The following is a 1153433-nucleotide window of genomic DNA, read 5'->3' on the forward strand; positions in this document are numbered from 1 at the left end:
AAATCTTTCCGCAATGATTTATCCCCCCCCATATAACATTTGGACCCTCTTAGGGGTGAAATTTTCAGAAATCCCATCGTAGCATCGTAGTGACATTCTCTGTATTATAAAGTATAATACTCACCAAATTTCATATTTATAGCTTCTGCTGTTCTTGAATTAACACTAAAACTCTAACACTTGAATTCTCAACGATGATTGCGCTATATAATCTTTGAACCCCGCCGCCCCCCATATAAACCCCTTAGATGTTGAATTTTGAAACATTCCTTTTAGAGAGAGGGAGGACCCTTGAATTCCCCCCCCCCCTTAGAGGGATCGAATTTAAAAAACCCTTTTCTTGGTGGGTCTTTACTTCATGAAATGAAACTACTGACCAAATTTCATATTCGTAACTTCGCGGTTTCGGCTCGGCGATGATGAATCAGTGAACCAGTCAATGAATTAGTCGGGACATACAAATACAACGCCACAACACGCAAATTGCCCAACGAGGTGGCTGACTTAAGAACATCATGGATCCCCGAGCCATTTTTTGGAGGCCCTACCTACTACCACACATGGACACACTACCTACCCCCCCCCCTCCGTGGAACCCCCAACGAATCGGTACATGCGGGAATGTGCGTGTACGTGCAGTGAAACCAGACGTGAAGTTTTTTTTGTTTCTCTGTAATGCTTGTTATGTGTAGTGCTGCCATCTGCCACCAGTTTTTCTAACTATGAGTGAAGTGTTATGATTGAATGATTTATCGTTGTAGGACTGTTGCTCTCTGTGGCGAGACTTTTTAACGGGGAGATCGGCTCGCATTTGCACCTTGAAGTTGGGAACCACAGAAAACCAACTTCAGCCGACCACCACTGTGGGGTTCGAACCCGGATCCTCGCATCGCGAGTCTGTCACTATAACCACTCGACCACCACAGCGGCAACCGCCGCTTTATGATATCATTACATATACATACATGTATATACATATATTTATATACATACAGTCGTCCCTCGGTATTCGCGGAAGGTTACGTTCCGGAGGTTCTCGCGAATACGGAAAATCCGCGAATAACCGAAACCGTAAACTTTTTTTTATTTTTTAGGCATATTTTTTATATCTGCTTTGTGACCGTGACCGTGAACAGTGATGTAGATAGAGCGCTAGACCCAATAAGTTATATTTAAGGGCCTACATCTCTTTCATCATTGGGATCACTATTGGCGTGATCACTAATGAGAACTGTTAAGGGAGATCCTCCTCAGTCTAATACATAGTTTCATATAGAAATATTTTTGTTTTGAAAATTTTTTACTGCCATCTGCAGACTCTCCCAGGAAAAAGGTGTGAATTAAAAATCTTACCAATTTAGAATTTCTTATTATAATTTCTAGTAATTTTGTTTTGCCATTTTGCACACACATTCAGTCATGGCACGTTGTGGATCGGTTTTATCTTTTGCTTCATGAAAAATAGTAATTTTTCCAGAAAATCTTGGGTTCATGATCCCCTAATTTTTATTTTTTTGATCAATTTATCTGTCAAAATCTTATCATATTCTGCACTTGCTTTGCTTTTCTTTCATTTGTTCTCAAAAAATTTTTTGTCAACTTTTATACAAATTCTAAAATATATATTGATTATATGCAAGTATAATAGGTTCCAGGCGAGTAATATTCTTATACAATTCTAAATTATATCAATAGTTGCAAACACTTGAAAGATAAATAGGTTCCATGATCTATACATTATTTACATTGTAAATTATAAATTCCAAAAATTAAAATAATGCCATTTATGCATTTCAAAAAAACTTTTCTGACTACTATTTACAACAAAATGCCTCCATAAAGAGCTTATACATAGCCTTTTTGCTACTCTAGATAATACAATTCAAAAATATGGTGCAATAAAAGAACTATGATGCTAAATTTGCATTTCAAAAAAGTAAAATCTTATATTAATTTTAAGAAAAATACATTATTAATTACAATAAAAAGTCTCTATGCAGTCTCCTAAGAGCAATTTTTGTTAATTTTTGCACTGCACGTAAATAATATATAATAGTAAGTGGATTCCAGAAATGTTTCTTTTAATAACTATCAGGAAAAACTTGAAAAATGTTGTCATCTTGTACTCAATATGAAATATTCATATTTCAGAATCTCTACCTAAACATAGTTTTTCTGTGTTGAGGATACCTGGCTGAATTGAACCACTAGAGCATAGTTTCCCAACCTTTTTTGTCCCACCGCCCCCTTCTTCAGAAATTTTTTTCTCCCGCTAACGCAATCTAACCCATAGGATCCTATGTTATATCTGTTGCTTCTACCGTCCCCCTGGAACTTTCCATCGCCCCCAAGGGGGTGTTAACGCCCACGTTGGGAATCACTGCACTAGAGTCTCAATATATTCTGTTCGGAAATCCTATCCTACGTTCCAAGAAATACTGTCTTTATTTTTTACAATGGTTTCAGCAATTTCTACTGCTTACTCTGTTTAGTCTATACTTACCTTGTTATACTGTAGTATTTAGAATTCGTTCCTGTACTGTATCATCAGTACATTTTTTTGGCCTTAGGTGTTGTAGTCGCTCTTCATGATTATATGCCACGATATTTTGAAAGTGTTCAATACCTGAATTTTCTAATTTGTCATAGAAATTTTTAGATGTTCTTTTCACATATTTGTAGACTGACTCTATGTTAAGTTCTCTGTGTAGCTCTGTAATTTTGAAGTATGTGGGAGCTCCGGTGAATCTTAAAGTTTTATTTTGAAAAACTTGTACGGTATACATGTTACCTTTGCATGCGTATGCACATGCTGGTGCTGCATACAGTATCGATGGACGAATAATTTCAGTATATATAATGATTTTATTTTTTTTTAGACTTAATTTTGTCCTTGGATTGCAAAATTTTGCAATTTGATTGATATTTATTGTTGTGTTCACAATTCTGTTTGATGTATGTTTTCTGAAATTCAACCTATTATCCACATATATTCCTAGATATTTAATACCTTCCTTTGGGTATATTGTGTAGTCATTGATCTTTATAGATGTATTAGTTGGTAATTTTCTTGTTGTAAACCAGACGGATTCACATTTCTCGGGGCTTAATTTGGCTCTGTTGAAGTGATTCCATCTTTCGATCTTGTGTATTTCTTCTTGTAGTTTCTGCTTTGTGTGGTAGAAGTAGAAAGAGGTGTCCAGTGGTTCTCGGCAATGTTTTTGAACGAACATTGTAATGCCTCTCACTGTTTTTTCTTTATTTCAGTAAACTTGTTAGAGTATGTGGCAAGTCTTTGACCAATTTTTCTACGTCGAGAGAAAGAAAGAAAAATTGGTGGACAATTGTTGGCATCATCGCCTGTTGTAGGAACTATGCCATCATGTAAATTCGCTAGGGACACATATGATACACGCACGCAGATAATACTTTCCGACTTGCTCTAATTTGTTAGAATTTTCTCAGAGGAATGTTTACGATGTAGTAGTACTGCAATACCAAAAAACTTTGAATATTAGTCTTTACTGTGAAAGTGCCTTCTGACTTCCGGAAGGAAACATCATTCAAACCAATCTAGGAAAAGTGTTTCCTTAGTCCAAGGCTTTTCTCTTGCTCATAAAAATTATTGGGAAATGTGTGGCTTCTTTTCTATCAATGCTCGCGGATTTTCAGATTTAACAATGACAATTATATTATGCAAGTTTGCAGAATATAAATTGCATAACTCAAAAAGAAAAACAGCATATTCTACGTAAGAGACGTGGATCCAGGGTTATATACACAATAGTAGCAGGTGTCACTACAACAATCGAATTTAAGGCTGATCGAAGCTCAGCTCTTTTTTCTTGATATAATTGAATGATGCCGTAATAACGGAGAATCGCTGTGATGAAGCTAATCATTGCCAATATTTAGAATTTTTCTTTCAAGTTTTTCATTTTCAGAAACATCTAAATAACAGTCTTTTCTGAAATATTCCCTGAAGTGCTAGGAAAGCAGTTTAGGAGGGTTTTTGTTTTTAGGACGTGGAAAGAGACCGCGAATATGAAATCCACGAAGAAACGACTGTATATACATATACAGTCAAATCTCGTTAATGAGTCACTCTTGGGGGGAGCAAAAGTATGACTTGGTAAGCGGAGTGACTCGTTAAACGGAGTAGGCCATAGCTGTGCCAATTCCTGCCGGAGAACAATTGGGACTTCCAAAAAGTGACCCGGTAAGAGGAGTGACGTGTTAACCGGGTGACGCACTAACGAGGTTTGACTGTATTGAGTATATGTTCTCTGCAGCCTTCCCCCCCCCCCTCCCCCTTACACCCTGGATAAAAAGATGAAATGAGGGCTCGCACATTTCATACCGTACACGGCCGTATCGACAAATGTCAATTTTAATTATTGCCTCGGATGAGGGGCTGGGCGGTGTCGGGTGATTTATTATGCATGTATAAGTCACGAAATATGTTACATGCACAACAATAAAATACATAAAAGGGAAAAAAAATTACAAATAACAAAAAATTGCACAGTAGGGAAATTTACATAACAGCTCTTGGATATCGCCGCCACGCGAACAGGTGTCTCATTCAGCGGGTTGTGTGCTTTTCAGCCGTGTCTCGGCCCAGGTGCCGGTCAAAGGAACTTTGTATTTCGGGCTCCCAGTTGAGCCCTCAGCACTCGGTTGAGCTTTCGCCGCCATATTTTGGATTTGTCGACCGGCCCAGGTGGATCAATGAAAAACAAGATGTGAAATATAAAATGTGACATTAATGTTCAAATCTGTCCTAATACATAAACCGTACCCGGACAAGATAGTAGTGGCGTATTTGCAAGAGTGAGGGAGTGGGGGTCTTAGATGGCTATTGCCCAGGGCGGCAAGTTCGGAAAGGCGGCAAATTTGAATCTGAGGAATGAACGGCCAAGAAAATCAATTCGAGGAAAAAATAGTAGTAGGAAGAGCGGCAAAATTTGTATGGCCCACCTTATCACCTTAAATGTGCCTGTGCCCAGAACGCTGGGGACTAGGTCAGTGAGTGATCTGGGGAGTAGTTGCAAGCACGTGAGTAAGCAAAGAAGTGACCTGTAGAGTCGTTTTTAGAATTCGAATATCTCAGTGGATTTTGCACTTAGAAACGGGAATTTTTTTTTGGCATCAGGAGAGACAGGGTAACAACTTTCTAATTTGGTTTCTGGGCATATGGGGACCGTAAAAAAAAAGTTATTTGTTTTATTCTGATAACTATACAACCCCTTGCAACATGAATGGAACTTCTGAGTGCTATTCGTTGTTTGGATACTTTTTCTAACTGGAAATATGCCTCTAGGACCAACCGTTCGCCGGTAAAATGTCATACGCCCTATTACCTATGCACCCGGTGCATCCATATACATTAGATCAGTCGGTTCCGTCATTGACGCTGTTGTGGTACTGCCTCAGTCATATATAAAGGAATTTTTATTTTAGTTCAGCCAGCTGATGCTACAATGTTTGTGCGTTAATTTACTCGAATTGCCACAGTATGGCTCAAATATAGCTCCATATTGACATGACGTTAGCGTCGGTTTCTTATCTCGGTTTTAAATTTTGAGCTAAATTAAGAGCAAAAAAACTCATACCAAGAAAATTTTATTTCACACTTTATACGTAGGTTAAGACGTATGTATAACTGAACCAGACGTGCAACTCATAAACCTTGTTTGATTATGTTTCTCAACTTATAGTCCACGGAAGTGGCAACAGGAGGATATCCTCAAATATACCTTGAGAGTTGAATAAAAATTATTCAATTGCAACTGGTATTAATGATATTCACGTAGGTTCAAGGTAAGAAATTAGACCCATACACACAGCACCATTATTTAGTGGTCCATCGAAGTGTTTCAGACATTTTACTGTGATTCTAGGATTTAGGAAGGTTGAGAAACGCTTAATTAGAAGATGCTTGTCAGCCTGGGCCGTAACAGTGCGGGCAGAGACGGATTTATGGCTTTGCCGTCTGCGGACGAAACTAATTTTGCCGCTCTCCCCCCCCCAATTTTAGTCTAAATTTCTTGACTACTCAATCCTCAAATTTGCCGCCCTAATCCTTAGACCCCCCCCCCCCCCCACCGCTCCGTAAATGCTCACCTCTTTCTCTAAGTCACTCTTCTTGTTATTCACATGCTAGCACATTTTTTTGGTCATTCCTTTGGTCGCTTATTAATCCGGTTCCCCGTTTTCTAGGTCATTCTTTTGGTCACCGCATGACATGGTCCCAATTAACGCATGGGCCGACCCGAGCACGGTCCGGGGCTTCACGATAATGAGATCTCGTTAAAATTTTCGATTTTAAGCGTGTAAATTTGTAAGCAATCATTTATAGTCAAGTAGAGGGCGTCCAAAAAACCAATTTGCCCTTAGACCAACGATACGCTTAAAACGGCCCTGTTGTCCCTTGCTCCCTGGGTCATTCTTTTAGTCATTCACATGCATCCACACACATTTTTGGTCAATCTGATTGAAAACTCGCTAGTTCACTCTTTTAGTTGCTCACTGACCTGGTTACTTGCTCCCTAGATCAATCTTTGGTCACTCACGGGATTGCACACAGTTTTGGTCACTTACATGCTTGCAAACTCTCTAGATCAGTGGTTCTTAACCTTTGGAAGCCCGCGGCCCTGTTTATTTCTTTTTTGTGAGTGAAAGGCCCGGTCAACAAACAAAGAGGGGAAGTAAGTGGTTACAAATGAAAAGGGGGTGAACAAGCATGGCCAGGTTTAACTGATGTCAGGGCCCAGTACCGGGCCGCAGCCCAGCGGTTGAGAAACACTGCTCTAGATCATTCGTAAAGTCACACACTCGCCTATATAGTCCACCCTTCTCTTTCTCTCTAGGTAGATTCGGATTTATGGCTTGACTGCCTGTGGGATGTACAGATTTTACCGCCCTTCTCCCCCCATTCTACTAATTTTCTTCAGCCACAAATTCCTCAAATTCGCCGCCCTTCCGAATTTGTCGCCCTGGGCTATAGAATGCTAACCTACCCCCTTCCCCCGTAAAGACATCTGTGTGTGCGGGGGGGGGGGCATCTTTTTTCTCGTTGTGGAAAATTTTGTCAAAGGAAAGATCGACGCATTTTGTAATGCGTGCATGCCACAAATTTACTGTTAAATTAATAAATTTACTAGGAAATCCATTTATTCAGGGCAAAAGGGGGAGCAAAAAGTTTCAAATGAGGTAAATAGGGACCATTCAAATATTACGTAAGCAGATTTTCAACCCTTTTTGATCCCCCCCCCGTTAGCAAAAGTCAGCAAAACACTGACCTCCCCCCCCCCCCCGTCAGCAAAATTTCGTCAGCAGCTTAGAATATTTCATATGTTCAAAAAAAGGGGTGGTTGATGACGTAAGCAACCTTAAAACCCCCCCCCCTCCCTCCTTGTCATCATAAGTCAGCAAATCCGAAACCCCCCTCCCCTCGATGCTGACATAATACTTGAATGACCCCTTATGCATATTATGGCTTTCTAGGTTAATTTTGTAGGTTAGTCAGTCTTTGTAGGTTAGTTTTTAGAAAAAGTTTCTCCTTTTAGAAATATGTGGAACAAAACAAGTTTCATGTTAATTTTTCTTGTATAGCTTTCTTCTAGTTTTCTTGGGCAACCTAGGTTTTCTTTTGGATCTATTTAGGTATCAAAAGTACGAGAATAAAATTCGAGGAAATTTGCACTTTCCGCCATGTTTGTTATCCTCTTTATAGCTGCTTGCTTATAAGCAAGTCCCGGATGTTGTTGACCTAAAACAAATGACCATAAAAAATATCCCAAACACTCGAAAAAATGCCCTAAAAAATTGAAAATTCCCCAAAAATGACAAAAAAAAAAAAAGTAAATAAAAATGCTATCAAAATAACAAAACAAATTTCTTTAGAAACTGAGCCAGTCATTATAGTAACTGGAAGTCAAAGGAAAAAAATGCTTATAGTACAAATACAAATACAACGCCACAACAGACAAAATACCCAACGAGGTGCTGAGAATCTATTGAAAATCCCGTTCACACACATTCTCAACATTAGATTTCACCAATGAAAAGACAAAGATAAGCTTCTCTCAACATCAGTAGATGCTACTGTAAGACCAGTCGTCGCCGAGGCTCTGTCCCATGAGGGATATAAGCCTTTTACCCCGAGGGGTTGGACCACGCTGAAGCAGATGCTACTGGGGATATTGGAAAAGGGGGGAGGGGAGGGAGATCTGATCTACTCACAGTGTTAATTTCTCTTCAATTTCAGGCGTTCCTGTAAAGCAGCAGTTCTCAACCTTTTTTTACTCGCGGAGCCCTTTTCAGTATATACGTGGCGGAGCCCTCTTTGACACAAGGAGCCCTTTTTTGTATTTAATTTTTATGGCAGAAACTTGTAGGCATCTCTTATTTACTTATCTATCAAATTTACTGATTCATTTTATTTTCCTCGAGTCACCGCGGAGCCGTTGGGAGGTGCACACGGAGCCCTTGGGGTTCCGCGGAGCACCGGTTGAGAACCACTGCTGCAAAGACATCAAGACATCAAAAAAAATTTTTTTACAAGCAATACGTCTGCCCCCCCCCCACATTATTTTTTCAATTTCGGCCTACCCCCTCCCCCCTTTCAGCACGACTTTATCTCGATACCATCCATAAACTACATACTTTCCTGTAAGGAATGAAGAATGCCCCCCCCCCCAGAATGCAGAAGATGGATCTTATGTACGCATCATCAGTTGTCATCAATATTCCCATGTCATTATTATGTCATTTATCGTCTTTAAATAGTCATTATCTTATGCAAAAATTAAAATTACGGCATTTCTCAGTAAATCTCGGCAAATTGGCGACAAACTTGGTGAGTAGGTGGCAACTCCGATAATTTGGCGACGTCATAGCGCAAAGAGCAATTCGTAGAAAGGAAAAGAAAGAATGGTATCTCACGAGAATAGCGGAGAAGTTTCCCGAATTTTTCTTGCTGTTTAAAAGCGCCGCCAAAGCGAAACTGAGTGAGTTCAGTTGAATAGAAAAAACTTTTTGTGCACGCGGAAAGAAGCCGTATATCTCAGGGGCTCTCTGTTTAGCGTGTGTAGTAAAAATCTCCGCTCGTGAATACGTGTAAATAGTTGTTCTGAATAAATCTCTGACGTCCCGCATTTTGTTTCGTGCCTTACTCATTTCGAGGGCTTGCGTGAGAGACATTATGGAACACCGGAACAGTAGCGTAAAATGCTGGGACAACAGTTATAAAAGTCTCGAAATTTTTCTCTCTCTCTCTCTCTCTCTCCCCCCCCCCCCAGCAGGGCCGTCTAAAGAGCATCACGGGCTTCCTGATTGAAGTGATTTTTTTCCCACCGGGTAAATTTCCATGCTCACTCTACACAAAATTTCAACCATATCTTCTTTTTGTGAGGCCTCTTTTTTCTTGGGCCGAGCCCGGGTAGGCCCCAGTGCCATCTTAATGTATGGGCCCACCCGGCCACTGCCCGGGGGGTCTCAAGAGAAGAGTGGCCTAAAAAACCAGAAGTAGTTGAATTTTTCGGGAATTTGCCAAGAGGGCCTCGTAAAAATCACTTGGTCCGGGGGCCCATGATGCTCTTAAGACGGCCATGGTAGGCCAATATGTTAAGACGGCACTGCCCACCATGCCCAGGAAAGTTCACTGATGAAGTATTATTTCCACACATGAAATGCATTTTCATTGAGTGAATTGTTTTGAGATTTTATAACAAAAAGTTGGAAAACAAACAGAAGCCAAGTTCAGCTGACCACCACCACTGCGACGCCTGTGGTGTCGAACCTAGATGCACGTGATCAGAGACGGATTTATGGTTTTGCCGCCAGCGGGATACACAAACTTGCCACCCTTCTCACATTCTAATCTAATTTAGTTGAATTCTTCAAATTCGCCATCTCCGCTTAGCCCCCGCTCCCTGTAAACACATCTCTGTCTCCAAGTCACTCTTTTGACACTCACATACTTGTATCTCACTTCCTTGGTCACTCATTTGGTCACTCACATGCTTTTATGTCACTTTCTTGGTTACTAATTTAGTCGCTCACTGACCTAATTCCTCACTCTTTGGGTCAGCCTTTTTTCACGCCCTAAACCAATATTTTCGTCGCTCACCGACCTGGCTCTCCTGTACTTTAAGTTACTCCTATACTCACACACTCTAGGTTTTTCATTTGATCACTTACACGCTTCTTTCGTCGCTCTCTCTCTCCTGGCTGCTTTTCGACCTGAGCACATGTCCCGTTTGCCTATGCGAGAAACAGGGCTTGGGGAAGGGGGGGGGGCGGCCTATGATGCTCTTAAGCTGGCCCTAGCTCGATCGACTACTGCTAAACCACATATGCACCTTGTCCACATGCTTCTTCGGAGTCTCTAATGAACTGGTACATGTTGGAATGTGTGCGTACGTGTTGCGAACCTAGCGTGAAGTTTGTTACTGTGCAATGCTTGTTACCTGTAGTGCTGCCCATGGGCGGAGATACGGGGGGGGGCACCTTTGAAGGCTCCCAGCTGCAAAGGTGAAGTTGACTGATCTAATGTTTATATGCATATATGAATTGACTTTATCATCGTGCCCCCCCCCCCGAGCCTTCTAAGATAGACTTAGCGTCTATGGCGCTGCCATCAATATAACTGTGAGTGAAGTGCAGTGATTAAATAATTGCGCCATTGTGTAGACCTGTTGCTCTCTGTGGCGAAACTTTTTAACGGGAAGATCGGCTCGCATTCGGGCCTCGAAGTTGGGAACCATAGAAATCCTAAACCCCAGAAGTTTTAGTAGAAATGCATTTCAACTTTTGTCCCTGTGGTCATGATTGACTACACTTGGCGGGAATTGGCGACGAATAACCTAATGTCTCGTTGTTGTCACAACAATATATGGTCAACGTAAAAATTCACCGTTTGGGATTCGAAGAAGAAAACAACTCAACTGGAAAGGTTATGGGTTAACGTGGTTTTTTCCGCAAGTTCACCATATCTACAGACAAAATGTTCGAGGGTCCAGATTCTGCGCCCTGATTGGGCGAAACGAAGGCTGCCGGAGCGCTGTCTGTTTGGCTACTTTCCCTTTGCTTGGCTAGTTTTTCTTTCCATATCGTGTCATTCTTTATCAGTGATGGTAACTCGTGGGAAATTTCCCATATTCGTGGGAAAATTTGGCCAAGTGGGAAATTTCTTAGCATTTGTGGGAAATTTTGAGAGTTCATCAAGCAAAAGAATTTTTTGAAAAAAAATAAAAAATATTAATGCAGTGCAATATTTTTCTATTGTAAAATACTTGACTAATTTTTACCGGTAGATGGCAGCACATTTTTTTTGAATGCGTGGGAAAAATTTAGTCAAAAGGAAAATTTTTGCGAGAAATTTTGCTAGGAGAGGTTACCATCACGTTCTTTATACATTTCTCTCGGAAAATTTTCTCGCTTTATTTTTCCCCTTTTCGATTTTCATCTTTTAAATTTTTAATCTTACGCTTAATTTTATTAATTGAACAAAAACCGCTTCTCAGGACCAAATCACATTGATCGCAATGGAGGATCTTCCTAGTAATTACTGATATAAAGTAATCAGAAATGACGAGGAGAGAAAAACCGTTGTTTTTAGATTAAAAGATGTGACAAACGAAGAAAACGCTATGGAATTGACTTTATAGCCTTTCCGTTATACCAGAGGTCTTCAACGTGTGATCCGCTGATCATTTTCTGAAAATAGTTGAAAACATTGAAAAACGATTTATTCCAGAGAATTTTAATTGAAGAAATAATTTCGAAGTCAATGAAAAACGTAATTTCAGAATTTATAAAAGAAATAGTTCTAGAATAAATGAAGGAAATAGTTCTAAAATAAATGAAAGAAATAATTCTAGGAATGAATGAAAGAAATCTAAAATTTAGTTAAGAAATTATTCCAAAACTAATCGAAAATTCAGAATTAATGATAGAGATAATTCCAAAATTGATGAGAGAATCCTGAATTATTAGAATAAATAATTCCAGAACCGATTCAGAAATTAAAAATTTCCTATGTGAAGCTCAAGACAATCACCCACATGATTGAAACACTTCTGACACCATGGAGAAGTGATCAACCCAGTTTCCCAAACTTTAAATTTTTTCCTCCTTCTCGATCAATAACTTCTGAGTGGGTGATGAAATGGCCCAGAGGAGCGAAGGCTGTAGCGAGATGCCTTTGAATTTCTCTATAGATTAATGATTTAAAACTCATCTCGCCTATTGCTTGCTAGCACCCAAGAGTGCTGTTCAACAGCCCAATTAGAAACCACTTCAAGAATTAACATTATGCTGGTTGTAGTCAAAGAAAGGGGTAGATTTCTCTCTCCCCGCAGAAAAAATTTCTGCCTAGGTAAAAGAACTTCAGATCTTAAACAGCTTCCTGAGACGCGGGTGGATGTCTGGCCAAGATTTTTCTGAGGTCCTACCTGAATAAAAATGGTCTGCCTATGAATTCACGTGTATACTGAAGAAAATTTGAAGACGATCCCGCCAGGCTCGGGTGAGTTTGTGTTAAGATGACACTGTTCCATCCGTGTAAGGCATACATAGACAAGTTCTGCGGAAAGGGCACGATGATATGCAACATATAATGGTCGCCATGGCCCCGCAAGGTTAGGTAGGGCCCGGGACAATCATTTCCCTTCATGCTACAAATTCACTGTTGAAGGGCCCATGAAAAGTTTGGTCTGCGGGCCCAAAAAATATCCCAGCCTAGGGGCCTTGCTTCAGGCTGTGGGAGCCACGATGGTCCATAATCACCGGATTTATTACATTTACGGTAACTTACACAAAAAATGTATGTATAGGTTACCCCACATCAATCAGCTGAGATCTTTGGCGTCCCATCCCCCACAGTAAATTTGTTCTGTGAAAAATATAAAAAAGTTAAAAGAATCATCTCCTGAGCTCTGTCAGACCCGTAATTGTGGGTGGACATGGGTCATAGGCGAAGATAGACTTGAGCATCTGGGGGAACACGTTGACGTCAATACATATATTGTATATATTTGCCTACGGCTGGGATCTCAGGGCCGCAACCACGGCCCCCACATGGGCCTGGGCTGACAGGGCTCTAGCTCCGGGGCCCGAGATAATTCTCATAATTTTTTTACTTTTTCACGCTATAAATTAACTATAGAAGGACCCGTGGAAAGTCTGACCGGGGGGGGGGGGGGGGGGTGAGGCCCATAAAAGATTCCAGCCTAGCGGCCCTGCTCCAGGATGTGGGGGCCAGGGCTGCAACTAGGGGGGGGGGCAGGTGGATCTGGTGTCCCGGGCGCTGAACCAGAAGGGGGCGCAAAATTCACCTTTTAACTGTTTCTCCTACATCAATGGGCGCCAAAATGCCGGCTTGCCCCGGATGACAAAGTATCTAGTTGCGGCCCTGCTCGAGATATACACCTCAGGAATCAAATTTTGCAAAGCCCCTGGGCATGGCCCCCACGAGGGTGGAGCTAACAGATCTCCAGCCCTGGGGCCCAGGAATATGGACGAGATGGCCTGGGACGCTTCTCAGTATTTTTCACGTTATAAATTCATCATATAGGGGCTCGCGAAAGATGCCAGCCTAGGGAACCCTGCTCCAAGATGTGAGGACCATGGACTTGGGCAAAGCAGACATTAAATAACCCCCACCCCTCAACTTGGGGAGGGAATTTTTTTTCATTATATAATCTGCACTAATAAATTAACGGCTCGTAGGCATACGAGGCGCACTGAGCTATAAGTGGGTGGACCATACGTCCCGTATTTTCCGGGGCAGTCCCGGTATTTTCTGTTTTTTTTTGGCCCTCCCGACTTTTTGGCAATAGTGTCCCGGTTTTTCTCGTATTTTACACGAAGCCTACTTGAATTTTTATTCTTTATTGAAGTCAAAGATTGACATTATTTTTCAACTCATAAATTATTTCACGATAATTACAACTATATATGAGAATATTAATCTCCCACATTTGCTTTGAACGTTTCTTTTTCGTGGAATACATTTTAATCCACTGCAGTTTGCAGCGATGCATCATTTCCCGCCATTGTGATTTTTCCGTAATTTCAACAATATTTGACAACTTTGATTGGTTTTGGCGATAATTGACAATGTCCCGTATTTGGAATCCCGATGTCCCTTATTTCTCTCGAAGAAATATGGTCAGTCTAGCTTTAAGCAAACCTATAAATAAACTTTACTTATAGCTCAGTGATACTGGGTGACTCGGAAGGTTACGCCGTCCGCCAATAGCAGTTTTTTTTTTTGCCTTGTAGCAGCATTTGCAGCGAATTCACAATGGCACTAACAATTTTAAGGGACTTAAAATTAATTTGATACTCTAGAATGAATTTAAGACATTCATTTTTAAAAATATTGTTCGTGCTGCTACCTACTTTCAAAATCAGAAGTGCCTTATGTGGTGATGACGAAGCTCAGGTATAAAAAACTAAGTTCTTCATTCAGCTTTGTTCCTTATAAACTGATTTGAAAGATGAAACTTCCGGTTCAGTAATTTTTTCAAGACCCAAGGAGACATACAAAATAAAGGACCTCCACACAAGCAGATGACAGGTAAAATGGTAAAAAGTGAATTTTTCCAAACTCCACTTTATAGTAATGTGCTGCCATCTAATCTCGAATTTAAAAGTGACTCATGTGGTGATGTGGAAGTTTAAGTAAAAAAAACTATATTCTTTATTCCGCTCAGTTCCTTATAAACAAAGCTCATAAACTGAACTGGAAGTTTAAACTGGAAGTTCGGTTATTTTATTTGAGCATAAGGAGACGTCCAAAACAAAGAACCTCTTATAATGAGCAGACGACGGACAAGATGTCGGTCCCCTACAAGCTAAGCTCACAAACAGAACTGGAAGTTCGAACTGCCAGTTCAGAAATTTTTTCAGGACACAAGGCGACGTCGGAAACAAGTAACCTGGAGAGAAGCAGACGACAGAGATTCTGAGTCTTGCAGCGAGCTTATATTACTGGAGGGAGCATCCAGCCGCCGCGACGGCAGCGACATCAAATGCAAGGAAATCAGGTGTAAACAAAGTTCCCGCCTGACAATTTGCCCATAGAAATAAATGTACAGTTCGGTCGAATATTGGGCTCATCTCTCTAAAGGTAAAAAAAAAGATTTAATTATTTTTTTCATTTTATGCTGGAATAATTTCTTTCATTAATGCTATAATAATTTTTTTCGTTAATGCTGAAAAATTTCCTTCATTAATTCTGGAATTTTCCCTCATTATTTCTTGAATTTTGTTTCATCAATTCTGGATTTGTTTCTTTCATTGATTCTGAAATTACATCCCATTGATTCTGGAAATGTCTCTTTCATTAATTTTGGAATTATATCTTTTTCGTTAATTCTGGAATTATCTTTCATTAATTCTGGAATTATCTTTCATTTATTGTTTTAAATTCTTGTGGATGCCGTAAGAAAATAACGGGGGATTGTGTGTGTTTTCGCCGAGTCACGTGATGTTCCGACGAAAGAGGTTGGAGGACACCGTTCTCAGCAGTGCCAAGGCTGAGACTGCTGACGTGTATACTCTCTCCAGTAACATAAGCTTGATGGAGGCTTGATTTATATACTGTTGATGCTGCCATCTAATATCAAAATTTCAGAAACTCATACGACGAGGAAAAAGAGAGAGAGAGAGAGAGAGAGTAGATTGTTTTCTTTAGCATACATTTTTTTATGAGACGAAAATTTCGGTAACAAAATTCGCACATTTGCAATAATCGGACAATATGGATGATCGAACAAATAAGTGAAAATACGGATTATGTGGTCTTCAGATAGGGTTACCAGATTCAAAACTGAAAAAGGAGGACGCCTGGTGCGAACCTTAGGCAGTGCCGTCTTAACGCATGCCTCCCCCACCCCGGGCCGTGCCCGAAGGGCCTCAAGAAAAGAGGTGCCTCAGAAAAACGAGATGTAGTTGAATTTTTCAGGTAGGACCTCCAAAAAATCCTTTGTCTCGGGGACCCATGATGCTCTTAAGACGATCCTTCCTGTCAGCCCCACCCTTGTGGGGGTCATGGAATTCCAGTACTTGATTCCTTTACCTTCTATTAATTTACATTAATTAAACAAAAACAGCAATAAAAAATCCGAAAAATGATCAGTTATCGAATTGCAACGAATTTTTGATAAAGAGATGATGAAACGCTTTAAAAGTGTGACAAAAATTCATGTCTGTTCAATATGATTCGAGCCACGATGAAGTGTCAGCAGGTGGATCACGCGCTAATTGTTGTTAATAATTTATGAATTTTATAAAATTAATTTAAATGCCATTCCCTCTCAATGGATTGTGTTTGATTACGATCCAATGACTATCAACGCGTTCCTGAAATAATGAAAAAATGAGTGTAATAGAATGAGTTCTTTGTGAAAAAAAATTTCCCCTTCAAGATTTACGCTTGACCAAGAATCGAGAATTACGCTATAAAAAAACCAAAGAATGTTTAGAGATGTCGGGAGTTCGATACCCGGTTCGTCCTTGTCAGAAAACTTTCCTGACACAGGGGTACAACCAGTGGCGTAGCCAGGTTTTGGTCGATGGTGTGGGGGGGGGAAATTGTGAATGGCGCCATTTGTTTGTTCGTGCTTAAGGCGCAAACTTAAAATTATGCATAGAACTTTAATTTCCCAATTTAAAAAAAATCAAATTTATTTTGTTTTCAGTTCATGTTATTTTTCAATTCAAATTAATTACCTTTCAATTGATTAACGTGTTTTAATTTTTTAATTAATTTAAAAAAAAATTTAAATTCCATTTTTTTGTTTTCTGTACTTATACAAATGCAAACACCAAAAAACAACTGGGAAGTCACCCTAAAAGGTAGTTTGGAAAAAATTTGGATAAAATATAAAAAATGATAGGAGAATAAAATAAAGAAAAAATATATATTTTCTCTCTCTCTCTAAAATTATTCCAAGATATGAAAGAACGGAGAAATCTTGAGGCCTCTTGAAAACATTTATTATCATGCAAAATAAGTTTATATTTTTTGTAAGGCCCCCCGCCTCCATTTGCTCGAGGCAGGACTCTGGTTGCCCCATTCTGAGGTCCTACCAGGCAAATTTACAGTTACCGAACACGCGAAAACTGCTTTCCACCGTGGAGGTAGTAAATTTCGGGCTTGTCTTCTAAACACCCATCACATTCAATTTGAAAATGAGTTTTTCATCATCTGTTTCTGTTCAATCGATTTGTATTGATGACGAAAAATTGGATCAAAATATTGATTAAAATAATTTTCAACACGAGGTCACTTATCTAACATATTATGTACAGAAACATAATTTAACCTTTTGCATAAAGACGACACTTTAAAATACCACGTTCGATTATTTGTGTGTTTTGAACTAATTAATTGTTTCAAAAACATTGTTTTGATGTCTTTAATTAGAACTGAAGTGACCTATGCCAAATAATTTACATGATAAATATTTATTATCATTACATTTACGGTTTTATTTTGATTTATTCCAATTTGCTTCTCATTCTACTTTTCATAATGTCGGATATAAAGCGTTAACCCACATTTTCGACTGACGTTGAATGTTTGAACTAATCATTTGCGCAACGCTTTGCTTAAAAAAATTTTTTTGATTAATTTTCATGCAAATTTTTGTATGTGAAAATCAAAACTGATTGATGCTTATCCCTAGGACTTGAACGAGAACTTAGCAGCTGAGCTACAATACTTCCATTCTTATGTGCGGCATAAATTCGATGGAACAAATACTGTAAAAACAAAATTCACTCACAATCGGAACTATATAAAATAATTGAAGAATTGAGTGAGCTTTTCCGAATGTTGATACTGGTTTCGGGACATTTTTAACATTGATGATTACGAATTGCTCTGCTGAGCGTTCATTTTCTCAATTAAAGCATATGAAAAATCTTAACAGAACAATTATGCAACAAGGTAGGCTCGATGCTCTATCTTTACTGCGTATAGAAGCGGATGTGTTGCGGAGCATTGGTTTCGAAGACTTAATCAAGGATTTTGCGCCAAGGAAAAAGCAGAAAACATTTCAATGAAGTGCGTATTTAGAAATATTCATATTACAAATTTTGGCTCAGATGTTCATTACTTTGGGGGAAAAAAAATATTTCATGGTTTTATTCATTGGTAGTTCCAATATTGAGTGAAATATATTTTTACTAATATATACCTATGAGGATGGGGCACCAAAATCACCCGTGATTAGGGCCTTCAAACGTCTTAATCCGGCCCTGAGTACTTGCACATAGATTATTTATTAAAGACCATCAACGAAGTCATATAACTAAAACGACTCACTCAAACTGTGATGCAATATCCTTTTATTACACAATTTAAAAGAAAGAACATTATTCTCTACATAATCATAAAAGAAAACAGGCCGCACAAAAGAGTAATTCACATTTGGAAGTTAAATAGCTCCAATTATCGTTGCTTGTAAGACAATGATATTCTGGACAGGAAAAAAAGCGGTCAGTTCTAGGGTTAGTTTTCATCACTAGTGGTTGGCATCAGAAGGAGAATTGGTAAAAAACTAGAACAAAATTTAATTTTTTAGGGTCTCAAGTCATTTATAGCTTTAGCCCGGTGATTCCCACTGTGGGGGCGCCCATACCCCACAAGGGGACAATTTGAGAATGAGTTTTTCTATCAATGCTTGCAACTCTTTTCAAAACTCCCATCAAAATTTTATTTTATATCAGATTCAAATTTCTAATTTTTAAACTATTTCTTGATAACTTCTTTTATTTTTCTCTGTGTTTTCTTTGGAAGGAGTTTGATTTTCCAAGCGTTCATAACGTTTTGTGCTCCAATGACCAGAGTCGTCTTAATGCATAGGGGAACCTGGGCACAGTCTAGAGGCCTCAAGAGAAGGCAGCGGCCTCATAAAAATGAGATCTGGTCGAAACTTTCGAGAGTAAGCATGTAAATTTCCCAGGTAGGGCCTCAGAAAAATCACTTGGCTCAAGGGCTCATGATGCTTTTAAAATGGCCCTGCCATAAATAATTTGTGCCAGTAAGATGAAGCTCACAAACCCCTACACTAATAAATTAAGAAAAATGAAGAGGCCACAGACCCTCTCTGCAAAATAATATTCTGTGTGTAGAAATGTAAGAACAATAAATTAATGGAAAAGAAAAGTTGTGCCTGTGGTTGATGGGTTAGAGCATTTGCCTGGTATGCAATAGGACGTAGGGTTAATTCCCGGAAGAGATAGGCTGACACAACTGGCTTTTCCTTTCCAAAAGTTCGCACCGGCGTAACAATCAGAAAAATCATTCTTAAATAATGAGTTAATTCTTTCTTCATCATCCAAGTTCCCAGACCCATGAAGTCCTTCCAAACTCCTGGTTAAGGACCACTACTTCCAACTAAGCAAGTTACCTTTGCGGCTCCTTCAGCGCGAACAGGAGTTTACTTTTCTATTATATTTTATCATGTATATATAGTCTTTACATTTTGTGGTTGTATTTTTAACTGGGGGTGGTTGTATTTTAGAAATATATGGCATCCATATTCTACGGGCATCTTTTTCTCAGCTTTTTGTTGGCATGTTGCCTCTTGTGGCATTATACTTGTATTTTGAATAACAAGAATTACAAGTAATGGGGAAAGGGACAGAACTAGGGTGTGGGGCAAAATTTAAGGATTCAAAGCAAAAAAATAATGGTTTTTACATTAAATTTTTTTTTTGTTATGGACCTATAATTTCATGGGCGGGGGGGGGGGGGTGAACCCCTCCAGACAAAAGGTTTTAGTTATGGCACTGATGGGATGGGAGGTGACATCAGGATTTCAGAGATGCTTTGGTGGGGCATGGCCTAAAAAAAGGTTGGGAACCACTGCTTTAGCTTTTCACTCACACATTGTGAAAAAATGAAATAATTATCACAAATATTTTGGGGGTTGGTCATTTTTGTTCTAATTGAGGTGAGGTATTAAAAAAATTACTCTGTACACAACGAATGAATTAACTTGGCACTCATCAGTACTATATACTAAAATTAAAAAAAAATGCTAATTTAAATGTGTTGAATAATAATGAGAAAATATTTATTTATTTTAGAACGAAAGCCATAATTTGTCTCATACATTTGTTAGGAAAAATTTTGTAAAACAGATGCATATACTTTCACAAGAGGGCAAAACATCGAACTAAATTTTATTAACTAACATGCGTGGAAAAACTAGTTGTCCCACACTAGTGCTGTTACCTGGTAATCGTAGTTATTCAGCCTTTATGCTTCAAAATACCAACACCCAAGGTTGAAAAATTAGTGGTACTTTGAAGTGGCGAAAAGGATTAAATGGCTTGGCTAGAGCTATTGTTTCCTGATTGGTTGTACAATACTTTGTGCACATAGTTTTATGAATGTGTATTTTTGCACATATTTACAGAGAAGCTGTAGAGATCCACAAACACAGTAACACTATTTCTCCTGATCATGCCACCATTCATTGTGTTGAAGACTAACCCTAGCAAATGATAGCCCTCAAGTTCCAAAATTCACGTTTTATATGACGATGGCTATGGAAACCTAATCAGTTACAATATTCTAGATATTCCGCAAGCATTCTATGATTATTCCATAGTCAAAAATGCTGTTAAAGTCTTGATAGAAACGAGTTAATACATGTGTATGCCAACAATACTTGATAAAAAGCTCATAAATCATTACTGAAAAGCATATTTTTGAGCTGGAGGTTAACAACTTCATCAGCCATGATTGAGCACTTCTTTAAGTTTATCAACTTACATAAAAATACAGAACAGACCGAGCACGACTATAGGCTTTGTCACTTACAAACACAGATGACAATTTAAGTAGTTTTGAATAGTAAAAATAAGATTATGACAAACAAAAATATGATTTCTAAGCTAAGTAAGATAATTTGAAAAATTCTGTGCAGATACTTATTAGAATTCAGTTGCAAAATAAAGATTAAAATTTTACATTCATAAATTTTTTCAAAATAGAGCGATTTCTCCAAGGTTAAATAAGTTCTTTACATCCGCACTAGTTGCATCGGAGAGGGGTGCTGTGGGTATTGAGCACCCACTGCATTCTGTATCACAGGCCACAGCACCCCCCAGGATAAATTCAGAAATTGAAATCTCCTACACACAAAGCTCAAGCCGAATTGTGTTTTGCCAAAGTGTTTTAGACCCACAGGTCTAAAACACTCCCAAAATTTTTAGAATTATTCATGCAGTTTCTAATGATAAATTTCTTACAATTAACATCTACTGAGCGACAAATAGGAGATATTTTAAACTTCATATGTCATGAGAAATCACCCATTGCACACAATAATATCTCTATTCATATCATACACAATATATGCCAGATTATTTAAAAATTGAGCAGCTGAAAAATCCACATTTCACATAATAACGAATGTGCAGCAGCGAAAGAAACAAGCACAAAATGCCTAAAGGTTTAATTAAAATATGAAATTTTTTTTTTGTAGATTTATTTCCTTGATTCCCAATGGGTGCATCTACTACTGCTAAACCACACACATGCACCTCCTAAATATTCATCTAAGGAACGTCTAATAAATTGGAGCATGCCAGATTATGGCGTGTACATGTTCGGTAATAATGAATTACCTAACATGAAGATTGTTTCTGAAGAACACTTGCGTGTATTTATGATACACAGCCACCTGTCTTCCAAATTCAGAAGCAAACACCTTGGAAAGTTATTTCGTTTGTTGTATTGTGCGAAAATTTCAAATGTTGCAAGTCTGATTGCTTTCTGCGGAGGAACTTTTTCAAATACGCGATTGGTTACACACAAGGTAGTAGCGAGAGGTGGGGGGGGGGGGGTCCGTTCCCTCCTGAAATGTTAAAAAATGCCCGATATATATATATGGAATAACATGTATAAGTCAATTATTTTATCACATTTGTCTCTCCATGAAATGCCAGTTGTCCCCCTCTGAAATAAATTTCTGGTTACTGTCATTGGTTTGCATTTGCTCCTGGAAAAAAAAAATTGGAAAACCACATAACGGATGCAACTGAATAGCACTGATGTAATAGCTGAAATGTGGATCAAATAAGCTGTATGCATAAATGAGGATTAAAATTCCTGATCAGAAGGGATCTATTTCAGCAGCATTGCAATTAATACCTCCATATGGAAGGCAACTGAAGTGTTGGCCTTTTACTGGCCGAATTAAGATTTGGACTGGGTTTCTTAATTTGTTACATTTAAACTCATGCGGTAATCATTTCCCCCTTCCGATCCTTCAGTTTAGAGATATCAACCAAACAATTCATTAGAAAAAAATTCTCCAGTACGTATTCTGGACTTGTGCATCTATCTCTATTGAAACATTATCTCTATAAAAACAAAAAAAATTAAATTTTATTCTTCTTTGGAAATGGGCGATTCAGAAACACCTGAATTTATGGCGTAAGTGCTGAAACGAACGAAATTTGTTTTGTAAATTAAATTTGGAACCTCACACCTTCAAGAAAAAAAATAGAGTGCTTTCATGTACTTAATAGTGCTTTCAATACTTTTTCAAATAACTTAAACCGATGTTCCCAATCAGGAACATTGACCGTTAAAAGGTCAAAGGTCCTGGTCACATGAGCAGCAGCCGTTGAACATTATTGAAATTATTTATGTAATTTTTTTTCAGATTTGAAATAATATTCATGTTGTTCCATGCATGTGTTTGACTTTCTTTCAATGCGATAATCCCATTACTCTGGAGAAGAATATGGATTTTTTTTTAAACATCAACTAACTTTTGTGAATTAACCAGTACATAACTTTCCATTAAAAGAAATATGATAGAAGAGAAATATGATAGTCCTCAGGTACTGCCTAATCAAGCTACAGAAATCGAATGATTCCAAAATAAAACAATCAAGAGAAATGATTGATGCTCTACAATTAAATGAACACTATAACTCTACCTCCATTTTTTTTTCAAATATTACCAAACAATAAAGTGATACATTCATCAACAAGTGCTATCTCTTCTTACATTTTTCTATTGTGAATGTAAGTGATATATTCGTAACATAAACAGACTACTCGAATAAACACCATAAACTTTTTCACTCACGTGTCAATATCAACATTTCAGCATCGATTATAAAAATATATAAAAATATAGATTTGAAATGAAACGGGCAATCAAGTGATCTTAAGCACCACGTAAATATATACATTAATCATTCAGCTCATTGTATTACCAGAATATTAACGGGTTTTTGAATCTGTTGACCAGATCTTTCACGACAGATATCACTTTTTCAGTGACACGTCAGGGTTGGGTTCGGTTTTTACAGTCAAATCTGATGTCAAGTTATCGCTTTCAAATTCAACTTCTGTAACACACCAATAAGAGACAATGTTTCTCAGCCCAATAGATGAAGGAAAGACAATTTTTTTCCTTGATAAAATGCAGAGGTGGGAAGTACACTTGCCTAGTTTGAAAGAGGACTGGGTTCGATTCCCAGCAGAGACAAGTTGACTTTTTCTTTCTGAGTTCACCTCCGCATAATATCCAGAAAAAAAAATTCTCTTTCCAACACCGATAAGAACTTCAACAAATACACACACATTTTCGTGTCTTACACAAAATAAAATTCTATAATATTTTTTGAAAATCGCAACTTTGATATAGATAAGTTTTTCCCTCTCACACAAAACATTCGGCACTTTTTTTTACAATCCCGAAGCCCCACAAACAAATAAATGAAAATATGTAAATGGGCTATTGCACAAAAAAAAAAAAAAAACAACATCCCGTGATGTAAAACTGTCTCCGAACGTCACAAAGTTTAAGTAAATATCATGAAGAAAGATATCATCACCTGAATAAAGGAAAAAACTTCAACACAATATTAAATGCTTCAAAATGGTATCGAATCTCAGCTACAAAAAAGAGCACCTCATAATGACACATAATGTAATAAAAAATAGAGAGCTTCGAAGAAACAACTATGCCATATACACAGGAAAAATTTGTAAGAATAATATAAATGCTCTGATAATAATAACCGCAAATGCGTTTGCCTATTCCTCTTCACTGCTGCTGCTACTACTGCTACTGCTCCCGAATCCTTTGAATCCATGTTTGACCTTGTGCTTGTGTTTATAGAGCTTCTTCATTTTCTTCGGTTTCATGACTTTGCCAATAGGCGATTTACTAAGCATGTACGCACCAGCCAGTGCAGCAGCGCCACCTGCTAAGGCACCTCCCATCGGTATTGGACTGCTACCCGAATGCTTAGGCTAGAAATAAAACAAAAATTGATCAGAATAGAATAATTTAAAATTCCAAGCTTTTACAATCTGGAAAATGAGTTATATTCAATTATAAGGGAGACCAAAAGAGATGAATCGTTCTTCCAAACTAATGTGATTTTATGCACACAAATGGATCAACCAAACAAACAATGACAACCCCGTTTAAAAACAAATTAACATCCAACCCAGAACTGCATGAATAAGTCTGTTAATTGTATGATTATCAGAACAAAATTCTGATAATGATTAAATATGATTTAAGAGACGTTCTTCCATGTATGTAGAATCTGAATACCCTTATTCTGTATACTCTGAAACCCCTCAGCTACAAATCTACTTCCCTATTAGCGGTTGCCAATATGATTTTGACAATTTTAATCCTTCGAATTTCATAGAGCAGCGAAAATACTTCTTCAAATATTAAGTAATTCTTTTTTTTCAAAATAAAGTTATTTCTATTTTTAATTTAAAAAAAAAAATACCGCTTAAAATTTTGGAGAAGGGTGATGACAAGCTCTTCAAAATTGATTTTTCGGATAACACTGCTCCCTATAGGGGCCATTCAAGTATTACATCAGCATCAGTGGAAGTGTTGGATTTGTTGAGTTTTTATGACAAGGGGGAAGGGGTTGAAATGATGATTGCGTCATCAACTACCCTTTATGAAACCCTCTAAATGACATCTTTAATCTGTGTATTTATTTACTATTCCCATAAAAAACTTGACCACGCATGGTGTGGGCCCACCTTGTGCTATAGTCAAGATCAAGCACAACTGCAATCATTCCATGAAATTGCATCAATAGCTACAAAGGAAGAAATTACCCCAAACAACTCAAATGGTTGTTCTTAAGCAACTATCTTGACACTACTACTACTAAACCACACATGAACCTCGTTCATATTCCTCTACGGAACTTCTAATGAATTTGTGTATGTTGGAATGTGTGTGTACATGTTGTGAACCTACCATGAAATTTGTTTGTGTAATGCTTGTTATGTGCAGTACTGTCATCTGCCATCAAATTTTCTAACTATGCATGAGTGAAGTGTAATGATTGAATAATTGTACATTAAAGGCCTAATGCTCTCTGCAGCAAGACATTTTAACTGGGCGATCGGCTCACATTTGCACCTAAAAGTTGGAAACCATAGAAAACCAACTTCAGCCAACCATCACTGTGGGGACCATCTTGACATTGACTGATTAACATTTTTGGAATTTAGAGAAACCATGATTAAGAAGACGAGAGCTCAATGCTCTGTAATTCGCATCAACCAGCAACGACAATCTATACCACTCTATCAATTAATGCTCAAAACCTAAAACACAAGCTAAAAATAGGGTGTTCACTCTTCAGGTTGTTACCATGTGAAAAATATCCCTGTGCATTCATAGCACAGTTTGCTACAGAGTGTCAGATAGTGGTGGCTGGACTCACTATGTAGCTACTGTGGTGTCGACCCCCCCCCGTCACCACAGTGGTGGTCGGTTGGTTTCTGTGGTTATCAACTTTGAGGCACAAATGCGAGCCGATCTCTCCCGTTAAAAAGTCTCGCCACAGAGAGCAACAGGCCTACAACAATACAACTATTCAATCATTACACTTCACTCAAAGTCAGAAAAATTGATGGCAGATGGCAAAAATCTACACATATACATACATTCCAACATGTTCCAATTCATTAGAAGTTCCGCAGAGTAATGTGAACGAGGCATGTGTATGGTTTAGTAGTAGTAGTGAACTCACTATGTATATTTTCGAGGGGCAATCCCATTCAGGAGGGAGTATGCGCGATTGACCTTTGGAGGACACGCAAACAGCTTAAGGGAGAGGCACAATGAATTTCTTGAAGGGAAATTTTGAGTTATTAGCCTTCCAATAGCATTAGAATTAACATAAATTAACAAGAACAACAAAAAAGTTTTTTTTCAATATTTTAACTATTTTTGTATTAAAAATAAATTTGTGATCGTCTTGGGTGGGGGAGACATAAATCACTTATGCCCTCTGTGTACATCTCTGATCTCAATATGCGGTAGGAGGGGGGGGGGGGATTTCAGTATCCAAAATTTGGCTGACCCGGGGAAGGGGGAAAGAAGGCCAACTGTGACTAAAAATCTGCTGATGTAATACATGAATGGCTGGCCCATAGGTAGGATGAGCAGATTTTAAAAAGACGAGACCAGGACATCTAATATATATTGCCTATTTTCAACAGGCAATACAACCTAATCAAAATTTCTATGAGATAGTAGCACAATATATTCAGATTATTGCTCCACAGATCAATCTGCAAAACCTGTCACAACAAATTCCAGCACAAATAGATTTGTGGTTTATTTCTTGGTGTTGTTCCAAATTCAGATTACAACAGCAACTTTGGAAATTCATGATAATACCATTCCAAAGCAGATTTGCATTGGATCAACAGATTTAAACAGGCTGCACATCCACAGAAAAAGAACATCTTGGGTGTTCGGTTCAAGACACCACCACCATAGAAAACATTGAAAAAATCCACGGTATTGTCATGAAAGATTGCAAAATCAAGATGGCTGATGGGGGCATTTCAGCAGAATGGGTTTAGTATATAGTACACTTTTCTTAAAACTCTTCCCATGATTGTAATGTGATGTACGTCACAGAATAATAGCCTGTCACAAAATAACAGTGTCAGAAACTAGACCTGTGTGTCCTACCTGAAAATAAACTGTGTTGAGGAAATGAAAACTATTTCCATAGGGCTCCCACTCGACGGGGGGGGGGGGGGTACCCAGTAAGACAACATAATCATAGAATTATGAAAGAAACCCTCAATTTTTTTTTTTTTTTCCAAAAACTATAAAAAAAATTTCCCCCAGTTTCAGTATTCTATAAGATTGGCTTGAACCAAAGCAAAATGACGGTAAGAAAAACAATTTTGGGCCTAAACAGCATACTAGCAACCACAGATAATTCTTGTGTCTCTCCTCACAATATATTACTTTCTTTTTGAGGAGGCTTCGAAAGTCCAGTCTGTTAACTCTCTTCCTCGATGCACAGCAACACATGAAAATATGTAAGTTTTTTAAGAATGACACTCCTTCGAGATGACTTACAAAAGCACAGAGTAAAATGTGTAAATTACAAGGTGCAATGTAAATAAGTTATGGTGAACTGTGACTGTAATAGGCCTACATATTCAACTGCTTTGTTATGCAAATTGTTGTTTCACCTATATACAAAACGTGCACCATAATTTGAATGACGAATGTTAGTTACTGCACAATGAAAAATCCAAGACCATGTAAAGTAGTAAATACAAAATTATTTTTTCCTTCCAGACAGATGTTTTTAATGATTAATCAAAACATTGACATAAAATGAGGTTTTGAACCCTCAAACTAAGTGAAAGAAAAATTAATAAACCACATGGCTCACATACACACCCCCCCCCCCCAACAGCTGGAAAAAATGATACAACTTCTGCTTTGGTGGAATCATTAATTACAATCGACTACATTTGTATTATTTGGCAAATATTTCGCTGATTCTCTTTTCATTCATAAAAAGTTACACAAATTTTATTGAGGAAATTTGGTAAAAAGTATAGGAAAATATAGAAAAAAGGACAAAAAAGGTAGACATTACAAGTTAATAAATAATAAGTATCGCACACAGTGCAGGTGACTATTTCACTATAACAACTGATGAATAATGCACTGCCAATCAGATAATTTTGAAGATACTTATTGCTTATGTCGAGATGTCCATTATGATGACAATTTCCCTCTATTTCTTAAGACTAATTATATACAAAACTACTGTGCTTAATAAAATTGAAAGGCCGACCCAATCTCTCCCCCTTTCATTAGACGTTGAATAATGGCTTCCTGTATGATTGGGGCATCCTGTGAATCGGGTTATTCCTGGAATTTAATTAACTTTCATGATTGCTAGCCATCAAGCTATCTCGATGTGTCTCCCAGTTTTTGATATCTCAACTAGTACTACTTAACTGTACATGCACCTGATACACATTTCTCTATGGCAGAGGTTCTCAACCGGTGCTCTGCAGAGATCTTGGGACTAAGTGTGCACCTGTCAGGGGCTCTGCGGCAGATCGAGGGAAATATAAAAAAAAACCGTAAATTAAAAAATTATGAATATTTTGAAATAATAAAAATAAATCAGTAGCTTTCATGAATAAATAAAAAATAGGCCTATGGGGATCCACCATAGAAATTATATACCAGAAAGGGCTCCCACGAGTCAAAAAGGTTGAGAAACGCTGTTCTACAGAATTTCTAATGAATCTGCACATGTCGGAGAAAGTGTGTTCTGAGTGTATGTGTGGTCCTAATGTATTTATGTTGTCGAGTTGCTCTTGTTTCATGTTCATGCTGCCACCTGTTTTCCATTTGCTGAAGTAAAGATGGAAATGCCTGAATTTTTCATGTTAGTTCAGCATCGTGTTGTAGGTCTGCCAGCTCTGAGCAGAGAGACTTTTTCAAATGGGAGACTGCCTAGTATTCAAGAGGAAGTAGAATATTAACTACTACATAATACAAAAATTCAGGCATTTACTGTTTTAACCTTACAACATTCAAAGGCAGATGGCAGCACCGGTATAACATGAAACAAGCATAACTATAATCACATAAATAATTTAGGGCCACACATACACCCAGAACACACATTCCTGCATGTACCAATTTGTTCCTTAGAGCAATGGAAATTCTTCAGAGGAATGTGTATGAGGTGCATGTACAGCTAAATATTCAATTTTCCTTGAAAACTTTGCAATACATAAAAATTTTAACACAAACAGAAAAGCAAAATAAATGAACAAAAATAAAGCGCAACCTGTAAAAAAAAGAAAAGAAAGTGGCATCTACAGTAAATAAAAAGTGTGTATACGTTACAGCCAATAAACAAAATCTGGGCACTTCGAACATTGGCGAGTTTACAAAATGGACACTGAGAAAACGTTCTGTCATTTCACAAACTTACCAATATTTGAAGTGACTAGACTTTGAAGGGCATTTTCCCCATAACATATACACAAACTCAAACAGAACAAAAAAGTAAACTACTAACGCCATGTTTGCCACCGCCACCCAGCAATGATCCGACGCCACCAGCCAGCATCCCAGCAGGTCCACCGTGGCCACCTCCTCCCAGCAGTGCAGCTGTGGGATTAAACGAATGGCCATGCTTCCCTCCTTTGTGCTTATGTCCCATGAGAGCAGCACCTGCAGCTCCAGCAACAGCGGCAGCGCCTGCTGCTAGTGCTGGGTTAAGAAAAGATGAGCCGCTGCTACCACCGCTCTTCTGGCCTTCTTGGCCCTTTGAATAAAAAAGTGTATTTGAGATTTATTGTAAAAATAAAGATCATACGTACTGTGATGTCCTATATATATATATAGATATATACGGTCAAATACTGATGTAATAAATTAGATGGGATAGAAATTTCTTTTTGCTAAATTCAGGGAAATCACTAATAGTGGGTAGAGAACCAATATTCACTTCGCTTTATATTAGTGCTTTTGGATTTCCAAAAAGAAAAAAAATAGAAAAGAATTTTACGGGAAAATTCAACGTGATTTTTGCTCTGAAAAAAAATATCGCAACATTCCATAAAATTAGAAAAAAATTCCTGTTGAACACTAGGTAAAGACTCAAAAGCAGAATTTGTATTGTTCTGCAAGCCCTCAGCTCACTAGAACTGTTCAGTGGAAAATTTTTCATAATACTGGTTTATAAACTTTCTTAAAACTCTTCCACAGATTGTTTTGCAGCAGCACTGTGTAACATGGCTTTATTGGTGCTCGCCTGACCTTTACCCTTATGCAAATGTGTGTATGTTATGTTTTATTATTGAGTTTGTTTTATGTCTATCTTATATAATAATGGTATATATTATATAATAATGGCTCCGTCTATACATGGGTGGCAGTAGTAATTAACTAATAGCTCATGAATGACATAAGCCACTAGATGATGACATTCAACATATATATATTTTCCAAGGAAGAAATATTCTACCTGTTTCTATAGCTTAGAGGTCTGGCAAACAAGAAACCGGGGGTTCAAGTCCCCATGAAGGCAGACATAAATTTTCTTCATAAAATCATAATCTCCAAGTACAATCAGTCTTTTGAGAAATCTTGTATACAATCAACATCTAGTGAAACAAGACCAGCAGAAAATGTCCAGGACCAAACTATACATTGCTGATATACGTAGATGCTCAGAAAATTAGTGATAGGAAGAGTACTTATCTTTAGGTAATTTAGTTTATTTTAATATGGCTATTTCTATATTGTGATCAATATAATTTTCTAACATAAATTGTTAGAATGTCATTTCAAGATAGGCTAAACCAGTTTCCCAACCATTTTGTCCCATCGCCCGCAACGCAATATAACACATAGGATCTGATGTTATACCCGTAGCTTCTACAGCCCCTCTGGAACATTCCCCCCCCCCAGGGGCATTAACGCCCATGTTGGGAATCACTGGTCTAAACAATAGTCTAATGACGGACAAACTACAGCCTGCAGGCCAGATGCAGTCCACTTAGAGGTTCTATCCATTCAATTTCACTGTTTTAAAAAAAAAAATATTTAAGGGGGTGTTCCTTTGTTTTGCAAATGCAAATTATAGTTGTGAGAATTTAAATAGAAATTGATTCAATAACTTTTTTGTATGTGCAAGAAAATGGAACACTTATGCAATAAATATGCATAAAGTTATGAAAATATATGCATTCATTTTTCCCAGTTGTAAAGGATAGACTATTGTATCTCATTTGCAATGAAACTATAGCAGTCCGCAAAGTGTACACCAATCTGCCACTTCATTTCTAAAAAAAAGCATAAACCGTCTAATTATGAATCAATGCCCAAATATGTCTGGCCCACCAAAATTTTTTCTTTTTGTTTTTAGGCCCGCTCCTAAAGAAAGTTCGCCCATCTCACTGGTCTAAACCAACGATTCCATAAAGTTCCACTAATTAGGAATCAACAAAATTAGACTTATTTTCTTCACAATGGTCTAGAGAAGGAATTCCCAAAAGGAAAATTGTGTGAAACCCTCTAGAATATGCAACGATAACACTAGACAACAACAGGAAGCACTTACCGGATAGACTACACTTGTTCCTGGATATGGGCCAGGCTGGGACGGATAAGGTCCAGAATAACCGCCATGGCTCTGAGCAGGGTAAGAAGTTGGTGAAGGAGGTGGAGGAGCAGGATATCCGCCCCCTGGTGGTCCATAAGGATTACTTGGCGATGTTGGTCCATAAGGATTACTAGGCGATGTTGGTCCATAAGGATTACTTGGCAATGTTGGTCCATAAGGATGATTTGGTGAGGGTGGTCCATATGGATTAGACCCAGGCATTGGAGCATATGGACTAGAAGGCGATGATCGACCTGGCTGAGTAGGTGATGGAGGATATAAATTGCCGCCCTTTTGGATCGGATAAAGATCAGAACTTGGATATGGAATTGATGGTGCACCATAGCCTCCACTTGGTGGATAATCCTGTTCATATAAATATGAAGAAAATGTTTAAATAGCATTTAGATATCAAACACATATACCAGAAAAAATCATTTTAGATTTCAGGTTACCGGAATCATTGAAATTCCCATCAAGTTTTTAGTTTGAAACAAACATACATATTTAAAATAAAAAATATACTCATAGAATATATGAAAATTTGATCGAAATTCAATTGCTTTTTTCTCTCATTGGGGGAATAAAATTCCCATGAAAGTAAGTATGGTGGTGAGTGACAATTCACCCTCCTGTAATGTCATGACACTTGAATTATGGAAACTGTGACTACATTAAATTGTCGGGTAAACTTGTATGGAAAATATTTTCCCACAATTTGACATCAGATAGGCAATGTATCGGTGTCAAATAATGAAGTGGTATGTGATTAATGAACAGAAGTTCTCAGTCCCATTCTATGGAAAATACTCTTGTTAGATGTGGTACAGAGAAACATATTTACGGTTTCTTAAAGTTTGACTATGTTAATTTTAGCTGTTGCAAATATATTTTTGCCATCATCCACTGGGATATTTCATCAAACCATACTGACCAGATATCACACAAACTCAATTTCATTCGAAAATCGCTCCCTTCGAAATAATTTCCTAAGATAATCTTTTGCTGATACTGTAAGAAACCATATATATAGTGAATGTTTTCCACCTTTAGACAAGCCTGCATTTTACAAAGATGAAATTTTGAAAGCACCCATAAACATTGCTCAAAAGTCATAAGCAAACCAGAAGATATTTCAGAGGATAGAGTTAATGCATCAGACTTTTCCCATTGGTCAGTAACTAACTGGGGAAAAATGAAAAAAACCAATACATTTATAGAGCACAAATGCCCTGATAAGCGATTTAAAGTAAGCAAGAATTACTTACAGAACCTCCACCAATTCCTGGTCCTAGAAATCCTATAGGTCTTGTGACGTCTGGCTGACCTCCCTGTAAATAATAAAACGACAACACAAAAATCAAATAAAAGATTACAAAGTAATGGACAATGGCTACAGAATGTCGAAGGAAAACCTACATGGCTTCCTTTGTTTTTTGGCCATGGATATCTTAACTAGTCATCTGGCTATGGCCATATGTAATGGTGGTGCCTAAGACCAGTGGTGTAGCCAGGTTTTGGTCCATGGGGGAGCGGAATTGTGAAAGGCGCCATTTTTTTGTTCGTGCGTAAGGCGCAAACTTAAAATTACGCATTAGTGGAAAGAACTTTAAAATTTCCTAATTTAAAAAAAAAATCAAATTTATTTTGTTTCAGTGTTGATGTTATTTTTAAAATTAAATTAATTACCTTCCAATTGATTAATGTATTTTAATATTTTAATTAATTTAAAAAAATGTATATTCCATTTTATGTTTTGTGTACTTATACAAATGCAAACACAACAGCTGGGAAGTTACCCTAAAAGGTAGTTTGAAAAAAAATTTAGATTATATATATATAAAATATAAAAAATGATAGGAGAATATAAAATAGAGAGAAAGGAAAAAAATATTTTTTTTCTCTTTTCTCTCTCTTAAATTATTCCAAGATGTGAAAGTATCGAGAAATCTTCTTGTTTTTCATTTAATCTCTTTTATCGTGTTACACTCTTATCGTAAGCATGTATTACATGTATCTACACTACTTCTACTCAACGCGCATGTACTTCCAAGACATTTCTCTTATGGAATTTCTAACAAATTAATGCATGCCGGAAACTTCTTTTTTATATTATGCGTGACCATAACGTAGGATATAGATGTCATAGTTATGTATGGTTTCAGTTCGAGAAAAGTTTTGTCATCTGTCTTCCATATTTAAGTAAAACTGGCAGATGCCGTAAGTTTCTTGTTATGTAAATACCATGGTGAAAGCCTGCCTGCGGGAAGGCTTTCCAAACGAAAGATCGGTTAGCATTCGTACCTAGAAATAGAAAAAAAAAAAAGATTCGCTTCAGTCAACCGCCACTATGCCACTAGTGGGGTTCAGACCGGGATGAATCCATCATGATCGCAGTGGTTATCACATACTACTAGATTGCATACACACAAGCAGAGGGTGGCTGAATCCAAAAAGGTTTAGGAACCACTGCTTCAAACGAATTAGTGTGTGCCAGAAATTGTCGTATGTGTCCGTAATCTATTTAAGTATCTCTGAGGGCGTGTTTGTAATGCCACTGGTCATCTTCTGAATTGAAGTGAAAATAGCAGGTGTATGAATTGATTGAAATATTTTTTATGTTTTATTATCTACCGGCTTCCTTTGGAGATACTATTTAAAGGGGGAGTTCTGCTCGAAGTTGAAAAACTTAAAAAGGCATTGTGCATAGTATATGTATATTTATTTCTAGTGAAATAAATTCATGCGATGTGTTTTATAACAAATCAGAGAAGAATGAAAATATATGAGTGATGAATGGTACAGACTAGAGCAGGGGTTTTCAAACTTTTTTCATCTGCGGTGCCCCGTTACTTTAATCCATGCTTGCCCGCGGCTCTCCAGAGCAGTTTAACAAAGAATCTCTTTGAAAAACCTTCGGGATGCTCCGCGATGCCCCGACAAAGGTTGGTAGCACACAGTTTGAAAACCCTCTGGACTAATAAGTTCTTGGATTTTTCCCCTCGTAATTTGACCAGAGGGCATTCGGGTAAGTGCTGGCAAACCTCACGACACCATAGTTCATATTAGAAAGTATTGTAAGCCCTCGGATAAGTGCTAACTGAAAAACACTAGATAATCTTTCAAGAGTAGACTTAACGTTTCGTGGAGACTTTGTTTTTCTGAAATAGTATAGGCTACGTACGTATGTCATCAGTTACTTTTAAACTTTCCTCGTAATGCATGGACAATTCCAGACCCGGTCCAGGTGCCTCAAGTGCAAAAGGGACTTCATGAAGATGAGATCCAGTTAAAATCTTCGAGAGTGAACTGTTAGGCAGACATTTCTGAACAGGTAGGGGGCCTTAGAAAAGTCCCTTCGATGCTCGTAAGACGGCCCTGCGTAGACCACCAATGTGTTGTAGGAAATAAAGAAATAACGCCCGGAATCCTGCTTTAAAAAGCGATGAGTATATATATAGCACATTTTTATTTTAATTTCGGAAATATTCAATGGATTCTCAAAGTGTGTGTGTGTGCTCGTGGCTCATCACCACCCTTTTTTGAGGGACGTCTCAACGCATTGGTGTATTGATGTGTGCTTATTCAGTTCTTTGCAGTGGGTTTTCTTTTTACATTAGACCCAGAGGTTCTCAAACTGTACACCACGACATCCTGGTGCGTCTCCAATCTTCGTCAGGAGCGCCACGGAGCGGTGATCCTGACAAAGGTTTTTCGAAAATATTTTTTGTTAAACAGCTTTAGGGAGCAGGTGGAGCTTGCGGATAAGTATCGAATAGGGGAAAGGGACACCTCGTGTGGAAAAAGTTCGAGAACCCCCTACGTCAGCATATTCTGGAAAGTCACGGATAAATGATGAAGTCGGGGGGGGGGGGGGGAGGCCCGGTTGCCAAAAGTTTAAGAAATACTGGGATTAATTGGAGGGGAGATATACGTGTGTCATGAGATAACAAACACACCGGCCCCCCCCCCATAACTTTTTCCAGGAAATAATTTCTCCGATTCGGCACACTGCTGTATATGCATAATGAAGCAAACTGATTCATACGAAAGAGAAACTGCGCCATGGAAAAAGACAATGCTTCTGAAAGTCACATTTTAACATAAAACTATGCACTATCACCATATAATATAGTACAATATATTGTCGTACAAATATAGAAGACTAATTTTCTCCCCCATTCTCTACATATCAGAAAGCTATTGACCCAAAATTATAGGTTTTTATTTACCCACCTTTAAGGAAAAACTCTCCCAGAACCCCTTTTGTGTTTTATCTTGGGTTTTTTAGGGCTCAAAAGCTCATAGCTGCTTTCCTCCTTTTCTTAGTCTTTGACACTGCTCTATATACAAACTAGTAGCTCTTACCAAGGCACCTGCAGATAACGTGGCATTTCTAGGCGTTATGAGAATCTAGCTAAATCCCCCATACATAAAGTGGTATTTCTAGGAGCTGAAGCTCTACCTAAGGCGCCCAAAGAAAAGGCGTTACTTCTTGCAGCTTGAATCCTAGCCATTACTTCATAGGTTCAGTGGTCTGTCCACAATAGGTTCCCGGGGATAATTTCTTCAAAAGGCGCCTTAGTCAATGCTCTTGGTGGCCCTTCAGAACAGAATGAGCATTTCGTGAACGCCATATCCTCATACCTATGAAAGGTATTTCTAGGAGCTCTACCGAGAACCACCAATGGCAAGAGAAAAAAGTTAGAGCTAGAAGCGGGCAAGATTCTGTCCTTTAATAAAAGTGGGGGACAGAGGCTGATCTGAACATGCTTCCAGATGAAGAGCTTGAGAGCAATTGTCAAAAATGGTAATGAAAACCTCCACTTTCTTTTTTCCCGCTTCTCAGTGATACTGCAACAGACGTAAATGTAGATTTTTTTTCCTTACTCATCCATCATTTTAGTTAATGAAGGTAGAAAATGAAAAAGTCAATATTAAGTTTTTTAAATATCAAAAGTCATTTAGAAAAATAGGCGCCAATGTAGGCAAAATTTCGATTGGGGGAGCAATTGCTCCCCCCTGGCTACGCCACTGCCTAAGAAGGCATATAACATCATGCTGATTTTCGATCTATATCACGTGGATATGACGTAATAATTGTCATACTAGATGGAGTTGAACAGTCATATTTCAAGAAATACATTTCCAGCATTCATTTTGAACTTGAAAACTTCATTTTGAACCCATGCTGACATTGTGTGTTTACAATTAAGAATTCAATACTTCTATTTTGAATACTAATTAGTAGAGCCCGTATTATATAAAAAATGCATTTGCATATTTTTGTCTTTTCAGCATTAATGCATAAAGTGGAAGAATTTTTCGAATAAGTGCATATTTTTTTAATTTTACGAAAGCCTAATCACATTTTTACAATTTTGCAAATGAATATTGCTCATTATATGTGCATAACATTGGTTTCGTCCCCTTCGACATTTAATACATAAGCACGGAAAATTCTGTACTATTTAAAATAATAGATGGATCAATGTGGGTGAGCTTTGAAGTATGGCGGATTCACTCACCCCTCAGAAACTTTTTGCTAAAATAAGCTGAAGCTAAAGGCTGGGTACTTTATCCACTTTTGCCAAACATTAAATCTCAGGTTAAAAAATTAACCTACTTCTAGCCGCTAATTTTATTAATCCACAATTTTAGCCACTTTTGGCTGCTATTTCTGGCGTCACTTCATTTCTCTTGATAGCAAATTTTTTTTTTTCGTTTGTGAAATGAAAAACCTGAAACTTATTTGCATAACAATTGCTTTCGCAAATGAATATACACTAAGAAGTATAGAAAATATGCTTTATAAAAGCAAAGCTGTAGCCGGGGGGGGGGGGGGAGAGTCTGGTCATACCCCCTAAAAATGTGAGAAAATGACTGAAAAAAGGGAAAAAGATGACCAAATTTATTGTTCTATCACTTTGCCCCCCCCCCCCCCGAACAAAATTTCTAGCTATGGGCCTGTATAAAAGTGTGTACTTTTTTATGGGTTATTTAATGCATATTTTTTCAATTTTAATACATGTTTTGGAATTTTTAGTGACTTTTTGATACATTTTTAGAGCATATTTTGCGACATTTTTAGTGCATATAAATCAAGCTCTACTAATTATTTTTAATTTACAGAAACAGCAAAGAACATGATAAACTCAGTTTTAATGTATTCATAAAAAAATTCAAACTTCCAAAAAAAAAAAAAAAAAGCGTGCATGCATCGGCATAAAAAAGGGCAAAGTGGGAAGCACACAGAGAAGATGACTGGCTGAATTCAAACGAGATTATTGACAATTTGAGACCTTCTTGATACTGTAAATAGTTCTTATTTCACTGCAGATAGTTTCAAACTATGTATTAACATAGAAGCATTAATATTCAACTTACCGCAGAAGAATGGGACCCATACGAATTCGGCTCATACACTATCGAGTTCACAGTCACATCCCCATCTATCGAAAGATGAGATACCATATGTAACGGAAGGCGGTGAGCGAATTCTGTAAAATGTTGTCCATTGATTGCTATCTGAGGAATGTGAACATGAAAAACATTGCATAAGAATCACATCAAACTATAAAAATTAAATACAGATTCAACAGTTTTAACATTTTTCTCCTAATTCCAAAAATATTTCTCAGTAACATGAACTTCTAAGGTTTTGACATTTTCTGACCACAGATTCTCAACCATTTGAAACATATATTTCTAATTTTTAAGCGTAAACACTCTACACTGCACTCGTCAGCCTGGGATTGTAATGATGATATGAAATCAATGCTAACAGCTCCATCACCATGCTAACCGAGAAACATCTTCACCAACAGAGTGGCCTATTATGTAATCAAATCCAATATGTGATAATGATCCAAAGATAGCCATGTATGGTACAACACAGAAAATTTCAAAATGGATGTATTGCATTGAAGAAATTTCTGATTAACAGATGTGTTATCCTGATTTCCACTTATGGTAATTGCATCAAAGTTTGCCAAAATGCATCAGTTTCTTTCATTTTGCTGTGGTTATTTTGCTCTAATATTATTTTTCAATGCCTTTTATTTATACCAGGGATGCTAGAGCCAGAAGAGAATGAACAAACCTATCAACTTTTTTTTTCAATTAAAGCTCTGACTTACAGGGTGGTTACAATTGAACTGATACTACGTATAGCCCATTTTGGAGGATACATTTTGTTGAAACTCTGTATATAGAGTACATGGACCATGTGGGAGAAAACCTGCAATTAAAAAAACAAATTCAATTTTTGACCACCAGGTAAAAAGTGGCTTTTAATTGCAATTTTATTTTCCTCATGGTCCATATAACGTATACAGAATTTCCCTGTAATTGTATAGCTCATTCCAAGTGACACCTTCCCACAACTTTTTTAAATTACTTGAAGAATTATTGGTGTCCCAGGGGTCTGGGCCTGAGTTGCATGGTGGTAAGATGCTTGTCTACCACCGTGAAGGTTGCTGTCATGGTCCTGGGTTCAAACACGAGGGAGGATATAGATAAGGTATTTTCCTTAACGAACTTGAGGCAAACACAGATTCTTCATTTCCATCCCATCTCAATAATGGCAGTAAATTGCAATATAGCAATATGGCTAGAGTTGGTGTTTGGTGAAGTAGTGGGGGGGGGGTCTGTCCAGACTTTTTATGGGGTCCTGGTTCTTTGTGAAAAGGGTTATTAATTTTGTGAAAAATAAGTAAATTTGTGGGGAACAAAATAATCTAGTTAATTTATCACCAAACTAAATTAAACACCAACTTTATGGTTTCATTAATTTGTATTTTGTGAAGGGTCAGTTTTTTAGATTTGGAACTTTGTGAAGGGTCCAGAAAACTGACCCAAATTTTGGCTGGACTCCCTGTATCCCTAACCCCTTGGTTTTGGGACTTTCTGTGTTAGCAATGTATTTTTGTTATCATTTTGTCCCTGTTCTGAAAAAAACATATCATTGCTACTAAATTGTGTGTGTGTGCATGCTGCCATATATAGTAAGATATTTATAACATGTAAACAAAGGTCCCGTTTACATGTGCAAGATCAGGGTTGAATGGGGATGGTTTGATGAATATGAACCTGCTCTGCATTTTTTACCTCATAGGAAGGGAAAAAAGGAGGAAGAAAGTTTTACATCTTATCCAGGGCCAGATTAACAATTAATCAAAATAAGCACATGCTTAGGGCACCAGGAGAATAGGGCACCACAAAAAATAATCAAATATAATATAAATTTTTTAAATTTAATTCTTTCTCCCAGCATCAACCATCCGGTAGAAATCTTAATATGTCAAGAGCACTTGATTGAACAGTTGAAGATTTTATCGAAAGGTTGACCAGGGCTGCAACTAAGGGAGATAGAGAGGAGGGTGTCCTGGGCATCGAGTTTAATTTTTTTTCCCTTAAAAATTATGGGGAGAAGCACTAAAATGGATACAGATCTCACAAATAACAGAGTCAATTTTCATTTCTAGGAGTGGTCCTGAGTGTGATACAAAGGCAGAGAAACTAAGTTAATTGCGAACAGACTTTTCTCTGTTTTTGAGTTGAGATTTCGCTGAATTTCCATAAAGTGAGCCCATAGCTGTCTCAACAGCATCGCAGTCCCCCGTGCTCGGGGCAAAACAAAGTTTTCTGAGGCCCCACCTAGCTACGACTACCTGCTTACCAATTTACACACATACTTACTCTCTCCAAAATTCTATCCATATCAAATTGTCATGAGGCCTCCGTGGCACCTGAGGCTCCCAAGCAAAATTATTTTTCTGAACACCCTACCCCCCACTTAAAAATACCTGCTCACTAATTTACATACTTATTCTCGAAAATTGTAAATAGATCTAATTGTCATGAGACCTCATTAAGGTTAAAAGTAGCCAATACCAAACCTAACACCAAAAAGAGTGCTTAAGGTCTTCATATGGGTTAATCAGGCCCTGACCTTTTCTTTGGTGGAATTTTGTGGTTTCATGCCTCTTTACCCATAATCCTTTGTGATTTTTCCATATTGCAGAGTAAAAGATACCAGCTTTTTCATTTCCTATGTATACAGGGCTACAATATACCATTGGCTTACATTGATTAGTATCACACTCAGGGGTAGGGGGAACAGCTCTTGACCTCGCCTAACCCAGGTATCTTGCAGGGCTTGGAAAAAAATTTGGCAAACGCGAAATGTCGTAGCCAAAAAGCCATTTTTTACTAAAAATTGGTCTAAAAGAATGCATTTTTTTTCACTTGTCCAGGACTTTGGGATCCCCTCCTTTCCATGCTAGCAGGCGTGCTGACATGATTTCAAATAATTTTGTGCTGTCCCCAATAGGGATGTGAGGCTGCCACGAACCTGGGCTGGAAGAGATCTCGGCAACAGGATAAGTCCAGTGGCAAAGTCCTGGCGTTCATTCAGTAGGGATGTGAGGTGAGAATATTCTCCTGGTTGTAAAAATTAGAGAATAATCGAGAATATTCATTTTTCTTTCAAATAATGAGAAAAATAAATTTATTTATATTATATATAATTCAGTTTTCATAGCCTGAAATGTCTGTCTTGCTTTTAAAATTTATTATTGTGGGCCACAAAGTTCAATTTTTTCTGCCTTCTTGATGAGGAGGGAGACAAAGAATATTCTTGTCGGAAATATTCTCTGGAAGGACCCACTATTATAAATAACTTGAGAATAAGTATTATTTTTGATATGAATATTCTCTAGCAATTTATAAAAGTAGTACAGTCGAATTCCGTTTTAACGAATACTGTTATAGCGAAATTCTCATTTTAACGAACAATTTTCTAATGCCCCAGATAAGTTTACATAAGAACAATGCAAAAACCTGGAATTTCTTTACAACAAAATCTCATTTTAACGAAGTGATTTCTCTAGTCTCTTGGAGTTTGCTATAACAGGATTCGACAGTACTTCTGAAGAACATTCTCAGGTTATTTATAACTAGCTATAATACCTGGCGCTGCCTGGGTTTTCTTCAATGAGGATTTTTGGATCACTTGATACCCCCCTCTCTTTCTTTGAGGAGCATACAAACCGTGGCTAAGTTAATCAATATAACAACTTCCAGCGCGACTCACGAAATAAACAAATCTAGATTTAAAGAAACGTAGAAATGAATATTTCTTTGTTGCCAAACTGTTTTTCACTCATTTCAGGCATTTTCCGTGCTCTGACGAACTTTTAAAGTAATCTATCATTCAAATCATTTAGTATATACGCTAAATTTGGCAATGATCGATCTAAAATTGTAGATTTGCATGGAGAACATACACAGAGAAAATTAATTATATATATACATAGTACATAGATAGATAGATAGTAGTTCTTCTAGAGAATATTCTCCTAGATTATTCTTGAGAATTTTAAATCTCTAGTTCCCCAGACATCAGTTATCATCCATGCAAATAAAAAATTAGGCGCCAACACCAATTTTTTAGTTGCCATGGCAACCTGGGGTTTGTCAGGCTCTGGTAGCTAGTTAGGAAGTTTTCAGAAAAACATATGAGAGCAAAAGATAATATACTTGCATCTTATCCCCCCTTCTCCTATTGAGCACAAATCACAACTGAAAACTCGTTCGTTATGAATCCAACAGATTGCGTCCAAGACAGAAAGTTAAAGGCAATACATAAAAAAATAAATAAGACACACTAACATGAACGAATGCTTACTCACTTTGAACTGATCAGGATCCGTGAGGATTATTATTTCAAATGTTTGTCCGTAAGAAAATGGGAAATACGATCCATGGCTCTCCTCAGGCCCCCACTGCCCATTCTGCATAGAATTTCTAACTACTCGAGATGGGGAACTAAATACCGGACTCAGATGTAAAGCAACATCATTTCTGGGCGTAGTGCTGGCGCCGTATTGCAAATTGATCGAAAAGCTAGAAGAAAATCACAAAAAAAACAACAATTTTTTTTTTGAGTTGGAATTTAAATATCCAATAAATGAAACAAAAAATTGTTTCATTTATCGGATATTTTTTTCTGGGGGAGGGAAGTGGGTTACATTTTATTGAAAGTCTATAAAGAGTAGAAGATTTTTATAGATTTACTTTAGGTGCTAGCAGGGCCGCAACTAGATACTTTGTCACCTAGGGCAAATTGGCATTTTGACCCCTCCCTTTTCATCTAGTAGCAGTTAAAAGGTGAATTTGGCACCCCTTTTGGTCTAGTGCACCAGACCAGCTTGCTCCCCCTTAGTTGTGGCCCTGCGTAATAGAAACTGAAGGCTTAGAGTATTCGAGAGTCCACACCCTCTCTCATAATTCATAAATATACAATCCACGTCAGCATGTCTCACTGTTCTATGTAGGCTGCATCTTTGAATCACATTTGTATGAGACATCTTGCAGCTTTATAAGCCCTCTTCAAGAGGTTTTTTTTCATTGTGCCAAGCACCTTTGATACCTTGCAGATACTGCAATCAAGTTCACCAACTCGATAAGAGATGGCAGTACTGGTAACATTTGGTGAATAGGGAAAGAAGCTCTTTCTACTCTTTTATCCACTGCAAACTCTGACACCCAGAACTGTCAATGACATGCAATGCTGCCTTTGTGATACACACGAACAGAAATATGATTCCATCTAATTCATAAATATATTATGTGGTACAGGGGTTCTCAAATGGTGCACTGCCAACCTTTGTCATGGGCCCCATGGAAAGGTGCCTTGACGAAGGTTTTTCAGGGTGATACTTTGTTAAACCGCTCTGGGGAGCTGGGGATGAGCATTGATTAGGGAAGGGGGAAGAAAAAGTTTGAGAACACCTGATACAGTAAATTATGTCACACCACATCATATATTGAATAGTTAAATATGTTCAGCATTGTTTATGCTTCACTTCAATCAACATGATAGTATCCACGATGCATGAATCGAAACAGCTATTGACCACTCATCATCATCACCACACGTTACACGACACAGTAGTCAAACCTCTATCTCCAAATACTTAAAGTGTTATAGGCCAAGCAGCTTAGGATTCTCCGAAGATAGTGCCAATTCATACAAAGGTTTCAAAAGCTGGTTCATGCAAAGACGAATTCAGGAAAGACAATTCAACTGCCTCTGGGGGAATTGAACTTGCATCCTCTCACTTGCCGGGCAAGCATGCTAGACCGGCAATGCAAGTTTTGGCCTCAGTTAGATCTGGCTGTCCATGTGAAGTTCTGTTCAGTGCACATGAGCTCTAAGGAAATAAGTTTGCTGCCTTTGTAGCATAATGGGATGGCATGGACTACTACTACTTAACTGTACATGCACCTCATACACATTGACATGGACTTCAGATACCCTTCAGAAAGTCACCAAATAAGGCAACGTGGTTAGGTTTGTTCATTATGTGCTTGCCTGCTCCAACTGAATTTCACTGTCTTGTTTGTTTACTAGGGCTTTTAACCTGCTCAGTGAAATAATATTGATAGAGCATAGTTACAATAATACTGATGGCGATAACAATAATAAGTTTTTCTGATTTAATTCAAATGTGATTCGAGACGTAAAACACATTCGGTAGCTAAGCTCTGATATTATTTATTGATTCCCAAATGTTTCAATACATTTGCGCTGTGGTAGGCCATTGCATTTCTTATTCCTTTTTTAATATTTATATTCAAGGGTGAGGGTTTACGAGCCGCCATGACAAAGTAAAAGCAAAATCACACCCATGTGGTTGTATCAATTTTACTAGATTCATTCTTTTATGCTTCATTTGCATATTCACATGCAGGTATGTTAGTGATTGGACGAAACATTTCTGCACTGCTGTGTTGTTGAACTTTCGTTTTGATCACACGGTGCTGCTACTGAATATTCTGCTCGCAGTCATGTTTAAGCACAATTCCCCCCATTATTTACAAGGTGTTAAATTGCTTTTGTTGGGCGAAGGCTTCACAATGACCCCACCCTTTTTGTGATTTTTATTTTTTTAAAACTGGGTAGTACTGTCCATTCAATTCCATGAATATAAAGTGCATCCACAGATGCCCTTTGGATTATGACATTTTACTTGGATTTTCACTATGCAGTGAGGAAAAAAAAACAGGCGAGTGATTAAAAAACAAGTATTTTTATTTCCATGCATTATGCGCCCGTTTGCACCACAAGGTCTTGGGGTCAACTTGGCGTGACTTCTTGTGCAATAAAGGTAACTAAACTCAGTTTTCACCACGTAGTGGTGGTCTAGCATTCTCACCCAGCAAGTGAGTGAGAGGATGTGGGTGCGATTCTTCAAAAAAATGCAGTTGAACTTTCTTTCCTGAAATTATCTTTGCGTCCATTATTTGCTGAAATTTGAGAATTTAGGGTTCCTCTACATGTTTGAAATTTGATGCTACTTGTTATGCAGTCCTCAAAGTCCCTCGTGCAAGAAGAGGACTCCATAATGAGCTGGTGTCACGATGGGGGGGGGGGGGGGCTCATCTGGGAAGCCTCTTACAGATAACATTGTACATACCCAGTCCGTTTAAAAAAGTTAATATAATTTGCACACATACCATGTTGCACCTTGGTTCACATTACCACGAATTCTAATAGTATAACCGGGTTGCAAAGTCTGAGTAAGAGGTCCAACGAATGGTATATACTGCAAATAATAATAATAAAATAACACATAATTAGATATTCAACAAACAAATTAAATTCGAATTCACACGCTAAAATATATTCCAGTTAACACAATGTCAGTGATAAGGATTTTTCTAATATGAATGCATAGGTTTATTTTAAAAATCTCATTGGATAAATTTAAAAAGATAAATTGGAGATAAAATTCATGAAATTTATCGAAATTCTTCACCGGGTTATTGACAACGTTGTCCATCTTTGAGACACGAATCGATGCCCTCAACGAATTCCTCTCGAACCGTGTCAGCCGCTTCAGAAATAGATTTTTTTTGTTTACGTTTCCTTTCTGCAATGTAAACATCCCCGGATTACGGACGAGGTATTTTTGACATTAAAAGCGCTTTTTTCCCTCAATCTAAAATAATCCCTCTCTTGAACAACACTAATTGTGACCATACTTTCCATATTACACGGGACATTCCTATTTATTTTGACATTTCTTTATCCCCTACCGCTCTATCTCAAAGAAGATATTTTAGCAAGTGGTGGTAGAAGATCTAGGGCCCTATTGGAAAATGTGCGCGTGCGTGTTGTGAACCTCACGTGAAGTTTGTTTCTGTGCAATGCTTGTTGGTGCTGCCATCTGCCATCAATGTTTCTGACTATGAGTGGAGTGCAATGGTTGGATAATTGCGTCGTTGTAGGCCCGTTGCTCTCTGTGACGAGACTTTTTAACGGGGAGATCGGCTGGAACTCACACCTCGAAATCGGAAACCGCAAAAAATCACCTTCAGTAGACTATCACTGTGCCGCTGTGTTGGTCGAGAAGTAATAGTGACGGACTCGCGTCGCGAGGCCCGAGTTCGAACCTCACTATCGCCACAGTGGTGGTCGGCTGAAATTGGTTTTCTGTGGTTCCCAACTTAGAGGCGCGAATGCGAGCCGATCTCCCATTTAAAAAGTCTCGCCATAGAGAGCAACAGACCCACAAACAGTACTAATGTAATTCAATCATAACAAATCACTCACTTCACTTCTGAAACATAGATGGCAGCACTGAAACAAATCAAACAAAAACTACATACGCACTCAGACTGTTTGGTACACACGCAGTTACACTTCCGGCACAATTCATTAGGTAGTAAATCGACGATAGATGGTGATAGACCTGAGTTGTGCTCGGTTTGAAAGAAAGAAAGAAAAACCATCACTGTGGCAATGGTGGGTTCCGGGTGCACCAATTTTTAAGAGTTCCGTGCCCATAGGCGAAAGTTATTGGAAATGTTGGGAGGGGGGGGGGACCTCAAACCTATTATTTCTCTAAGTTATTATGGAGATGTGGCACATGCTGAGGAGCGGGGGCCTCGGGCCCACAAGCCGGATATAAGTTTTACGCGTTGCCCTTACTAAGGCCAGTAATACCATCCTACCAGGTTACATGCTTACTCTCGCAAATGTTAACCTGATCTCATTTTCATGAGTGCCCGGGTGGGCTCATGCACTAAGACGTCACAGCTAACGGGAAGTTATCGTACATGAAGCCCTGTTCCACAGTCTTCAAAAGTGTCCGTTAACTGGAGGCATTGGCGTACGTAAAGGGGTGGAGGGGTTTGGGGTTCTAAGCCCCGCCCAAGCTGAGATTATAGTGTTATTTTGCAGGAAAAACGTAGAAAAAAACCCTCTTGAAAAAAAAAGTTGAACTCCTTCCCTCCGCCTTTGAGAAAATTCTGCGCACGCCTATGACTGGAGGTTTCTACTGACTGGAAGTGTCCGTTATGGAGGTTGTTCTGTACCTTTGATTTATTCTTTTTTAATTATTGTGTATGTATTCAGAGGAATTTCAATTTTTTTGCAATGCATTTCATCCTACCAGCATCATTACACTTTTCTGCAATCATTTTGCTCTTCAACTGATATAATATTCAAAATGTCATTTTGCCCGTAGGGCACTGCTTGTGGGTCTCCAAATCCGTTACCATGAAGGTTCCTCTTGATTTGGTAAAAAAAAAAACTAAAAGTTTGTAGGGAATAGTGGGACCTACTTTTGTCACAATGCAAAAAGAAAAAAGTGCACCTCGTAAGTTTGCCTGTTGTGGGATCAGCGTATGTAGTATGCAATCAGATAATCATTTGCTTATTGCAGTTTTTGTAAGATTTATTTTTATTAGTTGGAGATTGTTGATGCTCCTGGACTTCCCTCTCCGCAGGTAACAGGCAGACCTGCAACACGATACCACACTTACAAAGCCTTAATAACTCATGAATAAGTAACAAAGTACCGAGTTAGTGATAGCACCTGACTTATTTGAGCTAATTTTTTTCTAATATCGTCATATACATTATGCATAACCAAGTATGTTTTCCACTAACTAAATGCCTTTCTACGACTTGGTTGTTGAAATTTTTTTGTCTATCTTGCTTAGATTTCAAGATAACACAAAAGTTTTCGAATTTTCCGCCAGGTGGCGTTCTTACCTTTCTTATCATTTTGAGTGTACTTGAACTGCTATACCAATACGCTACTTTCATGACTCTATCTGCCATATTTCAGGAGTTAGTAAAGGTTATGTGAAATTTCTTGTGTTCTTTATTTCTCTCAAATATATGTGTATTTATCCTTTTTCGCTCTTGGGAATCCAAAAATGATTCTTAGAGGTTGAAAATGATTGCAAGAGCCTGCGCATATGTCATTATATACGCGATGTTTAAGTGGTGATAACTTTTGAATGGATGAAGATAGAGCGATGGAAGAAGTGTTTAGATATACTAAATCGGACATGCGCTATACGATAATAACCTAATGCCACCTGGTGGAAAATTCATGAACTTTCCTACCTTGTCTTGACAAGTAATTTAAGAACCAAAAAAGTTTCTAACAAAGGCTATACTGAGATTTTCGGTCTTTAAAGTGGAGGGGGGGGGGTTGAAATTCTCCCCCATCCTTTCATTAAGACAAAAGTTTCTACAGTAAAATTTCATAGTTTTCTGACGAGTAGGTTACGCTGTGTAGGGCAGTGTTTTTCAATCAAATTTTTTCTTACTTGCGGACTGGCATAAATGGAAAAAAATAATTTCAGAACAGGAGAAAAAAATACTATATAGGAGGAAAATTTTTCCAATTTCCTACCCATTTTATTTAAAAATCTACAATTCATTGAGCTGGAATTCCCGCTGGTTACCTATCTAATAAAAAGAGAACTGTCTATTATAATGCTTCGAATGAAATTGGCTATTGCTTTAAGCTGGTTTGAAGCATAAAAAATACCAGCACCATCAACTATACATTTGACGTAATATTTTGTAAGTATAAAATATTTCATGTGCACTTACATAAGAACTCACACAACACAAAAACAACCACGACACACACGTTTCTTGATTTGACATTTTTTTATTGCATTTTTTGCTGGTTTTATAATTGAAAATAACTAGTCTTAACAAAGAAGAGATGAGATGTCTTATACATGACCACAGTAAATATCTTTTTATCTTTTTCCCCTCTTTCAGGACACATCAACAAGGAAACGAGATACACAATAATGTTATGACACAATGCAAAACAATATATATAATATTCACATCCTTTTAAGGAACTGCCTCCAACACGGGTAATATATATATAATTATCATAATAGTTATCTTAAATATTTACATAATATCTTAATTTCAACGCGAACAATGCAATATAACAATTTTTTTTCTAGGCACTATGTGAAGAAATGGAGAAAGAGATTGAAAAATGCATATTCCCTATAGCGATAAAGGCGTAACGTGAATATAATTAATTATCTCTGGCTGAGAAATACCTACATAGAGTATGATTGTAGTACACCGTACGCTCCATAACACAATTGTATGAAACATCGAGTGTAATGCAAATCGTCGTAGACGTATCTACCAACTGCCGTCTTAACGCATAATGCGTGCTAATTAGAATACGCTGTATCCGTAGTTTCAAAAGGCATATATCAAGCAGATCGGGAGATCTTTTCCCTTTTTACGGAGTATTAATCTGCAATATATATACAGCAGAGACATTAATAATCATCGCTTATAGAGAATGATCGAAAGTACTTGATAGTTCTATTATGATACTCTTATAATATCATTTCTATATTAGTATTCCGGCTCAAAAAGTCTATTATCGAAGTCTCAAAATTCTACTATTACGTAAACCATGTATCGAGACTCGAACGAAAGAGCTTGATTGGTTCGATTTAATCACGTGGTTAGTTGTTATTGCTAGTCATTCTGAACTAACAAAATTTGATTGGTTCATTTTAAACACGTGGCTAAATTGTCTAGCCAATCAAATACTTTCTTTTTCTTTTGAGTTTCGAATGGAGTATATACGGATAATTATTGCTAAAACTGTTGAATTTTTTTTTTTTGAGCATTTATGTAGCGAGGGCACTTTCAAAAGCATCTAATGACTAATAATCATGGAAACAGTTTCGGTGTGTTCCCAAGAATATTGTGTGATAATGCTGAAGTATTTCAATATTTTTTATGGACTTAATTTTAAATTTCTAAAAACAGGCTTTTATGCAATTTCGGATAAGTTTTAAGCTAAATGAGCAGTTTTGAATTTTTAAATATTTTTGGAAACTATTCTTTTTTATAAATTATATATGTTACAAGAAATGTGATGAATCGGTTAGTATACATAATCGCCAATCATCTTGATAAGTTTGATAAATTCATCACTTTTATTGATGATTATACATATAAAAAAAGCGTCATTGGTTATAGTTAACGCTGTTAATTGAGTTCATTATATCGGGTACAAACGTGAAATTGGTTAAATAGGAGTTCGTTATATCGAGGTATGATGATAGAATTCATTCAACAGGTGTTGATTATATCGGGGGTTCGATTGTGAAATTCGTTAAATAGGAGTTTGTTATATTCGGGGTCTACTAATATACACATTACAACTTGTAAAAATTTGTTAAATCAAAGAATTCGTTAAATGATAGTTCGTTATATTGGGGTTATAGTCGTTAAAATTTGTTAAATAGAAGTTCATCATATGGAGGTCCGGTTTCAGACTTCGTGAACTAGGAGGTTATTAATCATAAGAGTTATTTCGGGGGGGGGGGGGGTTTGGAAAAATTCGTTAAATCAGAGTACATTATATCCGGTTCAGAATGTGGCTTACAAGTCTGTTCATCTTAATAATAAATCTCACGAATACGAAATGGTGATTATGCATAATAACAGCAAATGTGATGAATTTAGTATTATTTATCATGTTTACCAGCGACGCTTGGATATTATACATGATCATCGGTGGAAGTGATAAATTTTTTAGTATTTATTAAATTTACCAACGACGCTTGTGGGTGTTACGCATAATCGCCATTAAAAGTTATAAAGCTACGGAAATTTTATGAAAACGACCATAATGACTAGTTATTATGCATAGTAACTAGATTTATCACATTCACCGTAACATATATACCGTACTGAGTAGGACAGTTGGCGCAGGGTAAATGTGCCGCTATTTCTTTTTTCCATCACATTCATCACGAGACATGTCATACCCATCATTTCTCCAGATCAAGCAGTGATTCCCAGGGCCGTAGCTGAATGAGCCATGATGCAGGATGATGCCCCAGGCTTCAAATGGCCCACCAAGGAATCTTGAAAGATTGAAACCCGGTTTTGCTCCCAATTTTAACAGTTAAATAACCGAGAATTATTACGAAATCACTGCCCGATATAAACGTACTTATAGGCATTGCCATACCAGAGTAAAACAACACAATTAAACTGTTTCAATATAGGAAAACAACAGTGCTTCACAATGGGTCCATAATTGTTTTTTTTTTCGAGAGCACTCGAGTTTTGTTACTCATGTCCCAACATGGACACAACGATCGAAATAATCTCTAATAACAATAATATTAATAATAATTCCCGTGCAATTTCTCGTGCAAACGTACTATTTATATCCGAAGCAACACAATATCGATCGAATCACATAAATATTGTATTCGACCACATACGCATATTTCTGCAGTAAATTTAAATGTGCGTTGAAAGTTATTAATTTCGAGACTTTTTTAAAAATGTATAAATTTTCATAAGTAAAAACAATACACACGTTTTATATACAAATCACGCAGATCCTTTTTTGACACCGGCGCAAGATTTTGAGATCATTGTTTCAACATGCAATATTTATGCAATTTTTCTTTTCACACATAAACTTCCATCACATCAGTTTTTAAAATTGCATTTTTTTTGTCTTTTGAATGCACTTCTCGGTAATTTTTAGCTGCCGTCCTCTCTTTTTTTTTAACACTCATTCGATTTATTTTCAACGTAATTTTTGAACGTATACAAAATGGAAGCGAAACTTCTCTAAGGAATCACGAAAGAAAGCTGATTTTATGAGTGTCATCATCGAATACCAACTTTAGTATGATACGAACCCCCTGAGGAAGGTTGAGATCATTTTGGAGCAGTGGTTCTTAACCCTTTTATAGTCCAGAAATTTTCTCGGCACTTCGTTGGTGTAGTTTGAACTTTATAATGCCTTCCCCCAGCAATGCGGTTTTTCTATAGCTTGAGTTTTGCTAAGAAGCCGAATTCACGGTGGGGGGGGGGGGGGGGGCTTCTTATTATCGTTAAATGGGCCGGGGCCGTCATTTTAACTTTTTCAAGGGAGGGGGGGCAAAGTACATGTACTCAATGTATATATATACCATTTCTAGTGTATTTTCAAAAGCCAGGGGGAGGGGGCAACGCCCCCCCCCCAAATGACGGGCCTGAAGGGGGCCGTTGTGAATGAAGTACCGTCGTTTTCTGATGCAGTTTTACGTTGATTTCAGCTCGACACATGACCGCAATCGGTTAACACCTTGACAGTGACGCCCGAGTCCAGTTCGGGCTACAGAAAAATTTTATGTTTGTGATTTGATGATTTGTGTCTTCTCTTTTGAGTGTTTACTTTTCCACGTGAAGCACGAAATGAGTTCGTTTATCGTTTTTATAAATGTGTTACTGCCGAAGACCGAAGTGCGGCTAATTCGTGAAGTGGCCGAAGTCTCATTCTCAGAAATGATTCGGGATTTTGTCGGCCTATTCGTGAAGCCACCGGAGATCCTTGGCCAAAATTCGATGTGCTGATATAAGCCCATCCGGTAGGTGGCACCAAATACCAGGTGTACAAGTATGAAATGCGGATTTCAGAAAACAGATGGTGCACCAATGCAGTTTGTGCTATAAAGATTTGACACTGCGCCATTTTGTTGTGTCATCAACAAGTGTTAGATGCGCACGAGTGATAAATTGGAAAAGTGTGTGCATAGTGTTGTATTGTTGTGTTCAATATGTTGAAAGTTATACTAAACAAAGAGCATTCGCGGACAGCATTAATTTTTTTGTTTTCATTTGAAGAAAACTGCTGCTGAATCATACCGATTACTTCGAGAAGCTTATGGTGAACATGCTCCATCGCAAGATACGTGTGAATGATGGTTTTGGTGTTTCAAAAGTGGCGACTTCGATGTTGTAGACAAGGAACATGGAAAACCGCCAAAAAAAAAGATGTGGAATTAGAAGCATTGTTGGATGAAGGTCCTGGATGATGTTGGATGATGTGATACTACACAGACACAAAAACAACTCGCAGAGCAATTGGGCGTTAGTCAACAAGCTGTTTCCAATCGCAATGCCCCATGACAATGTGAAATGCTCCTTGACAATGTTCAATGGCCAATGTGCAATGGTCCATCATATACGGCAAAAGAGGTTCGCAGCACGTTGGAAGCACTCAGCTGGAAGTTCTACCCTATGCGACTTACTCACCAGACTTGGCTCCTTCCGATTACCACCTGTTTGCATTGATGGGTCACGCACTTTCTGAGCAGGGCTTTGGTTCGTACGAAGATGTGAAAAAATAGCTCGATGAATAGTTCGCAGCAAAAGGGGAAGATTTTTACTAGCGTGGTATTCGCAAATTTCAGGAAAGATGGGGGAAATGTATAACAAGCAATGAAGCATACTTTAAATAAAGCACTTTTTATCATTCTTCCGAATTTAACGTGTTTTTTTTTTAAAAAAAATCCGCATTTCATACTTGTACACCTGGTATATGTATATATATTTTTGTCGCCAGCGTGTGGTACATGGCTGGGCTGTATAAAGTAGCTGTTTCTGAATTTACTCCGTGTGGCAAGAAAAAAAAAAGGAAAAATTTGAGAGGAAAAATATTTGTTTATAAAAATATAGATATATATAGTTTTTTTCTGACGAATTCAGAAAAAAAAAAATGATTACCGCATCGTGGCTGTGGTTTGATGGGTTGCCATAGCTGACGTGGAAATAATTATCACGAAAAAATACGCCAACTTTTCGATGGCCCCGAATCATGTATTTTGTTTGATCAAGGATCTCCGGCCACTTCGCGAGCTGGCTGGCCAAAGCCCAAATTCGGACATTGGCCGGGTCAATTTATAATAAAATTGGCCTATTCGCAAACTGTCCAACCACTTCGCGAACTCGCCAGTTTCGGGTTTCGGCAGTAACAGTTATAATGCTCGACAACAAAGAAAAAAAAGAGTTACATTTTTGGTCCATTTTTCTGAAATAAATTACACTGTCAAGAAGTTAAGCTTTCCCCCTAAGCTAATTATGTGCTTATGTTATTAATATTAAGAAAAGCATATTTACGCCCAAAACGTTTTTGACACAATTTTATAGCTGCAAGTTACGCGACAAAAATTGAGCTGAACAGGCAAATTAACTAGTCCTTTTCACATTATTGGAATCCATATTGGACGCACATGATTGAGCGAATTCTGGCCCCGCTGGCAAATCTGATCCATTCATTTCAGAATTTCATTCGGCCCTAATGCTATTAAAAATATTTCGAATACGTTCTATACGAAATCATATCAAATCAAGTTTGTTTAACAAAAGGGTCATTTTACTCTTCCTAATGATCAAGTAGAAGCTTTGAGTCGTTGAGCGAACTGCCGTATATTCAATTTTTGCTATATTTTTTATATCTCCGTTTCCGTCGTCCCAAATTTTCGGTGGCCCACAGGAAAGAGCTCCGAGAACCCCAGTTGGCCCGTGGGTCAATGCGTTGAAGACCCTCTGTTAAATCTAATTGTCAAATCTACTCTGTTAAATCTACTGCTCAGTACGGATTGAATGCAGCTCGCTCGCCATATGATTGCTTCCTCGCAAGTCTGGTTTAAAAACCACTGTTCAAGAGGCAATTACTACAGAAAGTGCCGACTAACCATACTGACACTCCAATCGATAAAAACATGAAACGAAACAGTTAAAAGGCAACTCGTTGCTCTGTCGGTGGGATTCGAATTCCGCTTCAGTCGGATCTTTTCATTAAAGACAAACACGCATACACACGCACTCTTCGAGAAGTTTCACTTAAAATTCATGTTCTGAACACAATGCAGTCGATTATAATTAGTAAACATACATGTTAAATTCATCATTCAACAGATAAAAACCTTACATAATTCATTGAGCAGGGATTCCCAACCATTTTACATTCGCGGCAAGTGAAGGCCCGTTCACAAGTGTTAAGTAGTTCAGGAGTAAGTCGTCAAGTACTTTTAAAATGTATGGAGACGTTATAAAAGGGCCGTTTACGCAGTGTTTAGTTTTAAAGTTGTCAAGTAGACAGGTGGATAGAATCCGGTTTCTTTTCCCGGTTAAGTAGGCCCTATGCGCATGCGCCAGTGGGCGTGGTCTCGTATTATCCAATGGGCATTCACTACTTGATTACTTACGTTAGAATGGATTTTATTACTTGACGATTTATCACTTGATTACTAAATTACTTGATACGTGTAAACAGGCCTCAAGTAGAAAACAAATGAGAGTTGAGACTCAATGGACTTCTCTTTCTTCCTCCTACCATGACATTCTTGTTCCTTTTGTCACTTGCTAAAGTACCACGGCACACATTTGAATATACTTTCATCTCCTAGCTATCTTACCGTAACATTAGGAACATCTCACGGCATATCGATTGGGAATCACTGTCATATGGAGTCTTATAGTAAACTATAAATTTCTTATTACCCTCAGTTACTGTTAACGATTGTTATAAAGGTATTAAAATCATGAGAACAGTTAGATAGAATGATATGTTACTGTACATCAACCATAGATAACTTTCCGTTAAATTTTATACAACATGATTTGTATGATGCAGTACAATTACTCACTTTTGAACATGATTTTGATTTTTTTCATTATTTCTTTCTCATCAGAACCTTATCCCAATGGATTTTGATCTCCATTATCTATTAGGAATTATTATTTAATACTGTTAATTATATACGCAATTGTTTCGTCTTAAATGTCATTGAAAGTGTTTTTTTCACTTAAATACGTTTAATTAAATGAAAAAAAAAGAATCGATAATATTGTAAGAACCCTATTTTGCATCGATAACAAGAATCAGACATTCTATGTATGGCCGTACCATGAGCAATTCTTCAGACTTTGCTACCATCAAACGGGTATTCTGCTTGATTTAAGTTGAAAAGGAATGAAAAATTTCGTAATATCAGCTGTGGTTTCCATAGCTCTGATATGTCTTTGAAATAAACACTACGGGGGTTTTTATACTTATCTTTGTTTTGGACATTCAGGTTTCACCATTCTGAATTTAACCAATAAATTTTCGTACCCGTTTCACATGTATGAATTCAGTCCATCATTTGCTGTGTTTGTCAGTCATCGAATCGAAATCTAAGAGCATTCATTTCAACTGCGTAAAACTTGGGATGTCCACGGCCGATGCAGAAACATGTACGAAGACGCGATTATTGCGAACAAGGCACTCGTTATTGCCAATACGCCACTCGGAACAGACCTAGTAGAGAAATTGCAATTGTCTCTTTCACAGAAGCACATGTGACCAGTGTTGCCACCTTCGTACATACAGACGTGGTCCACCATGAACAGGTTGATCTGGAGGCTCGTCGTACAGGTACGCCGGACTATTTCTTGAGCTGATGTGGGATAAAAAATCGAGTTTACGTTATTAAAAGTCATATGCTAAAAAAAATTAGATCAGAGTTCAACTTTATTTTGCTTGAATTGATGAGATTAAGCAGGGGCGGCTCAAGCGAGGGTGCAAGGGGTGGCAGCGCTGACTTTAGTTAAGACCCCAAAATTTAACACAGTAAAAATTCACATGGCATCACGCTTTTGAGTCATATCTCGACAACAGAAACGTTGAGAAAGTAGACAAGGCCTCTAATACCAGAAACAAGAATGTAAGCTATCGTAGCGGCTCGAGACAGAATCAGTACCCGTGCGGGACTTATTTTTTGCGCCTCCTGCATATTGCCCCCCCCCCCCCCATGGCTCCTACATCGTGCGTCAGGTTCCTTAGGCTGGAATCTTTCGCTTAACACAAGCCAGATTTTCCATGCCCCCCCCCCTCTACAGTTAATTTATAGTGTGAAAAAAAAACCAAAATTATAAGGATTTAGTCCCGGTCTCCAAACCTGGAGCCCTGTCAGCCCTACCCTTAGGGAGGGGGGGGGGGGTCATGCCCTTCCCTCACGACTTATCAAAACCATTCGTATCAAAAAAATAAATTATTTCGCCCTTTCATCTCCGATTTTGCGCAATTGACAGAAAATTTTCTTTGATTTTTTTCGGCCAATGAAACTTTTTTTTACCCATTCATCTCGAGCCGCAATGGGTCGCATGGCCAAGCGCCGCTCCTATATTCTTACCGCAATGGGCAGGTGTGCATTTTGGTTCCGTCACCCATATCCCCCTGTAACTGACAGAGCTCTAGCCCTGGGGGGCCCGGGAACAATTCCCATAATTTTTTGGCTTATTTACGCTATAAATTAACTATAGGAAGTCCCGTGAGAAGTCTGACTGAGGGGCTCACACCGAGGGATAATATATATATATATAAAATAAGGAAAATTTATCCGAGGATGATGTCACTCTCCGCTATCCATACGAAGGCTTTTAACAGCTCGCTGATGCGAAGTTATATTTTGGAAAGAGAGAAAATTCAACTGCGCCTGCGGGGAATAGAACCCACGACCAAGACCACTAGAATACAGAGGAAACGAATATTTCAATCTTCCCTTGGAGCTCGTGTGCACTGAACGGGATCGTACATGGACGGTCGGGCCAAAGCTCACAATTGCTGACAATGCCACCGATGGCGACTTATTCGAGGAGGACGTCACTCAATTGTCAGCAATTGTGAGCTTTGGCCCGACCGTCCATGTACGTTCCCGTTCAGTGCACACGAGCTCCCAGGGAAGATTGAGATATTCGTTTCCTCTGTAGTCTAATGGTCTTGGAAATGGGTTCGATTCCCCGCAGGGGCAGTTGAATTTTCTCTCGCCAAAATATATCTTCGCATAAGCCAGCTGTTAAAAACCTTCGTAAGGAAAATTTATTTTATCATTCTAACTTTTTATATTTTATCATGCGAGAAACCATGCTGCCACCTATCAAGTATAAACAAAACTCTTTGTAATTCCTTCAGTGAAATTGGGTGCTGGTTTCACACTGGCGTGCAGCGTGAAAATGAACAATATGTGGCGGTATGATGACGTATATATTTCTTTTATTTTCTGGCTACACATTTGAGATTGAATAAAATACAAATAACACAACAAATTTTACGCGTCATAATACCGGTTGCTATGCTTTTATGTTTACCACAAAATAATTTTGTACCAGACTTAAAAATAAAGTAACAGGTATTGTGGTGCCTCCTGCGCACCTGTGCATCGGTGTGCAGCATGAAAATAAACAATATGTGGTATCATAGTATGTAATATTTATTTCCAAGCTGCGCGCTGGTATAAAACAGTGAATTTTACTTGCAGAATTTATAACAAATATTTTTGTTCTTAAGTGGCAGCGGGGATTAAGTGGAGGATCGTCTTGATTCCAATCAATTTTTAAAGCAATATTTATGCGCATTCGTCTTCTATACAAAAATATTGAAGGGAAAAGAAAATATAATTCTGTCTCATTCATCAAGGTTTTAGGCAATACATAATTTATCATTAAAATTTCTTTCATACAGCATCGATATATGCATTTTCATAACCCTGTGTTTTTGATTTAGTTTCCGAGCAGGTGTGTCTGGGTCTGCGGACCAGTGGTAGAAGAACACTGACTTAGGTTATAACACAAGTCTTGCATTTGTTCTCCAAAGGGAAGGATAACAACTTTCAACGGGGATTTGGTCAATAGAAACGGGTCAACATGTTGTAGTCATTCCATTTGATGAACTTTATTATTGCCCCTTTCCTTGCTTTTTTTTCTTTCTTAATATGTCTGCTCTTCTTCTTCTTTTTTCACACAATTGCCATTTTTTGAATTTTTGCCCATTTCCTTCCCCTTTTGCTCTTTTTTTATTTTAAATTTCTAACAATTCACTAGCCCCCTTTTGAATTTTCGTTCCGTCGTCACTTTTTGGAATTTCTGCTTTCTTTGAACGTTTTCGGAACTTCAGCGTTTCCTGCTGTTTTCTAAATAATTTCTGCCTTCTTTGAACCTTTCCGGTATTTCTGTTTTGTTCAAACGTTTCCGGAATTTCTACCGTGAAAAATTTCTCTTCCCTCCCTAATAAACGTTCTTCAGGATTTTACCACTCACTCTTCTCTGGAGTTCTTTTCAACTCCATTTCTCCCTGCTGAAGAATGAACCCTCTGCTTACGTGATGAAGGTCTTACAAGTTCGGAGACCATCTTTCCGTGGTATATACACCATTAAATAAACACACTGTACCTCGTAAACATTCCTCTGTGAATTTCTAACGAATTGACACACGCCTTAACGTGTGTTCTGAGTTATGTGTGACCCTAACGTATTTATGTTGTCAGAATTATGTGTTTCGTGATCTAGCTTTTTTTTTCCCGAAACACTGCCTCCGTTGCACTTTTTGGCTTCCCACATAATGAACCTGGGGGGGGGGAGGCTTCGATGTGGAGCCCATGATATAAGTGGCAATTCATGTTATCATTAATTGATTACTCACGTGTTGCTGCGTGCATGACTATCTTGACGCAACATCCTTCACATTCCTTGAGTGGTGGCTGATCTTGGGGCAATGCAGTGTTGTTGAAAGGATCTCGACATCTCGGATCCGACCACGAGTCACATTCATAGCACATATATTTGCTTTCTATAACACACGGGTATTACGGAAAAAAATCAAAATCAGTTTCAGTTAACACAATATCCTGATAATCACTTCTATTCAGATAGTTACATATTATTTTATAAAAAAATAAACTGATTTTTGAGAAAGGAACGACTATTGAAAAGTTTCTCTCATAGATGCAATGAAACCTCTCTAAGAGGAACGTTTCCAGTGCGTTAAGAAACTGGGGCATTTTAGAGACTGATGGACCCTTAATAGAGGTGAAATGATGATTAAGGAAAAAGTTAGCTCCTTAAAAATAGCGCCTATGTAAGTTGGCTCTTAGCAGAGGTTTTAATGATTTTTAATTGCTTGAAATCAATTATTTAAGTGATCTAAATAGTTTTTCCTCCCTTAATTCAACACCAATGGAAGTCCAGCAAGAATGGGGACTTGGCTCCACCTCTTCTTCAATTGTAGTGCCTAGTAGAGTTTTTACTTACTACAATAAAAAACTCTACATGGTTGCATGAATGCTAGTCCATCCAGAGGCGGATTTATGGCTTTTCCGCCCGTCCTCTTCTCCCATTCCGGTTTAATTTTTTGGACCCGCTCATTCTACAGATTTGCCGCCTTGGGCTATCTCAGCTCGCTTGGCCAAGCGAGCTGTGCGTGTTTTGGTCACGGAAATACTATCGTACTTTTTTGATCACTCATATGATAGCGTATGCACTTTTTTGGTCACTCACATGCTAGCGTACGCACTCTTTTGGTCACTCACATGCTAGCGTATGCACTCTTTTGGTCACTCACAACTCACATGCTAGTGTACGCACTCTTTTGGTCACTCCCATGCTCACAAACTTTCTAGGTCCCACTTTTGGCTATTCACATGATTGCGTAAATGTTTTGGTCACTCACTTGGTTGCACGAGCTCAAAGACATTCATTTTGTTCACTTAGTGATCTGATCCCTTGCTCTCTAGGTCGATCTTTTGGTCACTCCTATGCTAACACACTTTTGGCCACTCTCTTGGCCGTTCCCCTGCTCATATGCTCTCTAGGTCATTCTCTTGGTTGCACACGTTTTAAATAACTCTTTTTACTGGTAGACTTACCTGCTCCTTTGTTGACTAGGTCACTCTTTTGGGCAATCCCGTGCTCCAGGTCAAACTTCCGGTTGTTCACTGACTTGGTAACTCGCTCTCTAGGTCACTCTTTTGTTCCTTGCAGACTTGCACATACTTCAGGTCACTCTTTTGGCCATTCACATGCTTGCACACGTTCCAGGTAATTCTTTTGGCCATTTACGTGCTTGCCATTTACTCTAGGTCATGCTTTTGATCTCTCACTGACCTGGTCCTCGTTCTCTGGGTGACTCTTTTGGCCATTCACATGCATGAACACTCTCTAGGTCACCCTTTTTCCCACTGACGCGCCTGCATACTCTTTCGTTCACTCATATGTTTGCAAACTCTCCAGGCCACTCGTTTCGTTATTTCCTGACCTGGTCCCTCATTCTCCTGGCATTGGTGGAATTATAGTTTCACCACCGTCTCTAATTCTAAAAATTTTCTCGACCAACCGGTGGCATCTCCTAAAATTTGCCACCCCTCTAAACTTGTCGTACAGAGCTATAGCCCACTAAGCTCCCCCCACCCCCTATCCCATGTAAATACGCCACAAAAAACATCGCCAGGTCTTAAATTTAATCACTAAACTTGATACGTCTTTCCCTTAAAAACCACATGACGAAAATAGCATTGGAATTACAGGCACTTTCCACTGGCTCTGACTTAAAGCTTATAGCCCTTTCACCTAAAACAGGGTAATGAAATCATTCGAACATCATGTGCTCAAGTCATTAAGTCACTTATGGTGACCGATATTTATAGACCGCATAGATTTAAATACTGAGGAAAATGCAATCAGAGCATTTTCTTGAACGAGGCAAAACTTTATAGGATTAATAAATCGCCAAATAAATTCACCAAAAAGCTATTTAAGAATGCTAATTAAAGTGATGATTAAAACTAATTACTCACTCAAACATTCTTCCTCCGCTTGATACGACGCAAAACGAGCAACTGCAGATGAAAGAGGGCAAAAAAATAAATTACTTAAAATTCACTCGGAGAAAACTCTCTTGAATAAATTTCATGACAAAGTACTATATTATACAGAGCTCTCAGTGATATACATAAGCACATATTCATATTATCATCCGGGAATTTCGTTAGTATAACTAACCGGCCTCTTTCATTTCCTTGGGTGCACCCAGGCTATCAATTTTCTAGCCTTCCAGTTGTTTTGGTATTCTTTTTGGATCTCTGGCAATGTTCCAGCTTCTTTGTGGGAACAATAGCACCTCCTCTCTGGGAATTCGACGCCGAATGGATAAAGAAAGAATAAATAAGGAAAATGGGGGACCCGGCACATCCATGGGATCCAAACAAACAAACAATGGAAACTGGAGGACAGTGGAAAGGGGGGGGGCTCCAACTCACAATCAAATTATCGCACCCCCTTAAACACCTTCTCTTCACTAGCACGAAGACGAATCCCATTAGTGGATGTCTGGAACGCCTCTCCCGCGTGTATTTATAGTACGTTCCATCCATGTACTCCACTGGATTGTGTTGGTCGAGCAGATCGATTCACTGAGAGTTTGCTCTCTCTCTCTCTCTCTTACTCCGTGTCTCATTAGGGCTGATAAGCAAGACAAGGCACTTTGAATTCCAGTAATTGCTGATAAATGTCCATTGTGGGATCTTGGAAATAATTATTGCGTGAAGTTTTGAAGCACATCGTCTAATATCCGTAGGAAGTAATAAAATCGCTGTACAGATCGATCTGAGTTCCGTAGATTCATTCCATGTGAAACCCTGAATCTTAATTCGTATGCCGTAGATCAGACTCTAACGGCCTATGTTTCTCTACATTATCATTCAGCCAATTAGTTCATTGAAGCCATGGTTGGACGAAGGTATACCTATACCCGCGGGCTAATTGTGGCCCTCGGAGTAATCTGATGCGGTCCGCGCAGAGCCGTCTTAAGAGTATCATGGACCCCACCGGGCCAAGTGGTTTTTCGGAGGCCCTACCTGGTAAATCCTAGAAAATTTCAATCGGATCTCATTTTTGTCCGGCTCCTCTTCTCCTGAGGTCCCCTGGGCCGTGCCCGGGTGGGCCCATGCGTTAAGACGGCGCTGGGCCCGCTACCGCAAACCAAAGTTATTTGGTAGAATTAAAAAGAATAAAGTAGAATATTTTACAAATCAGTTATGTGACACGCAACACATTTCCAATTTACACTGTTAAGGTAGTTGCACAACTTCCAAGTGGTCTGCGGAACATTTGTAGATTATTTAAGGAGCCCACTTGAGTGATCCGCGGCACAGTCTTAGAACAGCTAAGTGGCTCGCAGTACATTTACGGATCTCTTAAGTGACCCACGGTGCATTTACAGATAATTGAATTGACTTGCGGCACAGTTCAAGAGCACTTAAGCGGTCCGCGGTACAGGTCCAGAGTACTCAAGTGATTCACTGAAGATCACTGAAGTGATCTGGTGTTAGTTTGCAAACGTGCCTTCTATGGGTTTTCAAACCAATAAAGTGGCAAAAAAAAGAGAAAAAAAAAACCAGCATTGAATTAAATCCAATAAATACAGTAATGAAATTAAGCAATCATCGCACTTCACTGATGGTTAGAAACATTGACGGAAGATGGCAGCACTACAAAACAAATCACAAGCATCACACAGACACAAACTTCCCATCAGGTTCACACAACACGTACAGGTACATCGCGGCTTGTACTAATTCGTTAGAAATTCCGTAGAGGAATGTGCCCGAGGTGGACATACGGTTAAGTAATAGTACTAGTGAGTTCATTGTGTCTCTCCGGCCGTTTCACTCATAGTATGGAAGCCAGATGGTAGCACCACTAGAACACAAAAAATGCACAATTCTGACAACATAACAACACGTAGAACCACCCACACATCCACGCTCCGGAATGCACTATTTCAGTGGTTTCAAAGCTCTTTATGCCACGGAGCACTTTTTGGGGGGAACGGGCGAGGAAAACAAATCTGTGTTTTTCAGACAACACATTGTCCGTTCCCAACCTACCTGGAGCAGTTTAAAAAGACAAGACACTGGGGTGCATTTTGTACGGTTAGGTAGTAGAAGCATTCAGTCTCAGCTGTGTTTAGCATACGGCCATGACCCCTAGGCTGGGATTCTTTGCGGGCCCCTCGGTCAGACTTTTAACGGGTCCCTTCTGTAATTAATTTATAGCGTGAAAAAGCAAAAAATGATCAGAACTGTCCCGGGCCCCAGGGCTAGAGCCCTGTCAGCCCCTTCCCTCCTAGGGGGCCCATGCATACGGCATCGCAAACACTCCCAGCAAAAAACCACATTTTTACTGCAAAGGTGTACGCCATCGTTGTTAAAATGACGAAATTTTCCAGATAGATATTTCTATGGCTATTCATCAGGGTGCGTTGCAACATTGCCAAAGTTCCGTTAAAAAGAAAAGCAAAATCCATATATTTCCAAAGACCTTCAATTTCCGATTTTCCGCAGGCGTCTGCGGGACATCAGAATCATACCAAAGGTGCCTATAAAATAAATAAATGAAAGAAAAACGTCCATTATATATCTAACACCACACCGTTCATTTCTTCACGTTGGTGTTCAGAGATTCATCCCGGGAACCCATTGCGCACATCGGATATGGCAACGTGCCAGAGAAGAAGAGTTGTAACTCTCGCTCCTCTCTCACATATAGCATGACTTAGCTGTTGACAGCTCTTATAAAAAGAGAGAACGCTTTCTTCTCCCCTTCATTCAAAAAAATATTTATACCTATTTATCCACAAACGCACTATTTTCTTCTAGGGGGCGAAAAAAAAATCGATGGGGCGAGGCTTTACTGGGAAAAGGAAAAAGAGGCTTTTGCGAATCGACCCGGTCCCGTCGGATTCACATCGGGCAAGAGGTCGTTTCTTACGCCTTTCGCAAACGTTCCTTGACGTTTTGACCCCTTCCATTGGATATTGATTACTATTCGTCCAATAGCCGTCGTCGTTTTAACAAATATTTAGGTATTTTTTAACAAATCTTATCCAATGATAGCTGTCGATTTCGAATCCAGTGCCTGTTAAAGTTGAACGATTTCACGGACAGGCATAAAATAAACATTTGTAAGAAATAATTTGAGGACCGGGGCTAGAAATAAATGGACCTGGGAGGAAAAAAAAACAATTTGCCAGACTCTTGGCAAAAAAATATAGTCAATTCGCGGTAAGTCGGAACTCCGATAACTCGAATGTCTGTTTAAGTTGAAGTTTTCACTCAGACCCAGAACTTTTCCTGTATTTTAGTGTTAAAACTTTCCCTTAACTCGAGGTTTTTTTTTGTATAAGTCGAAGTTTTCGTCAATGAGAGAAATTTAGAAAACAGCATTTAGTAATAGAATTTTGCATTTAGCAATAGAATTTAGCATTTTAGCAATAGAATTTGGCATTTTAGCAATAGAATTTGGCATTTTAGCAATAGAATTTGGCATTTTAGCATTTAGCAATAAATTTGGCATTTAGCAATATAATTTAGCATTTAGCAATAGAATTTAGCATTTAGCAATAGAATTTAGCATTTAGCAATATAATTTAGCATTTAGCAATAGAATTTAGCATTTAGCAATAGAACTTCATCATTTAGCAATAGAACTTCATCATTTAGCAATAGAATTTTATCATTTAGCAATATAATTTGGCATTTAGGAATAAAATTTTATCATTTAGCAATATAATTTGGCATTTAGCAATAGAATTTGCATTTAGCAATAGAATTTGCATTTAGCAATATAATTTTATCATTTAGCAATATAATTTGGCATTTAGCAATATAATTTGGCATTTAGCAATATAATTTGGCATTTAGCAATATAATTTGGCATTCAGCAATAGAATTTGGCATTTAGCAATAGAATTTGGCATTTAGCAATACAGTTTAGCATTTAGCAATACAGTTTAGCATTTAGCAATAAAATTTGGCATTTAGCAATATAATTTGGCATTCAGCAATAGAATTTGGTATTTAGCAATAGAATTTGGCAGATTCGTTTAGCGGATTCATTTGTCTGCCTGCAAAAAGTGAAAGACTTTTTCACGAATATGAAGGACAACCAACATATAGGCATTCAAAAATCACTGCATCTTCTTTCAGAAAATAATCTACATGAAAAGTTCAAATTTGTCGATAGAGGGTGCTGCACGAATGGGAGGGAAAGGAGCGATTGGATCTGTGCGAACATTTCTTCAATCTCTCTTCTGTATCCGAAACGTTCGTAAAGCTTCAGCCGGCGATTCGAGGCTGAGGCAGGGTCGAACAAAGATGTTTATGAGGAGGCAAATATGATTTTGCCGTCATAACCATTGCATAATTTGGTGATTTTTTAACGGTAGTTCTGGTGCATTATCCACCAATCATAATGAAAACTTTGTGTAAATCACCACTAACAGTAACATTCAGAAATGAGCTGTTAATGCCATCACCACGCTGCATTGAAAAAAGTCAAGATAAATCACTCCTCCTTAATGTTATACACAAAAAGAATGACTTTAGCTAATGGTTATTTTATTTAGATTATTTTGTCATGTATTTAGTCCAATAGTCGACGTTTTAACAAGTATTTAGATTATGTTGAAGAAACACAGTATATACGGGGGGGGGGGAATTTCGTTTGTGATCTTTATTTTTTTGATATTCTTACCCAATGGCAGCAATTGGTTTTTAATCCATTGTCAGTGAAATCGATTTCTATCGGTTTTGGAATGTGGATAAAGGTCTCCGATCACTCTGACATCTGAATAGAGTGGAAGTATAGTTCTAAAAGTCAACGGCTGCAGAGATATTCGTTCAGCATAATAACAATGACGTCTGAATATTGTATAATATGATGTTGTTGTTGCGACAGGATGTCCCAAATTACCTTACGCTCAGCGAATATCTCTGCAGCCGTCGTTTTTTATATAGAACCATACATACTTCCAATCACATTTTTTTCCCCAAATGACGTGCATGTTGATGTTAGACAAGGATGACGTCACACTCCGCTATCATACGAAGGTTTTAACAACTGGATGTTGCGAAGATATATTTTGGAAAGAGAGAACATTCAAACGCCCCTGCGGGGTATCGAACCCACGTCCTTTCACTTTCCGGGTGAACGCCCTAGAGCACTAGACTACAGAGGCACCGAATCTCTCAATCTTTCCTTGGAGCTCGTGTACACTGAAAGGGACCGTACATGGACGGCCGGACCAGACTCAGGCCAAGCTCACAACTGCTGACGCTGCCACCAGATGGCGACTTAGACAAGGAGCTCCAAGGAAAGATTGAGAGATTCGGTGCCTCTGTAGTCTAGTGGTCTAGGGCGTTCACCTGGAAAGTGAAAGGACGTGGGTTCGATTCCCCGCAGGGGCAGTTGAATTTTCTCTCTTTCCAAAATATATCTTCGCAACATCCAGTTGTTAAAACCTTCGTATGTTGATGTTACTTGAAATTTAATGACCTTTTCTTCAGAGTTTTTTATCTGAAATATAGATGGCAGCACATAAAAATCAAACACAACACTAAATACGCACTCAGACCGTTAGGTACACACACAGTTACACTTCCGGCACAACTCACTAGATAGTAAATCGCCCATAGATGGTGATAGACTTGAGTTGTGCTCGGTTGAAAGAAAGAAACAAAGAGTTGTTGTATACTTGAAAAAATTCAAAAAAAAAAAACCTTTTTATGTATAGACACTGCGTGCTAATACTTCAAACCTCTATGTTTAACCTCCCATAAAAATGTATTGGAAAGAAAACCTCATTTTTCAAACAAACACGGTGTTTATATTAAGTATGAGGGGATTTTTTAAATTAGTTACAATTAAGGATAAAATATGGTTACCTTTATTTTTTACTGTGTGTCATCTATAAAACGATAAAATCTTGCTTAGTATTACGTCAAGTATCTTCAATAATTACGTCAGCATCGATGGGAAGGGAGGGGGGGTTCCGGGTTTGCTGACTTTTGATGACGGGGGGGGGGGGGGTTGAATGATGTTTACGCCATCAGTCACCCTCTATAAAAATATGAAATATTCCTAATGAAATCTTACTACTCTGTGTTTGTGGACACCTGAACTAACATTCCCTCGATTGATTAAGTCCTCTACAGATTCACTTTAAGTGACCTGTAAATGTTTCGCGTACTCTTCAAGTGATCTGGGAATGCGTCCGGGTCGCTCAAGTCAACACCTTCTAGAGCAGAAGGTATTGCTCAAGTGCTCTAGAAATGTGTCGCGGGACGCTTAAGTGCTCTTTAACTGTGCCGCGCGGCACTCAAGCGATTCAGTAATTATGCCGCGGATCACTTGATTAATCTGAAAACATGCCATGGGCCGCTTCAATGCGCTGGAAACGTGCCGCAGAACACTTGAGCGATCTGTAAAAATATGCCGCTTAGTTCATTTAAAAAAATAACTGGGTTTGAGGTGTCGGGCTACATTAGATATTCCGGAGGACAAAATTTGGTCTACGGGTAATGGGTTTAGCATATATGACTTAGAGGGTGGGACGCAATGAATTTTTTTGAAAAGGAGTTTTGAGTTGTTAAACTTCAAATAGCATTGAAATTAACAGAAATTGGTTATAATAACATACAACGGTATTTTCTTTAGGAAAATTTTAATTTTTTAAAAATAATTTTTGCAGCAAAAAAATAAATTTTTCATTGTCAGGGGTAAGGGGGGGGGGGTACATAGGCTTTCCCTAGGCCTTCCCCTTTCCCGCGTACGTCTCTGATCCCAATATGCGTTAGGAGGTAGGCAGCAGAACTGACGAAATTCTGCTGGTAAGGAGGGGGGTCAGAGTTTTGCTGACTTTTGCTGAATTTTATTCCCGATTCCCTCAATTCGGCCTGATAATAAATCCCTGAATAAGTATCAGCAGCTCACAAAAACGACATCGACTAAGAATCAAGTCTTTCTAGATTAAAAAAAAGTATTGCACTTGCATAGACGTATTTTATACTGAAATGACACTGAAAGATATACTTTCTGATGAAATTGGTATAAAATGGAGGTTTTTCTGCACCTTGTCATTTGCCATGTTTCTTGAAATATACACTGAACCATAGAGGGTTTAAATTGATGGAATGTAGAACCTCCACTCCGAACAGTCATTTGCAAAAATATTCCGTGTTTTCAAATGCAAATATTTAATGAGATATCGAAGATGAGAAATTAATATTTTTTAATGACTTGACCGCAAACTCCGTTTTCTTGGGAGTGCACAAAGGGAATGACCTCAGCTATTGACCTTCAAGTTATTTTGTTATGTACTTAAAAGATAAATAATTTTGTCTACAGCATTATTTTGAATGACGTGTTTTCAGGACCAAGAAAAAGTGAAATGAAAAATTAAAAAAAAATTCTCTTTTGATAGTATTGATGAGTGCTTTATCTTGTTTTTTCAATGCAGGGTGTGGCATTAACAGCTCATTTCTGAATTTTTCTGTTGCCGGTGTTTACATAAAGTTTTCATTATAATGTTGACATTGGTGGATAATGCACTATCGGTGAAGTTGTGTTCTACCTCTGCCCAGGACGGGAACAAAGCGGGCAATTGCCCCTGGTGACAAACTATAGGGAGAGGGTGGAAATATCAGGAAATTACAGAAATACCGTTAAAAAAATCACCAAATTATGCAATTGTTATGACGGCAAAATCATATTTGTCTCCTTATAAACATTCTTATTTGACCCAGCCTCAGCCTCGAATCGCCGGCTTACGAACGTTTCGGATACAGAAGAGAGATTGAAAAAATGTGTTCAGATCCAATCACTCCTTTCCCCCCCCCCCCATTCGTGCAGCACCCTCTATCGAGAAATTTGAACTTTCCCCCGTACCAAAAGAACACCTCCGTCGTGAAAATAACGTTTTCGAAAACCGCATTCAAATTCAGTGAAACCTCGCTAACACGATACTCGATACATCGATATTTTCTCAAGTCTTGTTTGGAATTCAAACCACTGGAGATAAACTATTCTAATTTAATCATATTTAATTATTGAATGAAGATATTTAGAAATAAGTTACGCGTACATAATGCATTACTAGAAACGGATGCATGTATAATACTCGTATAAATGAAACGAATTATAAATAAAGTGCATACGAGATTATTTTCTGCCAAAAGGTGCAGTGGTTTTTGAATGCTTATGTACTTGTTGTCCTTCATTCGTGAAAAAATCTTTCGCTTTTTTGCAGGCAGGCAAATGAATCCGCTAAACGAATCTGCTAAATTCTATTGCTAAATGCTAAACTGTATTCCTAAAAGAGAAAATTTTCTTTTTACAAAAAGAATATAGAGGGAAATACAGTAAAACCTCTTTCTTTTACGGACACCGTTGGGACAAAAAAAAAAATCGTCCATAAAAGGGAGGTGACCATTAATCAGGAGTTTCAAATGCATACTTTTATTATACAAGGGGAAATTATTATTTGGCCGTAAAAGAGGGGCGACTGCATCTAAGGGGGATGGGGGGGGGGGGTTCCCGTTAAGAGGGATTTCACTGTAAAGGAAACATTTGTGGTTCGAACTGTATACTACTTGGTCACACGAGAAGCGCAAATGAAAAGGAGAAAGAAGATGAAACAACTGAACTGGAAAGGCTGTATAATTGAAATTATTAAAGTGTGAAGCTAATTTTTTTAGTCCTAATGACAATTGAATTTTTTTACCGAACTTTAACAGTTTGAAGTCAATTTGCGTTTTCATAACGCGTGAACCACACACACTCAAATTATTGGCTATGAATGCTGAAAACTTCTCAAGTCTAAATATCTCTATGAATTTAAAAATATGGAGTTTTTTCTGCAAATGACTTTTCGTAGTAGGTTCTTCACCTCACTAATTGGAAGTCTTAGCAGACGGGCACTGCGTAAAAAGTTAATTTTTTTTAATTTTTACAACCCCTCTCTCTTAAAAAATTGTAACATTTTAAGAATCCGTACGCCATTAAAAAATATTGTATTAGGAAAAATACCTTTAAAGTCAACTGTTACATAGATATCTACTGAGCAAACAATACGGTCCCCGCTGTATAATATTTACACTTATCGGTTGACCGCCTGGTTATAGGAGAAATTTACCATTGCGTTGAGTGACCGAAGTGTTCATAATCGATATTTATATCCAACTTGGACGGTAGTTTCTTGTGTCTACAATATGTGGTTTCGGCGTAAGTTATGGTAATTCGTCCCCAGTTGTTGTGTTATATGTTACTTTTATCGATCAGCATTTTGCTACTGAAACGATATGCTTCAAATGACTAACCAACACAGCCAAATGTACCGGGCGGTTCATATCTCACTGGTGATTTATATAGCTTTAACTCAAGGGGGGAGGTAGTGTACGGGAGGATCAGCTGCGAACTCTCCTCAAGGTCAAAGGTACATATGCATCAGCGGATAGTTGCAACGCCTCATCAGTCCATACCAAATTGTAGCCCCGAGGTCATAATATTGCAATCTTTAGGAAGGAGTGGGTGCACGATATTGACTTCACATGCTTTCCTTTAAGAAAAATTCCGTCTTTAATTGGCAAGCATTGCAATACCCAGTGGAGAACATTTTTGAGGGGTTATATCAAACAAATTATGCACCCTGAATATATATGTAAAATATGGGAGGTTGCACTTCAGGGGAACACGCTGTATTTATATGATTTAAATAGATCTGAATTGTTTAAAAATGTCATTTACTGTTTGCCAACTTAATTTTCTGTAATTGTTGGAACCATATTCAGGCGCCACCTATCAGCGGTCGCCTCTAGTTCGGTTGAGAAAAAAAATTTATCATCCATATGTGTTGTTCCCAGGATCGAACCCGTGGACTTAACTGCAGATTTCATGGGGTGGTAGACGAGCATCTTGCCACTCTCTCGCGCCTCAACTTTATCTACTTCTTTAAATCAATTTTTTTCCCTATCAATTCGGAACCGACCAAATTCAGAAAATACGATTTAGCATTGATGTAATTCTCTTAAATTGACACCCCAAACACAGCAATACCCTGCAGAAATACCGCATTCCTGCCCCCCCCCCTTCCCCGCGGACAGAAAGCACACCCCCTTGGTATAAGTATTTTCGTCAGACTTTTTAAACTGGCATATTGATTTATGGCATAATTCCATCAAAAACCCCACAATGCAGCATCTTTGGTATTATATATGTGCATTGTGTCTTTCTTTACACAGAGAAACACGTGTCCCCGCAGGTTAAAAACAAAACAAAACAAATTACAAGGAACGTTGCATTCGACACTCATCAAGTGTCACTATTCCTGTCAAAATTGAAACGCAATCCACAAAACCCCCCCGGGACACATGTAGGAAGACAGTGAAGGCGTATTATTTTCTAATATACATTTTTAGCAAAAAAAAAATATTCTTCCCCCCTCACCTTGCCCGTAATTCAGGAGAAAAATCACCAAAATGGAGGTGTCGTACATCAGACAACATGCCAAAAACATGGAGATATATTGTGATGTATATCAGATCATATTTTAGAAGTCGGATAATGCAGCTTGTCGAGCTTCACGAAACACGCGTCCCAACTGCTTGCGACGAGCCTTGAGTTTTGCTGTCAAAAGTGCCTCATATTCAAAAATGTACCTTTTCATTTGGCTATTTTAATTTCTCTTTGTCAAAAAAAGTGTGTGAAGCGTCTTTTAAATTTCATTTTCACGCTTCAGGCGTCTCTTCGAAAACAAAAGAAATGCATATATATTTTTTCCTGTTTCGAAATTTCACGTGTCACTCTGTCAGCCATGAAACCGGAAAGAATGCTCTTCTTCTTCTTTTTTCCAGTTGCTGCTGCTGGTGTTGTCTGGAAAATTACATGCATTCTTTTGTTGAATGACGGATCCATTCAGAAGTGCTCGCGGTGGATCATTTTATTTTAAAATAGAAAAGGTACCAATTACGGGGGGGGGGGATATTTATTATACAGGGTGTCCTGTAAATACTAATGTGGCCTTTATCTCCTCAACTGTCCGTCGTAGAGGTAAGGTTCCAATTTTAAAAGTGTCAGAAGCGTTCAAAAATTATCCTGTGCTAGTTTTGGGAGTGAAAATACGGTGTGTCGTTAAATAAATTTTAAAAAAAAATCTAAATTTTTGTACGGTTCCCTTGCCCTCTAACTTCCAATTGGAAAGTTGTTGCCCTGTATGTCCCAACAGAAAAAACATTCTACTTTTCTAGGTGTGGTATTCATTGAGATATTTTAATTCGAAAATCGGAGAAATGTTGGCAAATAACAGCAAAAAACTAACGGGTAACGTTTCTTTTTTTCCTCATTTATGCTGTCCTTTCTGAATTTTTCCCGCGGTTTTTGAATTAGAATATCTCAATGAATATTGCATTCAGAAAGTTGGAATTTGTTTTATGTTGACCTTGGGAGAGACAGGGCAACAACTTTCTAATTGGAATTCAGAGGAAACAGAGACAGTATGAAAATTTAGATTTTTTTTTTATTTTGTTACACACTGTATTTTCATTCTCAAAACTTGATGCACAGGGTAATTTTCGGATGCTTTTGAACGCAACCGAAGTTGTAACTAATACACCTGCAATCTCGATGACAACAACGACGAACCGATCATGACCGATCGTGTGTTGTGTGTAATTTTCAGATTTTGAATTTTTGTCATGCTCAAACACATATTTACTGACGTACATTAAATACACCTTCCTAGGCTATTTACCACACAGCCCGACTGTAATCCCACCATAAGCCCCAAGTGCTGGGCATGGGGGACAAACATTTCAGTCTGGTCTGGTAAGAAATTGCAGTCCACGCTGCAGATATTTCCGCAGTGTTTTGCGCTGATTTTACTGTCTATGAAAGAACATATACAGGGTGTCTCAGCACCAGGCTTACAACTTCTACGAGGGGGGTAGGGTGCACCCAGACGATTCAGGATAACATATAATGGAGGGTCGGAAATGCTTTCCCGGCGCGTTTAGATGACATTGTACGGGAGCGGTGGTTCCGGGTGTTTGGTACATTGGCTTGCTCGATCGCCGGGTCTACCATGGCTTGATTACTTCTTCCGGAGTCCTCAGATGATACCCCTGTTGACAGCACTGAGGAACTTGTTGCCTGCATTTGCAGGGAAGTCGCAGACGCGACCGGAATCTTTCAGAATGTTCGAAATCCAATGCACCTGATATGTGAGACCTGCATTACACCACGTGGGTGATACTCTGAACACCTTTGACCTCTGTTACTTTTTCGATGCAAATTTCTTATTAGAACGCGTGTCCGCTTATGTGGTGTCCTTTCACTTCTGGTGTTTTTTGTATTCCTTACCGCATCAGGGAAGCATTTCCAGCCCTGCATTGCTATGTGATTCCGAGTCGTCTAGGCGTACCCTACCCCTCCTAGAAGTTTGTACACCTGGGGCTGAGACACCCTGTACATAGCTCATGAAAAAAAAAATGAAGAGTTCAGTTAATAATTCATTATTAATTATTTATACTGTAATTATTTAATTAAATGAAGAGTTTAGTTAATTAGTTATTAGATCCCGTTAAAATGTCTGTGCTTTCCCCCCCCCCCCCCCCGATGCCATAGCAAGCAATCATACTGGGTGCGGCTAACATGCCGCAGTTCTCTCCCCTTGTGCATGTGGCTTATATACAGGAGTTTCGCTCTTGGTGCGACCCGGGACACTGCGCCTGACCACTATGTTGGCTCTCGAACAGAGAGAGGAGTTGGCCATCCCGTCTTGTACCCTCCTCGCAATAATGGAAGATACCTTCTCCCTGGAGTCCTGAATTTCACAGTAAAGACGAAGAACCTCCCACCCATCATCACCATATCACACACATACGGAAGGGTAGGGGGGGGGGGTTGGGCTTATATCATTTTGTGGAGAATAATGGATTCAATTTCTCAGGAGCATTTGCTCATGACAGGGTTTGAGCTATTAATCAGAGAAGAGGGAGGCGAATACGAACCCGCGCTAGAATAAGACGTCAAAAAAGGGAATAAGAAAAATTAATACTTTCCCCCCCCCCTGCCGGACCCCGATCTTTTTCTACCCGAATGCATCTACCATTTGGGGCCCGTGGGCATCTCTCCCTTTCTCTCACCCTATCTTTCTTTCCATATAGAATTTCTTTGGCTATTCATTTCTCTGGGAATTCACGGTGGCTACCGCTTTTGGGAATCGATTCCGCCAGACATGAAGGGTGAGAATCGATTTATGGGTTATTATCTTCTCCAGTTTCCATGAATGTGCTATCGCCATCCAGCAGTAATAGAATAAACCCTAGTATCTCGCCATTACTTTTGTTTTTCAGTGTCAAGGACGATGATTCCTCATGTTCTTTTTCTGTTTTAAATCATCTGTCTTGGTTATTCATGTTTCCTCTCCTCTTTTTTTTTTTTTTTTTTTTGGCAACACGGGACCGTGTATGCAAGTAGTATGAAGTTTGGCTCTGGTCCATGATGGTGCCGTTGTTGAAAGGGGCCACTGACCATTATTGGCCCTAATCCCAAATCTCCGTTCTTGTAACGCATAAATAAAGAATACCAAATGTGCAACAGTTTTTTTACGTATCTGTTGCACGTTTTATGCTCAACAGACATGACTAGGACATGACAACATTAGGTAATGCAGCTGACATTATAAATGATAAATACACATCATAATACCCGGTAATATACACAATACATAGCACATCATAACACACAATCATAAATACACGGAAAACATGAAATGCCTATAGTTTTGTTTCACGCATACACGCATAGAAATTTAGTAGAATCTCATTATACCTCATTATAACGGACTAATAGGGGCTGACGGTTCTCCGTTTTAATGAAATTCCGATTTATAATAAATGATTCTCATAGGGTGTAATGCACAACGGGGTGTACACCAATGAAAGTACGGTAGTTATAGCTATAAAAAGTGTTTATTTTATATGAAATAAAAAGCATTCTGCAACAGGTTGAATTGAAAAAGATGTGTGCACGAGTACACACCGCGTTAATCTTAATTTTTCTGGCTGGCCAGTGGTATGAGTCATACAGCGCATTTACGCTTAAGCGAAGCAACGCAACAATCAATGTTCAATCGCTTGCTTGGAAATGCTTCTTATAAACAGGTTAACAGTTTTTTTGAATGCTTAATACGAGTTTTAAACTCGTCAGATAAAAATAAGAATTCTTTATTATTACTATTGCTGTTTTTTAACTTGTCCGTTTTAAGCGAAGTACGTTATAACGAGGTTCTACTGTATTTATGTAAGTGGTTATAAATTTTATGATTCAAATTTTAAAAATAATAATATTTGATGACATTAGTGATTTTTCGATTGTAACTTTTTAATATAATGAAACTCAATGACAATATAATACTTTCCCGATTATAATTTTTTAAGAACTATATTCAAATACAAATACAAGTACAAAGCCACAACAGGCGAAATGCCCAACGAGGTGGCTGAGAAAAAGATGGCCATAACAAATATGGATGTCATATATTTCTAAGATACAGCAACCCCCAATTAAAATGTTATTATAAAAACTAAAGACTGGAGCCCCGAAGTTCAGGCAAAATGCCATAAATGCCTTTTTTTGCCTATTTTCAAACTTTATTGGTAAAAGTGCCTTTTTTGAAATTTCCGTGCCAGAAATGCGCCTATTTTAACATAGGTTTAAGTTTATTAGTGAATTTTTCAGAATCTGTAAAACTTGTATATTTTGGGCATTGAGAATTTCAATAGAATTGCTCTTTGCAAAATTTTCCAAAGCACTTAGTATTAATTATCATCGGAGAGACCCCCCCCCCCCTCATCCTTCGAGCCCCATTTAGACGCAACCAAGTGATCTGAGAGATTGGTGTTGGCATGAATTAACTTTGCTTTGACCGGATGGTGTTAGACGTTAGTGATTTTGTTTCAGATGAACGCATTTTGTGTTAGAAAAGCAGAGGAAAATCAGAAATTTGTTTCCCCACAGGCTGCACATAATATGCCTCGCTCAGCCACTGCCCTGCGTTGTATGTGTGTGTATAGTGGACCGATGATTGTCCCAAGAGGTCTTGAAATGATGTCATAACTCACACAAGGCGAGGTAGGAGCAGACAGGTTCTGAGGCCCATGTTGTTTTGATTTTATTTTTAGCACCATAAATGCTCTGAAAACAATCGTGGCTATTTATTAAACATGCATATTTAGTATTCGATTAAATTGACAAGAGTCACCCTCAGGGGTGTGTGACAGAAGCGGCCACACAAGACCCCGCGCTCGAAGAAGTCCCCCCGCCCCCGCATACGTGGTAATATAAAAGAAAAGTTACTTTTTTTTACGAAAATAGAACAACATAGCCATGTTTCAACTATAGAAATGATAATGATTGTTCCAAATAATACAACAAATAAATGAGAATTATTTGCAACGCGAAGGAGCCCCACAGATCATTTTCTCTACTGACTTCGCGTTTGGTGATGGCGGCCCTGGAATTTATCTAATCCTGAGGGTCTAAGAGTAACTATTTTGGACTTGAAATCAATTTAACTTGCATAATAATGCATTTATTATAAACTATAATTAAAACAATAGACGGATTAAATGCAACCGATTTTTCAGCTACACTTTTTGGTCCCTTAATATGTTTGCTTTTAGTTATTTTTTCTTCCTTCAAAAAATTATAGATGCCTTTTTTTAGTGCCTATTTTAGGCCTTTTTGCCTGCCTATTTCGACCATTTTTAGTGCCTAAACTTCCGGGTTCTACTAAAGACTATATATACGTATATTTGATGACGATAATATTTGTTTGATTATACTTTTTTAAAAGCAATATTCAAGGATATCTAGGTTTTTTAGAGATTATGATTTTTAAAAATAATATTCTATGACTTTCATGCTCGATGTCCGTGATGGTACCATAAATCTGGCCCTAAACTTATTTGCCCTAATCCCAAATCACCGTTTTTGTAACGCATAAATGAAGAATATACCAAACGCGGGCAACAGTTTTTTATACGGATCTGGTTGCGCGTTTCATGCTCAAGAGACATGATAGTGTAGTTCCCATCAATGGTCATTTAGATACATGTCAAACATGAAATGTCTATAGTTTCGCTCATATACGTATAAAAAATTTAGAAATAGCTCCTTTAAATATGAGTATACATTTTATTAAAAACTAACTACTGTAGTGAGGATTTTTCTACGAAGATATGGGTAAAATTTATGAATGTTTGTGGAAATAAGTCACTAGTAAATTTTGAATTTCCATATTTTTTATTATTATATGGTATTACGAATGGGTTATTCATCCAAACTTATGAAATTTATAGACTGATAAAGTAAACAAATTACTTAGAAAATGATAATATATCATTACTACTAATGACATCAAAGTTGCCCTTAGGGATGTGCGACAAGTGCGGTTGCACAGCGTCCCGAGGTTTGAAGACCCCCGCACTTGTAATGCAAGTGAAAAAAATATATATAGATGTACTATATATCTAATATATTTCAATATTATGGGATTTTTCCTCTAATTAATTCTGAGGTTTCATCAGGAATTCTGGAAAATTTTTCTCTCATTAATTCTGAATTTTGTTCAAATCTGGGATTTTTCTGTCATTAATTCTGAATTTTGTTCAAATCTGGGATTTTTCTGTCATTAATTCTGAATTTTCCTCAATAATGGGATTTTTCTCTCTCATTAATTCTGAATTTTCCTCAATAATGGGATTTTTCTCTCTCATTAATTCTGAATTTTCCTCAATAATGGGATTTTTCTCTCTCATTAATTCCGGATTTTCCTCAATAATGGGATTTTTTTTGTCACTTATAATTCTGGATTTTCAATTTTAAATAGATATTTTTCAGCACTCCTGTATATTTTGTGACAATGCATGAATCTTTGGATGGCGATTCCCCTCCACCCGCAAAATATACAAAATTAAGGATAAGGAGCCCCGAAATTATTTTCACACTGGGTCCCGCGTCTGGCAATGGCGGCCCTGTGAATGACATTCATAGTTTTCTAAAGAAAATGCTTGGTTAACAATACATATTCCTAATATATTCTCTATATGGAAATATTCTGAACAACAATAGAAATCTCAGTTCTTTTTTGAGTGACAATACATTTGAAATCATTCCGCGATAATCGAATAACTGCAAAGAATGACAACAGCTCTTTAGATCTAGGAACAATTATCTTCTTTAAGTGAAAAAAAACCCCATATAAATATTTGAAAATAAAAAGATTACATTATGTCAACAACTACCGCGAACAATGGCGTTCTACGTTTGTATAACAATCCATGAATTCAAATGTGATTTTTTTTGTGCGAAATTATTTATATCTGACAACTTTTCAACGAACAATGGCCTTTTCAGATTATGTCCTTGCAAGCCGACATTTTCTCGTTCACTAGTAACAATCGTTGTATGTAACAATTGGAACTGAAATCTTGCAACAGAATACTTTCCAACCTTTACGACATGTAATAATATACAGGGTGCCCTGTAAGTACTAATGCAGCCGTCATCTCATCAATCGTCCGTCGTAGAGGTACAGTTACAATTTAAAAAATGCTCAAAAGGCGTTCAAAAATTATCCTGCACCAGTACTAAGAGTGCAAATACAGTATGCAATAAAATAAAATAAAAAATCTAATTTTTCATTTTATTTTAAGATTAGAAAGTAATCTCTCGGTCTCTCCTGAGGCCGACAAAAAAAATCCAAGTTTCTAAGTGCAATATTCACTGAGATATTCGAATTCAAGTATCGGATAAAAGTTGGGAAAGGAACGCTGTCCGTTAGTTTTTGCTATTCTTTCATAACTTCTCTCAGGTTTTTGAATTCGAATATCCCAGCGAATAGGAGTTTTTTTTTTTTTTTTTTTCCAGAAGAGAGACAGGGAAACAACTTTTCAATTGGAAGTTGGAGGACGGTGGAACATATAAAATTTATTTTTTTTCCCTTTTGTGACACACACTGTATTTTCACTCTCAAAACTGGTGCAGGGTAATTTTTTCACGCCTTTTGAGAATTTTTTAAATTGGAATCATACGTCTACGACGGACGGTTGATGAGATAAAGACCGCATGAGCACTTACAAAAGACACCCTGTATTACTCAACAATGCAATCATAACTATATATTATCATTAACAATGAACAACTGAAATTAATATTTGTATAATTTGGAAAATGTAACAGGTAATTTTATAACAGTCAAAGTAACATTTAAATAATTTCATTAAATTTAACCGAAATTCACACACAGCTATAATAATAATAATAATATGTACAGCTGCGTATACAACAATAAAAAAATTGATCAACGTACCTAAAATAATATGATATTTTGATACAAAAAAATTATTATTCAGCATTTATTGAATTAAATACATAATAAAATTTTAAACAGAGAGATTACATTATAGCTATATAGTATATATTCTCTGTAATTCTATAACTTTTTTATCTACAATCATGTTAATAAATTTCAATATATAGTTAAATAACGAATAAAATTTTTATCTTAAATTAAATACAATGAAACAATTTATTTCTTTTAAAAATGTTTTTTCTATCAATTCAAAGTCATACATTGTATTTTTTTCTGGATTACGTCAGCGGGATTTTCAAACACTGAAGCTAATTACTACGTGATTTTTCTTAATGGATCTCATTAGCAAAAAACATGCTAATTTTATTTAATAATTATTTTACACGAATTTTAATGAAATTTTCTTTTTTTTTATCGTTTTAATGACATAACTATGAATAGAATAACATTCGAATAGAAAGTTTCAGTTCCATCGAAAAATAAGAGTAGAAATGATGTTTGTAAATAGTAAATTTCTCTCTCATGACTAATCATGAAACAACAATGTCTTCTCCCACTCACCTGGTAGAGTAATAGTTTAATTAAACTTTACAATATAAATTTGTTTAATTGCAGTATAATTAAAATATTATTCACATTTTCATCATTAATAGAGTGTAATGAAATAAAATACAGTAAAGTAACTGATTTTCTTAAAAATATTTATGCTATCACTTCAATCATGCATTACATTTGTTTTTGAATTACGTCAGCGCTATTTTCAAAGACAAATTAATGAAGATAATTATCACGTGATTTTTCTTGATGAATCTTATTGGCGAAAAAAGTAACACGGTAATATTATTCACACCACTTTGAATATTTTACGCAATCAAGATCATTTTAATGATCAAAATAATTTTTTTTTATAATTTTAATGACGTAAATATATATATGAATAACATTTAAATGATCAATTTCAGTTAAATAAAAAAAAAGACAGAAAATCTCATAAAAGTAATCACAATTTCTATTTTGTCTCTCATGGATAATCTTGTAAATATAGATGCTAAAAAAGAAGCAAAAGCGAATGTCTCTTCCCATTCACACAATAGTGTGACAGTACAATTATACTTTACAATAATTTACTTTAATTGCAAAATAACTAAATTATTAATGAATTTTGGAAAGAGTATGTTATTTACTTAGAAAATATTTTGCCCGCAATTCAAAGTTACATATTGTATTTTTTCTTAATTACGTCAGTGAGATTTTCAAAGACTAATTAATGAAGCAACGTCATTTTTGTTAATTGATCTCATTGGCGAAAAAAAACCACTGAAATTTCATCTACATCACTTTAATTATTTTACACAATTTTAATGATCGGTTTTGTTTTATTTGACATTTCAATATGACGCAGCAACTACCATTTAAATGATTCATTTCACAGTTGCAAAAAAATAAAGTTAATGCTTGTAAATCAATTCCTCTTTTTGCTTTCTCATAGATAATCATGAAAAGATAGATGCCAAAATATCAGCAACAACAACGTCTTCTCCAACTCACCTAGTTGATATACTAATTATAAACTATATACACATGTAAATACAGTTATACTTTACAATAAATTAATTTAATCGCAATATAAATTATCAATCGATTTTTATCATTAATAGAGTATAACGAAATAAAATAGAATAAAAACAAATTATTTCCTTAAAGTTATTTTTCTTGCAATTCAAAAAAAGTCATATATATATTGTATTTTTCTTAATTACGTCAGCGGGATTTTCAAAAAATAATTAATAAAACTAATTTCTTAATAGATCTCATTAGCGAAAAAATACGATAATTTTTCATTTAAATTACTTTAATTATTTTATACAATTTTAATGATGAAAATCCTTTTTTAATGCCGTAAATATATATGTAAATAACTATTAAATGATAAATTTGAGTAAATAAAGAAAAATGAGAGGAAATAATGGTTATGAATAATCAATTTCTCTTTTCTTTCTCATAGATAATCATGCAAAGAGAGATGCCAAAAAAATGCAGCAACAACAACAACAACAATGTCTTCTCCCACTCACCTAGTAGAGTAATGACACAGGGTAAAAACTTTGATATCCACATCGGGGTCTTTATAAAATGAAGCACGGGGCCAGCAAACCGTCTGGACCATCAACAAAGATTCGATTTCCTCATCTCCTTTTCACCACACTCTTATACACAGAGAGATGACTGTGCACCAGTTCCACCCCGAGAGTCGCAGGTCTTTTTTCTTTTTTTTACTATGCCTTGGCAGCGTGCCTATGCCCCTCAAACATCAAGCGCGTACGTATACACAACTGGAAGAGAGTGTGTGTGTGACATAAGAGTGGAAGCTAGGTACGAATACACACACACACATACAGAGATCGAGATGGATAGATATAGGGTTGGTTTCCCTTGCATCTCCTTTCGTCCATCCCGACACAGCATCAGAAGTTTTTGGAATCAAGCCAAGATGTGCTTTGCCTTGACTGTGTACCTCTGCGCTTTTCACGAAAAAGTGAGAGAATCATTGGTGGCAGCATAGGCTGGATAGTGAGACGTGGTGTGTGTGCGAGAGAGTAGAGAGAGGCAATAAGAGGAGCAGCTCCAGAGCTGAGCTCGTCTCTCTCTCCCGAATATTCACGTTAAAAAAAATCTAAAAAAAAAATCAGTAAACTATCTCCCGGACAATTTCCCACCGCCATCACTGCCAACAACAACTATGTACATCCATAAAAAGCGAGAGAGAGAGATGTCTGATAAGAGCCGAAAGGAAAAACAGTTTTTTCTAATTTGGATCGAAGTGGCCAACAAAAGGTCTTGGATAGCGATCAATCTCTTCGAAATCTCCCAAAGGAGGGATTTAAAGTCTCCTTTTTTATTGATTTTTTTTAAAGAGAGAGAGAGAGAGAGAGAGATGATTTTATTATGCATTTATACAATGTATATAATTATCTTTTTTTATTGATTACACAGCCGTAAAAGAAAATTATTTGGTTTGGTGCTGGAATTTTTCAATTAATTTTGATTATATTTGGTGTTCTGGTAGTTTCCAATATGGAACCGTTTTACAGCTTTAGTTTTTAAGATTTTCAGAGCAGCTAAATTATGAAATATTTTACCATACAACTCAAAGTAGCGGTTGTTTTTTACTTGGATTAATTCTTGATCTTTCTACTTTCTTCTCCTTCGTGCGGCTATCAACTGATTGTATGAAGCCATATTTGTTGACTTGAACTAGTGTTTGCATCTACCACCGCTTATAAAGTTCCTTGTTTTCTTTCAAACGAGCGCCACGGGTCATTTACTACCGAATGAGTTGTCCGGAGAAAAGTCGTGCTTTGTTTTGAAGGTTGGTGAATAGAAAGAAAAGACACCCAGCCGAAGAATTTGTGCTAATCATCCTGATGTACTTTGCTACAATACATATGGTCGTGAATACCGAGTACGACGAGGCTCTGTCGCTTACGCGATTTTAGCTCATTGCCCCGGAGGGCGTGGTCGTGCCCGGAGAAAATTCTGAATTACCAGGAGAAAAAGTAAATAATTAGGATCCCTGTCATGGGATCAAAATGACCCTCTTGGTCATTTACGGGCATTCATATGCAATTACAAAAAAAACATGTGCGAGGTTAAAAAAAAGAACAGGGAAAGACATTCCTGATTTTGTTATACTTTTTCTAATTAGAAATATTCATCTATAAGACCAACGGTTTGCCAGTGAAATGCGGCAAGGGGGAATAATGGAAACACCCCCATGTATAAAATAAATTGACTGAATTCATAATTACCATACCATAATTTTTCTCGATATATCTTCCTAAAATTCCATTAACAAATTTCTTCCCCCGTACTTAATATTAATCGTTCTATGTGAAGGAAAGAGATTAGAATGACATTTTTTTTTTCTTTAATAAAACTAGCTCCGTAATTATCTTCAATGAGAATTTAATATTGATGAGTTTAGTAATTTGGTCTTAGATATTAACCGTTAAATGCTTTAAAAGGATGTCATTGATTTAGTTTAAGTATACAGGGAGATGACCGAGATGAATCTTTGTTTTTTAACGGATGATTTTTAATGCATGGATGGCTAGGGGCTGCGCTATGAGATGCAAGACGCGAGCGCTTGTGGCTCCGCCAGTGTTAAAAAGAGGAAAGTGGTGTTTCTTATGTTGTACAATGTTTTGGATGTTCCTGCTATTCCACAATGCAGTAGACGCTCCTCATAATGACCCCCTCCCCCGGTTCAATGTAAAAGAGACGTTATATTGGGAGGTCGTAATATCGAACCGTTGGGAAAAAAAAAATTTTCTTCTTCAAATAATTCACATTTATATATTATACAGTCGAATCCCGTTGTAACGAACGCCAAGAGACCTGAGAAATCATTTCGTTAAAACGAAATTTCGTTATAAAGGAATTCCTGGTCTTTGCGTTGTTCCTATGTAAACTTATCTGAGGGATTGCGAAAAGTGTTCGTTAAAACAAGATTTTCGCTATAACTGTATTCGTTAAAACGGGATTCGACTGTGTTATTCATTTGGTCCATATATAAGCAGTTGGTACAGTGAAAATGCGTCAGATTAGAAAATAATGAAGTTATGATTAATTTCACTATAAGGCGACACCATTTCATTAAATGGCAACAACAGCATAAATTTGGTGGCACGTGATGATAATGTTGTCTTTCGATACAAAGATATAATCCCTCCGCAATTATATTCTTTTTTTGCTCCACAGTTTCGTTATATCGAGATTATGGAGATTTCACTTTCCGTAATCACAAAACACTCCACCCCTCTCACAGAATGTTTTTTTTCTTACTAGGGGCCGTGCAAGCATTAGCCATTTTTGGCAAATTTTTAGCCATTTTTGATGCCCTCCCTGCCTCTTGTCAGCAAAACTCTGACCCCTCTCCCCTTGGCAGCAGAATTTCATCAGCTCTACACCTACCTCCTAACGCATATTGGGATCAGAGACGTACTCGGGGGAGGGGGGCGATGATTAAAGGCACGAGCACCCCCCGATTATACATTTATATGTTATTGAAATCAATTTCTGTTAATTTCACTGTCATTTCAAGGCTAAACACTCAAAATTCCTCTTTAACCCTAGAATGGTACATAAAAAATCTATGCTTAATAATACCCATACGAAAGTTTGTCTCTTAGGCGTATAGGTACTATTCTAGGGTAAAGAAATTCATTGCGACCCACCCTCTAAGCCCGTGATTCCCAACGTGGGAGTTAGCGCCCCTTGGGGGAGCGATGGAATGTTCAAGGGGGCGGTAGAAGTTACGGGTATAACATAGGATCCTATGGGTTAGATTGCGTTGGGGGGGGGCGATGGGAGAAAAAAATTTCTGAAGAAGGGGGCGATGACACAAAAAAGGTTGTTAAACTATGCTCTAAGCCATTTATGCTAAACCTATGGCCCGCTGGGTAATCTAATGTGGCCCGCCACCTCAAACCTAAAAAATGAATAAAGCGGCACATTTTCAGATCACTGAAGTAGGCCTGTGGCACATTTTCTGATCACTGAAGTAGGCCAGTGGCACATTTTCAGGTCACTGAAGTAAGTCAGTGGCAGATTCAGAGATCACTCAAGTAACCCTGGACACATTTACAGATCACTTGAGTGACCCGCGGCACATTCATAGATTACTTAAGTGATCCGTGGCATATTACTTGATTACTTAGGTGACCCACGGCATAATTACGTATTTGTATTGTTGTGTACTATCAAGTTTTTCCCATCTTTTCCTGAATCACCCCATATGAGATGGAGAAAAGCTTGTAGCCATTGCCCATTGCTTGGTGGTGTGTGAGAATGGAGGGTCTGTAAAACTTCCAACTCTATCCCCACGGGTATAAGTATACAGTGACCTACCTGTATGCGTCGGTGAAAGAGAACGAGAAAAAAACAAAAGCGCATGAGAGTATGAGAGAAGCGTTATTATTATTGGAATGAAAAACAAAAATTATCCAAAAATGTATAACATAAAATTTGATAGAAAAAAAATATATAAATGCATTAAAAAAATTGGTACCGTAATTTCACACAACTATGGTCCAAAATAGCACCATTTTCTAGATTAATCACCATAACTTCTATATTCAAGCTATTCAAAATTTTTTTTGCTGATATTGCCTCTAGAAATATCGAGCATCAAGGTTAAACACTTTTTTGGTTTTTTTTTTTCAATTTTAAATTCCTTATGCATAAGGTGACCATATGCCCCGTATTTGCCGGGACAGTCCCGGTTTTTTCTGTTTTTCTGGCTGTCCCGACTTTTTCTCCAAAAATGTCCCGCTTTTTCACGTATTTTCAACGAAGCCAACTTGATGTTTTTATTGTTCAAGTCACGATTAAAATTAACTCCTCAGCTCAGAAATTACATGAAAATAATTATGATTGAATACAAATAAGAAGATTTATTTTACATATTTGTGACGTTTTTCTTTAATTCACTGCAAATCGACATTTTCCTCGAATGGCGACTTTTCTGTGATTTTAGCATGAGCTGGCGACTTTGCTTACTTTTGGCATCATTTTTGGCGATTATTAGCGATTTCCCTTATTTTCCTGTGTTTCGGACCTAATTTCACGTATTTTTTGGAGCAAATATGGTCAGCATACTTATGCAGTTCAAATATGGATTTTTAAAAAAATTAAATTTTGGACCATAGTTGTGTTATGAAGTGCCAACTGTAATCCATCATATATATTTCGTGTTATAAATCACTTACGAACCATAGTTGAGAGAATCTACTTCAACAATATCCATCTTTATCTTCTTTGTTAGAAGATGAAGAAGGGGCTTTTCTAAATTGACCCCCTAAGGGTGTCAAAAAGAGAGGTTCATAGAGAAATCACACCAAGCCAAAACAGCTGAAGCTCATTATGAAATTGGTTAGAGGTTTTGTTCCATGACTATGAGAGGATTTTTCAAAATTCGACCGCTAAGTGGGGTTCAATGGGAGGGGGGTCGTATTAATTTGGTCAGTATTTTTGTATTGTAATGTAGAGATTTCCTGGGAAAGGATTTTGCAAAATCCAGCTCCCTTTGGGAATGGGGTTCAAAGGTTATACGGAGCAATCAACACTGAGCCGAAATCGCTGAAGCCATAAATATGAAATTTAGTGAATAATATATTCTGTGGTGGCAACATGGCGGCGAACGATGAAGACGCGTTTCCATGCCTCTTGTAAACAGTTGTTTCAGACAATTGAAAGCACTTTGTTATCGAAGTGTAATAGGAATTATCGAACAAAAGGGAAGATGGAAGGAGTACTTTAAGTGAGTTAAAAAGTTTTATTACCAGTAATTTCGAGCGATTAAAGTCTGCTGATTTTCACATGGCTTGTGAGGAGTCCCTTCTCAAGGCCGTTGAAAATCGTACCTACGCTCAGGTATGTATTGTGCCGCCATCTATCACGCCTTTAGTAAAACAAGACCAACGATTGTCGCAAACGTGTGATTTATTTGTCAGTCCAATTGAGGATCAGAAATGCTCTTCGGACGAGGTCAAAAAACTTATCAAGGGGCAAATAAATCCGCGAGAGATTGGGATCGGAACCCAAGGGCTGAGAAAAATGCCAAATGATAAAGTTGTGATTATATAAATGTGTTTCCGAAAATATGACAGAAAGAAGTTTTGCGAGTCCTTGACGAAAAGATACTCTAACCTGGTCTCAGAAATACCGAGGGGCAGACAACCATCGATCTTGGTCAAGTATGTGCTGAATTCTGTCAGTGATGAAATAATTTTCCAAGTCCAAGTAATTTTTGACCAGAATCCGGAGATATGTTCCTCCGACAACGAAAGCACAAAGAATCGAGGTTAAGATTTGTGTTGGGGAAAAAGTTCAATGACTCGAGACATGTTATTGTCAATGTTCCTACTGCAGTCCGAAAGCAATGCTTACTACAAAAATCTCCTAGATTTGACTGGTCGATGTGCATTGTGGAGGACTTAGTTGTGATGAATAGATGCTTGAAGTGTTTGGGCTACAATCATAAATCTAGTGAATGTATAAGAAAAATCAAAATGTTTGTGCCAACTGCATTCGTTTTAACGAAAAAACCAAAAAGCCATCCAAGCGTGTGGATGTAAATCATAAACCATATGACAGCTGCTGTCCGACTGATAAATTTATGAGAAATCTTACCCTTTCTCGAATCCATTATGAATAATAATTTGAATTCAGGATCTTGTCTACGAGTTGTTCAAATTAATTTCCATAAATGTAAGAGAGCTACGCAGCGACTTATTTTAAGCATGAAATCTGATGACATTGATATAGCTCTTATTCAAGAGCCGCATTTTTTCGCAGGCAGTCTTCCGGGATTTCTTCCTTCTTACACAGTTCATTTCCATCGGTCAGCGGGCGTGGTGAAGGCAGCCATCGTCATCCAATCTAAGAAAATATTTTCTTTTCTAGATGTTCATAGCACTGACTTCAACATGGTTACTGTACATATTTCGATTGAAGGCATAGATTTCTCTCTTCTCTCTTATTATTTTCAACCAGCTAAAAACATTGATTTGGATCTCGGTAAACTCTCTTCAGCTCTCTCGAACATGAATGTTACTCGACTTATTTGGGGGATGGACACCAACAGTAAATCAGATCTGTGGCATAGCTCTAATACTAATTCTCGAGGACTCAAACTCACAAACTTCTTTTGCACATGGCATCTTGTAGTTGTAAATGAGGACTTTAGCCCAACTTTTGTTGGTAGTCAAGGGAGCAGTTATATCGATGCTACCGTCGTCGATCAAGAAATTCTTAGACAAATCATAGATTGGAACATTCCAGATATAGATTCAATGTCTGATCACAGAATGATTGCTTTTAAAATACTTCTCTCAAACAGAAGAAATCCACTACTTCCTTTGACGACGAAACTCTGACATCAAGAGAGCAAAGTGGAGCGGTTTCAAAACCTTTTGTTCACATTTTGAAAAGAATTTCGTTCGAAGTCTACATGAATTTTCTGATATTGAACTGTTGTAGGTTCTAGTCGAGAGACTCCAAGATCCTCCATCATCAGTGCAGCAAATGCTTTTATCCCGTTTAAGAGAATAAAAAAAACACATAGTTCCTTGATGGACAGCTGAAATTTCTTGCTTGAGAAAGCAGCTTAATGCCATTAGACGAAGATTCCAAGATTCCAGACGAAGATAAGCAGAAATCTCTGCTTATTAAAGATATCTACAAGAGAAAATATCTTGAAACCAGATATAATTATGACCCCAAATTAAAGGAAGCAAAGCTAACCTCCTGGAAAAAAATTCTATCTGACTGATATTAATACTCATAATGTTTGGAGAAAAATTTACAAATCAATCAAAAACAACTTTCCGAGGACTGTTGAAGTATCTGGTATTGAAATTTCTCAGGGAGTTTTTACGGCAACGTATGGAGAGTCAGTCCATCAGCGCAATCATTGACAAGTCTTTTCCTCCAAACAAGACAAATGACGATCATGATACTTACAGAGCCATCCGGTTTGATGCTGCACTTCCATTCGAAACAGCTGATGATGAGCCTTTTACTCTTGATGAGGTGAATGGTGTTGTTAAGAAATAGAAATTGGGGAAATCTCCGGGTCTTGACGGAATCGACAATGGATTCACTCTTCAGCGCTCAACGGAGGACGCCATTGCGCTTTTGTGTGATCTCGTAAAGAAGGGAAAGATGTATACAATTTTATGTTTCTTAGACTTCAAGGGAGATTTTGATAACGCTTGGTGGCCTGGGATCTTGCTCCAAAGAACATTTACTTGCTGGTCAAAAGTTTTTTGAAAAATCATTCAGCAGAAATTTTTCTCGACAATGCTTCTCGAGGATTTTACCCGAAAAAAGGGTGTCCGCAGAAATCGGTATCTGGACCTCTTCCGTGGAACTTGATAATAAATGACCTCCTGCATGTGCTTTCAAATTACGAATACTGCTCAACGATTGGTTATGCTGATAATCTGCTTTTGATTGTTCAACGGAAGAATTTTACTGATGCTTGCGGAATTTCTCAGGTAACTCTTGATCTGGTTACTTCTTGGGCCAAATCTTACAAGACGGAATTCAATCCTGAAAAAAAGTAAAGTTAAGATGGTGTATAAAAAATGTCCGTATGAAGGTGGAATCAATGTAACTCTGGATGGAATGGCAGTTGAAGAAATGAAATATCTAGGAATCATTGTCGACAAAAAATTCCAGTAGAAAAAACACATCTCATACCTCTCTAGAAAATGTGTAAGTGTTTTGAATGGAATTTTGAGAGTCTCTCAAAATACGTTTGGATTGAAATCTGATGTCTTGTGTTTAATATACAATCAGGCCATCGTTCCTATTTTTACATATGCTTCCAGAGTTTGGGGTGATTCCCTGAAAAAGAAAACCAATCGTAAGAATATTCTGAAAGTTCAGCGGAGATTTCTTTTGAGATTGTTAGAGGTTATCGTTCAATTAGCTACGAGGCATTATTTGCTATTTCTGGGCAAACACCTATTGACATCCTTATTCTTTACAATAACGTGGGCAAAAACTTAATTTCAAGAAATTGTGATGATAATTCCCTTTCGGGTATAGTTCCTTTTCCATCTCTCCCGCACCTAGCGACACGAGCTGCTATCGCACCTATAATTTTACAATGAAGAGTCTTTTCCTAAGTACGATCTTATCTGTTACACTGATGGCAGTAAAGTTGATGGCAAAGTAGGTCTCGCTTACGTTGTTTGTAAGCAAGAGGTTGCGCTCGTGTTTCGACAATTCAGATTAGAAAATAACTGTTTCGTTTCTTTCAAGCCGAGCTTTTTTGCTTGAATCTTGCCACGATGTGGATTTCATCTTGTGTTGGAAACAATAATAATAGTGCGCTGATTTGTTCAGATTCTCCCTCTTCTTTGCAAAGAGTCTACAAAATATAAATTCTACAGAAAAACTTGTGGTGGAGACACAATGTCTCATAAATGATCTTAAAAAGAAAAAATATATAATCGATTTCACACATGTTCGAGGTCACTGTGGCATCACTGGGAATGAGAGGGCAGATGATCTCGCACGGTCTGCTACACTTCTTGATGTTACAGAAACTGTGAAAGTCCCAAAATCTCACTATAAATATGTTTATCTACACTAATCAATTCATTAGTGGAACACGGAATATGTCAGTTCCAAAAATGCCAGGCCGGTAAAGAAATTCATCCCTTCGATTCCAGGGAGAATGAGAAATGTCACTATTTCTCCCCATCAATTTCCACTTGACTCAATTTATTACTGGGCATGGGAACTTTCAAAGTTATCTCGCCAGAATGAAACTTGCCAATAGTTCGCCGTTTACATGTGGAATCGATGAAGAAGATCCTACGCATCTTCTTCTGTCATGCAAAAATCTGACGAAGGAGAGGGTTCATTTCAGAAGAGAACTTAAGAAAGCGTCTATTTCTTGGCCGCCTATATTGTCTGATTTGGTCAGATCAAGAGAAGTCATTCGCATTCTAAAAATATACGTACAAAATATCTTTGCGAAAAAATAATTGGTTTCTATTTATTACTTGTATATGTACAGTGTGTGTACAAGTGTACATTCTTATTTTCTTTGCAAATGCTGTTTTTGATTTTTGAATAATTAATGAAATTTTCATTTTAATTATTGATTACTTTTTATTTTTGAATTTTATCTTTTCTCACTATTTTAATTTACTTTATATGTGTGGTCGTATATTTTTCTTTTCATGTATGTAATTCGCGGCCTTAGGCCACGATTACACTATAAAAATGTGATAAAAGTTCTTTCATAAAACTTGAAAAATGCAACCGATAATCGTACCGGTTACATTCGCGCAAATGCAACCGATAGTCTTACTGGCTGCCTTTTTTAAGTTTTATAAAATAACTTTTATCAAACTTTTATAATGTAATCCCGGGATTAGGCAGGAATCACACTGTAAAATTTTTAGAAAAGTTCTTTTATAAAACTTGAAAAATGCAACCAATAAGTTTATTAGTTACATTTGCTCGAATGAAACCGATACGGTCATTGGTTGCATTTTTCAAGTTTTACAAATTAATATTTACAAAACTTTTATAGTGCAATGCCGGCCTTAGACAGGTTCCGTTTAATACAGGTTTTTTAATGCGTGTTTTGGCATTGAAATCACGGGACCACGATTATTTTCCCGTTAAAGACAGGTTTCCGCTTAATACAGGTTCCGTTGAAGACAGGTTTTATTGTATTTCACTCCCCGTTAGCGGACAGTAAAATCAAACTCTAATTTTTTTTCCAAAATCTGATTCATTTATTTTAGGCCATTAACCGAGAATTTATCATATTCAACTAAGATTGTGTTTAATCTCAAGCTCGAGTTGGTAAATATGATAAATCGCCAAATGAATTATTTCATTAAATGAATGAATGAATTACTTCGTTAACTGGATGAATGAATTACTGCCAATGAATTACTTCATTAACTGAATGAATGAATTACTTCATTAACTGAATGAATGAATTACTTCATTAACTGAATGAATGAATTACTTCATTAACTGAATGAATGAATTACTGCCAATGAATTACTTCATTAACTGAATGAATGAATTACTTCATTAACTGGATGAATGAATTACTGCCAATGAATTACTTCATTAACTGAATGAATGAATTACTTCATTAACTGAATGAATGAATTACTGCCAATGAATTACTTCATTAACTGAATGAATGAATTACTTCATTAACTGGATGAATGAATTACTGCCAATGAATTACTTCATTAACTGAATGAATGAATTACTTCATTAACTGAATGAATGAATTACTTCATTAACTGGATGAATAAATTACTGCCAATGAATTACTTCATTAACTGAATGAATGAATTACTGCCAATGAATTAGTTCATTAACTGAATGAATGAATTACTTCATTAACTGAATGAATGAATTACTTCATTAACTGGATGAATGAATTACTGCCAATGAATTACTTCATTAACTGAATGAATGAATTACTGCCAATGAATTAGTTCATTAACTGAATGAATGAATTACTTCATTAAGTGAATGAATGAATTATTTCATTAACTGAATGAATGAATTACTTCATTAACTGGATGAATGAATTACTGCCAATGAATTACTTCATTAACTGAATGAATGAATTACTTCATTAACTGAATGAATGAATTACTTCATTAACTGAATGAATGAATTACTTCATTAACTGGATGAATAAATTACTGCCAATGAATTACTTCATTAACTGAATGAATGAATTACTGCCAATGAATTAGTTCATTAACTGAATGAATGAATTACTTCATTAACTGAATGAATGAATTACTTCATTAACTGGATGAATGAATTACTGCCAATGAATTACTTCATTAACTGAATGAATGAATTACTGCCAATGAATTAGTTCATTAACTGAATGAATGAATTACTTCATTAAGTGAATGAATGAATTATTTCATTAACTGAATGAATGAATTACTTCATTAACTGGATGAATGAATTACTGCCAATGAATTACTTCATTAACTGAATGAATGAATTACTTCATTAACTGAATGAATGAATTACTGCCAATGAATTCCTTCATTAACTGAATGAATGAATAACTGCCAATGAATTACTTCATAACTGTGTCCAGGATAGTGAATTCGAGGTTCTACGTCGCAAATTGGAATCTCCATCGCGATTAATGCAGTAGCTTTGTTTGTTTTTCCTGCCATTTTGTGAAAAACTAGCCCATATAAGGACGCCTCCGGCCCAGCTATTATTTTTGCATCGCCTCCCCCCCCCCCGCATCTAGTAAAGGCTGCCTTGCCTCTGCAAGCAGGGAAAAATTCAAACATGGCGCACTATGACTGCCTACATATGCGCACCGAACCACGCCTTCAATAGCTTCATTGGTTCACGCACGAAAAATTATGGTCGGATACTTGTTGAACAAACCACGCACGTGTACCAAATCTGAAATACAGTAAATCGAAGGCGAATTACATTTTTGATAATATTTCTATCAGTCCATCAAGTAAGAAGATCGGAGGCTCGTTATATAAGAAATCCTTGAATATTTTTCTCGTACAGCATTATACGAGAGTTCATTTGGAAACGTTCAAATAAGGAAAATTCGATTCTTTTTGAAGTCTCCTCGTAAATACATATGTCGTCTCTGATTGGTCAATCAACTTCCAGGAGAAAACTAAATGGATAAGAAAGAATATATATAGGAAATAGTTTACGAGTCTTCGTGTGTAGCTGATGCCTGCAAATTTCTTTTTCGCAAATTCAACGAAATTTCGATGGAATTTTCCGTTTTTTTTTTTGTTTGGAAGGATTTCATTGCTCTCAATCAAGGCGTATAACAGCTTGACTTTTATGTCCTCTTTCAGCAAGTCGTTAAATCTTAGTGTCTCACTCGTTCTCACGGATTCAGTACAGCCTCGTTATAGCGACAGCGTGTCCTAAATGGTAGAAATAAAAATTGGAAACGCCGTACGTTTCTCTCGTATAGTTTTTTTTCTCCAGATTATTTTTTGAGGTCCCTTTTCATTTTATCGTTTATTTTATCATCGATTTTTATCGTTTCGTTTAATTGCTCGTCTCTCATAACTGAAGTCCTTAAAAATGGCACGCGGCAGTAACTTCTTCAGTGTCATTGTCTGCACGTTCAGCCTACATTGTAAATGCTTACGTCGGGGGGGGGGGGGGGTGTGGCACAACTTCCGGCCCACATAAAAAAGGTTCAGGTAAAAAAAGTCCTAATTTTATCTCATCAACCGTTCGTCGTTGAGGTATAACAAACGCTCAGAATACGTTCAGAAATCACCCTGTAACAGTTTTGAGAGTGAAAATACAGTGTGTCACAAAATACAAAAACCAAAATTTTCTATACCGGCCCTCTGTCCTCTAACTTCAAAAAAGCATATATATACATTTTTCACCCCAGATATATATATATATTGTAAAAGTTCCATATTTTAAATCAAATACTGCAAACAAATTAATTATGTGAACTGGAAAGAGATAGCAAAAATATGAAAATTCAAATGGGAATGAAAAATTCAAATTGGAATTCCAAATTGAAAAAAGTTACAGCCCATATCTAAGGCTCTCATGAGTGGGGGACACCCTGACATTAGCTTAACACAGAACGTTTCTGAGAGCATTTCCTTGCCTTCCACAGCCTAAATGGATGCTCGATCTCCCGACGTTCTGCTGTAGTACCATTGAATTCAAAAACCAAAATAGAAGATAAAACAAATGTTTTTTGCCAGGTTGAAGAAAAAAGCAAAGTAGCAGTCAATATAAAAATATATAAAATAGATGCAGAAGGAGCAAATACATACCATACGCTAGTCCTAGGTATGGCGGGTTGTGTCCAAAGTGAACAGTTATAGTTATTGGTGTGAGGACGAAGTAAGTCCAAGGTGTAAGAAGGAAACCCGTTGCATATCAAGATTTTTTTTGATATGTATAATTCAATGTTTTTTTTAAATGAAATATTCGCTGAGATATTTCAATTCAAAGATCGGATACAAGTTGGGAAAGAACAGCACAAACTAATAGAAAATACTTCTTCTCCCCCTCATTTAACGCTGTTCTTTCCCAACTTTTCTTCGCTTTTTGGAATTCAAATATCTCAGTTAATATTGCACTTAGAAACGTGAAAGTTTTTTTTAATTGGCCCCAGGAGAAACAGGGCAACAACATTCAAATTAGAGGACAAAAGGATCGTATAAAAAATTTAGATTTTTTTTAAATTTTAGATTTTTTCATACAATTGTGTGACACACCGTATTTTCACTCTCAAAACTGGCGCAGGGCGATTTTTGAACATATTTTGAGCATTTATTTTTTCATCGGAATCATACCTACCTCTACGACGAACGGATGATGAGATAATGACCGCATTAGTACTCAAAGGACATCCTGTATGGACTTACATAAACAATATTTAAGTGCAGTAATCTACGTTTCGATCTTAAAATTCCTCAAGCATTCCTTCTCCAAAACAAAGAAAAGTCGCCATCCATCAGACAGAGGAGGGGGGGGGGGTTCTTATTCCAAAGGATTAGAAAAGGGTCTAAACAAACGGCCAATAGGTGAAGATATTCGTGCCGCGAATTTCATTCGACGGAAAAGAGTCAGGGTTAAAGCCACTCTATCGCTTTTAAGATGTAGCGAGTCATCCTCGAAGGACTTTCGATGCTGTTCAGGAATAAGTTGTTTTTATTCGGACATATAAACTGGACTAAAAGAAAGCAACAATTCGTCCGTTGAATAAGTTGATCCAATGGGTCTCACGTAGATTAAACGCTTATTCTCTCTCCAGACCCTTGAAAAAGAAAATAACAACCCTATTTTCTCTTTCACATTCGAGAGATCCTATTCTTTGAACCTAAGTCCTTTTCTTTCGCTTTCAAAGAAAAAGGTTTCTTTTCTTCTTTTGCTTTATTTTGAACTAATTCCCAAGAACCGGAGCCGAATTTTTTCCTGAGAGAAATCTCCTCAAGTAAAAGACACATTGAAGAAATATATATACATGTTATATACGCGAGAATGAAAAGAAATACAGACTTCTTTTATCCTGTTAAGACGTTCTAGGATATTAGCGAGTATTCTGTTTCCAGAATAAGGTTGTTTGTTTTTCCTTTTCCTCTATTTGTGGGAAGGAATTTTGATTTGTTTTACTCTATCGGTAAGAATACTATTGCCATGTCTGGTGCGTTCCACAGGAGATCTCAGAAGATGAAGGATAGAAAATTCTCCTTAACTGTATAAATGTCCGACAAACATTAATGAGATTATATCACATGATTTATAAAAACTTAAGGGCACCATGTGCCGAAAGGGGAATTACACAGGGGACCGCCATTTATAGATTTTAGTATCTTTTTCTCTGGAGCGTGCTTGTGTGTTTTATAAACTAAATATCTCATTTATTTATTGAAATAAGAATTGGTGTCTTATACCTACGTGTAGTGTAGGGGTTCTCAAACTTTTTTGTTCCACCGGTAAATTAATAATATAATAGCGTTATCCCAGTATTGACGAAAATGAATATAGTGCCGTTTACCTCCGACATACGGAAATATAGAAAAGTAGAAGAGTTCGATTCGGCCTTCACTATGACGAGAGCATGTTTCACATAAGGTTTTCACTGATTAGGGTATTTATCAGTAATGGTAGAGGATCCAGTTTGAAACTCCGTCGACGCCACGCAAAAGTGGGTTTTCTGCGGTTTTACAATTTTGAGGGGAGAACGCGAATCCGTCTCACATTTGAAAAACTCTCTCTGCAGGGAGCAGGCAGACTTACAGCACGATACTGACACAACATAAAAAATTCAAGCATTTCCATCTGTATACTTCATCATATGGAAACAAGCACGATTCTGACAACATGAGTACGTTGGGCCACACATCCACTCAGAACACACATTCTGGCATGCACCGATCCGTTATAACTTCCTCAGAGGAATGTTTAGGAGTTTCATGTACGGTTAAGTAGTATTAGTAGTAGTCCGTGAAGGCAAATGAGTCGATATTGCCATTGTGATTTCGAGTTTGTCAATAGGACCCCTCGACCATCACAGCGGCAGCGTCAAAGTCTACTTATTCGTTAATCAATTCCTTGAACGTATATTTGATCCTTACGCTGCAGAAGTGGTGCCGTTATAGGAGGCACCATTTTAAATCAAAGAGAAAAAAAAATTTCAAAAAAAATTTAGACTGTAAAATTCGAACTATGGATGTTATTAGATGGAATTTGCAAAAGAGAAACTGTAATTTCTCTGTTAAAAGTAGTGGAAGAATACAAAGCATAGGGTGAAAATGTTTGATGACAAAGTTGCTCGTGTTCCACCACGTTACTTATGGCGGAGGCCAATCTGCGAGGTTCATGGGTCATGTAACAACAATCCTTACATTCATAGTACCACAAGATGCATTAGCACGCAGTGATTGGTGGTTACTACGAGCAAGAAAGGTAGCAAGACGTCACGAGGGGCGGAGCTTCTGGCGAAAAACAAACGCGACAAATAATTTGCTAGGTGATTTGAAATTAAATTACGAAATTCTTATCCTTTTATTCCATGGTATTATTCATATGAGATGATGGCAGCTCCATTGAAAAATTTAATTCGGCGTTTTTAATGGCCTATTTGAAAAAAAAAATGAAACAATGAAATTTAAAACAAGAATCGGCAACCACATGAGAAAATAAAATGATATATATATATATATAGAGAGAGAGAAAACAAACACTCGCTGAACTTCAAATCTAAATTTCATCAAGTATTTCACTATGAGTGGCGTAATGGTTCATCACTCATTGCGACCAATCACGATACGCTGAATTTCTTATAATTAGGGATACGTAAATTTCGCAAAAAAATGTCATTTTTTCACAAAAAATAAAAAATAATAAAAAATAAATATATTTAAAAGAGGGAATAGCATATCATAGGCCTTCGGCTAAAATGATTTTTCTGAGGACCCCTCCCCCTACCTTGCTAGAAATGCTTACTCTCGATAATTGGAACCAGATCTCATTTTCATGAGGCCCCCCTCTGAACTTGAGGTTTCTGGGCCGTGTTCGGTCGGACCCATGCATTAAGACGATACTGGCTGGATGCCATGTGTAAACTCAATTTATTTCAATTCTTTTCTGCTGCTGTGTCTTCAGCAGAATACTATGCCGTTCATCAATTCCAGCATAATCTCGTTTATCCGACCTTCCTTATTACCGGACGTCCCACCGCAAAAAAAAAATGCTCAAGCACCAACTGCTGAGCTTTCAGAATTTCACATAACGACGGAGTATGAAGGCTCTAGAAACTGCAATTAAATACATTGAGCAACAAGAAGCAGCTACAGGAATCGACATAATGATGCTGCAAAGATGGCGAGATTTGGCAACGAAGAAACGGCACTCGTCAGGAAAACAGACTACGATCAAAATTTTTTTTAAATCATCACAGAACTGAACTTTTTTAAGTACTATGTATTTAACTTCATAATATTCTGTAACTGTAAGTTCATTTTCTCACTTAATTTTTCTTTTGATTTTCTGTAAACATGATTATTAGGTTCGTAATGTGCAAAATTATGACATAGTTTGACGTTCAATAGGCTTTTCCTTAACACATCCGTATTATTAGACGTTCTGCCGGCCCGTTTATTTATTAGTCGGATAAACGAGACTATACTGTACTCATTTGTCAAATTTTTTTTCTCGTAAAAATGCCCTTGAAATTTGAGCATAAAAGATTTCAAATCTACACAATGCGAATGGAAAGTTTGATCCTTTCAAATTGTCAATTGGTGTAATTTTCCTACAGAACTCGGAAACAAAAGTCAACTAAACCGGTATTTTAGGGGCTAGAATTTCATTGTCAAAACTTATTTTTGAGAAACTTATGCTGGAGTAATCGTCTCTTAATATTTACTGAGAAAAGCAGCAATTCATATATAGTCAAAATTGGCAAATTTCGCATTTATCGCGGTTATTTCGTAAATACGAAATTTACGTATCCCTTCTTATAATGTATAAAGGAATGAATTTTTTCTTTTAGGTTTTCGGGTCATTTCACTGACGCGGATTATACATCGGAGTATCTATCATCCGTGGTGCGGCCCGCGAAGCTGTAGCTGACCATTATGTTGCCCCCCCCCCCGAACACGAACAGAGAGAAGTTGGTCCACCCTGAGCTACAGTATTCACACAAAAGTCAAGTAATGTGAAACGGGGACCGGTATTTACTTAAAATAAGGCTAAAAATTTCTAAGTCTGTTCTTAAATTAGATCCTGGTCCATCCTTGAAAAATAAAGAGGAACCCTTTATTTTCGCCTGAAGATTCCGAATTTTTTAAGACTGCGCGCATTCCCTCGTCTCAAAGTTTCGCGATTTACATTATACTCCTTTATGCATAATTTAACAGATACGTAGCATTTTCGATCGCACCTCATAAAGGAAAATTTTCCTGTGGATGTTGCATATTAAAAGAAGAGCTCGTAAATTTGGGAGGAATCTCAAATAGTTTCGGCTTATAAACGAATAAATTATTCAATGCTGATGATTCACTGGCTTTCCCAGTGCCAGCGAGAGAACAAAGATTACTGTCGCTGTATATAGAGTATGATTTCTATATTTCAGGGTAATCCATAAGTATAAAATTTCAATATGAAGACCCAAGAATACTCTTGTAATAATCATACTCGAGAGCATTTTATATTAGATATATTCAAAAGAGAATTCGCAACGTTCAAAAAACACTGAAAGTACAGTCAAACTCGGTCGTAATGACATCGAAGAATATACGAAAATATGTCGTTTCTGCCCAACGAAAGACTGATGTAGTTTTTCTGTTCCAAGGATGAACTCAAAACGGCTGTGTGGAATTTTGCTTGAGCAACTTGCTATATATAAAGAAGTTGTTTGTAGCGAAGATTGCATATTACAACGAGGTAATGCGTTAGTTCATGTGCCAGGTCACACAAAACAGTGGTTCAAGCAAGAAAACATGAATGTCTTTTCATGGCCGGCTCGTTCCCTTGACCTCAACCCCATAGAAAACCTATGAGGCATCCTAGTTTGTGCGATTCCACATAAAATGTATCACCAGTTTTTAGCCAGATCAACAACGGGACTGCATTGCAATGAAACTCGAGGTTTAAACTTAACACACGTGCACACACAGTGCCGTCTTAACGCATGGGCCTATCCGGGCACGGCCCGGGGGGCTCACAGGAATTAGAACCGGTTGAAATTTTCAAAAATCTATCAGGTACGGCTCGGAAAAATCACTTGGCCCGGGGGCCCATGATGCTCTTAAGATGGCTCTGTGCACACACACACACGATCAGATCAAACCAGGCGAGGCAGGTGATGGAAATAACTTAATTCAACATTTAACTCTAAAGATCACGGATCAGCCAGAACGAACTATTGAAAAAAAAACAAACTGAACAGTGTATGAAACATAACAAAAATAAACTATTTTAGAGAACACTTGACGCATGCGCATCGCACGACACAAATCACCACATAAGCTGTGACGTCGAATCATCTCTATATCCACCGCAGGACCCCTTCCTCAGCGAGTTGGCCATGGGAACTTGAGCAAAAAATTAAAAATTGATATCCTGCTTCAACGATGAAAATTCCATCGATGAATCAGTATTCGCCAGGCAAGAAATCAGATCGAATATTGACGAAATCATTTGTACTCGGCATTGGTGCTGTCAGAATTCTCAAAGAACCCCCCCCCCCTTCCTCAGCGGAGAGGCCCTTGGATTCGAAATTGAATGGATATTCCTAAGTGACTGATGTAAAGCATTAGGGGCGCGCGGTATATCCCAGGTCGATAAGATACTCGCCTAAAGTACCAAAGATTGTTTAGAGGTGTCGCGAGTTCGATACCCGGTTCGTCCTTGTTAGAAAACTTTCCTGATACATGGGTGCAACAGAAACGGCGACATTACCACAGAAAGAATTGCTACCGCAGGGAGTCCCCCATCAAGGGGTTAGCGCACCAACCCTTCGACGGGTATAAAAAAAACAAGCCTGCCGTTCGGAATCGGCAATAAATTATAGGTCCCGGTCTAATTAGGCCTTGTGTGCAGAAAATGACCGTGGTGCGACAAAAATGATCAAACGATGTAAGGCACTTGCTGGTTCACAGGAGATTGTTCGGTATGTTGAAAAGCTTTCTCACTTTGAGGATACTTCGGTTCTGTGCGAGAGGTATCTGAGGTAGATCACCCTGCAGGTGGGTGGCAAAATTTTCCTCCATCGAGCATCAATAAGCCACCATAAAACCGGCTTGGAATGATGTCTCTATTTGACACTATTATTGATTTGGTTGAGCCCACACCAAATCGTATTTTTGCTCCGATTAGCAACAGAGGCGTTGGTTATACAAAATATTGATTTTGGTAAATTTACATTAAATTTTGTTTTTTTTGAATTTTAGTTTACTCAAATATTTCAGTTTCAACAGGTATAAAGTTATTTAGTGCCGTCATAAAAAAGCTTGCAGTTTTTGATATTTTTTACTTCGCTCTTTCCCGTGCTTCTCACTAAAATTTAAGTCTTATAATTATGTTTCACACTGTACATGACCGAAATTTCAGAACAATTTATCTAGTTTTGCAACAAATTTGAAAAAGTCTCTGAACTCTGAAAGGTGCCACGACTTGACTACATCGGAATTTAAAAATCGAATCACTCATATTAGAAAAAATGATATATATATAATTACTTTAACTTTTTTAAAACTAATATTTTATGAATATAAATTTTAATATTTTTTTTTTTTTTATTAAATTTTAATCTCATTCGTTCATTAAACATTAGAAAAAGCTTTAATATATATTATTTAAAAGTTTGTTCACTAGATGGCGACACCGAAACAACATCAGCGCAGTCTCCACGGTGCCGATCCACGTGGTATTAGGGGGGGCAGTTTTTTCTAGCTTAATCAGTCAGTTACTCCACAGCTGAATAACCACACGTTAGGGTGACCGCTGACGGAGCTGGTGGTGGTCGTCGTCCAGTCCAGTTTCGCCGTGTGCCGATAGCGGAGTATCCGCTTCGTGAAGACCGAATAGTGTTTGAGTTTTTGTTTGATAAAGAGAGAGAAAAAAAAACAATAAGAATTCTTTCACATTATAGAAACAAAACACATTCTATTGTTGATATTTCTTGGTGTGTTGTTCGCGGAGTGCCTGCAAGAAGGTCTTCGGCATCGAATGCCTGTCTCCCATACAAGGCCTGCTGATGCGCTCCATGACCGACATATCAGCAATTGAATGGCTCGTCGTTGTTATGGGTGAGTAATTAGGATTTGTTTGCATCACAACCGATTGGATTTTATAATTGGCTGAATGTGATCGAAAGTCACGTGGGTGTGTTTCTCTTTTTTTTGTTGTCATTCCGTAACTTTTTTCAAATTTTCCTGCAAACTTTTCTGTGGCAACTTTCTGAACGTAAAATTTTGATCTTCGTGTCGTTATGGAAATGACACGGACGACACAAAATGGATTTTTCTACATATTTCATCGATCCTTCTATGCACAAAAATTGATTACAACTCAATAATAATCTCTATTCTTTCTTCTTATATGAACAAGGAACCTACTCTTCAACCATGAATTCGAATTGAGAATTATTGCAATATAGCAATATAATTTCGAGAATGATAAATTTTGAACTTGAAAAATTAAACTAAATTACATTTTCAAACACTAATACAAAAAAGAAACTTTTAACAGCGATTTGCGCGACTTCAAAAACATTAGTTTCAGTAAATTTTTGATGAAATTTTTTTTTTATATGTAAAAAATATAAGTTTTATAATTTGTTTTGGTGTTTCAATTAATTAGGATTCAAGAAATGACGACGTTTCTCGAGTTTTTATATATTAATATAACATAGGTTAGCATTTGTGTAATGGTTAAAATCCGGTAAAATTTATTGAAAAATTATTGAAAATAATTTTAATATACAGAAAAGTGAACTGTAATTATAAAACTTCTTTCCAAATTTTCCTTCTAACTTTTGTTGTGTAAATCCTTCTTTTCAGAACGTAAAACTTTCAGTTTCGTGTCATTATAGAAATGACGCGAAATGGATTTTTTAAGGATATCTCATCGATTCTCATATGAACTGAAATAAAATACAACTTAATCATAATCTCTGAAGATGAATCATAAGAACCAGGAATAACCATGGCATAGAATTATTCGACTTGAGAATCATTGCAGTCGAATTTCGAGGGAGATAAATTTTAAACGTGAGAAAAGAGACTTTATTGCATTTAAAAAAATTAATAACAAAAAAACAAACAAACTTGTAAATAAAGTTATAATAGTAATTTATAATTTCTAAAAGTTCCGGTAAATTTTTCTATTAGAAGTCTTCCATAAATTAAAAATAAATTGTTAACAAAATTTTTATTCTATAATTGCTTTTGGTGAGTCAATGAATTAGGATTCAGAACATATTGGCCTTTTTTGGAGTTTTTGAATACAGTCGAATCCCGTTATAACGAATTCCAAGAGACTGTAGAAATCACTTCGTTATTACGAAATTTTGTTATAAAGGAATTCCAGGTATTCGCATTGTTCCAATTTAAACTTTTCTGGGGGATTAGAAAAATGTTCGTTAAAACGAGATTTTCGCTATAACGGCATTCGTTAAAACAGGATTCGACTGTATTAATATTAATAATACCGGTAAAAGTTTGTGTGATGACTGAAATCAAATAAAATCAATTAAAACAACATTTTACAGGTAAAAAATGAATTGTAATAGTATAAAACTTTTCTTTCTAACGTTTTCTGTGGAAATCCTTCCTTTCACAACGTCAAACTTTGAACTTCGTGTCATTATAGAAACTTCACGAATGACGCAAAATTGGTTTTTAAATATTCCATTTGTTTTCTATGTATAGGAATCGAAAGCAACTCAAACGTCATCTCTGAATTATATGAACCGGGAGTGAGATTTCATCATTCCTCCGACGTATTCCATATTATTTTTGAAAATGCGCATTATTTAATTTACAGAGTCCTATTAAGTCCTATTAAAATCCTATTAGTCCTATTAAAATCGTGTATTGTATATGCAAACCCGCCATAATTTTTAAAATTTCGCACTTCTCTGAATATCAAATTGGAAACTGTTTAATTTTTGTCTAATGATGTTGTGGTTCTTAAAAATTTTTTTAATTGAAGTGTGTGGGTTTTATTCAGTGTCCCACGAGTTGTATACTAATGATTTGCTATTTATTACTAGTATATGTTATCTTTGTATGCCGTCCTTGCATGGGCCGGGCCCCATAAGCAAATAAATAATTATTATTATATGAACCGGGAACCCGTTTTCCCATCGTGACATAGGTTTATTGGAACTGAGAATCACTGAAGTTGAATTCGGAGAAATACAAATTTTTACTCAAAAATTAAAATTTAACTACATTTCCAAAAACTAATAACAAAAATAGTAAAAAAAAAATTTCTAACAGTAATTCATAATTTCTAAAAAATTTGTTCCAGTAAATTTTTAAATAAATAATTTTAGTTTTGTAATTGATTTTGGTCAGTAAATTAATTGGAATTTGGAAAATATCGAATTTTCTTGAGGTTTTAAACCCGTAGGTTAATGTCTGTGTGTCGATTAAAATCGAGTAAATGCTTTTAAAAAATAAATTTACTCTTTCCCGTTTCTATTAACACTCGGTAAATAATGTATGAAATCATTTTTTACATCTAATAACTGGCTCGAATGTGTAAAAATGAATAGCGACCATCTTTTCTACACACATCGGAATCGTAACTGAATTACTCAGATATGAAAAACTAGAAGTTTTCGTGAAGTTTTTAATGCCAGAAAAATATTGGTTTTTTCGAATTAATTATTAGTGGAAATGAATGAATGTAAATTGAATTTATTTTCTTTTCGAAGACACTCTTGTCTAGCCAGAAAACGTATGAAGTGATGGATGTACAGTAGAACCCCTCGATTATCCGATGTAATTGGGAGAAGCATACGTCGGAAAATCGAAATTTCTGGATATTTGAATATGCATCAGCATTAGAGTCCAATATCAACTATAATAGCAATAATAATCGGATATAACAATAATAATATCGAGGAGTCCCTCCTCGTTCTTTCTTTCATGGATGCATCACGAAATTGTTGCATCCACGAAGGAAAGAGCGAATTCTAATCCTGAAAATTTATGAATAACCAAATTATTTCTTATGGATCAACATATATACTTGCTGTTCTGACCGAAATAATAATAATAAAAAAACCAGTCAAATGCACTGATTGTTGTTTATGTGCATTTACGAAGTCCCTTCGTTTCCAATTGTCTTTATTGTCATCGGTAGCATAGACGTAAACTTGTATTCCGTCCATGGGCACGAGTCCCTCCAATATTTGCGAATCATCTCCATAACGCCTACGTAAATATTGCCTCCCCAATATTTGTGAGCCTCTCCCAATATTTCTATTAACTTTACGCCCATGATAGGCAGTAGAATTTATGAACTTTTTCGATAATTTCGTCGTTACAAAAGTATGATTTACCAATGAGGAAACCGATGGTGGTTAGCAGGGAGATACGGATAAACGAGGTTCTACTCTACTATATATTCCACAAAGGGTTACGATATTGAGATTCAAAGAAGGCTTTATAAGTTATTACTCAAATCACAATCGTTATGATTCATAAGTTAATAGAAGACTAACTGATTATTGTTTTTTTTTAAAATAGTGCTATATGTATGCACGGTATTTCGGGTGCTTTTATTTTCCGCATTCTCGTCAATTATACTATGTATCAATGAAAAAACCCCCCCCCCGTTCACGTTAAGTTGTTTTTTGTGCAGAAAATCTCTATATGCGCAAAAAACAACTTCACAAAATCATCGAACCATATGATTTTGTTTTGACGAATAAATAATGTTTTTATATTCACGAGCATAGGTTATAAACCCAAGTCTATTACTCTATAAGAGTAGCTGTATCATTTGCTTTTCCATGCATGTAATACTTTTTAAATTTGATATTATCCCAAAAATTTCAACTACCACATTTTTAATGTTATTTTTTTACCTGAATTTTCCGAAGAAAAATTTGTATTATCGTTGTGCAATGCGACTTGTTCTGTTTTACTTGACAATTGAAATTTTTTATCGTAAATCAGCGCCCGGGAATTTTATCGCTATTAAAATTTGAATCTATAGCTGTTTTGGCATCTGGCTCGAGTGTGGATTCGAGCTTTAAATAACTTGAAATAACATTGGAGGCATGTATGTAGAAACATCATAATCTCTTTGAAATCCCGATATGTTTTTGCAATGTGTTTTAGAATCAGAAAGCATGTCTACAGGTGATGGATGTAAAGGAAAAAAAATATTAGTCACGAAAATTGATATAAAATCGAGATAATCGTAAAGTACGGAAAACTTCCTCAAACGTTAAGAATAACAACGAAGCAATTATTCTCTCGTAATTTTCTTGTACTGTTATTTTCCACTCTGAAGACCCTATTTGATCAGGACTTGCACTTAAACCCTTTCAGATCTAAGATCAACACAAACATGGCGTTCTTTTTTCACGCTGTAGTATTTATTCTTTTTTAACCTCAGGGAGTTCAGACCAGACTTTAACGATAAAATACACATAATATTTGAAATCAGGGCTTAACTCCCTGAGGTTGAAAAAAAAGAACATCTAAAGTGAAGTGAGATAACTCAACCCCCTACGTTTGTGTGACAGAATTCGGAGGTGTTATAGCTTATTTAGAACTGCGATAACAAAGACCTTTGAGTGTTCCTCAGCGTATGGTCCGCGGGTCAGATGTGGTCCGCGACGAATAGGTACAAGTATCCCCCTCGCAGAGGGAACTTGATAACTTGCTCAAAGTTTGTTTCTTTTGAATAGTTTTACACACATTGTCATTCATTATTTATTTTTATTTTATTTTATAAAGAATAGACTAACCTATTGACGTATGAAGTTTTTTGCATTTGCTTTGCAATTGAATGAAACGTTACGCCCCATAAAAGCTCAGCGTCGCTCCTTGCACGTAATTTTGAAAATGATCTCACAAAAGGAACAGAAGGAATGTTTCCAACGACTTCCAAATCTGTTTCAGCTATGTATTGATTAAGAGGGAAACTTGAATAAACAGAGAGAAATTTCAAATATGCATATAATGACAAAGAACAAGAAGAGTCCCACCAGAAACTGGCCACCCCGTGCAAAAATGTGCATATCCTGCTTACATATTTGCATCCGAAGGTCTATGCAAATCCAATTTCAAATACATCAAATACGAATCTTGAACCTTGAATACCATCAGGAACTCGAAATTTTTTTGCTCAAACCCCTTTTCACTCCAATTGAAAAGTCTTTCACAGTTACAGGCACTCAATTGATTCTTTTGTCAAAAATCACGGAATGTTTGTGAAAGGACTCTACTATTTACAATTAAACCACCCATTACGTGGGAATGTTCTTCCATTTCTCAACCGCAAAAATTTTCAAAACCAACCCTTTTCAGGAAAAACCTGGGGATTGAATTTTACTTCCCCCGCGACGTACAACCCAGAAACTTTTATTAAAGTTTTCGGATCAGAACAAGCACGTTTATTTTTCCCGCTCATTGAAAGATCCGAATTCTACACTTTATTGACGGAATCGGAGTTCTTTTTATTACAGTTTTACTTGGAGAATTTCAAGAATATATATCAAGACACCTCCGAAATAATAATATCAAGAGTCAATGCATCTTAACAGCAATGGAATCGTAACGTTCTCCTAGCAATCGAATCGGGAACTCCGTTTCGAGGAGATACAGTATTTTTGAGAAAATTGGAGTAACAGGAGGGGGAGGAAAAAGATTCGGTCGTTTCCCTTAAACAGCTTTTACAGTGAAAATAATAATAAAAAAGATCAAAGAAACCATCAAACGTTCAGGGAAAGAAGCACGGAAAAAGCCTTTTTTAAAGAGATATATAAAGTTTTTTTGCTTTTTTCGGAATGGGTTCTATTACGTTTGATCGGGTGGCCATTTCACGAATATTTCTCCTCTTTAGTTGGGGAAATATTTTCTTCCTATGTGTCCCGGGTAATCCAAAGTTAATTCAGTATAGAAGTAGTAAATTGTAGATCTAGATTTCGGACGGATAAATCCGTAGAACGGATGATCAAAATAGAATTTTTCTCGGAGGAAATTGGAGCTGTTTCGAACAAGAAATCTATCCCCGATGTATAATGAGAGAAAGAAAAAAAAAAAAATTGGAAGAGTGTTTCATTACTCTTGGAGGGATGAATGTTGCAGCCTGAAAGTGAACGTGTTTGAAGATTTGTGAAGTCGTTGGTGCTGCCATCTAACTTACAAATCGTTTACGATCAAATATAATTTTGGAATTACGGGGGTTTACCGAAAATAGGGGAGAAGAACTGTTTTTTAATAGGAATGTTGAGAACGCTTCATAGTGAGGGTAACATTGAGTAATGGGAACGCTTCCTAAGAGAAACAAACTAGAAACAGAAGGGAAATAAGCTGTTTACCAAAATGAAACAAAATTAGTGACCAAATGTAGGAAGATTAGTGAACAGAAGAAGCAAGAAAGCAACTTGAAGAAAACAAGAAGAAAACTAAAAATGAAAATAGAACAAGAAGGAAAACAAACCAGACACCAAAATAACAAAAGAAAATCAAAGGAAAGAGGAGAAAGGAAACAGAAGTATTCCAAAAGGAGACAAAAAAAAAACAACAACACAACAACAACAGTGACCGAAAAGGACCGAATAGTGACCGAAAAGGACCAAATAGTGACCGAAAAGATCTAAACAATGACTCAAGGAGAACAAAACGAAACTGCATTATAAACAAAAATAATAAACTACTGCCAAAGATATCTTGGTGATTTTAGGATGATTATAGTGCGCTGATTCTGAATCTGGCATTGGTTTTGCCGAACTGGCTCTAGTTTTTGAAATAATGCATATTCTCAACAATGTGATTTATATGTTCTTATGCATTACTCTATTGAAACTTAATTTTATCTTTATCTCAAAAACTAGAGCCAATCTGACTAAACCAATGCCAGATTTGGAATCAGCGCCCCAAAATGACTCTTAAATCACTGAAATATTTTTGCCAATGATTTACTGTATTTATTTAGTATATTGCACAGTTTCAATGCGATTTGTTTGCTACTTAGGGGCCGTTCAAGTATTACGTAAGCAAATTTTTAGACATTTTTGACCTCCTCCCCCCTTTTCAGCAAAAGTAAGCAAATCTCTGATCCCCTCCTCCCTTGTCAGCAAAATTTCGTCAGCACTACCCCGGACCTCCTAACACATATTGGTGGGATCAGAAACGTACGCAAGAGGAATATCTGTATATGTTATCACAATCAATTTTTGTTAATTGCCAATGCTTTTTCAAGTGTAAGAACTCAAAATTTCTCTTTAGGAAATTCATTGCGACCCATCCTTTAAGTCATATATGGTAAACCCTTGACCCGCGGACCAAATGTGGCCCTAAAGGTTATCTGATGTGGCTTGACCCCCTCAAACCCAATTTTGTAAAAATGAACTAAGCGGCACATTTACAGATGGCTTAATGACCCGTGGCATTATTTCAGAGCATCTAAGTGGCCCGTGGCACATTTCCAGATCAGTGAAGTAGGCCCGTGGCACATTCAAAGATGACTTAAGTAACCCACGACACAGTTCAAGAACATTTAAACGATCCGTGGTACATTTCGAGATCCCTTGAGTGACATGCGGCCCAATTTTAGAGCACTTAAGTGGCCGCCCGGTGCGGTTCTACATCAGTCAAGTTACCCGCGGACATTCCCAGATTACTTAAGTGATCCGTGGCATATTACGGATCACTTGAGTGATGCGTTGCACTGTTCCAGAGCACTTAAGCGGGCCTGACACATTTCCAGAGCACTTGAAGAACCCTTGAAACATTTAGAGCTCGCTGAAGTGGCTCTGTAAGGGATTTATCATTAGCGAGAATATTAGTTCAGATGCCCACAAACTAGCGAAAGATTTTTCTCGCATTTGGCGCACCGAGTAAGATGCTATCAAGAATATTTCATATTTTCATAAAGTGTGGTTGATGACGTAAGCATTATCCAAACCCTCCCCCTTCTCATCAAAAGTCAGCAAATCGGAAACCTCCTCCCCCTTCATCGATGCTGACGTAATACTTGAATGACCCCCTTTATGTATTACCATTGAAATTTGATTTTTAATTTATCTCAAAAACTTGAGCCAATATAACAAAACCAATGCCAGATTCAGAATCAGCAGCCCCAATATACCCTAAAAACCATTAACATTTCCTTAAGAACATGAAAACAATATTTTTGTTGAGCAGTGTATTATATCGACATATGTACATTTTTTTCTCAATAATGCGTTACACATTACAAAACAAAAACTGCAGCCGATTCAGCCTTTCCTTTGTCATATTCGCATTCAGCACATTGAATTAATAAGGAAATGGCTATTTTTTCATCACGGAAGCAGAAAAAAGAAATTTAATTGCTCAGTGATTATTACAATTTTTTGCATCCCGCACCCCCCTCCAGTGCAATGCGGTTTACGTTTCTGCACCGACGAAGCCATCGCGTCCGCACAGACCCGCTACGTATGAGCAAGAGAGTCGAGCGTTCACACGTGGTATTGGTGCTCAGATATTTCCAGAGAAATCGTAATTTCCCAAATAGAAATTCAGTTTAAACTACGCTGCACAGAAATTAAGGGCACGTGATGAAATTTACTGCAGCTGCCGTGGTTACGAATCCAGTTCGAGGAATCTCGGAATTTTCAAAGTGCGAAGTGTCATCAATCAACAATTTCCCAAGGATTCATTTAATTGAATTAATTTCGACTCCGCTTTGAAAATTCTTCTTCATCTTTGTCAAAATTAGAAATTTACATTCTATACTAAAAAAGAGAAAAAGCACATGTATATTTTAGATCTGGAACTAGTAGACTGATTAGTGGAGATCTCAATATATCCCATTGGGGATCGCATAGTGGTTAGGTTTCTGTTATACATATAATACTGACAATAAAAACGACAAATTTCCTACTTGAAATTTTAATTATATATATAGACTAGCTATAATACCCGGTGCTGCCCGGGTTTTCTTCAATGAGGCTTTTTGGATCACGTGATATCTCCCTCTATCTTTGAGGGACATGCAAGCCTTGTCTAAAGTAACCAATATTAGGACTTCCTGCGCGACTCATGAAAGAAACAAATCTAGATTTAAAGAAACGTAAAAATGAATATATATTTTTTCTTTTTCTTAAAGGGAAAACTACTTATTCTGATGATTCCTCCTCCCTGAACTTCAAGTTATCCATCTGCCTATTTCAGCTTCCAAAAATGCTTAGTTGAAGCTGGAATTTCTTCGATGCACTTTACGGGTCCATAATTAATTTTAAAATATCCTAAACTATGAATTTATGCAGTTGAATATCAAAAGACAATACGGAGACATTAATTTTCATGCTTGAGAAAATGTAAATAAAAAGTTGAAATCAATGATATTGCATGAATATCCAACTCAAAAGTAGGTCCGGCTATTCACTTTATATTTAATTTTCTGGGCTTCGTATCTCTAATCGAACTCAACATTTCAAAAATCGAGAATTCAATACAATTTTTAAAATTATCTCTAATTGACCCCACTAAATTTCCGCATTTCTACAGTAAAATCGGCAATTTTAACGCTGATTTCTATGGAGATCACCCGTTTCCTGACCCTGGCGTCTATTCAAAAAGCCTCATTACTGAGAGTATATTGAAAATGTGGCAAACCATTATAAAGGCATAAACTATTACACATATACTAACAGGATTAAAGAAGTGACAAACCGTTGTAAAGGCATATACACGTCTGAAACGCATTGCTAGGGAACCACGGTAACCAAAGTAAACGTTCGGAAAGTGATTGTTGAGGCCCAAAAACCATTGTTGCCCGACAGGTTTTTTGCCCATTTGGTGCACTTACCCTGCTCTGACAAAAATTTCCAAGTCGGGTCCCATTTGGCATATATGCAAAATTTGGTGACGATCGATCTAAAATTGCAGATTTGTATAGAGAACACGCACACACAGAAAATCAATTATATATATATAGATATATACAGAGGTAGGGCAAAAAGTTCGCGCGTAGAAACTTTAAAAATTCATGAAAACCGCAAAAATAACCGAAATAAAAAACGGTTTGCAGAGTTAGCATCGCTAGGCCACGGGAATTATTTGACAGAAAATAAATAACTCAAACAACCGATAGGTGGCGCTGACGCACACAAGTCAAAAAAGAAATTCGCAAATAACGAACAGAATGCCTCCAAATCGTTTATGTATTACAGCAGTATGTGTTCCACATGACCAACCATCACACTGGTGTAGCACTCTGCACCGTTGCTGGATTTGTGACTCGTTTGCAATTTGTCACCCCCTGTGGTGGTCATTAGCGTGGAACGAAAAAGGGTGTTCTTTCCCTTTTTTTGGAAATTGATGTTGCCTTAGTATCCAAAAGATGCCTTTCAAGGTTTTAAGAAGTTATACCAAAATCTATGGAAATATTTTAATATCTTGAGGTTCCTCACAGACCCTAAAGGTCGAGAAAAAAAGACTTTTCTAAGTACACATTATAAAAATCGTTTTAACCATAAACGAAGTTGATGATTTTTAAAAAGCATTCTCTAAAAAAAGAAAAACACTTAATTTAAAAGTTATTCAGTACATGAGGCAAAACTGAATATATATGTATATATATATATATATATATATATATATATATACAGGGTGATTATAAAAAAACTATCCCGACATATGGACCCCTAACTATCATACCATTCACAGAAACTGAATGAAATTTTGGCATAAGGTATTTTGAGGTATGTGCTCAAAAATGATATGGAAAACAACAGCGTCACTCTAACAGTTACGGTTACAGTGAGAAAATTTCGAAAATATCAAATGGCAACACCAAGTTTTTTGTATTGGAATGCGGTCTCCATACTGAAGAACACTAAATAGCGTTGGAATGGCACCTGTAGCACGAAAATCCCCGGAGCTAGGCAAGTAGAAAGGACTTTGCCGTGACTTTACCAGAGCATTAATGTTCGTTTCATTCGTCACACCGTTTCTTCGGCTTAGTTCCCAGCCTGATTAGTCCTCCACAAGGTCATGTGGAAAATTTGTGAAACACAATAAAATGCTTTATTTTATGCTGCTACTCTGTCCTTATTGGTTGTCCTCACTTTTAGCCTATCTACCTCCGGTGATCTTCATGCTACAGTTGCCGTTCGAACGCTATTTAGGGTTTTTCACAATGGAGATCACATTCCAATACAAAAAACTTGGTGTTGCCATTTGATATTTTCTCACTGTAACCGTAACTGTTAGAGTCACACTGTTGTTTTCCATATCATTCTTGAGCGCATACCTCAAAATACCTTATGCCAAAATTTCATTCAGTTTCTGTGAATGGTATGATAGTTAGGGGCCCATATGTCGGGATAGTTTTTTTATAATCACCCTGTATATATAAACCCAAAGAAATACTCACTAGTTAAGAGTTTCATATATAAGTTATAACTGACAAGCATATTTGCTTATTTGCATCTATCGTGGAAGTTGGAAGGAGAATTTTTCAAGCACTCCGAATATAATGATTGATAGAGGGAGATGAAAATAAACCCTTTTTTTTGGAGGGGGGGGGGAGGGGAAGACAAAACTATAACCATGTTCCAAATTAAAAAAAAACCATAGTTTGACGATATAGGTGTCAGGAGAATGGCTCTATTGCTTCCTCTGTTATCACACTGTTATTACATTTCACTTTTTTGCAAAATAGTCCGCTTTTTTTTTCAAACGATGGAAGAGCACTCCTCGATTATATTATGGCTTGAATGAAGCCTTCACGACTGCTGATGTCACGGTTGCTGATACAGCAAGAGATGCTTCAGTTACGAGTCGTACGCACCATTAAACTGCTTGTGTGTGACACGGCAAATTCGGTATAGATGGAAAAGCAGGTTCAGATCATTTTTGTGGGTGCATTTCCTGATTTTTTATAATAGGTGGTTCAGTCACTCGCACTTGATCCCATGCACATAGTTCCGAATAGTGCTTAGCAGAAAAGTTAATTTTCGGAACATGGAATGTACGGGTTTCTGCTTCTGATAATCCTTCATTTCTAATTTTCAGAGAATTCTCTTGATTCGCAGTGCTTTGTAAATGAGATTCTCATTTGACTTTAATAGATTCTCTGGGTGAGTGTAGAAGTTTTTTCTCTCATCGTCCCCCAACACAATCTAATGTATAGGGTCCCATGTTATACCCGTAGCTTCTACCTCTCCTCCCCCCCCCTCCCCACGGGGCGTTAACGCCCACGTTGGGAATCTCTGATATAGATGCTTCACAAGATACCTTAGAGGTAACTCATTAAAGTGAAAAAGACAAAAAAGACATTGCAAGGGATCGATTATTTCTTTCTCTATTATTTTGATAACACCATTTTTATAACCAGTATCGGTAACAGTCCCATCGCATACGATCCCCATCAATTCCTTCGTATCAAAATCTTGTTTTAAAAAGTCTAGGATTGATGACTTTATATCCCTTGTCTACTACTCTCTTGGAGTTTTGTGACCGAGATAAATTGTGTGTGTGTGTGACTCGGGTTCCTGCAATATAGTTATATGTTCTTCAGATATGGTTCTTTTATGGAAAGAATCACCTTCTCTGACATTAGCTAGGGTTTTGTCTTTTCGACCATCACAAAATATATTCCTGGCACATTTTGTTCTAGGAATTTTATTTTGCAAAAGAACTCTCTGTGATGCTGCTCTTTCACGCCTTATTTTCATCCGGTCTATTGTCATATTTGGCTTCTCTTTCGTCAATATCCAAACATCTTCCAGCACAGCATTCGCAATAATTGCAACTGATCGATCAGACACACCAGTTCTATCACAAGCAAGAGCAACATTTGGTAATTTAGTTCTCATCTCTGAGGATGATGGTAGAACTTCAAAAGCAAATGAAGTACTTGCTTCGGCACCGATTGATGGACTAGCTACAGGTACTGGTAGATGGAAATGCTAACTTCAACGGTAAACTGTGTTTTGGCTCATATAGATCACTTTCCTCAGAATCGTCGGCTATAGATGAGTTTTCAGTGGTTGTGATGAATTGGGATACAATTTTCATTTTCCTTTGTTAATTGTTTTTCAATTTCTTCGTTGTTAGGACATCTACTCGACCAATGGCCATCTTGCGTGTACTTCTTTGATTTTGCAAGAAATCTCGCTCTAAATTTGGGACCTTTCTCAACTTGTCACACTTAAAGTCTTCAAAACCACATTTTCATGCTGCAATGTCAAACAATTTCAAGTTCAACTTGAAAGTTTGAGAATCTTTCCTTGCTTTCATATTTTTTGTGAAGATTCTTGTATTTACAGTAAAATTTTTTGAAAATTTTGCGTATCCATCGGTGAGAAACCTAGGAATTGAAGCAGTTTTCCAAATATTTTCTATCTTTGGCACGATAATTTCAAGAATGTCTGCAATAGCTGGATCTTTTCTTGATTGTTGTGTCTTCATATTGAGTTGAGTCACCAAATAACTAAGCTTAACATCACCATGTGTGGGCGAGACTTGAGAATCCCACTCTTCAGAGAATTTCCTAAAATGTCACAACAATAAAAGCTTCTGGTCATCATTTTGACTGCTATACACCCTCTCAGTTAAGGGGTAAGATTGCAAACGAATACTGAAAACAAGGGAAAAACATCGAGGTCACTGAATGAATCACGTTTTAAGGGGAATAGGAAAGCCTCCTATCCGGTGTCATGTTACAGAATTCTACACGTGCGTACAACTTCAGGGGCGATGAGGATCCTCAAGAAGTTTGAATTTTGGGGAAAAAAATTAGGAATTTAATTTCTTTACATAAAGGCATATTTTAAATTCTATTACAATCGCAATTTCGGAAATTTGTTTTTTCGTTCCACCTTAGTGATCATGTGGATCACATATTGCTACAGTAAACGATTTAGAGGCATTCTGTTCATTATTATCGTATCTTTTCTTTGACTTGTGTACGCCAACGCCACCTATCGACTGTTTTTTGAGTTATTTTTCCTGTCGTAAAAAAGTTCCCGTGACCTAGCGATGCTAACCGTGCAAACCGTTTTTTATTTAGGTTATTTTTCCGGTTTCTATGAATTTTTAAATTTTCTACGGAATTTTCGCCCACCCTGTATATAAACCGAACACTGACTTTCACATGGTGATGATTAGTATCGTGAAAGTACAAATATACCGCGGCTGATCTTTTAATGATCGGAAAAAAACCTTTCCGCCAACAATCGTTACTCTTCTTCAAAGGATGATTTTTAGGATTTTTATTGGGTTAGCGTTTTTTTTAAAAACGATGTGATTTATAACGTGCATATCCCTTTACAATAACTTGTCGCTTCTTTAACCCTCTGTAGGTGCTACAGGATGATGAGCGTAGTAGCCTGCTGTCATCATCTTGTGATGATTTTAAATACTTTTTCAAGACGAAGTTCTTTTCGTGCTTATAGACGTGTTTTTGTTTCTAAAGAAAAGCCTATGACCAACAAATCCTTCCCTATTTCATTATTTGTGATAAAAGTAACAATTATACATTCACTTTTGTCAGGATTATAGGATATTTCATGACAAAGTAGCGAAATATTTGCACGTTTGTATTATACTCCAGCGTGGGTCATACGAAGCTAATTACGTTAGATGATCGTTAGCATTGAAATTTGTGAAATTTGTCATAGGAAACTGTAATCAAAAAAATATCTCTCAGGAATTTATAAATTGAGTCTAATAATCAAATCTTTGAAATGTATTTAATTACAATGTTGGTGGTTTCAAACTGATCAGAAAGCTACTATATATCATTATACACTGCATAACATTCAAAGTCGTGCAATAAGGGAAATGTATTAGTATTCCAGTTTCATTTCAAGGGTCTTAGGAAATGATTACTTCAATTCTCTCGGGAGATGACAGTAACATTGTAAAAGACGATGTATATATCAATTTCAAGTACAGTCGAAACTCACAGTGAGAATTGCCTGTTTATACGGCTTCTAAGAAAATCTCTCTTTCAAAAATGTTTCTCTGACGCGGAATTTCAAGACGTGAAACGAGAATTAGCGTTGCAATTGGCGTCAACGAAAAAGGTCTATAGCTCTTATTCCAGAAAACTTCTCGACGCTCCGATGATTCGGACAATTTTCCAGAGAAAAATATAAATAACATAAAAAAATAAAAATACTAGAAATCCCATTTACCCGTTTGTAACTCTCTCGAAAAGCTTGTTAGGAATTCTCTTCCCGTCGGCACGTAAAAAGCAATCGTGACCATAAAGCTCATATTAAAATCTTTCAATACGCGGAAGAAAACGAAGTAAAATAACCCCCCATCTTAATATGAGAGAAATTGAAAAAAAAATAATAATAAATCCGGTACATGTCTTACATGATAGGATTATAACGATTTATTAATTGGGTGTGAAATCAGTTTTCTCATTGATTTCACGATTAGACGCTTGATTAATTAATGGAGGGAGATGTTAGCGATTCATGGATGGGAAAGGATTAACTTGAATGGAAGCTTCTTAGGAAGGGGGGGGGGGTTTATAACAACGACGGATGTGTGTTTACGGAGTATAATGATAACCTGATGTGAAGCTGTCGACGTGTGAGAGATTATTGATCGAAGTTCTAAAGTGAAGCGAAAGGTTATCCTTGCATTTATCATTCGGCGAGGCCGCTTTGAAACGCGTTTCTTAGGGATTAAGGTCTGGGTAACGTCACTTTTCAGCAGTTCCGTTTTGTTTTCATCTGTTTTTTTTCCTTTGGTTAAATCTGGTTATTTGTAGAAATTATTGAATATAAAAGCAGTGATTGAATCTCCTGCACTAGACCATAAGGTTTTGGGGACAGTAATTACAGAGGAGCGCCCGAGTGGCGTGGTGGTAAGATGCTCGTCTATCACCGTGATGGTTGCTGTCGCGGTCCCGGTTCCGAATCTGTGGGGGGATATAGATAAGATATTTTCCCTAACGAACTTGAGGCGATCGCCGATAGACAGCGCCTTCATTTCCAACCCGTCTCATTAATGGCAGTAAATTGTAATATAGCGATGTGGCCAGAGTTGGTGAAGTAATAATTACAGAAAGGATGCAGAGAAGAGCTACGAGTTGTCCTTGTTGGCACACAAAGCTTCAGCTATGAAGAAAGACTTAATTTCTGGAATGTGTGTGTGTGTGTGTTTAGATTGGAGGAACGCAGTTGTCGGGGGTATGATCGAAGTGTTTAAAATTTTCAACAGGATGAATAGGGTAGAATTAAGTTATTAATACACCAAACAAAAAAAAAATCAACTACTGCTTCAACATGGGGACACCAGTATCGTTCAGTAAAGAACAATTCCAGGTTGTGATGTAGCACAAGGAGTTTTTCACTAATAGGTTTGTTAATAAATGGAATAGCTTACCTCTCTCCGGGGAACATGAATTGTAACACAGTTCGCACGTTTAAAAAGAAGTAAGATAAACGTAGTGGGATAAATCGAGAGCGATATTTACAGAGAATGCCATTGATGAATATTTGTAGGCCAAAAATGACATAATGCATGATAAATAATGATTATTTCCGTAACAATATATTCGGAATTTAATATTTTTCGGTTTTTTAAATACCAAAATTCCACATTTTATTAAATTTCATAAATTTAAAATTAATTCGAAGCATGCGTGTGTATATCTGTACTCATCAATAACAAAAAAACCTTCCGTTCAGATCAAATAACTTTCCAAAATTAAATTTATTTTTTGGGTTTTCAAATACCCTCTCACACACATGCATATATAATGTGAAATTTAATTTATTCTTAATTTAGATTTCTCTGATACCACCAGAAAAAAGAGGTTATTAAACACTGTCAATATAAAATAAAATTCAGTTTGGAAAGCTTTAAAACAAAAACAACGTTTCAGTCCAGGGGTTAATCAAATTCAGGTTCATGTGACGAAAGTGTTTTTCGGGGGAGATTTCAGTTTGCTTTTCAATCGATATCTTTGTATTTTGTTCAAGATAATCGAATTTCCTGCGTCGTAAACTGTTTCCTGGTATAACAGCTTTAATTCATTTTATATCTAAATGGATGCTCCTATAGGATTATGGTGCTCCAACAACACGGCGATGACTCCTGCTCACACCGCGGAGTAATGTCTTTGATAGTTACTCCGAAGCAAGGGCTAGTCAAACCAAACCCGTTGGACAATATTACCCCGGAGGAATCATTATTCGGGAGGAATAGAATAGTGAAGCGAGCGTGGGGTTTTCTGATGGTAAACACAATTACTACTACTGTGTACATACATGTATGTATCACATGCGAATGCATAGGATGGAACCTCGTTTATACGTCCCTCAGTTATACGACGTTTGGCTGCGGTTGTAATTGGTTCCTATGCGTTTAATGTTAAAATAATATATATTTATTCGCCGCGAAACCTCAACTGTTCACAGTCTTTTCTTAGACTCCAAATCTTTTTAAAAATTGTCCGAGGCTTTCATGGCGGCGTTCAATGACTTGCAAGCGGTTTCCGGGTTATCAAGAATTTTCTTCCTAACGTTTCGCCCACATCTGTGGTAGGCTGGTTGAGGTTCTGAGGTTGAACGGACGTAGGTCTCCGCGACAAGCGAGAAAGGCTTGCGTTTTGCGGAATGCGAGAATTTGATACGCTTGCTTCGTACATCTACATAGGCTTGCTGTCTTGTGTGGATGTGTCGTGATCTGATTAGCAGCGTGTGATGTCTAGTGACGATTGGCGAGAGCCAGAGAGCCAATGACCATTAGACACTACACGCAGGCAATCAGAGCGCAACACATCCACACAAGCCAGCCAATAGCTATGTCTACACTGGTGCGTTTTTTCTGCGTCAATGCGCTTTCCACTGGCACACCTGTCATCAAGCGTGTCGTAAATCACTCAGGCGTGACTCAAACTTGTTGAAAGGCGGCCATTTTTTAAGAGGCATTCCTTTTCCTTCTGCTCCACCAGGTTTGGATTTTCGTTCAATTTCCCTTTCCTTTTCGTGAAGATTCAGTGTTGTTTTCATAAGTTTTTCTCGATTTTTATGATGTAAACAAAAAAAAAAACGTTGATACTTTTGAAGACTTCAGGTCACGTAGTGCATTACGTGATATCATTGAAGGTAAATTTAAATTAACGGTAATTATAATTGTAAAATTATAAATTAAATGATTGTCTTAAAACTTATTTTTTTGGTAGAATTTCATATTAAAATGCTGGTCGATTTCTTTTTCATGTTTTTGCGAAGAGCTCGCGTTACGGAGGTTTGCTGTGTAATTATAAAATAATTCACGAGCTCTTCGCGGGGCCACCTCAATGCATGGGGCAATCCAGACACGGCGTGAGAACTTAAACCAGATGTGTTGGAGGGCTATTTATGATAATAAGATCTAATGGTATGATTTTTCAAAGTATATGAAATTGGTACGCCCTCCGAATATCACTTTCATCGGAGGTCCACCGTGCTGTTGAAACTCTTGACTCCACATTTTTCTAAACATTTCGTGGAGAAGCACACGAATAATACTTAGTCAACTGTTGGAGGATCACCCTTACCGGATGCAAGACCCCTTTACCAATGCCTGTATCTTGCATGGGCAAACGGGGGCAAGTGCCCTTCGCCCTTGCAATTTTAGGAGGCCCACAAATTTTGATTTCCTTTCCTTTATTTTTTTTTAAACTTTCTTTCCGTAGAATATTACCAAACGTGGAATTTAATTTGAGAGTAATTATGTAAACTTTTTACATAATTGTAATCTGTAGCAGACATATTCAACCTGCTGCTCGCGGGCACTGTGGTGCTTTCAAAGTGCTTGATGCTCGTGTCCGATTTCATGTTTGCGAGTACTTGATTAATGTCCCAATTTGAACACTTTGTACAAATTACATTCAACGATTAAAATCATCCTGACTTGATAAGGGTGCACCCTTTTTGATGATGGGAACAAGCATTGCGCTTGCGACTGGAAAAAAGTTGCCTCAAAGAACTTTATATAAAAGGGGGGTGGGGAGGGAAAAGATTAATGTTTGCACAGGGCCCGAATTTATGAGGAACAGGCTGTTCCCTTCAGCGCAATAATAATCTTCGCTATTTTCTCAAAAACTGTACAGTTTTATGCAGATTTTATTTTCATTAATATTATTAGAGCTGCAACCAGAAGCGTACGCAGGATCAACCTTTCGAGTAGCACGCAGAGTTTAGGGATGAGCGCACAAGAAATTCTCTTCTAGAGAAATTTTCTGTTACTGACTGTCAAAAGTACGGTATTTCAAGTTTAAAAATTGATTGAAACAACATATTAAATAATTTTCTTTTGATATTCGGATTTGTGTGTGAAAATATTTTAAATCTGATCATCTTGGGCTATCATATTCTGCTACTTTTTATTATGAAAAATTATCTAATTTGAAAATTTCAAGTTTTTCACTTCTATTACCACGGATTTAGTGCTTTGGTGTATGAACAAACACTTGAGAAAAATAATGCTGCGCTGACTATAATTTTGAACGAAAAAAATTATTTAAATACGTATTAGATTACGATTTAGCAAAATAGAAGTATGCAGTTTTCTTAATTTCTTTGACTCGACTATATTCGGGTAAAGTTGACGAACGACTTGATTTAATTTTTAATTTATTCCGAAGTTGAGCAATTTTGAGAATGATTTCGTCTATATATTCCGTCTTTTATAGAGCAATTTTCCCTCAAATATTTTCACATTAAAATGTGGAAATTGCATCCACTGCGACAGTTGCATCGGCATCTGAATTGAAAGGTTTAGCCGTATAGGTGAAGACAGAAAAAAGGCACGCCACTTGAGGCATGCGATCGAGTTCAGCGGTAAAGAAAAAAAAAACGAGATTGAAAGTTGAAAGCTGTTGAAAGAAGACGCACCAGTGAGGACATACCTAATGCAGTGCTTCTGCTGCCGATCAAGCCTCAGAAGTGTTTTCGCTTGTCACGGAAGCCTTCCGTTAAAAGGTTATGAGGGCAGCTAGTGTCCAAAAAAGGATAGGCACTGCCATAAATTCCCATCGTTCGTTCGTTAAAAGGTCTGTTTAACCTTAGAAGGTGGTTGCCACACATGTGGGCGAGATGTTAGGAAGAAAATGTCTTACTCCTACCTTGGCCTAATAGCCCGGAAATCGCTTGCAAGTCATTTTCAAAAATTGTTATTTATATCCATCAAATGCTCGCAATTTTTGTGGACAGTGGAAAACACGTTGCTGAAACAGTTCTTCTTCCATATCGTCAGCGAAAAAGACATAATTTTTAATGCGGTTGTTGACACATACGAAAATAGCCATTGAGCTGGCTGATGACCAATTAGAGCTGACACTTGATGTGAATTGTTGCTGCTTGAAATTGCTATTGTTAGCATTTAGAGGGTATAGGTCTACCAATGAGAGACATATACGGTACATACAGTACTGTATCAGTTCATTCGATCATTTCCAGTGAAAATTTCTTTAGTCGAGGTGCTTTTCTTGCTGGTTGTGTCAAATCCGTTGTTTGTAATGTCGGGAGAACGAAAGACGCTTTATCTAAAAGATAAACTGGAAATTTTTAAAGAATTTGACAAGAGTTTCAAGTTAATGGTGGAAAATAATTGAATATCTCTGTGTTGTAAACGATTCTAAAGCACATAATGGAAATCAAAGACCAAGCTGCTGCTACAAAGATGAGTGAGAGTGCAAGGTGGGAAAATTTCCCAAGCAAAGGTAATGTTTTGGCAATTTTATTTCTCTAAGACAGCGTTTCGCAACTTAGGGTCCGACGACGATGGCATAGGTGGCGCTGACTTGATAAAATTATTCGCCCGTTGTGCAATTGATACATATTAGTGATATCCATATGAGTTATTATCATACTTGTGTGGTTCCTCTTACATCATCGAGGGGAGTGCATGAAATTGCGATCCTAAATACGGGATATTACTAAATTTTGCAAAGCATTACGATTCATTGCTTTAAATGCAATTTGCTAATTGAATATGCCTGTGGCCATCTGGTGGCTTATGACATTTACGAGATATTAGTTGATTGTTGCCACATTTCAACATATATATACGCTCCAAGGTTGAAATATTCTATCTGCTTCCAAAGCTTAGATGATAGAGCACTCGTCCGGCCAGGAAGAGACCGGGGTTCGAGTCGCCGTGGGGGCAGTGATGAATTTTCTTCCTTGTAATCTTCATCTCCACAAATAACCAGTCTTTCAATGAATCTTGAATTCGCTAATTGCTGAATTCGGGGGAATAAATGGCTGCTACACAAATCGCAGTAAGCAAAGATGTATTTCTCATGAAAAAAATATACGAATGCGCTGATGACCATATTTTATTCAAAAAAATGAAAATTCGGTTCTGACATCACCGCCAATTGTCATCAAAAACAGTGTCAGTAGTATGCACAATCGCCAATCGTAATTAAAATTCCAAAACAATTGAGTACAAAACGTTAAACCTATTACTTTACCAAACACCAACTCCGTTCATACAATACCATCTATAGCAAAAGGCCTCCGTGCGAAGCTCGTTACGTCACTGAAGAAGGCCATCTCGCCTATAACTAATAACCATTGGATATGCAGGCCGATTCATGCGCCATCTTTACCTTTTTTCTTGTAGTATATCCAAAGGCTATAGGTGAGATGACCTTCGTCAGTGACGTCGCGAGCTTCGTGAGGAGGCCTCCCTTCTGCTATAGAAGGTGTTAGTCCATATCGCTATATTGCACTTTACCGCCATTAACGGGCCAGGTTGGATATGAAGGCGCCATCTATCGGTGGTTACTTCTAGCTCGTTAGGGAAACTATCTTATTTATATTATTCTCCCCGGTTCAAACCTGGGAACTGACGGCAACTTTCACGGTGATGAATGAGCATTTCACCACCACTTTCACAATTTTTTCCCATAATTACCATAATATAATTTATATCATGAAAACGGTGCGTCCATTCACGGCTTTGGTAAATACCACAAATTCAAATAATTATCGGTACGAATGTATAACAAAAATCACAACAACGAAAATTACAGGAATGTCCCGTAATACGGGACACAAGTGGTCCATCAAACTGTTTCAGACATTTCACATGTCCTTGTTTTCAGAAAGGTGGAGAAACCTTTCTTTGAAAGCTGCTGCCAGCTATTGGAATGCAATTTTAAAATTCAATTTTTTCCTCTTAGTATGATTGGAATGATTTTAATAACCGAGTTCGGAGATGCAATTGAGTAAAAACACATACAGTAAAAAAACCTCTCTTTTACGGACAGAGGCGGGACAAAAATATTCGTGAGTAAAAGAGGGGCGCCCGTTAATTAGGGCTTTGAAATGAATATTTTTATTATACAAGGAGACATTATTATTTGGCCGGGTGACCCTCCATCTCTGGGGCGGTGCCCGTTACGCGGGGTTTTACTGTATTTTTTATGTCTGTTGGGGAGAGGTGACGACATTTTTTTTTTTTTAGAAATGTCACAGTTGCGCGACTTTAACATTTATACGACGTTTGACGCCAATCTCTTGAACGTCGTATAAACGAGGTTTCACTGTATTATAAACGCGAGCTGGAGATCCGGAAGCACCGTCCAAAAGAGCTCAAATCAAATACGTATCGATCTCCAGACACGGCCGATGAATTCAAAGGATATCGCAGTGAGAAAAGAGGTCCTATTCATATAAATGGAGACGTGACAAACTTGGACTTTCAATTTACTATAGCGTGCGGGTCTTCAACCTTTCAGACATTGTCGGGCCAAACTTTCCATGAAGCCCACGGAAAACCACGACAAACCACTGCGCTATTTAGAATTGCGGGATGGAGTCTACAGATTTACAAAATTGCTTATTTAGGTACAGTGGCGTCGTAACGGATTGGCTAAATTGGCCCGAAGTAAAAAATAACGGGCCCGAATAATTGGAGATTTTTATTTATTCTGAAACAATTTCTTTCACTAATTCTGAATTTATATTTTTTGATTAATTAATTATTTTATTAATTCCGAAATTACTTTGAATGATAATCACGTCATTTTTTTAGTTTTCCTGAAATTATTTCTTCCAATATTTGCAAAAATCATTTTTAAAAATATTTTTGAAACTACCTTCTACTTAAAGTTATTACTTTGATTTTCATCGATTCTGAAATCATTTTTTTTATCTATTTTGAAATTATTATTTTTAATTATTTTGAAATTATTATTTTTAATTATTTTGAAATTATTATTTTTAATTATTTTGAAATTATTATTTTTAATTATTTTGAAATTATTATTTTTAATTATTTTGAAATTATTATTTTTAATTATTTTGAAATTATTAATTTTTAATTATTTTGAAATTATTAATTTTTTGAGTTATTTTGAAATTACTTCTTCCACTAATTCTGAAATTATTATATTTTTTGAGTTATTTTGAAATTACTTCTTCCACTAATTCTGAAATTATTATATTTTTTGAGTTATTTTGAAATTATTTCTTCCACTAATTCTGAAATTATTAATTTTTTGAGTTATTTTGAAATTACTTCTTCCACTAATTCTGAAATTATTAATTTTTTGAATTATTTTGAAATTACTTCTTCCACTAATTCTGAAATTATTAATTTTTTGAATTATTTTGAAATTACTTCTTCGACTAATTCTGAAATTATTTTTTTCCATTAATTACGAATTTTCATCGATTCTGAAATATTTTATCATTAATTACGAATGTTCATAAATTTTTTAACTAATTTTGTCATTAATTACGAATTTTAATTATTTTCGAAATTCATTTTTAATTAATTAGGGTCGTCATACATGCACAACATGCTACTAAGCAGCTCGAAATCATGCCACTTTTGAGCACATGCAACCAATGAGATAATTGGTAACATTTGCACGAATGTTACTTGTTATACAATTATATTACAACTATACGAATATAGCATGTGTATCGGGGCCTTATAAATTTACATAATTTCCGAATTTCTGAAATTACTTTTCCATTAACTATTATGACATTTCCACTATTTGTGAAATTATTTGAATTTAAATTATTTTTTGTTAACTACAAATTTTTATCAATTCTGAATTAATTTTTCTTAATATTTTTATCCTATCATTTTTTTTATTAATTCTAACTTTTTGTCAATACGAATTTGTTTTCAATTCAGGGGTTTTCAAGAATTTCTGTAAATTATGTAAATATGTATGTCTTTTGGTGCCGACTTTGTCCTACAGAGATAATGAAATTAAGGGCCCCCAAAAAGTTTTCGGTCCCCTTTCCCCCCGAACTTATCCAGACGACCCTGGTAATATAGCAGGTAGCACAACATCGTTAGTGGAATGAGTTATTATTTCAAAATTTGATCGTCTCTTTCAATTTATTTTTGTTAAGTTATTTCCTATGAAAATGGTCGGCGGGCGCAGCGAAAAGCTCCGAGGGGGGGCCACATTTGGACCTTGGCCAAGTGTTGAATACCACTACTAACCGGGATAGCGGAACTGTAGGAAGAAAATATAGAGAGATCCTAGTTCGTGTAGGGATTAATGAATTTCCATTGATTACTATCGAATATATTCGATGTATTGATGAAGATTTACTCAGAAATTAATCCGAATCGGATTACAGACGCGTGAACCACATTGCGAATTGAATGCATGGATATATTCAAATCTCCATTAACGTCACCCTTCACGTACGGATATTTTGAGATGCGCATTAGATAGCCGGGGTATATCTGTCTCGCACTATCAACCGTGTGTGTGTGTGTTGTTTGAATTGACTTGTTGAATTCTATTAATTATTGTATTCATCCGGAGGGAATTCGAATGAAGCTTTCTCAGAGAGTAGCTCGGAAGTTTTGTAGGTTCATAGATGGAGTTCGTGTTAACAACCCCTTAAGTACCGAGCTCCAATTACAGCCTGGAGGTCTATGTCTGGTGAGGCAATATTTACACTAGATGAAATGAATCAATGACAATAATAAATTGACTGAAAGGAAATATATACAGTGAAACCTCTCTACAACGATATTGTTCCGGATAATGACTCTCACGCAAGTCTTTCAATTGAGTAAAAGACGAAACAATTTGCTGGACGTCACAGAGTTATTTAGAACAGGTATTCACAAGCAATTTGGCTATACACGCTAAACAGAGAGCCCTTGAAAGACGGCTTCTCAAGCGTAAGCAAAAGCATGTTTCGGTTCAAAAGCGTTCTTTTTTTTTCTTCAACAATAACACAATTTGCTTATCGCGCGCTTTTATAGGGAGGAAAGAAAGCTCTAGGGCCCCGTTTACATGGGGGGGGGGAATATAAAACAGCGGGTTTCAAACTCGCTTCAAAATTTTCACCAATGACTGCTCCCCATTTCTTTCCTTACGAAGGGAGAAAAGTCGTCGAAAAGCGGGCGCTATAACTCCCAATGCAACCGCAATATTGATCATGTAAACGGGGCTTAGAAGTTTCTTTTTAGATGCCGTTCTTTCCTTTTCTTTCTAAAAATTTCTCTGGTGCCGAGAAGTCATCCAATCTACGCTGTCGCCAAGTTGGCAACAACTTGGCAAGCTTTACAGAGAAAAATGGACAGTGTTTACATGCGAAAAATGACATAATAAATTATAAATACGGACTATTGACATAATATATATTCACAACAATATTTTTCAAATCTTTTTTGGAATTGCCTATAGTCTTATGTTATACTCCTCTCGGTACAACGATATCCTTGACTATGATAAATCCATCTATAACGATATTTTTTACATTTCGCTAGAAATCGTCTTGAATTCAATGTTATTGAATTCAACTCGATTAGTCGCTTTTGTTTGGTGTTGCTTTAATGGTGTTTAATTAAAGCGGTATTTTGCACCACCTGATCACCGAGAAGTGTTTATGTTGCTCCCTCCTTTGTAAGACACAAAACAGCAATGCGGTAAGCAACCTTTCAGGGGCAATTCGTGTAACTGAATTTTAATAATTACCTGATCAATTGCAATTTATCGCGGTGTATAAATACTTGAAACTCATTCCCTGGTGGTACTAACAACGCTGATTCAGGAAAAAAAAAATGTCAACGAAAATATAAATTTGGTAGCACACAATGATAATATATTGCCTCTCGATATAACGGTAACCCCGTCTACAACGATATTTTTTCATGGTACGCAGAGTATCGTTACATCGAGGATTCTCTGTATTGATTTCTAGTTCAAAAATAAGCTGCCAGGTGGAAGTAGACGCGGCTTTAAAATAGCAGTTCGCACTCATTTAGCACGAAGAAGAAAAATAAATTGAACATTATTATGTATGCGAAACATGTTTATTATATTCCGCGAAGTTCGAAAAGAAGAAGGAAACTGAATATATTTATTAGAAATTTATTTTATTGAATATATTTAGCTGATTTCTGTAAAAAACTATTCCCCCAATTGAATAAGCTCTCAAGAGAAAGAATGGCGTTGAATTAATAAAGAAAATTTCATTAATATTTGCCAGATTACCTAGGACTGAAGGAGGAGAATATTTTGAAAAGAGAACATTTCAATTCTTTTCCTGAATTTTACTTCTTCCACGGTTTCCGAAATTTCGGGATGAGCTCCGTCGAATCATGAAACAGTATATTCAAATGGGAGTATTTTTGGTAGAAATTACAAAGTATAAAGTGTAATTTCTACCTTCTTTTCTACCAAAAAAAGGGAACACCCCCCCCCCCTTGCTTCATTCAAAAGAGACCATAACGAAGCGTTTGTCTTACTGGCGTTAAGGGATTTCTTTTAAAAAGGTAAATTTTTGTCAGAAGAACTTTCAAAGTCACATTTTACATTGGAACCTCTCTATAATGGACACCCACAGGACGGAAATTTTGTCCACTAACAAGGAGTGTCCGTAAATGGATAGTAAAATTCATTAAGTCCCATCGATGTGATTCTGAAACGTGTCTGTTGGTGGAGTTGTCCGTCAACGGAGGTTCTCCGCTGTAGAATGATCGTGTTTCTTATGTAATTCACGTGAGTGTAGTAAGAGTACTTTCCTTCTTTGGCTATTTGAAACCATCTGAAACTAATAATTGGTGTAGAAATTTCCAACTTTTCAGATTTAACCAGCTCCAGTTTTAATCAAAACGTAACATTTCCTCTAATTTTCTTTCAAATTCCAAAATTTAAATGCCGATAACTCCCTTGAATATTGATAAAAAAACATAACATATATAAATGTTCTTATAGTTTCCGTATGCTACCTGTTGGGCAATTTCCAACTTTTTTTCTGTGAAGCAGTCCATTCCGGAGAGAAAGGGGTTTACCACTTCTACTGTAAATTTAGCAAAAGTGAAAATGTTCCCTTTTGAAAATAAACTCTTCAAGTGCATTTGACATGTGAAAAAAAAAAAAAAAAAAAAAATCCCATTGCATTTGCAAAACCCTCAGAACTTGATTCTTTGCAACACTACTAATATTGCAAAAAAGCCGAACAACAGGAATAGATGCTCCATCGTATGTTACTCACAGTATGAACGAATTCCCTTTCTAATCATGATAACCAAAGATTGTATTCTAACCCTGGAATTTCCAAGACCAAAAATTTCCATAAATCTCTACATGGAGCATTCGTACCCTGCAACAGTTCTAGGATAGAAATCGACTGACTCTAATAACACAATAAAATTCTAATATAAGAGATAATCCGCATAACAAAAATTCTTGAATATCCATAATTAATTATGATTGCAATTAAAAAAATCATTCGAGTTCACCAAAAGCACAAAAGAGCCTAAGAGAGAGATTCATGCCAATTTTTCCCAAGATTTGGAATTGAACTGGCCAAATTCCTGGACAAAATTAAAATTCGGATTGATTTTCATATAATTTCCTCCTTTTAATCTTTTTGATCAACTGGAAAATTTAATTGGAAAAATTTCTCTTGAGGTTCCCTGGACTCACCCACGCCCATGAAACAACATTAAAACATATTTTCAGTCGAAACATTCTTGGTGCTGAAGTGAATGAAATTTTTTCGTTTCCGAAATTGAATTTAGAATCTCACATTTTCAAGGGAAAAAAAATCAAGCGCTTTCATACAAAAAAAATATATATTTACAATAAATCAATCCCGTGTTCCTGATTGGCCGTTAGAAAGTTGTGAATGTTAATGTTTACAGCTTTTCTATTCATTTCTAAAAATATTACGGGCTATACAGGGTGTCCAGTAAGAGTTTATGCGCTTTTTTATCTCATCAACTGTCCGTCATAGAGGTATGAGTACAATTTAAATGATCGAAAAGCATTAATAAATTACCTTGTATCAGTTTTGTGAGTGAAGATACCGTGTGTAACAAAATTAAAAATTCAAATTATTATACGTTTGCTATGTTCTCCAACATCCGATTAGAAAGTTTTTGCCCCGTATCTCTTGAGGCCAACAGAAAAAGTTTCCCGCTTCTGAGCGCGATATTCGCTGAGATATTTGAATGGAAAAACCTGAGAAAAATTGGGAATGGATAGCATAAATAACAGAAAGAAGCATTGTCCGTTAGTTTTTTCCCCCGGTTTTAGGAATTCAAATACCTTAGCGAATATTGCACTTAGAATGTGCTCCATAGTACTCCATACTTAGAATAAGACAACCATAAATACATTTTATGGGCATTGTATAATATTTTATCATGTATATACATAGTTTTTAGTTTTTGTAATTTCATTTTTAATTGGGTTGCTGTATTTTAGAAATATATGGCATCCATATATTTGTTATGAGCATCTTTTTCTCAGCCACCACGTTGGGCATTTTTGCCTGTTGTAGCATAGCATTTGTATCTGAAACATGGAATTTTTTTCTGTTGGCTTCAGGAGATACTTGGCCTCAGGGTGATAACTTTCTAATTAGAAGTTAGAGGACGGGGGGACCGTATAAAAATTTCATGAGATAAAGGCCGCATTAGCATTTACAGGATACCCAAGGGATCTACCAAAGTATTGCTGATAAATTGAATAATTGTATCGTTGTACGCCAGTTACTCTCTGTGGCGAGACCTTTCAAAGGCCCTCGTCCAAAAATGATTGTTGGCGAATGTTTGAAATGATGTTGTAATGAAAAATCAAGGGATAAAAAAAAATCAATAACATGAGATTAGAAAGTGTATTTGGAGTTGCATTTCACTGAAATAAAATTAATTAAATATGGGTGAAAAAATATGCAAAATATGCATTTTTTTATAACGTCATATTGACTGCATCCTAGAATTGCTCAGGTGAATAAACAAGATGAACAATCGGAGAGAATGTCCAAAGTGCATATGTCAATGCCAATATTTGGATGATTTGCTACTTTAACATTCTCATAGAAAGTATTCTTTCAAAGTAACTTAGTTTTCTCCCGGGGGCGGAAAAAATGTATTACCGATGTAAGTATCATGCTTCGACAAGAACAGGGGCCACGATAAGGAAAAATACCTTTCTTTTCTTGGAATGATGGCTATCTGTTTCCATCCTTGAAGGTTTTTTCCTGGGAAAAGCCCTTTTGTACCCGGAGCAAAAAAGACTTAAGACTTCTTAGAAAGAAAGCAATTTTTATCCTGGACTGATAAGATAGTCCTTCCATTTTTGAAACCGCAATTTACTGCGACAGGTGGTTTAGTGCGTATAGTATACTTTCTTACATAAAACTTAGGATAGACTTTGTATGCTCATATGTCAGGTGATCTATCATATATTTCCTCCCCACACAAAAAACTTTGTTCAGTTTGGCATGTCCTCCATCATGTTCTTAGTTTATATATGCAAAGGAATAATGGTGTGAGAGAGAGAGAGTAAAACGCAATTGTGTGTTACTCGTGCATGTATTTCTTTTGTTTGACTATACGTACTTGGAATTGATAACCCCGTCCATTTGGACTTCAGAACTTAAAAAATATGTTTTCCATGTTTTAGATATACGTCATGTGTACGAAGATGTTTATCATGTTCATGTCTGGAAAGAACATGCCATGTATAAAATACACGTTTTTCTTATGAATGTATTTCGGAATAATACATCAATCGGGATCCACACAGGACATTGCAATTACCACCAAAAATTGTCATTGAAAATATAATTGCCAATTTCATCCAAAACAAAAATTGTCTCAGGCAAGTAAAATTTTGCCGATTGCAAAGAAAAATTGACAAAAGCGAGTAAAGTTGCCACCTACAAAACGAAATGTCCAAAATCAAGTAAATTTGCCAATGACAGCCAAAAAAAAAAAGACAAATTCAAGTTAGGTTGCCAACTATCGCTAAAATTGCTGAAATATCGACAATGACGGGAAATAGAGCGTTACTGTAAATCGCAATGGATTAGAATGTAATTCATAAAGAAAACGTAGATCTTTTACATACAGGATCTTTATAGTTAAAGTTCCACTTAGAAATGGCCAAAAAAGGAAAACTGCTGGACAAAATGTTATCAAACTTGGTAATAGTTCACAAGAGGTCATGACATTCAATTTTCCACAAAAAAAAGTTAAAAAATTCCCCACCAGCGGGAGATGGCGCTGCATGCAATATTGTTAAACGAAATAAGACATGAGTCTTATTTCGTTTAACAAGACATTGGTTTAAAATGTTTTTGATCGTTTCTAAAACTAAACTGTTTGTGGGGTTATGTAAAATCGCAATAGCTACATAGCTTACGGCAGGAGGATGCGATACACCGACATGTCCGTAACATTCCTCCTGATATGCTAAGAGCTACTGTGAAGGACGCAGTAATGCGATTTAACTTGCTTTCAGAAAATGGTGGACGCCACATTGAAACATGCTTTGTAATGTTTTAGAAACGATTAAAACATTTTAAACCGATGTCTTCATGTCTTATTTCGTTTAGCAACATTGCATACAGCGCCATTCCCTGCTGGTAGTTAGTTGTTGAACTATTTTTTTTTTGTGGAAAAATGAAACTCATGACCGCCTGTAAACTATTACCAAGTTTGAGAATATTTTGTTCAGTAGTTTTCCTTTTATGGCCATTTCAAAGTGGAACTTTAATTATATAGACCCTTGTATAAATGTTTTTTCTATGATTATAATCAATTATGAGATAGTCATAACTACCATAATATAATTTGTAAATCATGGAAATAATCTTAATTCTTGACTTCAAAAAGGAAGAGGAAAAAACTGGACAATTTGTAAAATAGTTGGGACAGATGAAATTACGGTAATATCCCGTAAAGTGTGGGTCATATGGCCACTCTTTACATACAAGTTTTTGGGCCACGAGTGGCAGTAAAACCGCATGTCTTCTCTGCGGACTGAAGATGTTGCGCACCCCAGGTGTAATAGGTGCGTGAATTGTTCGAAATCGCATCCTACGACATCGTGAAATTCACCACTGTATATTCGAAGAAACGTCGAGAGAAGTGGTGGTTAGAGCAACTTCGAAGTGTGCTTAGAAAAAGCCTGTGACGTTTTTATAGCAGGTGCTGCCATCTATCCCTCATATTGTAACCTTTTTTGTAGCAGATGCTGCTACCCATCTCTCAAATTTTAAGTTTTTGTCACTTTGGTCTCTCGAACTGAGACTACTTCGTATGCTTCCCATTTATTCTTCAAATTGTGACTATTTTTGTGTTTGTGATATTTTTTATGAAGCAGTTGCTGCAATCTATGTCTTAAAGCGTGAATTTTCTTCCAGCAGATACTGCCATCTATCTCTGAAATGGTGTTATTTTTGTAGTAGGTGTTGCCATCTGTTGATGAAATTGTGAAATTTTTTTGTAATAGGTGCTGCCTTCTACCGTTGAAATTGTGACAGATACCGAATGAAAATAATGAATGAAAGCAAGCAGCATACTTGTATTCTGCAAAATGACTAGGGTGACCAAATGAACCATATTTCACGGAATATTTCAGTATTTTTCGGCCGTTCCGACTTCTTCGAATGGAAATTTCTAGTTTTGTTTTCGACGGAGATTAATCGAATTTGTTATTTTTTCCAGATGAATAATTTCATCTCTTATAATCTTAATTATGACTACAGATATAAATTATTTATCACGTGTGAGCGTTCAACTTCTCTTTTCATGAAACAAATTATCCATTATGCTTGGCAGCAGCCCTTAAGTTTCTACCCCTAACGATATTCAAACGATTTCAGCCATAAATGGCAACCCTCGACTATAGGTGATATCCCGTATTTTTAAGGACGTGATTTCCCGTATTTATCTCGATGAGAAATGGTCAACCCTGTGCAGGCGCGGATCGGGAGGGACGGGGGGGATCGAGGTGATAACCCCCCCCCCTCCCCAAGCAAAATATGCAATATTGCCCCCAATGCGATAATTCATGATATTTTCGTAACTTCTACATGATAATACTGCATTCAATCAATCCATTGAAAATTTACCAGTATCAACACATGTTTTCGATCAAATAACAAATTCAAGAAAAATTCAATGACGTAGAAATCAGGACGGATGAAAAATGGGGACTGTCCCGGAAAATACGGGACAAAATTCGGGACGTATGATCACCCTATTCGCAACAATTTGTAAAATCACCCCTCCCAATACCAAGCTCTAGATTGACCCCGTAGTTGGCAGTGCTTGACCTTTCTTAACATGGAAAACAGTTCGTATTTCAATCTCGAAAATTAGAGAAAATAGAAAATTCCATCACTTAAAATTTCCAATTTCACGGCATTTTTCAAAGTACATTTACGTACGTTCGAAAATAAATCACTTAATCACGCGCATGCGTGTACAATTTTTTTTTTTTTTACTACCTTTTCTACAGTAGTTACGTATTTCGATACTTTCCCGTGTAAGTAGGAGGCGACTCAAGTTCTATTCCGGTAAGATTACAACCAATACGGTGCGTGAAAATGGATGGAAAAAAAGGGATCGGTGGGGTAGGAAGGGAGAGACGGAGGGAAAAATAGGAAAAAATGGTACATCATCATCATTTGGCTCTAATCCAATATTTCCCGGACACAAGGCTTTCCCTCCAGCCTTCTCGGTCCTTGTCCATTCCCATCTCTTTTGTACTCGTTCATATTCCCCCCCTCAAATGAGAATGTTGGCCAGGTGTCAAAAGCGCACTGCGCCGTCCGGAGCTGCAGCTGGAACAGGCAGGATCCTGGACAAAGTCGAGGGAATTATGAGCATGAGCTAGAGAGAGAGAGAGAGAGAGAGAGAGCTTGTAAAGTGTGTTCCACACGCACGTATGCCATAGTCACGAGAGAGGAGATAGTACAGTTAGTGTGCATGACAGATGATGAGGGGTAGATGTCATACATATCTCGGCTGAAAAAAACCATCACGTATAAAAAGGGACGATGGATATCACGGAATAGATGCACAAGGGGGGAAAAAACAATAAAACCCCCCGGACGTATAGCTAGGTAATATAGACCTTGCTCCTGTTTGATAGAAAACTACACGTTCCCAGGATCTTTGAATCCATTATTCGAACATAACGGCTATGAATTATTCAATAGTAGGACACTAGCGATGGTACGAGACCTGTATTGTGTGTGCGTGTGTGTGTGTGTGTGTGTGTGTGTGCTATACATACAAATACTTGTATGCCCATGAAAAGAAATTAATAACCTGATACGCTTCTGAAAAATTGAAGGTTTTTTTTTTTTTTATTTGAAAATATACGTGGAGGGAGATTTTGAGATTCCGGGCTGAAAAACTTTAAATTCAGTGACGTTATTGTACATATTTTAAGGGACATTCCCATGTGTTCACGTATTTTTGGCTGTCGCAGCTGTTTCGGAAAAATTCCCAATTTTTCTCTTTTTTTTTCAACTCACTAACCGGCATTGACGAGGTATCTCGTTTTCTTAACCCTCAAATGCATAGCTTTGCATGAGTGCAATGGGCAACAATAAGTTCAAATGACGATTTTTTTCGGAAATTGTCGAATGTAGTTTTATAAATTCATTTGGAAGAATGCTTTACATAGAATCCAAAACTCTATTTTGTTTTTGTATACGCCACAACAAAGTTATGGCAGATTTAAACCATCTGCAATAATAGTTTCGAAGGTAACAAACAATTTTCAAACACGCTTTTTGAAGATTCATTTTTTTTGTTGCTTTATTCCACGCGAAACAAAATTTCTCAACAACCATGCAAGATACCATGCCCGTCATTTAGGGGGGGGGGGGGCACCCCTTAATGACGCCCCTTTTTTTATATCTGGCTTTTGAAAATACACTAAAAATGGTATATATATATATACAAATATATATATATACTTATACATACATTGAGTACATGTGCTTTGCCCCCCCCCCGGAAAAAGTTCAAATGACGGCCCTGCAAGATATTCTCATGAAATTCTTCAACAGTGTTCCACGTAACGTTAGCTATGCAATAATGAACTACGATCTTGGCCACATGTTTAGAATTGAATATTTACAGCTGTTTGAATGAAAAAAAATTTCACGAAAACTGTCATATCTCAGAGAATATTTTGTGTATCTTAAAACGTTTTAGTTCCTTGCTAAGACAACAGTCATGGAAACATACAGTATCGAAATTATTCAAATAAATTGTGTGGTTTTAAGTGTGGAATGTTTGGCGTAAGTACTGAAAATGAGCCAATTTTAGAGACGTAATTTGGAATATCTCAAAAAGTTTTAGAGATATTTTAAAAATTTCACTGGATTTCCTTACTTCATACAAGATTTTGATTCAAACTCCACTAGTTTTGTGAAAATCACCGTGTTTTCAAAAAAAGTGCCCCGCACGTAGTCAGTTGCCTTAAACGCTCATTACTGCAGCCAGTTTGAAGATAAAAATTCGGAATCACCTTTTCACCTAAGGTGAGGCCTCATAATTCTTTCTATTTCATATTTCGAATTCGCTGTTAGATGATCCGTTTAACGATAACAGCTTTTCGCTTATTGCAGGGCATGTGTACCTGTGATTTCACTAATTTGTTGAAACGTTTCTGTTTGCATTTTTTGTTTTTTACCTTGAGTTTTTACTTCAATTTTTTTGTTTAAAGTTTGAATCACAAAGAAGGTCACAGCATAATTCTCCTTGATGCATTTTACCAGCAAACCGTTGATCCTAGAGGCATTCTTGCAACTAGAAAAAGTATTGAAATGATGTGCAAAACTCAGACACGCCATTCAGGGGGTCGTATAGTTATTAAAACAAAGACATCAAACTTTTTATATGGACACCCTGTCCTCAAAAAATCGATATTAAAGTTGTTACCCTGTCTCTCCTGAGGCCAACAGAAAAATTTCACGTTTCTAATTTCAATATTCGGTGAGGTGTTTGAATTCAAAAACCGGAGGAAAATTGGGAAAGAACCATATTGATTAGGGGAAAAAAGCTTTGTTCGTTAATTTACGCTGTTCTCTCCCATCTTTTCAATGACTTTTTGAATTCAAATATTTCAGCAAATACTGCACTTGGAAACGTGGAATCTTTTTTTGTTGATGTCAGGAGAGACTGGGTAACAGCTTTGTAATTAAATATTTGAGGATATGGTGTCCGTATACAAAGTTAGCTGTTGTCTTTCAATAACTATACAACCCGTTGCAATATGAATGACGTATCTACGTTTTGCACGTCATTTGGATAATTTTTCCAATTGAAAGCATTCCTGCAGGGTCAACGGTTCACCAGCAAAATGCGGCAAGGGAGCAGCATTATGTAATCACCATGAAGATTATGCGCAATGTTTAAGAGCATCCAAAAGAAATCTAAAAATTTACAAATTAAATAGTTTTGTGATCTAAGGTGACGTTTCACAAGAGCAACAGTTGCGCAACGAAGGGAAAATCAGCAGAGTAACTGATAGCATTCGATATATCTATATGTATATATAATAAATTGACCTGATTCATCATCGCCTACCCGAAACCACTGAAGCTATAAGTATGAAATTTGGTCAGTAGTTTTATTTTGTAATGTAGAGAAATCACTAAGAAGAGATTTTTCAAAATTCCCCCTCTGAGGAAGGAAGGATGTTCAAAGGATGGAGCAATCACCGAGCTGAAATCACTGAAGTTGTAAATATGAAATTTAGTCAGTAGTCCCATTTCGTGATATAAAGACTCACTAAGGAGGGACTGTTCAAATTTCAACCTCTATGGAGGTCACAAGGTGATTCAGAGGTTATATGGGGCAATCACGCCGAGCCTAAACCGGCTCATGAATATTGGTCAGTATTATACAGGGTGGTGCAAAATGAACGTTATGGTTTAAATGCTTTATAACTTTTTTTATTTTTGAATAAATTGTTAACATTATTTTGTCAAAATACAGCATATGAATAGAGAATATTGTTAACTTAAACTTGCAAAAGTACGTCTCGCAGGTGTCGCCCATTTTCCGCTTCACAAAGTCGTGCTCTTTCCAACACATGTTGCGTGACTTTTCGAAAAAATTTCAGGGGTTAATGGCAAGGATTTCATTGCGAATATTGTTTTTCAGTTCAGGTGTGGTCTGTGGCTTATTGACGTATACTCTATCTTTCAAATAGCCCCAAAGAATAAAGTCTGGAGCGGTCAAATCCAATTTAAATCGCTCCTACGCGAAATAATGTGCACCAGGGAGGTTCCTTACTGAACCTTGTTGTTGAAAATTTGCAACCAGGCGATTTATTGTTGGCACTGAGGGTCCAGTCCGCACATTAAAATATCGACGATATGCACGCTGCGTCAGAATAACTGAGTTTCCGTTTGAAAAATAAAATTCAATGATTTTTGTTCGTCGTTCTATTGTGTACTGTTCCATTTCAAATTCCCCAAGTCTTATTTACACAATCCTGAAGCAAAAGAAAAAAATGCAATATTAAATAAAAAAAACGTTATAAAGCATATAAACCATAACGTTCGTTTTGCACCACCCTGTATATTATAATGTAGATACTTACTAAGACGGGATTTCTGAAAATTAAACCCGCAAGGGGGTTTTGAGGGGGTCAAATGAGGGAATCATCATCCGCTGGTAACAGCTAGTTCTTCATAATTTTTCAGAGTTTTCGATTATTTTGAAAGTAGTAATTTTATATCGATGAATTATTGAAAAATTCGAATTTTTTTTTTTTTATTGTTTCCCCGAGATTCGAATTAACAAAGTTCGACTGTACAATGGAATAAAATTACCCAGAATCCATAAAAGTTCCAGAGAAATGATTCATACGATGAAGTCATTTAAAGCGCGAACTCAAACAACTTGCACTTTGTGGGATTTCGATCTGATGGGGGAGACATTTAACCTACGCCACTGCATTCACCAACATTAAAAGAAAACGGATATACAGACTATATATACATGGCTATTATTCAAGTTTGACATTGAGGGAAGTATCGAAAAAGGAAATCGACGTGCAAAGAGAGAAAGAGACACATTAACCAAGATTTTCATGCGAAAAAAATCGATCAACGTACAGTAAACTTTTCTTACGTAAAAGAAAAAGGGGGAATACTCCGACCACCAGATGACACTTTAGCCATTTTTTTTTTTTTTTACTCCTCTCCCACCTCAATATAAATCCCATGGAACGAGCTATTTAATAAAAACTGCCGTCTTTTGAAAAGCCATAACTGAACTGAAATTTCCCTTGTATAAGCGATTCTTTCCCCCTATCTCTCTCTCTCTCTACCTCTTCTTTTTCTGTTATTTCTTATAAGTCAGTGGCGTAAAGAAAAGCAATAACACTTAGAAGAAGAAAAAAAAAAGGTGGATATTTCAATAACGTAAACCATTAAAAAAAATGGTTATGACGCAAGAATTTTCGGGAAAAGTCGCACGAGAGGAGTTGGAAATGAGTGTCGTTGGAGAATGGTTTTTTCCCGGAATACGTAATTTTAAATTTAAATTTATGTAATTAAATATCGGTTTTTTTTGGGGGGGGTTGGGTTGTTAAGGAATTAATGCACGCAATGTCTTGCGGAACCCCAGTCTAGTCATTACCATTTGGTCGTGCGGCTGTGTCTAGACCAGTGTTTCCCAACCTATTTTTTTTCACCATGCCTTACAGAAGCGTTCTTGTCGAATCCTGTTTCCTCAGGCACACATACACGGGGGGGGGGGGGGGGGTTATGCAACCCAAGATGATCGAAAATAGTAGGAAAAAATTTGAAATAAAAGCTAAAATTTTTTTTAAAAAAAATTCTTTGAATGCTGTTTCAATCTATTTCTGTTCGTATCTCGAAATATTTCTTTGAGGCGATCTCTCTGAGCTCTTCGGAAATCTTAAATTATCATACGTGCTTCCCCGCCCCCCCCCCCCCCCAGAATCCCAGTGGAGGAAGTCCAAATCCTGGTATGAAGCAAGTTTTCAACCTTCAAAGACAGTGTTGGCCAAAAAAAACGATGTCCAGTGGCCAATAAGTCATTATCTACATTCACGCAGTAGCGTCTTAACAGGAACCATGTTTTCGAAGGAAATAGAAAGCCATAGGTGGAGATGGACTTGAAAGTCTGGGGTGGGCATGATGATGTCAGTTCATGAATACATTAGATCAGTCGGCTTTTACACTAGGGGGAGGGCGCATTGCCCCCCCCCTATGCCCCCCCGTATCTCTACCTATGTAGAAAGCCCTACATCAGTGTTGCCCGAAGTGAGCAATATCTCCCCGGGGGGGGGGGAGATGGAGTGGTCCAGGGGACTGTTGGGAGCTTTGGATTTAGTACAGGATCCTATGGTTTGGCTTGAAATGGGGGGCGATGAAGAGAAGATTTTTTTTAAAAATTGGGGCGAGATGGAACGAAAAGTTTGGGAAACTATGCCCTACATTATTGAAGAATTTCACTTATTCTGAGATAATTATTTCATTAAATAGGAATTTTTTTAGATACTTAGACCATTTCCTCATTAAACAAGAAATTTCATTATTTTTATAATTGCTTTTTTCATTGTATCCGATTTTTTTCATTGCGGAAATTATTTTTTCATTAAATGTGTGTTTTCATTAATTCTCAAATTATTTTCATTTAAAATAATAATTTTTATTAATTCTGACATTACTTTTTGATTAAATATGTATTTTTCATTAATTTTTAGAAATCATTTTCTCATCAAATATGGTATTTTCATGATTGCTCCCTTAAAAAAATCCCATTCCCCCCCCCCGAAAATCATATTGTCTTCATGTGGGGCCCACAGGTCTGGACGGAGGAGGTGTTACCTCTTCCGTTCAGAAATAGGATACAAACAACACACTCTGATTCTTATGGCAAATCGCCTCTGACAAAAAAGCAATGCTCACGAAAGGAAAACCTACTGAGGGTAGAGCGTGAACAAGGCTCTGAAAACTTTCGGCAAGGCCAATAAATGTAACAAAACGCAAGGTTTTTGTGAGAAGAAAACCTCACCATGTTCCAGGCAAAGGCTGCAAAGCAATAAAACTGACCAGATGGTGAGAACAATATTATAAGCGAAGGGAGACGGATCTGTATTTGTTTTTCTCTTTTTCTCTGTTTTTGCGTTTTGTTTGTTGTAGAAGTTCTGTTTTAGTTGTTAAAAAATTATTGCTGCGCGAGGTTTTTGGTTGGTATAGTAGCGCCATCTGTTGTGGAAATTGGAAAAATTACATCACCAAGTGTGCGCGACAGCCGCCATCGTTTCTGTTTTTGAATCTGATAACACTAGTTTAGAGAAATGTGGATTCATGTGTATAATGTACTGCCATCTATCTTTTAAATTAGTAAAGAAGGAATTAATTATGGAAATGAATTTTACCGATGTTATGGGTTTGCTTCTGACTGTGGCTGCTGAGATTTTTTTTCTCACTGATTCCGAAATGTCTTCTTTCCATAATTCTGCAATATCTTCTTTCGCTAATTATAAAACGTCCTCTTCCATAAATTATAAAAAAAATTGTCAAATGCAACTTAAAAGTTCAATATAGCTAAGTCCAATTACAGCTAAAAATCCGTTGTTAAATGCGAGTAAAGTTGTCAATTACAGCCAAAGAAAACTGGCAGAGGCAACTGAAGTTGCTAATTTTAGATAAAAAATTGTTGAAAGCAAAAGGTTTACCTAAACAGTGTATATATTTGATGAATATGTGATATTAATATATTTATGAGACTATAATTAATCCTGATGGAGCATAATATTATCTTACTATAATTCATACTTAAATTTTCTTACTATAACTCATGAAAATTATTTTAATTGTTGATTTCAAAAAATTCAACTAATTCTCTTTGAAAACGAGGGAAAAAAAACGGAAAATTTTTCTAAGTACGGCAGAAATCACGGAAATGCCCCGTAAAATACGGGTCATGCGGGTTCACCTTGTGTATTCTGGCCGGCCCGCGAACTAAAGAGGTTGTGTACCCCTGGCTTAGAATATTATGCAAAGCATTGGGCAGGCCAAGGCGAGAGACATTAAGGCAGGGATTTCCAACGTAAAAGCTCTTATGGAACCCTTGATAGTTGTAAGGCTGTTCCGCGGAACCCTTGGTGATAATGATACTGTTCCACGGAACCGAAATAAATTTTGAATATTTGTAGAACATGCAGGGTGTTCCTTCCGCCGTCTTAACAGTATCATAACCGCCGTGCAATATGATATGCTTGGATTCCGACTCTACCGACTCCAATTTATATTCAGATTACTCACATTACTCATAAATCATAGAGCCATCGTCTCATCGTGGAGGTCCCTATGCAGCTGAGGTTCTCAGGCCTTGCACAGGAGAGCTCTATGGACTAAACGGCTCTGGGTGACACGTGAATTCTGACGTTAGAGGATCCTCACTCCCTTAATATGGATAGCAAGTCTCTAAAAAAACCCTCTTTTTTTACGACTTATAATTTCCTAATGAAACGGGGAATTACATTTATGATGTCTTTTCCTACGAATCGAGTTGAAACCCGAGCTACCCCCCTAGTTCAAAAATTCAATGTTAAAAAATAATGAAATTTTAATGTTTCCCGAGTTGTTTCGTCATCCAAGTGGTCTAGATATTTTTAAACGGCACTAATTCATTAAAATTTAAAATAAAGAAAAACTTTATAATTATCAGTAAGGGGTCATTCAAGTATTACATCAGCATCAATTGGGAGGGGGTTCCGATTTGCTGACTTTTGATGACAAGGGGGGGTTTGGATGATGCTTACGTCATCAACCACCCTTTATGAAAATATGAAATATTCTTGATGGCATCTTAATCGGTGCGCCAAATACGAGAAAAATCTTTCGCTGTTCGTGCGCACCTGAACTAACATTCTCCCTAATGATAAATCCCTTACGGAGTCACTTCAGCGATCTCTAAATGTTTTACGGATCTTTCAAGTAGTGCTCTGGAAATGTTTCCGGGCCGCTTAAGTGCTCAGGAACTGTGCAACGCATCACTCAAGTGATCCGCAATTACGTAGGGATCACTTAAGTAATCTGGGAAAGTTCCGCGGGTAACTTGAGTGATGTGGAACCGCACCGAGAAGCCGATTAAGTGCTCTAAAATTGTGCCACATGTCACTCAAGGGATCTCTAAATATGCCTCGGATCGTTTAAGTGTTCTGGAACTGTGTCACGGGTTACTTAAGTGATCTTTGAATGTGCCACGGGCCTACTTTAGTGATCTGAAAATGTGCCACGGACCGCTTAATTGCTCTAAAATTGTGCTACACGTCACTCAAGGCTCTGGAATTGTGCCACGGGTCATTTAAGCGATCTGTAAATGTGCCGCTTAGTTCATTTTTACACAATTGGGTTTGAATGGGGGGCATGCCACATCACATAACCTTCAGGGCCACATTTGGTCTGCGGGTCAAGGGTTTACCATATAAATGGCTTAAAGGGTCGCGCGCAATAAATTTTTTAAAGATAAATTTTGAGTTCTTACCTTTCAAATGGCATTGAAATTAACCGAAATCGACTATAATTACATATAAAGGTATTTTCTTTCGAAATTTTGATTTTTTTAAATGTTTTGTACATTAAAAAAAATATCTTTGTTTCGTCTGGGGGAGGCACACGACCCCCCCCCTTCCCGCGTACGTTTCTGATCCCACCAATATATGTTAGGGGCCGTTCTAGTATTACGTAAGCAAATTTTTAGCCATTTTTGACCCCCCTCCCCCCTTGTCAGCAAAATTCAGCAAATCGGAAACCCCCTCCCCCCATCGATGATGACGTAATACTTGAACGCCCCCTTAGAAGGTAGGGGGCAGTGCCGACGAAATTTTGCTAACAAGGGGGTCAGAGTTTTGCTTACTTTTGCTGACAAGGGGAGTCAAAAATGGCTAAAAATTGGCTTACGTAATACTTGAACGGCCCCTAACACAAAATTTTTTTTTTCTTTCTCGGGAATTTCAAGGGTTCCGTGACGTTTGTGATTCCCCGGAACCTCAACAAAGCTCCATCGGAACACTAGTTGGAAAATCCACGCATTAAGAAACCAAAGAGAAAAGAGCTTACCATAACCTTCAGAATTACGAAAGATAACAGTCCGTAACTTTCTTCAAACAATAAATAAACTACGCGCGGTTAATAAATGGTATTTTTTTGCAGTTTGAAAATGGTCATCGACGTGCTCAAGAGGGACATTAAAATTATATCCCTTCCTCATATCCCTACAGAAATTATCTTCAGGGGAAAAAGAGGCAGATGTTCCCGATGAAAAATTAAGAGAGAGGGTCCTCGCGCCGCATACGAAGTACATCAACATTGATCCAATATAATCCGAACATGATAAAAATTGATTAATGCCCAGTTAATTTTGGCGCTTATCTTTTTCAAGTTGATTTATGGTGTCATTTTACTCTGTTCGTTGTTTTTTAATATTTTTTCCCCCTCCTGATCGATTCCTGGATCGGTTCACGCACGCGGAATTCGTTCGTCGAATGGTTCCCGGATCGACTGTATCGGGAAAGGAGAGAGAAACATTGTATCGGAACTGGAACTGAACGTTCCGTTATTATCTCTCTTGGCATCTAAATTCGAATCTTATCTCCAATAGGAAGGGGGGGGGGATGAACTTTATTGAAAAACAATTAATGGTTTTGTGCCGCTTCGACTCTTGCCCACGTGACCTAATGCCCTGAAATTTTCCCATGACGTGAGAAAGTTAACAAGGAATCGGATGAACGAGATTATTTAAGGGAAAACATTTGTTTTGTCCCCCTGGGGTCTTTATATCTTCAGATCTTTTGATGTTCACTTCGCACCGTTTGAATCAACAATGCCCGCGACTTATAATTGCGGATGTACAGGGTGCCCAGAAAAATGACTTAAACCTCGATTAATGTTAAAGGGATGCCAACTGAAATAAGATACGTTGCATACTCCCCTGTAAGTCTTATCTCTGTCGATCCGTGTGACAGCATTGGAGTATATGCCTTGGCTTTTGTATATGTTAGGTGAATGTGATAAATACGGTTATAATAATGTACGTATATTGGAGCTCATGTGCACTGAACATGAGCTCCAAGGAAAGATTGAGATATTCGTTGACTCTGTAGTCTAGTGGTCGTTGGTTCCATTCTCCGCAGGGGCAGTTGGATTTTTACTCTTTCCAAAATATATCTTTGCATCAGCCAGCTGTTAAAAACCATTGTATGAATAGCGGAGAGTGACATCATCCTCGTATAATAAGATATACATAATAACCGGTTATTATGCATACTTAGGGGCATGACAAGGGGGGAGGGGGGGGGTTTGGATAATGCTTACGTCATCAACCACCCTTTATGAAAATATGAGTTAGGATTCAGAGGGGCAGAGCTGATAACGAAATGTTGCTGACGGAAGGGGGGGGGGGTCAGCGGTTTGCTGACTTTTGCTGACAAGGGGGGGAAGGGGGTCAAAAATGGCTAAAAATTTGCTTACGTAATACTTGAACGGCCCCTTACTTAGCATTTTTGTAAGTTAGATAGATTTACCTAAAATTTATCATTTTTACCGGCGAGTATGCATAATACCCAAGCGTAGTTGGTATATATATATAAATTTGATAAATTCCCCCTTTCTTCCCTCGAGTGTTGTCTTGAATGAGCCACGTACCCCCAATACAGGTGGACAAAACTACGGGGGCACCTATTAACATTTAGTAACATTTTCCACTAACATCCTAGTAACATTTTCATTAGTGATAAGCGGTTTTTGGAATCTTGGCTCGTCCACTCGTCCACACACACACAGTGATCCTGGAATTCCCCTTTTTAATGTTTGGTGCGAACAGGGTTTGTGTGTGAGAGAAGTATATTCAGTTCGGTAGTCACTTTTTTAGCAGCTGTAGAGTCGTGTGGGCATAGTGCCGGAATCTCATCGTTCAATCCGGCACCCGCACGCGGGTGCGCACACACACACCACGTTCCAACGTATATCTTCTCCTAACCAGATCCCGGCTCGTCACTCTGTCTAAATGAAGAGATATAAGCAGGTGGCAAGAGAAGAACTGGGTCACGCTAGAAGCTGTGAGTTTATTTGCAAACCTAACGTGAAGTTTGTTTCACGTTAGTGAAGTGCAATGCGTGTTATTGTGCTGCCATCTGTATTTCGAACTTCTTTATGAGTGAAGCGCAATTACTGAAAATTGCACCGTTGTATGCCAGTTGCTTTCTGTGGCGAGACTTTTTAACGAGGACATCGGCTCGCATCGCCGACGTATACCGATTCCTTAAACATTCTCCAGAGAAATGTTTTTACGAGTGAACTGACAATATTTTGTAGAGGAAAAATAAGAAAAAATGGTGGTATTTCAAATACGGGAAAATACATCGCCAATTGTCGCCAAAAATGATGCCAAAAGTAAAAAAAGTTACCAATTACTGCGTGAATCACGGAAAAAAAATCGTAAATGGTGGTAAATGAAGTATTACAGCAACTTGCGGTGGATTAAAATTAATTCCACGAAATAAAACATCTAATACGACCGATATGTGGGATGAATAGTCTCGTTTATAGTCGCTCATGTGCGTAATTATCATCGTAATATGATTTGTGAGTTGAAAATAATTTCAATCCTTGATTTTAATAAAGAATAAAAATTCAATCAGGACTTTGTTGAAAATACGTGAGAAAAAGGGTTATTTTGAAGAAAAAATAGTCGGGATACGGGCAAAATTACTCGAAAATACTGAAATCATCCCGGGAAATACAGGACGATTGCGTCCTTATTGATTACAAATCAGAGTCCCACGGAGCTCTGATTTGTAGTTTATCAATACACACACATTGAAGAGAGGTGCAGTAAACTCTGGACTATCCGGTCTAATGTGGCGGAAGAACGGGCCGGATAGGCCGAAGTACTATTAATATAATCAATTCCCCTTCCTCCCATACATTTCAAGATAAATTTTATACTGTCTAAATTACAGTAAACATAAAATCACGTACCCTGTACAGCAGTGTTTTTTTTCAACGGACTCCCATGGGTCGTGTGTGTGGGATCATTTTCATTTACTATTATTACAAGAAGGATACATTTAGTGTTGTGAAATTGTAATTCATTGCTTCAATTTTTGTTTATGCTATGCAAATTGTAAAAAAAAACCCCGCACATTTTGAATTTCATGGGGAGGCAACAAGAGGAGTTTTTGTGGTTTTGTTTTGTGGCCCATGGGCTAGACGAATTTCGCCGCCCTTCTCTCATTCCAGTCTTATTTTCTTGACTACTTTTTCCTCGTATTCGCCATCCACTATAAATATTCTATATCCCACTTGGTCTCCTGCAAGTACACCTATCTCTAAGCCCCTCTTTTTGGCCACTTCTATGATCACACTCTCTCTAAGTCACTCTCTAAGACATTCACATGATTGCACACTGTTTTGGTCAATCACATGCTTGCACACACTCTAGGTCACTCTTTTGGTCACTAAGTGGCATGGTTCTTTGCTTTATAGGTCACTCTTTTGATCATTTACACGTTTACACATGCTCTATGCCACTTTTTTTTTTTGGCCATTCACATGCTTGCACGCACTCCAGATCACTCACTGACCTGCTACGTCACTCTATAGATTACTCTTTTGTTCATTCACATGCTTGCAAATTCTCTAAGTCACTTTTTTGGTCACTCACTAACCCAGTCCTCTTACTGTCTCGGCAGAGGTGGATTGAGGGGGGCGGGGTATACACATTTCATGGACCTTCTCCCATTCTACTCATTTTCTTGGCCAGTCATTCCTTCAAATTTGTCACCCCCACCCCCTCTGAACTTGCCACCCTGGGCTATGATGGCCCGTTAAGCCCCCACCCCACCCCGTAAATACGCCACTGGAGGCAGTGTGGAAATCGACCTTCGCTACATGGAGTCCGTGATGCCTTGACCTCCACTAAAGGGAGTCCACTATGTCAAAAATGTTTGGGAAACACTGCCGTACAGTACACTATTACACACATTTTCAAAATGAACAAAACACAAACGTAAAACGTAGGGGGATAAGTTCTTACAAAAATTCTTTAAAAATTTATTTTACTGTTCATTGATAAATGATAGCACAAATGCTAAAAGGTAATACATATTGCAATTCTCATTAAAGTATTATTGTTTTTAAACTGGGCCAGATAACCGAGAGTCTACTGTATTTCCTAAATGGCCCAAATACATCAACATAATGACCGATATGTAATGAGATAGAAATGACGCGACTACACGTCCCTTTTTTTTTTTTACGTTAAAAGCCAATACACACACACACACAAAACGAATAAGCTTTAGTCAAAACAACATACGGACATAATCACACGGAGGTGACAAAACTATTTTCCGGTGAGAAGCCAACACGAGGAGATAACGATGATTCCTCCAGTACGTGAAGGACTAGATGGCTTTTCCATTCCACGTGAAAGACCAGAGAGAGGGGAATATGGCCCATTGTGTGGGTACAGAGAGAACATTCGGTAAACTCGTTATTTAATGACACCGCACACACACACACGAAACGGATAATTTAAGTGACTTTGCCCTTCATCCTCTTGTCGTTATCTCTCAACGTGGATGTTTCTCCTTGGGCTCGAATGTTATTGTGTTCTCTGTGAATCTGTGCGTGTGCATTATCCTATCCTATCCGATGATGGCCCCGAAGAGAGAGAGAGAGAGAGAGATACCGAAATCCACTGAAATCACCACCGATTTCTATCAAACCATTTATTTAACGAATATGGCGGGAGAAGAATTATTTCGAAATAACACGATGTTCTATGTGCGTTTGTTACACGATTATGAAGTTTATGAAACTTCCGAACTTTCCGATTCTGTATGTTTTAAGGCAGTTTCCCAACCGGGGTGCCGCGATATCAGCTAAGGGGGTGCCGCGAGATATTATGGAGATAAATAAAAAAAATATATATAAATTAATCTCATGCATGACAGACTTATCGGATAAGTCGCCATCTATGGTTATCAGCAATGTGAGCTTTTGCCTGAGTCTGGCTGTCCATGTACGGGCCCGTTCAGAGCACACGAACACGAAGATGATTCGTTGCCGCTGTAGTCTAGTGCACTCACCCGGCATGTGAGAGGACGTAGGTTCAATATCCCTCAAAGACAGTTGAATTTTCTTTCTTGGATTTATCTTCGCATCAGCCAGCTGTCGAAATCTTCGTAATAATAGAGGAGGGGGACATCATCTTCGGATAAGCAGAAATTCTTCATTTTTCAAAACTCATGAAGATTGCAAGATGCAATAGATATGATAATACTTTCCATCTCATTCCACTGAGAATCTCGACCGGGTTGTCTCACCATTTGATTTGGCAGACAGTGCGGAGAAAATAGATTTCACTGCTTGCCGAATCAGAGAAATTTATTGATCCTTGCGCTGATTCCACACTCAAAGACATGTTCACCAAGAGTGAGGCGTCGGTGGCTGTTTTTTTGGCTTGGATTGAGAGAGGAGTGGCCTAATCTAATGAAGGAAGCAATCAACGCACTTTTGCCCTTTTCAACATCATATCTATGCGAACAAGCCTTTTCTGATTATGGAGACAATAAAATACTAAGCAATAAATACACTGCGAGGCCTTGAGGACGATATGGGTGTTTCGTTGCCAACTGTAAGGCCTGATATCAAGTGTCAGTGCTCTAAGCCTCAATCAAAAGTTTCACATTAATGAGTAAACTCTATTCAAGGAAGGGTGTCCCAAATTTTGACGTTATTCCCAAGGGTGCCGTGAACTTCAAAAGGTTGGGAAACACTGTTTTAAGGTATCCGATTATGTTGGAAACGCCATTTTGAAGGAAAATAGCAATTTAAAATTTTTTTTTTTTATGAAAGCCCTATTCTTTGTGATTCCAAAACGGGCCTTGTTTTGTTTATATGACGCTCAGAACCGAAGTTACGTCTACTTTAGTGTTGCATTTGTACATGCAAGTAATTTGTGAATAAAAACTTTAAACGCGTTTTATACGAAGAATGATATTTTTGACATTTTACCTGAGTTTGTGACATAATTTGTGAAAATCCATTCATTGTATCATTACGCAATTTTAATATGGTATTTTGTTGTGTATTTTTGAGGTTATGAACACCGAAATCTGAGGTCTATCGCATACAATTTTTGAATTACGGTGTTTTGTAGACGAAATGTTAGCTGAAATTTCAAAAAAATTCACTCTTACATTGACAGGTTTGGGTGTAACTTGTGAGCATATCATACAATACTTTAGATTTTGGTTCATAATCTGCACCATTACTAGTTGAATATACTGTGTGAAAATCTCACAAAATATTTCATTCACAAATCTTTTTGCAATCGTGTTTCGAATATTACGTGAATTTTGCCTGAAATTCGACATCAAAATGACGTTTTCATGGGAAATGACACGAGGTAGACGGGAATTTGTTACTGTTCTCACCATTTCGATACACTTTATCAGAAAATGCTATTAAAGTTCACTCCAGTACCATTTTATAGAAAAGTGCTCTCGAACGTAGTCGGATACCTCAAGATACAGCTACTGATATACTTAAGATATAGATATCAAAGGGGATTGAATGAAAAATCGCATTTATAAGTGTTGAATTCTTTATTGTAAGGTTTTAGGCTTTAGTTTTAAGCACACAAAATATGTACATTTTTAAAAATATATATAGTCATCATGCATCAAATGTGGTAGTTTGGTACATAAATGCACTCCATCTAGGTAGGAGTGTACGATCTGTAACCAGCGGGCCAAATACGGCCTATAAGGGGTTCCACCCGGCCTACGAAAGCTGTTCCAGTAGAAAAGTGCCAGTACACACCGCAACATTAATTCTCCAGAATTTTATAAATTCTGAAAGTATTTTTTCTGTTATTCATTCTGGAACGAAATATTTTATTTTAATTGACAAGAGGTCATTCAAGTATTACGTCAGCATCAGAGGGGGGGAGGTTTGGATTTGCTGACTTTTGATGACATGGGGGGGGAGGTTTGAAGGTTGCTTACGTTATCAACCACCCCTTTTTGAAGATATGAAATATTCTATTTTGCTGACAGGGGGGAGGGGGGTCAGTGTTTTGCTGACTTTTGATGACAAGGGGGTGGGCCTTCAAAAATGCTTACGTAATACTTGTATGGCCCCCAACAAAATTATTGTTTTTTTACTTATTCTTGAAATTATTCCAGTCTTTTTCAAGTAATTCCGAAATTATTTCATTCATTAAGGTTTTCTTTAGACATTCCCGTGACTATCCTTTTCATCAGTGGCCATTGCGTTAAAGTCCACCTCCCGATCTACAAGAATCTGAATAAGGCTTATATATAAAAAAAAAACCTTTTTCATAATTTATAAATCCTAGAAGTATGCGTACACATAACACGATGGTACATGCATCAAAGCAGACTAGAACAAGGGTAAACCTCATCCACCACGTGCGCCTTGATTTTCAACGAAACCTCTCTTTGTAACGAAATTGACGTACCCGGCATATTTATGAATCGTACATTCCAGTACAGTTCCAGGGTATTCGATAGTGTAATAACTTATTCCACTTGAATTTACCCATAGTTTATTTTACTGGAGGAAGCACGTCCTGGGAACACGTTATTATCGTCGGAATAAAGACGTGCTTGATATACAGAACGATATTCGCTGGAGTACCTCACATGCAAGGCATAACTGTGAAATTACGAAGCAAAAAACACAACATTTTTCGTATCGGTATTTTCCTTTCGAAAGAGAAAGAGAATCATATTTTTCTTATTTTCGAGACAAGATGGTAGAATATCTTAGCTGTGTATGAAACATGGTTGAGGATATCTCTGGGAATGAATTGCTTGCAATAAGGTTGGGCAAGATTATGTGCGTGAATATACCCGGGGTGCTTTATCGTGATACGGCACTCAAGGGGGCGTTTTATGTATTCTTCCGTCCCGGGTATATATATATGTGTTACAGTAAATGTGATAAATCCAGTCACACTACGTACAAATCGCCGACCGTTTCGGTAAGTTTGATAAATTTCACGGATTTTATATCTTTTACCGGTGATTAGGTATGATTACAAGGTAGATATACAGTCAAACTCGGTTGTAACGACATCGAAGATTCCACCAAGTTTTGTCGTTATAATCGAAGTTGACGTTTTTAAAGCCTTTCATCGTAAGAAATATAATCGGGTGCAATCGAATACTGCTCATGAAGTTTGTGACTATATTTGATCGGGAAAAAACATGGTAAACATAGCCGATTCCCACCAGACTGCCAATTGTGGGCGAAATCGCCAAATATTGCTTGTATGACCTTTGGCGAGAAATACAAGCCAGTCTGATACAGCAAAGCTGCTAAAATGTATTTCACAGGAAAGAGAAAGATGGCAAATGCACTTGAGATGAATACTTATATTCAGCTTAATTGTGAAACAAATTTTAAATAGTGCAAATTACCTCCATCCCCGATTCTAGTAGTGATCAGAAATTTAAGTAGGCTTGGTTGAATACGGGACATTTTCATAGGGAAACCGTCGAAAAGCGTAAAATACGGGACTGTGTTTTATACTGGTTATATGTCGATGAGCGAGTTTTTGGAACATCAATTATGCAATAAATCTTCTCTTTCAACGTAAGTTATAGATACCACTACTACTTGACCGTAAATGCCTCGTACGCATTCCTGTGCGGTATCTCTAACAAATTGGTACAGATCGAAACGTGTGTTCCGAGTGTATGTGTGGCATTGACGTATTTATGCGGCCAGGGGTGTGCTTGATTCATGTTTTTGCTGGTGATGCCATCTGCCTTTTATATTTCGAAGTAAAGAGGGGTAATATATAAAATATAGAGGTATAAGGTATAGATAGAAAAACAGACGAACATCCCCTGAAAGTGATCAGCTCTAAGCTTAAAAAATGTCTTGGGAAAATGTCGTTGAAACGTAGACAAAAGTGACGAAAAAATTTATCGTTATATACGAGGTGGTTCCTTTCATCGACGTTATAGACGAAGTCCATCAACACGATTCTCCATGGGAATCAGCTCGGACTGACGTAATAGTCGAGGCGTCGTTGCGACCGAGGTCGTTATAACCAAGTTAAACTGTATTTGACGTGCAGAAAGTAACAGCGTGATACGAAGAATAAGTGGACGCGCCTCCAGGGATTTCAGGCTGCAACTATTTGCTCTCATTATAATTATTGATCCATTAAAAAAAAGAGAAAAGGCAACGAATACTTTGTGGAACATTGACTGTTTTTCTTCCCTTCCGTTGTTGATGCACATCACCCGTGGCAACACAGTCTGCTATCACAAAAGACACGTAAACACATTCACAAAAAGCTTGGCTTTTCTGCTCAGAGCCACTGAAAACGTTTATGTACAGCTTTTTCCCCTCAATAAATAAATACTGAAACACGAATGGATTTCGTCGTATTAACACATGGAAATGATGGAAGTGGAACTGTTTGGTTGAGAAAAGCGTTATTTTAAGATTTTTCAGAGTGGCAACTGCTGTGACCGTATGACCAGTTATTTTACGGAACATTATCATCATTCCCGTATTTTCCCACGAATTTGTCCGTCCAGACGTTTCAACAAAGAAGTGCTGTTTCTTTTCTTCTTTTTTTAATGAAAGTAAAGTCACGTAGTCATGAAAATGACTACGTGGTTTCAACAAAAATGATGCGTATCACACTGAATGTTCATAGCGTATATCTATCATGTTCAGCATTTTCCCAAGGAGAAATACATTTTAAATAACTGGAGGTTTGCTGTATAGGCTTTAGGCAATCTTAATACACTGCTGGCCACCCAAATTGCAACACCAAGAAAGACAAGAGATATCGCAACAATATTTATTTTGTAGATAACATGTTGACCAAGCATCAAATGATTAAATTTATAGACTTCTGTGAAGTGTGGTTCCTGCCAAAATCAGTAGCCAGAGTAGCCGCCATTGTTGGAGATCACCGCTGCCACACGCCTCGGCATTGATTCAAAGAGACTTTGGATGTGTTCTTGGGGTACAGCAGACCAAGCAGCTTCCACGCGTTGCCAAAGTTGATCTGGTGTGGCAGCTGGGGATGTAATCTGGGTCAATCGTTGAGCAACCATGGACTACATGTTTTCTATCGGCGAAAGATCCGGAGAGCGAGCTGGCCAGGGAAGCAATTCAATCTGGCGGTTGACGAAGAACCTTTGGACAATGCGTGCCACGTGTGGTCGCGCATTATCCTGTTGAAATATGGCTGTGGACAAGCCCTGAAGGTAAGGAAGGACAACTGTCTCCAACACCTCGGAGATGTAGCGCTGGCTTTTTAAAGTACCGGCAATGCGTACTAGAGGAGTGCGAGAGTGATATCCAATACCGCCCCATACCATAATACCCGGTGCAGGACCAGTGTGGCGGTGCATAATGCAGCTGTTCAGCATCCTCTCTCCACGGTGTCTCCAGACTCGAATCCGACCATCGTGGTGTTGCAGACAGAAGCGTGACTCGTGACAGAAGCGTGACTTTTTTGCTGATTATTAGCCATGTCCCGTATTCGCAGTAAAAATAACCGTACTTTTTCTCGCTGAAATATAATCTGATATACAGGGTGTTCAGCAAGTCCTAATGCGGACTTTATTTGTTTTCCATTCACGATGGGGGACCAGATTTCTCGATGAAGATAGGAACTCCGAAATCGGATCGTTGTAGAGTAAGAAGAAATTGACGCAGATGGCAGCACATACATAATAAGCATTACAGACACGTTAGGTTCGCAACACATACATGCACAGCTTCCAGCATGTCCCAGGTATTCTTAGACCACCTGCTAAAATCTTTTCATTGAGACAGAGTGGCGGGGCCATGATCTGGTCAGGAGGAGGATCCTTATAAACAATGCCAGACAGGATTAAGCGTGTTCATCTTACGAACGGATTAAGGCACTCACGAAGGGACGAATGGCACAGCGGTAACAGTTAATTGTGATAATTAACAGTTAAACATGATTACTACTAAGGGCTTCGAGCAGGCAGAATATAAATTCACATTTGAGAATTAGATGTCGCAGCAGAAGTAGTAAAGCCTGGTTTTCCTAGGAGTAGAATTTCTGCGCCGTGTGCAGCGTGAAAACGCTGAATGCGTTAAAAACCTGAAATTCTGGGGGTTTTTTTCTTACCAATCAGCGTTTTGAAACTGCACGCGCTGTAGAAACCTGCTCCTAGGAAAACCTGGCTTAAAGCCGGGTTTTCCTAGAAATAGCCGTTTTGCGCCGCGTGAACCGAAAAGTATAATTTCGCGTCGGCAGCAACGTGTTACATAATCATGCTACGCGTTTGAGTTTTCCTAGCGGGGCGCATCAGATCAGGATGGCTATATTATAGTATATGGCCTTGGCATCAGCTACCATGTCGTCTGCATGCTCCGGTTTGAAGGGAAGGGAAATAAAACACACAAGAGTGAAGGGAATATCAGCAAAACCGCGGCGCACGACGCATTTGACTCCTCCAGAAGCAGTCGGCCAATCACGACCGGCGTAAAGCGCTGTCGTTATGAGTATTGAGCTCTGTAGGAAAACAGTCATGCTGCTTTTCATATTGGTGAGTGGACGGCGTGTCGCGCTGGGCGAATCACGTTGCGCGCGGCACAGGAATCTTGCTCCTAGGAAAACCCGACTTAAGCAAGCGAGCGAGGCGGCGACCTAACACAGCTCAGTTCTTTCATACACAACGCACGATTCACAACCCGAGGATATGCAAACGGCAGGATCCGTGCAGTAACACGTGGATCGGTTGTGACGTAGGCCAGCAGCGACTCCCCTTGTACGTCACTGCGAGCAGAACGTTCCTTGAAGCGGTGACGTAGGTAACCGAAGAAGTTAGCGTACCATCACAAAATCTCATCAACCGTTCGTCGTAGAAAGGTATGGCTCCAGTTTAAAAGATGCCCAAAAAATGTTCAGAAATCACCCTGTACCAGTTTCGGGTGTGAAAATACAGTGTTCACAGTAAAAAATATAGGATTTTTTGGTTCAGAATGGACTGGGCAACAACTTCCCAAGTGGAAGTAAGAGAATAAGGGGATCGTATAAAAATTTATATTTTTTTATTTTGTGACACATTGTATTTTCACTCTCAAAACTGGTACAGAGTGTACATCTGTACACATTTTGAGCATTTTTTTTCAAAGTTAGAGCTATGCCCTTGTTATGATTGAAGTTATAACACATTTTATTAAATTATTGTCAATCGTTTGTAATTCATTTTAGATTGCTGTATCGTGCATAGAGAGTATATGCGTTTATTAATTTATTTTTCCAGCTGGCGAAGGGGAATTATCTCACGGATCGTGAGAACGGAAGTTTGCGCACATGGTCCGACATTCTTTTAGATGCGCGAGGTCCATCCACTCTTACTCCGAAGGGATTAGGTGGTCCGAGTTCCTGGGAACTTTCCGTGACGTAAGACCCATTCACCAAGCTGATTGGCTTAAAGTCCCGTTCCGGGTGCACCAACTTGGAGGTTTCGCTTCTCTCGAGGGATTCTGGATCACTATTTCGAGGTGCTAAGATGTAAATTAATATTTGAATAGGACTGCGATGTCCTTCATTATTATTGTGTGTACCGATGTTTTATATTGTGAAATATTTGTTATAGAAAAGCACGTCGACGGCACTTGGTACAGAGCAAAAAATGGGGGCATCGTTAAAAACATTTGTGTTATTTTTTTTTTTTTTTGCTCTGCATCCAATGCCATCGACGTGCCTTTCTATAACAAATAGTTTACAATATGGAACATAGCAACACGTATATAACGTAACGGACGTCGAAGTACTGTTCAAATATTAATTTTACATCTTAGCACCTCGAAACACTCATCCAGAATCCCTTGTGAGAAGTGAAACCCCGAAGTTAGCGAACCCGGAGCTGGATTTTCAGCCAATCATCGTGGTGAACGGGCCTTACGTTACGGAAAGTTTCCAGGAACTTGGGCTACTAGTACTTCTACTTTTACTTAACTGTACACGCGAAACTCGTACACATTCCCCAGGGGAACTCCTAACGAATTTTTGGTACATGCGGGAATGTACCAAATTCACGTGTTGTGAACCTAACGTGTAGTTTTATTTCTGTGTAATGCTTGTTATGTGCATTGCTGCCATCTGCCAGGAACTTTGACCACCTGAACCCTTCAGAGTAAAAGTGGGCCTCGTCCAGCTGAGAAATGTCCGAGTTTGTTGTGCATAGACACATGCTCTCTATGCACAATATAACTATCGAAAATGAATTACAAACGATTGACAATAATTTACTAAAATGTGTTATGGCTTTGACCACAACACCTCTACGACGCTCGGTTGATGAGGTAAAGGACGCATTTGGACTTACTAAACACCCTGTGTATTATATTGAAAACACAGACTAGTCTGAACAAGATGAACTTCTTGTTTTGTATTGTCGATTGAATGTCTCACAATGGGGAAATAATGTCTTCTAGAGGCCTCTAGACATCCGAGTGGACACTAAATGCATATATTCATGTAAAACACACGCGGGTGTGTTTTGCGTGAATCACAACAATTGTGAGACAATAATGACCCTTTTAATTAATTTCTCTCAACACTAAGATATTGTTAACACTGCCACCAATAATGGATTTGAACGCAACAATGTTCAATTTTGCTTATAAAAAAGGAGTGAAGTTCCATTCAAACCAGACTGTCCCATATTCGTGGGCCGCTCGAAGCTTTCTTAACTGAAAGCCGTAGGTAAGGCCCAAGCTGAAATCACGCGATAGCAGCCATGTTTGGTATATGGCCCGATAAGAGTTTCTCCAGTCCCCGTGAGAAATACGTAAGGCCCGAGATATGCCACATGATGTTGATACCCATGATGGCGGTGTAGTACCCATACCCGATATCATGGTATCAGGACCAGTAAGAATTTCTCTTTTCCCTGAGAGAAATATTTTACGGCCTGACCTAACGTCGCGTGATGGAATCTATCATTGGCATCAGGCTGAATTGGAATTTCTGATGTAGTTACGAGAAATACGCAAGGCCTGTGCTGCTGTGAATGTGGGGGTTGTCTCAAATATTTTTGAAGGGAACTTTTACCCTCTTAAGGACTTTTCTTAATTATTCTTCTTTAAAGTGTAAAGGAAAATAATTAAAAAAAGTAATTATCGCCACGTTGGATTATACTTGTTTTAACGCAAGAATACCGAAGTCATGTTCCCTCATGTCATTTGTAACTTTGATTACAAATGTACCCAAAATTCTTTCTGATTTGCTCAAGTTGTTAAACGATTATTCTTTTTTGCAGGGAAAAATTGTATATCTGGAATGAATGAATTTACAAACACTAAACTGAAATACGGTTGTGACGCCGTTTATCAAAATCGCTGGTAATGTTATCGTCCGGGTATTGTTATCACTCTAGAGCCCGGATTTTGTATACATTTGCATATTTTAGCAATTTTTAAGTGCATATGAATGCACGCAGAATCACCGAAATTTTTAAATGAGTGCATATTTTTAGTATTTTTTGCATTGATTGTAATGTACTAATGTGTGTAAGATTATTCTTATCTTTTTATTCTTCAAATTTAATCAATTTTTTTTTCAGGAAAATATTTCACCAATGAGTGTTGTTCATTTTAGGGCACATTTTTTTAGGCATTTTTACATGCATATTTTTTAGTCTTTTTACTGCTTATTTTTCTTTTCTTAGGTTAGGTCATACGTCAGTGCTTTTAATATGCATATTTTTCTTCTAGTGTATATTTTTTCATTTTTAGGTCACATTTCTGCATTTTTAATGCAGTTTTCTTTTTTGCGCATATTTTCCTTTTTTTAGGAAAACTTCATTTTTAAATGCATGTTTTTTCATTTTACAAAATACCTATTTATGCTCTTTGAGGCATATTGAAGAATTTTTAAGGGATACTTTTTATTTCACGCATATTTCAGTATTTCTGAAGGCATATATTATCACAATTTTTAAGGGTTTTTTTGGCACTTTTATATAAATGCATTTTTGCGAAAATTTTTCATTTTTAGTGACATCGGCTACTTCACTATTACTAAAATTGATATGCTTTTATTTTTCGCACATATTTTTGATTTCGCGGCATATCTCGCAATATTTTAAAGCAGATTTATCTTCATTTTTTGTGCACGTTTCAACGTTTCTTAGTGTATATTTCAGTGTTTTTCAGTGCATATTTTATCTCCATTTTACTGCATTATTCCGGGTTCTAGTTATCACTTTCGTTAAGCGAGGAACGGATAAATATCATAACATGGGAAAAATTTATTTTTTTGTTATCGGGATTTGGGTTTATGTTATAAATTTTTTTCGTCGAAAGTTTTTCATTATTACAAAAATTATTGCAATTCGTAATACATGCTAGAGATCAGGGGGTGCACAACCTTTTCAGTCCGCGGGCCAGGTATGGGGTATTTCTGCCGTTCGCGGGCCAGAAACTTGTATATAAAGAGTGACCATATGACCTTAGTTTGATATTGCTTTCATAAAAATACGGGAAATCACCAAAAAAGTTGTCAAGGTAAGTGAATTTGCGAATTGCAGCCAAAAAAAAATGTCGAAGATAAGCAAAGTTGCCATTTACAGCAGAAATAATTGTCAAAGGCAAATCAAGTTGCCAGTTACTGCCGAAGAAATTTGAAAAGCAAGTAAAGTTGCCACCTATCATACTTTGAAAACATTTTGGAGATATCCCTTATTTTTATGGATATCGTGTTGTGTGTGTTGGGACTTTTTCTACCGGAACACCTTCGCGGGTCGGATGGAACCTCTTGGAGGGCCGCATTTGCTCTCACGTACCGGGGATTGTACACTCCCACATTAGATAGTTCCATTCTATATAACTCCTCAATTTCTGAATAATAAAAATACATTTTAGGTTAAAGGGGAAAAATCCTGTTTTAGAACAATTTGAGAAAAAATTTCACTATTTAACATTTTCAACCTGTTCTAAGGGAAAGAAAAACGAAGTCACCGTTTTCACACGTCCCGCTTGACCAATCAGGAAACGTGGTCATCATGCTTACAACAAGATTTTTTTCGGATATTATCAGAAACCTCAAATCTATACGCGATCTCATTAACCGATGTACACTATATCTGAATTTATGAAACCTATGCAATTGGTGGCAGACATTTTCAACTTTTTTTTTTCAAACTGCAAAAATTTAATTGACTTGACGATGGGAAATTTGATTGAAAGTTACATTATTAGCACGGAATTCTATGGAGCAAGTGCACTTGAACGGTTTTGATGAAGTACTCCAATATGGTCACTGAACTCTTCCTCCCTTCCACAAACATCAATATTTTTTTACCATAAAATTTTTCAAAAAATTTCATTTATCTTTATTTTCCTCCGTCAAAACCAGAATCGAAATTTCATTTGACAAATTTGCTCTTTTTTTTCCCACAACTATAACCGATCGGAAAAAAGCGAAAGAGAAGAGGATACGAAAAGAAAGAAAGATCTCGAATTTTATTGAATGGATTTCACGGCGAAAAAAATTATTTTTTCCGATTTTGTTTTTTGGAAATGAAAGCTTTCGAACAAAAGAGGGAGTAAATTTTTTTTTTTTTAAATGTGACTCTTTTTCTTCTGGTTGTTTTTTTCATTGTCAGATTTGTTACTCCATAGCTACACGCCGCATTGTGATATTGATTCCACCGGATTGAATTCGTTTTAGTATTGAAAAGCTATTTCAAATTTGTAACAAAAACTGCTAACAGCAGATCGCATTCGAGTTTCACTTGTTAATTTATTTTATAATTGATTCTCTCTCTCTCTCACTCACACACGCGTGAACCTGTACTCTCAATCGTTTTTCTTCCTGAACAGAATATCGATAACCTAATGATTCCGATTTAACACTAAGTGGTAGGTTACATTAACCCAAGAATGGTACTATAGCTACGTGTCTTAGTCGTATATAGGTACTATTTTAAGGTTAAAAATAATTTGTCGATTCAGGAGATGAATTTTCAAACATCCATCATTTCAACTACTACTTCACCGCACACCAACTCCGGTCATATATCGCCATACAGCAATTTCCAACCAGAGGAGTTGGGTGGGAAATGAAGGTTCCATCCATCGGTGGTCGCCCAAGGCTCGGTAGGTAAAGAACTTGCTTCTAACGTTCTATGCCCGGATCTGAACCCATGTACCTTGATGGTAACCTTCATAGTGGAAGACGAGCGCCACTCGAGCTAAAATACTGATGCCAACAGCGCGTGGTGTTCCCTGGTGGTCACTCTACCAAGTACTAACCGCGCCCGATGCTGCTTAACTTCGGTGATCGGATGAGAACCGGTGTTTTCAGTATGGTATGGCCGTTGGCGCCACCGTTTCAACTGTCATATTCAAACAATATTACATCCGTGCACTTAGCCAACTATCCGAATAGTTATGAAACATTCATAACAAAACATTTCAACATAACAAAATAGTTATGATCATTCAATTCCCACCATATTCAAATAATTTGATCCCGACGTTGCATCCAGCCAACCTTATCCAGACAATTTCATTCTGACCATGCAGCCAGTCAGTCATGTCCAAACATCAATTTGATTACTATTTGATTTTGCTTCCAGTGAATCGCATTCAAACAATTTGATTCCGACTGTGCAGTCAGTCAACTTTACCCGAATAATTTTATTTCGGCCATGAATCCAATCATACGTATCCCAATAATTTTGATTCTGACCGTGCATCCAGCCAGCCGTATCTAAATAACTTGATTCAGACTGCGTATTTAATCAACCTTATTCAAACAATTTTATTTTTACTGTGCATCCAATAAATATTACCAAACTATGTTATTCCTATCGTGCAGCCAACCAACGACTGTAAAATAATTTGATTTCTACCGTTCATCCGACCAGTCGTATCAAAGCAATTTGAGATTCCTATGTGCATCCAAAAAAACCACATCGAAATAATTTGATTCCGGCATTTCAATCACTCATATTTAAATAATTTGATTCCGACCGTGCATCAAACCCTCCGTGTTCTAATTATTCGATTCCGACCGTGCATCCAACCAACAGTATCATTATAATTTGATTCCGACCGTGCATCCAACCAAACGTATCGTTATAATTTGATTCTGACCGTGCATCCAACCAACAGTATCATTATAATTTGATTCTGACCGTGCATCCAACCAACCGTATCGTTATAATTTGATTCTGACCGTGCATCCAACCAACAGTATCATTATAATTTGATTCTGACCGTGCATCCAACCAACCGTATCGTTATAATTTGATTCTGACCGTGCATCCAACCAACAGTATCATTATAATTTGATTCCGACCGTGCATCCAACCAACCGTATCGTTATAATTTGATTCTAACCGTGCATCCAACCAACAGTATCATTATAATTTGATTCCGACCGTGCATCCAACCAACCGTATCGTTATAATTTGATTCTGACCGTGCATCCAACCAACAGTATCATTATAATTTGATTCCAACCGTGCATCCAACCAACCGTATAGTTATAATTTGATTCTGACCGTGCATCCAACCAACCGTATCATTATAATTTGATTCCGACCGTGCATCCAACCAACAGTATCATTATAATTTGATTCCGACCGTGCATCCAACCAACCGTATCGTTATAATTTGATTCCGACCGTGCATCCAACCAACAGTATCATTATAATTCGATTCCGACCTTGCATCCAACCAACCGTTTCTAAATATTTTGATTTCAAAGGTGCATTCAACCAATCGTATCCAAACACATTGACTTCGGCCGTGCATATAAATAATACATGCATCCAATAAACAGCAGAAACAAAATCTGAATAATTTGACACCTACCGCGCGACCAGTCAACCATATCCAAACAATTTGGCTCCGGCCGATAAGAACAGATGCTTATCGCCTTTAACATATTTTATAGATTTCAAGGGGCTTCCAATTAATAGACGTATATAACGTTTATTTATGAATAAAATATTTTGTATAGAGCGAATATATTATATTATATGATGTAAATATCCCAGCATGTGAACGTCCTCGCGCACTAACAAGCGCCTCTTAGCACCTCAGAGCGCTGCCACTAGGTCAACCGTTTTTATCTTCGATATAGTTCTTGACGTCCGTTGGTCCATATGCTGGGCTTGGTGAGGTGTGTTTGTGTCGCTTATTTCTTGTTAATGTTTCACGATCTGGTCCTTAATGTTTCACGATAGTAGTAGATAAATTCCACGTTGATCAAAGTGTATATCACGTTGATCAAAAATCAACACAATTCATTATAGACGAGTAAATTGCACTTGATTTGTCATTATCGTCAACGGTCTAATTTGTTTGGTCTACAAGTGAACTTGCTATTGCTTAGATTTCTCATTCACTGGCTACTTTTGTTGAAGCCGACGTGGTCAGAGATCATATTTCTTAGTATGATCAATCATTAGGGGAGCCCTTGCCGGCCTGAATTCGTCAGCGTTCCTACTGCATAAACGCGCACTGCCAGTCGTTCTAAGTATGTATGCGGTGTAGGTTGCTATCTAAGAACAACATAATCGTTTGACTCCTACCGCGTAACAAACAACCGTATTTTAAAAAAAATCATTCGGACCAGTCAACCATATCTACAAGGAATTTTTGATTCCGACCGTGTAGCTAGTCAACCATGTCAAAAAAATGTAATTTTGACCGCGTAACCGGTCGGTCTACCATCGAAAAAAAAATGATTCCGATCGGGCACACAACACCAACTGGATCCAAATAATTTGGTTCCACCCAAAATCACATACAAACAATTCGATTCTGACAGTGCACTCAGCCAACCGAAATGAAACGATTCGTTTCATACTAAATAGTTAGCCAATGGAGAATAGCCACATTCATAAAGTTCAATTAAGCGAACAGTTGTTTTACATATCAGATAAACTATTGATCAAAAGGGGGGAAAAAGGTCATTTTTAAAGTGAAATTGTAGTTTCAGTATGTAAGCACGTTATTAGTCACGACTGCGAAAACCTTGTTGTTATGACACTAGTGAATTCACATTGCCCAAATCCGTTCCTTCATAGGATAATGTTGAACGATTCAAGTAATTGCTTTAAATAGCAATATGTACATTAAAAGACAAAAGTTTGAGACAAAAGAAATGTTTACATTCGGAAATGCATATCACTTTGGGAATTTGCTATTTTGTGTGAGAGTGTCATTAGCAAAATTGCAATATTTTCTGTCTTCCATCTAACCGATTATTTTTCAGGTTCCAATTACGGATTCAAATTGTACGGATGTTTTCCCCCTGCATGTAACGTTGACAGCAAAAATACTAAAGGACAGATGTGGCTTCCTTAAATTCCTCTCTTTGGGAAATTTTTCTTGTAAAAGATTTTGTTTCCTTCTGCGGTTATGGCTTACTAGCTGTAATACCCGGCGCTGCCCGGGTTTTCTTCAATTACTGGAGAGATTGAAAAGTGACAAGCTATCATACATAATACTGGCATCATTAAAGAAGTGACAAATCGTTGTCAAGGCATATACATGTCTTAAACACATTTCTAGGGAACCACGGGTAAGCAAAGTAAATATTCCGAAAATGATTTTTGAGGCCCAAAAACCATTGTTGCCCGACAGTTTTTCCGCCCATTTCGGGCATTTACCCAGCTCTGACTAACTTTTAAAGTAGCCTATCGTTCAAGTCGGGTCACGTTTGGTATAACAGATTATTATTACAGAGATTATACCGATTTTGACAATTTAGGGTTGTTTTGATGTGTGCCATAGTATATACTACTGGTATATATGCAAAATTTGGCGACGATCGATCTAAAATTATAGATTTGTATAAATAACATATATACACAGACACACAGAAAATCAATTTTATATATATAGATAGCATTCAACCAACCATATCCAAGTGATTTGATTCCTCAGCAAAATCATAATTAACAATTTAACTCTTAACTGCGCATTCAACTAACCCCAGCCGAAAAATTCGATTCCGACAGTGCATCTAGCCAACAGAAGAAAAAAAAAATTGATTCGTTACAGACCAAGTAACCAGCCAAAGACATTGGACAATAGCCACATTCACAGAGTTCAATTAATCGAATGTTCAATGTGGAAAGAAAACCATTTTCAAAGCGTGTAATTGTGGGTTCAATATCCAACGTTATTAGTCACGACTTGTTCAAAACTCGGAAGTTTTGACACTAGAGCCTTTGATACCGAGATCCCTCGCCAAAGAAATCGATCCTCCATAGGATAATGTTGGACAATATGCAAGTAATTACTTAAAATAGCAATATATATGATGAAAAAAAAAGACAAAAGTTTCAGACAAGGATCCAAAAGAAATGGTGACATTCGGAAATGCATATCACTTTGGGAAATTGTCCTCTGCGTGAGAGTGTCATTAGCAAAATTGCAAAAATTCCCCGCCCTCCATTCCACAACCGATCATTTTTCAGATTCCAATTACGGATTCAAATTATTCCGATGTCCCCCCCCCTCCCCCGCCTCCCAATCTATGTAACGTAGGCAGCAGAAATTTTAAAGGATAGATGGCTTCTTTAAATTCTTCTCTTTGGACAATTTTTCCTTGTAAAAGATCTTGTTTCCCTCCGCGGTTATGGCTTATAGCATTTCTTGTTTTTGAAGAAAATGCCGCGGTGACGAAACTCTTAAAAGACCAGCCCATGTTTCTTAAAAATGCTTATTTTTCCTCTTTTTACTTCTCCTCGAAAGATTTTTCTCACGGTCGTTAATTTTTCGTATTGATCCTCTTTTTTTTTTTGTTGTCATATGGGGGGTTGGAAGGTTGCGGGACGGACAAAACTGCCGTCTAGATGTCGGCGTTTTAGCGGCTCAATATTTGGCGAGTTTTCAAGAGCTACAGACATACATACATACGTACTTAAGTTCTTTTTAGAAGGACAATCTCTTTTTCCACCATGTCTTGCAGTTTTGCTTTTTTTGTTGTTCTTTTTCTTTCAGTTTCAAAAAACGAGAAAATTTCTCTAGTTTTTTTTTTTTTTTTTTGGAAATATATTCGAGAGAAAATTTAAAATTTCGAGTTGCGTCCGAACAATTTGAATTTTTAATACTTATTTTTTCGTATTCGTTTCCCCACAAAATGATTTAAAGTCATAAATTTAAAGGGTGAAAGATTAGGTCATGCACGTGACCTTTTGGTCTAGGGAAATTTGCATGCGTTAATTTCGTTATGGATTATTTATCGTTAGTAAAATCGGATGAAAGAAGTATTTTATGGTGTTTTCTTATTATATGTACAGGGTGTCCATAAATTCTCAAATAGTTTAAGAAATTTATGAAAATTGGAGGAGAATTGGTATTTGAATGCGGTTTGGAAAGAGTGTCTCACGAAAGGGGATTTTTTTTTTTGTTCACACAGGAAAAAAAATTAGTTGAACTTCTTGTCGATAGAGGGCGCTGCACGAGAGCAAATAACTGGAAATAGAGATAAACGCGATGTCACTCTCCGCTGTTCATACGAAAGCCTAGATATATAACTAGGCGGAGATAAAGCGCTGCACCTGTCCTTATTGTCAGGAGCTACGCGTGTTCTTATTGGCACACGTGAAGAGAAACTTCATTTTTTGAATATGTTTACATTCGATGAACGCAGGTGTCGAGGAGATATGATCGAAGTGTTAAAAATTTTCAACGGGATGGATAGGATGGACCATGAATTATTTGTACACCATCAATCGACTGCTTTTACAAGGGGACGCCAGTATCGATTGGTAAGGGATAATGCGAGGTTATGGTGTCGCAGGGAGTTTTTCTCTAATAGGGTTGTTAATAAATGGAATAGCTTACCCCCCCCCCCCCCGGAGGTAGTAAATTCTAACACAATTGACACGTTTAAAAAGAAATACGATGAGCATGTTGGGGTAAATCGAGAAGTTATCCATAATGAATAAGACAACCATAAGTATTCTTTATGGGCATGGGTGTACGCTAGATAGCTCTTTCTGATTTTTTTAGTCGCTGGTCCTTACACAAGGTTTTCGTTTTGATGGTGACGTCGGTAGATGAAGACTATTGGTGAAAGAAACAGGTGTTTTCTGGATATTATGCCGAAGTGAACTCCGAAAGAAATGTCATCTGGTCTCCACCGGGACACGAACCAGACCCTCTCGCAAACCGGGCAAGCATGCTACCGCCACTGGAGACTTTCTTTCCGAGTTCACCTCGGCATAATATCCAGAAAATGTCTGTTACCTTGATATCTTGGGCAGGGGAAAAAAGTTGTCGGTAACAGCGCCGAAGATCGCTCAAGTTTTTGGTAAATGTGCCACTGAAGCGTCACCTAATTGATCTGTAAATGTGACGAAGGGGCGCCCTGGGGGGTTGGGTTAGCTCAGGGCGGCTTCGCTTGGCTGATACACCAGTAGGTTTTCCCGGTACGTCCGCGGTCTTACGACCACTGTGCCTAAATTGCAATAGCGATAGGGCCTGGATGTGCTCGGTTCATTCTGTATTCTGTAAATGTGACAAAGATCACTTAAGTTATCTGTTTTTAGTCAAATGGATTGTACGTTGCATCGAGTTGATGGCTGTCTTCATGGGGAGAACGACGCGAGTGATTCGATGCTTGCGAGCACGGGGGCAAGGGGAGCCATCACTATAAATTCTTTGCTAACTTTCCCGACACAACTCTGCCTCTTTTAAGGTAACGGAAGTAAGGTGCTTTGCATCAGTCCGGGCTTGTGAGCGGTTCTATCTATCTATCTATCTTAAGTTATCTGAAAACGGGCCGCGGGACACTTAAGTGATCTGGAAATATTCCGTGGGTAACTTAAATAATTTATAAATATTCTGTGGCAAAACTCAAGAGCTCTGAAAATGTGTCGCGGGTCATTTAAGTGATCTGTGAATGTTCCACGGGCCACTCAAATGATCTATAAATGTACCACGGGCCATTTAAGTGATCTGGGAATGTGCCGCGGGTCTCTAAAGTTATCTGGAGCAGTGCCGCATTTCACTTAAGTGATCGGTATATGTGCGATGGGTCTCTTAGGCCGATATTCACCGACATAATTTAAACTATAGTCACAATTTTTTGATAAGAGATCGACACGGATAGGTTTTTAACCAATCTACGTATATTGATCTCTTATCCAAAATTTGTGAGTACAGTTCAAACCATGTCGGTGGATACAGCTCTTAAGTGATCAAAAAATGTGACACGGGCCAGTAAAGTGATCTGGAATTATTCCGTGGTGAATTATTAAGTGGTTTCTAAATGTACCACGGGCCATTTAAGTGACCTGAGAAAAAATGTGCAGCCTAGTTCATTTTTACAAAATTAGTTTTGAGTTCACGGGCCACACATTTGGCTCGCGGGCCATAGGGTAACGCTTGCATGCATGCGTTACCCGGTCTTGCAGAGCCGGATTTATTAGCTCTCTACGTGACTCATTCACAGGGCTTTCACGGGTGTAATCCATATTGCGATATTGCGAAATTGTGGAAATTCGAATTTTGCATAAGGCAATTTCTAACATATAAGGATCGGGTCACCATCGGTTTTATTCATTCTTTTCGTGAATTAAAACCAAAACGGGTATCACTCGCTCAGGACGTGTCGAAAGTCCCAAAAAATACGGGACAAAATGATTAACCACATTTTACGCGACTGCAAACTTTCGTCCAAGAAGACGTGTATATATACGTCGGAAATATTATTTCTCTTTTCGGCGAAAACAAGAACACGAGGGTAATCGAATTTAAAAAGACATGATCCAGGACGAGTCCCGTGTGTTTACGTCCTTTTCCCTCCGTCCCGTCTCTCCAGTTCTTACGGAGAAGCTTAACTCAATTAACGTGAAACGGGAATCGGACCCCCACATGATGAAACCAGGTCTTTTATAACGTCATTTAGTATCATTATTATTATTTTTCCTTTTTGTTTCTATTGGAAACAAATTATCCGGAAACAATTTCTTCGGGGGGGATGAGGAAACACTCTGATGCCTCCATGAAATATTAATTTTTTTTTTTTAGTTTGGAGATGAATTTTGAAATATTCCTTCGTTTTGGAGAATATTTGGCGTTATTTTCAGGCCGGATTTGGTTCTTTGCCGTTGATTAACTTCAACGGTGTACTTGAAACGTCGCGTATAGTTGTTTTCTTCATCCGCTGGTCCGCGGATCAAAGCCGGTCCGTGGCAATTTTCATGCCGGTCCGCAAAAGATTTCTTTTAATCTATGTCAGTGTTTCTCAACCACAGGTCCGGGGCCCTAACACTAGTCGCACCGGGCCGTGAGTGTTTTGAATTTTAATTTTCCCCATTAATTTCTCGTTGGTTGTGTGTATGACCGGGCCCCTTTCAGTTACACAAAAGAGATTCACCGGGCCGCGGGCTTCCGAAGGTTGAGAACCACTGATCTATGTAACCACTATACCGTTTCAGAGATTAAAAGGAAAAATAAGTAATATTTATTGATTGTGAATTTGTTTTAAGTTCTGTTTTCGCCTCCAAATTACTTTTCCTACTTGTTTATCTTTCTACCGGTTCACGAATTAGGGGCCATTCAAGTATTACGTAAGAAGATTTTCAGCCATTTTTTACCCCTCCCCCCCTTGTCAGCAAAAGTCAGCAAAAAACTGACCCCCCTCCCTCCCGCCATGCCATCAAAATTTCGTCAGCTGCTTAGAATATTTCATATATTCAAAAAGGGGTGGTTGATGACGTAAGCAACCTTCAAACCTTCCCCCCCCCCTTGTCATCAAAATTCAGCAAATCCGAACCCCTCCCCTGACGTAATACTTGAATGACCCCTTATCCCTCTAATTTATTCACTTTACTGGTTCCCAAATTATCGATTCAATTTATCTCCTTTGCCGGTTCACGAATTATTCTTGCAATTTATTTAAACTATTCCCTTTCCCGAATTATTCTTTCAAGTTAATTCCTTTTCGCTGTCCAAGAATTATCCCTTCAATTTGATTCTCTTTGCCGGTCCACAAACTGTTCCTTAAATTTACTTAATTTCCAGTTCATAAATTATTTATTTATTTATTTTTTGCTGTGGTCCGCATATTATTTCTCCCATTCAATCATTTTTGCCGCTAAGCAAATTATTATTGTCGTATTATTTTTTCTATTTAATTATTTTCGTGGTCTCGACACAAATTATTTCCCTTACTTCCGTCGGTCCGAGAAATCGTTTACCTATTTTCCGCAGGTATGAAAACGTACATAGAAGAACGCTGGCGTACAAACAGGTTGATGTAATTAAATTTTCTCCCTTTAAAATTCTTGTGAAATGAAAATTTTATGAATTGTAAACGGTTTAAAAGAGGATTTTATGTTCCACATGTCTATGAAGTCTCTTGTGTAGGGTTATTCACATCGTAATTACATGTTACAAAAAAAATGAACTCTGGTAATACGAACAGACTGTTGTCCTAATTAGTCCGAATTAGCAGGTAATAATTGGTCTATTGGTCTTATCCCTAATAAACGGTGAAGGTAATGGATTGAATAAGCTTCGTTAACCCTTTAACCGACATGGCAGAAATCACCATACCCCCCTGTGAAATTACATATCTTTTTTCATCAAGTAGGCTTTCTTCCGATTTCCAGCCGGTGAAAATTGAAGGAAATGGTGTGTCCCATTGAGAAATCGGCTTTACAAAATTACCTGGGCTGAAAGAATAGGATTTTAAGAAGACGAGATATATCGTCAATGTCAGTGAGAGGGTTAAAAACTGGATGTTTTTTTGGATAAAAAATGAGCCAAGAGGATCGGAAAAATACAGGACATCTGGTTGTGACATCCCGGTGATTTCCAGTTATTGAAAGAACGGAGCCGAATAAAATTAATAATGACTACTACTACCAAACCACACATGCAATTCGTCCAAATCCCTCTGCGATACTTCTAACAAGTTAGTACATGTTGGAGTGTGCGTTTAGCGAACCTGGCCCGAATCTGTTTCTGTGTAATGCTTGTTATGTGTAGTGCGCCATCCGCCATCAGTTTTTCTAAAGAAGCGTGAGTGAAGTGTAATGATTGAATAATTGCATCGTTGTATAGACCGGTTGTTCTCTGTGGCGAGACCATTTAGCGGGGAAATCGGCCCACATTTGCTCCTCGAAAGTTGGGAACCACAGAAAACCAACTTCAGCAGACCACCACTGTGGCGACGGTGGGGTTTGCCCCCCGGATCCTCACGATACGAGTTCGTCAAAGTGACCACTCGACCACCGCAGCGGCTGGTGTGTTGACCAGTCCGGTTGTATTGGGAAAAACTTAGGGGAGTTAAATAAACTTGGGATCAGTAAAATTAGTTAGCCCTTCAACTGACATGACAGAAATCACCAAAACCCTGTGAAACGCCATAACTTTCTCCCCCTCAAACTAGGCTTTCTTCCGATTTCCACCAATAGCAAAGTAAGAGGGGAAAGGGGGTGGAAAAATTTGATTCATTGAGAAGTCAGCTTTCTATCATTATTCTAAAATAAAAAGTTTTTGAGCAGGCGAGATATCTCGTGTATGCCGGCGAGATTGTTAAAAATTGAAAAATATTAAACAATAATTTATTTAAAAAAAGTAGAGGCGAAAAAACAATACAGTGTATATATACACACAATATTCTATTTTTCATAAAAATACGGGTCATTTTTATGGAAAAATGTTCGAAAAATACGGTATATATGGGCATGATATTCCAGTAATTTCTTATTAATAAAACAATGGACCGAAATAAAGTTAATAATGACTGGTACCGGCTGAGTAGAAATCACCAAATATCATGTGAAACACTGTATCTTTTTTTTTTCTTTTATGAAGTCGGCTTTCTTCCTATTTCCAACAGGTGCAAAATAAAGGGGATCGCATCGATGTACCCCTTACCCACCCTGACGCCCCTAGAGGCATAGAGGATTAAAGTAAAGGGGGCAGGAAAATGTGTTCCATATTCAGAAATCAGCTTTACGAAGTGCCGGGTATCACTGCTTGAATAAAAGCAGGAGAGATATCTCGTCAATGTCAGTGAAATAGTTGGAAAAAAAAGTAACATTTTTATGAAAAAGTTTGTGATGGCAGGAAAGGAATAAAAACAGGCGAGATATCTCGTCAATGTCAGTGAAATAGTTGGAAAAAAATATAACATTTTTATGAAAAAATTCGAGATGGCAGGAAAGGAATAAAGGCAGGCGAGATATCTCGTCAATGTCTGTGAAATAGTTAAAAGAACGTGAAATTTTTATGAAAAAAATTAGAGATGACAAAAATTACGGGACACATGGTCACGAAGTCCCAGTAATTTTTAATTAATAAAACAACGGACCGAAATGAAATCAATAATGACTGGTACGTTGACCTGGTTCCCTCCGATCGTATCGAGCAAGCATTACGAGAGATCTGGGATCATCAAGATCAGTAATTAGTAAAAGCAGATCTCAGAAGTCGTATCGCTCTTCCAGATGATGGCACATTGATAGAAATACAGATACGGGGGAGGAAGAAGGAATCACATAGATTAGGATCGACACTCCTATAGGAAAGCATATGGCCCTAACGTGGGATCAATCCATTTCCCATTGTGTTATAGATGGAGGAAGAGTATCGATCTCTCTTGCGAACAGTCTCTCGCGTGAGACATTGAAAGAGAGAGATCTTGTCGCCGGCTTGTCTGAAACGGACGGTTAAGTATTTAGGCCAAGTTCTCTCTCTCTCCGGAATAGAATAGAACTATACAATGAAGGACCTTCAAGAACACGCGACTAATAAGCCAAGGAAAGAGGAGAAACGCTCGATTCATCTCCGATGGTGAGGAGGATTCGATATGAATTGGGACTCGTGGCCCATGATGGATTTACATTGGTCGCCTTGGCATGCTGGAAGGTGTTATTGATCTCTGAATGAAGAGGCTTATGAAGAGTACATCACACGCATGTGTCTCACATTGAACGCCGACTAAATAGTTTCTGTAATTAAGATGAATCATACATACAGTGATCACATGTTCCGGTAGGTTTACGGAAACTTTGCCGCCGACATTTTGCCTACAAGCACGTTTCGTTCTTGACATTTCGCCCTCAAGCAAGGTTTGTTCTCGACATTTTGCCTCGAGCACGTTCCATTCTCGACATCTTACCCCAAGCACGGTTCATTCTAGACATTTCGGCCCCCAGATACGTCCTCGACATTTCGTCCCAAGTACGGTTCGTCCTTGCCATTTCGCCCCCCAGCACGTTTCGGTCTTGACATTTCGCCCTCAAGTAAGGTTCGTTCTCGATATTTTGCCCCACAAGCACTGTTCATTCTAGACATTTCGCCCCCCAGGTACGTCCTCGACATTTCGTCCCCCAATCACGTTCTGTCCTCGAACGAACCGTACTTCACCCCAAGTACGGTTCATCCTCGACATTTCGCCCGAAGCACGGTTCGTCTTTAACATTTCACCTGCCCTGACCGTATGAGTGGGCAAGTGAGTAAGTAATAAGTGAGTGACCACAAAAGTCACAAAGTGAGTGATTACAAAAGTCACAAAGTGAATGATTACAAAAGTCACAAAGTGAGTGATTACAAAAGTCACAAAGTGAGTGACCACAAAAGTCACAAAGTGAGTGACTGTATGAGTGCCCAAGTAAGGGACAGTATAAATGAGCAAGTAAGTGCAGAGGGACCATATAAGTGACCAAGTGAGTGACCTGCGACCGTGTGAGTGAGAATGAGATATCGTGAGTGACTGAATGGCCAGGTGGGTGATCGTATGAGTGACCAAGTGAGTTCCCAAGAGGGTACTTTTTCAGTGGCCGTATGAGTGATCAAGAGAGTGATAGTCATTCACTCGGTCACTCATACGGTCAGGGTTACTGAATATCAGGGCGTAATGTCAGGGGCGGAAATTCCGGATCCCGTTCAGGTATTGAAGTTTCCATCAGTTTGTATTTTAATATAATGAATTTTGATATTTATCATGTTCATCATTTTCTTTGGTGGTATACAGAGTGATCCAAAAATCAGTTAACATTTGAAAGCTTAATTATTCACGGAATAATGTACGCGGAGGGGGAAAATGTTGACACATGCTGGTAATGACACGGGGTTTTATTTAAACCTAAAGTAATTACTAAAAAGGCCAACAGATGGTGCTTCATCAGATAATAAAAGCAAGAATTAGCAATACCACGAATATATATCAACCGTGAAATCCGCTAGCAAATGTAAAATAGAAGATAGATCTTTCTAGTATCATCCGTTAGCCAATTGGCCGTCGTATGGTCACAGTGGCGGACTCACATCGCGAGTACCCGGGTTCGAACCCCACCTGCGGCACAGTAGTGGTCGGTTGAAGTTGCTTTTCTGTGATTCCCAACTTCAAGGCGTGAATGCGAGCCTTTCTCCTCGTTAAAAAGTCTCGCCACAGAAAGCAGCAGACCTACAACGGCACATAAATATTTAATCATTAAACTTCACTTACAGTTTGAAGAACAGATGGCAGCATTGAAATTCACACGGGGCACTAGATGCTCATTCAGACTCTAAGGTGTGCATGCACATTTTCGGTTTAAAAAAAAAACCTGTAATTTGTAAACTAACGAATATTTGGCAACTATTGGCAATTTTTTCGTATTTACTATCGTGTTTAACGAGATATCTCAATATTGGTACATATTTTGGTCCTCTTCACATTTGAATAAAATTGGCCCGTTTTTGTACATTACATTGCGATAATTATGAATAAGAATATAAATGTTCATCTCACATATTTGTGATATTCAACGCTTTTTTCCGTGAAATACGATTACTGGGTAATCCAGTATATAATCGGATGATTAATTACCAATAATTACCCACGATTTGCAGCAACATTCCATCTCCCGAATGCACGCAGTTTTTTTTAGCATTTCCAAATGTAATTAACAATTTCTCCCACGTTTGGCAACATTTTTGCGAGAATAGGTGGTGGTAAAAGTCCTTTTTATCTCCGTATTCAGGAGATTATTAAGATTATTTTAATAATCCAAAAATAATACAAGATAATTTTTCTCATGAAATTACGGTCAGTCTGCAAATGTGTCGTATTTTCCTGACTTTCTCGTATTTAGTAAGTTTGCCGTAGTATATATTTTTAATATCCTATTTACTCTCCAAATGTCCCGTTTTTTCTCTCGTATTTACTCTCCAAATGTCCCGTTTTTTCTCTCGTATTTACTCTCCATATGTCCCGTTTTTTCTCTCGTATTTACTCTCCAAATGTCCCGTTTTTTCTCTCGTATTTACTCTCCAAATGTCCAGTATTTTCCCCCGTATTTAGTCTCCAAAATCCCGTATTTTCTCTCGTATTTACTCTCCAAATGTCCAGTATTTTCCTCCGTATTTAATCTCCAAATGCTCTTTATTTTTCTCGTATTTACTCCCGAAATGTCCCGTATTTTTTCCTCGCATTTACTATCCAAATTTGTCCGACGTTTTCTTTCGTATATTCTGCCGTTATTTTCCCATATCGGATGCTCTATACAAATGTCCCGTATTTTTTTTCTCGTATTTACTATCAAATTCTGCCGTTATTTTCTCATTCTGTATTTATCGAAACATCCTATAATTTTTCTCGTCGCAGCACTGGTATTAATTTAGTCCTTGAACGATCCAAAACATAAATTAATACTTAATGTGGTATTCCGTGGTATTTTTCTTGTTATCGAAAATATTTGTATTAGAGCACTTCTCTACTAAACAGTTATTAAAATTTCAATTTTAATATGATTTTCAAGGAAAAAAAGGATAAACTTTTTTAAGATATATCTGAATTTCTAAACTAAGATAAATTGAAAACAAATATCAGTTCTAAATTGCTTTTCATTCAAGGAAAAAAACCAAAAAAAAACAAACCAAATTTTGAATCGGTCTTAATCAAACGAAACCTCTCGGAAAGTCCCAAAATTTAAGCCACGAAAATACGGAAATTGATTGCTTCTAAAAAGTATATATAAAGTTTGAAAATTTACATAAGGAAGAACAAAAGGGAAAAAAAACTGATAATTTTGGAGGGGAAATCGAAATTTCTCGAATAATTTCCGAATATTTCGTCGAAATGAAATTTTCCATGAAATCTGTCAAATTGAGGGTGAACGGATAAAAAAGAAGAAGAATCAAAACAAAAGCAAATATATTGAGGTTTCCTCAAGTGTATTTTGATTAGAAAAATACCCCCGAGACGTTTATTCCCACCATATGCAAAATTGCAATTTTTGTGTGTGTGTGTGTGTGTGCCAATAAATTTACCGAAGGCAATTCTAGTTGTAGGTAGGGTTGAGTTTAAATTTTGGAGATAGTTTTTTTTTTCTCTCCTATAAACCAAGGTAAGCAATTCATTGTGGAGATACGACAATATCTGTACAAATAATGTTTTACGAGTCACTGTAAAAATTCGATGACGAGATTATTATAAATAAAACTGTTGCGGTTCACGTTGCGGAGACTGATGCGCGCGTCCTCATAGACACCGAGACCGTGATGTGGGGACTTATTTGTGTTTTCTTTGTGATATGGACTGACTCGGAGGCTTGTGTTCTGTCCTCCGCGATGCCGAGGCATCAGCGTGAGACTTGTTCTGGCTTCAGCGGTGCCAAGTCGTCAGTGCGGAGACTAGAGGCTGAAACATACTGCTATGACGTGACGTGATTTCACGTAATGTCGGAAACATTGTGAATTCTGATTCGTTTAAATTCTGTGACGTGGGAATCGCACGTAACATAACTTCCACGTCACAAGTTTTCCACGAACCAGAATTCCCAACGTCTCTGACATTACATGATAATCACGTCACGTCAGTGTAGTGTGTTTCAGCCTTAATTCGTGTTTTCTCAGTGATGCTGAAGTTGATGCGGACGCGGAGACGTGTTTTGTCTTCAGCGATGCCAAGACATCAGTGAAGAGACTAGCGCCCGAGTGGCGTGGTGGTAAGATGTTCGTTCATGCCTTGAAGAGTTGCCGTCCGATCCCAGATTAAAACCGCGGGAAGGATATACATAGATACGGATATATATAAAGATATTTGCCCTAACGAGCTTGAGGCGAACACCGATAGATTGCACTTTCATTTCCAACCCAAATTGACGGAAATAAATTTCAGCTCAGCGATATGGTTGGAGTGTGGGGTGAAGCAATAGGGAAAGACTGTTTAGTGTATTTTTTCAGTGATTTAGAAACTGATGCGGATGCGGAGACATATGTTTTGCCTAATCGATGCAGTGACACGTCCGTGCTGAGATTTGTTCTGGCCTTGTCGATGGCGAGACATCAGTACGGAGACGGATTTGTGTTTTCTCATTGATGCAGACGCGCAGACTTGTTATGGCCTCAGCAATGACAAGACATAAAGGCGGAAACGTGTTTGGCCTCGGCGATGCCGAGACAACAGTGTGAGACTTGTTTCGGCCTTAGCGATGCCGAGACATCAGTGCGGACAGTGATTTCCGTTTTCTCAGCGATGTGTGAGAGACTGATGCGGACGCAGAGACGTGTTTGCCCTCGGGCGATGCAGAGACATTGATGTGAGACTTTTTTTGGCCTCAGTGATGCCAAAATCTCATTGCATTGTGTTATGGCCTCAGAACTGCTGAGACATCAGAACGGCATGTGCCCTATGATGCCTGTGATGAGTGATGATCGTGGCCTTGGTGAAGCAGAAATATGATTAGTAGCCCTAGTGTTGGAGAGACATAAACTATGTTGAGACAAAAGTGTTTGGCTATGATGTTTCGGAGCGTCAGAGGCACCAAGAACGTGATGCGTTGACTAATATGTTGAGCCGCAGTGATACCGAGACTGATCCGGAATGTGTTTTGTCTCAGTGATGTCAAGCCTTGAGTTCGAAAACGTTTTCTGATCTTGCAAGTAATGCCAAGACATAAATTCGCATTCGTGTGTTCTCTGTGATGCCGAGACTGTCCTACGCGAAATTATAAGGCATTGGTGATACAGAGACAGGTGAAAGTTGCCTGAGTTTTGTTGGGATTAGAAGTTATGTGTCTACGACACATAGTTTTGCGGCAACGGATTTCAACAAAATAGCGCTGCCGAGACTAGAGTACGTAGCCTCTATAATGCCGAAATTGAAGTGCGTAGTGATACCGAGACTGATATTTGTTCCTGATTGAGAGTTTAAGTACCAGCTTTATCGCAATATACACCATCAGAGAACATCGTATGATAGAATAGTCATCGTTTGTCATGGCTACCAAATAATATTTGTTTCACATTTCTTCATAAAAAAAATAAACGAAAAAACCAAGAAACAATCCCGAAATTTAGTAAATCCATAAATTTTCCCGTTCCGGATTTCCGCACTAAAAAAAAAAAAAGACTCACAAACCTTTACCGTGTTAATTAACGATTTCAAAGGAAATTAATTTTTATATAATGCGAGCAAAAAAATCAATGAAAAAAAATTTTTTTTTTAAATAAAAGTCATTTATGGAGTAATTAATTTCTAAAGTACAAAAACGGGACCGAAGGTGATACCCAGCCTTAAGCATTATCAATGGAAATTCCATTAAGATTATGGATTGCAAACAAAAATAAATCTCTCACATTAAAAACAGATTCAAGAGGTTAAGAACTTAATTAAGATTTACGGGTTAGAGAGAAAGAAAAAAAAATAACCTTTAATGTGCATGAAAACATTAAAGTAATCAACGATCGATTTCGAAGGAGAAAAAATAGACTAAATTTAATTCTAATTGCTGAGTGAAATCTCGTTTGTTTTTTTCAATTACTTAGCGGATTTATTTACCGATGATGTGATGGAAAGAAAGCTTCGGGTCGTGGTTATCAGTTCGCATGTTAATTACTATAAGAAAGGGGAATCGATTGATTTACCGAATTGAGAAACGTCTGTCTATGGTGATATCCATTACATGATTACATGCAGGAAATGAAGATTGTGTGGATTATTTTCTGGGAAAGTGTTTTTTTTTATAACTTTTCAATCATTAATAAATGGACTGATGTATCCATGATTAATTAAATACAATCCATGTTAGCAGAGCCTAATAAAGTAGGTATCAATGTACATAAAGCGATACGCGCATAAGTTTGTTTTCCAAAAGAAAGAGAGATAATCATATCCGTCTCTGGTCCACAGAGTGTGAAGCCGGTCGTCAACTGGAAGCGACATGGAGCGATAAACAAGTCGCGCGAAGATGTCTGTATTCGCAGGACTGGTCACTTGCGCAGAAAGCACGAGAACTTCGTCCATTAGCAGCGATCTTAAGCTGGTGATATCTAGCTACGGCAGCAGACGATCTCCTTTCTCGGTCTCACTCTCTCACTCCTTTCCCGCGTGAACATGTGAGCTGAAACTTGATAATTCCCGTTCATGGGTTGTTAATCGATGAAATTTATTAGAGGTAATCGATGAAATTTATTAGAGGTAATCGATGAAATTTATTAGAGGTAATCGATGAAATTTATTAGAGGTAATCGATGAAATTTATTAGAGGTAATCGATGAAATTTATTAGAGGTAATCGATGAAATTTATTAGAGGTAATCGATGAAATTTATTAGAGGTAATCGATGAAATTTATTAGAGGTAATCGATGAAATTTATTAGAGGTAATCGATGAAATTTATTAGAGGTAATCGATGAAATTTATTAGAGGTAACCGATGAAATTTATTAGAGGTAATCGATGAAATTTATTAGAGGTAATCGATGAAATTTATTAGAGGTAATCGATGAAATTTATTAGAGGTAATCGATAATTATTTATTTACAAGAAATGCTTCTCCAGTTTGTGTCAGACATTAAATATAGACTTTTAATAAATTTTCTCTACAGAAGTTGAGTTTTCAATATATTTCTTCTCTTTTATTTAAATTATTTCTTTCAATATTCGTTCGAGTTCGAGATTATGCAAACAACACACTCGGCTGCATGGAGTGCAGTCGCGAACCGTGTAACTTTTTTGGTCGCTTTTTCAGTGGACGACGTCAGACGCCCTTTGTCGCCGGACCCGATCTCGGCTGTTGCCGCTCGCGTAGCTTGCCGCACGGTGCCGCTTCCACTGGAAGACCGCCCTCAAGAACATCTTTTGCGGGCCGAACGGGATCCTTTGGATGCCCACATTAGCTCCCCACCCAGAAGTTGTGTATCCCTGCTCTGTAGATAATTGGCTACAAATTCTTTATCTCGGTTTGATTTGAAACCGTAGAAAATGATACTGTCGCGTGAAATGGATGACATACCTAATTGGACTAAGAGAAAATTATCATTCAATTTTAAGCGAACTTAAGTGTGAAAGAATGTGTTTTGAAGGAACAAATCACTAAATTGCTCATTAGCCCATTGCTCGAAACGGACACGTCGATTGGAATTTCTTCGTTGGTGATCGGCTCCCCGTGAAATGAGATTTGAGTTCGTATTGCCACTAATGTGTTCAAAAAAAAAAACTTTGTGACCTAAAATGTTTCTCTATTTATGAGGACTGGAAATACCCTCGTTAGTAGAAATGTTCAAGTATTGTAAGAGATATTTATGGTTGAAGTTGATGTCTTTTAGGTGAAGGAAAACGTTACTATTAGTGATCACATTTGAATTTTTTTGCATCTTTTGCACTTTTCTGCTTATTTTTCACCGTTGAGGATTTTTTTTTTTTTGGTTTTTTTTGGCATTTTCACGATATTTTTTTTCACTTTTTTTGAAATTTATGACAATGGAAAAGATTGGAAAAAATCATATGGATACTCAATGAAATTGATTAAATCTTGCTTTTGACCAAATCGAATTAGTTTTCTTGATGTTGAACCCCCATATTCCATAAATAGTGTTCCATATCATCCGAATTTCCTATACAGGGTGTCCTATAAGTGCTCATGCGGTTTTTATCTCATTAACTGTCCGTCGTAGAGATATAGTTTCAAAATATTTTTTATAATTAAAAAAATGCTCAAAAGGCGTTCAAAAATTACCCTGTATCAGTTTTGAGAGTGAAAATACAGTGTTCCACAAAATAGAAAAGTTCTACATTTTTATACCGTTCTCCTGTCTTCTAAATTCCAATTAGAAAGGTGTTGCTCTGTATGTTCTGAGCCCAACAGAAATAATTCCATGTTTCTATTGTAATATTCGCTAAGAGATTTGAATTCAGAATTCGTTAAAATTGAAATGGGATGGACCCACAAGTATTCTGGATTGGTCTCCCCCCCCCCCGGTGTTAAACGTCCAAGAAGGCGTCCCCAAACAAGATGGATTGACGACATCCGAAAAGTGGCTGGAGTCAACTGGACGTCAAAAGTATCAAACAGAGTAAAACTTGGCAACATTTTAACATTTTGCACTTAGAAACATGGATTTTTTTTTCTGTTGGCCTCAGGAGATACAGGGCAACAGCTGTCTTAATTGGAAGTTAGAGGACAGGAGGATCGTATAAAAGTTAAGGTTTCTTATTTTGCGGCACGCTGTATTTTTTCACTCTCAATACTGCTGCAGGGTAATTTTCGAAAGCCTTTTTGAGCATTTCTTAAATTGAAATTATACTTCTACGACGGACGGTTGATGATATAAAGGCCACGTTAGCACTTACAGGATACCCTGTATATGTAAAATGTGCGTATAATTATTGGAGAATATTTCATAGCACATATAAGCCTATAGATACATATATATACTCTACTCGCCTCGTATTCGGTTCCCGCCTCCGACAAGAGAGCCCTATCTGTTTCTTCGTTCTCTTTATTCACGAAAGCTTCCAAAACGTACTGCCCCCACCCCACCCAACCTGGGCCATCTACGACCATTAGGGTCAAACTCCCAACAACATACCAGAAATATTAATCGTGTTAACTGATAATCTTAGTAACATTTTTTTTTTTAAATCATGCGCAAGCGGAGTGAATATTTAGCGCATTCATTTAGAGCAGTGTTCCTCAAAGTGTGCGTCGCGGCTCCCAGGGATCGTCTCGGTGAGCTGGAGATATTGATTTGTGCGCCTATTTCGGCTCTGAAGTGGTTCTTTTATAAATGGGGAAATATCAACACCAAACTATTCTGGGAACCGCAGACGAATAACGAATTATGTAAGGGAGGCGCGCTTGTCAAAAGGTTGTGAACCACTGATTTAGGGCGAAGATTTTTGTGCCCTAAAAATGATACGTCGTTGCTGATTGGTATAAACAATCCTGTAATTCAGTGTTTTTTTGGGAAAAATTGGTCCATGGGAGAAATTTTTTAGCATTTGCGGGAAATGTTGATATCAAAAATGAATAGAAAAATACAGTACTACTATATATTATTTTTTAATTTTGTGCAATGCTTTTCTAAAGCTAAATGCTTGCGAGATATTTTTATCTATAGATGGCAGCACATTGATTCTGATTTGTGGGGGGGAAAAACTCGAAAAATTTTTGAAGGAAATTTTGGCTCTGGAAAAATCTTTTTTTCCTCTGGTTTTACATTAAAAAATTTCTGTGTGTGTGTGTGCGCTTGATACATTAACTGTAAGAAAATGAAATAAATATTGAAAGCTATGTTATTGATTCTCTGATACTCGTAGTGGTTAGTGAAACGAAGAATTTTTGTTCATAAGTAATGGTTCAAAATAGTTTAAAGCAGATGTGGCCAAAAAACAGCTGGCTCATGAAGTGACTTTGTGCGGTCCGCGACAAGGTAAAAGTACCGTGAAAAAATTAAATTTGTGGTCATTATTTGAACTATCGGCTGCAACAGCAGATTTCGTGATTAACAAACTGCTTACAAACTTCTTTATTCCTAGTGACAAAATTAATTTAATAACTAACTAATTAGTTCAATTAATAATGGAGCGGCTTATTCACTGAAGTTGCACCACTGGTGCGGCCCGCGACGTTGACAGAAGTTGGCCATTATGTCGGCCCGCGAACAGAAAGAAGTTGGCCACCCCTGGTTAAGACACTGCGTCAACACTTCTCATTATCATATTACTTTGCTAAAATTAATGTTATCTCAGATAGGAAAGAAAATTTTTAAGGACATATTTTTCGTTTTATACGGGATATTTCCAGTTTTTTAAGAGCATAAATGCGTTTTTTAGAGATATTTAGGGCATAAAAATTCTCGCCCTAGTTATGATGAATGAAATTATCATTTGAAGAAAATGATAATCTCTTGAAACCGAGCACTGATACAGAGAAATGCATCATTTGTGAGAGAATTTCCATGAAAAAGAAGAATGCTGTGGGGGGGGGGGGGCAAATGACCATCCTGTCACGTGATGATTCATCACACTTAGATGATACGTTACGTATTAATAAATGCTAATTATATTATGTGATTAGATTGACGGACGTAGTTATGTGAATGATGACGTTTAATGAATGAGCAGAAATTCGTCAAGTGAGAAAGACAACGGAATAATAAATTGACAATATGATACAACCGTAAGTAATCGGTAATACAACATTTACAACAACTTTTACAGATACAGGGCGTCCCATAAATTCGTGAATACTTTAAAAATTCAGAAAAAAAAAATTGAAGCAATTGGTATATTTGAATGCGGTTTGCGATAAAGTTATTTGGGGGAAACTTTAATTATAATCACCCTGTATAATGATCTCCATTATATGAATATTATTCAAGAGAAAAGTGACACTTAATGACGCTTATTCATTGTGACAAGTAATAAAAGTTTCATAGAAAAACCAATTTGTGATAGCGCATAAAAAATCACTCAGGAATATTAAGCAACCAATGTCTTATATCTTTATTATGTAAATCGGATTTCACCGGGGAAAAAAAAACCCACAGAATATAGTACAATGCACAAAAGATAGAAATAACATTTCCCATAACAATTAGCCGCGTATAGTGATAAAATAATGACAATAATAAGCGAAATCAGTGCCCTTTGAAATAGGATCTCAATTTCCACGACACCAAACATAATTTGAACCGACAGGAAAGCAAGCTAAAAAAAAGGAAAAATCCCTACTCTCCTTCCTTTGAATAGAGAAATGTTGAAACTTTGTACGGACGCAATTAATTTAGGAAGCTAATTAAAGCCGAATTCATTTCATTAGCAAACCGTTACTAATGAAGAATGAAAGCACACCGCAATGGCGTCGTTTTTCCTGTTGCCTATCGGTTCTTTTATTCATTACCATAGAAGAAAAAAAAAAGCAGCTTCTTATACTTCCTACTCTTTGAAAAATGTTTGATTAAATATTCAATTAGACTCTATTATCAGTTTTAAGGAGTTTCCTTGAGTTTTATTATGCATATACCATTCAAGTAAACGTTGTGTAAACCGTTGGGTAAACGCTGGTGGGAGGCAGACGCTATGGAAATAAGCAGCTGTGAATTAAAATCAAATTATAAATGTTTCCCAGATTTTTCCGAATTTCACTTCAAAATAAAATTCCGAACATTTTGTATCTCAATTGGAATAATTTAAAGCCACTTTTTTTTGCCTTTAAATCTCTTTTTGGAATTATTTTGTTGTCTCCAAACGGAATCGAGAATTTCGCTCTCGAACCAGATTACACTTGAATAAGCATTTATTTTCTACTCGAGAGCAATTTCGGATTTAGCTCCGAGCTAGATTTTTATTATGCATATATAAGGGGGGCTCTTGTGTATTCGTTTCTCCCCGGAGGGGGAACATTTATCTCTTTTAAATATGAATTCGTAGATGAACGAGAGATTTTGCTCCCCAATAATCTAAAAATTATAAAATTAAATGACAATCTGAGAGATTTTAGGGCATTGAAATTACAGTGTTCGTGGGGGAAGGGAATGTAGCAATCGGTCTTATGAAATTATGAATTTTTTTTCGCATAATTGGTTATGGGAATAGGATTTTCTCGTATTTGAACAGGGTATTTAACACTGAAATTATGAAGGAGAATTTTTTTTTTTTCAACACGTTGAAACTACGCATTTAAAACTAAATAGAGAAAGCTAAGCTTCCTATGCTGTTATTATCAGGCATTATATACACAAATTAGGGAATAGCCAAGATTTTTACACTGTTCGTTAGGCGTCTTGAACCAAAATTTAAAAAGTTAATATTTTAAAGCTTGAATTTGACATTTTTCGCAGAATTTAAAAAAAAAGCCAAGGTTTCCAAAACTTAATTCAAAAATGCTTTGATTTTTTTGCAGATAAATTAAGAAAGTTTTGAATTTTGTTCATAAATTGTAAAAGCTGTAATTTTCTGGCAAAAATTTGGAAAGAAAGGAATATAATGCTTAAATTTGGATAATAGAGAAATTCGTTCTTAAATTACGATAAAAACAGACGCTTTCCTTAAATTAGGCTGGAAAAGTTATTTTTACCTTATGTTAGACTTAAAAAATATATCCCTCTGAAATTAGGACGAAAAAAAGATTTTTACCTTCAAAGTTAGAACAAAAAAAAAGAGATTTTCCCTTTAAAATTGGGATGAAAAGGTGTTTTCCTACTTAAATTAAAATAAGGAGAGATTTTTCTTAAATTAAGATAAGAAGAGATTTTTTCGTTTGAAATTAGGATAAAAAAATATTTTTTTCATGTAAGTTATGGTAATTCCCCCCCCCCCCCCATTAAGATAAGAAGAAATTTTACTCCTTTAAATTATAATGAAAAGAGATATTTCGCTAAATTATATTAAGATAAAAATAGATTTTGCCATAAAATTAGGATAATGAGGTTTATCCTCTTAAACTGAAATATAGAAACATTTTTTTTTAAATTTAAATGAGGTAGTATCCTATATGTGTTTTTTAACTTAAATGAGGTATATTTTTTAAACTTGAAAATTTGGGGAAAAATTATACAGGACAACTAATACTGGAAACAGGTATTTGAACAGAAATAAGGACTTAGATTTTACAAGGATTTTTTGAAGCGGGGGGGCGATGGAATGAGAAGTTTGGTAAACTATGGTCTAAGGAATTTCATTCCTAACGTTTCGCACACATCTGTGGTAGGCATCTCCTGACGTTATGTAGATTTCAGCGAGAAGCGAGAAAAGCTTTGACCACACCAGACTCAGAATTTTACGATGGTGCTTGGCCCTTAAAGCGGGCCATAAGCCAACAAATAGGCTGGGGCCCCTTGGAGACACCCGGGTGAAAGAAAGGCTTTGCATCGACTCGTTTTTCTACGTACACTTCTGAGGCTTGATCGGTCGCAGGAGAACCGCATTGGCTGGCTCGAAAACGAGTCGATGACCTCGCAGAAGATATCTTCCACAGATGAGTGAGAGACGTTAAGAATGAAATCCCTTAGAACATGGCCTAATAGCCTGGAAATTGCTTGCAAGTAATTGAACGCCGGCCACATGGAAGCCAGCCTCAGACAATACGTAAAGACCACGAAATTACTCTGTAGTAATAACGAGAAGAAAATAGAGTTTTGTGCATTAAAATTCACAGCTTTCTGCATTGAATGATAGATTTTTATGCCAAAAGAAAATTAGATTTAACTCTACGGATAAATTTTTTTAACCGAAATTAGGCACCACATAAAACTCAGTAAGAAAAGAAAACGCGAGAAACTGAACATTCACTGAGTGAAAAAAAGCGGAGCTCTTCCCAAACTTTCTTTCCTTTTCGAAATGGGCATAAACTGCAACAAAATACATAATATATTAAAAAATACTAACCCCCACCCCCACGTCCGGCAAACGTAGTTCGCCGTTTGGTGTTCCCCGAAGGGAGAATTTATTTTCTCCACAGAAAAATCAACTTTACATCTTACTCCCCAGGGAGCAACCATTAACAACTCGCGAGCAGCAATTTAGTGCCCTTGAGGTTTATAATAATTACTTCACTTAAGTATTACATTTTACATTGTAATTATCACGCTATAGATACATTCGCAATATATCATTATGTGAGTCCTATATCTATTATGGATTTTGTGGTTTACGTGGCACAGGGCCGTAACTAGAGGGAGGGCAACTGCCCTTTGGGGAAAATTTTAGTGGGGGCAGTTTTAGGTGGAAACAAAGAACACCGTTAGAAAATTATATAATTTTAAAGGTGTAAGGGCGGCAAAAATCGTAGTTACGGCCCTGACGTGGCAGAAGACTGATTTTTTTTTATGTACATAATACATTAAAAAATTAAATTCATTAAATTCTGTCTGTTTGTCTGTCAAAATAACACACAATTTACTTTCTTTTGCAACGTTGAAATAAGACTTATCTGGGCCAAAATAAGGAAAACAATGACTTCACACTGAACGTCAGATACTAAAAAAAAAAAATTACAAATCAGCTCTCTGCCCTAAAACTATAATTCATCATCAGAAGAGTTTTCGAATTAAATACAGTGAAATTTCGCGCTATATATACTACGATATAATCTATATAATGATAAATCCCTCTACAACGATATTTTTTCAAGTCTCGTTTGAAAATGCCCACAATCTAACGTTAAACTGCCACCTGTCGATATAATGATAATCCCTCTACAAGGACATTTTTTTCCTGGTCCGCAGAATATCGTTATATCGGGGTTCCACTGTAATAGATATTTCCGTCGGAAAAGTAAAGCTTAATACTACGGATAGAATTTCTACATTGGAATGAGACACCTGAAAAAATACGTATACGCGAAAACACAATGAGCGGGAAAAACATCCCAAACTTCCTTAAAAAGGTTACTTTTTCTTTCCGAGATGTAAATAAACTAGAAACCACTCTTCTGTCACGTAAACCACTAAATCCATAATAAATATTCACCACCGTAATCCGACACAAAACACGACCGTATACAACTCAGAGAAAAGTTCAAAAACACATACAACAGCGAACATCTTATGAGAAAGAACATTCCCAACCTCTAAAAAAAAGGAAGATAATGTAATAATATTTTTTCATTTTTACAAAGCGATGACGTCACAATTTTTGCCGCACAAATACATATTCCAGTTAGAAACTTAACTTGCCCAGAAACAACGTCATCTCCGGGAAAAAAGTTTTAAACTTCCATCTAGGAGTAGGGGAGAAGAAAACAAAAATTCGGTTAAAGAAATACGATCAACTGGGGATTTTCTTGGAGAAGCAAAATAGAGAAATAAACCGCCGTCTTGAGACGTTGAAAATCCCTTTCTTATTCTTCCTCTCTCTTCCACGGTAGCCATCCAAACCGAAAAAAAAAGTCCACTGCCACCAACCACCAAGCAAAAGTGACTTCTCAAAAATGCAAGAGAATCTGCTCTAGGAGAGAGTCTTTGTGTTGTTTTCTTCTTATTCTTGGCGAATAGGATGGAGATATTTTATTGCAGTCTCGGAATACTCTGTCTCGAGGACTTCCTTAAATTCCCACTTTTTTTTTTTATCCCTAAAATATACGATCCTCATGGCTATCGAAGGATTTTTTCCTGTCCCGGAACAAAGAACAAAAAATCTATACGTAGAGGCGGATATGTTTCATCTTCTCTTATTTTCACCCATTCCCGAGAAATCCTCTTTCACTGGCGTAGAGTTATTTTTAAATTCTTAGAGAATGTGTCTCCTCACGTTACTGTTAATGGCGATATCTCTTAAAATGATTGGTTTTTATCGGATTTTGAATTGGAGAGAGAGAGATGCGTGTGTTTCGTTATTGATGGATTAGAGAGTTTTAAGAACCTTATCATGATTTTAGTTCGGACAGTTTCCCCCCCCCCCCGATCTTTGAAGTTTCAGGTACCTCGTGAAAATGCGTAGGAGGCTTCGTACCCCCCTCCCATATCTCCTCCCCGCTTTTTAGTATGCGTTGCGAGCCGATGTGGTAGTCGAGTGACGGACTCGCATTGCGGGGACCCGTGTTCAAACCCCCACTGACGCCAAAAAAAAGTAGTCAGCTGAAGTTGGTTGTCTCTTACCGCTAGGAAAATTCGCCGACTAACAATTCACCGACAACAGTTCGATGCGAGTCAGAAAGTGAGGGAGTGAGCGATTGAGTTACTGAGTCAGTGAGAGAGGAGTGAGTGAGTGACCTACTGAGTATATGTGAGTGAGTAAGTGACCTAGTGAGTTAGTGAATTAGTTAGTTTTAACCTAGTAGTGTCACAAATGATTGATTCACTCTCTCACTTACTCGCTCATGGACTCAGTAGCTCGCTCGCTCACTCAACCCCTCACTCACTGACTCGGTAACTCAATCGCTCACTCCCTCGCTTTCTGACTCGCATCGAACTGTTGTCGGTGAATTGTTGTCGGTGAATTTTCCGTAAACCGTTGGTACACATACTCTCACGTCCGGCACAACTCAATCGGTAGTAAATTGCCCATGACTATAGACACGATAGACCGGAGTTTTGCTCGGTTTGAAAGAATGAAAGAATGAAAGAAATTATGCGTTGCATGTCAGCACATGCTACGATCATGGTTAAACTACGTCCACACTCATATACGAAATCAAACGAGATAAAATAGCGAGCAAATAGCAAGATGGTCTACCGACTTTGTCACGCGTAAACACCTACAAAATGTTGCGCAACTTCTCTGAATTACACAGAAACAGTTTCCCAAACAAACTACTTTACTAAGCTTACGACAAACTCGATTATACACGTCTGAAGTTTTCTGTTCGAGGTGACAGACCTGCGATTTCAGTGAATCGCCGGACATCCACTGGAAGTTACTAGGAGCGAAAATAAGTCGCGGAGCAAGTCGCGTGTACATGCAAGACCGCTATAGTAGCCTTGCGCGTACACGCGAGTTGTTTCAGCACCTCCTAGAGATAGAAGGCCTTCGCAGTCTGCTTGTGACGTCAGTAAGTAGTCCATTTTCCCTCAGAATATTGAGGGGAAAAAAATTCCCTGCTCGTGACAGTATCATCGTTGAGTCGGAAAAACGTTGTGAGGAAAATAAATTATCGGGCTCAGAATTGGCGATTTCTATGCCCCACATCCAATCACTATGCGGTAAGGAAGATTCTACGCCAAAATAAGAAGAAACGAAATAGGATGCTGTGGTTCAAAATGTGGCAAACTTGCTAGGCAGTCTGAATGACGTTTATGGCAAACAGTGCAGAGGCCTTCTATCTCTGGTTGTTTCCGCATCTGGTGGCTTCCAGTGGGCGACAGGTTTAAGTCACAGAGCAAATGATTTGTTGCGCGACACAATGTGTAGACAACCACAGAACATTCTCTATAGCAGGGTCGACCAACCCACGGCTCGCGTGCCACAAGTAAAATGCCGTGGTCTCAGGAGTGGCACGCGAACGCTTTTCAAAAACTAAAGAAGTTCGACTCCATCTCAGAGAAATTCTCTCTCCAATCTTTAAACAATTTTCTCCTTATTAATGATGGTCTTATAGGCAGCCAAACCTGTGTATTTAGTGTGGCAGGCAGTCTTAAAATCATAATTATGTGAGACGTTCTATTCGATGCGTTTCTGTTCGGTTTTTCATCTTTAGACATAGTCGTCCCTGGACGTTCCATGTACAGTTAAACCTCGATAGTGCGTCACCCGGTTAACGCGCCACTCCGCTTAACGGGTCACTTTTTTGGAAGTCCCAATTATCATCAGGCAGGAATTGGCACAGCTATGACTTACTCCGTTTAACGAGTCACTAAGTCATAGTTTTGCTCTTCCAAGAGCGACTCATTAACGAGGTTTGACTGTATACGAGATTCAGGATAGTCCACATGGGGCGACGTGCAGGGCAAGTTCTGGAGATTTTTTAAGTGTAAGCGAATAATATTTTGGCAATAAACACAATCGCCCTAAAAAATCACCCCCTCAATTGGCTCACTTCATGTTGCGTGATTTTGTCTATGACTTTAGTTAGACATACGCTAAGAATTGCTTGAAAGGCATGCGTATCTCTTAAAATGCGTGAGAGACTTGCTTACTCTTTAAGGAATTCGTAGTCCTGCGTGTACATTGAAATATCTAGAAGGCTTGTTTTGCCCTAGAAATGCTTAGGAGGTTTACTTGCCCTCTGAATAGGCAATTCGAGGTTTGGCTTGCATATCCCTGCAAGTGGAATTCGTTGGCTGATCAAAGCAATATCCGACAAAAAAATTGGCAAGAATTGAAATTTCCAAAATATTGGGGTAATTATCGAAAATTGGCGAAATTTTTGGTAAAATAATTGGCTGGATTTGGTGATACTCGGCAAAAAAAAAAGCCAATTAACGATATTTGGTGAACGAAATTGACCGCGATTTACGATATTGGTCAAAAATCGGCAAGAATTAGTGATATTTGGTAAATATTGATGATAATAAGACGTTATGTGCGGAAAATTGACAAGCAAGAGCAAAAGTTGGGGGAAAAATTGACGAAAAATGAAGGAAGTTTGCGATAAGGTTAGTGAGAATAAGGATGCGTATATTTCGTGAGCAAAACCAGTTAGCGCAAACCAAAGTAAATGTTTAGGTTTGGTCTTGACACCCCCGAATATATAACACTTTGGAAATTTCCATACATGGAAATTGCGACTATATATAAAAGGGTTTCGAAAATAGACCGGAAAATTATTGCGTCTCGTATATATATAATTTTTCTAGTTCAAAAACTTGGCAGTGATATACGTTTTTGTTCTGTTCGATTTGGCTTGTCTCCAGTGATGATCACGTCGAGGGCTTTTATGACGTCACGGCAGATCGAAATTTTCAACACTGTTTTTCCGACGCCTCTCGTAGTTTCCCAGTGACGCGAAATCGATACTTTGGGGTTCGTGTTCTTGATTCCCAACAACAAAAAGTCCCGGAAATGACGTCATAAAACATTTTTAACAAGACTGTCTCCAAATTGATCGTCGTTCAATTTCGTAACATTACTCTCCAGGTTCTTTTTTTCCCAACTATAAATGGCATGTACATTGATTTTTTGGTCACCCTGTACTTACCTCGTTAGCCATATATGCGAGGTCAGCGGGCCAAATGTGACCCTCGGAGTCATCTGATGTGGCCCGCCATCAACCTAATCTCAAATCTAATTCCCTCAAATCTAATTTTGTGAAATTAGTGATAGTGTAGTTCCGCATCACTTGAGTAGCCTTTGGTGTATTCTCAAGATCACACCTCGCAGGCATTTCCAGATCATTTAACTCACCGGCGGCATATTTATAGATCACTTAAGTGACGCGCGGCACAGCTCAACATCACTTAAGTGACCTGTGACACACACATTTGCAGATCACCGCGGCGCAGTTCTATATCACTTAAGTGTAAAGCGGCTCATTCACTCACTTAAATTCAGGTCACTTAAATGACTCCGCGTCACATTTCGAGCTCACTGCGGCACAATTTTAGCTTGCTTTCGAGATTCGCAAAATATATATATAGATCACCATGTCGCAGTTCTAGAGTGATTGAGGGATCATTTAAAGATCACTTAAGTGGCCCACGAAATAGTTCAAGATCATTCACGTGGCCCGCGTCGTACTTACGGATTACTTATGTAACTTCCGTTACAGTTTCAGACCAACGATATATTTATAGATCACTTAAGTGACCTGCGGCATATTTGCAGATCACCGAGACGCAGTTCCAGATCATCTAAGTGTCTAGCGGGTCCTCCCCGGTTCACTTAATTGACCCGCGTCACATTCCCAGACCACTGTGGGACATTTATTCATTCATTCAAACCAAGCAAAACTCCGGTCTACCACTCTAGGCAGTTTACTACCGATTCAGTTGCACCGGAAGTATGAGTGCCCCCCCCCCTCCAAATCTCGTGGGTCCTCCGGGCCGCGAAAACGATTAGATACAATGTAATTATATCACACGTAATACACGAAGCTGTCTCCTGACATTTGGCCATTCGTGGCCGAGTCTTCAAAGTTCAGCCACCTCGCGAGCAGTTGCCTAATTGGCACTGTTTTCAGTGGGCTGCCTCGCGGCAGTTGCCTATACGGTGCAGCTTTCGCCCTCCTTCGAGTAACGTTCGCAGATCTTGTGAGTAGTTGAATGGTGGGCTCTCGAATGAGCCCCAGTGCTCGGTTGAGCCCTTGCTGCCTTGCTATTGTTGTCGGCAGGCGTTGAGGTCTGCCAATGTGTCTTTGGGTGGTGTGCTCCCTGGTTATTCCACATTCATCGGTTGGGCCCTTACAGGCCCCTTGGCAAATCCTCTTTCCTTTCTGACTCGTTCTGCGCAGCCATATGCATGGGTCTCTGTCCTGCTCCTGAGTCGCTCACTCCTCCTCGGCTGCTGTGAACCACCTAGATGGTGCGGTCTTTCTTATTACGAAGCTGCTCTGTATTATTCTCGAGGAAAATTACCAGGTCACCCCTCCGGGACAATCTCAGATCACTTGAGAGACCCGCGTCATATTTACAGATCACCTGAGTAACCTACGGCAGAATTCTAGATCATTCAAGCGGCTCGCGTCACATTTACAGATGACTCAAGTGACCCACGACACGTTAGCCCATCCAGGAAGTGGCTTGCCCTCTCCTAAAGGTTGAACATCCTTGTCGTAAGGCTATGGTCGCATTGCATTATACCAACCGTTTGCTCGCGAGTACCACGGTGCTCCCTAAAGTATACAGAGTACTCGATGCTCATGTCTGTTTTCGTGCTCAATCGGATCAACAACGTTCCAATCAAAACACCTTGAAAAAAATTTCATTCAATGATTGAAACCATCCTGAGATTTCATGCATTCGTTAAACTTCCCGTATATAAGGGGGTGCTCTTCTTTCGGTGACGGGTACAGGCAGTGCTCACGAACTGGGAAAAAGGTTGAAGGAGAGACCTCTGCAATTTATATACTAACAGGCACGTTCGGAGAGGGAGCATTAATCCAATTATTCATTGTAATCGCAATGTCATTGTCATATTTAATGAGTATTCTGTTGACACTAATTATAAGAAATTAACGCGCTTAATTAACGTTAATGACTTGCAACGGCATTTTTTTATAACTTGCAATTTAATTTTTTTGGAACTAATTGAACTAGATATATTTAAACGTAACATCGATTATTTTCACCAGCGAACCCCGGAATCTTTTCAATTTATTTTTTGCATTATTTAGCAATAAAAGGAAGTCAAATAATGTAATTACAAGGACCTTATACTATTTGGTCCAATAGGAAAAAATAAATAGTACCCAAAGGTATCTATACCATAGTGCGAGAAATTATCACTATTGAAGGAGAAAGTGTTTAAATCAAATAGGTTTTGTCACCTAAAATTATACGTTGATTTAATGATAATAATAATTTTCTTTTTGGCAAAATCCCAAACTGGAATTACAGTATTTTTTTTGCAATGTTGTATGTGCAAATGTTGTAGCCAAAAATTTACATGCTCGGTCGGGCAAGCAACTTGAAATAAGAGAAGCCCGAAATCGATATTTAACGTGCCTAACAATTACTATCGCTGGATTTTATTATCATTATATTATCGAACTAGCTATAATACCCGGCGTTGCCCGGGTTTTCTTCAACGAGGTTTTTTTTGGATCACGTGATATCTCCCTCTTTCTTTGAGGGACATGCAAACCGTGTCTAAGTTAACCAATATGGCGACTTCCTGCGCGACTTCAAACAATTTTTTAAATTATTGATGTGACAGAAAACACTCCACCAAATTTCCGCATTTCTACATTAAAATCGGCAATTTTAACACTGATTTCTATGAGGATCACCCTTTTCCTGACCCTCAAAGCAATACTGATGATGATTATGACGTCATTCAAAAAACCTCATTACTGAGAGTATATTGAAAATGTGGCAAACTATTATAAAGGCATAAATATATACATACATTGGCAGCGTTGAAGAAATGACAAACCATTGTAAAGGCATATACAGTCAAACCTCGTTAATGAGTCACTCTTGGTGGAGCAAAAATATGACTTAGTAAGCGGAGTGACTCGTTAAACGGAGTAAGCCATAGCTGTGCCAATTCCTGCCTGAGGACAATTGGGACTTCGAAAAAAGTGACCCGGAAAGCGGAGTGACGTGTTAACCGGGTGACGAACTAACGAGATTTGACTGTACACGTCTGAAACGCACTGCTAGGGAACCACGGTAACCAAAGTAAACGTTCGGAAAGTGATTGTTGAGGCCCAAAAACCATTGTTGCCCTACGGTTTTTCGCCCATTTGGTGCATTTGCCCTGGTCTGACGAAATTTTAAAGTAGCCTATCGTTCAAGTCGGGTCCCATTTGGTATATATGCAAAATTTGGCGACGATCGATCTAAAATTGTAGATTTGTATAGAGAACATACACACACAGACAGACAGACAGAAAATCAATTTTATATACATAGATTGCAAGGCAGTGAATAAAACTACCTAGGGGTCATTCAAATATTACGTCAGCATCGATGGGGGGTTCCGATTTGCTGACTTTTGATGACAAGGGGGGCGGTTTGGATGATGCTTACATCTTATTCGGTGCGCAAAAAACGGAAAAAAACCTTTCGATATTTATTGGGCACCTGAACTAACAAGTCCTCCCTATACAGAGCCACTTTTGTGATCGCTAAATGTTTCACGGATCCTTCAAGTGCTCTGGAAATGTTTCCAAGCCGCTTAAGTGCTCTGGAACTGTGCCACGCATCACTCAAGTCATCCGTAATTATGCCACGGATCACTTGAGTAATCTGGGAATGTTCCGCGGGTAACTTGAATGATGTAGAACCACGCTGGAGGCCGTTTAAGCGTTCTAAAACTGTGCCACATGTCACTCAAGGGATCTCTAAATGTGCCACATGTCACTCAAGAGATCTCTAAATGTGCCACATGTCACTCAAGAGATCTCTAAATGTGCCATATGTCACTCAAAGGATCTCTAAATGTGCCACATGTCACTCAAGAGATCTCTAAATGTGCCACATGTCACTCAAGGAATTTCTATATGTGCCATGCATCGTTTAAGTGTTCTGTAACTGTGTCGCGGGTTACTTAGGTGATCTTTGAATGTGAAAGTGATCTTTGAGGCGTTTAGTGATCTGAAAATGTGCCACGGGCCACTTAAATGCTCTGGAATTGTGCCACGGGGTCATTTAAGCGATTTGTAAATGTGGCGCTTAGTCCATATTTACAAAATTAGGTTTGGGGGGGGGGAAGAGAGCCACATCATATAACTTTCAGGGCCACATTTGGTCCGCGGGCCAAGGATTAACCATATATGGCTTAAAGGGTGGGTCGCAATGAATTTTTTAAAGAGAAATTGTATGTTCTTAGCCTTCAAATAGCATTGAAATTAACAAAAATTTATTATAATAACAAATACAAGTATTTTCTTTCGAAAACAAATTTAATTTTTTTTTAAATAATTTTTGTATTAAAAAATATTTATTTTTCGTCTGGGGGGGGGGAGTTGCACGAGCCCCCTATCCCCCTCCTCCCACATGCGTTTCTGATCCCAACAATATTCGTTAGGAGGTAGGGGGCAGTGATGACGAAATTTTGCTGACAGGGGGGTTAGAGTTTACTGACTTTTGCTGACGGGGGGGGGGACGAGCGGGGTTAAAAATGGCAAAAAAATTAGCTTACGTAATACTTGAACGGCCACCTACGGGCTCTAAAAACCTGGTCTTTGTACGATGAGATGCAGACCGCTGAAATTAAGTGCACATTTGCGGTAACCGTCGTAAATGGGAAAAGTAATTTGCGAACCGGCGAAAAAAAACATTAGGAGAAAAATTGTGGACTGATTATCACAGAGTGATTATTATTAAGATTCCCGTGTACTCGTAGTTTTCGTCAAAAACTACTTATCCAAATGCAGACAAATTTGAAAATATGTTAACGAGACCATGGGAAGAGAGATTTTTGAAATGAAAAAATAGTTCAATTTTCGACCACCAGGTGAAAGAGTGTCGATTTTTATTGCATTTTACATTTTCCCATGATCCATATAGAGATTATATATACAGAGTTTCTATTGAATATGTCTACCAGAACGTTCGCTACATAAGTCTGAGTAGTTTCAGTTCACTGACACTGCCGAGACCAATATAGCACCCGTCAGTATACTGACATTACTCCGAACGATGTAGCGCCTGTTCTGGAGGATGTATTCCATTGGAACTTGGTATATACGCTATATGGTCCGTTGGGGAAAAAGAAAAAATCAATTAAAAAAACTCCATGTCTTTCACCTGGTGGTCGAAAATCGCACTATTTTATTATTTTATATATGTCTCTTCCATGGTCTGAATAAGACTAATTTTGAAAATTTGTACTCGGAGAAGCAGTTGTGAGAAAAACTACTTAGGGTACGGGAACTTTAATTATAAAATCACCCATTATATTTCCAAAAATATATTATATCACCAAATATTTTCTATTTATTCTTCGTTGTTAAAAGTACGAAAAACCACTTAAAGTTAGGATTGCTGCTGCCACCTATTGAACAAAAACAAAACTACCTGTTGTAATCCTTGAAATAAAATGGTTGTTTATTTTAAACCCGTGCAGCGAAAATGAACTTGTAGTATAAAATTATAAATTTATATTTTATACAGCATATGAGCACAAGTTCTATACGCCACAATATCGGTCACTATATCTTAAAGTTTGTTTCAAAATCAATTCCTCATCAAACTTGAACACACAGTAACCGATATTTTGTCGCGAAAAATTTACATCAGTACGCAGCAATAAAATTAAAATTTTTTTCCATTCTACATGTTGTTCATTTCATAGTACCGGAAGAGTGGATCACGTGGTAAGCCTGTGGCCTGGCCTCCGCGTTGCTTGCGTCGTATTAGATGCGTTTTCAACTGTATAAACACTGAATGGAAAAACTAGGAAAAGACTAAATACTCACCAGTCTTTGCAGAAATGTTTCAAGTGTCAGCTAATGATTAATTCGAGCTTTAATTAGTTCGTAATACACGTAATTTTCGAAATATTCCATCTAAAGTCTTCGTAAAAATGGCATTCCCAGGTGAAACTTACAATATAAAGATCTTTGTGAAAATGTAGGAAAATTCCATTCACAAAAATAGAAACTAAATCAGGGAAAATTCCATTCTTTTACGAAACCGAAACTACGGTTTCCGAAAGCGGGGACTGAAAGTAGAATTTCAAAAATATTGTAATTTCCAAAAGTTTCGGGAATAAATTTTTCCCGGCGATTCTTCCATTTTCCTAAGGAATTTTTTTTTGTTCTTCTCTTCCCCGGCTCAGGGAAATGTAGGAATACCCCAAAAAATTAAAGCTGAATGGAACAGGAGAAAAGTCCAGATGATGAATGATTCCACACCTCATGGTGACACAGATGGTATGCGATACCAACCAAACTAAAAAAAAAAAAAAATGATGAATGTCTGAAGCTCCAGGCACGAAACGTGATTGGCTGACACGACTCACGTCATTCTCCTTCGAAAAGAACAGAAAACAGACCCATCCACCTTTTCCCACAGTCTTGTTATTACCATACCTGTTTTTTTCCCCTTTGTGCTAACACATACGAAAATAATTCACATTTTTTTCAGTCCAGGAACAACAACAATGCGATGATTTATCATCACAGTTATATCGTAGTCATTAGTAAAAAAAATAATTAATTCCGAAGGCATTCTTGGGTAATTAATGATGCTGATAAGTTTGAGGGGCAAATGGACGTAAATAATGACCATTTAATTGAAGGCAAAAGTAATTTTTGTTCTTATGTATGAATTTTTTTTTTAAATTTATTTCGGATCTGAAGAAATAAGAGGGTACAACAAAGAGAGAGAGAAACACGATCAAAAAAAGAATGACATGGAGCGTGTACAAGCGTGTGAGTGACCAAACAGTGTGTCACTATAGACATTAGTGTGAGTCAGAACTGGACTCAGTACCTCTGTCGCCAATGGCAAACTATAAAAAAGGTGACTTGGTAATCTAAGGTGTGTGGCAAACATTTGAATGACCGAAAGAGTGACCTAGAGAGTGAGGGACCATTTCAGTGAGTGACCAAAAGAGTGGCCTGAAGAGTTTGAAAGCACGCGAATGACCAAAAGAGTGGCCTGAAGAGTTTGCAAACACGTCGATGACCAAAAGAGTGGTCTGAAGAGTTTGCAAGCACGTGAATGGCCAAAAGAGTGGCCTGAAGAGTTTGCAAGCACGTGAATGGCCAAAAAAATGTGTAAGCATGTGAGTTGTCAAAAGATTGACCTCTTTGTGTTGAGTGTTGATCATACCCTCTTGTGCAAGCATGAGAGTGACTAAACAGTTTGAACGTATGTAAATGACCTAAAGAGTGACTTAAGAGCGAGGACCAAAATCATTGAGCGACAAAAACTATGTCCTAGAGCGTTTGCTAGTGTATGAGTGACCAGAGAAGTAACCCAGAGAGCGAGGGACTAGCTGGGTGGGCGGCGAAAAGAGTGACCTAGAGCGTACGCAGGTATGAGAATAACCAGAGATGTGATGCACAGTCAACGAGGGACCAGGTCAAGGAGCGACAAAATTTGTGAACTAGGGAGTGTCAAAGCGTACGAGTGACTAGAGAAGTAAGCTAGACTAGGGAGAGAGGGACTAATTAGGTGAGTGACGAAAAGAGTAATCTAGGGAGCGAGTTACCAGGTCGAAGAGTGACCAAAGGAATGTCCTAGAGAGTGTAAAAAGCATTTAAATGACCTAGGAAAAGAGGGATCAGGTCAGACAACAAACAGAGAAGTCACAAAGCATCTGAGCGACCAAAAGAGTGACTTAGAGACAGAGGTGTATTTACAGAAACCATAGGAATATTGCCATGCCGGTATTTTTTTTTTTTTTTTTCAATCTCTTGTGCAGATCCGAATATAATTCACATTTTGTTTCCAGTCCAGAGTGACCTAGAGAGTGAGGGACCAGGTCAGTGAGTGACCAAAAGAGTGCCCTGAAGAGTTTGCAAGCATGTGTATCACCAAAAAAGTGTGTAAGCATGTGAGTTGTCAAAATATTGACCTCTTTGTATTGAGTGCTGGTCATATCCGCATGAGAGTGACTAAACAGTCAGTACGTATGTAAGTGACCTAAAGAGTGACTTAAGAGCAAGGGACCAGAGGTCATTGAGCGACAAAAACTGTGTCCTATAGGGCGTTTGCTAGTGTATCAGTCACCAGAGAAGTAACCTAGAGAGCGAGGGACTAGCTTAGAGTAAGCGTCGAACAATAACATTCTCATGATAAATCGTCACAATGAGATACATCGTGGTCATTAATGAAAAATAATTAATTCCAGAGGTATTCCTGGGTAATGTTAATTAAATGATGCTGATAAGTTTGAGGAAATAGTTGTAATTAATGACCATTTAATCAAAGAAAAAAGATTGTTTTCGTTCTTATGTAAAACTTTTTTTTTCGTCCATTACGATCTAAAGGAATAAAAGTTATGAGAGAAGAAACGATTAAGTAATTAAAAATTGTGTCATTAATTAGAAGGGACATGATCCGTTGATGAATGGGTGGAGAAGGGGGTGGGGTTTGTGGGTCTGTTTCTGGTAGGAATTTTTGATAAGAATAGAAATTCTTAGGAAAAAGAGTGTAGTTTATACCGAAGGAGTTCCCAAAGTGTGATTCGTAGTGTTTTAGGAGTCATAGATGGTAATTATTGAATATTTTCCTAGCACCGTGGTAATTTTACGCACACGATCAGGCTGATATTTAGTGTAGCCCTATGAACATCGGCACTTTATGCTTTTTATATGAAAGCATAAAGGAAAAGTGCCACCAGGGAGTGATTTACCCTGTGTAGATGCAAAAGCCGCACATTACGAACCGCGCTTGTTTTAATTTCGCTGAAAACTGCAGTTTATAGCCGATTCCAGAACCCCGTACGGGCTCTGGCTGCCTACTTTATCGCCCACCAACTACGTGGGGGGGGGGGCATGTATCTCCATACGGCAATTTCCAACTAGTGGTGTTGGGTGGAGAAATGAAGGCGCCATCTATCGGTGGTCACCCACCCCCAGGATCGGTAGGTAAAGAACTTGTCCAATGCCCGGATTTGAACCCGTGGTATTCGACAGTTACCTTCATAGTGGAAGACGAGCATCTTATTGCTGCGTCACTCAGGCGGTACGGGCGCTGGTTGGTCTGTCGGCTGAAGTTGGTTTTCTGCGATTTCCATTTGTCGGAAGCGAATCCGACCCAATCTTCCAGGCGAAAAGTCACGCCAGGGAAAGCAGCAGAACCCAAAACTGGTCGAATGATTAATCATTACACTTCACTGGCAATTGTAAACACAGGTGACAGCGCTATTTTTAAACACAACACTAGATACATGCGCACATAATCCACATTCCAACATCTGATCCTTAGAGAGGTTGAAGAATACCATTTTTCCTGGTGCTGTTTGAAATGTGAGGCAGACTCATCCTGGAATACGTCCGCCACATAGGTTGGAGTACTGCCACTTCAATTATACTGACACTACATCAAGCTGAGTAGTGTCACTTCAATTATACTGAGGTTCACTCACGGTCTATATATATCCTATATACCAAGTTTCATCAAAATACCTCCATCAGAACGGACTCCACATACGTTTGTGTAGTGTCAGTTTATTTTTCTACCAGACCAGAATTGAACTTTAAGCCGATTCCCAGCCCGCGAGGGCCAACTGCCGGCATAAAAACTGGCCAAGAAGGCCTGTGAAGAAGAAAATGTGTACATGTTTGTAGATAGATATGTGTTTGCATGAATGTGTAGTGTATGTAAAAAGAACTGGTCAAATTGGTGAAAAGTCATGATCTGGCTATAAGCAGGCAAATGTCATCACAGTTCACAGAAGCAGGCAAATGTCATCACAGTTCACAGAAGCAGGCAAATGTCATCACAGTTCACAGAAGCAGGCAAATGTCATCACAGTTCACAGAAGCAGGTCACACAATCTGCAGCTAGCAACATATATTCGAAGTGGAATGGGGAAAAAACATCACATGGGAGTCGTGACGCAAAAACCCCAGCTGTAACATCAAAAATGCAATACAGGTAATAAAGTTCTGTTTCAACTCAGTGCATCAGAAATTAATGGGGATTTACTATTGACAAATTTTATGTAAGCAAAACAATCCAAAGTTCAAAAATAGTCTTCTGCTCTTTTTTTTTTTACACCTTTTTCAAATGTACATCATATGCAGGCCAAGTTCAATATGCAAGTTCAATTGGGAAATATATGTACATATACACAAATTCAATAATGAGAAGATACAAATCGAATAGATGCGAATAAATGTCAAAAGTGGATAGATACATAGTATGCAAGTAATGTGAGTATATACAATTGAATGAGAGAATTTATGTATTAAAATAGTATGTATACAATGAGATTTGTAGAAGAAAGCATCTTTACAAATTCTCCCATGTAAGGCGCCCAATTTGTTTGGGCCTCCTATATTTCCTTAAGCAGTCAGCATCATAGTCAACAATTTCCCTCAGATGTTCGAATTGGGAACTAAACATTCGCTCGAATTGATCATTGTTTAATTTCTTAATGTATGTGAATATGTGAGGTATGTCCAAGTCTTGTCTGATGTTTATTCCGCGAACAAACCAAGGGGCTCCAACAAATCTTCTGAGTATTTTGTTCTGCATAGTCTGTAGTTTTTTGATATTCGTTTTACAAGCATGCGCCCAAGCTGGCGAAGCATAGAGTAGAGTAGGTCTTATTATGGATTTAAAAAGAATAATTTTGTTCTTTAATGAAAGTTTTGCCTGTGGAAATGTGATGCGATTGAGCATACCCATAATTCTATTAGATTTGTTTATTACATGATCAATGTGTGAAGAGAAAGATAGATTTTTGTTGAGGATACAGCCCAAGTATTTTATTTGTCTAACAGGGCTTAAAGATTGTGTACCAATTTGAAGTCGTCTGTCCGGTATTTTACGACGTCTAGTGAACCATAAAAATTTGCATTTGTCACTATTCAGTTGGATGGCAGATTGATCACACCAATATTCTATTTCATCCATGGTTTCTTGTAAATTGTTGAAGGCCTGATTTGCATCCCTGCTACTGCACAAAACTGCACAGTCGTCTGCAAATAAAGATATTATGCCATTTTGGGGACAAGGTATGTCATTAATGTATAGCAGGAACAGTTGTGGCCCCAACACACTGCCCTGAGGCACAGAGGCATGAATTTGTTTTATTGAAGAAAGTGTATTTTGAATTTTTACTTGAAAAGTTCGACCTAAAAGATAGTGATAGAAGAATATGACCATATACGGAGGCATATTTAAGTCGATGAGTTTGGAAAGCAATGTTGCATAATCACAACGGTCAAATGCTTTTGCTATGTCTAAGAATGATGCAGCCACAAAATCAAAATTGTTAAAAGCTTCATTTATGAACTCTGAGACTCTAACCAGCTGTGTCACACAAGAGTGATCAGGCCGAAACCCGTGCTGTTCGGGTCTAATTAAATGATTTTCATTGATGAATTGTGTAAGTCTATTTGCGACAATCTTTTCAAAGATTTTACTCCAGTTGCTCAGTAAACTTATTGGTCTGAAGTTTTGTGCCATAAGTGGGTCAGTCCCAGCTTTGTGAATTGTTTTTATAACAGAATGTTTCCAAGGTTTTGGAAAATAATTTAATGTTAAAGCCCTGTTGAAAATTTCTGTTATGTGAGTAATGATATTTTCTGGCAGGCACTTCAAGGCCTTATTGCTAATTTCATCAGCACCTGGTGCTTTTTTGACATCCAATGAGTTGATGATTGAGCTGATTTCATCATTAGTTGTTAGATCCATGTGACATGTAGAATTATTTGTGTGAAAGTGAATAAATTGTGCGACTTTTCTACGAAGCCGCAGTTTAGTATTGTTAGGCTGATTCCTATTGGGTGAAAATTGCCCTTCATAAGTAGTTGCGAATGCTTCAGCAATTTCCTGATCTGTGTAAACAATTGTGTTGTCTGTCTTTTTAATTTTGTTAATTCGTGTAGTTTTGGGCTTACATATCCGCCAAGCTTTCCATAAATTGCCGTTTTCTGCTGTAGCATTACCCACAAAGTCAGAAAAACGGTCATTGATGTGAGATGCAACTTCTTTTTTGATCTCCTTTTGGAGTCTGTTTAAAATTATTCTGTCTAAGGCACCTCTGTACCTCTGCCACTTTTTCCTAACTTTGTTTTTATGTCTAATTTTATCCAAAATTTCTTTAGGCAAGACAAATTGATTCTCAGATTTGATTTTTTGAGTAGAAGAGGCTTTAATTGAGTCATTAATAAGATGGGTCAAATTATCAACAGCTTGGTCAATGTCATCACTGTTTGGGTTATCAACAGTGTTTAGTGCGGTTGAAGAAAGTCTGTCATTATAAGCATTCCAGTCAATGTGATTTACCAAAAGCCTTTTTCTGGGTATTAAAAAGTCAATGTTGAAGAACAGGGGATTGTGAGGAGAATACAAAATTGCCTTAGTATACATTTGTATATCGTACAAAAAATTTTTTGCTAGACCAAAATCAATGACATCAGGCGTTCCTCTGTTTTGGCCAGGGAAATGAGTTGGCTGAGGGGAAGAGATTACTTGAAGAAAATTGTCAATACAGAATTTCCTAAGAATTTTACCATTTCTATTTGTTGACTTCGAGAAAAACAGAGATGACTTGCAGTTCCAGTCACCTGCTACTAGAACAGGTGAGCTGGTGTTGAATATTTCTTTTAACAAATTTAAGTCCAAGCTGTTATTAGGCGGTTTATAAATTGCACAAAAGTCCATTGATACTCTATTTATATGAATAGAGACCGCCACAGCTTCAATATCAGTAGAATCAGAAAGAATAATTTGTTGATAGGGAATACAATTTTTAATAAATATACAGACTCCTCCCCCCGGTTATGTAGTCGATCCCGTCGGACGCATTGATAACCACCTATGTTGAAAACCGTGCTGGGAAGGAACCAAGTTTCATTGATAAGTGCAATATCTACTTGATAATCAAAAAGCATTTGAGTAAATAAGTGTTTAGAGCCTCTAAGGCTATTAGCATTCCAGGCCATTACAATGAGTGGCCTGGGAGGAGCATCAATTGTTTGAGCTATTGTTAGGCGATATTAGAATAGTAATCAAAACTGAGAGTATTTGTTGAATCTTGTTTTTGTCAATGTTAGCCCCTTCCAACAATTTTCCAAAATTGTTGATTAAATTTTCAGTGTCCGTGTAATTTTTAGACAGGTTATCAGAGTTGGAATGATCACCGTGTGTTTTTTTAGCCAGTGAGATAGCATTTTGATTAGAAAAGTCCACTTCCTCATTTGAGGTATGATAGCTATCATCATTGACCATGTCGATGTCACTCATGTCCAGCTCTTCTGTGTATATAATAAGCTGGTTCATCACATTTTTATACAATTTTTGATGCAATTCTCGGTAAATATCATCAATTGATTTAATCACTTTACCTCGTCCTAAGGGATGTTGCCCTTTCCTAACAGTAAAATGCAAAAATTCTTGTTTTTTCCTTAGTTCTGAAATTTCAGATTCCATGTTTCTGTCATGTGTTTTATCAGAATTAGGTGAAATGTTTGTGTTATTAGTAGATCTTATGAATAATGAGCTGTGTCCTATGTTAAAGTTGTCTTCATCTTGACAAGGGAGAGTTGGAAATTCTTCCATCGAAGGGCCCCTAAGTGATACAGGCAGTTTAGATTCAAAAATCCTGCCTTTTTTCCCTGGCACTTCAGGTCTAGCACTACATCCAGAATATGTAGCCGTGTGAGGGCCACCACATAAAAGACACTTCAATTTAGATTTATCACCTTTATGAGTACAATTCCGAGTCTCATGAGACCCTGAACAAAATGCACACGCAGGGAGGTCCTTGCAAAAATAACTGCTGTGCCCGTACTTTTGACAGTTCCTACACTGCAAGGGAGACTGTATTCCTCTGTATCTTTCGATACTAATGTTGATGTCACCTATGCATGTTAGATTAGCAAAATGCTTATGTTCAATAAAAACTTCTACCAAAAAAAGTGGGAAAGGTCTCCCATTTGAATAATTTTTCATATTACAAACCTTGACCACTGGTATACCCTGCCTTTCAATGTCTGCTTTAATGTCAAGGGGGTTAACATTTGCAGGTAACCCTCTAATGACAAACTTTAAGGTTCTGTTGCTATTTGTTTGATAAGTATAATATCTGAATTTTTTGTCATCAAAAATTTTTGTTACCTTCCTATGATCAAGTTCTGAAAAAACTTGGAAGGTTATTTTGTTGTCCGTTGGCTTTTGTTGGGGGGGAAACTCACATACAGCTTTAATTTCGCTGAAATCAACAATCCAGTTGTTTCCCCATGAAGTCAAAATAATCGGTGGAATGTTAGTCTTTTTCTTTTTCCTACTTACAACAGTAAAGCCATTGTTGTCATTAGGCTGATTAGCCAAATCAGAGTTAACACTACTAGGCAATTGTTGCTCTACTGTTTGTTCCTGTTTAGTGTTATTTTCAATTTGCTGTGTCGCATTTATATGTGAAGATTCGTTTCCTTCGACTGAAAAAGTTGATGATGTTTGTGAAGAATGTGTGTCACAATCAGAAGATGAGTCAGTAGAAGATGTGTCGTTACAGTCATTCTTACTTTGATCACCATCACTTTTTCCTACGGGAGGGGTAGCCTCCACTTCATTGGGTACAAGATGAAAACTACTGTTATTATCACAATCTAGCTGATGTTTCCCAGCTGATCCCAAATTTTGGAACTTATCAAGTTGTTTGTTAAGGGCCTTGTTCTTTTTAGTCCTTTTATTGGCCTTTTTACATGGTGTTTCAGCCATATAAAGTTCGCCCTTTACCTGCTTAATACCTTTTGAAGGGGTAATACTATCCAACAAGGAAGCAGAGCTGCTAACACTTGAATCATGTATCTGATTCTTTTTCTTTTTTTTCAGTTTCTTGACCCTTTTGCTTTGAGATTTTTCAGGTGAAGGGTCTGCGGAGGGGGTATCAATTGGCTTTTTCACACTTCGAAATTTTTGATTCATACTATGCTTACAAGAAGAGGTATTTAACCCATCAAAAAGGGTTTGAGCTGTGGACAACAAAAGATCATGTACCGAATTTTCCTCGTTATTATCAGTATCCAAAAGCATAACATACACTGAGAACAGTTCAACAAAATTATCAGCAATATCACATTCATCATTTTTGTTAACATCGTTACCTTCCTTGTACTTTTCCCTAATCCAATCAAATACAACGTTATCAAATATCTCTCTACTCTCACCTGAGTCAGCATAATCTGCAGCTAAGGCACTCAATCGTTTGACTACAGAAATGTCATCAATGTTTGAGAAAGGACAGATTTTCCCCATAGCACTGAGTAATTATGAAACAGAACTTACCTTGGTTTGAAATCACAAAAAACCTAAGAAAAAGGGGCAAAAATGGGGCAGACGTATCACTGGGGAGGGGGGAAAACACTGTTGAGCACACACACACAGCACTGAAATCACCATAAAACTGCATGAAAAACGACCGTTGGAATATCCGTTGGTGACACCTCCACTCTGACGATTACCAATCACAATCCTAAACTGGATGTTTGTACATATGGACTCTACTCCTTGAAATCCAGCAACTTAGCAGGTGAATAGCCGCAGAGATTGCACATGGGACTCCAAAAAAATAAAATAATAATTAAAAAGAGGGCAGGCGTAACACTGGAGCGAAAACACAATTAGCAAGCGAAGACTCAGGATGACCGTTATGCCGCATTGCAGACATCCATTAGGCCAACGGTTGGTCGTTGCCGAAGACTTCCGTTATACTACTGACGGAGAGAAAGCTACATGCGACCGATCGCGACGAAATCCGAGCAGCCAGTTTATTTTTCTGAACAATCGCAATTGCTATGTACTCTGAGCAACTTATTCACCGAGTGATGGCCAACACTCCATCAACTGGTGGATCGTGCATGGGGTGGTTACGATTCGCTTGGGCAAGGTGTGGGTCAATTGCATCGGGAATTAAGCATTTCGGAGGGAGAGAGTGCACGTCTATTCTACAACTACTCCTCTCAACTACAGTGGATCCTTGGTTTTGGTTAATACGTTCGCAGACAGTGCAACCGAATCTCGTCCATTTTGTGTCTTGGATAAAATGATCATATATATCACAGACTGTAATTACCGTTCAATTTTACTGGTCTACGAACTGCCTGTAAATGTATCAATCGCTGGACTTGCATCAAAATACCGGCTCCAGGAAAGATTATCTATAATCACAGAAAATTACATTAATTACCTACAATTAAAGAGTGACTTACACTTCGCAGATTTTGTATTGAGATTCCTTTACGGCAAAATGTTCACGTTTAAGACTTACACCATGGATATTAATGGTTCCAACAGTTCCATACAAACGGAGGCTTAAAAATCGAGATTACATTAAAATTCTAAAAAAACAATACACATGAATAGTTAATGTGACACGAGGTAATTTAATTCAAACAAGCATTGAATTAAACAGCTCTCCGGGAATTCCGTATTAACGTGCATTATTTTCACGCCAAATAAGAACAGGGAGCTTAATTATGCATCCGTATACGTTACCCGAGCGTAAATCAACGAACACAATTTGATGCAGGTTCTTCAAAATTTAAATTATCCCCTTGTGAGACTTAAAATGAATAGCCCTCTCGTTTCTCTTCTCTCTAAATTTTAATTTCATTTTCTCTCTTCACCAATAAAACAGTTCCCCCCCCCCCTTCAAGGAATCGTAGAAAGAGGGGCGCACACATATATTAACTATTACCATTGTTATTACGAATTATAAAGCACCATTTTTCTCGCGACACACGCTCACGTCCCGAAAAGATGGAAATTTCATTTTGGAGAATTCTCATTAAAACGTAACTGCTTGGAATTTTCGTTCAGGAAGAGGAAAGGGAGTATTAATTTTCGTGTTTTCCCCCCTCAACCCTCCAGTCTATTATGATCCCATTCCGGATCCAGGGCTACGGGAGAAATAGCCCGGGAATCGGGTGAGAGCATGGATTCCATTTAAGAGGTAGAGGAAGGCCGAGGGGCACTTAAGACAAAGCTGTATTAAAAATCCAGCTGTTGTAATGTCCGGCTAATAAAGCGGAAAGTACCCGCCGTGCACACGTATGCTTGATAGGTGGCGATTTAAACACGTAATTATGCGCTGAAAACGAGGCTCAACACGAGAATTCTCGTCTTACCCCCGAGGAATAATGGCAGGGAGGTCTGCTTTTTGTTCCAATAAGAAAGCTACGAAGCGTTTTTTGAGGGCATATCTGTTGTATTAGAATATTTAATTAAGTCATAGACATATAAATGCATGGTTTTTTCCTTTATTGTAGTATTTGTAATAGTCAGTGATTAAGGATAACTGCATTTTCTATGGCGGGAATTAATGAGTTTATTTTTGCTGTTTAGAGACTGGTGAGTTTGATTCCATGCAGTTCTGAAATTTCTCAATAAAATAACAAATAAGTATTTCTTTACCCGTTAATAATAATGGCTTTTGTGAAGTAACAATCGTCATTTGAGAAATTGTTTCCAATCTTGTTACTGCCGAATTGTGTGTGACCTTTTGTCGAAATGGTTGCCCGTTTTGCGATTAGGTCGAGAGTTTTGGCTGAAGTCCGATTATAGAAGAAATGATTCGAGATTTGGCCGGCCATTCCGCGAAGTGACTGCAGATCCGGTGCTAATGCCCGATCAATGCGTCTGATGTGTGTTACGACGGTCCAGTAGGCAACCAATCCATTTTTTTTCATCGCTAACGCGTGTACATAGCTATAATATAGTAGCTGTATTGGATTAGCTTTATGTGACGAGAGATAAAAAAGACTTTCTGTATAATAATAATGTATTTTTAGTAAGGCTGGGATTACATTATCAAAGTTTTAGAAAATTTATTTTATAAAACTTGAAAAATGTAACCAATAAGATCATCAGTTGCAATCTGCTCGAATGTAATCAATACACTTATTGGTTGGAATTTTCAAGTTTTATGAAAGAGCTTTTATCAAACTTTTATATTTTAATCCTGGCCTTAGAGAGTTTTTCTGTCAAATTTTCAAAAAAATAATAATAATAATATAATTGCCGTATTTGTGACTGCGATATGGTGGATTGCTATAGCTAACGTAGACATCATGCTTTTTTTCGGATTTCGCCAAGGATCTCCAGCCACTTCAAGAAGTGGTTGGTCAAATCCCGAAATTCGGATATTTGCCGAATCAATTTAAAACGAAATTGGCCAATTAACGGACTGGCTGATTTCGGGCCTTTTACAGTAACAGATATAATGGTTGCGATTAACATCTAGTTAATCCGAGCCATGGCTGATTGCTTATGAGAGCCCCGGTCCTCATTTACAAAAAAGATTTCTCGTCAGAGTGCAGGCAGACATTCAATATGTTACTCACATTAACACTAGAAACCACAAATCTTTCACTTTTATCATGGGAGACAGATGGCAGCACTTCTTTATCCTTAACGTGCGTGGCTCTGACATCATCGGTAATTGAAGCAGCACTTTACCGGCATGAATCAATTCGTTCAAAATTCCTCATAAAAACATTTACGATTGGGATGCATGACTTAGTAGTATTACCACATCCACATTACCGCAGTGTTCTTCAACCGCTGCAGCGGTCCGTGGACTTGTGGCGGTCCGAAGGAATTTCCTACCGGTCCGCAAAACATTTCCCCCAATTCACGTAGCCACTACATAATTTCAGATTTAATTTTTAAACTACATATACCATGTGTATATATATATATATATTGATTTTTATTTCTGTCTTAGCTTCCCCATTTATTTATTAATTTTTTCAGCAGTCCGCAATTTATTAATTTTATATAATATTTATATTACATAAAATTACCTAATTTTCTTGTCCTGTATATTTTTGGCTGGTCCGTAATTGATTTGTCGCATTTAGTTATATTTTGCGTCCGCAAACCATTTTTTTACGATTTGCTTTTTTACCGGTCCCCGCAATATTTCTATTCAGTTTTACCCTATTTCGGCTATTTATTTTTGCGGTCCGCAAATAATCTTTAAGACATGCTTTGTACAGATCAGCGAATTATTTCTACCGTTAATTTTCTCGTATTTGTTTATTTTCGCTGGTCCACAAATTATTTTTCTGATTTCCGCAGGTCCGCAAATTACTTCACTCATTTACATATATTTTTCGGTCCGCAAATCATTTTTCAAGATTTGCTGTTCACTGGTCCGCGAATTATTTCTGCCGTTCATTTTTCTCCTATTTATTCACTTTTGCTGGTCTGCAAATTATTGCTCTGATTTTCCGCAGGTTCTCAAAATCATTCGTCTCATTTAGTTATTTTTTCGGTCCGCAAATCATTTTTTTTTAAAGATTTAATTTCCACCGGTCCGCGAATTATTTTTCTACTACTATTTATTTTTATCTTATTCATTTATTTTTGCTGGTCCGCAAATTATTTATCTCATTTATTTTTTTTCTGCCCGCAAATAATTTTTCAAGATTTACTTTTTACCGGTTCGCGAATTATTTCTCATTTATTTTTGCTGGTCTGCAAATTATTTATGTCATTTATTTTTTTCTGCCCTCAAATAATTTTTCCAAGATTTACTTTTTACCGGTTCGCGAATTATTTCTCATTTATTTTTGCTGGTCCGCAAATTATTTATCTCATTTATTTTTTTCTGCCCGCAAATAATTTTTCAAGATTTACTTTTTACCGGTTCGCGAATTATTTCTCATTTATTTTTCCTGGTCCGCAAATTATTTATCTCATTTATTTTTGTCTGCCCTCAAATAATTTTTCAAGATTTACTTTTTACCGGTTCGCGAATTATTTCTCATTTATTTTTGCTGGTCCGCAAATTATTTATCTCATTTATTTTTTTCTGCCCTCAAATAATTTTTCAAGATTTACTTTTTACCGGTTCGCGAATTATTTCTCATTTATTTTTGCTGGTCCGCAAATTATTTATCTCATTTATTTTTTCTGCCCTCAAATAATTTTTCAAGATTTACTTTTTACCGGTTCGCGAATTATTTCTCATTTATTTTTGCTGGTCCGCAAATTATTTATCTCATTTATTTTTGCTGGTCCGCAAATTATTTATCTCATTTATTTTTTTCGGTCCGCAAGTATTGTTTTTCCAGATTTACTTTTTACCGCTCGGCGAATTATTTCAACCGATTCCTCTTTCCTCCTATTTATTTATGTTTGCTGGTCCGCTAATTATTTCTTAGATTTTTGCACAAATCCAGAAATTTGTTTTTCCCCTGGATTCAGTCGGTCCACTTTTGTGAAAAGCTTGAAGAACACACCGGACAAAACAATTCATAATAGAAGTGGATAAAAATGTTGAAATTCTTTCGACGATAAAATACCGAGATAACAAACTTATATTTAACTTTTCTTCAAAAATATTTTAATGATAAAGAATATTGCCAAAAAAAAGAGGAAAAAAATTGGATAAAATTTATTGAGTGTTTTAAAACGGAGCAACTTGTCAAGAGCTCCGATCAAAAATGAAGGATTATGGCTCGCTCATTTTACCGCAGAAAACACTGGGAAAAAGAGAGTTAATTTATCTATTGAAAACATTTTTTTTCCCTAAGAAAGGTGTGAATAATGGTTAGTAATTTTACTTTAAAAAAAATTTTCTTTACTCTCACTTATAAAATTCATTTTTTTAAATAACTTTTTCCTAATTTTCTTCTCAGCTATCATTTACTTGAAAATTGAAGTTCCTTTTAATAAATCATCCTCAAAAACTTCTTAAAAAAATAGTAATTATGGAGTTTCAAAGAACTATTTTTCGATCAACGGAATTATGTGAAATTATTTTGTAAACGAAGACTATCTACTCAAAAAAAAATTAGTATTTCATAAGCACCGTTTACATGTGTAATAAAATATCCCGGGAAGTTCAAGGTAAAAGGGATTTTCTCTACAACCCGTTTACATGGCGTTTAGTTTATGCCGGTATTCCCCCCATCTTCTTTCCGGTTAGTAATGAATTGACCACATTGGTTACGTGGGTTGAACGGAAGTGGTTGGTTCAAGATGGCTGACGAAGGAGCTTACAGTAGTTTCCGCGGCACAAAGGATCATGGGAGAAGTGGTCGGAGTCACCCACTATTATTCCGCAACAAAGATGGGACTCTTTTGACGGATCTCTTCGTCCCGTTGCCATGCAGGTAATAATCACCAAAGTGACCCCCAATCTTGCACATGCAAACTAATTGAGGTGAGATTAAGTAGGTGTGATGTGAGCAAGGGTCGCTCTTATTGGACGAGGTGCCCGTTGAGGTTAGAAATTCGGGGCTTCCAAGCCTCGATTTTATGTATTTTCGGAGGGGGGGCGGGAAGAATCGACACCCAAACATTCGTGCATGATCACTGAATATACAATAATGCTGAAAAATATCCACTCCAAAAAAATGTAGATACGATTCAAATGTAAAGTAACACAACATTTTTAGTGAAAATTTTGAATCGATGAAAATTTCAGAGCTGAAGAAAATTTTAAATTGGTGGAAGAAATACAGTCGAATCCCGTTTTAGCGAATACCGTTATGGCGAAATTCTCGTTTTAACGAACTGTTTTCTAATCCCCCAAATAAGTTTACTTAGGAACAATGCTAGGTAACCTGGAATTCCTTTGTAACGAAATTTCGTTTTGATGAAGTGATTTTTCCGGTTTCTTGGCGTTCGTTATAACGGGATTCGACTGTAATTTCATATTTAATGAAAAAGATAGGGCGTAACTAATGGAAATGGGTCTGCCATTCACAGCGTGCCTCAGTTGTACTAGCATCATTCCGGTGCTTTGCACCACCTCCTCTATCCATCTGGTGCTCGGTATGTGCTTCTTTCTCTCTTTCCTTCCATTCTTCCAAGCATTACCATTTTTTCTAGTGAACCTTCTGTACCCATTATATGACCAAAGTAAGATAGTTTCTGTTTAGTGACTGTTGCTTCTAGAGAACAGTCATCCTTGACTTCTTCGATAACCGATTTATTAGTCCTATTAGCTGTCCATGGAATTTAAGCAGCCTCCTCTAACACCAAAGTTCAAAGGAATCAATTAATCTTTTGTCTGCTTTCCGTAGTGTCCAGCTCTCTCACATCCATACATTAAGACAGAAAAAACAAACGCATTTATAATCCTAATTTAACGCATTTATATCCATTACAATCCAACAGGCCTACAATGATACAATTATTCAATCATTACACTTCACTCATATTTAGAAGTGACGGCAGGTGGCAGTACTGCACATAACAAGCATTACACAGCAATAGACTTCACGTTAGGTTCACAATACACGCATGCACAGCTTCCAGCATGGCCCAGGTCTTTTTTGAAAACCCGCCAGAATCTCTTCATTGAGACAGACCGAGAGGCGACCCACGGATTTTATCAATCAGATTTTAGCTGTCGAAATAACGGCCGGTTCATAACATGAAAATTCCCTCCATTTATTTACATATTTGATAAAATTTTTTCATTACCGCTAATTTCAACTTCATTAATTTTCAATAATTACAACAAACAGGGTGATTTGATGCACAAAAATTTTAAATTTTGAAACAAGTATTTGAAGTATTTTGAAATCTCTTCTCGAATTTCATTCCAACATCACTTAGAGGAAACACTATCCGAAATTGAATAGAGAACTCAAGCTGTTGTTTTTCTTCCCTCAGGCCAAAAAATAACACTTTATTAACACAAGAAAAATGAATAAAGTGTTTCCACGCTTATGTTCCCATAAACAAATCTCATTGTTAGTAATGCTTTTAAACGCTCTTTGATCTCAGTTTAAGAAAACAAAACGTCATAAATCAAAAAGCAGTCGCGCCGTCTAAAATATAACATAATAACAATGATGTTCTCTTATGGTTATATTACATTAAGGAATATATATTTGATTAATATATCGGTATATGGTTCTCAAAAGGAATGCCGAAAAATCCCGGTGTGGTAAAAAGGAGACGGTAAATCCATTGCGGCGCCGCACGTAAAAGAAAGTACATTTCTTATATTCGTTCCGAAAAGCGGTAAGAAGTGGCGTAGGTATACAACCAGTGGCGTAATAAGTGAAGATGCTTTTGTCGTGATTTATATTCTCGTTGTGGCTTCCATGTACATTTTTTTTTCGGTATTCTCTAGAGAGATTTTTCTTCTCCAAGTCGTTGCATTTTTACGAGATACTCATAAACGAGCGTCGGCCATTTTTACGCTCGTTTTTGTCGAGCTTTCTGTATTGTATTGCGCTCAATAATCACTAACGAGTCCGCCAATTATATTGGCTATTTCAGAGGCATTTTGAAGTCTTTATAACGAGCTCATTAAATAAAAGAAATTATAATTACCTTTTTTTTTTTAAGTACATTTCTGATCAGAATGATTGACGAAATTACTGCGGTAATTATAATTATTTGCTAATCGAAGTTTGTTTTTTTTCAATATATAAGAAGAGGAATACTTTAACTGAACCATTACTTGAATCATTTGGAATAATTTATATGTTTGTAAAATAATTGAGGTATAAAAATTGAGTATTTTTAGGGATTTTCGGAAATAAAAAAAAAATGTCATAAATAAGCAAATTGCGATTGTAGAAAATAGAGATTGTAGAAAATTGTAGATTCATAGAAAATGAGGAAATCGATGAATAATTATGGTACAAAAATAATTGATATATAAATATATTTTATAGAATATGTAGGGAAATGTACGAAAATGTTTCGATTAATATATATATTATTTTAAATACATTTTTGCAATCTGTATCAAATGTAGGGAGAGTTTGTGAATAATATATAGCTGTATCCGAACTGTCAAACTACAGTATTGGGGGAAAAACTTGAGAAAATTTTTATCTTTTCTTTCTTTTTCTATAGAGAATTGTTTGCATATCTCAGTTTAAAAAAAATCGAATTTGGGTAAAAAAAGGTATCGTTGCGAATATGCATAGATGGAGCGATGAATTGTGAGAAGAGTGCTTTTTAATGGAACAGTATGTGTATGTGTATGAAATACATACAGTGTGTTCTGTTAATGAACCGCCGAACTCAGAGGGTTGTTAGTAGACATTAAGAGGAACAAAAATTCCAATGCAACTATGTGTCGCAAACCACGTTGAGAGGGTGAAAATCGCGAAAAACGCATGCAAGTTCGGAGTCCACAGGAGACGAAAGGTGGATGTCAGTTGATCGCTGAATGCGTTCGTGAGTTCGCTCACCATATCTGATGTAGGCAGCCTCGCGAAACGCATGCGCTGGGGGAGGATCACGCGCTGCGGATGAAACTGTTCTGTTAATGGAACGACAAACTCGGAGGAACAAAAATTTGCAATGCTGCAAAACAAGCAAATTTACTCTGTTTACGTCAGATATGGTGAGCGAATCCACTAACGCATTTAGTGATTAACTGACATCCACCTTTCGTCTCCGCTGGACTCAGAGCCTGCGTGTGTTTTTCGCGATTTTCACCCTCTCAACGTGGTTTGCGACACCATGTTCCATTGCAATTTTTGTTGATCTTGATGCCTACCAACAACCCTCTGAGTTTGTCGGTCCATTAACAGAACACCCTGTATATGGAAAAGTTTATCGCAAAAGAAATGCATTGACGGAAAGGGGATTGTTGGAAAAGTTGCGGAGTTGAAAAAGTTGATCAACCAAGAAATGCATTGATAAAAAATGGATTGTTGGAGTAGTGAGAAATCGGTAGCTGGAGACAGAAGTGCATGTGAATGAAAAAGTACATTGTTGGAAAAGTGCACGTGAATGAAAAAGTGGATTGTTGGAGAAGTGCATGTGAATGAAAAAGAGCATTGTTGGAAAAGTGCGTAGATGAAAAGTGTATTGTTGGAGAAGATCCCGTTAATGAAAAAGTGCATTGTTGCAGAGGGGCATCGACTCACAAAAGGATTGTTGAAGTGCCTGGGTGGAAAAGTGGATCGTTGTAAAAGTGCATTTACAAAAATATTTTTGGAGAAGACCGATGTTAAAAAAGTAGATTGTTGGCGAAGTGTGATGGTAAAAAAGTGGATCGCTGTGAATGTGCATTTAAAAAGCAATTGTTCGAGAAATGCGTTGATAAAAAAGTGGATTGTTGGAGAAGTGTATTGAGGAAATAGGGATTATTAGGGAAAAGTGCATTGATGGAAAAAACAGTTGTTGGAGAAGCACATTAAAAAAAAGGAATGCTGGGGAAATGCGATGGTGAAAAAGTGGATTTCGAGGAAACATTTATTTTCTGGATATTATGCTGAGGTGAACTCGGGAAGAAAAGTCATCTTATCTCCGCCGAGGCCCTCTTGCATACCGGGCAAGTGGGCCGGATGCAAAAAGTGGATTGTTGGGGAATTGAATTGACTAAAAAAGGATTGTTAGAGAAGTACATTGCTGAAAAAAAAAAGGATGGCTGGAGAAATGCATTGTTACAAATAATGATTGTTAGAGAAATACGTTGATGAAAAACGACTGTTGGAGAAATGCGTTGCCAAAAAGTGAAATTTTGGAGAAGGAAAAATTGATCTTTTTCAACTAACTATTCACTTTTAAAATAATAATTTGTTTCAAACGCGTTTGCCCTGCTCGTTGCTTTTTTGCAGGCAACAATGTTTCGCAAGTGTGTAAACAATTTTCGTTGAAAATTCAAATAATTGACAGCCATTTCTTCTCATTCTGCAAATGTTAATTTGGAATCATGTCTATGATTTTCAAACTTCTGTTATCGCTTTGCAGTGCAGAAGTATTTTAATTTTCTGGTTCAAAAGCAATGAAAGGAAATAGAAATTCAGGTCCCGAATTTCATTACACACGTGACATAAGCAAGAGTTCAAAACTTATATGAATCAACACGGAGAATTATAAGGACCGACGATAATTATTGAAATGACAACTCGCTTATGTGTCTAGACGGAGAATATCATTTTACTCCATGGTGCGAACAATTCCACTCTGAAATGGCTTTCTCTCTCGCCCTATATATATTCAAACTTTATATTATTTGGCATGCGGTGATGACTTTCCGAAAACCTTGTAAGACTTGTTAAACCATGCTCAATGTGAACTCGTCTGATTGCACATCAACGAGAGCTATGATAATTAAAATTCAAATTTCGTGAAACTACTGATCCGTTCAACAGAGATAAAACAGACTGATATATTGAAATTTAAATTTGGCTCAAATTCAAAAACGTCATAAAAGTTTAAGCAATAAAAATGTATTGATTAAAAAAGAAAACACTGGAAACATCGACCCCGAAATAATACCAAATTCACAATTTAGTTCGAAGTACGTAATATAAGTGCTATTCAGAATTTCGAGATATTGCCCTCTTTGGGTTCGTAACATTCAATTCTTTTTATTTATGGTGTGCAAATTAACATGGATACGTTCTCGAAAATGTTAGTGTACAAAATCTTTCTTTTAAGAAAAGAGGGAGCGCAAATTGGTTCAGAGTATATGAACTAATGTTTTTACTTCATGGTGCGAAGAATTCTACAGAAATTGCTTTCTCTATGTAAATACGAGTCATATACAGGCTTTACATTGTATATGGTAAAGGTGATGATGACTTTCACGAAACATTGTAGGACCTGCGAAAACTTGCTTATTTTGAACTCGTATGGTTATACATAAACGAGCGTATGACAATACCTATGGCTCTCTCATCTTTTGTAAATAATCACGCATTCAACCCGTGATAATTGAAATTAACGTTTCATGGAACTACAGATCAATTTAGCGAAGCTCAACCCGTCATTCAAGTCCAGAAATATTGAAACTTGAACTAGCCACTTGAAAATTCCATCTTCATGGAAATTCAAAAATATCATAAGAAGTTGAGAATATCAAAGAAACGCTGCAAACATCGATTTCGAAGTGATACGAAATTACATTTTCGTTTGAAGTACTGTTATAAGTGTGTACTGTCATTATGTTACTTTATAAGTGCTGTTCAAAATTTCAAGATTCCTCTTTGGGCTCGTAACATTCACTTTTCAAGATTTCGCATCGAAAATGTTCTGGTTTATGTTATGCAAATTAACATGAATTTAGTCTCGAAAATGTTAGGGTACAAATTAACTCTTTCAAGTAAAGAGGGAGAGCAAAAAACTTCAGAGTATATGAGTTTTTACTCCATGGTAAGAAGAGTTCTTCAAAATGGCTTTCTTTCTTTTATACGAGTATATACAGACTTTATTTACATTGTTTGGTGTATGTGATGATAACTTACGAAACCTTGTAAGACCGGCGAAATATCTCTTTACGTGAACTCACATGATTACAAATAAACGAGCATATATATCTCATATATTGTTAGTAATCACAAACTCAAATCGTGATAATTAAAATTCAGATTTCGTGAAACTACGGATTCATTCAGCAAAGATCAACCCGACTGATATTCAATTTTCTAAGTATTCAAATCAAGTGCCTTATTTGGAAACCCTGACTCTTAATTAAAATTATTTCATATAAATAACAAAATCACTGAGTTTTTAAGGAAACACTAGAGACGTCGACAAAGACAAGGGTGCCCAATATTTAGGAGAATGCGGGCCACTTCATTGGTTTGAAAACGTGTCGCGGGTAACTTAAGTGATGTGAACGTACGCCGCTGGAAACGTAAGGAGAGTGGACGCGTGCACCACGGGCCACTTTTGTTCTGGAAATGTTTGTTATTCGCTGGTTACAAAAGTGATCTTTAAGTACGTCGTGTTTTACTTAATTGATCTGGGAATGTGCTGCGGGCTGTTTAAATGATCTGGCGGCACTGCGCCACGGTCCCATCAAGCGACCTGTAAATATGCCGCGGGTCCCTCAGGTGATCAGGGAATGGGCCGTCGACCAATTACGTAATGTGCAACGGCACCGCAAGTCACCCTAGCGATCTGGAACGGTGCCGCAGGGCACTTAAGTCATGTGTAAATAAGCCGTGTGCCACTCAAGTCATGTGGAAATGAGCCGCTTATTTCATTTTTTTACAAAATTATGTTTGAAATCACGGGCCACATCAGATGACTCCGAGGGCCACTCTTGGCTCGCTGGCAATGGGTTGAAAATGTATGAACTAGGAAATAATACGGAATTCACAATTTTTCGTTAGATGTACGTAATATGAGTGTTGTTCAAAATGTCAAAATATTGCCTGTTCGGGTGCGTAGCATCCACTTTCTATTGAGATTTCCCATTGAGAATGTTCTGAATTATGTTATGCAAATTAACATGGATTTCTTCTCGAAAATGTTAGGGTACAAAAATCTCTCTTTTAAGGGGAAACAGAGAGAGCGCAAATTGGTTCAGAGTATGAACTAATGTTTCGTTTCTCGTAACCATAAGCAACCGACAACTCGTCGCGTAAAAACCTTGTATTTTTTCCCCCTCCTTGTCCTGTTCCCATTTTTTTTTTTTTTTTGTACTCCCGGGACAATCCCAGTGTCACGCACGTTCTAATGTTTGTGGTTACAGTTACATTCGCGAGTCTCAGACCGATAAGAACAGGTGGTTCACTCCTGTCTCCGACTGGGTATTCCCACATCATTCCAGAAAATAAAAATCTCCGGTATCTTTTTCTTTTTCCAGATTTTATTTATATTTCCTCATATTCCCGTTCCTTATATTTATTTCTAAGGAAGTGGAAGAGAAACTAGAGCAATGAACTTAAAACTCAGCAGCTCTGAGAGGACGAAAAGAATGAGAGTGCGGAAAAACGAACGTGTTAACGAAACCGAAAATAGAGTAGCTACAATTTGTTGTGCGAAATTTATTTATTTTTTCTTCACAATTCAATGAGGCTTTTCGAATAGACGTCATTATCAGCATCACTTTGAGGGACAAGCACAGGATGATTCCCCCATAGAAATCAATGTTAAAATTGTCGATTTTAGCGTAGAAATGCGGAAATTTAGTGGGGTTTTCCGCCACATCAATAATTTTAAAAATTGAATTGAATTTTTTGAATTATTGAGTTCGCTTAGAGATACGAAGCCCAGAAAATTAAACATGCAGTAATTACAAGATTCATCGAAAGACTGGTTACTTGTGGAGATGAAGATTACAAGGAAGAAAATTCATCACTGCCCCCACGGGGACTCGAACCCCGGTCTCTCGCTTGCCGGACGAGTGCTCTACCATCTAAGCTATGGAAGCAGATAGAATGTTTCAACCTTGGAGCGTATATATTTCTGGAAGGCACCATACATGGACAGCGTCAACAATCAACTAATAGCTCGTGAATGACAAAGACCAATCAGATGGCCATATTCAAATAGAATGCATATATGATGAATTTCCTTCCTTGTAATCTTCATCTCCACAAATAACCAGTCTTTCGATGAATCTTATATTGACAAGTGGAGAGGTCGTTTCTATATGCATGCAGTAATTAGCCGGACCTACTTTTGAGGTGGATATCCACGCAATATCATTGATTTCAGCTTTTTATTTATACCTTCTCAAGCATGAAAATGAGAATTAATGTCTCCGTATTGTCTTATATTATCCAATTGCATCACAATCCATATAGTTTAGGATGTTTTGAAATTAATTATGGGCTCATAAATTACATTGAAGAAATTCCGCAGGTTTATTCAAGCATTTTCTGAAGCAAAAACAGGCAGATCAATAACTCGAATTTAAAGAACATTTTCGAAATATCTACAATCCATCAAAAAGAAAAAAACATTCATTTTTACGTTTCTTTCATTTATATTTGTTTCTTTCATTAGTCGAACAGGAAGTCGCCATATTGGTCGCTTTGTACGTCCCTCAAGAACGAGGGAAATATCACGTGATCCAAAAAGCCTCATGGGATCTACTGTTCTAGAATATTCCATGGTAATGTAAACTCATTCAGACGAAAACATTCAGTTCTTGAAATTTTTATTAAGGGGTCATTCAAGTATTACGTCAGTATCGAGGGGAAGGAGGGGGTTTCCGATTTGCTGACGGGGGGGGGGAGGGGTTGGATGATGCTTATGTCATCGATCAACCTTCATAAAAATATTAAATACTTTTAATGGTATCTTACTCGGTGCGGCAAAAAAAGAGAAAAATAAGTGATATTAAACACAGAACTGTTATATATTTTGTATCGCACGTCTTACAAATAACACAGAGAACTTACTCTAGCCTAGTTCTTAAAGTTCAAAATTGCCATTAAAGTAGGCTTACAGTTTAGGAAAAGAACTCCAACATTTTGTTTTGCTTGAAACCCGGCTCGTTTTTTTTTTTGTTTTTTTTGCCGCAAAATCTTGCGAATGTTTTAAAGACAGTAATTGGACATCGCGCCCAAGTGGCGTAGTGGTAAGATGCTATCACGGTCTTGGGTTCGAATCCGAGCGAGGACGTAGATAAGATGTTTTCCCCCTAACGAACTTGAGGCGAGACCACCAATAGACAGCGCCTTGATTTCCATCTCATTAATGGCAGTAAATTGCGATATGGCCAGAGTTGGTGAAGCAGTAACTGGACACAGCATCATTATTCTTGTTTTTTTTTTTGTTTTCTTTTTAACCTCTTCATAGCTGTCTAAAGGCAGTGAATTTGCCGACTGGAACGCTTTCGGTTAACCGATGTTTTTTGATCGGAATTCGGTGCTCTACCGTACTTCCAATTAGAAAAAGTATCTAAATAACGTGTGGTACTCAGATACTTAGCCTATGTCATTCATGTTATAAGGGGTTGTGCAGCTATCAAAATAAATATCTTATATATAAATGTGAAAGTATGTATGTATGTATGTATGTATGTATGTATGCTCTTTATACAAATCTACAGTTTTAGACCGATCGTCGCCAGATTTTGCATATATACCAAACAGGACCGGGATTGAGCCGTAGGCTACTTTAAAAGTTCGTCAGAGCTGGGCAAATGCCCGAAATGGGCAAAAAACTGTCGGGCAACAATGGTTTTGGGGGCCTCAACAATCACTTTCGGAACGTTTACTTTGGTTACCGTGGTTCCCAACAATGCGTTTCAGACGTGTATATGTCTTTACAATGGTTTGTCACATCTTTAACACTGTCATCATTACAGTTTATTCCTTTATAATGGTTTGGCTCTTTTCCAATACTCCCAGTAATTAAAAAAAAACCCTGGAAGCGCCAGATATATTTGCTTGCATGTATACAGGGTGTCCTGTAAGTGCTAATGTGGTCTTTATCTCATCAACCACCCATCGTTGGGGTATAGTTTCAATTTAAAAAGTGCTTAAAAGGAGTTTGAATAATATTCGCTGCAGAAGCTGGACATCTGACGTCACTAGCAACAGAGAACAACTACGGCGATAAAACTGGGAATAAAAATGTTCAACGCCAGCTGATGAACTCAATGCTTGCCTCAAATCATCAGCACTCTACTTCACCAAACACCAACTCTGGCCATATCGCTACATTGCAATTTACTGCCATTAGTGAGATGGGTTGGAAGTGAAGGTGGTGTGCTGTCTATGGGTGGTCGCCTCGAGTTTGTTAGGACATCAACACTCTGGCACGAAGCTAAAAAATTATCATTATCCACCAACATGCGAGCTCAACTGCAAAATGACTCAGCACTGCTATCATTTTCACATCAGTTGATCAAACTTGGCAATGGAAGAATTCCCGTAGACCCAAGCACTAGACTGATAACGTTCCCAACTGGATTTTGCCAGTTATTATATATATAAACTCAGTTCAAGAACTTGCAGACCACGTCTTCCCAAACATTCAACAAAATCACCGAAACCATGAGTGGCTTTGTGAGAGTGCGATTCTGGCACCGAAAAATGACAGTGTGAACAAGATCAACGGAAAAATCCTAAAAATTATTTCGGGAGACTCCACATCTTACAAATCGGTTGACACTGTCACAGACACAGCGCAGACAGTTCTGTATCCTGCAGAATGTCTGAACTCTTTGGATATTCCGGGTGTGCCACCACACAACTTGACCCTCAAAGTCGGAGCACCTATAATGATTTTGAGAAATTTGGAAACACCAATGCTCTGCAATAGCAACAGACTCTGCGTGAAGAAATTGCACAATTACATCATCGAAGCAACGATTCTAACTGGATGTGCCAAAAGAAGACGTCTTCATTCCACGTACCCCAATTATCACTGGAGAAATGTCATTCACTTTCAAGCGATTACAGTTCCCGATTCGTTTAGCTTTTGCCATGACAATCAACAAAGCGCAAGGCCAGTCGTTAGGCCAGTGGCAGGTATCAACTTACTTGAGCCCTGTTTTTCACACGGACACCTTTTCGTCGCCTGTTCGCGTGTTGGTAATAGCAAAAATTTGTACATCTACACACCAGATGGAAAAAGAAAAAATATTGTGTATCCACAAGCGATTGCCTAAAGTTTTTAATTAAAATATTTAAAAATAAAAGTAATTTTTTCTTACTTGATGCAGAAATTTTTTTGATTAAGAAGTAATTAATAAGCTATACATTTTTTACGGGGCGGGCAACGTCGCCGGATATCAGCTAGTTACATATATAAAACTGATTTTCTGTGTGTCTGTATGTTCTCTATAGAAATCTACAATTTTAGATCGATCGTCACCAAATTTTGCATATATACCAAATGGGACCCGACTTGAACTATAGGCAAATTTAAAATTTCGTCAGAGCAGGGCAAATGCCCCAAACGGGCAAAAAACTGTCGGGCAACAATGGTTTTTCGGCCTTTGGTTACCGTGGTTCCCTAGCAATGCGTTTAAGACGTGTATATGCCTTTACAATGGTTTGTCACTTCTATAATGCTGCCAGTTATGTATAATAGTTTATGCCTTTATAATGGTTTGCCGTATTTTCAATATTCTCAGTAATGAGGCTTTTTGAATAGATGTCATAATCATCATCAGCATCACTTTGAGGGTCAGGAAAAGGATGATCCCCATAGAAATCAATGTTAAAATTGCCGATTTTACTGTAGAAATGCGGAAATTTAGTGGGGGTTTCCTTCCGCATCCGTAATTTTAAAAATTGTATTGAATTCTTGGTTTTTGAGATATTGAGTTCGCTTAGAGACATACGAAGCGCAAAAAAATTGGATATGAAGTAATTAGCCGGACTTACGTTTGAGTTGGATAGTATATCCATGCAATAACATTGATTTTAACTTTTTATTTATATCCTGTCAAGCATGGAAATTAATGTCTTCGTAATTTCTTTTGATATTTAACTGCATAAATTCATGTTTAGAATGATTTAAAATTAATTTTGGGCCCTTAAAGTACATCGAAGAAATTCTTCAGCTTTAATTAAGCATTTTTGGGAGCTGAAACACGCACACACACAGGCAGATAGACAACTTGAAGTTCGGGGAGGGTGGGATCAAAATACCTAGAACTCCTTGAAAAAGGAAAAAAAATCATTTCTACGTTTCTTTAAATCTAGATTTGTTTATTTCATGAAGTCGCCATATTGATTAACTTAGACACGGTTTGTATGTACCTCAAAGAAAGAGGGAGATATCACGTGATCCAAAAAGCCTCATTGAAGAAAACCCGGGCAGCGCCGGGTATTATAGCTAGTTTACTATAATTCCCTTATTCCGATATAATCTGAAAAGGGGTCATTCCAGTATTATGAACTCACAACGCCACAACAGGCAAATTGCCCAACGAGGTGGCTGACTTAAGAACATCATGGATCCCCGAGCCATTTTTTGGAGGCCCTACCTACTACTGCTACACCACACATGCACCCCACCCCCCGCGGAACCCCCAACGAATCGGTACATGCGGGAATGTGCGTGTACGTGTAGTGAAACCTGACGTGAAGTTGTTTTTTTTGTTTCTCTGTAATGCTTGTTATGTGTAGTGCTGACGTGATCGGATTAGACTGCATTTCCCCCTTTCTATCAGTTTAGGTTCTTTGATGGAATAAAGGAAATTATGAAACTATATCACATTTTTCCGAGCCATATTTGAGAAGAAACCTGAAACAGAAAAAATATAGTCGGCCCCGTATTCGCGGGGGTTACGTTCCAGGGATGACCGCGAATACGGAAATCCGCAAATAACCGGAACTGTAGGGGTTTTTTTTGTACATTTGTTTATTGCACATCATGAGAACAGCATGGTGAATAGAGGTAGAAGGGAATGCAAAAAGTGCCACCAGTCTGCCACCAGTTTTTTTCGAATTATGAGTGAAGTGTTATGATTGAATGATTTATCGTTGTAGGACTGTTGCTCTCTGTGGCGAGACTTTTTAATGGGGAGATCGGCTCGCATTTGCGCCTTGAAGTTGGGAACCACAGAAAACCAACTTCAGCCGACTACCACTGTGGGGGTTCGAACCCGGATCCTCGCATCGCGAGTCCGTCACTATAACCACTCGACCACCACAGCGGCATTCACCAGCGACCAACACATCACTCACTTCACTTCTGAAAGATAGATGGCAGCACTGAAAAATCAAAACACAACACTACATACGTACTCAGACAGTACACGCACAGAATAGGTATACCGTAGATTCGCACAGTTACATACTTCCGGCACAACTCACTAGGTAGTAAATTGCCCATATATGGTGATAGACCTGAGTTGTGCTCTGCTTGAAAGAAAGAAAGAAAAGGAAATCAGAATCCCTGGTTGTAAATGGACTTGGACGACCCATCCCGGATGCCCCTGCGAATCAAGTTTGGGTCGTGACCCATAGCTGAAAGAATACTCGGCTGTAAGTGGGTTTACACGGCCCATCTCCAATCCCCCGCGTCCCAAGTGTGGGTCGCGACTCATAGGGGTTAAGAACCTTTGCCTTACACTTTCCCCATTTTTTCCTGGGACAATTCCAGTGTCGTGCTAATAGTTATAGTCGCGCATGCGCGAGTCCTAGACCGCAGGTGGTTCGTCCCGGTCTCCGTCTGAGTGTTACCATATCATTCTAAAAATAAATCTTATGAAGAAAAATACTCCAGATTCCATTTATTACTCCCCTCCCCCCATTCCCGTTCCTTATATTTGTTTCTAAGGAAGTGAGGAAAAAACGGGAGCAATGAACTTAACGAGGCAGCTCCGAGGGTGGAAAAAAGTGCGAAAAACGTTAATGAACCCGAAAATTGAGTAGCTACAAACGTTGTTTGAAAAATTTATTTTTGCCTCCACCATTTAATAAGATCTACAGCCCCAGAGTTTTGGCCCGGTAATAAGCTCTCATTCAGACCCGAAAACATACATTTTCTTAAACCCTTTCGCAATTCCGCTCGTTGTTCTCTCTCTCTCTCTCCGTGGAAAACAGCGGCTCTTGTTGATTAAGTAGAAGTTATTCTTGAATAAATTACCTTTTCCCTCGCAGCGTTCTCTCACGGATAGTTCTCGAACTGAATGTCTGAAGTTCTCGAGAAACTTTCTCCTTGTAGGAGGGGGACTGGAAAAGATGTCGGACGGTACAGGGATTGACTTAATCCGCCGTATGATCCAATTTTATGGATGGGAATTGTTTAGCCACAAAATGCTGTCCTACATTCGGCCCGTTCGGAAGCATTTATCATAGTGTTTAGAGTGTGCTGCGGAGAAAGCGGATAAATGTTGTTTGGGAGTGTCGCGTGATCTGTTAAAAAATACATGGCAGCTATTTGTTAGGTGAAGGTGTCTAGTATGTGCGTATCATAATATCTGGACGCTGTGGCAATTTGGCTCAATCAGACAGGAAGATGTTTAGCCAAATGCGCAGTAGTGCTCAAAATTGAATGAAGAAAATACATCTGATTATACCGAAAGTGTTTGTGCTTTCGGCAAAAATGGGACATCCGGCCAGATATCGCCAATCATCACCTAACAGTATACCTTCTATTTCTTCCAAACCCAGCACCACTTCGGTCTATCGCTACGGGTAATTTACTACCGAGTGAATTGTGTTGGAAGTGTAGGCGTGTGTGTACCTAACAGTCTGAGTGCATATCTAGTGTGAGTTTGATTTTTCAGTGCTGCCATCTAGATTTCAGAAATGAAGTGTAATGATTGAATATTTGTACCGTTTGCAGGTCTTTTGCTGTTTGTGGCGAGACTTTGTAACGGGAAGATCAACTTACATTCGCGCCTCGATGACCCCCCCCCCCCACAATATACTGAAATATCTCCCATTCCCACTATTGAAATACAGTTATGCAGTGGAAAAAAGTCACTACTGTAATCCAAATGATATTTCCGATCCAAACGTGTGGACATCAAACACCTGCATCGACTTGCCGATTCGATCATCGTCAGGCCAAATAAACCCACTCTCCTTTGGGAATTCGATCTTCCATGCATCAGATAAAACATTTCGTCGTGATTTGGCGCAATGGTGATGGCAACAGCTCGAATGCTAGTGCTGTATATTCATCAACATACATGCTAGTGCTGTATATTCATCAACATACATGCTAGTGCTGTATATTCATCAACATACATGCTAGTGCTGTATATTCATCAACATACATGCTAGTGCTGTATATTCATCAACATACATGCTAGTGCTGTATATTCATCAACATACTGTTAGTATCACTAGGTACAAATATTGCCTTGTAATTGAATACGACTAAAAAAAAATTCGGAATTAATCAATCGGAACTGCTTTGAGGCTATTATTTAGCTGTTGAAAACCTCCATGTTGTTGGTTTTGAATTCGGAAGACAGATGGCCCTACTAAAACACATAACAAGCATTCCGGTATATATTCCGACATATGCTCCAGTTCGTTATAATTTACGAAGTGCATGCGCGGTTAAATACAGTCGAATCCCGTTATAACGAACTCCAAGAAACCAGGGAAATCACTTCGTTACAACGAAATTTCGTTTTAAAGGAATTCTAGGTATTTGCATTGTCGCTTTGTAAACATATCTGGGGGATTAGAAAAGGGTTCGTTAAAACGAGATTTTCGCTATAACGGTATCCGTTAAAACGGGATTTGACTGTATTAATCCTTGCTTCATCAAAATATATAAGCCCTTCGGTACTTCGCGCCAACCTAGCAACGGAAACGTGCAAAAACTTTATAAGTTCGGAAATACGGGAAAAAAACCAGACATTTTCATAAAGAAAAATTGGGGGTTGTTAAAACTAAGAAATGTGTCCCGTAAAATGAGGGTCATAGGGCCAGCCTCTAAATACAAGTTTCTGGCCCGCAAGCGGTGGCACAATCGCACATCTGAGCCAAGGACTGAAAAAGTTGTGCTCCCCTATTTTTTCTACAGCAGTGTTTCCCAACCCGTGGACCCCTGAGGGTCCGCGAGTACTGTGTAAGGAGTCTGCAGAATCGTTTTCATTTACCACCATTGCGTGGAGGATACATTTAGGTCTGTGAAATTGTAATTAATTGGTTAAATTTTTTTTGTAATGCGCAAATTTAACAAAAACAATACGGGGGGGGGGGGTCAGCAGGCAGAGCATTGACCTGCACCACATTGGGTCAGCAGCGCATTGGCCTTCAATACAAGGGGTCCACGTCATCGAAAAAGGTAGGGAAACACTTAATTTAGAGCATGACACAGCACATGTCCATCCTTACACGATAAACACCGGCTATAACACAGTTGTTTAAAAATCAATACATGGTTCCGATGCAAACAATGTAACCAGATACAGTTAAGCAAAAATATTCCTTTGCGAGGGAAATAAATGCAAACTCTATCAAATGCTAATGCAACATATACACATGGACCGAAAACTCCTTTAACCGCTTGGGAAAAACAATAATGCATGAAGACCGTACCATCTTGGCAAGACATTCCGTTTTTTGGCAAAAGCCGTCAGTCCTTAAAAAAAAAAATACACTGTGTGTATAAAATAATAAGAGAACCGTGTGTGTGTAGAACAACGCAACGCGCATTTCGGACTGTTATAGCATTGACAAGCATAAAATATCGGCATTGGGAAAATTTTGGCAACATTTTCCTATTTAGTCCCCCCGTTCTTGTCCGTATCCCGTTCGCCAGAATGGGAATGGTGGTGGTGGTGGTGAAATACACTGACGTCATACGCGGGCGTTTTATGTGCGAAAAGCTGCAGTTGCAGTTGGTCCTAGGGATAGTGGCATCTTGCCAAAGCTTGCCTTTGGTGTATAAGAAGCCCTCCTCCTTGTGTTTCCAACCGAAAATTCATTTTCCCAACTAAAAATAAAATAAAATGAAAATATATAGATGAGAGAGAACCGTATTTTTTTTTTCCACCTAGTTTTCTTTAACGATTTTTCCCTTTTTTAGGGAAAAATATCGAATTTTTTTTTTCTCCCCACTACATAAACTAATATTCAATTTTTTTTCGGTTCGAAATCGGGGGGAAAATACCAAAAAAAATATTTTCTTCTTGGAACTCATTTCACTTATCAAAAGAGAAAATTGTGTTTTGATCACTTCGTGAAAATGTTTTTTTTCTCCTATAAATATTTTTCCCGAAAATTCCCTTTAGGGAATTTTTTTAACATAAATTTTTTTTTGTATAACTAACATGGGGAAACGAAAATTCATGCAGGTCTCGAAATTGCGATGAACTTATTAAATAAGAATAAATCTACCTCGAAAATCAACGATTTGCATATTACTCTATCACTAAGTTCATCTATTTCTTAATTAGTAAGTAGAATGCAATTAATTTCGTATTTTACACACATGTTGGTTCCGTTCCGAAGTGAATTTTTTTTTGCTACGATTTATTTACTGATTAATCATATCAGAGAAAACAATCATAAAATAATTAATTTTTTAATTAACTTCTGTTCATTAAAAAACGACTGAAGTTGAGATTCGAAATTACATAATTATTATTATTAATTATATATTAAGAAAAAATTTTTTTAATTGATATGTAAATTTTTTTACTTTAGATAACATTTTTTTCCCAATAGAAAATCTTATTTAGATGTATATGAACAAAATTATGATTGATTTTTTTGACGAAATAATAATAGAATTTGGAAATATAGAAATTAATGAATGAAAATTTGAGAATTTCAGAAAAATTTTTGATAAAAAAAATCCCCAGAGTAAATTTAAAATATGATACAGGAAATTTTTAGGAAAATAACAAACGAAGTCGAATAAGAAAGCCAAATAAAAATTTTAAAAGTAAATGAACAAAAATTAAAGAAAAATATGATAATATAAATATACAAAAAATAAAATTAAAATTCATAAAAATTACATTAAAAAATTTAAGATATGATAAACAGAAATTTATAGACCATATTCCACTAATACGTATCCACATATAGACTAATAGACAGTTTTTAATTACTATATGGAATGCAATTAGTTTCGTATTTAACACACACATGTTGGTCCCGTTCCGTGAACTTTTTTTATTATAATTTATTTACTAATTAATCATATCAGAGAAAAAATTCGTAAAATAATTAATTTTTTAATTATCTTCAGTTTATTAGAAAACGACTGAAAATTTCTGAAGATCTGGAATTATATAATTAATATTATTAATTATATACGAAGAAAATATATTTTTATGTGAAATTTTAATAAAAAATTATATTTTATACGTAAGATATAGTCCTGAAAATTTCAAATTTTTTTCTTTGATTTATTTATTCATTAGTTATGTTAGAGAAAATATTCAAAAAACAGTTTATTTTTAATTAGCTTTAGTTTATTAAAAAACGATGCAAGTAAAGAAATTTCTTAGATTTAGAATTACATAATATTAATATTATTAGTTATATTCGAAGAAAATTTCGATTAAAAAGAAAAGAAAACTTCAAAATTTTCAAAAAGATGTTTGTATGGAATAATTTTTTAATTAATGTGTAAATTTCTCCAAATTAAAATTTGAGAATTTCAAAGAAATCGATGATTAAAAAAAACCTTAAAATAAAATTCAGGAATTCAATTTCTCGTCAAAAAAGTTATTAAATCAAGAAATTTGATTCACAAATTTTTTTCGGAGAAATACAATTGCTGAATAAAAAAAACCTGATAAAGACACTGAAACTAAATAAACAAAAATTTTGAAGTGAAATAAGATGAAAGAAAAATTAAAAAATAATGACAAAATATTAAATTAAAAAATTAAAAACATTGTAAGAAACTTAAAAATAAAATAGTAAGAAATTTAGTAAATAAAAGAATAAAAAATTTAATAAATAAAACAATTAAAAATTTAAAAAAATGCGATAAAGAGAAATTCAACAAAAATAAAATAATGAAAAAGTTAAAAAAAATTAAATAATGAAAAAGTTAAAAAAAATTAAATAATGAAAAAGTTAAAAAAAATTAAATAATGAATAATTTAAAAAAGAATGATAAATTTGAATAATAAGTGAGGAAAAGCTTACAGAGGAATACTAAAAATCCACGGTTAAAAAAAAATTCTAAGACTGAGCTAATGTATTTGAAAGAGAAGCTATATATAGAAAATTTAAAAATGAACGAAATTTGAATTAAGCTGAAATAATTTTTAAAAAAAAACAAAGTTTTAAAAACCAAGAAAATTTCATGGTTTATGAAAGAGTAAGTAATGAAAAGTACAAAAGGAAGGCATAAAAATTGAAATAAACGGAAATTGAAAAACTAATGTAAAGGGAAATTTAAAAAAACTGAAGAGTAATTAAGAGAAATAACCAAGCTGGAACACAAATTTGAAAGAAAAAAAAACATATCATGGTAAAAAATTTCGCAGAAACTAAATCAACCCACACTTTTAAGGAAATGAATCTAAATAAAAATTTGAAAATTAGTCTAAAAAAATTAATAAATGAAAGAAATTACAAAAATTGTTTAAAAAGGTGGATTGTTGTGAGAATGGAAAGATTTCTTATTTATTTAAATAAAAGTAGAAAAAATTGCAAATGAGTATTGTAGAAAACATCATAAAAATACAATCATATTTTTAAAAAAAACCTTCAAAGAAAAGCACTCCATTATTACAAAAGAACCAACGTCGCTTTTCAATTCGAACAGACTTCAAGCAAATCAACATATTTGTAGATCAAATTCCAAACAAATTTACGTAAATTGAACGAATTTACATGAAACGAAGTAGAGAAACTCTTAAGCCTTTACTTTATTTTCAATTACGTTAAGATACATGTAATATTTTCAAATCCTTTCTCAAAGACATTGGAATAACAAGAACCAGTCATCATATGACTAAAGCATAGTATGTATCCGAGATAAAGAAATATTTGAATTATTTATAAGCAAAATGGAAACAACAATAAATAACAAGGGACAAAAATTTAAAAAATAATAATTAGAGCGGGTTTAAGATTCGTGAAAGTTTCCCGGAAAAGGAAAAGAATTCCCAAAAAAAATTGCTGAAATTCCACTTTTTTTTCTTGTTGCGATTCTTCCCCCTTCATGCATAATTTAGCAAATTCATTGTTTTTAAAAAACATAATACAAATTGAAATTCCCGTGTCTTAAAACCGGGGGGAAAAATGATTTTTTTTTCCTAATTTTTTTCAATTTTTTTTAAAGGAATCTCTTATTTCTTCGTATATTTATACTTAGAAGTTGAAAAACGTCTCAAAAAAGCTGACGAAAAAAATAATTGTTGTAGTTAGGTTTGTTGTTGTCGTCGTCGTACCTCTTCTCTGCAACTTCGTATATAAGTATCTAGGAATTCTTTTACGATTCTTTTGTGTGTGTATATATATATACGTATAATTGTGTTCCCGTTTTCTTTCCTGGCTTTTGTCCAATCATCTTGTGCTAAAAAGCGGAAGGGAATTGATTTCCCCTGGTAGCTATAAAAAAAAACCAGTAAAAAAAAAGGAATTATTCTGGTTTTTCTTTTGTTGCCCTTTCAACAAAAGCGATTCAGAAATAATTGTTGGGAATTATTTTGCATTGTTGAAGTTAAAAAAAAAAAAATAAGAGAAATCAACCAGATAAAAAAAAATAGGGGGTTTTTTAGTATGAGTTGTCTTTTTATATCGAGTTAGTATTGGTAATGGAAAGGGTGTTGTTACCTATAATGGTCTCGAGAAGGTCTGAAGTGAATAAAATCTAGTCGATATCGAGAGTTTCGAAGAGACAAAATCGTGACGCTAGTGAAATCTTGACGATACTGAGATGCTGCCGGCTCGAAATGTTAGTAAAGGTAGCGCGATGCCAACAGCTTTAAACCCTAGTAATATAGAGATGGCGACAGCTGAAAATCCCGACGATATCGGGATCCCGTCAAGCTAAAATCCCGACAATATCGAGATGCCGTCAGCTCAAAATCCTGACGGTATCGAAATCCCGACAAGCCTAAATCCCGACGATACGAGACAACGATAGATATTTTGAGATATTTCTCAAAATCCTGATGATACTGCAATGCTAACAGCTCAAAATCCTGATTATAACGCGATACTAACTGCTCAAAATCCTGATTATAACGCGATACTAACTGCTCAAAATCCTGATTATAACGCGATACTAACTGCTCAAAATCCTGATTATAACGCGATACTAACTGCTCAAAATCCTGATTATAACGCGATACTAACTGCTCAAAATCCTGATTATAACGCGATACTAACCGCTCGAAATCCTTACGAAACTCTGAAAAGAAAACGGCTGCAAACCCTGACATATAAAAAGATGCCACCAGCTGAAAATCCTGCCGATACCGGGATCTTGACAAACTAAAATCCCTACAACTTTTCGTGATGGCAACGGCTCTAATTACTGACGATACTGAAATCCCGACAAGCTTAAATCCTGACGATACTGAAATCTCGACGAGCCAAAATCCTCACGGTACTGAAATCACCACAAGTTTACATCCCGACGATATGAGGCAACTCTTTGATACGAGATGCCAACAGCTCGTAACCTCATGAAACTGAAATGCCAACAGCTCGTAATCCTCATGAAACTGAAATGCCAACAGCTTGGATCCCTGACAATATAGAAATACCAAGAGCCAAAAATCCTGACGATACCGAGACTTCACAAGCTCAAAATTTTGATGATGCCGAGATGGAAATCTTGGAACAGCTGGAAATATTGACAATAGTAAGATTCCTATAGCTCAAAATCCTCACGGGAAAGAATTACCACCGGCTCAAAACCCTGAAAGGTTACAGATACCAACTGCTCGAGATCCTGACGATACCGAAATCCCGACAAGTTGAAATCGTGACGAATTCGAGATCCCGATAGCTAGAAATGCCGATATCCCGACAAGCCGAAATATCGACTGCATAGGGGTCTCAAATAGCTCAAGAACGTGACTATACCTATATTCCGAAAGCTCGAAAACCTGGAATCCCGAAAAGACAAAAACCTTGAACTACAGAAATCTCGACCGTTCAGAGATTTCGACATTCATAACGCAAATACTACCGAGATCCCTACTGACCAATATACAGTAGTCAAATATTTTAGAATTTCGGCTGCTGGGATTCGGCCTTTTTGGGAATTCCAACTGTCGAAATTTTGGCTGCATTGGTTAGGGTTCGTAGAGGTTCCGGGGAAATCCTGTCCCGGCGGGATACGGGGCGCTCCGGGAGAGCATATTACTATGCGGCCATTATCGAACCATTGAGACAAAAATTTTACTTGACAATAACACTGTAACAAAATTTAAATATTTTATTGTGTGTGTGTGTGTGTGTGTGTGTGTGTGTGTGTGTGTGTGTGTGTGTGTGTGTGTGTGTGTGTGTGTGTGTGTGTGTGTGTGTGTGTGTGTGCAATGAATTTCGCAAATTAGTTAAGTTTTTAGCAAATTTTGAGTTATTATTGTTAGATAGATAGAACCGCTCACAACCCCGAACTGATGCAAAGCACCTTACTTCCATTACCTCAAAAGAGTCACAGTTGCGTAAAAGTTAGCAAAGATTTATAGTGATGGCTCCTCTTGCGTCGTTCTCTCCATGAAGACAGCCATCAGCTCGATGCAACGCACAAGCTATTTGACTAAAATTTATTGCTGAACCCAGTGACTAGGCAGAAAAATTGCCCGTGCGCCCAGTGGCACATAAGGCCGGAGACCGCAACTTGGCATTTCGAAAGAAGTGTGGAAAAGACTTGCGGGCAAGAAAGAAGAAGAAGAAGCTAGCATGTTGAAGTGGGAGAGATTTGAGAATGGTGTAAATACACAGTGTATACAAAATATATATATACAGCGCCTCCACTGTGACCAGAAACGAAGAAACAAAGCCTCCGTCCGCAGTGCTGGGCAGTTTTGCTTTCCTTTCCTTTTACGAACTATGCATTACACACACACACAGAACCTTCACTGCGACGGGAATAATCAAACAGAGCCTCCGTTGACAGTGCTGGGTATTCACATTTGAATATTAGTCACATTTATTATTTACATTACAGAAATTTCTCTTTTTTATACTATTGGGAATGCACATAACATTACTAGAAGGTAATACATATTAGACACAAATATCACCATGAGCTCATGCAAATATACAAGGTTACAAAATTATTATCACTATGAAAGTGCTACTGGAATAATCAAACACAGCCTCCGTTCATAGTACTGGGTGGCAGCGATGACATTTGAATTACTCACATATATATTTACATAATATATTATACTTTATTTACATAATATATTATACTTTATTTACATAATATAAATTACCCTTTTTATAAATTAGTGATGACGTAAACATTACTGTGTACAATGCATATTGGGAACAAATGCTATTATGAGCTCATACAAATATTCAGGGTTACTATTATTGTTAGATGTTTTCTGAATTAAACTCTAACTTAAACAAAAGTTTTTGCACTTGAATAAAATCCAAATATTGGCTAAGCACTAAAAATATTAGATTTTAGGTAATTTACATTATACAGTCTTCTCCAAATTAAAATCTTCAAAAAAATTCAGATACTGAAAACAGTTTAAGATCAACTCAACAAAAAGAAACACTCATTTTCATTTACTTTGAGACACATGCAAACAAAAAATATCTCAACTGAGTTTCGTTTTTACTTTTCTTAAAAAAAATATGTAATCACCCAGAATTTCAAAGCAAATATTTACATATTTGTCAAGGATTTCAATTTTTTAAAATCTACTTACATTTCGAAAGAAGAAAATTGGATTATATTTGAAAAAATGACTCTCGATTGTTTTTATATGCAGAAAAATCTGAAAGTTTGGTGTGTAATATATTTTTCAAATCAATACCACTCCAAACTAGTCTAGAAATGAACGAAATTTGCAGAATAATGCATAATTATTGCATAAATATCATTCTACATACATAATGATATAAAATATGCATTCATATACATATCCCTGAGAATTTAAACGCGAAACGTCATTCCAAAGCACTCTTTGAGGAAACAAAGGCAAGTTCTATGGAATTGATTTTTCTGTTCAATTATATAAGAAAAAATCCAAAGCTTTTTGTCTTGAAAAACTGAAAAAGGTCTCATTCTGGGCTATTGAAATATATTTCAAAGGACAAATGGTATAGCTGGAATTTGATGAGGGCTCCATTTTATCCACGGAATGGAATCGTGGGAATCAAAGCCTTGACGATAAGAACATTGTGACCTGTGAATTCGTAAATAATTTTGAAAATTCATAAAAATTGAAGAAATTGGTACATTTGAATGCGGTTTGTGTGCGAAAAAGTTCTTTTCACGGAGCAAGATTTTGTTTTGGTACAGAAAAAAACACAGTTCAAATTTTTGTCAATGAAGAACGCTGTAGTAATCGGGCCTGAACCTTTCTCTAATCTGTTCTGCGTCCGAAATTTTCTTAAGCTTCAGTCGGTGTATCGTGGCAGAGGTAAAACAACTTCACCAATAGGGCTTTATCTACCAATGTAAACATCACAATGCAAAGCTCACGGTTGCGCCAGTTACAGGAAAATTCAGAAATGAGCTGTTAATCTTACACCTTGCATTTCACAGAATCTGATTTGCATATTTGCAGTGATTTGCTTTCGTGCGTCGCCCAAAATTAGAACTAGTTTTTTTATGTGCTAAAAAATGTGAGAAAACTTCTTCGCAAACAACTTTCAATAATATAAATTTAAAAGCTACAACAGGGGAAATGGCCCACAACGTGGCTGAAACAATACGCCCATAAAAATACAAGAAATATAAAAAAAAGAGCAAAAATACAGAAATAAAATGTACCAAATTTTCATTCAATTTTAAAATTATTTACGAATTTTCGGGACACCCTGTGATATCATAAAAATGAAACACGTACCGTGTAAAACGGGTTAATTATAGAAATTTTCGCACTTGCCGGAATTGATCCATTTTCATATTGGTTTATTAACAAGAAAACGTATTAGATAACAGGCTCAATCAACTTTGGATAACGCTCAAGTTAGCCTTGTGCACGATTTTCTTCGAACAGCTCAACTCAGGACAGTTCAACAAACAAAATTCTTGAATCGATTGTCACCTTAATAATAAAATTTTAGTTTATTAAATTAAAATTACTGTGAAGAACAATCAATTTACGATAAAACTCGCAAGTTATTTTTAAAAAATTACAATTTTTTGTCACATTTATTGATGTGATTAATTTTTGTAACAAAAAATTTTTAATTTGAGGCCCTTCAGAAACGAGACATCCGCCATTCACCTGGTTTTCCTTTTAATACTTAAAGCCATTTCTATCCGTGGAAAAATTCCTAGATTTTTCTTCAATAATAATAATAAACGCTAATTTGTGGCACCTTATTTACTAGAACGGAATATGTACCGTGAATTATTTTGCAAAAGCTATGTCACAGATTTGTGAGGGACCAAAATCTACTTGAAACGATAAGCATGTCTAAGAGACAAAGCTATTTATATGGAAGAGTGACATTTCTGTGCACTCGTACAATTGTTTACTTTCTTGTAGCGTCCTCATTGACAAAAATTAGAAATAACTTTTTTTTTTTGTACCAAAAAATATCCCTCTTCTTGAGAATAACATTTCAGCAAAAAAAAAAAAACGTTTTCAAAATATACCAATTCCACCAATTTTTATGAACTACAGTTGAATCCCGTTTTAACGAATACCGAGTGTAATGCCTGTAGAACAGGCCGGCACAAAACCACAAACATACGGTCCGGTAAATGCTAACATGGGAATACTACAATACACAAAGATCAGCCATGTATATACTTCATCAAAATGCTACTCTGTGCAATAGAGTTGATCAGCAAAATCGATAGTAAGAAAAGAAATATTATGCGAGTATTATAATGGATGCACAAAAATGAAATCACTTGTGCACAATTCACCAAAATGTTACATAATGCATTAATGAGAGAAAAAATAATAATACTAAAACTAACATGCAAAAGAAGTAATAGAAAAACAAGTGTATTAGCCGAGATTGTATTAATTGGTACAATGTAAAATCAGCCGTGTACATTTAACCACAATGCAATAGAGTTGGTCAATAAATGAGGCCTGAGAAATTTTAGTCTTTGACGTGGGTTGTAATCGACCAGCTCTCTCAGATGCTCGTACTCTGAGTTCCTCATCCTTTCAAAGTGATCCTCTGAGATTTGTTGGATGTAGCTGAGGATGGTTGGAATCTTCAGGTCTTTTCTAATGTCAGCCCCCCCCCCTAATGTACTTTGGGGTACGCACATGGGTTCTCAGTATTTTACTCTGTTGACTTTGCAGACGCTGTATGTTGGGTTTTGAAACATGAGCCCATACTGAGGTGACGTAGGTCATGATGTGTCTGATGATCGATTTAAACGATATAACTTTGTTTTTAAGAATAAGTCTTGCACTTGGAAATGTGATGCGTGACATCATTCCCATGGTTTGGGTAACCTTGGTTCTTACGTGATTTATTTATACAAATACAACGCCACAACAGGCAAATTGCCCAACGAGGTGGCTGACTTAAGAACATCATGGATCCCCGAGCCCTACCTACTACTGCTACACCACACATGCACCCCGCCCACACCCCCCCCCGCGGAACCCCCAATGAATCGGTATATGCGGGAATGTGCGTGTACGTGTAGTGAAACCTGACGTGAAGTCTTTTGTTTCTCTGTAATGATCGTTATGTGTAGTGCTGCCATCTGCCACCAGTTTTTCTAACTATGAGTGAAGTGTTATGATTGAATGATTTATCGTTGTAGGACTGTTGCTCTCTGTGGCGAGACTTTTTAACGGGGAGATCGGCTCGCATTTGCGCCTTGAAGTTGGGAACCACAGAAAACCAACTTCAGCCGACCACCACTGTGGGGTTCGAACCCGTATCCTCGCATCACGAGTCCGTCACTATAACCACTCGACCACCACAGCGGCAAGGCACCACAGCGACCACGAAGGATAATGATTGGTTTAAAATACATCCCAAATATTTCACTTCCTTCACAGGCCTTATAGCTTCTCTGCCCAGGTAGATTGGTGCTCTAGTGAGTTTGGTTCTTCTTGTTAGCCAGATGAGCTGGCACTTGGCATGATTGAGCTCGACAGCATTATCCTCACACTAGTCTTCAACCTCCTCCAGAGTCTCCTAAAGATTTTCTCTGCATTTGTCAGATTTTCTGTTGTTGATGATAATAATTGCATCATCTGCAAAGAGTCCCAGTATGCCCATTTGGGGGGCAGGGAAGTTATTGATGTAGATGGAGAAGAGCTGAAGCCCAAGAACTTATCCTTGGGGAACCGAGGCTCTTATTGGACGAATAGAAGAACAATCATTTCCATTTTTGACCAGAAAATGCCTGTTTTTAAGATAGCTGTTGAAGAACAACACGTAGGGGTCAGGAAAACCGTATTCAACAAGCTTGGCCAACAGAGTTACGTGATTCGTTTTGTCAAACGCCTTGCTAATGTCCAAGCACATTGCGCAGGTGAATTCCTTGTGGTTGAAGGCTTGCATTGCGAATTCTACGACTCGATGTAGCTGTGTGACACAGGAGTGACTTCTTCTGAATCCGTACTGCTCAGGACCAAGGAAATTAAAGAAAGCGAGATAGTTATTGAATCGTGTAAAAAGGATACGTTCAGACGGCTTTGATATATTGCGCAGAAGGCTAATCGGTCGAAAGTTTTTGGCTATGAGAGGGTTAGAGCCAGATTTATGGATAGGTTTGATTACTGAAAGTTTTCATACGTTCGGGAAAGAACAAGTTTTTAACAAGCTGTTAAAAATGTTGGTGAGAGACATAGGGGCAGATTTTTGAGAGCAAGATTGGAGATTTTATCCAGGCCAGAGGCTTTCTTGATCGAGACCTTGTTAATAAGTTCTCTAACTTTCTCCATTGTTATTAACTCTGAATCTTGAAACCCACTAAGGCCCTGATGACGTGGTCTGTGGAGAAATTCTTCAATTATATTCAGGTGTTCCCACTGTGGGAGTGCCAATCGGTTGATTACTGTTAGGTTCGAATTGACCGTCATAAGTTTAATCTTGCCGTCATAAGGCAAGCACTTCCGCTATTTCAGCATCAGTGAAGACCAATTCACTTCGTTCGTTTTGAATTTTGGTAATTTTTTCTTGCTTTTCTTTTTGCAGATCTTCCAAACTTTCCAAAGGGAGCCCTCACTCGCAGTGGCCTCTTCAACGAAGTTCGAGAAGCTCTCGTTGACGAATCCTTTGATTTCTTTCCTGATTTCCTTTTCCAGTCGATTGAATGCAACTTTATCCAAAGGGCGACGAAATCTTTGCCAGGATTTTATTTTATTTTTGAGTCTAATTCTTTCCTTCAGCTCAAGAGAGATTCCAAATTTGTTTCCCGGGTATTTGATTTTTCTTGTTGAATTGTGTAAGGCGGATTCAATTCTGTCTGAAAAGATGCCCGTTGCTGCTTCAACTTCCTCCTTGTTTGCATTCTGAAGCTCGAGAACTTCGTCAGCATCTAGCAGATTTCTGAATTTATTTCAGTCAGTGGCAAGGCAGAAAGAAACATCTTGAGGCCTTGTTAGATCAATTGTGAATATGATTGGTTTATGTGTTGAGGCCGATTCTAAATCAACGTGATTCCGATATATTTTAGATAGACCACAGTCCCAGTACATCCGGTGTATCCTCCCTGCATGGTAGTGCGTTGGTGTGGAGCTGGAGTGTATTTGTAGGCATTTGTTCTAAAAATGCCTTTACCTCGTATGATCAGTTTTTGAGATAAAAATCTTTAATTTGAGACACCTCCAAAATGAGGCACACACCATTCACCTTTTAATTCCTTGAAGACATTTCTCATCTGTGGGATTCCTAGACTTTTCTTCATGATAACCGTTCATTTGTGATACCTTATCTGCTGAAATGAAATATGTATTGAGCGAAGATACAGATTTCGGAGGGCCAGAATCTACCAAAAAATTTAAGCTTGCCCAACGTGAGACAATGGTTTTTTTATGGAAGAAAGTGACATTTCAGTGCACTCGTACAAACAATTTCTTCCGGCGCCCTCTCTCGTTGAAAATTGGAAATGACTTTTTTCCTGTACCGAAAAAAGTCCCCCCCCCCCCCCGCTCGCTTCGCGTGAGAAAATAACAATTTTCTCCAAAAAATTTTTAAATACACCAATTCTTACAATTTTCAAACTATTTACGAATTTTCGGGACACCCTGTACATCATAAAAACGATTCAACTACCGTAAAACGGTTCAATTATAGAAATTCTACAAATAAGTGAAAAAAAAATACCATTTTGATATTAACCGTTTTAAGAACTCGGTAAGATTTACGAGAGAAACTTTCTAAGAAACAGTCCAACTCGTGACTATATGTACTCTATGCAACAACAACACACATACATTTAAAAATAATATAAAATAAAATTTTATTTATAAAAAATTACTGTAAAGAACAATTAATTTACAAGAAAAGTTTTGCTATTTCCAAAACATCAATTTTTTTTTTTTACATTTATTGGTATAATCAATTTTCAAAATAAAATTCTTTAATTCACACCCCTATCTGCTGAATCAAAATAGAGGGCGTCCATAATTAAAAGACCCTATTTTAAAGTGGCCTACGGGTGAAACCAGTCACCAGAAAAGTATGAAATTTTGTGGAAGACTTCATGAAGAGAGTGATGGGAATTCGTTTCAGGGAGGAAAACAATTAGTTGCACATGTCGGAAACCAGAGAGCGTTTTATTAAGAAATGGCACATTTAGGTAAACGTTTGCAATTTTAACAATTTTTAAACACTTTTACAATTGTTACTGCAACAAAACATGTTTTCAGATACCGTATGAAATCGCAAGATGGCATGTTCCACAACTGACCTAAGTGTGTGCGGGGAAATGTTCAGCACGAGGCATGAAATATTGCCTTTAAGGTCAGGTAAAGCTTTTGGATTGTCACGACTTTTCAGACGCTTCAAATGCCCCCAAAGCCAAAAATCGCATGGATTAAGGTCCGGGGAGGCCATAGATTAGGGAAGTGTCAGCTGATGACACGTTCTTCTGTAAAATGTGTTTTAACAACATTCTTAGCGCACACTGAAATGTGTGGAGGAGCTCCGTCTTGCATAAAGATTGTGTCTGCACGGCAGTATCGTGCTAGCAGAGCCGGAACATTTCCGTTCGGTAACAGCAATGCATATCGCTTCCCGGTGATCGAACATGTCACTGGACCTGTAGAGCGTAACTCCTCGTAGAAGTAGGGACCGAGAATAAACGATGCAGTAAATCCACGCGATATCGTCACTTTAGGTGAATGCAATGGAACCTCTAAGATAGCGTGCGTATTTTCTGGTTCCCAAATTCGGCAGTTGGGAGCATTGACTGCACCATCCAAGTGAAAATGCGCTTCGTCTGTCGAGAGGAAATTCCAAGGCCATTCTGAATCGACATAAACGCGAGCTGGAAACTGTAGTGAAAACCGGAGTCGAGCGTCATAATCATGTGGAAGTAAACTCTGCACAAGTGAAAATTTGTACGGATAATATCGGAAGATATTCCGCATGATCTTATGAACAGTTGAACGTGGCATATCCAACGCCTGTGCTACACGCCTGACACTAGTGCTGCTACCACGAGAATTTGAAGCTCTGTCCTCTTCCACCTGAAGCGAAACCTCCTGAAACTGCGTCTATAGAAATGGGTTTTCTTCCTTTTCCAGGACGAACAGCCAACGATCCTGTGGTTTCAAATTTCGTTATCATAACTCCGAAGATTTTTAACATTCATTGGACCTTTTCGAGTCCCCTTCCAAGTCTGATATTTCCGTAGAGCAGTTACTGCGGAATTTCTGTTTCAGTAAAACAATTTGACCAAGAGAACGTGATCTCGTAAACAGATCGTCATTGTGAGCAGCAAACACATTGAGGAAACAAGATCTCCGCGTATGTTTCTAGGTTTTATAACAGCTGCTGCGTGACATCACATAATTTACATGTTTACTACAGGTATTCAAAGTGAAACGCTCTCTGGTGGTGACATGTGCAACTAATTTTCCCCCGAAACAAATTATCATCACTTCATGAAGTCCTCCACAAAATTTCACACTTTTCATTCACATTATACATTCACTCCAGTGAGCTTAGCTCTCTATAGCCTTTATTGTAGGTTCGCAGCTGTAAAAAAGGATAAACAACACTATTTTAGATTTCCTAAGCACAGGGACTTAGGAAATGGGACTGTTTCCTAATGACTGGTTTCGCCTGTGGGCTACTTTAAAATAGGGTCTTTCAATCATGGACGCCCTATATATGAGCATCTTTATCTCAGCCACCTCGTTGGGCATTTTGCCTGTTTTGGCGTTGTATTCCTGTTCCCTTTTAATTCCTTGAAGACATTTCTTCAAGGGATTTATGTATCGAAAAAGTTACGAAAACTAAGACTTGCGGAACTTAAGATACAGATTTGTGAAGGCCAAAATCTACCAAAGACAATTAAGCATATATAACATAAGACAAAGGTTTTTTGTGGAAAAAAGTGACATTTCCGTGCACTTGTACAATTTTTTACTTGCTTGCGGGGCTCTCTTTCGTTATAAAAATTAGAAATGAGTTTTTCTTGTACCAAAAAATATCCCCCTTCGTGAGAATAACATTTTCGCAAAAATGCTTTCAAATACAGATCCTCCAATTTTTTGTGAATTTTTGAACTATTTACGAATTTTTGGAATACCCCGTACATCATAAAAACGAAACAACTACCGTAAAACGAGTTAATTACAGAAATTCTGCAAACAAATGAAAAAAAAAATCATTTTCACACTCTTCCCGAAATTGTTTTTGATATAAACAACAACACAACACGTACAAATATTAGATATACAAGCGCAAACTTTTAATATTAATAGCTCATTGCTTCATCGTTTTTAAAATTGGGCAAAGTGGCCTTATGGCGGTTCACTTCGCACCATTCCCGAAGTCAATGTAATTCCTATAGAACAGTCCAACGCAGGACTGTTCAGTGTACATGTACTTACGATGTATAACTAGACCAGACCAGAATTGAACGTTTTTGCCGGTTCCTAGCCTTTGCAGACTATCCTCTGACCTACAGATCGCCTGGGATTGGCATACGAAGGAAAAGACAAGTTGTGCTTGCGTGTCAGTGTATGTGTAGATTACCAATCACTTCGCTAAGTTTGATAAATTTATCACTTTTACTGGCGATAATGTCCTTACGTCGTTGGTAAATTTGATTTATGCTAAAAAAAATTAATACTTTTACCGATGATAATACAGTCGAATCCCGTTTTAACGAATACCGTTATAGCGAAAATTTCGTTCTAACGAACACTTTTCTAATCCCCCCCAGATATGTTTACATAGCGACAATGCAAATACCTGGAATTTTTTTATAACGAAATTTTTCGTTGTAACGAAGTGATTTCTCCGGTTTCTTGGAGTTCGTTATAGCGGGATTCGACTGTACATAACACCCAAGCGTTACTGGTTAATTTGATAAACACTTGGAATTTATCGCTTTTACCGGTTATTATAAAACTCGATTTGCCCACTTTATCATTTCTAGCCAACAATGAGAACTTTTCGTGGAGCGAATTTCACTGTAAAAATTCCGTTTTCACTGAACGGCTATAATTTAATATCGTACACGCACTGCTCGTAAACATTCCTCTGGATAATATCTAATGAATGAGTGCATTCCGGAACGTGTTGTGTGTGCGGTCTTAAGGTTTTATGATGCGTGTTTCGCTATTTGAAAGTGCTGCCATGTTCCTTCTATAAAAGAAGCAAAAGTGGCTGCTGATGCTTGAATTTCGTGTTCGAGTAAAATATCGTGTATCTGTGAAGGGCAGCTGGTCACATTAACTTCTTCACTTGACCACAATTGTCCTCCGAACCGCAGTTGAGAATGTACGAAATACATCGTCATCTACGAGTGAAATTTTCAACCAATTTTTCGTCTGCAAAAAATTGATAAATTGATTGAATGAATAATTATAAATAAATAAAATAATGATAAATAAATAGAATAATAATAAATAAATAAAATTGTAATAATTAATATGCATTTTCAATTTTCTATATTAATGCAATTTCACTCCATAGATTCCAAATTTCTACAATTTTCTTAGACTTTCAAGTGCAATTGAGCTGACCATATATCTTCCAGAGAAATAAGGATAATCCAATACAGGAAAACACGGGACGTCTCCAAATATCACCAAAAATAAGAAAAGTTGGCAATTATTCTAAAATCACCGAAAAATTGGCGATCATGCATGAAGCACTACTACAAATCAAAGTGGATTACGATCAATTTCACAAAGAAGACGACGGATTGGGGGGAAGCACATAGGACAAATTTGTGAGATGAATATTCCTATTTATATATTATTAAATATTATTCACTTATTTTTAGCATAATTGTCACAACAGTGGGAAAATAATTTTATAAGGACTTTAAAGACCTTTAATTTTTAAAATACTTTAATATTTTAATAATTTTATACGGGACTACCAACATTACGTGAAAATACGGGACGTACGGGGGGGGGGGCCCTTAATTCTCAATGAATTATTAAATTCTAACAAATTGAAATTTTCGAAGAAAAGGGGCAAACGGAAAAAAGGCTCAATTGATAGCCCCTGTCAAAAAAGATTCAATTAATTAAGAAATTTCGAAAGAAATTAAACATTTTTCTCTAGTTCATTTAAAATTCTTTTCCAAAAAAGAAAAAAAAAATTTCAAATATTTTAACTAAATTTTTTCGTTATTTTAACCCTCTTTTAATTAACACAAGTGATGTTTTTCCTTTTCTGACTTTCATAACGGGATTTTCTCGAAGAAAAGAGAAAATTGAATTCCGCGGAAACATTTCCATCAACACAGAAATCTCGGGGAAAACCCAAAACTTGGCGTGAGTATTTTTAATTACATGGATGACATACACTTGAAGTAGAATCTTGCCATGTTTGAGAGTTTCTCTCGGTGGGTGGATGGCGGCAACGAGTTCGGCTCGGAAACAGCTAGAAAGAGTCATTCTATCTCTGTTGAAAAGAAATTTGGAGGGGGGAAAAAAACTTCTTTCAGTTTGATTTTAACTGGAAGTTTTTGGCAATGGGAGAAGGAAAAAAAAGTAATAATTTGTTATAGCGTTTCTGGTGAGAAAAGTACAGTTGCGAGATTTCCGAGAAATTTACTGCCACGGGAAAAATTATTTTCCTATCGCCTGTCAAGGAGAAGTAGACAAACTGTTTTAATTCGGAACCTTCTGGAAGTTTTTTCCTCACACACTCACTTATTTTATTTGGTCCCAAGTGCCAAACAGAGCAACTGCTGAAATGGAGAAACTCTGAAAAAAAAAAGCTTATTTAAGGAAAACGTGTGGAAAAGTATTACATCGAGGCTCTTGGTATTAGCCCGCACGCCCTAAAACTCGAGGAACACCTGATTTTTTTTAACGTTGTGGTCTGGTAGGTTCCCGGCATGCCGAAAAAAGCGAGGCTGAATAAAGTTTGCATTCAGACAATTTAAAGGGTTTTTAGCATTAAGATGCCGGGAAAACTAGATATAACGATAATCTGCGGGCCAAGATAAAAATATCGTTCTAGAGGGATTGTCGTTTTATCAAGAGGCAAGAGTTCAACGTGGACATTTTCAAACGGGACTCGAAAGAAGATCTTTGTTGAGGGATTTATCGTTAATCGAGTATCGTTGTAGCGAGGTTTCACTATATTAAAGAATTTCCCGGAATCTTTCAATCGAATTTCCCGGCATGTCGGAAAATAATGGTTTTTCCGGTATGCTGGTCTCCCTCGTTGTTTCCCGTCATGCCGGATTTCCCGGGCAATACGGTATTTCGTACTAAATGCTTTGGTACCGTAAACCGGGTTATACTTCGCTGCTGGGTTGAAACGAGAGTTAGCTCCATCTAGAGGTGATTTATACAACAAGCGTAACCAAATGCAGGGTTCTCAAACCTTTTTCAGCCGCGATATACAATCTACGAGATCTTCGCGATCCAGGACTGTTTATTCTTCGAAATTTGTGAAACCGGTGACGCAATAAGTGGATTTATAACAGGACTATAAATGGATCGGTAGGACTCATCTCGGAAACCTGTGCGATATGAAGTTTGGGTCGGGACCCATAGCTCAAGAGACCTTGGCTGTAAGTTTTGTATGACTCACCTGGGAAACCTCTGCGAATCAAGTTTGGGCAGTGACACATACCTTAATAGTCCCTGGCCGTAAGTGGATTCATACGACCCTCCCCGGAACCCTTTGTGAATCAAGTTTGTGTTGTGACACACATAACTCGAGTCCCTAGCTTAGTGGTTTGTACGACCTATTTCGGATGCCCCCTATGAATCGAGTTGGCGCGTTGACCCTTGGTTGAAAGTAGACTCGTACGACTCTTCTGAGAAGCCCTTGTGAATAAAGTTTGGGCAGTGACATAACTCAATAGTTCTTGGCTGTAAAAGGAGTTGTGCGGTCCATTTCGAATGCCCCTGCGAATGAAGTTTAGTCGTGACCCATTGAGAAAAATACAGTCGCGAGATTTTTGAGAAATGAACTGCCATGGGCAAAGATTTTTCTATCGCTTGGCAAAATTAAAAAAATAATAAGCTTGTCAAAATAAATTATTTCAAGCAATAACGTGTGAAAAAAAGAGCTGCAGCGAGGATCCCCGCATTAGCCGGCAACTCGAGGGTCATGAGATTTATGAATGTTGGATTGTGGGTCCGTTCCCGGCAACTTATATAAACAAACCCTACATTCATAGCTACATTATAGAAATTCAGTGCATCGTGATTGGCCGAAATGAGTGATGAACTATTTCGTCACTCGCCATGAAATTTTCGCTGGTGACGTGTTTAACAATAGATATACTTAATTGTTATTGAAATCGACATCCGCAGTTGGAGCAATAGTTACGAAGGTTGTGTGTTCGATTACATCTCAAACCCATGTGGGAGATTTTTCTCCCCATTCTCCCATCCTTGCTGTCATTTATTGATTCACTAAAAAATGTTTCCATTTTTTTCTGATTCAATCAAATCCGGTTCAGATCATATTATTGCACCAAGATGACAATAATAACGGCTCGCGAAGGTGGGCCCTACTATCACTTATTGATTCACTGAAAAATGCTTTCATTTTTCGTTAATGAACTTCGCGATTCAGTTTCGCCAAAAGCTCCGCCCCTCCTGAAGTTTTGTTACCTTTCTTGCTCGCAAGTAACCAATCACCGGCGTGCTAATGGCTCTTGTGTTACTAAGATTGTAGGGATTGTAATTGCGCTTTCCGGCTTGCCAAGGAGAAACGATGTTCAATAAAGATCGCCTTCAGCCTAGATTTTTAATACACCTATGTTTGTCGAAAAAAAAAGTTCAATATTTTACAAATGTGGGGACACCGAGTCTTTGTAAGTTTTTCAAGGTATCGTTGTATGAATTCCAACTGAATCAGCCGCTTCAGCTTCACGACAGTTACACATAGAGATGCAAATCAAAATAACATCACAAAAATAAAAGGAGGAGGCAGCGTCATCTATCAGAAACATTTTGAAACTTTTTGTTGAAAAATAAAATTTAAATTTTCGTAAACTGTGGGAAAAATTGCATAAAAATACAAAAATTTCTTGTTTTTTTTTTCGTAATTTTGTAAACTTTTAAAATGTTCAGTGATATTTGATCCATCCTTCATAGTTTGTTGGAGGAAATTTGGGTAATAGTAAAATCACAAATTTTTGAAATGGGTCATAAATTTAATCAGTTCTGGTGTGAAGTGTGCCTCGTTAGAGATCAAAAGGTGTGAGATGTTTTTCAAGTTTATTTAATTGGCGAACAATTTTCTGCCAAGAGGTTCTATCCAACCCGCTTGTGTTACCTCCTCACACGAGGGTACTAAACTCCGTATCTAGAAGATTGAATAACGTATATTTCTATGTGGAGCTCCACACACGAGGATATTGGCAACGAAATATCCTACGCAACGGAGTCACTTGGCGACCTGCATGCTAGTCGAACGCAACAAAAGTAACGCGACTCTTGAAATATTCCTTCATATTTTCGTCGGTCGAGATTGCAACTTCCATTTTCTACAGAAATGTTCTCAGTTGTCCAACCCCCAAATCTCTCTCGAATGGAATGCGTGTAATATAAATATAGGTCACGCACGCAGGTGCGTGTGGTAGTTTATATGGGGAAAACCCCGTGCTTCTCCAATACAAACACAGTTATATTTTTTCTCTCAATATGGTAGCAGCAGCACAGTCAGCTCTTAAAAGGACGTAAAGCTTCTTCACGTTATAGAACAACAACTTCCTTCAAATATTGGATATTTACAACATGAATTTCACTTACCTTAATTAAGGATTATTAGCAGCCAATCATCAGGGCTGTTGACAGGTACTCTGCTGATTTATTAATTATTCCAGATAAGTCTTTTTTTCTCTGATTCCGCATAGTGCAAAGAATCCGATTCCCGTTGGCCGTAATGAATAGTGTACGATTAATGTTATTTTCAATGAATGGATATACTCATAATTTTCGTCTTTCTTTACTCCCTTATTTGCGGAAATAATAGTGTAGGATGATAATTATTTATAATTGAAATATCAACTTCAGAATCGCTAAAAATGGATTTTTTTCTCCAATCCTGGTTTATAATGTACTAGGGAGATAAGGAAGTGAAAACTAGAAACTGCGTTGTTTTCTACTTATTTTCCCAAACTTTTGTGTTTTTAGTAGTGCCGTTTTAGAGTTTTTTTTAGTAGTGCCGCGTGTGAAGGAGAACGACAACTTGACTCATTCAACTGTGAACCCAACTCAACTCTCGAGTACAGGCTACTCGAGTTCGGTTTGAGTATCCTCGTGTGAGGATTCCTTTACGGTGGAAAAGTATCAATACACACAGCACGATAATAGCCTGCGCTGACCATATTCCTTTCATATGGGAATTCCGGGAAATCTCGATCCTTGCGTGATATCACTAATTATCGCAAGAAAACTTATGAAGCACCAGTGAAATTGCCAATTTCTGCAAACAAGGTCACCAATTACAATCAGAAAAGAATTTCTAAGACAAATAAGGTTGTCGATTACACCAAACTGCCTCCCTAAGGCAAGCAAAATTGCCAGTTACAGCAAAAAATAAAAAGATAAGTAAAAAAAAAGGCTTGGTCAAAAAGGCAAGTAAAATTTTCAATCCAAGTCAAAAGAATTGTCAAAGACAGATAAATTCGCCAACTACAACCAAAAATATTGTCGAAGGCGTTATACTATAGTTTATAAGGCATGAGAAAAAAAATCCAACTTCTTATTTTTAATAATTCAAGTCAGCTTTGTTGAAAATAAGGGGAACTCGTTGAAGAAGATTGCTACCGCAGGGAGTACCACGCCGAGGGGTTAGCGTACCAACCACTCGGTCAGTACTCATAAGAAGACAAAAATGTCTTGCCACGATGCCATTTGGAATCGGCAATAAACTGTAGATCCGGGTCTTATTTGTCCTCGTCTGCAAAAAAATGACCGTGGTGCGACAAGAATGATCAAATGAAAATTCGGAAATAAAACGGGCATTTTTTATGAAAATGTTAGGAAGCCCAAAAATACGGGAATGTCCCGTAAAATACGGGTCATTTATGCAAGTTTTTGGCAAAAATACGGCCCCCCATATCTGACCCCGTGGACTGGAAATGTTTTTCACCCCTGCTTTATTTGGATACAAATCCAGAGCCGCAGTTAAATTATGGAAATGCGGGGGGGTGGGAGGGTATAGGCAGTGGCGAATTTACAGGAAGGGCTTAGTTGGCTATAGACGCCTATGGCGGCCTTGAAGGTGACTGCCTAGACAGCGAAGAACCATGTCAGTGAATGGCCAAACTAGTGACATACAGAGTTTGTAAGCATGTGAGTGGACAAAACAGTGAGCAGGCACGTGAATTACTAAAAGATAGACCTACAGGGCAAAGGATAAGGTCTGTGAGTGACCTAGAAATAGTGGAAGCGTGAGAGTGACCCATTGAGTGAGGAACCAGGTATAGTGAGTAACCAAAAAAAGTGACCTAGAGAGAGTGTGCTAGCATGAGAGTGATGAAAAAGTGAACAAGTATGTGAATGACAAAACGAATGACTTAGAGATTCGCGAGAGCATTAGAGTGGAGTGACCAAAAGAGTGTACAAGAATGCGAGTCCTCTAAACAGTGTGCAAATATGTGAATGACTAAATGAGTTATCTCTCTGAAGAGTGTGTGAGCATGGGAGTGACCAAAGTATTATGCCAGCATGTGAAAGAAAGAGTACGCAAGCATTCGAGCTACCAAAAGAGTGCGCAGCATGTGACTGACAAAAGGTGTAACTCAGAGACAGAGGCGGTTAGTGAGCGTAGTTATGAATAGTTTCTCACATGTTATTCCTGACTTATAAACACGATAACACGCATGCCAGTTGGTACTGCCATCTATATTTTAGGCAGGCAGCAAGGGCTCAAAGGAATGTGTGTCCCATATTTTGATTTTTGAAATCAAACGACCTCCACTCGCGGCTGATAAAGATTGCCGCAGAATCTCGAATATCACGTGATTCTTACTCCAGAGGTGTTCATGCAAACTAAACATCTATAGCACCATCTGTGCCTGAAATTTTGAAGCAATCTTCAGTTCTTTTCAAGTTGTATTATTGATTATGGAAAGAATCGCACGATATCGAACGAATCGATACGTGCCAGAATTTGTGTCCTGAATGTATGTGTGGTAACATAACTACACCCTAAGGTACCCCCCAACGTATTCATGTTGTCAGAGTTAAGCTTGTTTTCGTCCTCTTGTTGGTGCTGCCATATTTTGAAGAGGAGATGCTTGAATTTTTATATTACGTAGAAGGATTACCTGCTCTCTGGAGGACTTTACTGCAGGTCAAACTCTCGACGTCGAAAATGAATGGTTTTATATTAATTTTTCAATTTGATACGAACATACAGGACTCCTGAGCTAGTTCTTAGGCCGACAGTCGGGCATAAAAGACCGGGACTCGGCTTGACCTTCAATTCCAATATGGTCTGTCATGGACAAACTTTTGAGCCATATTGGATATACTTGGTCAATAGAAGGCTATGAACATTGTAACATCACGTACCACCTGAGCCAGTGGGTTCTCGCTGCTCCTAGGGGCGTCGCCAACCTCTGTCAGGGGTGTCGTGGTGGGCTGGTAATATTCATTTATTCTTGTTCTCCGTGCTTTGAAGTGGATCTTTTACAGATGGAGAATATCTGCTGGACTATTTGAGGGAGGGGAGGGGGGCGTTGATAAACTATGACTAGTTTAAGGATGCTGTGGAGCACAAAAGTTTGAGAAGCGTTGCACTAAACTATCAATTATCAACGAAAGGGTGGTACGTTATAACATTCCCTATTTCCGGGTATATGTGTACACAGGAAAGTTTAATTTTTGTTATTCGGAAATTTTTAATGGTGGGGGGGGGGGACTAAAGTACTCTGAACGCCCCAGGGGTCTGGGGCGTGTGACTGACAATCTCCAGATATGGTCTGGCGAAACATATCACCGACGGAGACAGGACTTCAGACAGCACTTAAAATACTGCACTCCGCCGTGTCGCAAGTGCTACTTGTAACTGGAATTATTTGGAAAGTGTATGGTATTCACATCATATGAGAAGGAGGACTTCAACATTCTCTCAATGATCCTTATAATCCGACGAAGAGAACGGATAGTCCTCGTAGGGATCTCGTTAAGCGGCACGACACCACTGCAAATACGTTCTCCGCTCGTTTCAAGCGAGCGTAAATAATAACGTTATGAGTCTTGTGTGGTAAATACGTGACTGTGCTTTTGCGTCCGTTCAATGTCCTCCTCCGTGCATTAAAGTGTTGGTTTATTACAACAGGTTCTGTGCTTGTAATATGTGGTTACAGGCTGATATACAGGGTGTCATGCAAGTGCTTATGCGGCCTCAACAACCGTTCATCATAGAAGTATGGTACCAGTTCAAAAAAAATGCTCAAAAGGCTTTCAAAAATTACCCTGCACCAGCTTTGCTTTACCACATTAAAAATACAGTGTATCCCAGAATAACAAAAAATCTAAATTTTTGTACGTTTCCCTTACCCTTTAACTTCCAATCAAAAAATATTGTTGCCCTGTTCTGTACTGAGGCCAACAGAAAATATTGAATGCTCAAAATGAACTGAAGTTTTTTTGAACTGAAACTCTACCTTTACGACCGACAATTGATGAGAGAAAGGCCGCATTAGCACTTACAGGACACCCTGTATAGAGAGCGCCACCACAATCATAGACAGACACTTCACAATCTCTTTCCCGTGATCTTCAGAGAGAAGAGAACATCGTATCTCTATAGATCAAAACCCATCCCACCAAGAGTTACCAACTTTTAGAAGAGGGCGGGCCACTTCATTAGTTTGAAAACGTGTTGAGAGTCACTTGAGTGATCTGAACAGCACCGCCGGCCAGTTATGATGTCTGTAAATGTGCCGCAGATCACTTGTGTCAACTCTGGAAATGCGTCGCGGGCCGATTGAGGAAAATGCGCCGTGGTGAAAATGTGCCGAACCTTAAGTGGTGTGGAACTGCATCGTGGGCCGCTTAATTTGTCTAAAATCAGTGTCGTAGGTCGCTTAGGTGAACTGTAAGTGTGCCATGGACCGCTTTAGTATTCTGTAAGTGTGCCGTGGACCGCTTTAGTATTCTGAAAGTTTGCCGTGAGTATTTTAACTGCGAAACTGCACCGCGGGACGATCAAGTGCGCTGAAACTGTGTCGCGGGTTACTTGCATATTTTTCACCATATCACTGTATATATATTTTTTTTTTGCTTCTGTCCCGCTCATTTAACAGAACTGCGATGTTTGTCATGTTCTTTCCTGACAATTTCCACTTGATGTTAAGCACTTGCTGTCATTTCTGTTCAGTGGTTGCATGTGCCATGTATGTATGTTTTCTTTCAGGTGGCAAAGGAGCGGAAGCGAGTGATTGGCAACCGAGATCCCACGGGTCCATCTGCGAATGGATTGGTGGGGACGGAGTGCGGTGGTGGCATGGATGGGCACGGGCTGCCGGAGGGTGGCGGACGTTTGGTTCCGTTCTGTTGCTCCTTTGGGCGATGACTGGCGATGTTCTTTCGTGGACTAGTGGAGCCGAGGGCCGTCGGAATGTTTTTGCTGGGTCGGAGATCTGACGGGCGGTCCACTTGCGCTCCTTCTTGACCATCGGAGGTTTCCGGGAGCTTCCCGGAGTGTGGCTGCTTGGGATGGAGTGGGGTCCCGGCGGGACGGACCCGGTGGCTTGCGAGTCGGGGGATGTTCGCCGGGCCCGGATGTCAGGAGAATTCTTCCAGCATGGCCCAGCCGCAAGGTAATCCGCTTATATCCCGCAAGGGACAGAGCGGGGGCCATGTTTGGTGTTATGTCGCGGGTTACTCGAGTGATCTGTAAATATGCCGCTGTTCTCTTAAATGATCTGGGAATTTTCTGTGGGCCACTTGCATGATGTGAAAGTTCGCTGCGGTTTACTTAGATGATCTGGAAAATCACCGAAGGTCACTTAAGTGATCTGTAAACATGCTACCGATTATTCATATGATCTGGAACTATAGCGTGAGTAACTTAAGTGATCTGCAAGTGTGATGCAGATTGCACTTGAGTGATTTAGAACTGTGTCGCGAGTAAAAGAAGCGATGTGGACGTGCACCGAGAACCGCTCAAGTCCCCTTGCTGTCTGTACAAATGCAGTGGATCCCTTAAGTGGTCCAGAATTGTTCCGGGGACGACATAAGTGATGTGAAACTGCACGGGAGGCCACTCAAGTGATCTATAAATAAACCACGAGTCCCTGGAAATGATTTGTAAATGCGCTGCTTGGTTCATTTTTACAAAATTGAGTTTGTGGTCCCGGGCCACAACAGATGTCTCCAAAGGTCACATTTGGACTACGGGCCGTTATTTAAAGTACTGTGATTTTCGAGTGTATATGTAAGCTATTTTTTCCCAGCCCAGTGTGGGACACCGACATCAATTTGCTTGAGGACCCGTGATGTTGAGACAGCCGTGCATAGAACCACCACAACGAAAAATCCTCACGGAACTCTAACCCAGGGCAGCCGCTGACACAGGGTGATTCCCCTCCCGAGGTTCATTGGATTGTCCCGTATTTTACACAGAAATCTATCTCCGCACATATTATTCGACTACAATAAGTAGAAAAGGGTTTGCTTCTGGATAAAGGCATAGACCTTAGATTAGACGGGGGAGAGGGGGCTAAGGAAGGTTGGGGGAAACACTGATCTAGTGCGCGATATCCATAGTGTTTTCGAAACAAAAAGGTCATAGTCATAAAAACGAAACGAGAGACTAGGTAGGCCCCCCCATATTAAACGTTTATAGAAACATCGCGATAAATTACTGCTGGAACCAGTCCAAAGACGTCAGATGGGTGCCGTCGGTGCCTCCGTCCCTTCAGCATTGAAATCCATAAAATAGGTGATCGCAATTTTTCAAATAAATAGTCCAGACTCGAAATATATTAAAACTCACGAAAACAAAAATTGAAGTAAACATTGGATATATATGGTATATATTATACGGTGCAGAAGAAAACGCAATATTTGGCAATAAAAACGGCTGAAACAATAAAACTGAAACCGAACATCAAAAGAATCAATCGTATAACACGTATATAACTTTCTCAATATATTCGTAAGATGGGAACGGTTTTTCCTACATATATGTTAGGCAAGGATTTTTTTGTATATATGCATAAAAGATGGCTTCTTTTCTCTTCCGCCAATATAAACTTTTTCGCAGCCAAAAGAATGAAAATGCTGTTGAGTATTCACACGAAAAAAAGGGGGGCGGGGGGTGCACAGAGAGACATTTTGGAAATCTTTTCTTCTTTGTGAAATCAATTTCGACAACAAAAGCGAATCAATTTCTTTTCCCTCTAGGAGAGAAATCCTTGAAAATAATATTTTTCATTCGTCCCTCTCTATTCTTGTATTTCTTATACGTTATCCTTTTTCTGATGTTGTCACTTATTTTACGATGCATTATGTAAAAATGAAATACATAAATACGGGACGGATTCGTGTAAAAAAAAAAATGGGAAAGTGAAATATTTTGTTCATTCTCTCGCTCTCTCTCGTCGCTTTCATATTTAGAAGTTGGGTTTCAATAAAGCAATAAATCAGCTTCTTTGCATGTTGTTGTGATTCGCACTCCGCTGTCGCCAAATGAATAAAAGAAGAGGATGAGAGAGAGAGAGATTTTGTGCTTATGAAATATTTTCGACATGGTTCATGTAAGATATGGACTTTAGTTACATGTTCTTTTCATGGCCAGTGTGTGTGTAGGGAATGAAAGGATTGATGTCTTGAATTGACCGTTGTGGATGTCCTTGGAGAGAGAGCCCAATGATGGTGTCGCCAATTGGCGATTTTTGAAATCGATTGAATCTCGAGATTTCCAGTTCGGATGCATACGTGCAACTCATTCGGTAGTGAATTGCCTGCATGGCGGTAGACAAGAATTGAGCTGAAAAAAATGAAATGGATAAAATGAACTTCTGGAAGGACAAAAGGGCGTTGCAACCCCCTTGGCGACGAACGGGATAATATGGAGTTACGAAACTTCTTTGCATTATGAAAAGGACATCCCACTTGAACAACTCCTCTAGCTTGATGAAACGGGTAAGAGGCATCACTCTTCACCATAATATAAGTTATTAAAAATGAAAAGGATATCCTATTGGCAACATGAAATGTAAATACATACACAGGCTACAACTGGTAAATTGTCCATTTAGAAAACAAAAAAATCCAACGATTTTAGCTAAAAATGTGTCAAATTGAATGCCAGGCAACTGTTTCGGGGCTACTATAGCCCCTTCCTCAGTGGGGAAAAAAAAGGAATAAAATGTGAGACTCCTTTAAATGAAAGCACGTGGTCTGATCGAGGTCGACGCGTCATGTGATGACGGCGGAGGGAAAGATAGCGATATATTAGGGAGAATAGTGACTATCTTTCCCCTCTGCCATCATCACATCAAGCGTCGGCTTCGATCCGACCACGTGCTTTCATTTAAGCCAGTCACAAGCTAGTCGTTTAAATTTTTTCCACTGAGGAAGGGGGCTGTAGTAGCCCCGAAACAGCTGTCTAGCATTCAATTTGGCACATTTTTAGCGAAAATCGTTGGATTTTTTTGCTTTCTACATCGTGCTAAAAAGGTAACTCCACAAATTGTCCATCTGTTGTTGTAACACCACGTGGTGTAATCAAATTGTGAAACACCTTAACGCAATGAAAAAGGGCATCTTTGTTGAACATCGAAAGGCCTTTCAACATTCCCTGGACGTGAAGTTTTTACTTAAGGGTCTCAAAATCAAAGTTCCAACAACAGCCAAAATCCAATTGAATCAGCAGACACTCTATAAGTGTTATGATCCGATTTGGAACTTTTGGCGAGACTTACGTTCTAAAACCTCATCGAACAAAGTGTCCATACCAAAAATAAACGAGCACCTGAGTTTGTTTAAGCCATGCATGCTCAAACTATGGTTCGCGGACCGAATGTGGCCTTTAGATGTGGAACGCGACTTCATTCCTTATTTTTTAAAAATGAACTAAGCGGCACATTCCCATGTCACTTGAATGACATGCGACACATTTATATATGAATAAAAAGTGACCCGCGGAACATTTACAGATCACCTTAGTTACCTGTGACACTATTCTAGATCAGTTAAGTTACCCGCGGCAGAGTTTCCGGATCACTTAAGTGACCCACAACACATTCCCAGATCAAGTAAGTTACCCGGGTTGCTGTTGCATATCACTTGAGTGGCCAGCGGCACTTTCTCGGTTCGACTGAGTGATCCAAGGCACATTTCCAGATCACTTGAGCGACTCGCGAAACGTTTTCAAACAAATGAAGTGGGCCACGCTCTCCAAAAGGTTGAGCACCCATGGTTTGAGCAGTAATCGATACCCGTCGAGGGAAAACCAGCCAAAAGAGTTTGAAGTTGTGACTTCTCAAGGACCCCCGAGCATAATTCAAGAAGTTATTAAATTATAATGTAAATAATTCTTGGAGAAGGAAGATGAAGGAATCTTCCTGATCACCCTTCTGTGTACACACACACATCTCCCCGATATGTTTGTTCAACATCAATGTTTGTAGAAACATAAATTCTCCGAGTTGAAACTAATGAATTACGGCTCCCTAAGCAAGAGAAACAAACACAAAAAACCCCCCCTCGAAAGTATCCTCGGATCGTTCATTTTCATTACTGAAGGGCTTTTGCAGAGCCCGTGCCACCTGCGCCATTTTCATGGAATTACCCGCGTACGTGGAAAAATGGAAACATTTTGCAATTACCGAAGACCCTTGAGGATATTAGCATTGTGTTCACGTCCGAACAGAAGGAACATCGTAGAATCGAGAATCGAGCCGAGTTTCGTTCGCGTTTGAATTTGATGAATATATACGAGTACATCGGTGTAATCGAGCTCAATGAGCTCGACACCCACGATGAGCATTCATTTTATGTGATATCAATATTCTTAATATTTCACAAATATTTAGAGATGCTTCTTTGCCCAAATTAATCTTCCAGCCGAGAGAGTGGTACGAAGTCACTCAAAGGGGTATATTTGTAGGAGCTTAGGAGCCCGGATATCACGGCCTTCGACAGAGCCGCATAATGGACAATGATGGTTTATGCAAATGTTTTAACAGCTGGCTGATGCGAAGATATATTTCTGGAAAGAGAGAAAATTCAACTGCCCCCCCCCCCCCCTGCGGGGAATCAAACTCACGTCCTTTGACTTTCCGGATGAACGCACTAGACCACAGAGGCAACGAATATCTCAATCTTTCCTCGGAGCTCGTGTGCACTGAACGGGACCGTGCATGGTGATTTATAATACTAGTCGCCATCTGGTGGCATTGTCAGCAATTGCGAGCTTTGGCCTGAGTTAGGTCCGACCGTCCATGTACGGTCCCGTTCAGTGCACACGAGCTCCGAGGAAAGATTGAGACAGTCGTTGCTTCTGTAGTCCAGTGGTCTAGGGCATTCACCCGAAAAGTGAAAGGGCGTGGGTTCGGTTCCCCGCAGGGGAGAGTTTTCTCTCTTTCCAAAAATATATCTTCGCATCAGCCAGCTGTTACAAACCTATGACTGGATAGCGGAGAGTGACGTCATCCTCGGATAACGATGATTTAGACTCTCCCGTAGTCAGGATATGAGATCGAATCGAATCAAACCTTCTTTATCGAGATGATTTGTGATTATGCATAACCACCGGTGCATCATTTTCACAGTAGCACACACACACACACATTTTAACATAAAAGTCCATAGGAACCATTTGCGACCGAAGCCAAACGTCGTATAAATGTATAGATGTGAAAGTCGTATAAACTAGATTCCACTGTATATCGTAGCGGACATTCCCCCGTCAGCGGACAAATGGGTCCCATGGGTGTGTGCCGTTACCGAGAGGCTCCACTGTATTATAATCATATGGTAAATAATACTTGGTAAAGACAAAGCTATAAGCTGAAACCCCAGCCTTACAAAAAAAAAATGCGAAAATGGAAATTTCTCCACAAAACAGGCTAAAAACCCATTAACAAAGCATTTCTCTCACGCGGTATCCATCATAAACAAGAAACAATAGTCCTTAGAAGAATCTAAGGAGTTTCTCTCTCTGGCATAACATCTATACTATGTACGCGTCTCGAGTCAATTTCACTTCAAAAGAATATCGAATACGGCCCCATGATTTTGTATGCATGGTATGTGATCATAGAAGAGAGATAGAAAATAAAAAGTAAATTTCTCAGTGGGTTTTTTTTCTTCTCTCAATTGCCGTGTTCCATGGAACAACAAAATTCTAGTACTGATCCAGGTTTATATTTCTTTTCCTTTTTGGTTTTCTTTCTATTTCGCCATTCGGGAGGCGATTTATCCCATCCATTTTCCTTGCATGAATATATGTATGAGGTGTGGAATCTCTTCAACGAAGCAAACATGCCGTGTTTTCTCTTGGAAAAACAAAACAAACCAAAATCAATATATGTATTTGATTTAAATCGATTTTTTTTTCCCGCCGAGGATTTTAGCTTTATTTTGAGCGAGCTCTAGAGCTAATCACTGGATTTTTTTCGGAAATATTATATATTTCAGCGAAATTTGTGGAACCGAAACTTTTCCCGAGTGTTATCTTGTGGCCACACCTGTCGAGCGTCCGGAACACACACTAGAGAAATTTGCAGGATCGGAGATATCCGGGAAATGGATTGTAGATGATAATATTGGGAGGGGAAAAAAGTTATTTCTCTTGAATAATTATTATGGAAAATGAATATTTGGAGTGTGATGGCTATAGAGTGTATGCCTAGTACACTAATGTATATGCTACGGCAAATACATTAGCCGTAATAAATACGGTTATTATACATACGGGGTGATTATAAAAAAACTATCCCGACATATGGGCCCCTAACTATACCATTCACAGAAACTGAATGAAACTTTGGCATAAGGTATTTTGAGGTATGCGCTCAAGAATGATATGGAAAACAACAGTGTCACTCTAACAGTTACGGTTACAGTGAGAAAATTTCGAAAATATCAAATGGCAACACCAAGTTTTTTGCATTGGAATGCGATCTCCATACTGAAAAACACTAAATAGCGTTGGAATGGCACCTGTAGCACGAAAATCCCTGGAGCTAGGCAAGCAAAAAGTAAAAAGGACTTTGCCGTGCACCAGAGCATTAATGTTCGTTTCATTCGTCACACCGTTTCCCAGCCTGATTAGTCCTCCACAAGGTCATGTGGAAAATTTGTGAAACACAATAAAATGCTTTATTTTATGCTGCTTCTCTGTCCTTATTGGTTGTCCTCACTTTTAGCCTATCTACCGCCGGTGATTTTCATGCTACAGTTGCCGTTCGAACGCTATTTAGGGTTTTTCACAATGTAGATTGCATTCCAATACAAAAAACTTGGTGTTGCCATTTGATATTTTCGAAATTTTCTCACTGTAACCGTAACTGTTAGAGTGACACTGTTGTTTTCCATATCATTCTTGAGCGCATACCTCAAAATACCTTATGCCAAAATTTCATTCAGTTTCTGTGAATGGTATGATAGTTAGGGGCCCATATGTCGGGATAGTTTTTTTATAATCACCCTGTACTTACCAATCATTTTGGTAAGTTTGATAAATCTCCCTATATATACATGAATGAACGCCAGGGCTCTCTGCCACCGGACTTATCCCGTTGCCGAGATCTCTTCCAGCCCAGCTTCGCGACAGAGTCTGGAACAAAGTGAGTGCACCTAACAGTCTGAGTGTGTAGCTAGTGTTGTGTATGATATTTCAGTGCTGCCCCATCTATACTTCAAATTCTAAGTGAAGTGTAATGATTGAATATTTGTAACGTTGTAGGCCTGTTGCTCTCTGTGGCGAGACATTTTAACGGGGAGATCGGCTTGCATTCGCGCCTTGAAGTTGGGAACCACAGAAAACCAACTTCAACCGACCACCACTGTGGGGTTCGAACCCGGATCCTCGCATCGCGAGTCCGTCACTATAACCACTCAACCACCACAGCGGCAACCCTATATATACAACTTGTCTTGGTAAATTTAATAAGTACTAAAAAATTATCACTTTTATCGATGATTCTGCGTAATACCGAAGTGTCGCGTCGTTGGTAAACATGATAAAGCGTACTATATGATATACAAAAACGAGATAATTCATACATGTAATGCATCGTTATACCTGGATACGATCGTAAAATCTGCTGTCGTTATATCGGGGTCCGACAATATTAATCACACATACTACACTAATCATGTTTATCGAATTCACCGATTATACTTGGGTATTATGCGTCATCACAGATAAAGGCGATAAATTCCAAGTATTTATCAAATTTACCAACGGCACTTGGTTATTATACATAATCACCGGTAAAAGTTACAATGCTTTCAGCATTTACCAAATTCACCGACGACGCTTGGGTGTTATGCATATTCGCTGGTAAAAGTGATAAATTTATCAAACTTACCAAAGGCAATTGGTGGGTATTATTATGGGTATAATAAGCAATTTATCACATTCACCGTAACATAGATATGTCTGGTCTGCATGCACCCCCCACCAGCCCTCAGCGTCTATGCAGATTGATCTAATGTATATGCGTATATATGAATTGATATCATCATCATCATCATGACCTCCCCCAGACGTTCAAGTCTATCGTTGCCTACGCTACTCTGTATGTATTACCTCTATACTTGAGACATCTGACAAACTCCGAGAAGACGTTCGTGTTGCGAATAAACTAATGATAATATTGTAGTGACCCTGGGTTCTCCGAGTAGTAAGCCCTCATCAAGACAAACTTAAACAGGAATTTATTAGTTTAAAATTAGCATAAGAGCGTACACTGAAGACGACGATCCTACTCTCGATCGTGTTCACACACACACTTCTCCCACTTATTCTATTTTCGAATGTCCCTCTTCAGTTCTCGCGATTTTCGCTCTCCTGAGGGGCATTTTTCCCCCTTCTTCTTTGTCCCTTGGGCCTTATACTGTATCGTTACGTCAAGGTTTTAACTGGGAGACGCGCATACGGAACACTACAAAATATTGAACGCAGATTATACTATTTTACCATCATGACCCATGAACGGCAATTATCAGTTCAGCTTCCACGCGAGAAGGGAAAGGGGAGAGGGGGAAAGACCAAAGGAGGAAAAAAAATCCCGCTAGTGGTAGTCACCGAAAGTCGTCATTCGCTCAAGTTCGTTTCCAGCGGATGACGCTCTCCTACTTTCTGTGCAATGGGATCGGTTTTGCGTATTCATACAACCGTGCGGGACTTGTTTACCAACTTTTCGCTGGTCGTCCACTGGAAGCTATCACGAGCCAAAAAAAAGTTGCAGAACAAGTCCCTACTACGTGCATGCACAAGACTACTATATCGGCTTCACATATACAACGCGACTTGGTTTAGCTCTTTGTAGCTTCCAGTGGACGGCCGGCCTCAATTTGCAAAACCAACGATTTATACGTTCAACTGCAGTGCCGTGTAGTGAGTGGTTCATCGCTTGCGTTGCGACCACTCATTGTGCGACGGAAAGTGTTGATTTAAAAGCATTCTATCACTCCTTACAGTTTCGCCCATAAGTTGTGAATCACTATGTATAGACATATAAAACACCCTATACGGCTCCATAGTTGATTTTACAGAAGCGCCAAAAATCAGAATGCTATATGTGAAGCTCCTGAAAATCTCGGCTGACTTATCCCGTACCTTTGCGTAGAGTGTGACGTCAGTATTATCGCTACAACCAATCGCTGTACTCCATGTCACTTTTTCAAAAATTAGAAGTCATTTTGAACTAAAAATTGGTTTTCGGATGAGGACGACGAGTCCGCCCGGTATTTACGGGCATCTATACCAACTTACGTTTTTTAAAACACAATTTTTGTCAGAGCGTAAGTCCAATTTTGCGTGTGAAAAAAAAAAAATCTTCTTAGAAATCGGCCATGGACCTAACTTAATCTCTTTGCTTCTATGATCATGTGACTAAGGCGTCAGGTAAGGCTGTTGTTTTTTATCTTGATTTACAGAAGCCATTCGGGTACAACATGGTAAACTCTTGAAGAGTTTACGCGCCATTGGGATTGGGGATAACTTACTGAACTGTATAGAATCGTGGTTAAGAGATAGGTTACAGTAGGTTAAGGTGAACGACGAATTCTATGATTGGACAGGTGTCACAAGTGGAGCCCTCTCAAGGAGGTGTCCTTGGCCCCATACTCTTTTTTTTCACTTTTTATCGATAAACTCGATCTGGATATCGATGGGATTGTTAGCTAATTCGCAAGTGACTTGAAGCAAATAGAGGGTACTCGGGAACCAAAGCGATAGGAAGTTGCTCTAGATAAACTTCACTCCTTCGCGTACTTCCAATTGAATGATTTGTATTAGACGTATAGGCGATAAATGTTGTAGCCTTGTTCCACGTTGAAAAAAGGAAGAAAGAAAGAAAAAGAAATAAGGGTGGGGAGGAACAGTACCGGAATAGAGCTGCATCAGAAATTATTAGTACAGTGTTTTGCTTTTTCGCCCTCACCTAAAACTTGTTTTGTAGTTTTATTACTTGTTCGCGTTCTCATTGTTATGTACAGTGTATAACAGACAGATTAGTTCTGAGAATGATACATTATATGTGTGTGGGGGGGAGAGGGAAATTGCAGGAGAACGAGGAAGGGGGAAAACCTGAGGAGGACGGCCACTATCGTAATCTCAGTTGATCGTTATGTCCTTGAGATATCACGATGGTGGTAGGAGATAAAAAGGGGGGGGGGGAAACACACACACACACAGCTTTGTTTCATAGAGTTACAGTAAACCTTCACAATGACGAAAAAAATAGGGTGAAGAAACAGTCAGCTGGATCGAATTTATTCCACTGGCGTTTATACGCGTTATTACGTCCCTGGTCGTAAAGGGGTTAGAAATAGGATTGAAGGGTGAGAAAATGAGTGAAACATGACGCTTAGCATTGCCAAGTGCATAGTAACTCATTTTTGTTCGAACAACCCACGTTTCACTTACGAGTTGAATGGTGTTATTATTCCGGACGCACCTATGATCATTGATCTGGGTATTCTTATTGACGAGCGGCTTAGGTTTTCTCAACACTATTCAACGGTGGACAAATAATCGAACAGAATACTGAGTTTCACTCTATAGAGAGAAGGTGTCTTCAAGTTCTAAAGTGATTCTTCCGCGTTTCCAGGCTAAATTCCCAATAGACCGAGTGTGCCGTACAGTTTAGGAGACCGTTCTTACTGAGGGACATAGGCCATGGTTGATGGGGGGTGGGGGGGGGGGGGGGCAGCAGAGAAGAGTTCCCCGGAGTTGAATTCTCTCTCTTTCCTAAACATATCTTCGCATCAGCCAGCCGTTAAAAACCTTCGTATGGATAGTGGAGAGTGACATCATTCTCGCATTTAAGTATTAACTACTTAAATCAGTATCAGTTCTTGTATATATATATCAGAACTTGTATCAGTTCTATTGAGAAAAGATGCTCAAGTGCATTTAGTTAGTCTGCGGTGATTGCGCCCGTGAGGCGTATGGGCCCAGTAATAGGATAGTGATAGGCCACATCAGAACATCTCACCGGAAAATGAATGTCTCGGTATGACGAAAAAAACCTCGACGTCAATTTCCGAATCTCATACCTGAACCAATTCCCTTATACATGTTGCACACACACAGTTCAAGTGATCGTATCTCACCAAACGATACGAGATTCCATCACCGAGTTATATCGAATGTACGGAATAAATCGATGAATTTTAAAACTTTTCGGGGCAAAAAGCAATCGGAAAATCTTCTTTTTTTTTTTTTTCTTTATTGGAATTTCAGGTTTTTCCATTTTGGACGTCAAGGTTCTTTTACGAGATATCAAAAGACTTCAGCGATGTAACGTCTATAATGTGATACTTTTCATCTCAGAATTTTTGCTGTCTTCGGACCGAATTGATTTCCGTCTTCCATTGGTTACACAGTTCCGTTTAGGAAAGGAATTAATGCTTACGTAAATTTCATTTTGGTAAAAGTACGTTTCAGTGAAAACAAAGAAATACGTTCTTTCATAGGAATTGAGTTTTCGTAAATTTCACTCTGCGCCTCTTCCTTTATACACAGAATAGTCTCTATGTATTGAAGTTGACGTGTTCTGAGGTGTCTCAAGCCTCATCTCTAGGCCTATGTGAACTGTGAAGTGTGTGCCACGGGTCACGCAGGTGAATCACCAAATCGGGGATAAAGGGGAAATATTAATGCTGTGAGTATTTTTACTATATTAATTACCGAAGCAAACTTCTGTCAAGACTGTAAGGTGTAACCACTAAACAGTGTAAACATAGTTTTGCAATGGGTTTCATGAAACCTTAACCCTTTCATACCCAAGCATTCAGTTTTTAGAATTTTCAAAATGTCAGAAAATCTTTATTTTTTTCAATTTCCAATTTTTTTTTGTGAATAAATAATTCATTTCGTTTAAATTTTTCAACTAAGATGATGCGATTTTTATTGTTAAATTTCCTGAAAATAGATCACACTTTTCCCGGAGTTTTTTGCAACTTTTCTCCTGGGAGCCATGTTAAAACACCTTCTGAAAGTGCAACTTAAAGTGTTGCCCTCTGATGAAATCTCTCTCAAAGTTCATATCCATCATACTTCTAACTCAAAACTTGGTTCTCTGTGGTTCCCAACTTCGAGGCGCAAATGCGAGCCGATCTCCCCGTTAAAAAGTCTCGCCACAGAGAGCAACAGACCTACAAACAGCACACATATTCAGTCACTACACATCACTCACTTCACTTCTGATATATAGATGGCAGCACTGAAAAATCATACACAACACTAGATACGCAGTCAAACTGTTAGGTACACACACTTACACTTCCGGCACAACTCACTAGGTAGAAAATTGCCTATGGCGATAGACCTGAGTTGTGCTCGGTGAAAAAAAAAAAAAAAAATCTCAAAACTTACACAATCCTTCAAGTCAGGGCATAACTCCCTGAGCTTAAAAAAAAAATTAATTAAATTAAAGTCTAAATGGGAAAACGCAACTCTCACCTCTCACATTTGTGTCAGTAGGGACTGAAAGGGATGAAACACGGTTAGGGGCCGTTCAAGTATTACGTAATCATCGATGGGGGGGGGAGGGGGTTTCCGATTTGCTGACTTTTGATGACAAGGAGGGAGGGAGGGTTTGCATAATGCTTACGTCATCAACCACCCTTTATGAAAATATGAATTGGATTCAGAGGGGCAGAGCTGATGACGAAATTTTGCTGACAAGGGGGGGGGGGGGTCAAAAATGGCTTAAAATTTGCTTACGTAATACTTGAACGGCCCCTTATGATAAAAGTAGGAGAGGAATTATTGAAGATTCGCTCACGGTTTTTAATCACGGAGGCTCACTCTTGTGGATGGATCTGTATAATCAACTTTCTATTTCATCAAGAGTGGTTATGACGTCATCTAAAATGGGAAATTAGAGTACGCACCCTAGTTACCCCCAGAGTTTAAGGTACTTCAAAAATTTTAGTTGCAATTTTAGGAATTCCTTTCTTTTTTTCCCCCTTTAGAAATTCAGTTCCTTTATTTTTCCTTAATCCCTCATTACAATTAATAATTATCATCCTTCTCCTTCCACTCGCGACTTTGTTCTGCTTTGAAATCGCCAAAAGAAGTATCTCGGCAGATAAATTTCCTGATGATATCCCAAGTCTATATTTTTTTTCCAGCTCCAGTTAAGGGTTATCTATTCCTCTTTTTCCCGCTTATTTTTGTTTTCTCTTCGTCCATTTAATTGTCCACTTTGTTTTTCCTGGGAAATCCCGGTAGTAAAAAGAAAGGACATTTTTCCTAAAGTAAGGAAAAGAAAGGAAACAGGATGGAAGTACTATATACAAGAGGATATAGGAGAGAGAGAAAAAAAATGTATATAAAAAGTAAGAAGTAAGCAAATTTCGATCTTTGTGTTTATAGCATTTTCGTGTTTTCTAGACAAAAAAAGAGGACGTAAGTATTATTCTTTAGAACAACAAGGAGATGGCCATCGATACTTTTTTCTTGTATGGACATCTGGATACAACGAAACGGTCAGAATAGTAAAAAGGGCTTTTCCCTTCTCGTAGGTATCAATACCTTATGTCATGGAGAAGACGGAAAATGTTTCTTCTGGGGCGTGAATATCTCGAGAAATCGGAGATCAGTAGAATTGAGGATGTTCTGTGACAAGTGCTGGACAGCGTCGTGTTTGCTGTGTATCCTTTCATTCTCTAGATAAAAGCTCCGGTGGAAAAGGAAAGACACGTTTGTTTTCAGATGGTTTGACGTTACATGTCATGCATTTTTCCCGTGACTTTTAGGATCGGAATAGATGTGTCATTCAAGTTTTGAACCATTAGTCGCTCAACGGCTTTTTGTTTTTCCCCCCATATACCGATCGGGAATGTGTGAATGGAACTAGCAGAAGTGATTCTGGTTTGTCGAAGACAACCAGGACTGGATCAATTGACGTACATTTTAACGCCCAGATTTAGAAAAGATGTCTGTTTCATGTGAATATGGTATAAAGTAGCCGCCGCTTATAAGAATCACGTTTGGTTCAGACATTTTGATTCTTATAAGCGGTTGATTCTTATCAAAAATCCGGATATTCTTGCTCTTGCTCTGCCAGTTACCACTGGAGTACGGCAAGGGGGAGGAAGCCTTCAGGTTAGATTATAATATTTTTAATGTGAAAATCCCGAAAATAAACCTTAATTTTCTATTGAATATTTTAATTTCCAAAATTTTAAATGTATAACGTTGTCCTTGGAGTTATTGTCACGACCTCCACAAGGCTAGGGCTGACGGGCTCCAGCCTTGAGACCTGGGATGACTCCCATCATTTTTTTTTTTTTCACGCTATAAATTCACTATAGAGGGGGATTTGGTAAGTTTGATAAATCTCCCTATATATACAACTTGTCTTGGTAAATTTAATAAGTACTAAAAAATTATCACTTTTATCGATGATTCTGCGTAATACCGAAGTGTCGCGTCGTTGGTAAACATGATAAAGCGTACTATATGATATACAAAACGTGATAATTCATACATGTAATGCATCGTTATATCTGGATACGATCGTAGAATCTGCTGTCGTTATATCGGGGTCCGACAATATTAATCACACATACTACACTAATCATGTTTATCGATTCCACCAAAGATTCCTGGAGGCTCCGCTCTAGGTTATGGGGGCCATGACTATTGTCCGAGAGCATAACTCTAGATCAGAGGGTCTCAAACTTTTTGCTCTATTGTCCCCTTCTTCAGAATATTTTTTAATCAGCGTCCGTAACTCAAGCCAACCCATAGGATCATATGTTATATCCGTAGCTTTTACCACCCCCCTGGACCTTTGTATCGCCCCCTTGCCTTTTTAAGGCCTCTTCTCACTAAGACTGGGTCCTGACGCAGGGTCAGATAATTAAAGTAAAAGATAATAGAAAGTCTTTGTTGATTCTTATAAGCGGAAATCTGATTCTTATAACCGGTGATTTTACTGTGTTAAAAACAGCGTTTGGTTTTCGTTTTGCCGATTTGATTCTTATAAGCTGTTGATTCTTATAACCAGTGATTCTTATAAGCGGTGACTGCTGTATTGGACGCGGTAGCCCAGGTCGATAAGATGCTCGCCTAAAAGTAGCAAGGGGGCGCAGTAGCCCGGTCGATAAGATACTCGCTTAAATTGCCAAAGGATGTTTAGAGGTGTCGCGATTTCGATACCCGGTTCGTCCTCGTCAGGAAACTTTCCTGACACAAGGGTACAGCAAAAAACGGCGACTTGACCGACCGCAGCAAAAATTGCTGCCTCAGGGAGTCCCCCCCCCCCTCGAGGGGTTAGCGCACCAATCTCTCGATGAGTGTAAAAACAAGCCTGCCGTTCAGAATCGGCAATAAATTGTACGTCCCGGTCTAATTAGTCCTCGTGTGCAGAAAATGATCTTGGTGCGACAAAAATGATCAAATGAGTGGCTACTGTACTCGATGTGCTGAAAATTTTGGCTAAAAAAGATTCATTGTTGAAAGGTAATATTATAACACTTTTTTGTCACAACCACTTAGTACTCAAACGGCTGGTTTTGATGAATCGATCTAAACCAGTTGTTTTTAATATCTTAGTTGCCACACATCGATTTTTCGTACTTCGTCATTTCCTGCGTGTAATCCACAGATGATAATTTTTCTACTTAGAAGAAAAATGTAATCGTAAACGCCCAAATTCTCAAGAGACTGGAGAAACGTATCATTTATAAAGAAGTTATCGTTTTTTATCATGAAATACATCAATACTATGAAAAGTGCGTCGGTACCGGAGAATAATATCGTTATGTAGGTGATAATCGTTATAAAGGGTGTTGTCGTTGTATAGGATTTTCTCTGTATATGAAAATTGTGCAGATTGGTCAGGAAATTGAAAGATCGGTAAATAAATTGGTTAGAAGCAAAACAAGAGGAATTAAACGCTGGGTGTTCGGATGATTTGGAAATCATTGGTACGTACAGATAAAAATTCATATTTAAAAAAAAAATTCTTGTGTGAACCAGAGATTGAATGACCTGTTATGGGGGAACTGCTTATATTCTTACTTCTGAGACATGTTCACATGTTCCGAAGAGGGAATGTTGACTAGTCACATGTATGGTCATATAAGAATAGATAGAATATTCCCCCCATTAAAACGAAAAAGCACAGATCTGATATTGGATACACAGAATCTCAGAAAATGGAAAAAGAATATTGACCGAAAAGCATCAAAAGAGTATGATGTAATGTCGCCAAATTAGCTAAAATTTAGAGCCAATTTTTTTCCCCCTTCTCATTAATGAGAAAAGTGAACCTCTCGCTTTTAATAACGATCAAAACACGCCACTTGAGATTTTCCGGAAAATTTCATCCTAAAAATCGGGAGAATTAATGATGATTGCGTCCTAAGCTTATCAAAAGTTTTTCCTTTTAATTAAAATTTGAAAAAAAAAATCCTAAAATATGATGGGGGGGAAAGCAATCGTTTCTTTAGTCTCTCGTAGATAACTTTTTACGATAGGCTACGAGAATGCTTTTCACGATGAGCTACTTTTTTTCTCTTCAAAATATGAGATTATCCAACATCAGACGAATATGCATTTGAAACGTATGGAGTCAGTAGAATTTTTCAATATTTATACGGGGTGCACTATACAATTGTAAATCTTGTAAGTACGAGAGACTTCCTTGAATCATTGAAAATTGGGATTTGATATTGGACATTTCCGATCAAAAATGAATACAACTTAAAGAATTTAGGGTGGGTATCGGTGCACGATCTTGGTTTCCCCATGTTTTCCTTTGGGAAAAATCTCTTTCCTTTAAAAAACATTTGTGAAAATTTTCTATTCTTTTTAGGCACTCAATTTTTTTTTGGCATCAAATACTGTGGATATTTTTGTGCAATTTAACAAGAGCTTTTAGGATTTTAATTGTTGTTTATTTTTTTTCTTAGAATTTAAACTTCAACAACATGCAGCCTTTTTGAAAAATCACTGAAATTCATTCCTACTTTGTGCGATAAAATTTCATTAAATCGTTTTAATGAGAAATCCTCTTGTTAAATTGTGTAAAACCTTAGTGTTGGAGACGCAAACGTTTCAAGAGATTTGAACAAGGGTGTTTGATAAACGTTCCTTATCGGAATGGGGGGTGGGGGGGGATCAGTTTCAAGAAAAGACATTTTAATGAGTAACATTAGCGTATGAAAACCTGAAAACCATAACTGGTAGTACCGGGGTTCCGAGTGGGTAGCAATAACCCATCAAAACCCTATTCATTTTTAATCTGCCGATTCAGTAGCAGTAGTGCGCTTTGCCATAAGATCTCTGCCCCGTCAATTTTTCTCCCTATGAGTGAAGTGTGTTCTCCCTATGTGTCGGCCTCTGTTGCTCTCTGTGGTGAGACTTTTTAAAGAGGGGGGGGGGCGAAATCGGCTCGCTCGTTCGAGCTCCGAAGTTGGGAACCACGGAAAACCAACTTCAACCGAACACAAGGGGCTTCGCGTCGGATGTTAGTCTTTCTGCACGTAATTTGATTCGTTTTGCATACTCAAAAATCTTTGATTTTCGCGTTTAATTTTTTTAATTTCAAGACATTCCACTAAGCCATGGCGTTCAAAAAAACTTTTAAATTTTTAAACATTTTTCACTTTTATTGAGAAAGTCAGCGTCCTCTATGGGCTCAACAAAGAACGATAAACTAAAATGTACTGAAGTCAATCAGGAGACACTTCAGAACCAATACTCATCTCCAAGTCCAGGTTTTTTTTCTGAAGTTTTAGTTGTAAATGTATTTGTTATAATCTCCTAATATTTCAGTTTTATTTAAGAAAAATATCACGTACATAGTTGTCAATGTATACTTACAACTGCTCTATTATTAATATTATTCGATTTGATCCATGTTCTCGAGGAAGCATAATATGTAGTTAGCAAATTTCACGTAGAACAGGGAGACCTACTTCTCTCTGGTCGATGACTCCCTGATTTATTACAGCGTAAGTAATAAGGCAGTTCATTCGTTAAATTTTTGCCATGGGCATGGTATTCCGCCCACTTTAACCCTATCGACGGCTCAGGGTCGAACACAAAACCTCTTCAAAAAAAGCTACTTATTTTCACGAAATCTTTTCAAAATGACCACAGGGTCACGTGATTCTAGAATGCTTTCCCCCCAATATGTGACAATGGGTAATTGGCATGCATGATAAGCCGTCGAGAGGGGGCTGAACCGAAGTGACAGGCTGGTAACGCCCGGTGATTGACCCTTTCTTCCCAGAAATGTACTTTCTCCTTTCATTCTCCAAAGTTTTTCTCTTTCCGAACTAAATAAAAAACACATAAAGGCGGGATATACGCAAAATTTTGAACGAAATTATTGTAGCGTGTTTATAGATGCTATGGTAAATAACTCTATCAATATAGATTAGCTTTAACAGGCAATAAAATTTACTTGCTTTCGCTTGTGAAATATTGATATGATTAACTTAGTAACGGAATGTCAGAACTTACTAAGAAGAAATTACTAACCCATCCACTAGGTATTTAAAAATGTCCCAATATGTTCAAATTGAACACTCTAAGTATTCTGAATCTCGAGAAGCATTCTATATATGTGCCCCTTAATATTTTAATTGTATTTTTTAAATTTGCAAGTGTTGCAGTATGTTCTCGCGATTTTGAGGTTCACCTAAAATGTAAATTTTTTTTGAAAATCGCAAAGCTTTTTCGTAAATAATGTGCGTTGATTAAATCAGTGTTGTTGGAATTACTACTATTCGAGGCAAGGCATTGTAACAACTGATATTTATCAGTTGATACAAATCTATTCGAGCAAAACTACAGCTACTTCCCAATCTTGGAACATCATTAAATAATTAATTTATCAAAACTTTCGGGTATAACACTGCTTCTCAATGCTTTACTCACATTCTTTTTGAATATTCATTTATTTTTTTCATGATATCTCATGATCGTGGAGTTAATTTCAATAATGAGCGTAGGTTTAGTGAGATTGAATACGCATATTAGATAAACAGTCATTTGCATCGGATTATAATGAAAGAATTCTCTCTTAAATATATAAATTTGGTGCATTAAATCATGTTACAAAAAAAAATAGATGAAAACAAGTAACATACTGAGAAAATGTTTAAATGCACAAATACTAGAAGTAAATGAAGTCTCTGGAATTCAAAACGGGAAAGAAAGTTGTAACTAGAGCCCGGATTAGACGCTAAAACATGCACTAAAAATAAAGTTTAATCTGCATTTTTAAAAATGTCGAAATATACCATGAAATAAAAACACCCGATCTTTTTCAAAAAATTAGAACACCCTAGAAATTTACGAGAGCAGTTCATAAAGAGCTCAAGTTGGAAAGCTCAAATTAAGGGTATGGTTGTAATTTACATTTTCATCTTTCCCCCTATGTGACTTGCTGCAGCAATTAAGTAATAGCTTAGAAAGAGTCAAAATCACGATAGAAAATGCAATTTCTTTCTCCATACCATACGTCTTCAACTTCTGGAATCAAAAGGTAGAGAGCCTAACGTTCACACCTCTATCCAGAGATGTCTTCTAATCCATTGGCCTCTATTTTTTGTTTCCTCTGAAGACTTCGTTTGAAGATGAAAAACGCAGATAGTATGAAGAATTCGCCAATGTGTATCAAACCTCATCGATATTTCGATTGGTTTCGTGATATCTGATGACTAGTACCTGATACTAGTCTTATCAAGAGATTGCGGACTCGAGCTAAAATAAATAAATTAATAAAAACTGATCAATTGCAAGCCGCTATCGGGGAGCCGATAGCGAAGATGGGATTTATAGCTGAGGCCCGATTCGGGTCTGTGCCGGACACTCATAAATTGAATGTCTTGATGCATAAAATCCATGGCCAAGACCAAAGATGGCCACAGCACAATGTATTCGTACGATATCAGCACGCGTCCCCCCCCCCCCACAGTCCTAGCAAATACATTCGTAATTTTCTGCGTTTTTCAGAAATTTCCCGTTTTTCTACCCGTATTGCGAACATTGAATGCTTGTAGGTTTGCATACATAACGAAGAAAGACATGGAACACTTATTCGATCAAGTTGATGTAAATTTGCATGAAAAAAATTCATGTAATACAGTAATAGGTTTTAAGCCAAATGTTCTAATTTTCTCAAACAGCATTCGGAGTGTTCCAATTTTTTGAAACAAAGAGGAAAAAATTAATTTGGTATTTTACGACGCATTTAATCTACTTTATGAAAACTTTTTGCCACCGATATGCTCAAGATATGAATGCTCATATGATATGATCATGATAGAAAAGGAAAATGCAAATTAAACTGTACTTGTGCTACAACCTTGAACTGCGCTTTCCAACTTGAATATTCCATGAACTGCTATCGTAAATTTCTGGGTGTTCTAATTTTTTTGGAAAGGATGTATATATGCGAAAAATTGAAACCATCGTTGAGTAATCCCGAATTATGGCATCAAAAATGAAAAATGCACGCAAAATTGAAAAAAAAATTATATATGCATTTGAAAGAGATAAAAAATGAATTGTAATGTTCCAACAAATCAAAAAAAGAAGCAAAAATACTCATATTATAATGCCGAAATATGCATAAAATATAAAAATATGTGCCTTAAAAATGCGTTAATATGCCTGCCCTAAAGGCTCAGAATATGTAGGGGGGGGGGAGTATAGAAAAATATACGTATAATTAAAATATATATATTTATTTATATATGTATTTAAAGTGGGGAAATTTCCCTGAGAGGAAATACACCCAGGAAAAAAAGAAAAATCGTCCATTTCGGAATTCAGAAATAAGTCAGAAATGAAAAATATGCTAAAAAAAGAAAACGCATTTATAGTGCAGAAATGTGCATTTAAAAATTTCCAGAAATATGCCTCAAAATGAACAATAGTCAATGTTGGAATACTTTATTTAAAAAAAAAATTGAGTTATCTGATTATATCGAGCGAAAAACTGAATGAGGGGAAGTCATTTTACTCGAGAATCGAGTAATAGTTTGGTATTTTTTATTTTTGTGAAAAATGGCATGGAATCCAAGGAAATGACTGAATTCGAATTCAAAAAGTAGCAGATCACGTGGGCGGAGATACGGGGAGGTGGCATGAGGTGCACTGCGCCCCCCCCCCCCACCACCAACGTCAAAGGTTAAGTCGACTAGTCTAATGTATATGTGTATAGATATCATCATCACCTTGCTCCCACAACAATACTGACCGTGCCCCCCAGACTTCCAAGTTTATCACCGCCTAAGGCGGATAATCTTATCACAAGAGAGATTTCTGCACCTTTTCCAGGAAGTTTACATTCCTCAACTTTTTTTGGGGATCGCGAATCTTTACAAAGAAAACTATTAGTAACATCACAATAAAGGAGAAAAAACAGGACATTCCATCTTTGCATCAACCATTTTGACAAAAAAAAAGGGGTTTGCCATCTTGCCTCGGCATTTATTTGATACAATACAGGTTCCATTTCTGAGAAAAAGCGTTCACTAGTTCTCTCTCTCTCTCTCTCTCTCTTTCATTTTCGATTTATCTTTGTTGCACCATGGTCATTTTGTGCACACTTATCTGTTGTACCTACTGTGGGTACTAAATGAATAGCCAGTTTTAAGAAGTCCGATAAAACAGCTGTAGTATTGGCACACAATAGACAATTGAAAGTGCGACAGAGATGAGATTTTTTTAAACTCAAGCACCTGTTATTTTGCTGTATTTACAAGTCTGGATTTACTGGTTCGCAAGTAAAATGACATGCACTCTGTATAAGAATATCTTAATACTAGGGGGGCTCTGCCCCCCCCTGCCGCTTTTGGCGGCCAATCCCCCCTTCCCTTCTCTTCACAACATATTTTGTTTATCTAGTCCCACTTCATCAGAGTGTTATAGAAAGTGACACGTGAAAGCACCAGCTTACTGAACAAGCGAATTTTACAATAATAAAGCAACAAAAAACAAATGTGATTCATCAAGTAACCCCACAAAACTTCTCCACGAGGGTCCCCAGACTCCAATTCGCTGAATTTTAGTGAGGGACCCAGACTGGATTCATCTGGGGCTTCTGCTGTTGCAAAATTCCACGGAAAAAAATGATATTCATCCATGGCCCGCCAAAATTGATCCTGTCAATTTCCACATGGGGCCCCCGACCTGGAAGCTTGTCGGTCATCCCCCGCTGCGAGTGCTATGAAATATTTTCATTTGTATTCATTTTACCAACGAATAAAACCCATAGCCCCCAACAAAATACGTTTACAAAATACATTTATTTCGGACTTCAGCTGCTGCAAGTTCCACAATGTTAAACAAAAGACAACAATGAGATTAATCCAGGGCCCCCAAAATGAAACCTATCAATTTCCACATCGGTCCCCGACAGGCTCGTCATTGGGGGGGGGGGGGGGGGGGGTTATATATATACACATACATTGAGTACATGTTCTTTGCTCCCCCCCCCCCCCCTCTGGAAAAAGCTAAATGAGGGCCCTGGTCCCCGACCTCGAAGCTTTACCGACTTCCACAGCTGCGAGTGCCACGAAAATTTTTCATTTGTATTCATTTTACCAACGAATAAAACCCATCGCCCCCAACAAAATACGCCGGACCCAGAAAAGAATAAGATTCATACAGGGCCCCCAAAATGAAACGGGGTCCCCGACTTGGAAGCTTATCGGGTATACCCCTGTGAGGGCCATGGCAAATTTTCATTTGTATTCATTTTACCAACGAATAAAATCCAGCGCCCCACGCAATCACTCTGGACCGAATTCGCAGATTTTTATGAGGTGGGGGGGGGGGGGCTGGACTGGAAATATCTTGGGCTTTCGCTATCGGAAATTTTTCAGTTTTAAAGCAGCAAGAAAACAATGAGGTCCATCGAGGGCCTCTGGAAATTAAGCTTTTTAACTTCCCCATGAAGATATATGTGCAATGCCACCCCCAGGTACCAAGATCCCGTGTGTTGGGAGCACCGGTGATTTATGTATATTATACAATGTCGGCATGACCCCCACAAGGGCAGGGCTGACAGGGGCTGGAACGATTCTCATCACTTTTTGATTTTTCACACTATAAATTAACCACAGAGGGGCCCGTGAAAAAGCTGGTTTGGGGCCCGCTATCTCTCCCATCCTAGGGGCCCCTACTGTAGGAAGTAGGAGCCTCTCGGTACTTACACATAACTTAGTCCCGATGGGGGATATGCAAGAGTTGGTCCCAATATGCAAGAGTTAAATGAAAACTTGAACCAAAATTGTAACCGACTTCCGTAACCCAAAAACGTAACAGATTTTCGTTACATAAAATCGTCACTAATTTCTGTTGCTTAGAAACAGGCCCTTTTCGAGTTTGGGATTTTATATTATAGAGTAGATAATAATTAACTCAAAGCAAAAAAGATCGAAACCCCTTTAAAACGTTGTTCAACGGACGGCTTTTAAAACGACGCAACGTACCAACGAGAACGACGACGACAACGGGGGGGGGGGGGGGGGCAAAGCATATGTACTCAATGTGTGTGTGTGTATATACCATTTTTAGTGTATTTTTAAAAGCCGGGAGGGGCAACGCCCCCCACCCCCCGACGCCCCAAATGACAGGCCTGCCCAAGAGGTTAACGAAGCCACCCTGGAGACTTTTTTTCCATGAGATGCTTCAATAATTTGGTGACAATTTCAGTAGAACATTAAATTACACAAAAATCATAGTACATAAAACAAATGGTATATAGAACATTCGTTAAAAAATATACACGAAGATACCCTAACCCAGCGGTTCTTAAATTTTTTTTCACTCACGGAGCCCCGTGGGCCTTTCATTTTAATTGATTTATCATATTTTGTTTATTCATTTCCTTTTCCACGACCTGTCGCAGAGCCCTGGAAAATGCATACGGAGCACCGGTTGAGAACCGCTGCCCTAACCAAGCTACTAACGAGTGAATTAGCTCAAATATAATTAGTAATAATTGGAGAAAGAACTAATAACTAGTTCTCTTAGCACAAGCTGTAGCTTTCTGCGTGGATGATGAATGAATTATTGGATTTGGAATAAACCTCAGAACAGTGGTTAAATTTCATAGGTTTGAATATATATTCAAACGAATATTCAGATACGAATAATAAATATTTTTGTCAAATAAATTAACAATTTCTAATTTACTGGTAAAAACTTTCCTTTTCTTTCTTTCTTTTTTTCAACTACAACGTGGGTATTTGTGCCCTTTTCAAACCAAGTAATCCTTCTTTTCTCAATAAGCTATTCTTCTTTTCAAACATTGATGAGTTTGGGGAGGAGAGGACTGTATTGTTGCAGGAAGGGGCAGTTTGACGACACTGTGTACCTGTCACTTACCGTACAATGAGATGGGGGAAGGAACTGGTTCCTGGCGAACGCATTTATGAGTTCGAGCCGAAATGACGGTAGTTGTCTTCGGACTCATATATGAGTTCAGGCCGAAATGACGGTAGTTGTCTTCGAACTCGTATATGAGTCTTCACCGTTTAGAAGGTTAAACGGCATATGCATGCTGATCGTTTCGTAATGCCTTGAGGAAATCTAGGAAAGAAAAATCAACTGCCTTTTTGCGAGGAATCGAACTCTTCTTGCTAGCATCAGCCAGCTACTTCACTAACTCTGGTCATATCGCAATTTACTGCCTTTAATGAGATGGGTTGGAAATGAAGGCGCTGTTTATTGGTGGTCGCCTCAAGTTCGTTAGGGAAAATATTTTATATATATGTATTCATTTTAAGAGGGCGAATTCATAGATTCACCTGACACCCAAGAGGGTTCATTTTTTTCAGGAATAACTTCAATCATGCATAGGCCGACTGGGACTCCTGAATATGAACTTCCAGGTGAACATGTAATGCACGAGTAAATAACACAAATCGATTAAATATGAGAATAAATAAATGGGATTATAAATGTGTGTAGAGAGCATTTCTCCTTAACGAGTATAGATATGCGAATGAAATCGCCTTTAAAAATAGTTGCCTGTGTTGGAACAGGAAGATAACATTTTGGGCTTCACATACACAGATAAACATATTGAATTGGCGTCGAAACACCAAGACGACGATAAAAGCGTCACCTATACGTTAAATTATGAACTACTTTTTCTGTTCATTAAATCAATAAAAATGAAAAATAAGTATTAAAAAATCACTACTTTGTGCAGTTTTGACAAATTTTTTCAAACATTTTTTGAATTTTGGTCACCTTTGCAGATGCATCTCAGCATAAAAAATTGTTAAAAGTATACTTTCATAATTAAAAGATGACGAAATGAAATTTAGTGCAATAAAATGCTTTGATGAATTAATTCGGGAATGCGGTTGAAACCGCACGCGAGTGATCTAGAAGCTAGGTTTACGTTGGATATATTGCAAAGATGGCGTATGCGTAGGCCTGTTATATCCAACTGCTATAGGTGAAATGGCCTTCTTCACGGGAAAGCGTACTGTAGATGATGTTAGTTGTACCAACACCTATCTCTAGGACGTGCTGGTTGTACTCACGTGTCTTTTGAGTGTAGTAACTGCGGATCGAGCTCCACGCATTAACGACTGCGGTTTGGCGTCTTTAGCGCCATTTATTCCTCCTAGCAATTTTACTAAAACGCCAGGATGCAGCTGTCAATGATTACTTAAATATTTGGTGCTTGAGCAATCACAGCATTCTGCGGAAAAGATCGAGCACTCTCTCCAGCACATTTATTTAGCACTAGAACGAGATAGCGGTCATTTTGACCACAATAGTGTATTTTCACTCTATTGTGTATTTTCTATTATTATTTTTCTTTACCGAAACTTCTTAAAACAATTTCTATTCAAATTCTTTGCCATATTTTGACAATAAACCCTTGTGACAGGACAGTTTCCGTGTTTTGTTACTTTAAAAGGAGGAGGATCATCCAGCAAGACCCCTAAGCTGGGATCTTTGTTGGAGCCTCCGCGGAACCGTCTGTATTGAATTTATAGTGCGAAGAAACAAAGATGACGACAATCGTCTCGGCCTCCAGGCTGGAGCCCAGTGCCTGTGAGTAAAATCGTGAAAAATGAGGATTATTTTCGTCGTTCGACATTGTACCAGTGAGTGTAAGACAATAAAATCGCAAATCATTGCACTATACTCATAGTTATAAAATCTGATCACAGATGGCAGCACTGCACATAACACGCATTACGCAGTAGCAAACTTCACGTTAGGTTCACAACGTGTATAAGCATATTCCAGCATGTACCAATTCGTTAGAAATTCCTCAGAGGAATGTTGATGAAGGTGCAGCTTTGGTTTGCTTGTAGTAGTAGTAGTAGTAAAAGCGCAAAGATTCATAGAAATGCTAAATGAACTGAATAACGTACACCTGTGAACGGTAGGAAACGGGTACTTGAGAAAAGTAGACATCATGACAGAACATCTGTTCTCTCAAAATAAGTTCGCATTACAAGACTGTCCGTTTCAACATGCTTTGCAATCATATTAATTAGAATCTCTATAGCGGTCTAAATGACCGTTATCGTCATTGTAGGTAGAACTACATTTTACCACTAAACTAAGAAACCTAGGAAATTTACATTTTTAGGAATTTAGGAGCCTTGACACGATTAGAATAGCTATGGAATTTCATCAACCAGAAATAAGCCTTTTGGGTGTAACTGCATGCCAAAGTAGCTTTGTGGTCAAAATGGCAGCTTTCACCGTTTTAATGTTAAAAATCACATTTTCATGGATCGAGCTGAGAAGCCGAACACTCTCCAGGTATACAACGCTTCCGGCGCTCTTAGCAGGAAAGTAACCTACGCCGTGTGATCCTGCAGGGGCTACGGTCCTCCAAACATATCATGGCCGGCCGCTATGTCCGGTGCCTGATGGAAAATGTGCGTATATGTGTTGTGAACCTAACATGAATGTTTGTATCTGTGTAATTCTTGCAGATTATAGTGCTGGTATCTCTGCCATCAATTTTTCACCTGTGAGTGGAGTTTGATGATTGAAATTTGTACTATTGTCGGCCTCTGTTGTTCTCTGTGTGAAGACTTTTTAACGGGGGGGGGGGGGGGATCGGCTCGCTCGTTCGAGCTTCGAAGTTGGGAACCACGGAAAACCAACTTCAACCGAACACAAGGGATTTCGGGTCAGATGTTAGTCTTTCTGCACGTAATTTAATCCGCTTTGCATACTCAAATCTTTGATTTTCGCATTAAATTTTTTAATTTCAAAACATCCCACTAAGCTTGGCATTCAAATAAATTGTTAAATTTGTAAAAAACATTCACTTTTATTGAGAAAGTCAGCGTCCTCTATAGGCTGAACAAAAAACGATGAACTAAAATGTGCTAAAATCAATCAGGAGACACTTCAAAACCAGTGTGATAATCTCCAAGTCTAAATTTTTTTTTTTCTGAAATTTTAGTTGTAAATGTATTTGCTATAATCTGCTAATGTTTTAGTTTTTAACGTATACTTACAGTTCCTTTTTTTGTTAATAATATTCGATTTAACGGGGGTACTATATTCTGGGACGTCTGTTACGTTAAATCTTAAGTAGAGAAGGTAGTCCTACTTCTTAAAACGGCATATGCATGTTGATTGCTTCGTAATGCCTTGAGAAAATCTAGGAAAGAAAAATCAACTGACTTTGCGAGGAATTGAAATCGCGTCTTCTCACCAACTCTGGCCACATCGCAATTTACTGCCATTGATGAGATAGATGGCTTGGAAATGAAGGCGCTGTCTACTGGTGGTCGCCTCAAGTTCGTTACGGAAAATATCTCATCTATTTCCTCCATCGGGTTCGAACCCAGGACCGTGACAGCAACCTTCACGGTGGTAGATGAGCACCTTAATACCACGGCATTCGGGCGCGTCAGCCAGCTGTCGAACCGTTCGTAGTAATCGCGGAGAAAGACGTCATCTTCGGATGTTGATTGTTATTCCGCGGCTGTTTTTATACAGCTAGATGCAATGCATCAAAAATTAACATTTTTTCTGAACTTTATTCCATCCAATACATTCGTAGTTTGAATTTCACTGCAAAAAAGATCTTTTAAAACTTTTTATAATAATTCAACGCGAAAACGTTATACAGTCAATTCGCGATAATTCGAACTCCGATATCTCGAATATCTGTTCAAGAGTCGAAGTCTTCACTGAGCTCTAGAACTTTTTCCGCATTTTACTGTAAAATCTTCCTTCAACTCCAATTTTTTCCCCTTCAATTTGAAGTTTTAGGGGAATGAGAGAAATTTTGAAAAATAGCATTTAGCAATGCAGTTTAGTGGATTCATTTGTCTGCTTGCAAGTTGAATGACTTTCTCACGAAATGCAGACAGACAAGAGAATAAAAGTAAAAAATCACTGCATTTTTCGACAGAAAATTATATATCTTGCATGCACTTTTTTTATTTATAATTCATTTCGTTCGTACGAGTATCATGTATGTATGCGTCTGTTTTTCCATCGTGTAATATGTACGCGAGTCCAATTTATTTCTAAATACTCTCATGCCAATGCGAGCCGATCTCCCCCCATTGAAAAGTCTTGCCACAGAGAGCAACAAGCATTACACAGAAACAAACTTCACGGCAGGTTCAAAACACATACACGCGCGCATTCAATCATGTACTCATGCGTTAGAAATTCCATCGAGGAGTACGGGCGGCAGACATGTGTGGTTTGATAGTAGTAGTAGTTATTCCTCAGCAATGCCTGGCTCTAGGTGGATTTGTTCGGCTCATTTCGGAAGCCCTGAGAATCAAGTTTGGGTCGTGACCCAAGAGCACCTGGCTGTGAATAGATCCGTACGAGACCATTCTCGGAAGCCTCTTCAAAGAAGTTGGGGTTGTGACCCAAAGAGCTCAAGAGCCCCCTGGCTGTTTGTGGATTCGAATGACCCATCTCGGAAACCACTGAGACCGAAGTTTTGGTCACGACCAATAGGTTACCAACCCGTTGATTACAGTATCATCAACATTAACGATATTCTCTATTCATTCCCGAATAACGATGATCCCTAAGATAATGATGATCCGTACGGCCATTCTCGGAAGCCTCTTCAAAGAAGTTTGACTTGTGACCCAAAGCTCAAGAGTCCCCTGGCTGTATGTGGATGTATATATATTCGAACGACCCATCTCGGAAACCACTGAAAACCAAATTTTGGTCACGACCCATCGGTTACCAACCCGTTGATTACAGTATCAACAACATTAACGACATTCTCTATTCATTCCGGAATAATGATGACCCCTAAGAAGTCATCTCTGGAAAATTTCATCCACTGGTTTTCGTATTCAAGGTTCGTGAGATAAGAATTTACTTACGAACGATATCTACCAGCAAATTACGCGCTTCGCAATTTACAATCGTAATTACGGGAACTCGATCATTTCGATTCATTGTCCATCGCTGATTATTTCAAAACATTCGTTGGCGGAGGCGAAAGCCTTTCACGAAATGAGCTTTCCGAAATGAAAGCGCTAATATTCTCATTAACGTGGTCTTTCAGGCTTTTCGTCCGTCCGGATGAACCAAATATCACCGTATTCATATCGATTCGTCCAACAGTATTATAATATCTTCCCACTCTTATACTCCCTATATTTATTAATAACGTCATTTAATTGGTTTAGAGTTTCGAATTTGTGGTAATTGTGCGTATAGGGAAATTGGTAATTTCTACTTAAGGTAGTTACACCGTTATTTCCGCGTCTTTGGGGGGGGGGGGACTTGCAAGAACAGTGTTCTCTTCAACCGCTGGTCCGCGAAACATTTCACCGAAATTTTAGCTGCTTATAATTTAATTAAATATTCGAATTGGCTTTTATTTTTCCATCTTAGCTGTCAATCAGTGAATTATGTTTGTTTATTTTTTCCGGTCAGAATAGAATTATTTTTTCCCATTTATTTATTAATTTTTTTAATGGTCCGCAAATTATTTATCCTCTTTATTTTTGCTAGTTTTCGCACAAACAACTCTCCTGTTCATTTTGTTGGTGGTCCGTAAATTCTTTTTTTTTCCCTATTTATTTATTTTTTGCCGGTTCGGAAATTATTTCTCCTATTTAGTTATTATGTCCTCTATTTATTTCTTACCGCAGTCCACAAACTATTCTGTTTACTTTTTACTAGTTCATAAACTATTCTTCCCTTTATTTCTTACTGGTCTGTGAATTGTTCTTCCTATTTTTTTGATAGAGAGAGTCCACAAATTATTTCTCTTATTCATTTATTATCTCTTCTATTTCTTTTTCTCTGGAACGCAAATTATTTCTCCTAATTTTTCTTTGCTGTCCGTCAATTATTTCTCCTATTATCTTTTTGCCGGTCCGCAAATCATATTTTCCTATTTATTTCTATCAATTTAATTATTATTTCTCCTATTTATTTATTTCTTGCTGGTCCGTAAAAGTTACTTCTCCTGGTTATTTATAACTTCTCATATTTATCTTTTGCCGAAACGCAAATTATTTTTGCTATTTATTTAATTTTCGCAGTTTTCGGTAAACTATTTCCCTTATATTTATTATATTTCATATTTATCTCTTGCAGGTCCGCAAATAATTGCATCCGCTTATTTTTTTCGTAAGACTGCAAATTATTTCTATTTATTTATTTTTTGCTTCTCCTTGAAAAGTGTTGAACTACTTTCACTTTTCCGCACCTATAAAAAGGTTGCTCCGTTGTTCTATAATTCTCGCATACTGCTGATGAACACTGCTCTATTAGATTCAAGAAGACTCTTTTATCTCTGTAGACCCATAGATGTCGCCACTATCTACTGTGATAGACGGGAAAAACTTTCCTAGTATATAAAATCGTAATGCCACGTGCGACTGCTACCAACCATGACTACTTAACTAAAAAGCCAAGATTACACTATAAAACTTATTTTATACAACTTAAAAAATGCAACCAATAAGGGCATCGGTTGCGTTTGCTCGAATGTAATCGATAGCCTTACTAGTAGAATTTTCCAAGATTTATAAATGAACTTTTATCAATACTATAAGTGTAACCTCAGCCTTAGGCCGGGATTACACTATAGAAGTTTGATAAAAGTTCTTTCATAGAACTTGAAAAATGCAACTAATAATCGTACCGGTTACATTCGCGCAAATGCAACCAATAGTCTTACTGGGTGCATTATTCAAGTTTTAAAAAACAGTACAAAATAGAGGAAATCGCCGAAGATTTTGAAAACTCCAAAAATATGAAAACATACAGTACGATAATTATAATTTCATTTTTAAAATTCATTTCTGTTCATTTCCTCTTTTATCATTGGGCTAATTTGCTGTTTGAGCTCATTTCATCATATATATATATATATTAAACTTGAAATCTGATATTAAGTTCATTCTGCTCTGATAAATATGATACATTTTTTTAATATATATAAAAAAGTGAAAGAATCGTTGATATACGTTTAAGCAGGGCTAACTGCATTTTCGAAATTGAAAATTCAGAATTTTTTAGCAAAAATAATTTAGAATTCCATAGTTGAAGCTCAGACACCTTGTTTACAAAAAGAGTGTTTGATACATACTATTTTTTTACTTCATTTACCGTAAATGCGACTCCCGGCACGACCGCTCCAAGGCGAGAGTCCAACGGAAGGCGATCACCCCTCCCAAGAGTAGCGAATAACATACAAAAAAATTGGTCTGTCCCTTAAAATACGCAACGATCCAACAAGTCGACACAATAAATCGCCCTTACTGACACATTACCCTGCACATCCACGCGCTTGACCACACTTATCGCACACCCGCAAGAGCGGCTCTGCTCAACACCACCTGCAGAACTGTAGGTGGTGTTGCTCGGATGCGAGATCTATAACAGTGGAAAACAAAATTTCGCTTTTTTTTTTCGTGTTTCTTTGATCAAATAGGGTCATTCTTATAGTATTTTCCCCACTGATTCCGAATCTGCTTTCAGAATTTGTGTGTCAGGCATAGTGTTTGTGAGTAACACGCGTTTAAAATTTTGAGAAATGTATATTTTTCGCATTTGCTTACAACTTAAAATAGCTTAAAATCTAATATTAATGGTTAGTTCAAAAGGTATTTTTACATGATTTTCTTCAGTATTTTGCAGCAGGAATATTTCTTTTTAATGTACAACACAGTAATCGGCCAGCGTGTTTGGACTCCACTTGCCTTGATAATGCGATTACATGATGTATATGTTCTGGTGGAAACGCTCACCGTGCTCGTCGCTGATATCACCTAGGTTTTCTGGGGAAAAAATCCAAATGTGAATGAAGAAAATGTATCTTCAGCGACATATTGCAACCAAGAGCTTTATAGTATGTACTGAAATAATTCCTCCAAAAAGGTCCTTATATTTGTCCGTCTTGTTATTTCCAAGAGAGTTCTGGACTACTTTTTCGAATGACTCCATGCTGGTGTTTCTTGCTCATTTACGTAGGGTGGCATCGAACTCAGCATCGTTCATTAATTCTCGAATTTGAGGGCCAACGAATATGCTTTACTTGATTTTAGTGTCACTGACCGGTGGAAATTTGTTTTGTAGAAAGCTAAAACCGTCGCTATTTCAGTTCATTCCTTTAACAAAATTTTTCATCAATCCCAGTTTAATGTGTAGAGGTGGCAGGTAGACTTTCTGAGGATCCACTAAGGGCTGACTGACGACATTTTTGGTTCCCGGAACGAGCTGTCTTCTTGGTGTCCATTGTTTTTTTTACATAATGGTTTTGTCTATCTCTGCTGTCCCACAAGCACAAGAAACAGCAAAATTTAGTATATCCTAGTTGAAGACCGAGTACAAGGGCAATGACTTTCAAATCTCCGCAAAAGTGCCAGACATGTCTTTCATACGGAACCATCCGTAATAATGTTTTTATATGTCTCCTTCATGTGGGCCCCGTAAGCGATGCGAATGGAGGGGTTTTCGTTACCATTGTGCAAAAGTACTGCTTTCAAGATGGTTTTAGAGGAATCTATGAATAACCTCCACTCTAGGGGATTATACTGATGCCCCAATGCAACGTACAGAGCATCGACATCATTGCAATAGACTGGGTCGTCTTCCTTCAAAAAAGGTGCTCAAATTGCTTTGGTCGAGGAGCAAAGCTTGGACAGTTTGGTCAGGAATTCCCTAGAAAGGGTGAAAGGGGCTCGTAATTCCCTTGTCCTCATGGCTAGCACATGATCAGAGGTATCTCAAAAGAATCTTGATGTACTATTCCATAATATTTAGTCAGATGAGGCAAGTTTTAATATTCATAATACCCATTATTAGGCTAAAAATGTTGATCTTCGAGTATTAAGGCTGGTTAGGCTAACCCGCAACAATGGAAAATGCAATTGCGGAAAACTGGTGCCTGATGGAACGTTTCTGACGACGGATTCAGAGAATCAGCATTGAAAAATACGTTAGAAACAGTACTCAGCGTCCCAGAAACAAAAACCTTGTTCACCAGTGTAATCATCGTATCTTTCGCATCACATATCAAGTTTGTAATTGGTGGTGACGTCAATCGTTGAAAAATGCTTTAAAAATTACAAACAGCTCGTGGTCTATTTTAGAATTTAAAAAAGATGGCCGCGAATTTTTGAAATATCGAAAAAGTTAAATTTTACTTGAATAATATAATGTTTAACATTAAGTGAATTAAAGGATCACTTTCTCCGACTGAAGTCTTGATATGTTGATAAGTTTCATAATTATATTAAAAAACAAATTTTTTAATTGTGTTGTTCATTCTTCCATTACTCAGCAGAGGACGCAATCCTAATTGCGTATCCATGTGATACCACACATTACCTATAATGTCCCTAACAAGAGAGAAAACTCCTAAGCTTCAAATAATTTCTCCAAAATACCCATCGAAGATAAACGCAATTAAAATAAACCGGGACATTCGAATGATAAACTGCTCGATCTATTGATTCGGAATCGTTTAATCGCTTATCGGGGAATAAAATAAGTTTGTTTATTGCACGAAATATGTTCCCCCTTTTTTTGTTTATGTATTTTCTTTACGATCAGTTAAATTGAATCCGAGCAATAATTTATGGACAAATGTCCGCTCTTCTCGATTCCGAACCGAAATCTCATTTCACGAATCCGCTTATCGCGGATGCGGCAGAGAGAGAGAGAGAATAATATTAAATAAAAAGGAGCAAAAATATTGGACCTGTTCCAAGAGAATGCATGCACTGTATGTACAGCATGCATGTATACGAGTATGTACGTATCGTTCAAAGCCCTCTTTCCCTTAAAATGCTTGTCAACGATAAGGTATTTTCATATTTCAAAGCTAAACGCTGGCGTATTCGTGTTCGTTTCTTTCTCCCCTTTTTCTGAATTTCATAATAGGTTTCCCGTGCAAAGTATTTAAGAGACGTCCATATTTCATTTTTTATGCGTCTCAGATTCTGACAGTTTATGCCTCGTGGAAACAGGATACGGATCACGCTATTCCGGTTCTCCGTGTGCATACTCTGGAGTCCCTAAAGTGATTATGGTCTTGGATATGTGATGGAAATATTATCTTCCTTGTCCAGAAAAATTTTAGAAATTCGGTATGTAGTGGTAATTAGAATTTCTAGAACGTATATGGAAACCCCCAGAAGGGAAAAAAAGCGATATAGAAGTACACGCGAGTTCCTTTTAGTATTTTTTTTTTTTTTCCGGTATGATATGTACTTAGCAGGGGACTAGAACAGGGATCTCCAACGCAAATGGCCCGCGTGCCACATCACATTTGGCCCTCGTAACTTTTGATCCTGGCCCGCCGATCAGTTTCAGAAAATGATTGAAAAACATCGAAAAAGTATAAATTCTTGACGAAACAAATAATTCTAAAATAAATGAACGAAATAACTCTAGAAAAAATGAATGAAATAATTCTGGAACAAATTGATGAAAACTCAGAATCAATGAAAAAGATAATTTCGGAATGATGATGAAATAATTTCAAAACGCAGCCTAAATGAAATATGTTTCAACCAATTATCAGACAACAATGACCTTTTCCATTAATTTCTTTGAACAGTAACAGAGTTTTAACACTGCCACCAACAATAGGACGCAACAATATTCAATTTTGCTTATAAAAAAGGAGTGAAGTTCCATTCAAACCAGACTGTCCCATATTCGTGGGCCGCTCGAAACTTTCTTAACTGAAAGCTGTAGGTAAGGCCGAAGCTGAAATCACGCGATGGCAGCCGTGTTTGGTATATGGCCCGATAAGAGTTTCTCCAGTCCAGTCCCCGTGAAAAATACGTAAGGCCCGAGATATACCACATGATGTTGATACCATGATGGCGGTGTAGTACCCATACCCGATATCGTGGTATCAGGACCAGTAAGAATTTTTCTTTTCCCTGAGAGAAATACTTTACGGCCTGACCTAACGTCGCGTGATGGAATCTATCATTGGCATCAGGCTGAATTTCTGATGTAGTTAAGAGAAATACGCAAGGCCTGTGCTGGTGTTAATGTGGGGGTTGTCTCAAATATTTTTGAAGGGACTTTTTACCCTCTTGAGGACTTTCTTTAATTATTCTTCTTCAAAATATAAAGGAAAATAATTAAAAAAAGTAATTATTGCCATATAGGATTATATTACATCTCATTGAAACCATTTTAGAAAAATTAGATAAGATCATTAAAACTAACAAATAAATCAACATTCTAGCACGGTCTGAATTAAGAACTTATGTTCCTGTAGCAATTCCTCGATCGATCAGATCTTCAGCATGAATGATCATGTCTCAATTAAAGTTGATTATAATTACCATAAAATAGAGGCCAAATAATAACATTTTATTATTATTTGAATTAATTATTAAATTTAGAATCACGAGGGTGTTGTTGCAATATTTGTTTAAGAAATGATGTGTCTCGAGAGATGATTAATCACAGTTTGTGAAGTTTCGAACATGATCGTGTTGCCAAATGGAGTTTCTGAACGGAATCTTAAATTCGGCTTGACATCGACTAGAGACACAGAGATGTTTTTCACGGAATGACAAGGAGAAGTACACGACACTGTATATATTTTACGTCATTAATCATCTCGGACGCGACATGGTGATGCTCTTCGGCAACATTATTCAAAAAATCTCTCTATTTTCTTTGAAAAATCACGATCGGAGAACAATTTTTTTTCCCCCCTCGCCGATTTCTTAGATTACATCGTAATTCCTTTACATGTTTTACAAAGAAAAGTGATCTCCGATACGATGTTCTCCCGTTTAATTATTTTTGAAATTCGATGAGACATTTTCAAAGATCGATCGTGGTTTAAATTAACATCAAGTATATTTCACATTATTATTATCATCACATTCGAAATTTATCGCTAAGAGTTTAGAAAAAGACGAGGTTTTTTTCCTAGTAATATGAGTATGTAATTCGTTTATTTCATCTTCAATTTCTTGACTTCACAACATCTTTGAAATTGACTGTCTCTGCAGCTGAAAAAGGTTGAACGAACGAAAGCATACTTTACTGATGCCGTCCGTAATTCATGCATATTGTTATATAGAGACAATTTTTACTACTACTTAACCGTACATGCACCCAGGGCTATATAACAAGGGTTGTCTCATGAGGCGCTAGAGTCGGTACCACCTGACATAACGCGTGGCGTCCATTTTGATAAGTTCTTTCTAAAATTATCTTTTCGATTATTTCCCATTCAGTATCTGTTTATTTATTAGCTTGCTCGTTCGACAATTTAAAATAAGAAATTTTGCGTTTGCTTATGAGGTGATATTTTTCTCTGATCTCATTCAGTTGAAACTTCGTGCGTTAGTTAACTTTTATGAGTTGATTGAAAGTTGTTGTCTAGAGCAAAAGGACTTGTAAGATCTACTCCAATGAGCGACAGTTCAGCTCGGTGGACTCCTTGAAACATGCCATAGAAACTGAATAGTATAATTTGGGCCCAAAACCTCCAAAAAAAGTTTTGCTCTTTCAATGGAAATCGCTTGTTTGATGTCTTTCAAATTAATAGAAAAATTATAAGTTATTATATATAACACCTGTTTGGGGCTGTTCAAGTATTACGTCAGCAGTTTTTTAGCTATTGTTGACTCCCCCTTGTTAGAAAAAGTCAGCAAAACTCTGACCCTCTCCCTCCCTTGCAAGCGAAATTTCGTCAGCTCTACGCCCCCTACCTCCTAACGCATACAGGAATCAGAGATACGCGCGAGGGGGGGGGGTTAGTGCCCTTTCCGCACCGACAATCAAAAACTTATTTTTTTTCATGCACAAAAAAAAATGTAATTAAAATTTCGGAAGAAAATACCTTCATATGTTATTATAATTAATTTCCGTTAATTCCAATGCTATTTGAAGGCTAAGAACTCAAAATTTATCCTTAGGAAATTCATTGTGACCCATCTCTAAGCCGAATATGCTAAACCTATGGCAAGTGGACCAAATTTGGTCTCTGGATAATCTGATTTGGACACCTCTCAAACTTAATTTTGTAAAAATGATCTAAGTGGAACATTTGCAGATCGTTCAAGCGGGTCGTGGCACATTTTCAGAACGCTTAAGTGACCCGCGACACAGTGTCAGAATACTTAAGCAGAAGCAAGTTCTTTGCCTACCGAGCCTGGGGCGACCACCGATATATGGAGAGAGAACCTTCATTTTCCACCCAACTCCACTAGTTGGAAATTTCCGTATGGCGATATATGACCAGAGTTGGTGTGCGGTAAAGTAGAATACTTAAACGGTCACATTCAGAGGCACCCCCTCCCCCTTGAGTTCTACGTGGCACAGTTTTAGAGCATTTGAATAGCCTCCAGTGCAGTTCCTAATCATTCAAGTTACCCGCGCCACATTTCCAGATTACTTAAGTGATAAGCGGCATAATTATGTATCGCGTGAGTGACGCGCGGCACACTTCCGCCCGTGACACATTTATGGAACAATTGAAGGATCCGCGGAGCAACATTCAGAGATCACTAAAGTAGCACTGTAGAGAACTTATCCAAAGGGAGAATGTTAGTTCAGGTGCCAACAGACTAGTGGAAGGTTTTTCTCGTTTTTGTCACACCGAGGAAGATGCTGTTAAGAATATTTCATATTTTTATAAAGGCGTAAGTATCATTCAACCACCCCTTTGTCAGCTCATCAAAATTCAGCAAACCCGAGCCCCCCATCGATGCTGAAGGCACTTGAATGGCACCTTTGTTAGAGAAATTATAATGCATTTTTGATTATTCCATAAATTATTAGGACAGCATTCATTTGTATTTGTGTTTTCTATTCGAGTATAATTTTTTTTTTCAAATGCCAATCGCACCAGGTCTGTAATACAATATTTTTCACACATTTTCATGCATTTATTTCCACTCGTACACAACTGAAAAAACAACTTTTTCGAGATTCTACAAACTTTTGGGGCAGAGTGTACATCTGTTGGTTTCTGCAGGAACTTACTTTGGAAACGTGTAATGGAACGTTATTCGGTCAAAAAATGGATTTCGCGAAAATGTAACATAGACCGTTATTCGGACGAACGCTTTAAAGTTTTATTTCGAATCTGTGTTATTATTCAAACATAATCAACGTTTAATTTATTTTAGTTACAGTAACCTTATTTTCTATTTCAGGCGTCGCATTCATTGCTGGTGTTCGGTGCGAAGAAGAATGCTTAGGTGAGTGCCGAAATAAATTAATTAATAAAATAAATTGAAAATGCAGCGAAACTTCCGTAGGCGTCCACCTCTATTAAGCGGCCAGTTTTTCTCGGAATAGACAATAGGCTCCATAGACATAATACACAAAAACCGACCCCTATTCCGCGGCTACCCCGTGTGCAGTCAGCAGCCAACCTGTCCGCGGCCACTTCAAAAGCCAAAATGTCCAACGAGGGATAAAAAAAAAAAGGCCCGTGAAAAATATGCCTGTCGAATACGTAATCGTGTTAGAATTCCCGACCCTCTTGAGGCAAGCTATTCGATTTATTCGCAATCCTATTAGAGAAAAACTGCCTGCGACCACCACACCACCTAGAATTTTCCCTTACCAATCGATACTGGTGCCCCCTTGTTCAAGCAGGTGATTGACGATGTATTAATGACTCATGGTCCATTTTATCCATCCCTTGAAAATTTTAAACACTTCAATCATAAACCCCCCCCCCTCTTCCAAGAAACTACGCCTTTGTTCATGCACAAAACCGCTGTAGTAGTCCTGTGCATGCACGCGACTTGCTTTCGCTCGTGGCAGTTTCCAGTGGACGACCGACCTAAGGGTGTGAACATAGTGCGTCCGTATTTCCGATTCCGGAAACCCGCGTCAGCTCCCAATTGGTTAAATCCCAAATTTCAACTTCATAAACTCGAAATTCGAGTTGTCAGAATCGGAAATACGTACAACTCTATTCATATGCATAAGTTTTTACTTATCATAAAATAAAGAACCGTAAAATACTTTCAACAGATAATTTTTATGTCACAATGAATTTTAAAAATAAAAACAAATTATATTTTTTTATAATTCTCTCTCTTTAAACTTATTCATACATTTTCAATATTTAATCGAACTGAAACTCAAGTTGCAGCTTTGACATGTAGATGGCAGCATCGTAATATTGGTAGAAAGAGATAGAAGGGCTGTTTGAGATTGCTTGCACATCACGATCTAAGCGTGCAGCTTCTATGATAGCAAATAGCAACAATCGGGGCTGAGGAATTGCACTTTTTTAACGCATGGGCCGGTGGACTCAAGTACATCGAGGCTCTAGTGGTAGTGAGATATAGTTACCATTTTCGAGGAAAAAAGAGTGAATTGAAAATAAGTTACTTTTTGCCGAGGAAGAAGACTATTTAGAAAAATCACTTTGCCAGGGTACTTAAGATGCAGTTAAAACGTCCGACCCTGGATCAGTGGCGTAGCGAGATTTTCGTCAGTGGGGGGGGGAGTGAAATTGGGAAAGATGCCTTCTTTTTCTGTTGCTCATTCAGGCGCAAATTTAGAAAGTACTTCAAATTTCAATTAAAAAAAAATAAACTCAGTTTACTTTTCCATTTGTTTTTGTATTTATTTTTCACGTTTTCATTTTTCTTCTAATTATATATATACAGTAGAACTTCGGTTAGCGAGCAATTCGCTTAATGAGCAAAAATTTTGAAAAAAAAAATTGATTCGATACACGAGCGAAGATTGGAATTACGAGAAAAAAATTTTACGCTTTGTTTATTTATTGTCACGGTTTCACAACTAAGCTGATGACTTTTCGCTTTCGTGCACACACGTACTATGGAATTGAAGATAACATTCTCCTCTACAGTGTCCGGCCAGCGTGCCTCACTGGAAAAATTGAGTGTGACTATTATACGAAACTAGATGTCGCATTGTAATCGCGCGTATGGACGCTTGTTTTTTACATAAATTCTGCTTGGCCAGGAGTTGACCATAGACGAACCGATGGACATCCATTGCACGCAACAGCAAGAGCTTATATTGAAGTTAAATGACTGATTGCGATCAAAAAGGGCATATACCACACAGAATCAAAGTCTGTGCGTCATGCCATAGCGCCTATAGATGGGGAATAGGACTCTACTACTACACTGCTCAAAACAATTAGGGGAGCAAGCAAAAAAGTGAAGAAAACCGTGCGAGACAGCCACGTATTGGCATACAATGGATAGTACACGCGTATCAATGCGCAATACAGAAAAAAGACGTAAAAAAATTTGGAATTAAGCTTTAATTCTTTGAAAATATGGAAAAAACATGAAAAGATGATTTAGGGCAACAATTTGGTTACATGTAAACGATAAAAAAAAGTACTGTTTAGACATGATGCATGAGTTTTAATAGGGCGTGTGGTCTCCTCGAACAGCTAAGACTGCTGACAACCTGTTTGCCATGGATGTGATGAGGTTATCGATCAGACTTTGGGGAATACTGTTCCACTCCTCAAGAAGCAAGTCTCGGACAGTAACAGGCGGCCTTGGTCGCGCAGCAATGCGTCGTCCAAACATGCTCGATTGGATTCAGGTCAGGAGAGCACGCTGGCCATTCCATACACTGTATTGTTTCAGCTTCAAGCATGTTCTCCACCAGACGAGCTCTATGCGGTCGGGCATTATCATCCTGGAAAACAAAGGAATCTCCAATGGCTCCAGCGTAAGGGATGACATGAGGTCGCAGTATCTCGTCTGCATACCTTCGGGCCGTCAAAGTGCCATCCCGAATGATATGCAGGTCCGTACGTCCGCCTATGCTAATTCCACCCCATACCATCCAACCAGCTCGTCTGTATTGTGACCTTTCACGAACGAATGCGGGGTTATTTCGAGTGCCCCTGTCCCTCCATACCAGAACACGTCGGGTGTCACACTACAGACTGAATCGGGACTCGTCTGTAAACAGCACTTGGCTCCAATCATGTTGCTCTCAATCTCGATGTTCAGCAGCCCATCTTCTTCGGGCCGCACGGTGGCGTGGGGTCAACGGAATGCAGACCATTGGCCTACGTGCATAGAGCCCTCCCTCATGAAGCCGATTACGTACTGTTTGGCTGGACGCCCTTCGTCCTGTTGCCAAGAGCAACCGTCTTTGCAGCTGCGTAGCATTCTCTGTTCTGTTTCGACGGGCTGTTAACCGTACATACCGGTCATCAGTTGCTGTAGTGGCGTGTGGCCGACTTTGCCCTGGTCTACGTCTAACATTTCCTGTTTCTCGGAATCGATTCCACAGCCTTGCAGCAACACTTGCAACACTTCTGGCGACTCCAACAGCGTCCGCGACACTACGTTGTGTTTGCCCGGATTCCAGTCTGCCTATAGCACGCCATGCCATGGATTCCGGTAAATCACGTTGTTGAGACATCCTCAAGTCACCTTGTCTCAAAAAAAAATACTGCGCAATCGAATTTCACAGTTACGGCAGTAAAACAGACGTTTCTGCAACATCCCGATTTCTGCCCTTATCTCCTTTTTCTGGTTTTTGACGTCATGAACTTTGATTTGCATATGAAGTTTTCTTCTTCCGTTTCCTGCTAGGCTTTAAATTATGGATGATTCATTTTATGTTACTTATCGGTATACATCTTTGCGTAATTTTGTTAAAACCATGTGCTTCCCCTAATTGTTTTGAGCAGTGTAATATACTATTCTAAGAAAGTCTATGAATGTGTGTGCTTTGTCAGTACCATCTACAGCTGGATGGCAATCTTCCAGGTATAGATAACGCTGTCTTCATGGGGGAGAACGACGCAAGTGATCCGACACTTGCGATCAAGGGGAGCCATCACTATAAATTTTTGCTAACTTTTCAGACACTGCTCTGCCTCTTTTGATTTTGTGTCAGTCCGAGGTTGTGAGCGGTTCTATCTATCTATCTATCTATAGATAACGCTGGTTATGTGTTCATTTGACTCTGCCCAGTGTTTTGTTTGTTGGTTTTCAGCAAATTTACATTTCATTTCTGTTTTATATTTGACCAGGCGGTAAACCTTATTGGTGCTACGAATGTGATTCCTACAGTGATTCACGCTGCCGGGACCCTTTCAACTGGACGGCTCCACCTAGCGAGTTGCCAGCATCCAAGCAGTGCGATGGCTGCTGCGTCAAGATCGTCATGTTTGCGCACCAAAGTAAGAGTAAATCAATCTCGTAATTTTTGTTTGGTAACATAAAAAAAGCATCGCTATACCGATTTAACTGTTCAAACTATTTAAAGAAGCGGCTTATGTACACAATTGCCCTCGAAGATTCCGGTCGAGACAGAACTGGGTCAAGAAAATGTTGAAGGGAGGGCGGATGATGAATCTTTTAGTTTGGCCACCCGAAGATAACGAACAAGTAATTTATATAAGTTTTCGACGAGAAATCTTTTAGGCGCTTTATTGGAAATAATAGTTCGTTTGACCTTCACCTCAGCCTGTTAAAGATTCGGATAAATTTTCCGCCGAGAGTGTGTAAAGCCTGTAATTAATCGTCTCCAATTTTTCGGCCGATGATTAATTGCCGACGTATTGGCGAATAATATCTCCGTAGCAAAAGGATTGTGTTTCGCTTCCGAAATGTGCAGAGTTCAAGATACGACCGACGATGGTTAAGCGTTATTAGGAATTATTGAAATGTGTGGGTAGCCTGTTATTCCTGTTACGATAACAAAAGTATTGCCGATGACGGGTGGGAAAATTAATTGAAGAATCTGCCATTTTTTCATTTTTTATGAGGGGGAATTCCTGTTAACGTAGTAGCTTTTGGATTAAATTACTAATTTAACAAAGCAAATATGCAGAAAATGTTGCTACGGCATTTACGTTAGACAACGGATTGGAGAAATAATTATTAAAGTCAATAATGATTTGTTGTTGCAGTAATGTTTCAGAGAAATTTTGTCCCGAGTCTCTGCTAGTGTTGAAATTTTGATAAGGGTAGGGAGATTTCAGGCTTTCGAGATTTTGATGGCATCTACAAGTATCAGTACTATCGCGATTTCGGTAGCATTGGAATAACGGTGGACTTGAGGATTCTGGAAGCGTCGAGATTTCAGTAGAGCGGAAATTTCAGGGTGTTGGGATTTTATTAGTATCGCGATTTTGTGCCGGCGGGATATCGGTAATGATATTACAATTTGTGCTTCAAACAAAACACCCCCTAGATTACTTAACTTTATATATCCTTTCAATTTCGTTTACTTTTGTTTCTCCGTTTGATTTTACAGAGCACGAGAAAATTATCAGGACATGCACCAAGAGCATAGTAATCAACCTCTTCATGGTGGACCACGTCTGCATGTATGAAGGAAGGAGGACTGGGCACATGTGCTTCTGCGAAGGGGACCACTGCAACCGCAGCACAAACCTGAGAAGTCCATCTGCTCTTCTTCTTCTTGTCATATCTCTCATCGCGGGTGCCTTCACTGACAAATATTCTTATTTTCGCGACATTACGCTTTGACGGACGACGTCGCCATCCTCACACCAACTCGACACTGAAACAAAATCAATATTCCTTTCTTTCCTTCATAATTTACCTTATAATTATTAATATCGAACCAAACCGCGAGCGGATAAACAACGGATATAAACAACAACAACAACAACACCACGTTTGCTGCCGGTACGGAACATAAGAAATTTTTGTGATATACATTTCTAAAAAAAATACATATTCCTTACTTCTACTATATGATAAATGCACTTCCATATACACATAATATATATATATATATACATATAATTTATAAAATATAGGACTTTATTGCTTTATAGGGAAATATTCTCTCCACAAAATGAATATCGTTTCCTACGTTCAGACAAAACGCATTGAAGGCTAATAAATGGGCACAATAATATCTTATTTATAAAATAATGAAGAAGAAGAAGAAAACGCCATTAAAATGATTTATTTTTTGTATATGAGCTTTTCGAACTGCCAGAGCTATCGAATATGTTATTTATAGCTGTATATGTACGCATGTTGTTGTTATGTGTGTGGTCGAACTCGATATATTTTTCTGTTATTGTACATGGGAAAAGTGATGCGTATTTCGCGCGCGCGAGTATTACGTGGTCCATTATGTGATTTATGATCGCGCGGATGCATTCGTCTCTTATTATGAATTCACGTTCCAAACTCTGGCACCAGTTTCCTCAATTACAATTGAGTTTCCTTCTTTTCAATGGATTTGTATGTAACGTTTGTGTGAGAAATGAAATAGTTTTTCGGAAATCGATCGAGATAACAATTAATATATTTACTCGGCATACGATAAAGTGTACATATTAAAGAGAGAATAGAAATTGAATTAATTGATAACTCGTTGTAATATAGCTATAATATTGAACTTTTCGATAATATAAAACGTAATTTTTCTTTCTCGTTCGTTAGGATTCGCTGCCCAGATAAAAAGAATTAGTACAAATATGAAGATAATGATTCCTGCCAGATGAGTTTAGTTGCGATGAGCCACTGCGTCTCCATCCATTTAGTTTAGCCCATTTCGTTTTTTGGACATATACAATATATATACTCGCATTCCATGTCCATAAATATCTCCATCCATTTTTTCAGTGTGTAGCGTCATTGAAAATTCATAATAAGTTGAAAAGAAAAAGGTCATTAATACATTTCAGTTAAATAAGGAACCCGAAGGCAAAAACAAATTACTCTTTTCCACACAATAGCCAATTTTCAAAGATTAATATCTCTCTTCAAAATCAAGTATCTTTACGAAATTCACCGACTCTGAAAATCAAACAAATCAAATTTAGGGATTTGCTATTAGAAATAGTAAAAGAAGATTCGACATCATATGGAGAAAATAAATCAGATCTTCAAAATCGTGCACAAATGTAATTGTAGGTCCAGCTCTGGTAGGTAAAACTATCTTAACTAAAAGGCTATACACGTCTTTAGAAACTTATTAACTTGTCTCTCCCAGTAGACATTCTAATTACGCTTAGATCGATTCTTGTTAAAACATTAAAATTAGTTTGGAACCTCCGTAAAATAGTTTACATCAAATTTATATTTGTTGAAGAAATTCCTCAAAAAAGATTTTCATTCATTAATAATAATAATAATAATAATCTGTAATTAAGTTCCTTCGGGTAGAAATTGTAAATTACTTTCACGTGGGAAAAAAGAAAATTAAGAACAAACTGAACCACATGCAGTTATTTTACCGCCATTTCGAAGCATAAAATGCCATTTCTAACTCAGATATCCGTTATTTTAAATAAAGGACCAGATACGTAAACAAGTCGTTAATTTCTATCACAAGTAATTATTATCGATATCATAGACGAGCAATAAATTCGATATCCGAGTAATCGATTCGACTGTAATATTACAGCTTAATGGGAATAAACTGACTGAAAAATTGAACAAAACAAACAAATTTCTTAATTTTTCTATTAGAAATAGTGAAAACGATGTAACGTCACGAAGGCGTTTCAAATTACTATCTTGACTAATAGATACTGCGTTGTTGACGTCTTTAGAAACTTGTACGAGTCCGCAGTAGAAATTTTAATTCATCGTTAGATCGATTCTAGTTACGGCATAAGAAAAAGCAATTGAAAACCTCACAAAAATTAATTTTACATCAAATGTAATTTTTTTTTACAGAAAGTTCACAAAATTACTTTAAGTTATTGCTATGATTTTTAAAACCATTAAGTTACGGGTAAAATATTCAAAGATATTAGATATATCAAGGAAACAGTTATTTTCCGGATATTATGCTGAGGTGAGCTCGGAAAGAAAAGTCATCACGTCTCCGCCGCGACTTTTCTTTCCGAGCTCACCTCAGCATAATATCCGAAAAATAACTGTTTCCTTGATATCCCTGGCTGAGAAAGAAGCCATCTATATTAGATGTATGTTTAAAAGAAATTCAACAAATCAAGAGGGTAGGTGCACGATCCTTTCTCCCCACGCTTTCTTATGGTTAAAGTTCCCTGCCTTTTATTACTGAAAATGTGGTTCCCTTTTGGCATGCACCTATCCCCTAAAATTACAGCTTTCAATTTTAAGCCATCGAGTTACGCATATAATAAATTCAGAGTTTGAATCTATAATTGAATTCTTTCGGGGCTTGAATTGTGTGTAAATTGTATTTTCACGCGTGTAAAAAATACAGAACAAATTAAACCCCATGTAGTTATTTTGCCAACATACATACAATGCCGTTCTAACTTAGTCCATGAAATAAAGGACCGTACATCGTGTACACAAAGAAGTCACTGATTTTCATCTAATCATTGTTATCGATATCGTAGGTGTATACGAGTAATAAAAAACGACTATAATAGTTTTAGCTTAATGAAAATAAAATATCGCAATGTGTAATATATAGCGCCGATATATACTGAAGATGCCTTGTTCGTTGCCTTCGATTGATTCGTGGCGGAATATATAAAACACGAATCAAAAAGCTCTGAAACATTCAGAAACATCTTCTTATTTAGATTAGGATCGAGCCATTATAATTATTTTGAATCTACTATTTACAACTAACGCCTCCTCTAATTACGATCATTTGAACAAAGACAAAAATAAATGCAAAAAAACATACAAGTTTACGTGGAATTGCAATGCGCAAAACTTCTCTTCCTCCATCTTGTTACATGGAAAAACATGCATGAATTAGCTTTAGGATGCTTCAATGAAAAATGTATGGCACATGCGTATATTATATATATACATGCATACATACATATATATTCTGTAGTTGTTATAAAACTACAATCAAATTTTTTCACGTTAATAAAATTTTTTATTTCGTTACGTTTGTTTTGGTGAATTTTTTTGGCTTCTTTTATTTGCAGTATATACAGGCGGCTGCGCCAAATTGTTTCCACAGCAGATAACAGCCGTTGGCTTTAGAAACATACTTTCAGTTACGAAAAGTTTCCATATGACGTGCGGTCAGCGCCGTCTTAACGCATGGGCCCACCCGGGGGCCTCAAGAGAAGAGGGGCCTCACGAAACTGAAATGAGGTTGAATTTTTTTAGAATTTACAAGGTAGGGCCTCAGAAAAACCACTTGGCCCGGGGGCCCATGATGCTCTTAAGACAGCACTGCGTGCGGTTACTCAAAAATGGGATCGTATACATTAAACCAATAGAGAAATATAAACTGTGTGTTTACAGTCCCCGTGTGGCGCAATTACTGAAATGTAGATCCCGCTGTGAAAATGCATTTGCAAACAGCTTCGTAATTTTGAATGCAATGTTTCATCGAGATATAATTAAAGTTCCCACATACTCTGAGTAGTTTTTACTGCTTAACCGAATATAGCCAAATTTCTAGGATATCTTATGAGGCCATGGCAGCGATCGATACCCGACAAAAAAAATGTTCAATTTTCGACCACCAGGTGAAAAAGTGATGCTTTTTATGGAATTTTCTTTTTCCTGAATGACCGACCCATGTCATCCTTTGCGCAGAAAGCCATTTAGTGGTGGTCCCATGGCTCTGCGACCACTGGTTCGCGAGTTATATAAGATTTGTATCTGAGGGTGGACGGAAGAGTGTTCGACCACCCCCTGGACTGGCGGGCCGTGCGGTGATTGGTGGAAAAGTTAAAACGACATAACTTTTTTCGAACGGTTGCACGTAGAAACACGGGATAAAGGCCTGGGTCTTGAAATCGACCATGGCCGAGTGAATGGGAGGGTCGCCGAAGCTCTCTGAGGAAGGCCTGACCTTTCTCCATGTAATTCACCAGTTTTCGATACGATTCGTATGCAACGACAACGGTGGGGAATGTGTCCCCTCCCCCGAGGCCCGTAATGTGCGACACCTGCCAGATTGTCTCGAATCACGAGAATTAAGACTTTCTAAAAGTGCAAACGTGAAATCCCTGCCCACAGATTGGTTTTGATGTTATTTGTAGTTACGTTTCATTTCTTTATCATTGTCCATTTGTCGTGCGTTTATCCGGGGCCTCCCCCTCACAGAAAAAGAAATCGATCAGGCCAAGGTGTTCCTGATGGTGCGAGCCCGGTTCGCTAAGGGATAGATAGGCAAAGCTGGTTATATATTCTATAGAACCTTATATATTCTATAGAACTGGTTATATATTATAGAAACCTTGGGTTAAAGAGTTTCCAGCTTTGGGGACAGGTGACAATCAGGTTTTCTATAGACCGGGGTAAAAAGTCTGATGTTGTGGGTGCTGCCATCTAGTGACTGATGACAGTTGTTGAGATCTTTAAAAACAGATGGCAGCATAAACTCATACCAGTGATGGTAACTCGTACGAAATTCCCCATATTGGTGGGAAAAATTGGCCCACGAGGGAAATTTTGAGAGTTCAGCTAATAAAAGAATTTTTTTTGAAAAATATATAAATGCAAAACAATGCTTTTCTCTAGTGTAAAATACTTGATTACATACTTACACCGATAGATGGCAGCACAATTTTCGGAATGTGTGGAAAAAATTTAGTCCAAAGGGAAATTTTGCTTGACGAGGTTACCACAGTGATTGTAACTCGTGGGAAATTTCCCATATTCGAGGGAAAAATTGGCCAAAATTTGCCCAAGTGGGAAATTTCTTAGCATTTGTGGGAAATTTTCAGAGTTTATCAAACAAAAGAATTTTTTCAAAAAATAAATTAATGCAGTGCAATTCTTTTCAATTGCAAAATACTTGATTACGTATTTTTCCCGCTAGATGGCAGCACATTTTTCTGGATGCTTGGGGGGGGGGAAATTTAGTCGAAAGGGAAATTTCGCTGGAAGAGGTTACCATCACTGATACGCATTTTGAGAGCCAATGTGGAAGCTCGGCCGCGTGTGGGGCAGGCCTAACTCAGAGCCGCAACTAGGGGAGGGGAGCGGACGTGTCTCGTGCTCCGGGCGCTGGACCCTAGGGGGCACAAATTTCATTCTGAAACCTCTCCTTTAACATTACAATGGGGCGTAAAAATGCACGCTTGGCAACCCGGGGCAAGCGTTGCGGGCCTGGGATACCTCGTCCCTGATTGTGTCGACATAAAGAGCATTTCGAATGCCCTGCAACATCATACGGGTTTTTTCCGAGGTCCCCACCTGACAATAATAAATGATCCTGTACCAACTTATATGCTTAATGTCCAAAATCTTGACGAAATCTTATCATGACCCCCCCCCCCCCTTCCCGGATAGTGCAATGTGCTAAGACGGCCATGATCATACGTTCCGTTTTCACGGGACGCAATCATTCCAAAGCCCCCATTGAAATACCGTTTCAACGAATGATGGGCTCGAGGGACGTGGGAAGTGGAGGGTGCCGCACGCAATGAGATCTGATTAAAATTTTCGCGCGTGATCACGTGAAGGTCGACATTTCCGTAAAAAGTTGTGGGGTTCATAATTTTCCTGGTAAATTGCGTGTACCTATATATCACTCATTCCCATCGAGTATAGATGGCAGCACGAAGTGGTATGATCGCATTCCCCTCCTTTTTTATTCAATTTCACTGCTATTATGTAAGTACCTAAGCTGGCGATTTTCCTGGACACAAAATTATTGTTGAGGCCAGTTTTACTGGTCAGAATTGTGGCGCCATCTGCTGTGAAAATGGGAAGGTGACATCACTAAGAGTACGCATGCAGAGGTCCTGTTTTCTCGATTTTCGAATCTGATAACCCTACGCTCTTCACAAGTAGAGAGGGGAATAGAAAAATTAATTAATAAAGTATAAGGCACAAATAAAGGCATAGTATCCACCTATTGATTGGCAAGATCCATGAACACAATGGGTTGTGTAATACGAATATAATCGTTTTTTTTTTATCAGTTTCTTTCACGTCCGAAGAAAAGCAATATTTGCACAAAAGAAAAGGAATTTTCGTTTTCTTTTTACTGTCATTGAGCTTTTCATTCGAGATAGAGAGTTTTCGAGACATAGAGACATGTGGAGATGAAAACACATCGATTTAGTGATAGACCATTTTTTAGGAATTGAAATAACATGGACATTCAAATGAATCAAAATAACGCAAGTAATCGTACGAACATGATCAAATTTTAATTGTGTACATCATTCAGCACGGAAATAAATTCGATCTGAGAAGCTAACAATAAATTTCAATAACAGAGCGAAGCTCGTGGATTCAAAAAGTTCACGAGGAAATTTCAATTAATCATCTCGATAAACAAGTTGCAAGTCATGTAGTAAAACATCTAAGCTCAAACATTATCTTCCCTCAATGAATAACACACAATAGGCTCAAAAAACAAACGTATATATATATATATTGAGTTACACACGAAACCAAAAGACTGCTGATATGGTTGCACAAGATACTTCCCAAGAGAAATCGAGACATCTGATAAATAAGGAGGTGAAATTGAATAATAAATTTCTGACGAAAAGCCCTCGGCTGAACACTGAATAAAAAACCGATTAGGAGAATAATATGCTACCGAAATGAGTGATAGCAAAATGGGAAAATACAAACTGCTCCAAAAAACAATTACCTAATTTATTAACGAACGAAACAAAATCTTTGATGCAAACAAAAACAAAAAAGGGATTATCCGAATCATATAGAATAGAAATTAAAATTTTACCAGTGCTCAAAAATTTTGGCGAAACACACACACGCACAAAAATGTTGGAACACAACAAAATTTACTGCAGAAGACTTCAGAATCGTAAATTGCTGATCGAGGGCATGTCCGGCAACTTCATGTCTCTTATCTGTTGGGGAATGTTCATGTTTTTCACAGCTGAAACGGCTCTCGCTGGTGCTGCAGTTAGGCCGGCCTGGAAATTAAATAAAAAGTGTTCACCACACACTATTATACAGGGCAATATCGTACCACTTTAGATTTCAACCGAACCTGTAAATTGAAACAAAAAAGACTAGAAAAAGCAGTAATCTGCACACAGTGCACACCCCACCCTTTCGAAACTTATTTTATATTTTTTTAAGCTTGATATTTTTCATTTATGTTAGACAATTAAGTAACGAATGTTTACGACCAAAAAAGTACATGGTTAAAGCATAACTTAGTCATTTCGTAGAAGTTTGTTGTTTTCAGCTGCATAAAGTAAAACATTGCCCCATCGAAATTTACGATTTCTTGACAAACAACAAAGACAGGAACAGTACAAGAAAAACGTACATTAAAAAAATACTATTCTTCCTGTATAGGTCTGCATACCCATACATAAACCAAGATTACTTAACCCTTTTAAAACTAACGAATAGAAATAGTAAAATAATAATTTCAGAATGACTTTTCTAATATGCATTTCAATGTGTTTCTTGTTAACCTTCAATTTCTGATAATTTGCATCTCAGTTTTTCCTTGAATTATTTGAACTGCGACTAATTTCATTTAATGTAACACCCACTTCTATAGTACATTAATTTACAAACCTCAGGCACAGTGAGACACATTTTTTAGGTTTACAAATTTTTTGTACAAGTACTATTAGCACATTCATGCTTTGAGAAAATTGATCAATAAATATAAGAGTAATTTGAGGGTATTCGCGACTTTCTTCAGATAGATTGGTTCATAAATTTGAGGAGGAAAAACTGTGGAAGAGAGGTCCATTGGGTCCCACCTTTCCCTACAAGTTTTCCTTTCATAGCACGAAACCATAATATTTTTAAGTTTAGTCACCAAATTGATACACATCGAGCTTCATTTGAACACACTCTGCAAAACATCAACCCCTGGGGATTGAATGAAACTAACTGGAAAAAAAAGTGGAATGACTCGATAACAAGCAAACTTGACTTGCCAATCATGCTGGCAAGGACTTTAAAAACCAGTTTTAAAAAAGCGACAGACATCATAACTAAGGTCTGACCAGTATAAAGCTCAAAAACAATCTCACCTCAGTTTTTTCAACCTTATTCTGTTCTTCTATCCGGGTTATGATTTCATTCATGCTAGTTTCAAGCACCATACCACCCATGACCAATTCGTTAAGAATGTAATGAACCTGAATATTAAAAAAAATCGCACAGAAATTACTAATCGCTTAGAATTGAGTACTTCCTTTGCTACAAATAGAAGAGAATAGATTTTTTTTTTAATCTGAATTACTAACAAGAATGGTGATGATTAAGACGATTTATGCTGCAAACGATTACTGCCTTGGGTGAGATGTAGGAATTAAGCTGGTGATAGCAGTATTATTGTCTGAGAAATGTTATCGTGGCACAGATTAGATTAACTGATTCTTCTTAAAGGCAGTTTCGTCCTAAATGATTATAAATTCACCCATGCTGATCATGTACATACATTATCTTTGTCTTTATCAGCACTGAATTATACCATAAAAATGTGTAATATAAATGGTTACAAAGGTTTGATCATAAGAGTCGCTGCATCTATTTATATATTTTTTTGCCTAACATCAAGTATACAGATCGCATAAAAAGAAACGCAGTACCACATAAAAAGAAAAGTAGTTGCCGCCATGACTTGTGTTGCCCCAACTCTTCCATGCAATGGATACAATAGTGCATTTGTGGTCAAGTTTGCAGTGAAGGGAAAAGTATGAGGGTACTGCATCACTCACTTCTATAGAAACAAAAGTCTCTTAGCAAATGTATCAATGTGCGTCTCAGTAAGGTATGACTGATTCTCGGCAAGCTCATCAAGAAAAATTATTCTTTGCGTGTTAACTTACATAATTCATGCCAAAGAATTACATAGTAATTTAGGAAAACTAAGATGATGGAAACAAAAAAATAAACTTTGTTGATACTTTCAGAAACTAAAGTTTTTTAAATCAATTTTTTTAAATTGAACAGAGTTTTAAAATTTGGAAAAAATAATTATCAGCTCAAATCAAAAGGTTCTGCGTTACATTGTTGTGTCACAAGTAACACTAAAAATTTTGGAAAACATGATCTTGCGATGGGTTTCTCTCACACTCACATTTATGTTTATTGGCAATGCAGATGTTTCTCCTAGGGAGTTGTTTATTGTTTAGGTGAATGGAAACGTTTTCCTCTAATCAATGAGCATATGCTAACTGAATTCATCTCAGCCAAATTCTGGGGGGTGGGGGGGTAGGGGAGGGCAAAAATGAAATGAAAAAATTGTATAATGGCTTCTTAAGTTTTTTATTCAACAAATAACAAAATTGCCAAAAAGTCATTTTAACGACATGCATATCAACAACACGTAACCCTGCAATTTTGGCAAGGAAACTTCAGAGAATATAGAGCGAACATGCAGATGCAGTTGCTGCGGAGCATGGATAATGGCAACCAATATATTTTTTTCTTTAAGTATTTATTTTTAAATTCAATCAGTTTGTTTTAAACACTATGTTTTTCAGCATTTTTCACAAAATCATGAACAACACTAAAAATCTATATACATGTGGTTCTCCACAACCATAGACGTGAGGGAACTATATTCTGTGCGGCGTGAGGATGCACTTTCTACTCCTCACTGTACTGCAAACCGAACCATTAACATCATAATTTATTGACCTTTTCAAAAAATCTGTTTGCTAAAATTCATAGAAAGAAATGTTTCGCAAATATTCCACTCACTTTGTCTACATGGAAAATCAGATCCAATTCACAAACATTCTCAAAACACTTATCTAACGTTTCTACAAAAACCTGGTGCAGAAGAAAAGAAAAAAATAAAATATGCTTCGTTAATTCACACAAAATGAAAAATCACGAACAGAAAACCGACACAGTATGCTGATAAAGTATAATGAGATGTGCATATAATACCTGTATTAAATCTAAAATCCCCAGTTCGCTTTCAGATGAATCGACACAAAACACAAAATACAAGGTAGCATAGTGACGATAGATCAGTTTGTAATCTGAACCTCCGATCAAGCTGGAAGAAGTAAGATGTGAATATAAACAAACAATATTAACAATATTGATTCATTATATGAGTAATATTAACAAGACACTGAAATACAAAAAAATTATTTGTTTTGTTGCAACTCTGAAAAAATTAGTCAAGACTAATACAGAAAATCTTGAACCAAAAGCAATTCCTAAAATGTGTTTCCTCTCAAAAATCTGTACGATAACTAAGCAATGCGAGTTTGGACGAATGCTTTGCAAGTTCAGTGAATGGAACTATTAATACTTTTCTCGTTATTAGTAGGATTGACATATTGGCCCACCTGAGGGGAAGGGGGGGGGGGGTTCTAATGCACAGAAGATCTCTGTGATGAAAATATAGTAGTATGATTTTGGAGAGAAAGGCTGGTTGTCAACTGGAAGCACAACACACTGCAAGCAATGCAGGCGATAACAGCTGAGATTGACTAGGGGCATCTGACGTTGTCCACTGAAAGCAACTCTAATGCACTACTCAGTTTATTCTTCAGAGTGTGTGTGACACTGATGATCTTAAGGAAATATTGGAAAAACTATTAATTTTTGAGAAATGGATGTACAGGACTTGCATTTATTAAGTCTATATGTTTAATCGATAACTAGTTACCATCACTACCCATGAACGGCAAATTATAAATTTCAGTTTCCATGTTCACATGGGAAAAAGGGGGGGGGGGAGATAGATCAAAGGAGGAAAAAAATGGCGGCGGAAAAAAGTAAACAACGGTGCTGTACCTGTACAGAAAAAACAAGATGTATAAAATCCCAATTTTGGGGATGGAAAATTCGTTGTTCGTCTGATGCTGCTAATCTATCAAGATTGTTTGCACACAGCAAGTGCTATTCTATTACTTTCTGTGCAATGGGATCAGGCTTGCAAATACAGACGTGACTTATTTATCGCTTAAAATATTAGTGGTAGCTCGGATTCGTCAATTTCTGAGTTAAATAACCTGTCATGTGTGTGCATGTGAAGACTGAGCAAGCATGGTCCCATGTTTGAAAAAAATTAGCAGGTACAATACAATTTGCATACATAGACCACACCCACCAGGGGTAAATGTCAGAACTGATTTCCCCCCCCCCTCTTTCCTATTCTTCCACAAAGTTCAACCTGCTAAAAAAACAAACTTTTTTTATCCTAAAGTCAGCTAGAAGCAATGAAGAGGCGAAGATAACTAGAACATACGGTAGAAGTCTATTATAATGAGTACAGTTTATAGTGAGCATTCTCACTATAATGAGTGATTGCCAAACAGGTAATGGTAATAAAATAGGTCAAAAATACCAAAAAATGCTCGTTAAAAGTGAGGTGAAAATCAAGAAGCATTCACTATAACGTCGAAATAATTCTCAAAAATGCTAGTTTTTCCTTTCCCCTCTTAAAGAATCAAACATGATGACTCATTACTATCAGGACACATGCTCCTAGTTAAAATTACTCTGAAATATTTCTGACAAAGAAAATGGACACATAAGTAAAATTTTTAAACTCCCTCTCTCCCCCCATTTTCGGCTTCCCCACAATACACTTAAGTTACAGGCTGATCTCGTTCAACTTTTGTCTCTCCCGGTGACTACGGAACCACAGGACCAGAACAAATCATGCTACAAAAACTTTCCAAGCATCAGAAAAATGGTTATGAGTTTATAGACAAGCCATAGAAGTGAGTAGCCCCAAAGCAGAATGCTTTGAATTGGTCTGCAACAAGTCCTCAGCTGACTGGAAATGTTGTGTGGTAAAAATTTCCATAATAGTGCTTTCTACCCATTTCTTAAAATTTTTCCAGATTGTTCTGCAACGTATGTCACAGATTTTGACATATTTTGCTTTGGGGGGAGCAGTGATATGATAATTGAGAAATGTAACTGTTCAGTTGGTTGATTACATTTCTTAAATAATGAAACTCCATGCAAAAATGTCTTACAAGGAAAGGGTCCAAAGGTGTCATCTTCAGAAAGTTTCGAAAAAATTACCCCTAATTCTCTTTTAAATATGCATAAAAATATAAAAATATCTGGCAGAATTATTATGGGGCACTTAAAAAATTGCAAATATTAATATTTTAAATGCCAATGGGGGCCAAAAATGAAATTAAAAATCCAGCAACCCTAAAGTCTTAGAGCGACGTCATTCAAACAACACGATTATACGCAGCACAGACCGAGAAAAAGAGAGAAAAAAAGAGAAACAACTAGTCTCTGGGGAGAAAAAGCTGAAAAAAAAGGGGGAAAGAAATATTTTACAGATATCACCAAGACACGAGAGACATGATGAATATGAGAACTGTTGCGATTATTAATAATTTCTTGTAGCTTTAATAATTGTGTAACGCCGCTAATCTTTGGTTTTTATGTGTTTCTGAGTGAGATGAATATAAATTTTTGTTCTATACATATAAATTCTGTTCACCCATTAATATCAGAAGGAAACAAAGATGTTTTAATGTAGATAAAGGAATAATATTTATTCAAATTATGACAATTGAACAGGCTCCAATGCCCACCATCCATAAACAATGACAGCAGATCAGGATATGAAAAATCATGATTTAAAAGGATCATAGGATTCTTTTATTTAAATCAATTTTTTTTTTATTGAAATTAACTGACTGTTTATTAATTAAAACAAATCTTGTCAATCATGCAGGGTTAATCTTAAGAATGATAATGCATATTTTCATATCACCTAACTGCTTTTTCCCCTCCTATATATATATATATATATATACTTACTAGGGGGGGGGGGCTCTGCCCCCCTGCCGCCTTTGGCGGCCGACCCCCCCCCCCCCACTTCTCTTCACAACATATCTTGTTTATTTCGTCCCACTTCATAAGCGTGCTATGGAAAGAGACGTGTGAAAGCACCAGCTTACTGAAGAAGCGAATTTTAATAAAAATAATGATAAAGCAACAAAAAACAAATGAGATTCATCACGCACCCCCAGAAACTGGGGCCCCAGATTCAATTTGCTGAATTTTAGTGGGGCCCACACTGGATATATCTCGGGCTACCGATGTGTTGCAAATTTTACAATGTTAAACAAAAATCAATGAGATACATCCAGGGGCCCCGAATTAGAACCTATCAACATTCCCATGGAGCACTGACCGACCTGGAAGCTTGTCAAACACACCCCTGTAAGGGGCCACGAAAATTTTTCATTTTTTTCAATTTTGCAACTAATAAAATCCAGGGCCCCACATCCAGTAGCGGGAACACAATACGCAGATTTTTAGTGGGGAATCCAGACTGGATTTATCTCAGTATTCCGCTGTTGCAAATTGTATAATGTTAAAAAACAAAAAGAATCAGATTCATCCAGAGCCCAAAATGAAACCTGTAAACATGGGGGCCCCCGACTTGGAAGCTTGTCGGTCATCCCCCACTGCGAGTGCCATGAAAAATTTTCATTTGTATTCGTTTTACCAATGAATAAAAGCTAGGGCCCCCAATCAGTTGCCCGTTGTATTCGCATACTTTTAGTGGGGCCCCAGACTGTCTTTATCTCGGGCATCCGCTGTTGCAAATTCTACAACAGAAAAGAATGAGCATCCAGGGCCCCCAAAATGAAACCTGTAAACATGGGGGGGCCATGATTTGGAAGCTTGTCTGTCATCCCCTGGTGTGAATGGATTTTATTCGTTTTACCAACGAATAAAATCCAGGACCACCCACGCAACTTCCCGTGACCGAATTCGCAAATTTTTTGGAGCCCCCAGACTGGATATATCTTGTGCTTCCGCTATCGCAAATTTTTCAATGTTAAAACAGCAATAAAACAATGAGATCCATCAAGGGCCCCTAGAGGGTACCCCGACCCTGTGTGTTGGTAGCACTATTGTTATATGTATATTATACATATACATACCTCTCGGCATGATTCCCCCCCCCCCCCACAAGGGCAGGGCTGACAGCACCAGAACGATTCTCATCACTTTTTGATTTTTCACACTATAAATTAACCGCAGAGGGGCCCTGAAAAGCTGGTTTGGGGGCTCGCCATCTAAATTCCAGCCTAAGGGCCTTGCTGTAGGATATGGGAGCCTCTCGTTACATGCACATAACATGGTCCCGATGGGTCAAATGGGTTCCGATATGTGCTACAGTTAAATGAATATTTGACCCAAAATCGTAACCGACTTCTGTAACACAAAAACATAACAGATTTCCATCACTCAAAAACTTCACCCACTTCCGCCACTCGGTTGCTTAGCAACAGGCCCTTTTCGAGTTTGTGATTTTATATTATAGAGTAGATATAATCTCTTAAATTTAATTCAGCATTAATGAATAAAAAATACAAGTGAACTGCAAGCAAAAAATATGAACACCAAAAATCTGTGTTTATGTAGCATAAAAGGTCGTTAAACCCAAACTAACTTCATGGATTGACATTTTTCTTGTAGAGAAAAGTGCTTTTATTTGTGAGGGGAATAAAAATTCTGTGAGTGCGCGGTGGCAGCTCGGTCTCACACATATGTGATGCGGGTGTCTCAATTCACTTGATGTACAATTAAAGAGTCGTTCAGCAACAACAAAATAAACATACTCCATTGACAAGATTGTTTCTTGCGAAATTGAAAAACGTGTTTCCAACTTCCATATAATGTTGTTTACACATTTTTATTCTTTCACAGATATAATGAGTTTCTGTAAAAAAACAAAGAAAAAGAAAACCAAAAACTACTTACGTTCCACCTTCCAAAAAATTGCAAACATTATCGTCCCTTTTGCTCACAAGTTGGAATGTTTCTCGGATTATCTGTTGTTGCATATCCTCAGGCTGCAAAATGCAAGCAAAAATCAAATTTTGCAAATGCAATGTGGTTGAAATTCCATATACGAACTCGTGCAAGAGAGGAATAATCTGTGCAGTATTGTGTGTGTGTGTGTGTGCACATCTAGAGAGCAGAATAATTGGCTCGCACAGCAGAGCTGCCCCTGAGGGGGGAGGTGCCTAAGGTTGCATCAGGCCCTGCACTTACGGTAATAACTTTTTTCATAAAAATTCTGAATTTTCCTCAATTCTGGAAATCTGCATTTTTTATCTAAAAAAAAATTATTCAGGAAAATTCTGCATTTTTATATGGAAAAAATAATTCTGGAATTATTTCTTTCACAAATTCTGAATTTCTACCGATTCCCTGAATTCAGAACTTTCATCATTTCTGGAATTCTGCTCTTTGATGAATTCTGGAATTATTTCTTTTATTCATTCTGGATTTTCACGGAAGCTAGAATTATTTATGTCAATTATTTTTTACTTTTGATTTATCAATTCTGAATTTTCATTAGTTCTAAGACACTTTCTTTCATTACGTCCTAATTTCAATTGGTTTTGGAAGTACAGTTGAATCCCATTATAACGAACTCTAAGAGACCAGAGAAATCACTTCGTTATAAAGGAATTCCAGGTTTATGCATTTTTCCCATGCAAACTTTCCTGGGGATTAGAAAAATGTTCATTAAAATGAGATTTTTCCTATTATGGTATTCGTAAAAACGGGATCTGACTGTATTTCTTTCATCAATTTAAAATTTTCTTCAGTTCGAATATTCCATTTATTTAAAGTTACATTGAATTGTGTCTGCATGCCTAAACATTCAAATAGGCCTATATAAAATCTGGGCTAAAGGGCCCCGAAATAATTTTTGCACCAGGAATTATGTCTTTAAGGGTGGCTCTGTTGTATGTAAGAACCTGTTTCTTTACAGGAATGGTAGCAAACTCAAAGGAAGGATGCAAATTGAATAATTAGCCTATGACAGAATGAGGAAAATAATTATACCGTATTGCGAGGATAGAAAAACAAATGCAAGACAAGTACTGTCTGCCCTTAAAAGCCCCTTTTATTATAAGAATAAGGTGGGTTGCTCAATGGGTGACTGAGGCCATGATTCCACCTCAGTGGACATAATTGTGACATAATTTATTTTTATGGGATTGAACCAGGGCTGGACAAATTGCAAAAAACAAATTCAAGCACCAAAAAGATTTCCTACCTGAATGAAAAGGTCCAAAATAATGCTTTTTTCTTTACTTTTACATGACATAGTAAACCTCTTTCATGTTGCCAGATATGCTACTATAAACTGTACTGCTCTCAGCCCACAATTTAGTAACTACACAAAGAAAATTTTAGACACTAGTACAAATTTTTTAGTTACCACGGAGACCTGCCTTTCCCCCCCCCCCCCACCACACACAAAGCAGGATGTGCCAAAATCTGTGATGTACGTCGCAGAACAACTACTGTAAAATAATTTCGAAGAATTTTAAGAAAAAGTGCAAAAAAAAACACTATTACATATGTACAGGGATTTTTACCACAGAACATTTCCAGTCAGCATTGCAGAACAGTTCTAAACATTCTGCTTTGGGGCTGGAGCCTGGGATTTGCCCACCTCCCCAAAGCAGAATATGCTAAAATCTGGAACAGAGGTCACAGAACAATCAGTGCTACTGCAGAACAATATGGAAGGAAAATGTAGAAAGCACTATTATGCAAATTTTTACTGCAGAACATTTCCAATCAGCTGAGGGCTCGTTGCATAATAATGCAAAACATTCTGCTTTGGGGAGCCTACCCTGGTTTAAACCCAGTACTTTTCTCTGCCGGTATGCACTACAGAATTCTTTCCTTAACTTTTTTCCCATCCCGCACCCCTTCCCCCAGTGCAATTTGATTTACCTTCGTGCCCTCTCCCTTAATGTTTTGTCTATGAAAGTTCTAAGACACTTTCTTTCATTACGTCCTAATTTCAATTGGTTTTGGAAGTACAGTTGAATCCCATTATAACGAACTCTAAGAGACCAGAGAAATCACTTCGTTATAAAGGAATTCCAGGTTTATGCATTTTTCCCATGCAAACTTTCCTGGGGATTAGAAAAATGTTCATTAAAATGAGATTTTTCCTATTATGGTATTCGTAAAAACGGGATCTGACTGTATTTCTTTCATCAATTTAAAATTTTCTTCAGTTCGAATATTCCATTTATTTAAAGTTACATTGAATTGTGTCTGCATGCCTAAACATTCAAATAGGCCTATATAAAATCTGGGCTAAAGGGCCCCGAAATAATTTTTGCACCAGGAATTATGTCTTTAAGGGTGGCTCTGTTGTATGTAAGAACCTGTTTCTTTACAGGAATGGTAGCAAACTCAAAGGAAGGATGCAAATTGAATAATTAGCCTATGACTGAATGAGGAAAATAATTATACCGTATTGCGAGGATAGAAAAACAAATGCAAGACAAGTACTGTCTGCCCTTAAAAGCCCCTTTTATTATAAGAATAAGGTGGGTTGCTCAATGGGTGACTGAGGCCATGATTCCACCTCAGTGGACATAATTGTGACATAATTTATTTTTATGGGATTGAACCAGGGCTGGACAAATTGCAAAAAACAAATTCAAGCACCAAAAAGATTTCCTACCTGAATGAAAAGGTCCAAAATAATGCTTTTTTCTTTACTTTTACATGACATAGTAAACCTCTTTCATGTTGCCAGATATGCTACTATAAACTGTACTGCTCTCAGCCCACAATTTAGTAACTACACAAAGAAAATTTTAGACACTAGTACAAATTTTTTAGTTACCACGGAGACCTGCCTTTCCCCCCCCCCCCACCACACACAAAGCAGGATGTGCCAAAATCTGTGATGTACGTCGCAGAACAACTACTGTAAAATAATTTCGAAGAATTTTAAGAAAAAGTGCAAAAAAAACACTATTACATATGTACAGGGATTTTTACCACAGAACATTTCCAGTCAGCATTGCAGAACAGTTCTAAACATTCTGCTTTGGGGCTGGAGCCTGGGATTTGCCCACCTCCCCAAAGCAGAATATGCTAAAATCTGGAACAGAGGTCACAGAACAATCAGTGCTACTGCAGAACAATATGGAAGGAAAATGTAGAAAGCACTATTATGCAAATTTTTACTGCAGAACATTTCCAATCAGCTGAGGGCTCGTTGCATAATAATGCAAAACATTCTGCTTTGGGGAGCCTACCCTGGTTTAAACCCAGTACTTTTCTCTGCCGGTATGCACTACAGAATTCTTTCCTTAACTTTTTTCCCATCCCGCACCCCTTCCCCCAGTGCAATTTGATTTACCTTCGTGCCCTCTCCCTTAATGTTTTGTCTATTTATTAAAAATTCAGGTTTTTTTGTAGTTACATTAATTATTCACTAATTAGTTGTTATAAAAATTCTAAACTTAAAAATCAACTTGTTGAAAAAATGAACACAGCTGTCAATGCAACAAAGTCAAAATTACTGTAGGCCTCACATGTCAGTTTTTAGTGACTAAATTGTAATTTTTCATAACAATATTTTGTACCTAGGTCACGTTTTTTCTTTGAGGGGGACTACCTGCATATTACCACTTACATCAAAGAAATTTTTGAATGCGTTTTCATCAGTAAACGTTGAATAATATGTTTTAATATGTTTTATATTTTGACTACAATCAACGTCAGGATAAAGTCTTGGCACAAAAAGCAACAGGCCTACAACCATACAATTATTAAATCATTGCACTTCATTTGTAGCTAGAAAAAACTGGTGGCAGAGAGCACTACATGTAACAAGCATTACACAGTAACAAACGAAATTTTATATTAGGTTCACGACACATAGGTCTACATGAACATTCTAGCATGCACGAATTCATTAGAAATTCCGCTGAGGAATCAAACGAGGTGTATGTGCAATTTATTAGAAGTAGCAGAAAAACTGATGGAAACACAATTATGCAAAATTAGGTGGTAGTGAATAGTAGAAGTGTTTGCAAAACCGTCTTCCTAGTTTCGGAAATGGTTTTTAACGGTGCACACAAAAAATGTTTTAATCAAAATTTTGACATCCCATTTGAATACGTGGACTGGCTCACATTTCAATGAAATCATCTTTCACTAAATAACCATATTTCGTAGAATTAAAGTTGAAAATAAATGGATCTAGTACCGCTAACAGAAAGAGAAACTATGAAGGCATTTGAAAAAATAGCATAATAAGGGTGTGAGTGTTTTAAACTTTTTTTCAAGTTTGGAACATTATAGTTTAGCGCGACACATTTCTTCAAGTTAAAAGCTAAACAATTCGTTAAAATATAGATGCGATAATATATATTTCTTTAATTGAAAAACTCAACTTTTTTCATCGCTTTGATTTTACTGAATAATTAGTCTGCGTATTCAAAAATTTTCCCATCTTGCACCCCCAAAAACGCTTTCACATCACCCCTGGTTAAGAAACATGTTACTAAAGGCATTTTTTTCTGTATGTTAGAAACATGGATTTGTTGCCTATAATATATTACTTAAATAGATGAGCATCATGCTACCTCTCTGATGGTTCAGTCTCATGAAGAATGAAAGGTGATACATTGCTACGAATATATAAAAGGAAGAAAATTTCATAATGATGGCGAAAGCAGATTGGTGTCATATTTAAAATCGCCAATGTGAAAAATTCTCTTCCAATATCACACGTTGACTAACTGATAGTAAGTGATATGAACTCTTGTTGCTCTATAAAAGGACTGGATAATTCAACCACAACTTCACCTTGGAAACAGGTGTTTGGGGAAAATATTCAGCGGCCCTATATCCTGCAACAATTTCTGTGCTGCGTCCTTCTAAAATTTTGTCTCCTTTGCCTAACTATTACAAAATCTTCATTGATGCGGCAAGTTTGCGTGTTCATAAATTAACATCCATGGCCCAGATGTTAAAATTTTTACGTTCAATTACAGAATGGAACTAATGGAACATTACTAAAAACCATCATTCACAATAACAGCTGTACAGTGAGAAACCTTGATATAACTATAGGCCTATACAGTAATTTTACCTCATCGTGGGCTATACAAAATCACCTCACGTGCAGCCCAGCTGTTTGCCACCCCCGCTCTAGATGACTGTCTGAACTTGAATGACTCATAATTGATTTAATTCATCATAACCAGGGCTGTACAGTTGGCTTAAAAGAACCCAGGGTAGATTAACATCCAAGGCCCTGATCGAAATACACCATGTAAATATTGATTCCAATAATTATCAACAATGAAATTATGAGACGCACATGCTAATGAAAGAAATGCTCTCTAATGAACCGCTTGTGATATAAATGAATACTAAAAATAATATTGCCTAGTACTCGACAAAATGAAATTTACATGAATTAATATGTAATGTCTTACATAATACTGGTAGAACTTGGAGAGTCTGGGTTTGCCATGATTATTGAACACGAGTATAGCTTTGATCATGATTATTTTCTTTGAATTTCCGTCACAACACGTGCAAACGGATATTTAAATGAAACATCCGAGAAGCAAATCGTCAACGCGCCTATCCTTTGACACAATGAAATAAATAAAATGGAACACAGGTGAGAGGGACCCCAAACGAAACGTAAACAAACAAGGGCAGGGGGGGAAAACACGTTAACCCATAACTTTTCAAGTTGAGTTGTTTCCTTCTTCGAATCCCAAACGATGAATTTTTGCGTTGACCATATGTCGTTGTGATAACAACGGGACATCAGGTTATTCGTCGCCAATTCCCGCCGAGTGTAGTCAATCATGACTACAGGGCCAAAGGTTCAACTGCATTTCTACTAAAACTTACAGTCGATCGACCCCTTCCCCCACCTCCCACCGTCGCCACTGATGTAGGGTTAGGCTGAAGTTGAATTTCTGTGGTTCCCAACTTCGAGGCCCGAATGCGAGCCGATCTTCCCGTTAAAAAGTTTCGCCACAGAGAGCAACAGGTCTACACAATGGCACAATTATTCAATCACTGCACTTCACTCACAGTTAGAAATAGTGATGGCAAATGGCAGCACTACAGGTAACAAGCAATGCATAGTAACAAACTTCACGTTAGGTTCATAACACGTACACGCACATCCCAACATGTACCAGTTCGTTAGAGACTCCGAAGAGGAATGTGGACAAGATGAATATGTGGTTTAGCAGTAGTCGATCGAGCTAGGGCCGGCTTAAGAGCATCATACCCCCCCCCCAAGCCCTGTTTCTCGCATAGGCAAACGGGACATGTGCTCAGGGTCTCGAAATTGTCTGTATTTTGTGTTTTAAGCCAGCCCACGCCCCACCCCCCTCTCCTGCGTATGCATTTGTCTCCAAGAAGACTACACACCGAAGGGCGCCAAAAATTCATTTGCTCAGGGCCCAAACTTATGAAAAACATAGGCCCTGCCCACCTTCCACCAACCCCCCCCCACCCCCCCCCCCACCCCCCACCCCCCGCTAGAAATGCCTGCCTAGTTACTAATTTGTATCATCTTCTTTTGCTCAAACTTTTTAATCAGATCTCATTTTTACGAACTCCCGGGGTTACGCGTAAGAACGGCACTTACCACTACTGTACGTCCATGTGCACATTGCAAGTAGGAGACGGCCCTGCTTGTCAGGACGTATACGTCCTCAAGCAGAGGTGTATACGCCCTGTTAAATATATTTACCTGGGGGGTATGAATGGCAAAAGACTATAAATACGCCTCTGCCTAGGAACTAAGTCAGTGAATGATAAAACGAGTGACCTAGAGAATTTGTGAGCATGAGAGTGACCAATTGAAACACTTAGAGGAGAGTTTGCAAACATGTGAGTGGCCAAAAGAGTGACCTTGAGAAGAGTTTGCAAGCACCTGAGCAGTGCTTTCTTAACGGAAGGGTCCACCCGAGCACTGACCAGAGCCCTCAAGAAAATGTGATCTGGTGAAATTTTGGACGCTGAGTATGCAAACTGGTTAGCAGGTATTTCCAGCCAGGTAGGGGCCCTAGAAAAAAATCACATTTACCTGGGATCTCTGCAGAGACGGATTTAACGGCAGGCGCACCCAGGGCCCGGGCTTCTTAAGGGCCCTGAAAAACCCAAACGCCACACTTTTTTCTAATTTAGGTGGTCAAATATTTTCTTTTGCGCCCGGGCCTCGACCGACTTTAATCCGCCACTGGGTCTCTGATGCTACTAAGGCGGCTGAGTGAAGAGTCACAGGTCGACGAGCAGCCAAGAAAGAGCGACGAAAAAAGCGTGTAAGTGACCAAATGAAAAACCTAGAGTGCGTGAGTATAGGAGTAACTTTAAGCACACAGGAGAGCGAGGGACCAGGTCGGTGAACGACCAAAATAATGGTTTAGGGCGTGAAAGCATTCGAGTGACCCAAAGAGTGAGGAATTAGGTCAGTGAGCGATTAAATTAGTGACCAAGAAAGTGACATAAAAGCATGTGAGTGACCAAGGAAGTGAGATACAAGTATGTGAGTGATCAAAAGAAAGACTTGGAGACAGAGGTGTGTTTACAGGGAGCGGGGGCTAAGCGGAGATGGCGAATTTGAAGAATTCAACTAAATTAGATTGGAATGTGAGAAGGGTGGCAAGTTTGTGTATCCCGCTGGCGCAGGGGCGTAGCCAGAAATTTCGTTCGGGGGGGGGGGGACCAAAGTGACAGAACAATGGATTTGGCCATCTTTTTCCCTTTTTTCGGTAATTTTCTCACATTTCGGGGGGGGACCAGACCCCCAAGTCCCCCCCCCCCCCCCCGCTACGCCCTTGCGCTGGCGGCAAAACCATAAATCCGTCTCTGATCACGTGCATCTAGGTTCGAATACCACAGGCGACGCAGTGGTGGTGGTCAGCTGAACTTGGCTTTCTGTTTGTTTTCCAACTGTTTTTATAGAATCTTCACACAATTTTAATAAATTCATTCAATTAAAATGCATTTCATATGTGAAAATAATACTTCACAAGTGAACTTTCCTGGACATGGTGGGCAGTGCCGTCTTAACGCATTGGCCTACCAGGGCAGTCTTAAGAGCATCGTGGGCCCCCGGGCCAAGTGATTTTTACGAGGCCCTACTTGGCAAATTCCCGAAAAATTCAACTACTTCTGGTTTTTCAGGCCACTCTCCTCTTGAGACCCCGGGGCCGTGCCCGGGTGGGCCCATACATTAAAACGGCATTGGGCTCGGCCCAGGAAAAAAGAGGCCTCACAAAAAGAAGATATGCTTGAAATTTTGTAGAGTAAGCATCCAAATTTACCCGGTGGGACCTGGAAAAAACCACTTGACCCAGGGAGCCCGTGATGCTCTTTAGACGGCCCTGCTGCGGGGTGGGGAGAAAAATTTCGAGACTTTTATAACTGTTGTCCCAGCATTTTACGCTATTGTTCCGGTGTTCCATAATGTCCCTCACGCAAATCCTTGAAATGAGTGAGGGACGAAACAAAATGCGGCCACTGTTCATAACATTTTGAGGTACCACCCACAGCAAATTTTCAAGTCATTCTGACCAGTACTTATTGTATACTTTTGGAATCAAAACTTTAATTACAATTACCCTGTATATAGCTCTGATTATTTTTCATAAATCTGTTATTACTATACAGTAGAACCTGGATTAACTGGGCTTTACCGTGAAAGTACAAAAAAAACAACTATTGAACATTAATTAATATTATTAATTAGAATGGGAGATATACAATAGGAGATGTGCTACTTGTTATGGGAAAGAGAATGAAAATGTCTGTGAGGTAATGTAACTGCTAGTACACTAGTCTTTGTCCTTTAGGGACAGCTGGTGTCTTTATTGGTTTACAGGACCACCTGCCCCTAGCATGATGGTATCACTACTGTTGCTGATTCTTTGTGAAGAGAAAAAGAACCCTGTGAGATAATACATCACTATATTTAGGTGTGTGATGCAATTCTTATTCATGAATTTGCTAAAGAGCATCAGAATGTACCCCAAGAATATGAAATGTGGTAAAAATTAAAAATTTTGGCTAATAATGAACCAATATGATATTTTTCAAGGAAAAAATGATATTTAGGCCACTTTTATTTGATTTTTTGAAAAAATCCAAACTGGTTTTTTTTAAACCACTTGGTTAAAACCAACATTTAAATCAAACAACCCTGGTGATAACCAGTGCGATCGTGTGGGCATCATGATGGATTCATCCCGGTTTAAACCCCACTAGTGGCGGTTGACTGAAGCGAGTCTCTTTTTTTTTTTAATTTCTAGGTACGAATGCTAACCGATCTTTCGTTTGGAAACTGAAACCATGTATAACTATGATATTATACATACGTTATGGTCACGCATAATATAAGAAAGAACTTCCCGGCATGCATTAATTTTTTAGACATACCATAAGAGAAATGTCTTGGAAGTACATGCACGATTGAGTAGAAGTAGTGTACATGTGATACACACGTGCTTACGATAAGAGTGTAACATCATAAAAGCGATTAAATGGAAGCATGAAGATTTCTCCGTATTTTCATATCTTGGAATAATTTTAGAGAGAGATTAGAAAATATATATATTTTTTCCTTTTTTTCATTTTATTCTCCTATCATTTTTTATATTTAATCTAAATTTTTTTCAAACTACCTTTTAGGGGGACTTCTCAGTTGTTTGTGGTGTTTGCATTTGTATAAGTACAGAAAACAAAAAAAATGGAATTTACATTTTTTTAAATTAATAAAAAAATTAAAATACATTAATCAATTGAAAGGTAATTAATTTGAATTGAAAAATAACATCAACTGAAAACAAAATAAATTTGATTTTTTTAAATTGGGAAATTTAAAGTTCTTTCCACTAATGCATAATTTTAAGTTTGCGCCTTAAGCACGAACAAACAAATGGCGCCTATCACAATTCCCTCCTCCCCCCCACCGTCGACCAAAACCTAGCTACGCCACTGGTTGTACCCCTGTGTCAGGAAAGTTTTCTGACAAGGACGAACCGGGTATCGAACTCCCGACATCTCTAAACATTCTTTGGTTTTTTTATAGCGTAATTCTCGATTCTTGGTCAAGCGTAAATCTTGAAAGGGGAATTTTTTTTCACAAAGAACTCATTCTATTACACTCATTTTTTCATTATTTCAGGAACGCGTTGATAGTCACTGGATCGTAATCAAACATGATCCATTGAGAGGGAATGACATTTAAATTAATTTTACAAAATTGATAAATTATTAATAATAATTAGCGCGTGGTCCACCTGCTGACACTTCATCGTGGCTCGAATCATATTGAACAGACATGAACTTTTTCATACTTTTAAAGCGCTTTATCATCCCTTTATCAAAAATACGTTGCAATTCGGTAACTGATCATTTTCGGATTTTTTTTATTGCTGTTTTTGTTTAATTAATGTAAATTAATAGAAGTAAAGGAATCAAGTACTGGAATTCCATGACCCCTACAAGGGTGGGGCTGACAGGAAGAATCGTCTTAAGAGCATAATGGGTCCCCGAGACAAGGGATGTTTTGGAGGCCCTACCTGAAAAATTCAACTACGTCTTCTTTTTCTGCGGCACCTCTTCTCTTGAGGCCCTTCAGGCACGGACCGGGGGGAAGGCATGCGTTAAGACGCCACTGCCTAAGGTTCACACCAGGCGTCCTCCTTTTTCAGTTTTGAACCTGGTAACACTATCTGAAGACCACATAATCCGTATTTTCACTTATTTGTTCGATCATCCATATTGTCCGAATTTTTTTGTGGAAAGAAAAAAATATTTTTTTTACATAAAAAAAATCGATTATTTCAAATGTACGGATTTTGTTACCGAAATTTTCGTCTCATAAAAAAAATTTATGCTAAAAAAAACAATCTACTCTCTCTCTCTCTCTCTTTTTTCATCATCGTATGAGTTTCTGAAATTTCGAGATTAGATGGCAGCATCAACAGTATATAAATCAAACCTCCATCAAGCTAAGACGCCTTCATATTAAGGGGTTCTACATCGAGCTTATATTACTGGAGAGTGTCAGCAGTCTCCGCCTTGGCAGTGCTGAGAACGGTGTCCCCCAACCCAATACCTTCTAAAGCAGAGCAACCTTGCTCTAGAAGGTGTTGCCCAGCCTCTTTCGTCGGAACATCACGTGACTCGGCGAAAACAAACACAATCCCCCGTTATTTTCTTACGGCATCCACAAGAATTTAAAACAATAAATGAAAGAAATAATTTCAGAATTAATGATTAATGAAAAATAATATTCTAGAATAAATGTAAGAGATAATTTTTCAGCATTGATAAAAGTGATAATTCCAAAATTAATGAAAGAGATAATTCCAAAATTAATGAAAGAGATAATTTCAGCATTAATGAAAGAGATAATTTCAGCATTAATGAAAGATATAATAATAAAATTAATGAAAGGTATAATAATAAAATTAATGAAAGATATAATAATAAAATTAATGAAAGATATAATAATAAAATTAATGAAAGATATAATAATAAAATTAATGAAAGATATAATAATAAAATTAATGAAAGATAATTCCAGAATGAAAGAAAGAGATAATTCCAAAATTAATGAAAGAGATAATTCCAAAATTAATGAAAGAGATAATTCCAAAATTAATGAAAGAGATAATTCCAAAATTAATGAAAGAGATAATTTCAGCATTAATGAAAGATATAATAATAAAATTAATGAAAGATATAATAATAAAATTAATGAAAGGTATAATAATAAAATTAATGAAAGATATAATAATAAAATTAATGAAAGATATAATAATAAAATTAATGAAAGATAATTCCAGAATGAAAGAAAGAGATAATTCCAAAATTAATGAAAGAGATAATTCCAAAATTAATGAAAGAGATAATTTCAGCATTAATGAAAGATATAATAATAAAATTAATGAAGGATAATTCCAGAATGAAGGAAAGAGATAATTCCAAAATTAATGAAAGAGACAATTCCAGAATTAAGGAGATGTAATTTCAGAATCAATGAAAGAAATAGTTCCAGCATTAATAAAAGAAATGATTTTAGCATTAATGAAAGAAACAAATCCAGAATTGATGAAAGCAATAATAATTAATAAATGAAACAAATCAAGAAATGATGAAGGAAAATTCCAGAATTAATGAAGGAAAATTCTAGAATTAATGAAGGAAAATCCAGAATTAATGAAGGAAAATCCAGAATTAATGAATGAAATTTTTCAGCATTAACGAAAAAAATTATTCCAGCATTAATGAAAGAAATTATTAAATCTTTTTTCACCTTCAGAGATGAGATCTTTAAAACCCAATATTCGACGGAACTGTACATTTATTTCTATGGGCAAATTGCCAGGCGGGAACTTTGTTTTAACAGAGTCACGTGATTTCCTTGCATTTGATGTCGCTGCCGTCGTGGCGGCTGGATGCTCCCTCCAGTAATATAAGCCTCAGAATCTCTGTCGTCTGCTTCTCTCCAAGTTGTTTTCGACGTCTCCTTGTGTCTTGAAAAAATTACTGAACTGGAAGTTCAAACTTTCAGTTCTGTTTGTGAGCTTAGCTTATAGGGAACAGAACAAACCGACTTCTTGTCTGTCGTCTGCTCATAAAGAGGCTCTTTGTTTTGGATGTCTCCTTACACTCAAATAAAATAACCGAACTTTTAGTTTGAATTTCCAGTTCAGTTTATCAGCTTTGTTTATAAGGAACTAAGAGGAATAAAGAATATAGTTTTTTACTTTAAACTTCATCATCACCACTTTAGTCACTTTTAAATTAGAGATTAGATGGCAGCACATTACTATAAAGTGGGGTGTGGAAAATTCACTTTTTACGATCTTACCTGTCATCTGCTTGTGTGGAGGTCAGCAATGTCAAGCAAGCATTTTGGCACCCACTTGTAATGTTGAAGCAGAGTTGGAAACAATGCAGAAAAGAAACCATAATCGGTGTTTTTAAGTAGGGACGGTTCTTTGGGCGTGCGACTTGCGCGGTTGTATAGGGCACCGCCAGGTGCGGATCCAGGTCGATGTGTCGGGAAAAGCGAATTGCGTAAGTTCGTTGGATCGTCTCGTATTTTACGGGACAGGAAAATTTTCCAATATTATTTGGTTCTTACCTGGTTCTTCGCCCCCCACTCCTGGATCCGTTCCTGAGCAAAGGCACACATCTTCAGCTGCTGCGAATGGAGCAGAGGCAGAAATATTCAGCTGGGAAAGAAGCTGAGACAGACATTTTAAACTGCGAAATGAGTGGAGCTTTAACAACATGAAACAATTCCAGGCCCGGCCCAGGTGCCTCAAGTGCAAAAGGGACTTCATGAAGATGAGATCCAGTTAAAATTTTCGAGAGTGAACTGTTAGGCAGGAATTTCTGAACCTGTAGAGGGCATTCGAAAAATCCCTTTGATGCTCGTACAAAGCCGCTTGAAAAGTTAGCTCTTAATGCAGCTTTGCGCTCGTAAGACGACCCTGCGTAGACCACCTATGTGTTGTTGTGGGAAATAAAGAAACAACGCCCGGAATTCTGCTTTAAAAAGCGACGAGTATATCACTGAGCTAAGTAAACTTTCCTTATAACTCAGTGGAGTATATATAGTGCATTTACATTATTCCGGAAATATTCAACGGATTCTAAAAGTGTGTGTGGTCGTGGCTCATCGCCACCCTTTCCTGAGGGACGTCCCAACGCGTTGGTGTATTGATGCGTGCTCATTCAGTTCTTTGTAGTGGGGTTTTTTACATTAGGCCAGGGGGTTCTCAAACCGTGCACCACGACACCCTGGTGCTTTTTAGGGCTCAAAAGCTCATAGCTGTTTTCCACCTTTTCCTAGTCTTTGACACTGCCCTATACACAAGCTAGTAACTCCTGCCAAGACACCTGCAGATAGCGTGGCATTTCTAGGCACTATGAATCTATCTAAGTCCCCCATGCACAGAAAGTGGTATTTCTAAGGAGCTCAAACTCTACCTAAGGCGTCCAAAGAAAAGGAGATACTTCTTCGAGCCATTACTTCATAGGTTCAGTGGTCTGTCCACAATAGGTTCCCTGCCTAATTTCTTCAAAAAGTGCCTTAGTCAATGCTCTTGGTGGCCCTCCAGAACAGAATGAGCATTTCGTGAACGCCATACCCTCATACATATGAAAGGTATTTCTAGGAGCTCTACCGAGAACAACCAATAGCAAGAGAAAAAAGTTGCAGCTAGAAGTGGGCAAGATTCTGCCCTTTAATAAAGGTGCGGAACAGAGGCTGATCTGAACATACTTCCAGATGAAGAGCTTGGGAGCAATTGCCAAAAATGGTAATGAAAAAACCCCACTTTCTTTTTCTCCTTCTCTTAAGGATTAGTACAAACCCCAGGGCCGTCATTTAAACTTTTTCTGGGGGGGGGGGGGGGGGGGCAAAGAGCATATGTACTAAAGGTACGCATATATATATGTACCATTTGTACTGTATTTTCAAAAGCCGGGGACGTCCTACATGACGGGCCTGGTACAAACCCAATCCTTGTGAAACTGCAAGAGGCGAAAATATAAATGAAGATTTTTTTTTTTCCTTACTCGTCATTTTAGTCAATGAAGGTAGAAAATTAAAAAAACTTGAAAAATATTGACTTTTTCAAGATCAAAAGTCATTTAGAAAAATAGGCGCCAACCAACCTCTCAACGAGTATAAAAAATAAGTCTATCGTGCGGAATCGGCAATAAATTGTAGGTCCCGGTCTAATTAGCCCTCATGTGCAGAAAAATTACCATGGTGCGACAAAAAGGATAAAAAACAATCAACAAATCGCCAGGCCAAACGTCTCATGCCCAATGGATAACTCGTGCCAATTGAATTCTACGTTTGCACGTTTTGATGGAATCTCCTTCTGAAAATTTAATAATTCTATCAACGTATTTCTCGTCAAGTTTTACGCTCCAACTTTGTTTGCTATGAAAACTCACCCTTCCTGTAAAGATGGACCACAGCACCTGTTCAAGCTCATCACAGCAACTAGGTATTTGCCCGCAGAATTGAAAGGCAAAATATATCCTATTAGGACTTTTGGGTTTACTGTGGTGCGCGCGCGCATGTAACATTATTTTTCAATAGTTTCCAAATCAGAACATAAGCCTTTCAACATTTATAGTACGGACTGTGTATATATGCACAGTCCAATTCAGCATAGTCCTTCTGTAGCAAACTTGCCCAGTTTGTCAGGAAACAGTTGTTTGATTCCTTGCGCAGGAGCCTCTAGAAATCCTTCTCCAGATTACTGTGTATGTATATCCAGTTCTTCTATACTTAATGATTATAGTATAGTTGGATCAACATTTTTCAGTTAACACTTCACATTTGCACCTTAAAGTTGGAAAATGTTGAGACCTGCTCGCATTTGCAGCCTCTCCGCAGAGAGAAGACAACATGACACTTTTACGTAGCATGGAAATTTGAGCATTTACAATCTTCTCTTCAAAATATGTAAGACAGATGACAGCACTAACCAGAAATTGAAACAAGCGCAACTGTGATGACATGAATATGTAAGAGGCCTTACATGCATCCCAGCATGTGCGGATGTTAGAAATTCTGCAGAGGAATAGTTTACGAGATGCATGTACGGTTGAGTAGTAGTACTTTATGATGGTATTGCATAGAGACATTGACATCAGTATCTGTGTTTTTCTCTTTTGCGAGATACACTGCACTAATATACATTTTAATGAAATGAAAAATGAACTCAAAAGTTGGAAATATTTATTCATGTACATCTTACAGTGCATTCAAGTTCCATACTTCATCTACATCAACTGTGGAGGAGATCGTATAGTTGATACTACTAATATACATAAATATAATTTTACCGCAATCGTGGACGGAATATTATTACAAAATTATGTACTCTGCATGTAAAAAAAAACAGGTTCTCGATCTGTACATTGCAAATATACAAATCAAATTATCTCTAAAATCACTCGCTGCAAGAGATTATAAGACCTTTTTCTTTTAAGGCACATGTTTTCGATCATTACTTCATGATGCTTCTAGAGTCATATCGTTGCTACAAAAAATCTCCAAAATTAAAAATTCAAATAGGTTTTTTGGAAATTTAACAGTGTTGAATCATTATTCAGCGTATCTCTTTCAAATTTACAAAAAAATAATAATTTTGTTTCTCGCAAATACTGTATGTACATATTTTTGGATGAAAATCAGGAACAAAGTAATTTTTACTGGAAATTTTTCCTTGTAGGTGTGTACAAAACATAACGAAACAACAGAATTTATATATAAATTGCGCAATGATTTCTAAATTGCACGGACGGAAATTCTACTAACCCTACTTCAGCATGCAATTAAGGTAGCGTTCATCGTAAATGAAAAGACCTTAATATGACTGGAACAAACACCATATGTGTCGAGAAATGCAGTGCCTGGATTATGAACACAAATTTTTCAATTTTTTACACGCAATTTTGTTTCAAATTGGAAAGTGCATTTTGTGATAGCGTATAGCATCATCACTTCTACAACGATGGAGAAAATGCAATTTAAATGAGTTCTGTTTCCCATCATTCAGAAGAAAAAAAAAATCAATGCTTCTCCTCTTCATCTGATTTTTCTTTTGGTTTGACATCATCGTAAGCAGGGGGTGGTTCGCTGGAGTTGCTAACTGTATCGCAGTCATTTTCTTTCTGTTTTTTCTGTAGGCTCTCGTATTCAGCCTCCACTGTCTGAACGACTATTTTCGGTTCGTCTTGGTTTTCCTCTGGTTTCTTCACTTTCTTGCCTGCAATACCGTATGTTACATTGTGCACAACCTGGAACAAGAAGGAAAATGCATTGAGAGAAATACTGAAAAAAAAAACTTTGATGTATTATAGTACGTCTATTGCACCAAGGCATGATACATGAGAGCTATTATATGGGTCAGTCAAATACAACCTTTATGAAAATGGAACGTATCAGACGATGTAAGCAGAGTTAGCAAAACAGTCTGTAGGCGTGTCAGAATGCACCTACGTTTGAAAGTTACCATAAATATTCAGGCGCATACATCCAAACAAGACTACTTTACCAAACACCAACTCTGGCCATATCGCTATATTGCAATTTACTGCCATTAGTGAGATGGGTTGGAAGTGAAGGCGCTGTCTATCGGTAGTCGCCTCGAGTTCATTAGGGAAAATATCTTGTCTATATCCTCCCTTGGGTTCGAACCCGGGACCCTGACAACAACCTTCACTATGGTAGACGAGCATCTTACCACCATGCCACTCGGGCATTATCCAAACAAGACTGAAATTAGACGCTCAGTCGGAGCAAGCACAGTCTGGAGCTTTCGTGTAGTGTTGAAGAAGTGACTTAAAGGCAAATTGTGCATCTGTCGATGTGTATGCTATCTTATATTCATATGGAAGTTTTAACAGCTGATGTGAAGATGAATTCAGGGGAAAAAATTCAATTGCCTCTTCAGAAAATCCAACCCATGTCCTCTTACACGCTGGGGAGCACATTAGACCACTATGCTACAGAAACAAAGAACTTCTGTCCTTAGAGCTTACATGCGCTGAACTGCAACTATGCATGGACAGTCACACCTAACTCACAAGGGTCCCCAAAGTGACATCTTCAAAAAGTTTTGGAACAATTGCCATTGATTCTATTCGTTTAAATGTGCACGAAAATATTTCTTAGAAACCCAGCGGAATTACTATGGGCTACTCAAAACAAAAATTAATATTAATATTTTTGACACCAATGGATGCCAAGGAGGAATTTAAAATCCTGCAACCCTATACAGTCTTAGAGTGACGTCATTCAAACAACATGTGATCACGTGCAGTGCTGACAAAGGAAGAGGAAAAAAACTAGTTTCTACAGGAAAATAATTTTTCTTTTACCGATATCGGCAAAAAGCATGAGAGTCTATGAGTAGCTATCTGTTGTCATAATAGAGACGAAAAAAATGTGGAAAATAAAAATGAGTTAGTCATTCGACTTCTTGATGATTTCCATAAAAACCATTTATTTTTGTTTCCTTCATCGCAACATTTCGGTAAATATAAGTTTCCATGTAACTGATGTAGGATAACATTTTACTACTATAACATAATATATATCATACATATAACATAACTACTTTTTGGATATTTCTGTCACAGCAAGAGTTCACCTATGAATTTCTTTCAAAATAATTTTCATCTGTCATGTACAATCTTTTCCGTTTTGTCATTATTATGAAGAGGAAAGTAGACAAACAGCAGTTGGCTGAAATAGTTTGATCAACTCTCAAACTTTAAAATGGCCTGTCAATAACCTAATGTATCGTACCATTTCTCAAACCACCAGTTTATCCAATCATAATGCACAAAGAGCGAATTATGTTGTCAATGCATCTTCAATTCCTAGTCACCCCCGTGAACAACTGAACCCTCCTTAGTGGTATGTGTTCACAAAATACCTGTATGTTAGTGATTGACTCTTATGATACAATACATAGAGAGTCTGAATCGAACTTTACTTTCGATTACAATGAACTCTGAGGCCGCTGGAAGAATAAAATAACCCAAGAAACAAAGTTTGTAAAATAGGAAGTTGATAGAAATGAGAGTTTGTGAAATAGAGCGGATTTTAACATTAGCTCTATGGCATGCTGTTCAGGACAGAGGACCAGTTCGTAAAATCGAGCATCGACTGTATATTATTTAAATTATGTGAGTTATTGCCCAATTAATTGAAAAATGTTTCATCTACCTACCATGCTCAAAAGTGATGGTTTCTCTTTCTCTTCAAAGTCATCTTTCTTTTTGTTTCTTCGTTGAAGCTGTAGAGAAAAAAAAGCATATAGATGTAGTTTATGTATTTTTATCTGCATAGAAATACATGACCTCCATCAATGAAAAAAAAATATTAATGTCTTTAATGAAACAAAGATAAAAAAAAATAGATGCACTCACGAAGCACAGTAAAACGTAGAACAGGATTGACAAAGCTGAAATTCCCAGGGCGAGTAGAGTTACGAACATAGTCCAGTTGTATTCCTGAACTGAAGCTGCCTTTGTTAAACCATCAGGTGTGATCATCGCATTCTCATCGGAATAATCAAGCTCGTGGTAAAAGTACGAACCAGAGTAATCTCCAGGCATTTCCGACTTGGGAAGGACGATGAACACTTTACCCGTTCTCATCTGTAATTCAAAGAAAACACTCAGAAATGACTCCTACAAGGGAAAAAATATACTCTGACAAATACAGTACACACAGAATATTTTTTCTAACATATACGGCTTACCATTTCTTCCAGCATGTATGCGACTTGCACTTTGTTATATCCCATTAATGTAAACATGACAAGAGTGTAATGAGGAAGAACATTGACTGAAACTTCAGTAGAGTTAGAATTGAGATTTTTCAGGAATTGCTCGATCACCCTGTAAATAAGTGTTTCTAGAAAATCATTCGCATTAAGTTATCATATTAATACATAAAAATTAAAACGTGTTAAACTATGAATTACCTCTTGATAGCAGGTTTCATGAGTTGTACATAAGCAGCGTCATCGTGGGTGAATGCTAATGTTACCTCAATTTTCTTTATTTTAACGAATTCTGTAAGAAAGGAAAACAAGAATTTCAAAAAAAGAAATTGGACTAAATTACCCATAAAAACACATACACGATTTTTAAGATGACTGGCTACTATATTTGGAGATGATTTTACAAAGAAAATTTTTTTCTGCCTCCACGGGACTCAAAATCCTGTCACTCACATGCCGGGAAAATGCTCAACCCCTATACTATGGAAAACAATATTTCTTTCTTGGAGCATATGTAGGTATATTTTGAATGGCTCCTTACATGGAAAGCAGCAGCACTCAACTAATAGCTTGTAAATGACATCAGGCCAACAGATGGCAACATATACGTAGAGAAAGATGTATTCTCCCTTGGTTGATACAAGATTTTTAGGCAGATCAGCCACCACCACCTGGTGGTCTGATGTCATTTATGAGCTACTAGTTGAGTGCTCCGCCGTCCATGTCTGTAAAGCCATTAGCATATAAGTATGCTCTAAGGAAGAAAGATTCTGTTCCCACAACTTAAAGGGTAAAATACTCATCCGGCATACGAAAGACCAGGGTTTGGGTCCATAGGCAGACATGAATTTTCTCCCACAAATCCTCACCCGCAAATATAGCCAGTTTTCTTAAAAATCTTGTACTAACCAGTGGAGAGAACATCTTTCTCCCCATATAAACGTGTTTAGCTTGGGCATATTAATTTCCTCTAAAATGTTGGGTTTAGCAGAAGAAATTATCATTTAGGCATCCTAAATATTTTCTCCTAATTGAATAATTTGGCAATTACATGCTTAAAAATATCAGGTGATCTGCTTATGAACGCTATACTCACTGCAAGTTTTCACTCCTTTTGTGAACGATGATGTACCAGGTAATGGCATTCCTGCTTCATCCACACACCAACATTTACGATCTTTAGAGCGAGAGCATTGCACCGGATGAAACTGTCCGTTTTCGTCACACTGAGGTGCATACGTTGTATCACCGATCAGAAGGTGCCACTTTTGCAAGCTCTGGCAACGAGTATTGAACGGAGAAACAGGTGTTCTGCGCAGATATGTTGTTCCCTCTGAGAAATACAAACGAGAATCACCTTTGAAAGATTGTTTTCATTGAATCATTTTCAATACTGTATTAAAATTTATTCTCACAAAATCATGATAAAATGCTGCGCTGTATGAGGTTGACACAAGCATCTTAAACCTGCTACTTGCGAGTACCATGTTGCCCAAGAAATAGAGCTCAATGCCATGGGCGGAGATACGGGGGGGGGGGGGGGGGGGGCAGCATCATCAAAGGTAGATTCGACTGATCTAATGTATATATGTATACATGAATTGACATCATCATCATCATCGTGCCCCCCCCCCAGCAATAATGGCCGTGCCCCTCCAGACTTCCATGTCTATCTCCGCCTATGCTCAATGCTTGTGCTTTATTCTAAGCTTGAAAAGTCTTCATTAACCCTTATGCTGCGGGCATAGTCAGAGAAATGCTTCTCTCACTGTGGCAGTGTAAAAACAATTTCCCTTTTTCTTTCAGTTGTTTTTTGTGTACGATCGATGGTACACAAACTCAAATAATACAGTTGAAAATATAATATAATCGATAAAAAAAAGATATATGAATGGAGAATCTGGGTTCAAACTCACAATCACAGTCAAAATAGTGATTGGGGAGAATGGGGGGGGAGGGGCAGGCAGGAACTCAACCACTACTTAACAATGTACATCCAGCCCATACAGTATTAACAAACTTGTCAGAAAATATAATTCAGGGAAACATGCCACTATACACAGTGAATATTCTGCTATTCAATCTCTGTCTGACGAGATCAGTGACGAGCTGAAATTCATGCACAACTTGCATTGCCAGAATATCATTTCTTTTATTGGCAATTCTTATTGATTAATGATGATTTATCTATGCTATTTTTGCCAATTGATTTTTATTTATAAGTTGACGATTCTCAATGATTAATCATGATTTACATACGGACATTTCTTGATTTATTATGACTATGACTTATACATAGATGATTCTTATTTCATTTTTTTAAATGTTAATGCGACAAATTTTTCAGCTTCTCTCTTGCTCTTTTTTTTTGTACCTCTTCAGAATGTAATAAAAGTTTGTTGGACTTCCGAATGGACCCATCCCCAGGAAACGCTTTGAAATCTCTTCTTGGAGATGTGAAGCAGAGTGTTACCGATCCGTCAACATCAGAGAATGGAGAAATAATATAAAAAAATTTAAAAACAGAATATATGTGTGTACGCTATCTATACATTATTTAAAGAATTCCATCTTCAAAAAAAAATTTGAATCATCACATGATGACAACCGGCTACTACGGCCATCATCTGTGGATGATGGGAACACTCTGGGGGTTAACTATTCATGTCAAGTCCTATTTTACGGATTGAAAACATCAGAGTTGTCATGTTTTCGTTCTTCTAATACTAGGCATTGGTGCTGGAACACGGAAAATGTTGAATTGAAAATTCCTACTGTAAGGTAATCCAGTTTCTGTAACTACACTCATAATAACAGTATCGTGTGGTATATAACAAATATTTACCTTCAGGGATAAGTTCGGGTTCCTCTGGAGCACAGCTTACTGGTTTGCCATCATTATCAACAAATGAGGGTTCACAAGAGCAAGGGTCAACAGTGCAAATTGCATCCTCTTTGCCAAGACACGTAACATTTGCACAAGCTGAAGATCTGCTGCATGGCTTGACTTCCTCACCATTGACATTTATCCACGGACAAATAACAGAATCTGTAGCATACAAAAAAAAAACTTATGTAAAAACAATACAGAGACAGTACTGTTCTGTGTTGCATCATTGAGTGTGCCTCTAAGTCCTACTCAGCGGAGCTGCCCTTAGTGGTGTGCAACAGGTGTGGTGACACCGGACCCTGCACTTACAGTAATAATAATTCCATTCTTAAATTTTGGGGAAATCTGCATTTTCATCTAGAATGAAATAATTCTGAAATTTTCTGCATTTTCATTGATTTCTGGACATATTTATGGTGTTGGAATTATTTCTTGCATTTACTATGGATTTTCATTTTCTGAATTTTCAATTCTTCTCTCCCCCACAGAATATTTTTCCCAATATAAAATTTGAGGCTGAGGGAGCCCCAAAATTATCAAGACGCCTCTGACCCGGTTATTATTTTTGCGTCTGGTAAGGCCACCCTGCTTGTCAGGCATGGATTCAGGGTGATGTGTCAAAGAACAACAGTAGGAGTTAAGGTCATGTAGTGACCATGAGCCTCTGCTGATTTTGGTTTTCCAACTTTCAGAAACTTATGTGGGTCTGAGAGCCACTCCCATTTTAAAAAGATTTTCCACAGAGAGGAGACAGATCTTTAAAACATGATTTTTACATGAACAGGAAAATCCAGGTATCTGTCACTTTCACTTCGGGTGTGTAAGAAGTGAAAGCATGTTTCCCAAGTTCTCTCAACACACACTTCTGACACACAAAACATGCATATATAGCGCTGACATCATAATTACATTAGTAGTGCCATGCCTAAACGCACAACACTTTCTGACATGCGCCAATTCTTTCGAAATTTCCTAAAGGAATGTGCAACTGGATAACGGCAAAGCATGAAGCCCATACAGTTCAGAAGTAATAGTGGTGACCCCAAGTCACATATTTTAGTGGGACAGAATCATTTTTCCCCATATTATTGCATTTTTTGCTCCTTATTAGTGGGTGGGGATGCAATCGCTCTGCGCTCTGGATCCATGGCTTGTAACAGGATGGTTGAAGCCCTAGATATTGAATATTCATGAAAAAAAACAATTTTTTTCAACGACGCCACTACAAGTAAATCAAGATCCAACCATTCTGTAAATATTTGGCGTGTCATGGAATACCATATCAAGCACTTAGCTCAGAGGTCCTCAAACTGTGCACTGCCATGTCCTGATGTGGCTCCAACCTTTGTCAGGAGCACTGCGGACTGGCAGCACTGGCGAAGGTTTTTGAAAAGATTCTTGGTCAAATTGCTGCGGATGAGTTGATTAATTAGGGAAGGAGGGTGTCGTGGGTGGGAAAAGGTTTGAGAATCTCTGATTTAGGTTTTCACTGCCATAGTCAGGTGAAACTTGGTTTTTCAGGCTTGAAGATCATTTTTGTTGTTTTTTCCCCCCCCAATGTCCCTTCAACACTAGTGATTCGCATAATCAGAGCAAATGGTCATACTGTAAAATTGCATAATTTTAATTGGCTGACAAATTTCTGTGGTCTCAGGATGTACTTGTAGCCTTAAGTATGTTGGCCTGTGCAGTTGTGAGTCAGTACTGTTGCTGGCAACAAATTAAACATGTCTCTCAGTTTCCTATGTAAACTTATCTGGGGGGATTAGAAAAGTATCTATTAAAACAAGACTTTTTTTTTTTGCTATAACAGTGTTCGTTAAAACAGGGTTCAACTGTATATACATGATTACTCAAACAGACAATCAAATATCAACGCTATGCTTCCTTGATACCTCACCTGGACATGTTCTTTCACACTTTTCCCTTGTTTCGAAGTTATTGTCATTTCCACTACATCCTCCATAAATGAACTGTTCGCACTGATGAGTATTGTGGTTATAGTACCAGCGGAAGATCTGCGCTCTGCATAGTCCAACTTCCTTTGGCTGTTCACACTGTGGCACTGTCCAACAAAAAATTGCCAAAATTAGAATGATATGCTCAGGAAGGCGTTTGTAATGCAAATAAGGCAGGAATGTTCTTACATTATAGAAATTACTTGACAGAGCAAAAAATAAAATTGTTTTTAATGAGAAGTCTGTTATAACAATTTTTCCCACAATTATGAAAGCTCGTTTTAACACTCTCACTGCTTCAACTCCAAAACCATGCACAAAATATTATTCCAGTTCTTAACACAACAATTACCTTTCCTCTCGCATTCTTCCTTGCACAAGTCTAGAGTCACAAAGTTGTTATCATTTCCTTCACAACCACCAAATAAAAACAATTCACACTGATTCGTGCTATGGTTGAAGAAATATCGAGGCAGAGAGCTACGGCAGTTTCCAACTGAAAGAGGTTGACTACACTTTTCTGTAAATAAAAATAGTAGCGAATTCAATTGCTTTGAGCATCTCTTCTTTTTCTTGTGCATTATAAATATATTTTCATGATAATTCTACATTAACTGGGCAATTTCCCTGTTGTGGAATTTCGTATTTTTAACATCTCCAGAACAATAATGTATTTTTTTTTTTTTTTTACCTTGGCATAACACTGGAGATCCCTCAGGGGAAACAAACTTCACGTTGCAGTTATCACATGGATCGGCAAGGCATATAGCTTCTGGATGCTGTGGACAGTCTGCCTGAAGACAAGCATCCTTACACACAATTGGAATTTTCTTCGGATCAGCACAAACTGAAAAGAAAGTCATGAGATGAAAAAGTTATGGCAAATTTTACATAATATGCAACTTTTTTCTAATAACATCGATGTGTACAAAGCAAGGGCGTAGCCAGGGGGGGGACTTGGGGGTCTGGTCCCCCCCCCCCCGAAATGTGAGAAAATGACCGAAAAAGGGAAAAAGATGGCCAAATCCATTGTTCTGTCACTTTGGTCCCCCCCCCGAAATGAAAGTGGTCCCCCCCCCGAACGAAATTTCTGGCTACGCCCCTGGTACAAAGCATTCATGCAAAAATAGTTCCACAAGTGTAATAAATAAAAGTGTATTGAATTTCTTTTTTGAGCAAAAAAATTGTAGAAAGTATGTCATATTAGAGACTTTTACATTTCGAGAGCTATAAATGCATAATTTTGTAATAAAATACAGCCTGAAAAAATTCAAAAATAAACAATTTCAATGTAATATGCATGACTACTACTAAACCCCACATGCACCTCGTCCATATTCCTCTGCAGAATTTCTAACAAACTGGTACATGTTGGAATGTGTGTGTAGTGAACTTTGACGTGAAGTTCCTTTCTGTGTAATGCTCATTATGTGTAGAGCTTCCATCAGTTTTTCTAATTATGAATGAAGTGTATATTGATTGAATAATTACTTGAGTATATATTGATTGAATAATTACTTGAGTATATATTGATTGAATAATTACTTGAGTATATATTGATTGAATAATTACTTGAGTATATATTGATTGAATAATTACTTGAGTATATATTGATTGAATAATATACCATTCTCACCATCATGTTCGTTGTTGTTCACTGCAATGAACATTTTTTTTAGGTTCCCTTCACTTAGAGAAGTATAATTATATTTAACTGAACAAATAAATATGAACTTTTAATGTTCTCAATGGAAACTTATCATTTATTATTTCAAATTGTAACATGATTGATAAAAACGGGAAAACAATCAAGCATTCCTGTACAGGTAAACTTTGTACTTACCTGGCCCTTTCATGACTCGAGATGTGATAGTCCCTTGAAATAAAGATAAATGCATTAATTAATGAGTGGAAATAAAAATCATAACATAAAAATTTGCAGTAGTAATAATGGAAATTTCACAATCTTATATTCATAGAATATTTTATTACATTATTTAGTAAAAAAGTCATCCAAAAAAAATTTGGAGAGAAGTCTCTTCATTCCATTAAAAAAATTGTAATATACAGAATTCATTATGAAGATACAAAGTGTGATCAGTAAGTAAGGTGAATTCTCCTCTGCTTTTGAAAATATGGCCCAGACGCATTGCCACATGAGCATTACGTTCTTCCCTATGCTACCTAACATCTGCGCTTGTTTTTTCATGCGCTGGCTGTAACGTAAGAGTTGTTGGTGCATTGTGTAATGGAGCAGGGAATCAATATGAACTTGTTTTAAAGTATGTAAAACTGCAACAGATACAAATGAAGTGCTGCAGAATGTCTACGGAGGTGAAGCTACTACACTGCTACTAAACCTCACATGCACCTTGTCCATATTCCTCTGCATAATTTCTAACAAATTGGTTACATGTTTGAATGTATGTATCAGTGTTGTGAACCCAACAAAGTTTGTTTCAGTGTAATACTTATTATAGTGCTCTACCATCTATTCTTTGAACTATGAGTGAAGTGTAATGATTGAAGATTTTACCATTGTTGATCTAGTAACAATGAATACTACTACTACTAAACCACACATGCACCACATCCATATTCCTCTGCGGATAACTTCTAACAAATTGGTGCATGTTGGAATGTAGTAGTAACAATAGCTGCCAAACACTGTCAAAATTTTTTGCTGTTCTGCTCATCACCGGTTTCAATGTTTCCGTCAACGATACTCATCTTCATGAAAGCATGTGAGCTACTCAAATTATTTGCAATGTAGATAATGTCAATTAACAAAAATTTGAGCGTCCCAACAAAAATTTTGTTACAGCAGAAATGTTTGTTGTGTAGGGACTTCTGTTTGCTAAATGTTCACCATTGATTCTGAAATTATTCACGTTCATAGTTGAAATACAATTCCCTTGTATTGAATGCTTAAATAATATGAAGCAAAGTCTCTACGACAGTTTATGCTGGATAAAAGTTATTATTTACCGTTGCTATTGCACTCCACAGAACCCCTTGTGAGTGTCATATGTAAAGGATTACCAAATTGGTCAACACACCAACTTAGTTCCCCTTGTTTTTGTGTAATTGCATATCCACCTTCAGCGGAACATCTTGGAGCAGCAGCCTGAAGATAGGCTGGTGATACTTTTACAGCTAAGTGAGAAAAAAGTTATGATGAAATAATGCATAAAATAACATATAGAAGAGTTGACTTCTGAACTTAAGTGTATATATAAATGTACTTCTATGTGGATCTTCACCTGGTTTCTTCCTCTTTTCTGCTACCACAATGCACTGAGTTCCACAATTTGTTGGGCAACACCTTTGCCTTCCGCCACAGTCCTGATCGCGAGAACAAAATCCCTTAGCAAACAAGCAAGTAAAAGGATTGACCAACTGCATATTGACAGGTGGACATTCGCTGAATTTTATGCTTGTTCTTGGGCTATTCCTTTCAATCATGCCTGGTGAGCAAACGCACACGCATGCACCGCCGTAAAATTTACAACATATCCTGCTTCCCATACAAAACGGGTTAAAATGACACCCTTCCTGACAGCCTTCAATAATGCTGCGCATGATAGATAACAGTGATGGAGAAGACCTGACCATGAAAGGAGTGTCACCATCATCCATTATGGTCAGACGTTGAGAAGAACCCATGACTTCAACTTGGGGGAGCGCATTTATGAGATCCTGCATGGGCTGCATGAGGAATGGCTGGAAAACTGGCATCATTCTTGATTCCATGCGAGGTGGTTGTGGGACCATGTGATGTCCAATTCTAATGTTTATGGTCTGTACTCTTGGAGTCATAACCATTTTTGGAATGATGGTTTGAATGCCTAAAAAGAAAAATTTCAATTAATATGATCATCCCATAGTTGCAATATGAGATTCATATAAGTATATACATGTTCATAGTTTTGATGCTCGCGAAACCCCTTTCCAGAATTGTATGCAGAAAAGTATGAAGAGGTTGTTCGATTCAAAATTTTTACATTACCATGAATGCCAACATCCTGCATACTCTGATAACCATCATCTTCATACTCCGGAGCTTCATAATCATAGAGAGCAACGGGTTGGCTGGGTTCATGGTCATAGTCAAACACAGCTTGACGACGCTTTATGAAATGAGGTGGCGGCGGCGGGGGTGGATAGGCAGGAGGGGGCAGAGAAATTTCTTCCACCACGTCTTGCAACTCTGGCAGGATATCATCATCTATGAATTTCCTCGATTTTAATATACCACTGTTAATTACTTTTTGTACTTCTGCAAAGCAGGCGGTAAGATCTGGAAAATTGAGCAGTTTAAATAAAAGTGATTAATATTTATCGATTTCAGAAAGCTTCAGACATTGTGTAAAAAAAAATCCAATTGTATGTCTCTTACTCAATATGGACATTGTAAGGTATTGTACAATAAAACTTCAATTATCTTATGGCATTGCTCAAATCCCTGACATCGCTCACCATATTTACATAAAGGAAGCTGTGTGATGAGACTCGTACCCAACACTGATAACAAATATGGTTCCTCTTCAGTTGTGCACTTGCTCTTTCTCTTGGATATGATATTTCAAATATTCTTGATATTTACTTATTTTTTTGACACATTTAACGAATGTATGCTTCATGTTTAAGGTGTTTTTTGAGAAGTTTAAATTTGTTATTAATTTATAAAAAAGGACATTAAACCTAATGTTAGCATTTGAAAACAACTTGTGTGGAATCATATCTTTACTGACCGGGGGTGTTTGTCTCAATTATATCATATTATGGGGGTTTGAACTAATCAGTAGCTTCTAATTCCCGGATGATCAAATATGCATCAATTTCGCAAGCTACACTATCATCGAAACTAATTACACTCGACAACAATGACATTGTCTGACATGAAAATACATTTCCTTAGAATTTTGACCTGCTGAACATATTAACATGAAAAAGTTTTATTTGCTCTTGTTTTTGAGATATTACAGTGTGAAGTGTGAAAAAAGTGTTTCTAGAGTGTACAATTGTTGTATTGGACAACAATGAAAGTAGTGTTCAACAGCCTTACAGCCCACAGAAAATTGATTTTTTTTTTTACACTCTTTTAGTTTTTCATGACTTGCAAATATAAAAGTATTTTTTAAGCACAAAGGAAATAGCGTTACCATGGTTGCAATCAACTGGACTATTGTAGTCATCCAAAAACTGTATTTTGCAGCCACCACAAGGGTCAATGTTGCATGTAGCATTAGGATGTGCAAGGCATACTTTTCCATGACACAAGTCATCCGGACAAATGTGGACTTCAGATCCATCTGGACAAACTTTAATGAAACAAACAAAAAAAAAATAAATTCACAGATCTTACTTTATGAAGTTGATTTCTTTTCAATCAATAGCATTGAACCCATAAGAATTCAACCATTCAAAGGTCACATAGCGGGAGGGTGACCCACAGGCTAAATGTTGTCTCTGAGCTCTCTATTGTGACCTGCCAGCAATGAGTCCTCTAACTTTTCTATGTGCAGACCCATTGTTACTATGAGCCCAGAATTTTGACATTTGCACAGGATTATAGAACAAAATGCTATCTTACAGAATGTAGTGAATTACTTCTGTGCAGCAAAATCTCTGTCAACGCAGAAGTGTTTTCAGCCTCCTACGTGCACAGCTCACAGGGAACATTATCAACTAGTAATTTGAGAAAATAATTGATTAATATAGCATAATGGTAATTAGTAAGCTTGGTGATCGATGTGCTTGTTATAAGCTCCGTTTACATGGGGAATAGAAAAATAGAGTTTAAAATCCGCTTCAAGAATTTTCGCCAATGACTGCTCGCAATTTCTTTCCTTATGAAAGGAAAAAAGTCATCAAGAGTGTGTGCTAGGGCTCCCAATGCTACCACAATATTGCACATGTAAACGGGGCTATAAATAACTAGCCATAATACCCAGCAATTACTGAGTTTTCTTCAGTTACTGGGAGGATTGAAAAAGTGACAAACCAGTTACTAAAGAAATAAACTATTATACTAATACTGGCAGCATTAAAGAAGAAGCAAACCATTGTAAAGGCATATACATTAGGGTGGAACGAAAAAGGGTGTTTTTTCTCTTTTTTTGGAAATTGATGTTGCCTTAGTATTCAAAAGATGCCTTTCAAGGTTTTAAGACGTTATACCAAAAATCAGGAAAATATTTCAATATCTTGAGGTTCCTCACGGACTCTAAAGATTGACAAAAAGACTTTTCTAAGTGCACATTATAAAAATTTTTTACACATTATACATATATAAAATAAACCATTTTTTTTGGGGGGGGGAACTATATCATTCATTTATAATTTTCAGAATTCTCTTGATTCCCAGTTCTTTGCTTGTATTATTTCCACAAGATATATCTAATCTGCACTTGAATCACTGTTGTCACTGTCCATTATCGGAAGGTTATTAGAGATTGGTTTGAATTTCACAATTTTCCAATCTTTGTCCGATATCACCTTGAAGCCCGTGTGGACTAATGGAACATTCATTTAGATGCTTCACATTATGCCTTAGAGGTAACTCATTGAAGTGAAAAAGACAAATAAGCCATTGCAAAAAGGACAGCCTATTTCTTTCTCTATTAATTTTATAACACCATTTTTATAACCAGTTGGAAAGAATCACCTTCTTTAACATTTGCTAAGGTTGTGTCTTTTCGACCATCAAAATATATTCCTCGTACATTCTGTTTTAGGAATTTTATCTTGCAAAAGAACTCTGTGATGCTCTTTCAGGCCTTATTTTCATCAGGTCTATTGCCATATTTGGATACTTTTTCATCAATAACTTAATATCTTCCAGCACAGCATTCGCAATAATTGCTGCTGATCGATCAGACACACCAGTTCTATCACAAGCAAGAGCAACATTTGGTAATTTAGTTCTCATCTGTGAGGATGATGGTAGTGTGACGATTGGTTGTTTTTCACGGCACCAATTATGTTGTGGTTCAAAATTGTTGAGTACTATTTAAGTTGACAGTACTCCAAGAAAGAAAACTTTTGGCCTGGTGATCATATTAGTGGGGTACCATTTTTGAGTTGTTACCGTGTCCGCAATAACCCTTTGTGTGTCGGTGAGTAATTCTCCTGAATAAATATGTACTACAGCATTTTAACCGAAACAATTAAGTCACAAAGAAAAAATAATATGTCAACACACAGAGGTCTAAATGCACATTAGGTTCTTTAATTCTTAATTCATATAACCAAAAACAAAATACTAAAAAGAAAAAAAAGATGCTGAAATACCTTACTTTACCTATCAAAAATTATTAATTATTTGGGTGCAAAACACAAAAAACTAAATATTGCTGCAGTTTGGTTTTTCCTGACCACTCAACAAAATTTGTAAGAGAAAATTTACTCACATCTCCCATATTATGGTCACTTCATTCTTGACAACCGGATTTCGATGAACAGTTCCCTTTAACCTGAACACTCAGTACGGACAGTTCGTTTTCTCATAAGTCATCCTTTTGACTGGCGAATCTGCTTGGCGAATTGAACGATTAATGTCCTCTGTATCTGCTGAAGCAACGGTCCGTGCACATACTTTACGACGTCGGAGCATCAAAGTTCTCCATCTGTACTACCACTCGGGGTAGTGTGGTCGAAGTACCATCCTTGGACTGGACTGCAAGAGACAGCTGTTGGGCTTCATCTTTCTGGCATGACAGTAAACCTTCCTTTCTGGATCAGTTTGGAGCAACTGATATGACGAGACGATGCTTCATACTGTTTTTCTTGAACTTACATCTCAAGTAAAATGTTACGACTTTTGGCAGTTCAGACCTACATAGGGGTTTTGAGTGACTTGACTTGGGATTTGAGTTTCAGGGGCTCTTCAAGTTACGTGGGGGGGGGGGGGGATTCTTCAACGGCGGGACCGTTCTCCCTCGTGCAACTGGTCCCGATGAACTGCACGCCTCCAAAGTTTTTCAGTGGTAATATGTAAATTGAGTGATGGGCGGGGCTTGAGAAAGCGCACCCTCTAATTCGTCGCGCAAACTGCGTCATCCAATATTTTATCCAATTGTATCACGAGGCGCGAACACAAACATGAAACCAAAAGAAAAACATCTTCTCTCAATACGGGGTCGATTTCGTGCCCGAAAGTTCGCGGAAAAGATCAGCCATTCTGCGTAAATTGCAATTCAGAAGGACACCCAGCGAATTTTAAAAAATGCAGTGCATTTTTAGCCGAACTCCGGAAATTAAAATCGGGAAGCACAAGCCCGGAAAAATTGAACACCACCCGTTCAATAAACCGTTCGTCACCACAGAACGCAAAGCCGACGGCAAAAAGCACCGACTTCATCCCCAGGAGTGTCCTGAATAAAGACAGCAGTACTGGTGTAAAATCAACCCCGCGGAAAAGAATATCAGCTCCATCGATAAATCAACCGAACTTTGAAAAATCGAGCCAAACAACACCGGCGAAAATCGACAAGTCCAACGTGAAAAGTGGGCCCAGCAGAAGCACAAGTCCAATCTCTACGGACTTCCGCTCACCTACTCGATCTACGGACTTACGAAAAAAGAAAATTTCCCGAAGCCTATAGCCGAAAGCAGCCCAGTCACCGAGCAGCAGTCAAGAGATGCCGCACCCTCGCCGGCACCATCAGCGATCAGCCGCGCTGAACTCTCTGGACCTTCGACGGATGACTCGGCAGAATGCTCAAATTCGACATATTACGTCTTCGAATTCGCGAAAATATGCTTCGAGGACATTTTAAAACTGAAAAAAAAAAAAGAGAGGCAAGCCGTCTTTGAGAGATTTCTCGCGGAAGCAGGAAATATTCTAGAAAAAAAAGATTAGGCCTCACTCTGAATTTCTCGTAAATTCACTATTTAATCGGATTTTTCTTGATCTTTTTTCTTTTTCCTTTCCCCATCTTTTTTGTTCTGTCCAAAAAACCAAAAAATCGTTCTTCAAAAAAAACTTAAAAAAATTTTTTCGTGACTTCAAAAAAAAAAAAAAAAAAAATCGTGTTCGTAAATTTTTCTTCTCTTAATCGTTGTTTCTTTATTTTTTCCCAGCTTTCATGCATAACCGTACTAATACTTTCTCTTTTTTTTTCCATCATTGCCTTCAAACATTTATTTTTGTGCATGAAATATGTATTTTTACAGGTTCCAGCCAATAGGGAACTGAGTGAGCGTCTCAACCAATGAGAAACGCCAAGGACGACATCAAAGCGTCGCCCGACCGGGCTTCTTCACAAGCGAAGCTAATAATAATAATACTAATAACGTAAGGCAGTGGCGGCATTTTTTCAACGTAAAAATTTTTTAATAGTCGACAGACCATTAGTGACCATAAATTTGCGAAAAGAGGAATTTTTTCCCAAACTTTCCCTTCTCATACATGCACTTTCACAACTACACATACATTACTCACTTGTCTGTCCCTTCATCGGGGGTCCCCAAGGGGCCCCAGCCCTTATGTTGGCTAATGGCCCGCTTCAAGGGCCAGTCACCATCGTAAAATTCTAAGTCTGGTCTGGTCTGGTCACGGGGTCGATTTAAGAAAATGAACGGCTTTCAGCAAAGTTTATAATGACAACAATAATTTTCAGTATAAGATTTCCGGATTAAATGCATAAATATTCATCAAAATGAAAAAACATTAACATCATTGTGTGGGGAAAAAAAATTAGCTTTCCAACGATATGCGACATCATATATAAATATTCTTGTTTCGCGACATGCCGAAAAATTTAAATCCTAACAAAGGAAATTCTTAAAAAAATTCAAATTCAACACTTTCTCGATGACAGAGAATAATTTCAATCATATATAACATTATCTCAAAAGTTTCTCTCCCTGAACATATTTTACAACACAAGCCTTTTTTTTTTTTCAAAAGCATCGGAAACAGTGGAGAGAAAAATGGGAAAAAAATATAAATTTTTAAAATTGAAATACTCACACGGTCTCAACTCTTGATTAACAAAAATGTTTGTTTCCCTTATTTAAACATCGACTCAGAATATGCAAAAAGCGAAAAATCGGCTTTTCAAGTATAAAAAAAATATATACAACAGATTACAAACAGTGAGAGGGAAAAAGAAAAAGGAATCTTATCTTCGTTTTACACGTACTGAACGAACGCGTTCGTGTGGGAACAAGAAAACTGACTCATCAAGATGGCGATAATATCTTTGATTATCAGTGGATCATTAGGTGTGTCTCTCTCACAAAAGAAAGAATATATTATTCAAAAGAACACACATTTTCTCGTTCAATTTAACTCGGAATTTCTCAAAATTTCACAGGAAGAATCAGAAAAATTCAAGGAATTTGTTGTTGAGCTCAAATGATTGAGATGTCAAAGCAAAGCATTTAATATTTAGAATTTTCCGACAAACACATACAGTGTGATGCATAAAGAGTGTGTGTCCACTCTATACAAACGATCTGTGGTTCAGATCTCGGGCATTTTATGAATATCAGACGGAATGATATTCATAACACACATGAATGATAACACAAGAGGAAAGGAACTAGACAACCACGAAATTCGGTTCAGCTTTCCACAAAAATATAAAGACAGAAGCTCAAATATTTTCCACGCGACAAACACAATTATATTTACATTTAGCAAATTTCACTTATTTGACATGACAATTCTGGGTTGAAAGAAAGGATATATTATTCAAAAGAACACACATTTTCTTGTTCAATTTAACTCGGAAATTCCCAAAATTTTACAGGAAGAATCAGAAAAATTCAAGGAATTTGGTATTGAGCTCAAATGATTGAGATGTCGAAACAAAGCATTCAATAATTAGGATTTTCCGACAAACACATACAGTGTGATGCATAAAGAGTGTGTGTCCACTCTGTACAAACGATCTGTGGTTCTGATCTCGGGCATTTTATGAATATCAGACGGAATGATATTCATAACACACATGAATGATAACACAAGAGGAAAGGAACTAGACAACCACGAAATTCGGTTCAGCTTTCCACAAAAATATAAAGACAGAAGCTCAAATATTTTCCACGCGACAAACACAATTATATTTACATTTAGCAAATTTCACTTATTTGACATGACAATTCTGGGTTGAAAGAAAGGATATATTATTCAAAAGAACACACATTTTCTTGTTCAATTTAACTCGGAAATTCCCAAAATTTTACAGGAAGAATCAGAAAAATTCAAGGAATTTGGTATTGAGCTCAAATGATTGAGATGTCGAAACAAAGCATTCAATAATTAGGATTTTCCGACAAACACATACAGTGTGATGCATAAAGAGTGTGTGTCCACTCTGTACAAACGATCTGTGGTTCTGATCTCGGGCATTTTATGAATATCAGACGGAATGATATTCATAACACACATGAATGATAACACAAGAGGAAAGGAACTAGACAACCACGAAATTCGGTTCAGCTTTCCACAAAAATATAAAGACAGAAGCTCAAATATTTTCCACGCGACAAACACAATTATATTTACATTTAGCAAATTTCACTTATTTGACATGACAATTCTGGGTTGAAATATGTCAGGCTTCTTTGTCAAAGGGGGGGAAAGTGTCCTACTTTTCCCACCGTGACAGTAGAACTTCAAAAGCAAATGAAGTCCTTGCTTCGGCACTGATTGATGGACCAGCTACAGGTACTGGTAGATGGAAATGCTAACTTCAACGGCAAACTGTGTTTTTGCTCATATATAGATCACTTTCCTCAGAATCGTTGGATATAGATTGTTTTCAGTGTTGATGAACTAGTTTCCGCCGTTTCTTCTTGAGATGACTTGAAACAGGATACCATTTTCATTTTCCGTTGTTCATTGTTTTTCAATTTCTTCGTTGTTAGGACATTACTCGACCAATCGCCATCTTGCGTGTACTTTGATCTTGCAAGAAATCTCGCTCTAAATTTGGGACTTTCCTAAACTCGTCACATATAGTCTTCAAAATCACATTTACATGCTGTAATGTCGAACAATTTCCATGCTTCACACTGAAAAGATTTCAAGTTCAACTTGAAAGTTTGAAAATCTTTCCTTGCTTTCATATTTTTCTGAAGCTTCTTGTATTTACAGTAAAGTCTTTGAAAATTTTACATATCCGTTGGTAAGAAACCGTAGGAATTAAAGCAGTTTTCCAAATATTTTCTATCTTTGGCATGATAATTTCAAGAATGTCTGCAATAGCTGGATCTTTTCTTGATTGTTGTGCCTTCATATTGCGTTGAATCAGCAAATAACAAAGTATAACATCGCCATAGGTGGCCATCGCCATTCGTGGGCAAGACCCAAGAATACCACTCTTTAGGATTTCCTAAAACGTCACAAGGATAAAAGCTTTTGGTCATCATTTTGACTGTATACACCCTCTCAGTTAAGGGGTAAAATTGCAAATGAATACTGAAAACAAGGGAATAACATCGAGGTCACTGAACGAATCACGTGTTCAGGAGAATAGGAAAGCCTCATCCACGGTGTCATGTTACAGAATTCCACACGTGCGTAAAACTTCAGGGGCGATGAGGAACCTCAAGAAGTTTGAATTTTGAAAAAAAAAAATTAGGAATGGCATTTCTTCACATAAAGGCATATTTTAAATTCTATTACAATGGCAATTTCAAAATTTTTTTTTTTCGTTCCACCCTAATATACATGTCTGAAACACATTGTTTGAGAACCACGGTAACCAAAGTAAACATTCTGAAAGTGATGGCCCAGGAACCATTATTGCTCGATAGTTTTTGCCCACTTTGGACATTTGTCTAGCTCTGATGAACTTTTAAAGTAGCGCATCGTTTAAGCTGGGCCTTGTTTGGTATATATATATGCAAAACTTGGTGACAATTGATTTAAAATTGTAGATTTGTATAAAAGACAAACATACATACTTTCACATTTATGTATAAGATATATGTTTTTCTACTCAATTTCATTGAAGTAGGAGGTATATATTCACTCAAGAGCAATCGCTTCATACAAAATATTGTTTCAAGCAAATATTGTTGGTTGCCATTGGTTGTCTGTTATAATAAAAGTCTGATTCATAACAAATGGTTCATATAATGGGTGTAATTTTACACGGTGTACATCAACGTAAGTGCAGTAGTTAGCTGTAAAGAGTGTTTACTATACATCAAATAAAAAACACCCTTCAACATAGGTTGAATTGAAAAAGATGCGTACATATACACTGTATTAATCTTGATTTTTCTAGCTGGCTAGCAGTATGAGTCAAGCAGTGCATCCATATTTATGCAAAACAATAATCGATGTTCATAATCACTTGTAATTTTACAATTTGTTTTAGCTGTCCATTATACGCAAAGTCGGTTATAGAGGGGTTGTCTGTTATGAGGTTCTACTGTACTTATAAAAATTTCCAATTCTCAATGCATGTCTTTAAATATTTAAAGAAGCAAACTGAAATAAATGCAAAACTTACTTGGAACATCTTCAAGACTCTTGCCAGAACCTGAGAGATATGAAACAAAAATCCTCGTTACACCATGCTTTAAAATCAACTGTTATAGTTCACTATTAAAAAAATTAGCTACATCAATTAATCGCTTATCAAAATGTTCCTAACAACCTGCAATAAAATTATACTGTGAAAACCTTAAACAATACTCAAAGAGACCCAGGAAAAGTATCATAACTAGGGATACATAAATTTAGCAAATAAAAAATGAAATTTTACACAATCAAGTATTTAAAATTAAAAACTTTGCATTTATTTGCAAAAGAATTTCAAATTAAAAATTTTGCATTTGCTCACTATAAATACGGCTGTGCCTATTTTTAACTATGGCATGTTTTTAATTTAAACTAATTACTGCCCTTGAAAAGATTTTTTCTTACATTTGAAGTCTACTACTACCATAGGTGCTAGAACCTAGGGGCTCAGGTCATTTGAAGCCTTCCACCCCCCCCAATAACTTCTGATAAAACAATGTAATGTGCTCTCTTCTGTGTACATACTTCTGTCCCATATATGCGGGGCAACCAGTAACTTTCAGCTTTACCCACAATGTTTTCATGTTGGTGCCTCTTACTACTACTGCTTAACTATAGATGCAACTTGTTCCCCTAAGAACATATTTATGTTGCTGAAGTAATGCATGTTTTGGGACAGTTGAAGTCTGTGGCCCTGTCTGCATGTGCAATATTGCGGTAGCATTGGGAGTTCTAGCACCCACTTGACTTTTTTACTCCGTGATGAAAGAAACGTAGAGCAATTATTTGTCAAAATTCTTGAAGCAGGTTTTAAACCCGCTTTTTCTATTCCCCATGTAAACAGGGCTTGTGTGACATAACCAAGAGTCTGTTGGTTCACCACTAGAAGAGTAGCTGTCTGTCAAGTTTTCGCCATCACGTCATATTTTAAAAATATATTTTTTTAGACTATATTTCAAGTAATAAAATTATAAAGTAAATGAGAAGCTGCAAACTTTTTCATGTTTTGTCATGTTAGTGTAAAGTTCATAAGTTGTTTTTAATTACTTTTGTGTTAATGAAATGTCAAGCAGGTTGTTCTCATCATTATTGTTACTTAAAAGCAATTGTATTTTCTTGATAAAAAAATTCAAATGAAGTACTTACGTGCTGTGCAATGTGGAACTCCTCTGATCAGTGTGCCGGGTAACTGGTTACCGTCTGAATCAACACACCAACACAGACCTAATGACTCCATACATTGAGTTGGATCCCAGGCTCCTGTCTTTCTATTGCATCTTGGGAAGAAACACATTTGTATTTTATAAGTTTTTTTTTAGTAGGACAGTAAAAGTTATTTCAGGCTTTTAATGCTATAACTGTGTGAAAAAAAATTATATCATTGTTTATCATTATTCAAGGGGAAAATAGTTCTAAAAATATTCATAAAGAATCATTATCTGAACGCATATCATAATGAAGTAAGAGTTAGTCGGAAGCGGATTTATGGTTTTGCTGCCTGTGGGCTATGCAGATTTTGCCGCCCTTTATAGTCTTTTGATTTCTTCCTAATCACTCATTTCTTATATTTACCACCCTTCTGAATTCACCATCCCGGATCAGCATATATCTCCCCTTCTGTGAATATACCTCTGACTCCGAGATATTTTTTCTGCTACTCACATGTTTTGGTCATTCAACTTACACAATCTCTAGGGCACTCATACACTTTGCAGCAGGACTGGACAAAATGCTGGGGCATATAAAAATTCTGCTCAGGCATGTATTTATGTATTTATTTCGATCACGTGCCCAACGCGAGCATGTAAAACTTCCAAAAAAGTAGAAGAAACATTTTTAGGGTTTATGGGAAATTTTGAGAGTTAAAAAAATTAGAAATGAAAAAAAAATTTTTATATATATATATAGTAAAACCCCTTTTAAGGGATACCCTTTAGATGTGGTATCCCCTCTTTTATGGCCAAATAATAATTTCCTCTTATGTAATAAAAGTATGCATTTCAAACCATGATTAATGATCACCCCTGTTTTAAGACAAATTTGACAGCTTTATACTTGCCATAGACATTTTTTTTTCTATAAGTAGTAAATTCACTTTTCCTTGACAATTTTTTTGTGTATAAATTTACTTACATTTGAAAATTGCTTAGCTGTAATTAACAACTTACTTTAATTTGACATAATTAGCAATATGTATGAATTCCGTATTTTTATGAAAGAAATATGATCAGCCTATATATTTATCATATTATATGTATTGATACTTTTCTACCACAGGACGGATGTAACCCCTTGGCAAACCACATTTGGCCTGGAGGTTGTGCGCCCTCTAATCTATGGTATCTGTGAAAAGAGTATTATACTCCAAATAGTCTATAGACAATCAGAGAGGCTCCTATGCCAATTGTTTTTGGAGAATGAGTTCATTCAAAAAAGTTAGTAAAAAAAAAAAAACTGATTTAGATAATCAACCGAGAAATAAGCACAGACTTACTTTGGTAAGAATGTAACTCTGTTAGTGGCTTTTCTCAATTGTTGGTTCCTCTTCTTCAATGTCTCGCATGTTGAAACAACTGCATAAGAAACAATCAAATATGAAGAGATAAACAAATAATATTTGAGATAAACACATAGAATCAAAATAAATATTAATAAATTAAGGTCTTGAACCTCTTTAGAACCTCTTTCATTTGGTCTAATTGACAAAGAGGGTTAACCGGTTTCGAGAAAATGCATATGAGAAGGAATATTTAAACCCGTGTAAAATTAATTATGTAAGTATTCTATATTAAATTTGTTAGGTACATCACAGAGAAAGATTGCATTACTCAAACACTTTTCCCAAGATTAGGCTAAGAAATTTCGATCAGAAATAAGGATATTGTGATTAAAGAGGGCCGAATAAGAGAGAGGCTTTATTGTATTTACATTATGTAAAAATCATAGGACATTATGTAAAAGCTAAGAGAATAATATTTCACAAATTCTATACAAAAATAAAATATTTTCTTATAAGCTGTACTGAATGTTATCAATCCTCACTCACTTGGTTTGGGGCAGCAGAGAGCATATTCATGTAGTGGGCTCAAGTGACATCTATGCGATGATGGACACTGCTCACCCTGAGGACCACACTGCACAGCTTCCCCGAATGGTTCGTGTTTGAGAGGTTCACCAATTGGGCAAGGGTTTTCAATTCTGGGCAAACCTGTAATGCAAAGAAACCAATTTCAAATACACAATGAAAATTCTACATAAGATAATTTTAATGCATTATAGTTTATGGTATGCTAATTATTACTATCATAATTAGTTATAATCATAAATATATTATATATTGTACAATGCTATAGTATACAGCATATACAGTAGAAGTCTGTTATAACGACAGCTCTCTGAGACCGTCCATCCCTTTCGGAACGAGCGCAAACCATTCCAAGATGGTCTCTCTGGGCTGTGAGCGGTCATGTCTGTCTGTCTGTTATAACATCTTACAATCATGAAAAAAAATTATCACAAAAATTAGAAACTTCGCCTGGTTTTAATTTATATAAAAATTGTCACGTTTTTAAGACAAAAAAAACTGCCTTTGACAATTTTTTGGCTAAAATTATTGAGGGGTCATTCAACTATTACGTCAGCATCGAGGGGGGAGGGGGTTTCGGCTTTGCTGACTTTTGATGAAAAGGGGGAGGGGCTTGAAGGTTGTTTACGTCATCAACCACCCCTTTTTGAAGATATAAAATATTCTAAGCTGCTGACGAAATTTTGATGACGGGGGGGAGGGGGGGGGTCAGTGTTTTGCTGACCTTTGCTGACCAGGGTGGGGGGGTCAAAAATGGCTGAAAATCTGCTTACATAATACTTGAATGGCCCCTGACAATGTTTTAGAAAATAATTTGCAATGCCTCGTATGGATCCAGATTTCCTGTATTTTTATCGAGTATATATGGCCGGCCTAGGTATAGATCATGTAGCTAATTTCCTATCAGAACACTTTGGTGGGCCACATTTAGCCTTGCGGGCTGGAGGTTGTGCACCCTGCTGTATAGCAGTATTACTGTGGTTCAGATGAGGCACTTTTTGCAGTGTAATATATTCTATTTATAAGGATAACACCTTTATATAATAATGGTTTTTTTCCCCAATTCCTTGAGTATCATTATATAGGTGTTTCTATGTATATGATACATTTCAAAAAAAAATTTTAAATTTTCCATTCAAACATAAAAGAGAGGGAACTAAGTTCAGATTCTCAAAGAATATATTTTTTTAAAATTAAAATTCAACTTACATAGAGGAATGGGTGGGCAAGGATCTGTCACACAATTTACACTGACTAATCTGCAGCTTTCCTCTGGATTTTTACACATAATTCCCTGCAATAGATACAAATAAATATATAAATACTGATGCATTTTCATCTAGAATTTTCATTAACCTTCCAATGTATGTAGTAGATCCAGTCTCTTCAACCTTGACTCGTAGGCCAAATGTGGCCCTCCGAGCTTTTTGTTGTGGCCTGCCGAGCATTTTCAGAAAATAGCTACTTCACATAGAAAAATGATTAGAGTAAAAAAAATTATTAAAAAGCTCTGGTCACTGAAATCTCTACTGCCGTATTTAGAGATGTGAGATACTTTCCAGATTCAATAGTAATGCATTTGGTACATTAAAAGGGCAGTCACAATGAGCTCGGGCGACCCTGTGCCAAAACAGTTTTGAGATCTGATTTCATATATGTTGCATAACTTGAGAGATCAAATCCAGCATCCAAATGGTATACAGAATTAGAGAATTTACAATAATGCTAAAAAACACCTTAAAGAAATAATTTTAGAAGTATCGAAAAAAATGATTTCATAAGATGAAAAAAATAGTTACAGAATTACTGAAAGAAATAATTGCAGAATTTTCATGAGTAATTTCCAAATTGTTAAAGTGATAATTCATGAAAAAATGAAGAATTTTTGGAAAATAAGAAATAATTTCATAATTACAGTGGTAGTTTTAGTGGTTAATATTATATAAAATTAATGAAAACAAATTTCATATTTAATGAAAAAATAATCAATTGCAAATAGTTAATTAATCAATGAAAGGAAGTTAATTGAAATGAAATTCAAATTTAATAAAAGAAATATAAATCCAAGAGTAAGTAAAGATGTTCAATAAAACTTGGGGAACCCCGTTTAATCAAGAAAACCATGGTATGACTTGGTGGCCCGCAGGCTTCGTGGAAAATTTAGTTTGACTCACGTTCTAAAAGGTTGACAACCCTTGAAGTAGAGATCTATATTTAATCAACCTATATGTGCTTAGAGATACATATACAATTTTTCCTGAGAGTGACGAGTGCAAAAAAAGATGAAAATTATAATAAAAATTTTATCAAAATGGTATGGCAAATAAGTGAAATGGAGGCGATGGAACATACCTTACATGGGTCTTTGCATTCACAAACAGGACATCCATAATTGTCAGACTCGTAACCATGTGGACATGATAAATCACAATATAGTGGAGTGCAGTTGTCTATAACTGTGGGGGAAAAATAGGCCTTAGTAATCACTGGTAATGTTGACAGTATTAAAAAGGGCAATAAAATTTGTTTAACATGTTCAAACTAAATATAATATCGGCAGACTAAATCACTACTACCACTTAACCATACATGCACCTCATATACATTTACATAGGCAGATTTATGGTTTTGCTGCCCTTCCCTCATTATAGTCAGTATTTCCCTGACCATCCATTCCTCAAATTCACCGCCCTGTGCTATAACCCACTTGACCCCCTCCCCATACCTGTGAATGTCTCTAAGTCTTTCTTTTGGTCACTTACATGATTGCTGACTCTTTCATCACACAGGCACGCCCGTAACTGGGCTGGGCACCCCCAAACTAAATGAGGGCCCCACAAAAAATATACCTATTTTGAATAATTCTTTCAAGGGGGCTCCAAGAAAAAGTCTGCCCTGGGAGCCCCCGAGAAGGCACGCTATAGCCCTGTACTTGCTTGCGTGCTGTTTTGGTCACACAAGTTTGAATGCTCTTTTGGTTACTCCCATATTCACACTCTCTGTAGGTCACTATTGGCCATTCATGCTTGCACATACTCTAGGTCACTCTTTTGGTTGCTCACTGACCTGGTTCCTTGCTCTAGGTCAATCACATGCTTGTATGCTGTTTTGGTCATACACATTCTTACATATGCTTTACGTCACCCCCATGCTCACACACACTCTCTAGGTGACTTTCTCAGCAATTTACATGCTTGCACCTGCTCTACATCACTTTTTTTGGTCATTCACATTCTTGCCCATGCTCTAGGTCAGCAGTTCTCAACCTTCTGACTCGCAGAGCCCTTTTCAGTGTATAATTTTTATGGCGGAGCCCTATTTAACTCAAAGAACTATTTTTAGTATATTATTTATGTGGCAGTACTCTTTAGGCCACTTTTTTGTTTGCTTATCAAATTTATTGATTTATTTTATTATCCTCGAGTGGCCGCGGAGCCCCTGGGAAGTGCACATGGAGCATCGGTTGAGAACCACTGCTCTAGGTCACTCTTTTGGTCACTCACTGAGCTAGTCTCTCACTCTTTTGGTCATCCACATGTTTGCACATACTTTGTCTTTTTTTGTTACGCACATGGTTGTAAACCCTCTAGGTTGCCTGTTTGGCCACTCACTGATTTAGTCTCTATTTTTATACGCATAGACGGATTTACGGTATTGTACCCATCTATAGAGTATACAAATTTTGCCGCACTTATCCTATTCTACTTATTTCCTTTACCACTCATTCCTCAAATTCGCCGCCCCCCCCCTCTGAACTTGCCACCCTGGGCTATTGCGCACCAAGACCTCTTGTAAATACACCACTGCTCATACACATTCTTCTATTGAATTTCTAACGAATCGGTACATGTCGGAATGGGTTGTGTGAGTATGTATAGACATGGGCCTAAAAGATTTACATTGTACTTTTGTTTTTGTACTTTTTTTTCGTGTTCTTGCTGGTGCCGCTGTCTGTCTTCCATTTTGAATTAAAGAAAGTAAATGCTTCAATAATCATGTTGAAGGTCTGCCTGCTCTCTACAGAGAGATAAATAGCTAAATGACTGCAGAGGGGAAATGAAAAAAGAGTTAATTGGACATTTTGAGCTGGCTTACCAGGAGTACAATCTTTCTTCGTTTTCCCGAATTCTCTCGTGCCGGGAATTTCACTGCCAGCTTTATCAACGCACCAGCAGGTCTTTTCAACAGGGTCACATTGAACCTGCGAGAACTCACCATCATAAGTGCAGTTGGGCATGAAGACTTTAGATGCTGGTATCCCAAGCTCGATAGCACGATGTTCTGCAGAGGATTTGAAATGTTGGCAAGCTGCATTGCAAAAAAATTAAAGTAGACAGGCATGAAAATTTAGAAAAATATTGTTTAAAAACATATATTGTCATTAGAAGTCATGTTTTGTTTTTAAAATACAACTAAAGCATTTTTAGCATTAGTGCATATTAATGCATAAAATCAAAGAATTTTCAGAATAAGTCCATATTCTGAGAAAAATTCACCAACAAAAAAGGCAAATAAAGGAAATTACGGAAACTCCTCATGCATTTTGACACACTATGGGTGTAGTCTTCAGAGGATAAACTCTCTCGCTGACCGAGGATCCCACTTGGATTGAATACCAAACCTCAACTCTGAGTTTCTCAGCTAATTCCGACTCATGTTGTCAGTCTTACTGATGTAAATCAAGGTATTATATGTGTGTACGTGGGATACCAGCATGAACTTTTATTCCTCTATTCCCTCTTAAGAGTTAGATAACTTTTTAAAAAATACTTGAATCTCACCAGTTTTCAGAACCGGTTCAATGCACTGAGTTCCACAACCATTTGAGCAACATTTCTTAGAATCCAGGCAGTCCTCATCATTCATACATTTGTATTCACAGCTTTCGGCTTGAATTGGTATCAGGTATGGGCATTGTCCGATCTTTTCTTTCTCGCCTAAATTAAGTAATGGTGGGGAAAAAAACAAATAAATCATCATATACCATAATTCTCTCTTTTTTTGTAGTTTACGTTCACTGAGACTTGTGCCATTAAGCCTTTCGAATTTGTTTCAAAGAAAACTCTATATTTTTTAGACTGGGGAAAAAACTTATTTATGCTCTGAATAACGTTATTAAGTCAAATCATAAAGCTTATCAGCATTTCTTTTATTATATAAGTTTGAGGAAATTAAAAGCATTAAATGTGTATATATAACCATACTCACATGCGTAATCTAAATAAAAATTATTAAAAGGGAAATTAATTGCGAAACTTTTTATATTGATGATTGTTAAAAATTGTTTGCACACAATACTCATAGATCATAGAATAATCATCAATACCTTCTTCAGGCTCACTTGTTTTTGGACAGCAAACACCACTATCTCTTGGGCTGCTAACAGCGCATTCGTGAGTTGGAGGGCACTGGGGATATTCTGAGAATGGTTCACACAAAATTGGGATATCATCATAATCATATAGCATCGGGTTACCAGCTGCACATTCTGGCAATGTCCTAGCTGTGGTTTCATGAGGGACACCTAAAATAAAAAATGAATGAAGGTTAAAAATTTTATAATAAACCAAAAACAATTATTTTTCATATCCAAAGATGTATACTGATACACAGTGGTACCTTGGCTAACGAAGATAATTCATAGCGGAATTGCATTTGTTAACAAATCATGATTTTCCATAGGTATCTATAGAAAAATGTTTAATTCATTGCAGGTACTGCCCAAAATTTAAAGATAAGCTTTCTGAAACACCAAGAAGCACTAAAAAAAGACAAAAACTGACCGAAGGCTGAAATTAACAGCTTAAAAATTGGATAAATGAGAATCTACAAAAAGATGCGATACTGAAAGAGATCTTTTTACTTTATTTTATACACAACCAACACTAGCTTCAGTCCGCTAAAGCTGATGGTGACATAACCCAATCGAGTTTGTAGGCATCCCCCCCCCCATCAATTTGCGATTTGGTCAGCTCATTTCTGTGTCTGATATATGCAGATGGAACAGATAAGCTCCTAAAATGTTCAGACGGTTTAATTTGATGCTAAGAGTCTTAAGATGCACTGAAAGAACGCATGCCCTGAGAACATAGGCTTCTCCCTTTTTCCAATGTATTTCATATTAGCTGAATCTTTCATCTTACATGAAATGGTTCAGAAACAGAAGTGCAGGTACATCTAGGAAAAGAATCCGAGGTTGACATGAGTTGATCAAGCTCGAGCAACAGTAATGCTGATGATGATTGGCGCTAAAATTCAGCTCACGGCGCTGCTGTTTTATGTAACACATTGTACACAATGCATTGATATCAACGGAAATATTTGTTAGCCGAGGCAGAAAAATCACGGTAAAAATCTTCGTCAGCTGAAAATTTATAAGCAGAGGCATTCATTAGCCAAAGTATCACTGTATATGATATAAAAGTTTTAATTGCTCGTTGATGCAAAGATGAATTCAGGTAAGAGAATTCAACTGCCTCTATGCGGAAATCAAATCACAATTCTTCCGCAATCTGGGCGATTGCGCTAGACCACTATGCTACAGAAGCAACAGACATCTTTAGAGCTTACATACACTAACAGGACCGTACAAAGACAATCCAACCTAACTCAACTAATAGCTCGCATATACTGCCATTTTGCCCCCAGATGTGGTGATCCTCTCCGCTATTCATACAAAGGTTCTAACAGCTGGCTGATGTGAAAATGAATTGTCATTCAGTATGTATAAGCTCTAAAGAAAGAGGTTTGTTGCTACAATAGTGTAGTGATCTAGCACACTCATCTAGATTGCAAGAGGGTGGGGATTTAATTCCCCACAGAAGCATGGGGATTGATTTTTCTTTCCTGAATTCATCTTTGCATAACCCAACTGTTAAAAGAGTAGCAAAGAGTGGCGTCATCTTTATTTATGTTACTGCCAAAGCCGGAAGTTGAGCACTTCATGAAGTGGTCAGCCCAGTTGACTCTGCCAGTATCCAAAATTCTGATTTTTGTTGGTCTTCAGCCAGTCCCTATATGCCGACCTCTATACATCCCCTATATATGTATCACTAAGATATCAATATTCAGATTCCTTTGATCGTTAGGGTTGCCATAATTAACCATAATAATTATGGTTGGCTATGCCTAATTATAAATGACCACAATTTATCACAAAAAACTATGCTAATGTGGTGATGACCCCGAATCCTAATGATCAATATAGAGATGTATATGTATCAACATATAGGGGCCAGCCAAAGTCCAGCAAAAACCAATATTTTGGATATTAGCCGGGACAATTTCAGGCTTTGGCAGTAGCATATATACATGATATTCCTTTGTAAAATTTATTTTCATGATATCAAAGGATGTTTGACACATAAACATCTTTTCATGTAATTAAAATATTTTAAAAACATGCTTCTTCCAATAAAATACATTTTACCACATAGCTTTTAATACTCACAATATGGCAAGGGTGGGCACCACTCATCATCACATGCTACTTCTAAAAACTGACAAGTTTTATCCGGTCCACATGAAACATTCTAATGAATCAGAATTTTAAAAAAAGTTCATTATTCATTCAAATGACAAAACATCATCTATTCTATGCTGCATAGATAATAAATACATACATAACACAATTATATTCATTCCAATCAAGGCCATGCTTGTGCTAACATAAAAATAAGTCTATCGAAACTTCATACCTATTCTAACATAATGGGTAAATGAAAAACCCTTAATACAAATACAACGCCACAACAGGCAAAATGCCCAACGAGATGGCTGAGGAAAAAGATGCCCACATAAAAATATGGATGTCATATATTTCAAAAATACAGCAACCCAATTAAAAATGCAATTACAAACAATATATATGCATGATGAAATATTATGCAACGCCCATAAAAAGGATACTTATGGTTATCTTATTCTAAGTATGGATAGCTTCTCGATTTACCCCAACATGTTTATCGTATTTCTTTTTAAACGTGTCAATTGTGTTACAATTTACTACCTCCGGGGGTAAGCTATTCCATTTATTAACAACCCTATTAGAGAAAAATTCCCTGTGACACCATAACCTAGAATTGTCCCCTTACCAACTGATACTGGTGTCCCCTTGTAAAAGCAGTCGATTGATGGTGTAATAATTCGTGGTCCATCCTATCTATCCCATTGAAAATTTTGAACACTTCGATCATATCTCCCCGACACCTGCGTTCATCCAATGTAAACATATTCAAAAAGCGAAGTCTCCATAACTCAAGCCCTGTGTGTCAATATGGACACGCGTAGCTCTTCTCTGCACTCTTTCAACCTAATCTATGTCTCTTTGTAGGTATGGTCTCCAAAACTTTACACTATACACTAGTCCAGGACAAACTAAGCCTTGGAAAAGTGGAAAAATTACTTCAGAAGAACACAACAAGACCTTTTTGAAGATGAAACAGTTAAAATTACTGTGGTATCGCAAACAGTGTCATCTTAATGCATAGGAGCCTCATAAAAATAAAATCGGGTTAAAATTTTTCAAAGTATGCATGTCGATTGGTGGGCAGGAAATTTTTAGCCAGGTAGGGCCTCAGAAAAATTACTTTGCCCTGGGGTTCACGAGTCTCTTACGACAGCCCTGATAACAAATAATACAATCTTTCATTAATCACAATGCATGACTATTATAATAATCAGCCTAGCTTCATATGAGAGATTCTGACTGGTATAGCTCTGGTCTAGGGGTGCAGGGGGATTAATGTCATTATATTTCAATGACTATATGATTGTTTTGAGCCTTTCAGGGGCAATCCCAAGATACCTCGTCAAAGTTTATCTACTTTATTCAACCACCCCAAAATGTTTAGTGTTCTAAAAATGATCTGAAGGCATTTTTACTGTAAAACAAGTTTTCCATCCCCCAACCACCAACCAATCAACTGCCACTGGACGGAGTTAGTTCTTGTTCAAGGTTAGATAAGAAAAAAAGTGAGACAAAGAGGTTGTGAGCGTTCTCCCCCCCCCCTTCTTTCAACACAGTAAAGAAATATACACTCCATATAAATAATACAAAAAGATATTTTTCCCTCAAAAAAAAAGTATTTATCTTCCTATAGAAAGCCACACACGTCATGGCAAGTGTTTTTGCATCACAGTGAGGGAAATAAAAGCAATGGGCAAAATACATTTTCTTGTAGGAGGGGGGGGGGGTCAGTTATCAACTCGGAATCAGAAAAAAAGAATAATTCTTCTTGAAAATAGATAATAATTTGCAAAAGTTTTGTAATTTTAAATGTGGCAGTTATGAAAGATGCAGATAAGGAAAATTTTTAAAAATCACTTAAAGGGTTAAGATGGGGTTTAGAATTTATAACAAAACCAGACCATCATCTACGGCTGTGGAAAACATCTTCAGTTGACAGGAGAATAACCACTTTTTTACCACTTTTTGAAATTACTTTTGTGTTATTTGAAATATAAATATGCAATAGAGAGCCCGACTCCAGCACTTGAGGGAAAGACAGACCTAAATATCAAATTTTAATTGTTTTACGATCATGGTCAAAATGTTTCGCCCAAAAATGCCAGTGGAATAAATTCAATCTAGTTCTCTATGTTTTCTTTCCTCTCACCAACATCGTCAAGCTTTATTGTAACCCTATGAACTGAAGCTTTTTCTTCTCTGTTCTTCCTATACTCCTGTTAGTATATATAATCCCTCCCCCCCACATATAATATATCTCTCTACTATAGACATGTAAAAGCAAAGAGAACACATAGGGCGAGGGTGAAAAAAGAAATATCTATATATTCCTTTATCTACTTATATATAATACCGTTTTTCTCTATTTTTCTTCCTTTTCTTGTATTTTTTTCTCTCTCTCCTTCTTGTTCTTTTTTCTAACATGTGGCTAGGTTAGGACAAGGTTACCAGATTTATCGCTGATATGTCAAATAAAGATTATCCAAATTTGTTGTCAAAAGCCTGTACTCTAAGGGGGGTTAAACTTGATCATCATACTGAGACATATACTAGTGATGTTTAGTTGCCATTGTTAAATCATGTGGGCAGCAAGTCCCTGGTTTGATTAGGTAGTACAGTGATAGTGTAAACTAAAAGCTGATTTTCTGTGGTCTTTCAAGCACAAATGTGAGCCAATCTCCCATTTAAGAACAAATGTCTTTCCATAGAAAGTGATCGGGCCAGAACATTCAAATTGATGCAACAATAAAAAAATATATACACACAAAGTATAACTTGCTGATTTGTCACTTGAAACTCGGAAGATGGCAGCACTTCTTGAACACATAGCATGTACAGATGAAAACAATCTTGTTTACACCCAATGCATATACCCAGAACATATGCACAGCACTTTATCGTATGCACCAATTCGTTTGATGTTCCATAGAGGAATGTTTACGCGGTGCATATGCAGTAGTAAAGTGAGCATAGCGGTAGGGTTCTTTGTTTACAAGGGCAATAAAATAGTCTGTAATCAAATTCATACCTGGCATGGGTTACGGCAGTGACATAATGGACAACCTTCTTCATCCATCATGAAACCAAAATCACATCCAAGACGACATGTCAGACCAAGGCAAGGTATTTCCTCTCTCACTAAAAAAATAATTATAGAATATTCAATTCTCTGTTGATTGAAGGCTCTTCCAACAGTCTTTAGGATTAATATCTCAGCGTCAGAGGTAAATAATTTTATGCTGAAAAGAAATGGCTTAGAGTTTAGTTTTTAAAAACCTTCAGCATAAAATGATTAGTATATAGCAAAACCACTTGATAATTGTGATCATGGAGTTACTCAGGGGCACCAGACACGTGGGTGCTTGGCTCCAGCTTTGTGTAGGTGATTAAGATTTCTGAAGTTGCTTGGCTCTCTGACAGAGAGATCGAAGTACCTTCAGAGAGCCAGAGTACCTGCATACACTAATGTATGCAGGTACATCCAATTAAATGATTTATTTCAATCTCGCAGCTAGGGCAGAATGTTAGAGATGAAAAGAAAATTCTTTTGAATTTTGTTTTTTTCTGTACACATAAAGTTACACAGAATTGCACTTCAAGGATCTACCTACACTCCATGTTGTCTATTTTTATTAGAAATTGTGTAAAGTATCCAAACAATTAATAACTGCAAGCCACTTGAATCGGTAGCACTCGTGCTTTTGATGCATCGATTCGTGCACCTAATAATAAATGAATGAAGCTGTACTAAAATGACGGCCATGTATATACTATGACAACTATAAAATGAGAAATAGGATTATACTTCGGACTATTCCAGGCATGTGAATTCATTTACTTATTTAAGTAAATTTTGAGTTAAACTAAGGCCGGGATTACACTATAAAAGTTTGATAAAAGCTCTTTTATAAAACTTTAAAAATCCAACCAATAAGCATATTAGTTACATTTGAGCAAATGAAAAATTAACCAATAAGATCATCAGTTGCAAGTTTTATAAAAGAACTTTCAAAAACTTTTACAGTCTAATTCCAGCCTTACTAAAAAAAACTGATCAAATTTTCTACACCTACCTTTGATACAATCCAAATTCTGGGATTTACTTCTTGTGTTAACTATTTCTACACCAAACTCATCAACACAATAGCATTCCCCATTTCGATCACATTGCATCGGAGCATAGGGTCCATCTGGCAAGCACTGTGGAATTGATATAGCTAGAGTAGCATTGCCACCAGCAATCTGAATTGTGACGCCAGCATCTCTGATGTATTCGCACACTAACAAGAAAAATTTCCGATTATGCTTTAGGAAAAAAAAAAAGTTAACATTGAACAAAAACTCTAAAAAAAATACATAAAGATATCAATGATACATGTACAGTTGGCTCTGCTTATTCACATACCCTGCTTAAATGGATAAAACCCTTCGGCACAAAAATTTCTCCCATAGAGACAATCCGAAGGTTTTAACAACTGGATGTTGCGAAGATATATTTTGGAAAGAGAGAAAATTCAACTGCCCCTGCGGGGAATCGAACCCACGTCCTTTCACTTTCCGGGTGAACGCCCTAGACTACAGAGGCACCGAATCTCTCAATCTTTTTCTTGGAGCTCGTGTACACTGAAAGGGACCGTACATGGACGGCCGGACCAGACTCAGGCCAAGCTCACAACTGCTGACGGCTGCCACCAGATGGCGACTTACACAAGGATGACGTCACTCTCTGCTATCATACGAAGGTTTTAACAGATGTTGCGAAGATATATTTTGGAAAGAGAGAAAATTCAGATTCAAAAAATTTGATAGCGGAGAGTGACGTCATCCTTGTGTAAGTCGCCATCTGGTGGCAGCCGTCAGCAGTTGTGAGCTTGGCCTGAGTCTGGTCCGGCCGTCCATGTACGGTCCCTTTCAGTGTACACGAGCTCCAAGAAAAAGATTGAGAGATTCGGTGCCTCTGTAGTCTAGTGGTCTAGGGCGTTCACCCGGAAAGTGAAAGGACATGGGTTCGATTCCCCGAAGGGGCAGTTGAATTTTCTCTTTTTCCAAAATATATCTTCGCAACATCCAGTTGTTAAAACCTTCGTATGACAGCGGAGAGTGACGTCATCCTTGCATAGAGACAATGTTGCAGTTTCCCGCTTAATATGATAATTTCAAATACTTTTCCGTGCTTAATGGAATATTATGCTTCACACATTAGCTGTTAATACATATCAACCACTATAAACATAATGTTTTTATTGAATGAAACATTTTGAATCAATGGAAAACATGTTACTAGGTTAATAAGAAAAAATTTGAGAGTAGATACTGGCGTCCAAGTATTCAAGTTGTCTTTAATATATACATTTAGTTATTTTATTTTTGTTCTCTGTTGAGCCAATAGAAGGCGCTAACCTAACAAAAAGTAAAATTCTTAGGCATTGTGCTTGAATATGTTCAAGCATAATGCTTGAACTGTTCCCCGCTTAATCAGATATTGTGTGTTGGAATTGTTTATATTCGATTAAATGTGGCCAACTGCACGTGAAACCGTTCGAATTTTTTTTCTTTTAAGGAAAAGGGACTGCATGTTAAAATAGAAAAATGTTTATATTTGTATTTAAAAAACCTACTTGTTGGCAGTTTTGGTGGTTTTGGAGCAGAACAAACAGCTCCGCAAACTTTGGACTGGCAGCACTTCATATCTTCTTCACACTCAGAGTCTGAGTGGCATACAAAACCGCATGTTTCTGGTTCATAGACATGATCAGGGCATTCTGAATCTTTTGTATGCACTGCAGAATATCAAGAGATTTCCATTTAAAATATTAATGTTATTGAATCTATAAATTATATTAGCGAAATGTTTAAAGGGTTCAGTCAATGCTTACTGAGAACTCATCAATCAATGAGTAATGGAAAAGTTTTGTTAACATGAAAAACTCTCAAACACATGACAATTAATATCTGATCATGAGGATGATACATAAAATTGCATACAAATTTCGATTTTCTTTGGACAGCATATCCCACGGTTATCAGTTTTTATTTCACAGAAATGTGTGGATGGACATTCATCTTCTTTGCAAGATGTGACACTTCCATTCATGTGCAAGGCTCTTCCCCAAGTACAATGAGATGATACATCCCGACCTGTAAAAGAAAAGGGGGGGGGGAGGTAAGATCACTACAACAGGCAAAATGTCTAATGAGATGGCTGAAAAAAGATGATGCCCATAAAAATTATGGATGTCAATTATATCAAAATACAGTAACCCAACATAATAGCAACTATCGCGAAAAAGCTAAAAATTATGATTAAAATATAATGCACTGTCCATAAAACAAATTAATGTATTCTTGAAAGTATGAATATCTTCTCAATTTATCCAAATATGAATATTGTATTTCTTTTTAAACGTGTCTATAGTGGTAGGTCTATAGGGGTAAGCTATTTCATTTATCCTCAACCCTGTCAAAAAAAAAACTCAGTGACACGATAACCTGGAATTGCCCCTTACTAAACAATACTCGTTTACCCTTGTAGAAGCACTTGATTGACAGTGTATTAGTAACTCATGGTCCACGCTACCCATTCCATTGAAAATTTTAAATACTTTGATTATATCCCCTGCCTCCTGTCTTTTTACAATAAAACACAATCAGAAAATAGTCTTTCCAGCTCAAGCCCGCATGAAAACAGAAGCATGTGTAGGTCTTTTCTGCACCCCATTGACTAAATACATTTTCTTTTGTAGGTATCGTCTCCAAAACCTTACGACATACTATAGTCCAGGATGAACTGGAAAGGTGGAAACTATATGGATGCTATATAATTAGGGTTACGTGAAAAATCACGTTAAGGAATATTCCATTAATCAATTACATTAATTTGTAAAACATTGTTGCCATATTTCTTATGTTGCATGAAATATCTTGTTTTTGACATTAAAAAAAAACTGATGTAAATATTTGTATATATTGTGGATTAAACTTGAAAATATGATCTTACAAGTGGCAATGGGAGTGCAACTGTCATCAAAGCAGTTGTCCGTCCTTACTAAGATACATTCCAAACCAGCTGGACAAACTATATCCTGAAAATAAAATGAACATGCTACTTATAGAATTTTTTTTATGTATTTTGTATGGTCAATGTAATTTGTATTTTATGGTCAATTTTAATGATTTTTTGATAACTTTGATCCCATCTGATCAGAACCTGACAATGAGAGATATAGGCCAAATAAATTTGGGCATCTCTCATCAATCTATATCAGTGGTGCACAACCTCCGGCCTGCAAAAGTTGCCCGAGTGGTAAAATACACGACATGATAAATACTTAGGTCAACCAAGTTTCTTTCAGAAAAATACAGGATATTGCCAAAAAGTTGTAAATGCAAGTAAAGTGGCCAAGTCAACTGGAAAAATTGTCAAGGGCAAAGTCGCCATTTACAACCAAAAGATTTGTCAAAGGTAAGTTAAAAACAGCAAAAAAAAATTGTCAAAAATGAAGTAATGTTGCTATTAACAGCCAAGAAAAGTGCCAAAGGTAAGTTAACACGTTCACTGCTAATGATGCCATAGTGGCATCATGAAGGACTTGTATTAGGGAGATCATGACGCCATGTACAAAACTAGTTTTGATCTTAGCTACAAAAGCTAGCAGTAGGGACTCAACAAGCAATTTTGGCCCCGTAGTGAACATGTTAAGTTGCCATTTGCAGGCAAAGAAATTTTCAACTATCACTGGAATTGCTGGAAAATTTCCGATCGTAAAATATGGTGGGTAATGCAAGTCAAAATGTAATTCACAAAAAACAACAAATATTTGAGATTAATATTTTTTTACATGACTACTTTGCCGCACATCAACTCCAGTCATGTATCACAATATGGCAATTTCCAACCAGTGAAGTTGGGTGGAAGATGATGGATGGCGCCATCCATCAGTGGTTGCCCCCGGCTCAGTAGGTAAAAAAAAATTTCCTATGTTCCATCCCCGGATTAAAACCCGTGGACCTTGACGGTAAAATTTCATGATGGAAGACAAGCATCTTACTACTGCACAACTCGGACACTCAAAACATTTTTATATAACTGTAAATTGTGATAATTATAGTCATAATTATCATATACAATTTTTAAGAGATTGAACATTGAATGACTGGCAATTGAATGACAAACAATGACTGGACACACCCCGTCACAGAGATTTCAAAACATTCCCAGAGGATGGGTGTTTCCAGAAATTTATAAGACAATAAAATAATCTTAATTCTTGATTTCAAAAATTCAACCAACCCGTTGGAAATAGAGGAAAAAACTGGACATTTTTTATTAACAACTTGAGGCAGCCAAAATTACTGGAAAATATCCTTTAAAATACAAACAATATAGCCACCCTTTATTACACAAGTTTCTGGCCCATGAGCAGCAGAATTACAGCATATATGACCGGCAGACTGAAAAGGTTGTGCAACCCCGGCTTTACATAATCTCAAGAAAGAATTATGCTTTTCTATGAAAGTCATTATTAAATTATTCTTTTTTATGTACATACACATTAAAAGAGGTATAAGATGATCAAAACATAAAGGATATTTTTCAATTTCCGTTGCCTGAAATCTGTTTATATAGAGAACAACTTCATAATGAAACACTTACTTTACAAGGTTCTGAACATTCACAAATCTTGCAACCCTTTCCATCATATTTGTAACCGGCTTCACAGGTTTTGGTACATTCCCATTCTCCACAGCCGAAAGCATATTCTTCTCCATCCACTGAAAACCCATATAACAAATTAATGGGAATTGATGGGACAGTAAAATCTTTTATTCATTAATAATTATAATTTTACAAGTAAAAATTATGTATGCAGTAGAGTCTCAAAAGTTTGAGGTTTTGGATAATCCAAGGTGATGGAATTTTTTTAAACTCTTCTGTAAACCCCCGTTTTTCAGCAACAAAGAATTGCAATTCATTTTTCCTATGAACGCCAGTAATTTTAAAGAGAACTTTGCCTGGGACAAAAAAACGAGGGGTACTTGATCCCTACGCTGGGGCCTTCTGTGAGTCTTCAGACCCTCTTATAGTAAATTTATAGCATAAAAAAGCCATGTTTTCATATTGGGTCCCCCAGGACTGGTACCCCTGTCAGCCTCCATTATAAAGAGGACAAAGTTCATTAAATTAGAACTGCCAAGCTTTAAGCCAGTGAATTACGAACTAAAAAGGTAAGAGTAAGTACTATGAATACATCCAAAGAAAACAAGATGGAACAATTTCATCAGATGAAAATAAATTCCAAACAGCCAATGACAAATGGACCTTGCATTTTCTAATTTTTTACTACACACTATATATGGTATATTTACATAAAATAAATACAAGATGCCCCCCCCCCCTTAATTTGGAAAAAAAATTTCTATCATTTTTTTTAATAATCCGACTTTTCCGTAATCTGTCAAGTGGTCTCAGTCCTGTTCATTTCAGATTATCGAGACACCACTGTAGTTAAAGTTTATTCTGTAAAATAATAAGAAGGAAACTTTATAAGTTTTAATTATAAAAAACAGTAAGACATGTTTCCAAGAGACAAATATTCTTTTTCGGTTACTGCCCAACACTGTTAGCATCAGTCACAATTTTGATTTCAGAAAAGCATTTGTTAAAAAATGTAGCTCGAAATTTGTCTTGAATTTCCTTGATAGATATTCCATCAGAACTTTCAACAATTTCTTCATAAACAATTGATGAAACCATCATTATGCAGTTGAACCTCAATGACTTGACGTGTGAATATAACTCGACTACCTTGTTAAAGGGTCATTTATTATTCCATGGTTGGCACAATCCTAAATTCAATGGGGGAAAAACCTCTTTAACTCAACACAAGACATCTAAATCCTGCTTAAGTCATCTACAATTTGTACTGTGTTATCACAACTAATTTTCAAAATTGCTCAAGCAACGGCCAATTAAATTTTCACAACATTGTTCAACACGACATGCATGTACAATTTTAAAATTTTTCAATTGGTCGAAGATTCTCCCTCACACCTTAGGATAGGGTCACTTCCCACTGTTTGCAACTAGTAAACTCAACCTGAGACTACAAAAATCAGATAGGTCTGAATCAATGAATTTGTGTGAATGATGTCTACAATTGTTGAGTGAGTGATAGTTGAGAAAGCTAGATCAAACTTTTCAAGTTAAAGAAATGAAAGCTTTCCTTATTTTCAAAAATTGTACACAGCACAAGTAACAAGTATATCGACACACAATGCTTTTTTCACTGTTATTCGAGATAATTTTTAATTTGGAAACATTTCAACGAAATCTGCAGCTAATGTTTTTGCTAATTTATAGATGATGTAATTGAATTGTTCAACTATATGTATATAAGCACATGTTACATACATAAATTCTATTTAAAAATTGTGAAAGTGAGATCAAATCAAACCTCGCTAACATGATATCTGCTTAAGTTGGCAGGTTTATTGGTAGTTTTAGGATGTAGAATTATCAAGGTTCCACTGCATCAGCTTAATCAAAATTCATTGATAATAGTCTATTCACATAATATGCTCTACAAATGCCATTCCAAATTGTGCTCAACAGTCAATTCAACTCAACCAAAACAAAGATGACCTCTCACTCAGGTGACAGACAGTAATCCTTCCCCCTTTAACAGCTTCATGTCATTTTTAACTCTATATACTAAAGACAGCTCTTCATCCCCACAACCGAAATTAGTATACTATCCTTTCAAAAAAATTAAAAATTTTGTATTGTAAAAATTAGTATTTGAGAGACTTGAAAATGAGCCGTTCTGTTTCTTTAAATACAAAATAACAGACACTGAAATATTCTTAGTTTGTTCGAATGCTTATAAACAACCTCTACACTTGAAACAAACAATCACGGTGTGAACGTATCTCAATACAATAGAACCTCATTATAACATGGGTTGCTTTTAACAGACAGTTAAAAAAATTCAATAGTAATAAAGTACTATTAAAATTGTAACTATAAAAATTATATTTATCTGACAAATTCTGCATTTCCAAGCAAGCGATTAAACACTGATAGTTGTAGTGTTTCGCACAAAACATGAATGCCCTGCATGACTTGTACCACTTGCCAGCCACAAAAATCAAGATTAATGCGCAAGATAATTTATTAGTATATCCATACACATCTTCCATAATACAACCTATGTCGAAGACTGTTTTTTATTAAATATATATAATAAGCAATTTCTATCACTCACTAACTACTGTACTTTCATTGGTTTATTGGTTTACACATTGTTGCATTACACCCCCCCCCCTACAAGAATTTATATATATATATATATATATATATATATATATATATACACACACACACATATACAGGGTGATTATAAAAAAACTATCCCGACATATGGACCCCTAACTATCATACCATTCACAGAAACTAAATGAAATTTTGGCATAAGGTATTTTGATGTATGCGCTCAAGAATGATATGGAAAACAACAGTGTCACTCTAACAGTTACGGTTACAGTGAGAAAATTTCGAAAATATCAAATGGCAACACCAAGTTTTTTGTATTGGAATGTGATCTCCATCGTGAAAAACTCTTAATAGCGTTCGAACGGCAACTGTAGCATGAAAATCACCGGCGTTAGATAGGCTAAAAGTGAGGACAACCAATAAGGACAGAGAAGCAGCATAAAATAAAGCATTTTATTGTGTTTCACAAATTTTCCACATGACCTTGTGGAGGACTAATCAGGCTGGGATCTCAGCCGAAGAAATGGTGTGACGAATGAAACGAACATTAATGCTCTGGTGCACGGCAAAGTCCTTTTTACTTTTTCCTTGCCTAGCTCCGGGGATTTTCGTGCTGCAGGTGCTATTCTAACGCTATTTAGTGTTTTTTAGTATGGAGATCGCATTCCAATACAAAAAACTTGGTGTTGCCATTTGATATTTTCGAAATTTTCTCACTGTAACCGTAACTGTTAGAGTGACACTGTTGTTTTCCATATCATTCTTGAGCGCATACATCAAAATACCTTATGCCAAAATTTCATTTAGTTTCTGTGAATGGTATGATAGTTAGGGGTCCATATGTCGGGATAGTTTTTTTATAATCACCCCGTATATATATATATATATATATTTCTTATAAAATAGACTTTTATAAAAACGGGCAACCCTTAGCCCATATTAGTCCATTATAATGAGGTTTTACTGTATTTTGCATCCTTATTCTCAGAGCCCAATCACAATTTAAATAAGTTGAATGATAATTTTACATGATCAATTTCAATAGTAGAGGAATTAATTGTTTAATAGATAGTTGTTTATTTTGGAACTTATAATGATTATAATCAGATTATTGATAATAACCTGCTGTTGTTCTTCCTTCAGGCATAACTACTTCCGGCGCTTGTTCTTTTCCTTCACATTCCACGTTATCACTTGCTCCCATAGATCCAGAAATGATGGTGCCATTTTCGAAGACACACCAACACAGGTGGCCATTCGAGCTGCACTGCTTTGGTGAGAATTCACCGTTCTCCAGACACTGAGGAATGTATCCTTCATACCCACTTTTCCCACTAAGAAGAAGTTCAACCACAGCCTTTTGTTGAAGACACACTAAATTGAAAACATTCAAAAAATTAGCACTCAATAAATATATTTAGCATTCATAATATAGCGCTTCTACATATTAAAAAGTAACAGCAACATTGTAAGTGCAAAAAAAAATAAGAAGAATCACTAAAATATCAAGTAACCAGATGTGAATACAATCATTTTAAATATTGTATAAACAGTATGGAAATTTAATTACTATGGGAATAGCATCAATTACATTAATGAACATTCAATTTTAATTAGTAATTAGAAAATTGAATGATTTTTATAAATATATTTGTTTTCAATATAAATGCTATTCAAACTGAAAATACTCCCGGTTTTTTGTTGTTTTTTACCAACCCTGCATACATGTATTAGCTCCATTTTGTAATCTCTATGATAGCTTAAAAATTTTGACAAAATGATTGCACATGAATTGCCACATATACGCTATGAAGACTTGCAAAATCGCAGAATTGATAGTGTGAAATCAGTGAAAAAATTGAATTAGCTGAAGAAAGTTTGTTATCATTGTGAAGAGTTATAGCCAGTCTCGATACAAGGGTCCACTCAGGCACTGCTTGGGGCCATTAAGTGCACAGTGGGCCTCATGATAATGGGATTCGGTACCCTCAATTTTTTGAGAGCAAGTATGTAAATTCATGAGTAGATAGGATCAGAAAATCACTTTGACTGAAGGCCCATGGTGTTGTTAAGACGGCATTGGTTGCAACATAGATTATTATATGGCTCTTCTTTATTTAATTATTCTTACATGTGGTATTTGCTGGCTTAGTACATGTCAGTCCACATCCCTCAATTATACAACATTTGCTAGAGCCAACGCAATCCATATCACCAGAGCATTTGACGCAGGTTTCTCCAGCATGGAGTTCTTTGGGACACTGTCCTGGTTTATCTATACAGAAAAAAAAATTAAATGTAGATATATGCATAGTACATATTAACACTGCAGGAAAACTGAAGACAGTACAAATGACATTTTTGCATTAAAGTAACATGTTGATAAGTAACGTTTGTCTATAAATTTATTTTTTTTAATTCAAAATTTATAGTGAGGACAGTTTGAATATACACTGCTGGCCACCCAAATTGCAACACCAAGAAAGACAAGAGATATCGCAACAATATTTATTTTGTAGATAACATGTTGACCAAGCATCAAATGATTAAATTTATAGACTTCTGTGAAGTGTGGTTCCTGCCAAAATCAGTAGCCAGAGTAGCCGCCATTGTTGGAGATCACCGCTGCCACACTCCTCGGCATTGATTCAAAGAGACTTTGGATGTGTTCTTGGGGTACAGCAGACCAAGCAGCTTCCACGCGTTGCCAAAGTTGATCTGGTGTGGCAGCTGGGGATGTAATCTGGGTCAATCGTTGAGCAACCATGGACCACATGTTTTCTATCGGCGAAAGATCCGGAGAGCGAGCTGGCCAGGGAAGCAATTCAATCTGGCGATTGACGAAGAACCTTTGGACAATGCGTGCCACGTGTGGTCGCGCATTATCCTGCTGAAATATGGCTGTGGGCAAGCCCTGAAGGTAAGGAAGGGCAACTGGCTCCAACACCTCGGAGATGTAGCGCTGGCTTTTTAAAGTACCGGCAATGCGTACTAGAGGAGTGCGAGAGTGATATCCAATACCGCCCCATACCATAATACCCGGTGCAGGACCAGTGTGGCGGTGCATAACGCAGCTGTTCAGCATCCTCTCTCCACGGTGTCTCCAGACTCGAATCCGACCATCGTGGTGTTGCAGACAGAAGCGTGACTCGTCAGTAAAGACAATTTCATTCCATCGTGTCGTCCACATCCTTCTTTCATCGCACCATTGGCGGCGGAGACGTCTGTGGTTCTGCGTCAAGGGTAGACGAAGCAATGGACGTCTTGCGGACAGACCACTCTGCTGTAAACGGCGTCGAATGGTACGCGCAGACACTGGGTGATGCGGTACAGACTGAATGTGCTGTGCTATGGTTCGTGATGTGGCTGAGCGATCCGTCACTGCCATACGCACAATACGCCTGTCATCACGTGAAGTGGTGCACTGAGGTGGATGCGATCGAACACGTCGGTCCGTCGTACCCTCCTGCATCCAACGATCACATATCCGCATTACAGTTGTTTGGTTTCGTCCAACACGACTACCGATTTCCCTGAAAGATAATCCACAATCTCGGTAGGCCACTATCCTTCCTCTGTCGAACTCGGATACTTGATCAAAAGATGATCGCTGTTTTCTACGAGGCATAATTGATCGTTTTTTTGAAAAAACCACAAGAAAAACACAATTGCCGTACTTCAAATCGTCGAAATCTCCAAGCTTTAAATAGCGCTTTGAAGTGGCGCCACAGGCGCGCGTGATGTGCGTCTGCGCTGAAATTCTAATCATTTGCATATCTCACCTCCGCTAATGCATGTTGTAAATTTCATATTATTTGCATGCTTCCTTCAGGGTGTTGCATTTACGGTGGCCAGCAGTGTATTTTAGACACTCAAAAAAAAAAAATTCTCAAATTTTATGGATATTTTTATACAATTTAACAAGAGCATTTGGGATTTTCATTTTTGGTAATTTTTTTTCTTGAATTTTAACTTCAACAGCGTGCATTTTTTTTTTCTCAAAAATCAGGGAAATTTACCCCTATTTTGTGCCATAAAAGTTCTTTAAATCATTTTAATAACAAATCCTCTTGTAAAAGTATGTAACGCCTTAGTGTTGAGAGGCACACAAAGGTTCAAGACATTTGAACGAGGGGGTGTTCGAGAAATGTTTCTTGTCTGACAGAAAACTCAGTTTTGAGAAAAGAGCATTCTTACTCATTCTAAATTTTTTTTTTGTCTTTCATCATTATTTCATTTTACTTTGTTTTTTACCTTTTTATCGCTAAAAAAGACATTTTCACGGAGCTACCAAAAATAACATTCTTGTCCCCCCCCCCCCAGGACCACTGAACTCTTAAAAATGGCCCTTAAATATACCGTATATGTACAGTGGAATCCCGTTTTAACGAACTCCACGAGACCGGAGAAATCACTTCGCTGTAACGAAATTTCGTTATAAAGGAATTCCAGGTTTATACATTGCTGCTATGTCAACTTATCCGAGGGACTAGAAAAGTGTTCGTTAAAACGGGATTTTCACTATAACGGTATTCAACTGTATATTTTCTTAATACAAACCCTACAATTCTTCTTGCCCGATCTCCATTACATTCCACAATCTATCAAACAGTACCGGGCTCCCCGGCAGTGCCGTCTTAAGGCATGGGCCTACCCGGGGGCCTCAAGCGAAGAAGGGGCCTCACAAAAATGAGATCTGGTTGAAGTTTTCAAGAATCTGCCTCGTAGGGCCTCAGAAAAATCACTTGGCCCGGGGGCCCCATGATGCTCTTAAGACGGCCGGCCCTGCTCCCCGAACCCGGGCAGTATACCCGGATAGCGCCGTTTGTCTCTGCTTATCTTTTCGGATATACTACATTCAATAAGATAGGAAATACTAAAAATACCGCAGGTAATCCGTGGAATTGTGTTGGAAAGAAACGCCAAAAAAAATTCGTTTTTGCAAGCCAAAAAATAACTTGCTCGAAGTTTCGCGTGATTCCAGTCTATTCATTTTTTTGTTTTTAAAGAAGATGGTGACGAGGATTTTCACGTGTGTTTGGATAAAGGAAGAGAAGAAGAAAAAAAAATGAACCGCCATATCACGTAGTGCAATGACCTACTAAACGCTTTTGGAAAATACGCTGTATGTAGTTGCTGCTTTGAGCTAAAACAACACCCCCAACTATTGGTGACGACGATGGGAAGAGTGGTCCTGTGTATGTGTGCTGTGGGTAAACTGAACTGGCTATGGGATGAGTGACACCATTTCACTTTATTTCAATTTGATTGGATTGAGGAAGAAAAAGAAGAGAGACGAGGACACCTCCATTTGTTTCATCCGAATGATCATTTGATACGCGAGAAGAAAAGGAAACACCTTATCAAAGAAGAACCTTAATGAGAAAAGATGACGATATAAAAAAAAAATATTGTATTATTCATCTATAATTCCATTATTTGCTGATTGATCGCAGTTTCGTTTCTCATTATTTGTATATTCCCACGTAAGTTTCTGTAGGTCGGAATTTCATACGTACGTATGATCTCGAGCGCGCTATGAGCGGAGATACGGTAGAGTGTCAAAGATGGAGCTGGTCTAATGTCTATGTGTATACGGGATGTCCTGTAAGTGCTAATGCGGCCTTTATCCCATCAACCGTCCGTCGTAGAAGTATGATTTCCAATTTAACAAAATGCTCAAAGGGTGTTCAAAAATTACTCTGTACCAGTTTTGAGAGTGAAGATACAGTGTGTCACAAAGCCACTGTGGTGGTCGAGTGGTCATAGTGACGGACTCGCGTCGCGAGGTCTCGGGTTCGAACCACCCCCTCGTAACCACATTAAAAAGTCTCGTCACAGAGAGCAACAGACCTACAAACAGTGCAAATTGTAATTCAATCATAACACATCACTCACTTCACTTCTGAAATATAGATGGCAGCACTGAAAAATCAAACATAACACTACGTACGCACTCAGACTGTGAGGTACAGACACACACAATTACACTTCCGGCACAACTCATTAGGTAGTAAATCGCCCATAGATGGTGATAGACCTGAATATATAATGTGTTCGATTCAAGAGAAAGAAAGAAAGCGTGTCGCAAAAAAAAAAAAATTCTATCATTTTTTATACGTTCCCCCCCCCCCCGCTTGTCCTCTAACTTCTAATAATTAGGGCAGCAACTTTCTAATTATTAGAATTATTAGAAAGTTGTCAACATGTATCTCCTGAGGTCAAACAGAAAAAAAATACCATGTTTCTAAGCGCAATATTCGCTGAGATATTCGAATTCAAAAATTGGAAAAAAGTTATGGAAAAAAAAAACAGCAAAAACTAACGGACAACGCTCCTTTCCCTCATTTATGCCGTCCTTTCCCAACTTTTCTCCGATTTTTGAATTCGAATGTCTCAGCGAATTTTGCGCTTAGAAACTTGGAATTTTTTTCTCTGTTGGCCTCAGGAAAGGCAGAGCAACAACTTTCTAGATGGAAGTTAGAGGACAGAGGGACAGTATAAAAATTTAGATTTTTTTTTTATTTCGTTGCACACTGTATTTTCACTCTCAAAACTGGTATAAAGTGATTTTTGAACTCCTTTTGAGCATTTCTTAAACTGAAACTATACCTCTACGACGAATGGTTGGTAAGATAAAGGGCATATTAGCACTTACAGGATACCCTGTATATGAATTTACATCATCATCGTCATCATCATGCCCCCCCCCCCTTTCCCCAGACTTTCAAGTCTATTTCCGCCTATGAACCGGACCCCATTGCCTCAAGATTATTTCTTTGGGAGTTCAGTTTTCACAAGTTCTCTAAAAAAACTACTACGGTAAAATACAAAATCGTATAGCTGTGTTCTAACAGTGAGTAATGACTGGTATTACTCACTCTGTGCCAGTGTTTTTCACCCTATGGTCCGCTGTGGGGGTCCACGGGATCATTTTCATTCACTACCATTGCATGAATGACATTTTGTGCTGTGAGATTCTAATTTATTATTATTTTTATGACATGAAAATCATAAAAAAATAATACGTTTTGTGTTTTTTGGGAGGGGGGTGTCGAAATTGACCTAATGACATAACTGGTAGTTCGCGGAGCATTGACCGCTATTGCAGCTTCTGCATCAGCATAAGGCTCAGCTCAATTTAGTAGGAGGGGCTCTCAGATCCAGGCCGTTGTCAATTATCGATAAAAAATTGCCAAAGGTGAGTACAATTGCCAATTGTAACCAAAATAAATAAAAAAAATTACAAGTTAAAGTATAGTTGCCAATTATAGTCAAAAGGAAGTAAAGTTGCAAATTATAATAAAAGATCGCCAATAGCCGGAAATATACAGTAGATCTACTGCTACTGCTGATTGAAATGAAATTCATCGAAAAAATAGAAAGATATGCTTCACAAATATTTGAGATGATAAAAATCAGCTGACTATAACTAATTATGCGAATTACTCTCTGTGACGAAGCTTTTTAACTCCATATTGGCTCACATTCAAACCTCGAAGTTTGGAACTAATACACATTACTACCCTCCCTATACGTGAAGCAGCACAATGCACAATACACCTCGATACACGCACAAAAGTGTTACCACTCAATGCGCAATACAGTGTATAATAAGCAATTTACAGCGCAAAATACACATAATACGCAGCAAATCTCAATATGCGATACATTTTCGAAGAAACAAAGAAACTTTCCTACACGACTTGACAAATTTTCGGACTACCATGTCATTTAATTCGGATGCTCCTCGGTATACAGGCAAAATCTTGCCCAAATATGTCGAACGGTTTCCGATATATTAGCATACGGTGCCTAAAATCGTGGCCGAATCGTTAACGCGGCTCTGTTATGAGATAGTTCTTGTTCTGTTAATACGTACCTGATTCCAACACTACCTGACCTCCTAAGTCAGGCTTTCGCCCTTATACATATTAATTGCAATATTAGGGTTGCTTTTTGTCACAGCTCTAAGTGCACCCTCTCCCAATTCTTGTTCATTTGCCGCTTTCAGGACATCAACACACTCGTTGCCTAATTCGGGATATCCAAACAGCACATAGAGTTGAATAATTACCCTCACCCCTCAGCAGGGGCGTAGCCAGAAATTTCGTTCGGGGGGGGGGGGGGGACCAAAGTGACAGAACAATAGATTTGGCCATCTTTTTCCCTTTTTTCGGTCATTTTCTCACATTTCGGGGGGGGGGGGGACTTGGGAGTCTGGTCCCCCCCCCCCTTGCCCCTCAGGGTCAGGACCCCACTGCGTTAAATTAATTACTATCGTAATATACGATGCGATATACAATAATACGATAATATACGATTCGTCGTTTACCGACGTTGTTTCCCTAGTACACTAGGAAACCCAAAATACAGTGTATGGAGTTCCTTCTTCTGTAACCTTCTTGGCTAGTGCCGTCGTAATCAGAGAAGGGCTTAAGTATTTTGCGGCTCGGTGCAATGAAAAAAAATTGCGGCCCCTCTGAGCAATGGTTTTCTAATACCCCAGGGTGTCCATGGGGTACTCTGGTGCCCGAGAATGACTGTAAAACTACTTCGTGGTTATAAAAAATGCCATTTGGCAATAAATATGGAAAAAGTTTCCACTTCTCAGTAAAAACTTGCGAGATTGCGAGTGCGCCCCAGGCACTTGAAAGTTTAGGGCTCTCGGGGCTAGAAAACCGATTATCTACCCAGGCCCGCAACCTTAGAGGTCTCTATCTTGGACTTAATTTTAAGGCATTGCTTTGTTAATAAATTGAAGTCAAAATGCAATCAAAACATTTCTATCCCCTTTTGTGGCCCCAAAAATTTAGCGGCCTGGTGCGGCCGCACCCTTCGCACCTGCCTAAGTCCGGCCCTGGTCGTAATGCATGGGCTTACCCGGGCATGGCCCGGGGGCCTCAAGAGAAGAGGGGCCTCACAAAAATTGCAGGTTTAAATTTTCGAGAATTGGTCAGGTAGGACCTCTGACCTCGGAAAAATAACTTCCCCCAGGGGCCAATAATGCTCTCAAGACGGCACTGTTCTTGGCTACTGAAAAAGGAACTTGATACAGTTCCGAAACGCATCTAGCTGTTGTTCTCTTCGTATTTTGGATTTACCGACGTTGTATATCCTTAGTATATTGTCTCACCCAAAAATTTATTTCCAGTCACTATCGTATTAGAATATAGCCCCCACAAGTGTGGCCATATGCCGGGGGACCAAATCCTAGTTGAAAAAAAAAAACTTTGTGGACCAAAAAAACGGGGTCGGAGGACGCCAAAAAACAGGTCCTGCGCTTGTAGAAATTTTTTTCCGAGCCATCCCTGCTCATAAAAGGGGGAATATAGAAGTAACTAACCCTTTATACGGCAGTGGTCTTCAACCTCTTTTTCCAGTCGCGAGCACTGCCTCTATCCACCTTTTGTGTAATGTACACTTGATATACAATCGCTTTCGTGGCCCCGGGGGATTTGAGGGGACACATACTCATACTTCCGGCACAACTCAATCGGTAGTAAATTGCCTATGGTGATAGACCGGAGTTGGATCGGTTTGAATGAATGAATTCCTGTATCCACCATCAAAAGAAGAGCACCCTTACGGCAATTTTAACATACGAATGCATGAAGTTGGGATGATTTCGATTCTTGAATGCCATTTATGCAAGGTGTTTAATGATCAAGTGCTCGCGAGCACAAAATCGGGCAGTAGCCTCGAGCACTCTGAGTGTTTCAGAGCACTGTAGTGCTCGCGAGCAACGGGTTGAAGATGTCTGCTTTATGGGTTCCTACTCGACGTGCACCCACTTTATTGACGAAGAACCTTTGGACAATGCGTGCCACGTGTGGTCGCGCATTATCCTGTTGAAATATGGCTGTGGGCAAGCCCTGAAGGTAAGGAAGGACAACTGGCTCCAACACCTCGGAGATGTAGCGCTGGCTTTTTAAAGTACCGGCAATGCGTACTAGAGGAGTGCGAGAGTGATATCCAATACCGCCCCATACCATAATACCCGGTGCAGGACCAGTGTGGCGGTGCATAACGCAGCTGTTCAGCATCCTCTCTCCACGGTGTCTCCAGACTCGAATACGACCATCGTGGTGTTGCAGACAGAAGCGTGACTCGTCAGTAAAGACAATTTCATTCCATTGGTGTCCACATCCTTCTTTCATCGCACCATTGGCGGCGGAGACGTCTGTGGTTCTGCGTCAAGGGTAGACGAAGCAATGGACGTCTTGCGGACAGACCACTCTGCTGTAAACGGCGTCGAATGGTACGCGCAGACACTGGGTGATGCGGTACAGACTGAATGTGCTGTGCTATGGTTCGTGATGTGGCTGAGCGATCCGTCACTGCCATACGCACAATACGCCTGTCATCACGTAAAGTGGTGCACTGAGGTGGATGCGATCGAACACGTCGGTCCGTCGTACCCTCCTGCATCCAACGATCACATATCCGCATTACAGTTGTTTGGTTTCGTCCAACACGACTACCGATTTCCCTGAAAGATAATCCACAATCTCGGTAGGCCACTATCCTTCCTCTGTCGAACTCGGATACTTGATCAAAAGATGATCGCTGTTTTCTACGAGGCATAATTGATCGTTTTTTTGAAAAAACCACAAGAAAAACACAATTGCCGTACTTCAAATCGTCGAAATCTCCAAGCCTTAAATAGCACTTTGAAGTGGCGCCACAGGCGCGCGTGATGTGCGTCTGCGCTGAAATTCTAATCATTTGCATATCTCACCTCCGCTAATGCATGTTGTAAATTTCATATTATTTGCATGCTTCCTTCAGGGTGTTGCATTTACGGTGGCCAGCAGTGTACATTTGAACTTAAGTTTAACTAATTTTCTACATTAAAAGAAAACTATTTTGAGGTTCTTTGTCTCGATCCAAAAACTTCATTACTTCCCTTAGAGCACAAAAATGTGGCCTCTCTGTTTGGTTCAATCAAAATTTTCTAATTGAATTTCTAATGTAATTATCTTTGTCAAAGTTTTAGTGACTTTAAAAAAAACGCCATACATTCCATTGTGTGTGTGTGTGTTCTTAGACAATCTTGGTACAAACTAAAACTTACCAACAAGAGGACAGCAAACACCATAATCATTTCCAGGTGAAACATCACACAGATAATTTGGTGGGCACTGGGGCTTGTTTGGCTGAATACCACAAAGGAATGGATTTCCGCTATCCGGAGAAGAGAGAGGTGCACCCATCGGGCATAGGTCTTCTAGTCTTCTTGGCTTTTTACCTATATTATAATATTGAGGGGGGAGGAAGCAAAAATTTTTGAATTTGAGAGAAAAGAAAAATTGGAGAATCGAAAAAAAATTGTTCAACCAATCAGATTTATGGAAACATCACATGAAGTTTGTTTTACCCTTTGACAAAATTTGTTTTGAAAATTTATATAGTTGTTAATAACTTAAAATTTTCAGTGAAAAGCTTCAATCAATTTATTGACTAATGTCATGAAGTAAAATACTAACATGTTGGCAGTGGAGGGCAGATCTCTTCAACGCAAGGAATTTCTTCTAGTTGACACTCCTGGCCAGCAGGACATACAACTCCCTGGAAAAGAGAAATAATTTAAGACATTGAAATTCTTTAAGGAAAAAATTTAATCATCTATCATGGAGGTCATGGTTCTTGTTTCATTACTCTTATTATCTATGACCACTAGTGTATGCAAGGGAATTCCCCCACCCCTTACTCCGCAGCAGTGGTTCCATTGGGTTTTTTTTAATTAAAAAAAAACTTTGGAAAGAAAACAAATGAGGAACCCTTCATTGAAAAAATCCTGCTACACTACGATATACTGACTTTAAAGATTAATTAAGAAAGAAAGGAAATCGCTACTTGAACAATGACATGTTTGATGAGATGGAACTTTTATACTGGGTGTCTATTATTGAAGTTATTACTGTGTTCCGAGCTGACCAAAGCCTTAATAAACCATCAGAAAACTCTGAGACTTTAGGAATGTCTTGATGAAAAGGAAAATATTGGGGAGGGGAATTTCTGAAGCCCCTTCAATGACTGATAATCTAAACATATCTTTTGTTGTGAAATCACCACTACCGCTAAACTAAATTTGCTCCTCATGAACATTTCTCTGTGGAATTTCTAATAAACTGTTGCCTGTCAGAAAGCAGGACCGCAACTAGATGCTTGGTCCTCCGGGACAAGCGCACATTTTGGTGCCCCTCCCCCCTTGTAATGTTGAAAGAGAGATTAAAGTGTGAAATTTGTGCCCACTCTGATCTAGTGCTCAGGGCACCTGCCTGCTCTCCCTAGTTGTGGCCCTGCCAGAAAGTGTCATTTGTGTCCTTAAGATGTTTATGATTTCAATGCCAACAGAGTCCTATTACTACCTCTGAACTACAATTGAATATTATTCTGTGCTTATTAAAGATATAACTTTATATCTTAATTTTTTCTGAAAATAAGGTTTTTGTGTCTATGGAAAATAGACCTCATATCTCATCAACCAGACCAAGCACATAATCACTAATGAATGTAGAGCCATGAATCACTAAAATTGAAAACCTCATAGTTCATACCAGCAGTTGCTGTAGTTAGTGGCGTATTTATAGGGTGGCTTGGCGGGCAAAAGCCCGGGGTGGCAAATATGAGGAATGAGTGGTAAAGAAAATTAGTAGAATAGGAGAAAATTTTTTATAACCCTCAATAAAACCAGCCTCTGCCCAAACATCAGCACAGTCAGTGAGCAAAAGAGTAATCTAGTGAATTTGCAAGCATGTGAGTGAGCAAAAGAGTGAGTTAGAGCATGTGCAAGCATGTGAATGACGAAAAGAGTGACTTTAGAGAGACAGGTGTACTTGCATGAGTGGAGGGGGTTGAGGCCAAGCGGGTTATAGCACAAGTTGGTGAATTCAAAGAAAGGAGTCAAGAAAATTAGACTAGAATGAGAGAAGGGCATGGGCGGAGATACGGTGGGGGGGGGGGGCAGCATCAAAGGCAAAGCCGTCTAATCTAATGCATTTGCGTATATATGAATTAACATCATTCCCCCCCCAGACTTCCAAGCCTATCTCCGCCTATGGCAGCAAAATTTGTGTAGCCCACAGGGGGGCAAAACCATACATTCATCTCTGGCAGTAGTGTACATGTTATTTCTTTCTCCTGAAAAATTGAAGCAAGTTTATTAATGACGTTTTCATACTAGTCCAGGACAAATCACAAAAACATCTAGGCCCCCAGAAAAGTTTTTAGGAAAATTGGAAAGGAATTTAGGAGCCAAAAATTTTTTTTTCGAAGTTTTGTTTTTCTAAGAAAAACAGGTTCAAAATAATATTTCTTCAAACTTTCCTAGGACATATCACCCCCTTCCATGTTGTTAGATAAGCTGGCATTAATTCCAAAAATTTTGTGTTGCTGTTGCTCCAATTTAGTAAGCGCATATAGTGAAATTTTAGGTGCAAATCCCAATTTTTCAGTCACAATGGCGACCTGATGCTTGGGATTTGTCCAGCCCAGCAGTAGGCCAAGTATTTTGTAATCCTGTTTTGTATACAAAAACCAAAACAAATGGTTCAATACGATTATAATATGGGGGTGGGGAGGGAGTAACGGGTACCTCCTCTTTCAATAGATTTTTTTTCCTTTTCAAAAACAAATCGTTTTCCTTTCAAAAATCCTACAACTTACTACTTCAAAATAATCAAATTGAGCAAAACTGAGAAAATTATCACTTTCTTACTTCACAAGCATTTCTGCATCTGCATAACGGACATCCATCAGTATCTAATTGAAATCCATAAGGGCATAACATTCTGCACAAAACATCAGCACATGGTTTCGGAGCTAATCAAAATAAAAATATATACATAACTGTGAGTAGATTATAAAGGATTTTAGAATTATACAGCCAGACCTCTGCATAACGTCACTATTAATACAAGAATAAAAATGCCTTCATAAATGCCCATCAAAATGCTGAGTGACTCAATAACGAGTAAGGTCACTTTACTGATTATGCTAGCAAGAACCTTCGAAAACTGACATTATAAAAGCGGGAAAACATTAAAGCGATAGACATTATATCAAGGTCTGACTGTATTTACAGATGATAAATGGAGCTGTGGTTGCCCGAGCAGCCACTTTAATGTGTGGCGTGAATCCGAGCACAACGAGAATTAGTTCACAAATTAAAATTTCCTATAAAAGACGAGTACCCACAGGTTGAACACCCTCCAACGCCCCTGCCCTGATAAGAGTCATACATTTATTCTACCTCATCACATTTCCTAGGTTTTGTGAATTGTGAACCTTGTTAAAAGATTCTGATTAATAGTTAGATTATAGTCTGAGAAAAAACATTCATTTCTGCCGTATGTGATTTATACACACACTAACTATTCAGATTTACAAAATTATTGAGCTCTATAAACAGGGCTGCCCTTATCAGACGCAAAAGACCTGATGCGAGAATAATTTTGTGGCTCTTCTCAGCCCTGATTTTATATATTTTGTGGTGGGAGGAGGGAATCGGGCATCCAAAGATCCATTCATTATCACAGAATATATAGATATACGCTGAAAAATATCTATCACCAATGAAATTCAGATTTAATGAAAGAAAGAAAATCCTAAAGTTGATGAAAATTGAGAATTAATGAGAGGAAAAATCTCAGAATTGATGGAAATTCGGGATTAATGAGAGAAAACAACCAGAAGTGATGAAAATTCAGAATTAGTGAAGGAAAAAAATTAGAAATTGATTGGAATTCAGAATTGATGATAGAAATAATTCCAGAATTGCTGAAAATTTCAGAATCAAATGATAATCCCACAGACACCTTGCTTACTATGAAAAAAAAGTTTGTTTTTTATGTGTACATGTATATTTTTTCATTTCTTTTTACAATAAATGTGGGTGCCCCTCCAAACAGTGGGGCTCTATCGCACACCCCGAAGGGCAGCTATGTCTATACACAAATTTGACAAATCTAAGGAAAAACTCACAGCTGCAATTGACTAGATCATATGAATCCGCTCGTGTTCCCGCCAGCTCGAATCCCAAATCGTCAACACACCAGCAGCTGCTTGAACTTTCATCGCATTGGATGTCTTCAAACTTGCCGTCATCCTGGCATTTCGGTACGTGGATATAGTTTTTCTCATCTGTGTGAGCTGCTTGCCGTAATAATAAGGACCTCAGCTGCTGACAGCCTAATAGAAAAATTTCATACTTATATATGCAAATTTTCACTAGCAATTATATGTTTGTTATTTCTGTGATTAGACATGTAATATTAATTTAGCAACTTTAAATTAAAAAAAAAAGTTGTTTGGTTAGCTTATACAGTGGATATCCCACTTAGAACGTTTTCCTCCTCTTAATATCACTTATTTTCATGGTCCCAATTCTTGCCAATATGCATCTAGATTTCCCGTTGAAAGCATTTTCCTGCTTACAATGTTTTCTCATCACTGTTTTTTGAGAAATGTTACAACTGGAATCCACTGTATATTCTGATTTTTCGAACTCCCAAGCAGAAAAATAGCAACTGAATAATGAATGCAATTGTAGGTTTTCAATGGCCAGTGTTATTCGTAAAAGCTTTCAAACCCAAGTTACAGAGCTTCAGTTCAGACAAAATTGTTATAAACATTTTTGTCTACATCTGCAGGAACTTAGTGATGCCAATGTGATCTCAATTATCCAAAGTCAACTGAGTAGTCTTGGACACCCAAGGAGATCACTTTGATGCCAATGAAAATGTCTAGCGTTGAGGTAGACAAAAACTCTAGCAATTTCATTTGACCACAATTTAATAGACTTGGAGATTTCACTGAGTTGAAAATGATACAGGGTGGTTACGAATAAACTGGCATTACTCAGATGTATGTGGGGCTCATCTGATGGAGTATTTTGATGAAACTTGGTATATAGTGGTGGGGATATGTACCATGGGGAAAAGAAAGATTCAATAAAAAAGAAATGGTCCATTTTTGACCACCAGGTGGAAAAGTGGCACTTTTTAATGACAATAACCTTTTTCCAGTGGTCCAAATAATGTATATACCAAGTTTCAATGAAATGCGTCGACAGCAACGAGCGCTACATAGATGGGAGTTGTGTCAGTTTAATTATACTGACCCTAGTCCGACCTATGTAGTGCCCGTGGTGGTATTTCATTGGAATTTGGTAGATATGTTACTACCAAAGCTCGAAATTGGCTAATTTCGTTAAATATTAACAAGGCTAATGTCCGAAATATGGACATTGGTTTTCGGACATTGGCCGGCCAGTTCGTGAAGTGGCCTGTGATCTCTAGCCAAAGTCCGATAACAAAGGACATATTTCGGGATCATCATCAAGTCGTCGTATTTATTCGTGATAATTATGTCCACGTTAGTTATGGCAACTCATCAAACCACAGTTCCGCTGCAGTAATCATTTTTTCTACAAAATTTCGCGGAAAAACATTATATTATTATATAATTACTTTCAAATTTCACTTTTTTTTCCTCTCGTCAAACGAAGCTAATCCAACATAGCTGCAATATACAGACATGTATCACAAATTAGTGATTTAAAAAATGGATTTGGCTCCTAACGGGCTGTCTTACATCAGCACATCGAGCTTTGGCCAGGAATCTCCGGTCACTTCGTGAAATGGCCGGCTAAAGTCCGAATCATTTCTGCAATTTGGACTTCCGCCAAAACTCTTGGCCAATTCGCGAAGTGGCCGGCACCGTCAGAAATTGGCTGCACTTCAAGCTCTGACAGTTACATATAAAGTATTTGGACCATGGGGGAAAAATATTGTGTTAAAAAAATTCCAATTTTTCACCTAGTGGTAAAAAATTGGACTATTTCTTTTTTCATTGAATATTTCTCTCCCTCTCCCCCCCCCCCCCTGGTCTATATATCCTATACACCAAGTTTCATCAAAATACCTGCATCAGAATGGGCGCTGCATAAGTCTGAGTAGTGTCAGTTTATTTGTAAGTACCCTGTACAGGGTGGGAAGAGAACTTCTGAACACTTTTTAAAAATTAATCAACCGATTGACATAGAAAAATGCGGTTTGCACTAAATCACTTATCATAACTTAATATTTTTTTTTTGATAAATTAGAAAAAAGTTCAAATCTCACTCACAGGTGTCACTGTAAAACGAAAAACTCGACATAACACACAAAATGTGACCCACTTGGGCATACCGCAAGCGTCCAATCAGGACGCTGTATTAGCATCAAACGCAGGCTCTCACCTTCATTTTTGTGACCACGACGTTTGAAGTGAACAGACGTACATTTTTTCCGCTGAGCAACCGAGAGTTAAGATTTGGTCATCAACCCAAGTGGGATCATCGGTCATCGTGATTGGTGGTCTAATATTTTTCCTCTGAAGGCGCCACCCATTGTGTGCATTATGAATTGTGTAGTTTTCATGTATTTTCCTTATTGGTTGATGACTTCTTAAGGGTCACTATGCCCTGAAAAAGGTTAGAGAAGCATTATTTCGGACCCTAGATTATTTTGAGATTTGTCCAGCCCTGTTTTGATGCACACAAACCGCACCTTTTTATATTAACTGGTTGATTTGTTATTAACTTTTAAAACGAGTCTAATGGTTACTCGTCCCCCCTGTGTAATTTAATGGGAAAAAAATTTCTTGTATAAATATAGGCAGGGCAAAGTTTTGTGTACCGTCCTTATATATTGTTTATTGCCTTTCCCTATTGAATTATAATTTAATGAGAAATTCTCTTCTAAGCATTCACGCAATTAGTATAATCAGAAAAGTATTGCTTTAAGAAAGCCATTCAATGGGTGTAGGCCAATTTCCTCAAACAATTTAAGATGAATATAAATGATGTAAATAAGGGGGGGGGGGGGGGGGGTCTTCAATTTTTTTTTTTTATGGAACTTGGCAACAACGTATAACAGGGTGCCGTCCTATGAACAGCATGGGCCCTCGGGCCAAGTGGTTCTCTGAGGCCCTTCTTCTCTTCAGGCCCCCAGGCCGTGCCCGGGTGGGCCCATGCGTAAAGACGGCACTGCTCTATAAAGAGGTGAGCAAAAGAAGTTCACTGATAATACCCCAAGAGAAAATATTCATTCTTTATAATAGCGAAATTGGCGCAAAATATCAAGTGAGGCAAGATTACCAGTGTATGATGGATATGTGCAGACATTTCCACATCCTTGGTTGCAGCATTTCATGTCATCCTCACAATCAGAGTCATTTGCGCAATGTGAAATGCTTTCTACACATTCTGGTTGTTCTCTCAATACTGCAGGAGGACAAATTCCTAGTCTCGTGACTTCTACAGCGGGAGGGAAAAAAAAAAATCATAATGAGAAATTTACAGAAATATAACTTCACTGACATGAGTAGATAAAATAAGATAACAAAATACTACATGGTCGGGGCAGAATACAGTGACTACCACCAGATTTCACATCAGCTGTGTGTGTTGTTAATGAAATAATGCACCAGTTGCGATGGATCGGTGCAAATATGAGAGGATTAATGTTGCCATTAATTCGAAGTACCAAACACATAGTACCAAACCAAAGACGGCCCTGCGTTTGAGTCCTATAAAACGTAGAGAGTACATCCCTGCGTGCAGCGCCTTCTTATCAACAAGAAAAATTTAACTAATTACTTTTCCTGTACCAAAAAAAAAAACCTCCCTTCGTGAGAATAACTTTGTCGCACGCAAACAGCATTCAAATATACAAATTTCTTCAATTTTTTAACTAGGTACGAATTTATGGGACACCTTCAGTATATATACATTCGTTTACTTCTCACAATCAAGTATCGATGAAATCAAAGATGCATCAAACTCTCATGATCTAAAAAAAAAAGTAAAACAACTCCAGTGTGTGAAGTTTCATTTTCAGAACAACTCCTTTCAAGAAAAACCTTGGCTATTGTAAAGTTCTCGTGTGAAATTCTCGGATGTTACTATACACCACTAGTTTTTACTAAATGACCATCATTATCACACCAACAGCGAGCGCTTCCATTAACAAACCAACCAGTATAATAAGGGAGTTGAATCTTTCCTATTCTCCAAGCATCAAACATTCTTTGGATCGTATACACAGACTATAAATACCGACAATATACAACTAATGTAAAGATAATATGGGAAAAATTCGAAGAATATGACCCAAAAGAAGGGAAAAGGTAACATGAATACCGAAGAACTTCACCATCACAAACATATCCATTAGGAAGAGCAAGGAAATATAGTTTCTCCTTTCTTTATGCTCGGCTAGTTCACAAATTACGCGAGCTATTTCAGTAACTTTACCAATGTAATACCAACTTTTACCTAATGTGATTTTAAAGACAGTTTCTTATACAGTTATTTATATTATGCCATTTCAATTATGAAATGAAAAAAAAAAATTATTATCTTGGAAATTACTTCTAAATTCATCGAAACTTGTTTTTTCCATGCCTTAAATCAGTGGTTCTCAAACTTTTGTCACTAGCGGCTCCCTTGCTCCAATTCAGGATTCAGCTGCGGCTCTCCAGAATAGCTTGGTACATATTTCTCCCATGTAGAAGAATCTCACTTCAAAGCATAAATAGGCATACAAATCAATATCTCCACTTCGCCGCGACACCCACATTGAGAAACACTGCCTTATAAATGGTTGGCAGTTATTCATTTTATTAAAACCAAAATTACAGAACGGTGACTCGAAAAATGTTTTATTAACATTGCATTTTTTTTCAACACGCACCCCCGTTAAAGGTTTCTAAATTATCTTTCATCAAAACTTGCCAAACGACGATAAACGCTACAGAGATTTACCAAATCCCTTCACTGATGCCTTGCTTTTATAATACGCATTAATAAAATATCCCAAAGCTTCATTGCTTCTAGGTAGGCCTTCTCATGGTCCAACCCTAGGGAACGCAAATTTTACCAGAAGTCATTATACCGCTTGATCATTGCTTGGCGCAACATAACCTATATGGTCTTCGCACCGATATGAAACACACTTCAATCCAATCCGAAGGTGCATGTCCATCTTCGAATGGTTGATAGCACATATCGCATCAAATCCGTCGGGAAAATACGATATTCGTTTTTGGTGAAGTGCTATTGTGCACTCTCCAAAAACGCCTTCTACCGTCTTTGCTATTGCGATTCGACCACACATTCTATGATTAAAAATGCTTGTTTATGGATAAACTTTAAGAGGTGTCTTACATCAGTGGTTTTCAACCTTTGGAAGCCCGTGGCCCGGTTGACTTTTTTTTTGAGGGGATGGCCCAGTCACGACTAATGGGAAATAAATGGAGGAAGACGAGACAGTGTTTTCACGACCCGATTTGACTCATGTCAGGGCCCAGCGGTTGAGGAAACACTGTCTTATAGCATCTCTTAACGTTTGTCCCATTTAGAATCAATCTGTAGAAAGGCGCCTGTGACAATCTAATTGTAAATAGAAATTTTTGGGGGAAGAAGATAGCAAATAATCTCATTTTTATGATAGGGTGTTTTGCTTTAAAAAATTTTGTTACCTTTTTTTAAGCACATTGTCCCTGGGGACTTGGGTGCCTGCAGGGGACCTAACCATCTATTCAGCTTGAAAAAGATATACGGTATATGCATAGGCGCCGCTGTGGCGGTCATAATGACGGACTCGCATCGTGAGGATCCGGGTTCGAACCCCACCGTCGCCATAGTGGTGGTCGGCTGAAGTTGGTTTCCTGTGGTTCCCAACTTCGAGGCCCAAATGCGAGCCGATCTCCCCATTGAAAAGTCTCGCCACAGAGAGCAACAGGCCTACAACGATTAATTATTCAATCATTACACTTCACTCATAGTTATAAAAAGTGGTGGTAGATGGCAGCACTACACATAACAAGCATTACACAGAAACAAACTTCACGTCAGGTTTCACTACACGTACACACACATTCCCGCATGTACCAATTCGTTAGATGTTCCGCAGAGGAATATGGACGAGGTACATGTGTGGTTTAGTAGTAGTGTATGCATGGGCAGGTGCCATTACAAGTGCACATCGCCAGTAAACAAACAGTGCAAAATTTATGATCGAAATATGGTGATTGATGTTAATAAATCAAAATTATGAATCACAGGTTATATGAATCCCGAAATCGTCATAAACTAAAATAGTTCTTGGCCTAAAATTTGATCTGCTTCTCTTCAGGGATTTTCATTGAATCGGTTACTACCAGTCTATGAAAGCTGTCAATCTGCAGCTGCGTTGATCTAATCGCTGCACCGCGGTCCAAAGACATTCGTCAGCACTTAGAAATTATGAGATAAGGCGTTTCATATTTTGCATACTCAAGCGAAATTCGTTTTGTGGTGACCCTAGTAACAAGAACTATTCTTCATAAGTTCGGAACCCGAGCAAAGATGAATTTTCGGAGCTCATTATAAGTGATCGTCTTTGAGCAAAAGGTGTACGTAGAGGGAGGTGGCCTGTGAACCGTGTCTAAAATACCAAATTCAGCAAATTTTTGGACCTTGAAAATTTGTGGGAACTGGGCACGTGCCCCGTTTGCCCACGCGAGAAACAGGCACTGCCTAGCAGGCATACGGGTAGAGTACGAAAATCGTCTACAAACAGAACTTTTTCTATCGAGCTCTCAACAACTAGACTTTCCGGATCAAGTGATGTTTTCTCTCCCGCTCCGATTTTTGTTTTTTTAACAGATTTATTTCCCCCCACGTAATAGAAAACTTCATTGAAAAGACTGAAAGTCCTTTCTGTGATTATAAATAGACATGGTTATCTTTTCCATCTTTTTTTCCGGACATCATTCATCATTTCAAATAGAGTAGGATACAATATGAAAAATAAACCAAACAAATCGTGATGGGATCGGTAGAGCTCGACCTCGCGCATCTCCTCTTCGTTAAATGCACGATGGGTACCAGGAAAACCTAATTTATGTCCGACTTACAATTAAATATCTTTTTTTCCCCCTACCCATTTGACGTAAAAAAAAAATGAAATTGCATTTTCAGTTCTAGGAAATAATGGGTCGCATGTGTTACAACGGGAAGTGGAGTCTCGTCACGAAAATCAATTCATGTCTGACACAAGCATAGGTATTCCAACAACATGATGAGAGTCTGATCGGGTTAACCTTCGATGGTAAAGAGAAAACAAAAAAAAAACATGATTGTAGAGATGATGTATTGGACATGAATGTCTATATCTAACATTGACACACTTTTTTAGGACATGATGTCTCTATCTTAAGTGAAAATTCCTTTAAGCAGAGACTGCTATTGTTTGAAAACCGAGATGGATCCAGATGGGGCATGACGAGGGCAGAGATCAAAAATTCTGGTGGGACAAAAAAGGCAAGGCAGTAATTTTCTGTCAAAATCACTAGCTTTATCTAATGAAAGGGCGATACTAAGACTGGCCATACGTTCCGTATTTCCCTTGTTTCCCGTGATTTCGGCCATTCCGACTTTTCACCCATTCTTTTAAATCCATTTAAATTTCAATTTTTACTGAGATCATGAATTTAATCCTCTCTCCGGCATTGACGAGATATTCCGAGAATACTTAGAACTCTCTTATTTTAGCATTGACAAGCCTAGATATTTTGTAAAGTTGATTTCTTAATGGAACACTTTTTTTTCTATATCTCTTACTTAGTACCTGGTGAACCGGGAGATAGCTTACTTCATAGGTTCTCAACCAGTGCTCCACGGCCGCTCGAGGAAAAAAAACCCCATTAAATTAAAAAATATATATATATAAATATTTTTGAATAATAGAAATAAATCAGTAACTTTGGGGAATACGTAAAAAATGGGTCTGCAGGGGCTCCGCCATAGACATTATATACCAAAAAGGACTCCGCGAGTCAAAAAAAAGTTGAGAACCGCTTTCCTACTTCATTAAAAAAGATGTGTCATTTCACAGCGGGTTCAGCAATTTCTTTCTATTATGCACGCCTCGCAAAGCGTTAATTTATTTTCCCTAGCTCATAATTTATACCATGGCAGCTATTATGACTAAAAATATAGGTACTCATCTCAAATATTTTCACATTCAAAGTTTTTTGTGAATTGCGTTGAAATCCCCCGCGATGTGCAGTAGCGTTTCATTTCCCACCATTTAGCATTTTCTCAGTGATTTCAGCATAATTGGCAGTTTTGCTCTACTTTGGTATCTCATTATTCCAATGATAGTTAGGGAACACAATATAGAGTTTTATAGGATCACTCAAGAAGGGGAGGGGCGATAAGAAAAACATTTTGTGGGCGGAGGGAACATGAACAAAAAGTTAGGGAATGTGTTTTAGGGAATGTGTTAAAGTTAGGGAATTTTGATCTAATGTAGTGGTTCTCAACCTTTATAGAAGCCCACGGCCCGGTTAATTCATCTCTAAAGTGCAAGGCCGGTCATACTCAGGACTAACTGGAAGTTAATGGGAAAAATGAAACGGCAAATAACTCTCGGCCGGGTTTGGCTCATGTCGTTCGTTGCCCGGCGGTTGAGAAACACTGCTCTAATGTACATGCCACCTATACGAGGCGATATAAGCATTTCGGGTTTCGAAAATTTGAATTTTTTCATGTGCAACCACAAATCTCACACCCACAATAAAACAAATTAAACAAACATTAATTAAAACATTTTTTACTTCCAACAATAACACAAAATAGGTAGTCTCTTCAACTATGAAAATCTAAATAATAATAAGTACAAGGATTTAGCGGAAATTATTTGTCCCGTGAAGGGTGGCCCTACGTCGCGGATTCACAGAACCGGAAGCTATTGCATCGACTATATCAAACTTCATTTTTATATTCACATTGTTAAATCCACAATAATTGTACGACGTAGATGAAAATATAGATTAAAGCCATTCTCCCATACATCGAACATTAACAATGTCGGGACAAGTAATCAGCATCATAAAACAAAATGCACACCAAAGGAAAATGAAGAAACACGAAACAAAAATTAAGTCGAACAACAGTGAACTTCCTGACTCTATTATAACAACTCTTTTCCTGAAACTTCCAAACAAATGAAAAAAAAAAACTTGGGTCGACGAATTCTAAAGTTTCGAATGAAAAAAAAAAAAAAAGATTCGAAAGAAGAAACCGAAACAACAAGAAATAACTTCCCGTCTTCCCTTTTTAATAACATTTTTGGACAGACAAAAGAAATGTATTGTGTCATATTTTTCTTTTGGAGAATGAAAATTTTCTTCTTCCAAAAAAGAAGAAAAAAAAATGAGACACGCAATAATTTTCTGCGCGTTTTTTTTAATTCAATGTTGATGGACGATTTGTATTCTGACTGACTGAGGTAGATGCGTTTTCTTCAGGGCGTACCGAGTCTATAATACTCCCATAAGCTTCCGTGCTGCTCCGTACGAGCTGGATGAATATTAGAAATTGTTTGTATGTGATAGTTGGATGTGCGCCAATAAAAGATATTAAAATATACAGCCCCACGCTGTACTAGGAGAGTCTGTATAAATTAAATCGATTGAAATCAATTAAGAAAATAGGAATTCGATAAGTTGCGGCTTACTTAGGCGCCGTTCAAGTATTACGTAAGCAAATTTTTAGCCATTTTTGACCCCCCTTCCCCTCCCCTGTCAGCAAAACGCTGACCCCCCCCCCCCCCCCATGTCAGCAAAATGTCGTCATCAGCTCTGCCCCTCTGAATCCTAACTCATATTTTCATAAAGGGTGGTTGCTGACGTAAGAATTATCTAAACCCCTCCTCCATCGATGATGACGTAATACTTGAACAGCCCCTTATCATAGAAAAAATTGGAAGTTGGAGAGCTAGGCCAAGTCCGAAGGAGAGGTCGAGAAATCTCTACCAAATATTATAATCTTCATGAAAAACCACTAACGAAGCAGAACTGTAGACAAATAATTATTTATTTCAAAATTCAGTTGCTAGTAATTATTATGGTATCGGTAATTATACTATTTATTCAACAAAAGAAAAAATAGAGATGCATGTATATATATACGGTCAAGTAGTAGTAGTAGTAGTTATTGGGTTATTCAAGTTATACTTTGCAGCTCCAGGATGTGGTGTCGCAGGGAATTTTCTTCTATCGGGGATGTGAATAAATGGAATAGTTTAACCTCGGGTGTCGTGAATTCTACCGCAATTGAAACGTTTAAAACGAAATGCGATATCCATATTCGGATAAATCGAGAAACTGCCCATACTTAGATGAAGACAACTACGATTTCTTAAGGGCAGTATATTTATATATATATTTTTGGAGGGAGGGGTTTTCATTCATGTAATAGCTTTTTTTTACATTGCAGAATTTTTAATATATTTGACATGCATAATTTTTATGAGCAATTTTTTTTCTTTTCATCAACCTCGCTGGGAATATTGCCTGCTGAGGCCTTTATTTCCTTTTTTTTAAATTATACAGAGTTTTTATAAATCTAGAGAATTATGTTTACTCTATTTCTCAAAAACAAAGTAGAGATCAGGAATTTTCTTTACTTTTCGCCGAAAGCGGTTTTGCACATTAAACAAGATTTGACAGTTTTTGGGGGGGAAAAAACCCACTCTGGATGAGAGCAGAAATCGGCCTCTCTACACGCGGGTGGTTTTTCGTTCTAATTCAATTACTGTTCACTACAAAACGAAAATTGTCTCAAAAAATTCACATAAATAAATAATATTAAGCCAAAATAATGAACATGCGTTCATCAATATATAACCAATTACAATGAATTAGGAATTACTACTACTTAATTGTAAGCGCATGCACGTCTTAAAAATTATTTCCAAATTCCAATTCCAAATGCTAATCGAAACTTCGCAAATTCCATACTAATCAATTTTTATGGAAATATTGATGGTATATAATGAATATATTTTTCGTTAAGATGCCCCCCGTGTTTTCTAAAACAAAAAAATAAATTGGCGTAATAGGCTTTATGGCTCTGTATTTACTATGTATATTCTAATATACACCGGACTATAAAGGGTTAAAGGAAAACCATTGGTAATCAAAGCATTTTTAGGAAAGCAAATTTTTTATCGCGAAACGTTGTTAGAAACTAATTGATAAAATTTATATATAATATCTTTCTTCTTTTTTTTTCTCTTCTAAAGTAATTGCTAGATGAAAGCATTTTGAGGTTATTGCAAATCAAAGCATCTCATTTCCCGATCGGGACAACCATCGGGAAAGTACTTAATAATCGTAGCATCGCTGGAAAAGTCAATGTTGACCAAAGTACGGTTAAATCTCTCTTTTGCAGACGTCGACGAGAGTAATTTTCATTTTAAAGGCTCCAATAAGAGCTCCCAGTTTTACGGTTGAAGTTGTTTCTGAAGAATTAAGTTTTATGTCAAAGGCTTCGATAAGTATAAGTGCTGTTGAGAAACCCATTCCTATCTGAAACATTATTGGACGATGACCGTTTTTTAAAATGTTCTTCGAACGCTACCCATGTACGCATAGCTAATTTTTCATAGTTTACAATTTCATATCTCACACATCGCTTATCTTCGTTTGCCAAAGAGTTCCAATAGTACATCAGTCAGTTGCCTTAAGCTCAGCTAGGGATGTTCGAAAAAAATCCCTTCGCGAAATTTTTTCAGGTGACAAAAGAAAAATTGATATTCTACAATGCACAAAGTGACAGAATGTCTGATTCACGATCTTTTAAACAGCCGATAATATGCACCATAATTGCTGATTGTATCGATGTTCGAACTGGTCATCCTAATTGCCCATTTCAATTTATCACAATAATTCAAAAACCGTTCTCTAGACCCATTACCGAGGAGAAATAACGCTCATCTCGCTACCGAAAATTGCTTTCCATACAATGAGAATAATTCCCATAAAAAGCAATTTATCGCTAATAAATTAAATAATTGCCATATCTGATCCCGTGTACGTAGAGACACACGCATACACAACTTCCATTCAATTAACCAACGCTGAAGTAACTCTATACGTGACTTCCTGAGTTTTTCTTTGAAAGGTCATCCCATTCTTTTGTTTCATGCTTCGTTTCATGTTCGAGGGTCATCATGCTTGGCGAAATGTTATGCCTGTAATACTTTATAAAAGGGTCTTCAGGTGTGTGGTCCATTCTTTTTTTTCTGTCTTGACGATACGCTGGGTGATAGTACAACAAAGTTACTGATGACAAAAGGAAAAACAAAATCATTTTGTCAAGATTTTCGGCTGCGCACGGAAAGAACTTGGCGGAAATAAGAGTATATTTCCGAGTGCTTTTTTAACAAGCTTTTTATCAAAATACAGCCATTATGCCCTCAGAATATGCTAATTTCATCTATATGATTTTTTTTTGACTATGCAAAGAGAAAGGAAGTCAGAAAACTGATTCATTCCAAAGAAGTTAAATAGAGATTTATGGCGGAAAAGGGATAAATTGAAAAAGCCTGGAAGCACTAAAATTAAGAAGATGAAAGAAACCAGGAAACATAGTCAAGACTTAATTCTGACAAATTGGTTCTCTTAACACTACTTATCATCTGCGACAACTGCCTCCAGGGCGTCCATTTTTTCCCTCTTCCTAGTATAATTGCATAGAACTTTCCACGGAATACTGAACATCATTCGTGAATAATATTTATTTCTCCTCTTATTTATGTCTTATATAAATTTTACATGTTTTGTTTCCTTTGATGTAATTTGTAAAAATGCGAGTTCGTTTTAAAAAGTCTTTTATTTTGAACTGTCATAATTTTAGGTCATTATAGTCATGAATATGTTGAATTGAAAGGAAAAAGAAGCATTTAAATTTATATACAGTCGGCCCCGCTTAAATGGATATCAACGGTTCCAGCACATAATATCCGATTAGGCGGGGAACAATTCAATTTGCTTAACACCGTTAGCAAGAGTAGATGGAAATATGCCATATTGCAACAAATTCAGGAAACTGTTTCGTTTCGAGGCCACTCATTTTGATACAGAATATGAAACATTCCTAACAACGTGTAGTTCTGTGGCTTTCCGCGGATTTTATATCTTTTCACGCACCGTATTGGTTGAAATGTCTCTTCTTCACAAGCCTTAGAAGTAAAAATCCTTCTCCTCCCACAGTTATCCAAGTTAATTCTATGGAACCCGATTTTGCGGGATCATTTTTGGAACGTTATGTACTCTTTCGTTGATTTTCAGAAACTTGTTTTTGAATTCGTTATAACGGATTTTTCATTTCGTGTTATCGAAATTCGCAATATATTGTTCTTATGTAAACTTATTTAAGGATTAGAAAGGTTTCCATTACAACGAAATTTTGTTGCAGTCCTGGAAAAAAAATAACGGGATTCGACTTTATTTCAGCTAGCATTGCTCTTCAGCAATGCTTCTTCAACTAGCATTGGTTCCCAGCCATACTTTGGTTACCAATTTTTTTTTTTCTTTTCATTAACGCTTTAGTCAACTGTTCAACAAACAGTTGTTTTCAAAATCAATCACTGATTACCTTTCACCAAACTTCGTTGGAAAAAATATATTTTTTTATTAATAGACCGCGCCTTTGAATAAGCCGCCGAAAGAGCTGAAATTAACTTTTGAAGCAGAGGTCTTAACCTATGGGTCACAGGAACTTCCGAGATGGGTCATACAAATCCACTTACATCCAGGGATTCTTAAGCTATGAGTCACGACCTAAACTGGATTCGCAGTGACTTCCGGAATGGTTCGAAAAACCTACTTAGTCCTGTTACAAATGCAATTATTGCATCACTGGTTTCACTGATCTCGAAAAACAAACAGTCCGGGGAGTTGCAAACAACATGGGTTGCAGAGCTGATCATCTTGTTGATTTTGGGTTGTGGCTGAAAAAAGATGAGTCCCCTGTTTTTTTTAAAGGTATGCAGGGTGATTCAGAAACGATGGGAAAAACTTTAAGAGGTGATAGTACACACACACACACACCCATACAAACAATTGTCATCAAAGAATACAAGGTCTAACATAAAACGCAATTCGAAATACATTTGCACGAATGGTGTTCTTTTTCTCCCGATAAAGTTCTTCAGGAATGTCATTTTAACGTTTGCGGGGCGGCCGTTTTGAAACGCGCAAGCGCGTTTGCGTTTCATGGTAGACCCATGAATTCTTTCATGACAATTGTTTGTATTGGTGTGTACTATCACCTCAAAGAGTTCTTCCCATCTTTTCTGAATCACCCCGTATATACACGGTTTTAACGAAAAATTACGCTATTTTAGACTCAAAGTATCGTATACAGCTGATGAAACTCACTAAAAAAAGATCCATTTATGAAGCTCACGATGGCATCGAAGCACGAAAACTTTCCATTCGAATTTGAGCCCTACTTAAGTTGAGTTACCAACAAAGTAATGCAGAGATCATCACCGATACACATAATTGTCCAGTTTAGTATTTGACTGCCTCCGACAGACAATGAATTTTCAATATTCAAATCATGCAACTGGCGCAACGAAGGATCTGTTGGCTGCGAATAGCGATCCCATTGTCCAGTTCTCACTTTTTTTTTTTGTTGTTTTTCCCTTCGATGGACGTCCACCAGCCACAAGAACAATGGGACATTCATACGCTCACTCCAGAAAGCGTATCCAGTAAAAGTTGAACAACACGTACAGGCAAAATATAGATCAAAGATAAGCCGTAACGCATATAAAGGAACAGTTTCATTCTCTTACACTCACACAGAGAGAGAGCCTCTTCCACCAGCACCAAGCAAAACAAGGGATTTTCTATTTAAAGCTCGTGGAAGTAAGTGTAGCACCAAAACCAATAACGATACAACTGGTATGCGTATAGAAATAACTACAACAACAACAAGAAACTAACCAACCAACAACCCACATTTATACGATCCGCTCATTACAGCGTACGTGTATCTCCACATATAAAGCCGTTACGCTCTGTTTTCGGGCTTTAGGGAAGATTAGGCTGAGCATACAAGTGGTTACAGCAGAAGCGTAATGTCCGTAATGAGCCGAAAAATGAAATATGTTCCAGATGTAATATTCTGGCATTTAATGTAATACCTTCCGAGGGGAAATTTAATTGAATTTTAAAAAAAAATGCCTGGGGGAGATAGAAAATACATTCTTATACGCACATACAGGGAACTCAGGTTTCAGAAACGACTTCTTAACTTATGAATGGCCTGCAGTGGTTAATAGAAAGATGGCACAAGTACAGTTCGTTTGTAGTCCTTTAAACTGAGTGATATCGTCCTTCGCAAACATGAGGTCAAATCTCAAAACGATGGACTCGAAATGCTTGCCTTGCTTAACAATGCCAAGATAAAAGTGAAGAGTGAGGTTTGAGGCTTTTTTTTCCTGTAGTTTGTGATCATTTTTGTCGCACCGCTTTCATTTCCTGCACACGAGGGCTAATTAGACCGGGACCTACAATTTATTGCCGATTCCGAACGGCAGCCTCATGGGCGGAGCTACGGGGGGCAATCCCCCCCCCCCAGCGTCAAACCAGAAATAATGACCGTGCCCCCCCCCCAGACTTCCAAGTCTATCTCCGCCTATGGGCAGCCTTTTTTTTTATACTCACCGAGATGTTGGTGCGCTAAACCCCTCGATGTGGGACTGTTCACTGGAACCCCTCGTTCTGTGGTCATGTCGCCGTTTCTGTTGTACCCCTGAGTTAGGAAAGCTTCCTGACAAGGACGAACCGGGTATCGAACTCGCGATACCTGTAAACATCCTATGGTACTTTAGGTGAGTACCGTTTTGACCTGGGCTACCGCGCCCTCCTGTAATATTTCTACTGAAATGGACGCGTATGCCTCACAGAGGAACTACTCAAGCTGATACAGCAGTTAACTCTCACTATAAACCCATATACGCTCAAAGGCATGGCCGCGGGCAAAATGTGACCCTCGGAGTCATCTGATGTTCCCCGCGACCTCACACTTAATCTTGCAAAACTGAACTAAGCGGCTCATTTCCTTCATATCACTTGTATGACCCTCAGCGAAATTCCAGATTACTTAAATGATACATGACACATTTACAGGTCACTTGAGTGATCCACGGCATATTTACAGATCACTTCAGTAACTCGCGACGCAGTTTTAGAGCACTGCAGAGAGAATATTCTTCACACTTTCATGTCTCCTTCATACCTACACCATGTACATATTTCTGTCATCTTTTTTACTTATCTAGTATCATTTCCCACATACAGATATGCTAATTTTCAAACATTAAACAACGAATAAACAAAGAAAACAACTAGAAACGATGGTTATTTTTTGAAGTCAAATCTGTAATCAGCACCCAAAAACTAATGAAGAACAGCTAAATTTTTCCATGTTGCAAAAACCTTGTAGACCATCGGTATACCTTATGGACCAGTATAAAAAAAAACGGGACGGAACTATGTAGAAAAAACTATCCACTCAACCAAAAGTTTTTGCAAAACTGAATAAGTGATGAATCAGATGTGCTTTCGGTCGTAACGGTATCCACTTAGAGAGGTTCGATTGCGATACGTCACTGAGAAGTTGCCGTTGAATGAAGCTGTTGATGGTTCGGTGGTTAATTTCAGTCGAAATTATGCTAAGCGGACATAACGGAGCGGTGTTTTTTTTTTTTCCTGCTTCATGCTCTTGGGTCAATGACACTTTTTTCAGAATCACCTGCAGTTCATGCTAATTACCGGTGATTAATGAAGATAAGTGTTGCTATGAATGGATATATTCATCTTGCAACCTGGCACTCTTCTTCTTGAACTAGACCAAGTTCTGCGCATGTTTATACTCACCGAGATCCGGAAAATTTATGGACCATCATGAGGCCAACCCGAAAATCGTTCAATAATCGCAAGGAAATCATGAACATGATATTCATTGGGTGTTATGGTCACTCATAATAAAATATCATTATTGATTCAATCCGTCCCATCAAAAGACGCACGATTAAGCATTTTTTTTCACGAACATGAATTGATAAGGCATTGTCCAGTTCTCTCACACATCCAACCAAAATATTCTGATGATGTCAAGATTACGAATAGACTCGGACCCAGACTATTAATTAATTTTTTCACGTGTCTCGACGAAATGATAAATGGTGTAGATTATGTCGTTCCGCGAGGAGAGATGTTATTTGTATAGAGAGTAGAACGCCATTTAAAAAAATTGTAATAACTTTCTCTCCGGCATGACTACGCCCTCCTGGGCACTGACCTTATATCGGAATAGTGACAGAGCCTGGTAGTGCTCAGTTCGTCTAGTTCAGATTTTGCCGCCCCGGGCAGTTTCACCCCCCCCCCCACACACACACACACACACACAGCATTTCCATCCTTGATCTCCTGGGTTGTTCAGAGCACTCTGTGTATCTAAAAGAAGTTAGATGTGAGTTATGCAGTAGTTGTACTCTCTGATTCTTACCGGTTCATGTTTTTCTGCATCACGCATGTTACGATTTCGAAAGGTGTGCCATCTATCTTCACATCGTAAGTGAGAAACAGGCACATCAAGTGAATAATTCTCGTAGAGTGATTCAATGTTATGGGTGTTCATATCATTGTAGAATGATAGGATTATTAGTAAATTCACAGATGACAATGGGGGGTAGTTGGGAATCAAAGCGATAGGGAGTTGTTCCAGACCAACTTAAACAGGATTGCAAGCATGGGCAAATGAATGGAGCATGACGCTCAGCGTTGACAACTGCATGGTCGCTCATTTTGGTTCGAACAACCCACGGTTCTCTTAAGAGATAAATGGTGTCACGATCCCGGATGCAACTAGGGTCACCGATTTGGGAATTCTCATTGACGAGCGGCTTAGGTTTTCTGAACATTGTTCAGCGGTGGTCAAAAAATCGAATAGAATGCTCGGTTTTATTTTCAAAAAGGTGTCTTCGCGTTCTCCGCAAGTCATTCTTCCGCTTTTCCGAGGTTTAGTTCGCCCTGGACTGGAGTATGTTGTAAGTTTTTAGAAACCGTACCTGCGAAGGGACGTAGACTTGGCTGAAGGGGGTGCAGAGAAGAGCTATACTATTAATTCGCCGTCAATCAACTTCTTTTACAGGGGGACACCAGCGTCGTTTGGTAAGGGGGACAATTCTAGGTGTCGCAAGGAATTTTTCTCTAATAGGGTTGTTAATGAATGGAATAGCTTACCCCCGGAGGTAGTAAATTGTAACACAATTGACACGTTTAAAAAGGAATACGATAAACATGTTGGGGTAAATCGAGAAGCTATCCATTCTTAGAATAAGACAACCATAAGTATTCATTATGGGCGTTGTATAATATGTTATCATGTGTATATATTAATTGTAATTGCATTTTTAATTGGGTTGCTGTATTTTAGTAATACATTTATATATGACACCCATATTAACAAATATGGATGTCATATTTGTTAGGGCATCTTTTTCTCAGCCACCTCGTTGAGCATTTTGTCTGTTGTGGCCTTGTATTTGTATATTTGTATTAGAACAAATTTCCTTGACCGGGGGGGGGGGGGTGCTCACAATTCATGAGAAAATCTGCAGTTAAAAACCCGTGAGTTTTAAAAAACAAAAATTCCGTTGATTTTTTATAAGAAAAATATCTAATTTGGAACCTTTTCCCGACAAATCAAATAATAATAAACAAATATACTTTGATTTCTTAAAGATGCCGAATCAAAATATCTTTCATTTTTCAAATTTATGGAGTGCATCTGATGAAACTTTGAATATATTACAGCGATGCTCTCTCTGATTATTGATTTATATTCTCGGCTTATCCGATAAATACACACTTAACACATCATCAAGAACTATTTTACGTTTTTAGGTAACGCGTAACCATAGCTTAAAAAAAACCCATAACATTTAACATAATCAATAAGTAACGCATATGAGATGGCGATGGGAAATCGTTCCGTGTCACTATTTAAAGTAGATCTCCAAAACCCGAATTTGGCGTTAAATGAGGCGTTTTTCTATTTTCCCCGTAACCAAAATTCAATGTTTGTTGCTCATCAGGAGAAAAAAAGTATGCGTGATATATATTTCAGCCTGTTTTCTCTAGAAACTGTTTTTAAAACGTGTCACATCGTTGCAGATCACTGGTCTCCACGCAACATGTCCTCTGAAGACTTGAAATTAACTAAATCAAGCACATATACAATGTTTAAAGAATTAAACAATGCGTATTTTTCATATGTTTTTACTCTCATAAAAACTAATTCAAGTTAAATTACCTAGATCAGTGGCTCTCAAACTGCCCCCCCCCCCAATGATTGTTCTAAGGGAGCCACGAATGAAAGCAAGATGAAGGGGAGTTATGACGGGGGTTTTAGGGGAACCACAGAGAGCCGTGAGAAAAATTCAGATGTGGAGAAATAACCCTTTCAGACCTTGGTATGTGTTCATACCTTAGTACCAGCAGTATGTGTTCCCCATGACCACCACACATTGCAGGGGAGGCACAAATCCAGCAACGGCAGAGTGCAGCAGGTCCCCATACACGGTTTACAAAGCGCGAACTGGTGAAGATTAGGAGCGCAAGTTCTTATAACTGTCTCATTTGCATATTTCCACCGAAGTCACTCGTATCAGCGCCACCTATCGACTGTTTGAGCTTTTTTTTTTTTCCTGTTTTAAAAAAATTCCCGTGACCTAGATATGCTAACCCTGCAAACCGTTTTTTATTTCGTTTTTTTCTCCCGGTTTTTATTCATTTTTAAAGTTTTTAAGGACTTTTTGCCCACCCTGTATCTCAAATTTTAATGAAAATTGTTCAGAGAGGAGCTGTCGCTGTCACCCATTTAATTCAAATTAAAATTTTGATTGCAAATAAAACAACATGGGGACTTCTGTGCCCGGGTCGCGGGGGGTGTGTGCCGGGGGCTTCTCCCGAGGTAGGGGTGAAGCTGCAATAGAGAAGGGCAAGAACCTAAGGACCAGCCTACGCGCCTGCAACTAGGATTTACGTAGAGTATCCGGGGTGTCTGGAGGGAGCTCTAGGTTGGTCTGGTGGTGGTGGTCTGACAGGCAGTGCTGTCTTAACGCATCGCCCCGTGGGCCTCATGATTTTCAGCATGACCCAGGTCGTCTTAGCGACCCCTGCTAAAATCCCTTCATTGAGACAGTGGTTAGGAGCGGGGCCTCATGATATTGAAATTTCTGGTTACAATTTTTGATCTCGATGATTTTTGTTTGTTTTTTCTTGATGTTCTTGGTTTTTCGATCCGGTTACAATGTGTTTCATGAAAGTAGTCATTCATCGTGACTAAGTGACCGTATTTCATCGAGAAAAATTGAGAAATTAAAAGGCAAAATACGAGATATCACCATTTGTCTCCATTAACGATTTTGTTATAATGCTCATAAATTTAAATAAACCTCCACTGAAAAAACGGGACAATTGCTTGAAGAAAGTCGGAATGGCCAAATATTCGTGAGAATACAGGAATATCCTATAACATACGGGAGATGTGGTCACACTACTCATGCTATAGATTAGTGGTCCGCCGTCGAATACCCCGCTTAATCGGATAATAGGTAAATTCGATGCTGAATTCAATGAATACGTGCAGGTTTGCAGGCATCTTGTGCGTACAAGAAAAATGAAAATACCGAATCAGAAATGTATATCAAGCTGAGTACAACTGACCAAATTTCGTCGGAAAGCGTCAACCTGCAAGCATCTGCTACAGTCTCTCAACCCCGCTTAAATGAATAAAATCCTCCGACACCAAAATCGCTCTCATAGACACAATTTTAATATTCCCTTAATCGGATACATTCAATTTGAGATCTACAATATTGGCCGGCATGTCACCACATCAACCACTATACACATAATGATTCAATTAAATTAAACATTTATAATTAATAGAAAATATGTTATTAAGATTTAAAGTACATTTGAGAGTAGGTACCGGCCTTCAATACGTATATTTAATTATTTTATTTTTGTTCTCTGTTAAGTCAATAGAGGGCGCTAACTTTTCCAATGAAAAGTAAAAACATCTTGTGTATTGTGTGATCATACTTATAGTAATTAAAATCATTTTCATCTCATTTTTTATGTCTGATTTATTCGAGAAGCTTTATTAACATTGATCATTCATCAGTTTTCAATATACAAACTATACCAACATTGCATAATGGCAATTGAATTGTTCCCCGCTTAATAGGATATTGTGTTCTGGAATTGCTGATATCCGATTAAGCGGGGCAGACTGTATTTCACACATTTTACCAGTCCTTGGGGATAGGAAGGTTGAGGAAACGCTGATCTATAGATTATGTACGTCACCAGGCGAGTTTGACAGCTGTATAAAAAATCTAATTAAAAAATTTCCAGCATAGAAAACCCAGTTTTAGATTAGGCTGCAGGTTCTCGAAATTCCCCTCATCGAGAAGAACCTTCAGTATTTGACTTTAAAATGCGTGGAACCCTACTAGCTAATACTATCAGACTCCTTGGATAGAGACTACGAGGCTTCGACGATGTCCATCATTATTTCAATGTTTGATAGTTATTTTAAGACGAATTCAATGAATATTCAGAACCCGGAGCATGGAATCCTGCGGTTTTTAGTTACGAAGGCACCGCGCAGCAATACAGCTCCATATTTTTTCATTTGTTGCATTAATGGTGACATCACTTTGCAGCTTTATAGAGCAGCTCTGGAAGGAGTCAATGGCGGCAATAAAACCTAGCCATTTCCTTAATCGTGTGATCGGCCATAAGTGTGACGAGATACAGTCAAACTCGGTTATAACGGCATCAAAGACTCATTAAAATGTTGTCTTTATACCCGAGGTTGACGTTTCCTGGAACCTTTTAAATATCAAAAGTAGATTCACGATGGTGTCTTTCAACAGTTAAAGTATATATATATATATATATTTTTTTTTTTTCTCTTTTTTTCAAACCGAGCACAACTCAGGTCTATCGCCATAGGCAATTTACTACCTAGTGAGTTGTGCCGGAATTGTAAGCGTGTGTACTTAACAGTCTGAGTGCGTATCTAGTGTTGTGTATGATTTTTCAGTGCTGCCATCTATATATCAGAAGTGGAGTGAGTGATGTGTAGTGACTGAATATGTGTACTGTTTGTAGGCCTGTTGCTCTCTGTGGCGAGACTTTTTAACGGGGAGATCGGCTCGCACAGAAAACCAACTTCAGCCGACCACCACTGTGGCGACGGTGGGGGTTAAAGTATATTAAGTCCCGGAAAAGTAAAAAAAAATTATTTAGGACCGTTTTTTCTAGAGATTAAAATCAATTTTGGCTCCTAAGAAATTGGGCTGGCGCTTAATTTTTTTTGATTTGTCAAAACATGGTGTACCCTGAACAATAAAATCTGTCAACTTGAACCATTGGCGTACGCAAGCCAAGAGAATAGTGTTATTTTGCAGGAAAAAATTTAACCCCCCCCCCTCCCGAGAAGGAAAAAAATTGAAACTCCCTTGAGAAAATTCTGCGTACGCCTATGACTTGGACACCAACCACTGCAACCTGGACACATCTCCCTACATTGGACAGTTTTCAATGAAACCGACCGCGACACAGAATGTGCATAAAATACATACACATCTCGGCCTAGGACAACTGCTCAAAGATGTAAGAGCCACCTAGTTAACTCGAAACACTCCTCGGAAGACAACAAATGAAACGAGTTCAGCAGCTACGTAAAGCTTTCAAACATTTTTATAACATTAAACATGTGAGCATAAAACACATGAAACAGTCAAATATTTTCAAAGTAGGCCTACGTATAAGGAAATACAGTCGACGCTCGTTATAATGACCCCTCTTCGTTCCATGGGAAAACTGACGTTATATTGGGAGGTTGTTATATCGAACGTTTTCAAAAAAAAATCATAAAATTTAGATTCTCCGCTTTTTCCAAATGTTGCAGTTTTCCCTTCCCGTGATCGACTACGCGGAGAAGAAAACCCCCAAATCTTCTGCTTTGATATAATTGAATCACGGTTTTCAATTATGGTGAACAAAATATAGTCTTCGGAATATTCAGTGATTCGGCTATTTTGGTTTTGTACATCAATTTCCGCCAAAACATTCAATTTGAGATCTACGGTATTGGCCGGCATGCTACCAAACTGAAGACACACCAGATTTTTGAATGCTGGGGCCTCTGGTCCGTTCCGACATGCCGTCAAAAGCGAGGTTTAATGAGGATCACATTACGCATTCAGTGGTTTTAATGGATTTTTTATAATGAAGATATTTACGAATTTTTCCAGAACCTGTGATTCGAATCACCCGGCATGTGCTGGTTTCCCTCGACGCTTTCCGGCGGTTGAGTACGGTGGAGATATAGTGCTCCGTTTATTTAAGACAGCCATGTCGAATGTATAATTTTCAGCATGAAAAAATAAGTTCAGTTACCTGTATATTCTTAATTTGAGAAACCTGGGTTACCTGTATGGGGGCCGTTCAAGTATTACGTCATCATCGATGGGGGGGGGGGGTTCCGATTTGCTGACTTTTGATGACGAGGGGGGTTTGGATAATGCTTACGTCAGCAACCACCCTTTATGAAAATATGGGTTAGGATTCAGAGGGGCAGAGCTAATGACGAAATTTTGCTGACGAGGGGGGGGGGGGTCAGCGTTTTGCTGACAAGGGGGGGGGGTCAAAAATGGCTAAAAATTTGCTTACGTAATACTTGAATGGCCCCTATATTCTTGTGGTGGCTAGGGAGAGAACATCATCGTCCAGTCGACTCGCGGCTTGCTATGACTCCCCCTGTCTCCAGTGAGGGCACTACTTAACCACAGGGTTTTCCGTGGATGTGACAACGCTTCATCTCTATTTTTTTCTTTCCCAAGCATCAAAGACCAAACACACTCAGTACGAGATTTCATCCATTTCTTGTAAAAAAGAAACGGGAGGCTGAGCCGAGCTCTGTCGTTGTCGGTTTGAATGGTATTTACCATTCGTTGTATGGGATAAAAAATAATATGGCAGAAATACCGAAAATCCGAGATCAGTCGTAAGGGTCGTTATAACGAGCGTCGACTGTCTTTTTCTATCCAAAAAAGAGGGACAGTTCATCCAACGCCAGAACTAAACTGTGAGCATCGAAACACCCGTTCGTTCCAAAATGGATACGAATGAAATCGCATCATCGACCTCATTACAACGACATAAAATCGGGTTTTTTTTTTTTTATTTACGACTATTTTCCTTTTTATTTGTTCGTCTTAGATTCCTATAGCGAGTTCCGCTTCAGCGTTATGGCATTTCGTGGGGATTATGAGCCCTGACATTAAGAGCGTGGGAGATATTATACCCGCGGATTGTCTTTCATTTTTAACCCCCTACGTGGGAAGAAGTTCAACTCGATTCCAAATGTAATATTATTGAAATAAAAAAACACTCATAAAATTTATATTTCCCATGTTTTTTAGTACGTGAAAATATTATCCGGATTAGTTACCCATTGGGGTATAAATGGCAAATATAATTTTTTTTTTTTTATAATCTTCGGGAGACGTCAGGTGTGATGAACCGCGAGCCTCTTGTTTATTGTTATTTAACTATCTTATTATAACTCCACCTGGAAAAGTATGGGACATTAACAGGTCATTCATTCAAACGATACTTTGGCATTTATATGTCACGGGTGCTCGACTTTTTGGTGAGTGCGAAGCCAGGGGCGCATCTAGAGCTCGCTGATGGGAGGGGTGGATTTTTTATGGTTGTAAATTGTAAATGGAATGACCATATATCCCGCATTGTCCCGTAATTTTCCGGGATAGTCGCGATTTTTTTTTTTTTAAAATGCCCTAGTTATTTCCGTTTTTTGGTCGAAGTTTTCCTGAATTTGTTATTTAATCAAAAATATTGATACAAGTAATTTTCAACGGATTTATTAAATGCAATATTATCATATTCACATTTCGCTCGGGGGATTCACAACCCCCCCCCCCCCCCATAGATCCGCACCTGGTGCGAGTCACTTGAAAGATTCAGGAGCCGCCTTTACGTTTGCAATTGGACTGATTTTGAATTTTAATCGATTATATAAACTTCCATTAGTTGTGGATTATTTCTTTCAATTATTTTTTTGATTTTCATCAAATCATAATTTTCATTATATCACAGAATTCTCCCATCAATTTCTCTTATCGATTCCGAATTTCCTTCAATTATTCAGAATTCAACACTTCTGGAATTATTTCTTTCATTAGTTTCAAATTTTCATTAGTTCGGAAATTTTGTCATTAGTTTTGAATTTCCATCAGATCTTAAATTCTTTCATTAGTTTCAAACAAGTTTTCATTACTTCTGGAATAATTTCATGTTTCAAATTATAATTAGTTCTGAACCTTTCATTAGTTTCAAATTTTCATTAGGGGTCATTCAAGTATATGTCAGCATCGAGGAGGGTTTCGGATTTGCTGATTTTTGCTGACGGGGGGGGGTGAAAGTTGTTTAAGTCATCAACCACCCCTTTTTGAAGCTGACAAAATTTTGCTGACAAGAGGGGGGGGGGGTCAGTGTTTTGCTGACTTTTGCTCACAAGGGGAAGGGGGTTAAAAATGACTGAAAATCTGCTTACGTAATACTTGAATGGCCCCTTAGTTCTGGCATTTTTTGTTGCACGTTTTCATTGGTTTTGGAATTTTGTCATTATAGTTTCAAATTTTCATCAGACATTATATTCTTTCATTAGTTCCAAAATTCTTTCATTGCTTTCAAATTTTCATTAGTTGTAAGTTTTCATTAATTTTAAACTTTCATTACTTTCCGTGGATAGGTCAAACTGACGACGGCTGTTTTTGTCTTTCCCTCATTAAAATAAAACATTTCTTCGTAATTTCGTGCAATGGCGACAATTTAATGAAAATATTGTTTGGGGAAAAAACACAGATAACAGATTTTTTTTTGGAGTAAATTCTTTGGGAATAATTTCTTATCCCCAAAAAAGAGAAATATCTTCAATCATGATCAAAATTCGGAAGATACAGTATCAGAATTTTTCGAATGTTCGGGGGAATGGAGTAGAAATCTGGGAGACTTGGCCAGGGCTTGACAAATCCTCGCTGCCACGTCACCATGGCAACTAAAAAATTGGTATTGGTGCCAATATACAAAATTTTCCCTGAGTAGTTGCTGAATTGGAATTAGAGAACCACACAGAATTTTTTGACTTTACATAAGCACATGTACCGACATGAAAGAGGCTCGCTATGTCCTGGGAAAAGTCGGAAGGAAGTAACATTATTTTGGACCTAGTTTTCACAGCGAAAAAAGAAAATTTGGCTCCTAAAAAATTGTTCTGGCGCCTAGATTTTTTTTAGCTTTGCCAAGCCCTGGATTTGGCAGCTATGTGAGATCCACCTTAACATATAACAAACCCTAATCGAGGTCCCAGGACGGTTAGATTCTAGTCAGCAGTGGCGTATGATTATAGAGAGAGAGAGATTGAGCCGCAGAAACTGTGAACTTTCCAACTTCTCGTACGTCATTACTCCACTGTAATAAAACCGAAAAAGTTGTCCGCGGTTACTACACAAACTATACCATGGGTTCTCTCATTTCCAACATCAGATCCTATAGTACAATGCACTCGTTCGCACACGAAGATTATGATTGTTATAAACAAGTAGGTCTTTTCCTTTAGCGACCATTCAGTGGAGTCCACAATGAACTGCAATTGTGGAAATGATTGTATTAAACCACATTCAAAATACCCCTTTTTTTTCCTCTCTCTCTTTCTTTTAACGTAGTAAATGGTCTCCGAAAGAGCACCAGCGAGCTGTTATTTATAGCGTATTGTTTTCCGGCTATAGCGGATAATAATAATAATAATAAAATAATAAATAAAATGAATATAACCGGGATGGATGGATGAAACCGAACGTTTTTTCGTGAGTGGAATAATGAACCGAAGAACCGGTTCCAGTCAGAAAAATGGTGGAAAACCGTAAAACAAATAATAATAAAAGTAGGTTATATGTATAGTCAGGAAAATAATACACGAAGCAACAAAATGGTCATTATTATGATGATGATGAAAGTCGATTGATGGGAAAACTATTTTGTTTCTTTCGGTTTCGGGAAATTCAACGTGAATAGCCAGCCCATCCTGCTGTCTGTGTGTTTCGAATACACAAAGTAATTTTCATTGAAATTTTTGAAAACGATTCTCTCATTGGATGGCATTGGCTTTCTCTCTTTGATGACATACATCTATTCCACTATAACGCAATAATTTCAGGTTCATTATGTTCTTCCGGTGCAGCAGTGGTTCACTGGAAGAACGCTCTTAAAATGCGTAGGAAGATTGAATGTTCCCCTTATGTAATATGCGATAACTAATTCAGTCCACGCTGTTTAATGCTGTCACATCGATGACTCGGTGTTTCGGATAACAATAACCGAGTGATAGCAAAATCAGAAAAAAGTCCCGTTTACAAGTACGGTGACTATACAGCCTGCTTGGTTGAACGGGATGTATGGTAAACAGGTGTTGCTAAAACGGGACAACTGTTTTTCTTTCCGATATAAAGGGGTGTAAAAATATTTTCAGTCGTTCAATTTTTTTTACTCTATTCTGAAACGGAACTTATTTTTTTCCTTTGAGTTAAACTCCACTAATTTTGTTATTCAGCCATTGTGAGGCTTTAGAATGGGACTTATATCAAAAATTACGATTTTTTTTCGATTCGTCAAGAACTGGGGGATATACGTGCCACAGGTTGGGAATCTCACAATAAAAGCACGACCTTCTAGCCAAATGTGGCCCACTGTGAAGTCTGATGTGCCCCCACAACATCAAACCTAATTTCGTAAAAATGACCTAAATCAGGGCTTGACAAATAAGAAAAATTAGGAGCCAAGCTTCTTTTTCCTGAAAAAAAAAAAAAAGAAACGCTCCAAAATAATGTGTTTCTTGGAGGACGGGGGGGGGGGCACCTTCTCATGCTAGCAAGCCCTCTGCCAATCCCCGCGAAAATTGCCAGTCGCCATCAAAACAGCCACCAATTATAGCATAATGCGTGAATGGTTAAAACTCCGTTTAAATCTATCTCACCACCAAAAACTTTCAGTGAATTGAAATGCGTTTTTAAAAAGAACATGGCAGACATGTGTGACGTGTTAAGGTATTGTACGTATATACAGACGTGTTAAATATGTATAAAGTTATGCACATACATTTTCTGTATAAAATTTTAATTTAGATAGCGGATTCAATTTCAAAATTGATGACTGCCGCCCGGCAGTCCAGTGGTTAGGGAGCTAGCTTCTGACTGTGCACGTCTGGGTTCGAATCCCTGTTCGGGCATGGATGTCTACCAACGCTAACAAATTCCCTGGACAGATCGTAAAGATCTCTTGGGAATACGTGCTGATCACACATTTAAAAAAAAGTTTCAGGGACAAAACGGAACAATGTTATCAAACACAGCATCCTACTTCGTTTCTTCCTATTTTGGCGTAGAATATACCTGATTGACTCACAAATACCGCATAGTGATTGGATGTGGGGCATAGAAATCGCCAATTCTGAGCCCGATCATTCCTCGCAACGACGATACTGGCAAAGGAAGGGCATTTTTTTTCCCTGAATATTCTGAGGGAAAATGGACTACTGCTTGTGACGTCAAGTAAGTAATCCATTTCCCCTCAGAATATTCAGGGAAAACAAAGTCCCTGCTCGTGCCAGTATTGTCGTTGCGAGGAAAAGAAATCATCGGGCTCAGAATTGGCTATTTCTATGCCCCACATCCAATCACTACGCGGTATTTGTGAGTCAATCAGGTATATTCTACGCCAAAATAGGATGCTGCGTTTCAAAATGTGCCAAACTTGCTAGGTTGTCTGAATGACGTTTATGGCAAACACCTCCTATCTCTAGGTGGTGATGGGCAGCCGAAACATGTAGAAAATGCTGGACGTATGGTCATTTCAAATAATTTTTTTTTCCCAAGAAACTACGTATTTTTCTTGAAAAGCATTTCAATCTTTTTTTTTTTCCTTAAAAATCAATGAAAAGATTCAAGTTGAATGAAAGCAAGTTATTTTTTTCATCAAAATAATGATTCCATACTAGTGTACGGATGCCTGTTCCATTATGGTCATAAGAGGAAAGATAATCGGATTGAGATGAACAATAATGACGATAAATAATGTACGCAAAAGAGAAAAAGCGCAGGTTCTGACAGAGAGAAATGACTTCAGACCTTCAGAATTCCCGTAGATGTGATGCAAGACATTTCAAACCAATGTAAAAGTTGGAAAGGGAACAAACAAAGAGACTAAAACGTGGTTAATAATGAGAAAATTCGACCATGGCATCACGACCCCAATACAGTATCTGGAATTCATAGACCATCTCGACAAGAAAACTCGTCTCATCACTTGACCCGAAAACAACGAACGTGCGGTAAAAGAAAAAAAACTTTTAAAAAAATATACAATATATATTTTAAAGGAAAAACTTTCAAGGAGAAAAACCTGTTTGAAAAACGAAAAAGAGTGTCATTAAAAACAAAAAGTAATAGCAAAGAATATTAAAAAATACAGTTGAATCCGGTTATAACGAACTCCAAGAGACCGGAGAAATCACTTCGTTATAACGTTGGAAATTTACTATATCGGGGTCAGTGAAGTAACTGATGCGGAAGTGGGGGGGAGGGGTCTTCCCTGGGAGCTTTGCTAGGGACCCTGCTGAAGGATGGGGGGAGGAAATTTCGTTATAAAGGAATTCCAGGTTTTTTGTATTGTTTCTATGTAAACTTTACCTGGGGGGATTAGAAAAGTGTTCATTAAAACGAGATTTTCTTCATTAAAACTGGATTCGACTGTATTTGATTCGAAAAAAAAAATTCGCAATAAAACTTCCTTGAATAACTTAGATGAGAAATTTCGAAATTTTCTAAAAATTTCCTGGAAATTTCTGGGAAAAAACCCCATTTTTTTCTTCTTTTAAATGCATACATGCTCAACCCATGGCCCGAGAGCCAAAAGTGACCCTCGGAGTCCTCTGATGCGGTCCGTGACCCCAAACCTAATTCTGTAAAAATGAACCACCGTGACACATTCCCATATCACTTAAGTGAACCACCGTGGCACATTTACACGTAACTTGAAGGACATGGCGCGTTGTTCCAGATAACTTAAGTGGCCCGCGGAACATTTACAGATCACTCAAGTGACGTGTGGCGCTGTTCCAGATCACTCTCAAGTAACCCATAACACATTTTAACTTCAACTAAGTGACCCACAGCACATTTACAGAACAGAACACACCGAGCACGACCACGCTCTGTCGCTTACGCGATAGCACATTTACAGATCACTCAAGTGTCCCGCGGCACATTTACAGAACAGACTAATCACAACCAGGCTCCGTCGCTTACACGACAGCATATTTACAGATCACTCAAGTGACTCGCGGCACATTTGCAGATCACTCAAGTGGACCGTGAGACAGATCCAGATCACTTAAGACGAATTTGCAGCTCATTCAAGTGTCCAACAGCACATTTACAGATCATTCAAGTGGGCCGTGGCACAGCTCCAGATCACTTACGCAGCCCACGACGAATTATGCCGAGGTGAACTCAGAAGGAAAAGCCATCTGGTCTCCACCCGAACCCAAACCGGGCAAGCATGCTACCATCTTCACCACAGAGAGAGATTACCGCTAGAGACACGAATCTGCCTTCCTTATTTCACGCACTATGGCGTGAGGCGCTGAATTAGAGGCATTAGCAGCAGGCCCGTCATTTAGGGGGAGCAGGGGGAGGGGCATTGTCCCCCTGGCTCTTAAAAATACACTAAAAAATGAACAAAATGAACACTAAAAATGAACATGTGCTTTGCCCCCCCTGGAAGAAGTTGAAATGACGGCCCTGATTAGCAACCTATTAACTTCAGCCATTGCTCCCCCCCCCCCCCCCCCCAGGTGACGACGTGTGGACGGCTTTTTTCCTCATCCCAAGATATCAAGGGGAAACAGATATTTTCTGGATATTGATACATATGTTGGTCTAAGAAAAACAAAAAGGCCGTCAGTATCTCAAGGCAAAATCGTTTAATAAAATCAATAATCAAATCACAGTTGGAAATTGTTATAAATTCTTCGCACGTGAAATTCAAACTATCATATGTATGACCGCATTATGCACAGTCAGTGAAATTAAAAAAACAAACAAAAACTACCCAGAATGCATTGTATGCACAGTATGTAACGGGCCTTGTGTGTTAGTCGTTTATTTACACGCGTATATCTCTCCTAAACATTCGAAAACAACAACGTAAATGAATGTGTGGATGGCCTCCATTGTGTATTCGATTCGAATATGTATGCGTGTATTATCATTCCCATGAAGGTTTCATCTTGTTTTTTTTGTTTCATTTTATCTGTATTATGGACAAGAGATCCTCGTTGATGACCCATTTTTTCTTTTACTGGTATATGGGAAAATGCTGGCGCCTCTATCATTTCAACACAACATGTCCTCCTCCTCCTCCTCATCATCATCATGTATTCAGTTTTGGAGGCCCAGGAAGACAGAAAATTGATTATTTCTTCTGACGGATATTGTTTCGCGATTGTTTCGGGCGATGATTGTTGTTTATCTGAGAGTTATTAACAACCGTGCGGGTGTTTTTTCTACTGGTTTTGCATACAAAAGGCGTGTGCATGCATGTATGTATGTATGTATGTACATTTCAAATTTCGTTTGTCTTGCTTCATGCTCTGTGAACACCCGGCCTGGTCTATTCCGTCTGTTTTGGTTCTAGAAAAAGCCTCTTGAATTCCGATTTTATCAACAGTACACACCATACATCATTGTCATATTTTATTCTAATATGTATCTGATAACAAAGAGAGAATTCAATTTCCATTCACATTTTCTCGTAAAATGTACTGGCAGCCATCGGGCTTGTACTCGGTGGTGATTTACCACGCACTTTCTTTCCCATTGAAAAAACTAGTGCTAAACATATTGTTGAAGCGACATTGTTATTTAAACACATTGTTGAAGCGACATTGTTATTTAAACACATTGTTGAAGCGACATTGTTATTTAAACGCATTGCTGAAGCGACATTGTTATTTAAGAACATTCTTGAAGCGACATTATTATTTAAAAACATTCTTTAAGTTCACTGCGTACATTATAAAATTGCTGAGACGTCATTGTTGTCAAGAACTTATTCCAGACACTGCCACGAAGTTGGGCTGGAAGAGATTTCGGGATAAGTCCGGTGACAGAGTTCTGGCGTTCATTCATTCACTCTATCAAGAACATTATTGAAACTTAATTGCTCACATTACGGAATTGTTGAGACGCCACTGTTTACATTAGGAGAACTGTTGAGACGCCACTGGCTTCCCACAAGGATGTGGCTGGCAGGTTCTGATCAATGTTCTTCAACCGGTGCTGGTCCGTGGGAATTTTCTGCCGGTCCACAAAACATTTCGCTCAATTCATACAAACCACTACTAATTTTAGATTTACCAAAAATATTATACCGTCTCATATTTTCTTCCTGTCTTGGACGTCAGAAGACCTGAGAATTATTTGTACAACTCATTTATTTTGTGCTGGTCTCGGCAAATTATTTTTTATTTTATGTATTTATTTATTTTTGCTGGTCCGTGAAAGTGTTCGACTATTTTCACCAGTCGGTAGTTTTGAAAAGAGGAACACTGTTCTATACAACGAGCCCGAGGATCGGCATTTTGTACAGGGTGATTATAATTAAAGCTCCGTACTCTCTGTGAACAGTTTCTCAGAAACTACTAATCCAAACGCAGCTAAATTCTCAGGATATCTTAATGAGACCATGGGAAAGAGGTTTATACAATAAAAATGGTTCAATTTTTGACCACCAAGTAAAAAAGGGCGCTTTTTTATTGCCCCCTCACCCATGGTCCATATAGCGTATATACAAAGTTTCAATTGAATGCGTCCACCAGAACGGGCGCAACAGAGGTCTGAGTAGTTTCAGTATGCTGCATTCCATTGAAACTTTGCTTTATTGAGGGAAATGCAATAAAAAGTCCCAAGTTCTCACCTGGTGGTGAAAAATTTAACTATTTTGTATTGTATTAATCTCTCTCCCATGGTTTCATCAAGACATCCTGAAAATTTGGCTGTGTTTGGATGAGCAGTTTTTGAGAAAAACTATTCAAATAACGGCAACTTCAATTATAATCACCTTGCATTTCAACATTTCTTACACCATAATTTAATTCACCATAAGAAATTCACTATAAAGGAGCCCACCAAAAGTCCTAGCCTATGCAAACGTCAAAAACACTGTCCTAGGAGCACCGCTCGAGAATACAGAAGTCCCGCTGTCACTTAAAAGAGCCCTGTTACCCATGAGAAACATTGAAACTTTTTTCACCTTTTCCAAATTAACATCCAATTCAATTTTTCAGTTTTCTGGACCACGTTAAAACGCAGTAAAACTGTTTTGGGTCACACTCCAAGCACAAACGACAGCTGAGAAGAGCACATTAAATCTACATAAATGAAAAATCTGAAATCCAGTGGCGTATTTACAGGCAGGGCTATAGCCCAAGACGGCAAATCTGAGGAATGATTGGCCAAGAAAATTAGTAGAATGGGAGAAAGACGGTAAAATTTGTATACCCTCAATAAATCCACCTCTGCCCATACAGCTAGGGGCTAGGTCAGTGAGTGACCAAGAAAGTGACCTAGAGAGTTTGCAAGCACGTGAGCGAGCAAAAGAGTGACTTAGAGCGTGTGCAAGCTTGTGAATGACAAAAACAACGACCTAGAGTGCACAAAACCATGTGAGTGACCAAAAGAGTGGCCTAAAGAATGTGAAAGCATGTCAATAACCAAAAGAGTAATCTAGAGCGTGTGCAAGCTTGTGAATGGCCAAAAAAATGGCCTACAGAGCGAGGGACCAGGTCAGTGAATGACCTAGAGTGCGTGAACGCACGCGAAGGACCAAAAGAGTGTCTTAGAGCATGCGTAAGGGTGTAAATGATCAAAAGAGTGACCCGGCAAGAAATTATGTCGGTGAGCAATCAAAAGAGTGACCTAGAGTTTCATCCATATTTTTTTATGGGCATCTTTTTCGCAGCCACCTCGTTGGGCATTTTGCCTGTTGTGGCGTTGTATTTGTATTGAGAGTGTGCAAGCACGTGAGTGACCAAAATAATGTGCAAGCACACACACACACGTGAATGACTAAAACAGTGACAGAGTGTACGAGCATTGAGTGACCAAAAGAGTGACTTTAGAAACATGGGTATACTTGCAGGAGGGGGGGGGGGGCACGTGGATTATAGGCTGGGAATTCGAGTCAAGAAAATGAGACCAGAATGAGAGAAGAGCGGCAAAATTCGTGTAACCCGCATGCGGCAAAACCATAAATGCGCCTCCGCTGAAATCGCATTTGAATATCAAAACAGAAAATATTTTGAAATGCCTCGTAGAGCCACGTTAAAAATTTAATCAACGGGGGCTCTCGTCGGGCACAACCCTATGTACACTATATATATATATTTTTTTTTATAAAAAAACAAGCAAAATTGCATAACAGCCACAGAGAGCCAATTATTTTTAGAGCTGGCGAGCTCTCGAATCAATCGACACACACAGAGCATTGCACGCGCCAGTGTAAAACGTTACACAACAAAGCGGCGCCATCGCTACAGGGTATGATGAAAACGAAAGTGCATTACGTAATATAAAAAAAAACCAGATAATATACACACACAGGAGGGGAATCATGTGAATGGAATATACGATTCTTTTATTGCTATCCAGCGGCACACACACACCTACCGCTATTCATCTATTCGAGGTGGCACGGTGTATTGGACCTGAAAATATAGGCCCCCCTCTTCGCCCAAAGAACCTATTCCCATGCACCTGTTACTCCCGGATCTCCGAGCTTTTTGAACGGTTCCTGCTTTTTTTTTTTATCATTACTGCATTTTTATTTTTATGAATTCAGGCCCGCTGAGAATAAATAGAGGGTTTCTGGTATCGATTTGATCGGGATGGGAAAAGTTTCTGGCCCAGTGACCTACCTACTGATTTATATGTAATAACATCATCTTCTCAGTGGGTTTTTTTCCACGTGGTTGGAGACTTCACAGGGTTGCCAAGTCCTTGTTTGGAAGCCGGAAAATCGCTGTGAGTTTTTTGGTTCCGGGACGGAACGATTCTGGGTAGTTTTTTTTTTTTTACCGGTCGAGAATCTCGGATCTACGTATAAGCAGACTAGCTTGCTAATAAATAGCTTGAGCAAATTTGATATACGGATGTTATAAGAGATGAAGTTTGAAATATTCGTCACAAACTTTGGTGGATAAAAGTTTTCTTGTGATGGAGTTTATTCATACAGAACACAAAAACATTAGAACTCAGAAATCGAAAAAAACCACAAATACAAATTGACAGATAAAAAACACAAAAACATAAAGAACTTGGAATGGAAGTGAAAAGTGTTGAAAGAAGGCAAATGAAATTTGGTATATAAGACATACGGACCATGGGGGAAAAAGAAAGATCCAATAAGGGGTCGTTCAAGTATTACGTAAGCAAATAATTTTTAGCCATTTTTGACCCCCCTCCCCTTGTCAGCCGAAATTTCGTCATCAGCTCTGCCCCTCTGAATCCTAACTCATATTTTCATAAAGGATGGTTGATGACGTAAGCATTATCCAAACCCCCCCCCTCCCATCAAAAGTCAGCAAATCGGAAACCCCCTCCCCCCATCGATGAACTGATACTTGAACGGCCCCTAAGTAAAAAGAGTTTAATTTTTTCCCCACCAGGTGAAAAAGTGACGTTTTTTATCGCAGTTATATTTTTCCGTGGTCCAAATAACATATATATATATATATATACACCAAGTTTCAATGAATACGTCCACCCACAACGGGTGCTACATCGGTCGTTGCCGGGGTCGAAACTGGGGTGGGGGGGGGGGGGGGTGGCAACTTCGAAAAAATTTAGGGGGCGAAAGTTTTCAGGTACATTATACCTATGTATATACCAATACTATTCAGGTACATTATACTGAGGGCGTTTGGCCTATCTGTTAATACGCCACTGCACGAATATAAGAGTTATTCTCTCAACCTTATCACCCTTTAAGCGGCAGAGCAGAAATCACTACCCCCCCCCCCCGGCCGTATGAAATGTTATATCTTTTTTAATTAAGAACTGATTCAATACATTCCGATTTTCAGCAGGTGCAAAGTAAGGGGGAAAGGTGTTTCCATTGTGAAATCAACTTTACAGAAATAACTGGGCTTTCCAATACTGAAATGAGAAGCCTTTAACCCTTTCACACCCTGGTGCCACAAATGTGTGGGGGGGGTGCTTTTTACTCACCGTAAATTTCTTTCTTCTGACCTCGAAGAGTTAAGCGACAATTTAAAGGATTGTGTCAGTTTTGAGTTAGAAATATTGTGAATATGAACCTTCAGGGCTTCCGTCAAAGCGCAGCACTTAAGGCCCCTTTCACACGGAGCGGATGCGGACGCGGGTCCGCATACCCTTTCAAACGAGCACTGAAGATGCGGACGAATCGCCCGCATCTTTAGTTCGAAATTCGTGCATAAAAACTGTTTTTTCGCAATTTTTGTAATTATTTTTCTCCTTCACCCCTGATTCAGTGCCCATAGGCAGCCTAGAGGCATTCTTTGGTGGTTTTTATCATTGAGCCTAAAGATGCCTCCATTCCGATCCTCACAAGTAGTCGATGGGAGAAAATATCTTAAAATATTTTCAAAAAATTTTGAAAAAAAATCTGTCTTTTCGGAAAAATATGAAAGAAAATTCCAAAAGCACATCCAATGTTCGAAAAATCCAATCCAAAAACATCCAAAACATTCGATGTTCCAAAAAAAAAAAAAAAAAAATTCAGCAAATATCAAAGAATTTGCAAGTATAAAAAAAGGGAGGGGTTGGGACTTTCAAAATGTCTGTGCTTAGAAATATTCGCATCACAATTCTGTCTTAGGCCGGGATTACAATATAAAAGTTTTTTAAAAGCTCTTTGATAAAACGTGAAAAATTCAACCATTAAGATCACCGGTTGCATTTGCTTGAATGCAACCGATGCGCCTATTGGTTGAATTTTTCAACTCTTATAAAAGATCTTTTACAAAACCTTATAGTATAATCCCGGCCTCAAGTACGGATTACACTATAAAAATTTTATAATAATTCTTTTAAAAAAGCAACTAATATATTTATCGGTTGCACTTGCAATTTATTAGTTGCTTTTTTCAAGTTTTATAAAATAACTTTCATAAACCTTTTGGAGTGAAATCCCATCCTTAGATTAGTCACTTCTGAAATATAAAATTTCATTTTTTTAAGTTTATAGACTGAATATCGAGTAAAATATTCTTGTAGGTATCGGGGAAACCACCAAAACTATTCAAGCGCTAGGGTCTTCAAACGTCTTAATCCGGCCCTGAGCGAACACCGTACGTGGATAACGTTGTTTATGAAAAGTATTTTTTTTTAAGTTTAAAAAAAATACAACAGATTAAAAATTTAAAAAAATAACAAATATTTAAAATAATATTTCAGATATTTATATTTTTAAATAATTTTAAAAATTTAAAAAGAAAAAAATTGAAATTTTTAAATTAAATTTAAAAGTTATTAAAGTATGTAGTCAATTAAATATTTGTAATGAACAGAACGGCTTATAATTTTGGTCCCGTCAGTGGCCGTTGTTGGCAGGTTTTATTGTATAAAATTGTGAAATATGGACAAAAGGCAGTTAAAGTTACTATATATCTCCATCTCAGAAGGAAACGGAGGGATACACGTATGTAGGTACATTATATTAATGAGCAGGGACCATCATATGGTGTTTTTAAGGGTATTTATGGCAAATAATTAAAAATATTCCGTGAAAAATCACCTTCAAAAAGTAGCCAAAGATGCGGACGAATTCGCTCCGCATCCGCATCGTCTGAATAGCTCCGAATAAACCTATTGTCAAAACTTCTATGTGCGGATGCGGAGCCCGCACTTAGGTTTTGACACATGCGGACGACGTCCGGACCCGCATGAACATTTCCTAGGTGCGGAGATTTTTCGGCTCGTCTGAAAGGCGCAGTATATTCCAATTGTTAAAACTTCTTCCGGACCCGCATCCGCTCCGTGTGAAAGGGCCCTAAAGTTGAACTTTCAGGGGGAGGGGGGGGGGGTGTTTGATTTGAAGATGACTTCCGGGCGAAAGTGTTGTTTACTACATGAGATTTAGCAATAAAATTATATGTGAAGATGAATATACCTGCAATCATCTTGGCTGAAAAAAATTTAACCAAGTGAAGTATATTTACGCCAAAAAAAAAATTTAAATTTTAAAAAAAATAAAGATTTGTTGACATTGAATGCATTTTTTGAGCATCGAAAATGCAAAAACATTTTAAAAGTTACAAAAAAATGAATGCTCGGGATCTGAAAGGGTTATTTATGGAAGCGAGATATCTCGTCAATGCCGCTTAAAGGGTTAATGAAAACCTCGTTTGTTACGTTCGCGAATGCTTAAGATCTAATTTTTTTTTATTTTGTTTCAATCAAAATTTCCACGTTACATTTCAGTTGATCAAAGCAGGAAATGGACATAAAAATATTCCTCGAGGCACGATGTCTATGAGGTGTCTCCCATATGAGGCCAACATTGCAGAAACGAGGATGAAACGAGTGACTCTGGCAAAAAAAAAAAAAACCCAGAGGCGTCGACAAGGCAAGAGAAACTGGGGAAATACCCTTTCACTTTCAGCAAGAGTGTGATGTGAAAAAACGATGTCACAGCCACATCCCGGACGTTGCCCCGAGTTTGGGAAGGGCTTGACCCACTTCCATGGGTTTCATGTGTATATTTTTTCAAGGAGGAGGAAAAAGAGAGAATAATGGATCAAATACGGGGTAAAAAAAACCCCAAATGCAAGGGCTGATTAAAGGAGCAAACCCATGAGGGAGAACTCCCTCATGACAGACAAATAGTGGGGGTTAACCGAGAAGGTCGGGAGGCAATAAATAAAAACTATAAGACTAGATGATATTATCCACGGAGAAGGAGGTCGGGAATCGGATAATGTTCGGGATCTGGAGTTCATCCGGGTTTTCGGGAATAAGGTCGAAGAAACCAAATATCAGTGGGTTAAGTTTCTCTGAAAGCCTCACCCGGAACTGGAGGTTGCTTTTGGGATGAATGCATTGAGCCAAAAAACGTCTTTGACTGCGTTTCTCCTCGCTCCATATGGAAAAATACGAGATTGCGGATATATAGGTATTCCCCCTATATTCTTTCGTGGTAACAAAGGCTGAAGATATAGGTGCACTTCTCTATAAACTATCGGTGTCACTAGTACAAGAAGACCCTCCGATCGCGGGGATCTAACTCATAGATGGAATTTTATATCACACACATTAAAACGTAGTCTCCCCCCCCCCCCCCCGTCCCGTGACGTCAGAATAGTGTGTAGGTACCTTAAGGATAGCATAAAATTTTCAAAAATTACGTTAGAATTTCTGCGGGTATGGAAGCAATTTCTGAAATAGCAATAAAAAGCAGTTTTTGGCCGTTCGTTGTGGGGGGGGGGGGGGAATGCTTGACGACAATGAAATTTGGCAGGCGCCTAAATTATTTTCCATTTGTGAGGCAGTGGATTACATGAATTGGAAGCTAGACAAAGGTGCTCTTTTTGATAAAATCATGAAAAGATCGAAACGTTTCGAACGGAAGCAGACTGGACACATCGCTAGAGCAACACAGATAGATCACTGATATCGGGGCTTGACAAAATGAAAAAATTTTCGAGCTTCAGTCAAATTTCTTAGGAGCCAAATATGGTTTTTCTTGAAAAATGGTCCTAAATAATGTTTCTTTCGACTTCTTCCGGAACCTAATAACTTCTCTGATGTTAAGAGGTGATGTAATGCGATGCAGGACAAAGTCCAGACGCCATAGCGACTAAAGAATTAGTATTGGCGCCTAAAATTTCGGAAGGCATGTAAACATTATTTCGGAAAACTTTCTCCTGCGTTCAGACTCAATCACTCAAGTGATTAAAATTTAGAAACTTTTGGCGCCAATAACAATATTTCGGTCTCCACAGCACCCTGGCACCTAGAATTTGTAGCCCTGCAATTTATCAATCACATATTCACACAGGAAATTTTAGGCGCAATGCCAATTTTCTATTCTCCGTCGTGACCTGGCGCTTAAGATTTTTCAAGTCCTGACATATTATATATTGATTTTCCCCTCTAAAAATGTTAAACAACGAAGAAGATCCCCTAGATCAATGGTTTTCAATCAGGGGCCATATGGCCTGCTCGTGGTACAGGGATATGTTGAGGACCATAGGTGAAAAATCAAATGAAGGGGAGCCATGAGAAACGATGGAAAAGGGGCATTAAGAGCTGTGAAGAGAAATAAAACTTTCAAGTGATTTACGTCGGGAAAAATGTGCCTACTTTCCGATTTCCGCTGATGGAACCACGGCAATCTTAAACCCATGTCCCGGGCCTCAACTAGAAACGAAAGCTTATTCTATCGTTCGGGGCCAGTAACCATTTTGGCGCCGCTTCGCCGTAATTTCAAATGGGAAAATAGTGAACCCAGCGCCCTTACTGATCCAGCGCCTGGTGCACCCTCTCATATTTGCTGCCCTGCTCATGCTTATAGGATGCCTACACATGATGAGATCTGGCTTTGATTTTCGAGTATTAGTATGCAAGCTGTTGCTTCTTGCTAATTATGGGCCCCCCCCCCAGAACATCACTTTTCCCAGGGAACCATAATGGTGAGACGGCCCATGCATGGAACCTAGCAATAAGAAAGCTCATTCTAGCTCAGGGTAACCGTGGACTTATGGTGATGTGTCGGGAGGGGTGATTCATTGTGTAGGTTCGTTGCATCGTCCCGTATTTCACACAAAATTATTTTTCCCACCCAATGAGACTCTTGGGAATAATGATCAACCCCCTTCCCTTTCTGGATCTGTACCTGGCCCAGGGTTACAGAGATCGATCTTATTTAGAAAATTTCTGTTCTTCATAAATTTAATAAGTAAGAAGGATTTTCCACCTTGATAAAGGTGGGGGCCCTAGATAAGACGGAAGGGGGCACAATTAAAAAAAATATAGTCCAAAGGGAGTCATGGGCTAAAAAAATGCTAAAAAGTCCCAGATTGAACGATATCCAAAAGATGGGTGGATAGGAAAAGCACCAGAGCGTCCATCGAACATAGGCGATAAGCCCTAACCACTCTTTACACGTGGTAGTTATTTTCAAATCGTTTACACAGACCAATGGATCTTATGTAATATTCAACAGAACATCTTCGATCGGCACATCAACATAAGAGAAGACAGTTATATACGATATCTAGCCTTGGTGGCCACCAAAGCGTTCGAATGACTTCTTTTTCCCGTAAGTAAGTAAAGAAGAGAGGTCTAACTGCCCTAGAAAAACAATAAGAAAATGATAAACAAACACCCCCCTCCATACCGTGATACAACGCTTGAAGGATTCCCAAAGCAGTTCCGAGTCGTTAAATTCACAACATTCTGTTGTGTACAACGTAAATAAATAAATTAAATAGATATCTATATGTGAATGATTCCCGTGATGCACTGCCGGCCATAGGAGGCGTGTGTGGACATGAACGAGGGCATCGTCATCAGTTTGATGGAGGGAAGGTGGGGGGTTTATTCATTACAAAATATCCATCTGTAGTAGAGACGTCTCTTGATGAGAAACGACCATTCAATTTTTTTTTTAAATGATGTTCTTGATATATAATTTAGGAGAAGGCTTTTTCCTCGCTGACCATCAAAGTGAAATTCACTCATTGAATACAACGTTCATCAGATTTTTTTATGTATTCGATCGCATGACAGACTCCATTAATGAGGTCATCATCGAGTGGGAAGAAATAGATCAAAAATAGAACATCTTGGGCTTAACGGAGGAGAAGAGCTACATTCATGCTTGATTCAATTACGCACATACATTCCTATTCAGCGCATTGAGAAATATATATATATATATAAAGAAAATTACACATAATCGAGTTGTTTTTGATGCAGGTCCAACTTCTTCGAAATAGTCCTCATCCCTTGGGAATATTTTCCAACGACCAGATTCTCATCGTGAGGATGGGGTTCGTGCATTAAACAAAAAATTCTTCACTGAATTAGCAGATCACCGAAGGATTTCGTCATTGTTTTAAAGTCAAATCTGTTAAAGATTCCGTCGAATAACCGAACATTTCAGCTAATGTTTTGTCCGAATATCAATTTTCTTGAAATTCATCCCATTCATAAATAAAATTGGTATTTTTAATTGAAAATAAAATCGTTGTTAATTTTAAATGATTGATATGGATTTTAGTTATGCAATTTTTTTTTTCAATAAATATTAAAAAACTGGTAATTGAAAGATTTTTATTGCTATGATTATTGTCAATCAAACGTATATATAACGATGGTATAATTGTATTTTAATATTACTTACAGAAACAATTTTTTTTTTTTGCAATACCTGTAACATTTTACATCCAACTATATAAATGTCACCCATTATTTACTGTCAACAAGTAATGTTATCATAAAATTTACGACACATTTTTTTTTTATTTTTCCTCTTTAGATGTTCTTCGGAAAGTGGAAAAAAAAATGAGCAAGACAAAAACGGTAAATTAAAAAAAATACCAAAATGAAAAAAATTTGGAAACTGAAAAAAATGAGCAAATTGCAAAAAAAAAATGAGCAAAACGCAAAAAAAAATGAGCAAAATGCAACAAAAAATGAGCACAATGAAAAAAAATCGGAAACTTAAAGAAAAAATGAAAAAGAAAACAGAAATTGAAAAAAAAATTAGTAAAATGAAAACAACCGGTAAATGAAAAATAAAATGAGAAAAACAAAAGAAAAATATATGAACAAAACGGGGGGAAAAAATCAAGAAACGTAAAAATTTACGTAATATCAAAATAAAAGTGGAAAAAATGAAATAAAGAAAAATTTATTAAAGAAAAAAATTGAAAGGAAATGCGACACAAACATTAGATTGAAATATTCAATGAAATTCCCTTTCCAAAAAATTAGCATTCTCTATACAAATCTACAATCTTAGATCGATCGTCGCTAAATTTTGCATATATACCAAATGGGACCCGACTTGAACGATAGGCTACTTTAAAATTTCGTCAGAGCATGGCAAGTGCCCCAAATGGGCAAAAAACTGTCGGGCAACAATGGTTTTTGGGCCTCAACAATCACTTTCGGAACGTTTACTTTGGTTACCGTGGTTCCCTAGCAATGCGTTTCAGACGTGTATATGACTTTACACAATGGTTTGTCACCTCTAATCCTGTTGGTATATATGTATAATAGTTTATGCCTTTGTAATGGTTTGTAAATTTTTCAGTTCTCTCAGTAATGAGGCTTTTTGAATAGACGCCATCATCATCATCACTTTGTGGTGTTAGGCAAAGGATGATCCTCATAGAAATCAGTGTGAAAACTGCCGATTTTACTGTAGAAATGCGGAAATTTAGTGGTTTTTCCACCATATCAATAATTTTAAAAATTGATTTGAATTCCCGATTTTTAAAATGTTGAGTTCGCTTAGAGATATACGAAGCCCAGGAGATTAAATATGAAGTGATTAGCCAGACATACTTTTGAGTTGAGATCCATGCAATAACATTGATTTCAACTTTTTATTTACATCTTCTCAAGTATGAAAATTAATGTCTCCTTATTGTCTAACTGCATAAATTCATATAGTTTAGATTGTTTTAAAATTAATTATGGGCTCATAAAGTACATACACGAAAGAACTTCGAATCTCAAAACTCCACGTACGGAAACTTTGAATATGTATTCCAAATAAAAATTTACCAGATCAGACCAGAATTGAATGTTTCCGTCGCCGCCTAGCTTTTTGCAGGCTGTCTGGCGACTTAAGAGATCACCGGGGTGGTATGTGAAGGAAAAAGACAAGTTTGTGCATGTATGTAAGTTGTGTAGAGAATGAAAAGAACCAGGACTGTATTGTTTACAAATCTTTGCAAAATGAGTGCTCATTAAAAATTTATATAACCTTAAATTTATGGCATATAATTCTTCGCGAAAACACGATGGTAAATACCACATAGGGTGCGCAAAAAGTCCGTAGAAACTTTAAAAATTCATAAAAACCGGAAAAATAACAAAAATAAAAAACGGTTTGCAGGGTTAGCATCGCTAGGTCACGGGAATGTTTTTTACAGGAAAAAAAACTCAAACAGCCGATAGGTGGAGCTGACGTACACAAATCAAAGAAAAGATACGCAAATAACGAACAGAATGCCTCCAAATCGTTTATTACAGCAGTATGTGTTCCACATGACCACCACAGAGGATAACACATTGCAGGAGAGTCACAAATTCAGCAGCGGCAGATCCACATACACGGTTTACAACGGTGAACTGATTGTGGATTAGGAGCGCAAGTTCTTATAACCGTCTCATTTGCATATTTCCACCGTAGTCGCTCGAACCAGCGTCATCTATCGACTGTTTTTTTTTTAGTTATTTTCTCCTGTCGAAAACATTTCCATGACCTAACGATGCTAACCCTGGAAACCGTTTTTTATATCGGTTATTTTTTTCCGGTTTTTATTCATTTTTAAAGTTTCTACGGACTTTTTGCCCGCCCTGTATTTCGGTATTTGAAAAAAATCGTATACACACAATCGTCGATTCCCAAAACCCTCGTTAAAATTACAAAAAAAAAACATCTGTTACGTTAGCGAATGTTTTCTATTATTTTCCGGTGTGGTGATGGATTTCACGATCAACGCCAGTGAATTCGCAACCATTGCTGATCATTTTAACCAGGTGTTTCATTTCAAGCGATCTATGTACGCGCGTCTCTCGTTTTTTTTTTTTTCCTACTTTCCACTGTGAAAATGAATCACAACGTTTACTACACAAACCAAAAAAAAAAGCGTTTTTTGGCGTAATAACTGGAAAAACAAACGTCGAGACGTGCGAGTACATGCGATATCCGTGACGAGACGCACGGATTATTCAGCCGATTGCACGATAGTCATCTACCAACACGGTACATGTATCAATTTACATGCATTCAAATGCTACCACACTATTTCTTGTGTGCGCTGATCATATTTACACTGACTAGTCAGGCTGCCCTTTTGAAAAAAAAAGCATTGCTCAACACTGAGCACCATGGACGAATCCATCTTAAAAAATATATGTGCCATTGAATTAGATTTCAAAAATAAGCCTGTGCCTCGACCTTCGTGTTATGGCACATTATTTAGAAGTTACGTCATCTCCCCTGAATGTAGTAGCTTCTTTCTCATGTCGAAGCACAACATGCATGACTGAACAGTTTTATCATGATGTATGAATCCGAAAGCATTTCCCAAGGCCAAATTACAACATGACAACAAATTGTTTTTTTGTTTTTGTTTTTTTTTAAACATGGAACAACAGCAGTTTTTCGTTTAAATTAGCCGTATAGACTGTATTTGAATTTGTCAGACCCGTGTACACGAAGATCTACAGGGTCTATAAGCTTTTGTGCCCCATGGGGCCTTTGTGGCAAAGGAACTCCTTGTGCAAATAAACCATGGGCCCTTCGTGACAATGAGATGAAAGCAAAGGAACCCCTTGTGCCAATAAAATGAACGCCACTGACATCTTAACACATACATGCTGAACCCATAGTCCCCGGGCCAAATGTAACCCTTGGAATCAACTGATGTGGCCAGGGATCTCAAACCTAATTTTTTTTTTAATGAACTGATCGCGGAACTTCCAGACAGTGCCGTCCTAAGGCATGGGCCCTCCCGAGCACGGCCCGAGGGCCTCAAGAGAAGAGGGGCCTCATAAAAATGAGATCTAGTTGGAATTTTCGAGAATTTGCCTGGTAGGGCCTCAGAAGAATCACTTGGCCCATGGAGGGTGGTCCCCATGATGCTCTTCAGACGGCTTTGCTTCCAGATCACTTGAATGACCTGCGGTGAAGTTTCACATCACTTGAGTGGCCAGTGACTTATTCACGGATCACTTGAATGACCTGCGGTGAAGTTTCACATCACTTGAGTGGCCAGTGACATATTCACGGATCACTTAAACGACCCGCGGCGCATTTACAAATCTCTCACACGACCCGTGGCATATTTACAGATGACTTAATAAATCACGAAATTTACAGATCGCAAATGCTCAGGGATTCGACGCACCTTGTAGCAAGAGAACAGTTTCTGCGCAGTTTGCGCAGCTCTTGCATCCCTGCTATTAAGATCCTAATAAAAGCTCGATTTCTTGTTACAGGGCCGTACAAAGACTGAATAACCTCTTCGTAAGCTATATAGAATCTGTATTCTTCTCGGGTAGCCGCAAAAAAGATTAATTACTTCTTCCAGGGCAGTATAAAAGCAGAAAAAAGGGAGATTATAATTATTATGTATATTATTTTTATGTAGAATTAAAGTATTTCTTCGGGGGCCAAATAAAAGGTGAAACGATGGTAAAAATTGATTTAAATCTATTTCGTTTAAAATCGCTTCGCGGACCGTTTAAAGATCTGGAATCGGCTGAATTCGCCCAAGGGGCCGAATATCGTACATCCCAGAGCCGAATTATCAGAATTATTCAAATCAAAATGATTTTCGTAAGTAGTTTGCATCATATTAATCTACTAAAAAGCGCTCTTACTTCTCATGTAAGCATTCGATAAAAGGAACAAGGACTATAGAAAATAAGGCCAACAGTCGTGTTAAAAAGTCCGATCTACATCATCGTCATTATGAAGAAACGGCGTATCAGTTTGGTTTTTTTTCAAAAATAGCCGAAGTATCGACGAAGTGTAAGCCATGTAACTACTCTTATCTCATTAAAATTCTACAATACTCCATCGGTTATGACACAACGCTAAATAAGGGAGATACCGACTGGTAACAAGAAGCTAAATTTGAAACTGACCTACTAAATTTAGTGACGGCAAAATGGCAACAGCGGCAGTTTTTTTTTTTTTTTTTACGAATATCCTACGCTTATAGCAAGTTAACGAACTCTTCAAGTTCAATTTCCTTGTGGGGAGAAAAAAGGGTAAGTAATAATATATGAAAAGGGAAAGGAACTGTTAAGTGCGAAACCGGTTTCTTTAAGAATGGAGACTTTTCAAGAGGAAAACCAACCTTAATATACAAATTTGAATACACCTAACAAAAAATATAGAATCCACATAACACAGGGCTATATACATATAGCGGGCTGAGAATTGACCTGGCATTTTAGCTCAGGGTGTGTTATTAGTAATAGTTAATATTATATATTTTTTCCTTAGTAGATCTTGAGTCAAGAGCAAAACTCACGAGTTTTTCCAACTATTCATTGATATGGTTTTCTTCTTTTTAACTACTATTTCAACAGAAATAGGACCTGGGGAAGGTTCGTGGAAAACCTGAGGAAATCCGTGATTAGATTTTAGGAGGTCAGCATTAACCACTTCAGCAAAAAGTTCGAAAATCTGGACTAGGAACTCGGTAAAATGTCGGTATTCAGACCACTGTTACTAAACCATACGTGCACCCCGTCCATATTCCTCTGCAGAACTTCTTAACGAATTGGTGCGTGTTGTGAACGTAACCGTTTGTTTCCGTGTAATGCAAGCCTGCGTATCGTTAACATCTCTGCCATTAGTTTTTCTAACTATGGGTGAAGTGTAATGATTGCATATTCGTACCGTTGTGGGCCTGCTGCTGTTCGATGGTGAGGTTGGCTCCCATTCACGCCACGAAGTTGGGATCCCAAGAAAATCCAATTTCAGTCGAAAACCACTGTGGTGACGGTGGGCTTCGAATCCAGGTCCTCACGATGCGAGTCCGTCAATATGACCACTCCACCACCCCAACTTTCCAACTTCGAAGCGCGAATACGATCCAGTCATCTATTTGAAAATATCTCTCCGCAGAGAGCAGGTGGAACTTCCACACCATACATTATATAACCTGAAAATTCAGGCATACGACAATTTCACTTCAAAATATAGGAGACAGACAGTAGCATCAGTGTAACTCGAAGAAAGCATAGCTCTTACAACATAAATACGTTACGGCCACCCATACATACAACCACAACACGTTCCGGCATACACAAATTCGTTAGTAGTACACGTACAGCCATAGGCGGAGATAGACTTGGAAGTCTGGGGCACGATGATGATGCCAATACATATATACATTAGATCAGTCGACTCCACCATTGACGCTTGGGGGGTAATGGACCCCGCATCTCCGCCCATGCGTACAGCTAATCACGACGAGCTCGACCAAAAATTTAGCTTCCCTCCTGTAAGCCAGGACGTACGGCTTCGAGAGCTGCATCTTTGATTACTAGTCTGACATCACGAAGGAGGGGAGCGTCAAAATACCTGTTAAAATTTTGGCTTTCTGGCAAAGTACTTTTTTCATGTCTAGCTGGGGTCTTGACATTTTAAGCTAAAAAAATATCTAAATCTCTTTCTTAAAAAAAGAGATAGTATAATATTCTCACATTTTAAATCATTTGTATAAAACCATTAAAAAAAAATACATACGGGTACTTTCTTCGGCTCGCTTCGTAGTTGTTGTTGTGATCGTAGTTGTAGTAGTTGAATCTTCCGAGAAACAAACGGAAACACACAGAGTACATAACACAAATAATCGCGTGATCAAGAGAGTCATCTTCGAAACTCACAAAAAGTCTTTTGCACAACAACAAAAAAAAATTAGTGTTGGTAATGTCTATATCCACAAATTACGTTATCTACTAATATGCGATCAAATATACAGAGGCTTCGCTTCTTTCTCTCCTCGAAGGCACTGCCTTAAAGGTTACCTGCAAAATAAGCAAAATGAAATCAAATTCTTGAATCCATCACACCCATCATATCAGAATATAAGAAAAAATAAAATGGCGTATGCAACAGGCGGAGAAATTTATCTTCCCTTCTCCTCAACAATGAGTCATATATTTCATTTACGGACGTACATGTACCAGGACCAAACTAAAAAAAAAGACGACTTGAATGTCACGAATCTTCCCTAAAAGGATATATATCTAATCTTTTTTTTTTCTCCCCTTTGTAAGTGTAAATGCATGTGTAATATATATTCGACACATTTTTGTTTTCTTGTATGTAAATGAAATATCATCTATTCCAATTTGCCATATCTTCGTACGCAAGAGTGACTTCCTTGCCAGGCATGTCACATGGTTAACAGCTGACACTGCTTTCTAAAGTAAAGCATTAAACGTCACTTCAGGAGAAAACAGTTTTTGAAGGACAAATTACTTTTTTTTTTGTGTTCAGCTCAGATTTTCAAACGAAGATTCCGACAAGAATTTTTTTGAACAAAGCTTCTGACAGCAATGTTTTTTCCAAACAAAGTTCTTGAGAACAGTCGCTCTAGCAGCAGTTCTCCAAAAACATCTCTAACAAAAGCTCTTCTTCACACAATTTTTTTTTCGATGACAAGAGTGGGGTTTTTTAACAAATAATTGGAGACCAATCCCTCTCCAAACGAAGCTTCTAACAATTTTTTCTAAACACAAAGCTTCTAACAATCTTTTCTAAACAAAGCTTCTAACAATCTTTTCTAAACAAAGCTTCTAACAATCTTTTCTAAACAAAGCTTCTAACAATCTTTTCTAAACAAAGCTTCTAACAATCTTTTCTAAACAAAGCTTCTAACAATCTTTTCTAAACAAAGCTTCTAACAATCTTTTCTAAACAAAGCTTCTAACAATCTTTTCTAAACAAAGCTTCTAACAATCTTTTCTAAACAAAGCTTATAACAATAATGGTTTTCGAAGAAAGCTTCTAATAACCAAGTTTTGCTGAAAAAAATTTTCGACTACAAGCTTTTGCAGTATTTATTTAATAACAATCCAAAGCAAATCTTCTGACAACAATCTCCCCTTTCTCCCCCCCCCCAATTTTTTTCTAAACAAATTTTCTAACAAGAACGCTCCTCCAAACAAGGCTTCTAGAAATAGCTCTTATCTAAACAAAGTTTCTAACATTAATCTTTTAAAAACAAAACTTTTGACACACACCACCTTTCCAAACAAAGCTGACAAACAACGATTTTTAAACGAAGCACACAATAATGATTTTGAAACGAGGCTCAAAACAGCGATTTTCAAACAAAGCTTTTGACAAAAAATATTCTTCCAAAAACACAGCTTTCTAATAAGAATTTTTTCGAGACAAATTTTCTAATAAGAGTGCTCCTCAAAAAAAGTCTTCTAGATAGAGTTTCTGACAGCAATCATTTTCAAACACAACTTTTGACAGCAATACCTTTCAAACAAAGCTGTGTGTGACAACAATCCTTTTCAAACAAAACTTCTTTCCAAACGAAGATGGCAATTTTTTTCAAGCAAATCTGACAACTATGATTTTTAATCAAAGCTTCTAACAACAATCCATTTTCAAACAAAGCTTTTGAAAACAATGCCTTGCCAAACAAAGCTGACAACGATTTTCAAAAAAAGCTTTTGACAACAACCCTTTTCCAAACAAAGCTTTTGATAGCAATGCTTTTTACAAACAAAGCTTCTAACAACAACGATTCTAAAACGAAGCTCCTGATGACAATGCCTTTCCGAACCAAACTTCTGAATACGTCATAGCGGGGGTGGGGGACATTTTCTTGAAGAACTAATTGCTCTTCCTATTATAACATGCATTACAAACACAAATTCGCAGCAAATTAGTCTGAGATGGAGGGTCCCCACGATCCGGTTTCAATCTCAACAATTTTTTTTTACATTGAAAACCGTTCAGTATCACAGTTGGGTGCTCATCACAGAAGTATCACCAATGCAACAAATCAATGATTATATATATCTTGACACTCATACAAATACCTACTTGGTTTCACTTATAGTATAAATCCATAATATGTATGTTATGCATATATATTCAGCTGACCGGATCCGAACAACAAGCATGCACGTACGTATTACCCGCTGGAGTGTGCAGTAAAGCCTCACCTAAAAACTAGAACAAAGACAAGAGAAGTAGGTAGACACAGACTCTCTTTTAGGTTTATCTGTTCCTCTTGTTTTTTCTCAACACTGGGGTGAATATAGGGTGAAGAAAAAAGAAGATGGTAAATGAATATGGTGCGGGCATGTCCCAGTTTTTTTTCGCTTGGGAAAGAAAAAAAAATCCCAATCTTTGCGCAGTCGGATGGCGGTCAGTGACGTAAATGAACATGTCCGTGTGTGGGTTTCAGAAACCAAAATGAAAATCAAAACGGAACGGATAATTTCATAATTTCTTTTCGGCATTTCCGCAACGAATATCAGTACAATGGATATAAAAATGACCTTCAATGAAAGTCCCACTCCTTTGTTCGAATACATGTCCTAATTAATTTTGATTATTCTGAAATGAATTGAACAAAGACGAAGTGATGTCTCTCTCCATGTCTAAAATTTCCGTGAAAAGGAACCGGTCTCGTGTATTTAGTGTATTTTTTTCCCATATATACACCCATCTATTATTATTACTATTTCAAGGAGACGCCATTAAAAAAAAAAGTACAGAATACTAAAATGTGAAATGTGATGATGATGGTGGAAATGATGACTAAAGCCCACACGCCCAGTCTGCAAACATTATATGGTTGCCGGTTCCGCCACTTTCTTTTTTATCAGAGGGAAGCTCGGATTACTTCCCCTCTCTTTTTGTGGATCATGTGTTGTAGTGTGTTCTGAAAATAATAATAATTACTGGGCAAAACTAGACATGAAAATTCTACAATCCAACTCATTTCGAAATTTTGAGCCTCCCAAACATATTGCATGAGAATTACTCGCGAGAACTCAATTAGAAAAGTCTCATGCTGAAGAAAATCAAAGCCTTGAATACATCTATCCGGTGTGGAATCCATAAATGCATCGAAGTAACGATAATTAATCGTTAGAAATATTCCGTTGGATTTAGTATTCCCAAAGTGGGAAGTACCCATTTTATAATGGATATGATCCGAACTATAGTATGGTTAATTGTATCTCTGAAAAAAATTATTGAACATCAGCAATGTAGAAGAAAAAAAAGAGGAAATTAAAAGAAGTGGGGGGGGGGGGTTGGTTGTGGGTAAGTGCCCCCAAATTACATTTATGGGGAAATGACACGAAACCGAAAGACTTCTCATTTAGAAGAGTTCCAACAAATATCACCGTTACTTGGACGATTCCAATCTAGGTATATCATTACATCGACTAATAAAACACAGGCAAACCTGTTAGCCAAATTCAAGGGTGAATTGCCCATTTTGCGTAAGAATTTATAGAACGGCTATGCAATTCGGTCATCAGGACTATTTTCCAGTGTGTCTCTCGACCTGGTGGGCTTTTTTTGCATTAGTACAACAATGTGTCAAAGTATTTAACGTTCCCAAACTGAATGTCAAAATGTGTCATTGTTTGATTGAAAATGCCAAAAAAAAAATTTTCGTCTCATACGAAAAAAGTAAAAATTTGAAGCAGAATTAATGGTTTGCCTTCAGACTGTTAGAATAGAATATTGAACAAAAGAAAATAAATTTGAAGTGTAGAGCATTGTTAAAAATTGATTGTCTCGGTAACGGCCACATTTAAAGAGGATTTCAAAGCGAAATCCGATGCGTGAAAAGGATAGTCCGAAAATCCCATCTTATCTAAATTCTAATACTTTAGTCAAACACGAATGATTCACTTTAACATGCATATTCATACCCGAGAGAGGCTTATCACGAAGGTTATCCGACTGTGATTAGTGATAAGCATTTTACTGAAATCCGCCTTCCTCGTTTCCAGCTCCACTAGTGACGCGTGGTGATGCCATTAAGGATCGGATGCGATTCTTTCTCGAAAGAAAAATAAAGTCTTATTCACATTCTAGAAATTTTTTATGAGATTCTTCCATGAAAAAGTCTCGGAAATCGCGATAGCAGATGTGTTTGCGGGGCCAGCCTCGTTGATTGACGAATGACAAAACCGATCGGCATTCGATGTCGCAAGTAATAATGAAATACGGAAGAAACCCAGGGAGGAGAAAATGGAGCACGTGTTGCCGATAAGAAAAGAAAGAAAACCTTAGTAAAAAAACCGTAATTGAAACCAGTTGTGGCGTTAGGGTTTATTTGGATGACCCCAAAACTCTCTTGACGTGTGGGTGGGAAATTTTCCACCAAGATGCCGTAATCCTGTCGAATTTCACATATTGAGTGGATTAGAAAGAAATAATAATGAATATTCTGATCTTTCCGAAATAGTATTTTTGAATTCTGTTTTCGAGAGAAATATATATTTACAGGAGAGAGAGATATCATATGATGAAACGTATACAAAAGAAAAATGTAATAAATGTTCACTTGGTCGTGACGAGGAACGATTTTTTTTTCAACCTCTCGTAGTAATAATGGTTATCAAAAGAAGCTTCTACCAAGAATTCAAATTCAACTTTGATGACAGCGTTATTCTGCAGAAAACTAGTAACGATTTCTTTTTACTGAGGTTTTTCAAAGTTTCTTGACAGAAATGATCTTCTAAAGGCAAATTTGCTGACAACGTTTTTTCAAACGAATCTTCGGAAAACAATGTTTTCTTGAACTAAACTACGGAAAAAAATGTTTTCTGACGGATCTAAGAAAAACTTTGTTTTTAAAAGGATCTAAAGATAACAATGTCCTTTTGAACACGGCTTCGAGCTAACGATGTCTTTTCTACAACAATACTCCGAGCTAATGTTGCATTTTTTTCAGACGAGGTTTCGTTAAAAATGTAATTTTTTTACAAAGACTCGAGCTAACATTGTCTTTTCTTCAAAAAGCTTTAAGGTAACATTGACTTTTTTAGCCAAAGCTCTAAACTAACAATGTATTTTTTAAAACAAAAAGCTCTTCAACACAAAGTCTTGGATTTTTGACAGAAAACATATAGCATATGCACACAAAGCTACGAATAACAGTATCTTCAAAGATTCTATCAACAGCGCTTAAAAAAAATACATTTCACATGAGATATTCTTTACCGAAGCTTCGACAACGCTTTGCTATTATTGTTTCGGACAATGATGCTGAGGTATTAGTGCTTCGGTCAACAATGTTTTGCTATTGAAATTGAAATATTATTGCTTCCGATATCAATATTGCGTTATTGTTGCTTCAGACAACAATGCTTTGCTATTATTGCTTTTGACAAAACGTTTGAAAAGAAATCTTCTTACAAATTTCCATCCGAAATAATGTTCATGACAACAATTTTCGTCAACAATGCTTTTTGAGCGAAGCTTTCAACAACAATTTCTGATAACATGTTTTCAAACAAAAAATCCCGACAACAATGATTTTAAAAAAAAAAATTATTTCCCCAAACAATGCTTTTGGTCACTTCTTTTACAAAAAAAGTTTACACATTGGTAATTTTGCGATTTTTCCAGAAATAAATAACAAAAAAACCCAATGTATCATGCCGTGAGGACTCACAAAATCAGCTTCTACACAAACAACATCTCTCCATAAATAACGCTAGAAATTCATCTGGTTGAATTTTTGTCCACTCACATGAAGATTAATCGGACCGAGACTTGACCGGGATTCGAACTCAATCGTTCCGGAATCAGGAGCGCTAATTACAGATGTGGTCAGTGGAACTTCTGTTGATTCAGTAAATTTCTTAAACAATAATATAATTTCAAACAACACAATTGTTACAGTTCGGAAACCTACGAAGGCAGTGGAAAGTAAAATAATGCGCAAGGGGCACGTGTTAATTGGCATTTAGCAGAATTTTCATGCAACCGGTTATGTAACAATCATTGAAAAATTCGGTTCTCATATTCACCGAAAATGGTCATTTAAACTTGAAAATGAGGTCGACCAGTCGCAGCAAAATATATTTTAACTGATAATTAAAAAATAAATAAATAATTTAACGAGAACGAATTTTCGACAGATTTAATGATCTGCACGGGAAGTAAATCTGTTTATTTGTCATTAATAACCAGTTCTGTTGATCCAGTTCTGTCATCTTTAATGATGTCGCGATCCATTTACTCATCTTTCACTGGATAAAAAGCATTAATCCAATTTTTATCTGGAGTAATTGACACGCGTAATGATGGGAGAGTAGAAATAGTTGAAGTGGCAGAGAGTGATATAGCAAATGTGTTTGGGAAATGGAACCATTTGATTAGAAATCTTCCGATTCATAATATGTATATATGCGTATGATGAAGTTAACTGCTTGCTCGTAACGTTGCCATCTCGACTAGAGTACCAGGAACATATTCTCTCCCTCACCCCCCGACTCCTCTCAAGCTGCGATTAAATATACAGGGTGTCCCATAAATTCGCAAATAGTTTAAAAATGCATCAGAATTGAAGGAATTTGTGTATTAGAATGTGGTTTGTGAAAAAGTTATTGTCACAAAGGGGAAATTTTTTTTTGGTACAGAATTTTATTTATTTATTTTTTTTTGGTATACAAAAAAAATAGTTTAAATTTTATGTCGATAGAGGGTGCTACACGAAAGCAAACTACTGGAAATATGCAAATCAGTGTCCTATGAAATTCAAGTTGTACGATCAACAGATCACTTCTAAATTTTCCTACATAACTAGCGCTTCATAAATAAGGTTTTCATTGTGATGTTGACATTGGTGGACAAACCACTATTGGCGAAGTTAGTTTAACCTCAGGAATCGCCGGCTGAAGCAAGCTTTACGAACGTTTCGGATGCAGATTGTACAAACGGAGTTCCATAGAATTATGTGATTTTCTTTCGAACAGCGCTCTCTATTGGCAGCAATTTCAACTTTTTTTTTCTGGACTAAAAATTCATCAGAACTGTAATTGGTATATTTAGCTGCGGTTTGCAGAAAAGTTATTCTCACGAAAAGAGATTTTGTTTGGTACTGAAAAAAAAAAAAAAAATTAGCTCTAATTTTTGTCAAAATTTTTGAACAAAAATCCGGCAAGAGTGATTGGACCTGAAACTTTGTTCAATCTCTCCTTCGTCTGAAACATTAGTAAAGATTGCTTCAGCCGGTGATTCTGGCCGAGATAAAATAACTTCACCAATGCCACCATCAGAATGAAAACCTTATTTATCTAAGAGCGGGACCTCGTGTGTGTGGCCCCAAGACCCCTGGTGAAGGCCATGGACAATAGTCATGATTTCTAGTTAGCTGAAAAAATTTTGTACCCCTCCAATATTTGTCACTCATTCAGAGCCCCCTCCCACTCTTCCCCAGATCCTGGAACATAGGCGGAAATGTCCTGGAGTCGGGTTCCTCCTTAGAGGAGATATATAATACCCTTATACCCAGGGCCGTAACTATGTTTTTTGCCACCCCTCAGAACTTTAAAATTCGATAATTTTATAACGGTGTTTTTTTTCCCACCTAAAATTGCCGCCCCTAAATTTTGCCTGGTGGGTGGGGGCTCTAGTTCCGGCCCCGTTTATACCTCATCTAAGGGTCCTTCAGACCAAGATTTTTTTTACAGGCTCCCCAATAGTAAATTTAAAGAGAGAGAGAAAAAAGGGGGTATCAATAAAAAAAGTAATTCAAACTAGGAGTGGGGGGGAGACTAGTCATATCGGACGCGGACATCGTAATTCAACAGGTCCCATCACATAAACTTCGCCCCCACGTCCATACAAAAAAAATATCATAACAATAGCAACAACAAACTAAAATACGGGTATGGATCATTATTAAAACCGACAATCGAATAATAATTACAATATAATAATATTTACCTGCAGCCGTAAAACGGGCAAAAACAATCAGCTCTTATCCATGCTTTCCATGTTGAATCATTGTTGTGGAAAGAAAACACACGGAGAGATACAAAACCGTAAACACACAACCTCACTGACATAAAGCCAAAACCGAACTCGCAGAAATCTTCCTTCACAACAGCGAGAACGTCCCGGAGCTCATCACATGTTTGGCGATTTTTCCTCCATCAACAATTGGCTATTTGTCGCCATTCGAGAAATCAGGCCACTGAGATTGGCGAGATAATAGACGATTTCATATCGCTGTTTTTTTTTTTTCCAGTCGATATTGGTTTGTAGAATTAGTCGCGCTCATAGTTTAGAATTTATAAGTTTATACGGCAGACCATAGCGAAACCTAGGGGAGATGCCCTTTGAGCCTTCCCAATAAATTAAGTAAGGGGGCTGAGACCACCTCCCCCCCCCAGTAATTTCTGATAAAACAATGCAATCCACCTTCTCTCCTGCGTACGCGCTTGAGTCCGCATGTTCGGGATGACCAGCAACCAATATTTTCTTTACGTCGGCTCCTCTGCGGTAGATTCTCGGTAATCCGGCCGATCGCTAATCCGGCCCGTTCAGTAATCGGTGGTTTTTTTTGTTCTTTTTCAAGCATAGAAGAAGAAAACATGTCACTGCATGCAGAGGCGTATTTACGATTTTTCCGCCTGTGGGCACACGAATTTTGCCGCCCTTCTTCCTTTCTAGTCTAATTTTCTTGACTACTCTTTCCTCGAATTCGACACTCTGTGCTATAACCCGCTTGGCTTCAGTCCACTCCTGCAAGTATACCATTGTTAGTCACTCTTTTAGTCATTCACATGCTTGCATACTGTTTTGGTCACTCACATGGATGCACATGCTCTAGGCAGTGCCGCATGGGCCCAACTTGGACACGACCCGGGGGCCTCAAGTGCAAGTCTACCTCAAAAGCATCATGCAAACCCCCCCCCCCCCGGGCAAATCGATTTTTCTGAGACCCCCTATTTGACTACAAATGCCTACTTACCAATTTACATGCTTAATCTCGAAAATCTTAACCAGGTCTCATTATCATAAGGGCCCTCCTTTTCGCTTGAGGGCCACGGAGCTGTGCCCGGGTGGGCCCATGCGTTAAGACAGCGCGGCTCAAGCCCGGAAGGGGGTGTAGTGCTCATTAAAATTAGATCTGGTTAAAATTCTTTCGTTTTATTACATTAAACATGTTTCATTAAACATGTCTAGCCAGTTGGGGGGGCTTCGGAAAAATCACTTTGCCCGGTTGTCCAGAATGGTCTTAAGACGGTCCTGTCTCTAGGCCACTCACTCAACAGGTACTTCGCTCTAGAGGTCGCTCGTTTGGGTCAATCACTTGCTTACTCGTGCTCTAAGTCACTCTTTTACTCACTCACGTGCTTGCATGCTCAGAGAGCAAAGGACCCGGTCAGTGAATGACCAAAAGAGTGACCTAGAGCGTGTACAAGCTCGTGAGGGCCCTAGAGCAGGAGTCCTCAACCTTTCTTGCGTCGCGAGCACTACCTATCCCCCATCACCAAACGAAGAGCACACCCCTCTCACGGCAACTTAGACATACTTATGCCCTAAATCTACATAATTGTAATCCATGAATACAATTCTTTACACGCTGTTTAAATTGAAGCGTTGTTCAAGTGCTTCGGGAACGCGAAATCGGACACGATCACTGAGCACAATCATCCCATGCTCACAGATTCTGCTGTGAGCATGGGACCAAATGAGTCACCTACAGAATCTGTGAGCATCGGAATGACCAAAAGATTGACCTAGAAAGCAAGGAACCAAAACAATGTACAAGCGTGCAAGTGATCAAAACATTGTACAAGCGTGCAAGTGACCAAAACAATGTACAAGCGTGCAAGGGACCAAGACAGTGCGCAAAGCATGCGAGTGACCAAAACAGTACGCAAAGCATGCGAGTGACCAAAACAGTACGCAAGCATGTGAGTGGCCAACACAGTGAGCAAGCATGTGAATAACCAAAAGAGTGTCCTAGAGAATGTGTGAGCAAAGGAGTGACTTATAGAGTTTTTGTGAGCACGGGAGTGAGACCTAGAGAGTGTTTGTGAGCATGGGAATGACCTAAAGAGTACGCAATCTTTACAGGGATTGGGGGGAGCCACGCTGGTTATCGCAAAGGACGGCGAATCCGAGGAATGAGTGGTCAAGAAAGTAAGACTAGAATAGGAGGAGGGCGGCAAAATTTGTGAATCCCGCAGGCGGCAAAACCGGCAATGAATACCTCTTTTGGATGGAAGGGCTTTTTTTTCTTACATTACATTTGCCTCCACAACAGCTAGGCCATTGCAAAAGTAACTTCATGCGTACATGGATTATAACAACAGCTACTGCTTCCAAAAAAGGGGAGTATTGTGGACCGAGTATGGAAACGATTGTCGCGACAAGGAGAGGGTACACCTTCTGACCTCCTGCATAGTATTGCTGGAGGTAAATAACTGTAACTTATATAGTAAAAGTCTGGTTCAACCTCTCCGTCAAAATTTAAACGCAAAAAAAAAAAAAACCTTCGATGGGAAAAAAATTGATAATATAAACCGAAATTCTGATAAATATAAATGAATTTTTTTTCCCCCATGTCACTATATCGGTCCCGTTCCGTACTTTGCAAAAGTCATAACAATACCTGAATGACAACCTCGATTGACCGTGATTCTAATAAGCGTCATCTACTGTATTATTCAACTGGGCTTTTTTCATCTAACTTCGAAAAAGTAATACAGTCGAATCCCGTTATAACGAACTCCAAGAGACCGGAGAAATCACTTCGTTATAACGAAATTTCGTTATAAAGAAATTCCAGGTTACATAGTATTGCTCCTATGTAAACTTATCTGGGGGATTAGAAAAGTGTTCGTCACAAAACGAGATTTTCGCTATAACGGTATTCGTTAAAACGGGATTCGACTGTATGTACTAGACCAGTTTCTCTTAACCACGAGTGCTCCTGGGAAAGCCTTTTGGGGAATGGGGGGGGGAGCGAGATGTAGTATAAAAATTTAGCATCGTGGCTGATTATATTCCTGTATTTAGAACGTATTTTGTATTTTTTTTTACGCAGAAGAAAATACTGTATTGGACCCCTTGAATTAGAGAAAGTGTAAAGTTTAGGTTTTGCGGGGCCCCTTCAGAAGTCGGGGTCCAGTGCGCGCATTCGCCGTTAAATACGCTTCTATTCATAGGCAGTTTTCAGATGTGCTTTTTTCAAAATTTCTTTTGACGTCAGCGAATTCAGATACATTTCGTTTCGAACTGGGACGCGTTCGGTCGCGTAACATTACAAGTAACATTCGTTCGTAACATTACAAGAAATCTCCGAACAACGATTTCTGAATAACGGCCACTTTGGACATGGAATCAGAGAAAAAAACGCATATCGCTATGAGAAAAATAATTTTCAAGCTGATTTTAAAGGGAATTTTCCCGCTCCCCGAACTTTATGGGGGGGGGGGGAGAGGAGATTATGTATACTTTCTTTTCCTGGGTACGCAACTGCTAGATGGGGTGCTAGACTCCGCCACAAAGCTGGGCTGGAAGAGATCTCGGTAACGGGATAAGTCCAGTGGCAAAGTTATGGCGTTCATTCATGCTAGATGGGGTATATTGAAGGCAATGGAAAGGAAGAAGCAAGGTTTCTAAAATATATAAAAGGAAAAATGTCTTGAAGAGATAATATAGGGGATAACAGAAGAGACCTGTCTGTTGTAAGTACTCTTAATGACTAGAGGGGTATGCAAGTTCACGGCACTCCCTAGTCCAAGGGATGGTTCCGTCCAAAAGAAATGGTGCTCACAAATAGGAATAGAAATGTAAAGGGTGTTAATTTTTTGAGAGGGATGTGTCAATCTTTTTTTTCAACAAGAATGTATGTCAGCGCCTGTCTTCAACAACTGCATTGGACTCAGGAACACCCTGGAAAGGTCTAGTTAGTTTATAGTTTCCCAATTTTTTTGTTCCATCGTGCTCCTTCTTCAACATTTTTTTGTTCTTATCCCCCCCCCCTATTCAAACCAACCCATAGGATCCTTATCCTATAATAAACCCATAGTTTCTACTGCCCCCTTGGATCATCCCATCGCTCTCAGGGGGTGATCTTGCCCAGTTTGGGAAACACTGGTCTAGTTGAAGGTTTAGTGTGAACAAAAAACTATTTGGTACACACCGTCTTCGTCCATATCAGTTTTCCTCAATTGTTGTGTTCAACCCAAAGCTGCATTAAGAGTCTCAAGCGGCTTTGGTTCTACCTGAGCATTGCAAGCCTGCATTTTAGAATGTCATAACAGTGTTGTAGATCGATTAATCAATTATTATAATATTATCAAAATATAAGCATATATTTTAGTATAATCAATTATATAACTATTGTAATCAGTTACAGAATGAATTGTCATTTCACGTGCTATGTACGTGCATCGCAAATTTTAGTTGTTTTTTTTTTTCCAGAAATAAAACTACTTCTCCCAAAATAACGGCCACCTCCCAATAGCGGCCACATTTTTACGGTCCCGTTAGGGGATGCTGTTGGGAGATTTTACCGTATTTCCGTGTGCTGAGTTGTTGGAACCATTTCTAAAGCCAGGAAAGACAGCTTTGAAAACTAGTCGCCGCCAATCGCTTACTTATTTGCGAAATGGAGTTTTCATCAGTTTTGCTTGTAAAAACGGCAACCACAAATCGCTTGAATTTAAAGGACGATACGCAAGTAGCATTTTCAAAGAAGGAATTTCAATTTCGAAATTTCATTTATTAAGAAAAATCTCTAAAAGTGTCGACACGTACAGTAATTTTAATTTTGTTGCATTGATACCCAGTGTGCATTTTTTGTCACTACATTAACTTTGCAATTTACAAGGTGTATATTTTAAGTCTGAATTTTTATAGCAATTAAGTATTGGATAATTAATTTAGTTAATTACAAAATCTAAATTTGCACATCAGTGAATATATGCCTGTGATTACACACTGCCTCTCCTAAGCATAGATGAAGTGTGAGGGAAAAATAATGCTGGAAGGGGGGTGGGAAGTTATCTATCAACAATCGGTATCAGCAGGAAAGTGATGGAGGGGGGCTCCAGTGCAATTCGGACAATAGATAACAAGAGTTAAGCAATGCAATTCGATAGCCACGCCTACCTTCCAGTGCAACTCACCCATCTCCTTGATCCGGACCGGATTAATCCATATGAAGGCCCTAAGCACTCAAGTGATTTTTTTTGCACCCCACACTTTACTTTTAACCTTAACGCATGCCCTCTTCCATGACAATTAGATTTGTTTGCAATTTTCTAGTATAAGTATACAAATTGGTAAGCGGGTATTTTTAGGGAGGGGGGGGGGGAAGTTCAGAAGAGTCATTTTTCCCGGCGGGTCGGGAGACTCGAGTGCCGGGAAGGCCTCATAACCATTTTATCCAATTAAAATTTTGTAGAGAGTGAGTTTGCAAATTGTGTGGTATGCAGGTATAATATATAGCTAGGGGGGGCTCAGAAGAATTTGCTTTAGCTGGGGGCGGGAGGGTCCTATGATGCTGTTGAGACGGCTCTGGGCATACTTATGGTAATAGTGCAAAATCTCAATCCAAAGACTGAGCATTAAACGTGAGTTCTTGTTCCAAATTAATTTACTCTGCTTTTGTGACACCCTTTAGAAACTAAAGAGCAATCAGAAAAAAAATTTACTATCGCTTGGGGGATCTGTACCTACATACCTCTTCCCCCTTAATTTTTGACAGAAAGAGAGTAAACTCGACTCTCTTGCTGGTCCAGCACTCAGAGAACAGACCCTACCCCTTCCGTCTTTTATAGTTGCGGCTCTGGTCAGCCTTTCCATAAAAGTCTTAACTATCGAGTGCTCTTAAAAGATAATCAAGTGCTCTTAAAATTTTAGGACTTCCTATAGGATGGCTGATGCCGGGGAAAACTACACTTATATAAAAGCAATGTACTATTTTGATCATTTTTTCGTGGTGCCTCTTTTCTCCTGATGCCCTAAGTACGTGCTTATTTTGCTTAATGGTTAATCCTGCCCCGTCCTTGATCATCAACTGTGGGAAGTAAGTGGGGAGGAGATTAAAAATAAAAAAATCTAGATTTCTCAGTTGCAACATCAAAAGTTGCAGTAATGTTCCATCTGAAGACTTTGCTTTGAGAGTGACTTTCAAGCTTTAGCACAACAAAGACGAATTAGAAATCTGTTGTTCCCATGGAATCGATTTAAAAAAACAGAAGCGAAAAACATAAAAAAGCGGAATAAAAATTCAATTGCCAAAAGAAAAAACCGTTCGGAGTTTCAGTGCTTGTCCATAATGAAAGCGAGTAACAGTGGCGGGACCAGGTTTTGGGGGGGGGGGGGGGGGTGGAGCGAAATTGGGAAAGTCGCTTTTTTTCTGTTCCTGATTTAGGCATAAATTTAGAAAGTACTTGAAATTAAAATAAATTTAATTTATTTTTTCTATTTTCAGTTGATCTGTGCAAATTAAATTAATTACTATTTGACTGATTTGATTAATTTTAGGTGGGGGGGGGGGGGTGTTGTTCACGATCTTGGCTTCCCATGCTTTCCTGTGGGAGAAATCTTCTCCCTTTAAGGAACATTTAAAATTTTCAATTCTACACTGCTGGCCACCCAAATTGCAACACCAAGAAAGACAAGAGATATCGCAACAATATTTATTTTGTAGATAACATGTTGACCAAGCATCAAATGATTAAATTTATAGACTTCTGTGAAGTGTGGTTCCTGCCAAAATCAGTAGCCAGAGTAGCCGCCATTGTTGGAGATCACCGCTGCCACACTCCTCGGCATTGATTCAAAGAGACTTTGGATGTGTTCTTGGGGTACAGCAGACCAAGCAGCTTCCACGCGTTGCCAAAGTTGATCTGGTGTGGCAGCTGGGGATGTAATCTGGGTCAATCGTTGAGCAACCATGGACCACATGTTTTCTATCGGCGAAAGATCCGGAGAGCGAGCTGGCCAGGGAAGCAATTCAATCTGGCGATTGACGAAGAACCTTTGGACAATGCGTGCCACGTGTGGTCGCGCATTATCCTGTTGAAATATGGCTGTGGGCAAGCCCTGAAGGTAAGGAAGGACAACTGGCTCCAACACCTCGGAGATGTAGCGCTGGCTTTTTAAAGTACCGGCAATGCGTACTAGAGGAGTGCGAGAGTGATATCCAATACCGCCCCATACCATAATACCCGGTGCAGGACCAGTGTGGCGGTGCATAACGCAGCTGTTCAGCATCCTCTCTCCACGGTGTCTCCAGACTCGAATACGACCATCGTGGTGTTGCAGACAGAAGCGTGACTCGTCAGTAAAGACAATTTCATTCCATTGGTGTCCACATCCTTCTTTCATCGCACCATTGGCGGCGGAGACGTCTGTGGTTCTGCGTCAAGGGTAGACGAAGCAATGGACGTCTTGCGGACAGACCACTCTGCTGTAAACGGCGTCGAATGGTACGCGCAGACACTGGACGATGCGGTACAGACTGAATGTGCTGTGCTATGGTTCGTGATGTGGCTGAGCGATCCGTCACTGCCATACGCACAATACGCCTGTCATCACGTAAAGTGGTGCACTGAGGTGGATGCGATCGAACACGTCGGTCCGTCGTACCCTCCTGCATCCAACGATCACATATCCGCATTACAGTTGTTTGGTTTCGTCCAACACGACTACCGATTTCCCTGAAAGATAATCCACAATCTCGGTAGGCCACTATCCTTCCTCTGTCGAACTCGGATACTTGATCAAAAGATGATCGCTGTTTTCTACGAGGCATAATTGATCGTTTTTTTGAAAAAACCACAAGAAAAACACAATTGCCGTACTTCAAATCGTCGAAATCTCCAAGCCTTAAATAGCACTTTGAAGTGGCGCCACAGGCGCGCGTGATGTGCGTCTGCGCTGAAATTCTAATCATTTGCATATCTCACCTCCGCTAATGCATGTTGTAAATTTCATATTATTTGCATGCTTCCTTCAGGGTGTTGCATTTACGGTGGCCAGCAGTGTATTTTAGACACTCAAAAAAAAAAAATTCTCAAATTTTATGGATATTTTTATACAATTTAACAAGAGCATTTGGGATTTTCATTTTTGGTAATTTTTTTTCTTGAATTTTAACTTCAACAGCGTGCATTTTTTTTTTCTCAAAAATCAGGGAAATTTACCCCTATTTTGTGCCATAAAAGTTCTTTAAATCATTTTAATAACAAATCCTCTTGTAAAAGTATGTAACGCCTTAGTGTTGAGAGGCACACAAAGTTTCAAGACATTTGAACGAGGGGGTGTTCGAGAAATGTTTCTTGTCTGACAGAAAACTCAGTTTTGAGAAAAGAGCATTCTTACTCATTCTAAATTTTTTTTTTGTCTTTCATCATTATTTCATTTTACTTTGTTTTTTACCTTTTTATCGCTAAAAAAGACATTTTCACGGAGCTACCAAAAATAACATTCTTGTCCCCCCCCAGGACCACTGAACTCTTAAAAATGGCCCTTAAATATACCGTATATGTACAGTGGAATCCCGTTTTAACGAACTCCACGAGACCGGAGAAATCACTTCGCTGTAACGAAATTTCGTTATAAAGGAATTCCAGGTTTATACATTGCTGCTATGTCAACTTATCCGAGGGACTAGAAAAGTGTTCGTTAAAACGGGATTTTCACTATAACGGTATTCAACTGTATATTTTCTTAATACAAACCCTACAATTCTTCTTGCCCGATCTCCATTACATTCCACAATCTATCAAACAGTACCGGGCTCCCCGGCAGTGCCGTCTTAAGGCATGGGCCTACCCGGGGGCCTCAAGCGAAGTAGGTAGGCCTCACAAAAATGAGATCTGGTTGAAGTTTTCAAGAATCTGCCTCGTAGGGCCTCAGAAAAATCACTTGGCCCGGGGGCCCCATGATGCTCTTAAGACGGCCGGCCCTGCTCCCCGAACCCGGGCAGTATACCCGGATAGCGCCGTTTGTCTCTGCTTATCTTTTCGGATATACTACATTCAATAAGATAGGAAATACTAAAAATACCGCAGGTAATCCGTGGAATTGTGTTGGAAAGAAACGCCAAAAAAAATTCGTTTTTGCAAGCCAAAAAATAACTTGCTCGAAGTTTCGCGTGATTCCAGTCTATTCATTTTTTTGTTTTTAAAGAAGATGGTGACGAGGATTTTCACGTGTGTTTGGATAAAGGAAGAGAAGAAGAAAAAAAAATGAACCGCCATATCACGTAGTGCAATGACCTACTAAACGCTTTTGGAAAATACGCTGTATGTAGTTGCTGCTTTGAGCTAAAACAACACCCCCAACTATTGGTGACGACGATGGGAAGAGTGGTCCTGTGTATGTGTGCTGTGGGTAAACTGAACTGGCTATGGGATGAGTGACACCATTTCACTTTATTTCAATTTGATTGGATTGAGGAAGAAAAAGAAGAGAGACGAGGACACCTCCATTTGTTTCATCCGAATGATCATTTGATACGCGAGAAGAAAAGGAAACACCTTATCAAAGAAGAACCTTAATGAGAAAAGATGACGATATAAAAAAAAAATATTGTATTATTCATCTATAATTCCATTATTTGCTGATTGATCGCAGTTTCGTTTCTCATTATTTGTATATTCCCACGTAAGTTTCTGTAGGTCGGAATTTCATACGTACGTATGATCTCGAGCGCGCTATGAGCGGAGATACGGTAGAGTGTCAAAGATGGAGCTGGTCTAATGTCTATGTGTATACGGGATGTCCTGTAAGTGCTAATGCGGCCTTTATCCCATCAACCGTCCGTCGTAGAAGTATGATTTCCAATTTAACAAAATGCTCAAAAGGTGTTCAAAAATTACTCTGTACCAGTTTTGAGAGTGAAGATACAGTGTGTCACAAAGCCACTGTGGTGGTCGAGTGGTCATAGTGACGGACTCGCGTCGCGAGGTCTCGGGTTCGAACCACCCCCTCGTAACCACATTAAAAGGTCTCGTCACAGAGAGCAACAGACCTACAAACAGTGCAAATTGTAATTCAATCATAACACATCACTCACTTCACTTCTGAAATATAGATGGCAGCACTGAAAAATCAAACATAACACTACGTACGCACTCAGACTGTGGGGTACAGACACACACAATTACACTTCCGGCACAACTCATTAGGTAGTAAATCGCCCATAGATGGTGATAGACCTGAATATATAATGTGTTCGATTCAAAAGAAAGAAAGAAAGCGTGTCGCAAAAAAAAAAATTCTATCATTTTTTATACGTTCCCCCCCCCCCTGTCCTCTAACTTCTAATAATTAGGGCAGCAACTTTCTAATTATTAGAAAGTTGTCAACATGTATCTCCTGAGGTCAAACAGAAAAAAAATACCATGTTTCTAAGCGAAATATTCGCTGAGATATTCGAATTCAAAAATTGGAAAAAAGTTATGGGGGAAAAAACAGCAAAAACTAACGGACAACGCTCCTTTCCCTCATTTATGCCGTCCTTTCCCAACTTTTCTCCGATTTTTGAATTCGAATATCACAGCGGATATTGCGTTTAGAAACTTGGAATTTTTTTTCTCTGTTGGCCTCAGGAAAGGCAGGGCAAGAACTTTCTAGTTGGAAGTTAGAGGACAGAGGGACAGTATAAAAATTTAGATTTTTTTTTTATTTTGTTGCACACTGTATTTTCACTCTCAAAACTAGTATAAAGTGATTTTTGAACTCCTTTTGAGCATTTCTTAAACTGAAACTATACCTCTACGACGAATGGTTGGTAAGATAAAGGCCATATTAGCACTTACAGGATACCCTGTATATGAATTTACATCATCATCGTCATCATCATCATGCCCCCCCCCCTTTCCCCAGATTTTCAAGTCTATTTCCGCCTATGAACCGGACCCCATTGCCTCAAGATTATTTCTTTGGGAGTTCAGTTTTCAAGTTCTCTAAAAAAACTACTACGGTAAAATACAAAATCGTATAGCTGTGTTCTAACAGTGAGTAATAACTGGTATTACTCACTCTGTGCCAGTGTTTTTCACCCTATGGTCCGCTGTGGGGGTCCACGGGATCATTTTCATTCACTACCATTGCATGAATGACACATTTTGTGCTGTGAGATTCTAATTTATTCTTATTTTTATGACATGAAAATCATGAAAAAATAATACGTTTTGTGTTTTTTGGGAGGGGGGTGTCGAAATTGACCTAATGACATAACTGGAGGTCCGCGGAGCATTGACCGCTATTGCAGCTTCTGTATCAGCATAAGGCTCAGCTCAATTTAGTAGGAGGGGCTCTCAGATCCAGGCCGTTGTCAATTATCGATGAAAAATTGCCAAAGGTGAGTACAATTGCCAATTGTAGCCAAAATAAAAAAAAAAATTACAAATTAAAGTATAGTTGCCAATTATAGTCAAAAGGAAGTAAAGTTGCAAATTATAATAAAATTTTTTTTAAAGGTGAATAAAGTTGCCAAACGCACAACTATCTTTAAAGTTGCTGAATGATCGCCAATAGCCGGAAATATACAGTAATATACAGATTACGTATATACAGTAATATACAGTAATATTACGTGTAAATATACAGTAGATCTACTGCTACTGCTGATTGAAATGAAATTCATCGAAAAAATAGAAAGATATGCTTCACAAATATTTCAGATGATAAAAATCAGCTGACTATAACTAATTATGCGAATTACTCTCTGTGACGAAGCTTTTTAACTTCATATTGGCTCACATTCAAACCTCGAAGTTTGGAACTAATACACGTTACTACCCTCCCTATACGTGAAGCAGCACAATGCACAATACACCTCGATACACGCACAAAAGTGTTACCACTCAATGCAGTTCAATGTGCAATACAGCGTATAATACGCAATTTACAGCGCAAAATACACATAATACGCAGCAAATCTCAATATGCGATACATTTTCGAAGAAACAAAGAAACTTTCCTATACGACTTGACAAATTTTCGGACTACCATGTCATTTAATTCGGATGCTCCTCGGTATACGGGCAAAATCTTGCCCAAATATGTCGAACGGTTTCCGATATATTAGCATACGGTGCATAAAATCGTGGCCGAATCGTTAACGCGGCTCTGTTATGAGATAGTTCTTGTTCTGTTAATACGTACCTGATTCCAACCCTACCTGACCTCCTAAGTCAGGCTTTCGCCCTAATGCATATTAATTGCAATATTAGGGTTGCTTTTTGTCACAGCTCTAAGTGCACCCTCTCCCAATTCTTGTTCATTTGCCGCTTTCAGGACATCAACACACTCGTTGCCTAATTCGGGATATCCAAACAGCACATAGAGTTGAATAGTTACCCTCACCCCTCAGGGTGAGGACCCCACTGCGTTAAATTAATTACTATCGTAATATACGATGCGATATACAATAATACGATAATATTCAATACGTCGTTTACCGACGTTGTTTCCCTAGTACACTAGGAAACCCAAAATACAGTGTATGGAGTTCCTTCTTCTGTAACCTTCTTGGCTAGTGCCGTCGTAATGCATGGGCTTACCCGGGCATGGCCCGGGGGCCTCAAGAGAAGAGGAGCCTCACAAAAACGAGAGCAGGTTTAAATTTTCGAGAATTGGTCAGGTAGGACCTCGGAAAAATAACTTCCCCCAGGGGCCAATGATGCTCTCAAGACGGCACTGTTCTTGGCTACTGAAAAAGGAACTTGATACAGTTCCGAAACGCATCTAGCTGTTGTTCTCTGCGTATTTTGGATTTACCGACGTTGTATATCCTTAGTATATTGTCTCACCCAAAAATTTATTTCCAATCACTATCGTATTAGAATATAGCCCCCACAAGTGTGGCCATATGCCGGGGAACCAAATCCTAGGTGAAAAAAAAAAACTTTGTAGACCAAAAAAAACGGGGTCGGAGGACGCCAAAAAACAGGTCCTGCGCTTGTAGAAATTTTTTTTCGAGCCATCCCTGCTCATAAAAGGGAGAATATAGAAGTAACTAACCCTTTATACGGCAGTGGTCTTCAACCTCTTTTTCCAGTCGCGAGCACTGCCTCTATCCACCTTTTGTGTAATGTACACTTGATATACAATCGCTTTCGTGGCCCGGGGGATTTGAGGGGACACATACTCATACTTCCGGCGCAACTTAATCGGTAGTAAATTGCCTATGGTGATAGACCGGAGTTGTGCTCGGTTTGAATAAATGAATTCCTGTATCCACCATCAAAAGAAGAGCACCCTTACGGCAATTTTAACATACGAATGCATGAAGTTGGGATGATTTCGATTCTTGAATGCCATTTATGCAAGGTGTTTAATTGGAACATTGATCAAGTGCTCGCGAGCACAAAATCGGGCAGTAGCCTCGAGCACTCTGAGTGTTTCAGGGCACTGTAGTGCTCGCGAGCAACGGGTTGAAGATGTCTGCTTTATGGGTTCCTACTCGACGTGCATCCACTTTATCTCGGGTCCTGGCCCCCGGTCAGTAATCCTGGCCCACAAAAGGGTGGAGCTGACAGGGCTCTCGAGACGACTCTTATCTTTTTTTTTTCACTGCAAATTCGCTATGTAAGGGGAAATCTGTGAAAATCGGGCTAGGGGCTCGCAAAAGATCTCAGCCTACTACAGCCCTGCAGTAGCAGACCATGCTAGTAATTTTTACGGCCCCTCCAAAGTCAATCAGAGTTTTAAAAAAATGCAGGATTTTCCTGGGGCCCCGGGGCTGGACGGAGCCCCCACCAATTTGACGATGGTGGTCAAAATTTAAAAATATTGCAATTTATAATGCCAATAAAAATTTGCAACTGAAATAATTCAATAGATAAACACAATTTTTGACCTTTCTTTCCCTGTCACTTACTGTGATTAAAATATTCGATTTGAAATTCGCGCGTTGAGTTCCATAAGTGGGATAAGTGCTGTAATCTATTTATTTGCATGTGGGATAAGTGCTGTCATCTATTTATTTGCATATGTGGTGTAGCAGTAGTAGGTAGTGCCTCCAAAAAATGGCTCGGGGGATCCCTGATGTTCTTAAGTCAGCAAAATTTCGTCAGAAGCTTAGAATATTTCATAGCTTCAAAAAGGGTGGCTGATGACGTAAGCAACCTACAACCCCCCCTCCCCCCTTGTCATCAAAAGGCAGCAAATCCAACCCCCCCCCCCCCTCGATGCTGACGTAATACTTGAATGACCCCTTAGATCATTTTCGCATACGCCACTTTTCAAGGTGTGGATCTACGGTGGTAAATCCGCGGTAGTCGAGAGCGACCGAAAAAATTCGAGTTTGTTTACATTTCATTGGTGGTTGCCAAGCTTAGTTGAGCTAGGTTTGAAATTTAAATTAGGTGTGTTTTGATGTGAGATTTTTAGTTATTTTAAAATTTTAGAAAGGAAGAAAAGCATCATTATTTAGATAGATGAGCATGTTGAATGTAAGTTTCCTATCATGTTCATGATTTCTCCCTCCACCCTCCTATATGATTATTTTATTTGGCATGTTCCCGAAATTCGAATTTTTTTTTTTCTATTGGGAAATTCTATTTCATTTCAAACATATTTTCATTTAGTTTGAGGAATGATTCGATTGATTTGATGTTGATTAATTCATTAAATTTCAGTCGCTATAGTAACACTGAGTACATTCTCAACATCGTGGGGGGGGGGGGGGGGAGTGTGCATGGCTTCACATTCGTTTTGATTTCATTCCGACCCGTATCTGAGATATTTAACTAACGGGCTCCAAAAAAGTAAATTTATAACGTAAAGTTATGGTGGGCTTCATCCCATTCGTACCCAGGCTGAAGCCCTGTCAACCCTACCTATACGGAGTCCATGAAGTGAGTCCTCCCCTATAAAAGTGCTCATCTGATAACTCGTGATCCATACAAAGCTGGTAATACTAGACCCAGTGATTCTTACATTTTTAGCCCATGGTCCACTTTGGACCGTATTTTCTTCTTGTGTCCCCTCCCCCTTTCGTATTGGGGACTCTCCTCCAGGAGAGCGAGACACTTTCTACTTATTGACTTGAATTTAGTAAAAATTACATTTTTGATGCGCAAAAAAGTTTTCTATCTTTAAAGTCCTGGATCAGGCATGTATTACCTCAGAGGGGGTAGGGAAATCATCCTTACCTCCTTACAATGAACCAAATTATATGGGGGGAAGCGAGTATGTTCTCCCTAAAATATGGGAATGATCCAACGAACATGCACAATAAATTGCCTTCCGAATATGTCACACTAGATGCGTGTCTACCATTGTCCAGAGTTTGGTAAGCCTTTTTTCTTAATAAGGTCCTTAGGCAAAATAATGTTCTGGGGGCCTCGTATTTAGCTGGAAATAACAACTTACATTTTGTACACTTATTTGAGAGGATCGTAGTACCAGATCTCATCATGTAGGACTCCAATTTGAGCACGAGTCCCAGGGGTCTATGGGCAGCTCCGCTATATTCTGAAAATAGTCACATTCTTTCTCACCATGTTTTCTTGAAAAAATTTATATTTCTTTACAACCGAATTTTTTTTCACACCTCTCTGTGGCTACCTGCCATGACTCTCAGTGCATTTTATTTTCATCCATTGCCCCCCCCCCCCCCCCACGGAATATACTATTACCGAAAGGTAGAGAACCACTGTACTAGTCTACCAAATATACATGGTGGTCACATGAGACAACTTTGTCTTTATACAGGCCTCTAATGGCGACAAAATCAACAAATGCAAATTAAATTTGGGGTGTTACACCATTTCAAAGTGTTCACTGGAGAACAAGAAGAGAAACTAAACCCTAGCTCTCTCACAGTTGCAGCAACAAAATTTCAAAAAAATTAAAATTTCAGCATTCACTTTTATGCATTGTTAAGTAATTGGTGCAGTGGAAAACCATAAATGGCATTGAAGCTGTGCATGTAGCACAAGGCTGGACAAAGATCGCCGTGCCGACTAGAAAATCGGTATCGCCGCCCTAAAATTTTCTAAATGTGGTTACTGAATTGGAGTCTATAAGGGTGACAAAATTTTCTGATTTTATTTCACAACATATTTTAACATGAGACAAGTAAAAGAAAACATTATTTAGGACTTTTTCTTGAGCACAATACCATGCTTGGTTCGTAAGATTCCGGCTGGTGAATAAATACTTTTTTTTGATTTGTCAATCCCTGCTGTAGCACCATGAACGCTGTCTCCAAATGCAAAGAAATATGTGGAAACAACCAATTCAGATCACATTACTACCACAGGAAGTCCCCCACCGAGACACTAGCCCTCTATGTGGGATCTTTGCCTGTGTCCCGTGGCAGTGCTACAATTACCATTCCAACACCAGTCATGGTTTTTCACTGTGCTGACCACTTAACCATGCATAAAGTAAATATTGCGATTTGAATTTTTCTACATTTTGTTGCTGTGATCATAATTGTGAGAGCTTGGGTTTGCTTTTCTCTTCATTCTTAATCACATACTTGAAACACCTTTTCTCGAATTTTATTCACATCCAGGACCGTCATTTCAACGTTTTCCAGGGGGGCAAACAACATGTACTCAATGTATGTATGTATGTACCATTTTTAGTGTATTTTCAAAAGCCAGGGGACAACGGCCCCCCTGACCCCCCTCAAATGATGGGCTTGTTCACATCAATTGATTTTTTGCAGCCGCTAGGGACTTGTATATCGGCAATGTTATTTTATGATCGCCTTGTACATACTCTCGAATCTCATGCACGCGTGTGTCCAATCTCATCATGGGAGCCCCAATGTAACTGAAGCACCTTTGTTTGGATGGCGCTGCTCATTAATGAGAAAAGACAATATCTTGAGTATCATGGGGTTTTTTTTTTAAATTTTCCAGGGAGCTGATGCAACAACTAGTCTCAAAAATGAATTCATGGAAGTTCCATTGGAGGAAAAAACACAAAAGAAATTACCAAGGAGGAGAATCTATTTCAGCGATGGCTATCTCGATGAATACAGTACTGATGAAGAGCAAGAGGAAATCGACAGCCGTCCACTCGTTAACCCAGTAATTTTCCTTTTATAAACATACATATGATACTGGTCAGTTATTTGGAGAAACACTTACTGAATAAATGGTACACAATCACAATTTTGTGACAGTTTGGTGATTTTCTCAACCAATCTCATTCTCGCTAATGGAAATTTGATGGTGTTACTTATAACAAACACCATTTTAAATAACCCAAACTACTATTGGCAATCGCAATCATTCTCAAAATTATTGCGCTATTATTCAAATTATTAAAGATACAAATGTAGTACTAAATTGTAAAAATTTGTTACATCATTTCAATGTTATTTTGTTTCAGAGTACGCTCCCGTGGGGACCTTATATCTGGCATTATACGTGGTGGTTTGGAACAAAGGCTCTAGCAGGTATTGGCTTTAGCATAATAACACCACCGCTCCCCTTTCCCCACATGTATTTAAGATGTTTTTGTTCTACAGTAAAATGTCAGTGTAACGATTTCCAAAGGACCAGAGAAAATTTCCATCCTAGGGAATCTCGTTTGATACACGATAAACAGAAATTCTAGTATTTTGAGGCATAAGCAGTGTTAGTATTTAAAAAACGCTTAAGAATTGTGTTAAACGTACAGAACAACCTTATTAAAATATTTCTTTTTTCCTTCTTTCAAACCGAGCACAACTCAGGTCTATTGCCATAGGCTCTGTGTGTCTAACAGTCTGAGTACGTACAGTACAGTTACCAACCGTCCTCCTTTTTTATGTCATTTCAAGCGTCCTCCTACGTTTTGGAAAATTGTCCCTTTCGTCCTCTTTTGCAAGTTTTTGGGGAAACTTTTTTTCCCACTTTGAAACACATATTTCTTCATCGATATGAGTGTTTTTGTGGGTTTTTTTTTTATTCTGTGCATTTACCAATAGCTGTCTAAATTCCTAGAATTTATTGTTCCTGCTTTGGAGTTGGGAAAAATTATTGTTTTGTGACCGGTTTTTTTTATTGGTTGGAATAGTGGTGCTATCTATTGTTAGAATTAGGATAAGTGAGGTCACTAAGAAATTAGTAGTTGTTACTACTAATTACATCTTTCTCAGTTTTTGAATACGGTAATCCTAGTATATAGTGTTGTGTGTGTGTGTGTGTGAATTTTTAGTGGTGCCATCTATATTACAAATTCTAAGTGGAGTGGGATGTTTGAATATTTGTTCTGTTAGGCTTGTTGCCCTCTGTGGCAAGACTTCAATGGGGAGATTGGCTCGCATTCCTGCCTCGAAGTTGGGGACCACAGGAAACCAACTCCAGCTGACCGCCCCTATGGTGGCAGAGTGGTGCAACTACTAATTTCTTATTCTTTCATTCAAACCAAGCAAAACTCAGGTCTATTGCCATGGGCAGTTTACTACCGAGGGAGTTGTGCCAGAAGTGTAAGTGCGTGTGCCTAACAGTCTGAGTGCATATCTAGTGTTGTGTCTCTGTGCTGCCATGTATATTTCAGAAGTGGAGTGAGTGAAGTGTAATGATTGAATGCTTGTACCATTTGTGAGCCTGTTGCTCTCAGTGGTGAGACTTTGTAATGGGGAGATCGGCTCACATTTGCACCTCGAAGTTGGGAACCACAGAAAACCAACTTGAACTGACCACCACCACCACTGTGGCGATGGTGGACTCCAAAGCAGAGTGCACTGGGATAGTTAGTGCTACTGAGGAACAATCTGGAAGAATTTTGAGAAAAAGTGCAGAAAACGCTTTATGGGGATTTTTACCTCAGAACATTTCCAGTCAGCCGAAGGCAGAACAATGCAAAACATTCTGTTTTAAGGATGGTGGGATTCAAACTCGAGACCTCGCGATGTGAGTTTTTCACTATGACCAATCAACCAACATAGTGGCTGCACAATGATACCAGAATCAGGAAATGCTCCTTGAGCATTTTGCTGTCTGAACCAAATAGAAGCCGCACTGAGATCATCAAAATCTGGCTTTCTTTTCTGAGACTTTTTTAGTCAATCTTAGCACAAAACTTTTCAATTTCTGCTTGTTTTTTCAGTCTCGATCCGCCATTTCCCAAATACAAATATAGTCCTCCTACCACGAGATGAGATTTGGCTATGGCACGTCATGTCACGTGAAATGATTCTATTTTATCCTAGAAGGACATGCCAATCGTGGGAGCTCAGTCACTGATGAACTTTTCTCGATGTGCAATCGTTTTACCAAAAAAAAATTGAATAAAATCATCCGACGTGACGTGACATGACGCAGCGAAAATTCATCTTGTGGTCAGCGGACTATATGCAAGGTGTTCATAAACTGTTTAAAAAAATCTGAAGGATGTTACCCATCAAGACAAACAATATTTACTATAGCCCCTATGATCGTGATACAGTCAAAATGTCAGAAAAACAAAACTCAGAATCATGTCCAACAAGCGTGAGTCCTCATTTCTGATGTCATTGCTGCTCTGCCGGAGCATATAACCGTCAATCATCAGCACACTCTAGCACTGCTAACCGACATGTCCTGAATACAAGATATCCCGAAAGGTGAATTCAGAGGTGGAAAATCTGCTACAATTTCTATCCGATGTGTGCTACATTTTGCTATAATTTCCGGCGTTTGCTACATTCTGCTACAAAAATGCCAAAACATAATACAATTTTCCATTACGAAACTTTGAAGTTGCATCACAATAGAAGCTGACTTTTCGATAACATCATTTGCCCTCGATGCAATTTTATTTCTTGGGGCCACAAATGGAATTAGCTTGAGGCCCCCTCCCCAGGATTCAGCGGCCAGGTTTCTGAAAACGTATAAAAATGGGGTCAAACTGTGAAAATTGCTGCTCATCTGCAGAACAAGGAAAAAAAAACCTACAATCGTTGTTTCTAGCTATTTTTAAGGTGAGATTATGGTGTATTTTTTGCAGTAAAAAAATGGAAACCACCCTCTTGGGTTAAAAGGTGAACCTCCTCCCCTTTCTTGAGAAAATCCTGGGTACACTATTGATTGTGACCATAGGTTAGGTTTCATCCTAAATATTCTTCACCTTGACAGGTACCATCACCACTTTAGTTTTTTTTTCTAAATAGTTTACAAATTCCCTGTACATGCAGAAATTGTGGGAGGCACAAAACAATTTTGCTACTGGTGAGCAACTTGAACAAGTTTTTCTGTTACACATTGAGAACCACTAATGTTAAGGACATAGAAAAACTTCCTCCACATCGATTTGAAAGGCATTTGCGGCTCCCGCCCATCCACCCCCCCCCCCTCCCTCCCCAAGAATCAAAATTCATTTTATGATGCAATTTCATGATCGAATTCTAGTTTTATTTGTTGAATTTCCCATCAAACAATGACTGTTTATATTGACTGTATTTTTGTTTTTAGTTTGTGACTATCTCGGTGAGAGTTTGGCTCATATACTCGGTATAACCACACCAAAGTTCCAATATGAGATAGAACAATATAAGAAGATGGTATTAGAGGTAATGCTGCCTTTTTTAATGTCATACAATGTGTTTCATATCTCTATATTGATTTTTTTTTAATTTTATGATTAAGACGAGCTGTACTATTATTTATTAATTAAATTATTATTCTCTATGAATTTAATATTCATACAATATAAATTTTATGCAGGGTGATTATATAATTAAAGTTTCCATACTCCGAGTAGTTTTCCTCAAAAACCATCCGATTGCGGCCAAATTTTCAGGATATCTTAATGAGACTATGGGAGAGATTTACGCAATTAAAAAATAGTTCAAATCTTTGACCACCAAGTGAATAAGTGGCGCTTTCTTTTAATTGAATTTTCCTTTTCTTTTTCCATGGTCTATATACCATATATACCAAGTTTCTATGGAATGCCTCCTTCAGAACGGGCATTACATAGGTCTGAGCAGTATCAGTATACAAAAACTACTCAGACCTATGTAATGCCTGTTCTGGTAGACACATTCCATTGAAACTTGGTATATTCGCTATATGGACCATGGAAAAAGCACTCTCCCATGGTCTCATTAAGCTAGCCTAAAAAATTGCCTGTATTCGGATAAGCAGTTTTTGAGAAAAACTACCCAGAGTACGGGAACTTGAATTATAATTACTGTGTATATCAAAATATCATTCTTATTACAACTATTTTAAATGGTTAACTGTTTAGAACCCAGATATTTCTCCTCAAAGTCTCCAGATATTTCCAACTCGTTCAAGTTTAGACCACTCTTTCTTTTCTCCTCACCCTTCGGGATTAAAACTGTCTTTCTGGTTCCCGCCTCTGTCTAGAGTTTTCATTTTCTTTCCCAAAATTCAGATGCCTCCAAAACATATCGAGGCTGTCTTTGGGTGTTAGAAGGTTAAAATCAATTCCAAGGGTAATAATGTATGAGAATTAAGACTGATTTATCTATGGACAAGAAAATATTTCTGGGCCAAGGAGCCATCGGCCCAGTGGAATTCGGTCTTCTAGGACTCTGTTCCACCTACCGCTTAAGATGCCGCTCGCAAATGTGGACAAATCATCTTGTAGTTGAATATTCCATTAGACCATGGTTCCGTAGCTCAGAACTATCTTCTCGTCGTAGTAGCTGAGGAAGCCCTTGTTCTTTTTGCCATTCATTTGGTCTTTCGTATACTTGCAGACTATCTAGGTCACTCTTTTGGTTTCAGTGACATAGTCCCTCACTCTCTGGGCAGAGACAGATTAATGGTTTTCTATACAGATATTGCAACCTTTCCTCTCATTCCACTAATCTTCTTCGCCACTCATTTCTCAAATTTGCCACCCTGGGATATAGCCCACCAAGTCTTCCCCACCCCACCCCCCCTAAATACAGCATTGCCAAGCATAGGCACCAGAACCCCAATGTTTTCTTCATGTCTGTGCCTATGCTGCCAAGTACCAGCAGCTTTGTTGTATTGTACCATATTCGCCTCGCGGGTAAAACAACTTTCATAGATGGATTTTTTTTTAAAAAACAACATTGTAATAATGATTTTATACCTTTGCATTTATGTTAGGAGGAAGCGCTGAAGAAAAAAATTGAAGCAGAAAATGCTGGATGGAGCGGCAAGGCTCCAGTAGAGGTTCTTCACTGCCCGGTTGCAAATAACCAGCTTCCCACCAACATCATTGTTGATCAGACACTGGACACTGCCGAGGGAAGTAAAGATCAGTCACTCAGAAACGACTCGCAAAAATGGCAGAGATATTGATATAAATATCTTTCTGTCATTATCGTTTATGATATATTTTTCAGCCAGTAAACTTACTTCATTTTGTGAGCTTCATTTCTTACACTTACCGTTAAAGCATAAGACGATCTAATGCTTAAATGTTACTGCAATATTTGTACATGATGGATGTATGTGAACAGTCTTTTTTATGTCATTGATATTGTGAATGAAAGTCATAGTAGAACCATGATTAACTGCAGTTAAAAAATAATAATCTCGGATAATGGAGGAGAGCCAAGCATGGAATTATTATTACACTCCCTACACCTCATATATTATACAATATTTAGAATACACATCCCCAATGTTATTTTGGTCCCTGCTTATTTTACTTTTTTTTAATTCCATGCTTATGTTTTTCAGTTATCCATGGTCCTCTACCTCACCATTATCTTAGATAATCTAGGTTCTGCTGTATTTATTTTCAATTCTGTGAATTTGCATATCAGGCTGATTCTCAAGAATGAAGATCGGTTATTTTTGGCAAATCGTCTTGAAAGTTTCTCAAGAAAAATTACTAACGGGAAAAAATATCTATTTTTTCACTAGAAAAACTAAATTTAATAAGGAATTATATTTATTGGAAAAATATGCTTTTGATACATATATCTGAAATCAAAAAGTAAATCTGTTATCCTTCTGTGTTCTGTTTTCTACCGGGAATAATAATTGAAATTAATTGCACCAATTTCTTGTTCAAGTATCAAGCATTCAATACCTAAGCATAATAGACCAGTGATGGCACACTTTTGTAGGGTCGAGCCAAAAAATGAGGAAAAATTGGGTGGGTCAATATTATTTATTATAAAACATTTCTATACCATCATTTTAATACCTGCTGCAGGCCGGATGAACCCCCTCTAATCAGGGCCGTCATTTCAACTTTTTCCAGTGGGCGGGGGGCAAAGCACATGTACTTAGTGTGTGTATGTATATATATATATACACACACCATTTTTAGTGTATTTTCAAAAGCCAGGCAATGCCCCCCCCCCCCTAAATGACGGGCCTGCTTCTAATCAAGTCGCATGTGGCCTGCAGGCCGTAGTTTGCCCATCACTGGCTTAGACATGGGTGCACAAATGTTTAATCTTATGGGCCGTATTTCTCCAGTTTACTTTTGTTGGTGGTATATAAGAGCTAACTTACTTCTTCGCGAGGTAAATTCAATGAAAAATATTGAGACAATTTTTTTAACATGTTTAATTGGTGTTTAGTTACTTTTGCATGTGTAGTTATCGGTTGCACCTTGAAATCAATACTGCATTATATAGTTCGATTTCATATGCATATCACATTTAATCGAACATACTAAAGCGTATTTTGCAATGATGATATATATATACACACACATATATACATTTCCAAACTGCTTGTAGGGCCAGATTAGCTCACGAGCTGGACTTCATTCACAGATGATGAGTGCAACAAACTCTGTCTGCTCTTGTCAACTATGAGCTATTTGAATCGATATATATATATATGTATGCTTTCAAGTCCTTAAAATGGCATAAGTGTATTTTCTAGTCCTTTTTGCTTTATTTATTGCCTTTTAGCCAACTCGAGGGTTTAGAAAAAATCTGTTTTTTTATTGCGTAATAGTCTCTGCAATCCTCCATTTTTGTGCAGTCACCATTTGATCACGAGTGTCCTCACTCCATGACGTTTCAACTCAATGACTCATGCAACAGAAATTAATTTGGGATTGGGTACACTTTTATACCATGATCAAAGATGCTACTGGTCTCTCAAGAATAATGTTTGGATCAAGATAACATGGTATTCTTGCAAAAGAGCTGGCAGCTTTTTTCATCTGTTATGGTCCGTCCATCCAACACACAGCCCACATCAGTTCATCCCAAAGATGATCCATAAGTCAGGGCTCTGAGCAGGCAGGCAATCTACCCATTTCAAGAAACCAATTGTGTACTGCATGTGGTGATACCCAGTGTTATACAAAAATATAATTTTGAAGAGTACTTTCACTCTTCTCCCTCCAAAATTTATTTTATTGTCAAGTGGTAATTTTTGTAAAATGAGCTATATATATATATATATATTTTATCAGTGGGAAATAACTGAGAAATAAACTACAATTTGAAGGAGTATTTTCACTCCTCAAACAAAATTCAGAGGAGTAAAATTGAATTTTGATGTGTGAATCACACATCTACATGCGTATTGGCAAGCACTGGGTTATACCTAATCAGGTTGAAACAGACTGTTGCCTCAGTAAGGACAGAGTTGTCCATAACAATATGACGCTGAGGTCGAATCGACATGCAAAAAATTTAAAGTGTAGTCTGTACCAGGAAAAACAGCTGCATGGTCACTGCTTAGATTCCCCATTCAGGTAGTGTATATCCCTCAAAACGAGGTACACAGTGATTATAAATAAATGGACAATGCTCAGTAGTATGTAGCTCCCATTCTGCTAGAGGCATTTTGATGAAACTTGGTATGTATGATATATGGACTGGGGGGGGGGGGGGTGAGAGAGGAGAGATTTAAAATAATTAAATTTTCTACCACCAGGTGGAAAAAGTGGCATTTTTTTTAAATCACAGTTACCTTTTTTCTTCCCCCATGGTCCAAATAATGTATATACCAAGTTTCAGTGAAATACGTCCACCACAATGCCATAGGTTGAAGTAGTGTCAGTTGAATTATACTGACACTACTTCAACCTATGTAGCACCCATTGTGTTTGATGTATTTCATTGAAACTTAATATATACATTATTTGGACCATTGGAAAAAGATAGCTACGATAAAAAAACATCACTTTTTCACCTGGTGGTCAAAAAGTAATTTTTTTTTGATTGAATCTTTATTTTCCCCTATGGTCCATCAAAATGGGTGCTACATACTTCTGAGTAGTGTCAGATTCAGGACTGTGGTATGCCTTCTTGGGGTCCTCACGGGCAAACTTTTCCATATGGTCCTTCTTTAAAGAGGTATACTCAGACAAGGAGGGGGTTTCTTCTTCCCCCCCCCCCCTCATTTTGCAGATTATTTCAAACAAGAAACTCAAAATTTCTAAGAAATATACAAAATGAGCATAAATTTCTTTTTTGTGGGGTTCCCATTTGGCTCATGGGGCCCTGAAGCGTTGCCCCAGCCTAGTCAGATTATTTATAATCACCCTGTAGTACAAACGTTAAAGTGGTCCAAAGAAAATATAAAATTTTCCACTTGTATGTATGGAGGGGTAAATTCCCATACCATTTAAGCAGTTTAAATGTCAAAAATTTGAATGCGATTATTTGGCACGACACTCAAGAGTCTGTATAAAGATGAGGGACTCCCGTGGTAACAAAGTGTTGTTGTTTTGTCTTGACAATTCCATGTCTGTGTCAAAAAAAAGTAAATCAAAATGTCTTACCCACACCTCAGCTACTACACAGTATGAACTTTGTGGACCAATGATATAACCTGCACTAGTACTGTTAGAATTATTGACAAGGCCTCTACTTTTTTTCTTCCAGTGTAGGTTTCTGATACTCGTAATCAGAAGCGATCTTCATTTGATTCCTCGGTCAAAATTCATTGTTAGAATATTGCTTTCTTTGGCCCACAGCTTACAAAAAAAACGATATGTTTCAATGTTTATTTTGTTTTCTGTAGTATCGTATCATCATTTGTGATGTAGCTTTCTCCATCATTACAGGTGCCACTTATGGAGCAAAAATGAAATCATTCTACATGTGTGTTCGTGTTATGTATAAAATTTTATATGTGTGAAAATAAAATGTCAGAAGAAAATTTGTGATGGTGGAATCATGTGCAGTAGAAGTAGAACTTCGCCAATGGGGAAATCATGGATCAACTGTGGCTCCTAAGTCACTGCAATGAAGAGAGGTGATCCCTCATGGTGTGGCTCTCAAGTCTCTGCACTAAAGAGAGATGATCCCTCAAAATTTAAAATTCCAGCCTGTGTATCACTGGTAAATTTTCTCTGTCTATACAGAGCTTTCTAATTTCACTATGAATGCTACTCCTGCAAAATGGCATGAAAGATAGAAACACAAGCGCTGTTAATGTCCGAACTAAAAAAACTGAATCAAACTTTGCGACTTTAGCTTTTTCTTCCATTATGCATTTGTTTTTCAAAACATTTCATTTCAGTGAATCTTAGCACTGAACTTTTGAATTTCTTCCTTTCATCATTTCCAATCACTAACCATCTTTTTTCCTACACCAGGGGTCTTCAACGAATGGTCCTGAGCCCACATTTGGCCCTCAGAGCTGTTTGTCATGGCCTGCCTACTATTTTTAGAAAACAATGAAAGATTATTCTAGAATTAATGAAATAATTTCAGAATTGAAGTTTGTGCAGCTTATACGTGGCTGTGGATTGAATTAAGATATTTGCAGTCATTAACTGAAACAGCCAAAAATAAGAAAACATTTTGAAGTTTTATGCAGATAATTTGGACAATTACAAAATGTATACATGTAAAATCTTCACACCAAAATTATATCTTTTGATGGGATTGAGCTTCAATATGAAAAATAGAAACAAGAGAAACATGTTTCTAGAAATAAAAATGCTGACCCAGTAGAACATATCAAGTCTTTTCTCAAATAATAAAATGCAGCAATGTTCCAAAGTATGGATAAACTTCTTTGAATATTACCGACCTGACATGGAGATAGTAGCTACATAAAAATTCTCTCTTTCACTCGTAAAAGTCTTTCCATATAATGAATGAATTTATGAACACAGATATATCACAAGTCATTGAGGCTATACAATATGCAAGGTTCTTTCAACTCTATGTTTTTTTCATAAACGCAAACATGGTCAGCTTAGACATCAAGCTTCCTTCAGATGACACGTCTGCCGTCTTAGATTTCTTGGATTGCTTTTCGGAATTTTCACTTTCGCTCTCTGTGGTGTCTTTCCTTTTGTTTGTCTTGGATTCTGCAGTTTGCTCATCTTTAGATTTTGGTTTTTTGTACTTCTGAAACAATTTATAAAAGCAAAATTTACCAGGTGATAATGCGTGGATAAAATGATATTCAGAGACAGTGAACTCAAACATGCATTCTCAGTTATTTATAAAGAATAAAAAATCAAAACATTATTCCAGTTAAATCCTCTACCTCCTTTTCTTCCGTAGACAGGTCTTTGAACCTTTTCATGGCAATTTTGACAATTTCTTTTTCATCACAATCTGGATTTTCTTGTTGCAGTTCCTCTCTATGTTCTTCAAGGTATAATGCAAAGCCAGTTTTCTTTGGTTTTATTGGAGTAATAGTGTCTGGTATGTCACTATTTGTGACATTTGATGAATCATCATCCTTTTTAGATGTTTTCTTGGATCCTTGAAGTACTAGTTTGGTCTGTTTTGACCCTTGCTGAAATAAAAATGTCAAACATAGTTAGAGTAAGAGATTTTGAGTCATATAATCAAATTGATTTGTTTAAAAAATTTAGAAAATAAAAGTGCAAAATAGAACCCCTGCAAAAAAAAAAAATTGCCTAGATTTCAGAGATTGGTAAAACTTTCAGCAAGTCTGAGCTATACCTATTTGTATAAAGCGTGAGTCTTTGTAGAGCAGACTTGCCACACAATATTTGGAAAGTAAATCAAGTTACTTATAATCGGAAGTTTTAATTTTATAATCTGAATGCCGAGAATTGAAGTCTGCTGACTCTCTGTGGAGAGACGTTTTTAAATGGAAGACCAGCTTGCATTCATACCTCGAAGTTGGAAAAGCTGATTATGACTACTGGTGTATATATATAATCTTGTTTTATACACATTGTTTAATACATAGCTAATACTTATCAGATAATTTCACCTTTTTAGTTTCTTCCTTTGATGTGTTCCCTTTTGTTGACAAACGTTTGGATGTCTTCGACAATATATCATCAATTGCACTATTGCTGGAGTTGTTGCTGCAGTTGAGCTCCGATTTTTGCTTTTTTGTTATCTATATAGAGCGGAAATAGCAATCATAATTTTTTTACAAAACATAATTCAAAGGTTTCACAATATGATTGGCATATGTATCTACAATCATACTAACTCAATCATAACTAATCACAAAAACTTGAAGGGTTAAGTTTGTATGAAGGAAGAGTGATTATGATAAGATAGAGAGAAGCTTTTCACAGGGTTTACGCTCCAGTTGCATTTTTTAAAATGCAACTGTAGCATAAGCTTCTCATGCAAAGCTTCTATCTTAGTTGCATTTTTTGCAAAAGAAAATCTTAGAATGCAAAAGTAGTAGTAGCCACTTTTGCAAAAATGCATATAGGAGGTGCAAAACGAGAAGACGTCCAACCATAAATCGTTAGCATTGTAGCATTTTGCTGAAGCTTTTCCCCCCCATTTTCGCTTTTTTCCTAAAGGAATTTTTTATCTAGTTTAAACCCTGCGGGTTTGTATGTAAATGTTTAAAAGAAACTCAGAAAGTATGGTTGAGATTGAAAAAAAAAATTTAGTAAGCATTTTCATAATAGAATCTAATCTTTTTCCGAATGAAATCTATTATGCAGACAGTGATATATTGTATTTCTTGGTCTATCTGCCCCATCAATCATGTTCTTTAAAAATGTCATGTAGGATGATACAATAATGTTTCCAGAACTTACGTTGAGTGTTAGTTCCATGTCAGATATTATTGCAAAACAACTTTGAGAAACATTCCTCTCGCTTTAGAGCTTCATGAAGTTTGAAATGACCTACTGATCCATGGCCTGGATAAAAATAGTAGTATTTGGTGGCAGGAACTTTATTCTAATGAAATATAATTCAACAAAATTCTTTCGAAAACAAATTTGTAATCAGACTTCTGAAATTATGCTTCCTCCGGAATTTAGACCATTCTGCATGTTCGTAAACTGAGATTAGTTTGTAAACCGAATCATTTTTTCTTGTTGGTGTAATTTCTTGTTTTTTCTGTTGGTTTCCTAATTGTGTACAAGACCAAGATATATGTTTGTAAACCAAGGGTTGACTCTCTCAGTTTCAGTGTAACCTAGTGAATGGAACCAAAAAATAGTCCAATCGATGATTTTCGGTCTGTTGTGCACCCTTCATAAAATGGAATATTATTTTAGTCCCTTGGCATTTCGTTTTATACAGGTTCCACTGTAACTAACCCTTTGAATGCATAGCACAGAAATCCCCTGAATCAGCGGTTCTCAACCTTTTCTTACTCTTCTATGGCATAGCCCCGTAGGCCTATTTATTTATTCATCAAAGTTACTAATTAATTTTTCATAGTTCAAAAATATTTGTAATTATTCTTTTTAAATTTGCTGTTTTTTTTATTTCCCTTGAGTGGCTGCGGAGCCCCTAGGGGTTGAGAACTGCTGCTCTAAACCCTATGTAAAATTCCATATCTTTTTTAATGAAGTAGGGCTTCTTCTGATTTTTAGCGCGTGCAATGTGAGGGGAATAGGAAAATGCATTCCATTGAGAAATAAACTTTACAACATACCTGAGCTTGTCATGGCTAAAATAAAAGGCTTTCAAGAAGGAGAGATAACTCATCAATGCCAATGTGAGAGGTTAAATAGCATTTCAACCATTCAAGACCAGTTTTGTACAATAGCGTCATATAATGAATTTTTCTTTCAAAAATGCGGGAAAACAGTGATTACATCATGAAAGTTAAACTTATTTCATTCCAGAAAGGTGCAGGGGATACACAGATGCACTGGGAAACTATTTTCTAGATGTTTTTTTCCTGACCTAAATGCTTATGCAGGGAATAAGCCATAAGACACTGTAGTTCTATGTAATGGGTTTCTTCACTATTTTGTAAATGCTTTGCAAAATTGTTGCTTAAAGTTTATTTCCATTCAGGTTAGATATAAATTTGGCAGGCTTTCATCATGATTGAAAATTTAACTTAATTAACTAATTAAACTAACTAATTAAATTTAATTATTAACAGACTTGCCTATTGTTAACACAGAAGAAATATTCTTCAGTTCATAGAACTCAAACAGGTATATCATAATTCAATTTGTGTTCATTCGTTCTACAGATTTTTTTTTCAGAAATATCTATCGAAAGACTTTTGAAAGCTTCATATTGAACTTCATTTTGTTTTTACTATCCCACACATATATACAGAGTGATTCAAAACTCAACGTTCAAATTTTTAGGGGAGGTAGAAAACACAAGAACGAAACAGAATCACAATTTTTTTTATGCGTAACAGTAAATGATTTGAGCGCTTGTTGTGAAACTTAACGCGTACGCATACTGTCCTCTTGTGAAATATTGCTAAATAAAAGTTTTCTCCAACCATTATTGGATTGTCATTTCTGCGTCTTCATCTATCCTCCAGCTGATCAGGTTGGGGTTTCCAGTCATACATTCCTATGTGATTCTGTTTTTTTTTTGTTTACTACCTTCCCTAAAAGTTTGTACGTTGAGTTTTGAATCACCCTGTATATAATTCCTGAAAAACATTTAAACACCTGAATACATAGACATACTGACCCGAAATGGATTGATCATTAGATTAGATTCTGGTAATAGTGATTGTCCATTATTATCATCATCTGAGTCACTGGGAGTGCTAAAATCTAAAATGAAATGCTCTATTTAAAATTCTAAAAATTAGGAAACTAAATAAAATCTAACACAAGATTACATACAACGATCTTTGATTTGTCATGATAAGAATAAAGTAGAAAAAGTAATTAAACAATGAACATAGCATCGCTCCATCTAATATTTCCTGAATCAGCCAATCTAATTTGTATTCAACAAACTTGCATGAATAATTTTCAGAAATTGTTTAGATACACTTGCACATGTTAGAAGATTGATATAATGGATAGACTTGATCTAGATCCTAATGCTAAATTTTAAAAAAGACAAATAATATTTTTATAACAAGGGGTAACAAATACAAGTTACAACATATGAGAATGTGATTTGAAAAAAGACTGTTTATAACTAGGGGCTACTAAATAAAAATTTAAGCAATTCATATCATGTGTCTCAGATGAAATAAATTACTTAAAAATTTCAAATCAATAGCTATATTTATGCAAAACAATCCCTTAGAATCTATATGCAATCAAAACAAAGGGATTAATTTAAATTACTGTTGTCCAACGCCATCCTATCATCATCCTGGGTGCTTCCATTTACAGTTGCAGTTGATTGTGCATTGGACTTGCGCCCCTTCAAAGGTTTTGGCTGAATTCTTTGACAGTCTTTGTCGGAGTAAGCATTTCTGAAAACAAAATTCAGAATTATTTGCATTCAATTAACAAATAATAATAACTAGATTCAATTGTTTTGTTTTTACTGAGACATCAGATCTGTATCGGTCACCTGATGGCCATAACCTGACTGGTCAAAAATATTTTCATAGTACCTATATTATCATAAACACTAAAATAACACAGAAGAGAACTACAGAAGATCTGTAGAATAGACTACACAGAAGATATACCTTAACAGTACACTAGAAGGAAGATTCTCCACCATGAATGAATCATCCTCTGCGATCTGATTTACATCTTCGTCTTGGCAGTCTTCAGTCATTTTCTTGTACATAATCTCACCTAAACGTTCCGCCATTGCCATGCGGCGCCTCTGCGTAGCATAGCGAATAGCTCCTTCGACCACTTTTGGAGTTGGCATGAATTCAGCAATATCTAGGGCTCTATACTCACGCTCTGTTCTTGTAGCAAGCTATATATAAACATTTAAATGCTCATAATGCACAATGTAATTATGATGTATCGTAAGTGCAGAATTTATTAGATGAACTGCCTAGTTACTTACAGCAAATAATTTTAAAAGGTTATCAGTCCATTTTTTTTCAACAGCAGCCAATTCGGACTCCAGATCGAAACCACCTTTGAGCAATGACTTGATACGATTGTATGTCATGATGCATCTGCTCTGTTCTTCCTAATAATCAAATATAGTAAAAGAAGGGGAAAAAAATTAACCGAAGAACTTCCAATGAGATCCAAGTTTACGATAAATATGAGATTCTAAATTTTTTTTTACAACCTGAATAAGTTTTGGCTCACCTCAAGCCGACCTTTGTCAGTAGAAGTCTCACAAAATGGTAAAGAAAATGCTAAGACTGAAACAACTGGACGAGGAAGCACTGCTGGATAACGAGATCCTTTACAAGGGATACACCTGCATCAGAAACATTAAATTGTAGATGTGCACATACAAACATATGCATGATAATAGTTATGATTAGAATGTTGAGTTTGCTTCTAAAACTTCCATTTCTTTCTTTTTTTTTGCATAAGCAACCGGTGAATGAAATTCGGTAGGAGGAATTTAAAAAAAAACCATTTTGTGTTTCACCATTTACTGTTAAACAATTATAACAAGTATGAATTTGGCTGGTCTAATTATATTTACATTATGCCTGCAAAACAGAAAAATAGTGCTGAACCGGACAATGTAGACATGTGAATAATTAATGCAATAAATCTAATTGAAATGTTTCAACGTTGAAAAACATATTCTACATTTGTACAACTCTTTCGTTAATATTAGTCAGCATGAATATGACGATGCTAAACTACATGACAAAAAAAAAAAATGCGGCTGCAATTTATTTTTTACATTAAACCATATTTATTGAATATTTTCTTCTATGGCATGTTCATAATTCATGGAATTATTAACTGAACCCTTTAAGCAGTACTGATGAGATATCTCATCTCCTTGAAAGCCTCTAATTTTAGCATTGACAAGCCCAGACATTTTGTAAAGTTGATTTCTCAGTGGAACACTTTTTCCTATACTATCTTTGCAACTGCTGAAAATCGGAGAAGAGCCTACTTAATTAAAAGAAAAAAAGCTATGGCGATTTTTATAGAAGGTTTAATAATATCTGCTGTGCCACTTAAAGGGTTAATCACATAAAATTATTACAAGATCCATTCAGGACATTAAATTATTAAAATTACTGAAATTTTGTTTTTGATCTAAAATTTTTTGGGGGCATGGACACTTTTGCGTTATTATAAGAAATAACCCTATTAACAGCCCTGTGTCATAAGTAACCTAAAAAAATGTGATGTGTCATTGAAAATGTTAAGAATGATTATTACCGTATCTCTTGCTGAATCTCAGATAGACCAACAACAAAATAATTATCAGATTTTCCTTTAGCCTAAAAAAAGAAATTGTCTTATAACATCAACGTGAAACAAAGGCAATGCACGTTCAATCAAAATGAAAAGGCTATTCTCAGGTCTACCAATGAATGTAATAAATCAGATTATATAAACACTAAATGCAATGAAAAAAAACATTTAATATCATGAATAATTTAAATTTTATAAATAATGTTTTTCTATAAAAACATATTCAAAGAAATATAAGTGCTTGATGTTTCAGTAATCCTGCAGAAATTCCACAATAAAATTTTTCGACACATTTGTATTAAAAAAAAAATTAGCGTAATATAGAAAATTGAAATTTGTCTCACCAATTACATAAAATTAAATTTTTACACAGTAGAACCTCGATAACTTGACATGCGAATATACATATTTAAATATTAATTATTAAATATTAATAATTATATATATTTAAACATATGTTAGGCTGGTATTACACTATAAAAGTTTGATAAAATCCCTTGTATAAAACTCAAAAAATTCAACCAATAAAGTTCATAGGTTACATTCGAGCAAATGAAACTGATAATCTTATTGGTGGCATTTTACAAGTTTTATAAAATTACTTTTATCAAACTTTTATAGTGTAATCCCGGCCTTACACAAATACACACTTATTATTACATAATAAACATACACACATAATACCAACAAACAAGATTAACTTGACTATCCGGATAACTCGACATTCATTATTCTCATGGTTCGCATAATACTAAATTCAATGGGGAGAAACCTCTTCAACTTGACACAAGATAGCTAAATCCTGCTTAAGTCGACTACAATTAATAATGTGCTATTACAACTAATTTTTCAAAATTGCCCGTGGATTGATGAATTAATAAATTTTCATGGCATTTCTGTCGTAGTTTGTTGGTCAAAAATACTTATGCTTTTTTTTCCCCATAATTCAGGATTGTTCAGAAAATTTTCGTAAAAAATTATAGCTAATTTTTTTAATGAATTTATAGATGATGGAATGGAATTGTTCAACTATGCATAAGTACATGTAAATGACACAAACGATTTTTAAAAATTTGGAGGAAGAGATCAAATGAAACCTCCCTAACTTGACATCCACTTAAGCCAACACATGCTCATCGAAGCTCTTGGTGTGTGTCAAGTTATCGAGGTTCTATTGTATTAAGTTGCTTCCATCATAAGCATGTTTTATGATGATTCCGATACTAGAAATTCTGGTTAGAAAGAAGTATGTGCACAAAACTTAATCATTGTAACTTACATGTGCTTTCATATCCAATATTGGAACCCATTTCATTAGACTTGAAGTGTTGAGTAAACGAACCATCCCAGAGGTGTCGACAGAACATAAATGACCTTCATCTGAAAAACTTAATTTCAAAAACTCAAGTTGAATTTAAGGTTGAAATGAATAGAAAAATATCAATTATTTTTTTTACAAACATTTATCATTTAAAAAAAATACTCTGATCTTACCCTAGCCATGTCAGATAGGACTTGGAACTTATAGGCAATGAGTATTCTTTACACAAGCTTTTGGATTTGAGGTCAACCTTGACAAGCACAAGACCCAAGTTTTGTTCACCGGGAATACCTGGATAAGAAAATAATAATTTAGCAAAATTAATCTGCAAACTATTTTAAACTTAATGAATAAGGGTGGTAAAAAATGGCAAGATAGTTCCCGATTTCAGCTAATAACTGCATACCAGCTCCTTTGTGATAAGCTATCGCCAGTTGACTTTCTTGGCCAGCCAGACACACAACTGGACCTGGAACACAAAATACCTCACACTGTACACCACTGACTGTAAACAATCTGAGCATCCCTTTGTCTGTTGCTGCTGCGGCCCAACCAGTACCCAAAGTTGTGGCCTGACAAAATAAAACAACGGATCAAATAAATAATATGTTATATTTTACAAACAAAATATTAACGCAGATAAAGGCAAGTGTCAACATACGCTATTGAAATTTTTAAATTTCAAGAAAAGTTTTAAATCACAGTTCTGAAATCCAGATTCAAGATAGGTTTTTAGTGCATCAATAAATTAAAAGCATGAATAGATTAGTCCATTTTTAGACCTCAACATTAACAGTAAAAACTAAATTATTTCAGCTGAAATACATTATAGAGTTAAAATCCTATATAATGATATTACATTCTAGTTCCGATGCATTTCACATAGCGTTAATTATTTTTATCTTTCACCACAATTCTGCCTTTCTATGCTCCCTTGTGTATCATTATGTGGATGTTTCAATGTATAAATATACAGCTTTTTTGAGATGGCATTGCTGTTTTTTACAGACACACACAACCATTCTTCAAATATCCTTTATATACAAATCACATATTCAAATATCTTTTAAGAACTTTGAAGGAATTATTTTGCCATTACCTACAACAGCAACATAGAAATTGTTTCAACTACGGGTGAGGTGGTAATTAATTTAATTAGTCAAACTTGGTTATAACAACACCTCGACTTTAAAGTCAATAATTGGGGGGGGGGGGGTGTATGCTGATTCTTCATAGAGAATAATGTAATGTTGATGAACCTTGTTTATATATAATATTGATAAAAACGTGGTGACCTTGAATATAACAACACATTTTCTCATAGCTCTTTTTTTGTGGGCACTGACTGTATATATAATTATTATTCTAGTAATTCCCCAGAGGAATGTTTATGCAGTGCATATAGGGTGCTGCTGTGGTGGTAGAGTGGTCATAGGACCAGGATTCAAACCACACCGCCGCCACAGGGTGGTCGGCTGAAGTTGGTTCTCCGTGGTTCCCAACTTTGAGGCTTAAATGCAAGCTCATCTCCCCATTAAAAAGTCTCTCGTGCCACAGAGTGTAACAGGCCTACAACAGTACAAATATTCAATTATTACACTTCACTGATAGTTTGAAAAATAGATGGCAGCACTAGAACAAGCATTACACAGAAACAAACTTAATGATAGATGTTAGATTCACAATACATTCCAACATGTACTCATTCATTAGAAATTCCATAGAGGAATATGAGCGAGGTGCATGTGTGTGTGTGATTTAGTAGTAGTAATAGTGCATATACGGTTAAGTTGTAGTAGCAGTATATATGGACGGCTTTTATATTAGAGGAACCAAGTTCCATTAAATCAAAAATGAGGAAAACTTATTTAAAGTTATCTTCGATTCAGTTATCTCTTCAGTTTGGTAGTTGGTTCAAGTGCACACAGACGGCATCACAGCCTATATGTCACTTGGTTCTATTTAGATAAAAATCCCATCTCTTTCACTAGTTCAGATGTTGGTATATCTCAAAAATGTTAAAAATGGAGCTTGGTTCCTTTTATATAAAAGCTGTTCATATAAGAGGATTAACAAACTTTATTCACTAAAGAAAAAAAAGCTATGTTGTGAAAAAATCAAATACCTCAATTTCTTCATCTTCGGCCATATCAATCACCCATTCCTTATTAGTATCCCACGTACCTATATGCACACATTGTAGTTTGCTGAGAATATAAATGCATCATTATTTATAAACTCAAATTTATGAGCAATAAAATAGCATTAAACAATGATACCAACATAGGTTAAAACCTGCATAAAAAACTATTCAACTATGCATGCCCAGATAACAAAAATCACTAAGTATAAGGGGTCAAAATTATTCTCTATGGAAGTAGGCCCAACCCTTTACATACTGTTTTAGCCAAGGTGTTGTAACAACTAAGGTTATATAGTCAAGTTTAACTATATATTAATCAGAGAACAGATCAACTTACAACAGGTGTCTAATGTGCTCAGTGTGACTGAAGTCAGAACCCATTGGTTAAAAGGCACTGATGTAGATGAAAGCACATAAAATTTTACATTTACAAAATTCTGATTTTGAAAACAAAAAGTATGAAAAACCTCAAATAATAAACTGAGCATTAGCTGTTAAAGTTAGAAGGTAAGTCACATATTTTAATTAGAGTTCTTCAAAAGAAAATATGTATTTACTAGATCATATTAAATTTATTTATAAGAGTTATTCATTGAAAAAAATAATTATTTCAAACTTAACACTTTAGGTAAAATATTTACCTAGGAGCATCTTCTCCTTGAGGACCTGCCAGCAACAATGCTTCGGCAGAAAGTGAAGCCATAGTAAAACCATGGATGTTGTTCACGTAAATAGGATGATAAACACTGGCATCATGGAATTCCACATCGATGGAATTTTCTTCTTCTGTGTTATAGCATCTTACAATGCCAGTGGTGTTCCATAGCTATGAAACAGCATAGTAAAACAAAAAAAACGACAAACACTATTTTTGATCAAAGATTAAAAACTTAATAACATTCAACAAATCTTTAGTTTTTAAATGTCATAGAATTAAATCAAGGATAGTTCATTAGAGCATGGCATATTGTCTTCAAACAATCTATTTATATAATTTGTGCCTTGCTTTTTTTATTTGAAATTCATAATTTTAAAATTTATATTGTCAATTTTTTTCCACCAGTAAAATTAAGCTCTCTATTTCAGTCAAAGATAAAAAGTATCGAAGTATGTAAGAATGATCATCATACCATAAATCTTTGCTCTATGTGCAAAGGTGTAGAACTGGGTTGAAAAGACGTTTGAAGGGGTGTAACTGGTACTACGGGTTCTTTAGGTTTGATTTCTGTAGGAACATCAACCGTTGACGTGACACCAACATCATCATCAACTTCATTACTATCTCCGAATATAACAGGTTCAAGCTTAGCTTTGATAGCACCAATATCAAAAGCTAAGAAACAGAATCAAATAGCCATTATCAAATGAATAAGTTATTAAGATCACTAAATACAACTATTAACTAAAATAATAAAAATTTGATGGAGATGATTTGAGTTTATGATTCTGAGTGTATTCAAACTGAAATGAAAAATCTTGCAAATACTTACAATATTCTGAATTTTCAACGCGTGATATCATGACACTTTCAATCAATTTAGTAAGTTTTGATGGCATATACCGTGTTAGCCGGCATGCCATAAAAATGAGGAGACACCAGCTTTTTGAATGTTGGAGCCTGGTCATTCCTGGCATGCCAGGAGCAGGAAAAGCGAGGTTCGATAAGAATCAAAGGATACATTCAGAAGACTGATATCAATATACCAAATATTTAATAAATATTTGAATCGGAATAAAATAATAGTTTTTACTGTAGCAAACATATTTTGTCCAGGAATTAGATAACAATAAAAATTTTGCATTCATTTATTGCTCTAACCTAATTATCTTAAGCCTAATATGAAATACAAATACTTTACAAGATTCATCGAAAGACTGGTTATTTGTGGAGATGAAGATCTCCAGATGAAGATATCTTCATCTCCACAAATAACCAGTCTTTCGATGAATCTTGTATTGACAAGTGGAGAGGACGTTTCTATATGTACAAATACTTTATTCAGTGTCTTTCTGCATGGTCAGAAATAGAAGAAATATGCTGTCGGTTACAGTATCATGTTTTGCAGTGCAATTCTTTAATTTTCTTCTCTGCTTATTTAAATTTTAAACACATGATCAAAGAATACAGAAATACTTCACAGTCTATTAATTTTTCCATTTAGCTGATCTAATCTAGGAGAACAAATATACTTAGCACATGACATTTGAAAGATTTATGGTAGCAAAAGCAAATGTGAAATTTGACTGCCGACATAGTTTGTAAAACACAGAGATCCTAAAGTGCAGAAAACAGACAAGCTTCAAATCAGTCAATTCAATCAATTCCTGGCATGCTGGTCTTTTTCTATGTATGCCAGCTAATGCAAGGGAATACGGTATATTGCTTTTTTCATAGAAATAGTTGAAGTTTCAAAATTAAAAACTAAGAACTATATATTTTGAGGTAGATTTAAAAAAAAAAAAATAGACAAATTACCATTCTCGCTTCCATCCATGCTTTCAGTATTGAAATCATTAATGAAATCATCGTCTTGAAGAACATCAAAATCATTTTCTGTATTCTTCTTTTGCTTGTCATCTTTGCAGATCTTATTAGTGGCAACATTTGGAACTGAATTCTTATTGGGTTTATCCTGAGAAAAAAAATATTGACATCTGATATCATTATACTATTATTATAACGTATTGAAACATTGTAACTTTTAATTTAATGTCGTCCACATTTTGTTAACATTGAAATCTTACCTTAATACTTGATTTTTCTTCAATTACTATGTTATAAACTCCAAATTGACCCTGAAAGTAAATAAATGAAATAAGCTATTATGAAACACCATTTATAACATGTCATAAAATTTTCTCAAACAAATTTCTTCCCAAAGTAATATGCATGTACTTCAGACAGAATGAACACACATTTCAACACTTGTTACTGCACTGAACAATTGAAATGGAAATGACTGATTTATATTCACAAGCTTGTTTGGTGTGACAGAGAACAGAGTGTAGAGTAATGACCGGTACACATCACAAGAGACTGTCTAAAGACTGCTTACTCTAGTAACCCTGAGAAAATAGGATTGCTTTGGAATAACCTCACTTACACTGCATAAATATTCACCCACTGCTATTCTCCCAGAGTACAGAGGAATATATGCTGGCCCGAACAGCTCAGGGCCAATTCTCAAGATGCATTTGTTTACTTGTACCCATTAAAATTGCTCCAAAGCTGGGCTGGAAGAGATCTCGGCAACGGGATAAGTCCGGTGGCAGAGCCCCTGGCGTTCATTCATTGTACCCATTTAGACATTTCTGAGACTGCTTGGGTGCCAATTATCAAAAAATGGCATGAACTTGAGCAGGTGGTACCTTGGACGTGTCATAATGGTTTTAAGAAAAATAAATTCATAAATTGCTTCTACTGGCTCACGAAATTTATTTAGCAGCAAAGCCGCCCCCCCCCCCAATATAACACTAGGAAGATAAGAGATAATAACAAGTATAAAGATATTCGTTACTTTTGATATACTTGAAATTTTTTTCCTCACATAGCGTAATTGTTTCATTTAGGATCTGCATCCTAAAGTAACAGCAATAATTCACTAATTAAATATCAGAAAAGCTAACTCTACCTCAACATCACAAAAAGCCAACTCTTTGTTGTTAGAAGGATTCCAAGCCAAGCTACAGATCTTGAGATTTCTGGTGTGATCTTTCCTGAAAATTGTGTCGTTACAATAAGATATAGCAAGAAAATTCATGTGCAAATCTACTTGTATATCGTGTTCACAAGTAATGAAAAAAAAAAACATACTTAAACACAGGAATTCCTCTTCTAATATCCCATACAATAATTGTTCCATTATTTGCAGCTCCTGCAATATATAACCCACAGGGAGAGAACTTTGCTATCGAAAAAGTCTACAAAGACAGAAATAAATCATTAAATTTATGAAATAAGAAGTGCTGCAGATTTTGAATTAAAATACATATACAAGATTTTTTACTATAACTTTCACATCATACACGGCCAAAGACAAACAATTGCTCTGCTAAATACTGAAAAAGAATGATGAAACGAATCCTGTTATAACAAACTACAAGAGACAGGAGAAATCACTTCACTATAACGAAATTTTGTTTTAAAGAAATTCCAGGTTCATAGATTGTTCCTATGTTAACTTATCTGGGGGATTAAAAAAGTATTTGTTAAAACAAGATTCAACTGTATAAGCTATATGTTATTTCTAAGAACTGAAAAACACTTTACATTTGTGTAGAACTTAGCATTCTATGTTCAACCTACGGTCTAAGCATTATTAGAGAACTTTATAACATTACCGATTTAAACACACTATCCTGCATTATACATATGTAAAAGAATATTTTTTTAACCGTAAAAAGAAATACAAACAAAAATTCATTTCATGCCTTTGAAGTCAGCAGTCTACACTGCTGCATTGAATAGCCACAATAACCAAAAATTAGCTTTAAAAGATGTGCAAGGAATGGATTTATTATGATTAACTCTGATATACACAGTGTGTATATATGATTCTCCTCCTTACCAGATCAGCGCTCGCTGCTTCATCTCAGGGAAGAGATATAAGCAGGTGATCAAAGACGACGATATATATAATCCCAGGACAAGAAAAAATAGTTGTTCAAATCTAATTTAATAAATCCATTCAATGTAAATTTTCAGAAACAAATATTGTGCTGGAAAGAAATTTTGATTTGAAAAAAAATACCTCTTTGAAATTCTCGTCCCTAAGTTTGGTTTTACATGTCCACAAATCTCTTTCGTATACTTGCAACTCATCTCCTACTGGTATAGCTAAAAACTATAAGAAAAAATTTTAATATGAATATATATAGTTCTTCGAAGTCGCTCACACTACAAGCTCGCTGATTTATTAAGTCATTAATCAATCATTTTTGAATCATGGGGGCAAATCCCGTTGCAGACCTGACACTTATTTTGAAATCATTGTAGGATACAGCAGTAGGTTACCCTTTAAAACCCAGTGGTTCCCAAAAAGTGTGCCACAACACTCTAGGGTGCCTTGAAACCACTCAGGCATGTCATGTGCGATTTCAAGAGGTAAAATGAGATTGGAAGTAGTAAGATGGCTGCGGTGTGACCAATCAATGTATATGTGTTATAGTGTCATCCAAAAATATAATTTTAAAGAGTAGTTTCACTCCTCTCTAAAATTTTAAGGAGTATTTTTTTCTTTTGTCCATGAAAAATAACTATTTTTTTTAAAAAAATCACCTAAAATTTGAAGGAGTATTTTCACTCCTCAATTTGGAGAAGTAAAATTGAATTTGATGAGCGAATCATACATCTAGATGTGTATTGACAAACACTGAATGTGTTTGATGGCAGTTTGGAATGCAGCAAATGTAAAAAGTTTGGGAATCATTGCTCTATTTCAGTAATCAGATACGACTTTTTTTTATAGATCATCCATCAAAAGATTCATAATTTAATCTAACTGCAAATCTCACTTTACATTCTCAATTTTTTCCATAAGATGAAGTATGGAATACAAAATTCACGCAATACTATACATTTATATATGATGTATGTATGTATAGTGTGGGTTACATATAAATTCAGATGTGCTTATCATCAATAAACAAGCTTCAGCAGTAAGCCAAATTTTATTCAGAAATCTTAATAATTTCAGTTAATTCTAAACTTAATTGAAAACTTTATACTATAGCAAAGAACAAATTTTACACATGAAAAATATTATAAAAAAAATAATAATAATAGATCTATTATTTAGTACAAACTAAAATGTGTGAAATGAAGTTTCAAGAGCTGCAAATAAAATTTAAATACCTTCCCTCCATCAGGATGCCAGTTAATATGACACAAAGTTTCAGAATTGCTAAATGAAAGAAATATATAATGAAAAAGCTGTTTTTCTTTAGTAACAAATGAATATTATTTTTACATTATTATTACATTCATGGCCGTATGTCTGTAAAGGCAGGATGGCAGAACATATTGGTATATGCACATTAATTATCATTACTTAACCCATTTGCATCCGGAAGTTAGAATTATCTGAACTATGAGCGCCCTTTTTATACAAGAGAGCTTTATAATATCTGTTAGCACAGTGAGTAAAAACTTGTTTTGTTATCGATGTGTAAATTTATTTTTATATATACTTGGTATAAGGAACAGGTAGTAAATTCAGAGAGAAAGGATGCAAATGGATTAATAATTGTTAATACCGCTATTAGGTAGGTGCTATAATGCTCTTGAAATGAAGATTCCCCCCCCCCCTCAATTTTGTAACTTAAACATAACTTTATTTTTATTTATTTTATTTTACGTTTGTAAAATATTTGTAGTCATAAAAAGCACACTTACGAAAATTAATCAAGTATCTTATGCGATATAAAATGTATGTAAAATTTTAAATGCTGATACATTACACTTGAAAAACAGTAAATGAAACTTCGATTTCCTTCATGGTTCATTTCATGTTTTTTTGTGCAGGTATCTATTCCTTTACATGATTTTGCAAAAAAAACACTGTTTCAAAAAGTTGAAGTTGTGAACCGCAAAATTTAGTTTGTAGTTCCTGAAAATGGGCTTGCAAATTAGAGGTGTGGCATAATGAAAATGATAAAATCAGTTAGATTTATTTATGTAGATAAGACACATATGGAAGAAATACTCAAATCCAGATCTCACTAGTGAGCATCTTTTGGTAACATGTGGACAATGTCATCAGAATTTTAATCAAAGAAAATGATCCAAATGAATATAATTGTTATATTTGCGAGGGATATCCAGAATTCACTAATTTTGCTTCTTAAATTTTTACAAAGAGATGACAAATGATACTTGTCAGCTGAATTTCGACTGCTTTCATCAAAAGTGTTATCAGTCAGTCATATCAAGCTCTTCAAAAAGAAAAACATCCACATTCACTAGAATCAATCAAAAGCAGTGAAGACAGAAGTGAAAAAGTATTAATCAAATTTATTCATATAGCCTAAATTGACAAGTTTTATTTATAAGTTTGAATGGTTATTTTATTCAAAAAAAATATTTTGCTGCAGGAAGTTGGATTTATTATTTTTTTCTCATCCTTCTGAAGAAATTTACATGCCTGAATTGAAGTAATAGATGTCAAAAAGTCAATATCTTATATTCTACTAATGTCAAGCGCATGTGTTAAAAAATTACATGATTGGTCAAAATGTTTACATGTCCCATGCATATCGGGAAATGGATTTGTCTAGCCCTGTGTACAAAATTTGCTTGAAATCAATAAAACTTTCCACTGACCATCAACTGAATTTATAAAAAACAAATAAATTAAAAGAAAACAACATGTATCAATACAATATTGAAAGAATGAAATAAAGCTTACCAAAGATCATTTGACTTCTTGAAGAGCCTTAGGGTTTCAATGCAAGTTTGATCTTTCATATTCCATATTCTAACTGTTCCATCACAGCTTGACGAAGCCTAAACAAAAGCTTCATTCAATCTCAAGCAATAAAATATTAACATATGTATAAAACAAATCTCCTCTCCAGCTATAATAAGGAAAGATATGTTCCAGTGAAAATCCTCATTCATTGAAAAATTTACAGAAATGACATTCTAAATAACCTCAACAGAAAATAACACTCTACCATTGAAAAATATTACATATTAATGATTAAAACTGAATAAAAAGTTTAAGTAACAAAATACATACCAGGTATCTATCCTCAGAATCAATTGCAGCGTCAAGTATGGGAGCATCATGGCCTCTGTATGTTTGAAGCTCTTTGGTGGCCACATTGAAAACTTTAGGATAAAAATCCCTAAATAATGAAGCACGGGATTATTTGTATCAGATACAAAATTTAAAATATGAAATGGGGAAAAATGTTTTGAAATATTGAAACTGCCATTGTTTAAGTTGTATGTGTAGGCATGCATGTTTATCAGATTATTTTTGCAACTGTTGCCACAATGGTGGTCAGCTGAAACTAGTTGTCTGTGGTTCCCAAATTTGAGGAGCAAATGCGAGCCAATCCCCTAGTTGGAAAGTCTCACCACAGAGAGCAAAACTCCAGCAATGATACAATTATTCAATCATTACACTGCACTTACAGTTAGAAAAAGTGATGGCAGACAGCAGCACACTACACATAACAAGCATTACAGAAACAAATTTTGCATTCGGTTCCCAACACATACATACACATTCCAACATGTACCAATTCATTAGAAGTTCTGCAGAGGAATATGGATGAGGTGTATGTATGCTTTAGTAGTAGAGTACTTTTACAAAGCAATATATAAAGGGGATCACATGAAAACAGAACAGTCGTTACAATTTTTTCGGTTTTTTTGTATGAGTGTGGAGAAACTTTGTATGCATGTAGAGCAGGATATAAGGAAGGCAACCCCCTATTGCCGAATGAACTTCCCTACGTTGTCGCGTGCAATCATATGATATGTGCTGGCAGTTGGCCAATGTTCAATAAGCAATCAGTTATTTTTAGCCGAATGTTTGTGAGTAAATAACAGCAAACTGTGCTATTCGTGTTTGAGTGGCAGAAAGAGTTTGAGTTCAAGAAATGCATCTGCAAACGAAGGCAGTGCATGGTAAGCATGCATTGCCATTGACTTGTGTACAGGACTAGAGCAAGCGTTTCCTGGAGGTACGGGAATCTGTGAATGATGGTACACGACCTGGCCAAATTCGCCTCGTCATCAAGGATGCTTTGGTGGAAAACGTTGACCAGATAATCAATCAAAACAGATGACACACAATAAGGGGCATTAGCAAGAAAGTGGGAGTGTGTTTCGGTTCCATTCACACCATCATTGCACAAAAACTCCACTACAGGAAAGTATGTGCACAGTGGAAACACTTGTGCCAATCCTACACACTAGCCAATGACAATGCCTGTACGCAGAACACTGCATTCATTTGGCAATGCATTTCTCAAACTCTTTCTGCCCCTAAAAAATGAATAATATGACGTTGCTCTTCTTTTACTCGCAAACATTCTGCAGATGCTAATGAAAAAACTGATTGCCTATTGGAGGATACTGTTGGCCGACCGCCATCACATATCATGTGATTCTGCACTACTACCCAGGACCAGTCCATCCCACAGTGGAGATGCTTTCCTTATATCCCGCTCTGATAATATCCGTGATCCTGCAGCTGAAGATGATTTGCAATGGTCTTTCAGCTTTAAAGTGCAAATGTGAGTCAGTTTCCATAAAAATAAAAATAAATCGGCACTGCAAGCAGTAGAAATGACTATAGTGAATCGTCGTTGTGTCAAATTCCGATGTTTCTGGGGGAAAGAATGTCCATTCCACGATTAAGTCAGCCGAATTACAAATGCTAATTTAGCAACTTTGCTGAATAACGAGTGCCAGATCGCCAATCTAGCCAAATAACGAGTGCTGCAAACATCGTGTTGATTCTTCTGAAATTCTCTCCCATTTTACAACAATTTCTTTCTGAGTATAAAAAAATAGAAAACTTATAGAAAATTTTTAGTCTATTTAAACAGCTGCTGTTCCAGACAGCAGATAGTGCCCTCAAAAAGCAAAAAGTGTGGCATCTTAAATAGACTGGTGTGAAAAATTTTATGACAGCCGCTCTTTGAAACAAGGTATAAAAGGCCTGAAAAACAAAAAAGCAAGCTGATGAAAAGATGTTTGATAACAAAAGACAGTGCAGTCATTTTATTTTGAAAAGGAGTGGGGGGTTAATGAAAATATTCTTGCAAGTTAATTTCGCTGCTCCAATTTATGAATATCTGCACCAAAACTGCTCAGAATCCTATATTTTGCTGCTCCAAAACTGCTCATAAATGGATTTTGTCACACCCCCACTCCTGCATCCTTATAGACTCCAATTTAGCAATCAATTATAGAAATTTCTATGAACCAATACCAATTTTCTAGTCGCCATGACTACCTGGCACCTGAGATTTGTATCAAGCCCTGCCTTATTATACCATATAAATGCCGGAAAAGTATTCAAATTTTCACTCTAGTAGATAAGAATATTATAAGTGATCTAAAAAACACAAAACAGAGGGGAATACACATACCCTCCACCAGTCACTACATATTTTCCATCAGGGCTGCAAGAAATTGCATAAACATCTGTGAAGAACTGAGCTACAACTCCACTGCATTCAACATCAGGGAACGTATAGCTATTAACAGCATTCGAGTCTGTTGCCAAATATATGGTCCCATCCTAAAAAATAAATAATATAACAAATGAAATTTATTCATTTTTGCTTATAGAACATTTCAATACAATTGAATCACTTATTTCAAAAAACCCCCTCTTCAGTGCAGAATTTCAAGTTTTGTGATATTTGAGAAAAACTTTCAGCTGCATTAAGTTGAACACATAGTGGGACGGAGAGCAAAGCAACGATGAGAGAAGAGATCAGAGATCAAAGCAGCAAAATCAAACACTGATTCCAATGCGCCTGCGTATAGTAGCGCCCACCGCAGCAGAGCGGGAATTCAACCACAAGCGATAATAGCAGCACATTCAAGATATTTTGTTTTTGCCGCCCCGCTCGCTTGTGTGTAGCTTCAAGATGTCCGCCGAAGGGCTTGTTTTCGCTTTCAAACTCTATTTCTATTTGATACTCTCTGCTACATCAAACGCCCCCACTATGTGTACTATGTTCCTTGCTCGCAGCTATATTCTCGTGTCGCTTCTCTTCCTTCCCATTCGTTGCTTTGTTCGCCGCTTTCACTATGTTCTTAGCCTTAACTGGTCTCTGTACTAAACAAAATTACACAGAGATCCCAAACGGTGGGGGAAATACAGAACACTGTTTTAATGGGTTTTTGCACCAAACAAAGCATTAATCAACTACAAGAAGCAAATTCCCTTCCTGAAAGTATAAAATCAATTTCAAATTTTTTGTCAGTTATGGGGCTTTTGAAATGTGCGATTCAATTACAATTAACATATAAAAAATGTCAGTGAAAAGAAAATTATGTTTGAAATCTCTGGGTTTTTTGTAGTAAGTGTGCACAGTAGGTTTCAGAGAAGGGGGTGGAGGCGGAAAGTTTGTGAGCCTGGATGAGAAAACAATTAACTTTTTGCAAAACTATATGCTAAATATTATTCTCTGAAGGTGTCTGTGGTCTTCTGTAAGCATGTCAAGTGACACCAGCATAAAAATGTTCTTACCACTGTCTACCACCATGAAGGCTACTTCAAGGTTCGCAGGTTTGATCCCGGGGAAGAACATGAATAAGTTATTTCCCTACCGTAGGGTCACCAATAGATGGGGCCTCCTCAATATGCCCCAGCACTCCAGTGCATAAGTGACTAGAGCCCAGATAAAATACACTAAAAAAGTGGAGAAATATGCTAATATGCATTAAAAATCACCAAAACATGTACTTTTATTAAAACAGAGAAAAAATGTGTTAAATACCTAGTGGAATTTTTTTTAATGCATATTTTCCATTCCTTAGTGCATATTCCTGTACCAAAATAATTTTCATGCAAATAAAGAGTTTATGTTTCTTATTCAAGAATTTCTAGTGAGTAGACCAGCTGCCTGCCAACAAATAAAAAATTTTGATCTGAAGAGAACGAAAGTATGTGCACAACCAGTGAATAACAAAACAAAAATATAGCCCAAAGTGGCTTGAAAGAATAGTGGCTAAAAGAGACAAATTTTCCACCCCTACTTCATGGCTTATCTGGGGCTCCCCAGAATATTTTAGGTGGATATTTTCTTATAAAAGAACTACTTCAAAGCATAAATAGGTATTTAAATGAATAGCTTCAGCTGACCGCGATGTCCCTGACAAAGGTTGGTGATGCCCCTAGGAGCTGCGACACACACTTCAAGAAACACTGCCTAAGACAGTAAATAGTTTGTTTTATATTAACTGAAAAAAACTATCAAAAATTTGATATGTTGCCAGCTTGAGTAACAGATAACGGCAAAGACAAATATCCTTAGTAATTCACTAAAATTAGCCTCTCCCTCAATGTTATCTTCTATGTAAACAAGATGCAAACATGTTCACTTCTGATAATTTTTCATGTACAAAGGAAAAACCTGAAACATTTGTTTGAAAATTTTAAAATGTGATTGATCTTTGGTAAAACTTCAAAAATATGCACTAATTCTAAAAAGTCTTCCATTTTATGCATTTATAATGAAGGCTGATAAAGGCTCTAATCATGACTTTTCTCTAGAGAGAAAGATTTCTTAGTCAACTCGTCTTCATATTAAATTGCTGTATAGCAATATGACCGGAATTGGTATCTCATGAAATAGTAGTATTAGTACACCTATACCTTAAACGCCATAGAAGTAACAGCATCTCCCATGTGATGAGTTTTTGGATCCTCATCCTCAAAACCCTCCCATACTCTAATGTCTCCATCACAGCCAGAAGTCAGCACATATCTGAAACAAAAATAAATATCAGCAACAACAGTATTAGGATATCCAGCTATAATGATAACTCCTTTATAACAATAGGTTTCTCAGACTCCTTGAGCATTCTCATATGCATGTAGGCATTTCACTGAAATATCAATCAAATAACACAGTTTCCAACATTTCTGATGGTGTGAACTCCTCCTCTTTATTGAAATTCAATGCATATCAGAACCCCTGTAGTAAAGGTCAATTGTTCAAGGACCCCCTCCCCCTTCAGCGAAGGTTAATTTAAAGCACCCACACAATCCAAAATGTATTGTGTAATTTGCATAATTTCACAGTACTTAATGTGTCACTGATGCAATGGTAGTGAAAGAAAATGATAATGGTACCTCTTACAAAGCACTAAGCACTCACCGACCCCCCCCCCACCCCCCAGGGTCCACAGACTATAGGTTAGGAAGCAATGAAGTAGCATATGATGTAATTATGTAAATTTTTCTCATGGATGTTACAAAGATAAAAGAATATCACTGGAGGGGGGGGGGGGTGCAGACAAAGCCCCCCCCCCTAATCAAGCTAATACTTCAGAGAATTTTTTTTTTTGCAGTAAACCCCCCCCCTCCCCCGAAAATATTTTGTACACCTATGTAGTCACAGGGCCGTAATTGGGAGGGGGGGAGCAGGTGGGTCTGATGCCCAGGCACTTGACCAGAAGGGATGCAAATTTCACACTTCTCTCTTTCAACATTACATGGGTGCGCCAAAATGTGTGCTTGCCCTGGCTAACAAAGCTCCTATGCTGCATATGTAGTGCACACATAGGCGGAGATAGACTTGAAAGTCTGGAGGGACACAATGACGATTGCTGGGGGGGGGGGGGGACATGACTATGATGTCAATACATATATTTATGAATTGACATCATATCAATTTTTCTAACCATGAGTGAATAATGATTAGATATGGGGGGTCCTGCCGCAGGTGTGTGGGCCCTTGGTAATGCATTAACAAAAAACATTTAGCAAATATTCAAAACAAAAATAAACCCTATTAGTATATTTAGCAATGGTATCCCCTCCCCCATTGTTTGTTGCGTCAAAACTGACTTGCTTTTGCCCCATTGCCAATAATTTTTTGGGTATAACAAAGAAATTCCTCCGGGGTAGCGCGCACTACACGTTGGGAACTCTACTCTGTGATGTACATTATTGATAATAAAAATTGTTGCATACTTTCCGGAATCATCATAGCACACAGTTGTTTGCCCTTCCGAATGCGCATAACGTAGCACAGTTTCTTCCATGATTCTTTAATTTTATCAATTAAAAATTTTGTGACTAAAAGATTTAATCCACGATTTTTATTTTAATTAAAAGATCAAATTTTCCACCATTAACGCTCGCTGAAAGGAAGTGTACAAGCTAGCTGCCAATTGTAAACAATGTTCCCGCGCTTCTCAGTGAGAATGATGCTCATGATGATGGTCAATGATTTCGTATATCATGAGTTCTCGTCGATTTAATTTTATGAACGATTCGCTTTATCAATTAAATCATGACGAATAAAAAAAACTTTGATAATATGTTTAAATTATTTTAAAGTCATGTATGTTTTTTTTCATTACACATTAATTAAATCATAAAGTGACCTGGCAACACAGGAGACACATAGGCGAAATAGTTAACCGCAGAGAAAAATTTAACCGCGTCTTCTTTAGTGTGGCACACGTGTAATCTGTAAGGTAAGACAAAATTAATTTTAATTTGCTAATATGATTATAATATTTTATGGCGTGTGTTATGAAATGTCAAATATTTTAATATCATTGAGAGTTTTGATCGATGTTATAACTCATGGCAGTTATTTTGATTGATTGATTGAAAAGCTTTACCGCATCGTTGTCGGCTAGGGTTAAGATGGCGGAGTGGTTATTGGATCCTAGTTCGATCAGTTAAGAGATTGTAATTTTAATGTTAAATTTCAATATTGCAAGTTTTTGAATGTTTTTTAGTTGAGCTTGTATCATCGTTCCTTGATTTCCTGAGATTTATAGACATTAACCGCTTTATTTAGGACGTTTGTTTTCGTTTGTATTAGGTGGTTATCGATATGCTGATTTTTTATCTTTCGTACTAATTAGTTTCTAACGGACTTTAGAGAAAATCATTGATTATTTAGGAAAAATCGCAAAACGCGGTTAAAGCTTTTCTCGAGATTTGTCTCCGTAATGGTGGTGGTGAATAGACAATTTGAGGTCATGCAATTCATAACCTAGATAATTTCTATGATTTTATAACTGAGGTTGTCGCCGATTTTGCGATTTCTGATTGAATTAAGGCACTTGGTGACGTTAATTTTTCATTATCACAAATGGAAGATGGCCTCCAAAAAAAAATTGCACTAGGTTAAAGTGCCGTTGTTGACCAAGAAGCAGCCAAATTGTGGCCCTTTAGGGAGCATCTATAGCATGGGTGGCCAACTTTCTGTTTGCGGGGCAACACATGGTAAGCAATAGCGTTGCGGGCTGCATCAGTGGTGCAACTTATGTATTTAAGCCATTCCATTATTAATTGAATTAATTAGTTATTAAATTTGAGTTCCGCTGGCTCCCCATAGCTGTTTAATAAAGAATATTTTAGAAAATCCTTTGTCGGGTTCACAGCTCCGTGGCGCACAGTTTGAGAACCCCTGGCTTGGAACGTTAGTGGGGGCAAAGTTCGACAAGAATGCCTTGTAGGAAGAATTAATAAAGGCAACAACATCTCTGTATTAAGTACATAGTCATCTATGTGTTGTAAAAACAATTATGATTGAGATTACACTGTATGAATTTGATAAAAGATCTTTTACACTTAAGGAAGGCAACCAATTGGTTACATTTGCTGGTTGTAACCAATACTCTTATCGGTTGAATTCATCAAAGGACGTTTATAATGTAATGCCAGCCTAAGACATGAAATCTGCAGTAAAATGTGTCCAGTGAATGTTAATTTATAAAACTTGAATATTTATAAGATTGAGAGTTTTTAGATATTCAATGGAGAAAAAAATTTTGTTGCAGATTATTTTATAATAAAAAAACTGATTTTGTGAAGACAGATTTGATACTTGAATTTAAGGAGAGTAATCCATCTTTCAGGATGCCACGGATACCTACAGTCCACAGTAAAACGTACGTCACTCCAAGGCGTCCTTTTGAAAAGGAGCGTTTGGATCAAGAGTTGAAGTTCATCGGTGACTATGGGTTGCGTAACAAACGTGAAGTGTGGCGTGTGAAGTACACTCTTGCTAAAATTCGTAAAGCTGCTAGAGAATTGCTGACGCTTGATGAGAAGGACACCCGTCGTCTCTTTGAAGGTAAACATTCATAACTTTATTTCGTGATATATATTCCATGCAGAGTTTAAGCTAGATAAAAAATTCCTTTTGCAAAAAAGCAAAAGTAGGGAGGAAAGCTTTAGCAAAATGCTACAATGCTAATGTAATGATTGATGGTTAGAGGTTTACTTGTTCCGTATCTCCTGTACGCATTTTTGCGAAAGTGGCTATCACTTCTTTTGTATTCTAAGATTTTTTTCGCATTTTGCGAAAAATGTGACCGTAGCTTAAACCCTGATGCCATGGCTTGACAAATCCCAAGCGCCAGGGTGACTAGGAAATTGCATAAGTGCCAATGCTTCTGATTTTGCAGCCTTATTAAAACCTGCTGGTCGGAAATCGAATTCTTCCGATTTTCCATGTCTTCATAGAAAAATCCTTAAAAGACCCCAAATTGAACTTTGTTTGAATGGGAAAATCCCTAAAGAAAATACCCTTCCAGTCCTTGCAATTTCAGGCTGACCCTCGTTTTCTCAGGAAAAATGTGGGGAATCAGGATTTCAAGTAAGAAAAATCGGTAATTTTCATCAAATATGATGGTTAAGGTAAGCAAAGTGGGTAATTATTGCTAAAAAAAATCAGGACGAGGAAAAATGGTATTTTTATATGGTCACCTGTTGCAATTTCAAAAAATCCTTGGTTTTCCTCTTTTATTTGTTTGACATGTTTTCTTTGATGGGGAATGTGCCATCATGGGATAAACTACATTTATCTAGTCTGAATTGGCACCTATGAAATCTGTATTGATCCCTAATATTTTCTGTATGTGACTGTTAAATTGAAATCTGAGGGTGGCACAAAATTTTCTGATTTCATTATATGGTCCATGCCACTTAATATAACTACCTCCGACTGAAAAAGATTGTTTGCGAATGGGATGTACAGTGAATGGGTATTGATAAAACATAGCAATGGTTTTTCTGTCTTACATAATTCTTTGCAAAATATTCAATCATTGTTTTTGTTAATTTTAAAATGGGACTTTTCCCCCTTTAAACTGAAATTCTGTAGTTTTTATTATTCAGCTATTGTGAAATGTAAAAATGAAACAAACATATATCATGAATTGTTACTTTTAATGTACCGTAAGTTCGTCAGTCTCTATGAACTCTTCATCGACGATTGAACCTAGTAACTCGCAAAACTCAAGAGCTAAAGGAAATGGCATTTGTCATACATTTCTCTTCATTATAAGTGTTTCTCAGGTGCGGCGTTGCACCAGTGCGACCAGAGAACTTCCTGGTATGCAAATTAGCATAGGTGACACTTGGAAAGCTTTATATGGTGGTGTGATTCCTTCTTGCTGTGTTACTTTAGTGATTTGACTTAGCTTGAGCACTGCTGGTGTGCTTGAAGTTCTCGTTCTCTGAAAACAATCTGATGTCATTGCTGAGACCTCTGAAGACATGGATCGAACTTACCTTCTAATAGGACCATTTCCACCAGAAGTTGCCTATGCTGTATTGTCTAAACTCGTCATACTGACCTGTTGTGTTGGACTAATCTGCTGCTCTTGAACACCTCTGCTTCATCAACATCAGTCACAACTAGTCATACTAACAGAAACCTATGAGGTCTCATCAATTACTCATCGCCACTGACCAGACTTGTCATTTCAGACACTGCTTTTTGTCCCCGACCCATGAAAAAGGTGATAAACCTTTCTGTTCATTGTCAATTGTCCTTGGCAAAGATCTTTAATGCAATTAAAACATTGCAAATATACGAAGGGCTGATTGCATTAAGTACTGAAATGTTTGTCAACAAGGGGGAGAACACCTAACCTCCTATGTAATCTTGCAGCTTGATAACGACAATTTACAGGGAGGAAGAAATAAGTTTGGTTAAACCTTAATTTCAGAATATGCGGGAAAAAGTCATTTAACTAACTTTAAAAATGATGACTAATCTAACTACTGATTTCCTTTCATGATATTGTTCCATTCCATTCTTTGGAAAGTGATGCTATCAATATCAAAATGATAACATTACCCAGGATTTTGATGAGCGGTGTCGACTGTATTACATCTTTCAACATGGGAATAAGTTATGAAGTTTTGGAAGAATTGGGGGGGGGCATTATTTAAAACCACATTTCCTGAGCAAAAACTGCTTGGCTCCTAAGAAATTTGACTGGTGCCTAAATGATTTTTTAAGCCCTGAGGTAAGCAGTGTCTTTCTAACGGATTGACAAATCTAAGGTGCTGGGTCGCCATGACAACTAAGAAAATGCAATCAGCACATAAAATTTTGTATGAGATTAAATTTGAACCTGGCGGCAATAAAACGTTTCAGGATTTATATTAGTGTGGTTGCTGAGAAAATTGTCATTAAATCTTTAAGAAAGTCAAGTGATTTTAGACCATTTTTCTGGGAGGATGCTTTGTTCCTAGGAAATTGGGCTGCGTCAAATTTTCCTTTTTGATTCGTCAAACCTTAACCTTTTCTTTGAAAAAAAAGAAAAGGTTAAGGTTTGACGAATTGTATGACTTGCTGATTTCACTAAAGATTCAATATCCAGAATATCAAGAGACTATTCATTTTAAAAATATCAAATTTTTACAATGAAGGTATCAGTTTGATTCGATAGTTTATTACAATAATTTGAAATAGTTATGTCTCTCTCGATCAAGAATGTCATTAATGTATTTGTACCCCAAGGCTGGAAAAATTGAAAAAAAAAAATTTTAGATGCCTTAATAAAAATTTACTCGAAGAAAAAGGTCCAAAAAATACCTCCTTTCATTTTTTTTAGGGCATAAGTTGACCCTCTGTCATGTTGGCAGATATGCTGCTATAAATTTCAAATAGTTTGGGCTGTAAATCATCTTGTAATTTTGTAACTACGCAAAGAAAATTTTAGGTACCAATTTTTTAGTTGCTATGGTGATCTAGCACTTGTCCAGCTCTGGTTGAACTCAATTCTAACTCGAATCAAGTAGAACTGGCATTTTTACTGCATTTGATTTTTAAAAAATCAGTTTTTTCGACTGTATGTTCATGCTGCATTGTGCCGATTCAAAACTATTTTAACCGAGTACTGAAACTTTCGTCCCGATGTTTTTCTTTGAAAATTTTCATGCAGAAACTTCACGTGTACATAAATTGTGAAGATATTCCCTATTTTATACTTGTGTAAAAGAAATGTATTTAACTGATTTGTATTTTTTTCAGGTAATGCTCTGCTTAGACGTCTTGTCAGAATTGGAGTATTAGATGAGGGCAGGATGAAGCTTGATTACGTTTTGGGTTTACGTGTCGAAGATTTTCTTGAGAGAAGGTTACAGACTCAAGTTTTCAAGCAAGGGTTAGCGAAAAGCATTCATCACGCCAGAGTTTTGATTAGGCAAAGACACATTAGGTATATATGTCAGCGTTAAATTTATTTAAAATTATTTTTGAGCTTTTCAAATGTTGGTCTGGTTTTTTCGCTAATAAAAAAATTATTGAAATGTTTAATTATTCTCTACGGAAAAAGGGGCCCTTAAGTGAAGCCATCAGGGTGCTGATGAGTGAAAAAGATGTATTACGTATTATGCATGTTTGACTTTGAATAGCAGAGAGCTTCCGTCTTTTTCAGAAATGGTAGGACCCCACATAGAATAATTGAGGTAGTTGTAAAATAGTTATTGGCGCACTATAACACATTAGAAATACACACACTGGCAGGGAATTGTAACGCCATACCCTTGGTTCGTCTCTCGTGGTTCGACTTCCCGAATACAGTATTTGGATTTCATAGTAGGCAGGGTTGCTAGTACAGTTTACACAAACTGGAAGCTCCTTCCTTTTACGTTTTTTCTCCCCAATCTATTCTTTCCCCCCCCCCCCAATCTCTTTCCCTAGCAATGCTATAGAAAATTAAGTAAACTTTTAACAAATATTCCCATTAATTTTTTTAATCTTTTATATTTCAGTGTTAATATGTCACAACATTAATTTCCTGATTACCCAGGAATTTTTCTTGGGATTTCGGAAATGGGAAATCGCTAAAATTTCCCTAGAACAGGCTAGCAGGAATTCTTGTCTGAAAAACCCCACTGGTGAGTGACCAGGTGCACCTCAAAGCCGAATGTTTTGCATTGTTCTTTCTCTGCAACAACCCTTCAGCTGACTGGAAATGCTCTGCAGAAAAAATTCCCATAATGTTTTCAATACTTTGTTCACAAAATTGTTCTGCAGCTTTAAATTCAAATTTTGGTTTAATAATCAATAATTTTTACAGTTATGTCTTTGCCACAGCTGGGAGACAAACTAGAGGAAAAAATATACTGACAAAAATGGGGTTTTTTTTGCCAAACAAAACACTTGATGCCTTCCACATGTATTCATAGCTAGTGCAGTTGGTGCTCGATATATCCCCTTTGTCCTATTGAAAAATGGACATCATATTGGTACACGTGATATCCAAAGTAAAACATATATCACAGTCATTCTTTTAAAACATTTGGGACTTGTCCCACTAATCGTTGTAATGGAATGATCGCTATAAAATGTGTATCAATTTTATCACTTTAAAAAATTTATGCAAAAGGGATTATATATTGTTATAACAACCCTGATCGTCCCAGACGGTGGGGTGGTCATTATAAAGAGTATCGAAGGTATCTCTTTAGCCCCGTTCACGTGTGCAAATATTGCAGTAGCATTGGTAGTTCAAGCATTCACTTGACTTTTTCCTTTGTAAGGAAAGAAAAGTAGAGCAGTCATTGGTGAAAATTCTTGAAGCTGGATTTAAACCCGCTTTTTCTATTTCCCATGTGAACGGGGCTTTTATGTATTTGTAAATTTAATTTCCACCAGATTACTTCATGCTACAACAGTGAAAAGTTTATTATTGTAATGATATCAAGCTCGGTTATATATCATACACATTGTCAAATATTACATTCCATGAAACTATTTTTGCCATGGTTTTTACCACTGTCCTAGCAAAAATGTTTTTGCAAGCAAAATGCCCAACCCTGTGATAAATTAGCTAGATTGTTTCACTCTCCACAAGATTACTTTTCACAAAAACAACCTTAAAAAAATTCGGGCAGACTCCTGAAAAAATTTGGTATACTACAGAGTTCGTTGGTGTTGTTTTTTTTTTTATTTCAAGATTTCAGTTCAATAAAAAAGTTCACTGCAGATATCACTATGTTCAAAGCAAAAATTGGATTAATTTATTTTCAAGAATCTTCATCTTTTACTTGTTGGAATTTGCGTTTCATGTGTTCCAACTGGGTGTATTTACGGTTTTTTTTTTTTTTTTTTTGGTTTTCCCTCCCTTCTAGGGTGAGAAAGCAGGTGGTAAATGTGCCCTCTTTCATTGTAAGATTAGATTCAGAGAAACACATAGATTTCTCACTCAAATCACCATTTGGTGGTGGAGGTCCTGGCCGTGTGAAGAGGAAGAACCAGCGTAAGGCCAAGAGTGGTGGTGCAGAGGAAGACGAGGATGATGACCAGTAAAGCCTGTAGAACTTTCTTTTCATCAGAAATAAATTGTAATATTTGATTACTTGAATCTTACTATCAATGTGTGTATGTGTAAAGTTTTTCTTCTTGAAATTTTGAAGATTTTTATATGTTTGTGAATGTTAATTGAAGAGAGATGGTATGTTGCAAGCATGTCCATGTTAGAACTATCATTTACTTCCATACCTGGTCAGCCAAACGATTATTTCAATTAGCTTTTTTGTAATTAAATTACCCATTAACTAATTAAAAAAATTTCAAAACATATATTAACCTTCTAAATTGCATAATCTATTCATTGAAGGGCAGAAAAAGAGAAAGGAATCTCTGCCTGTTCGGTATCTATTTTTGGTGCCCCCATGGCGTTTCTCAGCTCAACGAATTTTTTTTTTACCACCTTCAAACTCTGATTTGGCACCCTTTCCTAGAAAGGTGCTCCATGTCGCTGCGCGGGTAGCACGACCTGTGTGGGGGCCGAATGGCTTTAGCCTAGCTTATAATTTTTGTTTTTTTCATAATATAAATTCTTTATCGAGGGACCAGTGAAAAATCAGCCTTCGTTATTTTTCCCTTCTTACCAAGAAGGGAAAAATCACGAAGGCCCCAACAAAGATCACAGTGTATCGACCCCTGCTGCAGGACTGGGGTGCGATAAATGCATTCAGTCTTCCCGACTGCCGCTGTGGTGGTCGAGTGGTCAGCGACGGACTCGCATCGCGTTCAAAATTATGGCAGCACTACACATAACAAGCATTACACAGAAACAAACTTCACGAAAGGTGTTCACTGTACATACACACATTCCAACATGCACCAATTCGTTGGAGGTACCGCAGAGGAATATGGACGAGATGCATGTGTGATTTATTAGTAGTCTTCCCGACTAGGCCAGTACGTCCCGTATACCGGGTGACTCGAAATGTTACTCCGTTCGCCAATAGCTGTTTTTTCTTTTTGCCTTGTAGAATTTGCTGCGGCTTCACAATGGCACTAACAATTTTATATATAAGGGAATTAAAATTAATACTCTAGAATGCTTTAAGACATTCATTTTTAAAATGTTGTTGGTGCTGCTATCTACTTTCCAAATCAGAAGTGGTGATGACGAAGATCAGGTATAAAAAACTAAATTCTTTATTCAGCTTTGCTCCTTATAAACTGACCTGAAAGATCAAACTTTCGGTACGGTTATTTTTTCAAGACCCAAGGAGACATCCGAAACAAAGGACCTCCAAATAAGCAGACGACACGTTGAAGATCGTGAGAAGTGAATTTCCACATTCCACTTTATAGTAGGTGCTGCTATCTAATGTCAAATTTGAAAGTGACTAATGTGGTGGTGATGAAGTTTAAAGTAAAAAAACTATATTCTTTATTCCACTCAGTTCCTTATAAACAAAGCTCATGAACTGAACTGGAAATTCAGACTGAAAGTTCGGTTATTTTAATTGAGTATAAGGAGACGTCCGAAACAAAGAACCTCTTATAATGAGCAGACGACAGACAAGAAGTCGGTTTGTTCGGTTCTCTACAAGCTAAGCTCACAAACAGAACTGGCAGTTCAAACTCCCAGTTCAGTAATTTTTTCAGAACACAAGGAGACGTCCAAAACAAGGAACCTGGCGAGAAGCAGACGACACACATTCTGAGGCTTGATTTATATACTTTTGATGCTGCCATCTAATCTCGAAATTTTAGGCAACTCATACGATGATGAAAAGAGGGAGAGAGAAAGAGTTCTTTGTTATTTGTTAGCATAAAATTTTTTTAAGACGAAAATTTCGGTAACAAAATTTGTACATTTGCAATAATCGATTTTTTTATGTAGAAAAAATAATTATTTCTTTCTACAAAAAAAAAATTCGGACAATATGGATGATCGAACAAATAAGTGAAAATACGGATTATGTGGTCTTCAGATAGGGTCAGTGCCGTCTTAACGCATGGGCCCACCTGGGACCACTGAGCTATAAGTAAAGTTTACTTATAGCTCAGTGCCCGGGACGAGCCGTTAAAACCCAAAACGGCTCAGTGATATGATTGGCTGATGAGGGACTGACGTCAGTATAAACGTACTAACGTGGTTTCATTAGTTTATCATATTTGGCAAGAAATTACACTTTTCAATCTTAGAAACAAGTCGCCAAGATGACCTTATGTTGCTATTTTTCAAAACAGAACTGTATCTGGAAATTCATGACCATGTAATCTGTATTTTACGGGACAAAATTACGTAGAACTCAGAAAATTGCAAAATTTCCCCCGTTATCACGTCATTTCTAGTAAAAATACGCATTTTGTGGATTTTTCGTCTTCGAGAGAAAAAAGTTTTTTTCAAACCGTGAATATTTAATTCTAATGAAAATTTCCCATCCATGAAATTTCTCGTTTTGAGATATTGGTTGCATTCAATACTACTGTGCTGTTGTTTCATACATGCTGGAACCGTGGCCAACTGTGGTCCTCGGACTTACCTGATGTGCCTGCGACCTCAAACTTAATTTTGTAAACATTTTCAGATCACTTGAGTGCCCGCCGCACAGTTCCAGAGCACACTTAAACGGTCCGTGGCACATTTACAGAGAACTTGAATGGCTCTTGGTTTATTGAAAATGAACTGAAATATTCAATCCCGCTAGAAGACAAGTTCGTCCTTCTTTTGCAATTCGCACTCTCTTCGTGAAGAGTAATGTTATAACCTTGTTATTCGGTAGTAAATTCGCCCATTATATTGGCAAACTTATCGCCAGATTTGTAAAGCGTTAGCCAAATGAGATCTATTGGAAAAATTGTTTCCCCAAAATCAACACTTTTTTTTGTTAAAATGTGGTAAATTTTTTCTTCTTTACTATCAAGTCAAATTTTTTGCAGGAACGTCCATGCAGTGCATACTGTTTACTGCGCTATCGTTTTAACCAGATTGCATGTTGATCAATAAAACAGGGGACGATATGTTTTGAGTAATTTTAAACTTTCATCGAAACAGTTACGCGTAAGAAAGCTTCAACGAAGATTGTACAAATGGGGTAGCTTGAAGAAGGTGGCTGGTGGAAACAGTAAAATATTGACAACGATTCAATCAGAGACTTTTTATCAAACTAATTATTTTATAAACTGACATATTTAACATAATTAGTGGTTTCTCGGATTTTTTTTTATTCATCGAGTCATAGTATTTTCATAGCATAGTTTTTTCCAGGGGGATGCTGGACTTTTCATTCCCAGATGGTGTTGAAATCTGCGACAGTAGGCTTCATCGATCAATTACAGTTACAATACATCTGGAATGTACAGCGTATATTCAAAGGGGAAAAAACAACACGAAGGCTTTCTTGGGAAAAGGGTCCGAGTTTTCGAAAATTTATTTTTTCCTCTCGTATTCCCATCAACCCCCCCCCCCCCTTATGCCCATTCATAGTCCCCAATAGGTGTCTGTAGCTGGTATCACCCCCTTGAATCACCCCGATATTGCCCACTTTGGGAAACACTAAACTACAGTAATATACTTCGATTTCATTATACTTTGACTGTATTTACGTCATCTCGCATTCTATAAAGCATTTTTTTTTTTAGTTAGACCCACTTTAGTAAGTCATGAAGGCTTTTGATACCACATTCTTAGAATGGAAGTGCTACCCCACAATAGTAACATAAAAAAGACGAATAAGATAAGAGTGAAAAAAGAAAACCTACACGTTTACCTCCCTTTTTTTTCAAACACAACCACTCAATGATAAAATTTACTTATTGCAATACAAACAAATTGACAGATATATAAAATCCTGGGGGGGGGGGGAGCGTCATTAACATTTTTGGTGCCCTAAAATTGTTGAGATACACCTGGCAAGGGTGGCTCTATCTGAACGGTGTGGATTCACTGAACTGTTCAGACATACCTGTCAGGTGTAATAATAAATATTTTTGAATGTGAAAAAAAGAGTAGTTTTTGTAATAATTACAGGTCACTAACATGCGCCATGTTGAATAAACGAGCGTTGGTAAAGTATCGTATTTTCGTTAGAGTACTACTCAATTACGGACTACGGTATCTCTCAGGTAGTGAACGCTATTGCTCAACAATAAATAGATCTTGACGAATGAGCGCTCACAGACAACGCAAATATTGTTGGGACAGAGAAAGGCTGACACACATCCAAAACAACACTGGGGGGGGGGAAGAAAAAAAACGAAAATTCTGGAATATGTCACTTTCAATATGAACGACAGATGACAGCACTTCTCGAAACACAAAACACACATAACTCTGTCATCGTAAATACGTTACGGCCATGTTTAGTACGATTTCGATCCCGATATTAAAAAGTTTCCCCCAGACAAATTTTTGCGGGGTGCATATACGTTTTAGATATTGTTGGTATTTTTGATATCGGGAGGTTCAAGTGTTATGTGGGGAAATCATCGCTGAGCAAGGCGATTTTCTGATTGCCAAATCCACAAGAGCGGTTAACAGCTATTGTGGATTTGAAATAAAATATATAATCGATGAAATTTCATATTTTTAGTTTCAGCTCGGCATAATTTCTTTATATAATCTTTGAACCCCCTCCCCATGATCCCTTTAAGAGTCAAATTTCCAAAAACCCCTTCTCACGTGAAGAAGTGAAACTACTGACCAAATAGCATATTGTTCCAGACAATTTCCACAAGATTTCGAGATTGCAAGACAAGAAGCGGTTCGACGGACAAACACAGATTTATTTACAGAACAGCAATTTACACGTCTTTACAACCTAACCAGAGAGCTAACAACTCTCTCACAAAGTTCAATCGCAACTGACATTTCATCCAGTCTCTCTAATCTGGAATCTCTCCTCTTGTGATCGCCTCACTATTTATAGCTCTGGTCGAAACTTCGAGAAAAATAATATTCCACAAATTTCTATTTCATAGTACCAGGTTTGTTGCGCCACTGTCTGGAGGGGCGGAACCCTCTGGAATGTTCTTGTCAACCTTCCGCGTTCTCCGCCAATCGCACGTCCTTGCGCTAAACCGAAACCGGCATCATCTGCTGTTGCCAACAGATTTCTATATTTTTGAGAGCCGTAACAAATCGCGCCATCTATCATCTATAGATCGTAACAATATTTATAGCTTTAGCGGTTTCGGTTCGGCGCGGTATCTCTATATAACCTTTGAACCCGTTCACGACCATCTTGGGGGTCAAATTTTGAAAAAACTCTTCTCAGTGAGTTCTTTACATCATAAAATAAAACTACTCTAACCGAATGTCATATCTTTCTTTAGCTTCAGTGGTTTCGGCTCGGTGATGATGAATCAGTCAATGAGTCCATGTTATTTGACATATACAGATTATTTTTCACGCTGTTATCAACATCCAGGTGTCGTAGTTCAGTGGCGTAGCGGGAGAGAGATTTCGTTACAGAACAAAGTTACGCCAGTCAGTGTTAATAAAAGTAGAGACTTTATTTCGTATTTAACCCTATATATCCTGACAGTAGTTTAAAGTACCACTGTATTTCTTTTTGCTGTGGGCATTTTATCTTCGCCATGTAGCATTGGGACGAAGTTTTGCAGTAGAGTTGATTTGCATGTTGTTCATTTGATTTAATATAGTGACTAAATACCAGTTTATAGGTGTTATTATTTTTTATTCTATTCTATACTGTACAGGTAAGCATTCCCCTGCATTTTATTTGAAAATTACTATTTTATTTTCTATCATAGGGCCAAAAATGAGTTGAGGAAAAAAACTCATTCTTTAAAAAATTGATTGCAGATGGCAGCACTACTCATAACAAGCATTACACAGAAACAAACTTAATGAAAGGTTCACTGTACGTGTACCAATTTGTAGAGCAGCGGTTCTCAACCGGTGCTCCGCGGAGCCTTTGGGGCTCCGCAGCAGCTCGAGGAAAGTAAAATAAATCAGTAAATTCGACTAATAAATAAATAAAAAGGTCTGAAGGATTCCACCGCACATAAGCTATATATTAAAAAGGGCTCCTCGAGCCAAATTCGGGGCTCCGCCACAGAAATTATACGTTGGAAAGGGCTCCGCGAGTCAGAATAGGTTGAGAACCGCTGCGTTAGAGGTTCCGCAGAGGAATATGGACGAGGTGCATGTCTGGTTTAGTAGTGTTCCTCAACCTGAAGCCATATGTGACGTAGAACAGTGGCGTATTTGCACTTAGGGGTGATGGCTTAGCGGACTAATTGTCCATATCGGCAAATTTGAGGAATGAGTGGCCAAGAAAATTAGTAGAATGAGAGAAGGGCGGGAAAAAAAATTTGTATAATCCTAAAAAAATCCACCTCTTCCCAGACAGCAAGGGATTAGGTTAGTGAGTGGCCTAGAGAGTTAACAAGCACGTGAGTGAGGGAAAGAGTGACGGAGCAAGAGTAAGAATGCGAATGATCAAAATAGTGACATTCAGTGCTAGAGACCAGGTCAGTGGAGCGTGTGTAAGAATGTGAATGAACAAAAGATTGACCTACAGAGGGTCAAAGCATATGAATGACCAAAAAAGTGATCTAGAGTGTGTGCAAGCTAGTGAATGGCCAAAAGAATGATCTAGTATGTGTAAACGTTTAAATGATAAAAAAGAGTGACCTATAAAGCAACAAACCAATTCAGTGAGAGACCTTGAAGAGTGACCTAGAGCGTATGCAAGATGTGGTGACCAAAAACAAAACAGTGTGCACAAGCATGTGAGTGACCTTAGAGTGACTTGGGGAGTGAGTTAAAGACACGGGTGAAATATATTGCAGGAGTGGGTGAGAGAGCAGCCTTTCTTTCAAACCGAGCACAACTCAGGGCAAGAGAGAGCTGTCAAAAAAATTAGACTAGAAGGGCGGCAAAATTTGTCAAGTCCATACACAGCAAAACCATAAATGCTTCTCGGCATATGGCTCTCTCGTAGTTCTGAAATATTCTAGTGGGAGGGGGGGACGGAAATCCTTCCTTTCCCCACCCCCACCCCAGCGTCAAAGTCGGAGTCGTCTGATATAATGTATATGAGTATATATAAATTGACATCATTATCTTTCTTCGCCTATGGAGCCCACAGGTGAAAATCAGATGAAAGGGAAGCCACAACAAGTACTAAAGGGGCGGGGGGGAGGCACCGAGAACTGTGAAGAAATAAAGCTTGCAAGTTAAATATGGTGGGTAAAAATATGACCAAGAATATCTCAGAGCCGCGGTCCACAGAACTAGGGGCTAATCTTAGACCACAGACCCGGGCCTAATGTCCATAGGGGCCTACATGATATCTGGGGCTATGATTTTGGAGTGCAAGTGTGCAAATACGTAGTCGCAGGCCTGTTGCCAGAAATTTCGTTCGGGGGCGGGGGGGGGGGGAACAAAAGTTATAGAACAATAGATTTGGCCATCTTTTTCCCTTTTTTCGGTCATATTCTCACATTTCGGGGGGGGGGGCAGATCCCCAGTCCCCTTGCGTAAGCGGGTACTATTAGTTGGGCCCCAGACTATCACTCTGCATGGGGACCCATGATGTTGAGACCAGGGACGTGCTTAAGTATTTTGCGGCCCTTTAAAATGTTTTTTTTTAATCCTCTGGTGCCCGCCAGGTTTACAATAGCACACAAGAAAGACTATAAAACTGTGATATTAGTATACATTATGGTCATAAAAAGCCATTTGGCAATAAATTAGAAAAAAAGCAACAAAAATAATGATACCCACTGGTTAGCGAAGATAAAATGTGCGGCCCCGGGCACTTATAAATTTCACTATGGAATGTCCCCTTGAAAAATCTGTCCTGGAGGCCCATTCTCCCCCCTCTTTTTTTTCCTCCAACATGGTTTCGTGGACCGCTTCCATCCCCTCTGGGAACAGAGTGAGTGTCCTGGGATACCCGCCAAACAGCACAGCCCAGGGAGCCATGCCTATAACATCTATATACAGGGCAGAGACATGGAAAATATTTTAGGCTTGTGGGCGCTCGACTTGGTCTCTATTCTTCAGATAAGTGATTTTTGGTCATAGTGACGGACTCGCATTGTGTGAGGACCCTGGTCCGCATTTACCGTCGCCACTGTGGTGGTCAGCTGAAGTTGGTTTTCGGTGGTTCTCAACTTCAAGGCGCGAATGCAAGCAGATCTCCCCATTGAAAAATCTCGGCACAGCGAGCAACAGGCCTACAATAGTACAAATATTCAGACATTACATTTCAATGACAGCACTGAAAAATCAAAATCACACGCAACACTATCTACGCACTCAGACTGTTAGGTAGGACACACTCACACTTCCGGCACAGCTCACTCAGTAGTAAATTGCCCAGGGCAATAGATCAGAGTTGTGTTCGGTCTGAAAAGAAAAAAAAAAAAGATAAGCGATTTATTTTTGGTTTCTGAATAAATTCTAACTCTGCTTAATCCGGTGCTGCAAAATATTGTGATGCTCAAAAACACCCTGGTTCTGACGCCACTGCAGGACACCATAATGGAACTGCTGTCAGTGCTAGACCATCACTACTCATGCATAGAGCCGCATGCTCTTCCGCAGCAGTGGTCTATGATGCGCCCTGTGAAATTGCGCAGGTCGTCAACAAATAGGCGGCGTCGAAACAATTTGAAAAAGTTAGACATACATTCTTTACTTATAACACGCATAGTAGCGTGATGCGATGATTAGAGACACTGCACCTTTAACTTCAGCAAATACGCCCCATATGTCAGCAGTAGTAGCTGAAGATCTTACTTTATCCAAGGAAAGAGAGCTTCTTGTGCATATTCGTGATCGTCGGAAAGAAAAGTGTTTGTAGCCCGAAAAAATAACATACGATGTGATCTATGTTATTCTCTAATCTCTACTCCGATGTGAATTCTTAATTTTTTTTTTTTATCTCCTTTTAAATGCAGTTGAAAAAATTAATTTTTTTTCTTCTTCAGAATGAATTCTGAAACCTTTTTTCTTTGAATTGCAATTACTAATTCCCTTCTTTTAACAGATTTTGTTTTTTTATGCAATCTTTATTTGAGACCATTACAAAATTTGTTGTTTTCGGAAGTTATTTTCCTTCCTTTTTATTGCTCTTTGTCAATTAAGTAAAATAATTTCCCACACAATCCTCTTTCGTCAAGAGGAGGAAGTTCTAAATTCCTTTTTTCTTTCATTGGCTGTCAGAAACGCTTATATATGATCAAAACAGAATTATTTGACTTTTTTTTAAAGGGTTTTCTCTTCTTTTTTTTTTACATTCTGAGTAGTTGGAATCTCTCAAGGTTATCAACATGTTACAATACGTGCATCTGTTCCTTTTGTGCAAAATTATTCAGTAGCGTTTAATTCACTGGAAGTATCTCAAAACGAAAATGTTGCTGTTGCCAAAATGCTAATTATTTGATTGCTATTCGGGAAGAATCGTTGAATGAAATAAAACGAGAAGGGAAAGGTTCCACATCTGATTTGTGAACACGTGGATAGTATTAAAACAGTTGGAATTACTGCTATATCTTTCGGAAACGAAAGATAGAATTGTTAATCGTCACCCGCTTTAACTATCACATCGAATCTAAATGAGAAATTGCATATTCATAAAAACAAATATTTAAACGTTTATGAAGACGAGATTTGTTTTTTCCTAGTTTCAATTCGAAATGTCGATGAGGCAATAATAAAAATTACGTGTGTGAAGCTTTAAGGGCTATAATATCTGATTGAAGTCGTCAACAAAAATATAAATCTCTGTTAAAATAATTTCATTCATTTATTCTGATAATGTGTAAGTGCAGTACACCCCCCTTCCCCACCAGGAAACGTGTAAAGGTGATTGCGTACCCCCTAGAAATGTACACCTATAAGGTGCTTCTTACCGCAGACGCGTGCAAGGCTTGAGCACCAACCAAATGCATCTCCAGAAATGAATAGAAGGTTCGTGTTTTTTTCAAAATGAAAGGCTTGCTTAATCCCAAGAAATGTGTAATCTCATCTAAAATATGCGTACTAGGTTGCTTACCTAAATGTGATGCATAAAAGGCATGCGTAGGAGGGTCTTCCTCGCTCCCCCAATACATACTTAGGAAGCGTGGGTAATCCTGTAATACGTAAGATGTCTACTTACGCTAGGAATAGTAATGTTTTCATCAAGTAATAGAAATGTATAAAAGGTATACAAATGCATAAGGGGCCTGCATGTCCCAAGAAATGCGTAGGAAACTTGCTCACCAGTAGGCATGCATTCCGGAGTTGAATGCCTCACGAAGTACTTAAAAATCACGCATAACCTTGACAAAACATAGGAGGCTTGCTTACGCCAAGGAGCGTGACGCACCCTTCGAAGGTTTCACGTATATACCCTTCTATATTATACTTAGAACCGATGTCTTACACTTATATCACGTCACTCGTTTTTTCCGCAATTGTAAATTATTTATCGCCTACCCTGCATAGCCCGTCACATATCACGGGTTGAGAACCACTGGTTTATTAGGAAGAGCTAGTACTGTACATACATTGTTTACCGAAATGGGATATACCGCTACCGGGGAATGCTGGAACGGACCGAGATGCAAAAGAATTCTATGGATTTACTTTATTCCCAGTGATGCTAGGAAAAACATCCTAGGCGGGGGATCATTAGATGAAATAAGTTTGGAGCATTTTTGAAGTAAATAGACTTTCGTTCCTTAAACTCATTTCACCCATTGTTCCCACTGGTATTATGAGACTCATAATACCACGTAGTAAGACTATTAATACCATCAGATGCGGAAGTATTTTAGACTAGTATGTTCTCGTCTTGAGCTTTCTATAAGAATTTTTGATTTTTGAATTGATTCCGGGGTGCTTCAACGCCACTAGCGGCGTCGGATCCGGGGGTGCTGTGGGTACTCGAGCACCCACAGTAATTAATGACATGAGTCTCGGCACACACAGAAAAGATTCAGAAATAAAAATTTTGTATGCAAATTCCCAATCCACGGATATATTCCATACCCTTGCATATGAATGACCAAAAGAAGTAAACTGGGGACGGTAGCTTCGACGTAATTTATGGCATGAGTCTGAGCACCCTGAATTGATTCAAACGTAAAAATTTCCTATATAAGATCAAGACGAGCATCCGCACTTCCGACGCCCCTGGACGCCACTGCAGATAAGTAAACAGAATGGTGACATACAATATACAAGGTGTCCTGTAAGTGCTAGCACGGCCTGTATCTCATCAACCGTCCGTCGTAGAGGTATGATTTCTGTTTAAAAAATTCTCAACAAGCGTTCAGAAATTACCCTATACCAGTTTTGAGAGTGAAAACACAGTGTCCAAATAAAAAATCAAAATTTTATACGGTCTCTCTGTGCTCTAACTTCCAGTTAGAAAGTCGTTGCCCTGTCTCTCCTGATGCCAACAAAAAAAAAATTCCATACTTCTAAGTGCAATATTCACAGAGATATTCGAATTCGAAAAACGGTGGAAATTTGGGAAAGAACAGCGTTAAACGCGGAAAACCCGTTTTACCCGCTTTTAACGATGTTCTTTCCCAAATTTCCCCCTTTTCTCGAATTCAAATATCTCTGTGAATATTGCACTTAGAAACATGGAAATTTTTCTAAGGGGGGCAACAAGTTTCTAATTGCAAGTTAGAGCACAGGGGGGACCGTGTACAAATTAAAATTTATTATTTTGTTACGCACTGTATTTTCACTCTCAAAACTGGTGCCGGGTAATTTTTGAACTCCTGTTGAGCATTTTTTAAATTGAAACGTTACCTCTACGATGGACGGTTGATGAGATAAAGGCCAAATTAGGACTTGCAGGACAGCCTGTATACAATAGTTTTTGTTTTGTTTTCCCTCCCACAGTCGTGACATATTGTTCTGGTTATTAAAATTGAGTGTTCGAATTGAGGTCGGGTTCGAGTCCATTATCAGCAACTGTGATTCGAACTAATCTAAAAATTAATGAACTCTAGAGAAAATGGTTTCAGGGCTCTCTGATGCGATAACCCCCATCTACAAGAATAATGCTATGCTCAATGTTGTGACGCATCCTTTCTGTGTTTCTGTATTAGGCCACTGTCTCTGTAATCTCATATGTTAGTGTGTGTGTGCGTTCTCTTCTCCCAACTCGGTCAAGAGATATTTTCCTATTATTGACCCGAGTTTGATTCGAAAGATATGATAAGAAAAATTTCCCGATACGATTTGTTCAGTTTATCAAATTTAATGCGGAAATAGAGCGGAATCACGTATCGAAATATTGATCGTATTGTAGGAGGGAAAAATTACGCCCAGGAAGTAGAACGGAAGTAAAGACAGACATATTTATCTTCACGGGTACAGTTACGTTGTTGATAATCTTTCGGAAAACATCATCATGTTCTAAATAACACAAAAATATGCACAAACATCACAACCTAATTTCTTTTTATTTGAAGTCGGTATCGAAATCATAGTGAACCGAATATACGGTAATCGAAATTTACTATTTTCATCTTATTTTAGCTCAACGAAGGTCCCCAAATTTTAAGAGATAGCCATTTGTCACTAACTAGAAATTTGCTAGACTTCTCGAAGAAAAGTTACTCTAGAAGAAGTGCACAAGTGAGGCGTAGGTCCTCACGGCCCATGATCTGCCAAACCCGGGATGAAAGGGAGGGGAAAAAAAAATTTCTTGGCAAAAAAAAGTTAAGGAAAATGTTTTGCATCCGCTCTAAGAGGGCGCCAAATTCGAGGTGAAAGGGCGGATAATTTTTTTGTTGGAACCATTTTATTTTGTTATCAAGGGAATGTTGAGAGGGGAGTAGGGGATATAACAACATTAGGTCCCACAGGGACAGAGGTTTGGTCTCGAGTCGCCCCATGTCGGGGAGGGTGCCAAGAGAATGAGAGAAATATCTGATTCTATGATTTTCAAAAATATGTGAATAGTGTGCGTGGAGGGGGCTAAACAACACTCCTTCCCGGGGACGCATGATGCTGTTGGGACCTCAGTGAATGTAACAGTGTCTTGAACACTTTTTAGGGAATGCTAATTTGCTTCGTATTGTAATTTTTGGAGCAAAATTATTCAAAAACATCCCGAGAATAGTTTCCAAAAGTGGTTTGTTTATATTCTTATATTCCATCCCCCCCCCCACGGATAGGGGAAAGGTGTGGATCCACAGGGGGTGATTGAGGTGATCGCCCCTTCCTAATAGGTGGTAAAAATTGGTCAGTTCCGTAAAATACGGACTATTTAACGAGCCTACGCAATAACTTACCCCTCCCGCTACTTCGCTCTGGATCTGAGCCTCATTCGGGGAAACATCGTTAAACTCGATGAATATTGGATCTTGTAGACGCTCAAGTTGGGGGGGGGGGGGGGTCGACAATAGAAAAACAAAATTCCTTATCAATGAATTAAAGATTTTTCCGTACCAACTAATAGTAGTGTCTGCCGAAAACGGATCAGGGCCGTCTCAACAGTCCCATATTCCCTGGGAAAAATGATGTTCTGGGGTTCCTACCAAGGGTAGGAATCCGGGAGGGGGGATCGTGATCAACCCCCCCCCCCCCGTCCCGAAAGCCGGATAGTATGGGGAAAATTTGTTCTGCCCTGGAAAATACTGGAGGAGCCTACGAACTTACACTATTAGTCACTGCACTTGTTTCATCGCCATAGATCCGCACTTAACAACCGGGTTTGACTGAAAAAGTCATTACCTACCAATGTACATACATGCTCTTAAAAATCACAGAGGTGAATCCCATGTTATCACGAGGCCCCTTAAGCACTTTAGGCCCATAGGTGGAGATGGACTTGGAAGTCTGGGAAGGGGCACGTTCATTATTGTTGGGGGGCTCGATGATGATGATGTCAATTCATACAATTCATATATACATATATAGAATAGATCAGTCGACTCCATCTTTAACGTAGATAAGATGGAGATTAACGAAGATACGAAGGGGGGCAATGCCCCACCCCCTTCGTATCTCCTCCCGTGTTTAGGCCTCCGGGCCGTGTCAGGTTTGGCTAATGCGTTAAGACGACCTCAGTTCAGTGGTCTCAAAGGCACAAATAAAAGAACAAATTACATAGTACCTCTCTTACGCAAAAAAAAAAAAAAAAACAGTCAGCACTGCAGTAAAAGGATTGGAAGTTCTGTTGTCGTATTAGGTAATGCCATGTGTTGCAGACAGAGAGAAGTGACTTTTGCTAAATGTCCCGATTCGTGTCTGGCTATGTATTCGACTAGGTGCTCGAATTTCAATCTTTGAAATCTCGTAACCCTATCCATGCCTAAAATAAAGGAAAGCTCTCACTTTCAATGAGGAATTTATTCTTATCCTGAAGGTGACTGATGATTTCCTGTCAATTTGTATGGATTCTCTGAGGATGCGCATCATATCATCGAGTAAAACGTTGAAAAAAAAAGCAAGATAGTTTCAGAAAGAGAACCTGTTATATATATTTACTGCTAAAGCCCGAAGTAGGCCAATTCGCGGTGGGGCCAGCTCAGTTGACCTGGCCTATGTCCGAAGTTCAAACTTTGGCCGACCCCTATATATATGTATCCCTATACATACCTATATCGGTCTTTATGATTTGGGGTCATCGTCACGTTGGCGTATTTTTTTTTTTTTTGTGATAATTATAGCCGTTTATAATTAGCCATAGTTAATCATAATTATTATGGTTAGCTACGGCACAACCCTAATGATAAAAGAATCTACTGAATCCCACATGCACCTTGTCCATATTCCTCTGCGGAACTTCGAACAATTCGGTACATGTTGGAATGTGTATATATGTGTAGTGAACCTGACGTGAAGTTTGTTTCTGTGTAATTGCTCGTTGCGTCTAGTGCTTCCATCTGCCATCAAATTTTTTAACTACAGGTGAAGTGTAATGATTGAATAATTGTATCGTTGTAGGCCTATTGCTCTCTGAAGCGAGGCTTTTTAACGGGGTGGATCAAAGGAAGCTGAATATCGATGCCATAGGCTGCCAACGCCCGAATTTCTGACATTGGCTGGATCAACTTTGGCAGTAACATATATAAAGCTAATACCAAAGTAATTTAAGGGCTAAATGATGGATAAATATCACAATTAAAATATCCGTCTGAAATTCAGGCAGCGATAACATTTTACTTTGCTTATACATTTCCCTAAGAATCAATGAACTTGACACCCGAAAAAAATTTTATTTTTATATTCTTACTATCTCCAACGCTCTTTTTTCTTGCGACGGCATTAGAGAAACTCAGCACGTGTTCCCTTTGCTTCTACCGCATTCGCAGCTTAATTCTGATAAGGCGAGAGGCTTTTTTTTTCTTCTTTTCCTCTATCAATGACGAATGAAATTGCAAAATTATATCGGGGGGGGGGGGGGGGGGGATTCAGAATCGAACTCACGTAGTAATGATAATGATGATTTAGGCAGGGTGCACACCCGTTAGACAAGACAAAACAGGACAAGCTTAGTCACTGTTGTTTATGTTGATTTGTATGGCGCAAGGCACACCGGTTAATCGAACAAATCGAAACGGCCCATACAAATCAACGTGAACAAAAATGACCAAGCTTGTCTAAAGGTGTTTTGTCTAACCTGTGTGCGCAAAGCCTTAAAAAAAACGTGTCTGGCAATAGCGTAGACATTTGTTGTGAGTAGGGCTAATAGGTTTTTTAACCTATCAGCAACGACGTTTCATCTTCAGACCATAAAAGTCCTAGGATGTGAGATTTATGGGATTGCCTCTCGGGGGGGGGGGGGGGGGGTTGCAGGCGGCTTCCGCATGTCGACCACAGAGGGGGGGGGGATACCAAAAATTCCCATAATACCTAAGGTACTCATTCCAGGGAGCTTGCAATTGCACGCACACACACACACACACATTCGTGCTACGTCTGACTTTATCTATAGTTGCGTCTCCTTATTAACACACCTCTGAGATCCAATCCTACCAAGTTCATCATAGACGTATTTGTGCATCCGTAAAGCCTTATCCACACCCACAGCAGTGTCGTCTTAAAGCATTGGCCCAAGCCTGGCACTGCCCGGGGTTCTCATGAAAATTATATTTGATTAAAATTTTCGAGAGTAAGCATGTAAATTGGTTAGGCAGTCATTTTTAACCAGGTGGAGGACCCCAAAAAAATCGTTCTGCCCTGGACTCCACGATATGCTCTTAAGATGACCTCAATGGCGTCGGAGCGGGGCTCTTGTGGGTGCTCAGCATGTTCTGTATCATGGGTCCAAGCACCCTCAGAATTTTTTTAGAAATCACAATTTTCTGCATAAAATTCAAATCGAGCACCCACAGGTCTAAAATACTTCCGACGCTCCTGGATGACCCTGAACCAGTAGCGACGCCAGGTTTTTATCAGTAGGGGAGAGAAATCGGGAAAGGCGTCTTTTTCTGTTCCTGATTTAGGCGCAAATTTGGAAAGTATTTGAAATTTCAATAAAAAATAAATTAGTTTTCCATTTTCAGTTGATCTGTATGAATTTAATTAATTACTTTTTGACTGATTTGATTATTTTTTGAAAAATTTTAAAAGTTTAATGCGAACCTGTCACCACTAATTACTGCTAAACTACACAGATTCATTGGCGTACGCAAAGAGGGTTTTTGGAGTTCTAACCCCCCCCCCCCCCCCCAAGCCAAGATTATAGTGTTATTTTGCAGGAAAAAACGTAAAAAACCCCTCATTAAGAGAAAAAAAAATTGAAAACTCCCCCTTTTGAGAAGGAAAAAAATTGAAACCCCTTGAGAAAATTCTGCGTACGCCTATGCACACGCTACTAGTCCATATTCCTCTGTGAAATTTCTAACGAATTGGTACATGTTGAAATGTGCGTGTAAACTATATACAGTAATTCCGAAATTTCTTCGAATTTCTAGAAAAATGCTTGATGAATTGTTTGGAAATTTTGGTCATGTAAACCCTATACTTTTACTCATAATTTCCAGTGAAAATTTAATCACTAATGCGTTTAAGGGACAGACAAAAAATTAAATGAGAATTTTTTTTATCAACCCTGTATCAGAAAAAGCCGCAAATGATTTTTTACTGTCACATAATGTTTTACTTGCTTTGTACAATGTTTTCGTATGCAGTTTTGTGAAAATTTCACGTATTTTTACAAAGATATGATTGTTTTTTCTAAATATTCTAATTACTCAAGGGCCCCCAGCAATGAGGGCCTAAGGTCTTGTCCGGGAGAGCCATCTCCAGTATCACACCAATGTAAAACGACGTAGAGATTTCAGTACCGTTCGACGTCGTTACCGATATCGTCCGACGTAGAAATGGCATACATTTGTTGACTTAGTCCGACATAGAGAAAATTATTTCAAGAGAGACTTATTATCATACAAGATAATATAGATTCTCTACTCCCCTTTTAAACGAAATGTTGTGAAAATTAGAGTAAAACTATTTTAGAGAAAAAAAGAAGATATTTTGGCATTTAAATTGAGTGAATACATTTTTAGTACATCGTTCGATGTCGGACACGTAAAAATGTTCGATCTCTTTCTGACGTTCGGTATTCATTTGACGTTCCGACGTCGGACCAGTATCGGTACGATATCCGAACGATATTGTTGTGCTACTGGGCATGCGTAAAGACACCCCCCCCCCCGATAATTCGTGAGAAAAGCCTCATTAAGTTATGAGTGAGGAAAAACAAAAAACAGTAGGCGAATATATGGAGCCTACTTAGTGTCGTCTTAACACATGTGAGTCCACCCGGTACTGCCCGAAGGGACCTCGGGTGCGTTTGGGAGCTCCCTAGAGGAGGTGTTTTTCTGTATTTTTCCTTTATTCCCTTCTCTGGGGGGGGGGGGGGGTCATGTTATTGGTTTCTAGAATGTTTTTTAATAAGTGTACGGAGATACGGGGCTCTCAAAACATGGGCCATGACATTTTGAGACTGCTCTCATCCTACCCTTTTCAGAAAAATTTGACAAGAGAGAGAAAAAAAAAGGACAGAAATTTTTTTTTCTTTTTTCTGGTTTCGATAACGTTGCATTTTGCGTTTCATTTATGACATCACTGGTGATTACATCACCACTTCCAGAATTTCACATCACCTACTAATCATCAACGTGATTGGGCAACGTCATTACTGAGCGTTAGCAGCTCACCACTCATACGCAATGTAATAAACTCAACACGATACAAAGCCTTTTTTCATTGGCTGACGGACCAACTGCATGCGAGAAGATTGATAAGAGCTCAGGTTTGTTGTTTTTTTATTTTGTTATTCACGCTGTTATCAACATCCAGGTGTTGTAGTTCAGTGGCGTAGCGGGAGAGAGAGATTTTCGTTACAGAACTGAGCTACGCCAGTGATCCAATGTGGTTGCATTTAAATTGAGGATTTTTATTGACATTTCTTGTGTTTTGTTTTAAAGGAGAGAGTGACTTTTGTATTTAAACATGATCGAAGGTTTGTCGCCCGTTTCGCAAGCTTTCCTCGGGACTTTGTTTACATGGTGCTTGACTGGGGCCGGGGCGGCATTGGTTTTCATTTTTTCATCGCAACAGGTGAGTATAATTAAACTTGTCTTCAATGGTCTCTTTATTTAAGAGTGTTTCTCAACCTGGGGCGTTATGAACGGGGGGGGGGGGGAAGCTGGTCCACAGCGGCAAATTTGAGCAACGAGTGGTCAAGAAAATTAGTAGAAGGGGAAAAAGTGTGGCGAAATTTGTATAAATCTCTAAATATCCGACTCCGTCCAGACCGCAAGGGAGATCAGTGACTAAAAGAGTGACCTGGAGAGTTCGCGAGCATGTGAGTGAGCAAGGGAGTGACTTCGAGCGTGAGGGAGCATATGAATGACCCGATGTCTGACCTACAGAGCGAAGGACCAGGCCAGTGAGAGACCTGAAAGGGTGTGCAGGTATGTGAGTAACCAAAACAGTGTGTGCAGAGGTATGTGAGTAACCTGAAAGTGTGTGCAGGTATGTGAGTAACCAAAACAGTGTGCAATCCTGTGAGACCAAAACAGTGTGCAAGCAGTGCCGTTTTAAGGCATGGGGCCTGCCTGGGTCTCAATAGAAAAAGAGGCCTCACAAAAATGAGATTTTGTTGAAATATTTTCAAGAATTGCCTTGTAGAATCTCAGAAAAAATCACTTGGCCCAGGGGGCCCATGATGCTCTTAAGACAGCCCTGTGCGCAAGCCTTTGAGTGACTTAAATGTAAATGACCTAATGACTAAAAAAGGGACTTTAGAAAGGCACTTGCAGGAGAGGGTAAGCAGGTTATAGTAAAGGGTGGTAATTTCAAAGAAAGAGTAGTCAAGAAAATTAGACTGAAATAGGACATGGACGGTAAAATTCATGTAGCCCACTGGAAGTAGAAACCATAAATGCGCCTCCCACCGGCAGCGTTAAGTTTTGAAAGGCCTATAATAAAGTCTTGTTATAATTTTTCGGAGTTATAGACTCGGGTATTTCTCGCTATTTAGGGGGGGGGGGTGGCTGAAAATCACTTTGCCCACTGAGGCCACTGATCCTTGGCCCATTGAGCCGAGATTATCAGTGTTATTTTGCAGGAAACTTAACCCAGATGAGCGGGAAGAAAATTTTTTAACCCCACTTTTTCTCGAGAAAATCCTGCGTTGGCCTATGATGCTTTTAAGACATAACACGCCTTCTTCCTGTATATGAGTCCTCCCCGGAATCCAGTATATATGGGACAACTTCCAGCCACATGAATGCTTTCTTGTCTAGTAAGAATGTGAATGACCAAAAGAGCAGGGCTGGACTTAGGCAGGTGGGAAGGGTGTGGTTGCACGGAGCAGGGCCCACAACTAGGGGGAGTCTCGTGCCGCGAGACCAGATGAGGTGCAAATTTCATTCTCAAACCTTACCTTCAACATTACAAGGGGGCACCAAAATGCATGCTTGCTGCGGGTGACCACGCATCTAGTTGCTGCCCTGGCACCAGGCTACTAAATTTCAGGGCCACAAAACAGGATAAAATACTTTGATTACATTTTGACTTTAACGCTCTTAACATAGTAAATGACTTAAAATTCTGTCCAAGAGCTCTAAAATTCAATCATCAAACCCTCTGACCTAAGTATAACCAAAAAAGTGGGCAAGCACGTGAGTGACCAAAACAGTATGCACGCAAGTGTCACAAGTGCACCAACACTTAATCCCTCTTCTCTCCTTCCCATAGAGAAACCACAAAACACGCATCAATACATTGGAAGCAACACGTGTGTTCTCCTTTCCCTCACCAGGGAATTCCATGACACACTGGAGTACCGAAATACGTATTTGCTACACAACTCTCTCCAGATGAACATTGTGCCTCTGGGCCATTGAAAACCCCTTACAGAAATCGGGCGGTTTTGTTTTTCTATGGGGTAGTCGCTTTTTTTTAACTCTCTCTCTCTCGGAATGGGAAAGGGCCAAGCTTCTATGTGCAAAAGAGTGCACATGCAAGCATGTGAGTGACCAGAAGCATGGCCCCCCACATCCTGGAGCAGGGCCCCTAGGCTGAAATTTCTGGCAGGCCCCGATTAGACTTTTCACGGGCCCTTCTACAGTTAATTTATATCAAAAAGCAAAAAAATGATGAGAATTGTCCCGGGCCCCAGAGCTAGAACCCTTCAGCCCCGGTCTTGTGGGGGCCATGACCAGAAGAGTATGCAAGCATGTGAGTGACCAGAAGAGTATGGAAGTGTATGAGTGACCAAAAGAGTACACATGCAAGCAGGTGATTAACCAAGAAAGTGTGCAAGCTGGTGAATGATGAAAAAAAATGATAATTAAATGTCGTACCATGATTCATAAGTATAGTTATATGATTCGGTATAAACAGTCACTTTCAGGTGGAAAGGGTCCCATGGGATTGAGACTGCCCTGGATCATTTTTGTCATCATTCTGTTTATGAAAATAACATTTTTTTAATCAAATTATTTTTCAGCCGAAGGTGCTCGATGGAAGTCTGGGATTTGCTGCTGGGGTAAGTTTGTTCATATTTCAGTCTGCATTGTGTTGTGATCTTTGAATTTCTTATTCGTTAGTGAATTTCCCGTGATCTGGATAGAATTTCTTCCTTCTTTTGTTTATAGAGTAAAACCTCTCTTTTGCAGTCACGGGCTGGACAAAAAAATTTGTCTGTAACAGAGGGTGTGACTGTTAACCAGGGGGTTTGAAATGCATACTTTTGTTATGTAAGGGTGAATTATATTATTTGGCCGTAAAAGAGGCGTGTCCATTAAGAGGAGGTTTTACTGTGTCTCACATTTCTACAATGAAATCCTTATTTAACAATTCCTCGATTTATCAATCTTTATTAACAAGCTTCCTGTGATAATCTTGACTCGGATTTCGTCTGTTTGACTGATAGAAATCTGACTATCTGATATGTTGAATTAGGGTTACACTTGAATATTTTAACACATACAGTGGCTGACCCATTGCAATTTCAGTGGGCAGACTGCCTGGCTTGGATTTCGTAGGTAAAAGTATTTTTATGTCCGGCTGTGCTTGAAATTTTTATAATACTATACTCTGCATACAAGCTTCCACCATCCATATGTTTCTTTCGCCTTTACTTGGAAATGCTTCCAAGACCATGTAGTCAAAAATCCAAGCGAGGATGTCCCAATCTCAGACAAACTTGAATATGATTGCAGCATTGGCTAATGAATGAAACATGACCTTTAGTGTTGATAAGTGCATCGTTGCTCATTCCGGTTTGAACAACCAACATTTCACTTAAGAGTTGGATGGTCTTATTGTCTTGGATGCAATTAATGCCACAGATTTAGGAATTCTCATTGACGGGTAGCCTAGGTTTGCTGCAAATTTTTCAGTGGTGGTCAAAAAATCAAATAGAATGCTTGGGGGTTTCATACTTAAAAAGGTCTCTTTGTGTTCTCCTAAAGTCCACTTTTCCGAGGCTCAGTTCGTCCTGGGCTGGAGTATGCTGTAAGGCTTTGGAGACTACCTACAGAGAAACGGGAAGCTCCTGTTGGCACACAGGGCTTGAGCTACGAAGAGAGAATTGATTTCTTTAATAAGTTTACATTGTAGGATCCAATGGGGGCAGACATGATTTAATTTTCAATGGGATGGATAGGGTGGGCCATGCAGTGAGAAATAGTAGACCATAGGTGAGAAAAGACTCCCTTATTGTCAAAAATGTCTGTACTCGAGTTCACAATGTCCCAATCAGGCCGTAATAGCCAGGGCCGTTTTAAGAGCATCATGTCCCCCGGGCCAAGAGATTTTTCTGAGGCCCTACCTGACAAATTCTTGAAAAATTCAACTTCTTTTCATTTTTCTGAGGCCACCTGGGCACGAGCATTAAGACAGCACCGGTAATAGCTGCTGAGATTCATATACATGTAGTGCTTCTTTTGCAATTACTTTCCTATAGTGAAGGCATGTGTAAGGTACAAAAAAGACCTATTCTTTTAAGTTTACTGTTAACTGACAACATCTACAGATCCTAGACTAGAAGACTTTCATGAGGGATTCTATGGAAATAACATACATTATGAAAAGTATCGTAATTTGTAATAAATGTTAGACGCTTCCATTCTATCTTCTCACAGTTTCTGAATATATAAAAAGAGGATTTTAGCTTAAGGGGGGAGTAATTTTTTAGAACAATTGAAATTGAAAAAAAAAATTCACAATTTAACATTTTTGAAACCTGTTAATACTGTTATGCTGAAAAGACAAATGGAGTTGTCCTGTCATAAAACTTACAACCAGGATTCTTTTTTTTTCGGTTGTAGTTATCGATCAGTTATTGCCACCAGAAACTCTGAAAGAGTCCCGATGTGATCACATTAAGTGGCCTGCACTGTATTCTGATATCACAGGAAGAATCAACCCTAGAACCTTTCCGACATTGTGATATTTTAGAGAATGAATAAGTCTTAAGAAGGCTATATTTTATTCTATTGCCTCTTCAGAGATCATATTAATTGAAATTTCAATTTTTAAATGTTGTTTCAGGTGATGATTGCTGCTTCGTACTGGTCTCTTCTGAAGCCAGCTATAGAAATTGCAACAGAAACTGAAACCTATGGGAGTGAAGGAGAATATGTGTTCTTTCCGGTCGGTTTTGGATTTCTTTTAGGAGCTCTGTTCGTCTTTCTTGCTGATATATATTTTCCTTGTTCAGTAAGTATGGGGTTTTTTCATTTCACATTGTCACTTTTTTATATATATGATTTACGCTTTGATTGCTCGTTCAGAAAGATTTGTCATTGTCATTCAGTAACACTGCGGCCGACTAAATTCCAGCAATGGAAATCAGCCATAAACCAATTAATTCTTTACTTGTATATGACATGATGTTCAGTCGAACCTCGATTTAATGCTACCATTTATTTAGCGGAATTCTGGTGTTATATCAAATCACGATTTTGCATTTCTGGCGCTAAGTAGGTTGGCGCGACTGCAGGGGGGGAGGGGTTATAACAAGGTTTGATTTACGTTGAATTGCATCCTCACTTCACATGCTATATGTTATCATTCAGCGATTTGCTGAGTTCAGGGATGATTCTAAGGTCATGGGGTGGCACTCTTGGAGGTATGGGAGGAAATTACCCAGGCTCAGAACAAATGAATATTTGTCAGAAGAAGTTGGCAGAAAAATTGTTGAAAAGCTGTTTTGTGGTTCAAACTATGAATATACTGGATACACAGGGGGTCTGGTCGTTTTTAAGAAGCTAGGTTTAGGGAAGACGGGGCTAGAGTTGGCATAGTTGTTACTTTTCGGTTTTTCTATTTTCTCCTGTAAAAATACTTACAGCAAATGTCACCTATGCTGCAGATAATGGTTTTCCTTGGTTACAAATTAATGAAAATATATCACTCAAAAGTGTATGTTCATTTCATCAAATCTGTTTAAAAAATTGTTAAAAACTATGCCTCTCTACTGTCACGACCTATGGGTAAGTCGGCATAGCATGTTGGTTAATAGGACCTGAGAAAAATAAATGTAGCTTAGTAACTACAAAACTTTTATTTCAATAGAAAAATGTAGAAAAAAATTATGTGCATACTAAGCACTAAGTATTTTGAATAAAACAAATGTAAAAAAAAAATTACAAAAAAATCAAAAAGAACAAGCAAGTCACCATTCATGGCTTCATGTCCACCAAGAATGTAGGTTGTTCGATCGCTCACTCAGACTGATGGTTGTAATTTTTGCATAATTTTGCTGCAATTATACCAAATTGGTAAATTAGTATATGACACATGTTATTTGCCAACACACCCCTCAGCTGGGATGCTTGCTAACTTGCCCCAACATGACTCTTTAGACAAGAGGTACTTGCCTCACTGTTCCACAAAAGTTTCATGAAACATTTCAGCACTTGAATACAAAAATTTATTGATCACTCTACACATCACAACTGTTGAAAACGTCTCAACATATTCATGGGCTTCACAGATTGAAAACAAACTTGAGGTAAAAAAAAATACTTTCCTGGCAGGAAATCTGGAAATTTGCAGCATTTCCTTTATGGAAGTTCTCACCACACTGTGAAACTACAATGGATGATGCAACACCCTCGGGTGGTTTGACAGTGGCAATACTATCACTCAGTGCTTACTGCGGCAGAAAAGAGAAGCTGTATGTCAACTTGCCTTCTTGCCTTGGTTTTTTCCCTATAATAATAAGTTATATGACACTTTAACTTTAAACTTGTTAAATAGCACAGTGTATTGTAATTACACTGATATAATCAATTCCATTTGTTCAATTTGATTAATTCAAATACATCAGAATAGTTCCAAATAATGTTGGTATGAAAATATTGGACAAATTTTGTTAATTTTTTTCTCAGAAAACCTTCATTGCTGTCTGTATTTAACACATTCCATTCTTCCTAGGAAAAGTCTGTGCCAAAAGTGTCCATTGTTACAGATATTCAACCAAAGCTCAAACAAAATGGAGTGAGGATTCGCCCGGATAAAGATGCCAGTGAAAATTTGAATATCTCTGTTTCTGGAGACAGTAAGATTGCTTTGCTTTATCATATCATTGCTCTGTATGCTGTACTAAGCTTGTCCATAAAGTAAAGATACGCCACATGTAGGCAGGAAGTTAATATTTCATTGCATATATTGGGACTGACTTTGACCATGATCGTTTTTCCTTTCCTCCCTTCCCTTGTGATCTTTTAATCATTGCTACATAGAGACTGGTTCAAGTAGAAAATGTTTGCAAAGGTGCTGTCACTTCTGAATCCCACCAGATGTGAAGTGTATTCTGTCATATTCTTTCGCAATGCAGATGCCATTGAGCGCAATGCTATGGGTACCCAGCATGTATTTACAAAGAACAATGAAATAGTTTGAATGTTATTGCTAAATTGTAGCATAGCAGCGCATCTACTGTCAAGCTTGTTTTTTAAGATGCTTGCCACACTCACTTGAGCAAAATGCCTAAATTATTCACCCATTCACTACGACGAAACAGTCAAATCTTTGTAATGAGCTTAAGAGGCATAGGTGCTGGAACCTAAGGGCTGAGACCATTTGAGACCCCCCCCCCCCAATAATTTCTGAAAAAACAATGCAATATGCCCTCTCCTACGTATGCACTCGAGTCCCATATATACGGACACGACCGGTAACTTTCAGCCCCCACCCAATGTTTTCTTTGTGTCTGCGCCTCTGTTAAGAGCTGAATTGCAAAGTCTGAGAATGCTTAGCCAAAGCCTCCCACACTGCTGCTGATGGTAAAATTAAAACATTTAAAATGAATTCGTTTTATTCTTTATTCTCAGTTGAGCTGAAAAAATACTGCAAGTATTGAAAACCCATAGTCTCACTATGTTGAGAACATATTTACCACATTAAATACCTTTTACAGTCTTTCATTGAATAGAGATCAGTTATCCATCATTCATTTGAGACATTTTTTTTTAATTTCTAAAATTAATAAATGTCTGATTATTCTTTAGGGCATTTTATCAATGCATTACGCCAAAGGAATAGAGTGGTGGGAAATGTTGAAAGTGGCGATGGCCAAGCGGAAGAGTCTCCAAACATGTCATCCCATGATGCATTCCAAATGCGGTGGAAAAGGATATTGCTGCTAATCATAGCTATAACGGTTCACAACATTCCAGGTAAAGTGACATTTCTGTAAATTTATTTCATTAAGCCTGCAAATAAGTTGCCTCCCGATAAATTCACCATAAATTGAAGGTGCAAAATTGAGCAGTTGAGTTTATGAGGCATGATATTTTATAGGAATATAAATTTTTGTATAAGAAACTTATATTTTTATTAGAGCTGGTCCAATTAAACAGGTGGATTAATATATCAATAGTTAGTCACAGTTAAAAAATTTTAGTTGAGGCAACACCAGAATGAAATAAGTGGTCATTTTAACCACAAAGCTACTTTGACATGCAACACACTCAAACGATTTGTCTTAGGTTGTTGAAATTTCATGGCTTTTCTCATTTTGTTGAGGCTCTTAAATTCTCTATATATAGATGTTCTATGTTTCTTAAGTTTCTTAAGTAGTAAAATGAAGTTCTATCTAGTATGACGATAGCAGTCATTTTGGCCGTTAACATATAGTATCTCTAGCCTATACCCTATAGACAGTGGTTGTCCACCTTTGGAAGCATGCTGCCTGGCTGATTTCTTTTTTTGTGAGGGGAAGGCCATACACAAGACTAATGAGCAACAGATGGAGATAAATGAAATAATGAATCAATCACAGCCCAGTTTGACTGATGTCAGAGCCTGGTACCAGGCCACGGCTCAGCGGTTGAGAAACACTACTTATAGAGATATTCAACTATATCTTGCGAACATGCTTGCGATTGCGAAACACGATGAAATACAGTCTTGTTATGCAAATATTAGTATTTGGGGGGGGAACAGATGTTCTCTCGTAGTGTTCGCTTTTCTCCAGTACCTATTTTGTACCATTCAAAGGTATACTTTTGAAGAAGCTCATCTTCATTTCTTCACATCTAGAAAATAAGTGCAGGAAATAAAATACATTATTTTATAGCACCAATTAATATTTACAGGGTGTTCTGTTAATGGACCAACAAACTCAAAGGGTTGTTAGTAGGCATCAAGAGGAACAAAAATTGCATTGAAACATGGTGTTGCAAATTATGTTGAGAGGATGAAAATCATAAAAAAATGCATGCAGGCTCTGAGTCTAGAGGAGATGAAAGGCGGATATCAGTTAATCACTGAATGCATTTGTGGGTTCTGTTACCATATCTGACATAAGCAGCATCGCGAAAGGCATGCGCTGGGGTAGGATCACACGCTGCAGATGACGTAAATTATACTGACGACATCAAAAGCATACCTTGTATCTTCAAGCATGTCCAGGAATCATTTTTACGTCTTTGTAGACTTAAAAATGACATCAGCGGCTGCCACTTCCAACAACTCTTGTAATAATTGTTCAAATAAATCTTTTTGTAGTTATTATATTGTACTTTTTGTCATTCCAGCGTAACATCAAAACCTGCATGAATTTTTTTGCGATTTTACCTTCTCAATGAGGTTTGCAACACCATGTTCCATTGCAATTTTTGTTCCTCTTGATGTCTACTAACCCTCTGAGTTTGTCGGTCCATTAACAGAACACCCTGTATAGTTATGAATACTATGTTAGTTATGAATGGTTAGCGTTCAAAAATATTCTATTAAAATTTGATTAATGAGTTTATTAATTTATTACAAATTTTTGATTAACTATTGAAAATTTTTATAGATTCCCAGCCCTAATTTTTACTCTGCAAATCAAAAAATCAGAGCATTTACAAATATATTTTAAACTTTACGTGCCAACACAAAAAAAAAAAAAAATTAATCCACTATAATCCACACAGCATGTAGGAATTTTTAATGATTAGTAATTTTAAGCTGCAATTATGCAATTATATTGGTTAATCGCAAACCCTTGCATGCTGAAGTTGAAAAATTCCATAAAAGCCCAAAGGGGTAGGGTGCCATTTTTACGCCAGTGAATTTGCAATTTTTTTTATTGCTAAAAACAATTCAACCTTGATCATCTAATCCTCATTGGATATTTATATATTCAGGAACTCTATAACCATGTAAGTTTTCTTAGTAATAGATTTTTCCTTTGTGGTGAGAAAAGTCATAAATTCTACTGCATATGAAAATATACTTATCAAGTCAATAAACTATCAATATACTTATCAAGTCCAAATAAGTGACAACAATGCCTTTTGAGTGCTTGGCTGGTGCCAAGGCTGACTTAATACATGAGAAACAGCCAATTGGCCTCAATCAAGGGTTCCCATGCATATTGGGCACTTATAGCCTTGCACTGAGGCCCCACGATGCTATTGTTAAGATGAGTCTGATTGGAGCATCAACAGCATTGCAATTCATCAGAAATAATGTTACTAAAACACTTTGTAACATAGCTTCAAAGCAAAGTCTTACTAATTGCCAATTTGTTTGGTGAACATATATTTTTAAAAAATTAAGTATAAATGGTAGTACTGTGAATTTTTCTCTTCAAATAAAGGCATGCATTTGATTAACTGGAAATTTTTTTATTTATTAATGCAGTGATAACTCGGCTAACGAATGCTTCGTGTTACAAATTTTTTGGCTAACAAATATTTTTTGTTATTTTTCTGTCTCAGCTAACAAGAATTTTTGTTGATATGGATGTATGCCCTAACATAAAACATCTGCATCGTGAGCTGAATCATCATGATAATTACTGTCACCTGAACCCATAAGCTCATATCAACCCTGGAATTCTTTACCAGATGTATCTCCATTTCTCTTTCTAAAAGTTTTTGAATCATTTCATATGAAATGAAAGATTTAGCTGATAAAAAAATGCATGGAAAAAGGAAGCCCATGTTATTAGAGCACATGTTCTTTCAGTGCAAGACTTGTGTGAGGAAGACTCCATTATATATCCCCTTGTAAAAAGGGCCTAGCATCAAACTGAACAGTCTTGACATTCTAGGAGCTTATCTTTTCCATCTGCATGTATCAGTCCCAGAAATAAATTGACCTAATCAGAAATGGATGGGAACATCTATGACCTTGACTGGGATGTGTTAACAACCAGCTTTAGTCTGTTAAAGCTGGCGCTGGTTGTATGCATAGTGCGAAATAAAAAAAGTCTTCAGTATCTCATCTCTGTAAATTATCATTTATCCAATTTCAAAGCTGTTCATTTTATTCTTTGATCAGTTTTTTTTATAATGACCTTTATTGTTTTGGATCATTTCTGGAATGAATTGAACAATTTTTCATAGACACTTATGAGAAATCATGTTTCAGCTAATGAACATGATTTTGAAACAATTATCTTCATCAGCCAAGGTATCACTGTATAGGCTCATCCAAATTACATCAGATAATCCAAGGTTTGACTGTAATGAAATAAAATAATGTAAGACAGTCTAAATTTATGAGAAGGATAAGCATTATATTTCTAGAGAATTTACTACCAATTAAAATCATAGGTGGAGATAGACTTGGAAGTCTGGGGGGGGGGCACGATGATGATGTCAATTCATATATACATAAGATTAGTTGACTACACCAATGCTGGGGGGAGGCACCCCCCCCCCCATATCTCCGCCCGTGATTAAAATCACAAAAAACTTGTGTATCTAACAAGCAAAGAGTCCAGAGGTATGGTCCTCAAAAAATTATGAAAAAATTCAAGTGCATTCATCTTACCAAAAAACACAAAAACAAAAAAATTAGTGACAGAGTGCAATTATCAAAGCTGCAAAAATTATTAAAAATTATGTCGGCTAATCATCACCTCTCAAATTTCTTCGTGATATCTATAAAAACTTCTTTTCACTTTCTTGTTCTTCCTCACCTCCAGCTTCTATAAACTAGTTATTTCTCTTTTTTTCTCTTTGCCTTTGCTATACCTGGTCATGTGTTGTTTGAATGACGTCACTGTAGTGTGTGTTGCAGGATTTTTAAATTCATTCTTGGCCTCTATTGGCATTTAAAATATTAATGTTTACTTTTTTCTTTGAGTGACTCATAATCATTCCGCCTGATTTTTACAAAATATTTTTGTGTTTTTTAAAATAAGTAGAATCATTGGTGATTTTTTCAAAACCTTGGGACCATTTCCTTGTAAATTTACCAAAGACTCACTAAAAATTTTTCTAAATGATTTTCATTATCATCATGCTCATCTTTGAAAGATTTAGAATCAGTATCTTCCTCTGTGCTAATTTCTAAATGATAAAAGTATCATATACCACAATATTAAAGTACTGTATGTAATAAATATCTAATTTTCTATTTTTTAGCAAAAAAAAGAAACTAAGAAAAGTACAATTTTTCAAATTATGGAGAAGTGTCACAAGTAGAAGGAATACCTTGAATCGTGTTATGCTAAAAAGAAATATTTTATGCCAAAAACACAAAATTTAAAAGGCTGTGTAGTGTAATTGACTCCATCTGGACTTGCAAGGGTTAATCAATTTTTTTTTTCACTTTTCATTTAATAGAGGGCCTAGCAGTTGGTGTTGGTTTCGCAGCTGTCAATAAAACAACGTCAGCTACCTTTCAGAGTGCAAGGTATGAAGTATATAGATTGCTATATTATCCTTTCCCCCCCCCTTTCTATTGCTATCATCCCGGGTTTGTTTTGAATTTTTGTGCCTTATTACATGCTGGAAGACACCAGTTTTTTTTAGGGCGAGATTTGTAACTTTTTAGTGAAATCATTTTTTTGTACTATTACAAAAGCAAGTATAGTAAGAAACCTTCAGAATACAATTGGTGGTGCATGTGTTAATGTTGTAGTTTCAGTGCATAAAATATTTGTCATGTGGTGTTTGTCAAATTTTAAAAATCATATTGCATTTCAGGAATCTTGCCCTGGGCATCGGGATACAGAACTTTCCTGAGGGCTTGGCTGTAAGCTTACCTTTGCATGCTGCTGGTATGTCCAAGTGGAAAAGTTTCTGGTAAGAAGCAAAACTTTTCCATAACACATGTGCACTATATAAATTATCTACACGTATCTTTTATATATTTACAGCAGTGATACCCCTCAGTTTACAGATTTTTTGGATGATGTGGATGCATTTGCTAAAACATAACATAGCCATGTTGTGCATTGAATTTTCATACAAGCATTACCTGAACTACTGTTATTTGAGCCAGATTAATTTATGTTTGCCTGATAATCATTTTTTTCACTTATACCTCTATTTCTCTTTCAGAAAGCTTTTGGGGCAATTTCATGTAAAATAGATGATTTAGTTAAAAGAGAAAAATACATTCAAGAAAAGAAGTTTAGACTTGAATGTTTTCTGTGCAAACAGTACCTCAGTGCATTTCCATCAATTCATTCAATCATCAAACATTCAAGCATTTCCGTCTTTACTTCAGAAAATGAAAGACAGGTGGCAGCATGAACAGGAAACAAGCATAACTCTGTAACATAGATACGGTGGGGGGGGGGGGGGGGAGCACACATTCACTCAGAACACACATTGCAGCATGTGCCGATTTGTTAGAAATTCTGAATATGAATATGCACGAGGTACATATGTACAGTAATAGTAGTAGAATCTCAGTTCAAGATTCTTAACATCAAACTGAATGGTCTGGAAATTATAGGAGATTATTTTCCCTATCTGCCTGTTTATTTCCCTATCTGCCATTGTTTATCTAGAATTGTTCATCTATTCCAACTGATGTTGGTTTTCTTAGTCATCGTTTTTCCTTGGTAATGAAGACATTACCAAAGTCTGAATTTCTCCTAATGATAGAAATGTAATACTAATGAGGACAAAGGGAATTTGCAAAGCATACATGGAACAACTATGCATTTAAGGGGATTGCTTAGTTGGAAAAGCAAAAAATAATGATTCATCATATTTCTAAAGGTACACAAGTTTTAAAAAAAAATTCAGTATAAAAATAACAGACTTAAAATTTATATGAGCTGCTATGACTTTTAAATATACCTCAGTGATATATACACTTTTCAGTTTTTATGCTACAAACCTGACTCGGTGCTTCAATTTTCTCTTTTAAAGCAGCATTGTCTTAATGCATGGGGCCCATCTGGGGGGGGGGGGGGGGGTTCAAGTGCAGAGGGGACCCTTGTAAAAATGATGTGCTTAAAAATTTAAAAAGTAAACATGTGGTTCACCAGGTAAGAGGCCCTCAGAAAAATCACATTGCTTGGGGTCCCCTAGGTTGCTTTTAAGACTGCCCTGTCTTAAAGTATAAGGCTGGTCGTTCATTGGAAGCCACAGCAAGTGATAACAAGCTGTGTGTGTGCAAGACTACTTTAGCACTTTCTTGAACATACATTAAACTTGTTATCACTCATAGTAGCTACTAAAGTGGACACTGTGGACCAGCCTAAGGCAATGATGAATTTGATTGCATGTGTTAATTAAGTTTACTAGTAGTGCAACCCAAGGAAAGATGGCCTCTGACCTTGTATGACCTTTATCACGAAAATAGAGGGTTCATTCTTCAGTTGGGAGAAATTGAGAAAGAAAATAAACATACCTAGGTTTACTGCTGGAGATTAAACCCTCTATTTTCATGATGGTTACACAAGATCAGCGGCCAACTTTGTGTGGTCACCGGAAAGATGTTTTCCATTTTTTCTACATAATTTTTAAGAAATATATTTCTAAGCTTTGATACACATAATATTTTTCGTATTCTAAAGTTTATCGTTCTATGATTAGGTATGGTCAACTAAGCGGTCTTGTGGAACCATTGGCTGGGCTGCTGGGTTGTTTTACAGTCACGTTAGCTGAACCTCTCTTACCGTATGCCTTATCGTTTGCCGCTGGTGCTATGATTTATGTTGTGGTGGATGACATCATTCCAGAAGCTCAAATAAAGTAAGCATTTTTGTGGAGGGTTTATTTTTCATTCCAAATAAGTGTCAATGCTTATTATCATGATCCCCACATTATAGCAATCACTTCATTACAACTACTGATAGGTTAAGTCTCAAATGGTTTCATATAATGATTATGCCACATGTTTTACTTTCAATATAATGCCTGTTTTTGATGGAACGATGAGGGTCCTTAAAATGAGCATCGATTGTATACTATATTATTCTAATCCTTTTCATGTGAATTGTTTAGTTAACATTGTACATTAAGATATGGGTTAAAGTTGATAATACAGTAGACTCTCATCTATGTGCATAATGTGATGGAAGTGCAGACCGAATAACAAAAAGCTGGAGTTCTATAAATGCTTGCTTCCTACCCCACCCATACAATTGAAAAACCCATTTTGTACCAAAAATCACTCTATTTTTTATATTTTCTAACCTCTTAATACAGGCCAGTATTTTATAAATGGTTCTTATGCACCGTACTAAACATTTTAAAAATTCATTACAGAAAAGGAAGTCCACAAATAAAAATATTGCACAAATTTTAAGATAATTTTTTATAATGTTCCACTTATAATTGCAGAAAATTTAAAAGCATGTGCATTGTGCAGTAATGAATACATGCCTTTTTAACCCTCTCAGCATCACACACAAGATATCTTGCCCCCTTAAAAGCCTCTTATTTTAGCAATGTCGAGCCCAGGTATTTTGTAAAGTTAATTTCTCAATGGAACACTTTTCTCTATACATTTTTGGACCTGCTGAAAATCAGAAGAAAGCCTTAACATTACTAAAAAAAATACAACATTTTACAAGGGATTTAGTGATTTTTACTGTGCTGTGAAAAGGGTCTAAATAAAAATGTTAACATACATAAAACGTTGGCTGAGTTCTTAGAAAAATTATTTTAATGTATTTCACAGATAAATTCATTGGTTGCAGCTACTACTTAACCGTACATGTATGGGTGGTGATATGGGGGGGGGGGAAGCATCAAAGGTGAAGTCGTCTGATCTAATGTATATATGGAATTATCATCATCATCGTGCCCCCCTTCCCAGCAATAATAACCGGGCTCCCCCAGACTTTCAAGTCTATCTCCGCTTATGCGTATAGCATCTTGTTTCTCTGCAGAATTTCAGGGTTCTGCCGTACATAACTCTAGTACTTATCACTCAACGCTATCATGTTTTTTGCCATCATTGCTAATGAATTTTTTTCTTGTTATTACAGTGGAAATGGGAAATTGGCCTCTTGGTTGACTATTGTTGGATTCATAGTCATGATGATCCTTGATGTTGGACTTGGCTAAAGGTTGTTTTATAAATAGAAATGCCAGTTGCGACATGGTTGTGTGCAATGAGATGTTGTGCCAGTATTTTTCCCACCTACATTGCAAGCTGATATGCCTTTTCAAAACGATATGCAACTATATAGTTGCTCTCAAACGTTCCTGTTAACTGTGATTTTTTTTTATTCGAAAATCTATAAAAATTTGTATTTGGTATTTAAAAAACAAAAGAAAGGTCTGTAATGCATCATTTAATAATTCTGAAATCATTGAAAAAAGTATGCTAACGAAATTTGAAAACTACTATGCTCTTCCCATTGTGTGAACAATGTGATATATATGTGAACCATATTGTGATACAAATCGGAAAAATTTTCAAAAAAAAAATTAATTGATTTTTCAGATATACACTTAGTCTATAGCATGTGTGTGTTATCAATGCTTTGATTAATGTATTTTGGTGGAGGCATTTGAATATTTCTATTAGATCAAGTTATCGATGGGTGCACATTTAAGTATGACTTTGAAAAATCTTCAGTATTCTTGGTTTTATCATTTCTGGAAGATCAGCTGCGCTCCTTATATGGTTTCAGAGATAAATTTGAGATTCCTGTGACTCACACTATATTGTGGTGTGTACTGCAACATTTTCTTTTTCACTCAATGAATAACATAAATATGACTATTTTAAGAGCTTTCTCACTAGCTGTGTAAAAGAATGGTCATTGTCAATAAAATTGTTTATGAACTGCATTTCAAAGCTTCAAGCAGTTATTGTCCTTACATGTTTTATTAGAGGGAAATGTAACCTATTATTAGTGTAGGCAATTGATGGATGACAGAGACGGAAGTTTTGGACCTGTGGTTGATCATCTTGAGCTTTATGTTTAAGATTTTGGATTTCTGAATTGATTTTAGGGCTGCTCAAGACAGTGTTATAAAATACTGTGGGTGCAGCACCACATCTGATGACTAACCCCAGACGACATGATTTGACTTTTCAGATGAAACTATTACTTTTAAAAATATAAAAATTAATTAATCAGCACTTATTTGAATGGATGGGTCCTCCATCTGCTGCGGATTTGTACCGTTAAGGCTTGAACACCCTCCGCTCTGACCTCATTGATTGACAGCAGATACATTGAACTCAATTGCAGCTATATACTACTACTTTACCACACATCATTTCCAATCATATCCCCATACAGCAATTCACTGCTGATTGAGTTGAATCGAAATGAAGGCCCCCATCTATCGGTGGTCACCTTAGGTTTGGAGGGGAAAGACTTTGTTATCTACGTTCTTCCCCGCAATCGAACCTGCAGACCTGTGACAGTAACCTTTATGGTGATAGACGAACATCCTACCAGTGCATCACTTGGGCTTTAACTCAGTTGTAACTGATATTGAAGAAGAAAAATGTTCATCCATAAATTGCACAAGGAACATGTCTGTGTGGACTCTCTGCTACCCATCGAAACAACTAAATATAATAAATTTTAACTCAACATAATTCATTATAATTGTCAATTGATGTAATATGTTTAATTAATAATGTTGAATTCTTTAAAAATCTTGAAAGTGTTGTGGAATGTTGCTGTTGTTTGCATTAGTTACACTTCAAGTTCTTATTTTTGTGGTGTGTCCAGAGCAGCATATCTTCCAAAATTGCAGTACTTACTATTAGTGGAACTTTGTAAGCCTGGTAGTAAAGGGTAATTTGTGATAAAATAGATACATCTGATTTTCTCATGAAGCATTAAGAATGAAATTATTGTATAACTGTATTATGTTAATCTGTTATTTGTTGTTATGAAATTTCGGTACTTGTTTATATAAAAGTAGTATAAATAATTCTGGATTAGTGTGTGCTGCACACAATGGACGAAGGTCTGCATGTTGATTCCCCTTTCCTGCCTGTTGGGTTCCAGGTTGGAAGAATTACGAGCAGGGTCTGTATGTTAAAAGTTAACCAAAAATCATTTTCAATATTGTTATCTAATTATCCCAGTATAAATTAAGATATGTGTGATGCAAGGAAGCCAATTGTGGGAAAGAGAAGATTGATTGTGGCACTCAACACTAGAAGGACTAGCATTTCGTTCTATCTAGAAGGACAGATACTGGTGAAAATGACCAGAGGTTGATTTTCACTGTATAATCTTTTCATAAGTTTTCATGTTTAAGTGTAGATATGGGTGTAGGTAAGCAATAGCGTATAAGCATTTCATATAAAGGGAGGTTTCTTCATTAATTTCACGTGAAATTTCTCTTCGATCTTTTATCATTATCTACGTAGGTAGTATTATTCTGCTTAAGTGTTTCAGCAAGTATTGATGAAGGAAAAACAATCATCACATGCTCAGATTTCTATTAGCTTTCAGATAAGAATCAGTGATTTGCATCACTATATTTTTGGCCATTATATATTGGTATTTTTATTTTGTAAGTAGTCTATTATTAAGAGGATGCTTTTAAATAGCTGAAATGAGTATGTTTATATTAGTAGAAATTTGATGCCCAGATTCAACAAAATATTTGCTGCTTATGACTATGAAAGTGCCCATAACGTTACCAGTCAAATTGACTGATGATGTCCTTCTAGATGAAACTATAAATATTAAAAATTGAGCAAGAAAATCAAAAACGGTCAAACTGACTGGCATGGTCCTTCTAGTGATAAATGATGCTGATGCCAGTGAGGGGTTTTCGAAATCATTTTAAAATCCCTCGAAAAAGATGTTTCATAACTTTATCTCCTCTAGTCATTAAATAATTCGAGAATAAATGTGACTTGTTATGGTTGACTTGGTTGTCAGTCAATATTGGTATGGCTCAGCATGGTCACAGTTATTTAACGGCAATGACTGCTGATTGTTTTTTTTTGGGAATGCCATTGATTACATTAACAAACATGGAGAAGGTCTTTAGCTTCTCGAACATCTCTTGATCGGTAGCTATAGTCATATTCAGAAGTTTTGAATATCTATTAAGGCGAGAACTCTTCGATTTTGGTTGTGGAAATGGATTGTGTGTGTTTTAATGTCTTTTTAGTTTAAAATGCAATTTTGGCATTAATTTTTCAAAGTTAACAACATTATGTAAATTTTCTGTATTTTACGGTTGTCAAATTATTTCTTTAATTTTTAATTGCTCAATTATTGAACAAATTTGAGAATTTCACCTTTTTTTAAATTATTATTGCGGTTGATGTATCGTCGAAGAGAAATGTAAATAATGCACGTTTGAAATTAAGTATATTTGGAATTTGTACAATATATATATATATATTGAAGACTGTAGGACTTTGCTTTGTGAAGTTGAAAACAGCTTCACACTGTGATATAAGTTGTGTATATTTTTCAATGCAAATATTTAATCTGTTGTAAACAATCTAAAATCCGAGTGAATCGATATTTCGTTTTGTTGCCTTACCTTCCAAAAATTATTGAGTTTCAAAGCATTTCTCTTTCTTGTTGTATACTCTGTTATTATTTGCGGTGTTCGATTATGAAAGGACCTTGATATTTCAAGTTTTATCTGTAGTGCAATATATTCGCACATGCAATTCCAGTTTTATTTTCCCCTTGTCTATGAATATTGTTATACTACTACATTCAAAAAAGTTCTGAGACTTATTCTATTACGGAAGAGTACAGATGGAATCTATTTATTTGGTGTTTTCTTTGAAGTAACTATCATGTGGAATCATGTACTTTTGCCATTGTTCATATAAACATGTAAGTGTGGATTGCAAGTTTCTTTGTCACGCTCTTCAGTGCCCTGCTCACTGCATTTCGGAACCAGAAAACCGTTGCTCATTGAGCAAATTTTATATTCTAGAAGAAAGTCACAAAGAGCGAAATCAGAGAAATGAGCTGGTTGTGAGAGTATCGGAATGAGATGTTTTGACAGGTAATCTCTGACATCAGGATGGACCTGTGAATCCTCAAACATCTGCATGAACTTGTGAGATGCAAGCAACCAGATCTTTGGAAGACAAAATCGTGGGTACTCCATCACAATAATGCTCTGGCTCATAGGTCCCTCCTGGTGTCAGATTACCTGTCAAATACAACATTCCAATACGTCTACAACCAGCTTATTCCCCTAATCTTGCCCTTTGTGACTTTTTCCCTCAGATAAAGAATTTGCTTAAGCAATTCTCAGCACAATTCTCAAGTTCTGAAGAAGTGCAGTGCAGCGAGCAGTGATGAAGGCACTTCAGGGTGTGACAAAAGAAAGGCTTGCAATTTGCATTTACATCTGTGTATGAACTATGGCAAAAATGCATGATTGTACAAGGTAGTTACTTCGAAAGAAATACCATATAAACAGATTCTATCTGTATTCATTCTTTCAGGATAAAATCAGTCTTGCAACTTTTTGAACGTAGTAGCAGATTCTATGTTTACAGAGAGTAAACAGTTGTCCCTGTAGACTTTGCAAGTACTATTATCTGTGATATATGTTAGTTGAAAAAATATATATTAGTCAGTTGTACAGTTGATTATTAGCAGAGCCATTACTTGGATTATCTGAATTGCTGATAGTTTTATGAGTGTTCGTTATGTCTTAAAGGGAATTTTTTTTAACTTTTCTTGAAATTCGCCACTTGGGGCACATTCCCCCTCCTAATTCAGGTTTTGATTATAAACTCAGTAGAGGGACCCCTAAATTATTGAAGACTTTCGGTATTTCTAAAATAATTTTTGTTATAGATTCCGAAATTTTATTTCAATTAATTATGTGTTTGTGTTGTTTTTTGCTAGTATTTGCTTATGTTTGTGTAAGTATTTTTTCAGAATTTTATAATTCATGTTTTTAATGAAATGCTGACTTTTCCGTCCCTCCCTAAGTACAGGATGGTTATAATTAAGTTGATGCTACTCAGACCCAGTATTCGCCAATACATATCTGGATGTGTGATTCATACATCGAATGAGAAAAAAAATGCAGACTTTTCCTCCCTCCCACCCAAAATACAGGCCCCAGTAGCACACCTATATAGATCGACGTAGAGAAATTTGGATTATTTCAAAAGCAACTAATTATCATACAAGATATTCTTCATCAAAATCTAATTTTTGAGTTTCCTCAGCTTCAATACACAATAAAGGTAAAGAGATTTCAGTTTTTCCTTTAAAAGACGAGCAAACTGATGATTTTATCCTTTTTAATAAGTAGAATTATTTTTCTCTAGCACAGTTTGATGTTGGTGAAATCGTCAATTATGATTTTCAATGCTGTCCCAACATTTGGAGAAATGTCACTTCCAAAGCTCTAGCATTATTTAGCATTTGTGGCATTGTCGACAATCTAAACCAAGGATGAAAATTGTTGCAGTTCGTATGAAAAAGTGTTTGCAAGATCAAATGCATAAAGTATGCATTGCAAATATACAGAATCTTTGTGAAGATTTAAGAATTTTATGTTGATCAAACATGCAAAATTTCTTGTCATCACTTCATGAGTAATTTTACGATAAAAAAGATGTGAAATTGAGGAATCATGATTTTCCAAAATTTTACCAAATAAAATTTATAAAACTTTGAGTAAAATATATACCATTATAAATTTTGGGGCCATGTTGCCCATGGGGGAAATCTGGTCCTGCGTGGAGGAAGCATACAGACTCTGTCTGAATTAAAAGCAAACATAGTTTGCTACAATTCCTTTCCAAACACCCTTCGTGCGCCTGTTGAGCATGCTATAACATGTTTTGAGACAAATGGAATGTATCTTGAACTAATGCTGTTATTAAATGAAATTTTGTGTTTTTAATTTCTGTTTTTTGTTCTTTAATTCTTCAAGTGCCATTTTTTTCACCTGGTGTTAAAAATTGAACTATATTTTTAAAACCTTTTCTTTCCCCCATCCCTATGGTTCATATAATGTATATATCAAGTTTCAGCATGATGTGTGTGTGCCCACCAGAATGGGTGGGCGCATAGATCCGAGTAGCGTCAGTTTAATTATAACCACCCTGTATATGAAATTATCCGAAATAAAAATTTCAGACCAAACTGATTAAAGTGCGGAAAAGGAGGAGTATTTTCTGGATGGACTGAAATTGATGCGTACGCTTTGTATTTCTCTTAATTGTTCTGCCGTGAAGATTTTATTATTCTCTTAAGATGGTTTTTTCTTTTATCCAAGATTCTTATAAACAAAAAGGAAATTTACTGATTGTTTCTGATTGCATCAGTAATTTTCATTATATAATAAGTTTATTCGCTGAGTAGTCGAATTAGTGATCGACTAATCTATTTATTTTTAATAATGCTTCCAGTGTGCGTGTGTGTACAGAGTGTATTTGAGATATAAAATAACATTTTTGTATTCACCTATGTGCAATAAAACATGTTTGAATAATGTCATTGGTGTGATTTTTAGCAGTCCTAAAAAGATGTGTTTAGATGTTCTCTGAATATGAGACAAATGCATTTGTAGCGTCTTTAGTGTGTATTGTATAGCAGCGTTTCTTAACCTTTTTTCGCCCATGACCCACTTCGGACCGCCCTCCCCCCATCTAGAAGTGAGACCATTTTTATTAACGGAAATATTTAATTCATTTATAATAAGCGAAAATTTTATAAAGGACATAGTTTCTGAACCCTAAGCTAGTTCAACGAGGGTTCTCTTGTGGGTGTCCTATGTTATGAAGGGTTTCAACATCATAGGCCTTAAGCAAAGTGATGTTCTGAAGTCCCCCAGAATTTTCTGGAAGCCCATTAGCTGGTAGTAACAGCTATTGAGTTGCAACTCAAAAATCAAAGCTCTAGGTGCCGTTATGGGGACTGTCTCAACAGCGACATTGTTGCTCCGGGCAAATTGATAGTCAAGAGCTCTTAGCCTTCCATCCAGACTGGAAATACTAGCCCACCAATTTAAGTTCATCAAAAAATCATGGTATCAGATCTCATTATCATGGACGCCTCTATGTATTCGAGTCTGGATGAGCCCATGTGTTAAGATCGCCCTGATTCTATGAGCATTTCTGCTAAATTCTGGAAGAAGCCACACCTTTTCTCAACGCACATTTCACTTAGAACGTTTAATTGCTCACATCTAAAAAACTTTTACAGCTCTCTGTGGCCCCCCCCCCCTTAGCCACCTGTCATGGCTCCTCTTCTATTTGATTTCCACCCGTGAAGTATCCCAGTACCCCCAGGCTGAGAAACACTGTTGTACAGGGTGAGTTGGAAAGTCCATGACACAAAATTAATAAAAACAGAGCGAAGGGCCTTCACTGCCTTCTAAACCAAACACTACCCTGGTCTATCTCACCATTTTAGGCAATTTACTTCCGTATTACCCCGTTTTGTTAGAAAAATTAGTTATTCGGGAAGCATGGCCGCTACAAGGAACGAAAATTTACTGTCTTCCGGGGACCAGCATCCACTTTGACAACCCACTCCCGTAATTTTTAACGGCACGTAAGTGTCTCAGTAGCGGCCCGGTCTGGAAGTGTGTGCGTCTGTGTCTGCAATTAACAGTCAGTTGCGTATGGAATTAGCACTGCCATCAATATTACGAAATGTGAGTGAAGCGTAATGAGCGAATCTCTCTCTGCATAGGTTGTAGGGTAGGTTACTCTCTAGCGAAACTTTTTAACAAGGAGATCAACTAAAACGCTTCTCGAAGTTGGAAAGAACCCGGGACCTCGCGATGTGAGTGAGAGTTGGTAATGAGCCGAATCGGTATTCAAAATCCAGCTAATCACTGCAAGCTACAGGGAACGAAGCCGAAAAAATCAATTTAAGATCCTCACTTGTTTGTCAGAGGGCCGTCTTAAGAGCATCATGCCGCCCCCCCCCCCCGGGCCAAGTGATTTTTCTGAGGCCCTACCGGACAAATTCTCGAAAATTTCAATCAGATCTCATTTTTGTGAGGCCGCTTTTCTCTTGAGGCCCCCAGGCCAAGCCCGGGTGGTCCCATGCCTTAAGACGGCACTAGTCATCAGTAAATGCCTACGTTAACGGGTGATTTTATGTTACGGTACTTTTTTAAATGTGTTATAGATTTTTAGTCTACCTTGTATTGTATTCGTCAGAATCAAATCAAAGTCATAGGCCTTGACTTGACTATAGGTGCCGGAACCTGGAGGCACAGGCTATTTCATCCCCCTCCAACAATTTACAGGCCCCCCCCCCAAATAATTAATGAATATACAATGCTACACGCAATCTTTCCCTTCTGCGTGCAGGTTCGAGTCCCCTATATACGGTATGATTGGCAACTTTCAGCCCCTTCAATATCTTCTTCATGTTGGCGCTTTTGGTCTTGACACAGCTCATGTGGTTCAGTCCCTTTTAGGGTACTCATTATCGGAATCAACTACGCAAGGGAAACCGGAGTTTGTTAGGATATAAACTGGGCCACATTTAAATATATTTCTGACAAATAAGGATAGGCACCGTCTCAACTATAGTAATAGCAATCTAGACTATCGTCAAACACGGTAGCCTCTTGAGGGGGGTGACACAATTAGAGGTATTTACGGGGTGGGTGGAAAATTTGAGAAATGAGTGTGATAAAGAAAATTTGAGTTTGATTGAAGAAAGGCGGCAAAACCCCATAAATCTGCCTCTGCCAAGAGAGCGAGGGACCAGATCAGTGAGTGACCGAAAGAACCACCTAGAGAGGTTTAAAACCTTATATATTCCAAAAATTTTGGTTTAAAGCGTATGAGTGACCAAAACAGCGTCCAAACATGTGAATGTCGAAAGATTGACCTAGAGAGAGAAGAGACTGGTTGGGGAGAGACAAAAAAAAGTGACCTAGAGAGTGTGCAAGCACGTGTAGGACCAAAGGAGTGTGCATGATCCTGTGAATGACAAAAGAGTGACCTAGTGATTGTGTAAGCATGTGAAAGAAATACTTTTAAAATGATAACATTTGAGAATTATAGAATTTCGAAAATTCAGAATTCTGGAATTAACGAAAGCAATTATTCATTACCGTAAGTGCGGGGCCCGGTGCGATCGACCTGTCACACTCCCCCCCCCCCAAGGGCGGCTCCAGTTCATGTTTATTACAAAGGTTCAGGTCCCAATTAGTTCTACAGTCGAATCCCGTTATAACGAACTTCAAGAGATCGGAGAAATCACTTCGTTATAAAGGAATTCCAGGTTTTTGCATTGTTGCTATGTAACTTATTCGAGGGATTAGAAAAGTGTTCGTTAAAACGAGATTTTCGCTATAACGGTATTCGACTGTATTTGGTCCTAGCGAAGATCTCAACCTAGAGTCCCGTGTCAAAGAGGGGGGGGGGCGGTCCTCTATCCAAATGGCTTGTGTATATAATTTCAGCTTGAATAGGCCATGTATAGGTTGATGTTTGCTATAGTAGTATGAGGTATGAGTCCAATATAGCTGCTTCTGTTCATAAATATATTTGAGACTAGAGTGTTACTAAAACAGACACAAGAGCGTACAGCCCCTTATATTCCATCAAACAAGAGCATCTTTTGTAGATAATGTCGTGTAATGTGTTACCTCTTCTGAATTTTTATATTTAGATGGCTCTTGAGACCGCGAACGAGCCTCCTGCCATTTTGTCTCTAATATTAGTGATTTATGAAACAGCTGGGCGTCTATTTTAGAGTTCCAAGCTATTTTGTGTGTGGGAGGACGGGGGGGGGGCGACATTAATATAGTTTTTGATGTAATGTATAATCAGTGGCGCATTTACGGGGGCCGCTTAACTGATTAAAGTTCAGGGTGGCAAGTTCGGAGGGGAGCAGCAAATTTGAGCAATGAGTGATCGAGAAAATAAGTAGAATGGGAAAAGGGAGTCGTAAGTTTTGTATAGCAGATGAAAACATAAATCCCACCTCTGCCTAGAGAGCGAGGAACTAGGTCAGTGTGAGTGACGTAGAGAGTTTGCAAGTCTTGTAAATGAACAAAAGAGTGACCATGTGAAAGAGGGAGAACATGTGAATGACCAAAAGACTAACCTGGAGAGTGAGGGAAGAGATCAGTGAAATTTTTCATCAGAGTTGATGGAAATTTTTTTTTATTATTTAAACGAAAAAACAACAAATTACAAGATACAAATATACAATATACAAATATATAATATACAAATACAAGCACATAAATTAGACAAAGACAACGACACAAAACACGCACACACACACATATTACATGAACTATGTAGCCCCAAGAGACTGTAATCCAGAATTAACAGAATAACGATGAAAATCCAGAATTAATAGAATAAATAAAAGAAATACTCCTATAATTGATGAACATTCTGAATAAATGAAAGAAATTATTCCAGATCTAATGAAATTTCAGAATAAATGAAAGAAATAATTCCACAATTGATAAAATTTGAGAATTACAGAATCGGGGACCTGAAAATTCAGAATTCACGACAATTCAGAATTCCAGAATTCACGACAATTAAAAACATCAAAATTCACGACAATTCAGAATTCCAGAATTCACGACAATTCAGAATTCCAGAATTCACGACAATTCAGAATTCCAGAATTCACGACAATTCAGAATTCCAGAATTCACGACAATTCAGAATTCCAGAATTCACGACAATTCAGAATTCCAGAATTCACGACAATTCAAAACCTCAGAATCCATGACAATTCAAAACCCCAGAATTCACGACAATTCAAAACCCCAGAATTCACGAAAATTCAAAAAATTCCAGAATTAACGAAAATTCTGAATTTACGGAAGAAATCATCATTACACCGTAAGTGCGGGGCCCGCTGACGCACCCTCCCGAGGGGCAGCTGTGTTAAAAGAGACCCAAGACACCCCCCCCCTCCCCCCCCCACCGCTATTATTTTTTTTTCACCGGGCCCCCGAGGTTAGGGCTTGCGCTACGACGCGGAAGACTAATCGCGGAAAACTATTTCTAGTTGACATTTCGTCTTATTATTCCAGCTAGGAATATTTTCACGGTCTCCTTAACGGCACGCGCGCGCGTAGTACCATCATCATCATCATCATCATTGCCTTCGAAATATTTTATGCATTCTTTCAAGAAGACAGACATACCAAGCCAAGTAAAGATGAGTCTCATCTTTATCTCACTCGAACTTAGCCATGTGTGAAGATGGCAACAACAACAACTTTAGTCTCTATCTCTTATTATTATTATTGGGGGGGCCTTATGTGCTTTCCAAATCCAACAAAAAAAAGAAGAGCACTTCATAAAAACGAAGGAAAAAACAACTATCTCTAATGATTACAGGCCTAGTGTACTTTTTTTGGCCACTCACCTCTCTCTCTCTGTCTTTATAGGCCCGTGTGTATGCTTTTAAAATGAGATATTTTTGGGCCGAACTTATCTCTATTCTTCTTTTTTGCTTTATCGGGTAACTTCAAAGATGCTTTGTTCTCCTTGAAGAGTGTCTGATGATGGCGATGGCTTTTTAAAAAAATAAAATAAAATAAATTTCCGGTTGGGTGAAGAAGATGGCTATGCGATGGCATTCTTTTGTTTTATATGTTATTTGAGTTGCAGGATGTCGTTTTTCTTTTTTTGATGGCGGCTAATAATTAGCCCTATTAGCCTTTAGTTACTTGGACTTAGACTTAGTGACTTAGACTTGAGTTGTTTTTTTTTGGGGGGGGGGGGATTGGGTCCCCTAAATAGAAGAGTAGATGTTTGTGGGGTTGTTTAAGTTCAGGCTATTGATCTACGAGACTAACTGTTTATTTCAGGGGGCTTCCGAGATAGGTCGTTCAAATCCACTAGCAGCCAGGAGTTCTTGAGCTATGGGTCACGACCCAAACTTGATTCTCAGGGGATTTCCGATGCGGGCCCTTCTGTGCTCAAGGGCCACCGGACCGTGTCCGGGTAGGCCCATGCGTTAAGACGGCACTGATCATTGTTGTAGGGAAATGGTTCCTAAAGTGGGCAATATCATCACTTCCCCTCCCAAGGGCCGATGGAATGGTTCAAGGGGACGCTAGAAGCTATGGGTTTAGTATAGGATAATATGGGCTGACTTGGGTTGGGGGCGATGGGAATAAAATTTTTCTAAAGCAGGGGGAGGGGGGCGATGGAACATAAAGTTTGGGAGATTATGTTGTTGAGTGGCATGGAGAAAATATTATTGTAGAGCCTCATGAAGCAAACATTGTTGTAGAGCGTCATGGAGAAAATATTATTGTAGAGCCTCATGAAGCAAACATTGTTGTAGAGCGTCATGAAGAAAGTATTGTTGCAGTGCGCTATATTGTTGTAAAGGGTATTTTGAGAAATCATGGTTGAAGAGGACATCATTGAAAAAGCATTTTTGAAGGAAGTATTGCTGTAGAAGGCATTATTGAGAAAATATTCTAGTAGGAAATATTGTTCACGAAACACTGTTTTAGAAAGCATTAGTGAGAAATCATTGTTGTATAGCATCATCAAGAAAATATTGTTGTAGAGGAAAAGAAACGATTGAGAAATAGTTCTTCTTGCAAGTCTTTTTTTACGAAGTATTGTTGTAGAGGGACTTATTAGGAAATAATTGTTGTAGAGAACATTAGTAAATAATTGTTGTAGAGAACATTAGTAAATAATTGTTGTAGAGAACATTAGTAAATAATTGTTGTAGAGAACATTAGTAAATAATTGTTGTAGAGAACATTAGTAAATAATTGTTGTAGAGAACATTAGTAAATAATTGTTGTAGCATTAGGAAATCATTGATGTAGAGACACTTATTAGGAAATCATTGTTTTAGAGGACATTAACATTAGTTTTAGAGGACCATTTTAAATAATACTTTCTTCGAGTGCGTTTTCAATAATGCTTTCTGCAACAATACTCCGTGAACAATACTAACTTGCAACAAGAATGCTCTCTCAATATGCCCCCTTACAAAAAAATTTTTCTTAATGTCCCTCTACAATAATGTTTCCGTAAAAATGTTCTCAACAATGTATTTTTGATATTGCTCTCTAACAATACTTGCTACAAGAATTTTCTCCTTAATGCTCTCTACAATGATACTTGCTAGAAAAATGCTTTTTCAATAATGCTCCTTACAACGTGTTCGTGATTGCGATTATGTTTACCTAATACTGCTCTCTACAATAGCGTCATCTTTTAATAATATTCTCTGCAACAATACTTCGTAAATGAAACTTGCTACCACAGGTACCGGAACCTGGGGGCTCAGTATATTTTAGCGCCCCCGATAAATCCTCCCCCCCAGCATAAATTGATATTATTTATCTCACAAAGAACAGTGCCGTCTTAACGTATGCCCGACCCCCGGCACGGTCCGGGGCCCTCAAGTGCGGACGAACCTGTAATAAGGTCTCGTTATAATTTGCCAGAGACTATAGGCTCAGGTATTTCTAGCTATTTAGGTGGGGGGGGGGGGGCTTTGCAAAAAAAATCACTTTGCCCGTTGGCCTATGATGCTCTTAAGACGGCCTTGAATATACTATGCAGTGTACCCTCCTCTTCTTACATATGAGTCCTCCAAAGAATCCCGTATATACGGGACGACTGCCAACTTCCATCCATTCGAATGCTTTCTTCTTGTCGGCGCCTCTGCCCAGAGACGCACCCAGTTAGGCCCACACGTTAAAAGTAAGACGAACCATCACCGAATATAATACCCACCACCAACACAGATAAAACCTTCAATCAAATAATCATCAATAATCCTAAAAAATCCCAAAAATAACCCTTATTATTATCAAACATAACTAGAAAAAAAAATTGAATAAATAATTCCTAAATAATAACCAATAAATGTGGAAATTATCTGATAATTCATCCAGAAGGGTATATTGTTTTTAAAATGAATCTTAGAATATTATAATAATTTTTAATATCCGATAGATTTAGCCCGAGTACTCATAATAATAATAACGATAATAGTAATCATAACTATGAAAGTACGTATATACGCGAGATTTATTGTCAAGTAAATATGTGTGTGTTCCCACCCTTGGAGCAAAACCAATAATTCTTTCTGAAACTATACTTGTTACAAGAATGTTTCACAACAATTCCTCTGCAACAATGTTTTTTAAAGATGCCCTGTACAAAAAAGAGTTTTCAACAAGTTCCTCTACAACAATAATACTACGTAGAAATACTTGCTACAATGCTTTTTAATAAATTAACTCTACAACAATGCTTCTGAAATGAACTCTACAACAATGCTTCTGAAATGAACTCTACAACAATGCTTCTGAAATGAACTATACAACAATGCTTCTGAAATGAACTCTACAACAATGCTTCTGAAATGAACTCTACAACAATGCTTCTGAAATGAACTCTACAACAATGCTTCTGAAATGAACTCTACAACAATGCTTCTGAAATGAACTCTACAACAATGCTTCTGAAATGAACTCTACAACAATGCTTCTGAAATGAACTCTACAACAATATTTGCTAGAGGAATGCTTTCTAATAATTCCTTCTACAACAATACTTTGTAAGTAGTACTTACTCAAGAATGTTTTTTTGCAAGAATACTGAGACAAAAATGTTTTACAATGTTTTGTTACAATGTTTTGTTATCACCTTCTACAGCAATGCCCTCTACAATAACACTTGTTACAAGAATGTTCCACAACGATTCTCCTGCAACAATGTTTCACAACACTCCTCTGCAACAATGTTTCACAATGTTCTGAATAACGCTCTTTACAACAATGTTTTCCTGAAGCCATTCTACAATAATGTTTACCTAATAATGCCCCCTACAACAGCGTGATCTTAATAATATCCTTCGAACAGTACATCACAAATGATAGTTGCTACCATAGGCACCGGTGCCCGGAGGCCTCAGGCCATTAGAGCTTCCACTCACAAGGATGAGGCTGACAGGGCTCCAGTCCGGGAGCCCGATGGAATATTCCTCTGTTTTTTCATACTATAAATTCACTATGGAGGGGGCACGTCAGAAATCCCTGCCTATTGTCCCCCTGCCGCAGTATGTAATCCCCGCACTCCAATAATTAAAATTATTTCTCCCTGTTGAATATACAACTCACTCCTCCTCCCACGTACTCACTTTAAGTCCCGTATATACGGAACGACTGCAAACTTCCAGTCCCAATGCTTCGTATCCGCGCCTCAGACCAGTTAAGCCCACACGTTAAAATTAAAACGACCCTTCACCGATAATAATAACAACCACCACCTACAAAAACCTGCAAGTGCATAATCATCAATAATCCTAAAAAAAAAAAATATCTGAAAATAATCCCAATTATTATCAAACATATATAACCAGGAACCGGAAAAAAAATTAAATACATTATAACCAAAAAATCCAGAAATTATCCGATAATTCATCCAGAACGTAGTAGTATTTTAAAAATAAATCTTTTAGGATATTATAATAATTTTTAAATAGAAAATCCGATAGATTCGGCCCGAGTTTCCATAATAATAATAACGATAATAATAATGATAACTATGAAAGTACGTAGACACACGAGATGTATTGTCAAGGAAATATGTGTGTTCCCACCCTTCGAGCAAACCCAGAGTCAAGTTGTGGAAAGAAGAGATTATATTATAAAAAAAAAACTATCAGCCAAATTCCAGTCCGGTCAGATCCGGGCCCCCAGGGTGTGTGGGGTCGGCATTCTCTCTCTCTCTCTCTATGGAGGGCCGCCGCCATTGCTGGAATGGAAAAGAAAGAAAGAAGAAGAAGAAAAAAAATCTTTTTCATTCATAAACGCCGAATTCGAATGGGCCCCCCCCTCTTCCCCGGGGCCCCCCACCTTCTACAAGAAGTTGCGGTGGGGTGGTGGTGGTGGAGGGGGGCCCATACTCGCTTTTCCAACCCGTCTTTTCCATTAGGATTGGGTATACAGGTTCTACGGTATGCGTGGTATGCCGGCTAGAGCTACGTTAATATTTTGGCGGTGGTGGCGGTAGTGGTAAAGGAAGACGCCGCCAGGGGGCACTACTGCTGACAAACTTGCCCACCCCGTGTGTAGTTTTTATTATTATTGTTTTTTTTTTATTATTGGGTTCTCTCGAACACACACGCCGCGAATTCTTGGCTACGAATTTTTTCTCTGTTTTGGCGACTTATCTCTTTCCGATTCTTGGAAATCGCCGCCAAGAAAATGTGACAGTAAATAATTAGGGTGAAAAATGATGTGGTTGTGGTTTTTTTTTCCCCTTTCTTTTTCGCTGAAGGGGATGATGGGAAAAAACGAGTACGAAAGTGTTTAGTCAAGGTCGTCTTGATGAGTTCGAGGGGTCCATGGGGACAATTTTTTTTTTGCCCATGTCATGGGCGGTGGTAGACTTGAAAGTCTGGGGGCATGATGATGATGATGTAAATTCGTATATAGTCATATACATTAGATCAGTCGGCTCCGCCTTTGGCACTGGGGCACCCCCTCCCCCTCGTATCTCCGTCCATGGCCCATGAGTGGGCCGCTTTGTGAATTGTTTTTTGTTTGTCTACGCATTAAAAATTTTTAATGCTTTGAGGGGAGACAGGCATGGCCCCCCCCCCCACAAGGGCAGGGCTGACAGGGCTGCAACCCTGGGGCCCAGGACGATTCTTATCATTTTTTTGATGCTATAAATTCACTGTTGAAGGGCCTGCGAAAAGTCTGGTATGTGGGCCCGCCAAATGTCCCAGACTGAGGACCCTTGCTCCAGGATGTGGGTGGAGTCATAAGGACAGGACAGGGACAGGTATGGCCCCCACAAGGGTGGGATTGACAGGGGTCCATCCCAGGGGCCCGGAACGATTCTTTCATTTTTTTGTCTTTTCACAGAAAAATTCACTTAATTTTAAGGGACCACGAAAAGTCTGGGTAGGGGCTCGGAAAATATCCCAGCCTAGGGGCCCTGCTGAAGGATGTGGGAAGCCATGTGGACAAGGCCATCTTGTTCAGGGACCTAAAGGGAATGAGGCCCTCTATGGTAATGAGAAATCTGGTAGTATTATTTCTGCATGTCAACCACAGCTCCAAACAAGGGCGGGCTGACCAGGTTCCAGCCCTGTTGGCCAAAAATCATTCTATCATTTTTTGTCTTTTCACACTATAAATTCGTGAAAAGGCTGTCTTGGGGCCCGCCAATGATCCTAACCTTGGACAAAGGATGTGGGAGCCGTGGTATCAAATGATAAACTGGTACTTCTAGCAAAGTAGCCTAAATGAGTATGTCCAAGGTGCATTAGAAGTCCTGAATAAAGATCACATCTGAACCTGGACCTGTTACTATGATTTCTGCATATCAATTGGTAAGTAGGCTGCCATTTCCAGCAAAGTTGCCTACCAAGGTATGTTCAGGGACGTAAGGTGTATAAGGGCCTTCCATGGCATTAGCATCTGATACTGCGGAGAACATGATGATGGTGATGTCAGTTCATACATACAGATTAGATTAGATTAGATCAGACGGCTCCACCTCTGACGCTCGTGGGGGTGGGGGAGGCAATACCCCTGCCCCCGTATCCCCGCCTATGGCGGAGGGGGCCTAGTTGGGTACCCAGGCATGTTCTGGGCCTAAGGTGCATGGGGGGGGGGGGCTCCATGATGATGATGACATCTGGTGCTATGATTTTACTATACATCTGGTTTTTTCTTCGAAATCGCATAAGGGATGGGAACCTGGGTGCATTTGGTTCTTCAGGTTCTCAGGCACTATGATTTCCGTATGTAAATTGGTGCGCTGGTATTTCCAGCAAACTGGGGGGGGGGGGGAGGGCCCAGTAGCGTACTTAGGCATGTACAGAAACGTAAGGTGCAGAAGGAGCCTTCCATGGCATTTGGTCAGTGTCTGTCAAAATCATTGTTGTCTTAACGCATGGGCCTCAAGTGCAGAGGTGCCTCATGAAAATTATATCTGGTTCAAACTTTTGAGAGTACGTATGTTCAGGGCAGGCATTTCTGGAAGGTAGGGGAGGGCCTCAGAAAAATCATTTTGCCCGATGATCCATGATGCTTTTAAGACGGCCAGTATATGATATGATTTCTGCACGTAAATTGGTTGACTGGTAGTTCCAACGAATTAGGGGCCACCAGTAGCTTGCTTACCCAGGCATGTTCAGGGACTTAAGATGCATGAAGGCCCTCCATGAAAATGACATCTGGTACTATGATTTCTGTATATGAATATGTATGCTCGGTAGTGTGTGAAAAACCACAAAAAATTATTCATTCCGGTAAGAAGCCTTATAAATCTCCTGTGTGTGAAGGCAGGGGCAGGGCCGTCTTAAGAGTATTGTGGGTCCCCGGGGCCAAGTGGTTTTTCGAATACCCTACCTGGTAAATCCTAGAAAATTTCAACCGGACCTCATTTTTGTGAGGCTCCTCTTCTCTTGAGGCCCCCGAGCCGTGCCCGGGTGGGCCCCATGCGTTAAGACGCCACTGGGCAGGGGCGTATGCAGCAGGACTGGACATATCTACTGACCGACATGCTCAGGACATGTAAAAATTTCGTTCAAACGAAGTAAGGCATTATCGAGAAATCATCGTGTTGTAGGACGTCTTTAAGTATTGTTGTAAAGGGCATTAGTGAAAACGCATTCTCGAAGTATTGTTGTAGAAAGTACTATTGAGAAATCAAACACATTGTCATAGAGCGTCATTAAGAAAATGTTGTAGAGGGCGTTATTGAGCAATCATTGTCGTTGTAGAGGGTGTTATTGGAACAATATTGTTGCAGAGGTATTGTTGTAAGGCATTGTTGTTTCGACATTTTTATTGACAAAAAATTCTTGTAGCAAGTATTGTTGTAGAGGGCGTTATCAAGAAAGCATTATTGTAGAGGGGCATTAAAAAAATTTATTTTGTAAGGTGGCAATATTGAGAAAGCATTCTTGTAGGATGTATTGTTGTAGAAGGCATTATTGAGAAATCACATCGTTGTAGGACGTCATTAAGTATTGTTGTAGAGGGCATTATTCAAAAAGCATTCTTGAAGTAAGTGTTGCTCACGAAGTAGTGTTGTAGAAAGCATTATTGAGAAATCATTGTTGTAGAGGCATGTAAATTTTTGCAGTCCTCTCCAGCCTCCTTATGCAGGACTGACCTTAATGGGGGAAGGGGGGCACATCGGGTTCCCCCGCGAAGTTAGATTGCGAAAGTTAGCGCTCTCTATAGTATCAACAGAGAACAAAATTAGAATGCAATCTAACTTGGTTAATTGGAAGTCTAAAGTCACTGAAAAAAAAAATTCAAATTTTCCAATTAATGTATCCTGGACCCATAAAATGATTACAAATAACAACTTAATCATCAACATTCACATAGAATAATAATTGTCAATTATTAAAATTTTAGCATACCAATTTTCAAATTTCAATAACATAATTATTAATTTTAGCTGCTGCATTATTCCACTGTTCTGAAATCAAGATCACTGCAGAATTTCTTGACCATGCTCTCAAACAGGGCCGTAATTAGGATGGGGCAACCGGAGCACCACCCCAGGGCCCCGAGCCGAATGGGATGCCCACAAAAAATGTACACTGATTTTTCATAATAATAACCCTTTGAAGGGGCCTCCAAGAAAAAGTCTGCCCCAGAAGGCACACTCCGGTTCTGCTCTCAAATCCTTATTTAAGGAAACAGTTCTCATCCGTTATGAAACTGCCTCCCAAATTTTGCTTATCATTCTTCAGCTATCTGCTTTTAAAAACGTATTAGGCCCCGTAGGCCGGGATTACCCTATAAAAGCTTGATAAAAGTACTTTTATAAAACTTTTATAGTGTAATCCCGGCCTTACACGCAGGTCCGGAAAAAGTTTTAACAATTGGTACATACGGGGCCTTTCAGAACGATGCGGAATGCACCTCGCAACTTGGAAATGTTCGTGCGGGTCCGGATGGCGTCCGCATGTGTCAAAACCCGAGTGCGGGTTCCGCATCCACACATATAAGTTTTGTACATTAGGTTACAACTTTCCGATATTTTCCATACTCTTAATGACTACAAAAGATTTAGATTTTGAATGTTACACCTTAATCTACAGCAGAGGTCTTCAACCTTTTTCCTAGTCGCGAGCACTGTCTGTATCCATCATCAGAAAAGGAGCATACTTACGGCAATTTTGACCTACTGAAATGCATAGTGGCGCATGCAAACAGGATGATTTCAATCCTTGAATGCAATTTATACAAGATGTTTGATTGGAACGTTGATCAAGTGTTAGTGAGAACGAAATCGGGCACGAGCATCGTGCACCCCTCTGGGTGCTTCACTGGGAGCACTGTGGTGCTCGCGAGCAACAGGTTGAAGATGCCTGATCTATAGACTGGAAATCATAATTTTATATCAAGTGGTACACCGTCTTGATGCAGTCCAACTGAACAATGTTAAAATGAGCATTAAATTATCAAAATAAAGAGTAGAGCAAAAACACAGAATTTTTTCAAACTTTTTGCCTTTAAAAATTTGTTGTTCAACAAATTCTTCGAGATAAGCAAAGTCTGACTTCTTGTAGAATTTTTCCAAATTGAATTTTCTCATACAAAAATCATGATTTTTTTTCCCTCTAACTTTTCGAATTTCCCAAACATTCGAATCATCAAACGAGAAATTTTAACATTAAATTAAATAAAAAACGCAAGAGGAGTTCGTAAAAGTTCGAATTACCTGAAATTCGAATAAATCAAGTTCTACTGTAATTAAATGTACGTAGCGTGAAGACAACTTAGATACAGTCGAATCCTGTTTTAACGAATACCGTTATAACGAAAATCTCGTTCTAACGAACACTTTTCTAATTCCTCAAATAAGTTTACAACAATGCAAAAAAACCAATAATTCCTTTATAACGAAGTGATTTCTCCGCTCTCTTGGAGTTCGTTATAACGGGATTCGACTGCACTTCGAGGCCAGTACCCACTCTCAAATCTGGGTTTAGAAAAAAATAGTCTTAACTTGGCAGCTTATTTGCGATTAATTCCAAATGCGAAACATTATTTACAGTACACTGTATAATAGTAGTTGATGTGTATTGCAGTTGTGTTGTGTGAATCGTAGTATTCGATTAAGCGGGTTAGTTAACCTTGTCTCTACGGGAAAAAATTTGATTCCAGAGGATTATATATGTTCAAGAGGGGGGGTGTCCGTTTATCCGTAACCCGATGAAGCGGGTCTGACTGAAAATCGAGAACTAGGATTTCCTGGACGCGTTCTTTTCGATTGCACATTCAAAATAATCACAAAAATTTTAAAAGCTTTAAAATATACAATTTAAAAAAAAACAATTAAACAAAAAATTTACAATGTTTGCAATACTATTGTGTGTGTGTGTGTGTAACTAACATTAAAAAAAACCACTCTTTTGTGTGAGTGTGTGAATGGAAATTTTCCCACGAAAAAAAGGAAAAAAATTCCCAACGTAAAAGAAAAAAAAAAATCCAAAAAATTTCTTGAATGAACGTCCTCAACACACACAAAAAATGCGGTGGGTTCATTGTATGAACAGCCATGTTTTTTTTCTTTCATGTTGCATTGGCGATGTTGAATGTTTATTTGGCGACAAAAGTTGCAAAAAAAAAAAAAAAAACGAGAGGGAAACAAACTGTTGTAAACCTCGGGATCCGACAAAAAAACTACCAGCCTGTGGAATGTGACCGCCGCTCTTTTAGTCAGTGACCGGCAATCATTTCAACAACATACAAGAAGCCTTCTCCCCTTATAATATATATATATTTTTTTATTATTATTATTATTTTTTGCACATCATCAGGCCTAGAAGGGCCTATAGGCAGCCCGAATTCTACGAAAAAGTGCGGTCGGTCTCCCTTTCTTTTTCTTTTTTTTCACACAACACCTGCATAGCCCTTTTTTTTTTGTAAAAAAGTACTACTATTATTATTATTATATATATTTCCCCTAGGCACTGCCCACGTACAACTAGGCTTTTTTACCTCTCCCTCCCTTTCGCATAGTATAATGTTTCTTATGGCCAGTGGCACCTTTTTTTCCTTTCTTTATTTTATTTTATTTATGTGTTATTATTATTATTATTTTTTTTAAATACCTCCATCTCATTCCAAAAAAAGAAAAAGTACTAGACGGGGTGAAAAAGAAGAACAAGAAATTACCATTCCATCTCAGGTTTTGATAAAAGGAAGTTGTTTCTTAGAATTTCTCCGATTTTCTCGGTAAGTTTGGAAAATTCCTCACCTATTTTTGACTTTTGCGCAGAAAAAATTTAATTTTCAATGATTTTTAAAAATTTTGTTTTTAAAAAAAATTGTTGTCATTTTGTTTGATTTTTGTTCTGATTTTTAATTCTTGATTTTTTTGTGTGGTCGGATTTGATTTTTGACGTTCGGTATATTAATTATGTGATAAGACGGAAAAGGGGGTTCTTAACCTTTTTTTAGAGTTCCGCGAACCCTTCGTGTCAATAAAGTCCATGTGACAGTAAAATGCAGACCACGAACTGAATTCTTTACTAGGTAGTATTCGATGTATAGCAATGTCAAAACGATGAGGTAATTATTTTCTCGTCCGTGCTCACGGACCCCTGAGATCTTTCTCTCTCTAAGGACCCCCCTAAAGGGTTTGTAGAAGCATGGTTAAGAACTCCCGCCGTTATTATTTAATGCTAGCCGTATAATAACCGGCACTGCCCGGGTTTTTATGGCTAGGGAATTAAATAAGACAAACCATTTTTTACGAGGGTATAAACTATTACACATACTCTCAGGGCCGTCTTAAGAGTATCATCGGCCCCAGGGCCAATTAATTTTTTTGAGGCCCTACCAAACAACTTCTCGAAAATTTCAACCAGATCTCATTTTTGTGAGGCCCCCACTTCGCTTGAGGCTTCCGGGCCGTGCTCGGGTGGGCCCATGCCTTAAGACGGCACTGCATACACTGGTAGCATAAAAGAAGTGACACAAACCATTGTAAAGGCATATGTATATGCCTTTACAATGGTTTGTTTTACAATTTTAATTTTGTTTGGGAACCACGGTAACTAAATTAAACATTCCAAAAGTCATTGTTAAGGCCCAGGAACCATTGTTGCCTATTTCAGGCATTCGCTCAGCTCTGACAAACTTTTAAAGTAGCCTATCGTTCAAGTTGGTATTTATGCAAAATGTGGCGACAGTGAATCTAAAATTGTGGATTTGTGTAGAGAACATACACAGACAGACAGAAAATCAATTATGTATATATTCAATGCTTGCAATGAAGTTAAATTGTGGCAAACACAGCAGATAAATATATATATTTTTTCATTATTACATGCACTGATATGGATTAAAATTCACATCGATAGTTCAAAAAGAGAATATATATACAACTCCCCCCCCCCCCCCCCCGGTTACAAAGATTTATTTGTCTTTCTCACGATACCCCCTTAAATTTCCAGATTGGCGTTAAATATTGCAATTTAAAGTAGCCTATCGTCCAAGTTGGGTCCTGCTTAGTATACAGCAGCGGTTCTCAACCTTTTCTGACTCGCGGAGCCCTTTTCAGTGTATAATTTCCATGGGGGAGTCCTTTTTAACTCGAGGAACCCTTTTTAGTACATTATTTATATGGCGGAGCCCTTTGGGCCTATTCTTTTTTGTTTGTTTATCAAATTTATTGATTTATTTTATTATCGTCGAGTGGCCGCGGAGTCCCTGGGAAATGCGCACGGAGCACCGGTTGAGAACCGCTGGTATACAGTATATGCAAAATTTGGCAACGATAGACCTAAAATTGTAGATTTGTATAGAGAACACACAGAGAGACAGAAAACCAATTTTGTATGCATAGATTTATTCAGGTAAGAAGTTTTATATATATATAAATAAATAAATAAAAAGCTGCCCCCAGGGTTATATGATTAGCACGATTTGACAACATATCCTGGAGCCGGATTCGGAAAACTTGGAATACATCCCGGGCCTCTGGGCCAGGGAAATCATGGTTGTTATAGGTCAGGGGTTTATAACCTTTTGTGTACTGTACCATGGGCCCTTTATTAAAATAAGTCCGCAGCACTGGTAGGGCTGTCTTAAGAGCATCATGGGCCGCCGGGCCAAGTGATTTTTCTGAGGCATTTCCTACCAGGCAAATTCAAGAAAAATTCAACTACAGTGGAATCCCGTTTTAACGAATACCGTTATAGCAAAAATCTCGTTTTGACGAACACTTTTCTAATCCCCCTGATAAGTTTACATAAGAGCAATGCTATGCAACCTGGAATTTCTTTATAACGAAATTTCGTTATAACGAAGTGATTTCTCCGGTCTCTTGGAGTTCGTTATAACGGGATTCGACTGTACTTCTCATTTTTCTGAGGGCCCCCCTCTTCCTCTTGATGCCTCCGAACCGCGCCCAGGTGGGGCCCATGCGTTAAGACGGCACTGAGCACCAGGGTCGTCTTTAGAGCATCATGGGGCCCCGGACCAAGTGTTTTTTCTGAGCCCTACCTGGCAAATTCACGAAAATTTCAGCCGGTTCTCATTTTTGTGAAGCCCCCGGGTAGGCAAATGCGTTAATACGGCTCTGCTGAGCACTGGCGTCGGCAAGGACTGCCACTCCCTTGAGCCAAGATTGTTGTGCCTTTTAATGAGACCCAAAATCTGAAAACGACATGTTTTATTTCAACAGCGTAAACATGAAATTCATGAAATATAGGATGCCACCTGGATGCTATGGACCCCATGGCATGTCTTTGCCCGGAAGTCCCATGATGTTCAGACGGAATTACTGCCACTTCTTAGTAGGACCAATATATTCTAGAAACGTTGGGACCAATGTACCAATGTACATACACTACACGGCCGCAAACCCCAATTCTGATCATCAGTTGGCGAAATAGGCAGTTTTACATGACATTTTGGTGGTGGGTTGTTTTCAAAAATTCCATGTAAAACATTATATTTTCTTCCAGATCTCCAGGGCCGTAATTGTTTAGCCTCACCGGGCAGGATTAAAATACATTCACTAACTATATTTTCATCTTATAATGTTAACTGCTTACCAAAACCCTTGCTTACAATTTTTAAACGTGGATAATTTAAAAAAGTTTTAGAAAATTCTTTTGTAAAACTTAAAAAATTCAACCAATAAGCGCATCGGTTACATTCGAGCGAATGTAATTATAGCTTATTGGACATTTTTTTCACGTTCTGTAAAAAATATATCTTATCAAACTGTCATAGTGTAATCCCAGCCTTTTAGGCCGGGATCACACTGTAAAAGTTCATTTATAAAACTCGAAAAATACAACCAATAAGGTGTGTGTGATCGATTGCATTTTCTAGAATGTTACCGATGCTCTTATTGGTTGCATTTTTCAACTTTTATAAAAGAACTTTTAACAAACTTTTATGGTGTAATCCCGGCCTTACAATTGTTCTTACAACACCGGGCCGCAAAAGTGAAGTGTTATTCGCCCAAGGACACCGTATGTCCAAGTTCGGTTCCATTTTCCGAGTTTTTGAAGCAAGGTTGCCCCAACCTTTCCGATAGTGCGGGCCACTTCATTGGTATAAAAATGTGTTTGCGAAAAGGCCAATTGTGTGATCCTGGACATTGCCGTCGTAGGTCACCTAAGTGATCTGTAAATGTGTCGCGGGCCGCTTAAGTGTTCTGCAATTACGTCACGGTTCACTCAAGTTATCTATAAATATGCCGCTGGTCACTTCAGTGATCGGGAAATGTGCCGCGGGTCTCTTGTGATCTGGGAACTGTGCCGTGGGTCACTTAAATGATCTGGAAATGAGCCGCGGGCTGCTTGAACTGTGGAACTACGCCGCGGATCACTCAAACGATCTGCATAAGTGCCGTGGATCACTTAAGTGTTGTGGAACTGCACCGCGGGTCACTTGAGTGATCTGGCAATGTTCTGCTAAGTTCAGCGTTTCTCAAAGTGTGCATCGCGGCTCCTAGGAGCGTCGCCAACCTTTGTCAAGGGCGTCTCGATGGAGTCCACGGAGAAACAAAAAAAAAATATATAAATAATAATAATAATTAATTATTTTAAAAATACTACAAGACTTGACCTGAAGGTGGAGCCCTAATCAAACATCAGAGGGACAATGCGGTTGTGAATCATAAATGTTAGATTAGCCAGCGATTATTATCTGTTCGAATTTGCGGTACCGAAATGAGATTAGAGGGCCCCACTGTCAGGGCTGTCTTAAGAGCATCATGAGCTCCTGGGCCAAGTGATTTTTTTGAGGCCCTACCTGGCAAAATTTCGAAAAACTCAACCACTTCTCATTTTTCTGAGGCTCTTATTCTCTTGAGGCCCCCGGGCCGTGCCCGTGTGAGGCCCATGCGTTAAGACGGCACTGTCCACTCGCCCAATGAGAAAATCAGGCTCCACGTGGGGAAAAATTTAATTTTTAAGATCCGACATATGCGATTTGAATTTAGGGCTTATACCGAAGGTGCTCAATCTTTTTAGGAGTGTGGGTCAGTGCCGTCTTAATGCATGGGGCCGAGGGGAAGGGGCTCAAATACAGAGATGGGGCATCATGAAAGTGAGATCTGTTCACATGATTTCTGAGATTTGCTCTTGTATATTGTAGTCATTCCTACTCAGGTGAACGAAAGGGCGTCTGAAAAATTTTGCCCGGGGCCCACGATCCTGTTAAGATAGCCCTAGTGCGGGCCACTTCAGCGGTTTAGAAACGTGTTGCGGGCTTTTTTGAGTTACCTGAAAACGTGCCTCGAACTACTCAGGTGATTTGAAAGTGTGACGCGGGTCGCTTGACTGATCTGGAAATGCGTCACGGGCAACTTGAGTGATTTTTTTAATCTTTCGTGGGCCACTTCAGTGCTTCGGTTATCTGTAGCGGGCCACATCAGTGGACTTCCCAGGGCCACATTTGGCCCGCGGGTAAGGGATTGAGCATGTATGACTTACATTAGTGGTTCTCAACCTTTCTGGACTCGCGGAACCCTTTGAAGTTTATAATTTCTATGGTGAAACTGCACAGTCCTCTTTCACTATTTATCAAATTTACCGATTCATTCATTTTATTTTTCTCGAGCGACCGCGGGACGTCTGGGAAGTGCACTCGGAGCCTCAAGGGCTCCACGGAGCACCGTTTGAGAAACCGCTCGCTCGCACCAACGGTATCGGAAGTCCACCATTGGGCGTATATATCTAGACATTCCTTCCCCCACTGTATATTTTAAAGAGAGAAGACACTTGTTTCTCGTACTAGTAAAGAATGGGAACCGCCGCATACCAGCAAGTGTTATAAAGCGCCCCCCTCCCCCCCAAAAAAAAGAGAAAGCGGGGGGGTTGGTGGGGGGCGAAAGCCCTTTTCACCCGCGAAAATTTCTGAGAATTTCCTGTTGTGAGAACCTCAAAAAAAAAAGATCCTCTCCCTTTCTCTTTTCCAAGAAACAGGAGGGCAGGGCCCTCTTTTTTTTTTATTACAGTATTATTGAAGGGGGAAGAGAAAAAGAGAGGGGCCCTCCTCTCTAGAAATTTCTGAACGCGGTAGGAAGGGTGTGGGGTGGAGGCCACCGGCCCCCGTGAATGTATTTATTCTCATAGTTGGAAAATTCTTCTCGTTTTTCCAAGTGTCCTGACCTCAATTTTCGTTGCTTTTCATGTTGAAGAGAGATTTAGTGACAAGTTGTGTTGTGTGCTGTGTGTGTGGGAATCTTTTGATAAAGACGGGAAACTCTCAACGAGGGCCCGAGGAATGTCTTCATTCCCTGGACGGTATTTAATGGTTTTCCCCCCCCCCTTTTTCTAATTTGCATATCGAATATTTTATTTTTTAATTAATTCCAATTATACGACGTCCGTTTTGATTACGGGATGTGCACAATCGCGTAATTCAATCGTCGCTGATTATTTTTTTAACGACTTCAACTAGTGTTTCTCAACCTGTGAGAGCCGTATGCCCCACCCCCTTATTGTCCCAGGACAGGGGTCTTTAACTCCAGCGGGACACGTTCGGCCCTCGTAGCTTTTCGTCGTGGCCCGCTGATCACTTTCAGAAAGGGGTTGAAAGGGGGTGAAAATAAACGATTAATTCTAGAAATGACAGGAATAATTTCGAAATTGATGAAAGAAATAATTATAGAATGAATGAAAAAAATAATTATAGAATAAATGAAAAAAATAATTATAGAATAAATGAAAAAAAATAATTATAGAATAAATGAAAAACAATAATCATAGAATAAATAAAAAAAATAATTCTAGAATAAATTAAATAATTTCGAAATTGATGAAAGGAATAATTATAGAATAAATAAAAAAAATAATTCTAGAATAAATGAAAAAAATAATTTCGAAATTGATGAAAAAAATAATTATAGAATAAATGAAAAACAATAATTATAGAATAAATAAAAAAAATAATTCTAGAATAAATTAAATAATTTCGAAATTGATGAAAAAAATAATTCTAGAGTGAATGAAAGAAATAATTACTGAACAAGTTGATGAAAACTGAGAATTAATGAAAGAAGTAATTTTAGAATTAATGAAAATTCAGAATGCCTGAGAGTAATAATTCTAGAATTGATGGGGGGGAAAAAAATTTATGCATCGAAGGGAGAAATAATTTCGTAATTTCTGGTATAGAAAAAATTATATTACACAATCAATAACAGAACAAGTGCATAATTATTGAAAGAAATTATTTCAAGATATATTGAGAAGTAAAATAATTTCAGAATTATCGAAATAAATAATTAAATAATCATTTAAAGTGATTTCAGATTAAAATTAATTTGAGAAGTAATCAATTTAATCGGTAATTAACCCCAAAAACTTCTCCAGAATTTGTGAAACAAATTATTTCAGAACTAATCGAAACTGATAATTCTTAAAAGAAATAATTTCAGAATAAATAAAAGCCTTCAATTAATTTTTGTCTCTATTTAACCAAATTGCATGAGTTGGTGGCCCGCGGGCTTCATGGGAAGTTTCAGTTTGGCCCGCTGTGCCTGAAAGGTTGCATAGCCTTATCCTGCGATATTCTAATAGGTCTACGAATGAAAATCAAAAGAAAGGCGGGAGCCTTCACAGGTGTCTAAGGCGATCACACAGGCCCGTGGGGGGGGGGGGGGCTCGTGCCCCTCCCCCCGACTATCAAAAATCACTTTTTTAATGCAAAAAAAAAATTATTTTAACTTGAAATTTCGGAAGAAAATACCTTTACATGTTGTTATAATCAATTTCTGTTAATTCCAATGTTATTTGAAGGCTATGAGCTCACAAAATTTATCTTTAATAAATTCATTGCGACCCACCCTCTAAGTCAGTGTTTCTCAACCGCCGGGCCGCGGCCCGGTAGTGGGCCGTGACATCATTCATACCGGGCCGCGACTGATCTGCCGCTTCCTTTTCCCCCATTCACGTTCCGTTAATCACGTGTTTGACCGGGCCTTCCACTTACAAAAATAAATGAAACCGGGCCGCGGGCTTCCAAAGGTTGAGAACCACTGCACATTTACTCGGCCCGGGGCACATTTAGAAGATCATTTATGCGGGCCCGTGGCACATTTTTAGATAATTTAAATGACCCGGGACACAGTTCCAAAAAACTTAAGCGATCTGTGACATATTTAGAGATCCTTTGAGTGACACGTGACGTAGTTTTCGAGCACTTAAGTGGCCCCCAGTGCGGTTCTACATCAATGAAGTTACCCACGGCACATTCTCAGATTATTTAAGTGATCCGCGGCATATAATTACGGATCACTTGAGCGATGCGTGGCGCAGTTCCAGAGCACTTAAGCGGCCCGGACACATTTCCAGATCGCTTGGATCCGCGAAACATTCAGAGATCACTAAAGTGGCTCTGTAGGGCACTTATCAATAGGGGGGGGGGGATGTTACTTTAAAGTGCCCACAAACGAAAGGTTTTCTCGGTTTTGGCGCACCGAGTAAGATGCCATTAAAAATATTTCATATTTTCATAAAGGGTGGTTGACGACGTAAGCATTATCCAAACTCCCCCCCCCCCCTTGTCATCAAAAGTCAGCAAATCGGAAACCCACTCCGCCCCCCATCGATGCTGACGTAATACTTGAATGGCCCGTCTTGGAATGTAAGCAAGATCTCCCACGCATTTCTAGGGAAGGAGGGGGGGGGGGCGGGTGGTAAGGGAGCTTCCGACGTCATTCTAGTCAAACGCCTTCACCGTATTTCTATATTTTGATTCTACTCTTGGCTTATTAAAGGCAGTGAGAATCCTTTCTACACAATATTTCTACGGATACGCAAGTTCAAGGGAGTACAAAAATCTCCAGCGCAATTCAAGGGGGTGCACACAGGTCTCAGGAATCTCCCACTGGTCAGGCGGGGGGGGGGGGGTGAGCAAGCTTCCAACGCCTTTCTAGTGATAAGCACGCCTTTTACGCGTTTGTATGGGCAATTATCTCTTGTTTAAGAGGGGGGGGGGGAAGGTCGCACGTCATCTCATTTCGTCTACACGCAAGTCTCTTTCACATTCCAAGAGATTCGCACTCCTACGTGTTTCTAGGATGTAGGCAAAACCTTCTACGAGTTTTTAGCGAGTGAGCAGGCAGGCTTCCGACTCATTCATAATAAGCTCGCTTTCATGCTATGGGTTAGCAGGTCTCCTGCTCGTTTATATGAGTGAGCAAATTTCGCGTGCCTTCTCAGGAGGACGCACGCCTTCTACGCACGCATTCCTAAGGATAAACACAAATCGGATGCGTATGCCTCTCTGGGTAAGCACTATAAAATAGAGCGCGTACGCCTTCTACGCATTTCCAGGGGGGTACTTGCAGCATGTAAGGGCCCCCCAACCCCCAGAAAGAAATTTTCCGGCAACGGCCCTGAAATAAGCTCGCGAATACGCCGTTTGTGTGATAGAGATTTCAATGTCACGAATTTATTTTTGACACGCCACAATACAGTGTGATATCATCGTCATTCGTGCGCACGGCGATACCTTACCGACACAACACAAGCATTAATAACAATAATCATCGCCGTCATTTTTTGTTGTTGTTTTATTATTATTATTATGTTTTATTATTATTGTATGTGATGAGCTCCATCAACGACACCGACAATGACGACAGCAAGGCGAGGCGGAAATCTGGCCCATCATCATCAGAGATCATTGACTCTCTCTGTGCCTCCTCCTCCTCCTCCTCTTCATGCATCCTGTGTGTTTATCATCTCTCTCTCTCTGTCTCTTGTACGTGTTAACTTGCCCCCATTTCCACAAGAACACAATCCAAAGCTCAACAACTGATGGAAAACAATCGTATTTACACCCCGTGGAATTAACTCTAGACGAGAGCGGAACAAAATAGAGAGTTATTTAGGAGGAATCTCTCTCTCTCTCTCTCAAGTCTAGACTTCTGCCCGGACTCGAACCCTATACATTAATATGTCGAGATTATTCTTAATTTCGGGTCTTTGGAAGTTTCTACCAATGTGTCCTTTAATAGTTTGGAATAGATGCGACGCGGTTACTTGAATTTTTTCTTCGATTAGAAACTTCTGGAGACTAATCCAAACTGATAAGATCCCAGTCTCCAGCTATGAAATCTGATACGCGGGGAATGTGATGATGGTGTTTCTGCAGGAGTTGGTTTTCATAGAAACAATATGTAAACATATCAACTATGGTTTAGGAAAAGAGAGTTGAGTTTACAATGAGATGCTGGAGTGGAGTTAATGCTGAGATTATAACGTTTCCATATAATGAAGAAGGTTAGAGGCTATTCCGGGTGGAACGCTATATCTACAACAGTATATCAAGATGCTCATCTTGATTATATCTACCAGAATCTACAGAAATCTGGACTCTCGATAATCCAGCCGTGCGCTGGTCCGGACCGTTCAGTAATCGGGCGCGTCTATAGGCGGGTTTTTTTTTCGAGCATAAAAACAAAAAAGTATATATTACTATAAAAAAGTTTATATTACTTAACTAGGCGTTTTCAACTAACTTCCAGTAATCCGGCAGTTTCGGTATTACGGCATACCCTTGCCTGGAGCTGGAGCATTCGCGAGAAAACCCGGCTCTGTCGCCAGAAGCAACTTAAACACTTCGGCCTTCCCCCCCTCAAGGGCCCGGGAATCTCCGGGAAAAACCCTTGACTGATATGAGTCGGATTAGCAAGAATCTAACTGTATATCCATTGGAACACTCAGTATATGTAATTGTAACAATTATTGTTGTCAATTATCAAATAATTGAGGAAGCCATCTTTTAAAATTCTATCAATTTATAGATATGCCATATGAAAACAATGCCGACAATGCGTAAGACTCATAAAACTCTGGCTTTCTAGGCCAGAGTCTTTGATAGGTTCCCCTGCCAAAGACTTTTAGTGTGAGAGTCGATAAAATTAGTATGGTTCTAACATGAGATTCGATGGACACTTGTTCAAGTATTCCATGCAAAACCAATTGCCATTTCAGCAGCCCATGGGTCGCCCGGGCAAAGTAATGTTCTGGGGAAGGGGGTAGATAGCAGTAAACACTTATCTAATAATTTATATTCTAAACTTGCTCGAGAGTCTTATGTCAAATCTCATTATCACGAGACCCTGTGCCGTGCCGGTCAATGCACGTAGGGTTTCCAGCGAACTGGAGGCAAAATCAGGAAAATATGCAAGTAATTAAGGGTGGGTCAGGGAAAAGTTGTGTTTGAAGGGGAAAAAACTGTAACTCTCTCTTGAAACACATTTTGGAAGGTTAAGATTTTGAATTATATTTCTTTTTTTTTTTTTATAGGAGTTTTCATTCGGAAAACTCATAGAAATTCCGGAGTTTTCAAAAGATTTAATCTGGGAAAGAAATTGTAATTCGAGTTTTCGTTAGGGAAATTTTTGGGTTTTGGTCAGGGAAGAAGAGAAATTTTTGAGTGTTGTTCAGGGAAAGTAAGGGAAATTTTGGTGTTTTGGTCACAGGGAAAGTTAGGGAAAATTTTGAGACTTTGTTAGGGAAAATTTTGAGACTTTTTTAGGGAAATTTTTGAATTTTGAGACTTTGTTAGGGAAGTTTTTGAATTTCGGACAGGGAAAAGTAAGAGAAAATTTAGTTTTTACTAGAGAAATTTTCGAATTTTGAACATTTTTCAGCTGGGAAATTTGTGAGTTTTGCTCGGGGAGGGTTGAGAAATTTTTGAGTTTTGGTCCGAAAAAAGTAAGGGAAATTCGTGAGTTTTAGTCGAAATCAAATGATCAAGCAGCTTTTGCACAGAATTCTGCGCAAAGCATTCAACTTCATCTACAATCCATTCCAAATGTACATCTTCACCAGTTCTCAATCATCCACTCCTCATCTAAAAAAAAAAAAACCAACGATCTGACTCTCCCTCCTTCGATGACCCCCCCCCCCCAACACACACACACACACACACACACACAATCTCATCTCACAATAAATTTATTACACGTATCAATCTAGGACAACGTATCAAAAGAAAACGAATATTCCTCCGAGTGAAAACTTAACCATCAGATAACCCCTTGAATTAAGAAAAAGAAAAAGTGTTACAACGTACTTGTTAAACCCTATTTTGTAAACATTACAGAGCGAGAGAATTTATTCTTCAAGGAGGCGCAATCAATGGCTACTGCGCCACACGCACAACAAACTAACAAAAAAAAAACACCTACGAAAATAGCCTATACATTATTTGACTAAAAATTGTCCTTGTTGACATTTAGCTTTTTCTCCTTCTTCTTAAATCCAACCGCACACGTGTTATTTTTTGCAAGTTTTCCACCACGCTGTCTGAGTTGTTCCTTGGTTGTCAGCCTTCAGATGCCATTAATTGCTTGTTGTTTTTTTTTTTGCAAGAAGACTTTCTTCTTAATACATATGCTCTGAATACAAAAGAGATTATGCCCTCCCCCCTTCTTTTTTTGATATAATATTATATTATAGCCCTTTGGCATAATCACGATCTTCTAGTTCCGTTCGTTGTTGTTATGTGTGTGTGTGTGTGTTTTTTTTTAAATTTTTATTTTATTTTTAATGATGAGATGATGCCTCGCCTTGAATTGATCTAAAATGTACGATGATGATAATACCGCAGGTGTTAGCTCATATAATATTATCCTTTCCTCTTCTCTTTACTTATTTAGAATTTAATTTATGTGTTTCAGGTTTGTCTTGAAGGTTTATTTTCTGAAAAATGTTTACGCGCTTTTGGTTTTTTCCCCCCCGAATGGTGCTTTAAATGCGTCTTTTGTGTTACGTTTCGAGTGGGCAAATATGTATATCGATGGTAGAGGAAAGGCAACAATGGGTTCAGCATGGGTTTTTGATTGTTTCCCCCCCCCCCCCCCCGTAGGATTAAGATTGAGTAAATTATTAATCGTTATTGAATCGAGTTTTTTTTAGAGTACTCGTGTTTTAAATTTCAGTTTCGCGGTAGTCGTATTTTAACAATGTTTTAGAAGATGACGTTCATCTTTCAGTAATGACATTTAGGGTAATCATATTTCAACGATTACTTTGTAGGTAGCGGCACGGGTTCAAGAATGTGTTTCATATCAATCGTATTTTAACAATGACGTTTGGGATAAAATATCTTGTGTCAACAATGAAGTTTGGTATAATCGTATTTCTACAATCACGTGCAGGATAATCGTATTTCTACAATCACGTGCAGGATAATCGTATTTCTACAATCACGTACAGGATAATCGTATTTCTACAATCACGTACAGGATAATCGTATTTCTACAATCATGTTCAAGATAATTGGATTACAACCGCATGACGTTCAAAATAAGCATAATTTTACAATTAATTTTGAAGTAATAATCTCGCTTTTCAATATCACTTCTTCATAATCGTGTTTCAGCAATGTATTTTGGTGTAATACTACTATGAAAATTACTTTTAGTGATCGTATTTGAGTTATGATTTTCTGTGAATAACCCTATTCGGAAAGGACTTTCGGAATAATCGCATTCGTCAAAAACTTTCTGAATAATCGTATTTGAGTAAGGACTAACCGAATAATCGTATTTGAGCTAAGAATATCTGATTAATCGTTTGGAGTGACGATTTCATGAATAATCGTATTTGAGGAATGTCCGATTAATGTTTTGAGTGTTGATTTCCTGAATAATCGTATTCGAGCAAAGTATCTCCGATTCATCATTTTGAGCGATGATTTCCTGAATAATCGTATTCGAGCAAAGTATCTCCGATTCATCATTTTGAGCGATGATTTCCTGAATAATCGTATTGGAGCAAAGACTGTGAATATTTGAGCACAAGGACTATCCGAATAATTTGGGCAAGGGCTTTCTGAATAATTTGGGCAAGGGCTTTCTGAATAATTATACAGTATTTGTCAAGGACTTTCTGAATAATCGAATTTGATGAAGAACTTTATGAATATAATCGTATTTTTCTAGAATATATTTCATTGTAATCAATTTGTGAGTAAATGAATTTTAGCGTAATCTTATTCTAGTAATGATTCATTCAAATCACATTCCGGATTCATTTCAAATCACATTCCAGTACAGATTTCCATCTTGTTTCGGATAAAATTAAAAACAATTGTTTTTACAAAATTGTTTTCCCGAAACTTTTTCAATAAAAATGCGTTTTTTTGAGAAAAAAAAACGAAAAACCTAGAAAAATTCTTTTCCCAAAAGACCTTCACATCAATTTTCGTAGGTAATTAATTTCTAACAATAAATTTCGTAGACAATTTTCGCAACTCTCATTGTCGATGCTTCAAAAAATACTCTCAAAAACAGCCAAGAAATAAAATTTTAATGGGGTTTTACGTATTCACATTTCAAAACCTTCGGCACGTGACAAGAACACAATTCGAAACTAATTATTCCTTTTAGATACTGTTTGATGAACAATTCTGTAAAAAAATAATAGTCACTAGGAAATGTGTTTAACATGGAGTTTTACGGAACGGTTTTTTTTTTCCGAACCTTCCCGTGATTATCTTGTGGTATCGAAATATTCCAGATGATGGAGGCCTCCGCATACAAATACACACGTATATGCGTACACACACGCCATTTCATCGGAAGCCCAGGGCAACGGCAGCGGTTGCACCTGCCCAGGGTAGCTCGGCAGCTGAAACGCATTTCCAGCAACACTTCGCCGTATACCGCGAGGAGGACTTCCGTAATCATCTCACTCTAATATATAAAAAACGTAATATATATATATATTTTCTTATTTACTTATTTATATAACATATATGTGTGTACAGTATATTGGCATTATTCTTGGAACACCAGCTGCTTCGACGATGATACGCGCGTCCGTCGTATTTCTTTTTATAGACGCCGAACTGCGTCAGTCAGGAAGAATCAATTTACTTTCAGCCACTATTTGTGAAGAAGATTTTTGTCATTTGATACTGTATTTAAGGGCTCTCTAGTCCTAAAGTTCATCAATTTCCAGATGGCATGGGGAGACAACAAGTCAGCATTAGCATTCAAGGCTCGAAGGGCTGGAGTTTCAAGTGCATACCGAGCACGGTGCAGAGCAATCAATACAATTTTCTGATACAGTTGGCCCCGCTTAATCGGATAGCCCGCTCAAACGGATAAAATCCTTCGACACCAAAATTTCTACCATTGGAGATAATGTTAAAGTTCCCCCACTTAATATGTGGGTAATTTTACATTAACAACAACTTTTGGCCCGCTTAATCGAATATAACGCTTCGCGCGTCAATACCACTATACACGTAATGTTTTTATTGGTCGAAACATTTGGAATTAATGGAACTTTTTTTGGTTAAGATAAATGCATTTGAATGTAGGCGCTGGCCTCCAAGTATTCGAGTTGCCATCAATACGTACATTTATTTTATTTTTGTCCACTGTTGAGCGAATGGAGGGCGCTAACTTTCCTAACGAAAAGTAAAAATCTTAGGTATTTTGAACATCAGGGGAGTCGAAAATGTTTTGAAACTGGGTGCTCGACTTTAGTTTTATATAGAAAATTTTAATTTCTGAATCGCAATTCTGGGGGTGCTCGGATCCATGCCACAAATTACCGTAGGTGCTTGAGCACCTACAGCACACCCGACGCCACTATTGATCATTGCAATGAAATATAATTTTCATTTTATTTTTGATGTCTGATTTATTCGGGAAGCCTTATTAATATTGATCCTCCATCAATTTTCAATATACAAACTATACTAACGTTGTAAAACGGCAATTGAGTTGTTCCCCGCTTAATCAGATATTGTGTGCTGGAATCTTTGATATCTGATTAAGCGGGGCCGACTGCACTTCTCTAAATACAAGGTACGTTCCATAAGAACTCGGAGTAAAATCATAAAAAGTCAAGAAATATAGGTACATGTACAGCAAAAAAATTACTCTTTTTGAAAGTACAGTCGAACTTCAGTTAACGAACTTAATTCGTTCCGCGAACGTGCTCGTTATACGAATCAAACATTCGTACACACAATTATTCATTCACATAAAAATGACTAATAAGAACGGCATTTAATCAATAATACAATGCAATATATATATAATACAATAAAATACATATATTGGACGAGCCAATGAATTTTCAGAGATATTGACCTTGGTCCGTGCCTATCCTGGGATAGAAATCAGTGAACGTCTCACTGATTTCAGGGCGTCTCAACATCATGGGTCCTCAGGAAAAGTGCAGGGTCGTCTTAAGAGCACCATCGGCTTACCCCCTGCATACAGTAATTTTTTCCAAGGCTTGGATAGATAGGCCTCTCTAGTATGCTATTCATATATTGAAGCTCTCGAAAATTTTAACCAAATGTCGTTATCATGAGCGGAATTTTCCTGGCCATTAATCACCAAAGCGCAGATATGCGCACTAGTTTTTTATGCATAAGAAGTACTATCATACTGTATAAAATTATTAAATTTAATTTTTCAAATTATTTTCAATGTACCTATATCTTCATTGAACTAAGTAACATTATAAATTCGTTAAGTACGCCATTTTGTTTTCCGCTTTTTTTCGTTTTGAAATATTTCTAACTTTATACAATAAAAAATTTATTGGTCGTATGGGCCAATTTTCCACTTTTTCGAATGATGCAAATGGATTAATAACACAAAATCATTGATCTGAAATATCTGCTGCCACCTACCGAATAAAACTAATATGATTTTTCAATTGACATTGGTAAAAGGTTTTCTTATTGGTGAAATATATTAAAAAAATAATATAATACGATATAATAAAATATTTTTATAAGCAATAATATATATTAAATTATCGAATTTGCTCTAAAGTTTTAACGGTTGATATTTTTATAAAGTAAAATAACATTAGTACACTAGACTAGTATGGGTCTTCAACTGTTCAATAGAGTAAAGGACGACTGCTTTTGATGATATTTACTAATATTATATTACTGCTTACAAACATCAACTAGTGAATTTTTTTAAATAAATTTAGTATTTTCATGTATATTATTGCTTTTTAAAATATTGTCAATATGATACAGTATTTTTATTACGCTATTCAGAAGTTGGTCAGCAACTTTGAATCGGAAAATTTTAACAGTTTTATTCGATAGATGTCAGTGAAATGATTTTTCTTTGCATGTTATATATAATACTGCAGTAGTTCGCAACCTGATACCATGTGACCGTTTGTAGCTTGGGATACTCTAAAAGGGAAGCCACGACAAGTGCTGAAGGTGCCATCAGTTCATCTATGGTCAACTTCTGGCCAAACAGAATTTATATAAAAAACAAGTTCACATTCGCGTGATTACAATGCGACATGTAGTTTCGACATCACTCTCAATTTTTCCAATGAGGCACGCTGACCGGACACTGTATAGAGGAGAATATTTTCCACAGTACGTGTGTACAACAAAGCGAAAAATCATCAGCTTAGTTGTGAAAACGTGACAATTAATAAAGCGCAAAATGTTTTCTTGTAATGCGAATCATCGTTCGTTAATCGAATCAATTTTTTTTCTAAATTTATGCTCGTTATTAGCGAATTGCTCACCAACTGAACCGCTCGTTAACCGAAGTTCCACTGTATTTCCCCTCATATGATATGCAATGGTTCGTTAGTTTAATTCATTTGTAAAAGCAAGTAAAGAATTTTTTGGAAGCTGCCTCTCTCTCAATGAACACTGCACAACTGAAATTGCTACCAGTTAACGACGCTTCGTCGATATATATGTGTTGTCAAAAACTTTCAAAACTTAAATATGATATGAGGAGCTTATTCTCGAAAGGGAACATTTCCATTTTTTTTTTTCGAAATCCCCTTTTCAATGGTATCTGAATCTTTGGGATGAGCTCTGTCGGATTATGCAACAGGGTTTATTCAAATGGGAATATTTTTGGTAGAAATTACAATGTATAAAGTGGGTCGTTTTTTCCAAAAAAGGGGAACGTATCCACCTTGTTCATTTACTTCGGTATTTTTCATTCGAAAGGAAACATAGCAAAGCGGTTTTCCTACAAGGGATTTTTAAAAAATGGCGCATTGCTCAGAAGTGGTTTCAAAGTCACATTTTACAGTAGAACTTTTCGATAACGGGCACCCATGAGACCGGAAAATTTATCCGCTTACGGAAGTGCTCGTTAATGGATAATAAAATACATTGAGTTCCGTCGACGTAATTAAAAAAAGTGTTCAATAACAGGAGTGTCCGTTGGTGTCTTTGACAATGTAAGATATGCCTCTATTATAAATAAGCTTCGCCAACCTCCGATATCTGAGCAACTTCTGAAAACAGTCGAAGATATACTCCATAATAGAGAAGTAGTAATGATTACAGTTGGAGAAGAGGTAAGGAAACATCAATACAAAGGCTGTCCACAAGGCTCATCTTCTGGACCACTCTTATGGAACCTTGTGGTTGAAAAAATCCTGAATGAGTCATGGCTATCAAATGTGAAAGTACAGGCATATGCAGACGACATTCTACTGATAGTCTCGTACCACACAGTGGAAGGCGCTGCAAAAATGGAAGTCTAAGAAAAATTAATGACACATGGTTGCGAAAACATTACTGACATTGACAGTCGCAGCAGATAAAACAAAGTTTCTATGGATGTCTTCGAAAAACCTCCCACCATCAGAATGCTAGGAAAATCTATAAAAAGAATAGATTTATTAAAATACCTCGGCGTGTACGTAGATTCTAGACTAACTTGCATTCCACACATAGAAAAACAAACCGATAAAATCAATAGGCTTCTTCTCCAGCGCCAAAACATCGGCGGAGCGAAATATAGAATCATATATCGACACGGACGAGTTCTCTATAGGACAATAGCAACTCGAACAATGGCTTACGCAACACCTATTGGTACGCAGGCGCAACCAACTCCATGCAACAGAAATTAGAATCAGCCCAATGTAATTTGTTATTATATATCACAGGAGCGTACCATACAACACCAAAGAGTGCACTATATGTCATTACAAGTTGTCCGTCTTGGAGCCTATGGATGAATTATGAAACACAAATGGGTCTATTGTTACGTCTACACCTACCATCAAAAATTGGTGCATTAAACTTTGCTCCAGAAGAGTATCAGCGACGGGAAAAACAAATAACTATCCACCCATCGGAAGACCTGCGTCGACACCAAGTATCTATCGGGAATAACCAAAACGAAGAAATAGGGGACCAAAGAACTCCTATACATATACAAAGATGGCTCGAAAACCATCTCAGGAACAGATCAGCACATATGTAGTAGCGAAAGATCATAAGATCATCGAGTGCTGGAGTAGTATAAGCTAGAAAACGACAATAATATCTTCCAAGCTGAGTTACTAGTTTTATATATGACAACCATAAAAGCTCAAGAACTCCAACAAGCAATTATAATCTATAGCGATAGTATTTCAAGTATATATGTAATACACAACCCGATGACCATGGCTAGGGATATTCGGCAGGTCCTCCACAAGAGCTTACAGATTCGCATATCTTGGATCAAAGCGCACGTGGGTGAGTGGGGGAAACGAAGAAGCAGACGCAACAGCCAAAGCAGCGACAATCAATGGCCCACAATTAATTAAAATATTATTACCATCATCCACAGCGAAACAAAAGGCAAGAAAAGAAATGCTCAATCTATGGCAAACCCGATGGAATGATGCCGAAACTGGAAGAAGTGTCCACAAAATAGTACCAAAAGTTTCACACAGCGCAAAAAATTGGAGCAGAGAACTTGTATTTTTTACAACCAATCACGGACCTTTTCTTAATTACCTTCACCTCTACAAAAAAAACGAAGAACAGATCATTGCCTTTGTGGTGAAATCGGCACTCCCATCCATTACCTTACAGCATGTAAATTAACTGCGCATCCAAAGCACATGGCCTGTGCCCGCTGCTAAAAATGCCACACTCTAGATCAGAGAGATTTTTAAAAACAAAAGTAGAGTGAATATAGTCAAGAAAATAATTAGATGAATAGAAGATAAAGTGATCCCACACAGACGCCATATCAACCAATAGCACAAGCACAAATTGCACCACCTCGCAGTTCACAAAGAAAAAAGAAACTGATCAACTATAAAGAAGACTGACTGATAGCCCAAGAACAGTATAATGCCGTGGAAATCGAACGATTTAAATTGAGGAGGAAATCGATTATGAATTTAATCTGATTTATTATTGATTTCAATACGCCATTTAGGATTTTATATTCGAATTAAGATTTAATATGGAATATAGGATTATATGCTTGATTTCCGATTGTATACGTATAGATTTGTGATCTCGCAACTGATTTTATACTTAGATTATGGTTTTATAGTTGTTATGATTGTAATGTATTTTGTAATGTAAGTTTTTTATAAATAAAATTGCTAGAGGTATCTAGTCCGTGAGGACAATGAGCCGATATTGCCATATGGTGATGTGGCCTGGGTACCTTTCGGTTTGACGGAGTGTCCGTTATGGGAGGTTCCATGATCGTGTTTCTTACGAGAGAGTAGTAAGAGTACCTTTCTTCTTTGGCTATTTAAAACCTTTTGGAAGCATCGGGTGAGGTAGAAATTTCAAATTCTTCAGACTTAACCAACTCTAATTTTAATCAAACGGTAACATTTCCACTAATTTTTTTTCGAAACGGCACATTTCCAAAATTTGAATGTATAGATAACTCCCTTGAATGTTGATTATCGAGAAACATAACATTTAAATATTCTAAAACCACTCCCTTATGCTACCCGTTTGGCTATTTCCTACTTTTATAAAGCAGTTCATTCCGGAGGAATTTTACTGTAAATTTAATAATTTTGGAAATGTTCCCTTTTGGGTGAAAATAAGCTCCCCGTATGTAAATGCAATATTAAAATCATGCCGCAAAACTCCTCTAATACAGTCCGGATCTCGCACCTTACAATTTTTTGTTCTTTTTGACGTTAAAGGAGAAGCTAACGTGATAGAATTACTGTTTTAGTTAATTCAGCCGAAGTAGGATTCATTGAGACAAGCTCCCAGGAAAAAGCTTTCGCTAATTGCTTTAAAAAGGGGATTGAGCTATGGGACCATTGCATATCATCTGAGGGAAGATAACTTGAAAAAGAATAAATTATTTCTTGCTGTACTTGCCTATGTTTCCTCCATTTTTTAGGATTTTACTCTAAGTTCTTATGTAATGCACCTTGTATTTTCTGTATTTATCATCCAACATTTTCGATCTCCCTCTGAATGGATATTCTTGTGCAATTCTTAGAAATCGGGAAGACTGCAATCAACCCTACACCTGGGCTGACATGGCCCCAGCTCTGATTTTTCTTTTTGTCCATTACGTGTTGGTAGAAAAATCAATTTAATATGATAGTGGAAATCTTGGAATACGCTTTTATTGCACCTACTGCCGTTGAACCCCGATTTAACGAATTCGATGAATATTGACGTTTTGTTCGTTCGCTAAATTGGGGGTGGGGATGAACACACTAGTGGGGGATCATCCCCCTTCCCAATCAACGCAAATACACATACAAAAGGGGGGGGGCGTGGTAGCCCAGGTCGATAAGATACTCGCTTAAAGTACCAAAGGATGATTAGAGGTGTCGCGAGTTCGATGCCCGGTTCGTCCTTGTCAGGAAACTTTCCTGACACAGGGGTACAACAGAAACGCCGACGTGACCGCAGAAAAAATTGCTACCACCGGGAGCCCCCCCATCGAGGGGTTAGCACACCAATCTCTCGATGAGTATGAAAGGTCCCGGTGTAAAAAATTTGCCCTCGTGTGCAGAAAATGATCGTGGTGCGACAAAAATGATCAAAATGAACATACTAAAAAGGTACCTACAGAAACTATTTAAATCCAGTAAATTCGACTGTGATTTTTTCCCCCTCTTGTAAATAGGATTACTATACCTATTCAGAAAAGACAGGCCTGAATTTGTGCCCCCGCCAAATTTTTTTATTACGGAGACTATTCGGTTTTGTGTGAGCCACGGCTATCCCAGTGCTGTCCTAACATTTTCACTAGGCCACCTCTCAACTTAAGTTTACATTCTCTCAACCTCTTCGATTACTTTGATGCAGGGGATGACTAATCCCAGGAGTACCATGGTGACGAAAAAAAAATTAATATCGGCACTAAAATTTTTTCACGTCTGATCACTTTAAGACCAGTCGAGGCCCAGGCTCTGGTGTCGGATCGCTAGCTCGGGCAAAACGAATACGCTTGGATCCTAAAATATTTGGTTCACGCCTATTTCTGTGTCATTTTCTAGTTGTTAAGCCCTGGTCTGATGTACAATCAATAATTCAATGGAATGTATTCCAGTTCACTACCCGACCTGGACACCCCTCCCTCCCCAGATGTTGTACATAAAGTTGTTAAGTTCCACGGGCATTCCGAGATGTCCAACCAAAGACTAGAAGAACATTGTAGAAGACGAACGAATTTCCCACGCTTCTGACCAAAGGGGAAGAAGAAAAATTTCTAGATAAAAGATAACCATCTATCACATTTCGATAAAATTCTGCTTAATACGTCCGAATCCGATATATTATATTTAAAAAAAAAGACGTGGCAACAAGGACAAGATAAAATGTTCTTTTTTCATAATTTTCTTTTTCATTAACCACGAGGACTGATCGTGATCATGTCCGTCTCCCGAGATGACGACACCATAATAAAGGTCCTTTTTTAAAGATAAGATATCGGATATATAAAAGAAATATTTACGTCGAATTATTACAAACTCCACCATTGATCAATTTTTTTTTATCCAGTTCAAACTTCAGCCAATTAAATAAGAAAGAAAATGATATAGTTTTTATGAGTTTCGGTTTCAAGAGAGAGTGAGTGCGTGCGTGTGTTGATTGACTTGACCCGGGTTCAAATCCCACACACGCAAGAAAAATAAGTTATTTTTATATAATTAAAAAATATATATTTGATTCAAATGATGGAAATATTACATATTGTTATAAACACATTTTTTTTTTTTAAATGAAGACGAAACTAGTTTTGAAAAAAATGGTTGCTTTTTTGTGTCGAGTGCTTTGAAGGTCGTTGTGGGAATACGATCATTCTGGAAGCATTTTTTGAAATATGATTATTCTAAAAAAATGATTGTTAAAATACACTTAATCGGGTGTTCAAATCCAGCTTCTCCGAAATCGACTGTTGAGAGCAACTGTTGGAACACGATTCTCCTGGAAACTAATTGTCAAAATACGGTTATGCTGTAAAGCTAACTTTTGAAATACGGTTAGTATAATATCAATTATTTTGGAACATGATTTTTTTCCCCTGAAGGTAATTATTAGAATACGATTATTTTGAGTCAAGATTGTTGAAATACGATTATTCTGAATTAACTGCCAAAATACGAATATTGTGAAAATAGTTGTCTAAATACGATTTCTCTGAAATCAGCTGTTAGAGTACGATTGTTATCAGAATGCGTGTTACTATAAAACTAACTGTGGGAACACGATTTCTCTTAAACCATTTGTTGAAGTACGATTATTCTCGAAATAGCTCTGTTAAAGTATTTATTATTGCATTAGAATGTATTAAGTATTTGTTTAGTAAAGCTATTATTTATTTATTTATATAAAGTGTAAAACTGACGAAAATCTTATTACTATAACATTATTTGTTTAAACACGGTTTCCTCTGAAACTAATTGCCAAAATACATTATTTTGAATCTAATTATCAAAATACGTTATTTTGAAACCAATTGTTAAAATACATTATTCTGAAATCATTTGTTGAATTACGATTATTCGCGAAATGACTTAAAATGCGGCTAGCATAAAACTAATTTTTCAAATTTGATTACTCTGAAACTTGATGTTAAAATGCAATTATTCTGAATTCCAATTGTTAAAATGCTATTAATCTGAATCTAATTGTTAAAATACGATTTCCCTAACACCAACTGTGGAAGTGAGATTGTTCTCGGAATGACTGTTAAAATACGGTTACTATAAAACTAAGTGTTGCAATTCGATTTTTCAAAAACCAATTGCTAAAATTTGATTACTCTATAACTGTTGGAATACGATTATTCTAAATCTTGTTGTTAAAATTACGATTTATTTGAAACTGAACTGTTGAAATACGATTGCTCTCAAAATCAGTTATATACATAGTGATCGTATTTTAACAAACTGTTGAAATCCGATTTTTCTATGTGAAACTAATTGCTGAAATTCGATTACTTCTGACTGTTACGAGACCGACTGTTAAAACTCCATTGCTCTGAAACCGATTGCTAAAGTTCAATTACTTCTCAACCAACAAACTGAAACAAAATTTCCCTTTAACGTATTGTCAAAATGTGATTATATTAGTAAAACAAAAAAAAAAATTACAAAATATTTTTCAATCACACACACACATGAACGGGTTCCCCCTCCCCAAAATAAGTGGGGATTTTTTTTCCGCGCCTGAAGTGCGTATTTCGTTTGTATGTGTATTAAAAAAAAAGAAGAAAAATAATAAATAAAAACTTCTTGAATGACTCCTCGTGATGATGATGACGACGTCGATGAGAGGAGCGGTGCGATTGGACGGGAAGTCGTGTTTCGCTCTCTCTAATTGGCCGCCGACGGGTGGGAGGCGCTAGGGGTGTCACGTGACCTTCCGAACACTCTCAAAGCGCGCAATATATACACACTATATTCACACAACAAATGCTCTCTCTCTCTCTCTTTCACACAACTGCGCAGTGCGCACTTTTTTCTTTCTTTCATTTATTATTTATTCTTGCCTTTGGCGCGAACTTTTCTTGCACATTTTTTTTTGTTTTTAATGTGCGTGTTTTGTTTTTTTTTTCACAATTTTTATTGTTTGTTTTCATAACAAACACAAGAGTCCTGATGATGATGATGTTGATGACGGTGGTGTTTTTGTTTACAGTGGCGTATGTCGTCTTTGGTTCTCCGAGGATATACACATTTTTCTTTTGTCGTGGTTTAATCGATGGCGTAGAGAGTGGAGAAATGTGAAGAAATGTCTGTTGTGCAATGTTTACATTCTTCGGAAACGAGAGCTTTATAATGGCGGAATAAGTGAGTTTTCATCCTTTTTTTTTTTGGAAATATTTATGGTCTTGAAAACCGTGATTTGCATGATTTTTGTCGTAGGTAATGTTCATGTGTTTGTGGGGTAATGAAATTGACTATAAAAAAGAACACTATGAAATCACTCGAATTGTTTCTATAAATGGATTATTTAAATTCTGTAGAAAAATGAATTTTTTTTTATTTTAAAATTTTACATGAATAATGAAAGTTTTTTTCCACTATCTGTGTTTTGTCGTGGATTTTATGTAAAATTCTATCTCGTCGCTGTCCTGTAACATATTTCGTAGCGCCCATTAGTAATAATGGGCGTGATCGATTTCCAATTTCCCTGTTTTTGAAACCCCTCTTTCGAGAAAATATATCAAATTGAATGGCAAATTGTCACATATTGCAATTTTTTTTAAAATAAAGACCAAACCAATTTTGTAAAAACCATTGTTGCAGTGGAGCATGGATTATTTTGAAAGCCATTGTTGGAATACGATTATTCTGAAAGTCGTTGCCTGAATACGATTATTCTGAAAGTCGTTGCCTGAATACGATTATTCTGAAAGTCGTTGCCTGAATACGATTAGTCTGAAAGTCATTGTTAGAATACGATTAGTCTGAAAGTCATTATTACGATTATTCTAAAAGTCATTGTTGGAATTTGATTATTCTGAAAGTTACTGTTGGAACCCGATTATTCGGAAAGTTATAATTAAATTACGATTATTCTGAAAACGGCTGTTAAAATGCATTTACTTTGAAACGAGAGTTGAAATTCGATTTCTCTGAAATCAGGTTTTGGAGACCGATTGTTGAAGCACGACTACTCTGAAACTGACTGTTAAAATACGGTACCGTAAATCCAACTCTTGAAACACGATTTCTCTGATACCAATTGTTGAAATAGGATTATTCTGAAACTAATTGTTGAAATAAGTATTTTAGATTGTCTACGAAATGACTGTTAAAATATGGTTACTATAAAACGAACTGTTGGAATTAGATAGTTAAACTAAATGTTAAAATTATTGCTCTGAAAATCCGATTAAACGTGGTTTCAGAGAAATCGTGTTTCGACATTTATTATAAAAATGAGATTATCCATGAACTAATAGCAAAAATGCTATTATTTTGATACCAATCGTTAAAATTCGATTTCTCTGAAACAAATTGTTGAAATACGAATATTCCTGAATTGGCTGTGGAAATACGATTTTTCTGAAACTGATCATTAAAATTTTATCGCAATAAAACGTAGTTTATGAGAAATCTTGTTTTAAGAGTCATTAGAAAAAAATACGATCGAACGTAATTTTGTAAAAATTCGAATATTCTGGAACTAATCGCAAAAGTACGGTTATTGTCAAACTAATTCTAAAGATACGATTATTGTCAAACTAATTCTAAAGATACGATTATTGGCAAACTAATTCTAAAGATACGATTATTGTCAAACCAATTCTAAAGATACGATTATTGTCAAACTAGTTCTAAAGATACGATTATTGTCAAACTGATTCTAAAGATACGTTTATTGTCAAACTAATTCTAAAGATACGATTATTGTCAAACTAATTGTAAAAGTACAATTGTTCTAAAACCATTGAAATCCGATTGCCCATAAATTGTCATGGAGTGATTGCTAAGGATTTCGTGGCATCCTAAAACTGCGCGTGGCACCAGTAGGTCGGGGCACGTGGGTTCATGTCTTGCCACAAAGACAACCAAAAATGCATGGGAGGGGGAACGGACGGAGACCCATTTATGTGCGGTTGAGTCGATTTCCCCCACTTTCAACCACCTCACGTACAAGCTTTTGGCAACAAATTTGGATTATCTCTAATGGACGAATCATCGATAAAACCTCGTAATAACCTAACCTCACGTTAGAAAAAGGAAGATGAAAAGAATGTATTAAAGAGGAAAAGTATAACAGATAAGGTTGAAAAGAGTGTTTTTTACTCTTCTTTTCCCCTCACCCTACGTGTTTTCTTTCACTCTTACCTATATATAGTAGAAAGATTCATTATATGTGTGGGGGAAAAAATCATTATCAGGAGTATAGAAAGAAAATGAGGTAAAGAAAAAGCTACTTCCGTTAGGGTTACTGTAAAGCTTCGCGATGGTGACGAGAGGAAAGAAAAACAGAACTTGTTTGAATTTATTCCACTGGTGTTTGGACGTAATATTACGCCCATGATCGTAAAGGGGGGGGGGGGAGTTATGCTATCATCACCTTATAATGAAAACCTCGTGCATCAAATATTGCCAACTATACAGGAATAACAAAAAAAAAAGGGGTGGGACGTTCCCCATTGAATAACACACAAAAAGGGTTCATTTTTTTAAAATTTTCTCTATAGAACGGGGGGTTCTTAACGTTTTTCAGTCTCGAACCAAAATCAGCAATAAGATCAGCTTCGCGACCCATGAGACTGTTTGTTCTTTGAAATTGGCGAAACCAGTGATGCAATAAGCGCATTTTTATAGCATCACTTGCATGTGGATGAATCATCTAGGTAGGAACTGCGAAAATCAAGTTTGTGCCGTGACCCTTAGCTCAAGAATTCCTGGCTGTATATAAGCGGGCTTGTACGACCAATTTTTAAAATCTATGTGAGAATGAAGCTCGAGAATCCCTGCAGTAAGTGGATTTGTGCGACCCATTTCTAAAACCTATGTGAATGAAGTTTAGGTCGCGACGCATAAAAAGCAGTCATTTCTAAAAACTATGTGAATCACAAGTTTAGGTCACGACCCATAAAAAGCCGTAAGAATTCCTCGTTGTAAATGGATTTGTACGACCCAAGTTCTGGTCAAGACCCTTGTGTTAAGGAACTCGCGCTATAGACAGCAGATCGTTGCAGATTTTTTTTTTTCAAAAGCTGTAATTGAGAACGTCATATCTCACCTCTCTATCTAAAACTGTGAAAAAGTAATTTTCGAAAAAAAAAAAATTATGTAATGTTTTCATATCAGGAAGAGGTCAACTTTTTCCAGTCACGAGCACTGCACCTATCATCAAAAGAAGAGCACCCTTACTGCAAGTTTGGCATAGGAATGCGTTGAATCGGGGTGAGATTTCAATCTTTGGATTCAATTTGTGCGAGGTGTTTTAATTGGAACGTTGATCAAATGCTCGAGAGCACAGAATACGACACGAGCATCGAGCACTCTGGGCTGTCACGGACCCAGCTTGGGAATCACTCTTCTAATCTCGCTTTTTTTTTTAACTCGTTGAGAATCCGTTTAATTTAAGGATCGATCCCATTGAGTAGACATTACAAACCGACCACAAATCGTGAAGCTATTAGGTTAATTGGTTTGGATTAAAAAGAAAATTTCTCGTTGCGTGTATGTTGTTGCTCCGGTTTATTCTGGCAATATTTCAACTCGGCGATTAGATTAATCAATCGCCCGTGATTGATTTAGGTCCCGAATCATTGGCCTGAAATAGCCTAGTCTGGCTTGAATACGGGCCAGATTTTTCTCTTCATTTTTTTGTTCGAGTTTGCCTTTTCTTTTGTGGTCGAGATTTACTGAAGTCATCGAAAATGATGAAAGTCTAGGAAAAATTCTTTCCTTGTTTCGGGGCTCGTGGAGCAATATTTTTTATCGTAATTCAACTGCCCACCGGACTGAAATGGTCGGCCAATTCCCCAGTACTTTCTCCTGGCATAATTTTTCAAGCATACATCTGTGGATTATCAACGACAAGCCAGTGAGTCACATTCAAACGTTGACGCCTAAAAGTGCAGATGAACTTCATTGCCATCAGCTGATCACCGAAAAGTGACGATAAAACTTCGGCTATACGATGAGCAAGGAGAAATCGAGTGCAATCTTGCGCAAAAAGTTCAAGTGAACCTAGAGTTCGATCAGTCTATCACATACAAAAATGCAGATGAAGTGCATTGCGATCAGCCGATCACGTGCAGATGGCCCTAGATTGCGATCAGCCGATCACATAAAGTTCATTGTAATTAGCCAATCACATTCAAAACTGCGGATGAAGCTCATTACAATCAACTAATCACCGAAAAGTGCAGATGAACCTAGAAGATAGCGATCAACTGATCACATACAAAAACTACAGATGAACTTCGACTGGTATCAGCTAATAACACTAGTATTTTTTTTTATACAGAAAGGCGGTCCAAGGAATCCCACAGTTGCCCGTAGATAATCGTTTGGGGAAGTGGTCTCATTCGGGATGAATTCAAAACTCTCTAACAGTCATCTGTATTAAGGCGTCAATGTAGGTTTTGGGATATAATTTATTGAGTCTTAAATAACTGGCGGATCGACAGCTTTCCTGGAAAGAGAACCCTTTCTATCTTCACATGAGAACTACGGTGTGTCGAAATAGCTCCACTAGATCCAGCCATCAGGGCCGGGTTTTGGCTAGTGTGATGGGTGCGGCCGCACCGGGCCGCAAAACAGTATAAAATACTCAGATTTCTTTTTGACTTTAATCTTAACGTTTACAACGTTAACACAAAGCAAATAACTTCTTTCTGTCCAAACCTTTAAAATTCGAATAATCGAACCCTCTGACCTAGGGTTATTAACGAAACCCTCATCCCCTTCCCCAAGCCAAGAGAAGAACGCTGGTGTCCCGAAGGCGCTAAATTCTTTTTAAAAAGTATTCAAAATTACACGAGGGTAGCATAAAGCATGCTTGCCCGGCTTAAAGAGTATCTAGTTCCGACAGTCCCACAACCTTTAAGTGTCTGGGACATGCCCCCCCCCAAGGGTGGGGCTGATAGGGCACCAGCCCTTTGGCCCGTGGCAATTCTCATTATTTTTCTCCCACACTATACTAATAATTCTCCCACATTATTTTTCTCCCATAAATTCACTAAAGAAAGGCCCGTCAGAACTCTGGCCCTGCTATGCTGGGGGGGCATAGTTTGGGGAGCACACAGCATTTTTTTCGCTGGGCAGCGGGCCCTATCGTCCAAATCTATTGTCGAATGATTTTTTTTTTTCATATATGACCCTTAAATATATTCATTCTCGGCTGCCAATGCAAGCCTTCTTCTTTTTTCTTCAAACCGAGCACAACTCAGGTCTATTGCCATAGGCAATTTACTACCTAGTGAGTTGTGCCGGAAGTGTAAGTGCGTGTGCCTAACAGTCTGGGTGCGTATCTAGTGTTTGTGTATGATTTTTCAGTGCTGCCATCTATATCTCAGAAGTGAAGTGAGTGATGTGTAGTGACTGAATATTTGTACTGTTTGTAGGACTGCTGCTCTCTGTGGCGAGACTTTTTAACGCAGAGATCGGCTCGCATTTGCGCCTCGAGCCAATGCAAGCCAGGTGTGCATCAGGGTGTTCATGCACAGTGAGTGATTGGGGAAACCCCGTTTCAGAGGGTCGCAAAGCTGTTTTTGCAACGGGTGGCTAAATACTTTAGCCCGTCCCTGCCAGCCATTATTAAACGGTGCAGTGTGGCGCCGTCGATTTATTCAGTGTGTAAGAATAAATGGGGTTTATTCATTGACGTCTACGGTCAGCATTGAAGAAAAATACAACTGTACTAAGAGACATTAAATGTTCTATGACATTCTGGAGACATCGGAATACCGAAAATTTTTCAACTACGAGTAGCCTGCATCTTTTTCAGATGACATTCGACTATGACTGGGTGCTACACTGGCCATCACGTCATCGCGCAGCTGCGGTATTTCGCTGTACTGTCCGTGTGCTGCTGCTTCGTCAACGCGATATGTTACTATACTGGTAGAGATCACGTCTTCGTCCGAGCGGTATGTTACTATACTGGCCTCGATCACGTGGGTGGTATTTTGCTGACCCTTAAATAAATATACCTTGCTGGTCCGTTGCTTCTTCGTATAAGGGGGGGGGGGGTGTGCTGCAATTCACCGTGAGATCACGTCTTCGACCGAGTGCGGTATGCAACTACTACTAATTAATACTACTATACCCTTGTGCATAAGCAGTATGCTGCTATACTCGTCGAGGTCACATCTTTGCTATGCTGGCCCGTCACTTCTTCGCCTAAGGCTGCGCTCATAGTGGAGCGAAGAAGTACGAGTTACAAGAATTGCGACTACGAAGGAGAAAAAATGCATAGAGGTGGAGGAAGAGATGTCCACATATAGTAAAAGAGGAGGAGAATAGAGGAAAAAGGCAGGCCGGAGGGTATCTGAAATGTAAGGGAGTGGTGATGATGATGATGATGCCCCCCCCCCCCCCCGCAGAAACGGGAAAGGAAGAAACGCAACTATCAGCGTATAGCAAAAATCAGCAGATCGAGTTGAAAACAAACCGATTTGTTCAAATCGCGCACCTTGTTGAGTGGCCTCTTTCGCCTCCCTTCTCGAATATGTGCGATGTAGAACAAAAGCAATACAATTGTTTTCGTCACTAGTCCCTATTACGCGCTTTCGTACCTCTTGGTCGCCGCACTTTGTGCATGGCGTAAGAGGTATACTGCAATAATAGCTGAGATCACGTCTTCATCCCATCGGTATGTTATGGTACTATACTGATCGACATCGTGTCTTCGTCCTAGTAGTATTCTGTGCGACTGGCAGATCATAAGTGAAAACAGTTTTTGCCTGTGACTGTCCCTTTGATATGGCTATGCTAAACTAGTCGATTGCGCAATATTAATCGTCAGGGAGGCAACCAGGGCGTAGCAGGCGGGTGGACCGGGCGTTGGACCAGAAGGGGAACCGAATTCACCCTTTAACTGCTTCTTCTAAACGGCAGGGGGCTCCAAAATGCAGGTTTGCACCGGGTAGCAAAGTATCTAGTAGTTGCGGCCCTGTTAATCATGTACCATGGTTGCTGTCGACTTCATGTCCACACGTGACAGCATTGATTCAATCATACCGTTAGCAACCTATGGTCTGCGGTGGTTAATATAACAATATGAAATGTATTTCCTTTCGATATATTTCAATTTTTCACCGAAATATTAATTTTTTCTTGTAATTTTTGATCAACTTATGGTGGGGGGGGGGGACAGGTGGACACATCCTTGCGCACGTCACTGCACGTGCCCGGGGCCCATAAGATTTTAAAAATTGACCTTTTTTTGTATAAAGCACATCTTACATACCCCCTCCCCCTCTACGTACGCCGCTGCCTCAAAGAAGACTACATGTAAGGGAGCCCTCAAAAATTTTTACTCATTGGGGAGTCCGAATTTATGGAGAAAACATTTATGGCCCTGGTCGTGAGTCCCCTCCAAAATTGTTCTCCGATTTGTCAAGCCTTGAGTAATTCTTATTAATTCGGTTCGCATTATGCCCGTGCAAGTGAAATTCACGACCAGATATTCACTTGCACGGGCAAAATTTTATCCTAATTTTTTTTCTTGATCATGTCGGTCGGGTTCTTTTTAAATAAGAACCCAACATGATCAAGAAAAAAAAAGTTCTCCGAATCCCACTGAATAATCCCGAGGTGGCCACGTCGCTCCTGACGTGACTTCCCGGAACCCGTCTAGACTTGAAAGAGTCAAGCAACTCCACTCCTCTCAAGATTCAAATTCTTGCCCTCATTCGGACCGAAAATGTGTATATCCACTGATTACGCTATGCATGTATGTATGTATGTATGTATGTAAGTATATTCGACGGTGCCGATAATGATGATCATGTCGATGAGAGACGGACCGTCTCTTGTATTTCTCGTTATTATATCCTTTCCGTGAGTGGCTTATGAACTATACGATGACATAACATGCGTGTGCACGTACGTATGTATATAAAATGCGAGGAGAAGGATGTCTGTGTCCGCTCATGCACATCCCAGGGAAACAGCTTGGCGATCTTGTGATCACCGGACCGTAGACTATAGTTACTATACATGTATAGTTTAGTGTATATAGTGAGTAAGTAAGAGGGTAAAAGAGAGAGAAGGGGGGGGCCTCAAATTAACGAAGACATCCTAGTCCTATGTGTGTCCCATTCATAACCAGTAGCAGTTGCAGACAGACACATACAGAAAAGGCTAGTTTTTATTTTTAGTTCCCACACCCGGGTAGACGGCCGTAAATTGGACTCGGGAAGCGCCACCGCGTCCGATATTCGGACAATGATTGTCCCGCTAATCGTAATGGCGATTATATGATATTAACCGATCGTTAAAAGATTAGTATGGAATTTATGGCCCCGATGTCCGGTGGAGTATATAATCTCTCGTGTTGGAAGTGGATTTCACGCTGATGGAGAGTAATTTGCATGGAACATGAAATTCCTGTGTGTCGCCGGAACGACTCGTATTCACGGAACGGTTTAAGCTAGATTTAAAAAAAATTCCTTTAGCTAAAAAAAGAGCTTTAGCAAAATGCTAATGATTGGTGGATGGATGTCCACTCGTTTCGCACCTCCTGTACGCATTTTTGCGAGAGTGGCTACTACTACTTTCGCATTTTGCAAAAAATGCTACCGTAAAAAAACTTCAACCCTGATTCACAGTCTGTTTCCTCGCAATGGCAAACGGAGCACGTGCTCAGGGTCCACATATTTTCAAGGGCAAATTGGCTGCCTTTTGTATTTTAAGCACAGCCTATGTGCCTCTTCCCCCCAGCCTCAAAGAAGACTGCATTTGGGGGGCTCCAAAAGTTCTTATTTACCCAGAGCCCTATCTTATTAGGAATACGCAAGGCCGTCTTAAGAGCATCATTGCCCCCCCCCCGGAGCCAAGTGATTTTCCTGGGACCCTATCAGGCCAATTCTAGAAAATTTCAACAGGCTTTAGTTTTTGTGAGGCCCCCCCTTGTGGACCCATGCGTTGGCACTGGGAATAGGTCCTGCTCGTATTGGCTATATGTGAAGATTCTTTCGAAAATTTTTTTACGTCGGCATTGGAATTATCAGTGCCCGGTTTTATTATGTATTCATTGACTAACTCTAATTGTAACTCTAAAGTTTGGTAATCGATAAGCCATCCGTTGGATTTATAATAATACTCATTTCTTGATACTGTCTTGATGTACACAGAATTCGCGAATTGTTAAAAATTTATAAAATTGAAAGAATTACTGTATTTGATGCGGTTTGTGAAAAAATTATTCTCATTGGGAGAGGGGGAGACTGTTTTGATAGAGAAAAAACAGTTCAAATTTTTGTCGGTAGAGAGCGCTATACCTAAGCAAATCACTGGGATATGCAAAACAGAGTCCTATAAAATGCAGGTTGTTTATTAACACCGTAATATACCGGTGTCAATTAACAGCTTATTCATGAATTTTACTGTTACTACCACCACTTTACCCACACACCAGCTCCGGTCTCATCGCCATACAGCAATTTACTACCGATAAAGTTAGGCCGGAAATGAAGGCGTAATATTTCGGTGATCGCATCAGGATCGACGGGAAGGAACTTGTTATGTACGTTTTTTCCCCAGGATTAACCTGCAGGACCTTTCATGACGGAAGACGAACATCTTACCGCTGCGCCACCTTGGCATTAAGTTTCCTGTCACTGGCGCTTTCGAAATGTTTTCGTTATGATGGTTCGCAGGTGTATAATGCACTATTAGTGAAATTTTATCTCGTCGGCCCAGGGGCGTACCCGGGATCAGAACTAGAGGGGGGGGGGGCTACTCACCGATACTAAATCGATATACGTCTGTGCTGTGTGCCAATTACTACACTTTAATTTATCTTCTAGGTGGGGGCAGCTGCCTCTCGCTGGGTTCGCTCATGTCATCGGTGAATGCTTCCGAATGTTTCAGATACAGCAGGTCTGAAGTTTCAGGTTCAATCACTGGTGCCGGACTGGTTCCTCGCTCCTTCTATCCACAAAATTTGAACTAATTTTTTTTTCTTTATCAGAAAAACAAAAATCTCCCTTCGTGAGAATAACTTTTTTTTTGCAAACCGCATTCAAATATACCAATTCCTTCAATTTTTACGCATTTTTAAACCATTTATGAATTTATAGGACACCCTGTATAATGGCTTAGAAATACAGTCGAATCCTGTTTCAACGAATACCATTATAGCGAAAATCTCGTTTTAGCGAACGCTTTTCTAATCCCCCCCCCCCCCCAGATAAGTTTACGTAGGAAAAACGCAAACACCTGGAATTCCTTTATAACGAAATTTCGATACAACGAAGTGATTTCTCCGGTCTCTTGGAGTTCGTTATAACGGGATTCGACTGTATGAAATTTATAGCCGTAATATCCGATGAAGGATGTAATTTTTATGGGTTATATAGGACTTAAATTTCCGAAATTAAAAGAATTTCATAAAACTTAATTCTCATCGCCCAAACTGCTCCTATTGGCTTCATGTGAAGGTTCTTTCAAAAATTTCATGTCGGGACTGGGATTATATCAGAACCGGATTTTTTCTCATCCGTAAGTGGGGCATTCACAGGTCCCACAAAATAAAAAATTTAGGGTCTCCTAATTTTTTTCAACGTAAGTACTATATTCGTTGACTAACTATTTTTGAATTTTCCCTGATTAGGGTGCCTTACGCTTGCTTTGGCCAGCCTCTCCCCCTTCTTCCCCCCGCATAATAATAGTTTGGCCCCCCCTCAGACTCATTAACACTCATTCGTTGATACTTTCTTGAGGTATATATATAATAGCTGAAGATATATGCAATTTTTGACCGCATTTATAGCCGGAATATATCCGATGGAGGATATCATCTAACGTGTTGGAATAATTTATATATACAGGAGATTTTTTTTTATCGTCAAAAACGACTCTTATATTGGCTTCATGTGGAGGTCCCTATCGGCAAGTTTGACATACAAATGCATGAAATCTGGATGATTTTAATCCTTGAATATAATTTGTAAAAGGTGATTTTAATGCTTTGCTGTGTACAGGGCCGTCTTAAGAGCATCGAGGGCCCCCGGGCCAAGTGGTTTTTCTGAGGCCCTAACTGGTAAATTCTGGAAATGTTTTACCGGATCTTATATTTGTGAGACCCCTTTTCTCTTGAGGCGCCCGGGTGGGCCCATGCCATTCCTGTGCAAGAATTTGCATTTAGGTCCCTTCTGGCCCATTTCGGCCAGTCCTCTTCCAAGTGTACCCTGTGCTGGTGCACCTGCCTAGTTATAGTACATGCACACCATACCATTTCTAGGGTATTTTTAAGCCCCTCAAATGACGTCGATACAGGGATCTACTTCGCCCAATTCCCCCCCCCCCTGAGTCATTTACACAGGGCCGTCATTTCAACTTTTTCCGGGGGGGGGGCAAAGCACATGACATTATGCATACAGTGTTCTTGGAGGCAGAGGCATGAGGAGAGATCCGTGTCTATAATGCAAAAGCCCCTGAAAATTTGCAGCAAGAATGCCCATGTGCGAGAAACGGGCCCTTCCCAAAACAAGAGTACACGCGCAAGGGTTTGATGCCCCGGGCGCCGAACAAGAAAGAGCGCCGAATTCTCACTCTAACGACGTACTGTACTCTAACTACACGGGGGGGGGGGGATGTCAAAACGCATGCTTGCCAAATTTGAGAGTATTTAATTGAAACTCTAGGTAGATAAATCCGTCGTCCAGTCCTGACAGCCCTTCCATTGTGTTGCTTCAGATATTGTAGACACATGGTATCCGCATTTTTCAGCAGGGTTCCTAGCATAGGCACCGGAACCTCGGAGCTGAGACTATTTCAGCCCCCTCAAGGATCGGGAAGAATCATTTCGCAGGGCCGCAAAATACTCGAGCCTGTCCCTGGCTGTAGTATGGGGGGTAGGTAGTTTCACAACTTATAAATCCCTCAACTTTTTAACGTGTTTATATCCGTTGATTAACCTTTTACGACTTTTCTTAATTAGGGCGCCTTTGAAGCCAATAGCCGGGTGTCTTGTAACATCCATAGTGAATGTACTGATGCTGACAGCGTCTTGAAATGTATTGAATTTTTTTATCACAATTATAGCCGAGATATCCTATGGACGATATAATCTCATGCTGGAAGTGAATTTTACGTTGAACTAACCATTACAGCGGCGATCCCGAGATATCTCGTCAAACTTGATCTGCTTTATTTCGGTCACCCCCGAAATATCTGGGGTTCTTAACACGCTTTTATTTCCAATGTGGCAGTTATAATGCGGATCAGGAAAATTTTAAAAACCTCTTCAAGGGTTAATATAGAATATAGGGACTACATCAGGGCCTCATTTCCACGTGTATACGTCGGGCATTATCCTAGGGGTAACCAAATTTAAACAATATTTTATTCCCCGAAAAACAAGTTTTTTTTTTTTAACCAGAATTTTTCGTGGGAAATTTTGATGCTTGCCTGGGGCTGCTGTGAAGTCTCAATCCAGGGGTTCTTAACCTTCTTCAGCCGTGACCCAAAATCAACAAAGGGATTAGCTTCGCGACCCATGGGTCTGTTTATTCTTCAAAGTTAGTGAAACCAGGGACGAAAAAAAAAAAATACAACTATAACAGGACTGTACGTAAGTGAATTCGTACGACTCGTATGAGAAGCCACTGCGAATCAGAGGTTCGGGTCGTGACCCATAGCTCAAGAATTCGTGGGGAATAAGTGGGTTCGCACGACCTATCTCCGTAGCACCCCCCCCCCCCCTCCGGAATGGAGTTTCGATCGTGACCCATTGATCAATAGCCCCGGATTGCTAGTGCGTTCTGAAGCGCCTGAAAATCGGCGCTTCAGAACGGGTTGGCACGAATTGGGTTTGCACGACGACCCATCTCGGAAGCTCCCACGAATCGAGTTTGGCTCATAATATGTAGCTCAAGAATCACTTGCTGTTATTGGACGACCCACCTCGGAAGTACCGCGACCCATATGTTAAGAAACCCTGTCTTAATCGAACATTTACACTGAATGTACTGATGTCGTAGTGTTTTTATCATTGCAATAGAGTATAACTAATTTTTTTATTCTTTTCGCAGGATTTCTTGGATTGTGAAAGGTCCCGTCCCCCCACAATTGGTCATCACAAAAGTATGTGTATACCTTCTTTTTATTGCACTTAAGATTAGATGTTGGTAGTGTTAATAGACGTACACAAAAGACGCATGAAAGCAGATTTTTCAAACCGTTCTACGGCACGGCTGGACAGGCCCATCATTTGAGGGTCAGTGTAGGGCAATTGCCCCTTCCCCGGCTTTTACAAAAATTGAAGAAAAAATTAATAGAAATCGGCAAACACAAGGTGAAATATTGAAAAATATATATATTTATATGTTCTTTGTCCCACCCCAATGCCCCCCCCCCGCAAGGGTGGAGCTGACGAGGCTCCAGCCCTGGGGACCCCGGGACGATTCTCATCATTTTTTGTTTTTTCACGCTATAAATTCACCGCAGAGGGGCGCGTGAAAAGTCTGGTCTGGGGAACCCACCAAAGGTTCCAGCCTAGTGGCCCTGCTCCAGGATTTGGGGGCCCATGCCCCCGGAAAAAGTTGAAATGACGGGCTGGGACTGGAATTAAAGGCACTAGGTCCCCCTGGCGACTAAAAAATCGACGCTTAACCTTAAAGTTTTCTACGTGCGATGACTTAAGTACAGTCTGAAGGTAACCCGAAATTTTTGGATGCAAGCGTTTTTAAAACTGAGGGGGATTTATTTTTGGACAAACAAGAAAAAAATTGTTGATAGAGGACGCTGCAGAAAAGCAAATTACAGGACATTGACGTGAACTTTTATTCAATCTCTCCTGTGTCTGAAACGTTCGTAAGGCTTCAGTCGATGATTCGTGCCCGAGGTGAAACCATTTCATCAATATGCTTCATCCATCAATGTCAACATCATAATGAAAAACTTATGTAAGCGCTAGTAACAGGGAAAATTCAGGAATGAACTGCTAGTCGTACACCCTGCATTTTACAAAACCTTGATTTGCATATTTCGAGTGGCTTTCCTTCGTGCAGCACCCTCCATCGACAAAAATTTGAACCACATTTTTTTCTGTACTAAAAAAAATCTACCTTCGTGAGAGCAACTTTTCGCAAGCCCGTTCCGATTCCTTAATTTTTTTTATGAATTTTTTTCAAATTCATGGGACACCCTGTATATATATATATATTTTATTTCTTTTGATTAGGCCGGGAGCACATTATAAAAGTTTGATCAAAGATCTTTTACAAAACTTGAGAAAACAACCAATATGTTGGATGGATAATATAATTGGATGCATTCGCTGGAATGTAACGATACGTTTATTGGTTGCATTTTTCAAATTTTGTTAAAGATCTTTTATCAAACTTTAATGGAGTAATTCTGGCTTTAGGCCGGGATTACACTACACTATAAGGTTTGATAAAAGCACTTAAAAAAAACTTCTATTAAAATCGCACATATCGGTTAACATTCGAGCAAATACAACTGATGAACCTTATTGGTTGCGTTTTACAAGTTTTATTTATAAGAACTTTTCTAAAACTTTTATAGCGTAATCCCGGCCTTAGGCATGGGGAGCGTAAAACATTCCATTTTGCTTGAGAGGAGGGGACCCTATTACTGTCATCTTGTATTGAGCAAATTTTGATTACGACGTACAGTCAGAGGAAGCACCTCTTTCTGTATGGTGGGGGGGGGGGGGAACCAATTGCCCATCCAACAGCACACCACCAATGAATTTCATTCAGATATATTTAATGTTGAGCTTCATTCACGATTTCCGCTCGTGTGTTATTCGAGCGGTGTGAGAAGAGATGGACCTTATATGGGGTAGCGAGTGCGTGTGTGTTGTGACGATGATGCCCCCCATGAGCAGACATCACCAATTGTTTTCTCGTGGGATTAAAAGCGGGGGGCACCTAATCTCGGTGACGCAACCTAGGAAGGAAACATTTAGTCGAGCCTTGATAATATTAACGGCGTCACATCCGCACACACAGTCTGGCTGGCTCAAAATATTTGGCCACGAGAACCGAATCTTCTTCCCCACCTCACGACCATCATCGGATTGTATGTCTGTGGTTGATGCTCGTCAGTCTCTAATATTAACATGGAGAGGAAGAGAGAGAATGATGTATCAAATTGGTTCTGGGGATGAATGACATATCAAGTACACACTCATTACGGGACAGCCGCAACTTTGATGGCGGATCTTCGAGTGTTGTGTGAAGGGGAGAGAAGCCTATTCTAAATTTAGACTGAGGTCTTGTAATCTTGGGAGCTATAATCATCGTTTCTTTTATGGATAAATCGTATTAGGTTTATCAGGCGTCCTCCCAGTCTGTGATGATACGAGTCGACACGTGTACGTGAGTTGCGTACTCTCCCTTGCAATCACAGGCGGAGATAGACTTGAAAGCCTGCGGGGGGGGGGGGGGGGGGGCACGGTGATGATGATATCAATTCATATATACTCATATATTTGATCAGTCGACTCCACCGTTGATGCATGAAGCCCCCGTATCTCCGTCCATGCTTGCAATGTTAAACTGTGACCAACACTTTGAATTTTTCACTACTTAGTCAAGGTGGATTTATGGCTTTGCCGCCTGCATGCTGTTCAAATTTTGCCTCCGTTCTCCTGGGATTTGATGTCCTAAACCAGCGGTTCTCAACCTTTTTTGACTCGCGGAGCCCTTTTCAGTATACAATTTCTATGGTGGAGCCCCTGCTTGACTCGAGGAGCCCTCTATTGTACATAATTTTTATGGCAGAACCTTGTAGGCCTCTCTAATTTACTTATCTATCAGATTTACTGATTCATTTTATTTTCTTCGAGTCGTCGCGGAGCCCCTGGGAGGTGCGCACGAAGCCCTTGGGGATCCGCGGAGCACCGGTTGAGAACCGCTGTCCTAGACCATTATTTCTTAACCTGAATTGCGGTACTGAGATAATATAGGGATAATATATTATACGAAGGGGCAAGGGGCGTTAAAGGTCACTGTGGGGGGGGGGACATATAGCTGTGGGGGGAAACTGAGATGTGACGAAATAAATCTCTCTTAAGTGAAGTATAGTGTAAGTAAATATAAGAATGAGACTATTTTCAGAATCCAGCTAAATTGCCTCTAGAGAACAGCGGGTCTTCAACCTTTTTTCTAGTCGCGAGCACTGCCTGTACCCCATCATCAAAAGAAGAGCACCCTTACGGCAAGTTTGGCATACAAATTCATGAAATCTGGATGATTTTAATCCTTGAATATAATTTGTAAAAGGTGATTTAATCCTTTGCTGTGTACAGGGCCGTCTTAAGAGCATCAAGGGCCCCCGGGCCAAGTGGTTTTTCTGAGGCCCTAACTGGTAAATTCTGGAAATGTTTTACCGAATCTTATTTTTGTGAGGCCCCTTTTCTCTTGAGGCGCCCGGGTGGGCCCATGCGTTAAGACGGCACTGGGTGTGTACACAGTGCCGTAACTAGCCATTCCTGTGCAAGAATTTGCATTTAGGTCCCTTCTGGCCCATTTCGGCCAGTCCTCTACCAAGTGGACCCTGTGCGGGTGCACCTACCTAGTTATAGTACATGCACACCATACCATTTCGAGGGTATTTTTAAGCCCCCCAAATGCCGGACCTGGCCGAGCACTTACTCACAAGTTTGCCACAGGTTTCTCCAAACATGGGTATTTTAAGCCGGTGTTCCGTGGAGCACTGGTTTTCTGGCGATCCGCAGAATTCAGAATTGGTGCAAGAAATATTCGTGTTTGATTTTGGGCTCTCTGAAACACTTTTGCAACCATCACGTATGATTTAAAAAGTTGGAAGCCTCTGGTATAGACAGGCAGGGGCACAACTGGGGGGGAAGGGAAGAGTAGGCGGGTTTCGTGCCCCTTGCGCTGGACCAGAGGGGGCGCAAATGTTATTCTCAAACCTCTCCTCATTACAAGGGGCGGCAAAATGCGCACTTGCCTCGGGTGACTAGACATCTAGTTGCGGCCCTGTAGACAGGATCGCAAATAAATACTTTTAACTATCAGCCGTGGGCGAACACGAATTTTGGCGCCCCGTGTAATGCAAAAAGAGCAGTTAAAGGGTGAATTTGGCTGTCTCTCCGGTCCAGTGCCCTTGCCACCAGACCCGCCTGCCAGTGCCGTCTTAACGCATGGGCCCTTAAAAGTCAGATGCTGTAAAAAGTCTAGATTGCGGACACTCCAAAGATCAAAGTTCAGGCCCTGCTGCATTGTGTGTAACCGAAAATAGAGATAGGTCTTTCGTTTTTCGTAAGCACCGGTGGCATTTTTATTTAATTAGTTTCATCGCCGAAAGTAGAAACTTTTCCGTTCCACGTGTTCAAGATGAAGCACGATTAGTTGCTGCTAATATAGTGCTGCCATCTGCTGTTAGAATCCAAACTCAGAAAAGAGTGAGTGGAAAGTATATTTTTGGTGCTGCCATCTATGAGAGAAACTCAAAGAATCATCGAATGCTTGAATCAAGAGATGGCGCTGAGCATTTTAAGCTGTTTCAAAGAGTTTATTATTTTTTAAATATATTTCTTGTCCAATTAAGTTTTTCTGGATCGACTTTCCAACAATTTGCTGTTCCAAATCACGGTAGAAACAAATCTAGGCATTTTAAAATGTTATTAACAATCTCATTAATTTATTGCATTCATCAATATCGCACTTTATCTAGTAGATGGCAGCACCTCTCATACACATGTCTTAAAATATTACTTTTATCTAGGCCCTCGGTAAAAGTTTTATCAATAATTGAGAGGTTAATTTATTAACTTTTACACCAGGGGGGTGCACGATCTCCGGGTTTTCCGGGTAAAAATTAAGAATACGATGTTAATTATATTCTCTCTAGCGGTTCCCAAATACTTTCAGTCGTGGACACCCTCGGAAATTTTGTCGTCTACCGTGGACCGCCCCCCCCCCCCCCCATTTATTGCAGCAAAAACTACAGCCATGACACATCGCGAATGTTGAATGTTCTCTGGCAATAGAGGACATTCTACCCAGTGCTAGTAAACCTTCTCCCTAGCGTGGCCCGATCCCTTTGGATGATGTGCTTTTATTCCTCATGGAACAAGTGCTTGGGCCATGCCTGCTCTACAGTGCTAGTAAACGTGATGTGATAACAATACCATCTACTGGATTGCAAAAGAATTAAAATCATGTCTCATACTCCCGTCGAGAGAGAGTACAATTTTTGTCAAATCATAACATTATTACGGCAGTCTACCCTAGCGGTATTTTTGCGCGTTAATTTTTTTTAAATAATTTTTTTTTCATTTTTTCAACTTAACATTAAATTTTTTTTTACAGTTTTGTAACTGGGCCGTGTACCCCAGGCGGTCCAGTCACGCTCCAAATGGGAACCGCTAATCTATACCGAGGCTCTGCATAAAAATAAGGGAAATCCGGATCCCTTATTTTTATGGAAACATCTTAAATTATCGCCAAAAACACTGTCAGAGGCAAGTAAAAGTGCCAATTATAGCCAAAATGTCAAAAGAAAGTAGAGTTGCCAATTTTGTCAAAAAGAATTATCAAAGGATAGCAGAGTTGCTATTTATTGCGAAAAATTGTCGGAGGCAAGTAAAGTTTGTAATTATAACCAATAAAAATGCCAAAAGTCTGTAAAGTTGCAGCTGCCACTGAAATTGTTGAAAAATCGCCACTGATGAGAAACAGGAGGGCTACTGTGAGTCGCAATGGATTAAAATTTAATTCACAAAAAAACGCGTGAGTTATCTATATACAGTATATAAAATTGATTTTTTCTCTCTCCCTCTCTCTGTGTGTGTCTCTATAATTTTAGACCGATCGTCGCCAAATTTTGCATATATACGAAACAGGGCCCGGATTGAACGATAGGTTATAAAAAAAAGTTCGTCAGAGCAGGGAAAATATGCCCGAAATGGGCGAAGAACCGTCGGGCAACAGTGGTTTTTTGGGTGTCAACAATGATTTTCGGAATGTTAACTTTGGTTACCATGGTTCCCTAACAATGCGTTTCAGATGAAAAATGGTTTTCCATTTCTTTTAATGCTGCTAGTATATGCATAACAGTTTATTCCTTTGCAATGGTTTGTCACTCTTTCAATCCTCCCAGTGATTGAAGAAAACCCTGGGCAGCGCCGGGTATTATAGCTATTACATTATATAATATATATTTACAGAAACATAATATTTATGCGAAACCGAAAATCAAAACAATTTTGTTTTTTTTTTCCCCTTCAAAAAAGTATATGCAGAATTAGAAATTTACGCGTATATCATCAGCGCAATGAGAGTTCAAAAATTCTTTGCACATATACTGCGCTATGCATTTAAGTGGCTGGAAGCGATCAAAAATGGACGTGTTTGAATGGGGGCAACTATAGGCGGAGATAGACTTGAATGTCTGGGCTAAGAGACACACCATAATGATGTCAATTATGAGATCAGTCTTTGTGACGCTGGGGAGGGGGAAGGTTATCCCCCTATCTCTGCCCATGGGGACAATGAGAATCTTTACGAAATTCCACCATATAGACCTAACCAGAATTAACATAATATTATTTTTGCACCAGGAGCCAAAATAACATTGGGACTCCTTCGTGGGTAGAGGTATCTTAACGAGTGAATAAAAGGGCCCGTAATAAAACGGGTGTCCGGAAATATTAAAGGCTTTCACACTAATTGTGAAATCTTTAATTGTTTCAACTCCGAATTTTCATTTATTTTGAACAATTACTGTATTTATTTCTTTACCGAATTTTCACCTATTGTAGAATTATTTGTCTTATCAATCAATTTTCAATTTTTTCTTTCAAGTCCTAGTTTTCGTTAGTTTTGGAATCATTCCTTTCACCGAGCCCTAATTTACGCACTCGGACTGTTAGGCACACACACACTCTGTTCTAGACTCTGCCAAAAATCTGGGCTGGAAGAGATCTCGGCAACGGGATAAGTCCGGTGGCAGTGCTCTGGCGTTCATTCACATCCAGGGTTTCAGGCCCTAATTTTCGTTGGTTGTGGAATTATTCCTTTGATCAAATCCTGATTCCCGTTAGTTTTGGAATTATTTCTCTAATCAAGTCGGGATTTTCGTTTGTCATTGAATTGTTTCTTTCATCAACTCCTAGTTTTCATTAATGAAAAGAATAATTCCACAACTAATTGCAAATATTCAAAATTTCATCAATTTTTTATATGCTAACCCTTAAATGCTGAATGCTTTTTTTTTTTGAGCTGATTTTTTTCCCAGTAGTAAATGGCACGTATAGAAAGCCTGAAAAATCATTTCAACAAATCTGTCTCGAATTGTACTGCTTATACACCGCCGTATAGAGCCTCAAAAATCACGCATAAAATAGACGTATTGAAGTAATATTACATTCAAATACATACCTACTTTCTTTGTGATTCAATCTATAGTAAGAAAACAATTCTGATTACAAACTTCCAGATAATAAAGAAATGCAAACAGAAACATTTTAACAAATTAGCGAAATTGCAGGCACACGTGCTTCTCAACAAACAAAGACGTTAAGGCGTTAACAAAGGCGTTAATTGGGGCATCTACCAGCAAATTCAAAGTATAAAATGGAAGAATATATAACCTCAGCTTTTATGTACACAAAGTTGATCCTTCAAACCGGCTGCAGTAATGAACGTCTAAATCTAAAGGATCCTTTGCATATATATTCAAAGCTGCGCATTTAAGAGTTAATTCTATCTAATTGTGTGTTTAATATTTTTGTATAAATATTTTTTCGGCGTTCCTGTACAAAAATGATTTCCACGGATATCATACTTCAAATACGTATACTCTTTTAATATTGCGGTCTCGATCTTTCTATATTTCAAGTGGGCAATTTCATATTGAGTCATAAGAAGAGATGGGCAACGATGCTCTTTGAAAGAAAAAAAAAAAACCGTAATGTGAGTGACAGTTTCCACTGGACCACTTGAAAAAGACGTGGACCGCAAGGTCCGTATTGAATCCAACCACATCCATGCATTCCTGGATTCGGTCAGAGAGCATTGACGTACATTTCATACATCCCCACCCATCATTTCTGTTGCTTTTACTTCCCAAGAACGTCATATGCCGTGTCTTCTAGAATTCTTATGTAATATGGGAAAACAATTTTTTCTCTCTCTCTCTTTTCAGTGATTGTTATCTCGAAAAAAAAGGTTCCGTTATAATAATCCCCCCTTTTAAACTCGGTCTAGAATTCCCTTGATGTTTTGGGCCTGCTGGTGTATGTCTGGATATCGTTTTCTCTCGAAGGGACTCTGTATGTTCCATCTACTCCTTGAATGTCTTAATACTTGACTTTTTTTATATTTTTTCCTTAACATACGGGGAAAAAGATCTTGTCGATAAGAGAAAACAGCTTCTTCGCAATGTCAAAGGGTAAAAAGAAAAAACCCTTTTTTTTTTCTGGTAGAGAGCAGTGTGTGTGCAGGATTATTATTATTTTTTAAATTTTTTGGGAATGTTTTCGCTAAGGAACAATTAAAAAAAAATGTATGTGTAGGATTAGTAGGGAAGGGGCATTGAAGGGCGGGTGAAAAAGAAAATAACTTGAAATAATATTGTGAGAGAAAAGACGAAAAAGTTATTAAATTTCGTCTTACGGGCCCTTGAAAACATATAAAAGTTTTTTTTTTCTTCTCTCTCGGAGAGTATTTAACCACTTGAAAATACTGAAGTGAGTTTTTTAGATTGGACCGGGGATGGTATTCTTTATATTTCTGATATTGATATGAATGATAAGATAAATTTTAACTTTTGAATTTGCGGGGGGGGGGCAGAATTTAGAAATGCCACGATGTTTGTGTCTGTGCACGTTTTGTGTCGAATGCGGGAATGAAAGAAAAATTGCGGTCATACAGATGTGCGTTTAAATTCCCGCTGAAACGAAAACATTGAATAGTCAGGCATGTCAAAATGTGGTCATATAGGCCGTATTTGAATTCCCGCTGAAATGAAAGCGACAAATCGACAGCTGTAAATGGTCATGCGTATTAAACCATAGCTATGTAGGCGAGAGTTTGAAATCCCACAAAATAAAAGTGATAACTCAATAAGGGCCATTCGAGTACAGTCGGCCCCCGCTTAATCAGATATCAACGATTCCATAGCACAAAATATCCGATTATGCGGGAACAATTTAACTGCCATTTTGCAACTTTAGTACAGTTTGTATATTGAAAACTCTGGTGAAGGATCAATATTAATAAGGCTTCTCGAATAAATCAGACATCAAAAATGGAATGAAAATTATATTTAATTGTAGTGATCAAAATATACACAAGATTTCTACTTTTCTTTAGGAAAATTAGCGTCCTCCATTGGCTCAACAGGGAACAAAAATGAAATAGTTAAATGTACGTATTGTGAGACTACTTGTAGGCCAGTCATTACCCACTCTTAAATGCATTTATCTTAACTAAAAAAATTCTATTAATTTCAAATTTTTCATTCAATAAAAGAAACATCGTGTATAGTGGTTGATGTGTATTAACAGTTGGCGTGTGAAACGTAATGTTCGATTGAAGGAGGAAAAGTTGAAATTATCCTATTAAGCCGGGGAGACTTTAATATTGTGTCCGTGGGAGAAATTTTGTTGCCGGAGGATTTTATCCTTTCAAGTGGGATATCCCGTTTATCCGCTATCCGATTAAGCAGGCTGACGGTATTACAAATACAAATACAATGCCACAACAGGCAAATTGCCCAACGAGGTGAGCACCAATAGGGGGGGGGGGGGAGTGGTGGTGGTTGCATTTGCTTACTTTCGCTGACAAGGCGGAGAAAAGAGTTCAATAATGATTGCGTAAGTAATTTTGTGTGAAAATTGGAAATGTAAATTGTAGTCGAATCAGAATTGCCTCTAGCGCTGTTCAATTTAAAGAAAAAAAACCTTTGTGTGCATGTTTTTTGAATTTTCATGGGTGAAAAAGTAAGAAGTGTAAGAAAATCAATTCAAAGGTTTAAAATCAACTCAGCGACGCCTACAAAAACGTCGCTGACTACTTCATCCTATATAATTTCATTCTCTTGTGCATTTTGGGTAATAATTTAGACGACCCGGTTGGAGGAAAAGTAATATTCGACCTAAATATTTGGCTTCTCGCCACCATTTTTGTGTCTGTTCTGGAACAAAACATGGAAGACTGAAGATAATAAATTAAAATTTTACTAATTCCCCCGCCCCCCCCCCATAGAAATTAGACTAGTAATGCTAAAATTTTAGATCATGAAAATTAGACAAATGTACCATGTAAAAGTGAATGTTTTTTCAGAAATAATAAAAAATTCAAAAACAAAATTCTGCTTAATATCACTCTATATTCATGAAAAAAAATTCTAACTCATTTCATTTAATAATTACTAGCGAGTGCAGAAGTTTGAAATTTTCCACGAAATCATAAATTTAACTGTTATATTAATTAGTTTGTAATTGATATATTAATCAAGGTAAAATTGATAATTTGATTCGTTTCATTTTGTGGAATTCATTCTTACAAGACAAAATTCTCTCAATGAGAGGGAAGTAATAATTTTATCAAGTCGTTCTAGGAAGTCGTTACTTCTCGTATTTCTTGCCCACGACTCCATATTCCCTGAACATCAATTTCGTTAGTCCTTATAGAGCACCATCCACTTATGAGAGGGTCACTGGAGGCAACAGTCAAAAAATTGATCTCAAATTTCAGAAAAAGAAGAAAAAAAAAAATCTCGTAAGTCTCAAAGAGATGACATCAACAGGTGGCGGCACACTAACCATCAAAACCCAACCCAACCCACAAGAGGCGTAGCCACATCATCATCTCCCAAGATCCCAACACAAATGCTGTACATGCTATGTTGTTATTATTATAAACTAGAAGCTACCGCGGTCACCACTCTGTGAAATATCAAATCCTACTCCTAAAAAAAATATTCTGGGGATAGATAAATATTAGAAAAAAAATATTTAAGACGAATATATATATTACACACTAAAAAAATTAATAAGAAAAAAAATATATATATATCGGTTAATGGTAGAGATATTTTCGCCAAAATGAAAAAAAAAGAAACAACCGCACATGGTATCCGTCAGGGCAAAAATGGCGGCAGAACTCTGGGCGTCGTCGTCGGCTAGAGATGTTATAAAGTTTAATTTTTTTTGGCTTTATTATTACACTTTCTATAAAGTGAAATGCATCTTTTTCCTTTTTCAAGAGCATTTTTTTTTTTTCTTCAATAGAGAAAGATAGCAACAACAATTATGGGTGAATCACCCCTCGTGAGAGTGAGTGGACGTGGGATGCTATTTTCCATGATAATTTCAAACTCTCAAGTGTTTTCTCTCTCTCTCGTGTGCTAGTAATGTGCGACCATTTCCGTCATGCGATGAGTGAGTGACCCATGACACCTTGGGAAGACACTAAATGAAACCCAACCATGGATCCGAGAAGACAATTTTTCTGTTGGTTTTTCGATTTTTTTTCTCTTCAAAAATTTAGATTTAATAAGAAATTTGAAAAATATTCAATATACAGTAGAGGTTAATTCTTACGGTGATGTCCCGATTCATCCTTTTGCCGAGATAGTGCCGTTTTATCCTCGGGTGATAAATGCTAGTTTAGTTTCATCCACACCATCTCCCCCTCCCGTTCTGTTGACATCTTAAAAATTGGGTACGGAGTAGACTTCCGTGGTCTTTTTTTTGCGTCAAGAGCACCGGTGCATGTCCATCATTAGAAGAGAAGCACCTATGCGAAAGGTGCTCTCAATCTTTAGGAGAGAGTGAGTGTGGGTCACTTAGGTGCTCTGGAACTGTATCGCAGGTCATTCGAGTGATCTGATAATATACCGCGGGTCATTTGAGTTATCTGTGAATGTGCTGCGGGTCACTCAAGTCATGTGGGAATGCTGCGTGAGCCACTTAAGTGCTCTGGAATTGCACCGCAGGTCACTTAAATGATCTGTAAATACGCCGCGAGTCGCTTGAGTGATCTGTTACTGTGCTACCTAGTTAATTTGTACAAAATTAGGTTTGAGGTCGCGGGCTGCATCAGATGACTCGGAGGGCCATGTGTTGAGCATGTATGACCTATGTATAAATATGCTTAAATTATAATCAACATAAATGTAGTCATTAATGTGAATGTTTAAAAATGAAATGCTTAAAACGGGTATCGATCTCACGCGCATACAATCTGGCACATTGAGAGCACTCTTAGCATTTTGAAGAGTGCTGAAAGTCATTGGCGCGCAACTGCGGTCAGGCTCTGCCGCTGGAAGATCTAAATATGAAGTTATGAAGTTCTCTATTCTTTGGCTTGTCGAGGTAGAACACAATGAAAATTCGGGGGGGGGGGGGGGGGTGGTAAAGGATTCGAACCAGACACTGTTAATCACACCGATGATGAAACTTCGGTATTTTTACCTGAGGATGAAACGTCACTACTTTGACAGATTTTTAGTAATCACGTGTTTCAAACTCAAGTGAAATGTCAAAAATAGCATTCTTAAAACGCGTTCAAAGCATTTATTCACGGATTGCTTGTATGTAAAACGCAAAAACTGTGAAATAGATCTAACTTCGGTTCTAAGCGTCACAAACAAAATATTGCCTGTATTGCTATCTATATGCTATGCTATATGCCTATATTGCTATATATTAAAGATCGCAAAAATGGGGCTTTCATAAAAAATGAAAATAAATAAAAATCTATATATATATTTTCTATATACGTATATAGATTTATAAAATCTATATATTTTTTCTTCCAAAATGACGTTTCTGAAGAATAAATTTATTAAATTTTTTTGAGGCAAATCATATTGCCCTAAAATTAGAGAAAAAGAAATGTTATTTTGATGTCATTCGAATGTTTTTCTTAATCATGAGATCAGACTACATAATTGCCGTGTGAGTGAGATGGAAGACCTCATTTGATACATATTTCATTCACGTGTATGTAAAACGAATCTTCATTTGCAGAATTCAAATGTCAACTTTTTTACTTTTTTTTGAGTACGATGATAACAACTGCATACGGAAGAATTAAAAAAAACAAAAAGGCGTGTCCTCTTGGAATAGGATTCGCAGAACTCGTTACTGTCAGTATCATCCATCTTGAGAAAAACCTCGGACATCTTATGAGAGAGAAAAGAAAAAAAGATTAATTTTTTTGCTCTTACACCTCTAAAATGATGGTAGGGACGAAATGATGAACTGGATAGAGCTGAGTCTAGTTATCATCACGCTCAATTCCGACCGTCATAATTCACGTCTTAATCTCTTCAGTTACGTCTTCTTGAAATAAGTCGACATCAAAGAAGAACAACAAGACACTAATAAAGAAAAGAAGAAGAAAAATAGAAGCCCATAATGTTCAAGTGTGAAGTGAATAAATGGAATTTGGTAAGAAAATATATAATTCGTGTCTACCGTTGGGAGTTGAGTGAAAAATTATACCGTTTTTTTTTTTAGAAAGTAAGATGATCCTGATGCTCCAAAAAAAAAAAAAAAAAAAAAAAATATATAATGAATAGTCCAGATTTCAAAATAAGAAAGGATTTTACAACCTAAAATGTATATATTGAGTACTGTATATTTTTTAGAGGGGTTCCTATCGATCTCGAAAATCGGGGAAATGTAAAATATGTTTGGCAAAAATCAGAGAAATATGGAAATATTTGATTTTCGAGATGACGGTGGTTTTTTGAAGAATACTTTCGAGATGACGGTGGTTTTTTGAAGAATACTTTCGAGATGACGAGGGCTTCTCAAAGACTTGAGAATCTCTTGAGGTAATTAGGGATTTTAGAAGAGTACTTTTGAGGTAGTAACTTATTTTCAAAGAATACTCTCGAGATGACGAATTTCGAAGAGGACTTTCGAGATTTTGACGATGACTTTCGATATGTATTTTCAACGAAGACTTTCGCGTTGACGATGGCTTTTTTTAAAGAATACTTCCTAGTTAACGATGGCTTTTCAAAGAATACGTTCAAGGCAATGATGGATTTTCAAAGAATACTTCGGAGATGACGATGACATTTTAGAAAATTCTTTCAAGATGACGATGACATTTTAGAAAATTCTTTCGAGATGCCGATGGCTGCTCAAAGAATATTTTTGATATAATGACGATTTCTACAAAGAATGTTCGACAGCTGTACAAAGTATATAATTATAGTTTCGATTTCATGAAAATTTTTCTTTGAAAATCATGAAAAAAATAATTCAAACAAAAAGAATAATAAAGGAAAAGTTTGTTTGGATTTTTCAAATTTTACAAATTTTTCTTTCGCTCAAGTTATTGCCATTTTTATTAGAATGATCTAATTTCAGTGTAAGATATATTAGAAACCTTATTTTAAATGTTTTTACCTTAAAAACACTTTTATAAATATAACTCATGGATTTTTATATATTTTGTTTACATTTCATTGTTATATACAGGGTGTTTCAAAAAGAATCACAGGTTTGAAATGCGTATATTACGAAAAATATTAACATTAATTTTATATTATACGGCTATTCATAAAGTTTTGGGCTTCCAAACTTTTGAGAGCATGTTTGCATCCACCGCGAGTGGATTTCTGTGGACTAGGTGCGAAACTCTGTCGGATGTGCTCCACATTTTCGTCTGACATACGGGGGACCGCCATAGGATTTCTCTTGCCTCTTGACAAACACCGAAGTGGCGGCCGAAGGAAGAGCAACCTGTCGGCAACTGCGTGAAACTCGTAATTTCCCTCTTTCTACCTATACATTATTCGAGCAAAAAGGATTAAAAGCTGAATAGTTATGATTTTTTTAAATCGGATGACTATTTTTGGAGGACCCCTGTATAATGAACTTTACTCCTATTTTGAACCAAGTAAAAACTAATATCGAAACCTTTTGGTGTTTTTAACAGGCAGTTAGTGTTAATGGGTATTCTTTGCACACTAACCAGATAGCGTTTCTCTGAATAACGTTCTACTTGAATTTCACTGAGGACATATTTTTTTTAACGCGAATTTTAGAAAGACGGAATCAAGTTCTGCGGCAATTAACAGATAAGCACGTGTGTTGCAGGGGTGATCGCTCGGTTCACCATAGGACGGCACGGCACCAAAATATTAATAATAATAATTTTAAAAAAAATTAAACAAAACACCGGCATAATTTTTTTTTTTTTACCGATATCAGAGGGTTTGATCGCGATCATCAAAAAGCAATTAAAACGAAGAGAGAAAGAAAAAATCTCCTAATCACTTTGATCTTTTTTTGAGATAAGAGATCGGTTTGAAACAAAAAAAATATATGCATTGAATTTTGACAAGAGAAAAAAAAATAAAACCCCGTTCGTAAAACGGGTTGTATGTGAAAGACATGGGGGTAATTTGCAGTTACTTTACTCCTTCGTAGTTTTGAAGAGAAACGGGGCCTCGCCTTGGGCTGGGAATACATTTTTCGTCTCCGAAATATGATTTTACAGCGTAGTGCGAGTTTTTTTCTCCTTTTGAAAATAAACGCCAGACTTTGCGGCAAGACTTCTTGGAATTCAGCTGAGGTCTCATGAAAACCATGCCGACGCGGCCTAGGAAAAAAATTTCCCTGCATAATCTAATGTGAACCCCGTAATTTCTATTTCTAATTCATTGTTGCCTGTCAGTTTGACAGTCTCATAGTCGGGTACCCGAGTGGCCTGGTGGTAAGATGCTCGTCTACCATCGTGAAGGTTGTTGTCAGGGTCCCGGGTTCGAACCCAAGGGAGGATATAGACAAGATATTTTCCCTAACGAACTCGAGGCGACCACCGATAGACAGCGCCTTCACTTCCAACCCATCTCATTAATGGCTGTAAATTGCACTATAGCGATATGGCTAGAGTTGGTGTTTGGTGAAGTAGTAGTCTCATAGTCGACCCTCGAATTTTTCGGGACGGCGTATGTATGAAATTGCCGAATGGAGTCATATTGATATGTTTTGGCATGCATGTTGATTATTTTATTACATTGTCCCGCTATTAATTAAAAAAATATTTTTCTTACATGAAAACACTTTTTTTCCCCCTGAACATGTGAGATTACGAACTTAATTTAAGAAACAAAAATTTCATTTCATCACTAGTGCCATACATTTAATTTTTTTAAATCACCTATTTTTAAGGAAGAATAAACTTAAACAACTTTTGTTTTTTTAAATTTTAATGTGTCTGGACATGGGCAAGTTCAAAAAACATACAGTAATTTTTTTTTTCATCAATTTTATGGTTCAACTGAAGCAGTGTTACCCAAAGTGGGCAATACTTAGAACCTACTGATTTAACATAGGATCCTATGGGTTCACTTGAGTTGGGGGGCGATGAGAGGAAAAAATTTCTGATGAAGGGGGCGATGGAACAAAAGTTTGGGAGACTATGAACTAAAGGATCAAAAGCGAAAATATAAAGCAGAAAATTTTTTTTTTTAATTGATTCAAATCTTAATTCGGCCAGTAAAAGGTTTAAGGAAGGGGTTCTTGACCCTTTTTTAACCGTGACCCAAAATAACAACACTATCAATTCCGCGGCCCAATCTTTTATTTTGATTTTCAAAATGCTTATTGATTGGAGAGTTCGAAAGTCAATCTCAATGTAATTCAATGAACATTAAAATTGAGATAAAAGGATCTTTTAAAGAGAACCTTTTTATCCCGTGGTCAGTATAAGCGGCACTTGCAATGCGAAAGTTATTTTTAGAAAATTGACTTTTTAGTAAAATGAAAGCCTATTTAAATTATCACCGGATCAGTTAAAAATAAAAACAAATAAAAGCACACGAGAGACGATTTAAAATTAAAAAAAACAAAATAATTTAACATCACACATATCATTTACAGAAAAAAAATCGCTCATCAATTTGAGAGCAGCTCTTCAAATTTACCAATAGGTGTTGTATGTATATATATATATATATCAAATTCCTCAGGAAAACTATTATGTAAAATACAAAATCTGTTTATCGCACAAGAGAGGCCAAACGAGGTCCTAAAGTGAGCTATATATTTATTTGACCTGGTGTTGGTCGCGTAGCCAAGAATTCTATTTTAGGCAACAGAAAAGAACAATCGATATTACCCATAGTTGCCGGAACTTATGGGCTGAGGCCATTTGAGACCCCTCCCCCAATAATTTCTGGAAAAAACAATGTGATGCGCTCTCCCTCACCTGCGTATGCGTTCAAGTCCCGTATATACGGGACGACCAGCAACTTTCAGCCCTTCCCCAATGCTTTCCTTCACGCCTGTCGGTGCCTCCTGATATTACCTTCAATTAACCACCAAAAAAATTTCTTTTCAAATAGTTTCTTCCCAATTATTCCTAAATAACAATTTTTTGGTTTTCAAAAATTTCGAAACCAGCCAATGACATCTTAATGGGTCAGCCAACGGGGCCTGAGCCAGTCGCCATACATTATTGAACGCTTCCACAAATTCTGAAATTACTTCTTTCATAAATTCTTACCTTTTATTAACGCTGGAAAATTATATATATCGTTAACTTTCGATCATGGCTTCCTATAATTTTGAATAATTCCTCGCATTTATTATCTCTTTCGCCAATTCCGATATTGTTTTTCATTATTTTCCACTAATTTAAGAAATAATTTCCGTCAATATTCTTGGTTTATTTTCATTTCTTCTGAAATTATTATATCTCTCAATAATTTTGAATTATCAACAATTGTTACTCATTTTCCTTAATCTTAATTAATTAATTTCTTTCTCCATTTAATGCCATTTCAACCGTTCTCCTACGTATCGGAAAATTTGCCCTTTTTGTCCTTTTTTCAGGTTTCCGGAAAAAGTTTCATTTTTTTCTGGGGAATTTTTTTTTCGTCCAGGTTTTTGTGGTCCCCCCCCCCACCCCCCACGCAATCAGCAATAGCCGTCTTAATTCCCCGAATTTTTTCTGTTTCTACTTTTTTAGTGGTTCTGTTTTAGAGTTATGAAAAAATTGTTGTTGTAACCGATTTTATTGGTAGGAATAGGAGCGGTATCTATTGGATAATATCTGGTAACCCTACATATATCGCCATGCGACTATTTCCAATCAGTGGAGTTGGGTTAAAAATGAAGGCGCCATCTATCGATGGTCGCCCAGGCTCGATAGGTAAAGGACTTGGTTTCTGATGCTGTTTGCCCGGATTCGAACCCGCGGATTTTGATGGAAACCTTCAGAGCTGAAGACGAACATCTTGCCACTCAATCGGTAGGGTATTAGCAGCTATTGGCCGATTATTTGACGAGATTTCAGATTCTAAGGATCGATAATTTAATCGAATTTCTGCAAATTTTGAAATTTTTTTTAAAATATCCATATTTATTCGGTGTTTGAGATTTACTGTACACAATTGCTACATTCATTCAATAAACTAAAAAACAAAAAGTGCCGTACATGGCATTTTGAGATGGGTCATTATGTTTTCTTAAACATTCTTATTGATGCATATTTTACATATTGATACGCAGATGACGATAATAATAGAACAACCGCATCATTGAGTAAAATATTGTTATCATTCACTCAGTATAATCAGCAGCTACTCTTTCTTTTTATAAGATACTAAAGCGATCGCATCATCAGCCAATGGTCAGTATTGAAAATTTCCATCGAAGTGGGCAAAAAAAAGACACTTCAATCAAACGGGAGTAAATATACAAATGTAGTAATACAGCTAATAATAAATACGCATCGGGGGGGGGGGGATAGGCAATAACGGAAAGGAATTTTTTCAGGCGTAGTCCTCCGTCTTTCATTCAACAATTACCAGGGGTCAAGTGTTGTTAAAACCGATGACCGGTGAGTGCACACACACACACACATGTGATCATCGATCTTTGGCGCCGATATTATCTCTGAAAGGGCGTCAGAGATATGTATAAAATGCCAGCAGCCTGATCGTGGTAATATAAATATCAAAATATTTTTTTGTTTGCTTTCAATAAACATTCCTACGCAATTTCTTAGTAATAATTCCCATACACAAAATAAATAATAACATGATAGAAGTCACATTAATTATGCTTCGAAAGACTTTACTCAGTTCACAGCATTTGGTTCCAAAATCAAAACTTATATTTTCTGGCCGTATTTTATATCTCTAGCCGGGCTATTATTCTGTAATGTAAGTATTTCCCAAACTTTTTGATATCGCGTACCCCCTTGTAGTGAAGGTCAGAAGCGTACGCAGGGAAGTGCTCAGAGGGGCCCATGCTCCCAACAAGCCGACCGAAAATTAAAGAAAGTATTTCGATGACAAATTGAAATGTCGATAATGAAATTTCCTTTATATGCTATATTAACTAATTTTTTTGTTGATTTAAATGCTTTCTAAAGGGTGATGTGTCAAAATTTCTCGGGAAGAAAATTTTTGTGCCTTCTCCAAAGGTCGATCCCGCGTAAGCCCCTGGTGAAGGTCCCCCCCCTGTTGTGCCGATTTATCTCCAAAGACCCCCCAGTATCGTTTGAATGTCAGTTTCGATGCCCCCTCACATAAAATTAAAAATGTATTTTTTTTCTGATTCTCATGATAAAAAATTACAATTTAACAGCGTAAAATATGTCATTCATGTAATGGTAGTGTAATGGAAGTGATCCCGCGGACCCCCAGAGATCCACGGGCCACAGGTTGGCAAACACTTCCGCAATGAATGAACAACTACGGACTCGTATGAACAATGGACTTTTGTTTCTTCTCATTAATCGGCGACAATTTCTCGTTCCTTTACTTTCACACAGTCCTCTCGGGAGTGGGGGGGGGGGGTTCAATGCTAATTAGGATTTTCACGGTTATTTTGGAAAGAGAAATTTTGATTAATTGAATCGATGGAAATTTCGCCTGATGTAAAACCACAGAGGCCGTAACAACTATGTACAAGATCTCTTTCACGATTTTATCCCCCATCATCATTCAGTATTATGATTAAAATTTTCAATATAATAAAAATATGAACTTCAAAATATTGTAGCCTCTTAAAAGTCCAGAAAACGAAAAAAAAAAAAATTATTTTGAATTTGATATTTTTCGGTTTTTCAATGAAAAGAAAAATATACCCCCTTGTTTTGCAAAACTCCCCCTTAACATTTTGGAGAGTAGTGAAATTACTCTTCAAAATTATTTTTTCGGAGAACACTGCCCCGAGATGTAAAAATGTTTAGGTACAGATTAGAAAATTTGACATTTTTTTATCCTCGCGGCTCCCGTGATTGATTAGTAAGATGTGAGGTTAATGACCAAACATGTAACATCCCAAAAACCCTGTCAAATTAAGCCCTTAATAGACTTCCAAGCGAATTTGATATTCATTCGTCACCAGCGGCATTCCAGCAATGACGTTTCCAACATTCCTCTCATAATTCGCCTTCCATTGCGTGTACGTGTATCTTCACTATCTGAATTCAACCTAAAAAAGTGGAAAAGGTTTTTTTTTTTTTATCATTTCTCATCAGGCCATTGCGGTTTAGGCATTTTCTTTGGCTTGGTATATGCAGAGAAATAGCACCAGAAAAAAAGGTCTCTTTCTTTCATCGGCCTCCTTAGGAATCTCTTTTAATTGGAGACCTTTCGCTAAATGAAGCTTGTAGGGTAAAGGTCACCTTGTAAAAGACCTACTAGGCCGGGGGAAAAAAAATCCCTATCAGCTTGTATTTTTTTTTACTTTTTTTCCGCTGAGTTAAAAATCAGGGAGCTATGTTCAGCCGCCTACGCTGCAAAAACATTTTTTTTTCCCTTTCCTCAGTGCTAGTGGTTCCCAAAGTGTGACACCGGAGGAGGTTAAAGGTGAGCTTTTGATCTGAGGGAGGGGCGTTAAGAAACAAAACGATTCTAACACGAGGGCCGTTACGGGAGGAAATAACGCCCGAAAAGCGGCCGTTTTTGGGTAGCATTGGTTTGACACATATCATTATGTAGCTACACCATCGAGTGTGAATGAACACTCATGATAACAAAATACTTAAGGGAGTAAAGAGGGGAATAAATTATAATTTTTTGTAACAAATATATATATTTTCCTACTGTGTATTTAACGAATAACTAATTTACCTGATAATATACAGCTATTTATATTTTCATTCATATTCTTTTTAGCAAGCCTACGTTTATCTAACTGAAATCGGACAGGTGACTTCATGCGGTGATGAGAACTGCACATACGTGATATCTAAGTTTGAACGGTAGATGGCGCACAACCGTTATTAGTGAGTTTTGGATGAAGCGATTCAAATTACAGTATATCAATGTTTGTATCAGCCAATGTCCCGCTAACTAGAGGTAGTCCACATGCAGACTCGATATTCAATTCTGATTGATGAAAAATTATTTGATTATGAAACTGACATTAAATGCATTAGACAATCAACTACCCGAACTAATGCGGCATAAGGGCAGGACGGATACCAAAGCCGGATTGGCCGGAGTCCTTTTAATGTCCACTTCTTACACCAGCCATATTATCAAAAAAAAAAACCTTTTTACGTATCAAAACCCTGCTCTTATTCATATTTATATTAGTACAGGCAAAGGCAGTCTTAAGAACATCATGGGCCCCCGGGCCAAGCGATTTTTCTGGGGCCCTACCTGGTAAATTCTAGAAAATTTCAACCAGATCTCATTTTTGTTGGGGCCCCTCTTCTCTTGAGGGCCCCCGGGCAGTGCGTTAAAACGGCACTGGTAGAGGCCAGTGCTTTATAAATGTTTGTTATGTGGCCTACTGTACATCCTATTGCTTAACCGTACATGCACCTCGTGCACATGAATTTCTAACGAACCGGTACTTGCCGGAATGCGTGTGCACGTGTTGTGGACCTAACACGAAGTTTGTTTCTGTGTAGTGCTGCCATCTGCCGTCACTTTTCCTAACCATGAGTGAAGTGTAATGATTGATCAAGTGCTGTGTTGCAGGCCTGTTGCTCTCTGTGGCGAGACTTTTTAACGGGGGAGATCGGCTCGCATATAGAGTACTGTACGTTTTAAAAATTTATTACAGAAAGAAAAGGGTCTAAGAATAAAAATATTGTGCATATTTTTTAGGTAAGTTTTATAATACCTAACTTATATAATTACGGGAAATATAAATCATGTACATTGCCGGCTACAGTATGAATGCACACACTTTTAAAATAAACAAAGCATTAACTTGTAAAACGTAGGATTAATTTTTATAAAAATTATTTCAAATTATTTTACTGCTCATTGATGACTGATTACACAAATGTGAAAAGGTTAAATTGTCATTGATTAATGAGTTATTATGTTTTTACTTTGGCCGGATAGACGCGAGCTCGATAGGTAGCTGAGAGTCTACTGTACGTGTTGGTGGGGCTCAATTAAAAAATTAGATCTTCATACTTTAGGTGACCATAATTTCATCGACAAAAAAAAAACCCGGGAAATTATCGTCTTAAATAAGGGATATCACTAATTGAGGCGCCAAAACATGCAATTCTAAATAAAATCGTCTATTATTTCTGAAATTATTGAAATTAAAAACTATTGAAAATCTGAGTAAACAAAAATGTAAACGTAACCGCATGATTTCATTTCATTGAGGGAAAATTGGTATCTTAAATACGGCAAAAATACGGGATATCACCAATTGTTGCTAAATTTGCTGCAATATCATCCATGTTGGGGGGGGGGGGGGTTTAAATGGTGAGGCGCATTTATGGTTTGTTTGGCTGGCTGTGGGCTGCACGAATTTTGCCGGCCTTCTCCCATTCCTGCCTAATTTTCTTGATTAATCTTCCCTGGAATTCGCCTCCCTAATTCATAACCAGCTTGGCCTCCCCTCATTTCCGCAAGTACACCCGTGTATGGAAGTCACTTTTTGGGTCACTGCCATGCTCACATTCTCTCTAAATCACTCATTTACGTACACTGTTTCGGTCACTCACATGCTTGCTCGCGCTCTAAGTCACTCTTTTGCTTACTCACGTACTTACAAACTCACTCTGGATCACTCGCTGACTTAGTTCCTTGCTGTCTTGTAAGAGGCGAATTTATTTGAGTGTTATACAAATTTTGCTGCCCCTTTACCCTCTCGTCTTTCAAATTTGCCGCCCTGGGCTATTAGCTCGCAAAAAGCCCTCCCCCCCCCCCCCCCATAAATACGCTATTGGGTAAATGAAGGGTTGCTGGGAATCGCAGCGAATTGAAAAGTAGTTCCCGGAAAATTACTTTAGGTGAGATGTTGAGATGAAAATTATTTGTTTCATTAGTTCTGAAATCATTTCTTTTATACCTAAAATTATTTAATTCTGCATTTTCATTGATTCTCTGAAATTATTTCTTTCCTTTGTGCTGAATTTTTGCTAGGTCTGAAATAATTTCATTCGCTCTAATTCTAAATTAATACAAACCTGTGCTTAACGTGCCCATATTTTTGTGTTTTTTCATGCATTTCTGTAATTGGGTAAGTCTTTCATGGGACACACACGTCACGTCGGCCCCTCCCTCCAAAATATATAAAATCGGCAGCGGGCCATTTAAATAAGTGATCTGGGACAGCACCGCAGGTCATGGCCCCCACAAGGGGGTGGGCTGACAAGGCTCCAGCCCTGGGGCCCGGGACGATTTTCACCATTTTTTTGCTTTTTCACGCTATAAATTCATCATAAAGGGGCCCGTGAAAGTGTGGTCGGGGGCCCGCAGAAGATCCCAGCCTAGGGGCCCTGCTCTAGGGTGTGGGGGGCCATGCCGCAGGTCACTCAAATGATCTGTGAATGTGCCGCGCGTCACTTAACCGATCTGGGAATATGTCACGGATCCCTCCAGTGTTGTGGGACTGCTCCATGAGTCACTTTAGTGGTCTGCAAATGGATCACAGCCATGCTCACACATGTACACTGTCGAGCACGGAAAAATTCAGTAATCTGGATCGTTACCGTGGATCACTTGAGCGATCTGAATATGCACCGCGGGTCACGCAGGGGCTCTGGAACTGTGCCGCACGTTACTCAAATGATATGTAAATAAATATGTCGTGGGTCATTTAAGTCATCTGTTTATGTGACAGTGTGCAGTCTAGTTCATTTTTTACAAAGTCGGGTTTGAGAGGTCGCGTGACACATTAGCTGACTCTAGCTGACTCCAAGGGCCACGTTTGACCCACTGCTTCTGGGTTGAGCATGTATGGTGTATATTGTCGGTGCTCGTGGCGCGGAAGAGATTGAAAACGTCTCTATTATATTCGAAATTTTGAAAACGCATACAGTGTCTACCTCAAATCAGTGCGATTACGGCGTTTTTAAAAACAATAATAATTACAGAACCAGAGTGTTTGTGGGAAATAAGAGAAGGTTTGAACCAGGAACCAGCTCCTGTAGAATCTGATCCATAATTTGTTGTTGACCTCATCAGCGGACACGCTCCACGTCATCGCGTAGTTGCCAAATCTGATAATGAAACATAATTATTTTTTTCAATGTGTTCATAAACGTGTGTGTGTGTGTGTGTGTTTTTTGGGGCGCCTTTCGGCTCGTTTCTTTCTCTTCTTTTTCCACGAGCCCTCCGAACTCCTCGTCTTTCTTGGGACCTTTGACCCAGTCGAGCCTTATCCGATTTCATCATTCCCCTCCCCCCCCCCCCCCCGGGCCCTTCCACTACTACTGCGACCCCGGGCCAGGCTTCCACCTTCCACATGCATTCTTCGTTGCCGTTTCTTTTTTACTTCCCTTTGGGAAGTCTTAACGCCTGACAATAAACGTCAGCCGTGTTTTCTAATAATGTTGTTCACTCTTCTTATAATGAAGTCGGGGTTCGCTTAATGACGTCATAGCGTAACAAAAAAAGCAAAATAGCGGTGTTTTTTTTTTTGCATTTTTTGGCTCCGGTAGCGATTTCTGTCATCATGGAGGAACATTAAATTTCAAAACAAAGATTGAATTAATTTTTTTTCTTTCAAAATTTATATATGTTACGTTAAATGTGATAAATCGGTTATTATACATAATCGCCAAATTGTCAGGTAAGTTTGATAAAATTACCACTTTTACCGGTGATTATGTATAGTACCCAAGAGCGTCGTTGGTAAATTTGATAGATTTCCATAAATTGATCACTTATACCGGCGATACCTATTGGTGAATTTTTTAAATACTAAAAAAATTCTCACTTTTACCGGTGATTATGCATAATACCCAAATGTCGTCACTTTTTTTGCAGGGGATTATGCATAACACCAGAGTGTCATCGGTAAATTTGATAAATGCTAAAAAAATTGATAAAATGATACGTAATCTCGGGGTACGATCGTGAAATTTGTTCAGTAGGACTTCATTATATCGTGGTATGATCGTAAAATATGTATGTTCAATTGGAGTTCGTTGTATCGAGGTCCGATTGTGAAATTCGTCAAATAGGGGTAAATTATATCGGGGTCTGATTATATACGCACAAATGTTTTTAAAAATTCGTTAGATCAAAGAATTTTTTATATCGGGGTACGATAGTAAAATTTGTTATATAGGAGTTCGTTATATCGAGGTCAGTCAGAATTCATCGTATAGAAGTTATTTCGGGGAACGTTCGGAAAAATTCGTTAAATCAGAGTCCACATTAAGTTATATCCGGTTGAGAAACCGGCACACAAATACCGTCATCTAAATAATAAATCCGATCACGGCAATGGAATCGATTTATCATATTTACCAATATAAAATGGTGATTATGCACAACAACCGGTAAATATGAATTTAGTACGATTTATCATGTCTGCATAATCGCATGATAAATTTAGGGAAATTTATTAAACTTACCTAAAATGGCCGGCGATTATGCATACTAACCGGTCATTATGCATAACAACAGGATTTATCACATTTTGCCGTAACATATTTGGTTTGTTTTGTACTAGTGATTTTTCTTTTTTTTGGAGAGGGTGCCAGGGGCGCCTTTAGGGCGTAACTACGTCCGATTCACTCGCGGGTGGTCGTTTCCTCGCTTTTAATCTCGTCGGGTGACATTTATATTTCACTTCCTTTTGAGGATTATGTGTAATGACACTTGTGGTCTCTCTGTATGGCATTTTTTTTCGCTGGTGTTTCGGGTGTGGCTTTTTATTTCCAGTTGCGTACATATTCGATGGGGTGACAGTGGCGGCGACCTTCAAAATGAAATTGTGTGTGTGTTACTTGAGATGCGTATGACAAATTGATGACTTTTAGATTTTGTTCTTATTCGGTCAGTGTTTGACATTCATTAGTATTTTTTGGTCATTGAGGATGAATCTTTGACGTGATGCTTTTCTTTTAGATCTGGTTGCATTTCAAGATGTCGCGGAATTTGAGTGACTTCTAGTTGTGGGTTTTGTAACTACAATTGTATGGACTCATTATTTATACAAGAAATATCGTAATATTCAACAATTTCAGATCTGATAATTCAAATTTTTAGTGCATAAATTTTTGAAATATTCATATATTATTACGTAACATTTATTAACATAACGTACGGTGAATATTAAAATTATTATAATAAAGTATCGGTGAATTTTTAAATGATAAATAATTGGTGAATTTTCCGTTGAGGAATTTAGTCGATGAATTTTCTGTTGAGGAATTTTCGGAAATAAACTTCAGAGGATGCAGTATTGGTGAATTTTCAGCAAACGTAGTATCAGTGAATTTTTTATGTAGATGAAGTATCAGTGAATTTTTTATGTAGATGAAGTATCAGTGAATTTTTTATGTAGATGAAGTATCGGTGAATTTTTTATGTAGATGAAGTATCGGTGAATTTTGTGAGGAGGGATGGAGTATCGTGGAAATTTTTGAGTTTCTATTTTGGAATTCTGAAATAATAAATCGTTGTAGGCGAATTTTCTGTTATTTCAAGTTTAATTTTAGTCGATGAATTTTCAACTGTTAATTTTTCCGAAATGAATTTTCAGTAGATGAAATAACTCTGCCACGAAGCTGGGCTGGAAGAGATCTCGGCAACGGGATAAGTCCAGTGGCAAAGTTCTGGCGTTCATTCATTCAATAGACGAAGTATCGGTGAATTTTTAAATGATAAATCGTTGTTGGTGAATTTTCTGTTGATGAAATTTAGTCGATCAATCTCAGTTGGTGAATCTTCGGCAAATTTTCTGTACATAAAGAATCGGTGAATTTCCAATTCATAAATCGTTATCGGTGAGTTTTTAGTAGATAAATAACAATCGGTAAATTTTCCGTTTATATAAATACGTATCAGTCTCTGTATTTTTAAATGCGAATTTTTAGTGAATAAATTGTTTTCGACGAAATTTCAGTCGATAAATCGTTGTCAGTGAATTTTCAGCAGATTTATTTTCAAGCAACGAACAAATTTCCAGTAGAAGCTGTCAGTGAATTTATCACGCACGCATAATTAATATATGTACACATAAAATTTCAATAATCAACGCATTCAACCTAATAACGAATTAGTACCGGCACTTCAAATCATAACTTGGAACAATTTTTTTGTCCAACAACAAAATCTTTTGTATAATTGCCGTCTTAATAAGCCTAGATGCATATCGAATATACGGCATATAATGACACAAAGACCGCATTTATTAATTACACAACCACGCGCTAGGTATGACCTTTTATGAACTCTTCTGATCCCGAAAAAAATATATCAGTGCATATATCTGTTATAACGATTAGGGGGGCAGAAAACGTTATATTGAAAGGATATTATTCGAGATGGCAAAAAAAAAAAACGGGGCAGCCATCTGTGTATTAGACACGAGTCCTTACAAGGCAAAATTACGAATTTAATACTCGCGAACAGGACATGAAAGTCGTGTCGGACAACATTGCCATTTTTTTTTAAAAGGGTCCACTCCGTTTTCAAGCTCATTATATGGCTCTTTTTTTTTTATGTTTTAATTGATAAGTGCATATTCCGTTCCCCTTGTTTTGAGTGACGAGGGTCATATGCATTGTATATTACATACTAGGTTTTCGGTTGTTTTTTTTTTTACTCTGGTCCGAAGACCTTGATGATGTTTTTCTCCTGAAATTATTATTTATTTCTTTTTCTAGTGATTTCTTCCCACATGCAATTATAATCTTTCTCTTTATTTTAGTTGGTTTCGAACTCGCATTCGAACCTATTTGATTTCATATTGGATATCTCGTTGCCGAAACGGACTTCAAAACAGAACGGGCGATTGTTTTTAATGCCTTTTGTACTTGCTCCTTTTTTGATAATGGTATTGGGTTTGGAGTAAAGCCCTGGTATTGTTCCGCATTTCGGAACAGTTGTATTTATGTATATATATGTGTTGTTTTTTTTTTAGTTTTCATTTTTTTTTGTCTTATTCGGGGGAATATGATATTGGGCTGGCTTTGGGTTGGGTGGGTTTTGACCGAATCGTACTTGAATCATTCGATTGACGTCCATTAGGAAAACGTGCGAAAGCGCTTTTTTTTTTTTTGTTTTTTACCATTGCCTTTTCTCTGAGATTGTTTTTGCAAACTTTAGGCACTTTTTTAGATTTGAAATTATTCATTGTAATTGATTTTTAGGCTGGAAACTTTTTCTTACGCTTTCATGGAGCAAACTCATTAATAAAAAAAAAAGCAATTGAAAAATTCTAAATTTTGTATCAAAAGGGAAAAAAAAATGTCGCATGATAGATATGGTTGTACACATGAAGATGTAGTTTTATTAATAATTTTTGCATTTTTACAGAATTTCATACTTCTATTTCCCCCATATGTAGGTTTTTTTTTTTTTTGCGACAAGCGAGAAAGGCTTCGCACGCGTTTGTCGCAGAAACCTACGTCCGTTTAAACTCGGAAGGTGCCTGCCACAGATGTGGGCAAAACGCGAGGAAGAAAATGCTAACTCTGACCAGGGGTCTGCAACCTTTTTCTAGTAGCGAGCGCTGCCTGTAACCATCGTAAAAAAAAAACAGCGCTCTTACACCAAGTTTGACATACGAAAGCATGAAAATTCCTCAATCCAATTAGTACCAGGCGTTCTATTTGAACGGTGATCAAGTGCTCGCGCGAGCATGAAACCGGACATGAGCATCGAGCAGTTGGTGCTTCAGGAAGAGCAGTCCATGGCGCTCGCGAGCAACGGGTTGAAGATGCCTCCTTAGAACATGGCCTAATATCCCGGAAAACGCTTGTAAGTCATTGAACGCCGGCCATGAAAGCCTCAGACATATTTTGAACATTTGCATATTTCACATGTGGGAAAAATTCTGTTCATTCCGCATTTAAGGAAAGATGAACTATTTCATGCTATGCACTTGCTTAAAAAAATTGCATATTTACATCTTTTTTCTTTTTTTTTTTGAATTTTACATTTGTAAAAAAAAAAAATTTACACACTTCACAGCTATTTAAAATTTTTTAATTTTACATCTGCGAAAATTGAGGATTTCGCATCTGACAAAATGTGTTTTTCATCAGTGAAAATCGGGTACTTTACAACTGCCAAAATTGTATATTTTGCATTTACAAAATTGTTTCTATTTTCATTTAGGAAAATATATATATATATATTTCACTGCTGTTTGAAATGTTTAAGCTTTACATCAGCGAAAATTGAGTATTTTACCTTTGTTAAAAATGTGCATTTTTGAAACAATTTCACATTTCCGTCTACAGAAAAAATTGCAATGGTGCAATTATGAATATCCATTAATGGTGCTTTCAATTTGTATTTTCGCAATAAGCTGTCACACTTTCATTGTCTTTCATAGTTTCTATTTAGTATTTTTCATACAAATAGAAAACGATATTTATAAATTTTATTTATACAAATATCATTATTCAAATAATGAAAAAAGCTTTTAATAATCTGTTTGCTTATTAAAAGCAAAGCGCGTGCCTCGAACAGCTGACGTCGTCCGTCACATAATTAGTTATAATTAAGTCAAGATGGTTTCCTAATTAGTTCATACAATTAAGATGGGAAAAAAGAAAGCTTTGGTCTTTTTTTTTTTAGTCTGTATAATCCCCTCATAATAGCGAAGAAGATGCATTTGATCCTTGGAGACCGAATCCGGGACCAGAAACAAGGACTTGGACTAAGAGAAGAAGAAGATATCTAGACAAAACTGGCTTTCACGGTGGTCGCACAGATGTTATTTGCTATCTGAGATCATTGTGAAAGCTGATTTTGTTGTCTGGTCGACGTCGAACAACAAGAGACAAGGACGCCACCTGCTGGATGGATTCATCTTGTCTACAAAGCCCTGTTGAATTTTTTTTTTTTAAGATAACCCATTTTTTGCAATGGTATTCAGATTACATAAAACTCAAGTCAATAGGAAAAAAATGCATCGTGAACAATTTCTTATCTTTCATTTCACATGTAATTGCATACTACTTGTATGCACGGGATTTCTCACTGTGACTATGTGGAAGTAAAAAGAAAAACGATTTGCGAAATTGGTATAAATCAGTGATGGTTGACTTTTTTTTTTTCAGCTACATGATGTTCCATCTATGCCACCAGTATAAAAATGTACATGTACGGTAAAACCTGTCTATAGATAAACTGTAGGGATCTAGAAAACATTGGTATAGACAGGTTAGCGTTGCAGAGAGACAGTTTGAGCAATAGCACTATTTCCTATTGAATAGGAATTCTGCCGGGACCAAAGAAAATATCGTTATAGGCAGATTTATCGTTACAGACAGCATCGTTATACACAGATTTCACTATGTATTGGGTGTTTCATCGAAAGGCTTTGAAAGGAATATACACGTTTGTTTCAAAAAATTAGAACACCCAAAAACTCTCGAACGCAATTCATGAAACGCTGAATCAATGCTGCAGCAATTCACATGAGCAAAATCCTGATGGCAAATCAAATATTACCATCCCTCCCACAGAAGTTTCCAACTTCTGGAATCAAAGGGTAGATAACATATATTGTGCACTTGCATCCAGAGAAGTTATTTCGATTCATTGGTCTCTACTTTTTGATTCCAGCAGCTAAAGACTTGAAGTATTGACGCATAAAATCCATGATCAAAGCTAAAGATTGCCACAGTACGAAGTACTGTGATACCTCGGATAACGAAGATAATTCGATCTGTAATCTTGTTCGTTAGCCGAAACGTGATTGATAGGTTTCTGTGGAAAAGCGTTTAATTCGTTCCAGATATGACCCAAAACTTGAGGGTAAGTTTGAATAAAACGCCAATGCGTGCTAAAAAAAAGACAAATTGACAAAGCTAAAATTAACAGTTTTAAATTGGATAAAAATGAGAATTTCTAGGAAACGTGAATAATCGTGCTCAAGTGACAAAATTTTTGATCATGGTTAGCGCTAAAACTCAGCTGACGACACGGTTGTTTTGAGTTAGCATGTTGCATCGATATCAACGAAAATTTTCGTACACCGAAGTATCACTGTATTCTTACGTTATCAGCACGCGTATTCTCATGCTGTTCAAGCAAATGCACACGTAATTTTGAGTTTGCAGAAATGTCCTCTTTTTTTGTACCCGTAATTTTCGGATTAAACTGTTCTAGATTTACATGCATAACCAGGAAAGATGTGCAATATTTATTCGAATAAGTTTATGTTCATTTACATGAAAATATTTCTTTAATAATCCGTATCAAGTCAGATGTTCTAATTTTTTGAAACAAAAAAAAAGAAAAGTACTATAATTTGGCATTATAGAAAGCAATCTCAGTTTACTTTATTGCAATTTTTTATCACTAATATGCACGGGTGCACAACCTCCTGCTCGCGGAAGGTGTTCTGGAAGAAAAGTATCAACACACAACCACATGATAAATGCCTAGGCTGACTATCATATTTCTTGAAATGAAAAACATGAAAAATTCGGAAAAAAAATGTGGGGGATCCATACGAGATATCGCCAATTCGCCATACGTGACCAATATCGCTATATGGAATATCTCAAAAAGATTTCAAAGCCGAATGAAGTTACCAATTACAGCCACAAAAAATTCTCCGAGGCAAGTAATGTTGTCAATTACAGCCAAAAGAAAATTGTCAAAGGCAAGTAATGTTGCCATCTATCGCTAAAATTACTTAAAAATAGGAAATAGAAAGGCTACTGCAAGTCGCAATGTTTAAAAATGTGATTCACGTATATGTGACAAATATGTGATATATTTATACGACCATAATTAATCACGTAGTCATAATTATCGTAACATAATTTATAAGTCATGAAAACAATTTTAATTAAAAGGTTGCGCACCCCTGCTCCAGAAGAACCTATCAGAACATGCAAATTGAAATTTCAGCTCCACGTGAAATTTAGGGTTTCCAACTTGAGCATTTCATGAATTGCGTTCGCGAGTTTTGGGGTGTTCTAATTTTTTGAAGGAAACGTTTAAATTCAAGTAAGATATGAAAAAATGATCAGCAAAGAGGGAGTAAAATTCTTCTGTGATGATTGTGAACCTTCTGAAGACAATTATTGAGGGAAAGTACGAAATTTTCAATCTTTTTTGTTCTGCCCCTGAATCAGAAAAGATGTCAATTATTAAAATTTGTGCCTTTTTCCCAATTGTGTCGAATGAAATTTAACCGATAACAATTGAATGGAAATCCACCGAGATATCGGTGTTTTATATTCTTGATTTTTCCCTTTTTTTACGTGATAAAACAGCTAAGTCTGAAAATTTGAGCATTTTCAAAATACTCGTTCAAGAATTTTAAACACTGACAGCTCAGTGAGTTCTTATTGAATTTTTATGGGGTAAATATCTTCAGATGTGATAGAAGGAGTAATAAATATTATTTAGATTAAAAGCTTTTTATTTTCCCAGATAATTTTTTTGGTGAGTAAAGTTAAATTACAAATTTAATTTCCTTTTTTATACAAACTTTTTCCTTCCGTAGGTTTGTCGCTAGGATGGTTTAGCACCAATCAATGGTTTTAACCTATTATCTACCACTTTACAGGTAGCTATATATATAAAATTGATTTCTGTGTGTGTGTGTTCTCTATACAAATATACAATTTCAGATCTATCGTCGCCAAATTTTGCATTTATACCAAACGGGGCCCGACCTGAACTATAGGCTACTTTAAAAGTTTGTAAGAGCTGGTCAGATGCCCGAAATGAGCGAAAAACTGCTGGGCAACAATGTTTCCTGGGCCTTAACAATCACTTTCGGAATGTTTACTTTGGTTACCGTGGTACCCTAGAAATGTGTTTGAGACATGCCTTTACAATCGTTTGTCACTTCTTTAATGATGCCAGTATTATGTATAATAGTTTATTGCTTTATAATGGTTTGTCACTTTTCAATCCTACCAGCAATTGAAGAAAACCCGGGCAGCACCGGGTATTATATCTAGTGAAAAATAAAATATTTGATAATACATAAATACAAATACAAATACAACGCCACAACAGGCAAATTGCCCAACGAGGTGGCTGACTTAAGGACATCATGGGTCCCCGAGCCCTACCTACTACTGCTACACCCCCCCCCCCCCCCGCGGAACCCCCCCCCCAACGAATCGGTACATGCGGGAATGTGCGTGTACGTGTAGTGCAACCTGACGTAAAGTTTGTTTCTGTGTAATGCTTGTTATGTGTAGTGCTGTCATCTGCCCCCAGTTTTACTAACTATGAGTGAAGTGTTATGGTTGAATGATTTACCGTTGTAGGACTGTTGCTCTCTGTGGCGAGACTTTTTAACGGGGAGATCGGCTCGCATTTGCGCCTTGAAGTTGGGAACCACAGAAAACCAACTTCAGCCGACCACCACTGTGGGGTTCGAACCCGGATCCTCGCATCACGAGTCCGGCACTATAACCACTCGACCACCACAGCGGCGAATATATATATGTGAAATGAAATGATTGCGGCTGTACTAATCTAAATAGTGTTTTCTTGGAAATATCTTGAAATCCATGTAGACGCAGACTTGAAATGGAAATATCACGTTGCTATACTAACCAAAAAACTTCTCTGCAGGCTCTATCATCATCATAAAATTGTCCATCCTTCCTTTCTACGAACATTATAAATACTAATAAGCATGGATGCAGTCTCCATTACAATATGGAATAACAACTTAGAGATGCGATCATAAAACCCCAGCCTACTTCCTATCATAACCTCTCAAAATGGATTTCTCAAACTTTTAGATCATTCGGTTTTGACTCGTGGTGCTACCGTCTATGACATCTTGGGTTTACGACACTTGGTTGTCTATAAATCTGTTAACACTTCATAAAAACAAAAATTTATACTCTCTTAAAAAATTCATTTCTCTGAGAAGACCTGGTGAAGTATTTTAAATCCCTTTATATAGAAAAGAGTTATTTAAAAAACACTTCGTTTATTTAGTTCCCAAAATTTACAATGCCTTGCCACTCGATATAGCACGCAGATGTAACTTCATATTCTAAATTTAAAAAGGAATTATTCCGTTACATTACTACTATCACAAACACTGAATACTATTTTTAAATGTAGGTCATGGGACTGCGCGAATGCTGTACGTGATTTAAAATTGCCGTTCCATGTTTATAACTATTATTGATATTGTGTATACGACTATGAAAACTGTCCTAACTATAATCATTGATCTCGTTGATTGGTTGTCAGTGCGGGTATTACTACTCCTTAACAACTCATGTGTATATAGATACATTTGTATTTTCTCTCTATCTTTCTCTATTTATTCTCGAAATTGCTTTTCAAACCAAGGACCTGTATGTGTAATTTTTTTTTATTTTTTTTTTAATTTGAATAAATTGTGTGTTATTAAATAAATACACTTGAATGGTGACTTCTATTGTGACCACCTGACAGTTTTAAGAAAATGTCGCTGTGGCGTCGCACTGTTCTGTAATTTCGGGTATGTGAACATAATACTCGGACGTAAACTTTCCAGTGCAGATTCGGTCTCGAATTATTTTAATGGACCGACAAAGAATTAAAAAGAAGAAAAAAAAATTTCAACAACCCTGTGTCATGAAAAACTGCAAATGATTTGTCCCTTTGTGCAATACTTGTATGCATAGGCGGAGATAGACTTGGAAGTCTGGGGGGGGGGGCACGGCCATTATTGCTGGGGGGCACGATGATGATGATGTCAATTCTTATATACATATATGCATTAGATCAGTCGACTCCACCTTTGACGCTGGGGGGCAATGCCCCCCCCCCCCCGTATCTCCGCCCATGCTTGTATGCATTTTCGTTTTTCACACTTCGATTTTTACCCTGAATGAATTAATCTGAAATTACTTTTTCATGAAGGTATTTTTCAGTATTTCTCTGAATTCTGTAGGTAGATATGATTTTTTACATGCCGACTTTTTCCCTCAAAAACGTTTGGGCCTCTTTACTCCGTCTCTCACAGTCCTGCGGGTGTAATTTAATTATTATTTTTTCTCTTAGGTCCGAAACACACTACAGTCACGTCAGTGTAGTGTGTTTCGGCCTTTAACTGTCTGTCTACAATGTTTCTAACCATTTCCTAAAAATGTCCTGGCGGTCCACAACAAAGAGCTCCGAGGGTCATACGTCGAAGGCCCCTGTATTAGAGCATTAGTGCTTCGTAACCAAATATATTTGGGAATCACTGCACTTAAAAGGAATAATAGTACTCTGTACATTACGTATTTATGAGTAACTCTACTTTTTGGGCCCAATGAGACTAGAAAACTGATAACACAGCTCAAAAAAAAAAAATGTTCCGAAGTTAATTATAACAGTTTTAGGGTATATATTGGGGCTACTGATTTTAAAACTGGTGTTGGTTTTGCCGAATCGGGTCTAGGTTTTAGGATAATGCATACTCTCAACTTTTCAACTACTCAAAAATTAGTCAGCAGCCACTAATTTTTGCGTTGAGTTTTTAGTTTTAATTTTATTTAATTATTTTTCTATTTTATTCAATATATTATTACATTGATATCATTATCAGGCATCAGTGGTCTTTAATTATTGATATTAAATTTATTAATTGATTTAAATTTCGAATGTGATTTGCATCCAGCTTATGTTTTACTTCGGAAATTTAATTTCCACATTACCTCAAAAACTCGAGACAAGCGGACAAAACCAATGCCGATCCGGAATCAGCGCCCTAAAATTCCCCTGAAATCACTGACATATCTTTGCCAATGATTTACTGTATTTATTTATAACGCATAGTTTCATTGTGATTTTTATGATATTTATGTATTGCCATTGCAATTTAATTTTCACTTTATCTCAAAAACTTGAGCCAAGCTGACAAAACCAGTGCCAGATTCGGAATCACTGAAACATCTCTGAGAACAAAATCAGTTGAGCAGTGCAATAACTAAATGAAAAAAAGGAAAATGGAAATTTTTCCAATACAATTCTTTTTATTTTACCACATGTTTACATACACTAAACATGAACTCCAGTAAAAAAAAGTAATTTCATTTTTTCGATAAATGCGAAAATATCTCGCACATGAGTGTTGGTTATGTAGAAATAGCTATAATTTTGTAAAAAGAAAACATGTGAGCATGGCCACATGTTGTATTCGTTTTTGATATAATATAGTACTAGCTCATAAATCCACAGCCTATGATGTCATCACAGGACTAAACAGGACCAAAAACAGTTTCAACATTCAACACTAAATAAATGTATATATGTATAAAAAAGATATATTTCACCGGTCCAGCCGGTGTTATATATAAAAAAAAACATGTATAATAAATGTTGAAATCATATAAAACACTACTCATAAAATTGCGTGCAAAATAAAGATCGACTAATAAAAACATGACATCTCTCGAGAGGACTAAATTCTATTACACGTTCATTATGAACATTATTATTACCGTAATTATAACGATGAATTTACTCAATGACCAATTTATGTAAATAAGTTATTGAAATAATTGATTACACTGATCATATAAAAATGTATTAGAAATATATCCATTTAGATTCTCCATGTTGAGTGGAGAAAACATGATTGTCGCAACTTGTAAAATTCTAGAAATTTTTAGCATGATTGTAATTGAATAAGCCTATATCGAATATAGTCACAAGAAAATCGGTCCAGTACGATTTAAAAAGTGTCCGAGGACCTTCGAGAGCGCACCAGAGGTTGCTGGATGTGTTTTAGAACGAAGATTTAAAAATAAAATATATCTAGCAACTATATGACCGGGGAGGGGGAGGGGTTCTTAACGTGTGTCGCGACCAAAAATTAGGTCGGAGAGGCCTCTGACAAAGGTCGTGCAAATCCACATAAATCCTTAAAAAGGATAAGAATGCTCGGTCAATGGCGTAACCTAAAGCTTTCTTTAACCGCTTGTCCGCGGAGCAGCGAAACATTTTGCCAAATCCTTGAAGCAACTACGTGATTAGGAATCCCGTTCCGATATGTTTGTATAAAAGAGAAATGCGTACACAGGTTGCTCGGAATACAGAAGCTTTGCGCTGAACCCCTGCTGCCACCTATCAAATAAGAACAAACCTATTTGCTGTAAATTCTTCAGGTAGAATTGACTGTTGGTTTTATACCGGTGTGCAACGTGAAAATAAACAACGTGTGGTATGATACCATGTATTTTTTTTACTTTCATGCTGCATATCGATGTAAATCTTATGAGCCATAATACCCAGTTGTTATATTTTCATGTTTATCGCAAAATTATTTTGTGGCACATTTAAAAAAAACATAGCAACTGGTATTACGGCGCATAAAATGTACACAATACTGCAGCATGAAAATATAGAATATCGAATACGATTCATTTTCATGCTGCTTACCGGCTTGAGACACAACAATCAGTTAGCTTTTACCTGGTAGGTGACAGCAGGAATCTCGATGCAATTGTTTTTTTTACTATGTGTCAAAATGTCTATTAAACATACTAACCGGTATTATGACTCGTGAAATTTACAACGGTGTGCACCATGAACATAAAAAGTATTTGATGTTATATAACCGTATACTATTAATTTTCATGCTGTACACCGGTTTAAAAAACAAACAATTTTACTTTAAAGAATTATAACAAATAGTTTTTTTTATTGGTGGCAATAGGAGTCCCGTATCAACAATGTTTCTCGCATGATAAAAATATAAGTTAGAAAGTTGGTAAATTTTCCCTATGATTTTTTTTCTGGTTCGCAAATTATTTCTCCCGTTTATGCCGGTCCGAGAAATTGTTCAGCTTATCGCCCTTCCTAACCAGAACATGGCCTTGTCCCAATGCAGAAATATGATACCAGTTCAAAGACCTACCATGGTGAAAGACCTGGACCATGCTGGAAAAACTTAGTAAGTTTATCTCACCGGTCCGCAAGTAGAAAAATATTAAACACTGTCCTAAAGGGCCCTCGGCTCCTTTTTGTGTTTTTGACCAGGGTGGTCTCCGGCCAAGTGCGAATTAAATAACAATGTAATAAGGGAGAGGGGGGGGGGCTTCATCGACAAGTGTGTCGTGAAACGTACAATTTCAACTACAACGAAACGAGTTAAAACCGCTTCCATGTAAGCTGACCATATTTTATTGAGAGAAATACGGGATATTGGCGTAAGTATGAATATTTCTGATAACTATTGGTGTCAAAAAATCGGTCATCGTTGAAGATTCTAATAAGTACTGTTAGAGAAAACTATTTTTGATGTCATTCAATGAAATGAATTTCACAGAATTTGGCCCCTCTTTTTTTGGTGTCTATTAGAATGTAGGCCATTCCTCTCCCATGGACGAGCTCAATCCAAAGGAAGAGTTCATGAAGTACGACATGTACGACAGAGGTTCCTCGACACCGAAACCAGTGGTCGCCGAGATGCTGCTGTTATTTGGTGCAATCGCGGTGGGAGACAACGGCTGCACGGGGACCAGCCCCGTGTATTGTTGCGTGTGGTGTCTCATGCTCGAAGGCGGTAGGTATTGGTCCAGCTCCGATTCATCCAAGTTGTCCATGGCCTCTCGAGTCAGCTGACCCACGTCGACGTAACTGAAGTCTATAGGCTGTTCGGTCGCTATTGGAAAAGAAAAGAAAGATAAAAATGCCATCTTCAATTAATTTTATCATTAAACATGATTAAGACATACATGCTCAACGCATGGCCCACGGACCAAATTTGACCCTCTGAGTCATCTGATGTCGCCCGCGACCTCAAACATAATTTTTTTAGAAAAAATGACCTAAGTGGCACATTCACAGATAACTTTAATGACCTGCGGTCCATTTCCAGATCACCCAAGCGGCCCGCAGCACATCACTTAAGTAGATAGATCACTTAAGTAACCTTCGGCGCTATTCCTGATCACTTAATTAAGTGGCATGCTACACGTTTTCACTCAATGAAGTGGCCCGCACTGCCCTAAAGGTTAAACACCCTTGGACTAATACAAACAATTTCGCAACAACGACTCGATGAAACACTAAATGGTATGAAGATGAGGAAACGAAAACGTACCCATTTTGCCACTCCTTTCGTAATCCGTACCAGCGGATATCAAAGTCAGGTTTTCCTCCTTGGGACTCGATGGAGGAGTCGGAGGACTTGGCGGTGATGCGGCGGAACCATGGTTGTTGGCCAAGTCTGATGGCATTTTCATTACCTGGTTTGCTTCGCAGAACTTTAGAGATCTGTAAAAAAAAAAAGATTCGTGTTAGATGTGAATCTGGAATTGGATGAGTGTTTGTAATTTAAAGAAATAAAGTAAATGCTGCAAAAAAAAATCAGATGAATTTTAACCACAATGCAACTTTTCCAATGGGGTCGCCCTTCGTTCCTCAGAAAAACGCTTCCGTGGAGAGATGGCTCATTGCAATAGAGAAAAATTCCAGACCTGTATTCTCTGGTCTTTATTGGGAGGTGACCTCTTTATTGGACTGTCTTTCTGAGAGGTTTCACTTACGACCCCCTCCCCCATAAGGGTGGGGCTGGCAGGGCTCAACCCTGTGGTCTTATCACTTTTTGTTTTTTCACGCTATAAATTTATTAAAAATGGCCCCATGAAATGCCTGGCCAGGAGGGGGGAGGGGAGGCCAAAGGTCCCAACACACTGGTACCCTGCTCCATTAAGTGGGCCATGGTTTCACCGCATGAATCATCTAAGCGGCAAGACGGTGTTTGAAATATACCTTTTTTTCGATTGCCTTTGGGGTAGCATTGTAATATGCGTGTAGTAAAAGTAATGGACAAATACATAGCATTTTTCTCTTCAGTGGTTAATTGTTCTCGGAGTTGAAGGAGAACAACTATCACCTGCACAAAATCGGAAAAAGATCGTCTTTTTGAAAAAAAAAAAGACGCGCAATTTCACAGAAGATTTGATTATTTCAACTGTGCCAGTTATGAAACAGCGGAAAAGGTTAATAATGCTGCTAACTTTCATCACAAATTCTTTAATTAAATTTTAAATAAATTCTTTAATCTTAATTTCTCTTCAATCACAGATCCAGCGTATAATACACAAACTTGCACTTGCAACCACGTTGCTCTTAGGAATATATACAGTCGTGCTGTCTTATCTCATCAGCATTTTCTATATCAGCACAGAGTTCGTGATATAGAAAATCACAGTTAGCCCCCCCCCCCTTCCCTTACATAGAGGGGGAATAGTAGTCAAAACTGCTGTAACCCATTAAAAAAACTGCTGCGAGCCTGCATTAAGGCAAGTGTGTAGGTTCTGTTATTGGAACTATTAAGGCAGAGGTCTTCTACACGTTGCTCTCGGAGATTTTGCCGTGGTACGCGGATAATTTTTAGAGAATAGCTACAAAATATCGTAAGAGGTGACTAAATCAATAAAAATAATTTGATAAATCCCGCTAGGCAGTGATATTTAAAATTGCGAGATACCTTTCCGATTCACCAGTCACGCTGTGCATTTGTTACATTAGTATAACAATAAGTATGAACCACGGGACACGACAATTTTTTGGGGTTCCCCGATTCCATATATTTCAGGAGATTTCAGAATATTTGGAAAAACTAATTTCAGAATGAATGGAAGAAAATAATTTCAGAATGAATGGAAGAAAATAATTTCAGAATGAATGAAAGAAAATAATTTCAGAATGAATGGAAGAAAATAATTTCAGAATGAATGAAGGAAAATAATTTCAGAATGAATAAAAGAAAATAATTTCAGAATGAATGAAAGTAATAAATGAAAGAAAATAATTTCAGAATAAATGAAGGAATTAAAGGAATAATTTCAGAATAAATGAAAGAATTAAAGGAATAATTTCAAAAATTAAGGAAATAATTTCAAAAATTAAAGAAATAATTTCAAGAATTAAAGGAATAATTTCAAGAATTAAAGGAATAATTTCAAAAATTAAGGAAATATTTTCAAAAATTAAAGGAATAATTCCAGGAACTAAAAAAAATAATTCTAAGAATTAAAGAAAGAAATGGCTTTAGAACGGAGAAATAATTCCAGAATCACCAAAGGAAATAATTTTAAAATCATTTAAAATAACTTCAAAATTGATGAATCAAAAACTTTTCAGAATAGGTGAAAGAAATGATTTTGAAATTTATCGGAGTCAATATAATTAATGAAGGAAATAATTTCAAAATAAAATAAGTCTTCAATCAGTTCGGGGGGCCCCGTTGACTTATCTGTTATAAGACGCCACTGTACACATTACATTAATCTTTTGCGAATGCAAATTCCATCTTAAAACTTCAAATACCGCAGCAGGAGTTGGTGACCCGCGGACTTCGAGCAAAGTTTTAATTTTCTCGCAATGTCTTAAAGGTGACACCTATATGTTAAGATAAGGATCTGTATAGAAGTCAAGATGTCGGTAGAGAGGGTCAGACTCGTTGAGGAAAATTTAATTAGTTACAAAGACATTTATCTGAGAATCTGAAAGTAGTCCAGCATGCCATTCTGTTCTAAATTATGCAACTCATTAGGTAAAAATTTTGCCAACAGCTAAAATTACTATTACAGTCAAACTCGTTTACAGAAACATTCAAAATTCAGCGAAATTTTGTCGTTATAACCGAGTTATCGTTACAACCAAGTTGACATTCTCAAGACCTTTTGATTATAAAAAAATATAATCGGATGCAATGAAACTAGTGTGTGTGAAGTTGCTGTTTCATTAAAATTAGGGTGACCATATTTGATCAGGAAAAATATGGGGAATTGCGATCATAAATACGGGACATCACCAATTTTCGCTAAAAATGTTCCCAGTTTGCCAGCCAAATCACCGATTACAGTATTTCTTATAAATACCTGTTGGCGGGAAATGCAGTGCGAAAGTAAGTCTGATTTAAAATGCATTTCACATTTCACGGGGGGGGGGGGGGGGTTTAAAACGGCCAGAGCAGTCTTAATAGCATGACAGGCATCCGGCAAAGTGATTTTCCTGGAGCCCCTACCTGAATAGAAAAATATCTGCTACCCAATTTACATGCCCATCGTCGAAAATTTGACTGGATCTCATTTTAATGAGACCCTTTCTGCACTTGAGCCCATGCGTCAAGATGGCATTGAATACGACAAATATGGGAGATTAATATTGATATTTACTGTCATAACATACTCTATAAATATGCAAATTAACTTCATCCTCGATTTTAATAGGGGTTATGAATCGAAGCAAATTTCGTGGAAAAGAAGGGCTGTTTTCAAATAAAAAAAGTCAAGAAGAGAAAAATTTCGAAATACTCCACGTACGGGGTCATTTTATTACTCTGATTAATACGAAATAACGAGAAAAAATGTGTCGTTATATCCGAGGTGGATGTGTTTTCATTGCCGTTATAAGCAAGGTTCGTTAACATTATTCTCTGCGGGGATTAGTCAGAGCCGCCAGTTATCGGCGTTATAAAAGAGGTGTCACTACAACCGAGGTCGTTATAACAGAGTTCATTATTGTATTTGATTTCTTTTTTCTCGTGCAGTGTTTTCTTTTCTAAAATAAAGAAATTTCCATAAAATCGGAACAAATTCTTCTCCGAATGTTAGTTCAAACAGCAAAAAGGGAGTGCCATGTCGTTTTGCGGTAATTTGGTTCGTAATAATTGCATCAATTAGTGCAATTATTCATCGAAAAGACGGAGCAAAAAACCTCAGCTGCTAATGTCTGAGAATTTCAAGAAACTACTTAATGTCACACCACATGCATCCGCATGTTTTTGTTCTCCCCCCCCCCCCCCCCCCCCCCCGTGATTCTTTCTATAGGTTTTTATTTTGTGAAAAAAAAGTCAGTGGAATGGAAACCGCATAGTCAGTGACATTGACACGGTTTACGTCACATAAAACTGAAACACTCGCAAGTGGGCAGTGGCGTATTAACGGGTGGGTGCGCCACTGACTCAAAATTATCAAGTGCTTTTATTAATTCCTCAAATTATTCCTATCTTCAATTCTGAATTTCCAATAATTGTGAAATTATTTATTTCATTAATTCTGAAATTATTTATTTCATTAATTCTGAAATTATTTATTTCATTAATTCTGAAATTATTTATTTCATTAATTCTGAAATTATTTATTTCATTAATTCTGAAATTATTTATTTCATTAATTCTGAAATTATTTATTTCATTAATTCTGAAATTATTTATTTCATTAATTCTGAAATTATTTATTTCATTAATTCTGAAATTATTTATTTCATTAACTCACATTGGTTCTGAAATTATTAATTTCATTGATTCATATTTCTTCTGAATTTTCATTAATTCTGAAACTATTTCTTTGATGAATTCTGAAACTATTTCTTTGATGAATTCTGAAACTATTTCTTTGATGAATTCTGAAACTATTTCTTTGATGAATTCTGAAACTATTTCTTTGATGAATTCTGAAACTATTTCTTTGATGAATTCTGAAACTATTTCTTTGATGAATTCTGAAACTATTTCTTTGATGAATTCTGAAACTATTTCTTTGATGAATTCTGAAACTATTTCTTTGATGAATACTGAAACTATTTTCTGTATAAATTCTGAAATTATTTTCTGTATAAATTCTGAAATTATTTTCTGTATAAATTCTGAAATTATTTTCTGTATAAATTCTGAAATTATTTCTTGCATAAATTCTGAAATTATTTCTTGCATAAATTCTGAAATTATTTCAGGATGCAGGTTTGGAACCAATGGCATAATATAGAGAAGTCATATCATTAAGGGCATTGGAATTTTCTTACGCACAATAAAATAAAACTGAACACGTGCTACCAAAGAGATTTACTGGACATTAGTTCCCCGAGATGAACTTCGGAAAGAAAAATTATTTTTCTGCACCAAGCGTGTGTACTAAACCCATGTCCTCTTGCATACAAATGCAAGAGGACCCGAATTCGATTCCCAGTGGGGACAAATAACTTTTCTTGCCGAAGTTCATCTCGGCACTATGTCCAATAAATCTCTTTCTTTAATATGTTTTACAACGGGGAGAAAGTGACGTCTTTCTCTTCTGAACTGGCATAGTACATCCTGGTAGAGTCGAATCCCGTTATAACGAAGTCCTAGAGACTCCTAGTGTCGTTATAAAAGGTTTTCGCATTGTTCGTATGCAAACTTATCTGAGGGATTAGAAAAGTGTTCGTTAAAACGAGATTTTCGCTATAACGGTATTCGTTGAAACGGGGTTTGACTGTGTTATGGAATAGTCGGGTAATATGGGATACCGGGTTTTCTGCGCCTTCGGGTATGCCCCCCAACCCAACCACTAAGTAGAACAGTTATAAACTACTTCAAAATACCCCCGTGATGCTAAAGTATAAAGTCAGTGTCGTTCGGTTGTCGCCATCATCACGGCTGCTATAGGAAAATATTTGTTTTTCCGCTTCCACTCAGGTAAGTTTTCACGAAGGTGTTTAATAATTATGAGAAATTAATTAAATTGAATTGGAAATGTGCCCAATAATTTGAAACTAAGCACAATATACATCACATTGTATTTTATTGGGCTACGCTAATTTTCAGCTCGCACTTCCCTCCGGTTATAGATGGAACGATATTTCTTCACCGATTTCACAGATGGTGTGTCTGGTAATATGGAATACTGAGTTAAACTAGAATATCTCTTGAAGATGTTTGGCTGTTGGAGCAGAATAGGAAAGTTACATTGGTGACTCTTGTAGATAGACAATGACACCACTGCATCATCAACTACAAGAACAAAACGATGAAATTTTTATTGTCTTTTAGACCGGCGTTTCTCAACCTTTCTATGCCCAAGGAATAGTAATATGTCCGAAACGATTCTACTGACCACATATCACTATTTTACGATACATTTTCGTATTTTCACTTATTGTATTTTGACCGTTTTGAGTTTCTTCATATAATTGTCTAGTTTTTTCAACGGAGCTTATTTGAATTTATATCAGTGAAATCGTGAATGGAGATAATATTTTCATAACTTAATCAAATTATACTGCGGTAATTATGGTTATATATATAATTCATAAACCCATCAATAATTTTTTTTCTCCTAATTTTAGCAACAATCGGTGATTTTGCCGAGTTGTGGCAACGATTTTGGTGACAATCGGCGATGATGGTTTTTTTTTTGTCTTTTTAACTATTTTCAGTATTTCTTTCAATGAAACATGGTCACCTTGTCATGATGAAAGTTTTTTTTTCCATGAAATGATTTTTTAATGAAATTCGTAGTGTTCTTTTATTTCCCTATAGAGAGTAGAGAGAGAGAGAGAGAGCAAAACCCTATTTACAATATTTTAGCAATTTTTTTTCTAAAGTTCGTATCTAGGGTTGTAATTTACCGAATTTTTCTCGATGAGATATGGTTATGAAGATTTTCTACAGCTGGCTGATGAATTTAGGAAAGAAAAAAAATTCATCCGCCTTTGCAGGGAATTGAACCCACTTTCTCTCACTTTTTTTTTTTTTTTTTTCAAACCGAGCACAACTCAGGTCTATTACCATAGGCAATTTACTACCTAGTGACTTGTGCCGGAAGTGTAAGTGCGTGTACCTAATAGTCTGAGTGCGTATCTAGTGTTGTGTATGATTTTTCAGTGCTGCCATCTATATCTCAGAAGTGAAGTGAGTGATGTATAGTGACTGAATATTTGTACTGTTTGTAGGATGCTGCTCTCTGTGGCGAGACTTTTTAACGGGGAGATCGGCTCGCATTTGCGCCTCGAAGTTGGGAACCACAGAAAACCAACTTCATCCGACCACCACTGTGGCGACGGTGGGGCTCGAACCCGGATCCCCGCGATGCGAGTCCGTCACTATGACCACTCGACCACCACAGCGGCACTTTCTCTCACTTGCCGGTTGAGTGCCCTAGACCGTTAGACTACAAAGGCGACGAATATTAATCTTTCCTTAGTTGGATAAGTCACCATCTGATGGCGGTGTCAGCAATTGTGAGCTTTAGATCAACATCACCTGTAGAAGAAGGCCTCCGCACGAAGCTTGTGACATCACTGAAGAAGACCATCTCACCTACAGCCATTGTGTGTGGATATGCTACAAAAAGGGTAAAGATGGCGCATGCGCCGGCCTGCTATATCCAATGGCTGTAAAGGAGATGGTCTTCTTCAGTGACGGCACGAGCTTCTTGCGGAGGCCTTCTGCTATAGGTAGTGTTGGTTAGGTCCGATCGCCCATGTATGGTCCCGTTCAGTGCACACGAGCTCTAAGAAGAGATTGAGATTCGTTGCCTTTGTAATCTAATGCGCTCACCCGGCAAATGAGAGGAAGTGGGTTCGAGTCCCCGAAAGGAGTCTTAGTTGGTTTTGTTAATTGAATTTTCTTTCTTTCCTAAAATCATCTTCGCATCAGCCAGCAGTTGAAAACCTTCGTATGATAAGCGGAGAGCGACATCATCCTTGAGATATGGTAACCCTAATTATATATAAAAGTCTAATTTTTCATTAGGAACGCATAAGCTATCACTTATATCGGTGGCAACAATTGAGATCAATCCGAATGAATTTTCTTCATTTTGAACCCCCTATTGCCTATTTACCCCATGAAAATGACTTTTAATGTCTTTTTTCTGAGTTTAAATATATATTTTTTTAAAACACGGTATATACTTGTGAATGAAAGCTAAGAAACTAAATTTTATAGAAATACGGGTTTTTAAGGTTTCTATCATGTTTTGAACTGGAATAATCAAAAAAATGACAGTGGTATTTCATATTACCCGAATGTACTGATACTGTCATGAAACGATTGATAGAAACGGATGGACTGTATATAAGTACCTGAAGATGATTGCTGTGCTGTTGCTGCTGCTGTTGATCGACGTCACGTGGTTCGAGGACAATTCCTGATTGGCTCGATGATCTTTAGATGACGACGAAGAGTTGTTTGAAGAAGATGATGAAGATGAAGAGTTCTTTTTCCTTCTCGGTTGGTACTTGTAATCGGGATGTTCACGCTTGTGTATGGACCTTAACCTTTCGGCTTCTTCTACGAATGGCCGTTTATCGTCTTCGTTGAGAAGCCTTTTGAAGAGAGAGAGAGAGGCAATTAGAAAAATATTAATCTTCCATCCGGATGTTGATAAAATTCCTCGTTCTCTGGCACTTCCAAAATAAGTCAACGATCAGTAATCACGATTAAAATGTGACATACAATCGAGAAACAATCATTATTTATAAGAGAGAATGACTTACAAAAACACAAAAACATTTTTCCTTTATAGTAAATGTTTCCTTTATTAGTATGTGAGGGTAAAATTTTCTACTTAAATCGTCTCTAACAAACACACTTACCGCTCTCTTGGTACAGATTATTTTGAAATATTTGAACACCCTTGAAGAATGCGATAAAAAATTTAAAATATCTCGCGGCGCCATTACCGAATCTTTTCGTTACACTACCGAAATATTTTCTTGATCTCACAGTACACTGAACTGTCGTGACTCGCCGTTAGGGAGTCAGTGGTCAGAATTACTATACCAGGGAGTGTCAGTGAAAGCTTCAACATTAAGCTAAGTTGTCACTCATAGACAAAATTAGGTGACTATCTATGGACAAATCACTGATTTTTGTCCATAGACAACCGCAAAAAAATCGCTTAACCGTCTATAGATTTCATCATGCACCCACACCAACATTCAATCTCAGAACACCATGTGACATCCATCCGAGATTGGATACCACAGACCTACGAGTTTAGTATATGAGAAATCCCAGAACGCTCCCGATTTGTTGGACGAGTGTCAAAAAGGAATCGCGGAACGTTGTCTATGGACGCGTGTTGCATGATTTTCTCTATGTGAGTGTCGGCATACCCTTAAACTACGTCCCCAATCAAGACAAGATCAAGTGAATGTCTACAGACGAATCGCGGAACATTGTTTTCTAGCATGGCCCGGTCTTTGGCCACCTGCTTATATCTCTTCGTTGAAACAAAGTGGGGGGGGGGGGGGCATGTTCTGGTTAGGAGGAGGAACATTGTCTACAGACAAATCGCGGAACATTGTGTGCATAGACAAATCACGAACCATTCTTTAAAGACAAATTTTCGCGAGTCATTATTTATAAACAAAAATCGCAAAACATTGTCTTTAGACACGTGATTCGAAATTTCGTCTGTGAGTGTTGACATATCCTGAAATTACGTCTCTGCTCATAGACAAGATCACGCGACTGTCTATAGACAAATTTCTGTCTGTAGACAGTCGTGCAACGAATCGAAAATTGTTATGCGTCCACACCTACAAAATTTTATTCTTCATCCGAGAAGACAGACTTGCGATTTTGGTCTATGAGAAGTTGCAGAACACCCGATTTGTTGCGCAACTGGCTATTGACAATCACGGGACATTGTCTATAGACACGTATTGTGATTTTGTCTACGATTGTGGACATACCCCTTATGAATATAACATTATTTTAAAAATGATTTTCATCGCTGTCAATTTTTAAAATTGCAATGTTTGAAAAAGTTTTCTGTCAACAAAGTCCAAACTTTGTCCAAAAACAAAAAAATTATTACCGATATCATCAGTTTTTTTTTAAATCGCCTTTTATGAATAACATTGTTAGAAAAACAATTAGTTATCATCAGCAACAGTCTTTGAAAGCAGATTGTTTTGAAGTATAACCATTGCGTTGTTTTAAAAAACAATTTTTTTTTTTCATCAGCATTAATGTTAAAAAAAGGGAATTGTTATAAGTGTCATTGTTCGAGAAACTATTTTTATCGAAATCACAATGTTTGAAAGAAGATCGGAAAATAATTATCATTAGCATTCAATGTTTCAAAATTGATTGTTTTTATTATTTAAATTATTTCTGTAATGAATAGCAAAGGAAAAAAACGTTACTATTAGCATCGATGTCTAAAAGCGATTTGCATTAATTCAAAAAAAAAAAGATTATTAGCAGAAATATTGTTAGGAAAAAGTCATTATATATTATATATTGGAAAAAAAAACTAGTCACCAGTACATATAAAATATATATATATATATTGCTGAGAGAGAAAATAACGGAAATAATTCTAACAGCCTATTAATTAAAAACAAATATATATATGTATATTAGTTTGAAGAATTATTGTTGTTCGGGTATCATTTGATAAATATTAAATTGATGATTAATTAATTAAACAAATTCAGAACATTATTTTGGTTTCTTAAATATAAATTGCTTTATACGTACACTGAACATATTACAATAAGTATTACTTTAATTACAAGACGCACGTATTTGTTTATTGATTAGTACCCGTGCGAACACTGAATGGCATGTAACATTTTTTTGTGCACACACATGCGAATAAACTTACTATCCATTAATTGTTCTTTTTTTACTCTTTATTAACATACAGTCAGCCCCGCTTAATCGGATAAATGGATAATCCCTCTTAAACGGATAAAATCCACCGGCACTAAAATTTCTTCCATGGAGACAAAAATCACACAAATATGGGATAATCTCAACGACTTTTCCCCAATTAATCGAATATTACGGTTCACACATTAACTGTTAGCTATTAAACCACTGTACACATAACGTTTTTATTGAATGAAACATTTGGAATTGATGAAAAATATGTTACTAAGTTAAGATTTAAAAAAAAATGAATTTGAGAGTAGGTACTGGCCTTAAAGTATTCAAGTTATCTCTTCAACACATATATTTAATTATTTTATTTTTATTCTCTGTTGAGCCAAAAGAGGGCGCTAACTTTCTAACTAAAAAGTTAGAGTCCTCAGAGGTATTGTGATGATTGTAATTAAATATAAATTTTCATTTCATTTTTTATGTCTGATTTATTCGAGAAGCTTCATTAACATTGTCCTTCGTCAGTTTTCAGTTTTCAAACTATACTAACATCGTAAAATGGTAATTGAATTGTGTGCAAGAATTGTTGAATGTTGATATCCGATTATAATCGGGGGGCCGACTGTATTGTACATTTCTGTTTTATTCAGTGTATCCTATTCCTTCTGTAAACATATACTTCGTACGAGTTTTTAAATAAAAAAATATGGAGATATTTATTCTCTTTTCTTTCATATCAAGCGACTCAATGGTGTTGCTTAAGCCAGCCTGAGTAAACAAATTACACTGAAAAAAAGTAATTTTGTTTCCAAAACCCAATTAAATTTCGCATTTTTAGAGTGAACAGAACAAGGACGTAGGAAAAATGTCAATTATAGTCCACTCTCCGTAAATCTTTTTAGTTAGTTATTTATTATTAAAATTATTTCTTAGTAAGGATAATACATCGCATGAGAGATAGATTCTTATTTATTAAATGTAAGTCAACCGCCGCTTTTATTAATTAGGTTAATATTGGGGTATAACATTGAATTTTTGTTGCCACGGAGGCACTAAAAAGACATAATGATCAGATATGCAAATGAATATGGGGTGTTTATCTTGATTTTTTTGAAGGAAGGCACGATCAATATTTGATTTGAACTGAAAGTGAAAGAAAGTACATAATTGGATCATAGAAAATACTATAGTAACCCCGAGTTACGTGCGCACTGAATTGCAATTAATCCAAGTCACGTGAAAATAATATTCGATGAAAATTCGAAGAAAAAAAATCGACTTATACAAGTTTGGAACGCTAAACAAAAAAACTCCGTTTTGAACAAGTCGAAGTGCCTAATTTTCGGGCTGTACTGTGTACTGTATTTTGTCTTGGAAGAAAAATTACTTTTTCTCTGTACAGAATAATCGTAATAATAAAATACACTTCCAAGCTAATTAATTAATTTTTTGTACAGAGTGCCGAGGTTTGTAGAATTAGGGAATCCAAATTAATGGAGGACCAGGACCTGTTCGGACCAGCGAAAAATTCGAATTACTGGGGTTCATCTTTTAAAAACATGTCCTTTTTTTGAATATTTAATTACAGGGTATTCCTACGTGTTGAGTAAGAATTACAGATATAATACATAATTCTGTCCAACCAGGGCCATTCAAATCAGTTCAGAAACTCAGGACCCAAGGTTTACGGGCCCCCTATTTTTGACTTCCGTAGAAAAAAATACATATTTATAGGTGTTTATAAGCACTAACTCATACTGCGAATGGAAAAATAAAATAATTTGAATAAGGACGAAAAAAAAGGACCCACACATTGAATAAAAATCTCCAATGGTTTCGGTGCCTGTGTTAGTCTCGTTGGGGGCAGGTCACCTTTGAAGGTGCCGCTGTATTTAACAGCGATCGAGAATTGATAGAGCCCGGTGCGTATCTTTTCCTCACAACAATATTATTAAATATATTGAATGGGCGGGGGGGGGGGCAAGTACATGGCAGGTAGTTTTAATTCGAAAACACAGCCACACGTGGAATTCGATTCATAAGTGAACATTCAATATAATTTACAATTTTACATCAACTGTGGCAAATATCTAAGGGCTATAACACAGAAACGAATTTAGGGGTGTACGATAGGCGCGGTCGCACCGGTCCCCATGCCTTAGGTGTCCCTCCCCCCTTATTGCACTCACGTTAACAGAAGTGAAAAAATAAAAATTAGTAAAAATTAATCGCCAAAAATTTTTCCATCCAAAATTATAGAGATCACCACAGAAATATATATTCGATCCAGGTGACTAAAGGGATTTTTATTTCAAGTTTTGAGCCAAAGGGACCCAGAGCCCCCATCAAACAGTGATCCCCAAATTATTAAAGGTTTTCATCAGTTCAGTGAAATTATTATTCTCATTAATTCCGAATTTTCATCAATTCTGGAGTTATTTACTTTGATAAATTTGAAAATAAAAATTCATAACGTCACTGAAAGAACGGTAGCCAGACGCGTATTTACGGGACTGGGGGGGGGGGGGGGCTAAGCGGGCTATAGCTCAGGTCAGAAGTTCGGAGGGGTGGAAAATTCAAGCAATCAGTGGTCAAGAAAATTAGAGTGGAATGGGAGAAGTGTGGCAAAACCATAGATACACCCCCCTGCATAGAAATTGAGAGACTAAGTCAGTGAGAGATCAAAAAAGTAACCTAGAGCATGTGAGTTACCAAAAGAGTATAAACATGCGAGTGAGCACAAGTATAGGAGTGACTAAAAAAGTAAGTAAGCGTAAGAGTGAGCATAGGTATACGAATGACCAAAAAAAGTGACGTAGAGGACTAGGAACCAGGTGAGTTGGCGACGAAAAGAATGACCTAGAGAATTTTCAAGTATGTGTGACCAAAACAAAGTGTAAGCATTGTGACCTAGCAAGCGAAGGACGAAAAGAGTGACTTGGGGGGTGAATGACAAAAAGAGTGACAGAGACAGAGCCATATTGTCTGGGGGGATCTAAGCGGATTGTAAATTATAACCAAAGGCCGCAAATTTGAGGAATGAATAGGTCAAGAAAATTGGACTAAAGCAGTGTCGTCTCGAAGCATAGGTCCTATCGTTGGCCTCAAGTGCGGGGGGGGGGGGCCCATGGTAATTTGATCTTATGATTTTTTAGAGTAAGAATAAACTCGATGGGAGATACTTCCAGTCTGGTTACGAGCAGTGCCTTCTTAACGCATGGGTCTATTCGGGCACGGTTAGAGCCTTAAGCTCAAAGGGGCCTCATAATAATGAAATCTGGGCACAATTTTTCAGAATACGTATATGAACAATGGGTCACAGGTATTTCTAGCCAGGTAGCCTCACAAAAATTATTTTGCCCGGGGAGGGGGAGGCTATGATGCTCTTAAGATGGCCCGGGGCCCACCACGATGCTATTAACACGGCCCTGGACTAGAGTGGGAGAAAAGGGCGGAAAATCTGAAAAGCCCACTTTCGGCAAAAAACCATAAATCCGCCTCTCCGACAACAATATCGACGCACACACACAACTTACCTCCATAATTTTCCAAGGGTCTTGCTCAGCTCGGCGTTATGCAGATGCGGATATTGGTCGGCCAACTTGCGCCTGGCAGCCTGCGCCCACACCATGAAGGCATTCATCGGACGTTTCACGTAGGGTTTACGCCTTTCGGACCCTGGCCCAGTGGTCCTGGTCGGTGCCGGTATCACGGTCCAGTCGTAACCCTTCAGCACCTTGGTGACGGCAGCTCTTATCGAGTTCGGGAACCGTCCGTCCTCGAAACTATCCGCGTACTCGCTGTCCGTACTCGTTTCGCTGTCCCGGTTGATGTCCATGTCAGACTGGAGATCCAGACGGGATTTGCCGTTCGCATACGAGGTAGTTACCAATCTCTCTCTCTCTATGTCTCTCACGACTAACTAACTTACTTCTGAATGTATGTAGAGTGTTGGCAAAAAACAAAATAAGAGACGGCAACCGCTATTTCTCCGCCCACTCTGGAAAGATCTCAGGAGTCATAACTGAGAAGTAAAAAGGAAAAAAAATTAGAATCTCTTTTTTTTTTTTTTTGCTTTCGTAATATTTTGTTCTTCTTTTCCATAATGTTCTCTAGACTAGAGTGCAACGAGCTCCCCCTATCTACGTATGACATATGTCATCGCGTGCTGTTTGTTTTGGATTATGTTACACGGGTCCGTTTTAAGTGGATTTATGAGAAGTTCTTCTGAGAAAAATGCTGTAGAAATGGGCGGGGACTAACCTCTGGTAGATTCCATGTTTCGATTATTTCTTCTTCTTCTTCTTCGTTTTAATAATTATTATTTTTTTTTTCTTCTTTTCCCATTGGGAAAATATTTTATCAGGTTTTTTTTTCTCTTGTCTTTTTTGGTTACCCTGTGGTATGTCCAATTTTATGCAAACAAAGTATGAAATATGAAGTAGAGTGTGGAAGCAACAAATGCAAAAAATATTATTGTAAAGTATTCTTTTTTTTTGTATAGTCAAACTCAGGGCTGCAACTGGGGGAGGGAGGGAGGCGCAGGCAGGTCTGGTGCCCCGGGTGCTGGAGCAGAGAGAGAGAGAGAGAGTCACCTAATTCCTCCCTTTAACTGACCCTCTTGTACATTGAACGGAGGCACCAAAATGAGTGCTTTCCCCCCCCCCCTCAAGGCTGTAGTGTGCCTTCTTGAGACCCTGGGGGCCCCTCTTGAAAGACTTATTACTAGGCAAAACAAATGTCAACTTTTGTGAGACGCCCCCATTCGACTCGGAGCCCTGGGGCATTGCCCCGGTTGCCCCCATCCTAGCAACAGCCCTGCTTGCCCCGGTTGACAAACTATCTAGTTGGGGCATTGGTCAAACTCGGGTATAACGGCATCGAAGATTCTGCGAAATTTTGTCGTTATAACTGAGGATCACATTTTCACGACTTTTTATGACGAAAAATATTATCAGATCGCATACTTTTGCGTGAAATTATTTGTTTCTTTATGTGTGTGGTTAGGATTACCTCCTCCTCCTCCTCCTCCTCCTAGCCAGATCATGGCCCGTCGCTCTGTCTCAATGAAGAGATTTTAGCAGGTGGTCGAAGAAGACTTGGGCCATACTGGAAGCTGTGCATGAATGTGTTGTGAACCTAACGTGAAGTATACTTCTTTTAAATGTTTTTATGTGCGGTGCTGCCATCTGCCGTCCATTTTTGTATTACACACCATGTGGTTAGGAGTGAAGTGTAATGATTGAATAATTGTGTCGTTGTAAGCTTATTGCTCTCTGTGGCGACGGCGACACTTTTCAAAGGGGAGATCGGCTCGCATTCGCGCCTCGATGTTGGGAGCCACCGACAAACCGACTTCAGCCGCCCACAACTGTGGGGTTCGAACCCGGGTCCTCGCGGTACGAGTCTGTCCACGACCTCCTATATAACCTTAGGTTATCTAGGTGGTCGTGGTCTGTCATCCGTCACTATGACCACACTCGTCAACAGCAGCGGCTGATTATGATGACCAATTTGATCGAGAAAAATATGGAAAATTGTGATAATTAATACTGGACATCGCCGATTCTCGCCAAACACGTTGCCAAATCACGACGAAATTATAAAAAATTTTGTTTATAAATAACCTTTGCAGAGAAGAAAAGGGTACAAAAAGCAGTATCGTCTTAAAGCATGTGTCCACCCGGGCACGGCCCGAGGGCCTCGAGAATAGGGGGCCTAAAAAACGAGTAGTTGAATTTTTTGAGAATTTGCCTGGCAGGGCCTCCGAAAAATCACTCCAGGGACCCATTATGCTCTTAAGACGGCCCTGGTTCGAGAAAATTCTGCATGCGTAGCCAACTGATTTAATGTATGAAATATACATAAGAATATACGCACAGTTTTCACATAGGAATGCGATGAATTGACATCATCATCATCATCGTGCCCTCCTCTCCCTCCAGAGTTTCTAGTCTATCTCTGCCAATGTTCATAACGGGTTCAACTGAGTTGTCGGTGAATGTCTCCTGAATACGAAATCAAGTATCCACTCTCAATAGTTTAAGTGAGCTCCATGACACCGGTCCCCTATCACACACACACAAAGATAGCAAGGGCCCGGGACAAATATTGTTTTTTTAAATTATAAATTCGCCCACCAAAGTACTCAGTATAGGGTGACCTGGCACTTCAGGAGCGGGAGGGGGCACCATTGGTGAGCATCGAGACGCTCTCGCAGAGAAAGGAAAATTTGTATTCTTGCATGAAATGTGGCTTCTGACTTTTTCCTCCAGATGGGAAGAGGGGGGAGGGGCCACTTTCTAATCTGCACGCTTGCGCAGACCTGTTGTTTCTCTGCGCACAGAATTTCGCTATCTGTGCTGAACGACAAAATAAAACTCTATAAAACTCAATAAAAAATTTTTAGAGGGGGGACCAGAGCAATGACTGACCAAAAGATTGACTAGAAAAGTGTGGAAGCGAGTGAGTAGCCCACCAGGAGCCCCTAGTAGTCCTTCAAGCGAATCATCGAATTATCGTAAACATAAATTATGCTTATAAAAGATATTTAATGCAACGAAGGAGAAGGGGAAAGGAGTCCCAAATTTTTTTTCCTCGTTCCCAAAGTAAACGACCCTGGGGACGAAACTTGAAATTTTTCTGGTAATTAATTAAAAAAATATAAATATAAATATATATATATATGAGAACAGAGTACTTTGCAAAACACTAAGTGGTGAACCGGAGCAGGTGCCCCCAAAATTTCCTGCGGGCCCCAGTAAAATAAGTTGAAAAAATCTTGTATTTATTAATTCAGTAATTTTGGTGGCGGTCGGGGCCCCATCATTGGAGACCTTGGCACGATGTTACTGACTCCTAGTTTCAGGATCAGATTATAAAAATATACAAAATAGTTACAGTTGGGGAGGGGACGCATGATTTTTTTTCTTGTTTCGACAATGTTTAGTTGTATCACACGAAATCAAATAGTGGAAATTCTCATTTCACCTGTCGTCTGCTTCATTTCTAGGTTTTTATTTTTGACGGCTCTCCTTACACTCCAAAGAAAGAACTGAACTTACCATTCAGTACAATTTGTTTTTTTATTCCTAGGAAGTTGTTGTGAACGAAAACTTCTGCTGTCGTCTGCTTCATTCTAGATGCTTTGGTTTTGATGGCTCCTTATGCCCTTAAGAAATAACTGAACTTGCCATCCAGTTCAGTTTGTGAGCTTGGATTGTAGGGAACTGTTGTGAACGGACACTTCTGCTGTCATCTGCTTCACTCTAGGTACTTTGTTTTTGATGGCTCCTTATGCTCTTAAGAAATAACTGAACTTACCATCCAGTTGTGGAAGTTGGGGAAAATGACGTCACCAAGAGTGCGCGCACAGGCGTTTTCTTTTCTCAGTTTTCGTACATAGTAACCCTAGTTTTGGTCCGGAAAACATATTGGAGATATTTTTTGTAAGTATAGTGAGACGCTATCTAATAGGGAAATTAGAAAAGTGACATTACTAGACCAGACCAGTCTCAGAATTTTGCGAGGTCGCCAGGCCCTTAGAGCGGGCCATAAGCCACCAAACAGGCTGGGAGCCCCTTGGGGAGCCCCGATAAAGAGAAAGACAAGTGAGTAATGTATGTAAAATTGTGTAAGTGCAAGTGAGATTACTGAGTGCACAAGTTCGAATATTTTGCGCTTTCAAGGATCTCGCGGTCTTATTTTTCTCAAAGAAATATGGTCAGACAAATTTCATCAAAGCTCTCCAGCCTCTTTGAATTTTACTCAAGTCAAGACAAGTTGGTTTTGACGATTATGAATATGAAATTGGCAACAGTTGAGAAAAACAAACATCTTGTGTGTCCTCCAAAATGGCGCCCCCAGCCGCTGAGGACGAAATCGCCGCTATCAAAGCCGAAGAATCCCCTGAAAGTGAGCAAAATGACTCTTCGAAGGAAACGGTCCCATCTAAGCCGACCATTGGTATCATCTATCCTCCCCCGGAGCTGAGAAACATCGTCGACAAGACCGCGAGTTTCGTCGCTAGAAATGGACCGGAGTTCGAGGCTAGGATCCGACAGAATGAGATCAACAACAAGAAATTCAATTTCCTCAATCTGGGCGATCCTTACAATGCCTACTACCAACACAAAGTCAAGGAATTCAAGGAAGGTAAGGGCCTTCCGGATCCCGGATCAATTGCCAGCTTGGCGACGAAACCCACGCCCATCAAGCCGAATGAAATCGCAAAAGCCATTGAGGTCCAGATCGTGCCCAAGGAACCTCCCCCGGAGTACGAGTTCATCGTGGATCCTCCTTCGATCTCAGCTTATGACCTGGACGTTGTAAAACTTACCGCCCAGTTTGCAGCGAGGAACGGTCACCAATTTGTCACTAATTTGATGAATAGGGAGCAGCGTAATTACCAGTTCGACTTCCTGAGACCGCAGCACAGTCTCTTCAATTACTTCACCAAACTGCTGGAGCAGTACACAAAGATCCTGATACCGTTGAAAGATCTGATGAATAAACTGAATGACGAGTCGGAGACGCCAAAGAAGGTGCTAGAGCGAGTCAAATATAGAGTCGAGTGGACACGGCAGCAAGAAGCCATCAAGCGCAAGGAAGAGGAAGATGCTGAGAGAGAACGAGTTCAGTATGCGCAAATTGACTGGCATGATTTTGTCGTTGTCGAGACTGTCGACTATCAACCGAATGAACAGGGACTTTTTCCCCCTCCGACGACTCCTGACGAGGTTGGCAGCAGAGTTCTCCAACAGCAGCGTTTCGAAGAGCAAGGCGGAAATGACGTCGAGATGGATGTCGATTCAGATGAAGAAAGAGGTGACAAGAGGGAAGAGAAAGGTGCCGGGGATGGGAAGAATGATGACATGTCTTCGACAGCTTCGTCCGACGATGAAGATGAAGAGCGAGCCAAGAGTCCTCCCCCGATGCCGCCGAAAGAAGCTCCTCCTCAGCCTCCACCGCTGCCGCCTCAACCTGATCAAGTCCTTATCCGTAAGGATTACAACCCGAAGGTTTCTAAAACTAACCAGCCGACTTCTGAGCAGTATCTGATATCGCCTATCACAGGCGAGAAGATACCAGCCGATAAGATGCAGGAACACATGCGGATCGGCTTGTTGGATCCACGCTGGGTTGAGCAGAGGGATAGAGCTGTCCAAGAGAAGATGACCCAGGAAGAAGTCTATGCTCACGGTTCGGCTATTGAGAGCAGCTTGAAGCAGTTTGCTGAGAGACGTACCGATATATTTGGTGTGGGTGTTGAGGAAACTGCTATAGGTAAGAAGATTGGCGAAGAGGAAAAGAAACGACCAGAGAAAGTGACATGGGATGGTCATACGGCCAGTATGGAAGCTGCGACTAGAGCTGCAAGGGCCAACATCACCATTGAAGAACAGATACAGCAGATTCACAAGATTAAAGGATTGCTTCCGGATGAAGAGAAAGAAAGAATTGGACCATCAAAGCCTAGCTCGGATTCTAATGAAACTCTTATTGAAGCACCAGGAACTTCTTCCATAACGCTTATGCCTCCTGCAAGTTCCCCAATGACGCAATCGTTGGCTCCCCCTGGAAGTATGTCTGTAGCACACGTTCCCACTTCGACATCAGCACCGTCGTTGCCACCCATGCCTCCTGCATCCCAAACGCAAACAATTGCTTCGACTGCATCAACTACTGTCCAACCCCCGTCTACCATCCCAACTCCGGTCTCTGCACCTGGGACCATTCCTGTACCGCGGCCACCATCATCAATGCCGCCTGTGTCTATCCCTGTTCCTCCAGGTGTCCCGTCTATGATGCCAAGGCCCATGATGCCACCTCCTCAAGGTTTGATCATCACTCAGCTCCCTCCTCCAGGTCCTCCGCCACCGCATCTACTGGGCATACCCCGTCCACCGATGCCGACTGTGCTCGGACCTCCCGGCCATTATGGTGCTCACATGTCTTTTGTTGGTGGGCCGCCCCCACAGCCTCCTCCCCCTCCACCACAAGAGAAGCCTCCTTCCCTGGCTGTCCTTGCACCAAAGCTGGACATGTCCGAGGACGAACCGCCAACCAAGAAACAAAGAACGGAAGACACTCTGGTGCCAGAATCAGAGTTCTTGAAAAACAACGCCAGCCCAGTGACGTTCAAGGTCCAAGTGCCGTCGATGGCAGAGAAATCTGAATGGAAATTAAATGGGCAGCAGTTGTCTCTGACACTGCCGCTCACCGATGTGGTATCTGTCATAAAGGCCAAGATATTCGAAGCTATAAGCATGCCGCCTGGGAAACAGAAGCTCCAGCTGGAAGGGATGTTCATAAAGGACTCAAATTCCTTGGCTTACTACAACATCTCCTCCAATTCTGTCGTTTCACTGCAGCTGAAAGAAAGAGGCGGCAGAAGGAAGTAGAGCTTGATAGGCTATTTGAGCAATCGACTATGTTAATGTCTGGACTATTGTGTGTGTCTCAATAATTATATAAGGTGTTTTTTCCTTATTATTCTGTCACATTAATTGGTGTATTTGGTATATCTATATATTGTCTGTGATGCATGGAACCCCAAATGCAAAAATCAATTGCGATCAGCATATTCAATTCACAATGTAGTGTTTGATTAGCGTAATGCTTAATAAAGTTTTCTCTTCTTCATTCGTGTAATTTTGTAGAAGCCTTAAAAATGTACAGTCAAAACTCCTTTGGATGACAGAACAGCTATGAAATCTTTTTTTTCTGGTCGGTCATTTTCTTCCGTTGACTTTTTATTTTCTTATTGCTAAAGGTGATGTCACCTTTTTAAGCCCTGTTTACATGGAAAGTAAAATTCTGGTATTCTTCACTCTGCAGCAGGCAAAATACAAAGAATTGTGGGTAAGGGATGTGAAACCCAAAATCCCACCAAAGAACATGGTGTAAATCTCTCTCTCTCCCCCCCCCCCCTTCTTTTTTCCACAGAAAGGAAAAAAGTTACCAAGCAGGTTAATATTCATTGCCCCCTCCCCCCCGGCTTTTTCTCCTACAATCTGACTCATGTAAACAGAAGATTAAATGATAGGCCTTTTTGTATAGCTATATAGCACCGCATTTCAATAGTCTGTTAAGAAGGCTTTTAACAGCTGGCTGATACGATTATGAATATAGGAATGAGCGAAAATTCAACTGTTCTTGTTGGGGAATTGAACCTATGGCCTCACAACGATTGTGAGCTTTGGCCTGAGTTAGGTCCGACCGCCCCATGTACTATTCGGTTCAGTGCACATGAGCTCCAAGGAAAGATTCAGATATTCATTGTCTTTATGGTCTAGGGTGTTCCCCCATAAAGTGAAAGGATATGGGTTCGATTCCTTCAAGGGCAGGTGAATTTTCCCTAAATTTATCTTCGCATCAGCTAGCTGTTGAAGACCTTTGTATGGATAGCGGAGAGTGACATTATCTTCGGATAGAGTTTGGTTTTCCAGGGGTCTGTCCGGCCAAAATTTGTGTCCATTTTCAAAGTTCCGGATCTGAAAACCATCTTTGTGATTTTAGCCGTTTTCACAAAACAGGACTTTACAAAAATGTTTGGACAGACCCCTGTTTTTATTTGTTCGTAGATACATTGTATCGTATATATGGTTTTTCCCAGCATGGTTTTTTTTTTTATCTCGATCCCCTATCTATCTATCTTCTTTTTGTTTCAACAACCATAGTATTATCGCTTTTTGTTGATATTTTTTCCTGCGGCAAGAAAAACATCTGAAAGCATGACTATTTCACTCTTGGCGACTTCTTGCCATACTTTCAGACGTTTTTCTCGCCAAAGAAAAAAATCTTCAATACATCGCCAAAACAGATCAAACTATAGCTGTTCCAAAAAAGACAAAGGAATTATTTGACATTTACTGAATTTCATGTTATCTAATAATTTCATTAGCAGCTGCAGAGGTCTGCACCCGCTCATTCGCAGCTGAATATTTCTGTCTCTGCTTCATTAGCAGCTGAAGAGATTTGCCTGTTTCATTCGCAGCTGAACAGTTTCATCAGGTCAACAGATGGCATTGGTTGCTCTCTGTGAACTTTGCATCTTGGAAGGCTGCAAGCTATCTCATTAATACACAAACCTCAATGTGAAAAATTTCCAACATCCTTGTCGAAGACTTGAGTTGGATACAAAAAGTGTTCGACAACATAGCAATGTTTAAAGTAAACAGAGGCACCAGAAGTGTTTTAGACCTGCAGGCATTCGACTTGATCTTCATATAGGAGAGTTTGATTTCTAAATTCCTTCTGCGGTGCTTAGGCTGGTGCTACAAAATACTTTGGATGCTCGAGCCCCCTGGGCAAAATGATATTCTGGGAACCCAGTTAGCTTAAAGTACCTGCTTATAAATTTCTATGCTTTCTCTCGATAGCACCAAATCTCATTATCACTAGGCCCTTAAGGCCTCCCGAGTGGGCCCATTCGTTAAGACGACCGTGTAGAGCACTTCGCCTCCGACGGCACTGTTTGAAATTTGGGCTCCTCAATAGAAAATGTAGAGCACCCCAAGGACAAAATGCGCTTTCCCTTCCTCTGTGGCCATGACCATTTTACTCCGAGACTAATAAGGGAGATCGCCAAAGTTGAGTTACACTACTTCAGCGCCTCGCTCCACAAGACGTGAAATAAGGAAGTCAAGGTCGTGTCTCTAGTGGTGGTATGCAAGAGGGCCTAAGTTAGAGTCCCGGCGGAGGGAAGATGATTTTTCTTTCAGAGTTCACCTCAGCATAATATTTAGAAAATATCTGTTTCATTGAAAGCTGAGCTAAGTTGCCAATTTTTGCAAACTGCCTCATGGCGGAAAATCAACAGGGCTGCAAATGGATGCATAGTCAACTTGGGCAAGCATTTTGGCTCCCCCTTGCAATGTTGAAGGAGAGGTTCAAATGTGAAATTTGCGCTCCTATCCTCCCTCGCTTGTGACCCCGGAGACTAAGTACCACTGCAAATCGTAGTGGATTGAAATGAATGTTACAAAAAAAAAGAAAGAAAGATGGGATGGCCGAAATTATCGAGAAAAGAGGAATGACCAGTGAAATACGGGTTATATGGTCACAATACCCTTTCTTTGTGGAAATCTGTACTTGCCAGAAGTGAAAAACGGGAAAAACACTGTTTGCAAAAACACAAAAACTCGATTCACGATTCCCCCCCCCCCCCACAGAAAAATGCTGTTCGCTTTAATATGACAAAGAATAAAAAAGCAACGAATAGTTGGAAATTCTCATTAAAGAAAACTGTTTTCCTTGTGAACTCTATTTTATCCATTAATTTTCTTTCAATTATCGTGCTAATTTGGTAATTTTTTTTTTTTAAATCGTGATTAAGTAAGCAGTTATAAAGCCTCGCTACTGTGTAGATGAATTCCTGTTATCCCCATTGTAAACAAAAATGCAAATGGAATTTATCACATGAGTTTCGCAGTTGGTTATTAGTCCTTTAATTACACGATAATGATTAGACATTAATCATGTGGATCAAACCGAAGATTGTCAGAGTGTCTCGGACCCTTTGGTGAGTAAATAATGTCAAATCCCCGAGCAATTTAGACATTTTTTATGGCATAATCACAGCATATGTGCTTCAATTGGACACTTGAGACGTTTATCATTACTGTTTTATATATATTTGACATCACTGCATTATTAATTACATCATTTTCTTTCAAATGCATAAATTGTTGACGTGGTAATCCTAATTTCAAATCAGCTTTTTATAAAATGTCATAGGTCATCAAGGTCTTTTTATGTGATGTAAGTCATTGCCTTCCACCAGGGTGGGGCTGGCAGGGCCCTTCTACGATTCTCATAAGTTTTTGGTGTTTTCATGCTATAAATTCACTATAGAGGGAGCCCCATGAAAAGTTTGGTCAGGGGAGGGGCTGCTCCAGGATGTTGGTGGCACAGGATATACAATTGAATACCGCTATTACGACTCCAAGATACCAGAGAAATCACTTCATTATAATGGAATTTCGTTATAAAGGAATTCCAAGTTTTAGCATTATTCCTATGTAAACCCAACTGGAGGATTAGAAAAGTGTTCATTAGTACGAGATTTTTGCTATAATGGGATTCGACTGTACAAATACAACCCCATGACAGGCAAAATGCTCAACGAGGTTGCTGAGAAAAAGTTGCCCACAACAAATATAGATGTCATATACTTCAAAATTATAGCAACCCTAATAAAAAGGCAATTACAAAAACTAGAAACAGTATATATATACATGATAAAATAAACAGTTGAGCCCGCTTCTAACCAGAGTTGGCAGGTTTTTTATGCATGAGAATTTCTGACACTTTAAGCTGTTGTGTCAAAAACGAATATTGCTTTTCAATATAAAAAAATACCTGTTGAAAATACCGAAGTTGTCACCTGACTTCAATAAAAATGTTTTTTTTTGGAAGCCACACACACACACACACATAAAATGTCTCAAACATGACGTGATAAAAATGGTCATTTTTCTACATTTTAAAGATGTCAGAGATATGTCGGGAAAATGGATATTTGCAAATAGTTTGACTTCCGGAAGATAGATGGTGCCATTTATGAGGAGAAATTTTAAAAAAAAATGTAAGTTTGCTGCATAGAGTTACCAGATTCGAAAACTGCCTGAGTGGCACAGTGGTAAGATACTCGTCTTCCACTATGAAGGTTGCTGTCAAGGTCCATGGGTTCGAATCTAGCCAAAAGAACATCGGAAAAAAAAAATTACCTATCGAGCCTGGGGCGACCACCAATAGATGGTGCCATCATTTCCCACCTAACTCCACTAGTTGCAAATTGCTATATGGTGATATATGACTGGAGTTGGTGTGCGGTAAAGTAAATTTTCATAATAGATGGCGCCACTATTCCTGCCAATAAATCCGGCCACAACAATTTTTCTCAACTCCAAAACAACTGTTAAAAAAAACATTGACAGAAAAACTCCTGGAAATTTCAAAGGCTGTTGGTGAATGTGTGTGTGTGTGTGGGGGGGGGGGGGGGAGAAACACAAAAACCCACATAAGCAAAATAAAAGGGCCAATTTTCTGAAACGTTGGAGGATGCTTGAAATGACATCAAAAAAGAGGACAGTTGGTAACCCTATTGCTGCGGAGCTCGGATTCGAACTCAGGCCGGTCGTGGCTTGTACCTCATGCCATGCTTCTACTGATCGCGCCATCGTAGCAGTGCTCACTGGGTGTTATTTTGTAAAACTCCACAAGTATTGATTTGTTATGTTAAATATTTCCGTTAAGTAATCTCCTGTTGAGTTTAGCCAATTGGTTATTTTCTCGTTTTCTTTTACTTCTCATATCCTTGAAAAATTATAATTCTAATAATTATTTATGTTATTTATAATTTGAAAAAAATTGTAAAAGATTTTGAAATTCATTTTTTCAGTTGAACGCACATGTCAAAGAATATCCACTGCATCTTTTCAATCGTTGACTGATTTCACGGATCCTCTGATCTTCGGTTACAAAACACGATATGGATTCAATTATAATTTACATACCGCACTGATAAATTTCATAAACAATTACTCATTGAAACTTTTTATATTTTCATTTTCAAACAAAATTTCAACAAAAGTATGTTCATTTGTTTTGTGACAATCCGTAATGAATAACCCTAGAGATTTCGAAACGCTCTCTGTAGGTTCATTAACAAACATTTTGGATATTTTTTGATATTTTAATCGGGAACAGAATTTTCCGAACTCCAAAAGAAATGAATGATGTGTATGATGCAAAATCATTTACACCATTTAGTATCACATCATTTACTGACCTTCGTGATGGATGAAGGTCATGAAATGACCTGATATTTCATTAGGGTCATCAGGTGTCACATTATTTCCTGACCGTTATTGTTCGTGGTCATTAAAAGACTTTGAAATGACATTTTTTTTTTTTTGACTGACGTCATTCAGAAAAAATGACCAGATTTTTACGTCATATTTGACTTCAGGAGACTACTTGGGTACACACACACACGTGAATTGCATGTAATGTTTTAAGTGACTCTTATACATAGAATAAATACATAACACATTCGTCTCTGGCTATTTTGCTCTAAAATTTTCATATTAATCGAGGTATTTAGCTATATGAAGATAATTCAACATGCGTACTAAAACTGTGATAATTGTTTTTGTAATTAAAAATATTTTATTGAAATCTTCACTCGTGTCTAATTTATATATAGTGCTAACAAAGGCAAGAATGTACTACTGCAAATACATAATTCATTATCTAAAAGAATTTATCAGGAAAGTGCATACGTATTGCAAAATGAGGATTTTTGTTTCCCAATACAAATGTTCTAATATGATTATATAATAATTTTCTATTCTTTATAGAATTATTTTGGACAGTATACAATCCGACTCACTTATAACGAACAAAGATATTACAAATTCTGACATATAACTTAATTCAAGGCTGCACAAATCCCAGGCGCCATGTCGTCATGGCACTAAAATAATGGTGTTGGTGCCTAATGTTTTCTTCGTTTAGTTACTTAATTGCAGGCTGAGAGCAGCACAAACTGTTTTCATTTTGTAGCAGCATATCTACCAACATGAAAGAGGGTCACTATGCCCTCTGAAAAAGTCAAAAGAATCATTATTTTGGACCTTTTTTCTTCGGGTAAAAATTTTCTGGTGCCTAAAAATTTTCTTCTGGAGCCTAGAATTTGAGAATTTGTTGCGATTTGTCCAGCCCTACTGTGAATGTAACAGGCTAACATGGTTAAATCTATTGTTCTGTTACTTTCGTCTCTCCTCTCAAAACACCAGTTATCCCTCTCCAAAATAAATTTCTGATTGCATCCCTGGTACCTTCCGTCATAGTTTCTACCATAGATGCTAAGGATTTCTGGTGAATGAATACTGCACTAAAGTCCAATAGACAGGGTTGTGACTGGAACAAAAAAAAAGAATATTCAAATACAGCAGTTCTCAACCGGGGGCTGCATGTGCACTTCCCAGAGGCTGTGCGACCGCTCAAGGAAAAAGGAAAAAAACCAGTAAGATTGATAAATAAAAGAGGCCCAATGGACTCCATCATTGAAATTATGTACTGAAAAGGGCTCCACGAGTAAAAAAAATTAAATAAAAAGTTGAGAACAGCTGCTCTCTAATGCATACCTTTGCAAGCATTCGTTTTGGCAATTAAAAACTAGTAAGTAAGAACAGTTTTCTTGATCTACCCATAGGAACACCTATGATGAAAATGAATACTTCATATTACAACAGAGGAAAGGCTATGAGAAAAAAGGGCTGTCATCATTTTTTGTGAGTGCTATGGACAACGCTTTCGATGCTAAGGTGAGAACGCAGTTCAAAAATTTTCCCGATTTTTGTATTTCATTATTTTTCCACTGATTTGTCATTTGATAAGAGATGGTTTTATAATTTATATCACGTGGAATTTCAAAGTTTTGTAGATCCTTGGCATGTTATACATGATTGCAAAAAATGTTTATAAATATTACTGTGTGTGTGTATGTTTTAATTTCGTGAAGAAATTTAAACACATTAGTCTCTCTCCCTAATAAAGTTTCAATATGAGAAATAATTCATGGGCATATTCACGTTTTTGCTCATTGTAAAATATTTCCTCTCTCTGTTATGAACTTTTTTTAATGTAACAAAGTAGAGTAGAGACTCTGCTGTATTTATTTGAATCATCGCTGTTTTTCTATTTTCCTTTTTCTCCATATTTCTGATTTTTTTTTAAACTCACTTTGACACTGAAACATATCAGTGTTATAATATACAGGGGGGGGGGGGGATACACAACCAGTGCAACAAACTTGCAGGAGGGGGTAGGGGCTTGCAGGAGGGAGTAGGGGGCACACAAAGATAATTTGGGACCACATAGAATTGCAGGGTTGGAAATGCCTTCTTCGTGTCTGTAGAGGGCCTTGTACGAGAGTTCGCCTGCACAAACGATCCCGCTGGAAACCAGCATTTGAGAACCGGTCGCTGAGGTAGTAGGATGGACAACTACTCAAATTTACACAAAAATTGCCACGTTTTTAAGACAAATAAATCACACTGGTCGAATGGTCGACGCGTTTCGGCTCTTCAATGTGATTTATTTGTCTTAAAAACGTGGCAATTTTTGTGTAAATTAAAACCAGGCAAAGTTACTCATTTTTTTTTTTTTGTGATAAATACTCAAATGTTGAATTAAGCCGATGTGTGCCTCACGTATAGAGCTGCGGACTGTAACGGTTATGCCGCTCTGCACTTGTACCAGGAACATTTCCCGAACAGGCATGCTCCTCATCATATGATCTTTGCATATATGCACAGAAGGTTATGTGAGAATAGTTGTTTCGAGAGAACTACCATGAATTGGGAGTGATTGGCGAGGATGCCATACAATAAGAAGAATGTCCTATGTATTGCAGAAAGGAATCCAACTATGAGTACTCAAGTGATAGCTCAACGATTGGGTATTTCCCAACCCACCTCAGTCGTTGCACTGCTCAGTGTGGTTCCAGCATGATGGAACTTCCGATAATTACACAAATGATGTCTGGCAACACCTAAACATTTCATTTCAACATCGTTGGATCAGTCGTAGTGGTCTGGTTCATTGGCCTGTTAGATTTCTGGACCTATCATGGACTTCTGCTGGGATCATATGAAGTCATTAATACATGAGACCCCCGTTGAATCAGTTGAAGACCTAGTTGCTCACATCTCTGCAGCTGCCGGGGAGATCCAAGACAAGCCAGGAATCTATCAGGATGTTAGGGATTCCATGCACCACTGATGTGTGAGTGCTCGTGGTCAAAATTTCAAACACCCTGTGTAGCATGTGTGCTTTTTCCGATGTAAAACTGATCATTAAAATGTATTATGTTACACTAACGCAGTGGTTCCCAACCTTTTTCAGTCCGCGTACCCCCCAACTGGCTCTGTTCCTTTCCGCATACCCCCCCCCCCCCAATCTTTTCCACCCATTACAGTTTTCGAAAAACTTAAAAAAAAAAAGGTACATGTTGAATTAAATAAAATAAATTCATTATTTAGCTTTTTTTATTTTTCAAGTAAGCAAACAAATTAACACAAGACAATTACAAAGTTTTGAGAAATTAGGCTCAATAGAGGATAACTGCAAACTCAAATCCGGAGCTGCGTTCAATATGCTTTAGTGTACGAAGAAAACGCCTGTTCAACAAGCTCTGTGCTAACAGACGGCAACAAAAACATTATGGCTTTTCTAGAAAATTCAATGTATTCTCACCGCGGCAAGCCCAAAAACTGACTAGGTTCACCATTCCGTCATTGAAGAGGATCTTCAGAGGGGTATCTGATGCGAGCTCAACAATCAAAACGGTTCAAAATACTCTTCTTTGGAAGGATTAGATATCCACTGATCACCCATTTCCGGCTCTGAAAAATATTTTTCAAACGAGGATTATAGTCCTTCCAAGTGGCTGACTGTTAAATTTAGCTCAGCTTGTGACAAGAAATCGTAAAGTATTTCAAACACTTCCCAAAAAAAGGGCTACCTCGTGCCGAAGTTCGAACAGCAACATCAGGACTTAACCCCGGGACAACCACCTAAGTTCGGTGTGCAAAAGCAAAGCGTTGTGAAGGATGTTCATGTCTTCACATAAACATTTAAACAACCTATAGTTGGTAGGATTCACCTTGGAAAAGTTGACAACCTTGACCGCTTCATCAAGAACGTTTCTCAAATTTGGAGGCAACGGTTTTGATGCAGGGATCAGTCTGTGAATATAGCAGTGAGTCCATTTCATTTTGGGATTGACTTCTGCCACGACGGCCTGAGTAGCAACCTGCCGGGGACTTTCCTTCATCTGTTGTGAGCCCAATGCATTTTAACCATTAAATTCTTTTTTCAAGGAAATAATGGTTAATTGCTTCAAATAAGTCTTTAGCAGTCGTACGGCCCCTTCAATGGGTGACAAATAAGAAGATTTACTTCGAATTCTCTTTCAAGTACTTAGCAATTACAAGTAGCACAGAATATTGCGCAACGTCGGTACTTTCGTCAATTTGGATGGGAAAAAAAATTCACAACCTTTGACATGACTTATGACTGTGCTCTCAACATCATCTGGCACGTCCTGTATTTTCCGAGACACTGTATTATTTGACAGAGAAATTAAACTCATTATAAGAGCACTTTCCTCTGCAAACATGCATCTGACAGCATCTTTTCACCAATAGTGTGATTTTTTCCTTGTCTCGCAATACGATAGCTAATTTAGTAGGAGGTTTCGGTAGCTTTGGCAGAATCACTTTTGGAAGATTCAAAATATGTTTTTACGTTTACAGGTGCACGGTATTTCATTTTGGTGTTCAGTCCGCTTCCGTACAGATCTAGTTTTTAGCCACAGATCCATAGCGCAAATCACTTGAGTAATAGATGCTCAGTAGAAAAGTTGACGTAAAAAATTGTGGGAACAACACGCACACTCCTCAATACAAATGCCTACAACAAAAGTTAAATACAACACGAATTAATTCTTCGCTTTTATGTGCAGCTCGACATGCTTCAACAATCAAATCTAAAATGCTGAGTGAGTCGAGAGGAAAGAATTCACAAATACCGATCATAGGTTGGGTACGGGTGGGAGGAGGGAAGACCGAACCTTCCAGCGGATGCAACTCCTTTGTTATAGAAGATTTTATTGATAGGGAGGCCAATATGTTACAACTGACAATATTAAAAATTCTTTTTAATGTTTTTAAATTATTTTTTTCTTTTTTTTTTGATGGATGGCCGCCATTACCATTTTTTTGTCGCGTACCCCCTAACGGCCTCTCGCATACCCCCGGTTGGGAACCGCTGCACTAACGTGTTGCTGTTTCTGTTTTCTCTTTGCTTTTTTTAACCCTAGCTCATGTAGAAGGCATTTCCGACCTTGTAATGCTATGTGATTTTGAATCATCTTCATGCCCCTCCCCTACTTCTGGAAGTTTACTGCACTGGTAGTGAATCACCCTATATTGAACCTTGATTGTCTGGAACTCTGTTAACTGATGTAGGTTTTCTTAGCGATATTTTTCCCATACTGATGGGAAATGTCCAAAAATGTTCCTATAGTTGAAAATGAAGGCAAAGGGTTTATTATCTATATATATAAAATTGATTTTCTGTGTATCTGCGTGTATATGTTCTCTATACAAATCTACAATTTTAGATCGATCTTCACCAAATTTTGCATATATACCAAATACATCAAATGAATTCCATAGCTTTAATTAAGTATTTTTGGAAGCTGAAACAGGCAGATGGATAACTTGAAGTTTGGGGGGGGGGGGAATTGAAATACCTAGCTCCCTTAAAAAAGGGGAATTTTTTTTTTCATTTGTACGTTTCTTTAAATCTAAATTTGTTTATTTCATGAGCCGTGCAAGATGTCGCCATATTGGTTAACTTGGACACAGTTTGTATGTCCCTGAAAGAAAGAGGGATATATGTGATCCAAAAAGCCTCATTAAAGAAAACCTGGGCAGCACCTGGTATTATAGCTAGTAAATAATATAATTAATGTTTAAATTGAACATTTAACTATACAGAGATTTTGATTCTCCTGAAATGCTTGTTCCAGTTACGTTGGATTATCAAGGTTCTACATACTGTTTTACTGTATTTGAATTGGATTTTTGCAAAGATGGATTGAAAGAAACTCATTTATAATAGAAAGTTATTTTTTATTTTCAGCCATTTCCATTTCGTGTTTTACTGCATGCTTCACAATCGGGGAAATATCGTGAGTACAGTCTCCTCTATCTATAACAATGTTGATTATTAAAAGGTCAATTCTTAGAAAGGTTGGGAGGTGTGATGCTGTCACTACACACACATACATATCATTAGTTGGCCCACATCATTGATGCATGACCCTTGGATCTTCGCCCATGATATGCATATACAATGTGTAGGACCAGCTTAAGAGAGAGCATCATAGTTATCTAGGCAAAGTGATTTTTGTGGGGCTTCCTTAAACAGAAATATCTGCCATACAATTTTTTTTTTTTTTTTTTTTTAATAATAACATACAAACATATATACAAGCATATACAAAAACACATTAAACATACACTTTTGACCTCAAGGGACATGCCTGTCCTTCCAGTAGGTCTACAGGGTTTCTCCGTAGATTATAATATAGTAGATTTTATATAGTTATACTCTGGAATATTTTAGGAGATATCATTAAATTATCAAGAGGCCCCCTCTACACTCAAGGCCTGGTTGGACCCATGTGTTAAGACGGCACTGAGACAATATGTAAATTAACTCTATCTCTCTTGACAGCTTTTTAAATGTGCGTATATGTAGAACATATAAATAATTGAAATATTCAGTTTGTTATAGATATTGCAAAGAGACAGCAATGAACGAAAATTCATAAAAGATTTTTAATGAATCTTGCCGCATGTCAGTTGAGTGGTTAAGGAGCTGGCCGCTGCCTGTCCAGGTCTGGGTTTGAATCTCGGTTCGGGCATGAATGTCTACTAAAACTAAGTCCCTGGACAGATCACACGCAGATGTCATGGAAAAATCCACATTTACATGTGGATCACATTATTATCACTCTCTTCAGAGATTTCACGATTCATAATGAAAGATGAGTGTAGGTATTTTGCGACCCTTGACAATAGCCTGGTCATTCTGGGACTGTCACTGAAATATCTATGGAACATGGATAACATTAATACTAATCATCCCTCCCTTTTTTTTACTTTTATAAGTATTTAAGATTTCAGCGGTAACTTCTGCTATTACATAATATTTCTTCTCAGCATCCAAAGATCAGGGCCACCTGATATGGCTCGAGGTCTCAGGCATATCAATTCATGATCAAGTTCTGTATTTCCAAAAGTTAGTACATCTCCACAGAAGAGACAACCAATTTTTACTCTACTTGAAAGGCATTGAAAGTGGGATGGGGAGACCCTCAAACATTGATTATGACCACACCAGACGATCCAGTGCCTTGACAATGGATTCATCAAAGTAGTTTGCATTGCATCTCTTTGATTTTGTATAGCCAAGGCTGCAGTTGGAACCGGGTTATGCCGGGGGCAGGGGAAGAGAGGGGAAAAAAGAAGGAAAGCAAAAGCATGGTGAGTTTGCAAAGTAAAATCACAGTGAACAAAAATGAGTAAGCCTATGTAGACACTAGTTTCAATAATGCAATTTCGTATATGATGTTTCTCTGCCTTATATATGTTCTACATTTTATTTTTTTCATGATTATATTACTTTTTGTTACTGTAAATGGTTTTTGCAGTTTTGATTGCTTCTGGAATATCTGAGAAGGACATAAAGATTGATTGGGAGTGGCTGAAGGAAAATATTCTACCAACACTCTGTGAGTATCTTGTTGATTACAAAATTTATTTTATGTGCTTATACATGAATATATTGCCACAAGATCACAAGAAGGTGGCATTTGTTATTGGTTTATGTGAAGGATAAAAAACAGCATGCTCTTAACTAGATGAACACTAGGCTATAGTGCTATGGCGTCAATAGCCATCGCTATCTGATGAAGCGGGAGAGGTCCAATTTCCAGCCCAATATAATATAATAATAAGGGAAAAGGGGACTTGAGCCATTTAAATTGTAAAAAAACATGCTCTTTCGCCTCCATCAACACTCCTTAATTTTATGGCCACTTACTTAAAGGGCCCCTTCAAAGTTTGCGTAATAGCCGCTCCGTATTCTTCTTTTCTCTCTCTCTTCCCTATATACTGAAGCCTCTTGACCTTTGTAATTGCCACCTGCAGGCGATTGACTTTATTTTCATCTATTGTACGCATCCCTTCTTGGGAATATGTGCTTTCTGACTTTCTTGCTTCCTCTCTACTTTTCTTTTCCTTCTTTTTTGTACAACTCCCCCCCCCCCCCCCCACAGAAAACATCTTCCTCCCATATGCTTCGAAAGATCGTAGGGGGTGAACCTTGACCAATGATGTCAATTTTAATACTATTTGTACCTACGTAATCCTCATCACCCAATGGAAGGATCTTTCTTTGAAGCCGGACTACCAATTAGAAATAGGGGGTTGGTACCCCTCAAAACTTTACTTTTGGAATCTTTAAAAATTAAAGCAGATTGATTAGTGCAAACTAGAAATCAAGTTGGAAAAAAAATGTAGAAAGAGGAGAATTTTTTTGAAAACACATTTTTCTTTTCGCATATGTATATCTAGGTACGAGTATTCTTTTCAATGCATTCCTACATTGCTTACCTTTGTGTCAAGTGATGTACATTTGTACATATCAGATTTTCATTCATGTTTTGAAGAGCAAACATAATTTTATTGCCAGTATTGTAATCTCCCGACTTATATTTTCTTTTTCTTTTTTTTTCGTTTTTTTTTTTTCTTTTTCCGCAAGATGGATGTGCATTGCTATGGCGTCAATAGCCATCGCTATCTGATGAAGCGGGAGAGGTCCAATTTCCAGCCCAATATAATATAATAATAAGGGAAAAGGGGACTTGAGCCATTTAAATTGTAAAAAAACATGCTCTTTCGCCTCCATCAACACTCCTTAATTTTATGGCCACTTACTTAAAGGGCCCCTTCAAAGTTTGCGTAATAGCCGCTCCGTATTCTTCTTTTCTCTCTCTCTTCCCTATATACTGAAGCCTCTTGACCTTTGTAATTGCCACCTGCAGGCGATTGACTTTATTTTCATCTATTGTACGCATCCCTTCTTGGGAATATGTGCTTTCTGACTTTCTTGCTTCCTCTCTACTTTTCTTTTCCTTCTTTTTTGTACAACTCCCCCCCCCCCCCCCCCCCACAGAAAACATCTTCCTCCCATATGCTTCGAAAGATCGTAGGGGGTGAACCTTGACCAATGATGTCAATTTTAATACTATTTGTACCTACGTAATCCTCATCACCCAATGGAAGGATCTTTCTTTGAAGCCGGACTACCAATTAGAAATAGGGGGTTGGTACCCCTCAAAACTTTACTTTTGGAATCTTTAAAAATTAAAGCAGATTGATTAGTGCAAACTAGAAATCAAGTTGGAAAAAAAATGTAGAAAGAGGAGAATTTTTTTGAAAACACATTTTTCTTTTCGCATATGTATATCTAGGTACGAGTATTCTTTTCAATGCATTCCTACATTGCTTACCTTTGTGTCAAGTGATGTACATTTGTACATATCAGATTTTCATTCATGTTTTGAAGAGCAAACATAATTTTATTGCCAGTATTGTAATCTCCCGACTTATATTTTCTTTTTCTTTTTTTTTCGTTTTTTTTTTTTCTTTTTCCGCAAGATGGATGTGCATTGCTATGGCGTCAATAGCCATCGCTATCTGATGAAGCGGGAGAGGTCCAATTTCCAGCCCAATATAATATAATAATAAGGGAAAAGGGGACTTGAGCCATTTAAATTGTAAAAAAACATGCTCTTTCGCCTCCATCAACACTCCTTAATTTTATGGCCACTTACTTAAAGGGCCCCTTCAAAGTTTGCGTAATAGCCGCTCCGTATTCTTCTTTTCTCTCTCTCTTCCCTATATACTGAAGCCTCTTGACCTTTGTAATTGCCACCTGCAGGCGATTGACTTTATTTTCATCTATTGTACGCATCCCTTCTTGGGAATATGTGCTTTCTGACTTTCTTGCTTCCTCTCTACTTTTCTTTTCCTTCTTTTTTGTACAACTCCCCCCCCCCCCCCCCACAGAAAACATCTTCCTCCCATATGCTTCGAAAGATCGTAGGGGGTGAACCTTGACCAATGATGTCAATTTTAATACTATTTGTACCTACGTAATCCTCATCACCCAATGGAAGGATCTTTCTTTGAAGCCGGACTACCAATTAGAAATAGGGGGTTGGTACCCCTCAAAACTTTACTTTTGGAATCTTTAAAAATTAAAGCAGATTGATTAGTGCAAACTAGAAATCAAGTTGGAAAAAAAATGTAGAAAGAGGAGAATTTTTTTGAAAACACATTTTTCTTTTCGCATATGTATATCTAGGTACGAGTATTCTTTTCAATGCATTCCTACATTGCTTACCTTTGTGTCAAGTGATGTACATTTGTACATATCAGATTTTCATTCATGTTTTGAAGAGCAAACATAATTTTATTGCCAGTATTGTAATCTCCCGACTTATATTTTCTTTTTCTTTTTTTTTCGTTTTTTTTTTTCTTTTTCCGCAAGATGGATGTGCATTGCTATGGCGTCAATAGCCATCGCTATCTGATGAAGCGGGAGAGGTCCAATTTCCAGCCCAATATAATATAATAATAAGGGAAAAGGGGACTTGAGCCATTTAAATTGTAAAAAAACATGCTCTTTCGCCTCCATCAACACTCCTTAATTTTATGGCCACTTACTTAAAGGGCCCCTTCAAAGTTTGCGTAATAGCCGCTCCGTATTCTTCTTTTCTCTCTCTCTTCCCTATATACTGAAGCCTCTTGACCTTTGTAATTGCCACCTGCAGGCGATTGACTTTATTTTCATCTATTGTACGCATCCCTTCTTGGGAATATGTGCTTTCTGACTTTCTTGCTTCCTCTCTACTTTTCTTTTCCTTCTTTTTTGTACAACTCCCCCCCCCCCCCCCCACAGAAAACATCTTCCTCCCATATGCTTCGAAAGATCGTAGGGGGTGAACCTTGACCAATGATGTCAATTTTAATACTATTTGTACCTACGTAATCCTCATCACCCAATGGAAGGATCTTTCTTTGAAGCCGGACTACCAATTAGAAATAGGGGGTTGGTACCCCTCAAAACTTTACTTTTGGAATCTTTAAAAATTAAAGCAGATTGATTAGTGCAAACTAGAAATCAAGTTGGAAAAAAAATGTAGAAAGAGGAGAATTTTTTTGAAAACACATTTTTCAACTGTAGCATCAGGAGCGGCGATCATCCGTGATGAAAGGGATGGAAGAAAAGGTAGGGAAGAAATTCTTACCACAATTCTAGTAAATTATAGACGTTTAGTTAAAACCTAAATTAGGAGGAATTAACCGGGGGCAGAGATGGTGAAATTAGGTATAAAGAGTGATTAAAAGAGAGTTATTCCAACATCAAGTTAAAATTATTATAATTGAACATACAGTATTTTGTTTATGTATTATGCAGAATTTGATATCGTGGAAATGGATTTTTCTAATTGACTTTAATTTTGTGTAAATATAACTCGTTCTTTTCATATGATCATTTGATTAAATATTAAAAGCTAATGAAATTTAACTGATTCCTTCTTTTCATGAGTCATCGTTTTTTTCTAAATGTATATTGGACCACTAGGAGCCTGGGTTAATCTGATAATTACATATATATATATTCTTCCAGTGGTTCGATATAACAATAGTATACAAGGTGCGTCAAGATTTTGGTAAATAATCTGGTATCTTAATTGCAACATTAGCTAGATGATCCCACACACACATGTGCATCCACAAGCACATCAAAAGCAGTCATCATACTTTAACTTGAGTATGCATGACCATCAGGGTAAATCCCCCTTCGATAGCATTTTCTTTAACTGAGGTGGACACTCAGGACCAAGAAGCCCTGCTCACTGCAGGACTTTCACCGCCCCCTCATGTTACAAATCCACAAATGAAAAAAACATCTCTGGGAAAAGATCACAGGCAACAATTCATCACCAATGCCGCTGTGGTGGTCGAGTGGTTATAGTGACGGACCCAGCTTTGAACCCCACCATCGCCACAGTTGTGGTCTCTAAGTTGGTTTTCTATGGTTCCCAACGTCGAGGCACAAATGTGGGCCAATCTCCCTGTTAAAAAGGGAAGAAAATTAAAAAAAGAGATGTCGAAAAACACATAACAAACGTTACACACAGGCCTGTCATCCGGGGGGGGGGGGGGACTTTAGAAAATACACTAGAAATGGTATATATATATATATACATACATATATATATGTATATAAATACAATTGAGTACATGTTCTTTGCCCCGAGCTAAAACTTTTTAAGTTAAGTAATCAGTTATAACATTAGTATAAGTTTCAAGCTACAATGAAACTCTTGAGCTTCTATGTATTTTATGTCTCATTTAATACACATTCATTATAATATATATAGATTCTCAGTGATAAGAATGTAATTTTAGATTCTGATCAAAACATTTTTCCATCCTTTGGCTCATCAATACTTGTAGGTGCTTTCGACAGTGAAGATGAAATGCTCCGCTTCGTAGCATGCAAAGTCGAAAGTTTAGTTGCCCAACGTTCTTCTGATATAGTTCATGACCTTGACAGTTTCCAGCACAAAATTGAATCTGCAAAGTTTCAGAAGTTGTTCAACATGCCTGACAAGGAAAAGCTTGTCAACTGTGAGTTACACATTTTATGTTTCCTCCACTCTTGTTTTTTAGTTGAAAGTTGAATCAGGGGCTCTCAAACTGTGCATGCTGTGCCCTGGTGTGCTTCCAAGGGTTTTCAAAGAGTTTCTTTGTTAAACTGCTCTGGGGAGCCACTGATAAGCATTGATTAGGAAAAGTGGTGTCACGGGTGGGAAAAGTTTGAGATCCTCTGAGTTTGACAACTATTCGTCTCTTTATTTTTTTCCCGTGGTCTAATTTCCAAAATTTTGTTATAGATTATTCGTGCATATACTGGCAAAATAAGTTACCTTCTCAAGGATGGCTTTACCTCAGCGTTAATCACCTTTGCTTCTTGTCACATGTTTTCAGAAAGGAAATAAAGGTCATCATTAGATGGGCAGAAATAATTGTAAGTTCCTATTGATGTCACACTTAATGATTACTCCATTAAGTATGCACACCATGCAGATTTATTTGTATGCTAACATGTACTTATTGCTCTAATTCAATTGTCGTCAACCTTATATGAAATATAGATATATATTTTTTGCAAGTTTTTCTGCATGTTAGAAGATGGTAGAAATATTTATACATTTTTGCAGAGCAACTCTTTACTTTTACGCTCTTCTTATTCCTATCTCACAAATACGATTTCTGAAATTCAAATTATATCTTCATTTCATTCGTCTAATTTACACAAACAAATATGCTTAGCATATGACATTTTTGATGAAAATCAAGATTTGCATCAGCAAAAGCCAAGTATAAAGCTCAAACTAAGCTTTATAAAATGAACAGAATGGATCCTAAAATGCAGAGAAAAGACAGTGTTTGAATCAGCTTATTCAATCAATTCTTAGAGTGCAGTAATTTCAAATTATTCAGAATCCGTGACTCAAATTTCCTGGCGTGCTGGTCTCTCTCACTTTTTTCCGGCATGCTGGTAATATGCAGTAATTTTGAAACCGGATGATACTTTCTGAATCACTTTGTATGCATGCATAATTAAACCTGAGACAAAACCAAAAACAAATGTGTGGTTTTTTTTTTTTTAGTGTTTCATTTGCACACTTTTATTAGACACATAGATGTGTATGTCCTAAATTTAACTCAATCCATTTATATAGGAAATTGATAAGAATGTATCTGTGCTATTCCCTGAGAGCATTTCTGTATCTACAAGGAAAAAGACAGTAAGTAAAGCTTCAAACTGAAATTTATTGCATCGCAATCTATTTGTGTAATTAAGATTTGATGATGAGAGTATTTTTCATAATCATTGTGATCTTTAAAGAAGCAGACATGTTTTTTCTTACTTATTTTACTTTTCACAATCATTTTTTTTTTCTCTACAGTACCACTTCTCGATGTTTTTGAAACCTGATGATGCATACAACTTGATGCAACAGCTTGCTAATTTGGCTATGAAAAAGTAAATATATTTCTTAAAATTTATATACAATCGTGTAATATTTATTGGAATTACAGAGATTTGTATAAAAAATGAATAAATAATGATGTATGTAATCAGGGTTCGCACTGCTGATCACCATCGTGCTAAGTCATGATCAAGTGTTTCATTTGGCAGGTAAATAAAAGATCAAACTCACCAAATAATGGGTGTCCATTTGTCACGTATGCTAAATAGTATGTCAAAACGTTGCTAAATAGGGTTTGGCTAGCCTTTTATCCCATTTCGCTGCAAATTCTTTTTGCTTAATTGAACCTGTTACTATAGTTAATAGAAAACCAGTGAGAACTCTGGTGACAATACACTTTCATCTATTTACCGATGAAATTTTTTTTATTTCAATAAAAATAATTAATATTAATGTAAACTCAAAGTTAATAACTATTGCATGAGAGTGGTAGTCATGATATCATTGGATTTAGAATTTATGGGTATCAAATACAGTGAAATCTCGATATAATGCTATTCTGTGGACCAAGAAAAAAATTTTGTTATAGCCCTTTCAGTCCCTGTATGTACTAATGTGCTTGTTATTTTTTCTCTCACTGTAGATTTTTTTTTTTTTAACCTCAGGGAGTTAAGTCTTGACTTAGAGGATTGAGTAGTTTTGAGTCAGAAATATAGTGAATATGAACTTTGGGTACTTTCATCAGAGGGCCACACTTGAAGTTGAACTTTCTGGGTTTTTTAAGATAGCTTCCAGCAGAAAGTGCTTCCGGGAAAATTTATTGTATACAATTTTGCAATAAAATTCTAGAAAAAATTGTGTGTAAAGATGAATATCCCCTGCGTGATCTTGGCTGAAAAAATTTGAATAAAGTGAGTTATATTTGGTTACTTATAAAATTTGATAAACAAAATTTGCTGCCATTTTTAATTTATTTTTTGAGTATCCAAAATGCAAAAACATCTTAAAAATTCAAAAAAAAAAAAAATGAATGCTTGGGTCTGAAAGTATAGAGGGATTATTGTTATATAGAGGCAGCAGTTTAACATTAACCTACACATGTTTCCAAACAAGACTTGAAAAATATTGTTGTAGAAGGATTTATCATTATTGTATGACATGAATGTCGCTCTCCGCTTGTTAATGCAAGATAATAAGCTTGTTCGGCACATATACGCTCTAGCGAAGGAAAATCTCTATCTCCTCTGTAGCTTAGTGGTCAGAGCACTCGTCCGGCAATCGAGGGACCCGGGTTCGACTCCTGGTAGAGGCAGAGATGAGTTTTTTCCTTCCTTAAAAAATTAACATCTCAAATAATAAATATCTTCACAACATCCAGTCTTCCGTATATCTTGCATTGTCATTATTGATCTGACTGTAATAAGCACCTCCGATAATTTACATTAAGTCCCATTTACATGTGCAAGATTGGGGGTAGCTTTGGTGATTACCTGCATGGCAACTTTTTTTCCTCATTTGGGAAAAAAGGTGGGATGGAGATCCATCAATAGAGTCCCATCTTTGTTGTGGAATAATGGTGGGTGACTTTGACCTCCTCTCCCATAATTCTTTGTGCTGCGAAAATTTCTGTTAGCTCCTTCATCAGCCATCTTGAGCCAACCACCTGTTCAACCCACGTGACCAGTGACAACTTCCAAAAAATAAGGGGGAATACCGGCATGAACTAAACGGCATGTAAATGGGTTGTAGTGAAAATCTGTTACCTGGAACTTCCCGGGATGTTTTATTGCACATGTAAACAGGGATTTAATGTCAGGTAGAAATGCTGGGTTAATTATTAATTAAAAAACAAGGATCTACAATTAAATTAATAGCACCTGTGAAGTCAGATCAAATTGTAGTTTGATCCATTTGGAGCGAATAGAAATTTTTTTTTTCCATTTAAGTAAATTTTATTAAAATAAAATAATCGTAATCAAATAGCTGTTTTGTCAGTTAATACAAAATATCTTTAGTGTGTTTTTTTCTTTTTCATTTTCAAACTGTAGACAGCGGTTCAATTAGCTCCCATGTATATTAAATGGGAGAAAAGAAAATGATTATTCAGAAAAACATTTTGAAAACATGATTTCCAGTGTGAAGTTATAGTACAAAAAATTTGTGCCGAAAAAAGGTCCATCATTCTAACTTTTATATATGTTTGACAATGGTCTTCTGTGAAACTTTTTCTCATGGTTATTGCAATGTCAATGAGAATTTTCTTTTTTTTCAGTTTAATTTCGGAAGAAAGTTACAAAGCAGATGAAAGCCTTGCACACAAGCTTAGCAAAAACGTCCGAAGTAAGCCTTCTTTCTTGATGAGAGATTTGGATGCTAAAGCGCTAGGTGAAACTTATAGGTAAAATTTGATAGATATCAATGCTTTTATTTTATACCCTAATTTCTTAGAAAGCTTTGCGTTTTTTGAGTGTCAGAGTTTTTTTTTCTCCATAGAAAATTTCTAGGTATGTACCTGCGATCAGAACTCTTTTAGCCTGTCGTGTGAAGATGATGAATTTTGTGTTGAGGGGAAAAATCTGAATGGATATTATGAGGGGTGGTCCAAAACTAAGTTTCACTTAGAGATAGCTGAAAAGGAAATGACTACCAAAATGGTGGAAAACAGAGTTTATATTTTCAGACTTCCCTGAATGTATGATAAAAGGGAGGGTGAATGGGCATACATGGAAAATGTCAGAGAAAAAAAATAAACTGAGGACAAATGTGCTTTTATGGAGTTTTGGAAGTAATACTGCAGCAAGAGATTCTCTTAGCGTGCCAAATATTTTGATTTGTAACTGAAAAAGCCTACACTAAATGTTCAGAAGTCTGGAAGGGGCTGTGTGTGTGTGTGTGGGTGTAGATAATTAATAAAAGAAATTGAATATATATATATATATATATAATATCACACACACACACACACACACACACTTATTTACACACTTTATGAGGTGTATACATAAATTTTATGAGGTGTGAATCAATTATGTTCCACTATAAATGCTGTGTTGATTTGTGGAATGTTTATTATTACCATTTGAAAGCTTGTTTCTAAACTGATCTTTTCAGGCGTACATTCCGATTGCCATTAGAAGAGAAATTAGATGGGCACGCAGAGTGTTCACTTTGGACTCCTTATGATAAGAATTATGTTTGGGGGATATTGTATCTCTCCAATAACTATATTTGCTTTGAAAGTCAGGTAGGTAAGGCCAAGTGGTAATGTTTTTCATAAAAATTCAAAGATTGAATTATTGTTTTTTATTTTTAAGAGAATATAATGATATAAATGGAAAAATAAAATGAGTGAGAATCAAGCAAATGTTTAATCATTTACTTTATATTTAATAGTTTATTTTCAGGAAATTATCATACCCCTTTAAGACGGGGAAATTCTTGAAAATATAAATGTTTGTTAAGTATTTCACCAGCACGATTGTTTGAGCTCGGGTTTAAAGGGAGAGGGTAGTCATATCAAAATACCATGTCTATTAAATTGCTATGAAATTTTCATAAGACACGAATAATCATTCTATTTGATACAATATAACAGGACTCAAGGTTCTTTAATAATACCGATTGATTAATTATAATATTTAAAACTCTGTTGACAACTTAAAGTAGTGTGATAATTTTTCTCATCACCACTAATTCTAAAGATGACTGAAGCAATGTAATTAAAGGATTTTCAAAATACTGGTTCTAGCAGATCTTCCGAGAATGACAAACACTGAACCAGAGGGAAAGAAAAAGACAATAGGGACTATTTTAAAATTGGTAGTTCAAAGCTAAAGTTTAACGTAATACAAAAGTTATAAAATCTTCTCTCTGTTTTTTGACTGATTCTTGTTCCATCAAGAAAGGGGGAAAATATATAAAACTGGTTGAGTGACAGCTAAAGTGAATAAAATTTGATTTACACAAAAATTACCACGTTTTTAAGACAAATAAATCACACTGGTCGAATGGTCGACGCGTTTCGGCTCTTCCATGGAGAGCCGTCATCAGGACCTCGTGGTCAGAACTCACACGAATGAAGAGTGATGTTTACGTCTGGTCGTCCGAAGAGTTCGCCTAACGTAAACATCACTCTTCATTCGTGTGAGTTCTGACCACGAGGTCCTGATGACGGCTCTCCATGGAAGAGCCGAAACGCGTCGACCATTCGACCAGTGTGATTTATTTGTCTTAAAAACGTGGTAATTTTTGTGTAAATTAAAACCAGGCAAAGTTACTCATTTTTTTGTGATAATAAAATTTGATTGTTTTAATCATTTTTATGTCTGGGCTTTTTCTCACATATGTGTTTTGTGTAATTTTATTTTTCTTGATTAGGAGAAGGTTATAGTATCTGTAGTCATTCCATTACGAGAAACGTCCATTGTCGAGAAAAAAAGTGATGGTGGTGGCGGTTTCAAGAAAGCAATCCACATAACGACAAAAGACAAGGTAACATTTTTGATAATCATTTCTGTATTTATCCCGTATAAGAGAAGAAAGCTTCGAAATGGGATATATGTTTTCCAAATAATGCGCTTATAGTTTGACTGTGAATTTTAAAAGATTATTTTTTAAAGGTCATTCATCCTGTAATTAATTATAATTTTCCACAGGTGACTGGCTCAAAGGTGAGTATAGCTTTTTGATAATTATGCACTTGCAAAAACAAAATGCCATTCCATATTCATTAGTTTTGACTGGAATGCCTCAATTTTTCACTTTTTTCCCCCTTGAACAGCACACAATCCCATACTATCACTTAATTACTGCCAGTTTATTTAGCTATTTTGATGAGAGGTCAAGAACCTACTTTAACAAGCTACATAAGTGAGCTACTTGATAGTGACTTTCTCACATACCAGATTGACTGGTATCAATATATGATGGAGCCACCGTCTCGGTTGTCTTTCTATATATTAACACTAAATCTCTACCCAAAACCTACTTTATATTTTGTCTTTTATGAGATTATAACCAACCTTCCCCAAGGGAATTACTTTTGCGATTTCCGCTCACTTAATTTTTTATCGTAATGATTTTCAGAAAAAAATGGTATGGACAAATGATGTGGGAACCAATTGTATGAGAAAGAGAAACAGAGTTGTTCCTTTTTATCAATATTAATTTGTCATACGTCCCTGGTTGAATGGGATGTATGGCCACTGTATTCACAAAAAAAACTTTTTTGAATATAGTTATCATTTGGTTATTGCTATCAGAAACCTCAAGTCCCAATGTGACCACATTAAGCGGCATGGACTTTATATGTATTTTATTGCATTATATGAATTTCCTACAGGAAAAACATTGGGCAATCTGTGATATGGATGCTATGACATTTCAAGTTGATCTCATAGCCAATGTTTACCTCTAATTTTGTTTTACCTGTACAGAGCTGGTTTCTCTTCATTGTGATAGTGAAATGTGCCCCTAAATATTCCAACTACAGGCCTACAGCGGTAAAAATATTCAATCATTACACTTCACTCACGATTTAAAATATAAATGACAACACCAAAAAAAAATTCTCACACTATACTAAATACACAATCAGACTGTTAGGTATGTTCACACACTTTGTTCCAGACTCTGTCACAAATCTGGGCTGGAAGAGATCTTGGTAACGGGATAGGTCCAGTGGCAGAGTCCTGCCTTTCATTCACTATATCCCTAAATATATCAATTTTAAGTGCATTATGAGTGGCTGCACACAGTAACTCAGAATGAACATTGCTCCTTAGCTTTCATTGATATGAAATATTTGTTCAGTAACTTTTTTTAAGAGTTTATAAATTTGCTTAATTTGTACCAAAAGATTATGAAAATACTTTTACATTCTCAAGCACAGACATTTAAATTTGTAGCTCATAATTACTAGGTGTTGATGCATAGAAAAGGAGGTGACTTTTAAAATGAAACTACTATTGGTTTATTTGCAGAAAAACATCATGTTTGCCGACCTAAACGATTTAGATTTTGTTGTTATGAAACTTTCTGAATTATTGGCAAAAGTACCTGATGTACGAATGCAGATGTAAGTATTTGTTGTTAAAGTGTGATGTTTTTTCAGTTATTTTATTAAATACTAGCAATAACAGGATATTTAGCGACTTGGAAAGTCGGGGGGAATGAAAAGTTTGTCAGAAAATGTAAAATATTTGGCAAAGGTTAGAGAAATATGTAGAAATACATCAGGGAAATCAATGTGAAGGTGTGGGAAAAGTTCTGTGAAATGAAAAAAAAAAACAAATTCAAAATTCGGAAAATATTTTGAATTATATTTCTTCTTTTCCAACTTTTGGCCAGGGAAATGATCAAGCAGATTTCACTGGGAACCCGGAATTATGAAGGTCCAGTGCTGCCTGGGCTTCCTCTATACTCATAGCCTTGAAACTATTTTATAGGGGATAAATATGTGTGAAACACATTGTTTGAAAACCATGGTAACCACAGTGAATATTCCAAAATTCATTGTTGATAGAGTTTTTTAGCATTTTCTGATATATTCTGTTTTGGTAAAACCTTTACAATTACCCTATGCTTCATGTTAGGCCTGCTTTGGTATTTGTACAAAACTTATCCGAGATCTGTCCTACCCTGTACATTTGTTTCGGTGTCCTCACATACAGACAGACAGAAAAGTTGTTGTATATACAGTAAAAGTCCAATGTAATGAGTATGGGTGCAATAAGTGATTTGTGAGGGATTGTCAAATACCTAATTTGAAAGAATAATGAATTCATCAACCAGCTGTTGGAAACATTCATATGGATAGTGGAGAGTGACATCATCCTTGGATAAGCCATCTGGTCGCAGTGTCAACATTTGTGAGCTTTGGCCTGAGTTGGTCCGACCATCCATGTACGGTCCCTTTCAGCACACATGAGCTCTAAGTAGTAACACCCTAGATCACTAAACTAGTGATCTAGGGTGCTCACCCAGCCAGTGAGAGGATGTGGATTTGATTCCTCACAAGGGCAGTTGAATTTTTCTTCCTTTCCTGAATTCATCTTCACATCAACTAGCTGTTGGAAACCTTTGTAATGTTAAAGATACAAAAATATGTGGTTATAGCGAGTTGAACATTATGGAGCTTTTATTATAAGGTCCACAAAATTCACCAACAATGTCAAGAAGCATTTTCAGCGAAAATACTCGTTAAATCCATCTGCAAGTTAAAAAGATGAAATTTTGGAAATTAAGCGCTAATAGCAAATATATATATAAGATTATATCGATATTTGACAAAAAAAATATTTTTCATCTTTTTTTAGTAATGAGGATTTCTATTTAATTTTGATAGTGAAAACTTTGTTTTCTGACCTTTCCCTGCCCGAAAAAAATATGAACACAATATAGTGGGAAAGGAAAAGTTATGCTGTTGATCCTCACTCTCCAACACATAAGGTCTGTATTGAAAGATGGTTCATTCATTTTTTTAAACTTTTTATTGGTCAGTTTCTCTTTATTTTCCATGTTCATTCCTCTGTTCGAGACAAACTGTTGTTATTCATGCACATTGATAACAAACCTAAAAGGGTGATAGCCTCTTGTAAGAACCATCTAATTCAAGTCATCTTTTGTCAAAGTGCATTATGTCCAAAAAATTAGAGCGGTGAAAGGAACTCAAACTGTTTTGTGGTTCTTGCATTTACTTTTCATTTTTGTATTCATTTTTCAAGGTTCCCCTTTTGAATTTCTTGTTAAGTCGGAGCTACAGTAAAAAAACCTGCTCTTTGAAAGCAACAGCATTTGCTATACAATTATCATTGCACCAAACAAAGTGCATTAATTTGCTCTTTAAATCCAGACCCTCGCTAAAAGTAGGGTTCCCACTGTATTTTTTATTTGATAAAAGACAGGTGTTAGTTTCGGGTGGGTTTATCATTTGTGTAAATTCAACAACCAGATTGAATTGAAATTGGTAGCTCTATTATGTTTTAATTTTTACTTCTTGTTCATTTATATCTAGCAATGATTGCTGCAGTGATAATAGTCCAAAAGATTCAGAAAGCTTAAGCAAAGGCAAGTTCTTTTACCCATGAAAATATATTTTATATAGTGCAATTATTGGATCAAGGTTTATTGCAATCTCATCTATACATGTTATGTGGACATATATGTTCAATTTCATGCCTACTCCATATCTATATATTTTTTATTCTTGTTCCATTAGTTGATAACTATGAAATTGAATTGATTTTTTTTCCTCTTTACTCCACTTCAGAAAATTTCCACTCTGAGCAATTGCAGCCACCGTTGTACATAGCTTTCCCTAGAAATGATGACAATTTCATTCATATACTTGAAGAAAATAAGATGCAGAAATGGAAAGATCATTTTGATGAGTATGGAAGGTAAGTTTTAAACATTTGTTGTGTTTTTATGACAAATCACTTTTTCTTCTAAGTTGCCTAGCCTTTTTCAAGAATTTAGGGGGAGGTAGAGTTAAAGTGTAATGCTGATGTAGCCACTTGAATTGGATTTTTTTTCCCTATAAGCTCAGTTTTTTATTCTCTCCATTCTCTCATCATTAACCTCTTGACAGTGATGTCCGAGCGGAACTTGGGCAAAACAGAAAAATTTTATATTTGTGTTTTGATTATTATACTTTAAGCACTATTTTTACAAAAAAAAAAAATAGTGTTTTCTTTTCCATGAAGCCTGAATTGAGCTTATCTTTTTTATTGATATAATGCACAACAACAAAGAAAAAATATTCCCATTTTTGGTGCATTTTTCTGAAATAAGTTACACCGTCAAGGGCAATGGTTCCCAACCGGGGGTGCGGTAGAGCATTTTCGGGGATGCGAGATGGAAAAAACATTACAACCTGTTGTTGATTAATTATTCAGGAAAATTAAAATGATGATAAAAATTGAATTTTTCAATTCATAAAAATAATATGAGTCATAACAATATTTTGATGCCTCGCCTCATCTACTGACTTCTGCTTGCAGAAATGTGTCATACAAATTTTTGCGTTGTAAAAGTTTCTTTCTCGATTAGCAATCATATTTTTTCCATTATGGTTGAGAACTATTTCGGGGTTTGTTTACATTCGTACCTCATGTTGCTAGCATGTTGTGCTTAGCTTTAATACTGTCGTGAACACACATAGCAGGTAAAACGTCAAAAAATTCAGTCAAGTGTCAAAGAAACATTAAATTATAGTTGTTGTGGTTGGAATTGATAAGTGAAGAACTATTAAATTAATCTTTTCTTCCAAATCTCAAAAAATATTAAAAAATAGTTACTGTTTTTAGCTTTGTTTTTGAATTAATTTAAACAAATGAAGCCAAAATTAAATATTAGCCATAGCCGAAAGACACTAAACAATAAGTGAAAGAATTCGCAGAAATTAATTATTGGATAATAAATGTAATCAATTACAAAAAAAAACCACCCCTGAATTTTCTAACAGATAAAAAATGTATTTTCCAATGGGGTACGGGAAGGTAAGTTGTGAAACTGCTCTGCGGGTGCAGGAAGGAAAAAGGTTGGAAACCACTGGTCAAGGTATTAATTTTTTGTTGTTCTTATACGTACACTTTTTAAGGTTAATCTTTGTTTTATTTGCTTAAAACAGAGGTATATCATGCTACAGGACAAATAAAACTCGCCGTCTCATTATAAATGGCATACCGACCAAACTACGCTCTGAAATTTGGATGCTATATTCTGGTGCAATCAACGAGGTATTATTCATTGTTTTTAGTTGTCGTTTTTTTGCCCCAGTTTCATTACACACGTTGATTATACTGTTTCTCTATAGTACATATGTATTTATGATTATAATATTATTTACCTCACAAAGGGGTCTTTATGATTATTATATTATTTACCTCACGAAGGAGTCATTTTGGGGCCGCCTACGGTCTTATCAGTTTACTCTCTCCACAAAAACAATTTTGTGGTACTAAAGGGATCATTAATTTCAAAATGAAGCATAGTCTCCTGTTATTATATGTTGAAAAGTTTTGATTGGTTATTCGTTTTTTTTTTCTTTTTGGGAAATTCTTGTGAATTCACTTCGGCATTTCATTACCTTTTAATAATTTTGCCTTTTGGTAACAAATTATGGCATTGCATAGTATTGTGAAAATTAGGCTCTTATATGGCACTCTAATATGGTTGTTATATTTTGCTGCTTAATTATCTCACAGCTTGCTGTCCATCCTGGTTATTACACGTATCTTGTTCAGCAAAGTCGAGGTAAACAGTCTTTTTCTACGGATGAAATAGAAAGAGATTTACATCGTTCTTTGCCTGAACACCCAGCCTTTCAGTCTCAAATAGGTATTGACACTCTCCGTCGAGTCCTCACTGCATATGCTTGGAGGAATCCTAGTGTAGGTGAGCATTTCAGTTTATTTTACTCAAAAGGTGTCTGAATAGTTATGCATATTCAAACAACTTTCGGTATCATTCTTCTATGTATGTACTGTAGTGGGCTGTGTCATGCTGTAATCTTTGTTCTGTTTACAAGAAATATTTGGGAGAAATGATATCTGTTGTTTCTAAAGCCATTTCTAAGGGCAGACTGCCCAGCAAAGATTATATAATATTGGCTAAATTTTTTATATCATTCTCAGGGCACCCACTCCCACTCGAATGTGAAAAAATTCTGTGAAGCACAATATGCATATTATACAAATTTGAATGGCAAACATAAATTTTTTTTTTACTTCCCGTATCTACTTCTGAGAAACATGATCAAGTCATATATCTGTTCTAGGTTATTGCCAAGCCATGAACATAGTTAGTTCAGTCTTCTTGTTGTACACATCTGAAGAGGAAGCTTTCTGGCTATTAGTTGCTGTATGCGAGCGTTTATTACCAGATTATTTTAACACTAAAGTTGTGGGTGCTCTGATTGACCAAGGTAACTAACTTGATTTATCACTATTCAAAATTTCAAGAGATATCAAATAATAATACAGTCAATGCTTGTTACTATGACCCCATGTTATAGTGACCGTTCCATTATGAAGAACGATAGGATAAGTTCCTTTTTTTCACATAATGACTATCTTATATGCTTTTCCTTTTGATACAAAAATCATCCAATACCATTCAGTTTTCAATGGAACAATGAGAGTCATTATAATAAACGTAGTCAGTAATAATAATAATTAAAGTCAATATAGATCATTATTTGTACTGATAATAATTGGACATTTTGGATAAACACAGTTCTTATGGCACTGTTTCTCGGCCAGGGTTCCCCATCTATACACTGCTAAGGCTTCTGCTGAAAATAGCAATGACTAATAGTGACAAATAGTTCTGGATAACGTTTTCAGTGTGTAGAGGGATTCCCTTAGCAGGGATATTATTTCAAGAATTTTGCAAGGATAGAAAGATTGAGAAATACTTCCTTATGGAATAAAAGCTTACTACACCGGATTAGCAATCATTCACCGTTTCAATGAATGGCAATATTCTAAAAATAGCATAATGTCTCCAAAAAAATAACATGCCACAAATATATATATAAATATGTTGGGGAAATATGTTGAGACTTATCCAAAGATGATGCCACTCTCTGCTATTACTATGACGGTTTCAACAGCCGGCTGATATGAAGACAAATCCAGGAAAGAAAATTCAGCTGGCCTTGCAGAGAATCAAACCGGTTTGATTCTTGAATTTTCTTTCCTGGATTTATCTTTGCATCAGTTAGCCTCTGGCCAAAACTACAGGAGCAAAATAGATTTGTGGATTCAGAGACATTGAGATTAATCTCAATGTCTCTGAATCCAGTTATTTCTTTTTCATCAAAAATGGAAAGGGAAAAAACTCTTTTTAGAAATTATCGGGATAGCACCTGTGCATGACATAATGCAACAGCCTAGACTTGTTTCTCAATTCACTTTAAACAGAAACCATTCATCTGAGAAAATTCATCTGAACCAACTAAATCAATAGTAAATTGTAAATAGTAATAATTAGTCCAAGATAAAAAAAAGTGAAAGAAGGTGTGAGGTTATTGTGGAAGTCTACTTTGGACAGGTTTTCTGAAAAAAATGGAGAGTATTGAGAAGTGTTATTTTATAACCATATTCAGTAAAGCCACTCTATTCTAACACTTCTGGGACTTACATATCCCTTATCTGGGAGAAAGTGTACCATGGATAGGAGAATTATATTTTCAAAAATCCTTTTTCAAAATTTAAGGTATTTGAGAGACAGTACATAGTGAAGTACATCCCTAACTTCACTATCCATTAGACTTATGACGGGAGGGGAAGCTCACTCAAAATTAGTGTCTTCTCAGAAACGAATAAATGTTTGTTAGTTAAAGTATGATTTTTTGAAATTAAAACTTTTTAGGTTGTTGAAAGGGAAAAATAATAAAAATGATAATGAAAAATTTTTCTGCAGCTAAAATAACTGTTAAAAATGTGGACGTATGAGAAAACCTTTGTGTATTTTCACATTTTTGTAAATTGCCTATAATAGGCTAATCAATCCTACATTAGTCTCATTCATGGTACTTGATATTTATATGTATGTTTCTTGATCTCCAGGTGTTTTAGAAAATTTAACAAAGGAATATCTTCCTGAAATTCATGCCAAACTAGTCCCTTTTGGTGTTTTATCAATGATTTCACTTTCATGGTTTCTCACTATATTTTTAAGGTAAGGGAATTTCAATTATTAGCAATTGAAACATAAAAAAAAACCTATTTTTATGTGCATAATTTTCTAAAATGATGAAGAAAAACAAAAGTGTGACATCAATTTTTTTAATTATTTTTCAGTGTAATGAATTATGAAGCTGCTGTAAATATATTAGATTGTTTTTTCTATGATGGCGCCAAGGTATGTCCTGTTAAGTTGCATATTGGAAAACATTTGAAATTTTTCAACATATAACTAGTTTTGAAAAGATAGTAGCTTCTCAGGTCATTTTGCTGCTGTGAGTTTTCTGTCATCTTTTTGCTAGTTTGACCCTCTCAGATGCATTTAAGAAATATCTCATTGAAAGACTTTTATTTCAACATTTAAGAGCCCAGAGATTTTTGGTTCAATTTATTATTTTTTTGCCATTTGTTCTTTTTTCCATTTGGGGCCGTTCAAGTATTACGTCATCATCGATGGGGGAGTTTCAGATTTGCTGACTTTTGACAAGGGGGAGTGGGGGTTTGGATAATACTTACGTCATCAGCCACCCTTTGTGAAAATATGAGTTAGGATTCAGAGGGGCAGAGCTGATGACGAAATTTTGCTGACAAGGGGTGGGGGGGGGGGAGGTCAAAAATGGCTAAAAATTTGCTTTGTAATACTTGAATGGACCCTTACAGTACAGTTCTTTTTTGTATCTTAATTTCTCTGAACTGGAATTTATTATTTTTCTTCCGTAAAAAAAAAAAAAAAGAAGAAAAAAAGCTATATACAGTTGGTCCAGTTTATACATTTATTTTCTCAAACTTTTTGTTCCATTGACCCATTCTTTAGGATTTTTTTTCTCATCGCCCCCCCCCCAACTCAAGCAAACCCATTGGATCCTATGTTATACCTGTAGTTCCTATGGCCCCCAGAGAATGATAATGCTCACTTTGGGAAATATCTGGTCCAGTTCAGTTGAATATTAATGGTTACAGCTTATATATTTATAAAATTTTAAATTGAATGGGGTATTCACAATTATGTGGAAAGCACCTTGATCACGAAATCACGACATAATTGTATTAAAACTAAAAGCTAATAGGGGCTGCTGGAATGATTTTGTATTTATTAATATAATATTTCAGTATTACAACATAATTTTTCCTAACCATGCCAGGTGGTGTTTCAAGTCGCTCTGACCATTCTTGAAGCAAACAAAGAAGAACTACTAGACTGCCATGATGATGGAGAGGCAATGACGATACTGAGCAACTACTTGAGCAGCGTTGTACAGACCTATGAACCATCTTCATTTATCTCTTACATGGATCCAGATAAAAGAGTGAGAAATGTTTATTTCATCAATTTTTGCTCAAAGTATCGGTGAGTAGTAATGTTAGTCAAAGCTCTGTGTTAAGGTTTTATTATTTAATTTAATATTTAATCTATCATTAAATATAGAAAGTGGATATCCACCAACTTATCAATGAAGCATATTCAAAGTACAGAGTTATCACCAGTGCTACTATTGACAGTTTGAGGATGAAAGAACGACTTCATGTAGTTCAGGTGTGTTTTTCAGCATGCATATTCATCATGCCATTTTCTTTTAATTATAAATTTATGTATTATCATTTTTTTTCCACAGGGGAACTCATCAAAAAATATATTTCCCTACCGTTAGTACATTATATTTTAATAAATCAATTATCGCAGGTGTGTTCAACCTTTCTACACCTACAGGCTGATGAAAATAGTAATATTTTACTGACCAGCTGATGCTAAGACAGAAATTAAAGACCAATATAGATGACATTTTATCTTATGATATAAAATTACACTTTTGGTTAGTGCGACATCTACTGCTGCTTTACTGTTGGAAAAAAAATGATGTACTAGACTGCAGCACTGTTTCTGGGAGATGAAGTAATGCATTCATACTCATTTGATTTCTCTGTTTGGTTTTTATACTTACATGGGTAGAAAAAAATGTAGCCCAGGTCAGTAAGATTTACTCCTCTACAATACTAAAGCAGAACTGTCTGAAGTTTGATACTGCTTAGTCCTTGTCAAACGTCTTTCCTGACATAGAGGTTTAACAGGAATGGTATCAAAAATAACTGCAAAAATCACATTGTTGTTTCTGGAATTACCCAACAGAGTTGTTAGTGCACCACCCTCTTCGTAAGAGATATAAAGGGAAAAAAACTGTATGATATAGTTGTTCGGAATTGGCACTGCAGGTCCCAGTTTAATTAGTTTTCATGTACAGAAAATGACCATGGTGCAACAAAAACATAAAGCAGGCAGACCTACAACTGCTAATAGTCAGTACTGACATAACATGAAAATTCAAACATTTACCATCTTCACTTCAAAATATGGAAGACAGATTGCAGTACCAGAAAGAAAGAGAAACAAACAACTCACAACATACACTTCGAACACACTTTCCCATATCTTCCGATTCATTAGAAACTCTACAGAAGAATATAGACGAAGTGCATGTATGGTTAAGTAGTAGTAGTGGTGTAACAAAAAATGATCCAATGACATGGGTTGGAAAAAAAGAAAACTAAGAAGAAAAATCTTCATGCTTACCCATGACAGTGTACCCAAATAAACTACGCCAATTTGGTGAAGGTTTGTGTTTTATGAAAATTCAGTAACCACTGTTTGAAAAATTCTGGATTAACCTTTAAAAAGAGCACTGTATTTGTGACATTTCAGTTGCTCTGAGGGTCTAAAGTTGCAATATTTAGCGCTAATCTAGGAATTAAAGGGTACCGTGTGAAAAACAAATCATCGTAACGAGTCTGCAGTTTTACATTTTTTTGAACTATCGATGTGAATTTTAATCCATATCAGTGCATGTAATAATGAAAAATATATATTTATCTGCTGTTTGTCGCACTTTAACTTCATTATGAACATTAAAATGGAAAATTAAATTGTTCCCTTACTTTTTGTGTGCTACAGAACTTAGAAGATGCCTCGAAAAAGAATGTGATACGTAGTGTTTTCTATGATGATGTAGTGAAATCTGCTTTTACAAAAGAAGAGGTGGCTGTAGTTTACTCATTATTTAAAGTAAGTTATCTATGGTGCACTCATGCTATTTTTCTCTGCTCTAAATACATCTTGTACTAGATTTCAGAAACTCCAGATCATGTGCATATGTCCCAAGAAAAGCATGTGTTTTTTGCATTACATTCTTTGGAAGGGCAGATGGCAAATTTTAAAGATTAAAAAAAAAGAATTTTATCAAGTTGTTGTATTAAAATCCTAGTTCCTGCCAGTGTTTCTTCGAAGCTGCATGTGTGTGTGCAACCATGCAGGGTGCAAAAAGAAACATTCATCTCAGTGCACAGAAAAATAACTAAATGCACCATTGGTGTGTTTGGCATATTTTCCTGTTGTGCATGTAAAAATATGTCCATACAGGCAAAATAAAAATTAAAGGAGATGTTGGTTATGACCAAGGTCTGGATGTTGACTTAAATAATCCTGAAAAATGACCATAAAAAATAGTCCAAAAACTCAAAAAAAAAAAAACATGTTGTAGAAACTTGAAAAATATGCCTTAAAAATGACAAAAAATGCTATTAAAATAACAAAACGCATTTCTTTAGAAATTGATTATGTTTGAAAATCAAGGAAAAGAATTTTTTTTTTTTATAAATTTTGGAAATCACATTTTATTGCAACATCAGATTCCATTAAAAATTTGTCAATAGAATTTTTCAAATAAAGAATTTATAATTTTTATGAATGGGTTAGGAAATTCAAAAGAGACAAAAATATAGAAATTTCTGCTTGTAAAATTTTGAGATAAACTTGTCTCAACATCAATGGATTCGATTAGGTATGTTTTTTGAAAGAAAAAAAAATCTGATTTATACCTCACAATTAATTATTCCTCTTCAGTTCAAGATTTACAGACGTTCCCATGAAGACATCAAAAAATTTTCTGAGGCAATGCTTTCCCCCCCTCCCCCAATTATTTTTTCAAATTTCATAATTTCGCCGCTGTGGTGGTCGAGTGGTTATAGTGCCGGACTCGTGATGCGAGGATCCGGGTTCGAACCCCACAGTGGTGGTCGGCTGAAGTTGGTTTTCTGTGGTTCCCAACTTCAAGGCGCAAATGCGAGCCGATCTCCCCGTTAAAAAGTCTCGCCACAGAGAGCAACAGTCCTACAACGGTAAATCATTCAATCATAACACTTCACTCATAGTTAGAAAAACTGGGGGCAGATGGCAGCACTACACATAACAAGCATTACACAAAAACAAACTTTACGTCAGGTTGCACTACACGTACACGCACATTCCCGCATGTACCGATTCGTTGGGGGGTTCCGCGGGGGAGGGGGGGTGCATGTGTGGTGTAGCAGTAGTAGGTAGGGCCTCCAAAAAATGGCTCGGGGATCCATGATGTTCTTGAGTCGGCCACCTCGTTGGGCAATTTGCCTGTTGTGGCGTTGTATTTGTATTTGTATAATAGAAAAATTGGCCTACTCTGCCTTTAGTACACCTGAAAAATTTCACTGACTTTATCGATAGCATCAATGCGCTCCATACCTTTTTGCAAGGACTGAATGGTTGAAAACAGAATGTTTTGAAATGGGATCTTTTGTATATGCTATCTGTTCTTCAATATTTTCCAGGGAAAAAAAACTTACAAAATCTTACTTCATGCAGCATTCTTATGGATCAAAATCATTCAACATGGACATGCAGATTTGAAATTTTTTCCTATGGAACATGCAAGTACTACTGTGCTTGTAATCAGTCATTTTATAGAATGAGAAAAAAAAAATGTCTCTCTCAACATCCTATATAGAATCTGGATTCCTTGAATGCACTTTCGTTTATTGTTTGGTGAAGTGGCTAGCTCTTCGAATTTGTACTGAATACTAAATTTGCCTGGAACTGATAATGCTATATTTTGCCTGTCGTCTGTAAAGGAACATACAAGTGAAGGGATGAAATTAATGTTTTTTGTTAGTTTAAGAAAAATTTTAGCATACTTTTTATTTTGAAAAATAATTCTAAAAGTAAAAAATATCCTTAAAATGCCAAAAAATGTCCTAAAACATGAAAAAATGTCTTAAAATGAAAAAAGTACTGAAAAATGCAAATGTCATTAACATACTATTGGTGATGACTGGTTATGATTCTGGGTGAGATGACCACTATTCTTAGCTGTTTAGCCAAGGCTGGAACTAGAGAGGGGCAAAGGAGGCAGCTGCTCTGGGCACCAAATTTTAAGAAGGAACAAAACATTGTTATAAAATCGTCAAATTTTGCAGTAGAGGAGGGAGCAAAGTAATATTTGCCTCCTCCCCTTACAAAAATCCTAGTTGGTTTTTATTTTATTTATTTAAATACACCAAGCTACAGGAAACAATCCACTTACAGCAAGGTAAGACATAGAAATGTGAATAAAATCAAAACAAACCAGGTAAAGTGAAATACAGATATAAAATACAAAGAATAAAAACAAACACAAATCAATGCAATATAAGTAAAATGAGGGCCTACATAAAATCACTATCAATTAAAAATAAAAACAAATAAATAAAAGCACATGACTGTTGAAATAAAATAAAGACAAAATAATTTAGCGATCACATACAAATCATTTACGGAAGATAAAATTACTCATCAATCGAAGAGAAGCTCTTTTCAAATTCACCCTTGTAAATATATTGAATTCCTCTGGTAAACTATTATGTAAAATACAAAATCTGTTTATCGCACAAGAAAGACCAATCAAGGTTCTAAATTATATGGCCTTAGTTTAGAAATTGAGAGAAATCACCTAACACAAATCATGAAATATGGGCATGATTCTGATGGGTGGTCATAGTATGAGCAAATATTGATTGAAAAAAAAAGTGTCAAAAGATTTTTCTGATGAGGCTCTGATCATGTTAGAGAACAAGTTTCAAAAATAAATTATTTCACCTAATTCCTCAGGATTTAAAGGAAGTTCATACTTTTTTTTATCAATTATATATTTTACATTATAGTTATTTTTAAAAAGCCCAAATTACAATACTTATTTCTTTCAAGGAAGAGCAGTTAACCCAGCAGTACTGGAGCGGCAACTTGGTGTGCAATACTCTCGACAAGTACGATCCTACGTTGCCTTATTATGAGCAGTGCCTCATAGATTATGATCTTTTCACTGTCTTCTTCTCCATGTTACCTCTTTGGGGTAGAGGAGAGAATAGCAACGTTTTATGTTCTAGAATATTCAAGGTAAGCATAAATTTGTCTCTTTCCTATTTTTCTGTTTTAAAATTACTGTAGAATTCTTAAATTGATGATGAAAGTTTTTTCTTAGTATCCATCAATCTCTCTTTTTTTTTTTTTTTTTCTATGTCTGGGGCAGTTGTTGGACTCCAACGATGACAACATGTTGAGCTTTTTGGATCTGATCAAGTTTTTAGCCATCATGTGCCAAAAAGATGTTGAGAGAAAGCTGAGACTATTGTACCTTTCACATTTCGTTGCCTCTGTGCCTGAAATCCAGCCAAGTGAAGCACAATCTCCCGCAGGTAATCTATTCCTTATATGCATTCATAAACATGTCTCAGAAAGAGCTCTTTGATTGCCAATGATGATAATTCACCAAGCGTAATTTAAATTTACTGCCTTGATTATTTTTTCTCTTTGTTTAGGTTAAATGCTAATTAAAATGAATGACTTTCTTAAGTCAAGCGAAAAAGACCAAAAAATGTATTTATACAATATATAAATCAATTTGAAGAACACAACATATGTTTTAACACTTGTGGGTGCTGTTTTCATGGTGGAAAACAAAGGGGTTCTACAAAAAATGCCATTCTGACCAAATTTTTAAGTTTTTTTCTACGCTTTCCATAATTATTAGAAAGCTAAAAAAAATTTTGCTATATTGCTTTGTATCAATGCAATATTCTAACATGAACATGAATTTTAACAGAGGATCTTGAGATTGCTGCAGAAGCTGAGGAATTTTTCAGTAGTTTAGAGTCTGAATCATGTCAGAATTGTGTAGGAAGTGATGAAACAACATCAGAATCCAGCAGTGGTGGAGCTGGCTCCATCTCTGGTGAGTTTAAAGTTTTGTATTTTGTATTGATTATTTTCATTCTTTGTCTTATTCCCACTCCTTCACAGAGCAATGGCTTCAATTGTTAATCTGTGAAAGAGCCAGTATGTGTGATTTGAAAGAAAGTTATTACATTATTTATCATTATTCCTAGATCGCATCTACAATTTTATTAGAATCATCATAGTGCTTTTATGTACACGGTATGGCCTGGATTGACAGAGTTTTTAATTATTCACAATACGTTTCACCTGAGGCTTATGCAGGATTAACCTTTGGAGGGGCACAAAAGGTTTGGCTTAGGAGTGAACCACAAAAATTTTCTTTTCCCAGAAATTTTGAGTTACACCCTTCAAAAAACATTTAAATTAATAGAAATTGTTTATATAGCATCTAAAAGATGTTTTGATAATTCAATTTTTCACTGAAATATTTATTAAATACTTCTAATTTTTGATCATCATGGAGGGGGAGCACAGGCTTTCCCTGAGCACCCAGCGTACATCTCTGCTTTTCACGAGTTCCTTTTTTAAAAAAGTAGGTATAACAAAACAGTTTACAGAACACTTTTGCATTACGCAAACTGATTCACAGAATGCCTTAGCCTGCAGTAAAAGTGTTATGGGGAGGTTGATGGGAGGGGGGATACAGAATATTGTAAGACTATTTTTGGAGTGTAAATTTTGTGTGCAGTAATAAAACACACTCTGGGATTTGGCTCCCATTGTTTAAGGAATGTGGTACATTGCTTTTGGTATAAAATACTGTCACCTTGTACAAATGCAAAGGTGACAACATGTAAAATGCCCACCGAGGTGGCTGAAAAAAAATCTTAAAATGTTGTTATATGTTGAAAGCTTTTTATTTTAGATGTTTCATTTCCCATAAGAACAGTAATTATAGGAATTTGCTGTGGTTGAGAAAATATGAAATGATAATTATTTTTCTCTCTAAAATTATATTTTAAAAACTTGGAATCACCTAACGAAAAATTTTAGTGTTTCAGGATGGGACTAGTGTTTCCCAAAGTGGGTGGTGTTGCCCTTGGGAGGGAGTAATGGAATGGAACTAGGAAGGGGGGCTGTAGAACTGTAGAATCAACAGATACAACACAGAATTTTATGGGTGGGTTTAGGTGAGAGAAATGTTTCTGTAAAGGAGGTGGGGGGGGGGACAATGAGACAAATAAGTTTGGTTAGGGAAAAAGCAAAAAAGCTAGGATTCAACCTCAACAATGGCATATTTTGTATTTGATATTTGAGCATCACCCATTATAATCTGCATTTTGTGCTTGTCTCTTCCCATCACCAGGTTTTAACTCTGTTTGCATCAAAGAGCTGCGTGACTGTCTGTGGAGAGCAAAGCCCACGAAAGATGACCCATTCCCATCTATGACTCAGGTATGTAATTAAAGTGTGTACCCTGGTGTTTTCTGCTAGTTTTCATCAAATATCTCAATCCTAAACCATTGATCTTAGAGGTAACTTTCAATCACAAAGAGGCTTCAAATGTTATCAAAATTTTTTAGAAGCCATTTCAGTAAAAAGTGAAGCACGCAACAGTAAAAATGTTTATTAAACCTGTGTAAGTACTAAATTATCTGTAATACACAATATCAATAGCGCAGAACTACTTGTTGTAGTAACTTGTAGTTGAGGAAGTTTGCAGCTGACAAGATAACGTCAAAAACATAACTCCCAACTAACAGCTGATTCGCGGGAAAGTATTGGAGAGAGCATCCCAACCAAATCTCCATATTACACTATCCATCTTTGCTTTAGTAATTAAATAGCCCATTAGAGATGCTGTTAGCATTTTGATTATCAATGTTTTAGTGAGCATGGGCGTTTGGACCATAGTTGTGGCAAATTATGGTATATTAAGTCTGAATAAATAAGCAAATCAAATAAAACAATGGTTTTTCATTTTAGCAAACATGTTTTGTCAATGAATTTGATAATGAAGATTGAGCATATTAATTTTTCCCCCATTTCTATCACTATGAGTGCGAGGCCCGGTGAAATAGCACCTGTCACACACCTCTAAGGACGGCTCTGCACAGACACTCATCTCATGAGAAAACTGTATTTTCGCCTTTGTTTTTTTCAAGGGATCTGATTGCAGTTTTTTGTACTTTCAGGATCAGTTTATTGAACTGTGGACATCTCTGTACAACATACTCGTGTTCGTCAGCCATCCAGAGGAACAGCAGATATACCATTCCATAGCCAAAGTTGGTCAGTTCATTTTCTAAATAAATTTATCCAAAGCGTTTGAAAAGATTTTTACATAACATTTGATTAAATTGGTTTGCTTTGCTCATCAGACGAAAATTTCAACAGAAAGTAATCAATTCTTGATGAGAGCAGGGGGGCACAGGACCAGTGCAAGCAGGATTTTCTCTAAGTGAGGAGGGAATTTTTCTTTTCTTCCCAAGGGTTTTTTTTACTGTAAAAAAAACCCACCATAATGTTGACTCAATAATAAGCAGATACACAGGCTTTCAAACTGGGGAATGAGGTATTCTACCTCCACCTTCCCGCCTATGCCAATAATGCAATTGTTATTTATGAGCAGGAGATGTGATCTTGCCATCGTCACCCCCCCCCCTCCCTTCTGTATCTGCCAATGGGCTCAAGGGAAGGGTTTTAATATCCCCCTTTCTTTGTGTAAGCCAGTGCATAGAACAGGTCCACCATGCCTGTTAACAGCACTACCTATCATTTTCCTATGATAACTTCCTGTCATGGGTGAATGCGGTTCTTTTAAACTACACTGAAGTGCCAGATAAACTGTTACACCTACCAACTATCACGTAAGTCCCCTTCGAGCATGCAGAACTTCCAGAACACAACATGGCGTGGCCTTCGCTAATGTGTGAAGGTATCCTGGAGGCAATTCACACCATAATTCTTGCAGGACCGGTCAACTTTCAGAGCCATCTGTAGCCTCATCAGGGATCCTATATCATGCCAACTACTCACATACCATACCAAGCCTCTACCAGCTTGAACAGTCTCCCGTTGACATGCAGTGTTCTAGGTGTTTTCTCCATACCCGTTCACATCCATCTGCCAGATTCAATTAAAAATGTGACTCATCAGACCAAGCAAAGTGTTTCCAGGTATCAACAGTTCGATGGAATGCTGGCAAGGCACATAGTTTTTGTCTTGCAGTCACGTGGGCCTTTGGTGTGGAAAGCCCATATCAAGAAGGGACCATTGTACAGTTCGCACTCTGCTATTTGTTGATGCCCCAACATTGAAATTTGCAGAAATTTGAGATAGTGTTGCACGTCTATCTCATGAAACAATTCTTGTCAGCTGTTGATAGCCCCTTTCCATCAGGGTCTTTTTCCGCCTGCACTTATGTCAGAGATTTTATGTTTTTTCTAGGTTCCTTATATTTACAGCACACTCTTGTAGTGGTCATGCACAAAAATCCAAACTTCATCTCTACCTTGGAAATACTGTGACCCATCTTATGAGCGCTGACTACTAAGCCATGCTCAAAGTCATTTAAATTGTAATAACCTATACCATTGTATCAGAAGAAACAAATCTAACAGCTTCCCTAGCTATCTAATGTCTAATATAGGTACTGCTGACTGTGCATTGAGTTATTTTGATCGGTTGCATTCCTCCTTTATTTGCATGTGCTTGTCTGTATCAGTTTTTCTGGCTTCTCAGTGTATTTGCTTTCTCTACCACCTCTCAAAATTTGTAATTTGTGAGGCACACTGTGTATATATATTTATTTAATACACCATTTTCCTTGGACTTGATATAACTTCGAATTTGTGCAGGCACACTACTGCTGCAGATGGGCGAACTTGGATGTACCGCGCAGAGTCTAGAGGATTTGAATCTCTCTTCCAATAGCTGTGGTGGGCTCGAGTTGAACGAAGACAAAAACTCTGTCAAAGATGTCCCCCAAAAGTCTGGAAGTCTCTCCGAAGACAGCAGCGGATCTCCATCCTGCAGTTCACAGTGTAGCGCCAGCAACAACAAAAAGCGAGACTCTCTGACAACCTCTCAGAACGAGAACCCAATGAAGAGATGGGAGATAACCTTCGATCAGTTCCATGGCACCCTCCACACCCAGCAGACTCTGATATCTTTGTTCGAGAAGCACGTTGATATCAGCAGCCAGATTGCTGAGTATAGACTGAGACGCCAGAGACAGAATGAAAACTCTTGAGAGTATTCGAATATGAGTATTCCTTACCCTTGTCTCCATATTGCTGATTGATTGAATGATTATCGATAAATTGTCTTTAGAATGATGAAACATATACTAATCAGTTCAAATGGGACGTCATTGCATCTTATTTTCATGTTGAAATCAATATCGATTTTGTTTTCTCAAGAAATGCAATATAATTTGTGTATATGTTCAGAAAGTAACCTTTATTCATTGTATTTGTATGAGCCAGAAAATATTTGTGTATGCACTTACGTCTTTTGCAAATTTGGGCTTTTTTTGTATATAATGCTATCGGTTTTATGTGTTTGTAGATTCTCCCTGAAAGAATGTTTTTATTGAGCATGATATTTGATTTTAAACATAGTCTCGAGCATGTGTTATATATAGATGCAAGTTTTTATGAGTATATCGTATCTGTTCTTTCGAATCAAAAAAAAAAAGTCACGTTTTTATTTTTGAAAATTTATTACATTGTTCAATAATAATTTGTTTTTAATGATGTAACAAACTGTTCGTGCTGAACCAGTGCCTGTGATACCGCATTTGCTGTCTATTATTTGTAAATCTCTCATGTCAAGTGGTTTTAGAAGTTGTTAATATGTTTACATAGTCCATACGTGAAGGACAGTTGAAAAATTCAAATTTAGAAATGTCTTTTCTTTCCTTTCTCCCGATTCCTGTTTGTCCAACTTATTTTTTTATCTGGGCTCCTTAACCCATTTGCATCACTGCTCTAAATTCACTATTCATAAATCTGATGTGCTCAACTCGTTTTTCACCATATCAAATAGCTGCCCAGTATCCCATATTTTTCAGGAAGTCTACCGAATTTCTACTCAAATACCAATACAAAGGTGACATTGATATGCCAATACAAAGGTGGCTATGATACAAAGGCTACAAAAGGCAAAATGCCAAATGAGGTGGCTGAAAAAATTATGCTCGTAAAATATATGGATGTCAAATATAACCAAAATACAACCCAATATAAAAGCATACATCACAAAAAAAAAAAAAGAACAAAAAGTTAATACTATAAGTCGTCCAGAAAGTAATGACAGATTGCATATTCCCGCCGAGCAGGTCACAAAATCTTCGTCATGTAAGGTCAAGTATCCCCAACTATTTTCTTTAGTTCTCTGTGAGTATTTGGCGCAAAATTTATTTTTTGCGGATTTTGTACTAATTTGAAATGAACTTTCTGATTAAAAATCCTGCCGACTGTGAAGTGCAGAGTTTTATTAAATTCTTAAATGCTCAAGAAATGAATCCTGCGGAAATTCATTGTAGAATAAAGGAAGTGTAGGGCGATACATTAATGAATGAAAGAAATGTGAGAAGATGGTGTGTAAGGACGAATTAATGTCGCATCAGATCTATATGAAAGTCTTCCCTAGTCTTTATTCTCTGAAGTTCCCAACTATGATATCAAAATTTATTCAAAACGAAACCTTTACGTACAAGTTTAATACCAAATTTCATAGGGTTTGGTAAAGAAAAGGTGAAACTACAGTATATGAACTTATATGAATTAGTTGATCCCAGTCAAATTAATTATATGTTACTGACAAAAGTGTGGCCAATTCGCCAAGTGACCATGAGTTTTGGCAAATGTGATTTTAAGAAATGATTCAGGATTTGGCCAGCCAATTCACAAAGTGACTGGAGATCCCTGGACAAAGTTCAATGTGCTGATGTGACACGGTTGGCAGGTGCCAAATCTACTGTTTTCACTCCCAACAAGTGCTACAGGGCTATACATTGGATTAGCTCCACATAAGATGAGAGGAAAACTATAAGAATAGTTATATATAGGCACATGTAGTTTTTTCTCTGCCAAATTTTGGGGGGAAAAATTACTACTGCATCGTGACTGCAGTTTGATGTGTTGCCATAAAACTAATGTACAAAAATAACTAATTGTCACAAAAAATATCAACTTGACGATGATATCGAATCATGTCTTTTGTCATCAGGCTTTGGCCAGGGATCTCCAGCCACTTCACGATCTTTCTGGCCAATGATGAAATGATTTAAAATGAAATTCCCCCCCCCCTCACCCCCAATTCGCGATCTAACCAATTTTGGGCTTTGGCAGTAACATCAGGCACCTCCAGAAACCATCGCAGGCTGTTTGCATTTGATGCAAAGTAACCATTATAGCACGATCTGATTATTCTAATTTAAGTGATAAAGAGAAACAATCAACATTTTTCAGACTATTCTTTGCTTTGTGATGAGGGACAATAAAAATTCACGAAATATATCACTTGTAGATGCAAATGGGTTAAGCTTAGTTAATCGATATGATCTAATCAATTGACTGTTAAATTGGCGATTGAGTTTTCCCATGACTAGATGATGCTTTCCATCTTCAACCTTTGTCGTGAAATTCATCAGCGAAAATTGATTGAAGATAGTTGTTGCTGGGGCTTGTATGAGTGTGAGGAGCATCATCGTCATTCACAAACACAACATTCCAGAAACTTTTTACCCCATATAATTTAATGCAGGCGTAGAAGAATAATGCAATATTGTAGAAGAACTTCAGTCTTTACCGTTAAATCGAAACAAGACAAAATCCACCCAGCATTTTCTTGTAAATCTCATAATCAAAGCGATAATTTAAAATTATATTTTTTGGATGCTAGAGTGAGAGAGATTTACACTTGATTATTTTAAGAAATTATGGAACTGTATGTGTACATATGTGTTTCTTGTTACTCGATGCTTTATTCGATAACTTTGACTGAGACTAGAAATGAAGGGGAAAAGCACTAGCGAATAATGAATTTTTATATTAATATAAAATAATTGGCTCTTAAGTGAATAACTATGATTCCACAAATACTTGTGTGCGGCACAAAAGCTATTATGTTTCTCCTTGGAAACGGCTCCCACGAGTGTCAAAAGATATCGATGGAGATAAAAATTTATTACTTGTAAATGCTATGTTCTCCCCTCCGCTTCATTTCTTAACACTCCGTTTGTCTTTATATAAATTTGTATTAAATGAATCTTGATGATACTTGCCACATTGTTTCAACTTATGAATTGAGGACATTTGATGATGTACATGGTCAATGCCATAACTAGTAACTAGGCAGGTGCAAGACCTGCATCTGCACAGGACCCACTTGGGAAGGGGCCTAAATGGCTAGTTACGGCACTGTACATGTTGATCCAAAGGTCAGTTAATATTTGAAAGTTCAGTAATGCACAGAATTATAATGTATGTAGAGCGGTGGTTCTCACACAAAGTGTTCATCGCCAACCACAAGGGCGTCATGAAGAGTTGATGTACAAATTTGTGCCTATTCACTGCTTTGAATGATTCTTTACCAGACTATTCTGGGGAGGATTAAAAAAAACGACTGCGAACATCTGACGTGGAGGGATAAAAATTGACACACATGCGGAAAACAACATGGGGGTTTTATTTAAATCTTCAAAAATAATTACAAAAATGCCCAACAGATGGCGCTGAACAGATTGTTTTAAAGCTATGATTAATCTCTTAATTTAGGGTTAGCAGATTCGGAAACTAAGAAAGGATAATGACAGTGTGCATACTCTTGGTAATGTCACTTTTTGTCATTTATACAATAGATGGCCCCAGTATAGTAACAAAAAAAAAGAAAGAGTCCTTTTTTTTCCAAGAACTGAGACGACTGTTTTTTATATGGAGGGCGTCTTAACAGCATCAGTTGTTTCCCCGGGCAAAATTATTTTCATAGGACTCCCTTGGCTGGCCAGAATGCCTAGGCTTGTGTGAATACTTAGGCAGCTGCTAACCAATTCGCATACTCGCTGTCAAAAATTTGACCAGATCTCCTTTTCATGAGCCACTTTTTACGCTTGAAGCTCCGGGTGGACCCGCTGTGCATTAAGATGGCACTGCCTTCCCTCCTCACTTCAGTATACAGCTTTAGCTGTTGGTGAGCGTATTCTCAAAATGGGTGTTGCAGTTTTTCCAAGCTGTCTTTTTCACATTATGCTGGAGCAAGCTCGGCTGAGGCTTTTGTGATGCTGGTTTTTTCCCTCTTACCCAGGAAGGAAGAGAAAATCATGCTTCCGTGGTTAGAATTGTATCTGCCCTGCTTGGAAGCAACTTGCGCTCTTATTATTTATACAAGAATGCAAGTTTTTTTTTGTCGTTCTTTCGTCTAATTTCGCACTCACACACACTCGTGTCGATGAAGCAATATAGGGAAAATAAATAAAAATAATTCCAGAAACCTGAAAAGGGGGACAAAAAGGGTGAATTTTCTAAAATTCAAGGAGGATGTTTAAAATGACATGAAAAAGAAGGATGTCTGGTAACCCTAGCTTGATTTACCTCTGCTAATAGGTGCATTTGTAATGCTTGTTCTAGGTTTTGTTGTCTGAAGCACCATCTGTTGGCATTTTTGTAATTAATTTTATTTTGAGTTTCAAATAAGACCCATGTCGTTTCGAGCATGTCTGCTAGTTTTTATCACCCTGTATACAGGGTGTTCTATTAAGTGCTAGGGCAGCCTTTATCTCATCAACCATCCAATAATTACCCTTTACCAGTTTTGAGAGTGAAAATACAGTGTGTCACGAAATATGAAGTCTAAATTTTTATACGGTACTTCCCATCCTCAAACTTCCAATTAGAAAGTAGTTGCTCTGCCTCTCCTGAGGCAAAAACAAAAAAAATTCCAAGTTCCTAAGTGTAATATTCGCGGAGATACAGTCTAATCCCATTATAACAAACTCCAAGAGACCGGATAAATCACTTTGTTATAATGAAATTTCGTTATAAAGGAAGCCCAGGCTTTAGCATTATTCCTATGTAAACTTATCTGGGGGATTAGAAAAGTGTTCTTTAAAAGAAGATTTTCACTATAACGATATTCGTTAAAACAGGATTCAACTGTATTAGCATTCGAAAAAATGGGGAAATTTGAGAAAACAGCATTAGATGAGGGTAAAATGGTTTTTCCCGCATTTAACACTTTCCCAAATTTCCTCAATTTTTTAAAATTTGAATATCCCCGTGAATATATTGCACTTGGAAACATGGATTTTTTTCTGCTGGCATCAGGAGAGATATGGCAACTACTTTCTAATTGGAAGTTAGAGCACAGGAGGACGGCATAAAAATTTGGACTTTATATTTTGTGACACACTGTATCTTCACTCTCAAAACTGACACTGTCATTTTTGGACGTCTTTTGACCATTTTTCAAATTGAAATTACACCTTTACGTCAGATGGTTGATGAGATAAAGGCCACATTAGAACTTACAAGACACCCACCCTGTATCAGGGCTGAAACTAAGATTTCCCCCCCCCCCCACCACACAACTTTCAAATTTGATAATTTTACAACGGTGTTCTTTGTTCCCAAATGAAACTGACGCCACCCCTCCTGTAAATTTTGTCGCCAGGGGCAGTTGCCCCCTGCTCTGTTTATATAGATTTTCATTATACAAGTGATAACTTGCATTTGTATTGAACAGGGAAAAACCAAATTTGTAGTTTGATCTTTGCAGAGTGGATCATTCCATCAAAGGAACGATGAAAAGTGGTGGTGCTACAAGTTTATCGGAATCTGTTCTTGGTTATGACTTATGTGCTACCACAGACTCCTCAAGTCTTATTTCCGAGCACTCAAAGTGTTAACACGAGTTAGATTTAATTTCCGTTTTAATGGAAAGCAATTTTTTATATAAAATGAAATTATATGTGATTATTACGTTATATCTTGCACTAGTTTTTGTCAATGTGAAATGTTTTATATTAGCTATACTAGTCATATATATGCAATTATGTATCGAAACATTTTTTTTCTTTGGCCGAGCCGAATGATTGTATTATGATGATGACGCATCGTTGTTCTCTTTGAAATAAATTTTATTCGATAACACGTAATGAGCTATCTTAAATCTAAAAGTTAGGAAGTTCTTGCAGCAGAGCGTGTCCTCATTATTTGACGAGAACAACTGTATGTGTAGATACAAGGTGTCCCATAAAATGACCCGTTTCAATATGAAATTTAAAAAAAAGAATGGGAAGCGATAGAATTGTATTCTTTGCTGCAATCATGCTGAGGAAAACTGCATTTTTTGAGTGAGACAGAATTTTGAAATGGTTATGAGGTTCGACAACTGCCAGCACTGCCCTCTGGAGAACTACAATGTCCGCTGTTACGGCAATGCAACAACTTTACGTTGTCTTGGAACAAAAATTTACAGAAACAAATGGAATGTGAATGTCTCACCTGGGATGGCCTGGTGGCGGAATTCAGACATAATTTCGAAATTAGTCAAACCCTGTTATAAAGAAAATTCAACTGCCCTCATGGGGGGAATCGAACCCACCTCTTACTTGCGATGTGAGTGACCTAAGTGGGTTCGATTCCCCGCAAGGAAAGTTGAATTTTCTTTATCCTAAATTCATCACCCAGCTGTTAAAAACCTTCAAATGGATAGCGAAGAGTGACATCATCCTCGTATAAGTTGCCATTTGGTGGCAGTGTCAGCAATTGTGAGCATGACCTGAGTTTGGTCCGGCTGTTCACATGCGGTCCCGTCCAGTGCACACGAGCTCTATGGAAAAATTGAAACTCAGTTGTTATGGCATCCATAGGCTTACGCAGAATTTTCTGAGGGGGTAAGTTTTTTTTCCTGCACAAAAAAAACTACTATAATTTTTTGGCTCGGGTGGGGCCATTGTGTATGGCAATGATGACATCAAAGATCCCACAAAATATTGTCGTTATAACCAAGTTCAATGTTTTTCAAAGACCTTTTTTTCACGAAAAATTTAATCAGAATCAATCAAAAATACTATGTGTAAACTTTTATTTTCTAATGATCGGGGTAATCATATCTGATTGAGAAAAAAATGTGGAAAAATTGGGATAATTAATGCACAAGACGTTGGCCATTCTTGCCAAACATTGGTTAATTATTGCCAAATGCTGGCAAAATTGCCATATATATATATATATATGGCGAGGAATAGCAATACTCGTCTGCTGAAATGTATTTTGCCTAAAAAATTAACTTAGCAAATGTGTGAGACAAGTAATTATACTCGTATCCAACACTATTTATATATAAATCATGCAAATTACCTCTATTCCTAATTCTAGTAATGATTAAGAATTGAAGTGAGTTTCGTTGAAAAAACAGAACATTTCTGTGAGGAAAAAGTCGGAAAGGGCAAAATACAGAAATGCTTCGTATAGTAGTCTTATCAATGAGTGAGTAAGTCAGAGCGTCAATAATTTTTTTTTTTCAATGTTTAGATATAAATAGAATAACAAATGAACAGTCCCGGAATGTCATTGGCTCTAATCTTAGAAATTTCTTGGGAAAACGTGGCTGAAATGGAAACGAAAGTGTCGCAAAAATTTGTTGTATCCAAAGTGTGGTTGACTTTATAGCCGAGTCCGACTGTAGTTACAAAGTTTGCCAGCAGATAGTGCGGGACTGTTTGGATTTCAAAATTAGTGACACCGGTGATACTATTGTAAGTGGATTTGTATGACTCATCTAGGAAGCCCCCTGCAAATCAAATCTGAGTTAGGACCCATAGCTCATGAAGCCTTGGCTGTTAGTGTATTTGAATCACCCACCTCAAAAGCCCTTGTGACCCCAGTTTGTTCACGATCTATAGATTAAGAACTCCTGGAGTGACGTAGAGCACTGGTGTTCTGCAGAACCCTTGGATTCTGTGACAGCTTTTTTGGGGTTCTGCATGATCAAAGGCCATGGAACCGTTAAAAATCCGAGAACCCAGAGAGCCTTCAAAGAAGGAAAGTTCTTTGTTTTGAATTGCTTGCCAGTCCTCGGGTAGTTTTTAAAGAATCGAGCAATATCTTCCTTATTCAATGTAAATGGGTGAAGCAATGCTATGCCTGGTAATAAATGAACATTCCCCCATTGAAAAGCACCATTTTAAAAAGTGGCTTTGCTTTAGTCGGAAAATAGTTGTTCATTGGTGTAGTGGCACCATCTGTTGTAAACATATGTAAGGAACATAGTCAAAAATGTGTGTGCATGTCCAAGTTTAGGAACTTCTGGTAATTACTTCAACCCTTTCAATCGCATATTTAGTACGTAAATAATATCGTTGCATTGGAAAAATCCCACTGATCATAACATGCTTACATAATTTAGGGGAATTTTTTTTTGTGCAGCAAAAACTGTGTACACTGAAGCATTCCCAGACTTATTCATGATGAAGAAATGGCACCGTTCTTAGTTACTGTTATCCATAACCAATAAACAGGTAAAAATAAAATTTTATCAGTAAAAATGTGCCTTCTAGAAAATATTGAAAGCAATTATACAGTGTAGTATTATATTTACATGTGAGAAAGACCATCAATAAACTAGAACCCCTTCCGCCACCTATCAAATAAAACTGTTACAATTCCTCAATTGAAATTCTCAACCAGTTTTTGACTAATGTGCCGCATGAAAGAAAAACAATATGATATATGTGTTGATGTTTTAACCAATATTATTGCTTTTGAAATACTAAGTTTGCCTCAAAATTTTAACAGTTGTTATTTGTGCGCACTGCACTTAAATAACAACTGTTCAAATTTCGAGACAAACTTGGTAATTTAACTAATATTATTGCTTTTAAAATACTAGCAAATATAGTATTGTTTTTCTTTCATGCGGCACATCAGTCAAAAACCGGTTGTTAAATTTCAATCGAAGAATTGTAACAGTTTCGTTTGATAGGTGGAGTTCTATCTAGTTCATTGATGTTTCTCACATATAATACTGTACTGTATAATTGTTTTCAATATTTTCTAGAAGACATATTTTTGCGGATAAAATTTTATTTTTACCTGCTTATTGGTTATGACAAAAATGACTAAGAGGAGGTTAAGAGCCCGAGAATGCTTCCCTATAGTTTTTTTTGCGGAGCAGAGAAAAAAATCCCTACATTGTATCATGTTATTTTGTCATTCTGCACAGATATCAAAATTCTGTGAGCAGAGAAACAGGTCTGTGCAAGTGAAATAAAAGATAATGTACTCTTTATCTGGAAGAAAAAAAAATTTAGGGGGCATATTTTATGCAAGAATAGAATTTTCCCCTGAGCATCTCTGGGGATCATCATGACCCCGTCTTCGATAGTGAATTTTTCCAGACTTTTAACAGGTGCAAACTAAGAGGTACAGGGAAATGTTTCCCATTCAGAAATCATTTTTAGAAAGTATCTGGGCTTGTCAAGCCTAAAATAAGTCTTTTATGGAGACAAGATATCTCAGCATTGCTGCTAAGAGAACTATTGAGAATAGATGGTTTGTACTCAGGAGATATTCTCTGACAACTGAAATGATCACCCTATGATTCAAAGATTAGCATCATGATAATTTCAGTTAAAGCCACGTGTCAGAGTTCTTGTACGGGTGCTTTTCTTCTGATGATGGTTAAAATTAAAGCTCTTGAGTCATGAATATGCCTCCCAATAAGCAACAGGGCACAGCACAGAGACCCATGGCCCCTGCTACCCATCCTGCAGAAGTGCTCCTAGGCTGAGATCTTTGGTGGACTCTATTATGAATTTGTAGTGTAAAAAATGAATCACATCTGATGAGAAACATCTCGGGCCCCTGGACAGGAACCCTGCCGGACCAACCCCTTTGTCGGGGTCATACAGGGACCTCAGTTCAATAGGAGCTTCCACAATAAAATCTGACCTAGGATCAGCACAAGCATGCTAGCGATTAAAAACGGTGTGAATGGCATAGAGCACCTGCCAGCTTGGGATTGACCAAAAGAATAACCAAGTGTGTAGCATGGGAGTGACCTGATCCAAGTTTAGATGAAACATGCATTAAATATGCAGAACTAACAATCACACACAGGAAACTGAAACAAGACCGCAACATGTACTACAACATTCATTTCACTTTTATTACAACATTCCATTTACAATTTTTTAAACTCTAACAGAATAATTTACATAAAACAAAAATTTGTATATATATATATATACAACAAATATATCCTTTGTACACCAGCTAAAAAAAAGAAAAACAAATTTCAACACAAAAACTACTTGATTATTTGAAAAAAAAATTCAATTTTGGCAACACAAAAAAAAAAAAATCTATCATTATTTACATAGTGGCACTTCATGAGCGAACCATGCACAGTAGGCATGTTGCGTGGTAACAATGCATTTCACTCGAAATGATCGTTTCAATAACAGGTAAAAATTAAACACATTTGTTTGATACTACAAAAATTGTACAGGGTGATCCAAAAGTAAAAATTTGGTACCTCAAAAAGTATAAACAGTAGCACGATAAGATTTTCACAGGAAGATGAGATTTTTTTTAACAAAAAAAAAATATTGCCAAAATAGTTTAATTCTCAACCTACAGACTGCACAGAGGGACTTCAAACCTGTTGCTGCCCTTCAGTATTTAAATAGATCTGCCACTTTGGCAATTCACTACCAAATGAGTTGTGTCATGTGCGCCTCTGGCCTAAAAGCTGACTGTGTGAATGTGCTTTAGTGCTGCCATCTATTTTGTAAACTTTTGAGTGAAGTGTGATGATTGAATATTTATACTGTAGTAAGCCTGATGTTCAGTGCCACAAGTTTTTAACCACGAGGTTGATGCTCAAAACTTTGAAGTAACTTGAAACTTTGAATGTGAGCCAGAAAACCAACTTTGCCCAACCACCACTGTTTCGACGGTGGGGTTGAGAGAGGACCTGGGTCATCAAAATGCGAGTTCATCACTATAACCACACGATGGCAAATTCACCACTGACATAAATAAATGAAAGTGGCATCTATCAATGACAAAGCTATTCTGGCAATAACATTTTTTGTTATTTAAAAAACAAAATCTCACCTTTCTGTACGTATAGAATAGTGGAAAAAACCCATAAGTTAAAGTTCATATTTCTTGAAATCATTCTTTTGGACCACCTAGTACAATGGAACCTGCGTATGACCATACGATACTGTCTGTAACAATAAACCTGCCTATAACGATATGATTTACTTTATTTGGTCCCAGCAGAATTTCTATTCAATAAACACATTCATATAGCACAAATATTCAAGCTGCACAATGATAACCTGTCTATAATAATATTTTTTCTAGGTTCCTACAATATCGTTATAAACAGGTTGTACTGCACACAAACAAAAAAAAGGAGGTTATGGATACCTGAAAAAATTCCAGCCTTCTTCTCCCAATATAAGGCTGGGAAGATATTCTCTTCCCTTTAACCCAGTGTTTCTCAAAGTGTGCGCTGCTGTCCCTAGGGCGTCGCTGTGAGCTGGATACATTGATGTATGCCTGTTGAGTGCTTTGCAATGGTTCTTTTTAAGCTATTCTGGGGAGCCATGGATAAAGGCTATCATAGCAAAGGAGCCCTGGGTGGCAAAATTTCAAGAACCACTGTTTCAACCATAAATATCAAACTGAGTCATCACTGGTCTTTTCAGCAAGTAATGCACACATAAGTATATGAACTGCTCTTGCATCTTGTAAACCAAAACTTTGATTTATGGAACGACGACAAATGCTTTACGATTAAACAGGTGCTGCTCTTTCAAGAGCCAGTCTCAATCTTTTTTAAAAATCGTTTAAAAAATTGCAGCCAAATATCACATTGGTGGATGTTATTTGAATGACGGATCTGCAATTTTAACATTTGTATATACATGGATGCTATATAGAAACAATGTATGTCCATAAATATCTCAAATGTGATTTTATAACACTTGCGAAATATGCATATCTGGTGTAAAATCAAACATGTACGCAGGACTAATTTTTGGTGGGTTTGTTGGGGGAGGCGGAGTTAGCATAGTCAAAATAATCCTACTCTTACTGCCAATGGTTATAAAAAATTCCATACTTATTTGAATGGAAGCCCAATCATTTTGAATACTTGAGAAAGGCTAATTAGAGTGTGTACAACACTTAATGTGATCACATAAGTTTTCGATAGCAAAATAACCGATTGATAACTATAGCTGAAAAAGTCTAGGTTTCAAGTACAATGACCATACACCCTGATGTTCGAACAGGACATATGGAAATGGGTCAAATCTATTTTTCTTTCCCACTTAACTGGTAAAACGTACAATCGTGTTGTTGTTTTAAAACAGGATATTTTCCCCCTTTGAGCTGAAATCCTCTTTTTTATTCAACCATTGTGAGGATTTTGAATGGAATTGTGTATTATGAATTATGATATTTTTATACGTTCCCCATAGATTCCCTTGTGTAAATCTTCCAGCCAAGGAGCTCTGAATGTGGTCAGTTGAAATAAACTGACCTTAGCTGAAGAAAGGCACTTTTTTTTTTACTTTAGTCATGCCTTTAATAGAAAGAAGAAATTGCAAAAGCGCTCGCTGCGCACTTATATGGATCATAGTGACTATGGATAGCCACCAGGACATTGTGAATTGAGTATGGAAATTTTTGTCAATAAGGGAGCTTTTTGTTATCCTACATAGTGATGCAGGTTGATAATAACTATCAGGGGGAAAAAGTGCCAGATTCCTTTTGTCGCACCACTGTCATTTTCTGCACACAAGACAATTAGACCGGGACCTGCAATTTATTGCAGGTTCCAAATGGCAGCTTCTTATTCAGTGGTGGATGAGCTAACCCCTTAGTGTGGGACTCCCTGCGGTAGCAATCTTTTTCTGCGGTCATTTCACTGTTTCTGTCATACATCCGTGTGAGGAAAGTTTCTGACAAGGACAAACCAGGTATCGAACTCGCGCACCTCTAAAAATCCTTTGGTACTTCAGGTGAGTATCTTATGACCTGGGCTACCACGCCTAAGAGTCTGATTCAACCTAAGCTTTAAAATATGAAAAATAAAAAACTTTGGTTAATGTGTGTTATCAATGTGTTTTTGTCTGAAGTCCTGATAATTGTAAGCAATTTTTTTTCCAGGTTATGATATTAGTCTATTTCCTACTTTGTGAGAGTGATAACAATATCAGAACGATAATATTATACATGACTTTAATATCCCCTTAAGACTGGGAAATTCTTGAAAACATGGATGTTTGTTAAGTATTTCACTCACACTATCGATCGCACTTGGTCTTAAAAGGATAAGCAACATCGACTGTTTTTTCTGAACTTTTGTTTCAGTCACTTTGAGATGAGGAATGTGCTCCTCCCTGCATATGTCCTCAGGTATAATAAGATTATGGTGAAAGACATCTTTATATAACTTTGAAAGTACATTTTTCATTTTTTTTTTTTACATGCATATACCCATTTTTCATGTGTGCTGTATAAATTATCATGAGCACTGATGCCGTTTTTGGTGATTTTACATGAATGCAACATTAGGGGAACATTAAAAGGCACTAAGAGCAGAAAAACGTAACTTAACAAGTAAAAAATAAATTTCTTTTTGCTTTTCTAAATAAGTGCTATTCCAACTAACGAAAACATTACAGAAAAATTTTGAGCAAGGGGGAAAAAATTCACAACTCTCAATGCATACACATTTGGAAATGCTTCATACAAGTAGGCGTAAGTTAGAGCACTTATATAAGCAACTGACTTTTCCTTTTTAACAGGCACTTAAATTGCTGAATCCAACTGTTTAGTTTGGTATCCGTAACAATTTCTTTTTAATGCAAAATTATTTTGAGCAATCTTCAGCTTGGACAGAAACTGAAATTCGGAAATAAAAAGCAGTGCAAAGACAGGAACCTGAAAGAGGAGGGGAGGGGGACATATTAGTAAATTTATATGATGTCAGAAAATAAACATGAATACAAGTGCCACATGTGTACAGAAATACAACTAGAAATCATAAACCGCGCAGCACGAGTTGAAAAAAAATCCAAACTTTATGCCTAATGGAACAGCGGGACATACCTTGTTGGGTCGACTCTGGTGTCGAAACCGTCAATCTGCAATGCATTCATCTCTCTACTGAATCTAGAATAGCTGAATGATATCTGAAATGTAATGATAATATATATATATATATAACAGAAAAGAGAGAGAGAGAGAGATATAATAGAAATTTAAAAAATTAATTTAAAAAAATCAACTAGTTATTTTCAATAAATTTTAAAAGGTATAAAATCTCACTCCCAGATGGTGCTGTATCACAGGAAAACTTGACATAATGCATAACACACAAAAAGTAAAGGATTGAAAGAGGTAAACCACTGTGTGTTACGGCCAACTTTGTCTAAAAATTTCAACTCTTCCCCCTCCCCAATTTCTTCTTATGGGAATATGTCAAAGACAAAGTTTACACCTCAAGTGTAACTAACATCAATAAATTGAAGACAAGAATTCTAGAAATGATCTAGACCAGGGATGGGCAACATCTGGCCCTAGAGGTGATTTTTTGTGGCCCTGACAAGGTAAAAATACTATATATTTGAATTATAAATGTATAATCATTATTTGAGCGATTGATTCTAATAAAAGACATCCTGAACAAACTATTTACATTCATTATTTTGGGTGGCAAAAGAAAAAATAATTACCATGTTTTCACCATACTACCTTTGAGTATACAAATTGCTCATAAAGTTTGTTATAGACATTTTTGCCACCTTGTTAGGAAATTTATTTGTTGCGGCCTTTGTAATTTGTAACAGAATACATATTTGGGGTTCTGTTAACTCAGACGACATTTTTCCGAAGTGTACGCAAACTCATTATGACATCTCAAAAACTTCCACCAACTAGATTATAAAGACCTAAAGGGCAAAAATATGACATATTTGATAGTTGAGTTCACATCGCCTTTGACCAAAAGAGTTCCACACTCAGCCACAATGATTGTTCGCACCGAAAAGAGAGAAGCATCATTTCTTCTCTAAGATAAGACAAACTAACATATAAGCATCATAAGTCAAATCTAAATTTTGAGATGGCAGGTTGGTGACTTTCAGCGTTGAACCAGATGGCACTTCATAGTATTACCACAGCTCCATCTGTACAAAATTTGTATAGTTGTGAAACGGGTCTCTTATATATACCAACATCAGATAGATTCTTACGAACTGCTTGTCTTTCAACTTCTAATCCTCTTCCAATAACACAGGAGCTCAGCAAATCATAAGATACATCTATACACACCTGGGTTTAAGCTACGGTCGAATTTTTCGCAAAATGCGAAAGAAAATCTTAGAATTCGAAAGAAGTAGTAGCCACTTTCGCAAAAATACATACCGGAGGTACAAAACGAGTAGACATCCAACCATAGGCATACGCAGAATTTTCGGGGGCTTTCAATTTTTTGTTCTTCTCGGGGGGGGGGGGGGGGGGGGGGCGGTTTACATTTTTTTCTTGCAAAATAACACCATAATCTCGGCTTCAAGAGGGGTTAGAACCCCAAAACCCCCCTTTGCGTATGCCAATGCATCCAACCATCAATCATTAGCATTGTAGCATTTTGCTAAAGCTTTTCCCTTCATTTTCGCTTTTTTGCTAAAGGAATTTTTTATCTAGCTTAAACCCTGATACACACTATACGTTGTCCTTGAGCAATTTACTGAGCTCACGCATAATGTGAATGGGATGACAAGGTTCAATGATTTCTGAGACAAACAACAAAACTTTCCCCTTGTGATGATCAATTTTTTCTCAGTATATGAAAAAGACTAGTGCCAAGCTTTCAGTATCTTGTGTGACTGAAGGTTTCAGCAATGCATTCTTATCAGTTTGAGCATGGGACAGAAAAAAAAAACTACAGGCATATATTCATTTGTTAATCCACCCTCCCCTCCCGAAGAACCAGAGTAATATTATGTAGACAGACCTTTGGGGCAATGTATAACACATAGCCCATGTACACATTTGAACCCAGCTTGATATGCATTATATTTTTCTCTTTCATTCTAGTTTCCCATCAGGACTCCCCAAAAGCTTGAAATTGAATTCCTGCTAATGATTGTTTGATATCATGGTTTTGCTATGCTTGCACAATTAATAATATGGTGAGGTTGTCAAGAACATAATTTCAACATGCAAAAAAAAACAAAACCAAACAGAATTAATCTGGATGAATTCTCTTACCTGTTCAGAAAACTTTTCTTGCTTGAGAAATTTCATCGGCTCGAAATGCGAGTGGAATTCTTCAACCAATGTCAATTTCTTCTTTAGAAGATGCTCTGCAATTGAAAAAAAAATTAATGCAGAACATTTTTTTGTTTTGCTCACAACTTAGAAAACTCAAACATGCTCCAGTCAAAAATAAGTAATAAGTAAATAATGTAAAAAACTAAAATAGAGGAATTAATTATGTTATCTTAAAATTAGAGGTGGTTGCCTGTGTTGAACAGATTCGGAAAATCATGAATATTTTGAGGAACACACAACTCTTCTCTGGCATGCAAAAAATTCATTAGAAATTGATCAGAAGAATGTTTACGAGGTGTGCATGTGCAGTTCAGCTTGTTTGTAAGCAGACCTTCAACGTGATACTTACATAACACCACAAAATTCAAGAGTAACATATCCATAGACCCGGCACAAAGGTACAGTCAATGATCATAGCCAATTCATTTCAATTGTTGCCAAACTAAATTATAATATTAATGTTCAAATTCAAGCATATATGTAAATGGGGGTAAAATGATGTAGTTCTGTGAACCTGTAATTGCGTTGCACCAGTAGCTGGGATGGCCTGAAAATATAATTCTTCTTTGTGTGTATAACGTTGCCCAGATGCACCCAAGCTGCCACCTACCACAATCGTTTTCTTAGAGAGTTCACACTTAGATTATGTTATAGTGAAATAGTTTGTGCTTGGGCACTTGTCATATTTGCTGGTTGGGACATTCATTTTAAATATTGCATCGAACAGTCTCATTTAAGCCTTTTGCAAAAATGATTCAAGGCATTCAAGGTTATTGCATCTTCAATGTTGTATTGTATTTTTCATGAATTTGCTTGATTTGAAAATGTCCACCAGTACTTCAAGAGCATTCGCTTCTGTGTGAACAAGGTATCATCAACTATGTACATCATGCTGTGGCCCGCTATTGGTTGATGAATCCCCATCCAGATGTTTGGTTATCCTTAAACTCTTTGTCCACAGACTCTGAATGCTTACTGATGAACTTGTGTTGTCCTTTGACGTTGAGGTGAATTTGTCAGTTCAGACTGACTGATGCTGCAAACTTCCTATGTATGGTGACATTCATCTAATACCTGGTTGTATGTTATGTGCAATCTAAAATTGATTTTAAGCTGTTCTGGAAATTAACTGTTGTCAAACTTAATCTTTAAAAATCAAATTGAAATTCTAGTGTAAAATGAACATTTTTGGTGAAAGAATGTCTATTTTCATAGTGTTGTCCGCTAACTAAAGAAGTAAAAAACAGAGTTCAGGGATGTACCGATTCGGTACCCAAGCAAACATTTACCACATTTACTTCGAAATATGGAAGACAGATTGCAGCACCAGCAAAACACTAAACAAGCAACAAACTCTAACAATAGGCCACACATACACTCGCAACACACATTTCAATACGTAGTGACTTGTTAGAAATTCCGCAAAGGAACGTGTATGAGGTGCATGTACAGTTAAGTAGTAGTAGTTGTGCCATGCTTGTGTGAAAAACCATTTCTCATCTAATCACCAAAGACACTGGAATAATAGTTTCCAATGCTTTCCAAAAGCTATTATTGGCTTGCTAATTTTATATGCAGTGAAACTTGGCCAAGACAAGACACTTTATAACAAGGGTGCTCAACCTCTAGGACAGTGCAGACCACTTCATTGATTTGAAAAAGTGTTACAATCCACTTATATGATCTGTAAATATGCCACAGGGATCTGGAAATGTGTTGTGAGTCAATCAAGTCATGTATTGGGGCATGCACTATGGGCTGCTTGAGTGATAGAAATGTGCTTTGGGTAACTTGAGTGATCTGTAAATGTGCCCTTTAGTTCATATTTTTAAAAATTTAAGTGTGAGGTCACATGTCACATCAGATGACTCCATGGGCCACATCTGACCTGCAGTCCATGGGTTGAGCATACATCCTTTATAAGATCGAAACCTGTCTTAAATGAAATCAAAAGAGTCCTATAGATTATAAGTGTTTTATGTGTATATGTGATCTGCATCTTTATAGAACAGAATACCATTTCAGCCTCTTGATGTGCAGTTTTGTACAGGTTCCTCTGTATTTGCATCAGTCTCTGTCCAGTATCAAAATGGATTGAATTTCAATGGCCCAAGAAGCTGTAATGTCATTCTATGTTCCATTATCAGAATGACTAATTTTACTCTATTTAAAAATAGAAATATGATACAGATGAAAAACTCACCAATGATATAACCCATTGTGACATCATCAGGTAAACGTATCTTTTCGCCAATACTTATGAATTTGCCACCACTGTAAAAAAAACCATTTATCATTCAGAAAAATGTGAAAATATTTATTGTTAATAATACAAAAATATAAATTGATCAGTTGAAGCCATAAAATGCAAAATATTTGCAAAAGCAATTCAAGCAAATATTCTTTTTTTCTATATTTAAATATAGTCGAATCCCATTATAATGAACTCCAAGAGACCAGAGAAATCACTTCGTTATAACATTTCATTATAAAGGAATTCCAGGTTTTTTGCATTGTTCCTATATAAACTTATTTGGAAGATTAAGAAAGTGTTTGTTAAAACGAGATTTTCGCTATGATAGTATTAGTTAAAACAGTGTTCGACTGTACTAAAAAAATTAGTGTAATTCATGTCTTCATAAAAGTGATTTTATGAATTCTTATAGACTATTACCTTGCTAGAGGCGACATCTTCAGAGCCAATGCCCGGCTTATACAGAAACCAGCACCTCCAGTCGCAAACCAAAATGATATGTTCTTCTGTAAAAATCAATGGTATTTCAAGAATAAAATATATATATATATATACAAGATATACGGAAGACTGGATGTTGTGAAGATATTTATTATTTGAGATGTAAATTTTTTTTTTTTTTTAAATTAACATCTCAAATAATAAATATCTTCACAACATCCAGTCTTCCGTATATCTTGTATTAACAAGTGAAGAGCGACATTCATGTCATATATATATATATATTCTTAATCTCAGATAAATGAAATTTTTTGTAAATTGCATGGAAATAAATTTTTCCCACTGAAAAAAAAAAAGTGCAGTAATAAACAGAGTATGCCGATTTAAATCACAAAATTTAAATTCCATTTTTCATATTTAAAGAACTTCATTTATATTGAAGTAAAAAATAATTTGGTATAAATAATATATTTGATAAAAATTTTATTGCAATGTGGTAAAGTCAGGTTCTTAATTAAAATAAATATAGATCTGATAAATTTATATAGACTTGAACCTCCTCCCATGACAGAGCAGAAGGATAGCTGATCTATTTCCAGATTTGCTTGTGTACAGAAAAATATAGGGAGCTTAACTTAGATAATAACCACACCAAGAATTTTCAATGCATTACAACAGGGTTTCCCCTAATGAAAAAAAAGGGGAAATTATTTTTTGTATAAAGCCTTGAATTCTATGCTGTAACTGTTTATTGACATATCAATAGCTGTTGTACCAACATAAATACAGTTGAACTCTGTTAGTGTGAAAAGTGAAAAGAGAGAGTTTCTGGTTTCCCACCAACACTCATTTGATCAGTGAAAGAATAAAATTGTGTAAATCATTCAGCAAGATCATGCACGTTGAACATGCATCAACTGATTGCGTATGAAACAATATGGTCAATATGATGATTTCAAATCATTTCAGGCTTGATGTGAACCTTCTCAGCTGTACGAATGTCCTGCACAACATGTGACACTGAGTTGCCCCAAAGCTGAATATGCCAAAAACTGACGTACATTGCAGAACAATCTGGAAAATTTCTAAAAGAAAAGTGTTGAAAACACTATTATGGAAATTTTTACCACAGAACATTTCCAGTCAGTTGAGGGCTCATTGCAGAGCAATGCAAAAACTCTGCTTTAGGGCCAAGCCATCACCAGGCATTAACTTTACCACCGAGGATAGTCCTCATAAATAACAGTACTTTTCATTACAAGAAAATAGTTAATCATTGAAGTTAATTCAGTTGACTCAACAAACTTTCATGTTACATAAACACAGATTTTTTATGTTCATATTTCTTGCCTGTTAGTTTGTGTTTGTCAATTTATACATTAATTCTATTAAATTTAAGAAATTAGATGAAAAAGTATACGTTCTTAACCCCATAGCTGCCAACTTTGGAGGATGAGAATTCAGGAGGTTTTCGATACGGATCCAAATTCCATACAAGAATAAATGTAAAAGGGATCTCCTAAAACATTTCAGGGGTGTTTCATTAGTAAAAGGGAAATTTCAGGGATATTTTACCGTTGCAAAAACAGTGACACCGTGCAAGCCATCGCCAATCATGGCCAACCAGTAGGTTAAAGTCCTTGGGTTAAATTACCTCTCAAAAATCAAATCTCGCAAACCAAAAACATCTTCGTTGGAACCGAAACGGGACATGTGGCTGCAGCAGATACAAGCAATCGTGCCAATTTTGGATTTTGAAAGGCTGGATTGGCACGTGCTGATTAGAAATGTGACGTGATTTATTGTGATTTGACGAAATAATAACAATTTACGCAATGCAGTTAAATACACAATGTGTAAATTGCAGCAGTTTTTTTTTTGGGGGGGGGGGAATAATCTTTTCCCTAAATGTAGGGATTTTTTTACAATTTGGGAGATAAAAGAATTTTTTGGGAGTCTGGGAGCTAGAGTAGAAATTCGGAAGACTTGGCAGCTATGTAATGGTTAACAAGATTAGTTTTAGAGAGAAATGATGTCACTCTCCGCTTTTCATACGAAGTACGAAAGCCTGGATAACCAAGCGGAGATCGAGAAGTTGTTCAGAAAGAAAATTCACATTCCTCTGTGAATGTGAATTTTCAATGGTTAGAACACTCACCCGGACAGTGAGAGATTGGTGGTTCGATTCCCCACAGAGGAATGCGAATTTTCTTTCCGAACAACTTCTCGATCTCCGTTTGGTTATCCAGGCTTTCGTACTTCGTAAGATTAATTTTGCTTAGTAAGCACTCAGCTAATTTGAATTTAAAAAATCCGATTCAAATCAATTATTTTTCTTTTTAAATGATGATTTTTTTTTCTTTTTATGCCCTTGTAATAAACTTTAAAGAACCAGAGGTTTTTTTTACTATACCCACACAATCTGATAGAACAGCAATGGAAACAGCAATCTGATAGAACCAAAAAGTTTGTTATAAGCTACTTCGCTATTGTAGGTTTGACCAATTTGAAAAGGTATAAACACTTACCTCTTTCTCATCACGGCTAATAATTTCTAAAGGTGACCTGATACTTGGTTTTCCCAAATACCATTCCTTCTGAGGATTATAACCCTGCAGTAGTTTCAACAAACGTGGCACATTCACATAATTATCATCGTCAAAATGGCAGAACCACCTAAAAAGAAATGTCCAACCGAAACAATATATAAATTAAACAAATCATAACAAGTAACACATTTTCTGCTATATTTTGAGCTTTTATAGAAAAGAAATATGAACAATTGGTGACACAACAATGAGTTCCGTGTTAATAGAAAATTTGAAAGCTGGAGAAAATATATAATGTACACAAAAACGAAAGCAATAACTTACTTTTTAGAGCTTTCTAAAAATGTGTCGAATTCTACAGACATCTTGCAGCACAGCGCTTTTCTATAGTGGAAATAATATATATTTAAATCAAATGCTGGTGAACTAAAAACACCCTCTAAAGCACTCTAGATACATTTCTTAATATGGAATATTTGTGGCATTTCAAAATAGTAAATAAAGATCTCAATAATACTATAGATTAGAACTTACCTATTGTGCGATGATGAGCAATTTGTATTGATGAAATGTCCTCCTGCAATGAGAAATCATATAACATGAAAAAAAACTTTAATAATATACATTCATGGCTATTTTACTAGCAATATCTTGACTCATTTCATTTATTCATCCCTAGAAGTCACTACAGTAATATCTCGAAAAAAAAATTTAAAAACTTGCACCTCGAAACAAATTTTCTTGAATCGAATAATACAGATAGATATATTTTAGTGGTTCATTTCATGTTTTTTTAAATGCGCCTATATAGATAGTTATTTCTTTAATGATTTTTAAATTCTCAGATGTGTAGCTTTTTATATGTGAAAAGGTTTATTTAGCGAATTTTTTTTTTCTTACTATAGTTTGAATCACAAAGAATATAGTTATGTATTTGGAATGTAATACTACTTCAATACGTTTATTTTATGGGTGACTTTCAAGACTCTATATGACCTCTTTAAGGCCCTGTACAAGCAGTACAATTCAAGATAGATTTTTTTAAAAACAATTTTTCCGTCTTTCTATACGTGCCATTGACTATGAAAAAAATTATCAACTCGAATCAGCTTGAGCATTCAAGGGTTAAGTTTCTAGTTACTTACTGCCTACCCTGCATACAATAAAAAGAAAAAATTTTCAATTAAAAAGGGTAAAAAATTAAATTAACCTAGAAGATAGAAAGCTAACAATATCAATATGCATTAATACAGCAGGGGCAAAATAAAAAAAACTCACTTGTCTTAGAGAAATAAAGAGGATCATCCGAGTCGCTGAAGAAATATGTCTGAAAAGAAATTGAAGTGTAAATAGATATATTTGAAGCATTTAAATTTACTTACATTTTAATTCACATAAAACAATTTGCAAATTACTTAGACACAAACACAAAAATCAATAGAAAGAATCAACAACATAAGCACTAACATTATCATGACTTCTTACACTAGGTAAAATTTTGATTCTGAATAGATACGTATAATCCCCCCCCCTCCCCGCCTAGATTTTATTTTTGCACCAAGGGGATTTCACAAACATGAGGATTGATTAGGCTGGTACGTACTGTTTACATTTAATTCTGAATAGCTCTTTTTTAATGTTTTTATCTGAGAATGTTAGTGTGCAGACTTTTTACCATGAGGTGCATGCATGATTAAATTGTAATAGTAAAATACTTTGTGTGCAATGGCTTTTCTTTTGAATGAATCGGTATATTCTGGAAAGTTGTGTGTGTGCATTATGTGTGGCCCTAACATATTTATAATATCACAGTTATCTGTGGTTTGTGTTCGGGAAGTGCTGCAATCTGTTTTACATCTCTAGGAAACTTAGACCATATTAGAGTGGAATGTAAAGGGTCATTTCTTCTCTGATCCACCATCTTGATGAAACAACAATGCAAATTAAGCTAGAGATATGTTGAAATATTGCGCAACATCTAAAAAAACGATGTCACAACGATTGAGTGCTGTAATGCAATTTGTGCCAAAGGTGCCCAACAAGGTATTAAAACAGCGCTAGACAAATCCTAGGTATCACCCATAGATCACCATAGTGACTAAGAAAATTAAAATAGGCACCTGAAATTTTCTATGTGTGATCATCAAATGTTGAATCTTAGCACAACATAAAATTTTTGAAATTCACGTCAGTGCGTCAACTAATATGAAAGGAGTGGTCACCAAGTTTCAGAAGAATAAAAAAGTATTTAAGGTCATATCTTGACGAAAAAGAAAAATTGTTTCGCAAGAAGTTAGGCTTGTGCTTAAATTATTTTTTTCAAGCCATGTAATATTGTATGCAATTTTTTTTACTATTACAAGCAATGTACAGGGTGTCTCATAAATTCGTAAATACAATTAGTACTACTCTTAATTTAAAAATTCATAAAAAAAATCAAAGGAATCTGTATATTTGAATGCTGTTTGCAAAAAAAGTTATTCACACGAAGGGAGAATTTTTTTAGTACAGAGAAAAGGATTAGTTAAATTTTTCTTCGAAAGAGGGCGCTGTACGAAATCAAATCACTGGAAATATGCAAATCAGAGTCCTATAAAATGTAGGACATATGAGTTCATTTCCGAATTTTCTGGTTATTGGCGTTACATAAGCTTTTCATTGTGATGTTGACGGTAGTGTGAATAATGCCCTTTCGGTGAAGTAATTTTACCTCAGCCGCGCGAATCTCCGGCCGAAGGTTTACGAACGTTTCGGGCACAGAAGACATTAGAGAAAAAAATTTCCACGGAATAACGTGATTTGCTTACGTGCAGCGCTCTCTATCGACAAAAATTTTAACTGAATTTTCTGTTGGTACCAAAAAAAAAATCCCCTTTGTGAGAACAACTTTTTCACAAACCACATTAAAATACACCAAGTCCTTAAATGTTTATGAATTTTTAAACTATTTATGAATTTATGAGATACCTCTCCTGAATTTCTTTGCAAAGACGAATCACTGTATTAATATAGTTGCAGTTGAAACATCTTGGCAATATATATTGCGTCAAATACCAACCAATATTCAGTGGGAGTTATGAAGGGAAAGGGAAATCAAGAGAAAATTTCCCACGCACACTTTGATACAAACCAGAACCATACATTGTTTAGTTAACAGTAGAATATTTATTTTTTTTCCAGGGAATATTACTCAGGATTTACCTCTACAAAAAGCAATAGGAGGTAGAAAACACAATACACAGAAAGTTGAGCACACAAAAAGGAACGCCCCTCTCCCACAAAACTAATAAATCCCTTCCGGAATCGGAATAAGATGGCGGGAGCGTGCGCACACATCGAGAGTGGGTTCCCGCGCAAGTGGTTAAAAACACTGTGGGAAAAAAGAATTTATTATTTAACCGGGTCCCTTTTTCCTAACATTAAATGGGAACATAAAAATAAAAACGGAACAGGAAGCTTAACGTGGGCGGAAGAGTTCGAGAGCGTTGCCACGTACAATATGTTTCTCACAGCAAAACGTTCGATTTCCCCAAGTTTTCTAGACATTGGGCCGCAAATAATGCACCGCAGCGGCGATGTTACGGGTCGGTTGACTGCGGTAAATCTGAACGCGTGACGAGGGAACGGGAGGAGGGGGAATTTGCTGGGTACACACACAAGAGCTCTCATACATACATACAACAATGTACAGAATGATGGAGGGGAGGACGATCAAGCATTCTACTATACGCTCGACCGGCCACGGAAAGACCCACCAAACCAGAGAAAATAGCTAAAATATTCTGGAAGATTATGCTAAACTATAGCAAGAGTACATCGCATATAAATTCAAATATTCATCCACCATCCAATATCTCATTATCATCTCAGAATTTATTAGTTATTGAGTTACGACGTCATTGGAAGAAAGTTGATATTAGCCACGCAGTGAAAATATACGAATCGCCAACGGGGGTGGTGGGGTACCTACGGAAGAATAAGCGGGCTATAGCTCAGGGCGGCGAATTTTCAGGAATGAGTGGTTAAGAAAATTAGAATAGAATGCGAGAAAGCCGGTAGAAAGCGTATTATAAATACGCACCTGCCTAGAAAGAGAGGGATCAGGTCAGTGAACGACCACAAGAGTGACCAGAAGATATGCAAGCATGGGAGTGACCTATAGTGCTAGAGGTTAAGTTAGTGAGCGACTAAAAGAGTTAATAAGAGAGCGAGGGACCAGGTCGGTTAGTGAACAAAGGCAGTGATTCTCAACCTTTTTTTTTGCCCATGGCCCCCCTTTCAACCATTTCTCATTCCTGTGCCCTCCCCCCCACTTGCGACCATGATTATTTCCTACCCCCCCCCCCCGTTTTCTCGTTAGAAGATATTTATACTCCAAACAATATTTGAATAACTATGTTTGAATTTAATTAATTTTTGATTTATGAAAATAATGAAAAAGCAAAATAAACATAATACAGTAAAAAAAAATACAATAAATTATTTTCCATCAATGTTAAACTTTGCACACCCCCCCCCCCCCATCTTTGCGTATGCCAATGATAATACATATATCAAGGATATAGGTTCATATTGTAGCCATACTCTGAATTTGAAGAGATAATAAGTGAGAGAAATTTTATATAAAATATTTGTTTAAACCATTCATTCCAGATAAATCATGTAAGCAATGACAAAACTGTTCATTTGGGGGAAAAAACTAGTTCAAACAATTTGTGAATATATAATGAATGATGCATTACCCGAATTTCAAACCCACACAAGAAATCATACATACATAATCAGTTTTCAAATAATATTATTGGTTTGTTTACTTAAATTTCTCGACACGGATTTGCATTCATCGTAAAAATCTGATGTCTCGTTGGATGACAAGCTACGTCCAAGTGGAAAACGAAGCAACGTGTGAGTTGGCTTAAACAGAACACAATATTTCACATAACACACAACAGTCCGTACTACATTCAATATACAGGGTGCATGGGTAACAGGGCGTATGGAGATATTGCTTTTTGTGTCTGTTTGGTATGCTTGGTTGCTTTGTGAGTAGACAGTATCTACTAAACTTTTCCTGGGAGCCTCATATAAACGATGACTTGGGTAAGGGAACCGCGGGTGACAAGAAAACTACTGTCCTAGGTGATATAAGCAGTGTTATTGTGGTTATTATGCCGAGACATTTTCAGGATCTTATTGGTTCAGTGGTACTGCGATTGGGTCTGATTATGCTGTCAAAATAGAAATACACGATTTTGCATTGAAATGTTTGTGGGATCGATGGTGTATTTTTCTTAATGTTTATACGCATGAATTGATGAGAAGCATTCTTTTAACAAAATGCGGTTTTTGCATTGCTACTGCCTAGTTAGATAACATTTCTGAGCATAGGCGTACACAAAGGAAGGGGCTTTTCCATGGCCCGCAGGCTGGAATCTTTGACGGGCCCCAGACCAAACTTTTTATGAGCCCTTTTGTAGTGAATTTATAGCGTGAAAAAGCAAAAAACTTGTAAGAATCGGTCCAGGCCCCGTCAGACGGGAACCCCCGTGGGGGCTGCGGGCCCTTCCTGAGCCGAGATAATGGTGCATTTTTTGCTTTTAGGCAGTAAAAAATGAAAAAAATCTCCTTGGGAAGAAATTAAAAGTTGAAACCCCCTCCGTTTATACTTATTAATAGCTTTGTATATGGCTTCCAATTACAAAGAGTATCTAAATAACGTGTAGTACTCAGATATGCCATTCATGTTGCAAGGGGTTGTATATAGTTATTAAAATAAAAATATTGAAGGTTTTTATATGGACACCCTGTGCTCAAGAATAGAATCATATTGCATAGTTGTAGCCCTCTCTCTTCTGATGCCAACAAACAAAAATCCTCTAAAATCAACGATTCACCAGCAAAATACCATACGCCCTGTTACCTACACACCCTGAGCATGCGTTCTTTCAGTGCAAGACTCAGCATCAAGCTGAACAGTTTGAGAGATTTATCTTCTCCATCCGCATGCTTAGACAAAGAAATGAGCTGGATAGTTCACAAATGGATGGGGACACGTGAACTGGGTTGGTGTCAACACGAGCTTTATAGTAGACTACAGGTGGTGGTGGTTGTGTTACATAATATGAAATAAGATCTTCGGCATCTCTCATCTTCCTGTGGATTCTCATTTATACAGTTTTGAAGCTGTTAATTTTAGCCTTCAATTAGTTTTTGGTCTTTTTTATAGCATTCCTTGGTGTTTTAAAAACGTATCTTTAAATTTTGGGCAGAACCTGAAACAAATCAAATTATTTTCCATAGAAACTTATGGGAAATCACTTTTCAGCTAACGTGATTCTAGAGAATGAACCATCTTCGTTAGTCCGGAGGTATCACTAATATTAAAATACAATATATCATCGTTAAATTTCATTGTCAGTATCATGGCAATATAAATCTTTCAGCTACCAGTTTTTTAATATTTATTTAAATAATAAATTGCATAATTAAAATTCGATATCATTTGAAACTACCAATAATTTTATTTTCGATTAAATATGTCAATTTTATTTATAATTGTGATGGATTCAAAGAAAATTGATATTCGGCCGCCGAACATTCGGTATTCGACTCTACCTAATACAACGAAACCACCGCAAGCACGATCGAATTACCGCAACACAATACCCCAATAATATAATAGAAGGGGAACAATGGACGTTCGAAAACAAAAGCCATCTCCCCTGCTATAACGGAACCACGACAATACGGACACCTCATAAAAACAAAGCCTATGTAGGCATCACCATCACAGGTCAGAGGCAGAATAAAAGACCGCAAAACCAATAGGTCATGCATGGTCAAACTGACACAACACACTCACGCGCAAAAAAGGGAGAAGAATCGGGGAAGGGTCAAAGGACGAATATGAGGACAGAATCCGGTCCGGTAAATTAACCAATTGAATAAAGTTTGTACGTGAACAATTTTGAGAGACTGGACATCAGATAAAAATCGGATTTAACTCTCAACGGGCCCTGCTCCCATTGCCCTACTTTGAAAAAAAAAAGTGCGGGCCAGCATTTCACAATAGATCCATTTCACAATCACTTCGGGGGAAATTCGCTCCAAATTCTTCGACACGATCTCCTCGTGACAAACATATTCTGACCTGAATCACAAAAACAAACTAGTCATGCTATGTGAGAGAAAAAGTACACTGTCTGGCTTAATTTTTTTAATTTTTATTTTTTTGACTGGCAAGGACTGTGGATAGCTACAGCCGGACCTCAGTATAATGTCACTCTTGAGGACTGCATAGAAATGCCCTCGGGGGTAAACTTTTAAAATACTGATTATGCTGGCTTTAGAGAAATAGCGTTACATGCGAGTTGACGTTAAACGTCATAGTATAATACCGACTGTAATAAATACTGTAGGGGTTCCAAACAATGGAAAAGCTATCAGAGCTGTTACCTAAGGAACCGTTAAATATTTTACCCTATACCAGTAGTTCTCAAAGTGTGATTCGCGGCTCCAAGGAGAGAAGAGTAGAGAGAATTGATGCGTTTCTACCGTATTACTGTGTGGTTAGAATGACCACAACCACCATTAGGGTTGTGCGACAGGTAGTGGCACCGGGCTCCGCTCTCACGGTAAATTATTGGAGGCTTTCACAAATTTTTAAATTATTTCTTGTAATAATTTAGTTCTTAATTTTCATCTCAATTCTGGATGATGTATGTAAAAATAATACTGAATTTTCATCAATTGCGAAATCATTAATTTCATTAATTCTTGATTTTCATTGATGCTGGAATTATTTCTAGTTAATCAATTCTAATTTTTTTTAAATTTTGGAATTGAATACAATTCCCGAATTTGAAGTTTCGAGAATTGTTTCTGACATTAGTTTAAAATTGCCTTCAGTGCTGAAATTTCATCAATTTCTGTGTTACTTTACATTTAGTTGTGTTTCTGAAATTTTTTGTATGGAATTTTCTCAACATTTCTGTATGTTCTGAAGTAATGGATGCCGATTCCCCCCCCCCCCCCCCCGCGCAATATATATAAAATTGTTGAGACGCTCCTGGCCCCGCGTCGGGTAAGGGTGGCCCTGAGAACAATCATAGTATTTTGCCGAAGAAAACAACTTTTGTCTCCATGATCAGAACCGCTCTTTAGGGACATGCAACAGATTCGCCCTCTCTTCTCAAGGTGATAGAAAATTAAAAACTTCTTGAAATTTTTCTTTTGTAGTTACTAAATTGTGTGGAAGGTGGCTGCGCTTGAACTATGAAAACGCTTATAAAAATCTACTGGCACAAGTTATTCTCGTGCCCCCCCCCCCTCCCGTGATTATTCTCAAACCGGGCCAGCGTTCAGTAAGGGCAGGCCTGTCCATGAAGGGCACAGAAGGACTGCGATTATATACGTAAGGAAGCTGCGGTTGTCAATAGCTCAAGTTACATCACCATATAACAATGGCTCGCGAACTTTGTCGTTCCCTTGAGCTAGTCAACGTTTATCCGCGGATCCCCAGAAGCCTAACAAAAAGTACTGCTTCAAAGCATCAAACAGGCGCACATAAATATCGGCAGTACACAGCGATGCCCTTAGGAGCCGTGACGCACACTTCGAGAACCACTACCCCATGCAGTTACAAAATAAAGCAATGGGGGGCCGTTGGAAGTCCTGGCCAACAGATTCGTCTCGAAGATGCATCAGTCCATGTTCTGATAACTTCACTGGTTGGAAATTGCCGTATGGCGATATATGACCAGAGTTGGTGTGCGGTAAAGTAGTTGCGTAGGCAGAATTTTCTCGGGGGGGGGGGGGGGTTCAACTTTTAACTTCTTCCCAAGGACATTTTCGTTTTTTACTGCCTAAAAGCAAAAAGTGCACCATTATCTCGGCCCAGGAAGAACCCGCAGCCCCCACGGGGGTGGGGCAGACAGGGCCTGGAATCTTTGACGGGCCCCAGACCAGACTTTTTATGGGCCCTTTTGTAGTGAATTTATAGCGTGAAAAAGCAAAAAATTGTAAGTTGGGCCATGGGAAAAGCCCCTTCCTTTGCGTATGCCTATGCTCAGAAAGGTTATCTAACTAGGCAGTAACAATAAAAAAAACCGCATTTTGTTAAGAGAATGCTTCTCATCAATTCATGCGTATAAACATTAAGAAGAATACACCATCGATCCCACAAACATTTCAAAGCAAAATCGTGTATTTCTATTTTGACAGCATAATCAGACCCAATCGCAGTACTACTGAACCAATAAGAACCTAAAAATTTCTCGGCATAATAACCACAATAACACTGCTTATATCACCTAGGACAGTAGTTTTCTTGCCACCCGCGGTTCCCTTACCCAAGTCATCGTTTATATGAGGCTCCCAGGAAAAGTTTAGTAGATGCTGTCTATTCACAAAGCAACCAAGCATACCAAACAAGCACAAAAACCAATATCTCCAGTTCGTCGCGACACCCCTGACAAAAAGTTGGCGAAGAGCACACTTTATTTATTTATTTACAAAACAAAAACCACATAGAAAGGACAAGACATGAACTTTGAGAAACGCTGTCCCAAGGAAACACAGCGGGCGCCCCGGTCGGACTGATGGTACAATAACCGGAGATCCCCTTTTTTAAATGAAACTTTACGAATAAACAATCTTGTGGCTAGATGGCAGGTACGGTCGCAAAACCTCCGTTGGAATGAAAACCACTCGGAAACAATCTACATTGGCAATCAAACACCCAGTTTTCACTGGGTAAGCAAAAAAAAAAAAAAAAAAAAAAGCGCGGGAGTAGCACCAGTAGCTAGTGTCGAAAAAGGGTCAAAATCGCGATCAAAGTTATTCGGCACCCGTGAGTCACTGACTGGGATTCCCACACGAACCTCTTTCTTCGGCATTTTTGTATATACGGCAGATGATCCTTGATGATTCTCTTCACCCGCTGTATATTTCGCCCCCTCACATTTCTTTTTCTCCCTCTTCAACTTTTTCTTTCCTGTAGGACACATACACAGTAAGAAAATCTCGGAGAATGCAAACAGAAGAAAAGAGGCTCCCACAAGGAGACAGACAGAGTTCAGTTTCCCTCTTTTTCTCCATTCTTTTGTCTGAAGGTCCCGACATGGAACCGTTTTTCCCCCCTCGAAAACCCTAAAAAAAATTTGAACCTAAATGTTTGAATTCAATACCGTTTTTTTTTTCTATCACCTGAAGATAAGAAACCCGTTACTTCCACCTTCGAAACATTCGATTCGCCCCTCATTGTGTAACACCACCTGGAAGCGACACGTGTTTTATAAGAGACTGGATACTTGGACTTGTCCCCCCCTACAAGAGGGGCAAAAACACCATGACCGTATTGGATATATTCACTGCATAATACTTTGATGTTATTTTTGGAGCAAGGTTGCTCAACCTTTAGGAAAGTGCGGCCCACTTCATTGGTTTGAAAACATGTCGTGGGCCGGTTTCAGTGCTCTGAAACTGTGCCGCGGGTCACTTGAGTGATCTGTAGATGTGTCGCTTAGTTTAGTTCATTTTTTAATAAAATTAGGTTTGAAATCGCGGCTCATCAGATGACTCCAAGGGTCACATCTGGACTGCGGGCCATGGGTTGAGCAATGAGCATGCATGTTTTAGAGCTTGCGGATCATAGGCGGAGATTGACTTGGAAGTCTGGGGGGGGCAAGGTCATTATTGCTGGGGGGGGGCATGATGATGTCAATTCATCTATACATATATACATTAGATCAATCGACTCCACGTTTGACTCTGCCCCCCCCCCGTATCTCCGCCCATGTTGCGGATGAAATGCAGGGACACACCCCTATACGAATAATTCAAACCAATTGCAGCACTAAGATTTTTATAAATATTTACGTGTTCACCTCGTTTTATGAAGTAAATATTAATTTTTTTTTGTTTCTTTGCCTCAAAGCGGTTGAAAGCCCTCCAACGCGATTCTGGCAAAAATTAATTTTCTCACAACAGAATATAATTTCAATTATAAATGCGATCTCTAACATCATTCGTCAATGTAATATAGCTACGGGTGAATATGGTGTGGATGGCTTTGAATGGTGGCACAAAAAATAATTATCTTGATGAGTTTTTCATGTCGATTCCATCAACTTCATCCGTGACCCCAAGTTCCATGGGGTGTGCGTCCATCCTGTCTTATCATTAGGACTTAGGACTAATTGAGCTGCAAAGTGGTGCGTATACAAGTAATCAGAAGTTTGTGACATTGCTGCTTAAGCGAGGTCCATATTTGAGACTGGGCCCCTACAACATCAACAGCTGTAAAATTTTTCATTGGTGCGCAATAAAAAGATTGTTTGGGTTCAGTGCAAGGCCATAACCAGAAATTTATTTAGGAGGGGAACAACTGACATTACGGTGGGGGCTAGACCCCCCTGGCGTCTTCCCTCTCACTACGGTCTTAGTTCCATGGAATAGACCACCATCGGGGATTTCGTGCGAATTAAACTGTTGTAAACCTCTAGTTTAAAAGGAAAACACTTCCTGAGGTGAAATCTCAGCGAAAAAATTACCAAAGCCTCCTAGAGAGACTAGTAGAGAGTAATATCTAGGAGGGTTTGGGATTACCTAACTGCAGCCAAGTTGAAGCAGTGTTTCTTTTTTCGCCCATGGTCCCTTTTTTGGACCATATTTTTTCCTTGTAGTACGTACACTGTGTTTACCAGGACCTTCATATCCAGAAGCGAGTCCCTTCCTATTTATTCAATTGATTTCCGAGTGAATTTATAGTGTAAAAAAATCACTGGAATCCACACCCCTCCCACCCTAGGGTACATATCCCTTCAGCTTGCAGGAGATTATACGAGATTCGAACAATAGTGTGTAGCACCCTGTTCTCTCTCTAATATTTCACTTAAATGCTTAATTTTATTTTCTCCAAAAATCTCTGTGGTCACTTTCCCCCGCTCTTATCAATTGCCATGGCATTCGTTTTACTTGATTTTCACCTATAGCTCCCTTAGGCCGGTATTACACTATAAAAGTGTGATAAAATCCATTTTATAAAACTGAAAAATCTAACCAATAAGGTTATTGGTTACATTCTAGAAAATGCAACCGTTGACCTTATTGGCTGCATTTTTCAAGTTTTATAATAGGACTTTTATCAAACTTTTATAGTGTAATACCGGCCTTAGAACAGAGGTTGGTGAATCCCAGGCGACAGATCCACTAAAAAAATTGGCACCTAATGTACACTTCAAGAGACTGAAATATAAATATTCCATTTAAGGCCGGTATTACACTATAAAAGTTTGATAAAATCCCTCTTATAAAGCTCAAAAAATCCAACCAATAAAGTTCATAGGTTACATTCGAGCAAATGCAACCAATAAGCTTATTGAATTCTTCAAGTTTTATAAAAGGGCTTTTATCAAACTTTTATAGTGTGATAACCGGCCTTTGACAGGTTTCCGTTTTATAAAGGTGCACATAAAAGCATTTATCAATGAAGGGACTATGTTTTGATTCCGTCGAACACAATCTCACACAATGTCCTTCTTAGATAGGTTTCACTATATAACTGAATTGGTAAGTCTGACTACAGCATAAAATTTTTGGAAATTATATGAAAAACCTCTTCCCATGCTTTTCAATCTCGTCTCAGATCAAAGAATACAAATTTCTTTGAACAGTTAGGAAAAATGTTTGACCCTGAATAAATTTTACTGGTGCTTAAATTTTTTCCCCCAATTTTGTCAAGCCCTGCCATAGAATATCCCAAGGACGTTAAAAAAACGCATACGTTCTACTTAGATGAAATATTTTACAAACAGTTCTAATACCCCCCCCCCCATATTCAATAATTTCTGTCGTAGCTATGATAATGTTCACCTGACCTGTCCTGGGGCGCACAGTGAAATCTTCCTAGCTATGTCTTGGGAGTTTACCGATCTACGTTGTCACTTATAGTTTGAAGCAGACTGTGAACACGGATGTGGCGCATTCATGCCCACCTTCACAGGTATCCGAACTCAGCTGTCACGGGTACAAACAAACAAAAATTATGTTTTATGAACAACATTCGATAAATAGGCACATTGCTATAAAGTGATATCTGAAGAGACACAAGCTCCAATATTTATGACTATATTACGAGACAAAACGTACAACTGAACACGGCCTTAAAATAACGAGATAATACTAATAAAAAATAAATAGAAGATTATCAAAGAGCTGATATCGTGGGAAAGAACAAGTATCGTGCACAATTAATGCATGAGCTTCAGGGCAAGACGAGACATTACGACGTACCCGCCATAGTCTATCAAAAGACTTGTCCCGCCACAAAACGATCTTCTTCTTCCAACTGACTTAACGATAAACCGTTCTGAACACGCAATAAGCAGCAGCATAGTCTTAACTTAATTAGAGGCTAAACTTCTAAGGTAGAGAATGGAAGGGATGGGGGGGGGGGGGTAAGATGCAGGCACTTTATGCACATACAAAGGATTCTACCCGCACTAACTGTCACTTAACTGGTCCAAGGACTGTTTAACACGCAACCATTGCATGAACGAACTACCAATTTCTATTCAAAGGGTTTATTTTATTTTTCTGCATGAATGTTTAATGTTCCCCCCCCCCCCCACCAATTATTATAATTGGCAGTCGTAAAAATAAAAAAGGAAGACCAATCACTGCAGCGGAATGTTTCAAGATCAGTGCACGAGATCTTCTATAGGAGACGCAGAGGACTCTTTTAAGACGACACGAAAAATCGAAGTCTAATAACGAAAAATATCGAACACGCACAGAAGTAATTCAAATTATTTCTTTTTATTTCGCTCAGCACACTCATGCATCCATTTTCGGTCGCCATTGTGTCTTGGTGGGATTTAACCGCAACCAAAAAAAACCGCAAGATCTGTTGTGGCGATGCGAATGGCAACTTCAGTTCAGTGCAGAATGGAACCATGAAAAGACCATGGATTGATTACATGAAACTCCCCCCCCCCCCTCGACGGAATTCCAAATCTCCACTAACACACGAGTCACGAATATCGAAAAAATATAGGGTTGTCCGTGCAATTATAAACTGCAATATTCAGGCTTCTATATTTTCCGAACGTAATTGCAATATGTACAGCATCTACACACTCGTATCTAATGATAGAAGAAAAACTGGTCACGATACTAACTCCAGAAACAATAGACGCATTAAGGAATGCTTTAATCAATTATAACCGAAAAACAATATCGACTTGCTCCATTCTCTTTGCATCTTATACTGAGAAGAAAAACGTTTCCCCGAAATGATACGAGGCCGATCGTGCACATGCGAAAAAGCGATCAATTTTAACTCATTTTTCAAAATACATTCAGTAAAAAAATTTATCAAGCGGCTAAGCCTATATGACACGGTCCAGTAGGTCCTCGATTCTTACGGTGTTTCACCAAGGGAGTGAGTGGGCCGTCAAGTGCTACTGGACACCGTTTGTGGTGGTTACGTGGTCATAGTGACAGACTCGCATCGTGGGGATCCGGGTTCGAGCCCCGCCGTCACCACAGCGGTGGTCGACGGAAGTTTGTTTTCTGTGACTCCCAACTTCGAGCCGATCTCCCAGTTAAAAAGTCAACACCAAAGAGCAACAGGCCTGCACACAGTACAAATATTCAATCATCACACTTCACTCAATTCTGAAATACAGATGGCAGCACTGAAAAATCAGACGCAACACTAGATACGCATTAAGACTGTAAGGTACACCCACTTACACTTTCGGCACAACTCACCAGGTAGTAAATTGCCCATGGCGATAGACCTGAGTTGTGCTCGGTTTGAAAGAAAGGCTTTGCTGTCTTTTCTCCCATTATAGTTTGATGTTCTAAGTCACTAATTACTAAAATTTGCCGCCCCCCAAAAACTTACCACCCTGGTCTATAGCCCGCTTGTCCTTCCCTGTAAATACGGCGCTGGAGCGAACTAGTGATATTTCGATGATAAGACGTAGATTTGATAAAAGATTGAGGCCCCCCCCCCACCAAAGCTAGTGATCCTTAAGAATCACTTCAAATATTTTACTGGTCTTCAAATCTGTAAAACATTTTAGAGTATCCAACTTCTTTTCAAAAGCCTGGTTCCAGGGAAAGTTAGAAATTAGAATTACTCTCTAGCTAAAGAGTGGGAATTACAGTGGCATAACTAGTCTTCAACTTGAGTACTAAGTCGTGTCTCAACGGATGAGCCCCAAGACCAGCAAGTCAGACAGAGGTCTTTAAATTATCTAATTATATCATATATATAATATTTTTAACACCTAAATCAAACTCATGGGATACGTAAAAACGTTAAAGCTTCAGGCTCCCCAACTCGTTAAAACGGGCCTGTTCGTGTACTGTCCATTCGTAGCAATCAGAAATTAGATTGATCAAGGATTAGTATGATAGAAGGGTAGAGCACCCCATTGCGCTCGGGCAGTTCAATACAATCAGTCTAATTCGCTTTTGATCACTGAAGATCTTTAAAATTTCTTCGGGACTCCATCAGATTTGGGATTCATCCTGCTCCTCGCTTGCAAACAGTGCCACCAGCGCACTGTCAGGGTGAAGACGCGGCGATCTCCTTAACGGCTGAAGTACTGAGCCGCGTGGCGTACGCAAGGGAAGGGGTTTATAAAGAGCCGAATTAGGGTAGGGCGGTATTCACCGACATGGTTTAATCTATAGTCACAATTTTTTGATTAGAGATCGACACGGATTGGTTAAATTCAGGTTTTTAACCAATCTATGTTGATCTCTTATCCAAAAAATGTGACTACTGTTTAAACCATGTCGGTGAATACGGCCCTTATAGTGTTATTTTGTAGGGGGAAAAACGTAAACCGCCCCCTTCCACCTTGGGAAAATCTTGCGTACGCCTGCGGTACTTTATTGAGTATGCTTAGACTCAGACACCCATGATGTGAATACTTTCAAAAATTATAGTTCAACTGTCGTATCGATAGACTTCAGTGAGAGCACAGAGCAATTAACCCAAACCCTAAGTTGAAGACCGCCGTGATACCCGCTGGTGTAAACCAAATGCAACTATTTTTGACAAGCGATTAATGAACACTATCCCCTCCGTCGATGAGAAATGAGCCTGTATATAACTCAAAAACTTTGTAGATAAGTGAAGGGTTCGCCGTCAATTACCCAATATCTGATATTATGGACGCCGTAATAATCTACAATGTGTTTTTCACGAATCCAGCAGTCAAAGCTGGATCGTCAAGCCATTTAACGACATCGCAAACAACGAGACAAGAATCGAATCAGTCGAAAATATTCACTGATCCGTCATGAAGGCCTTATACATCAGATTCCGCTTCTTTAAGTGGCTTTAAGCTAAAAATAAATGAAAATCCGACACATATACTAGAGTATATAGAAATATATGACACTAATAAACTAGAGGTCACCCAAAACCATGAGGTCATTCTCAGCTACGAGAGGGTTTTACAATAAATGACGGACACCTCAGCTCGTATTGTTTTAAATTATTTGCATGCGGCAGTGCTCGTATCGCTTGCATTGTCTGCATAATTTACATGCGTCATTTCTTTACATCATTTGCATGTGGCATTGCTTCTATAATTTTTATTTTTTGCATGAATGCGTCATTGCTTATGTTGTATACATTATTTGCATGCGCCGCTGCTTGTATCGTTTGCATAATTCACATGCGTCATTGTTGTGTAGTTTTTATTCTTGCATGCACCTGATTTTTACATGGCCGTATAGTTGGAATTTGAATGCGACACTGCTTGCATTGTTTGCATGCGTCATTGCTTATGTTGTTTACATTTACACGCGCCATTGTTTACACTATTTGCATGCGTCGTTGCTTGTACCGTTTTCATAATTCACATGCGTCGTTGCTTGTGTAGTTTTCATTTTCACATACGTCATTGCCTGAATTATTCGAATTTGAATGCGATATTTCTTGCATTGCTTACATTATTTGCATGAGTCGTTGCTTGTATCGTTTGCATAATTGGGCATGTGTCATCGCTTATATTATTTGAATGCAATGAATGAATTCATTGCATTCAAATAATATATGCACTTAATATTCAAGCACATAATATTCAAATAATAGACGCTTATATTATTTGAATGCAGAGTTGTTTACATTGTTTGCATGCGGCATTGCTTGTACTATTTGAATGAGTCAGAAAACGCCAGAAATGAAACTTTTGTGGCATTAAAGCGTAAAATTGAATGAAATACACGACACAAGACTTCGCACGAACGTTTTGATAGTCGTGGCATTAAAACTGAATGGACATTGGCAATACGTAATTACATTTCCCGCAGATAAAGAAAGGAGGATCCATTGTGCAAAAATTGATGACGAAGAACCAATTAATAGACTACATATGCCGTTAATGAAACTCCTAAAACTCTGAACCCTGTTCCTGGTAATAGAAAAACGTAATTACGAATGCAGGTTCAGCGCTAATAGCTGAACCATCAGCTTAACGGGGGTCTAAAATATAATCATGGGATCAAGGAGAGAAAAAAAAGCAATTTTTGACTAATGATTAGCATCGTCCGAATGAACGGACTCTATCTATCGTCAGAAGGTCGAGGCAGTCACACCCTGAACGAGATTGATAGGTAATAATAACCCGGGCTAGTAATAGCCAGGAGTCGATGACCCGAAACAAGTTCTTCGGACAACTTGGTACTCACTCTCGGCCTCTCGATATATAATCAATGAGAAGATAAATCATAAGCCGGCGAACAAGAAGAAAAATCAAGAATTCATTAAGTGGATGATGGTTTGAAGTAGCTGCCATTTTTTCGGCCGACCCTCTCACACACACACAATTATATACAATCTTAAAACTACCTTATTATACCTTCCCACTAAAGGAAAAGAGAGAAAAAAAATTACGCAACTTTTTTATTTTTAAATCGTGTGTGTGTGTTCGAGGCCCACGCCATTTCGTGCGAATGGCGGCGACCCCATAGCAGTTAGAAAATTGACCGCCACTGTTGAAAAGTCAAACCCAATGCCGCACTGACTATACAGGGTGCTCATGAAGCGGCATTCAAGCTTGCGATCTCAGTTGCACCACCAACAAATCACGACGAAATGTTTTTTTTACAAGAATTGGCGATGTACCGTAATTAAGCCTTTATTTCCCGTATTTTTGTCAACAAAATAACACCCTGCACGAATATGATGACCAGGGTTCGTTCTCTCTGGCTATTTATTAACTCTAGCAATTTAGTTTTATCAGACAGAAAAAAAAAACTATTAAATCAGAGAAAAGATTGGCCGCATTGATCAACTGTTTGATTACATTGGCGAATAGACGTTCCTAATTTGGCAACAGTGACAAATTGACACACGTTGTTTGACGTATTTCATTACACACTGATACCTTCGTATTGAAACGGTCCTTGTAGACATAAAGGACGAAAATGAAGATCAATGTCGTATTTTGGATACTTTATTCGTTCTCCAAATGAAGAATTTAGTCGCGATAGGCAGCCCTGAGCGCGACAGCCTAAACTTACTATATAAGTCGCGTTAACGATATTTTGTTTCACTGTAACTACGACATAGTAGTTACCTTAGGTCGATGATAATCGCCAACTATTACCGCTAATCGACGATGGCTGGCTAAATATATGTCCCAAGTTTGGATTCCATAAAAATGGTCAACCCATGCACCAATCTGAAGTTGCTCTAGGAAAATTTTTTTCAAATTACAACAAAAACAAATGGCCAACGAGAATCAATTCTACGAACCCACATTCTGGAGCAGGGCCTCTCTACAGAGGCGTACGCAGGAAAGGGGGCACACAGAGGACCCGTGCCTCCCAAGCCGAAAAAAAAATTAATATTTCGGTAAAAAATATATCGAAAGAAATACCTTTTATATGGTATTTTAACAATTTTCTGTTAATTTAAATGCTTTTTGACAGGTGGTAACTAAAAAATTTCTCGGGAAGAAAATTTTTGTGCTTACACCAAAAGGTTGAACTTGCCCCCTCAATAGTGAATTTATGGCGTGAAAAAACAAAAAATTCTGAGAATCGTTCTGGGTCCGTCAGCCCAACCATTGTGGAGGCCAGAGGCCATGCTGAGAACAGTGAATATGTGGATTAGAGATTGTGTGCCGCTAGCTATTAAAACTGTGTCACCCACCGACCGCCATGCCAAGGAAAAAATTTTGATTTTTCCCGGGTCCTTTTCCAATGTATTTAAAATAAAGAAAACGCAAAAAAAAATAAATCCAAGATTCCTCTTAGGCTCCAGGGCAAAAGCCCAGCGAGCCTCTCTTCTGCAAGAGGCCATGGTCCTTGTTGCATTCAGGCCCGTCATTTAGGGGGGCAGGGGGGCCGTTGCCCCCCCCCGGCTTTTGAAAATACACTAAAAATGGTATAAATATATATATACATACATTGAGTACATGTGCTTTGCCTGCCCCCCCCCCCACCCTGGAAAAAAGTTGAAATGACGGCAATGGTTGCATTTCAAAGTATGACACTGATCGTACGTCATCAAACTAAAAAAAAAAATTCTTCTTCGACTAACATACATAGAAATAAATTGGACATTTTTCAAAAGCATAAAACATCAGAAAAGATCATGTCGATAACAGCAACCACAATTTCACATCCACCAGGCAGATCGTATATGCTCGTTCAACCCTTTCTCTACAGCAGCAAAAAAAAAAACCGCATACCAACTGATCACAAACCATTGAGTGAAATGTTCGGAAGGAAGCGCAAAAAAACCCCAATAAATGATAGGCCCTTTTTCGAGTCACTTTTCATAATAAAAAAAACGCGGAAAAACCAGCCAAGGATGTCAAGACGTGGACAAACTTCGGCTGATGATGACGCTTTGGTCAACCGATCGGCTCCATCGGATTTTCACGGTCGAGGAGGTAAAAGAAAGGATTGTGGAAAGATGATCTTGGCTAAGAAAAACCCCGAAGGTATTCACTGCCATGTACTTATGTGGTGGATGTATCATGTTGGGGGAAAAAATAAATATAGCAGGCTCAACTCAAGTGCGAAAATGGCATTTCCAGTTGTCATCGAGGACATTTTTTTAATCCCCCCCCCCAAAACTCTCAAAATAAAACTGTTTTATAGCAGCCGAGAAAAAATTTCTAATACACCGCTATAATTACCCATTGTCACATTTGGACAAACTTGCGATGTGTATAACGGCAGAAAAAGAGGAAGTGACCTGCGAATATTCTCACAAAATCGGCGTTGGTTCTGATCACTTAATCGTTTCTCCTTCCACGACCCTTAACCGGAACCAGAGAATTGGCAAAGGACATCCGCAATCGTATTTGCACAGTTCAGCTGTGCATTCATTCCCCAATTTATTTGCGATTCACATAAATTATGAGGTGTTTGGGGTGGTGCGTTTTTTGAAGAAAATTTTTTTCACGTTTTTCGAAACCTGCAGCTATTTTCGACCCCTGCATGAACAAAATCATTATTTTTCCCAACGTAATTTTACTATGACTTTTTGTAACGTAAACAAATGACGAACACAATTTCTTTCTCCCCCCCCCCCCATGACATTTATACACAGATATATGAATGATTAGTCCATGGGTCTTCCCATGGCAGGTTTACATTTGAAGAATTTCAAAAGATCAAACTCTCGAGTCTGAGACAGTCTCCAATACAGGGTACACAGGGAGTTTTCAAGTGCGAACACCGTTCACATTGGCGTGCGTAAAGGGGGTGGGGTTCTAAACCCCCTCCCCCAAGCCGAGATTATAGTGTTATTTTTCACGAAAAAACGCAACCCCCCCTACAGAAATTTTTTTGAAAGCCCCCCCCCCATGTCTATCACCATATGAAGAACAGAATCCATATGGTCACAGGAGTACTGCGGAGGGGGGGGGGGTCCATTGCTTTAACAAGACACCGAAATTAGTTGGCGTCACTTCAGCGTGGCCCCCCAACCCTTTGGGGTACAAGGTTTACATCCCTATGGTACAAAGCCTGGGCCATGTCTTGTTTTATCATTTGATGCCACTGTGCGGTCGTGTGGGCATCACCATCTTTACTTCAAAATATGGAAACCAGATGGCAGTACCAGCAAGAACACGAAACAATCATCACAATTCTGACAATATAAATACGTTAGGGCCACGCAGGTACACAAACATAACACGTTCCTGCATGTAACCGATTCGTTAGAAATTGCGCAGAGGAATGTGCACGATATACATGTACGGTTAAATTGAAGTGGTAGTATCATTTGGCTGCAGGGCAAGATGGTGGTCGGCTGCAGTTGGTTTTCCAACTTTGGCGAATGCAAGTCGGTCTATCATTTGAAAAAATCTCTCCGCGAAGAGCATCATACTCGCATACCATAACAATTCAAGAATTTACCATCTTCACTTCAAAATAAAGAAGTCAGATGGCAGTATTATCAGAACACAAAACAAGCATAACTCAAACAATATAAATACGTCAGATATACAGGGTCCATATACCTTTTTAATCCCATTTATCCTGTTTTTAGTCAAATTTTCTCCGTTTTTTGAATTCAAAATAATATCTCATCAAATATTGCACTCGGAAACGTGGATTTTTTTTTTTTTTTTTTGCATCAGGAGAGGCAAGGCAACAACTTTCTAACTGGGTTTTTGAGCACAGGGTGTCCGTATAAAAAGTTAATTTTTTTTTATTTTGATAACCTTACAACCCCTTGCAACATGAATGACGTATGTCTGAGTTCTACAAGTTATTTGAACATTTTTCCTCATTGGAAGTATGCCACTAGGATCAATAGTTCTCCGGTAAAATGTAGTGGGCGCTGATAGCTGTGCACCCTGCATACAGGGTGATTCAGAAAAGATGAGAAAAACTTACGAGGTGTTAGTACACAGCACCAATACAAACAACTGTGATCAAAGAATGCATGGTCTATACATGAAACGCAAACACGCTTGCGCGTTCCGAAACGGCCACTCCGCATACGTTAAAACGGCATTCCTGTTGAAATTTATCGGGAGGGAAAAACATCATGCATGTGCAAATGTAACCTGGGGAAGAAACCGTACACAAATCTGCGTCACAGTGAATAAAAGGAGGGGGACTCAGTAATTAGTAAAGTGCGCCATTATCCCGTACGTTACAACTGTTAGAACGGTTGCACGCTGTAATAACTTCACACGGCTGGCGTCCGCGCCTTTTATTCACTGTGAGGCAGCTTTACATACGGTTTCTTCTTCTTCCCCAGGTTACATTTGCACATGCATGGTGTTTTTTCCTCCCGATAAATTTCAACAGGAATGGGGTTTCAACGTTTGCGGAGAGGCCGTTTCGGAAAGCGCAAGCGCGTTGGCGTTTCACGTTAGACCATGCATTATTTGATCATTTTTGTCGCACCATCGTCATTTTCTGCAACGAGGGCTAATTAGACCGGGACCTACAATTTATTGCAGATTCCGAACGGCAAGCTAGGTTTTTATACTCATCGAGAGGTTGGTGCGCTAACCCCTCGATGTGGGCCTCCCTACGGTAGTAATCCTTTTGTGTGGTCATGTCGCCGTTTCTGTTGTGCCCGTGTGCCAGGAAATTCTTCTGACAAGGACGAACCGGGTATCGAACTCGTGACACCTCTAACCATCCTTTGTTACTTTAGGCCAGTATCTTATCGACCTGGGCTACCGCGCCCCATGCATTCTCAATTGTTTGCATTGGTGCTGTGTACTAACACCTCTTAAAGTTTTTCCCATCTTTTCTGAATCACCCTGTATACATACAACTCGTTCCTGCATGTAACCAATTCGTTAGAAATTTCGCCGGGGAATGTGTTAGAGGAGCATGTAGTTAATTCAGCGGGCCACTGACAGTGATTAAACAATCGAACCACCGAGAAAAAAAATTGTGGTGGTCCACTGGACCAGTAGCGAAACACGTTGCCAGTCAGTTTGACACCTGAAAATGTCTTGTTTTTTGCTGAATATGCTAAAAAAAATACATGCATTTATGTGAAGATATTTTGTTTCAGTTATTTCGTAATCAGTGTCGCTGTTTGAATCTTAGGGAAAAAACTATCCAGTATATTACGCTTTCTTATTAGCAAGTACCTTTTGCAAAATGTTTTCTTAGAATGTAATTTAAATAGGCCTTCAAATCTCCACACTTGTTTATCGATAAAGCCACAGAACCAACAGTGGTGCCTTCATGAGGTTCAACTACAGTCCTAATTGTTTTTTTATGGCTTTCTGCACCCCCACCTCTCTCTGCTGGTATATCACTCTTCTAAATTACAATATATTTAAAAAAAAAATTATTATTCAGAAGAGATTTTTCGTTTAGCGGACCACTCATGATAGCTGCGTAACAGTAGGTACTCGTATTCACTGGTCGGTGGGACAAGTGACTTATGTTTCAATAAACGCTGCAAGTAGTCTCATTTGGTTAAGGGAAAATTACAGATTGTTGTCACGGGGAGTTTCCCTAGCAGGGTGTTATGAATGGAATAGCTTGCCTTTTCTTATAAATTGAACGCCAACGAATTACTAGGAATATGCAAAACCTCTTACGTATTTTTATTGGTACATAGACATGTTCTGCGCATCTCTAATACGCAATGCACGCCTCTTACAAATTCATAAGAGGTTGAAAGCCTTCCCCGTATTTCCAACAGGTTACTTGTAGCACATGAAAGGTTGGGAACCGCTGACCTATGAAGAAAGAATCATCCGATGTGATGGCACATGCCAAATCTCAGGTTTTATCCCTGTCCATTTTCGTTCCTGGAGAACACTTATAACTCCATTTCCCCGCAGTATAAAGAACGAAAATTCTATTCATGGTAGGTGCATGCATAGCAGGTATGCTCAACCTTTTCCGTCTGCTGTCCGAATATGAGAAATGGTCCAAATCGGAGTCCACAAAATGATGTACGAATCTATCGTGTTGCGAATTTCGACTTTTTCGGGAACATCTTTCGCGGGCAGGAAATTGTGCATCCCCTGATGAATTAAAAACTAATAAACGAAAATATTTCAAGATAAGGTCGAAAGTGAAGGTACAGTATTTTGTAGATCAAAGGTATAATTAGCTTTTTATATGGAACAGAAATAGACTGATTAGTGGTTACTAACCACGTCATGTTCTGGCATGTCAAGAAATTGCAAATCGAAGGGGAAAGGAATCCCGTCGTATATACAAACAGTGTAATAGCAAAAGACCAGTCGCCCCGAAGCAGCCTGAGGACACACAAAGCAATTGGCAACCGTAAAAACTCGCGGATTCTACGTTTTGGTCCAAAGAATCACGAGGAAAAGAAAATGTATAGGTATAGCTGTATTAACCATCAGAAATACGTACAAAAAAAAAATGTTTCTAGCATGAGGAGGGGAGCGAAACTATGTAGAGCAAATAAGGCTAGGATATGTAATCTATAAAAATGAAGTTAGAAAAAAAAGAGGGGAAAAATGGCATTCCACGGCCTGACAACCATTTTTCTCAAGACGGGGGGGGGGAAGAAAAAAAAAGGGCAGGGGGGGCTGCAATTTTCAGACAGCCAGGAGGGTTCTAGGTAATAAAAAAAAATGGCGGCAATATATATAATAAGACGACCAAAAAGGTCTTTTATATATGAATATCCTCCACTAGAAGGAGAAGGGGAACGTGCAGAGACGAGACCAGACAGACAGTTAGCAGAAAGAAGACCAGTAGCCAGGCACACACATACATACACACACACACGCAAAAAAAGTAGCCGTCAGACTAGCTACCCCCGAAGGCAAAATAACAAGATCTTGAAAGTTATTAGATGGGCAAGAGAGTGGTGAGTGAGGAAGGGCTACATCAGAGGCACACGCGGGCAAGCAACCCATCAGACCACTAGCAATGCTACTAGTAGTACCAATAAACTAGTCAATTTTTTTTTTTCTTATTTCCGAACTGGTTCCTTGAACAAGAAAAATGTTCTGTTCCAAAACGTGTGTCAGTTTCTTTTTCTTACCCTTCACTTACTTGGTGCAAACCCCCCCCCCCTCCAACAAGTAGCTCCATTCTATCCACTGGATTATGATAAGAATAATATGTGCATAAAATAATAAGGCTATTTCGGAAAAAAGAATGAGCAATGTTACTTAATCTTTAGAAGCGATTACAAGTACCGAGTAAAATCGGGTGGTAACCAGACTTTGAAGGGTGCCCCACGAAATATAAAGAGCACAGGGTAGTGATTCCCAAACGCCTGCAATCTGATTTTGGATGAGAGGACATTCGCTCAGGGCCCAAAAAAAAAAAGGAAACAGTACACATTTACAGACACACTGAACGCAGAAATTTGCAGCTTTCACTTCACAATATGGATTATAGATGGCAACACCTGTATAGCAAGAAGCATGAATGACACTGACAACATAAATCCGTCAGGGTCCCGCACACAACACGTTTCTGCATGATGCAACCAGTTCATTACAAATTTTTCCCCAGAAGAATGTTTACGAGATTCATGTACGGTTAAGTATTAAGTAGTGTAGGCTAAACATCTTTGAACCTCATAGTGAGCCTCTCTTTTGCTTGCTTTGCATACCACACTCCCACCAACAAAAAATCGGGTATCCTGCCCAACGTTATGCCCACGAGATAGGTCCAGGTTGCTGCAGTGAAAAGGCTGATTACAAAGCCTTTACAAAATTTCGCCAAAAATCAACCCCGCGGAGGTTGGGGGTTAGAAGCTATGTGTGCAATACTGGATCCCATGAGTTGGCGCAAGAGGGGGAAGGCAGTGGCGCATTTATAAATGGGCTATGGCCCAGGGCAGCTAGTTCAGTGGGGAGGCAAATTTGAGGTATGAGTGGCCAAGAAAAATTTATACAATGGAAGGGCAACAAAATTTGTACATAACCCTCAATAAATCCGCCTCTGCCCTAGGGACTAGGTCAGTGAGTGACAAAAAAAGTGACTTAAGGGATGAGCAAACATATGAATGACCAAAAGAGTTGATCTAGAGAAATTGTAAACATGTGAATCGACAAAAGAATTTACGGTACGTTTACACATGCATGTGTAAATGATCAAAAGAGTGATCCATAAAGCAAGGACCCATATATTAATGAGCAACTGAGAGTGCTAGTATGTGAGTGACCAAAGCAGTGTGAAAGCATGTGAGTGATTAAAGAGCGACTTGCAGAATGTGTGAAAATGGGAGTGACTTAGAGACTTACGGCAAAATTTGTGCAGCCAACAGGCGGCAAAACCATAAATGCGCCTCTGGGGGGGGGGGTGCGGGGCATGCAGGGAGAAAAATGAGAAGTGTGGGCAATAGGACAAATAAGTTCAAGAAATTCTTCGGAGGACCTTGGGGTTCCAACCGTTCATTAGACATTACAGCTAAGAAAAATTACTAGAACACCAGTTTTTCCCATGTGTTATGAAATTTCGATCGGGCATATGGTGGGCATCAAAAAACAAAAATAAAAAGTCTCACAGATGGTACGCATCAACTAGAAACAAATCAAAACAAACGGTTTGCTTAGAAAGATGATCATGTAGAGATGGAAAAACTCATCAGTAAAGAAAAAAAAAAATCTTGTCACTGTGCCACCAAGTAAACGAAATACGACACATGACCATCCTTTAAAAAAAAAAAAAGTGCATATACTACACACCAAGGAGGAGGAGAATTGGATTACGGTATTCGAATCCGAAGTTAAGGATGCCAGAAATATAAGTGCAAACGGGATCCGCAACCATTAAGAACAGAATTCACCGCCGCATCCTTTCCCATCCAGCCTTCAATTTTGGGTCATAAATTGATAAAAGACCCACTTGTTCATTTCCTTGAAGCCAGGGCTCCTCCCAGAGAGAAGAGAAAGAAATGGTGAGAGATGAAATCGGAGATGGGGCACACACACTAACAAACACAACCATTACTACCATCTTTTTACGTTATGATGATTCCTATATAAGTATGTTGGCTCTTCTTTCTCAGTGAGGGTGGTTTTGGAGGTTTCCAGCTCTTCCTCCTCCTCATCTTTCTCCACTTGGATGTCCTACAATAGAAGATCTCTCCGTATGGGAGCTGTTGCAGCAGGAATAAAATCGTCATATTCAAACAAAATGGGCAAGATAAATAGAAGGCGCCTAAAACTGTCCATGCGTGATAACTCAATTTGATGATATAAAATTTTTGGAATTTATGTTGGTCTACCAACGAAGAAAAGAGTTACCAACAACTCCATTCCATTTTTCGAGGGAGGGAGGATTTGACTTCAAAATATACAGGGTACATAGGTAACCGGGAGCGTGGCATTTTACTGGCGAACCGTTCATCCTAGAAGCATACTTCCAATTAAAAAAAGTATCCAAATAACGTGTAGTACTCAGACATGTCATACCTGTTGCAAGTGGTTGCGTAGTTATTGAAATAGAAAATTAACTTTTTATACCGTCCCCGTGTGCCTAAAAACCCAATTAGAAAGTTGTTGCCCTGTCTCTCCCGATGATAAATAAAAAAAAATCCACGTTTCTAAGTGAAATATTTGCTGAGATTCATTTTTTTGTTGTTTTTCGATTAGCATTACACGCTGCAGAAATTCTACTCTTAGGAAAACCCGGCTTAAATGCGGTAAAACGGTTTTTCCGTATGATGGTACGTTTCAGGATAAAAAAAGTAACATTCTTTCCCCGTAGAGCAGTCACCTTCAACCTGTTACTCGCGAGCACCATGGTGCTCCTGAAAACATCAAGAGTGCTCAATGCTCGTGTCCTATTCCCTGCTCGCGAGCAGTTGATCAATTAAACACCCTGTGAAAACTTAATCAAAGGATTACAATCATGCAAATTTCAGGCATACTCATGCCAACGTTGCTATAAAGGTGCTCTTCGTTTGATGACACAGGTAGTGCTCGCGACCCAAGAAAGGTTGAAGACCCCCTGCCGTAGAGAATAAGAGGCCAAGCCCTAATGTCACGATAGCCCATTTCGGTCCACTGACAGGAATGCAAAGCAACATGGAATGCAGTTCATGCCTATATCTGAACTCAACCTCCATCTCATCGCGCATTGTGCATGCAGACTGTGCACAAATCCAGTCTATCGCCTGTGGAGACACTTCAAAGAAGTTTTTCCACAGACAGCAATCAGGCCTACCACATTCAAAAAATTCACCCATGACACAAGCAAAAAATAACCAGCCAATTTGTCTACTTCCGAATTTGGAAGACCGAGGGAAGCACACTGCGCAGTACTTTCTTAGTATAGGAACCAGCAAGAGAGTGTTCATACACACACACACCCCCCCCCCAAACTGGAATGTCCAGAATAGTGCTCTGAACTTATTTATCCTACCGCCCTTTCCCGAGCGAACCCATTGTTTTTATATTATGTCCATAATTCCATCACCCTCCCCAAAAGGGCAATGTCGCCCACTTTGGGAAACACTGACTTGAAGTTAGAGAATTTACACTTCTTGAGACATGCTCCAGAGCATCCCCAATATCATGGGTCAAATGCAGCAGTCGAAACAGTTGTCCACTATTCCCAACATGCATGAATACGCAGCCCTTTGCCAAAAGGATCTGCATCATCGTGTCCATATTGAAGAAAGTAGAAATAAAAAAAGTAGCACTGAGAAAATTCTTCCATGTTATTTCTTCTTGAAGCCGGCACGCAATCCAGCCAAGTTCGTGTGCATCTATATATATAACCACGATTCACAACACGGCCCAACCCCCCCCCCCCTTTCCCGAAATACAAAAACCTCCTTTTCTATATCACGACGATCGTGATTTAGAAAAAGGCCAAGAATTCCGAGAGAAACGTCAGCTGGTGGACGAGACCAAGACAAGAGATAAGAAAAAGGCCTTGAAGGGGGAAAAAAATGGCTTTGGGTGTTGTTTGTTCTCCTTGGACAAGCTACGGTAATATATTTCCATAGCCAACACCAAGAGACAAAAAATAGGCTATTCTTCCATTGGTTTCAAAATTGCACATGCAAAAAAAAAAGTAGGACAAGGGGTAATGTATACACATGTATATATGCTCACGACCAGAATAAATCAGCGATCAGAAAGTAATCGATCCGAAACTGACACATTTGGACTATCCTAACCACTAAAGAACACTTTCAAGACAAAAAAGAAATTACGTCTCATTGCGTAGTGGTGGTTAATTGGTGTAGTTTAGGCTAAATAGTATTTTGATGTGTCTACGGCTAAGTTTATATTCTTCAGGAGTGGGAGCATTGATGTTCACCATAAAACAGTCACGTAAAGCACTGGTTCTCACCCCCTAGTGGTACTGGGATACTTCCAGGGGACCACAGAAAAAAATGTAGAAAGGGGCCATGGTAGGTGGTTTGGAGGGCTGCAGAGAGCTGAGAAGTGGCACCCGGAGATCACCACCTACATTTTGCAACAAGTTCCCTAGGATGGGGTTTTTCGCCGGTCCCTGGCTAGATTTTTTCACAAACCCCTTCTCTATATTAAATTATATGTGAAAAACAAAAATGATGAAAACCATATCAAGTCCCGGGCTGCAGCTCTGTCATCAGTCCCACTCTTGTGAGGGGTCATGCCGGGGCTTCATGTCCATGAGTGACACCACCTTATGATATTTTGTATAGTACAATTAATTTTGAAAAGAAGTAGTAGGAAATATGTAGACTGTTTTTATTTCCAGCTAAGTATGGGACTATCATAACATCACTTTGCCTGAGAGGGACCAATGATGTTGAGACGGTCCTGATAGAACTCAGACTAGCGGGGGCGGGGAGGTCAATAAATTCTAGGCCAGTGGTCTTGAAGTCAATTTTCGTTCAGTATAAATTCACTGAAAAAATCATTTCAATACGATCATTACAATGAGAGTTGAAGATTCTGGGTAAGACAGGGGAGCCACGAGAAAAAAAAATATGGTTCAAAGGGGGCCACAGGCAAAAAAGGTTAAGAAACACTGACGTAAAGCATCCATCAATAGCCGATATATATAAGCGACTATTAATCATTCACACGTTTACGTACAAGTCATGTGGTTATGCAAATCATCTTCTCCTTCCAATGTGGCTCGATCGATTTATGATCGATCTACTTTTGAGCGAAACTCAAAGATCGCGAAAGTTTCAAAGGAGGGGAAAAGAGAGTTCAGATTTCTAAAATTCAATTGAAATTTTTCACTGGAAGAACCGAGCTATTTCTCTGAAAATACAGTCGACGCTCAATTTTTCATAACTCCAATTTACAAACCGCACGTTTAAACGAATTAATTTTCAGGTCCACAAATAAAATAGGAAGGCCAATTCACAGACTTGAAAAATCTGTAGGTTATCCCGTGATGACACATTCCGCATCAAAGTGTCACATCATGTTGACATCACATGTCAAACAAATAAAAGGGAAAAACTGGGGACTTTTTATAAATTGCAAGCGGGTGACCATATATAGATCTCGTTTTTGCGGGACGCATTTTCCCGTCCTGATTTTTTAGCAATTATTACGCCACTTTGCTTGAATTTAATCACCATATTTGGTTATTTGGTAACAATTACCGATTTTCCTTACTTGAAATCCTGATTCTCCATATTTTTCCTGCGAAAACGGGGTCAGCCTGAAATTGCAAGGACTGGAAGAACATTCTTTAGGGATTTTCCATTCAAACAAAGCTCGATTTGAGGGCTTTTAGGGATTTTTCTATGATAAGAAAAATTGGAAGAATTAGATTTCCGACCAGAATATTTTAATAAGGCTGAAAAATCGGAAGGCTTCAGGGCAAAGCGGCTTGAGATTAATACAGCTTTGCTTCAGGGTAAATCGGAAGCATTAGTACCTATGAGGAAGGGTTTTTCAACAGTTGGCTGATGGGAAGATGAATTCGGAAAAGAAAGAAAATTCACTTTTTTTTGCTGCTCCTGCGGGGAATCGAACCCACGTCCTCTCACTTGCCGGGTGAGCGCACAAGACTACAAAGGTGACGAACCCCAATCTTTTTTTAGAGCTCGCGTGCACGGGACCGTACATGGGTTCGATTTCCCGTAAGGACGATTGAATATTCTTTCTTTCCAGAATCCGTCTCCGTATCAGCCACCTGATGCAAAAAATTCGTCTGGATAGGAGTGTGACATCATCCTTGAATGGGTACACTATTCCTCTGAACGTCTTTCGCATTTCCGGACTTTCAATTTTGCGAACTAATTTTTCGCGTCAGTATGGCTTTGCAAGGAATGAGCGTCGATTGCAGTGCGTGATGACTAGAAATTTTAAACACATAACATCAAAATGAGTAGCAGGGGAAGTTTCTGGCTTTGATGGTAGTGCTAGTCTGAATTTATATTTCTTAGCGAGATGGCCGTGTTTGTAAGAGTTTAGACACGAGCATGCGAAGTAGAAAACTGCGCAAAAGCAGTAAGTGAGCACCAGGGACTGAAAAGTCCCATGCGCAAGGTATACATGGCGACTGAAAAATTGATATTGCGCCTGTTTTGTTTTTATGTATAAGTTAACTGAAGTCTAAGGATATAGCACAAAATTATCAGAAAATATGTCAGCAGGCCCCTGGCTACCTTAAAGTGGTAAAACATGCCTTACCGCCCCCCAGTTTCCCAAAAAATCTGTATCAGCGCGGACGAGAGGGTGGAGGTGGAAATATATCCGCCCCCCCCCCGGTCGAAGAGCCTGTATCCGCTTATTACATGACGCCATCTGGCATGAAAAGAGGGTCCTTAGGTCGCAGACACAAGGCTGTATCAGTTTTGATCAGGGGTGGGAAGTGACTAAGTTCATTTCGGAGCAGCTTTGGAGCAGCAAAATTCAGGATTTGGAGTAGTTTTGGAGCAGCAAATTCAGGATTTGGAGCAGCAAAATATGGGATTCAGAGCAGATATTTATAAATTGGAGCAGTGAAATTAACAAGAATATTTTCGTTAACCCTCAACCCTTTTCAAAATAAAACTGCACTGTCTTTTGTTATCAAACATCTTTTCGTCAGCTTGATTTTTGTTTTTGGTGTTTTCGGCTTTTGACACCTTGTTTGAAAGAGCGGCTGTCATAAAATTTTTTGCACTCGTCTATTTAAGATGATTTTTGCTTACTGAGGGCACTATTTGCTACCTTGAACAGCAGCACTTCAAATGAGCTAAAAAAATTTTATAAGTTTTAAATTAATAAGTTTTAAATGATAAATAAGAACTATTTGCATAATTTTCGTAAAAAACATTCATGTTCTTGGCCTTCCTTCTTCTGTAATAAGTTTTTCAAACGTACAGCACACAAACATTTACATTATGTATATGCTACTGCCAAAGCCCGAAGTGCGGCCAATTTGCTACGGGGCCAGCAACTTCTCGAATGGGCCAAGAGTTTTGCCAAAGTTCGCATTGCAGAAATGATTCGGACTTTGGCCGGCCATTTCGCGAAGCGGCCCGTGATCCCTGGCCAAAGCTCGACGTGCTGATGTAAGTCGGCCCGGAAGGAGCCAAATCCATTTTTTTAATCGCCAACGTGTAGTACACGCAACAGCTGTATTGTGACGAGAGGGGGCAAAAAGCGAAAACTACAAAAATAATTACATATAGTTTTTCTGCCAAATTTTGGAGGGGAAAAATTATTACCGCATCGTGACTGCGGTTTGATGGGTTGCCATAACTGACATGGACATAATTATCACAAAAAAATATGCCAACTTAACGATGATCCCTGATAATGTCATTTGTTATCCGACTTCGGTCAAGGATCATCGGCCTCTTCGCGAACTGGCGGGTTAATATTTAACGAAATTGACCAATTCACGAAGTGGCCGACCCCGTCGTGAATTGGCTAATTTTGGTCTCTGGCAGTAACATATACATTCACATACTATAAATTACTGACCTGTACCAAGAGGTCACAAAATATAGATAGGAGCGGTTTTTTGGTAGTAAAATGGTGTTTTTGATAAGGTGGGAAGTAGGAAGTGAGCATCCATAGAACTCTGGCCTATCCGGCTTTTCTGTTATCCAGCCCGTCTTTCCACTACATTAGAACGGATAGTCTGGATTCTACTGTGCTACATAAGTTTTAAGACCGTTTCAATAGTTTTGGCCACTTAATGACCAATTTATTTTGACTGGTTGAAACAACTTCTGACCAATATCTTGGCCAAAATTGGTTTTGACCAGCCAAAACTACAACCCCGCCTGGACAAGTCAAAGAATAAACAAACTATCTTGAACCAAGTTTGTCGGGGAGGGGGAGGTGTTCGTAGCCTATGAACTTTGCTGGTGCCTAAATTTTTTTTTGAATTTGTCAAGCCCTGGCGGCACTTCACAATACATAACACACACATTTTGGAGACATTCAAAATTAAGTAATAGGGAACACACATAACATACACATTACATGAATATAGTATATCATAACACTTCACGACATGTACCAGTTCATTAGAAATTCCCCCAAGGGAATGTTTACGAGATATAGCCTATACGCCATTTAGCCTACTACTAATCATATATGCACCTCATAAACATTTTCTGGTGAATTTTTCTAACATTAGTACATGCCGGAATGTATGTTCTGTGTGTGTGTGTGTGTGTGGTCTTAACGTCAGGGCCGCAACTAGGGGGTCGCAGGCGGGTCTGGTGCCCTGGGTGCCGGACTAGAAGGAGGGTGCAAATTTCACTCTTTAACCTCTCCTTCAATATTATGGGGGGGCGCCAAAATGCGGGCTTGTCCCAGCTGACCAAGCATCTAGTTGCGGCCCTGCTTAACGTATTTATGTCAGCGTCAGCCATGGGCAAGCTGCATTACAAGAGATGGATTCTATTATTGAAAACAAGACATGAGAGCTGGTGGATTTACTAAGTTATAGAAAAGCCAAATTGCTAAGTTATAGAAAAGCCAAATTGCTAAGTTATAGAAAAGCCAAATTGCTAAGTTATAGAAAAGCCAAATTGCTAAGTTATAGAAAAGCCATAGGAAGTCGATGGATGTTCAAAGTGAAGAAAAATGCAGATGGTGCATTGACAAGATATAAGTCACTAAAGGATTTGGACAGGTACCTGGTGTAGATTACACGGAAACATTCAGTTCAGTTGTACACTGGGATACTGTGAGAACAATGTTAAGCATGGTTGCAAAGAAGAAATTAAAGATTGTTCAGTTTGACATCAAAACTGCATTTCTTCATGCAGAACTGAGCGAAGAAATCTACGTGAACCAGCCAGAAGGTTTCGAGAATGGTTCAAATCAAGACTGAAAATTGATAAAGAGCATCTATGGACTGAAAAAAATCCCCCAGGTGCTGGACCCTAAAGCAGAATATACCAAAATGTGTGATGTAGGCCTATGTCACAGAACAGTTAGTCTTGCTGCAGAAAAATCTGGAAGAATTTTAAGAAAAGTGTAGAAAAAAGCTATTATGGGAATTTTTACCGCAGAACATTTTCAGTCAGCTGAGGGCACTCGTTGCAGAACAATGTAAAACATTCTGCTTTGAGGGCGCTGGAATGAAAAGTTCAGCAAATTGCTAGGGAATTATAGCTCAAAATCTTCAAATTCAGATCCATGTTTGTTTGTTAATGCCAAGAAAACCTTTTTCCCCATCCTTCATGTGGATGATGGACTGATATTTGCCAAGAACTTGGAAATGTATTTCTTGACCAACTCAAATCTGAATGCACAGCTGTTATGTTAGATAATATCAAGTATTTTTTGGCGTATGCATATTGATTATTTGGATGATGGATCAATTCTCATTCATCAGGAGTCTTATTGAATACGAATATCAGCCTGTTCCAATATGATCGATACAAATCCAATTGGCACACCTATTTAAAATTGTTCCGTAACAGCAGAGATGTCTACAGCTCCAGCCCTTGATGTTCCTTACAGAGAAGCTATTGGGAGTCTCATGTTTCTGGCTATGGTCACTTTTGGCCTAATATACCTTACACAGTTTGTGTGCTTTCTTGGGTGTTACGACAAACCTCGAGAACGTCACTGGAATGTAGTGAAAAGGAAGTTGAAATACCTAAAGGCTACTGTGAATTGGGGTATTTTGTATTCATCTGATTCCAACAGTGGTGCTTTAGAAGCATTCAGTGATTCAGATTACGCAGGAGATCTATGTCAAGGAGATTGACCTCAGGTATGGGTGTTTTTGCACAGCAAGTGGAGCAATAATATAGAAAAGTCAGCATCAGAAACGTCTTGCTGTATATACAACTGAGGCTGTCGTGGCAAGTCAAGCTATGAAATAAATGGCATGGTTTCATTATTTGTTTCAAGAACTTGGGATTTCTAGCAGTATCCCTATACTACAGGTTGACAACCAGAGGGCCATCATTACTCATAAAAAAATCCTGAATTTCACCACTACTTAACTGTACATGCACCTAATACACATTCATCTACAGAATTTCTAACGAATCGACACATGCAGGAATGTGTGTTCTGAGTGTATGTATGTCTCCCTTGATGTGCTTATGCTGTCAGAGTTGTGCTTGTTTCGTGTTCTTGTTGCCATCTGTCTTTCATTTTCTGAAGTAAAGATGAAAATGCTTGGATTTTCATATTAAGTCAGTATTGTGCCGTAGGTCTCCTTGCTCTCTGTGGAGAGAGCACATCATTAGAACAACAATTTTGATTGAGATACTGCTCTCCACTATTTATTTTCTTCCATATTTCTATTAATATTATTCAACTTGATCAATAATATTAATAGTATCAATTGCGAGAGGGAGTTTTTGTGTAAGTGGTGCACATTTTGAGCAAAACTCTCTAAACATGGTTTTTAACAACTTAATTTCCCCAAACAACAATAACGGAGAAAAATGCTACATGAAAAAAGAAACCTTTTGCTTTTTATTCTCAGTTGCTCTTTTAGTGCATAAACATATTCAAAATTTGTTGAACAGTTCTTATACAACGTGGCGAATTTAAATTTTGGTCGTAGCGAAAATTTAGATTTATAAATAAACGCTAGATGCATCCATCCCTTGAAATCTTCAAAAGATGTAAGGCGGGAGATATCTAGTCTTATCGGGGGGAAAGGGTGGGTTTGGACCTGGACCAGAAGGGGCACCGAATTCACCCTTTAACTGCTTCTCCATGCAAGGGGCACCACAATTCCGGCTTTACAAAGTATATAGTTGCGAAAAGGTTTTGGGAGTCCCAAAAATACCAGGGAGGGCCAGCCTCTCCCCGACAATACGCCTTTAAATTTTTAAAATTATAAGTCCGTCAACAAACCAAACCCTGATCCAGGAAAGCAACCCCCCCCCCCCCTTTCCAAGACAAAATCAGGTGATCATTCCACCTGATTCAAAAGGTTATAATTTTGGCGATTTATTTTTTTGAAAAGACATACCTGATCTCTGGCGAGCGAATACCACGTCTTCAGTATGACGTCCAGTCTAGTATGGTGGTACATCTTGGTGGTTTTGACACTGATAAACAAATCGTCCAGAGTGGTCTCGGGCCTCCTCGTAGTCCTCCCCGCCGCGTCATCCTCTAAGTTATTCAGCTGAGGAGGACGGACAACAGTCTTCCTATTAGTTTTTGATTCGACACCGAGGATGTACCTCGGGGACCTCTCCTGCACGAAAGTCTCACGTGCTGCGACGACGACGAGTTGACGAACACCAGCATCGCCATCTTGCGTATCGGACACCTGATTTGTTGTCGTAGGGGGCGAATCCACCTGCCACATTAACAGCAACAGCATGTAGCAGACGATCGACGCACCTACCAGAGGCCATTTCAGAAAGTTCTTGGCATAACACCTCATGCTCATCGACGGACATGTCATTTAATTTCATTTCATTAACACTATACCCGGCGATCCAAACTCCACAAACAAACGACGGAGACTCCTCTAAAAGCCACTGAAGGTTTCCCGACAACAATAATACTTTACTGCGCGCTCCTCCAAGCAATAATGGGTTGCCAGAATTTCTGACGCTGAAACTTTCGAATAGCGCCAAAAGCTAGTTTGGCTTCTCAAGGTAATACGCCAAACGTGAAATTTCCGAGGAATCGTTTCGGACAGCACTGTTTTATATAGCAAGGGTACTCAACTTTTAGGCATGGGCGGAGATACATCCCCCCCCCCAGCGTCAAAGGTGGAGTCGACTGATCTAATGTATATATGTATATATGAGCTGACATCATCATCATCATCATCGTGCCCCTCCAGCAATAATGACCTTGCCCCCCCCGGGTCTAGGTCAATTCGTCGCGATCAACTTGTCGCACGACAATTCGTCGCAATCAATTTGTCGCAGCGTCAATTCGTCGTGCTACAAACTCGTCGCGGTACAAATTTGTCGCAGAGTCAGTTCGTCGCGGTACAAATTTGTCGCAGAGTCAGTTCGTCGCGGTGAAAATTTGTCGCAGACTCATTTCGTCGCGGTACAAATTTGTCGCAGAGTCAGTTCGTCGCGGTACAAATTTGTCGCAGAATCAGTTCGTCGCGGTACGAATTTGTCGCAGAATCAGTTCGTCGCGGTACAAATTTGTCGCAGAGTCAGTACGCCGATCAAATAAATTTTCAAAATTAAATTTTCACCGTATAAGCCGCACTCCCGCTTTCTGGCGGGATCTCCATTTCTCGCAGCGAGGGGCGTTGGGCGAACACACCAAGATGATAAATTACGATAAAATAAATTTTCAAAATTAAATTTTCACCGTATAAGCCGCACTCCCGCTTTCTGGCGGGAACTCCATTTCTCACAGCGAGTGGCGTTGGGCGAACACACCAAGATGATAAATTACGATAAAATAAATTTTCAAAATTAAATTTTCACCGTATAAGCCGCACTCCCGCTTTCTGGCGGGATCTCCATTTCTCACAGCGAGTGGCGTTGGGCGAACACACCAAGATGATAAATTACGATAAAATAAATTTTCAAAATTAAATTTTCACCGTATAAGCCGCACTCCCGCTTTCTGGCGGGATCTCCATTTCTCGCAGCGAGTGGCGTTGGGCGAACACACCAAGATGATAAATTACGATAAAATAAATTTTCAAAATTAAATTTTCACCGTATAAGCCGCACTCCCGCTTTCTGGCGGGATCTCCATTTCTCACAGCGAGTGGCGTTGGGCGAACACACCAAGATGATAAATTACGATAAAATAAATTTTCAAAATTAAATTTTCACCGTATAAGCCGCACTCCCGCTTTCTGGCGGGATCTCCATTTCTCGCAGCGAGGGGTGTTGCGGGAACACACCAAGATGATAAATTAGGATCAATGCCCATCCCAAAGCACAATTTGCCTAAGGGGTCATTCAAGTATTACGTCAGGATCGGGGAGGGAGTTTCGGATTTGTTGACTTTTGATGGCGGGGGGGGGGGGGGGGTTGAAGGTCGCTTACGTCATCAACCACCCCTTTTTGAAGATATGAAATATTCTAAGCTTCTGGTGAAATTTTGCTGACGGGGGAGGGGATGGGGGTCAGTGTTTTGCTGATTTTTGCTGACAAGGGGGAGGGGGTCAAAAATGGCTGAAAATCTGCTCACGTAATACTTGAATGGCCCTAATTCACTATTGAATATGTATCTGCCATGTAGGGAATACATCTTTGAGGAATTTTTTACCGACAATATATCTAAGGCTAGCATTACACTATGAAAGTGTTCTAAAAGTCCTTTTATAAAACTTGAAAAATTCAACCAATAAGATTATCGGTTGCATTTGCTCGAATGTAACCTATGAACTTTATTGGTTGGATTTTTTGAGTTTTTAACTTGAGCAACTTATCCGGTGCAAATTAAATTTTGAAAATGTATGTGATCGCAATTTATCATCTCGGTGTGCGCCCCAACTCCCCTCGCTACGAGTAATGCAAATCTCGAGAGAAAGCGACAAGTGTGGCTTATCCGGTGAAAATGAAATATTAATTAAATTAAATTATTAATTATTTCAGGTTCTTGTGGAGATACTGTAGTGGTTAATGTTGGTGGGAGTCTCGATTCCACATGGGACAGATACAAGTTTACACTTAAAGACAGCCTCCGCTGTACTGTAATTTGGGGAATATCATAAACACCGACATTTTTTTACAGAATTTTAAAATTTTATCATAGAAAAAATGATTTTTTTAACATTTACAATAATTAAATAATAAAACATTAATATCAATTGTAATTTTAATTTCGATGTAATTTCGATGATTTTTTTCGAAATGACAAAAAAAAAAAATTTAGTAAACTGTGTGCATTTCTTGATGGAAAAAAACTTTTCTTCATGTTTATTTTTTCACGTATGAGACAAAAAAACCTACATACAGATCGCGTGACGAGTTGACTCTGCGATAAATTGACGTCCCGACGAATTGGTTACACGACAAATTGTCACTGCGACGAATTTGTACCGCGACGAATTGGCTCTGCGACGAATTTGTACCGCGACGAATTGGCTCTGCGACGAATTTGTACCGCGACGAATTTGTATCGCGACGAATTTGTACCGCGACGAATTTGTATCGCGACGAATTGGCTCTGCGACGAATTTGTACCGCGACGAATTGGCACTGCGACAAATTGATGCGCGACGAGTTGAGCGCGACAAGTTGATTGCGACAAATTGACCGGCTACGCCCCCCCCAGACTTCCAAGTCAATCTCCGCCTATGCTTTTAGGAGAGAGCGGGCCACTTCCATGTCCGAGCTGACAAGGCTCTAGCCCGGGGGCTGGGAAAATTCTTATCATTTTATGCTTTTTCACGGTGTTAACTAACTATACAAGGGCCCGTAAAAAGTCTGGCCGGGGGAGCCCCGCAAAAGATCCCAGCCTAGGGGCACGTCGCGGGGATCTCAAGCGAAGTGGGGCCTCACAAAAATGAGATCTGGTTGAAATTTTCGAGAAGTTGTTTGGTAGGGCCTCAGAAAAATAAATTGGCCCGGAGGGCCATGATACTCTTAAGACGGCTCTGGGCAATTCTCCAGAATGTAGGGGGCCATGGCCACACCACTGGTTTGAAACGTGTCACTGGCCATTCAAGTGATCTGTAAATACGTCGCGGGTCACTTAAGTGATCTGTTAATATGCCGTGGTGATTTGACCAGGGCCGTCTTAAGAGCATCATGGGCCCCCGGGCCAAATGATTTTCCTGAGGCCCTACCAGGCAAATTTTCGAAAATCTCAACCAGATCCCATTTTTGTGAGGCCCCTTTTCTCTTGAGGCCCCCGGGCCGTGCCCGGGTGAGCCCATGCCTTAAGACGGCACTGGAACTGACATGGGCGGAGATACCCAGCGTCAAAAATGGAGTACACTGATCTAATGTGTACAGTGCCGTCTTAAAGCATGGGGCCCACCCGGGCATGGCTCGGGGACCTCAAGAGAAGAGGCCTCAGAAAAACGAGAAGTAGTTGAATTTTTCAAGAATTTTCCCGGTAGGGCGTCATAAAAATCATTTGGCCCGGGGTCCCATGATGCTCTTAAGACGGCCCTAAATGTATATGTGTATATATGAATTAACATAATCTCATCATCGTGGCCCCCCCCCCCCAGACTTTCACGTCTATCTCCGCCTATGTGATCTGTTAATATGCCGTGGGTCACTGAGTGACCCACATCCAGCCAATTTGGCGGGTCAGACTGCAATGAAAAAGGCTCTTCTATAACGAATTTATGCCATGAAAAAACAAAAGTGATATTTGTTCCGGGGCCACAGGGGTGGAGCCCTGTCAGCCCCCACTCTTGAGCACCCGTGGGTCACTCAAGTTATCTGTAAATACGTCGTGGGCCACTTAAGTCGCATGGTGTTCTTAAGACGGCCCTGTGGGTAGCTTGATCTGGAACTGTGCCGCGGGTAACTTTAGTGATCTGTTAACATGCCGCGCGGGTCACTCGAGTAATCTGGAAATATGCCGCGTGTCATTCAACCACAGGTGGAGATAAACTTGAAAAGTGGGGGGGGGGGCACGATGATGATGATGACATTTCATATATACACATATACATTAGATCAGTCGACTCCACCTTTGACGCTCCCCCCCCCCACCCCGTATCTCCGCCCATGTATTCAACTGGTGTGAAACTGCACCGCAGGTCACTCAAGTGATATGTAAATATGCCACTTAGTTCATTTTTTACAAAATTGCGTGTTTGAGTTCACGAGCCACACCAATTACTCCAAAGGCCCACATTTGGCCCTCGGAGTCAATTGATGGATGGCTCCACGAGGGTGGGCTGACATTGTCCGGGACGATTACCATCATTTTGTTTTTATGCTATAAATGTCCCACTATAGAAGGGCCAGTGGAAAGTCTAGCTCGGGAAGCCCTGCTCTAGAATGGGGGTGGGGGGGAGGAGCATGATCTGATGTGACCCGTGACAAATAACAAAAACATTCAAGTGGCCCACGAAAGATTATCAAACAACTCAAGTGATCGTCGGGACACATTTACAGATTACTTCAGTGTGGCTCGCGGACATAGGCGCACGCAGAATTTTCCCAAGTGGGGGGGGGGTTCATTTTTGTTTCTTCTCAAGGGGGAGGGTTTTACGTTTTTTCCTCAAAAATAACACAAAATCTCGGCTTGGAGGGGGGTGGGATTAGAACCCCCCTCGCGTACGCCAATGCTCGCGGCGCATATTCAGATCGCTTAATCGACTCCAAGAATATTCTCAAAATCACCTGAGCGATTTGCGCCACACCTCCAGTTCCTGCCACATTTGGTGCCACAGTGGTACATTTCCAGATCAGTTGAATGGCTAGCAACACACTTACTGATCACTTGGCTTGCGACACATTTTCAACTCTATTGAGCGGCCCTCTGCATTTTAATAAATCACTCTAATGGCTCTTGGCGTAATTCCAGATCATTTAAGTGACACTCGAAGCGCATTTTACCGGATCTCTTAAATAGCCTGCGACACACACTTAGATCACTCAAGCGGCCGCGGCGTACTTTCAGAACATTTGAGTGACTCGCGGCATATTTCCCGATGATTCAAGTGGCCCACAACATGTTTTCAAACCAACGACATGGCCCGGGCAGCCCCAAAAGGTTGATCACCGTTGATTTACAGCAAGGTCCAACCCAATGTGGGCAATTTTCAATGAAGCCCGAGGGCCGACGCAAGTCGTATTGCGATATCCAGATTCACGCAATGGCGTCTTAATTTTTGGGCCTAACGCAGCCCAGGGCTCCGAGTCAAAATTGGGAGCTCATTCCTTTCCCCATCCTGAAGCAGCCCGCCCTCCTCTAGAGTGAATTTATAGTGTAAGAAAACAAAGATGAGAATCGTCCCGGGCCCCAGGACTGGATTCCCGTCAGTCCCAAACTTTTGCCGCTGTTATAGTCGAGTGATCATAGCGACGGGCTTGCATCCTGAGGACCGGGTTCGAACACCCCCATCACCGGCTGAAGTTGGGTTTTTGTAGTTCCCAACTTCAAGGCGCGAGCCGATCTCCCCGTCAAAGTCTCGCAACAAAGAGCAACGGGCCTACAACGCCAAAAAAATTCAATCATTACACTTCATTTACAATTTGAAAAATATGGATGACAGCACTAAAAACTCACGCACAACACTACCTAGACATTCAGACAGTTAGGCCAACACCATCTATAGCAGAAGGCCTCCGTGCGAAGCTCGTGACGTCACTGAAGAAGGTCATCTCACTCATACCCATTGGATATACTACAAAAAAAGGATAACGATGGCTCATGCGTCGACTGGTTATATCCAATGGCTGTAGTTGAGATGACCTTCTTCAGTGACGTCACGAGCTTCGCGTGGAGGCCTTCTAGACATGGTATAGATGGCTAGGTACTCACACTCCCGGCGCAACTCAATCGGTAGTAAACTTCCCGCGGCGATAGACCGCAGTTGTGCACAGTTTCAAGGAAAGCCCCGCCCTTTTGGGGAGCCATGATATTGTTGGAGAACGTTTTTAATTCTGAAATGATTTTTTCCTCATTTTTTTGTGAATTTCCATAAATTCTGAAACTATTTTTCTACAAAAAATAGGACGTTATTTTTTCATTAAATGCGAAATTATTTTTTTCTTTTTTTCATTAAATGCGAAATTATTATTATTTTTTCATTAAATGCGAAATTATTTTTTTCTTTTTTTCATTAAATGCGAAATTATTATTTTTTTTCATTAAATGCGAAATTATTATTTTTTTTCATTAAATGCGAAATTATTTTTTTCTTTTTTTCATTAAATGCGAAATTATTATTTTTCTTTTTTTCATTAAATGCGAATTTATTATTATTTTTTTCTTTTTTTCATTAAATGCGAAATTATTATTTTTTTTCATTAAATGCGAAATTATTTTTTTCTTTTTTTCATTAAATGCGAAATTATTATTATTTTTTTCATTAAATGCGAAATTATTATTTTTCTTTTTTTCATTAAATGCGAATTTATTATTATTTTTTTCATTAAATGCGAAATTATTATTTTTTTCATTAAATGCGAAATTATTATTTTTTTCATTAAATGCGAAATTATTATTTTTCTTTTTTTCATTAAATGCGAAATTATTATTTTTTTCATTAAATGCGAAATTATTTTTTTTCTTTTTTTCATTAAATGCGAAATTATTATTATTTTTTTCATTAAATGCGAAATTATTTTTTTCTTTTTTTCATTAAATGCGAAATTATTATTTTTCTTTTTTTCATTAAATGCGAAATTATTATTTTTTTCATTAAATGCGAAATTATTTTTTTTCTTTTTTTCATTAAATGCGAAATTATTATTATTTTTTTCATTAAATGCGAAATTATTTTTTTCTTTTTTTCATTAAATGCGAAATTATTATTTTTCTTTTTTTCATTAAATGCGAAATTATTATTATTTTTTTCATTAAATGCGAAATTAATTTTTTTCTTTTTTTCATTAAATGAGAAATTATTATTATTATTTTTTCATTAAATGCGAAATTATTATTAATTTTTTTTCATTAAATGCGAAATTACTTTTTTCTTTTTTTTTCATTAAATGCGAAATTATTTTTTTCTTTTATTCATTAAATGTGAAATTATTTTTTCATTAAATGTGAAATTATTTTTTCATTAAATGTGAAATTATTTTTTCATTAAATGTGGAATTATTTTTTCATTAAATGGGGAATTACTTTTTTCTGAAAATATTTCTTGTAATTATAGTGGAAATAATTTTTCATTAATTCCTGAAAATACAGCAAAACTCTTATTTTTTTCAAACTCTGGGAATACTTTTCATTGAAATTTATATTTCAGCACATTGCATAAATTCTGTAACTATGTACGCCCGGGTTTCTCAAAGTGTGCGTCGTGGCCCGTAGGCCTAGGGGCATCGCCAACATTTATCAGGGCCATCGCAGTAATCTGGCGATACTGATGTGTGCTTAGTCGGTGCTTTGGAGGGTTCATCATGGAACCATGGATGGCCGTTGACCAGTCAAGTGAGCCGCAGATAACAAAAGTTTGAGAACCCCACTGATGTAAGCCTTTTTCGTCGGCAGAACCCGTTTGCCCATTCGTCAAGCGACACTGTACATTGCGCCGGAACCTAGAATGCACATTCCTCCTCCTGCGTACGCGCTTGAGTCCCGTATATACGGGGCGACTAGCCCCCTCCAATGTTCTCTTCACTTGTACATTATGCAACACAAAGCCATTGTGTGTGTGTGAGTGAATCTGGATGCCATCTTACAATTTTGAAATACCGCGGCATAGCTTGGTGGCAAAATTTAGTTTGGCCCATGTTAATCTTTATTAATTCGGAATTTTCAGTTTTTCATTATTCGTCAATTATGAAAAAAAAATTTCTTTCACAGATTCTGAAAATGTTATTTCCCTCAAAATGGTCGGCGTTTCGCTGCGAAAAAAACTTCCGACGGCAACACGTGGCACGCGGGTCATGCGTTAAAGACCCCCCCCCCCCCCTGTTCTGCACTTTACCTGGAGGAAGCCTTCAGGATATTGCCTCGATTGCAATGTCTTTATGTTTAACGACATTGTATTTTAACGCTTGCGGGCAGAGGCGGATTTATGGTTTTTTTTGTCCCGCGGGCTATTCAAATTTAGCCGCCCTTTTGTTCTAATTTAATGTTCTTGATCCCCAATTACTCAAATTGTGCCCTCTTCCGAATTTGCCATCCTGGGATATTGCCCGCTTGGTTAGGGCCCGTTCCTCTCACAAATTTGAGCCTCTAATGCATAGCATTCTTCTAGGCAGAGGTGTACGCATGGGTACGGGCCCATGGAGTCCCCCCCCCCCCTCCGAAGACAATCAAAACTTGAAAATATTTTCTTAAAATATTAAAACATCTAAAAATGTCAATTTAGATACCTGGATACACGATCCCCCCCTAAAGGGTGGGGCTGACAGGGCCCCAACCCTGAGGCCGGGACGATTATCGTCATTTTTTTGTTTTTTTACGCTATAAATTAGCTATAAAGGGGACCCGTGAAAAAGCTGGCATTTGGGAGCCCGCAAAGGGTCCCAGCTCAGCTCCAGGGTGGAGGGGGGGGGCATGCCTGGATGGGCTCCAAAAAATTAGTGGGCACTGGCCACGTGCCCCATTTGCGCATGCGAGAAACCGGCCCTGCGCTCTCTTGGATCCCCTCCCCCAGTGAATAATACGCCACTGCTTGTAGCAAGGGCATAGGCGGTGATAGACTTGGAAGTCTGGGGGGGGGGGAGCCAAGATGATGATTCATCTATACATATATGCATTAGATCTGTCGACTTCAACTTTGATGCTGCCCCCCCCCCCGGTATTTCCGTCCATGAGAATGGGCATACCCAGGATCTGAACTAGAGAGGAGGCAACTCATCGATCCTAAATTGATACGTCTATAACGCGTGCCAATTACTACACTTTAATTTCTCGTCTCCCTTTGTCCTTCGCTGGGTACGATTATGGCTTGTAGGCAGGGCCGTCTTAAGAGCATCATGGGCCCCCGGGCCAAGTGATTTTTCTGAGGCCCTACCTGGCCAATTCTCGAAAAATTCACCTACTTCTCGAATTTCTGAGGCCCGTCTTCTCTTGAGGCCCCCGGGCCGTGCCCGGGTGGGCCCATGCGTTAAGACGGCACTGCTTGCAGGTTGGTTTTGAATTTGGTATGGAAGCATGCACACTGCACACATTTTATTCATCCGAATTTTTTTTTCCCGCCTTTAATCAGCTGTTGGCGAGAAAGCGCCAAATGTATGTTGTTCAGCTTGGTGAAGTTTGTTTGCGCATGCTCGAGATGGGATTCTCTGTTTGGGTCACAGGTGGCAACGTAATGCCAGGAGCTGACTCCTGATTCGTACGCTTCCACATGAAAACTTTTCTTTATCGGAATGGGGGGGGGGGGGGAGGATTAAATATGTTATTTTTCCTCCTCTAGAAGCAAAGCTAAAAGAGACAGCCCCCCCCACCCTCAGTCAATTCAGCAAGTGTCTATTAGGTTGTTCCCCGAAAATCGGAATGCAATGGGGGAACTTGATTAAGCAGTACTTGCAGTATCTGAATGTACAGTATTATGAGCAAGCAGCGCCTCCTAGAGCAGTGGGCCTCAACCAAAGCGTATTAAAGATTATTAATACGCTTTGGCCTCAACCTTTGGAAGCCAGCGCATTCCCGCACAAGGACTGGGCTCTAGCCCTCATAATTTTTCGCCTTTTCACACTATAAATTAATTATAGAAGGTCCCGTGAAAAGTCTCACCATCGAACTTATATTACTGGAGAGAGAGAGAGCATGACGCCAGCGGTCTTCCCCTTGGCAGTGATGAGAACGGTGCCCCCCCCCAATCTTTCGTCGAAAGATCACGTGACTCGGTGAAAACAAACACAATCCTTTCCCCCCCCCCCCGTTATTTTCTTATGGCATCCACAGGAATTTAAAACAATAAATGAAAAAAATAATTTCAGCATCGATAAAAGTGATAATTCCAAAATTAATGAAAGATAATTTCAGCATTAATGAGAGATAATTTCAGCATTAATGAGAGATAATTCTAAAATTAATGAAAGCGAGAATTCCAGGTTTAAGGAAAGAGATAATTCCAAAATTGATGAAAGAAAAATCCTAGAATTAATCAATGATAATTCCAAATTAATGAAAGAAAAATTATAGAATTGATGGAAGAGATAATTCCAAAATCAATGAAAGAGGTAATTTCAGCATTAATGAAGTGATAATTCCAAAATAATTGAAAGCGATAATTCCAGCATTAATGAAAGATAATTTCAGATGGATTAAAATGATAATTCCAAAACTAATGAAAGCAGTAATTCCAGAATTAAAGTAAGAGATAATTCCAAAATTAATGAAAGAAATAATTTCAGAATCAATGAAAGAAATAATTTCAAAATTAAAGAAAGTGATAATTCCAAAATTAATGAAAGATATAATTCCAGAATTAATGAGATATAATTTCAAAATCAATGAAAGAAATAATTTCAGCATTAACGAATAAAAATTAATGAAGGACAATCCATAATTAATGAAGGAAATTTCAAGAATTGATGAAAAGTTTTTAGCATTAACGAAAGAAATTATTCCAGTATTAATTAAATGAATAATTTAATCTTTTTCCTTTTTTTTTAGATGAGAGTTCCCAATCCTTTTTCTTAATCTTTAAAATATTCACACCAATATTTAGAGACGGAACTGTACATTTCTATGGGCAAACGAACTTTATTCACCGAGTCACGTGATTTCCTTGCATTTGATGTCTATGCCGTCGTGGCGGCTGGATGCTCCCTCCAGTAATATAAGCTCGATGAGTTTGACCGATGGGGGGAGGGGGGCGCAAAAGATCTCAGCTTAGGGGCCCTGCTCCAGGATGATGTGGGGGCCATTGAAGCCCGTGGCATGATCAATATAATTTTCTTAAGTGGAAGGCTCATTCATTTACATGATTGATGGGAAGTAACTGGAAAAAACGGCAAATCACTCGTTACCCGGAATGAATGATGTCAGGGCCCGGTACCGCTCTGTTCATGGCCCCACAAGGGAGAGGCTGACGGGGGGCTTTAGTCCGGGACAATTCTCACTTTTTTTTTTCACACGTAAGTTTACTATAGGGGGTCCGCGGAAGATCCTAGCCAGTGCCGTCTTAACGCATGTGTCCATTCGAGCATGGCCATTTTTTTTTTTCAAACCGAGCACAACTCAGGTCTATCGCTACCTAGTAAGTTGTGCCGGAATTGTAAGTGTGCGTATCTAGTGTTGTGTATGATTTTTCAGTGCTGCCATCTATATCTCAGACCTGGAGTGAGAGATGTGTAGTGACTGAATATTTGTAGGCCTGCTGGAGGGGGGGGGGGGGGTTGCTTAAGTTAAAAGGGGCCTCGTGAAAAATGAAATCTGGTTAAAATTTTCGTCATTCAGTTACACCTGACGCGTTAGACAAGTCCAAACGCATCTCTAGCCAAGGGTAGGGCCTCAGAAAAATCACTTTGCCCTACGATGCTCTTAAGACGATGGGCGGAGATACGGGGCGGTATGGGGACCATTGCCTCCCCCAGCGTCAAAGGTGGAGCCTATTGATCTAATGTATATGCGTATATATGAATAGACATCATCATCATCACGCCCCCCCCCCAGATTTTCATGTCTATTCCGCCTATGGACGACACTGATTAAAGGCTGATCGACACTGCCTGAGAATATTTCTCTCATTTATTCTGGGATTATGTCTTTTATTCTGGGGGGAATTATTTACCAAGAAAGTATGCAAGCGTGGGAGCAAAGCTGCATTAAGAGTGCATTAAGACAAAAACAGTGATTTAGAGAGAAAGACCTATTTACTGACGGGGAGAGCTAAGCGGGCTATTGCACAAGGTGACAAATTTGAGGAATGAATGGGAGAAATCCACCTGGGTTAATTTTCGTAAGAGTCCTCCAATTTCATTTGCCTCATTATTCTCTCTCTCTCTCTCCCCCCCGTGAAAACAAAAATCCCATCGTCCTTTTTAAAAACTTTTGTAGTTTCAGAAAAGTTCTTTGAGTCATTCTCACGAAAAATATCTTCCATGTTTTTTTTAATCAGAAACGCTGTGAGTAGAAATTTTTTTCATTTTCTTTGATGAAAGTCAAAGTATTAAGTTTATCTCTTTACGTAGGCGTTCACCTCTCGTCCCATCAGGCCTGCTTGGGTGTTTACGAAAATTTAATTTTTGTTTACATCATGACTTATTTAAAGTATAAATTTTTCAATATCATTCATATTTTTACCCGATAATAAACAAAACCATTATCATTCTATATAATTCAATACATCCGTCATGTTGCAACGACATGCAAAATGCGTCCGATTGACGATTTTAGCTAGGTTATTTTCGGGATAGAGCTAATATTAGGATCATCTTGAAAAATCATGCTAGGGCTGGTTTCGAGGAAACACGGTACTATGTGCGCGCATCTCTTCCTCCAACCCTATGCAATTTTTTCTTCTTAGTCGCAATTCTTTGTACTTGTGCCCCTTCGTCCCACTGTGAGCACAGCCTTTGTCCTGCTTCTCGGGTATGTGCGGTGAAGTACGAAACTATACAACTGTTTTTGTCGCTAATCTCTATTACACACTCCCATACCTCTTGGTCGCTCTACTGTGTGTGCGCAGCATAAGAAATAACTATTTGGTACAATAAGAGTGGACACCTTGTATATTTACGATGAAAGCCCGGTAAATAAAAAAAAATTGATGGAACTTTTTTTCCAGGTGGTTACGATACTCACGTGAATGTGTGTAGAAGCATTACTGGGGAAATAAAAACTGCAAATAACATAAATGAGTCATTCTCACCAAATTAGACAAAAAGGGGCGGGGAATTTTTTTTCAAAAATTCATGTCAACAAAAAAAAATCTTAGGGGCTGATGATAAATGATAGTCAGCTGCGAAGTTTGTTCAAAATTCATGGTAAAAAAATGGATTTAATTTTAACTATGCTGAGAGATATGAAAATCTGATGTGGCATTTTCCCTATTTCAGCACTAATTTGTTATTTATACTTGACACTTGCAACATGTTCCATTTTATTTTCATTGCTCATTTTCACAACTTGGACAGGCACAGATACTCTGAGCAATTTTTTTATCAATTGCTTTTTGCATTTCTTTGTTTCTCGTTTTTTTGCCAATTTCATGGGGGACAACACATTTCCAATTAGTCTTTGTTTTGATAGAGAACAAGAGGTGCACATAAAGCAGTCTTCAGATGAAACATTACTGCAGCTTGATGTTGCACACAACTGAGAAATCCGAATTTTTTAATTTTTACCCTAACTTATGATCAAACCTTCCTTATGGTTACTTAATGCCAGGAGGAAGACAACCAGGAGAAAGAAATTTTTACGTTTTGCAACACTGATAAAAAAATTATGCATGTTTAAGGTATCCGACTACCTTTCTTGTCACTTTTCTTTAAAATGGTTTCTATGAAAAAGTCGTTATGTCAAATTTTAGGCAAAATTCATGTGATATTCGAGACACGATTGCAAAAAAATTTATTAATGAAATGCTTTATGATTTTCACAGTGCATTTAGCTAGTAATGTTGCAGGTTATGAACCAATATTTAAAGGCTTGCACGATATGTTCATAAGTTACATCAAAATATGTTTTAGTATGTGTGAATTTTTTTTAAATTTCACCCTACATTTTGTCTATAAAACACTAATTCAAAAAATATATGTGATTGACCTTAGATTTTGGTTCATAACCTCAACAATATATAGCAAAATATCACATTAAAATTTCATAAGGATGCAATGCATCAATTTTTACAAATCATGTCACAAAGTCAAGTAAAATGTCAAAAATAGCATTCTTCGTAAAACATGTTTAAAGACTTTATTCGCGTATTACTTGTATGTAAAAACGCAACACTAAAGTGAACGTAACTTTGATTCTACGCATCGTACAAAAAAAACAAGGCCCATTTTGGAATCACAACAAATAGGGCATTTATAAAGAATAAAAAAAAATGAAAATCCATATTTTCTTCCAAAATAACGTTTTCAATGTAGTAGGATACCTTAAAACATGTGCTTTTTAGAAATAACAGGTTTCTGTAGTAAAGTGAAAATAATTTCCAATTATATATTTCACACAAGAAAAATAGTCAGGAGAAGGACATTAAATATAAAAACACTCACCTCTGTTTTTCTCGAATAAATATAATTTGTGAATTAATTTACAATTCAAATTGATTTAAAAGGAAGTTCTATAGTGATAGCTACATTCTTCTAAACCTTTTCAACACAAAATTTGATAAGTGGCAACTGGTGTTCCAGGACTGTGTCACTAATGGGAAAAAAGCTAGAGAAAATTTTCATTTGGCTATAAACTATTGATAAAAATATATTGGCTAATATTGGCTAAATATTGAAAATTATAAAAAAAAAAGGCGAAATATGAAAGTATACCGATCCTAAAAATATATATTTTTGAAAATATGAATATATTTTTGTTTTAAGAGGGATAGTTAACATTTTAAAATTGGAAAAAAAAAATGGGCTGGGAGACAGCCAACAGAAAGACATTTCTTTGAGAAATGAAATTTTTTTAAATTAAATTTTAAAAATCCATTGATAAAAAAAATTATAGATTGGCAACTTGTCAGAAACCGGAATATAAATGAAGTGACTAAAAAAAGTTCTGTGTCAAATATATTTAATTTAAACTGATGTGGACGCAATTTAGGCTAATTTCGTGAAAATCACTCCAATACATGATGCTAAGAGTTATAAATGAACAATTCTCATAACACAAGACAACATTTGACATACATATGAAATTTAATGAAAAGATTAATTTTGGTTACAATGTGCAATTTCAAATCTTTCATAAGCTCAAACTTCCAGCAACCATCAGCATTGATCAAGAGCGTCATTTTCCTTCATGAAGTGAAATAGCCATAGTTGCTCCTTTTTCTGGAATGAACTCCAACATATCCAAGCAAGAGCACCCAACATAAATTTTTTTTGCAGAATATCTGAAATTACTTTTTGAGGCTGAAAAAAAGCAGCATTCTAAAGAGTCAAAGGAAAAATCCAGGGAAATAATTCTGTTGTACTTTTGTGGGTTGTCCCCGTCTGTACTCATAGTAACAAAACTACTCTTCATATACAGTAAAACCTATCTTTTGCGGACACCGACGGGACAAAAAAAGTATCAGTAAAAGAGGGGGGTGACCATTAATCAGGGGTTTGAAATACAGGGTGATTATAAAAAAACTATCCAGACATATGGGCCCCTAACTATCATACCATTTACAGAAACTGAATGAAATTTTTGCATAAGGTATTTCGATGTATGCGCTCAAGAATGATATGGAAAGCAACAGTGTCACTCTAACAGTTACGGTTACAGTGAGAAAATTTCGAAAATATGAAATGGCAACACCAAGTTTTTTGTATTGGAATGTGATGTTTATTGTGAAAAACCCTAAATAGCGTTCGAACGGCAACTGTAGCATGAAAATCACCGGCAGTAGATAGGCTAAAAGTGAGGACAACCAATAAGGACAGAGAAGCAGCATAAAATAAAGCATTTTATTGTGTTTCACAAATTTCCCACATGACCTTGTGGAGGACTAATCAGGCTGAGATCTCAGCCGAAGAAACGGTGTGACGAATGAAACGAACATTAATGCTCTGGTGCACGGCAAAGTCCTTTTTACTTTTTCCTTGCCTAGCTCCGGGGATTTTCATGCTACAGGTGCCATTCCAATGCTATTTAGTGTTTTTCAGTATGGAGATCGCATTCCAATACAAAAAACTTCGTGTTGCCATTTCATATTTTCCCACTGTAACCGTAACTGTTAGAGTGACACTGTTGTTTTCATATCATTCTTGAGCGCATACCTCAAAATACCTTATGCCAAAATTTCATTCAGTTTCTGTGAATGGTATGATAGTTAGGGGCCCATATGTCGGGATAAGTTTTTTTTATAATCACCCCGTACATACTTTTATTTTACAACTGGAAATTATTATTGGGTCGTAAAAGAAAGGTGATCACTGATCCCATCTGAGGGGAGTCTGTAAAGAGTGGTTTTACTGTATATGTACATGAAAAAATAATTTATGAAGAATAATAATCCAAATTTAATCGAACCATGCATCGAACAGAGCCACTTCGCAGCTGAACTTCAATATTTTGAACACCATTCAAAAATAATTGATATTGCTTAAAAGAACTCTTTGAGCCATTATAACCAGGGTTGGAAGGTTTTTGACAGTTTAAACTATGGTTTTAAACTGCCAAACTGTCATGTTAAAAACCTCAAATATTGCTTTTCAATATAAAAATTTCCATTGGAAATATATTAATTGCATGTAATGTTTAAAATTACTCTTATACAAAGAATAAACATTTAATATGATTGTAATATAATTTCTACTCTCTACAGAATTATTTTGTACAATATATATATTTTTTAAATAAAATATATACAATTTGAATAGAGCATAATATAAAAGCTGAAGGAAAAACTATTTACTGTTTGATATTCTTCAATCCTAGACGATTCTCAACCTTCCAAAATTTCTTCAACTGTTTATATATGTGTAATAGATATAAGCATCTGCTGTACTACTTTTACAACAGAGTCGTTAAAAATGCCATATATGCAATGTTGATTTGTTATTAAATTCTCTATCTACATAATAACTTATACTTAAAACAATACTCTTATTGTGCACAACATTAGAACATATTTAGCAATCAAAATACTAAAAAGTAGGAATGAAATGTAGGCCTTTAATTTGGCAGCGCTGGCTTGTATATGGTGCTTAAGAAACTCCTGTAACTAATTCTTAGTGCGAAAATAAGAATAACTAAGTTTGACTATGATATGGTATATTTACTGGTATTTATGTAATGCAAGGTTTTTCCAATTGATTGAAACGTGCAAAACAATGTTTTGGGTATATTAAATCCTGCCAGCTCTGCTTTGATTGAAAATACTCTTAAAAACTCTGAATTTATACAACCTAAGCTAAGAAATTTTTAGGTGAGAATAAATAAGTTTAATTAGTGTATTGACAAATGATGCACAAGAATTTTTAATATGGAATAAAATTTTGGGGAGATTAGAAAATCTAAAATATGAAAATTTACATATTTTATTACACTCAGTAATTATAATACAAAATATAATGCACTTTAATCTATCTGAAAGTAAGTGTTTTGTTATTTAACATATCAGGTTAAAAAAAACTATTTGACTATAAGTTCTTCACTGCTTCAATACTGTGTTTTTGAGGTCAAAAACCTAATCCTCATCCCACATATTTCGGATAAACAGCTCTATTTCACTTAGTAAATTGAACACAGATAAACAATAGTTTAGATAAAATGAACCATAAAATTATATATTATCTGTTCCAGATTTTTTGTGTGTTGAAAAATTCAAAATTGTGAATTATAATTGGTATTTTGTTTTAATTATTATAATAAATTAGTGTTTAAAAATAAAGCATTGCAATATGCAAAAAGGTAAGTTCTTCATCATGTTATATACCTATTGTGTTCAAATCATTATCCAAAAGCATTCATTTAGGTTTTTAATGGTTTAAAAGTTTTAAACCAGCAGTTAAAAATCCAACCCTGGTTATAACTATACCACTTGGAACCTATTTTGTCTTGGAAGAATTTTCTTTGAATTTATGCTTCCTGTTCAATTTTAAATATTTTCTTAAGTGCAATTCAATGGTTCCTAAACTTTTAAGTCGCAGAGCGCTTTTTGAAAGTGTTCTGTGGACGCCAGAATTCAGTTTCAATGTATGTCATGACCATACAACCTGATTTGAGATCCAACCTACATCAGATTTTAACAATCTGAAAGACTGACAGAATACTACCCCTTCTCTAATTTTTTCATGCAATAAATTTTACTCTCAAACCACCATGACCTAGAATGGCTCATGTGCTAATTATTATTTAAAACAAAACTCTGGAAAGTTTAAATAAAAAATTTCTTCACATAAATGCTGGACACAAGTAGTTTTTTTTTCTATAATAAATTTCCTATACATTCCTGCAAAAATAGCAACTTCCGTAGCACTTTTGAGTCATACTTCGCAATATTAAAAACTAAACTCTTCTGAACTAGGCTTATTTCAGAAGGAACAGAGAAGTGAGCATTTTCACCACTGCTGGGAATTTAAGAGCCTAAAAATGGTGATAAAGTTCAGTTTGCTTTGACGGTGGTTCTTAACTTTTTTTTGTTCTGTCTCACTTCCAGTGAACTTGAATTTTTATTTTCACATCCCTTCACCTTCACTATTCAATAGAAATTCCCCTAACTCTCTTTAAAATATTTAATTATATCATGAAGTAGTTTGTCTTTCAACTCCAGTTGAAAAGATTTGTTTGGCCGTAATCCTCTCTGCTTGTCAGTGAAAGTTTTAAGGAAGCCCATTTGTATCCATTCAGAGTGTGCTATACATGGTCTTTCACAGGTTGCACCATGAGAACATTTAACTTTGAATTTTAAAAAGTTCCCCTTTCTAATATATTTCTTTAAATCTTACACTATTAATGGCCTAATACCCGTGGGTATGACATATCAAATACTATGTAGGGTCTATAAAAGCCAACAAAAATTTTATTCAATATATACAACTCTGAATGAATTTGCCTGCTGAATATAAATATAGTTACGAAAATGTTTTATTGGCTCCCATTTTAGAGATTTATCCATTGAAAAAAATATTACTGCACAGAGAAAAATTAGAACACTGGATAACAAATTTTGCAAGACATTGGACTTGCTGCATATCTGTAGATTCAGAGGCAGCAGCAGCTCTGGCGCGTGTGCAACCCAAATACAGGAGAGGCACAGAATAACGGGTAAAAAGGAGGAAAATAATTGCAGCAAAATTCGGGAGGGGGGGGGGGGAAAAGAATGTTTTGCTTTTTTCCTTCCCTCTGTAAAATTCAAACTATGAACATACTGGATTGCATGCAAAGAAAACAAGTTTTTGATGCATTTCATCTAACTGGGAACACAGTTGTAAATTCCAGTTCTGATTCACTTTGTTAGTGTGTTTTATACACCAGAGGGGTGCAGAAATGATGTCTCACATAGGCAGTGCTTGGCAAATCGAAAAAAATTTAGGCAACCAAACAATGTTCTCCTGACGATTAGTCCAAAATAGTGTATTTTTTTACTTGTCTAGGGCTTAGGGACCCTTTTACACACTAGCAGGCGTGCTGGCATAATTTCCGATAATTCTGTACTGTCCTTTGATTTCAATTATCATACATAAAAAATATTAGGCGGCAATTCAAATTTTTTAGCCAACATGAAGATCCGGAATTCGTCTAGCCCTGCGCTAATTGACTTTAAGGGATAATTATGTGGGTGTAACAGCAGTAAATTGCTCGTCATACTTAGAGGTAGTTGCTCAGTTGATTTGTCATTAGTATGCTTATACAAAAACATTGCTAGTCAGTGCCGTCTTAACGCATGGGCCCACCCGGGCACGGCCCGGGGGCCTCAACAGAAGACGGGCCTCAGAAATTCGAGAAGTAGGTGAATTTTTCGAGAATTGGCCAGGTAGGGCCTCAGAAAAATCACTTGGCCCGGGGGCCCATGATGCTCTTAAGACGGCCCTGTTGCTAGTGTCTTTGGCAAGTGGCAGTCAACATTTCACAGGATTCACAACACAAAAAAAGAGAGGAAAAAATACTAAGCTCCCAGGGAATTTTTAACACCTAGAAAAACTAATATTAAGCACTATCCATTCATGGAATAGAAAAGAAATTCAAGTTAGGTCTTGTTGAAAGCTTGATTGAAGTTATAGATAAAAATGCCAGCCTTGAAACATTTACATCAAAAACTTTCTAGACTCAGTGAAGTGAACAACCCCAGATTTGACAGTTTTTCACACCAAGTTTGACACAAATCACATGTCATAGTGATGAGACTTGAGATGCTCATTATGTCAAAAGACAAAACTTTCTGAAGAATGACTAAGCATGATTACCAGCATTTTACAAGGAATGTCAGTGATGAACATGGCAAGTATTTTTAATGGGACAATGTTATGTATATATACCACGGAACAATGATACTAGGGAAAGTGGTCAACCCAAACACTGGCTAACTTAAGTTAGACCATTATCACCAGAGCTCATCTCCAATACAAGCATCAGGCAAACTGGAAAAACAGTTTGAATGCTAATGAATGAAATATGTAATTTCTTTTGCTTAGAAGTGTTTGAACGAATAAGGAAGAAAGTAGGGGGAAAAAGGAAGAAAGTATTGAATGCATACACTCATTCTATGCAGTAAACACTTGTAAATATATAGCAGCACTCTAACTGAAATCAGAAAGATAAAAAAATACACAGTGCCTACCCTAAAAGTGACATGTAATTACTAAGAATCACATCAATGTATTGTATATTTCTCAGATAAGAAACCCATTACTAATTTTGAAAGATGCTTAAAAAAATTTTGTTTACACTTTTAGAGCAGGCAGGAAAAAAAAGTAGGCATCTCGCCAAACCTTTGACAAGGTTGGGGACCAAAGTGTCCAGCAGCACTTTCTGTAAAGAGCTGCGAAATGCTTGGGCTATAATTTAAAGAGAAATAGCCACTTAGCTTTTCTTACAGACACTCTGGAGAGATGTGTTTTGTTTTTGAAGTTACTCCTTGACCACAGGATCCAGGAATCAACTTCCGATGACCTCCCATAAAACTGTATAAATTTGCAGAAATCAACAAAATGTTATGCATTGCTTCATCGTTTCACATTCTAACACATACACACATCATTTGAACAAAAACTAAGAGTACCTTTTTGATAAGATAAAACAAAGAAAAAGACGAAATTAGGAACCACATCAAGTAACATCAACACATTGTATGCCACGACGTTTATCACAGAGTCGAAACAAAATTTTCATTTATGCACCTCCTCCCAACTACTGGTTTTATTTATTTATTTTAGATTAGTGATTGGGATGCTTAAAAGAAGCCTCCTTCTTTGGAACCCCCTCCCAACCCAAAAAAGGCATTTAGTGATACCCTGATTTACATCCGATTGCATCAAGACTAACAATGTTCTAAAAGATGGAACGAAGAGAAAGTACACAGGCTTCCGAAAGTTAAGCATGTGATGGCTTATATAACACAATTACACCACTTTAATTTTATGTGTTAGTAGGATACAAACATGTGGTACTTGGGCATACAGTCTCTTTAAGTGTAGCCTTCAGCGCACAGTACTGTCAGACATTGTCTTACACAGGACACTGCAATCATGGATGTAATAGTTTAGGAAGTCACTCATAGATTGTTTGGTTATTATAGCAATATATTGATTATGAAAGGAATTTCAAAAAAAAGTCAAACAGTTGATCAGAGACCTGTGCCCAATTTACCAAGGGCTACCCTGATGATTGGTGTATTGCTATAGTAGCCAAGCAGAATCGACGAGCGACCTCTACGATTGTTGCATTCATGGTTCATTCAGCATCACTTGGTAAGACAATATCTGCCAGTACTATGCACCAAACGCTCTACAAGAAATGAACTGTAAGCCAGAGTACCATGTATTTGTGTTCTACTAAATGCCTTATCTAGAGGGGCAAGATTATATGCTGTCATTATGTTATGTAAGTCGTCGCTTGCTTACTTTAGTTTTTGGAACCCCTGTGTGGACATTGTAGAAAATGTTTCTACCTTTCTGAGGAAGAAAATTTCAAATTTTCTTGGTTACCTATTCCTGTTATTGATGCAAAACTTATGGGAAAACATTTCTACTTCAATAGTATGATGCAAAAATTCAAGATTTGTTCAGTGTGCCAAATCTAATTTTTTTTTGTTAAGGTCAAGACAATATCAATTCAGGGTACTACTGTGTTGGACCCTATGCTCATGAGTGCCAAAGAGTGATCAATGTTTTTGTGACTGATTTCACACTCGCAAGATACTGAGAGGCACCCCTGTTCGAGGATTAATATTATTCTAATCCTTGATCGAAAAGACAAGTTGTAATAAAGAGGTAAGGAGAGAGGTCCTTCTGATGCTGGACATAGCATGTTCATGGTGTTTACAACTCAAAAAGAGTTTGAAGATCTTTGATCAAAAACAAATTTTTTTATAAAACTAAATACAGTATAGACTCTCTCTAATCCGTCACATATCAGACCAAGCTATGCTGGATTATCGAAACCGTCGGATTAGTGGAAGTCAATTGAAAAAGCCCATTTAAATATAAATTTCTGTGCACAGACATATAATGACATGCTTTACGCTCTTCTATGCATGAAGGAAACCCGCCTGAAAAACACTATATTACAGGATGGGCTGGATTAACATATGCAGGATTATCGAGTCTACTGCACACACATTTTCCCATTAACTTACTTTATGGAATCTCAATTTCGTAATTTTTAGTTGAAAGCGTTTTACAAAGAATTACTTTTTTCCTCATCTTAATTATATTATGAATGACATGGCACACAATGTGTTTGAAAAAAAAAATCAGTGAATCAGGTTTCAACTTTGAAATTTGTCACAAAACAATGCACGAATGGAAAAAAAGTTTCCTGAAAGAAATAACAATAAGTAAAAAAATTTCTGACATGACTTTTTATTTAAACTTTAATTATACCTTGCCCGAAGACCTTTGATTTTGAAGTACAGTCAAACCTTGATTTAATGAAACAGCTAAAACCAAAATTTTTATTTGTTAAATTCATGGAAAATCATTGTGCCTGGGTGGAGATTAACACTAATATACATATATACAAAAATTTTTATTGAATCAAGGAATTTGTTAAATTGCGTCTCACCATATTCAAACTCTAGACTAAACTAGAAACTAAGAATGCTAGTTAGATTATTTTTCGACCTAGTTTTTGTCACCATAATAATTTTCTCCATCTGGCTGCAAGCTACTGTTCCCAGCAGAAATACTTCCTACGGGCAGTGTGAGACATAGCAAAAAAAACAACCTATTTTGGTGACCTATTTGCGTCTGACAAGGACGCCTACTATCACCAGGGTTATTTAATATTTTTTCAGAACAAAGTTTAAACAAGGCTTTTGATGAATACAATGCTGGTACACGAATAGGGGGGGGGGGCGGACAGTGGAAATGATAAAGTTTGCAGATGACCTTGCTCTATTGGCAGGATGCTTGACTATGTTGACACGACTACTCTGGAGGATTAACCGTAAAGTTCAGAAGTACGGGATGAAAATAAATATATAAGCAATGAGTGGGCAAGAAAGCTCATCGCTTCACAACAAAAATTAAAGGTCAATAACTACAAGTAACATAGTTTAAATACTTGGGGAGCTTGATCACCGAAGATGGCTACTGTAGCAATAACATAAGATCTAGAATTGCCCTTGCTAAACAAGAATTTCATACTAAACAAGGATTGTTAACGAACAAAACGTACAGATTAAACTATGAAAATGTCTGATTGAGGTATATGAGTGATTTACCGCACTAAATGGATCAGAGACCTGGACCATAAACAAGAGAGACATGAAACAATTGGAAGAGCTGGAGGTGCATGGAGGCTGAGAACCGTGGCATGCTCGTGTAACCCAGCTACTTTGGGAGCCTGCACAGGCGGACGGCTTGAGGTTGGGAGTTCCAACCGCTGTGGTTCTATGTCGATCGGGCATTTGCACTAAGCCAGATGTCGATATGATGCTTCAGGGGTATTGTGACCAGGTCGATTTCTAAGGTGCATGGAGCGCATACACTCGACATTGAAAAGGTCAAATTCACAAGTATTAACACTGGTTGGAGAGACTCACCAAATCAGGATTAAATATAGACACTTATATTGGTTGGGACATGTTCTCCGTCACGCTGGATTGCTGCGAGATGTAATGGAGGGCAGGATTGAAGGGAAAAGGCACAGAGTCACTTGGATCTCAACGCTACTGAATGACAAAGAATGTACCAGCTCTAACCAACTAAAGAACAAAGTCCAAGACAGACGAGCAACTGCTGCTCAGGATGGGGGTGAACCAGTCTCAGGATTGATTTACCATCATATATTTTCATCGCTTTTATCTCCCTAAAAGTTCACAGCCCAATTAATAATGTAGTGTTTAGCACCTCTCAATGTAATCAAAAAGTCACAATTTTGATGACCATTTGGAATCTCATAACACTACCTTTCAGCATGACCAAATGTTACAGATGTAAAAAACAATCCTGTACTTTTTTTCTCTTTTTTGTGAATGGATGATTGTTAGTCTAAAAAGTAGCTTGAAGTAGCATAGTTCCCAAACTTTCTTCTACATCACCCACCTCCTTTTTAAAAATGTTCTCTCTCTCATTGCAACATAACTCAAGCTAACCCATAGGATCCTATCCTTAACCAAAAGCTCTTACTGCCCACTTTAACAGAAAAAAAAATTGGAGCAGTATTCAGCCCATTTATTCTCTCCTTTTTGCAACTGAACCATAAAAGTAGTGCCCTCACAGTTCCAAGAAGCTACTATCACAATCTTCTCAGCAAACAATACTGGACAGATTTTTGTGAGGGTTGTCCTTGATGGTTTTATGTAACAGTGTTTGTTGCAGTATGTTGCACAAACAATAATTGTGTGCAATTTATGTTTGAACAATACAGTTTGCTAACTATTCACATGTGATTGCTGACAAATGATTTCAGATTTAAACCCACCTCTCTAGACATTTCATGACCACCTGCTTTCCCAGTCAAATATTTTCAAAAAACACGTCTTTATAGCCCATGTTAGTTAACCCATGACTTTGCTATGCTTGTCAGTGACAATATTCTATAACTTTTCAGAGTCCCAGATGGCTTCAAGCTGGAGAGAACAGAGCAAAATGTTTACTATCTTATAGTTTTCCAAACACTTGAAAATTTCATTCACAAAGTCTGTCTAAATAGCGGCATTTCGAAAGTAAGAAGAAAATATATTTACTCCAAGATTAAAGCATGATAGGGCAGTAGCAGTATGGTAGAACTGTTCTTCAAAAAATATAGATACACATCTTATAATACACACAGCAAAATTCAGCCAAAAGACTATTCTGAATATTGAAAATGTTAATGTGCACTGTTTACTTGCTAAAAAAATTTCTAAGTACGACTATATAGATAATAAGCTTATATTGGTCTCAACCAACACACATGATTTCATAGGGGAAAATAAATTATCTGACTTATAATTAAGAAAAATTACAATAAAGTCAGCTACTCTACAACAGTGGATTCAGTTGAAAGCATTGATGTTAGGACCATACAATGAAAATATAATTAATGTGGGACACCTTAAATTGGAAATATTTTTGCAGTACTGTTCGTTTCTAAACACATCAACAGACTCAAACAATTAGTTCGTAAATGGGAAAACATTTAAAGTTATGGTACATTGTTTAGGACTAGTACATAAGAGCAATTCCGTTTATGAATCAGAGGTTTGTAAAATTGAGTGCCGACTGTATGTGGAAAAGAAAATCTGGAAATAGACCTCTTAAACAGAAAAAAATGTCTTAAGAAAATTCTTCAACAGTATCCACTATATATCAACTAAACTGCAAGGCATTTTATGCAAAGAAAAGAACATTATTACAGCTAGTCAAGCTTTACAGCTTAGAACATTAAAAGCAGCTAGCACATCAAACTCAAACTGTACATGTATAAGTAAAATTAATTTTTTTTCTTAAGACGAGTAATTTTCCTATCACAGTAACTGTAATATTTACTCCTCCATTGGCTTTGCTTATTGAGGATTTATAAACCTCATGAGATTAAGATACAGAGTTATACATGAAATCTTTCATTAAAAAAAAAACCCAAAAAAACTGCAAAACAATTTTTATGAGTTTTTAAGAAAGAGATATAGACCTTTTGAATGATTTCATACAAAAAAACTTCCTCATCAAGGAATAAACCTATTTGTGAGTAGCAAACTCACTTTCTTGCAGTAAAAATTACAATTATTATTCATGTCCTCCAGATGTTTAGATTCTTTTCCTCAAAGACTTTATGAAATACTTTACACAACAGCTCAGCTCTTTTAAATTTGTCGATAAATCAGAAATATTTATGCTACTGTTATCCAAATTTATGTTTTAAAAAAAACTTTTTTTGTGAATTTTATAAGTTTTGCAGAAATTGAATTATCACAACTACACTATCTACCAATAAGTATTTGGACACCTATGCAAATGACGATATCTGCGGTTCTGAGATACGTCATGCCCTCCGCCGGTATATATAGTGTAGGAAACAACATCGGCATTAGTCGCATGCAAGATGCCGCGCAGTTCGGAGCTCTCTGATTTCGAGAAAGGTATAATTATCGGGTATCACAAAAATGACCAATCCTTAAGGGACATATCTAGCGAGCTGAAGTACCCAAAATCAACAGTGGCCTATGTGATTAAGAAGTGGTAGGTGAGCTGTGATTGTCGGAATTTGCCCCAAGTCGGCAGACCAACGAAACTGGGAGATAGAGACTGACGGGTGCTGTCCAGAGAAATTCGGAAGAACCGCACCCAACCGATGGCCCTCATCCGCGAGGAGTTTCAACATGCATCCGGGAGTATTGTTTCAATGAATACCATCCGTAAGGAAGCACATCTGATTGGTTTTCATGGTCGTGCTGCTGCCCATAAGCCTTTGATCACAAAGTCCAACCGCGTTGCTCGGTTAATGTGGTGCAAAGCACATCAAAATTGGACCGTAGATCAGTGGAAACGGGTTCAACGACGAATCAAGGTTCACCCTCTACCGTTCAGATGGCAGGGTCTGGGTCTGGCGTCTGCCTGGAGAACGTCTCCTGCCAGAATGCATTGTGCCAACAGTCAAGTTCGGCGGAGGTGGAATTATGGTCTTGGGGTGTTTCTCCTGGTATGGACTGGGACCCTTGGTCCCCATTCATGGTAAGCTCAACGCCGATGCCTACTGCACTATTTTGGATGACAATGTGCTTCCTGCACTTGTGGCAGTTTTACGGGGTGGACCCCTGTTACTTCCAGGACGACAATGCGAGCTGTCATACTGCAAGGTTAACCAAGGCTTGGTATGGTGCCAATGGGGTTCATCGAATGGACTGGCCTGCCCAGAGCCCAGACCTGAACCCTATTGAGAACCTCTGGGACGAGTTGGATCACCGAATTAAGGGGTGCCCTACCCGTCCAAAATCGGTGAAGGAACTGACATGTCTTCTCCAAGCCGAGTGGAAGAAAATACCACTAGCCGTCACACAAGGACTTGTGGAAAGTATGCCCCGGAGGGTTCACGCTGTAATTGCCTCTCGTGGAGGCTCTACCAACTATTGATTTTGAATAAAGTTAGTTTTTCTTTTCTATCACAGGTGTCCAAATACTTATTGGTAGATAGTGTATATATTGGGAAAAAAGTTATAAATTTAGCTCACATGTTGTCACACAACTTTGCTCTTAAGGAGAATTTTTTTTTTTCTCTAACAAATGCAAAAGCCACAATAGTGCAAATTGCCCGTCACACACAACCTCAACTCAGAGAACATTTAATTGCATTGTACTTGAAGATTTTTTTAAAACAATTTGTGAAGTGGAAGAAATATTATAGTTTACGCCTCTGTGACAAAAGATGAACTCTTCTGATACAAAGGAGCTGATCGTGGTATGTCAAGGCAATTCCAATGCAGCCAAGCATGCTATATCAACTTTTTTTCATTTTCTCTCTCCACTTCTAAACAAAGTATTTTGCTTCTTTCACAACAATGAAGGGCGTACTTTACTTATGCATAATCAATTTGCCCTAGATTTTTTTAATGTATTAATGCATTGTAAACAACCAATTCATTGTATCTGGGTGGTAAAATTCTTAAAATGACAGCACTGGCATGTGCATTTTATTCAATAATTACCAAGAACTCTAAAAATATAACTAAAAAAAACCAAACAATTTTTTTTATTCTTTTGGTTGGAAAAAAATCTGCTAACTAAGGCATCGATTGAAAGATAGGTTTCTGTCGAGCTTTTTAAAAAAGTACTTTGAATCATGCAAGCATTAGAATTTTTTCAGAGCAATAAATGTCTTATCCCATCATTTAATAATTATGCATTTGTGTAAATTATACTTTTTAAATTTATCACACGAGGTTCACTATTTAAGGTCACTCAGACCTGAAACTTCATAACTCCATATTTCAAGAAAAGTTCAAACCATTATTATTAACAAAAGGGGAAAACATTTATGAACCATACATTTTGAGGAAACAGTAAATCATTTTAGCAGATCTTATACAGTATTATTCTGGGCTAATTACGTAATTGCTTCAGTTACAATTAACATTATTCTTTTTCCCACATTTCGCCAAACCTCTTAGTGAGGTTGGGGACAAAGGTCCAACAGCATTGAATTAAATGCTGTGAAATGTTGGACTTATGATGAGAGTTAGAAAAAGTAAACATGTACGTGCAAATAGCCTACTCACAGGAAAAGTTTTGGAAATAAGCTAGTGCACCCAAGTCGATGCGACGCCCACAAGTGAATGAAGATTTTCCGAAGCATATGGCGACTCTATCACTCAGCCACAATTCTTAGAAAACTGTACAAATTTTAAAAACATCCATTTAAGATAAACATTCACAACTAGACAAATTCATATACTAAAAATATTTATACACCTGAAATTTACATATTAAAGGCTACGCACTAACAAAAGAAAAAAAAAACCACAAAATGTTTCAGAAAAGGTAGTTAAATGCGGCTACAACTCCTCAACAAGCATCTAAGTGACTAAATTACATAGACAGTTATAAAATGAAAGGGAGATTATTATACCAAAATCGAACAAAACCAACATGTATACAGTGAAACCTCTCTCTAGTGAAAAAATTTCCAATTTTCAAAACGGGTAGTTTAAATTGTATGTGTTCTTAAAGAAGCCAATGCAAACAGTCTTAGAGGAAGGAATGTTTATAGCTGTGGATTTGGCCCAACAATATAAACATCAAACATGCTTTTACAGTGTAAAAGGAATGGGCATCATTTTAGAGAGGTTTTGTTGTATTCAATAGGTTTTTATCAGAGTTATCACGATAGCATCATTAGTCAGAGATCAAAGAAATGCTTTTGGGATTTCTATTTATTCTGCTCATACATTAACTGCGTTAATTTACATTAACTGCAATGCAAGCTTTCCATGCTTCGAGATTGTATATGGAACATTAAATTCAAATTAATAGAGAGAGAAACAAACAATTATTTCATAATAAAAACAATAAAACATTCAATAACCTTGGTGCCCACCACTCTAGTATTCATTGCCCATAATTATTTAGCTTAATTATTAATTATTGTTAATTTTTCAATATAAGAAATTTTAAAGATTTTGAAGCAACCAGAAAGAAAGGAATATAGAAGAACTAAGTAATTTAAACATTATTTGTCACTGTGGACAAAAATGTCATAATTACATGCCGATCACAGAATTCTTGCTAGCCCATTAATCAAACTACAAAAATGTAAAAAAAAACTTCCCCCAAAAAGAAAAACCATAAGAAAAAAATGTATCAAGATCCAAGATGAAATTTATTCATTACCAAATACTTACATGAATAAACAAGCATAAATTGCTGGCCCTTCTAACAATAAATACAAGATGTTGTTGAGATTTAATGTATGTATGTTTGTATCTATTATTTTCACAAATAATGGGGGGAAAAACAAATAAATCAGCTTTATCACATGTGAGCAGTGCAACAGAATAATACTACGAACTGATGAATTATGGTAGGTGCTGCAGGTGTTAAAAAGCTAGCAATTTTTCGCACATTAAATGGGGGAAAAATTAACTACCCTGCCTCAAATTTCACTTAAAATTATTTTTCCTAGCACTAGTAATGCAAAAACGACATATTTATATACTTAATATATTTATATTTTAAACAACTATTCTACAAATACCTTAAGTTCTGTATTTGAATATTACATATCACATTTTTTTATGCATCACTTTCATCAAAACTTTTCACATAATAACAAGTGAAAGTAACCAATAAATTCACTCTGAAAATAATTTGGGGGAATCTATGAATGTTTTGAGAGGCATATGAAAAATTAATTTACACAGCTACATACCTGTATACATATATACAAGTATCCACCAAAAAGCTCATTAAAAAAATGAAATGATTATTAGCAAATAATTTTTAAGTTAATAATCACGACCAAACTGAATCTTAGAGTGGTATAAATTTGTCACATACTTCATTAAATAGTTCTGTAATAGACTGAAAATCTAACTTGTAACAAAAATTGTACATTTGTAAGATTTTAAGATGTGCAACACCACCATAACACTAGCAACACCACCATCAATAATGCTAAATTACGTATACAAAATTGTTGGCCGATGATAGCCGTCAAGCAGTTGAATATGAGATTTCCTAATTCAGTTCGTTTGTCACAAAATGGTCAGGTGAGACACAAAGGGGGGAAAAAAATCAACAGCCAGTTTAAGTCTTTCTTTTCATTAAAACATTGATGGATCAAGTGACTTATCTGATAAAATGATGAACTATATTAAAATGGGCGTGATCCACCCTGACCCATCATATGAGGCATCATTGAAGGACCTGGTGGAAACATGGGAGCTGAGCTCGGAAATGTGGCCATAGGAGGCATCGTCACAGCAGGCATACCTGTGCGATGATTGGAGAAAAAAAATTTGCTCATATGCCATAAATTCTAATATACAAAATTGCAAGTATTTCGATATATTTATTACTACATGCAAAATTTAGCAGAATTAATGGTTACAAATTACCAGGTGGCATCACAACAGGAGGGCGCATCATAGGCATTCCATTCATAAGAACTGGAGCACCTGATGTCATTGGATTTGAAGGGTCCATGGTCATGGCCATTGATGAGAAATATGGTGAGTTACGTGGTATGAAAGCTTGATAACGTAGCATTTGTGCCCTTTTTTCTTCCTTTAAAAAACAAAAGGAACACATCAGCGAATAAGAAAAAAAAAATAGACAAATAACCAGAATAAATTGATTAGCATAAATCTATACATATAAAATTGATTTTCTGTCTGTCTGTGTGTTCTCTACACAAATCAACAATTTTACATCTATTCATTGGCAAATTTTACATGTATACTAGGCTACTTTAAAAGTTCATCAGAGCAGGGCAAATGACCAAAATGGACGAACAACTATTGGGCCTCAACAATCACTTTTGGAACGTTTATTTTGGTTACCGTGGTTCCCTAGCAATGCGTTTCAGACGTGTATGTATATGCCTTTATAATAGTTTGTCACTTTTTTAATCCTCCCAGTAATGAGACTTTTTTGAATAGTTATCAGAATCACCACCAGCATCACTTTGAGGGTCGAGCAAAGGATGATCCACATATAAATAAGATTTAAAATTGCTTATTTTACTGTGGAAATGCAGAAATTTGATGAGGTTTTCCGCGACATCAATAATTTAAAAAAATTGTATTGAATTCTCGATTTTTGAAATATTGAGTTCGCTTAGAGATATGAAGCCCAGAAAATTAAATGTGAAGTAATTAGACAGACCTGCTTTTGAGTTGGATATCCACACAATAACATTTATTTCAACTTTTTATTTATATCTTCTCAAGCATGAAAATTAATGTCTCTCTATTGTCTTTTAATATTCAACTGCATAAATTCATATAGTTTAGGATGTTTTAAAATTAATTATGGGCCAGTAAAGTACATCGAAAAAATTCCACAGCTTTAACTAAGCATTTGTAAAATCAGAAACAGGCAGATGGATAACTTGAAATTCAAGGTGGGGGGGGGGGGGAGGGGATTGAAATACCTAGCACCCCTAAATAATGAAAAAAATACAGGGTGTTTCTAAAAATCACCCGATTTGAAATGCGTATATTACGAAAAATATTGAGCATAGACATTCATAAGTTTATATTACATGGCTAATCATAAATATTTTTTACAAACGAAACTAAAGGTGATCAATATGTCCACCTTGGGATGCACGAAATATGTTTACGCGGTAGTCAAATACGTCCCAAACATTTGCGAGCATGTTTGCATCCACTGCTGCTGCTATGCGTATCTCCAGTTCAGCTAATGTAACTGGAAGGAGGCACATAAACGTAGTCTTTTATAAACCCCCACAAGAACAAATCGCACACTGTGAGGTCCAGCGATCTTAGAGGCCAGTGATGTTTAACTGAATTGTCAGGTCTTGTACGGCCGATCTATCGTTTAGGAATGCAATTGTTAAAAAATTCTCGAAAGTCGAAGCTCCATTGTGGTGGTGCACCATCCTGCTGGAAAATGAAGTCACCCGAATCAGTTTCTAACTGTGGGAAAAGCCAATCTTGACAAATACTGAAGTGGCGGCTGAAAGAAGAGCATTAGTACTACCTGTCGGACACTACCTGAAACTCAAGATTTCCCTCTTTCTACCTATATGTTATTCGATCAAAATGGATTAAAAGCTGAATAGTTAAAATTTTTAAATTGGATGATTCTTTTCGAAACACTCTGTATATTCATTTCTGCATTTCTTTAAATCTAGACGGTTCAGATTTGTTTCTTTCACGAGTCGCACAGGAAGGCACCATATTGGTTAACTTAGACTTGGTTTGCATGTCCTCAAAGAAAAAGGGAGATATCATGTGATCCAAAGTTTCATTGAAGAAAACCTGGGAGCAGCGCCAGGTATTATAGCTAGTATTATAACATAAATTCAGAAAAAATATTGAAATTGTTTTGATGAGTATGAAAGTGGCATGATTTCCATCACTTCTTAGGAATCATTGAACTTTTAGATCTCTAAGATCATCACTTGACAGCAGATCGTAACTAGTATTTTTATGAGGGATGGGGGGGGGGGGGGGGGCCAAAAATGATTTTGCTGCCCACCACAGTAAAATTTGATGAGTTTGTAACAGTATTTTTGTTTTTCCCCTAAAATTTGCTGCCACTAAAAAATTTTAGGGCCTGGGCAGTTGCGCCCTTTTGTCCACCCTCTCTAGTTTCAGTCCTGCTTGACAGCAAACATGACAAAATTGATTTGATTTACTTCTCCAACCACATTAAAAGAATTGATAATAAGGCCAATGCTTGTTTTTACAGACTCGAACAATTAGTTTGTATAATCTAAGGTTCATAAATGGAAAAGATGTTCAAAGAAATGGTAAATTGTTTGGAACGAGGACTATTACTACTTCACCACACAAAATCTGGTCATATCGCCATATAGCAATTTACTACTGATAGAGTTGGGTCAGAAATGAAAGGGGCCATTTTATAGGTGGTCTTCTTAGGTTTGTTGGGAAAAGATTTGCTACCTTTACCCTTTCCTCAGGTTCAAACCCACAGACCCGACGGAAACCTTCATGGTGGTAGACAAGAATCTTACCATTCACTCAAGCGCAATTTGGGCATCGATGGGATGAGGACTAGAGCGTAAAAATATAAGATAAAATTGAGCTACAACTTTATATCACAAGTTTACTTCACATACACGTGCAATGATACTACCTAAAAACATGTAAAGGAAATAAAATTCTGACAAACCACACATTATTTGAATGCAAAATGCACAAATGAGACTTACTAAAGATATATGCTCATCAGGATGAACTATTCTACTTGTCTGAGAGTTTGCAGAACTGCTAGATTTTTTGCTTTCCGACTGAGACTTAGGACTTTGTGCAGATGTTTCTACAGATGAAAAAAAGATAATTGATATTCTATAATTGAAAAACTTACTTTATAATGAAAAATTTTTTATGGAAAAATTATAGAATCATTGAAATATATTTCATAGAATAATCTGCAAATGCTTTTTATTAAAAACAATTTTTGTTACAGAATACTGTTCAACCATATTTTGTAACTAAAATTAAAGAAAAAATGGGTTGGCAAATAGGCTTATTGGCTATAGAAAATATTGTGTACTGCTTCCATCATTCCCCTTATCACAACTACAATAGCCACTACTAATAAAAAGCAACATTTTTCAATATGAAATATACTGTATTTAGTACAACCCAATACATATTTATTTGAATTCAAAATAAAATCTTTTCACCTGGATGAGAGTTAGACTCAGTAATAACTTTAAGAATTTTTTCTTTTTTTTACAGCTAAGAAAGAAGATGCTTCCAAGCTTCAAGTAAATACCAGCTATAACTCAAATGAAAATTATAATTCTGGTTGACAAGCCACTTATCATGATGAATAATATAACGGCAAATCAGACTACCTGAATTAAGCTTCTCTCTCATACCTGAAGTAGCTTGACCAGTACTTGTTTTTGGTGCAGCATAACTTGGACTCATAGAAGATGGAGAACTGTACGCCGGAAATGTTGGTCTTGTCATCACTGCAGATGTAGCCAATGGCTTAAAGTCTGTTCCTACAGGAGTTTGAGATGCAGAGGAAGCCTGGGGGAAAAAATAAAATAAAATTAAGGGGAAAAAACTTTATTTAAAAAGAGGCATTTTTATGTTAGTCTTAAATTTGAAAAAAAAGAGAAGTTTATCCTGTCAGCGATTTTTCGACCATAACACAAAATTCTAAACACAAAACTTTGTTACAAAACACATAGTAGTGAGCTATCATAAAGCTTAAAACCATGGTTACATGCAGTTCAAGATAGAAAAAATAATTAAAACACCTTATAATTTTGGAACTCCCATATTTGAGGAGCAAAACATTTGTGGTTTAAAAATCGTTTATAGCTTAAACTTTTTCAAAATTTCATCAATAACAAATCCATATTAAAAAAACATTCCACAAAAAATACTTTTTAATTACGATTGATTTTGATTTATCTGTGAAGCAATAAAATGACAATAAATTAATATAAAATATTGCATAAATATAAAAAAGTTCCAAATCGATGTGGAAAAAGGGAAAACCCTTCATTATAAGAAAAGAATTTGAATTAAATGCTGAAGAATGAAAATTAAACATACTATAGCAGATCTCACTTCAAAATTACTCAACTATAATTACCTGAGCCACAGCAGCAGGGAATAAAGGCTTTGCAGCAGCGGCTGCTGCAGCTGGAATGGGCATTGCGGTTGGAGCCATTGGAGGCATAGGAAGCCTTCCCATAGGCATCATTCTATGAAAATGAAATCCTTGGATGAGATAATATATTTAAAACCCCCAAAAACATAACAAAAAAATTAACTTTCTCATTTGTAATAACAAAAACATCTGCCAAAACATAATACATTATGTTGATTTTCGACATTGACAAGATACTGTGCCTCATTGATATAGTCCCTTATTTCCGCAGAATATATCTCATTCTGATCGATGACCAGTCCAGTATTTTTCAAAGTAGATTTTTCAATTGAACTTTTCTACTCCCCCCCCCCCCAATAGCTCCTGCTGAAAATCGGAAGAAAGCTTACTTTATGGAAAAACATATATATACCCATTTTAAATAGAGTTTTTAGCAATTTCTAATATAACACTTATTAATGCAATCCATGAAATGAATCGTGCTAGGGAAAGATTTTAAAGAATATGTATGTTTTCCCACCTCAGAATATACAAAATTACATCACGAAATTAGAGATATTCTGAATTTGTTTTTTGCTGCATGAATATTCGGATAGGTTAAAGTTACACAGGTATGAGTAATATTTTCTTAGTTCCCCAAAAATTCACATCATATGAAAGGGGCTGTAATAAATTCAGAAACAAATGTTGTAATATTATCATATTAGGGGTGTCACCTGGATTCCAATTTAACATGAGGCTTGAATTGAGATGAATTTGTACAATGGTTACAATTTCACTGATAAAGAAAATGACTTGCACCACTATATATTAACAAAGCCAATGAATTGCACCACTGTGTATGACTTACACAAGTGTATTTGTAAACAAAATGGATATAAAATAAACCAGAGAAACTTAAATATAGGTATTATTCTTATTAAAATCAAGTGATTGTGATCACTATGGCCCGGATGTTGTTGACGTAAAAAATCTTGAAAAATGACCATAAAAAAATGGCCCAAAAACTTGAAAAAAATGCCCTAAAAATTCAAAACAATGGCTTGAAAACTAAAAGAAAAATTTCCAAAAAATAACACAAAATGTTATTAAAATAAGAAAACAAATTTGTTTAGAAACTGAACCTGGAGGTAAAAGAATAAAAAAATCTTATAATATCTATTGAAAATCACATTCTCATTCTGAACATCAGATTTCCACAAAAATTGCAAATGGAATTTTTCAAATGAACAATTTATACATTATGTGTGGGTTAGGAAACCTAAAAGACAAAATAGAAATTTTTTAAAAGACCTGATATAAACTTCTCAACCTCAACAGGTGTTCTTGGAGATATTTCTGATCTACTCAGTCATAATTTTTCTTCAATTTCAAAACTTTTAGACACTCCGTAAAGACATCAAAAATTTTATGCAAGCAATAAGCCTGTTTCCCCCCATTATTTTTTTGAATTTCATGATAGCAAATTGGTCTACCCACACTTTAACCACACTGACTACATCTCAACAGCATCAATAACCTCCATACTTTAGCAAGGGCTAAATAGTGAAAACCAGAACACTGAGGATTGATCTTATATACGTCATCAATCCTCGGGAATATGAATGTTCCCAAGAAAAACAAAGCTTAAGAAATCTTACTGAATTTAGCATTCTTATAGATCAAAATCATTCAATATGAATTTGCCGATTTCAAAATTACCCCATAGTACATGCAAGTGCTATCTATACCAATTTCTTTTTATATAATGAAAATTAATCTTTCTCAACATCTCATAGGAGAGAATTTCATGAATTCACTTTCATTTATTGTTTGGTTAAGTATGACCAGCTCTTGGAACTAAATACTAAATTTACCTGGAATTAATTCTTAACTTAGTTTGTCATCTATAAATGAAGATACAAGTCAAGTGATGAAAGTAATGTGCATATATTTGAAAAAAAATTTTTAGCCTACTTTTTTTTGAAAAAAAAATTTCAAAAATGAAAAAGTATCCTAAAATAGCTGAAAAATGCCCCAAAACCTGAAAAATGTCTTAAAAGTGAAAAGGTATTGAAAAATGCAAAAAAATGCAAATGTCATCAACATCCAGACCCTGGTGATTGCAAATGGGCAAAAATCAAAGATTAAAAACATTCATTATCTTCTGGTTTTGGATCAACAGTTCCCATAACTTCCAATGGACCAAGATTGTTACGTAGCGTCTCTTCATGTTCAAGAGTCATTCGGAGGAAAAGGAAAAAACTATGTTCCAATGGTGGAATGTGTTCCGAAAGGTCCACCATATCTTTCTTTTTCACTTCTGTAACTGAGTCTTCCTCGTAGATACAACACATCTTGATAAATGTTCACAAGAGATGATGGTCTGCTAGCATATGCCATCTAAATTCTGTGTTGTTTGGAAAGTAAGACAGACTACTTCCCATAAACTTATGATCAATAATTTCTGCACAGTGTTTATTGCTTTGTATGAACTTCATATGTACAATGGTAAGTTCAGGTTGCAGTTTTGGCATGTAAACGCATCACTGCACATAATGTGCTTTGGTGATGAAGCTTTTTGATTCAAGACGTTTGAAAATGCAACCTCTTGTGACCGCTAGAAGGAGTGGTTTCATCCCAGCAATACATAAATGCAGTACCTGTTCCAAAGTTCATGGTATCTCTAAATATGTAGTAAATATACATACTCGTAGTACATAATAGATTCAGTCAATACTGGAAAAGGAAGAGCTATTTCTGCGTCAAAAGTCCCAGCATAGACAGAATCATCTTCATGTGCCTTTATTGCATCCTCATTTCTCATTTGTAACACTTTCTCTGCTTTTCTCAAATGTTCTTTTTCTGTGTTTAGTTGTCGAATAATATTTTAATTTCCACATGCTTTAATTTTTGTCATAGGCATCACTATAGGACTATTTGACTAGGACTACTGTAACTTTAGCCAGCCCACATATTGAAGCGTTTACAAACACAGTAACACCACTTTCATGATAAACAAAACAGGTGTTTCCATTATTGATAGAACTTTCACTGCCATCTATTAGCAGTTAGGTGAACCTCTGAAAATACTTAAATAACATTTTCTATTAACAGATTGATTTATCTAGATCTGGTTTCTGTGCCAAGTCATTCTTTTAAAGTGACTTACATCACCGCAACTTTAACCCATCCATTTAACGGCTATATTTAAGGGGTTTCATACCCTTTAACATGGTGAAAAACTATGCTGTAATAGAAATATCATTAAAAAAATATATTTAACCATTAATTTATTTCAAATTTTTTACACATATTCTTGATTGTATGCACTATTATCCTATACCAGTATAAAGTTTCACATATCTGATACTTAATTTTTTGTAAATTTTCAGAAAAAAATCATTGAAAATAGCTGGCGCATAATAAAATACTATGACAACAATGTAGTTGAATAAAAATTAATTTGAAATGAAGGAAATTGTTCTGTTCTCACACATGCACGCACACGCTGACTCAATCTCATTTAAATAAGTTTGAGTCAATCAAATCCCAACCTTTTGCTTCATTTCATAAACTGAACAGTTTCCATCATTTTGAATCAATTTTTATTCAACTATATTGACGACATGGTATTTTGTCATGTGAACCAGCTGTTTTTATTGGTTTTTTTTTATTTACAAAGAATTAAGTATCAGATATGTGAAACTTTATACTGTGGTATAGGATAGTACAAACAATCAAGAATTTCTAAAATAATTTGAAATAAATCAATGGTTAAGTAGTATTTTTAATGGTATTTCTATTAGAGCATAGTTTTTCATGAGACCCCCCTCCCAGGCCCGTCATTTGGATGGGGCAGGGCCCCCCCCCGGCTTTTGAAAATACACTAAAAATGGTATATATATATACATACATTGAGTACATGTGCTTTGCCCCCCCCTAATGAACAAAAAAAAAAAATAAATATATATATATATATATATATATTTCTTTCAACTTACCCGGGACCCATGAATCCAGGAGGCAGTCCTGAAAATTTTAAAAAAGAAAAATCTTTAAATAAACTAATGATTAGACACATTGATTTAATGTTACAGTGAAAATATGGAGAAAAACATCCAGAAACATGATTTTGAAATGGAAGAATTTCAAAAATCACAAATAGTTTCGATAAATTCAGGATTTCAAAAGCATTCCCCCCCCCCCCTGATTGAATTTGTTTTTGGGTGAAAAGAACTGCAAACACTGAACAAAATGCACACCATGCACTAAATGATAACAATCTAGGTCTTCATATATCTAATCAACATTCACCAGCTTCTAGCTCAATTTTGGTAAAGACTCATACCTTAAAAAATCAAATGTAAAAATCATCAATCTTTTAACTGTAAAAAGGTTGGGAGTCAGCCTTTTGCCCTCTTTTTTTTCTCCTCTGTAGTCCTCTTTACATGGGAAAACTTGCCAATAAGGTTACTGTTCACCCTCATTTCCTTCTGCAATCTGGCCCACGTAAATAGGGCTTGTGCATTAGAGGACTTAGGCACCAGTTCCCAGGCTCCAAAAGTCTGTAGTTTAACATGTGACAAAATACTTCGCTGGGAAAAAAATACAACTGAAGGGAAATAAGGGAATTTTTTGAGGGACTCATAGAGGTGAACATCTAACCCGTTTTCATGGGACATCCCCATATTTTCCCTAATTATGGCCATCCTGACACTATTTTTCAAGCTGTGTGTTCTGTTTTCCCCTGCATATTATCTATGAAATCCGCTTGAATTTTTATTCTCCTTAACTAAAATCAAGAACTGAAATTATTTTGCAACACATATAAATTATATTCTGATAATTATGACTATATATATGAATATTAATCTCACATATTTACTGCATTTATAAATGGTGTTTTTGGTAGAATTCATTTTAATCCATTGTGATTCACAGTAGCATTTTTTTCCTGCCATTGTCAATTTTAGCAATAAATAAAGCAAAAAGTTGTCAATTATAACTGACAACTTCGCTAATTTTTGGCATCATATTTGGCAACAATCAACGATTTCCAGTTTTTGAAATCCCATTTTCCTATATTTTTGTCGAGGAAATATTGTCAGCCTAGGATCATAAGGATGAGGTATTTTCATTTTTTTTTTCCAAAGTAAAATTTAAGGACTTCCAAATACTTTTCAACTTCTGAAGAATGTTTCAATTCCTGTACCCATAACCATGATCATTTCGACCCTACTTCTTTAAATTTTCTTAATTCGTCAAATAAAAGTGTTAGTCCTGCTTGATTTGTTAAATCAGTTTCATCATATATCCTTGTTGAGACCTGCAATTTAATTGGTAAGAAGTTTGACTTGAAAACATCACATTTTATCCCAAATATTCATGTGATTTCTAAATACAAATATTTTTTTCATACAAATGCATCAAGTCAAACAGCTGATTAGAAACATGCACTATGTTCATGCACATGCTCCCTGTAGCACTAAAAAAAAAACAAAAAAACAAAAAAAAAAAAAAAAAAACTAGCAGTAAAATGAAATATGCATACACACTTTTAAATATAAAAGTTCATAGAAAACAATAATGATACGAAAAAAATTGAAGCCAAGAAATCATGAACTGCCCACCTTTATTCATCCCTGAGCTCTGCATGTCTTTAATGAAGATTTAGAAAAGAAAAAAATAAGTGGAGGAGGAGAGAACTATCAAAAGCATCAGACATATAAAGAACAAGACATGTAAGGAAAAAAAGCATAACATAAAAAGTGAACATCGATAGGAAGAATTTTTCTTTTCAATCATACTCAATTTTTATGCAAATCATTTCTAGTAACCACTTTATCTAAAGAATCTTATATCAAAAAGTAATTTATGGGGGAGGAATCAGATAAAAAATTCTCTATCTTGGACAGTTTTAAAAGCTCAATATATTCCGGGTACGAGGTTAAAAAAATTGACTTTTTTTTTAATGTGCTCAGATGTATTTTGAAGTATAATAGCAAATTCAACATGCACGTATGATTTGCAGAGCTGACATCTGTTAAATGTCTTTATGATTAAACTACACTCAGGATGGGCCAGAATGGCATATCATTAGAGATACGTAAATTTTGCAAATAAAAAAAAGTTTTGAAATTAGGAATTTCACATTTATTTGCAAAAACACAAACCTCAAATTAGAAATTCGCTAAAAATGACAGTTTTTTTCAATTACAACTGTGGTTATTTTTTAATTATGGCATGTTTTTAATTTAAATTAATAGATAATTTCAGCCTTCCTGAAAAGTACCAACATTTTTTTTACATTTGAAGTCTACTACTACTTATCTGTAGAAGCAATTTGTAAATATTCCTCTGCGAAATGCCTAACGAATTGGTACAAGCAGAAACATGGTGCGTGTGTATATAGGCATGGCCTTAACATGTTGCCGTAGTTATGTATGTTTCAGGTTATACTCAGATGCTATTTGAAATCTGCATGACATAACCAAAAGTCTATTGGTTTACCACTAGAAATAGATGTCTGTTAACACGATCATTTCCCCTATATCATGCCACGTCATTAAAAAGATATTTTTCAAAAAAGGTTTCTAGTGATATATTCGGGTACAAGGATGATCTAGGAGTTGTTGTGGCTTCGGATGGCTCAGATATCTTCTATATGTTGGTGATCTTCATTCATTGCATTGAATGCCATGTGTAGAGTCAATTTATTTGAGGAATTATCCACTGGTGTCTTTAGCATAATATTGTGCCTTTCTTCAATTCACCATTCTCATTTGTCAAAAGATTTTTTTTCTTTTCTTCAAAAATGCCCTTGACTTTGGCACTCAAAAGAGTTCAAGACTCTACAAAACTTGCGTGAATGAATAGTTTGATCCAAATTGTCAATTAGTTCCATAATTTTCTTACAGATCTCAGAAGCAACAGCTACCTGAACTTGCATTTTACGACCTAGACCTTCATTTTAAAAACTCAAGAAAGATTATCTGAACTGAATATTTTGCAAAACAATCACATGTAAAAAGGTGATCTAGTTTATTCAAGAGAATATTGGCTTTGCAGTTCATAATAGGCCACACCGCGCAAGTACTGAAAAAAGTATGATCAATTTTCATTTTTAAAACGTCCAATTATTGATACTTTACAAAAAGTAGTAAAAAATAAATGTTTGCTCATTTATTCATCAAAATTTTGAAATTTTGTATTTATTGCATCTATTTCATAAATATGAAATTTACGTATCCCTACATATCACAAGAGCTCGAATCTGCACTGAAATCGTTTTGTATCATCACATAACCAACTGTTGCTAAACATGGCTTGTAAAATTGCTTTCAAAAGCTGTATGGGCATTTGTACAAGAATATTGTTGCCTAAAGGTGTATCAGTATTTCAAGGTAAGAAAATAAACACCAAGTGCCTGAACTTTTGGTTCTTTCAACCTATAGCTCCTACATTACAACAAACGATAAATATTTCCGACATGCAATTGCTAATTACACCACTTAAATTTCAAATCAAAGTGTTTGTTATGAAAATCTCAACTTGGGGGGGGGGTAACTTAAGCTATGAATAAAAAATATTAGGCTAAAAACGTGTCAACTTTCAAGCAGATATTAACCTTACGATCTGAGCTATGAAATGCAGGCCTGCCACTAACTTGTGAATGCCTACTGAAGCATTTTACCCATGATCGGAGGTAACTACCTGCCTATGCAGAGTCTGAAATGGTTCGATTATAACGTTCTTTAGTTTGGACAGGCCTGTGATTACATTAAAGTTGTCACTGATTATCAAAAGGGATGGTCCTACTTCACTGAAATTAAGTTATGGGAAATGGTTGCTTCACCATAACATCCACTTAACTAAAAATGTAAACGCGCAGTATAAGTAAAAAGTTACCTATTGATATAGTGTGGAAGGATTTTACAAAATTAGTTCCCCCCTTCCCGACACATTGTTTTGCATTTTTAAAAGAAAATTCTATCAGAAACCCTATATTTGAATTCCGAAAAAATAGTTACAAATTCATATAAAAAACATGAAATAATGAAACTTACCAACAGGAGGCATGCCCATGGGGAAAGGCATTCCAGGCATTGGTGGCATCATGCCAGGCATAGGAGGCATCATACGGGGAGGTACAGGCATCATTGGCATACCAGATGAACCAGGCATATTTTTATTGGTGTCTGGCTTTTTCCTAGAATCATCATCGCTATCTGGAAGGAGGAAAAAAATTAAAATATAGTAAAACCTGTACGAAACGGAATGTCGAGACTGAAATAATCAATTTTAGACAAATTCCGTTTTATAAGGATGCAAAATCAAAGCACTAATCATTGAAGAGCCTATATTTTGATTCCGTTTAAAACAGATTTCAGTCTCAGACAGGTTTCACCCTATATTTTAACCACATTCTAATAAAAAGCTAGAAAATTAAGCACTGCAGAAACAGAGTAACTAGGACCTACCAGTGTCCCCATTAAAGGTAGGGTTATATAACAGGGACCTGGGCAGGACTACTTTTTGTTGCAAAAAATATAGGAATAACAATCTACTGACCTCTAAAAGTATCATTCAAAAATGCAAATGATTGATTGAAACAGTAAATAAAGATACGGTCTATAAAATTTTTTCAACTTAAAATTATTTTTCTTCCTTCAATTTCCAAGTACCTTAAGATTTAGGGGTGGACTACCTGTGCCCCTCCCACTCTAGTATATTCCTCAGTAAAGTAATAATATTTTACTCTTTTACCTTCATTGCCACCACCACCACCACCATGTCTTTGACGCTCGTGCTCTTTCGAATCTTCAACAGGGATGCCCTCCATGCCATAAATTTCTATGTCTATGTTATTCCGATTGGGAAGAGCATTTGGAACTTTATTTAAGGTGTCTTTGTGAACCTGCAGAACAGAAACAGAGAAAAAGTAGAATTACACGTGAAAATAAAAACTTGAAATGATAACACCTACTACAGACACAATCGCTATAAAAGTGTGAGTATTTTGATCAATTTCATGAATGATTATGAACAACAACTGTTGCAAATACATGAATGAGAAACATCATAGTATCAGCATCAAAAGGTCTATTTAACCCTTTAAGTGTGAGTTCTTGGAAGATGGTACATTTAACAGGTGCACGTGTACAGTATCTATGTCTTTTTCATTACATTGGTAAACAAGAATAGCTGATAAGCCTTGTAGAATTAACGTGTTTTTAAAAGTGTGTGCAGAAAATTCATTGCAAACAATTCACTGACGGAAAATTCACAGCTAGGACAAACAATTCATAGATAAAGTGACAAGTGAGATGAGTCAGCAAGTGTACAGTTGATCAAGTGAGTCAGAGACTTAAGAAGCGAGCAGCTGAGCAAATGAGTGAGCAAGTGAGCAGTCAATCACTCACTTCAATTGCGATTGCTCATTCAATCTGTCACTCATATGGTCATTGCAGGGGTGGGAAGTGACTAAGTCCACTTCGGAGCAGCAAAATTCAGGATTCGGAGCAATTTTGGAGCAGCAAAATATGGGATTCGGAGCAGATATTTATAAATTGGAGCGGTGAAATTATTAAGAATATTTTCGTTAACCCTAAACCCTTTTCAAAATAAAACTGCACTGTCTTTTGTTATCAAACATCTTTCTGTCAGCTTGATTTTTGCTTTTGGTGTTTTAGGCTTTTGACACTTTATTTGAAAGAGCGGATGTCATAAAATTTTTTGCACCCGTCTATTTAAGATGATTTTTGTTTACTGAGGGCACTATTTGCTGCCTTGAACAGCAGCACTTCAAATGAGCTAAAAAATTTTTATAATTTTTTTAATACTTGGAAAGAAATTGTTGCAAAATGGGAGAGAATTTCGGAACAATCAACTCAATGTTTGGCGATTCAGCACTCATTATCTGGTGAGATTGGCGATCTGACACTCGCTATTTGGCGATATTGACGATTTAACGCTCGTTATTCGGCAAAGTTTCTAAACTAACATTCGTAATTCGGTGAACTTGCGCTTTTTACTCCCGGAATGAAATTTTTTTTCACGAAACATCGGGATTTAACATAATGACAATCGACCACAGTAATTTCTGCTGCTTCCAGTGATGACTTTTTTTTTTAAATGGAAACACTCGAATTTGCACTTTAAAGCTGAAAGGCATTGCAAACCATCTTCAGTTCCACGATCACGGACAATATCGGGGTTTCGCCCGATCAGGGGCCGATAGTTTAAGTATAGTGGAATAAAACACGCTCTTCTCGTAAAGAAACATTTTGTGGCTAGCAGGAACAAAAATTTTTTTGGCATCCTTTCCGAAATTCCGGGCATACTGAAGCAAAATTCACTATTTGGCACAGAAAAATGTGAAAATATGCTATTGAAGCAGGATGGCACAAGATATTAGTTTTAGCGCAGTGCAGCGCAATTGGCGCAGAGTTCCCACCCCTGTCATTGGCGCACTTCACTTACCCAATTCCTTGATCATTCGCTCACTCACACAGTCATTTATATGGTCACTTTTTCTATCACTCATATGCAGATGCATACGTGGGGGGCAAAGGGGACTCGTGCCCCCTCAAGCTGACAAAGTTAGAATTTTTTTCAAATATTTCTTTGACAAAATTAAAATGTCAAAAGAAAATATTTTTTATATAGTATTTTACCTGATTTCTGCTGAATGAAAGGCTTTTCGAAGGGCGATAACTTCAAATTTCTCAGAAAGGAAATTTTTGTGCCCCTCCAAAGGTCGATCCTGCATACACCCCTGCTCATATGGTTGCTCCTTCACAAACTCATTGTCACTCACTCGCTCTATCAATGATGCAATTTTTTTTGTCAATTTCCTATCGGTGAATTGTTGTTGGTGAATTTTCTGTAAACTGTTATTTATATATATAAGTGCCTTTTAATTTCACTGGTAGTCTTCACAGATACATTTGCAAATGTAAAATTTTTGTGATTAAATTTCCGGGAAACACAAGATGGTACAAAGAAAATTGCAAATTGATATTGGCTTTGAATCCAATGGGAAGTTTAGAAGACGGAACCAAAATTCATCGTCTTCACCTTCGCAGTACGATCACCAATATCAATTTCGTTAAAAATATTTGGCCTATAAAAAAATAACATTAAAAATTTGATTGAAAATTTTCGATAAATTAGCTAAAAATTCAAATTCTAAATAAAATAGACAAAAGAAAAACTTACCTGCATACAGTGTATAGCGAGTCCTGGACCAGTGTACAACTTCTTGTGGCATATATGACACTTGAAGTGTTTTGCTTTTTGATGTTGTATAAGTATTTTTTCATCCTCAAATTCCCTGTTACAATACCTTGCAATGAATTAAGGAAAAATCCCACTTTTGTTCATGGAATTCAAATTAAAAAAAAAGCAAACAAAACATGGCAGTTTGTCAATTGGATAAATTTTGTTCTAAGACAGTGAATTTATTACTAACACGATTATGTACAATCATCAGTTTTGGAATTTGATAAATGAGCTATTGTCAAGTACAGTACAACCTCAAAATAACATCCTGTACTGTATTTAGAACATTCCCGGTTTGTTTTAATGTTTCCCCACATAGAAATTGATTTGCGAATGACAACAATGAAAGACACACACACTTTTTTCTACTATTATTTATTAACAACATTAAATCTTAAAATATTTTGAACTAAATAGTGCAATAAATTTATCTTCTAAAAGTTAATAAAAAAAAAAATCAGATATTGAAACGTCCTCACCGAATCTGTCCGTTAGTGTACACTTCGTTCTCACAATTCCAACTACTGAAGATCAGCCCAGGTCTTCACCTTGAAGGCACAAGTTCAGCAGAACACGACTCAAATGAGTCCAGGATGGACATAAGCATGTCCCAAGGTCTGTCAGCAATATTCCATGTCCAACAAGAGGGCATCCCCTCTTGACTTCACTTGCAGACCACTGGAATGGATAGTGACGACCAAAGAGAGGAGAGGCGAAGCTACTTTAGCATCATCACAACAGGAAACTGCTTTGTCAACTCATGACAACGAAGGAAGAGGAACCTTTCGCACAGAGTGAGGCCGGATGACTCAGCAATGAACCTCTACGTAAGTGATTATAGCACTCAAGCGTGAGAATGCTTGACTGCATCGATACCCACTACGCTGCTGGTATATATGGAGAAACCTTTCATCTCATCAGCTATGTGAGAACGAATCACAACTGAGAATGGATGGCACTGAAATTATCAAAATTTTTTTCAACAAATAACATGTCATTTGCATAGTTATACTAAATAAAACACTATTACGAAACTTTGACATATAGAAATCGGCAACATATAGAATATAAACATTGGAGACCTGGCCAGGGTCTACAACACTAGGCCTATTTCACATTGATTTTTATGACAAAGTTATTAACCGCAAAGTGGTCAGCGACCAACAAATGGCATGAAGGTAAAAACATTGCACACATTTTTCTTGTATAATTGCAAAATATTTATCAATTTGATACTGCACAATAATATTTTCATATTCTTTATACAGAGTTAAACCATGACTCTGCGGAATCCCCACCAGCGATCCGCGGGATCCTAAAATCAGGATAGGAAGACAACACGACAAGCTTCAGGATCCATCACACAGGTGTAAACGGAATTTATGTGGGACATCAATAGCCCGACAGTAAGGAGCCCCCACCCCCTGACTGCCAGACTTAGCAAACATAACTGGCCCGAGCCGAAATGCCAGAGGGTACCTCAGGTGATTTCCGGTACCGGAGAGGTTGCTGGGACCTAAATTAGAATTAATTATTTAAAATGGAAGACACTTTGTGAAGGATCCTAGGTCGTCATGTTACAATCCCCTTGATTTAAATCCCCCTACATCATAGCAGTCAACTTTGGAAAATGAGAATTCGGGAGGTTTTCATCACCCTCGATTTAAATCACCCTACATCATAGCAGTCAGCTATGGAAAATGAGAATTCGGGAAGTTTTCACGCACATCCAAAAATGTCGTACAGAAATAAATGTAAAAAAGGATCTTTTAAAACATTTTAGGGATTTTTCATTAATAAAAGGGAAATTTTAAAGATATTTTCCTGTTGCAAAAACGTTCACACCGTGTAAGCCATCACCAATCATGGCCAACCAGTAGGTTAAAGTCCTTGGGTTAAATTACCTCTCAAAAATCAAATATTGTAAAACAAAAAATATCTGTCGGGCCCGATAAAAAACCAGATACACATGGTCGTGCCAATTTTGAATTTCAAAAAGCCGGATTTCTGCTTGGCGAACTTTGTTTTATCCCCAAAAATTAATTTTTTTTTGTGATTTGACGAAATGGTGACAATTTACACAATGCTTATGAAGCAGCAGGATTTTTTTGCGGTTAAATTCTTGGGGAGTAATTTTTCTCCCTCAACGTAGGGAGATCATCAATCCCTCAATCAATTGGGACAGCTGGTACTTAATAAACACCACCTAAAGGCGTCTTTTTAGCTCGGGATGACACTGCGCCTCATTGCACTGATGCCAGAAAGACAATGTTTGGTATGAAACACAGGGCTGCAGCTCGGTACTTAGTCAGCCGAAGCAAGCTGTATTTTGGCACATCCATGTAATGTAGAAGCAGTAAAGGGTTAATTCAGCGCCCTTTCTCGTCTAGCACCCTAGGAACGCCCTTCCTCCCCCCCCCCCCTAGTTGTGACCCTGACCAAACAAGTGTACATAAATAGGGCACGAGCACAAATAACGATTGCTTTTATGTACGCATTGATAATAAGCAATTTATAATGATCATGATCGAAACAAATATTAAAACACATTAAACGAATTGCTCTTAATCAGTGATCCCCGTGTTTCAAACAATGGTCAATTAAATGATGGCACATGAAACTTTCCAACGTGAAGACATCAGGCGTGTGTAAAAAAAAAGGATACCAACACCATGGCTTCGAGGGCTTCTTCTTCTTCCTGCCCATGTCTAGTTAAAAATAATTTCCAGAAGATAATTAAATGACGGATTATATAATGTCTTATGAATCACAACAATAGTTTTAGTACCACAAGCACAAAAATTGCAGGGTGAAACCAACCAGCGGCCACTGTCCACTCAGCGTATGACAGGGTAAGTAGATAGTTTTCTGTACTGAACTTCCATCTGTAACTTCTCAGAGAGAAAAAAAAATTGGTCACGCTCATTTCTCAAGATGACTGGATATCCTTTTCAATTGTTTTATTTACCTTTTAAAAAATAATTAAACGTTTGGTTTATTTACAGTTGGGTGAGCATGACCGGTCTATTGAGAACTTCCCATATTTAAGATCCCGAATTCCCGTTTGTATTCCTGAGGAGTATGGTCATTCTTCCACTTACTGACGCCACTTACTGAAGTGCATGTGATAATACTCTAGCTCTTGCTGCCATCTGTCTAAAAATTTGAGAACTTCATTAACCAAGAGAGATAATTTTCCTTAAGCCTAAGGTGACCATACGTCCCGTATTTCCCGGGACAGTCCCGGTATTTTCTGTGTTTTTGGCCGTCCCGACTTTTCGGCAAAAGTGTCCCGGTTTTTCCCGTATTTTACACGAAGCCTAGTTGAATTTTTATTCTTTATTGAAGTCAAAGATTGACATTATCTTTCAACTCATAAATTATTTTATGATAATTACATCTATATATGAGAATACTAATCTCCCACATTTGCCTTGGTGAACGTTTTTTTTTTCGTGGAATACATTTTAATCCACTGCAATTTGCAGTAATGCATCATTTCCCGCCATTGGGATTTATCCGTAATTTTAACAATATTTGGCAACTTTGTGTGGTTTTGGCGTCGTTTTTGGCGATAATTGGCGATGTCCCGTATTTTCCCGTATTTGGAATCCCAATGTCCCGTACTTCTCTCGAGGAAATATGGTCAGCCTACTTAAGCCGGGTTTTCCTAGGAATTGGTTTTTTGCACCGCGTGAACCGAATTAGACCATTTTGCGCCAGCAGAAACGTTTTACACAATGACGCCCTGCGTTTGTGTTTTCCTAGCTTGGAGCATCAGATCTATTTTATAGTATATGGCCTTGGCATCAGCTACACTGTCGTCTGCAAATCGTATTAAAGACGCGTATTATTATTAATACGCTCTGGTCGTCTGCATGCTCCTGTTCGAAGGGAAGGGAAAGAAAACACACAAGATTGAAGAGAACATCGGCAAAACGCGTGGCGCACGACGCATTTGACTCCTCCAGAAGCAGTCCACCAATCACGCCCGACGTAAAGCGCTGTCGTGAGCCGTATTGCGCTCTGTAGGAAAACAGTAATGCTGCTTTTCTTATTGGTGAGTGGACGGAGTGTTGCGCTGGGCGAATCACGTTGCGCGCAGAACAGGAAACCTGCTCCTAAGCCGGGTTTTCCTAGGAGCTCATTATAATCCTGTCGCCCAGCGCGACACGCCGTCCACTCACCAGTAATAAAACGAGCAATGACTGTTTTCCTACAGAGCGCAATACGGCTCACGATAGCGCTTTACGTCGGGCGTGATTGGCCGACTGCTTCTGGAGGAGTCAAATGTGTCGTGTGCCGCGGTTTTGCCGATATTCTCTTCACTCTTGTGCGTCTTCTTTCCCTTCCCTTCAAACCGGAGCATGCAGACGATAGAGTAGCTGATGCCAAAGCCATATACTTTATATAGCCGCCCATCTGACGCGCCTCGCTAGGAAAACGCAAACGCGTAGCGTGATTATGTAACTCGTTTCTGTTGGCGCGAAATAGTCTAATTCAGTTCACGCTGCGCAACAAACCTATTCCTAGGAAAACCCGGCTTTATAGTTCAATCCCCGGAGCAGAAAAGAATAATTTTACTGTCATCTACTATTTAGAAAACAAACGAAAAACGATCAATTAGTACTACGGTTGAACTATAGATGGCAGCAAATTCCGGATATACGGTAGTATGTTTTACTACTGGTCAACGCCGTCAAAATTTTAAGTCAACAAATATGGCGGTCCGCCAGTACAACTTGCAGCGAGATCCTGATGGAATATTCCTGACGATATTGCCGATACAGGCCACCAAGGAAGTCACGAATTCTTCCCAAAAAGCGCCAGTTGGAAGAAAAACGTGCCAATGTTTGTCCAGGTGCAGCTGTACTATATTCGGTTTTTTTTTCTTATGTTTTCTAGTCTGTGGATAGATGGCACCAAAAGCACTCACGTTAAATTGGTATTCAAGAACTGAGTAAAAATAAATTGTCACACGGCCCCCATAATTTAGTGACAGCATCTCTCATGCTGTTTGAATACATTATATTTAAATGTGACTAACCTCACTAACCTATAATCTTGAGTCCTATGGGGGCGACGATTTTCAGACTTTAAAGGCATACACCCTAGTCAAATTGGACCACAAAAATTACAGATTTTCTTAACCATTATACGAAAGACTTAATTTTTCGATAAATTCTCAGGCCTGGTTGTTCACTCCACCTAAGAGCTGGATAACATACGGAAATAAATCAGTGCTGCATTTTACAAAACAGTAGTGACCACTATAAACAATAAATCACACCATCACTCTGGATCCTTGCCAGCCTAGGGGGCATGACATACGATTATGCTTAAAATTAAATAAAGCACCTCATTCGTGTTTGTATTTTTTTCACACGAAACGTCAAATTCACATTTCCAATATAAATTATTTTTACTTACTCACTACAAACATGGCTACTACATATTTTAACCTGCTTCCTCGTCCCCAGGTCAAGAATTTTCATTAATCCCTCTATAGCGGATCATATCTTAATATACAATTTCAAATGTTTAGGAAAGTTCAGAGAATGACAGCAGGTGTATGCAGACATGGGGGGGGGGATCGCTGCCTCCCCCAATCAGATAAAAAATTACATTATTGACACTTACACACGAAAGTAGACATTTCACTTGTTCCCCCTGGCTCACAAAACAGAACCTCTGTATCTCTGATTTGTCCCCCCATTAGGGGAAAAGTCTCTCAAGAAGAAGGTGTGTGTATTTGCTTATGAAAGCAAGCATGCTCATTTTAGTGTCCCTTCCCCATAACTTTAATGAGTGGCTACTTGAGCACATTCAACGCAAATGAAAATAAACATTTAGAAAAATTTATTGAACTAACAAAATTATAAACAGTGTATTTGTTCAATAACTTATTGTCAATCGATGAACAACAGAATTAATATGACTATGTTCTTTCATTTTCCTATGAGTTCCTTGACGAAGCTTTCAATCTTATCATCGTCCATCACCCCCATGAAACTTTTCTTGGGCTTGCCCTCTTTGAAGCCTAGAACAAATGGTACTGCTTCGACCTGGAAATAAAAAAAAAAAACGAAAAAATCAATTTCACATTTTTTAACATTCCAATTTGGTTGTTTTTCTGTCAGAAGCACAGATGTACATAAAACACTGAAGGAGGGGCCTCAGATTGCAAGACATCCTGTTCATATGAAATTTGAGGGTGTAAGTATGGTGGAAGGAGGAAGTGGGGTTATGCATTACATCAAGGGTGCTCAACCTTTTCGAGGTTGTGGGCCACTTCATTAATTTGAATATGTGTCATGAGCCACTTAAGAGAAGTGAGAATGTGACATGGGCCATTTAAGTGAATTGAGAATGCCATGTGGGCCACTTAAGAAATCTGGGAATGTGCTGTAGACCGTTCTGGTGATCTGAAACAGCCTTGCCTACTTGATCACTTAAATGGTCCAGGAATATGGGGCATGCCATCTAAGTGAAGTGAAAATGTATCTGGGCCACTTAAGTGATCTGTAAATCTGCTAAAGGTCACTCAAGTGATCTTCTAATGCGACACTTCGTTTATTTTTACAAAATTAGGTTTGAGGTCGCGGGCCACATTTGACAGAGGGCTGTGGGTTGAGCATGTAGGTATTATATTGTATATTCATGAATTATCTGAGAGAAAGTGGCTCAAGAGGCCTGAGCAGGGCTGTCTGAAGAGGGCTGTCTCATCTCTCCCCCCCCTTCCCGGCAAACAGATTTTTCTGAGGCCCTATCTATAAAAATTCTCAAAAATTTTTAACAAAATCTCATTTTTGTGAGGCTCCTCTATTCTCTCGGTGAGCCCACGTGTTAAGACAGCACTCAGCTGAGCCCTCCATCAGGTTCTGCTGCTGGGACCAGTGATCACTCCCCGCCCCCCAATCATTTATGAACATGACAAATAACATGAGAACTAAAAATTTAAAGTCAGATTCTCAAATAGTCACAGAAATGGTTTTATGCTAAAGGCAGTGTCATCTTAACTCATGAATACAGCCTGGTGGTGGGAGCCTCATGAAAATGACATCTGGTGAATGTGAGCATGTAAATTAATAGGCATACATTTCTAGCCAGGTAGGCAGCCTCAGATAAAAAAATCCCTTTCCCTGAGGGAGCACAGGATGCTCTTAAGATGGCCCTGGCTAAAGAAGGGACAGTAGACCAATGGTCTCTTCGACCTCTAAAATCCTGTGGCCTGGTTGATTTTTTTTTTTTTTTGGGTGGAAGGTATGAACATAAACACAACTAATGAGAAATAAATGGGGGGAAAAGTGAAACAATGAATTGCTCAGGGCCCAGTTTCACTGATGCCAGGGGCCTGGTGGTTGAGAAACACTGCACTAGCCCACACTCTGGACAATTCGGCTTCAAAAAGAAGTTTATATTGTTTAAATAGGCTTTTTCACCTGACTTCCAGTAATCTGGTGCACCCTGGTCTGATAAATGGGTCAGATTAACAAGAGTCTACTGTATTATACTCTTACTTTGTATTCCAAAGCCAAATCACTATTCGCATCAATGTCCACTTTAGCCAGATGAACTTGATCATGATACTTGCCAATGATGTTTTCCAATCTCGGCTCTAGAATTCTGCATGGACCACACCATCTTGATGGAGAAGAGAGGGGGAGGGGATCAAATTAACCTTGATGAAGAAAACAAGTTTAGACATAAATCTTGTGAACATATATACACTAGAAATTTTTAATATTGTGTACATCATGGGTGCAGAACCTTTTCAGTCCACGGGACAGGTATGCAGCAGTTCTGATACTTGCAGGCCTACCTAGTCACCCATATTTTACAGGACATTTCCGTAATTTTGGCCATCACAACTTTTTAAAATAAAATGTCTTGTTCTCTCCCTTTTACTTTCAAGGAGCTCACTTCAATTTTTAAAATCAAAAATTAAAATTACAGTACAATCTCTCTCTTGCGGGCAGCAGCAGCGGGACAAAAAATTCCATCTGTAAAAAGGTGACTGTTAATCAGGGGGTTTGAAATGCATGCTTTTATTATGCAAGGGCAAATTATTATTTGGGCATAAAAGAGGTGGTGAGGGGTGACCATATCTGAGGGGGGTGTCAGTTAAGAGAGGTTTTACTGTATTTTCATGACTTATTTTATAAATTATGCAGTTAATGCTTGTTATAAAGACTCCGATTGTTCTATGGAAAATGGATGTTATATTCGGAAGAAAAGCATATAGCACAGTCGTTATATGAAAACATCAGATTTAGCTGTTGTAATGCCCCAAAGCAGAATGTGCCAAAATCTGTGACGTACGTTGCAGAACAATTCGGAATAATTTTAAGAAAAAGTGCAAAAAACACTATTACATGTATAGGGATTTTTATCGCAGAACATTTCCAGTCAGTCGAGGGCTCGTCGCAGAACAGTGCTAAACATTCTGCTTTGGGGTTGTAATGGAATGATCGCTATAACGTGGGGAAGTAACGAGCATCAACTGTATTTTGATAATTAGTACTCTACTTTTCATAATCAATTATAGCCATATAGGATATATTAAACATATGCTATGTTTGGCAAATTACATTCTGACTTGCAGCTCCCATCATTTGCAGCAGCTGGTGATTGTTCAGCAATTTCAGCAATACTGGGCAACTTGACTTGGCGTTGAAAAAAAATTTCGGCTTTAATTAATAACTTTCCTTGCCCTTGGCAATTTTATGCCTGTGGTTGGCAACTTCACTTGCCTCGACACACAAATAAGTAAACTAAAAAATACAATATCTTGTATTAGGGACAGGAGGCCATAGCCTCCATCATCCCCATCTTTCTGCACACCTTTGCGCAATACTAGGCTTGCACATAACTTCTACTTCTCTTATGACTGCTGACTACATCATGCTGATGTGTGACTCCAAGAAAATTTGGCAAGGCGTCATTCAAGTATTATGCCAGCATCGGGGGGGGGGGGGGGGGTTCGGATTTGTTTGAAGGTTGCTTACGTCATCAACCACCCTTTTTGAAGATATGAGATATGAAATATTCTAAGCTGCTGACGAAATTTTGCTGGGAGGGGGGGAAGGGGGGGCTAAAAATCTGCTTACGTAATACTTGAATGGCCCCTAAGTGGCAGGGTTCTGATGAAACAGTACCCAGAACACATAGGTGCCAAAACCTGGGAGCTTAGGCCATTTAAGCCCCTCAATAATAAATGAATATACAATGTAATGCACCTTTTCCCCCCCTTCTGCATACGAGCATCAGTCCTGTATACAGCATGAATTGCAGCTTTCTGGGTCCCCAAATGTTTTATTCATGTCGGCAGCAGGGCTACAAATGGATGCTGGGAGAGCCAGGGCAAGCACACATTTTTGCACCCCTTCATAATGTTGGAGGAGAAATGAAAGGATAAAATTCGCACCCCCCCCCCTCTGGTACAACGCACCAGACCTGCCTACTAGTAAGAAAAGCTTGCAAAAAAGCCCATTAACACTGAGAATTTAACACACACAACAAATCCAAAACAAATATGATATAGTTGATCCCACTTATAACGCTCCCATTTAGAACATTTTTTCGCTTACTACGTCTTATTTTTGTGGTCCCAACTCTAAGTAATTCTCACTAAGATTTCCCATTTAAAGTGTTTTACTGCTTACAATATTCAATATGAGTAGCAGTTCAAAATTTAGGGGTGATCAGTAATGAAATGAAAACAATAGGAAAAATGACCAATTTATTAAGGGTTTCAAAAATTTTCATGATTACTTTATTTTTCTGCATAATAACCATGTCGTTCCAAACACTTTTGATATGGTGAAACAAGATTCTCTTCAAACCTTCTGCATAAAATCCCACTGCCTGGGATTTCAGCCAGTTTTGCACTTAGATTTTCAATTCCTCAAAACATTTAAATACAAGGCAGTTTTCGAGATGTCCAAAGAGATGGTAGTCACAGGGGGCGAGATCAGGACTATAAGGGGGATAATCAAAAATCTCCCATCCAAATTTTTGAATTGTTTCCATAGTTGTGCTGTATTTAGAAATCTAATCACTGATAGAGTTTGTTATTACCGCACTCATTTTAACACATTGTCTTGCAAAGACAGACAACAATCAAATGATGGCAATATATCAGTTACATTCCTAACAGACTAAATAATGCTACTACGCATGCATGAACAAATCAGTATTGCCATTCATTTTTCTTACGTGATCAGCCCTTAATTTTGATCAGCGCCTTGTATAACGGTTTTTCTGAAAAACTATACACAGGATCCACTGCAATTAAAAGTTATAGGCACATATGCAGATATTTACTAATAAATCAATCTATAAATTCCCTCCTGATTGATTTCCCATTTCGTTAGAAAAAATCGTAGCTCTTTCAATAATATGTTCCGATTAAATTTAAAGCAAAAGATTCTCTCTCTCAAACACTCATCTTCTGATTCCCTATTCATATAAATCTTAGCGAAGCGATTTCCTGGTAGAATGTGAAACTCAACTTGTGCTTATGTATGCGTGCGTGCGTGTTCCCCCACATTTGGGGTGTTTTGTGTTCAGTAGGTGGTGCCACAACTAGATACTTTCTCAAACGGGGCAAGCGGGCATTTGGCACCCCCGTGTAATGCTCTATTACATTACACTGGGAATGAATGGAATCGAAGAAGCAGCTACAAAGGGTGAATTTGGTCCCTCTAGTCCAGAGCCCGGGGCACTAGACCCGCCTGCTCACACCCTTCCCTCCCCCAGTTGCAGCCCTGCACCTATCCTTCAAATTGATAATGCGTGGATTTGAAATTTAATGTATACATATCTGTGACATAGGTCTGCATGATCGTCGTGGCAACCAGAGCTTTTTTTCCAAAGGAATAACCAACTCAAAATTGGAAAATCTTAGAATATCATTTTTAGCCAATTATCACTGCACAATCACAGGTTCCAAACCTGGATTTTCACCAAAGGCAAAATCTTGGAAGGGGAGGGGGGCCCCAAGAACATCAAAAATTTAAAATATTTCGTAGAAAATTAAAATATTGGAAAAAACCCATTCTTACACTATGTGTTAATTTGAAACTCTTTTTGAGTGCTAGTGACCCACAATTTCTGTGAAAGAAATCCTTGTGCCCATATAACAGCTTGTGTGCAGAGGTGGATTTAACAGCATGAGAGTGCCCAGGGCCCCGAAAAAAACCAAACTTCACATTATTTTCTAATTAAAGGGGGCCCAATATTTTCTTTTGCGCAAGGGGCCTTGACCAACTTTAATCCGCCACTGCCCGTGTGTTTATCAATGCAATACAACACAGTATACGAAGTAGTAAAACCACTTTTTCAAGGTCGCATGATCATGATAGAAGAAAAAAGAAAGGGGAAAAAGTAGGAAAGCTTTTTAAACTTTTTCTTGGAACTAGAAAAGAACGTGTGGTACAGGTGCTGTTTAATCCAGACCGCCAAATCCAGTACAATCCAGATCGCCAAGGGCGCTATAAGTCACCAACGCCGGCACTCTAATTCCTGCCGCGTGAACCTAACTTTTGTGTGTCCTTTTCTGAAATTCTAGGTATTTGACGTGCTATAGTGCGTCATTGGCATCTCTGAGCGCAATCATTTTCCCCTATTGGCATAGTTCTTCTTGTCGCACATTCATTAGTTTCTCGCCCAAATTTGGCGTTATTCCGATTTTCGGACTAACTCGGTCTAAAAACACCTACTGCTAAAGTGATATTAATCATCCCACACCAAGGATCCAGCCTCTTCTACAGTTTATTTTAAAAGTAAACAAAAAAATATCAAACAATTGAAATCACGTGGTACTCAATTTACCGAATAAAAAAAGGTAATGTTCAATCGAATGAGGAAAGACTAACTTAGCTTGGAAATCTATCACGACAGGGAGGGTGCTCTTGATGACTTTCTCTTCGAAGTCCTCTTCATCCTGGACAGTGAAAATAGTCCTCAGAGCGCACGATGCCGAGAAAGCTCGCTTGTTGTTCAGAAAAAGCGCCCTGCTCAAAGTCGTTGGCCTCAGAGACTTCAATATTACCGGCGCAAAATACATTTTTTTCCCCAGTCAGTTCGATATTTGCGAATTTATCTGGACGACCTTGACCACGAAATCTTGGCAGGAAAAAATGTTCATTATCGTTGTACACACATTTTTTGTTTCAGTTAAAGTCGGGTTTTCCTAGGAATAGGTTTTTTGCGCCGGGTGAACCGAATTAGACCATTTTGCGCCAGCAGAAACGTGTTACTTAATCACGCTACGCGTTTGTGTTTTCTAAGCGTGGCGCATCAGATCAGGGCGGCTATATTATAGTATACGGCCTTGGCATCAGCTACTCTGTCGTCTGCATGCTCCGGTTTGAAGGGAAGGGAATATCGGCAAAAACCGCCGCGCACGACGCACTTGACTGCTCCAGAAGCAGTTGGCCAATCACGCCCGACGTAAAGCGATGTCGCGAGGCGTATTGTGCGCTGTAGGAAAACAGTCATGCTGCTTTTCTTATTGGTGAGTGGACGGCGTGTCGCGCTGGGCGAATCACGTTGCGCGTGGCACAGGAAACCTGCTCCTATTTATAGGAAAACCCAGCTTTTAGTGATTTGCAGCCAAATTAAAAATACGTACTAAATGATCACTATAAGCCATTATTATTTTCTTATTAGAAACGTAATTTCTATTATAAGATACTTGAAAATATTTTTTTAAATGTGGATTGTGAATCTGTCTGGTCAAAGTCGTCCAAAGCTGGTTTGTTTATCTTTTCGCCTCAGATAAACCTTGATGAGATATTCCGGTGATCACAGCTCGTCGCCGTGTTCATTTGAGCACACAAACTGCAAGATGTTGTTTTAAGGTTTAGTAGGTGATTTAAATCAAGAAATGCGTATGTAAATACGATTGTGAAGACAGTTATGGCTGTGAAAGCACCTATAGGGCTTGTTAACTTTTTCATCTTCAATGATACTCTTTGCGAAAATGAAGGAGAGGTAATTTGTTGTTGAGGATATACACAAACATTTTACAATGCAAAAGCATTTAGTACTTGAATTAAAAATAAATTACTGATCCGTCACTGTCAGCCAGTGCTTATTTTTTACATTAAAACGTGATTTCCGATGTTAAAATACTTGAAAATATTTTCTGAAATATGAATTGTGAGTAGGTCTGGTCATAGTCGCCCAGAAATGTTTTGTTTATAATTTCTCATGAATGTAACTCAGATGATAATCTGAAAAAAACTATAGTTAAATCAGATGTTATGGTAATCACAGCTGTTCATCACGTTCATCTGAACACAGTAACTACAACTAGTACTTAACTGCTCATGCACCACGTACACATTCCTCTTCAAAGTTTCTACAGAATCGGCACATGCCGGAATGTGTGTACTGAGTGTGTGTGACTTCTAACGTATTCACGTTTAATTGTGTTTGTTTCATGTTCATGCTGCCACCTGTCTTCCATTTTCTGAAGTAAAGATGCCAATGCGTGAATTTTCATGTTATGTCAGTATCGTGTTGTAGGTCTGCCTGTTCTCTGTGGAGAGACTTTTTCAAGTGGCTGAACACACTAACTGCAAGATGTTGTTTTAAGATTAGGTGCTTTAACTGTTTAACTGCTGACAAAATATTATGCTATTTACTCCTCAGTGCCACCTTTTTTCGCTCATGGGCATAGGTGACATGGTGCGTTTTAGAGAGAAGTAAGGGACATAGTTTGAAATTCATAAAAATGTTTAATATTATACTAAGGAAAAGTCACAAAATTCAAATGCAGAATGCAATACAAAAGAAATTAGTAATTAATAAATTTAGCAATTGTGTGATAGATCTTAAAATATGGTTACACACCAACACCATAAACTAACAGCACATTGCATTGATACAGAATAATCCAACTCGCTTTTCAAGACATTCATTCGGGGGGGGGGGGGAAATTCTAAATCATTGTCATACACACAATGAAAGATGAAAACACAGCATGGGAACAACAAAAAAAGTATGACAACTGTCCATGTACGGTCCCGTTCAATGCACACATGAGTTCCAAGGAAAGGAAAGATTGAGATATTTTTGCCGCCTCTGTAGCCTAGTGGTCTAGGGTGTTCACCCGGACAGTGAAAAGATGTGGGGTTGATTCCCCCGCAGGGGCAGTTGAATTTTCTCTCTCCAAAATATATCTTTGCATCAGCCAGCTGTTAAAAACCTTTGTATGGATAGCGGAGAGTGACGTCATTTTCACATATAAATATGCCTGTGACACTTAACACACAGACTCCACAAAGTATATATATATATATATGTATATACTCGTGGTAGTTAAGGGGTTAAGTCAAGAAATGTGTATCTAAATTTTTTCATGAAGACAGCTACGACTGTTAAAGCATCTATAGGGCTTGTTTTTTTTTCATATCTTTCGCAATACTCTTTGTGAAAATAAGAATATAATTTGTTGTTAAAGATATGCAAGTATTCTTGTATGATTTGAAACACTCATAGAAAAGCTGTATCACTCATGTCGACAGCTTTGATTTGATGATACACCTTATTTTATGTTGCCACAGGGCTGTAGCCAGTAGTTTATTTTCGAGCAGGATGACTACTTCTCTACATACCGACTTCGACCATATTGCTATATTGCAATTTACTGCCGTTAACGAATTGGTTTGAAAGTGAAGTTGCCATCTATCGGTTGTCATCTCGAGCTCATTAGGAAAAATATATTTTGTCATCTGTATTCTTTTCCCGGTTTGAACCTGGGACCTCATGGCAACCTTCATGGCGGTAGACACTAGCATCTTACCACCACGCCACTCGGCTGAGAAGAACTGGTATTCCGAAACCAAAGTGATGTAACAGTAGATTTAACTGCTATTCCACATATATAATTTTCTCACATTTTGTGGGGAGTGGAGGGAATGGTCCCCTGCTCTCGTTATGGTTTTATGTTGCAGACAGCTATGCTTTCCTATCATATCACTGATGTGCTCATATTTTAAATTTCATATCTAAGAATTCATATTTGCCCCCCCCCCCTCCTTCAAGCACATGCACAGTGTAGCAGTATCAATCAAGGTTATGATACTTTAATGATCATTCGATAACCAAAAAACTAGTGCAAACAATCATTCTCATCAAAAGCTGTCATTTAAGTAATCTATGGCGTAAACATATAATAAAACAACAGAAACAATGTTTACAGTCATATCATACGGTTCTCTCAATCAGGAATATACTTTGTTGACGGCACAGCAATTGTCAGCTATAGTTGGTTTTCTGCGGTTTTTGAACTTCCAGATGCGAATGCGAGTCAGTCAGAAAAAAATAGGGGGGGGGGGATGGAGATTCGCATAGCCAGGTCACAGTTGTCAGCAAGTGTCTGTTGGTGAAAATGGTTGATGACGTGAATAGTACAGATATTATGTTAATGTTTTTACCATTGCTGTGTTGTGTTAGTTTTCAGTTTCATTTTTCTTTTCAGGAAGAGAATAAGATCATGTTTTATTATCCAGAGACTGAAGATTTGAACACAAAAATCAAGAACGTTGGCCTGTGTGAAGCTCTTATCAAATTCACTCAGTATGTATCTCTAATCACTTTGTTTTTCATAGTTAAAGTTTGTTTATTTCTCAATCTGCCACAATCAGTGGCTCGGATTCATGAGTGCCGTGGGTGGTCAAACACTCACAGTATTCTGCATACACCTCTCTGAGAAACACCCAGAATTCATTTAGAAATAAAAATTTGCGATATAAAGGGCTTGGAGCCATTCACAGAGTGTAAGTCAGTTTTCTGAATGACTTTCGTATTGCACAAGTATCTCTTCATTGTTAAAAGTTTCAGTTGCCAAAGGATTCAAGTGGCTATCTTTATATTGCAACAGCAAATTGTGCCATGTATACTGACCATGGCCCCCACATCGTTGAGCAGGGGGCCCTAGGCTGGAATCTTAGCAGGCTTCCCAAACCAGACTTTTCACGGGCCCTTCTACAGTGAATTTATAGCATGGAAAAACAAAGAAATGACAGTAATTGTCCCGGGCACCAGGGCTGAAGCACTGTCAGACCTACCCTTGTGGGGGCCATGATACTGACCATGGCATAAAAAGAACCTTTAAAAGAGACAAATGCTACAGAAAATGTCCCTCTTAAATATGTGTGAGCATTTCTCTCACGATATTATTTATACCAAGAGGTATCGTGGTCGAGAGAACAACAATAGGTGATAATTTGCATCACCTATTGCTGTTGAGCATGTGTGGTGAGCATGAATTTTCTTGAAATAAATGATACAAATTTATTGCAAGTTCACTATACACTATGTGCAATGTGTGTAGACTTTCGAGAACACACACAGCTATTTCTGGCTCGCACTAACTCAGTAGAAATTCTTTAAAAAGGAGTGTTTTTATGATATGCATATGGGCAGTGTATTAGCACAATAGGGCACACTTATTTGAGCTAATGTGGACCAGATCTATCTTAGATAACCAAAAACTTGTGAAATAAGATGTGAAAATAAATCTCAATGCTTTTTTAAAATCAGTGTGTGAAAAGAAGCAGAGAGATAACACTAATTGTGGTTAACTTAGGTCATACTATAGTACCACAACGTCTCTTTAACCTTTTTAAAGATGAAAATACTGTATTTAATGTGATTAATTTTAATATATATTTATAGAACATTCAGTCCTAAATCATGTGAGTCTCTACATACACAGAAGACCAGGCAGATATTTTTTCAACCAGAAAAAGATTTTTGGATGGTGATGGTGAGTAATACAGTACATGCATGCTGCCAGTTATCTATGTGCACATGGTGTACATCAATGTTTCTCAACCGCCAGGCTACAGTCTGGTACATGGCATCACTTACGTGATAGAAAAAAATGGATAACAAATTTTACCAAAAAAGTGTAAGTTAATGAATCACATAAATAGTATGCGACTAATATAGCAATTAACTGTTTATTGATTATAGTCTCAATTTTAATTTACTGGGCCAAAATCTAAAACGGTTGGGAACCACTCACGCACATAACTAAAGTACCCCTGTTCTGAGCTTTCTTAAGCTGTAAATATTCATCGGAACATTTTTGACTTGAGTATCTTAATAAAGGGACAAAGAATTCCTGAAGTTGCTTTAAATACCAAAAAGTTCCACATTGCTTTTGGTACAGGAACACTGTATTTTTTGAAAGAGTTTCACAATCAAAGAATATTCCTGTTAGCTCAACATCAAACTATTTGTAGGGAAATGATAACACAGGTCTACAAAAAAAAAACTTTTTAAAAGCTTTTTGAAATTTTGATAACTGGTTTTTATATTATTTTCAATGCGGACTCCAAAAATGCAATCCATTTTTTCTATCACGTAAGGTTTTTTCACAAAACGATTTCATATTTTCAGGGAAATAACTCAAATCCAAATATTTTAGAATATTATTTTATCACCTCATAAATACATACTTCACATTTATATTCCAGCTCTGTCATTGTAGTGATAGGTCCTAAAATCACCCTAAAGTCAATAAAGTATGTTTGGCAATGATTCACTATATTTATTCCTAACACACAGTTTCTATGTGATTTGTATACTACTTATGCATTACCATCAAAATTTGATTTTCACTCTATCTCAGAAAGTAGAGCTAATTTGGCAAAACCAATGCCAGATTCAGAATCAGTGATCCAAAGTCATTCTAAAATCATTGAAGTAACTTAGGAAATGATTCACCATATTTTTTTTATAGTGCACAGTATCAATGTGTTTCGTATGCTTATGGTATAACTATTGCAGTTTAATTTTCATCTTTCTTCATAAAAGTAGAACCAGCATGACAAAATCAATGCCAGATTCAGAATCAGTGCCCCAAAATGATTGGAAATGATTTATTATATTTGTTCATAATGCATACATAGTTTCGATGTTGTTTATACTCTGCCTATGCATTGCTATTGAAATTTAATTTTCACTTCATCTCAAAAACTAGACATGATGAAATTTTTTAAAATTATTTTCCCAGTAATTAGAATCAAAAACTATAAAAAACACTAATTAGTTTTAAGAAAGCGTTTTCATCGCAGACCTGTGTAATGGAAATGATTCTGCTTTTGTTAGCGATGTTCAGGTACATTTGGCTGCACGTTTTCAAAATATTAGTATGTGCACTATGATTTCCATAGAAAACACCCCATACACGTGAATGTTGAAACTTAAAGAAAAACAAAAAAATTTTTACCCTAATATTTTTATCATCTTTTCATTAAGGCATTCTAAAAGTTTCATATCTTTCTGATGAATAGTAATGTCTGTAGACAGTTCAGAAATAGGGAACAATGTGCTTGGAAATGATTTACTATATTTGTTCATAATGCATACATAGTTTCGATGTTGTTCATTCACTGCCTATGCATTACTATTGAAATTTAATTTTCACTTTATCTCGAAAATTATTTGTATTTTTTTAACCTGTAGGTTAAAAAAATTATTATACTAAGGGGGGTTCTTAAACTTTATTATTATTTGCCAAATTGTTCATTCAACAGTTAAAAGATCTTATAACAATATACTCTATGACAGGATTCACTTTATCATGTGGAAATTATAGCTCTGAGATGAAATAGGAAAGTGGTAATCACCTGTTGATAGTGTGTTCACCTGAATGAGCATCATTACATGTCCTTTGAAGTTGGTTTGCAACTAGAGTGAGTGGCATATTTACAGGGGTGCTTATATACATTCATTGCCATAAAAATTTGCGCACCCAGAAGAAGTCGTCAAAATGAAACAAAATTTTACACATGTAAGTACTACATTAATATAAGTAAGTGATTAGAAAATCCAAGAAAAGGATCATTTATTGCAGAAAAAAGTACAGATGAACAGAAGTTTTAGTACTATGTTGGACCCCCTCTAGCACGATGCGATACAAGCAGGCATTGAGGCATACAAGTTCTGTATGATGTCCTGAGACATCTCATTCCACAGTTGCTGTAAATGCGTCTCTAGGTCGACCAACCTCATAGGGTGTCCAACTTGCCGTCCCAAATGATCCCAGATATGCTCGATTGGTGACAAATCTGGGGATAGAGCAGGCCAGGGAAGGGTGGTAATGTGGCGGAGGCAGTCTTGTGACATCCTTGCTGTGTGTGGCCTAGCATTGTCTTGTTGAAAAATGGCTCCTGGGAGCCCTGCCATGAGTGGCAACACATGTGGCTGAAGGATGTTATAGACGTACCGCTGGGCTGTCATTGTGCCATGGATCAATATTAGGGGTGACCGTGCATCGTAAGCAATGGCACCCCATACCATGACACCAGCTGTGGGAGCGGTGTGTCGCTGTAAAGCGAAGGTAGGATTGAAGCGTTCACCACGGGGCCTCCACACACGAACACGATTGTCATCACTGCTCAAGTTGAATCTCGATTCGTCGCTGAAGACGACCTGGTTCCATTCCGTTGCAGTCCAATCCCGTCGTGCTCGACACCACTTCAAACGGAGGCGTTGGTGGGTGGGTGTCATTGGCAGCACACGTAATGGGCGCCGCGATACCAGATGTCTTTCAGCCAGGCGCCTTGCGATGGTTCGGGAAGACACAGGGGCCCGTAGTGAAGCTGCTGCCTGTGTCTGGATAGCGGCCAATGAGGCAGTTGGCATAACGCGTGCGTTTCGGATGATGTGACGGTCTTCTCGACGACTGGTCTGTCGAGGGCGTCCTGAACCTGGTCGCCGTGTAAATGACGTCTCTTTTGTCCACTGGTCCCAACACCTCCTCACAGTAAAATCAGAACGGCCTAGTTGACGGGGCTACTCCCCGAGCTGACCACCCAGCTTCCATCATCCTGATGATTCTTCCCCTATCAAACTCTGACAACTGCTCATATGGTCTTCGACGGCGGCGTAACGGCATGTCTACCTCAGCATTTCGTTTGCAAATGATTAAATACACTCCAGCAAGCTCTGCTTACCTGTTTTATACTCCAAGGAGAATGAAGTTCAACACCCTCTAGTGGCATTACGCAATACGCAATCACGCTGCATTTCTAATCATTTGCATATCTGCCCGACATGTACCTTCAGGCCAACTTTCGTTTCGATCCCACAATTATTTCTTGGTGCGCAAATTTTTATGGCAATGAGTATATATATATATATATAGTGGGCTATAGACCAGGATGGCAAGTTCAGAAGGGCTGTAAATTTGGGGAATGAGTGGCCAAAAGAATTAGTGGATTGGCAGAAGGGCAGCGAAATTTGTATGACTTTAAATAAATCTGCCTCTGCCGAGACAGTAAGGGACTAAGTCAGTGAGTGCCCTAGTCCCTTATGAGTGACCCAAAGTCCTGGTCCCTTTAAGAGTGACCTAGTTTGTAAGCATGTGAGCGAGCAAAAGAGTGACCTACAGAGTGAGGGACCAAGTCAGTGGACTGACCTAGAGCATGCACAAGCACCTCTTCTTAATGCATGCAAGCATGTGAATGATCAAAAGAGGGAGCTAGGGCATGTGTAAATGTTCTAAAGAGTGAGAAAGATGAAGAGGAAAAAATCTCAAAAATGATCGCACAATAAGATTCATCCATAAATTTCCAACTAATTCAAAAATAGTTGCACATCTCGAAAGAAATTAAATAATCTTGTAAATAAAAGGTCGATCAGAAACATGGGTATCCAGCAAGCGTATGAGAGACTGCTCATTTGATTCTAGGGAGTGTGAATGAGTAAGAGTAACTTAGGGAGTGTGTGAGCATGGGAGTGGCCAAAAGCGTGACTTAGGGACACAGGGGTACTTGCAGGAGTTGGGAGGGTGTAAGTGGGTTATAGCACAGGGTGGCGAATTTGAGAAAAGAATAGCTAAAAAAATTAGACTATAACGGGAGAAGTGCGGCAAAACCATAAATGTGCTTCTCACTAGAGTATTGCCATCAGGGTTATAAAAAACCTAGCCCGGGTGGATTTTTCTACTCTGGCAAATTTCTACCCGGGGTTTTTTGGACAAAATGGGGAAAATTGAATTTCCTATTTCCTCAACCTCAAAACATGTAATTTAAACACGTATGTACATCCTTTATGTGTACATCTTACATTATGCCTAAATATATATTTTTTGGTGCACGTTAAACTATGTATTTGATTAATAAAATTGACCATACAACAAGGGAATAATTGCTCACACACAAACACACCCACTTCTGCGTAATTGTATCTAAACCTTGAGTTGTATGCATAACTGCAGCAATTTGTGGAAAAATAAATGAATTTGGATTATGAAAATTCTGCGAAATGCAGGATGATGGCTGAATTTCTTTTTCTGCAACTTTTTCAAATCCCGCTGAAAATGTATCCAGAAGTGTCCTGATCCGTCAAAAATAAAACCTTTAGCTTTTAAGTTGAACCATAAAGTTTTTTTTTAAAATCAAACTCAAACTTTTAGGAGCTAAAGTCACATGCTTTTTCTTGAATTCATCACTGTTGAAGAATATGTTTGTTTCATTAAATTAAATTCTGAAGCATTTTTAAAAGAGCAGTAATAATTAAAAAATGGTCTGGTTAAGAGGAAGAGATAGCAGTCATTCTAAGGATTTATTACTCTGGAGGTGTTTTCCACTTGTCCAAATTAGCCATTTTTGGGAACTTAAAACTACAGAATAACTTGAATTATCATTAAATACAAATGTCAATAACATTATTGTATATTAATATCACTTTATATAAGACAACCTGCCATGTATAGCAACAGACCTACAGAATGCCTTCATCTGGCTGATGATTTTGGCCAATATTCGGGGTTGGGCTTATATTATGAGCATCTTGAAAAATCAAGCTAGGGCTTATTTTCTGGTTAGGTCTTAGTTTTGGAGAAAACTATACTTTTTGTTCTGTTTCACTTGAAGGTGTTCATTACCAATGTTCAATTCAAGAATCCCACAAAGTTATTTTCTTTTTGTTATGACATAATGCAGGGCTCGGCACGGGTCACTTTTTTCACTAAAAGTCACTTTTTTAGAAACTGGTCACTTTTATTACGTATTTTCAGGCCCAGGTCACTTTTTCCACTTTTTTAGCAAAAAAACCTCGGTCTCGCGCGCTTTTCTGCTGTCAGTGTTTTTCTTTTCTTTTCTTCAAGGAGGAACTTTACCTGTTCAATATCGCTAATTTTCTCCCTCCCTTCATTGAACTACGATCGAAGGCATCTTATCTTCCCGGGAGCATACCGTGTGACGTCAGTATAACTTGATTTCAAGGCGCTTGGAAAAAGAAAGCTCCTTGGTTAAAGAATCGTCATTTTATGGAAAAGCCGGTCGGAAAAAAAACTAGCATAAAAGGCGTACTTACAACAAAGAATTTTTTCCCCCCTATACTACCATTCTTTCTTATTTCCCCACGTGCTCACTCGTTCTTTCATTTTCATCTTATTTTAAAATTGATCCTTTATTTTATTTGTTTTAAAAAATTTTAGTCCTAAGGGCCGAATTCCTTTCTTGGAGCATCGAGCAAGTTACATTTGTTGTTTGTTCTATTGTTAATTTTTTAAAATGTTATTTGAAATGACGATTAGAGAGCCCGTGCAGAAGCTAACTTACGCGCAGCGCGTATTAAAGACGCGTATTATGAATACGTATTAAGCGTATTAATACGCTTTGGAGAATACTCTTGTAGCTGGCCAAGGTTAAAGAAGCTCGCATGTATTTTGAATTTACTTACAATAAAAAAAAATCATCCGATTGAAAATCGCGATCTATCGACAAATAAAATTCGTACTATTTTTCTAACTGGATTTAAATCTCAGCAAGAAACAGTACCCCCAAATTTGATCGAAAGGAGAACTATTTATGAAAAGATCACAGAATCCTGCAATTCAACATTTAGTTTAACACAAGGGTTTCCAAATCAGATGAAAATTGGTCATCAGGCTGATAAAAACTCAGTTAACGTGCATGCGAGCCGTAAATAGAGGCGGATTTAACGATGGGCACACCGAGCGCGCCTTTGGCCCCTACTTCATATTTTTTCCCTAATTTAAAGGGCCTAATATTAATTTTTTTTATGCCCGGGCCGTAACTTAATTTAGAGCATCTTCACGATACTGATTGTTAACTTAATATTGTTGGATTGTTTTCCTTTTTTTTGCTCTCCATGCACGTGCGGGAACCGGTTGTTCCGACGCTGCATGCAAATCGGCGGGGCGTACCCTCACGGGAGCACGGATATATAGACTGGTTTTTTCTCTATAGGTGAGATATCTATTTTTTCCGCATGGATGTATGTCGGGATTCGATTTGTTTCTCCCTTTTGATTGCCGGCCGTATTTTTGATGAACGAAAATGATCTTGTTTTTTGTTTTTGCAACTTTTATGGAAAAAGAGTTCAAAATGAACTTCTGATCATTGTTTTTCTTCAGCTCAGTCGGTACGCTCTGCCCCCCAAGAAATATCGACATCTTGCGTGCCATTCTTGATGTGTAAAAAAATCTTATTTTTAGACCTCGGAAGTTATTAAAACGTTTGTCTCGAGTCTGTTATGACCGCAATAGGAGAGGGCGGGGGTCTGGTTCCACGGGTGTTGAACGAGGAAAGGTGCCGAGTTTACTCATTTTCTGTTAAAAAGAGTGGATACCGGCCCCGAGCGATAGTAAATTTTCGTTCGTACTTGCGACCCGGATTGCTACATACCGTGATCAGATCCAAAAGCGGGGGGGGGGGGCAATGCCTTGGACGGCGTTTTTGATGGAATGGTATATTTTAGAAAAGGCAATAAAAATTTCTTTGCAAAATTATCGAACTTCACAGTCAAGGGGCAGTAAAATTACGTTTCCCCTCCATAAAAAACAATTGTATTACGGCCATGGTAAATCGGGTGTCCCGGATGGGGGCGAATTCACTATTTTTGTTCGTTGAAAGTTACGGGAGGAGTCAGCGCTAACGTGGCGACTTGTTTTCGCGCTAAAATAAGTAGCCCTGACAGCAACATCCATAAACTCTGTATCAACCGCATTTATAAACCCCGTATGTTATTGATTCGATTTTTGTGTTCATTTCATCCTAATTTTCCGTATTTCCCGATATATTTCTATCGATTTTCGCATATTAGGTTAATTCATATTATAAATTATATATTTTTTTGTAATTTTTTGTGTGCCCTTTGTCAGCCATCTTGAATTGACTACCGCAAAACGGCGATTCCTTGGCTCGAAAAAAAGTCGCTACGTTGGTGCTTACAAGGTTCATGGGAAATTTACCGGGGAAGGCCGCTGAGTCTTTTTTTCTGTTAAAAATTACGGGGGGGGGGGGAAGGCCAAAATTATACTGTTTCCAGGGGTAGGAACACCGCGCCAAAATTAACATCTTGCGCCATCCTGCTCCAATAGTGTTTTCGTATTTTTCTGCGCCAAATAGCTAATTTTGCTTCGTATGTCCAGAATTTCTTAAAGGACGCCAAAAATTTTTTGTTCCTGCTTACCGTGAAACGATTCTTTCTAAGAGCGTGTTTTATATATATTCCACTGTACGCCTTATTTAAACTATCGGCCTTTCCATCGTGAAACCCCGATAATATCCGTGATTGTGCAACTGAAGATAGTTTGCAATGGTCTTTCAGCTTTAAAGTGCGCCGCTGTGGTGGTCGAGTGGTCATAATGACGGACCCGCGTCGGGTTCGAGCCCCATCGTCACCACAGTGATGGTCGGCTGAAGTTGGTTTTCTGTGGTTCCCAACTTCAAGGCGCAAATGCGAGCCGATCTCCCCGTTAAAAAGTCTCGGCACAGAGAGCGACAGTCCTACAAACAGTATAAATATTCAGTCATTACACTACACTCACTTCACTTCTGAGATATAGATGGCAGCACTAAAAAATCATACACAACACTAAATACGCACTCAGACTGTTAGGTACACACACAGTTACACTTCCGGCACAACTCACTAGGTAGTAAATCACCCATACATGGTGGTAGACCTGAGTTGTGCTCGGTTTGAAAGAAAGAAAAAAAAAAAGTGTTCGTCAATTACTGTACCTTTTATACTCGAGGACCCGTTAGTCAAACAGATTTGAGAGTACTAAATATTACTACTTCTTAACCGTACATGAATCTCGTATATATTCGTCTGCGGAATTCCCAACGAATCGGTACACACCGGAATGTGTGTTATGAGTGTACGTGTTGCTCTTAAAGTATTTATGTTGTCAGAGGTGTGCTTGATTCGTATTCTTACTGGTGTTGCGATCTGTCTTCCTTATTTTATGGTAAATGCTTGAATTTTCATGTTATGTAAATATTATGTTGTAAGTCTACACTACACTCACTTCACTTCTGAGATATAGATGGCAGCACTAAAAAATCATACACAACACTAAATACGCACTCAGACTGTTAGGTACATATACTTACACTTCCGGCACAACTCACTAGGTAGTAAATTGCCCATGGCGATAGACCTGAGTTGTGCTCGGCTTCAAAAAAAAAAAAAAAAGCTTTAAAGTGCAAATGCGAGTCAGTTGCCGTTTAAAAAAAAAGTCGCCACTGGAAGCAGCAGAAATTACTGTAGTCGATCGTCATTGCGTCAAATCCAGATGTTTCGTGAAAAAAATTTCCATTCCGGAAGTAAAAAGTGTGTTTTCGCCGAATTACGAATGTTAATTTAGAAACTTTGCCGAATAACGACTGTCAGATCGCTAATCTCGCCAAATAATGCGTACTTAATCGCCAAACGTCGTGTTGATTCTTCCGAAATTCTCCCCCATTTTGCAACAATTTCTTTCCGAGTATAAAAAACTTATAGAAAATTTTTTGCTCATTTGAAGTGCTGCTGTTCAAGACAGCAAATAGTGCCCTCAGTAAGCAAAAATCATCTTAAATAGACTGGTGTGAAAAATTTTATGACAGCCTCTCTTTCAAACAAGGTGTCAAAAGCCTGAAACACCAAAAACAAAAAACAAGCTGATTAAAAGATTTTTGATAACAAAAGACAGTGCAGTTTTATTTTGAAAAGGGATGAGTGTTAACGAAAATATTCTTGTTAATTTCCCTGCTCCAAATCCTATATTTTGCTGCTCCAAAACTGATCCGAATCCTATATTTTGCTGTTCCAAATCCTGAATTTGCTGCTCCGAAACTGCTCAGAATCCTGAATTTTGCTGCTTCAAAGCTGCTCCGAAATGGACTTTGTCACTTCCCACCCCTGTGTTTCTGGGTAAAGGAGTAAATGTGTTTTTTTTTTTTTTTTTTTTTTTTGCAGGGGTGTATGTTGTGTGTAAAAAAAGGGAAAATATATATTTTTACAAATTTCAAAACTGGTTTATTTTTTCCCTCACCCAAGGACAGTATTATTTTGGTGCCCCCGCCTGTAAAATAGTACTCGCCACTTTTCCCAGTCTAGCCATAGGTGGAAATACTTTAAGGTCTTAGGGGTGTGGCACGATGACAATTGATATACATCATATATATGTATACATCAGTAGGCTCTGCCATTGACGCTGGGGGGAGGGTGGATTGCCCCTCCCTCAACATATAATAATCAAAATAATTAAGTTAATTTAATAATTTGAATACTTTATTCAATTTAATAATTTAAATATTTTATTCAATTTAATAATTTAAATATTTTATTCAATTTAATAATTTAAATATTTTATTCAATTTAATAATTTAAATATTTTATTCAATTTAATAATTTAAATATTTTATTCAATTTAATAATTTAAATAATTTATAATTCAGTAATTTAAGTAATTTTTTAATTTAATAATTTAAAATGTTAAAAATTTAATTTTATGGTTTTTAATCATTAAGTAAATTTCTTAAAATTTGTTGGAACATATTATACAAACCTAGGTATGTAAATCAAATTTGTACTAGTTAAAAAAAGTTTGAGTACATTTTGTATACTGTCATTCATAGCATGAATGAAAAATCCACTGGAATGTAGATAGGACAAATTCTCTCATCAAATTTTGTGTTATTTCATTTTTTTCCCTTCTTTGAATGGGAAAAATTTTTCCCGCTTTGAAGTTTATCCTGCTTAAATTGATTTTAAGATGGGTTGTGGAAAGCAACATGGGGGAAGGCATTGCTGCTGTTACTTAAAAAGGATGTAATGTAGTTATTCTCTCACACATAGTTGTTGATAAATTTGATAAGTTATTCAAAACTTTTCTGGTTAGCAGAATGCGTTTGAGTTTGATTTAATTATTTCTATCTATTATGTAAAAAAAGCAATTTCAGTGAGTTCTATTGAAATGCAAAGTTAAAACTAAATTCAATTTCAATTCATTCAATTTGGTAATAAAAATTCATTGTCCATTTGGTCTCTCTCTAAAAATATTTTGGTCACTATTTGGTCACTTTTAAACATTTCGGTTACTATTTGGTCACTTTTTCAAACATTTTGGTCACTATTTTCACTAATTTTGAGGCCATGATCCGTGCTGACCCCTGCATAATGTTATTTTTGCCTCTGGATATTTCAGTTATGAAAGTCTCATGTACCTGTATAAAAAGAAAGTAATGCAAACATGTAAATATTTTTTGAATGAAAATTAAGTTTACATACATTGGATTACTTCTTCACAGAAGCTTCAATTTATTTATTCAAGGGTTTGTTTGTGTGTGTAAAATCATTGTGTAATAAGTAATAATAATAAGTAAGCAATAATTTCTTTGGATATGTTTATCACCTATTATATATTAGGTATAATACATATATTACATATCTAAGTTCATGGTTACATTTTCTGTTTGTGGTTTCTTGTAACATTTTAATATGTGAATCTCGTACCTAAATGCTAATATAAAAAAAGGTAGTCAGAAGAATTATATATATAGAAGTGTGTGATTCCAAGAAATTATTTATCACATTTTTTTGCTCCCAAAAAACCTTTTGAAAATTCTTCAAAATATACGTATTCTAAACACTGCACTATGCAGCAATTTTTGGAATACATAAACCAACCTTAAAATAAAATTTTAACCTGAAAGCAACACACTTTCTTTGAAAACAAACAATTTTCCCCAAAAAAACCAATTTTCCCCAACACCTGGGTGAAGCCTAAAAACCCTGGTTTTTTACCTTACCTACCTGGGTTTTTAGCCTAAAAACCCAGCTTGAGAAGGGGGGGGGGGGTAAGAATGGGTATCTATGCGAGGAGCAAATTTGACAACCTTGATTACCAGGTATTGCTGCATATTGGAAAAAATATGTTGTATGATTTCAAAGAGGAAAAAAAAATTCGTTATTACTGAACATGTTAATTTCAGTATTTTATAATTTTTTATTTATTTTTATTATAGTAATCATAGTTTTCTATATATTATTCCACAGACACTTAGTGTACCATCACAGCAAAGAACCCGTGATGGCCAAGTTTACATTGAGCACTGTTCAGATGAGATCCAGGATTCTGTTTATCGATCTATCCTGCAAACGTCATATCAAATGTTTTGTGTAAGTTCAGATTCTATCATTCCTTATAAATAATAATTTAATACACATTTTGTATATTGAATTATTTTTTAATGCATTATATAAGCAAGCACTAAGTGTTCATGATGCTTGAATATGCCTATAGTATTTTTAAATAACATAGTTTGTTGACAGAGAGAATTTTCTACACTATAGATGGAAATTTCAGTATTAACGTCCTCCACTCTCAGGCACAGTTAATTTGACAGGTGCATCACAAACAAATTTGAACTTGAAATTTTTGCCAATTTTTATACTTTTATTATTCCTATGTGCAATATTATATTTATTCAGCTGCGGCTGAATGAAGCCTTTTTCTGAATAAATAGTAACTATAATTTGGAATTACATAAAAATGAAATTTTCTGTGTATAGTTATTAAATTTGTGTCTAAAGACACACAGAAAAAAAAAAAAAATCAGAAATCATTTCAGTATACCAACAATCAAAGGGGTCACTAAGTTGCTCAAAAGTGTGGGGGAAAAATCCTCAGAATTTAAATTAATTTTTCTATCCAAATTAGAAGTTTTTGTACCTGATCCCTCAACTTTTGTATTATGCCTGAGGATTAACAAGGATTTAATTATTTTAACATTATTTTTTTCTTGTTTACTGTGTTTCCTCTTTTTTCTCTTTCACTATGTATATCCACATTCTCATGTATAGGTCTCGGCCAACATTATTGTATAAATCGGAGGAGTTTGTAGTGGACAAATTTGAAAAAATGAATACTGCATACATGATTTTTTTTCAGCTGATGGAAGGGACATTCGGAAGAGTATTCAAGCATTCAGCCAAAGACTATTCAGTTTTGAAGAGCCACATCAATGAATTTTTCAGCTCAGTATGTAATTCACACTTTTATAGCAGTGAAAAATGTATGTAGCAGTTCTTGACAAATCACTGCAGTGAGACTGAAAAATTGACAGTTTCCTACATTTATTTACGCATCATTACTAAATTGAAGTCTGAGGGCAGCACACAAAATTTATTTAAATATTTTTATGTTGGCGCATCTACTAGTGTAGAAAGACGTCATTAATCTAGTAAAAGTAAAAACAAAACCATTGGTTTTGACTATTTTTCTCGATATGAATATGCTTGTCTCTTAAAAAAAATTAACTGTTACTTAAATTTGGTTGTGATTTGTCAAGCTCTGTGACCCTTTCAGTCTGTTTTCTAAAAGAAAACCTTTTGGCTTGTATTCCAAGTTTTAATGTACAACTTTTGTCATATTGATGCTTGTTTTGTCTTGAATACTAATGCTATAAAGATACCTTCATTTTATTTCATTACAGTATCTTATAAAAATAACTGATGCTAGGAAGATAAGTGACGGTGATCTCCTCGATGTCTTTGAGGGAATACATTTCTTGCCACTAGAAAAAGGTCCTTTCTTGAAGATTCAATTATTTATAAATAACATGGAAGAAAAATTCAGGTATTAGAATCATTCGTCTTTCATTGAAATGAATATGCACTCAAATACATGAAACATTAAATATTTGCATCAAACTGTTTGCCGTTCCTACTCATAAGCTATTTGAGAGGTTTCTTAAAACTCTGTTAAATGTTACTCGCAATAACCCCATGTGAAAGCACCAAAATCAGCTGTCTAATACAGTTGTAGGCTGCATGAATTCTTTTTATTTTAAAGCATTTTTTTATTCAGATGTTTGTAAAAACAGGATTCAGAAATATTAATTTTGCAAGTCTTACCTTTTGTGATGTATTGTGAAAATACCTATCTTCACATATGTGTTTTTTTTTAATGTTAATTTGCAGTACATAAAATAAACTATTTTGTTTATATTACAGCTGCATAAATTTTACTGTATTCCTGTACAGCAATCAATTGGTTTGGTGAGTAAAATTTGCTGGTTCAAAAATTTTTCTGATGGCAACTTGTGCCCATAATTGCAAATGCATGTTTTTCTAAACAGTGTATGAGAATTAGATTTTTGGATTGTTGTTTTGATTATTAAATATTCATATGTCTATGCCTATATCTGATTATTCAAAGGTGTATTCAGGGAGGGGCATGGGAACTTGAAATGTACAAAAATGATTGATATTCAGAGTGGTCAGAAAGATCTTTCCTGGTTTGAAGGGCTATGCAAGAGGCCGTGATGATGTAAAATTAAGGAAGTAATTTTTTTAGCATGTGTTGCAGGTATCTGAAATTCTGCCATTTCAAAATGCAGTAGTTACAGTTATGGGTACAAAATTTTGGAAAAATGCAATGGCAACACCAAACTTTTATTGCAGAATTGGAACAAGCACTACGACAAACAATCAAGAGGGTGGGAATTTTCTTCTCCAAGTCCAGATGAGTTTGCATAAAACCTTGAAAAGGTCATGCAATAAAGGGCAGAAGACCAAAGGGTTTTAATAACAAGATCTCTACTTTGCTCGCATCTGCCATGAAGTTCTCGCCAAAACACTAGAAACGAAGCCTGATAGGTTTTTCATGGTGTTTGTTCCAATTCTGTTATAAAATTTGGGTGTTGCCTGCAATGAATTAATACTAATATTTTCCACATGAAAGGGATTTTTTATATCAATTATGATATAAAATAAATATTATAAATGATTATAAATAAATAAACTGAAATAACTGAATGTTTTCATCTGTTCAGTTAAACATGATGGCCATTTTGATGTTATTAATTGGGGGAAAATTCTCCCCACTAACATGTATGAGAAATTTATTATCACTGAATGAAGTTTATTTTTTTGAATTTAATTCATATTTTATTTATAAAAATAATTTCTAGGAGTGGACTCGATCAAGATGACACAAAAATACTGTATCATTACTTAGCAGTTGATGCTATCCCATCTTACATTGATTCAGAGTTGAAGGGTGGAATTCATTCTCCTACTCGCTGTAGCTCATTAGGATCTGGTACACATTTTGGAAGGTGAGATAGATAATATCAATAATATTTATTGTGATACTTTTTTTTAAATATGTGTCAGTGGTACATAACTGGCCATCAAAGATAAACTCAAGAAAATATCTTGCTACCAAATGGCTGATGATTTGAGATGCTTGAAAGCCATCATGAAGTTCGTAATATAAATGAAATCATAACTATTGTCATCAAGTACTACTTCCCTTGAATATATGTACGCTATAAGAAATGAAGAAAAAATGTTATTTAAACATCTTGCATGATCAACTCCAATAATACAGAAGAAACTTCTTAGACAAACAAGTTATCAATGGCTTGATGCTGGGCTCAATTCCAACATGGTGGGAGGGGAGGGAGTTATTTTTAGACTGTTTACCACTCAGGCTCTATTGACAATCTCCAATTTTAGCCATTGCTCTGGTTAAGGAGCTGGGCAGTGTCAGGAGGGAGGGGGGGGGAGGCCTGATAGAGCAAGAATTAAGAGTTTCCGCGTGACTGGGATCAACAATTTTTGTTTAATGGGTGAATAATATATTTATTAAAATTTTAGGGCCCTTAAATTATGTGACCCTGAGCAAATGCTCCACTTGCCTACGCGGAAATCTGGGTCCTGACTTGAGGTATAGCAATGCTTATTTTGCCTAAGAATGAATATTCTTAACATTGAGAATAGTCAAACTAATAAGGGGGGTAGAACCGCTATAGGCAGTGGTACGAGTTCTAAATTTGCATTTGGCATCACAACCTATTTATGCTAGAAAACATCTGATAGACCATTCTATGTACTTTTGACATGCAATTCTGGGATAGTTATCGACTGTCTAAATCCACTATTGATTCTTTGACCCATAAAAAATACCAGACACGCTTGATAAGAAATGTGCTCATTAACTAAATGACCTTGCTCAATGCCCATTACGGTTGAAGAAAAGTTTTGTACCTTCTGTACCCGCTCATCAATTCTTCTCAAAAGAGTGATCATAGTCCAGAGTTTGAAAAATTTCTTTCAATGTGAATTTTTTTTTGGTGTTCTTTTTTCACTTACTGGTAGTAGGCCTATATAATACAGTATTTTAAATAAATATCTATCTGTTAGATGAACATGACAAGGGTCAAAGATTTCAGATAAAAATAGCAAAAGTAATCAAGAAAAACAGTGAAACCTTGATATATAATGACACACTGCAGATAAAAAAAATCATTGTAATGGGATTATTGTTATACTGAGAGGCAACAGTTTAATATTAAAGTATAGACATTTCTATGCAAAACTTGAAAAAATATTATTCTATAGATATATCGTTATATCAAGTATTATTGTAGCAAGGTTTCATTGTATTCTGATCAAGACTGCACCAGGAATGACTAGAATAATTTCATGCAGTGTTATTTATCTTTTGATTAAATTAAAAAAAAATCGTTTGTATAATCCATTTATTAGAGATTTTGATATCAATCTTTATATTCATTTAGTGTACCCACCCTCCTCCAATAAATAAAATTTTCACACGCAGTGTTGTATGTTTTAGGTGAACATTAATATTTATTAACTTTTGTAAAATAATTTCTGTTTATCATTTCTATTTTAAGATTCATGACTGGTCCAAAATCTGCTGATGATATTGCGAGTATAAAAAATATTCCAAAGGTATACTTGAACGGTGGTTCCAAAGCTTATTACCTGGTTACATATCGTGCCTTGAATGCTACTGTGTGTATGCTTATTAACGGTAAGATGACCTTAATTCTGCAAGAAAGCATTAAACTGTAAAACTTTAGAGCATGAGTAACATTCATCGTTTTTTGTTTTTTTTAAAGAATGCAGTTATAAATATTTTGCTCTCTGAAGAAGTTTAGAAGTGCATTCTGTTATAATCATGACTGATCTCAAAAGATCATTCAATGCAGTCCACAAATTTCATGTGTATGTAAAAGTTTTTGTTTTTATTGTTTTATTCTCATATATAAATATATATTCATTTGAGCAAAGAAAAGAAAAAATGAGATAAGTTGAAAGGTTTCCTCTTTTGCTTCAATTATTTTTTTAACACCTGTTTCAACCAACTCTGAATAGATTTCAGATAGGTAGCTTACTTACTAACAGAAACAGCGACCCAGTCCATATTCCGAAGAAATTCCAACTGATATAGGTCATCACCTGGGTGTACAAATAGGAAGCTAAGGTGCATACAGGAATATTTTTCATTGTCATTCACTTCATTTCTGCAATTAAGGATTATATTACAGAAAAAATGTTAATCATGTCTGGTTAGTTGTTTTGGAGTGAGATAATCAAGATTTACATATTATTCACTGAATAGCCAAAAAACTGGTAAACCTGCCTAATATCGTGTAGCGCCCCCGGGAGCACGCAGAAGTGCCGCAACATGACGTGGCATGGACTCGACTAATGTCTGAAGTAATGCTGGAGGTAATTGACACCATGAATCCTGCAGGGCTGTCCATAAATCCGTAGGAGTAAGAGGGGGTGGAGATCTCTTCTGAACAGCACGTTGCAAGGCATTCCAGATATGTTCAATAATGTTCATGTCTGGGGATTTAGGTGGCCAGCGGAAGTGTCTAAAGTCAGAAGAGTGTTCCTGGAGCCACTTTGTAGCAATTCTAGACGTGTGAGGTGTCGCATTGTCCTGCTGAAATTGTCTAAGTCCGTCGGAATGCACAATGGACATGAATGGGTGCAGGTGATCAGACAGGATGCTTACGTACCTGTCAGAGTCGTATCTAGACGTATCAGGGGTCCCATATCATGCCAACTCCCCCCTCCTATACCATCACAGAGCCTCCACCAGCTTGAACAGTCCCCTGTTGACATGTAGGGTCCATGGATTCATGAGGTTGTGTCCATACCCGTACACGTCCATCAGCTCGAAGCAATTGGAACCGAGACTCGTCAGACCAGGCAACGTGTTTCCAGTTCTCAACAGTCCAATGTCTGTGTTGTCGGGCCCAGGTGAGGCGTAAAGCTTTGTGTCGTGCAGTCATCAAGGGTACACGAGTGGGCCTTCGGCTTCGAAATCCCATATCGATGATGTTTCGTTGAATGGTTCGCACGCTGACACTTGTTGATGGCCCAGCATTGAAATCTGCAGCAATTTGCGGAAGGGTTGCACATCTGTCACGTTTAATGATTCTCGTCAGTCATCGTTGGTCCCGTTCTTGCATGATCTTTTTCTGGCTGCAGCGATGTCGTAGATTTAATTTTTTATCGGATTCCCGATATTCACAGTACACTCGTGAAATGGTCGTACGTGAAAATCCAAATTTCATCGCTACCTCGGAGATGCTATGTCCCATCTCTCGTGCGCCGACTATAACACCACGTTCAAACTCACTTAAATCTCGATAACCTGCCATTGTAGCAGCAGTAACTGATCTAACAACTATGCCAGGCACTTGTTGTGTTATATAGGCGTTGCCGACCGCAGCGCCGTACTCTGATTGGTTCCATATCTCTTTATTTGCATACGCATGCTTGTACCAGTTTTTTTGGCTCTTCAGTTTATATGGAGATGCATCTGGTTTAGATTATAATAAGTTTATATTGAAGATTATAAACTTACAAAAGAAGATTTCAGTGACTAATAGTAATTTTATGTCTTTGAAAAGATTTATTAAAAAAAATAAGAGAAAAATATATGGCAGCCGTGTCAAAACTAATTTTTAAAATTTTTAAATTGAATTTCAGATGACTGCAGTTTAGAATTTGAATTTTTCAAAGCTCTTGATGATGAAATTGGCTCAAAGCTATCCTCATTGGCCTCAGAGATAGGAGAACAGTATACTAAGATGACATCATTGTAAGCTTCTTTTTTTGTTTTTTTATATTTTGGATTGACATGAATTTTATTAGCGTTTTTTTTGCAAACCATCATATCACAATTTTAAGTCACTTGAAAATTGAAAATCACGAAACCATTTGTAGCTTTCTATTCAACTGTATTTTACAAGGTTTCAAACTCTAATTTGAATATATCGATCATTCTGGATGAATTAGACATTTTGAAATAGAGCACAGTATTTGGATCTAATATCTTTGTTTGATGAGTCTCCAATGCTCTATCTCTCAGCTCAATGACCATAGAGCAATGGTTCTCAAACTTTTTCCACTTGCAACTCCCTTGTTACTGTCATCATTTATCAATGGCTCCTCAGAATATTCTAGACAAGAATGATTTCAAATCACAGAATGGGCACACATCAATTCACCAACTCTTTGCAATGCTCCTGGTAGTGGTTGGCAATGCCCCCAGAACAGTGTTTCTCAACCGTCGGGCCCTGGTATCATTCATACTGGGCCGCGAGTGATTAACCGTTTCATTTTTCCTCATTCATTTTCTTTTGGTCGCGTGTTTGACCAGGCCTTCGACTCACAAAATGGAATGAAACCGGGCTGCAGGCTTGAAAAGGTTGAGAACCACTGCCCTAGAAGCCATGATGCACACTTTGAGAACCATTGTCATAGAGCAATTGTAGCCCAGACGTTCCTAGTTTTGATGCCAAGTTGATAAACCCAATGCAATGTGATTAAATATACTGTAGAAAAAAATGTTCTGAATTGCTGTATAAAAAAGACAGGAAAAAATTATTACTACTAAATCATTCAATTTAAAATTTTTTTTAAGTTTTTCTAAAAAAAAGTGTTAATTTCATCACTTCATTTGTATCTCCCTTTATAGACAATAGCAAAGTTTGGTATCAATTCCATGTACATTTTTATAGTAAAAAGTGCGAGAGAGATGGCCAGTTCATCAAACAAAAAATGAAAGTGGAGAATTCGAGAAATTTTAATCTTATATGGAAGGTTGAGAGAGATAGAGGACTTCTTTTTTATCCTTATAAAAAAAAGGTTGATTGGGGACTTGATAGTACTTGCATGTACTACAAGGAAAATTTTCAAATCTTCAAATTCATGTTAAATGATTTTGATCTATAAGAATGCAGAATGCAGTAAGATTTTTCCTGAGGAATATTGAAGAATAGATGGCGTACATAAGTTCAAACTTCAGTATTCTGTTTTCCTTCATTCAGTCCTTGCAGAAAAGGATGAAGCTTATTGCTGCTATCAATAAAGTCAGTGAAGTTCTTCAGGTGTGCTAGGGAAGGAGGGGAGGGCAGTCAATTTGATATTATTTAATTAGAAAAAATAATTGGAAAAAAGGACTCTCATTGCCTGTAGAGAATTTTTTATGTATTCACAAGAAAGTCTGAAAGTTTTGAAATTGAAGAGGAATTAATTATGAGTAGGTCAGGTTTTTTCTCCTAAATATCCCCAATAACACCTGTTGATGTTGAGAGAAATTCACCTTAATAAATGGGCCCCACATCATAGAGCAGGGGCCCCTATTCTGGGATCTTTGCCCGGGCCTCCAAGCCAGAATTTTCATGGGCTTTTCTATAGTGAGTTTATAGCAAGGAAAAAAAGAGAAGGTTATTGTCTTAGGGTTTTCGAATGGTTAGCACAGCAACACATCAGGGTGACACACTTTAAACACAATCAAAAATTTTCTTGAATTCTGGGTAGGGCATTTTTTATTTTATTTTAAGATAGTCCTAATTTTTTTTTTCAGACCTGTTTCAGAGCTTCAAACTAAGTACATGTTCATGTATTTCAATCATATGAATCTTGCTCAAAAGACTACAGTGCATACTGGTATGATCAGAAACGGACATTCCACTCTTCCTCCTGATATTATGAAGCTGCTGACAGATTTCAATGGGGATTTGTCCAAGTGAGCATCAGAATATATTTCACTGATATTTTCAAACTTTATTTTTTTTTTTGTAACAGGTCCCCCAATCCTCATCATATATAATTACTTTTATCTACATACAAAGAACAACGTTCTCTGATTTCAGATAATTTCTATTTTATTCATCAGATCTGGTAGCAAGCATGGCGAGATTATCGGTAAAACATTAAGTGACTGCTGGGTGATAGGAAAACTGTCTGGTCAGAGAGAGTTCTATGTAGTTCTGAATCAGAAAAATGCCAACATAGTTGATGTTAATGGTATGCTTTTTTTTTGTGTTTCCCACTTTTAAATGAATTCATTCTTCTACTTTTTTTTACTTTGAATGCCAAAATGGTAATAACATTGAGGATTTAGCTGAACATTGAAATAATTTTAAATGTTAAAATGTTATGTATGAAGTTTCCATAGCTGTCAATTTGTTAATATTGCAATAAGTATATTTTGTCAATGGGGGGGGGGGGGGTTTGTCTGAATTCATTACTTGTGCAGTCGTATCCCAACTTATGTCAGGAATTCATTCCAAGATGCAACTCGAGGTAAATTTCTTCACTGATATTGCCCCTCCCTCCTTGGGAGAAAAAGGGAGGTAAACATGCAGATTTTCTTTATTTGTTCTTATCTGTATGTCTTTATGATGTTATATTATTTCCAAGGAGTACTTCCATTTCAAGAATGTGGTATCAAAAGCCTTCAAGACGTTCTCAAAGCGTGTCTCGCTAAAAAAAGAAAAAAGTTTTTTAGAATGAGAGATATGGCGTAAATGCAAGTTAACATAAATCAAAGTATTACTGTAGTCTAAGTTGCACATTTTGACCCTTTACACTAAGATAATTTTTACGTCTTGTATTACAGAAGAGATGAAGAGAATGAGCGCTACACATTTCCAAAATATCTTCATGTTGGACTGATGTTTGTGAATACCTCAATGACATTGAATGTTTGTATATAATACTTTAATGTTTCATGTACATAACCGATATAGAATATTTAATTAAAATAGATTACAAAATTACTTCATGGGTTGTCATATATTTTAAAATGCGTTATGCTGAAGCATTGAAATTAATTTTTTAATCGAGAAGATTTGTGTGCTAAATTCATGCATTATTCATTGATTTGTCAGCTACAATTCTTTTTAAAGCTTGTATCTTGTTTCAACCAACTTTGCTGTGTTCATAGAAAAAAACATGCAAAATTTTGAATTTCAACATTTTATTATCAATTTATTGGATAAAATATATATGTCTATGCGTTTCTGAAAAGAAATGGATAAATTGATAATTATACTGGATTCTCTAATGATCAGTGGTACAGGAATATTGAAAAGTTTTGAATTTTTATATTCAGTTGACTCATTTCAAGCAAATAATGATTATTTTAGGTTCAATTCCATTAATTAAAATGCGGGAGGTAAAGACATAGAAGTAATCAGTGCCGTCTTAACGCATGCCCCCTTCACGCCCTCAAGAGAAAATGGGCTTCAGAAAAATGAGTAGTCGAAATTTGCGAGAATTTTCAGGTTGAGCCTCAGAAAAAATCACTTGACCCAGGGGCCCATGATGCTCTTAAGACGGCACTGGAAGTAATATTGTATAGTATTATAGCAATATGGTGTGTGTGCCATATGGTGTGTGTGCCATATGGTGTGTGTGCCATATGGTGTGTGTGCCATATGGTGACACTAGTTGGTATGCTACCTGGTTCTGAAAATATTTCTTTCCTTAACGAGCATAATAATCTGTGCTAACCCATCCCCTTTGTCCCTTCTCTTGTTTTTCTAACTACTAAAGGGTACATCGTTTCGGCCCACGACGGAAAAAGCCCAAAGAGGAAAGAAGAATACATAGCTATAGAATACGACCGGTTCGCAAAGTGGCCAGAAAAAAAATTAAAAAACTTCCACTTCTCGAATCGGTCGAGAGGTTTAGTCAGAGTTCGAATTTCAGAAATGACAGTTGATTTTTCGAGCTTTGACCGGCCCATTCTTGAAGTGGCTGGAGACCCCTGACTTTGGATGTGCTGATGTGAGACAGTCTGGTAGGCGCCAAATCCATTTTTTTCATCGCCAACGTGTGATACATGGTCACATGTATACCAGCTGTTTTGGACCAGCTCCATGTGACAAGAGAAAGAGAAATTTGAGAGAAAAACTAAAAATATTAATTGACATATTTTTCTGTCAAATTGTGAAAAAAAATCATTAGAGTGACTGACTGCGGTTGATGGGTTGCCATAGCTAACCTAACGTGGACATATAGTAGCCGCTGCTTATAGGAATCACGTTTTGTTCAGCCATTTAGATAGTGGCCGAACAAAGAAGGCCAAAAAAGATTTAGAAGTTTCAGCCTTGTAAGTGGTTGATTCTTGTATCCGGAAATTATTTTGCTGTTTCTCTTCCAGTTACCACTGGAGTACGCAAGGTGTGGGCACCTTCAGGAGAGATTATTATGTTTTTGAAGTTAAAAACAAAAAAAAACTTTATTAGTTTCTTATTGAATATTTCAATTTATACAATTTTGAATCAGTTTCAACATCTATAGCATATCGCCGTCTTTAGACAGCGTTCAATGTCAGTGTAGACTGACTAAAATGTTACACAGTAACTACTACTCATAGGCGTACGCAGAATTTTCTCAAGGGGGGGGGGGTTTCAATTTGTTTTCTTCTCGCGGGGTGGGGGGGGGGTGTTTACGTTTTTCCCTGCAAAATAACACTATAATCTCGGCTTGGGGGGGGGGGGTTAGAACCCTCAATCCCCCCTTTGCGTACGCCTATGGTACTACTACTACAGTATTGTCATAGCCCCCACACAAGGGTGGGCTGACAAGGCTCCATCCCTGGGATGATTCTCAATTTTTTTTACGGTATAAATTCACTATAGAGGTTCCCTTGGAACGTCTGGGCAATTTACAAAGCCACATTCCAGAAAAAAAAAATGCATGTTACGTCCAAAGCCCGATATTGGCCAGTTCGCGAATTGGCTGATTTCATTGTAAATTGGCCCGACCAATGTCTGAATTTTTGGGCTTTGGCCAGCCAGTTCGCGAGATGGCCTGAGATCCCTGGCCAAAGTCTGATAAGAAAAGGCATGATTCGGGGTCATCACCAAGTTGGCGTATTTTTCTCTATAATTATTGTAGCCACCGCTTATTAGAATCACTGGTTACAAGAATCAACCGCTTATACGAACCAAATCGACGAAACGGAAACCAAATGCTGTTTTAACATAGAGAAATCATTTGGTTTAAAGAATCAGATTTCCACTTATAAAAAGTGATTCCAGATTTGTAAATTTCAACTAATCGCTAAGAAAATCATGAAATTATACACGTTGTTTTGAGGAAAGTAGAATCGCGAATTTTCTCATTTACTTATATATTCAGGGTGGTAACTATCGACCGCCCAATAATTATACACGTGATTCCTTGTGAAAAACTAATATAGAAAAGTGTTTTCCATTTTTCGATCGGACGAATATTAAATGAGTTATAAGCTTTTAAAATTTTGTGACGTGCCATTTTTCTAACGGTCAGTTATATGCCAAACACCGAACCAAAGTGCATTTCTCCGCCAGCAGCGGGTTGTCACTTCTTAAAAATGAACTGAAATATTCAATCATATTAGAAGCCAAGTTCGGCCTTCTTCTTTCACGATTGGCGCTTTTACTCTCAATGCAGTGTGATAGTATAACCTTGTTGTTACGTGTAATTACGTATTAGTTTCATCCGCTAAATTGGCAAATTTATCACCAGATTTTTAAAGTGTTAGCTAAATGAGATCTACTTGAAATTTTTTTTAACCAAATCAATACTTTTTGCCAAAATGCGGTAATTTGTTCTCTTTCACTATCAAGTCAAAATTTTTTGGGGAAAGGTGCATACAGTGCGTTGTGTTTACTACTCGATCGTTTTTATACGCTGTCGTTTTAATCAGATTACATATTGATCAATGAAACAGGACAATATTTTTTGAGTTATTTTAAAATCTCATCGAAACACACACAGTCATGTGTAATAAACTTCAAAGAAGATTGCAAAAATTGTAGCTTGACGAAGGTGACTTGTGCAAACACTAAAATAATAACACCGCTTCGATCAGAAACTTTGTCAAACTAGTCATTTTATGAATTGGCATATTTAAAATAATTAGTGGTTTCTCAGATATTTTCTATTGATTATTCATCGAGTCACATTTTCATACCGATTTCTGCATGTTGCAATGACGATTTTTCATTTCCTTTTGACTGCAATTGATTTTTATCGCGATGAAATATTAATAAATTTTTACTATATCTTTTCACAAGAAAGATTTGGACCACTTTGAAATTTTTATTCCAGCCTACATGATTCGCTCAGAACTTGGTTATTTTTTTAAAATGAAGGTTTATTCAGGGGCGTATTTATTCGATTGGACTTCGATTTTTGTAGCGCAAGAACCAATTAGGTCAAACTGCGCCAAAACAAATGACCAATTGAAAATAATTGTGCTTGTCATGTCAGGAAAGGAGGCACCCCTCTTAACAGAGATGGACTTCAGGATTTTGCCGCCCTGTTGCCCTTATACGTGTATTTCGTTTCTTAATTTTTTTCCGAAAAATCGCGATTACCCTCCCTCCTGGTTCTCAATTTTCGAAATTTGAGAATTTTTTACCACCATGTCTTTACTGTTTATTGCTCCAAATATGGTTTTGAGTAGAGCCTACTGTTTCATACGCACATTCATAACATAAATAAGATGCCGTAAAAAATTTTAAACTGTAATTGTTAAACTATAATCGTGACAATATTTGTAACTGTGATCGATTTCATTCATTATGTTTGTTGTGTTACTCAGTTAATTGTGTTGCAGAATTTCAATCAAAAGCTGTGATGCAACATGTAAATCTTCCAGAACTTCTGAATTGGAACTGGAGAAAAAAATCTCATCTTAAAATTGTTGGAGATGATTTATTCATTTATGGGGTGTCATGACCCCTGAAGTCGAATTTTCAAACATGACGTTAAAAAATATTTCATTCAATCGTGAAAATCAGATGCAAAATATTTCTTGTCAATCGGGTTAATTTTTTTTTCAAAATAAAACTAAAAATTAATGAATTATAGTGTAAATGTGAATAAGAAAACACGCTTTGAACGCGATTTTCACAAATTGCAGTTTTTGAGCTCATCTGTTTAAGATTTGAAAGAAACCTATATATATATATATATATATATATATATATATATATACTACACCAAAAATTATGAAATTTTGCAGATATATTTATATGGCATTTTTTAGTGAGATGAATTTCGAACTTCGATGTTTGATCACCCGTTAGAATTTTACGAATTTTAAAGTTTGAAAATATGTATAAATTTTCAAAAAATATGAGAAAATATTCAATATTTGTTCAAAAAAAATACTAGGGTTAACTTCGAAATCCGAAGTTCATTTTAAGAAATGGCGAATAACACATTTGAGCAAAATTTCAGAATTTTCGGGGTGGCAGTAGCTTTTTCTTAATCTTATGGATGAACTCAAAAAACATCTGCAACCTTATAAAATCCTAATATAATTAACACCCACTTAAAAATGTGAAAAGTGTGCACACAAAACAACAAAAGATGGAAAAGAAACTGGTTTACTTTCTCGATTGCATAGGGTTATATTATTGGGCAGTTTAAAAAAACGCCAAGTTATACATTTGGTGTACGTTTGGTGAATTTGGCCGGACTTTTAAGTGACGTCATCAATTTTTAAAGCGTTATAACTCATTAATTATGGGTCAGATCAAAAAACGGAAAACACTTTTCCATATTAGTTTTTCACAAGGAATCACGTGTGTAATTATTGGGCGGTCGATAGTTACCACCCTGTATATACAGTGAAAAGCCGCATTTGCTCCAATTCGTTGGGAAATTTTTTTTTCATAGAATTTCATTTATTTTCTCTCTTTACGTAACGATTTCGATAATCTTAACTCTTTTTTTTAAAGACTTACGATGTAGAAAGAAATTCCCGAATTTATCATTCTTCCCTTTTTTTTCGGTACCAATATCCATGTATGAATACAAGAAAAAGGTGCAGTAATCGATCTTGAAGAAGTACAAGCTGTGACACATTCAATCGATCCAAAAGATGCAGAAGAAGAAGAAATTGCAGATCGTTTATCATTGGATCTATTTTGAAAGTGAAACTTTTGAAAGGTGGGGAGGGGGATAAAAACATGAACGCCATTCTGCATTTAACACCGGAATAAAGTATAACAGAAAATAGCTTGGTTTTGAAATAAAAGCCTTGTTTGTCATCGCAATGCAAGGGATCGATTTTTTTTTGATTCTGATCGTGGCCTCGCTCCCCGTCTATATGGGAATTTATATTTTTGAATCTCGATACTGTAAATGTGACCTTTACATTTGGTGACGGGAAAAAAGCGTTTTTTTATTTCCGTGATGGATAACCGAACATCTCCCGTCTATCATGTCAAAGCGATTCCACGATTGGCTGAATTATTCACACCATCGAAACATGCTTTATTTTGAAACACATTAGACCCGTGAGAAACCTCTCGTGGACTCCGAGAGAGCCGCGGATTATAGTGAAAACCAGGGCCGGAACTGGAAGCGACTGCCCCGGGCGGTAAATTTTGGGCAGTTCTACTGGATTCTAGAGTAGTGGCACTTATTCCCATCATATTTCACTTAGAAAAACTTCATTTCTTCACATCTGTATTTTTTCCGAAAGCTGTTTGTGACCCCGTCTACTCATGTCTTCCCATCAACGCCATCTTAAGAGCATCATGTGCCCCCGGGCCAAGTGATTTTTCTGAGGCCCTACCCGGAAAATTCTTGAAAAATTAACCTACTTATCGTTTTCTGAGGCCCCTCTTCTCTTGAGGCCCTCGGGCCGTGCCCGGTTAGGCCCATTTTTTAAGACGCACCGCTGTAGTGGCGCCATTAGAATCAAGTTTTTACATTCAATCACAATGCGTAAATCAAACGCGGAATGAAACATATAGCAAATAAAAAATTAGAATTAGGTTCTCAAGCATTATATTATCGAAGAAAAAACTAATAATATAATGGGCAGATAAAAAATAATATATATGATGTCACAAATAAATTGCTAGTGAACTATATAGTGCCGAATTACCGTAAGCGTGGACTTGTATCTGATCCATGAGCCCGAGCCCACTCAATATTTGCCACGCTCTCGATAATATCTATAAAAAAAATATTGGGTTTAGCTCCCTCGCCCCACAATATTTCTAATAACTTCACGCATTTCCATCACATACATGATATAATTTCCAATTGGATAACGCACTAGTTAGTTTTAAATCCTCTCTCTGCGAAATTTTTCTTATGTACGATCCCTCAAGAAGCATAGAAAAAAAAAAGGAAAAGAAGATTTCGAGTAAAAAACGAGTTTTTATCTATTCACACAAAAACTTCTTAAGGTTACATTCTTATCTCAAATTGGCGCAAATACTTGACAAGCAAAAAATGGTGGTTGCAGTTCTTTTGTGGAACTTCCGACTTAATATTACGTCAGTAACATTGGACTGGTTAAAATGAGCATTATTTCGTTCTGTGACATGTCGACGATGAAAGAGACCGTAAGTGTGTGTATGATAGAACCCATAGGTTGAATATAGCTCAGAAAAAGAGGCACCGATTTTCCCGGAAGCATTCCGATTTTTTAGTCTTATTAAAATGATCGGAAAACAAATTTTTCCGATTTTTCGTTTCTATATAGAAAATTCTCAAAAAATCCTCAAATTGTGCTTTGTTTCAATGAAGGAATATACATTTTCAGTCCATATGCAATCCGAGGCCAACAATGTTTCCTAACGAAAAATAAGGGAAATTTGTTAGTATTTGATAAAAAGAGGAAGGCGGTAGTGGTCGCCAAATATCATGCCAAACTTAAGCAAAGTTGCCAATTATTTTTAAAATCGCCGAAAAAATAGTTGATGGGGAAAATGAAGCGTTTTAGCAAATTAATAGTGAATTAAACAACTCTACGAAAAAAAACCCAAAAAAAAACCCGTTAATTATATTATGACAAATATGTGGGATATCATACTGATATTTATTGTTATAATTTTCTTTTATAAATTGGCAAAATAATTTTAATCCGTGATTTCAGTGGAGGATGAAAAATTCAAATAGACTTCGTTAAAAATACGGAAAAACACGGGACATTTTTACTTTAAAAAATCGGGACGATGTGAAAAATTGGTCATATAGTCATTCTATGCAATAATTCCTAGTTTTCGTTTTGATTTGCACATGTTTTCTTCGATGCGAAATATTTTTCATGTTGTGATATAAACTACATATTTATCAACTCTGGAAACTGACACCTATGCACGTGTATTCGCTTCAAGTTACATAATAAAAAAAAAGTTTGATCAAAAAATCCTCAATAATTCCGAAAGTTCATCAAATTCATAAAAAATCCCTATAAAAGTAGAAGAAATCGCTCTCACAGAAATTGGAAAAAAAAAAATGTTCAACCATAAGAAATAAGAAAAACCATACGTAACAGGAAAAGCAAATTTTTCATCTTTCTCCCGTAAGGAAAAAAAATAAAGAAAATACTAGTTCAGTTAATTCATCTTTTATAACTAATCTCTCCCCGCATCAAAAAAACTTCAAACATACGGTTTTTTTTCCCTGGACAGAATTACATAAGAAACACCATTTTATTTCCTGGTGTAAAAAGTACCGTCGGAACATGAAATTGTCATTAAGATAAATTAAGAAAAGAATATCAATGAGACCTAGCGCGCACGGCAATTAAGTTCATTCACCAGTAAATTACTGAAGAATTAAAAAAAAAAGCAACTCCATCTCGATTTTTTTTGGTTCATTATAAGTCGTTGATTTTTCTTTATCCTTAATGGATCTTAAATGAAAATAAATGGAGTGAAAGAAATGTATAGAAAAGAAAAAAATAATGGAGAAACAAATGGTCCGATTCTTTCTCATGAAATACCCCATTCGGTCTCCCGTATGAAAAACATATTTCATCCATTCTTGATTATTTATCAAAAAATAATTTTTCTAGAGGAACAAAAACTTCGTCGCCTTGCAGCAAAATTGTTTTAGTTCCACCTAATCCCATAGAAAGGTAGGATTCGAATCCCGAGTCGGGCGTGAACGCAGTCGCCTCAAGTACTTCTGAATTGCAAAAGTCCCCGGACTAATTATAATGGTTATAATTATGGGAAGGGGATCCCCTGATGGATTTAGTGGGAAAAAGCCAACTCGAGATTCGATAGTGACCTACTTAGTTACTCTGATGGTGACTCCTTTAAACAATTTTTCAGAAATTTAAAAACACCTTTCAGGTAAGTTTTGCTTTTAAGATTAATCTATATAAATAAAATTGATTTTGTGTGAGTGTGTGTGTGTCTCTCTCTCTGTGTATGTTATATATATACAAAAATCTACAATTTTATACAGATCTCCGTCAAATTTTGCATATACAGTGTGGATAAGAAAGTCCCCTTATTCTGGAATAAGGGGACTTCCAGTTAGGGTAAAGTATCAAAATAACGTGTAGATCTCAGATACGTCATTCATATTTTAGGGGGTTGTATTGTTATTAAGATAAAAAAATAACTTTTTATTCGTTTACCCTGTCCTAAAAAAAAGTTAAAAAGTTCTTAACTTAATATAATTATTTATTTGCGTTGGTTACGAACTATTGGCAAAAGGCAAAAATGACAACACAGATACAAAAACAGATATTGGTTGATGAATTTGAAGCTCCGAATACAGAATACAGCAGCAAAAAAATTACACATTGGTGAAAAAAAGAAAAAATAACATTCAGAATAAAAAAAAATTATACATAAATATGAGCGTGCACATGTATAAGTTCCATTATTTCCGTTAAAAACATGAAGGTGGTGAAAGGAAAAGAAAACCATTTATTCGTGAACTGCCAAAATTTAAAGAAATCTGTAAATTTCATAATATCATACAAGAACCAATAGATTTTGGAAATGTTAGTTCCATAATGTTTCAGAAATTCAGGAACTGATTGATGTGCCAAGTTTTAGCCCAGGTATTTCGATCGATAGTATGTATAAGCATTACAGTGAAAAAGAACATGCGACCAGTTCTCGAGAGGATTTTTATTACAAAATGTACAGTTTTTAACTGGGTTAATGAGATGCACCTTTCCATTCACGTAAATACTCTCTTTTCCAAGTCGAATTTGGACAAAAACGCTTTGTACAGGGTGTTTCGAAAAGAATCGTCCGATTAAAAAAAAATCATAACTATTTAGCTTTTAATCCGTTTTGATTGAATAATGTATAGGTAGAAAGAGGGAAATCTCGAGTTTCATGCAATTGCCGACAGGTAGCGCTAACGCTCTTCCTTCGGCCGCTACTTCAGTGTTTATCAAGATGGCGACTGCACAACAGAAATCATTTTGTTTTTTAAAGCTTCGCGAAGTGTGAGTCCGAAGTGTGTCTGTAACAACTGTTCATCGCGCTTTTCGTCGCCAATACCCTGGTGTTGAAGGCGATGGTATAAACCAGTGTTTCTCAACCGCCGGACCGCGGCCCAGTACCGGGCCTTAATACTAGTCACACCGGGCCATGAGTGATTCTCAGTTTCATTTTCCCATTAATTTCTCATTAGTTGTGTGTATGACCGGGCTTTCACTTGAGATTGAGATTTATCGGGCCGCAGGCTTCGGAACATATAAAATTGGTATAAACAATGCCGAGACACGGGTTATCTGTGTAAAGGGAAATCCCCTGGCCGTCCCCGCATATCTGACGAAAATGTGGACCGCATCCGACAGAGTTTCGCACGTAGTCCACAGAAATCTACTCGCAGTAAATGCAAACATGCTCGCAAAAGTTTGGAACGAATTTAAATACCTTATAGACATATGTCGTGCATCCCAAGGTGGGCATATTGAGCACCTTTAATTCGGTTTGCAAAAACTTTATGATTAGCAATGTAATATGAAATTAATCTTAAGTGTTTATATTCAATATTTTTCATAATATACGCATTCAAATTGGGTGATTCTTTTTGAAACACCCTGAATTTTATTTTAAATCGTTATTATTCAGAAGAAATAGTTCTATTCCAAAGTAACATTTTACGAGCTATATCGAGGATATGATGTAGAATTACATACATTTGATAAGTCAACCTGTGAATTTTGATCACATAAAATCTGAAGAATTTTCGGGATGTGTTTTTTACAGAAAAGGTTTGGGGTCCATAGATACTCTCAGAAAACCCAAGCCAGAATCGTCGGATATTGTCCACACGAAGAAAAGCCAGTTATATCTATCAGGGAGTGAGTGTTTTGCCTTTTCCGACAATCGGTCAAGACATAGTCTGTGGTTCGGCATTTTTAGGATTCTAACAAAAAAGCAAAGGATAAACTTTTTGAGCAATATGGACATTCTCGGTTGACCAAGTTCGCATCTAATTATATAACTTGGCGTATCTCGCGGGAAGTACAATAGTTTTCTCAAAAAAAAAAAAAAATTAATACAACATCGAAATCATCGAAATATTCTGGGCTCAAAGTCGGTGCACCATATGACATAGTTGATGCATCCAGAGAAGAGTCTAAATTCAATATTGATTGATGAAATCCTAGACTGGATAAGAATCGGCCAGATTGAGCTTATTGCGTTTTTTGCTTTAGAGATGAATTTGATTTCAGCGGTCCGAAATTTTCCGAAAAATGAAAATGGAATTCCCAAATATGTGTAAGACGAAACTATTAAAAAGTTATTAACTTAAAAAAAAAACAACATCGCTGTGTTTTTTTTTTTTTTTTTTGCACTTATGTTTCTACGAGCAATTCTTCGCTTAGGTATTCGAATTCGAAAATCGTTGAAAATGAAGGAAAGGACCGCATATAGCATCTAGGCTGCACGTGCTGTTCTTCATCTTATTTTCAGTGATTTTCAAATTCAAATATCTTAGCAAATACTTCACCTAAAAACCGGGAATTTTATTTCTTGTTGGGATCAGGAGAGCCGGGTAGACGCAACTTTCTACTTGGATTTCTTCAGGACAGGGTGACCGAATAGGATCTCAATTTTTTTAAATTTTGATAACTATACAACCCCTTGTGGTATCTGAGGCCTAGACGTTATTTTGATACTTTTCTTACTGGAAGTATACTTCTAGGATCAACGGTTCGTGACTTATTCCAGGGTAATTGGGACTCTTCCATCAGTGGCGTCGGAAACTGGGGCGTAGAGGGTGCGCTCGAGCACCCACAGTATTTTCTATCAAAAGAATGAGCACCCGCAGAATTAATTCGGAAATGAAAATCGTTTATACAAAGACCAACACTCAAGCACTTCCAGGTCTAAAAAACTTCCGACACCTCTGTTTTCCATGCACCTTAAACAGGATCTTACATGAACGATAGGCTTTGAAAATTGTTCGTTAGAGCTGAGAAAATGATCGGAATAGGCGGGAAACTGTCGGGCAACAATGGTTATTAAATTTCAACAATGACTTTTGGAATGTTCACTTTGATTGCCGCGGTTCCCAAATAATGCGTTCCAGGCACATTTATCTATTTACAATGGTTTGCCACTTCTCTTATGCTTCCAGTAAATGGAGAAAACCTGGCAGAGAGCACCGGGTATTTTCGCTAGTGTATATAAGTTTTATATTAAAGTTTAGAAAAACAAAATGTGGAAAGTTTTTTGGGTTTCTCTCCTCTCTCCTCTGTACATATTTTTTTCATACACATTCAAACATTCTCACCGCAACCGTCGGTGTCTGATGTTGACTTAATGGCATGAATATTATTCTATTCCGAATACAGTACATACTCATTCGAATATTCAGTCATCAGTGTATTTCAGGATAAAATTTACACATCCAAATAGATGCAAATCTAACTGAAACAGCTTAAATCAGCAGATATAAATTCCAATGTTAATATCTGTTGCTGTCACTAACATCCACTGCAAAACTCAAAACGGGAAAATTATAGATTTGAATTATGGCGGCAAAGCATTAAATTCGTGTGAAATCCGGAAATATTCAACAAAATGTATAATCCCGATATTTTAAAAGCGCCTTGAAATGCCACTGGACGTGTTAATCAATGATCTTCTGGAAATCCATGCTGGGCAGAGACAGTTTTATGAAAATGGGGATTTAGAAACGACAATTTGAATGTGAAATGGCATTTCTGATTTGCATAACGAAACGTTAAAATTCACCATCGATATTGTATTGTGTGTGAAGCCTTTATCTTGAGTTTAATACGAATTTTCAGTGATGCTGTGTGCTTTGAAATTAATTCTCGAAATAAAAATTTCCAATATTCTTTATAATGTTGGTGAATAAATAAATATACAAGGTGTCCATAAAATCATAAACGGTTTGAAAATCCATAAAAATATCAAAGGCATTGGTATATTTGAATGCGGTTTGCGAAAAAAGTTATTCTCATGAAGGGGGATTTTTTTTATGGTTCAGAAACAAATTCAGTTCAAATTTTTGTCGATAGAGGACGCTCATATGAGTACGGCAGGAGTGATTTGATCCCGGATGTTTCCTCCATCCCTTCTGTGTCCGAAACGTTCATAAAGCCTCAACCGACGATTCGTAGCTGAGGTAAAACAACTTCGTCAACAGTGCTTTATCCACAAATGCTAACATCACAATGAAAACCATATGTAAGTGGCAGTAACAGGAAAATTCAGAAATGTGTGTGAGCTGGTCATCGTACACTCTGCATTTTATGACTGATCTATAAATATTTCCAGTGGTTTGCTTTCGTGCAGTGGCTTCTATCGACAAAAATTTGAACTAATTTTTTTTCTGTAAAAAAAACAAACCTTCGTTAGAATAATTTTTTCGCAAATCGCATTCAAATATACAAATTCCTTCAATTTTTAAGAATTTTTAAACCATTTACGAATTCATAGGACACTCAGTAAATGAATATTTCTCGCAAATGTTAGAGGTGTTAAATTTCCGTTCCCCCTCCCTCCCCTCCCCCCATGAAATACACTTTAGGAGACTTGTTGCAGCTCTGTATTTCTCGCCAAGAGTCATTTGTAAGCAATATTTGGCAATTTAGCCAAAAATTTCGAAAATTCTCAGCAAAATTTTCGAATCGATGATGTCCCGTATTTATGGTTTGCGTTTCCCCTATTTTTCTTGATCAAATATGGTTACTCTAATCACAATGAAAAACTTCATATAGCACTTGATGGCCTGCCATTACATTTTTTGTTAAAAAAGGTCTTGAAAACTACATCGGTTGCAACGACAAAATTTCGTGGAATTTCCGTTGTCGTTCTAAATGGGTTTGATTGTATTTAAGTCATTTAGATTTGCATTTTCTAGGACTCAGATTTGCATATTTACAGCGATTTGATTTCGTGCAGCGGCCTCTATCGACAAACATTTGAACTGAATTTTTTTTCTGTACAAAAAAAGAAAAATATCCGAGAGAAAATAACTTTTTCTCAATACCGCATTAAAATGTACCAATTCCTTCAATTTTTTTATGAATTTTTAAACTAATTACGGATTTATGGGACGCCCCGTGCATTCTTAATGCGATATCCTTAGAATTCAGAGTAAAATTTCTGTTTTAATACCGAAATCACCGTAAGAAAAAAAATTACAGACCTTTAAAATTTCTCTCTTTCACTGATTTTTATATTTCTCGGAAGAGAAACTCGGAAACACTTTAACTAATGGATTCCCCTGGACCAAAACCTCTTTCAGTATCGATTGAATTTCTAAAATTTTAAAATCGAAGCATTTCTATCCGCTGTGCATTTTATATATGAATTTGATTTAATTTGGCGAGATAGTTGTTCATTTTTCTATATAAAAAAGGCTTCGATTCAATTACATTCGTAACATTTGAGAGGAAAACTTAAACTAGAATAAAAATAATCTGAGTAAAATATTCCCATTTCATTATGGAGGGAAGTGACAATTACCTTGGATAGTTTTCAATGAAAAATTCCTGCGTGATTCATGAAAGAAACAAATCTAGATTTAAAGAAACGTAGAAATTAATAAATATTTTTTCTCTTTTTTTTAAGGGGCGCTAGCTGTTTCGATTCCTTACCCCCTTGAACTTCAAGTTATTCATCTCTGCCTATTTCAGCTTCCAAAAATGCTTAATTAAAGCTGTGGAATTTCTTCGATGTACTTTATGGGCCCATAATTAGTTTTAAAACATCCTAAACTACATGAATTTATGCAGTTGAATATTAAAAGACAATACGGAGACTTTATTTTTCATATTTGAGAAATGAATAAAAAGTTGAAATCAATGTTATTGCATGGATATCCAACTCGAAAGTAGGTCCGACTAATTACTTCATTTTTAATTTTCTGGGCTTCGTATCTCTAAGCGAACTCAATGTTTCAGAAATCGAGAATTCAATACAATTTTTAAAATTATTGATGCGGCAGGAAACCCTCACTAAATTTCCGCATTTATACAAGTAAAATCGAAAATTTTAACACTTGATTTCTATGGGGATCACCCTTTGCCTGACCGTCAAAGCGATGCTGATGATGATTATGACGTCCAATCAAAAAGCCTCATTACTGGGAGTATTGAAAAATGGCAAACCATTATAAAGGCATAAAGTATTGTAAATACTGGCAGCATTAAAGAAGTGACAAACCATTGTAAAGGCATATACACGTCTCAAACGCGTTGTTAGGGAACCACGGTAACCAAAGTAAACGTTCGGAAAGTGATTGTTGAGGCCCAAAAACCATTGTTACCGGACAGTTTTTTTGCCCATTTGGGGCATTTGCCCTGCTCTGACGAAATTTTAAAGTAGCCTATCGTTCAAGTCGGGTCCCGTTTGGTATATATATGCAAAATTTGGCGACGATCGATCTCAAATTGTAGATTTGTATACAGAACATACACACACACAGACAAAATCAATTTTGTAGATATAGATAAAGGGTGATCCGAAAACATTTGAAAGTTCTATAATTCACGGAATAATGCACGCAAAGGGATAAAAATTGAAACCATGTTGGACACGACATGTGATTTTATCGAAGCCTTACAAAATGAGTTACAGCAATGGCACTTCAATAGATGGCACTTCAGCTAAAAACAAAAGCTAGAGTTAATTACATTACAATGCGTCTGTTAAAAAAGAATAATTTAAATATCGAAGATAGATTAAAATTTTATTCAGTGTCATCTCTTGAACATTATTGGTTTTACTTTTTCTCCGGTTTTAATAAAATCCCGTGTGTTTTTCAGCATATGTTGTCAATTTTCATCCCTATATGTAATTGTTCCGTAAATTATTAAACTTTCGAATTGTTAATGACACTTTTTGATCACGTGATCATGTGAAACATATTTTTTATACATTAATTTTCTATAAACTTATTTTTATTCAAACTTTGTAAAAGAACAAATTATTTAAACGCAGCGGTGTACAAAAAATCCTGTAAATCCTGATGCGACCTTTATCTCACCGAATCGTTCGTCGTAGAGACATGGTTCTGATTTAAAAAATGCTTGCAACGTGCTCGGAAATCATACTGTGCCAGTTTTGAGAGTGAAAATATAGTGTGCCACAAAAAAAACCCATCGGATTTTATATATGGACACCCTGTCCCCCCTAATAAAATGATCACAAAACCATAAACACCCCTCCCCCCACAGAATATGGGGCTGATAATAGTAAAGAAATCTCTACATCAAACACGATAAACAATACTCCTAGTAAAAAGAACCGATATGAAAACCAGGCCCGGGCCTCAGTGATGGAATCAAATCCACACTCTACTGCATTAGAAAGTTTTTGCCCTGTCTTTCCTAAAGCCAACAAAAAAAAAAAGTTACAAGTGCAATATTCGCGAGATATTTGAATTCAAAAATCGGAGAAGAGTTCGAAAACAACAACATAGATGAGGGGAAAGAAGCGTTTTTTTGATAGTTTATGCTGCTCTTTTTTCTCCGATTTTTGACATCAAAATTATCTTAGCGATCATTGCATTTAACAAAAGGAGTTTTTTTTGTTGGCTTCAGAAGAGACTGGATAACAACTTTCTAATTGGAAGTTAGAGGACGGGGAAAAGAGAAGGGGCGTTTAAAAATTTGCATCTTTCATTTGGTGACACACTTCATTTTCATTCTCAAAATTGGTACAGGGTGATTTCTGAACACATTTTGAGCATTTTTCAAATTTAAATCATACCTCTACGACAAAAGGCCGAGTTAGTACTTACAGGACACTGCGCACAATCCGCACAAACTTGATTACAATGATTTTTTCTCGAAATTTCGATCTTTTCTACGTATAATTTCTATCTAGTGTTATGGATTATACCCAGGAAAATTCTATAAATGAGAAAGTGTGGAGGGTTATTTAACTACTGCTGAACAACTGTATGGCCTGTTCCTCTCGGTGAAATATGGTCAGTGTGGACGTCAGTGATTTATAACTAGAAAATATGGCAACCCTACTACAGAGAAACCTCTCGATAACGGACACCCATGGGACCAAAACAGTTTGGTCCTATTAGGGGAGGTACGACATACAATGGGACCTCGTTTATACGATTTTCATATTTATACGACGTTTGTCTTCCGTTGCAATTGGTTCCTACACATTTTATATAAAATATATAACATTATGTTACTGTAAAAATGATACACCACCGGTTACGCATAATCACCAATCGTCTCGATGAAGAAAGTTTGAATAAATTTCACTACATTTATCATTTTCACCGGTGTAAGTAACTTAAGTAAGTAATTAATTGACGAGTTATCATATTTACCAACACGAGCCCGAACCAACATAATCTTTGATGAATATGATAAATTCTCGATTTATCACCAAAAAAATTAATAAATTAGAGTTTGCCTGATTTTACCTTCCACTGTCGAGAGTGCGCGCTAACGGGGAGTTGAAATACATTAAAGTCCTATTCCACGGGACTAGGGATCGGAAAAATGTCCGTTAGGGGAGGTTCTACTGTAATAGGGATGCCATTTTTCGTGATAAAAATGCCGATTTTGGATTTTTATCCTTAAAGCAACATTTTTAAAGCCTCGATTCTAGAATTTGCTGCATGTGCTTTCAGTAGATTTTATCTACAGCTGCTATAGCCTATTAAGAATAGAGTATAGCAATCTCCAAAAGGGCTTCGAACAGCTGCATGGGCAGAAATACTCTCGAAAATGTTTTTTTAATATTGATCACAGGATGTCGAATGAGGGAAACCCTCGATTAGGCGAGAACAAAAAAGTCATCAATTGCCTAGAAAGTAATTAAACTGAGTTGTTTTTTGGTGAATGAGAGACACGTGCCTTATCTTTCACACACATTGTACGGAGAAAGTCTCGAGCACACATGTACACAATGGAAAGCTGTTAAAGAAATTAATTATAATTTTCTCTAGTCACGTAACCATTTCCCGTTCAACAACACACACATTTCCTGAATTTTAAATCAAAATTCCTTCTCCAGACGGAAGAGAAATCCAAATAAAATTATCAAAATCGTGTCATTTCAATTCAATCGTCATCCCAGAGAACGGAAACTCCTTCTCAAATTGAAACTTCAGTTGCGATGGCTTGGAATAAAATTCATTGATCGCTTTTTTAGAAAAATTACAGCCAATTGTATTAAACAACTTTATCTGAATCAGAAATATTCGAGTGAAATTCAATTTCTGAAATCCAAATTCAAAATTTAATAATCGATCGGTTTGAAACAAGGAACGTTTTTTTGGAAAAATTAAAATAATTGCAGTATTTTAAAAAGCTGATTGCAAGAAATAGATACTGTATATTTTGCCTGCGAAGCAAGTTTTGACCAGTTGTTGTAGTCACATTTAGCTGTCGGTGACAAACTGTTAGTCTTCACCCAAATAGCGCAGTGGTAAGATGCTCGTCTTCCACTATGAGGGTTACCGTTTTAAGGTCCATGGGTTCGAATCCGGGCAGAGAACGCCAGAAGCAAGTTCTTTACCTAGAGCGACTACCGATGGATGGAGCCTTCATTTAACACTCCACTGGTTGGAAATTGCCGTATGGCGATGTATGACCGGAGCTGGTGTGCGGTAAAGTAGACTGTTAATATTCTTTATTGAAATGTGTCTCCTCAGATATTCTCGAATAAGGTAAGGACTAGTTGGTGGCCAGTCTTAGTGTCTTAAGAAGGGATCATTCAAGTATTTCGTGGGTTTGGAAACTGAACCCGTCACCAGCCACTTTGTATAAAAATATATTCTTAATTGCAATTACCGAATATTCAACAACCATGTTTTTTTATGGGTGTCTTTTTTCAGCCACCTCATTGGGCATTTTTTCTGTTGTGACCTTTGTATTTCTGCTTACTTACTCTATATACCACTCCATTAATTAACTAATGCTCAAAACTCAAAACACAAGCTAAAAATATAGTATGTTCAGTGTGTAATCATGTGGAAAATATCTCCGTGCACACACATACATTAAAAGTTCACTACAGCAGTGTCAGACGGTGGCAGTCAGATTCATTAAGTAAAAATTCTCGAAGGGCAATCTCAATCACGTGCGTACGCAAGATGCACAAAAGGGAATTGTGGGGGCTGGGTACAAGGAATTTCTTAAAAAGAAATTTTTGAACTATTTAGTACTTATTATTTATTACTATTTTGAACTATTAGTCTACAAATAGCATTGAAATCAAGAGAAATTAATTTAACATATGTAGTGCGCCCTTTGCCAATATTGAGGCCTTTAAGAGAATTTTCTGAAGAAAATTCATCTCCACATTGTATCATTTACGCATTAATGATTTTTATGAATAGTGGAGTCACACACGCGTGCGTATTTCTATATTATGTAATAATTGGTGGAAGTTAATCGGGGAAATAGTTGCAGCGGAATGCCAACTTTTCGTATCATTGTTGCACGTATGCATTATGTATTTGTTATCCGAGCCATCACTTTTCTGCCTTAAAAGTCCTTGTCGTTCAAAGCCAATCTTCCATCATATTCATTCAGTGACTAATAGCCAACATGACTCACCAACATGACTAATAGCCCCGTGGAGTAAACATGCTACTGTAAATGTGATAAATTGGTTATTATAAACAATAACAGGTTATTATGCATACTTACCTATCCGTCTCGGCAAATTTGATAAATTCATCACTTTTGCTGGCGAATATGCATATAACCCAAGTGTCGCAAGTAAATTTGATAAATACTAAAAAAAATACAACTTTTCCGGACATAGCCAAATGCCTATGGTAAATTTGATAAATAATAAAAATTTCTCGCCTTTATCTGTGATTATGCATAGCGCTCAAGTGCGATTGGTGAATTTGATAAATAGGACAAAAAAATCCAAATGAGTCTTGTATGTTTGATGAATACCGTCGGACCCCGATATAATGGTAACAAATTTTACGATCGTACTCCAATATAATGATGTAATACATGCATAAATTATCATGTATCATATAGTACGATTTATCATGTTTACCAACGATGCGACGCTTGGGTATTATGCATAATCGACAGTAAAAGTGATATTTTTTTAATTACTTATTAAATTTACCGATGACGTTCGGGTACTATGCATAATCACCTGGGCGTGCTCGGTTTTATACTATACTATAATACTATACTATGCATAATCACCGGAAAGAGTGATTAACTTAGGGAAATTTATCAAATTCACCAAAATGTTCGGCGATTATGCATAATAACCGTTTATTATATATAATAATTATATTATATATAATAATAACCGGATTGATCACATATACCGTAACTTTATATACATACATACTTTTTGAATAGTCTTGCTTCCTTCCACTAAGACGAGATTTCACGTCCACCTGAGTTCAAGAAAAGAATATTTTACAATTTATACTCTGTGTGTAGATATGCACGTATATATAGGAATGGAGAAACCTGAGGACATCCAATATCTTAAGATTTAAACTGATTTCAAGCTGAGCTCAAAATGATGAGCAAAATATATTTTGGGGGGAAAAAAAAATCGTAATTCTTTTTTTTCTCAAAGAATTGCTGAAATCATTTCAAGATGGAATGAATCCAAGGAATATGTATCCTACTATTATGCAAAACTATAGAATATTCTCGAAAAGTTTCGGATTCTTTCTTTCCTATATATTATAGTCTGTGCCCATAAACTAGAGATTCATCAAGACGCTTGTTTCTACAATATGAATAGAATTTCTTCCTCGGAACGAAACAGAAAATCTTTATCTTCGAATTGAATTGAAAGATGAAGATTTTTTTGTCATTTTTCCTTGTTTTATTGAATGCAAACTAAAAAATCGATATTTCATTCAAAAGTGGTCCCCAAAACCGAAGTTTCTAGATCTGCTTTGTCGAATTGGATCGGAAAGTGGAAGCAAAACAGATAAATTTGAAATATTCTAGAAATAATTTTGGATTCGGAAGTGTTTCTAGAAGATGTTTCCAGAATGATGTAAGAATTCATCGGGTTTCTAAGAAAGGGGAATATTTATTTGTGTTATCGTGTGTGAAGTACAGAGGAGTTCAACAATAATCATCGGATATTAAAGTAATATATTTTAAGAAGTACTAATAGCAAAATTGATAATACCTCGTAAACAGCAGAAACATTTCAAGTTTTTTCCCCCCCCTCTACTTATAAGTGCTTTATGTGTCCTCCTTTCGTTACGCGGCACACATGTACAAAGAAAAAGGCAGTCCGATTCCTGCTCGATGCAGCATGTCAGTAGCCTATTGATGTTCGTAAAAGCGGTGTTTATTCGGTTCTTGAGCTCAGTCAGAGTGCCTGGCTGCGGAGACACGTACACAGCGTCTTTAATGAAACCCCAAAGGAATAAGTCACAATAGTAAAAGATCAGGAGACCTTAAAGGTTCGTCTGATGGGACGGTGACTGTGCTCTATATTTTTCTTCGCTCGTTGCACTGAAACGAGAGATGAAGATGCCGCATATTCCATAACACAAAACACTTTTGGAATATTGAATGTGTGGGAATGAAAATTTAACATTTGCTTCTTCATGCCCCATTTACTATTAAACAATACAACTTATCTGTGTTTCGAGTTATATTTTTTTAAACACCTGATGATTGTTTTTGAATCACTCTGCATTACGAAAATCCAACATTTGGTACGTTCTGGTACTCGACCACTGACCTCATGGATAGGAACCCCCTCAGCCAAAGGAATTTTTTGGCGGTCAAGATCACTCTTCCAATTTGGTTGATTACGACAACGTTAAAGCTCTCTTCAGTAAGTCTTCGGAAAGTCTAATAATACTTTCTTTTTCCTTCAAACAGACCTTTTTTCCTTCGGAAACTTTTAACTCTTTCTTTCTCCACAAACTCTTTTCTCTCTCCTTCTTTCCTTAGAAATTACTTTCTTTCTTTCTTTCCTCTGCAAAACTTCTCTTTCTTTCTTTCTTTTGAAAGCATTATCTCTTTCTTTCTTCAGAAAATCTTATATTTCTTATTTTCTTTCTTCCGAAAGTCTTACCATAATAACTAGCAGAACTATAGCATAGCAAAAATGGGGTCAAATCCTTTTCGAAGTCAGTGTTTCCCGATTAGTACTTGTTCGATGACCCTTCGACCGCTCACAGAGCCTAACCTAGAACCCCTGGCATCATGTCATAGCCACTCTATTTACTTTCGTCATGAAATCCTGAAGACACCTGGGGAAACCTCAAACGGACCTTTTTTTCGAAAAGCAATGCTCTAAATCGCAGCAGTTCCCAAATACTTTTTGTCGTGGACCCCCAGAAATGTTGGTGTCTGAAATGAATTCCCCCCACTATACTTAAGCAGCAGAAATTACCACCATCTATCACCACACCGAGAATGTTCTCGGACAATGGAGGACAATATATCCAGTATTAGTGGATGTGATGCGATAGCAATGCCATCTATTGGACTGCAAAAAAACTGAAACAATGTTTCATACTCCTGTTGGGAGATGCCACCACAAATAAATTTTTTGACAAATTACAACAATATTACTACCATAGTCTACCAACGTTGCAGGTGTGCACACTAATTTGGCCGAACAATTGGGCCGTTAACCTCCCCCCTTTAGGAAACAGGCCGTGGCCCCTTGGGGATCCAGCCGGCCTACAATTGATAATTGTCGTTCTAAATCGGGGTGACCAACTGCTGGCCCGTGAAGTGATTTCGTGCAGCCTGTGACAAGGTAAAATTACCGTGAAAAAATTAAATTTGTGATCATTATTTGAACTATAGGCTCCAACAACAGATTTCGTGATTAACAAACTGCTTACAAACTTCTTATTTATAGCGACAAAATTAATTAAATAACTAACTAATTAATTCAATTAATACTGGAGCAGCTCATACACCGAAGTTGCACCACTGATGGCGGCCCGCGACGCTATAGCTGACCATTCTGTTGGCCCGCGAACAGAAAGAAGTTGGCCAAAGAAGTGTAAATGAATACTTTAGGATTGATAGTATGAAATTGTTCTGAATTGGTTTACTCATATTTATCCTGGCTTAGGAAATAATAAATTTGTTTAACTACGTGCTCCATTATAAAATTAGGTGAAATTATGCGAATGCTGGTTTTAACCTGTAAACTTCTGCTACAAACATACTTTTTCACCTGTTGTTCACCCTTGTAGTGGGCGAGAAAATGAACCTAAGAATTCAATGTCAATTAAAAGAAGACTGCTAGTACTGCGTTTGAAAATTTTGTACTGAGAATAAGCATATGTTTAAGAGATTTCATCCACTGAAATGGTATCGAATCAGTCAGGTTCAAGGAAAAATTATCCACTTAACCAATGCACTCGCTCATCCGGAACTTACACATACGTGAGTACCTTTCTATATACATATTCTTATTATAATAGTTCAATGCTGATTGATGTAATACTCGAACCTGAACCTGAACAACCAGATGGTTGGATTCCCGGAATCCCATCAGACACCCGGATTCCCATCACTGATGGAATTTCGAAACTTTCCGAAGGATGGATACAAATGAAAGTAATATATTATCACAAAAATTAGAAACTTTGCCTGGTTTTAATTTATACAAAAATTTCCACGTTTTCAAGACAAATAAAATTCAATTGGTCGAATGATCGACGCGTTTCGGCTCTTCAATGGAGAGCCGTCATCAGGACCTCGTGGTCAGAATTCACATGAATGAGATGAAAGTAATATAATTAACACAGCTGCAGCTACTGAACACAATTTGATTTTACGAACAATAACTTCCGATCCGAATTACCATTTCGGGTTAAGAAAAAGATTGAAAGTTGCCTGACCCACAACATCAAAACTGCATTCAAGAAACTAATCGCTCTATTTTGTTAGCTTTTCAGCTGTGCTCTGAAAGGTAGATGTCAGCATCTCCTGTAGTTTTAATAGATCACAATTCCGCCACCTTTTTGAGGGCAAAACTGTAATGGCTCGATTCTAGGCGAAAGACCACGGCTATGAATCGGTCGGTAAAGTAAAGCTTATTGTCTTCAGTGGAACTGAAGAAAAGGCTTTTTATATACGTACTAGCTTCCCATCAAGGTTTTCTCCCAGTTGTAAACGGAGCAAGTCATTAATTGCTTAGAGTGACGTTGTCGGGAAGTCAGGCTCTAGTCATAAATCCAACCGGATGGTTCGCCGAGCGGAATTATATCCTATAAGAAGTCCACACAAGCTCCGGAATGCCAGAAAGAAAAACAAAAAAAAATTGGGAAAAATATTGAGATCGTGGGATCGTTTTTTCTCTCTTTTCCTCCGAGAAATTTCATCCAATAAAGATGCTCAAGTGAAAATGAGTTCTTGGAAAAGTTCCATTAAATCTCCCGCTTTTTTTTTTTTCATTCGAGGCGTTTTTCTATTTTTTGGTTTTATGGAATTTCGCTCTGGGCATAAAATTTGCATCGCAATTTGTTCCTTCCGCATCGGTTCTGTGATCTTTTATTTGAGTTTACGTGATGTGAGTCTTAGATATGTATTGTTTTATACGTGGTCATAATAATTAGAAATTTTTGTCTGGTGTATGAGGGCATAGGCGTACGCAGAATTTTCTCGGGGGAGGGGGGGGGGAATTTACGTTTTTACTGTAAAACAACATCATAATCTCGGTTTGGGAGGGGGGGTTAGAACTCCAACCCATTTTTGTGCACGCCAATGTATGAGGAAAACTGATTTTTTTTCCCACCCAATATACTGCGTATTGAATGAATGGGTGGAAAATAACCTCGTGTCAAAGGAATAGATCAGTGATTTTTAACCTACGAGTCGCAGAGACTTCCGAGATTGATCGTACAACTTCTCTAACACACAGGGGTTCTGGAGTGCCACGACCCGAACTTGATTTGCTGTGTTTCCGAGATGGGTCGTACAAATCTACTTAAAGGCAGGGATTCTTGAGCTATGGTCACGACCCAAACTTGTGGTTCCCAACTTCGAGGCACGAATGTGAGCCGATCTCCCCGTTAAGAAAATCTCGCCACAGAAAGCAACAGACCTTCAAACGGTACAAATATTCAATCATTGAACTCGCTTCACTTCTGAAATATAGATGGCAGCACTGAAAAATCAGCCAACAGAAGATACGCACTCTGTTAGGTACACACACTCACACTTCCGGCACACGAGGTAGTAAATTGCCCATGGCGATAGACCCGAGTTGTGCTCGGTTTGAAAAAAAAATGGGGGGGGGGAAACACTCAAACTTGGTTCGCAGTGGCTACCTAAAACGATCGTTTAACGCCACTTAACAGTTAGGAATTCTTGAGTTATGGGTCACGAGCCAAACTCGATTCGTTAGGCCAGGGGTTCTCAAAGTTTTCCCACCCGCTGTGCCTTTTTCCCCATTCAATGCTTAACCGCGAGCTCCGCCGGCTCCCTAGAGCTGTTTAACAAAGGATACTTTCAAAAACCTTTGTCAGGGCACCCCTGCTTTAGGCCTTTCGAGATAGGTCATACAAATCCTCTTATAGCTAAGGATTCTCGAGGTTTCGCGACCAAAACTCTGGTCGCAGGGACTTCCAAGATGGGTCGTACACCTCTTCTAACAGCCAGGGATTCTTGAGCTCTGGCCCACGACTCAAACTTGATTCGCAGGGGTTTCCGAACGGGGTCGTACAAATCCATTTATAGATAGGGATTCTTGGGACATGGGTCACGACCTAAACTTGCGACTTTTAGATGAGTCGTACAAGTCCAATTACAGTCCTGTTATAAATGCAGTTATTGCGTCACTGGTTTTGCTAACAACTCGCATGGGTCGTGAAGGTAATCTTGTTTTCGATTTTGGGGTGCGGCTGAAAAAAGGTTTAGAACCCCTAGAATAGACAATGATCCTCATGAATCGAAAAAATACGAATGTCCCATGTCAAAGAAGTAGACAAAAAAAACCCTGTTTTAATCCAAACGTAAAAATGATTCTCGGCCGTCATTTTTATTCACTTAAGCAAGCATTAAGTCAATTAAGGGCTGAATAACAGCAACGAACTACGCATTTAATGAAAGATAAATATATATTCCAGCTTCAGATACGAAATTAACTACTTCGCAACATCAGTCAAGTAGATAACGTGTAATTTCATTAAATAACTGAGTTCCATTTTGAAACAGAATCGAATTATTTCATTTAAATGTACAATGTATTTGGAATGGGTGTGATTTTTAATGTTTCGAATATTTTTGAAATCAGCTAAATTGCCTAGAAATAATTTCGCAATTATATTGTTTTCAAGTGAAATAATTGACTAAAATAATGTTTTTCCCTTAAATTCAATACACAGAAGACATTTCCATTTATCGTTCGATTCCATTTGATGTCATTAGTTTTCAATTTACGCTTTTGAGATTATTTCCATTCACTGATGATGAAATTATTGAAAGTGAAGTGAAATATAAATTCAGATTTTTCAATGGGAACTGATAATAATATAATTAAATAAAAATGTCGATTTTTTTTTTTTTGGTAATTTATGGCGTTATTCAGTAAATCCGTATTTGATTCTCTCGGTTCTTTTCCCCATTATCATGAAAAGAACATTATTCACGACTCGGAATATTTGTTCTTTTACAGGATTTGTTTGACGGAAATCGATATCGAAACATAATATACTGGGTATCCCATAAATTTGTCAATTTAAAAATTGAAGGAATCGATATATTTGAACGCGGTTTGCGGAAAAAGTTATTCTCATGAAGGGGGTATTCGGTAGGAGAGTGATTAGACCAGAACCTTTCTCCAATCTCTTCTGTGTCCGAAACGTTCGTAGAGCTCTAGCTAGTTTATTCCCGGCTGTGGTAAAGTGCTTTACTCTCAAATGTCAGCATCACAATGAAAAATGTACGTGCTCCAGTAGCAGGAAATTCAGAAATGAGCTATTGTGGTCGCACACCATGTATTTTATAGGACTCTGATTTGCATATTTCTAGTGATTTATTTCCATGCAGCGCCCTCTATCGATTTATCGGTACTAAAAAAAAAAACCTCTCCAAATAACTATTGTAAAATGCAGGCTGTACGATTAACGGCTAATTTCTGATTTTTTCTGTTGCTGGCATTCACATAAGGTTATCATTGTGATGTAACATTGGTTGACAGAGTGCCATTACTACTTCACCAAACACCAACTCTGGCCATATAGCTGAATCGCAATTTACTGCCATTAATGAGTTGGGTTGAAACGAAAGCACCATCTATCGGTGGTCGCCTCAAGCTGGTTAGGAAAATATCTATATTCTCCCCGGGTTTGAACTTTGGACCGTGAGGACAACACTATTGGTGAAGTTGTTTTACCTCAGTAACGTATCACCGGCTGAAGTTTCACAAACGTTTCAGACACAGAAGAGATAGAAGAAATGGTCAGGTTCGACCACTTCTGCCGGATTTCCGTGCAGCGTCCTCTGCCGATGCAAATTTGAATTGATTTTTTTTTCTGCCCCAAAAAAATCCACACGTCCGCGAGAATACATTTTTCGCAAACCGGCATTCAAATGCGACAATTCGTCCAATTTTTATGAATTTCTAAACAATTTGCGAATTTCCGGGATACCCTGTAATGTAGTATCAGGAACATGCTGCGTTAGATCACACAGCAAATCAAAAACAAATAAAACATGATGAACCAACAAATGTCTTTCCTGGTTTCAATTTCCATGGATACGCATCTAGATCCATCAAATATTGATGATAATATCTCCATATATTATTATTATTATCATTGTTATTGCGGATATTCAACGGGATTTTCTCGAGTGTGAACGACCGAAATAGATCTCCATAAATATTCAGATGATTCCTAAAACACCAACAAAAACACAGTCCATGTGCTTACTATGTACATATTTGATAACACGGATATTTATTTTATTGCTACATTTTGTGTTTCCACTGTTTCAGAGGGGAAAAATTTAAAACCATCAAAGGCATTCGATGATAAGAAATAATTTATTATCATCATTCTCTCTCTCCTCGGAGTGATGATACTCGCGATATTTCATTTTCACGAGATGAGAATTCGTTGCCATTCTTGAAATTTTTCTTGTGTATTCATAAAATATATTATTGTACGGCAAATGGCCGTGTTTATGATCTTTTACTTCAATAAATTTCTTCCAAGATCAAAATATTTATGTTTTACGATTTTTGCTGAAATGTAAACGATTTTTTCATAAACAATATTTCGAGAGATTGAAATGATGCGGTAATACATAGGGTGGGTGGAAAGTTCATGGCATATTTTAAAAATTGATAGTAAATCAACCGATTGGTATAAAAAAATGTGTGGTTCGCACCAAAATGCTTATCACAGCATTGAGCATTCATACATGCTCAACCCATGGCTCGCGGGCCAAATGTGGTCCTCGAAGTGATGTAACCAGCAACATCACTTCTAATTTTGTAAGAATGAGCTACTCCGCATAAAACAACGTCACAAACAGAGCCCACACATAAGTACTATAATATTGGCTACGTATATGTAATAACAACCATTTGCATTACATAAAACTGCCACATTTTAATAATGAGCACCATTTTTCTAACTACAGAATTTAGATGTATAGAAAAAATGAGTTATATAGAGAAAAAATAAGAGTCTATATATACATATAATTTTGGGACATGAAGAAGCTAACTAGAGCTTGAAACTATCCTCTTAATGCGCTCCAGGAAAAGATACAAGTAGCCGTCTGCGGAACTAGACACTTGTATTTTTTTCTTGCCTCCAGAAGCTACCAGTCGCCGGCCAAAGCTGCATTGAAGAGTTAATTAACTTTCAAGCAGCTTTGTCACCGGCAGATCACTGATGAGTGAGGAAGTGCTCGTGAGCGCCGTGTCGCGAATTCTAATTTTTGATAAAATGGCATGCCCGTAACTAGGCTGGGGCAACCGGGACCCGAGTCGAATGTGGGCCCCACAGAAAAAAAAAAAAAAATGCACAGTTATTTTTATTATTTGTTTCACATTCTAAATGTGATTTCAGGAAGTCGGCTGGTGTGTGTGTGTGGAGGGGGGGGGGGGGGTAATTCTTTTGTCTGACGGGTTTTTGTCCTAAAAAGGTAAAACTCGCATTTTTTCATAGGTGTTTTTGGTCGGGGGGAGGAGAGTGGTGGGGTCTATTCCGATCCAATTTCAGCCTATTTATTTATTTCCAGCTGAGTGTGTGTTATATAAACTCAAGGTCGCATCTAGGTACCTTGTCAACCGAAAAAAGCACGCATTTTGGCATCCCCTGTGTAATGCAGAAGGATTAGTTAATGGGTGAAAACTCAGCATCCTTTCTAGTCTAGGGCTCAGGGCACCAGCTTCGCCTGTCTCCCTCACTTCCCAGTTGTAGCGCACAAAACAGAATATGCCGAAAAGAGTGCTGCAGCTGCTGCACAACAATGTCGAAGAGAATTCAGAGACGTGTAGAAACCACTATTGTGTGTGAATGGGAACGTTTTTAGCGCATAAACATTACTAGTCAGCTGAGGGTTCATTGCAGAACAAAGCAAAACATTCCGCTTGTGGGCCAGTGAAATATCCCACAAAATATCCCAGGACCACAAGGAGGCCATATAGGCCCAGGTTGAGAGTCATTGTTCTAAGGTATGAGCTATTCTTTCCGTGTATGTGTTAAAGTAAATGTGATAAATCTGTTATTGTACATAATTTCCGGTTGATATGTATACTTTCCTATTGTCTTGGTAAGTTTGGTAAATTTATAACTTTTACCGGCGAATATGTATGTAATACACAAGTGTCGTTGGTAAATTTGATAAATACTTGAAATTTATCGCCTTTATCTGTAATTATGCATAACCCTAGAGTAATTGGTGAATTTGATAAATATGAGAAAAATTTCAAATGAGTCTAGTATGTGAGATGAATATCGTTGGACCCCGTTATAACGATAAAAATTTTACGATCGCACACGGATATGATGGTAAGAAATTTTGCGATCGTACCCGATATAATGATGTAATACATATATGAATTATCGATTGAATAGTACGATTCATCATGTTTATGAACGATGCGACGCTAGGGTATTATGCATAATCACCGGTAAAGCGATAATTTTTTATTACCTATCAAATTTATCAACGTCGCTTGGACATTATGCATAACCGCCGATAAATTTAACGAAATTTATCAAACTTTCCAAAATGCTCGGCGATTATGCATAATAAGGGGATTTATCATATTTACCGTAACATACACATTTACACATAAGGGAACAATTCAAGTCTGGATGAGAGAAAACTATTCCCACCCATATACAGACTCAAATTCTGGCTATTAATTCGAAAACGGACTGCCTTTAGTGTGTGTATCCAGTGTTCACGCAACACAGCGAAAGTGATACGAAACATCTTTCAAACTTGCGAAAGCCGACAACATCTTGGAAACTTAAATTCCTCTTGAATGTTTCTAAGGAACTTCGAGGCTGGAGATTAAGTGTGTTTCGAGGTGTGTTATCCGGTGTAGAGTATCCAAAATGCATTCTGCGTAAAGGTCACTTTCGTTTTACGCAAATTCCACAAACTTTGGATTATACTTTAAGTGTACTGTTTAATTTAGAATTATGTGTGCTTACATTTTGCTTCATGAAAATTATCTCTCGAATCGTGACCATTGTATGGAATATGTAAATTTACACGTGATGTATTTAAAACACTTAAATGCTTATAAATGTGCCACATGTAAAAAGAAAAATTCCATAAATAGAAATTTCTTGTAAGAGATATTCATCGCTCTCACATAGTCAAATAACTTGTAGAAATGCTGGAAAAAGAAAAAAATGTATTCTAGAAAATTGGCGGAAAAATTAATTTCAAACATTATTTCATTACATTCAAAAATTATTGAATTAAGAACTAAAACTTTAGAATTATTCAAATAATTTTAGAATTTTTGAAAGAAATAAGTTTAAAGTTATTCAAAGAAGTAAGTTTAAAATTACTGAAAGAAATGATTCCAGAATTAGTGGAAAATAAAAGTGTTCCGCAATTCATGAAAATTCATAATTAAGGAAAAATATTGACATGATTAATAAAGCTATATGAAATGAAAAATTAATTTCGGAATTGATTTAAATTTACTATTTAATAACAAAATATTTTCAGAATTGATGAAAATTGATTTCCAATGAAAATATAAATTGAATATTTTTAGAATTAATGAAGATTCATTTTCAATAATAAATACTAAATATTTTTATAATGAGTGACATTTATTTTCAATGAAAAAAATAATTCTAGAATTAATGTGTAAATTCATATTCAATGAAAAATAATTTCAGAAATTTAATGAAAAATAATTTCAGAAATTTAATGAAAAATAATTTCAGAAATTTAATGAAAAATAATTTCAGAAATTTAATGAAAAATAATTTCAGAAATTTAATGAAAAATAATTTCAGAAATTTAATGAAAAATAATTTCAGAAATTTAATGAAAAATAATTTCAGAAATTTAATGAAAAATAATTTCAGAAATTTAATGAAAAATAATTTCAGAAATTTAATGAAAAATAATTTCAGAAATTTAATGAAAAATAATTTCAGAACGAAAATTTTCAAATTAAATGAAAAAATAGTTTCATTACTAGCGGAAATTAATTTTCAACGAAAACATAATCTCAGCATGATTAAAATTCTTTAATATAGAGCCCTCTGTTTGACTCGGAGCCCTAAGCTACGGAGGATCCACCCGTTAGGACGCCACTGTGCGAATCTAGATACCGCAGTATGACTTGCTGACCTTCGAGTTTCATGGAAATGTTTTTTTTTTTGGGTTGCAAATGTCTGAAAGGTAAGGTTAAAGATTTACTCTACTAAAATAAGATAGCATAATATAATCTATTCATCATAACAATCTTTAAAACATTAATGGTGAATCAATGACATAAACGTCTGAATTTTCAGAAATTACCAACATCATTCGTTACTATTCTGTAACATTCGCACGTAAAATGTCACAAGATATTAGCTGGAAATTCAATGTTTTACGATCTTTTATCGAAATAGTATTTGGGTAATATTCACCGAGAGATGAACGCAAAACGAGAAAATTACAGATTTAAATCCTAGCGGTGAATTTACATTTGCGTAAAATTCTCAAATTGAAACGCTCCGTGAAATGTCACTTGACACGTTAATCAATGATCAAACTAGGGAAAACATGCTACATGCTTGGCAGCAACTCGTTTTAAGCAAATGGTATTTAGAAATACGGATTCGAGTTTTGAATGACGTTTCAAGATGAATTATTTATTTGCTATGGATGTCCAGTTATTCCCCAATCCTTTTATACTTAAGCTCAATATATATAATATGAATTTTCAGTAATATTTTTTCAAGTAATTCCTCAAATATGAGATAAATTTAAAATATTTATATATATAGATGTTGAAAGTATCATGTATGTCGGAAAAAAAATGAGTATGTATCTTTGCTAGAAAGAATTTAATCTTAAAACCCAGTTTATATAAGTCAAAAATATTATCTTTTACGTAATAAATGCTTCGGAAAAGAAATCACTAATGCTATGGAAATTTAAAATTTCTCGCTGTCGTTGTGAATCTCTTGAGGAAAACCTAGGAAACACCTTAACTAATATGTAGAGGTTCTAACCTTTTTTCAGCCACGACCCAAAATCAGCAAGATCAGCTTTATGACACATGGGACTGTTTGTTTTCAGAGAAATTAGTGAAATCAGCGACGCAATGCTTGCATTTATGACAGGACTGTAAGTGGATTCGTTCGACCTATCTCGGAAGCCTCTGCGAATCAAGTTTGGGTCAAGACATAGCTCTAACTGGGATTTGAAGTGGACTTTTTAACGACCCATCTCCGAAGCCCCTGTGACCCAAGTTTGGGTCATGACCCCATAGGTTAAGAACCTCCATAGCTAGAAAAAACTGGTGTCAGATGGTAGCACTACACATTAAAAGCATTACACAGAAACAAACTTCACGTCAGGTTTCACTACACGTACACGGAATCGCTGAAGGAAAATCGAATTTATCATTCAGATTTTCTACAATTTTTTTTCAAGCTTCTTTTATATAGCCTGCTTCTAACCAGACCAGGCCAGCAAAGTTTGCCCCTATTCTCAGTGGTGCCTTGTGTGATGCCCTGAAATGGAATATCATGTCTAACCATAATTTTGCCGCTGTGGTGGTCGAGTGGTTATAGTGACGGACCCGCGATGCGAGGATCCGGGTTCGAACCCCACAGTGGTAGTCGGCTGAAGTTGGTTTTCTGTGGTTCCCAACTTCAAGGCGCAAATGCGAGCCGAACTCCCCGTTAAAAAGTCTCGCCACAGAGAGCAACAGTCCTACAACGATAAATCATTCAATCATAACACTTCACTCATAGTTAGAAAAACTGGTGGCAGTTGGCAGCACTACACATAACAAGCATTACAGAGAAACAAAAAAAACTTCACGTCAGGTTTCACTACATGTACACGCACATTCCCGCATGTACCGATTCGTTGGGGGTTCCGCGGGGGGGGGTTGGTGGTGTGGGCGGGGTGCATGTGTGGTGTAGCAGTAGTAGGTAGGGCCTCCAGAAAATGGCTCGGGGATCCATGATGTTCTTAAGTCAGCCACCTCGTTGGGAAATTTGCCTGTTGTGGCATTGTGTTTGTATTTGTATTTGCAATTGCTACTCCTCCTCCTCCTCGATTGTGCAATCTGTCTTTTCTTGAAATTTTATATCCGTTGATTTTGATTGTTTGACTCGGTAAAAGTCAAGCTTCACTTAGGCCGGTATTACACTGTAAAAGTTTGATAAAAGTAAATAAGGTCAACGGTTGCATTTTCTAGAATGTAACCAATAACCTTATTGGTTAGATTTTCAAGTTTTATAAAATGGATTTTATCAAACTTTTATAGCGTAATACCGGCCTTAAGAGCAGAATGTCGATTTGATTATTAAATAATTCTTCTTTTAGTTCGTGGATTTTGTTTCTAAGACCATTTGCGTTCCACGCCATAATACGTAATGGCCGTGTTATGGTATTACGTGTTGTGTTAATTGTTGGGTAGCAGAAGAATAGTACTCAAAGCTTGGAGTAAGAAATTTATTTTGTTACTGGAGAAACCGGCTGCACTGAGTGGACCACTAAGGATTTCACTCAGTTGTTTAAATTCTCGTGAGTTTGTAATTTGTTCTTTTTGTGTATTTTGTTTGCGTTGGCGTTCATTTGTTTCATTGTATTTGACCCCTCTGAATTGTATGGAGCAAGTGAGGAAAACAGATTCACAAAATTGTGGGGGCATTTGTTTTGATTGTAGGTGTGGAGAGGAGTTGTGATTCATCAAAGTTTTTTTTTTTTTTTCAATTCATTACTAGTTGGTTCATACTTTTCTCACACAGGGGTACAACAAAAATGGCGACATGACCGCGGAAAAAGTTGCTACCGCAGGGAGTCCCCCATCGAGGAATCAGCGCACCAACCTCTCGATGGGTATAAAAACAAGCCTGCCGTTCGGAATCAGCAATAAATTGTAGGTCCCGGTGTAATTAGCCCTCGTGTGTAGAAAATGACCATAGTGCGACAAAAATGATCAAATAGTTGGTTCATTGATACTAATAGAGTCCACATCTTGAGCTGAAGTAATGTTGAAGCGATTGTTAATAATTGATGCAGCAACTCTCTATATGTTTTCTTTGCATGCATTTCAGTAAGCAATAACTTAGCTTCAATAACATTTAGCACCGTTGATTTGTCTTTAGCAAGAGGGTGCACTCCAGTTCTTATAGTGTTGTGTAAGATTAATTGTTTCTCCTGGTGTTTTATTGTAAGTGCTTCTCCATCTTTCTTCACCCTGATTGGCAAATTCCATCTCTTAGCCTGAGCAGATGGGCTAATTGTTATTGGCCCTTGATGTGTCACTTAATTTTCGTCATCAAAGTTATCAAGTGGTGAATTTGTTAGGGAGTGGGGGGTTATGTTTGTAGGGAGTCCCTTTATATCTGGTGGCAGCTTAGGTAGAATTATTCTACCTCTATTTCGATTTGAAATGGGACGGGTTGGACAACCTGAGAATGTTGAGGTATGAGGACCTCCACAATGACAACATTTAATTTTTCCTTGGATTGCCCTTATTTTCAGTCTTCTTTCATGTGATCTCCCATAGAATTCACAAACATGGGCGTTTCCATTGCGAAAGGAGCTGTGCTCATATTCCAAACATGCCCTTCACACTCTTTTTGCTTGAGGTCCCCATCTCGGAGAAAGAGTTTGCAAATATAACTGAAATTGTAGAGATAAATATTGAGATCGAACGCAATCAGTTATATTTGCAAACTTTTTCTCCGAGATGGGGACCTCAAGCAAAAAGAATGGGAGAACCCTACCTGTGTGGTAATTCTTCATATTAGACATTTTTGTTGGATGAAATTTTTTGTTTTTATGTGTGTTTTGATGTCACAGGGATCCACAATTGCTGGAAGCCCCCTAATTACAAATATTAGGGTTCTTTCGCTTGGTGTTCGATATGCGTAACATTCCGTTTTTTCCATCTAATATTCTTGTGACTATCTGATGAATATTTATATTTAATTGTTAAGCATTATGTTTTCAAATTGAAATTGACTTTTCCTTTTACAAGTGACTGTTTAAAAATTTTCAATCAGTTATTTTAAGATTTGCTTGGCAAGTAGTTAAAAGAAGGCTGATAGGTATTTGTATCAATGTAATAGAGCCTAAACAGGGTTCTCCACAAGATGTCACTGTTAAATGTTGTTTTAAACTTTCATGATGGGCATTAGACAAAGAATGTACAGCAAATACCGTGCTGTCACCACAACCTGAGAAATGTTCTTTCTGACGTTTCACTAATATCTATGACTGCGTCTTCCGACTTGCAGTTAGTATTAGGTATCTGCATTGCACCTAGTCGTTCCTGTTATTCGGACGGGTTTAGTGGAATCGTATTGGTTGGATTTCTTGAGCTCTAATTAGGAGCATATAAAGTCTGATGGTTATTTGTTGAAAAATTATGAGAATTTCTCCGTTCACAAAAATAACGTGCGGATGTGAGTCACCGTGAGACTTCACAACACGTTAGTACAACTTAATGGGACTATGAATGGCCTTTCTCTTCTTTTGCATTTGCATTTTTTTCGATGTTTTTTGCTCTTTAGGAATAATTATTACGCAGCCATACGCAGCCACACGTATAACACAAGAACTAATTTGATGAGAGCAATTTAAAACCAAACTTCTTCACGAACAGTACAACTTGTCACTTTGGACACCGCTACATCCCGAAGGGATCGGAGTCTCTCAAGGAAGTGGCCTGGGTTCTATACTTTTTCCACTTTTTAACGATAAACTCGATCGGTATCGATGGGATTGTTAGCAAATTCGCAGATGACGTGAAACTGATGGGGGGTAGTCGGGAATCAAAGCGATAAAAGTTGCTCCGGAACAACTTAAACAAGATTGCAGCATGGACAAATAAATCGAGCATGACGTTAAGCATTGACAAGTGCATTATGGCTCATTCTGGTTCGAACAACCCACGTTTCACTTACGAGTTCAATGGTGTCACTATCCCAGATGCAACAAGTGTCACCGATTTGGAAATTCCCATTGACGAGCGGCTTAGGTTCTCTGAACATTGTTCAGCGGTGGTAAAAAAAATCGGACAATGCTCAGTTTCATTCTTAAAAATATTTCTTCGGGTTCCCCTAAAGTCACTCTTCCGATTTTCTGAGGCTTCGTTCATCCTGCACTGGAAGTATGCTGTAAGGTCTTGGAGACCATACCTGCAGAGGGACATAGACTTGGTTGAGGGGGTGCAGAGGAGATCTACGCGTGTCTTTGTTGGCACACGGGGTTTGAGTTAATGAACAGAGACTTCCTTTTGTGAATATGTTTACATTGGATGAACGCAGGTATCGGAGGAATATGATCGAAGCGTTTAAAATTTCCAACAGGATAGATAGGATGGACCGCATGAGCTATTAATACCCAGTCAATCAACTGCTTCAACAAGGTGACACCAGTATCGTCAAAAAGGGCCAATTCCGGGTTGTAGTGTCGCAGAGAGTTTTTCACTGATAGGATTGTTAATAAATGGAATAGCTTACCTCCAGGGGTTGGGAATTCTAACACAACCGATACGTTTAAAAAAGATGCATAGCGGATATAATGGGATAAATCGAGAACTGTCCATACTTAGACAACCATAATTTCTTTTACGGGCAATATTATACGTATATTATTAATTTTTTTTTGTATATATATGCTGTTATACTGGGTTTTTTTTTTTTTCAAACCAAGCACAACTCAGGTTTATATTGGGTTGCTGTATTTTTTGGTTATATTTGACATCCATATATTTTATGGGCATAATTTTTTCAGCCAACTCGTTGGGCAATTTGGCCTGTTATGGCCTTTGTCAGGGCCGTTACTAGGCAGGTGCAGCCCGCACAGGGCCCACTTGGAGGGGGGCAGAATGGGCCTAAATGGGCCAGAAAGGGCCTAAATTCAAATTCTTGCACAGGAATGACTAGCTAAGGCCTGGCCTTTGTATTTATAACACCTGTTTAGAGGTGTCGCGAGTTCGATACCCGGTTCATCCTTGTCAGAAAACTTTCCTGACACAGGGGTACAACAAAAAACGGCGACTTGACCGCAGCAGAAAATTGCTACCGCAGGGAGTCCCCATCAAGGGGTAAGCGCACCAAACTCTCGATGAGTATAAAAAACAAGCCTGCCGTTCGGAATCGGCAATAAATTGTAGGTCCCGGTCTAATTAGCCCTCGTGTGCAGAAAATGACCGTGGTGCGACAAAAATGATCAAATGAAATTTATAACACCTCCCTCTCTTTATATTGGACGGTTTTGATTGAATTCGAATGTAATCCTAGAAAACAGGGTACTGGAACCAGCGAGCGTGCCGTGAGAGGGTCGCAGATGTGCCGCGAAAAATTTCAGAGAAAACTGAACATTTTTTTCCCTAAAGAAGCCCAAGTTAAATGTCCAAAGGAAAAAAATAAAGACACTATGCGCGTGTAATATGATGTTTATTACAGTAAATCTAAATAATGTTTTTTTTAAACACTTTTCCACAAGAAAGAAGTGGCGGCAAAATTACCTGAATTGAAAAAGAAGTCCTAGACGAGACCATTAAATTTGTTGGGGAGAAAGGGTTCGAATAGAAAATACAACAGAAACGTTTGAACTACAATGAATGAATGAGCACCAGAATTCTGCCACCGGACTTATTCCGTTGTCGAGATCTCTTCCAGCCCAAATTCGTGGCAGTCTGGAACACTTTATTTAATTATTAAGCCAAAAAAACCCCACGATTTATAGAAATTTCACCCCCTTACATTTCCCCTACCCTGACCGTGTGAGTGATGGAGTGGGTGAGTGACCAAGTAAGAGACTGAATGAGTGACCAACTAAGTGACTGCATGAGTCATAATATCGGTGATCAAGTGACTGGGTCAGTGAAAGTATGAGTAACCAAGTGAGTAGGGGGAGTGAGGCCATTCATACGGTCACTAATTTGATCACTAATACTGTCACTCACTTGTGGTCACTCATGCGGTCACTTACTTGATCACTCATATGGTCATTCACTCACCCATACAATCATTCAAACTTACTTATACGGTCACTCATCCAATCATTTGGTCACTCACCCAATCATTTCGTGATGACATTGACACAGCTTCATTGTGAACCTGCAAAATAGGGGGGAGGGAGGGTGTAACAGTCAGCTTCTGGTGGTCTCCTTCGTTCTTCTTACAAAAAAAACATCCCTCTATTTTTTAAGCCAGGGGTTCATAAGCTATGGGTCGTGACCCAAACTTGAGTAGCAGGGACTTCCGATATGGGTCGCACAAATTTACTTACACTTATTGCGTTACTGGTTCCACTAATTTCGGAAAAGAAGCAGTGCCGTGGGTCACGAAGCTGATCTTTGCTGATTTTGGGTTGCAGCTGAAAAGGGTTAAGAACCCCCGAAGTTTTTTTTTTTTCATCTCTCTGCATTTCAGAATTTAGCCCAGTCTTCAATACGGTCCTGTATGTAGGGTCTCATGAAGAATGAGCATTTTCAATACAAATGCAAAGGCCACAACAGGCAAATTGCCCAGCGAGGTGGCTCAAAAAATTATGTCAATAAAAAATATGGATGCAAAATATAACCAAAATACAGCATAGAATTTACGACCCCGCAGGTAAGCTATTCCATTTAGTAACAACCCTAATACTGGAAAGCTCCCTGCGACACCACAACTTGAAATTGTCCCATACTAAAAGATACTGGTATCCCCCTTATCGAAGCAGTTGATTGACGGTGTATTGACAACTCATGGTCCATCCTACCCATCCCGTTGAAAATTCTAAACACTTCGATCATATCGTCACCTGCTTTCTTCCAATGTAAACGGCTCAATGTTATTGATATTTCAAAAAGTGTTACATCATGTTGCTTTTAACAAATAACATGATTTAAGGCGATTTAACGGTATACGGCCATGAATCATTTCTGCTTCCTCTTCCTTGCCTCTTTCCTAATTCCTGCTTCACTTTCCTATTATTATAATATTTAGAGTCCTTTGCCAGATTTTTCAAATTTCGTCCGAAAACTGCAAAAAAGCAATAAAATCTCGACTCGGAGAGTGTGGGGGTGGGGGGTCAAAATTCAATCCCTGTGTGCAACAATGAATATAGGTAGGTCTGATTTCAGCATGGATAAGTTGGGGCACTTCACTGGAATTCCCTCCCCCCCCCCCCTCCTCCATAATTTAGGAACACCCAAATTTGAACGAAGTACATTTGCTGACTGATCAAATTACCTTCGACCCAAGTCATAAGTATCATAATTGATGAAAATTATTTTCATCCACGTTTCAGATTAGGAATTCAATTAATATTCATTAAAATACAGGAAAAAACGGGATATTTCAATGAAAAAAGTCACCATCGTACTAAAATATTGGTAATAATGGTCGTCACTTACAACGTGTGACTCGCAGCCGAAACGGCTTTCCCAGAATGATTGACGTTGAAGGGATAGATACTGCTATCGAATCCCATTTGGCAAAATGGCAGGTACCTGAAAAAGAAAGAGGCGCCAAAGAGACTTCAACTCTACTCGGCACCCAACCACAAAGTTCCCAACCAACCTCCCGAACTATTCAACGAAATCGATTGCGTCTATTTCTTTTATAATCTCTGAACAATGGGCGTCATCATATAATCATTCTTAAGGAAGAAACAAAATCATATTGAGTATTGGAAATTTGATTGTTTGTCCTTTGTTAACAGAAGCAGCAGCATCAGCAACAAAAACACTGAATTACTGGTGCCCTACTATGACTTGGCCTTTCATTCAAAAGGTTAATTAATTTTTTTTAAATGTTGTTATGCAGTGAGAAGATAAGATGATATTAGAAAAACTTGACAATTTATTAGTGTAGACAAGGAAGGAGGCATCCTTACATGTGAGCGGTACAAGATCAAGTGACTATACAGAGTGTCCCGCAAGTCCCAATGCGGCCTCCATCAATCGTTCGTCGCAGAGGCATGGGTACAATTCACAAAAATGCCCAAAATGAATTTAAAAATCATCCCGCACCAGTCCCGGTAGTGATAACACAGTGTAAGCCAAAACAAAAATATTAAAATATTTACACGGACACCTCCATCTCGTCTTAAAAAACTCAACTAGAAAAAGCTGTTGCCCCGTCTCCTCTGAGGCCAACAAAAAAAGTTTTCATGTTTCCAAGTGCGACATTTACTGAGGTAAGAGGCCGTTCAAGTATTACGTAAGTAGATTTTCAGCCACTTTTGACCCCCTCCCCCCATCAGAAAAATTTCGTCAGCAGCTTAGAATATTTCATATCTTCAAAAAGGGGTGTTTGATGACGTAAGCAACTTTCAAACCCCCCCCCCTCCACCGACGTAATACTTGAATGACCCCTAACCGAATTCAAAAATCTGAGATCGAAACCCCCAATGAACAAAACAACGTCTTTTAACAGTTTTTTCCACCGGAAGCATTGATTTTATATAACTGGGGCTATAGTAGCGAAAAAAGGAAATGTCCGCTCATTTAAAAAATATATACAAAATTTAATTACTGCATTTAAAACCATGATTTATTTTTAACGTAATCTTCACGTAATCGGAAGAGATTCGTAAGATCTGTCCAGTGGATTTGTTAGTATTAGTAGATATCCATGCCCAAAACGAGAACTGTACGATCAATGGCTCCTTAAGGGGCCGTTCAAGTATTACGTAAGCAAATTTTTAGCCATTTTTCACCCCTCCCCCCACCTTGTCAGCAAAATTTCGTCATCAGCTCTGCCCCTCTGAATCCTAACGCATATTGGTGGGATCAGAGACGTACACGGGGGGGGGGGGACATAGGAGGGCTCGTGCCCCTCCCCCGGATGATCAAAACTTTATTTTTTTAATGCAAAAATATTTTTTTAAATTGAAATTTCGGAATGAAATACCTTTATATGTTATATAATTAATTTCTGTTAATTCCAATGTTATTTGAAGGCTATGAACTCAAAATTTATCTTTAGTAAATTCATTGCGACCCACCCTCTAAAACATATAATGATAAATCGCATAAAGGCTCTTGACCCGCGGACCAAATATGGCCCTGGGGGTTATCTGATGCGGCCTGCCCTCCTCAAACCTAATTTTGTAAAAATCAACAAAGCGGCACATTTACAGATCGCTTACGTGTCCCGTCGTACAATTCCAAAACATTTAAGCGGCCTGCGATACAAATCCAAAACATTTAAGAGGCCCGTGGCACATTTCAGATCACTTAAATGACCCGGGACACAGTTCCAGAACACTTAAGCGATCCGTGACACATTTAGAGATCCCTTGAGTGACATGTGACTTAGTTTTCGAGCACTTAAGTGGCCCCTAGTGCTGTTCTACATCACTCAAGTTAACCGCGGCACATTCTCAGATTATTTAAGTGATCCGCGACGGATCACTTGAGTGATGCGTGGCACAGTTCCAGAGCACTTAAGCGGCCCGGACACATTTCCAGATCACTTGGATCCGTGAAGCATTCAGAGATCACTAAAGTGGCTCTGTAGGGCACTTATGAGTAGGGGGTAATGTTACTTCAAAAAAAAGAAAATGGCCACAAACTATCGAAAGGTTTTTCTGGGTTTTGGCACACCGAGTACGATGCAATTAAAAATATTTCATATTTTCATGAAGGGTGGTTGATGACGTAAACATTATAGAACCCCCCCACCCCCCGTCATCAAAAGTCAGCAAATCGGAAACCCCCTCCCCCATCGATGCTGACGTAATACTGTACTTGAATGGCTCCTAACCACTGGACTGGTATAACCTTCCGCCGGTACTATTATAATTCACTGTATTCGATGATATCAATTTTTTTCCGTTAGCGATAGAGAATGATGATTAATAGAGTTGGCCATATTATATAAAGCAGCGTGCAATCATGTGTAAAATATACGAGCGCAACCAGCAACACCTGATTGCAGATTCTAAACTGACACCAGCGATTCCAAACATTAACGAACATGAAAAGTAGTCAAAGTGAAACCGAATATAAGAGCTTTTGCTGCCATCTAGTGAGCAAAATTTCAATTAACACCGCCCCTATTTGCGTCCGTACTGGGGTTTCTAGCTCAATGGAATAATGATGAAAATAGTGTCCATGACCATATCTAAGGATGACCGTTAAGCAGAGGTTTGAATATTTAAATAGTGTTTTTGCTGGGAAATTTTTTTATTCACCCGTGAAACAGGGGCGACTGTGAGCAGCGTCGTAACTAGGGTTTTTGCCAGCCACCCACAACTTTAAAATTCCATAATTCTATAACACACACGGGGTTCTTTGTTCCCACCTAAAACTGGCACCCCTAAATTTCGCCGCCCAGGGCAGTGCCCTTGCCCCCCCCCACTCCCAACTTCCGGCCCTGCCGTAAGTAAGAGAGGTTTTACTTCAATTTTACGCTATTGTATTCAAACATTAAACGTGATAATTGTTGGTGATTACGATATCGTTAGAGGGGGGAAAACCGCCGGTTAGACGATGACAAAGGTGAACATTATTAATCAGCCAGAAAACACTGGCTAATTAACCTAATTTCTTTGTTGTTAGACCATGAAAGATGAAGTCTAATATTTCAAGGTATGAGTTATGTCTTTTGAAACATGAACCTTCCGCTATCGATTGGATGTTTGTTTGGTTTTTCCGCAAATTATAGCGTTACTTTATGTGAATTGAAAGAGAGATAATTTGAGAGATTTCTATTCAAAATTTGAATTGCAATCTTACCTCTTATCGGTTCTTTTAATGAAATTTCACGAAATTTTAAAGTTTGTATTATAATTATATTATAATTAAACACTTGAATTAATTTTTTATATCATGGATTGTTTTAGAATTATCATATTTAATTTTTGGGAAATAAACTTAGTATCGCAAAACTTCATTAATTTATTTCAAATGTGACTGAGTTACCTAAAATAGGATTCCTCAGTAAATATATTACTACAAAAAAACCGTTGGTCTGAATATGTGAGCTATAGACACATTTCCAACTATTACATAATTTTCTTTTCGGATACTTTTTAAACTATATTTTATTGAACAGAAGAAATGCTTTGTTGCTACTATTTAATAGTCTGAAATTATTTTTGTTCATTTCTCATTTCTCATATGGAGTTCATACAAGGCATCTTAGCAGCACCATGGGTCTCCAGGCAAAGGGATGTCCTGGTGAGTGAACTGTATTATATAAATACAAATACAAATGCAACGCCACAACAGGCAAAATGCCCAACGAGGTGGCTCAGAAAAAGATGCCCATAATAAATATGGATGTCATATATTTCAAAACCAATTAAATATGCAATTAATAAAAATTATAAACAATATATACACATGGTAACATATTACACAATGCCCATAAAGAATACATATGGTTGTCTTAATCTAAGTATGCATAGCTTCTCGATTTACCCCAACATGTTTATCGTATTTCTTTTTAAACGTGCCAATTGTGTAACAATTTACTACCTCTTCGGGGGTAAGCTATTCCATTTATTAACAACCCTATTAGAGAAAAATTCCCTGCGACACAATAACGTTGCATTGTCCTTCACCAATCGATACTGGTGTCCCCTTGTAAAAGCGGTCAATTGGCGGTGTATTGAAAGTTCATGGTTCATCCTATCTATCCCATTGAAAATTTTGAACACTTCGATCGTATCTCCTCGACACCTGCGTTCATCCAATGTAAACATATTCAAAAAAATTAAACGCAATTAAGTGTACACACATAGAATTTCCATTACAAAATGTTATAGCGTACACACGCAAAAATGGAAAAATTCAAAAACAATGGAGAAACCCAAAAATACAGAAACAATGCAAGAGTATAAAAACGATGAATAAATGCAAACAAATACAAAATCAAAATGCAAAAATATGGTAACTCTAATCACGCACAATAAAAATACTTCACACATAGCATTTGATTTTATTTTTTTGTCAAGAAAGGACTTCGAAAACAACCTTGGTTGTAACGACGAAATTTCGTGGAGTTTCCTATGTGGTTTAAACCGAGTTTGTTTGTACATATTAGGGGCCGTTCAAGTATTACGTCAACAAATTTTTGGCCATTTTTTATACTAACTCTTCGTCAGCAAAATTCAAAATTTCGTCAGCTCTGGCCCCCACCTCCTAACACATATTGGTGGAATCAGAGGCTAGGCTAAGAACTCAAAATTTCTTTTTAAGAAATTCATTTTGACCCACCCTCTAAGCTACACATGGTAAACACTTCGTACGCGGACCAAATGTGGCCCTGGGACGTTATCTGATATGACCGGCCCCCCTCAAATTTAATTTTGTAAAAATGAACTAAGCGGCACATTCACAGATCACTTAAATGACCAGCGACACCGTTTCAGAACACTTAAATGACCAGCGACACCGTTTCAGAACACTTAAGCGATCCGTGGAACATTTAGAGTGACACGTGGCACAGTTTTAGAGCACTTACGCGGCCTCCAGTGTGGTTTCACATCACTAAAGTTACCAGAAGGTCATTTCCTGATTACTTATTTCGGTATTCACCGACATGGTTTAAACTATAGTCACAATTTTTTGATAAGAAAACCACATATGGATTGGTTAAATTCAGGTTTTTAATCTATGTTGACCTCTTATCCAAAAATTGTGACTACAGTTTAATCGGCATATCGGTGTATATATATATACATATCGTATTCAGCATATCGGTGAATACGGCCCTTAAGTGATCCGTGGCATAATTACGGATCACTTGAGTGACGCGCGACATAGTTCCAGAGCACTTAAGCGGGACAGACGCATTTCCAGATCACTTAGATCCGCGAAACATTTAAAAATCATTGAAGTGGCTCTGTAGGGGACTTATCAATAGGAAGAATGTTAGTTCAGGTGCCCACAAACTAGCGAAAGGTTTTTCCAGTTTTTGGCCCACCGAGTAAGATGCCATTAAGAATATGTATTTCACATTTTTATAAAGGGTGGTTGATGATGTAAGCATCATCCAACCACTCCCCCGTCATCAAAAAAGTCAGCAAATCGGAACCCCCCCCCCCCATCGATGGTGACGTAATAGTTGAATGATCTCTTATGAGTGGCCCATATTTGGACCACCATTTCACACAAACACTACGATTTTCACAACTTCTGTAATTAAACCTGTCACAAAATACACGGATTATTTTGAGAATGTTTATCTTCATTCTTACATGTTCTAGGTTTCAATAACGCATGAAAATCTTGAAAAAGAAGTTGCATTAGTTGGTATAGCTGGTTAGGTCTCAAAATGAAACATGCAGCCCATATTTGGACCTTCTCTTCTAATTTTTCCTTAAAAATGAAAACTTCCCAACAGATCGATATTTTAACAAATCGAAAAAAAATTTCACATGCGCGTGAATAAATGGAATCGTTGATGAGGGACGATTTGACGGACGGAAAAAATAAATTACGGAAGTAATTTTCCGACAGAGAAGTTTTCAAATTTTCAATTTCGTAGCATTCTCTATAGAATCTTCACACGTTATTTTATTTTAAAGGGTCCCATATGAAGACGCATAATACATTTTGCTTGTAAGAAAAAAATCCATTTACAGTATGCAAAATCGCTATAAAATAGTGATTGCCATTACTAAATTGTATTACTGCGTGAAATAAATCAAATCGCGGCTTAGAAATAGTCGTTTCACATGACCTGTATGAAATTTCACGCTTTTCCAAAAGAAATACGCGAACTTCACGATTAAATTTTCGGTCAATAACTATACTGATGTATTTTGTGTGAAAATAAATTCAAATTTTGGAATTTAATTTTTCTTTTTCACAAGGTAGAAACAGAATAAGGGAACAGTTTTCATCTTTAGAAATAGTCAAATTGACGAAAGCATTTGACAAGTGACGCTCAAACTGAACAGATAAAAGAAATAATTTGAATACCGGCAAAACAAAAAAGTAAAAATAATAATTCGGGGAAATAATTTACGGACCATCAAAAAACAAGTAAATAGAAGAAATATTTTGCGGACCGTCAAAAGATGTATATGATACATAAATGGGAGGAATAATTTACAGACCAGTTAAATAAATAAGAAAAATAATTAGAGGGCTGAAAATAAAAAGGAGGACAAATAGTTTTTGAGGATGGGCAAAAAATGATAAATTAAAAAAAAAATCAATCAATTAATCCGCAGAAGAATTTGTGGATGTACTGACTTATTGACAGAAATAAAAATGTATAAAGTGACAGTACATTTAAAATAAGTAACAAATAATGTAGCGGGACTCTTTAGGAACTAGTCGAAATTCTTCGCAGATTATTAATCATAAACATTATTATTACTTATGTTATTTCATTCAATAAAATATTATGAAAATGATATTGGTTATTACATTTGCGTTTTTGTTCGAGCATTTACAGCGTAATGATGCATTTAAAGATGACGAAAAGGCCTAAAATGACAAAATTCCACGTTTCAATAACTCACAAGGAAATTGTTCCAAGGTCTTCAAAAAGTTTTGAAAAAATTATCACTCATTTAAGTATATATGCTCAGAAATATAAAATAAATCCGATGGAATTATTACAGGTCACTCAAAAAAATTTAAATATTAATATTGCGAAGCCAATAGAGACCGAAAAGGAATTTAAAAAAATAACGCAACACTAGGGTGTTAGAGTGACGTCATTCAAATAACGCATGATCGAGTACAACACAGACAAAGAAAGTGGCCAAAAAAAAGAGAAATAACTAGTTCTCTTCTAGACTCTAGAGCAGCGGTTCTCAACCGGTGCTCCGCGGGGGCGGCCTTGTGCACTCTCCAGGGGCTCCGCGGCCGCTCGAGGAAAATGAAAAAAAAAACAGTAAAATTTAAAAACATTATAAATATTTTTAAATAGTGAAAATAAATCATTAACTTTGATCAAGTAATTGAAAATTTTTGCCACGGGGATCCGTCATTGAACTTTTTTAACTAAAAAGAGCTCCGCGAATCAAAAAGGTTGAGAACCGCTGCTCTAGAGTATTGGTGCTCAAACCGTGGGTCGCGAAACCCCCAGGGGGGTCACGTCAATGAACTGGGGGGGGGGGAATGAGAAATTCATATTTATTTAAAAATATGTCAAAACGAGAAAGAATGCCTTTATTCAGCTGAGCTAATTACCATATATCATGCAATGTAATTTTATCAAATTCTAATTGTACAATGATTAATGTATCGGCTCTGTCATGCCAGAATCACGAATGTGCAATGTCCTTGCAAAAAAAAAAAAAAAAAAAACAACGTGGAAAATGACATTTGAATGTCTACTCTACCATGTTAATCTATGGAAGTTATTTTCCTAAAATGTTTTGTAACGTGTATACATAAAAAAAATGTATATTAAAAAAATGAATCTTTGGAAGTCAGAATCGCCTAATTAAAATCGAAACAAGCGTTCCGAAAAGGGCTTTCAGGACAGCACGTTTACTAGAAAAAAATTGAGATGTCTTGGCAGCCTATGTAGGTATCACGGGACATATGGCCAGCCTAGGCTAGGGGGGGTCGCCGCCGATAAATTTTTTGGTCAAAAGGTGGGGGGGTCCGCGTTTCAAAACGTTTGCGCACCATTGCTCTACAGCTGTGAAGCCGGAGGAAAGAAAGGAAAAGAAAGTGAAAAAAATAATTTTTTTTATAGATATCGCCAAGAAGCCGAAGAGGCGATGAGTAGCCAACTGTTATCATTTTTAATAATGTTTTGTGGTTTTAATAATCGCATTCTGCCGCTAAATATTTTTGTTTATATTTGTTTCTGGATGAAGTGAATGTACTTGCATTTTTTCATAATTTTTTGAGAATTACACCTTAGGACTCTTCCGTTGTGAATTAATTTTGGCGCGTAGAAGAACGCATTTCTTTTGTTTGAAGTGTTAGACTATAAGAATATTTTAACAGATATATAACTCGATATGTATTGAATAATTGAATTTTGTAACTTTTTTTTCAAGGATAAAAATTGACTTAAATGGCTTCCAGGATGATGTGCGATAATATTTGAAAATTTTTTTGTGGTTATAAATTTTCTCTAAGGTTAATTGTTTAGGAGCCAGCCAATGGATAACGATAAGAGTGGTCATGTTCTATATAACAGCAGTTTATTGATTGTACTTGATTCGAAGCATTATGTTCGTTAATACAAATACCCCAACGGACAAAATGCCCAACGAGGTGGCTGAAACAAAAGATGCCCATAAAAATCATGGATGCCGAATACTTATCTGAACTATATAAAAAATATAGCAACCCAATAGGAGCAATAATTATGATGAAGTATAAATATACTGCCAATAAAAAGTTATGGTTATCTCATCTAAGTATGAATAGCTTCTCGATTTATCCCAATATCGCATCCTCTTTTTAAATGTGTCAATTGTGTTGGAATTCACCACCTCCGTAGGTAAGCTATTCCATTTATTCACAACCCTATTTGAGAAAAACTTCCTGCGACATATCCCAATCTAGAATTGTCCCTTACCAATCGATACTGGTGTACCCTTGTCGAAGCAGTTGATTGGCGATGTATTTTATCCACCCTGTTGAAAATTTTAAACACTTCAATCATATCCCCCCGACATCTGCACTCTTCCAATGTAAACATTTTCAAAAAACCAAGGTCTCTCTTCATATAATATAATATATGAAAGACAATCAATACAAGACTATCTCAAACTACTGTTCCTCTGAAATATGCCAAGGTATTTTTTTTTTCTTCCGAAGGAAAATATCTAGAACTTTATAAAACAAGATTTTATTTTTTCCGAATCGAAAACTGGAAAATCTTATTTTTCCTGCGTTATTTTAGGTCTAAACTCCAAAGAAAACACGCGGAAAAATACGAATTTTATTCAAAAGTGGTCGAAAACCCATGTTTCCGAGCGATTCTTTTGTCCGATTAAATTCGGTTTGTGGGAGGAGTAGAAAAGGGGAAAAAGAAAATTCGATAAATTTGAAACACACATCGAACTTCTTACAAGAACTTTATTTTTTTCTGGAGAGAAACTGAAGAGATAATTCACCGTGTTTGAGGTTCTTGTTAGATTTTCTTGTTTATTTTCGGGTCAGGAAAATTCTAGAAATTTTTTGTTTTTTTTTTGTTTTTCCAGACAAGTTCTTTTTCTACGTGTCTTGTTTTATATCCCTTTGTGAATCCAATGAAATCATTATATAAATCGAGTGTAATTTCTATTTAATAATTTTCAACGTTTTTCGTGGTTGAATTGATGACTATAACGACATAAGGAGCAACATAGCGCAATTTAAAAATTCGGAATTCTATTTTTAGGATAAAACCACAAATATTTACGCTTATTTTGAGCAGTAGCAAACACACACGCACACGCACGCACACGCGCGCGCGCGCGCGCACACACACACACACACACAATTTTTTGAAGAAATTTACCTAGTGAGATGATCGAATGAAAATTTACCGAGATATCGTTGATTGAAATAAATACTTGATTCCCGTGTTCTTGAAATTTTTTCGAACACACAAGGCGTCCCATAAATTTGGACAGAATTGAAAATCATAGAATATACGAATTGACGCACCAGGGTGCGGTTTGAGCCCTCTAACCATGTTACTCTATGGAAGTTATTTTTCTAAAATGTTTTGTAAAGTATGTTTCAAAATTCACACATTCGCGTTTCAGGCACAACTTAGATAGCAAAACAAGGTATCCAAACAGCTGATAAAAAAAAAGGCAAATTTGTACATTCGTGCTTCTGGCATGAGGCGGACGATATCAAGTTAGTACTTTTACAGGGTGACTTAGAGAGAATCACCCGATTTCAAAATTGTATATTTCTTAAAAATTAAAAACACAGAATAGAATGATAAGTGATATATGATTATACGGGGGAAGGGGGGAATGTGTCTACGTTCTATGAAAATTTTTTGTTGATAGTCGATTTCAGGTGTAGAATCATTTTGAAATCGGATGATTCTTTCTTAATCACCATGTATACGAAAATCAAGGACCATACACCTCGCTACACTTCCATCTTGCATAAGGGACACTAAGTACATTAAACCACAAAGTTAATATTTATATGATATTAAAAAAAATTGAATATCTTTGGAAGTCAATATCGGCTGCGATTAAAATTGAAACAAGCATTCCGAAAAGTGCTTGTGGGACAGCACATTTACTGGGGGAGAAAAAGAATGGACATATGGTCAGCCTATGTAAGGGGTCACCGATAAATTTTTTGGTCAAAAAGGTGTCGCGCCTCAAAAAATTAGCGCACCACTGTTTTAGACGAATTAAATTTTCTTATTATCAGGGAACAAGACTATGCAGCTCCACCTTTTGGCGAGAATATCAAGAACGTTATCAGCAAATTTTCAGTCATTTGTGATAAAAAGACATTATTAATATAAAAATAAAATTGGCTAAATAAATTCGTCTGGAGTACAAATCCAACACAATAAATAAATTTTTCCCACTGTCAGTTAAGGGAAGATTCACATATCTTTTCTAAAGTTCTTACCCGAATTTCGAAATCGTATAGTAGATTTTATATTCTTTTCGTAAAACTTTTGGTGAAACGTCGTTTTCTGAGCACAGAAAAAAAATGCACCTTTCAACCGAAAGAAGATAAAACAGTCGAAATCTCTCCACAGCAACGGGATCCATCACCATCACATAATATTCATCCGACCGCATCTTTAGGAACCCCTCTCCAGAAAATATCCTCCAGTGAAGTAAACAACATCTACACAACGGATATTTTAAACTTTCAAAATGATTATTTTTCTAAGAATTTAAACTCTTGGAAGCACATGTGTGTTATTCTTATCACGTTTGTTTTGTTACTTGAAAACTTATATTCCGTGCTTATATTTTGGAGGTATAATGCAAACATGTTTAGGTTACCTAATGCAGGAATTCCTATCGTTTTAGTTCACGTGGTACCCTTACTAATTGTGTGACTGTTAAACGGAGCGAGGATAGAAATATAGATATTCGTTAGGCCGGGTTACATTATATAAAGTTTGATAAAACATCTACAAAATTGAAAATTCCACCAATATGCGTAAACCAATAGGCTTATTGGTTGTTTTTATATAAAACAACTGTTATCAAACTTCTGTAGTTATTATCCTGGCCTCACAGACATTGCAAAGAAAAGTTCTATCAAGCCCGAGGGCCAACAACTCATACTGCTGTATCTGCAATCGCGCAGTGGCGCAATGAGTGGACCAAACGAGGCCCAGGGTCCCCAAGTCAAACGATATGTGGGGGGGGGGGCTACATTAAAAGTGGGGGAAGGGGGGTCTTCTATTATTCGAGAAGTTTATTTATTTTGAGATTTCTTTAGCCTGATATGAATTTTCATTCGTTCTGAAATCACTTTCTTACTCTCTGAAATGAATTTTCATTATTTCTGAAATTATTTCGTCGCTAAATGATAGTAGTTTACATTAATTCGGATATTATTTTTCATTAAATACGAATTGTTATTAATTCTGGAAATATTTTTTATTAATTCTGGAAATATTTTTTATTAATTCTGGAAATATTTTTTATTAATTCTGGAAATATTTTTTATTAATTCTGGAAATATTTTTTATTAATTCTGGAAATATTTTTTATTAATTCTGGAAATATTTTTTATTAATTCTGGAAATATTTTTTATTAACTCTGAAATTGTTTTTCATTGCTCCTAGCATTTTTAAAAGCAATGGAACTATTTTTAATTCCACAAATATTTTTCATTAATTCTGTAATTATTTATTTCAATAATTCTGTAATTATTTATTTCAATAATTCTGTAATTATTTATTTCAATAATTCTGGAAACATTTTTAATTAATTATGAATTAATGAAAAATCCTTTCATAATTAATTAAAAATGCTTCCAGAATTATTGAAATAAATAATTACAGAATTAATGGAAAATATTTGTGGAATTGAAAATCGTTCCATTGCTTTTAAAAATGTTAGGAGCAATTCTAAAGTTATTTCTTTGTTCAATAATTATGAAATTATTTCTTCCTGTAATTATGAAATTATTTCTTCCTGTAATTATGAAATTATTTCTTCCTGTAATTATGAAGTTATTTCTCCCATTCGTTCTGAAATGTTTTGCAAGGGCATTTGTCACAAAATTCTGGAATAAATTTTTTTTCAGAATTTCTATTAATTCTGAACTATGTACGCTTTTTCATCAGTGGGCCACTGCAAAAAAACTCCGAGGGCCACATGTGGCTCACGAGCCAAGCGTTGAAGATACCCCTTTTTTACAGCTTTTGTTGACGAGTAATCCTGGGGTTCCTCAGGACATCAATGGGATAAAAAAACTATAATCTATAAAATGATATTTTTATTCATTATGAATCAAAATGATATCAAAATGGTAATCAAATTATATCAAAATTATAATCAAATTATATCAAAATTATAATCAAATTATATCAAAATTATAATCAAATTATATCAAAATTATAATCAAATTATATCAAAATTATAATCAAATTATATCAAAATTATAATCAAATTATATCAAAATGGTAATCAAATTATATCAAAATGATAATTCATTCATCCAAGTTTTTTCTGAAATGAATAAAACAAATTGAAGCTAAAACTGCAAAAAAGCCACTATTTTCTTGTAAAAAGAACTGTAAGAATTTTATTTCCCGGTAAATTCTTTTATAATTCTCGCATGAAAAGCATCTAACATGCATTTGTTTCTGCACCGAATGAGTTTTTCTGATCTTTTCTAGCGTAAACAATGGTGGAAACAAGGGGAAGGGCAAAAATATATAAATTAAGAAAAGAATATCAATTAACTAATACACACTGCGCAATTAAGCTTATTCACTGATACATAAAACTAATGAATTGAAAAATCTCTTACATTTTTCTTAATTATAACTCTCCGATTTTCCTTTATCCTTAATGGATCTTAAATAGAAATAAATGGAGCCAAAAGAAAACATAATCTTGAAATAAATGATTCTGTTGTTGAAATTTCTCCCATAAAATGTCTTTTCCGGGGGATTTTTGAGCTGCAAATGTATTATAACGATTATCGTGATTATTTATTCATGAATAGATTTAAAAAAAAAAAGAGAATTAAGAGGCTAATTTCCGACATTCTCCATGATTTCTGACTCTTTCTATGTATATAATCGATATTCTATAAGTACATACAGGGTGTCCTGTAAATGGCTCTACAATTTCGAAGGATAATGACTAGCGATAGGAATGCGATGTTTACTGCATTTTTATTGGGCAACTGGCAACTTTTTGAACTGTAATGGATTTGTATATTGGTTGCAAAGTTTGCGGATGATGATACAGTGCATTCTGAAGAAATACAGCCGTATACAGGGTATATTAGGCCAGGGATCTTCAACGCATGGCCCTCTGTACAAGTGCTTCTATGGTGGTGTTGAAATGAGCTATTTCAACACCAGCCCTATTATAGCTGGTATTAGCTGTTTGCCGTATGCGCCACGGTCACGGTCACTAAGTTGTATTGTGAAGTTTGGAATTTATTTTGAGAATTATTTCCAGATTTGCCAGTAATGCTGTGCGTTGATACATTATCAATGAATGAATGAATTTTAAATTGTTGAAAGCAATAAACTTTGGAATTAGTGAAAGAAATGATCTAATAGTTGATGAAAAAACAATCATGGAATTGCATGAAACAATTTCAGAATTGCATGAAACAATTTCAGAATTGCATGAAACAATTTCAGAATTGCATGAAACAATTTCAGAATTGCATGAAACAATTTCAGAATTGCATGAAACAATTTCAGAATTGCATGAAACAATTTCAGAATTGCATGAAACAATTTCAGAATTGCATGAAACAATTTCAGAATTGCATGAAACAATTTCAGAATTGCATGAAACAATTTCAGAATAAAAGAACAGATATAAAGTTAAAAAACCAAATCGGTGGAAGAAATGATTTCAGGATAAATCAAAACTAATAATTTATAAAAAAAGATTAGCTCCTTTATTGCTGAGGATTATAAAAGTCCTCAATTTTGTAGGGTCTCCGTTTAACTCGCGGCTCGAGGAAAGGCCCAGAGTACATAACAATGAGCCCTTGTGAATCTGGATATCGTCTTGCAATTCTAATTACGGTGGCATGAGTTTATGGCCCGCGGACTTCGAGAAAAGTTTCAGTTTGGCCCGCATTGTCCGGAAGGTCGAAGACCATTTAAGGCTATAACCTGCCGATTAATAAGTTTCCGAATATGAAAGATAGGAAGGGATGTGAATACAATATTATATTATTAGCATTATTGCTTACTTGGGCAATACGTAGTCTAAACTTATTTCATCTAATAGTATATTCCCAGTCTCTGAGGCAATATTACCTCATATACCATAGGTAAAAAAGTAATGAAATGCAAAATTGCTGAAACGATATGAAATATAGAGGAGGTGAGTACGAAATTGCAAGGAAAAACCTATTCCTATGGATGTGCAATTTTCTATGAAGAAAACTGCATAAGTTATACTTGTTTTTCTTTTATATTATTATTTTTATTGCGATATCCGAACGAAAAATAGCCTCCGGTGACGGAATCACGTGGTTTTGGTTTCTAATATATTTTTCAAGAATCGTTTACGGGTATGACAAAGTTCCGGAGAATAAAAATGTTTCTTATTTTTTTTTGGCGGAAAGCTTTTCCGAGAGTCGTTAGAAACGAAATCACCAGAGGCAAAAATGCAGGAGGAGCAGAAGAAGAAGCAACAACGCGGTTGTTGTTGTTACATGCGGAGGATGAATATTAACGAGAATTTTCACATCCACAAAACTAGTCATAAAAATGGAAAAGAATTTTCTTGATAAGTTTCCTGGTAGAATTGTTCGAACTTATTTCCACTCTCAGCAATGAAGAAAGGACAAGAAAAATGTATCTCGTACGAGTAAAAATGAAATACCTTGTATGAGCACATGCTGAATGCCGAGTGAACAATATTTGCATGTCGATATACGGAAATTGCATCAAACACATGGAAACCATTTTGTTTTTTTCCTTCCGTTTCAAGAGAATTGATTTTTTTGTTTTTAGAATTTCCTATGCTAGGTGATAAACTCTTATGCGTAGTGTATCTGTCCCTTTTCTCTGTAAACATTAGGTAATGTATTCGGCTTATACATATGATGTGACGGTCAATGCGATAAATCGGTTATTATGCATACTTACGAATCGTATTGTAAGCTTGATGAATTTATCATTTTTACCGGCGATTATGCATAATAACTAAGTGTTGTTGGTAAATTTGAAAAAAAAAATTACCTGAAATTTATCTCCTTTATATGAGATTATACATAATTCCCCGGGGTAATTGGTGAATTTGATAAACGTGAAAAAAATTCCAAATGAGTCTAGTATGTGTAATGAATATCGTCGTACTCCGCTACAACGATAATAAATTTTACGATCGTACCTCGATATAATGATACAATACATTCATGTTTACCAACGACGCGAGTGGTACGCTTGGGTACTATGCATAATCGTCGGTAAAAGTGATTAATTTAAGGAAATTTATCAAATTTACCAGAGTGCTTGGTGATTATGCTTAATAACCGGACAATGTGTAAGGGGGGGGGCAATAATATGTACAGGGTGGTCCGTAGAAACTTTAAAATTTCATAAAAACCGTAAAAATAACCGAAATAAAAAATGGTTTGCAGGGTTAGAATCGTTAGGTCACGGAAAGTTTTTAAGACAGCGGGGGAAAAAAAACTAAAAAGAACCGACAGGTACGAGCGACTTCGGTGGAAATATGCAGATGAGACGGTTATAAGAACTTGCGCTCCTAATCCACAACCAGTTCACCGTTGTGAACCGTGTGTAAGACCCACGTCTTAGACTTTTCTTTCTAGCCCCGTTCACATGTGCAAATATTGCGGTAGCATTGGGAGTTCTAGAACCCGCTTGACGAGTTTTTTCCTTCGTAATGGAGAGCAGTCATTGGTGAAAATTCTTGAAGCGGGTTTAAAACCCACTTTTTCTATTTCCTATGTGAAAGCCTCGTTCACTTCGGCGATAATATCCAGAAAGTCTCTTTTGCTCGTACACATTTTAGCAGCTACAGAATTATTCATAAACCCGATCATGATGAAAAATTTCAGCTTCGTTTGAAGTATGATAGATCGCTGCATATGGCGGTTTGATTGAACGATTCAGCCAGCACACACAAATCATAACATAAACTTCAAAGAATGATCAAAGATCGATTTTTCAGTTCCCCCGAGCGCTTCGACGACGAAGAACCCGTCCATCCGATTACGGTCATAAGATAATAAAACCGTGAAATATTTCTCCAACGAACTCGAAGAATACGAAACAGCGTAAATAGCAATTTTCCGTGGCTATAATAATTTTCGCTGACGAAAAATTGCTTCTTGAAGCGGTGCTTTTTTCTTACCGGTGGTTGAATCTCCGAGTAGAGAATGTGCAATGGATTGCGAGGGGAGACGCTATCCTAATAGGCATGAAGATATATCCGTAGAAAGTTGAGAAGAATTCGAGTGAGAATTGTTCGGTATGATCTTCCGGGTCACATAATAACTAGCCATTAGCATATTATGCATGCTCAAGCCTTGTTAGAAACATACGAGTTTTACATGGTTGAAGAGGTGAACTGTTTACTATCAAGGCTTTCCGAGATCCGTTGTAATTATTTCGTGTGGCAAAAGCTAGTGGATACTCAACTATGACAATACGGAAGGAGAAGTGGTTCATTCCGCAATCCAGACCGTGTGTTTATGTATGAGTGCGCACTTAAGCTGGAAACGCTTAATGAGGTCAGTGTACGTGACATAAATCATGTTATGACAATGATAAATCCACGCGTGGAGTTTAAGGAGGTGCGCGTTGACGTGGTAGATGATGATGACGCTAAAATTTCATTCATAAAGGGCTAGGGGGCTATGTAGAAGACTAAGTGAAATGCATCTGTGATTCGATATCGAGCGATGACCGACTCATGCATTAACTCCGATTTCATATGCATGATGGCGATTTACATGTGCACGTGGGTTATCTCGCAGCTTCTCACTCAAGTTACGAGTCTACACATTTATTCGGAACAGGAGGCGGTCATGTTGTGTTATTAAATTCCACCATAATTAGAAATCGTATAATTTCACTTAAGATAATTAGGATCCTGTGCAAGATTTTCTGCCCTGTTGCTGATTTACAGGACTATAATGGGAATGTGGTAGTTCGAAATCGGTTTACGCCCCACTTAAGGGATACAATTATGGTGTGACAAAACGAGTTTGCGTGAATGGCTTGCGTACAATTCTCGCCTATCGTTGTATATGGGGATGACTGTTGTATAATCGTGCTTTTTACAGATCATTACCGAATTTTCCTTTGTTTTTGAACATTCCGACATTTTTGTAAGAATGTCCAGGTTTTTGAACGAACCTACTTGAAATACTAAAATCGTGGATGAAGGTCTTTCGGATCACATAATAACTAGCTATTAACTACTATGCATGCTCAAGCCTTGTTAGAAACACACGAGTTTTACATGGTTGAAGAGGTGAACTGTTTACCATCAAGACTTTCCGCGATCCGTTGTAATTATTTCGTGTGTAAAGCTAGCGGATACTCAATTATGACAATCCGGATGGAGAAGTGGTTCATTCCGCAATCCAGACCGCACGTTTATGTGTGAGTGCGTACTTAAGCTGAAAACGCTTATTGAGGTCAGTGTATGTGACATAAATCATGTTATGAGAATGATAAATCTACACTTGGAGTATAAGGAAGCACACGTTGACGTGGTAGATGGTGATGACTTTGGCATTTCATTCATACACGGCTAGGGGGCATGCAGAAAAGTGATGTATACTTTAAGACAAATAAAGGAGAATCCTGGGTCACAACCCACCCATTCGGGCGATACGAGCATTACCTGGATTCAGAATTTGCAAAAATATATAACAAAGATGTATTCATCATGAGGAGTGACATGGAAATTTCTTCTTTGCAGTTACACGTCGTTGCAGAGAGAAAAAATATCTTCCATAATGTTTTCTCTCTAACGGCTGTGGTGTGTGGAAAAAAAATAAAACTTTCCTTCTCCTGTCTAGGGTTGCTTCAAGAGCTTTCCTCCTATCTTGGCACCATTGGCTTGAATTACAGAAATAATTACAGAATTAATGATAGAAATGACAAAAAAAAGAAGAAAGAAATCGGTGAAAAAAATTGTTTCAAAATAAATATAAATTCAAATTTAATGAAAGAAATAATTTCAGGGTTAATGAACGTGTTTCATAACTTGAAGAACCCTGCTTAATCGCGGGGAATACCACGCTATGACCTGCGGTGTCCATGTATGTTTTAATTTGACCCGCAATGTCTGCAATGTTGACGACTCTTGCTCTAACACAACCTGTATAGTGTGACCACGGAAAGATGGCCTCTGACCTTGTTTGACTTTCTTGGGAAAACACAGGGTTCATTCTTTAGTAGGGAGAAATGGGAGAAGAAGGAAAATAAATATACTTCATGGTTGCCGTTGGAGTTATTTTTGTCCCTACTCAAGAATGAGTCCTCTATTTTCGTCGTTAAGGTCATACGAGGTCAGTGGTCATCTTTCCGTGGCCACACTATATAATATATAGTGATCACATATTATGTGAATTGTTAACCGATGTATGGAAAACAAAATGCTATTTTTCAAGGAAAAAGAAGCTGAATCGATATCATTATTCAAGACGATACGTTTTATGTAAAGCCCAAAAACATAGAAAGATAGAGATAAGAGAAATAAAGAAAGGAGCCATTCAAGTATAACGTCAGCAGATTTTTAGCCTTTTTTTACCCCCTTCCTCCCTCGTCAGCAAAATTTCGCCAGCTCCGCCCCCTATTTCCTAACGTATATTGGGATTAGAGACGTACGGGGGGGGGGGGGAGCACGAGCCCTTACGCTTCCCCCAGATGATCAAAAATTTATTTTTAACGAAAAAAGTATTTTTTTTTTCAATTAAAAATTTGGGAAGAGAAAAAAATACCTTTATATGTGTGTTATTATAATCAATTTCTGCCAATTTCAGAGCTAAGAACTCAAAATTTCTCTTTAAGAAATTCATTGTGAGCCCACTAACCCCTTGTCTTTTGTGCCCTCTCGATCGCCTCTGATTGATATTGCTCTTCGTAAATATACACATAGGGCAGCAGAGTATACGCGAAAGTAGACAATATATCCCTCCCACAAACACCATGCAAACCCTCGGTTAACCCCTCCGTTCGTAGAGCATGCATTCGCTTATGTGCGGGAGTCTAGCAAATCACTCAAGGACAACGCATGTGACACACTGAGTGGACATAAAACCTTTTAGCCGACCCCCCCTCTCCCATTTATAAGTGACAACAGGATATGGGGGGGGGTATCTCTTCTGGTCTTCAAGAGGTCTTTTGAGGACTTATCAATATGTGATATAGGAATGTTAGTTCAGGTGCCTACAAAGTAGAGAAATGTTTTTCTTTTTTTTCGCATTCCTAGTAAAGATGCCTTTAAGAATATTTCATATTTTTGTAAAGGGTGATTGATGTCGTAAACATCAGTCACCCCCCCTCCCCGTTATCAAAAGTCGGCAAATCCAGAAATCCCCTTCTCCCATCGACGCCTGACGTAATACGTACTTGAATGGCCCCAAAGGACAGAAACGATGTTACGGAAATTTCCGTGGAAATAAGTGTGTGACAGATAGTGATTCCTCGTACCATATAGATGGTGATTTTTTATTGTAGTAGTGGTAGCCTACTTTGTTCAATTTTTTATAAAATAAATCAAAATAATGTACGATATTTTTAATTATCAAGTCCTTATCATGCCATTATACAAGTTTTCCCAGAACTCTACCACCAAAATAGAGAAATGATAGTAGACGGCAAAAAAAGAAAAAAATTTTTACAAATGAAACAGAACCAACCCACCTATTCTGGTGATACGAGCATTACCTCACTTGAGAAGTCGCCAAAATATGGCAAACCTTCATTTACATCATGAGGAGTGGCAGAAAAATTTCTTTCCTCCAGTCACAGGCCGTTACAGAGAGGAGAAAAATATCTTTGGAGCTATAATTATCTGTATTTATGCCAAAGAAAGCTTTTCAAGCGGCGTTTTTATCGAAATACAAAGGAAATCGATTAATTATTCGAGCATCATGATTAAAAACTATTAATTATTCTATACATCGCGTTTAAAATGCAAACAAGTGAAGCAAACAGTATTCCGATTCCAATTGAATGTTAGGCAGCATTTCATGACCTTGGAATAAAAGGGACGAAATCACCATAAAAAAATCGAAAAATGCACAGATTCACTAGCTATCAGTGGCAAATGTTATTATTTTTACAATTTTCCGTCGATAGCCTTATCGACGGAGATGTCAATAATATATATATAATTCTCCATCTCTCTAAGATAGCATATTTTATCTAGGTTTTTCTTGAAAATATTATAAAATACGAAATGAGGGCGATTTTCAGAGATGGAGAGAGCGGGTAACACGTAATAATCCCTCCAACATCATCGAAAGGGACCGGTTTGGAGGTGGAGGAGTTTTCGTTTGTACTTGGTAGGGAGTACCTCTTCATGGGAGACAATGCCTCATCGTACAGTGGCTGTCGCAGAACTGTTGGGGAGTGAAGGTATTAAACGCATCGATTGACCGGCAAGGTCCCCGGATCTAAATCCAATCGAACACGTGTGGGGGACACTCGAGGGCAGCGGTTCTCAACTTTTTTTTACTCGCGGAGCACTTTTCAGTATATAATTTCTACGGCGGAGCCCTGTTTGACTCGAGGAGCCCCTTTTTTGTACTTAATTTTTATGACAGAACCTTGTAGGCCTCTTATTTACTTATCTATCAAATTGACTGATTCATTTTATTTTCCTCGAGGCCGCCGCGGGAGCTCCTGAAAGGTGCACACGGAGCACCGGTTGAGAACCGCTGCTCTAGGGAAACGCTTGGCAGTACGTCACTAGCCACCGGCAACGATTCCGGAGCTGCGATTCGAGCTACAACAGGAATGGACAGCAATGCCGCAACAGCTCGTTGACAACCTTGCATGGGCAGACGATGTAAATCTTGCATAGCAGTCAGGGATGATCTTATCCCCTACTAAAGGCCGGATTTTCCTTGTCAATTACTTGTCACATGGACGTTTCGGTCTTCTGTCCAATTGTGCTCGAAGCTAATTTTTCAATGAAGTTCCTATTTATTCCTTTGGATTACTTTTTCGGAAAGTTTTGTTTACTTTTCGCGTGTTCTTACGTCTTGGAGATCTGATGGCATTATTTGTGTCGATCTGGAGCACTTTTGTGCGACATTACATTAGAAAAATTATCTCGTCCTTAATTTTTGCACACCAGTGTTCACTTCAACGCGTGCTCTCACCCCCCCCTCTCATTTTGGCGGCAGAGTTCAGGGAAACACCCTGTACAAGTGAATTGTTCACCGATGAAAATACGAAAAAACCCGTAAGAAAACGTTATATTTCAAGAAGCTAAAAATTGAGATCCTTATTCAAGACTCAATGCGTATTATTTAACGTAGACAGATAAGAAACAATAGAGAAAAAGGACAGAAACGATATTACGGAAATTTCTATGGAAATAAGTTTTCAAAAAACAGTTAAATAAAAAATGATAACATGAATATTAAACAATCTCGAAGAAGACGAGAAAAATTGTTCCTCCCCGTAAACAAAGGAAATGGGCGGAAACAAAAATGCAAAAATGCGAATAAGGATCCAGAATGTGTCGGTCATTAACTTTTACCGGAGCTTTACTTTATTTCTATTACGGATAGAATAATCGAGAAATAGAGTGGGGGGGGGGGGGGAAAGTCCAAAAACTAGCAAATTGTACGCCCCTGGGATCGAGGAGATAGCCATTCCCGAAAATGGGTTCTCGTTTCTTTTACGGGAAATCACCATTTAGTAATTGTTTCTGTTTTTATTTTTGTTTATCGAAATGGATGGTCGATGTCGTCGTCGTCGTTCGATTTCGCGGACGTGTCTTTTCGTAATTTATTTTTTGGTTTAATGTCTGATTCTTGATTATTGTTTGCATTCTTTTATGCGACTGATGTTCTGCAACGAACGCTCTGCATTTTGAATGTGATTTTCTCCAATTTAGATACCAAGAACGAAAATACATTAAATTCCAGTTTAATATTAATACACAATACTATTTTCGGGGGGAAAAAAACCAATCAGAAATGTTATGTATTTACATGTAGAACCTCCTGTTTAATTTCTGGAAAAACAACAAACTAAAATTTGTGACCTATACAATATGTAAAATGATGCGTTCTGTATTTGATTATTGTATAATTGATTATATTACATTATTATAACAGAAGACATGAGTATATTGATACTGTAGTATTATAATGATTGTTGATCGACAGGGCTTCTACTAGAGGGGAATCAGGTGAATTTAACTCCTTTGGACCAGAGGGGGAGCAAATTTCACCCTTTAATCTATCTTTCAACGTTACAAGGGAACGCTAAAATGCGTGCCTGCCCTGGCTGACCAAGCCGGGCATCTATTTGTGGCCCTATTAATTGATCTACAGTGCTATTTTTCTACCCATGATCAACTATAACATAGTTGATCTAAACATAGTTGATCTCACAACCCAAGATGCGCGGGCTAAATGTGGCCCTCGGAGTCATCTGATGTGGAATGCGATCCCAAGCCTAATTTTGTAAGAATGAACTAAGCGGCACATTCTCAGGTCACTAAAGTGATACCTTTCCATTACCTTCAATATACCCATCACTAAAGTGATCTGGGATGCTGTTACAGATCACGTAAGTGACCTGTGGCATATTGCCACTTCAATTAAGTGGTTCGCAGTACATTTTCAGATCAGTTAAGTAGCCTGCAGCCAACTTATAGATCCCTTAAGTGGCCCCATTTACCCCCTCTCTATTACCCTCAATATACACATCTAGCATTTGTACCCAGGAAAAGAAAGTATGCATAATATTTTTTCTCCCGTAGTGCTCGCGGAGAGGGAGAAAAACTCCCTTTAAAATCAGCTTGAAAATTATTTTTCTCGAAGCGATGAGTGAAAAACAAAATGCATATGCCATCACAAATTTCAGCAATCACTGGGCATAATCGTAATTTCAAATTAGCTTAAACATGAATGAAAATTGTCATGGATCCAGGTATCATACTGTAACGGTAGTTGATCACAAATAATTTGCACCAGGCCGCATTCTTATGAGGAATCATTCAGACTTTCGAATCCCTGAAACTGGTGTTTTACGTACATCCTGACTGGTACGAGACTATCCACTCCGACCGGAAGAAGAATACGTCCCAAGTGCAAGTGATGTCCCATGAACAGCACAGTGGTAAAAAACGGTTATAAGAAAAAATAAAATTAGTTCGAAAAAAGTTGGATGCAGTTCAGAGACATGACAACCTACATTTTGTATGTACTATAAACATACACTACCAATAAACGATCTGGAGCAGTTTCGCACACTCCGACTGCCATCTGCAAAAGGATCTGCGCAATCTTTTGCACAAATCAAGCAACGATGACTGTACACCGCAACAAGGCCCATTACCGAAGACAAAAAAACATGATGGACTTGCTTTCTTTTTATACCTCCTGTCCACCACTACCCCTTCTTTATTGTTCTAAAAATTTACAGAAAAATAGATGACATTAGACCACTATGATGATGATCCAAGTGAAGAAAGCTAGTCGCAGAAAAAATGGCCCCTCAGACCTTCCCGGAAGAAGGAATGATCGAAGACTTTTTCCTCTTTATGACTGATTTAAAACGCAAATAAATGTAATGGGAGAAACGCTATAAAAACTAACTTTATTTAAGCCTTATTTCTTTATGATTTTTTTTAAAACAAGAGTGGCAAAACTGAAATTTCATTACATGCAAAAGGGGTGTAGGCAATGCATAAATGATTTAAGACTACAGGATATTTTTTCTGCAAAAGCGGTGTAAATCAATTTACTATGACATGATTTTCATAAGAATTTTTTTTTACTGTACAGTGAAACAGAAGAAGATCACATTATTCATTTTTTAAAATTCATCTAAAATGACTTTTCACAACTTTTAATCTTTATTTCTTGTTTAAAGATATATTTGTAAATTTTAATTTTAATTTTTGTTTATGATTAATACTACTTATATTTGGGTTTTGAGTTTTTTTTTTTTAATTTTAAAATATTTTTTTTATGATAAATATTTCCTAACAATGATAATACTTTCTCATGTATAAAAATAACGGGGATGAACCATTAATTCAGACGGATTCCATAAAGTCGTAAAAAATCAACAAATTGTCGTAACAGGTGCATTTTTAATGCTTAGACTTGTCAAAGAGGCGGAATTTTTTTTTTTGAAATGAATTAGTTATTATTTTTTCCGATAGATGCCTCTATATCAACAGAATATATAAAGAAACATCTAGAATTCTAGGTTATACAGCAGGCTATTCGTTTTCACTTCAGAATGTTCACAAAATATGCCTTTTCCACCAGGTCAACGCATCAGTCTTTCAGAGACATCCATTTCACATTAGTTTTTTTCGCGTCTTTATATATTTTGAGCAATCACTTTTAGCGAAAATTTTCTTGTTTTTAGCTTTGATGCATTTTTGAATTTTTCTGAATTTTTTTTTTGTCGTTAGCGTGATTTTAATTTTAGCGTTGAATTTTATTCGTTTACACACATGGCTTTACATTTTTTTATTCCCGTAAATTTCAAACTTTTCTTTAGATCCTAAAACACGATTTTTTTGCAAACTATTTTTAGTTTCCATGTTGCTCTAGAATTCTGTTTTACAAAATTTCCTTTCTTTCTTAGTTTTCACAAGTTTAAAATTTTCTACCTCTCTCTCTTGGTTTTCATATCTTAAAAATTTTACATGCCTTTCTTAGCTTTCATATCTTGAAAATTTTATATGCCTTTCTTCGTTTTGATATCTTTAACATTAATTTTTTCTTAAACATTTCCATTTCTATAGTTTGCAAATTTTTGTTCAAAGTCTATTCTTAGTTTTACTCCATTTTTGTATCAAATGTAAACTTCCATTTTTTTTACTTTTCCCAACTTTCTTCTGAAATGCTCATTTTTTTAATGCATTTTCTTCAATTTTTCTACATACTTTGTATTAAAATAGTTTTTTTTATCACACGTTGCCTTTTTTATAACGCGCATTTGGATGCTGCGCGCCTCTTAGTAGATCCGCTATTAAAAATTATACAAACATCAGAACCTACATAAAGTTATTGCGTTTTTTTTGTCAGGTTTCCACATTATGCGTGATGCAAAAAGGGGTTGCTGTATTTACAAGTTTTTTTGTTTTAAAATTTTTACTATTTAAATATTTCACAGTTAAATTTTTAAATTTACATTCTTTCGTGTATTGTTTATATAATTTAAAAATTTTATCACGATTTTATTACGATTCAGTTTTATTCTATACATTTTTTTACTTTTGTCTTTCCCATAGTTTTTTAAAGTTTTATCAAGCTTTTATATAAATAGACGTTAATCTTTCTACTGAAGAGAAAATCCTGTTTATTTTCCATAATATGTTTTATTTGGGAAAAAATTAGTTTGAGAAAAGAAAATTATCGAATCTCTAAGCATAGTTTTTTTAATGTCACATAAAATTGTAATTATTATTTTTTACGCTTAATTTTACCCAAAACTTGCAATATCAAGCCATTCGCTTACGATTAATTGAAAGCATTATAATTGAAGCATTTTGAGACTAACGAACTTCCTTTTTGAACATTTTGGTTAGCGTTTCTGTTGCTTTGAGTTCTTATTTTCATTGTTAAACATTTTTTGTTAAAAATACTTTTACGATTTTTATGTTTTTCGTCACAACTTTTTTATCATAAATTTTCAGCAATTTTTGATAGAGTTTTAAAATGTTTAGGAATTTTTTATCGATTTTTTTAACTTTTTGTACGTTAAAATGTCAACTTAGACATTGGGATTTCTCAAATTTTATTGTTCAAATTGACAACTGCCCTGACGCCAATTTCGGAAAACATATGTGAATCAAATAGTAATTAATTATTAATAAACACTCATAAGTAAGATTATATTATAATCAGAAAGATATAGAAGGTATCATAAGATAGTTTAAAAGCATTGAGAAGTAATTTTGAAAAATGGCCATATATGAGCCGTTGAGGGCAAGAGTGGATTAAGTAATTTTTCGTCCAATCCTGACTAACACCATATGTGGGTAGCTTTACCTTCAATCTGTTTTGTGCACAAGTGGTTTGACTCTAGTTCAATTGGTTATCGCCATATTGCAGCAAAAGTTTATCAGTAGTGAATGAAATGGCGACTACATACCTTACATACATGCACAAACTTGTCTTTTTCCTTCGCATACCACCCCTGGTGATCTGTAAGTCGCCAGACAGCCTGCAAACGCTGGGCAGCGACGGAAACGTTCAATTCTGGTCTGGTCTGGTCTGGCAATACTTTCTCATATATAAATAACAAGGATGTCCCATAAATTCCGATGGATTTTAAAAAATCATAAAAAAATCAAAAAATTCACGTAACAGGTTGCATTTTTAATGCTTAGACTTATTGGAGAAGCGGAGTTTTTTTTGTTGCACAAGATAAAATAAATTAGTTATTATTTTTGCCAATAGATGCCGCAATATCAATAGAATATATATATATATATATAAATCTAGAATTCTGGATTATGCAGCAGGCCAATCGTTTTCACTTGGGAATGCTCACCAAATATGCCTTTTTCCACCAGGTCAACACATCACAGTTTTTCAAAGAGACATAAATCATGCAACAAAGCCGTAAACAAAGTCGTATTTTTTTATTCCATTGATGTGTCTATGACCAGGAATAATTACAAACAATTACAGGAAATCATGCTTAATTTTTGAATTTGAAAATCTTAAAAAAAAACCCTTTTTTTGAAATGCTTTTATTTGAATGTTTTTGGATGTAATATAAATAATCTAGTTTTTAGATAAATATGTAACTGAACTAGATTATGTATTTAGATATCATTATAAGTATTAGTGTTGCATAATAAGCCATATCGTTTGTGCCGATTTATTGTTCACTTTTCGTTAGCGTCCTCTAGCGATAAAGATTACAATGCTCTGCTGAACCCTGAGTGGGTCGATTTCGGGAAAAACTGATGCCGTGTCTGTGTGAAACGAGCAAGTCAGACAAATAATCAAATTATAAAAAAAATACTCGAAAAAAATGAAAGTTAAAACATATTAAAATATATTTAGTTCATATATATATATATAAAAACATACTGAATATTTACAACATATACAAATATATCATAACATATATTCATTTATTTCTCTTCGGGAAAAGTGTTGAACGGGAGTTCGTAACGTCGGGGATTTGGGGACGTTCGGGAAAATTCATTGAATCAGGGTTCATTATATCCTGTTCGGACTTTGGCTCACAAGTAGGGTTATCTAATAAGAGACCTCCTCCTCCTAACCAGAACATGGTTCACCGCTCTGTCTCAACGGAGAGATATAAGTAGGGGGTCAAAGACCTGGACTGCGATCTAATAAGAGACCGATTATAATCTGCATTTTTATTTACCATTACGAAGTTGCGATTAGACATAATGACTGGCAAATGTGATGAGTTCAGTACGATTCCTCATGTTCACCAGTGACACTTGGCATATGGCCAAGTATCATAGTGATATGGTCATGGTGACACTTTTCTGGCGATTATAATGCATAATCGGTAGGAAAGTGATAAATTTAGGTAAATTTATCGAACTTACGAAAATGGTTGCGATTATGCATAATTAATCGGATTTATCACATTTACCGAAAAATGCATACTGTATATTTATTTTCATTTTAAAATTGAAACTAGCTATTTACATAAAGAAACAAATAAAGTAAACATTTGAAAGGAAAAACATTCACAAAATATTAATCTCCTCATACGAAAATAACATTCACTAGATACGAAATATATCATCGCAACCATTCCCCCCTGTACGACTTTAACTTGATAAGATCCAAGTCTTATCAAATCACTGTCTCAGACATATTCGGTACAAGACACATTTATTACATGGGGGAAAATCAAATCTTATAAAAGGGTTTTAGTAGTAATAACAATAATACGAAGAAATTTATTACGTTTTTTTTTTTTGAGAGAGAGACAACTTTCATTTGTACGAATTATTCTTGGACATCATACAAAGTTGGTCGTTTCACTGTAAATCATTTTTTGTGTATGTATACGTCAGCTAGAAAAACATCAAACATTCTGATATCGTTCCAAAATGTCGTGTCATTTCTGATGTAGACATATGTCGGATTGGATCCAACATTCGTTGATATGAATCGCAATACCAAGAACGGGAACAAAGCCAGTTTTATTTCTGCTGTTTTTATCTGAGAGAATCCATTAAATGAAAAGAAAATATTCATTTTTTCCCCGTTACACACAATGAAATAGTTTTTTTGACATACTTCCAACAAAACTTGAATCAAAACAACATAGTTTTTCGAGCAGATTTCTACATATTTTTGAAAAAATTATTTTTTTGAAGAATTTCTTATACTTTAATAATTAATTTCCTTTAAACATATGAACACGAGGAGCGTTCGAAAATTAATAGTTTGGGATTGGAGAACAAAGCATAAAGTTATCTCCAGTGAAAACAATCATAAAATAAAATCTTAAAAATACATTGTCCTATAAATTCGTAAATAGTTGGAGAATTTATAAAAACAGAAAGAGAATAAAAACATTTTTGAACCATTCTCACGAAAGGGGATTTTTTGATTAAAAAAAATTGTTCAGATTTTTATCAATAGAGAGCGCTGCACGAAAGCAAATCACTAGAGATACGCAAATCAGAGTCGTATAAAAAGCAGGGCGCACGGCTAAAGATTAAAACATCATTTCTGTATTTTCCTGTTGCTGGCACTAACATAAGGTTTCAATTGTGATGTTGACATTGGTGGATATTATTGGTGAAGTTATATTTTACCTGGAGAAACGAATCGTCGGCTGAAGCTTTACAAACGTTTCGGACACAGGAAAGACTGAAGAAAGATTCACGTCTAACCAACAACGATTTGCTTTTGAGCGGCGGCGTTTCTTTTCCAGCGAAAATTGGGACTAATGCTTTTCGTTATGAAGTCTCCAACGAATAAGGCAAATACACGGAAAATACACTAACTCCTAATGCATTTCGGCACACAATCAGAGGAAATAATATTTAACCACTTATCACGCTGACCGAGGATTCCACTTGGATTGGATACTTGACTCGGTTGCTCAGCAGTAAAAAGGACGTCTGTTTACTTCATACATCGCGGTCAGAATGAAACTGAGAGCCTGCGTGTATGACTAATGCCGTGTCCTAGATGCTTGCGAAACGGAGCTACCTGGAGGAGCCGCCTAGGAATTTGTGTATTTTTATTGTAATCGCCTTATTCGTTGGCTACTTCTTGATATTCCTGGGCAAAGTTGATCTAGTCCTTCATAATTTTTTTTCTGTACTAAATAAACCCCGCCCCTTCTGTTAGAATAACTTTTTCACAAATAGCATTGAAATATACCTATTTTTTCAGTGTTAATGAATTTTTAAAACTATTTACCAATTTATGGGATACCCTGTACATAAGTATTGTACATAAGTATATCCTGTAGTACGTGGCGGGTCACACAAGGGTACGCCAAAATTAAACAACAGCGTCGAAAAAAACGAGTGAAATGGGATGAAGAACGAGTAAGTAATAACAATGGCACAATGTACGAGAGGTTATACCAAGTTTTTCCAACGTATTTCGTAGAGTACCCACACTCTACATACGCATTTCGAAAGGTACTTCAAGCACAGCCACAGTCTATCACCGTTATGAGCACACCTTAACATTACTATCACTTTTGTTTACTAGATTACTTACACCTCTAACGCATATATAGGTATTAGCAAGCCTCCTAAGCATTTCTGGTAGGCAATAGCGAACGCAGGATTTTCTGAAGTGCGTCTGTGTGTGTGTATGTATGGGGGGGGGGGGGGTTTCTTTATCACTGCAAAAATACATAATCTCGGCTAAACAGAAGGAAAGGGGATTAATCCTACGTGTGCGGAGAATTAATCACCAACAATCCGCCGAAAACAAAATTCACCGACAGAAAATTCATCGAAAAAGTGACAATAGAAAGTGAGTCAATGAGCAGGTGAATGAGTAAGTGTAAGTGAGCGAGTGAGTGGTTGATCAAGTTGTTGAGGGAGTTAGTGAGCGAGAGAATAAATGAGAGAATGAAGGAATCAGTGTATGAGCAAGTAATTTAGTGAATGAATGAACAGAAGAAGTTAGCAGTTAAGGAAATGAGCGAGCGAGTGAGAGGTGAACAAATGAGAGAGTGAAGGAGTAGATAAGCAAGCGAGTCACTCACGCAGCCATTCCACCCATCACTCATTCACTTGGTAACTCGCCCACTAGCTTCGTAACTGAATCGCTTACGCTTCTGATTCTCTTCTTTGCATTTCTGATCACTCGTACGGTTACTCAGTCACTCACTCGGTCATTCAATCACTCGGTCATTCAACCACTCAGTTACTCACTCGGTCATTCAATCACTCGGTCATTCAGCCACTCAGTTACTCACTCGGTCTTCAGCCACTCAGTTACTCACTCGGTCTTCAGCCACTCAGTTACTCACTCGGTCTTCAGTCACTCAGTTACTCACTCGGTCTTCAGCCACTCAGTTACTCATTCAAGTCCACTCGATTATTCATGCGGCTAATATCTCATACGGTCACTCACACGCTCACTTGGTCACCGATACGGTCGGTCACTCACTCACTTATTTGCTAGCTCTTATTCGGTCAAATACACATTCACTCACTTGCTCAATCACTCACTCACTGGTGGTAGAATGTTGCGGGTGAATTTTTCCGTCGATGAGTTTTCCTATCGGTGAATGGCGCGGCCGTGTATTGTTGCATCACCACCTAGAGATCTATCTCTAGGTGGTGATGATTGTTGGCGGTGAATTTCACGTAAATCCCATTAGGAATCAGTAAAGCGTCCGTCGCATTTCTTAGTTAAATAGACAAACATTCTACATATTCAAATCGGTACTCACATTTACGTAATTCAGGGAGTGACGCCTCCATCAACAAATTTCTCAATTAGTATTTCTGAATACTTTAGTGTTTCGCAATAACAGTTGAGTGAATTGCAAAGCTCATAAAATCAATCAGTTTCTATAGATTCATCCCCTAAATATTCAGTTCATTCCACTCGTCAAAAATTAATGAAAATATTTGATTAAAAAAAAGTATAAAATAGTTCCACATGTCAAAGTATCGTTAAAGATCCGATTCGTTAACTCCTAAATTCAAAAGCGTTTCAATTTAATTTTTGGAATTGAAAAATAATCATTAAAATTGCAACTGCACTTATAAAGTGATTCAATTAAGCCGAAGGGGTGTCTCAATAATGAATTTAAGAGACATCGCGGAATCTAAGTAAAGATTCGGCGACGCAATTTAAGTTGATTGGATCTTAAGATCAGGATTGGAAAGCGATTTTTTTCCCCGTCCAAAATTCTACCATCGAGGGAGAAAATTAACCAAAGGGATTAAAAAGCTAGGATTTTTCCCGATTTTAACATCATTTTCCTTCCACGGATTACGATCAACATTTTCTTCTCTTTTCTCTTTTATTTAAATTAATTTTTAAAATGAATTTTTAATCGCGACAGAAAAGAAAGAAAGTTATTTCAAGTTCTTTCAAAGAAAAGTTCTTTCTTTTAACTTCAAGTTCTTTAGCCAAAGAATTAAGCCGTGATGCTCGTCATTAGCAAGTTCTTAAATTAGTTAAGAACTTAGTTCTCGGAAGTTATTTTTTTTCCCTTCTTTCAAGTAATTGAACAATTTTTAGAATGGGATCAGTAATAAAAATTTTTTTAAAAAAAAGAAGAAATTTCTCGAAGATATTAACATAACGTGAACGGCGTATTTAAGAATTAACTTAATCGAAGTGTATTATCAGGTGAATAATTTCGAAAGCGAAGTGTTTATGAATTTTAAAATTTTCTCAAACTGTCTATTTTTACTTTATTTGCTGTAGTGTGCACATCAGGGTTAAATTCTTGTAAATTCAATTTATGAAGATTTTGACGTGTTTTTTAATTAGTCAAAGTGTGGACATTAAATTTGATGAGTTTTGATATGAAAACTGAAGTGCACTTAAAAGTTAGGACTAAATTAAAATATATGTATCAAGTGTGATGTTTTTTTGAAAATAATTTAAAAAATTATACCGTAATTAGAAATAACAATTCTTATTAGTAATACTGCGAGGTGATTACTGATTTCACATTATTGAAGTCTTTGCTGAGATATAGGATGATAGAAATAGACATTTACTACAAACGCTCCTGACAGAGATTGGTAGTTTTAAAAGTTTTAATTAAGTTTATTATTAGTTTAATAATGTAAAGTTTTCGTTATAGTGAAATTGACATTTTTATTTCTCAAAAAAATTGATGTTTCAATTGATCACTATTGAAAAAAATATCAAAGTTTCAGACATTTTTGTAGAATATGCTGACGCATTAACCTCTATGCTCCGGTATATGTTTGACCATACAGGGTGTCCCATAATTTCGTGAACAGTTTGAAAATACATGAAAGTTGAAGGAAGTGGCGTACTGTATTTGAATGCGGTTTGCGAAAAAGTTCATATTAACTAGGAGGGAATTTCCTTTCTTAGTGCAGAAAGTAAAATTTAGTTCAAATTTCTGCCGGTAGAGGACACTGCATGAAAGAAAATCACTTTAACTATGGAAATCAGAGCCCTACAAAATGCAGGACGTGCGAGTAACAGCTCATTTCTGAAGTTTCCTCTCACTTGCGCTTGCACGAGATTATCATTGTGATGCTGACATTGGTGGATGAAGTCCCAGTGGTGAAATTGTTTTACCTCAGCCATAAATTGTCGGCGGAAGCTTTACGAACGTTTCGGACGCAGTAAGGATCCAAGACAGCTGCGGGGGCCCAATCACTCCTGCTAGATTAGCATGCAGCATGCTTTATCGACAAAAATTTGAAATAATTTTTTTCTATACAGGAAAAAAAACATCTTCGTGAGAATAACTTTTTCGCAAACCGCAGTCAAATGCACAATTCCTTCAATTTTTATGAATTTTCAAAACTATTTATATATATACGGATTTATATGACCCCATGAATTATTATAATGCCAATATTGTATTGTAAAGTTTGCGTATTTCTTTTATTGTGCGAGAGAAATGGTATCGGTGACTAAATTTCTGTTCGCAATTGATGTTGTATTTTTCCACCGTGGCCCACGTCTCCCGAGACGGACCAGCTTATATCCCCCTAGGAGGGACAGAGCGGGGGGGGGGGGTCACGGGGGGGTCACGGTTGGTCTGGTGGTGGTGTTTACAATGGATGGAATGTTTTTCAGTTTTAAACGTATTGAAATTTTATGGAATTCGAGAAGTTATTTTGAAACTTAAAATGCAAAATAATCGAGGATCTCTAGTGCCGATAATTCGGCAGATAGGTATCTTTGTGTACAACAAAGAAAGGTGAAGGGTATTGTTGGACATTTGTTTTTGATTTGGCGACAAAAAATTCTAATTTTTACTAATTATTACTTCACTCGAATGCTACTATGGAATTTCGTTTTGTTTTCTGATATTTTCTTATAATTAACTTGAATTTCAGATGAACCATAGTATAATTTAGTTCCTTTCGAACGCCATTCCGAAAATACTTCATACATTTATATTCATAAACATTCAGAAGTAAATTATGGAATTTCTGGAATTATACCATCGTATATCAAATAGCTGTGTGTAATTGCCAAAATTTAATTTTCATAATCTGCTCCCAATAAACAACGCCGCATAATCCCAACAACAACTCTTTTCTAACGATACGTTTCTGCGGCCTCTTGAGTATCGTTATATAAGCGTTTCAACGTTGTACTTGTAAGTCCTCCATTAGTTGTTTATGCAGAATGATTACCTATCATGATTATTACTGTAAATCAGCTGTCATGCATAATCGCCAATAGTCTTGATAAGTTTTATAAATGCATGACTTTTTTACCGGTGACCATATATAATACCCAAGTGTCGTTTTAAAATTTGATAAATAGTAGAAAAAATCATTTTTACCGGTATTATACGTAACACTCAAGCGTACCTGGTAAGTTTGATAAATATAAAAAAAATTCTATTCTAGAATGAACAAAATCTAGTATATATGCTTGATAAATTGATTAAGAATTCGTGAAATAAGAATAAATTATAGGAATTATTTAGAGGAATGTTCGGAAAAATTTGTTAAATCCGCGATCATTATATCCTGTTCAGTCTTTGGCTCACAAAGAACGGTCATCTAAATAATAAGTCTTATCACGGCAATGGAACTGATTGCTCATATTTACCAGTACGAAATGGCGATTGTGTATAATAATCGGCAAATATAATGAATTTATCATGTTGACCGACGACGCTTGGGTATTATACATAATCACCTTTAAAAGTGATAAATCTGGTGAAATTTATGAAACGCAATAAAATGTTCGATGAGATTATACCTAGCAGCCGGTGATTATGCGTAATAACCGGTTTATCATATATCCGCCGTATCATATGCGGTGAATAACACATCCGTACAGATAACAATCAAACAATCTTCTATCTCAACTGAAAATGAATTTCCAAAACCTGAAACACAGAATCGGGATATTTTTATGAACGGAACCTCAGAAACATCCGAAGAATCTTCCAAATATTTTTTTCGGTTACTACATATAATAAATCCCGTCCTTATTTCTGCCGATAAAATATTCCAATATTGAGCGAGACTCAAATTGAGTCTCAAGTCGCAGTGGAGACTCTCGAAATATATCGAATGTTTTAGGGGGTCCAGGAGGAAAATTTTTATATATAAATCTCTTTTTCTACTTCAGGTGATTCAGGAGATGCTATATTACGACACATCTCTGAGTATTTTTGCTTCAGTGAAGTTACAGTTCTCTTTTTTTCCTTTCTTTATTTTCTTTTTATACGTTATATACTATATAAGAGGTTTCTTCTTATAAGTCAGTCACGGAAACAAAAACTTTTATAGCTATTTTTATGCTGTATGCGTTTATTGCTGGAAGTATAACTTGGAAAACACAGGATCAAAGAAACTGCAGTTTGTACCCATCGGGAGAAGAGCAAAAAATAAGCGAACAAATATTCTATATAGAAATCCTTTACAAGTACCTTATATATACACACACACACAAAAGAAATAAAATATTACTTTTTTTCTTATTGGATTGATATTTTTACATTGTGATTGGATGAAAGATTTTTTTTTTCAAGTAAAATGGGATCCGGATAATTTTTATTTTTGATTTTTTTGGGAAATATTTTGATATATATATCTTGTGTATTGATTCATGAATTGCATGTGTATATACGGTGTCCGGAAGGAATGAAAATCGTGTGCGGAAAATTCACGACAATTCATCGGCAAAGTGAATTTATCAAGTGAGTGAATTGATCAAGTGAGTCAAGGAGTTAAGGAGTGAGCAGGTGAGCAAATGAGAAAGTGGGTCCAGTAATGCCCGAAAAAGTTATTTTTCGGGTTAATTTGTCGTTAGTTAATTATCGGGTAAAGTTATTTTTCAAGGCCCTAAAGAATTTTAGGGCCTAGTTTTGTGAAAAAAGAGGGTATTTTGTAATTAGAAACGAAATATAGCTCTATTAAAAAATTATCCATAATTTTAAGGAGTATTTTCACTTCTCAACGAAATATACAGTGAAATTGAATTTTGATGCGTGAATAATGTATCTACATGCGTATTTGCGAACGCTGAGTAGGCGTGAGTTAACAGATGAGAGAGCAAATGAGCAAGTGATTGAGCAGGTGAGCGAGTCACTCATACGATCACTCATTCATTCAATAACTCGACCACTTACTCGGTTACTCGCTCACTCACTTATTCATACGGTTACTCGCTCACTCACTTATTCATACGGTCACTAGCTCACTCACTTATTCATACGGTCACTCATTCACTCGGTCACTCATACGGTTACTCACTCGCTCACTCATGTGATTTCTCATTCACTCGGTCACTCATAAAGTTACTCCCCTGCTCACTCAGTCGGTCACTCATAAAGTTACTCCCCTGCTCAATCAGTCGGTCACTCATAAAGTTACTCCCCTGCTCACTCAGTCGGTCTCACATTCACTCACTTGCTCAATTATTCTGCCACTCACTCATCGGTAACGAACTGTAGTCGGTGAATTTTCAAAGGCGGTAATTGTTCCGTCGGTGAACTTTCCTATTGATTTTTAGCCGATAAGAAACTTTTATAGCTATTTTTATGTTATGTGAGTTTATTGCTGGAAGTATAACTTTTAGGATACAGGAAGAAACTACAGTTTGTACCCACCGGGAGGGTAAAAATAAGTCAACAAATATTCTAGAAATCTTTTACAGGTACCTTATACACACACAAAACAATAAAATATTATTTGCTTTGTTATAAAATAATTATTATTTGGATTGAAATATAAAATATTATTTGGATTGATATTTTTAAACTATGATTGTGTGGATGAAAGATGCTCTTTTTCCACAAAAATAGGATTCGCATGAATTGCATATGTATATGGTATCCGAAAGGAATGAAAATCATGTGCAGAAAATTCACTGACGAAAATTCGTCGACAAAGTGAGGGAGTGGATAATCAGTTCAGTGAGTAAGTGAGCGAGTGAGCAAGTGAGTGAATTGATCACGTGAGTCAAGGAGTTGGTGAGTGAGCAGGTGAGCAAATGCGAAAGTAGGTGCAGTGTTGCCCGAAAAAGTTATTTTGAAGAGTAATTTCACTCCTCGCCAAAATTTTTAAGGATAGTTTTGTAAAAAAGAAGGGTATTTTTGTAATGAGAAACAGAGAAATAGCTCTATTAAAAAATAAACTAATTTGAAGGAGTATTTTCACTTAACGAAATTTGGAGGAGTAAAATTGAATTTTGATGCGTATTTGCGAACGCTGGGTGGGCGTGAGTGAACGAATGAGCAAATGAATGTAAATGAGGTTTTTGAAAATGAGCGAGTGAGTGAGCATGTGAGCAAATGAGTGAAAAAGTGAGCAGGCGAGTAAATGAGCGAGTTACTGAGTAGGTGAGCAGTCATTCATACGGTCACTCAATCAGTTATTTATACGATCATTCAGTCACTCATGTGGTTTCTCACTCACCTATTCACTCGGTCACTCATAAAGTTACTCCCTTGCTCACTTAGTCGTTCACACATTCACTCACGTGCACACCGTTTTATGCGCATCTGTTATTTATACGATTTTCGCATTTTATGACGTTCAGCTTGAAATGTAAAGCTTAGATGTTTCACTAGGAAAATACTCGAAAATTTCTTTTGAGGCAAAAAATTGTAAAGTTACATACAATGTAAAAATGATGTAACTTGGGAATAATGTTGAATAAACAATGTTGAAATCTTGGGGAAAAAACCCATGATTTTCAGCGTATTTTCAGATACTTAAAAAACTGATCGGAATAAAAAATTCGTAGAATTATTACATTCGATCACTGACGTAACCATTCGCAGAGACTTTATCATTACCCTTAGTTCATACATTATACTATCATACGTGCGCGGTTATCCGAGATAATTTCAATTTTGATTGATATTTCTTTTTAATTTAAACAAACAACAAATCACAAGATACAAATACAAACATAAATTACACAAAGACATAAAATACAAGCATATATTAAATGCACTATGTACCCCAAAGGCCTATATGATTTTTGTTATTGAATTTTTTTTCCAACACACACACACACGCACGCACGCACGCACAGCTCTTTGATTTATATTTAGATATGTATTTCAACATGTACATTATTAATATGTATTAGTCCACTAATCTACTTCGAATCATGGCATTAATATCTGTGTTTTTGATCATATTAAAGATATTATAATCTGTATTTCTATTGCCATGTGTGTGATTATTAGCGTAGATGGAGTTCATTAATTTTAGAGCGATGTAACAAAAACTTTTTTGAAATGATGTTTTGTCACTTTTAGGCACTTGAGAGATAAATATTTATGTTTATCTTATTATATATCTATTATATATATTATATATCTATTCAACATTTTTTTTTCATTTTTAATTAGCAATTCTTCATTTCTGATCATAAATTTAGAAATTCTGTAAATGTAGTTCTGTCTCAATGTCAATATGTGGAACGGTTTTTTTTTATTATGTGTTGTGACATTTATTACAAATATACAACTAAATTGCATACAATTTTTACAATGATTGCTCATTACTTGAATACAAATACAACGCCGAAAATAATTCTCTTAATTTATTAAAAGATTGTCCAAATCGCTTACGTTTTCATAATACGCTCCTTTCTAGACGCATATTCCTCAATTTATATTTGAGTAAACTCATTCATAGCAGATATCTTTTAAAAAGTTATTATCAACTATGTATTTAAGTTTACAAAGGACTCCTAAATACATTCTGAGATTTCTTAAAATAATTTTTTCACTGCATGTTGCATTTTAGGTTATCTTGTATAACTATTGTGTACATTCTTGCATTAACTACTCCTAAATATTTCACGTATAACTTGAAATTGTAATTGTTCTTGTCGAGATCTACAATTTTTGAAAAAGATGAATGTATGGAGTGACTTGATATTTTTTCCTAGCACTGTACACATTTATGTGTTTAATTTTCTGGAATTTTTGTCAAATTTCAGAAAAATATATTAAAGACGAATGACATTTCAGATGGATGATACCCTTGTGAAAACTGACTGGGACTGAAACTTTCTGGAAAATACATGGATTTTAAAAAAGCGTCGCTCTCTTTTAATCCTATGATAAGTTACTTATACCCGATGATGAATTTTTTTCCCATCTTCACGAAATCCAGAAGCGGACATTGAGGGATGAAGTTTTCTTCTAAACGGATATCGGTTAACTTTATCAATGGCCTGGATGAAAACCTTTCCACGTGAATAATAGGAAACCTGAACTCGAACCAAGTTTTAAAGGCTTTAGAGATTAATTATCTCGAAAGCGTTTTTTCTCGGGATCGATATAGCGACAGTTTTTATCTTAAATTTCATTTTTTCAAGGAAAAAAAAAAGACATACAAGATTTACATTTTCGTCCCGTATTAAAATAAAGATTGAATAATCGGTTTTTATCTCTTACAATCACGACATGGCTTTACATTTTTTTAGTTCTTGTTATTTCACTTTCTTTTGTGTCTATAGCATTTTAATTTCAAAACTACAAGAGAAAAACCATTTTCTTTTTCAATCCTAATGGTGAATTTATTATTTTAACATTTCTTCTTTGTTGTTCAAAAAATTTTCATTCTTGTTATCGCAATTTCTTTTGTATCTATAGATTCAATTTTAAAATCACATGCAAAAAAACTCATTTTATTTCAATCATAATGTTGAATTTATTATTTCAATAACTTTTCTTTGTTGTGTTTTATGTATAATGAATGGAATTCTTATGAATGAAATAGTACCTATATATATATATATATATGCAAGAAATATTCCAGAGGCATCACGCGTCTATTGTGAGTGGAATTTCACATATTTGAATCTAGCTGGAATTTTCAGCACTAAATTGATTTTTTTGACTTCGCGAAATGGCCAACCAAAGTTCGAATCATTTTTGTAATTCGGACTTCGTCCAATGCTCTTGGAGAATTCGTGGAGTGGCCGGCCCAGTCGAGAATTGGTCGCACTTCGGGCTTTGGTAGTAACATAAGCAACGATAAATTGAAAAATTTCCAAAAAAAAGGAACTAGAGATATATGGAAAAAATATTATCCTATTAATATACAAAATTTTTCTCTTTGATTCTTTCGAAAAATTGCTCAATATTTTACCTTCTTAGTAACAATAAAAAAATGACGTCATGAATAAAAATGTTGGAAATATGAATGGAATGCGAAATATATACAAAGTCGCAAATACAGAAGAAAAAAAGGACACGAGAGAGAGAAATGGTGCAGAAAAGTCAGCAGGTGGCTCTCACGTCGCGGTTAAGCCTATCACATATTCTAATATGCAAATTCTACCTCGGTGTTGCATTTGAGATGCGGTTGGAAATGCATTTCGTTTTCACGGCTTTTGGGAATATTGAAAAACATGCTAAATAACCTTTGTGGCCGCTGGGAAGTAACAGAACATTTCTATCTGCGTTAAAGTTTACATGCATATAATTTGAAATATATCCATTTTAATAGTTTCTGTAAAATTGCGTATCAGATATTTTTTGATTGCATTAACCCTCTATAGTCCCGTGCATATTTATAGCGATAAAATTTCGCCGAACCTTCGATATCGTTGTAATCGAGTGTGACTGTATTCATCGAATTGGAAATTTAAAAAAAAAAATATTGAAAAAAATGCTCCGAATGCTGTTTTAATCAATTTGTGTGAATTTAAAATGCCTTTTAAAGATTAAACACTTGAAAATTTCTTTAGAGAGATTCTCTTAGCTTCTACTCAAACCAAAAATTAACCTGTGTGCCATCCCCAACCCCACAAAAGTAGGTCCTACTTTCGACACTGTCCCCCTTTCAGTGACGTATAACTTATTATCCAAAAAGGGAGAACTATCTACCCTTAAAGCACGGGTTTTACACCTTACAGACTTGGCAGGTAAAAAAAAAATTCAATGAAGTCGAGTTACACTGTGGTATCTTGATTCACATAGTGCCGTCTTAACGGCTAAGCCCAATCAGGACCGCAACTACTGGCAGGGAGGGAGCAGACGGGTCTGGTACCCCGGGTGCTGGACTGCAGGGGAGCGCCTGGTTCATCCCTTAACTGCTCGTTTCACATTGCATGGGGGCACGGAAATACGCGCTTGCCCGGCCAAGAAATTATCTATAGTTCGTTTCAGGTTAACTTTGCAGTGAACGGGAAGCTACGAGGGAACCGCATCACTCGTTGCTATGGGAACGAAAGCCTCTTAACCAATGTATCGATGCGCGGCCTTGGTAAGGTATAGCCGATTCTCGCCAATCTCACTGAGAAAAATCTTTTTTTACGTGTAACGTAATGAGTGTACAAAAATTGCACAGTAAATTAGTAATAATCATAGAATTAAAAAAAACCACTGCCGATATTTTCAGAAATTAAAGTGAGATTTTTAAATCTTTTTTTTTTTCATTAGAAAGTATTTTAAAATTTAGAAAAATAATTATCTTACATCAGCGTGTCTCTTACTCTTTATTGATGTGCCGTAAGTAACACTAAAAATTTCGAAAAACATGGTAATATTTTTCTGCAATATTTCCCTTCCCTTAGCTGAAATTTATTTGTAAAAAAAATTCCAAACAATAATATGAAAGCAACGGATAATTTTAAAATACTGTATATACTAACCATGGCTCTCAAAAGCTTGGGGATTTCTAATTGTTTTCTTCAATTTATATTAAAAAAAATTCACGTTAAATAAAACTTTTGAAGCCAATCAAAAAAAATTAAGAACAAATTAATTCTGTTTTCACGTGAAAATGCAGGAATAGCACCAAATAATAATAATGCGGAATAGTTTAGAAATTTTTTACTCACTTTTCTTGCCGAAATTTCCGTTGCTCATCCAGCCCCCTTCCCGGAAAGGTATAACGTCGATGACACTTGTTTTCACGACAGTTTTAGTCTTTTGTTACGGTTCATGTACCGCTCATGGGGTTATTATGGATGATTCTTATGGAGTTTTGTTTACAGCGAGTATTCAGGAATGGAAGAGCCAGAGAACGTTTTAGCGTATAAAGAGAGATATAACTGTCACTAAGCCTAACAAACTGTGAGACTCCCCCCCCCCCTCCTCTCTCACTTATTTTATTTGAAGAGAAACTAAAAGCAAGGGCATCTGGAGAAACGGGTGGCCCTACTGGGTGGAACATAGCGTTCGCGTGAGTGAGACGCGACTCGTGTCAACAATCCCCGTGATCGGCAATAGGGGATTCAGCATCCACTACTCTCCCAAGAAAAGACGGCAAGAAATAAATAATTAAAAAAAAAAAATAGGATCTAAAACCAAAACTTCTGCACCCATAGAGAACCTCTCAAGATAGTATCGGCGCTCTCGTGGAAGAGAAACACTTCCTCTTATCTATAAGTGAATATCTGAATTCACTGAAGCCTATGTTCGGGAGAAAAAAAAAACTGATTGGATATTCGTATTGATGTAAACCTATAACAGCATGTAAAACTGAATGAAAAATTGTATCGTTATGGAAAATTCAACGGAATAGCGATGTAAAATATGTATGTATATTCAGTATATAACTGGGTGTAATCAAAAAAAGCACGACAGTGATATTGGCGGAGAAAATTTCTAGGATATCGCGCCAGAATGTTGTTGCCGTTGCTGTGGATTTTCGATAATAGTAACCAATATTTTTTCTAATTTAAAAACTTTAAACGAATAAACATCGGTTCAAAACCATATTTTTTCAGTATTTTTTTCAAAACCATAGAAAGAATTGAAATATTCTGCGTAAAGGATCACCGTAAACCTCCGATGTATGAGAACTATATTTTGCGGCGAAGGAATACACTCTCTACCTTTCTTTCACTGCAAAGTTAACCTGAAACAAACTATAGTAGCGGCCCTGAGCCCGACCGGGCCAGGGCTCCGAATCAAACAGGGAGCTTGGAGCATTGCACTTATTCCGAGATTATTTTTTCATTAAATATGAATTTTTGTTTATTCCGAAAATATTTCTGACTCAATTTTGATTTTTTTAAAACTCAGTTTTGATTTTTTAAAAATTATTTTAGTTTTTCTGAATTTATTTTTCGTTTTCCTGGCGTTTTGGATTTTAAATTCTGTTTTAATAACCGATATCTATCATTTTGTGATTTTTAGCAGAATTGTTATTTGCTTATTTGCCTTCTTTTTACGTCTATTTGCCTAAGGTGGGAATAGGATCTGATGAAAAAAATTGATCGCTTAAAATTCGATCCAAAATTTCTCTGGAAAAAGATACAAATTAGTGAAAAGCTTCTGAGTGCAATATTTGCTTTAATATTCGAATTTAAAAATCTGAGAAAAGTTAAGAAAAGACAGCATAAATAAAGGAAACGAGCATTGCCCGTTAGTATTTGCTCTCTGTCACTATTTGACAATTTTTCTCCTATTTATGAATTCAAATATCTTAGCGAATATTGCACTTAGAAGCGTGGATTTTTTTTGTTGGTTTCAGGAAATAACAGGACAACAACTGGAAGTTAGAAGACAAGGACACCGTATAAAAATTTAGATTTTTTGTTTTGCGGCATACTGTATTTTCACTCTCAAAACTGGTTCAGGATAATTTTCAAACGCCTTTTGAGTATTTTTTAAATTTGAATCATACCTCTACGACGGACGGTTGATGAGAGAAACTCGCTATTACCACTTACAGGACCGGGACACCCTGTATATGAACATTCAATAATTCCGGAAATATTTTTCATCGCGTATGAATTATCATGAATTGTGGAACACGTACTTTTTCACAAATTCTGAAATTATTTCTAATTCCGAATATTATTTCTAATCAATTTAAAATCATTTGTAATTAATTATGAATATCATTTTTAATTAATTTAAAATTACTTTCAATTAAAATTCTGGAATTTTTCCCACTAATTCTGAAATTATCTCTCTCATTAGTTTTAAAATGTTTTCTAGAAGTAATTTTTAAATGACTTGTTTCACCAATTCTGGAATACATTGTATTTTTTAAAGTTTTTTTTCAAGCATTTCTATGTAAATCCCTGTTACTACGAAAGCTTTTTCAACGGCCGGCCACTGCAAAAAGCTTCGAGGGTAATATGAAGGGCCCACGGGGAATGCACTGAAGAACTCTGGTTTAAAGCTCCTGTAGAACGTGTCATTTATGAAAGAGAAAAATAAAACTATACGAAAAAAACAGTTGAAGTAAAAGAAGAAAAAAAAATGACCAAAGAAGTTATTAATCGAACTGATACACAGTAGACTCTCGATAATCCGGCCCGTCCAGTAATCCGGTGTTTTTCTTCAAGCCATAGAAGAAGGAAAACATGTCACTGTGCATGTCTGTGTGCAGAAGTTTATACAGTGCACGCCGCTTAATGCGATCACATCGGGATTTGGGGTTTCTGACAACAATAACTAAATGATAACTATATCCGAAAGCATCCAAAAGCAAATGCGATGACCATACCTCCCCCTCAGTCTCCAGTTTAATCGAACGGGGAGTATGAAAACGACGGGATTCTGGTACTTGTTCTCCCCCGCAACTGGTTGCAAAAAATGTTCAATCTTGCCGTTTTCTTTTTCAACATTGATCTAAACACGCACGTTAGTCCACAGAAATCCACTCGCAATGAATGCAAACATGCTCGCAAAAGTTTGAGACGAATTTGACTACCGTATAGACATATGCCGTGCATCCCAAGGTGGACATATTGAGCGCCTTTAATTTGGTTTGTAAAAACTTTATGATTAGCCATGTAATATAAAATTAATCTCAAGTGTATATGTGTTCAATATTTTTCGTAATATACGCATTTTAAATCGGGTAATTGTTTTTGAAACACCCTGTATTTCTGATATAATTTCTGAAAAAAAAAATTAGAACTATTTCCAAAGTATTTCTGAAAGAAATGGTTTTAGACACAATGACAGAAACTATTTCATGATTTCTGAAAGTGATTTCAGAATCACGTTACATAAGGGGGAAAAAAATTAAAATTTGTGAGACAAATAATTTCAGAATTATTGAAAATGATTATATAATGAAATATTTTTTCAGAATGAAAAAGGTATCTCCAAATTATGAGCCCTTTGGCTTATCCAAGACGCCACTATCATCACAAGTTCTTATGAATCTATACAACCTTACATTGCCAAATACCACGGTATGGTGACTGGTGGGATTCGTGGAAAATTTTAATTTGGCCCGCAATATGAAAGGTTGAAAACCTCTGTCTCTTATTCCGGCATTACACTATAAAAGTTTCATTAATGTGCTTTAGTAGAAATTGAAAAATGTAACAAACAAGCGTATCGGTTACATACGACCGTATGTAACCAATAGGTTTATTGGTGGTTTTTCATGTTTTATCAAACTTTTATAATGTAATCCCGGCCATACACGTTGTGATGAACACCACCCATAGTGACGTATTACCTTCGTCACTCGTTCCCACCAATCTCACAGGATTCTAAAATTTTCTCCTTACTAGTAATAATGTAAAGAGTATAAATATGCAGTCAAGAAGGGCAAAATTATGATAATGTCCGGTATTCGGGTCACATGGTCACCCTGATTTATGATAAATAAATAATACATAATCGCGACGAATAACAAAAAATTCGTCGTTATACCCGAGTTTCACAAGCAAATTTAATTAAGATATTCTCAATAGTATAACAGCTGGGACTTCCAATTATTGACGTTATTACTGAGTCGTCGTTACAACCGAGATCGTTGTGATCGAGTCAAGTTTGATTGTATTAGAAACTCATTTCATGCCCTGCTCTCACATAACCGAATAAACCCTAAATATCTCGTAATGTAAAAAACAGATTCCTTTGTACTTGCATGTATAGTATTCACCACCATTACCCGCCCATTTAAAGACCAAATTGCCCTGTTAAAAATCGAATTGCTTCTCTTTTAAAGTTTTATCGTCCCCCTGGGGTATGGGCCCCACGATAGGAACTACGGGTTTGAAGTTACCGTAATTTAATTTACGTATCCGGATTTTTTTAGAGAAGCGACACCTATCAGTGAAATATTGAACATTTTTCCTGATTTTATAAACAAAATGCTAAGATTAATAAAATTGTGCCAAGTGCTAATATAAATAAAATTCAAAACAAATTCTGACGCAAATAGAATTTTTGTACATTTCAAAAAAAAAAAAAAGTTGAATTGATAACTTTTTTGGTTCCCCCGTATGTCTCTAATGAATTGATTAATTTTGTAACAATATTTTATTATGAATGAAATTTTCCTGAGTTTGGGTTCAAAGTATGAATATTATAAGTTACTTATTTTAAAAGTTTAAAATGAGGTAGGGTGGGGGGCTACTTGATTCATGCACTGCACACAGACAAAAAAACCCTAAAATACTTCGTAATGATATAACAGAGGTTTCTTTGTTCTCGCATGTGTTATTCATCGCCATTAGCAGCGATCGATGAATCGCCAAAACCGTAATAACAGCGATTTATTGTCATCGCGATGTTTTCCGAGAAGCAAAAAACTAAAATGCGCTTTAATCGTCTCGTAATTAACAAAGAACAGGCCCAAAGAAAATGAGGTACGAGTATTTCCACACGTGTGTACAAAAATTAAAAAAAAACAAGAAAATCGCATTAATAAAGGAATGGAAATTGGCGTCTGCCCGTATTTTTAGGGGAAGGGATATTTTTGTTTTATTTTTTCCAGCCTCTTCAAATGGACTGAAAAACGGGACATAAAGGGGAAAAAAGAGAACTAGAAATAATAATAAAAAATGAATTGTTCGAGGGGTTGATGTTGTCCTTGTGTGGCTATTTGTTAGAGGAGCGTATAATTTATAACCCTAAGATGGATGGTTCGCGATGTCTGGCGTCGTGACTGATAATAAGTCTCTCCCTTTTTTCCAGAATGTTCCATTCCAGTTTTCCTAGAAAATGTTCTATTTCTCTCCCCTTTTTTTTCAATAGTTTTCCACTCTTCTTTGTGTCGATGCTTTATCATGTGTGCCTCGAACTTTTTTTTTTTATTACATCTCCACTAATATATTTTTCAACTAATGGCATGCCTGATGATCATGACGGAGGTTTTTGATCGAAATGATGAAAGCCTGAACTAAGCACTGTTCGGATGATTTTTAATGTTCTCGTAAGAACGTACAGTACATATTTTTTTATTAGATAACGTGATCCTCACGCATTCCCAAGGGATCAGCATGAACCGTCCAGGGAATTTGTTAGTGAGTATTTATAGTTAGTTAGTATTTGCATTGGTTGACCACCTACGGTTGCATAAATTTTTGTTCAACTCAGTCAGGTGGGCAACTAACAGACATGGCCAACTTTGGCTGTATTCACCAACATGGTTTAAACTAGTCACAATTTTTGGATAAGAGATCAACATAGATTCGTTAAAAACCTGAATTTAACCAATCCGTATCGATCTCTCATCAAAAAATTGTGACTATAGTTAGGGATTCGTAAATTTCTCAAAAAGTTTTTTAAAAATCATAAATTTTGCATTTATTCGCAAAAAATAATAATATTTTTTTCACAAAAAATAAAAATTTAAAAAAAATAAATAATATATATATATATATATATATATATAAATTGCATATCTCTCTCATAGGCCCTCGGCTAAAATGATTTTTCTCTGAGGCCCTCCCCTTATCTTGCTAGAAATACTTACTCTCGATAATTTGTGAACCAGGTCTCATTTTCATGAGGCTCCCTCTGCACTTGAGGTTTCTGGGCAGTGCTCGGTCGGACCCATGCAGATGACACTGGTTGGATGTCGTGTGTGAAGACAATTTATTTTAACTCTTTTCTGCTGCTGTGTCTTCAGCAGAATACTATGCCGTTCATCAATTCCAGAAGAATCTCGTTTATCCGACCTTTCTTATTATCGGACGTCCCACCGCAAAAAAAATGATCAAGCACCAACTGTTGAGCTTTCAGAATTTCACATAACGATTGAGTTAAGGCTCTAGAAACTGCAATTAAATACATTCAGCAACAAGAAGAAGCTACAGGAATCGACATAATGACGCTGCAAAGATGGCGAGATTTGGCAGCGAAGAAACGGCACTCGTCAGGAGAGAAAGCAGACTGCGATCAAAATTTTTTTAAATCATCACAGGACTGAACTCTTTTAAGTACTGTGTATTTAACTTCAAAATATTCTGTAGCTGTAAGTACTTTTTCTCAATAAATTTTTTTTCTTGTTTTGCTGTAAACATGAGGCTCGTGATGCGCAAAATTATAACATAGTTTGACGTTTAAATAGGCTTTTCCTTAACACCTCCGTATTATCCGACGTTCTGCCGGCCCGTTTATGTCGGATAAGCGAGACTCCGCTGCACTCGTTTGTCAATTTTCCCGTAAAAATACCTCTGAAATTTGAGCCCAAAAAGATTTTAAATCTACGAACTCATTCCACGAAACATGTGCGAGTGGAAAGTTTGATCCTTTCAAATTGTCGATTAGCATAATTTTCCTACAGAACTCTGAAACGAAAGTCAAATGAACCCGTATTTTAGGAGCTAGAATTTCATTGTCCAAACTTAAGAAACTTATGCTGGAGTAATCGTGTTGATATTTATTGAGAAAAGCCGCAATATATGATATTCGCTCAGATGAATGACACCTTCGAACCACGAATTCTGCCTGGTTACTACAGGCATCGGGAAGAATTTTGCTGCCAGTAATAACCTTTTTATACAGAGTGATAGTTTTTTTTTCTTTTTGGTAGCTTAAATACGAACTGCTCATTTTTCTTGAGCGCAAAAATGTTATCTTCGTCTTGGCCACAACAGAATTAAACTCTTTGAATTCTTTAATGAATGCGCCACCTACAAGATTCACTTTATGTGCCCAGCACTGGTAGTGCATGTCTGGTTCAGCAGCAGCAGCATTGGTAGCGCAAAATGTTGTCACCAACAAGTGTTTTTAATAATTTGAAGCATGCAGTCATGTAACGCGCGGAGTCTCATACTAGATCCTTTATTTTCGTATTCTTTTAAGGTGTCAATTATAGCTTGGAAACAAACGGAAGAATTAACGATAAAATTTAAATTATCGAGATTTCGTAGAAAAGTAGTAAAAATTCAAATTTTTGCATTTATGCGTCAAAATTGGCAAATTTCGCATTTATCGCATTTATTTCGTGAATTTCGCATTTATCGCGGTTATTTCGTAAATACGAAATTTACGTATCCCTAACTATAGTTCAAATCATGTCGGTGAATACCGCCCTTAGGCAGGTAGGCACTTACGGAGGCGGTCAACTTGGGCAGGTGTAAAACTCAGGTGGATGGACAACTTATAGAGTCGGTCATCTTACAGGATTTTAAACTTAGCGGACTTTACGAAATCTGTGTAATATAGTGGATCGGCTGACACAAAAACACTTGCAATGAATATACAGAATCATCAGAATCACACCTTTCCATCTTAGAGGGGATCTTTATTAGAACACATTCCATTACAGGGGCGTCGGAAGTGTTTGGAAATTGTGGGCGCTCATCTTGATCTTTACGTAGGAAATTTTGATTTCTGAATCAATTCAGTGGGTTCTCAGACCCGGGGCCGTAAATAGGATTTTTGCCTCCCCCACAACTTTAAAATTCGATAATTTTATAACTGTGTTCTTTGTTCCCGCCTAAAATTACCCCCCCCCCCCAAATTTTTCCATGAGGGGCAGTTGCCTCCCCGTCTCCCTAGTTCCGGCCCTGCTCAGACCCATGCCATAAGTTACCGTGTGTACTACAGCACCCACGGCTCCGACACCACTGGGCCTCTAAGATGGGAGGAAGTTTAATTTTGATGACTCTGTACACACACACACACGTAAGTTGCAGTTTTTGAGAGACTACTATCAACAAGAATGTATATACATTGTACAAATATACTGTTTGAAATGAATTTTTGAACTTGAAAAGATTCACACAAAAGATTCAGCGTAATAATTTGATAATTATCATCATTATTATAACTGGATCTTTTTTAAACTTGCTAACTGTCCGTACATGTTATACTTTCATTTAAAACTCAAATAAATATTTAAAATTATTTTTTCTAGAAAATAATTATATTTACTGTTCCGGATAATTTCTCTCACACAAGTCCTTGAAATGAGCAGAGGATAAAACAAAACGTCACAGATTTATTTCAAGAAACAGCTATTTATACGTATTTACAAGCAAAGATGTTGACGGCACGCAACTTGCGAATACAATGTGATCCACAAATATGGTTTCGTCCTCCCGATAGATAGATAGATAGAACCGCTCACAACCCCCGGACTGCAAAGCCGATATAATTTCAACACCTGGACATAATTCCGTTTCAGTCTCACGATATAAATAGGCAAAATAAACCTCCTAGAAAAATCTCGACGGCTCGCGTGACATCTTTATGCTTCTTGTTTGGCGTCATGACATTGCTAACTTAAAGCCGTTGCCAAACGTGCAAACTTGGCGATATTTACAGAGAATTGCATTTTAATGGTTATTTACAGGCGAAAAATGACATAATATATGATAACTTACCATTATTTACATAATTATCGTAACAGCACTTTATAAGTACGGTTTAAAACTATTATTTACCGAAAATATCACACTGAAAATTCAATTTATTATTAAAATATATACTTCGGCAATTTTCTTGCAAATTGGCTAATCATATATGAAATATTACTTGGGAATCGATAAGAAAATTTATTATTCACCATATTTTTCTTTTGTGAAATTCAATATCGATTTATCGATAGTCTTCCGATATTTCTCTCTTATGTATAAATATAGGAGAGTCACATTTCAGACACGGAAAACGTCACCACCAGGCACATTTGAGACATCAAAAAGCTTTCTCCTAAATGCTTTTTCCTTTTCCCATCTTAAACCATGGGTTTTGGTACCAGATCCGCTATTTTCTGGGATTTTTATGAGCTCCTTTGAAACGTGGATCGTTCTTTTTTATATTCGCAATTTTATTCCTTCTCATGACGGGCAAAATCTTCCGAATCGCATGGAATTTCTTTCACGAAATGAAAGACTTCATACGAGGTTAAGTCTTTTTGATTGCCCTTTTCTGGATATTGTCTCTACTTCTTAGGATATAAGGGAAAATACTTCGACATTTAAGGGACTTATGACTCCTTTGCTCTATTTTTTTTATTGGCTATTGCTCCTTATGGGCTATTAGGGGGAATAGAATGAAAATGTCCGAAATTTAGGAAGTAATGTCGGGGAATGATATGATTATCATGTGTCGTCACTTATTGTTAGGCTCTAATCCGTCACAATGTTGCAGTTCGTCTTTCTATAGTCGTTTATTCCAAACTTTGGTTTGAATTTCTGGTCATTCGGAAAGTGGACCAAGACGGTCATTTAGTCAATGACCACCTTGAAACTCAATGGCTAGAACATTGGGTGTGTATCGAAAGATGTCCATAATGATCCTTTCCCCTTGGTACTATAAGATATACAAGAAACTGATTGTTATGTAGAGATGCTGATTTTTTAAATTAAAAATTCCCCTCTACTTCACGGGGTCCCCGCAGAAGAGGACTTTTACTTCCAAAAATAGACTCTACATAACAAGTTTCCTGCAAATCTTGTATTAACAAATGGAAAGGACATCGAAAAACATCTTTCTCTCTATATATGTCGAAATCTGATGGCTTTGATGTCGTTTACGATCCATTGGCTGATTGATGTCACCGTCCATCTCACGCATCTCACGGTAGCGTTCCGCATATATACGCTTCAAGGAAGGAAACATTATATCTGCTTCTATAGCGTAGTGGTAACGCACTCGTCCGGAGTGTGAGAGAACATAGGTTCGGGTCCCCGTGGAGGCAGATGTAAGTTTTTCTTTCTGAAAATCCTCATCCATACATAATAACTAGTTACGTTGAACTTTCAATCGTATATCGGGGTGCAGTAAATGAGACTAGCCCAGCTCTTACTCCTCCATATCATCACTCTACCAATTAAATTTAGTAGTGTATTGGAGTCAAGGTTGGTATAGAAGACTAGGGATGATGATAATGATATGTAAAAAACGATTAAATATTAGTAAAATAGGATTAGTAATATTTTATTTGAGTAAAACAATATGTTTAGTCATAAAATATTTACAATTACATGGTTGTGCATCATTTCTGCCAGTACCAGATTGAAGAGAATGAGCCATCTCTTCAAACGTATGTCAAAGCCCCGGAACATTGGGTCTTGGAATTCGACGGCTAAATGGATAAGAACATTCACGAGAAAGGTATGAGGTTTTTTGTCATCAACGGTTCGAAATTTATGCTGACACTTTCGTAGTTCTTAGCCGAGAAAAAAAAATCGAAAAAAGAACCGGTTCTCTGAAGAGATCGGTGAAACTGTATTTCACCTGTAGAAAGATAGAGGGCATTTCTGATAAGGCCTAAAAACTTGTAGGTGTGACCTTTAATGAAAGCAGAACAGAACAGACCGTGCACGACGAGGTTCTTTCTTTCAAGGTTCTGCGGTTCAAGGTTCGAGGTTCTGCCTGAGGACAATTGGGACTTCCATAAAGTGACCCGGTAAGCGGAGTGACGTGTTAACCGGGTGACGCACTAACGAGGTTTGACTGTATATGCTATACCCATAGTCTGCTGCCCAAATGTAGTCTTCGGAGTCATCTGTTATGTTCCGCGACCTTAAATCAAATTTTGTGAAAATGGACTCTGTCATTGTTCATATACTTTCTTTCTTTCAAACCGAGCACAACTCAGGTCTATCACCATCTATGGGCGATTTACTACCTAGTGAGTTGTGTCGGAAATGTAACTGTGTGTGTACCTAACAGTCCGAGTACGTATGTAGTGTTGCCATCTATATTTCAGAGGTGAAGTGAGTGATGTGTTATGATTGAATTACATTTGTACTGTTTTGGTAGGTCTGTTGCTCTCTGTAGCGAGACTTTTTAAAGGGGAGATCGGCTCGCATTCGCGCCTCGAAGTTGGGAACCACAGAAAACCTCGCGACGCGAGTCCGTCACTAAGACCACTCGACCACCACAGCGGCGCGACGAGGTTCTGTCGCTTGCGCGATTTTAGCTCATTGCCCCGTGCGGCGCGGACGTGCCGAAGAAAATTCTGAAAGAGGACAAGAAGGGAGATTGGAGTCCCCCTTTCGTAGGGTATTTGTTAATCGTTAAACAGCATATAATTCGATATACATACAATCAGTGCGACAATATACGTGCAATCGTATCATGGCTACCATTCCTAGGCTAAAAACTAGATTATAATTTAAAAAAACTGAAGGAAATATGACAAAAAATAATAATAATAATAAATTCAGAGAAAAATATCGAGAGAATCGAATCTCAATTTAAAAAAAAAATCAAAAACGATCGGAAAAATTTTAAGTATATATAAATTTAGAGGAAAAACAATATGAAATCAGGAAATTAACGTGAATTAATTTATTTTTATCATTGATATATTTTGCGTTTTCGAATTCCTATAAAATTTGAATAAACTTGATATTGATTGTTTTTTTTTCTTTCTTTCTGCTGTCAACCGAATTCAATATGCAGAATTGAATTCAAAGCAGGCCCCAGAAACTTTTGGATCTCTTTTGAAAGGAGTTTGGGTTTTCAATGTACGTATGTATGCTTTGGAGTTTGCATTCGAAATAACCGAGGTGAAAAGAAAAGAAACTCTAAGTCTGCAGTTCGATACCAAGAAAAATAGTATGTCTCTATAAATTCCTGGAATATTTGGAGAACACTCTTCTGTGTCTCTTTCTCTGATGAATATGTAGTCTTGGATCTCCTATAGACCTTAATATTGAAAAGAAGCAACCCGAAACTTTCGAGAAACTCTATAACTTTGTGTGTGCATTAGGGGGTATTCATACGAATATTTCTGGGTATTCACTTGGAAATCCTCGAGTGATTTCAGAAATTTTAGGTAAAATATTCATTTTTAGGAAAATTTGTGTTTTTATTTTTAAATGGCTTGTCACTTTGAGCAGAACGTGGGATAAGTCTGAAATGTTGATTTTATAGAATTTCCCCAAGGTTTTTACTTTGATTAATGTACGTGGATGTCATCTAAAACTGTGATCTTCAACCGCTGCACTGGTCTGGGGATCGGTACCAGTTCGCAAAAAGTTTTACGAATAAATACTTTAATTTATAAATACCATACCATAATTATATTGTTTTTATTTCTATCCTAGCTGTCAGCAAATCTACTTTGGTCTGCTAATTATTTCTCGTATATACAGGGTTTGCGCAAATGAATGACACGACTTTAAAAATACGTATTTTCAAAACTGTTACACATAACAAATTCTGTGGTACATAAAAATAAAGATAAATAAATAAATCCAACATCTCTCAATAGATGGCAACATCCCCTTAGAACGCAATGACTGGAATTGATTGAACCGTTCTGTTTTTTCCCCTCAGTTGCAAATTTCTAAATGCGCGCTGCAGAGAAGTAAAGGAGAAAAAACCCCTTGCATATACTATATTTTTTCGAATACACAAAAACTTTTTCCTCTCATTGTCACCATTTTAAATTTATTAGAGACACTGCGTTCTACGGTGGTGCTGCCATTCATTGAGCGATGTTGAAAAGAAAAATTCGAACGCTTTTCTCCATTTTTATGTATCATAGATTGTATTATGTGAAAAAGTTTTGAAAATAAAAAAAAATTAAATCGTGTCGTTCATTTGCGCAAACCCTGTACTTTAACTAACAGAAATGCTCATTACGATGTTCTTTCTCACATTTTCAGCGATTTTTTGAATTCAAATATCTCAGCGAATATTGCACTCGGGATCATATGAATTGTTTTTTTTGTTTTAAAGAATTCTAAGTTCACTCGGATCGGATAATTAATATCTGAGATATGATCTCGTTTATCGACACGTGCCGAATACGGAAATGCTGAGTTCACTTTGTGAGCACGCAGTTTGCGATGCCCAGCTGTCACGATTTTTTGCGTTTTAATGTCTTGTCACAAGCACCCATCCTTCCTCTTTAAAACTAGACGAAGATGGCGGCGCTATGTATATTTTTAGGTGAGTTATTGAAGTTTGAAATTACTTCGACAGAAACTGTCGCTCATTCGGGCTGGATTGTCTCCCTCCCCTCCCACACACACAAACACATGCAGCATCGATTTTAAAGACGTTTTCTCTTCAAAACAATAACTGAAAATAATTCATATCAAGTCTAAGACAAAGTCATTTAGATTTAATTCTAATGACATTTCTTCAACAACGAGGTGGAGATGTTGATCTGTGTGCCTATTTATATTATCAAGTGATTCTTTTACATGAGCGAAATCTACTAAAATATTCTGGGGATCACAGAAATGACAGACCAATTAATGTTTTTGAAATAAACCATTAAATATTCTGATTCGAATTTTTTCTCGATACGATTTTCTGAAACAAGCTTCGGCCATTGGATGCACGTATGCAATTCTTAAAGACTATTGATCAGCTGTTGGAGTGACGCTTTTAGACAAATATGCAGTCGAATATTTTCGGATTTAACTCGAATGCAGAGTTCTTTGCTGCTATAACTTTAACCTGTTGTTTTCTAGTTTTGCGTCTCCCAGTAAATGTGATTGAGTACTTCGATTACGCAGATATTGACATCGAATTATGTGCAAAGCTGTTATGTTATAGTATCCGTTATAGTATACATAAGCACACACATTTGCATCTATTCAGTTATGCAAATGCTAGACTTACATACGAATAATTTGCGTAAGTAATCGAAATAGGAATGCTTATACGCTGTATAATAACTATCAAGAAGTTATTCACAGAACTGGGTGAAAAGCTCATCACCATATGTGCGTATGTACTGCATATGGAATATTTACAGTAAAATTCGGTAATAACAACACCTTGGATATAACGGCAATAATTGGTGATCTGCACTGATTGCCATAGAGAACAATTTTAATAAGCCTTGCTTATATATATATTGTCGATGAAAACGCAACGACCTCGGATAAAATTTTCAATGACTTTTTCCCAAGAAATTACTTGGACTAGATTTCCTAGCATTTAGGTAATGTTTGTTGTTCTATTCATACCTGGGTCGGAAATTTTTACGCAATAAAAAATATTAGTTAAAATTTTCACCAATAAATGGCTCTATTTTGCACAGCTTTGACGAAATGCATAGAAAAATGTCTGGATTACAGCAACTCTACCAAATGCGTCTTTTTTACCAGTCTCACATCGAGTCTTTCAAAGGACCATGATAATGGAACCAAGCCGCAATTCAATAGAATACACATTCACTACTATCTACCACTACTATAGGAAGAATTAGTTCATAAGCTAGTTGTTGATTCCCATCTGTGAGAGGTTAGGTGGTTCGATTCCCCGCAGGTGTATGCGAATTTCCTTTCCGCGTATCTTCATCTCCGCTTTGTGGGGCCGTTCAAGTATTACGTCAGCAAATTTTTAGCCATTTTTGACCCCCCCTTGTCAGCAAAAGTAAGAAAAATCTGACCCCCCCCCCTTGTCAGCAAAATTTCGTCAGCACTGCCCCCTACCTCCTATCACATATTGGTGGGATCAGAAACATACGCGGGAGGGAACATAGGGGACTCGTGTGCCTCCCCCTATGTCCCTACGAAAATTTTTTTCAATGCATAAATTAAAAAAAAAAAATTAAAATTTTGAAAGAAAATACATTTATATGTTATTATAATCGATTTCTGTTAATTTCAATGTTATTTGAAGGGTGAGAACTCAAAATTTCTCTTTAAGAAATTTATTGTGACCCACCCTTTAAGCCATGTATGGTAAACCCTTGACCCGCCGACCAAATGGGGTCCTGAAGGTTATCTGATGCGGTTTACGCCCCCCAAACCTAATTTTGTACAAAAAGTACTAAGCGGCACATTTACAAATCGCTTAAATGATCCTTGGCACAATTCCAAAGCATTTAAGTGGCCCGTGGCACATTTTCAGATCACTGAAGTATCCCTCAAAGATCATTTTCACATTCAAAGATCACGTAAGTAACCCGCGACTCAGTTCCAGAGCACTTAAACGATCCGTGGCACATTTAGAGATCTCTTGAGTGACATGTGGCACAGTTTTAGAGCTCTTAGGCGGCCCCCAGTCTGGTCCTAAATCACTCAAGTTATTCGCGGGACAATCAATCAATCATATATATTGCTGTCCCGCTCCTAGAGGCATACAGCGGTTCCAGTATCCGCAGGACAATCCCAGATTACTTAACTGATCCGTGGCATAATTACGGATCACTTTAGTGATACGTGGCACAGTTCCATAGCACTTAAGCAGCCCGGGCACATTTCCTGAGCACGTGAAGGATCCGTGAAACATTTAGAGATCACTAAAGTGGCTCTGTAGGGGACCTGTCAATAGGGAGAATGTCAGTTCAGGTGCCCAATAACTATCGAAAAGTTTTTCCGTTTGTGACGCAACGAATAAGATGCCATTAAGAATATTTCATATCTTCATAAAGGGTGGTTGATGACGTAAACATCATCCAAATCCCCTCCCCCTTGTCATCAAAAGTCAGCAAATCAGAAACTACTCCCCATCGATACTGACGTAATACTTGAATGATCCCAGTGTGAACAGCGGAGAGTGACATCGCGCGTTTCTCTCTGGGAATAAATTTGCTTATTAAGAAAACATGACTACGCTCAGCGCTACCTAGGAGAAAGAATACCAACTAGTTTTTTTTTCTCGTGTAAAATTGAAATTAGACTTTTTGACAAGCGCTTATCACATCCACAATACGTCACTTTATTATTATTTTATAAATGTTAAATATGTTTGGATTTGAGAGGTCTTATGCATCTATTGCTACATACTGAAATAACTTATTTACTCATAATTTATTACTTCAAATATTTCAGTTGGTGGCGTCAATATCTTTTCTGTTAAAAGTCCCTCTCGAGGAGAAAGAGGCTGTTTTGTTCGATGAATTTAGAATTGTAACTGTTTTTTAGGCCAAACACACAGTGAAGCGACCGAGAGGTACGGGAGTACGTAAGAGAGACAACGACGAGAGAGAGGGAACAATTGTATTGTTTTGTCCTACACCTCACACATACTCGAACAGCGAGACAAAGAAAAGAAAGAGGCCACTCGACGAGGTGCACGACTTGAACAATTCCGTTTGTTTTCACCTCTATCTGCTGATTGGTCTGTCTCTCTTCTGCAGAGGAATCATCGTCATCACACCCATACATTTCAGAACCTCCCACACCCGGCTATATATTTTCTCTATCCTCCTTCTCTCTCTTTACTATGAGCGGACGTCTCTTCCTCAACCCGCTATGCAGTTTTGTCTTCCTATATAGTCGCAATTCTCGTACAGCTTATCTCTTCGCTACACTATAACCGCAGCATTAGGAAGTGTTTCCGTCAAAAGTAACGTGTGAGTTTCTTATATTTTTCAAACAAAGTCATTTGAAATTTTGAGCTCGTTTCGGTATTGCAACTTCTAAACCAGGGGTCTTCAACCTTTCAGACACCGCGGGCCAAATTGAAATTGCCCACGAAGTCCTCGGGCCCGCCAATTCATACTGAGGTATTTATATTAGTAAGGAGAATTGACAGTTTTACAAGCGTTTACCCATGTATTGCATGGTAGCCCATGTCGATAAGATACTCGCCTAAAGTAACAGAGCATGTTTAGCGGTTTCGCGAGTTCGATACCCGGCTCGTCCTTGTCAGAAACTTTCTTGACACAGGGGTACATCACAAATGGCGGCATCGCACAGAAAAAGATAGCTACCTCAGATAATCCTGCACCGGGGGATTAACGTACCAACACCTCGGTGAGTAAATGAAAAAACGGCAAAAAAAACAAAACAGCTTACTCATGTAATTTGCTGTGACATAATAATAAAAGGGGTCAATATACAAATATCAAGACATTTTTTTATTCTGAAACTGTTTATTTTATTAATTATAAACTTTGATTAGTGGAATCATTTTCTCACAAATTCTGAAAAAGCTTCTGATTAATTACGAATTAATTTGATTTAATTTCAATCCGAAATCACTTAAATGATTCTGAGATTATTTATTTCGGTAATTCCTAAATTATATATATGTATATATATCCTTCTCAATATATCTTGAAATAATTTCTTTCAATTAATATGCAATTAATTTAAATTTTAATGGCCTTTATTTTAATTGTGAAATAATCTTTTATTATTTCTCTTATTGATTTATCATTTTTTTTACACTTTTTCTGACATTGTTTAGTTGAGGAGAGAATCACCGCGATATATTGCCAAATAATACTATTGCAGTATATCGCAATTAATGATCCTGCCAAGGCAGAAATGGTATAGTTTTTCATAATTACTGCGAAATAAATAAAATACTAATTTTATTTCTTTCATAAATTCTGAATTTGCCCATCAACTCTCAAGTTTTATCATTATTAATTCATTTATTATCAAATCATTATTAAGGAATTATTTCTTTCATCAATTTCAGAATTGTTTTTTTTTTCATCAATCCTGGAATTATTTCTTTTATCAATTACGAAAATATTTAATTGATTTTAGAATTAATCATCTTTCAATTTTTCCCCCAATTTCCGAAACTGATCGGCGGCCACGACGAATACCTCCGAAAGCCAAATGTTATCAGCGGGCCATTCATTCAACACCCTTGTTATAAACCAGAGGTCTTCTACTTTTCCCTAGTCACGAGCACTGCCCGTATCCATCATCAAAAGAAGAGCACCCTTACAACGGTTTACATATGAATGCATGAAATCAGGATGATTTCAGTCCTTGAATGCAGTTTGTACAAGGTATTTCATTGGAACGTTAATCAAGCGCTCGCGAGCACAAAATCGAACACGAGCATCGAGCACTCTGGGTGCTTCAGGGAGCACCGTGTCGATCGGGAGAAACGGGTTCCAGATATGCCTGTTGTAAACATTCAATTTTTACTTGTGAGTTGTTCATAAAGATTCTATAATTGCCAGCCGAATGGCTCAAAAGCGTATTGTTGTACCTATTTCTTGACAAGCCAAGCAAGAACGGGTTTTCATCCTATTTAATACTATTCAAATTTAATAAATCATATAAATACCATGAATTTACTGCCTGATCTCATATTTTTTTAACATTGTCTATAATTTTTTTGCCATGTAACCGCATTCAGGGTTCCTCGTATGCTTAATATATAGCCCCCTGAAAAATTTTCTCCTGTGGATACTTCAATACTTACTAATTAAAAAGTAGAAATGATGTTTTCAAGCGAATTCAAATTTCAAAGTGTAGTCTCTGGTTTTACATACATAGAAAATTTTTCTTAACACAGTATACAATTTTTTAATATAATACTTATATATCTCTCATTTCTTAAGCAATTAAACTTATTTAAGTTAAAATAGTCATGTTTAAAACTTGATAAACCAAATTTATGAAGGAATTACAGTTTTAATATTTAATATATACAAGCTGAAATCTTTCATTTCCACGAAATTCGTGTAAAACCGGGGGTAACCTGCTCTCAGAATACATTACGAATACTCAATACGAGATAAAACACCTTGAAACACATTTAATCTTCGGCTGGGAAGTTTCTAGTAAATATTCGAGCGGAATTTAAATTTTCCAAGATGTTCTCCCGTTTTCGTAAGTTTCGGGAGATAAGTTTTCGTAACCCTTTCGCTTCGTTGGAACGTGTTGAATACACATTAAAGGCAGTCTGTTTTCCGAGCTAATCGTAAGAATATTTCAATTTGAATGCGAATAGTTTCTTATACAGACTAGAAATTGTTCTTTGGTGTACAACTGAGAAGAAAGAATCCTATTGCAACATCATGATCAGCATTTGCGATATCAAGATCCTTTTTTTTTACTGAAGTTTCGCGAAGATAAAGTAGAGTGATTAGATTCGGTACGTGGTTAATAAACAACTTCAGCAACTGAGCAAATAACCCCCAAGTCGAAAATAAAGGGGACTTTTCTCTTTTAATGTTTCCTAAATGTGTATAAGGAACATTTTTATCAAAGAATTAAGTTAAATAGAAACAATAGAAGAGTGAAAACGTTCAGTACAATATCAGATAACTGTTTCTGGACACGGCCCAAGAGACTTATACACATGAGTGATGAAAGATGAGACAAAAGTCCATGACACGTTTCAAAAATTAATACGAAATCAACCGGTTGGCGTATGAGTGCAGTTTGCAGTGAAATTCTTGTCATGCTCAAGAATTTTATATAAAAGAACTATAATACATAAATTTTAGGCTTTACTATTTTGTTTGCTTTTACTTATAACATTGAGCAACTAAATACATGGCAATTCATATTAGTAAATGCATATTTACTACTGCTACTTCTACTTAAACGGCATCAACTTTGTTGTATGGCCTTTTCGCCAGGTGGCCGTTGGTGGCTTGCTAGTTGGCCACGCTAACAAACTGCCAAGCTCGTTCGGGGAGAAAAAAAAACACAGTTTTTAAGAACTGTCGTGAGATCGTTGATTTTTCCATCTTCTGGTTCTCGTCTGAGAGAGGAGCTAAACCTCGTTCTCCCGTAAAGATAACGCGAAATGTTATGTTTATTTGTAATCGACGCTGTTAATGTCCAAGGTCCGAAAATAATGCTAAGAAGTTGCTAAACATCCATTAAAATGTGTTTTGACTAAAGTCACTGGGGGCTAAAGGCTTCTCGTTGTCATGATGATGATTCATTATCATAAATACGAGAAGGGCTCGGATTTTTATGCCCCTAAAGATGAAACGTCATCGCTGATCGGTAAATTCAGGTTTTTTTTTATTTTTTTACACGAGCTGATGATATCAGCAACGACGTTTCATCTTTAGAGCATAACAATCCGAGCCCTAATGATGACAAATTCGAAAACTTTGAGGGCTCCAAGACGGTACTTGGGCCACCATTACAAGCAACGAGATCGACGTGGCTTCTGTACCTGGCTTCATCTCTTCCAGAACCTTGAATATTTGTATGAGCTCATGGTGATATTTGTTCCCAATATGTATTACATTCATAGTAATGTTTATGTGCATTCCCCACATAATGACTACCACACTAATTCATAAATTATACAAAATGTATAAAATGATACATAAAATGTATCATGCATTGGTAAGACTTTTTACAAGGTGTTTGCTTTTTAAGCTATTTTTAAACATGATTTTGTTTAAACATGAATAAGTAAAGAAAAGGCCTTTCGTAAGCCGCTGTAATAGTCCTTGCATTCCGCATAAGTAAAGAAAATGCACTGTAGTTTTTAATTACCGCTGGTATTAGAGGTATTAAAGCATGTAACTGGTCCTGAGAAAAAATTATTTCGTGAAAAAAAAACAACCGGTAATTTTCAGAATCATGTCTGTCATTGACTGAATATCGATTAGCATGAAGTTCGACTCTACTGCTTTCACATCAGTTCTCAACGAGAAGCGTGGAGACACTGTCTACAGAAATTATGATTGATGATCATATATCTCATTTTCAGAAAAAAAAAATCATCCATCAGGAAGTGTTGTGAACTGGGTTAGTGTCTGTTATTGTGGATAAGGATTCAATATAATGAAGTCATCTGAGTATTTTAGTGGAGGTTACTTAGTGATCATACATATTTTCTCATCAATAGACATCTTTTCTGAAAGCCATGGCATGCTCCAGAACGACAATGCAAAGGTATATTTGTCTCGAATCGATATAAATTGGAAAACAATCCAAATTTCCACTCAAATCTACTAGATAGTCAATGGAACTTATTATAGACGTATCTCAGGAGTCATTCGACTAATCCTGGATCCACCAAGGATGTTTTTCTCGTAGAGTAGGCCTCGGTTAAAGGATATCAACAGTTCCAGCTCATAATATCCGATTAAGCAGGGTATTCGATTTATGCGGGGAAACAATGCAATTGCCGTTTCACAGCAATAGAAGAGTTTTTAAAATGTCTTATATAGTTTGCAATGCCTTAAACATCAAATTGTTCCTTTGCTGCCATCTGTATAACAATACAGCATTTAGAAATTTTTGGTGATTTCCTCTTCTTTTTTGTCTAATCATTTCGCAGTTGATTAACGCACTTTTTGCTCTTTCGGCATGAAACTATTGCAATACAAAATAGTCAAAAACCATCGAAACTATATTTTTTCCTCCTCTGATCAATTTTCCGTTCTTTTGCAAATCTTCAATTTCATAACAATTTTTCTTGATTTTTGACATCTGGAGAAATTCCATACTCTTTGGCAATTTGGGCTTGATGTTTTTTGTTTTTTATTGCTTCAAAAGTTTGAATTTGTTGCACAAATTCCATTTTTTTATAATGTAAGGACATTGAAAGAAACTTTGGCTTTTGCGCAAAGTTTTAAGATTCGAAATTGTTCTTTATTTAGCAATAGGCAACTGAGCAATCCACACACTGTCCAAATTAGCCAGTCAATTACAAGATTTTATCTTGAATGTCAGTGTGAAGAACTGACGTTACTTTTTGTCAAAAAAAGTTGGCGTTCTCCATTATGTCAACGGAGAACAAAAATGCTATACATATTACATTCGTGACATGTTACATTGTTAATATACAAATACTTAATATACACAACAGTCTTAACAATTGCCGTATGAATCATAATCGATTATGCGGGGAAAAGTGCTGAAATAATTATATTAAGCAAGGAATTTTAACGCTGTCTCTGGATGGGAGAAATTTTGGTTCCACAGTATTTCCTCCGTACAAGCGGGGTATTATAGCGTTTATGTTAGTCCCTTTTAACGACGACTTTGATATTTTTTAAAAGAAAAAATAATGAGTTTAACCACTTCCACCATTTATTGACGAAGAAAAACTTAAAATTTAGAATGGCAAATTTTCTTACCAACCAGCGTTAATGGGTTAAGAGAGAGAGAATTGTGTGAACAAGTCAAAGATTGAGACCAGACTATTCATTACGATAAAAAAATATATACAAGCGCACGCGCGCTGGTACAGTAACTGGAAACGACTGGTTCACGGACATGCAGCACCATTAATACATATATACAGGGTGTCCTGTAAGTAGTGATAATGCGTCCTTTATCTCATCAACTGCCTGTCGTAAAAGTATGATACCAATTTAAAAAAGGCACAAAAGGCGTTTAAAAATTGCCCTGTTCCAGTTTTGAGAATGAGAATACAGTGTGCCGCAAAATAAAAGATCTAAATATTTTAAGGGTCCCCTTGTTTTCTAATTTCCAAATAGAAAGTTATTTCTCTGTCTTTTCTGAGCTAAAAAAAACACCAATGTTTTTCGTTGCAATATTGATTGAGATATTCTAATTCGAAAACTGGAAAAAGTTGCGAAATAACGGCAAAAATTAACGGATAACGCTCTTTTCCCTCAATTATGTTGTCCTTTCCCCCACACTTTTCTCGGGTCTTGGAATTCGAATACCTCTGCGAATATTGTAGTTATAAGCATAGGACCCCTTTTGTTGGACTGAACCCCACGGGTTCACTGAAAGCACTAAAGTTATTGCTATTGCTACTTTCTGTGCAAGACACGACAGTGCAATGCGGTAAACAACTCCACAAGGGTGAACAACTCCAATTTTTCACTGCTAATAAATGTTTAAAGAAATATTTTGTGATGGTACTAACGATGCCAATTTAGAGAAGAAGACAACTGCAGCATTTGATACAGTGACGATAATGTTACCTCTCGATATAACGATTCCGCAGAGTATCGTTATATCGAGGTTTCACTGTAGCTTTTTCTTCCGTAGGTGCACGTAAGAAATATGTATGTGCGTGATAAATCAATAACCAGTTATTATCCATACTTGCCAATAATCTTGGTAAATTCCATATAAAGTGATAAATTTATCGGTTTTACCGGAGATTATGCATAACAACCAAATGAGTCTTTGATGAATTTGATAAATACTTGAAATTCATCGCTTTTATCTGTGATTGTGCGTAATACTCTAGTGTAATTGGTTAGTTTTGATAAATATGAATTAAGTCACACCCCGATATAATGACACAATACATACATTTCATATACCTCATGTATAATTATCATGTATAGTATAGTATATCATATAAGATATATCATGTTTACCAACGACGCGACGCTTGGGCATTATGCATAATCGTCGGTAAAAATGTTTAACTTAGAGAAAATGATAAAATTTACCAACGACGTTTGGGTACTATGCATAATCGCCGGTAAAAGTGAAAATGGAAAAGTTATCAAACTTACCAAAATGCTCAGCGATTATGCATAATATAACCACATATATATACAGTCAAACCTCGTTAGTGCGTCACCCGGTTAACACGTCACTCCTCTTAACGGATCACTTTTTGGAAGTCCCTATTATCTTTAGACAGGAAATGGCACAGCTATGGCTTACTCCATTAAATGAGTCACTCCGCATATCAAGTCATATTTTTGCTCTCCCAAGAGTGACTCATTAACGAGGTTTGACTGTATATATATATATATAACATGTGTTCACACGAATAGTTTCAAACTGTGAGGAAAGAACGCCTCGAACGAGTAAGAAGAAGTTGATGGAACTTTTCTCAAGAACTCATTTTCACTCGAACATCTTTATTGGACGAAATTCTATCAAGAAAAAGAGCGGCTTTTTTTCCTTATCTCAATATTTTCATCGTTCTTCCGGGCACTTCCAGGGCTTGTGCGAACTCTTTATAGGATTTAATTTCGCTCGGCGAAGGATACGGTCGGATTTATGGCGAGATCCTGACTCCGGGAAATCGTCATTCTTCGCAATTAATGGGCCTCGTTTCGTTTACAAAGAAAGGAAAAAAACCCTCTTATGGAGGAAAGCTATGGAAAAAAAAAGTAGTTTCCTTTTATACTTCTTCTTGAAGACAATAACCTGCTGTTGAAATCTGTCGGTTCCCCATCGAATGGACTCGACAGCGAAATACCAAGTTCCGTCCGGAATCGATATTTTAGTTCCACAACAACGTGTGAGCACCAAAAGCATGTAGAAAACTCGATTTTTTTTTTATGATGTGTGATCGTCGATATATTATCGAAAATATTCGGTTCTAATTCATAGTATAAGAACAAACTGCAATCAATACAGTCGAACCCCTTATAACGAACGCCAAGAGACCGGAGGAATCACTTCGTTATAACGAAATTTGGTTATAAATTAATTCCAGGTTATCTAGCATTGCTGCTGTGCAAACTTATTTGGGGGATTAGAAAAGTGTTCGTTAAAACGAGGTTTTCGCTATAACGGTATTCGTTGAAACGGGATTCGACTGTGGTATGTTTATCATATCGATCTCGGCAACACGAATCTATCAAATCTCAAGCACGATACATTGACAGAAATTCGATATCTATGGTATAAAAAATAATGAAAATAATCATAATTCAATCAGCATACAGTATACAGTCAAAACTCGTTAATGAGTCACTCTTGAGAGAGCAAAAATATGACTTAGTAAGCGGAGTGACTTGTTAAACCGCGTAAGCCATAGCTTTGCCAATTCCTGCCTGAGGACAATTGGGACTTCCATAAAGTGAACCGGTAAGCGGAGTGACGTGTTAACCGGGTGACGCACTAACTAGGTTTGACTGTATATGCTATACCCATAGTCTGCTGCCCAAATGTAGTCTTCGGAGTCATCTGTTATGTTCCGCGACCTTAAATCAAATTTTGTGAAAATGGACTCTGTCATTGTTCATATACTTTCTTTCTTTCAAACCGAGCACAACTCAGGTCTATCACTATCTATGGGCGATTTACTACCTAGTGAGTTGTGTCGGAAATGTAACTGTGTGTGTACCTAACAGTCTGAATGAGTATGTAGTGCTGTTTGATTTTTCAGTGCCGCCATCTATATTTCATAAGTGAGTGATGTGCTATGATTGAATTACATTTGTGCTGTTTGTAGATCCGCTGCTCTCGGTGGCGAGACTTTTTAAAGGGGAGAGCGGCCTAGAAGTTGGGAACCACAGAAAACCAACTTCAGCCGACCACCACTGTGGTGACGGTGAGGTTCGAACCCGGAACCTCGCGACGCGAGTCCGTCACTATGACCACTAGACCATGACATATTTCCGGATCACTCAAGCGGCCTGCGCGACACATTTTCAGATTACTTAAGAACCCAGTGGCAAATTTCCTGATGACGTAAGTAACCGTGTAACTATTTTAGATCGCCAAATATAGTCTACTACTTCTACCATTAAACCACACTCGGGCACCTCGTCCAGATTTCTCTGTGTAATAATCCAAATAGTCAGCAGTGCACTTTCAGATCACTCAAATGAACTTCGGCACATTCTCAGATCACTGAAGAATTGACCCGAGGCATGGTTGCATATGTAGTCTTGAAATAAAGATGCCACTATTTTGAATCATAGTACAGGGTGTCCAACAAATTCATAAATAATATAGTTTAAAAATTCGTAATAATTGAAGAAATTGGCACATTTGTATGCGTTTGTGGAAAAGTTTTTTCACGAAAGGAATTTTTTGACGCACAAAAATTTTTTAGCTCAAATTTTCATCGACAGAGAGCAGCACTTCATGAGATAAAATGCCGGGTGTAAGGATTAATAGTTCATTTCTGAATTTTCCTGTTACTAGCGCTCACATAAGGTTTTCACTGTGGTGTTGACACTTAGGATCAAGCACTATTGGTGAAGTTTCGTTACCTCAGCCCCCGAATCACCGTCTGACCTTTACGAACGTTTCGGACGCAGAGTGTGAATAAATTTTCAATTCTGGACTGGTTTGCAGTGTCGTCTAATGACAAAAAATTGAACTAAATTCTCTTCCTATACCAAAAATAATCCTCCTTTGGGAGAATATTTTTATTTTTCAAATTATATGAATTTAAAAAATAATTAATAATTAATTTCTTAATAATTTTTTCAAATATTATTAAGAATATTTTTCACAAACCGCATTATATAAAATTTCTCGATTTCTTCAATATTCCCGTATTTTCAAACTGTTCACGAACTTATGGGTCACCCTGTATATAATAATATTTAGTAAACAATAATATATAACAGCAATAAATTATATAAAACAATTTAGTAATTAATCTATTTACAGAAAATTTATCATCACAAAAATAAATTATTTCAAGTTTTTGTCGATAGAGGGTGACATGAAAGCAAGTCCTATAAAATTTCAGGGTGAACAATAATTAACAGGTCATTTCTGAATTTTGCTGTTACTAGCGCTTGCGAAAGCTTTTCACTGTGTGAACACTGGTGGATAAAGTACTATTGGTGAAGTTGTAATATCTCAGCCACAAGGATATAACAACTGTAGCTTTAAGAACGTTTCGGCCTCAGAAAAGATTTAAGAAAGGTTCACGTCCAATGACTACTGAGCAGCGAGCAGCGCCTTTTATCGACAAAAATTAGTTGTATTTCCAGTTTTCGCTTCTACTAAAACCGTAGTTTATGAAATTGGTAGGCAAATATGTTTTTTTTGAAAGGGAAATACAGGATGACGACAAATTCGTATAAATTAAAAAATTCATAGGAATTGAAGGAATATTTGAATGCAGTTTGTGAACATTTATTTTAACGAAGGTGGGGACTTTGTTTTGGTTGAGAAAGAAAATTCATTTCTAATGTTATTCGTTAGAGGCCCCGCCCATCAGTTTGGCAGCAGTGAGTAAATCTGAACCTCTCTTCAATCTATTTTATGCCCTAAACGTTTGTAAAGTTGGTGAATCGTGGTTTGAGTTAAAATAAGTTCACCAATAGTGCTTTACCTACCAATGTCAACATCCCAATGGAAAACTCATGTAAGTGTCAGTAACAGGAAAATTCAGGAATGAGCTGTTAATCATGCACCCAGAATTTTATAGGACTCTGATTTGCATATTTGCAGTGATTTACTTTCGCTCAGAGTCCTAAATTGCCAGTAATTTGAATTATTTTTTGTTCTATACGGAAATGCTAAAATTTTCATTTCTCACAAAAGAAATCCTCGTTCGTGCGAATAACCTTTTTGCAAACCGCATTCAAATGTATCGATTCCATGAATTTATATGAATTTTCAAATTACGTGCATTTACGGGTTTATGAAATACTCTGTATTTCTTATGTCTAAAATATAGACGAATTCCAATAATAATAATTACTGCTGCATAATCAAAGACTGGAATTGCTGAAGGAATTACAGATTTATATCTTGAAATTCACAGTTTATGAAAAGCCAAATGCGAAGCATTTTCATGGTAATGATGGGATTATGAAACAAAATTCCAGGAACAAACAACGAAAATTCTTCTTTCAAAATGTTGAATCGAATTGTTAAAGGCCAATGACGACATTAAGGTGTCTTTGATAAAATCCGAATTCACCGACCCCCGTCTAGAAAATATTTAAAGCGGTATTAAATATTACGAACACTGGCGTAATTCCCGACGCAATCGTTTCTACCGAGTCAAGCATTAGCATTCGACATCCCGTAATGTTGTTCATAAGCCCTTCGCAGTTCCGCGGAATTAACGCGGAATGTCAGAATAGCTGCTGGAGTCGTGACTGCTACTTACTTACTTGGAGAAAAGCCTATTAAAGTATGACTCGCATGAATATAATTACATTACATTATACTCACGCATATAAAGAGGATAGCAACATGTCGGAATGATGGAATTCAAGTTTCGTGAAGGATTATATACGCGTTGATCCTGAATTTACAGGAGTTGCAATTTCTCAAAATTTTCAACGTGGCCCTAATTCTGGTAGTAGTCGAACAATTTCAAGAGCCACCTTCACCGACCAAGACGAAGACATTCGTGTTACTAATGCTGTAGTTCAATGGATTAAATTTTAACCTTTTGCTCGAATATACACGGGAATCAATACCGAGTGTCTGGTTCAAACGTCACCGTTTTTGCCCACTATCATTTAATGCTTTGAAAAAACTATTGGCTGTGGCTTAACAGGCTGCATGAGTCACCAAATGAGCTGTTGAGGATTTGGTTTCCCAGTGGTATAGATATTCCAATGTGGGTTGGAGAAACCGTATAATTAGCTCTCTTCAAAAACTTTTTCTGGGGAAACTTCTAGCCCTTTGATTCAGTGGTTCCTCCGTTTTGCGGCTCCTTTACCTAATTTATAATTCATCTGCCGCTCCCCACGGTAGTTTAGTACATATTGTTCCGGATAATTTTCCACAAGACTTCGAGATTGCAAAAACAAGAAGCGGTTCGACGGACAAACACAGATTTATTTACAGAACAGCAATTTACACGTATTTACAGCCTAATCAGAGAGCTAACAACCAGCCTCTCTGAGCCTGTCTAGCCTGCCATCTTGTGAGCGCCGCACTATTTATAACCCCGACAGAAACTTCAAGAAATAGAACATTTCCACAAAATTCTATCTTACAGTTTCCTAGTCGGCGTCGCTACTGTACGGAGGGGTTGGACCACTGTCTGGAGGGGCGGGGCTTTCCCGCCAATGTTCCCGCCAATTCTCCGCCAATCGCATGCCTATGCGCCAGACCGCAACCGGTATCAACTAATTTCGACATTTTGAGAGCCATCAGAAGAAATCGCGCCATCTATCGTCGATAGTCCGTAACAATATTTTTAGTTGTAAAGTAACATTTCAAACAATAAATACGCACACAAATTAATATCTTCAGCTTACCGCGACGCAGGATTTGAGGAACAGTGAACTAACCCTTCAGATGAAATTCTTGGCACCTGTGAAGGCGTATGGTTCATCAATACTGATAATCCCCACTGGACAAAGCGATGAACTGTATATCCACAAAAATAATATAATATAAAAAATTGAAAATGTGGAAAAAAATAAAGATTTGCTGATATTTATGTTTTTGATGATTTCTTTTTGAGTATCGAAAATTCAAAAACATATATATTTTTTAACGTTAGGTATAAATAGAACAACAGACGAACATTCCTTGGATGTGATCAGTTGTATTCTTATGAATTTTTTTTAGAAAAACGTCATTGAGATACGGAAAGAAAAATGACGGAAACTCTGTATTTCTATCGGAGATTGTTGCTTTTCGTTGACGTTATAAGAAAGGTTCATTAATATTTTTTCTCTATGATAATCAGTTCGGAACGATAATAATTGACGTTATAGCCGAGTTGTCGTTACAATTGAGGTTATTATCGAGAGAATTTGTGCTACTTTTATTAGGTGTCATAAATTTGGTGAGATTCACAAAAAAAAACCATGAAAAATCTACAAACTGACGTACCGGGTTGCAGTTTGTGCCGTTAGACTTGTCCGAAAAAGAGACGAATTGCTTTTTCGATACATGGAAAAAAAAAATTAGTTATAATCTTTGCCGGAAAGTGGCTTTATTTTTCGCCATGTTAACGAAATCCACGGGAAATCTTTTAGATCGCAGCAACTTCAACAAATTAGCTTTTTCCAACATCGCAGTCTTTCTAAGAGGCGTAATAAGGCAACAAAGCCATAATTCATAATTCACACTTATGTCTGGGAAGAATTTGTTCATTAGCTAGTTGCTGATTCGCATCAGCGAGAGGTAGGTGGTTTGATTCCCCGAAGAGGTATGTGGATTTTTTGTTTTTTCCGAAAGTGCCACTTCAACTTTTCCTGGTATTCTGCCTATCTTTCTCTGCATGAACAGTGGTGAGTGGCATTTTTGCATTTCTCGAGAAATAAATTTACTTATCAGAAAACATGATTAGGCAGCGCTATCTATTAGCAAGAATTTCAACTGTTTTATTTTTCTTGTGTCAGAAAGCTTTATTTGTTAACAAGTTTGAGGCGCTAATCACACATCTCGGGCAATAATTTGTCTTACTTTTTAAAATTATTGCTATCATTATAATTATTACGTTCAAATTTATGTGTCACACATACACACCTATTACTAGAAATTAAAATTATTTATTTATAGATAAATTTTACTCATCAAACCTTTAATTGCTGGAAAAAAGGAACTGACTTTCTTTTCCAAAAAAAAAATCATCTTTGGGGGATAAGTTTTTCTCATTCAAATATACCGATTCCTTCAATATTTATGAACTTTTAAAATAGTTACGAATTTATGGGCACCCTGTATAATTGCAACGTTAAAGTTTGAAAATATTTAACGACATTATTTTAGCATTAATAATATACTATGTACCTTTAAAGGAGAAAAATTTTATATAACAAAATTTAGTCAATTTATGAATCCAACATTCGGGTGTGTCCAGCTTCTACCGTCGCTTTAATGGTGTTCGTAACGGTTTTTTCAATGGCTTTCTGTGCAAGTCAAGATGGATTCTTGCAATATCGCTGGTTCTAATACCAGTGATACTTTGTGTGTGCTGTGATCGACCAGTGTTTCGTCCCCCTCCCCAGTGCATACGTCTGCCCCATATTTTCCTTTTTATAGGTTTCTGAATGCACTTGGATAGCGTGGATTTACAGCTGAAAGTGAAACAACGACACGCATTGACAGTGTGAATCCAGGAGAGGCTTCGACTATCATCGACTTTTTGTTCGAGTTGTGGTCATCAGTGGACAAAAGAACCCTCAACCTGTTTTGTATTTCAGTGTCGCGGATCGATCTGTGTTTTTCCGCTATCTACGGTTGTTTCTTTTGGGTGAGATATGTATGTTGTGAAGTGAAACCCGGTCCAGACCAGAGACGTGACTCATCAGGGGTAAGTCTTTGCTTTTTGAGTGCTCACTTAAAATGCCCCTTCGTTGTCCCTATGCCGATCCGGCGGCAATCGCTGAAATTGTGGCTTTTCGCCGGATGGCAGAGAGTTTCGTTTTCGAGGGGAATCATAATTTTGAGACACTGACAGAGAAATTTCTGCCTTGGATTGAAAACATGTATGATTTGAGTAACGATGGCATTAGTGATGAATGTTCTGTGGTTGATCAATTGCAAAATCTTATAACATATTTTGTTGAGTTCAAAATGTCACATAACAATGATACTGTACTCAAAAAACTAATTAGTACAGGTTGTTTATTTTTTGGAGATCTTGAGGGTATTGATTGTGTTCATAAGCTGTCTAACAGCTTTAAGAAAACGCCTGTAAACTTGGTAACTGATCCTGGTCCCAAGTGTGCTAAATCAATTCGTAAGAGTAAGAAGGTAATGGCTGATAATTTATGTGTTAAAAACTCTGCTACAGGTAAAGAATTTGTGCATGGAAATGTTTCAAAGATAAATGATAAGGTAATCAGCCCAAATAATATTTATGATTGTGTCAAATCAATCGATAATTCTGTATATTTATGTGATAAAAATGACTTTAATTTTGAAAAGAGTGTCAATGATATGAAACCATGTGATAATGTTAAGATGGTATTAATTCATGATGCATGTATCAACAAATCGAACGAAAATGTTATCAAATCAGTTAATGGTTCCATGTATGTATCAAACAGAGTTATTCATGATAATGATCATGACAAGTGTGGTGTAAATGAAAAGCTAGCATTTGATAATGATAATAGTAACCCAAAAGTCAATGTTAACAATACAGATGTTGTTGATGCTATAATTCTGGGTAATGTGGTCTGTAATGATGAACATGGTATCAATGATGTCAATGTAACCGATTGTTTGGTAAAAGAACTTGTCATGAATAATAATGTCACACTACTACCTAATTCTGATGTTGAGAAATTGGGTAAATTTGTTACTATCAGTGAAGGTTGTGATGATGATGCCAACATATCTGATAATTTGGTGAAGGCCTCAATCAATGGTTTCAGTAAAAAGCGTCATATTTCAAGTAAATGTAAATCACGTAAGCATAATGAAGCCCTTAAAAAGAAGTTGAAAAGATGTGTGTTATCCAAACTTGTGTCATCTCAATGCCCAGTGCCGAATGAGTGTGATAAGCCTCAGCAAAAACGATCGGACTCTGACACTGATACTGATCATGATGATCCGGCACTAGTAAATAGGATCACCAAGGAACTTTCCGACTGTGTTAAGTTATCTAATTCAACGGCTAATCCAGTTTTGCCATCTGTAACTGGAAATTCAGTGATCCCTGACGAAGGCAATGGCAACGAAAAAAGCAGATTCAACGTGGGAAAATTGAAAACCAAGAACTCTAAAAGTGACAAGCATGCTAACAAAAATATCACTGTTGCCAAGGCCCCTCCATCTAATGCATGTATGGCAAAAACTTCAGATCGTTATCTGCCGTCTCTTCAATCCAGGATCTCGAAAGAGAAACCGGATCCAGCACTTGGTTCCATGGTCACAACTGACGAGCCAGATAATCAGCCAAAATTGACGAAGTCACAGAGATCAAAAGCTAGAAAAAAGGCAAAAAAGATGTCTAAAACAGCAAAAGAGGTGATGCTCTCCACGGGAAATAATAACTCCACTGGAGCTACTGCTACCCCCATATTTGAAGATAAATCAACAAATGAGTTTGCAATCGCTTCAACAAGTCATCGAAGTCCAGTGAGAGACTCAGGTGGGGTTGTAGAGTGCAATGCAGAGTCGGATTCAGTGGAACCGAGTAGGGTAGAATCTAGAATTGACAATGATTATCCTAATGGTGACAACGATGAATTCACTCAAGTCAACAGAAGACGAAAAAAAGTTAATGTACCCCAAATTGTCTTATCCTCTTGGGGATCCAACTGGCTTGCAACCTTTCGAGATATAAAAAACAATTGTGAATTTGCTCCAGTGTCTAAAACGACAGAGAAGAACATTCTGTTAAATTTATTTAGTGAAAATGATCACAGGAACGTCACAAGGTTCTTGGACGATAACAGGTTCGAGTATCATACGTACCAAATGAATAGTGAAAGGTCCTTAAAATTTGTAATACGTGGTCTACCAGCAAATGTTAACCACTCTGACATCACTAATGACTTATCAAAACAAGGATTCGATGTGATAAAAGTATGCAATCTCAAAAACTATACTTCAGGAAGAGTACTCCCGCTCTTCTTGGTGGAAGTTCCGATCAACTCTAAAGAAATTGCCAACTTGGTCGACATCGACGGGGTTCCAATAGAGATTGAAAGATACAGAGGAAATCGTTTTCCCTTGCAATGCAGGAACTGCATGAAATTCGGACATACAAGTTATTTTTTCCATAATCAAGCCATATGCGCATTTTGTTCAGAAGGACACAGTACTAGAAGCTGCTTGGTTAAGGGAGATCTGAACAAGATAAAGTGTTACTTCTGTGGAGGCCCTCATACAGGAACGTATTCTAAGTGCCCTGCCAGACCTGCTTCCACAGGTGAATCTGGAAGAACCTTCATCTCCAAGCTTCCACCTTCGCTTCGAGATTTCCCCCTTCTAGGCAGCGTAGGAAATAACGTAGTTTTAGAACGAGGAAGAGATAGAAATGGGGAAAACAACTTTTCTGAAAATGAGTTGTCTACTAAAACGGAGTCAAATCCTTGGGTCAAGGCTAGTACAATCCCGTTGGTATTACAACGTTCTGTAGACAAAGTCTTAAAGGGACCACATATTCTTGGAATAGGCAAAGTGCATCTCACGGAAGCCGAACTGGTCGAGGAGCTGAACAGAAAGTATAACGAAGCCGAGCAAGTGAAAATATTAGATTACAAAAATAATCAATTTGGAATTAATTTCACAGATGTAATTCATGAATTCAACAAACATCTTAATAATCGTGATGATTCTTTCGGCGATCACATAGTTAAGCCGTCTGAACTTTCCAAATCTTATAATAATTCTGTAAACAGGCAAATGCCAGTACCTTACCTTGTCATTGATGAAACTGATGTCACTGATGCGTCTGTACATTCAGTTTGTATGTCTTCAACTACTAATGAAACAGTGGAGAATTCACAGAAGAACAACATCGAGAACTTTTCCAATGTTGTGCGAGAAATTTTGGTCAATATGGGCATTTCTGAAGATAAGGCTCATAACCTTATTCAAATTCTGATTGGTTTTATTTCAGCGCTCAAAAATTAATACACCAGTGTCAACTATCAGCAAACCGCTGAAAATTCTGGCATGGAATGCCACTGGGCTTAAACAAGAACTACAAGAATTCAAACAGTTACTCTATGACCTACAAATTGATGTAGCACTGGTTTGTGAAAGTTTTTTAAAACCTTCTCATACTTCCAATATCTCTAATTTTGTCTGTTTACGTGAAGACCGTCTACATGGAAGGGGTGGTGGAATTGCGGTGTTCGTTAAAAAGGACATTCCTCACCAAAAACTTTCGATTCCTTCTTCAACTGAAATGGAAGCTTTGGCAGTAAACATCTTCATCAACAGATCACCAATAACCATTTGTGCAATTTACAAACCACCTAATAACCATGTTGATATCAATCTCCTAAACTATCTCGTTAATATCAACAATCCGGTACTAATTGCTGGCGACTGGAACTGTAAAAGCCCTACATTCTTCAGCCATTCCACAAATAGACAAGGTAGAGTTCTAGAAAGATTTTGTAGGAATAATTGCTTGTGCATTCATTCATCGAACATTCCAACCAATTATCCTACTAGTCGATTTTATCGACCCGATGTTCTGGACTATGGAATCTCCAAAAACTTCAGGCACAACATCTTTTTCGAAACAACTGCCAAACTTAATTCAACTCACAACCCTATTATTTTCACCATCGATATAACTAGACCAAAGGATATTCCATATCAACTGGTTACCAACTGGGAAATCTTCCGCTCTACGCTGGAAACATTACCAGTGTGGAACTCAGCGGAATTGACGACGAACTGTATTGAAAATGCAGTAGTTGATGTGACTGAACAAATTAAAACAGCTATTCAAGCCTCTACCAGGAAGATTAAGGCAAAAGAAAACAGATTTGGCATTTCGGAAGAATTACGGGACAAAATCAGACTAAAAAACCGGGTCCGAAAACTCTGGCAAAGATTTAGAAGACGGTCTGACAAAACCACTCTAAACAGACTAGAAAAGGAAATAAGACAAGAAACAACTGAATATGTCAATGAGAGATTCTCCCACTTCATTGAGGAGGCCACAGCATCCGATGGCTCACTTTGGAAGGCGTGGAAAATCTGTAAACGAAAATCTCCAGCGGTGGACAAAATTACAAACGAACAAGGTCAACTGTTGTATACAAATGAAGAGATTGTTAAAACGTTTGCTGATAACTATGAAAAGCAATTCATGCCAAACAGTCTGCAATCTCGAAGTATTGCTTCAGCTCATCATGGAAAAGTTCAAGAATTCCTGGATAGAGTTCGCTCGGATGCCTTGCGCGGAATGGGTGCTGCTGGTTTGACCAATGTTGACGAAATCAGGGGCATGATTAACAAACTCAAAACTAAAAAAGCTTCTGGTCATGATGAAATTTCAAATCTCGCTCTTAAAAATCTTCCTCTTTCTATCCTCAAATCATTCACTAATATATTTAATAGCATGCTTCAGACAAGCTATTTTCCTAATGTCTGGAAACTTTCTATTGTCAAACCTCTTCATAAATCTGGAACTGACCCACTTTTCTCTCAAAACTTCAGACCTATCAGCTTACTCAGTAACATTTCTAAAGTCTTTGAACGTATCTATATTTCACGTCTTGACGCTTTCCTGTCCTTCAACAGCATTCTTCGAAGTGAGCAGCACGGATTCAGGCGGGGGCATTCTTGCGTTACTCAGCTGCACAGAGTTACCGAGTTCGTGATGACTGCGTTCAACTACAAGGAACATGTCTGGATATATGTAAGGCCTTCGACAAAACGAATCACACGACCTTATTATCCAAACTAATTGACCTGGGTTTGCCTGACTATTTCATCATCTTTTTAAACAGTTACCTTTCCAATCGAAGATTCCAAGTCAAAAATGGCAACTGTCTCTCAACTGTTAGACCAATAAGAGCGTCTGTCCCGCAGGGTTCTTGTTTGGGACCACTGCTCTTTGCGCTATACATCAATGACTTCCCAGCTCCTCAGCGCGGAATGCTTGGTCTATTTGCTGACGATGCCATCCTGTTGACCAATCACAAAAAAGGGAAAAAATGTATTGAAAATTTACAAGAATCAACTGAAGACGTTGAGGACTGGTGCCAAGACAACGATATAAAGTTGAATCATCAAAAGTGTCAATATATTCTCTTCACAAGACGGTACAAGTTTCCAAGAACTCCCATATACATCGGCAATACGGTGTTGACAAGAAAACTCCAAGTCAAGTATCTAGGTTGTATACTAGATAAGTCGCTCTCATTTTCTCCTCAGGTGATGTACGTAAGAAATAAGGCCTCACAAGCAGTTGGGATGCTATCCAGAATCACATTCCCACAGGCCAGGCTAACGTTGAGGAATAAAGTAATTCTTTTTAAAACTATTATTCGTCCTATTCTGACATATGCTGCCCCAGTGTGGGCTCATGCCAGTCTTGCAAATATAAAACGTTTACAGACACAGCAGAACATCATTCTTCGTCAGTTTACCAGAGCCCCCTGGTATGTGAGAGGAAAAAACATCCGTAAAGATCTTGACTTACCACTAATCTTGGACTATATCAAGGAGCTTGCCAATGCTCATTTTGACAGGCTACGATCTTCTGAACACCCGCATCTTAGAGAAATTGTCTATTATGACCCTAGAATACCCACAGTACACTCTAGGCCAATGGACTTGCTGAGCGTGGATTGGGTGACGAATTGATGTAATTTGCAGAACATTTTCATGATTTTGATTTTTTTTTTTTTTTTTTTCAAAACAATTTATCAATCTAATGTCAGTTTTGTTTGATATTGCGGATGCTGTGATCGCAATTCAGAGGCATTTATATGTTGTTGTTTTTTTCGCAATTAATAATTTTTCTCATTTATTCATAATTTGCGCTTGCATAAAATGGTGCATTGGGTTCGTGTCGTGTTGAAACTGATGTTATTACAATACAGAGATGGTATGTGTCATGTCTTCATTATAACTTTTTCTTTGACGTTCTTGATTATGGTTATATGACTGATGAGGGTTCAACAGTACCTCAAACATCTCTGGTTAGTGTCTCTCGATTATGTAAATATTTATAATGTTGGGGTTTTTGGGTAGCATATCATCAGCTACTTCCCTTAAGACATTTCCCCCTTGTTCTTCGATTGTGTTGTGTTTTATCTCGATGAGCATTCATTTCGCGAAGATTTGTAAACAATACTCTCCTGGCTCATTCATTCTCTACACACACACATACACTACATACCTTACACACATGCACAAACTTGTCTTTTTCCTTCTCATGCCACCCCTGGTGATCTGTAAGTCGCCAGACAGCCTGCAAAGGCTGGGCAGCGACGGAAACGTTCAATTCTGGTCTGGTCTGACCTTTATTTGCTTCTCCATGCATAATGCTTAAATAATTGTAAATATTACGAGGATAATTAAGTCCATTCGTAATTTAATGGAGAGCGTATCATCGTAAAGTGCCCAAATACAGGGTAAACCTCAGATGCGTAATTCATATTGCAAGCGGTTGTATACGGGTTAAAAAAACTATTTGGTCGCCCTGTACCCGATAAGAGACAAAAAAAAATTGATTGCCCTGTTTCTCCTGAAGCGAACAATAAAACTCCACGTTCTAAGGGTGTCATTCGCTGAGATATTTGGGTTCAAAATCACTAAGAATGAGGGGAAAGAAACAAATGAACGGAGATTACGCTATTCTTCCACTTATTTTGAACGATTTTTTGAATTCAAATATGTCTATATTTTTTTTAATTATTCGAATATTACACTCAGAAAGAAGCGTGGAGTTTTTTTTTTGTTGACTTCAGGAGAAACAACAATTTTCTAATTGAGTTTTTTAACATATATAAAGTATTAATCTTTTTATTTTAAACTATACAACCCCTTGCACAATATGTAGGACGTGTCTGAGGTCTACACGTTATTGGTCTACATCAGTGATTCCCAACGTGAGCGTTAACGCCCCCAAAATTGTTGTTGATTTCTCATTCATTTAAACCAGACAAATCAAATGAACACAGATTGTGCTATATATATTTGGACCAAAGCAAAAACACTTTCCCATTTTTGGGTAGCGCACAAAAAACCAAAATGAAAATGGCAAAGAAAATATGAAATGTGCACGCACGCACACACGCGTGCGTCCCCACAGAACACACACAAATTAATGGAAGTATTACCGCCAAACACGCCCCGTATTATACGTTAGGTGAGTTTGGCAGGATTATAAAGTGACGTGATCAATTTTTGAAGCGTTACACCTTCATAATTATTTGTCGAATCAAAAAAACGGAAAACACTTTTCCATATTGTTTTTCACAAGGAATCTCCTGTATAAACTATTTGGTGGATGGTAGTATCCACCCTCTGCGTTCGAAGACGTAATAAATTTAATATAATAATTTTAGGCAACTTCAAATTTCAAAGTGCACACACACACAGACAGTCTTAGTTTAACATACCTACATATAAATTTATTCTTATCAGTATGGGATATTTTCTAATAAAAAATAACACATAGTTCATTTCTATAGCATTTAAATTCCTTCAAATTATAATAATGATATCTGAAACTCTCGACAAACTAAATTTATGAAGATAAATCTAGAATGTTTGAAATACAAGCTGAAATCTTTCATTCCACGAAATTCGTGCAAAACCGGGAGTAACCTGCTCTCAGAATACATTACGAATACTCAACACGAGATAAAACACCTTGAAACACATTTAATCTTCAGCTGGGAAGTTTCTAGTGAACATTCGAGCGGAATTTAAATTTTCCAAGATGTTCTCCCGTTTTCGCAAGTTTCGAGATACGTTTTCGTAACCCTTTCGCTCCGTTGGAACGTGTTGAATACACATTAAAGGCAGTCTGTTTTCCGAGCTAATCGTAAGAATATTTCAGTTTGAATGCGAATAGTTTCTTATACAGACTTGAAATTGTTCTTTGGTGTGCAACTGAAAACAAAGAATCCTATTGCAACATCATGACCAGCATTTGCGATATCAAGATCTTTTTTTTTTACTGAAGTTTCGCGAAGATAAAGTAGAGTGATTAGATTCGGTACGTGGTTAATAAACAACTTCACCAACTGAACAAATAACCCCCAAGTCGAAAATAAAGGGGACTTTTCTCTTTTAATGTTTCCTAAGTGTGTATAAGGAACATTTTTATCAAAGAATTAAGTTAAATAGAAACAATAGAAGAGTGAAAACGTTCAGTACAATATCAGATAACTGTTTCTGGACAAGGCCCAAGAAACTTATACACATGAGTGATGAAAGATGAGACAAAAGTCCACGTTTCAAAAATTAATACGAAATCAACCGGTTGGCGTATGAGTGCAGTTTGCAGCGAAATGCTTGTCATGATCCGGAATTTCATGATTCATGTTAGTAAATGCATACTACTGCTACTTCTACTTAACCGTGCATTAATTTCGTTCTATAGCCTTTTCGCCAATTCGCTGTCGGTGGTTTGTTGGTTATGCTAACAAACTGCCAGGCTCGCTCGGGGAGAAAAAAACCCCAGTTTTTAGAGCTGTTGGGATATTGTTGATTTTTCCATCTTTAGACGGTGCGGTGGGCCTTGTTCTGGTCAGGAGGATGACACAGCCAGAGAAATTTACGCGTTATTCGTGACGGAAGATGAGACAAAAGTCCTTGACACATTTCAAAAAATAATATGACATCAACCAATTAGACTATGAGAGAGTGGTTTGCAGTGAAATGCTTCATCGTGACCAAGAATTTTATTTTAAAATATTAATAAATTTCATTCTTTACTGTTTTATTTACTTTTACTTATAACATCTAGCAACTCAATACACGGCAATCTATGTTAGTGAATGCATACTATGAATATCGAACCGCACATGCATTTTGTATACATTTCTCTGCCCATTATACAATCGGCACACGTCGGAATGAATATTCTGAGTGCTTTTGTGTGTGGCCCTATCGTATTTCTGTTGTAAGAATTATGCACGTTCCGTATTCTACTAGCGTTGCTATCTGTCTTTTATGTTTTGAAGTAAAAATGACGTGCATAAACTTTTCATGTTATGTAATTACCTGTTGAATGTGAATGACGCGGCTATTAAAAACCTTCATCAACCAAAAACCAACTGAAACAAATAACCACGAAGTCAAAAATAAAGGGAACTTATCTTTTTCAATGTTTCCTAAATGTGTAAAGCCGGGATTAGACTATAAAAGTTTTATAAAACATGAGAAATGTAACCAATAAGCGTATCGGTTACATTCGAACGAATGTAATCAATAGATTTATAAGTGGTGTTTTTTTTTTCAATTTTTGTAAAATATTTTTCATCAAACTTTTATCCCGGCATAAGGAACATTTTTTTTTATCAAGGAATTAAGTTAAACAGAAACAATGGAAAGAGGAAAACGTTCAGTAAAATATGAAATTAATGTTTGTCGGCACACACCCTAAGAAATTCACGCGTCATGCGTGGTGAAAGTTGAGACAGACGTCCATGACTTATTCCTAAAATTAATGTAATATCAAGCGATTGGGGTGTGAGAGTGCGGTTTGCAGTGAAATGCTTGTCATGATTAAGAATTTTATATAAAAAAGTATTGCCATCTGTGTTTAAAATTTTTAACTTTTTAAATACAAAAAATGATCGACCATTTTACAAGCATTTTACTACAAATTTGAGATTAATACGCACCAATATATCAATTATATATCAGATTTTAAAATATATATCATAGACATCTTAAAATATGATTGCTTTTTTATCTACGGTTAGATAGAAGTTTTTTGAATAAAACTAATTTAAATGGTCAGTAAAAACGTCACTTTGAAAATATTGATAAAATACCTTTGTAACACCCTTGGGTAGTATTACTTTGTAGTAAATATGTTTTTCAATTATTGTTTACCTATTCTAAGGTCGGGATTACACTATAAAAGGTTGATAAAAGATCTTTTACAAAACTTACAAAAAAAAAACAACCAATAAGCTTATTGCAACACTCATTTGAATTTTTCTTTATTGCTTGTTTTATGGTGTACATCAAAACGGTAATCATTGTAGACCAAGCAGGTTTTTTCAGAGTTGAAAAATGTTTTTCTGGAAGGCCAAAATTTTCAACATATTGTTCTGAAGACGCAAAACTTTTTTCACAAAGATCTTCCACGACTTCAGATGCCTTCATGTTCATAGGGCATGAAGAAACCCATATAGATAAAGAGGTCGTTGTTGGGAAGATAGGAGTATTTTCTTGTTAAGTAGTGCCTATGAGGAAATCCCATGAATGAAATGGTAGGGGGGGGGGAGGGCTGGAATATATTTTTAGAATTTGATTTAATGTCTGTACTGTATAGGAAGCTGTCTCAGTCAGAATTATCATGTGAAATCGTAACTTGGAAGCATTCATAGTTACCTAACTGTACACGAAAAATTCAACTTTGAGATCACAATGACCCTTTTAGCAAAAAATGAATATCTCATTCATTTTTTAACGGATCTTCTCTCTCAAAAGTTTTTTAAAAACATCCCTTCCACTTAAGACTACACAAAACATTAAAAACACTTTTACGATCTGTCGATAGTTTCAAAGTTATGATGCGGAAACAGATCAACACTGAATTTTTAACCAGGAAAATTTCGGATCTTGACATCAAATAAATCATTTTTCAGCTCATTCATAATTTTTTCATTGGGTAAACCTAGGTATAACTCAAAACAAGCATTCTTGCAGAGTACACAGGTTTTTCTAGAATTGAAAAATGATGGGTTTTGACTGGGATATATGGGGAAAACATAAGTCAATACAAAAAGTGCTTGGTGGGCATCTTTGATCCGCTATTTTGGATGGAAGTTCACGTGGAAAATTATGGGACTTTTCAGGATACATTCTACACATATCTAGGGGCTAATCCTAAAAATTTAAGCTAGTTATGAATTTGTGTCATATAAAATCCTAAATTTACTGGGCTATATACCAGGTCATTTCTGAATTTTCCTGTTTCTGGTGCTTACATAAGTTTTTCATTACGAATGTTTCGGAGTTTGAAGAAAGGTCCGGAATTGTTTGCAGCATCCTCTATCAACGACAAATTGAACTAAATTCTCTCCCTATACTAAAAAAGTCCTCCTACGGGAGAATAAACTTTTCGGAAAAACTGCATTCAGATGTATCGATTCTTTCAATTTTTATGAATTTTTAAACTACATGTATTTACGAATTTATGGGGCACCCTGTGTGCGTTTGTCACGTCTAAAAAAATTGATGAATTCCAATAATATTTATTGCTTCATAGTCAAAGACTGGCGTTTCTAAAGGAATTTGTTTCTCTGCTTTACAGATTTATATGTTGGAGTTTACAGTTTATGGACAGCTCAAAACGACGCATTTTCATGTTAATGATGGGATTATGAAATAAATTCCAGGAATTTAAACATCGGAAATTCTTCCAAAATTTTGAATCAAATTCCTAAAGGCCAATGACGACATTCACATCTCTTTAATAAAATCCGAATTCACCGACCCCCGTCTAGAAAATATTTAAAGCGGTATTAAATATCACGAACACTGGCGTAATTCCCGACGCAATCATTTCTACCGAGTCAAGCATTAGCATTAGACATCCCGTAATGTTGTTCATAAGCCCTTCGCAGTTCCGCGGAATTAACGCGGAATGTCAGAATAGCTGCTGGAGTCGTGACTGCTACTTACTTACTTGGAGAAAAGCCTATTAGAGTATGACTCGCATGAATATAATTACACATTATACCCACGCATATAAAGAGGATAGCAACATGTCGGAATGATGGAATTCAAGTTTCGGGAAGGATTATACGTTGATTCCGAATTTACAGTAGTTGCAATTTCTCGAAATTTTCAATGAGTTCCTAATTCTGGTAGTTGCCAAACAATTTCGAGTCATTTCCACTGACCAAGACGGAGATATTCGTGATACTAATGCTGTAATTCAATGGACTAAATTTTAAACTTTCGAAGGATACGCTTAGATATGCAGTGATACGTCGGCTAACGAAGATAATTCGTTCCAGAATCACGTTCGGTAGCCGAAATCTACGTTAGTCGAAAACTGTCTGAGTTAGAAAAGTAAATTTTTCCAATGATGCTATACGAAGTGACATCATTGGTTTTTATATAATCGATGTTTGAAATTATGGACATTTGATACGGACACTGTATTTAGGTGGAACAAAAAGAATCAGATAGTGAAAAGTCACCAAAAATGGGATTTTCAAGTATTATACTTGTTTTATTATATGTAGAGGAGATGGGCGGGCGTTGCGTCCCCCCACCCCCAGCCTCAACAGTGGAGCCGACTGATCTAACGTATATCTCTATATATGAATTCACATCGTCATCATCGTGTCCCCACCCAGACTTTCAAGTCTATCTCCGCCTATGAGCCCTATAACACATCAACGCATGGTTTGCGGGTAATTTATGGTCCTCGGAGCTTTTCACCGGGGCCCACCGATCATTTTTAGGAAATGTCTAAACGATGGAAAGACGATTAAGAAAAAAAATGATTGATTTGATTTTGTTCGCAATCCAGTGGAGAACTGCGCACACTCGTGAGGCCCAATCAGTTTTCGTGGGCTTTCATTTCATACATTTCAGACGGAAAAGCCGGCATACGAAAAAATACACCTAATTGCAGAAATGCTGAAAACACGGAAAAATAATTTCACAATTTTTTAAAGAAATAATGTCTGAAATTTTTAAAGAAATTATCAGAAATATTTAAAGAAATTATCAGAAATATTTAAAGAAATTATCAGAAATATTTAAAGAAATTATCAGAAATATTTAAAGAAATTATCAGAAATATTTAAAGAAATTATCAGAAATATTTAAAGAAATTATCAGAAATATTTAAAGAATTTTTTAATTTATTGCATAATTGATAAAAATTTCTAATTAGGGGCCATTCAAGTATTACGTAAGCAGATTTTCAGCCATTTTTGAATCCCCCCCCCCTCTTGTCAGCAAAGCACTGACCCCCTTCCCCTCCTGTCAGCAAAATTTCGTCAGCAGCTTAGAATATTTCTTATCTTCAAAAAGGGCGGTTGATGACGTAAGCAACCTTCAAACCGCCCCTCCCCCCCTTGTCATCAAAAGTCAGCATATCCGAAACCCCCCTCCCCCCTCGATGCTGACGTAATACTTGAATGATCCCTTAATGGAAGAATAATTCCAGAATTACTGGAAGAAGTAAACAAATATTTTCAGATTTAGCGTTTAGATTTAGAATTTTCTTCGTTCGGGGGTTTGTTCGGTTAGGGCGTTGGCATGTCTTCCCACCTTCGGTTTATCCATCTTATACCTCCTATGGGGGACAGAGCGGGAGCCAGGTTGTAGACATCGAACATGCGTAGCTTATATGTTGACATAAAACCGACATAATCCTGACAACGTGAAGCAGTAGGCCCACTTATATATATAGTGAATTAATAGCGTTTAAAAACAAAAAAATAGCTAGAATCATCCGGGTCACTTGGGGTGCTATTCCATCAGACCCACATTTGTGGGGGCCATGAACAACGATGACTGTTATACTGTGTCTACTACAATTCTTGGGTAGACTCAGAAGGGAATATTTGATCGGACATTATAGATAATTTTTCTTGCAGGTAATGTCTTCCGGATCCCTGTACTTGTCTAGTCTATTGGGGGGGGGGGGATGTGCCCAATACATTATATCCTCGATTTTCAGATCAACTCTCATTCATCTTCAATGGAAAAGATGGAGCTTCATCAGTGAAGGAAAGAGAAAGAGAGAATAATCGGCAACTGCAGACTACAGTTGGTGTCTAAGACACCTATTGACGTCGAAATCACGTCACATTTATAATTTCGGATGCCTTTAAATGCAAAGAATACTTGCGACGAACGAAAACAAGCCAAGAAGTAGAATAGGAAAATGCACCATTTTCCACACCACCCAGGAGGTATGGTGCCAGGCGCGTTACCCCTTTGTGAACGGCGGGTTCCCACGTAGGCATATTTCCGTCTTCATCCTGCGCAACCGATCGGAGATCTTCTCTCGACGGGCCCCAGAACAGCAACCGCAAGTTGGTTGGGTGCTCTGGTAGAGGCCTCGCCCGTACACCACGTTTCGGCCGAGCCCCGGACCCGGTTAAGGTCGTATGGCTCGGCCCAACGATGGAAAGAAGCCTTTCGACACGGGCTGCTTTCCTCTGCCCCGGCTTCCTTCTACAGTCGACCATCCCGCCCGCGAGTGGCATGTCGACCGACCAGCTGCACGGTGCGAACTGGGGACTGGTCAACCACTCAGCGTCGCGAATATGGGACGGGCAAAAGCCGTGGAGCGCTCCTCAGAGGGGATGGATAAGAATGAAAGCAAACTGAAAACATAATGTTTCCAACCAAAACAATGGAATTTTTACATTGTCCAAGAAACTAGTTCTAGTAGCTTCAACAATGGAACTTCATAGCTCACTGTTCGATTTTAAAACACAGAGAAAAAATAGTAGGGCTTCAACGTGTTACGCATATCGGGAAAGATTGGTTTCCTGAATTAAGCACACGGAAATATGCTTTAAAAAATACCAGACATTTGCTCATGATTCTTCCGAAATGCACTGTCTTCGGACATCGGCTGTCACACTTTAAGTATATCTCCCAAATGAGAACCTAATTTGATTTGACTATAGTAATGTCAAGTGATTTTACCCATTGTTCGGTGCCAATCAGGGATAATTTCTCAGGTGTCCCGTTTCAGTCTCAATGAAATACCGTATAGTTAACGTGGGTATCCACACTTTGTGAGTTGAAAATCTCTGATAACCCTAATATCAACTAGGGAATGTATATGCTAACTACCAAAGCCCGAAGTTGATCAGTTCATGAACTAATCGGCCCAGTTGATCCGGCCAATGTCAGAAGTTCGGGCTTTCGCTGGGCCCTATATGTCGATCCTTATACCTCTCTACATATGGATCACTAATGGCCGTATTCACCGACAGAGTTTAAACTACAATCGCAGGTTAAAGGATTAGCGATCGACACCGATTGGTTAAAATCCTCAATTTAATCAATTCGTTTCGATCTTCAATGCTTTCACCTGCGATTGCAGTTTAAACTCTGTCGGTGAATACGGCCGTAAGATATCGATATTCAGATTTCCTTTCATCGTTAGGGTTGCCATAGCATGGTTAGTTAGCTTATTATAAATGGTCATAATTACCTAAAAAATATACGCAAACGCGGTGATGACTCCGAATCATAGGAATCGATATATAGGGGCCGGCGGAAGCCCGAATTTTGGAAATTTGTCGAGTCAACTGGGCCGGCCAGTTCGCGAACTCGCCAACTCCGGGCTTTGGTAATAACATAATAGCATATATATGAGAGGGGTGGAGGGGGAGAACAAAGTGGACATGGCCCTGGGTGGTAAATTCATAAGGGCGGCAAACTTTAGTATATAATGTGTGAGGTCCAGAATATTTTGCGAAACTAATTCTTAAAAATATTTATCTCTGTTCTAACCTTATCAGAAAAAAAAGAAATCACAGATACTACACAGCGATAGGCCCATAAGATTTCATAATTCGATATCATAATACGATAGAAGAATTTTCAGAAAAAAAAAAAAAAACCCCATCTTTCAATAATTTTCGACGGTATGGGAGGGGACTGTTAAACTCTAGGCCTATTGGCTCTCCATTAAGGCGCTAATGTACGATTAAGCCCTTGTGCATCTATCTATATGCCATTTCATATAAAATTCCAAACATCAAGGTACGATTTAGAGCCCCACGGGCTTCATGGAAAATTTTGAATCGACCTGCAATGCCAGCAAGGCTGAAGCCCCCCAGCCTATTAACGCACACATCAGTACAGTTCCGTCTTAGTTCAGCAGACTCTAACCCATCCGACTCGTTTCAGTGAGGCCTATTCACACGAATCAGTTCAGTATTCGTCAAGTTATTGGTGACAGTGATGTTTACATAAGAGGAATTACACACACACAGTGGGTTCGGATCTAGGACCACTGTGGATTGTTTCGGATCTTAGGTTTTTGTCCCGACAAACCAAGATCCTGGCATTCATTACAGGTGTCCCTCGCTTTACACGATTAATTGGTTCCACAAAATAATCACGTAAAACGAAATCGCGTTATATTTGACATTAGTAAGGCCGCGCAAATAGTGAGGCGACCAAGAGGTGCGGGAAAATAAAAGCAAAAACTTCCAGCAGCAAAATGAAAGTTTTCAATTAATTAATTATTCAAACGTATAAAATAAGCCTCAATTCACCAATTTAGGCTTATGAATAAATTTAACTAACACTTTTTACTTCTGTATTCACTGCTTCTGATTGATTCTAGTCAGTGTGTGAATGTTTACTCTTTTAAAGAGAGCATAATATTAGATATAGGCTCCTCTCCTCCTAATCAGATCATGGCCCGCCGCTCTGTCTCAGTAATGAGATACAGTCGAATTCCGTTTTAACGAACACCCTTATAGCGAAAATCTCGTTTTAACGAACACTTTTCTAATCCCGCAAATACGTTTACATAGGAACAATGCTTCGTAAGGTGGAATTCCTTTATAAGAAATTTCATTTTAACGAAATGATTCCTCCGGTCTCTTGGCGTCCGTTATAACGGGATTCGACTGTATTAGAAAGTGGACCATGCTGGAATATGTGCATTTATGTGTTGTGAACCCAACGTGAAGTGTAATGCTGTAGTTTCTGTGTAATGCTAGTTCTGCCATCTGCTGTCGATTTTTCGAAAGTGTGAAGTGTGTAATGATTGAATAATTGTATCGTTGTAGGCCTGTTGTTCTCTGCGAAGAGCCGTTCTGACGAGGAGATCGGCTCGCATTTTTGATGAAAATTGGCGACATACCATTAGGATCCCGATTCCTAGTATTCTTATGAAAGAAATAACTTATGGTCAACATAGCTATTTATCGCGTTGTGTGTGTATTGGAATTCTTTTACCGGAACACCTTCCGCGGTCCGGAGGGTGTACAGTATACAGGGATGTACACCACTTTTATCGAAAACTGCACAACATCTAAGAGGTTGAAACTTTTGCTGGGCATTAATTTTCTTTCCTTGAAAAAATTGTAGATCTTTTCTGTAATAATAGCAATTAAATAAGTGGTTTGGTTAGTTTTCACAAAAGTTGGAAAATGGCTTCAGTTGAATCATGCGATATTCAGGGCGATATTGCTACGAGTCGGAACATTCTGGAATTCCACGGAAGGAAGAGAAACAGAGACAACTAATGAGAGTTGTGTAGTTTCCTCGTTGAAATATTTCGCATGATTGATGGTGGTCGAATGAATCCGAAAGAGCAGTTATGACATAGTTATCGATGAAGCTCCTCTCTCTACATTCTTTCAGCGTGTTTGTTTGCCTGTTTTGTGGAAGTCCCGATGGAATTTTCTAGAAACTTTCCAATAAATGTCGCAGTCGGGGACTATTTATGATACGTTGTTTCTCGATTTGGTGGAACCCGAAGTTTGAAAATTGATTTCCACTCTTTTATATTCATGGTGGTGGCTGAATGGATACACCATGTACCCAAGGAACAAGCATTGTTTCCGTCATCAGTGCCAGATTCTTATCTGTTCCCGATCGTCGCTTGATGTACACTTGTTAAGTAACGTCTATTATCGTTCGAGTAATGATTCTTCCCGAAAATTCATCAATTTGGAAAAACATATGAAGGGTGCAGTTGTTTGGGAAACCTTGCGAATGATTTTTCCAGGAATTATCATTGTGAATGAGTTTTGTTTGAGAAATCTTTTGTATTGACGGGGCATTGTTGTTAACAGAAATGTTTAGTGAATATCTGCGCAGATTTCTATAGCAGGGGTTCACAACCTCTTCAGTCCACGGGCCAGAAGTGTGGCAGAAGCTTCATCGCAATTAATTTTAGTCATATAAATACATTAATCTCACCTGTTTGTCAAACACACAATTTTTTTTGTGAATTAAATTTTTACCTATTACGATTTACAGTAGCCATGATGGCTTCCTGTCATTTTTCACCAGTCAAAACTGGCAACTTTACTTGCCTTTGGTAATTTTTTGGTTGTTGTTGCAAACACTACTTGCCATTGACTGTAATTTGAAATTATACTTGCCATTGACAATTTTTTGGCCCTAATTGGGAGCTTCACTTCTCTAAATTTTTTTTCTAATCTGGAACTGTATTTTTGACAATTTTTTTTGGCTGTAATTGGGAAGTTTACTACTTGCCTTTGAAATTTTTTCGCCTCCAATTATGAATTTTACATGTATTTGACGATTCTTTCAACGATAATTGATGGTATCCCGTACGTGTACTGATTTCCCGTGTTTTTATGGAAGCAATATAGTCGGCCTATGTGTTTATTGTGTGTTTTTTGGTACTTTCATACATACCGGAGCCCTTTTGGTGGCCGGAGGTTGTGCGCTCCCTGTTAACATCCACAGTAAGCACAACGTAATCGCATTAACGCTCATTCACTAATTATGTATGCAGTAAAATAAAAATTGAAAATTTTTATTTTTAATACTTTGAATTTACAGAAACGAGAAAAAAGTCTTTGACATATTTCAAAAATTATTAAAAAACTATGTAACTAGCATAAAAAGGGGGGAATTTGCAGCAAAATACTCGTAGCGTAGTGTTTTTTTTTAGGGTGAAAACAAAAAAATAGTTGAAAATTTAAATCACAGATGACGCTGTTCTGCAAAAATTTTGGCATAACACTTAAAATGCTACACAGAGTATATCAACTTTTGTTGCGATTTCCGTTGCATAAAACTAGTAAATGTCAATATGATCACCTAACCAACAGCATGCATAGCAAAGAAAAAAAAAAACCTCCACGTGCAGCTTGTGACGGCACTGAAGAATGTGATCACACCTATAACCCTTGGACAGAAAAGGGTAAAGATGGCGCATGCGTCGGACTGATATATCCAATGTCTATACGCGAGATGACCTATTTCAGTGACGTCACGAGCTTCGCCTGGCGGCCTTCTGCTATAGATGGTGTTGACCTAGCACATATACTAGCTCGGGTTACATCTAAATGATACTCAATTTTTACCCACGTATTTGCTAAAACCTTTTTCAACCTTTTTTGACTCGCGGAGCCCTAATTTTGTAAAAAAATTCTATGGCGGAGCCCCGTAGGCCCATTTTTAATTATTCATTGAAGAGTTACTGATATATTTACTATTTAAAAATATTTATAATTATTTTTTGAAATTTCAATGTTTTTTATTTTATTTTCGTAGAGCAGCCGCGGAGCCCCTGGAGAGTGCACAAGGAGCTCCAAGGGCTCCGCGGAGCACCGGTTGAGAACCGCGTGTTTACGTAACTCTCTTGATCACACTTTCGTGATTTTAGAATGACAACCTGGTTTTTTTCTGTTTTCTAGCCGCTATAAATTGAGTTCACATTATTGCCAGTAATAATATAAGTAATAATAATATAATAATAAAAACAATAATAATAATAATAATATAAATAATAATAATAATATAAATAATAATAATAATAATATAAATAATAATAATAATAATATAAATAATAATAATAATAATATAAATAACAATAATAATAACATAGAGAACCTATGCAGTGGGTCTTCATCAGGGGGAACCCCATGCGTGGTTCGAAAAGTGTAGGCGTTTCTGAAGGGTGGCTGTGCGTAAATGCATCAACAATGCCAACCCTTGTTCCTCGACGCTTGCCTTCTCAAAAACATGTTGGACGAAAAAAGACAATGAAAAAAGGTTAAAAATAAAATATTAGAAAAAAAATATATACAGAGCTTCAGATTATATATATATATAAGCTCAAAGAAGTATGAGAAAAATTATATACAAAGTTACAGGATATTACAATTATATCCCTGATATATATTTATTAGTGCCCTGTCGACAATTACATAGATTGCAGAATCGATGAATAGGATCATAATTAATTAGATTTGATCGGTAGTTTTTAATTGCAAATAAATTATAACATCTGGTGCGATATATAACGTGATAATGTAAGGGTTAAATGGGGGGAATTAGGAAAGCGATGAAAAAAAGAGCAGCTCAATTCATCTCATTACACGTCATTTTGAAATCTGTTATAAAGGGCTATTAATCGAAACACATACTCGGCGGTTATTTGAGGAATAAGAGTTATAATGTGTTCGGACATTAAAAGAAATTCCGCTGTTATGGCCATATCCCATAGCCTCATTACCCGAGAAGGGCTCTACCGTGATAGGCGGGGAAAAAATGGAGAAGAATTTCTCATAATTTTATCCCGTTTCTAGATCAGGCCATAGGCTTGAGTAATAACCATTTATTATAGCCATTATCATGCTTCATGTTTTTAAAAACAGCAATAACCGTATACGGATCCATCCCTTTATTTTATAGGCACTTTTAACGCAGGAAAGAAAACCCCCGTAGTATGTGTTTAGAGATGAACTTCAGTTATTAGCTGTGAACATTAAAATTTGAATATAAAGTAATATGTTGAATATAAAAATTTCACTTTCATAGAAAATGATTGTAATGTAATATTAAAAACAATTATATTACTGGAGGTTTTGGTGTGCGTAGAATTTATCGAGATTTAAGATTGCATTTTTTGAAAATTAAATTGAATAAATTTGAATGAAAATTGCATTGCAAAAAAAATTTATTATTATTTTACTTGGAATTTTTCAGAATGTTTTGTGAAAAACTTAAATTTTCCAAAAAAAAAGAGAGGTTTTAAAAAATTTCCAAACTGAACAAATTTTTGAATATTGAAAATATTTATGAATTGAAAAAAAATTTGATAGGCCTATTAAAAAATACATTTCGAAATTTATTTTTCTAAAATCAAAAATATGGAAAAAATTCAAAATTTTCGAATTACTAAATTAATTATTTAATTTTTTTAAATTTTGGTTGTGATTTTTGTATGTTAAAATCCTGAAAATCGTGATTCTAAAATTCATTTTTAAATTTAGATGTTCAAAGGCATAGTTTTTATTGAATAGAGGAAATCAAAGTTAGGAAAACTTACAGAGTTAAAAAATGATTATTATTTAAATAAATTTAATAAAATACTTAAATATCGTATACCTAATTGTGGTGCTGAAGCTGAATAGGTAACAAAAAAAATTAATTATTTACAAAATTATAAAATTCAACTAATTGGTTGTTTTATTTATAAGTATAAGAGATACTAACCCCCGGCCCGGCAAACATAGTTCGTCATACGGGGTTCCCCGAAGGGAGCATTTATTTATAAGTATAAGCTTTTAAGTGTGGCCCGCAAAATTTTCACATCACTTAAGTGACCATGACATTTATGGATCACTTGAGTGACTCGAGGTACACTTACAGATCATTTAACCGACCAGTTATACACTTACAGATCATTTAACCGACCAGTTATACACTTACAGATCATTTAACCGACCAGTTATACACTTACAGATCACTTAAGTGACCCGAGGAACAGTTTCAGATCACTTAACTGATGCACGGCACAGTTGCAGATCTGTTAACTGACCCGCGACATATTTATGGATCACTTGCGACTCGCGGCATATTTTACAGATCATCAAACAGATCATCCCAGTGGCTTGCGGCACGTTTGGAAATCATTTAAGTAACCTGCAACACTCTTCCAGATCACTTAACTAAGTGGCCATCACTCTTGTAAAAGTTGAGCACCCTTGCTACGAAGTGTCCTCCGCAAGCGGTCGTTGCAATCACACAACAATCGATTCAAAACGTGCAGCTTTCGTTGAACAGACATGGCGCACACGAAGAATTAAATTCCCAGTCACCATGTATAGTGTGTCCACGCAAATGAGCACACGTGCCTCACGGATCGAATCTTGCAGCTCGCCCAGTGTTGCAGAGCTATTCCAGAAAACAGTGTCCTTCAATTTGCCCCCCCCCCCCAACAGAAAGTAGTCGCAGTGAGTAATATCGGGTGAGTATGGAGGCCAATCCATACCTGTTCCAGTAAATGTGGAGGTCCTTTTCCCGAAGAGGTCCTCAAGAAAGACAAAAACTGTTGGGGGAAGGGGTGTAAGGTGTTGTTGGGCCCCATCTTGCACGAACCACGATGTATCTCGTCGATTCGCCAACCTAGGCGACAAATTGTTCGAAAACCGTAACGTTGTTCTGTTCAATAGTGATCCGTTTGTGCCATGTCTGTGCTGTGAAAGTGCACATTTTGAATCGACTGTAATGTTATGATCATTTGATAATTGTTGTCGTACCACGGTCATTTTCTACTCACGAGGGCTAATTAGATCGGGAACTGCGATTTATTGCAGATTCTGAACGGCAACGTCCGGTATTTTGCCTTTTTTGTATACTCACCGAGAGAGGTTGGTGCGCTGACCCCTCGGTGTGAAACGGTACCTACAGTATCAGTTCTGTGATCATGTCGTCGTGATTTCTGTCGTACCCCCTGCACTCTCATCCCCGTCAGGAAAGTTTCTAATGAGAATGAATCGGGTATCGAATTAGCGACACCTCTAAACATTCTTTGGCCCTTTAGGCGAGTATTTTATCGACTCAGGCTACCACGCCCGATTGTGATTGCAACGACTGCTTGCGAAGAGTACACGGAAATTTCGCCACCGATGTTTCGTCCCGATACATTTCTCCCCCAGCCATTTTACCTGCCCTGACCGTATGAAAGACCAAGTGTGTGTGGTCACTTATACGGTCACTAAGGTGATCACTCATATGATCACCCTCTTGGCCACACATACAATCACTCACTCATTCATACGCTAACTCACCCACAATCACTTGGTCACTCACTTGGTCACTCGCGAAATTTCCGGATCCCTCGCAAATGACAGTTGACATAGCCTATTCCTCGGGACACCGTACTGCTATTTTAGTGTGCAGCGTTATCTGTTGGCAATATATAGCATATAGCTATTCGTCGAACTTCTAAATCGATTTTCATAGCTATTGAAACAAAAATACCGCTTCTTTTATTTTGCATCGATTATTATTTCTGAATTATTTTATTTCAAAACTAGAGAGTTCTTTAAAGCACACCTTGTATAACAATTAAAGCTATAATAACTAATATTTCATATGTATTTTTGTAAAATTTATAATGTATGTCCATCGTAAGGGTCAATTCGAGTTCTAGTAACCATCTCTACACAGAGATGTCAGTACCGTAAGCATGTGCGTATCACACGGCACGAACAGCCAGCCAGCCATTTCATGTGTGAGTGACTTTCCTTCTTTCAAAACGAGCGCAACTCCAGTTTATTGCCGTGGGCAATTTACTACCGATTGAGTTGTGTCGGAAGTGAGAGTGTGTGTGTACCTCAGTCGCTCTCATTACGCATATGCGCACTCGCATCCCTGTATAAAGAAGCTAACTAGAGCTCGAAACACTTGTAATACGCATGCGCTCCGGGAGGAACACAAGTAGCCATCTGTGGAACTAGACATTTGTCCAGAATGGGTACAGTAGAACCTCATTATAACGGACCTTTTTACAGGGGCTATATACTGTCTATAAATGTTTTAATGGAAGTCCGAGTTTTAACAAATAACTCTTATAAGGGTAAAATCAGAGGTGGATTTATAGTTTTGCTGCTTGTGGACTAATTTTGCCGCCCTTCTTCCATTCTAATCCATTCACATGCTTGCACTCCCTTTAAGTCATTCTCCTCGTCCCTCACATGCTTACACACGTTTTTGGTCACTCATTCTATAAGCAGAGGTGGATTCATGATTTTACAACTTGCGACCTAGAAGTTTGCGTGATCCGGAAAAATTTTGCTTCCGATATTCCCCACTCCGGTTAATTTAGCTCCTGACATTTCGCAACGGACATTTCACCCCGGCATTGCCCTGCCTTGACCGTATGACTGACCGAGTGAGTGACCAAGTAAGTGACTGACTGTGTGGTGTGATAAGCCGTATGACTGACCATATAAGTGGGTGAGTGACCGTATGAGTGAGTAAGTGTATGAATGACCAAGTGCGTGGTCATATGAGTGATCAAGTTAGTGATAGTATGGTCATTTATACACTTACTCACTCATACGGTCACTCACCCACTTATATGGTCAGTCATACGGTTAAGGCAGGGTAATGTCGGGGTGAAATGTCCGTTGCGAAATGTCAGGAGCTAAATTTACGGGGGGGGGGAGAGGAATATCGGAGGCATATCGGAAGCGAAAGGGAGAGACCGTATGCGTCATCAAATTAGTAACCGTAAGTGACCACACTCATTTGGTCTCTCATGCGGTCTCATACTGTCATTCACCCACTGACTCACTTCTCCCCCTCACACAGTCACTTACCCCTTGAACTGGTCACTCATATGGTTACTCACGCATTTCCTCGCTCATTAATATGGTAACTCGTTTGGTCACTCAAGCAGTAATTCGCTTCGTCACTCACACGGTCAGGCCAAATGAAATCTGTATAAGTGAAAAAACAAGTTGGAACGGACGCTACATAGGTCGGAGTAGACTCCGACTTACGTAGCGCCCGTTATGGTAGACGTATTACTTTTAAACTTGGTATATATGTTATATGGACCATGGGAAAATGTAAAATGCAATAAAAAGCTCTACTTTTTCCCCCTTTTGGTTGAAAATTGAACTATTTTTTATTTCATAAATCTCTCTCCCATGCATTAAGATATCCTAAAAATTGTCTGTATTCGGATATAATTGGTTTTTGAGGAAAAACTACTCGGAGTACACACGGAAACTTTAATTACAATCACCCTGGATATTCAACATTGAATGAAACACATCATTACAAGAAATTGAGATCAATTTATTGTGTTAGACATTATACAGTATACAGATATTCGTACAGAAGTATGGGAGCCATTTTTTTTCTCCAAACTTACCATACAACAAACACCAAGTCACTTTTTATAGCACGACGCATTTTAATCACATCTTTTCATCGTTTTACAGCACAATTATTTCATTTATTGTTATAAAAACATATTTATAATCAATCATCTTTGCGTAATTGAAAATGAAAATAATTATCACTGATTTATCTGTGATATTGATCCACGATTCAGTATTAATAGTTGAAAATCTATTATAATCAACAATTCTTTTATTATAAATACTCGAGTCTGATTATTTTCAAATTTATCAAATTTCATGCTTAGAATTCCATTTTTTTTATTTTTAAAATTTAGAAATAAAATTGAAAAGCTCAACAAACTTGTTTTGTGTATTTATCAACTTTGTGAATATTAGAAATATTCATTACATAAAAGCAATTTCGAAAGCAGAGAATTTCTTGTGGATTGAATGCACGGTCAATTTATTGGAAGGCGAGATTTAAAAAAAAAATGAAATTTGTAGCGTTGATTAGGAAAAATTCAACATTTCGGAACAAGACTAAAAAAAAAAAACTGGTAAAAATTTGGATTTTGGGGGTTATAGATAGATTTTGTGAAGTTTTTCATGTACAAAAAATTTGATTTTGGGGAAAAACAATTTTGAAGCTTAAAAAAATTGAAATTTTTTCAAAAATGCAAAAAAATTTGAGAATGAAAAACATAAAAATTAAAAAATTGAAAATATTATGAAAAATTGAAATTTTTTAAAAAGGTAAAAAAATAAATTAGTTAAAAGTTCAAAATCAAAAAAAAATTTAAAAGTTCAAAATTTAAAAAATTTAAAAGTTTAAAATTTAAAAAAATTCAAAAGTTCAAAATTGAAATCAAAATGTTGAAATTAAACTAAAAGAAATTTAGTTGGGAATTTAAAATAAAAATTGAAAAAAATTGAAATTTCCCAAAAGTTACAAATCATGACAATCAATCAAATTGAAAAAAAAAACCGTATCGCGAATGTCAAAAAATGGAAAATAAAAACCTTGTGAGCGCATGAAAAAAATGTATCGAAAATAATTTAAATTCAAAAATATCAAAATTTTGAGCAAAATAAAAATTTATATCTTATTTTAAATCGGATTATTTTATAGGAAGCAAAAAGAAGAAAACTTGATACAAGCTTAAGTGACTAAAAGAATAGAAAATTGTTGTTTTTTTGAAATGAAAATCAAATTTATTCATTTCACAAATGCAAAAAAGAAAATAAAATAAATTTCTGTAAAACATTTATCATCTAGAGGCAAAATTTCTTATTAAAGAATTTACTTACGGAATATATTAAAATTCAAAAATAAAAACATTAAAAACACACATACAATTTAAACAAGACAAAATTAAAATTTGAATAGAGAATTTGAACTTCACTTTATTCGGAGAAAATCGTGGTTCCAATTTTTCAAATTTACTTAAATTGAAAGAAACAATAGTTATTTTGTAAAATTTACGTTTGAAGTGAAATAAAATTTCTATTATTTTGGATGATTCCTATTATACTTATATAAAAGAAGCTCGTAAAACACATGGGAAAGCATTGTTAGGAACCGTAGTCGAAAATTATTGCAACATTTATACAGTATTATTATTGCGTTATGTGCTTCTTTGTTGAACGTCGATTTTTCTTGATGTGTGTCGATGTTTCTATACTTGTCCGTTGTATCGAAAATCTTTGGTGTGATATCTTTGGTTTTTTCCCCCTCAATTTTGCAAAATAAATTTCAGAAAAAATAATACAAAAAATTCAAGTTTCACAACCTGAAACTTCTGATTCTTATTAATCACCAAAATTATCTTGAGTTGAGGCGATCAAGTCATCATTGTATGGATTATATAAGTTCGTATGTATTTTGATTGGAGTCACAAATGAAGGATGATCGCGTAATCGATCAATCTCCCTTGTGATCGAGTTCTAAGATCGCGATGCTTGTCTGTAGATCACCAACTGATAACTTTTGAAATTGGTATCTTTTGGAAGATCAGCCAGGGAATGGCGCTTATACAGCAGGAATGTGAGTTGTACAGTCGAGCCCGCTTATAACGAAATCGGGTATACGAAGAATCGGTTATAACGAATTTTTTTCCTTCCCATTGAAACTGCAATAGCAAAATATTGTTAAAAATATCGCCTAAAATGAATCGCTATATTTGTGGATATCTGATACAACGAAGTTTTCTGCCAAGAATAGAATTTTTTCCATGGAACAAATTTCCATAAAATCCAAGTATCCGAAAGTAAGAAAATTCTATACCGATACTAAGAAGCTACGTTACTGCCACAGCGTGAAGTTGGCCACTTCCCGAACGTGCCGGAAAAGTTGATCTGGCTAACGTCCGAATTTCGGGCTTTCGCCGGGTTTTTGCCGCTCCTATATGTCAGGCTCTATATATGGATCATTAAGATATCGATATTAGATTCCTTTGATCGTTAGGATTGTCATAGATGACAATAATAATTATCTATGGTTAGCTACGGCTAATTATAAATAACCACATTTATATCACAAAGAAATACCCTGAACCACAGGGATCGATATATAGGGATGTATGGGGATCGACATATAAGGGCCAGCTAAAGCCTAACGAACGCTCGAATTTCGGCCATTTGGGCCGGCCAGTTCGCGAAGTGGCACACTTCCGGCTTTGGCAGTAACAACTATTCCAACAGCTATGGGTTCTGTCACTGCCATTTATAGCTAGATGTCGATCTGTTACAATACATAGCGCCAGTTCTGACCATTCCCAGAACCGTTCGAATGAAGTGCAGATTGGGCATAGCCACAGTTTCGTTCATGCCAGCGTTTCTGTTTTCGTGAACTCTTCAGGGCCATTAAAATGTCTGTAAAAGTTCAACGGACCACTTAACAGCCGATTCTTAAACTTTCGCCACTCGCAGCTCCATCGATTCGCCAGGAAAGGGTCCGAAGGTGACGTCTTCAAAATGTTTTGAAAAAAATTAACATTGATTTTCTACTTATTTAAATATGCACAAAAATAAAGAAAAATCGGTGGAACTATTATGGATCACTCTAAAAAAAATGCAAACTTTAATGATTTCATTGCCAATAAAAGTCAAGAATGAATTTGCAAATCCCGAAACTGTAGAGTGTTAGAGTGACGTACACATTTTCAAGTACAGCCAACCCATCCATCTATAGCTGAAGGCGTTCGCGCGAAGCTCGTGACGTCAGTGAAGAAGGTCATCTCACCTATAGCCATTGGAAATACCACAAAAAATGGTAAAGATGGCTCATGCATCGGCTTGCTATATCCAATGGCTATAGGTGAGATAGCTGGAGAGATGAAGGAAAAGAAAGTGGAAATTAACGTTTTTATGGATATCGCCAAGAAACGCGAGGTGGTGATGAGTAGCCAATTTTTGTCATTTTTAATAATTTTTTGCGGCTTTAATGATTGCATTCCGCTGCTAATTATTTTTTGTTTTTATGTATTTTTGAGATGAGATGAATGTACTTGAATTTTTTCATAAGTTTTTGAGGATGACAACTTGGGACCCTTTCATTGTTTATCTGCGGCTGTCCAGAAAAATCTAGTAAGAACTACCACTTAAAAAAAGCATTGAACAGGCACACACCACATATTAATATGGACAGATCACATCTGGCAAAGGTTTGCAACGCCCTAAGGAGACGCGACGCACACTTTGAGAACCACTGACTTGAAGTATGCGAGTATGGGTCTGAAGTATTACGCAAATCTATGCGAATATTGATATTATTTCGGAGATAATCTTCGATAATTTTCATTTTTAATTTAATTTTCAAGTTTGCCCGCACAGACCACCTTTTTCATCTTTGTGGACCATAGGTTTAGTTCAAGTGGGTTCCTCTCATTGAACTCGTATATTTAACTTGTATCGGTTATAACGAATATCGGATATAGCGAATGTTTTTCACTTTCTCATGCGACTTCATTATATCTGGGCTCGACTGTATAATGTCCGTACTGAACGGAAGCATCAGATTTGAGTTGGAATCGCGAAGGAATATGGCATCTCGTCTACATTGTCGTCAGAATTGTTCGACCTCCGTTCGAATGGACAGAGAAGTAAGTAAGGATCGTCGGACGACACTCGTAGAAATTTTTCAGGACGCAGTTTTTTGGAAGAAATCAACATTAATTTCGTCCCTTTCGGAGCCTCGAACATTTAGCGGTATGTGAAAGGTAGGACATCATCGAACCTTGAAGGGCTTTCGCAAGCATGCATTCATAAGAGCAAACTACTTCTTCACGTGCTGCAAAACGGTAGGGCACACCGGCTGCAAGAGTCTCAGCCTCAGCGCGACAGACTCCACGAGGTTGTCTTTCCACGAATAGCAACGTCTGTCGATGACGTGGGTGGTGTTGATGCAGTCGTTGCCGCCGAACTCGCAGACTCTGTAGTGGTGGAGTATCGCAACGTCGGGTGGTATGTTGAACATCGCTTTCGCGGGTATAAACTCCCAGACGAAGTGGTTCCCCATCTCCACTACACGCTCGGGTAACACTATGCACTTAGACCTCTGTTTGTGCGCGTGCAGCTTGGACTTCCGTATGGTCTTCTGAAGCGTCAGCAACTTGTACGGAAGTTCCGCCGAGTCCGTATCGTTGGGCCACTTTAGGTAGAAGAAAGCGTTCTGGAACGAATAGGCGCCAGTTCTGTCGGGGTTCTTCTTCATCAGGCTGGCGAGCATGTCGGCGAGGGATGTGTTCTTGTGCGGTATTATGTACTCGTCGAAGTCGATCATCAAAACGAACTCGAATCTGTGCATAGTCCTGTAAAGGCAGTCGTTCAGAGCTGCGAAGAGTCCCTCCGTGCGTATCTCCTTCTGCGACACTAGGTCCAGCTGCCACGGCAGTACGGAGACGATGCCTTCTTGGATGTACTGGTTGAGTATGCAGCCGACTTCTTTGCCAACTGTGTGGTTGTAGAAAATGAAGTGGCTGACACCTAGGATTCTATTGAACTCTATGAATTCTATGAGGTTTTCGACTTTGTTGTACTCGTAGTGGAGAGGTTTGACGCAAACTGCGATGCCGGCCTGTTTTTTGTACCGCGCCTTATTTCGATGTACCACCAATCTTGTGGAAGTCGTGGTGTCGCCGTGGCGTATGACGGACACTTCGCTTGGCACGGGAATGTCTGCGTGTTTGATGGGACAAAGTAAGAAGTACGCGCTGTACTTAAGGTTCCAGTTCTCGCGTATTAGTCTGTTGACGGCCAGTACCGTGAACGGCTCGCGGCCGTTCTGGAAGGTGAAGCGACACATGACCTTATCGGCGAATCTCGTCCTCGCAGCTGCGATTATGCGCACGGAGTTCGTCCTCCTCTCGTCGTAATAAGCCGAGAAGACGAAGAACTTATCTTTGGTGTTGGGGACGCGCTGCCAGTGATCATCGACATCGTCCTCCAGCAGTATCTCGTCCCCACGACCGTGAGAGTTGTTGAAGTTGCTCGAGACAACGAGAGCCGTCTCTTCTTCCGGGAATACCCGAGCCAATTCTCTCGCCAGTCGTGGGGAAATGATGTCCTCGGTACTTTCGGTGGAATAGCCCCGTATACTGAACATGGACAGGAACTTCTGTTCTTCCCACTCTTCTTCTTCGACGTAGAAGACCTCCGTGACCATCATGCAGACGAATATCCCCACGAATATGACCACCAAGTAGAAGGAGTTTGCCCGACGATCGCTGGCTCTCTTCAGAGCTGCCAGCTTGGCTGCTCTTTGTCGCTTCTGGTTCTTCATTCGGCAACGCGGACGAGACTTCCATCAGAAAAATTCAACTGCAGCACAGAAATCTGCGCCGTAAGTCATCTGCAACATAAAAGAAAACAACAAATTTCAGTGAATTTTGACACTGACATCGAAGAAAAATCCTCCTTTTCAAAAAATATTTTAGAATTATGTTCCATAAATTCATAATGTATGTGTATATGAATTCATACATGTTGCATGATAACATGATAAATGATATATTTTGATATTCAATACTCGTCTCTTCGGAACGGTTCCAAAATCTTCTACGTGTTAGATACATTCCAACACTCGAGATATAAGCACGATATATTTTCTTCTTTAGACGAAATTGGGACAAAGCCAATCGTATTCACTTTGGAGACGTGTCCCTTTTATTAATGTAACCGATATTCATGTGATTCACACTTCACATCAGATTCAGCGATAGATATTATTTATAGCAAGTCATCCGACTATCATTTGTCAATGTGAAATATTTCCCGCGATTCATGTAACATGCTTCGTACCGAAATAATGCGCCATCAAGTAATTTCGATGACAACGTGAAGAAAAAGAAAACATGCAGACATTTTGATCAATGACACGAAACTTTCCACGTGTTCTCGTTACGTTCGTATTAGATTTAGGGATATTTTATCGTATTTACCAAATTCAACATGCATCACACCATCTTATTTTAATATGCTTTTCTATCTTCGAAATTTTCAAACGCCACCTACGTTAATGAATTTTTCCATTTTGAAATAACTTCCGAAATCAGAAATAAAAGTTTCGATTTCGGACTTTCATCAGTTCGTTTCGGTAAATCCTAGGCTGTATCTAGAAAAACTTATGATTTACCTGCATTCAAGATTTTACGATCTATAAATATAAAATAACATGTCCTGACTAATTCACTAATTGATCATTACCAAGCCAAAGCAATAAATATGAAATATGGAAGTAAGTAGTTTTATTTTAAAATGTAGACTTACACACTATGAAGGGATTTTTAAAAATTCAACCCCTAAAAGGGTCATGAGGCGCGGGGGGCGGAGGGATTTCCCGATAACAAAATCCGCGCCGGCGAAGCCGCGGGTAACAGTGCACAAAAAAAATCGATAATGTACCTGGAGCATTATAACCTAAAAATTTTAATTAAAATATGGTTTTCTTTATCATACGAAAAGAACAATAAATATTGTGCACCCACGCTGAGTTGGCCTCTGAAATGTCACGATGGGCGATTCCATTTATCGTCTTTCGGTTAAAATCTCGCAGGGAAAAGGAGCAGGGTGGTATATTTGGTATATTTCCGTCGACGTCTTTTGCGCTATTTTAGAGCGAGTTTTTTTTCCCTTTTTTCCCCCGTTTCCCCTCCTTGGAAAATTAACCCTGCCCTCGCGCGTCAAGGTCAGAGGCCAACTCAGTATGGGCATACAATGCAATATACAGGGTGTCCTGTATGTGCTAATGCGGCCTTTATCTCATGAACCGTTCGTTGTAGAATTGTGATTTCAGTTCTAAACTGCTCAAAATGCGTTCAAAAATTACTCTTTACAATTTTTGAGGGTGGAAATACAGTGTGTCACAAAATAAAAAGGTGTAAATTTTTAAAAGTTTCCCTGTTTTCTAACTTCCAGTTAGAAAGTTGTTGCCCCGTCTCTCTTAAGGGTAGCCGTAAAATTTCATGTTTCTAAGCGCGATGTTCACCGCGATATCTAAATTCGCGGTGATATCTAAATTGAGAAAAGGTGAGAAAGAACAGCAATAACTAACGGACGACGCTCCCTTTTCCCATTACCTTGGTTAGCAGTTAGTTATTAGTTGGTCTTTCTTGCTCTTTTTCAAGTTTTCGCCATTTTTTTTTTTTTTTTTGGATTCGAATATCTCAGCAAATATTGCACAGTGCAATAATTTCCTAATTAAGAATTAGAAGACAAGGGGACCGCATAAAAATTTAGATGGTTTATTTCATGACGCACTGTATTTTCATTTTGAAAACTGGTACGTGCGATTTCAGAACACATTTTGAGCATTTTTTAAATTGACACCATGCCGCTACAACGAACGGTTGATGAGATAAAAGCCACATTAACACTTAAAGGACATCCTGTATAATGATAGTAAATAAATGATCAATATAACATGTTCTTTTTCAGAGACTTCTTGGATATTTATACCGTATAAAAAAATGTTTGAAGATTTTATTCATGTGTTAAATCTTTTTTTCCTATCTTTTCTTATCAATATACAGGGTGCATAGCAAGCAGGGGATATGGCATTTACTGGCGAACAGTTGATCCTTTCTTTTCAAAAAATTTTAGATGTAGTAGGCCTACTCAGATATGTCATTCAGGGGTTTTTTCAACTTCAATTCATTAATATAATGAAAACATTACATTTAATTAATGAAAACCCACCAAGGTGACACCAAGGTCCCATACTGGTTGGTTGGTACAGTAAAGTTAATTCAAAAACATTATAAAATAACAACAATTTCAAACAATATAAAGTAGATTTAGTAATTTTGTAGAGGAAAAAAAATCAAGAAAAACTGAAAAACCAAAATAGAGAGGAAAGGGAGTGTAGGGTTAAAAGGGGGAAAAATGCAATAACACAAATACATATATAATGCATAAAAAGTATATATAAAATATAATGCAATGATGCAACGGGCAGGGGAGGGGGTTGCTTTATTACTTATAAAAAAACCTATAAATCAACATGAGATTATACAATATGACTTGAAATGACACTGCAGAGTTGACAGCAAGGGAATTTTAAGAGGTCTCATACCTTTTAACATGGTGAAAAACCATGCTCTAATAGAAATATCTATAAAAATACTATTAACCATCGATTTATTTCAAACCTTTTACACATGTTCTTAGTTGTATGTACTATCATATGCTGGTATAAAGTTTTAAATACCTTGGATACTTAATTTTTTGTAAATTTCCAAAAAATGCATTAAAAACAGCTTGCGGGCATGATAAAATAACATGACATCAATGTAATTGAATAAAAATTTATCAAAAATAAAGGAAACTGTTCAATTAATGAAATGAAGCAAAAGGTTGAGATTTCATTGACTCAATCTTATTTGAAATTACATTTTAATTAAAAAAATTTTTGGAGTTTAAAATTTAAATTAAAAACATTAATTAATTTTAAATAAGAATGAGTCAATGAAATCTCAGCCTTTCGCTTCATTTCATGAATTGAACAGTTTCCTTTATTTTTAATAAATTTTTATTCATTTACATTGATGTCAAGCTATTTCATCATGGCCGCAAGCTGTTTTTAATGCATTTTTTGAAAATTCACAAAAAATTAAGTATTTAAGATATTTAAAATTTTATACCAGCATATGATAGTACATACAACCAAAAACATGTGTAAAAGATTTGAAATAAATCGATGGTTAAATAGTATTTTTAATGATATTTCTATTAGAGCATAGTTTTTCACCATGTTAAAAGGTATGAGACCCCTTGAATCAGAATTAAACCAATGGTTGTGGGAAGTCAGTCAGTAGAGCAAAAAACGGGAGTGTGAATTTGAGGATGAAATCAAAAGTAGTTTTCACTAATGAATATCTGAAATACGTGTTGTCTGAAAAGTTTTGTTGTATGAGATCATTTGGAAAACTATAAGTATTTTAAAATTTAAGAATGAGGAAGCTAAAACGTCTTTTGAGAATAGTTTTTTGGAAACTATTCTTAAAGGCTGAGAGTATATGAAATTATGTTTATTGGATGCTCGTGACAAATTTAAAGGTAAAAAGAACTGTTTTTTCTTGATTATAAGTATGGATCTGAAAAAAAAAATGTATAAATGCCTTAAGGGAAAGACATTTAGGTGCAGAGGAAGTTCATTTGAGAGAGCGATGCAAATCGCCTGACGAAATTCTAATAGTTTTTTTGTAAGAAAATAATGGGAGCAATACTGGATACATAATCATTTACCCAGTGTGGCAGACCATAAAGTCAGTGTGATTGGAATACTGAATGATAATAGGTTAACACGAAACATCGGTTTACATATGGTTTCTGGTTGTATAATTTATAAATAATGAAATGGAGTTTTGCTTTTAAGTAATTTAAAGCAACTCCTGTTTCACGGGGTTGTTTAATTATTAAAATTACAAAAAAATCTTTTATACAGTCCCCGTGTAGTCAAAAATCCAATTACAAAGTTGTTGCCCTGTCCCTCTTGATGCAAAAAAAAAAAAAAAAAAAATCCATGTGCAATATTCACTGAGATATATTCGAATTCGAAAAACGGAGGCATTTTGCGGGAAAAAATAGCTTTTAATGCGTAAAACCCGTTTTACCAGCATTTAAAAAGCTGTTTATTCTCACCTTTCCTCCATTTTTCGAATTCGAATATCTCAGTGAATATTTCACACTTAGAAACATGGGATTTTTTTTGTTGGCATCAAGAGAGACGGGACATCCACGTTCTATTGGGTCTTCGGGTGCACGGGGATGAAAAGTTAATTTCCTTATTTGAAAACTATACAACCCCTTGCAAAATGAATGACATATTACTACACGCTATTTGGAAACTTTTTCTAACTGGAAGTATACATCTAAGAACAACGGTTCGCCAGTAAAATGTCGTACTCCCGTTTACACACCCTGTACATGTGTGTGTCTTTAGTGGTTCAAAGAAACCGTACTTTTTTATGCATAGCAGATTAATGGTAGTTATAAGGGTTTTTGTAGAAAGACAAGAATGTTAGGAAAGGGAACGAATTTATTTATACTCAACTGTCATGTTGTTCACATATTTTCCCTCCGGAAAATCAGGATGTAAAGTATTTTTCAAATACGATAGTCATTTGTCAATTTTACAGCAGTTAAAAAAAATTTCGGGTTAATTTCATTATTGTCACAAGATTTGTTTTTGTTTTCTGTTGTGATTTTGAAGCGATACCTTCATTTTACAAGAATAATTTGAGGATGGATTAAGAAATAAGAATTTTTAAGCAACGCTAGAGATACCTCGTAATTGCCGAAATAGAAGCCATCAAGTTAGGCGAGATATTTCGTCATTACGTCTGAGAACATGGTAAAAAGAGAAACGCCCTAAACCCATCGATGGGGGACTCCCTGCGGTAGTAATTTTTTCTGCGGTCATGTCGCCGTTTGTGTTGTACCCGCGTGTCAGGAAAGTTTTCTGACAAGGACGAACTGGGTATCGAAATCGCGACACTTCTAAACATCCTTTGGTACTTGAGGCTAGCGTCTTATCGACCGGGCTAGAAAAGCTGTGATCTAATAGAAATATCATTTAAAAAAAATACTATTTAGCTATTCATTTATTTCAATTCTATACATTCTTGATTGTATGTGTTATCCTATGCTGGTACAAAATTGCACATATTCTGGATACGCGTATTTTTTTTCTAAATTTCCAAAAAACGCATTAGAAACAGCTGCTTGCGTGTATGCTAAAATATCATGACATCAATGTAATTGAATAAAAATTGATTCAAAATAAAAGAAACTTTTTTACTTCATGAAATAGCAAAAGATTGAGATTTTATTCACTCAATCTCATTTGAACTGAAATTTTAAGTTTTGTAAACGTTAAATTGAAATTAAAAAAAATTAAAATAAAAAAATTAAAATAAAAAATTGAAATTTGAAATTTTGAAATTTAAAATTGAAATTTAAAATTGAAATTTAAAATTGAAATTTAAAATTGAAATTTAAAATTGAAATTTAAAATTGAAATTTAAAATTTCAAATAAAAAAGGAAATTTAATATTTAAATTTCATAATTCAATTTTATATAAGATTGAGTCAATGAAATTTAATAAGATATTTATTAAGGTATGTAAAACTTTATACCAGAATAGGATAGCACATATACTCTAGAACATATGCAAAACATTTGATATATAAGTCAATGATTAAATAGTATCTTTAATGATACTTCTATTACAGCATAGTTTTTCATCGTATGGTAAATAAGGTAAGAGACAAGAAGCAAGCACACTCAAAGGAGAACACATTCTCGATACAAAAAAATCTCAAACATGGGCAGGAAACTCAAGGAACGGAAAAAAACGGGACACATTCCATGCTCGCTTCGCATCCGGGATCAATATCGATTTCCTTGACAGTTTCCAGAGACACTAATTGATGGTATGGGAGTAATCCATTGTGTAGTCTCTTGAGGCAACGTATCCAAACACTGCTGTTTTTTGGTCTTCCCGTAAAAAACGCATCACACTAAAAATCAATGTCGAAGTGCTCAGAGCTGCCGCATTGAATACGTCGTGGTCCTTAAAATGTGACTCGTATCCACAAGAACGGGACGACACTATCATTTTTTTGTGTTATCCATACATAATTTTCATCACTTTTGAAACAAAGTCAAACTCAAGTTGTAGTGACAAACAATATTCACAGCTAAATATTTTCGTTATAACCGAAGTTGACGTTTTCAAGACCTTTGAAATATGAAAAATTTTATCAGATGCAACCAAACTCTATAAATGAAGTTGTTGTATACAAAATTTTTATTATTCGAGAAAAATACATGCGATATTGGGGGTAATGAATACGAGGCATTGCCAATTCTTGCCAAAAATGTTGCTAATGATTGGTGAAAACACCAATTATAGTTTACAAATTATCCTCGGAGAATAAAAAGTACAATTCTGCATTGTATTGAAATATATTTTGCATAGAAACGCTGTGCCTAACAAATATGGGATGAATATATGTATTTATAGTACAGTCAAACTTGCTCATAACCAACACGGATATTACGAATTTTAGCATACAACGACGTTTTAACATTTTAATGAAGATTTACATTTCTCGGAAATTTCGTATTGCTTATTTACGCTTATCGAGTCGGTATGGATATATCACGAACAAAGAAATACACGTATTTTCGCTGTTTTGCCCACCTCTGTTATAAGCGGCTCCGACTACATTCATATAATTCATAAATGATGCTAATTATCTTCATCCCCGACTATAGTAAAGACTGAATTAAAGCAATCTTTTCGTTGAAAAGAAAATGGTAATTTTTATACGTAGGTAGTAACGGGCAAAATTATGGCAACAGCCCGGAAACGGGGCATGTGATGACTTTGATTAAAATAAATAAATAATACAAATTGACGACAAAACATTGTCGTTAACACGACTTCGTTGCATTTGTATTGACGTCTTAGGCTAGACTCATTAATATTATTCGCTATGGGAACCAGCGGAGACTAACAATTATTGACGTTATAGCCGAGGTGTTATTACAATAGAAGTCGTTATAATGTTCGAATAATTATACAGAGTGTCCTGTAAGTGCTAATGCGTCCTCTATCTCATCAACCGTCCGTCACATAGCTTTGGTTTGAGTTTAAAAAATTCTCAAAATACGTTCAAAAATTATCCTGTACCAATTTTGAGAGTGAAAACATAGTGTCACAAAATAAAAAATTGAATTTTTATACGGTCCAATTAGAAAGTTGTTGCTTTATCTCTCCTGAGGAAAAAAAAAAGCCAAGCTTTTCAGTGCAATATTCGCGAATACCGGAATTTAAAAATCAGAAAAAAGTTGGGAAAGTACAGTATAAATGAGGGAAACGAGCGTTTTAAGTTAATTTTTCGAATATCTCAGCAAATATTGGACTTGGGAACTTGAAATTTTGTTTCGTTGACCTCAGAAGAGACAGGGCAAAGACTTTCTCACTGGAAGTTCAGAGACAGGAGGTACCGTTTAAAAATTTCAATTTTTCTATTTTGTGACAAACTGTGTTTTCACTCTCAAAACTGGTACAAGTTAATTTTTTTTTTAAATTTTTTAAATAATAACGTGATCAGCACGTATTCCCAAGAGATCGCTACGATTCATCCAGGGAATTTGTTAGTGTTAGTAGAAATCCATGCCCGACCCGGGATTGGAACCCAGACCTGCACAGCCAGAAGCTAGCTCCCTAACCACTGGACTGCCAGGCGGCGTTATTTTTTGGACGCCTTTTGATCATTTTTTACAATTGAAACTATACGCCATCATACGAAGGTTTTAACAACTGGCTGTTGCGAAGATATATTTTGGAAAGAGAGAAAATTCAACTGCCCCTGCGGGGAATCGAACCCACGTCCTTTCACTTTCCGGGTGAACGCCCTAGACCACTAGACTCTAAAGGACGTGGGTTCGATTCCCCGCAGGGGCAGTTGAATTTTCTCTCTTTCCAAAATATATCTTCGCAACAGGCAGTTGTTAAAACCTTCGTACGGTAGCGGAGAGTGTCGTCAACCTTGTATAAGTCGCCATCTGGTGGCAACGTCAGCAATTGTGAGCTCGGCCTGAGTCTGGTCTGGCCGTCCATGTACGGTCCCTTTCAGTGTACACGAGCTCCAAGGAAAGATTGAGAGATTCTGTGCCTCTGTAGTCTAGTGCGTTCACCCGGAAAGTGAAAGGACGTGGGTTCGATTCCCCGCAGGGGCAGTTGAATTTTCTCTCTTTCCAAAATATATCTTCGCAACAGCCAGTTGTTAAAACCTTCGTATACGTCTACTATATGGACGGTTGAAGAGATAAAATCTGCATTAGCACTTACAGGACACCCTGTATAGTATTAAAAATTATTTAATAGTTGTTAATAATACAAAAACATTAGTTATTCAATAAAAATAAATCTTTGAATGCACGAAGTCAAAAATAAAATTTAATGATAAAAATGCAATTGTAATAAAAGTAAAATAATCTCGAGAGATTATTTATAAAATCCCAGAACATTTATAATCAAAATTTAACAGGACTGAATTTTCGTTTTTTACTTTGAGAATTGATTAAAAGTTCTTTTTTTTCCCTTGAATTAGTTTCTGTTACATTCACTCAATAATGAACAAAAAAAATTTAATGAATTTTTTTGGAATTTTTATCACAAAAAAAGAGCATGAAAAAAGATAATGAAGAGATCTGATATTGTTTCAGTTTTTTTTTGAATGATAGTTTCATGTCATCAAGTGCTTCAAACTTTGAATTCATTTAATTTTAATTTTTTATGGGATTTTTACAATTCAAATTAAAATGAAAAAGTATAAAAAAATTGCTTTTTTTCTTCCGAAATTAACAAGAAACTTGAAAGAAATTCTTTTTAATGATCTTAAAGGAAATTATATTTTTTTCCCTCCTGATAGTTTAGAAGCTAATTAATTTACTAGATCACAAAAGTTTTTTTCTACCGATTTTCTTTCAAAACTAAAAATTGAGTTCAATTAGCAGAAATCTTTAATTATCATTGATAACATTCTTTTCATGTTCAATACATGTTACATCTGTTCGTGTTTTTTTTCAATGATATAATTAATTAAAAATTCAGAATTTGGTGCAGTGACATTGATAAGCTTCAATTTATTAAAGTTATTATTTATTATTATTTTCTGATATTTCTGACTTGTTTCATTGAAATTCAATATTTTTTTAATTAAAAACTTTTTTTACATATAGTATTAGATGAATATTATAGTTTCAATTCTTGTAACTTCAATTTTTTTTTAATTCTAATTTAATTTTTAAATTTGATAATTAAATAAATTTATTGATAAAAATTATGATAATTTTTCATTATTATTTAATAATAAATATTCTTTATACAATTCTTATTGTATGTGCATATTATAATTTAAAATATTTAATATTTTATAATTTTTAATTAACATTTAATATTTTATAATTTTTAATCAATAATTTATTACCTTTTAAACACATATGTTAGGGAAATGTGCTAAATCAGTTATTATGCATATTTCACTAATCGTCTCGAAAGTTTGAAAAATTTGTCCCTTTTACCGGTAATTATGTATGTATATGCACGATACCCAAGCATCGTTGGTAAGTTTGATAAATACTTAGAATTAATCGCTTTTACAGTTGATTTTGCACAATACCCCAAAGTATTTTGTGAATTTGATAAAAATGAAACCCGTGGGACCCGGTTAAAACGATCTCTAATTTAATGAATTTCACGATTTAACGAAAAAAAATCGGGAAAATTAGAAAATTTTAAAATCGCGATTTCGTTATGAAAAACTCGTTAAATTTGAATTCGTGATAACTGGGTACTATCGTAAAACTTTTTAAATGAGACTACATTATATCAGGGCACGGGCGTAAAATTTGTTAAATAGGGGTTTATTATATCGGGGGTACGATAGTAAAATTTATTAAATAGGAATAATCTATAAAACTACGTAATAAATCGTTATAACGATGTCTTATTTTAAAAATAATCAAATAGTAGTTTTGAGTTTTTCGGAAACATTCGTTAAATCAGAGTTCATCATATTCGGATCTAACTCTGGTTCACTGGTACGGTTATCTAAATTGTAAATCTTATCACAACAATGGGACAGATTTATTGTATTTTCCAATACGAAATAGTGATTATGCATAATAACCGGCAAATGTGATGAATAAAGTACGATTTATCATGTTGCCAAAATGGTCGGCATTTTATGCATAATAACAACAAATATATTGTAACGTAGTTGAGAATTCACACAAATTATATTGAAATTTATTCCTTATACAAAGTTCTCTCGTTTCTCTAAATTTTATATTATTGAATTCAAATAATGAAATTTTAAATTTGATTATATATATGAAATATAACTTTAAAAAAATTAAGTTTACTTTGAATATTTATTCATGCATAATTTCTTTTCGATGTATTTTTTTTTAATATATATATACAAACTTGTTTCATCAAATGGACAAAAAATTCAAAAATTTTACTTCTGCCCCTCCCCTTCCCAAATACTTCATTTTTTTTGTAGCAAAATATTTATTTAAATTTCATTCAGTTCAGTTCTGATTTTGTTTAAGTTTTTTGTTTAAATCCTCCGTATGTATTTAAGAACAAGTATAAAAAAATCTTAATTTTTCCAATTTTTTTTGCACCACATGCAAATTATATGAATAAATATTTATACCACAAGAGTTATAAACATTTTTCTTTAATTTTACACATAATATAATAAGTCAGATCAAATAAAAAGTGAAATGGAAAAGTATCTGACGAATTAAAATTGCGTATTTGGTTGAATAACATTACATGGAACAAAATACTTTGGAAGAACTTTAGGAGAAAGAGGGAAAAAATAATTCTACATTTAATGCAAGTATCAAAATAATTTCTAGAAATGTTTCTCAAAATTTTGGACATACTCTTTCATTATTATTATTTCAGAATTTTTAAGTTTATGAGAAATTAGGAACCGTATGCAGTTATTAGGGCTCGGATCTCTATGGCGTGTCATATTTTTCTATGATAAGTCATATTTTGGGCATTTTTGAGCGATCTGTTATATTTTAAGAATTTTCAAGCAATAGCTTTTTTTCGGGCATTTTTATCGCTAGAAATTTTATTCTGTGGGCATTATCCTCAAATATGTAGTATATACTTAAAATGTATTCTCGTCATTCATTTTTTTTTTGGAATAAGAACATTTGCAGTTCCAGCAACCACTTCTTTATTCTCGCAGGAACCTCTTGCTATGTTTTGGAAGGGAAACTCTGATATTATTCATTCGGACACTCTTCGCGTTCAATATATTTTTATCAAGCCTAAACATAACAAAAATTGACACTCGCCCGGGGAAAGTCTCTTATTTTGGCGCCCCTCCTCGTCATTTTAAACGAACAAAAAGCAAACTTGACTTCCTGCAGGTACAGCAAGCGTCGTGACACACTAGATCCCCCTGGCTTACCCTACTTGTAGCCCCGCCAGTTGTACAAATAAATATTCCAGCATTACAACTCGCTCACAGTTCGAAATATAAATGGCAGCACCAACTTCACAAACAACCAACCGTTTAGAGGTACCAATTTATTGTTACAACCGTCCTTCAATCATCAGAAAAAGACATCATAAACGAGGAATTATGATGCCCTTTCAAGTGTCCTTACGATTCGGAAAACTCGCATTTTTATCCTCCTTTTGAAGTTTTTAGAATTATTTTTCCCGGGGAATTTTTTTTCCCCTTTTAAAACATCTTTCTGCATTGATGCGAGTGTTTTTGTGGTTTTTTGCCCACACGCATTCACCAACAGCTACCGAAAGTCCCAGAATTTTTTATATTTTTGCTGTTTTTATCAGTTGTGTTTTAGGAAAAGTGACCTAACTAAGGGTGCACTCGCAGGAGTCCTCCTTTCTCAGTTTTCGAATCTAGTAATCCTAGGTATATTAGGTATCAGGTAGGTATAGATATATACACGCATTTTTGGCACAAAAATCATTTACATTTTAAAAGCGATAAAACTATAGTAACAATGACACTAAACTGGAGATATGCTCAATTTGAAAGAAACACCGATAGTACTACTCTATCGCATTTCATTAAATATGTAACATTTCCAGCACAAAACCGATGGAATACACCTACAGTTCAATTCAGCTTGAGAAACAGTCAACGAGATAACAAAAACTGGACATCTGACAATCCCTTGTTCAAATATTGCTGTATCTAGTAATTTTTTCAAATGTTTTTAAAAACATTCGAAAGTAGCTTCCCCAAATATTTCTTAGAAGAAACTAAACAATAGAAATTAACATCTCAAATAATAAATATCTTCACAACATCCAGTCTTCTGTATATCTTGTATAAACAATAGAAGTTTTTTTTTCAAACATACGAAACTGCATCTCATAAAATTCAGTGGAATCGCACTAAAGAACACTTATTGTGTCGTGCACATGTTACGCGTATTTTACATTTGAATTTGTTGACAGTGAATTGATGGATATTTTGCATATATAATATGTCCTAATTTATTAAGATAAGAAACGACAAAACTGAAAAAGAAGAGATGTAATGATGGGAAAATTATAAGGCCATATTTTTACATTTTGGGGCCATATTTATATGTATTTTAGGTCATAAACGCTTTCATATTTTTGATTTTTAGGTCATAAAAATCCGAGCCTTAGTAATTATGAATGAACCGCTATAAAACAATCTTGTATGTATGTTGTAAAATTGTATTGTATACAAATATGATGTGTACTTCATACACGTGATAAATTTCATGTATAAATATTTATACTAAATGTAAAAAATTGTTCTTTAATTTTTTATGTGAAATAATAAGAAAACTCCAATAAAATAGATGAAGGAAAATTAAAGTATTTAATGAACTGAAATTGTGTGTTTGCCCAAAGAACATCACATGCTTACATTACAAAATACATTAGAAAATTCTTGAAAAATTATTCTACATTTAATGCGAATAACAAAATATTTTCCAGAAATGTTTCTGAAAATTTTGATGTCTAATTTCATTATTATTTAACTTTCATATTAACTTGGTTTCACACATTTTACATTATTTTTTTTTCTTTAAATATTTATGCAAAAAAAAAAAAGTCAACTCCAATAAAATACTCAACGGAAAATTATCTAATGACCGAAAATTTCGTATTTGATTGAATAACATTAGATTGAGCAAATAAATTTGGTTATTTGCATAAAATATAGAATTATCCTTACAATTTCTTGAAATATTTATCAAAATATGACTTATTTCATTATTATTCAAAAATTCCAAATTTAACAAAGTAGGAAAAGGACACATATAAAATTCAATTATAAAATTTATTTAATTAAAATTACTGTCGTGTATGTGCAAGCTATAATCGACTTCATAAGGGGACTCCTACATTTTAACATGATGAACATTATGTTCTAGTGGGAATATTATAGAAAATATACTATTTAACCATTTATCAAATTTGGTGCACACGTATTTGATTGTATATGGTGTCAATACAAATATTTACATAGCTCCAATACTTATTGTTTTGTAAATTAAATTAAAAAAAATGCATTATCAACACCTTTTATGAATGATAAAATAGCAGGACATGAATGTAATTAAAAGAAAATTGATTATATAAAACTGAAGAAAAAAGTTCAGTTCATAAAATATAAATATACGTGCGTTATAAAATAAATATTTAATTTTTCTTTAGTTTTAAAATTTCAATTTCAAATAAGCCAGTGAAATTTCAATTTTTTTCATAATTTTATGAGCTGAACTATTCCCTTTATTTTGAATAAATTTTTATCGTATTAAATTGATTTCATGCTATTTTATCATGTGTCAAAGGTGTTAATAATACATTTGAAAATTAGCAAAAAATTAAGTATTGCATATGTGTAAAAATTTTGTAGTGGCATAGAATAGCGTATACAATCAAATATAAGGGTACATAGGTAGCAGGGCGTATGGTACTTTACGGGCGAACCATTGATCCTAGAGGCATACTTCCAGTTAGAAAGAGCATCCAAATAACGTATCAGCTATGTGATTCATTTTGCAAGGGGCTGCATAGTTCTCAAAATAAAAATAAAAATAAACTTTTATATGGACACCCTGTGCTCAAGAACCCATTTACATAGTCGTTACCCTTGCCTCTAATGATGCCAACAAAGAAAAAAGTACACATTTCTAAGTGCAATATTCGTTGAGTTATTCGAATTTGAAAAACACTGAAGAAATTAGCAAAGAACAACGTTAAATGCGGGTAAAATGGTTTATCCGTATCGTATTTAAAGCTGTTTTTTCCCAACTTTTCCCCGTTTTTCTGATTTAAATAATCTCAGCGGATATTTAACTTAGAAATACTGAATCTTTCGTGTGAGTTTGGTTCTTGAGCACAGGGTGTCCGTATAAAAAGTTGACATATTTATTTTGATAACTATAAAACCTCTTACAACATGAACGACATATCTGAGTACAAGACGTTATTTGGATATTGTCTATCTGAATGAATGAATGAACGCCAGGGTCTCTGCCACCGGACTTATCCCGTTGCCGAGATCTCTTCCAGCCCAGCTTCGTGGCAGAGTCTGGAACAAAGTGAGGGCACCTAACAGTCTGAGTGTGTGGCTAGTGTTGTGCCTGATATTTAGTTCTGCCATCTATACTTCAAATTGTGAGTGAAGTGTAATGATTGAATATTTGTAACGTTGTAGGCCTGTTGCTCTCTGTGGCGAGACGTTTTAACGGGGAGATTGGCTCGCATTCGCGCCTTGAAGTTGGGAACCACAGAAAACCAACTTCAGCCGACCACCACTATGGGGTTCGAACCCGGATCCTCGCATCGCGAGTCCGTCACTATAACCACTCGACCACCACAGCGGCGGATACTGTCTATCTGGAAGTATGCCTCTAGGATCAACGGTTCACCTGTCAAATACCATACGTCCTATTACCTGTTCACCCCCTATATATGTGAACAAATGAATCAATGGTTAAATAATATTTTTAATGATATTTTTACTAGAGCATTAGTTTTCACCATGTAAAGAGGTAGGATATCCTCTCTTAACGTCAATTTTTTAATAGAAAACGTAAATTTGCAGCGTTACCTTTACAGACACGACGTGTCCAGCTCTTCTTCTATCGATGACACATTTCATTCTGAAATATATATCGGCAATTGCGTCATTTCCGACAGCTGGACAAACCAACGAGATATGGAAACCATTATTTTTTATCATCCTTCTCTTTTTATGTTTCTTTTTATGGTGCTTTAGCCTTGGACAGTATATTTTTTATGATCGTAGCGATGAAATCCACATAAATATTTGTCAGCTACCGGTACGTTTACGATGACCAATCCTTGAAATACGTCGTATCATCGTATAGCAAAGCGCCCACGAAAGAGGGGGAAAAACTATAGGAAAATATGGTTCCTGCTGGATGATATAAAGTTTTTCTTTCTTTTTGATGCTGTTTTATAGTATATATATATATACTCTCTGAGTATTTATTATTTTTTAAATAATATATACCGTTTTCCCGTTTTATACAAAAAATGATAAATACATTTTTTTTGTCGGTAGAATCGTTCGAAACACGGTGAAATCGGTAACGGTTGAAAGGAATTCAGATGCCGACGCAATGTAACGTACAATACATGTGTAGCGTCACCGAAATTGTCAATAAAGACCAAAACCAAAAGTTTGTAATCGATTTTCGATGTGGAGGGTGTAAAAGTCTTAAAAACTTGGAAAAATGTTTTATTCGCCAAAACACACACATTGCTTAAGGGTTGGGTGGGAGTTCTCCTACCTTTTAACATGGTGAAAAACTATGCTGTAGTGGAAATATCATTAAAAATATTAATTAACCATTGATACGCATATTTTCGATTGTATGTTCTATCCTATGCCAGTACAAAAGTTCACATATCTTTAATACATAATATTTGGCAAATTTTCAACGAAAATGCATTGTTAACAGCTTGAAAGCATGATAAATTAGCATGCCATATCAATGTAATCAAATAAAAATCAATTGGAAATAAAGGAAACTGTTCACTTCATTAAATGGCGGAAAAGATTTGTGATCCATTCAGTAAATATTTGAGTAATAAAAAAAAATATGTTTTTTTGAATTTTTAAAATTTAAATAAAACTGACTCAATGAAATCTCAAAATTTTCATCACTTTATGATCTGAACAGTTTCCCTTATTTTGAGATAACTTCTATTCAATTAAACTGATGCCATTCTATTTTATTGTGGGTACGAGTTGTTAACAATGCATTTTTTTGTTGTCGAAAATTTGTGAAAAATAAAGCATCAGAAATACACGTAAAACTTTTCACTAGCATAGGATTGCATATACAGGGTGATTATAAAAAAACTATCCCGACATATGGGCCCCTAACTATCATACCATTCACAGAAACTGAATGAAATTTTGGCATAAGGTATTTTGAGGTATGCGCTCAAGAATGAAATGGAAAACAACAGTGTCACTCTAACAGTTACGGTTACAGTGAGAAAATTTCGAAAATATCAAACGGCAACACCAAGTTTTTTGTATTGGAATGTGATTTCCATTGTGAAAAACCCTAAATAGCGTTCGAACGGCAACTGTAGCATGAAAATCGCCGGCGTTAGATAGGCTAAAAGTGAGGACAACCAATAAGGACAGAGAATCAGCATAAAATAAAGCGTTTTATTGTGTTTCACAAATTTTCCACATGACCTTGTGGAGGACTAATCAGGATGGGATCGAAGAAACGGTGTGACGAATGAAACGAACATTAATGCTCTGGTGCACGGCAAAGTCCTTTTTACTTTTTCCTTGCCTAGCTCCGGGCATTTTCGTGCTACAGGTGCCATTCCAACGCTATTTAGTGTTTTTCAGTATGGAGATCGCATTCCAATACAAAAAACTTGGTGTTGCCGTTTGATATTTTCGAAATTTTCTCACTGTAACCGTAACTGTTAGAGTGACACTGTTGTTTTCCATATCATTCTTGAGCGCATACCTCAAAATACCTCATGCCAAAATTTCATTCAGTTTCTGTGAATGGTATGATAGTTAGGGGCCCATATCTCGGGATAGTTTTTTTATAATCACCCCGTATAATCAAATGTATGTATACTAATTTTGAAATATATCTATAGTTAAATAATATTTTTAATGATGTTTCTATGAGAGTATAGTTTCTCACAATGTTGAAAAGTAGGAGAACCCTGAAAAATTATACCGTTTTCCCGTTTAATAAAATCTATAAATATATATAAATATAATAAATAATTTTTTTTTACTGTAGTAAGAAAATCGTCGACTCTCGGTGAAATCGGTAATGGTTGGAAGAAATTCAGATGCCGGCAACATGTACAATGCATGTGACACGTCACTGAAAACGTGTCAGTAGTAAAAACCAAAACCATTATAAATGTTCGATTTCCGATGAGTAGTAATATAAAAAGCTGAAACGCGTGAGAAAATGTCTTTATTGATGAAATGCATTAAAAGCTATAGAAAATCGATGGCGAAGTGTTTAAGATTAGAGAACACTCTTGTAATACCCCATATCCTTAAATATAATATAACTGTAATTACATTAGAATATTTCTCTCGATAATATCGATCTTGTTTATGCTGGAAGAAATTTAGGAGCTTCATGCTAATGCTTGTTAAATATTTTATGCAATAATATTGATTTATTGATTGTTAAGGGTTTCAAGAGTTCAATTATACCGTTGATATGTATGAGGAATATTTATAGATAACATTAGTTAGAAGAAATTCAATTGTTTCGTGTTTTACTCATGCAATTACTCCTGCATTTTAATAAATTTCATGAAAATTATATCATAAGGTTCGATTGATGAAACCTATTCGAATTGATTAGGTTATTAATCGAATAGGTTTAATAATATAATTCTGTAATTAATTTATCATAATTTCAATTCTGTTGTAGAACTTCATAAACAACATTATTCTCAATCCTTTAAGTACCATTGACGTGATATCTCGCCTCCCTAAAAACCTCTTATTTTACTATTTAGACTATGCATCTACATATATGACCACCGCTCTGTCTGAAAGAGAAGATATGAGCAGGTTGTCAAAAATACTGTGCGTGTGTGTTGTTAAAACGTGAAGGTTGTTTCCGTGTAATGCTTGTTAGATTGCTGCCATCTACTTTTCTAATTATGAGCAAGTGTAATAATTGAATATGTGTACCGTTGCAGGCATTTTTCTCTCTGTGGTGAGACCTTTTAACAAAGAGATCGGCTAGCATTCGAGCCTTGATGTTGGGAACCACAGGAAACCAACTTTAGTCAACCACCACTGTGTTGCCGGTGGGGTTCGAACTCGGGCTCTTTGTAATGTGAGTCCGCTACTATGACCACTCGACTGCCAGTGGCGCTCGTCATTGCCGAAATAAGAGGGTTTCAAGGAAGCGACACATATAGTCGGCCAAGCTTAATCGGAAAACGGATAACCCGCTTAAACGGATGTAAATTCCCTTGGCACAAAAATGTCTCCCACAGAGACAATGTTAAAGTTCCTCACTTAATATGATAATTTCAACGGTTTTTCCCCCACGTAATCGAATATTACGCTTCATGTCTCAACCGTTAATACACATCAACCACTCTATACACATATTTTTATTGAATGAAACATATGGAATTTATGAAGTTTTTGTTTAAGATAAACGCATCTGAGAGAGAGTAAATACTGGCCTCTAAGTATTCAAGTTGTCGTCAATACGACATTTGATACCTTCATTTTTGTTCTCTTTTGAGCCAATAGAGAGCGCTATTTTTCCTAATGAAAAGTAAAAATCCTTGGTATAACGGTGATTGCAACTGAATATAATTTTAATTTCATTTTTGATGTCAGATTTATATTGGAGAAGCTTTATAAATATGGTGAAAAAATTCTTAAGTAGAAATATTATTAAAAATATTATTTATCTATTTATTTACGGTGGATCCCACTTATAACGTTTCTCAAGAAACAGCGAATAAAAAACGTTATAAGCGGGAAATGCCTATAAGAATTATCAGGCAGTTTTATTTCACCGACCAGTTTTTTTTTATGCAGTTTTTTTAGTTTATTAACAAAAATAATGGAACATATAGAGATTTAATAGGAAGAAATCATGTATTTGCTGTTCCATTAAGTATTTACGTGCATTATACAGGATGTAGTTTGTAGGGAAAGCAAAAAATTAGAAAAAAAAAATCTTACATTTGGAATGATGCGCAATGCATCTTTTAACCCAGGATGGTGTTTAACGTGCTGGGAGGCAAATTGTTCTTTTTTGCTGTTGTAATTCTCGAAAGCAAATGGTCATTATCTACAAATTTAAGAATTTTTATTTTTTTCCTCTAAAAACTTAGAGCTTATTTTTTTTTCAACTTGTTCAGAGACATTTTGACTCGAACTGCGCACGGCAAAATCTAACGCTTTTACTTCTCCATTTCCCGAAATTTCAAAGGTCATGAAAGGATCGTATTGTGGCGGTTCTGTGAAGAATTAAATTCCAGGAAGTACAGTTGAGAAAAATACGACTTTCCTTATCTAGAAAAGCTGCTTTTAAATGCTACTTGATACTGGCGTCTGAAAATCTGTCAGGTCGTTTATGTTTTGTGTACACGTCATTATTTTGCGGCTTGATTTTGTGTCAATGGATTCAGATGTAGACGAGAAGACCCACCGTTGTATTCCTTTGTTACGCGCACACGTCGTCTACTACCATCATGAGAAGATTTTTTGGAAGGAATCAATTTTTGGAATCGATCTAACACTGCAAACTTAATACCAAAGGAAAATAAAATTTACCCCTTCTGAGAAAGTTTTCTAGTCCTTATATGTTATTCTCTATATTCAGTGACATAACTTCGATCACCCTGGTATATGCGAACAGTGGTAAGGGCAGTTTATGCTCTGCACACTATTGTTGAACAAAGTAAGATAATAAAAATAAAACCTTAAAAAAAAAAAAAGAACTTTTCGGTCGATTCTTTTTGTACCGAAAAAAATAACCGGCTTCCACCTCTAGGTTTCACATAATAGTAAATGACTAGCACACAGAAATAACCATCATTTTCATTTCTTTGCCTGTGAGAAAGGAGAAAAAGTACGCTATTTTCAAGGGAGGATCTCGATGTGAATTTTTCGAACGTTGAAAGTGGGAATAGCAAAAAATTCAAACATTGTATCCGGAATCAGTTAGCATTATTAACACATTGTTGACCGGGCACGAGTAAACTCGTGTCGTCATGCCAAAACATTACTGACCGGCCACAAGTGAACTCGTGGTCGGTGCGCCTTTGTTTCGCGTCAGCTTCGTTCGGTCAGGGCATTGTTGTAGAGCATAGAGTGTAATTGTTGTTCAGCATACCTTTAGTATTTCTGCAACGGCTCCTTACAATGATCCACCCAACATAGTTTCCGGACAGCTAAGAGACCACGTTTTAGAAAAAATAGTCACTGGTAGAAAAAAAAATCCAACTAGAACGTGTAAAGAATGCTCTTCAAAAGGAAAACGCAGCGAAACAAGATATATTTTCAAAACCTGTTGTGTACCATTACACGTAGGTCATTGCTACACCGCTTATCATACCAAAAAGGAATATTAAAAATGAAATATTGAATAAAACTCATTTATATATTTAACCATTATAAAAAAGTTTATTTAAATTGTTTCACTTCCACATCCAATTTCCGAAATAATAGCCGGTGATGAGATAAACTCTGAGAAAAAATGCCGGTCAACAATGTGTTAACATTATAAATATACGAAAAAAGTAAAATTCACAAAAATTGCCGTGCCAAGTTAAACGTTATAAGCGGGATCGACTGTATTTCACATTTTTATAACATATATTTGATTGTATATGCTATTCTATGCCAGTACGAAAATTTTACACATCTCTAATACTTAAAATTTTACAAATTTTCAAGAAATGCATTAAAAACAGTTTGCACGCATGATAAAATTGCAGGAAATCAATACAGTTAAATAATAAACTATTCAAAATAAAGAAACCTGTTTACAAACCATAAGATGATGAAAAAGATTCAGATTTTTTTTATAGACTCAACCTCATTCAAAATTAAGTTTTAAATTTGAAAAATTAAAAAAAAGTTCCGATTTTCTTATAACTGAAGTACTTATAAATGAATCTCTAATCTTTTTCGCCATTTTATGTGAAGCAAACAGTATCTCTTATTTCGAATAAATTATTATTCAATTTCGTTGATGTCATTCTACTTTATCATGCACGCAAGAAGTTTTTAATACGTGTTTTTTTTAAATTTTGTAAAAAATTAAGTGTTCAAGAAATGTAAAATTTTGTGCTAGCACAGAACAGCATATGTGGCACATGTGGAAAATTTGAAATAAATCAATAGATAAATAATATTTTTAGCAATACTTCTACATAAGAACGTTTTTACCATGTTAAAAAATAGGAAACCCTTTAATAATTGATCCTTCATCAGTTTTCAAAAATACACAAACTATACTAACCTTGTAGAATGACAATTGAATTGTTCCTTACATAATCGGATATTCTGTGCTGGAATCATTGATATCCGCTTAGGTGAGGTCGATTGTATCTCGTGATCGTCGAAATAAAAAGCATCAAGTTAGGCAAGATATCTCGTCAATGCCGCTGTAAGGGTTAATCTACCCATACGAAATTAAACTCAATAGATAGAAAATATCCTTTCGATACTCTCTCAAATCATAGAGAGATTCATTCATTTCGATTGAAAAGACAACAACGGTTACGGTAAAAATGGATACCACGCTCATAACGTTCAATGCCAATTCATCGAGCGGGAAAAATCCGAAGTTATCATTAATGACAATGCTGATATTTTGGTGACTAGGCAAAAAAATCAATCACGATGACATACATCACTTCATCTAGACAGGTTCAATCATAGAGAGAGGGGGCTATTTTTATGGCTTTGAAGATAATATGTTTCCAGCATATATTGTCATAAATGCTGATGCTGCATATTTGCTCTTTATAGTCAGTGCTTTCACTGTGCCGCAACATCACAATAACAACCTATATTTTTCTCTCATTATACAGGATGTCCTGTAAGTGCTAATGCAGCCTTTATCTCATCAACCATCCGTTGTAGAGGCATAGTTTCAGTTTAAAAAATGCTCAACAGGCATTCAAATATTACCCTGTGCACCAGTTTCTGGAATGAAAATATAGCGTGTCGCAAAATAAGCAATTTAAATATTTATACGGTTCCCCATGTCCTATAACTCCCAACAAGAAAATTGTTGCCCTGTCTCTTCCGAGCCAAAGAAAACAAATTCCCCGTCTCCAAGTGCAATATTTGCTGATATCTTCGATTGAAAAAAATCGAAGAAGAGATAGGAAAGGACAGCAATAAACGGGGAAAAGGAAGCGTTGTCCGTCACTTTTTGCTGTTCTTTCATAACTTTTCTGCGATATTCGAATTCAAATACCTTAGCGAATACTTCACTTAAAAACACGGTGTTTTTTCTGTTGGCCTCAGGAGATACAGGACAATAACTTTCTAGTTCAAAGACGGTATAAAAATTTATTATTTTATGATACACTATAATCTAAAGCCATTTTTTCCTAGGAGCAGGTTTCTACACCGCCTGCAGCGTTAAAACGCTTATTGGTAAAAAAAAAACCTGAATTTCAGGTTTTAACCAATCAGCATTTTCACGCTGCACACGGCGCAGAAATTCTACTTCTAGGAAAACCTGGTTTAACTCTCAAAACTGGTGCAGGGTAATTTGTGAAAGCGTTTTGAGCATTTTTCAAACTGGAATCCTATCTCTACGACGGACGCTTGACGAGTTGACGCATTAGCACTTACAGGACACCCTGTATATGGAAGACACCTCTAAACCTATGTATAAATTCCGATTTATATATATGCATCGATTGTTTTTTTGACCAAAGTAAGATTTCAACAACTTTCTCGACAACAATAAGGCTTCATGTGCAAAATATATCTATAAATCGAAATTTATATTTATAAATGTATTTTTTCGGACGTCCATCAAACTGACGATCAACTATTAATACCGGAATTCGAGCGAGAAAAAATTTTCTATTCATAACGTATGATATGCACCGAGAGAACGTAATAAATTCCCCTCTTATTAATAAATGGGACGTCCATTACTCAATCTCTGACCGGTGGTCACGCGTTCGTAGTTCCGATGACGAAGTTCATTACGTATTCAGCTCTTGGTGCTAAACCTCTTGTTCGTGTTTGTTTGTGAAGCGGAACCTCTCGTCGAAATTTTTTATTTTATGTTATTATTTTTTGACAAGTGTAGGTCACGACATTTCGGTCGTGTACGTGGACAAAAACGTTACACGACATTGCGTTATTGGTTACCAGAGTGTTCGGCAGGAGCAGTTACTTTTAGATTAGTAATGTCGTGCCACATCGCGATGATATTTATATGCTTGTCCTGGAACGTTGTGTCTGAAATATTTATTGGTAACTATCAATAGCTATAAAATAAATGCGAAGGTTTTTAACAGCTTGCTGGTGCGAAGATGAATTTGGGAACGAGAGAAAATTCAACTGCCATTGCGGGGAATCGAACCCACACATCCTCTCACTTGCTGGGTGAGCGCCGTAGACCACAAAGGCAACGAATCTCCCCATCTTTAATTTGAGCTCGTGTGCACTGAGCCGGACCCCGTACATAGACGGTCGGACCTAATTCAGATCAAAGCTCAGTCGCTTGTCAGTCCACTTATCAGTCACCATCTGGTGGCAGTGTCAGCAGTTGTGAGCTCCGGTCTGAATTAGACCCGACTGTCCATGTACGGTCCCGTTCAGTGCACACGAGCTCTAAGGAAAGATTGTTGGAAGGTTTGTTACATGAAAAGGCAACATAATTAAATGGGTTGGGTAATATTATTTGTCGATTGATGATAGTGTTATTGTTCGGAAAATTTTCTAATGTTCTCGACAACAAAGTGAACTTAGCAAGAAGGTTTTCAGTAACAAAATGAATTTAAGAAAAATATTATCGACGACAATAAGATCTGACCAGCTCCGTAAACAACAATAAGATTTGAACAGTTTTTATGAACAACAATAGAATTTGAACAGTTTTATGAACAACAATAGAATTTGAACAGTTTTATGGATAACAATAGAATTTGAACAGTTTTATGGACAGCAATAAGATTTGAACACTTTTATGGACAACAATAGAATTTGAACAGTTTTATGGACAACAATAGAATTTGAACAGTTTTATGGAGAACAATAAGATTAGAACAGTTTTATGAACAACAATAAGATCTGAACAGTTTTATGGGCAACAATAAGATTTGAACAGTTTTATGGAAAACAATAAGATTTTAACAATGTTCTCGAATACAGAATGAATTTGCCCCACCCCTCAAGAATGCTTTCGATAATAAAAATCAATTTAAGAAAAATATTCAACAAAATGAATGAATCGGCATAGCGGAGAAACACAGTTAAGAAAAACAAAATTGTTTAATATTGGAGTTATTCACACTTAGAATAGGAAATACATTCCTTAGGAAGTAATTATCCCGAAAAAATCTGTTATAGCTGGGCACTCGAAAAACACGTGCTCCCCATTATAGACAAGAATAGCAACATAAGTTAACCCAAAATGTGACATTTTTGGGTTAACTTACGTTGCTATTCTTGTCTATTATCTCGCGCAAAAGGAAAATTTTTTCTACGTGTACCGATGCTTCACTTTCACGCAGATTACAAAAGCTGTGCATATATCCAGAAGCTTAACTACGAAATAGTCTAATAACTAGCAATCCAAAACGAAGCTGCGCTAATAAGCGCTTAAAATGTACTTCTGAGTTGGTCAATAAATAGTCTTCCATACATGAAAACGTTTTAATCAATCTTCAACGTTTTTCCAGTCACGAGTACTGCCTGTACCATCGTAAAAAAAAAAATCGCACCCTTACGGCAAGTTTAGCATATGAATGTATGAAATAAGGATGATTTCAATCCTTGAATGCAATTCCGTGGTGTTTGGTCAGAACATATCTCCAAAAAATGGCTTTTCGATCTCAAGCCTAGCTAATTACAGCTAATTAGAAGTGAGATAAATGCACAAATACGTGCGTACGGCTGAACAACATGCTGATGTATGATATTTTCATTCGTATCTGTTTCGTGTATGCTTTATTTTTGATTTTTAAATGACAATGAAAATGCTTATATCTCAAAAATGTGATTTTTGAGTTATGTTTTGACCAAACACCACAGAATTTCCACAAGGTGTTTAATTGGAGAACTGGACAAATTGCCCGTGAGCACAAAATAAGATACGTGTATCGAGCACTCTGGGTACTTCAAGGAGCACCGTGGTGCTCGCGAGGTAACGAGTTGAGGATGCCTGATCTATAGGGTGTCATGTAAGTGCTTATGTGGCCTTTATCTCATCAACCGTTCGTTGTGGTGGCATGGTTTTAATTTGGAAAATGCTCAAAATTTGTTCAAAAATCACTCTGTAGCTTCTCCTAATAGCCTGTCGAAAATCACCGTGTACTAGTTTTCAGAGTGAAAATGCAGTGAGTCACAAAATAAACAATCTAAACTTTTATATGTCCCCCCCGTCTTCTAACTTCCAATAAGGAAGTCGTCATCCTGTTTTTCTCACTCCAACAAAAAGAGATCCTATGTTTTTAACTGCAATATTCGCTGAGATACTCGAATTCCAAAATCAGAGAAAAGTTGGGAAAGAGCAACACAAATAGGGAAAACAAGTGTTGTCCGTTAGTTTATGCTGTTCTTTCCCAAATGTTCTTCGATTTTCGAATTCAAATACCTCAGTGAATACTTGCAGTTTAGAAACGTGGAACTCTTTCTACTGGGTTCAAGACAGACAGGGCAACAGCTTTCTAATTGGAAAATAGAGAAGATGGGGGACCGTATAAGAATCTAGATTTTTTATTTTGCGACACATTGTATTTTCATTCTCAAAAATGGTACAGGGTAATTTTTCAACGCATTTTTAGCATTTCTGAAACTGGAATCATACCCCTCTATGACGGACGGTTGATGAGATAAAGGCCGCATCAGCACGTACAGGGCACTCTTTACAACACACTGCGGAACAGCAAGTTTGTAAAATCTTCATTATATATTTCTGTTCACTTTGCGAAATCAACCTTTTTAGGACGTAGCATATGCGATGTTTAATCACGACAGGATCGGGGATGAACTTTAAAAAAGCTGTATATCCACACACACACACACTATCACCAAAAACGTCCCAAATCATTTTTTGTATCGCAGTCATTTAGAACCTTGTTGTATAGGTTTTTCAGGAGAAAATTCTCGAAAATCAATTACTTTTCATTTTTAAAATTAGAAATTGGAACTTTGTGAGCAGGATTTTTTTTTCTTTATGACTGATACCTGAGGGTTGTCCTAATTCGATACGGAGGAGATAACCAGGAATATATTTAGGCAGAGCATAGAAATTTCGAAATCTATGCTGGTTTCGTATCTCTTTCAGACCCTGGTGCCACTAATGTGTGGTTCGCTTATTCTCCCTGTAGATTTTTTTCTGGGATATAAGCCCTGAGTTAAAGGATTGTGTAAGTTTTGAGTTAGAAATAAGGTGAACATGAACTTTAGGGGACTTTCATCAGAGGGGCAGCACATAAATTTGAATTGCGGGGGAGGGGGCGGGGTTAAGAAAGCTTCCCAGAGAAAGTGCCTTTGGGAAAAGTGTAATTTATTATACAAAATGTAACAATGGAATTCTGGAAAAAAATTGTATGGGAAGATGAATATACCTTGCATCATCTTGGTTGAACAAATTTGAACGAATAAAGGTTTGCTGACATTTACGTTTCTAATGCATTTTTTGTGTATCAAAAATGCAAAAATGTTTTGAAAATTCCAAAATATGAATGTTCGGGACTGAAAGGGTGTATATATATATATATATAATAAAAGATGTACAAACATACATCTATTATACGTATCGTTTCTATCTTCCATTGTTAGGTTCATCATTTTGAAAACGCCACAGCAATTCGGAAGCACCCCCCGAGAAACCAAGCATTTTTCTATTACTAGTCCCGAAATTTCAAATGTTTCCGAAAATATTTCAGTTTATTTTTATTCAAAACTACATATCAAAAATACATGCGAAATGATAGTGAAAGAAAGAAAAACATGTACTGGATACACCAGTATATGAGTATATATGCTTATAACGGACATACATATGTATGAGCCATACCCAGAGAATATCGCATTTCATGTCTTTGTGGTTTCCTGAGTGTGTTGTGTTGTGCATCACACACACACAAAACACAATCTCGAAAAACTATCTACAGTTCTCATCCGCATGAAAAATTCAGGGAATACAGAATAACTTGATACATAACATACATTTATATTTGCGAGCGGTGGCAACAACCGCTAGATGGCGTAAACAAATCAAATCAATGCCGTTCCGGAAAGAGAAATAGTATTGAAAAGAAAAATCGACAATGACGCTTAGTTCAAACATGAAAGCAAGAAGCGTTTTCGGCACGTAAAAGCAAGATTTCGGCACGTCACGAACGCTTTTGAGCGTCACGAACTCGAGGGAAAAAAAAAGTAACTTTTTATTCATGTTAGAAATTCGAATTATACTCTTATGTGTTTTCCTCGCTTTAGAGAGGATTCCTCTTCGCAGATGGCCATAAAACTCTTTCGCGTGAGGAGATCCCTTGGTCATCTTCGAACTCGCAGCAAGTTTGTGAACGCTATGTAATAGCATTATCTAGAGACACGGAGTGAAAAGCAAGCTCAAAACCCGTTGTGGGGGTCCCGTAAGCGTTTATTTCTAGATGACTTATACACGAAACAATTTTGAAAGGTCTTCACATACAGTGCAATGGCTCGAGGGTAGACGATGATATGCGGCTGTCATACGTATTACGTTATTTAGCCGCTGAAAAGGGCAGTCGTCGACGACGCAAGCGTTAACGGTTGATGGCAGCAGCAGCAGCATCAGCAAAGAGGAGTGAGTCGTACGTTGCTAATGCTAGAGGCTATTCAGGAAATCGTGTCAGGAATATAAGTGATAGGAAGTATTTACCAGAACCCCCAACTGAAAGACATTGAGTTGAGTATCTCCTATCTGTCTGAGGGGTAATCGCGTGAAGATACGAAAAGAAACAACACTAAAGCCATTACAGCAATGAATGGTGATTTTCTGTTGCGGTATTTGTTTGTTTCTTTAGCTTTTTTTTGCGTCTTGGAAGCTTGATGCGATTAGGGCCTCTTGATGACAGAATGGGTTTCTGACAATACGTTCAAGTGGCATTTGAAAGGTATTCGTAAACCTTGGGCTGAATTTTGACAAGACTAATGAAATAAATGGCGGTCATTTAAAATAACTTTGCCGATATACGAGCCACTAGCGGCCGCAAAAATCAACGAATGAGTTGATTCTTTTTGCGCTGATTGTTCTTTTTCACACTATAAATTCAATACAGCGAGAGAAATCTGTGAGAAATCTGGCCTGGGGAGCTACTGTTGCAGGATGCGGGGCCATGCATGAGCTTGGTGGCCTAGACCGTAGCGTGCTTTCTCGAGGCCAACGGGAAAGATTTTTTTCAAGGGCCCTGTTGGCCTCGCCGTGGAAAAAGGAGGGGGTTCTGTTCCCCCCCCTCCCATTTTGCACATTATTTCAAATACGAAACTGCCAAAAAATTTTCCAAGAAATTACAAAATAAATGTAAATTTCTTGGCAAGGGCCATTCGGCTCGGAGCCACGCGTTGCTCCAGCCTAATGGGCCATTGCGGGCCTGTTGGTGGCCCACGGGCTTCATCGGAATTTGTCCCGCAATGCCTGAAAGGTCTAGAGCATAGTTTCCCAACCTTTTTTGTCCCATCGCCCCCTTCTTCAAAAATTTTTTTCTCCCACCGCGCCACAACGTAATCTAACCCATAGGATCCTATGTTATATTCGTAGCTTCCACCGCCCCCCTGGAACTTTCCATCGCCCCCAAGGGGGCGTTAACGCCCACTTTGGGAATCACTGGTCTAGAGCGATGGAATTGTCCGGGGGGGGGGGAACGATAGAAACTACGGGTATAGCATAGGATCCTATGGGTACGCTTGAGTTGAAGGGCGCGATGAGAGAAAAAAATTTCTGAGGACGGGGGTGATGGACCAAAAAATTTGCGAGACTGGTCTAGACATACAATATTGTATTAGCTATTACTAGGGTTCGTATTTCTGTCTTTGCATATATTTTTTATTTTCTTGCATATTTCGATATTTTTACGTATTAGAGAATATTTCAAAATTTTAAGGCATATTTCATGATTTTCGCAAAAAGTAATTTCCTTCCTCGCTATTGTGGTTCCCGCCTCTGACGAGTGCTGTTAGGGCTAGGATTTTTATGCACTAAAAATGAAATGTCATTGCTGATTGGTTGAGAAACCTGAATACAACCAATCAGCAATGTCATTGAATTTTTGGAGCATAGAAATACTAGCCCTAGGCCTAGATTAATCATCTGAATCTGTGTGAGTGATGGTAACTCGTGGGAAAAATTGGTTAAATGGGGAGAAATTTTTAGCTTTTGTGGAAAATTTTGAGAGTTTTTACCAAATAAAAAAAGAATTATTTATTTTCAATTTTGTGCTTTCCTAATGCCAAACACACTACTTGGCTAAGTAATTTTACCTATAGATGGCAGCACGTTATTCTGAATTTGGAGGGAAAAACTTGCTCAGAAGGGAAATTTCCGCCCGATGAGGTTAGTAAAATGAAGAATTTCTTTTCATGCAAACTAAAAAAGTAATGGTTTAAAATAGTTTGAACTACAATATTTTGCTAAAACTAATGCTATTTGAGATAGGAATGAAAAAATAAATATTTTTCGTTTTATAGGGCATATTTACAGTTTTTTAAGACCATAAATGCATATTTTATAGAACATTTTTAGAAGTTTTTAGAGCATAAAAATCCTAGCCCTAGCTATTATATATAATAGAACATATAAGAAATATCATTGAACTAGAGAAAACTTCTACTGCGACCTACCATACACAACAGTTATAATTTTTCGATTGAAATAGATCACCGGTTTTTGATTGATGTGGTGAATGAAATAATATAAGGTAACATTATATTCTATAAGTGATAATATTAACTGAATCATTTATAAGTTATTTATAGGTTTGACTCGGAATTTTAACAGTAATCGTTTCTTTATAATTGTAAAATAATCAGAATAAAACTTGCAGAGTAGGATAGAACCAAGAAAGACAATCCTTCTTAACTCTAATGATAACTGAACGCTAAAGACAATTTAACTTTACGGGTTTTACTCACATTATTTTGCAACGCAAAAACAGCAACTGCTGAAATTGAATAATTTAATTATTATTATTGCATGATAGATAGTTATTGATACCATAACATTGCTTTTTTTTATGCGGCGCGTGAATCGTAAACCGGTCTTCGATTTCAATCGAAGTATTATAAAAGTTGTATTTTTATTCGATAGGCGGCAGGAAAAAGTTTTAGTTCATTGATGCTTCTTATTGTGATAGAAGACTGTATTGTCTGCAGTTATTTTCAATATTTTCTAAAAGGCATATTTTTGCTGATAAAATTTTATCAGCAAACTTTTGTCCATCTATCTATCCAGGAAAGACACCGTTTCCTTTTTCATAGTGAATAAGTTTATAATAAGTTTATACAAAATTGATATTTAGTGTATGAGAATGAATGCTTCAGTACACGGAGTTATTTGCTGCGCAGAAAAAAAATTTCGCGTACTGTATAAAGCATGTTATTTTGTCATTCTGCACAGATATCCCGATGCTGTGCGTAGAGGAACAGGTCTGTACAGATGAAATAAAATACAATGTGCTCTCTCTCCCATCTGGAAAAAAAGATTACACACTTCATGTTGGAATAGGAAAAAAAGGGCACATTTTTCATGTTGAAATGAATTTTTCCCTTTCCCCGCGAGCATCTCCGGGCTAAACATGCCCCCCGCAGTTGTCGAGATAGGCTCCTCCCCCAGCCCCCGAGATCTTTGATGCTCAAAAAGTGAAAAACAGAAACAATGAGATTAATAATAAACAATAATAGAGTCTCCTTCCAGCCTTACCCTTGTGTGGCCATGCTGCCCACTCTAACGACTCAGAATGGATGTTCGATTTTGTACTCAGAAAATATATTCAACAAAAATTCATTTGGACTCCCTATGATTCAACGATTAACATCATGATTATTTCGGTTGAAGCATATTCCAGAGTTCTTGTAATGTTCTTCTGCTGATCGTTATAATAAAAGCTCTCTATTCGTGAATGTCTCCCAAATGGCTGACAGGGCGCCAGACTTGGGCCAACACATCGACGTTAGGGTCGTATTAAGTAACTGGAATGTGGATCCGAGAAAATACACTCGGTGGAAGTTACCTCATAAGCAAACGTAAAATTTCATATTTGTTTAAATGGTTAAACGGAGCAAGCTACTAAATACACAAATACTAATGACACTAATTATAAAGATAATTATGGAAATAATTCAGTCACATGGCAGTACATCAATTGTAAATAATAGTAATTGTAACAGGGTAGCAAAGCAAGCGCACTCGGTTCCGTTTGAACAATGACATCTATTACACACTCCGGCTCGTCATGAAAAAGAGCACTTAATACATTACCCTGTGACACACCGGCGTAGGGGAGGGGGAGGGAACAGTTCAATAACATCTATATTACAGACATGTAAGAAAATCTTTTAAAAAACGACCATAAAATACAAGTCAAGAAGTAATTAGACCTCTATGAAATTACGTAATTCAGCCCCCCCCCCCTAAAAATGGTGAAATTCAATTTACATTTACTAATACTCCGATTTCTAAATTTTCATTTTACCATGAAAACTGATAAAAAATACTATCACGTATAAAAACCCAATCATACTTTAGTATCCACGAGAAATAAGAAGAGTTTTCTTTAGATTAAAGAAATGAATGTTTTTCTTTAATCGATCAATCAATCGATCGACCCAAGATTTCAAAAACTCAGCCGTAAAAAAGCGAAGTCATAGACAGAATTTAATTCACCACCTTTTAAAAGAAAATATATATATATATATATATAATTTCATCATTCCTTCAGAACGTTGAATATAATAATAAATAAATATGGAGGAAAAAAAAAAACGAGTAAGACGAACCTCCAAAACTCATTTGCATGTTCCTAAAAAATTTAATAAAAAAAATGATGACTATACGGAATACGTATAGCAGAAAAAAAAAAAAAAAACGACGCTAAAAGTCATGGCACGAGGCATCTACTTTGAAATGCAAATATCCTATAAAAACTCCTTATTATTTTACTTTTTTTTTTCCCCTCCATCTTTCACATGGTCTGATGTTTCGCAAACATTCCTTGTTTCTTTCGCGGATAGAATATCGAAAATGGAGTTATGTCTTCCTTAAAAGAGTTTCGATCCGGAGCTTCCTCGGGCTTATTTGCATAAAACCCTGTCCAGGAATAAAAAAAAAAAAAAAAAAAGGATGGCGGGAAACGTGCCCGCACTTTATCGATGATGGGAGAAAAAAAAGTGTTGGAAATGGCGTGTAAAAAAAAGATGAACGTGGATATAAAATATGTCTCGTATAAGCTCTCTTTGGATCAGTTTTTCTGTTTAGAAACCCGTGCTATTTTGTAGATGTGATATAATATTCTTTTCTTGGATATTAAGAAGCTAATGGAAAATATTTTAGAGATGTTTCTTATCGGGTCGGTGGACATTATAAGTTATTTTACGAGAAAATATTATGCACTAAATAACTACAGTGATTGGAAACGAAAATGGGTTGAGAAGTACGTATCCGTGAACGCTTACAATTGGCAAGAAATTCGGATGCTCTCTATTTGACGAATCGGCAATAAATACGGTAACCTTGTCCCCTATCCTAGCCGTACGTTAGAAAAAGGGGAGAAACAAACACACGCGCCTAAATAAAAGAGTAAGACAGTATAAAAGATAAGGTGATAAATGTCGGTACAAAGTTAGATTTCTTTTCACCCTCACCCTACCTGTTCTCTTTCATTCTTATAAGAAAGATACATCATATAATCACTATCATTACCTTCTAGAGATACTGTATCTCTAGGAGGTAATGTCACTATCGGGGTACACAAAAGACCAAAAGGAGAAAAACTGTAAGGTTCCAACAGAGCTTCGCGATTATCAGGAGAGAGGGAAGAAAACAGAGAGACTTGTTTGAACTCATTCTGCAGGCGTTTGGATGCAATATTATGTCCTTTGATCGTAAAGTGGTCAATGAATTGGATTGGAAACGAAGGCACTATCTATTGGTGGTCGTCTCGAGTTCGTTAGGGAAATATCTTATCTATATTCTTCCCTGGGTTTGAACCTAAGACGGCAACCTTCACGGTGGTAGACGAGCGCGAGTAACATCTAGCGACTCTTGGTCTTATAGCTAGAGTGAGATGTAAAGAGACGTCCCGGAGTCCCATAAAATTTGAGAGTTGTCATGGGAAAACGTAATATAATATAATTTTCTAGTGAATAAGCTATGTTTAGTGAAATTTGGTGATACACTCAGAAATAATAAATAGTATTTAGTGACTACTGGCTTAGACTAGACTAGTAAACAATACACATTTATAGGTTATATTTTCACATGGAATTTCAAATGGTGCCCATTTAAGGCAGAATTTGTTGGATTGCTAAATACTCTGGTTCCATCTCATTGTGTAGAGAAAACCTCAATATGGAGAGAAAATCGCACAAGTTTTCAAAGTTATAGTTAATGAAATAACACGATTGTACTTCCTGTCCTGAAAAATATATCTGAAGATTTAAGAATATCTAGTAAGTTTGCTTATATAGGAAGATGGAAATAGACATGGTTGTGCCTGCACACGTACAGTATACGAATGCAAATGCATTTGTGGGTTTAATAAGAGAGATCGAAGCGTCGAGTTATCGTATATTACAATTTCAAAAGATTCATATCTTCGTACATTCATCGAATATAAGTTGTCGGAATTTGGATGTTGATATTCCAAGAAGTATTAGTGTAACATTATTTTGCGGTACGTTGATTTGTTATAAATTAATAACTACCACTAGGCATATATTTTAAAAATTCTTCAAGAAAACCTGCAGGAAATTCATGTCTATCGGCATAAAGTATTTATAAAATCATAGATTAAAGAAATACTTTACATCAGTATTTCGATAGCATCTATTCATAACTGAACAAACATTTATAATTGAGAATTTCTTTGAAGTTCGACAAGACGTCATTTTCCCGGAAAATTGCTCCATGGTGTCAATACTAATCTTATTTCAGATACAAGCACTATTTTTAAGAATCTTCACCTGATTGAAAAGAACTGGAAAAGATGGAAAAATATTCCTCAATTTTTGACAAAATCCTATTAGAACCTTTATTTCATGGGAGTGTTTGGTACACTGCCGTGCAAAAGTTAAGGCGGAGATGGTTTTCCTAATGTAATGTCGTGCAAAAGTGTTCCAAATCGACACAAATAATTCCATAAGATCCCTAAGACATGAAAAAGTAACAAATATTGGAAAGTAACAAGAACATGAGAAAAGTAAACAAAAATTTCTAAAAAAAAAAAGAAATTCAAAGGATAAAAAGAACTTTATGGAAAAATTCGCTTCAAGCACAATTGGACAGAAGACCGAAACGTCCGTGTGACAAGCGATTGGCAAGGAAAATCCGGCTTTTAGTAGGTGATCAGATCATCCCTGACTGCTATGCAGGATTTACATCGTCTGCCCATACTGAGTACAAGGTTGTCTGAGACCTGTTAAAGCATTGCTGCCCATTCCTGTTGTAGCACCAATCACAGCTCCGGAATCGTTGCTGGCAGCTGGTGACATGCTGCCAAGCGTCTGCCTAGAATGTCCCACACGTGTTCGATTTGATTTAGATCCGGGACCTTGCCGGCTAATCGATGCGTTTAACACCTTCACTCTCCAGCAGCTCTGCGACAGCCACTGTACGATTAGGTGTAGCGTTGTCGTCCATGAAGAGGAATTGAGCACCTCTAAAAAAAGACGCACGTGAGGAAGGAGAATCTCGGCACAATAGAGGGCACCAGTGACTGACCCACCTTGGAAGATGTACGGGCACCAAGCGTGATGCCTCCCCGAACGAGAACTTCGCCACTTCCAAACTGGTCCTTTTCTATGATGTTGGAGGGGGTTATTGCGTGTTACACCGCTCTCTCCAGATGTGTATGCATCCAGAGTCAGACTAAATCTGCTTTCATCCGTAAAGGGTATTCGACCTCAACTTTTCAGCTTCGTACTTAATTTTTGCACATCAGTGTAAATTTGATATTTCAGAGCCATTATAATTGAAGTTCTTCTGGTTTTCGAGGTTTTTTAACAGCATAATTAAACTTATTATTATTAACATTTTGAGGGGGGCTTGAATTTATCGTAGGAACTACCACTGCGTAAGTCACGTTTTAGTAATCTCAAAGCTCAAGTTACATCAAGGTATACATAAAAAAAACTTCTTTCTCACAAATATATCACATGAAAAGTCTTAAAACGACGTCAATTCCCAATAAAACTTCAACGCGAGCTTTAGATGCTTGTTAACAACAACTCGTTTCTTGGGAAATTTCGAGCGAGTGAGCTCGACAAATAAACATTTCACTTTCCCACAAAAGCGAGTGTGTATGTGTCGTTATTAAGGCTGAATAGCCTTGGAAACGACAAAAAAACAGGAATAATAATAATAATAAAAGCAATAACAGCACCACAGAGCTGTTATAACGCTGTTGAAAATAGCGATAACGTTAAGGAGAGAGGTGTTGGTGAAAGCAAACACGTAGAAGTATCCCGTTGAAAAATTCTACAGTAGCTTTTTTTCGAGGTAGAAAAAAGCTCTCTATCTTTCTATATCTACATCCAAGCCTACTTTTTTTATCCACCCTTGTCTTTGGAAAAAAAGTTATATCTACGTATTTTGTTGGTGGTTACAGATAAGTAAACGCGCATTGTGATGCTTGTTTATAGATAAGGAGCTAGCCCCATGTTGGGAACGAAAGAAAAGAAAAACGCTTCAATATTAAAGGCCTTTTCCCGTAACATTCCCTTTCTCAAAATTTTTAATGAGACTATTTTTAGTAATCATCAACTCGAACTACAGAACACTTCATGGAGTCAATATTAAGCTTATTCAAAGAACTACTTTTAAGAATTTTGAAATGATTGAGAAAAACATTGAAACTCTTCAATTTGGTAAAAGTCTTTAAATGCCGTTATTTGATGAAAGTCTCAGTATTTTTATGAAAGTAATTTTTATGCATTTTATTAGAAGTTTGATATGACATGAATGTCGCTCTCCACTTGTTAATACAAGATATACAGAAGACTGGATCTTGTATTAACAAGTGGAGAGCGACATTCATGTCATATATATAGCCCTCTGGTGGCTCGTCGTCCATGAGCTATTAGCTGATCGGTTTCACCGTCCATTGCACGGTTCCGTTCGGCATATATACGCTCTAGCGAAGGAAAATCTCTATCTCCTCTGTAGCTTAGTGGTCAGAGCACTCGTCCGGCAATCGAGGGACCCGGGTTCGACTCCCGGTAGAGGCAGAGATGAGTTTTTTCCTTCCTTAAAAAATTAACATCTCAAATAATAAATATCTTCACAACATCCAGTCTTCTGTATATCTTGTAGAAGTTTGATAGTTTATAGAGACATTATTCTACCTTACTTAGTTTTTTAAGCGCATATTTCCTCTTATTATTATCATCATTTTGAGAGGAGTTGAATTTATCTCGGTAACTCCCGCTCTGTGTAGGTCACGTTTTAGTAATCTCAAAGCTAAAGTTATATCAAAGTTTACATAAATTTCCTTCCTCTCACAAATATGCCACGTGAAATGTCTTGAGTCGACGTCAATTCCCGATAAAACTCCAACGCGAGTATTAGATGCTTGTTAACAACAACTCGTTTCTTGGGAAACTTCAAGAGAGTCAACTCGACAAATAAACATTTCACTTTTTCGAGAGAATTCCAACGTGTGTGTGTATGTGTCGTTAATGAGGCTGGATAGCCTTAGAAACGAGGAAAAACTGGAATAATAATAATAAAATAAAATAATAACAGCATCAGAGCTGTTGTAACGTAGTTGAAAACGACGATAACGTTAAGGGGAGAGATGTTGATGAAAGCGAACATATAGGAGTATCCCATTGAAAAATTCTACAGTACTTTTTCGAGGTAGAAGAGCTCTCTCTCTCTACATCTACATCCATCTACTTTTTTACCTGTTTTTCCGCCCTTATCTTCGGGAAAAAGTTATATCTATTTTGTTGGTAGTCAGAGATAAGTAAACGCGCATTGCGATGCTTGTTTATAGTGAAGGAGCTAGCTCTACGTTGTGAGAGAGGGGAGGAAAACTCTTCAAGTATAAAGGTCTTTTCTACAGAATTTTTCTTCTCCAGACTTCACGAAACTACTTTTACTGATTGTCAACTCGAATTACAAGAAAAAGAGCCGATCAAACGTGGAGAAAAAAAAGAAAAGCCGACATTCCTAAGACGAAAATAATATTGTATAATAAAAGCTTTCACTAACCTCCGATAAAAGTGAGGACCAAACAATAAGTGGAACGGAATGGCGGATGAAGATTATATTCGTTAACGAATCTTATTTCTAATCCCACTCATTTCTGTTAAATTTTTGTTAAATTTTTTCCCTATTATTAATCTCTATTGAACTCTTTCATAGTTTAATATACAGGGTGGTAACTATCGACCACCCAATAATTAATTACACGCGTGATTCCTTGTGAAAAACTGATATGGAAAAGTGTTTCCTGTTTTTTTTTTTATTAAATTCATAAATAATGAGTTATAACGCTTTAAACATTTATTACGTCACTTCATAATCCTGCCAAATCCACCGAACATACACCAAACGTATGACTTGGCGTTTTTGGAACTGGTAAGCAATGGTATAACCCTAAAGAAAAATCGAGAAAAAAAAGCAAGCTTTCATGTGTGTGTGTGTGTGTGCAATTTTCGAATTTTAACGTGGTGGTTATTAAGATTTTCTCATTTTGCAGTTTTTTTGAGTTTATCCGTGAGATTTCAAAAAAAAAATACTGCCCCAAAAATTCTGAAATTTTGCAGAAATGTTTTACTTGCCATGTGTTAGTAAAATTAACCTCATTTTTATACATTAACCCATGGAAAGTATTTTTTTTGAATGTCGAATTCTCTCTCTCTCTCTCTCAGATTTTTGGAATTTTTTTTTCAAACTTTGAAATGCATAAAATGCTGACGCATTCTCAGAAGTCCTTTTTTATATAAATTAAATTATACGCATTTTCAGGGGGGGGGGGGGGTTAGCATGCTTCCTGCGTACTTCACGTATTACGCAAGCCTCTAGTTCTTTTCAAGGGATATAGTAAACAAGGGCTGGCAACATCTCTATTGTGATTATCTGATGATTTCTTGGCAGTTGTAGTCGACTTATGGATTTCTAAGGTTTTGAAAGTCTCCTACACATTTGTTAAGGATTCGCAAGCTTCCTAAGGATTTTTAAGAATTTGTATGTCTGTTACGCATTTCTAAAGATCTATAAGTATCTCACGAACTTATAATGATTTAAAAGCCTCCGAAGAATATCTAAGAATATGCAAGCCCCTTCTACACATTAATAAGGATTTACAAGCGTACTACGGATTTCTAATGATTTAAAAGACTCCTACGCATTTCTAATGATTTAAAAGACTCCTACGCATTTCTAATGATTTAAAAGACTCCTACGCATTTCTAATGATTTAAAAGACTCCTACGCATTTCTAATGATTTAAAAGACTCCTACGCATTTCTAATGATTTAAAAGACTCCTACGCATTTCTAATGATTTAAAAGACTCCTACGCATTTCTAATTATATATAAGCCTCCAACGATACCAACCCTACCATTGTCGGTCGGGTACTTTTAACATGATATGTGGAGAACTACGGTACTAGAACGTCGGGATACTTATTTCTCCAACATGGTAGTAGGTCCGATAACAAAAAAGGCCATAAAACAGTATATGCACAGGTCCGGTCAATTACTAATAGACAGAGTCTAGATTGCGATATAGAGTTGAGCACGTCGAGCTGTTACCTCAACTGTTTATTTTATTTTTTCCATCCATTTTTATTGTAATCCTGAGTACAAGCCACAAAGAAATCATGCCAAATTCATGTCAAAATACTCATTTCATTAGTGAAACATACCTTCGCGTTCACACACACACATCGGATATAAATTAATTTTTTCCCTACATATATACACAACACAAAACATTAATTAAATTAGAAATATTTTAAATATATTCAAAATATATACTTACAAATAACTCCTTCAAAACTTATTTTGCAATTACTGATCCAACATGTCTCGGTATAAGAATTATCTTGATATTTCGCTTCTATTTAATTAAAAATCCCGAGACTTTTAAACTCGCAACTGTCAGTAACTAGTCATTGAATTAATGAGCATTTTTCATATTTGTTTTAAAAAACTATTTTAAACAAATAAATTTATTTTTAAAAATTGTTAAGGCTTCGCGACAAGTCAAAATGAGATTTTTCTTTATTATTTTCACGGAGACTACATCCCAACGAACAAAGCACGCGTTTCACGGATATTAAATTAACTTCTAAAATGTTCATTTATCAAAATACTGTTTTTTTTTGTTTTTTTAACAGATATATCAAGTTTTCCTTGGGCATTTTTTCTCACGTTTCGGAAAATGTCAGATGTCTTTCTAAGAAATACTGAACCACCTGCTGTCATCCAAGAACAACAAGCCAATCTCTCCATTTCCTGTGCATATAAGAGGATTCTATGTTATTTCAGTAAAAATTATATTTTCTGCCGTATTTTATTTATTTTATTTTTTTCCCCCCAGTGTTGAAAGGGATTTCCGATGGATTTGTTTACTTGTCCATTCGCGAAATGAATTCTTCATTATTCTCCTTCTCCTTTGAAAGAAATCTTTTCAGGTAAAAATATTGTAACTCTCTAAGGATGTATATTTGTTATTCCAGACATTCCGGTTTGATATGACTTTTTATTCATACGTAACTTTGCGAGACATATTGAAGAGTATTGGAATACATTACAGTGTTGTGTATATTTTAATAAAGAAGAAATTCTAAGTGAATTAAGAATTGAAGGTAAATTCTTTTGCAGTAGTTTTATAATTAAAATTTACTGAACGCTAGAGCGAAAGATACTCGTGAGAGGGGTGTTTAAATTTATAACTTTATTTCAATATTTCTTTTTAAGCATTTTAAACAAATTAATTAATTTTTTTAAAAATTGTTAAGGGTTCGCGACATGTCAAAATGAAAATTTTCTTTGTTATTTCGTTGCAGACTACATCCCAACGAACAAGCAATACGTTTCACTGATATTAAATTAACTTCTAAAATGTTAATTTATCGAATTCTATTTTTTTGCTTCCACGGATATATACGTTTTCCCTGTCCAATGTCTTTTTTTCGTCTCGAAAATATGCCAGATGTCTTTCTAAGAGATACTGTACTACCTACTGTCACCCAAAAACAACAAACCAATCTCTCCATTTTCTGTACATGCAAGAGGTTCTTTATTATTATTCAACGAAAATTCTATTTTGACATGTTATTGTATTTTATTTTTTTTCCAGTGTTGAAAGGGATTTCCGATGCATTTGTTTGCTTGTCCATTCGAACTGAATTCTTTATTATTCTCGTCCTCCTTTGGAAGAAGTCTTTCCGAGGTAAAAATATGGATGTATTTGGTATTCCAGACATTCCATTTTGATATGACTTTTTATGCATGCGTAACTTCGCGAGACAGATTTGAAGAGCATCGGAACACATTACACAGTTGAATAGCTTTGGAAAGAAATTTTTAGTGAATTAATAATTGAAAGTAAGTTCACTGTGAAGTAGTTTTGTAATTGAAATTTCTGGGAGTAAGAGTGCAAGATATTCAACAAAGGTGTATTTAAATTTATAATTTTAACTGGATGCTTTTTTAAATATTTTAAACAAATAAATGTATATTTTTAAAATGGTTAATGATTCGCGACAAACTAAAATTAAAATTTTCTTTCTTATTTTCATTCACCCTACATCCTAACGACCAAAGCCCGTGTTTCAAGGATATTAATTTTACTACTAAAATGGCCATTTATCAAAATGCTTCTCTTACTTGGCTTTCACGGATATATCCATTTTTTTTCAGGCCATTTTTTCCCGTCTCGGAAATATGTCAGAAATATCCAAGAACAATGAACCAATCTCTCCATTCTGTCCATATAAGAGATTCTATGTTGTTATTCAACAAAGTTCTTTTTTGTTGTGTATTATATTTTATTTTTTTCCAGTGTTGAAAGGGATTTCTGATGGATTTGTTTACTCTTGTCCATTGTTTATTATTCTCTTACTTCTTTGGAAAAAGTCTCTCCAGTTAAAAATACGGACGTATTTAGTATTCCAGACATTCGCTTTTTATACATACGCACATTCGCGAGACCTATTTGAATAGTATACATTACAGTTGCATAGATTTAGAAAAAGACATTTTAGTAAATTAAGAATTCAAGGTAAATTCTTTGGAGTAAATTTGTAATTAAAATTTCTCATCGCGCGAGAGTGTGTTCGTAAAAAAGTGCGTTTTAATTTCTAATTTTAACTGAATTTTTTTAAATACTTTCCCATAAGCAATAAATTTATGTTTAAGAATTGTTGTGTTCGTGACAAGTCAAAAGGAAATTTTTATTGGTTATTTTCGTCGCAGACTACATCTCAACGAACAAAGCATGCGTTTCAGGAATATTTAATTAACTTCTAAAATGTTCATTTATCAAAATATATACTGTATATATATTTTTTTGCTTTCACGGATGTATCAAATTTCCTTGGACATTTTTTTCCCGTTTTGTAAATATGTCAGATGTCTTTTTAAGACAAGAACAACGGGCCAATTTCTCCATTTCTGTACGTATAAGAGATTCTTTGTTGTTATTTTAACAAAAATTCTTTTCTGCTGTGTTTTATTTTGTTCCAGTGATGAAAGGGATTTCCGACGGATTTGTTTGCTTGTCCATTCGAATTGAATTTTTTGCTATTCCTCTTCTCCTTTTGGAAGAAGTCTTTTCAGGTAAAAATACGGACGTATTTTATATTCCAGGCATTATTACATTTTGATATGAATTTTTATACATACGTAACTTCGCGGGACCTATTTGAAGAGTATCAAAATACATTACAGTTGTGCTGCTTTTGAAAATTAATTTTTAGTGAATTAAGAATTGAAAGTAAATTTTTTGAATTAGTTTTGTAGTTGAAATTTTCTAAACGTGGAGCGCTAAATATTCGATAAAGGCGAGTTTAAATTTTTAATTCTAACCGAATGTTAATGTCTTTTGATATTTTTAACAAATAAATTGTTTTTAAAAATTGTTGTGTTCGCGAAAAATCAAAATGAAACTTTCCTTTATTATTTTCGTTGTGGACTACATCCCAAAGAACAAAGTATGCGTTTCACGGATATTAAACTAAGTTCTAAAAATACTCATTTATATAAATACAAATACAAGGCCACAACAGGCAAAATGGCCAACGAGGTGGCTGAAAAAGAAAAGCTCATAACAAATATGAATGTCATATATTTTTCTAAAATACAGGAATCCAATTAAAAATGCACTTACAATTAAAATGCAATTACTTATAAAGAATATAAAATATTATACAGTGGCTATAAAATGTATTTATGGTTGTCTTAAATACTTCTCCCTTAATCAAAATACTTCACTTTTTTTGCTTTCACGGATGCATCCGTTTTCCTTGTACGCTTTTTTCCGTCTCGGAAATACTCCAGATGTCATTCTAAGAAATACTGAACCACCTGCTGTCACTCAAGAACAGCGGCTCAATCTCTTCATTTCTGTACATATAAGAGGTTCTTTGTTGTTGTTTCAACATTAATTTTTGCTTTATTATTGTACTTTATTTATTTTATTTTTTTCACTATTGAAAGGGATTTCCGATGAAGTTGTTTACTTGTCCATTCAAACTGTGAGTTTTTTATTCTCCTCGAAGTCTTTTCGGGTAGAAATATGAAATGCTGAAGAACCTGTGGTTCCCACCTTTGAGGCGCGAATGCTGAGCCGACCCCCCGTTAAAAAAAGTCCCAACACGAATAGCAGCCAGCCCACAACGGTACGATTATTCAATCACTGCGCTTCACTCATAGTTAGATAAATTGACGTCAGATGACAGCACTACACACCACAAGCATTACAGAGGAAAAAACTTCCCGTTGAGTTCACAACACATACACGAACAGCTTCCAGAATGACCAGGCCTTCCTCCAACTTGCTAAAATCTCTTCACCGAGACAAAGATCTGGTTAGGAGGAGGAGGAATGTTGAAGAATGTGTTTGGTATTCCAGACATTTGGGTTTGATATGAATTTTTATACATCATCATTGTACTTACGCGAGACGTATTTAGAAACTACCGGAAAAAATCACGGTTGTGTACTTTTAGCTGAAAATTTTTTTGGTGAATTAAGAATTGAAGGTAAATTCTTCGAAATAGATTTGTAATTAGAATTTCCATGTGCAACATCGGAAGGTATCCGATGGAAGTGTATTAAAATTTCTTAATAATTTTAATCGTATGTTTCAATCGTAAGTCCAAATGAAAATTTTCTTGGTTTATTTCGTTGTAGAGACTGTATCCAAACGAACAAAGCATGCGTTCCACGGATATTAAATTAATTTCTATAATATTCATTTATCAAAATACTTCTTTTTTTTTTGCTTTCACGGATATATTCCTTGGACATTTTTTTCCGGTCTCATAACAATAAAATAATGTCAGATGTCTTTATAAGAAATACTGAACCACCTGCTCAAAAATTCTTTTTTGCCATGTTATTGTATTTTATTTATTTAATATTTTTTTCATAGTGTTGAAAGGAATTTCCGATGGATTTTTTTACTTGACTATTCGAACTGAATTCTTTACTATTCCCTATTCCTTTATAGGAAGTCTTTTCAGGTAAAAATACTGGAATACTGAATGAATGAATCGAATTCATGAATCGAAATAATAAGACTGCCTACAATATATAACATTTAGTCGGCTGAAGTTGGTTCCCAACTTCGAGACGCAAATGTGAGCGTCTGGAAAAAATCTCCCGTCTAAAAAGTCTCGTCACAGGGCTACAAAAATACAATCATTGCACCTCACTCATAGTTAGAGAAATTGATCCCAGATGGCATTACTGCACACAAGCATTACAGAGCAACAATTTTCACGTTAGATTCACACCATGTACACGCATATTTCAACATGCACCAATTAGTAAGAAATTCCGCAGAGAAATGTGGACGGGTGTATGTGGGGTTTAGTAGTAGTATATAGCATCATAACAGACAAAAATGGCAATTATATAAATTGTTTTATAATTATGACATTATGGAAAAAATTCTAAATAATATTCAACTCGAATATTCGTCAGTTTTAGCATTTTGTCCTCAATTTTTTTTGGGAATTTTAATTACGATTGGGTGATTGTGTGCCTACTCCTGAAATGTTTATGATGGCAACTGGTGATGTCCCGTATTTTACGAATTATTATTTAAGATCCTAGTTGACTAAATATTATTTTTCTCAATGAAATATGGTCTTCGAATCGTTTGAATATTTTTTTTTCGTGAAGTACATTTTTGTTTGCTGCGGTTTCTAGCAGAGTCCTTTATTTCTACACCTTCATCAATTTTAGCAGTAATTAGCAAACTGCATTTACAAATACAAATACAGATGCAAGGCCACAACAGACAAAATGTCACACACACATTTCACATCAATTTAAAGCAATGGATTGCAATTTTTTGCAACGTTTAGTGATATCCCGTATTTAGGAACGCAATTTCCTGCATTCTCGTCGATGATGTATAGTGAACCTAAGTATGGAAGTGCAATTTTTTATTTGATCTCCCATATGTGGATATTACTGATATCAATTACAACAGGTGAATAATAATTGACTAATTATAATAATGAATAATTTTGTCAAGTCTTCCTGCGGACCACTTATGGCACCGTCGCGGACGATGGTTGAGAAACGCTGGTCTAGACCAAACTTACCATGAATAAAAGCGCAAGAACCTCTGTAGACGATACTGGATCAACATGGACGCCACTGATAGTCTTTACCGTCCTCTCGAAATTTCAATTACAATTCTGTAATGGAAATGCAAAATATATAAGCGTTAATTATTCATAAAATTTCCCCGAAACAATCCAAAATTCTAAGTCAAAAAATATTACATTTGATTATTCATAAGTTCATTATTCATATTGTCTAGATTTCTCTCGCTTTTATGTGTATACAAATAAGCAAAAGCATTGTATGAATAAGAGATAAGACAACAATTATCATCTTCGATCTTATTATCTAAAATCTTTTGATGAAAATTATAACGAAATCTTGAAAAAGCCAATACAGGAAAGAAAGAAAATATTTCCAGTGAAGATGCGAATATTTTCCTTTAATTTAGATTCATAATTTTATGAATTTAAATCTTTGTTTAAATGGATTATTAATTTGAATGCATTAAAATTTATCCTTTAATATTTCTTAGTGTAACAAAGAATTAGAATTCCAAAAACTTTGTTTTCGTTATTTATAATTCTCGTTCAGATGAAACAAAAATGCATAAATTTTAATGACACTTCCCTAAATTGATATTTATTTGAATAAAAATGATCTTTTTGTTTTTAAAGAAAAACGGACAGTATTGAATACAGTAAGAAACACATAGACATAATTGAAAAAAATACCGAATAAATCAAAATGTGAACACGTATTTTTTAAAATAATTCAGAAATGATATAAATTAATTTCCGAAAAAAAAAAAAATTCCAGTCAAAAACTATTTCGTATTAATATACATGGGGCCCATTAAGCCATTTTCTAAATTTGAGATGTAATTGGGTTATGAATATGTTTTAAAACACTTTCAGAAATGTATGTAAAATAATTTACATTGAATAAAAGTTTCAATAAATTTTTGAATGGTTTTGAGTAATATTTCTACTTTTTTTTTCAATAAATCCAATAAGTTTCACGTGTTTGAATGTTTTTCGTTTGTCTGGAATAAAGTTTGAAATACGCATGCGTAATGTATTTGTAACAATATATTTTGAATTATTTTAATGAATGCTTTTTTAAATGTTTTTAATAAATTTCTAAACAAGTTTTAGATGATTTTAGAACATACATTTAAACATGTTTTGTTTTGAATTTGTATATTTTTTTTGTATTTCTGTTTTTTTTTCTGATCAAGTTATCAGTTTCGGTTAAATAATTCCGGAGGGTTTTCAAAATTACTATGAAAAATAAATTCGAACTGCGTATAAAATTACTTATAATTAATATCAAAACTATTTTCAAAGTTCTTATTTTTTTATATATTTTCTAAATGTCACTTTATTTAGATTTTCTTCTGAATTAACGAAAAATGTTCAAACCAGTGTTCATAAAAATTTGCGGACGGGCAAAATACAAATAAGTACGAGAAACTATTTGCAGACCGGCAAAAAATAAATAAATAGGCCAAAAATACTTTCGGATCGAGAAAAATAGATGAATAGGAGAAATTATTTGAGGACCTGCAAAAAAGAAATGAATACTCAATAGGATAAATAATTTACAGACTGCAAAAATATATAAATAAATAATTATTTATATATTTATTATATAAATAAATAATTATTTATATATTTATTATATAAATAAATAATTATTTATATATTTATTATATAAATAAATAATTATTTATATATTTATTATTTATATATAATTAATATTATTTATTTATTCATTACATAGAGGAGAAATAACTTGCAGATCGGCAAAAAATATGAATGGGAGAAACAATTTTTGTAACATATATAGGGTGTCCTGTAAGTTCTAATTCGGAATTTATCTCATCAACCGTTGGTCGTAGAGGTATGGTTCTGATTTAAAAAATGCTCAGAATGCATTCAGGAATCACTCCGTACCGGTCTCGAGAGTGAGAATAAGTATAAATAAGAAATATAAAATTTTACAGGCCTTTCCCTGTTCTCTAACTTCCAATTAAAAAGATGTCTTATCATTCGTGAGACCAACAAAAAAAAACTTCTATGGTTCTAAGAGTCTTCAAAAAATTTTCAAATAATTACCACTGATTATACTCATGTAAATATGCACAAAAACATAAAAAAATCCGGCGGAATTATTATGGGACACTCAAAAAATAAAAATGAATAAACATTAATATTTTTAACGACAATGGAAAAAAAGAGAAATAACTAGTTTTTTTTCTATAACAGAGAAGCAGGGGGGAAAAAAAGGAAAAGAAAGTGAAAGAAGTATGTTTATAGATAAATCGCCAAAAGGGGCGAGAGGCGATAAGTAGCCGACTGACATCATTTTTAATATGATTTTGTGGCTTTAATAATTGCCTTTTTAAAACTAGTTGTTTTGTTTTTATGCATTTCTGGATTGAATGAATGCACTTAAAATGTTTCATAATTTTTTGAGAACGACACTTTGGGACCCTTTCCTTGTGAGCGCAATATTTGCTGAGATAATCAAGTTCAAAAATCGGAGAAAAGTTTCAAGGGAACAGCATAAACTAACAGACAACGCTTCTTTCCTTAATGCTGTTTTTTTATATCAAGTTTACCTGATTTTGAATTCGAATATCTCATCGAATGTTGCATTTAGAAAACATGGGATTGTTTTTGTTGGCTTTAAGAAAGAAAGGGCAACAACTTTGTGATTGGAAGTTAGACAATAGAGGAGACTATATAAAATTTTTGATTGTTAATTTTTTTGACGCACTGCATTTCCACTCTCGAAACTGATGCAGACTGATTCTTGAGCACATTTTTAACACTTTTCAAATCATAACCATATCTCTACGACGAACGGTTTATGAGATAAAGGCTGAATTAGAACTTACTGGACACCCTGTAAAATTGATAATAAAAAAACGATAAAATATCATGATTGCATCGTTAGATAATTACATGCACGTAATACCATCTTTTATAGCGTTAAACCATCGGACATAACCACAGGTTGATAACCGATAAGAGCCGTTAACGTAACGACCATAATAACTTTTACGGTCAATAGTAAATATCGAGCTTGAGATCATAATCGTTCAAAGAGAAAAATATTAAGGCATAAAGTCGGTTAAAAAACAAAAAAAAAAAGTAGAAAATGGATAGAGAGTAGGTACAGGATAAAAAGCAGTCCTCATGGAGAAAATGGAAAAAAAATGCTTTCTACTTCACTAAATATAGGGAGAAATACAACTTCCGTGTGGTATAATGCGGATATAGCAATCCGCCCTTTTTTTTATCAAGGGGAAAAAAAAATAGTGGAATGTTTCGTGCTTCATAGATTCAACAAGATTCCTTCATGAAGACAAAATAAATATAAAGATACGGTACGACATTCCAGAAATTCCGTGATTTTCCCAAGAATTCCCTTACAGTGTTACGCAGTTATCTCAATCTATATCTTAACTAGTAATACGATTTTTTTGGATGTTTTCCTCATGTTATGACTGTCGTCGTTTTTATTAAATCGTGTTGGATTTTTATGTGTGGCCAATAGGAACTTGTCTCTATTTTTTTCATCAGTATACAAGGTGGTTATAACTGAACTGACGCTACTCAGATCTAAGTAGCGCTTGTTCTGGTGGACGTATTTCGTTGGTAAATAGATTATATGGACTATATGGGGAAAAGAAAACTGCATTATATATATATAATAGTTCACCTTTTGACAACCAGGTGAAAAAGGGGAGGTTTTTCAAATTGTAGAATTCTTTTGCTCATGGTTCATATAACGTATCTAACAAGTTTCAACGAAATACGTCCCCCAGAACGAGTGCTTTAAAGTCTGAGTAGTGAGATTTAAAGTAAGACGGTTTTGAGTACTGTCATTAAACTGACCCTATGCAGACCTTCGTTGCGCCCGTTCTGCTACACGTATTTTGTTGAAACTTGGTAGATACATTACATGGACCATGGGGGAAAACAAAACTACAATTTAAAAAAGCGCCACTCTTTCACCTGGTGGTAAAAGAAGAAGTAACTTTTTTATTGCAAATTTCTTTTCCCCGCATGGTCCATATCCACTTACAACGAAATACATACGTCCATCAGAACAGACGTTATATAAGTTTGAGTAGTGTCAGTTTAATTATAATCATCCTGTACCATGCAACAAAAAAAAAGAACCTTTTTCTTTACCCTTGCGTAAAAGTTATTTCTGCGTTTTGGCCTAAATAATCATGAAAATTATAATTATTTCCCTCAAACTTCGGTTTCGTGGTGAGTGGATCGATGTTTGTGAATTGATCATTTACCATTGTTGAAAATTAAAAAAAAAACTTTTATGTTAAACTTACACTCAATGTTAATTAACTGAAAATAACTTTTGAATATAAATCACGTATCTAGGAGTTTCACAGGAAATAAAATTGGAGTTAAAATTTAATGTGAAAATTAATGTGCCTTTTTTTTTTTTCTGACTTTATTCCCGTATACACTTCATTGCCCTTCCATTACACCATGTCAATCCAAAATCATATAGGAACATAGGTGCGCAAACGCCTTTCAAGCATAAAAGCCTCCGCACGCTGCTCGAGACGTCAGCAAGTAGACCATCCTCACTCAGAATATTCAGGGAAAAAAAATTTCGCTTCACATGCCAATATCATCATTGTGCAGAAAAGAAACGATCAAACTCAGAATTGGGGATTTCTATGCCCCCCACATCCAATCACCTTGCGGTATTTCTTAGCCAACCAGGAAGATTCTGCTCCAAAGTAAGAAGAAACGGAATAAGATGCTGCTGTTCGAAATGTGACAAACTTGCTAGGTAGTCTTATGACGTTATAGATGAACTTGGTAACCCGAGCGGAGGCCTTCTATATGTTCCGAGCCGCTACAAGAAGTTGCTGCACACTCACACGTGTAAAGCAATCACGAGCTCACGCGAACGCGTGCACCCGGCAACAAGCATGAGGAAAACATGCAGCATTGATGTAATGCGTTTGTCAGTGCGTCTGACAAAAACTTGGAGCATCTGCTGTAGCCATATTTTGCGTTCCTAAATAAATGATTGTAGAAAGATATATTCTTCTTCGTCGTGTTTGTATTACGTATTATTTAAAAACGACGTCTGCTGCTTCCAGATGGCCTTTGCGGACTCATGTTCCTATGTAATTTTGGATTGTTATCGTATGCTTGAATTGCCCTTTCATTTTGACGATGTTATTTTTTGAAACACTCTGTATGGAAGCTCCATTTGTGGTGGAAGGTGCTCTTTTGGGTAAGCACCACAGAGTAATAATACTATAGAGTGCGCGCGAGGGGTTACAATGTGAAGCAAAGATCCGGAGTCACGTGACTCCGGTCGAAAGGCTGGTCAGGGAATCTCGCTGCCAATGCTTTCCTTATGGCTACTCGTATGACGATCTACACGCGCTGCCTTATTTTTGATTAGAATGGCCAACACTTGCGCAGCTTTCGGATGTTCTGAGCGGTTTAGGAAAGGGGGACCAATATCCTTTCACAAGGGAATACTTTTTTGCTTATTCCTCTTCTTATAAATTAAAAATTGGAATATTAAATTGACGATGCAATGGATTTCTGACGTAGTCTCAGTTTTTAACGACTCCATTTTGGATTTAATTCAATTAAAGTTCCAAGTTTTGGTAAAATTCAAATGTCATGAATCATTATTAAATGTTTTAATAGAATTTTTGGCAATAAATGATTGAAATTGTGAGTTTTATGAAGTTTTAACTGAAATATACGTCTCCGCAAGATTTGGCGAGATTTGGCGAGCTAGTGAGTTCATTCGAGTTTTGCTCAACTTGGAAGAAAATATGCTTTTCAGAAGGAGAAATTTATGAAAAATATTCTATTTAAATAGAATGTGAGGAAAACTTCCCCCCCCCCCTCTAGACAATTGCTTTTTCGCATAAAAATGCATAACAACCTCTAAAAATAATAGTATTTTTACCCCTCTTCGTAACGGTTATGTTTGCATATGCTGATAAATACAGCAAAAGCCAACATCAACTAAGCCGATGAAAAAAAATCTCTCTCTATCTTCGCATTTATTATTAATTTAATTTTTATGGCGAAATATGTGTAGTGCACGCATCTCATACGGACAGAACTAAGTTGTTGAAGTAAAGTGATATTTCAGCATGAATTTTTTCCATATTCATTAAACTTAGTAACTTCATTTTGAGAATTATTCGATTCATTCGTAAAAAGTGATAAATGCTACGAAATTCATCAAACTTACTAAAAATATTGGTAATTATGCATATATTTACCAACTATTATGCATAATTTCTGAAGATAACGCGCACTACGGATTTATCAAATTTACAGTAACATAAACATTATATATTTGTTGTATACAATATTTTGTTTCCTGTGTGTGTATAGATATTTAGAAAGCTATTAAAAACTGTGCCAAAAAAATTTATTTCATGAAATTTATACTGTTTATATTCACTTCCTTCAAATATTATATATTCAATTAAAATTTAAAAACCCATGTGTTAAGAAATTATTAAGAATTATCCCTTAATGGAAAATAAAAAAATTCCGTTTTCCAATATTTGTTTATTTTATAGAATTTATTTTTTCAAATCTGATACTCCCTAAATATTTCACATAAAAATGAGTGAAATTCATTGAAAAAATGAAGGAAAGTTTTCATCAACTTGATCGAATTGAGTCAAATTTCGTTACAGCAACATCCTAGCTTCTGCGAAAACGCGCCAAATGTAATAGCGCAGAACCTGTTCTTTCCCCGACAATACTGCTCATCTTTTCTTCACGTTCGACAAGTTTTATGAATAGCGTGCGCGGTCTATTTATATCTTAAGTCTATGGTAAGCACCAATTCTATCTTCGAATTTTTTGAGATGAGCAATGTGTCATTTGGAGAAACATTGGATCTTTCCATTTTTATATAGATTTTTGTTTTCTCACAATCTCAATATGGGTTTTGGTTCACCAATTACCTAAGAATCCATTAACCATGAGAACAAAGATATCTCAAGCTTCTTTTTATCGGTCTTTGACTTTTTTGGGAAGTTCTTTGTATTCCACGTTCTTCACTGTAATTACATTACGTATGACGTATCGCATCCTTCCCGCTCATCTCGAAAAATTTAAAAAAAAAAAAAACCACAGGTGCTTATCCAAAAAAAGAGCCTCTTCACCAACTAATTCTCGACTCTGAGCATCTATATACAGGGTGATTACTTGCCGTAATTTACTAGACAACGAGTAGAAGTCAGATGCATCATTTATGTTGCGAGTTACTGAAATGTAAAAGACCAGATTGAAATTATAGCCCCTAGATGTATTGGGGCAAAAGCATTTGGAAACTTTTATTGATTCTGAAATTATGTTTTATTAATTATCAATTTTGTTTGTTCTGAAATCGCTTTCTTCACTAATTCTGTAACAGAGTTTTGAGTAATTACTCATTAACTGAATTGATTATGATTAAATTACTGATTATGCTTCTTTAATTATTTATTTCAATAATTCTGAAATTATTTCCTTTTCAATGTATCTAGAAATCGTTTCCTTCATTAAATGTCAAATAATTTCTATCACAAAAATTACGAAATTATTCCTCTCTCTCATTTATTTATAAATTATTATTTTTTCACTAATTCCGAAATTATTTCTTTCGTTCGGAAGTAATTATTTCTTTCGTTCGGAAGTAATTATTTCTTTCGTTCGGAAGTAATTATTTCTTTCGTTCGGAAGTAATTATTTCTTTCTTTAATTCCGAAATTATTTCTTCCACTAATTTTAGAATGAATTTTCTTTCAATGTTTTCAACCATTTTCTAAAAATGGTCGGCGGACCGCGACAAACAGCTGCGAGGGCGAAATGCGGCCCGCGGGACATGCGTTTAGGCCATGACCCCTGGTTTAAAGCATAAAATTCTTGTATTCAGTATCTTTTAGTAGTTAACTATTATGCGGACCACGGGAAACGTGGTCCGCTAACCGAAGACAAAAATCGTGTTACATATAGTGTTATAAATGTTTTCTACATCGAACAGAAAGGAGAGAATTTTGAAATATTCTCCTATCAAGCTCCTTACCCATATTCATTGAAGAGATTCAATTATTTGCATATCCAATAAAATATTAATCAAACTTGTTGGAACGTGCTTGAAATTCGACATTGACCAGTGGTCGTGTCTGACGGTGAATGCTCAACTTCCTCCTCGTAATTAAGTAATGCAATTGTAAACTGACGTCACACTGTGTGCAGCCTAAATGCACGAGGATGTTTGCGCCGATCAATTCGCGTCACCGAAATTAGAAGCTCATTCACTGAGAGGTCGTGTATGTTCAAATATTTACTCGAGTAACGGAATAATAAGGCTCTATTGTGAAGTTACTGGAAGGTCTTGTGCAGTGATTACTGTCGAAATTTGTATGATGTGGGAGTTACGCCGTTTTAGGAATATTTTGTAATGCAATAGTGCTTATGTGTTATAGAGAGTTTCACAAAGCGGTTTCGTTTCGAAAACCCTCCTATTATACAGGATGAATACTATTGAACACGCGATTACTTGTGTGGAGAACTAATATGAGGAAAGTGTTTTCAATTTTGTGATGCGACCAATAATTATGGAGTTATAACGCATTAAAAATTGATGACGTCTATTTCGAATCCTGGTAAATTCACCGAACGCACATCAAACGTATAACTTAACGTTTTCAAGGTGTTAGCAATTCTATTACCCTGAGAGTAATCAAGGAAGCTGAAGCTGTGCAAATCGGTTTTTTTTTTACTTGCCCTTTCCGTCAAAAACTTTATTTGGCATAATAGTGAAAGGAATGAAAATTACCACATTTTGGCAAAAAAGCGTCGATTTTGGGAAAACACGTTTTCCTATAGATCTCGTTTAGCTAAGGGGCCATTCAAGTATTACGTAAGCAGATTTTCAGCCATTTTTGACCCCCCCCCTTGTCAGCAAAAGTCAGCAAAACATTGAACCCCCCTCCCCCCGTCAGCAAAATTTCGCCAGCAGATTAGAATATTTCATATATTCAAAAAGGGGGGTTTGATGACGTAAGCAACCTTCAAACCCCCTCCCCCCTTGTCATCAAAAGTCAGCAAATCCGAACCCCCCCCCCGATGCTGACGTTATACTTGAATGACCACTAACACTTTACATATCTGGAGAAAAATTTGCCAATACAGTGGGATACAGATAACACGTAATAACAAGGTTAACTTCATTCCGAGGTGTAGAGGAAAAAGCGTCAATCACGTGAAAGAAAATAACTGAACTTGGCTTCTAACGGGCCTGAGTATTTTAGTTCATTTTCAATTAGCGGCAACCCGCCACACAGGAAGTTTTGTTTCGTTGGGTGTTTGGTGAGTAACTGACCCGTTGCAAAACTGACGCGTCACAAAATTTCAAAACGTTATAACTCCCTTAATATCCATCCGATCCTAAAAAGGAAAACACGTCCCCGTATTAGTTTTTCACGAGGAATCACGTGTGTTATTATTGGGCGGTCGATAGTATTCACCTTGTATTTAGTACTCATCTGGATTACCATCAAGTTGTTTCACTTTTTTTTCAAATTCAAATAGTTTATATTTTTATTATCATTATTATCATCATACAAATACGACAATATGAGAAAGCAGAGAAAAAAGTTACCAAGGGAAGAAGAAAGATGACCCATTCTGATAAATCTATATATATATAATTGATTTTCTGTGTGTCTGTGTGTTCTCTATACAAATCTACAATTTCAGATCGATCGTCGCCAAATCTTGCATATATACCAAATAGGACCTGACTTGAACCATAGGATACTTTAAAATTTCGCAGAGCAGGGCAAATGCCCCAAATCAAAGCGCTTGCCCCAAATGGGCATAAAACTGTCGAGTAACTATGGTTTTTGGGCCTCAACAATCACTTTCCGAACGTTTACTTTGGTAACCGTGGTTCCCTAGCAATGCGTTTAAGACGTGTATATGCCTTTACAATGGTTTGTCATTTCTTCAACGCTGTCAGTAGTCTATATGTATAATAGTTTATGCCTTTATAATGGTTTGCCACTTTTTCGATCCTCCCAGTAATGAGAATGAGTAAATCCATTGTTTTTAAATTACGAATATTCAGCGAGCATCAACTACAGACGGATATTCCTTTCTTGTGAAGTCCCGATGAAGAGTGATGAACTGTAATTCTAGGAGTTTTTTGAGAAAACGGCCATGAAAACCCGGAGAAAAACCAACAAAAAATGTGTCGTTATATCCGAGTTCGTGATATTTTCATCGACGTTATAAGCAAGGTTCAGTAGCAGTATTCTCTACGGGAATTGTTTCGGACCAACAATAATTGGCGTAAAAAACAAGGTGCCGTTACAATCGAGGTTGACTGCATTTGTCGACCAATGGAACTTGATAAGCATTGACTTTCTTTAACCCTAACAAAGGTCTGCTCCACGAAGTCCTTGGAAGGCTGCTGGCAAAATAATTATCATGCAGTTCATGGAAGTCAACAAGTTTATGTTGACAGAGTTATGCATGTTTCGTGTTAGTCATCTGCCTTCCATATTTTGTGGTGAAAATGGCAGATGCCTGAATTCTCGTGTCATGTGAGTATCATGTTGAAAATCTGCCAGCTCATTCTTCGGGAGAAATCTAAAGCTAATAGCTTTCAAAAAGCATTTTAATAGAAATTGATTAAAGGTAGATAATTCTGAAAGCATTTTTTAATATTAAATTTTTTTTTACAAAAATTATATAATTTTTTCAATGTTTTGGGAGGCAAGGGCCCCCAATGCCCTTGCGAACTACTCTGGAAGTGAGTGAATTCTACCACTTCTCTTGATAGGAACCAGTACCAGTCTAAGGCGCCCAAGTGGCATGAAGGTTGCCTTTACGGTCTCAGGTTCAAACCCGAGGGAGGTTCTATAGATAAGATATTTTCCCCTAAAGAGCTTGAAGCGACCACCCCGATAGATGGTACTTTCATTTCCATTAACGGCAGTAAATTGCAATATAGCGATATGGCCAGGGTTTGTGATTGGTAAAGTAGTACTCAAAGATTCTTTGGCCCAGACTAGTTAATTTTGTTCATAAACGGGGAAAGGGGGGGAATTTTGAAAATTCTGCATAACTAATAGTTGAACGTTTCCGATCTGATCATATGTTCAATGAAAATTATTTTTTGATGTATTTTCAATCGATATTGTTAAATTATGATTATTTTTTCCAAGAAAAATTTAAATTTCTATTTAAAAAAAATTAAAGTCCATAATTATTTTATTTTCGTTTTCTAAAATATATATATACAGGGTACATAGCTAACACCAGGCACCGCAAATTACTGGCAAACCGTTGGTCCAAGAGGCATACTTCCAATTAGAAAAAAATATCTAAATAACGTGTCCGATACGTCACTCACGTTGCAAGAGGTTGTATAGCTATTAAAATCAAAAATTAACTTTTTATACGAAAACCCTGCGCTCAAAAACCCAAATAAGAAATTTATTGCCTTGTCTCTCCTGAGGCCAACAACAAAAAAAAAATTCCACGTTTCTAAGTGCAATATTTGCTGAAATATTTGAATTAAAAAATTTGAGAAAATTTTGGGAAACCCAGCTCTTCCCCCCCCCCAAAAAAAACATAACTGAAAATGTTTTTTCCGTTATGCTGTTCTTTCCCAATATTACTCCGGTTTTTGAATTCAAATACTGTATTTCAGTGAATAATGCACGTAGAAACGTGGAATTTTTTTTGTTGGACTCGAAAGAGATACAGGGCAACAATTTTCTAATCTATTTTATTTTAATATAACTATACAACCCTTTACAATATGAATGACTTATAGGAGGTCTATATACGCCTTACTTCCTTACTTCTTCTAATTGGATGTAAGCTTCTAACTAGAAAATCCAGCTTCTGTGAATTTAATCAAATTTATGTTTCCTCTAACACAGTTTTTTTTTATTCACTTTTCTATATAGAAATTAATCAAAATTTAATAGCACAGAATAATATAAACTTTTTTGTCACTTAATCAACGGGGGATTGAATTACATAAAGAGCATAATTTCAGTTAATTATTCGAGTGCTAAAAAAATGAATAATGAGGAAATGCAATAACTGCTCTATTCATTAAATTTAATGTCGTTGAGAGAGAGGAAAAAAATGACTAATTCAGCCATTTTGGACTTTCGAGCTTATGTGTGTACATATCTTTCCTTGAATAAACGAGTCGCTCATTTCTGAAGAGTCCTTTTTTTCTTTATTCTGTACAGAATCTACTTTAGTGTTCCATAAAATTTTAATTAGCTCGTTCCGTGGCAAATTGAATTAGAAGAGAAAGCTGCAGCATTCAAAAACGAGCAACAGATTTTTCTTCCATGATTTAAACTCTTTGTGAGACGCGGAGAAGCTTTTAGACTGTATCAAGATTCAAGTAATTAGACCGTAATCGACGGAGTTTAATTCAATATACGGAGTGTGACAATTTATAGAGTCTACGAAAGTATTTTGTAATGGGGAATTTATAAATTTATTTTCTTTATGATAATTAATTCATGGTGGGATTGTGTGCGTGTTGATGTATAAATTGAATGAAAGATACCGCGACACCCCAAAATAAATATTTCGGTTCTAGATAGTCTAATTGACATTCTAGCCCGGGGTCACACAACCTTGCCAGTCCGTGGGCTAGATATGCGGTATTTCTACCGCCCGAGAGAAAGAAAATTTTATATATATGACGGTAAATGTGATAAATCAGTTATTATGCATACTTACCAATCGTCTTGATAAGTTTGATAAATTTATCAGTTTTACTAGCGAATATGCATAGCACCCAATTGTTCGTTGGTAAATTTGATAAGTATAAAAAAAGTAACACTTTTACTGGAGTTTATGCATAATACCCAAGTACCGTTGGTAAATTTGATAAATACTTGAAATTTACCGCGTTTATCTTCGATTATGCATAATACTCAAGTGTAATTGGTGAATTTGATAAATATGAAAAAAATTCCAAATGAGTCTCGTCTGTGTGACGAATACATCGTAGCCGTACCCCAATATAATAACAAATTTTAAAATCGTACCCGATATAATGATACAGTACATGTATGAATTATCACGGATAGTAGGCCTATATCATATAGTACGATTTATCATGTTTACCAACGACGTGATGCTTCAGTATTATCCATAGTCACAGGCAAAAGTAATTTTTAGTACCAATAAAATTTTTCACTGACGCTTTTAGATAAGTATGCATAATCGCCGGTAAAAGTGATAAATTTAGAGGAATATATCAAACTTACCAAAACGCTCGGCGATTACGCATAAAAACCGGATTTATCACATTTACCACGCGTAACATATACATACCCATATGGTACCCATGGTACCCATATGACCCGTTTTTTATAGTAAATTTTCGTAAATTTGGATTTCCCAACTTTTTTAGGAAATGTCCCGTTTTCTCCCTTAGTTTCAAAGAGGAAGGCCTTTTTGTAGGCTTTTGGTGTCTAACTAGGGACTTTAGCCCTAGGTACGTTGACCAATCTGTTGAGATAGTGGTTTTCAACCTTTCAGAATTAGTGGGCCAAATAAAAAATTACATGAAGCTCGAGAACCCGCAAGTCATGCTACTGTATCTAGATTCACACGGTGACGCCTTTTGACGTGGGCCGAGCTGGGCCCAGGGTTTCGAATCGAATAGGGGGCACCTATATTATTGGAGGATTTTATTTAATTATATTAAAAAAATTAAACTAAATTAACTATGAATTATAAGTATTATGATAAAAAATATATTATAATTAAAAATTAAATATGAAAAAAAAAATTTCACCAATTTTGAAATTATATTTTCAGTAAATATGGATCTTAATTATTTCTGAAAATAGTTCTTTCAATAATTATGATATCATTTCTCACATTAATTCGAAAATTATTTCTTCTAGTAATTAAAAAGTCTAAGTAATTATAAGTAAATTATATTCTTAGTAATTATAACTAATTAATTAGTTATAATTACTAATCCAGCAATTATAAAATTATTTCTCCAGTAATTATGAAATTGTTTTTTCCGGTAATTATGAAATTGTTTTTTCCGGCAATTATGGAATTTTCCTTATCATTGTTATTCGAGGCAAATTTTATATAACTAATAGCTGCGTACATACGTAAATAATGCGTGAGACATTTCTGAGGGAATTGCTTCTGTTGAATGCTTTTCGTTCGGGGAGAATGGTTTCCTCTCTTATTTATTGAGCCTCTTACACAATTCATTTGAATTTCAAAACTTTTTAACCTGGGGTGTCCCAAGCTGTTCAGTCCGCAGGCCAGATACGTGGTACTTCCCAGGCTCGCGGGCCAGAAACTTATATAGAATGGTATAAATAGGAAACTTCGCTTCAGACTTTTCGCCCGAAGCACGTTTCATCCATTTTCGTCCCCAGAAGTTTCACCGATGAGATTTCACACCTGACATTTCAATCAGAACTTATCACCCCTGACATTTCCCCCCGGAGATTTCGCCCTGACATTTCACTCCGAACATTTCGCCCAAGACATTCCAATCCGGACATTTTGCCCCTGACATTCCATCCTTGAGATTTCACCACGGACAGTACACCCCAGACATTTCACCCCGGACATTTCGCCCCCTGGCATTACACCCCGGAAATTTCATCCCTTACATTTTACTCTTGACATCCTCCCAGGCATTTCAGCACTGGCATTTAAACCCGACATTTGCCCTTGACATTTCGCCTGGACGGGATCAAGTGAGTGAATGAGTGACAGTGTGAGTGTCCAAAGAAGTGAGTGAAGGATCGTATAAGTGAACAGTTGTGAGGGTGAGTAACAGTATGAGTGTCCTAAGAAGTGAGTGAAGAATCGTATAAGTGAACAGTTGAGAGGGTGAGTAACAGTATGAGTCATTGAGTCAGTGATCGTATGAGTGTACAAGTGAGTGGACGAGTAACAATTACCACTCACGCGTTATTCTAAAATGAATAAAAAGACGCTTCACAACGGGATGAAGAATTACAAAAAAACCTTATTAATATACATCCACATTGAATGACCACAAGTCCATACACTCAATAAATGCTCGCGAGCTCCCCCATCTCCAGAAAAGAAAGCCTCATAACTCTTTCCTTACACCACCGGACTGACTGGAATACCTTACGCCACTGAACGAAGCGGGGTGTAATGAAGAATTTCAGATTCCAATTACGATTACCATTAGTCAAATGTTAAAGAAGAATTTCAATTAAGGAATAATTATTCCGAAATGGCAGTTTGCGGGAATTATTATTATTATTATTCGAGGCAAATTTTATAATTAATAGCTCGTACATACGTAAATAATGCGTCAGACACGTCTAAGGGAAGTGCTTGGAGTGCTTTTCGTCCGGGGAGAATGGTTTCCTCTCTTAATTACTGGCGGTCGACTCTTACAAATGCATAATTCATTTGAATTTCAAAACTCTTTAAGTGTGTGTGGGTTTTAAAGATTAATTCAGGTTGGGAAGTTTCTTTCACGCAAATAAACGATACAAATTTTGGGAATTAGTTTCCCAGTGACACGTGGGAGGAGTTCGGTCTAATATGAAATTGGAAAACGGTGGGCATGTAATGATGAAATATCCTCTGTAGAACCTTCATCGCCATGATACCGACGTCATTTTCGATACGAATACTATTCAAACCGCTGAATTGTGTGGGAGGGAAAATTAATTGAATGTGGATTTCGGAATTGGCTGCGAAATTGTATTTCGTGTGAGTGAATGAAATGTGGATATGGCGGCTAATTATAGTTTATTCCGATGCTCAATTATTCTTCAGTGGGATATTTCATTTCTATTTCAATACAGATGAATTGAGATGATAATACACTTGACGCTCGTTACAGCCAGGGGGGTTGCACGAAGCTTTTCAGCCGGCGGGACAGATATATGCGGTATTTCTCCCGCTTATACGGGCCAGAAACTTGTATGTTACTATATAGGGTGGTTTATATAAGGAAACTTGGCTGCCAATTTCTCGCCCCAAGTACATTTAACCCTAGGAACATTTCGCTCCTGGACGTTTCACCACTGACATTTCACCCCGGTTATTTCGCCGCGATTATTTTGCCCGTGACATTCACCCCCTCCTCCGACATTTTACCCTGCACATTTTGCTCCTGACATTCGACCTCCAACATTATGCCCCTGCCATTCGAACCCGACATTTTCTCCCTGACATTTCATCCTGGAAGGAATCAAGTGAGTGAGTGATCCTAAGAGTGTTGAGTGACCATATGACTGAGTGGATCGTATGAGTGGCCAAGTGAGAGGGTGAGTGGTTGGTCGTATGAGTGACCAAGTGAATGATTGTATGAGTAAGTGACAAAGCGAGTTGTGAACGACCGTATAAGTGAGTGAGTGATCAAGTGAGTGATGATGTTAGTGAACAAGTAAGAGGGGAAGTGATCATTCCTCCTACAACTCGCACATTCTTCTAAATTAAATAAAAAGACGCTTCATATAACGGAATACAATTTTCTGCAGAACCCTTAATTACCATGATACGGCCATTTTCAATACGAATACTATTCAATCCGCTGCATTGTGTGGGGAAAATTAATTAATCGGAATTAGCTGCGAAATTATACTTCCGAGTGAATGAAATATGGATATGGTGGCTATTATTATAGTTTATTTTGATGCGCGATTACTTTTCAGTGGAATATTTCATTCGTATCTCAACACAAATCAATTGAGGTGAGAATATTTCAATTTTGAGTCGGATTTCTCTTACAAAAATGGCAACTTATTCGATTGTGTTGCCATTTTTGATCACGTGCTTCTGGCTGCATTCACGTTGAATTATTTGCCCTTTATCTAAGGCGAAATATTCTTATTCCGGATACTACGCTATCGAGTTCTGGACGTTCGATGACGAATAGACCACGGAGACCTCGTAAGAAATCCAACTGGTCGAGATAAGTCACCGGCACAAAGGGGATTCACCACTGTCTCAAGAAGATAGGTATTATTGATGTATCACCAATGGAGTAACGATGACTGTAGGGCCTACTCGGCGTCTGGTATGTTATTTGTGATATCTATTTTACGTGAAGCATATACTCTCAGAATGGATGGGGAAACGAATTCCATGGCGTTGAGATGTATTCGTAAATGTCCTAAATCACAATTGATTTAACCCATTTTTGACTGACGTTGCATTTGCGCAGCTCTTTGTTCAAATTTTCTTTCAGTTTATGGAAATCTTTGTATCAAATTAATAAGGCTGGGAATCGATTAAAATTTTTAACTGGTCAATCAAAAAAATAATTTTGATTGATTAATCGAATTATAATCGAATACTTTTAACTGCGATTAACAATTGATCGATTAAGCTACCCGATTAATCGATTAATCGGACTAGCCCTAAAAATTTACATTTTTGGAAATTAAAATGTCCAGTGTGTGTGTGTGTGTGGCGTGTGTCATAGTACTGAAAATTGCATTTTCTGTATATTACTTTTTAGATGAAAATGAAGAATTCCAGAATTATTTATTTCTAGATAAAAATGCAGAAAATTCGTGAATTATTTCTTTCTCGATGAAAAAGTAGATTTACAGAGTTTATGAACATTCAGAATACCAGAACGGATATAAATTCAAAATACCAGAATGAATAAAAATTGAAAATATCAGAATGAATGAAAATTCAAAATACCAAAAAGTATAAAAATTCAGAATACCAGAATAGATGGGAATTCAGAATACCAGAATGAATGGAAATTCAGAATACCAGAATGAATGGAAATTCAGAATACCAAATGGATGAAAATTTAAAACGCCAGACTGGATGAAAATTTATAATACCAATATGTATAAAAATTCAGAATACCAGAATAGATGGGAATTCAGAATTTATGGAAGAAATTGTCATAAATTATCATTACCGTAAGTTTGGGGCCTGGCACAACCGCACCTACGTACCCCCTCTGCTTCATAAATTCTCCTTAAATCCACTAACCAAAAATTACTGAAAATTATTTTTTGCAATAATGTTTCGCAGCATTCAATCCATCCGCCAAATTAAAAAATAGTAAGAGATAAAAATAAGACAAGACACTCTAGATTTTTTTAATCCAATCGTTCAAGAAAAATTTATAAGAATTTGTAAGTTTTGAAACATTTTTCCAGTTTCATATATAGTGTCGTAACACATATACAGTCATTACATTGAAGTAGGGAATAAATCTGAAAAATTTGATTAGGAAGGTAATCGTAGATATGAACAAGAGATGATTTAAGACGACATTCCCAAAAGATTTCTTTTTAAGTATTCCGTATAAAAGGATTTCCTCAATTTCTTCGAAGGATTTCCGTAAAAGGCAATAAATCCCTATTAAATTTTTAGAGGTTATGAAATTTCTTCGTCATAAAGTAACTCATTTATAGAAAATAGATTGGATTCATTTATATTAAGTTTTCTTCCTGAATAAAGATAGAATTATAATCTGACAATACTAAAGGCACGCATAAATCTGTATATATATAATAAGTTATTTTCCATGCAGATATATTTAGATAAAAATTTATTCCGCGCAATGATATATTCTGATAAATGAATTTCCATATTTTTCTTATAAAAAATACAAGAATTTATGTTTATTAATCATTCCTATATTAAGTTGTCTTTTATGAAGAAGAAACTTTTTTACGGGAATCATGATTTTTTCATAAAAAATATTTCTTTTATAAATTTATAATTAATTAAAATTATAATTCTTAAGATTTTTGATCATTTGATCATTTTTGTCGCACCACGGTCATTTTCTGCACACGAGGGCTAATTAGACCTTTTAAGATTTTTAAGATAATTAAGATTTTTAAAATAAATGTACGATTTTCAATAAAAATTTATTTGTTTATTTATAAATTATAAAAATTCATTTTGAATAAATTTAATCTTTTTCACAGAAAAATTTAATGATAGAAACATATTTTTTTAAACAAAAATGAAATATTTTATGGGAAATTATTTTAAGATTTGTTTATGATTTTTTTTATAGAAAATTTTATTTAGATAAATCAATACATTTTCTTTATTGAATTATTAGAAACTTATTTTTAACGTGTTTATTTTTTTTATATGAATTTTTCCTGTAAATATTGCATCAAAATGTTTCTTAAAAATTGTTCAAAAATATTCAGTCTAATACTGTTTTCTCTGAACATAAAATTAGATAAAAAATAATTTTTAGGATTTTATAATTGAATAAATTTAATCCATTTTTTGTCGCTTCAATTCGTGTCTGGATGTCATGAGCAACTTATCATTGCATCCATTCAATGGCTTAATGATACGTATGTATGAAAGCGAAATATATCATAATAAAATAATTTTCACATATCGATCAAGTCATATTCTTTAAAAATTCTGGTAATATGTGAAGAAAAATTTAATTTCTCAACCCCCCCCCCCAAAAAAAAATATTTATATATATTTCCAACACGGACATCTAAAGAAATTGCCCTCATAAATTTTAATCCTTGGTATAAAGACCATAAGAAATTCAGGAAACGATTCGTCCCGATACCAATGGGGAAATCGGGACTTCTGATGGATTCTGTACAAAGCCAATTTACTGCATAATTTAAAGTTATAATTTAAGTTTAAAACCTCTCTTCAATATTTCATTCATAATCACGTAAATAATCAATACTTATTTAAAATTCATCGGAGAATCCCATCATCGTAATCCTAGAGAATTTCCCAAGAATGCTTAGATAATAATACTGATAAACTCGATAATATCATAAAATTTGAAAGAAATTCCATTTTAAAGATTTCCAGAAGTAAATTGCTTCATCTTCGGAATGAAGTGATTTCACTCAATAGATAAAACATTCCTATATCCCTATTCACAGCCGCGCGAATACTGTTTTCCATCAAAATTGGATAAAAAATTGCATTTTTCTGTTTTAAATGAGTTTGAAGAATTTTATGTTTGAAAAACTTTAATCCATTTTATGCCGCTTCCATTCATATCTGGATTTCATGACCAACTTATCATTGCATCCAGTCAATGGCTTCATGCCAAATACGTTTGTAAGTAAGCGAAATATAGGTCATAATAAAAAACTCTCTTCACATATCGGCCAAGTCAGATTCTCTGAAAATTCCGATAAAATGTGAAGGAAAATTCCAATTTTTTGTTCAAAAAAATTATTTATATATATTCCAACGTGGGCATCTAAACCAAGAAATGGCCCTCATAAATTTTAATCCTTGGTATAAGGTCCATAAGAAATTCAAGAAATGATTCTTCATGATACCGATAGAGAAAAAACCCCATCGGGTAAATGACGGGTGATGGATTCTGCACAAGGGCAACGGCTCTCGGATAAACGATCCTTGCCGGTGATATGAATCATATAGCGTCTCCTCATTTTATTATTATTTACTTCCCGTATTATTCAGTAGTAAACTTCTTATAAGACTGTATCCGTTAGAATATGTACATATATAAGCATTAAAAATTTTAGCAATTCAAATTTACGAATATCCCCTGAACGATTGACTCCCATACGAGCACGTTTACCATTATATTCGATTCTCGGTGATGTATTCGAAATGGAATGCTGGAAGAAGAAGTATTTTATGCTAACAAACAGAGGAAATGCGTATTTGATTACCCTTATACGTAAATTCTACAGTAGTAAAGATTACGGAAATTCAGAAAAAAATCAAATCTACGGTATGGGTGTATGCACAGGGTTCCCCCAACCCTTTCTCGAGTCCCGAACAGTCTTGAACTTAGTGCTTACGAGCAACCAAGTGCTCAATAATTGTGCTCGCGAGATCTTGATCAAACTTCAATTAAAGCGTTCCTTCCACGTTGCATTCAAAAATTCACGTGATTTTGGTCTTAGTTGAAGTATCTGCCAGAGTTGCGATATAGGTGCTCTTGTTATATGATGCTAGGCGTAAAGGTGCTTGCGACTCCAAGAAGGTTGAAGTACATCCTGCCCCTTTCGTTCACTGCTAATCATCAAAATAAGAGCGCCCAAACAGGAAACCAAGTATATTTTATCCTCGAATGAAACTCCAATGGGATGTTCAATCGGAGTGATGATAAAATATAGTATATGAGTGGGTCTCAATCTGGGGAAATATTTTTTTCAGTAATTTAGTAAAAGGGATCCATGGCAGGTGCTTAAAGAGGGTACAGAGAGTTAAAAAAAATCGGATTTGAGGAAATAAAGATTTTGAGTAAAATATAGTGGGAAAAAGTGGGACTATATTCAACAGAATTCAATAATAGTCTTCTCCTAACGCACGGGAGCCTCTCCGAGAATGACTTAGGGGGACCTCATCTACTTAGTGGGGCCTACATAATGAGAAATGATACTAATATTTTCAAGAGTAAGTATTTAACTATATACAATGCTGTTGCAAAACTAAGTACGGGGCGCCAGATCATAAATTTGTTGAGTGCCCCTGATTTTAAGATGAAAATACATAGAATTCCTACAAAAGAAGCTCACTGACCTCTAGTCCAAAAAGCCGGAGATGGAACTCATTTACAAACATTTTGTTCACTACAAATTTAAAATGAAAAAAAATCAAATCAATTCAATGTGTAGAAGGATCTCTTCCCCCCCCCCCACCCCGAATGAAGGTGAAAGGGCTCTGGATAAGACAGGGACACGAAAAAAAAAACCGGTCCAAACGGGGTACCCTTACTGTTCTCTCGTCATTCACCCTTTAAGCGGCAACGACGAGATATCTCGCTTCCATAAGCCTCTTATTTTAGCACTGACGAGGCCAGATATTTTGTAAAGTTGATTTCTCAAAGGAAAAAATTTCCCCATACTTCTTAGTTTGCACCTGCTGAAAATCGGCAGAAAACCTACTCAGTTAAAGCAGATATGGCATTTTCAAGGGATTTTAGTGATTTCTATAATTACTGCTTAAAGGGTAAAACTGCATAAGAAGCACGGTCATTCTACAGTGAACCTCCTACAACGAACGCTACTGTTAGGGAACACCTCCACTGACGTACACAATTTTGAATTACATCGACGGGACTCAATGTATCTTACAATCTAATAACGGACGCTCCTCATTAGTGGACAAAATTTTCTGTCCTATGGATATCCGTTATTGAGAGGTCTGTTATCGAGAGATGAAAAATGCCGAACCGTGTGCAAAAAATGTGGATATGTTGAATTTTGATAGAAACAACTATCGTTACACTGTAATTTCTACCAAAAATATTCCCGTTTGAATTATCCCGGTTGCATAATAGAGGTTGATGCACAGAGCTTATCCCAAAGATTCATAAACCATTAAAAAGTGCATTTCGAAAAAAAGTGAAAAATGTTTCCTTTTGAAAATAAGCTCCTCAAATAATGATATCATTGTTGTTTTAATGAATTCGATCAACGCGTAAAAACCATTAACTTCCTTCCGCGTCGGGTACATCTCGAGATAATACGAACATTTTAAGTGTAAGTTAGCGTAAGTAGAAAACGCCTAATGGACCTAAATTACTCGAATACTATGAGAAAAGTTACAACATTTAAAAGGCATTCGACTACGTTCGAAAGCAGTTTTCCATAAAATGGTACTGGAGTGAATTTTAATGCCATTTTTTGGATAGAAAGTGTTTCAGAATGGTGAAAACAATAATAAATTTTGGACTACCTATGTCGATTTTTTAATGAAACATTTTATGCAAAATTCGTGTAATATTCGAAACACGATTGCAAAAAATTCTATGAATTGAGTGTTTGTTATTTTCACAGTAAATTTTAGAAAATGGTGCAGGTTATGAACCAAAACTTAAGGAAATGTATGATATGATTATAAGTTGCACTCAAATCTGTTAATGAAAGCGTGAATGTTTTGAAATTGCACTCTACATATCATCTATAAAACACTGTAATCAGGCAATATGTGATAGAGCTTGAATTGTCATTCATAAACTCGAAAATCAGTAGCACAATAATCGTGTTAAAATTTCGTAATCATACAATGGATAGATTTTTAGGAATCATGTTTCAAAATGTCAAAAATAGCATTTTTCCTAAAACACTTAAAGTTTTTATTCACGTATTATCTGTATGTAAAAACGCAATACTGAGTGGACATAGCGTCATATAAACAAAACAAGGCCTGTTTTGGAATTATATAAGAAACAGTGCTTTTATATATAATAATAATAATAATAATAAAGATGAAAATATTGATATTTTCTTCCAAAATGACGTTTTCAACGGTCGGATACCTTAAAATAAAGGAAACAGACATCGAACAAAACCTTTGCAATGTCTCTACACGATACCGTTGGCGATCCATTTTATTTCAGTTTAATGCAGTTAAGGTTCAAAGATAAGTCGAAACAAAAGGAGCGGAAATGTCGTTCAGCCACCAAAAGTCCATTCAACTGACCACTCCACCCACATCTTCGAATCCTTCAGGTCTATTTAATACGATAGACCGTTCGGCTTTTTATTTCCTGGGTCCTACTGGATCTTTCAATCAAGTTAATTCGGCACGACTCGATCGTTTAAGTAACGCTGCGGCCTATTTCTCGGGGCGCAAAAAGGTATTTTATTGTGGATTTGTTACATTCTGGTTCAATTCCTTCCATGGACAGTCGTTTTGTTTTTTCTTTAAGGGGGGGGGGGTCTCATACCTTTTAACAAAGTGAAAAACTACGCTCTAGTAGACAGAAATATCATTAAAAATACTACTTATATAACCATTGATTTATTTCAAAATTTTAACAAATATTTTTGATTATACAGGGTGCATAGTTAACAGGGCGTATGGAGTTTTACTGGCGAACCAGTGATCGAGAAGCATACTTCCGATTGGAAAAATAATTCAAATAACGTGCTGTACTCAGATATGTCATTGATGTTGCAAGGGGATGTATAGTTGTTAAAATAAAAATGCAACATTTTTATTTTAATAACTATACAAATGTTCAAGAACCCTGAGCCATGGGCGGAGAGACGGGGGGGGGGGCGTGGGAGCACTGCCCCCCCCCCAGCGTCAAAGGTGGAGTCGACTGATATAATGTATATATGTATATATGAATTGACATCATCATCATCATCGTGCACCCAGCAATAATGACCGTGTCCCCCCTCCCCTCCCCCCCCCAGACTTCCAGGTCTAGATTTATCTCCACCTATGCCCTGTGCTCAAGTACCCAATTACAAAGTTGTTGTTTCTGTCACCCCTGGGGGAAGGGGGATCCTTTTTACCGGCATTTAACGATGTTTCTCCCCCCCCAAATTTCCTCTGTTTTTTGAATTCAAGTATCTCAGCCAATAGGAATTTTTTTTTTTTGTTGGCATCAGGAGAGACAAAGCAATAACTTTCTTATTGGGGTTTTGAGCACAGGGTGTTTGTATAAAAAATTAATTTTTTTATTTTAATGGATATACAACCCCTTGCAAAATGAACGACGTAACTAAGTACTACACGTTAATTGGATACTTTTTATAATTGGAAGTACAATCTAAGTTTACATGGGAACAATGCAAAATCCTGAAATTCAGTTATAACGAAATTTTGTTACAACGAAAAGGTTTTTATAGTCCCACGGAGTTCGTTATAACGGAATTCGACTTACAGACATCTATGATTAACGGTTCGCCAGTAAAATACCATACGCCCCGTTACATATGCACCCTGTATATACCATCTTATATATCTGAATAAAGTTTTTCATATCTTTAGTACTTGAATTTTGTAAATTTTTCAAAAAATGCATTAAAAACCGCTTGTGCGAATGATAAAATATCATGATATTAATGTAGTTGAAATAAAACTCATTCAAAATATATAAAGGACACTGTTCAGTTCGTAAAATGAAGCAAAACATTGATATTCCATTGACTCAATCTTATTCAAAATTGAATTTTATTTTAATTTTTTTTTCAAAATAGGAAATTTTAAATTTAATTTTGAGTAAGATTGAGTCAATGAAATCTCAATCTTTTGTTTCATTTCATAAACTGAAGTTTCCTTTATATTTTGAATTTATATTTTTATTCAATAACATTGATGTCATGCTATTTTATCATGCATGCAAGTTGTTTTTAATGCAATATTTTTTCAAAATTTGCAAAAATTAAGTATCAGAGATATGTAAAACTTTACACTGTGACATAGCATAGCACGTACAATCATAAATATGCGTGAAAATGTGAAATAAATCGACGTTTAAGTATTGTTTTAAATAATTTTTCCACTAGAGTACCTAGTTTTTCACCATGCTAAAAGGTATGAGATCCCCTCCCCCCTAATTAGCATGTTTCCTTTAAAAACAAAATTAAAGAAAACAGCCATTTTTCATGAGTAAAAATACGCTCAATATTGCTACTTTCGTTAATTAAAGTCAGGTATACAGCTGGAATGACTTCATAAGCTTTGGAGCTTAATTTGCATATTTATAAACGGATATTACGTTTGAATAGTCATTGTTATTGTCAAGGGAAAGACCTAAGAGATAATTTACCTCATTTCGCAAACCTTACGGGCAAGATTTCCTCCATATTTCTTTGTATAAACCTTAACAACAAAAAACTTTTCTTCAACCTCATCATGGTTTTCTTTTGAAATATTTAAATCAGAATTAAATTGCTACGGAAATAACTTTGTTGTTTTCTTTTTTTTTTTGCCCTTAGTATAATATCATGGAGGAAAGTCCACTTATATAATATCCACGGCTTCATTTTTCTTTGAATAAAAACTTAGAAAACTTTTGAGGAATTTTTGTTTTCCGCAGTGAATAGATGATTCATCTTCTCTTTCCTGTATTTTCTGAAACTAAATTTTACTATTTTTTTTGCATTTTGAAGAGAAAAATAGCTTTAGTTTTTATTCAGAAACCGTAACGTATAACAATATCTCTAAATTACGCTCATGTTTTTTTTCCCCCGGATATTCGTCACTTTGTTTAGTGCTCACCGAGAGGATATCGTTTAGAAAAGTAGGTTTTGAATGGGGTTGTAATATTGTTCAAGGTCTTTGGGAAAGATTCGACTTCCTACTGAGGTATTAAAACAATGATATTCTTAAGAAAAGTTTGAATTTTCTATGTAAAACTTGAAGTTTGTCGTGCATTTTTGGGCTCATAAGAAAAATGAAGGGTGGAAAATATAGTAGTCGTTTATGAGAAAGCCTGTGATATATGATGTCCGTTCTTGAAAATTTTGCATCTTTAGTTTTTATTCAGCCTCCATAACGTAACCTCTGTCTCTAAATTACCCTTATGGTTCTTGGATATTCATCACTTTATTTAGTGCCCACCAAGGAAAAATTGTCTTAGTAGTTACCTCTTGAATGCACTGTAATAAATGTGCAGAATTGTTCTAACTGCTGTCAAACTCGGCTATAACGACATTGAATATTCCAGGAAATTTTATCGTCTTCACCGAGGCCGAAGTTACCGGGAATTTTCAGGTATAAAAAATGTAATCAGATGGATCAAATACAGGATCTTTGTAATTAAAGTTCCATTTTGAAATGGCCATAAAAGAAAAGCTACTGGAAAGAAATATAGTACAACTACGCAAAGAAATATCTTCAGCCCATTTATTAATGTATATTTTTCGGTTTGAAAATCTTATCCCTAGTAATAAGCCATGCTTATAATGTTGATAAAAAGCAACGACCTTGGATAAAACGACACTTTTCACGACGCCTTTGTGCTTCCCGTTTAATAATTTTTTCCCGAACAATCAATGGAGCTCAGTACAGAGAGAGAATGTTCGTCTCTATTGATACCTAACGATAAAAAAAAGGTTTATTACATGTTTGGTAGCTCAATTTCATTATTGGTATGGCCGTATACGAGACATTGTTGTGTCCCGTATACGGCTGTATAGTGTATCCAATATTAATTGCCCGACGTTTTATAAAACTGTCCCGTTTTTCAATGAAGCTTATTTTAATTTACAAGCTTTTCTAAAGCCGGAAATGGAGATAATTTGCATAATTTAGAAGTTTCATTTCTCATATTTATCAAGCTCAGCTTTTTTTTGTGAAATAGTTATGTCATTGAAGACTTGCTGTATGCAATGTCAGCGAATTGAAAATATCCAGAATTTATAAGATCCCAGTTCGCCGTATTTCTTTCGATTAAACATGGTCACATTAAACATAATAAAATAACAACTTCGTGCAATATATTTGATTGCATCTGATTACATCTTTTGTCTAAAATGTCTCCAGAACGTCATAAACCACGGTTCTCACGACACCTCCGTTATAACGACAGAATTTCACGGAATCTTTTACGTAATTATAACCGTGTTTGACTGCATAATCAGATGCAATCAAATTCTATGCATGATTAAATTCACTACAATTGCGAATTTGTATTACGCTGATTTTCTTTACATAGATTTTTACATTCTTTGTGTGTATTTTTCCATGCCCAGTGTGTGTGCATTCATCATTTCTAGGGTATTTATCATTTATATGTAAATAAGCTAATGAAAAAATTAAATATATCTACGATTACGGTGGGAATAATGAAGTCAAATGAATTCTGACGGGAAAAAACAAAACGGGACACTTTTATCAAAAAGTCAAAGTGGCTGGCTAAACGATATGAAACAATGCCAATATAAGCCAACAATGCACGTTATAAAGCATTGTATATTCCACCAATGTTCACCAGAAAACTTTATTTGGAATGTATGCCATACACTTATGCACACGTATTTAGCATTTATATTAAAAGTTAGCATATTAAATTTTTTTGATATGAATTAAAAATGGAATTATATTTTATTTTAAAAATGTTTCAATTTATAAACTTTTTTTCAAGAAATTAAATTGATCGCAAAGATTGAGAGACATAAATGCACTTTTTGAATCAAAATGAAAAAAAATTACATTGAAAAATTGATAAACAATTTTTTTCACGAATTTGTAAATAGTTTAAAAATTTATAGAAATCGGAGGAATGGGTGTATTTCAATGCGGTTTTTGAGAAAAAATTATTCTCACGGCGGATTTTTTTTTTTTTTTGGTATAGGGGAAAAAAATTAGTTCAATTTTTGTCGACAGAAGACGCTGCAAGAAAAAAAAAATCACTGGAAATATGCAAATCAATGTCTTAGAAAATGCAGGATGTTAAGAGCTCATTTCTCAATTCTTTCTGGTACTAGTGCTTGCATAAGGTTTTTCACTGTGATGTTGACGTTGTGGGATGATTCGATGTCGTAAAGTTGTTTTATACCTCAGCCGAATCACCGGCTGAACATTCAAGAACATTCGGGGTACAGAAGAGATTGAAGAAAGGTTCAAGTCCAGATTTCTGTGATATCCTTTCGTGCAGCATCTTCTATTGGATGCAATCAAAAAATTTTGAACTGAACTTTTTTTTCAGTATAAAAAACAAGCCTTCGTGAGAATAACTCTTTTGCAAACCGCATTCAAATATTCCTTTCAGACCCTGGTGCCACAAATGTGTGTGGGTTGTTTTTTTATCTTTCACTGTAAATTTTTTTCTTTTGACTTCATGCAGTTAAGCCCTGGTTTAAAGGATTGTGTAAGTGTTGAGTAAGAAATACGGCGAATATGAATTTTATGGGCTTTCATGAGATGATAACGGTGACTTGACCGCAGCAAAAAATTGCTACCGCAGGGAGTCTCCCATCGAGGGGTTAGCGCACCAACCTCTCGATGAGTATAAGAAAACAAGCCTGCCGTTCGGAATCAGCAATAAATTGTAGGTCCGGTCTAATTAGCCCTCGTGTGCAGAAAATGACCGTGGTGCGACAAAAATGATCAAAATGATTCACCAGAGGGAAACAATAAAAAGTTGAACTTTCACGAGGTTTTTAAGATGGCCTCCAGGCGGGAGGCCACAGCAGCACAGCTGGATTCAACGGCAGGCGTGCCCGCGGCCCCGATTTCTAAAGGGCCCCGAACAACACAAACTTCATTTTTTTTTCTAATTTAAGGGCCCCAGTTTTCTTTTGAGCTTGGGGTCTCGACCGACTTTAATCCGCCACTGCCTCCAGAAGAAAGAGCATCCGGGAAAAGTGATTTGTTCCATAAAATTTAGCAATACATTCCCGGAAAAAATTGTATATGAAGATGAAAATACCCTGCCTTATCTTGTCTGAAGAAAATTGAACGAAGTGAATTATTTCACAAAAAAATAAAAGAATTGGAAAAAAAAAATCAACCCTTCAAACGGTTTTTTAAAATATTTTCCTGATCCGCATAATAACTGCAACATTTGAAATTGCAAAACCTTCACAAATTGCCACCCACGTATCAAGAAGAATAATTTTTTTCTGATTTTACGAGCTGATAACTGCTTCCCCCCAAAAAGAAAATTTACTCTACCCATCGCTTTCATTCCCCTCACTATGGTACAAAACACCTGCTACGAGGTGTGTGGCTTTCTCGGAAGAAAAATACTTTTTTTTTAAAATTTTTTTGTATTATTTATACTGAGTGTATATTTCTTTACAGTGCTAAAAAAGGGGAGGGGGAACACAGTCTATTTTTCTCTCACCTTTTCTTATTTCACCTTGAACAATAGTTGACTCCACCCACTGGCAGTTGATTGATTAGAGCGGGGAGGAAAATGAGAAACATGTTTTACAGTAAAAACAGCTTCAACGCGTTTTTAGAAGCCGAGAGATTTCGGTGGTGGCTGAAATAAAGCAAATCAAGTTAGACGATATATCTCGGGATTGTCCCTGAAAGGGTTTGAAAAAAATAAAGATTTGATGACATCTATGTCTTTACTGCGATTTTTGTGTCAAAAATGCAAAAACAAAGAAAAATCCAAAAATTAATGCTCGGATGTGAAAGGGATAAACCAATTCCTTTAATTTTTATGAAGATTTAAACTAATTACGAATTTATAGGAAAGCCTTTTTTTTCCCTGGCCGACATAACATAATTTTCAACGTAATTACATTATTCACGAAAGTATCAGACCTGTAACAATTTTTTATTATGAAAGTCAGTCATTAGATTATTCAACTTACGCATTAACTCATATTTTTCGTATTATTAGAAGCAAGATAATCTCAACTTGATTATTTTGCTTTCTTGAACTTATCCCAAAAATTTGTTCTCATCAAATTATTTTGCTGAGCTCACGTTAAAAGTCAATAATCGAATCATAATGTTTAAGATAACTTATGTCTAGGAAAAAAAATGCTTATGGGATCAATTTCCCACTTTTTTTGCGTTCGTCTTAGAGTATTAACTTGTTCTCATGCTGGAATCATCCAAAAACTTTGATCTAATTATCTCAACTGATCTCCGTTAAGTCATCCGAAAAATATTTCTTCAATCAAATTCTGCTGCTCAAGCCTAAAGAAGAAGAAGTTCACCGATTAAAGCCTCATCTATCCTAAACTTATTCGAGAAGTTTCTCCATCAAATCATCTTTTCTGAGCTGAGTTGATCCGCAAGATTTACGTCCAGCTTATCCTGTCTGAATTAAATACCGCAGAAAATACGAGTGCGTTTCAAGACGGCTGACAAAGAAGTTTATTCGCAATAAGAAGATTCCTATAAGACAAGGTTCTTGCAACTGCGGAACGGTGGAAGTACAGTGAAATCTTGATAAAACGATACTGACCAAGAAAAAATATTGTTGTAGAGGGATTTTTATCAATACAGTGAAACCTCGCTACAACCATACCCAGTGTAACGGTAAATCCCTCTATAACGATATTTTTTCAAGTCTTGTTTGTAAATGCCCATACTCTAATGTTAAACTGCCGGTAATCCCTGTACAACAGATATCTTCAACCTTTTTCTAGTCGCGAGCACTGCCTGTACTTATCATCAAAAGAAGAGCACCCTCACGGCAATTTTGGCAAATACGAATGCATGAAATCAGGATGATTTCAATCCTTGTTTAATTGAAACGTTGATCAAGTACTCGCGAGGAAGAAATTGCACACGAGCATCGAGCACTCTGGGGGCTTCGGGGGGCAACCGTGGTGCTCGCGGTTGAAGATGCCCGCTCTACAACGATATTTTTTCTTTGTCCGCAGGTTAACGTTATATCGAGGTTTCACTGTGTATTGTATTTACTATCATTGTAATAAGTATTCCCTGCAGTTGATTACAGCAGGACCGGTGGGAGTGAGAGGAATAATTTGCTGACCGGGAAATTTTAAATAAATCTGAGAAATAATTTGAGGACTAAAAAAAACAAATAAACGGGATACATAAATTATTTATAAACCTGCAAAAGAAAAAGGAATAAGAAAAAATAATTTATGGAACGGTAATTCCGTTTGTAGGAGAGAGTAGGGAGGTATGGGACAGTGGTTATTACTCATTAATAAATTACTTTAATTTGTTTTTCTTTCAATGTAAGGGACTTTCAATATTTATTATTTATTGCTAAAAAACTTTGGACAAAGAACATACATAATAAATTGAAACAACTGCATAATAAATTGAAAAAGAAATAATTTTCACTTTTCAAAAGTAAGTAAATAAACTAAATTTTGTGAAGAAATTTTTCTAATTTTATTACTTTTTGAACCCAAATTGGATGGTTAAAAGAGTTCAATTCTGAATGCATTCAAACAGTGACATCCACCGTAAAAACTATGTGGTTCGTATTTAAGGGGGTTGGTGCACGCAAATTTTCCAAAAAAAACACATTTTCTCGAATTTCTCGATTTTCAAATAACATGAAGTTTTCAGCGTCTAACCGTGACGAAGTTATTGTTCTACATGTATTAGAAATATTTAAAAAATATTTTAATTTAAACTTCTGGCAGACATTATATAAACTTATGCTAATGCTTTCCACTAAAATGTAAAAATTCTCAAAACTAAGTTTCTTATTAGATAAGGAACATTTTTTCAAACATCACTCATTCAAATGTCTTGAAACTTTGTGTGTCTCCGTAGTTTAACACGAGAAATTAGTATTAAAAGTAATTAAAAAAAAATATTGCATAAAATATGTGTAAATTTTGGTGATTTCTTGAAAATTTTCATGTTGTTGAAGTTGAAATTCGATTAAAAAAAATAACCAACAGTTAAAATTCTAAATGATTGCGTTTAAATTGTATAAAAATATCCACAGTGTTCGAGGGAGAAAAATGAGTTCCTACAGTGAATAGAAAATTTTTAAATGTTCATTAAAGGAAGGACATTTTTCCCATAGAAAAGCGTGGGAAGCCAAGATCGTGTACCAATCCCCTTAATTTGTTTTTATTTTTTTCAATGTATATAAAATCTTTCAATGCTTACCATTTATTTTTAAAAAACTTTGAACAAAGAAGATTTTCTGCATAACAAACTGAGAAAACATTTTTTCACTTTTCAAAAGGTAAGCGAATAAATTAAATTTTATGACGTAATTTTTCAATTTCATTACCGTCGAATGCAAATTGGGTGGTTAAAAGAGACCAGTTCTGAATACATTCAAGCATTAAAATTCACCCCAAAAACTATGTAGTTTGAATTTAAGATTTTCTTGTAAATGAACCTACTAGAGTTATTTTTCTCACTTGCGATAAAATGACCAATTCTTACCGATTCCTAGAGGAAAAAGAGCGGATGAAAACTTATAATACAAATAAATAAAATGCCAATGGTAACCGAAAAGAAAATTTATGTTATGATCATAGATGTTAAATAAAATTTGTGTGTGTTTCGAAAATACACACCTAAGGAACGAACGACCTGTATCATTTCTCTGTGTTCAGTGCAATTATTAAACGAAGGATAGACAACAAGAAGAGAACGTTCTCACGGCCCATAAAAATGACAAATGCTTTGCAGTTGGAGGATATTGCCGTTATATGCAAATTCACCTCATGAATTGTAGTGTTTGACTATGGTATGTATGTATGTCCTAGCAACAATCGGAGATGCTGTTTTTCAAATTTTACGATTCTCTTCATGAAAACTTTACTGCTTCCAATAATTCGTTCTAATGAAAAGAGAGAGAGAGAGAGAGAAAGGGAGGGAGAGCGAGAGATAGATAGAAGGGGGTGGCAGATCACCCTTTGATTCTCATATGATTCCCAAACTTTTTCTAAGCCAGAATGAGTTAGTTAGCCATTGGTAAACTTTGTGCCTAAGCCAGATACCTAACTGAGATACAGTGGAATGAGAATGGTTAACTAAACAACAATAATTCAAATTCAGAAATAGTTCATGCACAATGTAGTAAATAGGTTACTACGGTAAGCGTGATAAATCCGGCCTTTATGCATAATCACCGAGCATTTTGGTGAGTTTGATAAATTTGCTTAAATTAATCACACACTTTTACCGAAAATTATTCATAGTACACAAGCATCGTTGGTAAATTAAATAGGTACTAAAAAATTATAACTTTTTATAGGCGATTATGTATAATACCCAAGCGTCGCGTCGTTGGCAAATGTGATAACTCGTACTATATGATATACTTTACATGATAATTCATACATCTAGTTTATATGGGGAAAGATTGCAAATCATTTTATCGGAGTACGACTATATTCATCACATATAGGAATTTTTTCATATTTATCAAATTCACCAATTACACTGAGGTATCATGCATAATCCCAAATAAAGACGATAAATTTCAAGTACTTATCAAATTTACCAACGGCACTTGGTTATTATGTATAATCGCCAGTGAAAGTGATAATAAATGATGAACGAAAAAATATCAGAATTAATAGAAGAAATAATAGGATTAATCAAAGAAACATTATTAAAATTAATGAAAGAAATGGTATCAGAATTAATGAAAGAAATAGTATCAGAATTAATGAAAGAAATAGTATCAGAATTAATGAAAGAAATAGTATCAGAATTAATGAAAGAAATAGCATCAGAATGAAAAGCAATAAGTTCGAAATTCAGAACTGATGAAAGATATAATTTCAGAATTAACGAAATTTCAGAACTTAGAGAAATAAATAGTTCCAGAATCAAAGAAAAAGAAATGCGTGGAGTCTACTCAGGTACAGACCGGGAAGGGAGGGGGGGGGGGTTAGCTGAGGCGCAAAGAGAGGCTCACGATAATGAGATCGGGTTGTATGATTTTCGATAGAAGCCATATACAGCAAATTTATGAAAGAAACAGTTCCAGCACCAATAAAAAATTCAGAATTAATGCAAGAAATACTCCAGAAGACGAAAATCTAGAATTTATGAGAAAAATAATTCAGAGTTTAAATTCATAAAAAAACAATTCGGAATTCACGAAAAAACAATTCGGAATTCACGAAAAAATAATTCGGAATTCATGAAAAAATTTATTCCGAAATCATGGAAAAAAACTCAGAACTCATGAAGATGTAATTCAGAATTCATGAAAGAAACACCTTGTTCACAACAAAAAAAATGTTAGATATGGAGTTGGAACATTTAAACTTAGTTAGAAAATATTATTCTTTAATATTCCACATATATTAAAATATTTAGGAACACTACAGACATTTATTAGTTTTATAAAAATATACAAAACACACAAAAAAAAAAAAAACCATGCGAAAAATTTCCGGAACAGGAAATCAACCTGAAACATCCGACATAAACTCCCACAAAATTCTCTAAAATCTAGATATTAAGAAAATATTTCTATTATAAAATTCTCTTATTAATTTAGAAGATGATTTTAAAATTCTTTCTAAAGATCACATTAAACCTGAGAGTTAAGAAAATTTCCTTCAGGAACAAACGGGATATTAAGGGTGTTTCCTTCATTTAATAAGAAATTTTCGTAAAATTTCTGAACGCAAAAATTTCAAAAATTTATTTTTTTAAGAAAAATATTCATACGAAATTTCTCCCACAAGCTAGGGATGGAATCCTGTCATTTTATAGGAATAAACACAAATAAAAAAAAATAGTTTTTCCTCATTTTTTTCTATTTATCCCGTAATTTCTATGGAATAAAAACCATGTTAAAGCCGAGCATAAGAAACAGGATACTGGGAGGGGGGGGGGGGAAATCCGAACAAAAATCCTCTTTGAAGCTTTATTATCATGATGAAAACATTTTTTTTCTCTCATAATATTTTCGGTTTTTATATGTCTATAAAACAATGGTTATATCTCTTAGGATACACGCTTTATTTTCTGGAAAAATCTCCCTTTTTTTAAAGCATTTAAGTCCGGGTTTTCCCTTGGATCAAAAGGATCTTCCAGGTTAAGGATGTGGACGCTCTTGGTTTTGTTCTTTCGGAAGGTGGAATTTTTTGAGACGTGTAGTCAAGTATGGATCATAGAAAAATGATGTTCAAGATGGATGATTGAATTTCTGTTCGAGATGGGCTGTGTGAAGTGAGATAACTCGTTTCAAGATTAGATCTGGTTTCAAACATTCTTTGACTGCTTGAAATTTATGCTAATACATGTTAGAAACAACAGAGTTATAGAATACTAGCTGTAATAACCGGCGCTTGCTCGGGTTTTCTTCAATTACTGGGAGGACTGGAAAAGTGGCGAATCATTATAAAGGAATAAACTGTTGTACATAATATTGGCAGCTTAAAGAAGTAACAAACCATTTTAAAGGCGTATTGTTACGAACTATGATCGATAGATGGTGCAAATATTTATCGCAATCTTCTGTTGGCAACGAGAGTTGATACCGGTTTCGGTTTATCGGGGAGGGATGCGATTGGTGAGAACATTCTAGAAGGTCCCGTCCCTCCAGACAGTAGTTCCCACACCTCCATACCGTGGCGCCACAAACCTGGTACTAGGAAATAGAAATTTGTGAAATGTTCTTTTTCTCGAAGTTTCTACCAGGGTTATAAATAGTGTGGCGCTCACAAGATGGCAGGCTCGATTAGAGATTATAGAGAGATTCGATGAACAGTCAGTTGTGTTTAAAGTTTGTGAGAAAGTTGTTAGCTCTCGGATTAGGTTGTAAATACGTGTATAAATTGCTGTTCTGCAAATGAATTTGTGTTTGCCCGTCGAACCGCTTCTTGTTTTGCAATTGTGGAAAAATTTTCCGGAACAATATATACGTCTGAAACGAATGTTTAGAGAACGGTAACCAAAGTAAAATTTTTCGGAAGTCATTGTTGAGGCCCAAAAAACCACTGTTGCCCGAACGGTTTTTCTACCAGTTTCGGGCATTTGCCTAGCTCTGATGAAGTTTTAAGGTAGCCTACTGTTCAATCCTGTTCCTGTTTGGCATATATGATAGATGGATATATAGATGTTTGACATATATGCAAAATCTGGTGACGATAGATCTGAAATTGTAGATTTATATAGAGAACATACACACAGACAGACAGAAAATCAATTATACTATATGCATAATAGATTATCGGTAATTCCGATTTTCTATATACAGTTGAACCTTCCCTAACGGACGCTTTCTGATCCCCGGTCCTGTGGAATAGGGCTTTAATGCATTTTACTCCCCGTCAGCGCGGACACTCGCGATAGAGGACAGTAAAATCAGGCAAACTGTAATTTTTTCCCATACTCTAATTTATTAATTTTTCGTTATAAACCGAGAATTTATCATATTCAACTGAGATTATGTTTTAGCCCAAGCTCGTGTTGATAAATATGGCTCGTGTTGTTTCAGTTTGTTTAGTGGGTGAAGAAAGCCAATATTACAAGAGTGATAATGTTCTCATATGAATGTCTGTGTGTGTGTTTATCTCTTCTTTATACTTATTTTAATTTAAATTTCATTAAAAAATGTATGTAGTGCACATATCATAACTGTGGATATATATATACACATTTGTACACCACTGTAAAGATAAATACTTTATTTAACCCCTTAGCGATCGGAACAAATTCATTCCGGCTTTCCCTTTTTTCTCACCTTTTTTTTTTTATCACCGTGAAGCTTCATTGCAACCCTTTGAATGGAATCTTAATCCGTTTTTTCTATGCTCTTGTTTAGTATCTCCCATATAATATATCATTCTATTATATATTTAGAAGAGAGAGAGAGAGAAAGAGGAGAAATAGGGGAGGGTGAGAAAACTGAATGTGATGGCTAAAATGAAACTTATTGCTCTATCGCACTTATTTTTTTCCCTCTTCTATTTCTAACACGCGAACAAGAACACCAGATTTTTGAGTTTTATCGCCGATACATCAAATATAGCTTGACAAAGTTGTTGCCAAAAGCCTGTACGTGAAGGAGTTGGAAACAGTTTGATGCATATTTCAGCAAAAATTTTGTGGGTATTTTTGCAACAGTTTGGCGAATAATTCAGTGAGCCATAATATTCCGTTTCAGCCATCCCAACGTCCTTTTTCGTCTGTCTCTGCAAAATACAGTGAACTTATGAAAAATTTACAAATACAAATGCCAAAGCAGACAAAATGCCAAATGAGGTGGCTGAAAAAGATGTCCATAAAAGCATATGGATGGCGAATATATATCTAAACTACATTAGCTGAGATAGAATATAAATACACTGCCCATAAAAAATTATTGTTGTCTCATCTAAGTACGGATAGCTTCTCCATTTATCCCAATATGTTTATCGTATTTCTTTTTAAACATGTCAATTGTGTTAGAATTCACGACCACCAGAGGTAAGCTATTCCATTTATTCACAACCTTATTAGAGAAGAATTCCCTACGACACCAAAATCTACAATTGTCTTTTACCAATCGGTACTGGTGTTCCCTTGTCGAAGCAGTCGATTTACGATGTATTAATAACTTAATGTCCATTTTACCCATCCCGTTGAAAACTTAAAACATTTTAGTCATATCCCACTCGACATCAGCACTTTTCCAATGTAAACATATTCAAAAAATCAAGTCTCTCTTTTCGTAGTTCAAGTCTTGTGTAGCGTAGCAACAAGAGCGCGGGTAGTTCTTCTCTGCACCCCCTCGATCAAGTCAATGTCCCTCTGTAAATATGGTCTCCAAAACCTAACTGCATACTCCAATCCAGGACGAACTAAGCCCCGGAAAAATGGAAGGATCACTTTGGGAGAACGCGAAGAGGTCTTTTTGAAAATGATACTATACTGAACATCCTGTACGCCATTTTTTAACGAACAAGAATTTTATCAGGATAGTTGGTTATATCAAGTATGTCAAATGCCCGAAAATATAGAATATTCAAAAAAGAAGAACATGTTACGAATGTATTTTTCAACCAAAAGTAAAACCAACATGTGGATTTTTTTCTTTTCCAAGGGCATGTTAATTACGAATAAAACGAATTCGAAATCCACATAGCAACCATAGCTACCTTTACCTTTATATGCGAATTCAATGAAACCTAAAGTTTGCCATCGCCCTCTATCGGTCATTTTTGGATCGGCACACATTTCTCTTTCAAAAAATTCCCGTCTCCAATAGAATTTACACAGACCATATTATAATTTGTTCTTTTAAAATAAATTTTAATACTTTCCAAGGACTTTTCTCCGACGCATTCCAAGAAATGTATTTTTGATAATATCAGAAAAATATAACCGCGTAATCCTGTCTAATTACGTTAAAATCTCCACTGAAAATAATTAAAAATACTTTCAACCATCAAAAAATTAAATAGTTTTACAAATCCCCATAATATATTCTCTTTAAAATTCAATGATTTACGCTACGGAATTTCATTTTTTATTATTCTGTTGGTTTTAAAAGCTCCGCGGAAATTCTTTCCCGAATATTGCGAGTGTTTGGGAATTTTTACGACGAGATAGACTTTTATTATCTCGCAGGAAGAAGGAAAGAAAACATGAAAACACTGTATATGTAAACTCTGTGTAGAAGCAAATTAACTAGAAATTCCCAACATAAACTTTCTAGTTCGTTCGGGCTTTTTGTTATTTTCGATCAAATTTACACCGGGCTTATCCGTGAACAGCTCTTCGCATTAAAAGACTACAAAATATTTTGATCCGGTTTTTATGATCCGAGTTTAAAAAATACTTACTAAAAAATTATTGAAGACATTCGTGTACAACATATAACAGTTTTTTTTTCAAATTTTTGGAAAATTAAATGCATAGGAAAAATTATTTTTGGCATCATTCCAACACCAAATACTGCCATTTTATTTGAATATCGTGCTGAATTCATTCCAAATAAGGGGTCAAAAAATTAAGTCTACAACTGTCGTTTCTCCTTTGAATTACCTATTAATACTTTACAAAAAAAATTTTACAAACAAAATATGTAAGAAGATGAAGAGAAGAACCACTTTGTGTGGAGGTAAACCATATTTAGATGCTATTGACTCACCCCAAGATAGTACGTACCATTCGGAGCCATTATGTTTTGAATTTCGAGAGTCATTGGACAATCGCCAAAAAATGCTCAACGTCATAATTTTGGTGCCAAAAAGAGAAAAAATAGAGCAAAATATTCCCAAACTCATATTATCATAACTTACGATATGGTGTTAAGTCTGAGCTGGCAGGCACATCATCTATGTGATGCTTCTTGCGCCATACTCACTTATTGGCGGTCGCTAACGAACAGCGATGTTTTGTGCTATAGCTCAGTGTTCTTCAACCTTTCGAACGTTGCAGACCGGTTGAAATTGGAAAAATAATTTGCGGCCAATCAGGAAAAATACTTTAAATAAGAGAAATAATTAGAAAACCAGCAAAACTACCGTGAATACGAGAAATAACTTTGCGGACCGACAAAAAACCGCAAATAAGGAATAATTTGCACACCAGCAAAAAAAAAAAAAAAACTACGAAAAAGCGAAATAATTTGCGAACCACCAAAAAATAAACGCTGTAAATGGAGGGAAAAGACTGTAAACTCAGTCTTCAACTCACCCTGTAACTCGGTCACTCGATCATACGACCGAGTAAGCATACTTACTCGGTCGTTCATACGGTCATTCGTCCACATACTTAGTAACTCATACGGTCATTCACTCACTCACTTGGTCACTCATTCCCACACTCACTTGGTCACTCATTCCCACACTCACTTGGTCACTCATTCCCACACTCACTTGGTCACTCATTCCCACACTCACTTGGTCACTCATTCCCTCACTTGGCCCCGTTCGGGGCGACATGTTCGGGTCGAAACGTTCGGAGGCGAAATGTAGCGAGGACGAAACATGCTTGGGACGAAATGTCGGAGGCCAGCTTTCCGTAAACCATGATACAATAACGGTCGTACATTATTGCGACCGTCCCATTATAACGACCGGTACGATAAAAGTCCCAATTTTTTTCTATCCTCTCATCGCATATTATTTTTCTTCCCATATAACGAACTACAAATACCATTCTATCTGATACAACGTCCGAAGTCTGCTGTGTTTCGCCCCTTTCAAAGAAATGTATGAAACCAGTGTTTTTCGTTTGTCGAAATGGTGTTTTACCTTGACGCTTGATATTGAAGAATTCGGTACATGGGGTGCGTGCTTTTAATTAGCTATTGGAATTTCATTATAATTTTCTAGACTAGTGCATTTTCAATGCAGCTGCGTTAAAATTATTATTTGCGAAAATTACGTTATTCATTATACCAAATGAATAATTAGATTTTTTTTAGTAAGTAATCCGGATGTGAATTCTCTTGAGCTAATTTTTTTCAAACGTTCGATATAACGACCTAACAATATAACTTTTGGAACGAGAGGTGGGGGGAGGGGAGTCGTTCTAACGAATGTCGACTGTATCTCGGTTTTATAAAGACGCAGGGCTCTTTGTAGCAGATTATATACTTTCCATTCCCTGGAATATATGTAGTCTCAATTAAAAGCTATAGCACAAAATCTCGCGTTCCCATAGATACATAAAGCAATTTAACTTCCAGCGCATTCCAGATCCGGGCATCATTCAGGAGACAGAGTGGGAAATAAATACACGGGGTTGAATATAGATACACTCTTCATGGGTATCGAAATATACTCTCGAAGGGGGCAAGTATGTCATGATTAAGTTCTTCAGGAGCCTTAATCATGACTCGCACGCGATATTCTCGAGACAGAGAGACTTCAAAAATCCGAATCCACCTCTCTTATCCGTAGGACACGTTTAATTAAAGGGCTGAACGTTTCGTTGCAGCAGCACGTGAACGTAAGCAGGTCATATTGGAAATGTGCCAGTGGTGGTGTCCGATACAAAACGGAGCTATCCAGTTGTTGGTTTTCGGGATAAAATTATATGACACCGAAACCATCCTGGAGCTGGAAAGTCAATGAATAATGTGCGTGTGGCTTCACCCATTTCATATATATTGTGCGGTTCTCCCGGCATCAATGATAAATGAGTTTTAATGCAGGGCGGGGAAGTTTCAAAAGTTTTTTTTTTTTTACTTACGTGTTTCGTACGGAACGTAATCATTTGCTTTCGAAGGTGGAACCTGCCTTTTCTCTAATTAATGATGCATGTTTCCTTTAAATAATGATGATTACGATGTTCTCGGTCGTCGTTCCAATCGTCCATCCAGTCGTGACTCTCACTCCTGCTCAGAGGGCACCTACGAGATGTACGACGAGGGCATTTTTTAGCGATTTTTTACGAACGTTGAGAATGGCAAAAATCTCTAGGTGATACCTACCCACTATCTTTAATAGAGCGCATCCAAATATGGGCTACGTGTTACGTTTTGCGGTCTGGCCGGCTATACAGGATGAATACCTAACAGCTTGCATTGCAATTTACTGGCGAACCGCTGATCCTAGAGGAATACTTCCAATTATAAAAAAATATCCAAATTACGTTTAGAACTCAGATACGTCATTTATATTGCAAGAGGTTGTATAGGTACTAAAATTAGAATTTAAAAAAAACTAACTTTTTATAAGGACACCCTGTGCTCAAAAATAAAATTAGAAAGTTGTTGGTCCGTCTTTCCTGAGGACAGTAAAATAAATTCTACGTTTCTAAGTGCAATATTCGCTGAGATATGTGAATTCGAAACACGGAGGAAAATTTGGGAAAAACAGCATGAATGAGGGGGGAGGGAAGAATTTTCCGTTAGTTCAGTCAGTTCATGCTGTTTTTCCAAACTTTTCTCCATTCTTTTAAATGCAAATATCTCAGCAAATGCTGCACTTAGAAATGTAGAATTTATTTTGTTGGCCTCAAGAGAGAGGAAGGGCAACAACTTTTGTTTTTGAGCGCAGGGCGTCCATATAAAAAGTTTTTCTAATTTTAATTCCTATACAACCCCTTGCAATATGAATCAGTATCTGAGGTTCACACGTTAATATTTCGATACTTTTTTCTAATTGGAAGTGTGCCTCTAGGATCAACTGTTCATCAGCAAATTTCTGTGCAAGCTGTAAGCTATGTACCCTGTACTTGCTTTTAAATATTTTGATACGTTAATACAACGTAAAATATGTGTGTTGGAATGAAGATAGAAAGGGGAAACACATGCTTGAAAATTATTCCGTTTATTTATAACAAATTTAATTATAAAAGAACCAGTCTTTCAAATGGTGATCTAAATATGGGGACCACCGTTTGAAAGACTACTTTTCGGGCCAACCATAATGTACAGTCGGGCCCGCTTAAAGCGATCTCAACGGTTCCAGCACATAAATATCCGATTAAGCGGGGAACAATAATTCAACTGCCGTTTCACACGACTAGTATATTTTGTAAAATGTCTTATGTAGTTTGCAATGTCTCAAAAACCAAATTGTTTTTTTATTGGCATCTGTAAGTATGCATAATAACCGGTTATTATGTAGAATAACCGATTTATCACATTCATCGTAACACATGTACACACACAAACGAAAACCAATATGATCCGAATCGATTCATGTCAGTGAATTCCCAAAAGTTTCCTAAAATGCCTAAACTATAGTTTCCTAAACTCTTCGAATGCCTCAAAGATAACGGAACAATCCGTTTACAGAATTAACAAAATGTAATGGAAATAATTCATAGTTCAATGCCTGGAGCAGCAAAACGGAAACAGAAAGCCTCTTATCGTATCTTCTGGAGGTTTATGAAGACACGTTAATTCATGTGTCGGGACGAGGACCGAAAACAATGTATTACGCTCTCACTTACATCACACACACACACACACATACTCTCCACCCATTACAAAAGAGAGGAAACGCCCTCACCACGGATAAATTATAAAAGTCCGCGGTGTTTCCGAGAGCGCAGTTAAAAATTTTTCCGAAACGAAGCAAACAACTCTTATCGATCTCTCAAATAGAAATCCCATTTACTATCAGCAGTAAAGAGAAACGATGGCGCGCACAAATGCTTCCGAACCATGGCTTCGATAATTTCAAGGGATTCTACCAGTTTAAGTTGAATTCCCTTAAGTGAGAGTTGCCAGGAGGGTTAGAAGGAGGAGAAAAGTTTCCAAACACACATTAAAATTTCAGCCATGGAAAGTATTAATTCCCACTGTATTGTTAACTTTACGAACAACAACAGCGGCGTTCAATTTGTTTCTATGTTTTGAAACCCCTGATCTTCTCCCGAAACTTTGCTCGGAGTTTTCCATTTAGATTATCGTAACGGAATTTTCTCTTTGGAAAACTTCTTTGATAATCTTCGTTACGTGCGCGAACGAAACAATTTTCTATTAATAAGTTTCTATGCATGTTATTAAAGCCGGGAAGAAATCAATTTTCGATGTTGTTTCTTGAAGAATTAAGACCGAGAGATAATTGGGACCCGTTCACTTGATCTGATCCAGATAATACTTTTGACAGCATAAGCTAGCAGGTAAATCTTTCAAGTCCTTTGGGGATACCCATGCCCATTACATTCCAGTTTCCGTGGTAATGGGTAATGTCGAAATCGAATTTTTTAACATACAGTCAATCTCGATTGTAAAAAAATTCGGTTGTAACGCCACCTCGGCTATTACGTCAGTAGTTGGCGTTCCGGACTGATTCCCATAGATAATGATGTTAATGAACCTTGCTTATAACGTCGATGAGAAGCGCACCCGCCTCAGATATAACGACAAAGTTTTGTGATTTTTTCCGTTTATTTTATTTTACATTTTCTCCGTGAAATCCATTTCAGCAGACCGGCTGTAACATTTCTTGTACCACCAAATGACCAACATTTTCTCACCAAGGACTATTTATAAACAATGTTGGGTAATTTTGTTGACATTCGGTAACATGTTAGGCGGGAATTGGCAATTTTCACTATTTATCATCATCCTGATTTTACCCGAATAATCCCTGATTTTATACGAATTATCCCCGATAAAATTGGTCACCCTAATAATGAAGAAATAAAAAATTCATGAAAAGTATTTGATTCCTTCTGATTATATATCAAAGAAGGTCTTGGAAACGTTAACCTTGGTTGTAACGACACCTCGGTTATAACGACACATCGCACAAATGCCTTTGAGCCTTAGCTTCGAATAATTTCAAGGGAGTTAAAGTTGAATTCCCTAAGTAAGAGTTGCCAGAAGGGTTAGAAGGAGGAGAAAAGTTTCCAAATACACATTAAAATTTCAGTCATGGAAAGTATTAGTTCTACGGTATTGTTAACTTTCCGTACAACAACAGCAACAATCGGTTTACTTCTATGTTGAAATCCTAATCTTTTCTCTCGAAACTTTTTGCTCAGAATTTTTCCATTTAAATGTCTTAACGGAATTTCCTCTTTGGAAAACTTCTTTGGTAATATTCACGTGCGCGAACGAAACAATTTTCTATCAATAAGTATCTATGTACGTTATTACAGGCGGAACCAAATCAATTTCCGATGTTGTTCCTTGAGGAATTTAGTTGGAGAGATAATTGGGACTCGTTCATTTGGTCTGAACCGGATAATAACTTTTGAGCACGTAAGCTACTAGGTAAATCTTTTAAGCTTCTTGGTGTATCCATACGCATTATACTTCAGTTTCCGCTGTAATGAGTGAAATTGAATTTCTATCTTCAGGTATTGTATTGATTGGAAAGAAATATCGGAGGAGGTGGGAGAGAGGGAGTTGGTGCACGGCAAACTTGTAAAAGAAACCACATTTTTATGATTTTCAATGTTAATACGATAATATTTTTTCGGCGTCTACTAGCGTCAAAGTTTCTATTTACCTGCACTAGAAATATTTTAGAACAAACCAAGTATTATATAGGGTGTTCTGTAAGTCCTAAGCCGGCCTTTATCTCATCAACCGTCCGTAGTAGAGGTATAGCTTCAATTTGAAAAAAAATGCTCAATATATTCAAAAACCACCCTGTACCAGTTTTGAGTTTAGAAACACAGTGTATAGCAAAATAAAAAAATCTAAATTTCCATACGGTCACCAGTCCTCTAACTTCCTATTAAAAAGTTGTTGTCCTGTCTCTCTTGAGGCCAACAAAACAGAAATCCAAGTTTCTAATTCGATATTGGAACTCCAAAAATAGGAGAAACATTGGGAAAGGACAGCATAAATGAGGGAAAGGAGCATTTTGTCCGTTAGTTTTTCTGTTATTTCATAACTTTTCTCCGATTTTTGAATTCAAATACCTTAGTGGATATTGCAACTAGAAACATGGAATTTTTTCTTTTAGCCTTAGTAGATACAGCGTAACAGCTTTCTAATTGGAAGTTAGAGGACAACGGGACCGTAAAATAATTTAGATTTTTTTTATTTTATTACAAGCTGCATTTTTATTCCGTTACAAACTGATGCAGGGTTATTTTTGAACGCCCCTTGAGCATTTTTTAAATTGGAATGATACCTCTATCTGACGGACGGTTGATGAGATAAAAACCACATTAGCACTTACAGGATACCCTGTAAATGTTAATATTTTCCATCGACATACTCTTTTCTCATAACTGCTATGGTTTTGGTCAGATATGGAACTTTTTTTTCAAACACCACTGGTTCAAATTTTGTGAAAAACTTAGAAACATGTGTGTTTTTCAGCATCAAACTGTTACATGCTGTAACAAGAGTTTTCATTGAAATGATTTTGAAGAAATCGTGGTAAAAAATATTGGTAGATTTTGACGATTTTTGAAAATGCTGCATGTTATTGAAGAAAAATAACATCGAAAAGAAAAATAACCCCAGCAACTAAAATTCTAAAAACTCTTGTTAAGTTGTAGAAAATATTCACAAAGTTTGAGAAAAAGAATTAAGGGCCCAAAATTAATAAAAATATTTTAAACGTTTCTTATAGTAGGTCAGAGGATTTTTCTCGTAGGAAAGCTTTTTTGGGAAACCAAGATGTGCACCAACCTCCTCAAGCTGCATCGATTCAATTTATTTGCATTCTGGAATGACAAAAATGTATTTTTCAACAATATTTTCAGAACGGTGCAGTATTCAATAACACCACTTGCAAGTGATTTTTGAAAATATCATATTAGGATTAAAGAAAGGCATGATGTGGGGTCTTCGCCAAGTTGCGGTATTTCTTCGTTTTAATGGTTTAATGGTGGCCATGTCAGCTAAGATAACCATAACAATCAAAAGGATCGGAATATCGATGTCTCGAATGATATTATATTTTTCTTTTATATCATTTATTATTCATGTTTTTATCGTATGTTATCACGTTTGAATATCAATTCTTTTGTGTTTTTTTAAGAATTACACTATCGGACCATAAGTGAGAAGGGTTTTAACTTTTAACCTTTAACCCGGTAGGGTGCGGCCACAGCACACACTACAGTGATTGTCTTCATATTGATTCGACAAGATACAAATCATGTCGCAGTCACGATACGGTAATAATTCGTTTTTTTTTTAAATTTGACAGAAAGACCATTTGCTATTATTATAAAAACAGTAGAGTTTTTTTCTCTTTCTTCTCTCGGAGCAAATCCAATAAAGGTGCTATATACCAGGTAAAGCCATTCACCGCACGTTGACGATGAAAAAATGGATGTGGCGTCTACCGGACCGTCTTACATCAGCACATCGAACCAGAGATATCCACTGAAGCATTCGAATCATTTCTGCAATTCGACCTTTGGTCAAACCTCTAGGCCATTTCGCGAGTTGGCTGCTTTGGCAATAACAACGATATTATTGAGCCGGAGCTATCAGTTTAACAGAGGAGATTCCCCACCCCCAAACATTTTCAATAATTTCGGTGTCTGTGCTTTAGGCCGGAATTACACTATAAAAGGTTGATAAAATATATTTTGCAAAACTTGATGAAAAAGGGACCAATGAAAGTATCTTACATTCAAGCGAATGTAACCAAGAGGATTATTGATTTTTCAAGTTTTAAACTTTTGTAGTGTAACTATTTTTAACCTTTTACAGTGTAATCCCAACCATACAGTGAGATTTGGTCTTCCAACTTGTTTTCGAACATGGGAATGAGTGTGATATTTCAAACCCTGTTACGTATTATTGAGTCTTTTACGAACTTTAACAGGACTTGTTTCGGACTATACGAGAAAACAGTATGTGATATACGATTGGGACTGTCATCATGCATGCTATTGGTTGTTTATTTAGTTTAGCTTAAGGTTAACATCAATTAAATGCAAACATTGTGAATCTAGTTCCCGGACCTAATTGCATCGAGAAAGAAGTTTTTAGGATTTTAATTAAAAAGGTGGCAGAATAACTAGTTTTAGTTGATACAGAAGAAGACAAAGAGTTTTTAAACAAACACAAGAACAATTCCCAAAGAGATTTGCTTACAAAAGTAATTACGAGCATCGTTTGTTTTTTGTGTATTTTAACTCGGCTGTCTTTGGAGACCGAATTTCATTTTGGTTCCGTCTTGATATATTTATTTTCCCGTTGTAATTTATCTGCAGGGAGTCTTTGGAATTCTTTTTAAAGAACATCACGTGTCAGAGTTTCTCGAGATTTCTGTTTCCAAAATTAAACAAGAAAACTATTTCCCTGGGCCAATAAGGGATTACTTGGTGGCTCTTGCTTATAATCCATCACAACGAAATCTTGCAACAAATTGACAGTAACAACAGTTATTTTACCAATTAAAATGGTTAATTGGATTTTTTAGAAGAAATTTTGCTCAGAATTAGCAATTTTTCTTAATTTATCACCGGAATGAATTTATGAAATCATAAAAAAAATTGTTTATACACATTTCAAATTTTATTTAATTTGAATATAAGTACTTTCTTTATACATGCAATAGGCATTCTAAATTCATGGATAATTTGAAAAATCATAGAAATTTAAAAACATAGTGAGTTAGAATGTGGTTTGGGGGAGGGTTAGTACAGAAAAAAAAAATTGGTTACAATTTTCGTCGATAGATGACGCTACACAGAAAAAAAATTATCAGAATTCCTCGAAATTTCATTTCTTCAATCTCCCCTGTGTCTGAAACGTTCGTCAAGTTTTAACCGACGATTCGGGGCTGAGGTGAACGTTCACCAATAGGGCTTCATCCACGAATGTCAATATTTCAATAAAAACCTTATACAAGCCTACTCACGTGTTTCCATTGATTTAATTTTGCGCAGTGCTCTCTATCGACAAAAAGGAACCTATTTTTTCAATTTCATTTCTATACCAGAGAAAAAAAAAGCGACCCTTGTTAGAATAACCTTTTTGTAAACTGTATTGGAATAAACTTATTCCTTCAATATTCATATAAATTTTTAATAAGTTCATTTCAATAATTTTGTCTCTTTTTTTAATGCAGTGAAAAGCGAATTTAAATTCTGACATCAAATATTTCAAAACGTGAGAGTTTTGAAACTTTCTTTTTTTAATGGTTCTGCAATATAATAACAATTATATTTATTATTTCTCATCCTTAAAATTAAGACTTTCTAAATGTACAACAAATCTGTATTTTACAGATATTTCCATACAATGGAATTTTCGCAAAACGCTTACAGTTTCGTTAACTTATATTAGATATAATGAAAACTTATTTTTCCATAACGAAGTTTATGATGCAACGAGCAATATCGTTCGATCTAGACTGAAATATTTTTCATTACAATGCTAATCATTAATCAATTCTATAGTTTTATCAAATTTTTATGCACCCGGCATGTAGTGGTAAAACCTAGGTTTTACCCAGGTGAGTTGGTAAAAGCCCACAAAAACGCCTGTAAACATCTATATTTTGGACTTTATAAATGCTGACATTTACTAACTTTCGTGAAATTTAGTAAAAATGTGAATTTTTACTGAAAAAAAAATGTGAAAACTTTTCATTTATTATTCACAACGATCTTGATGCTAATTAAAATCATAATTAGTTAACTAATTAGCCATCAAATTTCATGAATTTGAAAAAAATATAAAGTTTATTTTTTACATAAATTTACATTTATATAATAATACAAATACAAGGCCACAGAAGTCTAAATGCCCAACGAGGTGGCTGAGAAACACAGACAATTACAATTCACTGCGATTTCTGATAACCCCTAATTTATCGCTCATTGGTGATTTTTCAACAATTTTTGCAATAATCCGATGATGGTGAATATCAGTTTTTAACTTAAATAAATTTCACTCCAATTTAGATATAATGATAAAGTCTGCCTGTGAACCACTTGTACCATCGTCTCGGATAACAGGTTGAGAAACGCTAATAATATAATTATGTATTTATTTTCCCAATGCAATTCAAATCAAACTACGTTTCCATAGGATTTGTATACTTGACAAGCATGATGAAATGTAGTTTATTGTACATATGTCATACAATTTAACGCTAGACTTGATTTACATACTATTTCGAGTTTTGCCGAAAATTACCGTACCAATTTAATGCGAGAAATTCACACAACCGTGAATTTCACAACTTTGTTCAAGTGCTTTTCTATGAACAGAGAGATGCGAGTTTAACACAATTACCGGCACAATATTAATGACCACACATGAACAACATTCAACTTCCATTATGAACTTTCTACTCAACAGCGAACTTAGATTAATATTTCTGATACTGTATTTGGAAAGCGGCACAAACAAAGTAAATATTCCGTTCTATCTTCATATTTTAGGGTTAAAATTATTTGACGAATAATAATATACCACATTATGGAAAAAAAAAATGAAATGCAGTGAAGCCTTTCTTGGTAAGAGTGGTCGACATAAGTCGTCGTGGTAATAAGTCGTCACTCCGGTTAAGTCGTCATTTTTGTTCGGTCTCGCATTGCTTCCATAGATAGTAATGTTATTTAACCCTCGGTTACTCGTCGCTAATTTCAGTTAACTCATTACTGGAAAAGTTTGAGAGAGGAACAGATGATTTTCATGGCCTCCTTTGAAGAATAAACTTGATAACAACATTGCTATGTGTTCGAAAGTGACTCTATAAAGGCGTTTATATGTCAAAAAAAAGAACTGCTCAAACAAAGAAACAGAGGAAGTTCATTTTCCGACTAAAAAGACAAAAATTCATGATGTGTTAACGACTGTTCGAGTTGAACCTAATTCTTGCATGGCATCCCTTTAATTTGGGGCTTCAAATTTGCACAAAATATATTTGTTGATTACCCAGACATTTTTCTCCACTTGAGAAGGCTCTCTAATGTCTGTTTTGCCCTGCCCAGGGACCCCTCAAGTCAAATTTGTGCCTGCGTTCGAGATTACTTCATATTTGTACCATGAACTACTGATAAAAAGTTCAAATCACTAAAAATTAAATGTGTCATGTACATACAAAGTAAATGTGCATTAAATTGTGTTGTAGAGAAATGCAAACTATTCTATGCGTATAGTCAATATAACATTTTGCAAATACAGCATTTGCTCTGATTGGTGTAAATTAAAAATAAAATACTGATGTATAAATCGTAAGTTTACCAGTGTAATTCAACCATAACACAATAAGTTGAATATCAAACGTTTAAGAAGTTCAAAAAATTTCTTTTTAATCTATAAATTTTTTAATAATATTGTAATTTAAATTCATATTTTGATAAATGGTGTAATTTATCAAAATGTAATTAATAAATTTAAAATTTTATTTTTATTTTTTGAAATTTATAAACATTGAAACTGACGGAAGTCTTCACTCCACTTAATCCGTCATAAATTCTCGATAACTTGAGTGACGACTTATCGAGGTTAAACTGCAATTATCATGTAAATTATTTGATAGGTCATTCTAATTCTGATTCAAGCCTTAAAAAAAAGAAATTTGAAAGAATTATTAAGTACCCAACGAATTAATAATTCTGGTATTTGAAAGTAGCGCCAGCACTGTGAGCTTACAATAAAACTGGGAAATACGAATTCAAATATGTTGTATAATAATGAAAATGCATGCCTATATTTATTTCTATTCATTTTACTACAAAGGAAACGTATCATTTCAAATCAAGAGACTTCCTAGATGTTATGCCGACGCAAACTTCGGAAAGAAAGGCTTGTTGTCTCAACAGGTAACCGAACCTAGGACCTCTTGCAAACCGTGTAAGCGCACTGACCATTATACCAAACAGACAGTCTTTCCCTCCTTGAAAATGCGCAGTAGCGTGACTTGCTGAGTAAAGACTGCAGCCTCCCTTAATGGTTTGGTTGCTGCTCTCTTGCAGCCTTGCGAGAGAACAGCAGCCAGGCGAGGATATACAATTTGCAGCCTAGACGACGTCGGACCTACAACTACTGAAGACCGATAGTGACAATCGAACTAATATGTGGAAGCTGGGCTATGGATGACTGTGATTAGCTGATTTACTGCGACACGAAATTTTATATTCGTTATTGACAATCATTCGATTTAGATTATTGACAACCATTCGATTTAGATTGTTGACAATCATTCGATTTAGATTATTGACAATCATTCGAATAACTGACAATGGCTAGATTCTTATGGGAAGGACTATTTGCCATCATCGCATAATCTTGTTTATAATTTTGATTGCCTATTTTGGCGTTTGTTGCTTCGATTTTAATTATCTGTTATATGATTTTAGATTGACGATCGTCTTTATATATATTTTGTTTTGTGTTGCCTTCGTCTGAGGTGACAATGTTTTGTTATTTATAATAAAACATTCCAGATACACACCCATCCTCCAGGAACGCTACGATGTCTCTCTGAGATGGGAAGCGGGGTGTGTCCGGTCTTCAAAGGTCAAAGCCTCTTTTAACATCAGCGATTGGCTTCCTGATGGCAAGGAAATGAATACCTACAGTGATACTAAGAACAGATATTTGGAAAATATGTTACGAGCAGCATAAATTTTGTTGTAAATTACGATGCCTCCCGACGATCCCTGCACAGATTTTTTTAGGTTTTTTTCCTTAGTACTACGTCTCTATAAAGTTGAAACAAGTGCTTAAAATGGCGACCACGAAAGTAAAGCCTAATTTATAAAAATTTTCGACATATTTAAAAAAAAAAAGATTTCCGATACTTGTGCTGTCATCTGGTAATCATCAAGTTGTTATACAGCTTTTATACTTCGCCACTTTGGTGGTCGAGTGGTGATAGTGATGGACTCGACTGGCAAGGCTCCGGGTTTGAGCCCCCACCGTCGCCACAGTAGTGGTCGGCTGAAATCGGTTTTTTGTGGTTCCCAACTTCGAGGCGCAAATGCAGGCTGATCCAATACCACCCACTGAAGAAGGCCTCCGCACGAAGCTTGTGATGTCACTGAAGAAGGTCATTTCTCCTATTGCCATTGGATACACTGCAAAATAAGGTAAAGACATCTCATGAGTCGGCCTACTATATCAAATGGCAATAAGGGGAAATGATGATGTCTTCAGTGACATTACGAGCTTCGTGTGGAGGCCATCTTCTATAGGTGGTGTGGGCTGATCTCACCGTTAAAAAGTCTCGCCACACAGACAGCAACAGACATACACAACGATGCAATTATTCAATCATTATACTTCACTAGTTAGAAAAAACTAATGGCAGATGGCGGCATACAGCACACATAATATGCAGTACACAGAAACAAACTTCACGCCAGGTTCACAACACGTGCACGCACATTCCAACATGTACCAATTCATTAGAAGTTCCACAGAGAAATGTGGAGGAGGTGCATGTAAGCTTTAGTAGTAGTAGTAGGTTTCATATACTACACAGTACCAACGATCAACGACGTGCGTAAGGGATGTTACGAGGTAAAAAAAGAAAGTGGTACTTCAAAGTAACGTCAATAGATAAAGGCTTAAGATAATTGTACATGTTGTTGGGGGGGGGGGGGAGATCCAATCAAAAGCTCAAAATTCTGTAAATGCCTGCTCCAGATCTTACTTTTCTAGCGCACAATTTTTTGACTGATATTATATATAACTCCCAACCCATTCACGGCATATCAGATAATTCATCCACTCAGTAATTGATTATTTATCACCTTTTCAAATACAACTTCTATTAACAATAAATATTTACTCTCACGAAATTATGCGAGCAAATGTTTTCAGTTCAATTTCATCTACAAATATTTAAACGCTGCAAATATTTATTTTATTTTGAATAGACTATAATATCGACATTCGAGGAGTCGAATGTTTCTTCCGCCGATGAAAATGGCGTGTTTTTCGAAAAAATTATGCAAATATATTGACAAGAACCAATGTTTTCGAATGCGTGTTGCAATGTTTGAATTTCGAAAGACTTTAAAGACATTTGATTCGTGAACAATGTTTTATAAAGCAAATAATCTGAATGATTTATGATGTATAATCGTTTTACAGAGCCAAAGTTATTGTAAATAAGCCAAAGCAAGGAAAAAATAACCATAAAAATTTTTTCCAATTTTCCAAAGCAATGAAAAAAAAAAATAACCATTTTCGTGGAGACGCTGCGTAGCTTCGTATAGTCGTACATGCTCAACCTGTGGCCCGAGGGCTAAACGTGGTCCTCGGAGTCATCTGATGTGGCGCGAGATCTCAAACTTGATTTTGTAAAAATGTTCTAAGCGGTACATTCTCAGTTTGGCCTGTGGCACATTTAAAGATCACTTATGTGATTCACTTATTTTGATCATTTATGCTCTATCTTGCGGTCCACTGCGCGTTCTTAAACAAGTGAAGTGACCCGCACTTTTGAAAAGGTTGACCACGCTTGGTATAACTCCTACATGGAGCTAAAGGAAAGCCTCTGATATATAAATAAAATCGAATTTCCTACTTTTAACTCAGTCTAAAACAGATTTGGGTTTCTCTGGTTCTTCAACTTTGAAGTGTGAATGCGAGTGGGTTTCCCATAAAAAAGGCTCTCCACAGATAGAAATCTGTCCAACAGCATTCGAAATTCACTCAAGGCTATAGCGAGAAGGAGAGGGCAATGGGTCCGGCCACCCCCCTCCCCTCCACCCCCGAAATGTGAGAGAATGGCAGAAATATATAGAATAACATTGTCAATTTGTTTGATTTATCACTATGGTCACCCCACCCACTAAACACCAGTTGCCCTATCAGAAAAAAAAAATGTCTGCTCACGATTTTAAATTTACGGATGATACGTACACGCACAATAACCTGCCAAGTTGCTACTTCTGAATTTGGAAGACAGATGGCAGAACTTCTTGCAAACTTGACGTGCATTTCTCAATGAAAAAAAAAATCACGTTATGTATAAAATAGATGCACAGAACCGGCATGTTCCGATTCGTTAAAAGTTTCTCAAATCAATGTTTACGAGCTGCATGTGCAGAAAAGTAGTAGTAGAAAAGCTGTGACCTCTGGCCTCAGTTTGTCCGGCCATAAATTATTTTATTAAAAGGTGACTGGGTTGTTGTCACCCGTAAGATAAGTCCTCACTCAGTACGTCTTAGGCATCAGACAGGATGTGACTTAAAATCCAAGAAAAAACAGTATCTTCGGGAGGTTGTGTTCTGTAGCAGTATCTCAACACAGCTACAGAGCACTATTGATTGCACTAATTGATTGCAGATGGCAGCACTACACATAACAAGCATTACACAGAAACAAACTTCACGGAAGGTTCACTATATATACACACACATTACAACATGCACCAGAAGTTCCGCTGAGGAATATGGACGAGGTGCATATCTGGTTTAGTAGGTTAGTAGGTAGGTATTGTTTCTCAACCTTGTGAATAAAATGCCCCCCCCCCCTTTACATTATATTTTCTTCTCATGGGTTTTCTCAGTCTTATCCAGACTCCCCCCTCCCTTTTATCATCTGGAGAAACCACGACTTCATCATCTAGGAGCAAGACCTTTTTTACTTATTGAATTCAGTCAAAACTGAAGTCATAGTCTATGCGAAGTACGTGAAGTTCCAGCATACATACACAATAAATCGCCCCTCCTGATCCATGTGTCGGGAGGGGCAGACCCTCAACTAGGAGGAAGGATCAAGCGGGTGTAATGCCCAGGGCGCCGGACAGGAAGGAGTGTGAAAATTTTTTCCTCCAATCTCTGCTTTAATATTATGGGGGGGGGGGTAATTAAAATGCGTGCTTGTCCCAGTTGATAAAGGATCTAGTTGCAACTCCGGGGAGGGGATATGAGTCCTCCTCCGTGTCCATGACTACCCCGGGCTAGAGTTCAATGAGCTCCCTTCTTGTGGAGATGTATGCATTTCTTTCCCCTTCTAAAATACCACGACAGCGATGCTAGCATCACAGCCTTCTCAATAGCGTGAAACCCCGGGCAGAGTGATGTTTTGGAACACTATACTTATAGCTGGCAGTAATAGCTTACAAACTAACGCTCGAAAATCATTGCATCAGACCTGATATGTAGATCCCCCCTCGCACACGAGGTCCCAGTCTATGAGCATGTGGATCAAGATGGTCATGGTTCCATGATCCCTTTGGAATCTGAAAGTAGTCACATTATTGCCCAACATATTTCACTTGAAAGCTTTATTTCTTCATTGTTCTCTGCGGTTCCCTTCATTTCTCATAGTGGCTCGCTTTTCATCTGATTTTCATCCATGTTCTTTTCCTTGTAGTATTTCAAGCAGTATTTCAAGTATTACACGCAAGGAGTCCATAGGGCCCCAGGTTGAGAAACACTGCTCTATAGGCCAGACGGTTCTACTTTATGTGAATATTACACACATCAGTCTCATTGCAGTTGCAGATGAGTCATTGGAAACCAAACTTTAGATGGATCGTGGACATTGTCGACAGATCACACCTACTCATCATAACAAATTCAATTCCATACTCTCGAAGACTTGAAGGTTATGAGAGTGATAATTTACCGCAAGCACAATTTATACTTTCACAGTCAGAAAACAGACATTACTCTTCCGTTCTCGGTCCGAAAATCCCACCATTATCAATATAAACCAACCAGGATGATGGCCGAAAGAGAGAAATGTTTCTAATCCTTCTTTTATGACATCGCTACAAAGTCCCCGTATGCACACGTATATTCATTAATTCGTTCGAAATTTCTGCGGTGGTTTTAGTTCACAAAGTTGCCTTCACATTCGAACGAGTGCAACCACTTAATTAAAAGACTAATTAGCGTGAAATTCCTGACAGTGCAAACGGATTCCCCTAAGGAGAGCGAGAGACGTGAAAACCCATTACGTCTCTCGCGTTTCAGAAACGATTCCGGGTATTACTTGCACAGGTTGAAGTGCTAAGTATCGAGATTCTGAAACACGTCATTCGAGCTGATTGCAGTTTCCTCCCTTGACCCATTCCGGTGGGCTCAAATACGTTAACTTTTCTGATTGCCTATTCCCAGGCGCCGCAGAATCATTATTATTAATATACACGGACGAGACTAATTGTATGATTAATTCATCGTGATGGCTAACAAACAGCAATCAAGCGCACTGCCACTTCGTGGTACATAACTTAATTCGTTTGCCTTCGCTTTCCTTCCAATGCGATGCTTTTCATCGAAGAAAATAATTTCTATTTCAATGTAAATTTATATTTTTCCGGGTATCATTCCGAGAACTTCCGTGTTGATGTTCCGAAACTGAAAAATCATCATATTCTGACTTCCTAATCAATTCATGTGGCAGTAACAATATTATTACAGAGATTACTGTGGCTAATGAACTGGATTGTTGAAAATGAAAAAAAAATCTAGAGCAAATCGGCAAACGTTCTTGCGTAATTGCTACAAATCAATGCAGAAATTCGACTAAAAAAACATGTGCGAAAATTCGACTGAAAACCACGTGCGAAAATTCGACTGAAAACCACGTGCGAAAATTCGACAAATCGAAAAGGCTTTGATTAAATGGTCGATGAAAAATTGAATAAATGATTGACATAAGAATCTTTTGAAAAATTGATTGCAGTGATCTATATATATTGAGTAGCTGTTATCCACGGCTTTGCTCGAGTGGATTTGGTAATCTGAAAATTGCTTGGTGATGATCCCTGCTAATAACATTTGAATCCCTCATGACCACCCCTCCTCCTTGGGTGTTGCAATTCTAGAAATTCCGTCTTGGTTAACATCTATATATATCTTATATTACAAAATATAATACTGACCGAATTTCATAGTTATAGCTTGCAGCGGTTTGGGCTCAGCGGTGATTGCCCGACGTAACTTTTGAACCCCTCCCCCCCCCATGTCACCCTCACAGTATGTATGAATTTTGAAAAATCCATCATTAGTGAGTACAAAATTAAACTACAACACAACAACACACACACACTGACCAAATTTCATAAATATTATTCCAGCGGTTTCGGCTCAGCATGATTTCTCTCTATAACATTTAAACCCCTTTATTCCCCCTTTAGGGGTCGAATTTTGACAGGGCATGCTATAATATATATATATATATATACACAGTGGAACTTCGGTTAACGAGCTTAATTCGTTCCCCCAACGTGCTCGTATTAAAAAAAAACAAAATAAACATTGAAAACTAGCTTGCGCGCATGATAAAATAACATGACATATATATAACTGAATAGAAATTGACTCGATATATAAATATTATATAAATGAAATCGGTCAGTTCATGAAATGAAGCAAAAGATTGAGATTTGGTTGACTCAATCTTTTGCTTTATTTCATGGACTGAACAGTTTCCTTTATATATATATTTTGAATCAATTTTTATTCAATTACATTGATGTCATGCTATTTTATCATGCGCTCCAGCTGTTTTCAATGCATTTATTTTTTAATTTGCAAAAACTTAACATTAAGAGATATGTAATTTTTCATAGGAGCAGAAGATAGTATATATAAGCAAAAATATGTAACACTAAATTTGGAATGAATGTTTAAATACAAATACAACGCCACAACAGGCAAATTGCCCAACGAGGTGGCTGACTTAAGAACATCATGGATCCCCGAGCCCCTACCTGCTACTCCTACACCACACATGCATCCCCCCCCCCGCGGAACCCCCAACAAATCGGTAAATGCGGGAATGTGCGTGTACGTGTAGTGCAACCTGACGTATAGTTTGTTTCTGTGTAATGCTTGTTATGTGTAGTGCTGTCATCTGCCCCCAGTTTTACTAACTATGAGTGAAGTGTTATGGTTGAATGATTTACCGTTGTAGGACTGTTGCTCTCTGTGGCGAGACTTTATAACGGGGAGATCGGCTCGCATTTGCGCCTTGAAGTTGGGAACCACAGAAAACCAACTTCAGCCGACCACCACTGTGGGGTTCGAACCCGGATCCTCGCATCACGAGTCCGGCACTATAACCACTCGACCACCACAGCGGCAGTGTATTTTTTAGTAGTGTATTTTTTGAGTGATATTTCTACTAGAGCATAGTTTTTTTATCATGTTAATTTTTTAACGTATTTTGGCATGTTAGATTTCTATGTGAAAGTACACAAATGTAGATGTTAAAATGAAGATTGCGAATATCGGTTTCATATCAAATAGTGTAGTTTCATCGATGAAATACGATTATGGTTTGTACTGACTCCATTTGTCAACTCAGTATGTATAGACCGGGATCAGAGCGGTAGTTGAGGCCAGAGAGCTGGGCGAAGTCTCAAGGGTAAATCAGAAGGGTGGGTTATTGATTTGCAGGCCAATTGGTAACTCGAACTGGAGAGTTTTTGCAAGAAATGCGTCCTTCTACTGAAATACCCAAAGTTAGGGCATCAGGAAACATTGGCCTAGCGACTTTTAGTTTGCTCAGGGAGGGGGGGGGATAGGGTGAGTAAAAGTTTGAATCCAGCTGGAAAACGGAGGAAGAACACGACACCCACCCCCCTACATGATCTGCTCCGACGCAGGTTATCGACTCGAAGCTCTTGTAGTTCGTCTAGAATTGCCCGTTACGTACTAGAAGGATTGTGAGTTTGCCGATCACATTTGAAGCCTGGATGACGAATATTTTCCAGAACTGGTGGTATAACTGACTATTCATTACGGGTGCACAATTTTCTAATTTTGATGAGTGTAATGTAATTTAACGTCACCCTGGGGGAGGGGGGAATGCAATATCAAGGCTTTCAAGCAGGGGCGTACGAAAAAATCGACCTTATGAAGGGACATTTAATGCTTACAATGTTTGATGGTTTTGGGGGAAGGGGAATTGTACGCCTTTGCTTTCATTCCATTTTTTATGGATTTTTGTATCAATAACTTTATTTCTAACACAATTGCATTTACATATATACATCATTCATATGCAAATAAATGTAGAATTAATACTGAATCAAAGCTGAATTCAGATACAGAATTTCTGCAGTTGTTGTACGAACTACATACGACCATTCTGACGTCCCGATGGAGACCTTTCATCAGAAATCAGATATGTTAATTAGACCAGTGTTAATAAAAGTCGCACACACACACAGTTGAAAGTCAAATAGTTGTTGTAACGACTTGTTAACTCAAGTCGTTAAATCTGAACCTAAACATCTAGTCCATAATATCCCTTCATCACTGTTTTATAAAGTGTAAACCTCAGTTATATGGGTATCAAAGTAAAATATCTCAAGAAATTTCACTAGGAAGAGAAATATAGAGAAGAGAATCATTATTTAAGTTACGATACACTACGCAAAACTGCTTCCGATGGGAAAAACCATTATTTCAGAATCCCCTCTCGAACGCAATCAAACTCAAAGTACGTGCAGCACACATAACAGAAAAATCCCCAATGGTATTCTATCGAGGAGGGTATTTCTCCGTTAAATCGCCAAATAACGTTGTGTGTCTCTTTGCGGTGGGAAAGCAACTACAAGGCGCATTCTAAGTCCTTCAATCTACATGGACGAAACAAAAGCACCCCGTCCATCTTTCTCTAACACAGTAACTTTTAAATCCCAGGGAAAATTGTTCCTTTTTTTGTTAATTGTATTTTTCCCGACGAAAACGGTAACTGGAATCGATGTACCCCCCCCTCCCCCCCCCCCCCCGTTTTACGATTCGAAGGCCTTTTAAGTACCGCTATCTTCGAAATAACTATCCGGCAACTGTTTTACATTTCATTCTTTTCTGCTCTGATTCAACCATTATCAGTAATAAGTATGAATATATTCCGGGTAATGAGTTCAGTTCTGCCTCTGCTTGTACGTGTACGGACCTTCATCCTCTTAAAAGTAGGAAATACGCATTTAAAAGTGATGTACAAACGAAATTCGAGCTACGTACACATACTAAGGGGTTTAGTTTCAGTGACACAAAAAGCCGAAATGACTATTCACTTCGATACCTATTAGCATTTACTCAAGAATTTCTGAACACACAAAGTAGTCCTTTTCCCCTCTAAAAGCGAGCAAATAATCATTAGCATTAATTGCGTTTTTGCTTCGAATGGGAATTTCGGAAATACTTATTTGGATAAAGGGAAAGAGTTGATTTTTGTTTAGAAAAATATTGACGACGATTTGAATTTTTAAACGGACATTTTTTTGCTATTTAAGTATAGAATTTTCCTTGATATTCTGTTTGAATTCTCCAGCAATTGAATATTTATCGAATGGAAAATATATGTAAATGGAAAAACCTCGCAGTGATTATTATTATCCCAGTGAATACACACTTTCTCGATTGATCGAACTGCCATTTTAAGACTATGCATTCGGATACATGACTAGCTGTTTTATAAATAACTGCACTTTATTCCGGAACAAATAATTTTTGACACATTGGTCTTGTAAGTACAGCTGGTCTCAATTTTAGGAGATTGGTAAATGCTGATTTAATCTAAAAAAAACAACAAAAACGAATGAATAGTTTTTTCTTCATATCAGAGTAATTGCCATTGTGCATTTGTAAGTATCTGATCTGGTTTTCGTGGTCATTGTCTGGTGAATAAAAGGTTTTCAAGCTGTTAGGTAGTCGTAGACTGTACAGGGCGCATAAAATAACTTTGTCGATATGCGAGCCCCTAGCGGCCGCAAAAATCAACGAATGCAAATGAAATTCGACATAGGCCTATATAGGGTGATTCAGAAAAGATACGTAAAACCTTAAGAGGTGACAGTACACACCAATACAAACAATTGCCATAAAAGAATGCTTGGTCTAACATCAAACTCAAACGCACTTGCGCGTTTCGAAACGGCCACCCCGCAAACGTTGAAACGACATTCCTGTTGAAATTTATCGGGAGAAAAAGAACGTGCATGAAAATGTAACCCGGGGAAGAAGAAACCGTATGCAGGTGCATTTTACGCCCTGTGAAATGCATACCTGCTTTTTCAGTATTACAAAAGTACGCCATTATCTCGTACGTTACAACTGCTAGAACGGTTGCACGCTGGAATAACTTCCCAGGGATGGCGTCCGCGCGTTTTATTCACTGTGATGCAGATTTGCATACAGTTTCTTCTTTTTTCCCAGGTTACATTTGCCTGCATGGTGTTCTTTTTCTCTGATTAATTTCAACAGGAATGCCGTTTTAATGTTTACGGAGCATTTAACATGCATTCTTTGATGACAAATGTTTGTATTGGTGTGTAGTATCACCTGTTAAAGTTTTTCCCATCTTTTCTGAATCACCCTGGATGTGTTTCTCAGAGATTCACTTGAGAATGACAAACGAGGTGCAGAAACCTAGATCTTTTCCACTTATGGGGTTCCAGCAACTTTAAAAAAAATCCAAATGCCAACATTCCTTTTTTATGCATTGCAAAGTGATCAGCTCAGTAAAAAAAAAACAACCATGAATGCCGTTCGAACGGTACCTGTAGCACAATTAGCGCTGGTTCTAGATGCAAATAAATAACATGTGGAAACAACCAATGTAGGTTGCATTACTGTCTCCGGAAGTTTCCCTCTGACGGGTTAGCGCACCCCAACTGCTTGGTGAGATCTTCTTTTTCTCTCTATATCTAGCGCCGGCGTATATTATGCTACAGGTGCCATTCTATAAGCATACGTGAGAGGTAGGGTTTCCTTTGTCTTTTCATTCTCAAGCGCATACTTTGAAACACCAATATCTAGAATTTCATTTGCATTCGTTGATTTTTGCCACCGCTACGGACTCTTGTATCAGCATATCGGCCAAGTTATTTTACAGCCACCCTGTAGTTAACACTGAACGTTTTCCCAGCTTCAGTGGCTAGAATCATTAGCAGATGATTTCGGAATGTGAAGACGATAAGGAAACATCTGATGATGTCAACCACTACAGTTTTTGGAAATACGTTCGAGTTTTAACTTCAATCTACGACGACCTTGCAGCCCGAAAAACACTCATTTATCATTGATTATTATATACCGTATTTTTTCCTCAATTATGTAATTAAAAAATAATAATTTCTGAATCCTGCAGGAAGTTTAAAGCTGTATCCTATCCATTAAATAGTTTTCGAATATAATTCTTTATGAACAGGGAGATACTACTACTAAGACCTTAAATGCACCTCGTGAACATTTTTTTGAAGGACTAAACAAATTAGTGCACGTCGTAAAATGCCGTGTATGTGTTGCGTACACAATGTGAAGTTTGTTTCTGAGGAATGCCTTTAGTGTGTCCAAGAAGTGTTTTTTGAATCTTTGTATTCTGAATTCGAAAACACATACCTCGACTGTTTATTTAGCATGTTCGTATTATGCGCGAATTTTAAATTTTGTAGGACTGATTGGTTTTTGGCGGGGAGACATTTTTAAATGATTAATTGGTTCACATTCGTGCCCGGAAATTCGGAAAATCATAAAAAAAGAACCGACGACTGTCATCAATCGACACATATATCAACACCACTGAAAAGAATCAACACAAACGATCGCAGTGCTTCCACGATCAGGTTCCATACGAGCAGGAATTTTAAGAAAATTTGAATAGACCAATCAAGTAGTTTTATTTTGTGAGCAACCGTTCAGAACGCTGCATTAGAATTGCGTGCAGGCTCTCAGCTTCATCGTGAGAGAAACGTTTGGCTTGAAGGGACGTATTTCTTCCACTGAGCAACCGGGAGTTTAAACTTGGTAGCGCACCTGAGCGTGATTCTCGGGAAGACGGTAATAATATATAATCTGAAGACGGTAACCAAAGTGTGTCGAAATGCATTAGGAGCCTCGTATTTTTCTGTATATTTGTCTTTGCCGTTTTCCTTCTGATGGAACATAGCCTCTTCAAACAATCGATTTTCCACCTAGACATGATTTCGGGATGGACGCATTTCTTGAAAGTTCGGCAGAATGTGCAGTTATCAAAATGAGTAGGAAATCAAACTATTAGTAAAATTCACAGCTCTGAGAACAGTTGGGGGACTGACTACACATAACAACTCAGAGCCCGCATTCCGGCAAATACCGATATGACAGAAAGTTCTCAAAGGAATGTGTACGAGGTGCATGTTCGGTTACGTATTTAACGAGTAGTAAAAAAGAGAGTCAAATATTGAAAAATTCGCAACTCTCTTTGTTTTTCTAAATTTTCTTTTCCATAACGTATGGGTAAGAATTCACTAAGATAACAATAATTAAAATTCTTGATTTTCACTAATTTGTACTACCACACCCACACATTTTTTTTTAAAACGTAGTGATTTTGTAATTCCAAAATTAGCGAAAATCAAGAATCTCGATCACTGACATCTTGGCGAAATTTCCCTCTAAATACTGAAGGGATATTCTTTCATTATAATAGATAAAATTAAATTGTCTTGATTCACATTTCTTGGATTTAGAACAACATAAAATTTTTATTTTTCCCGCATCTTCCCCTACCCCCATATTATTTCATGCGATGCTGTTTACGCATCTGATCAGGTGTAGTCGGAGTGTAATCGAAGCGTGTAGTCACTCTTTTGATTAATTTAAGAAATTAATGCGAATTTATCGATTTTACAGTGATTAAAAGCCCATTTATATGGGATAAGTAATTTAGGTGGTAAATTTTAAGTTGTTAAGCACTTCGGAATGTATGCCGAATATATATTAGGGGCCGTTTACAAAGGTTTGGTAATTGATTGAGTGGGAATAGAATCCGATCCGTTTTTACAATTAAGAAGTAGATAATAATTAAGTAGACGCGATTTGCTTGCTCCAGTGAGTGTGGCCTCGTATTATCCAATGAGCATTAGCCTCTTAATCGCTTACGTTCGGACAGATTTTCGAGCACATTTGATCACTCAAATGGGCCTCGACACAGATTAGAAAAAGAAAAGTTAGTAGTTTTGTCGAACACCATAACAAAAAAAGAAAACTTTATATATGCCCCGGTTCCATATTTTTCTCAGAAAAAAGCGTCCATGCATAAAATATTCAGTCATATACGCCCAGTAGGCGGGGTAGAAAAGAAAAGTCTGATGTATTGGATCTACTCAGCACTCTTAATGCGATCCTTTTAGTACAGTACACATATAGGTATATCTTTTTTCCCCTATTCTTGCAAAGCTCTCTCTCTCTCTCTCACTCCGTGCATTAAGCCTAAAGCATCAAGACGAATCGACGACATTCTCACGTGATTCTTTTCCTTATATGTCCGTTTACTTCATTTATATCAATTCTGGGATGATAAGATCTGGACACGGCAAAAAAAAAATACAATAAAAGAAGACTGAAGAATCTACGTCAATGGCGAGGATGATGATGATGCTAATGTTAACGATAATTAATGGTTCCTTGTACTTGATTTTTTCTCATTTTCTGCATCTTATGGTACACGTACTAATAAAATGAATCATGTTTGATTTTCTGTCTGCAGATGTTTCTGTGACTTTTCTTTTCCTTTTGTCTGATCGTGTTAAACCTCCTTTCTTACGTCGGATTCATCTCTTGTTAAGTGAAAATCGAACATCACCTTGAGATCTCTTGATGTTCGAAATAAATGATTTCTTACTAAACATATGGTACCATTATTCTGACTGACAAATGATTGGTCTTGAAACATTGGACGTAATTCAGCTTGGGCTTGCGATGATTATTATCGACGTTTGTATTTTATGAAGTTTGATTATACATAGGGATTTTGCCACGACTCGAGAGGATCTGCGAAATTTCAAGTGCTGGCGTTATGTAGCAAGATGAATAATGGAGCGCATTAGTGGAGTGGGATTTGATTATACAAGGAGTGGGGTTACTTATAGTGGAAAAACACTGCTGTGGAGATGACATGTAACGGAGTCTGACAATTTCGTTTACATTAGTGGACTTCAATTGCCGGTTCACGAAATATTTCACCCAAGTCACGTAGCTATCACATTATATAATTTTAGATTTAATAACAATATCGTCTCTATATTGCCTGGCAGGAGGTAAAAAAAGTCAAATAATTCTGGTTTACACCTAGGTTAGTTGAATACCTACTCTACTTCAAAGCCAACAGCTTCTCCCTTTCCATTACATACTCATGCGAAATAACCGCAGGAACAAAGACTATTGCGAGGTAATACGTAGCAGTAGTTGTCCTTCAGATTCATTCTTTCGTTGAAGGTTTCTTCTGTGTTTCTAAGGTAATGCTGATGCTTCGCAAGCTTCTCAGAGTCCTTGGTTACGCTGTAGACCTACACAAATTTTCGTACATTCAGTTTTTATCCATATAAAAAGAAGAGGAACATCAGCTCTCATTTAACCTGAATAGTAGAGCACTAATAATCTCCCACATGCAAAGCGCATACTCTACTTCACAACCTTTTACCTTATCTGAGACTTTCTTTTTCTATGGAAAAAATAAAATGGAGGATTTTCAGTCAATCCGTATCCGCACCAGTTCAATGTATAATCATTGCTGGACCCTCTCAGTGGCATTGACAAAATATTTTGTCTAAATTGATGCTTCGTATTTCCGCAATTACAAGACGTCTCGCTGCTCTCTCTAAAACCCTCTTATTTCGACAATGACGATCCCAGATACTTCATTTTTTCCCTTTCATGCATGTTTTTACAAACCCATCCAGCTTTGTTAGATCAATTGTCAGATTTTTTTCTTTTTTTTCTCTCATTTTAATAACAGAAATAAAAGAGGCGATGTCGGAAATGTACCATTCCTCCCCCATGGTATAGCACGAGTATAGCTACTCGGTGTAGCATAAGAATATCCATTCAGTGTAAATAATAGAAGAAGATAGGATATATTCCTCGTCTTTCATTTTTTTAAAATTACTCTTGGAGCTGAGGAAAAACAACACTATCACCTGAACAAAATCTTCTTTTTTTCAAAAAAAGGGGTTTTTTTGTTGTTTATTTTTATTATTACTTTTTATTGGACTAATGTCAGATATAGTAATCAAATGGTTATTGTTTTCAGATAATTAGAGTCACGATGCGATCACATTTACCCTATAAGTGACTTTTAAAATTTCTTCGATCCACATTATAACTGCCGCAATTGAATTGACTAAAGCTTCAGCAAAATGCCACACCTTTTTATAAGAGTATATTTTGTGCAGGTTATACTGCTTCTTCCTCCACTCGAGAATAAAAAAAAGAACCAAGAAAGAGAAATATAGATTTTTCTATTATTTATACTGCACGCATATTCCAATACTACACCGAGGGGAAGGAGAAAAAGCAACGTCTCTATTCCTCTGTTATCAAACTTTCAGCAAAAGCTGACTGGCACTTGGTCTGACGGGTTATGCGTAAGTGCAAAACATTTTATGACTGTTAGAAAAACCACATTGCCGTATTTGGGCTCTTCATTGCCCAAATAAAACGGATTTTAAGGACGCAAGGTATTTCGCAGTTGCCGAAATATAATGCATTAAGTTGGGCGAGATATTTCCTCAATGCCAATGCAAGGGTTAAGCGAAGTGTCCTTGAAAAATGTTTATTTACAAATTCCCTATTTCAAGCTCGAGGGAAACCCAACCTGCCATAAAGTGACGTTTCAAACCTCATCCCTGAGAGAAAATTCCAAAAATTAACGTTATTTATACTTGTAACAGTATAAACGGCTTTTTGGAAGTTCCGAAGTTGTTTTGACAACGCGTTAATGAACGTAAATCTCATCTCCGAAAAATAACGTTAATAACAATGAAAAAAAAAATGCTGATAGTGAACTTACAGTGAAACGAGTAATTAAAATTCACGATTAGCATCTCTCTCGGAAATCACCGCACCCAATTTTGATAAATTTTTCCCTCAAAGGCAAGACAACCTGTCATTTCGAGCTTAATCTCTCTCCCCATCTTGAGAAGATTATACGCTAACACAAGCACCCTTTTATACTTGAAGTGATTCAGAACATTAGAGAGAGGAAGCCTTGATTAATTAACTTCGCTGTAGATAGGCTCCACATATTGAGCATCCGTTTTTTGTTGTTATACACCCCCGTTTAAAAATACTAGCGCAAGGTTCTCTAGAAATATATTGAACGAACTATTACAAATGTGCTCTTGCTTTCTACGCTGCACAATAAATTTTGAGCGCGAACTTCAACCTTTTCAAACAAGAGCATTCATTTTTCTTTTCTGAATTTTCGAATTATTTTTGAACTTTTGGTACTCAAATACAAATGAAAATGCCACAACAGTAGAAATGTCCAACGAGTTGGCTGGAAAAAGATGCCTGTAAAAATATAGATGCCGAATATAAACACAATAAGAGAAATAAAAAAATTATAATTATGATAAAATATAAATATACTGCCCATAAAAAATATTTATTTTTGTCTCATTCTAAATATCTTGCTTGTCGTTATGAGGATAGGTTCTCGATTTATCCCAATATTTCTATCGTATTTCTTTTTAAACGTGTCAGTTGTGTTAGAATTCACGACAACCAGAGGTAAGCTATTCCATCATTCCTAGAGGCAGAGATGAGTTTTTTCCTTCCTTAAAAAAGTAACATCTCAAATAATAAATATCTTCACAACATCCAGTCTTCCGTATATCTTGTATTAACAAGTGGAGAGCGACATTCATGTCATATATATATAGCCCCCCTGGTGGCTCGTCGTCCATGAGCTATTAGCTGATCGGTTTCACCGTCCATTGCACGGTTCCGTTCGGCATATATATACGCTCTAGCGAAGGAAAATCTCTATCTCCTCTGTAGCTTAGTGGTCAGAGCACTCGTCCGGCAATCGAGGGGCCCGGGTTCGACTCCCGGTAGAGGCAGAGATGAGTTTTTTCCTTCCTTAAAAAAGTAACATCTCAAATAATAAATATCTTCACAACATCCAGTCTTCCGTATATCTTGTATTCCATTTATTCACAACCCTATAAGAGGAAACCTGCGTGAACAAATTAACACGAAAAAAACCCTGCGGAAAAACGCAATTTTTTCAAATTTGTATTTTATTTTTTTGAAGAAATATAATTTACTTCGTTCAAATTTTTTCAGCCATGATGATGCAGGGTACATTCATCCTCACATAAAAATTTTTCCAGAATTTTATTACAAGATTTGTTGGATTAATTCCCACTTTTTCAGGTGGCACTTTCCCCCTCGAGGGATCATAAAGACTTCGCTGAAAGTTCAACTTCAAGTGTTAAAGTGTTGCCTACTGATGAAAGCTCCCAGAGTTCATAATCACCATATTTCTTATACGAAACTTGCACAATCCTTTAAAACAGAGCTTAACTCTCTGAGGTCGAAAGAAAACATTCTACAGTGAGCAATCCCCACTTTTGTGACAATAGGGTATGAATGGGTTTTAGTCACGTAATGACATGATAACACAATTAGCACTGCTTCAAAAAATTTATTAATTAATAAAATAAGTAAAAAAATATAATTGTCATCGCAATGTAATAGACCAGGTTCAATAAAAGTAGCAAGATCTACTGTGAATTCTACTTCGCTGTTTTTACTACAGTAATATTATTTCTATGTAAATATTGTTCGTAGAATTAATTTAGCCGAGCTGCACAAAACTCAAATTATTCCATTAGAGTAGAAAACAGATTTCCCAAGCACGAAGAGAGATGCATCGTTGACGATGGGTAATCTTGGAGTAAAAAATCTCTTTTTTTTAGTAACACATTATACGTCCAGATGATGGGTGATGGATTTCGAGGAATGATGATTGTTCTGTTCAATAAAATATATCATGGAATTTATTAACCACTTTACGATCAAAGGACGCAATATTGCGTCCAAATGTCAGTGAAATGAATTCAAACAAGTTCACACTCTGTTTTCTTTCCTCTCTCCTGATATCCTCGAAGCTTTGTTGCAACCTTACAATATTTTTCTTTTTGGTTTTTGTATACCCTCACAGTGATTTTTTTCTTCACATACGATGTATCTTGTAAGAGTGATAGACAACAGGTAGGGTGAGGGTGAAAAGAAATCTAACTTTATACCTACATTCTTATTACCTTATCTATTACAAAAATAGTTAAAACTATTATAAACTCTTTCATTTGTTTTTTTTTTTTGTTCTTCCCTTTTTCTACCGTGCGGTTAAGTTAGGACAAGGTTACTATACTTATTGCTGATACGTCAAATATAGAGTACCGAATTTCTTGTCTATTCGCTTGTAAGCAAAGAGGTTAAAATAAAACTTTACAAGACAATCAGAAGATGGTTGTGTGTGTGTTGCTAATCTCACCAAACATCGGCGGCTTGGCAGTATAAGTTACATAGTATCACCCTCGCCCGCCGCCCGAGTGGTGCAGTGGTAGGATGCTCGACTTCCACTATGAAAGTTCCCTTTCATGGGCCATGGGTTCGAATCCGGGCATAGCACGTCAATGCAAGTTCTTCACCAAACGCGACTGGGGCGGCCACCGATAGATGGCACCTTCATTTTCCACCCAACTCCACTGGTTGGAAATCGCCGTATGGCGATATACGACCGGAGCTGGTATGCGGTAAAGTTGAGTATTCTCCCAGCTACTAAATCGCAATTTCGTCCTCAAATCAAGAGAATTCCCGGATATTATTATGCCAAGGTGAACTTGGGAAGAAGATTTCGATGTCTTTTTGATTGTCACAGAGCAAACGCATTGACCATTACACCACAAAAACACGACCTCTCTTCGCTTTAATCACGCACAGTAGCGTCGCTTCCAGCCTCTCTCAACTTCAGCAATTGGCTTCCAGGTGGCGTCATTTGAGGATGAGGATTTGTTTTCTCTACCCACTATACATTGAATACATGATATATATGATATATATACAGAGAGACACACTACGGTGCAAGTTTTGAGGGAAGAAAGAGGATATCTCTGGAATAATGTCAGTGCACTTGCCGGGTTTGCAACAGGCCCTGAGTTCGACTGTTTCGAAATGTTTCACAATTGTTTCGAATGTTTCATAAATGCCTCGACGAATTGTGTATGCTGACACCAAACGTCTCTGCAAACTTAGAATGCGGCGTATAGGTATAGTCTGTGTAGATAGTCGTCTGGATCGTTTTATGATCTAGTTTTCTGGAGACACTTGTTCCGCAGATCAATGCTTCACTTCATGTGCATCACAATTGAATAAGATTGTGTACGCAGGCACTTTCTTGAACAAAAAAATTCGCGGTGTCCGTATAGTCTAGAATACGGTCATTTTTCCATTTCAAATTATTTCGCATTATTACTTTATCGATTGCTACTGAATTTTTTGAGCTCGTGATACTTCAAGTGAAAAATGTTGTCGCGTGCCGAACAACAGTCGGTCCCGCTTAATCGGATAATGGATACCCTGTTTAAACGTGATAAAAAACCACGAAAATTTCTTCCATAGAGACGATGCTCGAGTTCCCCGATGAATATGATAATTTCAATGACTTTTCTACGCTTCATCTAATATTACGCCTCACACCTCTAATGTTAATACAGATCAACCACTATACGCATAATGTTTTTATTCTATGAACATTTGGAATGGAAAATATGTTACTAAGTAAGGATTAAAAAAAATACTTTGAGAGTAGTTACTGGCCTTCCAATATTCAAGTTGTCTTGAATGCATGCATTTAATCATTTCAGCGGCAATCTCGAGATATCTCGTCAAACTTGATTTCCTTTATTTCGGCCACCCCGAAGTATTGCATTTCCTAAAAACGCGTTAGGGCCCTTTCACACGGAGCGGATGCGGATGCGGGTCCGGAAGAAGTTTTAACAATTGGAATATACTGCGCCTTTCAGACGAGCCGAAAAATCTCCGCACCTAGGAAATGTTCATGCGGGTCCGGACGTCGTCCGCATGTGTCAAAACCTAAGTGCGGGCTCCGCATCCGCACATAGAAGTTTTGACAATAGGTTTATTCGGAGCTATTCACACGATGCGGATGCGGAGCGAATTCGTCCGCATCTTTGGTACTTCTTGAAGGTGATTTTTCACGGAATTTTTTTAATTATTTGCCATAAATACCCTTAAAAACACCATATGATGGTCCCGCTCATTAATATAATGTACTTACATACGTCTATCCCTCCGTTTCCTTCTGAGATGGAGATATAGCAACTTCAACTGCCTTTTGTCCATATTTCACAATTTTATACAATAAAACCTGTCAACAACGGCCACTGACGGGACCAAAATTATAAGCCGTTCTGTTCATTACGAACATTTAATTGACTACATACTTTAATAACTTTTAAATTTAATTTAAAAATTTTAATTTTTTTCTTTTTAAATTTTTAAAATTATTTAAAAATATAAATATCTGAAATGTTATTTTAAATATTTGTTATTTTTTTAAATTTTTTAACTGTTAATTTTTTTAAATTTTAAAAAAAATACTTTTATTAAACAACGTTATCCCCGTACGGTGTTCACTCAGGGCCGGATTAAGACGTTTGAAGACCCTAGCACTTGAATATTTTTGGTGGTTCCCCCCGAAACCTACAAGTTTATTTTACTCGATGTTCAGTCTATAAACTGAAAAAAAAAAAAGAAATTTTATATTTCAGAAGTGAGACTAATCTAAGGATGGGATTTCACTCTAAAAGGTTTATGAAAGTTATTTTATAAAACTTGAAAAATGTAACCAATAAACACATCTGTTACATTCGAGAGAACTTAACTGATCCGCCTATTGGTTGCATTTTTCAAGTTTTATAAACGAACTTTTATAGTGTATATTTCTAAGCACAGGCATTTTGAAAGTCTCTACCCCTCCGCTTTTTTACTACTTGCAAATTCTTTGATATCTCCTGAATTTTTTTTTCTTTTTTTTTTGGAACATCGAAAGTTTTGGATGTTTTTGGATTTGATTTTTCAAACATTGGATGTTTTTGGAATTTTTCTTCCATATTTTTCCGAAAAGACGGATTTTTTTTTTTCAAAATATTTTGAAAATATTTGAAGACATTTTCTCCCATCGACTACTTGTGAGGATCGGAATGAAGACATCTTTATTCCCATATTCTATGTGGCTCTAGGTTAACCCACCAAAGAATGCCTCTAGGATGCCTATGGCCACTGAATCAGGGGTGAAGGAGAAAAATAATTACAAAAATTGCGAAAAAACAGTTTATATGCACGAATTTCGAACTAAAGATGCGGGCGATTCGTCCGCACCTTCAGTGCTCGTTTGAAAGGGTATGCGGACCCGCGTCCGCATCCGCTCCGTGTGAAAGGGGCCTTAAGGTATTTACCGTAAAAGACTTTTTCCACACACACATCCCCCCTTTAAGCCAATAAACTGCTAATGTGCGGAGTCAGCTCTTGTTCAAGGTGACATAAGAGAAGGTGCGAGAAAAAGAGGAAAAGAAATGTACGCTCAAGTATAAATAACACAAAAAGATTTATTTTCCAAAAAAAAAAAAAAAATGTATTTCTCTTCCTATAGAAAGCCACAAACGTCATAGCAGGAGATTTTTATGTCATAGTGAAGTAAATAAAAGCGATAGGCAGAGTAAACTTTCTTTTCTTGGAGGGGGGGGGGGAGGCAGTTATCAGCTCCATTCGGAAAAAAAAAGAATAATTATTCTTGAAAATAGAGGTGGTAATTTGCGAAGGTTTCGCAATTTCAAATGTGGCGGTTATAGTGCGGATCAGGAAACTTTCAAAACTGCTTAAAGGGTTAATTATAATTAGTTTATTTATTTTTATTCTTTGTTGAGTCAATAGAGGGCGCTAACTTTCTCAATGAAAAGTAAAAATCTTAGGCACTGTGCGTGTGTGATCATTGTGTAATTAAATACTATTTTCATTTCTTTATGTCTGATTTATTCGAGAAACTTTATTAATATTGATCCTTCATTAGTTTTGAATAAAACACTATACTAACGTTGTGTAAAGTGTCGAATTGTTCCTCTCATAATCGGATATTGGGTGCTGGAATCGTTGATATCCGATTAAGCGGGACCGACGCTATATGATAAAATATAATCGTGAAGCACTAGTTGTTACTAGTTTTAATCACCTAATCTACAAGTACTTCTATATCTAGCCGTAAAAGTTCGTGGATGGGTCTAAACTATTCGTGTTGTACAAATTTCGTTCTTTTCTTCAAAAAATAAATATTTTATTAGAGCAAGAGATATTTCTAATTCAGGACTGAAATACAGTTCAAAGCTTGTTTTTGATGCGTTTCATAATTCAACTGTGTGTGTGCTCACCGTTTTTATGTTAAGGAAAAATATCACTAGTGTTTGAACTTTTAAAACGGATAGTATAATGAGTCTTTTGTATCGTAGATCATAGTGAGGGAACATAGAATTTTTAGGAAGCATCCAGACAAGTTACTGTTTCCGGCGTTATTGCAATATTTTTTCACACATCAAATGCAAACACGCAGCCCTATTATCTGGCATTGTGCCTCATGATAAGAACTATACAGAATAAAAAAAAATGAATGAACAAAAAAAACAACATAGTGACTGGCATTGTGCCCTGGTTTCTAGTGATAACAATAACATTAAAAAAAAAATTGTTACTCAGACTGGCATCGTGCCCCGTTTGAAGCATGTATGAATTTCAGGAGCAAACATTCAACTCATTATATGGATTCAGCGTCTTCTATACAGACATTATATGCAGACAATCGTAAATATTTTTCCGGGGTATTTCGAATCGTTTCCATGGCTGCGGCAGATGTACCATTTTACTTGTGATCGCGCGTATTAGGAAATCGAGTTTACATTCAGTCTAAACGCTAGGAAAAATATGTTTCAGTTCAATGGCTGCGTTGAATCATCGTTCAATATAGTAGCAACTTTTTCTGCTGTAATTCTTTATCGAAAATATCATTAAAGCCCATTGCATTATAGACATGTTTGAAAATCACTCGTGCATTTTTACAAAAATATTTTTTTCCAACAGTGTTATAGAAAACAGTAATATTCTTCTTTTATGTGATATGCTCTATATTGCCTAAAGTCTGTGTCCTGCTTGGAGTTTGGACATTTTGTCGAATTTCTACTTTCGAATTCTATACCTTGCAATCAACTTTAAGAAAATAAAATTTATATTTTTTTGTTCATGAGCAATTAAGGACAATTTATTAAAAATATTCATATCTCATTGAACAATGATTTGTCTTATTTTTACGTCCTACTCTACGTTTTCTGTGAATTTAGTAAAAGGTGGTTTAAGGCTCAGCATGTTCTGAGCAAAAATCATGCGATGAAAATTTGAATTTTTCAAGAAATTGTTTATACTTTAGTTAGTATACATGGTGTTCTCACGAAAATGGCTAGAAGTATTGCACAAAGTTGGTACAATATTTTGTGAAAGTAGAAATCATTTGCAGATTTTTATCGCAAAGTGTTGTTCAGAAAACTTTTTATCGTCATTTTTTTGTAAGTTCCCCCTAAACGCACCCGTGACTATATTTTCACTGGAAATTGTGAGTAGAAACATACGGTTCATGTGACCGAAATTTCAGAATGATTCGTCCAGTATTTTTCTAGAAATTCGTGAAAAATGGCCTAAACTCCAAATTGGACATACGTTTGACAACATAGTGTACATGATATAACACGTACTTTCAAAAAATTATTTAAAAAATGTAAAGAAATTGTGTCCCATATCAATAAGGAAATTTTAGAAAAGGTTTTTATAAACTGGACTAAAATTAAACCTAGAAACTCCAAAAGAAATTGATCGAAAAATATCGTTGAGATACATCATTATATATAGATGAAATTGATAAAAAAAATTATTACAAAATTGATTAAGATGATAGGTATAATAATTGATTGAGAAGATACATTTAAAAACCGATTCAAAAGTACTAAAAAAATGATTAAGATAGATAAAATAATTGACCATAAAAGAAGAATAAAACATCAGTGTCAGTAATATTGCGCTATTGCTCTTGATTGGTCATAAGAATGGATACATAATTTTTCAGCAATCTTTTTTGATATCGAATAATCGATAACCGAATAAAAAAGTGAAATAAAAATTGATTAAAAAAATTGATATTAAAATTAAATTAAAGAAATTGAAAAAAAAAATTCATAAAGATGGGATCAAAAACTCCACTATAAATTAATTGAAAAATTTGGCTTAATACTGATCAAAGCCGTAACAAATAATAATAGATAGATTGACGTCTCAATAATGCCTCAAATACACTGTATAGTATCATATCATACTGCATAAAAGTGTCTCGTTCGAAGAAAAGACGTAGAAAACGTATTTTTCTTCAGCCATTAAAAATCAATTCTCACCAGACGCATAAACGAGATTCAAAAAATTTGGAAAACTTTATTTTATTAAGCATCTTCAGTATTTAACATTTTCGATATCCTGAAATAATTGAATAAATCCTCTTTTCAAATGCTGAGGACTTTTTTCTATTTACATAATAACCATTTTAATTGTAATTCATATTATTATAATAATATTTATACTGTACATAAAAAGCAATTCATAAGGAAAGAATAAGTTGAGTTCAAACCGTACACTTTGAGAAAAAAATTACTTTTTTTAAATATTTCATCACTTTCTATAATATATTAATTCAGTGCCCATTTGAAGAACAACATAATATTCAAACAATAAGTAACCATGTAGTTCTGTCTGTGCAAAACAGATGGCGCAACCACTAACTATCTCAAGTTTGATACTATGTTGGCTAAGTTTTTTTTACACGGATGAGATATTTATGACCTGGCTTTTCAGGACTTTCTATCTCATGAAATAACCATGAGTCGCACACAAAAATGAATTATAAAATATCGGTAGTAATGATAGAAATTGTACAGTAATACTTATTGAATGTTTGTTATTATCATTTTTGATCTCATTTTTATCGCACCACTGTCATTTTCTGCACACGAGGGCTAATTAGATCGGGACCTACAATTTATTGCCGATTCCGAACTGCGGGCTTGTTTTTTTATACTTATCGAGAGGTTTGTGCGATAACCCCTCGATGGGGGATTCCATGTGGTAGCAATTTTTTCTGTGGTCATAATGTCGTCGTTTCTGTTATACCCCTGTGCCAGAAGAACCGGGTATCGAACTCACGACGCCTCTAAACATCCTTTGGTACTTTAGGCGAGTATCTTATCGACCTGGGCTTCCGCGCCCAATTTTTTTTTTTTTTAAACCGATTAAAAAAAAAATTATTAAAATAGATACGAAAACCTCAAAAAAGTTTCAGAACACCTTCCGTCGATGATAAGTGTATTATATATCCTATAAGAAACATACTCATTATTTTTAGTTTCATGAAATTCTATGCACAAAATAATTATAAAGCAAAACAATTAATTGCGCATTTTGTTCAAGAGTGCTAATAAAAGTTACACTCTTTTCTCCTAAAACTTTTGCTTTCTAATAATAGAAAATGAAAAATTCGCGTAATTTTACCCACAGCGGTTTCGAAGTTCAGACATGAGTTTTCTAAATACAATGGAAAGTTGTGAAAACCCCCGGATAAATGTTGACAAGTTTTTCATGCCAAAATATTCTCATATTTACATACATTCACCATTGATTTAACCTCTATTGTCTCGTGTATGTTTGAATACGCATAGCAAATTCATGGTGAAAAAACCCATTATACATATACTCTATACCAGCGGTTCTCAATCGGTGCTTTGCGGAGCCCTTGAGGCTCCTTGTGCACTCTCCAAGGGCTCCGCGGCCACTCGAGGAAAATAAAATAAACAATAATTTGAAAAAAATAATTATAATTACTTTAGAATAATAAAAATAAATCACTAATTTTGCTGAATAAGTAAAACATAGGTCTACGGGGCTCCGCCTTAGAAATTATATGCGAAAAAGGGCTCCGCGAGTCAAAAGAGGTTGAGAACCGCTGTTCTATACCAATATTATTATTATTTTTTTTTTATTTATTTATTTGGTTTTTTTTTTGCATTGACATGACAACCATTCCAATTAAGTAAATAAGGTATTTAGTTTAGGAAGTTACTTTAGTTTCATTTCAGTAGAAAATACGGCGAGATAAGTACAATACTTTTTAAAGTAATCAACTCATTCGAGAGTCAAAAAACCCATTATATACTATACTCTCTATACTAGTATTATTATTATTTTTATTTATTTATTTTAATTGACATGACAACCATTCCACCAACCACTCTTTCGAGAAAGAGTAGATTCTTTGTCTGTTTCGTTTTTTGAGAGCTGCTGAATTTTTACGTGTTCAGAAATTAACAAATTCTTATAAAATTGAGAGGATTGGAATAGGAACGTCATTTCAACTTTTTCCGGGGGGGGGGGGGGAGAAAATAGCACATGTACTCAATGTATGTGTATATGTATATATATATATATACCATTTTTAGTGTATTTTCAAAAGCCGGGAGGGGGGCAACGGCCCCCTCTGATCCCCCAAATGACGGGCGTGGATTGGAAACAGAATTCAAGGGAAAAACTAATCAACTTTCTTAAGCAAGACTTTTTTATCTGTTTATAGATAACATTAAAATCAAGGGAAACGGCACACCCTTAATTAACCATTTCAGATGATAAATATCCACTGTGATTAACTTAGCTTCTGTGTTAATGTATTGATTCAATTAAATATATGCTAACAGCACCCATTTACATCCATATTAAAAACTTTTTTTTTTTTCTCATTACGTTTTTTATTGTTATATATAAATGATATTTACATACAATCCCATGTAATTTACTTACAGCACTGCTTATGTTGAAGAGTTAAGACATAGTTTTCTAAATGCAATGTACCATTAAGAAAACTTTTCAGTGAGATGACATAAGCATGTGAAAGTATGCCAATATTTACATGCGTTCATCAACTACTTAACGATTATCAAACGTGATAATGTCAATTAGAACAATTATTTAAAATATGCAAATCACATTAAATAAATTGATTTATTTTTGCAAGGAATTGAATTTGGCCCAGTTAGGCCCTATACAGAAAAATTATAAGTACTGTGTGTATCTTGCGGCTGCGGCTAACCGCTACAATTAGGTAGATTGGTATATCAATCAGTCATTATAGATGCGATTTTAGTAACACAAAATAGATTAATTTATGCATTTCAGAGGACAGTTGGACCATAAACTATTACGAAAAGTACTGCATCGGGCAGTTTGTGGCCACCGGTATTCAAACACGAGAATCAATGACACAAAATTTAACTCACCCATAAAATGGGAACGGAAACCTCGACTGTATCGGAAGAAGCTGGAAAAGACAACAGGATCCTTCGAAAGAAGCTTCTTGAATAAGATTGTGATCAAGCACCACGAGAAAGAAAGAGAGAGAGAGAGAGAGAACCAAACCACGAACAAAGCGAGAGAGAAGAGAGAAGACAAATTCAACCCTGTAACATCGGCTTCCCTCACAGCAATGGCGACATCCTCTGGAGCACCACGAGAGTCGGGCTGGCTTGGGTATCTACGGCGCATGCGCGGACACAGGGATGACGGGAAATGCTCTCGCACACACACAGACCCATTCCTTCCTCTATATGGTCCATGGTAAGAGAGAGAGACCAGATGACCCCAAACTCCAGAATTTATGGACAGGAAATAAGCCACTACTGGTTTTTTGTTGCCTTTATTTATGCCATACTTACAATCTTTTTTCCTTATTTTCCCGGCTTTTCCTAAAATTTGTGTCTTTATATTTCGATTTTTTTTCCAGTCTATAAATTTCCTGTTATTTTGGAATTTGTTTAAAAAAAAAAAGAAATGAATCTCCATGGGTCACTTACTTGTGTATTTCATGTCTATTTAATCTACTGACCTATAGTAAACATGTTTTTGGCATAAAATTTAATGGTAAACATGTATGGAAAAGTTAATGGTATGGAAAAGTATTACCAACAAAATAGCGTAATAAAATATATTTTTTTTATGTCTTGATGATTTGCGGCTGGAAATGGGGGATATTTAATGGAGATTTCTTAATGACTGATAGTAACATTGCCAAATATTTTTGTATGAGCCTGTCCCGAATTACGTGCACAGCGGATATGTCAGCAATCTTTGACTTTAGAAAAATATTTTCATTAAGTTTTTTTTAAATGATGGCGGTTACTTAAAATATCTTACATTTCCTAAGGGATCGTATACATAAAAAATAGAAAAACCATCTTTTCGTGTAGTTTCTGTGTGTGTGCTAAAACTTCCAGCTGGTAAAATGCAAATGCAGCCCTGAGAAGTGCCATTAACAAAAAAAGGAAATATTTTGAATCTAATATTAAAGGAGATATTTCACTTTGAAAGTTTCAGTACGTATCACCAATGATTGATGATGTGGTTCACAAATTGAAAAACGTAACTTAAATTCAATATTGTAAAAGTTCTGAACTTATAAAAATAATTGTCAAAAATTGAACTTGTTTTTTATGTTGTGAATAAAAGGATGAAAAAGAGAGAGAGAGAGAGAGAGAGAGAGAGTTCATTCGATTTCTTTCTAAAAATAGCATCTTTCGAACAATTCAAACTTTTCAACACAGTGAAAAGTTGCGAAAACATAGTGATTTTATATGTTTAATATCTCAATAAATATTGTATTTAAAAATATGATTTTTTTGAAAATGAGTTTCAGTAATAAAATTAATACTGAAATTAAAAGTAATAATAAAATCAATAATTATAAGTTTTAACACACGGGGACCGCATAAAAACTTTATTTTTTTTATGCGTACTGCCGCTGAAACATATTTTGAGATTTTAAGTAACTACACGCCATTTATAAACTTTTTGTAATTGAAAGTGTATGCATCTAATGTCAACAGTTGCGGAAATAGTTCTTTGAACAAATATTTTGAGGCAGCTGTTACAATTAAGTGTATGAACACAAAATATTTTTTGACAAGTATTAACGAAAGAAAATTGTGAGCAATATTGGTTATTGGAGGAAAATCTTGCGGTCATTGAAGAAAGTCTATAAATATTTCGGATATGGATAATTATCGTGATATTATTGTTTAATTAGTTTATAGTTTTTCACAAAATTTTTCGGAAGGAATAACGTTTTTATAATTCTATAGCTTTTGTAAAATATGACGAACTATCCTAAAACGAAGAAAATTGAACAAAAGGAGACAGTTTTACCTTCGTGAATTTATAATTAGGAAAGAGATAGAGAAATAACATTTTTTTTATAAAACAACATACAGCCAATTAGTAAAGTTTAAATCTTTATTACGCTGGAAAAAACTTATCCTTCAACATTTGAATGAAAATTCACCTAGATGTTGATGATTGAAATTCTTGACTCTTGCGACTTTCTACGTATTTTATCGAGACTCGTAATAGCATATGAAAAAGTGACTAAATATCGGGAATAACTTTAAGGGATGACAGTTTCTAATACTTTAAATTGTGGATAATTTCAGTCATCGATATTTTGTCGAATTTCCATTCAAATGTTACCGGGCAAATTTCTTTCGACCTAATAACGGGCGGCACAAATTTTACTTATTGACATGTTTTCAGATATCCAGCCGAATATGAACATTTTACTTAAATACTAGAAATTTCCATACTTTCCTCCAAAAATCATCTAACGGGAACAAAACTATCGCGGATAATAAGTGAAAATAATTATAATTTAGTTCTGAGACGTAAAAATGGAAATAAATACTAACATAACTAATTTATGGGAAATAATGTTTCAGAAATAGATGGCGTACAGGATGTGAACAGAAAAATTATTATTATTTCTCTTTACAAAAATGTGGACATAGATTACATGAAATTTTTTCTCAAAATAATGCAATTCACATATGTGGATTATATGTACGAAAATACGCTATACTGAAAATATTTGAAGGTCTAAATACACAGGAATGGTAATTTTCCCAAAAAATTACCATTCCTGTATTAGATGATATTTGCATGCCAAATACCACAAATACCACGTTGCCCACTAGTGTGGCAAAGCAGTATTTGGGAAACATCTACATTAAAAAATGATGCACGATAAGAATTTATTAGTGAAAAAGCAATGTGCAATAACATTTATCTGCTCGTATGAGCATTTTTCCCTGGTCTGGTTAGTCAAATTGAGGATGTCTCAACAACGTGATTTACCGGAATCCATGCCATGGCGTGTTATAGGCCGACTGGAATCCGGGCAAACACAACGTAGTGTCGCGGACGCTGTTGGAGTCGCCAGAAGTGTTGTTGCAAGGCTGTGGAATCGATTCCAAGAAACAGGAAATGTCAGACGTCGACCGGGGCAAGGTCGGCCACGCGCCACTACAGCAACTGATGACCGGTATATACGGTTAACATCCCGTCGAAACAGAACATAGAATGCTACGCAGCTGCAAAGACGGTTGCTCTTGGCAACAGGACGAAGGGTGTCCAGCCAAACAGTACGTAATCGGCTTCATGAGGGAGGGCTCTATGCACGTAGGCCAATGGTCTGCATTCCGTTGACCCCACGCCACCGTGCGGCCCGAAGAAGACGGGCTGCTGAACATCGAGATTGGGAGCAACATGATTGGAGCCAAGTGCTGTTTACAGACGAGTCCCGATTCAGTCTGGAGTGTGACACCCGACGTGTTCTGGTATGGAGGGACAGGGGCACTCGAAATAACCCCGCATTCGTTCGTGAAAGGTCACAATACAGACGAGCTGGTTGGATGGTATAGGGTGGAATCAGCATAGGCGGACGTACGGACCAGCATATCATTCGGAATGGCACTTTGACGGCCCAAAGGTATGCAGACGAGATACTGCGACCTCGTGTCATCCCTTACGCTGGAGCCATTGGAGATTCCTTTGTTTTCCAGGATGATAATGCCCGACCGCATAGAGCTCGTCTGGTGGAGAACATGCTTGAAGCTGAAACAATACTGCGTATGGAATGGCCAGCGTGCTCTCCTGACCTGACGACGCATTGCTGCGCGACCAAGGCCGCCTGTTACTGTCCGAGACTTGCAGATTGCACTTCTTGAGGAGTGGAACAGTATTCTCCAAAGTCTGATCGATAACCTCATCATATCCATGGCAAACAGGTGTGCAGCAGTCTTAGCTGTTCGAGGAGACCACACGCCCTATTAAAACTCATGCATCATGTCTAAACAGTACTTTTTTTTATCGTTTACATGTAACCAAATTGTTGCGCTAAATCATCTTTTTATGTTTTTTCCATATTTTCAAAGAATTAAAGCTTAATTCCAAATTTTTTTTACGTCTTTTTTCTGTATTGCGCATTGATACGCGTGTACTATCCATTGTATGCCAATACGTGGCTGTCTCGCATGGTTTTCTTCACTTTTTTGCTTGCTCCCCTAATTGTTTTGAGCAGTGTATAATTATTAAAAAATGGTTGCAAATATAGTCCTGGAAATAAAAATTTTGAATCAGCCTGCATAATAAATAATGTGAGGGAATAAGAAGATTTATCTCTTGTTCCCCCCTCCCGTTTATAGCCCGGTCAGCCTGCCTCATGTGGAAGGAGGGTGCATTTACATACTTTAGTAAAGACAATACGTTTCTATCTGGTAGTTTGTGAGCCCCGGGGGTTCCGCCAGATTTTTTGTTGGGCTCCCGTATGAAAAGGATTACATTTCCCATGGTCTTGCGATAAAAATGGCTATGTTGGGAAAAATATTAATCTCCCTTCCGATTGCTTGGATCGATCTCTTAACCACACGAAATAAAATTTCAGAAACCGCTGATATGCAAAAAAAAACCAAAAATTTAGTTTAAAATCAAATGCCCATATACGCATTAGTTTTTTTTGTAAACTCACTGAAAAGTATTTAAATCCTGTTTTTCAATAAAGTTTTAATATCCTTACCCATATAGTAAATATTCCCGTTGTAGGCATTACTTTCTATTATCCTGGATCTGGAATACATATAATAGATCCTTGTTTGCAAACCGCGGATGATGCTCCTCTTGTTACGTTTTGCAGTAAAAAAAAAACGCGGTAATAGGATTAAGACTTATACGTTCTCGCGTTCGATCCGCTTTTCAAATAAATCCCATTCTCGGAGGCAATCTCTGTTTTTGACATGTTTTTTTTTTCTGAGGAGGAAGAGAATAAACTCTTTAGAGATTCAAGTCAGCACAATTTGAGGCTCTTACATGGCCTCAGAGAATACAGAAGAGTATATTGACTGCATACTAACATGGTTTTTCTTTTGACCGCATAGAGATAACAAACATTAGTTATTTTCTAGATTTTTTTCGCATGTTGTTCGGTATTAAAATCTTTTCGGACACGTATTTCCACTTAAAAACTGAACATTAAACACCCATAATAAGACAAAAGTACAAAAATACAGTCAACGATAATATACAAATTATAGAATGTATGTTACGGGGAATGAGATATATCCAGTTATTCTGCATAACGACCAAGCGTTTTGGTAAGGATGATAAATTTTCCTAAATTTATCACTTTTACCGCAGACTATGCATAGTACACAAGCGTCGTTGGTAAATTTAATAATCACTAAAAAATTATCACTTTTACCAGAGATTATATGCAATGCCCAAGCGTCGCGATTTCGGTAAACATGATAAATTGTACTATATGATAACCTATACATCTATTGTATCATTATATCGGGGTACGATCGTAAAATTTGTTATCATTTTATCGAAGTCCGACTACATTCATCACACATACCAGATTTATTTGGATTTTTTTTCATGCTTACCAAATTCACCAATTGCAGTAGGGATAATCACAAATAAAAGCGATAAATTTCAAGTATTTATCAAGTTTACCAACGACACTTGGTTATTATATATAATCGCCGATGAAAGTGATAAATTTATCAAACTTTATTGGTAAGTATGGATAATAACCGATTTATCACATTTACCTTAACAACACAGTAAAGCCTGCCTATGTTCGACACCTACGGTTCAATTAATATCTGTCTAGGTTAGAGAAATATCTAAGATATAGAGGTATAAAGATATATTTTACGGCGTCATCAAAAATCTGTTTTGACATTCAAGTCAGCAAAATTTCAGGAGCTTACGTGGCCTCAGATAATATAGAATAGTATATTGACTGTATGCTAACGTGGTTTTTCTTTTAATCGCATGAAGATAATAAATATTCGTTGTCTTCTAGGTATTTTTTTCGCCTGTTGTTCAGTATTAAAATCTCTTCGGACACGTATTTCCACTTAACGACTGAGCATCAATTATTTTTACGTGTCTTGTATTGACAGGAAGTAGAATAAAAATCCTTGCTATAGTAGCATTTAATTTAGACCAAAGTGACAAGATCCCGAGTGAACAGACAATTATTGTCTGTAATTTCACTGGGGTATTATGCATAAACATGTATGAAGGGGAAAAAATTCCGGTTATTATCAGGGGATTTTTCGCATATAGTTTGGTATATATTAAAATCTCTTCGGACACGTTTTTCTACTTAAAAACTAAGCAACAATTATTTTTACGTGTCTTCTATTGACAGGAAGTAGAAATTCTTACTATAGTAGCATTTAATTTAGACCAAAGCGACAAGATCCTGAGCTGACAGGTCTCTGCTAATGCGAATTCCAGAGTTAAGAGGGTTTTCCTGGAATTCCGTCAACGTTCTCAAGGTGGTGTATCCTACGTGAACCCTCGTGCCTTATCCACAACTTCCACGTAACGCAATTAATTGAATAAGAGTTGACTAATGTTTCTCGTTTCTGTGTCTATGTATTCGTGCTTTTCCACGTTCACCTACAGAGGATTTAAGTGACATTTCCCCCCGGATATTCCGAACGTATTGGTAATTTACACTCGAAGAAGCTCTTACTATACGACTCAGCCGGAGTTGTGTAATTCCGCTATCACTCCGGTCTAATGAAATTATTCAGTTTGCAAACTCTTGTTTGGAAGCGAGCGAGCGAGGGTTAATGATGATGTTTATACGTGAGCGCGAAAATTGCTGTTTAACTGGATTATTTCGTTTTAGAAGCAATAATTAATGAGTTTAAGGAGACTTTTTTCCCCTTTCTTTCTGGAACAAGATAATAAAGTTTCTAATGTTGTTTCCTGATAATTCGGAAAATCGATAATTTTTCTGATAGAAAGATCTGAAACAAGAATGTTTCCAATCTACAAATACTAAGATCGTACATAACTATGGGTATTTTAAATCGAGTTATCGTCATAATTTTGACCAAAAAGGTTAGAGTTGATGGTGATGATTTTTTGTGCAAACCCTGTGAAAATCGATTTCACTGTACGATTAAAAACAAGTTTTTCAACTTGTGATCTAATTGTAAGGTAATGAAGTCCGTTGTAGCTCTATCAAAACACTGCCTGCCCAAAAACAAAAGCGCGTAGTACATTTGAGAAGTTTCGGGATCCGGAATCGTTTCTGTTGCTCTGGACAAGAGTCGGCATACTTAATTATCACAACTATCATCTTCACTGAATAATTTCTGTATATACCCATGTATAAGGTATAAGCCGAGTATTTTTGCTTGAAAATTCTCAATAAAAATTCCATATATTGGGGGGGGGGGGGCTATTATATATTTTATGCTAAATGATATGAATATGTTGTTATATAATTTTATGTTACGGTGAATACAATGAATCGGTTATCTTTTTTTATAATCTCCATTCTTCTCAGTAAGTTTGATAAACGAATCACTTTTTACCGGCAATTACCCATAATACCCAAGCATAGTTGGTAAATGCTAAAAATATTATACGTAATGATGATGTGATAAAATTATACGTAATATTGGTGAACGATAATCAGATTTGTTGAATTAGAGCTTGTGATCTTAATCCATGTTGGTATTCACTGTCCATGTCAATGTTAAATGAAAGTTAATAAAAGTATTTGGGTACGGTTGGAAAATTTATGACATAGAAGTTCATTATATCAAAGTCCGATTGCAGAATTCGCTAGAGTTTATCCATTTGCAGGAGTTTGTTACACGTAAGGGAGCTTCGCCGAATTTTATGCGCCAATACGAGACTCCGATTGGCCTGGGTTAAAGCCCAAACAAGCATATTTGGCAATGAAATAGCCGACAAACTTGTCATTCACCACCATTTTCTCTCCTAAATCCAATCGAGAACTTATTGTAGAATTTTCAGAACATGCATTTGGCTCTTCCTGGATTCACCAATGGTAGGATGTTTGTGAAGCGCTGATGAAAATTTGGCTATAAATAAGTGTTAGCATATTGCATGATCTCATAAAATTAATACCTCGACGAATAGTGTTTAATCCAACAAAGTGTTAAAGTTTGTGACTTCTTTTTGGCCAGGCTGTTTACACATACTCTTAAAAATTCATCAACCTGACTATTGAGATTTGCATCAATGTTTCATAATAACCTTGTGGTTGAAGAGCCGAATGATTGCTAGATTCCTCTCTAACAAATCCCATCAGGTCTCGATTGATTAGAATCGCCATCTGTTACGACCGACGAAAGATAGGGGGGTAAACATAGGTGCCGTAACGATTAAAATCACTTGCCATCTTCAAGTTGAAGGGCAGTCAGCCGATAAACACATTCGAAACACAGTGTAATGATCACGTCAGGCACATAAAGTAGGAGACAAACTTATGGCATAATGTGCCTTTATATTATGGGAGAAACTTCGGAGAAGAATCCTCATCATAAAACCATCTCTAGCGAAGTGAATGACTTTTTCTGTGATAAAATATTGCGCAGGTAAAACGCAATTCTTCCTATGCCACCTGAATGCAGTGTTACCACGGCTAATGTGAAGATGATTCGTTTCGAAATTATGTTCGTAAGCTGGAACGTGAATTCCCATAGGTTTCTATGTGAAACCGTTAATTCGTTCCAGATGCTACCGAAAATGTGAAGCTAAGTTTTAAATAACAGTAAACAAAAACCAACCAAAGGCTGGCATGAACCAGGATTGTCCAGTAAGGGCTGTTTTATCCCTTCTTGAGTCGTGCTTGCTACTTTGGCTCAATGGGTGTGGTCTCGTATCTGCTGAGTGACGTCACTGCTCAATCACCTTTTTTTAGTAGATGACGTAAGTACACAAAAAGTGCTTAGTTGGTGTGGCTCCTTTTTTGCATTTTACTTGTTTATTTTACTTTTTAAAATAATTAATCTCTCGTTGATGGTGTTTCAGTGCCACAGGTTATGCGCGCGTATTTTTATCATCTTTAAGCTAAGAAATGGATCAAATACAAGGAATAGTTGGTAAGTAACACTGTCTCTTGATATTATCCATGCAAAAAAAATGATAATAATACTCTCAAGCATTTTATATCAGGTGTTTTTTTATATTTGTCTCCCATGTTTTTATCGTGCAGTTGTATTTGTAATAACAAAGTCTTGGCTTTTGAAAAAGCTTCACCTAATTTATTTTTTATTTGAACAAACAGCACAATAGACAAAACAGACAAAAAAGATTATAAACGAACACTTTTCAACCCAAAGGGATATAAATAACCTTCCATGGGTCGTATTGATAAATTACATAAAGAATTTCTGTGCAACATATACAGAGGTATATTTTACAACAAAATATAACAATTCAAATGAAAACAAAAAGATATTCAAAAATTATCAGGAATTTCAATAGATAATTGAAATTATCCGACTGAGAGAGTTGGCTTTCGATCAACACAATTAAAACTAACTAACGTACGTGATTCAACTCAAATGGATTCGAGAAAAATATTCTCAATGGAATTTATGAGCAATTTAAATAATCTTATTTTAAATGTTTAATTGAAGCAAGCCAATGAATATGCAAATGCTTAATGACAATAATAAAAGAAACGAGTTTGGGAAGAGTTCAGTAAAATTGGTATTACACATCGATAGTGCAAAGCGAGCGCACTGGGGTGTGTTTGAGCAATAACGTAGGGCATAAACGGCCGGAATCAGCCCTTATATATCCCTGGTGATGAACAGCTTCATAACTGAATGAAAAATAATTTACATATACAGAGGATACTGAGTCAGATTTCCGATATTCAATCGCAACATTAAAGTAAGAATATATAGATAGGAAAAAAAGGCTTCACAACGTCAATATCCACGTGAAACTTCTATCTGAGAGAGAGAGAGAGAGAGAGAGAGAAATGGACCCCATCTACCAGGGAATTGTCTATAGGTCCAAAAACCTGTGGGACTTCGTATGTCGAAAATAATTTATATATACACTATTTACATATCGTTTTTACTTGGAACTTATAAAGCGTAGCTTTCTAAGCTCTTTATTCCAGAGCTATAACGTCTATTCAAGGAAAGTTTTTCAGAAGCTGTGTCTTCATCAGAAGTTGGCCTCTGTCTCTTTGCTGGAGGATAATTTAAAAATCTGCTAAATGATTTTCTCTATTTTTTTCAGATGTTTTGGAGTTATGCACTTATCGCCAAACGAAGAACTGTCTGCGCATTCCATCGAGCATTGCCCAGCAGAAGTCAGCCTTTTCGGGAAAGATTTTCTTCTCTTTAAAATACGTTTTCACTGTGAGTCCGTACATGCTCCCACATACTGCAGCAGGGTTTCTAGGTTAGGATCTCTGGCGGCACCCCGATCAAATTTGTAATGGGCATCGCTATAGCAAATTTGTAGTGTGGAAAACAAAAACAAAGAATCGTCCCGAGCTGGAGCCCTGTCAGCTTCACCCCTGTGGGGTCCATGGGTCTGAACACTTCCATGACGTAATTTGTGAATCGGCTTCTTGTTACAGACTGAAAAGATTATCTCCTGATATGACCAGATTGATGAGTTCGATGCTAAAAATCTTGTCACGTGCAAAGAAGACTCAAGTATGAACTTGAAAAAAAAATTATCTCGTGCACTTATTCATTTAAGATGAAATGGACCAGAAGATTTCTGAAAAAAATTAAATAATATAGGTTCTCCAGTTTAACATACATTCATTAGTCGTGAATGCCATTAATTTCGGGGAACTCGCTGGAAAATTGGTCGTGCTTTAGTGCATTAACTGAAACGAATATGTATTCGAGTCTGAAAAATCGTGAAAAAAAATTTCGTTAATCAAAAAATGCATTCGTATAATCACTGTGAATTAATTGAAATACATTATGCAATGTGGAATGACATTTAATGGCGCAAAGACATCCGTTTACGATGATACAAAAAAAAAAAAAAAATACAGTGGAGGGAGGGTGAGATGAAAACCAAGATACTTGCCGAAATCCAAAAACTCAAAAGTTGTTTTCACTGCATAAACAATATACTTGCTATGAAGCAAACATAATCGATTTAAATGTGTTCCTGAATTTTGAGATTTTCATTACAAGTGTGATATTAAATATCAAATGGTACGAAGGATGCATGCAAAAAAATAGTTGATGCATGTTACAACCAGAATTAGAGTAATTAAATAACATAAATAATCAGCTCAAAACTGTGTCTATAGCCAAATATTCGTTATGCATGCTATTAAATGTGTCAAGTCGATGTGACAAGTGGATAGATGGGAAACATGTTCAACAATGAAAAAAAACACACAACGAAGCATTGGGGTCATCAATGTCGAAATGAGCAGATTTCAAAGATGTGAATTTTTGCAGGATTTAGTGAAAAAAAAAGTAATTATTACATACTTATTGTCATCTGAATAATATGATTATCATAAAATATTATAAGACATTTAAGGAAGATAAGCTATTGCAGTTATAATTATGTAGGCTTTCCGCATAACATTCATTGTTTTCCAATATTTTTCGGTAATTACGGTCATTCCGAATCTTTTCTAAAAATTTCTCATTGTTTCAAATTTTTTTCAACGAAGCTCAGTTTGTAGATTTTATGAATATGGTAGAGATACAGATATAATTTATTAATTATATAATATGTAATTTATTAATTAACCTTAAAATATACATTACAATCACATTTGGGTTATAAATATAAATACTTTTGCCACTTATCTGATTTTTTAACTTTCATTTTTCGTGTAATATATTTTAATTTATGAAGATTTTAAGAGTAGCACTTCATTCACTATCCATCGAGAATTTTCACACAGTTTTAGCGATTTTTGGTTCATTTGATTACTTTTTACGTACCACGCTCATTTTTTGCGCACGAGGGCTAATTAGATCAGGACCTACAATTCACTGACACTTTCGAACGCCAGCATTCGACCTTTTCTTTTAGTCGCCGACAAATTGGTGCTGTAACCCATCGGTGTGGGATGCCCCGAGGTAGCGTTTCTGACGAAGAGGAATCGAGTATCGAACTCGAGACACCTCTAAACATCCTTTGTTACTTCAAGTGCGTATCATATTGACCTGGGCTCCCACACTCAGCGATTACTAGCGAATTTCGCTGAATATTGGTGACTTCAATGGCGACGTATTTTACGTATTCAGGATTCAAAAAAAAAAAAAAAAAAAAAAAAAAAAAAAACTTTTCTGGAAAAAAATATGTTCGGCCTGATCAATAAAAAACCTTTCAGTGTGTCTGGTGTCAAGTGTTACAGAGATACTTCCTTCTATAGATAAACATAGAAGTAACAAATCGCTGATCAATAAATCAATTTCAAAGGTATATCCACAAATTTCTTTTCTACATGGAGACACATGTATTCAGATCTTTCGTATATTTTAATTGAAATAAAACACAAAATTGATAGAGGGCACTGCACGAAATCGAACAACTAGAAATATGCTAATCAGAATCCTATAAAATGCTATAATCCTATATAAAATCCTATAAATTTTCCTATTACTGGCGCTTACATAAAAATCTCATTTACTGATATATTGGTGAAGTTGTTTCACCTCAGGCCAATCGCCAGCTGAAGCTTTACGGAACTTCCGGAAACAGAAGAGATCGAAGACAGGCTCATGCCAGAACTCTGCGATTCAATTTTATGCAGCACCCTCTATCGATAAAATTTGAACAAATTTATTTTCTGAGCGAGGAAAGCCCCCCCCCCCCCGAGAAAAACCTTTTCACAAACCCATTCAAATTTACCATTTCCTTCAATTTTTGTGAATTATCAAACTATTCACGAATTTATGGCACACCCTGTGTTTTAGAGCTCCATGATCGTCAAAACCACTACTTCACCAACTCTGGCCATATCGCTATATTGCAATTTACTGCCATTAGTGAGATGGGTTGGAAGTGAACGTGCTGTCTATCGGTGGAAGGCTCAAGTTCGTTTGGGAAAATATCTTATCTATATCCTCCCTTGGGTTCGAACCCGGGACCCTGACAACAACCTTCACGATGGTAGACGTGCATCTTACCACCATGCCACTCGGGCACTATCCACGGCACTTGTGCACAATTCTGGCCCGCGGGTCAAATGTGGCCCACAAAGGGGTTTGATCCAGCTTGGAAAGGTTTTCCGGTAGAAACGTCCCATTACGCACAACACGATATATACCTAGGCCAGGGCCGCAACTGGATGCTTGGTCAGCCGGGACAAGCATGCATTTTGGCGCCCCCTCATAATGTTGAAGGAGAGGTTAAAGAGTGAAATTTGCGCTCCCTCTAGTCCGGCGCCCGGGACACCAGACCCGCCTATTTACGAATTTATCAAACACTGTATATTCAAAACTCATCAATTTTATAAAATTAGGTAATTTATTAACAAAATGGGGGAAACAAAATAAAATTAATAAATTCAATAACAATTTTTTATGAGCAATCAGAAGCTGAAATTTAATTATGGTGATTGATATACAGGGTTTCAATGAATTCGTAAATAGTTTTAAAAATTCATAAAATTGGAGAAATTGTGAAATTTGAACAGGATTCGCAGAAAATAACTCTAAAAAAAACAAAGGGGATTTTTATTTTGTTTTTTTGTGAAAAGAAAAAAATTAGTTCAAATGTTTGTCGATAGAGGACGCCACACGAAAGCCGTCAGTGGAAATATGAGTCCTATGAAAAATGCTGGAGGTGTACGATTAACAGCTCATTTCTGAATTCAATTTCAATTTATTTTATTAAATAACAGTTACATTCGCAAAAATAACACTGCCCAAGAGGCAAACAGAGGCTGCTACCCAGAGGCTGCCAATATATGTATTGTATATGTTTGTATTTGTATTTGTACAATACTGGGGTTATGATCATGAAAAAAAATTAAAAACCGATACAAACGTTTCATGGGGAAAAAAAAATATATACATAAATTCAAACACACAAATAATCATAAATACAAAATTAAGTTAATTAGTAGTACAAGTATTTTGAAATTAAATAGTAAATATTTATAATGTGTTCATTATGTTGAAGTAAAAAAGAAAAAAGCGGGGGGGGGGGAGAAATGCGTGTGTTATATACATGTACATATTGTGACTGGCTTTCGGAGTGCTACTTCAATTAGACATTAAAAGGGATAATAAGATTTGCAGTTATGGAACTATGTGAAAATAAATTTCAATATCATTTATTGAGTGAAGATATTCTTTAAGCTTTCTTTTGAAATGAGGCAGATTTGTAATTGTTTGCATAAGGTATTGAATTGAAGAACCTTGGCGCTATGAAAATGAAGTGTTTTTGCAAAATATCTTTGTGTGCATGGGGAATAGAAAAAGTGCAATTTGGTCTACGTGTATTTACTGTAGTGCGCATGGGCAAATGGTATTGTTTTTTGTACAGAGTAATTGCAACTTTTAGCAAGTGCAGCTGACGAACAGTTAAGACGTCAGCATTACGGAAAAGAATATTAGACTGGGTGTTATAGTCATTATATATTAGTCGAATTACTTTTTTTTGTAGATTAATCATAGGACGAATATTACTATTGTAATCTCCACCATATATACAAAGACCGTAATATATGTGTGATTGAAACCACGAAAAATACAAATTTCTGATGAACACTTTATTAACCTGACTTCTGAGATGAAAAAACTTGAAAATCATGTACCTCAATTTATTATGTAGAAAGTTTACGTGTGATTTCCATTTTAAATTATTATCGAAATAGAGGCCGAGATATTTAATACTCTTGACAGCTTTAGGACAGTTACATGAACATGAAGTGAGATTACATTGGTTAGTATGGTATATCAATTGAATAGGGTCAGGAGAATTATCTCGTAATGAAAATTTCATGTATTTGCTCTTTTCAATATTAATTTCCAGATCATTAATAAGAAACCAATTCCGAATTTTTAAAAGATCTCCATTTATTTTTTGGTTCAATACCTCTAGTGGATCATTACTTGCATACATGACCACCGTATCATCAGCGAAGCAGATAATTTTACCAAAAATATCAATGTCGCAAAAGTCATTTATGAATATTCGAAACAATAAGGGACCTAAAACTGAGCCCTGAGGGACTCCCCTTTTAATTATTAAAGGAGAACTGTAGAAACTTGAACATCTGACTCTTTGGATTCTATTTTTCAAGTATGATTTCATCAAATCATGTGTACCACCCCTGATGCCAATTGAATACATTTTCGAAAGGATAATATTGTGATTTATTGAATCAAAAGCTTTTCTTATATCCAAGAATATTGCTATTACTTTGTGGGATTTATCAAAATTTTCATAGAGAAATTGAGTAAAAGTTAATAATGCTGTTTCAGTATTTTTTTCAGGTAGAAACCCATGCTGATTATCAGAAAAGAATTTTGTTTTGTTGAGGAAGTCAAATACTCGGATTTATGATGGTCTCAAACACTTTCGAAAATGTTGGAAGAACAGGTATTGCTCTATAGTTGTTAAAAACATTCACATCTCCTGATTTCTAAACTGGAGTAACATTTGCAATTTTTAAAACATCAGGAAAAATAGAGTATTTAATGCAGTCATTAAAAAGTTGGGTCATATAAGAAACCACATTATTTGGAAGCACTCTTAGTATCTTTGAATTAATAATGTTAGAACAATGTTTACCTCGAGATATATCCAATATAATATTCGTGACCTCAGTATAACTTATTTCAGAAAAAAACATTGATTGAGAGTTATTGTTAATTGAATAGGGAGGGACGTAATTTTGATATGAAGAGACATTTCCACCCGACATCATAATGAAATGGGTATTAATATCATTTAAAGTTAAAATTGGATCCCTTCCCATAGGCAAAGATTGTTTTGGCCCATCGGTATTTAATATTTTATTTACAAATTTCCATTGTTGTTGTGATGTATGGCATTTATTAAATTCATGTAGAAAAAATTTATTTTTTGCTTCAGTAACTTTCATTTTAACACAAGAAGTAACCGATTTATAGGCAATTTTCACCAAGACATGAAATGGAAATTTTTACATTTCAAATAGAGACTTTGCTTTAGTTTTATAAGATCCAAAACCTCCTTTGTAACAAAACTATTTTTTTTTCTGTTTTTTCGTTTATTAAAGCACTTAGTAAGATTCATAGTGATAATTTCAAGAGTTTTGAGAAAAGAGTCAAATGAAATATTGGGATCACTTTCTACATATGTGAATTCATAATTGCTTAAGTAATCAATAATATTTTGGTAATCAACAGAGGTAAATTTCTTTCTCAATTTATTGGAATTGTAAGTATTGTTAATAAAATTTAATTTACAACCAATTGCATAATGATCACTTAAACTATGTAGATTGGAAGATAAATGAATTAATGTAAATTCCTGTTACTGGCGCTTATATAAAGTTCCCATTGTGTGTGATGTAAAAATTAGTGGATAAAGCACTACCGGCGCAGTTGTTTACCTCAGCCACGAATCACCGACTAAATCTTTGCAAACATTTCGAACACAGAAGAGATTGAAAAAAAAATTTTCACGTAATTCTGATTTACGTCAATGCAGTGCCCTCTATCAACAAAAAAATGAACAAATTGTTTTTACTATTAGTTCATTGTTTTTACTTTCTCCAAAAAAAAAATTATCCTACCTGAGAATAATTTTTTCGCAAAAAAACCGCATTCAAATTTATCTATTCCTCCAATTTTTACGAATTACCACGCTATTTACGAAATTACGGGACACCCTGTATGTTCATAACTTTCATTAATTTGATCGAATTAGATGATTCATTTACAAAATGAGGAAAAAAAACCAAGATCAAATTAGTTAATTCGGTACCAACAATAAGAATTTTTTCATAAGTAAAGCTAAAATCTAATTATCATGATTGATATACACAAACAAAAAATACCTATTGATTGGGGGGTTTGTTTTTTTTCTATATTCATACCTCTGTCCATATTTTTATATCGATATGAGTGAGTTTCCTTAAAAACCGATAAAGGAATAAAAAGAAAATGGTTTTCCCTTCGAAAATAAGTCGTTATGAGCAACTTGAAGGAAAAGATCAGTCCGGACGACACACATCAAGCTGAGTCAGTTTTCCGATATTCGATCGCAACATTAAAGTAAGAATATATATAAAAAAAGGCTTCACAACATCAATATCCACGAGAAACTTCTATCTGAGAGAGAGAAATGGGCCCCATCTATATATACCAGGGAATTGTCTATAGTCAAAGACCTGTGGGACTTCGTATGTCCAGAGATTGATGTTCCTCGAGATATCGGATAAGAAAAAAAAATATTGATACATTTTCATTTTTTTTTCGTTTTTTGAACAAAATAAGGAAAAATTTGGAAAATATATATATACAGGGTGTCCACTCTCATTGTTGTCAAATGGTGATATCCTATACCTTTGGTTTTCAGAGACAAATTTCAGTTATAAAAAAAAAAAATGTTTCAAATGATGTCACAGTAATTTTGAATGCCGTAAATGTGGGGAGAAAAATTAGTTAAAAAGTAACAAAATTTAAATGTTAATACATCCCCCTGTGTTCTCTAACTTCCAATTGAAAAAAATGTTTCCCTGTCTCTCCTGAGGACGTCAAAAAATTCCCATGTTGTTAAGTGCAATCGTTGATATTTGAATTCAAAAAAAATCAGAGAAAAGGGGGATAGAAAAATGTAAATGAGGAGAAAGGCGCATCTTTTTTCGCGTTATTTTCAAATGTTGTTTCCCCTTTTTTCTCTGTATTTGAATTCTAATATTTCAGCGAATATTGCACTCAGAAACATGGAAATTTTTTGTTGTCCTGAGGAGAGACAGGGCAACCACTTTCTAATTGGAAATTAAAGGATCCACGTAAAAATGTAAATGTTGTACATTTTGCATAATTTTTTTTTTCAATTGAATGGCATATAAGGTAATGGGAGGCATCATTTGAAATATTTTTTCTAATTGAAAGTTGTTTCTAAAACCAATGGCACATAGAATAGCCACGATAAGAGTGAATATGATGTATAAATTCGAATACAAATACAAGGCTTTAACAGGCAAAATGCCCACCGAGATGGCTGAGAAAAGATGCCCATAACAAGTATGGATGTCATATATTACTAAAATACAACCCAGTTGACAATACACACACACAATCACAAAAATTATAAACTATATATATATAATATTATACAATGCCCATAAAAAATTTGTATATGGTTGTCTTACTTTAAGTATGGATAGCTTTTCGATTCACCCCAACATGTTGACCGTATTTCTTTTTAAACGTGTCAATTGTGTTAGAATTCTGCATGTGTGCCGATATTCTGTATTTCTGTATGCGTGCATATGTCACCCTGATGTTTTTAGCTAATATAAATATCACTAGAATACACATGTTCGATTCAAGATTAGAACGTTCCAGAAATTTACGAGTGCTGTTCATGAAATGTTCAAGTTAGAAAACCCAAAATTACAGCATGACTGTAACACTTCCCACCTTCTAAGAGGTAGTATTAGAGAGGTTTATTCTATAATGTTCTAATTTTTTGAACCACAGAATAAAAAGGTAATTTGGCATTCAATTATTTTTTTTATACGCGTCTTTTTTGTCAACGATATACGCAAGAAAAAACGCAAAGAAAAGCGGGTGCGTAACCTTTTCAGTTCGCGATCGAGATCCAAGTTGTTTTTGCCATTCGCGGGCCAGAAACTTGTATTGAGCGTGACCATATAACCCGTATGTTACAAGATATTTCAAGAATATTAGCCATCCCAAGTAAACGGGATAAAATGTCCCGTTTTTTTTCCTTGTTTTCAACAAGGCTTAGTTGAATTTCTGAAATCAAGTATCAAGATTATATTTTCATGACGTATACATTATATTATGATAAGTATGAGTCTAATCATCATAGTTAATTATAGTTATATCGATATATTCATCTCACATATACATTTGGCCAACATATACGTTTTTTGGTGAATTTACTTTTGGATTTGCAGTACCTATCATTTTCTGTTATTGGCAATTCACTAGTTTTAGCGAGAGTTGCCAACTTTTTCTGAGTTTGCATTTTTTTTCCTTGGCTCTAATTAACAACTTGACTTCCCTTCGGCAATTTTTTAGGCTGTCAATAGTAACTTTATTTGCCTTTGACAATTTGTTTTGGCAATATCCGTATTTTTATGAAAGAAATATGGTCAGGCTAGGTATTTATCCTGTTTTGTATATTTTTTACCCTTTATTGTGTATTATTTACCGTGTGTTACTTTTCGAACATTTCTAGAAACGTTTCTAGACATACCGTATTTCTCCGCATTAGCCGGCATGCAGTGAAACTCGAGAGATACAAGCTTCTTGAATGTTGAGATCTGGTCCGTTCCCCGCATGCCGGAAAATTCGAGGTTTAATAAGAATCACGATATGCATTTAACCGATTTTCAATTGATTTTTGGAATAAACATCCAAAATCAGTGACTCCAATTTCTCCGGCTTGCTGGTCTTCCTCACTGTTTCCCGGCAGGCCGGCTTATGCGGGGAAGACGTTTGAAAAATGTATTTTCAGATATCTACAGCTTCTTGTGAAGTAAATGACACAAGTTGTGTGTGTCTAAGATTTAAATATTATATGAATACTTTTTAATCAAGCATTCTTCTGTGATCAATGGTTTGAAAGCGAAAGGGTGTGTGAGTGTGAGGACATTATAATACTTTGTACTCTGTATATTCCTATAATGATGTATTACTGTTTTTGAGCACTATGTCCAATAAGTTGGAAAAGATTGATAATGCATCATCGATCATTATTATTGATTATCTTGTCAGACACTATCGTGCATGTTTGACCGTGGTTATGTGTTGATCCATTAATTGATTATTTATATATATAATCCTTTAACTCCATTTATAATCTTCTCGCCCTTGCTTTAATGTAGAGTCATTGGGGTTGTTCAGAAATGATTGAAATTTGGATACTTGACGATGGAAATTAGTATTTCGCTCGAATAATCAATAGATGTTCAAGCAAATTTATATTCTTTTAATGAAGGTAAAGCTTAAAGGAATGGCATGCTTTAGAATACGTAGTAGTTTTTACCTTACCTTTACCTTATCAATCATTCACAATTTCGATTTCCATCTCTTTTGATCATTTGTTAACAAACTGAACTTCATTTTGAATTTTTCGTGCTTTTAATACTCTACGGTAATACAGCATGTGATTATCTTTTTCGTAAAAGAAAAAGTTATCTGAGAAACATGCCAAACCTAAATAATTCAATTAACAATTAATTAATATTAATATTCAGTTAATAATTTTAATTAATTTGTAAGAAGTAGGAAAGAGGTGTTGATAGTAAAATGCCTAAAAGTTTGGCTATGCGTGGACTTTTTCCGATAACTTTACTGTATTTCATTTTTTGGCACAGAATGTCTCTTTTTTTGGGGCTAAGAACGATCTTATCTTTGGCACCGAATGGTCTTCTTGGTGATGGATGGTTCTTTTTTTGCCACGGACTTATTATTTATTTATTTAAAAATACAAGCTACAGGCTAAAGCTCAGTTACAGTTTGCAAATATGAGCAATAGATAAAAATAAAAACATATGTATATGCAAAATAAAAATGAGTTAAATATGTAAAAAATACATCATTATTATTGAATCTAAGAAATCGGTACGATGGAGAATTATTCAATACATTTGAAAGGTACGGGGAACATAAAAAATATTGCGGCTTCTGCGGTTGAAACGTGGGCAATAAAAAGTAATGAGATTATGAATAAAGGGTGCATCAATAGCAAAGATTTTTACAAAAAATCTGCTAAGAGCCCTGAGACGGTGATTTTCAAGTGAATCATAACTGAACGATGAGCGAAGTATTTCGTTGGATATATAGTGATTATATATGACTGATGGTTCTTAAAATACACGTAGCGTAAAAACCTGTTTTGAGCACGTTCAATTTTAAATGTTAAACATATTAAATAAGTAGCATGGATTTTCTCCAAATGATGCTACAGTATTCCAAAACGGATCGAGCATAGGAATTGAAAAGCAACAACATAGTGTCAACATTGTGAAAAGTTTACTATTACGAGTTATAAAACCAAGACTCCTGGATGCTTTAGACACAATACAATTAATTTGTTGATTAAACGAAAAGAACTGTGAAAACTGTGAAAGAACTGTGTATGTTTACATTGGATGAACGCAGGTGTCGAGGAGATATGATCTAAGTGTTCAAAATTTTCAATGGGATGGATAGGATAGACCATGAACTTTTAGTACACCGCCAATCGACTGCTTTTACAAGGGGACACCAGTATCGATTGGTGAGGGACAATGCAAGGTTATGGTGTCGCAGGGAATTTTTATCTAATAGGGTTGTTAATAAATGGAATAGCTTACCTCTGGAGGTAGTAAATTGTAACACAATTGACACGTTCAAAAAGAAATACGATAAACATGTTGGGGTAAATCGAGAAGCTATCCATACTTAGAATAAGACAACCATAAGTATTCTTTATGGGCATTGTATAATATTTTCTCATGTGTATATATTGTTTATAATTTTTGTTAATTGCATTTTTAATTGGGTTGCTGTATTTTTGACGTATATGACATCCATATTTCTATGGGCATCTTTTTCTCAGCCACCTCGTTGGGCATTTTGCATGTTGTGGCGTTGTTTTTGTATTTGTATTTGTAAATGTTACACCTAAATCGTTCACACAATCAACCCTTTCAAGTAATTGATCATCAGTACTATAATCATATATAAGTGCAGTATGCTTCCTACTGTAGGTAATAAATTTACACTTATCAAGTACAACTTATTCACAAACCATAAATTAAGTTTCTTACTAGATTCTTGTAATTTAGCAGCGTCATCGATATTATTGACAACATGAAAATTTTTTACATCATCAGCAAATATTAAGCATTCAGTATCAATACAGTCAGGAAAATAATGGATAAATAAAGTAAAAAGTAAGAGATCCAAAATCAACCCCTGGGAAGCATCAGAATAACATGTATAACAAGAGGATTTATAACCATCAAAAATTACTCTCTGAGAACTCCCAGCAAGGTATGACTCAATCCACTTGAGCAGATGCCCAGAAAAGCCCCAACCCCTGATGTTCTGAAGAAGAATAATATGATTAATTGAATCGAACGCCTTTGAGAAATCAGTATAAACAACATCAATTTGCTACACATCGATAGCTTGTGCTACAACTTGAGAAATTTCAACTAGATTAGTTAATGAACATCTCTTCGCAACAAAACCATGCTGACAACTAGAAAACCGGGAACGAACATGGCTCTAAATGATTTCATGTATGATAAGTTCAAATATCTTGCAAATAGAATTAATTTTAACTGTAGGCTGATAATTTAAAACATCAGATTTATCACCACTTTTGGAGATAGGAAACACTGAGCATGTCTTCCAAATCATAGGAAAGACACCTATTATTTGGCAATGATAGTGTTTGCCAAAATTATAAAATAAAAAATGATATCATTTTAATAGGATATTAAAAATGATTGGAGGATGACAACTAAATATGAGCAACAATCCTTAAATATGTATGGAGGAATACAATCATTTTGTGTTTGATGGTTCTTTTTGATGGTGCGGTCATTTTGGATAACGGATATTTTTTTTTAGCGATGAATGATTCTTTTGAATATGCATGGTTTTGTGTTTGTGTGCGCGTTTTTTTCTGGTTGTGGATTGTCACTCCATATTGGAGGATTATTATTTCTTTTGATGGCGGATAGTTTTCTTTATTCCAATCTTTTGACCACATTGACGTTAGAATGGAATTAATCTCTGCACGAAAAGGTACCAAGCAACTTAATTTAAAAATCATAATAATCATTACTATCAATAAAAAAGTATTAATTATCATTTATTACTTCGAGGAAAATTTTTATTTCAAAATATCTCCTGAAACTATATCTAAATTCAACGTTGTTTCCAATAAAAACGTTGGTCCTTCAATATAGTCCATATTTTGGTGTTGGCAGGGTATGTTTGATGGGGAAAATCATAAAATATTTAAAGTTAAATATCTCCACTGATATTTCACTTAAAAGCATAAAACTTTTGTTTGATTCTAAGTACTAAAATTTTCAAATTCTAAGTTTTAAGAACTGGGATATAAAAAAACTTAAATTTCGTATTTTGATAGCCTAACAGCCTCTGACAAAATATATAACATATGTGAGATTTATAGGATAGGATTGCAATACAGACCAAGAAACGGGACCACAAGCTCTTTATCATGAATAATTATATTGCTAAAAGCAGTTTAATCCCTTTGATAATAATCCCTGTTGGAAATTTAAAGCCAATATGGCCAACAAGCTCATCCTTCAAAGTCTCCAATTACACACATTGAGTGGATTTCTAAAACTATTTTAACGTTAACATTTTTAGTACCAGATTTAAAAGCTCAGTCAATGGAACCCAGTATCACGTCCAGTCTAAACTGGGTCTTATCCGGTAAGGTCATAAATACTCAACGTCCGTCGTCTAAACCTCCTCGTAAATATCATAAACATGGAAATTGGTGATCTTAAACACATAGTCTACAGAATCGATCACATGAACACTTCACTGATGATAAGAAAAAAATAGGTGCGATAGATGCGAGATATATAGTCATTTGAATGCATTTTTGATTAATTTTGTGAAGCGGTTCAAAAGTTGAAGGTTCCCCAAGGAATTTTTGACTTATATGTCTACAAATATAGCGTATGAGTTACCCTCGCATGCTTACAAAATATGTTAATTTCTTTCAGCATGTATTTTCATGTTTAAAGCAATTTCTTTCCTTATCGATAAAAAAACCCTGCACGATAATGTAAAACTGAGAAAAGAAAAGACTTTTCGATATGTTTTTGCTCATGACGACACATTTGATGGACGCGAGATTGGAAAAAAAATGTGAAAGGATATGATTTATTTTTCCACCAAATGAACAGGCATCACGTGACACTTGGGCGTTACACACACATCTTGGGGAAACCAAGTAAGTAGAAGACACTCTGAAATTAAGGCCAACAAAATGCGTGACGTCTTTTTTTGTTCTGCCAGGAAAACACGCACATCTTTGAACAGCATTGCATTGTCAGTTAATTCTTTTATCCCGGACTGAATAACACGCTTAAATTACACAATCGCATGAAATGAAATAATTGATTGGTAAAGCGTTACACACACATTATTTTCACGTGTTTATATTGTTCGATTTTAATTTGCTTGATTTAACTTAAAATCACAAAATGCATTTGATGCTGTATTGTATAAATTTCGTTGCATTCGTGATTTTGATGTGATTTATCGAGTTTCCTCACACACACGACGGCTTTTTACCTATTATTTCGTCAGAAGAAAAAACTATTTCGTCGTTCCGCTGTTCGATTGGGAGAAAAGTAGCAGTAGTAAAATATGTTCGATATCGCCCATTTCCAGCAGCTCAAACGTATATGGATAGACAGATGTGTTTCTCGATTCTGGAAGAAATAATATTCAGAAAAGTACACTTTACTTTTTTGCTTAAATATCTTCATTTTCTGAAATTCTAAAATCAAGTCTTAAACTTCTCCAAGAGAAAAATAATTTTCATGAGTAATGTTCACCACCAGAGGGCATTAGCTAATGATAATAGTAGCATGCTATAATTTGTAATCTTGCGACCCCCATCCTCTCCTCATGTGGTCACGATTCGCGTAAGATTATTTAATAGGGCTGGGAATCGATTAAAATTTTTAACTGAATAATCAAAAAGTTTTAATCGATTAATCGAAATTTAATCGAATATTTCTGAACGCTAACCATTCATAACAAACGTAGTATTCGTAACTACACTGCTCAAAACAATTAGGGGAGCAAGCAAAAAAGTGAAGAAAACCGTGCGAGACAGCCACGTATTGGCATACAATGGATAGTACACGCGTATCAATGCGCAATACAGAAAAAAGACGTAAAAAAATTTGGAATTAAGCTTTAATTCTTTGAAAATATGGAAAAAACATGAAAAGATGGTTTAGGGCAACAATTTGGTTACTTGTAAACGATAAAAAAAGTACTGTTTAGACATGATGCATGAGTTTTAATAGGGCGTGTGGTCTCCTCGAACAGCTAAGACTGCTGCACACCTGTTTGCCATGGATGCGATGAGGTTATCGATCAGATTTTGGGGAATACTGTTCCACTCCTCAAGAAGTGCAATCTGCAAGTCTCGGACAGTAACAGGCGGCCTTGGTCACGCAGCAATGCGTCGTCAGGTCAGGAGAGCACGCTGGCCATTCCATACGCTGTATTGTTTCAGCTTCAAGCATGTTCTCCACCAGACGAGCTCTATGCGGTCGGGCATTATCATCCTGGAAAACAAAGGAATCTCCAATGGCTCCAGCGTGAGGGATGACATGAGGTCGCAGTATCTCGTCTGCATACCTTCGGGCCGTCAAAGTGCCACTCCGAATGATATGCAGGTCCGTACGTCCGCCTATACTGATTCCACCCCATACCATCCAACCAGCTCGTCCGTATTGTGACCTTTCACGAACGAATGCGGGGTTATTTCGAGTGCCCCTGTCCCTCCATACCAGAACACGTCGGGTGTCACACTCCAGACTGAATCGGGATTCGTCTGTAAACAGCACTTGGCTCCAATCATGTTGCTCCCAATCTCGATGTTCAGCAGCCCATCTTCTTTGGGTCGCACGGTGGTGTGGGGTCAACGGAATGCAGACCATTGGCCTACGTGCATAGAGCCCTCCATCGTGAAGCCGATTACGTACTGTTTGGCTGGACACCCTTCGTCCTGTTGCCAAGAGCAACCGTCTTTGTAGCTGCGTAGCATTCTCTGTTCTGTTTCGACCGTTCGGGCTGTAACCGTACATACCGGTCATCAGTTGCTGTAGTGGCGCGTGGCCGACCTTGCCCTGGTCGACGTCTAACATTTCCTGCTTCTTGGAATCGATTCCACAGCCTTGCAACAACAACACTTCTGGCGACTCCAACAGCGTCCGCGACACTACGTTGTGTTTGCCCGGATTCCGGTCTGCCTATAACACGCCATGGCATGGATTCCGGTAAATCACGTTGGTGAGACATCCTCAAGTCACCTTGTCTCAACAAACAATAATGCGCAATCGAATTTCACAGTTACGGCAGTAAAACAGACGTTTCTGCAACATCCCGATTTCTGCCCTTATCTCCTTTTTCTGGTTTTTGACGTCATGAACTTTGATTTGCATATGAAGTTCTCTTCTTCCGTTTCCTGCTAGGCTTTAAATTATAGATGATTCATTTTATGTTACTTATCGGTATACATCTTTGGGTAATTTTGTTAAAACCATGTGGTTCCCCTAATTGTTTTGAGCAGTGTATATAGTATCAACTGATGCTATAGATATATATTTTAATCATTTTAAGGACCTATTTTCTAGATGTGAACAACTATAGGTCTTCACGAGTAGGTGTGTAACATGGCAGATTAAGAAGTTCTGGTCGCCTACATAAAGCAATTTAATATGCTCAACATCTTGCCATTTCCTGCGATTTCTTAACTCGGATCTTGAAGTTTTTTTTTTTTTTAGAAAATCGATTATTTTAGGTCAATAGTCACTGATTTTGAAACAATTTAAGATCTTCATACTGTTTCTGAGTAGTTTTCTTTAGAAATTAGGAAATATCTAAGGAGTTTCGTTCACAAATGGTGTACTGGGGATATGTTTCTCGAACATTAAAACTGATGTTCATAGTAGAAGCAATATATTATATAGTTGAGCTTTTCTTTTAAAACTCCAATCAATGACGGTGAAATTCCAAATTCAAATTTCTCAATTTGGAATTTAAATCCTTCCCAACTTTCGTTGAATCGACTCAATTCCAAAAAAAAATTGATTTAAATATTGATTCAAGACTATTCAAATATACTCACTTATCCGAAACGTTATGAAGAGGAACATCATTTAAGACATCTAATCTGTTGAAGTCATATGAATAAAGTTAATTTTCGTACTTATGATGAAAATTTTAATTGAATTTTATTCGGGCTGATCGATTCGATTAACTCAACTAAAATTTTTAATCGTGATTAACAACTGATCGATCGATTAATTGTTTGTCAGTTTTCTAGACTGTCATTCATGAAGAAAAAAGAAAAATCCATTTTATATCATGTTCTTTCCGTCTGTCGGCACAATTACCGACAATGAACTTCGGAAAACCAACTTTGTCGATTAATTTCTTTATCCTCCAAAAATATGAGTCTGTTGCGTCATGTCAGACAACACAATAATTACATGGCATGAAAATTCAAGCTTACCATCTCCATTTCAAAATTTGAAAGGCAAATGAGCACCGACAAGAACACGAAACAAGTACAACTCTAACAGCATAAATACGTCAGAGGCCAAAGATACGACCAAAAAACAGATTCTGGCATGTACCGATTTGTCAGAAATTCCGCAGTTTGAATAGTTCCTCTGTGAAGATTACGCATCCATGGAGTAGAGAAGCTTTAAATTTGAAGAGGAAGCTTCAAGCTCTACTTGTCATTTTTGTCATGTCTTTTCTAGACAAGGCAACCATTTCGAATTCATCGCAATGTTATTTGAACCATGTTTGGGCAGTACAGTACCATCAGATGTTTAAGAAACTGTGGCACCTATCAGTCAAAATTGTAAGTTATTGCCCAAATTGGCTTATTCAGAACTTCAGTCCTGCCCAAGTGAACTGATTCATCTTTCTATCTATCACTGTTTCCAAGTTATGTTACTTCAAAGTTGAGGAATTCTTTCTGAAGCAACCTGCACTTACTTTTGTGGTTTTCCACTGCGGTTAAAATTACACGCACGGTATAATTAGTCACTTCAATATCACAACTGAAATTTTTCCAATGTATAATATCCTACTAATGATACAGCATCCTGAAATTTATGGGTCCACTCATTGTACAGGCTGTCCCAAATTGTTTGCACAGCGGATATCTCTGCAACCATTGACTTTAGAGGAGCGTACTTTGAATTACAAAAATATTTCTAATGACGTGCGTTACTTAAAACCTCAAAATATTTGTTTGAGGAATGGTGTCCTTAAAAAATTGAAAATATTTTGTACATCATGCGTGCTAAAATTTCCAATTATTGAAATGTAAATCTCACTCTGAAAAGTCATTTACAAAAAAATTCACGTTTTAAATTGCTGTATCAATGGAAATATTTGACTTTGAAGTTTTCAGAATTTATTGGCAATGGTTAGGCAGCGAAAAGTAAATTGAATTCAAAGTTGTAAAAACTCTGTAATTGTCAAAGTAATTATCAAAAAACTTAATTAATATTTAAGGTGAATAAAAGAATAAAATGGTTTAGTTTCATTTTATTTGTGCACAGTTCTTAAGAATGACAACCTTTGAAATTGGCTTACATAGTGATAAGTTGACAAAAAACAGTGATTTTATACATTCAATATCTCGATAAATGCTGCATTTAAAAATATGAATGTTTTTGCAAATGCTTTTTCAGAGCGGGATCTATATTTCAATTATTAAAAGTTCCAGAACATGAAAACTTAAATGGTAAGGGGTTTGGTGCACAAAAATTTTCCAAAAAATAACCCTTCTTTGAATTTTTAAATACTATGAAATTTTCCGTGTCTAACTGTGTTAAAGTGTTTTGTTCTGCCCCCTGTGCTAGAAATATTTTTAAAATGATTTAATATAAACTGCCGGCAGTCATCGTATGCTAAGGTTTTCCTTTAAGGAAAACCTTAAATAAGGAAAAAAATTTTAACACACACACACCACTCATTCAAATGTCCTGAAACTTTGTGTTTGTCTCAAAAAACTATTTTGTTACATATTTTATCACGGTAATTTTTTATTAAAGTCATTTAATATGATTTTATGGTACAAAATACGGGTCAATTTTGGTGATTTTTTTAAAAAAGTCGCATGTTGTCGAAGTTAAAATTCGAGAAAAAAAGTAACCAACACAAATAAAATAGTAAATGCTCTTGCTAATTTGCATAAAATTATCCATAGTGGTTGAGAAAAAAAATTGAGTGCTTATAGTGAATAGAAAATTTGTGAGTATTTAGTTCCTTAAAGGAAGAAGAGTATTCCTATAGGAAAGTATGGGAAGCCAATGTCGTGCACATGACCCCCTCTTAATTTATTTTTATTTTTCCGACTTCTCAAACAAATTTTGAGACATTAAGTGATTGCCATTTTAAAAACTTTTTTTGTATTTGAAAGCATGTTTCTAAACTCAACGACTGCAGAGATATCTGGTGTGCAAACAATTAGGAACAGCCTGTATAGCAGTAAATATGCTTATAAAAAAATCAGATTTTTTAAATCAAAAGTAATTTTTTTTTTGCAAAATAAACACATACAAAGTATTATAATAACATCTTATCACTAGGAAAATAATCGGAAACGACGCGAAATCCTTCAACTTTATCCGAAGAAAAAATATTTCTCAAACTCTATAACTCAAGATGACTTCAGCCATTGTGATCCCAAGACAAACCAATGCTTTTCTAAAGATAAGACTCTAAGAGAGACACTCATTAGCCCGAACTGATGCTAATCACAACTGAGTAGTCGCAAAACTTTGAGAAAAAAAAAATACACGAAATATAAACTGCGTTATCGCCAGATGTTGTTCCCAATTCTGAAAATAAACCCCAGTGTGAAAAGGGTTTTATCCATTATTATTAAATTTTTTTTAAATCTTTACTCGTGTTTTGAAATCGGATTATCTTTGGAATTTGAGTAAACAATTTCACAAAGTCTCGTCAACGAAGTTTGTTCAGTTCGAATTTTCACAAAAGGGAGGATTAAAATTGAAGGACACAAAAGCACATAAAGCATTAATTATTGCAATGTACCATGTCTTTTTGTTGAGTTTTTTTTTTCAAGTCGCCCACACACATTAGGTTCCTAATACATTATTTGTCTTTTCTTCACTTACAGGCATTGTGTGTAGTAGAGTTAACTTCTCCATTATGGATTATTTGTTTGCTCGAATCCAAACATGCAATTTGTATTAGAGTTTTAAGACACAAAAGAAGAGTTAAGATAACATACAAGGTTGACATAAAATAAATTGGTCTCTATTCAGAGCTTTTTTTTTTTCAGAATAAACTGATAGTAAGATCGATGCAATTTTTTTAAACCAAGAAAAAATACCGTAACCGTTACCTTACATGTGTTACGATAAATGTGATAAAGTCGTTATTATACATAATGACCGGTTATTATGCATAGTTACCAATCGTTTTGGTATTTTTCATGAATTTATCACATTTACCGGCGAATATGCATAATATCCTAGTCTAATTGGGGAATTTGATAGATATAAAAAACATACGAAAATGAGTCTAGTATGTGTGATGAATATACCTCAGGATGAGGGAATGAAGGAACATCGGAAGGCATCTAAGAAACGGATTAACGAAGTGGCTGACGGGAACAGGAACACGTTCAATTCAAGACGGAGGATCGCAGAAAAATGTGTTGCTGATTGGATCGTGATCAAGGGATATCAGTTTGAGGACTTGAAGACGCAGTCAGAGTGTCGAAACCTCGACAGACTGGTGAAAGTCAAGATGAAAGACGCATACGACGAGATCGGTGATTATGACATACCATCGAGAATTGTCAGCTGTGCCAAGTGCATGATGAAGTAGATGTTTCGGAAAAACAGATCTTCCGGGACGGAAAATTTGCAGGATGGCCGATTGTGAGAAAGATGGCGCCACATGCCGGAATCCAGTTGGCAAGTGTGTGTGAGCGCGCAAGCGCAGCGAGTGAACGAGGAGAAGGATTGACGGCGCGGTGGACGAAAGACGTATAGGAATGTCTGTAACTGTATATAAATAATAATAATTATCGTTTATGATTAAAATCTCGCATTAATTCTGAAGTATATTCTTTCAAAAAATTCTAAATCTATTCCTTTTTATTAAGGGGTTTAGAAGCATTGAATACTGCATTTTTCTTCTACAGATAATGAAATCCAACCCCCCAAAAGTTTTTGCACCCCTCCTCTACCTCGACTTGTTCAGACAGACGGCAATGGCGATATTCAGATGCACAGTGTACTGCATGGCGGGTTCCATCTATTTTATTTTACTTATTTAATATCGTCTCTCAATTTCTTTCAGCTACAGTAAAACCTCTCATAACGGTTACCTCCGAACAATGGCCATGTTTTCTTGGAACAGGAAGCATCCTATTGGATTAATATTAAAGTTAACCTCTGAATAACGGCCACTTTCGGAAATAAAATGAAAGAAAATTGATGCATTTTATGACGTAAGAAAAATAACCCTTAATATTAGCTTTGAAAAAGTTTTTCCTTCCTCGAGAGAGCACTTTTAACATGAAAATTAGTACGGGACCTTTCCTTCGTCAATAGCTTTCAAAATGTGGTCCGCAGACCCCGGGGGGTTCCTTACAAGTAGTTGCGTTTCCGGACTAGACGCGTTTCAGGAATAACAAACAGAATTTAGAATTTGGGAAGTACTGTAGCTATGTTATAAACCAGAGAGTCCTTGTTTTCCATGCTGTTTGACTGGGGGGGGGGGGGTAAGCACTAACTAAAAATACTGCCTTAGATTTTAAAAAATGTCCCAGGATACAAGGATTACGATACATTTTCGTTAATGAAATTTTCGGAAGAAATTAAGAATAGAAAACAAAGTTCTTCATGAAAAAAATCCCGCATCTTCAATGCAAAATAAATAACATGCTCTCCAACAGCTCCTACTGATTAATTATAGCATGGGTTGTTATAATTCTATAAGCAATCGAAAAGTCCAGTATATGTCTCAGAAATACTGAGCTTTTTAACAACGGCAACCTCTCAATAACAGCACCATTTGCTCGGTCCCGTTAGTGGCCGTTGTTGGGAGGCTTCACTGTATTTCCTAAATTGTCAACGGGCCCCCAGCAGAAAGGTCCAAGGGCCACATCTGGTACGCAGGGCATGCGTTGAAGACTCCTGCCAACTTTCGATTTTATCAACTAAATAAATATAAATAATATTTTCTAATTAGTATCACATGATTAAGCCTCATGAATGCAAATATCAAAGAAAACATTATGACGTTTCATCTTTTGAATTCAAATCAATGGTGGATGCATTAAAAACAAAAAATAGTCGATTTCTTTTATTTCAACATAAAAGAGATTCTAAAATAATAACTTTCTTTGTTGAAAAAAATACCGTTTTCGTAGCATAATAAGCGATTATATTGAAGAAAGAAAAATTGAGCATGGAATCAAAATGAAGTCTTTCAAAATGTTTTCATTCATGCTCACAGATTATTTTTTCAAACTTAATTTCGCTTATGCTAATGAAGTTCTGTCTTAAAATATTTCTTAAAAGCATCTTTCATTATTTTAATTGACGTTTTTTTTTTCATCATCCGCATAATAGCATGCTTATTAATTTTTTTTTATGCTTTAAGAAACAGCTAAATAACATCCATTCTTCTGAGGAAAAAACACGGTGATAATGTTTTTTTGATGCTTTCTATTTATAAAAGAGAAAATTATTTCCTGCAAATATTTCAGTATTTTTGAAAAATTTTGCTTTTCTGTATAAGTTTTTCATCAAGTATTCCTTTTGTTTGTTTTTGAGAGCTAATGGTTGATGAACTACCATTAGAGAGTTTTGCTCAGCGATGAAAACTAACTACATTTCCCCCCCCCCTCTTAATATTATTTTACTTCTCTTTGTCATTAATGAAAGGGAAAAGTTGCGGAAACTATTTACATTAAACTTCTTCGGCTGTTAATTGTTTTAATCACAGTGCTAGTTGATGCATGCGCGGAAACTATTTCGCTCGTTTGCTTTACTAATGATATACATAACTGCGCGCATGCGAAGTAGTTATGATATTTTTGTCTCTTACATACATGGAAATGAAAAATAAAAATAGAAAATGCTGAAATAAAATAAAGAAAATTTCGTTATATATATGGAAATTTCTGGTAATGCGGAATACCATTTTTCCTTTTTCGATTATTACAATTGATAGAGACCTGAAAATTGTATTTATCCAAAATTTGAGTCCTTACTGTTGCAGTGAAATGCGTGGCGTATTCAAAAATTAATACCATGCCTAAGAAAAAAGGCACTTGAAAAAATCTTTTTTATGGAGGGTAATGTGGAATACTCGTGTAAAATGGGATAGGGAGTTCAAAATGAAGAAAACTATTTCAAATCGATCAAAAACAGGATTTGATGAGTGTATAATAATGAAAATGAAAAAAAAAATCATTTATTTTGTAGTTTATGAATGTGTGGTGATGTCATAGTCTATTTGCAAGCACCACAAATGCAATCTTCCTATTCTGCTCCAAAACGGTTAAGATGGACCCTCAGACAACAGGCACACACATTCACTTTCAGACCTTTCCTCTTTTATCTCTCTAAACTTTTCGTCGTGAAGAGGTATTCTAGCCCAAATCATATGAAGGTTTTTATAAAGTATAAGTCGCCATCTGGTGGCAACGTCAGCAGTTGTGAGCTTGGCCTGAGTCTGGTCCGGCCGTCCATGTACGGTCCCTTTCAGTGTACACGAGCTCCAAGGAAAGATTGAGAGATTCTGTGCCTCTGTAGTCTAGTGGTCTAGGGCGTTGGTTCGATTCCCCGCAGGGGCAGTTGAATTTTCTCTCTTTCCAAAATATATCTTCGCAACAGCCAGTTGTTAAAAAACCTTCGTATGGTAGCGGAGAGTGACGTCATCCTTGTACAAATCATATGATACTTAAAATATCTCGTATTACCCGACACATGATTTTTAAAGAAATAACGTCTCATCTAACCGGGAATAATCGCTATTTGGAAAATGAGCAGAACACAATAAAATGTAACGCTTGTGACGTACATCAGGCTTAGTTTCAAATTATTTGGCTCTATTCCAATAATATGAAAAGCCATGTTTTGAAAAGCAGTCGGAGAAAATTTCTGAAAACAGAAAAACAAATCTTCTCGTATGGTTCGGGTTAAAACGCCGTTGAACGCTCAGTGGTAGTCGGCTGAAGGTGTTTTTCTGAGGTTCTCCAACTTTGAAGCGTTAATATGAGCGGGTCTCTCATTCGAAAAAGTCTTTCCGCAGAGAGCAGGCAGACCTGCAACGTGGTACTTACATACCATATACAGTACTGCGCTATATTTCAATAACATATGAATAACGATTCGGCAAGTCTCTGGATTAAAATAAAAATAAAAAGCAAGACTATCTAAAAGATAGTCGACTTTGATTAAAGATCAAATTACTGAAGAATTCCTCCATACAAACTTTTACAGCGATACTTACATAAAAAGGGAAAAATTGTGGAATTTGCGATTTTTACTTCAAAATATGGAAGTTAGATGGGAGCACGAACACGAAACAAGCACAATTATCACAACATAAATACGTTAGGACCACAGATACATTCCGACATCTACCAATTCCGTTGAACAGTGGTTCCCAAACCTTTTGTAGCGCTTTCCGCATCTCCCCTGAAAAAAATTGATCGGAGACACCTTCATTATAGGATGACCACATGTCCCGTTTTCTGAGACATTCTTGATTTTTTTGTTAATGAATGTGCTCTGTTGATTTTTTTAATCAGCAATGAATAAAATCAAGTTATTTTTTTGATAGTTAGCATAACAGTTTTTTGATATGTTACATGACGCTATAGCGTTATTATGCACTTCATCGTTCTGTTTTTTTAATTTTGAAAAATATTTTAAAATCGTTTGATTTTATCTGAATCACCCCCCCGTAAAAATACTGACTTGATCTATTGCTTATTGTACAAGTAGAATTTGATACAATTACACGCATGTTAAATGGTAAGTAGCTGCTCAGCTGAGCTGAGGCATATTTTAGTTTTTTCATACTTTAACTCACGCTGCGGAAAATAAATTTCTTATTCGCGGACGTTTTCTTAATGGAGAATCTCTTGTTACCAAGTTCATTGGAGCGACCCATACTTTGGGAACCACTGCTGGAGAGGAATGTGTATGAGGTGCGTGTGCGGTTAAGGAAGTTAGCCAACCGTGATGATGTGACAACCGACCGACACTGACTCTGTAGCATATATGCCAACCTTCCTCGCCGTAGTGGCAATGTTCATCACGGTGGGGGGGGGGGGGAGGTGGAAGGAAGGCATTTTTTTTCTCAGGGTGGGGGGGTTCTTTCAATTCAAATCAATTTTCTTCAACTTTAGAAAAAATATTGTGAATCTGACATTCTATATTCAAACTAGCGGTAATACCTGGCACAGCCCGGGTTCTCTTCATATACTGGGAGCATTAAAGAAGTGACAACCATTGTTTGGGAACGAAGATAACAAAAGTAAACATTTCAGAAGTCATTGTTGCTGGACAGTTTTTTTGACCATATCTGGCATTTGCCCAACTCTGACGAACTTTTAAAGTAGCTTATCGTTTAAGTTGGGATCTTTTTGGTACACATGGTACAAACACAAAATTAGGCAAAGATTAGGATGCAATTGTAGATTTGAATAGAGAACACCTAGACACACAGAAAATCAAATTTATATGTATAGATGTCAAATTTTTGTTGTTTTGTTTTACAGTGCCATCTACGAGTGAAATTTGAATTTTCTTTTATTTATCAAAAAAAGAACTCTAGGCCATATAAGTGATCTTAATGGAAATCCCACTTTTTTTGTCAATTGGTTCATTTGCTATTAGTTTGATATTTATTCTTTGGAGATATGGTCTTTGCGTGACGTCAATTTTTACTCGATAGGATATTGGAATTTAAAATCTTTGAACAAAAGTTTCTAAAAAGACCCAGATTACCGTAGTTTTTCACGATTATCCGTAGTTCCGTATTTTATGGTAGAAATCCGTAGAAACTATGGATATCCCATAGTAGTTGGCAAGTACGCTCTATAACAGGGGTGGCCAACAGCTGCCTCGTGGGCTGCATGTGGCCCGAGGCGTGGTAAAATCATTGTGCATTAAATTCATTTTATTATCATTATTTTATCCATGATTTTCCACACAGCAGACCTGATTAACATACTATTTACATTTGTTATTCTCACTGACTTTTCGTACACAAGTATTGCTCCCTCCCTCCTGAAGAGGTGTTCTGGGTATTTATACTACATTTTTTTCCACCATTTTGTTGGACAAGTTGCTTTTTTGTGGCCTCTGTTTTTGTAGCTGAATGAATATTCCGTGTTCTGCTCACAGTGACGAAACTTTTTCAAAGTAGATGCCTACTCACAATGACACCTCGAAATTACAACCGACTAGGCTAGACAGACTCTAAGAGCAAAAATTTTTCATGTCGGATGGTCGGGTCGATAGTGTGCCGTTGAACAAGGGAGTTCCGCATCCAGACATAATACCTCTTTGTGTCAAAAACAAAGAAATGGTCACTTCTAAATTTCGACATATCAGGTAAGTGGCATTCCACGTTGAAGCATACTAACACTTTCCTCAGAACAAAATGTCGATATTCCGTTCCAAGAAGGTAACTCAAGATAAACAATACATTTATTGCAAATCTGTTTCCACACGACTGGCTTTTGACTCTCTCTCTCTCTGCAAAATTCATCGGTAATATCGCACTCGGAGTGAGAGACAGGGGCTCTGTGGGCATACCCAAATTACTCTCACGGCCCATATTCTTTTGAATAACAAGCTTATATCCCTTGGGAGGGCAACGCGGTAATCATGGTCGGTTTGTTGTTGTTGTTGGTCTTCTGTGATTCAAAACTTCGAGGCGTGAATGCCAGCCGTGCTTCCCGTTAAAAAGTCTCGTGACAGAGAGCAGCATGTTCACAACGGTACAAATATTCTATATTACGGTCTCTCATAGTTCAAAAAATAGATGGCAGATGGCAGCACTATAACGCGCATTGCACAGAAACAAACTTTACCTCAGATTCACATTACATACACACACATTCCAACATATTCCACGTCATTAGAGGTTCCATAAAGGAAGGATGAGTTGCATGTGTGGTTTAGTGGTAGTGTCATCCATACCAGAAGTGAAAAAGGTAAATATTTGAATTATATTGTTTTTTATAAGTATAGTATGTTGACAGTATACCTCCTCTTTATGGAGAGACTTTTTCATATGGGAGATCGGCTTGCATTCATACCTACAAGTAGAAGAACCACAGAAAACCAATTTGACACTAATTACGCGATGAACTGCGACGTGGCACTTGCGTTAAATTTTTAAATAAAGAATAATTAACTGATCTGGCTATCAGTGTCTATCGTGTTATCTTGAATTTTATCCCTCGAGAAATACCGCATTGTATATACATAAATAAATATGAATGGTTTTCTCGAGCAGGTAATTTTCCACTTTGTATTAACTCCGTAACATCCAAGCCAGTGTCAAATGATAAATAGACAGACGTAGAAGAAGGAAACAACTCGCTCTCTTGCTTCTTTACATCCATCAGCTTTTGTGTATGTTGGTGTATTAAACTTTAATGGACGTTGCGGTTATTCCCAAAACTGATGAAAAACTTGCATTTTCGTTGCCCTTTTTGTTGTTGTTGTTGTTGAGCGAAGAATGCCGCATCGTTAATCATTCGCTACAAAAATTAGTCTTCGTTTCCCGTAATTTTTTTTTTCAAAATAAAGAAAAACACAATAGGGTTTGGCGTGTTGTGCTCCGAGAATAAATGAAATTGACTGTTGCCTTATTTCAGTGATTCCGAAGACTTAATGACATTTCATGCGAGACGGATTCATCTTTCAACTGTGTCCTCTGTAAGGTCTTTAACCTGCAAAGAAAACAATTAATTTTTCGGAACATTTTTTGTCTTCATTATGTTCTGTTGTAAACGTATTTTAGTTAAGAAATTTATTAATGAAATCACGGAAATTTTTTATTATGTTTTCTGAGATTCAATATCTTTGTGTGTGTATGATATAAGGTTAATTGGAGTGAATGGGAGCAAGGGTAAATGGGAACATACACTACAGGACAAAAAACACAATCGATATTGTTTGGAATAAGGGGTGAACCTCTCGGAAATTGGACCCAATCGATGTTTGACCCTATTGAAACCTATCACATATCAGGTGGGGAACAAAGTTCTTGCCAGAAATTTATTGTTTGGAAAAAAGGATACCGAAGAAAATAAATATCTTTCGGAAAGAAAGTTATAGGATTATTCCACGGCGATCGTACAGTGTGTCAGTGTGTCTGTGGCGACCTTTTTCGCCCTCCCACCGGGCAATTATCAACCAGCTGAATTATCGAGGGGAATGTCCATAGTAGAAACAGTATCCTACTGTTCTACCATTTGAAGTGGACTCTCCTAAGACGGAATTTATCATGGTTGCAGTCCTGAAAACATTAAGTTTGGATTTGGATTTTCAGTGGGGGGGGGGGGGGAGGAACAAATGATGGGACGAATTTTAAATTTTTTAAGAGACTTTTACACATCTCGAATTACACTTAAATGTTAACAAAATTTTACGTACTACTAGAACAGACTATGTTTCCAAAACAATCGTGGTTATAAAATTAGACTGTAAACGCGACTAGCTCGTCCGGTGCGACCTATCATTTCTGGCACGAATTTTATTCTCCTGTTTCATTTGTTTATACTGAATACGAATACAACGCCTCAACAGGCAAAATGCCCAACGAGGTGGCTGAGAAAAAGATGCCCATAAAAATATGGATGTCATATATTTCAAAAATACACCAACCCAATCAAAAATGTAATTAATGACGTCGGTTCGATTCTCCGCACGGGCCGTTGAATTTTCTGTTTTTCCTAAACCATATCTTCGCATCAACGAGCCGTTAAAAACCTTTTGCACCCTGTTTTTATCTCTTAGATGTATCATAGCAGTACAACTCGCATCTTTTTGGAGATATCCCGTAGCCGATTCATAATCCACTGATTTCCGTAATATTCCAAATGAGAAGGTTCTTAATGCAATATAGTTATTGAAATTAAATTTCCCCCAGAAATCATTTTCCTCCTTATTTCCATATCTATGAACTAAAATGTAAGCATTAATGGAAGTTTCATGCTTCATAATATGGTTCCCCCCCCCACTTTCGAAAAATACGAGTTGGAATATCATAAGAAGATACATTACACGCGAGATAACTGAATGCCGGGAGAGATGATCGCGTGCATTTATTCCGGAATATACCTGGAAACTCTCTTACGCAAGGATTCAGTTTCCAACTTCACTTGAAATGGAAATGGAGGAGAATCATCATCATCATACATAGGAGAAGTGCTTGTTTCTCAATAGGCTCTCCCTCTCTCTCTCTCTTTGAAGTTGGTAATATTTTCGAAGTACGAGTACAATTCCCGAATACTAGAGAACCGTTTGGTAATAATATTTCCACGTTTCATATTCCTCGAAAGATTATGATTTACTACAGCCTTCTTCGTATCCCAGGCCGGAATAATCTATTCGCCACAATGAATCCATCCTTGAACGTAAAGGGGGAACGTCCTCATATAAGAAATTTTGTAATTTTGCGACCAATTTTAAAACTATAGTTTTTCCCAGATCTACCCGTAACTTACTGAGCATAATCCTTGGGTCATAGATTAAAGAAGTATTTTTACTTCTTACTGCCGTATTCACCGACACAGTTTAAATTACAATCATAAGTGAAAGGAGGTGAGATCGAAACGGATTGGTTAAATACAGGATTTGAACCCTTCATCAATTGTGCTTTATTAGCCAATGTCAACATCACAATCAAAACTTCGGGTTTGCGCCAGTGACAGGGAAATTCAGGAATAAGCTGTTAATCATACTTCCTGTATGTTATAAGACTCTGATTTGCATATTTTCAGTGGATTTCTTTCCTGCAGAGCTCTCTATCGACAAAAATTTGAACTGATTTTTTTTCTGTACAAAAAAAACTCTCCCTTCGTGGGAATAACTTCACAAATATCGCATTCAAATTTTCCAATTCCTTCAATTTTTATGAATATTTAAACTATTTAGGAATTTATGGAACACACATTTTTGCTTGTAGCTTGAATAACAAAAATCAAGGTCCCACTGAATCAAAAAATCCTTTTACAGTCGTAAATGTTATTACCTTACCTGGAGTTCTCTAATCCATTGTAAAATTCTTAAATTTAGATTTTTCCTGTCAGGTCGCGTATCCTCATGTTGGAGAGCTTTTCAGAAATTATTCACGAAGGTCGGTCATTTTTTTTTCAAACTATTTTAAATCATGCGTATAAAAATATGGTATTATCAAAGAATTTTTCCACACACGCAACCAATGTTTAAAATCAATTTTCGCTTGAAGAGATTCAAGTAGACATATTTATGATATATCGCCCCCGTTACCACCGAAATTATTAGTTACAGGCTTCGATGAAATCTTTCAAAGGTTTCTTTCCTACTGAAGGAGAAATAATCATTATTGAAAGTAGATGAAGGCCACTAACGAGCAATTAGAGATGATGGATAGTATCCAATCGACTCTTTGATATACACTATACATAGCTGCTATCCCTTTTACTATTTATTTACCCCCAGCATCTGATAATAAGTGGCATTCAGAACTGATGATTGTAAACAATCTCTCTCGATCGACATCTCATTTAATGCGATTGCTTCACTAAATAAAATGTATCAAATTTTGAGATGAAACTATGTTAATAGCAGGTATAAAAGTAATAGTAATTGAAGGAATTTTTAAGGAAATTTCTTCATTAGTGCAATAGAACTTGTGAATAGTTCGGAATTCGAATAATTCAAACTTTTAAAAACACCCCTTGATTTTTTTTACAGAATTCAATAGTAAAATGTCTCGTTCAATTTGAACTTTTCTTGAAGTTTTTAGATAATTTGAATCTTGGAGGAAAAATCGCGATTTTTTGTATAAACGAATTAATTTGGAAAAGGGCGTGGTAGCCCAGGTCGGTAAGATACTCGCCTAAAGTACCAAAGGATGTTTAGAATTGCCGTTAACGCCATTTGTCTCCCCAAAATATTTAAATATACGAATTCTATAGAGAGAATTCTCATTTTAAACATAGAGAAACACACTTCGTTTCTTTCAAATCAACTCTTGCTTACCCCTTTTTGATGTGCATGATTGAAACTGGTGCGCCACGACTTTTGCGTACACTGATGGCACCCAGACATCAAAACATAAATATAGATATCATTCCATTCCCATGCTTCAATTAACCAATCGCATGTCAGCTTTTCCATATCGTTGAAGTAATTCTCAGTTAGTCTCACTTTCTTTGCGGCCGTTTTGCGTGTAGATTAGCTTATTACGCAGTTCACTGAGGTGCTTATAAATCTTGAGCAAGGGGACCCCCTTTAAAATATTAAAATGTAATTCAAAAGCCGTTTTGGCCTGATTCCGGCCGCAAAGGAAGATGGTGTATGATGATTTTTGTGTGTGTGTGTGTGTGTGTCATTGCAACAGTTCA

At 37.0% G+C, this 1153433-nt stretch overlaps 17 protein-coding genes and 4 non-coding genes across 25 annotated transcripts; 9 read left to right on the plus strand and 12 right to left on the minus strand.

Annotated features, from left to right (window-relative positions):
• Window positions 1–21517: 21517 nt before the first annotated feature.
• On the minus strand, window positions 21518–45443 carry LOC149063838 (uncharacterized). The gene is made up of 8 exons (XM_089254727.1): window positions 45330–45443; window positions 45028–45116; window positions 42198–42411; window positions 37891–38031; window positions 32772–32834; window positions 31462–31869; window positions 29413–29661; window positions 21518–24313 (listed from the first exon to the last, which is right to left on the minus strand). Exons 1-8 carry the CDS (start codon window positions 45351–45353, stop codon window positions 24095–24097), a joined length of 1407 nt encoding a protein of 468 aa, XP_089110853.1. The 5' UTR covers window positions 45354–45443; the 3' UTR covers window positions 21518–24094.
• Window positions 45444–54113: 8670 nt separating this feature from the next.
• LOC149063839 (UPAR/Ly6 domain-containing protein qvr-like) lies at window positions 54114–81942 on the minus strand. The gene is made up of 4 exons (XM_089254688.1): window positions 81764–81942; window positions 61273–61314; window positions 59124–59270; window positions 54114–56103 (listed from the first exon to the last, which is right to left on the minus strand). Exons 1-4 carry the CDS (start codon window positions 81804–81806, stop codon window positions 55856–55858), a joined length of 480 nt encoding a protein of 159 aa, XP_089110814.1. The 5' UTR covers window positions 81807–81942; the 3' UTR covers window positions 54114–55855.
• Window positions 66650–66723, plus strand: TRNAS-GGA (transfer RNA serine (anticodon GGA)). The gene has a single exon. It is a non-coding gene; the product is annotated as a tRNA-Ser (tRNA).
• Window positions 81943–102232: 20290 nt separating the features above from the next.
• Window positions 102233–303432, plus strand: LOC149063841 (UPAR/Ly6 domain-containing protein qvr-like). The gene is made up of 4 exons (XM_089255163.1): window positions 102233–102559; window positions 294784–294828; window positions 298632–298781; window positions 299861–303432. The coding sequence occupies exons 1-4, from the start codon at window positions 102508–102510 to the stop codon at window positions 300094–300096; spliced, it is 483 nt and encodes a 160-aa protein (XP_089111289.1). The 5' UTR covers window positions 102233–102507; the 3' UTR covers window positions 300097–303432.
• LOC149063842 (5S ribosomal RNA) lies at window positions 162021–162139 on the minus strand. The gene has a single exon (XR_016195997.1). It is a non-coding gene; the product is annotated as a 5S ribosomal RNA (ribosomal RNA).
• TRNAA-GGC (transfer RNA alanine (anticodon GGC)) lies at window positions 221716–221787 on the minus strand. Its single transcript has one exon. It is a non-coding gene; the product is annotated as a tRNA-Ala (tRNA).
• A 3211-nt stretch (window positions 303433–306643) lies between the features above and the next one.
• On the minus strand, window positions 306644–320941 carry or (AP-3 complex subunit sigma-2 or). The gene is made up of 6 exons (XM_089255033.1): window positions 320706–320941; window positions 315184–315275; window positions 310363–310474; window positions 310171–310242; window positions 308493–308600; window positions 306644–307406 (listed from the first exon to the last, which is right to left on the minus strand). Exons 1-6 carry the CDS (start codon window positions 320772–320774, stop codon window positions 307287–307289), a joined length of 573 nt encoding a protein of 190 aa, XP_089111159.1. The 5' UTR covers window positions 320775–320941; the 3' UTR covers window positions 306644–307286.
• Window positions 320942–331004: 10063 nt separating this feature from the next.
• Window positions 331005–446702, minus strand: LOC149063845 (uncharacterized). Of its 2 annotated transcripts, none has more exons than XM_089255262.1 (40): window positions 446563–446702; window positions 438358–438638; window positions 392891–393049; window positions 389734–389940; window positions 388469–388572; window positions 386235–386316; window positions 385823–385996; window positions 376877–377020; window positions 375868–376119; window positions 372127–372245; window positions 370471–370555; window positions 369459–369611; window positions 369092–369253; window positions 367547–367753; window positions 366502–366611; window positions 363456–363537; window positions 361332–361529; window positions 360787–360942; window positions 360101–360313; window positions 358358–358461; window positions 357215–357299; window positions 355967–356128; window positions 355415–355493; window positions 354067–354197; window positions 352910–352939; window positions 344597–344755; window positions 343441–343731; window positions 342695–343279; window positions 342420–342587; window positions 341275–341307; window positions 340123–340278; window positions 339784–339951; window positions 339374–339538; window positions 337429–337632; window positions 335680–335916; window positions 334785–334875; window positions 334560–334698; window positions 334225–334455; window positions 334026–334091; window positions 331005–332085 (listed from the first exon to the last, which is right to left on the minus strand). In XM_089255262.1, exons 2-40 carry the CDS (start codon window positions 438482–438484, stop codon window positions 331858–331860), a joined length of 6246 nt encoding a protein of 2081 aa, XP_089111388.1. In that variant the 5' UTR covers window positions 438485–438638; window positions 446563–446702; the 3' UTR covers window positions 331005–331857. The 2 variants fall into 2 exon arrangements, with proteins under 2 accessions (XP_089111388.1, XP_089111389.1); XM_089255263.1 differs by lacking the exon at window positions 446563–446702 and adding an exon at window positions 440680–440858.
• A 14199-nt stretch (window positions 446703–460901) lies between these two features.
• On the plus strand, window positions 460902–468902 carry LOC149063846 (protein FAM177A). The gene is made up of 5 exons (XM_089254707.1): window positions 460902–461057; window positions 463482–463652; window positions 463957–464023; window positions 467004–467101; window positions 468639–468902. The coding sequence occupies exons 1-5, from the start codon at window positions 461043–461045 to the stop codon at window positions 468831–468833; spliced, it is 546 nt and encodes a 181-aa protein (XP_089110833.1). The 5' UTR covers window positions 460902–461042; the 3' UTR covers window positions 468834–468902.
• Window positions 468903–473255: 4353 nt separating this feature from the next.
• Ctf4 (Chromosome transmission fidelity 4) lies at window positions 473256–497330 on the minus strand. The gene is made up of 26 exons (XM_089254706.1): window positions 497102–497330; window positions 495779–495890; window positions 493539–493690; window positions 491168–491276; window positions 490835–490932; window positions 489283–489331; window positions 488180–488272; window positions 487243–487349; window positions 487061–487145; window positions 486174–486224; window positions 485905–486061; window positions 484559–484761; window positions 484070–484254; window positions 483411–483492; window positions 481692–481857; window positions 481459–481576; window positions 481244–481352; window positions 479929–479990; window positions 478882–478996; window positions 478628–478756; window positions 478293–478534; window positions 477940–478070; window positions 477326–477411; window positions 474666–474797; window positions 473964–474218; window positions 473256–473821 (listed from the first exon to the last, which is right to left on the minus strand). The coding sequence occupies exons 1-26, from the start codon at window positions 497170–497172 to the stop codon at window positions 473633–473635; spliced, it is 3288 nt and encodes a 1095-aa protein (XP_089110832.1). The 5' UTR covers window positions 497173–497330; the 3' UTR covers window positions 473256–473632.
• Window positions 497331–497519: 189 nt separating this feature from the next.
• RpS9 (ribosomal protein S9) lies at window positions 497520–504759 on the plus strand. The gene is made up of 4 exons (XM_089254934.1): window positions 497520–497610; window positions 499009–499226; window positions 502422–502608; window positions 504527–504759. Exons 2-4 carry the CDS (start codon window positions 499010–499012, stop codon window positions 504702–504704), a joined length of 582 nt encoding a protein of 193 aa, XP_089111060.1. The 5' UTR covers window positions 497520–497610; window position 499009; the 3' UTR covers window positions 504705–504759.
• Window positions 504760–522918: 18159 nt separating this feature from the next.
• Zip48C (Zinc/iron regulated transporter-related protein 48C) lies at window positions 522919–539593 on the plus strand. Its single transcript, XM_089254557.1, has 9 exons — window positions 522919–523203; window positions 525602–525640; window positions 527650–527817; window positions 529540–529663; window positions 530616–530783; window positions 535173–535242; window positions 535536–535634; window positions 537384–537542; window positions 538784–539593. Exons 1-9 carry the CDS (start codon window positions 523096–523098, stop codon window positions 538860–538862), a joined length of 1014 nt encoding a protein of 337 aa, XP_089110683.1. The 5' UTR covers window positions 522919–523095; the 3' UTR covers window positions 538863–539593.
• Window positions 539594–634410: 94817 nt separating this feature from the next.
• LOC149063850 (transcription factor SOX-9-like) lies at window positions 634411–651816 on the minus strand. Its single transcript, XM_089255023.1, has 4 exons — window positions 651326–651816; window positions 645254–645496; window positions 637500–637672; window positions 634411–637058 (listed from the first exon to the last, which is right to left on the minus strand). The coding sequence occupies exons 1-4, from the start codon at window positions 651625–651627 to the stop codon at window positions 636751–636753; spliced, it is 1026 nt and encodes a 341-aa protein (XP_089111149.1). The 5' UTR covers window positions 651628–651816; the 3' UTR covers window positions 634411–636750.
• A 3801-nt stretch (window positions 651817–655617) lies between these two features.
• On the plus strand, window positions 655618–658433 carry Sf3a1 (splicing factor 3a subunit 1). Its single transcript, XM_089254873.1, has one exon. The coding sequence runs from the start codon at window positions 655643–655645 to the stop codon at window positions 658190–658192; it is 2550 nt and encodes an 849-aa protein (XP_089110999.1). The 5' UTR covers window positions 655618–655642; the 3' UTR covers window positions 658193–658433.
• A 2714-nt stretch (window positions 658434–661147) lies between these two features.
• On the plus strand, window positions 661148–702483 carry Tbc1d8-9 (TBC1 domain family member 8/9). Of its 2 annotated transcripts, XM_089255422.1 has the most exons (29): window positions 661183–661314; window positions 665014–665125; window positions 669513–669561; window positions 671089–671169; window positions 675971–676144; window positions 676411–676544; window positions 677263–677328; window positions 677491–677567; window positions 679787–679912; window positions 680626–680758; window positions 681892–682005; window positions 682170–682184; window positions 683496–683590; window positions 685529–685581; window positions 685784–685913; window positions 687146–687254; window positions 687723–687912; window positions 688295–688441; window positions 690090–690201; window positions 690324–690384; window positions 691349–691513; window positions 691633–691740; window positions 693151–693261; window positions 696250–696438; window positions 696572–696737; window positions 697145–697273; window positions 698585–698673; window positions 699414–699510; window positions 701079–701586. In XM_089255422.1, exons 1-29 carry the CDS (start codon window positions 661271–661273, stop codon window positions 701471–701473), a joined length of 3471 nt encoding a protein of 1156 aa, XP_089111548.1. In that variant the 5' UTR covers window positions 661183–661270; the 3' UTR covers window positions 701474–701586. The 2 variants fall into 2 exon arrangements, with proteins under 2 accessions (XP_089111549.1, XP_089111548.1); XM_089255423.1 differs by lacking the exon at window positions 682170–682184 and having other exon boundaries at window positions 661148–661314; window positions 701079–702483.
• Window positions 702484–711370: 8887 nt separating this feature from the next.
• On the minus strand, window positions 711371–759736 carry fng (Fringe glycosyltransferase). Its single transcript, XM_089254677.1, has 10 exons — window positions 759168–759736; window positions 724113–724161; window positions 723369–723411; window positions 723159–723218; window positions 722814–722961; window positions 720265–720350; window positions 719794–719864; window positions 717528–717622; window positions 715365–715447; window positions 711371–715196 (listed from the first exon to the last, which is right to left on the minus strand). Exons 1-10 carry the CDS (start codon window positions 759606–759608, stop codon window positions 715142–715144), a joined length of 1131 nt encoding a protein of 376 aa, XP_089110803.1. The 5' UTR covers window positions 759609–759736; the 3' UTR covers window positions 711371–715141.
• A 29538-nt stretch (window positions 759737–789274) lies between these two features.
• Window positions 789275–809154, minus strand: LOC149063854 (BUB3-interacting and GLEBS motif-containing protein ZNF207-like). Of its 2 annotated transcripts, XM_089255344.1 has the most exons (11): window positions 808694–808873; window positions 805966–806092; window positions 803512–803662; window positions 802812–802973; window positions 800376–800402; window positions 798747–798774; window positions 794746–794857; window positions 794015–794171; window positions 793340–793446; window positions 790533–790701; window positions 789275–790407 (listed from the first exon to the last, which is right to left on the minus strand). In XM_089255344.1, the coding sequence occupies exons 1-11, from the start codon at window positions 808732–808734 to the stop codon at window positions 790289–790291; spliced, it is 1200 nt and encodes a 399-aa protein (XP_089111470.1). In that variant the 5' UTR covers window positions 808735–808873; the 3' UTR covers window positions 789275–790288. The 2 variants fall into 2 exon arrangements, with proteins under 2 accessions (XP_089111470.1, XP_089111471.1); XM_089255345.1 differs by lacking the exon at window positions 800376–800402 and having other exon boundaries at window positions 808694–809154.
• Window positions 809155–811870: 2716 nt separating this feature from the next.
• On the minus strand, window positions 811871–818409 carry LOC149063855 (thioredoxin, mitochondrial-like). Its single transcript, XM_089255095.1, has 3 exons — window positions 817908–818409; window positions 813549–813672; window positions 811871–812093 (listed from the first exon to the last, which is right to left on the minus strand). Exons 1-3 carry the CDS (start codon window positions 818096–818098, stop codon window positions 811977–811979), a joined length of 432 nt encoding a protein of 143 aa, XP_089111221.1. The 5' UTR covers window positions 818099–818409; the 3' UTR covers window positions 811871–811976.
• A 393-nt stretch (window positions 818410–818802) lies between these two features.
• Ccz1 (vacuolar fusion protein CCZ1) lies at window positions 818803–844202 on the plus strand. Its single transcript, XM_089255162.1, has 13 exons — window positions 818803–819027; window positions 821522–821619; window positions 822721–822811; window positions 834358–834480; window positions 835253–835342; window positions 835797–835939; window positions 836317–836361; window positions 837276–837422; window positions 839007–839146; window positions 841123–841234; window positions 843005–843166; window positions 843317–843447; window positions 844043–844202. Exons 1-13 carry the CDS (start codon window positions 818953–818955, stop codon window positions 844096–844098), a joined length of 1413 nt encoding a protein of 470 aa, XP_089111288.1. The 5' UTR covers window positions 818803–818952; the 3' UTR covers window positions 844099–844202.
• Window positions 844203–982909: 138707 nt separating this feature from the next.
• On the minus strand, window positions 982910–1112168 carry LOC149063857 (beta-1,4-galactosyltransferase galt-1-like). 2 transcript variants are annotated; one of them, XM_089254998.1, is made up of 3 exons: window positions 1111961–1112168; window positions 1033356–1033451; window positions 982910–987870 (listed from the first exon to the last, which is right to left on the minus strand). In XM_089254998.1, exon 3 carries the CDS (start codon window positions 987799–987801, stop codon window positions 986296–986298), a length of 1506 nt encoding a protein of 501 aa, XP_089111124.1. In that variant the 5' UTR covers window positions 987802–987870; window positions 1033356–1033451; window positions 1111961–1112168; the 3' UTR covers window positions 982910–986295. The 2 variants fall into 2 exon arrangements, with proteins under 2 accessions (XP_089111124.1, XP_089111125.1); XM_089254999.1 differs by lacking the exons at window positions 1033356–1033451; window positions 1111961–1112168 and adding an exon at window positions 1003200–1003243.
• On the plus strand, window positions 1101518–1101589 carry TRNAA-GGC (transfer RNA alanine (anticodon GGC)). Its single transcript has one exon. It is a non-coding gene; the product is annotated as a tRNA-Ala (tRNA).
• Window positions 1112169–1153433: the final 41265 nt, after the last annotated feature.

The sequence above is a fragment of the Pholcus phalangioides genome, unplaced genomic scaffold (genome assembly GCF_987345545.1).
Source record: "Pholcus phalangioides strain wild (caught in Gottingen) unplaced genomic scaffold, Ppha-v1.0 ptg000042l_1, whole genome shotgun sequence".
Classification (NCBI taxonomy): domain Eukaryota; kingdom Metazoa; phylum Arthropoda; class Arachnida; order Araneae; family Pholcidae; genus Pholcus; species Pholcus phalangioides.

Coding starts and splice junctions, on each gene's coding strand:
- RpS9 (XM_089254934.1), top strand. CDS start 499,010: ATGCCACGGATACCTACAGTCCACAGTAAAACGTACGTCACTCCAAGG. Junction 499,227..502,421: donor CACCCGTCGTCTCTTTGAAG/GTAAACATTCAT, acceptor TATTTTTTTCAG/GTAATGCTCTGCTTAGACGT. Junction 502,609..504,526: donor ATTAGGCAAAGACACATTAG/GTATATATGTCA, acceptor CCTCCCTTCTAG/GGTGAGAAAGCAGGTGGTAA.
- Sf3a1 (XM_089254873.1), top strand. CDS start 655,643: ATGGCGCCCCCAGCCGCTGAGGACGAAATCGCCGCTATCAAAGCCGAA.
- Zip48C (XM_089254557.1), top strand. CDS start 523,096: ATGATCGAAGGTTTGTCGCCCGTTTCGCAAGCTTTCCTCGGGACTTTG. Junction 523,204..525,601: donor TCATTTTTTCATCGCAACAG/GTGAGTATAATT, acceptor ATTATTTTTCAG/CCGAAGGTGCTCGATGGAAG. Junction 527,818..529,539: donor ATATATATTTTCCTTGTTCA/GTAAGTATGGGG, acceptor CATTCTTCCTAG/GAAAAGTCTGTGCCAAAAGT.
- LOC149063841 (XM_089255163.1), top strand. CDS start 102,508: ATGCGCTCCATGACCGACATATCAGCAATTGAATGGCTCGTCGTTGTT. Junction 102,560..294,783: donor ATGGCTCGTCGTTGTTATGG/GTGAGTAATTAG, acceptor TTTCTATTTCAG/GCGTCGCATTCATTGCTGGT. Junction 294,829..298,631: donor GTGCGAAGAAGAATGCTTAG/GTGAGTGCCGAA, acceptor ATATTTGACCAG/GCGGTAAACCTTATTGGTGC.
- LOC149063850 (XM_089255023.1), bottom strand. CDS start 651,627: ATGGACATCAACCGGGACAGCGAAACGAGTACGGACAGCGAGTACGCG. Junction 645,497..651,325: donor ACCCTTGGAAAATTATGGAG/GTAAGTTGTGTG, acceptor TCTCTTCAAAAG/GCTTCTCAACGAAGACGATA. Junction 637,673..645,253: donor AGCACAGCAATCATCTTCAG/GTACTTATATAC, acceptor TTTTTTTTACAG/ATCTCTAAAGTTCTGCGAAG.
- LOC149063846 (XM_089254707.1), top strand. Junction 464,024..467,003: donor TGGAACAAAGGCTCTAGCAG/GTATTGGCTTTA, acceptor TTTTGTTTTTAG/TTTGTGACTATCTCGGTGAG. Junction 467,102..468,638: donor ATAAGAAGATGGTATTAGAG/GTAATGCTGCCT, acceptor CATTTATGTTAG/GAGGAAGCGCTGAAGAAAAA.
- LOC149063839 (XM_089254688.1), bottom strand. CDS start 81,806: ATGTGGATATCAAAGTTTTTACCCTGTGTCATTACTCTACTAG. Junction 61,315..81,763: donor CTGTGTCATTACTCTACTAG/GTGAGTGGGAGA, acceptor TTTCATCTGCAG/TTGCTCGTTTTGCGTCGTAT. Junction 56,104..59,123: donor AGTCATGCACGCAGCAACAC/GTGAGTAATCAA, acceptor ATCCCACATCAG/CTCAAGAAATAGTCCGGCGT.
- Ccz1 (XM_089255162.1), top strand. CDS start 818,953: ATGGCTGTGAAAGCACCTATAGGGCTTGTTAACTTTTTCATCTTCAAT. Junction 821,620..822,720: donor GCTCTTATCAAATTCACTCA/GTATGTATCTCT, acceptor ATATATTTATAG/AACATTCAGTCCTAAATCAT. Junction 837,423..839,006: donor TCTGGTACACATTTTGGAAG/GTGAGATAGATA, acceptor TTCTATTTTAAG/ATTCATGACTGGTCCAAAAT.
- LOC149063845 (XM_089255262.1), bottom strand. CDS start 438,484: ATGACTCTCTTGATCACGCGATTATTTGTGTTATGTACTCTGTGTGTT. Junction 356,129..357,214: donor TTGCCCACCCATTCCTCTAT/GTAAGTTGAATT, acceptor TTTGCATTACAG/GTTTGCCCAGAATTGAAAAC. Junction 340,279..341,274: donor TCGAGTCATGAAAGGGCCAG/GTAAGTACAAAG, acceptor CTTTCTTTTCAG/TTTGTGCTGATCCGAAGAAA.
- LOC149063838 (XM_089254727.1), bottom strand. CDS start 45,353: ATGGACAACGTTGTCAATAACCCG. Junction 42,412..45,027: donor GTGAACCAAGGTGCAACATG/GTATGTGTGCAA, acceptor ATTTTCTTCTAG/CTTTTCGATCAATTTGCAAT. Junction 31,870..32,771: donor CAGGAATTGGTGGAGGTTCT/GTAAGTAATTCT, acceptor TTATATGAACAG/GATTATCCACCAAGTGGAGG.
- LOC149063857 (XM_089254998.1), bottom strand. CDS start 987,801: ATGAAGAACCAGAAGCGACAAAGAGCAGCCAAGCTGGCAGCTCTGAAG.
- Ctf4 (XM_089254706.1), bottom strand. CDS start 497,172: ATGGAAGAAACTGTGCTACGTTATGCGCATTCGGAAGGGCAAACAACT. Junction 481,858..483,410: donor CCGAAGATGAAGAAATTGAG/GTATTTGATTTT, acceptor TTATTTTGTCAG/GCCACAACTTTGGGTACTGG. Junction 477,412..477,939: donor TAGGATGGCGTTGGACAACA/GTAATTTAAATT, acceptor ATTTCATTTTAG/ATTTTAGCACTCCCAGTGAC.
- or (XM_089255033.1), bottom strand. CDS start 320,774: ATGATCAAAGCTATACTCGTGTTCAATAATCATGGCAAACCCAGACTC. Junction 310,243..310,362: donor GGATTTTAGATTTAATACAG/GTATTATATGCA, acceptor CTTCTGCACCAG/GTTTTTGTAGAAACGTTAGA. Junction 307,407..308,492: donor ATAAGGTTGAAAAAACTGAG/GTGAGATTGTTT, acceptor TTTAATTTCCAG/GCCGGCCTAACTGCAGCACC.
- fng (XM_089254677.1), bottom strand. CDS start 759,608: ATGACATGTCCGTCGATGAGCATGAGGTGTTATGCCAAGAACTTTCTG. Junction 719,865..720,264: donor AAGATGTCGCCTCTAGCAAG/GTAATAGTCTAT, acceptor TTTTTTTTACAG/TGGTGGCAAATTCATAAGTA. Junction 715,448..717,527: donor AAGAAAAGTTTTCTGAACAG/GTAAGAGAATTC, acceptor ATTACATTTCAG/ATATCATTCAGCTATTCTAG.
- Tbc1d8-9 (XM_089255422.1), top strand. CDS start 661,271: ATGTGGATCAAACCGAAGATTGTCAGAGTGTCTCGGACCCTTTG. Junction 677,568..679,786: donor GCTAATTTGGCTATGAAAAA/GTAAATATATTT, acceptor CTTTTTTTTCAG/TTTAATTTCGGAAGAAAGTT. Junction 691,514..691,632: donor ACATGGATCCAGATAAAAGA/GTGAGAAATGTT, acceptor CATTAAATATAG/AAAGTGGATATCCACCAACT.
- LOC149063855 (XM_089255095.1), bottom strand. CDS start 818,098: ATGTATTTTGCGCCGGTAATATTGAAGTCTCTGAGGCCAACGACTTTG. Junction 813,673..817,907: donor GTGATAGATTTCCAAGCTAA/GTTAGTCTTTCC, acceptor TTCTCCATCAAG/ATGGTGTGGTCCATGCAGAA. Junction 812,094..813,548: donor ATTTGGCTTTGGAATACAAA/GTAAGAGTATAA, acceptor TTTTATTTCCAG/GTCGAAGCAGTACCATTTGT.
- LOC149063854 (XM_089255344.1), bottom strand. CDS start 808,734: ATGGGCAGGAAGAAGAAGAAGCCCTCGAAGCCATGGTGTTG. Junction 803,663..805,965: donor TCGCTATACACTGTATGCAG/GTAAGTTTTTCT, acceptor TCTGTTCTGCAG/GTTCACAAAGACACCTTAAA. Junction 794,858..798,746: donor CCTGGATTCATGGGTCCCGG/GTAAGTTGAAAG, acceptor TCATTTTCATAG/AATGATGCCTATGGGAAGGC.